At 39.0% G+C, this 1,153,433-nt stretch overlaps 1 protein-coding gene, 3 long non-coding RNA genes and 1 pseudogene across 8 annotated transcripts; 3 read left to right on the top strand and 2 right to left on the bottom strand.

Moving 5' to 3' along the window:
* The first annotated feature begins 12,007 nt into the window (after positions 1 to 12,007).
* AGBL1 (AGBL carboxypeptidase 1) lies at positions 12,008 to 815,604 on the top strand. The gene is given in 24 exon segments (XM_082388897.1): positions 12,008 to 12,073; positions 79,210 to 79,273; positions 80,909 to 81,055; positions 84,253 to 84,384; positions 88,002 to 88,095; positions 168,776 to 168,813; positions 189,723 to 189,931; positions 200,239 to 200,404; positions 201,392 to 201,456; positions 206,846 to 206,962; positions 208,010 to 208,590; positions 210,116 to 210,199; positions 210,431 to 210,517; positions 212,527 to 212,675; positions 213,934 to 214,021; positions 222,132 to 222,276; positions 233,915 to 234,068; positions 353,235 to 353,415; positions 476,958 to 477,087; positions 492,077 to 492,208; positions 496,643 to 496,819; positions 601,803 to 601,966; positions 806,174 to 806,357; positions 806,359 to 815,604. Coding segments are annotated over 24 exon segments (3,516 nt in total). The 5' UTR covers positions 12,008 to 12,022; the 3' UTR covers positions 806,536 to 815,604.
* LOC309625762 lies at positions 148,219 to 148,766 on the top strand. The gene is made up of 2 exons (XR_014242744.1): positions 148,219 to 148,469; positions 148,502 to 148,766. It is a non-coding gene; the product is annotated as an uncharacterized lncRNA (long non-coding RNA).
* LOC309627202 lies at positions 335,976 to 868,191 on the bottom strand. 4 transcript variants are annotated; one of them, XR_014243584.1, is made up of 3 exons: positions 858,363 to 868,191; positions 854,038 to 857,113; positions 335,976 to 343,942 (listed from the first exon to the last, which is right to left on the bottom strand). It is a non-coding gene; the product is annotated as an uncharacterized lncRNA (long non-coding RNA). The 4 variants fall into 4 exon arrangements; XR_014243585.1 differs by lacking the exon at positions 335,976 to 343,942 and having other exon boundaries at positions 853,103 to 857,113; positions 858,363 to 860,006; positions 864,712 to 868,191; XR_014243586.1 differs by lacking the exon at positions 335,976 to 343,942 and having other exon boundaries at positions 853,103 to 857,113; positions 858,363 to 858,472; positions 859,857 to 868,191.
* Positions 868,192 to 951,971: 83,780 nt separating this feature from the next.
* On the bottom strand, positions 951,972 to 960,464 carry LOC309625900 (shieldin complex subunit 1 pseudogene; annotated as a pseudogene). The gene has a single exon. The product of its transcript is annotated as a shieldin complex subunit 1 pseudogene (transcript).
* Positions 960,465 to 1,117,159: 156,695 nt separating this feature from the next.
* Positions 1,117,160 to 1,125,618, top strand: LOC309627205. Its single transcript, XR_014243591.1, has 2 exons — positions 1,117,160 to 1,123,509; positions 1,123,863 to 1,125,618. It is a non-coding gene; the product is annotated as an uncharacterized lncRNA (long non-coding RNA).
* The last annotated feature ends 27,815 nt before the right edge of the window (positions 1,125,619 to 1,153,433 follow it).

Here is a 1,153,433-nt window from a genome sequence, read left to right on the forward strand (position 1 = left end):
GCAAAACTTTAAGACCAGAAAATGTTATTCCCAAGGATAAATTTTTAAAAAATATTGAAAAAGCAGTATGTTGTCAAGTTAAAAAACTGGGAAGACACTGAGCCTCAGCTCAGGGGATTTGGTTGTAGTGTCAGTTGGCCATGACTATCTGTGTGCATTGGGCAAATCCTTTTTTCCCATGGATTCCTTTTTATAATTTGTAAATGCAGAAAAATGGACTACATGCTATCCAAGAGTCCTTCTAATAGCAGAATCTACAATCTCCACAATATCTCAATGACGATGTCTTGCAGTCAGTAAAACATTACTAGACATGTATAGAAACTGAAAAATGTATTCCACAGCCAAGAGAAAGAGCAATCAATAGAAACTAATTCTGAGATATTAGCATGAGTGGACTAGGACTTTAAAGCATCTATTTTAAATATGCTTAAGAAATTAAAGAAAAACATGGTCACAGTGAACAAACAGATGGGTAATAACAGAGAAATGAAAAGTATAAAAAAAGAACCTGATGGATTCTTTACACCGTAAAATTAAACTAGTTGAAATTTTAAAATGATGACAGGTAAGTGAACTTGGAAAATTAATAGAAACCATTTAATCTGAAGGACAGAGACAAAATGGCTTGACAAAAATGAGCAGAGCCTCAGGTGTACCATATCAGGTGATCTAGCATATATTTAATTGGAGTCCAAGAAGGAGAATAGAAAGGAGGAAAGAAATGATGTTTGAAAAAATAATGCTAAACGTGTCCAAAATTTGGTGGAAAACACAAACTTACAAATTCAAGGAACTCAAGAAATCAAGCAGGATATACATAAAGGAAGCCACATTTAGGTATTACATATTAAATCTGCCAAGAGTCAAAGAGAAAGAAGAATTCTTGAAAGCAGTCAAAGAAAAGTGACACATCACATACACGGGACATTGATACAGATGATGACAAACTTCTCTAACAAGAGTGGAGACAAGAAGACAGCAGAATGATGTGTTCAACGTGCTGAAAGGAAAAAAGAAAAACTGTCAGTCCAGTATCCCAGAATTCTATATTCTTTAAAAATGATAGCAAATAAATGCATTTTCCAATAAACAAAAATGGAGAGTATTTGTTGCCAGTAGATTACAACTTCAAAAATGCTGAAGAAATTTGTAAGGAAAATGGAAGTGGAAGGAAAATGATTCCTGAAAGAAAGTGGAAGGAAAATGATTCCTGAAAGAAAGTCATATCTACAAGAAGGAATAACAAGCACTGGGAATAGTAAGTGTGTGAATAAATATAAAAGACTATATACTTTTTCTTCTCGTAGTTTCTTTAATAGACACATGACTGTCTTAAGCAAAATAAATATTGTGTGGGATTTATAACAAATATAGAGTTACTATTTATGACAACGATATCAAAAGGATAGGCAGTGGAAGGCAAATGGAGCTATTCTGTTACATGGTTATCATATTTTACATGAAGAGGTACTATATAAACTCCAGCCAGACTGTGAAAGGTCAAGGATGCATAAAGTAGTCCTTTGAACAAGCACTAAAATATAACGCATAGAGGTAGAGCTGAAAAGCCAATCAATCACAGAACTAAATGGAATACTAAAAAATGTTTGATTAACCCAAAAGAAGGCAGAAAAGGAGGAGGAGTGGATGAAACAAAAAGAGATGAGACAAAGAGAAAAACAATGGCATAATGATAAAACCAACTATATCAAGAATTACATTAAATGTAAATACAGTAAGTCGTTACATACAAATGAGTTCCATTCTAAGAGTGCATTTGTAAGTCCAATTTGTTCGTAAGTCCAACAAAGTTAGCCTAGGTACCCAACTAGTACAATTGGCTATATAGTACTGTACTGTAATAGGTTTATCATACTTTTCTCACAAATAATACATAAAAAACAAACACAAAAAAATAGTACTGTACAGTGAAGTACACAAAAGCACAACCACTTATAGAAGATGCACGCATGTGGCAATGTACACCAGACAAGTGAACTAACTTATGTGATTAGACATGCGAATGCACGTTTGCATCTTTGAAAGTTCACAACTTGAAGGTTCGTATGTAGGGGACTTACTGTAAGTGGACCACTCCAATTAAAAGGCAGAGATTGTCAGGCTGAATAAAAAAGCAAGACACCAGTATATTTTTTGAATAAGAAATGATGTTAAGTGTAAACAGATAGATTGAAAATAAAGGATGAAAAAAGCTATACCAAGTAAACCATAGCATAAAAAAGCTGGAGTAACTATATTAATATCAGACAAAATAGACTTTAAGAGAAAGAGTATTTCCAAAGATAGAGACATTTCATTAAGATAAAAGGGTCCATTTATCAGAACGACATAGCAATTATAAATGTGTAGTTGCCTATTAACCGAACTTAAAAATCCATGAAGGCAAAATTTACAGAACTAAAGGTAGAGATAGATAAATCTTTAATCATAGGATATAGAAGATCTGAACAATACTGTATCTTGACCTAATTGACATTTATAGTATGCTATATCCAACAACTGCAGAATACACATTCTTTTTATAAACACAAAATTTTCTTCAAGATAGACCAAAAGCTGGGTCAAAAATTAAGTGTTAAAAACTTTGAAAAGACTGAAAATTTACAATCTTTTAGAATACATTTTCTGTCTATACTGGAATTAACCAGAAATTAAATTTATAATAATAGAAACTCTGGTGAAGTCCCAATATTTGTATATTAAACAACACATGTCTAAATAACACATATGCCAAATATTAGAAATATTTTGAATGGAATGATAATGAACAAACACATGGAAATTTGTGGGATGTAGCTATAGCAGTACATAGAGGGAGATTTATAGATTTATATGCTTATATAAGCAAAGAAGAAAAACTTAAAGTCAGTGATCTAAGTTTCTACCTTAAGAAGCTAGAAAAATACAATCAATGTAAGTAAGTAGAATGAAGGACATTATAAAGAGCAGAAATTAATGAAGTAAAAAAAAAATAAACAATAGGGACTATTACAGAGCCAATTATCCTTCTAACATTTTCTAATAGAAATAACTCAATTGAACTAGCATGTATTTGCTACTGGGACCAGTGATCCTTCTTGTGGCAATAACATCACTTTGGGGTTCTGGAATAACTTAAGAAAAGTCTGTCTGAGAAAACTTTGGAAGATTTTTTTTTATAATTTTTTTTTTTTAATTTTATTTATTTATTTATTTATTTATGGCTGTGTTGGGTCTTTGTTTCTGTGCGAGGGCTTTCTCTAGTTGCGGCAAGTGGGGGCCACTCTTCATCGCGGTGCGCAGGCCTCTCACTATCGCGGCCTCTCTTGTTGCGGAGCACAGGCTCCAGACGCGCAGGCTCAGTAGTTGTGACTCACGGACCCAGTTGCTCCGTGGCATGTGGGATCTTCCCAGACCAGGGCTCGAACCCGTGTTCCCTGCATTGGCAGGCAGATTCTCAACCACTGTGCCACCAGGGAAGCCCCTGGAAGATTTTAAAAATGCTTATCATTCTTTTCTAACGGAAAACACAATCAACATAAAACCAGGCAAAATTATCCTTGAGCCTGTCTAAAAAGATCACATTGTAAAGCAAGGCTTTACCTAGTTCACAAGAAACTCCCTGTGGAAGCAGACCATTACATAGTCACCTTCCTGGGTTAGCTTACCCTAATTGTAATAATAATCCTTATCACTCCACACCAAATGGTAAAGGGGTGGGGACTTGGGTGGTGGGGATGCATGGCTGGGGTGGGGGCAGGAAAAGCGATATTAAGAGAAGGAGGATAAATCAGCTGCCACTGAAACCCCCTTCACTCTTCTAGAAAGGCAGATCCTCTAGTATGGCTTTGGTATCCCACCCCTCCCCATAGTTCCTGAAGGATCTGGATTTTGCTGCACATCAACAAGAAGGAAGGGAAGAACATTCTAAGACAGTGCAGGAGAATTCAGTTATCACCTGGATGCCCTATTTAGTAGATCAGGATTTACAGATAAGGAAAGTTAGTGATGAGTGTCTTTCAGTCTTGGACAGACAGGACTAAGAATTCTGATAATTAAGTTGAGGGAGGGGTGGTCAATGTCCTCCTAGTGCTAAGGGAAGCCATCTTATTGTTATTTTTGAGCTCCAAATATGTGCCAGAAATATTCAGCGAGGATGGTCACTCACCTGTTTTGTCCACTCTGGGCCCCAGAATCCAATAGCCAGATAAGAAGTGGTCCAGACTGACAATATTTGAATAGTTCTCTGATTGTTTATGGGTTGGTGAAAAATGGCCCAATTCACGGTCAGTTGAGAACAATATACAATCTTTGACAGAGCTGTATAGAACACACTCTATAGAGAATAAAGTAGATTCAATTCTTCCCCATTTCAAAGGGTAGTATCTCCTCACTTGTACACCTGGGAGAACAGTCTTGATTTTGGTGCTGCCTGGAGATGTTCTCTCTGCCTCACTCTATCATGTCCTGTGCTGCTCTTCTCACCAGGTCTGGTGGTGGCTGGGATGGCTCTGCTGCTTCAGATCCCTCACCTCTAATGTCCGAATTAGTCCTTGCTCGAAGGGCAAAATACCCAGTGTTGTTGAAGCCATGTCTCCTGCAGGTTTGGCTTGCCTCGGGCCCCTGTCCATGGTAGGTGGCGCTGCATCTCTCCATCCCTCCAGCCAGAAAGATGCTGACATCTTGTCTGCATCTCCTTTGCTTTGTCTGGTATCTGAGCTCGGGCAGCTGCAGGCTTTTTTGGTGCCTGCTGTTGTGTAGGTGTCTTATAGTGATGGGAGTTCATTTCAGAGACGCTTAGGATTGATGAGAACTCAAAACAGTTTTCTCCGTTGGGTGGAAATATGGGTGTCAAGTCACTTCCTCTGCTCGGTACCCTCTAAATTAGCAGGAGTCCAGTGCATCAGTGCGTAATAATTTCCATCATTCATCACCTTACATTAGTCATGTCCACATATTTTTGCTCATGTAATCCTCCCACCAATTATTTGAGGTAGGTATTATTGAATCTGTAACAAAGGTAATCATAATCATCATAATATCAACCACATCTGCACGTACAGAGGGCTTACTAGATGACAAACACTGTGCTAAGAACACTGTGCTTTTCCAGTGAATCCTCCCAGCAACCCTATGAGGTAGGCATTATCATTCCCCCATTTAGCAGACGAGAAACCTGAGGCACGGAGAGTTTAGGTCACTTTCCCATAGTCACATACCTAACAGGCAAGGGAGCAAAAGTTTGATCCCAGGTGTTCCATGTTTAGCGTGGAGAGAGGCTTGTCAGGGGGCTGGTCCCAGGTTGAGTGATGGAAGGAAGTCTGTTTTCAGGCCTCCGCTTCTGCCTGAGGTACCTGTATTCGTGTGCATCTAGGTCACTATGTCTTTCTAGATCAGCTAAGACCCCTGGGGGCTGCACTCACACCCTCACTGCAGGGTACCCCCTCCTCCTACCTACACTCTTCTCTATGCTCAGGAAAGAATCCACATTTGTCGTTTATGAATGTAAATTCACTGAGAACTTCCCTTCCTGGACTTCTGCACCTCCAACCTCTCTTCTCATTGGAGAGCAGGGCCATGGGGGCTGATGGACCCAGGATCAAATCCTTGCACAACACCCTCACATAATTTAACCTTAGTTTTCTCATCTGGAAATGGGAATAATGTCTGACTCAAAGGGCTTGGACAAGGATTCCATTAGCTAATGTACACAGAACACCAGCTCTTGGACCCAGATTTCTTCTCCTCTGCTCCCACCCATCCCCCTTAGGAATTTCATGCATTAGAAGGTGAAGGAAATCTTTTGAGAGGCAGTAGGGACAGGCAATCAACTCTCTGCTGTATTGTCAAGGCAGCCTTGTTCTGATTGGCAGAAGGTTGCAGACAATGTGTGTGTCTGCGTGTGCAGGCACCAGTGTGTACACACACGTGTGTGCTGGAGATGGGGCAGGAAAAATCAGGAAAGTGAAAATGAAGAAAACCGGAGCATGAAATGGAAAGCTTAAAGATAGTAACATTATATGTAAATCACCATGATAGGTAGACTGGTCACATGTGTGGGCTTGGGTAAATCTTTATACTAATCAGCTTAAAATGTGTCTGAGGAAGGAGGGTGTTAGCTATTATTTGAGGGAGATTTGGTCTCACTATAAGATTAGGGAAAAGATCATCTAAGCTGAATATTAGACAGGAAGCGTGGAGCAATGTGATCCTTCTATAATTTTAGCTATTAACTTTCCTCCCTCTAGATTTTTGCTGTGTCTGGGAGCCATGTGTACTATTCCCTGAATGTTTTTCTTAACGTTGACTCAGTTTTTAAAAAAAAAATTATTTTATTGAAGTACAGTTGATTTACAATGTTGTGTTAATTTCTGCTGTACAGCAGAGTGATTCAGTTATACATATATACATTTTTTTTCTTATTCTTTTCCATTATGGTTTATCATAGCATATTGAATATAGTTCCCTGTGCTATACAGTAGGACCTTGTTGTTTATCCATTCTCTATATACTAGTTTGCATCTGCTAATCCCAAACTCCCAATCCGTCCCTCTCCCAGCCTCTTCCCCTTTGGCAACCACAAGTCTATTCTCTGTCTATGAGTCTGTCTCTGTTTTGTAGATAAGTTCATTTGTGTCATGTTTTAGATTCCACATATAAGTGATATCACAGGATATTTGTCTTTGTCTGGCTTTCTTCACTTTGTATGAGAACCTCTAGGCCCATCCATGTTGCTGCACATGGCATTATTTCATTCTTTTTTATGACTGAGTAGTATTCCATTGTGTATATATATACCGCATCTTCTTTATCTGTTCACCTGTTGATGGACATTTAGGTTGTTTCCATGTCTTGGCTATTGTAAATAGTGCTGCTATGAACATAAGGGTGCATGTATGTTTTTGAATTATAGTTTTGAACATTGACTCACTTTTAAACTTTAATCTTTATCATGAGAATGAATACCTGAGAAAACATGGTTTATTGTGCTAATTAGATATTTCTTCCGATACAGGCTGAGATACAACCTATCTGTTGAAATGTAAACTGTTTATCCGAGTTCCAACCAAATCATTGCATGTGCCACCTGGGACAGTGGGCCACATTCTAAAGGGCAGATTCAAAGGGAGAATGAGTTGCAGCTTTGCCATCTCCTGGCTCTATGACCTGGAGCCGGGGAACACCTCTCTTTCTCCTCACCCTATCAAGTCATTGAACAGAGGGCCTGTTAAAGTCACCCAGTCCTGGAATTCCCTCTGGAACCTTCTGACCAAATGGTCTTTCAGTCCCTGCTGGGCAGGAAAATAGCCCCTCGCGTTGGCCTGAACCAGCTCAGGACAGTTCTGCACCTGCCCCAGATCAGGCTCCTCGTAGCTCCTCCCTTTGCTTCTGTTTCTTGCCCTCAGAACCCATCCCTCCTCCACATCCTTTCCAGCCTTGGCGACAGCTGTCATGCATCTAGAGACCAAGTGGTGTTGAGCAGGACTAGGGTCTCCTCTGTTGTGGTTATGACCCTTTTGTTGGTGATGTCCATAATAATAACACATAGCTCTCATTGATGGGCACTTCCTCTGTGCCAGGGGCTGTGCTGAGGTCCTGCACAAGTGGGACCTCAGTGCAGCCTCACTTCTATCCTGGTTACAGATACAACGTTCATCCCCCTCTAAAGATGATGGCATTAGATTGAAAAGACACTTTGGGATATGGGACCATGCTGACACTCATATAGTTCTCCCCTCTGGCTAAACTCCCAAGCCTTTCCATGTTCAACACTGCTTTGCCAAGTATCTTACCTTATTTTTGCACAGTTGGTGTTGAGGATCCAGGGAAAGGAGCGTCCACCTGGCTCTGTTATATTTCATCCTGTAGGATCTGGTCCATCACTCAAGGCTGCTGAAATCTTTTTGGATCCCAACTATGTAATCTGACATATTTCTATGTTTCTCAATTGGGTGTCATCAGAAAATCTGATAAGCTTGCAGTTTGTATTTTCATCCAAGTCATTGAGAAAAAATGTTGAATAGGAAGAGCCAGGGGAACTCTCTGAATGCTATTAGGAAACTCCCTCTGAATCAGCACCAATTTATTAATCACCACTCTTTGAGTACTGACATTCTACCAGCTATTTGGTCCTCCTAATTATACAGGCCGGGGCTTATTTCTCCAGCTTATTCACGAGATATTATGAGATTCTTGGGCCTGAGATTATAGGAGAAGAGGGCAGGTGCGCAGTAAAGGATTAACCTCGTGCAAATAAAGTTCTGGCTCTTGCCCAGCTCCTGAGAGGTGATCTTTAAGTCCTTGGAATGTGATGCCTGAGAAGAGTGTCTGTTTGCCTGGGGGACTTGGGCCACGCTAGATAGACTGTGTAAACAATATAATTTAGGTGGGGACCTTGGGCCACATGGTGTCAGCTTGACCTCTGGAGGGGCTGGAGACTAAGGTCAGTCATGTCTACACGACCAACCTCCAATGAAATCCCTAGACAGCCAGGCTCAGGTGAGCTTCCCTGGCTGGCAACACTCTGTGCGTGTTGGAACCCACTGTTGCTGGGAGAAGTAAGCATTGTCCCCACAACGTCTTGGGTGAGCATAACAGGCCACTCATGCCCGGTCTCTCTGGGACCCTGCCCTGTGTGCCTCTTCCCTTTGCTGGTTTTCATCTGTATCCTTCTGCTATAATAGATCATAATTGTAGTATAACAGCTTTGCTGAGTTCTGTGAGTCCTTCTAGTGAATTACTGGACCAGGAGGTGGTGTTGGAGACCTCCTGAAACTGCAACAGGAATCTCTGGACCACATTAAATGTATCTTTCTTTGAAGCCAGAGGACTGAGTTCTATCTGAGTTTCCCTAAATGCCTTCTTCAAAAGGTATGGAGTGAAGAAAGTAAGAAGGTCTTTCTATTCCACACAAAGTAGCATCCTCCCTAACCTTCCCTAGGGCCAGACCTTCCCCTGTTGGCTACCCCATGTGGGTAGTGAGCACTCATTTCAGTCTACTCTGGATACCTGTATTGCCCAGGAGGATTCCAAGCTTGGGTATCAGCTCCTGCCTTTTAGGAAAGTCCCTGCTGAAATTCAAATACTAATGGGGATGTGCACGCTAAGCTACTATCACTCGTTTATACTCCAGCCAGAATAAATCAGCCCACTCATGGAACTGGAGTCTCACTAAGATAGAATCCAGGAGAGGGAGGTTTGGATGGGGGCACTGCTGGGGTTTTCTCAAAGCTTGAGAGTAAAGGAGGTTGTGCTGGAGAGGGGAGCAGGGTTGCTAAGGTCTCTACGGGGCAATGATGTGGTGTAAGTGTTGGCGGAGCAAGAGAGGAATGTGCTAAAGGTATGATGGAGAGCTGAAACAAGCTAGAGGCGAGACCTAATTTCGTTAGAAAATCAGAGGGCAAAACCAACCCTTTACTCCTTGTTTGGCGTCCATGTGTATCCACATGGGCAAGTGGGTGAAGACTCCCCAGAAGGTGGATCTTTGTCAGGGGTGATGGAGAGGTGCCTCCAAGCTGGGCATGTGAGACGGAGGGAGCCACTCCTTGCCTTATTTCTTACTGAACATAGGGTTCATGGTGCTGCAGGGGAAAGGGGTCACTGAGTAGAAGAGAGTGATCCCTTTATGTATAAATGTTTTCACCTTGCCTCTGCCCTACACAATTCCAGCGAGTCGAACCAAGAGACCCTGTTCAAATGGGGCCGATTTTACGTCAATGCTAACGTAAGGGCCTGTGACCACAAAAGTGCCTTTAGTTATGTCCTCAGAGGTTGTTTTTGTGAATTCTCACTACAAAATGGCTTTTTTCTTTTTCTTTTCTTTTCTTTCTTTTTTTTTTTAATTTTTATTGGAGTATAGTTGATTTCCAATGTTGTATTAGTTTCCAGTGTACAGCAAAGTGAATCAGTTATACATATACATATATCCACTGTTTTTTTTTTAAGATTCTTCTCCCATATAGGCCATTACAGAGTACTGAGTAGAGTTGCCTGTGCTATACCGCAGGTTCTTATTAGTTATCTATTTTATATATAGTAGTGTGTATATGTCAATCCCAATCTCCCAATGTATCCCTCCCCCCAGGTAGCTTTCTTCTTTAAACTAGTTTTGAGATATACGTTGGAAGGGAGGTTTTATTTTTCCTTCCTCCCTTTCTTTTTTCTTTATCCTGCAGCCGAGGGGCATGGATATCTGCCCTTAAGGTAATGACATGGGACAGTTCAGTCCTCCCTGCATCTCTGGACCTTAAAGGATCACAGAATGTGTACCCTGAAAAGCTCCACACCTCACAGAAGGAAGAAATCCCTAGGGGGCCTTTATTTCTTCCCTCCTGTCATCAGAGGTGGTGGGAAGTGTAGGGGTCAACTGCCCCCACCCCCCAAGCTCCATAAACATGAGATATTATAGTCCATTCCCTGCATGGAAGGTCTTCATATTTAAAGCCATTAAGAGTGTAAGTTTCTGGAGGGCAGGAACCACATGAATTTCGTCCTTGAATTTGAGGGCTTGTCAGGCTTAGCATTGAGAGGGAATAACTGAGATGCTGTCTGTCTCCTGACTTGGGCACATTTCAGCCAAGTAGGATCAGGAAATGTAAACTCCCTTTCCTGGGTCACCACAACGGGCTTGGGCAGCTGCCAGCTGGATGCTTTGAAGCTCACAAAAGCTCCCTGAACTCTGCACGGGGGTGTTGGCTGTGAGTCCAGGCCCTCTTGCCTAGCTTGCTCTCTGTCAGTCATGAACTTCAATGAGCTCACTCTCCAATTTCACACGCGAAAACTGTGCTTGGAGCTTGCTGCGTGCTAGTGATAGGGACAAAACTTGTCAGGCATCGAACACATGGACTGTTTGTGGCCATGCCATCAATGTGGTCAAAATCGGGGCTTCCTGAACTTTAATCCTCTAGTAATTTTGTTAACCAGCTATGGATCTCCTGGGGATCTTGTGAGAATGCAGATTCTGATTCAGGAGCTCTGGGGTGGAGCCTAGCAAGCTGCCAGGTGATGCTCCAACCGCACTCTGAGAAGCCAGTACCTAAAGGACTACAAGACACCTAGGTGTTGACAGGGGGAAGGGGGCTAGGTGGCCAAATAGCCACTAAAGCTCTTCTGACGCATTCCGAGCAGAAGACAGAGAAAGAGATGATGGATCCTGCATTGGTCTGGAGGAAATCAGCCAGGGCATCCACTCTCCCTGAAGCAGGGGAGGGGGCTCCCAGCCCTCATTACTTTGATCAATGCGTCTGCAGCAGCAAGAGGCAGGATGGTGTAATGGTCAGTGCTGGTGCTTTGGTACCAGTTCACCTATGGGAGGCCGGGCATACACTCCTAAGCTCTGCTCCTGTGGCTTAACATCTCTGTGCCTGGGTTTTCTCATTTGTAAAAGGAGGGTCAGGGGTGATAAGAATAGTACCACCTCGATAGGGTTATAGTATAAGGGACCCGGTTAGTAGAAAACGTCCAGAGCCGTTCTCTTCCTTCTCAGCCAGAGCTCCAAGTCCCTAAGCCTGGGACCTCAGGGAGCCCTGGGCTTCTGTGCCCTGCAAGGCCACGGTTGTGCAAGCGCTCTCCAGGCTCTTGTTACCCGGGAGCCAGCAACACACCAAAATAAAGGAGCCGGGGACCAGCGGGGAGGGCCGAGCGATCCTCTGCCGGGAGTCTGACCAGGTCAGCTGGGAATGTCTGTCAGCCGTTCAGGGTGGTTCCTGCGTGGGCCTGGAGGTGGGTCAGTGACTCACGCCGGGGCCCTCTCCACCCCCGCGCCCAAATGCTCGGCCCTCCCCGGGCCGGGGCTCACCTAATCCCCGCAGTGGGAGTCGGGGGGCACCCGCGCCTGGGCCCAGGGCTAGGGTTACAGTGCGGTCACTTCACACTCGGCAGCATGTGCAGCTGAGGCCTCCCCCCCACCCCGTGCAGCAGTCTCCCGCCAGCCGGGCAGCGAGGTCAGCTTGGCAAGCCGCTGCCTCTCCAGCCCCGATCTGGCCGCAGGCAGCCGATTCCCCCCGGACCCGAGGAGGTGATGGCAGAACAAGAAGCCAGTGGGCTGCGGGTCCTGCTACGCACGCTCCAGGTAGGAAGAGGCGGAGAGCTGCAGAACGCGGCCGGCTGGGTCTTTGCGGGCCGGGCCTGCCTCGGAGCTGGGCTCTCCCCGCAGTCCCCTCTGGCACCAGTGGCCTGGTTTGCTAAACAGCAGTGACACCGGAGTCAGCAGCAGCTCTCACCTTGAGGCTGACCTAAGTGATGCTATGGTGTTTAAATATTAAACCTGACGGCGTTGAGGAGTGCTCTGCTTAAATTATTGAACCTGGTGGGGTTAGATACTCAGGCGAAAAGATCCAGGTTTGCTCGAGATGAGAAAGATGGAGAAAAAAGCCGTTTGGCAAAAGCAAACCCGTTCAAGTTCTCCCTGAGCAGGGCAGGAGACTTGGGGGTGGGTACGTAGAACTGCCTAGGAGGAAAGCGGCAGCGGGGCAGAGGACCCCTCTGGGCTTCTGCTGAATGGGTGTTACCAAGTTCCCAAAGAGTAGTCTGAGTCGGAATTACCTAAGATGCCCGCTAACAGCGCATCTTCTCAGGCGGGATCTGCCGGAAGGAACCGCAGTCACCAGGGGCAGGGGCCCTGGAATCTGCCTTGCCCTCTTCGTGATTCTATTCACTCCTAATTTTGAGAATTCCTACCCCAGAGCATTAGTTTGTGAACCTGTCTGCAGATTAGAAACTCCCGGAGGGTGTTAAAAAATGCTGACGCCCGCTTACCCAAATTCGGATTTAAATGATCTGGGGAGCAACCTGGGCACTGGAGCTTTGAAAACTCCCCAGGTGGTCTCAAAGTGCAACTAAAGTCAATGAACCCCTGCTCTATAGACTTGGGTAGATGCTTGCACTGAACCAGATGTAGGGAATGCCAGGGCTCAAAGGGAGCTAAGAGATCTTCTACTCCAGGATTTTAAACCTGAAGTCCATGGACGAGTATCATAAGAGGATGGGCTTCAAGGGTCTTCATGACCCTCAGCCCCCGATTTAGAATGTAAATGTTTTGCACTTACGTGCATACTTCCCAGCTTTGAAAAGCTTAGTTTTGCTCGAATTCTTAAGGAAATGTATATCCATAAAAAGTTGAAGAACCAATAAATCCAACCTTCCAGTGCACAGATAAGGCAATTGAGTCTCAGAAGCTTCCTAAGGTCACTTAACAAATTAATAGGGGCACTGGGACTAGCACCAAAGAACTTCAATATCCTTTGGACCTAGTGTCTTTGACTCATTCTATCTGACGCATCAGAGGCAAGAATGCCTCTGGGCTAGGAGTGTTGGGGGTGGGAGTGGACCTCAAAATAAATCTGCATTTGGCCTGGAAGTCACTGCAGGATGAACTCAATCTCCTGTCTTCCTACCCGTGGGGATTTCTAATTGATATTTAGAATGATTGTTCCAGGGCATTGCAAGATTCTCAATCATCAAAGAAAGATTTAATTATGTTCAATATACCCTACTTAGTTCCCAATTAACTAGAACACTAAAATAACCAGAACACGCTTCCCCTGTGTGCTCTAGTTGATCTCAGAATCTGGTGGTGGAATTGACTTGGGTTCCTGGCTGAGCCCTGAGCCAGCGCTCTCCAAGTGCCTGCCTGAACCTGGTTTCTGTCTTGAAAATAGAAGTCAGAACCCTGACATAATTTAAAAAAAGAGAATCCGGAGCAGTTATGCTGTGGAATGATGTTTCATGATGGGTTTCATGCCCCACTCCCATCCCCAATCCCCATGGACTAAACCTGGCAGAGTTTCTGAGAAGGGCTTAGCTGAAGTGCTTTTGATCGGGGATCCCAAAGGTCTTAGGGATTCAAGCCAATCCTCCTTTCCTTGTGCACAATGGTGAGAGACCGAAGGCTTTGTACTGCTACTCAAACCTCTGTGGAAGACAGTGGTTATGTCTGAGCAGAACGTGAGCTCAGGATATGAGTTTCCCGTATCTTTCAGAAGCACCCCAGAACGTTGCCAAAGGAAGGGAGAAAGAGAGATCAGATGACCAGAAAGAGCAAGCACAGGGGTGACAATATCCCCATGATATGACAGTAGAAATCCCCCTACTCCAGAACATCACCACTTCTGCCTCTTTGGGCCACAATGACAAAATAAACTAGATCATTAAGAAATATCAGTTTTCTGCCTATTATCTTTTCCTGTACAGATGGGAAAGGAGTAACTGATTCTTTTTTTTCCTACCCCGACTTATCTCTGTCCTGAAAGTATGAGAATCAGATTTCTACCCAGACATTTTCCAAGTCCCTGACTTTTATCATTTTAGTTGAGGCAGAAAATCAGACTGACTCATGAGGGCCTGGGTGAATGGGGGGGACACAGCCCAGAGCACAGATGAGAGACAGGAAGAACTGGATCCTGCCCCATTTCTGGCACTTACCAGCTGTAAATCCTCAGGCAAGTCCCTCAACCTCTCTGAGCCTTCATTTCTAGATTTGTAAAAGGGAGGCAATAAAAATACTTTGCTCAGCTCTTTGTGCCAGGATTAAGAGAACCCATTTGAAAAGTGCTTGTAAACTATAAATGGCAGTTCAGATGACTCTGGTTTTTATGATTTCCCCAGTTGAGTACACAGTGGAGAGGCTGGGAACACTTGCCTAGGCTTTTCATCAACCTGCCCTGCTTTTTTCCTGGGTGGACTCCAACACACTTGGAAAAAAAAGAAGGTGTCTCATTCGTCCTGCTCTCATTTCTCCATGTGGTTTGAGCTAATGGGGAAGATGGGAAGCTGCCAGGGTAGCAGGATGTGGGCTCCACGCCAGCCCTGTTGCTGGGAGCCCTCACCCAGTGGCGTCCCACAAAATACCAATTAAGTACTTTATCAAAACATGAAAAATGTATAATTATCTGGTCAGCTTTGGCAACTCTGAGCTGTGATATGGGCACATTTTTGCTGTTTGCATTTGCACTTTATTATTTTACGTTATAGTTGCTCAAACTGAATCCCAGGTCTGCATCTTGGCCAAAATGTGCATAGCAAAGCTTCATTTCTCAACTTGGGCTCCAGGAACATTATCTATTATGGATTGCCAACGAGGCTGCAGGATGTGGGGCTTCCTGTCTTGAGTTAGCATTGAGCTTAGATAATAGAAAACCTGGAGGGGGTGACAACTCCACTTTTCCCCCTGGACTTGTTCCTCCAAGGATATTTCCAAGACAACAGGTGATTTCAGCCCCTGGGCTGCAAGGAGGGGATGGGCTGAAGAATGATGACTGATATGTTTCATTCATAGAACTTGGGAGTTTTGTTTCCAAAACATGTGTTTAAAAATTTCCTTTCTAGAATTTTCCACAGAGGACGTAGAAATATCCATCTATTGTACATACATGGGGCTAGGTGTAGCAGAAACTGAGCTTTCCCTTTGGACATCAACAGAAGGGTTTGGAAAAATCAAGAGAAGAATTTTCCTTTTAGATAGTAAACATTGTGCAGACCTTCTAAACATCACAGGATTCCTCTGCTGGTGAAATTTGAGGCTTTCTGAGGTTTTTATTTTTGGAGACTTCTGCCTCAACCGCAAGACAAACGTGGAAATAAACCAAGAGAGGGAGGACTTATTAAATTAAGACTGAAATCTGTCTTAATTTCAAGCACCAGTAGAAACAAAGAAAAAGAAAAATGCCCAAAGGACAAGTGCCCAATGGAAAAGGGACAAAATTGGCAAGAAATAGCCTCTGTCAGTGTCTAAAGAATGACTTGGTGCCAGTCAAACTGGAGGATGAAGGGGGCAATGGAGGCATAGAGCCCTGTGCTGAGCTGGGAGTGGGGAGGTGACCTTCTATAGTGTTTTGTTTTTTAAGACCTTGTTGCTTTCACAGTTTCTTAAACTCCTTGGACTTAGAGATTGGAAAAAATAAATATTGATTAAGGGTCCACTCTATGCCAAATTTTCACGTTCATTACCTAACATCACTCTCTGTGCCACCTGTGAGGGGGATGTGGCTGGTCTGTCTTACAGATGAGGACCCTGACCTTCATAAGCCGCTCAAGTCTCAATGGCAGAAATTTAATAAATCCCTAGAGGAGAGATGTGAAGAGGATCTTGTCACTCCTAGGTCTTTGCACTGGTCTCCGGTGCTTACATGACCTAGGGAATACCCACTCACTCTTTATTTTGAGGGTATTACCTTACCTGACTGAACCTGAAGACCGAGGGGTTATGGATTCTTCATAATAGAACTAAAATAATCTTCCACATCCTGTATTGATATTTGGGTAAATAACTCCTGATAAAGGAAGGTAACAGTTTTGATTTGGGTCAATTGGATATTTTTAATATCTATCTATCCATCCAACCCTCCGTAGCTATCCTATGTGCTAGAAGAAATTCAGAGTATTGGGTAGGATGATACATCAAGAAGAGCAAGGTCTTTGGATCTTGGTTCAGCCATTCAAAACTTGTGTGACTCAGGACAAACTTTTGAACTTCTCTTTGCTGAAACTTTTTTCATTTGTAAAATGAGAATTATAGTATCTACCCATGAGCTTACTATATGTTTGGAGAAAATGCATGTAAAAAGGAGTTATGTGCCTGACAAATAGCAATTATTATAATTAAACACAGTCCCTGCCCTCATGAAAATACAGTGTTCAAGGGGTAAGATAGGAGGATAAAAATATTTGTAGAGCAAGTTTGCATGTGATGAACGCCATGGTAAACATAAACATCAAAAAAAATTCGGTGTAATTTGGGACAAGAGTCTCCTCTTCACTGGATATTCAGGGAAGACCTTGGAAAATGGGTCAGATTTCAACAGAGGAAGGTGCAGTTAAGAGGGTGATAAGGGTCCCCAGTGATCTTTCCTATGTCAGGAAAGTGTGGAGAGTATTCAGGGTATTTGCCGTGGCACTGAGTTTGATTAAAACAGAAAATTCGTGAAGGGGAAGAAAGGAGATTGAAATGGCAGTTTGCCTAAATGCTAGAGAGCCTTGAGTGGCAAGCTTCAGATCCGATCACGCCCTTGGTGATGGCTGCCTATCCCTAAAGGTAGGTGATGGGCGCTACAGGACATTCAGCCAAGGTGACCGTTGAAAAGCTATTTGGATGGGGGACGTTAGACATGACTGCATCTCTGCTTTTTGTTGCCAAGGGATGTGATGTGTTCCCTGCAACCTCCCCATCCTTGACCTACCTTTTATCCTGGTCCTCTTCCTATCCATTCCCAGCCTTTAGCCCTTTCCTGTCACTTAACTCTGCATCTCACTCCCCTCCCCACACCGCCTCAGCCACTGTCCATCCCTAGTCCCCCTCCAGGGGGAAAGGCTGAGATGGATTAAGGCTCAGGAATTGGAGAAGCAGAACTATTTAAACTTTTTTTTTTTTTTTTTTAATTTGGAAGAAACACAAATTATTTTAGAGGCAGCATTCAAATGTCCTTGTGTCAAAGCAGCTCTCATAACATGTCTGCATTAAGATGACCAGAGTTGAGTCCAAAAGTCCCATCCTCACTTTTGGGAATTGAGAGCACTCTGAGTTTCCATCCCCTGAGCCCAGATTCTGGATGTGACCGCCTCCCTGAGCACCCACCTCCGCAGGGCAGCAGGTGAGGGACAGAGGCCTGCATGGCTTTGAGGTGTAATTGGAAATTTGCCATTGCTGGGGACATGTTGAGGCAAATGGCCAACAGAGAATTTCTCTCTGTGGAAATTCATAACCTGGCAACATGTACTCCACAACTCAGTTGCTAAAACTGGAACTATTCTGATGAAAGCCAAACATAGTCTGGGTTTGAGCCCTGGGAGCTGGGGAAGTACGCAACCAGGGAAGAGAAGCTGGTCTGGGTTACCAATCTCTGTACCATATCTGTAAGCATGGGACAGGCAGCTATAAATCAAACAGATAAGGTGCTTCTTCATATTTCAGAAATAGGCACACGGAAATGCATCCACTTGGGTGTGACCTCCATATCCTTGTGCCAGCCCTGAAATGTAGGAAGTCAAAGGTTGTGGGATCTGTATTTTTTCACAGAGTGAATACTGCACGGCTCCTTCAAAGTGACGGATCCGCAAATCAGATTCTCATTAGAGAAAAGAATGTGGTGTAGGGTGAGGAAGAGATCAACAGCAGAGATGCCAAGAATACAAGAATGAGTAGAGCAAAGAGTGTGGAAGAAAACAGAATGGCACAGAGTATGCGCTCAATACATATTTTTTTCCTCCCTTCCCCCTCCCTCCCTCCATCCCTCCCTCCCTGCCTTCCCCTCCCCCTTTCCCTCCCTCCCTCCTTCCTTCCTTCCTTATAAAATTTTGCAAAATGAATACACCCATGTAACCAGCACCCAGACGAAGTGAACTCCCAGCATCTCAGAGGACCCCTCACACCCCCACTTCCAGCCCTGCTCCCCCATTGTAACCACTGCCCTGATCTCTAACCCCACAGATCAGTCTTGCATGCTTCGTGCTTCATGTAACTAGAACCCCACAGTCAATCTTCTTTTGTGTCTGGCTCCTTTCACTCAGCATTGTGAGAGTCCCCCTTTTGATACAGCTGTAGATTGTTCTCACTGTCATTGCTGAAGAGCATTCTGTTGCCTGAACATTCCACGGTTTATTTATCCATTCTAGAGCTCATGATATTTGGGGTAGTTTTCTTTTTTTGGCTATAACAAATATGGCTGCTATGAACATTCCAGTGCATGTTTTTGTGAAGGTAGGTACACGTGTCTGTTGGGTAAATACCTAGAGTGGAGTCGAGGGGTCATGGGATACATGTATGGTCAGCTGTAGTAGATGATGATATTTTTCAAAAATGAGTGCTCCAAAATAAACACCTATTAACCCTGTAAATACCATTAATTTATGAGCATTTTGGGTACTCCACACCCTTGCCCTAACTTGCTTAATTCATATTTGTTAGTTGAAAGTGGCTTGAGATGCTTCGCATGGAGGACTTTGTCATGTTTTATGTGTCTAATTCCCTCTACTTGGTCCCATTCATAATAATGGTTATAATAATAACTAACATTTATTAAACAGTTTCTACACGTAAGGAGCTGTGCAAAGTCCTTCACATGCAACATCTCATTTAATCCTTACAACAACCCAAGGAGGTGGGTGGTATTATTATCCTCATTTTAAAGCTCTCAAACAAGGTTGGAGAGGTTAACACACTTCTCAAGGTCACAAAGTGAGTGAGTGGCAAAGCTGGAATTTGAGTGGAGGGAATCTGACACCAGTGGATGCTTTCTCACCAGGTGTATAAACTCTCTGAGGAAAAGGAGGGGCATTGAGAAGATTCAGAACCGATTTTCCCAGGTGGTAGGTGTCTGCTGAGGAGAATGGAGATCCCCCACTTGTCACATGTGGGGAAGACAGCAGCTGTTCCCGCAAGGCTGGCAGGACTGGCCAAGAGGGCAGAGAACAGCTGCCTCGAGTGGGGGTCAGCAAATGCTAAGGGTCTGATAGCAAATTTTTTAGGCTTTTCTGGCCACAAGATCTTTGTCATACCCGTTCAACCCTGCCACTGTAGTTGTAGACAGTGTGCAAATGAATGGGTTTAGTTCCAGTAAAATTTATGTACAAAAAACAGGGAGTGGGCTGGACTTGGCTGTTGGCGGTAGATTGCGGACCCCTGGCTGGAGGTCCTTTGGGCACAGGCAGGGTGTAGGGGTGGGAGATGGGACAGAAAGAGAGTGATGGAGCAGCAGGGGCCTGTTGGGGCTGCCAACTGCCAAGTGGGGGCTTCCCTCATGTGCCATGGGTGTCCTCCTCAACTCCCAGGCTGCCTTTCTTGCAAAGGCAGCACATCAGATGATGCTCTGAGTTCCTCTGGGGGCAAGTCTTACCGAACCTGAAATGCACACTTCAGAATGTCATTTCCTGCCACTGCTACTGCCTCCAATTTTCTAAGTATCATGGAGGCAGTGATTGTGTCTGTCAGCCCTCCAAGGTGGGATTTCAGGTCATTTTAGCAGCACTTACCAGTGCAACAGGTATCTTGCAGATATTGTCTGCATGCAACAGCGCTACCAGCATAAGACATGTTCAGCCCAACACTTCTCAAACTGGGTTCCACAGAACACCAGTGTTCCCTGGGATGCCAATGAGTATTCTACTCACAAAGGGTCTTGTTGACAGATGGATCTGAGATGTCAGGGTAAATATATTTACTAATTTCTTTACTGAAAAATAATCAATCTTTTAAAGGCTTTTCAAACATTTCTGTCCTACAGCTCTCAGTTTAAATGTCTTTTACTCAGAGAGGAATACTCTGACAGCCCAATGAACTACCCAGTCACTCTGTCCCACCTCTCTAGTTTGACTCTCTGCATAGAACTTGCCATTTCCTGATGCTTGTTTGTATCTTCTCTGCTTTCTTGCACCAGGGTAGGGATCTCATCTGTCTTGTTCACCTTTATCCCTACTACCTAAAGCACTATCTAGGACATAGTACATGCTCAATAAATACTTATTGATTGAATAATAAGATGAATGTGCATGTATATTATCAAGTTGGAGATATACTATATGGCATTTCTAAACCATCTTAGAGATGGGATAATTTTTTATAGCAAAACCCCGCTAGTATCCCCCAGGATTTTAAGAATCCATGGAGCACATTTGGGAAATCCATGGAGCACATTTGGGAAACAATGGTTGTAGACCAATGCCATGATAAATCACTGCTGGTCTGTGAGGGTTGAATTTCTCCTGATCTGGAAACTAACCTCTGGCTTGTTGAAACATTTCTGATCTGAGTTGATACAAAGTTAGATCTATTGGAGACCTAGGGTCATTCCTCTGCTTGGTGAATTCCACAAACTGATGACTCTACGATCTATCTGTGGGCCTTGAGTTACATGAATTCTAATCCTTACTTGATTGGGAGAAAGAATATAAGTGACAGATGTGGAGGTTTAGAAAAAGGTTCTTCCTAGAGGCTCAAGAGAGCCATTCCGCTTCTGATCAGGAGGCCAGATGGTGATAAGAACAGCATTAGCCTCAGGTTTCAGATGAAAGGCAGGGTCAGATTTCAGAGTTGGGATATCTGATGAAACTTCCCCTAGGGAACTTGGAGAGAAGGCAGCTTCTTCAATAAATGGTCAGTAATGAATTCTCCCTCTACTCTTAAAAAAAACCAAACAAACCCAAGTTCAATGTGTGTTAACATCTCTAATCTTCAGATCCCACCAATCAGTACAGCCCAATGCCCTAAATTTCTGACCCATAGGCATCCTTATCCCATCCCTCTTAAAACTCAGATTAATCCAGGAAACCCCCCTGATGATGCAGATATTTTTTACTTTTCACAGTAGGTAGATTTAGAAGTCACTATAAGAAAATTCCATTTTCTCCTTGACTTTCATTATTAAATCATAAAATATATATCATATACCCTAAAGGAAAAAAATTCCCCAAACCACAGCTAAAATTTTAGACTAAGGAAGAGGCTAGAATGATAATATTTGAATAGGTATTATTTGAAAGTGGATATTAAAATTCAAGAAATGTTTTTGCCATGAGCTGCTCACATTTGTTGAGCACTGACTCTGTGCCAGGAAGAAGTCTAAGCATGTGACATGTGTTATCTCATGCAGTCCTCACAACAATCCTATGAGGTGGGTACGACTATTATCTGCATTTTACAGATGAGGAACACAAGGCCCTTGTCAAGGTCACATAACCTTTAAGTCGCAGGGTCAGGATGTGAACTCAGGCACAGTCTGACTCTATCTAGCTTGCTTATTACTCATTGCTATTACTCATCAAGCTACAGTCTCTTTTCCTTTTACCTGTCCTTTTTACCACTACACATTTTTTTCCTGATTAAAGAAGTAATACAAGCTCGTGATTGCAAAAATTTAATTAAAATATAGATATAAATTTTAGGGAGTAAAAATCACCCCATCAAATCCTGATCCCTAAGACAACCACACAAATGCCTGCTGTATATTCTTTTATATGTTTACATACATATAGCAATATGTATATTTCTATAACTATGTCTATGTGTGTATATCATTTTAACACACTGTTATTCAATTTGCTTTTCCTACATGTCAGTATAATTGCACATATTTCAAGCCAGCACATATAGACCCAGCTCAATCTTTTGTGATATAACTTAAATAAATAGAAGTATAGTTTCTTCTAGCGTTTCACTTAAATTTGACTTGGCTTATGTTTTATTTTCGTTTTTTGATGTTTTATGTGTTGCATTTTAATAGTCAACTTTATCAAACTTTTCTTTCATGAATTATTTTTGGCCATGAAACATTTTCCCCAGGATCTAACTCTTATACTTAATGATGTTTGAATTTAACTCCATACCATTCTCTTTTTCTTAAGTGTTGTTGCTTTCATAGAGCTTCTCTGCCATACCACACTTCACCAGTACATGGCAACAGTAAACAAATTTATATGCTTAAAATTTCTTTTACTGGAAGATCCCAGTTCTGTAACATCTAATAGAGCTCTGCTTCATAGTGTTTGGAAATTTTACATTTGACATAAATGTTTATTTAAAATAAACATATATAGGTTTCTTGGCTGGGCTTCAGGAGGCCAGAGTTGATTTTGGATGCTGCCACTGTCTTTCTGTTTGACTCGAATCTCCTGGGCCAGCATACTCTGTTTTGATGGTTTTCAGACTTAAGTGCTAGGAATGTGCCCATTCCTAGCAGAAATTCCTAACAGAAATATCATCTGTTTCCTTGGTATATTATGACTCTCTTGTTAATGGTTCATTCATTTATTGAATGCTTCCCTCGTGCCAGAGACTGTGCTAGGTAGTGGGTGGCAAGGTTCAAGAATCTTATTCCTCAGATACTTTCCTACTGAAATTCTTCCAAATGTTAATGACTAATGTCAGGAAGAGAGAGATCCAGAATGCTGCAGTCACACCTGCCCTCCTTTGCTCCATGGACCATTTTATTCTGTGGTGACTGGCTGAGAACACAGTATTATCATTACTCCAAGTCCCTGGGGAAGATCTGAAGACTCAGCTGCTGTAACATGTTCAGCTATGCCTATGTACTTATGTTAATTCATATGTGGTCTTTTTTTTTAAAACTATTCTTAATCTTTTCATTCTTTTTTCTTCCAGGGAGTGGGGTGTCACAGATTCCTTTTTTTTTGGCTGCACCCCGTGGCATGTGGGATCTTAGTTCCCCGACCAGGGATTGAACACTCACCCCCTGCAGTGGAAGCGAGGTGTCTTAACCACTGGACCACCAGGGAGGTCCCATAGATTCCTTTCTGATGCCATTGAAAGCTAAAGACACTTTCCCCAGATAAATGCTCACGCAAATTTTTGTGAACAATTTCAGGGTAATAAGCCACACCATAAGATTTCACTCTCTCAAGGTATTTACTTGGGTTTTGTTTCATGGAATGGAGCTCTTTAAGGTTGGAATAGTAGAGGTGAATTCTAGTCACATAGAAGAAACCCCACAATTCTGTCCAATTGTGATATATCTTTCATGCCTCCAAACTGGTCACAATATTCTTTTTATATCCACATCCCAACTTTGCCTTGAACATCTTTCATATCTGATCTATACTTGTGAAAATTATAAGTACCTTTGATGGATCAACTGTAATGTTACTTTTCAAAAAAAGCCTCTTTTGGTAAATTGTGTAGGTGATATTTTTCTCTCTCTTCTGAAGTAGCATCTAAGCATTTGTACCTTTCTCTTAAACCATCTATGCTTTGCTTTATTATAGTTGCTCTTTATTTTTCAACAAACCTTTACTGGGCAGGGAGAATCCCAAAATAAATATGACATGGTCCTTGTCCTCCCAGAGCTCACTGTACGTATCTAGAGGAACCAGATATACATTTGAGAATCTCCTGAAAGTTACAGACACTTTCTCTAGATAATCATACATCTGCACTGTAACTAAGCACTTGAATCTTAGATTTGCCTACAGTTTGAATAAGAATCTATGCCATGTGATTGCTCGGGTTGACATATGAACAAATAATTATAAAGTATTATTATAATTGAAGGTATAACAACATGCCCAGTGTACTCTTGGAAGAAGGGGCACCTCAAACAATCTCCAATATTCCATGACCTTCTCTTCCTGAGTAATAGATTGATTAGGTAATTCAGACCAACACTTGTGTTGGAGACAGTTTAAAATATAGATATAATATACATAATTTTTTTCTAAAAAGCATCCATATTCTAGTGAGATAATGAACATTTAATGATCTGAGGACAGAAGAGGTGGGAAACCCAGAGAGATAAGCAAAATTCTGGCACTTCTGCTTTGGAGGCATTTACTATTTTGGAAGGTGTGGCTGGAAAGATTAAATCATATGTTCTGTAGCTTTGCATGTCTAGAAGAAAAGGAGTTGGAATATAGGGCTTGCCAAGAATGGGGACCCTGGTAAACTACTGTCTGCTTTTGGGCTGAGACCTGGAGGGATGCTTCCTAGAAATAAAGGTGAACCATACATAAACTAATCTTTACACTGAGCCATTCTTCAACTCATCTGGGTGGCCCAGAAAATCCTAAGACTTGAATGGGCAGTCTCAGGTTCCTAGAGCTTCCAGGTGCTGGTTGTAGCAAATTAAAATCAGTGCAAGAAAATATCGTACGAGGCCTTACATTAATTCTACAAATAATTTGGAAACCAAGGACAAGGGGAGATAAATCAATATGAGTAAACACCAGCAGAAACAGGGAACTATATTCAATAACCTGTGATAAACTATAATGGAAAAGAATATAAAAAAAGAATGTGTATAACTGAGTCACTTTGCTGTACTTCAGAGATTGGCACAACATTGTAAATCAACTATACTTCAATTAAAAAAAAAAAAAGAAGAAAAAAAGAAATAACAGATTTCTGTTGTACTCCAGAAACGAGAATTACCAGTCACAGAATGTAAGAAAGCTTTGGTTACTATGTTCAAAGAGATTAAAATCAAGTTTGAAAAATTTGGCATTGAACTATAATATATACGATGTGATATAGCAGATTTGAAAAGGAACCAAATAGAAATTCTTCAACTGAAAAATAAATAACCAAAATTAAGAACTCAATGGATAGATTTAACTGCAGATTACACCTGGCTGAAGAAAAAATTGAAAATCAGGTCATAAACTATCTAGAAGGAAGCACTTCATTCTAGAGTTATGGGCTGCATTCTAAAGTTATAGGCTGCTTCCAGAGAGAGGACATGACCTTAGAGATCTCTTCATCCGGACAGCAGTTCCCAAAGAGGGACTCAGGTGAGAGCTGTCAGTCACTAATATTCCCTTTGGTTTGGGGGATGAGTGCCTCAGTCCCGAAGGGGAGACCCAAGAGGCACAGCTGTAGCATCCACTACAGGTGACAACTGATAAGACTGTGCATCAAGCTACCTAGGTTCAAATCCTAGTTTTGCTGCTAATTGACTCTGTGATCTTGGGCAAGCCACATAACCCCCTGGGTCACAGTTCCCTCATCTTTAAAAAGAACAGGAGTAGGAATGAGATAATATTTTCCTCAAATTTAGTCATTTGTATGCTACTTTCATACTTTTTTTTTCATATTTTGGATCAACGATACTATTGTTTACTTAACATGATTTATTTCAGCAAATTTATTCATTTTAACTTAATGTAACTTAAGGTGGCACTTTATATACAACCATAGATGTAGCAGTAGTACTTAGCAAAAATAGAAAGTAGCGACAAAAATAAATTTAATATAAACAATGCAATGCTGTTAAAGTCCAGCTAGACACTTGCCTGTAGAGTCTCTGAGCCTGCTCTCTGCTTTCTAAAAAGATTAGCAACTATTGGAAAATAATTGGAAATATACTAATAACTAAGATGTTAACAGACATTCCCTAAAAGAAGAATAAACACTTTACTGGGAATAAATGTTTTTCTGTATGTGATTCAGTGAAATTCAATGCTATGTCTCCTGTGACATCCAAATCCAGGTCATATACTCTCAGTAGGAGATTTCTGACCTTCGAAGAAAATCTGGATTAGGTAGCCTTTAGGGTGAAATTATGTTATTCCATGATTCTCTCCTTGTGGGAAAGGAATATTAGAGAGAAAATATTTATGAGTTATACTTCTTTTTAAAGGTCATACATCTATTAGATTGAGTACCAACCAGAAGCTTGAGGAATTAAATTTATTGGATAGGGTTTCTAATATGAGCACACCATATCTGAAATGTAGCCATGATGACTAGCAACGAGAATGCAAGGCTTCAGTTCTCCCAATACCCCTGGAAGAAAGAGCCTCTCATAGGTGGTAGACACTCCCTTTGGTAGCCTAGCACAGCTCTACCCTACATCTAGCTTCCTGTCCTCAGGGATGACTGATCTGAAGTAGCACAATGTATGGTCCTGTCATCCTGAGACCACCAGTTTCTTGTTCAGATGCTGTTTCCATGCTGACTTGGAGTTAGCCAGTTTATCCCAGGTCATTTAGGCATTAATAGGAGGGCCCTTGAAAATTCTTCCCGTGATATCGTCCAGGTATTGGACCCTGTACCAGGTTGCCCAAACCTATTGGCCTGCTTTCAGAGTTCTATCACCTCTGCCTATGTTAATCACTATCAGGAATAGAACTCTGAGTCTTCTCTAGCATTTCAGCTGTATTCTAAGCTTAACTAGAGTTACTGTTTCTGATTCTTTACTCAGCTATGGTAATAAACAGTTCATCCTAGTCTTGGCATCCTTTCATCCCCCAATGTTAGGATTTGGCATGGCCTATTCAATTGACCTGCAGTAGCCGACCAAAGGATGGCTGGAATTCTATGTCCATACCCATTTCCTCCATAAACAAATCAGGAAAATTATCTTTCTTGAGGCTAGTAAAGGTGTTCACCTTAGTGGGGCCAGCACCCTTCATTCAGTTAGTCCTACATTCTGAATATTCACCAAGAATTGAGACCATGAAGCCTCCTTGCTTCTATCATAAAACCAATTTATATCAATACATAAATAATGATGATGATGACATTATTATGATGAGGAGGAAGAAGGTGAGGAGGAGGTGCAAGAAGAGAAGGGGCAAGAGGAGAGAAGCAGAGGGGAGAGACCCTTATTGAGCATGTACTAGTTCCAGGACTGATGCTCAGCCTTTCGCAGAGGCAGGGCCGATAGTAATCTTTGAATATAAATGCTTCCATGTGATGAATTCATCCCTTAAGTTTTAGAGCTCAAGTGCTATTGAACAAACTAATATGTCTTATTCTCTTCTGGACCAACCCAATCTTGGCTCTTTTTATGGATCTTTCCAACTCTTCTTGGTAGCGAGTCAGTTCTCAGACCCAATTCAATGAGGTCTGTGAAAGTGAATTAGTTTTATATATACAGTTTTATTTGGTTTAACTTACGAGTCACATGGAATATCCAAAGATATGCTAGTATTTATAGAGTGACCTGCCAACTCAGCCCTCCATCTCTTCAATTCTCATCTGAGAATCCCTTTTCTCTTTGCTACCAAATGTCTTTCTTGCTCCCCATGCTGTTATTTAATTCTGAAACTGGCAGAGGCACAAAACTTATATGAATAATAATGTACAAATAAATGTGTGTTCAGCTTGATGTATGGATAACTTCTGTGCGGTATTGTAACCCAGTGTTTTTTTGTTTTTATTTATTTATTTATCTATTTACCTATTTATTTATTTATTTATTTATTTTAACGTCTTTATTGGAGTGTAATTGCTTTACAATGGTGTGCTAGTTTCAGCTTTATAACAAAGTGAATCAGCTATACATATGCATATATCCCCATATCTCCTCTCTCTTGCGTTTCCCTCCCATCCTCCCTATCCCACCCCTCTAGGTGGTCACAAAGCACCAAGCTGGTCTCCCCGTGCTATGTGGCTGCTTCCCACTAGCTATCTATTTTACATTTGGTAGTGTATATATTTCCATGTCACTCTCTCACTTCGTCCCAGCTTACCCTTCCCCTCCTTGTGTCCTCAAGTCCAGTCTCTACATCTGCATCTTTATTCCTGTCCTGTGCCTAGGTTCCTCAGAACCTTTTTTATTTTTTACTTTTTTTAGATTCCATATATATGTGTTAGCATATGGTATTTGTTTTTCTCTTTCTGACTTACTTCACTCTGTATGAGAGACTCTAGATCCATCCACCTCGCTACAAATAACTCAATTTCTTTTCTTTTTATGGCTGACTAATATTCCATTGTATGTATGTGCCATATCTTCTTTATCCATTCATCTGTTGATGGACACTTAGGTTGCTTCCATGTCCTGGCTATTGTAAATAGAGCTGCAGTGAACATTGTGGTACCTGACTCTTTTTGAATTATGGTTTTCTCAGGGTATATGCCCATTAGTGGGATTGCTGGGTGGTATGGTAGTTCTAGTTTTAGTTTTTTAAGGAACCTCCATACTGTTCTCCATAGTGACTGCATCAATTTACATTCCCACCAACAGTGCAAGAGGGTTCCTGTTTCTCCACACCCTCTCCAGCATTTATGGTTTATAGACTTTTTGATGATGGCCATTCTGACTGGTGTGAGGTGATAGGTCACTGTAGTTTTGATTTGCATTTCTCTAATGATTAGTGATGTTGAGTATCCTTTCATGTGTTTGTTGGCAATCTGTATATCTTCTCTGGAGAAATGTCTGTTTAGGTCTTCTGCCCATTTTTGGATTGGGTCGTTTGTTTTTTTGATATTGAGCTGCATGAGCTGCTTGTAAATTTTGGAGGTTAATCCTTTGACAGTTGCTTCATTTGCAAATATTTTCTCCAATTCTGAGGGTTGTCTTTTCGTCTTGTTTATGTTTTCCTTTGCTGCGCAAAAGCTTTTAAGTTTCATTAGGTCCCATTTGCTTATTTTTTTTTATTTCCATTTTCCTAGGAGGTGGGTCAAAAAGGATCTTGCTGAGATTTATGTCATAGAGTGTTCTGCCTATGTTTTCCACTAAGACTTTTATAGTGTCTGGCCTTACATTTAGGTCTTTAATTCATTTTGAATTTATTTTTTTGTATGGTGTTAGGGAGTGTTCTAATTTCATTCTTTTACACTTAGCTGTCTAGTTTTCCCAGCACCACTTTTTTTTTTTTAAATTTATTTATTTATTTATTTATGACTGTGTTGAGTCTTCGTTTCTGTGAGAGGGCTTTGTCTAGTTGTGGCAAGCGGGGGCCACTCTTCATCACGGTGCGCGTGCCTCTCACTATCGCGGCCTCTCCTGTTGCAGAGCACAGGCTCCAGACGCGCAGGCTCAGCAGTTGTGGCTCACGGGCCCAGTTGCTCCGCGGCATGTGGGATCTTCCCAGACCAGGGCTCAAACCCGTGTCCCCTGCATTGGCAGGCAGATTCTCAACCACTGCGCCACCAGGGAAGCCCCCAGCACCACTTATTGAAGAGGCTGTCTTTTCTCCATTGTATATTCTTGCCTCCTTTATCAGAAATACAGTGACCATATGTGCGTGGGTTTATCTCTGGGCTTTCTATCCTGTTCCATTGATCTATATTTCTGTTTTTGTGCCAGTACCATATTGTGTTGATTACTGTACCTTTGTGGTAGAGTCTTAAGTCTGGGAGCCTAATTTCTCCAGCTCCGTATTTCTTTCTCAAGATTGCTTTGGCTATGCAGAGTCTTTTGTGTTTCCATACAAATTGTGAAATTTTTTGTTCTAGTTCTGTGAAAAATGCCATTGGTAGTTTGATAGGGATTGTATTGAATCTGTAGATTGCCTGGAGTAGTATAGTCATTTTCACAATGTTGATTCTTCCAATTCAAGAACATGGTATATCTCTCCATCTATTGGTATCATCTTTAACTTCTTTCATCAGTGTCTTATAGCTTTCTGCATACAGGTCTTTTGTCTCTCTAGGTAGGTTTATTCCTAGGTGTTTTATTCTGTTTGTTGCAATGGTAAATGGAAGTGTTTCCTTAATTTCTCTTTCAGATTTTTCATCATTAGTGTATAGGAATGCAAGAGATTTCTGTGCATTAATTTTGTATCCTGCTACTTCACCAAGTTCATTGATTAGCTCTAGTAGTTTTCTGGTAGCATCTTTAGGATTCTCTATGTATAGTATCATGTCATCTGCAAACAGTGATAGCTTTACTTCTTCTTTTCCAATTTGGATTACTTTTATTTCCTTTTCTTCTCTGATTACTGTGGCTAAAACTACCATAACTATGTTGAATAATAGTGGTGAGAGTGGGCAACCTTGTCTTGTTCCTGATCTTAGAGGAAATGGTTTCAGTTTTTCACCATTGAGAATGATGTTGGCTGTGGCTTTGTCATATATGGCCTTTATTCTGTAAGGTAAGTTCCCTCTATGCCTACTTTCTGGAGGGTTTTTATCATAAATGGGTGTTGAATTTTGTCAAAAGATTTTTCTGCATCGATTGAGATGATCATATAATTTTTCTCCTTCAATTTGTTAATATGGTTTATCATATTGATTGATTTGCATATATTGAAGAATCATTGCATTTCTTGGATAAACCCAACTAGATCATGGTGTATGATACTTTTAATGTGCTGTTGGATTCTGTTTGCTAGTATTTTGCTGAGGATTTTTGCATCTCTATTCATCAGTGATATTGGCCTTTAGTTTTCTTTCTTTGTGACATCTTTGTGTGGTTTTGGTATCAGGGTGTTGGTGGCCTTGTAAAATGAGTTTGAGAGTGTTCCTCCCTCTTCTATATGTTGGAAGAGTTTGAGAAGGATAGGTGTTAGCTCCTCTCTATATTTTGATAGAATTTGCCTGTGAAGCCATCTGGTTCTGTGCTGTTGTTTGTTGGAAGATTTTTAATCACAGTCTCAATTTCAGTGCTTGTGATTGGTCTGTTTATATTTTTTATCTTCCTGGTTCAGTCTCAGAAGGTTGTGCTTTTCTAAGAATTTGTCCATTTCTTCCATGTTATCCATTTTATTGGCATATAGTTGCTTGTAGTAATCTCTCATGATCCTTTGTATTTCTGCAGTGTCAGTTTTTACTTCTCCTTTTTCATTTCTAATTCTATTGATTTGAGCCTTCTCCCTTTTTTTTTTGATGAGTCTGGCTAATGATTTATGAATTTTGTTTATCTTCTCCAAGAACCAGCTTTTAGTTTTATTGATCTTTGCTATTGTTTTCTTCATTTCTTTTTCATTTATTTCTGATCTGATCTTTATGATTTCTTGCCTTCTGCTAACTTTCTTGTTTTTTGTTCTTCTTTCTCTAATTGCTTTAAGTGTAAGGTTAGGTTGTTTATTTGAGATGTTTCTTGTTTCTTGAGGTAGGATTGTATTGCTATAAACTTCCCTCTTAGAACTGATTTTGCTGCATCCCATAGGTTTTGGGTCATCGTGTTTTCATTGTCATTTGTTTCTAGGTATTATTTGATTTCCTCATTGATTTCTTCAGTGATCTCTTGGTTATTTGGTAGTGTATATAGCCTCCATGTGTTTGGTTTTTTTTACAGATTTTTTTTCTGTAATTGAAATCTATTCTCATAGCCTTGTGGTTGGAAAAGATACTTGGTAGGATTTCAATTTTCTTAAATTTACCAAGGCTTGATTTGTGACCCAATATATGATCTATCCTGGAGAATGTTCCATGAGCACTTGAGAAAAATGTGTATTCTGTTGTTTTTGGGTGGAATGTCCTATAAATATCAATTAAGTCCATCTTGTTTAATGTATCATTTAAAGCTTGTGTTTCCTTATTTATTTTCATTTTGGATGATCTGTCCATTGATGAAAGTGGGGCGTTAAAGTCCCCTACTATGATTGTGTTGCTGTCGATTTCCCCTTTTATGGCTGTTAGTATTTGCCTTATGTATTGAGGTGCTCCTATGTTGGGTGCATAAATATTTACAATTGTTATATCTTCCAAGAGGAAGATCGATCCCTTGATCATTATATAGTGTCCTTCTTTGTCTCTTGTAATAGTCTTTATTTTAAAGTCTATTTAGTCTGATATGAGAATTGCTACTCCAGCTTTCTTTTGATTTCCATTTGCATGGAATATCTTTTTCCATCCCCTCACTTTCAGTCTGTATGTGTCCCTAGGTCTGAAGTGGGTCTCTTGTAGACAGCATATATATGGGTCTTGTTTTTGTATCCATTCAGCCAGTCTATGTCTTTTGGTTGGAGCATTTAATCCATTTACATTTTAGTAGTTACCGATATGTATGTTCCTATTACCAGTTTCTTGGGGTTGTTTTTGTAAGTCTTTTCCTTCTCTTGTGTTTCCTGCCTAGAGAATTTCCTTTAGTATTTGTTATAAAGCTGTTTTGGTGGTGCTGAATTTTCTTAGCTTTTGCTTGTCTGTAAGGTTTTAATTTCTCTGTTGAATCTGAATGAGATCCTTGCTGGGTAGAGTAAGCTTGGTTGTAGGTTTTTCCCTTTCATCACTTTAAATATGTCCTGTGACTCCCTTCTGGCTTGCAGAGTTTCTGCTGAAAGGTCAGTTGTTAACCTTATGGGCATTCCCTTTTATGTTATTTGTTGTTTTTCCCTTGCTACTTTTAATATTTTTTCTTTGTATTTAATTTTTGATAGTTTGATTAATATGTGTCCTGGTGTGTTTCTCCTTGGATTTATCCTGTATGGGACTCTCTATGCTTCCTGGACTTGATTGACTATTTCCTTTCCCATATTAGGAAAGTTTTCAACTATAATCTCTTCAAATATTTTCTCAGTCCCTTTCTTTTTCCCTTCTTCTTCTGAGACACCTATAATTAGAATGTTGGTACGTTTAGTGTTGTCCCAGAAGTTTCTGAGACTGTCCTCAATTCTTTTCATTCTTTTTTCTTTACTCTGCTCTGTGGTAGTTATTTCCACTATTTTATCTTCCAGGTCCCTTATCCATTCTTCTGCCTCAGTTATTCTGCTTTTGATTCCTTCTAGAGAATGTTTAATTTCATTTATTGTGTTGTTCATCATTGTTTGTTTGCTCTAGTTCTTCTAGGTCCTTGTTAAACGTTTCTTGTATTTTCTCCATTCTATTTCCAAGATTTTGGATCATCTTTACTGTCATTACTCTGAATTCTTTTTCAGGTAGACTGCCTATTTCCTCTTCATTTATTTGGTCTGGTGGGTTTTTGCCTTGCTCCTTCATCAGCTGTGTGTTTCTCTGTCTTTTCATTTTGCTTAACTTACTGTGTTTGGGGTCTCCTTTTTGCAGGCTGCAGGTTCACAGTTCCCATTGTTTTTGGTTTCTGCCCCCAGTGGCTAAGGTTGGTTCAGTGGGTTGTGTAGGCTTCCTGGTAGAGGGGCCTGGTGCCTGTGTTCTGGTGGATGAGGCTGGATCTTGTCTTTCTGCTGGGCAGGACTGTGTCTGGTGGTGTGTTTTGGGGTGTCTGTGGCCTTATTATGATTTTAGGCAGCCTCTCTGCTAATGGGTGGGTTTGTGTTCCTGTCTTGCTAGTTGTTTGGCATAGGGTGTTCAGCACTGTAACTTGCTGGTCGTTGAGTGGAGCTGGATCTTAGCATTGAGATGGAGATCTCTGGAAGAGTTTTCACTGTTTGATATTGCATTGAGCTGGGAGGTTTCTGGTGGACCAATGTCCTGAACTCGGCTCTCCCACCTCAGAGGCACAGGCTTGACACCAAGACCCTGTCAGCCACACAGCTCAGAAGAAAAGGGAGAAAAAAATAAATAAATTAAATAAAATAAAGTTATTAAAATAAAAAATTAAAAAATTAAAAATTAAAAAGTAATATTAAAAAAGGAAAGAAAGAAAGAAACTAAACCAAAAAACAAATCCACCAATGATAACAGGCACTAAAAACTATACTAAAAAACAAAAGAAAACAAAAAATGGACAGACAGAATCCTAGGAAAAATGGTAAAAGCAAAGCTATACAGTCAAAATCACACAAAGAAGCATACACATACACACTCAGAAAAAGAGAAAAAGGAAAAAAAAAAATCTATATATATAAAAGAATACAAAAATTAGAGAAAATGAAAAGGAAGAGAGCAGCCAAATCAATAAACAAATCTACCAATGATAATAAAGTCTAAATACTAAACTTAGGTAAACATAAAGGAGAAACAAATTAGATGCAGAAAGCAAACCCCAAGTCTACAGTTGCTCCCAAAGTCCACCGCCTCAATTTTGGGATGATTTTTTTTCTATTCAGGTATTCCAGAGATACAGGGTACATCACGTCAATTGTGGGGATTTAATCCGCTGCTCCTGAGGCTGCTGGGGGAAATTTCCTTTTCTCTTCTTTGTTCACACAGCCACTGGGGTTCAGCTTTGGATTTGGCCCCGCCTCTGAGTGTAGGTCGCCTGAGGGCGTCTATTCCCTTTTGGGAAGTCTGAGGTTTTTTGCCAGTGTTCAGTAGGTGTTCTGTAAGAGTTGTTCCACATGTAGATGGATTTCTGATGTATTTGTGGGGAGGAAGGTGATCTCCACGTCTTACTCCTTTGCCATCTTGAAAGTCTCTAACCCAGTGTTCTGTTGTGTTTGTCGAGTGCTTGGATCTACAGAGAGAACGGGATGGTTCACTATTCAGTGAATTTGGTGCTTATGTTACATGTACTTGGTCTTTGTGAGATTTGGTTCATAGAATTGTTTTCAGGAAAGCTAATTCCCCATTACTCAGGACAGAAATGCATTTGGATGCACTCCAAGGTAACCATGGTTAAAGCAATTTTCATGCATGATATGTAAGGCTTGCATGAAGATGGAACACTGATATGATGCAGAAGACCTCTGAACCTATCTTGAGCCCTAATCAGAGTTAGGAAACCTGCATTTGATTTCGGGATAATACCTGTCTTTTCAATTGACTCCAGTGATTGTCAACTAGGGATAATTTTGTCCCTCAGGGGACATTTGGCAATGTCTGGAGACAATTTTGGTTGTCACAGTTGTGGGGGATGCTACTGGTTAAACATCCTATAATGCTTAGCATCCTAATGCTGCTAAATGCAAAATGTCCTACAAGGCACAGAATCTGGCCCCCTCCTAAGGAATTGCCCAGTCTAAAATGTCAACAGTGCCGAAATTAGGGGCCTGCTCTGTTCAATCAGCCCTTCATTCACTTTACTAATTGAGGCTGAAATTTAAGATGGCACAATACCAGATAGCACAGTGTAATTTGGTCCAAATGATACTTTCCCTGAGAAGGATAGTGATGCTGTCTTTGTTAATTCTTTGGATTTGCTCATAGAAGAATCAAGCTAGTGAATCTCAGGACAAATGTTTTCTCTCCAGAGCCACCTCCTCCTCATTCCCACTGGCAGTGTGCTTTTGCACCCTGAACCAGTTGGCAGTGATCAATGCAATTTGCTTTGATGTATTCCTGAGGCTAGAGGAATTGTTGAACTATGTGAGTGACACATGCCTGGAGGCAAAGTGTATTATAATTCATAAATGGGAGAAGGAGACCAATTAGAGTTGATTAAAAACAGAATACACTGTGGGAAACATTTGGGGTCCAAAATCATTCAGCAAGCAAACGTATGCATGCCAAGATCCAGGCATGTCCAAAATGAAGATGGCCAGTGTGCCCTATGGTTTACAAGTGCATAGGAGACCACAGGAGAAGATAAAATAAAAGAGTTTTACAAAAAACTTGGGTCCTCCATGACTTTTATCCTGTTCTTATTTCTTCTGCAGCATGGTTAGAGAGTGGAGAGCTTAATTTTGATCTTTAGTGGCCAGACACTGGGTTAAGCTCCAGAGAGAGCTGAATTTCAATCCTGGTTCTAGTACATATAAACTGTGTGTTCCTAGGCAAGTTATCTAGCTTCCTTAAACCTCAGTTTTCTCTTCAGTATAATGGGGAAAATGATATCTACCTGTTGTGAAGTTGAAAGGCTATTGATATCATTTGTGAACATGCTAACACAATTTTGGCACACTTTACAAATGGTCCCTGATTTACAATGATTTGATTTATGATTTTTCGACTTTATGATGGTTTGAAAGCAACATGCATTTAGAAGAATCCCAAGTTTGAATTTTGAATTTGGATCTTTTCCTAGCTAGCGATGTATGATATGATACTCTGTCTTGATGCTGGGCAGCAGCAATGAACCTCAGCTCCCAGTCAGCCATGTGATCATGAAGGTAAACAACCGATACACTTACAACCATTCTGTACCCAGACAACCATCTGTTTTCACTTTCAGTACACTATTCAATAAATTACATGAGATAGTCAACACTTTATTATAAAATAGGCTTTAGGTGATTTTGCCCAATGGTAGGCTAATGTAAGTGTTCTGAGCATGTTGAAGGTAGGCTAGGCTAAGCTATGGTGTTCAGTATGTTAGGTATATTTAATGCATTTTGTACTTATGATATTTTCAACTTAGAATCACAAGATGTAACCCCATTGTAAGTTGAGGACTATCTGTAGATGCTTGATGGCCATGCTTGATGGGTGAATATTCACCCATCTTCCCCCGACCCACACCTGAAGCAATGCCAAGTCTCCCATCCCGCTAAAATGTTGAGCTTCTCAGAAGTTCGTTCTTGGAAGAATTTTGGATGTGCTTCAGGGTGAAAGGCACACTCTAGAGCTCCTCGGTGGATACAGGAGGATGGCTTACTACCATTGCTTTATTGTTCACATTTAACCAGCATTCTCTCTTCTTCTGTCATTGGTAGGGGGCAGAGATGGGAGAAAGGAGGATGACAAACACTTGGTTCAAGTCTACTCCATGGATTAGAAAATGAGACTCTCTGGGAATTGACTGGCTTCCGCTTTGCCCCCTCAGTGTTTCTCAGAGCCTCATGCAACCAAATGGATTCCAATTCTGGTGGTTGTACAGTAACACCTCACTTTTTATAACTCAGTTCTCCAGGAGAATCAGATCTTTTGAAAAATAATTGAGAACCAAGACAATAACCAGTTAATGAATGGGAAGAGCCCAAACTGATGCCATGCTATAAAATCCATATACAGTGTTAGGAGAGCCCCATGCTACCATAACTAGAGTTGCCTTACTCTTAAATACTTTACATGCAATTAAACACACCTCTTGATCTAATTTCAAGGCAACTGTCTCGCTGGGACCAGGTCAGAATGGCCATCATCAAATAATCTACGAACAATAAGTGCTGGAGAGGGTGTGGAGAAAAGGGAACCCTCTTGCACTGTTGGTGGGAATGTAAATTGCTACAGCCACTGTGGAGAACAGTACGAGGTTCCTTAAAAAACTAAAATTAGAACTACCATATGACCCAGCAAACCCACTACTGGGCATATACTCTGAGAAAACCATAATTCAAAAAGAGTCATGTACCACAATGTTCATTGCAGCACTATTTACAATAGCTGGGACATGGAAACAACCTAAATGTCCAATGATAGATGAATAGATAAGGAAGATGTGGTAGATGTATAGAATAGAATATTACTCAGCTGTAAAAAGGAACAAAATTGGGTCATTGCAGAGATGTGGATGGACCTAGAGTCTGTCATACAGAGTGAAGTAAGCCAGAAAGAGAAAAACAAATATTATATATTAACACATATATGTGGAACCTAGAAAAATGGTACAGATGAACCTATTTGCAGGGCAGGAATAGAGACACAGACGTAGAGAACGGACATGTGGACACAGCGGGGGAAGGGGAGGGTCGGACAAATTGGGAGATCAGGATTGACATATATACACTACCATGCATAAAATAGATAGCTAGTGGGAACATGGTGTATAGCACAGGAAGCTCAGCTTGGTGCTCTGTGGTGATCTAGATGGGGGGGAGGGTGGGAGGGAGGTTCAAGAGGGAGGGGATATAGGTATACATATAGCTGTTTCACTTCATTGTACAGCAGAAACTAACACAACTTTGTAAAGCAATTATACTCCAATTAAAAAAAAAAGATTAAATGGGAATACACTAAATATAGCTCCTTTGACACAAACAAGAAGTTGTAACTCTATGCCCAAGCAGACTTAAGTTTACACATTGACCATAGTAATTAATTTTCATGATAATGAGCATACATCCTCACCAAGATCTTCACCAAACAATTTTGTGTGTCTTCTTTTTAAAGGAGATGGGAAATTTCAAACTTTGTACATATGATGAAATAAAATGTAATAAAATGTGGATTGAAATAAAGTGAAAAGGGATAATATACACAATACAGCTCCTTGCTGTGCTTAGTTGGTACTTGTTAAATGTTGTTATTAATATAAAATATTGTAATATGATAATCAGGAGAGGACCCAGGTTTTGTGGGGCCTGAAGCTTTTATAATTTTGGGGTTCCTTGTTAAGAAAAAGAGTACAAAATTACAAATACAAAATTAAATATGAATGGGAATGTTTATTTAGAATAAGAAACCTTTACAAAGTAATGATTTTTAAAAAGCTGACAAATACCACAAGCATCACAAAATCCAGAAAAATAATGTATTTTTTAATTGACTTCCTGGCATTCCTTTAAAATCCTTTTTATCATAACTTTTTTCTTTTGCTGACTATTCTTTGATTGCCCTATTCACATGGCATTTTACAATACCCTCTTCTATAGAGAATGAGGACAATTCAACCTCTTCCTAGCATGGCTGATCAAAATTTATTTTTTACTATTGATAATTAAGGAAAAATTTCTTTCAGTGTTACAACTTGTTTTGGGGTCATATCAGGTAAACTTTTAGTATTATTGTCAAATTTGGGAAAGCCTTTGTTGAGTTTCTTTTAAAAGAGCTGTAAGTTTTGAAAGAACATGTCATAGACCAAATTCTGGCTCTGTCCACTGCATCCCTTGTTCCCCTTCCATTACCCACATCCAGGGCTGGATGCTGTAGGCGACGTTCCCATACTGACGAGACCTTCGTGTCATGATGCTGGTGAGTCTGCATAGGTAGGAACATTCCTGGAAGCCATTGCTCTGCCAGGATGGCTAACAGTAACTTAACTATACACAAGAGTTACTGTAAATCATAGGAATAAATCCAGCTAAATCCGGGTTAACTAGGTTCTCAACTCAACTCCAATGTCATTCAATATGTGGGCAAAGTACTCATAGGAAGTTGAAGAGGGAAGAAATAGGGGTCTTAATTGTGGTAGAAATAACTTCCTGCTGCAAATTATACGGAAACATATCGCCATGTAAACATGTAGCTAGGACACCTCTCAGGTCTTAAAAGAATCCCATGCAAATGAGGGACTCTGAAGCTTAAGCTCCATAAGATTCACGGTCAATCTCCCTCTGATAATAATAAAAAGCTCTGAGAAAGTAATGAGTAGACGTGGGCCACCATTTTGCTTGGGAACTAGCTATGTGACCTTGGGTGAATCATTTCATTTTTTATGGACCTTCTTTCCCATCTTTAAAGTGAACATGGTGATGTGTAAGGTCCTGGATACCCACAGCAGTGGGCTACTCTGAGAACTGCTTCTGAGGAAGCCTAGTGGGGTCAGGGAGGTTGGGAAAGAGCAAGAAGAAATAGTTGGGTGGTGACCAGTCTTGCCTGGACAATATATACTTTGAATGTACTTTTGGTATTAAAACTCATTTTTAGAGAAACTTAAATTCATTCCAGTCTTAGCCAGCTTGAACATACGTAAAACTCTTTTCCCAAGACTCCTTTTGCACACACCTACAACTTTTTTGACATCTGTTTAGTTTTTGTCCTGTGTTTTTTCTCTTTCTGGAACAACCTGTTACATTACCTACATTTTGTACACACTTGTTTCTTTTCACCCTTATTTTTCTAAGTAGTTATAATTACAGACACAGATTGAACTTCTTAACTTAGAATCCTTTATTCCTAGTGAAAACTAAGAAGTAAGAAATTGCGGACTGTTACACTAGCATTCTGTGGACTGGCAAATGTATAAATACATTTCATAATTTCTAGAAATATATTCTTCCTCATAGCAAATTTTTCAATGTGGCACAAAACATGTTTACTAAAAGACCCAAATATCTTTTGTTCCTCTGTAAAAGGAAGCCAAAAGTGGATAAACCTGTGGTCAATAATTAATGTTTCAGAATTTTATCTTATGTGTAAATGAATTAGCTATTCAATAAACATCCATTATTTAACTTATCTCCATATAACTTTAAAGTTATTTTTTAAGTAGATGTACCATAAAACATAATTATTGTTGAAAATTAACTTACAAACTTTTATCAAACTACATCTGTTTAATTTACTTGTTCTTAACAATTATGTTTAGATATTTTATAAAAATTTCATGAGACATGAAAGAGCTAACCATCTCCTTAAGTTATCTTTCTTGCTGATGAATTCTGTAACACAGAAAACATGAGCTTGTTTGACTTTTAGTAAACCTAGGTAGAATAAAAGTTTTATATGTAATGCTGATAATTCTAAAGACATGCCTGTTTTAATTAAACCAAAAAACTTAAACTAGGTTTTATTTACCAAAGATTATCCTAGACCAAGTGAACTTGAAAAACATTTAGGTTAGTTTCTATATTTCTGAGAGTATACTTGATATAATGCTTGTTTGTTTTTAAGCCAATTAAACAGAGCTCTTTACAAATTAATTTTGGCAATACAGTCTAGAGGTAGGAACGAAATCACACATCTATGACACGCATACGTAGACATCCAGGCAGATGCAAATGGAGATCTTATGGCTTTCCTTTAAAGATTTTAGTCATGGGACAGGTATGAGAATGCAAAACTGGTTTATAAAAGAACAGTTGGATTCACACTATGTTTCTGGCAGATGGAATAAGTTAAGGTCACCTACTCAGACGGCTAAAGCTTTTTACTAGTATTTGTGAAAGAGACTTTAAAGATTTTTCACAGGCTTAGTTTTCAAAATAGGCTTTCCTTTTTTTTCTCCTTCTGATAAGAATTACCTTAGTTCCTAGAAAAGACCAGGTAGATACTTGCATTTCAAAAGGCACAAAGAAAGGAGACAAGTTCTACCAAGAAGGATTTTTATTCCCTAAGTCCTGATCTTTTACAATATGTGCAAGCCTTTTGAAAGAAATAGGGGAGGTCTGGGGACTGGTAGAGGGATAGGTGGCCTTTGAATTTTTCTAGAGCTGCATTTCTTTTCTTGTAAAAACTTGAGCTGTAAGACAAGTACAGCTGTTTTGAATTCCTCCAAGAATTGGGCTGCAATTCTTGAATGATATCAAGAAGCTGGTCCACCCTTCCAACTATATTTTTTTCAGTTTGCTTTTTAATATCAGGGAGAAGATCTTCAACTAAGATGAAATTAAAAAGTTTTAAGTTCTAGATTTAGAATTGTTTGTCTTTGGAATGTTTCTTTGTGAATCCGTCCACAAAGCCTTCAGAATATTTTTCTTTCTCTTTGGGTACATAGTTTCATTTTGGTTTAGGGAAGGAGGCCTAAAAAAAGTTCCTATCTGGCTCTGATTATCAAATTCCAATCTGGCACACACCTCACCATAGAGCTACTTCAAAAAAAAAAAACAATTCTGTGAAATATCTTGTCAGGTTTTGGCCAGGACAAACAGTAAATATTTTTGGTAGTATTGAACAACATTGTGGATGCAAGAGGCATCCCCAGAGAGGGTGCAAAAGATACTATCATCCCAAGATCCAGAGCCACTCCCAAGGATAACCAAAAGAAAGAAAAGACAACTCCCCTGAGAGTTGGCAACAGTTGGCAGGACCCTAGCTAACTGCAAATGGGATGCAACCCACATTTCTGTCTGGCCATATTTTGGGGGCCCCAACCTGATAGTTGCCAAGTCAAGTTCTCAAGACACAAAATGAGACAAACAAGAAGGCAGTACTTGTCCCTAGGAGAGAAAGAATCAACAACCACTGGGTACCCAAAAGCAAATTCACAAGCCACAACTGAAAGACCTAATTCTTACACGTTTCTTAGCCTGCCAATCTGAATTTGGAAAGGAAGGGACAATGTAAAATTTTACCTTCCTCTTTTGACCAGGCACCACAGATAGAGATCTGACTTTGGGAAGGGTTCTCACCCTTTGCCAGCTTCTGCCAGTTTTCCCACGATGCCATCTATAGGGTTTGGAGCTAGTGGGGTGTCCCAGAAGATCTCATCCTCGTCACCAGACACTGTAGAGGAAGAAAAACAATTTTCCCTCTGTGCTTTATGGTGAGTGCTTGGCTGAGAACCCTTTTCTCTAGGGCACCTCCTAAGTGGATAAGCTTGTCTAGGTTAATACATTAAAAAAAACTCCAGTAGGTTAATTAGGCTGTCAGTTGTATGAAGTAAATTTTGGTCAAGGAATAGCCAAGGTAGTAATGCAGTAATAAGTTATAAATGTGCTCACTGTGGTCTAGAGTGTCATGATTGGAATACAAGAAATATGTGTAAGAAAAAAGACAAATATTCAATATTGATGGCTGCATGAGCTGAATAAATTAGATGACTCTATTTCAATTAAAATAAATAAATAAATAAATAAAATGTAAAGAATAATACCCCTCCAAAAAAAAAAAAAAAAAAAGATCTCCACTGTAACTCAAGATTATTTTTGGAAGGCTAACCCGCTTGCTTAGCCTCAAAACAAAATTTTATACACCTGAGGCCTCACACTCAGCCCAGTCCTGCTTAAGTCAAATCTGGTTCAACCCAGACCCAGACCGCCCGCCCCCGCACCTATCCAGTCGGTTTCTAAGTCAGACCCAGTCCAACCCTGGCTGGTTTCCAGACCCAGTGTGGAAAAAGAAGTGCTCAAATAAAGTCTGAAGACTCGTAACGCAAAAGCTGCGAAGCTAGGATCACCCCCAGAGGCAGCAGCGAGACTAAGGGACTAAGCAGGTACAGACACTTGCTTCCTTGTTGCTCCTGAAGGCTGTCAAGCTTCTCCTTTGATTCCCTCTTCTGACACCGAAACTGTTAAAAGATAAACTGAGGTGGATTAAAAATGAGTTTATTTGAACAAAAATTGATTTGAATTGGGCAGCATCCAATTGAGCAGATAGAAAGGAGCTCCGAGAACCTGTACAAAATGAAAGACTTTCATCGTCCCAAGGGAGAAGGAACAAGGAAGCTAGTCTAGGCAAAAAGCAGTCTGGTTGTTGTAAAAAGTTACTTTCCTTTAGGGGGTGGTGGCAGGGGTCTATCAGGCAGATGACCTCGCTGGTGCTGATCGGGTGATTCCTGACCGACTGGTTTAAGATGCCATTTCTGGGGGAGCTGAAACTATAATTAAGTCTTGGTTTGGTGACATGAGGCTTAGCATAAGCGACTCCATTCGGGGCCTGTTGTCTTGTTTTTCACAAGTTATGGTTTGAAGACTCAGTAGAAGTTTCCTAGGAGATCAAGGCACTACAGAAGGGCAAAAGGCATGCGTTGAATTGTCACAGGCAAATAAAGACTGTCCATGGCTGGAAAGGCTGAGAATAATGTATAGCTGTTTGTCATACCAGATTTTGCTCTGTGCATTTATCCATATATATATATGCATGTTTAAACAAAAACCAGACATGCTACAACCGTATTTTGTACATTTATTAATATAACATGAATATCTTTTTGCATTAATAAAAATGTCCTACAACAGCATAATTATCAATGATTGAGTATTATTCCACTGTGTTATGGCAATTTATTTAATGTTAGACATTCAGAGTGTTTTCATTTTTTCACGATTAGCAACAGTGATGAAGCGATGAAGATCCTTGCAAATAGATGTTTGTCTCCAATCCTTAGGAATAATTGCAGTAGAATTTTGGTGTCAAAGGGTCTGTACATTTTAAAGGCTTTGGATTAAGTATTTCTAAATTGCCCATCCAGAAAAGTTGGAGCAATTTAAGTCTCTTCAGCACTGTAGAAGAATGCCCATTTCCTCTCACCCTCACTAGGGCTAGATTTTATCATGCTTCTAAATCTTTGCCCATTTGAGAGGAGAAAGATGGTAATTTGTTTTAATTTGCATTTCTTTGATTACGAATGTGATTGAGCAGTTTTATTTATAATAAGCTTATTAGCCATTTGCATTTCTGCTTTTGTAAATTGCCAGTTTATTTCTTTCAGGCAAGAGAATCTTTTCCTTCAGGAAACTCTCCCTAAGATACTAGGATCAATTTTGTAAAACATTGTCTTTCGTTCTCACACTTCAAAAACATGCCTCCCATTGGAAGAAGGAAGAGACGGTCTAAAGGAGGAAATGGTGTCCCTGTTAGCAAGTGGTGAGTCCAGCCATGGGATCAGGGGCAGAATTTAGCCTTCTTGCCTCAACTTTTAGCTCTTGCCTCAAACTTACTTCTCAGGTTAGTTGATTTCTTTTTTTTTTTTTTTTAATTTAATTTTATTTATTCTTTTATACAGCAGGTTCTTTTTAGTTATCTATTTTATACATTAGTGTATATATGTCAATCCTAATCTCCCAATTCATTCCACCACCACCACTACCCCCAGCTTTCCCCCCTTGGTGTCCATACATTTGTTCTCTACATCTGTGTCTCTGTTTCTGCCTTGTAAACAGGTTCATCTGTACCATTTTTCTAGATTCCACATATATGCGTGAATATACGATATTTGTTTTTCTCTTCTGACTTACTTCACTCTGTATGACAGTCTCTAGGTCCATCCACGTCTCTACAAATGACCCAATTTCGTTCCTTTTTATGGCCGAGTAATATTCCATTGTATATATGTACCACATCTTCTTTATCCATTCGTCTGTCTGTCTGTGGGCATTCAGGTTGCTTCTATGACCTGACTATTGTAAATAGTGCTGCAATGAACACTGGGGTGCATGTGTCTTTTTGAATTATGGTTTCTCTGGGTATATGTCCAGAGGTTAGTTGATTTCTATTCATGGCTGTATATTACATCTCTTTTAGGAGATAACTAAAGGCTGCCTTATAGTCTAGATATTTGAGTATCTATACCAAATAGATAAACTGATATATTATACTGTATCATATAGTATAGCTTATATTAGGTAGTTTGTATTATGTTGTTATGTTATATTATATTAATTATCAAACTGATAATAGATGGGGCATTACCCTGCCCCATCCTAGGTTATAAGCTCCTAAAAGACAAGGACAGTTTCTTCTTCAACTTTTAAGGTCCTGCCGCACCCAACACAGTGGCTTGTCCATAAAAGGTGCTCTCTAATGTGGGATGAATATGGATAATGCCACCTTCCAATAATGCCCTTTTAATTCCAGCAGAGTTTGAATTTTCTGGTCCTTCTGCAAACTTGCTAGGTTGTCTTAGAAAAATGACCCAACTTTATAGTGCTTCTCATTCTCCATGCCCCAAAGGAAAGACTAGTAATATTTGTTTATAAGGTTCTGTGTGTTATATTGGCTCTTTGAAAATGCTGAGAATTATTAGAGTGGTAAAAAACAGTTAAGAGAATTCTACACATAAGTCATTAACTACACTTGAAATAAAATGTGGGAGTTACCACTGACATTTCAAGGACTATATTTGCTAATAACTGAGCCTTGACAAATTGAAGTTATTTACAAACTTGGCTGAAATGGGAATCCAATACTGCTTCTAGTCTTGTTGAACAATCCAATTAAGGAACTCTTTATATAGAACATGAGTGCCATTTTTCCATTTGAAATACTATGATAATGTTATATTTGAAATCTGAAACTGTTTTTTTTTTTTTTTTGCCAGTGGTTTGGTCTCTTTGGACTTGGACTTGGTGGGGTCAGGCGAGGTGAAGGATGGGGGAAGCAAGTTCACACTCTGTCTAGGCTATGTGCATTTCTTCCAGTTCAGAAGAAAGAGCTCAGAGGCACCATTTCCAACTGAACCTGGGGGAGGTAGCCTCCATCCTCTACCTCAGTCAGCTTGTGTGTGCTTGGTCTGCAGAAATACTCCCTGTTGATGATCCAGTGGGATTCCTGGAACCCTGCTTTTGTGAAAAGTCATAGGAACATAGCTCCTTATGGCGCAAAGGTTTTTTTTTTTTTTTAATTGAAGTATAGTTGATTTACAATGTTGTGTTAGTTTCAAGTTTACAGCAAAGTGATTCAGTTATACACACACATTTATATATTTTCAGATTCTTTTCCCTTATAGGTTATTACAAAATATTGAGTACAGTTCCCTGTGCTAGACAGTAGGTCCTTGTTGTTCATCTATTTTATACATAGTAGTGTGTATATGTTAATCCCAGACTCCTAATTTATCCCCCCTCCCCGCTTTTCCCCTTTGGTAACCATAAGTTTTTTTCTATATCTATCAGTCTGTTTCTGTTTTGTACATAATTTCATTTGCGTCATTTTTTTTTTAAGTTTGTTTTTTTAATACTTCTTTATTATTTATTTATTTATTTTTGGCTGTGTTGGGTCTTCGTTTCTGTGCGAGGGCTTTCTCTAGTTGTGGCAAGCGGGGGCCACTCTTCATCGCGGTGCGCGGGCCTCTCACTATCGCGGCCTCTCTTGTTGCGGAGCATAGGCTCCAGATGCGCAGGCTCAGTAGTTGTGGCTCATGGGCCCAGTTGCTCCATGGCATGTGGGATCTTCCCAGACCAGAGCTCGAACCCATGTCCCCTGCATTGGCAGGCAGATTCTCAACCACTGCGCCACCAGGGAAGCCCTCATTTGTGTCATTTTTTAAGATTCCATGGCCCAAATGTTGACTTGACCCCAATGTGGCATAGATATCTTTCTTCCATGATGAGATTTCCTTTACATGAGCTTGACTTCTGAAACAAAGAGAAAGTTGGAAGATTCCAGGAAGGGACTGTTCTTTTCACTGATGTCATGGTCAGCTTCACGCATCTTGTGCACTTTGCTGGCTTAAGGATTCCACATACTGAAATATGGCCAGTAAGATACTGTGAGCTGAGTTTGGTGCAAATGGCAACTCGTGGCTTGCTTGCCCACTTCAGGATCAAGTGTCTGCCAGTTTATTCTGTCACCCTTCCATACCAATGCTGGGGTCCTTCAAGAAGTCCTCTTCTCAGTGAATTCACTTGGAATCTAGGAAGAGTGGCCAGAGCTTTCCAAGAATTTGTCCCTTCTGTTGAGTTCCATGATAATCTCTAGTGTTGTTACCGAGCCCAAGCTCGCTCTGCTTGCAGCACGACAGGCCAATAAATCAGGAGATGATTTCTTGGGGCAAAGGACTTTAATCGAAAAGCTAGCAGACCGAGAAGATGGCAGACGAGAGTTTCAAAAAACCATCTTTCCTCAGTCCGAATTCAGGGTCCTTTTTTCCAGAGGAAGGGAAGGGGAGGGGGCCGCTGTGACGCTGACCAATGGCTGAGCAGGACCGCTAATGGTTGCCCGCTAACAGTCGCTGACTAATGGTCGCTTGCTTGAGGGAGGGGCCCACTGCAACGCTGACCAGTGGCTGAGAGGGACCGCTACTGGTCAGTCACTAACAGCTGCATGCCTGCCCCATCCCTATTACAATGTGAAAAAGGGTAGGAAAAATTGCTGCCACTTTTCCGCTCACTGTTCACCATTGGGTGATGGGTAAACACCTGCCAGACATATGAAATGAGGGGAATGAGGAAGATAGAGGTAATGTCTTGACCTCTAAAACATAGCTCCTTCTATCCAGAAATGACACAATGAGGCTACTTTTGCTTTCCTGAAACTACCTTTCTTGAAGGATGCTTCAGCCATTCTCTAGGTGGTGTTGTGACGTCCATCTTACTGCTAAGCCCATGACCCAGATGAGCTCTGTGAGGTCACAGCAGAGGACTGAGGCTGTAAAGATGGAATTTGAACAGTGGCATCTCTCTGCCCTAGTCTAGACCTGCCTGGTAAACACACTGCCACTAGGTTGTGCTAGAGTATAAACATAGCACTGATGTGCATGTCCTGGTAAATCTTCACTTCATTGGCTATTTCTTTCGTTCTTTCATTAAAAAAAATATTCCTTCTGTTCTTCATGGCTTGGAAGAACGTATCAGAAACATAACTTTTCTTTGAAATGAAGGACTTTTGAGTGGCTCTATTGTGATTTCATAAAAGCCTGAGGTAGTGAGATGCTCAGAATTATTTACTCTCATGCTTGGGTACCACTTAGCCACCTCCCAACATCTGGTGCTTCTCCTCAATTTTCTTACCGAATCCTCATTTTCGGCCTGACTTATCAATACGGGAAAGCTCAAGGCTCTACTTGGGTTCCTCTACCTTCTTTTCTCTGTATAGGTTATCTTCCTTAGTCACATACCTCCTATATGTTGGCGATGCCCTGAGCTATAGCTCTAGTCCTGATCTTTCCACAAAACTCCAGACTCTTATATACAGGATGACCAAACATTCCAGATTTCTGTAGCAGAACCGGTTTATACTTGTTATCCTGTTATAATTATTAGTAACACCCCATCTCTCTCTCAAAAGGTACCATTTATGTCATCCTACACATCTCTGCCAATTTGACATCTTCGCTTGAGTATCTTATAGGCATCCCAATTACTATGTCTGAAACTAGGCTCTTAAATTTCTATCCAATTCCCTTATATCTTCCCAGTTAATAGACGCAACATCTACCAGTTGTTTAAGCCAGTTATCTAGTACTTTTCCTTGATCATTTAATTTCTCTGATCCAATCAGTCAATAAACTCTGTAGGCTCTCCATTTAAAATACATCCTAGACCTACCCAATTCTATCCCCTCCACTACAATTCCAGACCACCCACAATCATCTCTTCCTTGGATAGATCTTAAAATCCATTCTCCATATGGTAGCCAGTTTGGCATTTAAATAAGATCATGTTGTTTTCTTGCCTAAAATCCTCTCACAAGAAGGAAAGTAAATAATTAGGAAAAATAATAGAATTTATTATGCCACTAAAAGAAGCAGGGAACGTAGAATTTATTGAGCATCATTGTGCTAGGTTATTTGCATTTATTCCCTCATTTAATTTAAACTTCATCTCTTCTCTGTTTTGTGGGTATTATTCCAGTTTATTTCAGCTAAAACAAAGTAAAATAAAACAAGCAAACCAACAACAAAGAAAAGTGAGGCTCAGAAAGACAAAAATAACTTGCTTGATGTCACACAACTGGTAAGTGTTAAAGCTGGATCTGAATCTTAGTTCTCTTCAGTACTCAAGTCCAGGGGTTATCTGTTTGTTTTTTCCAATCACTTTGTTGGCAAATAGTCATCTTTCTTCATCTGGCCTCAGGAATACTTTCTTAGAGGTTTTTGTATTACTTGGGCCGTTTGCCTAATGATTTATCAACTCTCATCATTACAGTCTTATTGGAGATTTTCCCTGGGTTACTGTATTGATTAAGATTCAATGTGACTATGCATAATAAAAACTAAAAATCACTGTTTTATTCTACCTCACATAAAGAAGTCTGGACGTAAGTAGCCCTGAACTGCTATGGGACTCCATTCTCATCATGGCCCTGGCTTTCTTTCTGCCCTAATATTGCAATGCATGGTTGCCTTCCTTAAGATCACCCTATGTTCCAAGATGGTGGCTGGGAAATCCTACTAAAATTTGCTCTGTTACTAAGGAAGAAGGGGAGAAACCAGCAGTCTCTGCTGTGGTGACTGGCTTTGCTTTCCTTTATTTCTCATTATTTGGGATTTTTTTCTTTTTTTTCAGTAGGAGTCTGAGTGTATGAAAAATAAAGTGTGGAATAAGGTTGACCTGGCTATAATTTCCAGATTTCCCTGGGACTAACTTGCTAACTGGGCAAGTTGTGTAGCTTCTCTAAGTGAGGTACTTTACACAATCATCTCATTTAACTCTTACTAAAGCCCCCATTATCTCTGTTTTACAGATAAGAAAACCAAGGCTCAGAATGTGTTAGTTCTTATCAAATATCGATCAATGAATGTGTGATGATTAGCACTTCACGTGGCACACAAGTTATTCAAAACTCTTATTTACCTTGTTTTAACCCAAAGTTTTTCTCTTGACTATCAAATAAGACTATTCATCCTTCATTTTTTCAATTTATCAAGGTTTTCACAGAAAAACAAAAAAACAAAAAAAACAAGCTTAATGTGATCAGAGATAATAGGAGAATGTCATAGGGTTCTATACAAATTCGTATGTCCGAAATCCAACTCTAGGGACTTCTAATTTAGTAGATCTGGATGGGCTTGAGGTATCTGTCATTTAAAAAGTTGATGTGTATCTCCATGGGTGAGCTTCTGGCACAAGAAGAATAGCTTTCTGGAAATGTTTTGCTGGTCTTAATTTGGTATCTTCTTCTTGGATAGAAAAGTCTTTGCCTATTCCAATGTTTGTGCTGTCATATTAAACAGCCGTCTCTAAATTTCTTGTCACACTGACATTGTTATCACCCACCTGGGTGTGTCAATATAATCTTTCTTCTCAGATTTACCCTCAGGAATTCTCTTTTAGAAGACAGCTCTCACTTTTTTCTGGGTGAGCTCAGTTCTGTATTTACAGTTGCTCCCTAGGCTGTGTAAGAGTTGCTCTCATTTGAGATGCTGGGGACCCCCAGTTCATCTTGCCCCCCCTGCAACCCTTTGCTTCTCTCTGGGGTTAAGGCTGGCAGGGGAGAATGAGAAAAAAGTATAAACACTCCAAATTGGCAGGTTGGATTTCAAAGAACAAAAATAATATTCAAAGCATATCTCCCCTCTGTTTATGCTGACAAAAGGCTGTCTTTGCAAGAACTCTGTGGCATCATGTACACTGTTGGCCCTCTGCAAATCGACACCAATGACAACATTATAATTACGCTTCAAAAACAAAGGCAGCGAGAAATGCATTTTAAATATCCTTTATTTGGTTGCTCTGGGGGTGCCTGTGTAAGTTCAGTGCTGGAGAGCAGGTGCAGAGATTAAAAATATACTCAGAAAAGTCTAGCACCCAGTGCCTTGCTTTCTGTCATATCCATTGTGAATGTGAATGCTTTCCTGGAGACCTGGACGTTAAGGGGGGTGATGGGGCAGGACACGGGAATTCCTCTTCTCTTGGGTTCTGTTCACAATGCAGTAAAAGATAAGGAAGACTAAAGCTTTTGGGGGAGGGGTGGAGCTAGAAACCAAATTTGTACTCGTAACTAAAAATCAGTTCCTCATGTACTCAGAGAGTTAAGATTGTGTTGGAAAGGGTCTCCTATGGTAGGCATAATCGTATCAACTCCCATTTTAGCATCCACTATTTGCAGGCAGGCTACCAGGTACTTTACTGCCATGATTTCTTGTTCCCACAATAAGATTGTGGGAGAATATTGTGTCATACTCTGGGAGTATCTGAGAGGGCACACAAAAGAGTGCCCAGCCAGTAAGCAGAAGAACCAAGATCCAAACCTGTAGGGTCTGAAGTCTTTGCTATTTGCTCTAGGTGGCACCGCAACTCTGGCTCGATTAGGGCTCATTTGATTGCAAGTCACTGAAGTCCAGGTCTGGATTCCATCAAACCCCAATTAAACTACACTTTGGGTTTAATAAAATTAATTTAAACCCAACCCCAGTTTACATATAAAAGGGAATTTATTGTAGAGATCCAGAAGTTTCTAACCAGATGCTAAAGTGGTTCTGAGTCTCTGGAATGAACCAGAGCCAGTACTTAAATCCAGAAAGTACTCATGCTGTTCTCTGTTTTTGCTTTTCTGTAGCCCTCAGTTCACAGTTCACTCTTCCTTTTTGCTGTCGATGGATTTCTTTTGTCTCTTTCTGCCGACTCTCCCCACATACCGCCAACAGTTCCGGAGTTTAACATGACACAGTCATGTTACCATACAGAAACAGGCACAGTCATGGCACCAGAGAGAGATACCAGCTTCAATAGCCCCCAAAAAATGGATTGACTGGTCCAACTGGGCCAGTGGGAAGGTTGAGTTGTATAAATATGGCTGAACCCACAGTGGCCAGTGGTTAGGAATCCTGTAGAAAATTGGATTAGGGTAGAGAAGATCTCAGAGGACTGTGGTGTGTGTGTGTATATATTTGTGTGCACAATGCATGTATGTCTGTATGTAAAAACTGGGCAGACAGAAGTTGTCCAGTACGTCTGTACAGATTGCAGGTGTCTTCTGGTTGTGGAGGTCTTGGAGGGGGCGTGGTTTGCCACACTACCACTTTTAATTCTGCCCCCAAGGCTGGCTCCCCACAAGGGATAAGAGTGGAAGGGTTTGGGTGATGGTCGAAGTAAAGTCAGGGAAGAGAAGAATTTGTTCGTAATCTGTTCTCAGCATCAATTCTAAACATCCATTAACTATGAATAAACCAAGGCCTACTTTTGCAGATCATCGTTTACTTTCCCCCATGTGTACTTGGAGCTCTAGTACAAGTTGCAATGCCCTTTTGCCTTGTTTATATGATAAATGAACATCGTTGGCTTCAAGGCAAAGTTCCAGCATTATCTCCCTAACTTCTTTTCTGTAACACCCTCTCTTACCCTTAAAGCAAAGCTAAGTGATGTTCCCATAATAATGAGTGGGCCTTTCTTCAGAACTGCCCCTAACTTGTGGGCCTGTGTGCCCACAAGTGCCCCTAACTTGTGGCACCTGTGTGCCAGTGAGGAAAAACATGTCCCCTCCTGGAGACACTTTATTGCCAAATGTTAGAAAATTGTTGTAGTAAGCACGCAAACATGAGCTGATTGTGATGCAGATATGTCCTTCAGACCTGAAGCCACTGAACAGAACACAAACTGCAGGGCTGAATGCAGTGGCCACAAACCACCTTCCACTATGGGAGGAACAGCCGGAATCCATCTGCTTGCATGTCTGTCTCCACTCTTGTGCCATGAGCACAAATTATATTGCACTAATTGTGTATCCTTAGTGCCTAGCAGAACTCTCAATAAATGTGTGTTGAATCAATGCAAAAGAAGTAAAGTATAAGGCATGAATGACTATAAGGCAAGAGTAAGTGCTGTAGAGATATCGCTTCAGTACAGGTGTGGTCCCTGCCCTAAGGATATTAGAAGCTTTGGGGCCCACGTATTTCTCACTACCCACATCCCTCTCTGCTTATGTCCTCATTTACTTTTGGCATTTTTTAATATGGAAGAAATCTATGGTCATTTTAAGAAAAGTTAGAAAATTGGATGAGCAAAAATAATTTCCAATCCCATTCCTCAGGAATAACAATTGTTAACATCTGCTTCCCCAGATGTTTTTCTGTGCAAAAAAAAAACCCCAAAAAACATTGGTGTGGGATATTTTAAAAACAAATTTAATCATTCTTTTTAAATAGAGACTAGAGAGATATGTAAATGTGTCAGTTACAAAGAAATACCCTGAGCCTAAGGATGACCTTTAAAATTAGTTTCAAACAGTGGTGTAAGCTGCTTTGGGAGATGCTGAGTTTCCTATCTCTGGATGTATTTAAAAAAAAAAAAAGATGAGAAAATTTCTCATTTGTGTGTTGTATGAGTGATTTCATGCATTTGACAATAGATTAGAGAACTTCTTAAGTCTGGGATTCTGATCCATTGGGAGAATTCTCATGGATTCCAAGGGGAACCCACATTTCTAAAAGTGTGCTGTGTTGAGAGCCAGAATGCGTAGTTTTCTGCAGCCCTGTCTCAACCAGCTTAAACCTCAAAGGCAGCCTCTGAGAGGTTAATCTTTGAATGCATTCTTAGGCTCACTTACACTTTTCAGGTTGACAGATGAGTTTTTGTTCCACAATGTATCCTGTGATGCCTAATGTAGTCATTGCGCAATTAGCATTAAATTAGTTATAGGATAAAATGAAACGAATTTCGCTTTTTGAAAAAGGGGACTTTCATACAAGGTCCAACTTGAGAGAAAGAAAGCCAGAGAACATTTCAGCTCAGAAAGCAATTTACTTTGCAAAAGGAAGTAGGAAAATTACAGCCCATCATACCTAATTACTGCACACATTTGCGTTTGAATGGGAGCTCTCCCTCCAAGGAACTGTCTCCAAGTTCCTTACACTTCACCTCTCAGCAGCCAGAATCCACTGCTGATGGCAAAACAGTCATTGGAGCAACATGATATTGTCCATTTCCTCACACGGTTGCAGGAGGTACTGACATTGAGTGATGTAGAAAGTCCTGTTCCAAGCATAGTAATGGGCATGTGATTATGAAAAATGGGATGGAAGAGAATGTAGACATCCCCATGAAAGCTGAATGCACTGAATGAATTTCTCCCTCAAGGTCAAGGATTCAAAGAATTTTTGTAGATACTCCCCCTTCCAAGAGATAGAGCTTAATTTCACTCCCTCTGCTCCAGTGTAGGCTAGACTTAGTGACTTGCTTCCCAAAAATGGAGTATAGAAAGGGAACCATAGTAACTTCCCATTGGAGAAACCTGACAAATGTCACTTTATCCAAGTGTTGAATCAAGTGATGTCATGTGGGTATCATGCACCCCTGATATATGATGGGAAGACTCTGATGTACCCCCTCTGTAGACTCATAAACCTGGTCAATAATGAGAAAAAACTAAATAAAACCAGATTGAGGGGCCATTCTACAGGATACGTTTTCAGTACTTCTCAAGACTGTCAAGGTCATGGGAAAAAAGGAAAGGCTGAGAAACTGTCACAGACCAGAGGAGACTGGGGAGACATGACAACTAATGCAAAGTGGTACCCTAGTTGGGAACTTAGAACAGAATGAAGACATTAGTGGAAAAACTGGCAAAATCCAAGAAAATCTAGAGTTTAGTTAATAATGTACCAATGTCAGTGTCTTAGTTTTGACAAATATGCCATGTTATTATAAGATGTAGCAATGGGGAAACAGGGTGATGGGTATCTTTACAACTTTTCTGTCAATCTAAAATTATTCTAAATTAAAGAGGTTTATGAAAAATTTCCAGGGATTTTTGTCTCTGTGCAAATTTCACTTCCATTTCACTAGTGGACTTGGTCCATGCCTTTGATACTGACCCATCAGATGGTTTTAAGGAAATTAATATATTCCTCACAAAGGGTGTCAGCATTTCCAATCCTATGGCTCAAAGACCACACTTCTGAATTGAATTTCTTAAGAGTAAAAGATTAGAGTGATCATTCAGCATCTAATGCTTGAGAATTGACCATGGAGACTCTGAAAAGCAAGCAGAAGTAAGTCATTAATGCTTAATCTAATTATGTATAAACTTACAACGGTCTGTAGAATGGCATGACACAACTATAATTACCCTTGGTAAATGGGCATAAAACTGGTTGATGTTAAAATGGTTGACTTTATTTTGTGGAGAAATGAATAAAAGAGACTTTAGAACTAATTTGATCAAACATCCCTCCAAAGTGCAGTAATGCCTTTATAGAAACTCTGATTGAAAGCGCCCTGATTTTGCTTACCCAGCTAATTCTCATCGTCCTGATGAGAGAGAAAAACTTTGATTTTCAATCACGGCAAATCTGGTGCTTTATTTACACGATTGGTTGACTTCCTTCAAGAAGATGAAAACCAAAACTTAAGACAGAGTCAGAAATAATTCATAAGGTTTTTAGAAGAGGTTTCCACCCTGAAATTGGAATAGTCATGGCTAACCAAAATGACTGTTGCCTCTGTTTAGGAAGAACTTCCTACTTCCTCATTGTACATCTCTATTCATTTTCTTTTCTTTTTTTAAACTTTTTATTTTATATTGGAGTATAGCCGATTAACAATGTTGTGATAGTTTCAGGTGCACAAAAAAGTGACTCAGCCATACATAAACATGTATCCATCCTCCCTCAAACTCCCCTCCCATCCAGGCTGCCACATAACATTGAGCAGAGTTCCCTGTGCTATACAGTAGGTCCTTGTTGGTTATCCATTTTAAATATAGCAATGTGTACACGTGAAGCTTTTCACAATTAGATTTTCCTCTCTTCTCACATACCTTTCCCTGAACTCCTGTTAATCATTCTCATATATTAAATTCAGTATGGACTTGGATAACATGTCAGTATTTTTGTGTCATTTTTGGCTTGTTTTGCAGTTGGGTTGAGAACTCCCTCACTGGTGGCATCCTTTGGCTCCTCCTCATCCATGGCTTATTGTATTAATGTATATCAAATAATTTTAATAAACAATTGATTGGATGGATGGAATGACAGATAAGTGGACATTTTATCTAGTTATTGTTTATGAAAGAAGTCATGACTCTCTGACTGTACTTCTTGGTGATTTTCAACCAGTAATTTTCATTTCATCCTTGTAGGCAGGAAGATGCCACTGCATCACTGAGTATTGGAGTACCAGCCATGTCTCTCAGATTCATTGAAAGGATGCAGTCAAAAGTAACTTCCATTATCATGATATTTATTTGATAATTCAACATAAAGCTGAATTCCAGAAAAGCGAATTGAAACAAATGTGTTCTCTTTAAGTGGGAGCATTTAACTAAGAGCTTGTTGAGTATCTCCTTAGTTCTTAGAACAGCCCTGGCAATTAGAAGAGAATTGCCTGATGTCCTCTTTATGGGTTATGTGATCCTACACAGCTGCAGACACTTTTCTGGACTACTAAAATTGTGACTTAACTGGCTACTTGCCAAACATGCAGGGCTTGGTTGCTGAATCTCTTGATAGACCATTTTTCTCCCACTGTCCCATTACAATCTCTGACCCTTGAAGCCTTGATCCATAGTGGAACCATCACCTCTACCCTTTGTAGCTCTTTTTTTTCTATTATCTTTCCCATTTATTTACCCTCTCAACTCTTATCAATTTTATAACTCAGCCTTCTAACATCGTTTTTCTGGAATCTTCTGGTTTCTTGGACATGAGCTGTGAAAAAATAAAATATCAGTTTGTATTCAACATTATCTTCATCTAACCTCTCTCACCTGCTCCCTCTACTGCATGAAATACAGTCCGAGTGCTTGAAGAATCTCTTGTGAAATTATCAACGACCAAGACGAAAGTACAATACTTCAAGTAGGCACCATGTCCCTGGTAGAGTTCTAGGGTGACATCGGTGGGTCTTTATGACTCTAGTGTGGGATTTCACATTTCCAAAGAGGCCTCCAGGATATTCCATAAATAGATGGTAGTGTCTATGTGAAGTTAACAATGCGTTAAACAGAAGTTCCTATTGGTGAGGAATGAACCTTCTCTGGGAGAATGGTTTGCAAAATACTCTCACCCGTACATGTTACCTAATGATGATTCCATTTTGAACACCTTCATTCACCAAAGAAGAGATCAACAGGATCTGTAATAGGGATGCAGATGTAAAATATGCTATTAACTAAATGTTTGGTCTTTGGGTGTCCTGGAAATGAAGCTATAGAGTATTTGGAAAGATAAATAGGATGACTAATTTATTTCCAAACTGCTTTTTGTTTAGCAGTTGCATTGTGGTTATAATTAATATAACAAATCTTGTAACAAATTCCCATTGCAGCTGCCCACATAGCACTGAGATTCCTGGATATATTTGGTTGGAAGCATTTTGCTTCGAAGATGAGAATTACTAGGATGGAAATCACAGTTGAGGTTCCTCAGAGGAGTTCAGTATGGGCCAGCTGGTCCAACAAGCTCATGACGTGGCTTGAAATACTCCTGAGAAGTGCCTCATGAGATCAAGAGGGTATGATATTCAGACAGGATGAGTAATTGCTTTTCATAGAAACTTAAAGCTGAGTATTGACAGGCATTTTCTGAGGTGCTCACCAGCACTCCAGCCTTCAAATAAGGAAAGAACTACAGGAATTCTTAATGTCTAACCCTTGGTATTTTTGCCCTTAGCTGTTGATGACTCACCCAGAAGTAACTCACCCAGAAGTATAAGGGCTTTGTGTTTTCAACCTTGGCCATAGGTTGTGGGACATACTGACTCCTTCTTGTTCCTGTTTGTGTTTTTTCTTATATAATAATGTGCTTATTATTGAGCTTGAAATTTTGGTTCTTCGTGAAAGATGCCAGAGTAAATCTTTCATGAATGGGGTGGGTCCTCATACAGGAAATAAGAATTGGAAAATTGCCTTAGATGGCAGGATGGTAAATCCAGTGCCTCCTGGTCTTGCTTACTTTGACCTATAGTTTAGCAAGTCTAGACATAATGGAGGGAACATGACATCCCCCAGCATGAGGCCAGCCAAGGGCGTGGTGGGAGATCATACCTCTTGAGAAACCCTAAATGGAGGATGAGGAGACTACACTATGTCAGAGCCACACTAGCCATCTACCGAACCTATTTCTTCTCCTTTTAACACAATAGCTGGAGTCATGTGCAAAGTTTATGTCCTGATTCTGGAATATGCTGTCCTAGCAGCTTGGGAGGAAGGTGAATACCCACGAGCAGAGAATTAATCTCTGAGATGCAGTTGCCCCTCTCCATGTAGTGGTTCCCCAACCCCTCCTTACAACCCAAACTTACAGGTTTGTGCCTTATTTTATTGACAGAGGCAGGAAGTTTCTATACAGTTTATGCTAACTCATCCATATGCCTTTTTCTTATCTTTCTTTTTAAGCCAAAAGAGCTCATTTACTAGAGCTGGGGAAGCAATTTATACTTATGCAGCAGAATGAAAGGAACTGGGGCATATAACCATTATGTCTACTAATCTTATTATTACCAAACTTTAGTTAAGCAAACACTTCATAGTCTGAGAGAGCTGTGAGAATTGAGACCTTATTGGCTTGTTTACAGCTGCATCCCTGACATGGAGTGGCCACCCAATATATATCTTCCAATTATGTTAACTCACTGCTTTCAATAACTGAGCCAACCATGGGCAAATCAGGAACAATATTGGAAATAAAACAAAGAAGGAATCTTATTCGTTACCTTCTAGAATGTGCTGGATGTTCTCTTTCAATATAACAGAACCAGTGACTCTAGAGGGACAGTAATTAATAATCATTCAAAAGCAGATGTAATGTCCCATGCTAGACCAAAGCCACACCTTTATTTTAATTCTTGGTTGGTTGATTTATTTTCAAGCAGTTGAATAGTTGGTGGAAATCACTATAGGATGAAGCCTGCTAAATTCAACTAGTTTGCTATTTAACCGTGTGTGTCCGCACATGGATGTATGAACCTGATTGATCATATGTCTGATCTAGAAATCTAGTGCTGTCTATGAATGAAAGAAGAAAGTAAACAGTTGTCTGGGAGAAGTAATTTGTGGGATGACCGAAAGGATCCAGGCCCCCTAAAATCCCTCTGACTTGGCTTTTCATTGATCCCTGAAATAAGGAAACATTTATTCCTTTGGTTTATGTCATTATTCTCATTAGATACACTAGGAGGGATACCGTGTTACATAGGAATTAGTCATTAATTCATTAGTATAGTGGTTCTTGACCAGTGCCAATTTTGAATTTGGCAATGTTGTTCAGTTTTCACAACTGGGGAGCAGGGTGGGCTACGCACTGGCATCCACTGGATAGAAACCAGGGATACTGTTAAATATCCTACAATGCACAAGACAGCACTCCCACCCCACCTCAACAAATAATTATCTGGCCCCAAGTATCAATAGTACTGAGTCTGAGAAACCCTGTCTTAGTGTAAACTAATTCACTGAAAGACCCTTTTGAGAAGATAGTTGGCAGAGTGGAAGGTTTTGAGAGAGAGTGGGCAGGATGGACAGAAAGGCATTAAAAGAAAATTGTGAAATTGGAAGTTAAATGTTGGGATATCTTCATGTCCCAGAGGTCGACATCTGTGAACTGAAAGGTAAAGAATTACTTCCTCCTGGGAAGAATGCCAAACATAGAGCTGTCCTTTTAAAATGGCATAGCGCTGTCTTAAGTTCACAGAGGGGAGGAGAGGTCACGTGGTGAGAGAAAGAGCAGGGATCGTTGACCTGAAGTTAACACTGGCCTCTTTTACATGCCTCTGGATTATTCTGGATCCTGGGGGATGTCTTTGGAAGAGCATCATGCCCTATCTTAGGTCTCCAAGGGCACATCTGTCCTATGAGACTCTTGGGTGTGTTTCCAGCAAATGAACAGATACCATCTCTCTCTCTCTTTCTCTCATCCCTCATTTTCAGAGTCTGACCCACCTTTAAGCAGCCACTCTTGACCCACAAGGCCAAAATTAGAAAGTTAACCTCTTAGCATGAGGATCTTCTATTTGCCCCAGTCTGACATCATTGAATGCCACAGGATCATAAAGTTGGAAGGGACCTGAGAAATCATCTCTTCTTGTTCTCTTAGATGAAGCATGAGGAAAGCAAGTAAAGGCCAGAGAAGGTGAATAATTTATCTAAAGTCATAATGGAAAAATTAGGTTAGAAGTAGGTTTACTACTCCTCCAAGTCTGATGTTTTCTCTGCTATCATGTAGTTTCTAGCAAAAATCAGTGAAAGAAGCTTGTAAAATCTTTGTGATGTTTTGCAATTTAAAAGGTCTAGATCCTTTTTTTAAACTGTTATACATTTCAAATTCAGTTTTTAGAAATCAAATTTTCAATGCTTTTTATTGATCTACTTTTTTTCTTAAACATCTTTATTGGAGTATAATTGCTTCACAATGGTGTGTTAGTTTCTGCTTTATAACAAAGTGAATCAGTTATACATATACGTATGTTCCCATATCTCTTCCCTCTTGCATCTCCCTCCCTCCTACCCTCCCTATCCCACCCCTCTAGGTGGTCACAAACCACCGAGCTGATCTCCCTGTGCTATTGATCTACTTTTGAAATTGGTTTGCATTTCAGTTACTATTGCTGTGTAACAAATGATCCCAGTCTCAGTGGCTTAAAACAAACATTTAATTTTTCTCACAATTTGGAAAGGGCTGTAAGGGTAGCTCTTGCTTGGTGTCTCTTGTGTGTTGCATTGGAAGTTGACTGGGGCTGCAATTATCTGAAGGTTCAACCAGTCTGGACATCCAAGATTTCTCACTGTTATGGTTCACAGCTGATGCTGAGTGATCCCAGTGGAGCTGAGTGCTGAATGGAAGCTGTCTGCCGGAGTATCATGTAGGTCCTTCCACATGGTCTGGGCTTCCTTACATCATGACTGCCTTAGGGTAGTCAGTACTTTCACATGGTGGGTCAGGGGTCCAGAGCCAAGATCCCAGTGGCCTAGGTACTGCATCACTTTTTAAGGCCTGTCCTTGGAAGTTAAGCAGTGTCACTTCTGCTACAGTGTATTTGGTAATGAGAGTCACTTGGCCAAAATTCAAGGATATGGGCCATAGATTCCACCTCTTAGTACGTGTGATAAAGCATTTGCGGACATATTTTAAAATTGTCAGTCTGTTTTCTAGAATCAGAGAGTTTTCACTAAAGAAACATTAATTTAGTGACTTTAGAATGTCCTAAAATTTTTTTTCAAACTTACTAGCTTTCAAAACTCAATTCAGAAAATATGAAGAAAGGTTATTTTACTCTCAAGCAAATCATTCAACTTGTTTTGGCCTCAATCTCCTCACCAGGACAGTAGGAATAATGATATCAAAATTGCAAGATTGTTTCGAGGAATTCCCTGGCGGTCCAGTGGTTAGGACTGTGAGCTTCCACTGCAGGACTGCAGGGGGCACGGGTTCGATCCCTGGTCGGGGGAACTACGATCTCGCGTGCCATGAGGCAGGGCCAGAAAAAAAAAACCAAATAAATGAAAATAAATGTCACAAGACAGATGATGGTATCAAAAAAAAATTGCAAGATAGTTATGAGGATTAAGCAAGTGATATCTGAAACAAAGTGGGTACTCAATGGTAATATTCATAGTATTATGACCTATGTGGGAGGTCAATTCATAATCTAATGCCTAGTTCTTAATTTTGAAACTGCACAGAATATCTCTGAAAAGCGGCTTTTCAGAGTGGGTTGGGGATGGTCCTTACCTACTAGGTTATAGGGGACCCAAGTGGTGGAGCAAGGCCATGAGATGATGGGGTCCCTGAAATGGGAGACACGAGGACACCAGAGTCAAACTTTTCTTGCTTCATGATCGTGCTTTAGACCAGCTGGCTAAGAATTAGCTGGGTGGTTGACCTCGAAAAGGGCATCTTCTTAGCGTTTTTGGAAACTGCTTGGTTCAGTGGCCTTGCAGAGGCAGGGTGGAGCCTCCCTGTCCCAGTGTTTTCAATCTTCCCTGTGTGTTTTGGAGGTTGATGCATTCAGAGAGGATCAAGGCAGTGAGTGACAGCTGCTGATTGAACAGGAAGGCAGCAACTCACTTCCTCAGCATTGGTACTGAACCTTGGGTGGCAGACACCTGGAAGTGTTATTTACTAGCTGTGTTTAGAATTCATTCAGAAAAGCTGAAAACTGTTTGGCACTTCTTTTCAGTAATCCTTAATTCTAACCTGCAAGTTTTGTGCTGTCATTTGTCAACTGTGATTTGGAGAGACTTCACAGCCTTCCTAGAAATAGAGACAGTCTTCTTTCCAATGAACGTCATTTAAAAGAAATCAGAGAACATCTCAAGTGTGTGATGCTGTTGATTGCTGTCATTATTATTATGACTCAGAGTCTTTGCTGTTTACCAAGTGCCAGCCAGTGTGCTGGGCATTGACAAAGGACTCCAAACTGTCTCTGCCCAGAGGACACAACCTCACCATTTTCATATGTTTTGGTTATTTTTCCCTCTTCTTTAAGAGCATCCTGCTAAATTAGGAACATCGTGATCCAGGTGGAAAATTGATCCAGGAAGATGCATTTCTAAAGATCTTCAGATCTATTCTTATTCACCATTCGTTAAGCATGGTCATGGCAATATTTATTTACCAACAGCCTATTGAACATTTATTGTGACCTGGGCAGAGAGCTAAGCGTTTTACATCCATTTTACAAAGCGTTTTACAAACATTATGGTGTTTCCAACCCAATTGTACCCATGAGTTGGGTACAGTGACTAGTCCAATAATGTGGGGAAGAAATTAAGTTGTACAGAGGTTATGGTAACCAAGGTCTATCTGAATTAAAAGTACATCCTTTAAAAGTACATCCCCCTCCCTTTCTCTACCCCAGCTTCACTGGCCTTCTTTATCTCCCTCACGTTTGCCATGTTTCTACCAGCCATACGACTGTATACTACTCTCCTTTGCCCTGTTTTGTCCTGAGCATCCTTCCCTCCAATCTGCTTCTAGTTAATGCTTGCTTATTCTTCTGCTCTTGGCTTAAGTGTTACTTCTTAAGGGAATCCTTTTCTGATTCATGTCAAATAACCTTATTTTATGGTCATGTGGCGCAATAAACCTGGGCACTTATCCCCACTTGCAAGTTTACATTCCCTTGGGTGACTATTTAGATATCTGCATTTCTAACTAGCCTGAAAGTTTCATGAGGACAGGGGCTGTGTATATTTATGCTACCCATGGTGTTCCTGGCACCTAACCCAGTGCCTGGTACATAGTAACTACTCAACAATATTTGCCAAATGAATAAAAAATGCACCACATTCTAACTTCACCTCATGCTGGACCATGAATACCCTTTTACCCAGGAGGAAGAGTATTGGTATTCTTAACAATTAATTATGTAAGACCCAATCTATGACTGGGGCATTTGTCAAATTCTGGGGCCCAAGAACTATGAGGAAAGATCCTAGTGGGGTTGCTTATTCTTAAGGTTCCATCTAAGACAGAAAACATTACAGTACATACCATTTTATTTTTTTATTTTGTAATGTTCTGTAATGTTTATTTTATTTTGTAATATTATAAAACCACATCACCCAGCTTCTGTAATTACGGCAAACCTTGTTTATATGCCCCACTATTTCCAGCCCAACCTCCATCATATTGAAACAAATCTTATTTCACTTCATTCATAGGTATTTCGGTCCATACTCTTTTAGAACACCTCTCTCTTTTGAACCCATCTCAACACTGACGGGAAGTTTTTCCTTCTACCTAAACTAAATTTCTAATGCTTCAGCTTCTGCCTATTTCCTCTTGTGTGAAGGCAGAGAGTTGTTGGTCACCGTTTGCGGTAGAATAACCATTTTTAGTCATTGAAGTTTGTGATGAGAACCCCCTTTTGTCATTCATTACCAACTCCAAATTTAATAATGTCTTTTCTTTAACCAATGGACCATTTCTAGAGAGTGTTCAAACCGCATGACTGAAGAACAAATTTATTTTTGGCAATATGGTTTTCTTGGGCTATGAGCTGTGTCCTGTGCTCCTGGCTCATGCATTTGGAAGAGATTCTGTCTTATTCTTTAGAGACCAAGAGTTAAAATTTCATGGGCTTGTTCTTCCCTCTGTGGGAACAGATTAGCAGAGTGTAAGCGCTCTATTTCAGTGATATCAGGGGTGTTACACAAAATGGGATAGGGATGGAATTTTTTTTTTTTTCTGCCTATTCAGTAAAATTGGGCCTAGACTTGAGAAAACTGGGCAAAGGGGCACAGGATGCTTTTTTTTCCTCCACTTTAAGTCTGGGATGATATTGATGTTCCCTATTCATTAACACAGTGCTTGGCACATGATAGGCATCCTATAAATGCTTGCTCAGTTGCTGGATTGGTAGAAAATTTGAGCTGCATGCCTCGTAAACTTCTGTAACAATGTTCTACTGGAATATACTTGGAGGTAAATCCTGTCATCAAAGAGAATTAGATAGCAAGACTCTGGCAGATTACATATTAAGTTTCCTTTCCATTCCATCTCATCCCATTTTATACCATTCAGAATGTTTACCAAATGCCTCCTTTGTGCAAGATGCCATGCTAGGATCTGGGGATACCAAGGGGAACAAGACAAAATACTTGCTCTAGAGGAGCTCACAGTCTAAAGGGAGTATGGAAGATTAAAAATGGCTGCAAATTCTTTTCTACTCCTCCATTTGAGAGGTAGAGATTAATTCCCTCCACTTGAATCTGGGCTATCATCGGTGACCTGATTAACCAATAGAATGCAGCAGAGGTGATGGTTGGACTTCTGAGGCTAAGTCAAAAGAGGCCTTGCAACTTCCACCAGTTCTCTTGGAATGCTTGATCTGCCATGTAAGAAGTCCAAGTACCTTAAGACTGTCATGCTGGAAAGGCCACATGAAGGCGTTCTGGTCAACAGTCCATGGTGAGCTCAGTCCTTCAGCCTGCCAAGGAGATACCATCATTACCAAGGTATCAGACATGCAAGTGAAACCATCATAGATCCTCCAAACCAGTCGTTCCATTTGCCAGCTGAGCGCCACCCAGTGGCCTTAGTTGACACCATGGAAAGTAGAAGAATCTCCCAGCTAAGCCCTGCCCAAATTCCCTATCCACAAAATCAAGAGGTATAATAAAAAGGCTGTTGTTTTAAGCCATTAGGTGTTGGGGTGGTTTGTTACCCTGCCCTAGACAACCAAAACAGAGAGGCAAGAAGATAACCAGGATCTAGTAAGAATTCTAATAAAAGTATGTGCAAAGTGGATTGGGGGAAATCAAATGTTTAGAGCAAATAATTCTGTTCTTGGAGAAACTGGGCCACTGTATCGCATCACTTTAGAGGGCACTGATTGTGTGATAGTCCCTGAGAATGGCACCCCCTGGAGTTATGCAGTGCCCAATGTATGCAGACATGTGGAAGTTTTGGGTAATGGGTGCCAGGAAGGGAGGTTTTTTGGGAAAACCATAAAGAAAGGGAACTTGAGCTTGGAATTGAAATATAAGTAGGTTTCATGGGCTAAGGAAGAGGGAGGAGAAATAATACTCCAGCAATGGAAGCAACGTGAGCAAAACTTTGAAGGCATAGGAACCCATGATGGACTTGGGGCATGGTGACTGGTCCTGTGTGGCCAGCATGCTTGGTACTGGGGTCGGGAGAGTGGATGGAGATGAACCTCCAAAGGTTGAGTGATGTGAAGGGTCTTATACCTTCACGGGGAGTCAGGAGGAGGAAGGCAACAGGGAGACAAAGATTTCAAAGCAAGGGAGCAACAAATTCAAAACAGTATTTGAGAAAATTGCAGTTCAAAACCCCACAGACTGTGAAAGACACTCTTTGTTCTTCCAACGGCCTGCCTCTCCCTGAAAGCTTAGGCAGGCCCATTTTTTTATAGGAAAGTCTTAAACAACAGGGGATTACTCAATGATTCATTTAAAAGGATCATTAAAAGAAAATCGAGGCACGTCATATCTTGCCCTCTTTAATTGCTCATTTATTATTACTGTGGGTGAGATAATGGCTTTATGTTATTCTTCTAAATAGTGTAAAATATTTGTTGGTAAATATAACAGTGCATATATTAATGCCAGTTGAGATTTTGTGGAGCATTTTTTTTCCTCCACTGATAGCCATGATTTTTACTTAAAGAAATAAAATGTTGTGCTGATCGATTCTGGCTCAGAGCTCAGTGAGAACATTATGAACTCGACATCTGTATGACGGTACTGTCTCTTAGTGCTGACAGAATGGCAGGATTCTCTAGGTGGGCTGGCCCTAGAGTTTGTGAAATCAATTTCTTTCCTGTTTATTAAGATTCTAATGCTTGGGAAGAGGACAAGTGGAGGTGTAAAATTTTCTTTTCTCCCTCTTTATGACAAACTACCCAACTGAAAATAGCTTTTATAAGTGAGGATATTTACTATTTCATGTATCTGAAAGTCTACAGGGAGGTGATTTTATAGAGTTGGTTCGATGGCTTAACAAGGTCACCAATGACCCAGGGTCACGTCCTCATTCAACAATGTCCAAAACGAGGAAATAGAGTTTTCGGTTTTTTGCTTTGTTTTTGTTTTTAATGTTTTCCTTTTTAAAATCCTGGAGGAAAAGCATCCCTGGAATCTCTCAGCCAACTTCTACTTGAGTTTCCTTATCCAGATCTGGGCTCATCCTCACCTCTAAACCAGTCGTAGGAAAAGGAGAAAGACTTAGAGGAGGTTAACTGAGACCCATTCCCTGGGCAGGGGAAAGTAGAATGTGCATCTTCCATCAGCACACTGCTGCCCTGTGCTTGAAACAAATGGGGTTTTCTGGGAAGCAATTACAGAGGAACAGCTCGTGTGTGTGCAGCCAACTGTGTTGGCCACAGGTCAAACCAATCTAGGGGCAGTGATTTAGTACATTCTGTATGCCCAGATCTATATCCCTGCTGGCATGTACAACAGAAGCCTAGAAGACTGTGCTTGTTCTCAGGGAGCATTAGTGGGCATTGTACTAAAAGCAGGCAATTCCTTAGCTGGATAAATTAATGTAATAAAATATACTGATTATCTATTACACCTTAGGAGATGGGAATGCAGAGATGAGTAAGACCTAGTTCTTGCCCACAGACATTCACAATTCCCTTCACCATCTGCTTCATGCTGGAAGCAATTTCATCCCCCAAGGTCTCCATGCTCCATCATGCTTCTCTCTGAGTACACAGGGCTGTAACACAGCTGGAACACTCCCCCCATCCCGCTTCTGCTTGGTTTCCCAGATGTATCACTCATGGACCTGGCTGGGTTAAATGCTCCTTCCCTCGATTCTTCTAGCATCGATGCTTACCTTTGTCACAGTTCTTAACCATCCTGGCTCCTAACTCTCTGCCAGTTGTTCATCTCAGCCAGGCCTGGAGCCCCATGAAGGCAGATTGTTTCCATCAGTTTGTTTCCCAGCCTGGTGACTGGAACATAGATGATTTCCAATGAACGTTTGCAGGATGAATGCATGAATAATTGAATGAAAGGAAATTAAACGTGGATCTTTCATCCCTCTTCAATCAGTTTCTACTTTATTGGTTTTTCTCTCTCCCTTTTTTTCTTTCCTTCTTTCTCATCCCTCCGTTTCCTCTCTTATTTTCCCTTTCCTTGCTCATTATTCACAATTAACTAATGAATCCTGCATTTAGCAAGTTACACAATATTGTGCAGCCTTGCTTTTGTCGCTTATCCCCCTCTCTCTTCTCAGAAAGAAGAGCAGTTAATGGGGGGGGGGGGGTCCTGCAGATGGATCCAGAAACATCAGTGCTGACCAGGGACACCATTCCAGGGACTTTGTTTTCTACTGTGAGCCATCCTTGGGTCCATTTTCAAAGAGCTGGAGTCCTGCTGTGATATTGTGATTTATAGTAAGAAATATCTATTTGGTCTTCCTCCTGTTTCTGGCACAGAGCTCCTCAAACCCTTGGAATGTCCTAAGTGATGAGAGCAATAAAGTTGTCTTTTGTTAAGTTAAGGAGTTGACTTTTGGACCACACCTAAGGGTGGGAGCTAGTTGCCAGGAGAACCAACCATGTGATTAGATGGTTGGGACTTTCAGTCTGTCCCCCTGGATCCCCAGCACACCCCAAGTCCCCCTCACCTCCAGGGTAGGTAGAAGACCCAGAAGTTGCATCTATAGACTATGTAAGGAAACCTCCATGAAAACTCAAAGGATGGGGTTTAGAGAGCTTCCAGGTTGGTGAACACGTGGAGGAGCTGGGAGAGTGGCGCTCCTGGAGAGGGCATGGAAACTCTGTGCCCATTCCCCATACCTTGCCCCGTGCATCTTTTACATCTGGCTGTTCCTGAGTTATATTATTTTTATAATAAACTGGGAATCCAGAAAGTGAAATGTTTCTCTGAGTTCAGTGAGTACCTTTAACAAACTAATCAAACCCAAGGAGGAGGTCGGTTGTGGGAATCTTTAATTTATAGCCAGACGATCGAAGTACAGGTAAGAACCTGAGTTAGAGGGGATCATTGGAACCTCTAATATATAATGAGTTCGTTGGTCAGAAGGACAGGTAACAATCCAGATTGGCCACTGGAGTCTGAAGTGGGGGAGGGCCATCTTGCAGGACTGAACCCTTAACCAGTGGACTCTGATGTTATCTCTGGGTAGGTAGTGTCAGAATGGAGTTGAATCGTAGGACACCCAGATGGTGTCCAGAGCATTGTTTATTGATGCTCTGGAAATTGGAATTGGTACCAGAACCTAAGGCTAGCAAACTCCCCAGGATGATAGATCCGTTGCTGCCCTGCTCCTTGGTTCCTGTTCCCAGATTTTGCGAGACGAAGGAGGGGCGGGGAGCACTGACATGGTGCACAACTAGGGATGACATTTGCTGGAGGGTGGCTCAGACTTGGGGACTCAAAGAATGTGCCTTTGGTTAGTGTCCAGTGCAGCTGTGATGGGAGACACCGGAAAAGTATATGCTGAGCCTGCCCTCGTTAGGCCACAGCTCCCAGTGGAGAAGCTCTCAGAGCAAACCCAAGTCTTTTCCCGGATAAGTGTAGACATCAAGTGTCTAGGGATCCCCAGACGTCTCATCACACCTGGAAGATGAGTTAAATTTTGGTATTATGTTCATCATGGATTTTTTTTTGCCTTATTTGATGTGGAAAAATATAGCATTACACTATTATCTTAATTACTGCATTTTAAATTTAAAAATTTGTGCCCAAGCTAGTGTCTCACTTGCCTCACCCTAGCCCTGGCCTTTGCTGGGGTTTTAAAGTGTGACTTCTTAGAGGGTCTTAAGCCTGGAATTGAAGCAAGTATAAGCACCACTCTGCCTAGGCATGTGGTGTTGGACTTCATGGCTCCTTGGAGTCCTTTATGGTTCAGTTTGGTTCGATTCTGAAAAATATTTATTGCACACTTTTCTCTGGAACAGCCCCAGTTCCAGGTGCTGGGAATACAATATACACAATAATTGAGCCTTTCTTTAAGGACTAATATCTAGTGGGGGTGGGGTGGGAAGCAAGATTGTACCCTGCTGCCAATGCCATGTGGTATGGATGCTGTCAGAACGGCACAGAATGATGTGGAGACAAAGCAGACTCCAAACCCAGCCTTGTGGGTGGGAATGGAAACTTATGGGAGTCATAGTGCACTTGAAGGATGAGTTGGCATTGACTAGGTGTCAGGAAAAGGGACTGACATGATCAAAGGTACAGAGGCAAAAAATTACATGGTTTGAGCAGGAAATTATAAGTAATTCCATGTTGCTGAAGCATGTATTTGTGCAGGGGTGTTGTAATGAATAATGAAGCTGGAGAGATAACCAAGAAAAGATGATGGGGAGCTTTGGAAACCCCATCAAAACTATCAACTCTATCATGATAGAGTCATGACATTATCCTATATGTCATGGGGAGTTATTGAGGTCTTTGAAGCCGAAGAGGAACATGAGACTTACTTATGGGAAGATTTAAAAGAAAGCTTTGCCTTAAATAACATATATTAAAAAATAGCATATTAGGGTTCCCTTTTCTCCACATCTTTGCCAACATTTGTTATCTCTTGGCTTTTTGATAAAAGCCATGTAGCAGGTGTGAGGTCGTATCTCATTGTGGTTGTGATTTGCATTTCCCTGATGATTAGTGATGCTGAGCGCCTTTTCATATAACTATTGGCCATTTGTTAGTCTTCTTTTCTTTTTTTGTAAACATCGTTATTGGAGTATAATTGCTTTACAATGGTGTGTTAGTTTCTGCTTTATAAGAAAGTGAATCAGTTATACATACACATATGTTCCCATATCTCTTCCCTCTTGCATCTCCCTCCCTCCCACCCTCCCTATCCCACCCCTCTTGGTGGTCACAAAGCACCGAGCTGATCTCCCTGTGCTATGCGGCTGCTTCCCACTAGCTATCTATTTTACATTTGGTAGTGTATATATGTCCATGCCACTCTCTCACTTCGTCCCAGCTTACCCTTCCCCCTCCCCATATCCTCAAGTCCATTCTCTAGTAGGTCTGTGTCTTTATTCCCATCTTGCCCCTAGGTTCTTCATGACCTTTTTTTTTCCCCTTAGATTCCATATATATGTGTTAATATATGGTATTTTTCTCTTTCTGACTTACTTCACTCTGTATGACAGACTCTAGGTCCATCCACCTCACTACAAATAACTCAGTTTCGTTTCTTTTTATGGCTGAGTAATATTCCATTGTATATATGTGCCACATCTTCTTTATCCATTCATCTGTTGATGGACATTTAGGTTGTTTCCATGTCCTGGCTATTGTAAATGGTGCTGCAATGAACATTGTGATACATGACTCTTTTTGAATTATGGTTTTCTCAGGGTATATGCCCAGTAATGGGATTGCTGGGTCGTATGGTAGTTCTATTTTTAGTTTTTTAAGGAACCTCCATATTGTTCTCCATAGTGGCTGTATCAATTTACATTCCCAACAAAAGTGCAAAAGGGTTCCCTTTTCTCCACACCCTCTCAAGCATTTATTGTTTCTAGATTTTTTGATGATGGCCATTCTGACTGGTGTGAGATGATATCTCATTGTAGTTTTGATTTGCATTTTTCTAATGATTAATGATGTTGAGCATTCTTTCCTCTGTTGTTGGCAATCTGTTTATCTTCTTTGGAGAAATGTCTGTTTAGGTCTTCTGCCCATTTTTGGATTGGGTTGTTTGTTTTTCTGTTATTGAGCTGCATGAGCTGCTTGTAAACCTTGGAGATTAATCCTTTGTCAGTTGCTTCATTTGCAAATATATTCTCCCATTCTGAGGGTTGTCTTTTGGTCTTATTTATGGTTTCCTTTGCTGTGCAAAAGCTTTTAAGTTTCATTAGGTCCCATTTGTATATTTGTGTTTTTATTTCCATTTCTCTAGGAGGTGGGTCAAAAAGGATCTTGCTGTGATTTATGTCATAGAGTGTTCTGCCTATGTTTTCCTCTAAGAGTTTGATAGTGTCTGGCCTTACACTTAGGTCTTTAATCCATTTTGAGTTTATTTTTGTGTATGGTGTCAGGGAGTGTTCTAATTTCATTCTTTTACATGTAGCTGTCCAGTTTTCCCAGCACCACTTATTGAAGAGGCTGTCTTTTCTCCATCGTATATTCTTGCCACCTTTATCAGAAATAAGGTGACCATATGTGCGTGGGTTTATCTCTGGGCTTTCTATCCTGTTCCATTGATCTATATTTCTGTTTTTGTGGCAGTACCATACTGTCTTGCTTACTGTTGCTTTGTAGTATAGTCTGAAGTCAGGGAGCCTGATTCCTACAGCTCCGTTTTTCTTTCTCAGGATTGCTTTGGCTATTCAACGTCTTTTGTATTTCCATACAAATTGTGAAATTCTTTGTTCTAGTTCTGTGAAAAATGTCATTGGTAGGTTGATAGGGATTGCATTGAATCTGTAGATTGCTTTGGGTAGTATAGTCCTTTTCACAATGTTGATTTTTCCAATCCAAGAACATGGTATATCTCTCCATCTGTTTGTATCATCTTTAATTTCTTTCATCAGTGTCTTACAGTTTTCTACATACAGGTCCTTTGTCTCCTTAGGTAGGTTTATTCCTAGATATTTTATTCTTTTTGTTGCAATGGTAAACGGGAGTGTTTTCTTAATTTCACTTTCAGATTTTTCATCATTAGTATATAGGAATGCAAGAGATTTCTGTGCATTAATTTTGTATCCTGCTACTTTACCAAATTCATTGATTAGCTCTAGTAGTTTTCTGGTAGCATCTTTAGGATTCTCTATGTATAGTACCATGTCATCTGCAAACAGTGACAGCTTTACTTCTTTTCTGATTTGGATTCCTTTTATTTCTTTTTCTTCTCTGATTGCTGTGGCTAACACTTCCAAAACTATGTTGAATAATAGTGGTGAGAGTGGGCAACCTTGTCTTGTTCCTGATCTTAGAGGAAATGGTTTCAGTTTTTCACCATTGAGAGCGATGTTGGCTGTGGGTTTGTCACATATGGCCTTTATTATGATGAGGTAAGTTCCCTCTATGCCTACTTTCTGGAGGGTTTTTACCATAAATAGGTGTTGAATTTTGTCAAAAGATTTTTCTCCATCTTTTGAGATGATCATATGGTTTTTCTCCTTCAATTTGTTAATATGGTTTATCACATTGATTGATTTGCATATACTGAGGAATTCTTGCATTCCTGGGATAAACCCCACTTGATCATGGTGTATGATTATGATCCTTTTAATGTGCTGTTGGATTCTGTTTGCTAGTATTTTGTTGAGGATTTTTGCATCTATGTTCATCAGTGATATTAGCCTATAGTTTTCTTTCTTTGTGACAGCTTTGTCTGGTTTTGGTATCAGGGTGATGGTGGCCTCGTAGAATGAGTTTGAGAGAGTTCCTCCCTCTGCTATATTTTGGAAGCGTTTGAGAAGGATAGGAGTTAGCTCTTCTCTAATTGTTTGATAGAATTTGCCTGTGAAGCACTCTGGTCCTGGGCTTTTGTTTGTTGGAAGATTTTTAATCACAGTCTCAATTTCAGTGCTTGTGATTGGTCTGTTCACATTTTTTGTTTCTTCCTGGTTCAGTCTCAGAAGGTTGTGCTTTTCTAAGAATTTGTCCATTTCTTCCAGGTTGTTCATTTTACTGGCATATAGTTGCTTGTAGTAATCTCTCATGAGCCTTTGTATTTCTGCAGTGTCAGTTTTTACGTCTCCTTTTTCATTTCTTACTGTATTGATTTGAGTCTTCTCCCTTTTTTTCTTGGTGAGTCTGGCTAATGGTTTATCAATTTTTTTTATGTTCTCAAAGAACCAGCTTTTAGTTTTATTGATCTTTGCTATTGTTTCCTTCATTTCTTTTTCATTTATTTCTGATCTGAACTTTATGATTTCTTTCCTTCTGCTAAATTTGGGGTTGTTTTGTTCTTCTTTCTCTAATTGATTTAGGTGTAAGGTTAGGTTGTTTATTTGAGATGTTTCTTGTTTCTTAAGGTAGGATTGTACTGCTATAAACTTCCAGCTTAGAACTGCTTTTGCTGCATCCCATAGGTTTAGTGTCATCGGGTTTTCATTGTCATTTTTTTCTAGAGATTTTTTGATTTCTTCAGTGATCTCTTGGTTATTTAGCAGTGTATTGTTTAGGCTCCATGGGTTTGTATTTTTTAGGTTTTTTCCTGTAATTGATATCTAGTCTCATAGCATTGTGGTCAGAAAAAATGCTTGATATGATTTCAATTTTCTTAAATTTACCGAGGCTTGACTGGTGACCCAAGATATGATCTATCCTGGAGAATGTTCTGTGCACACTTGAGAAGAAAGTGTAGTCTGCTGTTTTTGGATTGAATGTGCTATAAATATCAATTAAGTCCATCTTGTTTATTGTATTATATAAAGCTTGTGTTTCCTTATTTATTTTCATTTTGGATGATCTGTCCATTGGTGATAGTGGGGTGTTAAAATCCCCTAGTATGATTGTGTTACTCTTGATTTCCTCTTTTATGGCTGTTAGCATTTGCCTTATGTTTTGAGGTGCTCCTATATTGGGTTCGTAAATATTTACAATTGTTATATCTTCTTCTTGGATTGACCCCTTGATCATTATGTAGTGTCCTTCTTTGTCTCTTGTAATAGTCTTTATTTTAAAGTTTATTTAGTCTGATATGAGTATTGCTACTCCAGCTTTCTTTTGATTTCCATTTGCATGGAATATCTTTTTCCATCCCCTCACTTTTAGTCTGTATGTGTCCCTAGGTCTGATGTGGGTCTCTTGTAGACAGCATATATATGGGTCTTGTTTTTGTATCCATTCAGCCAGTCTATGTCTTTTGGTTGGAGCATTTAATCCATTTACGTTTAAGGTAGTTATTGATATGTATGTTCCTATTACCATGTTCTTAATTGTTTTCGGTTGTTATTGTAGGTCTTTTCCTTCTCTTGTGTTTCCTGCTTAGAGAAGCTCCTTTAGCATTTGTTGTAAAGCTGGTTTGGTGGTACTCAATTCTCTTAGCTTTTGCTTGTCTGTAAAGGTTTTAATTTTTACATTGAATCTGAATGAGATCCTCGCTGGTAGAGTAATCTAGGTTTTAGATTTTTCCCTTCATCACTTTAAATATGTCCTGCGACTCCCTTCTGGCTTGCAGAATTTCTGCTGAAAGATCAGCTGTTAACCTTATGTGGTTGCCCTTGTATGTTATTTGTTGTTTTTCCCTTGGTGTTTTTAATATTTTTTCGTTGTATTTGATTTTTGATAGTTTGATTAATATGTGTCTTGGTGTGTTTCTCTTTGGATTTATCCTGTATGGGACTCTCTATGCTTCCTGGACTTGATTGACTCTTTCCTTTCCCGTATTAGGGAAGTTTTCAACTATAATCTCTTCAAATATTTTCTCAGGTCCTTTCTTTTTCTCTTCTTCTTCTGGGACCCCTATAATTCGAATGTTGGTGAGTTTAATGTCCCAGATGTCTCTGAGACATTTTATCTTCCAGGTCACTTATCCATTCTTCTGCTTCAGTTATTCTGCTATTGATTCCTTGTAGAGCATGTTTAATATCATTTATTGTGTTGTTCATCATTGTTTGTTTGCTCTTTAGTTCTTCTACGTCCTTGTTAAATGTTTCTGGTATTTTCTCCATTCTATTTCCAAGATTTTGGATCATCTTTACTGTCATTACTCTGAATTCTTTTTCAGGTAGACTGCCTATTTCCTCTTCATTTGTTAGGTCTGGTTGGGTTTTACCTTGCTCCTTCATCTGCTGTGTGTTTCTCTGTCTTCTCATTTTGCTTAACTTACTGTGTTTGAGGTCTCCTTTTCGCAGGTTGCAGGTTCATAGTTCCCATTGTTTTTTGATGTCTGTCCCCAGTGGCTAAGGTTATTTCAGTTGGTTGGGTAGGCTTCCTGGTGGAGGGGACTGGTGCCTGTGTCTGGTGGATGAGGCTGGATCTTCTCTTTCTGGTGGGCAGGACTGCATCTGGTGGTGTGTTTTGGGGTTCTGTGTCCTTATTATGATTTTAGGCAGCCTCTCTGCTAATGGGTGGGTTGTGTTCCTGTCTTGCTAGTTGTTTGGCATAGGGTGTCCAGCACTGTAGCTTGCTGGTCATTGGGTGGAGCTGGGTCATAGCATTGAGATGGAGATCTCTGGGTGAGCCTTCACAATTTGATATTACATGTAGCCAGGAGGTCTCTGGTGGACCAATGTCCTGAACTCGGCTCTCCCACCTCAGAGGCACAGGCCTGACACCCGGCTGGAGCACCAAGACCCTGTCAGCCACACAGCTCAGAAGAAAAGGGATAAAAAAAAAGAAGGTAAGAAAGAAAAAAATAAAATATAATAAAATAAATTTGTTGAAATTAAAAATTTTAAAAACTATTAAAAATTAAAAACTTAAAAAATAATGAAAAAATAAATAAAGAAAAGAGCAACTGAAGCAAAAATAAATCCACCAATGATAATAAGTGCTAAAAACTGTACTAAAAAAAAAAGTGGACAGACAAAACCCTAGGACAAATGGTAAAAGCAAAGCTATACAGACAAAATCACAGAAAGAAGCATGCACATACACACTCACAAAAATAGAAAAAGGAAAAAACAATATATATCTATATAAAAACAATAAGAGAACAAAGAAATCAATAAAGAAATCTACCAATGATAATAAACTCTAAATACTAAACTAAGACAAACATAAAACCAAAAACAAATTAGATGCAGAAAGCAAACCCCAAGTCTACAGTTGCTCCCAAATCCACCACCTCAATTTTGGGATGACACATTGTCTATTCAGGTATTCCACAGATGCAGGTATATGAAGTTGATTGTGGGGATTTTACCCTCTGCTCCTAAGGCTGCTGGGAGAGATTTCCCTTTCTCTTATTTGTTCGCACAGCTCCTGGGGTTCGGCTTTGGATTTGGCCCCGCCTCTGCTTGTAGGTCACCTGAGGGCATCTGTTCTTCACTCAGACAGGACGGGGTTAAAGTAGCAGCCAATTAGGGGGCTGTGGCTCATTCAGGCTGGGGGGAGGAAGGGGTACGGATGCGGGGCGAGCCTGCAGCGGCAGAGGCCGGCATGACATTGCAACAGCCTGAGGCGCGCCACGTATTCTCCCGGGGAAGTTGTCCCTGGATCACGGGACCCTGGCAGTGGTGGGCTGCACAGGCTCCCGGGAGGGGCGGTGTGGATAGTGACCTGTGCTCGCACACAGGCTTCTTGGTGGTGGCAGGAGCAGCCTTAGCATTTCATGCCCGTCTCTGGGGTCCGCGCTGAAAGTCTCGGCTCACGCCCGTCTCTGGAGTTTGTTTAGGCGGCGCTCTGAATCCCCTCTCCTTTCACACAGTGAAACAATGGTCTCTTGCCTCTTAGGCAGTTCCAGACTTTTTCCTGGACTCCCTCCCGGTTAGCTTTGGTGCGCTAATCCCTTCAGGCTGTGTTCACGCAGCCAACCCCAGTCCTCTCCCTGGGGTCTGACCTCCGAAGCCTGAGCCTCAGCTCCCAGCCCCCACCCGCCCTGGTGGTTGAGCAGACAAGCTTCTCAGGCTGGTGAGTGCTGGTCGGCACTGATCCTCTGTGCGGGAATCTCTCTGCTTTGCCCTGTGCACCCCTATTGCTGCGCTCTCCTCCGTGGCTCTGAAGGTTCCCCCTTGCCACCCCCCACTCCACTAGTGAAGGGGCTTCCTAGTGTGTGGAAACTTTTCCTCCTTCACAGCTCCCTCCCCGAGGTGCAGGTCCCATCCCTATTCTTTTGTCTCTGTTTTTTCTTTTTTTCTTTTGCCCTACCCAGGTACGTGGGGAGTCTCTTGCCTTTTGTGAAGTCTGAGGTCTTCTGCCAGCATTCAGTAGGTGTTCTGTAGGAGTTGTTCCACATGTAGATGTATTTCTAATGTATTTATGGGGAAGAAGGTGATCTCCACGTCTGACTCCTCCACCATCTTGAAGGTCTCCTCCCTTCTAGGAGTTTTATGGTTTCAAGTCTTAGATTTTAATCTTTGATCTGGGACTTCCCTCGAGGTCCAGTGGTTAAGATTTCACACTTCGAACGCAGGGGCTGTGGGTTCAATCCCTGGTTGGGGAACTAGGATCCCACATGCAGTGGGGCCAAAAACTAAAAAAAAAACCAAAAAAAAAAACGTTTGATCTATTTCAAGTTAATTTTTGTGAGTGGTGTAAGATAGGACTCCTGGCTATATATACAAAGGAATTGAAAGCAGTGTCTGGAAGAGACATCTGCACACCCATGTTCACTGCAGCATTTTTCATAATAGCCAAGATATGGAAGCAACCTAAGTGCCCTCAACAGATCAACGGATAAAGAAGATGCATATACATACAATGGAATATTATTCAGCCATGAGAAAAAGCATATCCTGCCATTTGCAACAACACAGATGGATCTTGAAGGCATTAGGTGCAGTGAGATAAGTCAGATAAAGATGAATACTGTATGATATTACTGATATACGAAATCTAAAAAAGCTGAACTTGCAAAAACAGAGAGTAGAATGATGGTTACCAAGGGCTGGAGTGGGGGATTTGGAGAGGTGTTGTTTATGGGTACAAACTTGCAACTAGTAGATAAATAAGTTCTTGTGATCTAGAAAATTAGCATATTACAGTGCAACAAACACTGGCCTGATTTTTGGGAACCTGGCCTGGGCTGTAACTTTGGGTTTTTCTCTGTGGGTTACCACAGAGGACTTGAATAATCCTCCCTCCCTCTGAATCTCAGTGTCCTCTTCTGTGTAACAAAGGGTAGAGTGTCAAGCGTTGCAAGCATCCCATAGAGCATCTATATCATGTGATTTGGTGCTACCCTAGGTGCCTCTTGAGAAAATAAAAATTCATCTTTGTCAGTCAGGGAACTCTTTCCATCAGAACATTTTAGTGGGTTTCTGTTTCTGCTGTTTGCCCTGCATTTAACAATAATCCAAGCCTCCTGAAATAAGTGAGAACTATGCTAACTTGGCCTACAAAGCCCCTTTCATTTGCTGTTTCTGCATAAATTATCAATGTTTATTCTCTTGCCCATCTTGCTGATGTTACTAAAAAAAATGGGTCCCCAAAGAAGGGTCCTGAAGTCTAAATATGGTGGCAGAACCCCTGAGACCTTAACTCAGTGAGTCCCCTCATAGTCATTATTTAAGGAACAACCCTTCAACCATTGCTTATTGCAGGAAGTCTTTCTCAATGGAAGGAAACACAGCCCTGCCATTCCCATGTGTACCCTGACCATGCCGCCTCCTTTCTTTTGCCTTCCTTCTTTTTTTTAATTTTTATTTTATATTGGAGTATAGTTGATTTACAATGTTGTGTTAGTTTCAGGTGTACAGCAAAGTGATTCAGTTATACATATACATTTATCTATTCTTTTTCAAATTCTTTTCCCATTTAGGTTATTACAGAATATTAAGTACAGTTCCCTGTGTTATACAGTTGGTCCTTGTTGATTATCTATTTTATATATAGTAGTGTGTACATGTCAATTTCAAACTCCCAATTTATCTTTCCCCCCACCTTTCCCCTTTGGTAACCATAAGTTTGTTTTCTATGTCTGGGAGTCTATTTCTGTTTTGTAAATAAGTTCATTTGAATAATTTTTTTTTAGATTCCACATATAAGTTATATCATATATGTCTTTCTCTGTCAGACTTACTTCACTTAGCATGATAATCTCTAGGTCCATGCATGTTGCTGCAAATGGCATTATTTCATTCTTTTTTATGGCTGAGTAATATTCCATTGTATATATGTAACACATCTTCTTTATCCATTCATCTGGACATTTAGGTTGCTTCCATGTCCTGGCTATTGTAAATAGTGCTGTAATGAACATTCAGGTGCATGTATCTTTTCAAATTAGAGTTTTCATCTTTTCTGGATATGTGCCCAGGAGTGGGATCGCTGGATCATATGGTAACCTTAAGGAACCTCCATACTGTTCTCCATAGTGGCTGCACCCTCACCTTCCGTCTTAAAAGTGGCTGCCTGTGCTTTCATTGCAGAGCTCCTCTGACAGGGAGTCCACCCTGACCATCCTCCAGGTCCTCGGAGATCTGCTTTCTGTTGGTGAGTAAACCATGCCCTCATCCCTTGTATGGTGGACATGGAAGCATGCAGCTGTGGTGTCTCCCAGAGACCTATGTAGCCTGGGGGTTTGCTCCAGCTCAAGTTTTCTGTGAGAGACAGAATCACCATGGGATGGTTGTACTTTGGGCTCTTCAGTCTTGTCACTCACCCTACGGTGATCCAAACTTAGGAGGGAATTAGACTCTTGGTGGTGATTCTGTGATACTTCATTCCTGGGGCCAAGGACCTCCAGCCCTCAGCAATTCGACCTGTTGCCTCCCGTGCTTCCCTCGTCGTGGCCCATTTAGAGAGCCAGGTATTGGCAGCTCCCTTCATATGTCCAGTGGAGACAGGAAGATGAGGCAGGAGTTGGACTTAGCAGAGTGTTCAGCCACTACATTTTCAGAGATAAGATGACAGAGGTGACTACACTGGCATCAACTGAGTTAACTGGGGCACTTCTCTGTTAGCTCATTTCCATGTGAGGGTCTTGGAAAACACAGCTTCTTGGACATTCCAACATTTACTCAGTTTTCACTTCTTTGTAGCCAGTCACGTTGCATTAGAAAGACGTATTATCACCAAACAGACAATACCAAAGTGAATGTCGCTCCAAAGCCACAAACCCTCAGGTTACAGATTCAGGAGGAAGGGTCCACTCATACTGAGGTTTTTTCCATAGGCTGTGCTGCCCTCCAATGGCAGGGTGACTTCCCTTCTTCTGCGTGAGGTACACTCTTTAGGTGAAAACCACTTGTCCTCTGTGATAGTCCTGCCTTCAATTTGTCCAGTGGTGTCTGGAACTCTTAGAATGAAACCTTGGAGTTCTCCTTCTGAAATAGGTACTGATTACTGCCCCTTTAGTAGAAGATGAAAAATCAGAGGGTCTTCTTTGCTAATAATCTCCCACCCTGTTGGCCACCTTTGTCCAAGTGCATAGAGAATCACGTGGGTCCCCTTCCAAGTTGAAATGTAATCACTGCTTTTGAGCTTGTCCTGGGGCAAGATGTTTAAAGCTATTCTTAGGTAGAAAGACCAATATACGTTACCCTAGCCCCAGACCCTCTTCAAAATCCCTAGACATATGATTAGATGTTTGTTTCTCAAGGGATTATTCTGGTTGTTTCCATATTTCCCGCACATCTGTTACTGAAGGCCAGCATCAAATAATCATTAACACCATTCATGAAATTATTCCAGATAAGCTATCAAACCAGACCCTCTTGTAGATGATTCAAACCTATAGCTGAGGGGATACTGATCCCTCTTTAATTAAGTATATGATTATACATAAGCCTATATGCATATTTCTATACATGCAACACAAGTGCACACCTACACTGAGACTTAATAGATTCTCAGGAAAGTAGATTTTAGGCTCCGTTTATTACAGCTGCTGCAAGTTCTGAAATATTCCATTATTTCTCCATTTCACACCCCACCCCTACCCCACAACCCTGGCCCCTTACCTAATAGCACAACTTTACACAAGTTGCTTCAAGAACTCCACAGTTTTGGCTTCTGGGGTGAAATGAACCAATCCTTGCTCTGTCTCTAGCTGTGAGGTCTGCTTCCTGTTCCAAGGAAATGAGGGTAGTTATTTGAGGCTCAGCGCTCCTCTGCTTTCCCCCTCAGGCACAGACCGGAGGATTCGCTACATGATCAGCAAGGGTGGTAGCGAAGCCCTTCTGCAGACCTTGGTGAACACAGCCAGGACGGCTTCTCCAGACTATGACATCCTCTTGCCCCTCTTCCGGCTGCTGGCCAAAGTTGGCCTACGAGGTACCCATACCCCTGGGACCCAAAGATGACTGAAAGGGCATGTGGGGATGTTATCATGAGAGCAATTTGGGAAGCTTTTGTGGGGGAGTACAGGGAGGAGCAGAGGGAGGTATAGACACCTTGGTGGTGATGGCAGGACCAGCGCCAGCCTCACCTGGAAGGTGAGGGTCTAGGAGAGGTTTGTAGATGTCAGCAAATCCAAGGTACTTAAGTGCTTAGGACAGGTCTCAGAGCAGGCATGGACTACACGGGGCATGAGGCGTATGGGGGACAGAGGGGAGATACTCCAAGGAGGTTTTCAATCACTTTAAAAACAAATGGAACATTTCTACAAATAACATCTTATATGGAGGTTCATGATGTAAATGCATTAATTTCCTAGGGCTGCCGTAACGAATTACCACAAACTCGGTGGCTTAAAACAACAGAAATTTATTTTCTCACTGTGCTGGAGGCCAGAAGTCTAAAATTAAGAGGTTAGCAAGATTGGTTCCTTCTGGAGGCTCTGAGGGAGAATCTCTTACATGCCTCTCTCCTAGATTCTGGTAATTTCCAGCAATCCTTGGTGTTTCTTGGCTTATAGACACATCACTCCAATTTCTCCATCCATCTTCACATGGCCTTCTACTCTTGTGTCTTTCTTTGTGTCCTCTCCTCTTATAAGGATATTGGTCATTGGATTTAGGGCCCACCCAAATCTGTATGATCTTCTTTTAAGTAATTAAGTCTGCAAAGACCCTATTTCCAAATATGATAACATTCTGAGGTTCCAGGCAGGCATGAATTTTGGGGCACGGTTTTCAACTCACTACAATATGTCACATAGAAGTGAAGCTTCCTTGGTTGAAGAGAAGATGGAGGTCTAGAATTCTTTCCACTTATGCCACATATCCATTTCTCTTTCCTCATAGAAGACTGAAACACCTCCCTACAACCCTAGAAATTTTTGGAGCACATTTGAAAAAGCCTGGGCACTCAGGATGCATGTAAGCGTTGCAAATTAGTCATAACAGTTAAGCTCCGATTGTGCGCAGTCTTACATAAATCACAGTCGAGAAGCTCAGGTCCTCCGAAAGTTGGATCTTTGATGTTCAGTGCAGGCAGCAGCAGCCAAGGGCACAGGGCTCTGGGGTACCCTTTCCTTTCAATGTTCGGAGCTGTGGTTTGAGCCCATTCTACATTTCATAAATAATGATTGAGACCCAGCCATCAGCCAGCACCTGCATGAGCATGTTCCAGACAAAACCAATTGAACCAATATTCATTGAATATTCAACAGTTATTTACTCCGTGTCTCCCAGGGCTGTGCACTGTTCTAGACACTGGGAACATCACAGTCACAAAGACAGATAAGGGGCCTCCTCTCATGGGACTTAACATTCAAGTGGGGAAGGGCAGAAAGTAAATAATCAACTAGATAATAGCAGACAATGATAATTAACTAGATAATAACTGGAAGGAAAAGAAAAGGTGATGTTCCTCTAAGATGGTGTGGACAGAGAGAGGTGACATTTAAGCCCAAACTTGAAAGATAAGAAGAAGTCAGCAAAACAAAGAGTCGGCCAAGTGAACTCCAAAAAAAGACAGAAAAGACATGATATACACCCTGGTAGTAAATGGCAGAGGCTGGGAAGTCAGATCTGGGTTTCAGGCCTGGCTTTGACACTTATTAGCAGTGTGGCCTTGGGCAAGTTACCATTGGGCTCTCATCTACAAAATGGGTCTCAGTACATAATTCTTGGGTTGCTGTAAGGATTAAGCAAGGCTGTATGTTGCCTGCTTAGCATGTGGCGCCAGAAGCTTGATGGACAAGAGTCATGTAGGTTTCATAGGAGAAAGAGAGATGAGTGATGCACCAGGGCAGTGATTTTCAAGTTATGGACCTTGATATTATTATTATCATAATTACACCTTCTGCCATTAAAGATGGTAGTCCTTGATATTGACATTCAAGCTGTCAGGGGCTGACCTGAACAGAACAGAAATGAGATTGGCTGCTCATGAATGGAGCCAGATAGGTATCTTTCTTTTCCGATAAAGGAAACGGGTCATATGAGTTCAGTCACAATCTCTTTGCCGGTGTCTTTTGGTCCAGAGATAAATATTGGTAAACGAGGTTTAGGATGTTGTCTCTGTTTTACTTATTTCCACCTGCTATGAATCTGGTAGTGATTGTATTCTTGCAAAAACAAACATGGTGATTTGGGCATTGCACTTTGGAAAGGACACAAACAAATGTGACAGGTGGCACAGTCATGTATTATCCTAGTGGGAGCCAGGAGCATAGAATTAAAAAATATTTTCCCTTTATTTTTTATGCTTATTACTAATTATTAAATGATATTAATAATTAATAATTATTAGTAATTATTAAGATAATAATGACTAACCCACAACACTGAATATCATGTTATTTGGATCAATAATTTAGAGAAATTTGGGGAGAAAATTTTATTTTCTGAAATTATGTTTTCATGTTTTATTATAAAGTTCTCTACCGTATAGAAAGATGACCTCTTCTATACCTATCACTTAGATCTAACCATTGTTAACATTTTGCCATATTTCCTTAACCTATTTATTTTTATTTGAAATATTCTAAGGAAAATTAGAGATAGCATTACTCCTAAATACTTTTGAGTGCATTTCTTTGAAAAGAGACGTTTTCCTATATAATCATAATACCATGATCATAAATCTAACAAATTAACAATGCATACATATTTATATTCCTTCCAGTTTCTTCAAATGTTCCCAGCATGCCTTTTACAGACATGTTCAGAGAAGGATCCAATCAAGGTTCACACAATGCATTTGAATGTTATGTAATTTAAGTATCCTTACTTCTGGAACTGTCTTAAAGGAAGAAATTTATACCCAGCTAAACTGTAGCTCATGTTTGAGGACAACCAGAAACATTTTTACATATAGGGGGTGCAAGTCACACAACCCACAAGACTTCATGTAAATATTACTTGAAGAATAATGGACCATATGTATACCCTCGGTTAGCTCTTTTGAGTCATCTGGTTCCAATGGGGACATACTTAGTAGCATTTTCTACTAGACCTGAAAAGTCTCATTGGCCATGATAATCTTCTTCACTCCACCATCTTTGCCTTCCTCTCCCCCACACATTATACAACCTTCAGAATTAATGTGAAACACAACTAAGATGGATTGATCTGTGTTCATAGATAAAAAGTTTGGACAGAAGGCACTGGAATTGGAAGCACTTGATGTGACATTGATTCTGGCGAAGAAAAACCTGTCTCACAGCCAGAACCTCCTCCACTGTCTCTGGGCTCTGCGTGTCTTTGCCTTTAGTGGTAAGCAACTCAATTGTGGCTCTCTAGGGGTGGCTTCCAGATCTGGGCTGGGACACCTGGAAACCATTTGGGGGTGTGGTTGGAAGGAGGGCATGGGTGGAGGACAAATGTAGTCCCAACAAGATAAATAAACCAGGAGGAGCCTCATGTTCTAGAGACCGTAGAGGTGAGAAGTTATTTCTTCATCTCCTTCTCGACCATGGAGAACTCTTGAGCCAGTGCTTGAAGTGAGAGATCCATATTGTTTTCCCTTGGGAGCTAAAACATTTTAGCACTCTACGTCTCTCTGTCAGTACTATGAGGTGAAAAAGACCTGTGGCAGGGGAAGGCAGACTTTATTCAGTCCTTATGTCCAAGGCACAGAGCAATGTGTTACAGCTGTCAAGAGCGACCCTCACATCACAAGTCTCTCCACTATGTCCCTGAAGTCACTCATTGATCATGACATCCTTTACCAAAGTTTATCTCCCAATGCTTCTCAACATTGTCTTTCAGGTAACTTGATATATCATAGCACATGGGTTGATGTTATTTGCCATCTCCTGATTTGGATTATTTCTGATAATCATAACCATCCTGTATGTAGACTCAGCATTTTATAGCTAAGAAAAAAGAAATTGAAGCTTAGAAGAATGAAGAAGTTGCTTGAGTTCATACAGATAAGTCATGAGGGCTAAGTTTCTAACTGCAAAATTCATGTTTATTCTACTCTCCATACAGATACAGTTATTAATAGATTATATTCTGTGCCACCTATTTCAGTGTAAAGAACACAGACTTTTATTTCTCCTTTCTAAGCCCCTTTCCTGCAGAACAAAAGTGACAACTATTTAGATGTAATACTCTCTAGAGGAAAGAACATGAGCTTAGAGCCAAGAAGACCTGGGCTTGACTCTGACTTCATTTCTTAAGAGTCATGATGTGTGCACTTAACCTGTTTAACCTCAGCTTCTTCCTTTGTAAAATTACAGTTGTAATAACAGCTCATAGGCTTGTTGGTTGGGATAAGTAAGATCATGTTCATGGGTAAGCTCGTCACATAATAGTTGCTAAGTAAGTGTTAGTTTTTCTTCTCTGCTCTTATCTTTTCCCTCAGTCCTTTGAAATAATAGGAATCACACACATAAGGGTAGTAAACAGGTGGTAACCTTTTCCCGTTACTATCCTCAGAACTAACAAAATAGTAGGGACATGTTTCATTGGTTAACTCCATGAATAAGCATGGAAGACCCATCAAAAGAAAGTATTTCTAGGGAATAATGAGACAGATGCTTGACTCCGTGTTCACAGACAGAATCTCCACTCACACTCATATATGTTGACCAGAAAATCAGAGAATATTTGAGAGAGGCTGAAAGAATCTGTCCAAACCCATCTCTAACAAAGGAAAATCTAAGTGAGAAGTTGTGGCTTTGTATAAAGGACAACTCTTATTAATGAGTAGGCAGAAGGTGTGTCACCCCCATTTGGAGCTTGCCAGCAGCACGAGACTTGAAGCATCTTATTTTGGTTCTGTAAAGAGTAGTTAAGATGAATAACTTACTCTCATTATATACATTGATTATAGAGATCTTGAAGAATTCCTTCAGCAGGGAGCTGTGAAAAATGCTGCGATTTGCCTGTGGGTATGAGGAGGTGGCTATGTGTCTCCTATTCTAAGACAACATTTATTGTATGAACTGTTTCATAAAATATTAAAAAAAAATACGATCACTCTCTACACATTGACTTTACTGATGAGAGGCAAGCAGAGTTCATGAAGCCCATGGGTTGCTGTCGCTTTGTTGAATTGTTAGCCACTGTTGAAAGTTCCAGCAAGTTTTCTAAACAGCTCCTATCTGCAGAAGGAATTGGCTGGAACCATAATGGGTCTGTGACAGCCAGCGAACCATTCGGCATCTCTCAGATGGCCAGTGAGTTTGCTTATAGAGCTGCCAGAGGTCTAACCTTGGGCAGGCATCCAGCATGGGAGAACTTAGTGAGGACTTTTTATTGTTATCCTCTTTCAGTTCCAAGTCTAAAGTCTCCCATGCTAGAATTCATGCTCTTAAAACTATTTCCTCCCTAACTCTACTTAATACTAGAACTTTGCTGAATTATTTGCCAGGAGTTTACTCCAGCATGTTTTCCCAATTTAGAAGTAAGGACTGAGTTAGTAGCCATGGGAAGGGAAGATTGATGGGCAGGATTAGGATGCCAAATTCTTGAATTTTGATCCATTCAATGACTGCCTGTACTAGCCTCAGGAGGGACGAATGCATAGAGGATATTCCAGGAACACGCACTCCTGGTGATAACTAAGACATCAGCCTCAGTCTCTCTCTGATGGACTGTACTGGGATGAACTATATTAGAGACTCCAGTTTTCCATTTTTCCTCCTTTCCTGAGGCTTGGAGCAAGCCAGTATAAGCCTCCCTTGTTTCTATCCCTTTGCTTCTCCCTGACCCCCTTGTGTCCACTCATATTTCCTGGAACAAAGCTGGCCCAAAGCACAAGGCATTCATGGGTCTCTGTTTTACTACAACAGTACAGTGAAGGAAAGGAAAAAGGGTCACACCTTGGAAGATAACCTTCTTTCCTTCTCGCACTGGAAGTTTTGCCTCGGGCCAAACTGATTCCATTTTGTATCCTGCGGGTTCCTCTTATTTTTGACGTGATCAGAGCTCTTCCTAAAGTAAGCTGAGTGGAGTGAAGTGCTGGGGATATTGCAGAGTGGCTGGGGCATCATCAGAGATGAGAGGTTTTGTACCCAAAATACTTACCTGAAGCCACCAGGATGACCAGCTACCCCTTTCCGTCTCTTTCTATTATTCAGATCTATCACTCTGTTTTTATAGCCATCCAATTGGGCAAAAAGGCAAAAATTTCTGGTAGTTACCTCTGAGGAGGCCTAACTGATTCTTCCTTTGCCATTCTAATGGATAGAGGTATAGTCAAGCCTTAGCCTTTTAGTGATGGGCGATCCGAGTGCAAAAGTTGTAGGGGAACTTGGAATCGGGGTGGAACAAAAAGGACACTATCTTCTTTATTAGATTGCTTCCTAAAGTTTTAAAGAAGTCAATCCAAGTTGGATTGAAACTTATCCCATCCACTTACGACTTTTCTTCATTGTGCAGTCTCCAAACAGCAAAATACGTCTAAGAAAGTGTTTTTTAAGATACTGGCTCTGTGTGTGTGTGTGTGTGCATGCATGTATGTGTGCATGCATGTATGTATCATATAGGAAGTCGGTGGTGGGTGAAACAGCTTGAACTTAAGTAGTTGCCAGAAACCCAAAGATCTGCTTACAGAAAAAGTCTTCTGCTCGGCAATTGCCTTGGCTATTCTGATTGACTATACAAAGGAGTAGGGCAATGGGCCACCAGAAAATGAAAAACATAATTTCATGGCTTGGGACCCTTTTGAGAAAGAGACAGTGTGGGAAGATAATGTGTGCTTTTCAGATGATCTTTAACTTCCAAGCCAGGGATAAAAGACCATAGAGTTTCTCTGCTTTTAAGTTGCCTTTGGTAAGAAAGGTGATGGACCTCCCCTATCTTTTAGGCTCATACTGTAATGCTGAAAATAACACTTGGTTCAGATGGGTCAGTAACTAGCGTGCTTTTGTCTTTCTCAGTCACCACAGGAGCCATGCTGGGAATTAATGGAGCGATGGAACTTCTTCTCAAGGTCATCACCCCTTATACCCAGAAGAGCACCCGAGTAATCAGGTACAGAGCAGTTTTTAGTACTTTTGCCTTCTTTGTAGTAGATACAGATATGGGAATGGTCTCATAGATATTCTCTTGGTGTTTCCAGTTCACTTAGCGATGACTTCCCCCTTGTAGATACGGTTCTATGACTTCATCCTGTCTCGGCTCACATCTCTCCCCACCCATGCATCATTTCCTCGGATTGTCACAACAACCTGAATGGACATAATATCATCTTCATTTTCAGATGAGGGAATTCAGATGTGGAGAGAGTCTTATCCAGGGTCACAATGCTAGGAAAAGGCAGAGTTGGGATTTGAATCCAGCCAGATCTGTCTGACTCAGAAGCCCTTGTTTTTTTTGCCTGAAGCCTTCAGGTATCTCTTTTAATCACAGACTCTACCATAGTGAGTACAGCCCTTAAAAGACAGTCCAGACATGATAGGGAAAGGTGATGCTCTCAGGGTTCCTAAATTTCTGATATGAAATTTGGATTGTGTGCTAGTTTTGAGATGTGTTTTTATGATTGGAAAGTGAAACTCAGCCTATTCTCCCTGGCCCCGCCTCCTGGAGTGGAGTGAATCACAAACTTAAAAAAAGGGAGATGGTCAGAGACGCAGGCTTTAGAGATATTCGGAACCAATAAGATCCATCATTTATGGGAGTGACTCAGCGAGGACCTTGAAAGAATATTAGAAAAAATTCAGCCAATTTCCAAGATATATGAGGTCATTTGGCAAAGTAGCATTTCCATGCCCAGCCATGAGATTTTCTGCATCCCAGCATCAATCTTCGGCTCATCTTCCACCTGATTATTTTTCTCTTGGGTCACCACAGTAATGCCATTCTCATCCATTCTCACCTGCAGCTCTCTACACCAGCATTTCCTAGAGTGAAAAACATTATATCTTGTTAAAAAAAAAATTTCTCATCAAATATATTGCGAAGTACTGGGTTAAGCAAATTTAAGTATATTTCTTTACTGTAAGACTTCTCAAAGCCTTCATAAAGCCAACACACATTCGGAATATTCAAAATGGGTATGTAGTATATACCCTTTTCCAAAACTAATTTGGTTAGGGAACTATTTTTGTTTGCAGACCACCTTTTTTTTTGGAGTCAGTGTTGCATGTACCTCATTTGAGAAATCTCTTCTCTGAAGTGCAAATGTATTGCAAAATGGGATTCAACTAAATTCTGTCAAGGGATCCTCATTTAGTTAAGTATAAAATTTCAGAGTCACAAGCTCAGTGACCAAAAAAATTAACTTTCTTGGTTTTTCTGTAATTATATTTTATTTCCCTCTTAAACTTCCATTATTCAATTTGAATATGTTTGATTTGGATATTTTGGTTTTTATCGTGGTGTGTAGGCCTTTGCTGCTGACATATGCAGTCTTAACATGTCCTTTGGTCAGCAATCCATGAGCCATATCTTTTTGCCTTACTCACCAGGACTCTTCTAATCTGCTGTTGTCTCCGTGTATCTCTTTGGCAGCTCAGGAATGTTTGGTTGCTTACCCTACATCATGTGAAAATCTAGTGATGTCTCCTGGGCCCATCCACATACCAGTATCACACGGTACTCACTTGGGTAGCATGTTGTTTGGAGAGCTCCTCTAGGCAAGCCCTTCCCAGCTTACCTTGGCACTAGGCCCTTCCCTTCTGGGATCCTGATAGCTTTTATTGTCTTCCCTATTCAGATTGAGCTAGGGGGAGTAAGCAACAAAGCACAGAAGCCCCCTTCTCAGAGACTCATGCTAGTTGCCATCTCTATTGCCTTTTTTCTCCTGGAAAGTAACCCCAGGGATAAACAGGGGTGGATGTTTCCAATGACAAAATGATTTTTCAGGGACCTCGGGCATATTTCTGCATTTCTGGTCTGTTCTGTAAAAGTTAGACAAGATGATTCCCCTTCTTGATCCAAATGCCAAATTAAAACCAAACCTCCATAGAGGAGAGGCTTTTCCACCAACCATTTCGATAGAGCTGTCATTGCTATGGCATTTATTATGTGCTCTGCCCCATGCTAAGCTCTTAGCATGCATTATCTCTTTTGATCCTCTCCTCTCTTTTGCGAGGCAGGTGCTATTACTGTCCCCAATTTTACAGGGAAAAAAAAATTGAAGCTGAAAGAAGTTAAGTAACATGCTGGGATTTAAGTGAAAGAGCTGGAATTTAAACCCTGTCTGATACATGAGCCTTAGCTCTTAAACCACCACTGGAGTATCTTACACAGTCTATTTCCAGCATTTGATTTCTAAACCACCATATATATATAAGACAATCACAAGGGATTAAACTTTGTTTAAATTTCTGTTACCATCTAAACGCACATACTTATGGACCAATTTGCTTAATGATAGGGGGAGTCTTTCTCCTGCATCGTATGGCTCTTTCCTCTTAAAGGCGAAATAAATATCTGTTCCCTCTGCTTTTGAATTCTTTCTCAAAGCTGCCTTGTCTTCTGCCTTACCCCCAGCCTCCAGCAGCAAGACAAGAACAAAGGTGCTAAAATCAGAAGACCTGCCTTGTCGCCCTCTTTCTAGCTGATTCCTTGGCGAGTCATTTATCCTTTCTTAACTAAACTGTTACATTTCTCAAATTGTGAATATCAAGTCCTACCTCTTAGGTTTGTTGGGGGCATTAAGAAATACTGTGCCCAAAATCTTGGAAACTTTGATGTGCTTTAATATTGTTCCTCGTTATGAATATAAATTCTATTGGGTACTTGGCTGCCTGCTTGAGATCTGGCAGCAAAGCTAGAGGTGAACATGCAGATGGGAAGTTTCTGCCACTACTCACCTTCTCCCATGAACTCCGTTTCCCAAATAGTAACTAAGTTGTACCCCAATGAGTTCTACTCAACTCCACTTGGATGCCAGAACCTGTGCGTTTGAAGGGGTCTTTCAGGGATGAAGTAACATGTCAGGGGATGTGAATAGCTTTAATGAGTGTCAGCCTCCAAATGCTAGCAAGCCCCGGGAGAGTTATTCTTGGATGCCTCTGTAGGGACGGATGCCCAGCGTTGTGTCACTATGACCCCTCCCTGCCCTGGAGATTAAACCTGCCCTATTTCTCTAGCACAAACCTAAAATTAGTTATGCAGCTGTTCTCCAATAAAACCCTGTCTCCAGATAGTTTTCAGGGCAAGATTTATGACAGAGAAACAAACCGCACACCTTCTAGAGACAAGGGGCATGCAGAGCAATGTCACTCACCCTCTGTGGCCTTGTGCCAGCCCTCACTCTCAGGGGAGGTGGCTATTCCAAGCCTTCCTCACTTCTCAAATACCCACCATGCTGGCAGAGTCTTACTGTCATAGATTTGTGTCGGCTTGCACCTGTTCCTTCATGACCATTGCTTTAGTCTGAGCAGTTTTCTTCAGACCTAGACAGCTCCTATAGCCCTCCCACTGGTATTTCCTGACTTCAAAGCAATCAAGAATGTGTCCCTAGCTCCATCTCCATCCTTCCCTTTTAGTCCTCCTCTCCTCTTTCTTTCTAGCCAGCTACCCCTGCACCTGGGATGCCCTGTCCTGTTCCAGAACTTTCCTCACGTGCTTCCCTCCCTCTGGAAGGGCAGCCCTGCCTTATTGAATGGCAGAAGCTGCCCCCATTCTTCAGACCCCACCTTATGGTGCCTGCTCCACCTCACCAGACAAAAGGAATTTCCCCTCCTCCAGCACTTTGTTCTAATTTTCCTTTAATATATATCAGATTTGACTCTGTACCATGTTGGCGTGTGTGTCTTCTCTCCCATATAAATTCTAAACCTCCTAAAGGTAGAAGTCAAATTATATTTATCTTGCTGTTCTCCATTGGTCCTACCCAAGTGCCGGGACCAAGGTAGGCTCTTAATTCAATTCGAAAGAAATTCTTCAATTAAAAAAAATTTATATTTTGTGAATAACCTATCTAATGACGAATAAAAGCCAACATTTAATGAGTGGGTGCTATAGTAGGCACTCCATATTTATTATCTTATTATTCCTTGGTACCAAGCCCACTTCACATTTGAGGTTCTATCATGTCTAAACATGTCTGGGAAATGAAGTAGCTGGTCTACCCAGAACTCTCTTGCATGAGGGACTGAGGTGCCTTGCGGGAGGGGACTCATTCTGAGAGAATGAGAGGCAGCAACCATCAGCTTGAAAGAGAACAAAGTCTCACTGGAGGGGGTCTTTTGTCTCTTACTTAGAGTTGTCTGGGGAAACTGACTGAGATTGGCAGAAGAGAAAGATCTGCGTTTGAGGGGATGTGACGGGCAGCATTCACATTCAAATTTTGCTTCCTATTTGAGACAGAGCTAGGCTTCCAGTATTTGGTTTGATAATCCATTCAGCTGGAATTTATGGGGCTTTAGAATTTATGGGGGAGCTTTTTATAGAATCAGGGAGGGAGAAATGACCCAGGGCCAGGGTGAGCTAGCTCTTGCTAGCTTGCTCTACTGTGAACAAGTTTGTTTATCTGCACCAAAGCTGTCTTTGAGCTTTCCAAATTCACTAAGTAGAAAAATGTTTTGAGGCAAAGATAAATTGCTTGTCTGTGACTGACTCATCTTGTGACCTTAGAAGAGTCTGTGTTTGTTCCATGTCTCAACACCTTCTGTACCTTTGTGCCCTCATTTCCAGGGTGGACCTAAGGGTTTTGGTAAAAATAATGACAATTTCCACTGTCTGTCCACGTAACTATTTCCAAAGCGTGGCCACATTTTCACATGGTAATAGTTAACCCAACCTTTGAAGCTGAATTATCAGCTGTTATCATTGGTTTATTTCCCAGGACTTTAAACTCTGTTGGCCTCTCTTGCCTCAAAAACATCAAAGTCAATCAGAAACGGGTTGAGTCTTCCTAGCAGAGGTTGGACCTTGAGCTCCATTGTATTCCCTGACCATTGCACCGTCCTTTGAGAAAGGGAACTCAGGACATCTGTGGGCTGAGAGGGTTCCTTCATTCTTCACTTACAGTTTCTCTGGAGCTCTCCCAAGAAGACAGGAGGTCAGGAAATGTGTTGTTCAGGACCTTGCTGGTCTAACCCTCACAGAAGACAGCATTTCCAATATTCACACCCCCTCGATGTCCTCTCAGGCTTTCAGCAGGGTTCTCATGCTGTGAGTTATGGTCATCAGGCTTGGGAGTTCCTGGGCGCCTGGGTTTCTATGAGGTCATGGTGTTCAGAGGCTGTGTGCTTTACCTGGGCTTAAACACTTTGACAAGAGGAGAAGAGGGATATGTTGGGTCTTTAGCAAGCCTCATAAGCAAATTCTTCAGCTTAGTCTCTCGTTGTCTGTGCGTAGAATAGTTTTAAGTGATCTCCCTTCAAAGTCCTGATCTCAGGGCATGTCTGGCATTTGAGCTTTGCCTGAGTGCAGGATTACTAGGCATTGCTTCCTTGACAGCTCTTTATGGTGATTTCATCTTCAGTTTATAAGCTCTAAAATATGTCCTGCTCCTCCTATCCCTTCCCCCCAAATCCCTACTTTTTTTTTCAGAGCAGACCTTCCGGGTTTTCTCCGACCATCATACCTTTCCACTTTTTGGATGAGTGCAGACTCAGCCAAAGCTAATGCGTTCCCTGAGATCATGAGCGATTGGGTGACTCAGCTACTTTGTCACTGAGACAAAGAAGCAAAATCTCCTGTTTTTCAAAATAGCTACTGAATTTCTCCCTGGGTGTTCATTTTCCCCTTACCCTCCCATTAATGGCTTTGTGACTTTTGCTGCTCTCTGTTCAATATAATTAGACTCTGTGGTGTCCAGAGCAAGGGCTCACATTGGGGTTTCAGAAACCGTGTGCTCCCGATCACTTGGACTCAGATACCTTGGAACAGGAACAAAAAAATTCCACCCCAGCCCTACAAGTACTTCTATTAGGAGTGAACAACACAGGCTCAACTTACTGACAGAGTGATTAGTGCGTTTGCCACCTGACTCCAAGCCTGTAGCTGATGGTGGAATGAATAGTTTCCTACATATATTAAACCTTGGTGACTAGGTTTGTTGGTTTAAATCCCTCTCATCTTTTCTGGGAAGCCAGTAATCTCTCCCTGATTAGGGCCAGTCATAGATATTCAAGTCATAAGATCTAAAGTTGGAAGGTCTTTAAGGATCTGCTGGTCCAGCTCCTTCATTTTAAGACGAGGTGACTGAAACTCAGAGATTGAACTAAGCCTTCTAACCTAATTTCAAGACACTATTCATTTCTCTAAGATGCTCTACTGTATAATGAAAATCAAACTTGCCTTGAAGTAGGATTTTTTTTTTAAACATCTTTATTGAAGTATAATTGCATTACAATGGTGTGTTAGCTTCTGCTTTATAACAAAGTTAATCAGTTATACATATACAATATGTTCCCATTTCTCTTCCCTCTTGCATCTCCCTCCCTCCCACCCTCCCCATCCCACCCCTCTAGGTGGTCACAAAGCACCGCGCTGATCTCCCTGTGCTATGCGGCTGCTTCCCACTAGCTATCTATTTTACATTTGGTAGTGTATATATGTCCATGACACTCTCTCACCCTGTCACATCTCACCCCACCCCCTCCCCATATCCTCAAGTCCATTCTCTAGTAGGTCTGTGTCTTTATTCCCGTCTTGCCACTAGGTTCTTCATGGCCTTTTTTTTCTTAGATTCCGTATATATGTGTTAGCATACTGTATTTGTTTTTCTCTTTCTGACTTACTTCACTCTGTATGACAGACTCTAACTCCATCCACCTCATTACAAATACCTCCATTTCACTTCTTTTTATGGCTGAGTAATATTCCATTGTATATATGTGCCACATCTTCTTTATCCATTCATCTGTCGATGGACATTTAGGTTGCTTCCATGTCCTGGCTATTGTAAATAGAGCTGCAATGAACATTTTGGTACATGACTCTTTTTGAACTATGGTTTTCTCAGGGTATATGCCCAGTAGTGGGATTGCTGGATCGTATGGTAGTTCTATTTGTAGTATTTTAAGGAACCCCCATACTATTCTCCAGAGTGGCTGTATCAATTTACATTCCCACCAACAGTGCAAGAGAGTTCCCTTTCCTCCACACCCTCTCCAGCATTTATTGTTTCTAGATTTTTTGATGATGGCCATTCTGACCGGTGTGAGATGATATCTCATTGTAGTTTTGATTTGCATTTCTCTAATGATTAATGATGTTGAGCATTCTTTCATGTGTCTGTAGGCCATCTGTATATCTTCTTTGGAGAAATGTCTATTTAGGTCTTCTGCCCATTTTTGGATTGGGTTGTTCGTTTTTTTGTTATTGAGCTGCATGAGCTGCTTGTAAATCTTGGAGATTAATCCTTTGTCAGTTGCTTCATTTGCAAATATTTTCTCCCATTCTGATGGTTGTCTTTTGGTCTTGTTTATGGTTTCCTTTGCTGTGCAAAAGCTTTTAAGTTTCATTAGGTCCCATTTGTTTATTTGTGTTCTTATTTCCATTTCTCTGGGAGCTGGGTCAAAAAGAATCTTGCTGTGATGTATGTCATAGAGTGTTCTGCCTATGTTTTCCTCTAAGAGTTTGATAGTGTCTGGTCTTACACTTAGGTCTTTAATCCATTTTGAGTTTATTTTTGTGCATGGTGTCAGGGAGTGTTCTAATTTCATACATTTACATGTATCTGTCCAATTTTCCCAGCACCACTTATTGAAGAGGCTGTCTTTTCTCCACTGTATATGCTTGCCTCCTTTATCAAAGATAAGGTGACCATATGTGTGTGGGTTTATCTCTGGGCTTTCTATCCTGTTCCATTGATCTATATTTCTGTTTTTGTGCCAGTACCAAACTGTCTTGATTACTGTAGCTTTGTAATATAGTCTGAAGTCAGGGAGCCTGATTCCCCCAGCTCCATTTTTCGTTCTCAAGATTGCTTTGGCTATTCGGGGTCTTTTGTGTTTCCATACAAATTGTGAAATTTTTTGTTCTAGTTCTGTGAAAAATGCCAGTGGTAGTTTGATAGGGATTGCATTGAATCTGTAGATTGCTTTGGGTAGTAGAGTCATTTTCACAATGTTGATTCTTCCAATCCAGGAACATGGTATATCTTTCCATCTATTTGTATCATCTTTAATTTCTTTCATCAGTGTCTTATAATTTTCTGCATACAGGTCTTTTGTCTCCTTAGGTAGGTTTATTCCTAGATATTTTATTCTTTTTGTTGCAATGGTAAACGGGAGTGTTTTCTTAATTTCACTTTCAGATTTTTCGTCATTAGTGTATAGAAATGCAAGAGATTTCTGTGCATTAATTTTGTATCCTGCTACTTTACCAAATTCATTGATTAGCTCTAGGAGTTTTCTGGTAGCATCTTTAGGATTCTCTATATATAGTATCATGTCATCTGCAAACAGTGACAGCTTTACTTCTTCTTTTCCGATTTGGATTCCTTTTATTTCTTTGTCTTCTCTGATTGCTGTGGCTAACACTTCCAAAACTATGTTGAATAATAGTGGTGAGAGTGGACAACCTTGTCTTGTTCCTGATCTTAGAGGAAATGGTTTCAGTTTTTCACCATTGAGAACAATGTTGGCTGTGGGTTTGTCATATATGGCCTTTATTATGTTGAGGAAAGTTCCCTCTATGCCTACTTTCTGCAGGGCTTTTATCATAAATGGGTGTTGAATTTTGTCGAAAGCTTTCTCTGCATCTATTGAGATGATCATATGGTTTTTCTCCTTCAATTTGTTAATATGGTGTATCACATTGATTGATTTGCGTATATTGAAGAATCCTTGCATTCCTGGGATAAACCCCACTTGATCATTGTGTATGATCCTTTTAATGTGCTGTTGGATTCTGTTTGCTAGTATTTTGTTGAGGATTTTTGCATCTATGTTCATCAGTGATATTGGCCTGTAGTTTTCTTTCTTTGTGACATCTTTGTCTGGTTTTGGTATCAGGGTGATGGTGGCCTCGTAGAATGAGTTTGGGAGTGTTCCTCCCTCTGCAATATTTTGGAAGAGTTTGAGAAGGATAGGTGTCAGCTCTTCTCTAAATGTTTGATAGAATTCACCTGTGAAGCCATCTGGTCCTGGACTTTTGTTTGTTGGAAGGTTTTTAATCACAGTTTCAATTTCAGTGCTTGTGATTGGTCTGTTCATATTTTCTATTTCTTCCTGGTTCAGTCTCGGCAGTTTGTGCATTTCTAAGAATCTGTCCATTTCTTCCAGGTTGTCCATTTTATTGGCGTAGAGTTGCTTGTAGTAATCTCTCATGATCTTTTGTATTTCTGCAGTGTCAGTGGTTACTTCTCCTTTTTCATTTCTAATTCTATTGATTTGAGTCTTCTCCCTTTTTTTCTTGATGAGTCTGGCTAATGGTTTATCAATTTTGTTTATCTTCTCAAAGAACCAGCTTTTAGTTTTATTGATTTTTGCTATTGTTTCCTTCATTTCTTTTTCATTTATTTCTGACCTGATCTTTATGATTTCTTTCCTTCTGCTAGCTTTGGGGTTTTTTTGTTCTTCTTTCTCTAATTGCTTTAGGTGCAAGGTTAGGTTGTTTATTCGAGATGTTTCCTGTTTCTTGAGGTAGGCTTGTATTGCTATAAACTTCCCTCTTAGCACTGCTTTTGCTGCGTCCCATAGGTTTTGGGTCGTCGTATCTCCATTGTCATTTGTTTCTAGGTATTTTTTGATTTCCCCTTTGATTTCTTCAGTGATCACTTCGTTATTAAGTAGTGTATTGTGTAGCCTCCATGTGTTTGTATTTTTTACAGATCTTTTCCTGTAATTGATATCTAGTCTCATAGCGTTGTGGTCAGAAAAGATACTTGATACTATTTCAATTTTCTTAAATTTACCAAGGCTTGGTTTGTGACCCAAGATATGATCTAACCTGGAGAATGTTCCATGAGCACTTGAGAAAAATGTGTATTCTGTTGTTTTTGGGTGGAATGTCCTATAAATATCAATTAAGTCCATCTTGTTTAATGTATCATTTAAAGCTTGTGTTTCCTTATTTATTTTCATTTTGGATGATCTGTCCATTGGTGAAAGTGGGGTGTTAAAGTCCCCTACTATGATTGTGTTGCTGTCGATTTCCCCTTTTATGGCTGTTAGTATTTGCCTTATGTATTGAGGTGCTCCTATGTTGGGTACATAAATATTTACAATTGTTATACCTTCCTCTTGGATCGATCCCTTGATCATTATATAGTGTCCTTCTTTGTCTCTTATAATATATTTATTTTAAAGTCTATTTTGTCTGATATGAGAATTGCTACTCCAGCTTTCTTTTGATTTCCATTTGCATGGACTATCTTTTTCCATCCCCTCACTTTCAGTCTGTATGTGTCTCTAGGTCTGAAGTGGGTCTCTTGTAGACAGCATATATATGGGTCTTGTTTTTGTATCCATTCAGCCATTCTGTGTCTTTTGGTGGGAGCATTTAATCCATTTACATTCAAGGTAATTATCGATATGTATGTTCCTATTCCCATTTTCTTAAATGTTTTGGGTTTGTTATTGTAGGTGTTTTCCTTCTCTTGTGTTTCTTGCCTAGAGAAGTTCCTTTAGCATTTGTTGTAAAGCTGGTTTGGTGGTGCTGAACTCTCTCAGCTTTTGCTTGTCTGTAAAGGTTTTAATTTCTCCATCACATCTGAATGAGATCCTTGCTGGGTAGAGTAATCTTTGTTGTAGGTTTTTCTCCTTCATCACTTTAAATATGTCCTGCCACTCCCTTCTGGCTTGCAGAGTTTCTGCTGAAAGATCAGCTGTTAACCTTATGGAGATTCCCTTGTGTGTTATTTGTTGTTTTTCCCTTGCTGCTTTTAATATGTTTTCGTTATATTTAATTTTTGATAGTTTGATTAATATGTGTCTTGGTGTGTTCCTCCTTTGATATATCCTGTATGGGACTCTCTGTGCTTCCAGGACTTGATTAACTATTTCCTTTCCCATATTAGGGAAGTTTTCAACTATAATCTCTTCAAATATTTTCTCAGTCCCTTTCTTTTTCTCTTCTTCTTCTGGGACCCCTATAATTCGAATGTTGGTGTGTTTAATGTTGTCCCAGAGGTCTCTGAGACTGTCCTCAGTTCTTTTCATTCTTTTTTCTTTATCCTGCTCTGCAGTAGTTATTTCCACCATTTTATCTTCCAGGTCACTTATCCTTTCTTCTGCCTCAGTTATTCTGCTATTGATCCCATCTAGAGTATTTTTAATTTCATTTATTGTGTTTTTCATCGTTGCTTGGTTCCTCTTTAGTTCTTCTATGTCCTTGTTAAATGTTTCTTGCATTTTGTCTATTCTATTTCCAAGATTTTGGATCATCCTTACTATCATTATTCTGAATTCTTTTTCAGGTAGACTACCTATTTCCTCTTCATTTGTTAGGTCTGGTGTGTTTTGACCCTGCTCCTTCATCTGCTGTGTGTTTTTCTGTCGTCTCATTTTGCTTATCTTACTGTGTTTGGGGTCTCCTTTTCACAGGCTGCAGGTTCGTAGTTCCTGTTGTTTTTGGTATCTGTCCCCAGTGGGTAAGGTTGGTTCAGTGGGTTGTGTAGGCTTCCTGGTGGAGGGGACTATTGCCTGTGTTCTGGTGGATGAGATTGAATCTTGTCTTTCTGGTGGGCACGTCCACGTCTGGTGGTGTGTTTTGGGGTGTCTGTGGCCTTATGATTTTAGGCAGTCTCCCTGCTAATGGATGGGGCTGTGTTCCTGTCTTGCTAGTTGTTTGGCATAGGGTGTCCAGCACTGTAGCTTGCTGGTCGTTGAGTGAAGCTGGGTCTTGATGTTGAGATGGAGATCTCTGAGAGATTTTTGCCGTTTGGTATTACGTGGAGCTGGTAGGTCTCTTGTGGACCAGTGTCCTGAAGTTGGCTCTCCCACCTCAGAGGCACAGCCCTGATGCCTGGCTGGAGCACGAAGAGCCTTTCATCCACACAGCTCAGAATATAAGGGAGAAAAAAATAAAAAGAAAGAAAGAGGATAAAATAAAATAAAATAAAGCTATTATAATAAAAAATAAGAAAAAAAATTATTAAGAATAAATGTATTCAGAAAAAAAATTTTTTTTAATTTTTAAAAATAGATTTATTAATTTTTTATAGTAAAAAATAAGAAAAAAATTTTTAAGAAAAAAATTTATTAAGAAAAAAATTTTTAATTTTTTAAAATAAAAAATATGAAAAAACTTATTAAAATTTTTTTTAATTTCTAAAAATAGAAAATATGGAAAAAATTATTAAGAAAACATATATTAGGAAAAAAAATTTTTTTAAGTAAAAAAAAAAAAAAAATGGACGGACCTAACCCTAGGTCTAATGGTGAAAGCAAAGCTATACAGACAAAATCTCACCCCGAAGCATACACATATACACTCACAAAAAAAAGGAAAAGGGGAAATTAATATATCCTGCTCCTAAAGTCCACCTTTTGAATTTGGGATGATTCGTTGTCTATTCAGGTATTCAACAGATGCAGGCACATCAAGTTGTTTGTGGAGCTTTAATCCGCTGCTTCTGAGGCTGCTGGGAGAGATTTCCCTTTCTCTTCTTTGTTTGTACAGCTCCCAGTGTTCAGCTTTGGATTTGGACCCGCCTCTGCATGTACATCGCCTGAGGGCGTCCGTTCCCCACCCAGACAGAACAGGGTTAAAGGAGCAGCTGCTTCGGGGGCTCTGGCTCACTCAGGCTGGGGGAGGGAGCGGTACGGAGGAGGCGGGGCGAGCCTGCGGCGTCAGAGGCGTCGTGACGTTGCAGCAGCCTGAGGCGCACCGTGTGTTCTCCCGGGGAAGTTGTCCCCGGATCACGGGAGCCTGGCAGCTGCGAGCTGCACCGGCTCCCGGGAGGGGCAGTGTGGAGAGTGACCTGTGCTCGCACACAGGCTTCTTGGTGGCGGCAGCAGCAGCCTTAGCGTCTCCTACCAGTCTCTGGGGTCCGCGTTGATGGCCGCGGCTCGTGCCCGCCTCTGGAGTTCCTCTAGGCGGCGCTCTGAATCCCCTCTCCTTGCACACCGCGAAACAAAGAGGCAAGAAAAAGTCTCTTGCCTCTTCGGTGGCTGCAGACCTCCTCTTCGGCTCCCTCCCGGCTCGCCGCGGCACGCCAACCCCTTCAGGCTGTGTTCACGCCGCCAACCCCAGTCCTCTCCCTGCGATCCGACCGAAGCCCGCGCCTCAGCTCCCAGCCCTGCCCGCCCCGGCGGGTGAGCAGACAAGCCTCTCGGGCTGGTGAGCACTGCTCAGCGCTGAGCCTCTGTGTGGGAACCTCTCCGTTTTTCCCTCTGCGCCCCTGTTGCTGTGGGATCCACGCTGACAGCCGCGGCTCACACCCGTCTCTGGATTTCGTTTAGGCAGCGCTCTGAATCCCCTCTCCTTGCGCGCCACGAAACAAAGAGGCAAGAAAAAGTCTCTTGCCTCTTCGGCAGCTGCAGACTTTTTCCCGGACTCCCTCCCGGCTAGCACCAAAGCCCGAGCCTCATCTCCCAGCCCCCGCCCGCCCCGGCGGGTGAGCAGACAAGCCTCTCGGACTGGTGAGTGCTGGTTGGCGCCGAGCCTCTGTGCGGGAGTCTCTCCGCTTTGCCCTCCGCACCCCTGTGGCTGCGCTCTCCTCCGCGGCTCCGAAGCTTCCCCCCTCTGCCACCCGCAGTCTCTGCCCGCAAAGGGGCTTCCTAGTGCCTAGAAACCTTTCCTCCTTCACGGCTCCCTCCCACTGGCGCAGGTCCCGTCCCTATTCTTTTGTCTCTGTTATTTCTTTTTTCTTTTACCCTACCCAAGTACGTGGGGATTTTCTTCCCTTTTGGGAGGTCTGACGTCTTCTGCCAGCGTTCAGTGGGTGTTCTGTAGGAGCAGTTCCACGTGTAGATGTATTTCTACTGTATCTGTGGGAAGGAAGGTGATCTCCGCGTCTTACTCTTCCGCCATCTTGCCCCTACCGAGACTCTTTTTAGATGAACTGATAAGAGTCCTTGCTCTGAAGAGCTTACAGTAATTTAGCTGAGATTTCGCTTGATCCTCCTCATTTCAATTCACTTTCTTGCCTTCTTCCCACTCCACCCTCATTTTCCCTTTTGGGAAGTCTGAGGTCTTCTGCCAGCGTTCAGTAGGTGTTCTGTGGGAGTTGTTCCACATGTAGATGTATTTCTGATGTATTTGTGGGAGGAAGGTGATCTCCATGTCTTACTCTTCCACCATCTTGAAGGTCTCCCATCTCAATATCTTGTAGTAACCTGTCTGAAGCAAGGTCCTGGAGTCACACCCCACCGTGTGCTGCAGACCGTTTAACAAGACATGGCGGCCGAAGTAGGATTTTTAACATTTATTTGACAACATTGTAAGTGTCTGTCTTGGTGCTAGGCACGGGGATATGAAAACAGCAGAAGGTGGACCCTGTCTTTCAAGTTGGTGACGGTCTATGGCAACAATAACAGTGCAGTGTGGGAGGAACTTTCTGACCCGGTGTTGGGCGTATGAAATGGACTGACTTCCTCTTCTGTGGAAATGTCCTCATCATGCCTTTATCTGGAAATGCCCTTAGAGCTGAGCCAGAAGGGCTTCTGTTGTGGGCCCCATTCCTTAGGAGGCTCAGGACTTTGGAGAGCCTTGCTGGAAATGTGTAAAGTACTCCTTTGGGCCTGAGATGGGCTTGGGTTGGCAGAGTATCAACAGGGCTCCAGTCTGTTTCTCCCCCTTCAGGGTGCTCTCTGATGCCTTAACACCTCAGTGAGGTGGACTGGATACCTTGAGGAGGAGAAGCTCTGGAACACATGCATATGGGGCTGTCCTGAGACTCCATGGCCAGTCCTTGAGTCAAGGGGGATGATCTGGCAAGGAGATCACTCTTGCGGTCTGGTGCGGTATTTTGTCCTCATCATGACATGAGATGGGGCAGACGGAATGTTGCTGACATGCTGATTTTGAGTGCATCCAATTGTTTATATAGACAGAATCTCCAAAACAAAACAAAACAAAACTAAACTAAACTAAACTAAACTTCCTGGGCCTGCATACCCTAGGACAGTCATACGTGCCCTGCTTTGCCCTGGTGAGGGTTCTCTACAGAAACTCCATTCCCATCTTTATCTGCTGAAGCCAGTTCTGCCCATATCTCTTCATGGATTTGCCTCCATTTCCCCTCTGTAGACTGGAGGCAGGCTCTTAAGAATTTTCACTTTCCATAGAAATTAATCTTATAGCCCAACCTGACTCAGCAAGGAGCATTTGCAAAGAAGTTTGTATCTTCCTATAAATCATGCCCTCCTCACAATACTGTAACTGCCCACAAATATATGGGTGAGGGGATTTGAAGAACCAGGGGGAGGTACAGAAAGACCTGTATCAGTAAAAACTCTTATGACCTTCACCCTTTGCTTTGAGGGAAGACATGCTTCTAATAGACCATTACCAAATTCTTCAGGGGTTGATTCCACACTCAGATACTACAAATTATAAAGCACATGGGTGAAGGAAACTCACTCTGCTTTTCCTATGGGGCTGTGAGTGGGTGCTGTGTCTGGGGATGTGTTTATTTAGCAGAGATAAGCCAGCTAAATTAGTTGGAAAGGAAAGGGTCAAAAGGAAACCATTAAGCAGATGTATAATCATCTAAAGCTAGCTTCTTTAAAGAATTTAGACAGAGATTGCAGGATGGGAACAGATCGGAGGTTTTCTGTCTAAGTTCAGTTATAGCACTATTTTAATATTAGATCGCAAGTGATCGTTAATTATATTTAAAAGAGCCAATGAGGGAGCTTCAAGATGGCGGAAGAGTGAGACGTGGAGATCACCTTCCTCCCCACAAACACATCAGAAATACAGCTACATGTGGAACAACTCCTACAGAACACCTACTGAATGCTGGCAAAGACCTCAGACCTCCCAAAAGGCAAGAAACTACCCCCGTACCTGGGTAGGGCAAAAGAAAAAGAAAAAACAGAGACAAAAGAATAGGGACGGGACCTGCACCAGTGGGAGGGAGCTGTGAAGGAGGAAAGGTTTCCACACACTAGGAAGCCCCTTCATGGCCAGAGACCGCGGGTGGCATAGGGGGGAAGCTTTGGAGCTGCGGAGGAGAGCGCAGCCACAGGGGTGTGGAGGGCAAAGCGGAGAGATTCCCACATGGAGGATCGGTGCCAACCAGCACTCACCAGCCCAAGAGGCTTGTCTGCTCCCCCGCCGGGGCGGGCGGGGGCTGGGAGCTGAGGCTTGGGCTTCGGAGGTCGGATCGCAGGGAGAGGACTGGGGTTGGTGGTGTGAACACAGCCTGAAGGGGCTAGTGCGCCACAGCTAGCCGGGAGAGAGTCTGGGAAAAGGTCTGGAGCTGCCTAAGAGGCAAGAGACTTTTTCTTGCCTCTTTGTTTCCTGGTGCACGAGGAGAGGGGATTAAGAGCGCTGCTTAAACAAGCTCCAGAGATGGGCGCGAGCCACGGCTATCAGCGTGGACCCCAGAGACGGGCATGAGACGCTAAGGCTGCTGCTGCCACCACCAAGAAGCCTGTGTGCAAGCACAGGTCAGTATCCACGCCTCCCCTCCCAGAGCCTGTGCAGCCCTCCACTGCCAGGGTCCCGTGATCCAGGGACAACTTCCCCGGGAGAACACACGTCACAACTCAGGCTGGTGCAACGTCACGCTGGCCGCTGCTGCCGCAGGCTCGCCCCGCATCCGTACCCCTCCCTCCCACCGGCCTGAGTGAGCCAGAGCCCCCGAAACAGCTGCTCCTTTAACCCCGTCCTGTCTGAGCGAAGAACAGACGCCCTCAGGCGACATACACATAGAGGTGGGGCCAAATCCAAAGCTGAACCCCAGGAGCTGTGCAAACAAAGAAGAGAAAGGGAAGTTTCTCCCAGCAGCCTCAGAAGCAGCGGATTAAAGCTCCACAAACAATTTGATGTACCTGCATCTGTGGAATACCTGAAGAGAAAACGAATCATCCCAAATCATCCCAAGAGAAAGGGAAATCTCTCCCAGCAGCCTCACGAACATTAAATCTCCACCATCAACTTGATGTACCCTGCATCTGTGGAATACCTGAAGAGACAACGAATCATCCCAAATTGAGGAGGTGGACTTTGGGAGCAATGATATACATTTTTTTTTCCCTTTTTCTCTTTTTGTGAGTGTGTGTGTGTATGCCGTGTGTATGCTTTTTGTCTGTACAGCTTTGCTTTTACCATTTGTCCTAGGGTTCTGTCTGTCCGTTTTATTATTTTTTTAGTATAGTTTTTAGCACTTGTTATCATTGGTGGATTTGTTTTTTGGTTTGGTTGCTCTCTTCTTTCTTTCTTTTTTTTTATTACTTAAAAAAATTTTTTTTAAGAATTATTTTTTTATTTTATATTTTAATAACTTTATTTTATTTTATTTTATCTTCCTCTTTCTTTCTTTCTTTTTTTTTCTCCCTTTTTATTCTGAGCCGTGTGGTGACAGGCTCTTGGTGCTCCAGCCAGGAGTCTGGGCTGTGCCTCTGAGGTGGGAGAGCCCAGTTCAGGACACTGCTCCACAAGAGACCTCCCAGCTCCACGTAATACAGACAGCAAAAATCTCCCAGAGATCTCCATGTCAACGCCAAGAGCCAGCTCCACTCAACGACCAGCAAGCTCCAGTGCTGGACACCCTATGCCAAACAACTAGCAAGACAGGAACACACCCCATCTATTAGCAGAGAGGCTGCCTAAAATCATAATAAGGCCACAGACACCCCAAAACACACCACCAGACGTGGACCTGCCCACTAGAAAGACAAGATCCAGCCTCATCCACCAGAACACAGGCATTAGTCCCCTCCACCAGGAAGCCTACACAACCCACTGAACCAACCTTAGACACTGGGGACAGACACCAAAAACAATGGGAACTACGAACCTGCAGCCTGCATAAAGGAGACCTCAAACACAGTAAATTAAGCAAAATGAGAAGACAGAGAAACACACAGCAGATGAAGGAGCAAGGTAAAAACACACCAGACCTAACAAATGAAGAGGAAATAGGCAGTCTTCCTGAAAAAGAATTCAGAATAATGACAGTAAAGATGATCCAAAATCTTGGAAACAGAATGGAGAAAATACAAGAAACGTTTAACAAGGACCTAGAAGAACTAAAGAGCAAACAAACAGTGATGAACAACACAATAAATGAAATTAAAAATTCTCTGGCTTCCCTGGTGGCATAGTGGTTAAGAATCTGCCTACCAATGCAGAGGACACAGATTCAAGCCCTTGTCCGGGAAGATCCCACCTGCCGCAGAGCAACTAAGCTGGTGCACCACAACTACTGAGCCTGCACTCTGGAGCCTGTGAGCCACAACTACTGAAGCCCACGTGCCACAACTACTGAAGCCCACATGCCTAGAGCCCGTGCTCCGCAATGAGAGAAGACACTGCAATGAGAAGCCCACGCACCGCAACAAAGAGTAGCCCCTGCTTGCCACAACTAGAGAAAGCCTGCACACAGCAACGAAGACCCAACACAGCCAAAAATAAATAAATAAAATAAATAAATTAAAAAAATTTTCTCTAAAAGGGATCAATCGCAGAATAACTGAGGCAGAAGAACGGATAAGGGACCTGGAAGGTAAAATAGTGGAAATAACTACTGCAGAGCAGAATAAAGAAAAAAGAATAAATAGAATTGAGGACAGTCTCAGAGACCTCTGGGACAACATTAAACACACCAACATTCGAATTATAGGGGTCCCAGAAGAAGAAGAGAAAAAGAAAGGGACTGAGAAAATACTTGAAGAGATTATAGTTGAAAATTTCCCTAACATGGGAAAGGAAATAGTTAATCAAGTCCAGGAAGCACAGAGAGTCCCATACAGGATAAATCCAAGGAGAGACACGCCAAGACACAATTAATCAAACTATCAAAAATTAAATACAAAGAAAAAATATTAAAAGCAGCAAGGGAAAAACAACAAATAACATACAAGGGAATTAATTTCTTAAATTAAAGACCTAAATGTAAAGCCAGACACTATAAAACTCTTAGAGGAAAACATAGGCAGAACACTCTATGACATAAATCACAGCAAGATCCTTTTTAACCCACCTCCTAGAGAAATGGAAATAAAAACAAAAATAAACAAATGGGACCTAATGAAACTTAAGAGCTTTGCACAGCAAAGGAAACCATAAACAAGATGCAAAGAAAACCCTCAGAATGGGAGAAAGTATTTGTAAATGAAGAAACTGACAAAGGATTAATCTCCAAAATTTACAAGCAGCTCATGCTGCTCAATATCAAAAAAACAAACAACCCAATCCAAAAATGGGCAGGAGAACTAAATAGACATTTCTCCAAAGAAGATATACAGATTGCCAACAAGCACATGAAAGAATGCTCTACATCATCAACCATTAGAGAAAAGCAAATCAAAAGTACAATGAGGTATCACCTCACACCGGTCAGAATGGCCATCATCAAAAAATCTACAAAAAATAAATGCTGGAGAGGGTGTGGAGAAAAGGGAACCCTCTTGCACTGTTGGTGGGAATGTAAATTGATACAGCCACTATGGAGAACAGTATGGAGGTTCCTCAAAAAACTAAAAATAGAACTACCATACCACCCAGCAATCCCACTAATGGGCATATACCCTGAGAAAAGCATAATTCAAAAAGTGTCATGTACCACAATGTTCATTGCAGCTCTATTTACAATAGCCAGGACATGGAAGCAACCTAAGTTTCCATCAGCAGATGAATGGATAAAGAAGATGTGGCACATATATACAATGGAATATTACTCAGCCATAAAAAGAAACGAAATTGAATTATTTGTAGTGAGGTGGATGGACCTAGAGTCTGTCATACAGAGTGAAGTAAATCAGAAAGAGAACAACGAATACTGTATGCTAACACATATATATGGAATCTAAAAAAAAAAAAAAAAAAATGGTCATGAAGAACCCAGGGGCAAGACGGGAATAAAGACACAGACCTACTAGAGAATGGATTTGAAGATACAGGGAGGGGGAAGGGTAAGCTGGGACAAAGTGAGAGAGTGGCCTTGACATATATACACTACCAAACGTAAAATAGATAGCTAGTGGGAAGCAGCCGCATAGCACTGGGTGATCAGCTCGGTGCTTTGTGACCACCTAGAGGGGTGGGATAGGGAGGGTGGGAGGGAGGGAGATGCAAGAGGGAAGAGATATGGGAACATATGTATATGTATAACTGATTTACTTTGTTATAAAGCAGAAACTAACACACCATTGTAAAGCAATTATACTCCAATAAAGATGTTTAAAAAATAAATAAATAAAAGAAAATAAAGAAAATAAAAGAGCCAATGAGAAAATGGCTAGAAAACAATAGTCTGCCATTTAAAAGAATTGAATTATTATATATCAGGTTTGAATTTCTTTCAAGTGGTACATAGTGGGTATTCAATAAATGCCAGCAGAATAAATGACCACTGTTGTTTTAATTTGTCTGAATTGCACTCTTTTAACCATTTATTCATTCACTAAATGTCTTGGGTATTTATTATCAGCAGAGATGTGTGGGTTTTGAGATGAAAATACATAGTCCTTGCCCCTTAAGGCACTTACAGATACATGCACAATAAAATAAATAATATAATGGCAAGATGTTCAAAGAAGGAGGATTTTAGTCTATCCAGGAACTGTCAAGGAGGAACTCACTAAAAAGGCAGCTTTTGGTTTCAAATAGTAAAGGATTTTCGAAGACGTTAAGATTATAAAAGAAGAACCCTCCAGGCAAAGGCAGAAGCAAGTGCAAAGACAAAAAAAACAAGAAAAGATGGGGGGTTCATATGTGGCTGGAATATATTGCAAGAGAGTAGGGCAGGGAGCTCAGCCAAATTGATTTGGAACACTCCAATATCTTTTTTTTTTTAAATAATCCTCTATTTAAAAATTTTTTTACAAATTTTATTTATTTATTTATCTATCTATCTATCTATCTATCTATCTATCTATCTATCTATCTACCTTTGGCTGCGTTGGGTCCTCATTGCTGTGTGCGGGTTTCTGTAGTTGCAGTGAGCAGGGGTCGCTCCTTGTTGCGTCGCACAGGCCTCTCATTGCAGCAGCTTCTCTTGCTGTGGAGCACGGGCTCTAGGCACGTGGGCCTTAGTAGTTGCCGCTCAGAGGCTCAGCAGTTGTGTCACACAGGCTTACTTGCTCTGCAGCATGTGGGATCTTCCCAGACCAGGGCTCGAACCCAAGTCCCCTGCATTGGCAGGCAGACTCCCATCAACTGCGCCACCAGGGAAGCCCCCAATATCTTAATAGCAATAAAAGAATGGAAATACATAACTCACAAAGAGGAAATAGATAAAGCAATAATCTCATGAAAATATTCAATTTACCAATAATCAGAGACAATTTAGGTCAAGATACCAATTTCACAAATCAGAGTAGCAAAGATTTTTAAAAATAATATTGTTGGTGAGGATTCAATAAGATGAGCGCTCATATATGCTGCTAAGAATGTAGATTGATAAAACCGTCCTGAAAACAATGGGATGATGTATATCAAGTTTTTTTTTAATTAAGTTTCCGTTTCTTAAGCACTTCTTGAAATCTGTCCAGAATATCATTGAGAAAGGTGGATGAAGATTTGTGCACAAAAATGTCAATCACGGTATTATTTATAATTGAAAATATTATAACCAGAAAAAGTCTGATAACATGGGATGCATAGTAAAAGTGAAACATTTATACATCATAATATTATGTAGCAACACACAAAAAATAGATTACAAATGATGTTTGCCAGTGGTACTAGCTTATGATAAAATATTGACAAGAAAAAAAATAAGGTTCAAAATACGGAATGATCTCAACTGTGTAAAAAAACATGCATACAACTTCTGTTTCAGGCCAAGATGGAAGAACTAGGATCACATTTATCTTCCCATCTGAAAAAAACTGCAGATAAAATATATTTTAAAAAGTGTTTCAAAAGATACTAGACATCAGGTAATGAATAACAGTGATCCCTGGGAGATGAACCTTAAATTAAACCAGTTAATGTCTTAAGAGAGTTTCTGTTTTGCAGTGCAGGAAGGGGAACCTCAGGTACAGCCTGGTGGATGGCCTGAGTTGAGGAGACAGAGTTGAGGAGCTAGGGCTAGAAGTATGCAGAGACCAAGGTGCTTAGAATCATAGACCAGAGTACTGGAAGAAAGAGAGCTGCACAAAAAGAAAGAACTCTGGAGAGCTTCAGAGGTTCTCATTCAAGTGTTCAGCTGGATATTGGTCAGTATATATTATACTTGTTGGGAAACTGCTCAAAGCCAGGGAAAAACCACCTGAATGGAATGGAGAAAACAATGCCTGGTGCTCAAACAGGGCTGGAAATAATGCTTGGTTTTACAAAGCAGACTGGAGAACCTCGTGATTTGTGGGGCATTGGGTAGAGTGCACAGAAGAGTGTTACCTCAGTAGTGGGGAGGAGTGAGCTCTAAACTCAACACTGCTGTGGCCCTACTTATCAAATATTAAAAGAAGACCTGGAAGGATAAAACTTTCCAAGAAACTTAACTGCATCTCAGGACAAAGATTCAGAATATTTATAGGAATACAAAAATATTCAGCATTCAACAAGGTAAAGGTTATAATGTCCAGAATCCAATAAGAAATTATCACAGGAAAATACTACTCATGGTGAAGAGATAAATCATTAAATCAAGAAACAACCCAGAACTGAGATAGATGTTAGAATTCTCAGGCAAGAACATTAAAAAGTTATTCTAACATATGTTCAAATTTTAAGTAAAGATGCAGAAGATATTTAAAAAGACTCAAATTGAACTTCTAGCGATGAAAGGTACAGTGTGCAAGAGGTTAATACACTGGACTGAATTAAGGCAAATTGGACATGGCAGATGAAAAGATAAGTGAACTTGAAGATATAGCAAAAAAAGTTTCCAAAATGAAATGCAGAAAAAAAAAAATTAAGAAGAGAGCACCAGTGAATCATGGGACAATTTCAAGCAGCCTAATATACATGATTGGAGTCCTTGGAGAGAGGAGAGACAGGTAAGAACAGAAAAAATATTTGAAGAAATGATGGTTTAAATCTTTTAAGTATCATGAAAACTGTAAAGTCAGAGATTCAAGAAACTCAATAAATCACAAGCATGAGGAACATGAAGAAAACCACTCTAAGACAAATTGTAATCAAATTGCTCAAAACCAGTGATAAAGAAAAAAATCTTAAAAGAAGCCAGAAAAAAAGAGACACATTATGCACATAGGAACAAAGATAATAATGCAACTGATTTCTCTTTGGAAACAATGCAAGTGGGGGAAAAATAAAGAACAGTGGAGCAGCATCTTTAAAATATAAAATTCTGTATGCCATTAAAGCATATTTCAAAAATGCAGATGAAACAGACTTTTCAAACATACAAAAACTGAAGAATTAGTCTCATGAAAAGAAATGTTAAAAAAAACTCTCATGCAGAAAGAAAATAGTACCAAGTAGAAAGATGTATTTACTCAAAAAACAGAATAGCATTGGAAGTAGTAACTACATGAATAAGTATATTTGATTTTTGACTTGTTACTTTAATCTCTTTAAAAGATAGTTAAGTGCTTCAGTAAAAATAGTAACAGTGTAGTCTGGAGTTGATATACCATGTAAAGTTAAAATGTATAACTACAGAAGCACAAAGGTCAGGATGGGAGAAATGGAAATATCCTGTGGTAATGGCCTTATACATGAAATAGTATAGCAACACTTGAAAGTAGACTGTGATATATTAAAAATGTATACTAAAGCAACCACTAAAATAATAAAGCAAAGAGTTATAGCTACTAAGACAACCAAAATGAAAAAATGGAATAAAAATATTCAGTTTAATCCAAAAGAAGGTAGAAGAAGAGGAAAGGATGATTAAGGAACAAATGTTACATACAAAAAGCAAATAGGAAGATGATACATTTATACTTAACCACATCAATAAGATGTAAATGGTCTTAATACTCCAATTATCATACTGATAAGAAAGCAAGACTCAACAATATGCTGCATACAAGAAACACACTTTAAATAAAAAGGCACAAGTAGGTTAAAAGCAAAAGGATGAAAAAGATACACCAAGCTAATACTAATCAAAATAAAGCTAGTAGAGTGCCTATACTAATATGAGATAAAGTGGATTTCAAAGGAAAGAAACAGCCAATATCTCTTATAAAATAGAGATGCAAATATCCTTAACTCAGTTTTGGAAAACTGATATCAATAGTATATAAAAGTATCAAGACCAATTGGGATTTATCCCAGGAAGGCAAGGTTGGTTTAACATGCATAAACAATGCTCTATAATTTATCATATAAAAAACCATAAAAAACTAATAACATGATTACTTTACTAGACACAGAAAAAAAATTTGATAAAATTCAGCATTACTTTCTGATAAAAATTCAAAAAATTATGAATAGAAAGGAACTTAATAAATAACACTTATGAAAACCGTTAAGTAGCATACTAAATGGTGAAAGAGTGCTGATCTGATGGTGATCTGAGTGCTTTCCTACTAAGATCAGAAACAAGACTAGAATGTCCACTCTCACCACTTCTACTCAACATTGAATTGGAGATGCTAGCCAAGGCAATGAGGCAAGAAAACAAATAAAATCGAGACATCCAGATGGGTAAGACAGACGTAAACCTCTTTATTTGCAGGTGATATGATCGTCTATGTAGAAATTCTGATGGAATCTACGCACACACAAAAGGTACAAGGAGTACTAATTGAGTGTACCAAAGTTCCAGGATGCAAAATCAATATACAAAATAATTCTATTTCTATAGAGTGCAACAAACCATTGGAAACAAGCATTTTTCAAAATACAATTTATGATAGTGTCAAAAATATGAAATACTCAGGGATAAACCCAACAAAAGATGCAAAAGATCTATACACTGCAAGCTACAAAACATTGCTGAAACAAATTTATGAAGACCTAAATAAATGGATAGAGTTCATGGCTCAGTAGACTCAATATTGCTAAGATGTCGATTTTCCTTAAATTGATTTATAGATTGAATGCATTCCCAGTCAAAACTGTGAGGATTTTGTTGGGGTAGAAATTGACAAATTGTTTCTAAAATTCATATGGAAATGCAAAGAACTTGGAGCAGCCAACACAGTTTTGTAAAAGAAGAAAAAAATTGGAGGCCTAACAGTACTACATTTCAAGACTTATTATAAAGCCACAGTAATCAAGACAGTGTGACATTGATGTCAAGATTGACAAATAGGGCTTCCCTGGTGGCGCAGTGGTTGAGAGTCTGCCTGCCAATGCAGGGGACACGGGTTCGAGCCCTGGTCTGGGAAGATCCCACACGCCATGGAGCAACTGGGCCCGTGAGCCACAATTACTGAGCCTGTGCGTCTGGAGCCTGTGCTCCGCAACAAGAGAGGCCGCGATGGTGAGAGGCCCGCGCACCGTGATGAAGAGTGGTCCCCACTTGCCGCAACTAGAGAGGGCCCTCGCACAGAAACGAAGACTCAACACAGTCATAAATAAATAAATAAATAAATAAATAAAAGAACGTGAATTTCTTTAAAAAAAAAAAAAAGATTGACAAATACATTAGTGAAACAGAATAGACTGTTCAGAAATAAAGCCACGCATATAGAGACAATTGATTTTTGGCATAGGCAGATTCCATGGACAGTTAATCAGCTATTCAATATATGGTCCTTGAAAAACTTGATATCCATATGCAAAAGATGAATTTCAGCTTATACTTCACACAATAAACAAAAATTAACATAAATGGATAATATATCTAAACATGCAAACTTCAGCTGTAAAATTTGTGGGAGACAGTTGGGAAAACCTTTGTGACCTTTGGATAGGCAAAAATTCTTTTAGATGCAACATTAAAAGTGCAATCCATAAAGTAACAAATGGATAAATTGGATTTCATCAATATTAACAACTTTGGTCCTCTAAAGGCACTATTAAGAGAATGAAGATACAGACTGGGAGGCAATATTTGTCCATCACGTATCTCAAAAAGGAGTTTTATCATGTATATAAAGAGCACTTAAAGTTCAATAATAAGAAATGAACAATCCAACTACAAAATGGACAAAAGATTTGAACAGACATGTTACCAAAAAAGATAGACAAGAAAATATACGTATAAAACATGATCAATGTTAAAATTCATCAGGGAATTGAATATTAAAACCATAATGTGATAGCACTGAATACCTGTTACAATTGTTAAAATTAAAAAGACTTACCATCACAGGGGCTGGCAAAGATCTGGGAGAACTGGAACTCACACAATTTACTGGTGAACAACTGAAAATGGTATAATCGTTTTGGAAAACAGTCTGGCAGTTTCTTAAAAACTGTACATACACTTAAAATACAACTATTCCTTTTCTAGGTATTTACTCAATAGAACTGATGGTATACATCTTTACAAAGACTTGTACAAATGTTCATAGCAGCCTTATTTGTAATAGCCCAAAACTGGAAACAATCCTAATGTCTATCAACTAATAAATAGATAACAAACTGTAATATTTCCATACAATGGGATATTACTCAGCAATAAAAAATGAACTATTGATACCTGCTACAAGATGAATAAATTTCAAAATGATTATACTGAGTGAAAGAAGCCAGACAAAAAAGTGCATGATGTATGATTCCAATTATATAAAATTCTAGAAAATGTAAAATAAACTATAGTGACAGAAAACAGATGAGTGGCTATCTGGAGACAAGAGTTGGGGTTAAAGAGGGATAAGAGATAGGGATTCAAAAAACATGAGGAAACTTTGCAGGGCTATAGATTTGTTCATTATCTTGATTGCGGTGATGTTTCAAAGGGTATACAGATGTCAAACCTTATCAATTTGTGCACTTCAAAAGTGTATAATTTATTGTATGCCAATATATCTCAATATATCAGTTAAAAACAGAAAAATGTTGTCTTTGCACAAAAATTTGCACAATAAAATCTTTAAAGAAGAATACCAATAACTGTAGCTATTTCTGAGTGGTGGAACTATACATTAACTTTAAAGTGTTTTCTGTAATTATTAGGCATTGCTATTGTAATTATGAAAATTAAAGCTAAATGAAAATAGTTGCAGTAATGTCTAGTCTGCAAAATATTTTATTGGATTCTCTGGCTACAGATACATACATTGAAACTAACAACACCATTATTGATCATTAGATTGTTCATTTATTCATTCATTCAAAAAGGAATTGAAGAGGAGTTTTGACTGATGAGGAGGATTTAGTCCATTAGTATTAGGGATGGGGAATGGAGGGAACAAAGCAGAGTGTGTTTTTCTAGGTAGAGAGAAAAGCACTAGAAAATGCATAGAAGCAAGAAACAGACTAGTTTCGGTGGGGTGAACAATTAGTTGGATATTAATATAGGTAAAATTTGAGATGGTTGATCATGGGAAAGAAGGATATGAACCAAGGCAGGATCTTTTTTCTATATCTTGTCTTCTCTCTCACCCTCCTCTCCTCTCCCCTACCCTCCCCTTTCTCACTTTAGTTTTTTTGTTTGTTTGTTTGTTTGCCCTTTAGGGAAATTCTTTGTGCTTGTATTCAACTTGAATAATTCAGTTTTCTGCTATATCCTGTCTGCTGTTCACTGACTCTGACAGTTTCACATTCATAACCATCTATTTAATATACATATCCAATTCGTTGTATTCTTAGATTTATGGCCTTGTACAGTTTTCTCTAGGGTTATAGACAAAAATGCCCTCTGGAATATTCTGAAGAACAGAAATCAGGTATTTTAGAATTCATTTTCCTTTTCTATCTTACATTTACTCTGCATCATAGGGAGGTAACCTATTTTTTTATCACTTTAAAAAAAATTTTATTGAAGTATAGTTGATATACAATGTTATGTTAATTTCTGCTGTATAGCAAAGTGACTCAGTTATACACATATATACATTCTTTTTTATATTCTTTACCATTATGGTTTATTCCAAGATATTGAACATAGTTCCCTGTGCTGCACAGTAAGACCTTGTTGTTTATCCATTCTGTATGTAATAGTTTGCATCTACTAACTCCAAACTCCTAATCCTTTCCTCCCCCACCCCTCTCCCCACTGGCAAACACGAATCTGTTCTCTATGTCTGCGAGTCTGTTTCATAGATATGCTATCATTTCATAGATAAGCTTATTTGTATCACATTTTAGATTCCACATATAAGTGATATCATATGGTATTTGTCTTTCTCTTTCTGACTTACTTTGCTTAGTATGATAATCTCTAGGTCCATCTATGTTGCTGCAAATGGCATTATTTCATTCTTTTTTAAGGCTGAGTAATATTCCATTGTATATGTGTACCATATCTTCTTTATCCATTCATCTGTCGATGGACATTTAGGTTGTTTCCATGTCTTGGCTATTGTAAATAGTGCTGTTATGAACATAGGGGTGCATGTATCTTTTCTTTTTTTAATACATCTTTATTGGAGTATAATTGCTTTGCAATGTTATGTTAGTTTCTGCTGTACAACAAAGTGAATCAGCTATATGCATACATATATCCCCATATACCCTCCTTCTTTTTTTTTTTTGATAGATCTTTATTGGAGTATAATTGCTTCACAATACTGTGTTAGTTTCTGTTGTACAACAAAGTGAATCAGCCATATGCATACATATATCCCCATGTCCCTTCCCTCTTGGACCTCCCTCCCACCCTCCCTATCCCACATCTCTAGGTCATTACAAAGCACCGAGTTATCTCCCTGTGCTATGCTGCTGCTTCCCACTAACTATTTTACATTTGGTAGTGTATATATGTCGATGCTCTTCTCACCCTCCTTCTTGAGCCTCCCTTCCGAGGTAACCTATTAAGAAAAAGTCACCTTCTTCTTTTGAACTGAAGAATAGGTTTTTCTTTTCTTTCTTTCTTTCTTTCTTTTTTTTTCTTTTCAATTTCAGCCTTACAGAAACACTTATATTCTCTCTCAGTATTAGTTTGTAATCAATAACCCCCGAGCGAGGACTATGCTGGAACTTGGTATAGGTCTCTACTCAAATATTTCATAGCAGGATCTTCAGGGTCAGATTAAAGAAAAAGAAAGGAAGAAAGGAGGAAAGAAGGAAGGAAGAAAGGGAAGGAGGGAGGGAGGGAGGAAGGGAGGAAGGAAGAAAGAGAGAAAGAGAGAAAGAGAGAAATCCTGGTAGTTACTATTTTTCCAGTTTAAAGATCTGGCAACCTAGAGAAGGAATGTAGTGGAACAATGCCATAGCCATAGACACAGGTGTTGCTATTTTATTTCAGTGTCACTGAGATGATGCTCCACACCATGGCTAACTCTCCAGTGTGTCTGATCAAAAGCAGACCTTGGGGGCTTCTCACATGTAGGTGTGCTAGGAGGAAGGTGACCATGCTTGTGCTCATCCTAAAGATTGCCATGCTGCTTTCACCTTAAGCTCTTGCTTCTCTGGGATGGGGGCTTTCTCCAAGAGTTTACTAGGGTCTCTGTCCATTTTCTTCTAGTGCAGCTATGAGATTTTTAAAAAGTATTTTACTTTGGGAGATTCTCATTCCTGTTTCTCAGAACTGCTACAATTTTTTGCAATCTAAATATTTCTACAATATTTTTTTAAAAGGGTAAAACAATTTTAGACTCTGTGACAGCAATGTTTTTAATTTCCATAGAAGCTTTAAATGTTTTATGTGGAAGGGAAAGTAGAGGGTACTCATTCCAATACCCCCTCCTGATAAACAGAGACTGTGTTCAAAATAGGTGATTTCCTGTAATTTACACAGGTAGTGGGTAGACGAGGTAAGATCAAAATTCCAGTTTTCTTGATATGAATATCCAAGTCTATTTTCACCCTATCATGCTGTAGAGTGATGGCTTTTTTCCTCAATATTTAAAAGCAGAAATGTTTAAAAGACTAGAAAAAATAAATAAAATGTGCTGTGGGCCATTTCACTAGAGCTTGAGGGCTCTAAAAAGGAAAGAGGCAACCTCAAGTCTCTGTTTCTTTGTGGCTAAAATAATTTGTCTCTGAAAATGGCCTGCCCTAATCATAGTAATCAACATCCACATAATAAAATCCCATTCTATGTGGCATGTTTTGGGTCAAATGAATCCCCGCATCAGAATTAATATCAAGGTCCCCCAGTTATATGATGCTCTTATGGAATTAAAGAATTCACTGGCAGAGTTATGATAATAAGGGGTAACAGGGAAAGTGGGAAATGATCAGGCAATAGCAATGGAAGAAAGCAGTGTTTCTGAAACAAGATCAAGATTCAATGAGGCAGAGAAACAGGAAAGGCAGTTCCAGACGTCAGCAACCCACTAATCCTGAGCACATGTATAGCCCACCGCCATCTTTTGGTAGCCATGGGTATTACAGTTCCAAATTACCTCATCTACAAGCTGCCATGTATTTCTTAAGATATTAGGAGTATAAAGTGTTGTAATGAAATGACTTCATATTTATATTTATAGAGGTGTTATTTCCAAACCACTCAAAGAAAATAGCTTTTTGAGAAATTCAATTAATTATCTTATTTTTTCTGCTGTTCGGAAAACCTAAATATTGCCTTCCTGAATTTTGTTTGTGCTGGCAAGAAACACAAGTAGTATCCTGTTAGTATTTTCTTCTGATCAGAGTTGCTAGTGAAGGCTGAAATGAGTTCATCGAACAGTTAGTCGCTGGATCAATATGAGACTGTTTTTCGAAGCAGAAGTATAAGAGTGTATTTTGGAAGCCAATTGTTGAATGGCTTTTGGTTTTCATGGAATTTTGTACATATTCTATTTTTGTACTTTTTGTTTCAAAAGGGCAAACAGCTTAAAAAGGAGTCCTAAAATAATTTTTGGTGTCTTAAAAGGAGTTTCTAAAATAAAAATATTTTCTCTCGCTCAGGGTCAGCTTCTGTCCCTGAAAATTACCCTTTAAGGAGTCCTGTAGGGTGGGACTTCATGACTAGAACTGGTTTATGGCTGTCCATGCCTTGGACAATCCAATTTACTCAGATCTCAGACAATTTATTTACTGAGAGGGTGGTACATTTGACACATCTCAAGATGGGTCTGAAAATATGCATACAAACACAAATCTCAACTTTGCATCATGGCCACTAAAAGGGAAAAATGGAGAAATTAATTACAGTGTAAAGATTGCTCTTTTTGTTATGGGTGTTCCAAGGTCTTCCAATCTACCTCTTCAAGTGTAGGGCTAAATATGAAGGCAAACCTGCTGTGTATATGTGTCAAAATGTTTGCTGTGGAGTAGAATTTTAATCTCAAGAGCCAATCTGATATGGAACACTGTGGCCTCCACAAAGACCTCTCCAAAGTAAATCTCACAGAGAGTATCATTCCTCCAGGCTTTCAAGAATTTGAATCATTAGTATTAATAAAATGGAGAATTAATTGGGAACCTAAGACGTGTCAGAAGTTTTCATGTACATTATCTTATTTAACTTTCACAAAATCACTGTGAAGTTGGCATTTTTGCCTCCATTTTACAAATGAGGAACTGGAGTCTGAGACATGTTTAGCAACATGTCCAAGGTCGTACCAGAATGAAGATTCAGGTCAGAGTAACTGACTTTAAATCCAAAACTGTTTTCATTATACAATGCATACTGGCTTTTCAATTCTTTGAGCTCTAGTCTATGCTTATTTCCATCTATAATCTGAGGATCCCTAAGCTATTATTGATACTAATGCTGTATCTTATTGATACTAACACTGTATCAAATAAAGCTAAAGCACTTACACCTTCATCTACCTTTTTGCTTCTAAGCAAAAACATCTAACCTGTGCTGCAAACTCACATGTCCCTATGAAAACCAATACATACCCACAATTAGTTACCGAGGACTTACTTAAGATCAATTGTAAGAAAGGATATGGGGAAAGGAAAGACAATGTTTTACATTTTTTAAAGTCTGATTTCTTATGAGATTTTTCTTTTCATAAGTGAAAAATTTCTGCCCCCTTTTCCAAATGGGTTCTTACATGGAACTTCAAAATATAATACAGCTAAGAGCTACCCTCTTGGCAGTGGTTGAAAATCTGGAGTTCTGCCTTCTCTTTGCATCTTAAACTTCTCTTCCTCATCACATTTCTGGGATTCCAGGACTTGAAAGAACATATATTAAAAACCCTCTAACCTATTGAAAATAACAATAGGTCAGCAGTCATGGATTAGGATTCAAGAGTTGACTCCCCTTTTTTTAGTGACCTTAAGCAAGTTTCTCAACTTGGTTGAGTCTCAATTTGCAGACTTTAAGAATGGGTATCATAGGGCTTTATCTCATACAGCTTCTGAGAGATTTAAATGGGATAATAAACGTAAGGGCCCAGAACAATGGCTAGAACATAACAACCTTCAGTAAGGAATAGTACCCTTCATTGCTCATCGCCAGTCCCTCAAAAGTCCGTCTCTATAACCATCAAGATTATATGCAGGACACATGTGACTAAAACTTTCACTGCTCAACAAATGCACTAACCCAAGGTGTATCTAATCCTGTCCTTTGGTTTACAATGCAGCTATCCGTATTGTCATTTGGATTTACCATCTCCCCTAAGCATTTACTCAAAAGTGACTTCATTTTAGACTGCTCCATTTCCCTGTGACTTCAAGCATTCTTTTAGTGAGCAATTATTAGTGGTGTTGGGATTTGGGGCAAGATGACAGTTTGAGCCAGGGTGTTTACTCTGCTGCTCCAGGATCATTATTGACATGACAAAGAAATAGATAATTAAGGGAAAATATTGCATCAGGGTTGGAAATTAGATAAGGATGTCATCCACATGCTTCAAGGCATTTTTAATAAATATAGTAGAGAAGGGTCAAGATTGAGGAAAGGATACAAAAGTCACCTCACCACTCCCATCCTCAGCAAAACTACTCTCACCCACTAATGTGGGAGGGTAGCTGCTAAAATGAAGGAGGATATGGGACAAGTGGAAATTAAACATTAAAAAAATTATTCATGGTGAAATTTTAAAATCACACACCAAAGAAATAGAGAACTAGGAGTATGTAAATTGATGTTAATTTACTCATTTTATATGTGGGAGGCATCAGTAATTACTTTTTAAGAGCCTGTTACAAGTTTTCTATTTTCTTTTAAAGAAAGTAATATATATATATACATAAAATGAATATATATAATGAATATCTCCTGTAATTCTCCAGAGATAACTTCTTTGAACATGTAAGTGCTTTCAAATTATTTTATGCATACATTAGCATGCATGTGCTTCTAACACATATTATTACTAGTATTATTTTACAAAAACAGTATTGTCCTAAAACAATCGTGCTTCTATTGCATTTTTGTTTAAGGAAACATAGTGAATGCTTTCTGAGTTACAACATAAATATCTCTTGGCATCCGTTTTTATTTTCTAATTGAGGTAAAATTCACATAACATAAAGTTAACCATTTTAAAGTTTAAAATTCATTGAAATTTAGTACATTCACAATGTATAATTATCACTTCTATTTAGTTCTAAAACATTTTCATCACCCCAAAAGGAAACCCCATACCCATTAAGCAGTTACTCTCCATTTTGTCCTACCTCCCAACCCTTGGCCTCCACTAATCTGCTTTCTATCTCTATGGATTTACCTATTCTGGATATTTCATATAAATGGTATCATATAGTAAGTGACCTTTTGTGTCCATTATTTTTTTTTTCACTTACCATAATGTTTTCAAGGTTCATCTATATTGTAGCATATACAATACTTCCTTTTTTATGGCCAAATAGTATTCCATTGTATTGATATGCCACTTTTGTGTATTCATTCATCAGATGATGGACATTTGGATTGTTTTTGCCTTTTGGCTATTGTGAATAATGCGGCTATGAACACATGTGTTTATGTATTTGTTTGAGTATCTGTCTTTAGTTCTTTTGGGTATACATGTAGGAGTAGAATTGCTGGATTATAAAGTAATTCCATGTTTAACTTTTTAAGGAACCACTAAACTCTTTTCCATAGCAGCTGCACCCTTTTATATTCCCACCAGCCATGTATAAAGGTTCCAATAATTTCTCTTTATCCTCATCAATGCTTGTTATTTGCCACTTTAAAAAATTATTATAGCCATCTTAATCTGTGTGAAGTGGTATGTTTTTGTGATTTTAATTTGCATTTCTCTAATGGTTAATGATGTTGAGCATCTTTTTGTGTGCTTATTGGCCATTTATATATCTTCTTTGGAGAAAGGTCTATTCAAGTTTTTTTAAATCTGTTCTGTAATTGGGTTGTCTTTTTGTTGTTGATCTTGCCAAACTTTTAAAATGGGTGCACAGTATCCAATGATGGAATACATCCTATCTTTTTTTTTTTTAAACCTTTGAAGGAATTTTTATTTATTTATTTATATATTTATGGCTGTGTTGGGTCTTCGTTTCTGCGTGAGGGCTTTCTCTAGTTGTGGCAAGTGGGGGCTACTCTTCATCACGGTGCACGAGCCTCTCACTATCGTGGCCTCTCTTGTTGCGGAGCACAGGCTCCAGATGCGCAAGCTCAGTAATTGTGGCCAACAGGCCCAGTTGCTCCGCGGCATGTGGGATCCTCCCAGACCAGGGCTCGAACCCGTGTCCCCTGCATTGGCAGGCAGACTCTCAACCACTGCGCCACCAGGGAAGCCCCACCCTATCTTTATTCCAATGTAAAATCAAAAGGAGGAGTAGATACTGGGTCGAAAAAACAACAAATGCCCACCATATTAGAAAAATACATAAGGCAAGGTTCTCTGCGGAGCCCTAGAAGACATTTCCCATAACCTTGCAGAATAATAACTCTGTAACCCAAACTCATCAGTTTTACTTAATATTTTTCTTCCTCTGGATGTGAAGTCATTATAAATGGCAGCTGGGGAGAAGTAAGTGAAGTGGAAAAAATGAACTCCTGGAGTTGATAATTTCTATTGGTTTCCATTTTCTATCAGAGGGATAATTAAAAGCTCAAATATTCTTCCCATGTGATTAATATATGCTCTTAGTCAAGTGTAATTAACTTTGTCACCAGATTTTTAATAAATTTCATAAGAAAGATGACCAACCATCCTAGTTTGTGACAGTCTCAATGTTTGCATTGAAAATCTGAAAATCTTGTGTCCTGGGGAACCCCTCAGTGAAATATGAAAGGTCTTGATTTCAGGTGATGTGTGTGGAAAGTTGAGGGAAAAGTACAAAATTCATATGGTAACCCCCAAAATAGGGCCTGAAAGTAATATTGTTTTTAATGGCAATTAGATATGGTGTAGTTGGATAAATGGGTACCCTTTGTAGTCACCATTGTTTCCTCTGACCGCTGATGTTGGCAATCATGATTTGTGGTTCACAATAAAGGACTATTGGACTATTCATTATTGCACCATTGTGGATGGTGAGACTTAAGTGTGAATGTAAGGGCATTGTGACTGTGAACATTAACAGTCTGTATTTGTTAGTTTAATTTTAAACATTGTGAACAGATTTTCTGAGAGCTTGGATAACAAAATGAGAATGATCACAATACCATTGTCAGCATGACCCAGATATCACTGAGGAAGAAAGTCAAATGACCATGTAATTTTTTTGAAGTATAGCTGATTTACAATGTGTTAATTTCTGTTGTGTTAATTTCTGCTGTATAGCAAAGTGATTCAGCTATACATATATACATTCTTTTTTTAATATTTTTTTCCATTATGGTTTATCGTAGGATATTGAATATAGTTCCCTGTTCTATACAGTAGGACCTTGTTGTTTATCCATTCTGTATATAAAAGCTTACATCTGCTAACCTCCAACCTCCCACTCCATCCCTCCCCCAATGGCAACCACAAGTCTGTTCTCTCTGTCTGTGAGTCTGTTTCTGTTTCGTAGATAGCTTCATTTGTGTCATATTTTAGATTCCACATATAAGTAATATCTTATGGTATTTTTCTTTCTCTTTCTGACTTACTTCACTTAGTATAATAAACTCTAGTTGCATCCATGTTGCTGCAAATGGCATTATTTCATTCTATTTTATGGCTGAGTATTATTCCATTGTGTGTGTGTGTGTGTGTGTGTGTGTGTGTGTGTGTGTGTGTGTGTATACACACACTCATTTGGCAGACAGTGCTAATGTAAATTTTGACAAATCCTATTTACTCTATAAACTTTTTACCAAAGAAAATGAAAAGATCTTACCTGTTAAATGCCCTGCACACCTTATACACAGCATTGCTAAAAAGGGGGTGATTTTCTTAGCAGTGTTATTCACAATAAGAGTTTTCTTTTGTCACTTTCAAGTTTCCTCAAAACATACAGAAGCAATTAATAAAATTTTGACTTTATAGAAATGAAAGGAGATAGCATCCTACAGCATGGTACATCTTGATACATTTTTGCTGACCATAAAAAAGTTTTTAAAATGTTGGCCTGCTATAAAATATTTTCAAGTGTGAGATAAGAAGAATCTCCTTCTCTAATTTGGAAATACCTTGAGGATAAAAATGGGGAAAAGGATTACTTTAAAAGAGAGATTTATATAATGTTTCTTCAAAGCTTTTTGGTGATCTTTGAAGAGATATTAAGGAGCCCTAGAAAAGGATGAACTGACTGCACTTGAATTGTTTTAGGCTGTAGCAAACATTTATATGGAAAAAAAGAAAAGAAGACTCATTTTTAGGGGGGAAATAAGACTACTTCAGAATTCATAAAAATGGGCAGCCAAATTAAACAGGACTTTCTCAATTTATTTACTAAAACTGTAATGTATTTGGAATCCAACTTTGATTTCAAAAATTCAAACTACCTTTTTGCTTTAAAACCATTTTCCATGAAAGAGGTTTGACTTTGGATTTTTTCAAAATTATACACATTGTAGACATGGAAAATCTATTTGATAAATTTAAGGATGCAAAGGACCTGATGGGCAGACAACTGGTTTACTGTAACAAGCTAGTAGATATGATATGGATGGACCTTTCTAAAGAACCGGAAACTAATTCCTACAAGTCTAAAAACCTAGTGCTGCTGTAAATAAATCTTAAGTATTCTATGTGCAAATCCTTTTGTGGAGAGGATATTTAGCTTGACATCATCAAAACTAGAAACCAGTGTGATATGGTTCTCTTTTTACAATGCATTATATTCAGGTATCTTCAGAATAGATATTAATATAGCATAATGTATATACAGCATAACTGTTACATACAGTAGTTTTAAAAGGTTTAAATGATTTCTCTATCAGAGGGCAGAAAGAAATTTTATAAAAATATTACACATTTCTCACACATATTATTTGTTTAGACCTACTAGTAAGTACTACTAAGTGCTACTTTGTCTTATTTTTTTGTTTAAATATTAACATTTGTATAGAATAATTATATTTCAAACATCCACTTGTCATATTTTATATTAAAATGATAACAGATATATGAATGATTATTTTATTATGATTTTTTGTTTGTTTGTTTGTTTTGATGTGGCTGTGTCCTGGTTTGGCTTTCTAAACAGGTGATAATTCTACCCAGATAAATGCACTACAACTAGCTCTAGTCCCACCTGGGATCCCCTTTCTTCTTCCTGTAGGATGCACAAAAGCAGATGTTACTTACTGAAGCTGTGTAAAAACATATCTAACTTACAACATTCAGACCTCCAAGTGAAACTCTGAAGGGAAGCTAATCAGGTATCAAATAATGTGGGGATGGACTAATGGATAATTCAACCTCATCTTTATAGAGCAAATAAAATATATAAAAAAGGACTGTCCTAGTTAATATGAAAAGTAACAGTGTGGAGGAAAAAACCATCTAAAAGATGCAAGAAGGCAGGCATTAAAAAAAAAAAAGAAGAAGAATCTAAGCTTAAGAAAACATGACCCAAGAAACAAATAAAAATTTCCTACAAGTGCTTTGCAGTGTAGAATTTAAAGCGAACATGAATCCAATGACTTAAGAGCTCAAAGATAAGTTGCTAAAACAACAGAGTGAGTGGAAAAGGAAGATTACTGAGGAAGAAAATAAAATTAAGGGTACAAGTTCTCTTTTAAGTGAAAGAAACAGAATAGGAATAGAAAATATATAACAGAAAAGTGAATTCATGACAGAGCAAAGCCTTGTGATGATAACCCTGAATGAGGAAAAAAAATCAAAGGGATTAATGGAGTTAGAATGACAGTAATAGATAAAAAGGTAAGAGATGGTGTTTTTAACCAACAGTAATTGTTCTCCTTTTTTTTTAGTTTAAAAAAAATTTATTCATTTTATTTATTTATTTTTGGCTGCATTGGGTCTTCTTTGCTGTGTGCTGGCTTTCTCTAGTTGTGGCAAGTGGGGGCTATTCTTTGTTGCAGTGCACGGGCTTCTCATTGAGGTGGCTTCTCTCGTTGCAGAGCATAGGCTCTAGGCATGCGGGCTTCAGTAGTGGCTCGTGGGCTCAGTAGTTGTGGCTCGTGGGCTCAGTAGTTGTGGCACGCGGGCTCTAGAGCGCAGGCTCAGTAGTTGCGGCACATGGGCTTAGTTGCTCCAAGGCATGTGGGGTCTTCCTGGACCAGTGCTCCATGTCCCCTAAATTGGCAGGCAGATTCTTAACCACAGCACCACCAGGGAAGCCCAGAAAGTAAAACAAATAGAATTGTTGTGAATGACAGAAAACCTTACAAGAATGGCCTCAGAAGTCCTGGTAGAATGACAGCCCATGTTATCAGGAATCAGGCTCTTTCTATCTTTCTGCTCCACCATCTTTAGTGTGTGGCTACTGTGCCTTCATGTACTGACTCCACATTCCAGGCAGGAACATGGATGAAGGACATGGGGCCAATTGTTTCTACTAGTGAGAGTTAGTGCTTTTATTTAAGAAGGAATAAGCTCTCCCAGGCACATCTGACTATATCTCATTGGTGAAACTGTGTCACATGACTACACCCAGTTTCAAGGGAGTCTGGGAAGGTATTCTAGTTTTCCATAGTTGAGAAATGCAAGACAGAGGTTAACTATGGCTTCTGGGAAACCAATCCAGAGCCATCTACCAAAACAGCAAGTCCACAGGCATTGTCTAAATTCGATAACTCAGTAAGCAACAGTGTCAGCATATTCTTTACAAGCTTGGTGGTAAATACTAGAATAAACAGCAAAAATATTTGAATAGTTTGCTTCAGGCAGCAAGTTGTAAATATATGGAGAAGTATGGTGCTGTATAGCTATTTTCATATAAGTCCTTTAATTTTATCTGAATTTATACCCATGTACTTTTATTTTTAAGTTTTAAAAATGCAAATATCTTTGGGGAAGATATAGGGAAAAAAGGAAAAGAGAGAAAAATCATTAGGTGACTTCGCTGTTCAACTCCCCATCCCTACCCCCAAGAAAATCAAAAGTACACATACAAACAAAATTAAAAAGAAAAAGTGTCTTTGTAAGTAAAATTCTTACTAAATACATTGTTAGGATATAATTATGCTCATTTAAAATTCAAGAAAACTACTAGAAAAGTAGGAAAAAAAGGCAAACTTTTAAACCATAGATGGAAAAAAATGAAGCAAAGAAATTTTAATTAAATAAAAGGCAGGAAAGAAAATTAAAAGGAATCAAGGAGAAAGAATGCAAGTGGGAAACACAAAATGAGACAACAGAAGTCCAACCATATCACAACAGGTGCGACAGAGATTAAAATCCAGCTATGTGATATTTACAAGAGATATTCTGGACACAAAATGATATCTGAAACCTGAAAATAAACACATGAAAACAAGTAGATCAAGGAAATTCTAATGATGATGACTACAGGCACAGTAATAGCATCAACAGCAACCACAAAAAACAAACAAAATAATCCCCCCCCCCCCACCAAAAAAAACACGGAAACCCTAGATGATGACCTTTTGGCCATTTGTATGTCTTCTTTGAGAAACGTCTAGTCAGGTCATTTGTCCACTTTTTAACCAGTTTTTTTAATTTTAATTTTTTTTGCTCTTGAGTTATAGGAGTTCCTTATATATTCTGGATATTAACCCCTTATCAGACAAATGATTTGCCAATATATTCTCCCATTCTGTAAATTGCCTTTTCACTCTGTTGATTGTTTCCTTTGCTGTGCAGAAACTTTTTCGTTTGATGCACTCCCATTTGTCAGTTTTTTAAAAATATTTATTTATTTATTTAGACTGCATCAGATCTTAGTTGCAGCATGCATGCACAACCTAGTTCCCCAACCAGGGATTGAACCCTGGCCCCCTGCATCAGGAGTGCTGAGTCTTACCCACTGGACCCCCAGGGAATTCCTGCATTTGTCTATTTTTGCTCTTGTTGCTTGTGCTTTTGGCTTCATGACCAAAAAATCATTGTCAAGATCAATGTCAAGAAGTTATTTTCTTTGTTTTCTTCTAGTATTTTAATGGTTTTAGGTCTTACATTTAAGTCTTTAATCCACTGTGAGTTGATTTTTTTCATTTCCCTGGAGTTCAGAATGATGCAACAGAGCCATTGAACCATGTTTCCACATTAGAAGGTGGCAAACTGAAGCGTCACTCCAGTCTCTTATGGCTTTTTCTGATTTTGACCCACAGCTCACTTGAGGTGGGTCTACCACTCCATCCTGAGCAGCTTTTGCTTTATGGCAAAGTTGAGGTGCTCAAGACCCACATGCAGGCACAGAGAGGGTGCCTGTCTCCATGAGCCTCTCCTGAGGGTGCTGGAAAAGCTTGACAACACAGAGAAGTAGTTAAACGTCAGAATAAATCAGGGACTGTGTTTCTCAGCACAGTGGGAAGACCTTTGTGTAAAGAACAGTACCTGACATACTCTCTTAGGGTAAGCCAGCCTTTTAGCCACATTTTGAAGGTTGTTCAAGACCTATTAATTTTGGAATATTTTCTCTGTTTATTCTAACGACACACCTATCATAAACATAAAAGCTGTTTGCATTAAACAATCGCACTGATTGGAAATGACAGGGCCCTTCTGGCCAGCCTGTCAGGCCCAGGGTGGGGCATAGTAGGGAGGAGCTGGGGTCTGCTTCCAAGTCCTCTATCTGGAGATGAGACTCCCAGGCGTGGGGAGAGATCTTTACAGAGTAATGTATTCTCCTGTGAGGGATTTCGTCCTGACACTGGGTCTTGACTTCCCCATTTTTTATTTCTTCCTTTCACTCCTATGCACATCCTGCTGAAAAAATTCATTTTGTTCCTAACCCGCTCTGCTTCTAAGTGCAAACCAGAAGTACATCTGCACTTTTTCAGCAAACTAATCGTTTGGCTGGGTTGCTTCATAATTAGATTTTTCAAAAGCTTCTCTCCTCATATATCAATGATTCCACTCCCTTAATCATCCTCCTCAGTGTTCTCCATGATCCTACTCATTTGTCAAACTGTCTGGGTCTACACTTTGGCATTTGCCGAAAAAGGAATGAAAACATGCGAACAGGGTGCAACGTCTACTTGGCTGCAGTCTTGGGATCTTTCTCCCACGTTTTTCCCCTTCTCCTCCCCATTTGCCCTGCCAGATGATAACATTGTTTTCCGTATCTGAGAAAGAAGATCACTCAATTAATGGGCTTTTAGATTTCTGTGAAGATGCTTTTAGAAGTAGAGCATTCTGGAAATCGATGCTCCCTTTTTATGTCCCTTTGTACGGGAAGACCTAACTTCCTGAAGCGCTAACCCGTTTTACAACTAATTAACCTATGGTAGCCTTGGTGATAACCCAAGAGACAAGATGAATTATAGAACGAATTCCTGATGCCATATTAGGTAGTTGGTATGAGGGGAAGATGTGCCAGTGTGTGGGCAAAGAACAAGCAGTCCTCTGTTCCATCAGGCATGCCAGATCCCCAAAATTCACTCCATGGCAATTTAATACTGGTCCCAACTCTGTCAAAATAGACATGAAAGGAACAAGCTAGCAAGGTCTTAGGCAAGAGACATATATCAGGAAAGATATATATTTCTATTATTTGTCATTAAGGTTTTTCTGCAGAACCTGATATGAATATACTGTCTTTGATAGACATTATTTTACAATGGGAATGAATTTATTCTTTATGATAGTCACTAAGCATGACGGATTCGCTTCTTCAGTTTATCTACTAGGGTTTTTAAGTATCTCATTCACTGATGGATTCATCCTTTCATCACACATTTATTGAGAGCTTACTATAGGCTGAGTACCATGTAGGTACCTGGGATGGGATGGTGAGTCGAAATAGGTACGGTCTCTGTCCTGATGGGTTTTGTAAAGAAATAGGAAGAGACAGTTGTTAATCATAACATCCCACAAATACTTGTAAAATAACATTAATGATAACTGGTAGTTGGAGGGTACCTCTGTGAAGGGCACGGGGATTGGATGTTCTGGAGTTCTGATTGGTTGAATTCGCTTGTGGTCATCCTGAACCAAATGAGACACACATCTACAGGTACACCCTTCCCTGTGAGTGCTCTGAAAGTGAGGTCATGTGGCATTGTCTATTTTTTTCAAGGATTTGATAGTTTTTAATTGTACTTCATACATATTTAGCACTGCTTAGTTCATCGGATTCATCAGATGAAAAGTAATTCCCTCAATGAAAGGATGCATAGAAAAAATTTTAAAATATTGACCTACATGGGCAGCTTCTTGAAGGTCTGAAAATCATGTGGCTTGCCGGGATCACATGTTCTTCAGAATAAAGTGCAACTGGACTCCAAATTTGGTGGGAATTCCAGCAACCCTTTACCCCCAGCGTTCACCCATAAATGTTCACCTGGCAAGATTTACTGGAGACTTGGGGCATAAGGTGGTTGTGACGGTAATTAAACCACCGGGCAGCACAGCAGGAAAAAACACTGAATATTGGACATTCTAGATTTAAAAACTCCCTCAAGCCTTTCCTTCCCTAGAGAATTTTTGCACCTTTATTCTTGAGCTCAGCTCTGTCATTTTTTCATATTGCTACATCTATCCCAGCTATGCCCTGGGGGTGTCTTTCAACAGCTGTCTTCTTACAGTGAGGACAATAGGACTTACTGAAGAGAAAAATAAAAGGATCCCATTATCAAATAAATTTGGGGAGCTCCAGTTGAAATGCAATAGGAATTTTTTTAACCCTAGGATTTCTCTGAATCTTTAATGCACTAATATATGTTATAAATTGCTAAGAGAGTGATTTTTGAAAGTCTTTAACAAGATCTATTTTCATTATTTCTCAGACATTGCATCGTTTATGATGACTTTGGCTCCAAATAGCACAAACTCTGACTTACAATGACTTGAGCAACAAGAAATATGATCATGTCGTGTGGCTGGAAGTTCAGATGTAGGATGGTTGATTTCGTGGATCAGTGATGGCACCAAGGGCTCAGATGTTTTCCCTCTTGGCTTCTGCCATACTCAGTGTTGACTCACAGTAGTAGTAGGATGGCTGCAGCAGGTACAGGCTTTAAATCTGTAACGGCAGTATCCTTAAGAAGAGGAGTGGCCATTTCTTCCTAGGGCTTTTTCTTAGAGAGAAAAGACTTGTTCCAAAATCCCCCCATAGACTCTCTCTCACATGTCTTTGGCTGGAACTAGGTCTTAGCCTTATTCCTAAACTAACTCACAGCAAGGAGACTGGCTGAGCCTCCCTTAAGCAGCTGGCCACACATGGGATGGGTAGATACCTGCACGCAATTGAGGTTCTTTTTGGAAGGTGGAAATAAGTGCTGGTCAGGCCACTAATAATGTCCATTAAAGAAACACATTGCTATGGACTGAATTTTGTCCCTCCTAAAATACATACGCTGAAGGTCTAACCCTCCATATGACTGATTTAGATTTGGGGATAGGGCCTTCAGGAGTAATTAAGGTTAAATGAGGTCATAAGGGTAGAGCTCTAATCTGGTAAGATTGGTGGCCTTATAAGAAAAGGAAGAGAGAGATAGAGCGAGTACATGCACCAAGGAAAAGCCACGGGAGGACAGTGCAAGAAGGTGCTGTCTGCAAGCCAGGAGGAGAGCTCTCACCAGAAGCCAACCCTGTCAGACCTGCATCTGGGACTCCCAGTCTCCAGAACAGGGACAAAATAAATTTCCGTTGTTTAAGCCACCCAGTCTATGGTATTTTGTTACAGCAGCCTGCACTGACTAATGTACACTTCAGTGTGATAAGGAATTAAAATAATACAGGAGTTTCTGGAAAAATGATGAAATACTCCTCCTCTATGCCTACTCCATTCCCTCCCTGGAGATTGCTGCTAAAAGCAATTTGTGGTATACTTTTTAATGCTTACCAAATGTATGTATATGTTCATGTGCCATAAACATACATATATCATTGTACCCACATATGCCTTTGTTGTTGACTTTTTATTTTTTAACACTGACATTTCACTTACCATTATGCAAGCTTATTTTCATTCAACAAAATATATAGCCTTAAATCATTCCTTGTAAAGGTTGCATAGTTATACCATCCAGATGTATCATAATTTCTTCAACCACCTCAGTATGGAAGGGTGTTGTGTGAAGCGGGTCCCACATGTACCTGAACATGGAGTATCTCCTGGGATTTGTATTCAGCACATTTGTGGATCTGCTGCTCTAGAATTACAGGTTCTCTCTGTTTCTCATCCTAAAAGAAGACAATGTCTTGAAGCTTTTACGACGTTTGACCATGGCAGAATGTAGTTGGCTGATGGTACACAAAGGACATGATGACACAGGATGCTAATGAATGATTGTGTGCTGGATAGTCCTCTTCTGGCCCCTGTGCCTCAAAAATGCTAACTTCTCATTCTTTAGGTGGCCAGACACTTTGTTCTTTCATGCATGACACTGTACTGTTATGGAAATTGTGACATGACTCATCCACTGACTTATTCCATCTTGGATGAACTCTCCTTCAAACTATGTAGCTCGAATAGTGTAAATCTGACTAATAAATTTACAGGCAGGCTTTTGGCAACATAAAAGATTCTGGCCTCCCTGGAAAAGTTTTAAAAAATTGTCTAATGTTTATGAGGAAATTATTTTTCGTTATATGCTATTTGAATCTAATTTTAATAATCCACGTACACTCTATAAATGTAGGAAACCCGCCCTAGTAAAGTCATTTAGTCTTTGAACCCATTTAATCCTACCAATGGGGTTGTTAAAATAAACATGGGTGATTTCTAACATGACTGAGAGTTTACACAACTACCCTCTTTGCAAGAGCCAAGATATTATTGTGTTTATCGTAGACAAAAGATGACCTTCACTTGGGGATTGGATTGAGTTCCAACAGAAGTGCCATAAGAAGGTTGATGGCTTGCCTAGACTGCAAGGTGAAGAAATTCTTCTTCTGTTTGCACAGTTTTGTTTCTTTTCCCTTTGGAATTTCTGAATCATTCATATCTCTAGTATCCTAAGCAAGTCTTTGCAGATAGGATGGATGGATACTTATCATATATAAGTATTCATACATGCTATATATAATTGAAATATACTTTAACATACTTTTGATTATTTGTTGTAGTCTAATCATACTTCTTATACCATCATTAGATATTATGTACTTTTAAGATATAAAAGAGTTTACATGAGAGTTTGAATAAGAATATGATTTTTTTTTCCAATTTAATGTATCCATGATTCTTGAAGCAACACTGTGATAGAAACTAATGAAAAAATTAGTGGCTACTACTCTAAGAAAATAATGGAATGGAACTAACAAATGCTATAAAATAAACACCTTTAAACAATGAAGCATGGGAACTATCTCAGCCTCCACAGTCTGAAATCTGGGTGATTTGAAAGTCACCCTTGTCTAGAAAGACACCACAGATGACAGACAAAATTAGGTGCTAAAGATTAAGCAGATTTGGGAAAGATATTTTTTCTCATAATTCTTTTGAAATCAAGAGAGAAAATCCATTAAAAAAATTTGTCTCTGATCCATCAATTTAATGACTCTAGTTCTTTTTCTTTTCCTCTACTTATATGTGCTGTCACCTAAAATAAATTCAAGCCAAAATGAGGCCTTAAAAATGAAGAAATGAAAAATTAATTTGTTAGACAAACCTTCCAAAATACTGCATGTGGACCTTCCAACAACTGAGTCAACAAACTGAGATATGTGTATAACAATTACCCACAATCATATGGGAATTAAGTTTACAGAATAATCTTTCTGTTGGAACTCAATCCAATCCCCAAGTGAAGGTCATCTTTTGTCTACGATAAACACAATAATATCTTGGCTCTTGCAAAGAGGGTAGTTGTGTAAACTCTCAGTCATGTTAGAAATCACCCATGTTTATTTCAACAACCCCATTGGTAGGATTAAATGAGTTCAAAGACTAAATGACTTTACTAGGGCGGGTTTCCTACATTTATAGAGTGTTCGTGCATTATTAAAATTAGATTCAAGTAGCATATAATGAAAAATAATTTCCTCATAAACATTAGACAATTTTTTAAAACTTTTCCAGGGAGGCCAGAATCTTTTATGTTGCCAAAAGCCTGCCTGTAAACTTATTAGTCAGATTTACTCTATTCGAGCTACATAGTTTGAAGGAGAGTTCATCCAAGATGGAATAAGTCAGTGGATGAGTCATGTCACAATTTCCATAACAGTACAGTGTCATGCATGAAAGAACAAAGTGTCTGGTCACCTAAAGAATGAGAAGTTAGCATTTTTGAGGCACAGGGGCCAGAAGAGGACTATCCAGCACACAATCATTCATTAGCGTCCTGTGTCATCATGTCCTTTGTGTACCATCAGCCAACTACATTCTGCCATGGTCAAACGTCGTAAAAGCTTCAAGACATTGTCTTCTTTTAGGATGAGAAACAGAGAGAACCTGTAATTCTAGAGCAGCAGATCCACAAATGTGCTGAATACAAATCCCAGGAGATACTCCATGTTCAGGTACATGTGGGACCCGCTTCACACAACACCCTTCCATACTGAGGTGGTTGAAGAAATTATGATACATCTGGATGGTATAACTATGCAACCTTTACAAGGAATGATTTAAGGCTATATATTTTGTTGAATGAAAATAAGCTTGCATAATGGTAAGTGAAATGTCAGTGTTAAAAAATAAAAAGTCAACAACAAAGGCATATGTGGGTACAATGATATATGTATGTTTATGGCACATGAACATATACATACATTTGGTAAGCATTAAAAAGTATACCACAAATTGCTTTTAGCAGCAATCTCCAGGGAGGGAATGGAGTAGGCATAGAGGAGGAGTATTTCATCATTTTTCCAGAAACTCCTGTATTATTTTAATTCCTTATCACACTGAAGTGTATATTAGTCAGTGCCGGCTGCTGTAACAAAATACCATAGACTAGGTGGCTTAAACAACAGAAATTTATTTTGTCCCTGTTCTGGAGACTGGGAGTCCCAGATGCAGGTCTGACAGGGTTGGCTTCTGGTGAGAGCTCTCCTCCTGGCTTGCAGACAGCACCTTCTTGCACTGTCCTCCCGTGGCTTTTCCTTGGTGCATGTACTCGCTCTATCTCTCTCTTCCTTTTCTTATAAGGCCACCAGTCTTACCAGATTAGAGCTCTACCCTTATGACCTCATTTAACCTTAATTACTCCTGAAGACCCTATCCCCAAATCTAATCAGTCATATGGAGGGTTAGACCTTCAGCGTATGTATTTTAGGAGGGACAAAATTCAGTCCATAGCAATGTGTTTCTTTAATGGACATTATTAGTGGCCTGACCAGCACTTATTTCCACCTAACACCTTCCAAAAAGAACCTCAATTGCATGCAGGTATCTACCCATCCCATGTGTAGCCAGGTGCTTAAGGGAGGCTCAGCCATCCTCCTTGCTGTGAGTTAGTTTAGGAATAAGGCTAAGACCTAGTTCCAGCCAAAGACATGTGAGAGAGAGTCTATGGGGGGATTTTGGAACAAGTCTTTTCTCTCTAAGAAAAAGCCCTAGGAAGAAATGGCCACTCCCCTTCTTAAGGATACTGCCACTACAGATTTAAAGCCTGTACCTGCTGCAGCCATCCTGCTACTACTGTGAGTCAACACTGAGGATGGCAGAGGCCAAGAGGGAAAACATCTGAGCCCTTGGTGCCATCACTGATCCACGAAATCAACCATCCTACATCTGAACTTCCAGCCACACGACATGATCATATTTCTTGTTGCTCAAGTCATTGTAAGTCAGAGTTTGTGCTATTTGGAGCCAAAGTCATCATAAACGATGCAATGTCTGAGAAATAATGAAAATAGATCTTGTTAAAGACTTTTAAAAATCACTCTCTTAGTAATTTATAACATATATTAGTGCATTAAAGACTCAGAGAAATCCTAGGGTTAAAAAAATTCCTATTGCATTTCAACTGGAGCTCCCCAAATTTATTTGATAATGGGATCCTTTTATTGTTCTCTTCAGTAAGTCCTATCAAAAGAAGACAGTTGTCGAAAGACACCCCCAGGGCATAGCTGGGATAGATGTAGCAACATGAACAAATGACAGCGCTGAGCTCAAGAATAAAGGAGCAAAAATTCTCTAGGGGAGGCAAGGCTTGAGGGACTTTTAAAATCTAGAATGTCCAATATTCAGTTTTTCTCCTGCTGTGCTGCCCGGTGGTTTAATTACCATCACAACCACCTTATGCCCAAAGTCTCCAGTAAATCTTGCCAGGTGAACATTTATGGGTGAACGTTGGGGGTAAAGGGTTACTGGAATTCCCACCAAATTTGGAGTCCAATTGCACTTTAATCTGAAGAACATGTGATCCCGGCAAGCCACATGATTTGCAGACCTTCAAGAAGCTGCCCATGTAGGTCAATATTTTAAAATTTTTTCTATGCATCCTTTCAGTGAGGGAATTACTTTTCATCTGATGAATCTGATGAACTAAGCAATGCTAAATATGTATGAAGTGCAATTAAAAACTATCAAATCCTCTGAAAAAAAATAGACAATGCCACATGACCTCACCTTCAGAGCACTCACAGGGAAGGGTGTATCTGAAGATGTGTATCTCATTTGGTTCAGGATGACCCACACAGAGGAATCCTTGTACGAGGACCCATTCTTGGTGAAGCTGGACAGTGTGCCCAGCATCTTATTCCTTTCCCTCTCAAGGACTTCCTTGCTCCCTTGCCCTTCCTCCCACCATTCCAACTCACTCCTAGTAATCTATTTTGTCTGACACTTACTTTGTGGTTTCTAGAGCTAGCGTGGGGTTCAGATTGAGGTATATTTAAGTTTAGCAGAAGACTGTTGCGGCCTATTCACTTATTGACTTATTTCCCCACCAAACACGTATTTAAAAATTACTATGGAGCAGGTCCTGTGATAAGTGCTCAGACTTCCAAGATCATAATATTGTTTCTGTCCTCAAAGAGCTTCTAGCCTATTGTGGAGTTAGATTTATAAATAGATAATGTCCATGTTACTGTGAAAATGGTATAAGAAGGGAAAGTAGAAAGTGTATTGAGAACTTAGAGAACTCAGGTAATTGGAGAGCTGGAATTTGAGCTGGTAGCTGTAAGGTGGGTAAGAGTTTGATAGGGGGAAAAAGTTTGATAGAGGGAAAAAGACAAAGGGAGGGAAGGATTTCTAGAGAATGGGAAAACTGCTTCTTTAGACCTGTAAAGAAACTCAAGACCATGATGTGTGGAGGGGAATTTCTAGTAGCATTATGTGCCTGGAGTTCTCTGGCAGATTATGGCCTGTGTTGGATTTTATTGGTAATAAATCCAATCCTTTAAAGGAGTGGGATTGGCATTTTTTCTCATCTTCCCTCTCACCCGAGCTTTAGTGAAGGTCCTGATTTCTAAAAGAGATAAACACCCCACGGATGCTGAGGATCATAGGCATACATTCTGTCAATCAAGGAATGAGTACCGAGTCACAGTGAGGCTTTGAGACAGACAAAAAGAATGACTCCTCTGCTGTCTGGAACCTCAGACTCTGATTTGGAAAGAGTCCTCAAAATCTCATGGGTCTTTTTAAAGTTAATTTTAGTTAAGGGAGAGGGAAGTTTAGGAAATCTTTGCTTGGAGGTCCATCAGTGATGGTACTATGAGGAGACATCACTGGGGGTCTGGAGAATTTGACCTGAAAGAAAAATAGCTTAGGAGTACTCCCCACACCTCTTACTGAAAAAGCCCCCCATCCAAATCTCCTGAGTACCTCCTACCTAGCACTGTGCTTTGCAAGTGTGATTCGTAGACCAGGAACATCAGCAGCACCTGAGAAGTTGTTAAAAGTGAAATTTCTGAGGTCCCAAACTCAGGAGCTCTGGGGGTTGGCCCAGCACTCTGTGCTTTAATGAGACCCTCAGGGAGATTCTGATGCACCCGCCAGTTAAAATCACTGGTCTGCGTGGTGGGTGATGAACTTTTCTCTTGCTATTCCCATGTCCTTCCAAGTGAGCAGTCTAAAGACTTTTTCACACTCTTGACCCCTCTTTCCTAAAAGACCTAAGCATTTTTTTTGGAAAAGAGATCACTCATCTTCAGATCTAATGACAATTTATTTTTTGGTAGTAAAATACAAATAACATAAAATTTTTCATTTTAAGATAAAGATATGGTATATATATACAATGGAATATTACTCAGCCTTAAAAAAGAATGAAATGATACCATTTGCAGCAACATGGATGAACCTAGAGATTATCATACTAAGTGAAGTAAGTCAGACAGAGAAAGACAAATACCATATGATGTCGCTTATATGTGGAATCTAAAAACATGATACAAATGAATTTACTTACAAAACAGAAATGGACTCACAGACATAGAAAACAATCGAATGATTACCAAAGGGGAAAGGGGGGGAGGGATAAATTAGGAGTTTGGGATTAACAGATACACACTACTATATATAAAACAGACAAGCAACAAGGACCCACTGTATAGTGTAAGGAACTATGTTCAATATCTTGTAATAACCTATAATGGAAAAGAATCTGAAAAATAATATATGTGTATATATATATATATATATATATATATATATATATATATATATATATATATATATATATAACAGAATCACTTTGCTGTATGCCTGAAACATTGTAAATCAACTATATTTCAATTGAAAAAATTTACCATTTCAACCATTTTAAGTGTGCAATTCATAGGATATCACAACTTTCCTTCTGTGCTTCCAGATATTCAAGAGTGGATGGTATAATACATGCATTAAACTTAGAGGATTTCAAGTAAATACAACAATTATTCTACTATAGTAATGCAGGAGAAATTCTGTAACATTCTATTTTGCATGCATATGCATAATTATATACTGTGCTCATTATATGGTACATTTATATGTACATATTACAGTATGGGATTACAGTCAGTCATCCATATATACTGTACTTTATAAATAATTTAAGGAAACTCAAGGGTTACTGTCACATAGAGTTCTAACCCAAGAGTCACAGCCTTATGCAGAAAGAGACCCCCTTTTGTGAAAGCTTATTAGAATCCTCACTCTGCTCTCCCCTCCCCCACATTAACCTTTCCCAACCTGGTCTTGGGGATTCTCAAAACCTTTTTTTTTTTTAATCTTTATTGCAGTATAATTGCTTCACAATGTTGTGTTAGTTTCTGCTGTACAACAAAGTGAATCAGCTATATGTATACATATATCACCATATCCCCTCCCTCTTGGAGCCTCCCTCCCACCCTCCCTATCCCACCCCTCTAGGTGGTCACAAAGCACCGAGATGAATCTCCCTGTGCTATGCAGCTGCTTCCCACTAGCTATCTATTTTACATTTGGTAGTGTATATATGTCCATGCCACTCTCTCACTTCACCCCAGCTTACACTTCCCCCTTCCTGTGTCCTCAAGTCCATTCTCTACATCTGTATCTTTATTCCTGCCCTGCCACTAGGTTCATCAGTACCATTATTTTGAGATTCCATATATGGGTGTTAGCATATGGTATTTGTTTTTCTCTTTCTGACTTACTTCACTCTGTAGGACAGACTCTAGGTTCCCCTAACTCATTACAAATAACTCAATTTCGTTCCTTTTTATGGCTGAGTAATATTCTATTGTATATATGTGCTACATCTTCTTTATCCATTCATCTGTTGATGGACATTTAGGTTGCTTCCAACTCCCAGCTATTGTAAATAGTGCTGCAGTCAACATTGGGGTGCATGTGTTTTTTTAAAATTATGGTTTTCTCAGGGTATATGCCCAGTAGTGGGACTGCTGGGTCATATGGTAGTTCTATTTTTAGTTTTTTAAGGAACCTCCATATTGTTCTCCATAGTAGCTGTATCAATTTATATTCCTACCAACAGCGCAAGAGGGTTCCCTTTTCTCCACACCCTCTCCAGCATTTATTGTTGGTAGATTTCTTGGTGATGGCCATTCTGACTGGTGTGAGGTGATACCTCATTGTAGTTTTGATTTGCATTTCTCTAATGATTAGTGATGTTCAGCATCCTTCCATGTGTTTGTTGGGAATCTGTATATCTTCTTTGGAGAAATGTCTATTTAGGTCTTCTGCCCATTTGTGGATTGGCTTGTTTGTTTTTTTGATATTAAGCTGCATGAGCTTCTTGTAAATTTTGGAGATTAACCCTTTGTCAGTTGCTTCATTTGCAAATATTTTCTCCCATTCTGAGGTTTGTCTTTTCATCTTGTTTATGGTTTCCTTTGCTGTGCAAAATCTTTTAAGTTTCATTAGGTCCCATTTGTTTATTTTTGTTTTTATTTCCATTTCTCTAGGAGGTGGGTCAAAAAGGATCTTGCTGTGACGTATGTCATAGAGTGTTCTGTTTATGTTTTCCTCTAAGAGTTTTATACTGTCTGGCCTTACCTTTAGGTCTTTAATCCATTTTGAGTTGATTTTTGTGTATGATGTTAGGGAGTGTTCTAATTTCATTCTTTTACATGTAGCTGTCGAGTTTTCCCAGCACCACTTAATGAAGAGGCTGTCTTTTCTCCATTGTATATTCTTGCCACCTTTATCAAAAATAAGGTGAGCATATGTGCATGGGATTATCTCTGGGCTTTCTATCCTGTTCCATTGATCTATATTTCTGTTTTTGTGCCAGTACCATACTGTCTTGATTACTGTATCTTTGTAGTATAGTCTGAAGTCACGGAGCCTGATTCCTCCAGCTCCGTTTTTCTTTCTCAAGATTGCTTTGGCTATTCGGGGTCTTTTGTGTTTCCATATAAATTGTGAGATTTTTTGTTCTCGTTCTGTGAAAAATATCATTGGTAGTTTGAAAGGGATTGCATTGATCTGTAGATTGCTTTGGGGAGTATACTCATTTTCACAATGTTGATTCTTCCAATCCAAGAGTATGGTATATCTCTCCATCTGTTTGTATCAACTTTAATTTCTTTCATCAGTGTCTTATAGCTTTCTGCATACAGGTTTTTGGTCTCCTTAGGTAGGTTTATTCCTAAGTATTTTATTCTTTTTGTTGCAATGGTAAATGGGAGTGTTCCCTTAATTTCTCTTTCAGATTTTTCATCATTAGTGTATAAGAATGCAAAAGATTTCTGTGCATTAATTTTGTATCCTGCTACTTTACCAAATTTTTTGATTAGCCTTAGTAGTTTTCTGGTAGCATCTTTAGGATTCTCTATGTATAGTGTCATGTCATCTGCAAACAGTGACAGCTTTACTTCTTCTTTTCTGGTTTGGATTCCTTTTATTTCTTTTTCTTCTCTGATTGCTGTGGCTAAAACTTCCAAAAGTATGTTGAATAATAGTGGTGAGAATGGACAACCTTGTCTTGTTCCTGATCTTAGAGGAAATGGTTTCAGTTTTTCACCATTGAGAATGATGTTGGCTGTGAGTTTGTCATATATGGCCTTTATTATGTTGAGGAAAGTTCCCTCTATGCCTACTTTCTGCAGGGCTTTTATCATAAAAGGGTGTTGAATTTTGTCGAAAACTTTTTCTGCATCTACTGAGATGATCAGGTTTTTTCTCCTTCAATTTGTTAAATGGTTTATCACATTGATTGATTTGCATATACTGAAGAAACCTTGCATTGCTGGGATAAACCCCACTTGCTCGTGGTGTATGATCCTTTTAATGTGCTGTTGGATTCTGTTTGCTAGTATTTTGTTGAGGATTTTTGCTTCTATGTTCATCAGTGATATTGGCCTATAGTTTTCTTTCTTTGTGACATCTTTGTCTGGTTTTGGTATCAGGGTGATGGTGGCCTCATAGAATGAGTTTGCGAGTGTTCCTCCCTCTGCAATATTTTGGAAGAGCTTGAGAAGGATAGGTGTTAGCTCTTCTCTAAATGTTTGATAGAATTTGCCTGTGAAGCCATCTGGTCCTGGGCTTTTGTTTGTTGGAAGATTTTTAATCACAGTTTCAATTTCAGTGCTTGTGATTGGTCTGTTCATATTTTCTATTTCTTCCTGGTTCAGTCTCGGCAGGTTGTGCATTTCTAAGAATCTGTCCATTTCTTCCAGGTTGTCCATTTTATTGGCATAGAGTTGCTTGTATTATTCTCTCATGATCGTTTGTATTTCTGCAGTGTCAGTTGTTACTTCTCCTTTTTCATTTCTAATTCTATTGATTTGAGTCTTCTCCCTTTTTTTCTTGATGAGTCTGGTTAATGGTTTATCAATTTTCTTTATCTTCTCAAAGAACCAGCTTTTAGTTTTGTTGATCTTTGCTATTGTTTCCTTCATTTCTTTTTCATTTATTTCTGATCTGATCTTTATGATTTCTTTCCGTCTGCTAACTTTGGGGGTTTTTGGTTCTTCTTTCTCTAATTGCTTTAGGTGCAAGGTTAGGTTGTGTATTCGAGATGTTTCCTGTTTCTTGAGGTAGGCTTGTATTGCTATAAACTTCCCTCTTAAAACTGCTTTTGCTGCATCTCATAGGTTTTGGGTCATCGTGTCTCCATTGTCATTTGTTTCTAGGTATTTTTTGATTTCCCCTTTGATTTCTTCAGTGATCACTTCATTATTAAGTAGTGTATTGTGTAGCCTCCATGTGTTTGTATTTTTTACAGATCTTTTCCTGTAATTGATATCTAGTCTCATAGCATTGTGGTCAGAAAAGATACTTGATACGATTTCAATTTTCTTAAATTTACCAAGGCTTGATTTGTGACCCAAGATATGATCTATCCTGGAGAATGTTCCATGAGCACTTGAGAAAAATGTTTATTCTGTTGTTTTGGGGTGGATTGTCCTATAAATATCAATTAAGTCCATCTTGTTTAATGTATCCTTTAAAGCTTGTGTTTCCTTATTTATTTTCATTTTGGATGATCTGTCCATTGATGAAAGTGGGGTGTTAAAGTCCCCTACTATGATTGTGTTACTGTCGATTTCCCCTTTTATGGCTGTTAGTATTTGCCTTATGTATTGAGGTGCTCCTATGTTGGGTGCATAAATATTTACAATTGTTAGGAGAAGTAACCACTGACACTGCAGAAATACAAACGATCATGAGAGACTACTACAAGCAACTCTATGCCAATAAAATGGACAACCTGGAAGAAATGGACAGATTCTTAGAAATGCACAACCTGCCGAGACTGAACCAGGAAGAAATAGAAAATATGAACAGACCAATCACAAGTACTGAAATTGAAACTGTGATTAAAAATCTTCCAACAAACAAAAGCCCAGGACCAGATGGCTTCACAGGCGAATTCTGTCAAACATTTAGAGAAGAGCTAACACCTATCCTTCTCAAGCTCTTCCAAAATATTGCAGAGGGAGGAACACTCGCAAACTCATTCTATGAGGCCACCATCACCCTGATACCAAAACCAGACAAAGATGTCACAAAGAAAGAAAACTATAGGCCAATATCACTGATGAACATAGAAGCAAAAATCCTCAACAAAATACTAGCAAACAGAATCCAACAGCACATTAAAGGGATCATACACCATGATCAAGTGGGGTTTATTCCAGGAATGCAAAGATTGTTGAATATACGCAAATCAATCAATGTGATACATCATATTAACAAATTGAAGGAGAAAAACTATATGATCATCTCAATAGAGGCGGAGAAAGCTTTCGACAAAATTCAACACCCATTTATGATAAAAGCACTGCAGAAAGTAGGCATAGAGGGAACTTTCCTCAACATAATAAAGGCCATATATGACAAACCCACAGCCAACATTGTCCTCAATGGTGAAAAACGGAAACCATTTCCACTAAGATCAGGAACAAGACAAGGTTGCCCACTCTCACCACTATTATTCAACATAGTTTTGGAAGTGTTAACCACAGCAATCAGAGAAGAAAAAGAAATAAAAGGAATCCAAATCGGAAAAGAAGAAGTAAAGCTGTCACTATTTGCAGATGACATGATACTATACATAGAGAATCCTAAAGATGCCACCAGAAAACTACTAGAGCTAATCAATGAATTTGGTAAAGTAGCAGGGTACAAAGTTAATGCACAGAAATCTCTTCCATTCCTATACACTAATGATGAAAAATCTGAAAGTGAAATTAAGAAAACACTCCCATTTACCATTGTAACAAAAAGAATAAAATATCTAGGAATAAACCTACCTAAGGAGACAAAAGACCTGTATGCAGAAAATTATAAGACACTGATGAAAGAAATTAAAGATGATACAAATAGATGGAGAGATATACCATGTTTTTGGATTGGAAGAATCAACATTGTGAAAATGACTCTACTTCCCAAAGCAATCTACAGATTCAATGCAATCCCTATCAAACTACCACTGGCATTTTTTACAGAACTAGAACAAATAATTTCACAATTTGTATGGAAACACAAAAGACCCCGAATAGCCAAAGCAATCTTGAGAACGAAAAATGGAGCTGGGGGAATCAGGCTCCCTGACTTCAGACTATATTACAAAGCTACAGTAATCAAGACAGTTTGGTACTGGCACAAAAACAGAAATATAGATCAATGGAACAAGATAGAAAGCCCAGAGATAAACCCACACACATATGGTCACCTTATCTTTGATAAAGGAGGCAAGCATATACAGTGGAGAAAAGACAGCGTCTTCAATAACTGGTGCTGGGAAAACTGGACAGGTACATGTAAAAGTATGAAATTAGAACACTCCCTGAGGGCTTCCCTGGTGGCGCAGTGGTTGAGAATCTGCCTGCCAATGCAGGGGACACGGGTTCAAGCCCTGGTCTGGGAAGATCCACATGCTGCGGAGCGACTAGGCCCGTGAGCCACAATTGCTGAGCCTGCGCGTCTGGAGCCTGTGCTCCGCAACAAGAGAGGCCGCGATAGTGAGAGGCCCGCGCACCGCGATGAAGAGTGGCTCCCGCTTGCGGCAACTGGAGAAAGCCCTCGTACAGAAACGAAGACCCAACACAGCCATAAATAAATAAATTAATTAATTAATAAATTAAAAAAAAGAACACTCCCTGACACCATACACAAAAATAAACTCAAAATGGATTAAAGACCTAAGTGTAAGTCCAGACACTATCAAACTCTTAGAGGAAAACATAGGCAGAACACTCTATGACATAAATCACCTCAAGATCCTTTTTGACCCAGCTCCTAGAGAAATGGAAATAAAAACAAAAATAAACAAATGGGATCTAATGAAACTTAAAAGCTTTTGAACAGCAAAGGAAACCATAAACAAGACCAAAAGACAATCCTCAGAATGGGAGAAAATATTTACAAACGAATCAATGGACGAAGGATTAATCTCCAAAATATATAAACAGCTCATGCAGCTCAATGTTAAAAAAAACAAATAACCCAATCCAAAAATGGACAGAAGACCTAAATAGACATTTCTCCAAAGAAGACATACACATGGCCAAGAAGCACATGAAAAGCTACTCAACATCACTAATTATTAGAGAAATGCAAATCAAAACTACAATGAGATATCATCTCACACAGGTTATAATGGCCATCATCAAAAAGTCTAGAAACAATAAATGCTGGAGAGGGTGTGGAGGAAAGGGAACACTCTTACACTGTTGGTGGGAATGTAAATTGATACAGCCACTATGGAGAACAGTATGGAGGTTCCTTAAAAAACTACAAATAGAACTACCATACGACCCAGCAATCCCACTACTGGGCATATACCCTGAGAAAACCATAATTCAAAAAGACACATGCACCCGAATGTTCATTGCAGCTCTATTTACAATAGCCAAGACATGGAAGCAACCTAAGTGTCCATCATTGGATGAATGGATAAAGCAGATGTGGCACATATATACAATGGAATATTACTCAGCCATAAAAAGAAATGAAATGGAGGTATTTGTAGTGAGGTGGACGGAGTTAGAGTCTGTCATACAGAGTGAAGTAAGTCAGAAAGAGAAAAACAAATATAGTATGCTAACACATATATATGGAATCTAAGGGAAAAAAAAAAAAGGTCATGAAGCACCTAGCGGCAAGACGGGAATAAAGACACAGAACCTACTAGAGAATGGACTTGAGGATATGGGGAGAGGGAGGGGTAAGATGTGACAGGGTGAGAGAGTGGCATGGACATATATACACTGCCAAATGTAAAATAGATAGCTAGTGAGAAGCAGCTGCATAGCACAGGGAGATCAGCTCGGTGCTTTGTGACCACCTAGAGGGGTGGGATAGGGAGGGTGGGAGGGAGGGAGATGCAAGAGGGAAGAGATATGGGAACATATGTATATGTATAACTGATTCACTTTGTTATAAAGCAGAAACTAACACACCATTGTAAAGCAATTACACTTCAATAAAGATGTTTTAAAAAATATATATTTACAATTGTTTTATCTTCTTCTTGAATCGATCCCTTGATCATTATATAGTGTCCTTCTTTGTCTCTTGTAATAGTCTTTATTTTAAAGTCATTTTGTCTGATATGAGAATTGCTACTCCAGCTTTCTTTTGATTTCCATTTTCATGGAACATCTTTTTCCATCCCCTCACTTTCAGTCTGTATGTGTCCCTCAGTCTGAAGTGGGTCTCTTGTAGACAGTATATATATGGGTCTTGTTTTTGTATCCATTCAGCGAGTCTGTGTCTTTTGGTGGGAGCATTTAATCCATTTACATTTAAGGTAATTATTGATATGTATGTTCCTATTCCCATTTTCTTAAATGTTTTGGGTTTGTTATTGTAGGTGTTTTCCTTCTCTTGTGTTTCTTGCCTAGAGAAGTTCCTTTAGCATTTGTTGTAAAGCTGGTTTGGTGGTGCTGAACTCTCTCAGCTTTTGCTTGTCTGTAAAGGTTTTAATTTCTCCATCAAATCTGAATGAGATCCTTGCTGGGTAGAGTAATCTTGGTTGTAGGTTTTTCTCCTTCATCACTTTAAATATGTTCTGCCACTCCCTTCTGGCTTGCAGAGTTTCTGCTGACAGATCAGCTGTTAACCTTATGGGGATTCCCTTGTGTGTTATTTGTTGTTTTTCCCTTGCTGATTTTAATATGTTTTCTTTATATTTAATTTTTGATAGTTTGATTAATATGTGTCTTGGCATGTTTCTCCTTGGATTTATCCTGTATGGGACTCTCTGTGCTTCCAGGACTTGATTAACTATTTCCTTTCCCATATTAGGGAAGTTTTCAACTATAATCTCTTCAAATATTTTCTCAGGTCTTTTCTTTTTCTCTTCTTCTTCTGGGACCCCTATAATTCGAATGTTGGTGCATTTAATGTTGTCCCAGAGGTCTCTGAGACTGTTCCCAGTTCTTTTCATTCTTTTTTCTTTATTCTGCTCTGCAGTAGTTATTTCCACTATTTTATCTTCCAGGTCACTTATCCGTCCTTCTGCCTCAGTTATTCTGCTATTGATCCCTTCTAGAGTATTTTTAATTTCATTTATTGTGTTTTTCATCATTGCTTGGTTCCTCTTTAGTTCTTCTAGGGCCTTGTTAAATGTTTCTTGCATTTTGTCTCTTCTATTTCCAAGATTTTGGATCATCTTTACTATCATTATTCTGAATTCTTTTTCAGGTAGACTGCCTATTTCCTCTTCATTTGTTAGGTCTGGTGGGTTTTTACCTTGCTCCTTCATCTGCTGTGTGTTTTTCTGTCTTCTCATTTTGCTTATCTTACTGTGTTTGGGGTCTCCTTTTCACAGGCTGCAGGTTCGTAGTTCCTATTGTTTTTTGGTATCTGTCCCCAGTGGCTAAGGTTGGTTCAGTGGGTTGTGTAGGTTTCCTGGTGGAGGGGACTAGTGCTTGTGTTCTGGTGGATGAGGCTCGATCTTGTCTTTCTGGTGGGCAGGACCATGTCCAGTGGTGTGTTTCGGGGTGTCTGTGGCCTTATTATGATTTCAGGCAGCCTCTCTGCTAATGGATGGGGCTGTGTTCCTGTCTTGCTAGTCGTTTGGCATAGGGTGTCCAACACTGTAGCTTGCTGGTCATTGAATGAAGCTGGGTCTTGGTGTTGAGATGGAGATCTCTGAGAGATTTTTGTCATTTGGTATTATGTGGAGCTGGGAGGTCTCTTGTGGACCAGTGTCCTGAAGTTGGCTCTCCCACCTCAGAGGCACAGCCCTGATGCCTGGCTGGAACAACAAGAGCCTTTCATCCACATGGCTCAGAGTAAAAGGGAGAAAAAATAGAAAGAAAGAAAGAAAGAAAGAAAGAAAGAAAGAAAGAAAGAAAGAAAGAAAGAGGATAAAATAAAATAAAATAAAGCTATTAAAATAAAAAATAAGAAAACATTATTAAGAAAAAATGTATTAAGAAAAAAATATTTTAATTTTTTAAAATAAATTTTTTAATTTTTTAAAATAAAAAATAAGAAAAAAATTATTAAGGAAAATTTATTACGAAAAAAATTTTTTTTAATTTTTTAAAATAGAAAATAAGAAGAAAATTATTAAGAAATTTTTTTTTTAATTTTTTAAAATAAAAAATAAGAAAAAAATTACTAAGAAAAAATTTATTAAGAAAAATAAATTTTTTAAGTAAAAAAACAAAAAAAAAACAACAACAAAAAAACCGGACGGACCGAACCCTAGGACAAATGGTGAAAGCAAAGCTATACAGACAAAATCTCACACAGAAGCATACACATATACACTCACAAAAAAAGGAAAAGGGGAAAAATTAATATATCCTGCTCCCAAAGTCCACCTCCTCAATTTGGGATGATTGGTTGTCTATTCAGGTATTCAACAGATGCAGGTACATCAAGTTGTTTGTGGAGCTTTAATCTGCTGCTTCTGAGGCTGCTGGAAGAAATTTCCCTTTCTCTTTGTTCCCACAGCTCCCGGGGTTCAGCTTTGGATTTGGACCCGCCTCTGCGTGTAGGTCGCCTGAGGGCGTCTGTTCTTTGCTCAGACAGGACGGGGTTAAAGGAGCAGCTGCTTCGGGGGCTCTGGCTCACTCAGGCTGGGGGGAGGGAGTGGTACGGAGGAGGCAGGGCGAGCCTGTGGCGGCAGCAGCCAGCGTGACGTTGCACCAGCCTTAGGTGCACCGTGCATTCTCCCAGGGAAATTGTCCCGGGATCACGGGACCCTGGCGGTGGCACACTGCGCAGGCTCCCGGGAGGGGCAGTATGGATAGTTACCTGTGCTCCCACACAGGCTTCTTGGTGGCAGCAGCAGCAGCCTTAGCATTTCATGCCGGTCTCTGGGGGTCCACGCTGATAGCCGCAGCTTGCGCCCGTCTCTGGAGTTCGTTTAGGCGGCACTCTGAATCCCCTCTCCTTGCGCACCAGGAAACAAAGAGGCAAGAAAAAGTCTCTTGCCTGTTCGGCAGCTCCAGACCTTTTCCCGGACTCCCTCCCGGCTAGCTGTGGCGCACTAACCCCTTCAGGCTGTGTTCAAGCAGCCAACCCCGGTCCTCTCCTTGTGGTCTGACCTCCGAAGCTGGAGCCTCAGCTCCCAGCCCCCACCCGCCCCGGCGGGTGAGCAGACAAGCCTCTCATGCTGGTGAGTGGTGCTCGGCACCGATCCTCTGGGTGGGAATCTCTCTGCTCTGCCCTCCGCACCCCTGTGGCTGCGCTCTCCTCCGTGGCTCCGAAGCTTCCCCCCTCCGCCACCCGCAGTCTCCGCCCACAAAGGGGCTTCCTAGTGTGTGGAAACCTTTCCTCCTTCACAGGTCCCTCTCACTGGTGCAGGTCCCATCCCTATTCTTTTGTCTCTGTTATTTCTTTTTTCTTTTGCCCTACCCAGGTACGTGGGGAGTTTCTTGCCTCTTGGGAGGTCTGACGTCTTCTGCCAGTGTTCAGTGTGTGTTCTATAGGAGCAGTTCCACGTGTAGATGTATTTCTGATGTATCTGTCGGGAGGAAGGTGATCTTCACGTCTTAATCTTCCACCATCTTGCCCAGACCTCTCTCTTGTTTCTTAAGGTAGGATGGTATTGCTATAAACTTCTCTCTTAGAACTGCTTTTGCTGCATCCCATAGGCTTTGGGTCATCATGTTTTCATTGTCATTTGTTTCTAGGTATTTTTTGCTTTCCTCTTTGATTTCTTCAGTGATCTATTGGTTGTTTAGTAGCATATTGTTTAGCCTCCATGTGTTTGTATTTTTTGCCTTTTTTTTTTCCCGGTAATTGATATCTAGTCTCATAGCACTGTGGTCAGAAAAGATGCTTGATATCATTTCAATTTTCTTAAATTTACAGAGGCTTGATTTGACCCAAGATGTGGTCTATCCTGGAGAATGTTCTGTGTGCACTTGAGAAGAAATTGTTGTTTTTCAATGGAATGTCCTATAAATATCAATTAAGTCCATCTGGTCTAATGTGTCATTTAAAGTTTGTGTTTCCTTATTTATTTTCTGTTTGGATGATCTGTCCATAGGTATAAGTGGGGTGTTAAATTCCTCTACTATTATTGAAAAGCTTTTGTCTGAGTCCTTGGTCTTGATGATATTGCCCATGGATTTGGAAGTACTTCAAAACCAGCTCCCCTTTGCATAGTTTCTGCTTACGAAAAGTCAGGTGGTTGGGGTCTTCCCAGGCTTGACTGCAGTGCTGTGCTCCTGGTCCGCTGGCTCAGGCAGTAGCCACCCCTCTGTCACACTCCCTACTGAGCTTTACTAACCAAAGCAGTCTGAGGTCTGGGTTTCCATTTCTTTAGTAAAAACTTCCCACGATTGATGATGATTCCCACAAGATGTCTTTGACAGCATCTGGATAGAGTTGGGGGGAGGGGTACTTTTTCTTTTCTTTTTTTCCCAGGATAAGATGGACAAGTTCCATGCTGGGCACAGGATCTGGTTCAAACTTTGCACCATATGTCCACGGTTTTTCTTTTCTTTCACTGTGTAGGAGCCATCTCAGTTTCCATTTCTGTTTTCTCCTCTGTCTCTGAAAAAATAGTGATTAGTAAGATCCATTTGTCATCCATTTTCCTTGGTAATTGGCTGTGTGTGTGTGTGTGTGTGTGTGTGTGTGTGTGTGTGTGTGTGTGTGTGTGTGTCTGTTTTTACCCATCCTCCTATTCCCTCTCCAGCCAGGCAGGAGGCTGGGACGGTACCAGATGGCATTCTGGGCGCCTCTGATCTGCAGGCAATGTGTTCTATCCCTTTTAAAGGTCCTCCTGCTTTATCCGCCTGTTATTTAAATAACTCCTTTTCCCTCCACTTTCTGTTTCTGCTGCTACAACTCCACATCCCATGGCCAATTCTAGAGAGGATCTAGGGTTAAATTCTAGGGCTACCTACTTCTTTTTTTTCTGGAAACTGTCTTATTTATAGATGGTTTCATCTTGTATATAGAAAGTCTCAATGAATCCACTAAAAAACTATCAGAACTAATAAACAGGTTCTGCAATGTGACCATGGTAAAAGATCAATATTCAAAAATCAATTGTATTTCTGTAAACTAGCAATGAATGGGAAAGATCACTGAGCCCAGTGCTCCAGGTTCTGCTGGGTGGCTGGCGTAATTGCCAGATGTTGGGGTCAGACAGAGTTGAGGCGAAGTTCCAGCTCTGCTGCTTTCTAATGTTACTTCAGGTGGGTTAATTTACCTTGAATAGTCCCTTCATCTATAAAATGGGAATTGTTGTGGGAAATAAGTTAGCTAATGTTACTTCTCATAGCAAGTCGCCAAGAAATCCTGTTATCTCCAAATTCAAAACATATCCATGTTCTTCTTGAGAAGATCCCTCTAGTTGTACCCCGAAGAACAGTTTGAAGGGACCTAGAGTGAATATGGATGCATCAGTTTTGGGGCTATAGCAGTAGTTAGGTGACTGCTGACATTTAGGTGATTTCTATTCATTTAGATTTTCTTTATTTTTTTAAAAACAGAGTTTTCTAGCTTTCAGTGTAAAAGGCTTGCATTTCTTTTATTAAATTTATTACCAGGAATTTTATTCTTTTGCTGCCATTATAAGTGAGATTGCCATTTTAAATCTCATTTTTGAACTATTCATTGCTAGTTTACAGAAATACAATAGATTTTTGAATATTGATTGCAGGACTTATTAGTTCTGATAGTTCTTTACTGGATTCATTTACTTTCTATGTACAAGACCCAACCATCTATAAATAAGATAGTTTTACTCCCTCTTTTCCAATCTGCATGCCTTTCCTTCCTCCCTTCCTTCGTTCCTTCCTTCGTTCCTTCCTTCCTTTGTTCCCTCCTTCCTAAATGCCCTGGTTAAAACCTCCAGTACAATGTTGAACAGAGGTGGTGAAAATAGATATCCTTATTTTGTTCCTGTTCATAGAAGGAAAGCATTCAGTCATCTTTCTTCATTAAGTATCATGTTAACTATTGGTTTTAAGTAGATCCCTTTATCAGGTGGAGGAAGTTGTCTTCTATCCCTAGTGTGTTGAGTATTTTTATCATGAAAGTGTAATGGATTTTATCAAATGCTTTTTCTGTGTCTATTAAAATGATAATATGGTTTTTATCCTTTATTTTATTATTATGGTGGGTTATTACATTGGTTGATTTTCAGATGTTCAACCAACCCTGCATTCCTGGGAGAAATCCCACTTGACCATTGTCTATAACATTTTTTATTCATTGTTGTATTTGGTTTGCTCCACAAAGCTCTCTACTGCTTTCTACTCTGGTCTGTCTCTGGTTTCTACTCTTGCTTCCTTAGAGTCCTTTTCTCTTTTGAAAAATAGAGCAGTCAGAGAAATCTTCTTAAAACATGTTAGATCATTGCTCAAAATCCTGTAGTGAATCCCTCACTTGGAGTGAAGGGAAAGCCTTTAGAGTGCTTACCAGGCCCTACATGAATAGTTCCCTGTTACTCCTCACCCCAGCTCCTACTCCTCTCCTCTCATCTGTTTTGGCTCCAGCAGCCCTGGCCAACTTGCTCTTCCTTGAACAGGTCAGGCCTATTGTCATTTTAGAGAGTCTGAACATGCTTCCTTCTGATATTCATATAGCAACTTTCTTCCCTCCTTCATGCCTTTGCTCAGAGTTTCCCTTCTCCATGAAGCCTACTCTAGCCAAACTTGCAACCCACCCCTGTGCATCTTATCTCTTTACCTTGTTCATACTTTTCTTTTTTTTCCCTCATAGCACTGACCACATTTTAGAATGCTAATTTAATGTATTCCTAAAAAATACTGATTACCTATTAACTATTTCTTTCACCCTAACCCTTTTGAGTGCAAGAATCTTTGGTTTATCAGTTTATCACAGCACATAGTAAGTGCTCAGTAAATATTTGTTGAATGAATGGACAGTGTATATAAAGCTCCTAGATCAGGGACTGATATTTGGAAAAGGTTCAACAAATATTCGATGGTGTTCTGTATTCAAATACTATTAAATGGTAGGGGTAGAATAAGGCAAAGCAAAATGTTTTCTGTTTTCTGGAGTTTGCAGACTGGAAAAGGAGACAGACATTAATAAAATAATCATGAAATGAGTGAAGAATTACAAACTGAATTGAGCAATTAAAAAAGGTAGGTGGTGAAGGATGAACACACCAATTAGAGGACCTGGACCTAGGCTAGGGGTCACAGAAGTCTTTCCTAAGGAAGTGACACCTGAGTTAGGATGTGAAGGAGGAGGGGAAGGTCTAGAGCATTTTAGGCTGTGTCATTAGCAAGGACAAAGGACAAGTTATGGGAACATGTTCCAAAGCTTGGAAAAAAGCCAGAGGGGCAGAACCACAGAGAGTAAGAGGGTCGTATGAAGCTAGGCTGGAGCAGGTGACAGGAGCCAGACTTTGTAGGGTCTCCTAGACCATGTTTTAGGATTTGGATTTTTATCCAAGAGTGAAAGTGGGCATGGGAGTAGCAATGTGAGGGTTCCTTAATCAGATGTTCTTGGGAAGATCACTCTAGTTGCAGCTGAAAGAACAGTTTGAAGGAGTCCTAGAGTTGATATGAATAGATTCATTCTGGAGTTTCACAGTAGTTAGATGAGAGATATTTGGGTGATTTTAATTTATTCCATTAACTTATACTCGACTAGATTTTCTTTTTCTTTTTAATGTTTGAATTTTATTTATATTTTTATACAGCAGGCTCTTATTAGTCATCAATTTTATACACATCAGTGTATACATGTCAATCCCAATCTCCCAATTCATCCCACCACCACAGCCACCACCCTACCGCTTTCCCTGCTTAGTGTCCATACATTTGTTCTCTACATCTGTGTCTCAATTTCTGCCCTGCAAACCGGTCCATCTGTACCATTTTTCTGGGTTCCACATATATGCGTTAATATACGATATTTGTTTTTCTCTTTCTGACTTACTTCACTCTGTATGACAGTCTCTAGATCCATCCACATCTCAACAAATGAACCAATTTCGTTCCTTTTTATGGCTGAGCATTATTCCATTGTATATATGTACCACATCTTCTTTATCCATTCGTCTGTTGATGGGCATTTAGGTTGCTTCCATGACCTGGCTATTGTAAATAGTGCTGCAATGAACATTGGGGTGCATGGGTCTTTTTGAATTATGGTTTTCTCTGGGTATATGCCCAGTAGTGGGATTGCTGGATCATGTGGTAATTCTATTTTTAGTTTTTTAAGGAAGCTCCATACTGTTCTCCATAGTGGCTGTATCAATTTACATTCCCACCAACAGTGCAAGAGGATTCCCTTTTCTCCACACCCTCTCCAGCATTTGTTGTCTGTAGATTTTCTGATGATGCCCATTCTAACTGGTGTGAGGTAATACCTCATTGTAGTTTTGATTTGCATTTCTCTAATAATGAGTGATGTTGAGCAGCTTTTCATGTGCTTCTTGGCCATCTGTATGTCTTCTTTGGAGAAATGTCTATTTAGGTCTTCTGTCCATTTTTGGATTGGGTTATTTGTTTTTTTAATATTGAGCTGCATGAGCTGTTTATATATTTTGGAGACCAATCCTTTGTCCATTGATTCGTTTGCAAATATTTTCTCCCATTCTGAGGGTTGTCTTTTCATCTGGTTTATGATTTCCTTTGCTGTGCAAAAGCTTTGAAGTTTCATTAGGTCCCATTTGTTTATTTTTGTTTTTATTTCCATTACTCTAGGGGGTGGATCAAAAAAGATCTTGCTGTGATTTATGTCAAAGAGTGTTCTTCCTATGTTTTCCTCTAAGAGTTTTGTAGTGTCCGGTCTTACATTTAGGTCTCTAATCCATTTTGAGTTTATTTTTGTGTATGGTGTTAAGGAGTGTTCTAATTTCATTCTTTTACATGTAGCTGTCCAGTTTTCCCAGCACCACTTATTGAAGAGACTGTCTTTTCTCCATTGTATATCCTTTCCTCCTTTGTCATACATTAGTTGACCATATGTGTGTGGGTTTATCTCTGGGCTTTCTATCTTGTTCCATTGATCTATGTTTCTGTTTTTGTGCCAGTACCATATTGTCTTGATACCTGTAGCTTTGTAGTATAGTCTGAAGTCAGGGAGGCTGATTCCTCCAGCTGCATTTTTTTCCCTCAAGACTGCTTTGGCTAGTCAGGGTGTTTTGTGTCTCCATACAAATTTTAAGATTTTTTGTTCTAGTTCTCTAAAAAATGCCATTGGTAATTTGATAGGGGTTGCATTGAATCTGTAGAATGCTTTGGGTAGTATAGTCATTTTCACAATATTGACTCTTCCAATCCAAGAACATGGTATATCCCTCCATCAGTTTGTATCATCTTTAATTTCTTTCATCAGTGTCTTATAGTTTTCTGTACAAAGGTCTTTTGTCTGCTAGGTAGGTTTATTCCTAGGTATTTTATTCTTTGTGTTGCAGTGGTAAATGGGAGTGTTTCCTTAATTTCACTTTCAGATTTTTCATCATTAGTGTATAGGATTGCAAGAGATTTCTGTGAATTAACTTTGTATCCTGCAACTTTACCAAATTCATTGATTAGCTCTAGTAGTTTTCTGGTGACATCCTTAGGATTCTCTATGTATAGTATCATGTCATCTACAAACAGTGACAGTTTTACTTCTTCTTTTCCAATTTGTATTCCTTTTATTTCTTTTTCTTCCCTGATTGCCATGGCTAGGACTTCCGAAACTATGTTGAATAATAGTGGTGAGAGTGGACATCCTTGTCTCATTCCTGATCTTAGAGGAAATGCTTTCAGTTTTTCACCATTGAGAATGATGTTTGCTGTGGGTTTGTCATATATGGCCTTTATTATGTTGAGGTAGGTTCCCTCTATGCCCACTTTCTGGAGAGTTTTTATCATAAATGGGTGTTGAATTTTGTCAAAAGCTTTTTCTGCATCTATTGAGATGATCATATGATTTTTATTCTTCAATTTGTTAATATGGTGTACCCATTGATTGATTTGTGTACACTGAAGAATCCTTCCATCACTGGGATAAATCCCACTTGATCACGGTATATGATCCTTTTTATGTGTTGTTGGATTCTGTTTGCTAGTATTTTGTTGAGGATTTTTGCATGTATATTCATCAGTGATATTGGTCCGTAATTTTCTTTTTTTGTAGTATCTTTGTCTGGTTTTCGTATCAGGGTGATGGTGGCCTCATAGAATGAGTTTGGGAGTGTTCCTTCCTCTGCAATTTTTTGGAAGAGTTTGTGAAGGATGGGTGTTAGCTCTTCTCTAAATGTTTGATAGAATTCACCTGTGAAGCCATCTGGTCCTGGACTTTTCTATGTTGGAGTATTTTTAATCACAGTTTCAATTTCATTACTTGTGATTGGTCTGTTCATATTTTCTATTTCTTCCTGGTTCAGTCTTGGAAGGTTTTACCTCTCTAAGAATTTGTTCATTTCTTCCAGGTTGTCCATTTTATTGGCATAGAGTTGCTTGTAGTAGTCTCTTAGCATGCTTTTTATTTTTGCAGTGTCTGTTGTAACTTCTCCTTTTTTATTTCTAATTTTATTGATTTGAGTCCTCTCCCTGTTTTTCTTGATGAGTCTGGCTAATGGTTTATCAATTTTGTTTATCTTCTGAAACTACCAGCTTTTAGTTTTATTGATCTTTGCTATTGTTTGCTTTGTTTCTATTTCATTTATTTCTGCTCTGATCTTTACAATTTATTTCCTTCTGCTAACCTTGGGTTTTGTTTGTTCTTCTTTCTCTAGTTCCTTTAGGTGTAAGGTTAGGTTGTTTATTTGAGATTTTTCTTGTGTCTTGAGGTAGGCTTGTATAGCTATAAACTTCCCTCTTAGAACTGCTTTTGCTGCATCCCATAGGTTTTTTTTTTTTTAAACATCTTTATTGACGTATAATTGCCTTACAATGGTGTGTTAGCTTCTGCTTTATAACAAAGTGAATCAGTTATACATATACAATATGTTCCCATTTCTCTTCCCTCTTGCATCTCCTTCCCTCCCACCCTCCCCATCCCACCCCTCTAGGTGGTCACAAAGCACTGAGCTGATCTCCCTGTGCTATGCGGCTGCTTCCCACTAGCTATCTATTTTACATTTGGTAGTGTATATATGTCCATGACACTCTCTTACCCTGTCACATCTCACCCCAACCCCTCCCCATATCCTCAAGTCCATTCTCTAGTAGGTCTGTGTCTTTATTCCCGTCTTGCCACTAGGTTCTTCATGGCCTTTTTTTTTTTTTTTCCTTAGATTCCGTATATATGTGTTAGCATACTGTATTTGTTTTTCTCTTTCTGACTTACTTCACTCTGTATGACAGACTCTAACTCCATCCACCTCATTACAAATACCTCCATTTCATTTCTTTTTATGGCTGAGTAATATTCCATTGTATATATGTGCCACATCTTCTTTATCCATTCATCTGTCGATGGACATTTAGGTTGCTTCCATGTCCTGGCTATTGTAAATAGAGCTGCAATGAACATTTTGGTACATGACACTTTTTGACCTATGGTTTTCTCAGGGTATATGCCCAGTAGTGGGATTGCTGGGTCGTATGGTAGTTCTATTTGTAGTTTTTTAAGGAACCTCCATACTGTTCTCCATAGTGGCTGTATCAATTTACATTCCCACCAACAGTGCAAGAGTGTTCCCTTTCCTCCACACCCTCTCCAGCATTTATTGTTTGTAGATTTTTTGATGATGGCCATTCTGACCGGTGTGAGATGATATCTCATTGTAGTTTTGATTTGCATTTCTCTAATGATTAATGATGTTGAGCATTCTTTCATGTGTCTGTAGGCCATCTGTATATCTTCTTTGGAGAAATGTCTATTTAGGTCTTCTGCCCATTTTTGGATTGGGTTGTTCGTTTTTTTGTTATTGAGCTGCATGAGCTGCTTGTAAATCTTGGAGATTAATCCTTTGTCAGTTGCTTCATTTGCAAATATTTTCTCCCATTCTGATGGCTGTCTTTTGGTCTTGTTTATGGTTTCCTTTGCTGTGCAAAAGCTTTTAAGTTTCATTAGGTCCCATTTGTTTATTTGTGTTCTTATTTCCATTTCTCTGGGAGCTGGGTCAAAAAGAATCTTGCTGTGATGTATGTCATACAGTGTTCTGCCTATGTTTTCCTCTAAGAGTTTGATAGTGTCTGCCCTTACACTTAGGTCTTTAATCCATTTTGAGTTTATTTTTGTGCATGGTGTAAGGGAGTGTTCTAATTTCATACTTTTACATGTACCTGTCCAATTTTCCCAGCACCACTTATTGAAGAGGCTGTCTTTTCTCCACTGTATATGCTTGCCTCCTTTATCAAAGATAAGGTGACCATATGTGCGTGGGTTTATCTCTGGGCTTTCTATCCTGTTCCATTGATCTATATTTCTGTTTTTGTGCCAGTACCAAACTGTCTTGATTACTGAAGCTTTGTAATATAGTCTGAAGTCAGGGAGCCTGATTCCCCCAGCTCCATTTTTCGTTCTCAAGATTGCTTTGGCTATTCGGGGTCTTTTGTGTTTCCATACAAATTGTGAAATTTTTTGTTCTAGTTCTGTGAAAAATGCCAGTGGTAGTTTGATAGGGATTGCATTGAATCTGTAGATTGCTTTGGGTAGTAGAGTCGTTTTCACAATGTTGATTCTTCCAATCCAGGAACATGGTATATCTCTCCATCTATTTGTATCATCTTTAATTTCTTTCATCAGTGTCTTATAATTTTCTGCATACAGGTCTTTTGGCTCCTTAGGTAGGTTTATTCCTAGATATTTTATTCTTTTTGTTGCAATGGTAAACGGGAGTGTTTTCTTAATTTCACTTTCAGATTTTTCGTCATTAGTGTATAGAAATGCAAGAGATTTCTGTGCATTAATTTTGTATCCTGCTACTTTACCAAATTCATTGATTAGCTCTAGGAGTTTTCTGGTAGCATCTTTAGGATTCTCTATGTATAGTATCAGGTCATCTGCAAATAGTGACAGCTTTACTTCTTCTTTTCCGATTTGGATTCCTTTTATTTCTTTGTCTTCTCTGATTGCTGTGGCTAACACTTCCAAAACTATGTTGAATAATAGTAGTGAGAGTGGGCAACCTTGTCTTGTTCCTGATCTTAGTGGAAATGGTTTCCGTTTTTCACCATTGAGGACAATGTTGGCTGTGGGTTTGTCATATATGGCCTTTATTATGTTGAGGAAAGTTCCCTCTATGCCTACTTTCTGGAGGGCTTTTATCATAAATGGGTGTTGAATTTTGTCGAAAGCTTTCTCTGCATCTATTGAGATGATCATATGGTTTTTCTCCTTCAATTTGTTAATATGGTGTATCACATTGATTGATTTGCGTATATTGAAGAATCCTTGCATTCCTGGGATAAACCCCACTTGATCATGGTGTATGATCCTTTTAATGTGCTGTTGGATTCTGTTTGCTAGTATTTTGTTGAGGATTTTTGCTTCTATGTTCATCAGTGATATTGGCCTGTAGTTTTCTTTCTTTGTGACATCTTTGTCTGGTTTTGGTATCAGGGTGATGGTGGCCTCGTAGAATGAGTTTGGGAGTGTTCCTCCCTCTGCAATATTTTGGAAGAGTTTGAGAAGGATAGGTGTTAGCTCTTCTCTAAATGTCTGATAGAATTCACCTGTGAAGCCATCTGGTCCTGGGCTTTTGTTTGTTGGAAGGTTTTTAATCACAGTTTCAATTTCAGTGCTTGTGATTGGTCTGTTCATATTTTCTATTTCTTCCTGGTTCAGTCTCGGCAGTTTGTGCATTTCTAAGAATCTGCCCATTTCTTCCAGGTTGTCCATTTTATTGGCATAGAGTTGCTTGTAGTAATCTCTCATGATCTTTTGTATTTCTGCAGTGTCAGTGGTTACTTCTCCTTTTTCATTTCTAATTCTATTGATTTGAGTCTTCTCCCTTTTTCTCTTGATGAGTCTGGCTAATGGTTTATCAATTTTGTTTATCTTCTCAAAGAACCAGCTTTTAGTTTCATTGATTTTTGCTATTGTTTCCTTCATTTCTTTTTCATTTATTTCTGACCTGATCTTTATAATTTCTTTCCTTCTGCTGGCTTTGGGGTTTTTTTGTTCTTCTTTCTCTAATTGCTTTAGGTGCAAGGTTAGGTTGTTTATTCGAGATGTTTCCTGTTTCTTGAGGTAGGCTTGTATTGCTATAAACTTCCCTCTTAGCACTGCTTTTGCTGCGTCCCATAGGTTTTGGGTCGTCGTATCTCCATTGTCATTTGTTTCTAGGTATTTTTTGATTTCCCCTTTGATTTCTTCAGTGATCACTTCGTTATTAAGTAGTGTATTGTGTAGCCTCCATGTGTTTGTATTTTTTACACATCTTTTCCTGTAATTGATATCTAGTCTCATAGCGTTGTGGTCGGAAAAGATACTTGATACTATTTCAATTTTCTTAAATTTACCAAGGCTTGATTTGTGACCCAAGATATGATCTATCCTGGAGAATGTTCCATGCGCACTTGAGAAAAATGTGTATTCTGTTGTTTTTGGGTGGAATGTCCTATAAATATCAATTAAGTCCATCTTGTTTAATGTATCATTTAAAGCTTGTGTTTCCTTATTTATTTTCATTTTGGATGATCTGTCCATTGGTGAAAGTGGGCTGTTATAGTCCCCTACTATGATTGTGTTGCTGTTGATTTCCCCTTTTATGGCTGTTAGTATTTGCCTTATGTATTGAGGTGCTCCTATGTTGGGTGCATAAATATTTACAATTGTTATACCTTCCTCTTGGATCGATCCCTTGATCATTATATAGTGTCCTTCTTTGTCTCTTGTAATAGTCTTTATTTTAAAGTCTATTTTGTCTGATATGAGAATTGCTACTCCAGCTTTCTTTTGATTTCCATTTGCATGGAATATCTTTTTCCATCCCCTCACTTTCAGTCTGTATGTGTCTCTAGGTCTGAAGTGGGTCTCTTGTAGACAGCATATATATGGGTCTTGTTTTTGTATCCATTCAGCCAGCCTGTGTCTTTTGGTGGGAGCATTTAATCCATTCACATTTAAGGTAATTATCGATATGTATGTTCCTAGTCCCATTTTCTTAAATGTTTTGGGTTTGTTATTGTAGGTGTTTTCCTTCTCTTGTGTTTCTTGCCTAGAGAAGTTCCTTTAGCATTTGTTGTAAAGCTGGTTTGGTGGTGCTGAACTCTCTCAGCTTTTGCTTGTCTGTAAAGGTTTTAATTTCTCCATCACATATGAGTGAGATCCTTGCTGGGTAGAGTAATCTTGGTTGTAGGTTCTTCTCCTTCATCACTTTAAGTATATCCTGCCACTCCCTTCTGCCTTGCAGAGTTTCTGCTGAAAGATCAGATGTTAACCTTATGGGGATTCCCTTGTGTGTTATTTGTTTTTTTTCCCTTGCTGCCTTTAATATGTTTTCCTTATATTTAATTTTTGACAGTTTGATTAATATGTGTCTTGGCGTGTTTCTCCTTGGGTTTATCCTGTATGGGACTCTCTGTGCTTCCAGGACTTGAATAACTATTTCCTTTCCCATATTAGGGAAGTTTTCAACTATAATCTCTTCAAATATTTTCTCAGGTCCTTTCTTTTTCTCTTCTTCTTCTGGGACCCCTATAATTCGAATGTTGGTGCGTTTAATGCTGTCCCAGAGGTCTCTGAGACTGTCCGCAGTTCTTTTCATTCTTTTTTCTTTATCTTGCTCTGCAGTAGTTATTTCCACCATTTTATCTTCCAGGTCACTTATCCTTTCTTCTGCCTCAGTTATTCTGCTATTGATCCCATCTAGAGTATTTTTAATTTCATTTATTGTGTTTTTCATCATTGCTTGGTTCCTCTTTAGTTCTTCTACGTCCTTGTTAAATGTTTCTTGCATTTTGTCTATTCTATTTCCAAGATTTGGGATCATCCTTACTATCATTATTCTGAATTCTTTTTCAGGTAGACTACCTATTTCCTCTTCATTTGTTAAGTCTAGTGTGTTTTGACCCTGCTCCTTCATCTGCTGTGTGCTTTTCTGTCGTCTCATTTTGCTTATCTTACTGTGTTTGGGGTCTCCTTATCACAGGTTGCAGGTTTGTAGTTCCCGTTGTTTTTGGTATCTGTCCCCAGTGGCTAAGGTTGGTTCAGTGGGTTGTGTAGGCTTCCTGGTGGAGGGAACTAGTGCCTGAGCTCTGGTGGATGAGGCTGGATCTTGTCTTTCTGGTGGGCACGTCCACGTCTGGTGGTGTATTTTGGGGTGTCTGTGGCCTTATTATGATTTTAGACAGCCTCTCTGCTAATGGATGGGGCTGTGTTCCTGTCTTGCTAGTTGTTTGGCATAGGGTGTTCAGCACTGTAGCTTGCTGGTCATTGAGTGATGCTGGGTCTTGTTGTTGAGATGGAGATCTCTGAGAGATTTTTGCCGTTTGGTATTACGTGGAGCTGGGAGGTCTCTTGTGGACCAGTGTCCTGAAGTTGGCTCTCCCACCTCCGAGGTACGGCCCTGATGCCTGGCTGAAGCACCAAGAGCCTTTCGTCCACACGGCTCAGAGTAAAGGGGAGAAAAAATAGAAAGAAAGAAAGAAAGAAAGAAAGAGGCTATAATATAGTGAAGTAAAATAAAGCTATTATAAAGCAAAGCTATACAGACAAAATCTCCCCCAGAAGCATATACATATACACTCACAAAAAAAAAGGAAAAGGGGAAAAATTAATATATCCTGCTCCCAAAGTCCACCTCCTGAATTTGGGATGATTTGTTGTCTATTCAGGTATTCAACAGATGCAGGCATATCAAGTTGTTTGTGGAGTTTTAATCCGCTGCTTCTGAGGCAGCTGGGAGAGATTTCCCTTTCTCTTCTTTGTTCACATAGCTCCCGGGGTTCAGCTTTGGATTTGGACACACCTCTGCGTGTAGGTCGCCTGAGGGCATCTGTTCCCCACCCAGACAGGACGGGGTTAAAGGAGCAGCTGCTTCGGGGGCTCTGGCTCACCCAGGCCACGGGGAGGGAGGGGTACAGAGGAGGCGGGGCGAGCCTGCGGCGTCAGAGGCCGGCGTGACGTTGCACCAACCTGAGGTGCGCAGTGCGTTCTCCCGGGGAAGTTGTCCCTGGATCACGGGACGCTGGCAGTGGCGGGCTGCACGGGCTCCCGGGAGGGAGGGGCGGTGTGGAGAGTGACCTGTGCTCGCACACAGGCTTTTTGGAGGCGGCAGCAGCAGCCCCAGCGTCTCACGCCCGTCTCTGGGGTCCGCACTGATAGCTGCGGCTCGCGCCAGTCTCTGGAGTTCGTTTAGGCGGCGCTCTGAATCCCCTCTCCTTGCGCGCCACGAAACAAAGAGGCAAGAAAAAGTCTCTTGCCTCTGCGGCAGCTGCAGAGTTTTTCCCGGACTCCCTCCCGGCTAGCTGTGGTGCACTAACCCCTTCAGGCTGTGTTCACGCCGCCAGCCCCAGTCCTCTCCCTGCGATCCGACCGAAGCCCGAGCCTCAGCTCCCAGCCCCGCCCGCCCCGGCGGCTGAACAGACAAGCCTCTCGGGCTGGTGAGTGCTGGTCAGCGCCGAGCGTCCGTACGGGAAGTGCGGGAATCTCTCTGCTTTGCCCTCCACACCCCTGTGGCTGCGCTCTCCACCGTGGCTCCGAAGCTTCCCCCCTCTGCCACCCGCAGTCTCTGCCCGCGAAGGGGCTTCCTAGTGCGTGGAAATCTTTCCTCCTTCACAGCTCCCTCCCACTGGTGCAGGTGCCGTCCCTATTCTTTTGTCTCTGTTATTTCTTTTTTCTTTTGCCCTACCCAAGTACGGGGGGAGTTTCTTGCCTTTTGGGAGTTCTGACGTTTTCTGCCAGCGTTCAGTGGGTGTTCTGTAGGAGCAGTTCCACTTGTAGATGTATTTCTACTGTATCTGTGGGAAGGAAGTTGATCTCCGCGTCTTACTCTTCCGCCATCTTCTCTCCTCCCTCCCATAGGTTTTGGATCGCTGTGTTTTCATTGTCATTTGTCTCTAGGTATTTTTTAATTTCCTCTTTGATTTCTTCAGTGATCTCTTGGTTATTTAGTAATGTATTGCTTAGCCTCCATGTCTGTGTTTTTACGTTTTTTCCCCTGTAAGTTATTTTTAATCTCATAGCGTTTTGGTCAGAAAAGATGCTTGATATGATTTAAATTTTTTAAAATTTACTGAGGCTTGATTTGTGACCCAAGATATGATCTATCCTGGAGAATTTTCCATGTGCACTTGAGAAGAAAGTGTAATCTGCTGTTTTTGAATGGAATGTCCTATAAATATCAGTTAAATCTATCTGGTCTATTGTGTCATTTAAAGTTTCTGTTTCCTTATTTATTTTCATTTTGGATGATCTGTCCATTGGTGTAAGTGAGGTGTTAAAGTCCCCCACTATTATTGTGTTACTTTCAATTTCCTCTTTTATAGCTGTTAGCAGTTGCCTTATGTATTGAGGTGTTCCTATGTTGGGTGCATATATATTTATAATTGTTATATCTTCTTCTTGGATTGATCCCTTGATCATTATGTAGTGTCCTTCCTTGTCTCTTGTAACATTCTTTATTGTAAAGTCTCTTTTACCTGATATGAGTATTGCTACTCCAGCTTTCTTTTGATTTCCATTTGCATGGAATATCTTTTTCCATCCCCTCACTTTCAGTCTGTATGTGTCCCTAGATCTGAAGTGGGTCTCTTCTAGACAGCATATATATAGGTCTTGGTTTTGTATCCATTCAACAAGCCTGTGTCTTTTGGTTGGAGCATTTAGTCCATTCACATTTCAGGTGATTATCGTTATGTATGTTCCTATGACCATTTTCTCAATTGTTTTGGGTTTGTTTTTGTAGGTCCTTTTCTTCTCTTGTGTTTCCCACTTAGAAAAGTTCCTTTAGCAGTTGTTGTAGAGCTGTTTTGGTGGTGCTGAATTCTCTTAGCTTTTGCTTGTCTGTAAAGCTTTTGATTTCTCCATTGAATCTGAATGAGATCCTTGCTGTGTTGAGCAATCTTGGTTGTAGGTTCTTCCCTTTCATCACTTTAAGTATATCATACCACTCCCTTCTGGCTTGTAGAGTTTCTGCTGAGAAATCAGCTGTTAATCTTATGAGTTCCCTTGTATGTTATTTGTCGTTTTTCCCTTGCTGCTTTCAATAATTTGTCTTTGTCTTTGTCTTTAATTTTGCCAGTTTGATTACTATGTGTCTCAGCGTGTTTCTCCTTGGGTTTATCCTGTATGGGACTCTCTGCACTTCCTGGACTTGGGTGGCTATTTCCTTTCCCATGTTAGGGATGTTTTCAACTATAATCTCTTCAAGTATTTTCTTGGGTCCTTTCTCTCTCTCTTCTCCTTCTGGGACCCCTATAATGCGAATGTTTTTGCATTGACAGCCAGAGGTCTCTTAGGCTGTCTTCATTTCTTTTCATTCTTTTTTCTTTATTCTGTTCTGCATCAGTGAATTCCACCATTCTGTCTTCCAGGTCACTTATCCTTTCTTCTGCCTCAGTTATTCTGCTATTGATTCCTTCTAGTGTATTTTTCATTTCATTTATTGTATTGTTCATCTCTGTTTGTTTGTTCTTTAATTCTTCCGGATCTTTGTTAAACATTTCTTGCATCTTCTCAACCTTTGCCTCCATTCTTTTTCCAAGGTCCTGGATCATCTTCACTATCATGATTCTGAATTCTTTTTCTAGAAGGTTGCCTATCTCCACTTCATTTAGTTGTTTTTCTGGGGTTTTATCTTGTTCCTTCATCTGATGCATAGCTCTCTGCCTTTTCATCTTGTCTATCTTTCTGTGAATGTGGTTTTTGTTCCACAGACTGAAGGATTGTAGTTCTTCTTGCTTCTCTTCCATCTTTTACTAATGTGACACTTACCATGTATTTTCTGCTATATCATGTCACTGTTTGGATTCATGTTTATTTATTGTGTTATCATACTATTAGCTACCTTCTGAGATCTGGGAGTCACCTTGTATCTTCCTCACAACATCAAAGAGTAACTGAGCCAGATTGACCCTGTCCTCTAAACCAGTTGTTCTCAAAGGTTAATGTGCGTGTGAATTATCTGCTAGAATAAATGTACTGATTCAGCAGGACAGAGATGGGGCTTGAGAGTCTGCATTTCTATTTAGCTCTCAGGAAATATGAAGCTGCAGGTGGGAGACCCATGCTTTGAGTAGCAGGACTCTAAACTTCCCTTTAACCCCTCTCTCTTCCTTCTTCCTCTACGTCACTCTTTTGGCTGGGGACCCTGTCACCTCAGATCTTCCTAACCTGCCTGCAGCCTGTTCCTCCCCACCACCAGTGTATCCCTCATAAAACTGTTATCTAACAGAGCCCTACCTCCATGGTGAACTCGCCCAAACAAATGTGCCATGCAAATCAGAAATGCAGAGTTGCCCTAAGACCTGGCCTGTGATCTAAGGACCTGGCTAGGTGTTTTGCTTGGGACATCCCCATTCTTTCTTTTCTTGCTTCTGTGGTTTCATTCTTCTCTGCTAACCTCCTCTGATGAACTCAATATGGCTACTCTGCTTTTCCCCAAAGTACTGATTTTCATTTTGTCCCAACCCAAGCCAGGCCCTCTGCACTGTGGCTCACAGATTTTCCACACTGGCTTGGGCTGCCAGCAACACCTTCAAAGTGCCCTTTCTTAAATCCACTGTTGCCCCACTGTTAGGGAACCGTTGGCCGAAACTGCCCACCTTAGCCAGGCATGATGGTAACCACTTGCATGAGTTGTCTAGCAGCAAGAGACAACTTTGTCTCCTTGGACATTCATTTCCAAGTGTTAGACAAGAAGGGGTCCCCTTCTCAGGCCTTGGAAGAGGTCCTCCTTCCTGCAACAGCACTATGTCATGTTACAAAAGAGGGTAGCTGAGGAAGCTGAAAGTTGATTAGAGGAAATCGTGGTTGGGAAGGAGAAATGATGTAGTCTATCGGTGAAAACTAGCCTTGTGTTCTTTACGACTGCGCTGCAGTTGTTTGGATCTCACAGAGCTGGGGGTCATCCCAGACATGGGTTTGCACCAGTGAGTTTCAGGCCACTGCTTTGCAGGATTCCCTTGTGGGTTATGGGAAGCAGTAAGGTTTCAAGTGCCTACTTTCTGTTTTAGTTTATTTTCATTCATTCCTTTGTTATTATTATTATTTTTTTACTGTCAGCTCTATTGCTCAATAGTAAATAATATATTGCAAAGAGAATTGTCCCTTATCAACTGGGCAGAGATCAGGGCAAAGAAAGTACCGAGAGAGATTCTGGAGAACAATGGATGTGGAGGAAGCAAAGATGGGAAGTGAGATTCCTGGGTTTGAGGCCCCAGTTCTGCTCACATGTCTATGTAATCTTGGAAGGGTGATCTAGCCTCTTTGGCCTGTTCCCCCAGTTCTCTGAAGGGTGCTGGGGACATATCACTGTTTAACAGGCCTTAAGGATAAGTTAGTAGGGCTGTGCATAATACTTCTATTCTTTAATTTAAAAAAGTACACATTCTCTCTCCCACAGTGTCCTCAGTGCCATGAAGTTTTCCTCTGCCCTGTAAGTGGGTCTTTGTGTGACCTTCCCAGGCTCAGGGAGTAGACTGAAGGGTCACTAAGACCTGAACCAAATACATTTTCATTCTGTATGCCTCCCCTCACTGCAAAGGCTGTCAAATTCCTTCATGGAAGAAAACAGTGAATTTGGAAGGAAAATGCAATGTAACCATTTTTTTCCCTAAGGAACCAGCTTCGCTCTCCAATGTGTGAATGTTTTCTAGTGTGTTCCCAGGGCCATGAGTGTTTCAAGAAGTTTGCAGTGCACTGCTGTACTCACTCAACCTCCAAGTCTCACCCCCTCTCAACCCATTCTCCAGAGTCCCCAGGGTTTCCAGGTATAAATCAAGGGACTGTAAGAGTTCTGGCTGGAAGGAGCACAGCGTGAGGAAGTTGGTGGAAGGTGGGAGGCAAGATGGGGAGGGGAAGAGACTTTCAGCAGAGGAAGGGACTCCTGAGACCCATTTGCAAGACAGACACTTCACTCAGCGTGATTTCTACATTTGTGCCCCTTTAATGGTCAGCAGTAGAATCAATGGAATGCCTGCTACCTGGTTAATAATGGGGCAGTTATGTGGCAGCAATGAGCCAGCCAGCTATGGGATCCATGGGCTGACAAAAAGACCATTGAGCATTGACTTTTCCACTTTTCTTTCTCTTTCCCCAGGGCAGCCACTGAAGTTCTGGCAGCATTGCTGAAATCCAGTAAGTGCCTCTTTTGAAACGTGGTTATTTCTTTCCCCTCTGAGTTCAGTGAAAGATGCTCTTCTGTCTCCATGGCTCATTTTCAACCTGGAAGGCAATAGAGCCATTCCTGGATCTTTGGGGTGAGATGGAGGATATTAAGGCTGTTCTAACTCGGGGCTGCAAAGAGAGAGTTAATCTCTCTCTCTGTGGAGGTGCCATTCATAATGCTGCCAAGACAATTGATTCTAACTGGAGTATGTTGTCTACTGCAGACCCGAGGAACTCTCCAGCTCCTTCTAATTGGACCAGCAGCTTTTAAGGACTGTTGGAATAAATTGCAGGTTCCAGTGGGATTGTCCTATGGAAGAAAAGTTTATGACAGTGGGTGGGAAGCATGATTCTTGCCTTTGATTCACAACTCAGCTAGTGACTATGTTCTTGGGCAGATGGGGTGTTGGAATCGCTTGGACAGTGTAGATGCTGATAACAAATTTATATTAAAATATTGGCTCTTTTCTCAGTTACTTGAGTGATTGCAAAAGAATAGCTCTGGGAGTCTGAATAATTTGAGAATTTTTTTTTTTTTTTGCCTTTAGCTCTGGTCTAATTACATTGGGAGTCAATTTCATATGTGCAATATAGTAGAAGGCACCATGCACTTGGGAGTGAAGAAGTTTCAGCTTAATGTTTTTATGTTTTTCTCCTCCTTACCTCTTCATCTATTTTAATTTGGCACCTTGGAAACCAGCTGCTTCAATTGTGATATTTGTTTCTCTTTAGGGAGCCCGAGGCATGTGGGTAATAGGTGAACTTTAATAAAACTTACAAATAAATAAATAAAAATCAAAACACCTTCTCCCCCCAACCATATATCTCTGTCAACTCTAAGTGCAGAGAAAGAGTCACATCACATAGTGCTTCCCTTTGTAGACTGAAAAAATAATTGAAGCTTGAATTCATTTGCTTTGTTGGAACTTGATACAGTACACAAGTCTATCCACAGCTGCCTGACCTGCAGGGAGAGTGAAGGTTGTTAGAGCAGGTTGGGGGAGTGAAGAGTGAGGGGTTAGGAAGCCCTCGAGATAAGAGGCGGGGAGAAAGTGTTACCTGAGGGTTATGGGGAGAGAACGGTTCATTCTCCATACTGAACTTGACTCAGGTTTGACATCTGGGTTTTCATTATTTACCTGCTCACTCTGTCTGCTCACCTGATTATAACACCAGGTATTTGAGGAAGCAAGGTGAGAAAGTTCTTGGATTGCAGGAAGTAAAGGTACTGAGAAAGGCTGGGTAAGCCAGCCAGCGAGTGCTGTGCCTTAGGAAAGTAGCTTTCTCCTGTATCCTCCCTACCCAGCTTTGGCAGTAGAGGCCTGATGTTTCATGGGGACAGAGCCCTGCTAGTGTTATCAAATGCAGGGGGTGGGGGTCCTGCTGCTTGCTGCTTACAAAATCAATTACATACTCACAAATGTTGGTAGAAAGGAAAGATGCCTTTAATCAGAATGCTGGCGATCTGGGGAGATGGTAGACTCAGCCTCCCCACAAAACCACCTCTGAAGATTCGTCCATGATACTTTATTTTTTTTTAATTTATTTATTTATTTTATTTATTTATTTTTGGCTGCGTTGGGTCTTCCTTGCTGCGTGCGTGCTTTCTCCAGTTGCGGTGAGCGGGGGCTACTCTTTGTTGCGGTGTGTGGGCTTCTCATTGCGGTGGCTTCTCTTGTTGCGGAGCACGGGCTCTAGGCGTGCGGGCTTCAGTAGTTGGGGCACAAGGACTCAGTAGTTGTGGCTTTTGGGCTCTAGAGCGCAGGCTCAGTAGTTGTGGCGCACGGGCTTCATTGCTCCGCGGCATGTGGGAACTTCCCAGACCAGGGCTTGAACCCTTGGCGCCTGCATTGGCAGGAGGATTCTTAACCACTGCGCCACCAGGGAAGCCCTCGTCCATGATACTTTTAAAGGGAAGGAGGGAAGTAATCTCAGTTAGTCATTGAGATAGGGGGTCAGAATCATCACCATCCCTCAAAGATTTGAAAGGTGTACTTGGGCCGGAGATGGTAGAGAATTGGGGTGCCTGATTTAAAAGTTAGTTAAATGATGCAAACGAACTTATTTACAAAAGAGATATAGAGTCACAGATGTAGAAGACAAACTTATGGTTACCAGCAGCGAAAGGGTTGGGGAGGGATAAATTGGGAGATTGGGATTGACATATACACACTACTATATATAAAATAGATAACTAATAAGGACCTACAGTATAGCACAGGGAACTCTACTCAATAATCTGTAATGACCTATATGGGAAAAGAATCTTAAAAAGTGTGGATATATGTGTATGTATAACTGATTCACTTTGCTGTACACCTGAAACTAACATAACATTGTAAATCAACTATATTCCAATAAAAATAACAAAAAAAAAGTTAGTTACAATCTAGCTTTGCTAAAGTGACGAGAAAGGGGCTTCCGGCTGAGAGCAGTTTCCTGCAAAGAGCTGTTTACACTAGCTGAGAAAGGCTGACTTATTTTTCTATCCATACACACACACCCCTGAAGCTCAGAGTTGAGTGTCCTGATACACCATGTGTAAAAATCTGAATGTAGTCACATGACAGTTATTAACTATTTCTGTGTGAAACATGATGCATGGGCCCAGGAGAAACCAATAGCCAGTGCAAATACTGTCTGATTCAGGCTTAGAGCATTAACTGGGTTTCCAACGCACTAGTTGTGCTTAGCAAATGGAGTGCACTGCACTAGGGGCTCAGTTTTAGAGTTTCTAACTTCTACTCTCCCTCCAGAGCTCAGCTCAGACCTCATTCCCTCTGAAAGCACTTTCCCTGGCTACCAAGACCAGGCTGGATGCCCTTCCTCTATGCTCCCATAGGCTCTCCCAACACAACATTGATTACGCTGCATTGAATTTGCTGTTGCCCATCTCTCCCAGCAGATTGCAAACTTTTGAGGGCAAGGGTCATCTTTGCTGATTGTTGTATTACTTGCATCAGCACAATAAAAAGCCTAAAATACATATTTGTGTACTAAATGTTTAAGTGAATGAATGATTTATAATATTTACATGTATAAAAAAGGCAATACCGCCCCCTACTACACTCTACTACTGAATCCAACGACCCATGCATAGAACCAATGATATTAGTTCTAATCTCTGTTTGACTATACAAATAGACTGTCAGGGAAATGATAGCCTGCCATCCTCCACATATAAAGCAAGTTTTATTGTCCCATTAGAAGGATGTATAAGGTTGTTTGCTAATTCTGCTGAGCTGTCCACATAGACTTTTGTCTGAGTCTCAGGTTCATCCTAACACGAGAGAGTTGGATGAGAACTTCTCTTATGTTCTTTCTACCACTAAATACTCAGCCTTCATGTCTATCAGGGTTCCTCAACCTTAACATCCTTGCATTTTGAACTGGATAATTCTTAGTTGTTGAGGCCTGTCCTGTGCATTTTGGAATGTTTAGCGGCATCCCTGGCCTTTTCTCACCAGGTGCCACTGCCAGTTATAATGACTAAAATTTGTCTCTAGACACTGCTAATTGTCCCCTGGGATGTCAAAATTGCCTCCTTCTGAGAATCACTGATGCATATTTGACCACACATTAGCTGAAGCTCATTCAGGGTCTCAAATGATCCCTCCCAAATACCTTTATTGGTATTTCATAGAAATGCTCTTCTTGCATAATTGATCTTAAATTCCCCAGCACTGGTGTCATTCCTGTGGGTTCACATGAAGTAAGAATACGATGGCAGAAAGTCTTTATGAACATGCAGAAGTTACTTGGGAGGGATCAGGTTCTAGAGATCTAGAGCATCTTAGAACAAGGACAGCAGAAATTTCCATTGCAAGTGCCAACTCCCATGTGTGGGTAGAAGGATTCTGAGATCATATTTGAGCTCAGCAGGCAAGAGGGCTGTTTTTTCTTTTTTAAATTTATTTTTTATTGAAGTATAGTTGATGTACAGTATTATATAAGTCACAGGTACACAATATAGTGATTCACAATTTTTAAAGGTTATATTCCATTTATAGTTATTATGAAATATTGGCTATATTCCCTGTGTTGTACAATACATCTTTGTAGATTATTTTATACCTAAAATTTGTACCTCTTAATCTCATACCCCTATACTGCCCCTCCCCACTTCCCTCTCCCTACTGGTAACCACTAGTTTGTTCTCTATATCTGTGAGTCTGCTTCTTTGTTGTTATATTCACTAGTTTGTTGTATTGTTTTTTTAGATTCCACATATAAGTGATAGCATACAGTATTTGTCTTTCTCTGTCTGACTTATTCATTTAGCATAATACCCCCCAAGTCCATACAAGTTGCTGCAAATGGCAAATTTTCATTCTTTTTTATGGCTGCATAGTATTCCATTGTATATGTATATACCACATCTTCTTTATCCATTCATCTGTTGATGGACACTTAGGTTGCTTCCATATCTTGGCAATCATAAATAATGCTGCTATGAACATTGGGATGCATGTATCTTTTTGAATTAGTGTTTTGTTTTCTTTTTGGATATACACCAGGAGTGGAATTGCTGAGTCATATGGTAGTTCTATTTTTAGCTTTTTGAGGAACCTCCATACTGTTTTCCACAGTGGCTGCACCAGTTCCCACAAACAATGTAGGAACGTTCAAGAGTGCTGTGTTTAAATAGCAAAGTCTTTCATGGATTTGGGGAGGAGCAGTTGCCATCTTTGTTCTACCAGCCTAACCAAAGTATTATGTGGCATGTAAGGTCTGGGTATGGATAGTACCACTGCACTTAGGCTGGGGTTGCTGTGGGGGAGATGAGTGTCATGGAATTCTCTAGTTGTCTTCAAATGCCTTCATGCATAAGTAAGACTTGACATCGAATGTCTGTCAATTTACATCCCAGATGAGTTTGTGTCCACTGAACCTAAATGCAGGAAGTCAGTTTCTGTCTAAAATTCAAACCCTCACCATCTGGCACTGATATCTGGGAATATTTATGTGAACCTTTATCTCCTGAAAGCAAACTCTTTTTAGCTGGTGATTATTCTGGCCTTGATACTTATCAGTATAAAAGTTGGCCATTTTAGTATATCTCTATAATTGCGTTACAAAAGGAGAACATTCCCCAGTTAAAATAGAGCCAGAAGGACATATCTACTACCTTGGGGGCAGTAAACATGGGTGGGCTTGGTAATCTTAGGTCAACGAGGCCCTATGACGTAGTGGGTGGTGGGAGGCAATCCTCACCAGTAACAGGGAGAGCAGGGCTGAGGGATCTGGGAGCCTTGGAGCTGCCCACCATAACAACAGAAAGAAAAGGAAAGAGGACCGGGTTGCATTAGAACAATTTTGTTATTTTGTCTCAGCCCTTTCTTCCATCAAGCAGCTATTGCATGAGAAGCCAATGTAGGAAAGGTAGATGGCGGACAGAGAGAAACGAACCAAAAGACGGCTCTCATCTCTTTCCTTTTCCGAGGAACAGCATGTAAAATAAGGCCTTGGAAGTCCTAGGCCTCTTTTCCAATAATTTCTGAAATTTAGGATCCTAAAAATTAAAGTCATTGCTCATTCAAGGGTCCTTTTTGTATGTATGTGGGCTAGAATGGTCTAATCCAGATTCCATACTTTTATTGTATCAGTTCCTCTCTCTCTACCTACGCATGTGCAAACACTACATTTTCCTGTATTGAAAGTTTTGCCCTTTTATGCTTTATCCTGCACAAAAACATTTAGCTTTTTATTACCAAAACTTAATAAGACTTTGATGAATAAATAATGCTTCTATTGCAGGCAATTTTTTCTCTAATAAATCAAAATAACACATGGTCCTTTGCCCCTGTCCGTTTTTTTTAAAAAATTTATTTCTTTATTGAAGTATAGTTGATTTACAATGTGTTAATTTCTGGTGTACAGCAAAGTGACTCAGTTATACACATATATACATTCTTTTTTATATTCCTTTCCATTATGGTTTTTCCCAGGATATTGAATATAGTTCCCTGTGTAATACAGTAGGACCTTATTGTTTATCCATCCTATATGTAATAATCTGTATCTACTAACCCCAAACTCCCAGTCCATCCCTCCCCCAATGCCCCTCCTCCTTGGTAACCACAAGTCTGTTCTCTATATCCGTGAGTCTGTTTTTGTTTCATATTTTATTTTATTTTATTTTTAAACCAAGTTGTGTCTAGTTTATTTATTTATTTTTAAAATTTTTATTGGACTGTCGTTGATTTACAATGTTGTGTTAGTTTCTGCTGTACAGCAAAGTTAATCAGTTATACATATACATATATCCACTTTTTTTTAGATTCTTTTCCCATATAGGTCATTACAGAGTATCGAGTCGAGTTCCCTGTGCTATACAGCATTTGTGTCATATTTTAGATTCCACATATAAGCGACGTCATATGGTGTTTGTCTTTCTCTTTCTGACTCATTTCACTTAGTATGATAATCTCTAGGTCCATCCATGTGCCCCTGTCCCTTTTGCTGTCTGCATCCACTCTGCCTTTCTCTCTTTTATCTGTGTCTCTACCTGGACTTCTGTGTCTCTTCTTCCTTTTTTTCCCCTCATCTTCTTCTCCTTTCTCATTGGCCTCTCCACCTCTCCCTCTTTCTTTCTGCTCCCTAACACCCTTTTGTGAGCATTAGGTATAAATGCAGTTTGGAGAAGTGGTGGCCTGGCAGTGGTGCTTGGAATGAGCGTGCACCGTGGGATTCTGCCTGATCTCTACTGGCTCCAGGGATGAATCTTCACGTAACGCCTTGGTAGTAACCTTGCTGCCCAGCTTTAAAGGTCACATTCTCGCAACAAGGAAAGACCTGAAGCACTTTCTGGTTCAGGCCCTACATCTGAATAAGAGGATGATAGGTCTATTTCAGACCACTCTCCGACTTCAGCATTAGCATTCAGAGAAGTCTGGGAGTTTGCATAAGTTGGGGCAATGGAGAGGGTGCTGGGAATGGGAAAGTGAGTTAATAAAGGGAGGGAGACAGGGAAGAAAGAAGGGAGGGAGAGATGCAAGGGAGCTAGCGGGAAGTTTGGCAGGAAGAGGAGATGCTCTGTGGTCTTCCTCGGTAAGCTCTGCCCGGCTGGCTCACGGGGACAGCGCAGCCTGTTGCTAGGGGGGGTATAGGAAGGAGGGGACTTCTGGTTCCCAGAGTCCTGATCATGGAGAGACACCTCAAGCTCTCAGCGGTCCTCTGCTATGGCCTGGCAATCAGCAGCGTAGGGACTGGAGGACTTGGTGGCCAGATAGTTGCTCTACAGCAAAATGTCAGAGAAGGGGCCACGTTTGAAAAGCCCTAACTGTGGCTTTTGTAGGAGTTCCAGGAGCTCTGAGGAGTTCTCAAAATGGCATCAGTGTTTTAGGATGGTTGGCAGTGTGATTCCTTTGAACTTCTGACATACACCAGTAGCCGTAGGGTGGCACAGACTTCACAGGGCTCACATGTACAGTCTGTGTTCCCATGGGGCCTGGAATCTGTCCTCCTGACTTCCCAGGCTGTCTGGACAAGCCTGGTGCCCCAGGGTTCTGCCCACGGAGTGTTTCCCCTTCAGTTTCCAGATGGGGGCCATGGAGTCAGACCATTAGAGCTGGAAAAGACCTTCGAGGTTGCTTAGTGCAGTGGTGTTCAAACATTTTTTTTTTCTGAGTAGAGAACTCAGAGCCCTGTCTGTCCATTTCCCAATGATTCTCCCCTAAGGTGGCGTCTGAGACACATTCACAAAAATATAGGGCTCCCTGAGAACCCAGAAAACTACTAACCTTTTTAAAAATTGAAATATATTTGACACTTAACATTGTGTAAATATAACACACTTACATCATAGATTTACATTATAGATTACATTATAGATTTGCTACATCTATATTTCTATATTGCTATTATAGCAATAATTTATACCTCTGTCACGTCACAAAATTATCATTTCTTTTTAGTGGTTGGAATAATTAAGATCTAGTCTCTTAGTGAGTTTGATGACTACAATACAAATTGTTGTCTAGATCCCAGAAAGCTGTTGGTCTTATCCACCCCTCTCCTCATTTTCACACAGGGAAACTGAGGACCAGAGAGAGTGAGTGACCCACCTAGATCTCTGAGACTTGGAAAGTTTCCTGTCCAGCTAACACTGGTTCTTTCTTTTGTCTCAGCATAAATGTCTCTGTCAAGGGTATTGACAACCCCCCATCTCTGCCCAGGGTTAGGTTTCCAGTTAAACCTTTTCACTATATTTATACTAACTATAAATATGCTAACTATAACTAAGAACTAACTATACTGTAATCAATGAGTCCTATATTTTTGCATATGTGTTTGTGTGTATGCATTTTTGTGTACGTATGCACGTATTTTCCCTGCAGGGTCTACCTCCACGGGCACTGGGGTCCCTATCATAGCCCGCACACCTCACATTGAGCTGTACCCAGAGAACCTCTAACACACTAATGTTAACTAAGGAAGGATTCCAGTTTCATGACTTAAGCCTCATACATTTGCTTTCAATATGCCTTAATGAAGAGGCCAGCCCAATTCCTGTACCCAGAAGGAATCAAACTGTGGTGTGATTGTAGACCCGACGTCCTTTCTGCCATCGTAACTTCTGGAGAAGCAAGCCCTATATTTCTGTGATGATCCAGAAATCCGCTTCAAGTAATATTGCTAGAGTTTTGCATTTGTCACACTGGGATGGACTGCTGTGATCGACTTTGTATGAATGCAGACTAGCAAACTACATCTGTCACATGGTGGGATTGAAATGACAACACAGACGTCTACCATTTATCGACTGCTTAGCGTGTCAGCCACTGTATATACCACTGCATGTACGTGCCTAGTAAGGGGGTATCATCATCACCATTTCACAGGTGTAGGAACTGAGGCCTGGAGAGGTTGGGCTACAGAGCTTACCTGCTGTAGACCCTGGGACCTGAGCTCTGTGCGTACCAAGGAGAGATGAACAAGGGTAGGTTTATTTAGCCCAAAGAAGATAAGATCAAAATCGGAAAGGAAGCTAAATAAATACTTTCTAAGTATTAGAAGGATTTTTTTTTTTTTTTTGTGGTGGGAGCATCTGTCATTTAGTTTAGAAAAGAGCATCACACGGTCCATCCCATACAAGTATCTGAAGGGGACCCAGTGAGAGGTGCCCCACACCAACATGGCTGTGCGAAGGGCCAGAGTCTCTGCTGTGAGGCTGAGCATCAGGCGAGGCTGATGAATGATGGGGTGAGTGAGAGGAGAAGGGAACAGGGCCGGGAAGGATTACAGCTGCTCGTTCCCTTTCCCTGCTGGCTTTGTCAGGCCCCCCCCCCCCCCCCCGAGTTGGGGTGGGGGCGCTGATCGTCCCTGGCCACAGACCGCAGCTCATGTACTTCCTCTTCCTGCCATGTGGTGGTGCTGTTCTTTTAGTTATCTTGGCCGCGCTAGCCCAATATTTATTTTCGGTGAGTAATTTGTTTATCAGGAGGTTATTTTAATCTAATTTTAGCCATATTTGCTATTCCACACTATCTGTGCTTCCCAGCGTTAGCAGCTTGCATGTCTTGAAGGAAATTAGCCGAAGATGGTCCCGGAGGCATTCGCGCAGCCATTATTTAAGGGAGATGGGAGGAGGCAGGGTGAACGGAGCCCGAGCCCGGCGCTGGAAAAGTTGCTGGAATTTGTTGCGCTCCCAGTGAGGTTAGCGTGACTGAGAGGGACTTACCGAGGGTGGAGAGCATCTCGCATCTCGCGCAGCTTTTTTGAGGGCTGCCTCTGGTAGAGAGCAGAGAATCCTGCAGTTACTTTTCCCCATCTCCCCGGAACCCTTGTGATAACCTGTATCTTCCTCACCTTTGCTGCCAAGGCCAAAGGCACGACTTAAGGAAGATGCCCATCTGCTTTCCCATGGTTCACAAGCATCCCACATCCCATCTGGTAATATGTTTCATGAACTGTTCTCTGCGATCCCTCAAGGAAGAGGGCAGGAAGGTGGGGAGTGGGAAGAGAATTATTGTTTATTAGAGTACCTTCAGCAAATAATGATCATAACTATTAATTACAGAGCGCTGGCACTTGCCAGGCACGTTATATTCCCATTTTACATGCAAGGAAATTGTAGTTAGGGGAGGTTAATGATTTTTTTCCCCAAGATCCCATGAATGGTAAGTGGAGAGCTGAAATTCAAACTCAGTTGTGACTGTCTTCAAAGCAGAAAATCTTCCTATTTCAAGGATGAGTCTCACCTTCCACATGGAGTCAGGAAACCTGGACTTGGCTGATGGGCCTGTGACCTGAAATTAGTTCTTTGTCATTGTACTTGACTTCAGTTTGGTTTTCCAAAAATGGGAGGGCTGTACAAGTTGAGTGGTTTGAGGGTGCTTCAGTAGAAGAAACTTTTTTTTTTCTTTTAAAGAAATCTTCTGAGGAGATGACACATCTAAAGCAGATAAAACGGGAGCAGAAGTGGGAGACCCCAGTGAATCACAGCCTGGCCTTTCCCTTGTCACCTCTTCTTTCCCTGGCTCGTGATTGATGCTGAGAAACTTCCGTGGAAGTTCCTCAGGGCTCGAAAGAATCAAGTTTGAAAACCTCTGAAATAAATATTCTCATGGGACACTTTCAGAGCTCAGTAAATTGTCGGAGATTATAATTTAAAGACGGGCTGATGCATCCTTTAGGAGGTTTGGAACACGTGTTCGTTTTTACTGTGTGGTGGTCCTAAGGAAGAGCTAGTCAAGTTTGACTCAGAGAGAGATGCAAAATTGTTATCTTCATCCTTGAGCCTTAGTCAAGTAACTTTTGAGTCTCTTGGGATTAAGAGGCCTAATTAAACAATAAACTGGACCTAATTAAATGAGAAGGGTCAGCTTCCGGTAGAAATTACAATGGTTGTTAGTATAGGCAAGATGGTGAACTACCTTCCAGAGATGGCCAGGATGTGCCCAGGCACCCACACGGGGTCTAACAGAACTGTGGATGGTGGTGGTGTGTTTTCCTTGCTCGACATAAACTGTTGTCTGCAAAAAACATTGTTGTAATAAGGTTGCAGCCAATCCTGGTTCTCACAACTAAGCAGGCTGCTGTGTTTTAACCAGGTTCTCCTGTTTTCCGGAACTAAAGACCTGGTTCTACCTCTAGGGCTTTCCCTCTGGCCTGATTATCTACCTGCCTATAGGTTTGGGCCATGATGTTGCTTTGACAACAGTGTGAATGTGTTCAAGGAAGCTCAGGCTCATGTGTGAAGGTAGTGTGTGTTTGCTAAAAGCTCAAACCTCTTACTCTCTAGAAGGTTGATCCCCACACACTTAGGTACTTTGTTTTCATTCTGGGGAATCAGGGGTTAACATCCAGGATTGCTGAGCTCTAAATGTTCTGGATTTCAGAATTTGTGTCACCCTGGCATAATGAATGACTGGCTATGGATTGACAAAGGTAAGGTATCACAAAGATTTAAAGAGATAGACAAAAAGCTAAACATCTCAGAGCTCTGAAAAGTGTACAGTAGCTTCCTTATCCCATTCAGGATTGACTGGACAATTATTTGTTTATGTCAGGATGTAAGTCAGATGCTTCCTACAGACTTCTAATAATAGCAGTTTACAGAGCACTTTTTCATATATTACCTCATTTAATGTTCACCATAGTCCTGCAAGACAGGTAAATATTTAACTCTTCTAGAGCAGCAGTTCTCAACGTGAGTGATTTTGTCCCAAGGGAACATTTAACAAGGTCTGGAGACACTTTTGGTTGCTACATCTGCAGGGGGTTTGGGTGCTCCTGGCATCAGGTGGGTAGAGGGCAGGATGCTGCTAAACATCCTACAATGCACAGGGCAGCTGCCCCCGACCCGACGACATAATATTCGGCCTCAGATGTCAGTAGTGCCAGGCTGGGAAACTGTTCTACAGAGAAAACACTGAGGTTCAGAGAGGTCGGCTGACTTGCCCAAGATTGCATGATGTGTACTTGGCACAATGGGACAGAAATCCATACCTACATTTCACTACCAGAGGGTTTCAAATCTTTTATTTTTATTTTAAAGAAATAAATTTTAGGTATTAAATTTTAAATGAAAACCTTGGCAGAGCCATTGCATGTAAACAGCTGATGGTGGAGCTGCTCTGGTGGCAGCAGGGGTCAGAGACCCCGCGGAGCCTCTTCCTTAGCCCCTCCCCCTAATCCCAGGGACACACAGACTGTCTGGCAACTGCCACGCCCATACAAGGAGACCCAGAGACCATTAGGCCCCTGTTGGCATCCACAGATCTGGATTTCCCTGGGCTGTTACATTTTTCTGAGTAGAGGATGACAGCATCTGAGTGCCCATTTTAGTAAAATGTGTTGGGCAGTGGAGGGGAGTGGGAGGCGTGGGGGCCAAGTAGGAGGCTGCTTCGGGCACATTCCAGGCGATAGGGAAGGGGACTGAAGGACCACGGGTGAAAGGAGTGGAGTTAAAACGAGGAAGCGCAAGGCTCACGCTTGCTTCGGGACTTTTCAGTGCTGTGCTACTGTATGACATCAGGCCAAAGGGCAGCAGGCCAGGAGCACGGAGGCTAAGCTCTTTACCTTGCTCTGCGCATGCTCAAGGCCTGGAGGCATAATGCAGTGTGAACCAGTTTGCACATGATGTTTGCACCACCGTGCAGATTTGTTTTCCTGTAGTTCACATTGCTTGTCTGTACTCTGGCCAGAAGCAGGCAACGCCACTGACAGACAGGTGTCTCCCTCATCCATTGACAGAGAAAGGCAGGTGGGGAAGTGCTCTGTTTCTCTCCTTCCAGGTATAAATCCTGGCTTTCTTCTTTAAGTGTTGCCTTCTGATGAGTAGACAGTGGAAATGGCAAAATGAAACTAGGAGAAAGGTTATCTACAATGACCCAGAAGGGATTGGGGCTCCTCTCAGGGCTTAGCAGGTGCTTCTTTCCCTACCAAGAATGTAAACTCAAAAGAAAACTCTGGATGGATAGGAAAACTCCTGGGAAATTTTAAGTCCAGGCAAAGATGATCATTCCTAAGGGCTTTCTTGCAGAGATGTCAAAAACAAATAACAAAAAGGAGAGTGAGAAAATCTGACAGACATACCCGCCCCACCCCCCGCCCACCTGATTTTGCACAACCCCGCTGTGATGAATGTCAAAGCGGTGGGGGTCCCGCATTCTGATCTCTGCCCTACTGCTCTCCCCTCACTTTCTTCACCTGGCTTTAGCTTCCAGACTTTTTGTTATTTGCACTCACCAAATTTGGGCTTTTCTACTTGCTCTGCTCTCCAGATTTCTAGAATTTTCTGTCCCCGGATCTCTGCAGCCTGATTCTTTCCTACATTCTGGTTTCAGTGCTAATGCCCCCTCCTCAAAGAGTTGCCCCAGCCACCCAATCTAAAGTAGCCGCCCCACCAGTCCCTCTAGAATCATTATTTGATTTTCACTGTAGGACTCGTCACTGTCTGACGTTACCTAATTTGAGTGTGTGTGTGTGTGTGTGTGTGTGTGTGTGTGTGTGTGTGTGTGCACCTATTTGGATCTGAGAGTCTCCCCAGCTCCCCCATGGGAATGCAATCCCCTAAGAGTAGAGACTTTGTGCATCTCATTTACTGCTCTAATATCCCCAGTGCCTACAATACTGCCTGGCACATACTAGCACGTAGTAGTTGTTAAGTGTGTTTGTTGAATGAGTGAATGGTGGTTCCTGGAGTTTAGGGGGTATGAGTATGGTTTTAGCTGATAATTCACTGCATACCTAGCCACAGCAAGATCTGGCTTTCAGGACAAACTGTCTCTGCTTATTCCCATACGCTGAGCAAACCTCTCAAGCAATCATTTCTTGCTGGGAACAAGCTCCTTTTAGAGAATTTTCAAACTAAATATTGAAAAATTAATCCTACTTCCTCAAATCTAGGATGTCATTGACTATAAGATGCTCCAATTTTTATGTGCCATGAAGAGCAAAAATATGCTGCCAGTTGTCATTGAAACACCGTCATTGGTAAGAAGCATCCTAATTCTGGAAATGCTAAAATGTGAAAAAAATATATGCCTTAGAATTGATAAAGTACAAGGTGAGATTGATTCATCATATGGAATGCAGGGAAGCGGCAGGGGGTTCTGGTCTGGAGTGTGTCCCCATTTGTTAGTGGTCCCTTCCGCTGTAGCATTGCAGCCTAACACCCTGGACATGGTACTCTCCAAAGACCAGAGGAAGAGCTGGGTGTGTGGAGGAAGAGGCAGATATGGCTTCTGAGGCTTTCTCAAGAGTGGAGAAATGTCTATGGCTTGGGAATGTATCTGTGGGAAGGTATTAGAAGCAGCTGGTGATTAAAAAATAACCCAACCAACAGTAGGCGAGTCTAGATTTAAAACAATGCTATGAAGGATGGTTTCTCACCCTTCTTAGCCACTCTTTCTGAAGCTTAGGGAAAGCATCTTTAATTTTCAAAAGGCAGTCAGTGGGAAAACAAGATTTGCTTGAAACCCAAATTTACTTTAGAGCCAAGTTTACTGAAAAGTATCTATTTTACAAAGAGAAAAAAATACCTGCAAGCTAATTCAGTATCATTATTCTTATTTGAGCTAATGATAATGGAGTGTAATTTCCATTACTGCTGACATTAGGATTAGTTATGTTTCGGTACATACATCGCAGCTTGTCCTTTGTGAGGAGCATCGAAGCAGCTGCCGGGGAGGCTGAGAGTGGACCCCTGCTCAGCAGCCCTGAGCCCCCTGGCCTCAGGAGTCCCTGCTGGGCGTCAGGGGGGCTCCTGAATATCTCCTCCAGGGCGCCGAAGCACCATCGGCTGTTAATTTGGCTCTTTAAACCTTCTTGAGTCTCCTATTAAAAATCAACTTGCACCACAATTCGGGGGCCTGGGAGGGAGCAGAGAAGACGGAGGAGGGCGATTGGCCGGAGGGACCGTGCCAGGTTAGATTTGGCTGAAAGCCACGCCCCTCAAGCACCTCAGCTGTTCCGCGGACTTGATCTCCTTCAGCCTTTCGGAAACCCTCCTCAAGAAGCTGGTTCTCCTGGTAACCGTTAAAGGTCTTTATCTGAATGCAAAACAGTGTAATCTGTACAGACCAGCACTGGGGATAATGATGTGGGATGTCAGCTTTGGAGGCAGATGGGGGATTCCATTTGAATTCTCCACGTGTCATTTATAAGCTCTCAGGACTTGAATAAGTTATTTAACTTCTCTCAGCTTCTGTGTCTTCATCTGTAAGAGGAGGCAAATAATGCTTATCTTCAAGCATTTCCATGAGATAAATGAGATGATCATGTAAAATGATTAGCCCAATGCTAAGCACATAGGAAACATTCAGTAAATAAATACTCAGTAATTGTAACTGGTGTTACAGTGGCAAAACAGGCAGCTTATTGTTCATGTAATATGATTTAGAAGTCTTGGTAAAAGCCTGCTTTGTCCAGAAACGTCTTCTAAATTGACTCCCTGAAAAGAGCACTGTTGCAGAGGCCAGTGGATTGTTTGCTGTAGTTAAGGTCACCATTATCTTGGGTGGTAGTAATGTCTCCCAAGGGGGATTTCTAGGGTGGGATATTATACAGTGCGAGGGCTGTGGCTCCAGATGGGTATTTGCATGTGGAGTCCTGATGAAGATCAGGCAGTGTTTGTGATACAATTGCTCAGTTGGGGGATCCAGTGAGGAGAGGGTTTGGAGGTAAACCTTGGGGAGGAATGTATGATAAGCCCAGCTGAGTGGTCTTCTCTTATGAGAAGGGGGGCCACAGTCCTGAAAAGGGCTAGCTGAATTGTCAATAGTTCATATGAATGAATTTTCATGAAGTTCCTGAAACAGAAGGAAATAAATCTGTTTAATAAAACTATTTAATCTTCCTGGGCAAGAATTTCCTGGGATAGTAATGTCCTACTATGCTATGTGGCTGAAGATGATTTCTGTTCTTAAGAATGATGGGAGCCTCGAATCCTTGTATTTATTCTTACTCGTGTATGTGCTTATCAAAAGCAAGGGTGAGTTATTAAACACTTAACCATTATCAATCAAGAGGATCTTACAGCACTACCCAGTCTTCTAAAAAAGCTTTAGTGTAATGGGACCCAACTCGGGTAAAGTTGGTCAGAGAGGGGAACTAAAAAGTTCTACATTATGGACATTGTCTGTCAGGGCTCCTGGGATAACGTGGGGGAATGGTCCTCAGTATGTATGTTTGGGGTGTCTAAGGACAGATAAGCAGCTATGTAAAATGTGTGGGCATTTGGGGTGAGAAGTCGATTACATTACATGGGGATTGAAGGACTGTGGTTATAAATTTTACTTATTTTGAAACTTTTCCTTGGGCTATTCTCACTAGTGAAGTGAATCTGAAGTTTGAATGTCATCCTTATGGGGAAGGGATTATCATTTATTGAGCACATACTTGATGCCAGGTGCTACGCTATGCATTCATACCTTATAATGGACTTGTAAGGGTGATGCTGTAGTTATCTCTCTTTTATCTTGCTTTAATATTTGCAGATGATGGAAATGTAGTCCAGAATGGCTTAGTAACTTAAACAAGGTTACACAGCTGATAAATGACGGAGCCAAAGTGCAGATCAACAACTATGTGATCCTGGTGCTCCTATTCTTGCGTGAGTCTGTCCAAAGGAATCTCTTCATGTTCTGAGCATTTGGCAGTTTGTTGTCCAAAATTACAGAGGGGGAGTTGGAATAGTAAATAGATGATGCCTGTCATGTTGATGATGGCAATTATAATAGGCAACAGGTATTGAGTGCTTATTACATTCCAGGCATCGAGCTATCTACTTTAGATATATTATCTCATTTAATTTTCTCAACAGTTCCACAAGGAAGGGATTGTTATCAGGTTTCCTTTGTTTGTTTGTTTTTTTAGATAAAGACTTAGTGATGAGAGCTGTGAAGTAACATGCTCAAGGTCACACAGCTAGAAAGCAGTGGAGGTCACAGCCATGTGCAAGGACTCCAGAAAGAAAGCTGACAGCTGAAGGGTCTGCCCAGCAAGGCAGTGAAGGGTACACGAGGATAGTAAAGATGAGTTTGGAGGTCTGCACTAATTTGTATGTCTCATTCCTAGAGCTGTGGTTGTGAAAGCGTCCAGCTCATTCCTCTGCTGCAGGTTCCCACTTTTCCTCCACTTTAAGTTATCTCTTTACTCTAAAAGGGGTGATGAAATTCTCAGATATGGGAAACAAAGAGGAGTCATGGAAGTTTCCTCTGGTTTTGCCCAGTAAAAGTGGCAGAGTGTTGGGTTGCTTGCAGGTATTATACTCTGGGTCACCAAGCACTTCTCCACCAACCTGTCATGGGGCTGGAAATTCCCCATGAGAAATCCAGTCTTTGAGTCTTGAAGGTGTCTGGGCTTTCCTGTTAAAAGACAAACATCTTTATAGAGATGGTCATGCTCTCAAATACCTTCAGGGGCAAGGTAGGTAATTCACTTTCGAAAGGGATGGGGTGAGGTGAATTGGTTGCTATGGCAACCCGGGGACTGCTTGTCCTGCCCACAAGCATTTACAACATGGCCTGGCCTATAGACTATGGACTTCCTGTCAAAGGGTAACCTGTCTTTTTTCCTCTTGATTGTCAAAGTTCATTGCAGAGGATGTGGAGAATAAAAACTACAGAAAAGTCTAAGTCTAGTCTAAAAAAATCCAAAGCAAATCGAATCATCAATATTTTCCTCCCTCATAAGTACTATTGATATCTTGGCATATTCCTTTCCTTTTTTTATTCTTTCTTCCTGAATGTAAAAATCTGCTGCATCAGTGGGGTCTGCACTAAAGAAAACATTCGAACCTCTGTGAAGAAATACCTGGGGTAAAAATAAGGATAGCGCGAGATCACATTTTAGACTGAGAATTAGCTACAAATAAGACTTCAGGAGGATAAAATCTGGAAAGGTAGGTAGAAAGAGTAGAACTTAAGAGGATAAATTGGAGGTGAGGACAAGGATGCAGATTTGCCACAGGAAAACTGGCCAGATAAGAACTTCAGCAGGAGGCTGCCAGGGAGGGGCTGGTGGAGACAAGGGGGCATGGAGAGCGCCTTTGGATGGGGTAGGTGGTGGAGGTGCGCTGTTAAATTAAAGGTCCCCAGAAGTCCCCTCTGTCCATTCCACCCCATCCTCCAACCAGTTTAACATAAGCCAATCTGTTTCAGAAATTTAAAAAAAAAATTAAGGAACAGGAACTCTTTTTCCAAGGAAATCTTAGGAAGAAGCCATTTACATAAACAGACTAAAGTACAGCTGGGCTGGGGAGCTTCTCTGGCCTCCAAACCCTGAGCTCACCCAAAGGAATGTATGAAACCCCACATCTTCTCCTTCCTATTTGGCTTCCTATTTGGCTTCCTTCTTCCTTTCCCTGGGGGAAGCACTGTCCTCCCCTCAAATCTTCTCAAACTCCTGCAAGTTGCTGATCCCAGTGACCCTCATTTCATTCTTCGGCTCCTCTCTACATTTGTTCAGCTTGACGGATCTCTTGTCGGGTTTCAGGTGTGTATTGACTTTTGCAAAACTCCCAAGCCGTTCACGGAGAAAGATTGACTGATTTGGGATTGGGGGAGGAGGTGTAGCTATTTTCGATGTTAGTAAACATGACAGCTTGTTGAAGTTTAACAGGAAATCGTGAATAAAATCATTGGGATCTGATAAGGGATTTTTCTCTCAGACAATTACAGACTTTTTTCTCATTATCTCCCTCCCCCTCCCCCAAAAGTGGGAGATGAAAGTCATGAGGATAACACATTATTAGTCTCATACATTTAACATAGATAAAAGACCAAAGTTCTTAACCTCCCGCTGCCCACGCGGCCTCCATGCACTGTTTTTGCCATTCTGTCTTCTTTTCAGCAGGCGATAGTTTCCTTTAATACCTCCTACCTAATCCTCAATTTTCTTTTAAACATCAGATATTGGATAGGCTGGAACCTCATTTAGGCAGTAAAGAAGTCCAGTGCTTTGTGGCCGGGACCAGCTGAGGAGAGAAATATTTTTGATACAAAAGAATAATTAATTAAAGGAGGTAATGAAGGTGATTTAAACCTTCCACAAACACATCATGGAGTGAATAAAGCTCATGGCTCTCAATTTAGGGTCATGGCTGAATGAAATGTTGTAAAAAGTGAAAAAAAAAATAAAACCAACTGCACAAATGGGTCAAAAATCTCAGTGGGGCTCAGTCAAGCCTGACAATTTAGAATTTGACAAACAAGTAGAAGAAAAGGAGAATTCCATTAATATTATGAGAAAACCCTTCTGGAATAAAGCACTGAATGTCCATGTTATTGTTTCACTCAGGTGCAGTTACATGGTCTTAGGAAAAAGTCTGACTTGGAGCTGAAATTTTGCTTATCCAATTACACCTCAGGGGATCTCTCTCACATGCTCGGCCAGAAGCATAGATTGTCTTATAAACCAGCATGAACAGTATGGATAATGGAGAAATGCAGTCATGAGAGGGCAGAGCTGCAAGATGTGGGCGTTTGTTCCTGAGAGTCAGCCCGTTAGAGTTCTTCAGAGTACTTAGTCCACAGGGGTAGAGAGGACCAGGATCCAGAGAGTATCTCCCCATCTACTGGGTAGACCTGAACTGGTACACATCTGTCCTCCAACGCTGTAGGCGGAGGAGCTTAACATGAAAAGTGGTGTATGTGGACTGTTGAGAGAGGTATCTTGGACCATTCTTCCCCCTTTCTTTCTTCATAATGGAAAAATGAAGAAATCATCCACCCATCAGAGGGGTCTCGTGGGAGGTCTCACGCAGGGTCATTCAACTAACAAAGGGTAGTCATGGTGTGGAAGAGGGGAAGGGAACCGTAAGAGCATGCTATTACAGCTCCCTGTCAGATGTAAGGAAGCCCGGTCCTCACATCCCTGCTGGGTGGACTTCCAACCTCTTTCTGGATATTTTTGGTGCCACGTCTCATTACCACATAGAGACCAGCTCCTTGTTGGGTAGCCTTGACTCAGAGGAGTTCCTTTCCTGGACGGAGCCAACCCCTTGATGATCTGGCTTCCATTCTCTTTAGGGAAAACACCCAACGCATCTGTTACACATGACAGCCTTCCTGACATTATGTCTGTCACTCACGGTCCTCTCCTTTCCAACCTAAGCCTTATAGTTGGCTCAACCCAAATGACAATATCCCAAGTCTACTGAGGCTTAAGAAAGAGGAATGGAAATCCGGTGGATTCCTCCCACCTCCTTTCTTCTCTCTCCCCACACACTATTATCCTTTTTCTGAACTATTTGAGAATATTATAGACATTCACAATTGCGAATTTCGTAAAAACAAGAATATTCACTTACATAAACATATAATAGTTTATCAAAATCTAACAATAAACATTTATACAATACTATGGGTTAATCTAAACACTTTATTCATATTTTACCAATTGCGTCACTAACACCTCATGTAGGAAAAGAAAAAGAAATTGTTTTCTGGTCCAGGATCTAAATTATAATTATATATCATACTGACGTGCAATGTCTTTTTAGTCTCTGTTAGCTCAATTCCTGTTGTTGTTTTTTTTTTTTTTTTTTTGCTTTTCATGAACTTGACATTTTTGAAAAGTATAGATTGGATATTTTGCAGCATGTCCCTCATTTTGGGTTTGCTGATTTTCCTCGTAGTAACATTTAGGTTATGCATTTTGGGGCAGGAAAATCATAGAAGCGATGCTGAAGCGATGCTAAAGTGGTGCTTAAGTGATGCTAAAGTGATGGTGTGTCTTTCTCAGGGCATCTTATCTGCTGATGTTGACTTTGGTCACTTGATTAAGGTGATATCTGCCTGTTTTCTCCACTGGAAAGTTATTATCATTCCCTTTATGATGAATTAGTATCTTGTGGGAGGTACACTGGGACATCCTCAGGCAGGTATGGCCAGCCTGTGATTGACATTGTCTTTTCCCATTGGTTTCAGAGTCTAACAGCCGCAGGGCAGTGAACAGAGGCTATGTCACCATCTTGCTCAGGCTGCATCAGGACTGGCACAGCCATGACACAACCAATTCCTACGTGCTGATCCGCAGGGCGCTTCTGCTTTGCCTCAGGCATATTGCCAACCTCCGGTCTGGCAGGGAGGCCTTCCTGGCAGCTCAGGGCATGGAGATCCTTTTCAGCACCACACAGGTAATCAGCATGGGGATTATCTCTGCAGTTGGATGACATCTGGATGATTCCTGAAGGCCGTCATTTAGGACTCACCTTCACTAAAGCTGGGAAACCTCAATAAGTTTCTTGCTTCCTGCTCTGGGCAGATGTTCTGGACTCAAATCCTCATTCCTTCCCTCACTCATGTACTGACTGACTCATTTATTCAATACATATTAGTTGGGTACACACTGGGTGGTGCAGTGATTAAGAGTGTTGATTTTAAAGCTAGAGAACCTGGCTTCAGATCCCAGCCCTAGCACCTATAGCTGTGCAACTTTAGAGAAGTCACCCACCTTCTCTGGGACTCAAGTTTCTTCTTCCTAAAAAACAATGGAAATGATAAAATCTAGGTTTTTGCGTGGCCTGAATAAGTTAACATAGACATGTCTTTGTTAGCAGGGTTCTTGCCATGACTTAACTGCTTTATGAGTGTGAGTGGGTATTGGAATAATAATTAGTTATTGGGACCTAGTGGTGAATATGATAGACGAGACCCCTGATCTTTTGGGGGAAGCATTCCACCAGAGAGTTGGACACTAAGGAAGCAAAGAATTCAATCTGGAAGATGATTTCATATTGCTCTGTGAAATCAACAGAGCAAGGGCACAGGTCTACAGTGACTTTTACATATGCAGGGAGAAGGTCTTCTCTTAGAGAGGTCAAGTCTTCTCTGAGCAGGTGACACCTAAGCTGAGACCTGAATTATTGAAGGAGTCTGTCATGCCAAGTTTAAGAGGAAGAGCATCCCAGGCAAAGGGAGTAGCACCTATAAGGGCTGTCACTTACCTGCATCCCAGTGGAATAAGTGTCTAGGGTTTCCTGGATTTCAACCAAACAATAAATTCCTTAATTTCACTTGATTAGGGCTAATTTAAACACCATCATGCGAGGCTACCTATACGTTCTCCATGGATGATGTGAGTATCTCCCAAATACCCATCATCTGCTCACCAACCCTCTCCTGGGGCCAAGGCAGCCGTGTTTCACACACATCATGTTCCTTGCTGTCTTCGTATTAGTCAGTCTCTGCACTACTTTCATTGGTCTCGTTGCTTCTCTCTGGACACCGTCCAATTTCTCTGTACCTGAGTACATCTGAGGTAATGAAGCGGTCAACGAGAGTGCCATTTTCCAACCACGGCATCTGTAGACTCTAACCATTTTTTAAAAAAAGCTTTCTTCCCCTCTAAACAATAACATACTACTGCACTGCAAACCAATATCTAATTTTCTGTCTGCTATTGCCTCTGGGTTTCTCTCCATCATTACAGCTTTCAGAGCTTCTCAGTCATGAAATAGCTACATTTTCCATTCTATTCCTCTGGATGAGGAAGTGCTTTGAATTTTTCCAAGCTTCACCATACTTTGTAAGCCTGTGACCCCCAAATCTCTAATCTCTCCCAGCCTTCGTGTAACTCCCCCCCCCCCTTTAGCTGATGCCTAGAATTCCCCAACTCTGGCTCGTGTGCTTTAGCCAGCTCCTCTCCCCCCTGCCCTCTGCATTATTGACTGTTTCTCTGATCTGCGTTTAAAAAAAAAAAAAACAATTAAAAGAGCAATAAAGGGAAAAGATGGTGATCCCAGAGGTCCAGGTCTATGACAAGAAGGGAGTGGAGAAAATACCAAGTGAAGCACAGGCATGAAAGGGGCTGTGAGCCCAGAAGCAGGCTTTTAGACGCAGTTCCTCAGCAGGACAATAAAGACCTCAAACTGCTCAATTAAGCAAATTTACAATGAGCTCCCGGCCTCCAATTACTGTTGGGAATGGAAACAGGATGTGAGCAGAGGCAGAATCTGCACTTGGTGGCCAGGTTTCTCCTGCCTGAAACGCTTCCCAGCACCTGGGCTGAGTGCTCTGAGCACAGATGCCCTTGCAGCTGTGCTGGAGTTAGAGCTGCCCATCCATTCTCTCCCCTCTCCTGCCAGAGAAGATGCGTGAGTCACAGGATGGCCAACTGGGGAACCTTGGATCTAGGGATGTCATTTCAGTAGCTATTGCAAATTATGCTGCTTCTACTGCGGCTGCTGCAGCTGATGGAGACGACAATGAAAATGAAGGAGAAGAGGAGGAAGAAGAAGAAAATAAAGGAGGAGGAGGAAGAGGAAGAGGGAATGAGATTTGTCTTGAATGCTTACTATGGCTTAGGGCTGGCATAGCAGTTTATGCAGACTTTCTGATTTCAACACTTGAAAGGATTTGAAACTGATGGTCTTACTCAACAGTCCATATTTCTGTCCACCGGACCAGAGGTTCTCTAAGTTAACTGTGATCAAAGCCACCTACATGGCTGCGAGGGCCCCATCCTCAGAGTTTCTGATTCAGTAGGTCTGGGATGGTCCTGAGAAGTTGTGTTTCTAACAAATTCCTAAGTGATGTTGATACTGCTGGTCTGGGTTGCACTTTGAAAACCACTGTCCTTTACTATTTTTAATCGGTGCTTGTGGTGTTAATTGCAAGCCTACTGGGCATGAGAGTGACTGAGAAAGAACTGTTTTTGAGTCCTTCCTACAGACTTTGCCCATCCTATTGTTCTTTGCCTTCCTGCTGAGGCCACCGCTTGCCATGATTCTCTCTCAATAACCCCACCTCTTTGTTTCCTGGGTCCCACAGCCTTGCACAGATCCTCTGAGCATCCTTTAAACGTTCAGAGGATCAGATTGTCCATAATGCAGTGAGGCTGCTGCGTAACGTAACGGGATCTTGTTGGAGCTTTGTATGAGGAAGGAGAAAGAAGGCCGACAATTTGGATGTAATGTTAAAAACACACAGTTTGAGATCGTTATCAATTTGGAGAAAGGGGTAATTGCAGATGGAACAAACTTGTATGAAATAATCAGGTAAAGGGGCCACTCTCTGGAGCTAGAACAGCTTCAGAGACCAAAAGCATTGCTAAGATTGGTGGTTTTCAAACTTGACGGTGTGTCACAATCTCTTAGAGGGCTTGTTAATACACAGATAGCTGGACTCCGCTCCTAGAGTTTCTAATCATTAGATCTGAGTAGATCTGATTCTACGTTTCTAACAAGTACTCAGTTGATGTTAATGCTGCTGGTCTGGGACCCTCACTTTGAGAACCACTAGAATAAACTCTGGTAGCCTTTGAAAAAGTTGCAGCTACTGTCATATGCTCAGAAAGCATGTCAGGCCAGGTCTTGATTCATCAGGACCCTTTTTGTCCACAGGACTGATTACCCCAGCATTGTGGATCTACAGAAGGAAGGGCTGAATCCTAAAGGGAATGTCACCCACTTGGGATCAGGAGCTCGATACTCTGGAGGTCAGGGTAATTGGAGATCATTTACTGTTTATTCAGTCAATGTTTCCTGAGCTTCCGCTTTGTGAAAGGTATTGGGGTTAGGTAGGGAGTTCAAAGAGGAAGGCGATTAGAATTCCCATCCTCCTCAGGACACCTACTGTCCTACAGGGGAAATCAGGATCACTGCAGTATAGGCAGCAAGTGGGATGCCAGAGTGGAACTGGCAAAGCCATGCAGAGGAAGGAGAGCTCTGGGTGGTCTTGGCTGACCAGAGAAGGCTTCGAGAAGGAAGTCATTGACATTTGAGTCAAGGCAGAACAGCTTGAAAAACTTGGTTTGTGTACAGAAGTGCAAGGAGTTAGCCAGGAGGTACAGACTGGAGAGGAAAGCAGTGTACAACTAGTGGAACCACTAAGACATTCTGGAGAGTCAGGCAAGAGGGAAAGACCTGGACAAGAATGAACCAGAAGGTCCCAAACCAAAGGTGTTTCCATCTAAGACAGTCCTAAATTGAAGCTACACCACATCTGTTCTGGACCTTAGAATTTGCCCGTCTATGTTCAAAGAGTTTCTGGAGAGAGAGGAAGGAGAGGGGCCACTCTAAGGCTGGCGTGGAAAAGCGATCTTCAGAGCTGAAACCTGAATGACAAGAAAAAACCAGTGATGTGAAAGTCTGATGTGAGGGCTCCAGGGAGAGGGTAAAAAAGGCAAATGTGAAGGCCCTCAGGTGGTGGGGTCGGGGGTGGGGCAGAAGCATGGGCAGGAAAAGTGGGGAGAAATGAGGTGAAGCTAGAGACATAGGCGGGACCAGAGTGTCTAGAGCATCCTGAACCATGATAAGGAATTTGGGTTTTATTCCATCAGATTTTAAGCAGGTACAAAGAAGGGGGAAGACAGATTTGGAGAGTTTGGGAAGACCTGATCATGTAGAGTTTTCTAGACCATGAAAAGGAATTCAGATTTTATGTTTTTTTAGGTTTGAAGCAGGGGAGACAATATGATTTATGCTTTTTATTTTTCATTAAAAATTAAAAAAATTTAATAGTGGCAAAATCCATATAACATAAAATTGACCATCTTAGCCATTTTTCAGTGTACATTTCAGTAGTAAATAGCTTCACGCTCTTGTATAACTAATCTCCAAAACTCTTCATCCTGAAAAACTGAAACTCTACACCCATTCAAACTGATTTATGCTTTTCAAGGATCATTCTGGCTGCCCTTTGGAGAGGAGAGTCTCCAAGGGCACAAGAGAAGGAGGGAGAGGCAGGAGGACAAGGGGAGGAGTCAGACTGCGGGAGCCGAGGCAGGAGATCCTATCCTGATGGCTTTGGCTCGTGAGAAGCAGAGCTTAAACCCAGGACTCCTGTTTCTTCCTCAGGCTCCTCTTCCACTAGAATGCCTCATTTTGTTATTGTGAGGATTATTGCTAGGACTCTGCCCTGAATTAGCAGTGGTCTCCTAAGGTCTTCTTTTCAGATTCTTATACAGTTTTATGACCCTAATGATGCCTTCTGGCATCCTACTAGCTAAAGCTTACAGAATGCTTGCTATTAGGCACTCACCTTACCTGTAACTCATTTAATTCAGACACAACCTTATGAGAGAGGTTCTGGTATGATTTCCTCTTTACAGATAAGGAAGCGGCAGCACAGAGAGGTGCAGTAACTTGCCAGGGTTGTACAGCAGTTAGCAATCGTCAGCCCAGGATTTGAATTCAGGCAGTCTTGCTCTGGGATCTGAGCTGCGTGCTCTACTCTGTCTTGCATATGTATCATGAAAGTAGGGTATTTATCATCTGAAGCTAACGCAAAGAAGTTAAATGTGAATTGAATATTTTAAGCACTCTTGTATTTTATCATCTTTTCCAAGTAGCAGGTGGATTATTGGGAATCATGGGAAGAGTGAGCCTACAAATCTCACCTTTGCCCCCAATTCTGAGACATTGGTCCACAGGGATCCTATTTCTTGGAGTCTTGTCATTTTATGATACACAGCACAGGTGCTGACCCTGCACTTGCAGGAACCTGGGAGTGAGTGCCTCCTTAAATTTTGTGTCCGGGGCACCTCCTTGCCTCACCTTAGTCCTGGTCTTGATCAATTAACACCAGGAAAATGCTGACAAAGGATCTAGGCATTTCTATTAACTTGGACCCAACGATCATCTTTAAATTCATAAATGTTTTCCCCTGAGTAGAGCAGACACCAGATATAACATTATCCCTAATGCCTAGGTTTCTGTAGATACTAATACTCCCTCCATCCCCCAAATTCAGTTCATGGTGTGGCCCAATCCAAACAGGACTCTTGGACTTGACTCCATCCTTTCACCTGCTTTCCACCTGCACCATCCCACACCAAGTAAAACATTACACTGTTACCATCATCAGCAATAGTACCAATGGCAATCATAGACAGACCTGGCTTCCAAAATGCTGGCAGTTTTGACTGAGTTCCCTGGCTTGGACGTGGCTCACTATCTCCTAAGATTGAAGCTTAGAGCATTATCTCTGATCAGTCATCTACCTTACCATTCTTCATCCTCCATGCTCAGTTCTCTCTTTTTCCAATACTCATACTTTTCACTAAGCACTTAAAACTATTTGACCAGTCCCAGCGATAAAATAGCCTCAACGAATTTATTTTCCATGGAGAGTGTTTCCTGCTGTTGGTTCAGGATACCTGATTGGTATTATTTGAGTACATGGAAGGGGAAATAGCATTCTTTTTTTGGGGGGGGGGGGAGTTAAGTAACATATTTATTTTCCTCTTTTAATAATAGCATTTATTTATTTATTTTTAACACCTTTATTGGAGTATAATTGCTTTACGATGGTGTGTTAGTTTCTGCTTTATAACAAAGTGAATACATATACATCTATGCCCATATCTCTTCCCTCTTGCGTCTCCCTCCCTCCCACCCTCCCTATCCCACCCCTCTAGGTGGTCACAAAGCACCGAGCTGATCTCCCTGTGATATGCGGCTGCTTCCCACTAGCTATCTGTTTTACATTTGGTAGTGTATATATGTCCATGCCACTCTCTCACTTTGTCCCAGCTTACCCTTCCCCCTCCCCATGTCCTCAAGTCCATTCTCTAGTAGGTCTGTGTCTTTATTCCCATCCTGCCCCTAGGTTCTTCGTGACCATTGTTTTTGTTTGTTTGTTTGTTTAGATTCCATATATATGTGTTAGCATATAGTATTTGTTGTTCTCTTTCTGACTTACTTCACTCTGTATGACAGACTCTAGGTCCATCCACCTCACTACAAATAACTCAATTTTGTTTCTTTTTATGGCTGAGTAATATTCCATTGTATATATGTGACACATCTTCTTTATCCATTCATCGGTCGATGGACACTTAGGTTGCTTCCATGTCCTGGCTATTGTAAATAGAGCTGCAATGAACATTGTGGTACATGACTCTTTTTGAATTATGGTTTTCTCAGGGTATATGCCCAGTAGTGGGATTGCTGGGTCGTATGGTAGTTCTGTTTTTAGTTTTTTAAGGAAGCTCCATACTGTTCTCCATAGTGGTTGTATCAATTTACATTCCCACCAACAGTGCAAGAGGGTTCCCTTTTCTCCACACCCTCTGCAGCATTTATTGTTTGTAGATTTTTTTGATGATGGCCGTTCTGACAGGAGTGAGGTGATATCTCATTGTAGTTTTGACTTGCATTTCTCTAATGATTAATGATGTTGAGCATTTTTTCATGTGTTTGTTGGTAATCTGTACATCTTCTTTGGAGAAATATCTCTTTAGGTCTCCTGCCCATTTTTGGATTGGGTTGTTTGTTTTTTTGATATTGAGCTGCATGAGCTGCTTGTAAATTTTGGAGATTGATCCTTTGTCAGTTGCTTCATTTGCAAATATTTTCTCTCATTCTGAGGACTGTCTTTTCATCTTGTTTATTGTTTCCTTTGCTGTGCAAAAGCTTTTAAGTTTCATTAGGTCCCATTTGTTTATTTGTGTTTTTATTTCCACTTTTCTAGGGGGTGGGTCAAAAAGGATCTTGCTGTGATTTATGTCATAGAGTGTTCTGCCTATGTTTTCCTCTAAGAGTTTGATAGTGTCTGGCCTTACATTTAGGTCTTTAATCCATTTTGAGTTTATTTTTGTGTATGGTGTTAGGGAGTGGGGTTGTGTTCCTGTCTTGCTAGTTGTTTGGCATAGGGTGAACAGCACTGTAGCTTGCTGGTCATTGAGTGGAGCTGGGTCTTGGCATTGAGGTGGAGATCTCTTGGAGATTTTTGCCATTTGATATTACGTGGAGCTGGGAGGTCTTTGGTGGACCAATGTCCTGAACTCAGCTCTCCTTCCTCAGAGTCACAGGCCTGACACCCGGCCGGAGCACCAAGACTCTGTCATCCACACGGCTCAGAATAAAAGGGAGAAAGAAAGAAAAAATAAAATAAAGTAAAAGAAAGTTATTAAAATAAAAAATAACAAATAAATGTTAAAAATAAGAAAAAAAATTAAAAAGTAATAAAAAAACGAAAGAAAGAAAGAAGAGAGCAACCAAAGCAAAAAACAAATCCACCAATGATAACAAGCGCTAAAAAGTATACTAAAAAAAAAAACCCACACACACATACACCCCAAAAAATGGACAGACAGAACCCTAGGACAAATGGTAAAAACAAAGCTATACAGACAAAATCACCCACAGAAGCATACACATACACACAAAAATAGAAAAAGTAAAAAACATATATATATATCATTGCTCCCAAAGTCCACCACCTCAATTTGGGATGATTTGTTGTGTATTCAGGTATTCCAGAGATGCAGGCACATCAAGTTGATTGTGGAGATTTAATCCGCTGATGCTGAGGCTGCTGGCAGAGATTTCCCTTTCTCTTCTTTGTTCGCATAGCTCCCGGGGTTCAGCTTTGGATTTGGCCCCGCCTCTGCGTGTAGGTCTCTAGAGAGCATCTTTTCTTCACTCAGACAGGACAGGGTTAAAGGAGCAGCTGATTGGGGGGCTCTGGCTCACTCAGGCCGGGGGGAGGGAGTGGTACGGAGGAGGCGGGGCGAGCCTGCGGCGGCAGTGGCCGGCGTGACGTTGCACCAGCCTGAGGCGCGCCGCGCGTTCTCCCGGGGAAGTTGTCCCTGGATCACAGGACCCTGGCAGTGGCGGCCTGCACAGGCTCTGGGAGGGGAGATGTGGAGAGTGACCTGTGCTCACACACAAGCTTCTTGGTGGCCGCAGCAGCAGCCTTAGCATCCCATGCCCGTCTCTGGGGTCTGCACTGATAGCTGCGGCTCGCGCCCGTCTCTGGAGCTCCTTTAAGCAGCGCTCTTAATCCCTCTCCTCGCGCACCAGGAAACAAAGAGGCAAGGAAAAGTCTCTTGCCTGTTCGGCAGCTCCAGACCTTTTCCCGGACTCCCTCCCGGCTAGCTGTGGTGCACTAGCCCCTTCAGGCTGTGTTCACGCCGCCAACCCCAGTCCTCTCCCTGCGATCCGACCGAAGCCCGAGCCTCAGCTCCCAGCCCCCGCCCGCCCCGGCGGGTGAGCAGACAAGCCTCTCGGGCTGGTGAGTGCTGGTCGGCACCGAGCCTCTGTGCGGGAATCTCTCCGCTTTGCCCTCCGCACCCCTGTGGCTGCGCTCTCCTCTGTGGCTCCGAAGCTTCCCCCCTCCGCCACCCACAGTCTCTGCCCGCGAAGGGGCTTCCTAGTGTGTGGAAACCTTTCCTCCCTCACAGCTCCCTCCCACTGGTGTAGATCCCGTCTCTATTCTTTTGTTTTCTTTTTTCTTTTACCCTGCCCAGGTATGTGGGGAGTTTCTTGCCTTTTGGGAGGTCTGAGGTCTTCTGCCAGCGTTCAGTAAGTGTTCTGTAGGAGTTGTTCCACATGTAGATGTATTTCTGGTGTATTTGTGGGGAGGAAGGTGATCTCCACTTCTTACTCTTCGCCATCTTGAAGCTCCTCCTCGGAAATAACATTGTTGATTTTATTAAGAAATTTCTGTTTTGAAAGTTAGCTTACTTTTTTTTTACTTTGGAGTCATTTGCGTAGCTTGAATCCATGACTTAAATTTTATTAAATGTTTTTCCTCCATGTTTTTCCTGTGGAGCCGCCCATAATGTGGGCCTGGAGGTACCATGCATGGCATCATTGTAGACAGTCACTGCCCTGTGGCATGTTCTAAGCATCCACCGTATCTCCCACTATGACCTATTGGCCTTAGAGCTTAGTGGAAACCCCTTAGGAATACCAAACTGGAGGCTTACATTAGTCAACTTTCTGTATCAAGTCAGTAGACAAAACATTTACTAAGAGACTGCAGAAAATGGCCATATTTTTGCCAAAGAGATACTGACTACTCCCAACTCTCTGTCTCTCAATTTAGTAAACTTGTTCTTACATTTTTCACAGTGTCTGAAAAGAAGGGTCTTGTCATGTTCCATCAGTATCAAAATGTTACATCTGCAAACCCAATTTTTCTTTGCTTTGTGTAGATACCAAGAGAGATCACCACTGTGGGCTTTGAGAAGAAGCATGTTATTTAATTTAGGTACTTGGGATTCTCTTATTCTCTCTTCTGATTTCATATTTTATCTTTTTCCTTGATATTTTTCTCTTCAGATCATAGCTGAAAGAGAAAAGTAAGACTTCTATCAATTCAGCTACTCATTCTCTAATTTAGGCAATAATTCACAACGACACATGGATGGTTAAAGGAAGATGCCATTACCTCCTCTTCCCTCAGCTATTCTGGACAATGTTTTACCTTAGGTGCAGCATCCCTTGAAAGTCTTTTAAGTCTATTTTCAGACTAAATTCATTCCAATAATATATTAGCTGTAAAAGAGAAATAAAAATGCAGATTACACACTGGACCAAAGCAGATCCTGTGTTAGACAAAATTCTACATTAGAATGTTCAGATTAGATGTTCTACATTAAGGATATTTACTGTCCATTTAGGCTGCGTGTAATCCATTACTTGAAATAACATTATAGCAAAGGGACTCCGCACAAGATGTCAGTGTCTGATATGATCGTCTCTTTGTTCAGAATTGCCTGGATGACAAAAGTCTGGAGCCTGTCATCTCCCTTGTGCTTCAGATCCTGAGGCAATGCTACCCTAAGAGTCCACTTCCCTTGGTCACAACCAGCAGTGCTTATTCCTTCCCAGTCCCTGGGAACATCACCTCTGAACCTCCACATGTTCTAACTGAAGGTAAAGTATGTGGGTAGTTCTTCTGTACTTATTTTGCTCATAGTTATGAGCTTTATGATGAATTTTTGCATTTGGATAATACTTCAGAGGAATGTGGATGAAAGTAGAATCAATTTTTTTAACAGATCAACTGTGATTATCTAACAAGTAATTAGAGACATGTATGAAAACGCTAGTTTTTCATAATACCAAGCTTATTAATTTTGTCCTTAATTATTAACTGTTGGCACTTTGCCTGGTAGCTATGGAATGCCTGTATAGTCATCTCAGCTGATTTTAAAAAATCTATTTGCAATCCCATGATGGAGTCCCTCCACCATACAGACTGGTTCTAGAATTAATTTGCCCTAAGGATGAAATTGAAATAAAACTTTTGCTGTTTTGCCACCCCATGCAAGTCATTTTAGAATACTTGAAAGTATGATTATCCAATCTCTGAGAAGATTTTGTTGTCAGAAGATACTAGTGCTTTTCAACCTTGTCCTCCTTCCAGGGAACAGATTTTCCATAGGCATCATCTTGTCACAATGACACTGGGTGCTTTCTGTGGACTTTTGTTTTAAATCAGTTCCTTCGTATTAAAATTAGGGAATCAATCAAAGTGCTGTCTACATTACAACAGCTTTGGCATGTATGTGATCACTAAACTCTGGCAATAGTTGCGTAAATACTTCTACATAGAAGTTGCATAAATACTTCCACACTGGGTGAAGGAAGCCAGAATGGTATTCATGTGTCATTTTATTCTGCACTCATTTTGCATTCAGTGTGGGACAGCAGTTTAGATGTCATGATATAGTGCTCTCACGTGCCTATGTGCACATGATTTACACATCCAATAAGTGTAAGCGTGTGTTGGGATCCTGTACACTTAATAATGGCCCCTTACTTGTGAGAAGTACTAACCATTGGGTGGCGAGAATCTCAATCCAAGGCAAAGGGGAAGCCTCATCCATTTCACCTGTTTTTTTTTTTTTCCCCACTCAGATTTTGAAGATGATGGCGAGGAAGAAGAGGACAAAGACTCAGATTCTGAAGATGTGAAAGAGGAAGTAGGTACACTAGCCCTTGCTTCTAATGATCTCTACATTCATAATTCTACAAAGGAAAATGTCCCTTTCTATGTTCAGCTAAGCCCAGGGTAAATTTTGTTTTTTTAGAAATTTTATTTATTTATTTTTGGTTGCTTTGGGTCTTTGTTGCTGCCCGCGGGCTTTCTCTAGTTGCAGTGAATGGGGGCTACTCTTCATTGCAGTGCGTGGGCTTCTCAGTGCGGTGGCTTCTCTTGTTGCGGAGCACGGGCTCTAGGCACGCTAGCTTCAGTAATGATGGCATGTGGGCTCAGTAGTTGTGGCTCGCGGGCTCTAGAGTGCAAGCTCAGTAGTTGTGGTGCATGGGCTTAGTTGCTCCACGGCATGTGGGATCTTCCCGGACCGTGTCCCCTGCATTGGCAGGCAGATTCTTAACCACTGTGCCACCAGGGAATTCCCGCCCAGGGTAAATTTTAAGGATGGACTTTTGCGCTTCCACTTTAAGGCCTGGCAGATACTGATGCTCACTAAATGATGGCTGCTGTTACTGATTTCCAAGTTGTCATTTTTGTCTTGGTAGGCCCGGTACAATCCCATCATCAAGTCAGAGGCTATCTATTATCAAGACACTAATATTCCATCAGGATAAGCCTGAGGTAGACACTTAGGGTTGGTGTATTTAATGAATGTGAAGGATATTCAGACAAAGAGACCATGGAAAGATTTCCTAGGAAACTTTTTCTAGTAGATCTCCACTATCTTTGTAAGTCACTCTTCTTATCTACCCAATCTATGCACAGGACCACTGCGTTGTACAATTTCATTTACCTTGGAGTCTATGTGAACTGTGCTCCTTTGGGTTGTATGGTGCATATCCTGGCCAGCAAGGAAGTGGTGCCTTTTGGTCTCTATCAATAATAACCTATGCTATAGAATGGAGGTCAGCCAACTTTCTATGAAAGGTCAGATAATCATTACTCTACGCTTTGTGGACCGTACAGTTTCTGTCACAACGACTCAACTTTGCTGGTGTAGCACAAAAGCAACCATAGACAATGTATAAACAATAGGGCATGACCGTGTTCCACAAAAGCAGACAGTGGGGCATAGTTTACTGACAGCATTTCTAGAAAAAGGTTTCTAAGCCTTGGCATTTTGGCTGGATAATTATTTGTCATGGGGGGTTGTCCTGTGCATTATACGTTGTTTAGCAGCACTCCTGACCTCAATCCACAAGATGCTGGTGACATCCACCCCTTTGTCCCCCAGTCATGAATCAAAACTGTCTCTAGGACTTGCCAAATATCCCTGCGGGGCAAAAATCACCCTGTGGTTAAGAACCACTGCTCTAGAATAATGATAATTTATCTATGAGTTATAATTCTGTCTCCATCTCTGTTGGTGGACATCAACTTGGACAAGTCCCTTCAAGTTATAGTTCCTTAGTTTTGACATCTGCAAAATAAGACTGAGAAGTAAATGCTACCTTTTATGACATACCTGGAGATGAAATCTGGATTAAAAAATCTGTCTATCTATCTATCTGTCTATCTATCTATCTATCTATCTATCTATCTATCTATCTATCTATCTACTTGTCTATTTATCTATCTACTATCCATCCATCCATCCTCCTCTCCCCCTCCCTCTTCCTTTCTTTTTACATACCATTCCATCTACACATCTGCCTAGGGAGGAAGAGACTTTTTGCGTTCTCTGTCATAATAATCACTCACCTTGCTAATGGTAGTAGCAGACATAGAGGGACTACCTCTTAGCCAGGTCTCTAGGTTAAGGCTGCTGTTGCTATTCTGGTGTGCTCAGGGTTTTCTTGATAAATAGAATAATTTCTGAAGTCATCAGTAGCAAATTGCCTCTTTGCTGTGACTTGCTGATGTAGGTCTATGGAGAACTTGCTGAATTATTTGAATAATACTGTGCTGCTACAGTCATTCATCAATGCCACTTTCCCACCACTCTTGCTGGCTCTTTGATAACTGAATGTTTAATGCGTAGCATCAGTCACCTCTTGTATCTGATGTGGAGGGACAAGCTGCAGGCTGGTGCTCGACTTCACACAGCATGGGGTTGGGGGAGAGCTTTCAGACCGTCTCCTTACCCTCACTCTGCAGATGATGGTGGGTTGGGGGTGGAGTGGAATCTAAACAAATAAATAAATCCAGCTGGGAAGGAAGCATAAGACAAAAAAGTGAGGGCCTGGAAATAATTCATCAAGAGTCTTTGAGCTGAGAAGAAGGTGAGAAGTAAGTGTGCGAGCATGCATTATAGAGAAACAGAGGAACATCAGAGTAAGGGCTTGATTCTGGGGTATAGCAGGAGTCAGGGAACCGGGGACCTAGCAAACTGGTTTTCCCCTGGAGAACCCAGCAGCATTTGCTGCAAGTTATGTGGGCAAGAAGCCAAGAGTATTTATTTCTGGTCAGAGAATGGATGCAGGCCTTTAACTTGTGGCCTTTTCCTTTGAAAATCTTAGTTAACAATTGGGAGAAGCCTCTTAGAAAGAATGATTAAAAGGAACTTATATCTGTAAAGGGTCTTGAGAGTGTATAGTTGGGTGCTGTTCTTTGATTGAAAACTGTGAATGTCATCATAAGGAAAGAGAAACTTACAACGAATATAGACTAGAAGTTGGCCATGTTTGTTTGTTTTTTCTTAATGAACACAAACATTAGATTTGGACAGACTCTGAAGAGGAGGAGGACAGAAAGGGTGAATTCAAGCTCTTCCTTCCTTTCTTCTCTCCTTTCCTCCTCTTAAACTTTTTATTTCTTTCAGGTATTTTCTTGGATATGATCCATATGTGAGGCAGCATGCTAAGTTCTTAAGGATGTTAATATGATACAAAAGCAAATAAGACATAGTTTTTATCTTCAAAGAATTCAGTCTAGTAAACTTGGGGATTGTCTCTACCAGAGTTTGAATCGGCACCTTCAAAAGGCTGTTGAACTCAAATCTAAGGCTGGGAAAAGTCAATATTGGAAGGGTGGAATCTGAGGAGGGAGGGAGTTATCTGGGTTAGATGGGTACCAAAATCCTAAATGATGAAGCTTCTCTGGGTTGCTGTGAGGACAGAGAAGCTGGTCCACTCCTAAATAAATATAAAGGGTGTTTATAAAATACAGAAGTAGTTGACAACCTGCTTGAGTGCCTGGAGATTCAGAGGCCAAGATTCAAGCTTTCAGGACGAGAGATGGTCTCTGTTACAAGTACTCCACTTTGCTGTTATACTGAGAAAGCCATCACAGGCAGTAAATAAATGAATGGGCATGACTGTGATCCGATAAAACTTTATTTACAAAAACAAGCAGTGGGCTATAGTTTGCTAACACCTGCTCTAAGGCTGAGTAGGTCACCGAGATAGGCTGAAGCTCATGGGTTACCTGACGCTCCTCTTTCCAGACATACCAACCTTACTTGCTGGTGGGGAGATGCTTCTCAATGCCTGCCAGGTTGCATTTCTATTGGTGCCACCTTGGGGCATGGCTGAGGCTGTAGCAGAGATGGTGGAAGGAAGGAAGATCTGACAGATGAAGCTGGAAAGGATAAGTGTTGGGATCTCCAATACCAGGCTAAGGAGTTTGGGGTTGGTGTGCGCTGTATCTGAAAATATCATTATATCAACCTCATGGGATCTATATTTCTTTTAATTTAAAGCTTGGAGGAAAATTGCAGAAGATGGATGGAGTATTGCACCTTATCCCCTGAATCAGGAATATAACATTTTTAAAAATGATTTAAAAAAAATTTATGTTAACCCTCTTATTTATTTATTTTTTTGGCTGCGTTGTGTCTTCATTGTTTTGTGCAGGCTTTCTCTAGTTGCGGCGAGCGGGGGCTACTCTTTGTTGCAGTGCACGGGCTTCTCATTGTGGTGGCTTCTCTTGTTGAGGAGCACAGGTTCTAGGTGTGCGGGCTTCAGTAGTTGTGGCTCACAGGCTCTAGAGCACAGGCTCAGTAGTCGTGGCACACGGACTTTGTTGTTCCGCGGCATGTGGAATATTCCTGGACCAGGGCTCGAACCCATGTCCCCTGCATGGGCAGGCGGTTTCTTAACCACTGTGCCAACAGGGAAGCCCAGGAATATAACATTTATTTTCCACATCTATTTGATTTCAGGAAGAATAAGCCAGGCTTTCAGGACTATCAGGTTTTTCCTTAACTCACAAAATAGATTCCTAAAATATAGGGTGGATTCCCCCCCTATTTTATTAGGGAAACTTGATCTAAGAGAGGCACAGAAAGATGAAGAGATTGAACTATGTCCATTCTCTGTAACATTCTATAACCTTTGAAAAATGCAGAAGTATTTGGAGTAGAGTCACCATCACTGTTAAACTATTATGAAATGATGATCTAGAAGAAGAAATAAAAGGTCTGGTATTATTCAGCCCAATGAAGAAAAGGCTGGTGGTGACTCGGTGAACTTTTAAATGTACAAAGGGATAAAGGTATAGTAGGAGGTTACAACCTCCTCCCCAGAGCCTGGAAGGCAAAGCATCATACCTGCTTCTGGAATCTTGACTCCTATAGTCTTCCTCTTATTTAAAAAAAATTTTTTTTAATTTATTTTGTTGAAGTATAATTGATTTATAATGTGTTAATTTCTGCTATACAACAGTGATTCAGTTATATATATAAATTCTTGTATATGAGCGTATACATTCAGCCACCTTCTTTCTGTAAGCAAATTTAAGTTGCTTTTTTTTTTCTTTTTCTGTTAGTAATTTCTTTCCCCAAGTCTTTGCCTTGTTGGCCGTTATTGTTAAAATGTGACCTCCTTAGCTTCTTTGTACCCCAGCCTCACTCACAATCACTTCACCACCTCTCATTCTTCCCATGACATTTATCACTGTTCGAAGTTACTTTGCTCATTTGTTTGCTTTCTTACTGTCTTCCTTTTCTCACTAGAAGGCAAGTTCTATGGAATCATGGACCTTGGTCTGTTCAATTATCAGTGAATCTTTAGTACCTAGGAGAGTGCCCACTCATAGTAGGTGCTCATTAAACGTTTGTGAAAAGAGTGACCTAAATAGGTAGATAGATGAATAGGTACGACAATTACAGTTATGTCAAAGACAGTGGTGATGAGATAAAAACAATTCTTTGGTATTGTGCTTCATTGTTTACATAGTTCATCTCATTTTACATAAATTATTTATGATGAAGGCTGATAAATACTAACATGAACACTGAGAAAAATTATAATCTTTCTTTGTATTTAAAAAATACAACCTTACATATTAAATTATCCTTGACTAGGCTAGCACTGTAACTTGGAGGCAAGGAAACCGTGTCCCAGGATTCTGAAAAGTCACATCTGTAGCTTGTCTCGGTATTTCTCAGGATGGCTCTCCTGATTGTAACATATTTTTTGAATGTGCCATTGTAGGATGATGACTTGGAAACAGATGTGAACAAGCTGAGCTCCAAACCTGGTCTTGATCGACCTGAAGAGGAACTGATGCAATACAAGGCAATGTGTCTTGAGCTCTCCTGCAGTTTTGAGGTAGAATGTATGCTGTGGTTCTACTCCTCGGTGATGCTAATGGGTTCTTTGCAGACCCTGGGAATCGAAACTGGTCTCCAGATGGAAAGCATTGCTCATCTTTAGCAATCTGCTTCTGGGATCTTTCTGAGAGGGAAGTAAAAGGCTAAACAAAAATGTGAGAAGGTGGCAGAGATAGGATGCATGCAAGGGTCCTATCAATACAATCTGACACCCATCACCTCGGAAGGAAGTAGGATGAAGGTTCACATTGCTGCCTGTTGTCTGGTGGGCAAGGTCCCCTACTCTCACGTCCTGGGAAAGCAAGTGAAAATTCATGGTGATTTAACCGTTCTCTTGTGAGAGTGGGATGGTTGTATGAGATGGCTTTCTGAAGGTGACCAGCCTGATTCTAGGGTTTCTTTGTTAGCAGAAGCAAATCAAGCACCTTATACCTGGTCATGTTAATCCAGTGGTTGGTTGCTGCTGCTTCTTCTGCTGTTCTCCCACCAAAATTTAGACCTGCTTTTGGACCTCCATTATTTTCTTATGACTCTTAATAAACCATGAATTTGGCCATATCTAAGGGTACAAGCTAAGTCACTTATAGAAGGGAGTTGACATATTGTATTTCACTCTAGAAAGCAGAAGGGCATCAGTGGGTAAAAGTTTCAGGGAAGGAAATTTTAATTCAGAGTAAAAAAGAATTTTTCTTAAACAATCAGAATGATCCTCAAATAGAAGGAACCACCTTGGGATACAGGGAAGCTTCTGTAAATGAGTCGTCCAACCAGACTGTGAATGATTGGGGGTGTTGTAGGAGGCGTTCATGTACTGCATAGACTCATACTAGCCCCACCAAATGCCCCTTCCAAGTGTGCGTTTCTAGGATTCTGCCATTTCTTTGACTCTTGAAGCCTAGTCTTTCCTTGACTGGCCTTGGAAAAAGTTTTCCAGTGCACAGGATTTATGCTTAGCTCTGTGCCCAGAGAGTGAGGGCAGGGATCAGATTGTATTCTCTACTTGGAAAGAAACACTGACGTATTCTTTTCCACTTTTAACCTGAAGGAACTGGAGTCCAAACCTGGAGATGGTTTGAACTATGATGAGACTCAGTATGCCAATCACCACCACATTCTGACTGCTGCCTCCCCAAAAGGGCTTTGCTTGAATAAGGACCAAATCTCCTGGGGACAAGAAAGAGAAGTCCCTGTCCAGACCTCCCTTCTGAGCAGAGTGAAGATGGGGAGGTCCAACATACATCTAACCTCCAAAAAAGGACCTGGAATTAACCCATACCAAAATGCACAATCCAATGTTCTTGGGATAGGTTCTTCTGGAAGTGAAATCTCAGACATTCAGGCGTCTTTCAAAGAGGATGCTTGGGACATAGATGCGATTTCCTGCCCAAGGATAAGTGCCTCCTTTTCCAATTCCACTAGACCTAGAGAAACTGCTGAATTAATAGATAAGCTCCTGCAGACACATCCGACGCATATCGCCTTCCATGACCCCTATCTTTATATGGCCAAAGCTAGAAGAACCAGATCTGTGTCTGACTTCACAATGATGGCATTTCCTGATTTCTGGGGACATTGTCCACCTCTCTCTGCCCAGTCCATGTTGGAACGTAAATGTGGAGTCCAAAGGTGATGGTGCTACTAACTTGGGAGCTATATATATTTTTTCTTCTTTAGTATTTTTGTAGGTGGAATGGTTTGTACAGATAATTCTGTTATCTTCAGGAAAGTGAGCATTAGTCAGGAGCATGTTAAAAGCCTTAAGGAAATTTTCACCAAATATACAATCTTGCCTCCCTACTAGGACATTTCAGAGCCAAGGGTAGGGTGGTGGTAGACATGCGTTTCCACAAAAAGAATTTCTTAGATGATTCTAATGCAACCCCTTACCCCGTATCCATTGCAAATCCTACAAAAGGGAAAGATTATCCAGTTTCTCCAAATACTGGGATCATTCCTTAAGGGAAGGTTCTCAGGAAAAAACAAGTATGGATTATTTGGGATCATTTTTCTCATTCACTTCAAACTGGAATCTGATCTCTTGTTAATGAGAGGAGGTGGTGGACCTCCATCCCACAGTCCCAACCTTATAGAACCTGACTTGGCTTGGGGAATAGTTTTGCTGCATCACTGAGGATTGTAAGGGAAAAAAATGCATCCTGCAGGGAAGAAACGTTGTGTGATGGATTATTCCCAGGATGCATGAAACAGAGCTTTGCCTTTGGATAGGCATAGCGAGATTAAAAAGAAAATTACTAAACTCAAGGAGAAAACTATTTTCCCAGAAAATATACTAAGTATGCATACACTAAGTCTATGAAGCAAAGTGTGCATAGTGGTAAGTTTTCTTAACTTATTAGCAAGTTCATCAGCAAATTGATGGTGGATCCCAAGAACTGCTCCCACTTGGTCTCCTGGCTGACATCTCTGACCTCACCCCTCTGACCTTATCTCCATGCTCAAGTTCCTGAGAGACACACCACAGGGGCTGGCCCAGCAACAGCTCCCCACTGTACAGGACATCTTCCCCCTGAGTCTAGGCCTCATTTTGACCTTCCCTCCCCCTTCTCCTACCCCTCCCCGCCCCAGAGACCTGGATTGGAAATTCAAGGAGGGAATCTGAAATATCCCTTAGGTATCCTTCCTCCCTCATACTTAAATCTCCCAGATATTGGTGTTTCTCAGAGAGAAGATTGACCATAGTCTTCTGGAGCAAACAGAACCAAGGACTATAAATGACACAAGAATTCAAAGGCTTATTGGAGCCTCCCAGACCATCAGCAATCCTAATGTCTCCTTCAAAACTGTCTTAGTGCAGAGGGCCCACTTATTCACACAACCAGAGGCTTCAAAGTCCCTCAGCCCAAATGCTCTTGACAAAACTCTCCTTTGAGTAGAGAATCCTCCTAAAACTAAAACCTGGCATCACTGCTTCCTACATTCCTACTGCTCAGTGTAGTTTTATTTTTTGATAAAGAAGAAAAGGAAGGAGGGGTGGTGCTTTTTGTACTCATTCAGCTCAAGGTTGGAGCATTATTACATTTTTCTTTCATAATTCTCTGATGAGTCCCAAGGCCCTTCCCACATGACCATAGGATGAATGGGGTAAGGAGTGAGGGCCAACCCTTAAAATGTTTCCAATTTTCCTTTCCAGGATCAAAATATTTGAGGATGTCCGGAGGCTCATCCAACCAAGCGATATTATAAATAAAGTTGTCTTCAGTCTAGATGAGCCTTGGTAGGTGGTCTTGAACATCAGTGGAATGAGGGGGGTGGGAGTATAGAATATCCTTTTAATGGCATGAGCCTAAGAATATTTTAAGTTAGTAATCCATTCCTTCTCCTAAAATCAACACAGTGAAAATTCGGGTTAAAGATCTGTAAGAGAAAGCTTATCTCTAAGAAATGTTAAACTGTGCCCAAGAATAGCAATAAGTCCCGTGTTCAAAGCTTCTCTATTTCATTACAGGCCTTTGCAAGACACCACTTCTGACTGCTTACGGTTCTTCTCCAAGTTTGAGTCTGGAAATCTTCGCAAAGCCATCCAAGTGCGTGAGTAAGTAAAGAAAGCTGCAGGGACCATACTCAGTATGGCTCAGCCCTGTTTTGTATCCCCCCCAAGGAGACATTTTCGAAGTTTTCCCTTTTTGGGACGTGGTGAGTGGTAAGTAATTTTTTTTGGTACATGAAATATTTCATGGAAGCCCAACATATAACAAATACAAGTGGAGCTGTTTGGGATGGAGAAGGGAAAGGCAGGCATGTTAAGATTCCTCCTCAGCCTCCTTCTCTTTCTTGCTTGCTATCTCAGCTTCTTCTTCCTACAACTCCTGCTTTTATTATTTACTCTCTTCCTTTATCATGTTCCAAGGATCCAGGAGGGAAGACCTAATTAGGAATCTCCTAGTGAGACAATGAGCAGTCCAGGATGTGCCTAAGCTCCTGGTCTTACTCAGGTCTTTCTCTTTATATCTGCCTTTGGCCAGAGTGTAGAATCCTAAACTCATCAGTTGTGGTCTGGGTGACAGAGTCAAATGACAGAAAACAAACCTACTTACAGGCAAGGATTTTTTATGATCACTTTTTGGAGAGAGCATTGTGGGCATAGCAGACAATTTGAGGGTCACAGACTTCCTGGAATTGTTCTCATGAGTGTCCCTATAGTGCCAACTATAGCTTCATTCATTGTGTGGTGAGTTCAGTGGTTAGAGTGTGTTGCTTATAGTGACGATGGGAGGGGTAGGACACCATCTGCTCTGCTACGGCTTCAACAAAGCTCTCCCCTTCCACAAATCTCACTATACACTGCCATTTAATCAGAGGGCCAGAGTAGGAGAGTATGAATGAATCAGGGCAAAACCATTGCCCTTTCTAGAAGAGCAACTCAAAGAGCATTCCAAGGGGATGGGATAAGAATACTTTTGAAAATGAAATATCCTGATGATAATGTTTAAGTCAAAGCTTCATTGCTAATTCTGTTGCTCAAGCTTGAAAAAGTAATTTTTTGGCCACATAGTGATTGGGTGGGGACACATGAGGACTTTCTGGGGTGCCGGAACTGTTCTACATATTGATCCAGGGAGTTGTCACACAGGTGTATCCAGATGAATTTGCTTAAACTCGTTGAGCTGTACATTGAAGATCTGTGTACTTTACTTCATGTAAACTAAATCAGTTAAAAAGGGAAAAAACAAACAGAGAAATCTTTCATTGCTAGTCTAATTCATGTTTGTTGCCTTGCTGGGGATTTACATATATCATACTACTTAATCTTTACAAACAGTACTGCAAGTTTAGGCACCGTTTCTTTTTTTAAAATTTATTAATTAATTTATTTATTTACGGCTGTGTTGGGTCTTTGTTGCTGCGTTCGGGCTTTCTCCAGTTGCGGCCAGCAGGGGCTACACTTCATTTCAGTGTGCAGGTTTCTCATTGCGGTGGCTTCTCTTTGTTGTGGAGCATGGGCTCTAGGAGCACGGGCTTGAGTAGTTGTGGCACGCAGGCTCAGTAGTGGTGGCTCGCAGGCTCTAGAGCACTGGCTCAGTAGTTGTGGCGCATGGTCTTAGTTGTTCCACGGCATGTGGGATCTTCCCCGACCAGGGCTCGAACCCATGTCCCCTGCATTGGCAGGTGGATTCTTAACCACTGTGCCACCAGGGAAGTCCCTAGACACTATTTCTATTTTTCATTTCAGGAGACTGATGCTCAAAAGTCATGTCTAACATCAAATAGTAATGGCATATCCAACCAGATGTGACCACATTTTCTCTGGGATATAGCACACTTGCATTTTTCCAGCTGGACAGAAACTTTATTACCATTTAATAAAAAGATAGGCTATAATTGTATAACTGACTCTTCTAATACCAGGACACTGATCCCCCTCCTTAAATTTCTAAAGCCTCTGTCCAATATTGTGAGATAAGGATGACAACTATAACTTACCAGCCAACCAAGATCCTGGATCTTACATCTGTCATCCAGAACCTGAGATGTGTAGATTTCTCAGTGTTGGAAGTTCTCTTAAAGGCTTTTAACCCTCTGATCTTGCTTCTGACTTTGTAGGTTGGAGTACGACTTACTGATCAATGCTGATGTGAATAGCACGCAGCACCAGCAGTGGTTCTACTTCAAGGTGAGCGGTATGAGGGATGCGGTCCCTTATCGCTTCAACATTATCAACTGTGAGAAGGCCAACAGCCAGTTCAATTACGGTATGAGCTCTTGGGAAATAGAGACTTTCTCAATAACACCAAAAACGATGTCACTTTTGAGTGCTTGAATTATTATCAGAAGCCCTGCTTGGGTTGCAAAGGGTTTGAAGTTGGGCTGACATGTTTTGGTTGCCAGGTATGGCAAGACAGCCGCCAACCTATGGTAAATTGCTACTATGGGAGGGGAAGCTTGAAACTCTCCCTCTGCTATGAAATGTTAATACCTCACATAACTTTCCACCACTTCCTGCCTCCCTTGCCCCACCTTGAACTTTTTGAGGCCAGTGAGCCCTCTCATTTATTCCTTCTCTCCACCTCCTAAATCCCATAGGAGCAAATGTATTGATCTGTTGATATTTGTCACAGACAGGCAAACGGCACAATTCCATTGGACAACACTGATTTACACTCTCAGAAAACTCTGGAGAAAGTTTAAATTCTCCTGAATACCTGTGGCAATTTTAGAGGAGACGTTCGAGGGACAATGACTGACTAGTAGCCCATATTTATTTTGAATGTTTCTAGAAATGGTAAATTCTGCTTGTTATTGCTCACATACTAATGTATTAGTGGCTCTGAGTAAGGAAAAAATATTCCCCGTAGCTCCAGGTCCGAGCATAGGACATTACCTCTATTTTGTACTGATTAAATAGACTCTTGCTGGTATAGAAAGAGAAAAGGTAAGCCTTGACTCTTGTATTCACTTGATGCAGTGGCTGTAACAAATTGTCACACATTTTGTGGCTTCAAAGAAGACAAATGTATTCTCTTACAGTTCTGGAGTCCACAAGTCCCAAATCAGTTTCACTGGTCTTAAGTCAAGGTGTTGGAAAGGCCATGCTTCCTCTGGACATTCTAGGGGATTATTTGTTTCCTTTCCTCTTCCAGCTTTTAGAGGTATGTTCCTCACATTCCTTGGCTCATGGCCCTTTCTTCCATCTGCAAAGTCAGCTGCATATCATCTTCAAATCTCTCTGCTTTGGCCACATTGCTTTTCCTCTGTAGTCAAACCTCTCTCTACCTCCCTCTTGGAAAGACATGTGTGATTGAATTTAGGGCCCACCAGGATAATCTCCCCATCTCAAGATACTTAATTTAATCATATCTACAAAGTCCCTTTTGTCATATAAGGTTAATATACAGCTTTCATGGATTAAACCTGGGTATCTTTGAGGGCCATTATTCAACCTACCACAGCTCTCCTTTTTTATTCCCCCCCCCCCACCTAATGGATTAATCCTGCCTTTATTTTGTGTAGGGATGCAGCCAACTCTGTATTCTGTGAAGGAGGCTCTTCTTGGCAGACCTGCCTGGGTACGGACAGGCTATGAAATCTGTTATTACAAGTAAGTTAGAGTGTTGTTAGCTTCCTTTGCTCTTTTGTTCTCTCTCAATTTCCTGCTTCTCCATGTTAATCTTATAAACCTGAGCAATCTGTGCTTGTCTGCTGTACTTGTCACTCTTCCAATGGCAAACGCTCTGTCCTTCAGAAGCCTAAGCGTGTTAAATGGCACCCACAGTAGACCTCAAGAAATATCTTTTGATTTTCTGAAAAGTCATCTATTCTTATTTAAACACCTTAAAACCTTTAGACCTTACTGTTGGATATTATTATATAGACTCAACCTATGATTAGTGCATCAAGCTTCAGTTCTTTTCCTGTTTCCATCGGTCCCAGTGAACAAAAAGTGTGAGATATTCTAACTTATTCTTATCCATCCCATGCTTCAGTCTTCCAAAGCAGATAAACATGAATATGTGAGAAATATACTTAAGTAACTGTTCCTCCACAGAAAGATAAATTTTGGAAAAAATAGAAGAGAAAGGTATTTTCAGAATTCATCTTCAACTCTTGATCAGTAGCCACTTTCATCAATTTATCCTGTAGAGTTGTAATGAAATTTGAATTATCCATATATTTTGATAAAATACATGCATGCATTCCAGACCCATAAATTGCTTATTTGTGCATTTTCCTTTGATAGAAAATAAAATACAAATTCATAAGACAAGTAAAAGTATAGGGAGTGTGGACAGGTAGAAACTATGTAGCTAATTATTAGCTTGTTGCTGGTTTCTTATAAAAAACTGATAGGCTAGTACTTATTTTCTTGGATAAAGTAATTTATATCTCTTTCTGAGATTACAGGAGGCCCCTAAAAATATTCTCAGGCATTCTTGAGTTCAGGATAGTTGCAAATATCAAAAAGAAAAAGTAAAAATGCTTATGCCTCTTGGTTTTTGAGACTGTAAGGACAGGAGCATTGACAGATAGGAAGGTCAAGAATCTTGTTGCTCTATCAGGCACAAGGGCAATCTTCACCATAGAAGTAAGGATAGTCTATAAAGCACAGAGATGGGCTAACAGTTTGTAATGAAAGAGTCAGCAGTCTTTAGTCTTGGATGTATTAGACTATGGACCTGGGTAGTATTTTCCTTATATTCTTCAGAACAGTAGCAAAGCCATACAATGTTGTTGGGTTTTCCATAGCAATGACTTTCTGACCCACCTATCTACAGACTCTCAGAATCCTCTTATGGTCCAAAGAGATTGAGACTAAAATCATCTCAAGGTGATAGGGACCACAGCTGTAGGGGAAAATAATGGAAGAATAAATTTGGACTTTGATGTGTCAAGAATAACTTTTAGTGTCCTCAAGAAATAGTAATTCTAAATAAACATGAAAGACCCAGCTTGCAGTGGGATTGGATCTGGAGGTTAGTAAGAGTTGGTTAGGTTAGTTGGACAAACCTAACATTCAGCATCCTCTGGGGGAGGGGGGGAATAGCCCTCCCTGGAGGCTGCTTCCTTGGAGGTGGGGGATAAGGCGTGGGCTTAAGGGGATTTAGAATCTGCCAAGATGAAAAGGAAGAAATCAAACATCCCAAAGCAGAGCCTTGGCCTAAAGAAAGCCAATGTTAATGTTAATAGCTTTTAGATTCATTAACAAGACAGTTGTTATGTGATTAAAGAGTAACAGAGGGGTAACATGAAAACCATGAATGCGTAATGTAATTCATTTTTCATCTTCCAGCCATGAATACAACAGAGATGAATGGATAAGATTGCTACATTATAACATAGTTTGTTTTACACCAATTCACCGCACAGTGTTAACATATTTCCAATAATGTGATCTAACAACAGGATAGATAGATTATGTGTATCTCTATTCAACCGCAAATCAGAGTGCCTTTCCCTACCATAGAATGCCTTAGATTATACAATGTATTTATTTCTCTCTTTTACCCATCACAATCTTTGAGTTGATCTGCTTTTGGAGATTTTTTGGCTTCATCCCTGATTTTATGCTCTCTAATGTATTAATTTGGGAGAAATTTACCTCCTATTTCTTTGTCTCCAGTATGTCATCAGGAACTCAGAAGTCTTATTTCTATTACATTCTTATATTTAGTACCATGTTCTAAAGGGGGTGCCAGAGTGCTTATTGTGGAGAGAACCATAGTACCTGAGTATATCTATGGGAGGGTGAAAGAAAAGAGTACTCAGAAAGAATGGGATATCCATTTCCTTCAAAAAGTGATAGAAACAGTGATCAGTTAAGGAGGTGGGCTGACTGATTTGTGGGTCCGAACATCATCACTTAGAAAGTGATCTCCAAACTATTTTGATAAGATATACTAATCCATGTACTTTTAATATAGAATTGTTCATAATTTTAAAAAATCAATTATACACGCCTTACTATACTAACATATTATGCATACTAGAAAACATGCAGAAAGTTTAGAGGTTTAAGTCATGGGGAAAAGATGAAAGAAATAATTTTAAATTTAAATCTTTAAATTTTAAATGTAAAATTGTTATATATTTTTTTTACTATTGGTAACTTGGGGCATCCTATACCCTTAAGGTTTACCATGAAAAATATAGTTGTAAATTGCCTTTTGGCTAATTTTGAAAAATTGTGGTTAACTTCTCCGATCTAATTAGATAATTTTTACACAAATAAGAATTCTTGAGAAAGAGCTAATATTAAGGTAGGAGGTAGGCCATGTCAATTCTTTCATTTTCTCGGTCATTTTTGTTTAAAATGTAATATTATCATCCATTTTCTCAGTCATTTTTGTTTAAAATGTAATATTATTATCAATCTCTGAATTCCAAGCAGAATTTAGAAAAAACTAATTATCTATATTGCAGGGTTTAGTTTAATTTAGATAATATAATCTGTAAATCCACTAGAGAAGGCTTCTGCAAGTTTAAATACCTTGCCAGAAGCTAAAATCTAAAGAATGAGAGAGATGGTAAGCTATTCTCATCCCTCCCTCAGGAAGCCTACTGTACAGCAATCGATACTAAACTACCTGACATATGAAAACCATAGATATAAAATGTAATGTATTTTTCATATTCCAGCCCTGGAAAACAACAGAGAAGAATGGATAAGACTGCTATAATGTAATCTAGCTTGTTTTATAATTATTCATCATAGCAGCTTGACTTGGACAGCATAAGGGCAGCGTTGTCCATCCCCATATTAAATCTTAGACAACTTTCTTTCTTCCTTATTAGATCATAATAAATTTAAAGAGAAATTCTAATATCTTCTCCCTGTGTTCAGTAGATCTGACCTTCTTGCCCCTCCCCTGGGGTACCTCCTCCCCCCCATCCCACCCCCTCGCCCACCCACCTGGCAGATCCCTAAGCCAGAAAATCAAAAGGAATCCTCCAGAGGGAAGAACAGAAATGGGCAGGCTTATTTTTCCATGCCTCTTGTAAAAGTAGGCAAGGACTGTTTTAGTTTCTGCTTTATTTACTTCCCCGCGGTCTGCTTCTCCCTCTAATGTACACAGCCTCACACCTTTTTGAATTTTCTTCCAGCTCTGGTCTAAAGTAATTTTGGTGCCGAAGGGCAGAGGGAGGGAAGCTGCATGCTCAGAGTGGCCATGTAATACATAACAGCCGATCTCTTCTGACATTTATCTCTGCTCGTGAGAGGAGATGGAACAGTTCACTCATGAAGATGAATGTCATACAAGAGCTCTGCCATCATGCATCCTTCCCAGGGATCTCAGGAGAGAGATTTGGTGCTATACAGAATATTAGAAACTCTGCAGACACAGGGCAGCCTGGTGACTTGACTACCCTGCCTTATTAGATCCTGTTAAGTGAAATGATGCTCCCATGTAAAACAGAGCCATCGTCATTATAAGGTTATCGAATTCACTCTCTATCTTGGCATTTGCTTCTTTCATGCACACACAGAATAAAAAAAAACTTCCCGAAGATAAAATTTTAAAAAATGACTTCTCAGCATATTTTAATGTACAAATGGAAGAAGACTGAGTCCATAACCATGCATTTGTGTACTTTGCTCCTTGCTTCATTGAAAGCTTTATGATTTTAAAAGTGCAGACCTTTCCGAGGATAAATTGTTGAGGGAATGGAAAAGCAAAGGGGAGCCTTTTAACTATGGAATGAATGGCTGATCTATCCATATCATCTTTGACCCAACATGCATCTAGGATCTGGCATATTTGAGAGCACACTTGATTTTCACCAGGCTTCTTCTCCACCTAGAAGAGCAGATCAAGGAGAGAAAGTTTCTGGAGTGAAACTTCTACCACTCATTAATGATGTGGCCTTGGGGCAAATTATTCCAGCCTCTCTCAACTTCAGATTCCTCATCAGTAAAAGGGGATAATAATGGTATCTACTTGATAAATCTGTGCTGAGGATGAAGTGAAATGAGATAAAGCACATGGAAATCTTACAACAGTGTCTGGTGCATAGTGGATGTTCAGTGAATGTTAGCAATTACTAGTAATTAGTAAAAGCTTCTTAGTGGCATCAAATACCAGTGACATGAAGAATCATAGTGGTATGAATAATTTTCTTACTAGCTCTCATCTGGATTATTTTACATTCCTTCTGTTATTTTAGACTTCAGGTTTATAGGTATCCCTGATTTATGAAAACCAAAACTTCAAATTCTTATTTGCTGAATTAAACCAAAAGACCTCTTGTCCTTTTATCCATTCTTAGGAGACAGGTGATAAAATGAAAAAAAATCTTGTTTTTGGGGTAAGCCCACACCTAGGGTTGAATCCTGTTTATTGCGCTTGCTGTGTGGAGTTCCTCAAGACACTTAACATCTCAATTTTCCCAGTCTGTAGAGTGTGCATAATAATACCTTGAAAGGATATAATTAGGATTAGAGATAAGATATGCCAAGTATTCTAATCATTACTTCTAGAGTCTTAGGTCCATTTATTCTACAGGCCTTAGTTGAACAGCTGCTAAGTCCAGGTACTATGCCAAGCTTGAAGATACACAGGCAAATAAGCATAATCCCTGCCATAAAGCATGGGCAGTGAGGGAGAGGCACAATATGATAAGAATTATGTAAAGGGCGGATATTGGGGAAGGCTTCCTGAAAGGGGAAACACTTGTGTTGAGTCTTGAAGGAGGAAGAAGAGTTGGCTAAATGAGGAAGAAGGAAAGCATTTCCATACAAAGGAAGAACATGGGAACCACTTGAAATATAAAGGATGAATGTTACTGCCTTGCAAACATCCCTCAGTATGTTCATATCATAATTGGGAAAACAAAAAGAACTTGATAGGATCTCACTTTATCATGGACAGATCTAATTGTAGCAAGTCAGGTGTTTCACTTTGGAGATTTATGGAACACTTCACTTTGAAGAAGGTGATCTTGGGAAAGTTTAAAGGTTTCTGAAGAGGAAAGCTTTGCTAGAGGTGGAGTCATCTCCGGGACTCTCCTACTACAATGCGGCCACCAGGAGACTCCAGTGGGGAAGCCTGACGTTTGCTTTAGTTTTACCTACAGTGTAGACCCTGGATTAGGGTTGCAAATGAATCTCCTTTAGCTGAAACTCATCCTAAATGAGGTGATTTTCATTTTTCTTAAATTCCAGCCATCAGCAACCATCCTGAAGAGGGCTGGATTATTAGTGGGGAGCTTTTAGTCTTGCCCATGACAATCTTGCCCATGAAGCTACAGCAAGGGTGTGTGTACAACAGGTGTGTGTGTGTGTGTGTGTGTGTGTGTGTGTGTGTGCTGGGAGGGTGAGGAAGTAGATTTTATAGCCCAAACTACCATTCTAAACTTTCCTTACATCACTAGAAACTTGGCCCACAGAAACTCAAAAGCTAAAAATTATTCTGTTATATTTCTCTCTCCATTTCACTGTAGCTGTTCCCTGCCTGGAGTCCAGTTTTGGTCTGAATGGTGGAAAGAGCCTAGGGATGGGAATTTCATATTCTTATTTTTACTCTCTCTCTTGTTCTCTCTGGTGGCTGGTGGGGTAGCATAGAATTTGCTTAGGATGAATGTGCCTGTGATGTGACTTCAGTGTACTTAGTACAGTGGGAAGCCTAAAAACAAGCAAGGCTCATGTCAGATGAGACCACCCCCACTGGCCTCGGGGGCATCTTATTAATCTTGAGGAAAGATGCAGGCTCTGTCTCCACTGCATGTAGGTGAAAAACTTGGGGATGGCAAGGCACTAGATGTATGTTTCCACCTGCCTTTACCTTTATGAATATATATGTGTGGCGTGTGTGTTTTCACACTCATGCATGTGAAGCTCTATTCCACATTCTGATTGGTTGTCAAAATGTTGACAATTTGACCAAAATGTTGACTGGCTCATTTCACTTAGAAGAGAGGTGTAATTGACTAGGTTCAGCTAGGTGTAAACTGAATGTGTGCTTGCAGTGGAACCTTGAAATCAGAGTGAATAAAGGTAGAGCATATGTGGTTTGCATGCTTTCTGAGTTACCATCTGCTTCTTTACATACTTGCTAATAATGAGAGCCTTAGCTCCGGAGAAATTATAGAACTTTGGGGAAATCTGGAGGAAATAGACTCAATTAGGTAGCAAGATCCAGATGGCACCATGGGTAAAGATGCCTTTTTGGGGACTTCCCTGGTGATCCAGTGGTTAAGACTCTGCTTCCACTGAAGCGGGCGCAGGTTCAGTCCCTGGTCAGGGAACTAATATCCTGCATGCAGAGCAGTGCGGTCAAGGAAAAACAAAAAGAAAGTTGCCTTTTTGAAGTTTCTAGTCCTGTAGTCACAAAGGATATGGGTCCTATTAATAGGATGCTGAAAAGCTGGTACATCGTTGGGGATTTCCTTCTTTCTCTAGGATGACCGAGGATCCAGGGTGCCATGTTGGCAGAAGCTGATGCAAAAGAAGTGTATAGCCTGATAGGTCATAGTCCGTGGAACTACCAATTTCCCTTACTCCCATTCTTAGTTTTATGAATATTGAAAAAACCACAAAACCAGACAGTAGATTTTCTATTTCTTCCTTTTTGCTCACTTGATCTTTTTGTGCTTTGGTGGGAGGTGTCATGAAGGTAGCAAAAAAGGCAGAAAAGAATAATCCATATTTTTTATATTTGCAAGAACGCACAGAATAATTATCTGCTGTTTCTTCCCTCTCCCCACCGTTTCCCCCAATGAAACCCCAAAGCACAACGGACAAGAAAGCCAGCGTTGTAAATGTTCAAAGGTGGAATTACATCTTTTGGTGTCCCGGTGTATTTTGCATTATAATGCAGCCTTGATGATAACATTTCTCAGGAAAGCCTGCACAGCTGTCTCAGCATCAAGAGGCAAGGAGGAAGCGTTAACTGGCAGCATATGGGGAAAATATTGCTTGGAATGTACTTCTGGGTGCAAATTACTTTGATACTGTTCTCTGAAGTGTCAACATTGGTTCTTCACCTTTGACAAAGGAAAATGTGCATTCTCAAGCTGTAAGGAGCTGAACCACATTTGGGGTGACAAACGTTTTCCTTTGGGAAGAAAGTATTGTGTAGTGGAAAGAACAAAGGCCTTGCAGGCAGATCTGGGTTTGAGTCCTGTATTGGCCACTTACTAGCCTTTTGACCTTTGACAAATGGATTTTTCTAAGCTTTTGTTCTTTCATCCACACAATGGGTTGTTACAGTGATAACAAGATAACATACATTGTGTTGAGTTGGAACTCTGTATAGAGTAGTGATTGCTAATAAACCATCTGGCAGGCAGAAAGGAAAGGAGAAGCCAGACTCTGTGTTATCTGGAGAGAGGCAGAGGTTGAGGAACCCAGATTTGGGTAATAAAATATGTCTATAATAAAATCCCAGGAAGAACAGAACAATTCACATTTTCCTCTGTTTTCTGGTTCAGTGACTCTATAGCCTTCATTTTCAGACACAGCAAGGAAAGGCCTATGGCATAGATGCCACAATTAGGAGACAGATGGATTAGCCTAGATGTTGCTGATTTGGGCTCATGACCTGGCAGTAAGCTCACTTCTCTATTTCTCCGTTTTCTAAATTTTGCTCACCAAGTGTTTCATGTGAAGGACGTCTTGCTAGTATATAACACTAAAGGTTTATGGCATCTCGAACCCTAAATGACTGTTTTCCCCACCTTTCCCTCATTCTCTTCTCTTCTCCTTTCTCTTGTAGGAATCATTATCGCCAGAGCGCAGCCATCACAGGGGCAGAGTCTGGGAAGTGCTATTACACCCTCACCTTTGCCGTCACCTTCCCGCATGCCGAGGATGTCTGCTACCTGGCCTACCACTATCCCTACACCTACACCACCCTCATGGTAACTTCCTCTCTACAGCCTTATGGCGGCCCAACTGAAGGGGCTCTTTGAGGTTTTCCTGGAAACATTCAGGAGACCCTGTCATCCTGGTGGGGACTTCAGCCTTCCAAGGGAGCCAGGGTTTGTTGTCACTAACTTAGTGGCTTTCTATTTGTCCCTTTTCCTTCCTTGGACAGAATTTGAGGCTGAGGTCATAACCAGTGACATTCTGGAGGCCCCAGTGGCATCTAGTGCTCTTCGTCTGCAGGTTGAGTGTGGGAGGTGGAGGGCAGGGGGACATTTCTTAGGGGCTGTATCTTTTAAAAGCCCTCAAATTAAGCAAGGAGAAATGAGATTAGAATGAGATCATTCAGTTGAAATGGGGTAAAACCATGCAGGTCAGCTGAGATGCAGATTTAAAGGACATGGGCGCATTGAGAGGAGTGAAGCAGAGGGTGAGGAGGTGAAGCTTGGAAAAACTCCCTGAGTTCACCTTACAGCTGCTTCCCCATTTCCAGTGGTTCCCATGGCCATGGGCTGGAGGCTGCTAGAAGGATCCAGGGCGGACAAGAAGGGTGGAACAATAAAGCACTGAATCACTGCAAATGTGGGTCACAATCTTTTTATGAGAGGAGGGTAGTGTCAACCTGTCCAAACTCGAAGTCAGCATTCCAATGTCCTATCAGGCCCTGCACAGGGCTCATTTGACCCATCTGAGCAAACTGCTTAAACCATCCAGTTTCCTGTCCTTTGAAAAAGTTGGCAAACCATCCCTTTCCCCTAGCTATTTCATGGATATCCTGAGGATTAATGAGCTAAAGTATCTCTTATAAAGTACTTTCACCCTCTGCATTAATGCAAAATGTTATTAGCATATTTATAATAATATGTGTATAAGCAAACGGATATATCACTTAGCCTGAAGGATGAGCATTTTCATTGCAAGTCTGTGATAAGGAGTTGGAAAAGATGATAACCAAGAACATCTTTCCCCTCAGAAGGAATGTTCAAGTATAAATACAATTTTTTCTCCATTGAGAAGGCATACCTTAAACCACTTGGCTAACTGCTTCATAAAAGTACATCTGCCCTTCTCTCCATATGTTGGTTTGCCTAAAGAGAGTTATTATTTTTTTTTTTTTTACTATTTCCCAGATTGCAAAAGATATACAACTAGTATTATTTGCGTATTGTACTTAGAGATCTCAAGAACTTAATCCAAGAAATGTGCATCACAAGCTTTGCTGTAACAAGGCATGTTTGTTTTAAAACATGCTCATTGCCTTTAGGGACTTACAACAGGCAAGATTCATGATCCCCTTCAACAGCTGTTCTCATTGTCTTGCCTGTGAAACCCTGCACATGAAAACTCTACTGGGGAAGGGGATTCCTTTCTGAATGCGGGTTTGCCTTTTCCATCTGGAGAATGATCCATGGTTCCAGGACACTATTCTTTACCCTTGTTAGAATATCTTTGACCTCCTGGAGATTCTCAGTGGCAATTAGTATAAAAGTTTAGAATACAAAGGGGCTTGGGGAATTGTCTAATTCACCTTTATCATTTATAGATGCAAAAACTGAAGCCTAGAAATCTCACATTTAGCTAGTGGCCAAGCAGGGAACAGAGTACTGGCCTTTGAGATCTATTCCTGTCTGAATAGAAAGTCTGAAACTCCTTCAGCCGGCCTTGACTGCATCTGGCTTCTTACTTTGAATTTCAGACTTTGAATCAGCTTGTAGGCACTTAGCAAGGACCCATCAAAGCATCTTGGAATAAAAATGGGATCATGTTTAGGGAACAACACCCTTCTCACCTGAACCACATCCATAGCACCCAGAGTTATAGGCGAAAATCTTGGGTTGATGACTTGAACTCAACCATTGGAGGTTATATAATCACACAACCTGATGATTATATGCACCTATAAAAGTGGGCTGCCATTGCAGTAACTACTGTATGTCATAGCTTTTGTCTTTGGGACCACTTAGTACTCTTGTCAGACTAAAGCACAAGGTCTAAGTTTACAATCAACAAATAGTTTAGGAGCCACTGAGGTCAAGTTGGGGATAATATCATATTGAGGGGGGACAAAAATTCAAGAAAAGAAGACCCCACCATCACTTGATCTCAATGAGAGGAAGAGAGAGGTCTTGTTCATTGATGCTTATTGGCTTGTTACTTTGCCTATTGACTGAACCTCTTCCCACTAGGAAGAGGAGAGTTAATGAGAAAGAGAGACAGGAAAAGGGTAGCTTTTCATTTCTTTTAAATGAGTAGAACAGAATAAGAAAGACGATTTGTTAGTTGAAGTAAAAAATGTATATACTCAATTTTAGGTTTTACATTTCCAATAATGCATGGGCTTTGTCTTCTCCAGGTTTAAGACAATAATTGACTCTGTGACTTCTCTTAAAAAACTCTTCCTCCCATCACGGACAAAATAAGTACATTCTGTAATGCACACTAGTCATTTTTATTTTTGGACATGTCCTAAGGAGAAACAATTTTCTTCCAACAGATCAGTGATAAATGTGAATGATACCCCAAGGGCAGAATTAACTGGATGTTACTTGAGGGTTATGCTGAGGGGTGGAAAATATATTTCTATGTGGAATTCACAATTTTGTAAATCACTTATAATATGGATTACACTTACTAATTATAGACATTTTTATAGCAGAGGACATGTATTTTGGAGGTTTTTCAACATGAATATAATTTTACAACCTTAAAAGTTTTATTATTCTCTTGTAATAAGAGAATTAGTATTTGGATCTTTCAAATTGATATCTTCCAGATGCTTGTCAGGAACTCTGTTGGATAATTGTCCAAATTATAGTATTAAAATAAAGCTGAAAGAAAGAAATACAATATTATTGTAATTATGAAGCAAGCAAAAGGAGTTCTATTTAATCATCCATCTCAAGGTATCAATAATTGCAAAGATTGTTAAAGTGTTGTTAGAATATTTGTTAAAGTATTTGGATTATGTTCTGGATTGCCCCTAGGTAGCCAGGAGTATTGGTTGAAAATGGTGCCCCAAGAGAGTTTCTGATGGACATTTTAGAGAGTAAGAAAATGGGATCTCACTGAGAACTTATAACTACATGAGTTGGCAAGAGATGAGAAAAGTGTTCAGAAGTAGGATACATGTGTTGGGAGAGCTTAAGGCTTTTGAAGGGTAGAGTAGGGTTTTCACCAGATGCATATACCCACTGTGGTAGATGCTACCAGCATCATCTTTAGAGATAAAATGGAGTGTACTGTGGGGAGAGTAAGGGAGGGGAGGGGGAGAGAGGGAGAGAAAAAGAAAGAATTGAGAATTAGAATGCCATATTCACAATCTCTTATAAAGGGCTCACGTTTAAAATGTGTCAAGTAGGAAATATCGACTTACATGTGGTAGATCGAAGATGCAATGAGCAAGTCATAAATCAGTGCAGTCACTTAATCAATAGACAGACACCTATGTTTGCATGGGCCAAAAGAAAGGACAAGCACCAGTAAAGGGTCCTGATGTTGAGGACTTGAACACAAAGAGCCATTCTGGAGGAGCTGAGGTGTGTGTGGATGGTGAAGTCACTGACCACAGGGACTCCTGAATTCCAGGGTTTTGAGCACAATGTAAGAACAAGTTTTGGAGTCAGGCCTGGATTTGGGTCTAAGCTCTGTGTTGTCTTGCAGTGTAGTCATGGGCAAGCTATTTAACTTCTCTCAGCCTCAGTTTTCACATCTGTAAAATTGGAACCATTGAAGTGGTTATTCTACAGGTTATCAAGATTACATGACTTGATACATAGCAAGTGTTAGCCAAGTGCCTACAACTAGTAAACAATATTAGGTGGTGACCATTAGAACGTTTATTCTCTCTTTTTTTAAAATTAATTTATTTTTATTAATTAATTTATTTTTTTGCCTGCATTGGGTCTTTGTTGCTGCACACGGGCTTTCTCTAGTTGTGGTGAGCGGGGGTTACTCTTCATTGTGGTGCATGGGCTTCTCATTGTGGTAGCTTCTCTTGTCGCAGAGCACGGGCTCTAAGCACACGGGCTTCAGTAGTTGTGGCTCACGGGCTCTAGAATGCAGGCTCAGTAATTGTGGCGCACGGGCTTAGTTGCTCCGCGACATGTGGGATCTTCCCAGACCAGGGATCAAACCCATGTCCCCTGCACTGGCAGGTGGATTATTAACCACTGCACAACCAGAGAAGTCCCTATTCTCTTTTTTATGATGATGTGTGATTATTTTCTCTGTTGGACTGATTGGAAGATACCCATTCCACAACACATAATAAAATTAAAATTATGTAAAAAAAAATTCCAATAAAGGACCAAAAAGAAATAAATACAAAATCTACTGATGATTTTCTTAGGGTGGTTGATTGTAATTATTTTTTCTTTACTCTCTTTTCCAAATCATCAGCAATATAACTTGGTTTATTTTTAATGGAAAAAGGGTATTAAAGTCACTAATCAGCAAATCTGTGAGTACACATCTAGAGACTAATCACTTCTCTCAGTCTCAAAGTCAATCTGTATAACTTAGGGAGAATGGTATTGGCAGACTGGGGCAGTTTGAGAAAGCTCATTAGAACCTGCTTACAGCATGTTCTCTTGCTTTCTATTTAGCTTAAAGGTGTCATTTGTTCTTGTGATGAGAAGCCTTCGATTCTCTGATGAGTGTATTTAAGTGACAACTGAGAACTAGGCAGTACCAAATAAAATAGGCCATCTCCTTAGGGGTGAGCTTTCTTCTGAATTAGGGGGGACAGGGAGTGTAGCAGTTTAGGGGATAACAATGAGAAACGAACGATTTTTGAGTGTATAGTGCTTCTTACTTTATCAGTAGCCACCAGCAGGGTAACCTGCTGAGGTCAAGTGAAGCCTTTTATGGAAGTTTTAAGGGAGTAGCTGATAAAGCTGAAGGGGCAGAAGACTCCTGCCGAGAGGCACCACTGAGGCTGCAGGCTAAGTTATCAGCCGGATGTCTTTCATGGGTAGGTAGGATTTTCTTTTAAGACAGCCTCTCTGGGGGTTTCCATAATTGCCTTGAACTCATTCCCATTTTTATAAAGAAACCCACCCTTGTGTCTTCCACAGGGCTGTTATTACGGTTGGTTGTTGGCACACACATTCAGAAGCCCTGCTTCTCTCATCAGTGATCCCAACAATATCCAATTAGACATGGCCTTGCTGGACCTGAGATGGGGGCGTTCACCTAAAAATCATCTTCAGGAGAACAATACAAAGCCATTTTCGCAAAAGGCAAACCAACAGAAGTTTATAATTGGTTTACTTCTGGAAGTTGTCTGTGTGACTGGAGCTAGAATAATGCACTAAGCACAGAGGTGTTATGTATTTGGTGGCAGGTGGAATGATCAAAGGGACAGAGATTTCATTAAGGGGCACAAGGAGATGGCTGCATGAACAATTACAGAAAATGGGCTTAAGCTAAAAGACATTAGGCATTTGTTGAATTGTAATATTAGTAATCATGAAAAATATCATAATAAAAATTAACAAAGAACTCATAGGAGAAGAAAACTTTCAAACTTTGCTTCCTCCAGCATTGCCCGTTAACGTGACAGTGTTTTAAAGCAGTGGTCCCCAACCTTTTTGGCGCCAGGGACCAGTTTCTTGGAAAACAATTTTTCAATGGACTGGGGGTGGGAAGGATGGTTTTGGGATGATTCAAGTGCATTACATTTATTGTGCACTTTATTTCTATTATTATTACATTGTAATAGATAATGAAATAATTATACAACTCACCACGATGCTGACAGGAGGCGGAGCTCAGGCTGTAATGCAAGCGACGGGGAGATGTTTTAATACAGATGAAGCTTCGCTGGCTCGCCCTGCCGCTCATCTCCTGCTGTGTGGCCCAGTTCCTAACAGGCCACAGACCGGTAGCGGTCCATGGCCCTGGGGTTGGGGACCCCCGTTTTAAAGGACAATGTACGTGGGCAAAAGAGGTTTTTTCTTTTTTTTTTTTTTTTTTTTTACTTTTTTCTTTTGTAGCTAATTGTGTTTGATGACTTCTACAGACAAAACTGCTTCCAAGCCTCCTGCCCTTATCTGATTTATAGAATCTAGATTTTATTTTTTTTCAAGATTTGGCAAGAAGAGCTATGGCCTGTTTGTAACTTTTGTGACATCACAGAATGATGGCCAATACTTTTCTGGAGAAGGGTCTCTATCTCTCCCCCATCTCCCCCACATCTTGTAGCCATAATAAAATGTGAAACAAATAGCTTTGATGGCAAGAACAAAACAAACAAACAAAACAAAACAAAAACCCTCAATTCAGCAGACAGTGTTTCCCAAAGCGTATTCTACAGCACTCCACGATCCTGAGATCTTTAGAGAAAAAGGGTTGAAGAGTCACATAAATTCTTGAAACACTGTTTGTTAGTTTTTCTTCTAAGAGTTCAAAATGTGTATTGGCATGTTAAAGAATCTGAACAATTCTGCAGCCATGAAAATGTTTTCATTTTCTTTAATTCACCATATCCCAGGTGCCTTGGCTATGAATCTCTACCCCTCTATACCCCAGCACTTCATAACATCCTGAAGGTTACATTTTGGGAAATGATTCAGGAAAGGGTATTGATTTCCTAGTTTGGGGGCCTGGAATCTTGATAGTAATTGTGAGGCAGAGTCTACTCAGTTCAGATTTCAATAATTAATATTGGGAGCAATTTTCACCCAGAAATGTATGAAAGTGATTAAAATAATTCATTTACGATCACAGTGTATCATCTAAATCCAGGGCGATCTTGACTCTTTATGAGGGTGCTGGAATTTCCTTTTACCGGCGTGGCTGAGACGGGCCGACATTCAGATGGGATCATTTTCATTCTTGTCCTGTGCCTTCTCTCCTGGGATGCCAGATGGACACTTCTTCTATTAGGGCTTTAATTACACTGATCTAATATTTATTTTCTTTTTAATATATGAATTTCTTTCATGAGCTTCTTTTAGGAGGATGTTTTTCTATTCCTTAATGGTTTTATTTTTCCTGTTTTTAAAACCATTTTTACTTAAGTCTAATTTCATTCAATTATTGTCAGAAAATGTGGCTTGTACAATATCTGCTTTTTAAAAAACTTTTAGTGAATATTTTTTCATAGTCCTGCATATGATTAATTTTTGTTATAGTTCCCTGAATGTTTAAGAAAAAAATAAAGGATGCTCTCTGTAAAGACAGCTTGACATATATCTATAAAAAACAATATTGTTCAAATACTCTATATCATTTTTTTTGCAATTGATTTATTCAAGACTGAGGTACTGTTTTAAAGCCTCCCACTCTTAGTACAATTATTTCCCTTTCTGCCATTTTTGTGTCGTACATTTCAATTCTGTGTTATTTGATTCTTAAGATTTATGAGTTTTTTATGTTCATTGTGAATTGTGCCCTTTATCAAAATAAGATTTTTAAATCCCATTTAATGCACTTGGTCTTGAATATGACTTTGTCATATATCACTCTTGCCAGGCCCACTTTAATTTATGTTTGCTTAACCATTTAGTTTCAATATTTCTCTTTTAAAATATTTTAGTGGAGGCAAACAGAACAAGAAGATAATTTAGGAGTGTTTATCATACACATCATGCGTCTTTTTTTTATTCTCTTTGAAAGTTCCTTTTATATACAATAGGCAGTGGGATTTTAAAAAAACTAATCTGAAAGTTTTTGTCATTTAATAAGGCTGTTTAACCTATTTATACTCAAGACAATTTTTGGTGTTACTTCTGTCATTTTGATGCTTCACTGCTTTTCTTTCTTTTTTTTCTCTCCCCCTTCCCCCATTCCTCCCTTCTTTCCTTCCTTCCTTCCTTCCTTCCTTCCTTCCTTCCTTCCTTCCTTCCCTCTCTCTCTTTCTTTCTTTCTCTTTTATGCAACATGGAGTGACCATATTTTCTTTGATTTCTTTTTTCCTACAGTGTTTATAATTCTACTAGTGTTTCCCTTTTAGTTCTTAAAAAAAATTTGAACCTACATTTCTTCATCAAAAATAACAGCTAAAATTGAGTGTTTCCTGTATGACAGGCACTCCTCATACACAATAAACCGCTAAATTATAGCAATCATTGAATGACATAGGTAATGCCATTTTATATACATTTTAAAGATGAGAAAACTGAGTTACAAAGAGGTTAAGTACAGAATTTACATGACTCTTCTAGAATCCACAACCAAACTTTGAACCCAGGCAGTCTGACTCAAGAGCCTGCCCTCTTAGTCATCTTGCTATTCTGCCTTTCCATTTTCAAGAATTAAATAATATTACGTTCATGTAAGTTGAAAAGTTAATATTTTGTTTTACTTTATTCCTCACTTACACATTTCTTTTTACTTTCGTTTTAGAACCAGATGATGAGATTAACATTTGATAATATGTGTTTTCTCCCTAAAAAATTATTTTTTATGTTTGTATTATGTAGTAACTGTGTTATCCAATAGTCATTTAGGCAAACCTTGTTTAACTGAACTGTCCTTTGATATCATTCTTTAGTTTGATTTGGGGCAGCTGAAATTTGTCTTCAAGTTATTAATGTCAATAAAGATAAGATGATATGTTTCCTGAGCTCTTGCATAGCTGAGCATGTATGAGCAGAAACTCATGAGCAAAACCTTGGTGGGTTATAGGTTTACTCGATTATAATCCTCTGTACTTTCAAACTCTAAGCAGGGCCTTTGTGTTTGTGTGTATACCGTTAGTGAGCCTCCTTGTCTCCCCAGGGGTGTGAGACTACCACCCAGTCTCTAGTGCTGGTGCATCACAACAATGCGTGGCATTCATTAGCACTTGACAAACAATCAGAAGACTGAAGTACAAAGGTTTGGTCGGATACATGGGCCTTAGCTGAATCTCATCTTGAACCTGGGGTAGCCATGATCCTTCTAATTCCTTTTCTTAGTATTGTGTCAAATGCTGGCTCCAAGAAATACCACCAGAACAACCTGTTTCTAACACAAACCTAAGTGTATTGCGTACCTTGGTGTGTTAGACAGAATAATGCCCACCGCCCACCCCAAGATGTTCATATTCTAATCCCTGGAACCTGTGAGGCTGTTACTTTATGTGGCACAAAGGACTTTGCAGATGTGATTAAGCTAAGCCTCTTGAGATGGGGAGATTATGTTGAGCTATTAGACTGGGTCCAATGTAATCACAAGGGCCCTTAACCATGAATGAGTGAGACAGAAGAGTCAGAGTCAGAGAAGGAGATTTGACCATGGAAGCCAGGGTAGGAATGATGCAATTGCTGGCTTTGAATGTGGAGGAAGACACCATGGGATAAGGAAAGCAGCTGACCTCCAGAAGCTGGAAAAGGCAAGGAAATGAATTACCTTCTAGAGTCTCCAGAAGGAGCACAGTCCTGCCAACACCTTGATTTTTGCACAGTAAAACCCATTTTGGACTTTTGACCTCTGGAACTGTAATACAATAAACTCGTGTTGTCTTCATCCACCAAATTTGTGGTAATTTGTTACAGAAGTGATAGGAAACTAATATATTTGATAAGGGAGAATGTGACAGAGTCTTGATAGTGTCTCAAAGGGGGAAGGGCAAAGCTGGGGTATTTATTTAGACTTTAAAGTTTTGTTAAGGTCAGGTATCTTAATGAAGGGGCTTGATTAGCATTGGGTAAAGATCATGATATAATGGTTAAAGATTGGCGGACACTGTAAGGCAAGAATCTTGAGGAGAGGGGTTCAAAGGGTCTTGGATCAAGTCATTGATACTTTCTATTGAAGAGTTGATGAGATGTTCCTGAAAAATAATAAATTTATGAAAAATAAATTTATTTGTAATTTCTATTTTCCTGGGCAAGAGTTTCCTAGGACATTAAACTTATGTTGATGCAGACAGGGAATAATAAATTCATATTAATCTAGGAAACAGGCTGTGTGGAGGCAGATGATTTGGGGTTTCAGTTGTAAGGAGGATATGATTCAGGGTCAAATTTTCAGGTATCCCTGAAGCTATAGGAAAGGCCACAGAATCATCTGGTAATCTTTTCTTTCCTTGGAACTTTTTCTTTTTCCTTGTAAGTCAAATGTTTCAATAGAGTACAAGTAGATTTTAGTCTCTTCCTACCCAGATGCTAAGATTTTTACTTAACTTAGGAAATTCTTTCTCTTATTTCCCAGTGTATTGGTTTTCTATTGCTGTGGTAACAAATTATCACAAATTTGGTAGCTTAAACAATTAAAAAAATTAACTTAACAGCTTTTTTGGTGAGAAGTTCAACATGGATAAAAATCACTGGGCAAAAATCAAGGTATTGGGGCTGTGTTCCTTCTGGAGGATGGTGGAGGAGAATCTATTTCCTTGCCTTTTCCAGCTTTTAGAGGACACTGCATTCCTCAACTTTTTACCCCTTTACCCCCCAGCATGGCAGGCTGAGTCCTTTGCATGTGGTTCTGGTCCTTTGTGGCTGGGGAAAGTTCTCTGCTTTTAAGTACTTTTTATTAGATTGGCCCCAACTGGTTAATGCAGGATAATCCCCCCACCTCAAATAGACCTCAGTCTTAAACATATCTGTGAAGTCCCTTTTGCCATGTAAGGTAACATATTGACAGAGTCCGAAGATTAGGGCATGGACATCTTTGGGGGAGCCATTATTCTGCCTAGCACCTCTGTAGTAAATCTTTTTCACATGTAAACACTTCCTCTACCTTTTGAAGGCATTACTCCATTTTTCATAAAATATATTATGAATCTTTTATAAATATTTTCATAGGAGTCATGTTTGTTTCATTTGTCTAGCAGACATGTTATTTGTTAAATAACAAGGTGGGCAGTTTTTCCTCGGCCCTCTTAATACCTATTTGAATGTGTTAATACCTATTTGATCTTTAGCTGTAAGGACGATTGTGTGCACTGACGTTCTTGTGTTGGAGAAGGACCGCTTCCCTTTCACTGGTTACTGAAGTCACCGTGTCCCTATTGTTAGGGTATGCAGTGTGTTTGGGAGGCAATCTCTTAACATCTTTATGACTAATTCCACTGTTTGGGTTATTGAAAGTATCTTCAGAGGTCTTAAAGATTGTTGACCAAGAACCCTATTTTCAATGGTTACCCCATTTTTGTATTTTTCTGTATTTTAAATGAGTGTTTAAATGGGAAGGTAGGGTAGGGGAAATCAGTTGCTACCAGTTAGTGGTTCTCTTCACTTAGCATTCTCCCTGGATCAATTGCTTTCTATTTTCCTTCAATATGCTCCCAACTCTCCTTATATTGCTTGATTCTAAAGTAATCTGCACTGCTGAAGCTCCGTCTCATGTTCCCGAGTGTCCTGCATGTACTCTGTCTTCATGGTAGCAGCATTCTTTACATGCAACTGTCATGGGAAGAATGTTGTATGCCCCTGCTCTTTTGCTTTCAGTGCAACTTGAAAACAGATATTCTACTGTGCAGACATAGGCAGGCATGCTGCTTCCTGTTCAGCCTCATTGAACTTCTTCCAGGGAGTAGGAAGAGCACCCCTTTTAAATCACTTAATGCCCACTGTCAGGCAGATTAGGTTAACAAAAATACTTCTAAACTATAAGGAGTTAGATGAATATAAGCTATGTTGCTGCTTTCACCTATTGTTATTCTCAAAAATCTTAATATACACTTCTGTTTCATCTCTGCTCCAGACTCACCTTGATGTTCTGGAAAAAAGCGTGAACCCCAAGCAGGTCTACTTCCGTCAGGAGGTTCTCTGCCAGACGCTAGGAGGGAATTCATGTCCATTGGTGACCATCACTGCCATGCCCGAGTCTAACAGTGCTGACCACCTGGAGCAGCTCCGTGAGTAAACGGCAGACCCTCTTCTTTGAAGATTTGGTGGTGAAGGTGGGGGTCCTCAGAGTCTTGGAAGCACTCTGTCCCTTTGAGATCAGAAGCTCCATAAAGTGTTGGGGACTGGTCTACCTTTATAGAAACCCAACTCTTCTTGATATGACAAAAGGGTAAATATTCATATTGCTCTGTTGTCAAAGGGAGAAAACAATAAATTGCAAATTGTCAGAAAGATGAAATGACTTGTTGGAATTGAGAGCAGTTTACAAGTGACAGTCACTTCTCCTAAAACAGAACCAAGACTGGAAAATGAATCACATTTTGTGACTTCTAATCCAGGGACTTTTCTCACCATGCTCACTCCTGTTATACTACACTCACGGTCAGTCAAGGTTAGGAAAGGAAGGAAGTTGAGTGTTGGAGCACTGGCTGAAGAATTCCCTTGATGACCTGGATTACAGTTTGGATCAGAATAGGTGACAGTGTGGAGGAGGCTCTAGCCAAGAACTATAAAACCAAACCAAAACACACAGGCATACACACACACACAGGTGCACTCTCACAGACACACAAATGCCCATTTAATATTAGAGTCCTGAGCACAAATGTGATTTGCTTGTAACCAACCAGCTTTTTCTTTTTTATTAAACGTCTTTATTGGAGTATAATTGCTTTACAATGTTGTGTTAGTTTCTGCTGTATAACAAAGTGAATCAGCTATATGTATACATATATCACCATATACCTTCCCACTTGCATCTCACCCCACCCTCCCTATCCCACCCCTCTACGTGGTCCCAAAGCATGGAGCTGATCTCCCTGTGCTATGCAGCTGGTTCCCACTAGCTATCTATTTTACATTTCGTAGTATATATATGACAATGCTACTCTCTCACTTTGTCCCAGCTTACCCTTCCCCCTCCCCATGTCCTCAAGTCCATTCTCTACATCTGTGTCTTTATTCCTGTCCTGACCCTAGGTTCATCAGAACCATGTTTTTGTTTTTGTTTTTGTTTTTGTTTTAGATTCCAGATATAAGTGTTAGCATACGGTACTTGTTTTTGTCTTTCTGGCTTACTTCACTCTGTATGACAGACTCTCGGTCCACCCACCTCACTACAAATAGTTCAATTTCGTTTCTTTTTATGGATGAGTAATATTCCATTGTATATATGTACCACATCTTCTTTATCCATTCATATGTTGATGGACACTTAGGTTGCTTCCATGTCCTGGCTATTGTAAATAGTGCTGCAATGAACATTGTGGTACATGACTCTTTTTGAATTATGGTTTTCTCAGGGTATATACCCACTAGTGGGATTGCTGGATCATATGGTAATTCTATTTTTAGTTTTTTAAGGAACCTCCATACTGTTCTCCATAGTGGCTGTATCAATTTACATTCCTACCAACAGTGCAAGAGGGTTCCCTTTTCTCCACACCCTCTCCAGCATTTATTGTTTGTAGATTTTTTGATGATGACCATTCTGACCGGTGTGAGGTGATACCTCATTGTAGTTTTGATTTGCATTTCTCTAATGATTAGTGATGTTGAGCATCCTTTCATGTGTTTGTTGGCAATCTGTATATCTTCTTTGGAGAAATGTCTATTTAGGGCTTCTGCCCACTTTTGGATTGGCTTGTTTGCTTTTTGATATTGAGCTGCATGAGCTCCTTATATATTTTGAAGATTAATCCTTTGTCAGTTGCTTCGTTTGCAAATATTTTCTCCCATTCTGAGGGTTGTCTTTTCATCTTGTTTATGGTTTCCTTTGCTGTGCAAAAACTTTTAAGTTTCATTAGGTCCCATTTGTTTATTTTTGTCTTTATTTCAATTTCTCTAGGAGGAGGGTCAAAAAGGATCTTGCTGTGATTTATGTCACACAGTGTTCTACCTATGTAATCCTCTAAGAGTTTTATAGTGTCTGGCCTTACTTTTAGGTCTTTAATCCATTTTGAGTTTATTTTTGTATCCGTGTTAGGAAGTGTTCTAATTTCATTCTTTTACACGTAGCTGTCCAGTTTTCCCAACACCAGTTATTGAAGAGGCTGTCTTTTGTCCATTGTATATTCTTGCTTCCTTTATCAAAGATAAGATGACTATATGTGTGTAGGTTTATCTCTGGGATATCTATCCTGTTCCATTGATCTATATTTCTGTTTTTGTGCCAGTACCATACTGTCTTGATACCTGTAGCGTTGTAGTATAGTCTGAAGTCAGGGAGCCTGATTCCACCAGCTCCGTTTTTCTTTCTCAAGATTGCTTTGGCTATGCAGAGTCTTTTGTGTTTCCATACAAACTGTGAAATTTTTTGTTCTAGTTCTGTGAAAAATGCCATTGGTAATTTGATAGGGATTGCATTGAATCTGTGGATTGCTTTGTGTAATATAGTCATTTTCACAATGTTGATTCTTCCAATCCAAGAACATGGTATATCTCTCCATCTGTTTGTATTGTCTTTAATTTCTTTCATCAGTGTCTCATAGTTTTCTGCATACAGGTCTTTTTTCTCCTTAGGTAGGTTTATTCCTAGGTATTTTATTCTTTTTGTTGCAATGGTAAATGGGTGTGTTTCCTTAATTTCTCTGTCAGATTTTTCATCATTAGTGTATAGGGATACGAGAGATTTCTGTGCATTTATTTTGTATCCTGCTACTTTACCAAATTCATTGATTAGCTCTAGTCGTTTTCTGGTAACATCTTTAGGATTCTCTATGTATAGTGTCATGTCATCTGCAAACAGTGACAATTTTACTTCTTCTTTTCCAATTTGGATTCCTTTTATTTCTTTTTCTTCTCTGATTGCTGTGGCTATAACTTCCAAAACTAGTTGAATGATAGTGGTGAGAATGGGCAACCTTGTCTTGTTCCTGATTGTAGAGGAAATGGTTTCAGTTTTTCACAATTGAGAACAATGTTGGCTGTGGGATTGTCATATATGGCCTGTATTATTTTGAGGTAGGTTCCCTCTATGCCTACTTTCTGGAGAGTTTTTATCATAAATAGGTGTTGAATTTTGTCAAAAGCTTTTTCTGCATCTATTGAGGTGATCACATGGTTGTTATCCTTCAGTATATTAATATGGTGTATCACATTGATTGATTTGCATATTGAAGAATCCTTGCATTCCTGGGATAAATCCCACTTGATCATGGTGTATGATCCTTTTAATGTGCTGTTGGATTCTATTTGCTAGTATTTTGTTGAGGATTTTTACATCTATATTCATCAGTGATATTGGCCTGTAGTTTTCTTTTTTGTGACATCTTTGTCTCATTTTGGTGTCAGTGTGATGGTGGCCTCATAGATGAGTTTGGGGTGTTCCTCCCTCTGCAATATTTTGGAAGAGTTTGTGAAGGATAGATGTTAACTCTTCTCTCAATGTTTCACAGAATTTGCCTGTTAAGCCTCTGGACCTGGTCTTTTGTTTGTTGGAAAATTTTTAATCACAGTTTCCATTTCACTGCTTGTAATTGATCTATTTATCTTTTCTATTTCTTCCTGGTTCAGTCGGAAGGTTGTGCTTTTCTAAGAATTTGTCCATTTGTTGCAGGTTGTCCATTTTATTGGCATATAGTTGCTTGTAGTAATCTCTCATGATCCTTTGTATTTCTGCAGTGTCAGTTTTTACTTCTCCTTTTTCATTTCTAGTTCTGTTGATTTGAGTCTTCTCCCTTTTTTTCTTGATGAGTCTGACTAATGGTTTATCAATTTTGTTTATCTTCTCAAAGAACCAGCTTTTTGGATTTATGGAACTTTGCTGTTGTTTCCTTCATTTCTTATTTATTTCTGATCTGATCTTTATGATTTCTTTCCTTCTGCTAACTTTGGGGTTGTTTTGTTCTTTCTCTAATTGCTTTAGGTATAAGGTTAGATTGTTAATTTCAGAGTTTTCTTGTTTCCTGAGGTAGGATTGTATTGCTCTAAACTTCCCTCTTAGAACTGCTTTTTCTGCATCCCATAGGTTTTGGGTTGTCATGTTTTCATTGTCATTTGTTTCTTGGCCTTTTTTGATTTCCTCTTTGATTTCTTCAATAATCTCTTGGTTAATAAGTAGCATATTGTTTAGCCTCCATGTGTCTGTATTTTTTACAGATTTTTTCCTGGAATTGATATCTAGTCTCATAGCGTTGTGTTTGGAAAAGATACTGCTATGATTTCAGTTTTCTTAAATTTACCAAGGCTTGATTTGTTACCCAAGATATGATCTATCCTGGAGAATGTTCCATGAGCACTTGAGAAGAAAGTGTATTCTGTTGTTTTTGGATGGAATGTCCTATAAATATCAATTAAGTCCATCGTGTTTAATGTATCATTTAAAGCTTGTTTTTTCTTATTTATTTTCATTTTGGATGATCTGTCCATTGGTGAAAGTCGGGCGTTAAAGTCTCCTACTATGATTGTGTTCCTGTCGATTTCCCCTTTTATGGCTGTTAGCATTTGCCTTATGTATTGAGGTGCTCCTATGTTGGGTGCATAAATATTTACAATTGTTATATCTTCTTCTTGGATTGATTCGTTGATTATTATGTAGTGTCCTTCTTTGTCTCTTGTAATAGTCTTTATTTTAAAGTCTATTTAGTCTGATATGAGAATTGCTAGTCCAGCTTTCTTTTGATTTCCATTTTCATGGAATATCTTTTTCCATCCCCTCACTTTCAGTCTGTATGTGTCCCTAAGTCTGAAGTTGGTCTCTTGTAGACAGCATATATACGGGTCTTGTTTTTGTATTCATTCAGCCAGTATATGTCTTTTGATTGGAGCATTTAATCCTTTTACATTTAAGGTATTTATCGATACGTATGTTACTATTATGATTTTCTTAATTGTTTTGGGTTTGTTTCTGTAGGTCTTTTCCTTCGCTTGTGTTTCCTGCCTAGAGAAGTTCCTTTAGTATTTGTTGTAATCCTGGTTTGGTGGTGCTGAATTCTCCTAACTTTTTCTAGTCTGTAAAGGTTTTAATTTATCTGTTGAATCTGAATGACATCCTTGCTGGGTAGGGTAATCTTGGTTGTAGGTTTTTCCCTTTCATCACTTTAAATATGTCCTGTCACTCCCTTCTGACTTGCAGAGTTTCTGTGGAAAGATCAGCTGTTAACCTTATGGGGATTCCCTTGTATGTTATTTGTTGCTTTCCCCTTGCTGCTTTTAATATTTTTTCTTTGTACTTAATTTTTGATAGCTTGATTAATATGTGCCTTGGCATGTTTCTCCTTGGATTTATCCTGTATGGGACTCTCTGTGCTTCTTGGACTTGATTGACTATTTCCTTTCCCATGTTAGGGAAGTTTTCAACTATAATCTCTTCAAATATTTTCTCACACTCTTTCTTTTGTGTTCTTTTTCTGGGACCCCTATAATTTGAATGATGGTGTGTTTAATGTTGTCCCAGAGGTCTCTGAGACTGTCCTCAATTCTTTTCATTCTTTTTTCTTTATTCTGCTCTGCAGTGGTTATTTCCACTATTTTATCTTCCAGGTCACTTATCTGTACTTCTGCCTCAGTTATTCTGCTATTAATTCCTTCTAGAGAATTTTTTACTTTATTTATTGTGTTGTTCATCATTGTTTGTTTGCTCTTTAGTTCTTCTAGGTCCTTGTTAAACATTTCTTGTATTTTCCACATTCTATTTTCAAGATTTTGGATCCTCTTTACTATCATTACTGTGAATTCTTTTTCAGGTAGGCTGCCTATTTCCTCTTCATTTGTTTGTTCTGGTGGGGTTTTACCTTGGTCCTTCATCTGCTGCATATTTCCTTGTCTTGTCATTTTGTTTAACTTACTGTGTTTGGGGTCTCCTTTTCACAGGCTTCAGGGTCTTAGTTTCCATTGTTTTCTGTGTCTGACCCCAGTGGGTGAGGTTGGTTCAGTGGCTTGTGTAGGCTTCCTGGTGGAGGGGACTGATGCCTGTGTTCTGGTGGGTGGGGCTGGATCTTGTTTTTCTGGTGGGCAGGACCACATCTTGTGATGTGTTTTAGGGTGTCTGTGAACTTAGTATGATTTTTAGGCTGCGTCTTTGCTATTGGCTGGACTTGTGTTCCTGTCTTGCTAGTTGAGTGTCATGGGGTGTCCAGCACTGTAATTTGCTGGCCTTTGGGTGGAGCTGGGTCTTAGCGTTGAGATGGAGATCTCTGGGCGAGCTTTCACGGATTGATATTACATGGGGCTGGGATGTCTCTGGTAGTCCAATGTACTGTACTCCGCTCTCCCACCTCAGAGGCTCAGGCTTGACGTCAGACCGGAGCACCAAGACCCTGTCAGCCACACGGCTCAGAAGGAAATGGAGAAAAAAAGAAAATAAAATTATTAAAATAAAAAGAAAATAATAAAAATTTTAAAAAGGAGAGAGCAACCAAACCAATAAACAAATCCACCAATGATAACAAGTGCTAAAAACTATAGTAAGATAAACATAAAATTCAGTAACAAATCAGTCATAGACAGCAGACCCCAAGTCTGCAGTTGCTCCCAAAGTCTACCGCCTCAATTTTGGGATGATTTGTTGTCCATTCAGGTATTCCACAGATGCAGGGCATATCAAGTTGATAAGATGATTGTGGGGATTTAATCCGCTACTTCTAAGGCTGCATGGAGAAATTTCCCTTTCTCTTCTTTGTTCACACAGCTCCTGGGGTTCAGCTTTGGTTTTGGCCCAACCTCTGCATGTAGGTCACCCTCAGGCATCTATTCCCACCCATACAGGATGGGATTAAAACAGCGGCTGACTAGGGGGCTCTGGCTTACTCATGCCAGGGTGAAGGAGGGGTATGGTATTTATAATTGTTATGTGGGGCGAGCCTGTGGCAACAGAGGCCAGCATGGTGTTGCAACAGCCTGAGGTGCAGTGTGTGTTCTCCTGGGGAAGTTGTCCCTTGATCATGGGACCCTGGCAGTGGCGGGCTGCACTGGCTTCTGGGGTGGGTGTGGGGGTGTGTGGATAGTGACCTGTGCTTGCACACAGGATTCTTCGTGGCTGCAGCAGCAGTGTTAGCATTTCATGCCCGTCTCTGGGGTCCAAGCTAATAGCCACGGCTTGCGCCCATCTCTGGATCTCATTTAGGTGGTGCTCTGCCTTCTGTGGGCAGACAGGGAAGGAATCCCCTGTCCTTGCGCACCCCAAAACAATGGTCTCTTGCCTCTTAGGCATGTACAGACTTTTCCCTGGACTCCCTCCCGGCTAGCTGTGGTACACTAGCCCCCTTCAGGCTGTGTTCACCCAGCCATCCCCAGTCCTCTCCCTGGGATCTGACCTCCGAAGCCTGAGCCTCAGCTCCCAGCCCCCACCCACCCCAGCGGGTGAGCAGACAAGCCTCTCGGACTAGTGAGTGCTGGTCGGCACCGATCCTCTGTGTGGGAATCTCTCCGCTTTGCCCCCTGCACCCCGTTGCTGCGCTCTCCTCCATGGCTCCGAAGATTCCCCCCACCGCCACCCCCTGTCTCTGCCAGTGAAGGGGCTTCCTAGCATGTGGAAACTTTTCCTCCTTCACAGCTCTCTCCCAGAGTTGCAGGTCCCGTCCCTATTCTTTTGTCTCTGTTTTTCTTTTTTCTTTTGCCCTACCGGGTACATGGGGATTTTCTTGCCTTTTGTGAAGTCTGAGGTCTTCTGCCAGCGTTCAGTAGGTATTCTGTAGGAGTTGTTCCACATGTAGATGTATTTCTGATGTATTTGTGGGGAGGAAGGTGATCTCCGCATCTTACTCCGCCATGTTGAAGGTCCCCCTGCTAGCCAGCTTTTAAAGTTGGCTCCTGATATAGTTTTCAACCAAGCAGAGTAAGGAATACTTTTCATTAAGGAAAAGTTTGGGAGATGAAAGAAAAAACTGGGGAATAAAAATCTAGCTAATTTATCCAGACGCAGCTTTACCTGATGAAGTGCTAACTGCATGAGGTGAATCTTTGGTGGATAGGAAATGTAATTTCTCACAGTTCATCAGCACATGACAATGAATGCTTAACTATCTGGCTAATCAACAACCGATTATCCCATCTGAATTAATAAGGCCTTAAAATGCTTTAATGAATGATATGGGATTTTCTAAAAATTCTCTTATGTGTTTTATGCTTTTGAGAGCAATTTCTGTAACAGTTGCCAAGTCCTTTCCTTGCAAATGAGAAGTTCTTGGACGTTAGAGACAGTAATCCTTCTAGGGCAACCTTCATAGAACAATTATTTATTTAAGAAAGTAGATCTATGTATGTCTTCATTGTGCAGGCTCAATTTCTGAATAGGAGCTGAGTGGTACCCAATGTGTAATTATGACATGGAGCTGCCTCTGTTTTTGCATTTTTATTTACGCTGACAATGGTGCTTTTGTTGATATTATAACCACAGAGCTCATTCTTACTTTAAGGAGAGGATTTGAAACATAGTAAAAGCCCCTAAATAATTTGGCACTCCAAAACAGTTCAGTTAAAAAAAAAGAGAAAAAATATCTCTTAGCACACCTTCATATGAATCAAAGGAGGCTGGTTTCTGCTTATGGTCTAAGATTGGTAATAATAAATGTATACTCTTGATTCTGGTGTGGTGATTCTGGGTGGTGGTGGCGAGATGGCTGGAAGCAGGACCTCGGTTCTTGTCATCTTTGAAGAAATAATTCAGTAAAGAGACCAAGATTGTGAAACAGATAAAGCATTTATTAGAAGCAAACCACATGGGCAAACTCACAGAGTGAGTTGCTCCCAATAAAGATGGCTTAGATCGCTTATATGGGGGCAGTCTTCCGGGTTTGTCTCTGGCCAACCGTCTTGCTTGTGCCCATATTTGGCCTGACTCAGGATCCTTCCTGGTGGCATACACATCTCTCAGCCAAGATGGATTCCAGCGTGAAGGTTTCTGGGGGGTTTGACAGGAGGTGTTGTGGACTGGTGTTTCTTTCTCCCTTTGACCCCTTCACTAGACTGAGGACCTTCTCTGTGCATGTGCAGGCTGGGAAATCCCCTTGACCACAAGAATGAAAAAACTGTGGTCGATTTATCTTTCACCCAATCAAGACCCTATGCTCCTGCTAGTATCTTATCTCGAAGTGTCAACAAGAGACCGGTTGCAGCTGCCTGGGGCCCACCTATCTTCTACCTCACTCTCATGCATCATTACAGTGTTCTCTCTTAAACGTGTGCCAACATGTCAGCTGTTGTTCATCTCAAGATGGGCAGGCATGGAGAGGACCCAGATAGTGGTGAAATGAATGCTGTTCATTTTCTTTTTGGCATAATTGACTTGCAAGTGATAATCGTTGAGCTGAATCCTGAGGAGAAAAGACTAATGAAGGCTGTCTTTATAGGTGTGTCAACTGTACAGTTGCACAGGTCCCATGCTTAGAAGGGCCTTGAACTTCATTTAATGTTCTTCTGTCACCAACTTGAAAATCTTAAAAGTTTTGAAGGAGGGGCTTTGCATTTTCATTTTGCAATGGGCCCTCACATGGAGTAGCTGGTCCTGGGACTAACCTAATGTCATGCCCTTCCCATGCTACTAGCCTTTACTTCTAAGTATACAAGAAGAGTTCCAACCTATTTTGCACATACTCTGAAAGTCTTATGTGTTATCGGTTATGTAGCTGATTGGTATCTTTCATAATGGGGCTGGATTCAGGACTCTCTGTTTTTACAAATGAGGTAAGTGGGGCTCAGGGAGGTTAAATACCACAGTCAGTGGTGGTGCCTGATTTCTGGTTTTCTTTTTCTGATTCCTGGGTCCATACACACAAGAAATGTGCTAATGCAGTCATCAGAACAGGTATTCAGCATCACTCTTCAGGCTCCACTCTGTGATCCAGAACTTGCCCTCCTCCCTGTTCTATGTCCTCACACTATGGCAAGCTAGCTTAGTTGTTAACGCAACTCACACTAAATTGACCACAATTGAATGTATTACCCTCTTCCTGCTCACAGTGAATTTTATTTTCCTCTTCTAACCCAATGGAAGCATTTTCATGGTGGATGTTTCAGACACTGTGGCGGGAAGGAAAGAGGGAGGGAAGATTCAGAACCTCCAGACCCCTCAGATCCCAGCACAGAGCTGAGATTGCATGCCTTGGCCCTCAGTGCTGGGAACATAGTCCCAGACGGGCTGCAGAATCAAAAATTTGTTTAGCAGGTGTCAATACCTACCTGAACCCAGGCCATTGCTGTGTTTCTTAAAAAAAAAAATTAAAAAACACACAATATGAACATCACCTACCCTCCAAAATGCAATTAAACATGCCTATAAATCAGAAATGAAACCACTTAACTTTCTTTGAACTGCAAAATATGACACATTGTTTTAGGACAAGAAAATAGCAAATGAGCCAGCAGCTCAAGACTCTCCTGCCTCCAAGCTTCCCTGCAGGTGAACTTCAATTGTCTTAGTCACTTCCTCCCTCCCAGGGACCAGGCCAACTTCAGTTTGCAGTTGTATTTAGCTGTGATTTGGCTAGTTTCCGACTCAGTGGCTGCCACTCACCCCTCATAAGGAGGTTTTGTTCACTGAAAGACTTTCTTTCCACTGTGCAGGATTATCACTTCGGTTTTATTTTAGAACCCCAGGAGATAAGAGCATGGCTACGGGGCCCTGGGAGAAAGCCCCTGCTGGATACTGATTTCCTAGTGGTCTGGCCTAAAGCCTGACCAGGGGATTGTTCAGAACAATTTATTGATTACTTTTAGTCCTTCCTAGGGTCTGGGCTCCAGAGAGTCTCCTGGAAGGATTCATTTGGTTTGATTTATTTTTCAAAAGCATTTTTAAAAAAATATATTTTCCTGGAAACATTTAGCCTTACTTTCTTGATAAATATATTTCCAGTTCAGTAGTACCCAGATTTGCCTGGCGTATGCTTTATTGTTCTCCCGAGAATTGAGGGCGGGTACCTTCTCACAGTGGTCCCAAGAGAGAAGGTGCACTTTACACTTGGAGATCTGAGCCCTCAGAGCCAAAATGCTGGCAGGTCACCAAGAGCAGAGTCACTTTCTGCCCTTTTCAGTGGGACAGTGAAAAGGGAATTTCTCTGAGAGACTGTCATTGATGTGCCATAATGGAAGAAATAGATGATAAAAGGGAGCTGTTACCAAAGGATAAATGGCTCATCCTAGCATCAGAGACTCTCAGTGGATGAGGCATTGAGGAATTAGAAAGTCCAGGCCCTTCTTAACCGGTAGGATTCCAGAGGTCAAAGGAACCCTGGACTTTTGAGGTTTGCAGAGCAGAGAGTAAGTGAGGAGTGAATAGAACCCAGGAGGATGGGATACAGGCTCCAACAGGTTGGAATAGAAGGCAACGGAGGAGCAGGTCTGGGGGTAGGTTTGGTAGGCAAGATCCATCCAGGATGTGGATTCTAGTGCTTTCTGAGACTACTCTCCATTGGTTAATGGTGTTCTGGCATAATTGCACTTAACCTAGTTAAATCCTTTCACACATTGTATGTCAAGAGGTACTTTGATTAGCAGAGCCTTTGAATATGCAACTTCCAAGTAAAGAGTTGAGAAGTTGTATTTTCTTTAGTTTGTGTACTCTGCAGGAACCGTGTACGTTTGTGTGTGTGTGTGTGTGTGTGTGTGTGTGTATATGCACGTGTGTGCCTTTTGGATTTGAACTGAGAAAAGATACTGAATTTACGCAGAACTAGAACACAATTCAGAAGGAAAAAAAAGCCTTGGGGTGGGGAGCATTGTTTCCTTAAACCCTAGTGGAGATGGATGAAAAACCTAGAGGGGAGAGTAGTTCTACCTTTACCAAGGCTCAGCCATTCTCCAACTCAGACCTGCTTCCTGCTTTTGGCACAAGTGCTGCCTTTGCTGTCATGGACCTCCATGACTTGTCATTATCTGCATTTTGCCGATGGCCAAGGTAAGCTTCACTAAGGGTAAATAACCAGCCTGAGGCCCCATGGTAAGTGGTTACTCAAGGAGGAGACCCCAGGTCTCCACCACACATTTCCAGAATATCCCCCTCCTTAGGGTCTGCTCTCACTGGGAAATTCCCCAGAAATGCACACAATCCAAGCACATAGCTTATTCAGGACCATCATCATTTTGTTAAATTTTCTATTTTCTCCACATTTTCCCCATCACCTCGCATTTTCTTTTTTTTTTTTTTAATCTTTTTTAAATTTTGATTTGTTTTTTTGGCCACGCTCTGCGGCATGCAGGATCCTAGTTCCCCGAACAGGGATCGAACCTGCGCCCCCTGCAGTGGAAGCGTGGAGTCTTAACCCCTGGACCACCAGGGAGGTCCTTCACATTTTCAATGACCATTTCAGTCCAGGGAAAGTTGAGTTCCTTTTTAGTTTGGGGAACTACATCTCTGTGATGGATGCTTCATTTTTTTCTCAGGAGCTTTTTTTGCTCATTCTTTTCCCCTTTGGGTATCTATCCATCCAGACCCTATAGCAGTATTGTCTTGACCATCCTCAAGAACGACCTGAGAGGGGAATTAATTTGTGGGAATTTTCTGAGGGAAAATGTCATTCTCTTATTAGAAACTCTCATTCTCCAGGTGAAGAGTGGCTGACTGACTCACTGACTGGTGAGAAGCCGAGAAACAACAAAGGCGGATGGAAGGGGGCTGGGTCTGCTATTTTTGCCCTCGGAGACACCTCCACCCTGCATTTATTGTAACCTGAAAGAGCAGAGTGTAACCTTCCTATGTCTCAGGAGGTGAGGTAATCTCATGGCACTGCCTCAGCCTCCTATGGCTCACGTGCTGTTCTTTCCAGGGGGCCTGAGGTGAAGGAAGCAAGAGGCTGCGTTTGCAGTTGTTAAAGAATACCTTTCTCTTGTTCTTTTTCTTAAAAACATTCTCACGAAAGCAGTGTTCTATTCAGCTTGACATTATGCTAAAAGCTTTTCCTTGGAAGACAATAGCTGTTCTCAGAAAAAAAGATTTACACGGGGTCCCAAGGGTGTAATGAGCTACCCCACGGCACCTGCCTCGGGTTGGGAGTTGTCACTTGTAAGTGGTTTTAAATTAACACGGAATGGAAAAATACACAGTTACAGAATTCCCCTTTTGGCTTCTTTGCAAATCATTTTCCATCCTCTCTGGCCTTTGTCTCTTTCTGAGACACCTGATCAGATATGAAGAACAGAGCTTTCCAGTGGCGAGAGGGTGAAGGGACAGTAGTGATCCAAGGAAAACAGAAACCCAAAGTGGAAACCTCCCACTCCTGGGAATTCCTGTTTCTTTTATGCCCCCCACCCCCAGAGGCATATGGAGCCAAGTATTATTAAGGGATCATTGAATTCTAGAGCTTAAACATCCATAAAGACTATGGACACCAGATTCCTCGATTGCTAGTGAGGGATTGAAGGTCAGGAGCATGAACTGACCTGTCTCGGTCACCTTGCTGATTGATGGCAGATGGGGTTCTAGACCTCAGACCTCTTGTCTCCTGGTTAAATCATGTGCTTTTCTTTTTTGTAAAGCACTGCTTCTGAGAAATGTTAGAACTAAAAAAAAAAAAAAAAAAAAAAAAGAACTACAAGAGCATGAAAAGACGTCTTTATGGAAATTTTTAATAAAAGGATTTAGAATTAGAAAAACTGAATTGTACCCTTTTCTTGTTTTGAGATTTCCATCTCTTCAGGCAACCAGGGCTAGGAACCATGGTAGATATTAGGAATATAGAGATGAATAGTATGTGACCCTAGTCATTGAGACACCCATGATTGACATTGTGTGTGTGTATTTGTGTGTGACAGTCATGTTGACAGGTCATTATGGTACAGCAAGTTATACCAGAACAAAGTTCAGTGGAAGCACAGAAAAGAGAGCATTTGTCTTCATGGTAGAATCAAAGGGGAACTGGTAACCACGAGGGGAAGCTGTGTAAATCCCATGTGCACAATGATCCTATATTGACACAGCTTTGCTTTCAAAGAAACCTCAGTGGAGAATCCCAAAACCATTTAAAGAACTATTTGAATCTTTCTTCAGAAAACATCAAAGGGGGAGTATGTAAAACCCATTCAAACCATCGTAAATTCATCTTTCCTCCTCTATCTTACTATTATCAATCTGCACACACAAATAGTGGTTCACAGTAATCCCACCTTTTTTCAGTACAAACCCTCAAAGCTATGACATTTAGACCAGTTGAGTACTTCCTTTTTACTTCCCATTTTGGCCCAGTCACTCCAAGAAAAGGAAGGTTAAGAACTCTTTCTCCTTCCAAGGCTGGTTGGAGGGGATGGGAAAAACTGTAAAACCTTACAGGTGAATAGTTTTGCTTATACCCAGTCACGTAGTTTACTCTTACAAAGTTTTTACATAATGTATCATTTTGTCCTTATAGTTCCCTTGTGAGTTGAGGAAGAGTGTAATTATGATGCCCATTTTATAATGATGAAACTGAGATTCAGTGCCAATACCATATGATCTTCTTCTTGAAGTCAGACTGCTACGTGCAGAGAAATGGAGGAGTGTCTTTTCAAGTAGGAAAATAGCTTTTGCAGAGACAGGGAGACCTGGAAATGATGCTGTGAACATCTCAGAGTGCCAGGACTACAGGATGGTAGATTGATTATAGCGTCAGACCATAAGGTGGGAAAGGGAATTTGGGCTGAGTGGTAAAGAACCTTATTTTTCACGTGACTTTCTCCTGAAGGCAGTGATGAGCTAACAGGATGTTATTAAAAGCAGAGAAATGACAAGATCAGATTTGTTTTGGAGGAAGATTTTATGGCAATAATGTGGGAGAAGTCTGGAGTGAGAACATCGTGACATGTTGCCCAGCACAGAGGAGTTCTTAAGTGCTTAGACCCTAGATTCAGACTCACTGGGGTCCTAATCTTGACTCTGCCATTTAGCAGCTTCATGACCTTGGAAAAGATGCTTCAATACTCCACGCCTAGGTTTCCCCATTTATAAATTGCAGATAACAATAGTACCTTCTTCATGGGGCAATCTGAAGCTTGTAGAGGACTTAGAACAGTGCCTGGCACATAGCTGATTCACTTTGTTATACAGCAGAAACTAACACAACACTGTAAAGCAATTATACTCCAATAAAGATGTTAAAAAAAAAAAAAAAGAAATGATAACAATTGTTAGTCCTCTATCTGGACGATGAGGTTCCCAAGCAAGATAAGTCTATGGAAATGGGAGGGAAGGGTCTAAATATAGGTAACATGTCTAAGTTACAAGTGAGAGGTCTTGGCGATTGATTGGGAGTATGGATAAAGGGGAAGGAGTTGAAATATCTCTCCTTTGGGTGATGGGTGCACAGTTTAATGCCAACAGAAGAATATATGAGAGAGTAAGACTGTGGTGGACGGATACTGAGTTCAGTTTCGGGAATGTTCATTTCCAGAGGCCTGCAAATTATATAAGAACTCAGGCTAAACATAATTATAAAGCCAATATTCTATAAAATATAATCTATTTCAGAGGGAAATAAAACAAAGTTTGCATCACCTGAATAATTTTCTCAATTAACAAGGATACTAAAATTTGACTGTATGTGGTTACTGTAGCAGAAACATGTAATATATTTCATCAGAATCAATGCCAAACGTTCTGTCCTATAAATATGTTCATGAGATATAACAATTTATATCTTTTTAAGGGAATTAACTGTTTACAGAATGTTTACGTGTGATTAACTGTTCCACACAATAACTCTGAGGTAAAGAAAAAAAAAAGAAATAAATTTATGGTCTCCAATTTTCGATGATAAAATTGATGCCCTAAAAATTCCTATGGTTAGTAAGATTAAAGCTCAGATTTATCCCCAAACTCTCTGAATCTTAAGCCTCATAATCCTAACCCCCAAATTCTATGACCTCTTTCAGCTGTGTAGTAATGAGAGAAAATCCTTTATCTTCGAGATGCAATTCCCTATATGTAAAAATACTTCTTTATACTACAAGTAATACGTTCTAGGCTTCTCCAATGTGTGAGTACACATGTGGTCATGTTAACATTAATAACCCTTGTAACTGTAGTAAAATCTAAATCTTACTGCCTCTGCAAAACCCTGCATGCCCCTCTGTTTTGTATCTTACCCCTTTACCACTTCGTACCCTCAACCACACTAATCTTCTTTCTATTCCTTGAACATAGCAACTTAATTATATCCCCTGGGCCTCTGCATTTGCTGTTCCCTCTGAGTAGAATACTTTTCTTCCATAACTTGGCATGGTTGATTTCTTCTTTTCGTATATTATCCTAGCTCAGATTGAGGAAGCCTTCCTGGGTCACCATATGTAATGTTCCCTCACTCAGAACCTCATTTTCACATACCTTGCTCTATTTTCTTCATAGCCCCTCTTACTGGGCTCCATGAGGGCACAGATTATACACTGTATTTTTTCACTCTTGTATCTCTGGGAACTAACAGTTCCTGCACAAAACTGGTGCACACTCAATATTTATTGAGCAAATAAATGAAAACTTTGCATCTATTCTTGCTTCTACCCACAATTCAGGGCCTTTAAACCTCTTTTGAAAAGTTACTTCTTTCCTAGGTATTTCTTGGGGTACCCACGGGTAACCTCAATTGTACTCATAAAGTAGCCATTGGTTAGTCACCCTTATGTGCCAGTCCATTCTTCCCTGATGCTTAGGCTTCTTTTGGTGGTTGTCTGCTGTCCTTGCAGCTACTAAAAGGACTCTTGCTACTGCCATTGCTGGGTTTTCAGAGAGTTGCTGGATTTCATGTAGAGATGGGGGGTGGGTGGATTAGCATTCTCCAGAACTCTGTACCACACCTCAGTGTTGCTTGGCACCAAAGCTCCCTAAGTTTCCTATGAAAGAAGCTCCTTCTTCACAGCCTGGGCAGGGACCAGATGACAACCCATGTCTCCATTATTCAGATGTTTTTCTCTCTCAGAGTCCCTGCAACTAAGGCCTGAAAACCTAACCCAAACTCCTCACTTGTCTTCTAGCCTCAGATGCAAAGGCTTCTCTACCTACCAACACATGCTCTCAAGCGTGGGTCACTACCAACCTGCCAGTTACAAAAATAGTCAAACTCAGATTACCTGGCTGTGCTAACCAGATTGTACTCTGATTCATATATTTCATGGAAGCCTCACAACATGACCATGAATTTTTTATTAAAATTACCTATCATTTTAATATAACAGGACAATACATTTTCTTGTTTATGGATACTTATGTGTATAGAAAAAGTATAAAACCGTGCTGAAAAAAGATAACACCAGATTCAAAATAACGATTCCATCTGAAGATGGAGGAGCAGAAAGGGAAATGGGTTTTAAATCTTTTGGGGAGTTTGTATTTCTTAAAGAAAAAGAGTTCTAGGGAAAATATAACCAAAAGCTAACAACTTTTAAATCTGGATGGGTAGGTAACTGAGTCTGTCCTATTATTTTTTGAGTGTCTCCAACTATATTCGTAATTCATGTTTAAAATTTAAAAATTAAATTAAAATTTAATTTAAAATTAAAATTAATTTAAGAATTTTAAATGTTAACATATCATCCTTATTTAAAAAATTGATACATTAGAGTAAAACATGAAATTAACCATATATTTCTCATATTACTATTCCTTAAGCAATTGCTGTTAACAGTTTCATGTTTTTCTCCAGTGCACAAACACACACACATACACACATGCACATACACACTCACACATAAACACATGAACTCATGCATGCTGAGTCTTGAAATTTAGACGAAATGAACTTAAATTAGCCTTCCTGACAATTATGTCCCATGGAAGTCCAAATCTCTTCCCCATGAATTCTGAGAATTGACAACCTCACCAAATGCTGCATTACCAATTTACACTCCCACAAAAAGTATAGGAGATTATTTTCCTCCAGGGACCAGCCAACAATAGATTTACCAGTCTTCTACATCTTCCTACCTGTTAGTTAAAAAAATTAATCTCCCTCTCTCAAAACACCATTTCAGTGTTATTTCTATTTGAGTTTCTTTGAGCATAACTCAAGTGGTCCATATTTTTAAATGTCATTTATGTATGTTCCTTTTAAATTGCTTAATTTTAAAAATCATTTGTCTATTATTTATTAGATGCTTTGTTTTCTTCTAAATGATTTATTAAGAGCTCTTTATATATTAGAAATATTCTTCTTTGTTAATCATTAATTGATTTATTTAGTATTTATTAAGTATTGATCATAGTTCTAAGCCTAGGACATTGAGTGGCTGATGTTTTTTCCTAGTCTGTCACTTCTTTTTTAAATTTGTTAACTTTTTTTGCTTAACTTTCATAGAGTCTAGTATAATAATCTTTTCCTTTATACTTGTGAAAGTAATGTGTTAGGGAAAAATTCCCATTTTAAAGATGATGGAAGTAAGGCCCAGTGAGTTAAAGTGACTTGTGCCTGGTTGCATAGCTATTAAATATGGAGCCAGAAATTGGAATCCAGGTCTTTTATAATAAGACAAAGTGCTTTATTTTAAATGCAATACTTATAAAATAATTCATATAACATAAAGGTCCAGATTAAAGAACAATAAAATGGACACCAGGTATATAATACCCAATTTAAGAAATACAGCATTATCCATATTTTAGACCCTGTAACCCTTGTTCCTATGACTCCCCACTATTTCTGCCTTAGAGTAACTACCATCCTGGACTGTGTGCTAAATTGTCTCTTGCTTATCTTTATATTTAAAAATCACATTTATATATCTCTAAACAACCTACTGCTGAGTTTGCCTATTTGGGCCTTTAGGTAAATGGAAACATACTGTATATATATGTATACAGCATATATATATATGTATATATATATATTGTACTGTGATTGGTTTATTTCGTTAAAAACTTTGAGACTGAACCACATGACATATAGGAGTTGAGATCTAAGTCATTCATTTTCGCTACTGTATAATACTCCCATGTATCAATTTAGGTCAATCTATCCATTTTACTGTTGATGGCTAATTAGAATATTTCTATTCTGTTATTCTGTTTGTTGCTATTACAAACGGAATAGGGTATACTTACGTTCAAGTTGGTAATGCCAGTGTTTTCTAGGATGGTCGTTCCAATTTACACTCCCACCAGCAGTGTTTGAAGGTGCCTATAACACTTGGTATTGTCCGACTGTAATTTTTGCCAATCTATCATGTGAAATGGTATAACACTATGATTTAATAAGCATTTCCCTCATGGCTAGTGGTAAGTGTCTTTTTATATAGTTAGGGGTCATTTGTATTTTCTTACCTATTTTATCTGAATTTTTTTGAAATGACACTTTTCCTACTGGGTAGTTTCATTTATAAATTCAGTATAGAATATATGTGTATATGTCTAATCTATTGCTTGATCTTTCCCTGTGGTCTTTTGTCGAGATTATTGATACTTGTATTGTCACTTTTTTAAGATTAGGTTTATTGAGGTATACTTTAAGACAGAAAACAGACTCTTTTTCAGTGTAGAGTTTGATGAATTTTGAAAAAATGTGTATAGTCATGTAACCACCATTATAATAAAGATACACAATATTTTCTTCACCTCAAAATTTTCTTTTTTACTCATTTGTAATCAATCATTCTACTCTCCTATCCCAGGCCCCTGACAACTACTGATCTGATACCTGTCCCTATAATTTTGCCTTTTCCTGAAAGTCATAAAAATGGAATCATACAGTATGTGGCCTTTCGTTCTTATCCCCTTTCACTTGGTGTAATGCTTATGAGACTCATTCACATTATTGGCATGAATCAGTAGTTCATTCCTTTTTAGTACTGAGGATTATTTTGTTGAATGGATGTACCACAGTTTGTTTATCCATTCACCTTTGGCAGACATGGAGATTGTTTCCAGTTTGGTAATTATGAATAAAGCTAACTATTAATGCTCACATAGAGGTCTTTTGTGGACATATATTTTCTTTTATATTGGGTAAATAAAGTAAGTGTATGTCTAATTTTCTAAGAAACTGACCAGTTATTTTACAAGGTGGTTGTTCTATTTTGCATTCTTACCAGCAATCTCTCACAGTCCCAGTGGCTCAACATCCTTGCTGGTACTTTGTATTTTAATTTTTTAAGTTTGCCATTCCAGTAGGTATGAAGTAGTATTTCATTTTAATTTACTTTGTATTTCCCTATTGATTAATGATATTGAAGTGTTTTTTCAAATTTTTGCCCATTTTCTCATAGGATTTTTTTTATATTATTACTGAGTTATGAGACTTTATTTGTTGTGGATATGAATTCTTCATCAGATATGTGTTTTGCAAATATTTTCTCTTACTCTCTGACTTGCTTTTCATTTTCTTAATGGTGTCTTCTAAAGAGTGGAAATTAAAAAATTTGATGGCATTCAAAAATTTTTTTAAAATTAATGTAGGGTTACTGCTCTGTGTATCCTAAATAAACATTTACTCAACCCAGTGGTTCTTGGCTGGGGACATTTCTGCCTCTCAGGAGACAATTGACCATCTCTGGAGATATTTTGGGTTATCACAACTCAGGGTATGCTTACTGTCATCTAGAGGGTAGAAGCCAGGGATGCTGCTAAACATCACACAATGCACAAAACAGCCCTTCTCAACCCACCCCAAAATGTTAATAGTGCTGAGCTTAAGAAAACTTTGCCTAAACTGATGTCAAAACTTGTTTCTTTGAAGATTTATAGTTTTAGGCTTTACATTTCGGTGTATATCAAGTTGATTTTAGTGTATATTATGAGGCATGGATCAAGAACAAAGGTTCATTCTTTTTTTCCTCAACAAAAAAGCTGTTGAGATTCTGACATTTGCAAAGAATTGCAATCTTAACATTATTGAGTCTTCCTACCCATGAACATGGTATACTTCTCCATTCATTTAGGCCTTATTTAATTTTTCCCTTTAGTGTTATGCAGTTTTTAGTGTAAACTTCTTATATGTAATCTTTAGATGTATCCTATGTATTTCACTTTTTATTTATTTATTTATTTATTTGGTTGCATGGGGTCTTAGTTGCAACACGTGGCCTCCTTAGTTGCAGCAGGCAAGCTCCTTAGTTGAGGCTCATGGGCTCCTTAGTTGTAGCTCACTGGCTCCTTAGTTATGGCACGCAAACTCTTAGTTGCAGCATGCATGTGGGATCTAGTTCCCAGACCAGGGATCAAACCCGGGCCCCCTGCATTGGGTCTTTTTTTTTTGAATTTTTGAATTTTATTTTATTTATTTTTTATACAGCAAGTTCTTATTAGTTATCCATTTTATACATATTAGTGTATAAATGTCAATCCCAATCTCCCAATTCATCACACCACCACCACCCCCCCCACCACTTTCCCCCCTTGGTGTCCATACGTGGTGTTCTCTACATCTGTATCTCTATTTCTGCCCTGCAAACTGGTTCATCTGTACCATTTTTCTAGGTTCTACATATATGCATTAATATACGATGTTTGTTTTTCTCTTTCTGACTTACTTCACTCTGTATGATAGTCTCTAGATCCAACCACCTCTCTACAAATGACCCAGTTTCGTTCCTTTTTATGGCTGAGTAATATTCCATTGTATATATGTACCACATCTTCTTTATCCATTCATCTGTTGATGGGCATTTAGATTGTGTCCATGACCTGGCTATTGTAAATAGTGCTGCACTGAGCCCTGGGGGGTAGCATGGGGTCTTAACCATTGTGCCACCAGGGAAGTCCCCCATGTATTTCACTTTTTGATGCTGTGGTAAATGATAATTTTTAAATTTCATTTTTTTATTGCTAGTATATGAAAATACAATTGATTTTTGTGTATCAACTTTGAGTCCCATGACTTTGCTGTAATTTTTACATCTAGTAGCTTTTCTCGTGTTTTCTTCTTTTTCTTTCTTAATTTTAGCAAATAACTTATGCAAGTTGTCTGTGAATAAAGACAGGGATTTTTGTTTGTTTGTTTTACATTTTGTATCTTTTTTTTTTTTGCCTTATAATACTACCCAGGAACTCTAATATAATATTGAATAGAAGTGGTAAGAGGAGATATTATTTACCCTGTTCTTGATTGTCTGGGAAATTATTTAGTTTTTTACTATTAACTATGGTATTATTTGTAGGATTTAATAGATGTCCTTGAGAAAGTTGTGTTTGATTTTTAGTGTGCTGAGAATTTTTTATCATAAATGAATGATCCCATGATTTTTCTTTTTCAACCTGTTTGTATGATGAATTGTATTTGATTTTCAATTGTTGACCCAATCTTAGCATTTCGAGCTCCAGAGGCCAAGCTCTTAACCACTATCCCCCATTGCCTTGCCTCCAATCTTGGCATTTCTGAGAGAAACTCCCTTTGGTCAGGATACATTTTGCCCTATGTTTATGAGGGATATTGGTCAGTGGTTTTCTTTTCTTGAAATATCTTTGTATGATTTCAATTCAAGATAATGCTGGCCTCAAAAAATGAGTTGAGAAGTGTTTTTATGTTGTGGTAGACTGAATAATCACTGGGCAAGATTTTCATACACTAATCCCTGAAATCTGTGAATGGATACCTTATATGGCCAAGACTTTGCAGACATGATTAAGTTAAGGGTCTTTAGATGAGGAGATTATCCTAGATTACCTGGGTGGGGCCTAAATGCCATCACAGCATCTTTATAAGGGAGAGGCAGACAGAGGTTGCAAGTAGAAGACATCATGGGGCAGAAGCAAAGGCACAAAGAGAAGAAGTTATGCTATTGTCTTTGAAGAAGGAGGAAAGGTTCATGATCCAAGGAATGCAAGGAATGCAGCTCCAGATGCTAGAAAAGGCAAGGAAGAGGACTCTTTCCTAGAGCGTCCTCTAGGGCATCATCTTGGCAACACCTTGGTTTTGCCCCAGTGAAACTGATTTCATACTTCTGGACTCCAGTGCTGTGTAAGAGAGTAAATTTGTATTGCTTTAAACCACTGAGTTTGTGGTAATATGTTACAACAGCCATAAGAAACTAATGCATATTATCACTTTTTTTTTTAGCATTATTCATTTTTAAAAATTTTTTAAATTTTATTTATTTATTTATTATTTTTGGCTGTGTTGGGTCTTCATTTCTGTGCGAGGGCTTTCTCTAGTTGTGGCAAGCGGGGTCCACTCTTCATCACGGTGCACGGGCCTCTCACTATCGCGGCCTCTCTTGTTGCGGAGCACAGGCTCCAGATGCGCAGGCTCAGTAGTTGTGGCTCATGGGCCTAGTTGCTCCGCGGCATGTGGGATCTTCCCAGACCAGGGCTCGAACCCGTGTCCCCTGCATTGGCAGGTAGATTCTCAACCACTGCGCCACGAGGGAAGCCTATTATCAATTATTTTTACCTTTTCTGGTCTATTTTATTTATTTATTTTAGATCCAATTTTTCACTTGGAATTTTTTTGGGGAGGTTTGAAAAACTTTAATATTTCTTGTATTAATAGCAGATCTGCAGGTAATAAACTCTCTAAGCTTTTATTTTTATGAAAAAGTCTTTATAGTTTCTTTTATTTGGAAGACATTTTTTCCTGAGTATAGAATTCTAGGTTGACAGATGTTTTTCCTTTCAGTGTATTAAAAGATGTTTCTACAATGTCTTCTGGCTTGCACAGTTGCCAAGAAGAAGAATGCTATAATTCTTATGTTTGCTTTTACCTGTGTAGTGTTTCATTTGTTTCTGGTTGCTCTCAAGATTTTCTCATTATCTTTGGTTTTCAGCAGTTTGACTATAATCTATGTAGGTGTGATGTATGTATGCATGTAAGTATGTATGTATGTATCATTTATTCTGCTTAGAATTCCGTGAGCTACTTGCATCTGTGATTTGTTCTTTTTCATTAATTTTTGAAAAATTTCAGCCTTTATCTCTTTAAACATTTCTTCTGCCTTGTTCTCTCTTCTCATTCAGGGACCCCCAATTATATGCATGGGGTCCTTTTTGTATTGTCGCACAGCTCTTGAATGCTTTGTTCTGTTTTTCTTTCATTCTTTTTTTTCCTGCTTGTTTAATTTTGTATAATTTTATTGATCTTTCTTCAAATTCACTGTTTGTTTTGTTACCTGTCCAGTCTTCCAGTATGCCCACCAAGAGAATTCATATCTAATATTATTTTTAAACACTTATAGCATTACCATTTGGCTCTTTTTTGTAGTGTCCTCCTTCCTGCTGAAATCCCCCAGCTGTTCATTTATGTTTTCTTTCTATTGCATGAGATCCTTTAACATATCATATTTATTTAAAAGTCTCTACTTGATCATTTCCAACATTTGAATCTTCTCTGAGCCTGGTTCAGCCTAGTGGGCTTTTTTTTTTTTTTTTTTTTGATTGAATGGTGGATATTCCATATGTATAGAAGAATATCAGAGAATGAGATCAAGACCATTTATACTTCTTCTGTCAGTGTAGGGTGTAGTGAGTCTGGTCAAGAGTGGGTTTTGTTCTGCTCGTACTCTTATTGAGCCACAGGCTTCAATTCCTTCCAGTGCTGCCTGCTGTTATCGTGTAATTAGTGTAGGGTCTAGGGTGCAGGGGGCAGCGGTTCTCAGTGTTCCTGCTCCACCATAAGCTTTCGACAGCATGTTTGCATTACAGAGGGCCTATGTCTCCATGTTCATTTCTGCCTGCAGGGGCAGACAACTTTTGCATCTACTCCTACCCCAGAAGCATGAGATATTAGTCTGGGTCCTGAGGGTGAGAGGGCTTGGTGCTTCTCTCACAGCAGTTTAAGGTTTTGTTTTGTGTGAAGGGAGCTAAAGAAAGAGGTGCTGTTTTTTGCCTGTCCATCAACAGCAACTGAGCACCTTCTGCTAGCCTCTGCCTCTGTGTGTGTGTTTGTGGGCTTTCCTAGGGCCAAGTTCTGCAACTGATCCAAGGAGAAGAGTTTCCAGAGTGTGAAGTCTCCTTGCATATGATGGATTCTAGTTGATACACTATTGTTACCGAACACAAGTTCGTGTGCCTGACGCACAGTGAGGCCCAAGCACAGTGAGTCCAAACAAACCGAAACGTCAGAGTCTGGAGCAGAGAAAGGTTTATTACAGTGCCAGGCAAGGAGAACAGGTGGCTCATGCTTTAAAAAAACTCCGAACTCCCCGGTGGTTTTAGGGGAGAAATTTCTACAGGCAAAGTTTGGAGTGAGGGCTGGAGGGTATGTGACTTTCTTCTGATTGGTTGGTGGTGAGGTAACAGGATGGTGCTCCAGGAATCTTGTGCTCAGCCTGAAGTTACCATCCTCCACCTGGGTGGAGGCCTTAGTTCCTGCAGAAGAACTCAAAGATATTGTTTTGTATATCCCTTGAGGAGGAAGCACGATCCTGCATTAATTGCTGCACTATAGTTTCCTGATTATTCCTCCTTTGTTTCTGCATTCCTTACTTCCCTGATTAGCAACTGTTTGAATCTGCTCTTTGGAACTCTGGGAAGGTCTAGGAGGCTGAAGCCTTTATCCTGTGAATAGGAAACGGGAAAGGCTTTTGTGTCCAGGAGGGCCCCACAGGATCCTGCTCAGTTTCACTATCCCACACAGGGCTTTCAGGGATTTCTTAAAATTTTAACTGCTTCTACAGCATCCCTTTCTTCCTCTCACACTCCACCAAAGTAGAAAAGTTTGTGTGTCTCTCCTTTTGGGAAATATCACTCTTTGGAATTCGGTTCACTCAGCTCCTTTGTGATATTAACCTCTGATAGGTTCAAGGAAAGTTATGATGGATATGAAACTGTGCAACTCAGATTGGGACTTGAACCCACAGTCTTTTAATTGAAATCACACACGTGGTCTCAGGACTAATGAAGCTCAGTTTCTTGATGTCTCATCACAGAAAGAATTCAGTGAGAGACAAAAAGAGACAGGTAAGAAGTGGATTTATTTAGAGAGAAACACATTCCACAGACAGAGTGTGGGTCATCTCAGAAGGCGAGAGGCCTCAAAATATTGGGTGGTTAGCTTTTATGGCCTGGGTAATTTCATAGGCTAATGAGTGAGAGGAGTATTCCAACTATTTTGGGGAAGGGGTGGGGATTTCCAGGAATTGGGCCCCACCCACTTTTTGATCTTTGTTGGTCGGCCTCAGAACTGTCATCGCGCTGGTGCTTGTGTCATTTAGCTTATGCTAATGTATTACAATGAGCGTATAATGAGGCTCAAGATCCACTGGAAGTCAAATCTTCCGCCATCTTGGACCTAGTGGGTTCTAACCAGTTTTTGTCAAGTCCTATGGCTATGCCATTCTTTTAAAGGTTGTGCCCTGCCCCCTTCCTATCTCAGGGAGATTATTATTCAGCTTTTTTTTTCCTCAGTTAAGATAAGAGCAACATTCTCCAGCGGGTTTCTACATGTTTTCTTCAAGAAAGCTGTTAAAAGTATTTAGTCTCTTATTCTTCTATTAATGGAAATTCTCACCCCTTGAGCTCTCCATTAACATCCCTTTCTCTATTGACTTTTTAGTTTCAACTGTTAGATTTTTCACTTCCAGAAATTTATTCCATCCTCTCCACATCAGTGTTTTGCTTTTAGAGGCTCATTCCTTGCTCATATCTCAAATTTCTCTTTCATTTCTTTAAACATTATTGTTTTTTTTCATATTGTTATTTGATATTGTTTCCCATAAATCTAATATCTCATGTCTCTGCTACTCTGGTGCTCCTTCCTATCTCTGCTGCCTTTCACTCATGGGACCTTGTTTCCTGGTTTGTTCTGTAATTGTTGATGCTAAGTCACTCATTTTACTTGGAATTTTATCTCTGGAAAATCTTTGAAGTCAGAATTGAGGCTGCTTTACTTAAGGAAGCATTTGAATTTGCTTTTCCTAGTTATCTGAGGATGCTAGCAAATTGATATGACTGTATTACCTCCCTTAAACTCCGGGGACTACAGATGGATCATGAATTCAAATGTATGTGAAAATTTGCTTATAGTTATATACTTCTAGGGAAATTTTGAAATAAAAGTTATTCTCGCTTTTCCTTTCTGTGAATCAAGAGTGAAGACTTTTGCGGGGGTGGTCTCAGCTTTAGGTAAGAATCTCCTATTTGATGTCCCACCGTGGGTGAGCCCCATGCTTCACTTCCCTGCATCTCCTGCAGCCTTCAAAGCAAAAGCTCAGGGACTCCAAGGCTTGGTAGAAGCCCTTGGGCGAAAAGTATGCTTTGATGCTTGCTTACCTTCCAAGGTTTCTTTGGTCTCACTTTGTTTTTGGCATCTACAGATTTCTTCTTTTTAGACAAGCTCAGCAATGCACTGAAAATGATCTTTGAAAAAAAGAGTTTATTTTAGCATTCTGGTTGTTTCATTTGGGGGATTTTTCAGAATATTTAGTCTATTATTCTGTTGAAAATGGAAGTTTTTTCACTCCTTGATCTTTCTACCTTACATGCTACTTTCCATTAGAAAGAAAAATGAAAGTCTATTTTTTGTTTACTAGAATGGATAATATGAATTTGAAAGTCTGTTTGTGAATCTGAAATAGTATATCCGCTATTCTATATTTAGAATTTGACATTAGTCCTTCTGAAAGACTACTCTTTCTTTTCTCATTCTTGGAATACTTTTTTCTCCTCCTAGTAGAAAGTAGGGATTTTAGTGAAGAAGTATTTTGAAATTTTTAAATTAAGAATCCAACCAAAGACTAGGTTTGCTCCAGTGCCTCCTGCTTATTTTCTTTGACATCCTGAATATCAGCAGAAGAGTGGTTTTTGTTTGGTTTCGTTTTGCTCTTTGCCTTTAAGATGACTGGTTCACCTAGAGGAACCTTCTCTTTCTCATTTCACTCCCCCGTTACTAACATCAACACCAGCAACCTCCAAAAGACAAGTTATTTAATCCCTCCCGGCTGTTCTGCTCTGTGAAACTAACTTGAGGTACCTCCAGCTGTGGGAGGGATTCCTCGTTCCCTTGCAGCTGGTGGACAGTCTCTTGGTCCCCATAATTGAGTCTCTAAATTGCAATTTGCAGGGCAGGTATATTTAATGTAATTGGGGGAGGGAATGATTCTCATCACAGCTGATCAATGTTCCGCATGCTCTCAAGAAGCCAGGATAGAGTGACGCAGTAGAAGCTGGGGATGGATCCTAGCTGTTCTTTCAATAACTAATGTTCATAGACCTACCAGGATCCTTCATTCCACTCCACTAGAGGTGAGTGATGAGTGATTGTGACAGCAGGGACTCCCTCCCACCCCAAAACAAAACATACGCAGTCACATTGCAAGCCTGACTTACAGAATGCTAAGATTGCATTATAATACCCTTTCTTCTTCTTGAAAGTAGGGGTTGAATTTAGTGGTGGAACACTGATGCGAATGATATGGCATTATCCAATTTGTTTGTGGTGGTTTGCTACTCCCATTCTCCAAACAAAGTTGGAAAGAAAAGTAGTTTGGCCAGACAGGCTTTTGTAAACAAGAGCCTCTTGAGCCCATAGCTGGGATATCACTCTACTGATTCCAGTCGCAGGAGAGATTCAGGAACACAGACTTACGGGCTGAGTCACTGGGCATATTAACTGCCTGAAATGTGATAATTGAAATGTATGTCCATAGCCACCTCGATAATGATCTCTTGATGGAGTTCTGCCCTCAAGCTGGTATGTGCGGTGCTGCCTTTACCAAGCAACAGATGAATGCGTTAAGAGCTTTCATGCCATAACTCAGAGGCAACTGGTGGTGCCCCAGTGTTGTCTGTGCACCTTCCCTGTAGCTGATTTTCTGTGGCTCCTTGAGTATTGAGTCCAGGTGGCAACTGTGGGTTTTGACATTCCAGAATTTTATAGGGCAAGGGCGTCCTCAAAATGTAATGGTGCACATCTGGGTTGGAAGTGGCTATTCATGAAACTGACAGGGTAAAACCCTAATTAGAAAAACCAGCAGGCTCCCTGTACCCCGCGAGGATTCGACAGAGCTGTCACTGTCTCCCCTCAGGCAGGATCATTGGGCTGGAACACTGAGCAAAAAACATTTTGCTCAATGTTCAACATAAATAACTCCTATCATTAGCAACATGACAAGTGAAAGGAGGACCTGCATGTCAAGAGACAAGGATTTATGCATTGTGGTTGTGATGGGTGATTCTGAAAATTTTTAGCTGCTGGGGAAGTAGCTTTCACCTTCTGAAAGATGCTACTGGAAACTCATAGAGTCAAATGGGTATGCCTCTCTGGTCTTCAGCAGACTGAAGCTTAATTCGAGGTTTTGGAAGCACTTTAGGCTGGGAAAGGGATGGGGTGGGACTTGAATTTGAATCACGATTCATCCCAGTATTTTGTAGGGGTTTTTCATTTCTTTAAAGCTCTGTTTCTTGGTCTTTAAAATGGAGGGTTGTAAGCAACTCTCCCTTTTGTTTAGGCATATAATGTAGCCCTGTTTATTAAGATTCTGAATTCTTTGGGGAAAAAAAAAAACTCACATACCATATTGTACTCTGAATACACTTGTGCAAGCAGCCTTTACTCTTACAATTGAAAAGATATATTGCCAGATCGTATGGTAGTTTCTTAAGCTGTTGTGAAAAGCAAGAATCCTTATCTTAAGTTCTTTTCAGTCAATAACTAGTCGTAATTCAGTAGGAAGAGGAGTAGAAACTGTACTCCTTTGAAGGAAGCTGTGATGTGATTTGGTGGGCAACTTATATAGTTTAATTAAGCACCCTAATTAAATCAATATGTATCCAACAGTTCAGCCTGGCAATCAGCTTAATCTCATTAAATGTTGTTCAGGCCCCAATAATTGGTTAATAATACATTATCGTTTATGAATTATTGGCTTCAAATTATTATAATTGTGCCTGCTTTTTTCACTGCACCTGCTGCCACATGTTAATTATGAAATGCTCAAGCACTTTTCTTGGAATAACTTTAGAGATAAAGCTGATGGGGTTTTTAATGAAGTAAGATTATCTTTAGTTCAGAGCTAGCCTTTCTCAACCCTGTATTGTTTAATAAAAGGGAGCAGACATTTGCCTTTTTAAGAGCCAGTGCTTTAAGAATTGAAAGACAGAGTTGGAAGGCATCATGCCCGAGTTGGATGGTGAGCCCTACTAAATGAAGCGGGTGATGTCAACCTCATAAGCCAGTGGATTCTACTTATTGAGCAAGACCTTTCCTCACTCAGTAGGGGGTGGATTTCACCTGGAAGAGATGGGTGCCCCCATTGTCAGTCATCTGGGGGAAAAAATAGGACCTCAGAGAGGAAAACAGAATTGGCAGTGTGAAAGATGATCCTTAGAGCTTGGGAGAGGAACAACTCTTTGGAACTTCTAACACCAAGGAAATGTATTAGTCAATCATCAATTGACATTGGGGACAACGTTCTTTTTCAGCTGAGATCATACCGGAAAAGTTATTCCCCAAAAAGACACCTATTATATGCCACTGACTAGAACAGGCACTGGATATATAGGCATCATTCCTGTTCTCCTGGAGTTTACTGATTCTGTCTTTGAAGTTTGGATATGCCCAGGGGTGTTTGAGGATTCTAGAGGAAGGAGCAGACATTTCCTGGCTAGAGATAGGAAGCATGGGAGCTCTTCGGGGAAATGCCCTTTAGAGGGACCTTGGACTGACAAAGAGGAGTTATCCCACTTAAACCAGGTTAGTTCCTTGCATACTATTTCTCTCTCCTTCTAGCTCCATTTTTTTTCTTTTTCTTTTTTTGGCTGGTTAGCAAACTCTTGCTTCAGAGCCCCAGCCTGCTCTCAGCTATGCCAGAGGAATCAAGACAGGAGTTGAGAATGATTTCACACTTGAAGTCAAGCATAAAAGGAGAGGACATGGTCAACTTGGTCATGTTTGATGCTCAAGGGGAAAGTAAAATTTTGGTGGGCGAGACCCAATTTGGCAAAGTCCCATGGCCCCTTCCTACATGGGGAGTCTCTTTCCATAGCCTTCCTTGAAGGACTGGGACTTGATTTTATTGAAGACATCCTGGAAGGCATCACTATTGCCACCTCTGGTTCTTAGCTCTGTAGGACCCTTTCACCCCAGGATGAACACATCTGGCCCTCCTGAGATGTTCCTTCCCCAGTGAGATGCCTCTTTGATCTCCAAAACCTAGCCCAGAGTCCAGCAGAGTAAGAAATAAGATTTGATTTCAGGCTCCGTTTTTTCCTTTTTGTGAATGCCATTAAAAGCCTCATGTTTTCAAGTGCTGCATGTTTTCAAGTGCACATTTTCCAGGAAAGAAGATTTTGATAGAGTGGGAAAGCATAGATTCATCATCAGACCTGGGTTGGCATCCTGGATTTTCTGCATGAATTTTGGAAAGTGGCTTAAATTCTCTGAGCTTCAGTTTCCTTATCTGTAGAATGGGGATGATATTATCGCCCTCATAAGGGTGGTGAGGATTAGTGCAGTAAGGTGTATTTTCCTAACAATGTCTAAGAGAGGGTGCTTGTTAAATGGTCACATACATATTCTCTCACTCTGCCAGCCTTGATATTCTAAACTGAAGTGTCATCACCCACCTTACTTGGTGCCGTTTTAACACTCAGGTTAACACACAGCCTTTTGAATTGAGGGGAAGGGGGTGAGACTCAGGTGGACAGACAAGCCACCCAAATGTAATATCAAGAGCTGCAGCCCAAGCACAGGTTTTGGAGCCATTCTGATCTGCACTCAACTTTGAACTTTCCCTCACGGTAGTTAGGTAGACTGTTGTAAAACCACTGACTGTTGGGCAACCTCTGAATTGAACCAGCCTCAGTTTCTTCATCTGTACAATGACACCAGTAATATTTTTTCATATAACTGTGATAAAGTTGAAAAGAGTTAGTGCATACAAAGCACAATGCCCAGCATTAGGTAGGTGCTCAGTAAAAAGTAGTGTTCCATCGCCCCTTACTCATTTCGTATGGGCATTACTATAGCTAGTGTCCACTTCAAAGTGGCATTGGTCAAAGAGGAGAATATAACCTTTCCCATCTGCAATCTCAGACAATACCACTAGGCAGGATGTAGCAAACATTACAAAACATCCTGTCTCAAACAGCCTAAAGCTCTTGGGGTGGAGGTTGGGGAAACTTGTCTATTATTTTTGATACACCAAATTAAGGACAACTTTTGGCAGGGACTGAAGCACTCTCTATGTTACTCATGTTTTCTGAATGAACCCAAAGGTATCCAATTTTAGCATAGACCATGGATGTCCTTCTATTCCTTACTCCTTTCTTTATACCCAGCTGTCTATCATGGGTAGACCCATGGAGAGTGCCTGAAATCGTACTATTATGTTAGCATAAAGAGTTTAGACAAAATTACAGGGAAAAAGTGTCCCGAGAATACTGAATTGTGTGGAAGAAATCTCTTACTAGATTCAACTGCTGTTCGTGCATTGAAATAAATCCCAATTCATCTTGAAGTGAAGTGCTCCTCCAGAGACCCCAGATAATTCCCTAAAACTATTTTTTTTTTTTGAGTCTTGCTTGATTCATTTTGGTTAGATTCTCCTTTCCCTCTCACTCAGTTTTTACTAAATAACTACACCTCTCTGTTCTGCAAGTGCATAGGCACAAGGATTAAAATGACTGCCCTGGTTCTCACACAGGTCTGACACTTTGGAATTTGAGCATCTGTCAGAGGTGACCCCAATTCAGAGGATTTGGGAATTGGGAATCAGTGGGTCCCTTACTTTCTGTGGGCCAATATGCTCTTCCTATCTGACTAGATAGGGATTTTATCTGTGAAGTTGGGAGCCTGATCCTGGAAAGTAGGTAGCAGATCAGAGGATGTAGAGATGACAACGTTACATTGCCCATCTTGTTCTGCTTCTTGTCTTCCTTTACTCCACTGATAGCGCAGCTCTACCTTGTGAAGCTTGATTTGTCCCGGTCACTGTGTCCTCACTGATCTCAGTTGGGTACTAGGTCCTGATCTCTGGCTTTATCTTCTTCCCTTGGAGGGAGTGACTGATCCTTGCTAGGATGACGTAGTCCCGAGACAAGCAGTTCTCTCCTGTAGGATGATGGCAGAAGCTTATACTGGGACTTTCAGGGCTATGAGCTGTCCTGTGGACAAACAGAAAATGTCAGCCCCCACACCTGCCAGTCTGGCATCCTTCACTGTTGCATGTTCATTCACGATATTTATAAACATGCAATTTGGTACTTCCTGCATCTTATCTGTTTTCTGCTTCTCCTTCCCCTTAATTATTTCTTTCCAAGGAGATATGCATCAGTTCAGGCTCTCAGTAGTTAAAGAAGTGTCCCTAAAACATGTTAAATCAACCTAGTTTCTAGTTCATTTGTTTCCATAGCAGCCAATCATGATGTCACAAACAGAAGGTGATGACCTGAGGGAGGAATTAGGTGGCAAGATTGCAGATAGGCTTTTTTTTTTTTATCTTCTGGTTTTTATTGTTTGTAAGAGACCCATTTTTTTTTTTAACATCTTTATTGGAGTATAATTGCTTTACAATGTTGTGTTAGTTTCTGCTGTATAACAAAGTGAATCAGCTATAGTATACATATATCCCCATATCTCCTCCCTCTTACGTCTCCCTCCCACCCTCCCTATCCCACCCCTCTACGTGGTCACAAAGCACGGAGCTGATCTCCCTGTGCTATGCGGCTGCTTCCCACTAGCTATCTATTTTACAGTTGGTAATGTATATGTATCAATGCCACTCTCTCACTTTGTCCCAGGTTACCCTTCCCCCTCCCCATATCCTCAAGTCCGTTCTCTACGTCTGTGTCTTTATTCCTGTCCTGACCCTAGGTTCTTCAGAGCCTTTTTTTTTTTTTTTTAGATTCCATATATATGTTAACATACGGTATTTGTTTTTCTCTTTCTGACTTACTTCACTCTGTATGACAGACTCTAGGTCCATCTACCTCACTACAAATAACTCAACTTCATTTCTTTTTATGGCTGAGTAATATTCCATTGTATATATGTGCCACATCTTTATCCATTCATGCAGATAGATAGGCTTTTGGAAAAAAGAAAAGGAAAACAAGATCCTCTTCACAGTTTTCCTTGGTAATAAAGAACAAGGGAGAGATAAATCAAAAAGCAGTGAGAGAGAAGAAGAACCATTTCCAAACAGTGTCAGAGAAAGGGGTGGAAATTAGCAACACTTGCAAGCAGTGTTTGTTTCCTTTCAGGCATTATGAATGATGAGTCTGCACAACTCCCTTGGGATGATGAACTACATGCAAAATGAGGAAATTAAAACTTTGAGAGATTAGGGAACTTGCCAGAGGCTGTGAAACAGGGACAAGCTTTGAGAGGAGGGTTGAGTTTGTATGCATAATGAAATAGAGCAGGGATAGGCACACTTTTTCTGTAAAGAGTCAAACAGTAAATATTTTAGGCTTTGTGAGCCATGTAGTCTTTGTTTTAACTTCTCAACTCTGACTTTGTGATGCAGAAATAGGCATAGCCAATACATAAACAAATGGGCGTGGTTGTGTTCCAATAAAGCTTTATTTATAAAAATAGGTTGTGGGCTGGATTTGGCCAAAGAAATTCTTTAAATAGAGGATTATAGAATATAAGTGCCACATTTAAATGGAAAGGGCCTTGATGGTAGTACTGACACCAGACTTCCTCCTGAGACTTATTGGTTCATGCATTATGGTATCATGAGTGGAAAGAATAGATGGGTATTGAATAGATAGGTCCCAGCTCCTCCGTTTATTCCACAAACTTTTGTTGTGGATCTGCCTCATGAAATACACTGTGCTGGCATTGGGAATACAGCAGCGCACAAATCTCTGTCATTGAAAGATTTTATGTTCTAATTAGTTGTGCTAGCTTGGGCAAGCCACTCCAACAGCATCAGCCCTGGTTTTTCTCATTTGGAAATCTAATTTTTAAAAATCATGAGCCATACTATATGTACAATATAATCTATAATATGTATATGTAGAATATAAAAATTAAAACAAACATCTATTTGCCCACCACCCATGTTAAAAAAAAATAGAATGCTATCAGTACCTAAGAAGTTTTCTGTGTGTCTTTCCCTAGTCTCATTATGCTTCTCTTTCCCACAGAATTTTGTGCTAATTATTTCCTTGATTTTCTTTATAGGTTTGCTGCATATGTATGTTTCATTTAAAATTACATAGCCTAACTTTTTGCCTCTTTGATTTTTAAAATTATTGGAACCATACTGTTTTACTCTCCTTTGACATGCATTTTTAAATTAGGAGTGTTTTTTTTTAGGGGAGGGTGAGTGGATTTGTCCACACAGATGTGTGTAGCTATTGATAAAATCTGGGGCCCAAAGAGCAGTAGAGCCAGACCTGTAGTCAAATAATGTTAGATTTATGAATTGTTATAGCCCAGGAGAATGGAGAATCATTGGGCATTTCAAAAGGGGATTTATGGGAGGCTATTTATAGGTTTTCGTGGCTAGAGTTGGTCATAGATTATCTTGGTAGGGATTGGTCAGAATTTGTAAACCTTGTTGCTAGAAGAGTCAGTGATTGTATCTTTAGAACAGAACATATGAGTTCATGTAGTGACAATGTTAGATCAGTTTGTGGTTTTATCTTTTAAGGTATGGATCTGGATAAATGGGTATTAAAAGAGTTTGAGCTTATGTGAGCTGGGTGCATGCTGCCAGTCATGTTTTCCAAATTATCAGTTTTCCCCTTACAACCGTGATGCCAGAAAAGGCATTAAAAAAACTTTATCACTGTAGTTTATTTTTATTGCAATATAACATTCCATTGTATGAATACAGCCACATTTACTTATCTATTCTACTCTTGATACATTTGGGTTGTTCCTGGGCATTTACTGTTACAAGCAATGCTGCTGTGAACATTCTTTTTTTAAAAAATTTTATTTATTTATTTATTTATTTATGGCTGTGTATGGAACTGAAGGTCTTCGTTTCTGTGCGAGGGCTTTCTCTAGTTGCGGCAAGTGGGGGCCACTCTTCATCACGGTGCGCGGGCCTCTCACTATCGCGGCCTCTCTTGTTGCGGAGCACAGGCTCCAGACGTGCAGGCTCAGTAGTTGTGGCTCACGGGTCCAGTTGCTCCGCGGCATGTGGGATCTTCCCAGACCCGGGCTCGAACCCATGTCCCCTGCATTGGCAGGCAGATTCTCAACCACTGTGCCACCAGGGAAGCCCGAACATTCTTGATATGTATAAAAGTTTCCCCAGGCTGGGTATATACCTGGAAGAGAAGTCATTGTATGCATCCCTACATAGATATTTAACTTTAGTAGGAAATGGAAAACTGGTTTCTGAAGTGGTTACACAGTTCTCTTCCTTACCAATTACCAGTTACCAGCTGCAGGTAAGAGTTACTGTTGCTACACATCCTGGCTAATACTTGGAGTTGTCAAACTTTCTGATTTTTGCCAATCTGATGAGTATGTGATGATATCTCATTGTAGTTTTAATTGGTATTTCTTTGATTATAAACAAGATGAAACATGTTTTCAAATGTTCCTTATGCCCTTTGGATTTCCTCTTTTGTGAAGTGTCTTGTTCATTTTTTTCCTCCATTTTGTTATTGGTTTGTCTTTCTCCCACATTCTATATGGAATAGTACTTTAAATAAATCTTGATATCTAATAGGGAAGTCCTGCACTTAGTTTTTCTTCTTCAAGAATATTTTAACTATCCTGGGCCTTTTTCATGTCTAAATAAATTTTAGTATCAGATTGCCTAATTGCAAAACAAAAATATAAAAGCACTTACTGGGATTTTTGTTGGAATTTTATCAAATTACACTCATATCAGGGAAAAATGATATAAAAAATGATAGGAAATGCTCCTATCCAAGAAGTCTCCAAGAGCATGTGTATTTCTCCATTTAGGTAAGGTTCTTCAGTAATTTTCATAAAATTTATGTTTTTTGTATAAAGAGCTTGCTTATACATCATAACTTTATTCTTGACTATTTATATACTTTGGGCTATTGTAAATGATATATTCTTTAAAAATTCCTTTTAAAAATGATTGCTACTGGTAAAGAGAGATGAGATTAACTTTTATATATCATTTTTGTATTTATAAAATGGAATACTTTTAAAATTTTAATAATTTTTCTGCACATTATCTAGGGTTTTCTTTATGGATAATCATATCATTTGTAAATGATAGGATTTTTTCCCGTCATTTCTAAGTGTTGTACCTTTTATTTATTTTCTCCTGCTTTTAATACATTGGCTTGAACTTTCAGAGCAATGTTAGTATAAATGGTGATAGTGAATATCTTTGTATTGTTCTTGATCTTAAAAGAAATGCTTTCAGCATTTTACCATTAAGTATGACATTAACTGAAGGGTGTGTGTGTGTGTGTGTGTGTGTGTGTATGTGTGTGTGCGCATGCTCATGTTTGAATGTATTTCATTTATGAGGTTAAGGAAGTACCTTTTTATTCCCCATTTGCTGAAAGATTTTTAATATGAATGGATGTTGAATTGTATTAGATGTTTCTTTCCACCTCTATTATGATTATCAGAAAATTTTTCCCTTTTAATCTGGTATTGAGATACATTACATTAATTGATTTTCTAATATTAAACTAAACTTGCAGTCCTAAGATAAACCTATTTGTCATAACATATTACCTTTTTATACATTGCTTGTTTAAATTTGCTCTTATTTTATTTAGGATTTGCATGTATGTCCATGGTGCTACAGACTTGTAATTTTCCTCTCTTTTGCTGTCTTTGCTTTTGGTATGAAGGCTGTGCTTATTCCTTAAAATGAGATGAGGACATATTCCATTTTGTTTGTTTGGTTTTTTATTTGTTGTTTTTTCCGCCTAGTCTCTGGAAGAGTTTGTATAACATTAGAATGAACTCTTTCTTAAATGTTTGGGAGAATTTTCCTCTACATTTCTCTGGGTCTGGTGCTTTCTTGCAAGAAGTTTTCAACCTATTGATTCAACTCCTTTATTGATTCAGTAGTGATTTTGGTTTCCCTATTACTTTTTGAGATGACTTTGGTAACCTTTTAATCTTTTTTTTTAATTCTTGTAATGTGTCTATTTAATCTAAGTTTTAAAAATTGCTGGCATAACTGTGATTATATGTTCAATTATTAATCTGTAAAATTTTCAGCTTGTGTAGTTTTCTTTATTTTCATTGTTAAAATTTTTTATACCTCATTCTTTTTTGATATAAGCATTTAAAGCAACCCATTTCTCTTTAAATACCACTTTAGCTCTATACCACTGGCATTTCTATGTCATATTTTCATTTTCTCTCAGTACTAAAATTTTTCTAAAGTCTATTATGATTCATTTTTGACTCATCAATTGCTTAGTAGTTTAAAATTTTTTTCAAACATATGGAGTTTTTCTAGTTATCTATTTGATATTGATATTAAATTAACATTATTATGAACAGATAATGCCATCTGCTTGTTATTCATCATTTGATAATTGTTGGGGCTATCTTTTATGGCCTGGTGTATAGTTAAATTTTGTAAATATCTATACAAAAGGAATGTGTTTTCTTCAACTAGTAGGTGTGTGATTCTTTATATATGCTTTAGATTGAACATGTTTTTTTTGTTTTGTTCGAATCTCCTATATCTTTAATAACTCCTGTTTTGACTGCTTGACCTGTCAATATTTGAGAGAATTGTGTTAAGATTTCCAGTTATAGTGATAGAGTTGTTAATTTTTCCTTGTTTAGTTAAAAAAAATTTTGCTTTACCTATTTTGAGGCTATGTTGTTAGTTGCATATAAATTTAGAATTATATTGCATTTTACTAATTAATTGAAGCATTGCTTATTATGTAGTGATCTTTTTTATCTCAAGTTCCTTAAAGAGAATTTTGTTTGATATTAATATATATACTTTAAGTTTTCAGGTTCATATTTGTTTGATATCTATTTTGATTAGTGTATGTATTGGGAATCTATTTTTTTTTAAAGTCAGTTGCTTCTGTTGGTTTTCATCTATAGTATCTCATTTCTAGTATGCTTTATAAATATTGACTGTAAGATGGCCTTTTACTTAGAACTGCAGCTGGGGGAGCACTTTGTAATTTGGGTTGAGTTTCCTCCTGAGAGAATTTCTTCTGTTAGTCACCCAGCAGCACTCTCAACATGGATCCACTTTAAGTTAAATCCTGGGCTTAATGGCTTTCAAACTAGATAGGTAGTATAAATTTGAACACCAGCTATACATGGACACTTTCCCAGAGTAGCATCAGAGTCAAATCAGATATTTTTCTTGCTGTCTCCTTTGGAAAAGGACTTTGTTTCTGGTTCAATTTTTTAAAAATTAATTAATTAATTAAGCTGCATCAGGTCTTTAGTTGTGGCATGCAGGATTTTTCGTTGCAGTGTGCAGGCTTCTCTCTAGTTGTGGTGTGCAGGCTTACTTGCCCCGTGGCATGTGGAATCTTAGTTCCCTGACCAGGGCTAGAACTCACATCCCCTGCATTAGAAAGCGGAGTCTCAACCACCGGACCACGAGAGAAGTGCTGTTTCTGGTTCAATTTTATACTATGTGTATAGCCCTTTAGAGTACCACATTTTTACAGTGGTGTCCTATTAAATTCCCTGTGTTGGCCAGACCTTAGGCTTCTTCTGTCTCCTGGGTTCTATGCAGTTTTCAAAGCAGAAACTCAAGTTCTTTAGGGGTTGGCAGGAAATGTTCAAAGATGGCTTTACTTATTCTCAAGGTTTTCTGGTTTTACTTTGCTTTGGAGCATAGCACATATCTTTTCTTCGGCCAGCATGGTGATGCTTTGTATTTTTAGCCACCATTTTTTTTCTTTCGAATCCACCATTTCAGTTGCTTCTGTGGGGAAGTTGAATGAAAATATGCATCCCGTTTATCATGTTGCCAGAAATAGAAGTATATTTAACAAATATTTGTTGTATATTATTCTCAGGTGGCTGTGGGGCTCAAGAAAGTAATATGTACCAAATAGCTTTAGAAACAACAAAGTATTTGGGTTTTCCATAGTTAGGTAACACTGAATAACATTAGTAAGTGATGTAAAACATATAAAGTAGATTTCATGCTTGGAAAAAGAAATCAGATCAACTCACTTCATTGTAAGGAGGTGTATGAACCTTGGTATTGACTACAGTTATGTTAAAGAACTATATGATAAAGCACCACCCACTGTCAAGAAAGAGAATCATTTGATTGGCAGATGATGCTAAAGGTAATGTGACTAGAGGCAAGGGCATCAGAAGTTAAAGAACTGTGAGTGCAAAATCCTGCTTGGATCTTTGTGCTAAATGTGTTTGGTCTCTGGGTTTAATAGTGATACTCCTTATCCAGGCATAGAATTAATCTCTAAAAGGCTAATGCCTCTGACTCCACCTTGCTGAGCAGTCTCTGTGTTCAACACTGTCAGTGTGACCCCTGAAATTATTTCTTTTACTTGACTAGGATCATGGACCATAGGTGCTCAGTTTTGCACAGTATTTTGCAAACTTAATGAACTTACTACTGACCTCTCTTCATGGTGTTTCTCCTTTTTTCTGCCCAATCTGATATGTCTTGCTTTTTGGAAAGGATGTAATTTACTAGGCATTAGCCTGTATGTTGCACTATTGTACATCTTAACGCTCCAGGTAATAGATGGTGATATGCACAGAGAAGATCCTCTGATAATTTCTATGGTGGGATGTTTCATATGTTTAAAAAAATAGAATCATAGCATGTCTCATTCTGTTTAGTGTCAGGCACTCTGCTAGGTATCAAGTTTACAATGATGATTAAAACATAGTCCCTGTCCTTAAGAAATTAATGAGTTTTCTTAAGAGGAACACACAAATAGTACATTTAAGTGTTACAGGTACTATGATAGAAGCTGATACAAATTTGAGGTAAGGTATAAAGGAGGGAGTTGAAAACTATATCTGGGAGGGAAGGGAGGAAGTCAGATGATATTTGAAGGAGCTAATGATGCTAGTGCTAAGGCATGGATGCAGTGTGGGTGTTCTCAGGATGCTAAAGTGGACAAAGGGCTGTGTCTAAGATGAGAGATCATCATAGTAAAGGTCCACTTGTGTGAGGCTGCTGTGAACATCTCATAGCTTGCATTCATTCATTAATTCATTCATCATTTATTCAACCAATTTATATCAGGCATCTGCTAGGTGCCAGGGACTATATCAGGTGTTAAGTGTATAGATGTGTCCTCTGACCTTTGGAGCTTTCAGACTAAGGGGAGACAGTCAATAAACCAGGAAACAAACAAGAGATAGTCACATAATGTGATAATAGCCATAAGGAAAATAAGTAGGTTGCAGAGATAAAAAATAAGGTGGGGTGGTTGTGGTAGTGTATAATTTAGATAAGGATGGCCTCTTTGAAGAGACAACATTTAAGCCAACGCCCTAACAAGAATTTTCCATTTGAGAACACGGGATGAGGCGGGATGGAGTTTGGGGAAAGGGTTAGAGGGTTACAGGCAGAGAGAAGAGCCTGTGAGAAGCCATGTAGCAGGAATGAGCTTAGTGTGTTCCAGGAATGAACAGGAAGCCAGGGTGACTGCAATAAAGGGGGGAAGAGGGGGAGTAGCAGTAAATGACATTGGACAAGTAGGCAGGTGACAGATCTTGGGGGACACAATAGACCAGGATAAGAAGTATTAGTGTGGAGCCTTTGAAGGGTTTTGAATAAAAAAAGTTATTGACAGCTAGGATTTTAGAAATGCCATTCTGCCACTTGTGGACAGGATAGGTTGGAGGGTTAGCTCACCAGAGAGAGAGGTAGGGAGATCACTCGGTGATTTTTGTGAGAGTGTGAATAGAAGCTAATGAGTATAAATGGGAACAGAGAAGAAGAAATGTTTGGGTAGGGAAAGAGGAGAGATTGCAAATGACATTCATGGGTAGATGATGGTGGTGCTATTTTTTAAGCCTCTAAATTCAGCAAGAGTAACATGTATTTGGGGGAAGGCAAATGAATTACTATTAGGTGTTAAACCTATTAGGTATAACCTTTGAGGTCCTGAGAGTATGTGGGAAGAGGATAACATTTAGTGGACTTGCAGATCTGTTTGGAGCTTGTGACAGCAGCCAGAGCTTGTATGAGAGATGGACACATGTTGTTGCCAGCCTGGCATTGCTTTGTTACTGAGTTGGCCAGTCCCACAGTCCAATCTTTGCCAAACAGCCATCTCCCAACCTCTTAGCAAGATGAACACAGATGAGTTAATGTCCTTTTTCTTAGTACCTCCTGGTTCATTTCACCAGGCAAAACACTGGATTATAGTGGAAATGTAGGATGATATTTTTCTAATAGATTATATAGATCTCACAGAGTTACAAGGTGTGTATTGGGGGAAGGGAGGAGATATTACTGTTTCATCTGGTTTAGTTGCTCTCCTGCATCCAATCCAGATGGGAAGCACCTGATGTAGATGTATGTCTTTGAAAGGATGGTGCCTCACATGAATACTTTCTTTCTTCAGTTATCACTTCTTACTTTCTTCCATTTTTCTCCTGAATCTTTTACACTCAAGCCCCTGAAGGTAGTATCCCACTTTCTCCTTGAGAAAATTCCAGGCCTTCCTACCTGAGCAGGAAGTTTTGCTCCCTGAACTCCTGTATCTTTCAAACTTAATCACATAGGCTTCGGATAGGTGCTAGAGAGTTTTTCTGAAATCCAAATGAGAAAAGTGCGGTCTCACGGGTGAAAGCAGCTTGATGCTCCAATTTTCATTCATTCTCTCCACCAGCAAGTGCTATAGTTGATTTCCTCACTATTACGTAGGAAGCTAGCACACTTTGTCAAGGTGAGCAGTTTTTCTTTTTTTTTTCTTTTTTCTTTTGGTCAGAGCAACACAGTTCAGTCTTATATGAACAATGGAAACCCCTTCTATTGAGAAGATAATTTCCTGTCTCCTTGTGAAGCAAGAAACACAGAATTATTGGGTTACACCATCTATGAGTGTCTCTAGCTTAGACATCTGGGGCTAGTGAAAAAAAGTTCTGTGAAATTTATTTTTAGTTTTGTATTTTCTTCCAAATAGAAGGGAGAGGGATATAGAGAATGGTTTTTGGTTTACTCTGCAACACAAATAAAGTTATCAAATATTGCAGTGAAGCCAAGTTAAAGTTGAAGATGCAAGAGAAGAAAAGATTTGTTTCCTTGGCTAGGGAAGTTTGGCCAGTGAGAAAGAAGAAAATGGGAGTCGTCTTCTTTTGAGAAACTTGATTGTTAAAGGAAAGAGGCCATTAAGGCAATAGAGAGGAGTGGTATACACTGACTTTTTGTTTTTGATTTTTCTTTTTTTGTGTGTGCTTGTTTCATTTAAAGGAGGAAGTATTTGAGAAACTTCTAAAACACTTTTGGGTGGAGAAGCAGCCAGTTTTGAGATAAACAAGATTTAAAGCACAGCCTAAACTGGGAATGAAATATTCCAGAGAAGCTAGAAATGGATTAGGATAGATTAATCATGAACGATTGGAAAGGAACCTCTGCCTTTAGACTGAAGGGAAGAAGGTGGGTTTTAGGAGCAAATGAAGATAAGTTTATGGATATGGGAAGTAAGAAGTTGAAGGAGGTCACTCCCCATAGCCCTGATAGTCTGTGTGGAGTCATATGAGGTCATCCACTGATGGCTTGTAAGATGAGAGAATAATTTGAGGAGATTGGTCAAAGTAGAAATGGTCATTCAAGGGAATGGGAGAAAAAACTGACCAATGATAGAGAGATGGATGACAGAGAGGGGCTTAAAGACCAGTGATAAGGGAGATCACGGGTTTCTGGGGCTTCAGTTTATGTGGACGTGTACTTCTCCCCAGCAGTACTCAGCAGGTCTCTTGGAGTTGAGAAAGTCAGTGGATGGACTGACCTAACGTTGAGGGTGGTAGGACAAGGAAGTGGAAAGACGGGGGGATAAATGGAGACTTAGGTCATAAACTTTTTGTTTCATGGAGCTAGAACCCACTGAGTTCTTATCTAACAAATTTGTGACATTCCAAACACTAAATTTGCCCTTAATATGTGATAGCTAGATGTGTTGTACTTTACTCAGGAAGCTGAAGTTTACAACACCTCTGACTCATTCTCTGATGATAAATTTTACTCTTCGGATGCAGAAATTCTGGTCTGAATGCAAATGTCGCTGGAAATTAGTTTGGTTTTGCTTATTTATTCTGAGAAGTGATGGAATCCCCATAAGAGAAGATAATCTTAGGCATATGCACTCAGTAGAAATGTTTGTATACTTAGTGTTTGCTTATGTTTTCCTAGACTTGTCAACTGCTTTTTCTATACCAGTACCTTTATTGAACATATGGCATTTTGAGGTGAGTCATAGAAAATTCAGCTGAGTCTGTTAATTGCCAAAGAGACAGGTATAAAATTCAGAAAGGAGCCAGAATAATGTATCTACAAACGAACCTCAGGCAGGTGTGACTTGCCTAATTACTTGCTGATGGAAAAAGCACACCTATTCTAATTTATGTACACTCTGGTCATATGATAGGAGGAGTCTTGGCAACTGTCAGATGCGGCGTGCTTCAGATGGGGTGTGTTGTGATTTGGCTCCCTGAGAATTCAGGTAATCCCAAAGAAAGAGGGATCTGGTTAGAATCCTGGCTTCATACTTACATGTACTTTATAGCTATGTGAACTTGAACAAGTGTTTACTTTTAACCTCATTTTTTTTCTTTCGTAAAATTGAGGCTCATAATACACGATGTTTTATTATTCTGTAGACCAAGTATTTGAAGCACTGAGCTGAGCTCCTGGCTTGTGGATATTTGTACTCTTCATTTTCTCCCTCCAACCCTTACCCGTAGAACTTCTAGCCCTAAATATGGGAGACCAAGTTAATGCTTATTGTGGTTCTCCACCAGAACAAGAACTAAAACAATGGTATCAAAATATCACAATTTAATAATCATATGTATATAGAGAGTAATAAAACAAGTGTGGTAAAATATTAAGAATTAGAGGAATCTAAGTGAACAGTACCCAGGAATCTTTTGAACTATTTTTGCAACTTTTCTATAAGTCTGACATTGTTTTGAAATACAATTTTTAAAAAGTCATAATTTAAAAGGAAAACACATCCAAGCATGTGACAGAAATAAAGAAGAAATAGTTGGCCTGTTTGACTGTCTGGGAGTCAGCTTGTGAGAGATGTATGGATGTAAGAACAGAACTGGATTTATAAGTGGAGATCTGTAGAGATGGGCGATGCACCCTGTGTTTGTGTGCAGTAAAGGCAAGTGTAGAGGCTGGTATATAAATAGGATGTGAGGCTGGTAGGGATGTTTCCCTCACTCACAGCACAAATAAAAGGACCAGCTGTCTAGCTTAGAGAAGCAAAAAGGAAGATTCTCTCTCTTAGAGCTTAGTGGGGAAGAAAATAGTCTCCTGAGACACACTGAAGCCCCAGACTTCTGCTGCAAGTGTACAATACCAGCTAGGTATGAAGGAAGTAAATAAATTAATTTAAAGACAGGTCCTGGTGAAACTCATTTTCTACCCGGAAGAAAGCAATGCAGAAACACTGTTTTGTTTTTTTTTTTTTTTTGAATTCTTTCTTTTGGCTGTGTTGGGTCTTCGTTGCCATGGGAGGGCTTTCTCTAGTAGTGGAAAGTGGGGGATACTCTTCGTTGTGGTGTGCGGGTTTCTCATTGCAGTGGCCTCTCTTGTTGCAGAGCATGGGCTCTAGGGCATGCGGGCTTCAGTAGTTGTGGTGTGCAGACTCAGTAGTTGTGGCACACGGGCTTTGTTGCTCCATGGCATGTGGGATCCTCCCGCACCAAGGACCAAACCCATGTCCCCTGCATTGGCAGGCAGATTCTTAACCACTGCAGCACCAGGGAAGTCCCAGAAGCACTCTTTAGAAATGCTTTCATAACCCGGGAACACTGGACTTCTGCTGCTGCTAACATGTATACCCTACACAAGGAAATGATGTACCATGAAGGAAACCAAAATTCCAATAATCAGGACTGTTAACACACAAAAAATTTGAGATGATAGAACAATCTGAAAGATGCTTCAAATTATGGAGCTTTAAAATGACCAAAAATGAAAGAAAGAATCAAAACCATGAAAATAGAATAGGAAACTATAAAAACCAACAGGCATATTTAAGAAAAAAAAGCAAATACATCTTTTAGAAATTCAAAAGAAAACATATCTATTGAAATGAAAACCACAATAGGCAAGCTAAGCTGCAGTTTTAGACACAGTTGATGAATTTAAGAAAATTGAAAACATACTTGAGGACATAACCTAGGATACATGACTTAGAGAAAAGTGGACACCACAAAAGAAAGCCTGAGAGACATGGAAGATAAAAATGAGAAGGTCTAAGAAATTTCAGAAAACAAACAGAGAGTTGGATGAGCCAATGTTCTAAACATATTGGCTGGTAATCTTCCAGAATTATTGAAGAGAGGAATCTTTAAATTGAGGATAATAATAACTTTGGATCCACTAAACTTTGGATCCACTAAAGTGAAATTGCAGAACACCAAATAGCAAGGGAAATACTTAAAAGCAACTGAAGAAAAAAATACATAAAATAATATAGTGCTTGATAATTGTTTTTTAAAATTCAAAAGCAAAATAAAATAATATTATGAGAAATTTAGAGAAAACTATAGAGGAAAGGGGTGAGAGAGAGAGAGAGAAGAAAAATGTAAGAAATAAAAGAGAGAGACAGCTACAAGGGTATTAAAAAGAGGATCTCCACAGGACTTAGATTCAGGAGACCCTATTCCAGGTCTGTTGCTGTGAAAATTTAGCTAAGTTACCTAACTTCTCTGATTAAGAACATACATGGGATATTTTCTGGTTTTGTTTTAACAAGCCTCAACCGTCAACCATCAACTCATTTTGCACAGTATTGTTATTTCTCAGCACAGAGCCCAGTGTGCCTGTGTTGTGAAAGTGTTGACACAGAGAAGTGGAAAAGTATGAGGTCAGCTCGCTATACAGGGAGGAGAAAGGGTGGAGAAACCGAGGAGCCAAGGAAGAGGTAAAAAACCAGTCTCCGCTTGCTGCTTCCGAGGGCCCCACATGTTAGGGCCAACTGAAGCTTTGGGGTCAGTGGAGTTAGTTTGTACAGAGTAGCAGTGCCTTGGTGATCTCTCACTCCTTTTGCTCTGTCTCTTTCTCCATCCGCTCCAGGCTCTTTCCTCAGAGCTGCATTTTGCCTTGTGGAGTTGGGTTCTGTTTCTGGACGTCTCAAACATGCTTCTATTTTTGAGTTGCTAATCATCACTCTCTGTAACTTGCAAGAGACACCCCTGAGGTTTCATGGACTTAAGTAGAACAGAATCTAAACTTATTATGGAGAATAAAATGCGAGAGAATCAAACTGAAACAAGTTCAGAAAATAAATTGCATTTAGAGCTAAATGAATAATGTTTCCCACTTCTTGGGCTGACTGGAACAAGGTACTTGCCTGGAATAACAACTCTTGCGTGTGAGTTGGCATTTGACTGTGCTTTTATTACCCAGCAGTCAGGCTTCCGCATGAAGAGAAGTTAGGGGTGTTTAGTTAGTACAGGACTGCTGGATTGGCTGGACATGCTCCAGCTCTGATCCATGATTTATACCAAGATGGGAACAGCAGTCAAGGCTGTCCTTGCAGATGGGTGAAAACCTAGCCCCTTACACCCCAAGGGGCAGAGACTTAATGGGAACTTTTCATAGTTCTGAAAGCAGGGGTTTGAAAGCAAACATCAGACTGGCCTCTGCCTTCAGAGAGAGTCAGATGAAAGAGGGGCCCGAGAAAAGCTCCTATTGTGACACATGATTTGTGAAAACTCATGACCTAAGTAAGAATTACTCTGCCACCTACCTCTCCATAGTCTTCTAGCACAGAGAAATTGTCTGGGGGTGGGGAGTCATGTACCCTCTATTTCTAGGATGTTAGGAGGCATTCCTGAGGACTCTGGCTGTCAGGGAAAGGAGACAAGAATTATCATCACTCTCAAGAGTAAAGCATTACGTGGACATGCAAAATAATCAATTTAGAAATCTTGGGAGCTTTTGTGTTCCTGATGTCTCTCTGTTCCTTTCCTCTGCTCATTTTTATAGAAACTTGCACAGATTTACACTGGTTTACTTTTGTAAACTGAGTTGCCATCTGCTTCTCATGTGATATTTTGTTTACATGCCTGGATATTTGCAGAAAACTGACCTATTCACCCATATTTTGCAAGAATCCAGTGTTCTGCCTTGCATGACCAGTAGGCATTTGCACATTTATTTAAGAAGGGAAAGAAAAAAGGTACAGAAGAAAAGAAGGAAGGAAGGAAGAAAGGGAGAAAGGAAGGAAGGAAAGAATGAAGGTAGGAAGGAAGGAAAGAAGGAAGGAAGGAAGGAGAAAGACATATGTAAGGTATTATTTTAACTTATTTGTTTATTTAGCTAATGTTTACAAGTGTTTGGTATGTGCCAGACACTCTTCTAGGCAGTAGAGACAGAGCTGGGATTAGGAAGCAAAACAGATAAGGTCCTGCCCTCTGAGAACTTACATTTTAAAGAGGGGACACAGATGATCAATATGTAGCCTGGGATAAATGATGTGTCAGATGGTTCTAAGGGACATGGAGGAAAGAAAAGCAGAGTGGGGCATGGGATGTGCCAGGTGGACATGGGCTGTATATTGTTAAGAGGTGGTCTGTGAAGTCTCCTTAAGAAGATGCCAGCTGGAGGCTTGCAGACCCATTCCCGGCAGAGGAAATAGCAAGTGAAAAGAGCCTTAGAAAAAAAACATGTTTTAAAGCCCCGAGACAGGAGTGTGCTTGGTGGGTTCTAATCAGGATGGCCAGTGTGGCTGAGTGAAGTGAACAAGGTGATGAGTCAGAGGCAAGGTCTAAGAGGTGATGCAGGCCAGTTCCTGCAGGTCCCTGTAGTAGTTGTAAGAATTCTGGCTTTTCCTTTGAGTGATGTGGCACCATAGGAGAGTTGAATGATGTGGTCTGATTTATACATTAAAAGAATCACTTTGGCTTCGAAGGGATAAAGGTGAAGGAGGGCCCCACTGGAGAATCTATTGCCTTGGTCTGGAAGGAAATAGTGGTGACTTTGAACAGAACAGTGGAGGTAGGGAGGTGGCTGTGTTTTGGATCCGTTTTGAAGGCAGAGCAACAGATTTTGCTGTTGGATTGGATAAAGATGTACAAAAAAGAAAATCATCAAGAGTGCTTCTCCAGGTAAACAATTTGGATAGGCTGCCGAGACTGGAGCCAAGGAGAGCAGGATAGAGGCTACTCTCAGTCACTGAGGTAAAGCTGGAGTTTCCAGCACTATGTTGAAAAAGAGTGATGAGAGTTGATATCCTTGCTTTGTTCCCAGTCTTAGGAGGAAAGCATTTGGTCTTTCACTATCATAGATAGTGTTAGCTGTGACTGTATTGTAGATTATTGTTAACTTGAGGATGTGATCTTCTGTTATTATTTTTCTGAGTTTTTATCCTGATTGGATGTTGAATTTTTTTCCACCTTACTTTATAGAATCATGTGATTTTTCTTCTTTATCCTATTAATACGGTGAATTACATCATTTGATCAATCTTTCTGAAAGATATCTTCACTAGGTATAGGATTCTACTTGACAGTGTTTGCTTTCAGCACTTGGAAAATATTGTGCTTCTCCCTTTTGGCCTCTTTAGTTTTTAAATAAGAGATCCACTGTCATTCAAAATGTTTTTCCCCTATAGGTAAGGTTATTGTTTCTCTCTCGTTGCTGTCAAGATTTTCTTTTTCCTTCAGTTTTCGGAAGTTTGACTATGAAGTGTTTTGCTGTGGATTTCTTTAGGTTTATCCTGTTCGGAGTTTGCTCAGTTTCTTAAATCTGTAGGTTGCTGTCCATTGCCAAATTTAGGAAGTTTTCAGCTATTATTTCTTCTAATATTTTTTCAGCCCTGCATTTTTTTCTCTTCTAATTCTGGGACTCCAATTATATGATCATTGGGTTATTGGAGATCTTGTATTATTGTCTTACAGATCTTTAAGGATATGTTCATCTTTTTTCTTTCAGTCTATTTTCTTTCTGTTGTTCAAATTGGGTAATTTCTATTGTTCTATTATCAAGTTCATTGATTCTTTCCCTGTACCCTCCATTCTGCTGTTTAGCTCATCCACTAGTTTTTTTGTTTCGATAATTGTATTTTTCAGTTCTAAAGTTTCTATTTGGTTCTTCTTTATATCTTGTTTGTTGGGGTTTTAAATTTTTCATTGCTTTGCATATGTTCATAATTGCTTACTGAAGGATTTTTATGATGATTTAAAAAAATCTTTGTCATAAAATTCTAATACCTCTGTTTTCTTGGTGTTATCTATTGATTGCCCTTTTTCAGGACAATCTCCCTGGTTTTCTGTATGATGATTAATTTTTGACTGAAACCTGGACATTTTGAGGTATTATTTTATAAGACAGTGAATCTTATTTAAACTTTCTGTTTTAGTTGATATAATAGGTCGAATAATGTCCCCCCAAAATTCATGTCTGTCTGGAACCTCAGAATATGACCTTATTTGGAAATGGAGTTTTTGCAGATGTAATTAATTAAGAATATTGAAATTAAATCATCCTGGATTTAGGGTGGGTCCTGAATCCAATGATGTTGTCCGTATCAATAGAGGAGAGGATACAAAGCGACACACAGAAGAAAGCTGTGTGAAGACAGAGCCAGAGATTGGAGTTACATTGTCATAAGTCAAAGAACATATGGAGCCACCAGAAGCCACAAAAGACAAGGAAGGATTACCCTCTAGAGCCTTTATAGTGAGTGTAGCTCTGCTGGCAACTTGCTTTCAGATTTCTGGCCTCCAAAAGTGTGAGAGAATAAGTTCCTGTCATTTTAAGCCACTAAATTTGTGGTCGTTTGTTATGGTAGTCCTAGGAAACAAATGAAATGGTTTCCTTTGGTATTGCTCTGGCAGGGGAAGGGGTGTGGGTACCACTTTGTAACTACTACATGAGTGAAGAAGTCCTAGTTCCCCACTTGGCTTTTGTTGACCCCTGAGGGCAGAAACCCTCTGCATTCCTGCTGATTGGGGATGGAAGTTCTGACTACACTAGGCATCCACCGGTACTATTTTGGCTGGGAGGGGTCAAAGTGCCTCATTACTGCTCCTGACATGGCTTCTTCTGCTACCTTGGGTGAGGGTGACCGCATTACTCCTGGGCAGTGCTGAAAGTCCTGACTCTTATTAGGCCTCCACTAATGCCACCCTGGTGGGGCAGGATCAGGACATCTCATTACTGCTGGGGTAGGAGTGCAAGTCCAGTCTCCCCGTGTGGTCTCCCCGACTCTGAAGGTTCCCTACCTGGCCCTCTCTGACACACCACTGCGGGGGTGAAAGACAGGGGGTTGGGGTGCCTTGTTAGGACCTGTCCAAGGTGGAAATCTAGGCTCCCCACTCAGCATTTGCTGGCATGGGTGGGGCCTCAGTTTTTTCTATGGTGTTTGACTGGAGCAGAGTGGTTATTATCTAAAAGTTTTCTGATCTGCTGAGCTCCACTTTTTCTGATCCTTTGACTAGACAAAGCAGGTTTTTGTTGGGGCTTTTTTTGTCTGTGCTTGTTGGCTTTCTGGGTTGATGACTTTTTTGGCTCTGGGATTGGGAAGCATGAGGCAAAACCCCCCACAAAAACCCCAAAACCCAAGACCAAAAACCAAAAAAAAACAAAAAAACAGAGAACTTACTCCTATGTCACTCCTTGGGTCCTGAGATTGCTAGCTGGTCCACCTTCCCCTCTTCCTTTCTCAGAGTCATCTTATGTTTGTTTTAAACATCATGACCAGATGGGAGGAAAAAAGAAAGATACATCTGCTGTATACTGTACTCCCAGAAGTGGAAATCCTTATGTGCCTTTTAAAGATTTTTCATACCTTTACTCTTGTTAGATTGTAGAATTTATATTCTATGTCCTTTCTGGGTAAGTATCATCCTCAGACCTTGTGGAGATCTAGGGAATCCTGTTAGATCAGAACTTTAATTATGAGCCCATAGACCAATCAAGTCCCCCAGACTTAGGAGGGCCATGGACCTTAATATGATTTTGGTCAGAAATTTCCTTTGTCCTTTGCCTTTACTTGTGAGTTAGCCACTTGAGTCATTGCTTTCAGGAGGAAGGGAAATTGATAGTAACTCATTTTTTTTAAAGAGAGTGTCTTCATTTTAGAATTTTCTTAACCATAGAATTTCTCAGAAAAGCTAGTCTTTCAAGAGTGAATGAAGTATTATTTAGTTTACATGAATGTTTTCATGAACACAAATGTTAAAATCAGTAATTGCTTATTGAAATCCCGGTTTGTGAAAGGCAGTGGGCCAGTGCCCTCCTCCTATGTGCATTTCTCATAGTAATAAAGGCTACCACCTTAAAACAGTCCCTTTCCCAATTTTTTTCTCACCTTGTTATCTAATATCCTTTCTTTAATGCCAGTTCTCTGACTGCCCAGCACTTACTATGATTTTGAGCATTGCTTAAGTTTTTCTCAGCATGGGCATTTGGGAAATAACTGAATTCTGGTCATTCTCTATATGTTATACATAGTTGTTTGATTATGAACTCAGTTATGTCTCTTGACCTATATGTGTTGCTTTTCTCAGAAATATAATATACTGTGTGAGATCCAAGGCTACATTTCTTGTTTCTTTTTTACCTTTTTGGGGTGATTAAGAAAGCACAGGCCCAATAATTGATTGTGAAATGAATTAATGAAGGAGATCAAGAGAATCTGGCTTAGGGGATAGTGATGGAGACTGAGAATTATGCTTTTATTCCATTAGACTATGTTCATCCATTCATCCAACAAACATACAGAGGCCTACTGTGTATGAGGCACCTTACTAAGGATTGTAGAGATTTCAAAAATGAATGAGACAGTCTGACAAGGTAGCTAAAAACTTGAACTTCAGAGTCAGAAAGAATTGAGTTTAGATCTCTGATCTGCCCCATATTAGCTGCATCACGTTGTGAAACTTAGCTTCTCTGAGCTTTGATTTCCTCATCTATGTGTTTGTTATGATGATTAAATGAAATAACAAATATATAGGATACCCATCCACTGTAAATAGGTACTCAGATTATGTTGGTTATTAACAAATCATGCCTTTCTGTCTCAAAGGAGTTTATATTATAATAGTGAAGGAAACATATACTCGAAGAAATTAGAACATTTTTAGAATTTTCCACAAGAGCAGCATTTTGTGAATTCAAAGGAGAAAGCTCACTTTAAATTGGCAATGGGTGAAGAACTTAAATTTAGTGTACTCTGCATACCACCCAGACTGATGCACCAGACAAATGGTCTTCAGTAAATTAGGGGGAGGACTGGGGGTCAAGGATATAGGAGGGTTTTCAGAATTTTCTTGGTGTGCTAGACATGTTAAAGTTATCCTTCCCAGCACCCCATATCTACTCTCTAACCCTAGAGAGTGACTTGAGAATTGGGAGGCTGATCTTTATGGTCTATACCAATGGGGTCCTATGATGGAATGGCTTTGGTTTGGGTTGACCAATGGGGGACAGTACAAAAGACTGGAAAATGGAGAAGAGCAAGATCTAACAATTTATTCTCCCAGCTCCCTCCTTGGTTGTGGGTTCGCTGCATCCCTCCTCTGAAGGTGAAGGTCACAGCTCCTGAGAGGCTCCCCTCTCCATACCACTGCCCTTTCTGGGTACCAGTAATGGCTCCCTTCCCTTTAGCCTTCAGGCCTAGGAGTGGTCACAGCTAGCCCCAGGATCCTGGACCTTGCCTTGCTAATTCCCCCAGATTCTTGTGCTGTTTCTTGCCAATGCCCTGATACCCTGGTCTTCTCAGAAATTATTCTTGCCTCTGCATCTCCTCAAAGTTATATCTGAGCTCAGAAAAGCATGGATTAAATGGGCTTTCATGGATTTTCATGGAAGAACAAAAGATTAGAAAAAGAAGGGAGAGATTAGGAAACAAGATGGCGGAGTACAAGGACGCACTCTCACTCCCTCTTGCGAGAACAACAAAATCACAACTAGCTGCTGGACAATCATCAACAGGAAGACACTGGAACTCACCAAAAAAGATACCCCACATTCAAAGACAAAGGAGAAGCCACAATGAGATGGTAAGAGGGGCGCAATCACAGAAATATCAAATCCCATAACTGCTGGGTGGGTGACTCACAGACTGGAGAACACTTATACCACAGAAGTCCACCCATGGAGTGAAGGTTTTAAGCCCTACATCAGGCTTCCCAACCTGGGGGTCCGGCAATGGGAGGAGGAATTCCTAGAGAATCAGACTTTGAAGGCTAGTGAGATTTGATTGCAGGACTTCAACAGGACTGGGAGAAACACAGACTCAACTCCTGGAGGGCGCACACAAAGTAGTGTATGCATCAGGACCCAGGGGAAGGAGCAGTGACCTCAGAGGAGACTGAACCAGACTTACCTGATAGTGTTGGAGGGTCTCCTGCAGAGGCAGGAGGTGGCTGTCGCTCACGGTGGGGACAAGAACACTGGCAGCAGAAGTTCTGGGAAGTACTCCTTGGTCTGAGCCCTCCCAGAGTCTGCCATTAGCCCCACCAAAAAGCCCAGGTAGTCTCCAGTGTTGGGTTGCCTCAGGCCAAACAACCAACAGGGAGGGAACCCAGCCCCACCCATCAGCAGTCAAGTGGATTAAAGTTTTACTGAGCTCTGCCCACCACCAGTCCCTCCCATCAGGGAACTAGCACAAGCCTCTTAGAGAGCCTCATCCACCACAAGGCAGATAGGAGAAACAAGAAGAACTACAATCCTGCAGCCTTTGAAACAAAAACCACATTCGCAGAAAGATAGACAAGATGAAAAGGCAGAGGACTATGTACCAGATGAAGGAACAAGATAAAACCCCAGAACAACAACTAAATCAAGTGGAGATAGGCAACCTTCTAGAAAAAGAAATCAGAATAATGATAGTGAAGATGATCCAGGACCTCGGAAAAAGAATGGAGGCAAAGATCGAAAAGAGGGAAGAAATCTTTAACAGACTTAGAAGAATAAAGAACAAACAAACAGAGATGAACAATACAATAACTGAAATGAAAACTACACTAGAAGGAATCAATAGCAGAATGACCGAGGCAGAAGAACGGATAAGTGACCTGGAAGACAGAATGGTGGCATTCACAGCTGCAGAACAGAATAAAGAAAAAAGAATGAAAAGAAATGAAGACAGCCTAAGAGACCCCTGGGACAATATTAAACACAACAACATTCGTGTTATAGGGGTCCCAGAAGGAGAAGAGAGAGAGAAAGGACCCAAGAAAATACTTGAAGAGATTATAGTCGAAAACTTCCCTAACATGGGAAAGGAAATAGCCCCCCAAGTCCAGGAAGCACAGAGAGTCCCATACAGGATAAACACAAGGAGAAAACTGCTGAGACACATAGTAATCAAGCTGGCAAGAAATTAAAGACACAGAAAAATTATTGAAAGCAGAAAGGGAAAAATGACAAAAAACATACAAGGGAACTCCCATAAGGTTAACAGCTGATTTCTCAGCAGAAACTCTACAAGCCAGAAGGAGTGGCATGATATAGTTAAAGTGATGAAAGGGAAGAACCTACAATCAAGATTACTCTACCTGGCGATGATCTCATTCAGATTGGATGGTGAAATCAAAAGCTTTACAGACAAGCAAAAGCTAAGAGAATTCAGCACCACCAAACCAGCTCTACAACAAATGCTAAGGGAACTTCTCTAAGTGGGAAACACAAGACAGGAAAATGATCTACAAAAACAAACTCAAAACAATTAAGAAAATGGTCATAGGAACATACATATCAATAATTACCTTAAACGTGAATGGATTAAATGCTCCAACCAAAAGACACAGGCTTGCTGAATGGATATAAAAACAAGACCCATCTATATGCTGTCTACAAGAGACCCACTTCAGACCTAGGGACACATACAGACTGAAAGTGAGGGGATGGAAAAAGATATTCCATGCAAATGGAAATCAAAAGAAAGCTGGAGTGGCAATACTCATATCAGATAAAATAGACGTTAAAATAAAGAATGTTACAAGAGACAAGGAAGGACACTACATAATGTTCAAGGGATCAATTCAAGAAGAAGATATAACAATTATAAATATATATGCACCCAACAAAGGAGCACCTTAATACATAAGGCAACTGCTAACAGCTATAAAAGAGGAAATTGACAGTAACACAGTAATAGTGGGGGACTTTAACACCTCAGTTACACCAATGGACAGATTATCCAAAATGAAAATAAATAAGGAAACAGAAGCTTTAAATGACACAATAGGCCAGATAGATTTAGTTGGTATTTATAGGACATTCCATCCAGAAGCAGCAGATTACACTTTCTTCTTAAGTGCGCATGGAACATTCTCCAGGATAGATCACATCTTGGGTCACATATCAAGCCACAGTAAATTTAAGAAAATTGAAATCATATCAAGCATCTTTTCTGACCACAACACTATGAGATTAGAAATGAATTACAGGAGAAAAAACGTAAAAAACACAAACACATGGAGGCTAAACAATATGTTACTAAATAGCCAAGAGATCACTGAAGAAATCAAAGAGGAAATCAAAAAATACGTAGACACAAATGACAATGAAAACACAATCCAAAACCTATGGGATGCAGCAAAAGCAGTTCTAAGAGGGAAGTTTATAGCTCTACAAGCCTACCTCAAGAAACAAGAAAAATCTTGTAAATAAATAATAAAAAATCTAATCATCCACCTAAAGGAACTAGAGAAAGAAGAACAAACAAAACCCAAAGTTAGTAGAAGGAAAGATATCATAAAGATCAGAGCAGAAATAAATGAAATAGAAACAAAGAGAACAATAGCAAAGATGAATAAAATGAAAAGCTGGTTCTTTGAGAAGATAAACAAAATTGATAAACGATTAACCAGACTCATCAAGAATAAGAGGGAGAGGACTCAAATCAAAAAAATCAGAAATGAAAAAGGAGAAGTTACCACAGACACCACAGAAATACAAAGCATCCTAAGAGACTACTACAAGCAACTCTATGCCAATAAAATGGACAACCTGGAAGAAATGGACAAATTCTTAGAGAGGTATAACCTTCCAAGACTGAACCAGGAAGAAATAGAAAATATGAACAGACCAATCACAAGTAATGAAATTGAAACTGTGATTAAAAATCTTCCAACATACAAACGTCCAGGACCAGATGGCTTCACAGGTGAATTCTACCAAGCATTTAGAGAAGAGCTAACACCCATCCCTCTCAAACTCTTCCAAAAAATTGCAGAGGAAGGAACACTCCCAAACTCATTCTATGAGGCCACCATCACCCTGATACCAAAACCAGATAAAGATACCACAAAAAAACAAAATTACAGACTGATATCACTGATGAATATAGATGCAAAAATCCTCAACAAAATACTATCAAACAGAATCCAACAACACATTAAAAGGATCATACACCATGATCAAGTTGGATTTATCCCAGGGATGCAAGGATTCTTCAATATGCATAAATCAATCAATGTGATACACCATATTAACAAACTGAAGAATAAAAACCATATGATCATCTCAATAGATGCAGAAAAAGCTTTTGACAAAATTCAACACCCATTTTTGATAAAAACTCTCCAGAAGGTGGTCATAGAGGGAACCTACCTCAACATAATAAAGGCCATATATGACAAACCCACAGCAAACATCATTCTCAATGGTGAAAAACTGGAAACATTTCCTCTAAGATCAGCAACAAGACAAGGATGTCCACTCTCACCACTATTATTCAACATAGTTTTGGAAGTCCTAGCCACAGCAATCAGAGAAGAAAAAGAAATAAAAGGAATACAAATTGGAAAAGAAGAAGTAAAACTGTCACTGCCGATGACATGATACTATGCATAGAGAATCCTAAAGATGCCACCAGAAAACTACTAGATCTAATTAATGAATTTGGTAAAGTTGCAGGATACGAAATTAATGCACAGAAATCTCTTGCATTCCTATACACTAATGACAAAAAATCTGAAAGAGAAATTAAGGAAACACTCCCGTTTACCATTGCAACAAAAAGAATAAAATACCTGGGAATAAACCTACCTAGGGAGACAGAAGACCTGTATGCAGAAAACTATAAGACACTGATGAAAGAAATTAAAGATGATACCAACAGATGGAGAGATGTACCATGTTCTTGGATTGGAAGAATCAATATTTTGAAAATGACTATACTACCCAAAGCAATCTACAGATTCAATGGAATCCCTATCAAATTACCAATGGCATTTTTTACGGAACCAGAACAAAAAATCTTAAAATTTGTATGGAGACAGAAAAGACCCTGAATAGCCAAAGCAGTCTTGAGGGGAAAAAACGTAGCTGGAGGAATCAGACTCCCTGACTTCAGACTATACTACAAAGCTACAGTAATCAAGACAATATGGTACTGGCAGAAAAACAGAAATATAGATCAATGGAACAAGATAACTTCAACTAATCTATGACAAAGGAGACAAGGATATACAATGCAGAAAAGACAGTCTCTTCAATAAGTGGTGCTGGGAAAACTGGACAGCTACATGTAAAAGAATGAAATTAGAACACTCCCTAACACCATAGACAAAAATAAACTCAAAATGGATTAGAGACCTAAATGTAAGACCGGACACTATAAAACTCTTAGAGGAAAACATAGGAAGAACATAACATAACATCTTTTACATAAATCACAGCAAGATCTTTTTTGATCCACCTCCTAGGGTAATGGAAATAAAAACAAAAATAAACAAATGGGACCTAATGAAACTTCAAAGCTTTTGCACAGCAAAGGAAACCATAAACAAGACAAAAAGACAACCCTCAGAATGGGAGAAAATATTTGCAAACGAATCAACGGACAAAGTATTAATCTCCAAAATATATAAACTGCTCATGCAGCTCAATATGAAAAAACCAAACAAGCCCATCCAAAAATGGGCAGAAGGCCTAAATAGACATTTCTCCAAAGAAGACATACAGATGGCCAAGAAGCACATGAAAAGCTGCTCAACATTACTAATTATTAGAGAAATGCAAACCAAAACTACAATGAGGTATCACCTCACACCAGTTAGAATGGGCATCATCAGAAAATCTACAAACAACAAATGCTGGAGAGGGTGTGGAGAAAAGGGAACCCTCTTGCACTGTTGGTGGGAATGTAAATTGATACAGCCACTATGGAGAACAGTATGGAGGTTCCTTAACAAACTAAAAATGGAATTACCATATGATCCAGCAATCCCACTACTGGGCATATACCCAGAGAAAACCATAATTCAGAAAGACACATGCACCCCAATGTTCATTGCAGCAGTATTTACAAAAGCCAGGTCATGGAAGCAACCTAAATGCACATAGACAGACGAATGGATAAAGAAGATGTGGTATATATATACAATGGAATATTACTCAGCCATAAAAAAACGAAATTGGGTCATTTGTAGAGACATGGATGGATCTAGAGACTGTCATACAGAGTGAAGTAAGTCAGAAAAAGAAAAACGCATATATGTGGAACCTAGAAAAATGGTACAGATGAACTGGTTTGCAGGGCAGAAATTGAGACACAGATGTAGAGGACAAACGTATGGACACCAACGGGGGAAAGTGGCGGGGGGTGATAGTGGTGGTGGTGTGATGAATTGGGCGATTGGGATTGACATGTATACACTGATGTGTATAAAATTGATGACTAATAAGGACCTGTTGTATAAAAAAAAAATAAAATATAATTCAAAAATTAAGAAAAGGGAAAGTTGGGGAAATTTTTCTTCTCAACTGCATTCACTAGCGAAATTTGTACCAACTTTTCCATTGCCTGTGGGTTTGTAAGTTTCTTCCTTTTCAAAGAAATCCATCTCTTTCTCTAGAATGTGACCAGAAGGCCCTGCAGTGGCTGCTGCTTGCAGGGCTTTTAATCACCTGTGTGAACGTTTGATAGGGCTATGAAATAAGGCCCCTGAAGGCCCCCGCACTGCCTTTTCCCTTCCTCAGATGGTGAATAATCATTGAACTGCTCCACAGTTTTTGATATAAAGTTCAAATCAAGCCATGAAAAAACCCATATTTCACAAGGTAGCATATTTTTGGATCCTGGCAGTAAATTTTCCTCACTCTCACTGTACCGTGGGACATATTTGGAAAGGTCAGTTTGGCACTGTGTAAATTAACCAGAGGACCATTGGAGTTGAATGAAATCTATTGTAAATGTGTATTGATGGGCATAGCATGAGGTGGGGAAAATGGCTCCGGTGCCAGAGTGATTTGGTCAGCAAAGCAAAATTGTAACATGGGCCTTAGAACCATTGTTATTGTCACGCTGAGTAACCACTGGAATGGAGTGATGACACAATGGCAGGGACGCTCTTTCCAAAGCTTCCTTTGGGAAGCGAGGGTTGAGCTTCTGCCCAAGGAGTGAGCTGATCACTCGGTGTCCTGCGGGTGTATCACTTCAAGTGTGAGCACTGCTGCCATATTGCACAAATTCAGTGGGCACTGGTCACAGTGTCATCCATGTGAATAGAGCCCCCTGGTGTTGTGCAGTGTACAGGCCGTGCATCCAGTCAGGGCGGCACGGGGTTTATAACACCCTGGGTCTAGGAGGCAGCATAGTCCAGTGGCTAAGACCTGGATGGAAGCACAGATCTTTTCTTGCTAGCTGTATGTTCCGGAGCATGTCCTTTACATTTTCTGAGCCTCAGGATCTTCGCTTTAAATACAGTGATAATAACAACACCTTCCTGTGTGGTTTTGATTGTGAAATCAGATAATGTGAGTAAGGCACTTTGCTCAGCATGATAAGCAATTCCTAAATGGTAGGTATTATTGCTCTTATTATTTAAAATATAGACCCTGACTGGGAGCCTAGATCCCAATATAGCAAGAAATGATGATGATTAACGGGAGAACATGGAAGGGGACCTGATCTGCCATGCCTTGTTCAGAGTCCTTAGTTCCTCCTTGACTCCTTTTCTTCCCTCAGTCACATAACGTCATCGGTGAACAGAGAGGAGCATGACTTTTCCACAATCAATTAATTATTTAATCAATCTATTCATTCATTTATTCAAAATTAATTGAGTGCCTGCTCTTTCTCAGCACTGTTTTAGGCTCTGGGGAGCAGCAGTGAACAGAGAAACAGAGAAGACAATACATATGTCATGTCCAAAGCTCTTGACACAGCTTCTACTTGTCTGCCTGAGCATCTTATTAACTGTCTCCAATGGCTCTGCTTTCATTTTTACCTATGGGGAGACAGCTGATTAGGAGAGAGAGAGAGAGAGAGGGAGAGGGAGAGGGAGAGAGAGAGGGAGAGAAAGAGAAGAAAGAAGATGCGGAGGAGGGGGAAGACGACATTTAGAGAAGACATTTTATGGATAGTAAAGCCAGAACTATTAGTCAAAGGCCTTGACTCGTCCCTTTCAAAAGACTGCTGCTGACAAGTCATCCCGTTAGTGGTTGCCTCCTACAACCAACAGTGGCACCAACAGTCAATCAATCAGCCACAATTAATTGCATACCTACTATGAACCAGGCATTGTGCAAGGCATGGGGAATACAGTGGTGAACACATCAGAAATGTACAGTTTAGTAATGAATACAGATACTAAAGAGGTTTGAAAGTAACTACTTAAAAGATAGCAAATGTGCAAAGAAATACAGAAGGCTATGGCACTTATAACTTGGAGGAAACAGTCAAGGGAGGCTTTTCTGAGGAGGTGATATTTAATCTGAGACTTGAAGGATGACTTTGAGTAGCCAACAAAAAGCTGGTACAGGGAGAGAAGTTTCTGAAATCTTTAACCATTCCTAAAAGAATCCTAAAAGAATAAAGATGTAGGGCTCTTTTTCAAAGTTGTCTTTCCCCAGCCCCTCCTTTTAAAAAGCACTCAACTGATGAAGGATGTGATCTCATTTTTTATGACTCAGTGAATAGCAACATCACTGACCTAACAACCTTGCATGTTGAAAAGAAGTAAGCAGGAACTTCTGAAAAATGGACCTTGTTCAGTTAGTCGTGGTTCACCAGCCAGCAAGAAGCTTGTGTAAATGACACTACTAGTGGAAGCTTGGAGAATCAATGCTAACGATGGACCATACAGCGAAACTCTGCCTTTGGGTCTGAGCACTCGCTGTTTTGCCTTGCTCTATTGTAGGCCAAGTTAGAAGGCAATGAAAAATTACCCTATTTGGTACCTCGTTTACACAATATGGATCCTGGTGGGGCTTTGAGAGCTTTATTAAGAATAGCATCTGATGGTTTATTGGACATGTAGTGCCCAATTACGGGATTTGACAGTACAAGGTATATATTAATGACTTATTAGGGTGGACCTTACTGGTAATTGATCACTAATGAGGCAGACTTGCTTGCATCTAGGCAAAATAAGATTTTGAAACTCTTTTAGCAAACCCTGCATGAATGCCTTAGGAGGAGTGATCTACTAAATGGGTGATAAATATTTCATGGCAAATATTTTACATCACCCATTTTACTAATGTTTTTAAGGATAACTAGACAGTTACCAGAAAGTCCCAGGTGGTGGTTACCTTTGGTGTTCAAAATTCTTGATGTGCAGGATTGGCACAGAGTAATTGCAGTCATTACTGACTTTATCTTGCTACCTATGATGACAGGGCCATGTCCAAGTGACTGAGAGTGTTTTTCTGGACTAAGTTCCTGGCAAGCTTTGTTTTGGGTTCACAAAGACAAAGCGTAGTTTATGCATGTTTCTCAAATGTCATAAGAAATGAACCATTTCAAGCTACAACTATGACTGATCACTGATATGAAAGTGAAATATTTTCTTTCCTTTTAGACCCTGAATTAAATAAATACTTGCTTTCCTAAAGATGGTGCATGTATGTTTTCCGTAAAAATGCTCTGGATCTGTTTTACAAATTCCATTTTCCATCTGACCCTTTTCCTCTTTATATTAATGAATTTCACCTAATTGAATCAGATGACACAACTGACAAGTGCTCATTCTGAATTTGAGCTTCATCTCCCCAAACAGGCATTTCCGCAGTAACACTTAGCAAAATTATATCTATCAAATCACTGGTGCAGTTAGAATTTAATTTGCTCTATCAGCTGCCATTGTCATGCTACTTAACCTTAAAAAAAGTAATTTTCCTCAAGACTTCATAATTCCTTTTACATTTCTCCTTTTTCTCACTGAATGAATTTAATAAACTCTTGGAAGAGAAAAGACTGGATAAGAGCCCTTCTTCACAAGGTGACAGGGGAAGTGAGCCTGTTGTGTCCCCTTTATTTCCAAGTCACCCCTACCAGCTGGCATTGGATACTTTTAATGGCATCTTTCATCCTGATGCTAGCCTACAGAGTCCTCTTAGGGAAGGGGAAAAGAAGGTCCTGGCAGGGGATGGGAGAAAGGGGGGGGGGATGGAGAAAAGGAGAGGCAATGAAGGTAAGAAAATAAAAGGAGGAAGGAAAGAGGAGGAAGGAAGTAGCAATGTTGTTGGAAGAGAAATCAAGAGGGAGGAACAGCACTGCAAAGCCAGAGATACCAGGTTCCCTTGAACCCTCCCTGTTCTCTTGAAACCTTTACTGAGTACTCAGCTCACATTAATGTTTTCCTTTTCTGATCTCTGTGGAGCAGTGGTTCTCAACTACAGGTGATAATTTCCACCCCCCCAAGAGGACATTTGGCAATACCTGGAGATATTTTCAATTGTCATAACTTGTGGTGGGGAGGGCAGTGCAGTGGGTAGAGCACAGCTGTGCTGGCTTGAATCCTGTTCCTCAAAATTCATGTCTACCTGGAAACAATAAATGTGACCTTTTTGGAAACAAGACCTTTGCGGATGTAACTGAGTTAACATGAGGTCACACTGGATTAGACTGGGTCCTATTCCAATGACTGGTGCCCTTATAAGAAGAGGGAAATTGGAACACAGAGATATGGACACAGAGGAAAGACAGCCATGGGATGATGGAGGCAGAGGTTGGAGTTATGCTGCCACAAGCCAAGCAAAGCCAAGATTGCTGGGAACCACCAGAAGCTGGAAGAGGCAAGGAAGGATTCTTCCCTAGAAACTTTGGAGGAAGCATGGCCTACCAACACCTTGGTTTCAGACTTCTAGCCTCCAGAAATGTTAGATAATAAGTTTCTGTTGCTTTAAGCCACCTAGTTTGCAGCACTTTTTGACAGAAGCCCTAGGGTTGCCACTAAACTTCCTACAACACACAGGACAGCCCACCACAGCAATGAATTATACAGTCCAATTGTTGGTAGTGTCAAGATTGAGAAAATCTGCTGAAGAGCTTAAGTCTATAACTCTCATCAAACACTTTATTATATATGCTTTGAGGCAGTTTCTATGCTTGCAATTTTTTTTTTTTTTTTACCTGATCCTTATTCGTTATTTAACTTTTTGTGCATTTGTGTGTCAGTACATCCACTAAGTACACTCTTGGATGGCAGGGGACATGTGTTTGCTTCTTTGATGTCCTTCTTTGCTTAATTGATATGCATATAATAGGAGCTCAACAAATGCTTTTTGAATAAATGAACAAAGGTTATCAGCCCATGATCTAGTTACAGTGACACATGTCCCCAGTCATGTCAGTAGAACATATTCTGAGGTCTTGAGGTTGTGCTTTCCCAAGTTTTGACTAATGTCCCTTAAGTCAGAGGAGTCTGGGTGGAACCAGTCAACCCAGTAAGGAAGGCCTGATGTGGATGAGATGTAGAAGTATGGTCTTTCGGAAAGAGCTCCAGAATGGTGGGTAGGAGAAGGGTTCAATTTCTAACTCCTGGGGCATCTCACATGTTCTCTCTGAACTATGTTTTCCCCACCTATAAAATGAGAATAGTTGCTGTGAGAATCAAGCAGGTTACAATAGAAGGAGCCTGACAAAGGTATTAAATAAATATTTGATTTTTTATCCATGTAAAAACCAGGACAAGCATCTTTTCCTGTTTCAGGAAAATGGCACAGCCAGGAGATATAAATATATGCACGATGGGCCTGTGAGTTTTGCCTCAGAAGCAGAAAACAGGGAAGAGGGTAATGCTTAACGTTGGTTACCTCCTATGTGCCAGGCATTTTCACGCTTTCTTATTTAATCCTTAGGACACCCCTCTGAGGTAGCAATTGCTATTCTCAGTTTGAAATGAGGGAAGTAAAACTCACAAAGAGCTGAAGCCAGTAGGGATAGACTCAGATTTGATCTTAGAGCCCACAGTATTTCAGCTGCACTTGCTGCCTGCCAAACTTATATGAAAGGTCCTGTTTGGTTGTTTGGTAAATCAAAGAAAAGTGAGGAGCCAACGTAGCACTGGAACAGAAGACATCCTATAGAAGTCATATGAAGTGAACGTGTTTATAGGGTATCATCTCTGTGCAAAGACCATGTTCCTGGATCACTCTTGCCTGGCTGTGTATCTGGGCTGTTTTGCTCTAGTTAGTCAGTTAGTGCTGACTACAGCTTGATCTCCAGCATGTTCCTGCAATATGTCAGGTGAAGGTTAATAGTATTGTCCATGGCCACAGAATAAAGAGACGGTGATGGGCCATGGCTTCAGGATCTCCACAGGGCACTCTGCTGATTTGGTTGGTCTCAGAAGTATCACTGTCAGAGCTAGAGCATGACAAGGTTAAAGGTCTGGGAAGAGATATTGAGTAAGAATTGACAATCCAAAAGAAGATTCCAAACTTTTGAGTTAGGATCATATTAGGAATTTATACCTGGCAACTCCTCTGAGAAAATGTCCATGTCCTAGTGGGCTATGCCCTGATGGAAAAATACGTAGATCCATGGGCAAGTTTTCAGTGGAACATTTCAAAGAAAAAACAAATTTAACAAGTGCATTTAAGTGATATCTAAGTGAATAATTTTTTTATATGAGACCAGAATCATAGCAAGGGAAAGCTAGTTTTATATTTTACTTATACGAGTTAAGCGTATTCTGTGTAGTTACGCCAGACCTGCTATCCAGGAAATTCATGTTGGAAGCCCATGTGGATGGGAAGCACGGTCTTCCTGTACCATAGATAGAATGCCAGTAGTACCTGTGGTTGAAGGGCACTGTGGACTCACATGATGCTGTAAATCTCGCCTTTGGAAGACCCAGCTTTCATCCCTCGGTTCATGTGGGGTCTGTAAACCTGATCATGTGTGGATGTTGAGGATGACACTTGCACACTGATGAAGAATGGGCTCATTTTATGGTGATCATCATTGAGAGTTTTTATTAGTGTTTTTCTTTTGCCATGGTGCTACAGGAGCAGATATTTGATCATTAGAGGGAAAAAGGTTAACTTCCTACTACCCTATTATCAAATTAATTTAACCCTTGATGTCTTACTCCAAAATTTTCACATTTCTGGATTTTTATAAGCTTATATCCAAAAGGATATAAAGGTCAAATATAAAACATATTTCTAAATGTCCTTCCATTAGGGGTAAGTGGCTTTTATATTCTTCTCTGTTTCTCCGTTATACCTTCTGCCTTCTATCCAAGCTGAGGCCATTGATTTCTATATGAGGCCATTAATTTCTATATTTCTATATGAAATATTTCTAATATTCAGAAATATTTTCATTCTTTCTGGTTCATCTGGTTTTGACAAAACACACACCAAAGGTGTTCTTTGAGTCTTTTAACTCATATTAGAAGTAAATTCCATTGTATCAGACACAGGACTTTTCTTAGACATTCTGCTTTCTTCCTATAGGAGGCGCTGCCCACCTCCTGCACAATATTGCAGCCAGTAGAGCTGACCAGTCACTTTCTCTGGGAAGGCCAATCCCTCCTTCTTACTGCTCCTGAGAAGGTAGTCTGACCAGTTGCAAGCCTGGAGTTTCTGGTTCTTCCAGCAATTTCAGGACTTGGATGAAAACTCACAATGAAGTTGTGGGTTGTGGCATTTCAAACCACTAAAGTAACCCAGCTATGAAGGAAGGTTTAATACCCCGTGAAGTGAACTCTCACCAGCTGGAAACAGGAGACAGGAAGGAGGTGGTCAAACAAATCATCTCCCATTCTTCCCTTTCATTTACTCCTTGGACATAGAGTTTCTCTTTACAGCTTGTCTTTAGTTAACTCACATGCTGAGTAACCTGGTCTATCTGTTCATAGAAGGCTGTGAGTCAACATGGCTGTTATGAACTGAATTGTGTTCCCCACCCACAATCACCCCAATTCATATGTTGAAGCCCTAATTGTCGATGTGACTGTATTTGGAAATAGGTCCTTTAGGGAAGTAGTTAAGATTAAATGAGATCATAAGGGTGGGGCTCTAATCCAGTAGGATTGAAGTCCTTACAATCAATGTTTGCATGAGTGCAGAGGAAAGGCCATGTGTGGACACAGTGGAGGGTGGCCATCCACAGGCGAGGAAGAGAGCCCTCATCAGAAAGTGAATTTAGGCACTTTAATCAGGGACTTTTAGCCTCCAGAGTAATAAGAAAGTAAATGTCTATTGTGCAATCCATCCAGTCTTTGGTATTTTATTATGGTAGCCAAAGCAGACTAATACAATGATAATGCTATATTGTCATTCCTTCACACCTTTCCTGATGAAAAAAACTTTAATTCTCATCTGAGGCTCTGTTTTCCAAACCTCAGGCTAAGACAAACATCTTACATTGGAAAGAAAGTGCCTTAATAGTCATAAGAAGATGATGCATTGAACTCTGTTCTATAAATATGTCAGAAAAAATGTAAAGTTTTTATTTTATTTATAAAAAAGAGATGTTAAAAATCTTCTCTTGGGGAGTGTGTCATTCTTTTAATGAAGCATCTGTTGCAGTATATGTCAGTTGAAAGAAACTCAGGGAGATGGAGAGATGGTTGGCCAAAAAATTTCAGATATGATTTTTCAGTTATTGCTCCTTGGTCCGACAATATGTTATCCACTGTAGCTTTTCTACCATGGTTTGCAGAAGAGCTGAGTGTGGGAAATCAGTTGGCTTGGCAATGGGCTATTTGAAAATATGCAAGCTGTTGCCAGGACAAGAGTAAGACAGAGTTTCACTAAACTCTATTTGTGAAATTAAGTTGGCTGGGATCAGGACAGTCTTGCAGCTTCAGTCTGGTTGCATGCCTCTAAACAAAGTCCACCAATACAAAGCCATGTTCTTTACTGTGAGGATGCATCTAATGGGCTGCCACTGAGGTCAGCTCTAGGTCAAGCTTCATTTACTCATGAATAAAAAAGAAGTGTGGAGAACGTTAATGAAACCCATCCTGGTTCTAAAGTGGAAGGCCCTGCCATGCCAGGAGAATGAAATAAATGTCACTCTTATTTCTTCACATTTAGCAAGTTTTGCCAATTATTTTGCAGTGTATGAGATTTTATGATAAAATCATTTGAAGGATAAGTGAAATATGAAACTGGCAGAGAAGTGCAGGTAGAAGAGAGGTTTATCTTGGAAACGACAAGACAAATCATTTGGATGAAAGTCATTGGAGTTCAATTTTGAGTGGGAGGGAGAAATATATGAACAGTCACAGAGGAAAGATTTGATAGAATATCTAACAACCAAGACCAGAGTTTTAGGGCAGGTTGGAAGTAAAATTAGAAGCCAGGGACCAGATGTCCCAGCACATACCTGAAAGATGAGAGTCACATGAGAACCAGACCATGAAGTTGTATTGGCGAGGAGATACTACAGTAGTGGTAGTTGTTGTAATAAACGTTGCACTCTTGACAAAGCAGCGGCTTTTTTTTTTTCCATTCATGCATGGCTCAAGACAAGAGTGTACTGATTATATCACAGAGTGATACTTGTATTCCAGAGAGTGTAGCTCTGTGAAGGACTCTAATGAGGCAGGCGATCTGCACTTAACTTCTCCATAGAGGCAGATGCTAAAGCGGATGGTTGTCACAACTTCCATATGCTTGAGTAGGGGGTATGCCCAGACCTGGCCTGTGGAACAACCAAATCTGTCCCTTATCCCAGAAGCTGGTCCCTGAGCAGCATCCAAGTATACTGAGAGTTAAGGTAAAATTAGTCTAAGGTGTGGTTCAGGGAAGCATAAGTAAGAAGGAGGTTCATTTGGTGATTTGGAAAAATATAGGGTGTGCCCAGGAGAGGCCTGATACAGCCACCTGATTGACAGTATGATGACTCTGAGGCATTAGGTAAGTCATGGTTGGATCTTTCCTAGTGGATGAGGTATAGGATATGTTTTCAATGTCCTGGATGAGAGGTAGACCAATGGCCACAGCCCACTCACATTGGTTAAATTGTAGCACAGGTCTGTGGTCTTTGCCATTGTCAGAAATGGTTTAGGAATTGAATGGGGTTGAGGGGAAGTCATCAGTAGTTGGGATGGACCAGGGTTAAATGAATTTAGAAACATGAAAGATGCTAACAAAGAGAAGACGCATTTTAAAGATCTTTTTAAAATTAATTTATTTTATTTATTTATTTTTGGCTGTGTTGGGTCTTCATTGCTGCGCAGGCTTTCTCTAGTTGCGGCGAGCTGGGGCTACTCTTTGTTGTGGTGTGCAGGCTTCTCATTGTGGTGGCTTCTCTTGTTGTGGAGCACGGGCTCTAGGTGCACGGGCTTCAGTAGTTGCAGCACGCAGGCTCAGTAGTTGTGGTTCATGGGCTCTAGAGTGCAGGCTCAGTAGTTGTGGCGCACGGGCTTAATTGCTCTGCAGCATGTGGGAGCTTCCCAGACCAGGGATCAAACCCGTGTCCCCTGCATTGGCAGGCAGATTCTTAACCACTGCACCACCAGGGAAGCCCCAGGAGATGCATTTTAGAGTGAAGTATTGATATATAGCTCTGGACAATCAGCTAATATTCCTGAAATGTCAGTTGAAGTTTAGTATAAATAGGAATTTAGAGGATAGATTCACTGTGGTAGGCCAGATAATGGCTCCTCCAAGATGTCTTTGCCCTAATCCCTTGATCCTGTGAATAGGTTACTTTACATGGCAAATGAACCCTGCAGATATAATTAAGGTTATAGACCTTGAAATAGGGAGATTATCCTGGATTATTAAAATGGGCCAAATCTGTTCACATGAACCCTTGAACACAGAGAACTTTCAGTGGCCGGAATTAGATATGGTGGAAAAGGAGGCAGAAGAGACGTAACATGAGTGAAAATCAGAAAGACTAGAAACATGAACAGAACTCGATGGACTGTTGTTGACTTTGAAGATGGAGGAAGGAAGCGGACAGCAGCTCCTAGATGATTGCCAGCAAGGAAATGGGGACCTTTGCCCTAAAACAGCAAGGAACATACTTCTGCTGACAACCTGAGTAAACTTGGAAGTGGATTCTTTCCCCAAGCCTCCAGACAAGAGCCCTGGACAGGTGACACCTTGATATTTGCCTGGTGAAACTTGTGTTGGGTTTCTAACCTATGGAACTGTGAGATAAATTGTTTTTGCTTTAAGTCTCTAAGTTTGTGGCAATTTGCTATGGTAGCAAAGGAAAAATAATACATTCTCATATCTGTGTTTCCATAGATATATGTATCATTATTTAAAAGAATTGTTTTAATTTTTGGCCACGTTGGGTCTTTGTTGCTGCACGTGGGCTTTCTCTAGTTGCGGAGAGCAGGGGCTACTCTTCGTTGCGGTGCACGGACTTATTGCGGTGGCTTCTCTTGTTGCGGAGCACGGGCTGTAGGCGTGCGGGCTTCAGTACTTGTGGCTCACGGGCTCTAGAACGTAGGCTTAGTAGTTGTGGTGCACGGGCTTAGTTGCTCTGCGGCATGTGGGATCTTCCAGGACCAGGGATCGAACCCGTGTTCCCTGCATTGGCAGGCAGATTCTTTTTTTTTTTTTAAATTAATTAATTAATTAATTAATTTTTATTTTTGGCTGTGTTGGGTCTTCGTTTCTGTGCGAGGGCTCTCTCTAGTTGCGGCAAGAGAGGGCCACTCTTCATCGCGGTGCGCAGGTCTCTCACTATCGTGGCCTCTCTTGTTGCAGAGCACAGGCTCCAGACGCGCAGGCTCAGTAGTTGTGGCTCACGGGCCTAGTTGCTCCGCAGCAGGTGGGATCTTCCCAGACCAGGGCTTGAACCCGTGTCCCCTGCATTGGCAGGCAGACTCTCAACCACTGCGCCACCAGGGAAGCCCGGCAGGCAGATTCTTAACCACTGCACCACCAGGGAAGTCCTTTATCATTATTTTAATGTGTGTACACACACATATCTGAGCAAAAGTACCATACACTATATAGCATACTGGAATAAATAGAGTTCATGGGAATATGCAGCCTTATGGTCGATGCTTCTGGCACTCACCACTGAGAGTTGGTCTGGGAGCATGTGGCCTACAACTATTTTTAACTTTTTCCATGATTTATTAAAGAGAGAGACTCCATGTGGGAAATTATTGAAACCTCTGCTTTTGAGAGCTGCTGCTTCGCAAAGATTATCAGAAATTCAAACTCAACTCCAGCCTTCCCCCACACCTTTGTCAAATTTGATAACTTTTCCAGCCAATATACGTGTATGTGTGTGTGCGTGTGTGTCTACTACATATAGGCAGATATATAACTCTCATTGCCAAAGCAATTTTCTAATGTGTTAAGAATAGAACTGGAAACCAGCCTTGCTGAAACATGTAGCTGGTGAAGGAGGATGGGGAGATTTGCTTTCTGTCAACACTGAATCTGTCCTTTTCTCACAGTGACATCTCTCGCAGGATTCCCTTATTTGTGATTCCCCGTGTTTTGAAAACTCACCCATAAGTTCATGCAGAAACAAACATCTTCTGTTTCTTTCTTCTCAAACACCCTGATCATAAGAATTTAATGGAACTCTCCCTGGAGCCACCACTCTGCTTGCCTGTCTCCTCTTCAGCACCAGCCTGGGATGGACAGCTTCCCTAGGAGGTTAGGCGGTTTGTGTGCACTTCTTACGCAGTCAACAGAGCTATCCTCTGTGTTTTAAATCTAAGTATGGATACTGAAAAATGCTAATTTATGATAAACAAGAGCTGGACTGACAGGAAGCACAATAGCAGAGGGAGAGGCTGTTTGGTGAGACTGGGAAGTGGGAAAGGGAAGGGAGTGAAAAAATACAGAGACTGATTGGGAATAAAACCGAAGAGGTTAAAACAGAATTTTTTTGGAGTTAACCCAGAGAGGGACTGCAATAGAATAACTTGGAAAAAAAGACCGTGTCAATTTATATCTAGGAAAATAGGCTAAGCATATTTTTCTTAGTCAGATAACAGTGATACGGAAAAAAAATATTAGTTCAGGGAGTCACGTGCCTTCCTGGAAGATCAATTAATGCCCAAGCCTTGGGTTTATGTCTTCTTGCCTTTGTTTTTCTGAAGGTGAGTGGCAACAAGAGGCCAGCTTGCTGGCTGTAAGCTAGAATCTAGGTGGAACTAAAAAGCTGAAAGCTGAACCCAAGTTATCTCATAGGGTGAATCAGATGGACTCAGCACCGATGCTATACTGTGTCCCATGATTTTGATGATCTGCAGAGACTTTTTACCCTGGGAGTTTCACTGGAAGGATGTGAAAAGCAGGGCTACAGTTCTCATGAGCAAGACTTTCAGTCTGAGGAAGAGTTAGGGCTGACTTTACCCCAGGTCACATGAGGAGGTGTTCCTTTTGTCGCTTTCTCTGGCATTTTGTTTTGCATCCTCTCTTGTGGAGCATGATGGAGAAGTAAGGTGAAATAGTCTCATCTTACATTTGAGGCAGCTGAGTCCCAGATGGGTACCACAATTGCCCAGCATCACACAGCAGCATCCACACCAACTCATCCAAATACTCTTCATTTTTCTTGATTCCTAAAACCCTGTTTCTACTCTGGTATTCCCTGAGGATAACCTTGTTTCCTGTTTCTCTGCAAACAAACACTGAGACTATTAGTGTAGAGCTTATTCATAGCTGAGAGAACCTTTGAGAACTCAGGAAATATTTTAGCTAGAACCAAGTAACTCAGTTGGGGCATGATTGTTATCTTCGGATATTTGTCAAGGAGTCGTGTAAAAGAGGGATTTACCTAAACCCCTGTGGTCCCAGAGGGCAGATGCAAGAGTGAGGTGTAGTAGTTCCAAGAAAGCAGATTTCAATCCGGGATAATGAAGAACTTCCTTCCAATCTGAACTGTTCAAAAATGGAATTAACTAATTTATGCAATAATGAGTTCTCTGCCTCCTGAGGTAATTAAATAAAGGCTGAATGTTTGTCAAGGATGCTGTACAGAAAATTACAGAACTGGCGTGAGAGTGGAATGGGCTTGTGCTTGATAGCTCAAATCTTGAAATTCAATGTTTCCGTCAAAATTAAAATTACTCTACCTGAGCTTCCTTACCTTCCTTTCCCTATTTTTCAAATTTACTTTTTTATTTTTAAAAAAGTTTATTATTTTTTATTTTCATTGAGATACAGTTGATGTACAATATTATATACATTTCAGGTGTACACCATAGTGATTCACACATTTTAAAGATTATATTTAAATTTATATATTATATTTAAATTTAATAAAATTAATTTAATTTAATTTAAATATAATTTAAATTTTAAATATAATTTAAATATATTTTTATGTTACATTTAAATTATATTTAAATTTACTCTTGATTTCTACTCTTCATCTAAACTTTTGTCCCCACGTAGGTTTAGCAGAGACCACCTCATCTTTCTGGACTCACTCCTCTTTTCTCCTATTTCCTTCTCAGTGTACTCATCAATTTATCCCTTTCTCTACTTTAGTTGTCTATCTTCTTTGCCAGTGGCACTTTCTTTCCTTAACATACCACATGCTTCTTTACCCTAAAACGATATTCTCTTACCTGTACTATCCCTCATATTTCCATTCTGAATCTTCTCGTGAAATAATATTTTGTATACACTTGGTGCCAATTCACTTACCAATTCATGCTCACTCCATAAACTCTTGATGACTCTTGTCTCATCATTCTACTTAGTGGTGGGTATGGAGGTGTTTGTTCCAATATTCTTTTTTAAAAGGCAGAACAGCAGAAATAGAGACACTGATGTAGAGAACAAATGTATGGACACCAAGGGGGGAAAGTGGTGGGGCGGGGGAGAGTGGTGGTGATGGGATGAATTGGGGGATTGGAGTTGACATATATACACTAATATGTATAAAATAGGTAACTAATAAGAACCTGTTGTATAAAAAATTAATTAAATAAAATTTAAAAAATAGTTAATGTATGAGTGTTTACTCTGGACTAGGCATTGTGTTAAGTGATTTTAATAACCTTATGAAGTAGGTACTCATATTGTAATTTAATTAATTTGCCAGTGGTCACAGTTAGTAAGCGTTTGAGCCTGGGAGGGGTGATTCTAGAACCTTTAACCATTCTGATGTCCTGTTGGCTTATTCTCTATTTATACCTTATGTAGCTTTCATCTGAAATTTTAATGCATCTGCCCTACCTCCCTCTGATTGGAATGTTTTTCTACATATTTTGCTTTAGAAACTATCTATTCTCCAAAGGACTCTTTACTTTTTCCTGCCCCCTACTTCAAATCCCACATTATTTATTTTGTACTTTTATGTACAACTTCTTTAAAAATTTGTTATAGTAGTGTATATCCATAGCTTCTTAGCTCTGATATTTATCATCTCCTTAAAGGCAGGGACCATTTGTCAATCACATATTTTATTAAGTTACTTAGCAGAGCACACCTTCCCTACAACATAGTAGGATCTTTGTCTAAATTGAATTAACCCACAGCACATTAACTATATATAAGAGCTTGTCCTAATTCAGTACAGTGGCCCCTTTCATGCTTTTATGATTATTACTCCTAGCTCTAGTGTTTAGACAACCGGAAGTAGCCTCATTGATTTATATGTCACTGATATACATAGCATTGATTTATTTACACTTCAAGAATTGCCCTTCTAAGTGAAGGAAAGAAAAGTCTCATTTCTACAAGAGACAAGTGATAATATGTGAAGCAAGTGCCACATCAATGTCCAAATGGATGGAAAAATATTCATTAATTAGAATTAATAGCCTAATTTTGACCTCTTACAACAGACAGAAAAGATTCATCTAAGCTATTCTAGTTGACATATGATGGTCTGAACTTTTTGACACAGGAGTTCATGTTGAGGAACTAATTGTGAGTTCTCTGAATCCTTCTGATCCCTTTGAGTGGGAAAAGCTGGGAAAGAGGATGTGATGAGCACTTAGTACTTGTGGTAGATCTGTGTCTCTGTTACCCAGGATGGAGGGATGTGGTTGTCTCAGCAATCATCTGCATGAGTGAATTGAAACTGACCATTTGGGTAGCCCTGTTTCAGAGAGTGGGTGATGGAATTTTTGCCTCTCATATGTGAAACTCATCCTTACAGGCTCTCTCTACACCCATTTTTCTCTTTGCAGCACTGCCTGAGATTATTCATATTTCTGATTTTTTCTTTATCCCCTTTTTTCATTCAGTCCTTTGATTTTCTCTCAGTCACACCTGTTATTTGTCAGTTCTGCTTTCCAAGAGCCTTTAAGTTTGTTTGGTGTGTGATGAATAATTTTTTTTTAATGTTTTGTGACAGAACATTTCTGGGGTAAAGGAGTGATAAATATCAAATCAAGTGGAGGCCAGAAATTTAATTTTCCCTATCAGGACCAATCTGTGCTTCATTTTATCCTGACAAAAATTGATATTTTATCCGTGTGATAATGGAAGACTCTGATTGCAATGCCTTTTCATAATTTAAAAAAGAAAAACCTTTTTCTTCCCCCAGAGAAGCTTGAATCAAAGCAGAGCAGATTCCATGTACATTGTGAAGAAAGTCACCTTATATTCCTGCCCTTTGTGTCCCCCAGCCTGGCAGCAAGTATTTCCATAAAGTTGTTCAAGTTCCTGATGCAATGTGTGGCTTTCAGGTTTTCTCTCTGGTTCTTCTCAAGAAATTTATTTAGCCATGGCAGGGACAGAAGCCTTCCCCACTTTCTTTATCCAGCCCCACTTCATAAATTCAGGAGGATTTAAGAACTCTGAGATTATGTCTGAGAACTGTCCTTTCCAGTTAACTCATTAGAAGATGCTTAAAGCTATAGTGGGACAAAGAAGTACTTATTTAACAAACACTCATATGTCTGGATCAGATAGCATTCCAAGGGCTCTTTAAATATTAATTCATTTAATGGTCATAACAACCCTATGATGTCGATCCAGTTTTTTACACATTTTACAGATGGATAAACTGAGGCACAGACAAGTGAGTTAACAGGACCACAGTTATTAGCATGTAGTGGAGCCAGGATTCAGATGTGGCCGGCTGCCAGGATCCACGCCCTTAATCATTTTACTGTGCTGCCACCACATTAAATTGTTCAGTTTGCTTTGTGTCTTCCCTAACATCATCCTTTTCTAACAGACACTTTTCCAGTTCTTCTTTGGTGAGTCCCTGGATTACTCCTTTAAAAAATGTTGCACACTACATTCCTTCACATTTTCCAAACTATGCCAGAAGCATTCAGGAAATGTCCAGATTCCCAAATCTTACAATAACTTCTTCCTGAGACACGCAGTCTCAGTTCTGTCAGAAACTAACTATATGGTACTGGGGAAAACAGCTACTCTACTCTCTTACCCATCTGTAAAATAAAGTGAGACTGGGTTACACAATTGCTTCTGTTCTAACAGTAAAGTGTTAGGATCCTAAACTTGACCCATATTCTTTGGGGGCACCCAGGCTGTGTGGACTATGCTTAGAAATTGATCTCAGATTCGAAATCTATCTTCTAGGGGGCTGGAGTCAGATTAAAAACTTTGCCCCAAAGCTGCTCTGTAGAACCTATTAGCATTAGTACACTGCCCTGGTTTTGCTGGGTTTTAGACTATTCCTTATGTCCTTTTGACAGCCTCTGTTATGATGTATAGGTACAAATGATAACATATTCCATGAGGACAAAGAGATAAATGCCTTAGGCAGTCAACAGAGACTAAATTAGCATGAGACATGGAAGTCTTTTGGGGGAAGCCACTAATAAGTTTTTTTTATTCTCTAATTTGGACAAAATACATGGTATGCAGGATGGTCTTAAAACATAAGCACCTTTTTAAAAAATTAATTAATTAATTAATTTTTATTTTTGGCTGCGTTGGGTCTTCATTGCTGTGTATGGGCTTTCTCTAGTTGTGGCGAGCGGGGGCTACTCTTCGTTGTGGTGCATGGGCTTCTCATTGCGGTGGCTTCTCTTGCTGTGGAAAATGAGCTCTAGGCGAGCAGACTTCAGTAGTTGTAGCTCACGGGCTCTAGAGCACAGGCTCAGTAGTTGTGGCATATGGGCTTAGTTGCTCCACGGCATATGGGATCTTCCTGGACCAGAGCTCGAACCCGTATCCCCTGCATTGGCAGGCGGATTCTTAACCACTGCGCCACTAGGGAAGTCCCCAAACATAAGCACCTTGAATGGATACTTCAAGTGCTTTTTGTGTAAGAACTGTGTAGGTCTGAGGTTCACAGCATACAGTTTACGCTATGCCCCCTGGTGGCATTTTCTGAGGAATCTCCACCCACATAACTTCGTATTTATAGGCTTTATAATCTGGATTAGGATTTATGAAGAGAAAATATGTTCTTAAGACTCATGACTCCTCATTTCTGATTACTACACCACATTCTCGTAGATCTAAGGGTCCTTATGCCAGAGATTTTAGATCAATGGGGACCGTGGTTGGGCTTCATTCATCTGTGAGTGCCTGGAAATTATATATATATATACAGTGTATATATGTGTGACTATGTACTTTTTAAATATCATTTCATTCTATGAAAATCTGAGCATTAGTTAAGAACTCTTTTGGAACTAAGTGACAAAACTCAATGCAAACTGGCTTTAGCAAAGTAGAAAATGTATAGGCTCATTTTCTTCAAGCATGGTTTTATCTAAGGACTGAAAAATGTTATCAGGATTTGGTCTTTTGCTTTATTCTCCCAGTTGTGCTCCTTTCTGAATGGGATTCATTTTAGGTAGTCTATTTCTACTTGGTGATCTTCCTTCATTCGTAGAGCTCCTGGTTTGCATTCCAATAATTAGCAATTCCAGTGCCAAGAGAGAGCATCTTTCATGGTAGGTTGAGTACAACTCCTAGAGCTACTTCTTGGTGAACTGATTTAGGTGCCAGTTTTTAATCCAGTCTCTCTGAAGAGGAGGGGTGATGAAAGAATATGCAAGTTTCCCATGCCTGCAACCCAGGGGTGAAGTCATACTCACCTGAAACATGTGGATTGAAAGTGGGGAAGCAATGGTTCCCAAAGAAAATCAAGTTTCTGTTAGAGGAAAGAGAAAAGCCAAGATATGTCATCCATAGGATGTGAAGTCAAGCCCCTTCCTCCCATATTTATAAGCACTATCTAAGAAAATGAATTTTAGGATACTTTATTCATGTTCCAAATATGTGATATTGATTGATTAAAAAAAAGCAAAAAACAAAAAACATAGGTTCAGAAATGAGATGTGTGGACCACAAATGGATCAGAACTTCAAAGCATTGTGCAGGGCTTACATCAGTGGTCTGCTGGGTTCTGAGGGTGGAAGGGTCAGCAGCAGTCAGCATTTTACTCCCAGACTTTCTGCTAAAATTGCTGAACATGAACTGGGGGCCAAGAGCCCAGCTCATGTTTGATGTCATGTGCTGAGGCTGGGCTCTGCCCACTTCTCATAAAGGAAAGTACACTGCAAAAAATTAGCTGCTGACCCAGTGCTTGGGTATTTGGCTTTTCAGGATTCTCTTGGCTTAGGGCACTGGAAGGATCAAGATGCAACCAGAAATAGCACTGAGATGTGGTAGTTCTTATATCACCATGAGGGAAGAGCCCCCAAGTGCTTCTGGGCTGTGGATATGTAGGGAAACACCACTAGATAGATATGGTGGGTATAGAAGGATGGAGAAAGAGAAAAACTCAGACAAATAACAAAAACAAAACTCTTAAAATGAGCCTACAAGTCAAAATTTCAAAATGGGTAATAAGACAGGTAGCCACAAAAACCAGTAATAAGACTACAAATTCACTTAAGTGATAACAAATATATGAAAATGTCATACTGATTTTAAAGTTACTATATTCAGTATGCATATAATGATAAATGAACGAATAGGGCCAGATGAAAACAACAAGAACACATGAAACAAAAAGAAGCAGAAATGAAACAAGAACAGGTAGGTGTGATAATCTTATATATGAAAAAATTATAGTTCATTAAAAAAAAAGTGAATGGGATTAATTCAATCCTAGAGACAGATGGAGAGAGAGTTAATGAATTGGAAGAAATTCACTCAGAGAGTGGAACGAAGAGAGAGAGAGAGATAAAATATCTCCCTTAAAGAATAGGTAGAGACAGGACTGCCACCATGGCCTGCCTGCCGTCTGCCACACACGCTGAGGTGTCACTCCAGGACCTTGCTTCAGACAGATTGGAACCAAGATGGCAGAGTAGAAGGACGTGCTGTCACTCCCTCTTGTGAGAACAACAGAATCACAACTAGCTGCTGGACAATCATCAGCAGGAAGACACTGGAACTCACCAAAAAAGATACCCCACATCCAAAGACATAGGAGGAGCCACATGAGACAGTAGGAGGGGTGCAATCACAGCAAAATCAAATCCCATAACTGCTGGGTGGGTGACACACAGACTGGAGAACACTTATACCACAGAAGTCCACCCACTGGAGTGAAGGTTCTGAGCCCCACGTCAGGCTTCCCAACCTGGGGGTCCAGCAACGGGAGGAGGAATTCCTAGAGAATCAGACTTTGAAGGCTAGTGGGATTTAATTGCAGGACTTCGACAGGACAGGGGGAAACAGAGACTCCACTCTTGGAGGGCACACACAAAGTAGTGTGCGCATCAGGACCCAGGGGAAGGAGCAGTGAACCCAGGGGAGACTGAACCAGACCTACCTGCTAGTATTGGAAGGTCCCCTGCAGAGGCAGGGGGTGGCTGTGGCTCACCGTGGGGACAAGGACACTGACAGCAGAAGTTCTGGGAAGTACTCCTTGGCGTGAACCCTCCCACAGTCTGTGATTAGCCCCACCAAAGAGCCCAGATAGTCTCCAGTGTCGGGTTGCCTCAGGCCAAACAACCAACAGGGAGGGAACTGAGCCCCACCCATCAGCAGAGAAGTGGAATAAAGTTTTACTGAGCTCTGCCCACCAGAGCAAAACCCAGCTCTTCCCACCGCCAGTCTCTTCCATCAGGAAAACTGCACAAGCCTCTTAGAGAGCCTCATCCACCACAGGGCAGACAGCAGAAGCAAGAAGAACTACAATCCTGCAGCCTTTGGAACAAAAACCACATTCACAGAAAGATAGACAAGATGAAAAGGCAGAGGGCTATGTACCAGGTGAAGGAACAAGATAAGACCCCAGAACAACAACTAAATCAAGTGGAGATAGGCAGCCTTCCAGAAAAAGAATTCACAATAATGATAGTGAAGATGATCCAGGACCTTGGAAAAAATAGAGGCAAAGATTGAAAAGATGCAAGAAATGTTTAACAAAGACCTAGAAGAATTAAGGAACAAGCAAACAGAGATGAACAATACAATAACTGAAATGAAAACTACACTAGAAGGAATCAATAGCAGAATGACCGAGGCAGAAGAACGGATAAGTGACCTGGAAGACAGAATGGTGGAATTCACTGCTGCAGAACAGAATAAAGAAAAAAGAATGAAAAGAAAGGAAGACAACCTAAGAGACCTCTGGGACAACATTAAACGCAACAACATTCGCATTATAGGGGTCCCAGAAGGAGAAGAGAGAGAGAAAGGACCCGAGAAAATATTTGAAGAGATTGTAGTCGAAAAATTCCCTAACATGGGAAAGGAAATAGCCACCCAAGTCCAGGAAGCTCAGCAAGTCCCACACAGGATAAACCCAAGGAGAAACATGCTGAGACACATAGTAATCAAATTGGCAAAACTTAAGGACAAAGAAAAATTATTGAAAGCAGCAAGGGAAAAATGACAAATAACAAACAAGGGAACTCCCATAAGATTAACAGCTGATTTCTCAGCAGAAGCTCTACAAGCCAGAAGGGAGTGGCATGATATACTTAAAGTGATGAAAGGGAAGAACCTACAACCAAGATTACTCTACCCCGCAAGGATCTCATTCAGATTCAATGGCAAAATCAAAAGCTTTACAGACAAGCAAAAGCTAAGTGAATTCAGCACCACCAAACCAGCTCTACAACAAATGCTAAAGGAACTTCTCTAAGTGGGAAACACAGGAGAAGAAAAATACCTACAAAAACAAACCCAAAACAATTAAGAAAATTGTCATAGGAACATACATATCGATAATTACCTTAAAAGTGAATGGATTAAATGCTCCAACCAAAAGACAGAGGCTTGCTGAATGGATACAAAAAACAAGACCCATGTATATGCTGTCTACAAGAGACCCACTTCAGACCTAGGGACACATACAGACTGAAAGTGAGGGGAAGGAAGAAGATATCCCATGCAAATGGAAATCAAAAGAAAGCTGGAGTAGCAATACTAATATCATATAAAATAGACTTTAAAATAAAGAATGTTACAAGAGACAAGGAAGGACACTACATGATAATCAAGGGATCAAACCAAGAAGAAGATATAACAATTATAAATATATATGCACCCAACATAGGAGCACCTCAATACATAAGGCAACTGTTAACTCTAAAAAAGGAAATCGCCAGTAACACAATAATAGTGAGGGACTTTAACACCTCACTTACACCAATGGACAGACCATCCAAAATGAAAATAAATAAGGAAACAGAAGCTTTAAATGACACAATAGACCAGAGAGATTTAATTGATATTTATAGGACATTCCATCCAAAAACAGCAGATTACACTTTCTTCTCAAGTGTGCATGGAATATTCTCCAGGATAGATCACATCCTGGGTCACAAATCAAATCTCAGTAAATCTAAGAAAATTGAAATCATATCAATCATCTTTTCTGATCACAACGCTATGAGATTCAAAATGAATTACAGGGGAAAAAACGTAAAAAACACAAACACATGGAGGCTAAACAATACGTTACTAAGTAGCCAAGAGATCACTGAAGAAATCAAAGAGGAAATAAAAAAATACCTAGAGACAAATGACAATGAAAACACGATGATCCAAAACTTATGGGATGCAGCAAAAGCAAAAAGCAAAAATACTTCTAACAGGGAAGTTTATAGCTATACAAGCCTACCTCAAGAAACAAGAAAAATCTCAAATAAACAATCTAACCTTACACCTAAAGGAACTAGAGAAAGAAGGACAAACAAAACCCAAATTTAGCAGAAGGAAAGAAATCATAAAGATCAGAGCAGAAATAAATGAAATAGAAACAAAGAAAACAATAGCAAAGATCAATAAAACTAAAAGCTGGTTCTTTGAGAAGATAAACAAAATTGATAAACCATTAGCCAGACTCGTCAAGAAAAAGAGGGAGAGGACTCAAATCAATAAAATTAGAAATGACAAAGGAAAAGTTACAACAGACACCGCAGAAATACAAAGCATCCTAAGAGACTACTACAAGCAACTCTATGCCAATAAAATGGACAACCTGGAAGAAATGGACAGATTCCTAGAAATGTATAACTTTCCAAGACTGAACCAGGAAGAAACAGAAAATATGAACAGACCAATCACAAGTAATGAAATTGAAACTGTGATTAAAAATATTCCAACAAACAAAAGTCCAGGACCAGATGGCTTTACAGGTGAATTCTATCAAACATTTAGAGAAGAGCTAACACCCTTCCTTCTCAAACTCTTCCAAAAACTTGCAGAGGAAGGAACACTCCCTAACTCATTCTATGAGGCCACCATCACCCTGATACCAAAAACAGACAAAGATACTACAAAAAAAGAAAATTACGGACCAATATCACTGATGATATAGATGCAAAAATCCTCAACAAAATACTAGCAAACAGAATCCAACAACACATTAAAGGGATCATACACTGTGATCAAGTGGGATTTATCGCAGGGATGAAAGTATTCTTCAATATATGCAAATCAATCAGTGTGATACACCATATTAACAAATGGAAGAATAAAAACCATATGATCATCTCAATAGATGCAGAAAAAGCTTCTGACAAAATTCAACACCCATTTATGATAAAAACTCTCCAGAAAGTGGGCATAGAGGGAACCTGCCTCAACATAATAAAGGCCATATATGACAAACCCACAGCAAACATCATTCTCAATGGTAAAAAACTGAAAGTATTTCCTCTAAGATCAGGAATAAGATAAGGATGTCCACTCTCACCGCTATTATTCAACATAGTTTTGGAAGTCCTACCTTTGGCAATCAGAAAAGAAAAAGAAATTAAATGAATCCAAACTGGAAAAGAAGAAGTAAAAGTGTCACTGTTTGCAGATGACATGATACTATACATAGAGAATCCTAAAGTTGCCACCAGAAAACTACTAGAGCTAATCAATGAATTTGGTAAAGTTGCAGGATACAAAATTAATGCACAGAAATCTCTTGCATTCCTATACACTAATGAAGGAAAATCTGAAAGAGAAATTAAGGAAACACTCCCATTTACCATTGCAACAAAAAGAATAAAATACCTAGGAATAAACCTACCTAGGGAGACAAAAGAGCTGTATGTAGAAAACTATAAGACATTGATGAAAGAAAGTAAAGATGATACCAACAGATCGAGAGGTATACCATGTTCTTGGATTGGAAGAATCAATATTGTGAAAATGACTATACTACCCAAAGCAATTTACAGATTCAATGCAATTGCTATCAAATTACCAATGGCATTTTTTATGGAAATAGAACAAAAAATCTTAAAATTTGTGTGGAGACACAAAAGACCCCGAATAGCCAAAGTAGTCTTGAAGGAAAAAAACGCAGCTGGAGGAATCAGACTCCCTGACTTCAGGCTATACTACAAAGCTACAGTAATCAAGACAATATGGTACTCGCACAAAGCCAGAAACATTGATCAATGGAAAAAGATAGAAGGCCAAGAGGTAAACCCATGCACCTATGGTCAAGTAATCTATGACAAAGGAGGCAAGGGTATACAATGGAGAAAAGACAGTTCTTCAATAAGTGGTGCTGGGAAAACTTGACATCTACACGTAAAAGAATGAAATTAGAACACTCCCTAACACCATAGACAAAAATAAACTCAAAATGGATTAGAGACCTAAATGTAAGACTGGACACTATAAAACTCTTAGAGGAAAACATAGGAAGAACACTCTTTGACATAAATCACAGCAAGATCTTTTTTGATCCACCTCCTAGAGTAATGGAAATAAAAACAAAAATAAACAAATGGGACCTAATGAAACTTCAAAGCTTTTGCACCACAAAGGAAACCATAAACAAGACGAAAAGACAACCCTCAGAATGAGAGAAAATATTTGCAAACAAATCAACGGACAAAGATTAATCTCCAAAATATATAAACAACTCATGCAGCTCAATATTAAAAAACAAACAGCCCAATCCAAAAATGGGCAGAAGACCTAAGTAGACATTTCTCCAAAGAAGACATACAGATGGCCAAGAAGCACATGAAAAGCTGCTCAACATCACTAATTACTAGAGAAATGCAAATCAAAACTACAATGAGCTATCACCTCACAGCAGTTAGAATGGGCATCATCAGAAAATCTACAAACAACAAATGCTGGAGAGGGTGTGGAGAAAAGGGAACCCTCTTGCACTGTTGGTGGGAATGTAAACTGATACAGCCACTATGGAGAACAGTATGGAGGTTCCTTAACAAACTAAAAATAGAATTACCATATGACCCAGCAATCCCACTAGTGGGCAAATACCCAGAGAAAACCACAATTCAAAAAGACCCATGCACCCCAATGTTCATTGCAGCACTATTTACAATAGCCAGGTCATGGAAGCAACCTAAATGCCCATTGACAGACGAATGGATAAAGAAGATGTGGTACATATATACAATGGAATATTACTCAGGCATAAAAAGGTACAAAATTGGGTCATTTGTTGAGATGTGGATGGATCTAGAGACTGTCATACAGAGTGAAGTAAGTCAGAAAGGGAAAAATAAATATCGTATATTAATGCATATATGTGGAACCTAGAAAAATGGTACACATTAACTGGTGTGCAGAGCAGAAATTGAGACACAGATGTAGAGAACAAACGTATGGACACCAAGGGGGGAAAGTGGTGGGGGTGGTGGTGGGATGAATTGGGAGATTGGGATTGACATGTATACACTGATGTGTATAAAATTGATGACTGATTTTTAAAAAAATTTTTTTTAAATAAATTAAATACAAAGAAAAAATCTTAAAAGCAGCAAGTTAAAAGCAACAAATAACATGCAAGGGAATCCCCATAAGGTTAACAGCTGGTCTTTCAGTAGAAACTCTGCAAGCCAGAAGGGAGTGGCAGGACATATTTAAAGTGATGAAAGGGAAAAACCTAAAACCAACATTACTCTACCCAGCAAGGATCTCATTCACATATGACGGAGAAATTAAAACCTTTACAGAGAAGCAAAAGCTAAGAGAATTCAGCACCACAAAACGAGCTTAAAAACAAATACTAAAGGAACTTCCCTAGGCAGGAAATACAAGAGAAGGAAAAGACCTACAAAAACAAACCCAAAACAATTAGGAAAATCGTAATAGAAACATACATATCGATAACTACCTTAAATGTAAATGGATTAAATGCTCCGAACAAAGGACACAGACTGGCTGAATGGATACAAAAACAAGACCCATATATATGATGCCTATAAGAGACATAGGGACACATACAGACTGAAAGTGAGGGGATGGAAAAAGCTATTCCATGCAAATTGAAATCAAAAGAAAGCTGGAGTAGCAATTCTCATATCAGACAAAAAAAAAACTTTAAAATAAAGACTACTACAAGAGACAAAGAAAGAAAGTATATAATGATCAAGGGATCAATCCAAGAAGAACATATAACAATTGTAAATATTTATGCACCCAACATAGGAATACCTCAACACATAAGGCAAATGCTAACAGCCATAAAAGGGGAAATCGACAGTAATGCAATCATAGTAGGGGACCTTAACACCCCACTTTCACCAATGGACAGATCATCCAAAATGAAAATAAATAAGAAAAAAACAAGCTTTACATGATACATTAAACAAGACGAACTTAATTGATACTTATAGGACATTCCATTGAAAAACAACAGAATACACTTTCTTCTCAAGTACTCATGGAACATTCTCCAGGACAGATCATATCTTGGGTCACAAATCAAGCCTTGGTAAATTTAAGAAAACGAAATCATATCAAGTATCCTTTCCCACCACAACACTATGAAACTAGATATCAATTACAGGAAAAAACTCTATAAAAAATACAAAAACATGGAGGCTAAACAATACACTACTTAATAACCAAGAGATCACTGAGGAAATGAAAGAGGAAATCAAAAAAAACCTAGAAAAAAAATGACAATGAAAACACGATGACCCAAAACCTATGGGATTCAGCAAAAGCAGTTCTAAGAGGGAAGTTTATAGCAATACAATCCTGCCTCAAGAAAAAAGAAATATTTCAAATAAAACACCTAAACTTACACCTAAAGCAATTAGAGAAAGAAGAACAAAAAACCCCCAAAGTTAGCAGAAGGAAAGAAATCATAATGATCAGATCAGAAAAAAATGAAAAAGAAATGAAGGAAAATAGCAAAGATCAACAAAACTAAAAGCTGGTTCTTTGAGAAGATAAACAAAATTGATAAACCATTAGCGAGACTCATCAAGAAAAAAAGGGAGAAGAGTCAAATCAATACAATAAGAAATGAAGAAGGAGAAGTAACAACTGACACTGCAGAAATAAAAGGATCATGGGAGATTACTACAAGAAACTATATGCCAATAAAATGGACAGCCTGGAAGAAATGCTCAAATTCTTGGAAAAGCACAACCTTCTGAGCCTGAACCAGGAAGAAAGAGAAAAAATAAACAGACCAATCACAAGCACTGAAAGTGAAATGTGATTAAAAATCTTCCAACAAAGAAAAGCCCAGGACCAGATGGCTTCACAGGCGAATTCTATCAAACATTTAGAGACGGGCCAACAGCTATCCTTCTCAAACTCTTCTAAAATATAGCAGAGGGAGGAACACTCCCAAACTCATTCTACGAGGCCACCATCACCCTGATACCAAAACCAGACAATGATGTCACAAAAAAAGAAAACTCCAGGCCAATATCACTGATAAACATAGATGCAAAAATCCTCACCAAATACTAGCAAATAGAACCCAACAGCACACTAAAAGGATCATACACCATGATCAAGTGGGGTTTATCCCAGGAATGCAAGGATTCTTCATTGTATGCAAATCAATCAATATGATAAACCATATTAACAAATTGAAGGAGAAAAACCATAGATCATCTCAATAGATGCAGAAAAAACTTTCAACAAAATCCAACACCCATTTATGATAAAAACCCTCCAGAAAGTAGGCATAGAGGGAACTTACTTCAACATAATAAAGGCCATATATGACATAATAAACCCACAGGCAACATCATTCTCAATGGTGAAACCTGAAACCATTTCCACTAAGATCAGGAATAAGACAATGTTGCCCACTCTCAACACTATTATTCAACATAGTTTTGGAAGTTTTAGCCACAGCAATCAGAGAAGAAAAAGAAATAAAAGGAATACAAATTGGAAAAGCAGAAGTAAAACCGTCACTGTTTGCAGATGACATGATACTATACACAGAGAATCCTAAAGATGCTACCAGAAAACTACTAGAGCTAATCAATGAGTTTGGTTGAGTAGCAGGATACAAAATTAATGCACAGAAATCTCTTGCATTCCTATACACTAATGAAGGAAAATCTGAAAGAGAAATTAAGGAAACACTCCCATTTACCATTGCAACAAAAAGAATAAAATACCTAGGAATAAACCTACCTAAGGAGAAAAAATACCCATATGAAGAAAACTACAAGACACTGATGAAAGAAATTAAAGATGATACCAACAGATGGAGAGATATACTGTGTTCTTGGACTGGAAGAATCAACATTGTGAAAAGGACTCTACTACCCAAAGCAATCTACAGATTCAGTGCAATCCCTATCAAACTACCACTGGCATTTTTCACAGAACTAGAACAAAAAATTTCACAATTTGTATGGAAACACAAAAAGCCCCAAATAGCCAAAGCAATCTTGAGAAAGAACAACGGAGCTAGAGGAATCAGCCTCCCTGACTTCAGACTATACTACAAAGCTACAGTAATCAAGACAGTATGGTTCTGGCACAAAAACAGAAATATAGATCAATGGAACAGGATAGAAAGCCCAGAGATAAACCCACGCACATATGGTCACCTTATCTTTGGTAAAGGAGGCAAGTCTATACAATGGAGGAAAGACAGCCTATTCAATAAGTGGTGCTGGGAAAACTGGACAGCTACATGTAAAGAATGAAATTAGAACACTCCCTAACACCATACAAAAAAATAAACTCAAAATGGATTAAAGACCTAAATGTAAGGCCAGACAACTCTTAGAGGAAAACATTGGCAGAACACTCTATGACATAAATCACAGCAAGATCCTTTTTGACCCATGTCCTAGAGAAATGGAAATAAAAACAAAAATAAACAAATGAGACCTAATGAAACTTAAAAGCTTTTGCACAGCAAAAGAAACCATAAAGAAGATGAAAGGACAGCCCTCAGAATGGGAGAAAATATTTGCAAACGAAGAAACTGACAAAGGATTAGTCTCCAACATACCCAAGCAGCTCATGCAGGTCAATATCAAAAAACAAAAAAATCAATCCAAAATTGGGCAGAAGACCTAAATAGACATTTCTCCAAAGAAGATATACAATTGCCAACAAACACATGAAAGGATGCTCAACATCACTAATCATTAGAGAAATGCAAATCAAAACTACAATGAAGTATCACCTCACACTGGTCAGAATGGCCATCATCAAAAAATCTGCAAACAATAAATGCTGAAGAGGGTGTGGAGAAAGGGGAACCCTCTTGCACTGTTGGTGGGAATGTAAATTGATACAGCCGCTATGGAGAACAGTATGGAGGTTCCTTAAAAAACTAAAAATAGAACTACCATATGACCCAGCAATCTGACTACTGGGCATATACCCTGAGAAAACCATAATTCAAAAAGAGTCATGTACCACAATGTTCATTGCAGCTCTATTTACAATAGCCAGGATATGGAATCAACCTAAGTGTCCTTCGACAGATGAATGGATAAATAAGATGTGGCACATATATACAATGGAATATTACTCAACCATAAAAAGAAATGAAATTGAGTTATTTATAGTGAGGTGGATGGACCTAGAGACTGTCATACAGAGTGCTGCTAATAGCAGCACTAACAGCAGTTAGCACTCCGTATGCTAACACATATATATGGAATCTAAAAAAAGTAAGAACAAATTGTTCTGAAGAACCTAGGGTCAGGACAGGAATAAAGATGCAGATGTAGAGAATGGACTTGAGGACACGGGGAGGGGGAAGGGTAAGCTGGGATGAAGTGAGATAGTGGCATGGACATATATACACTACCAAATGTAAAATAGATAGCTAGTGGGAAGAAGCCACATAGCACAGGGAGATCAGGTCCGTACTTTGTGTCCACCCAGAGGGGTGGGATTGGGAGTGTGGGAGGGAGACGCAAGAGGGAGGAGATATGGGGATATACGTATACGTATAGGTGATTCACTTTGTTATACAGCAGAAACTAACACACCATTGTAAAGCAATTATACTCTAATAAAGATGTTAAAAAAAAAAAAAAAGTATAGGTAGAGACACAGAGGACATATTGAGTGGCCCCAACATACATCTAAAAACTTCAAGGAAAGAATGGGTGGAATGGCAGAGCAATAATATTTGAAGAAACAATAGGTTAGAATTGTGCAGAACAGAAGACTTGAATCTTTCAAATATGCCTTCTGAATACTAAGAAACAAAACAAAGATAAACCCACACCTAGAAACACCATGTTTAAACAGCAGAACAGGATAAAGGGAAATTTTAAAAAGTATCCAAAGAAAAATGCAGATGTCTTTCCAACAAGACTAGGATTAGACTGAAAGAAACTGATCAGCAGCAAGACACAATGTTTTAAAAGAGAATGAAGTAAATGCACATATTTTAAATGATAAAAGATGAAAAGAATTTGCAAACAGACCTTCAATAAGAGGACAATTAAATCTACTTCAGTAAGAATGGGAAACGAGATTGGAGGCATGGGCTATGAGAAATGATGGTGATCATAGAAATTGATACATTTGATAAGAAAACTATGACAAGGATTGGCCACAAAAAAAGTTTATTGTTTAATATGATAAAATAAACTCTAGACAGCAATAGCAAGAAGGGAGACAGTATTCAATGGGTACTTAAAATATGCTAAAATTCCTGTCATGTTTGAGGGGAGGGAATACATTGTGAATAATTAAATTTTGTTCGGAAGATTTATAGTATAAAGATAACTAAAACACAGACATAAAAATCTAAAAATTTGAAACTAATAGAGAAAGAAAAGAGAGCAGAATATATTAAACCTCATCAACCTAAGCAGAGTCCAGAAAGTAGATGAAAAAAAGCAGTGAAGAAAAAAAAAAGATGTGAAGACAAAATAAGCTGGTTGAAATTAGTGTATATACATATCAATAATACTAATAAAAATAATTGGATTAAAGTTAGGTATTTTTGACTGTAATTATCAGATTGATAAAAGGGAAATGATTTCCATCCTGCTAACAAGACACATACTTAAGAGGACACTCTGAGAAAGTCTGAAATTATAAACCAATAGCAAGCTTGAGTTGTAATATCAATATCAGATGAGAAAGAATTTAAGGAAACCTTATTAATTGGGATAAAGAGGGCTACTTCTTTATATTCAGTACATAGATATAAACATTATTTACTACTCTGTCTACCAACATAGAAAAACTAGACAGAATTATAAGGAGACATGTGCCGATCTATTTTGTGGGTGATTTCAACACAAATGTTTCATTGGTATATATAGAATTCTACCCCCAGCAAATAGGTTTACAAAATCTAACCATACTCTAGGTCACAAAAGGAGAATTCTCAGGCAATTTCAAAGAATCAAGTACAAACATACCAGGTTTTATGAGTGGAGGGCAATTTAATTCCATATCAGTCATAAAAATATTTAGAAACTTAGTTCTTCATTAAGAAAACCTCCCTGGAATTTCAAAATGTCTTGAAAGGAAAAATAATGAAAATATGACATATCAAAACCTATGGGGTGTAGCTTTTGTGTTAATTAGAAAAAATTTTCTGCCAATTAAGCTGGTATTGAACACCATGGGTGACATTCCCCTGTGGCCTGGGGTGGAGATTCACTTTGCAGCTACCCAGTAGGTCTCATGAATCTAGTACATTCCATTTTTCAGACTGCTCCTCATCTCTCTACCATTTTCATTTTTTAAGGCCAAGATAAATGACAACTGCCCGGAATACACCCTCTGGTTCCCAACCCGAGCTGATTTGCACTCCTCTGTCTCTATCTCTCTGCTCTCACGGCACATCTCAGTAGGCCTTAGTGTTGAGTAATCATTGACTTTCTTAACCTAACTCTCCTCTCTCCACTAGCTGGAAGGTCTCTGGGGGAAGAGACGTTTATATCCCCCACCATGCCCATGTTGGGGACTTGCACATGGTGGTGTACATATAGTAGGGTACAGGCTGAGTACCAAGTTGATCATGAAGGCATGTACACATTATCCCTCTTGTAAAGAATTTTGGGTCTGTTGGTCTGGAATTCAGAGCAGAGGTCAAGGCTGGAGACATGATCTTGAGCATCATTAGCGTTCAAATGGTATTGAAAACATGGGGATGGGATAAGATCATTTTGACACTGACTAGTGTGGGCAGAGGAGAAAGCCTGAGAAATGACATATGGTGCGGGGGATTAGGAGGGCTGAAGTGGAGCAGCCAGAGAGGCAGGAAGAAAATGAGCATGGTATCTGCAAACTGGAAAAGAGCGTACCTTAAGGAGAGGTGAATTGTGCCAGATGATGCTGGCAGGTAAAGAACAATGGGGCCTGAAAAGATTCCACTGGAGTAAAAGCAATGGGTGTCATTGGGGACCGTAAGAAAGGTCAGTTTTTAGGAAGTGGTGTAGCAGGATGCTAGATTGGAGTGAACTGTCTGCATGACTTCCCCCTGGAGTCACTCGACCTGGAGTCCCTTTTCCTCTACCCTCTAGACTGGCTTACAGTAGCCCATCCTCTGTATGTACTCCATATGTTAAATATTTGCATATATTTCATATATATGTAACATCTGTATGTGTATATGCAATCTTTATTGCATTGCATATCTGATATGCATAAGACATACACACATATGTGTGTGTATATATATGTTGAATACATATATATGTGTATATATATATATATATATATATATATATATATATATATATATATTCCAACACTTACCACATTGCATCATAATTATTTATATATTTAACTCCTACACATCATCCTTGCCAGGAATCTGAGAATTTGGGTCAAGGACTACTTTTTTTTCCTTTGTGTCCTTCCCAGGTTCCAACACCGTGTGGAGTCATCTGGCTCTGCAGTGTGTAATCTTTCACCCAGTAATAGAAAAGCTTTTTGTGCAGGTGATGCCATTCCAGGGAGGTGATGTGGAAGGGAGGAGAGGTTAAGGCAGTGGACGCTGCCTCTTTCCACCCTTCCCCGGTTTCAGCCTGTAAATCTGATTTAGCGCGACCTTGGTTGGGTGTGTGGGAGAAGCAGACAGGGGCTGAGTGTTTGCAGAGTGATAAGAGGATAGGGGCGCAGAGCCTCTTTGTCGGAGTGCCACCTACCTACACACCTGGCAGTGACCCCTTCCACTAAGGGAAAGGGTCCCAAGCATCCTTCAGACAGTACTTATGCCGTTCCTCCTCACAACACTTCTCGGAAGAGTGCAGTGTGGCTCTACAGCTGCTGGGATTCACAGCTGAGCGGGGCTTTCCATTCTGATCTACTGTGGCCTGGGGTCAGGGGCGGGGCTGGCTGCGGGACAGATCCTCATCTCTAGCCCCTGCCTGGGCACTATGTGAATGTGGGGTCTATGCACGCTCCGTGTTGTGCTTTTTCAGGGTTTGAATGACAAGGTCTCAATCCGTTCAGTTAAGAGTGGCACCCACTCGATTTGCCTGCTTCTTGGCCTCAAGTGGGGCATAAGCCAAGGACAAATGTAGATTTTCTTTGTTCTTTTTTCCCTCCTTCCCTCCCGCCCTCCTTCATTCTCTCTTTCCATTTCTCCCTCTGTATCATCTCTTTCTTTGAGTGTCTATCTTCTTTCTATCTCTTTCTCTCTCTCATTCGTATTCTATCCATTTCTCCCCATTTACATGCACGCACACGCTTTATAAATGCAGCTATGTGCATGAGGAGTTCACTCAGCTTTGGAAGTGCAGACCTTTGGCTCTTTCTCTCAGAACTGTAATTTTCCTGGCTACCCCTGCACTGTCAGCTGGGACCAGATCTGAGAACCTGTCTCCACAGGGGAGGCTGCTCTCTGCTCACCACACTCAGACTGGCAGGCTGGATTCTAGATGCTGCAGGGGCTTCTCTGAAGAAATTAAAAAGCCGAGGACTAGGGCCCACAGGGTTCTGAGCAGAGTGTAGCAAGGTAGTCATGGTGGGAGAGGGCCCTCCTCTTCCTAGTGCCCCCGCAGACCTAGGAATCCAGTTGCCATTGGGTGGTGAGAGTGAGGTGGGAGCCCAGAAGAGCAGATTTTGGTCAAAGTACTGGCATGACTGACCTAAACCTTCTAACCCCTCCTTCTCTTCTTACTCTTCTTTCTTTTCTTCTTTTTTTCTTTTCTTTCCTTTTCTTGTCATGTCTTTTCTTCTTCTTATTTATTTACTTATTTTGGTTAAAAGTCTCTGGCATGTCATTTTTTTTTTTTAATCAGTCATCAATTTTATACACATCAGTGTATACATGTCAATCCCAATCGTCTGGCATGTCATTTAATAGTCCAAGTTTTGAAACAGGTCCCACATCCATTTCAAATAGCATGCAGCCTAAAGGATCATTACCTTTATAAATAAACCCCATCAACCCTCAACTAATTAACTCAATGTGGTTTAGTCCACACATCCCGAGGAAAAGTTTGGTGATATTCTGCTTAAAATTCTCTGGGCTGAATTTCCACGTGCAATTTGCTTTGAGAGTGTGTGTCCCTCATAACGTGATTACTTACTTCCTCCAGGGAGGCCTTGGCACCCTTCCAACATTTGGAAGCCCTGCTCCTGTGGACAGAGAAAATAACCTTGACATGCTGGGGCATGAAGAGTGGCAGGACAGAAATGGCTCAGAGCGGGGATGGAGGTGGGGATGGTAATAGGCTTGCCCCCAAAGGCCAGGGCCAGTGGTTTGGCTGTATGGATTGGGGTGTCAGGAAGTCCTGTGTGTCAGAGATGAAATATAAGACACTTCACAGTGCTGAGAAGGAGCTTCAGGCAGACAGGTAGACAGTGACCCAAGGATTGCTGTAAGCAGAACAGGATTTTAGCCCAGAAGACCAGGCACAAAAATTCAAGACACAGGTGGGGATTCTGGGCATTACAAAGTCAGGAGCCTTCAGTCAAAAATGTTGGTAACAGGAAAATCCCTAGATGAGGCACAGCATGGCATGGACAGACCAGAGGCTGCTAGGTCTCACAGTCAGGTCTGGGTTTAAATTCTTGTTGTGCTATTTATGAGAAGTCTGTCCATGAGCATAATTAACATCGGTCAGCCATTTATTTTACTTAAAGTGGCACCAGTGAAACTCTTTTGCTTTGTTGTGGTGAGAATTAAGTGAAATTATGTGTGCCAAGTGCTTAGTACAGGGCTTGCTGCAGAGAAGCTCTGAATAAATGAACGTTACCTCCCTCTTGACCTAGGTAAGGCCCTCTGGCACTAACTGTTAGAATGGAACTTGACTCCCCATCAAAGGTTTGCACGGGAATAGGAGTAGGGTCTCCTACTCAAGCTTGACTTGATTTCAGATTAGGACAGAGACTATAGTCCACGGTGGTTACTTGACTTGGTGAAGGTCCCAACAGTTCTTAGAAGCAAAGCCAGAAATATAACTCAGCATTTCTAAATTCTAACCCACAGGCATCTCCAATTAAGCATGTAAACACTTACTGATATCAACAGAAATTTGGGGTGAAATAAGATTTGCGTCTTAGCGAGGAAACTTTTGTTGATTTATTACAAAGCCTATGAAGGTAAGTGTAATTTTTTGCTTCATGGCTCCATTTTTATGAATGCCCTGGGGGTCTGCATATTTGACTTTAATGCTCGCATTTATCTAAATATCCTAAAAGTAATAGTAAGAACATATAAAGGAGGCAATGTGATCCAGGCAGCACCTTCTTCAGGGCATGTGACTTGTTTATGCACTGCTGGTGATGGATTGTTCTGATTTATCCACTTTTGCATCCTAGGCCCTCTGGCAATGACAATAATGATTGGAGTTAGAGAACAATCTGACTTTGGACTGGAGTGAGCTGGGCAGTCTTAAACCTATAAGCTGGGGTCACCAATCACAATCAGTTGCCTCTTGCATCTGTCTGGTCAAAAAAGAGACCCTCAGAGTCCTTGACTCTCTTCAATTCCTGCCTTGCTCCTATGTCAATGTACCCTCAATCATGGGTATACCTCTCATGAGACTATTCCTTTGGAACTGGACTTGCACCTAATATGTAACAGAGCTTAATTAAGAACATGGGCTCAGGAGCCAGTCTGCCTGAGTTGAAATCCAGCCTCTATTACTTGCTTTCTGAATGACCTTGGGCCAGTCATTTAATTATCCTGATCTGTAGGATGGTGATTACAATAGCACCTTTATTCTGAGATACTTTTTGAGGAAAATGTGTGTTAAAATAAGCAAAGTGCATAGTCAATCATGGACAAATATTTAATACTCCTTAATCTACTATTATTACCTGGTTCCAAAGCTACTTATTCTTGGTTTCCCTTCATGGAATCAGCCATACCCTCCTGCCACTCAGCCACTTGGGATTCAACACTTGCTCTTGTCTTTTGGCCAAATCTGAGGCAACCTGTCCTACTCCTGGTGAGATCAAAGTTGGGCAGGGGTTTGCCTTGAAAGGTATGGAACTTGTAATGATGATTTCTAGAATCACGTTGAGTTCCCTGAACTCTACCATTCCCAGGTCATGTCATCCTTTTCAATAGTCTACCTGTAGAGCCCTGCACGGTGCCTGATGTAGGGAGAGTAGTAAGTGTGTGCTGACCACAGGAAGGAGAACGTATGTGTCACTATTCAGTGAAGAAATGCAGTCTCTTGTGCAACCCTGAGCTGGTCCTAAGACACTGTACTCAGCATTCTGGCTTATTCTCTGTGTTACCCCCCTATTTTATAGCTAACAATGTGACAGGAAAGGTAGAAGACTTAAGTGTAGGGGTTATAAGTGAAGGGGAAGGGGAAGAACACCATAATCAACAAGGAAGTGTGCTAGTTTGAGCCCTGGCCAGTGGTAAGGTCAAGTGCATGCTGGGAACAGAAGGGTGGAGTCTTCTCTGTTCAGAGAAGGACTCATCACATTCTGAGTCTGATTACATCAGGTGGCCACACTGCCTGGGACAAGGTGGTGGGTCCTGCATCAGGTTGGACCTGGGCAGGTTTTCATCTAAGGTGACCAACGTCTATGTGAGCAGATGGAGAATAGAATTATGCTAGAGAGGTGCCATGGTTTTACCTGAGGATATGGTATGTGTTTTAAACTTAGATGCTGAGCTAGGAACTCAGTGGGGCAAAAGAGAAGGGGAATGGATGTCAGAATCAGGGAGTGTCATAAACAGGATGAGAAGTGGGTCAGTGCTTGGTGAATGTCATCACTCAGAGTTAGTGCAACTTCCGAGTCTTGAGGAATAGTCCCCACAAAGCTGTTCTCACTTCTGACACCAACTGCAAGTTTGGGGTTTCTCCAAAACCACGTTCAGTTTTGATAATTTGCTGGAGGACTGAAAGAACTCACTGAAAGCTACTTCCTGTGATAGTTTATTACAGGGAAAGGATATAAGTTGGACCCAGCTGAAGGAAGAGACACATCAGACAGAGTCCAGAATGGGTTCAAATGCAGAGACGCTGCTGGTCTTGGCCCCATGGAGTCATGGACAGCAGTAACTTCCCCCCCACCAAGATGTATGAAATACACAGGAAGGACTGCCCACCCGGGAAACTCACCCAAGACTTAAGTGTCCTGAGTTTTTACTGGGGTTTGATAACGTACTGTACATGAGGCTGACCTGTAATCTCATTTCCTCTGAAAGTAGGAAGTGATTCAATGTGGCCCAAAGCCCCCATGATAAATCATATTGTTAGACTGTCCAAAAGGCAAAATCCCCGGGCAAACAAAGACACTCTTATCAGGAAGTACATTCCAGGAGCCTAGGGATGACCTCCATGTAGCCAAGGGAAAAGACCAGACTCTCTTCAGGTAAAGTTAATTTTTCATTTCATAGTTATTAAGCCTTGAGTTGCCCTATTCTGAACTTATCTTGTGGATGGTGACAAAAGGACAGGAGTAGGTTATAGATGATAGAAGAACTAGGCCACAGTAACTTGTAATCATCTCAGTATGGGAAAGCCAGACAGGGTGGTCCTGGTCCTTAGAGTAAGAATTATGATTATTATGTTATAAGAATTATACTGGCTGGGTTTTTCTGGTTGAGCCTAATGGGGCCAGACCCACCAGGGGTCCAGCCTTAGCCTTTGCTTTGCAGTCTGAGAAACTCGACTCTATCCACTCATCTAGTTGGATGGGATTTTATGGACCAAAGTCCCAAGAAATGGATTTTTAAAAATCACTATCAAATTTACTAATTTATAATTAAATATACACACTCATGTATTTGTGCATACTTCTAAGCACCAGAAGAGGTCATCTCCCTGAGGGGGGGGTCCCAGTGCTGGTGAATCATCCACTTAGGACACCAAAATATACCCTAGAAGGCAGCTTGGTCAGCATAGAATTGGAGCCAACAGAGCTGGGCTTTAGAGATATGGCAGTTCTCACAGCCTGATGGACTGGCCTTTTCTCTCCAGCAGCATTTTCAGTCTAAATCACTGTACCAGACTACTAACATGTGAGCAAAATTTCTCGTGGTCAGTGCTGACAAGTCCTGAATTTCCAAGTCTCCATTTTCATTATTTCTTATCGGGTCCCAAAGGCTTTTCTCATTACATTATTTTATATTACAATTTACAAGCTTATTTTATACAAGTGACATTTCAGAGGAACTGGTTCCTGGAATGTTAATCTCACTGATAGGCCAGCTCTAAATCACCATGTGCAGTGTACTAGTGCTGCCTTTCCTCTAGCGGGAGGCTGCCACGCTTGCCAGTTCCAAGGAGCTACTTCCCCACCCTCTCCAGATTTCAGGACCTGGTGATTTGGGGTCCAACTTTGAGCACTCCATCCTCATCCTCCTTAGATACCCTGGCAGGTGAGTGCTTTGTGTAATTGCCTGGAGGAGGAACTCACGCTCAAAACCCCTCTCTTCCTTCCTATGGTAGAAAAGAGGCCATGAAAAAAATAATAATGGTAGGGAAGAAAAAAAAGATGGTTATTTGTGGGTGAGAATTTCAAATTCTCATGTAATATCTAGGCTTTATATACCTAGGCTTCATGCTTCACTTTTCCTACGGACAGACTTTTCACTTAAATGGGGTTCACACCACAGTGTGTACATATGTATGGATAATATAAATACTTAATGCTCTACATAATACAGCAAAGAAACAGTAGGGCAAATTTCAGAGTTTAAAATACAGTATTGTCATATTTTTAGAGCCGGAGTCACCTTAATGTGCTGTCTGCCTCACTCAGGCAAACTTTAAAATAATATCATATTTCACTAAACCCTATTAAACTGTCACATAAATTCCCCTTATTTCCTTTTCCCATCAGTGCTGATTACCACAGAAGATATTTCTGTGTCAGTGGAAATTCTCTCTTTTCCCATCAGCCTCCTCCTCTTGCCTTGTTCTTTTGGGGGTCTGTCTCCAGGGAGCAGTCTCCTAGGGACCACTTTGCTTCTCCAGAACAGAGGGCAATGCAACCTGGTGACCCAGTGCCGGGTTTCTCATAAGCTGTAAGCAGTTTGAACTTCCAGCTGGGCTGTGTTGAGAGGAATGCCGACTTCACAGGGGCTTACAATAGTTATCATTTATCGAGGACTTACTAGGGGTCTGGCTCAGGCTAAGTTGTTTATGTCACCTCCTCTAATTCTCACAAGAATATAGTGAGGTGGGATTATTATTATTCTCCCCTTTTGACCACTGAAGAAATTGAGGCTGGCTGTAAATAACTTATACAAGGTCAAGTTAGAGGTGAAGTGGCAGGATTAGAATTTAGGGTGACCAGTTGTCCTTGTTTGCCCGATTCTGAGGGATTCATCGGACTTTCAGTGCTAAAACTGGAACAGTCCTGGGCAAATCACTATGGTTGATCACCCTAGTTCAGATCCTGGTTCATCTGACTGGCTGAAAGCCCTTCATCTTAACCATTATGGTCACTACCCCACCTGCATGGAGAAGAATATAATATAATAATATCACATGAATTAATACAATGTTACTCACACTTCTCTATTCCCATCTTTCTATATTGTGTTTAAACAAAAGTTTTTAAAGTCAAATCTGGATGGTTCTCATTCAAACTAGATGTGGCCACTCCAATACTTTATTCATTCATTTGATTTACTATAGCCTGAATAATACTATAATCCTCCTTAATTAACAGTTATACAATTTAATTAATTACATTTATTGAGCAATCAATGTGTGCCTTTTACTTTGCAAAAATGCTTTACTTGCATTATCATATTTAATTTGGACAACAATCCTATGAGATAGGTACTATTTTTTTTCAGTTTTATTGAGGTATAATTGACATACAACATTGTGTGGGTTTAAGGTGTGCAACATTATGATCTGATACATGTTGCAGAATGATAACCACAATAGATTAGTTAACACATCCATCATACAGTACTATTTTTTTCCCCAGTTTTGCAAATAAGGCCTCAGAGAACTTAAGTGATTGACCACAGAGAGCATGCAGAGCTGGCATGTTAACCCATTTCTGAGGCCAGAGAGCTGGCTGACTCAGGACACAGGGGAGCACGGTTTATCTGCCCTACTCCACACAGCCTTAAGGCTGTCTTCAAGTGCTTTGCAGCAGTCCAATCTTAACCCATGTATCTGTGTCTCACTTCAAAAACTAACTGCAGGAATTCTAACTTTTCAAAAAGATTCATAGCAGCGGGCTTCAAAATTGAGAGCTCTCCAAGTAAATTTAAATGATGACTTGATTTTTTAAATATCCATTTACAAGTAATCTGTAGGGCCCACCTCTGACACAATTCCTTGGCATGGCCTAAGGGATTGTTTGAAAGCAGAGCACTAGTGGGATGTCATTTGGCTTATATTAAATGGCTTTCTGGGGGAACTTTAACTCTATACACTGCTCAGGAATAACTGATGACCAAAGATTCTCACATGATAGAAGCTTTATACTATGGGCACATGGTCGCCTCCCTCCCTCCTATCCATCTGTCTATGTCTTTCTCTCTGTTTCTTTGAGTGTCTGTCTTTCTTTCTGTCTCTGAACCCCGAAAGAGGAAAAGAAGTATTTCATTAACTTCCTCTTAATTTACAAGGCCATCCATGTAAATGCATGGTTTAGAAATCTATTTTATAAGCCTCACCTTTCAAACTGTGTCCTTTTAAGGCTACACATCCTCATCTAATTCTGCTTCGAAGGCATGTCTCAAAGGATACCCAGTAGAACTTGAAAAATTCTTGCTTTTAGTCCTTATGTGACTTTCAGACAGGATGATATTTCTCTCACTAGGCTTTGTTCTTCTAACCCATGTTTTTTTAAAGTATGTGTGTGTGTGTGCACACGCACGTGTGCACTCATACACACACACCCCAGTCACCATGCTGATTCCTAGTTTCTGGGGAAATAAAATTGAATGAAATATACATACTCAGGGCCATTTTAAGATCTTTTAGGCCGAGGCACTTAAAGAGTTTGAGGCCCATCATCATATATCATATTAAACATAATAAAATGCCCTCATATCCCACATTATCTTTTTTTAACTGAATTTGAAATAATTTCATGCTTGTTTTTGCAATTATTTGGCTATGGGTGATACTTAATTTATGGTTGTCTGTTACTCCTTAGCCATCATTGTCAGCAATCGAGAATTCCTGCCAAGTGAGGAAATCTTACCTACCAATTACTTTCAAAGATAATAAGGTTTTTATGAATACTAAATTTACCCATTAATGAAGTTGACATAATATTCTATTTTTTGGGCAATTAAACATTTATTTCCATAAATTATTTCTTTTCATATTTTGGAGCCAATAGATATCTTTTTTTTCAGGTCTCAAATACTTTTCTGAGTTTTACAAAGCCTGTTGGCTCCAGGCACCGTGGCTAGGGGCCCGTGGGGTAAAGGATTCTGCATGACCTCCCTGCCTTGAAGTGTGTTCCAGCTCGAGACAGAGAAGAAAAGCAAGAAGTGCAAGGCAGGGTGGACTCAAAGCTTTGATGCCATGGTAGAAATATGAACCAGGTGGCAGAGGAACACAGGCTCCGGGGTATTTAATTCAAACTCAGAAGGAGGTAAGAAGGGAGGTTACCCTGAAATGAGGGAAACTTGAGCTGAACTTGAAGTTCAGTGGAGCCGGTCAAGCAGAGAGGGCGTGAGAGGGGATTCCATCAGAAGAAAGAGCCAAAGTCGTGGAGCAGAACAGAGCCTGTTGAACCAGGAGGCTACTCTGTGCGGGTACCTGCGGAGTGACAGTGCAGGTGTGGCATGGGGGGAACGTCCCTCCCTTGGGAAGGCCCATTATGAAGGGCCTTGTGCCCCAAAAAGAAGGCTTATTATTATTTTTTTTAGTTTGGCAGTTTGTTTATTTATGTATTTATTTTTTCATTTGTTTATTTTTATTGCAGTATAGTTGAGTTACAATGCTGTGTTAGTTTCAGGTGTACAGCGAAGTGATCTGGTTATACATATAGATACATATATCCTTTTCCATTATAACTTATGACAAGATATTGAATGTAGTTCCCTGTGCTATACCGTAAATCCTTGTTGTTTAAGAAGTCTTAATTTTATCCTAAGGGCAATGGGGAGGGGGCACTGAATATTTTGTATGAACAGCGATGGGGAGGTTGTAAAATACCCAGAAAGGTATTTTGGAGGCAGAAAAGACCAGACTTGGTAACTCTCTGCAGGTGGGGTAACTCGCTGTGATGCGGGTGTCCGGTGAGACCTCCCTGTTTCCGGTTGAGTTGACGGGAGGGACCGGGACGCCCTGCACCTTCACCATCTCTGGCCGCACAGGGCAGGGCGGGGCCGGGGCAGCCGAGCTCAAAGGTCCGAGTGCATAAGGATTTGTCTCTGGGCGGTTGTCTCAGGCACCTGCCGCCCATGCCACAAAAACTGGCAGGAGGGTGTCAGGAAGGCAGAAGGAAACATGAGAAAGATGGGCCAGAAATAAGTCTTTGATCCTGATAGCAGCCTGGTTTGGAAGCAGTGAAAGATTTTGTATGCTGATCTCAATTTCTCATGTTCAGGCCTAAATGTGTCACTAATACTCTCTGCGAGGCTCACCGACCAGACCCACTCCACCCCACGCTGTTGATTCCACACATCCTAGGAGCTCTTGGCCTGCCAGGGGCTCTTTCTTATTGCTCAGTCATCTGTGAATGTACCTAATTCAGAAGGTGAATACATTTAAATGTCTTAAACATAAAAGCCAGGTTGCCAAGCAACTGGGAATCCGAAATACTCTTGTCAGGTTATGTAAGTGAGGAACTGGCAGGTCACCACTGTAGTCGTTTTGATCGGAACAGCAGCAATAATAATCCTCTTTCTTTCTTTTTCTCTTGTTTCTTCTCGCGCTCCCTCCTTTCATCTCTTACCGTAAATCAGCAGCTGAGCCTTAGGTTTAAGGTATAATAGCTCTATTCCGACCAAAGTGTGCCCGGAACAGCTCTGGGTTCTGTTTGTGGAGTATCTAAGCAGCAAGGTTACTTTCCTATTGCCGACTTCCCCCAGTTCCTTAAACACCCCCAGGTTCTTGAAACAACCTGTACCACGCCAACCATTGCAAGAGTAAAAATTTCCACATCTCAAAGCAAGTAACGCAGCTATTGAAATTTCCTGGCACGATTTCAGTTTTAAACTGCTCTGCTCCAGTGTCAGGTGGTGACATATGTTTTGGGCTTAAGACTCTTAAATTTTCTTCTCCTACCTTATTGGTCCTTATGACTCAGGCCTGTAATTTATTCATTGTGTGGTTTTCACTTGGTGATTTCACTTGGTGTCTTAAATAGCTGGAACTAGCAAGGGTTAGGGGACAGTCTAAGATTCCTGAAAAGTACTGCAGGAAAGAGAGCGGGCTTTCAGTTTGTACTTTATAATTTAAAAAGAGAATCAGCCTATTTGCCTTTTTTAAAATCTCCATTGCACAGGAGATCACATTCCTCCCCCCTCACTCTTATCATTTCCCTTCCCTTCGTCATGGACGCCTAATAATATCCTGCAATAAGATTGCCCAGCAGCCCATGGTAACACAGGGGTACTTTGCTTATGGAGGAAACCTTTGGCTTTGGAACTGAGAGCCTGCGCCCTCGGGGACTTTGAATTCTTTTCTCGTTCAGATATGATCAGGCAAATAATGTGGGTAAGAGCAAAGCGAGAGACCCATTGTATGTGATCTGGGAGCAGAATTATTCACTAGGATATTTCAGCGTTTTCTGAGCAAAGCCAAAAGCTCTTTAATCTCTTACTTCAAGATTCGTATCTGTATCTTTCACTGCCTTATAATATGCCTCAACCTGGTGGAATGTAATCTAGCTTAACAAGGTGAGCTGTGTTGGATGAGTCTTCATGGCGCCTGAAGAAGTCTCCTTCCAACTCACTTCGGTTATTTATGTTTCTCGAGGTTACTGTGATGCACGGCTCTGCCGCCATACTGCTCAGGCCAGGAGCTCTGGCAGGAGGTGGCTGGAGCCTTGGTTTTGTAGTGAAACCCACAGAAACAGCTGGTAGTGATTTAGCCCCGCCCTCGTGGTCTGTAGGTGACAGAGCCATCCTGGGACCTTCTGGAGCTTGAGGGAATTCTAGTGCTTTCCTCGGGCAGAATTAATTCTAATAGGGAGGCCAGGGGTAAAGGAGCCAGTGCCCTGGGGCACCAGGGAGCCAGCAGATCCCAGGCAGAATTGCGAGCATACCTAACCGAGATCAGCTGATGGGTTCGTGGGGGGGGGGGGGGGTGAGGGGGCTGCAGCAGCATCTGTCTGTAATTTTCCTGATGCGATTACACGCTTCTCCCAAGTGACTGTCATTTCTGTGTGTAGTAAATTTCTCAAACCAATCCAAATACTCTATTATGATACTGTATATATTATGTATCATTATAGCACAGATGTATTATTTTTGTTTTCAGCATATTAAACAAAATCTCCAGAAAAGTCTGTAAACTTTGATGCAGATGAGGAAAGGCAGATGAATTTGCTCTTATTTATGCAGAGTCTAAAATTGTTATCTCAGCCTCGATTACACCACTTCCTCTTCGTTATCTGAAAATCAGGAATAGATTTCCTGATTTTCTTTTCATTTATACCTATTATCCAAACCCACTTTCTTATAGTCAGAGATAGATAGGAACAAAATAAGAAGGCAAGATTGCCCTTTGCAAAGAAATATGAGTTTTTGTAATATTTCAAAATTGGATTGTTTCATGAGAAAGAAGGCAATGAAACAGAATGTTTTGTTTGGGGGGGGCTATTATTTTATTCATTTTCTTAATGTCTTGACTATATCACATTAGAGTGTAGTAAACTTTTATCATTGAGTATGGTGAAGGGTTTCAGTTAGAGACTTGAAAGAGGGTCGAGGGCTGTATTGTTCAAGTTAGTAGTCATGAGTCACATGAGGCTATTGAGCAGTTAAAAGAAAGCAGTCCGAATTGAGGTGTGCTGAAAGTGTAAAATACACACCAGACTTCTGATGACTAAGCACAAAAAAATGTAAAATATCATATTAATCGTTTTTTGTATTGATTACATATTGGAATGGTAATGTTTTGAATCTTTGGGGTTAAATACAATTTATTATTAAAATTAATTTTTTTAATTTAAAAAATGTAGCTACTAGAAAAATTAAAAATTTTGCATAATATTTCTGTGGCTTGCATTATATTTCCGTGGGACAGGGAGAGCTTTGCTGCTCAAAGTGTGATCTTTGGACTAGCAATCTTGGCATCACTTGGGAGCTTGGTAGAGATGCAGGACCTCAGGCCCAGACCCCAGAGTCACTGAAACAGAATCTGCATTTTAACAAGTTCTCCGGAGGATTCACATGTAAAACACAGTTTGAGAAACACTGCTTTAGTTGAGGGAATTTCCTAAAAGGCCAAAATTCTTTCACTCCCAATAAATATCTATTTCCCATGGGAAAACTGGGAGTTCTTTTAAGACAGGGACTCTGCCTAAAACTGCTTGTTTACCCTCAGTGTTTGATATGTCCTTGGCACATAGAAGATACTCAATAAATGTTGAATAAATGAATGGGCACATAATCTTGTCTACCACTTTATGGATGTAAACTTTCATAATGGTCACATAAAGTGGAAAAGCCTGGTGAGTGACCACTGTTGAGGGCAAATAGTTTAAAGTGGTTGGTCTTCTATGGCATCATTTTGGTATCAGAAACACAGAACAATGTGCTATTGTCACACGTGATGAACCTAATTGGCCTCCCTTCTGGACTTTGAAAACCTTATTCTGATTGTGGTACAGAAAATTATCTTAAATGAAGCAAAAGTACAAATTAGATCATGGTACTGCCCTGCTCAAACCTCCGTGATTTCTCATTACAACCCAATCTTTTTCTGTAAGACTCATAGAATCTGGCTCTTGTCCACTTCACACATTCTATTCCAGCTCTATTTAACTTTATTTCTTGAACTGGCTAAATTTCCTCAACGCAAGGAGGTCTCTGCTTAGATGCCAACTCCTCAGAGAGACTTCTCTGCATCATCTTTTCTAAAATGATGACCTCCACCCCTCCTCTGAATTCTCTGCTGCCTCTCTGCTTTATTTTTCTTCACAGTACTTACATGATGATACTGTTTGCCTTCCCCACTAGAAGGTAAGCTCCTGATGGCAGGGACTTTGACTCTTTCCCTGTTACAGCTCCAATTTGTAATATAGTGCCTGGTGCATCTTAAGCACTCAATAAATACTTGTTGAATGAATGAACAAATGAATGAATGGATTCTGTAAAAATTAGTGAATTTGTATGTTGTGACACAACTGGGCATGGAGAGGTTAATTAGAGGTTAATTATAGTTAATTACACACATCTACTCAGCAAATATTTTCTGAAAACCCCCAATGTACACTGCTTTAGGAACAGAGAATTAAGGTACAGGAAGCAGGCTGGATAGTGGAAGAAAGAGACCAAACAATAAAATGGATGATAAGTTTACTTGGGGAGTTGTGTACAGATATATGGCTAATATGCATCTAGATAATACTAGAAATCCACAAATGTTGTAAGACCTAGGAGACGGAGACTACTCCCTCTTCCTAGGTTGGTGGGGGGGGATCAAGAAAAGCTTCAGGGTGAAGGGCAATAAGAATTTTCCAGGCACAGAAGTGGGGAAAGACTTCTAAACAGAGGGAAGAGTGTGGGCAGCAACACAGCCATGGAAGGGAAAGGACATGTATTTTGGGAACAGTAAAAAGCAGGCGAATGCTATTTGTTTCAGGAGGAACAGGGATTGAGACCAGACAGTCTGGCTGAGGCCAGCTTGTGAGGACTTTCAACTCTATAAGAAGTACAGATTCTACTATATTTATTATGTAGAAGGTGATACAGTCAGATCTGGGGTTTTTTTCTGTTTGTTTTGGATCTCTTGGGATGCTGTGTGGCTGGGAGAGATGGTGAGGAAGAGGTTGTATGCATGCGGTGAAGAAGCAGGAGGGATGTATGAAGAAGCAGGAGGGAGAGAGGAGGAATTAGAGAGGGTGGGGCCTTTCTGGTCCTGGGCATTTCCCTCCCTGTTGTGTGTATTGCTTACAATTCATGAAGAAGTTTTAAAGAGTTAAGAAAATGATCATGGGCTGCCAATACACGATCATGATCCTTCAATCAATTTCTATAGCTCATCAGCCATGTAGGGTCTAAGGTCAGCCTTTGCTCCACAGCTGCCTCCCTGCTGCCCCCACGAATCCTCAGAGAGGCAAGTGGGGGCCGTGAGCATCCTCTCTCTTCCCTCTGTCAGTGCAGGAGCCCCTATATATCTGGTGACAATTAAGTAATCTCTTTACAGAAAGAAGTCAGAGCTTCTCAGGCTGTATGCCATTCTGGGGTATGGAGATCACTTCTCAAGCTTTGAGAGGAAGGTGGATTACAAAGTTCTGGGAGGGACAAGATCTGAGGCCACTTCTTGCCTCTTCCAGTGGGAGTGAAGATGATCAATTTGGGGTGAACTGAGGTTCTTAACCTCACCATTTGGAGCAACTCCAAATGAGACTAGTTCGGAAACTGCAATCTGGTCAATTTCTTATTCTCATGGCATATGGGCCAGAAAGCTCATAGCTTAAGAGTTTGTAAAAGAGGGCATGTGAACGGAAGACCCTGCTCATCTGGAAAGGAATTGTGCCCCAGCTGTTAGGAGAAGCAAGAGAGATCCAGGCCACACTTGATTGTTCAGAAGCTGATTACTAGCAGTGATTACCTGCACTACTTTCTTCTGCCGCCACCTGACTTTTGACTTCTCTACTTATTAACACTTGCATCTGAATATTGGAAAAAGAGAAAAAAAGAGATGAAGCTCCATGTAATTTTGTTTCTTCTTAGGTGCTCTATTAAAAGAATACAGAAGAATATAATAGAATCAAAGTGGATTGAAACCATTGGCTAAAAAGTTTTATTTTTATCTACTGTATTTCACATTGCCATTGATAATCATTGAATTTAGCCCTGCAAAGACCTGAGAGAGCCTGATTTTATAGGTCAGGAACTGAGATTTCAAAAGAGTTTAATTTCCCCAAATACATTCAGTTAGTATGAAGCAGAACTGGGTCTCAAACCCTGCTTCCCTGATTCAGAATTCACATGGTGCTTGTTTTCCCCTTAATATATCATCATGTTTTATCTCAAGAAGATTAATTTTAGCCTACCTCTTCAGTATACATACAAAATAGTACATGGCCAAATGAAAAGAACATTGGATTTTGTTTCAGCACACCTAAATTTTCCTCTTGCTTTCTCTCCTTTCTAGCTTTATGAGTGAGAAGAGAATAATACTTGTCTTGCCTACTTTACCATTTACTTTGAGAACTAAAAGGATAATGTAGGTGAAAGTGCCTTCTCAGCTGCAAGTTTCTATAGAAATGTCATGAATGTGTTTACATGTAATCCCACACATTTTAACAGAGCTGGCACAAATTATTGGTTAATCTGTCAGAGAGCCACCAGGTGTGATAACATTGAATAGCATTAAAGGACTCTTATTTCACATCAGTGAGGAAATTCTAAGAAATTAGAAAGATATGCAGAATAAGTGATACAAACTTTGGAGAGAAAGAAATGTTTCATTCTTTGCAGATGTTAGGATTGTCTACCTGGAAATTTCAATATAATCAACAGAAATTTAAAAAGAAGAGTATAAGAAAGTTCAAGAACTTGGAAATTCCATTGAAGACATTCTCCCTTCTTTTGGAAACCGCATAAAAAAAAACACGCATGATAGAAAACAAAAACACATATTCCTGTTTCTGCAAAATGAGGAGATAGACTTCTAAGTACTCGTAAGGGGTGTTGAAAGCAGCCAAGTTCTACCAGGATCTTGGTGGAAGGAACATGGAAAGAAATGGAAAACAGAGTTGAGCACCGGGGGTGAGATATGATCCAATATTCAGCAAAAGTAACTTTTAAACCTGAAGTTGGGATGAATTCATTTTTAGACAAATGAAGAAAATACAAAAAGGTAGAGTATTCACTGCTAGCAAACTCATGTTAGAAGAAATAATGATGGGTGATTTTTCAGGCAGAAGGAAAATGAAACCTGATGGACGCTTGTAGATGGAGTAAGGAATGAAGAAGAATTAAAAGGGTAAATATATAATTTAATTTAAATTAACATCAACTTTATGACATAATAAATGTGTTTTGTGAGTTTTAAGATTTGTGGTATGATAGATCAAAATGTGGTAGATTATATTTACTATGATAAGTTAAATGTACATACTGTAATCTTGAAAGTAACTAACTGAAGAAGAATAAAAGGTTGTGTAACTACTAAACTAATAAAGCAGAAAAAAGGAACAATGGTAAAAAAAATACCCAATCATTCTAAATGAAGACAAGACAGGAAAGAAAACAGATTATATGAAAGTTAAAATGAATGTAGAACAAAAAATAAAATGATAGCGTTAAACACACGTATATCATTAGTTGCATCAAATGTAAGTTGACTAAACACTCCATTTAAAAGAGATAGAGAATCGGAACCAAGATGGCAGAGTAAAAGGACATGCTCTCACTCCCTCTTGCAAGGACACCAGAATCACAACTAGCTGCTGGACAATCATCAACAGGAAGACACTGGAACTCAAAAGATACCCCACATCCAAAGACAAAGGAGAAGCCAAAATGAGAAGGTAGGAGGGGCACAACCACAGTAAAATCAAATCCCAAAACTGGTGGGTGGCCAAGAAGCACATGAAAAGCTGCTCAACATCACTAATTATTAGAGAAATGCAAATCAAAACTACAATGAGGTATCACCTCACACCAGTTAGAATGGGCATCATCAGAAAATCTACAAACAACAAATGCTAGAGAGGGTGTGGAGAAAAGGGAACCCTCTTGCACTGTTGGTGGCAATGTAAATTGATACAGCCACTATGGAGAACAGTATGGATGTTCCTTAAAAAACTAAAAATAGAATTACCATATGACCCAGCAATCCCACTACTGGGCATATACCCTGAGAAAACCATAATTCAAAAAGACCCATGCACCCCAATGTTCATTGCAGCACTGTTTTCATAAAAAGAAACGATACTGGGTCATTTGTTGAGACGTGGATGGATCTAGAGACTGTCATACAGAGTGAAGTAAGTCAGAAAGGGAAAAACAAATATCGTATATTAACGCATATATGTGGAACCTAGAAAAATGATAGATGAACTGGTTTGCAGGGCAGAAATTGAGACACAGATGTAGAGAACAAACGTATGGACACCAAGCGGGGGAAAGCGGCGTGGGGGTGGGGTTGGTGGTGCAATGAATTGGGCGATTGGGATTGACATGTATACACTGATGTGTATAAAATTGATGACTAATAAGAATCTGAAGTATAAAACAATAAATAAAATAAAATTCAAAAATTAAAAAAAAATACAAATAAAAAATAAAAAAATAAAAGAGAATAAAGATTGCTAGACTGAATAAAATACAATATTCAATTATATGATACATCCAAGAAATAAATACCTACTGAAAAATTATAGGAAGTTTGAAAGTAAAAGGATGGGAAATGATACACATTATAAATACTAACCTAAAGAAATCCAGCATCGCTATATTAATACAGCCAAAGGAGAAGCTAGGGAGAAATGTTTTAGTAGAAATAGAGAAATCCCTTATAACAATAAAATGTCCAGTTAGGACAACATAACGATGTTAAATCTGTTTTCATTTAAAACATAGCTTTAAAATAAAGAAATAATTGACAACATTGTTGAAGAAATAGACAAATCTAAAATAGTCTTTGGAGACTTTTAATATACCTCTCTCAGTAACTCATAGAATAAGGAGACATAATATCAAGCAAAAATATAGAAAATATGAAGAATATAACTAACAAATCTGATCTAATTGGTGTATATGGAACGTTGCACTCAATGGCGTTATTTTAAACACATGGATAACATTTATAAAATTCTATCATACACTGGGCCAATGATGTAGATACCATTTTAAGTTCTTTGTAAAAGAACAAAAATATTGACACCAAAGAAAGTAGAAGGAAGGAAAAATAAAATTTAGGAGCAGGAATAAATGAAAGAGAAAACAACTGTAAAATAGAGTTCATTTTTGGAAAAGACTAAAAATGATATGCTCTCTTTGAGAATGATAAAGAATAAAGAACTCTATATCAGAAATAAAAATAAGGACCATCACTACAGACTCTTAAATATAATAAGGGGGATTTAAAAATAACTTTACACCAACAAATTTGAAAATATAGCTTTAAACTTAAAATTATTGAAAAGTAGAATTACTAAACTGACAAAGGAAGAAATAGAAAATCTAAACAGTTGGATTTTTTTATTACATGATTTTGAATGCTTTCTAATATTTTGGTTTTGTTATTATGTAATTTGGGTTGTTATTAAAATCTTCAGAGAAAAAAATTCTATGCTCAGAGGGCTTCACTAGGAAATTTTACCATAAATTTAAGGAGGAAATATTTCTAATCTTCAAAAATCTTCCACAGAAAAGAATGAGTGGTAATGGATTCCAACTCATCATAACCTTGTTATAAAAGTCTGAAAAGGACATTACAAGAAAGAAAAATTGTAGGCCAATTTCTCTCATGGGACATAGATGCAAAATTCCAGAGAAAACAACCAAATCCAGAATTACATAAAATGATATATGATATATCATAATCAAATTGATTGTATTTCAGGAATGTAATGTTGATACAACTTGCAAAAAAATCTTTGTTAAAATAAAGTGATGCCTAAGACTTGTTTCAAAATAATCTTGCGAGAGGTAGAGAGTGAGAGTATAAATAAAACAAAAATGGCTGGGAATTGATCATTGTTGTAGCTGGGCAGTAAATATATTTGTGTATATTCAAAGTTTTCTATAAAGGAAATAAAAATAAATAAATCCATGTAATTCATCACATTTACAGAATAAAGGAGAAAATTATGTATTCATTTCAATAGAAGCAAAAAATCACTTGAAATAATTTGACATAATTTAAGATCAAAAGCTCTTAGCAAGTAGGAATAGAAGAAAACTTTCTTAATTTGATAAAGGGTAATTTCAAAAGCCTTAATGGGGAAATGTTGAAAGCTTGCCTTTTGAGACTGGAAACAAACAAAAAAAAAAGATTGCCACTATCACCAGTTCTATTTAATATTGTATTGTAGAGTATAAGCCAGAGTTCTTCATTCTCCTCTCTATTGACGTTTTGAACCAGATAATTTTTTGTTATGGGAGTCGGTTCTGTGTATTACAGAATGTTTAGTAGCATCCTGGGCCCCTATCCAATAGAGACCAGTAGATGTGAGTAGCATTCCACCCTCTAGTTGAAATAGATGCTTTCAGGTTTGGAGAGGAAAAAATAAAACTGTTTTTATTTTCAGAAGATAAGACTGAATGTGTAGAAAATCCTAAAGGATATCATATGAAGAAAAACATGAATCTCAACCCTTACATCATATCATAATCCAAAATTAACTCACTAGACCTAATATTGATTGACTTAAATGTAAAACTTAGACTATAAATCTTGCAGAAGAAAATCATGGTCACATTGAGTTAGGCAAAGATTTCTTAGATGGAACACCAAATACTCAAACTATGAAAGAAAAAGAATGGAGAAATTTGACTTTATCAAATAAAATATGTTTTTGCTTCAAAATATATTTTCAAGAAAATGAAAAGGTAAGCCAAAGAGTGGGAGAATTTACTAAACCTGTATCTGTTAAATGGTTGTATTTAGAATATATAAAGAACACTTCAAACTCAATAATAAGACAAACAAACAGCCTGATTTTAAAATAAGTAAAAGAGCTGAAAAGATACTTCCATTAAGAAAGTATGAAAATGGCTAAAAAGCACATATGAAGGTTCTCAACATCATCTGTCATCAGGGAAATGCAAATGAAAACAACAATTAGACACCACTACCTCCCCATCAGAATGACTAAAATTAAAAAGGCTTGACAATACTAAGGGTCGTTGTTCTGTGGATTAAGTGGAACCCTCAGGCACTGCTGGTGGACATGCAGAATAGTACAGACTTTTTGGGAAACAGTTTGGCAGCATCTCATAAAAACCTACCATAATATTAACCCTACCAAAGAATGCAGAAATTCTATTCCCCCAAGTATTCACTTTGAAGAAAAATGTATACACAAATGACTATAGCAGCTTATTTCATAGTAGTCCTAAACTGGAAATAATGCACATGCTCATCAACAGGTGAAGGAATAAACAAATCGTGGCATGTCCATTGCTCTGTGGTACACTGGAACGTAAGCCAGTGGCTAAAAGGAACATATTATTGATATATGTAACAACATAGATGACTCTCAAAAGCATTACACTAAGAGAAAGAAGCCAGACAAAAAGGTTATATGCTGTATGAATCAATTATTATGAAATTCCAGAGAAGACAGCCCTACAGAGCCAAAAAGCAGATCAGTGGTTGCCAGAGGGTAGGAATGGGGTGAGGCAACTGCCTGCAAAGGGGAATGAGGGGAATTTTTGTGATGATAATCATGATCTTAGTGGTTTTACAGCACTGCATACATTTGTCAAAATTCACTGAACTGTAAAATTAAAATTGGTAAAATTTATTGTATGTAAATTGTACCCTAAATACAACTAATTAAAAAAGAGAGATGGAAGAATCTTTATATATTGATGTGGAAAGATCACCAATCTATATTAGTAAATGAAAAACACACAGTGCATAAAATTTTCATAGCATGCTACCATTGGTGGTAAACATTAGTATCATGTATATTATATAATGTATAAATTTTTTTCCACCACACCTCTTTTCAAATTTTCTCTTTCTCAGAATCTTCTTTCATTGACATATTCTTTTCCATTTCTGTTTCCTGGTCTCCTTCCTCACTCCTTGCCCTTCAGTCAGGCCATTTTTATCCACTCTCTTCCAGAGCTAAGGTCAAGTTAGCTGACTGGACCTTAAAATCATAATATGCTCTTTTGGCCATTTCTCCTATCATCTTCAGCTCCAACAAGAAGCCCCATCTGATCACACTCTTGCAAAATGATTTTCCATGGTGCTTCCACAGCCTATAAGATTGTTTCCAAACTCCTTAGCATGGGCTAAAAGGCCTGTTTAAAAGAAACAAGTACAGACTTAGCTTAGAGCATCACTCCCCTTCTTACCTTCCATATAGCTAGTGTTTTAGTCACATAAAATCACATCACTCTTCTTCAGACACTCTGTGCTTTATGACCTCATTATCTTGCAAATACATCGACTTAGCCCCTTCCATCATCTCCCTCCTTTCTTTTCTTCATCTGGCAAACTCAAACTCCAATGGGACAAACCAGATCATATGTCACATCTTATGTGAAAAAAACTTTTTTTAATCTTTCTCTTCTGTGGTTTACTACTCCTGGAAAATATTTTGCCTTTATGAAAACTGACATATGATTGTTATTTTCTGGAGAGACAAACATGCTAGATAGGGATAAAGAAGACATAAAAATGACCCACGTGGCCTCCACTAGCAGATGTGTCTCTGTGTATAGATACCTTTAAGTATCTACAATGACACAAAAGGGATCCATTATGATGCAGCGCTCTCTCCTATATTGTTTTCACTCATCACTGTGTGATATTTACCTTCCAGTGTGAGATCTATGTGCCATTTTTAATGGTTGCATAGTATTCTGTTTTATGTATCATTTCTTTAACTAATGTCCTGTGGGTGCATGTTTAAGTCACTTCCAGTTGCTCGCATTACCATAAATAACGTAATGAGCATTCCACTGTGCTTTGAAAAATGTCTTGCCAAATGTCCCTGATCATATTGGATCATAATTATCTGTGTGCCTGTCTTTCACACCAGACTATTATTAGTTCCCTGAGGGCAAAAAATCATTATTTCTTTTGGAATCTCCAGAACCTTGCAGAGTGCCAGTAGGAGCTTAATATATATTGTTGAAAGAAAGAAGGAATAAATGAATGGATGTTTATATAGTTGGGCGTACATGTGTATCATCACACATGTCTTCTGTTCTTACTCAGCTTTTCCTTGGCCCTGAGCCCGATATCTCTCAGGCATTATACAACCCCCTACTTGTTTCTAACACAGATGTCATTACCACTGACATAAATTCAATATGTTGCTTTCAGAATTACAATATTGCCAAACCATGACTCCCCCATAGATTTTGGTGGCCTCCGGAAGAGATTTTATAAATTACAGAGAAAAAAAAAAAGACATATACTTGACACTCTTTGCCCCACCCTAAGCAAAGATGAGCTATTAAAACTGAAATTGTCAATTACAAGAAAAAACACAGAGTATGTACGTTGCATACTATTCACAGCTGTTGTCTGCTATGGGTTCTCTGCGGCACCATTTGCTGCTACAACTGAACGGTCCCATAAGTTTAACTCACCAATACGACTGCAAAATTGCCTTAAATCACGGAGAGGAAGGAGGAAAATCAACTCGAAATGGCTAAAATGCTGCTTATACTTATTTCTTCATGAGAATCCACAGTTTTCCCTGTTTGCTTCTTCAGGATGCTCAGAACAGCCTGGCAGGTCTTGTGGTGTATTACAGTCTAGCAGATTATCAACCTGACTCTCCAAAGGGAAGAAACATCTTGACATTTCTTTGCAAGAGCTGCATTTGGCTTACTGACTAATGCACTGCATTGCACTGGTTACCAGGCAATGGGACTCAAATGGCCCAGACAATGAGAGTGTTCAGTTGGTGTTGAAAATTTACACGAGCTTAAGCTACTTTTTCTTTTTTTTTTTTTTTTTTTTTTAATTTCTTCTTGCTGGGCTGGGAGCACTTACTATTGTTGTTCAATATGCTGTAAATGAACATAGTTCAAAAACCACAAAGAGAGTGATATGGAATTATAGAACTGAAAGTAGGCCACTGATTGGGCACAAATTCGTCAAGCCTCTTTATGACTCAACAAGCTTTTTATTGGCATGCCAATACAGCTTGCTTTGGAAGGAGTGAAAAGTAATTGTGAGCAAATGATATAGTGGGAAAGTTGACCTTCAACTAACTTCAACTGTGCTCAGCTAGCTAACTATATACCACCTCCTGCCAATATGCTTACTTAGTATGTTCCAGTTAGCAAATCACTAGGCTTACACACAGAACATCCAACCTAATACTCAATTTCTTCAGAAACTTACATAATTCATCTCAGGTAGAACATGGTGGGGCTGGAATTTGAACTCTGGAAATATGACTTTAAAAGTTGTTCTCTGCTCCATAACCCCAGCACTGTCTATGGTTAAACAAATGTACTATCTTCATAAATGTCAGAATTTTTTTGATGCACAGTCTTTGGCATGTCTTTCTCCTGTTGATAAGCCATCATTTACTTTCTATTTCTTAAAGTAGACACTCTCAACTGTTGTTTTCTGGGGCACACATAACAAATATTCTCATTACAACTCTCTGCCATTCTTTTCTCCCCAGTCCATAAAGCACACTTGGATGCATGTTATTCAAAGTAACCTTATTTTAAGGATGACTTTAAACCTGCTCTTATATCATAGAAGTTAAACTAGAGTCTAACAAGATATAACAGAAACATGATTACATTTGCCCAGTCAAATAGTGGTTTATTGGTCTCAAACATCCAGAAGTATTGAAGAAGCTAGTGAAGGTGCAGGGTAGCTGCTTAAGGGATTTTTCAAGAACGTAGGCTCTTTCTACCTTTATGGTAACATCTTATCATGTGACTTTGATTCTCAAGTTGGCTTCCTCACCTGAAAGTATCAGATCTATGTTCAAGGAAGGAAGAAGAGACAAAGATGAGGGATAAGGGACAAAAACCAAGAAGGCATTTGCCAGGTGAAATGGTGCCCTTTAATCAGTTTTCCAGAAAGACTCACCCCAGGCTGCCATTTACATCTCATTGGTCTCGATCCTGTCACATGGTCACTCCTACCTACAAGAGGATCCACGTAGCTGAGTGTTTTGATCTAGGCACTTTTTAAAGCCCCAAAAATCAGGGGTCTGGTAGTAGGAAAGAAGGGGAGAAAAGCTATTGGGCGGGTAGCCAGCATTTTGTGTGATATGTGTAGGTGTGTGTGTATATACGTGTATATATGTCTATGTATATATATTTATAAAGTATATGTATACATATATAGTGTAGTATATATATATATATATATATATAAAACAAGCATTTACACTTTTATTACTAACCAATGATTCTTCAGTAGATCTCATCACATATCATAGCGTATCAGGGAGATACTGACTCCATAGTTGAGAACTTCTGATCTACAGAATAAAGTCCAAATCCCTAAACAAAATATATGAGGAAAGATCTTAACAGTTTGACACCAACCTACTTTTCTAAATTCACAAGCTACTATCTCTAGTCCTTTGCTTCAGCCGTTCACAACTTTTCTTTATTCTTGAATGCACCAGATTTTCTCCTCTGTGTTCTTTGCCATGTATCTTTTTCTTTGCTTAGGAGACCCCTCCTCACCTTCTTTCTCTAGTTAGCTGATACTTAGCCTGCAGGACCCAGTCTAAATAGCACCACATCGCTGGAAATGTCCTTCCCTCTCTGAGTCAGATCTATTTTTAGTGCTTTATATACACCTCCACTAGCTCACTTGTCATTATTTGCTTGCATGTTTGTCACTACCGACAAATGCTTTGGCCTCTTACAGAACAAGAACTATAATATATTCAACTTTTTCTACCCAATGCCTCCTGCAGTTTCTGGAATATGTTTAAAATACCTGCTTAAGCAAAAACATAACTGAATATTATCCACAATATATAAAGGATCTACAAAGAGAAGTAACATGTTCTCACCATAGTCAGTAAAAATGCACCAATATATGCCCCTTAAACCTGAATCTCATTGGCTGTTGACAGAGGGTTTTTTGTTTGTTTTAATTGATGATAATAGTAATATAATTAGGGAATTAATAGTTTATTTCTCTGTATCTTCCATTACTTGTTATTTAGCTGTAATTGAGAGTTATTCAGTTTCATCTTTCTTTGTACAGAATTAGAGACACAGTTTATTCCCTCAAAAAGATTACTGCTTAAGGGAAGAAAAGCCATATTTAACTCATGATTTGAATGATCAGGAAGAAAATGACTGGTTTAACTTTTAGGCTGTTTAGTGGCTAAGGTATTTATACTTGGCAAATATTTAGTTCTCATCATTAGAATGGGTTTAGGAACAATAAGGAATTGGGTGAGGATATAGAAGGAAGAGTCAAAAAACCCACACAAAATTAAACAAAGGGTTAGAGCAGACATGGTGAATTGCTTGTATGATACCACATGTTCCCCACTTTTTCCTCAAGTGTATGGGGACAGACATCACCAATCAATCAAAAGACATTTACCACCTGAGCCCAGATGTGGTCTAAGAATACGTCTCAACACTACGATACTCCATGTGTCTTCTGTCAGCAAAGAAAGGATGATAAGTCTCTCTCATCAATGCATTCTTCATAAGATCTATTCATGCCAATACACTCCCAGTGATTGGTAGAGAGTGTGTCCCTGATTTCTTTTGCAAAGTGAAGGAAGTATTGCAACTCCGAGATTGAGCTTCCAAGTGATTCCTTCTTTTGTGAAATCTCTCCAGGATTGGCTTCAGTGTCATAAAGTCAGTCATAAATTTCCCAATTCAGTCTCTCTACTTGACTCCTATTTCTACTGGGGAATGTGAGGCACCATCCTAACCACAGACTTTATAATTGATAAGGGAGAGAGCTAACAGGTACATACTGAACAGCAAGCAATATACCAAGTTGTTTATAATCACATCCTTTAGTTTTTATAACTGCTGCAGGAGGTCAGTATCATTGTCCTCATTTTACAGATGAGAAAGCAGCCTTGGAGAAATTAAGTCATTTGGCTGAGATCTTACAACTGGTAAATGATGAAGATAAGATTCAGTCTCAGATCTGGGACACCCAGCATCATGCTGTTGGACTCTGAAGAGTAAATTATTTCTTTGGTGGTCTTGCTAAAATCTCATTCTTGGTTGGTTTTGATGCCACTAAGTACTTATGCTTTGGATAACAGCCTTGAGCTTTAACTTTATACTCTCTTGAGTCTTGCAGACCATAGAGGCAGATGGAAAATGGATACATGTACATTAGATGTGTATTAGAAACAATCAACCTATTTCAGGCTTCATGCCAGTCAGGTGTAATACTGGCTTCCTAGAGATTATCTGGGTGGAAATGAAAAGTGTACTTAGGTTTAATTTTCTTGTGTCTCTTTTTCTGCAGGGCAGCGCCCATACCAGGTGATTACTGCTCGAGTTCACCCAGGAGAGAGCAATGCCAGCTGGGTGATGAAGGGGACCTTGGAGTTCCTGGTCAGCAGTGACCCTGTGGCTAGGCTCTTGAGGGAAAACTTCATTTTCAAGATCATCCCCATGCTCAACCCAGATGGTGTCATCAATGGCAAGTATGTCAGGCACCTGGCTCAACCTAGCCAGCCTTTATGTTACCATGGTAACATGTTGTTGTTTTGCTCAATGGGCTTGACTGGAGAGGTCTTGGTACTCCGGCAGGAATAACTTCTCTTGGGTTCTGTTACCTGGTACAAATAACAGGGTAATCTCCATATATATTAATGTCAATCTCATAGTTCCTTTGAATAGAAAGGTATAGACTCATTGGCAGTTAATAACAGAGGAATCCTTAGAAATAATCTCATCTAACACTCTCCTTTTAAAAAGGAGGGAATTGGTGTCCACAATAATCAAATGACTCCCCCCGGTTACTTGGTTAGTGACAAAGTCAGGGCTCAAATTGTGATTTCCTTGAAGTTAAGACCAATGCTTCACAAAAATAAACTCAAAATGGATTAAAGACCTAAATGTAAGACCGGACACTATAAAACTCTTAGGGGAAAACATAGGAAGAACACTCTTTGACATAAATCACAGCAAGATCTTTTTTGACCCATCTCCTAGAGTAATGGAAATAAAAACAAAAATAAACAAATGGGACCTAATGAAACTTCAAAGCTTTTGCACAGCAAAAGAAAACATAAACAAGATGAAAGAACAACCTTCAAAATGGGAGAAAATATTTGCTAACAAAGCAACTGACAAAGGATTAATCTCCAAAATTTACAAGAGCTCATGCAGCTCAATATGAAAAAAACAAACAAGCCAATCCAAAAATGGGCAGAAGACCTAAATAGACATATCTCCAAAGAAGATGTACAGATTGCCAAAAAACACATGAAAGGATGCTCAACATCACTAATCATTAGAGAAGGGCAAATCAAAACGAGGTATCACCTCACACTGGTTAGAATGGGCATCATCAGAAAATCTACAAACAACAAATGCTAGAGAGGGTGTGGAGAAAAGGGAACCCTCTTGCACTGTTGGTGAGAACGTAAATTGATACAGCCACTACAGAAAACAGTATGGATGTTCCCTAAAAAACTAAAAATAGAATTACCATATGACCCAGCAATCCTACTACTGGGCATTTACCCAGAGAAAACCATAATTCAAAAAGACACATGAACCCCAATGTTCAATGCAGCACTATTTACAATAGCCAGGTCATGGAAGCAACCTAAATGCCCATCAACAGACGAATGGATAAAGAAGATGTGGTACATATATACAATGGAATATTACTCAGCCATAAAAAGGAACAAAATTGTGTCATTTGTAGAGCTGTGGATGGACCTAGAGACTGTCATACAGAGTGAAGTAAGTCAGAAAGAGAAAAACAAATATTGTATATTAATGCATATATGTGGAATCTAGAAAAATGGTACAGATGAACCGGTTTGCAAGGCAGAAATAGAGACACAGATGTAGAGAACAAATGTTTGGACACCAATGGGGGAAAGCAGTGGGGGAGGGTGGTGGGATGGATTGGGAGATTGGGATTGACAAATATATACTAATATGTATAAAATAGATAACTGATAAGAACCTACTGTATAAAAAAAAATTAAATGAAATAATAAAAGAAAACAAAACAAACAAACAAAAAAAGACTAATGCTTTGATTTGCTTCTATTTCCTGCAGATAAATCTTTATTCTCAGTTGTATTTTACTGGATTCTGGATACAGCTATAATAAAGGTGTCACTTTATCTAAATGGAATGGCTGAAATGGTTGAAAAATGGCTGTGGAATGGCTAAACGTGAAATGACTGAAAAATGGTTGGCTGCAAGAGAGAAGATTGGGGTGGTGTTTCTCCTGGCCTAGCTCCTCCATGCCTTTCAGAATGTATAATAGGAAAGGTGAATTCCAGTGTCGTAAGGGGTCAGCATTTGCAGAGTTGTGAGCTGAGGCCCAGATAGAAGAGCAGGTTCCGAAGATCACTCAGTCAGTGGGTGGGGGTGACAGGATTAGCATTCATACGTACCTGCCTCAAACTGTGGAAAAAGACTTAAAGCCCCTTCCTATGGTAATAAATGATTCTTTTTTACTATAGGAGCAGACATTGGTATCCTATGGAAATAAACAGAATACAAGGTAAACAGAAAAATTGAAAGGAAAAATAATTTCAAAAGCTAAAAATAAAAATGCAGAAGAAGTTATAATTTAAAATATCAGTTTTAAAGAGGCAAATGCATACGTTTAGAAACTGGGAAAATAGAGCAATATTGAAAAGGTGAAACAGAAAAGATAAAATGAGAATTATAAAGAAATTTAAAAAGAAAACAAAACTTTCAGAGATAAAATTACAATGACTTAAAATAAATAAGAAAATGTTTTAAGAAATGTAAAATAATAATTTCTTTCAGGAAATAAAAACCCAAAATAAATGTTAAAAGGCTGAGAATAGACCTGCTTCAAAGGAAAAGCACAAAAAGAATATTGATAAGTTAAAAAGGTTAAAAATTTAAAGATAGTAAACTAGAAAAAGAGGATGAGAATAAATTCCAAATGGTAAAGTATGTTAAATTATGCCAAAATGCAAGCAAGTTAAAGGCTGTAAACTAAAATTTCAATAGATACCACAAAAAAAAAAAAAAAAGGAAAGAAGATAAGTAGGTAAGGAAAGCATCCATGTGTTCTAACAAGATTCCTAGTTTTGTAGCTTCCAGATTTCTTTTTTTTTTTTTTTGATGGAAGTTTTTGGTGGGCAGAGAGGAGGATCCTTCCTCCTTGCATATGGCGACTGGTTGGTCTTCAAGCACATGTGAGGTGTGGGAAACCAAGTCCTTCAGCAGGTGGCAGCAATCAGGCCTCTGGAAGCAATCAGGCTTCCTAGATCTCAAGCTGGACAAAGCCCTAAAGCAGTGTCCTTTCCTGGTCCAACAGAACTCAGCTGGCTCCTACCACGTGTTCCTTTAACTCTGGAGATCAGCTCCAGGGCCTCAGTGCGTGGCTCCTCCCTGCTTGAGGGACTAAGAGTTTTACTAGCAGGCTTACTGAGCCTAAATGGATGGAAAACAGCTCTGCAAGCCATCTTGAGAGACATGACCTCTTTTCAACATTTTCTCATCCAAGTTGGCTCTTTTCTGAAGTTACATGTTCCATTGAATTGTCTGGGGTCTGGTAGAGGATGGAAAGAGCACGGGGTTCAGAGTCATAACTCTAGTCTGGAATTCTGGCTCTTCCCCTGACCTACTCAATTTTCTCTTCTGTTGGAAGAGGAAGCTCCCTGTTGACCTGTGTTGGTAGAGGTCTTATAAGCCCAAAGTAACATTCAAGCTCTGGAATAAATACTGTAGTTTTTTCCATTTCAAATGCTCACACCTCTGAATCAGAGGCTTGATCCAGGTCTTTGGTTGAAAGGTTAACATGGTCTCAGTCACTGAATATCCTCCTGGCCTGGGCACACATTATTTCCAGCTCACAGCTGGTTGCTTTGGGTTCCCTAATGGCAGGCCAGCTTCTCTGTGACACCACCATCCATCGTCATTACCGTTATTTATTATGACTAAATTACCCTTTTTATTTATATAGCATCTTTCATCATGGAGCTCAAGGCACTTTGTAGGTTACTTGGATCACCCAAACAATTTTGACTGAAAGGGATTTGGAAATCATAGCATTATTCTACTGAAAAAAAAATCCCCAGGTCATTGCACATCATTACAAAAAGACTTGATACTGCCATGGAATCATAACATCTTACAATAAATGGGCTTAAAAGTTTCAGCTCACAAACCCTTAGAACACACCTAACATATGGTTTATCTAACTTCCACTTAAATGCTTCGTTGACATTCCGTTTCAGGACATACCCATTCCATAGTGTATAATTAGGTGGATTTGTTTTTCTTTGTTTTGATCTCTGCCTTGTGAATTTTACACATTTTACCTAAAATGTGTAGAAACAAGGATAAGATCTAATCCCCGTTTTACATGCCTTAACTTCCTCAGGTGAAGCCCTCTCCAAGTTCGATGTGGTTCACCTAAACATTGCTTATGTGGTATTGTTTCTGATGTTCTGATTGTCATTGATTTTCTTTGGACACATTCCTATTCATAGGCTTCTAAACACTAACAGAACTGCCCTGCCTGTGTGTGGTCTGACCAGCAAAGAGGCAAGCTTTTTGCCTAAAGATTAGAGAGCCTGAACCTGAACTTGGCACTTAACCTACCACAAGATGCTTGTCTTTCTTTCCCTGCTAGTATCATGCAAAAGAACTTATGAAAAAATCCATAATATTTCTGTGTGCCTATCATTATGTCCTGTATTTTAAAATCATAGCTGCCTTCATTTAAACGCTGTGACTGAAAGTTAAAGGTATCACAGAAGGCCTTACAAAGGAATTCCGGTTTCATGCTTTGAAAATTATTTGAAACTTCAGGAAATCACTGTATTAGAAGACTCAGCTTTTAAATAAAAAAGATTCTACCAGCCTCAAAAAAAAAAAAAAAAAAAAAAGAAATCATGGACCCCTGTGGAGTTTGCAAAACTGTGTAAATGTGGAGTAGTAGTTTCCTTGTGTGGTGATGTTAATGAGCCTCTGAGGATGGCTGGGAGGTTTTGATAACAGTGGTCAGGGAGACAAAGCCAGGATTTTCTAGCAAAGATACAGTGGGTCTTGCCAAGTCAAAGATCTCTTAGCAACATATGTCTGTAACAGGAAAACAAAATACAAAGATGGTTTCCAAAAGAAACAATTTACCATCTTGTTGGCCTGGTAGTTTGTATTGAACTGGGCTGAGTTCAAAGTAATCCAGGAGGACTGATGCAGTGATCCCTTGTTTCTTATAATTCTTTCCAACATGGGATAAAAGAACAAGGAGACAAGCAGTTGGGTTAGAGCAGACGTGATAATGGCTGCTTGATTAGAGTGGGGAGTGGGGAGAAGACAAGTGATGACTTAAAAGGTCAACATGGCAAGTAAGTGAAGGAGAGGAAGAAATCTAGCATGATTCCCAGTTTTTGGACTTTGGTTGTTGGGTGGAGGGTAGTGACAAATAATTTTTATAAAATCAACACCCAGGCCAACATCTTATTCCCAGGAGAATCAGAGTATATTTATTCTTAGTATATATACAATGCTGCAAACTTGATTACTTTCTTCCAAGGCCATTGTGGAAGAGAAGTAAACAACCATAAAGAGCAAAAGACGTGCTATAAGTAAACACACCAAGGTATTAAGAAGTAATAGGCTGAATGCTCTAGGGGAAACACATGAAACTATAAAAATCAGATAAAAATCTTGACAGCTTTAACTAACTGGGACCATTTAAATTTAGTATCGATAGTCTTTTACTCTGTGGATTGTGAAGGCTTTATTTTACTACAATAAGAGCACTCACAGACTTTATCAAAAAAAGATTTAGCACTTTTTATAAGCCAAGAAAGAACCTTGTTCTTTTACATATATTTTCTTATCTAATAGTAACTATGGCCCGACCAAGGTAGATCTTCCGTATAATTTTCAGGTACAGAAACTTGAGTATACAGGGGTGAAGTCTTCAGTGCAGTTTAAATAGCTCGTGTTACAGAGCCAGGACTAAAACTTCTGTCTATTCTATATTCCTTTTCTATAGAGATTTAAGGGAATTAGAATAAAAGAATCTTAAAATGTTCTAGCTGGGCGGGTTATTGTATATTATTTAGTCCCACTCCTTCAAATGATAAGGAAATTGAGACTAAAGAGATAAAATGAGTTATCACATAGCCTAGTTCAAGGCAGAAATGGCATGAAAAATTATCTAGATAATTAAAACACTCAAGCAAATACACAGACACACACAGACACATACACACACACGCACTCTGGCACACACATACCCATGTCTACCTCCAGAGCCCGTGTTGATTTTAATCTATCAGCTCTTCCCCAACTTGGATGGAGATGCAAGTAAAGCCTCAGCCCCATCAGCAGATGGTCTCTGAAATTAGCCTTCTTGACCTCAATCTTCACATCTAGTGTGACTGGGATGAAAGAAGGCATAGCCTTCCCAGCTTTCTGCAATCTTGGCCCAGGATGAATGAATTAGTTCATCCTCAGTTTTCCTTCACGGAATTTGAATTCCCAGCGTGGCTTGGGCCTCAACACTGTACCGTGTCCTGCCAGCTTTCTCCTCTGGAGAAGACATACTTCCTGTTGATGCCATCTTTTGGCTGTAAACAGCACCCAGCTGACTTTGAATAGTTTGGCCACAGGGCTGCCATTCCACTGCCCATTCTATTGTACGTTTTCACTCAAGTAACTATTCAGGATCACAAAATGCTTATGACTATCCCCATTGGGTTCACTTCACCTTTGGGCTGGGCTATGCCTCTTTCCTCCTTTTTTGATTATGTTCAGGGCTTCCCTCTTATGTGACCTCAGCTCTAACTTTTAATGTATTTCAAAGCTCTTCGATATAAAAACATGTAGCAGTGATTCTCAGACTTTTGGATTTCTCAGATCAGTTACATTTGAAAAAAAAACGGACTATAATAAATATAGAATTTTTAAAAATTATGCTCAAGAAAGAATGGAAGATACTCTCTGAGCTCCCAAACAACAGACTGGTGAGAAATTCAACATTAGATGTTTCTTGGGCTGCCTCCTCACCTACATGCAATCATACAAGCAACTCAGGGGCTTTTGATGCTAGATCTTTAGATCATGGCAGTAAGCATTCTTGCCCTTCATACTATGATACATTTGCTACTGGCCATGAAGACTTCCCTGTGGGTAGAGAGCAGTGTAGTCATTGAATGAATTTGTTATTCCCATTGTCAATCTTCCTGGAAAGGAGTAGATCCTGGAACAAGAAAAGATGCCTGACAGATGGACCTTTAGGGGGAAGAGATAATTCTCTGGAGCTCGAAAGTGAAGAAACTCTGGTCTAACCAGAGGGTCCCCCTAGGTCACTGAGGAAAGATGGCATCTGTTATGTGGAAGAGGTTGGAAGAAGCAATCCCTCACATGGCTGCTTGAGAATGAGAACAGCTATACCAATAATCAGTTTTAAATTTTCTGTGAGTAGATATCATCTGTTATATCATTTATTCTTCGTAAAGTGTTAATAAGCCTTTTCGTCTTGTTTCAGCTGTGTTATTGAGATTGAAAGAAAATGTCTATGCCTCAGATTGGTGAAGAAGATCAGTAGCAGTCATAGTTGGAGAAATTCCTAAGGAAACAGTGAATAATAAGTACAATGGCTAATACGTTTTAAGAGTCGTGCTCCGTATAATTGGGACATTTAAAAAATAAAATAGCTTTATTGTCTTCTAATTATAAAAATGATACATGACACAGTCAAGATAATAGGTGTTAAAGAAGAAGAGATTTGATTCACACTGGTGGTAGAAGTCTGAAAGTTCCAAAAGGGGATGCAGAAGAAACCAGGAGATTTAACATTTGCAGAGGCGGGCACTGCCTACAAGCATGGGGACGCAAAGGGAAGAGGTGGAGTTACCAGAACCCAGGGGTGGAAAGTCTCCATGATGCTGGTGTGTGGAACTCTGAGAAGGGAGTCTGACTTGGCAAGGGCTTCAGTGGACCAAAGGGCGCAGTTGAAAGGGTGAAGGAATGAAAGTATCCAGATGGCAAGGGGATGCATCCCGCCTGCTGCTGGTACCCGTGAGAAGATGCAGTGATGCTATGCTGTGCGTCTTAAGACGCAGGAGTTCAGCCAGTCCCCTGCTGCTGCTCTAGTCTCATTAAGTGGAACTGGGAGACATAAAGGGTATCCTTTTCTTCCTCTTCCTGCCTTCCTATCTCCCTCTAGTGCCTCTCATTGGCAGAGCTTAGCAGGAAGCCAACTGGCAAGGGAGTCTGAGTGTTGCGATCTGCACAGTTTTAGCTGCAGTGTGACAGAGCAGAGGATAGAATTGTGGGCTGAGAGCTCAGAGACAACTGGTGAAAAACAAGCACAGAGCATCCGTTTACCGAGTGTCCAACACGCAATTGCATCAGGCTTATTATTGTTTATATGTGACTTCTTTGTTTTCAAAAAATAAAATGGTTTTATTGTTTCCAATGGGGGAAGAAAAATGAAACATCGTTATTGTAGAAAATCCTAGTGCAGAGAAAAAGCTTAAAGAAGAAATTAAAAAACACCCAAATTTGGGGCTAATATATTACGTTAATCCAAGGGGCATTGTTCACATTATCATCTATGATAATTACATTTTGCCTGCAGAATTTTGTAACATGGAGGCCGTCCCTGGGTCAGGCTGCCCAGAGAGAAACACTATTAGCAAGCTGAAGAAGGTCCATTAGCCATTTGTTTGTAAATTGACAGCTTCAGGTATATCACCTATTTCCTTAAATATATTTCTATATTTATACCCATGTTAACTTTCATAAGGTAATGTATTTTGTAGTATAGTTTATAAACAGACAGCTTCTTCCTACAGCAAAGAATGCAAATGGCATTTATAGTTTTTAAAACAGCAATCTCATGGTATTGATGGGCCATAATTGATTTAAACAATTCTCCATTATAAACAACAGACAAGTGAAGAGTCTTGTTAGTCTCTGGGCAAATTTCTCCAGTCATTTCCTTAAGATAAATTCTTAAAAGCAGTCTGTTGAGTCAAATGTGATGCATATTTTTTATTTGATGTATGTTATTGCCAGATTAGTCTCTATAGAAGATACACAGATGTATATTCCTACCACTGATGGATGAAAGGGCCTGGTCCCCACACCTTGTTAACACTGCACATTATCATTCTTTTTATTCCTTGTCAATGTGATAGGATAAAAATATGATTTTAAATTTAAGTTTTTTATACTTATGAAAAAGTAAATATTTTACTCCCATTTTGCAAATGAAAAAAAAAAAAAATCTGAGGCAAAAGACTGGGTGACATATGCACGGTCAGCCACACAGCTGAGTCAGGAATTAAACTCAGGTTTGTCAGGTTGCAAAGCTCGTGTTCTTTCCACTTGGCTGTGCAGCCCCACTTATGTCAAAGATTCCAGATAGTCATCTGGTGACTCTCCTTTTGAATGTTGTTAGCGTAGAACTTGGGAAGTGGTAAGTGCCTAATACATATTTGTTGAGTCTAACTCAGGGTGCCTGACCTTTCTAAATTCTTTTTAATGTGTGGACCTCCAGGTATATCATCCCAGACCAGAACAAGGGCTCTAAGGGGCCTTGAGTTACCTCCATCAGAAATGAGCTTTTGGATACATCTTCAGTTAAATATTAGCACTTAAGTATTGGTGTACCATCGACACAATGTTTTACTACAGGTTTGGTTGGAAGGGAAAATGTGTATCCTATCCATTTGAGGTATGATTTTCGTTGAACCTGTGGGCATGATACTTAACCTTCTCCATGTTCTTCTCCTCCTTTTAGTCACTATCTTGAAAGAATGACAGAGGACACATCAGGGAGTGTGATTTTATGTCTGGGTAATCTCCAACAGGCTAAGGTTTAATAAGTATCTTCCAACCTGGGAAGATTTGTGACCTTAGGTCTCCTGCTGGATCACATAGGGAAGTGATTGGCTTTTTTATGGACTCACCATCCATGTTTGGCTTCTGAAGCATAGAATTTCTGTATGCCTGTGGATGAGTTCTGCAGTACGTCCTGAAAAGCAAGAACAGCAGACCACACTCCTTCATACTGGGGAGAAGGAGAAGCAGGAAAAATCAGGGGAGACCAGCAAAGGCAGAGGGATATTGGCTGTCAGAGGGTCAGCCTCCCCATGGGTCTCTTTCTCTTTCTCTCTCTCACTCAGCAAGGCACTGTGTCCTCCTGTACAAGGGCCAAAATGTCACAGGCTGAAGAGCCTATAAGGAGAAAGTTCTACATTCTCTGTGGCCTTTGGGAAGATGAATGATTGAGTCCACGATGTCTGTAGAAACGGTGCTGATGGTCATGATGACATGACATGACATGATACAACATGAGGGTGATACTCCCCTTTGAACTCTCATTCCAAAGTTTCATCTCCAAATTCTCCTTTCAGTGAGGCCAGGCAATCCAATGGTCCTGCTGTGGAATCTCTCTGGAATGTTTGCTGGCCAAAGGTCATATTTCTTAGCAGTTAAAGCTTGGCCTACACCAGTCATTGGTCCTTCAATATAGGACCCAACTGCTCTGCCTGAGAGCTGACAAAGGAACTTAAACTTGCAATCATGGACTTTTGAAATTTAGATTGTTTTGCTATTTCATACTCTTTGGAACAGAGTTATCAATGGATGGATATTTGTGCTTTATTTATTTTTAGGAAAATTTTAATTTTTTGGACATGGAGCGAAGGTTGGCTATTTGGATGGAAATGTCAGTCTGGGTCTGGTTCTTCCCTGTTTGTGGGTCTCTGTGTTAAGGGCCTCTGGGAAGAGGTAGGCAAGGGGTATTTAATCTCTTTCTCTTTGCTTTCCTTTCCTTATATTTGAAAATGGGGGAGAATGTTATTCTGATCCAGAAGGGATTATTCGATCGGAAGAACTGTAATTTTCTACATTTACCTCCTGCCCTCACTGAAAAAAAGGAAGAATGGAAGTCTTAGTCCATTTTGAATGCTAAGATACTCTCTTAGGCACAAAAAGGGAACATTTACAGGAATATTTTAACCTCACAGGTTTTGAAAATAACTACAAAGTGAAAGACAAACATGCATTTGAAATTGTTTTAAAAGATGCAAATGTAACTGTTTTCTGCCTTAAATACTTTCCTTACAAATGTCTGCCAGTAATTCTCAAATCATGGTCTATAGAGATTTTGCAGGACATCAATGATGTTCCTTCTAAGAGATGGAAGGAGGTAAAGAGATCCATGAAGAGTGTAGCATTTGGTACAACTGTCCAAACCTCTGTGTATACCCCATAGGAAGAGTGTGAGCTAAGGGAACATTTGAGGGTCTTGGTTCTAGAGGGAAATGTGACACAATCTTGCTGATGAACTCGTTCTTAGAGATCAAAATGAAAATTATTTGCTCTGGAAACTGTTAAGGTCCTGCTGCTAAGTCATTTGCATAGTGTTAAATGATGCATAGTGCTGGATGGAGAGTTCTGGGAGTGTGTGTCCAAGGGCTCCCTTGCTCACACCCGTTCCTACCACAGCCTGCACACCGAGAGGGAGTCAGGAGCTTGACTACTCCATTTGCCTTCTTCAGACATTGCAGTGCTGAATAAATATTACCATTTATTATTCCTAAATTTAGGGTCATTAATTATATCAGCATAAACCTAATTTATGCCATCATAAACAGCGATAATAAATGCTACCAAATGCTAATACCCAGCTCTTGCCAACTTTGCCTGTAGTTGATGGGTTCCCCCCTTTCTTCCCAGAAGCATTAAATTAAAAATGATTCAATGTTGCAGAATCATTGATCAAGTTGGAGCTGAGGCTCTTGGGGAAATGCTTTTGTTTTGTTAAATGCTTTTCTCCCTCGTTGGCTGGGCAACTTTTGATATCTGTCTGCACTCCAGTTTTTCTCTGTTCCTTCCCCTATAGGAGGAAGAAATGGGGGCAGGGATGCAGGCAAGGAGGGAGACAGATGGGCATCTATTCTTCTCTCTTGATTTCCCCTTTAGACATCTCTCTTTTTAGTGTCCCCACTCTTAACACCTTCTTTCAACATGCACTTAGAAGTCTTTATAAAGCAAACCCTTGAGTATAATATAGATGTGTTATTTCACAATTCCCATCACATCTACCACGTATTTAATGATGTATGTCACATGGCTTCCTAAAATTCATGAAAGTTTATAACTGGAAGATAGGAAGCACAGACCTGACAGCTCCTGCCAATACTAAGGGTGCTTTTTCTTTTGCCATTTACTCTTGGGGAGACTCTCCTTTTATGAAGGAAGAGGGAGAGCCTGTCCCCTTGTTATCAGAGCTATAAGAAGATCTCATTGCTTTCCTCAAAGGAAACTATTTGTACTTTTTCTGCCTTCTCCCTGGCTCTTTCTTCTTTTCCCATCTGGGGTGACTGTGATTGTGGTGTAGTACAAGGAATTCCCATCAGGAGATCAGAAGACTCTGGTTTAGGTCAGAGCTGTGTTCTTTCCATCCATGTGGCTTCGGACAAGTTGCTTAACCTCTCCACTCCTGTTTCTTCAAAGTATTAAGGGGCTAGTAAGCCCTAACCACTGCACCTCACCTAATTATTATCATGGTCAAATACCATAGTACTTTGAAACTGTTAAACACTGTATGGAATTATAAAAGTAAGGGTTCCTCTGATGGTGTTCTTTATTTTTTTTTTAACTGGAGGAAGGAATATTTCTTATTTTTAATTTTTTTATTTTGAGGTATAGTTGACATACAATACTACAGTAGTTGCAGGTGTGCAACATAGCGATTTGACATTTATATACTAATTGATCCCCACAATAGGTGTAGTAACCATCTGTCATCATACAAAGTTATTACAATGTTATTGATTATATTCCCTTTGCTGTACAGTGCATCCCTGTGACTTATTTATTTTATAATTGAAAGTTTGTACCTCTTAATCCCTTTCACCTATTTTGCTCAACCCTTCAACCCCCTCTTCTCTGGCAATGACCAGTTTACTCTCTATCTATGAGTCTGTTTTGTTTTATTTCGTTTGTTTGCTTTGTTTTTTGATTCCACATATAAGTATGTAGATTTTTGGTTTGTGGTTACCATGAGGCAATACAATTTTTACTGGCCCCCCACAATGTTTTATGTTTTTGATGTCATATTTTACATCTTTTTATTTTGAATATTATGTGACTAATTATTTTATATATAGACGATTTTACTACTTTTGTCTTTTACAATAACTTTCATATTAGCTTTATAGGTGGCTGATCAGCTACCTTTACTGTATGTTTTCCTTTATCAGTGAGATTTTTTTTCTTTCATAATTTTCTTTTTTCTAGTTATGGCCTTTTCTTTTCATTTAAAGAAGTCCCTTTAACATTTCTTATAAGACCAGTTTCATGGCGATGAACTCAGCTTTTGCTTGTCTGGGAAACTCTTTATCTCTCCTCCAATTCTGAATGATAATTTTGCTAGGGTAGAGTATTCTTTGTTGTAAGTTTTTTCCTTTCAGTGCTTTTTTTTTTTTTTTCCTTTCAGTGCTTTGAATATATTGTGCCAGTCCCTTCTGACCTGTAAGGTTTTTGCTGAAAAGTCAGCTGATAGTCTTCTGGGGGCTCCTTTATATATAGCTAGTTGTTTTTCTTTCACTGCTTTTAAGATTCTTTCTTTATCTTAAACATTTGGCAATTTAATTATAATGTGTCTTGGTGTGTGTCTCTTTGGGTTCATCTTGTTAGGGGCTCCATATGCTTCCTGGACTTGAATGTCTGTTTCCTTTGCCAGGTTAGGAAAGTTTTCAGCCATTATTTCTTTCTTTTCTTTTTTTTTAATTAAATTAATTAATTGATTAATTAATTTTTAAAATTGGGGTATAGTTTCTTTGCAATGTTGTGTAAGTTTCTGCTGTACAGTGAAGTGAATCAGCTGTCTTAAAATATGCTTTCTGTCTCTTTCTCTCTAGTTTCTTTTTCTGAGAGCCCTATAATGTGAATGTTATTACACTTGATGTTGTCTCAGAGGTCCCTTAAACTATTCTCATTTTTCAAAATTCTTTTTGCTGTTCCAGTTGGGTGATTCACACTAGCCTGTCTTTCAGATCACTGACCCATTCTGCATCTTCTAATCTGCTGTTGATTCCCTCTAGTGTATTATTCGTTTCAGTTATTGTATTCTTCAGTTCTGATTTGTTCTTTTTTATATTTTCTATTTCTTACTCTTTGTTGAAGTTCTTGCCGAGTTCATCTATTCTTCTCCCAAGTTCATGAGCATCTTTATGATTATTTTTTAAAACTCTTCATCTGGTAAATTGCTTACCTCTTTTTTGTTTAGTTCTTTTCCTGAGGTTTTGTCTTGTTCTTTCATTTGGAAGGTATTCCTTTGTCTCTTCACTTTGCCTAACTCTCTGTGTTTGTTTCTGTTTATTAGGTTTATCAGCTACGTTTCCTGGTCTTGAAAGAGTGACCTTATGTAGACGTGATCACAACACAGGTGCTCCTGTGTAGGTGGCGTGTGCCCTCCTCTCATGGTTGGGCAGCAAGCACACTGGTGGGTGGGGTAGGCCCCCAGCCTAGCTATCTGCAAGGCCCGGCTGTGACTGTTGCAGGTGCCCTGGTGGGCAGGGCTGCTCCTTGGCAGGCCTGTTTCTGAGGCCTGGCTGAGACTACTGCAGGTGTGCTGGGGGACAGGTCTGGTCCCCCAGAGAAGGAACCACTTTGGAGGGGTTGGCTTGGGTGGGTGGGTTGGGTGTGGAGCATCCTCAGGGGAATGCTGGGGCAATGTGCATGGTATTAACTAGATTGATGGAGAGGGGCAGAGATAGTGCCCACCAGCACCAGGCCAGCTAGGTGGAAGGAGAATAAAAAAAAAAAAAAATGGCATCCACCAGTACTTCTTTCCCCAGAGAAAGTTCCACTTGGTCCCAGCCTCTTCAGCACACACTATAAAATTAGTTGATGAATCTCCTTGTAAGACCCAGGCACTTTTCAAGCTGCTGACACTGCACTGGGACTTGGAGTGGGTGAGTTTTTGCAAGCTCTTCAGGAGTGGAGTCTTGGGTTGCCACAGCCCTCTGACTTTCCTGAATGTAAGCCGACCTGATTTTCAAAGGCAGACGTTATGGCCATTCATCTTCCTGGTGCAGGTCCCACAGGCTGGAAAGCCCAACACTGGGCTTGGACCCTCACTTCTCAGGGGGCATCTCCATAGTTGTGATACCCCTCCCATTTGTGAGTCACCCCACGGGGGCACGGTAGGCTCTGACTGGGTGACATCTCTGCTACTCCTGCCTGTCTTGATGTGATATTTTCTTTATGTCCTTAGTTGTAGAAAATCTGTTCTGCTAGTCTTCAGGTCATTCTCAGACCGATTTGCTCATATGTAGTTATAGTTTTGGTGTGTCTGTGGGAGGACGTAAGCTCAGGATCTTCCTACTCTACCATTTTGATCTGAACCTTCTTGTTTTCTGTTGCCTGAATTTCAATGGTGGGACATGCAAAGTTCTTCTCAATGGCCAAGCCAAGCAGGCTCTTTCCTGCTTCCATTTCTCAGTTTCTCAAAGAGATCCAGGGTAAGATTTGGCAGGGATAGATGAGATAGGTATTCTGCAGGGTATGGGATAAGGTCAAAGGTGAGAAAACCTCCTTTTATATATATATATATATTTTTTTTTTAAATATATATATATATAATATATATATATATAATTACATGTATATGTATATACTTTATTCAATCCTACACACACTCCATAATTTTAAAATCACAGTCACAAGGACAACAACCTCTTTAGTTAGAGCTTTGGTTGTCCTTGTGATTATGACTTAAAAATTATGGACTGGGTATAGGGTTGAATAAACTGTATAAAATATACAACAGCAGAGAAGTTTAGAGCTGGAGGAATTCAGCTAATGCCTTTTTTTCTCCTCATGCTTACCCTTTAAATAAATTTAGCTGTCCCATTGGAATGGACAAAAATCTGGCTTCTTGTCTTTTAGAAGCCAGCCTGTAATCAGCCTCAGCCTCCATCAGGGCATCTCCAAGAGCGTTTCAGGACGTCTGTAAGGAGCAGTGTCTGTGGTTGGTGGCGTCTGTCTCCCCAGCCTAGGGACTGCCTCTTTGGTGCACCCAGTCTCAGCATCACAGCCTCATTGCCCACCACCCACAGAAGGCTGGATTCCTAGGAAAGTGCACCCCATCAGGAACCAGAAAGAATTACACCTCTAAGTATGGCATTGGGCAATTGCCGGGAGGCTTATGCTTTCAGATTCTGGATCCCTCTTCCTGGCTAGCCAGAATTTATAAACAGGAAAGTCAAAGGCAGCACATAAACCTTGGTAATGCGGATCCACCCTCCTTGCTCTGATTTCCAGGTTGTCTTTTCCTTGCAAAAGGTTATTTATCTCTCTGAGCCACCTAGCCCTTTTGAATTATTAGTCTTATTCCTTTATTGCCCTGCTTCCTTCTTGCAAATATGCTCCTATACATCTTCACTGCGCAGGAAACTCTTTTGTATTTACAGCTTCTCTCTGTTCCTCCCCCCTCCCCCTGGCCCAATAACAGCCAAGGAGATAAATAAGGAACATAACTCTTTCTGGCTATTATTTTTTTTTCTTACCCTGCACAGTAATATATATATATAATAACCAGAAAACAAATCTTATTACTAAAGTAATTACAATAAATAAAAAATAACTGAGAGTAGAGCTTAAGAAAGGGGGCATGTCACGGGAGTGATTGCAACAGGATTTTTAAAATTTAATTTACTAGCGCCAGTCTCACTGTTCTGTTGATGCCTTGCATAGGAGATTGTGTCTAATTAGAGAACGTTGTTATTGCTCTTTGAATACACCTGCCCCTATCTGACTTGTACCTTGGGTCTTTAAAGGGGAAATTTGGCTCGAGGAATTCCTCGAGAAATTTCCTTGTTGGCAGCCCTATGTTGAGAACAGCAGCATTTTGCATGCTAAGTTGTATAATCTTCTAAACTTGGGAGCTGCAAAGAATTGCATGGCATCTTTCCCTCTGACTGCAGATAATCTCCCCCTTAATCACCCAAATAGATGGGTATTTACCCTGTCATTTGTGAATTTCTGAGTAGAGGTCACAGTGCGTCCCTTAGTAAAATGTGCTGGTGCTGACCAGTTCTTAGAGTTAAAATGTTTTTTTGTTGTAGCCAATCTAATTTTATCTGAAATCAATTTATATCCCTTTGTTCTTGTATGGTCCAGAGTGGAAATGGGGAACAGTTATTTTTCTTCATTAATTATGGCTATTATCTCATTTATGATAGCCATCTTTCCAAGTCCTTTTGGCATTTGAATCACTTTTCTTCTTTAACCTAAGTCCTTTTATGGGCTGCACTTAGTATCTTTTAACTATAATGTAATTGTCACTGTTTGGTTTTCTTAGCCTTCTTCAAGTTACTCTTGGGTGTGGAAGGCAGATTAGGGCACGGCATAATAGCTTTATCATGCCTCTTAGCGTCATTCTTCAACATCAATGTCACAACAACAGCAATCACATTTATTAATCCATTATGTGTGCATGTGATCTTCTAACTTATTCTGGCTGGTTGGTCTTAGTCGTCCACACAGTTGAAATCCAGGAAAAATGAACAGTTTAAACACGTAATATACCACCTCCTCTCTCAACCATCACTGCTACCACCATCATCCCTACAAACACAGCCAACATCAATGATAAGAAGATGACAAATATATTGAGCATTTAACATGTGTTTGACAATGCTAAACATTTTACATGCATTATCTCTTTTAATCTTCACAACAATCCTCTGTGATAAGTACTACCAGTATGACTTAATCATGACGAAACTAATATTTTAGGAGCAAAAGGGCATACAGAACACAGATAATAAGTGAGTGAAGAGGGTGTAGAATCTAGGTTTCTGTATGAGTGTGTGTGTGTGTGTGTGTGTGTGTGTGTGTGTGTGTGTGATTCTAGAACCTGCCTACTTACCACTACGTTATACATTAAATCGAAAGTTAAGAAATCCTATAATGTTAGCATTGGAAAGGCTCTTGCATTTCAACAAATCTAGCCCTGCTCTCACTTTATAGAAGAGAAAAAAGATGCCTAGTCAGGTTCAGTAGGTTTTTAAATCCATACAATTTTAGAGCTGAGTTTACAGGCTAGGCCTAAAACTTCCCCCACTGAATGGCCATTTCATGCTAGGATAATGCATTTGCAACCTATGCGGACATTCATTAATAACCTTATGCATAATCTTATGACATTTAGGCATGTAAAGCAAAGGTAAGTACTTTCTTAAGGCAGAGAATGCAAAGAGTTTTGCACAGAAAATGACAAAATGCTAGAACTCCCTCGGCCTGCCTAAGATGGCATCCCAGAAATGATGAGACAGCAAAGGGAGTTTAAAAAGGGGAAGCAGAAGTTTCTTGGAAGAAAAATGAAGGTTTTTTTCATGCCAACATTTCTCAAACTGGGTCTGAAAGACACTAGCAGATTGGTGCTAATAGATGTTTCATAAAATAGGGTGTTATGGTTGGAAAACATATTGCAAATTTCATGTTAAAAGATATCTTTGTTGCAGAACCTACCAGTTCTATTGGAATATTAACATGCATGGAGACTATCCAATAGGGGATAAATTACATGGCATTTACTGAATTTATTCAAACAGGGTCAGTTTTGTTGATATATACCTAGAAGACCTAGAGGAGTATTAGTTATCCCTCAGCTTGGGAAGTGTGGCTCCAGGCTTTTAACTGAGATGCAGACATAAAATTAAGCTTATTACTTATAAAGAAGCGTATTAGTATAGTGGCTGAGAACATGCATTCTGGAGCTGGATTGCTTGGGTTTGCCACTTACTGGCTGTGTGATCTTGGACAAGGAACTTTCATAGGTTGGATTATGTGGGAAACATATTCTGAGATGGAGATTTGCTACAGGAGGTTTATTGTAGCGTGTTCTTGTGAATAACACCTGTGAGGGAACGGGGGTAGCTAGATTAGGACTAGGGTAGAGTTGAATTGTGATGCAGTTATTACAGAAGCTTCAGATGGTGAATGGGAAGCTCTACAGCTGGGGTAGCCTTTGAATATCCTGAGTTAAAGCAAGTGGACTGAACCTTTCCTTTGTGTACCTGACTAATGACCAGTCACTGAATGTGGACTGCCTCTGGGGAGTGGGTGCAACCTTGGGCAAAGGAGATCCCTTTGCCTGAGGACAATTCCTAGAGGAGGTGCTCAACCATGAACCAGTAGCCAACAGCAGCTGAGAAATGAGTTTTTCAGTCCTAGAGGGGTACTCTGAGGGACACACCGCAGTATCCACTGTGCTTCACTTTTCTCATCTGTAAAATGGGCAAAATAGTTGTACCTTCTTAATAAGATCATTTTGAGTTAAGAGAGTTGTACAATGTGCCTATTATTTACTAGGGCTAAACAAGTGTTAAAATAATTAAGATAACAAATAATACTTAAGATACATACCAGTTGTTTATCATGGAATTCATAGTTAGAGTTAAGCCCATGAAAACCAAAAGAAAAAAAGGAGAATATATTTTTTACTCCTAGTGAATTAAAAACAATTTTAGTCCCTCTATGTTATCATATATTCACACCAGTGGGCCTCTGTATAGCTTTCTTAGGTTGGGACAAAAAGGCATCTTCTGGTGTGTTCTTTCCTTAATAATGTAGGTCTCTGTGATGAGAGCATTCTACTTCAGAAGGCATTCCCTTGGATAGTTCATGTATTAGGCAAACAACAAACAAAAGCAAAAAAATTTAAACCAGACCAAGAAGTAAGTTGAATAGAGATTACTAGATATTGACTAGTACCTAGGAAGTTGACTGTGGTGTTGACTTGATCTAAAAGGAACTACATCCATGGAAGAGATGGCCTATCCTAAAATGATGTCCAGAGATTTGATACTAGATAAGCTGAGGTCTTTCTCTAAGTGCAGTGTTAAGTAAAAATGTCCAAAGCTCGGGCTGAACTTTCCAATGTCAGGGCAAAGAATTACAGTGTTTGAACTCCTGATTAGGCTGGGCCTCTCTCCAGGAGACTGCAGCACATTAAAGCACATCATTTGTGGTAGTAATTCTGGAAATTCAGACAGCAAGACTCCCTTCAACAGTAATCAAGGCCATTGAAGTCCATCTGATCTAATGTGGGGCAGACTTTTAAAAAAATGGAATACGACATCTAGCTATTAATCTAGCCATCTTGACAGTGAATTATTGGGTGTTCTAACTCAGTGGTTTTGGCCAGTGAGAGACTTAGCATATGATGCATGCAATATAATGGATATTCTCTGAAAAAAAAAAAAAACTTATTCTCCTTGGGTAGGTCATTTAAAGGTGATTAATAGCATAATATATGTATATATATATATCTGGAAGAATTCAGAATTATTGGTTCAACCATTTAAAGTCATTGAATAGCATAAAATAGCATATATATATCCACACTATATATATATGTGTGTGTATCTGGAAAAGTATTCAGAATTACTTGATTTAACCGAGGATTCCATTCTACTGATAAAAAAAAATAAGCTTGGAGATTTGATGTTACTTATAAAAGTTTACCCAGTTCTCCAGCATAGATAAGATCAAGTCAAAAGACAATTGACTTCCATTCTACTGATATTTCCATGAATGTAATTTCTCTCCGACAAACATCTTATTCCTAATGGATTAATTCACAGAGGAGGATAGTGTGAATTATAGATGAATACATTTCTGTGACTTAATCATTCAACCATGGAATATTAAGGAACTTAGCACTTAGTCCAGCTTCCCATCTTGTGTTTGATATTCCTTTACGGCCTTCCTGCCGTGTAGCCAAACATTCTGTGCTTTAGCAGGTCCGTAGTGTATGAACTTATTTTATCTCATGGGAATTTATATAATTGCTATATTCCTTTAGCAAGTCATCTCTTGAACCATGCTAAAATATCTCTCCTTGAAACTTCTGTCCTCGATGCCATGTAGAATAAGCTGAATCAATCCTCTTCAGACCTTTACCTAACTGAAAACTGCCCTCACATCACTCCCATGAGGCTTCCTTTCTCCAGGGTAAGCATCTTTAGTTCCTTCTAGTTCTCCTGTGATGTGTGTTTTTATTCTTCCACTATCCTGATTACTCTCTGAATTACCTCACTCATTAATTCACTAAAAGTTTATTGAACATCTGGTAAACCTGTGATGTAACAATGAGCAGAGTAAGCTGTTCATGGTGTAGAGGTGGAAAAAGACAATTAAACACAGTATAATTCAGTGTTAGAAGTGATCTGATAGCTGTTAGCTGTAGGGATGCTCAGAGAAAGGGTGCGTAACTTAATCTCGGGGTCAGGGACAACTTCCTTTGGCATCTACATTGAGAGCTGAAGGAAGACTTAGCCAGGAGCAAAGCATGTGTGGGACAGTAGAGGTAGGAGGGTGTGAGAGCTTTCTACAGGAGAAGCCAACATGCTTAGAGTCTAGGAATAGCTAAGTCTCTATTATGGTGGGATTCCCAGATAACCACCATTATCATTCTGAAAACCCAACTGCTATTAAAGAAGTCTGAAGCATGAAGCCTTAAGGTCTTTTGATGGCCTAATCATATTGCTAACTCATTTTCAACTTAGTGTCAAGTAGAGTCTCCAACTCCTTTTTTATACTAATTGCCGTTAGCATGAAAGTTTCCAGCTACAACACTGTGTAGTGGATCTGGATGGACCAAGTGCTTGAACTCACACTTATTCCAGTTTCATCTGATTAGATTCCATTCTTATGAAACCACTTTGGATCTTGAACCTGTCATCCATTTCATTTGCCTCTGTTCTAATTTACGTGGAGCCTTCAGTGCTGACAAGAGTTTCTTTTATCTTTTTACCAGCTATTGATACATCTGTTGAACTTGAGTGAATACATATCACCCAAAACATAGATCAATTTAGTTATGATCATTCAACCACATTCTAATCTATTTGAGTACTGCCATTGAACCTATCTTTCTTTATATAACGTGCAAGGGTATCTTGAGAGACTCTTGCAAATTCCTCACTGAAGGCCTGTTAAACTCTGTCTCCTTACCTAATAACCTGTCAAAGTGTGAAATGAAGTTGGGCTGGCACAGCTGGAATAATTTCCTAAGTTGTTCTTGGTGATAGGCTCTGGTTTCTATGATTTCTGCTTCCTTTTCTGGGCAGCCCCAAACTTTCCTGTTAAAGTGTCCCAGAAGTTTGCTGAAGATCAGTGTCAGGCTTGCTGACTTCATCTGCCATTTTCTCCTTTTCACAAATGGAAGGGCACTTGTCCATCTTCGGTTTTGTTCAGAATTCTCCATAGATCACTGCCATTGTCTCAGGCTAAAGGTGGGCTCAGCCAGAGCCTTTGAAAAGTGAAGAGGAGACCTCAGCTCCTCTTGACTTAGGGTAGCTCAAACTTCTTAAAGGCATCTCTAGGTGCTGCAGTTATTTGTTTTCCTTGTCCCCAGAACAGACCATGCACTATGCTTTGTCAGGATGATTATTTAGTCTAAGGGCATGAGAACTGCAATTCTTTTGACCTTAGGTCACTGAACTGAATGATACACATGGGTCAAAAGCATTGTGGCTTCAGGTATTTTAATCTAGAAAATTCTTTATTTTACTTCTATTGACTTAATGCTCTTTAGTACCAATAGAGCTCCTTCTTGGATACGATTAGATCATAGACTGTAAAGATTGTCTGAACATTTTTTTGATGTGTGACACGTTATAAAATATATGTCCTGCATATCTTAGGCACTTTTTAACATGAAAATGTTGACCACATGTGATTTACCTTGAGGGAGGTAAACAGCAAAATTCCAGACCATTAATATAACTTGGGAAGCAAGTTAAAATCAATGATTAAAGTCATCGTGTGAGAGATTTTTTTCTACTAAAAGTGTTTCCTACTCCAATTAAAATTCTGATAATTTATATCAATGATTTAAAAATGTGGTTGATCATCAGAATGCCTTGAGGAGCTTTCTAAAAGCACAGAGTCCAGGGTCACCCCTTTAGAGTTTCTGATTTCTGATTCAGGAAGCATAGGTGGGGCCTAGGAGTTTGTGTTTTTAATAAATTAGATAATTCTGAAAATAGGTCAATAGTATGCTACTTGTCTATATAACCTTTGTGATGGTCATACTATCAGAGGATTATGGAGAGAGGTTATGAGTATGGACATATAAACATGTGGGTGTGTGTGAGAGAGAGCGAGAGAGAACGGAAACATAAAAATAATACATATGAAGAGAACTCACCAAAAGAGACAGGAAGAAGCCATCTCCATGTGAGAGGCAGCAAATATTTTTTTCAAAGCATCCACTAGAGGTGAATTTGACCACATCTCTAGTATCCAGTAGAACATATGTAGCAGAACACATGTAGTAGAAAATAGGAGCCAATATAGAAATAAAGCTAAGACTTTGTACTTAGAGCTTGAACATTGAAGATTTGTAAACATAAAGACTGAGAAATCTCTGAAGTTAATGTCAAAGACCTCATATAAGAGAATATCAGTTTTGCCACAGGTGGGTGGGGGACAAATCAGCATGGGGTCTGAAAAAGTTCAGTGGACAGTCTAAGGCCAACTTCAGCTTCACCGAAGAAGGGGATTCTGAGAAATCCAGGACAAAGAAAATCTCCTTAACCAGATCTGTCAAAGCATTTTACTTATTCCTTTGGAAAACTGTCTGGAAGTCATCTTAATCAGAGAACTATATCATTGTGTGTGTGTGTGTGTGTGTGTGTGTGTGTGTGTGTGTGTGTGTGTGTGTGTATTAGATCATAGATTGTAAAGGATGCCTGAGCATTTTTTTTTTAATTTATATAATTTCTTTTAAGGAATAGTAAATCATCCAAAAATGGGAGTGAAATAATGCTTACAAATTAGTTGTATCCCATATATAAAGATACAACACAATATAGAACACAAAATCAAAATTTATATCATGCCAAACATAAAGATTCTAAAAGAATTTTGTTGAAGTATAGAAGTAATTCATTTGTTAACAGAAGTCATAATTTTTTTTAATTCAAACAGAAAGTCACAAAAATTATAATCATCCTCATCAATTTACTCAGTCCCATGTAATTTTTTTTTTTTTTTCATCTTGATCTTTTGTTAGCACTTTTATGAATTCATCAGTTTTCCACTGGAGTTCTGAACATGCTTATTCATTCAGTTCAGCAGTATAGTCAGTTACCAGAAACCTGTACTTGTCAGAGTCTTTTCCATGAATTCCTTGAAGATGAAACCCTTTTATAGGAACATTTTTGCAAAAGCATCAGAGTACACCGAGAACTGTCTGTAAATGACAAAAGACTTAAAAATGACCATGGTTAAAGATGCCTGAGCATTTTTGATAGTGACATGTTATGAAAAATGTATCCTGTATATCTTAGGCAGTTTTTGGCTGTTTTATATATATATACACACACACACATATACATATATATATATATATTTTATATATATGTATGTATGTATGTGTGTATATATATATATATACACATACATACATACATATATATAAAGTCAGCCATTTGCTTAAGTAAACCCAAAAGTAAATTGCATGTGGTTCCATAGTATGGGTTCATCCACACATGAACAACATTGTATACCTTCCTTTAGTCCTAATTAAAAGGATTCCTTCAGGTAACTTCAACCTCAGCCAGCTAGACCAACTGACAACTGAAGCCTCAGATATGGTGGCCAGAGCAAGCAGTGGGAATGAGTTATACCCCTGCTAAACGCGGCCTGAAGGAGGCCTGTTCTGCTCGGAGAATGCAATACAATATAAATGCACACGTCAGTTGAAATCCTCATGGATCCCGTACTAAAGCTGCCCAAGTGGGGCTACTCAGTTATTTATTTTGTCTGTTTTGCTATGTTCTTTGTATTTATTTTATTTACTTTGGGTCACATGGTGATCATTTAATGAAAGAAATGTACTTCATGTTTTCCTTGTCACTGTATTACTCTGTTTTCGACTGAATTGATAAATCCTTCCTGGGGTAGACACTCCATAGAAATATTTTTCATGGGAAGGAGGAAAAAGAGGAACAGTTCATGGAATGAAATTATAAAAGCTTCATTTTATAAGCGTGATGACAAATGTGCTAGACCTTTTTGTAATATCCATAACCAAGAAACAGAAATTGTACAGGGATGAATATTAGTGTCTTTCATAAGATATTTTCATACATACTGGAGGTCATTAATTGGGCAATATTTCTATGAGTTTCAAACCAGGACATCTCCAGAGTCCTAAATGACATTTCCAGCTTTATACTGCCATTCAGTATCTTTTAGTTTGTTTTATTTTTTTTTCAATACATGTTAAACATTTACACCCACAATTTATTATAAAATATGCTCTGCAATTTTTGTGCATGGTTTTAAGAAAACCCCCATTAGCATTTAGCAAGGGTGACCATTCATATGGTTTTGACAATTTACACCAGTTTTCCAGGGCAATCCCTGTTTATACCTGATTTCCCAGTGTGATTATTCAACAGTATACCTTTTTACTCTCAAAAGTACGGATGACATATTTTGTGGCCACATAAAAGGGGCTAATAGAGTCACAACTTACTAGACTTTAGCATTGTCAGTTTCTGCATTTGATTGGACCAATTCTTACTAGCTGAATCTTCTCCAAGAATTGAAACTCACATTCCTAAACTTTCCTTGGGATCCAAACATGGTGAACATAATAATAGAAGTTGGCAAAGCATAAGGACAAAGACCTTCTCCCTTTTCCCTTCTTATTCCTGACCTTATAGACAGAAGTAAAATACAAAATAGAAGGGGTCTGAAATACTCCAGGGATCTCTGTCCTCCATTTTATGGGTGATGATACTGGGATCCAGTGTTGCCAATAGCCATTGGATGGCTTGTCCCCTAGACCAGCATACTTTTCAATTCTATCCGCATAAAAGGGGTCCTAGATAAACTCATTAAAAGGGAGGGATCTGAAAAACTGAGCTAACATGAAGGTAGAATTGTCCACAAATCCAAATGAAACTCTGGGCATTTGGAACTCTCATCAAGGGCAGCTTTGGGTAGAAAACTGTACAACAGAGTCGGACAAAGAGGAAGCTTTTGGTGCCCCTCGGTGCCAACAGCAATACCTTGGCTTGAGGGGCCGTATTCATTACGATTAAGTACCTCAAAGTAGGGCGGAAAATGTTAAAGAGAAATACTCTAGGGAAGGTCAGATCTAAATCTTCCTTTTAACATTCTCCATTTTCCTCCTCATCTTTTTTCTATATACACTGAGTCCTTTAACTGTTATACTTGGAAATAATCTACTGCTTAGTGTCCTGTTCAGGGACAGTGTTGAGTAGAAGTTACACTTTGTGTTTTTAATATGTGCTTAATTGTTGTTCAATGCATTGATTTGAATTCTACCTTTTCTCTGAGAAAACGAAGCAAGAGAAAATCTGAAATGGGGAAGATTATGACTAGAAGTAAGGACTCATATATTCACCATAGGCATTGCCACTCATGAGGATGGGTTAACAGCAGAGTTCTCAGAATAACATCTGAAGGTCTTCAAGAGTACATTGGATTCCTACCTGCCTGGGATGTTAGGGATGAACTAAGTCTTTCTAAAAGCAGCAAGGTGCTTGAAGCCCTTTTTTTTTTTTTACATTTTTAAATTTTTAATTTTTTATTGAAGTGTAATTGATTTACAGTGTTTCAGACATGCAACAAAGTGATTCAGTTATACATACACACACATATATGTGTGTATATATATATTCTTTTTTCAGATTATTTTCCCTTATAGGTTATTACAAAGTATTGAATATAGTTCCCTGGACTATACAGTAGGTCCTTGTTTTTTATCTATATAGTAGTGTGTATCTGTTAATCCCAAATTCCTAATTGATTCCTCTTCCCCTTTGGTAACCACTAGTTTTTTTCTATGTCTATGAGTCTATTTCTGTTTTGTAAATAAGTTCATTTGTATCATTTTTTAAAATTCCACATATAAGTGATATCATATGATATTTGTCTTTCTCTGACTTACTTCACTTAGTATGATAATCTCTAGGTCCATCCATATTGCTGCAAATGGCATTATTTCATTCTTTTTTTAGGATGAAAAATATTCCAGTGTGTGTGTGTGTGTGTGTGTGTGTGTGTGTGTGTGTGTGTGTGTATACACACATATAAAACAACTTTATCCATTCATCTGTCAATGGACATTCAGCTTGAATGAAGCCCTTTCTTGCCTTGTGATTAAATGACTTTGCACATTTGGAGGCTCATGTTCTCAGTGATCACTGAAAGAAAAAAGCGTAATTGAAAGGTTTATCTTCCTGATTTTCTTAGTGTATTCCAGAGCAGGTAGTCTCAGAGAATGAAGCCATGGACAAGTGAAGACTGAGAAACAGAACAGACCTAGGAGGGGGACTATGGCTGCTGACTTCACAGAGGGTTAAGTGTCCTTCTGCTTCACTGTGCCCCCTCACAAAGGCATTGCCAAGGGTACTCATTTCCTGGGTCACTAGGTCATGAGAACCTTAGGTCTGGAATAGAAGGCAGGGTAGTCTCTTTTGGGAGGTTTCTGTCGTACTCCAGAGCCATGGGAAAACAGACACGTACTTGTATCTCTAGTGCTGGCTTAAAACATGTCAAACTTGGGAGCTTTGACTCTGCCTTCCTCCAGGGCCAGCCTTGTGACAGAGCTGTATGGAGTGGGTCTATTCTACCCCACTGAAAGTGAAAAAAAATTCTAAAACTTTACCTTGGCAATATATGCATGATAAATAGAAAAGAGTAAGACAGCTGTGATTTTTCTTTGAAAGTAAAAGTTTAAAAAAATGCATTGAGCATAATAGACTGTCAACCACACTATCAAACTGAAAATTATAGCTGGACTCAGCAGACTTACAACGTAAATTTGACAGATAGGGCAACAGCCAAGTGTTGCACAAATGCTGCCTGGGATCATAACTTCAATTCATCTCTGAGGAATCAACATGAAAGGTTTACTCTCCCAGATACTCATAGCCCTATAATTTCAGGGTCTGTTCTCACTATGTGGGTGAATACAACCTTGAACTATGTCTACATTTTTCATTTTATTTCAGGCAAATGAATTCCTCACAGGACATGTTGTTTGTGCAATCAGACATCCTTCTTATCATTGCCTTTGGGCTTTGCTGCGAATAATGCCAAGATAGCCAGAGATATAAATAAAATGGAACCTAAGAAAAATCCATGTTGCAACAAACAGCAGTACTGACTTTGATGACTATTCTTTACTCTTGCCCACACTGACCTGGAGTTCAGTCAGCTCTTTAGCCTTCAATGACTGAGTTTGGGGTTGCTTTTCTGGGAGATCAGTACAATGAAATCTAGCCTATTTTGATTCCAGCATTTCTTTCTTAGAAATAGAGTGTCTGCTTTGACTTACCAAATCTTGGAATTTGTAAGACTCTGAAAACTAAAGCATAATATTTACATTGTTGTATACTGGGAGAGTGCCCACAAAATGCAAGTCATTATTTCAGTGCAGAGGTTTTAGTTGTGATATATTGGATTTTCTTGACTCAGGATTTGCTCAGCACCCCAAGGTGGAATTTAGGGATTGAAGAAACATATATATATATATATTTTGTGTGTTTTTTTTCAAGTGCTAGACACTGGTCTAGGTCTTAGGGAGGCACAGACATAATCTAGTCCTAAAAAGCACATAATCAAGCTTGAGAGACAGACCCAGAAGAGCTAATCATTAATAACCACACATCATAATACACATTTTAATGACTGCATCAGTAAGTTGTGGAAGCAGAAAAGAGGCACATAGAATTAATTTTGTTTAAGAGGAACAACAGAAGTGTCACAGGCAGTAATTAGGGTTTCAAGCTGGACTTTGAAAGAATAAGGATTTTATAGGATTTGTGAGGAAGTAAGGTTGGATTATAGTTTAACTTTGAGTTACATATTTTTAAAAAAGGATTCTTTTATTTTTTAATTTTTTTATTGAAGTATAGTTGACTTACAATGTTGTGTTAGTTTCAGGTATACAGCAAAGTGATTCAGTTTTATATATATATAATATATATATATATTCTTTTTCAGATTATTTTCCATTATAGGTTATCATAAGATATTGAATATAGTTCCCCGTGCTATACAGTAAGTCCTTGTTATTTATCTATTTTATATATAGTAGTGTGTATCTGTTAATCCCAAACTCCTAATTTATTCCCCCCACCCTTTCCCCTTTGGTAACTGTAAGTTTGTTTTCTATGTCTGTGAATCTATTTCTGTTAAAAAAAGACTCTTAATGTCAGTGTTTATTATGTGACAGGAATAGTGCTAGACATTTAATATTATAAAAGCCTATTTAATTATGATGACAACCTTATGGGAAAGGTAATATTAAAATCCTCTATGCAGGTAAGGAAATTGAGACCCAGAGAGGTTAAGTTACTCCAGGTCACCCAGCTACCAAGTAGTGAAGCTGGGATTTGAACCTGGTCTGTCTGCCTCCAGCATCCCAGTTTGTAATGACAGCTCTGCAATGAAGACAGTTATTTCACTCAACATATTTAATTTATCAGTATTTTAATGAGACCTATTTGCTTACAACCCGTGAGACCCTGCTATGAACCCACTTGCCTGAACTGGGCCTGACACAGAGTCAGCACAGTTGGTGTCCGACTTGGACTCTGCGACTCTCAGTTTCAGTGTCAGCTTCACTACTCAAGTGATCTTGGAAAAGTTACAAAAAACCAAGTAGCCCTGTCTCCTAGTCTGTAAAATGAATATAACAATTCCTCCATTATGCAGTATTTGGTAGGATGAAAGGAAATGACACATGTGGATGACTTAGCACAGTGCTGGCACATAATGAGTCATTCATGAAGGTACTGGTTACCATATATTTACATTTCTGAGTAATTTGTGACCTAGCAATTCCAACTCTCCCCATCTTTACATCAAGGCCATGCTCAAAGTTTGCTTTCTACTCAGTATTAGAAAGTAAAACAACTGCATGTAAAACTTTCTGTAACTCAGACTGACTTTCATCCTAATTAGTATTAGCTAATAAGATTTTGTTTTACTTTATTACTAATCCTGGGTGTTTATGTGGTGTCTGACAAGCCATAGGAACCCACATGCATTTTATCTTATTTTAATTTTATTTTACTTTATTTTATTTTTTATTCAATGTTTTTAAACTAAAAAAAAGAAAAAAAAAGTTCACACATTTCTCCCGCCCCATGCCCACCCCTTGTCTCTTGCAACCACCAATCTTTTCTCTGTGTCTATGAGCTTGGCTATTTGTTTGTTTGTTTGTTTGTTTTGGTTTTGTTTGTTTTGCTTTTTTAGATTCTACAGACCGGAGAGATCATATGGTATTTTCTTTTTCTGTCTGACTTATTTCATTTAGCACAATGCCCTTGAGGTCCATCTATGTAGTTGCAAATGGCAAGATCCTTTTTTATGGCTTAATAATATTCCATTATGTGTATGTATATATATATATATATATATATATATATATATATATATATATATATATATATATACACACACACATATACATATAAAATTTCTTTATTCATTCATCCATCAACACACTTAGGTTGTTTCCACATCTTGGCTGTTGTAAATAATGCTACAGAGAATATGGGGGTGCATATATCTTTTTGAATAAGTTTTAATTTTCTTTGAATAAACACCAAGAAGTGGAATTACTGGATCATATGGCAGTTCTATTTTTAATTTTTTGACGAACCTCCATACTGTTTTCCATAGTGACTGCACCAATTTATATTCTCACCAACAGTGCACAAGGGCTCCCTTTTCTCCACAGTCCTCACCAATATTTCTTATTTGTTGTCTTTTTGATAATAGCCATTCTAACAGGTGTGAGTTGTTATCTCACTGTGATTTTGATTTGCATTTCCCTGATGATTAATATGTTGAGCATCTTTTCATGTACCTGTTGGCCATCTGTGTGTCTTTTGGACAAATGTCTATCTACATCTTCTTCCCATTTTTTATACTCTTTTTGTTTGTTTGTTTGTTTTCCTACTAAGTTGTACAAGTTCTTTATATATTTTGATTATTAGCCCATTATCAGATATATTATTTACAATTATTTTATCCTATTCAGTAGGTTACCTTTTTATCTTGTTGATGGTTTTCTTTGCTGTGCAGAAGCACTTCAGTTTTGGTTTGTTTATTTTTGTTTTTGTTGCCTTTGCTTTTGGTGTCAGACTAAAAAATGAAATCCTTGCCAACACCTATGTCAAGGAGCTTACTGCCTTTGTTTTCTTCTAGGAGTTTTGTTGTTTAAAGTCTTACATTCAAATCTATAATCTATTTTGAGTTAATTTTTGTGTATGATGTAAGATAGTGGTCCAGTTTCACTCTTTTGCTTGTGCCCAATTTTCACAACACCATTTATTGAAGAGACTGTTTTTTCCCCACCATATGTTCTTGGATCCTTTGTCATAAATTAATTGACCATATATGCATGGGTTTATTTCTGGACTCTCTGTTCTATTCCATTGATCGATGTGTCTGTTTTTATGTCAATGCCATACCTGTTTTAATTACCAAAGCTTTGTAATGTAGTTTGAAATCAGTGAGCTTGATGCCTCTAGCTTTGTTTATCTTTCTCAAGATTGCTTTTGTGGTTCCATACAAATTTTAGGATTGTTTGTTCTATGACTATGAAAAATGCCATTGGAATTTTGATAGGGATTGCATTGAATTTGTATATTGCTTTGGGTAGTATGGACATTTTAACAATATTAATTCTTATAATCAGTGGGCATGGACTATCCTTCCATTTATTTGTGCCCTTCAGTTTCTTTCATTAATGTCTTGTAGTTTCAATACACAAAACTTTCACCTCCTTGGTGACGTTTATTCCTAGGTATTTTATTCTTTTTGATGCAGTTGCAAATGGATTTGTTTTCTTAATTTCTCTTTCAGATAGTTTGTTATTAGTGTAAAGAAACACAATAGATTGTCTACTGATTTTTATCCTGCAACTTTACTGCATTTGTTTATTAGTTTTAACAGTTTTTTGGTGGAGTCTTTAAGGTTTTCTATATACAATGTCATGTCATCTGCAAATAGTGGCAGTTTTATTTCTTCCTTTCTAATACAATTTCCATGTGCATTTAAAATGTTAACTGCTTACTTAATAGACTGTATCAGCTTGGGGACTGAATTGTAATAATTACATTAGAACCCTACTGTGGTGCTGGTTGATGTGATCTCCCTCTTTGACTTCCTGGAGCCTACCTTCTATCATATCTTCCGTTGAGACTCCTGGTTGCCCTGACATGGGGCAGGCAGTTTAAAATAACCTCAAATGCTTCCACTCCCTTCAGCAGAGCTGAATATCCTGGGGCTCTAGGACTGTGCACTGAAATCCACAACAGTTCTGAATCTCCTTTCCCATCATACAGCCCTGGAGCCCAGGGACTCACCTCTTATCTTCCCCACCTTCCCCCAAGTTGGGGTCTTCAGTGTTGCTCAGCTCCCAGAATTGAGCTTCAGCTTGTGGCTCAAGATTCTGTTTGTCCAGGACCCAGCTGAGGGACATGTGAGTAGCTTGCCCTGGCATCCAATCTCATGACAAACAACTATGCATGCATCAAATTGCAATTAATATAACCCAATACTAATACATTATTATTAACCAAAACCTACTTTATTCAGATGTCTTTAGCTTTTACTTAATGTACTTTTTTTTTTTTTGGTCCCAGGACCCCATCCATGACATTGCATTACATTTAGTTGTCATATCTCCTATGAGTTTCTTGGACTTTGTTTTTGATGACCTTTATAGTTGTAAGGAGTACTGGTCAGGTATGTTGCAGAATGTCCCTTAATTGGGATTTGTCTGGTATTTTTCTCATGATTAGATTGGGGTTATGGGTAAAACCCATAAAAAGTCATTTTCATGGATAAAGGTCGTGGGTAAAATGTCCTTTTCATCACATCATACTAAAGGTAATTCTATTAACTGACATCCTGCTATTGATGTTGACCCGGCTGAGTTGGTGTTTTTCAGGTTCGTCCACTGTAGAGTTACTATCTTTCCCCCCCCCCATTTCTATACTGTACTCTTTCTGACCAATGTTATTCACTTAAATAATATCAGGTCACCACCAAAGATTGCAGAGATAAAGAAGAGCTTAGTTAGATAAAAGCCTGAAGGAGGTCAGGAGATCTAAGGCCTGAGGCTATTCTGTTTTGGGTTTGATTTGTTCCTGGGTCTGGTGGCAGGAAAAATTGAAACAATTTTCTTTGAGAACAATGAGGAGAGGGCTCCTGGCAGATGTAAGCCAATATGTCAGCATAGGGACAGGCCCCACTGATGGGAATGACCCCTGTCCCCATACTCCCTCAGGGTGCTGGCGAGGGGCCAGGCTGCAGGGTCACCAGGGGCCACGCTGGAGGTCCGTCCTTGTGCTCTCATCAAGGCTGACTTTGACAATGTGCAGAACAAAATGGCCAAGGGTGGCACGGCTGTGGCTCATGCCAAGGGAAGTCTGACAGGCCCCAGCTAAAGCTGATGGTCAGCAGCCTGGTAGCACCGAGGTGGAGTGACCCAGCTGGACTTGGAGAGAAGAGGATTCTGAGCGAATTCCTTGAAAGAAGGTGCCGTTCCTTTCACTTTCTTTTTGGCCATTGGCCACATCTTTAATGGATGGTTAGAGGACTTTTCTACAGAGTCAGGATGGATAGCATCTTTCTAAATAGGCCTGTTTAGCTCCTTCTAGAAGGGGATCGTGGCAGATCCTGCTCAGGAATATTCCATGGAAATTAAGTCAGTGTTAGATTGGGAGCAAGTCTCAGGGAAACATTAAATGGAATATATTTATCTGAGGAAACCAGTTACTCCAAAATCCTCCCCTTGACACATAGATGTGTGAGGCACTTTTCTTGGAGAAAGAAGTTTCACCCTGTGTAGGGGTCTGACCTGTGAGAACTCTGGCATATGCTCTATGGTCGCTGGCACCTCCAGGAGGGCGTCCCTCAGCCTATGCTGCCAGGAACAACACACACTCAGTCTCTGAGCCTCAGCCTTTCTCTGTTAGATTTGATGAATTCACTAACATATATATACTAGGACATCCAGAAACCAATATTGAGGGAGCGGGGAAGGAGGGGGTGGGGATATACAGAGCATCTTTCCTGGATAACTCTCTTCTTTCCCTTTCTGCTACCTTGAATTTATCTCTGCAGCCCTTTCCCCTAGGGACAATGCTTTATGAAGCCTGAGCTCTGAGACCCAGTTTGTAAGACTTTCCTGACTATTCCATCATCCCAAGCTGGGGCAAATGCAAAGAATTCTAGTTGATCCAGACAGTGGAGGAATCTACAGGCATCTTAAGACCTGTCTACATATCCAGCCAGTCTTTTTATTGTAGCTGAAACATTTGATCCTTCACTTACCTAGTCATTCCAGCTTTTAAACAAAATGGAGTCTAGGTAGTTACCTGACCAAATTAACCTTTTGGACGACAGTACTAACCATCTGGGTTAATCGCCCCTGTGAAACCAGTTGTCCCCCCAAGTGGAGTCTTATGACTCTTATTTTCTTTGACCTTTATTCTAACTGTCCAGTTATCTGGCAACATGTGTCTAAAAAATGAAAAAGGTCCACTTGCTTTACACTGAATTCAATATCTGACCTTGCTCCTCAGCTGTCGAGTATATTGTTTAGATCATGAAATTGATGAGGCGAGGAGAATCGATGCTGAGAGGAAAATAAGCGAAGTGCAGTTAGGAGCACAGGAAAGACCTCACAGTGCAGTTTGCTTACATTTAAGTTAACTGATGCTAATTTATTTACTTATTATATTTATGGGATACACCCACTGCTTATTAGCCCCTGGATACATTTTAAGAGGATCATAAAAAGAGACACTTCTTGTCATTATGGCTAATTAACATTCAAACTGACTAACTAACATTTAAGCGCTAAGAATAAAATCAGTCATGGGCCAGTCAACATTTTCATCAAATGTTCTTAAATAGCATTCATTAGCTGGTTCTCTCTCTGCTACTTTTCTACCTGCTGCCAAAATATCTGGCATCAGAAAATGTCAGAATTGATCAGGAGAACTATATCGTTACCTCTGTGACAATTAATATCTGATGTGTTTCTGGGCTCATACAAGGTAGTATGCAAAGCTTGATTAAATGGACAACGCTTCCTCCCAGTAGTGGTTTATAATCCAGCTATAATAGATACAGAAGAAATGAACACGTAACACTCAGTCCTACTGTTCTGGATTTATTTTGCTCACACAGCCACAACAATTACTGAAGCTTATAAATTAGGATGTGGGTCCAATAGTAAGTATTCTTGATTGAATATGTGTGCCGAAAGACCTTTGAGCTACCATAAATCCATTCAGTTGAAACATATGAAGCACAGGGAAAAATACTGATTGGACAACTCAGATGGTGATTCTTGTAATTTCTAGGGGAAGAGAAAGGGAAGAAAATTCATTTTTTTGGTCATTAATCTACCCAAGTAAATCTCTACATAAGTACATATGAGTCCCACATTAAAAACATGTTGACATTAAAATTTTCATCCCTGTTTTCTTCTTCTTTTTTTTTTTTTTAGAAACTGTCCTACATGTTTTGTAAACAGGTGACATTTTTGCCACTGGAGGGGAAGGGGGAATGGAGAGTTAGTTTTTAATGAGTACACAGTTTCAGTTTGGGAAGATGAAAACATTCTAGACATGGTCAGTGGTGATGGTCACACAACAATGTGAATGTATTTAATGCCACTGAATTGTCCACTTAAAAATGGTAAATTTTATGGGAGTTCCCTGGTGGTCTAGTGGTTAGGACTTGGTGCTTTCACTGCTGTGGCCTGGGTTCAATCCCTGGTCGGGGAACTGAGATCCTCGAAACTCTGGAACTCCACACCCTGGAGGCCCTCCTTTCCCCATGCACCCGTTTTCTAATTATGTTCTTGACTTCCCCCCACTATTTCAGTTCTGAGTTGATGTTATACTGAATATACTGAAAGAAATTGGGAAAGGTCAAGGCCAGGCAGGGGGTAGATAAACTCTGAACTATGAAGGTTTTCCCCTAAGTATGGTCGGGAAGCTTATTCTTGCTAGATGCTTAACGTAGCACCAGTTAAGAACTAATATGTTTTAATATTAAACCTGGTAAATGCATATTTTTAAAGAGTCCTAAGTTTTTAAGCCATGAAAGATGCTCCACTTAGGCTAAATTTTCAATAATCATTTTTATGTGGATCAGAAATTTAAACCAAATTAAAGATTTATGGCCCTGTGTTATTTAATTAGGTCTCAGTGGGCTTCTTTAAAATTATTTTAAATTTTCGGTTAGTCACTAAACTAGTGTAGACTAGAGATAAAGCATATGGGCTTTGGAGCCTGAATTCTGAAATTCCAGATCTGGTTGGACACAGAGCTAACTTCTTTGAGGCTCAGATTCCTTATCAGTAAAGTAGGGCAGATAATAACCATTATATATATGTGCCACATCTTCATTATCCATTCATCAGTCGATGGACACTTAGGTTGCTTCCATGTCCTGGCTATTGTAAATAGTGCTGCAATGAACATTGTGGTACATATGTCTTTTTGAATTATGGTTTTCTCAGGGTATATGCCCAGTAGTGGGATTGCTGTGTAATATGGTAGTTCTATTTTTAGTTTTTTAAGGCACATCCATGCTGTTCTCCATAGTGGCTGTACCAATTTACATTCCCACCAAGAGTGCAAGAGGGTCCCCTTTTCTCAGCACCCTCTACAGCATTTATTATTTGTAGATTTTTCATGATGGCCATTCTGACTGGTGTGAGAATAATACCTCATTGTGGTTTTGATTTGCATTTCCCTAATGATTAATGATATGTATACTTTCATGTGTTTGTTGGCAATCTGTATATCTTCTTTGGAGAAATGTCTATTTAGGTCTTCTGCCCATTTTTGGATGGGTTTTTTTTTTTTTTTTGATATTGAGCTGCATGAGATGCTTCTATATTTTAGAGATTAATCCTTTGTCAGTTGCTTCATTTGCAAATATTTTCCCTCATTATGAGGGTTGCCTTTTCGTCTTGTTTATGGTTTCCTTTGCTTTGCAAAAACTTTTAAGTTTCATTAGATCCCATTTGTTTATTTTTGATTATATTTCCATGTCTCTAGGAGGTGGGTCAAAAAGGATCTTGCTGTGATTTATGTTATAGAGTGTTCAGCCTACATTTTCCTCTAAGAGTTTTATATTGTCTGGCCTTACATTTAGGTCTTTAATCCATTTTGAGTTTATTTTTGTGTATGGTGTTAGGAAGTGTTCTACTTTCATTCTTTTACATGTAGCTATCCAGTTTTTCCAGCACCACTTATTGAAGAGGCTGTCTTTTCTCCATTGTATATTCTTTCCTGCTTTATCAAAGATAAGGTGACCATATGTGCATGGGTTTATCTCTGGGCTTTCTATCCTGTTCCATTGATCTATATTTCTGTTTTAGTGCCAGTACCATACTGTCTTGATTACTGTAGCTTTGTAGTATAGTCTGAAGTCACAGAGCCTGATTCCTCCAGCTCTGTTTTTCTTTCTCAAGATTGCTTTGGCTATTTGGGTTTTTTTGTGTTTCCATACAAACTGAGAAATTTTTTGTTCTAGATCTGTGAAAAATGCTATTGATGGTTTGATAGGGATTGCACTGAATCTGTAGATTGCTTTGGGTAGTATAGTCATTTTCACAATACTGATTCTTACAATCCAAGAACATGGTATGTCTCTCCATCTGTTTGTATCATCTTTAATTTCTTTCATCAGTGTCTTATAGATTTCTGCATACAGGTCTTTTGTCTCCTTAGGTAGGTTTATTCCTAGGTATTTTATTCTTTTTGTTACCATGGTAAATGATAGTGTTTCCTTAATTTCTCTTTCAGATTTTTCATCATTAGTGTATAGGAATGCAAGAGATTTCTGTGCATTAATTTTTTATCCTGCAACCTTATCAAATTCACTGATATGTTCTAGTAGTTTTCTGGTGGCATCTTTAGGATTCCCTGTGTATAGTATCATGTCATCTGCAAACAGTGACAGTTTTACTTCTTTTCCGATTTGGATTCCTTTTATTTCTTTTTCTTTTCTGATTGCCATGGCTAAAACTTCCAAAACTATGTTGAATAATGGTGGTGAGAGTGGGCAACTTTGTCTTTTTCCTGATCTTAGAGGAAATAGTTTCAGTTTTTCACCATTAAGAACGATGTTGGCTGTGGGTTTGTCCTATATGGCCTTTATTATGTTGAGGTAAGTTCCGTCTATGCCTACCTTCTGGAGGGTTTTTTTTTATCATAAATGGGTTGAATTTTGTCAAAACCTTTTTCTGCATCTATTGAGATGATCTATGGATTTTCTCCTTCAGTTTGTTAATATGGTTTATCACATTGATTGATTTGCATATGTTGAAGAATCCTTGCATTCCTGGGATAAACCCCACTTGATCACAGTGTATGATCCTTTTAATGTGCTGTTAGATTCTGTTTGCTAGTATTTTGTTGAGGATTTTTGCATCTATGTTCATCAGTGATTTTGGCCTGTAGTTTTCTTGTTTTGTGACGTCTTTGTCTGGTTTTATTATCAGGGTGATGGTGGCCTCATAGAATGAGTTTGGGAGTGTTCCTCCCTCTGCTATATTTTGGAAGAGTTTGAGAAGGATAGGTGTTAACTCTTCTCTAAATGTTTGAGAGAATTCACCTATGAAACCATCTGGTCCTGGACTTTTATTCGTTGGAAGATTTTTAATCACAGTTTCAATTTCAGTGCTTGTGATTGGTCTGTTCATATTTTCTGTCTCTTCCTGGTTCAGTCTTGGAAGGTTGTACTTTTGTAAGAATTTATTCATTTCTTCGAGGTTGTCCATTTTATTGGTGTAGAGTTGCTTGTAGTAGTCTCTCATGATCCTTTGTATTTCTGCAGTGTCAGTTGTTACTTCTCCTTTTTCATTTCTAATTCTGTTGATTTGAGTCTTCCCCCTTTTTTCCTTATGAGTCTGGCTAATGGTTTATCAATTTTGATTATCTTCTCAAAGTACCAGCTTTTAGTTTTATTGATTTTGCTGTTGTTTCCTTTATTTCTTTTTCATTTATTTCTGACCTGATCTTTATGATTTCTTTCCTTTTGCAACTTTGGGGTTTTTGTTCTTTCTCTAATTGCTTTAGGTGTAAGATTAGGTTGTTTACTTGAGATTTTTATTGTTTTTTGAAGTAAGATTGTATTGCTATAAAATTCCCTCTTAGATCTGCTTTTGCTGCATCACATAGGTTTTAGGTCTTCATGTTTTCATTGTCATTTGTTTCTAGGTATTTTTTGATTTCTTCCTTGATTTCTTCAGTGATCTCTTGGTTTTTAATAATGTATTGTTTAGCCTCCATGTGTTTGTATTTTTTACAGTTTTTTTCCTGTAATTGATATCTAGTCTCATAGCGTTGTGGTAAGAAAAGGTACTTGATATGATTTCAGTTTTCTTAAATTTACCAAGGCTTGATTTGTGACCCAAGATATGATCTATCCTGGAGAATGTTCTGCATGCACTTGAGAAGAAAATGTATTCTGTTGTTTTTGGATGGAAAGTCCTGTAAATATCAATTAAGTGTATCTGGTCTAATGTGTCATTTAAAGCTTGTGTTTCCTTATTTATTTTCATTTTGGATGATCTGTCTGTTGGTGAAAGTGGGGTGTTAAAGTCCCCTACTATGGTTGTGCTGCTGTCAATTTCCTCTTTTATGGCTGTTAGCATTCACCTTATATATTGAGGTGCTCCTATGTTGGGTGCATAAATATTTACAACTGTTATATCTTCTTCCTGGATTGAACCCTTGATCATTATGTAGTGTTCTTCTTTGTCTCTTGTAATAGTCTTTATTTTGAAGTCTCTTTTGTCTGATATGAGAATTGCTACTCCAGCTTTCTTTTGATTTCCATTCACATGGAATATCTTTTTCCATCCCCTCACTTTCAGTCTGTATGTGTCCCTAGGTCTGAAGTGGGTCTCTGGTAGGCATCATATATACGGGTCTTGTTTTTGTATCCATTCAGCCAGTCTGTGTCTTTTGGTTGGAGCATTTAATCCATTTACATTTAAGGTAATTATCGATATGTATGTTCCTATTACCATTTTCTTAATTGTTTTGTATTTGTTATTGTAGGTCTTTTCCTTCTCTTGTGTTTCCTGCCTAGAGAAGTTCCTTTAGCATTTGTTGTAAAGCTGGTTTGGTGGTGCTGAATTCTCTTAGCTTTTGCTTGTCTGTAAAGGTTTTAATTTTTACATCGAATCTGAATGAGATCCTTGCTGGGTAGAGTAATCTTGGATGTGGGTTTTTCCCTTTCATCACTTTAAATATGTCCTACCACTCCCTTGTGGCTTGCAGAGTTTCTGCTGAAAGATCATCTGTTAGCCTCATGGGGATTCCCTTGTATGTTATTTGTTGCTTTTCCCTTGCTGCTGTTACTATTTTTTCTTTGTATTTAATTTTTGATAATTTGATTAATATGTGTCTTGGCATGTTTCTTCTTTGAATTTATCCTTTATGGGACTCTCTGTGCTTCCTGGACTTGACTGACTATTTCCTTTCCTATTTTAGGGAAGTTTTCAACTGTAATCTCTTCGAATATTTTCTCAGACCCTTTCTTTTGCACTTCTTCTTCTGGGACGCCTATAATTTGAATGTTGGTGCATTTAATGTTATCCCAGAGCTCTCTGGAACTGTCCTCAATTCTTTTCATTCTTTTTTCTTTATTCTGCTCTGTGACAGTTATTTCAACTATTTTATCTTCCAGATCACTTATTCGTTCTTCTGCCTCAATTATTCTGCTATTTATTCCTTCTAGAGAATTTTTAATTTCATTTAGTGTGTTGCTCTTCATTGTTTACTCTTTAGTTCTTCTAGGTGTTTGTTAACTGTTTCTTGTATTTTCTCCATTCTATTTCTGAGATTTTGGATCATCTTTACTATCATTACTCTGAATTCTTTTTCAGGTAGACTGCCTATTTCTTTTTCATTTGTTTGGTCTGGTGCGTTTTTACCTTGCTTCTTCATCTGCTGTGTGTTTCTCTGTCTTCTCTTTTTGCCTTTCTGTGTTTGGGGTCTCCTTTTCACAGGGTGCAGGTTCATAGTTCCTGTTGTTTTTGGTGTATGCCCCCAGTGGGTGAGGTTGGTTTAGTGGCTTGTGTAGGCTTCCTGGTACAGGGGAATGGTACCTTTGTTCTGGTGGGTGAGGCTGGACCTTGTCTTTCTGGTGGTCAGAGCTGCATCCAGTGGTATGTTTTGGGATGTCTGTGAACTTCGTATGACTTTAGGCAGCCTCTCTGCTAATGGGTGGGTTTGTGTTCCTTTCTTGCTAGTTGTTTGGCATGGGGTGTCCAGCACTGGAGCTTGCTGGCTGTTGATTGCAGCTGGGTTTTAGTGTTGAGACGGAGATCTCTGGGAGAGCTTTTGCTGATTGTTATTACATTGGGCCAGGAGGTCTCTGGTGGTCCAATATCCTGGACTAGGCTCTCCCACCACGGAGGCTCAGGCCCGACACCTGGCCAGAGCACCAAGACCCTGCCAGCTGCATGGCTCAGAAGAAAAAAAGAACAGATAGAACCCACCAAAAAAATGGTATAAGAAAATTAAACAGACAAAATCACACAAAGAAACATACACACACACTCACAAAAGAGAAAAAAGGAAGAGAGCAAACAAACCAATAAACAATCCACCAATGATAATAAGTGGTAAAAACTAAACTAAGATAAACATAAAACCAAAAACAAATCAGATGCAGAAAGCAAACCCCAAGTCTCCAGTTGCTCCCAAAGTCCACCGCCTCAATTTTGGGAACATTCGTTGTCTATTCAGGTATTCTACAGATGCAGGGTTTATCAAGTTGATTGCGGGGATTTAATCCGCTGCTCCTGAGGCTGCACGGAAAAATTTCCCTTTCTCTTCTTTGTTCACACAGCTCCTGGGGTTCAGCTTTGGTTTTGGCACTGCCTCTTTGTAGGCCACCCTCAGGCATCTGTTCCCCTCCCAGACAGGAGGGGGTTAAAGCAGCAGCTGATTAGCGCTCTCTTTCTCACTCAGGTCGGGGGGGGGGGGTACGGTAGTCATAATTGGAATGCAGTACGAGCCTGTGGTGGCAGAGACTGGCGTGACATTGCAAGTGCCTGAGGCATACCATGTGTTCTCCCTGGAAAGTTGTCCCTGGATCATGGGACCCTGGCAGTGGAGTGCTGCACAGGCTCCCAGGGGGGCATGGGTAGTGATCTGCGCTTGCACACAGGATTCTTGGTGGCAGCGGCAGCAGCGTTAACAGTCCATGCCTGTCTCTGGAGTCCGAGATGATAGCTGCAGCTCACGCCCATCTCTGGAGCTTGCTTAGGTGGTGTTCTGCCTTCTGTGGGCACATGGAGTAGGAAGCCCCTCTCCTCGCGCACCCCAAAACAATGGTCTCTTGCCTCTCGGGCAGCTCCAGACCTTTTCCCGGACTCTGTCCCGGCTAGCTGTGGTGCACTAGCTCCCTTCAGGCTCTCTTCATGCAGCCAACCCCAGTCCTCTCCCTGGGGTCTGACATCCGAAGCCCAAGCCTCAGTTCCCAGCCCCCACCTGCCCTGGCAGGTGAGCAGACAAGCGTCTCAGGCTGGTGAGTGCTGGTCAGCGCCGATCCTCTGTGTGGGAATCTCTCCGCTTTGCCCTCTGCACCCCTTTTGCTGAGCTCTCCTCCATGGCTCTGAAGCTTCACCCCGCCACCCCCCCCCGTCTCTGCCAGTGAAGGGGCTTCCTAGTGTGTGGAAACGTTTCCCCCTTCACCTCCCTCCCAGAGTTGCAGGTCCCATCCCAATTCTTTTGCCTCTGTTTTTCCTTTTTTCTTTTGCCCTACCCAGGTATGTGGGGATTTTCTTGCCTTTTGGGAAGTCTGAGGTCTTTTGCCAGCATTCAGTAGGTGTTCTGTAGGAGTTGTTCCACATGTAGATGTATTTTTGATGTATTTGTGGGGAGGAAGGTGATCTCCATGTCTGACTACTCTGCCGTCTGGAAGGTGACCTCAGTTTCCTTCTCTAAGGTGGTATTCAGAGTTTCCCTGGGGTAACTGCTATGGAAACTTCTTAATTTTTTCTTCCAACCCTTTCCTCTCTCCCCTTTGCTGGCCCATTTCTTATTGAACTCCTTAATTCTGAGCCTTACATTCATATAGATGACTCTTGACTTACCCCTCTCTGTAGTGGTAGGAAGAGTGGGTGTAGGAGGGTTCTAGTGTCATCCTATTGTGACTAAGCTTGGTGGAAGTTCCATCTCTGGCCCAAACTATGCATCACTAGAGTCAGATGGAGTGGAAGAGAAAGGGGAAGCCTGCCACATAAGACAAGCCAAAGAAGACATTCAAAATAAGTAATAAAATAGGCAAATATGGAGTATCATGAATTTAAGAAAAAAAAATCGACATAAAATGGAATAAATGTGTCCACTGGGTTTGTGGGAGCAAGTTCCTTGGTGAGAAAGATAGTCTTGTCCAGGGTTGGCTTTTTGTGCAAGAAGAGTTTGGAAGCAAAGAAATTCTAGCTATTTTCCATCCATTCAGTAGATAATTGACATGCTCCCACTAAGTGACAAGTGCTGGGCTAAGCCTTGTATAGAGTGACAAACACCAGAGACATGGCCTTTGCTCCAATGGCAGTTACACTAAGTTAATAGGAAGAATTATATTATAAATTAATATTAGTTGACAACCATGATTTCAAAATTATTATTTTACAAATAAAGCACATCAGCAGTGTTAATAAGGACTGGCTACCCAAAGTTAATTATTTGGATTAGCTAAAGAAAGACTGAAGAAAGAAGGTATGAATAAAATTCATAGACAGTGAGGATCTGCTTATGTTTCTGGAAAATAACTATGGGGGAATAAAGAATAGGTAATCGCTAAAGTTAGGACTTCTCCTAGTCTTTTTCAAGACTCTGCAACTCCACAAAATAAAACAAACCAGCTTTGCCAAATCTTGAAAAACCATCAATCTGCAGAGAGATCTGAATAAGTTGGTTTTTAAAATAAATTTTGTTTATATCAAATGACTCTGGACTTCTTAGGAATTTTCCTCAAAACCATTTTTTCCCCTAGTTACTATTGCCAGAAAGAAGAGTTCTGAATGGACTATGGTTTTCATAATTTTATAAATTATCTCAATTTGATGATACTGAGTATGTGTATTAAGGCATGTTCTAGAGAAGTTAAGTGGGAAACATTGATAGTAGATGTTGATGTCAAATATAGAATTCTAAGTATCTTGGAGCTTTGACCTAATCTCTCCTCTTCAAGGCCTGGTATTTATAGAAATAATATTAGCTTTTTGTGGAGCACTAGCCCAGTGATCTGCTACTTCCTTTCTCCAACAGAGACAGGAGAGGGGGCTGTAAATCAGATGGCGGCACCATTGCTCCTGCTCCAGGGCTGCAATGGGTTATCATTTTGAGACATTTACCGAGCACCATAGTTTCAAGAAACAGAGTGAGATGCCCTTCTCCACAGTCCTGTGCCTTCATGGAACTGCCTTATTCTGTCCTTTCAATTCCTTTTTCTCCCAGTATTCATGTAATTCCCCCAACTGAGCTGAGTCCTGCTACCTATTCTGGCACAAGCTTAGATGATCTCAATCCTGGTAAGTGACTTATGTGGCTGCTCATTTTACGAGAACATCAGTAATAATTTCAATTATTACTAACTGAGCACTGTGGGGTACAGCTTAGGGGTCAGGTGATGAAAAGTTGAAAAAAGTACAAATCCTACTCTTAAGAATTCCCAGTCTCTCTGACTGTCTCCTTCTACCCTTCCATTCTTATCATAGGTGACTGTAGATGAGCTTGAGACAACTCTGGTCAAATCTGACCTCTCCCAATCACCAGGTGTCATTGAACAAAGTATATAATTCAGCCAAGTCTTGCTTATAGATGGGTTGTGGGAAAAACATAAGCTAATCTAGGTAAACTGTTTTGCATGGGATCTAGCCCCAAATGCCCAATATAATGCCCAATATAACAAAGGTCTTATTTTTCTTATCTCATTATCTCCCAGTACTCCCCAGTCACATGTTCTGAGCAGATTGCAACACTCCTTCACTCAGGGACTTGCTTTGTCCCTTTCCCTACTTTTTTATACCATTCACTTTATCAAGAATGACCTCCCCAACCCCCTCACTCCACTCAAGTCATCCAGGGTTACCAGATTTAGCAAGTAAAAATACAGGACACCCAGTTAATTGAATTTCAGAAAAGCAACAGATAATGTTTTAGGATAAGTATTTCCCATGCAATATTTAATGGGATATATTTCTTCTAAAATTTTATCTATTTGTCTAAAAGTTAAATTTAACTGACTCTATGTTTTATCCAACAACTCTCTCCCTCCCTCACTGCCTTTTGCCTACCAAACCTCATGTGTTATTTAAGCCTTGCTTAGGAGTGGCACCCTGAAGTGTCTGTAGTGGCCAGGCTGGGAATGCTGATAGGTGAAAGGGGCCTAGTGAGGATGCTGTAACCTGAAAACACATGTAGGGCAGTGGCATCTCATCTCCAGCTGGTTGTTTCTATGTGTGATGTGGAACTCATGTTGCTAGATGTTACTAATTTCCAAAAGTAGTTGGAAATTTAAAAAATAAAGCATGTGTGATATGCTAATATTTAAATGTTGGAACTAGTTAAATATCTTAATAATTATCCATGGGTCACAAATTTGAAAACTCTGGCCAAGATAATGACCTTTTGTTTCCTCCATGCAGACTTTCTCCGAAAACCCACACTAGGTATGGCATCCCTTTCAGGTGAACTCCATGCGTGGCTCCATTCTGATGGCTCAGTATTTATGGCCCTGTATGGTTGATCTTGATTTTTTTCCAAGAAGACTATCAACTCCAAGAAAGTAGGGAAATGTTCATCTTTTCTTCTCTAGGGTTTAGTATTTAATGCATTATCAGTTGAAAGAATGAATGAATGAGTGAATACATGAATGAATGAGTAATTTCAGTGTAGCCAGATTCAACTAAGATTATCAACAAGACCAAGAATAGGAGTTAAAAACCAGCAACACTGAGGAAAGCACAGAAATCTATAGATTTTCAAACTACGACCAGACTTTACTACATACGCATTCTTTTCAGACATCATGAAATGAGTTGCATTCCTCATGCCTTATTCACTAAAGCAGCCATGGCAGAGAGGTTGTATAAACAGAAGCACGTCCAGTTTACATAGGGAGGATTTTTACATCGGTGCACACAGCCCAGGTGAGAACAGCCAATGGTACACTGAAGGGGCCTCTAGTAGGTGCCCTAGCCAGCTTTATCTCTGGAGTTTCAGCAGTAAATCTTGCTTTAGAAAGAATTTAATTTTAAGTTCCTCAATATTAATAAAAGCATTAAGGACTGGTATAATAAAAGTTTATTGACTCATTTTCCACCGTAATTTGCCCGTGATTCCTGTGTAGCCGTATTATATTTTTAGGAAATGGAAACACTGTGTTCCTAGGCTGCATAATAATGACAGTAAAAGAGCAAAAGATACTTTGAAAATCATTCATCAGGATCTGAGGCATTTTGGGTGAGGAAATTTAATACTCTTTTCATGGGGGATGCATAGAGTAATTTAAAAAAATAATAAAGGAATTTGCCCAACTGTGGAAATGCTAAGAAGAACATAATACACTCATGATTGGTTCATATATTATTTGGTTGTGCACAAAAGTAGATCTCTTTGTAAAAGTCTTCTTGAACATCAAGAAAGGAGAAATTTAGATTATGGTCAATAACCTGTCATCAAGGGCTAAATTGACATGTGTGATTGTCCTACCTCTGCTGTGGGATGGATAATTACAAAAATAATGATAACAGGACTCATAATAGTGAATGAGAGTTAAACGTTTACTTTATTTCAGTCAGTGTGTGAAGCATTTTATAGACCATGATCTCATTTATTCCTCATGACCACCCTGTAAGATTGGTTTTCTTATTAGTGAGGAAATGGGTCCAGTATATTGCCCCAAGACACAAAACTATTGAACAGCATTATTAATACTCTAAACCAAGATGGAGAACCTACTCACCATGTATTTAATATGGCCTTTTGCTATAACACCGCAGCATGGATGCCTTAGGAATGGACCCCGGGAGCAGCAACCAACCTCCAAAACACTTTCATATGTGAGCGTGAAACCAAGGGGTTTTGGAATAAAGTACCTTTCATCAGGACATGAGATGCCAAGAGTTAAGTGGAATAATCAGGTATGGGCAACAAGCTCAAGAAACATCATGATCAACACAGTGATGGGAATGGACAACAGTCAGCGTTGTACATTAGAGTGTGGGTCAGGAACAGATGGAGTAAAGCCCTAACCTTTACAACTAGAGATATAATTGATGACCAAGGCCAGCAACCATCTGACTACATGAACTCAAGAAAGATGATGTGCTCCAATCTAGCAGATGGAGGCTTGCTGGCATGGACTTGTTTTGTAAAGGGCTATCAATGTGGTCACTGTGTCATGTAACTGTCTGTATTAAGTAGCTTTGAGACTGATGGTTGTTTATATAGGTTATTGGGATATTTGAATATGGATGTCACTTATCATTGATCCTTTAAACTACTGAAGTCAAAATCTGACTTTTTTTTTTCATATTGACCTAGTATTTTGTCTTTGGAGCTAAAATTTTTGACATCTCATGCTACAGAAAGGAAAAAAAAAAAAAAAATCCAACAACTCTCTCCAATTTCTGCCCAAATAAGGTTTATGGCCTTTGGAGCAGAGACGGGCACATAGAGTAGACTCCTTCCGATGGCTAATTCTGTTTAATTAATGACTTTGAGAACCATAGAAGATGATAGGAGGGTAGGTGTGCCAATAATATAGCTATGCTTGTAGGAGACTATCCAGGTACCTGTGCCAACAGGCCCCATCATAAACCTTGAAGGGACCAAATGACTAAATGGCAAGGTTCACACTTGTTAGAGGGGCATTGTATCTCTGTCATTGGAAGAGATGGGGCAGCTTCCCTTCCCCAGAATATAAACATGGCAGTTGTCCAACCAAAGGGTCAGCTTACTGGGTTGAACATCATCATGGTGGAATTGGCAGGGGAAGTTAAGCCAGCCTCTTCTGCCTGTGGAGAGACACGCCCAGCAGGACAGCACCCCAGCAGCCAAGTGTCCAGCAGATGGTGGTGAGATCAGTCCTTGGAGAGGGCAGGATCAGAAGAGGTTAAGGAAAAGCTCAGGTCACACTCTGAAGAGCTCTGAGCATCAAAAGGAAAGCAGTCAAATCCACAGGATCAGGGACAGATGGTAACATGGCAGATGAAGCTTGCAACATTCCAGTAGCCTCAGGAACTGAGAAGGGAACAAAGAGCAAAGGTAATGGGGAGCAAAACCTAGTTTAAGACAATTGTTGGCATGAAGCCAGGAGGCTATGCCTGGTTTTAATTGGGTACCAGCCATGTAGTGTGTAATACTCAGCTGGATTTAAAAGCACATGGTTAGGTCAAGGAAAAAAAAAAAAAAATCTATCTTTGAATAGGCAGGAGCAGACTGGGCCAGCACCAGAGCCATCATGCTTTAGTTGCTACAAGCAGCCCACACTTATGGATCCAGCCAGCCCTCTGTAGCCCAAGGACTGAAACAAGATCAGAGGCCCTTTGCTCCTATGCCTTCATGGTCCCCCGATAACCAGATTCCATCTTGGGGAAAGGAGAGGGGGCGGGGAAAGAGCTCTAGTAGAGAGTTAAATTCTGAATTGATTGAGTTTTTTCCCCAACAGAGTTGTTTTTAACCCCTCCCCCGAAAGTTAATTAAAACCAGAAAAATTTGAGATACCCCAACTTGAAAATTTAAGATTTTCCTTATCCAGTGTGATGGTGGGGAGTTGGTGGGGGGGGGCAGGTGTCTTTTTAGGAGCACTGTGTGAGCTGAAGGGTGAACAAATTTGTGACTCTGCTCTGTGAGTGTTATTGTTACAGTGGGGCTCATTCTGTCTGCTTCCCATGGGAGTGGGTGGGAATCAAAGGCCTGGGAGATCAGGAACAATCACACTGGTGCTCCTCCTGACTTGAAGTCCATCCCTCTGGGGAGACGTGACCCCCGGCCAGCCGACAGAGTAGCAAGTCCACCATGGGGATCTGGAGAGAAAGAAATCCATAAAGTGTGTGAACTTGTGATAGCCTTTGGTGCTTGCAACGATGTGACTTGTTGCTATGGCGATACTTGTGGGATGAATGCATTATAACAGGAAATACCTCAAAACCCTTTTGCTTCAACCAAAGCAGGAGCATCCATAAGTGGAGGCTTGGTCAGGGGAACTTCCCTTCTGGCTGATGCAGTAAACTCTCTTCCCTTCGGGGACACAGCAGGGTACTCCCATGTCAATTTGGATTTATAGTTCTTCACCACTGAAAGCTACTCATTGTCAAGCATGGCAGACAACCTATTCCATAGAAAGTAAGCAAGAGCCTGCCAGGGAGTGTGGTAATATACTACAGGGTGCATTTTCTGCCTGCCACTCTAGACCGACTTCCCTTTTTCTTCCAACCTGGTGCACAATTTTGTGGTCAGTTTTCTCCTCTACCTGGCCTCAGATGAGTCCCCTCACCCATTTATCAGGAGCAGGAGCCAGCTGAAACAAATAAATAAGGTGGAAAGGAAAAGGACCTCAGCATCCCAAACCCTTCCACTGAGTTGTGACTCAGGAATTACAGCACACTACATTAAACCATTTCTCCTTGATGCATTGGGACCACTCAGAAGGTGACAGTGACATATGGGAAAGGCCCTGTTAGTGGGATTGGGGCTGTTGTGTGATGAATGACACAATGTGTCAAAGAACATCTGTTGTCTATCATGCCGGCTTCCTCAGAACACTTGGATAGAGAGAGAGAGAGAGAGAGAGGGGGGCTGGGGGGAGGGGGCTGAGAGGTGGGTGAATTAGGAGGAAGCAGGACTTTACACAGCTGGAAGAAGATAAGAAACGAGCCCCCTAACCTTGGGAGAGCAAAAGTGATTCAGGAAGCTGAGCGAGCCAGTGAGTCCCTCCAGTAACCCGCCACTCTCCCTGTCCCTTTCATCTCCTTTCCCTTGATTTTATTTTTAAAAAATTTAATCGGTTGAGGGTTGAGTGTATTAAACCATCACGCAGGCAGGTGAGGGATTGGAGCTGGCTGTACCATTGTTCTGTTCCTTTCATTCTCCAGATGCACCACTCTGGAGGTGGGTTGGATTTCTCAGGGGCCAGACAGACTCAATCGAGCATTCTGCAACTTCACTGGCATGACAAGCTGTACAAGAACTGTCCAAGTGAATGCTCTGAAGCCCATGTGTGAGACCAGGTTTTGTGCGAGGAGAGATCTTTCATTTTGGATTTCTTCACATTTCATCCATCTAACGTTCCTATCATAGTAATGCAAATGCCTGTCTTCCCTATCTGGATGTAAAGTTTCTGATTATTTTGTGTCAGGAGAGAAAACTTCCACTTGTTTTGGATTTCTCTTTGTGATATTATTAGTGCAACTTTTCCAGGATGAGGCCAGGGACACCCAGGAGGATAAATGGATTTCTCACTCCCTTCAAAGATGCAACTGCTTATCATGTTATCTAAAAGAATAAATCTGTATTAGTGAGTCCAATAGATCAGGACCAGACATCCCTGGAGCTCATCTGCTTTTATTTTAGATGAGATTGGAGGCAGAAATGCTTATTGAAAATAATTACACTTTCATATTTACAGAGTCACTTTCCTTGGTGCTCATATTTCTTTCTAAGTATTATTTTATATCTTTTTAATATATATCTGGATTACTTTCCTGTGTGATAGAGGTAAGGAAAGGCGCAGACAGGAGTAAGATGCTTTGATCCCCTTACCTGGGATCACTGGAGGAGGTTTCATAAAATGCATTTCCCAGGCTCCGTTTGGAAGTTTTTAGATAAGGTTCATAAATCTGAAATTTAAAAAAAATGTATCCAGTTGATTCTGGTGATTAAATATAGTGAACAAATCAGTTGCAATCTAAATATCAGTTTTCCCCTTTTCCTGTTACTAGTACCCAAATTTCCCTCTGTGTATTTATCTCAGCCACTTCTCCACCACGCAATTATTTTGTGACATAGACCTGCCCTTATACCATTCAGGCCAGTGGGAGAGAGTGAATCTTCAGACCTAGAACTATTACGAAAGACTCTCTTCCTCTGCAGCAGTGGGTGAAGAGTTGCAGTAGGATTGCAGGTTTGTTTGCTGTAGCCAGGGAAAGCCTAGAGCTGCTAGGGCTACTACGTACATCCTGAGAATGAAGCTGACACCATGGAAAGCAGGCAGAGAGATGGAGAGAAAGTTGTTGGATCAATTGAGTTTCTTGAGCAGGCCTGTCTGACTTGCAATCTATGTCTAGATGTTTCTGTAACATCAGCCAAAGTGTTTAAGCCAATATGAGTTGGGTTTTAAATCACTCAACACCAAAAGAGTTCTACCTGATTCAAATGGGCAAATTTAGGAAAACCTGCTCTAAATCTCCTTCCAGATAGGTAGAGAATCCAAAATTAACGTCAGCCACACACTTGATCCTAATAATACTTACTGAGTGCCTGCCAGGGCCAAGCATGATACATGTAAAATTCAGGATGGAATACCCAGAGTGGTGAAGCTGAGTTCTTATCTTCGAGAGGACGACTGAAGGGAAGAGAGGAAGGTACGCCTTAAGAAAGAGCTAATGATATGAGACAATATAAAATTGTCAAAAGAGAAGTACAATCAGCCAGCATAAGGATGTCCAAGGTGGAAGAGCTCTCTCTGAACCAGTGAGATGAAAGCTACACACAGGAGGTACAATTTGAACTTGTTATTCTTGGCTCCCAAGGACCATTCAGCCAGTGTTGTCTACTTAAAAGGGTTTCTGTCTTCTTTCTCGATCACACTTGGGTAACTTCTATGACCAAAGAGAGGATAAGTGAAAGCTCATCTCCATTTAAGCAGGCACCACCACTCTTGAGTTAAGCGAGCTGACACAATTGAGGGCATGACCATGGTTTGGTAACTGGTACAAGGATGAGGGTAATTAATTACTCATCTGATTCACTGAATTTAAACACCCAACTTCCCACACTTTGGCCATTCAGGAGCAACACTGAGGATATTTCCCCATGGAGTGACGTCCTGGTGTATCTGAGAATAAGAACGTGGCAGTTGTGTCTATGGTGTATTAGAGAAAGTGAATCTTTCAGAAGAAGGGAAGTTCCACTAAGTATCTAGGCTAAAATCTCTACAGTCTCTGATTATATGTGGGAGCAATCACTTGCAACTCAGTAACAAAAAAACAAGCAACCCAATCAAAAAATGGGCAGAAGAACTAAATAGAAATTTCTCCAAAGACATACAGAAGGCCAATAGACACATGAAAAGATACCCAACATCAGTAATTATTAGAGAAATGCAAATCAAAACTACAATGAGGTATACAATGAGGATACAATGAGGTATCACCTCACACCAGTTAGAATGGGCATCATCAGAAAATCTACAAACAACTAATGCTGGAGAGGGTGTGGAGGAAAGGGAACCCTCCTACACTGTTTGTGGGAATGTAAATTGGTGCAGCCACTTTGGAAAACAGTGTGGAGATTCCTTTAAAAACTAAAAATAGAACTACAATATGATCCAGCAATCCCACTCCTGGGCATATATCCTGAGAAAACTCTAATTCAAAAAGATACATGCACCCCAATATTCATAGCAGCATTATTTACAATAGCCAAGACATGGAAACAACCTAAGTATCCACCGACAGATGAATGAATGAAGAAGATGTGGTACATATATATATACAATGGAACACTACTCAGTCATAAAAAAAAGAATGAAATAATGCCATGTGCAGCAACATGAATGGACCTAGAGATTATCACACTAAGTGAAGTAAGTTAAAAAGAGAAAGACAAATACAAAATGTGGGAGCAATCAGGTTAGTAGGGATGGGCTTGAGGTCAAATAGACACAAGAGGAGTTAGCAATTGATTGGTTGTGGAGTGTAAGAGAGAGAAGGAAGCCAGTTGTGATTCTGAAGTTTTTAACCTGAGTAAATAGGGGACTTAGTGTTTAAAATTTAACTCAAAAGCAAACACAAAAAAAGTTAGGAGAAGCTGATTTTTGGAGGAATAGAATACTTTCAATTTCAAATATTTTGAATTTAATTGGCTGGCAAGTCATTTGTGTGGAGATATTTCTGGCAGGTACATGGGAAATGAGGGGGTGGTAAAGCAAAGTGAAATTGAGGCTACAGATGCAGCTTTTGGAGAAACACACAACATTAAAACTGTGGGAATAGATTTAAAGTCCAATAAAGAGAATATACAGAGAGAAGATATGAAGGTCAATGACAAAATACGAGCAAATTTCTGGGGTAAAAGGAATAAATGGGCTCAAAAATATAGATGAGTTAGTCAATGATGTAGTAGTCATAACAGAAATAACAACCATAGTGATAATAACTAGTTGCCAGATGCAAGGCTGTAAGCTCTACATAAATATATTTTTAAAAAATCAATAGCACCTTTTCATTCAAGCAAAGAAGAAAGAGTCAGAGGACAGATCTAATTATAGAAAAATCTAAGGCAACTGTATTGACTGTCTTTGAAGGAGGTGTGAGATCTTTCACTGGTAGAATAGAGGTTCTATTCTTCAGAAGCCTGTGCTAAGGAGCCAGAAAGACCTGGGATTGAATCCCTGCTCTGTACTTACTAGCCACGTGTTCTTGGACAAGTGGTCTAGTTTCTTCTTCTATAAAAATGTGGAGAATATTTATTGTTATGGACTGAATGTTTGTCTGCCCCATCCCTCAAATTCATATGTTGAAGCTTCAACCCCCAGTGTGATGATACTAGGTTAGGATATGGGGCCTTTGGGAGATAATTAGGTTTAGATGAGGTCACAAGGGTGGATCCCCCAAGGTAGGATAAGTGCCCTTGTACAAAGAGGAAGAGAGAGCAGAGACACCTCTCTGGTGTGTGAGGACACAGTGAGAAGGCAGCTGTCTGCAAGCCAGGAAGAGAGGCCTCACCAGACTCCAAATCTGCCGACACCTTGATCTTGGAATTTCTAGCCTGCAGAACTGTGATAAATAAATGTCTGTTGTTTAAGCCATCCAATCTATGGTATTTGTTAAAGCAGTCCAAGCAGACTAAGACATTGACCTACCCCACAGGCTCATTGCGAGGATTAAATAATGAATACTTGGTACAATGCTCAATATAAGACGTCTATTCAGAGTATGGAAAAGGTGAGAGGCCCCAGCTGAGACTAGGCAGAGTCGCCATGTTGTGTATCCAGTTAAGGCAGCCTCCTGGTCCTCAGAGAGGCAGATTCCAGGATGCTGTACACATGCCTGTGAGGGGAGCTGCTGAGAAAGGGAATACCCTTCCTCACACACAGGAGAGCCATACTTTGGTTTGCTGCCATGGTCAGGGGCATCCATGGCTTCATCTGCAGAATGCTAAGCTGCAAATAACTCCCTTTCTCTTTCATTGGCCTGTTACAAAACAACAACAACAAAACAATCCAGAGGAAACCTGGCGTACAGGGTGCTCTTTTGTGCACCATCTCCTCACCCATCTGTGATCCTCAATGTCATCTTACCCCAGCAGCTCACAAATACTGTGGCCATGGGTCCCTAGTGCACCTCTGACTCCATGAACTTTGGCCTGATCAAAGTCAGCTCTTCTCCATGGCTAGACAAATGGATTGTGGCGTGACAGCCACTCGGTTCAGCCACCTCCTTATACCTGGGGCCCATTTTCATGATGTATTTGACTGTTGCATGTCTAAGTTGTCAGTGCTCATCTTGGTCCAGGAGCGTCTCCCTGATTTTTTTTTTTTTTGCCTTTTTTTTTTTTTTTAATTTAATTTTATTTATTTTTTATACAGCAGGTTCTTACTAGTTATCTATTTTATACATATCAGTGTATACATGTCAGTCTCAATCACTCAACTAATCACACCACCACCCCCACCCCCCCGCCACTTTCCCCCCTTGGTGTCCATACATTTGTTCTCTACATCTGTTTCTGCCCTGCAAACCGGTTCATCTGTACCATTTTTCTGGTTCCACATATATGCGTTAAAATATGATATTTGTTTTTCTCTTTCTGACTTACTTCACTCTGTATGACAGTCTCTAGGTCCATCCACATCTCTACAAATGACCCAATTTCGTTCCTTTTTATGGCTGAGTAATACTCCATTGTATATATGTACCACATCTTCTTTATCCATTCGTCTGTCAATGGGCATTTAGGTTGCTTCCATGACCTGGCTATTGTAAATAGTGCTGCAATGAACATTGGGATGCATGTGTCTTTTTGAATTATGGTTTTCTCAGGGTATATGCCCAGTAGTGGGATCGCTGGGTAATATGGTAGTTCTATTTTTCATTTTTTAAGGAACCTCCATACTGTTCTCCATAGTGGCTGTATCAATTTACATTCCCACCAACAGTGCAAGAGGGTTCCCTTTTCTCCACACCCTCTCCAGCATTTGTTGTTTGTAGATTTTCTGACAATGCCCATTCTAACTGGTGTGCTGATTTTTTTTTTTTTTTCAACTACACAATTTTTCCTTTTTGTTAAATCTCTATCCTAAACCCAGTGCATGTGAATGTCTAGGGATGGGGTTGAGTCATGTATACTTTTACAAAGCTCCTTGGATGATTCTGTGGTGAAGTCACATATTTAAAGAGAGAAATCTTTGAAAAATTGAACTGGATTTGATTTTTTTTTTTGGTTGTTTGTTCTGGAATAAAATGTTTGCGGCCACATGTTTCTTGTCTCCTAGATTAAACAAACATTAATTTTAAACATTATTTGTCCTTTTATTAAGACTGGAGGGTGACTCCTTGCTTAGCCAAAACTTAACTTTTTGATTACAATTATTTTAGAATAGAATTAAAATGATAGATTTTGGGTTAGGGACACCTGGGTTCATATTTCAGTTCAGCTGTGTACTAACTGTGACTTTGGGACATTATGTCACCTCTTTGAGCCTCATCTACAAAATGAAAGTGATATCCACCTCACAAGTTAGGTTTAAAGAAGATACTGCACACAAATTCCCCAGCTCAGTACCTGGACATGGAAATGTACTTTAAACCATAGCTATTATTATTAATAATTTAATTATCTTAAGTAGTTACTGATTAATCAATAGATATTCTTATTGCACTATCCTCATAATATCCCATATATTTGTAAATTCAAACTGGTATTTTTCACCTGGGACTTGTCATAAAATAATAAGATCTTTTAGGACATGTTTTAATGAATAGCCATCATTTCTTTGAAAATATTCATTTACAGACATGTACATGTATGCACAGACAAGTCACAGCTATTAGTAATTGATTATGTAGAGGCTCATCATTGACTATTTTTTACCTGTTTTGAGATTGTGTTTCTATACTATAACTCAACTGGTTAGATGTTTTCTTTCCTACCCACTAAACTTTTGGGATGTTTGACTTTCTTAGCACTTTTTTGGTGTCTTGCTTTTAAAAAATACTTGTTGTATTGAAATTATGTTAGACTTTCCCTTTACCAAAATCCCTTGAAAAACAGCCTTCCTAGGTTTCCGAATCTTTAATTAGTTAATCCTTGGTCACACATGTGGTTATCTCTCAATCTTTGGCCAGGGAGGGCTTGGAATTTTAAGAATTGTATTAAGATTGCATACCAGGCAGTAGAAGTAATTCCTCCAAAGGAGGATCCAGATGAAGTGGTAGAGGCAAAATAATTCATGTCTCCTCTTCATCCTCCATTACTTACCAAAAATTGCCTTCTTAATGCCTTTCATGTTTCCTATTGTCTCTAGGCTTTGGTCTCTGTTCTAATATAGTTTCCTAACTACTGCTTTCTCCCAATTTTAATATGTTTTGCACACATCTATAAGATTAAACACTTTTACCATATATTGAAACCTTCAATGACTTCTAATCCTCACTTTACAAAGTTTAAACTCCTCTGCCTGACATCCAACGCCCTACAAAATCTGTGTCTTACTAATATTTATGATTTTATCACTTAGAAATCTCTATCTGGACTATCCTTTCAATGAATTTGCTCTTTTATCCTGAAGATGGCCTCTGTCTATTGGCGGAGGAGTACTATCCCAGCCAGGGTAGCTTTCCTGAACACATCATATAGATTCATTAGATTTCTTAGGAATGATCTGAGCATAATCTCCAGACTCATCTCCTACCATTCCTGGAATTCTCCTTTACTCTCCATCCCCACCCTATACACCCATCATGCTAAAAATCTTACAGGTCTCTGGGCTGGCCAAGGTGTACTGCCTGTTCCCTCTGCCTGGAATGCTCTTCCCCCTAATATCTACATAGCTTCTTCTGCTCAAATGTTTTCACTCAAACGTCGTCTTATTAGAGAGGGCTTCCCTGACCAATTGCTGTCGTGATGCATGCCCCGCACGGCCCTCTCTCTCTGCCTTACCCTTCTCAATTGTTTCTACAGCACTTAGCATCATCTGACATGATACATGTTCAATGGTGTGTTTATTACGTGTCTTCCCCTCCATATGGTAGTTCCATGAGGATAGGGACTTTGTCTTGGCCACTCTCTATCACCAACTTCTGGAAGGGCACCTAGGCGCTCAATTACTATTTGTTAAATAAATGAATATGTGCTAAAGACATGGAAAGACATAAGGGAGCACAAAGCATGTAAAATGACTGTGTTCAGTGTGATCGAATATAGGCAAATGTTCTCACCAGCCATTATAATGTCTTTTCCACATCAACAGACAGACACCTAAATTAAATACAGATGCATGTTCCTGAGTCTTCAAATCCAATACGGGCACAATGGTATTCATAATACAAAATCCATCATGTCTGGCATCGCTTTAAGGAGATCGTGAGAGGAGAAGGCCTGAGCGTTTCTCCCTGCAGCAATTCCATACCCCTCTTAATGATATTTTGGTAGCTGGATAGAGGCATTTTATCCCAGAAAGCAGTCTGACATTTATCCCGGATTGCCTGAATTTACTGCTGCAGTTACCAGCAAAAAGCCGTCAGGTTTTAGAGTTTTCTCATCCGTGGGAAGCTGGTCAATTTATTTTATTAGAATCTTTTCCAGTGCCTGACTCTAAAATAACTGATTTCAGTGTTTACATTCTTAGTGGCAAGCTAATGAAGAGCCCTTGGCAGCTACAGCCAAGCCCTAGATGTCTGAGCAAAACCTAGTAATAACGGCAACAAAAACCTCCCAGTGGAACCCACTGGAAAAAGATCTCTCATCTAGTATTTTTTTTTTATATCTTATTGTTTTGTGAATAGACTATTGACGAAAATAATTCTGTAAATGTGGAGCTTTGCTTTTTAGCCTCTGCTCCACATTGTTACTTGATAGCTACAACTTGCCTTTTTTGTTAAGATAGTCTATTTCTCACTCTTTCTTCTTTTCCTCACTTTCTTCCTCCAATCTGTGTTTCATTTGCTTGCTTTCTTCACTGAGTACTGCAGGCTCTTTGGGATTTTTGAGTCTATGGGGAAAACCTTAGAAAAGTTCCCTTACAGGCGCACACAGAGAAAGGATCCCGAGGGCATCTGAGAGTCCTATGTGTGTGCCCATGGAGATCCCTTCAGCCTTGTCACCAACAATTCTGCTCATGAAAAGTGAACCCAAGTTTGGGCAACAATGTAGAGCAGTTCAGACTCTCCTAGGCGTCTGGTGGGAGTGCCACTTTGGAAGACATTTTTGAACTTTCTTTAAATTAAAAAACACACTTCTATGATTCAGTAATCCCATTCATAGATATTTACCCGAGAGAAACGAAAACACATGTGCACATGATTGCTCATAGCAGCTCTAGTCATAATTGCCCCAAATGAAAATCATCCAAATGTTTATCAACAGATGAATAGAAAAGCAAACTGAGGCATATCCATACAGTGGAATACTATTCAACAATACAAAGGAAAAAATATGACACATGCTGTAATATGGATGAATCTCAAAAATGTGCTTAGTGAAGGAATCCAGACACAAGAAGACTACATGCAGTGTGATTCTACTTTATGAAATTATTGAACAGGCAAAACTAATCTAAAGTGAAAGAAAGTAGATTGATAGTTGCCTGGGGACAGTGGTGGGATTACTGACTGCAAACAGTATGAGGGAACATTTTTAGGTGACGAAAATGTTCTGTATTTTGATTGAAGTGGTGTTAATGTGGGTGTATACACTTGTGAAAATGCATCAAACAGTTCCCTTCAAATAGGTGCCTTTTGTTGATTTAGAATAAAAACAGAACAAAATGAAAACAAAATGAACTCATGTTTAAAGTCTGTTCTCATCCACATCCTTCACCCGCCAAACCCTCTGTCCAAAAAGAACTCTTGCCTCCCTGAAACTCTACTGACCATTTTACCCATTAGGAGAGCTTTAGAACACTTCATTAAGTTATTATAAAAAAACAAGCTCTGAATTCAAGATCTGGTTCTGCTAGCCTCTTCCTGTGATATCTCAGGGACAGCAACGAATGATAAAGACAATGAACATGATTAAAATGTATTGACTGCTTGCAATGTCTGACATTTGTAGTGCTTTACCTCCTTGTATCAAGTTCTTAGCACAGTGCCTGGCGCATAAGAGGCACACCGTGAATATTTATTGAATAACAGGACAAACCTTATAACAATGTTATAAATATGTCATCATTTTATCATCATTTTATAGATAAGGAAACTGAAGTTAGAGAGGTTAAGTGACTTTTCCAAAATCTCTGAGTTAATTAATTGGCAAAGCCAGGTTTTGAGTCCGGGTCTCTACCATTTGTTTTTCCATTAAGTTAGTTTGATTTAATACAGGGTATATTACCTCCCAGTTGGTTGCTCTTATGTAAAATTGTTATTGTATCTACATCTTATATCTGAGTCATGTGCCTGTACTGATGATCAAACAATTTAAAATATGTGAACCATCTTTGTAAACTCTAAAGCTTTGTAGAAATACAAGAAATAAGCAATATGATTTAATGTAGAATTTGGCTTTCTTTTTATCTATCACAAGAAAAGCTAACATTTTTTGAGTGCTTACAAGGTACCACATGTTATTTTAAGTGCTATATAGCATGTTTAATCACTCAGTTCTCACCAAAAGTCTATGGGGTAGGGCTTCCCTGGTGGCGCAGTGGTTGAGAGTCTGCCTACTAATGCAGGGGACGCGGGTTCGAGCCCTGGTCTGGGAAGATCCCACATGCCGCGGAGCAACTAGGTCCGTGAGCCACAACTACTGAGCCTGCGCGTCTGGAGCCTGTGCTCCGCAACAAGAGAGGCCACGATAGTGAGAGGCCCATGCACCGTGATGAAGAGTGGCCCCCGCTTGCCACAACTAGAGAAAGCCCTCACAGAAACAAAGACCCAACACAGCCAAGAATAAATAAATAAATAAATAAATAAAATTCATTAATTCAATTAAAAAAAAAAAACTCTATGGGGTAGATATACCGTCACCATCATCATCATTATCATCATCTCCATTTTATAGATGAGAAAACTGAGGTTCACGCAGGGCTTCCTGGTCACAGAGGCAGTAAGTGGCAGAGCTAAGATATGAATCCAAATAGTCTGTATACAGATATCTCATAATCATTACCTTTTACTCTCTCATCCATCCATCTGTCCATCCATCTCCAAAACAATGGTTCTCAGCATTTTTCCTCGAAACATATCTGACAATTAATGTTCATTCAGTGATATTCTCACATCATTGTCATTCATATCAGTTCACCACATAGATTAACAGACTGCAAGTTATGCAGTTTTCTGTGAATCAGTTGAAAATTTCACTTTTTTCTTATTCAGGATAAAAACTGATGCTCTAGATTAAAGCAACAACAACAGCAAACAAATAAACAGTGGCAGGGCATAAATTCAGTATTAGTAATTCATGACATATTTATCTGGATAATGTCATCTTAAATTGAAAAAAACACAAAGGGCTAACTCCTCCAAAAAGCTATCCTGCTTATTCCATCTATAATGTCTTTTTTTCCTGCTATTGTAAATCTGTTGGCCAAGTCTGGCATGCGATGGCTGAATTTTGACTCTTCAGCTGAACAGTGAAAGGGCTTATGCCCAGCCGTTCGTTAGCATTCTTTCCAAGGACTGTACAGTGCTGGGCACAGTAGGTGATGGTGATGGTGTCTTCCAGAGCAACTGACCAGTGTGGTGTTCAGAGAAGAAGCCCTCATAGGAGCTGAGTGGTTATTCTTCAGTTTGCCATCCATGTCTGTAGGCTGGATCTCACATTTGGGACAAGAGTCCTGGATAAAAATACATTCAGAGGAGGTCTGGTCAAAGCCACAGTTTGATTAAGATGTTTCAGGGAGCTGGATTTCCCTGACCGTCCAGTGGTTAAGACTCCACGCTTCCAATGCAGGGGGCGTGGGTTCGATCCCTGGTTGGGGAACTAAGATCCAACATGCCGCGTGGTGTGGCCAAAAAAAAAAAAGAAAAAGATGTTTCAGGGAGAGAACTGTGATAAACCATGCCTCTAGAGCAAATAAAATTTAATCTGTTTCATGACTGTTTGGATGCTTCAGTTTAAGAAAGGAATTGTCGCATTATTAAATGGATGTCAGTTTTACCTGATTGGTTTTATAAAACTGAGCCTATCTAAAATGCTTTAACATTCAGTCTTTATAACCTTTGCTATCGTGTTGACTGAGGTGGTATGGGCAACATTTGAATATCTCAAAAAAGGACTGCCTGCACTCTGCAGACTGATACATTTATTAGCTATTCATTACTGACTTATTAAATATATATACAAAGAGAGAGAGAGCACACACTATATTTTGTCTAGTTAATAAACTAAATGGACGAAATCCCTTTCATCAGGGAGCCAAGCCAAAATTACTTTTTTTTTTTCTGGAAAGCTGTGCAACGGGACAGAATGAAATATCTCTCTATAGCTCCATCTCTATTATTTATTGTTACTTAAATTGTTAACTTTTTCTATTATAAAATTAACTTCTTCCTTATAGGTGAAAAATCAAAATAATCATTCTATCTATTAGATATGCAAGAAACTTTGATCTTTTGTGGGTGTGCACAGAGAGCTTCTTATTTGTAATGGGGCTATAGTTGACACACTAGGATTTTGATTCTGTCAGGTGAAGAGGAGGGTTACTCAACAGGTTTGTGGCAGTCTCCTTACTTAAGATCCTTCTGGGAACAATTCCAACAGCTGAAATCTTTACTTTCTGAAGAGGACAGGACACCCAGGGCATATTCAACATAAAAGGGATCATTATAAAGATTTGTCTTAACTCATTCAGGAGAATTCTAGAATCAGGAATGTATGATTAGGGTATCATGTCTAGGGGAAATTATCTCTACTATGCTTCAAACTTCAAATCATATAGAAAGACTTAAAACCAGTTTTGAAACCAAACAAGATTAGAAGCCTTCTGGGGACCACCTGCAGGTTATGTCTGCCTGGTAGTCATACTGTGCAGGATTATGCAGGTTGGTTGGCTTAAAGGGTGTCAAAGGATTATATAAGTCATCCTCTTTCATCAAGTTCAAAATAAAAGTTTATTTTCTGCCAGTAGAGTAGAAAAAAGGATAATGTTAGAAACACATACAATGATCATCAGTTCTCCTAATTCCTCTGAGATTTTCTGGGTCTGGGATGAGTGGGGATCCCAGATTTGTCCACGTAGGGCTCGTGGTCGCTTTCAACTTTCAGTGCCTTCAATCACATGAGTAGTCCGGTGTAAAGGGAACACCGATGGAATAGAAGTGGAAAGAATGAGAGATAAATAGTAGAAAAAATAGTCCTGCTTTTCTTGGTGGAAAGCAAATCGACTGCCCCCTTATATTACCACTTTAAAAAATGAGTTAAATCAACCCAATAACAAGGCTCAGCAGCGTGGCTGAAATGAAGTCAATTGGTACGACTAGAGACCAATCTGAAGAAACATGAAGATCAAGCCAGTTTTCCCCAACACTTAGAGGATGAGTTTCTTTAAAAAAAATTAAAACTTTAAGAAGTAGATGACAAAATAAAAATAATTATAATTACCTTTAGTACGTGAAATACAATGTCATAATTAGTATACTATGTCCTATATAATATTCCATATTATGCTGTATGGTAGTAAGTTCCATTTATGTACCAGGCATTGAACTATTCATTTTGCATCAGTTTTCTGTTTCTCGCAATAATTGTATGTGAGCCATAGTCTCATTGTCCCTTTTAAGAAATGAGAACGTTGAAGCAGAGAGAGGTTAAGAGCTCATCCTAGGGCACACCAGCACTAAGTTCCTGTTGCAGGTTGATTATCCTAGCTTGCGGACCATGGGGAGAATTTTTAGGTTTATAGTAGGCTATCATATGTAGTTCAGCATTATAAGGAAAATGAGGTTGGTAAGAAAATAGATGGGAAATTGCAGTTGATGTGTGGTAGAGGCAAATAGACGTCTCAAAGTCCCATTGAGCACTGCTCAGTTAAAACCTTTATGAATTAATTATGCTACAGAATTAGTTAATCATGAACTTATAACTGTTTTCTGTTTTGCCTTAAAAGCTTAGTAAAGTCTCATACATATCCCTAAGTGAACTATTACTCCTCAGTATGCTTGCTCATAAATTATAGTTTGACTCCAAAAAAGTGGAACCTTCTACTTCTTTCTGAGTTGTATTCATTTATTTTGGTACATAGCTTTGCCTTCTTAGCCTACATATATACAATAATCACGTGAGTATAATAGGCACCCTGTAAATGTGCCCACCTCAAGAAGCTGTCCTCAAGAAGATCAGACCTATTATTACTATTTTCACTGAAGGTTCACATTTTTTGGAGCTTGCTGACAATTCAGTAAGATGAATAGTAATTGCATTTCTTCTCTTCTTCTCATCTTCCTCTAGTCTCATTTCATTTTGACCAGGGAGCATGCACTCAAATACGTGAAGGAAACAGAAGCTACAGTTGGTGCAAGTGTTCATTTGTCCCCAAGATCTACTCTCTGTAGTCTTAGTTTGCCTGAAAGTATGTAGCAATGGAATCTTCATTCACTATGCTTATATCAAACCTTGAAAGTAAATTTCTCAATTCTTGTTCGTATACTTAATTGGGGTGAGAAGAAAGACAGACGTGGGGATATAAATTTGAGATCCTATGAAATTTTGCCCCAATTTAAGCCTTGATGTTATTATATAATTTTGATCTTCTTCCTTAGGAAGCAATCCTTATATTGGAATCAGCTTACATAGCTACATTGCCTAGTGACTTGCTACATGTTTGAAACCCCAGAGGATTTCAAAATGAGGAAAGAATTTAGAATCAAGGCTTGAGCATAAATTGATGATAAAAGATTCCTGCTTCTGCAGAAGGTAGAGGAAAGAACTCAAAAGGTGCACTATTTTTGTGCCAAGGTCAGGCCAGAGTGACTCAGAGATAGAGGAGTATTTACTGGACACTCAGTTCAACTTGGTCTCCTTGCCTTGGGTATCAGTTGCAGCTGCTTAGACGTAAGTGGACAAATTGTGCATTAAAAACCATAAATGGGTACTTTTGAACATAGAGCTTCCCAGGTATCTCCCTTGGAGACTGGGATTCAGAGGGTCTGAGATGTTGTTTGGGAATTAACATGTTTAACAAATATCCTAGCAGATCCTTACTATTAGAGAAGTTTGAGATACTCCGCTGAGGGAAGGAAGATGTAGGCCAGCAGAGTTAATTGTACTACGCTACAACTTTTCCTTGACACTTCCCCCGGATTTCCTGGGTCCTTACTGCTAGTTCTGCATCACTGACTTTAGCTCAGCTCTGCCTTCATGGGGCTCCCAGCATCTTCTCGGGCTCTCGTCTGCCCACCATCCTGCCTCTTCTGTCATAGCCATTTGCTATTTCTACTACTAACCCTAAGTTTTATCTCTGTCATTGTGACCCTGTGAGAGATTTGGTGGTTTAGTGCCCAAAAAAAAACCATTTCCAGCCCAAGAAGTTAAAGGATGATATGATCTTATTTTCTTGTTTGTTTGTTTTTGGATTAGTGTGCCAGGTAAATGTATTCTAGGTCAGAGGACCTCAGCCTGAAATGGGGTTCCCTGGAGAGCTTTACAGATCATACCCCTGCCCTTTTTAAGGCCCCCAGGTACCTTTAATGTGTCTCCAGAGTAGAAACCCACTGTTCTAGGAAAACTTGCGACCCTTGCACTGGCCCACAGAGGAGTGGAAATGGGTTTTTAACGAACTTCGCTTTAACGATAGAAGCTTCTAAAGGAATCAACCAAAGTAGCATCTTTCTCACCCAAACTCTCTTTTCTAGGAGAGAAGAATTTTCAATGAACCCTGTTTATGCCTAGCCACACTCATCCCCAAGCCCCATCTGAGAAGAACTTGTTACAATATCCAGTATGTATATAGTGCTCCCTGGAGCACACATGTCAGGCAGATTTGTTTTAAGATCTCATTAATCCTCACAGATTTTTATTTAGGATTTCACAGGAGTATCGCATCAATATATAAATGTTGAAAACACTATTTAAAATATATATAAGTGCCATATGATTTTTTAATTTAATATTTACATCCCATAACCATTCATGCATACATGTGTGTCTATATAAAAATAAAATATATGGGGCATATATTAAACACAATCCCTCCCCCACAGTGTACTTAATATTTATTAATATTGTTTTCAAAACCTTCTTCTAATCTTTAGCACCCCAGTTTTTCTTTCCCTTCCCTTTGCAGGAGTTTTCATCTCTCTTTATTACTGAAATTCCCATGGCTGCACTTCCTGGTAGCTCACTCACTGTGATTGATTATTTCTCATGCGCTCCTAGGGGCAAAGTTGTTTCATAGTGATCAAACGGTTGCAGCATCCACTGCTTGAAATCTCCCATCCAGTCCCTCCCTGCCTCACTCAGTCCATACACAGTCTTTCCCGTCTGGGATTCCTTTTCTTTAGTCAAGTGCCTGCAAAGTCTGAGTTGCTCCATCAGTTGAGAAATAGATATCGGTAGACCTCATTGCCAGCATCTGTTTCAAAAGGCAGTGCCACATAGGAGTTGAGAATATACAATGAAGGGTCAGACAGATCTGGGTTCAACTTCTACCACTTTCTAACTATATGACCATTCTGAGACGCTTTTGTTGGGTGGTTGTGAGGATGAGTTGAGATAATCATGCATTGTGTGGAGTGCAGTGTGTCCGGTGCATGATAGGTGATCAATAAATGGTGACATTCTTATTATCATCATTGATTCTGCCAAGCCTTCAAGTTTCAGCTCAAGCTTTTCCTCTTTTTAAAAATCTTTTCTGACTCCTGTAGGGAGACTTCATGACTTGTTTCCCTATCGTATCATTTCCACTTGTTTATACCCCCTTTACGAACATTCCTTGATATTGTTTTCTTTTTTTGCTAGGATTTCTCTACCCCCCCCAGACTGTAAACTCTTGAAGGTAAAGATGTGACTTAAATCGCTCTATCCCTACTGCCAGACACAAGTATATCATGAGAGTATGGGGACAGGCAGGGAACTTGCTACCTACAAATACTTTGATAAAAACTGCTTGTGAATCTCTTCACTGGCTGTGTGGGAAGAGAGCATTAGACAAAGCATTCAGGGCCTTAGCCACCTTTTTCCAACTGGTCTTAAATTGGACCTTTACACAAGCCTTGCTAGGTCTGGCTTTTAGAATGGAAATCTAGAAACTCTGTTCGTTGCAAAAATGTTGGCATTCTGAAGCTCAAATTGCTGAGTTCCTCTAGAGAATAAGGAACACAGTTAAGCAGACGGTGTAGTTTCTCAGACTCACTGCCAGAATCTGCACTCCGGGCAGCTGGCCTCCCTGCTTTGGTTCAGGTTAATTTCAGGGGCAGGTCACTTTCCACAGAGGGGCTTGAAAACATCTATATGGACATCACTGCGGGTTTGCTTGTTTTTTCTCCACTAAGGAGAGAATCATTTCATGTGTCTGGTAAAAAGTCTTAAACCATCTCATTATCAGCCTTTGCAGGCCCTTTAGTAGCACAGCTTCCATTCTGGTGGAAGCTTCCATTCTGAATTGGGCTGAAACTCTTACTAATAAGACTGCTGTACTTACTTCTTCTAAATTGCATGTTCATGTTTATGGCTGTTCCCTTCATCACCAAGGAATAATGAGCAGGGTTTGCAAATTCCTTAGCTAATAATTCAGTGATCATGGTTATTAAAAGAGTGTTGTGTTCAATAGATGTGAGAAGGGCATGGGGGAATTAGGAAAGATGAATTATCAATCTTGAGACTGAATGAGAACAGAATTTTTGGTCTCCCCTCCTTGAATCTAATTTGCCTAAATGAAGCGGGGAAGGCAGAGTGGATTGTGATTAATATTTTTAAATCATGTTTCCAATCCTTGATGAGGACAGAAGGGTTACAGTGCTGGTGGCTTCTCTGTGTAAACTTTGCCCTCTTCAGGGCATCCCACTGTTTCTATTTTAAAGAGTGGAACACAGAGGAAAACTGGGGAGCATTTTAAGGGTGATATATAGTGTTGAATGGAGACCCGCCAAAAGAGATATGTGTATGTCTTTACCTTAAGAGCCCATGATTGTTTGGAAAGAGGGTCTTTGTAGATATAATTAAGGATCTGGAGATGAGATCATATTGGATTATGATCTCAAGGAATGCCAGGAGTCACCAGAAGCTGGAAGAGGCAAGGACGGATTCTCCCCCAGAACCTCGACAAGGAACACAGCTCTGCCCAACTTGATTTTGACATTGTGGCCTCCAGAGCTGTGAGAGAATAAATTTCTGTTGTTTTAAGTAACCAAGTTTGTGGTAATTTTTTATGGCAGCCACAGAAGATGAATACAGGTGACTAGGATTTATATCAGGGAGGCAGATTTAAAAGACTGGTCAAGGTGTAAGTTCTCTTACTACTTATTAGGTTGTATGGCATTGGGCAAAGATATTCTCTGATATCTGATTGGTTGGTTCACTGATACATTCATTTATTCATTCATCATGTACTCAGTAATCTATTCAATAAATACATACTGACTTCCTCCTGTGCTCTAGCCACTGTGGTAGACATTGTGGTGAGTGGAGGTGTTTCCTAACATTAAAAAATGTTACATCTAATGAAAAGAAATCAGCTATTACAGTATGTGTATGTGAAATTTTCTTTATCTGACTATACATATTCTAAAGGGAGAAAATGCTAATTGGAGAACATTTAGAAAATATATATGGGCAAAAATAAAAGTAACCCATTATCCCAACACCAAAGGATTAATCACAGTTAACATTTTAATAGATTTACTTCCACCCATTTTATAAATAGTTGTACTTTTATGAAAATTTGAATAGTGTTCCTACTTTAACACTACATCAAGTATTTCACCATGATATGAAATATTACTTTAAAATATCTTTGTAATGACTTTACAAAGTCCTTTGTATTGTCCCCTGATAGGGTAGCATTTAGGTTTCACCTGAATTTTTTATATGCACAAAGATAGATTTGTGCCCTGGGAGTTAGCTCTAGGACCCCAGAAAAGGGACCCTTGACCCAGCTTGAAAGACATCAAGGAAGGACTGAATATGATGGGCATAATGAAGCCACCTCACAGGGCCATTCTAAGGATCCAGGGAAAGCCTTCTTGTTTGGTGCTTGGTGCTTAGGTGAATTTCTGTCTCTCTTTCACTTAGCTTTGATTTTCAATAAATAAAAATTAAGTAAAAAAGAAAACCTGAGTGCCTATAGTTTCACTTCTGTGGGATAACCACTGTTAATATTTTGGTGAATAAACTTTCATCATTTTGTATGTGTATGTAATACACATATGCATATATATTTACATATATGTTTCCACATATATAAAAAGTATGGAAGTGAATATATACATATAATATTGTATATTGTAATATTGCAATATAATATATATATTAGCTTCACTGCAGTTTTTTTTTAGAAAAAAGATTATGTAGTACATACTTTGTGTTACTGTTTCTTTTCCTCATGCCAAAACTATTCTTCTGAGACACCGTTTTTAACAACCCGATTGTAAATATTTTGTTCCAAAGATGGAAAATAATTTATTTGACCACTATGCTGTCACTGGAATTTCAGTTAGTTCCACGAATGCTACTGTTGTCAGTCTTTACCATACCATTATTACCTAAGGATTAATTTCCATATGGGAACTGCCGGGTCAAGCCTCTTACCATTTTTCTTGCTTGTACTAAGTTGTGGCAAATTGCTCTTGGAGAAGTGTCCCAACTTGTACTTTTACTTGAAGTGTGCGAGGGTGCCCATGTCCTGAGTCTGTTCTGAATGTCATGAGGAAGGTCGTGTGTTGCCAACATTCAAAGTTGTTTTCCTCTTTGAGTGCTTATGTCAGAGTTCAGGTTGGTGGTCATCTTTGTCAGGCTAATGGACATTTATAAAGAAAAATCTCATTAAAAGAACTTGTGGCAGAAATGATTCATGAAATTCTGTTAAACAAACATCCATTAAGCATCCATTAGGAGCATGAGACTTTTGTTGTGTCTGGTACTATGCAAAGATGAATGAGATATGATTCATTTAAAAAGCACATAGAGGGGTAGAACTTACACATACTTATAAATGAATACACATACATATGACAAGGAAGAAGGTGATACATAGACTCATATGGATGCAAGCAAAAGGGGAGATGGAAGTCAGGTTTTCTTGGACGATATGACATGGAGGTGAGCCACCAAGGCAAGGCAGGATTTTAAAAGATGGAGATTAGAAGGCCATAAGAACAGCAGGAACAAAGGTCATAAAAGGCTAGGAATATTTAAGTAATGGTCAGCAATCTAGTTGGAGCCTAGAAAGAATGTGAAGGACTTTGACCAACATTGAAACCAACTTTGAAACTTATTGTAATGGCAAAAGTACTCTCTGGGTATTCCTGCTTTTTTTTTTTTTTTTTTCCTGTCATTAAGTGCTGGAGACTGTTTTCAATGGGTAGGATTTATCAGTCCAAAGTCCATATTATGAAAGATGAAGAGGAAGAAAAAAGAGTATAATATTTTTTGGTGAAATGGAACTTGAACATTACAGCTGAAGGACAGAGGAAGAAAGAAAAAGCCATTCTCCTATCTTGGTCCTTTGACACATTTAGAGAACTTCTTGATGGTTTTGTGACAATAACAATAACCATCATTTATCAAGGACTTATTATGTGCTAGATGCATTTTGAGCCATTGATTGACTCTCCATAACAATTCAGGTACGTATTTTAAGCCACATTTATGGATAAGGAAGCCAAAGTCTAGTAAGGTCATGTGCCTTGCCCAAGATCACACAATCTGTAAATTATAGCACTGAGAATAAAACTTACATTGGTTTTTTCCAGATCCCATGCTCTTACTACTGCCCTCTTCTGAATATGTAGACATCCATGTGCAGGACTTTCTTGGTTCTCTTATTAAGTCATATCTCTGCACCCCAGGGCATAGAGAACTTGTGTTATCATATGCAATGAGTGTCCAGCAGATTACCTGTTTTCATATTATAATATGTTCTGCAGATTCTGCCAGACCATCATCTTAGAACTACAAATCTTATGATACATCCTGATAAACCCATCTTAGTTGAAAACATAGTTTAGTAGAAAGTGCACTTAATACCCCTAAGCTACTTAACATCATAGCTTAGCCTAACTTACCTTGAAAGTGCTCAGAACACTTACATTAGCCCACAGTTGGGCAAAATCCTCTAACACAAAGACTATTTTGTAATAAAATGTTGAATATCTCATGTAATTTATTGAATACTATACTGAAAAACAGCATAGTTGTATGGGTACAGCATGGTTGTAAATGTATCAGTTTTTACCCTTGTGATCGCCTGGCTGACCAGGAGCTGAGGCTCATTGCCGCTGCCCAGCCTCAAGAGAGAGTACTGTACTGAATATCTCTAGCTCAGGAAAATATCACAATCTGAAATGTGAAATACCCTTTCTATTGAATGTGTAGTGCTTTCACACCACCATAAAGTCAAAGAATCATAAGATGAACCGTTGTTAAGTTGGGGACCGTCTGCAGATTGAAATTCAGTGGTCATCTGGTTCACCGTCCACTCTACTGAAATCCCCATTTGGCATCTCAGATAGATATTTTCTGCTTCAAAACTTTACTGCATTACACTGGAATGACTCATTTAATATAGTTGAGAAGTGGAATGAAGGAAAGTCACGTTTACTTCTAGAGAGGTTAAACATTGAATAGAAAAAGTAACGGTTAGATGCTGCTAGAGATACGTCCAAGAGTCTGCAGTGTTGATTTCAGCCTTACCCACCTTTCACAGTGTAGGAACTCCTGTGCTAACAAGAAAGAAGAGATGTGTTCCTGACCCATAACTGTGATGAGTTAACCTACTTTGGTAATATATTTATAATCCTTTTGAGCTCCTTGGAGGAAAGATGCAATATGAATATAAAATAATAACAGAGCTAACCTTCAAGCACTTCCTGAATGCCCAGGTGTGGTTTGAAGCTTAATGAATTTGTGTTAGTAAAAATATTCTGAGATCCCAGTTGAAGGGAGCTAGAGAACACAAGTGGTTATGAATTATTATTATTATCAACTCCTGCCCAGAGTTATGGAGATTGATGGTCTCTGCCATGTTTTATCCCCAGGAGTGTAGCTGCAGGTGTCAGTCCAGGGCACAATAAATGTCTAATCCCTTAGAGGGATTAACTCTACATTGGAGTAAAAAAAATAATGATTCCCCATAATCTATTCTGAATGAACTGCTTCTTCCCCCTCCTATTTCATCTGGTGACTCTTGGTATTTATAATGGAAACAGACTACACTAAAATCCCGGCTGGACCCTTTGTGTTTTATATTGGGTAACAGTGCAAAGAAACTTCACGTATTTTTATTACCTCTGTTATATGACAAGAAGAAAAAGGGGGAAAGAGTTTTGTTTTATCTATGGCATATTTTTCGACCCTTGTGTCATGTGGGCCAGTTCTTGTGACCCAGGACATCTGCACTAGGTCTAATAACAGTCCACCTTGACCAGAGTTTTTTTTATCAGTCACCTTATTTGAAATAGTCTTAACTGTTCCACAAAGCTTCAGCAGCCAAGCCAAAATTTGTTTCCTGTTTCACGCTTGCCCCAAGGAGGCACGGGGAAAAGTTGGTGGCTGAGTAATTCTGCCTTAATCACTGTCTATTGTCACTGACTGAGAAACACAATGGAAAGATTTGGGCAGATGGAATGGTTCAAGTGCCTCTCAAAAGTGATTACAGAAAAGTTTCACTGGTTTTCCAGATACAAACATGTAGCAGTGAAAATAAACAAACTTCTGCATCCCTACAATTATTGCTTACCAATGCAGATGCAGCTTCAGTGAATCCCAGCTCACATTGGATGCTGTGATGATGTCTACAGATGAAGCTTCTTGCTATCTTAGCCAGAGAGGGAGCAGTCGGGATTCAGCTGAACAATCTCGTGCAAATGTCCTCCTTGTTTTCCAGTGGAAATTTGAAGGGCATTTCCAATCAGGTTAACAAGGACCTGCTGATTCAGTGCTGAAATGGGTTTGTTTACATCTTTCCACTTATCTATCCATGAAGAGCCATTCTCCTTTATCTGCCAGCCAATCGCAGCCTGCCAGTGTAACATCTGTCTTGAGCAGCTGCCAAGAGAGGAAACACACTTTCTGTCCCTTCCAGCAAGTAGCAAGTGTAATTGAGAACCTATAATTGCAAGAGTGCACAGAATTTGGGCAGAAATCGTGAGGTGAGATGAGAGAGGAGACGGAGGGTGCAGAACCAGCCTCTGTGTAACTTCCAAGGGAGTCCCAGGTGGAAAGAAACACAGAGGAGAGTAATGATTCATTTTCAGCTGTACAGAAGTTCTTGTTAACATGTATCCGATGATGCCCATGCCACTTTTTGATTAGGCAAAAGTAAGGAAACAATATTTTCCCAAATTGAAAATGCAAGGGATCATTTATGAATCTGCGAGGCATTGTTTTGATTCTATGACTAAGTCTCCCCCGAGCCCAAATTTATTCTTAAAGAGGCATGGGCAAGTTAAGATAGAAACTGGCTTGCGTCTGCATTTCCCAGCAAGATCACTCCCCATGGCACACTGATATGCTATTGCCTGAGTAGGAGATGCATTGAAAGGACAGCCTGTTATCAATTTATTCCATATCTTGTCAAGAACTTCCAAAGCTTTTCTCCCCTCTTTTAGGGTCTATTTCCTCCAGACTCTATGACTGTGGTACTCAATCAAAATGTATGCTATAAAGTTGCTCTGAGAACATTTTCATAGCTTTCCATGAGACCAGATAAGAATCACTGGAGGTAACTGAAAAAGTTTGAAAAGTTTCCTAGATTGCTCTAATCTGCCTTCCTTTCTCCACACCCTCACACCTTCCTTAGAACCACTGTGTTCGTGAGTTTCCACCTGCTTATGGCTTGTAAAGCTCTTGGGCAACTAACTTGGAACCTCAGGGATGTTCTGAGAGCTCCTGGCAAAGAGCAGAGCAGAGCACAGGTGAGGCCACGTGCAGAGTAACAGGCAAAGTGAACTGTGCCAAATACTACAGTCAAAGCGTACTGAGCGAGGTGTTGACTAATATATTGATGATCCTGCCAAACTCTTGGCTGGGCCTGATGACAACATGCACAGGACAAGGACAAGAAAATAATATTGTCTAGAAAATTGAGATTTCAGTTTAGCATTTCATGATACATTGTTTTTAATGTGGTGTTTAGGTCCAGGTATCCAACAAATGTTTACTAAATGCCAGGGACTTTGCTATGATTTGAGGATATAATGGTGAAAAAAGCAGACATAGTCTTCATGCAAAATAAAATGTGTTCTGAGGTTAATAGCAATGATTTCTGATGGAGAATAACTTCTCTCCCAGGAGGGCATATGTGAACTGACATGTGGAGGATGAGGAGGCAGGGCAGGCATGTGCGGTCCCATTTCATAGAATAGCATGTTCAAAGGTCCTGAGGTGGGAAGAGAATGCAGCATGTTTGAAGAACTAAAGAAGACAAGAGTGGTCTTCAAGCAGCAGGTGTCTTAGGTTGGATTCCCTGAGAAGCGGACTGTGGGACAGAGCTTTGTGGGCAGGGAGTTTACTGGTGAATGTGCTCAGGATCAACACCTGCGGGGGAGTAAAGACATTAGGAATGGACAAAGGGAGGAGTGGAATGAACTCTGAGGCACTAGCAACAGAGACCTCAGCTAGTCCCTTAGATTGTTCTGCAGCTGAGATACTCTTCAGAGCCCCGAGGCTGGCGGGGCAAACCTTTATACTCCTGCATGGACAGATCTTGTAAGTTGCTCCCAAAAAAGGGAAACGTCCTTGGATAGGGTTGATGTTTTGGGTGGAAAATAATTCCCGGAGAAGAACTCAACTAAAAGCTGTCAGCCACCAAGACTCCCATCATCTGGGGGCATGACGGCCTCAGTGCTGAAAGGGGGATCTGGGTGAAGTACCACAGTACACACTACAGCAGGCGGAAGGGAAAAGGGCATGATCGGAGGGTGGAGTGGGAGGCAAGGGCTGCCATGCCGTAGCTTATGGGTCATGGGAAGGAGTTTGGGTTTTATTTTAAGGGCGGTGGAAAGACATTAGACGCGGTTTAAGCAGGGTTTTAATGACTCAATGTGGCTTTTCAGTGTGTTCTCCTTTGATATTGACACACGACAGATAACATAAGAAAAAGAGGGGGGCTTCCCTGGTGGCGCAGCGGTTGAGAATCTGCCTGCTAATGCAGGGGACACAGGTTCGAGCCCTGGTCTGGGAAGATCCCACATGCCGCGGAGCAGCTGGGCCCGTGAGCCACAATTACTGAGCCTGCGCGTCTGGAGCCTGTGCTCCGCAACAAGAGAGGCCGCGATAGTGAGAGGCCCGCGCACCGCTATGAAGAGTGGCCCCCGCTTGCCGCAACTAGAGAAAGCCCTCGTACAGAAACGAAGACCCAAGACAGCCATAAATTAATTAATTAATTAATTTAAAAAAAAAAGGAAAAGAGGGGATAGCACTATGTCGCCATTTATAGAATAGAATATTAGGATTTATAAGCTTGGTTATATTTGCCAAGGTTACATAGTTAATAAGTGAGAAAAAGGGCTCAGGTCCACGTCTGTTTGGGTCTAAGATTTAAAATCTTTCCGCCACACGATGCTGAAGATTTAAACTTTGTTATAACAGAAACTATGGAGCATCTGTAGTTTTTGTCCACTGTGTGCATGTGTGTCTGTTTAATGATGAACAGACTCTAGGAAATTGCACCTTTAATCTGCAAGCACTAGAAAAGGCTATCTTTTCTGGTGGCAAATTAACAAGAACACAGGAGGACAGAATTCGAGGGAAGAAAGTGATGCCATGCTTAAACCTTGGAAACCATTCCCTCATCCAAATTCTAAGATCTGTCTGTATTGTTTGATTTCCTTTAGTAGTTTTGAAGTTTGGATTGGCTTTTGGTTGGGGTTGGTGAAGGGTTTTAGGAGAAAGGATACTTTAGCCAATAAGGAAGAAGGCTAGGCAGTAGCAAGGTAGAGATTACCCTCTCTTCTCCATCACAGAGCAAAAATAACAAGTGACTCACCTAGAAAAAAGTAGGTGAAGTACAGGGTCCCTTGGGAAGATCTACTTACCTATATATTCTGGATAAAGGAATCTCTCTGCAATTCTTAGTGTATGTCATTTGTGCTCTAGAAAGCTACCTGAAGGGGTTATTGAATTCTCTACTGTAAAGACAGAGTCAGAATCCATTTTGTACGAATGAATCTGCATATAGAATGAAAGCTAAACACAGTTTATCATGTAACATACAGTTTTATTGTGTAGGGCTGATAAACTCTGGTTCAAGGACCAAATCTGACCCATAATTTGGTTTTGTGTAGCCCACAAGCTGAGAATAGTTTTTACATTTTTTTACAGGGTTGAAAACAATTGGAATAAGAAGAATATTTTGTGATATGTGAAAATTATATGAAACTTAAATTTCAGTGTTCATAAATCCAGTTTTATTGGAACATAGCCATACCCATTTGTTTAGATACTGTCTGTGCTTGCTTTTGCCCTGCAATAGCAGAGCTGAAGACTTGTAACAGAGACTGTATTGCCCTCAAAGCTTCAAATATTTACTAACTGGCTCTTGACAGAAAGAGTTTGTTTCACTCCTGACATATATGGAAAAAAACACAATTTCTATAAATAAACAGTAAAGAATCATACGTTGAATGTCCTGGTATTGGCTGTTAATGCCTTTTCTTATTCAGATATGGCTTTGAGTAGTGATCCTCAAGATCTGCCCAAAGATGGCTGGGGATTTTGTTAAAATGCAGATTTGAATTCAGTGGGTCTGGGGTGAGACCTAACAAACTTCAGGTGATGCTGATACTACAGGCCCACAGACTACACTTTGAGTCATGACAGCTTCGAGGATGCTCTATGCCCTTTGATTCTGGTATCATCCAGATCAGGGGTGCCCAACCCCAGGGCCTCGGACCAGTACTGGTCTGTGGCCTGTTAGGAACCGGGCCGCACAGCAGGAGGTGAGTGGTGGGTGAGTGAGCAAAGCTTCATCTGTAGCTCCCCGTCGCTCACATTACTGCCTGAACTATCCCCTGCCTCCCGGTCCGTGGAAAAATTGTCTTCCATGAAACCGGTCCCTAATGCCAAAAAGGTTGGGGACTGCTGATCTAGATCATTCATGGATTGATGCTGCTTCGCTCTGTGCCATTTTTGTTCTAGGGCTTTCAGTACAGGGATGTGGTAGAGCAAATGTAGGCTCTAGAGTCATCATTCTGGGTACAAATCCTAGTTGTTTCACCTCCTAGCTGGGTAACTTTGGGCATGCTTTTTAAATCATCTGTGCCTCAGTGTACTCTCTGAGAATATTGAAACAAATTAAGTTCTTATTTTCAAGAGTAGTTGTGAGGATTTAAAGAGAAAAATCCATGGGAATTCCCTGGCGGTCCAGTGGTTAGGACTCTGCACCCAGGTTCAATCTCTGGTCTGGGAACTAAGATCCCACAAGACGTGTGGCATGGCCAAAAAAAAAAAAAAAGAGAGAGAGAAATCCATGTAAACTGCTAACAATAGTGCCTGACACATAAGACATACTCAATTATTGTTTACTCTATTTGAACAACTGATACTCAAAAAATATAATTCTTATTCCCTTAATTTGCAATTGCTAAAAAATCTGATTTTTAAGTTTAAAGTTTTAATTTTATATCCAAGGACAATTTTTTCTGTCCTTCATTCTGCTCTGTAAAATTTCCATTACTTTCTTTATGGAATTGTCTATTTTCCCATCATTTCTATGTAGCTCTGTTTTGGTTCTCTGTTTCATTTGCCTCTTCTCTACTGCTTTGCCAAAGAGGATTTATAATTCGCTATTTTAACTTCCAGGTTAGAGCAAAACTGTAAGAGTATGTCTTTGAGAAGCCATCAAGATGATATGGTGCCCCTTCAGTAAACTTGCTGAAGTCACAGATTTTGCTCCTTAATATTTGACATTCATTTTCATGCAAGATGGCACAAACAACTCGCAAGTATATATGCAATTTTTTATAATCTATTACAATGCATGAATAAGAAACATATATTATTATTTTTCACACTGCCAGGTCTTAAATCTGTGGTCCTTAATTTCTTTTGGATCTTGGATCTCTTTGAGGATCTGATGAAATCATCTCACCCAAGAAAAATTCATATACACAAGCATTTTTATACACAAAACTTCTGGAGTCTATTACCCAACATGGACGCTCCATGAAACTCAAGTTAAGAACTCCCGACTTGTGACTTTTCACCGGCAGAGATTAGATCTTATCTTTATACTTATATCACAACTTTACAGAGCCTGGCACAGAGATACCCAATTAATACTTGTCTATTTGAACTTGACTTCTATGAAGGTGACTTCAAAAGGTCTCCCTTCAGCCAGGAGCTTTATTTTAAGTACCAGATACATATACCCAACTGTCTTTCCATCTCAACCCAGTTCTCTCTTACCTATCTCTACCTCAAAATATCTAAAATGCAAATCTGCTTTCTCTATGAGAGAGTATGGCTTTGGAGACAGAAATCAGTCTATCTAACTCAGCTGACATTGAGTATCATGCATGTATCTCTGTTTCCTTACCTGTCAAGCAATGGTAATAATGTCTTCCCCAAGGGAGTGTTAGGAACCGGAATCTCCTGCTCAGGATCTATCAGTCTGATACTTCTAACCCTAAACTCGTCAGAGCAGATTTCCTTACCTTTATGAGACTCAGAATAATATTAAAGATTCTTCCTCTGGAAACACCCCCTTGAACCTCCAGTCTGGCTCAGTCTCCTCTTCTGAGCTCCCATTGTGCTGTGGACACATCAATCTTACCTGTTTATCGGTCTGTCTGCCCTCTCCTCAAGCAAGGAGAGTAGGAACTCTTCACCTTCATACTCTCAAGGTCTTGCATAATTTCTGTTCATAATAACATCTATTAAATACAAGGTAGCATTTACAAAATGCCTTATGCTGCCTGACCTCTACTGAATGCGTTCCCCTCTCCTGACAGCATTAGCCTATATCCATGAATCCAAGTTGGAAACTTTAGTGTCATTTTCAACTCCTTCTTTCCATTACCCCTATTTTAATTAATTATCAAGCCTTAGTGATTCTACCCCTTTCATATCCTTTCTTTCATTTTCATTCTGGTTTAAATTTTCACCATCTCTTGCTTAAATTTTAATACCACCCTTCTAATCAGCTGGGTTTTTTTGCCCCTGGTTTTCCATTCTGTCTTTCCACCAGAGGTTATTTTCCTTTGATCCTAAAACACAGATATGAATGCATTACTCCCTTGTTTAATGGTCATCAACCCATAGGTTTAATATGAATATTCATGAGCCTGACCCAGACCTACTGCAAGAATCTGAATCCCAGGACTCTGTATATTTACCAAGGTTCCTACGTGGTTTGGTACATCCTCAGATTGGGGAAGTCCTGACCTAACCTAGTGTTTCTCAAACTTTCCCTAGATCCCTCAGTAGTGTTTCTTCAAATGTAAGTTCCTGGGCTTCCTCCCAAAGGTAGGATTCAGGAGATTTGAGGGAGGCCTGAGGACCTGCACAGTAAGCCCTTCCCCAAGTGGTTCTGATGCAGGTAGTCTATAGCATTACCCTGAGCAGCTCTGGCTGAAAGGTCTAAAACTTGGAATTACACACAAAGCTCTTCACAAACCTTGGCTTCATTTCCTCTTCCCCTTCCCACCCCGCCCCCATACATTAGATCCTCAGGAAGGCAGAATTGCATAGCAGCTAAGAGACTGCACACCAGGATCACACTTCCCTGGGTTCAAATCTAGGCTTTTCTATTTACTAGGTATGTGAGCTAGTAAAGTGCTTAACCTCTATACACCTTAGCCTCCTCGTCTTCAATTTGGAGATAATTATATCACTGCTGCCTGACATTTTTGTGCCAAATGTTAAATAAAGATAAAATATGCAGAGTTCTTCAAATAATGTAATGCACATTATACATCCTTCATAAGGGCATCTATTATTATTCACCACTCCTGATCTACACTGTGGATTTGGATGTCTGTCTTTCTTTGCTTATACTGTTTCTTCTAACCAGTTTGCCTTCTTCCCATTTATTCCCTTCTATTTCCATACCCTTCTAGGCCCAGGATATACATGACTCCTAACATCTTTCTTAACCCGTTCCACTTCTTCAATCCCCTACTTAGGTAATAGTCCTTATTCACTACCTGTGCTTTATTAATCACAACATCATAACTGTTCTCACATTTCATTAAGGTCATGTGTATGTTTCCCTCATGGCAGGATGGTGAGACCCTTAGACATGAACTCTGTCTCATTCAACTTTGTAACCCAGGTACCTAGCACAATCTGTTTCCCAGAGTGGGCATGCAACAACTGTTCGCTGCACGAATGAAAGTGATAAATATATGGCAAATATAGTTGTTATCAGTAAAGAACTTGAAGATAGTTATGAGAATACATTTTTAACATTATTTGGAATCTTTATTACAATTTGTTTTCAACTTCATTCCTATAAGTGAGATATTGGTCAATACAATTCATCTCCATGTGTCATTTGGAATTCAAACATTCTTTTTCTCTCCTTATGTCTCCCTGCTTTTGGGTACTTGGGTCTCAGCTCTGCCTGTCTCTGTTGACCCTACTCCTTCCTGTGTACTTTTATTCAACTTGGATACTGCACATTGAATGCTGGTGACCTTTGACATCTTTACTGGGTGGTTGAGTTCCCAGCTCAAGTCTAGAAAGCCTACCTTTATAGCTTTCCATATTTTCTCTTCACATAACCTGCTAGATGTTTCTCTTCATTTCATTTCATCCCATAGGACTCAAATAACAGTGCACACCCCTTTCATGGAACTGGCCAGGATCTGTAGATGCCCTGTGCTCTGTGGTTTTAACCACTCTACTAGCCCTTGGGGCTGCTTGCTCTTTCTTGCTCTGATCTGTAGTCCTTCCTGACCTTTTAGAACTGTCACCAGAGGGTATTCTATAATCAGAAATGAAAGAGTGGAAAGGTCAGGTCACAAGGGGATGGCCACAAGGTGCAACATTTATCCAGAAACACATTTACTCCACCTAAAATCATCTCCCTTCCTGTTATAGCTCTTTGCTTGAGAAAGGAGCTTCCTTCCTCCAAAGGCAGCTGCTCCTCAGCCCCAGGACAGCTGAAGTGAAGTCCCAGTCCTGTGGTCTGACAGTGCAGTTGACATCATTGCCAGGGAACAGAATGGTGATGGAAATAATAATTAATAAAGGATGTGACATTATGGACTCATCAGGGACCTTTTGTACTAAGCTGGATGGACGAAGAATATGGGTCCCATAAAGACTTTTTAGAAACCCAGAAGCCCTTGTTAATGACATAAGCTAAAAATTTGAATAGAAAAGGCCCCTTATTTTTTTTTAAAGGAAAGTGGCTTCAGTCTAAAGGGAGATGAAGGCTCAGTTAGCGAGGAATCCCAGACCCATGCCAGAGTGCAAGGCTAATGCATTTAGGTAGCCCCTCCATCTCATCTGTAAAGGACCTAACCGCTGGATTAATATGATTTTTCCTGCAGTTGTCCAAAGACTCATCCAACAACACTACCCTAAATGTTGTATATTGAATGCATTCTTTTTCTAAGCAGCCAAACTTATTTGTTTGGAATTAAGTCTCTGAACTGGTAACCCCAGGAAAGTGAGAAAAACCAGAAACTTGCCTAATGGGATGGCACATGATGGACTTGAATAATCACTGAGAGAACACTGGTTTGCAGAGCCAGTCTGTTTCATATAAAGGGTTCTCAAAAGTTTCTGGATGAGTTTCAAGTTCCCCTCCTCTACTTTCTTCTAAATGAGTGTGTTTCACCTGGTCGAAGCAAAGAATGAGAGCACTAAACGTCGTTCACTAATCCTGAACATTTTTATTCAGCTCCCAATTTGGTTTCCGGTCATATTTGCCCACAATTTTAGCTGTGGCGTTTCAGCTAAACAACAGCTGGGAGTTGACAGCAAGCCAGCTGCAGCCTGCTAGAGCAAACACTTGAGCTCCTAAATGTATAAAAATGATAAAATGACTAGACGTATAGGTTTCTAATTGCAGCCAGGAGTCTGCAGCTGAGAAGTCACCAGAAGATATATATTCTGCGCTGTAATCCAGCAATCATGCACTCCACCCCAACTGAAAAGCACTTCCCATTCTCCCACCCCCAAGATTGCAGCCAAAATGTGAAGTTTAGTTCCAGCTTGCAAATGATGTTCACTTCTTATTAAGGACTTGACCTAGCTCTAGGCTTGTAAATCCAGCCAAGGATTGAGCCAGGATGATAGATCAGCTGAAGTTTGAGAGGGACATGATGATAAGGTGATGCTGGAAAAGAAGACTCAGATGCAGGCCTAAGATGAGATCTATGGGGTCACAAAGGTAGCCCCCCAATTCAATACTACCTGCAACAAACAGCATATAAAAGATTCAGAGCACAGCCTGTTGTTTCCTCTCTTCGACTTTCCATCGTATCTCCTTCCCTCCCCTTTCCTCTTCTCTCTCCCCACCCTTATCCCTGATCTCCACATACATGCCCTCCTTTCTTCAAACAACGGCTGTAACTCACCACCCTTCTCTGTCAGGCCTATTCCAATGATGGGGGAACATTCATCTTACTTGAACTTCTCTCCAAGCACTGAGAGGGCAAACACTTCCCTTATGTCAAATATTCATCTTTCCATCTCTAGAGTTAATCTTCCAAGCATTTGTTCTTGATTTCAGGAAAAAATAGCCAAACTTCTATAGTTAGTTTTCTTCTGCTTGAAATTTAGCTTTCAAGACGGTCATTTCACTGTGGATTTAAAAAGCTGAGCAATTTCTCTGTTTTCTCCTTCCCTGGAGTACTGATCATCAGCCTGTTGGACTAACTAGCCTTAATAGCAGAAAGGCTGCAGGGCAGGGGGAAGAGGATGCGTGTGTGACAAAGAGGCCAAGAAAAGAAAGTGCATCTGGGATATTCTAGAACATTTTCTGGCTATGTTGTTTGGCCCATGGCACTACACTGTCCTGGCTTGTTTGCTTTTTGTACCAGAGCAAAAGCACTTTAAAAGAAGGGGTCTTCTATTTTCCTTTGTATCTTTGGGGTTTTACACAGTACCTGGTCTCTGACATATACTTAGAAAGAACGCTTATGGATTGGACAGTGAATGAATGAACTCCAGTCAAATCTGGTTGGATCTGTTTGTGCTAATAGTAACGCCCTACATTTGTAAGATTTTCCGGAGTGTTTCCACATATATCATTATTCTTGCTGTGACTGTTAGCAAGTTGTCACTTTTTTCTGCACTTCCGTGAATGAGCCAGAAAGCATACAAATAAGCAACCGATTTGAAGCTGAGAATTTAACCAGAAGAAGCCATGGCACAGAGGATTGTATAGAAACACCTCCTATCTAGCATTGGGGTCTAGGTCAGAACCACAACCTGTGAGGCAAATCTGGCCTGGGGACCACTGTTGTAAATAAAGATTTATCAGAACCATGGCCATGCTCACTCATGACGTCATGTCTTTGACAGCTTTCTCACTACCAGACAGAGGTGGGAAGTGTGAGAGATGATCAGGCCCTCAAGGCCTAGGATATTTACTCTCTGGGACTTGGCAGGAAAAGTGTGTTGACCTCTGGCCTAGATTTCAATAATAGCAGGGTGCACAAGTCACTTTGAAAGATGTCAGAGAAGGTAGGGAAAATTCTATCCACCTTTGGAAACCCTCTTGATTGTTGGGTGGTATTTTCTGATCTATGATCTAAGTAATATACTTAAAAAGAAAGATCAGGGAGTAAGCATGGGAAAGTAAAGAAATAACAACGTGGAATCATCCTTTTCAGCCAACATATGGGTAAAGACACTCTGGAATACCCAGTGTTTTTGACTCAAGTTTGTTGTGAAATCTCAAAAAGCTCAGTGTAAGGCACTTCTGAGGGCCCACTGTTCCACAAGGCATCTGTGATATCCCATTAAGCCATCCCAGTTCCCTCCTTATCTCACACTTTCTGTTATCTTTACACTTGAGAATTCACTCCAGATGCAGCTCTGCTGAAAGTAACATAATTAGGTATGGGTGTCTCCTCTCTCCCCCTTGCATCATCTGTGGAGTGGGTACAGGCTGCCTTCACTCTGAGAACGTAATTTTTTTCCCCAGCGGATTACTGAGTAGACTGAACATATGGGACCTCTCACACCTGTAGGCATTTTAGCAAATTCCTCTGATGAATCCATTTGTAACCCTCTGCTCAGTTACACCAAAGGGTTCCTCTTCGTTTTTTTGCAGCCTCTGAAAGATTTTGCCACTTGCAGGGTGGGGAAGTCATGAGCTATCTGGCTAGCTGTGGGGAAACTTTTGCATTTGGATGATATTTTTTTACTTTGATAAATCGCGATGGATTTTTCCACAGGCAGATGCTTTACATTTATCTGCATGACAACACCAATATTCTAGAACAAATCCAACGTGAGAGTTTGCAATTTACCTCTTTATCTTGGCAGCTATCATGTAGCCTTACTGGCTTTTTTTTTTTTTTTAATCACTGAATTATAGATAAAGAAACTGATTGCAAACTGATTAAGTGACTTCCAGATCAGAGTGAAATCCTGCAAATAGAGAGAATACTGAAATATCCTGTTTCTCAGAGGTATCTGCTATAATAAAATAGCACAGACTTTGGAATAAGAGGACCTGGGTTCTAAGCACAGCTCCATCACTTACAGGCTCCAAGACTGTGGTTGGTTTACTCTGTAACTTCTCTGAGCCTCAGTTTCCTCTTGTATGAAATCTGGGTGATCACAGTATCATGCTCCTCAAGGAATTTAACTCCGTTCCATTCAGTTTAACAACACTTTATTGAGCATTTACTCTTTCTAGGCTCTTTGCCTAGCACTGTGGTTATACATCAATATAATCCTCTCTCCTTACCAGTTTAATGTGTACTGGGGATTCAGATACATACGAGGATGGCTTCAATATAATTTGGTATGAATCATATGGGATATGGCCTGGGTTCTATAGGGCTATTTTGCTCAGTCTGAGTGTCCAGGAAAACTTCCTCTGAGACAGGGTACCTGAGCTGTGATTGAATTAGTGTCGTCACACTAAGGTAGAAAAGAAGGATTATTTAGACGGAGATCCTAGCATGAGAGAAAGCAGGGGAACATGAAACCACCTTGTTTATGTGGAAAACTTTAAGAGATTTGGTAGGATTTGATCACAGAAAGAACATTCGTGGCAGGGTATGTGGCTGGAGGTACATTTAGGAACCAGGCCACGAAGGGCCTTGTAAGCCTTGCCAAGAAGTCCCAATTTTACCCAGAGAGCTCTGGCGAGCCAGTGAAGCTTTCAGGCAGGGCTGTGACACAATAGTGCATATTTGATTAAACACTTTGGTTAATATGTGTGGGTACTACTCCAAGGGGAGCAAGTTTTAAAGCTAAGTGATAACATTTTCAGCTTCCAATGAAAGGAATATAACAGATCGTGACAGAAGAGACAGAGAGAAGGGTGGTGGTTTCCAGAAGTCATAAATATAATTGTTAAGGGGAGAGAGGTTGATTGGATGTGGTCGGTGAAGAAAAGGGATACGCTTATACTGGTGATAAACTCAACTAATGTGAGTAAAAGCATTCTGTAAACTACAAAGCACTAGATAAAGTTAACTTTGGGGACATCATTCAGAAAACATTTAATGAGGAGTTTCTAGGCTCTAGGCTAGGTTCTGGGTATATGTGGGAGATAGGAGTACAGAAAAGAGAAGAGAAATAATATTTGCAAAAAATATTATATTCTAGGCCCTGACCAAATACCATATATTCAAGAATTTTCTTTGTTTTCACAATAGCCCTTTGAGGTGGATTTTATTTCCATTTATGCCTGAGGGATGGAGACTTAGAGATGATTCCCTGTCCTCAAAATGCTCATGGAAATTTGTGTAAGTGTAACTATAACTCACAGTGAAACAAGTCAAGACAAAGACATACATGGAGTGATGCAAGTGTACAGAAGAAAAGTGCTGAGCTGTATTTGGAGAAACTTCACAGAGGAGGTCATGCCTGTGAAGAGGAGTAGAAACTGTCCAAGAGGCCGGAGGGGGCAGCAAAAGGAATCACAAGTAGAAAATGTGAAGGACTGTGTTCTGGGAACTGCAAATGGTTCAGTGTGGCTGGTGAAGCATAGAGGGGAGTGGCATGGGATGAGAATCTATGACATGCTAAATGTGGGCTTTATGATAAAAGCAATGGGAAAGCATCCATGAGTTTTAAGCAAGTGTGGGTTAAGATGAAATATGTATTTTAGAAAAATCATTTTGGTGGCCCTGTAGAGAGGATGAAGAAGATTGGAAGAAGGCAATTTCTAGATAAGAGTTGGTGGGAGCTTGGACTAGCATGGTAGAAGTGGAGATGAAGCAGGACTAACATTCAGGAGAGTAGAGACAGCATGCTGACGAGGGGTTATAAGGAAAGAAGGATATAAGGAGTCACTGAGTCTTCTGTTTGGGGGCTGGGTAGAGAGTAGAACTAAACAAAGATGGAGACTACAAGAAGAAGAGTTTGTGGGGAGGAAAGAGCTTTGAGGGAAGGATATCGAGAGACATTTAGAAGGCACATGGAAGAAGATAGATGGGTAGAATATGAGTGGTGAGCAAGAGAGCGAAACAGAGGACGCCTTGAGCATGCCAAAGGATGATGGCATCATTTATAGAGCAGGGTAACCTTTTGTCAGGTGGAGTCTCCTAGCTCTTTGAGAATCAGAAAAGTGCCTTGAGCCCACTTTCCTAACTTGTGGAAGTTTTAAAGTCCCCCAGTATTTCCAAGATTTCATGACGCTTAAGTTCTCATGATTTCTTGAGTCTACACACTTTCTTCTATAGTGCTGTGGATTTTTACACAATATTTATCCATATGTGAAACTGTTCCTTTCACTGGTTCTTGCAAAACACATACTCCCCCATGGCCTCTCCCACACACAGGCAGAGCGCTTGTTCCTTATTCTCTGAACCCTTGGTGCTTACTGACACCCAGCCCCTTGTGACCCTGGGACAGCTGGTGAAGGGTGGTGAAACATCGCCTTTTACTCAGTGTTTATCAAGTATTTTCTTCCAAAGATAGATTAGGTACTGGCTGTAAAGGGATTATAATTTACCCACTTCATTGTGTAGTAAATACAGGACAAGTTTGGGGGAGGGGTCATGTTTGTAACAGAGAATGACAGATTTTATTTTAAGCAAATTTCATTTGACATGCCTCTGGGACATCAAGGTTACTCTCATGGTCTCAGGTAATCTCACTCCTCCTAGAAGATGCTTCCTATAAAAAGTAGAATTTTGTAGGTCATTCTGTCCTTTCCCTTATATTCACACCTAAAGAAAGTTGACTGTTGAGTATGGTCATTTCCCTTCCTCCACTGGCTTTTTCCATGCTGGTTTTATAGGTTCTGCAGGACAGTAGTGCGCTAGAGGGTTTGTGTCTTAGTTCTGGGCTGAGGATCTAAGCTTATCCTAGTGAGAATGAGACTGTGGGTCTAATATGCAGGGTAGGTAGTTCACACAATTAAAAACCCCAGTTCCACTGCCACAGGCTGCACTTTCATCCTGCTAGCTGTCTCAGAGTTCTATGCCACTGATCACAAAGTTAAACAAGTATGACCCTGAAAAATCTATCACCGCCATGGGAATGTCAGCCTGCTTCTGCATCAGTGCATTCATTAGCCATGAAAATTCTTGAGTTTTGGTCTGATTCTTGTGGCTGGGATAATAGGGTCAGGAACCTTTTACTCGTAACAAAAACTCATGAAAACTAGTTTAAGTTAAAATGAGACTCAATGCTCATTTATCAGAAAAATACAAGGGGACATTGGACTTCCTCTCCTCTCTCATCCCTGTTTAATCCTCTCCCCTCTCTCTTTCCTAGTTATGCTTCCTAGATGGTAGAAGATGATCACCACAAGCTTCAACTATACATAAACTTTTGGTACTCATGATTTCCAGATAGGGTTCCTCTTCCTTGACAATTTCAACAGCAGTCCTGGGGAAAGCTTTGATTGACATAGCCTGAGTTGTTTGCATATCCATAAACCAGTCGGTGTGTATGAGGGAACATGACACTCTGATTGGTTATACCCAGGTCAGGTGTTCAGCCTTGGGAGCTGAATGTGATGTGAGCCTCTCCTGAAGCATCAAGGTTGACCATGAAGAAATAATGGTTCACCCAACACATACTGGATTTATGCTTGGTATTCTGATAAGCAGGATACAGTCCTGGTAGAGGTGGGACCAAATACTTACACCCTGGTATCAGTGAACCCTGATACCGTATCCCCAAGTAGCTGAATGGGATCCAGCAATGAGACTGTGTATAGATACTGTAGTGTCATAACTACCTGAGTATAGATATCCACACTGCATGACTGCTGCTGTAGGATCTCATCATCCTACTCAGTTAATTATTTTATTTGGAACTATCCTTGCTTTTAAAAAATACATACTTTGTTCTTTACTCTGGAGCACTTTTAAAAAATAAGTCTCAGTAATTCTCATTTCATGTAAATATAGCAGAAGCCACAATTATTCATGTGTTTGTTTTATTTGTTTTAGAAAATTCAAACATAAGTAGTGCATAGAAAATGATGTAAGGAACACACTTAAAGCTAATGTTACTATTTAACGAATTTTAGCACTTTTACATATTTGCTTCAGGGTTTTATTTTTACACAAAGGCAATATTGTGGATAAGGGTTAAAGCCCTCCTGTATCCAGTCAAAATCTAATTTCCATCCTTTCTTCTCCAAAATTACAACTAGTGTTGGTCTATCTATCTATCTATCTGTCTGTCTATATCTATCTATCTATCTGCTTCTGCTTTAGGGTTTTCTCTTTGCTTTCTTTGGTTAATTTTTCTATGTCTGTGTATGGCTAATTTACAATGTTTTTATAAAAAGTGTTAAATAAAGTTCCCTATTAATTAAAAGCAACCACACACACACACACACACACACACCCTGCCCAGAAAAACACCCTAAAATTAAAAATTAAAAAAAAAAACACCTCTAATATAATTTTTTCAGGTTGAGCTACAGCTTTTGTGAGATGTTTGTTTAAAAAATACCTCCACTGTGATTGAGATCATTCAATTTCTGCTTTTAAGTACTTTTGCTTTTGTATTTTTTTTAACATCTTTATTGGAGTATAATTGCTTTACAATGGTGTGTTAGTTTCTGCTCTATAACAAAGTGAATCAGTTATACATATACATATGTTCCCATATCTCTTCCCTCTTGCATCTCCCTCCCTCCCACCCTCCCCATCCCACCCCCCAGGCAGTCACAAAGCACAGAGCTGATCTCCATGCGCTATGTGGTTGCTTCCCACTAGCTATCTATTTTACGTTTGGTAGTGTATATATGTCCATGCCACTCTCTCACTTTGTCAAATCTTACCCTTCGCCCTCCCCATATCCTCAAGTCCATTCTCTAGTAGGTCTGTGTCTTTATTCCCATCCTGCGACTAGGTTCTACATGACCATTTTTTCTTTTTTTTTTTTTTTATCCCTTAGATTCCATATATATGTGTTAGCATACTGTATTTGTTTTTCTCCTTCTGACTTACTTCACTCTGTATGACAGACTCTAACTCCATCCACCTCACTACAAATAACTCCATTTCGTTTCTTTTTATGGCTGAGTAATATTCCATTGTATATATGTGCCACATCTTATTTATCCATTCATCCGATGATGGACATTTAGGTTGCTTCCATGTCCTGGCTATTGTAAATAGAGCTGCAATGAACATTTTGGTACATGACTCTTTTTGAATTATGGTTTTCTCAGGGTATATGCCCAGTAGTGGGATTGATGGGTCGTATGGTAGTTCTATTTTTAGTTTTTTAAGGAAACTCCATACTGTTCTCCATAGTGGCTGTATCAATTTACATTCCCACCAACAGTGCAAGAGTGTTCCCTTTTCTCTGCACCCTCTCCAGCATTTATTGTTTCTAGATTTTTTGATGATGGCCATTCTGACCAGTGTGAGATGATATCTCATTGTAGTTTTGATTTGCATTTCTCTAATGATTAATGATGTTGAGCATTCTTTCATGTGTTTGTTGGAAATCTGTATATCTTCTTTGGAGAAATGTCTATTTAGGTCTTCTGCCCATTTTTGGATTGAGTTGTTTGTTTTTTTGTTATTGAGCTGCATGAGCTGCTTGTAAATCTTGGAGATTAATCCTTTGTCAGTTGCTTCATTTGCAAATATTTTCTCCCATTCTGAGGGTTGTCTTTTGGTTTTGTTTATGGTTTCCTTTGCTGTGCAAAAGCTTTTAAGTTTCATTAGGTCCCATTTGTTTATTTGTGTTTTTATTTCCATTTCTCTAGGAGCTGGGTCAAAAAGGATCTTGCTGTGATTTATGTCATACAGTGTTCTGCCTATGTTTTCCTCCAAGAGTTTGATAGTGTCTGGCCTTACATTTAGGTCTTTAATCCATTTTGAGTTTATTTTTGTGTATGGTGTTAGGGAGTGTTCTAATTTCATACTTTTACACGTACCTGTCCAGTTTTCCCAGCACCACTTATTGAAGAGGCTGTCTTTTCTCCACTGTATATGCTTGCCTCCTTTATCAAAGATAAGGTGACCATATGTGCGTGGGTTTATCTCTGGGCTTTCTATCCTGTTCCATTGATCTATGTTTCTGTTTTTGTGCCAGTACCATACTGTCTTGATTACTGTAGCTTTGTAGTATAGTCTGATGTCAGGGAGCCTGATTCCTCCAGCTCCATTTTTCGTTCTCAAGATTGCTTTGGCTATTTGGGGTCTTTTGTGTTTCCATACAAATTGTGAAATTTTTTGTTCTAGTTCTGTGAAAAATGCCAGTGGTAGTTTGATAGGGATTGCATTGAATCTGTAGATTGCTTTGGGTAATAGAGTCATTTTCACAATGTTGATTCTTCCGATCCAAGAACATGGTGTATCTCTCCATCTGTTTGTATCATCTTTAATTTCTTTCATCAGTGTCTTATAATTTTCTGCATACAGGTCTTTTGTCTCCTTAGGTAGGTTTATTCCTAGATATTTTATTCTTTTTGTTGCAATGGTAAATGGGAGTGTTTTCTTAATTTCGCTTTCAGATTTTTTATCATTAGTGTATAGGAATGCAAGAGATTTCTGTGCGTTAATTTTGTATCCTGCTACTTTACCAAATTCATTGATTAGCTCTAGGAGTTCATTGATTAGCTCTAGTAGTTTTCTGGTAGCATCTTTAGGATTCTCTATGTATAGTATCATGTCATCTGCAAACAGTGACAGCTTTACTTGTTCTTTTCCGATTTGGATTCCTTTTATTTCTTTTTCTTCTCTGATTGCTGTCACTAAAACTTATAAAACTATGTTGAATAATAGTGGTGAGAGTGGGCAACCTTGTCTTGTTCCTGATCTTAGTGGAAATGGTTTCAGTTTTTCACCATTGAGGATGATGTTGGCTGTGGGTTTGTCATATATAGCCTTTATTATGTTGAGGAAAGTTCCTTCTATGTCTACTTTCTGCAGGGCTTTTATCATAAATGGGTGTTGAATTTTGTCGAAAGCTTTCTCTGAATCTATTGAGATGATCATACGGTTTTTCTCCTTCAATTTGTTAATATGGTGTATCACATTGATTGATTTGCGTATATTGAAGAATCCTTGCATTCCTGGAATAAACCCCACTTGATCATGGTGTATGATCCTTTTAATGTGCTGTTGGATTCTGCTTGCTAGTATTTTGTTGAGGATTTTTACATCTATGTTCATCAGTGATATTGGCCTGTAGTTTTTTTTCTTTGTGACATGTTTGTCTGGTTTTGGTATCAGGGTGATGGTGGCCTCGTAGAATGAGTTGGGGAGTGTTCCTCCCTCTGCAATATTTTGGAAGAGTTTGAGAAGGATAGGTGTTAGCTTTTCTCTAAATGTTTGATAGAATTCGCCTGTGAAGCCATCTGGTCCTGGGCTTTGGTTTGTTCAAAGATTTTTAATCACAGTTTCAATTTCAGTGCTTGTGATTGGTCTGTTCATATTTTCTATTTCTTCCTTGTTCAGTCTCGGCAGGTTGTGCATTTCTAAGAATTTGTCCATTTCTTCCAGGTTGTCCATTGTATTGGCATAGAGTTGCTTGTAGTAATCTCTCATGATCATTTGTATTTCTACAGTATCAGTTGCTACTTCTGCTTTTTCATTTCAGATTCTATTGATGTGAGTCTTCTCCCTTTTTCTCTTGATGAGTCTGGCTAATGGTTTATCAATTTTGTTTATCTTCTCAAAGAACCAGCTTTTAGTTTTATTGATTTTTGCTATTGTTTCCTTCATTTCTTTTTCATTTATTTCTTTTTCATTTATTTATGATTTCTTTCCTTCTGCTAACTTTGGGTTATTTTTATTCTTCTTTCTCTAATTGCTTTAGGTGCAAGGTTAGGTTGTTTATTCGAGATGTTTCCTGTTTCTTGAGGTAGGCTTGTATTGCTATAAACTTCCCTCTTAGAACTGCTTTTGCTGCCTCCCATAGGTTTTGGTTCGTCGTGTCTCCATCGTCATTTGTTTCTAGGTATTTTTTAATTTCCCCTTTGATTTCTTCAGTGATCACTTCATTATTAAGTAGTGTATTGTGTAGCCTCCATGTGTTTGTATTTTTTACAGATCTTTTCCTGTAATTGATATCTAGTCTCATAGCATTGTGGTCGGAAAAGATACTTGATACGATTTCAATTTTCTTAAATTTACCAAGGTTTGATTTGTGACCCAACATATGATCTATCCTGGAGAATGTTCCAGAGCACTTGAGAAAAATGTGTATTCTGTTGTTTTTGGGTGGAATGCCCTATAAATATCAATTAAGTCCATCTTATTTAATGTATCATTTAAAGCTTGTGTTTCCTTATTTATTTTCATTTTGGATGATCTGTCCATTGGTGAAAGTGGGGTGTTAAAGTCCCCTACTATGATTGTGTTACTGTCGATTTCCCCTTTTATGGCTGTTAGTAATTGCCTTATGTATTGAGGTGCTCCTATGTTGGGTGCATAAATATTTACAATTGTTATATCTTCTTCTTGAATCGATCCCTTGATCATTATATAATGTCCTTCTTTGTCTTTTGTAATAATCTTTATTTTAAAGTCTATTTTGTCTGATATGAGAATTGCTACTCCAGCTTTCTTTTGATTTCCATTTGCATGGAATATCTTTTTACATCCTCTCACTTTCAGTCTGTATGTGTCCCTAGGTCTGAAGTGGGGCTCTTGTAGACAGCATATATATGGGTCTTGTTTTTGTATCCATTCAGCCAGTCTGTGTCTTTTGGTGGGAGCATTTAATCCATTTACATTCAAGGTAATTATCGATATGTATGTTCCTATTCCCATTTTCTTAAATGTTTTGGGTTTGTTATTGTAGGTGTTTTCCTTCTCTTGCGTTTCTTGCCTAGAGAAGGTCCTTTAGAATTTGTTGTAAAGCTTGTTTGGTGGTGCTGAACTCTCTCAGCTTTTGCTTGTCTGTAAAGTTTTTAATTTCTCCATCAAATCTGAATGAGATCCTTGCTGGGTAGAGTAATCTTGGTTGTAGGTTTTTCTCCTTCATCACTTTAAATATGTTCTGCCACTCCCTTCTGGCTTGCAGAGTTTCTGCTGAAAGATCAGCTGTTAACCTTATGGGGATTCCCTTGTGTGTTATTTGTTGTTTTTCCTGTACTGCTTTTAATATGTTTTCTTTATATTTAATTTTTGATAGTTTGATTAATATGTGTCTTGGCGTGTTTCTCCTTAGATTTATCCTGTATGGGACTCTCTGTGCTTCCAGGACTTGATTAACTATTTCCTTTCCCATATTAAGGAAGTTTTCAACTATAATCTCTTCAAATATTTTCTCAGTCCCTTTCTTTTTCTCTTCTTCTTCTGGGACCCCTATAATTCGAATGTTGGTGCGTTTAATGTTGTCCCAGAGGTCTCTGAGACCGTCCTCAGTTCTTTTCATTCTTTTTTCTTTATTCTGCTCTGCAGTCGTTATTTCCACTATTTTATCTTCCAGGTCACTTATCCATTCTTCTGCCTCAGTTATTCTGCTATTGATCCCATCTAGAATATTTTTAATTTCATTTATTGTGTTTTCCATCGTTGCTTGGTTCCTCTTTAGTTCTTCTACGTCCTTGTTAAATGTTTCTTGAATTTTGTCTATTCTATTTCCAAGATTTTAGATCATCTTTACTATCATTATTCTGAATTCTTTTTCAGGTAGACTGCCTATTTCCTCTTCATTTGTTAGGTCTGGTGTGTTTTTACCTTGTTCCTTCATCTGCTGTGTGTTTTTCTGTCTTCTCATTTTGCTTATTTTACTGTGTTTGGGGTCTCTTTTTCACAGGCTGCAGGTTCGTAGTTCCTATTGTTTTTGGTGTCTGTCCCCAGTGGCTAAGGTTGGTTCAGTGGGTTGTGTAGGCTTCCTGGTGGAGGGGACTAGTGCCTGTGTTCTGGTGGATGATGCTGGATCTTGTCTTTCTGGTGGGCACGTCCACGTCTGGTGGTGTGTTTTGGGGTGTCTGTGGCCTTATTATGATTTTAGGCAGCCTCTCTGCTAATGGATGGGGCTGTGTTCCTGTCTTGCTAGTTGTTTGGCATATGGTGTCTAGCACTGTAGCATGCTGGTCGTTGAGTGATGCTGCGTTTTGGTGTTGAGATGGAGATCTCTGAGAGATTTTCGCCATTTGGTATTACGTGGAGCTGGGAGGTCTCTCGTGGACCAGTGTCCTGAAGTTGGCTCTCCCACCTCAGAGGCACAGCCCTGATGCCTGGCTGGAGCACCAAGAACCCTTCCTCCACACGGCTCAGAATAAAAGGGAGAAAAAATAGAAAGAAAGAAAGAAAGAGGATAAAATAAAATAAAATACAATAAAGTAAGATAGGGCTTCCCTGGTGGCGCAGTGGTTGAGAATCTGCCTGCTAATGCAGGGGACACGGGTTCGAGCCCTGGTCTGGGAAGATCCCACATGCCACGGAGCAGCTGGGCCCGTGAGCCACAACTACTGAGCCTGCGCGTCTGGAGCCTGTGCCCCGCGACGGGAGGGGCCGCGATAGTGAAAGGCCCGTGCACCGCGATGAAGAGTGGCCCCCACTTGCCTCAACTAGAGAAAGCCCTCGCATGAACCGAAGACCCAACACAGCCAAAAATAAAATAAAATAAATAAATAAAGTAGCTATAAAAAAAAAAAAAAGAAAAGTGCTCTAAAAAAAAAAAAAAAAAAAACTTCTTTTAAAAAAAAAAATAAAGTAAGATAAAATAAAATAAAGCTGTTAAAATAAAAAATAAGAAAAAATTATTACGGAAAAATATATTAAGAAACATTTTTTTTAATTTTTTAAAATTAAAAGTAAGATAAAAATTAAGAAAAAATCTATTAAGAAAAAAATTTTTTAATATTTTTAAAATAAAAAATAAGAAAAAATTTATTTCCAGCCACTATGGAGAACAATATGGAGCTTCCTTAAAAAACTAAAAATAAAATTACCATATGACCTAGCAATCCCACTATTGGGCATATATCCAGAGAAAACCATAATTCAAAAAGACACATGCACCCCAATGTTCATTGCAGCACTATTTACAATAGCCAGGTCATGGAAGCAACCTAAATGCCCATCGACAGATGACTGGATAAAGAAGTGTGGTACATATATACAATGGAATATTACTCAGCCATAAAAAGGAATGAAATTGAGTCATTTGTTGAGACGTGGATGGATCTAGAGTCTGTCATACAGAATGAAGTAAGTCAGAAAGAGAAAAACAAATATCGTATATTAATGCATGTATGTGGAACCTAGAAAAATGGTACAGATGAACCGGGTTGCAGGGCAGAAATTGAGACACAGATGTAGAGAACAAACGTATGGACACCAAGGGGGGAAAACTGTGGTGGGGTGGGGATAGTGGTGTGCTGAATTGGGCAATTGGGATTGACATGTATACAGTGATGTGTATAAAATTGATGGCTGATTAAAAAAATGTATACATATAAAAAATATTTTAAAAAAAGAAAAAATTTATTAAGAAAAAAAAAATTTTTTTAAGTAAAAAAAAAAAACAAAAAAAAAAACCGGATGGACCGAACCCTAGGACAAATGGTGAAAGCAAAGCTATACAGACAAAATCTCACACAGAAGCATACACATACACACTCACAAAAAGAGGAAAAGGGGACAAAATAGTATATCCTGCTCCCAAAGTCCACCCCCTCAATTTGGGATGATTCGTTGTCTATTTAGGTATTCAACAGATGCAGGTATATCAAATTGTTTGTGGAGCTTTAATCCGCTGCTTCTGAGGCTGCTGGAAGAAATTTCCCTTTCTCTTTGTTCGCACAGCTCCCAGGGTTCAGCTTTGGATTTGAACCTGCCTCTGCGTGTAGGTCGCCTGAGGGCGTCTGTTCTTCGCTCAGACAGGACGGGGTTAAAGGAGCAGCTGCTTCGGGGGCTCTGGCTCACTCAGGCCGGTGGGAGGGAGGCGTACGGAGGAGGCGGGGCGAGCCTGCGGCGGCAGCGGTCGGCGTGACGTTGCAGCAGCCTGAGGCGCGCCGCGCGTTCTCACAGGCAAGTTGTCCCTGGCTCACGGGATGCTGGCAGTGGCGTGCTGCACAGGCTCCTGGGAGGGGCGGTGTGGAGAGTGACCTGTGCTCGCACACAGGCTTCTTGGTGGCGGCAGCAGCAGCCTTAGCGTTTCATGCCCGTCTCTGGGGTCCTCTCGCGCCCGTCTCTGGAGCTCGTTTAGGCGGCGCTCTGAATCCCCTCTCCTCACGTACCAGGAAACAAAGAGGCAAGAAAAATCTCTTGCCTGTTCGGCAGCTCCAGACCTTTTCCCGGACTCCCTCCCGGCTAGCTGTGGTGCGCTAGCCCCTTCAGGCTGTGTTCACGCTGACAGCCCCAGTCCTCTCCCTGGGATCCGACCGAAGCCCGAGCCTCAGTTCCCAGCCCCCAACCACCCCGGCGGGTGAGCAGACAAGCCTCTCATGCTGGTGAGTGGTGCTCGGCACCGATCCTCTGGGTGGGAATCTCTCTGCTCTGCCCTCCGCACCCCTGTTGCTGCGCTCTCCTCCATGGCTCCGAAGCTTCCCCCCTCCGTCACCCGCAGTCTCCGCCCGCGAAGGGCCTTCCTAGTGTGTGGAAACCTTTCCTCCTTCACAGCTCCCTCCCACTGGTGTAGGTCCGTCCCTATTCTTTTGTCTCTGTTATTTCTTTTTTCTTTTGCCCTACCCAGGTACGTGGGGAGTTTCTTGCCTTTTGGGAGGTCTGACGTCTTCTGCCAGTGTTCAGTGGGTGTGCTATAGGAGCAGTTCCACGTGTAGCTGTATTTCTGATGTATCTGTGGGGAGGAAGGTGATCTCCGCATCTTACTCTTCCGCCATCTTGCCCAGACCTCCACCGTTGTTGTTGTTTTGCACTAAAATACAGCCTTTAGTGGTTCTTTCAGTACTGATTTATGAGAACTAAATTCTCAACTTCATTTTAGGTCTGAAAATGTCTTCATTTCATCTTCACTTGAATGATACTTTATCCAGATATAAAATTCTAATTTGACAATTGTTTTCCCTTAGCATTTTGAAATTTTTTCTCTGTTGCCTTCAGGTTTTCATTATTAATAATGTTAAATTTACTCACAATATAATTACCATTCCTTTGAAGGAAATTTGGCTTTTTTATTTGTTAGTTTCAAGAATATTTCTTTTTATTTTCACTGCATGAAATAGCAGGGTCCTCTGGTTTTTAGTATGGCATTGCACCCTACGGCTAGCTTTGCCTGATGTCCCTATGTTTGGGGCCTGTATAGTTTAATCATTTGAGAATAAATCTGTAGTCTTCAGACATAAAGGAGGAAGGAAGATTGTTTAGTCATATAACCTCGGGCATGGATCTGAGGGCCTGATTACTTTTCATAAAGACTTTCAACCAATACTGTGTTTAGACACTTTCTGTATGTCTCACAGGAAGAGATATTTTTTGCACACAATTTCTGATTTTTTTCTCTTGTAAATTGGCTTGCTTCCTTTTGGTATATAAGTTTGAGGGATCTCTGATCTGTTAAATCACATGCCACTAGACCATCTGCTTTCCATCTCTCAATATTTAGATATTTCTTGTCTGTCATCTCTCCTATTTTCTGTATGTTTGAAGATTTATAAATATTTTCAAATCCTTTACAGTAATTTTTTTTTGGGGGGGGAGAGGTTCTTGGAGATAGAATGGATGACTGCATATATTCAGTCTTCTGTGTCTAAACAAAAATCCTTTCCATTAAGATTTTGCAGACACTGGAAATTCTATTAACAGAAGATAGAGTCCTTCATTTCATAATTAGAAATATCCCAGGGAGACATAGCACATTAACTTATAATTATAAATGGCTGTTATGCTTTCGTCTTTATAATTGACCCCTGATTCAGAATTAATTGCTTCCATATCCCTGTTATATCTCCTTCACGTATTTATGGTTTTTGGTAGGCAGTCCTCAATAAGTAGACTGTGAACTAGTTAGGATTATGTTTCAGGCACTTTTGCCTTTGAGTATCATTAGTACCTATCACAGTACTTGGTACAAAGAGATTGCTTCATAAATGCCTCTTCAATAACATTGAATAATTTAGAATCAGAATTAACACAAAAAACTTTCAGCTATGACAAGAGTGTTTCTCACCCATTGATGAGAAATTTGAACCAGATGATCCCAGACTTTTCTCCCAGATTTCTCCCACGATTTGATTGATTACTCGGTTTAGAAACTGGTATTGTGAGGAGATTAAACCTTCAAGTAACCTTCAATGATAAAATAACAGTATTATTTTATGTTTATATAATTCGTTTATCGTTTAAGGTGCTTCCGTACCCATATATATTTTTCTAACCCTCACACACCCCTGAAATATTGGAGAATTGCAAGGTGTATTTTACTTTTATTTATTCTTTCAAAAATACAAGACACTGGTGGGGATAATTATCATCAATTTGGGATAATCCAAGAATATCCCCTTATTTCACATCATTTTCTGTAAAACTATCAGAAACAAAGGAACCGAGGAAGAGCTTCTTAAAGGGATAATAAAGCATGGAGCAAATGTCGATTGCCAAAGTAGAACCTGTAGTTTTTCTTTCCATTTTACTCTGCCCCTAGGGAGTGCTTTTGACCAATAATCAGTATAAAGGCCGCAAAGAACAAAGAGCTTTATTTGGAGTCTTGAAAATTGCAACTCAGGAGGCACAGACTCAGGTAAAGCTGAAAGTGTATTCCCGGGAAGAGAAAGAATCAGGGGTTTATAAAGGCAAAAACCACAAGGCTGTAGTCTGACATAAGAAAGGAAATATTTGTCCTTAAGGGATAAGCTGTCATGAGTAATTTTAGACTTAGGATCCAACAAGTATCTGGAATTTCTGGAACATTGGGTAGATGTTCTGGATGCCTGTATTAAGACAATAAGCAGTCAAAAGGTCAGATTCCATGTGGGCTGAGATGTGCATAAATCACACTTCCTCAATGGCCTCCTGGCTCCATTTTAGAGAACTCCCTTAGCAATACTGGCTCTATTTTGATTTTCCTTTCATAACACCACCATGAGGCAGCTCATACCCTCTGTTTTTTGAATGGAAATAGGAAAAGACTTGGGCCAACATGTCTTCATCCTCAAAAATGCTCTCCTGGAGGCCCCTCCCACACAGACACAGACACAGACACACCTCTTCGCCCAAGCCCCTCATTCCCACCAGAAAATGACTCCAACTTTGAGCTTCTCTTCTCTAATTTTTTAAAGGGAGAAGGTAAAGGGACCACTATTTATTTTTATACATAGCAAACATTTAAACACAATTATAGGAATCCTAGAAATTCTTGCCCACAGAATAGTTGACAGTGAAAAGGAGTAATGATCATTTTTGCCTAGAGTAGAAAGACTTACCCTTGTTAGTTCTGAGAATTGTTTAATCTACTCTAAAAGAAGCAGGAGATCTGGGGATATAGGGTGGGCTGGGATTCCAGGAGAGAGGAATGGTATAGGTTTTAGAAGGGCTGAGGTCTATACAATTTAGAACAAAGTGAAATGGAAGTAGCGAAGCTGAGATTAGACAAGGGAATATTTTAAAAATTGAGGAAAAGGTCCCAGAGCAAGATTTCTGGGTAGAAGCTTTAAACAGTGCTGATTCAGAGTAAAAAGAAGGAGTGTACATTGAATGGAAGCACATTTATTGTGAAATGTCAGACATAAAATGCAACCTCCACTAATTGGTATTGTAGTTCATTTCTTGACTAGTCCCATAGAATGACGTTTTGAGCTTGGATTTTAGCTAGTAGGAAGTGTGCATCTTAAATGCATTGAAGGAAGCTAAAATTGTAAATAAATCATTCTGCCATCTTAAACTGACAACAAGGTGTTCAGTGAAAGTAGTGATCTGGTTAGCAGCGGAAACATTCAATTGTTATGTAAATCATGGGGAGCAGGAGAATGTTCCTTGTTCTTCTGAGAGATCAAATTAATTCACATCATATCACAGCACCAGGGATATCATCTGCTAATACCTAGCAGCTTTTCAGGTGTAACTCCCTTGGTGATCTCAAGAGTTTGTCAGTCGCCACTCTGAGCAGTTTTTCTGTTAGTTGTGAGAAAGCTGGATAATTAAGAAGTTTGGGGCCATGCAGACTGGTCAGGCAAAATGGACAACTGAAGAAAGTGCCACTGTTTTCTTCTCCTGAAGAATAAACAGATAAACGTCCATCACACAGGTGGGACTTAAGAGCTTTATGGAGCTGGCTGATGGAAAATCCTTTTATGATACATAGGTTTGTGGAGGGAAGCTTTATCTTTGTCTCATAGCTTCCTGATGGTCATTAGGTTTCAAAAAACTTACCAACACATTGTGATTGACCTCTGAAAATGAAAGTTGGAGATTCACATAACAGGCAATAAATTTAAGGGCAAGTCGAAACACCTGACATAATTAAATCAAGACCCTCAGTAATAAACAAGTAGAAATAAGATATACAAAATTGATGTCATTCTTAAAATAACTGTATTCAGTATGTTAGATATATTTTAAAGCATTATCATTATGACTTTGGTATATATGAGAAAATTTGGAAAGCAAGCTGTAGTTAAGAATTTCTAACATTATTCATAAGGCTCCTCTATATTTAGTTTTCAAATAGATTATTAATAAATTTTAAAAGGACAGGTTATTCCAAGTTTCAGTATGTAAATACATAGACATAGGCTGATAGAGTAAAACCTCAGTGATTAAGGAACTAATTAATGGAGTATCTACAATACGTAATGCATTTTTTCACAATTTTTATAATTGCATTTTAAAAATTGGGATATAATTCACATATACAATTCAGCCATTGCAAGTGTATAATTAAATGATTTTTAATATATTCACAAAGTGGTACAACCATCACCACTATCTTATTCCAGTACATTTTCGTTACCCCATTAGCGGTCACTCCCCATTCTTCCCTCCCTGTGGTCCCTGGAAATCACTAATATACTTTCTGTATCTATGAATTTGACTATTCTAGGCGTTTCATGAAAATATTGTCATATGATATGTGGTCTTTTATATGTGGATCTTTCACTTAACCTAGTGTTTTCAAGGTTCATTCATTTGTTCCTTTTTAACACTTCATTCCTTTGTATGGCTCAATATTTTTCCATTGTATGGTTATACCACATTTGTTTATCCATTCATTCACTGATAGGCATTTGCCTTGTTTCCACTTTTTGGCTGTTATTAATAACGCTGCTATGAATATCCACGTACAAGATTTTATGTGGAGATATTTTTTCAGTTCTCTTGGGTGTATACTTAGGAGTGAAACTGCTGGGTCATATGGGGAATCTATGTTTGACATTTTAAGTAACTGCAAGACTACTGCAAAATAGGTAAAAAAAATTTATTGCCCTAGAATGTGTAAGAGTTTCAATTTGTACACATTCTCTAACATTTTTAAACTTTTTAATTTTAGCCATCTTTTTAAATTTAGTGTGTGAAATGGTATCTTATTGTGGTTTGGGATTTCATTTACCTTATGACTAATGATGGTGAATATATTTTCATGTACTCATCGGTCATTTGTATATCTGTTTTGGAGAAATGTCTATTTAAATACTTTGCCCAGTTTTTAATGGGTTTGTCTTATCAGATATATATGATTTGTGAAATTTTCTCCTATTCTGTTGGTTGTTTTTTACTTTCTTGATGGTGTCCTTTGATACTCAAGAATTTTAAATTTTGATGAAATACAATTTATTTTTCTTTTGTCACTTTTGCTTTTGATAATATATCTATGAAACCATTGCCTAACCCAACGTCCCAAAGATGTAATCCAGTGTTTCTTTCTAGTTTTGTAATTCAGTTTTAGTATTTAGGCCTATGATCCATTGTGAGTTAATTTTTGTGTCATATGAGATACGGGTCCAAAATCATTCTTTTGCATTTAGGTATTCAGTTTTCCTAGCACTGTTTCTTGAAAAGACTATTTTTTTTTTTCTCATTTGTAGTTATTTTGAAATTGGGAAGTGTGAGTCCTTCAACTTGGTTCTTCTTCTCTTTCAAGAGTGTCTAGTCTATTCTGTGTCCTGAGTATTTGCATGTGAATTCTAAGTTATTCTGTGTCCTGAGGATTTGCATGTGAATTCTAAGTTCAGGTTGTCAAATTCTGAAAAAAAAACAAACATAGCTAGAACTTTGATAGATATTGTATTGAATCTTTGGATCTATCTGATGAGTATTGCCATTTTGACAATATTAAGTCTTCAAATCCATGAACAGAGGATGTTGTTCCATGTATTTAGGTGTTCTTTAATTTCTTTCAATAATGTTTTCTAGTTTGCAGTGTATAAGTCTTACACTTCTTTGGATAAATTTGTTCCTAAGTGTTTTATTCTTTTTGATGCTATTCCATTATAAATGGAATTGTTTTAATATTTTATTTTCAGATCATTCATTGCTAGTGTATAGAAATACAGTCAATGTTTGCACATTGATCTTGCATCCTGTGTCTTTGCTGAACTGATTTATTAGCTCTATTTTTTTTTTTTTTTTTTTTTGGTAGATTCTTGAGGATTTTCTATGTACAGGATTATTTCATCTGCCAGTAAGGGTAATTTTACTTCTTTTCCAGTTGGGATGCTTTTTGTTTCTTCTTACCTAATTTCTCTGGCTAGCATTCCCGATACAATATTGAGAACATGTGGTGAGAGTAGACAGCCTTGGTTCATTACAGATCTTTGGGGAAAGATTTCAGTCTTTCACCGTTAAGTATGATAACAGCTGTGGGATTTTAATAGATATTCTTTATTATGTTGAAGAATTTCCCTTCTATGCTTAGTTTTTTGAGTGTTTTATATCATGAAATGGTGATGGATTTTGTAAAATGGTTTTGTGCATCTACAAAGATGATCATGTATGTTGTTTTGTCCTTTATTTTATTAATATGGTGTATTACATTGATTTTTAACATTGATTTTCGTGATGAACAAACCTTCAAATCCTGGAATAAATCCCACCTGTTTGTGAACAACATGTATAATCATTTTTATATGTTGTTTCATTTGGTTTGATAGTGTTTTGAGGAGAATTTTTAGATATACATATATTTATAAGGGATAGTGATATCTAGTTTTCTTTTCTGTAATATCTTTGGTTCTGGTATCAGGGTAATACAGATTCATAGAAAAAGCTGAGAACTGTTTCCTCCTCTTTTATGTTTTAGAAAAGTTTGTGAATAATTGATTTTAATTCTTTAAAAGTATAGTAGAATTTACCAGTGAAACCATATGGTCCGGGGCTTTCTTTTGTGAGGAATTGTCAGCTATTAATTCAATGTCTTTATTTATTATAGGTATATTCAGATTTTCTATTTCTACTTGATTTAGATTTGGCAGTTTGTGTCTTTCCCAACATTTGTTCATTTCCTCTAGATTTTCTAATTTGTTGGTGTATAATTGTTCGTAGTATGTCCTTATAAACCTTTTAATTTCTGTAAGGTTAATAATAATGTTCCTTCTTTCATTTCTTATTTTAGTAGTTTACATCTTCTCTCCCTCTCTCTCTCTCCTTCCTTCCCTCTCATTTTTGCCTGTTTAACTAGAGGTTTATACATTTTCCAAGAACCAACTTTTAGTTCATTGAGTTCTCTATTGTTTTTCCATTCTTTATTTCATAGAGTTATGTTTTAATCTTTATTATTTCATTCCTTCTTTTTGCTTTGGGTTTAATTTTATTTTCTTTTGTAGTTTCTTAAGATGGAAGTTTGGATTATTGACTTGAGATCTTTATTTATTTATTTATTTTAATATAGGCACTTGCAACTATATTTCCTCTGAGCAATGCTTTTAGTTTATCCCATAATTTTGGTACATTTTGTTTCCATTTCTTTTAATGATTTTTCTGATATCTGCTTTGACTGAAGTAATGAGTACATTATTTAATTTTCACATGTTTGTGAATTTCCTCAAATTTCCCTTTGCTATTGATTTCTAATTTCATCTGCTTTTGATCACAGAACATACTTTGCATGATCTGAATCTTTGAAATTTATTGAGACTTATTTTGTGGCCTATCGTGTCATCTATTTTGGAGTATACTCCATGTGCACTTCAGTAGAATGTGTGCAGTTTGCTGTATTGAACCAAGTGTTCTATAGTTGTCTGTGAGTCTAATTGGTTTATAGTTTTATGCATGTCTTATGTTTCCTGTTGATCTTCTGTATAGTTGTCCTATCCATTACTGAAAGTGAGGAACTGAAATCTCTAAGTATTATTATAGAATTGTCTGTTTCTCACTTTGGCTCTTTCAGTTTTTTTTTTTTTTCCGTATATTATGCTACTCCTTTATTATGTGCATGTGTGTTTACAAGTTGTATCTTATTGATGAATTGACTCTTTATCATTATATAATATTCCTTTTTGTCTCTTGTAACTGTTTTTGAGTTTAACTCTATTTTGTTTGATACTAGTATAGCCACTCAGTCTCTCTTTTGATTATTATTTCCATGGCATATCTTCTTCCATCCTTTTACTTTTAACCCATTGTGTCTTTGAATCTAAAGTATGTCTCTTGTAGACAAGTTATAACTGTAACATTTATTTAAAAAATAATCCACTCTACTCATCTCTACCTTTGGATTGAATGGTTTAATTCATTTATATTTAATGCAATTACTGATAGAGAAAATTTATATCTGTCTTGTTGTTATTTGTTTTCTATATTTCTATGTCCTTTTTTAAAATTCTTCCATTCTTCCATTACTGCCACCTTTTGTGTTAAATAAATGCTATCTACTGTAACATTTAAATTAATCTGTCATTGCTTTCATAATTATTTTTTTAGTTCTTTTCTAAGTTTTTGCCCTGGGGATTATAATTAATATCTTGATTTTTAACAATGTAGTTCAGATTAATACAGACTGAATTATAACAGTACATAAAATTTTGCTCTTAAAGAGTTTCATTTCCTCCCCCTTTCTTCATGCTATTATTACACAAATCATATCTTTATACATTGTTCGCATATCAACACAGTTTATAATTATTACTTATGCAGTTGTCTTTTAAATTAGATATGAGAAAAAAAGTTAAACTAAAAATAGGTTTATACTATCTTTTATATTTATCTATGTAGTTACCTTAAACAGTGTATTTTTCTTTTTTTTTCCGTGTGTATTCTTGTTGTTATCTAATCTGCTTTCATTTCAGCCTGAAGATCTTCCTTTAGAATTTTAGAATTTCTTGCAGGGTGCATCAGTTAGGAATTAATTCTCTGTTTTTCTTTATCTGGTACTGTCTTAATCTCGCCTTCATTTTTTAAAGGATAGTTTTGTTAGATATAGGATTCTGGTTGGCAGTCTCTTTCTTTCAGCATGAGTATGAGTATGTTATCTCATGGCCTTCTGACCTTCGTTGTTTCCGATAAGAGTAATCAGTTTTAAATCTCACTGTGGATCTCTTGTATAAGATTAGTCACTTCTCTATTGCTGCTTTCAAAACTTTTTTTGTCTTTTGACATTTTGACTATAACTGTCTAGGTGTGGCTTTCAAGTTATCTGTCCTGGAGTTTGATGAATTTCTTTTTTTCTTTTTTAACATCTTTATTGGAGTATAATTGCTTTACAATGGTCTGTTAGTTTCTGCTTTATAACAATGTGAATCAGCTATGCATATACATATATCCCCATATCTCCTCCCTCTTGTGTCTCTCTCACACCCTCCCTACCCAACCCCTCTAGGTGGTCACAAATCACCGAGCTAATCTCCCTGTGCTATGCGACTGCTTCCCACTAGCTATCTATTGTACATTTGGTAGTAAGTCCATGCCAGTCTCTCACTTCATCCCAGCTTACCGTTCCCCCTCCCTGTGTCCTCAAGTCCATTCTCTATGTCTGCGTCTTTATTCCTGTCCTGCCCCTAGGTTCCTCAGAACCATTTTTTTTTTTTTTTTTTAGATTTCATATATATGTGTTAGCATACTGTATTTGTTTTTCTCTTTCTGACTTACTTCACTCTGTATGACAGACCCTAGGTCCATCCACCTCACTACAAATAACTCAATTTCATTTCTTTTTATGGCTGAATAATATTCCATTTTATATATGTGCCACATCTTCTTTATCCATTCATCTGTCGATGGACACTTAGGTTGCTTCCATGTCCTGGCTATTGTAAATAGAGCTGCAATGAACATTTTGGTACATGACTCTTTTTGAATTATGGTTTTCTCAGGGTATATGCCCAGTAGTGGGATTGCTGGGTCGTATGGTAGTTCTATTTTTAGTTTTTTAAGGAACCTCCATACTGTTCTCCATAGTGGCTGTATCAACTTACTTTCCCACCAACAGTGCAAGAGGGTTCCCTTTTCTCCACTCCCTCTCCAGCATTTATTGTTTGTAGATTTTTTGATTGATGAGTTTCTTGAATGTGTAAATTAATGTTTTTCATCAAATTTAGGAAGGTTTTTTTCATTATTTCTTTAATCATTCTTTCTACTTCTTTGTCTTTCTTTTTCCTCTCTTTCTGGGTCTCCTGTTATATGTATATTGGTGTGCTTGTGGTGTCCTAATGGTTTTTGAGACTGTTCATTTTTTAAATTCTTTTTTATTTTTGTTCCTGGGATTGTATAATTTCAATTTAACTATCTTCAATTTCACTGAATATTTCTTCTGTCTGCTCAAATTTTCTACTGAGCACCTTTAGTGAATTTTTCATTTCAGTTATTACACTTTTCAACTCCAGACATTTTATTTGCTTCTTTTATGTAATTTCTATCTCTTTATTGATAATATCTCTTTGTTGAGACACGGATCTCATACTTTCCTTTAGTTCTTCAGATCCAGTGGACTAAGTTTTCCTTAGTCTTTTAAACATGTATACATACATATAATAGGTGATTTTAATCTTTCTCAGAAAGTCTGATATCTGGGCTTCCACAGGGACAGTTTCTATTAACTGCTTAATTTCCTATGTATAAGCCATACTTTTTTCTTTCTTTTCTTTTTTGCATGACTCATAAAAAGTAGAAATTTTAAATAGCATTAGTTATGCTTCAATTCTGGAAATCAGGTTCATCCTCTATGCCAGGGTTTGTTATCATTTGTTTAGCAACTTTTTTGAATTAATTTTGTAAAGCCTATATTATTTGTAATATGTGGTCACTGAAGTCTCTGCTTGGCTAGCTTAGTGGTCATTTAGTTATTAGATAGAGGTGTTCTTATTTGCCTGGAACTAATAAGTCCCATAACCTCTGCTGGAGGGCTTGTAGGCATGTTGGGACGTGCCATCAATACTCAAGCTAACAACTCTGCTTTACTCTTTACTTCCTGCTTGTGTAGAACCTCAAGGTTAGTCACAGGTGAGAACCCAGTGCCTTTTTTAGGTCTTTTCTGAGTGTGAACACTGGCATGCACAGAGGCCTGGGTATTCACACAATCCTTTGCGTTTATATACGCAGAATAGGTTGGGTATATAAACTCAAATTCCCCTATGGACATTTCTTTCCCCAGCTTTTAGTTTTAGATTTTGTGGTTAGTTCATTGTTTACCCAACTGCTGTCCACTGCCTCAGACAGCCATGATGTTCAGCAATTGCCTCTGATTGTTTTTTAGAAATACCTCTGGGAAAAAGGCTGTTTCCACACGACAAGCTCTGAATTAGGTAAAATAAAGACCAGTGCTACTTATTCCTTTTGCCTATCATCAGGAAACAGAGTTAACACTCCTCCAATGGCTTTTCAACAAAACAACCTTATTGAAGAATCTTGACACAACTTGCAAGACATCACTAATTAGATTTCACTTGCCATCTGCTACACTATCCTTGTCAGAGAGCAGTAAGATGTAAATTAAGAACAGATGACAGAATGAAAGGAGAAAATGACACCTTCCTGTTGATTGTGGCTACCCAATCTGGATCCTGGGGAAACGATGCAATATTATCCAAAGGATTGCTTCTTGTCTTAGGCTAACAGAATTGGCATTGAATGAATAAATGTGTCCATTTTATTTCTTTAAGTTTTATTTGAGGTTTTCTTACCTTGGAAGAGGGGTGAAGAAGAAGGAGAGCAGATATTGTCTTATATAGGAGAAGTTTTCTTATAAAATATAATTTTGATAATTATTCTCTTTGATAAAGAGATGTAAAAGTTATATTAACTATGTTTAGCTTGAAGTGTATATTTTAGTTTAAAATATACAGTAGATCAAAGATAACATTTTTTTTTCTGGTCCATGAGACCTAGCTATAAAGATATTTTGAATTTTCATATTACTAAAATAACTCCCTGAATAAAAGGATGAAGTCAAGCTACTAATGAGAAACCTGTCTGATTTTATTCTGCATCTTAATGGAAATAAGCCAAAGTAAAGTAACTTCAAACTTTTTATGAAATATCTTTGAGGGAGCTAGTGGTGAGTTGTAGTCAAATTCTGTATATACATTTTAAGGCAGAGTCTGTACGGTTTGCTGATAAATGGGATTAGGGGTATGAAATAAGGAGGCATCAAAGATGACTATAAGATATTTGGTTTGAGAAGCCAAAGAAATGGGGGAGCCATTTACTGAGGATAGTGAGAAAGTAGTTGGTATTTCCTCCTTCTTTGTTTATAAAGTCTAATAAATAGTTCCTTTGCCTTTCTAAGTTCCTGGCATGGTATGTGTGTGTAATTTAGCTGAACAATATACAGTAGTCCCCTCATCTGTTTTTTCTTCCCCCCCCACGGTTTCAGTTACCTGAGGTTAACCACGGTCAGAAATTATTAAATGGAAAATTTCAGAAATAAACAATTCATAAAATTTAAATTGCATGCCATTCTGAGCAGTGTGAAGAAATCTCAAGCAGTCCCACACCGACCCTCTTGGGATGTGAATGATCCCTTTGTCCAGCTGTTCCACAGTGAACACGCTACCTGCCCATTAGTCATTTAAGTAGCCATATCTGTTATCAGATCAACCATCGCAATATCACAGTGCTACATTCAAATAACACTTATTTTACTTAAAAATTGCCCCAAAGCACAAGAGCAGTGATGTTAGAAAAAACATAGTATATATTGGGTTCAATACTATCCATGGTTTCAGGCATCCACTGGGGGTCTTGGAACGTGTCCCCTGTGGATAAGGCAGAAGCTGCTGTAAATGGCCTGCAGAGGAGCAGGATAAGAGTCAAGCCAGCACCAAACCTTTCTGCATGAAAATAGAGCATGCCAAGAGAAAATGAGGACAAATTGCAATGAGGTATCACTTCACACCCATTAGAATGGGCATCATCAGAAAATCTACAAACAACAAATGCTGGAGAGGGTGTGGAGAAAAGGGAACCCTCTTGCACTCTTGGTGGGAATGTAAATTGATACAGCCACTATGGAGAACAGGATGGAGGTTCCTTAGAAAACTAAAAATAGAATTTCCATATGACCCAGCAATCCCACTACTGGGCATATACCCAGAGAAAACCATAATTCAAAAAGACACATGCACCCAAATGTTCATTGCAGCACTATTTACAATAGCCAGGTCATGGAAGCAACCTAAATGCCCATCGACAGACGAATGGATAAAGAAGATGTGGTACATGTATACAATGGAATATTAGTCAGCCATAAAAGGGAACGAAATTGGGCCACTTGTAGAGATGTGGATGGGCCTAGAGACTGTCATACAGAGTGAAGTAAGTCAGAAAGAGAAAAACAAATATCGTATATTAATGCATGTATGTGGAATCTAGAAAGATGGTACAGATGAACCAGTTTGCAAGGCAGAAATAGAGACACAGATGTAGAGAACAAACGTATGGACACCAAGGGGGTAAAGTGGGCAGGGGGGTGGTGGTGGTGGGATGAATTGGGAGATTGGGGTTGACATATACACACTAATATGTATAAAATAGACAACTAATAAGAACCTGCTGTATAAAAAAAATTAAATAAAAATCAAAAATAAAAAAAGAGAAAATGAGGGCAAACAATAAAGAAGAAGATATCAGAAGATTGTGCTTTAGGTAAATGAATTTCCAGACTTCCTCTGTGCCACCTATTATTCAATTTGGTGAAAAACCTCGGTTCAAATTCCAGCTTGAAATATGCGACTATGGATAGTTATGTAAACCTTCTGAATTGCAGTTTCTTCAGGTATGAAATGGAGACTGTTTTGAGGATTAAGTGAAAAATATAGTTTTTCCCCTGTGATTTTTATTTTCTTCTCATGCTTTACTGAAAACCTAAAAGAAAAAGTAAGGAGAACAGTCCTATATTTATAGTCTAATTTGTCTCTAAGCTTTTATATAACAAGTAGTTACTGAGACCCATTGAATGTAGGGCACAATGGTAAGGATTGAAGCTGATTTAATAAACACAAAAAGTATAGTTCAGCCTCCAGTGATTTATAATCTAAGTACAAGCACATATAGCTTAGTTAAATGAAAGTTCAGGACAGTATTTGAGGGTGATGCAAATATGAATGCTGTAAGTAATTGTTTTAAAAAATTCAAACATTTATTGTTTGTCACTGAGCATTTACTAAGTATTTTGCTAAGTGCCTTCAGTATGTTATGTCGCTTAATTCTAAGAGACAAACAACAATCTGTGAGTTGGATACTACTACTTCCTTTAGGTAGAGATTGAGAGGCAGGAATACTTCTTATCTGATATTACGGAGTCTTAAATTTAACAAGGTTAAATAATTTAGCCAAATTTACCTAGCAAGTTGCAGAACCAGACCTGACTCGATTGACTATACACATAAACTTTTCACTATTTTGTTTTCCTAAGGGAGTTCAGAGGTTGGAGAAATTTTTGCTATACATTGGAGCAGTCAAAAAAAGTCTCATGAAAGGGGCAGGGTTTGAAAAGTTTCCTGAAAGGTGGGTAGACTAAGAAAAAAAGAAAAGGATCTGATTTCAGACATGATTCCATTAACAGTTGAGAGGATTTGATAGTTGGGAGAGCACAAACTATTTTGGAAACAACAAGGACATCTGTCTTGCTTATAGCACTGGCTTTGTGTTGGGCAGTAATAAAATTACTGAGAATAAGGATGGAAGCAAATTTTTTAAAAAAGTTTATCCTCCAATGATTTATAATCTAAGTATGTAGTTTAGTTAAGTAAAAGTTCAGGACAGTATTTGCTGATGGTGCAAACAGGAATGCTCACCAAGAGTTGGATTGGTGAACCGAGACCAGTTTGTAGAAGATCTTGAATGCCAAGGTAGTTTATACATCCTCTCGTAGGTAATGGTAAGCCATTGGAAGAATTTGAATATCAGTTTGGAATTATGTCAAATTGGGAGAGAAATGTTATGAGAAATAGAAGATAAGAAAGCCATTGTGGAGGCAATTGCTGCTATCCATGTATGAGGTGATAAATCTTGGACAATTTTTCTTCTTAGGAATCTGTGTTTCAAAGAGTAAAACCGTATAGCTCTCCTCTCTACCCTCCTCTCCCCTTGTGTATCTCTTTTCCTCTCTTTCCCTTTTCTTAGAAGTCTTTACTTAGAGTAATGGATTTTTAAAGGAGAGTTTCCTTGGCTAAATATCACATGTCCTAATTTGTTTTAAACAAATGACAACTCTGATTCAACAAAATTAAGGAACTTGTCTAAGATCATATGAAAGCAAGTGTCAAAGTCAAGACTAAAACTCAGTTTTCTGACTTTCTCTTCAGCACTGTAAGTGGTATCATTCCTATCTTTTTCCTTTCTCCTGCGAGGACTTCAAGAAGAAGAAACACCAGACTTCCTGGATGATATTCTTCATTCCTTTATCTAGGATGGTATTGGCAGTCAGTATTGCTTTCAGGGAATGAGGTGAATGTTTCCTAGCTACTGAAACTCCCAATCAGCAGAAATTATTTTTCTACATCTCTGTTTCTCTCCCCAAGAGACTCATCTGGATTTTATTATACACCAGAATTAAACACATTGACATCCTCTGGAGAAAGCAGAGAGTCACTTTTCTTGCTACCTCTACTAGTTAGCTGGAGAGGGGAGAGTTTTACTCTCTAGAGATACCTTTTGGCTTACAGAACATCAAGGAGTTGTAAATGTCCAGTATACCTTCTGGTCCATAAGGAAAAATTACCTTAATATGAAAGAAGCCTCAGAGGCATAGAAAAAGGGAACAAGTAAAGAGCTATGATTTTGTTCCATTGAGGAAGAGAAACATGGGGTGTTATTTGGTGTTATGGTCCAATAACGGACCCTAATTTCTGGGCTTCTTTGGGAGATCGCAGCTGTAAACTTATCAACTCTCGCATTAAGGATAAGAGAATGAAACTCACATTGCAATTTTAGAAAAAGAATTTTTTAAATTTTTCTCAATGTTAATGGTTTTGAGCTTTACATGGAATTTTTTCATCAAGCGTTTCTCTCTAAGAAGGAAAGTACAGAGATTTTTAGACTGTAGCAGTATGGAGACCCCTACCAAGACAGAGATGATCAGGAAAAATCAATATCCCATAATTAAGTCTATTGAATTAACAGTTTAAAAAAAAAAGTTGCAGTTTTAATTTAGATATTGGCTGCCCAGAGAAGAAATATTTTTTCAGCAGTAGAATGGGGAGTTCCTTAGATCATGATGAATTATTTGCCTACCATATGCTGGTCACTGTGCTGAGTTGGTGCTGAAAAATTAACCAACAAGATGGACATATGTCTGTCTTTAATTACCACGCGATGATAATCCCCAGAATGCAAATTCCTAGTAGGGCTTGTTCACTGCTGTATTCCTCAGGATAAGAATAGTATCTGACACACAGTAGATGTTGTAACAATAAATATATGGTGAATTAATGACTAATATATGTTTTTATACAATGCTTTTGTCTTCTGAATATAATTTTATACCTTACACCAACTGGTCAAGTATGCAGGGGAGTATTAATTTTACATATGAGAAAACTGGAGACTAAATTGTCAAAAGACTTCTAAGGCTAGGTCGAGTAATGGCACTGGACTCACAAGCCATCAATTATTAACATATTAAACGTTGTAATCCTTTTTTCAAAGTTTGACTCTAAAGTTCAATGTGCAAATCAGATGGAAGCTGAGACACACTGGTTCATGTAGGTATGGGAGGCAAATATTGTCCATTTCTGTAGGTTTCTTCCCCATCTTTCATCCCTTGAGGACATTGGGTTGATATGTCTATATGGTGGTTAAGAATTTTAGGCATCTTGTAAGTAACCTGCTTCTGTTTTATGCAGTCTCCTCTGGATTCAGAAGCTAATCTACTCGTGCTAATTTAGACAAATTACTTAACATCTCTAAACTTCTATTTCCTCATCTGCAAAGTGACAATTATAATAACAAATGCCTGTAGGGTTATTGTGAAGATTAGTGGAGATAATGCATAGAAGCAGTTAACAAAAGACTGGCACTCAATGAATGTTAGTTATGATGGTGATGAGGAGAAAAAACAGCTTTTATAATCATCTGGCCTGATGTAAAAAGATAAGGTGGACCTTATTTGTTTTTCATGTAATGATGGGATCTTTCAATATTAAATGAAATATAAGTATTCATTTTATTTTACGTCACAGACATGACAACTAAGATAAAAATAAACACTGGGAACAATGTGTTTTTGCTTTTGTGGTGTCAGAAAGCATTTGAAGGTCTTAAAACTGTTTTGCTTTGCAATTGATTTTGCTTTAATAAACCTTTATTTAGGCACACTTCATTTAGGACATTAGAAATTCAAATTAAATTCCATTTTATTCACATTAATATACATTCATTAAATAATTTCTGTAGGCCCGGTGCTCTTCCGGGTTCTGGAGACTCAGAGATGTGACAAGACCCAATCTTATCTTTAAAGGGCTGAACTTCTGGTGGAGTGAACTATTATAATCATGTAAAACAAATCCTGTGGCATCGGTATCCACAGATTACTTTACAAAACTTGAAAATGTCCATATCTCTCTGGTCGTTTTGGTTATCGGAGTTTGTGGTCTAATATATTTCTCAGGACAGGATCATGGGAATAATATTCCCTGGGTTCTTGAATATTAATAACAATGTATCTGTCCCTCTTTGTATTTGAAGATCAGTTTTGTTGGATACAAACATCTTTGTCTCATATTTTCTTTCCTTAAATGTCATATTTAATTCTTTGAATATCATTATTCAATTTTCTTCTGATGCAGTGCTGCCAAAAAGGGATAACCTAATTTTACCTTTTTAAGTCCCCTGCTTTTATTGCCTAGCTCCCCAATGAGTTTTCTTTTTCTTTAACATCCAGTAATATTACTAGGTTATGTCTTGATGTTGGTTCTGGATCAAGATTATGTATCTCAGACACATAATAAATTATTTCAATATGTAGTTTTAATTTTTTGATTATTTTATGTGAGTTTTCTCAATATAGGTTTTCTAGTATTTTTAGTATAGTATTTGTTCTGATCCTTAGCTTTGTTTTCTTTCTTACCTGCTCGTATTACATTTGTCACTGTTTGCCTATCTTCAGTGTGTCATTATGTGTCATTTTCTCTTAAATCCTTTTCATCTCTTTGTTTCCTTAGGATTAAAACTTTTTCTTTTCACATTTTTCTCATAAGGCATGATTTGTATTGACTTACTCATATTCTTTCTAGTCTAGGTTTCATTTACAAAATTATATTTTCTTTTTCTAACTGTTTACTGAGTTACCTCATTTCTGAGTTTTTAAAATTGTTACATGTATTTTTTTTCATGAAGTATAGAACCTCTTCCCTTTTAAAATGTTAACTTTTAAAAATCTTTTAAGAGTTTATTTTGAAATAATGGGCATCTGTCCAAAAAGTTCTAATAATTGTACGAAAAAACCCTGTATAGTTTTTACCCATCTTCCCCAGATGCTAACATCTCCCATATCCACAGCATAATGATGAAAATAACATCAAGACACTAGTATTAACTACTGTACAGACATTATTCATATTTTGCTAATTGTGCCAATAAAGTCCCTTTCCCCAATCATAACAGTGCATTTAGTATTCATGTCTTCTTAATCTCCTCCAATCTAGAAGAGCTTCTCATCCTTTTTTTGCTTTTCTTGATCTAGACATGTTTTATGAGTTCTGGTCTGTTATTTGGAGAATACACCTTAATTTGGGTTTGTCTGATGAGTAAATTCATATCCTGTATTTTTGGCAAAAGCATCACGTAGGTGATGCTCTGCCCTTCTCAGTGCACCGTATCATTGGATATATGACATTGCTATGTATTTCTAATGGTGATGTTATCTTTGATCAGTTGATTACAGCAGTATCTGCTGTGTTTCTTCACCATAAATTTAGTATTTTTTTCCCTTTGAAATTAATAAGTATCTTATGGGGAGATATTCCAAGTATATGTAAATATTCTGTTACTCATAATACTTTCACCCACTAATGTTAGCATTCATTGATGATTCTTGCTTGCAACAATTACTATTATGATATTTACCAAATAATAACTTTATTTTCCTTCACTCCTATATTTACTAACTGGAATTCTACTCAAATGAAGAGCTATTCCTTTATTTATTTATATCAGTACAAACATAAATATTTACTTTATTTATGGATAATATATTATTATTACTTTTATTATTATTGATTATATTGTTCAAATCTTACCACATTTGGTCATTGGGATTCCCTTAAAATTGATTCCTCTGTCATTTCAACATGTTCCCATTATTTTTGAGTACTTTTAAAATTTCAGGCATCATAATATGTTCTAGACTTATATTCTTCTTTCCTCAGGCATTTCCTTCTTTCCTCCAGGCATTTCTTCAAGAAGCCCTGATTTCTTTGATTAAATAATGGTACTTAGCAACTGTGATCTGAGCATTTTATATGTTCATTGCTACTAGGGGGTTATTGTTTCTAGGTTCTTCTAGTAGACAGAGCTAGGAAATAAATGCATGAACACACACACACACACACAATACACATACTTTTGTATCTGCTTCTTTATCTACCTATCTCTCTATATGAAACCATGAGTTCATGCTGATACTTCTGATTCCAGTACAAGACCACAGAGTTAATTCTTTATTTATAACTCCTTTTTGTGACTATGAGAAGCCTGGTTGTTATTACTCATAATTAACTTACTTATTTACTCAGTTCTAGAATACATCCAAAGCAGTCTTAAAATTGGTAGCTCAGAATTGAATACTGCTGTGAAAAACACACTTGTGTACTATTGCTTTTGTCTTTAGCTTTAGAGTATATAGTAACAATATTTTTTTCTAAAGTTACTTGAGTGAGTTATTTCCTTCCTACTTCCATAAGTGTTATTTATTTGCCATAGAGTTTAAGTTTATTTGTAACTAATCCATTTGGAGTTCTATTCATGGTTTTCTCATTATATTTATTTATTCATATAAGTATATGAAACATTAACATGATTCTAAAAGTTGGAACAATACAGAAAGGTATGATCAGAGAGGTGTCACTTGCCCTTTATTCCTCCTACCCCATTCCCATTCATCCATACTTTATATCTTATTTCCATCTGCCTTCTGTAAGTAATCAATCTTATTAGTTTCTGATTTATCTTGTATTTTTTGCACAAACGAATAGATGTATGTGTATTGTCTTATGTCTCCTTCATTTTTAAATATGCATTTTATATTTTACATAACTTTTTATCATTTAACTTTATACCATGAAAATCACCATTCCATATTAGTTCATAGATACCTTCCTCTTCATTTTAATAGCTGCACAATACTCCATTTTTTAAATGCACCAAATTATTCAACCACTCTCTTATATGAGCATTTTCTTCTGTATTGTAATATTATATCCTGTTACCTTACTGAATTATTTATTGACTTAATCATTGGTTTTCTAGGTCATAATAAAAATATATAAAAAATATGTCATTATATTCATGTATATATGTAGAAGCAGAATTGATGCATACTTTTTAAACACATACATATGACATAGAAAGTATCCACCAATTCTTATTTTCTGATTGTCTTTCTCAGGAATGAGTGTTGAATTTTTTCAAAAGATTATTTTTTAATTTTTTAACATTATGGAGATAATCATTAGTTCTTGGTTTTTGGAAATGCTCTTTATAATTTCCCATTCTGACAACTTTTTGTGAAGATTATTAATGTATTTAAAATTTCATAAATTAAATAAATTATTCTTACTCATATCTGGTAAATAATATTATGTGGTCCAAAATGTCAGCCAGTTGCAATAAGTGACCTCAAGTGATTACTGACACCCTGGCTCATCTCAGAATTGTTGGCCCAGACAAAAGTCTCAAGGGATAGCTTTAGAAACTTTAACCTTAGAGTATTAACTGTTTCAATGAGAGTGATACCTATTTTTATTGAGTCAGTTGTATATGCGATCAAGTGCTATGTAGAAATGTGAATTAACTGATTACATATTCCTGATTTATACAAGTGATAGTGTAGGGCTCACCTATATTTGCCCACCTCTTAATCTGGTCTGACCTGATTTCAGCTTGTCCTCACCTTGTTATCTTTTGAATTGTTCCATTGGATGTTTGAATGATACTATGAAACCAGACTTGTCAAAATAACTTGAAGAAAACACATTTTCATCTTAACTCTATATTGGTTTTCAAATTAAAACATGCAAAAGACTAATACAATACTGGGGAAAATGAGGTGGGAAGGTAGGGGGGATGTCTCTTCAAACATTTGGAGCTAGTGCTGCTCTAGGTCGGATGCTAGTGATTCTAAATAGCATATGTTCTAGGTTCCTGGAAGTGTGGTGGCAATAAAGTCCTTTATAAAGTACATGTTCCTATGTAAGTGTTAATTTTCTTTCTTTCCTTAAAGTATAGTATAAGGCACTGCTTCTTTTTGTTTATTGCCATTGGCTTTTTAAAATAAACTTATATTGGAGTATAGGTGATTTACAATGTTGAGTTACTTTCAGGTGTACAACAAAGTGATTCAGTTATACATATACATATATCTATTCTTTTTCAGATTCTTTGAGTAGAGTTCCCTGTGCTATACAGTAGGTCCTTGTTGATTATCCATTTTACATATAGTAGTGTGTGTATGTTAATCCCAAACTCCTAATGTATCCCTCTCCCCAACCTTTCCCCTTTGGTAACCATAACTTTGTTTTCTAAGTCCGTGAACCTGTTTCTGTTTCATAAATGAGTTCATTTGTATCATTTTTTAGATTCCACATATAAGTGATATATGATATTTGTCTTTCTCTGTCAGACTTACTTCACTTAGTATGGTAATATCTAGGTCCATCCATGTTGCTGCAAACGGCATTATTTCATTCTTTTTTATGGCTGAGTTATATTCCATTGTACATATGTACCACATCTTCTTTATCTATTCATCTACTGATGGACATTTAGGTTGTTTCCATGTCTTGGCTATTGTAAATAGTGCTGCTATGAACATAGGGGTGCATGTATCTTTTCTAATTATGGTTTTCTCTAGATATATGCCCAGGAGTGGGATTGCTGGTTCATTAGGTAGCTATTTTTAGTTTCTTAAGAAACCTCTACTGTTCTCCATAGTATCTGTACCAATTTACATTCCCATCAACAGCGTAGGAGGGGTCACTAAATGTGCATGCAGATTCCCTCGAGCTCTTGTTAAAATGAAGATTCTGGGCTGGGACCCAGGTTTCTACGTATCTAACAAGCTCCTGAATGATGCTAATGCTGTGGGTTTGTGACCATACTTTGAGGAACAAGTGCATGAAAATGACTAGTTTAGGTTTGAACTAATCTAGGTTCAAGTGTCAGCTCTGGGTAATTTATTTAACAAAGTTGACATTTGAACCCTGGTCAGTTCTCTAGGCCCATCTTTTAAAGACCTCAGCTTTCCTCTACCTGAGCTCTGGGGTGACCAGTCCTCTGGTGTCACATTGCTGGGTTCTTGGAGGTGTTGAGGGACCCCTGGGTTTGATCTCTTCTATTCCCCTTCTCCCTAGATTATTGCCTCTCTGAGCATTTTGCATGACAAAAATATTTTGAACATAATAATATGTCTCTGGTAACCCTGATCGTTTGAATTGTATAACAACTGTGGCCTTAAGATGAAACTGCCTTTTGTTTCTCCCTCGTTCCTCCCTTTCCTGATCCAAGTGATCTTTATTTGGAAAGCTTTGGGTGCAGTGTCTGACCCATAGTGGCCCATGTTGTTCTGTCCTGTTCTTCCATGCATCGCTTTACCTTGATAAATATTCTCCTCCTGCATCCATGCCGCCTCCTGTTACTAGGATGTGCAGTGCATGGTGACGCACTTGCTAAGTCTCAAGCACGCTACCTCTCTTTAGACTTCAGAGCTTGCCGTGCCGCGGGCACTTGTATCAGCAAGCCTGGCATCACTCATTCAGTCTGATGGGCTCCATCTCTCCTTTTATCAGGCACGGATGGATGGGAGATTTTTGAATCATTTTATTGTCTGACTGCAGCTTTATAGATGCTCTTTCAGGAAGCAACTCACTTTTCCTCTTTCTTCCTCTGACTTGTGGTTCTTTCTTTGCTTCAGGGGTCCTGGTAGGTCAGGGTGTGCTTGTCAGGGCCTTTGGTTATATGGTTTATTTCCCATTCTCTGGTCAGGATAAGCCCTGTTCTTAGCAGATACATAAAATCCACAATTAGTGTTAAAAAACTGGTCTATAGTGACATCATTTCCCTTTAGACTGTCTGACCTTTAAGGCTAGCCTTAGGTTACCATGAAGTTGGTGGCTTTTATTCAGTGACCTCTTAGGACTGGCCCTTCTGATTCATTTTTTATAATTTTGGCTGAGATTTTTTTTTTATTTTTGGTCATAAAATGACCATATTTTCAGGAAATGAAAAGCCTTTTTTTTTTTTTTTTAAGGGAAGGGATTTGCCCTACCAAAAACTGCAGGTTTAATGGTTAGAGAGACATCCTAGACACAGGCTGCAAATACCTAAAAAAAGCAGGCTCATAATATATACATAAAACACTCAGAGGTAAAAATAGGGAGCAAAGATGCCTGAGGTTGGGGGAGGGTGTACCCCAACTAAAACATTCAAAGTCAATTAAAACAATCAAACCCAATTCTGGTCAGGGATCCTACCTTTGAAACCCCTCCGTTCACCAGGAATTGAGGGATTTCTTGGGAAATACAGGAATTTCAAGGCTGTAACTGCAACATTCCAGGACAAGCTGGATGGATGGTCACCCTAGACCTAGCATACTTTGTGCATCTAAGCTTTATCTTAAACTACACTGTAGTTAAACCAAAGCTTTTCTTTTAAGAATTGAGCACTATTTGGATCAAATGACTTCCCCCTGTGAAAACCAGAAGGCACTGCTTTTTTCCCCTGCTCTGTAAGTTTGCAATTTTCAGTGGGGAAAAAAATAGCAATGCTCACCATTTTATTCTCCTTATAAGCAAAGCAGGACTTCAAACTCTATTTGAGGGATGACCCCTTTTCAGAAATTAGAGGCACTGAATTTATTGCCAACCAGTCATAGCTGTCCATCTGCTAATTCTCTCCACACAGAGGGAGCAGCTGTCATTTCAGAAATGCTACAGTGGATAATAAGATGGGGTGCATTCCCTCTTCAAATGCTTAAAACAAATCCCCAGGAAGAGTGGCAGCAGTTCCCCTGACTGCATGAATCTCTGATATTATTAACACAAAATGCCAAATGGATTTGGAGATTGGAAGAAAATGTATTTGCTTTAAAAGGAAAAGCACTCAAGTTAGGCGTTGTACATATTGTAATAATCTACAATTGCCGAGATCTAGGAACTGCTGAAGCCATAGGCACACACAGAGATACTCTCAAAATCATAGCCACGCACAGAGCACTGAATACAAATACACACATACGGGTTTCCCAAGTTCATACAACCTACGTATACCAAAGGAATGCGTCGTTGTCTCCACCACTGTGAAACAAACAAAATTTATCCCCAGCTAACAGCTTGCCTAAGTCTCACATTGGCCCAGTTTCTCTCCAATTCCATGTACCTAGTCAATCTTAGATGCCATCCTCCTCTTGGTACTGTTTAATGGCCCGCTTGGTATATTAAATAGTCCATTCAGCAATTTATATTGTAATATCCTTGCATTTTTTCCTTAGATAACTTCTTTTCTCTGCAGTCTCATTGCTTCCACCATTAAAAGTGCTCAAGTCAACTTGAACTTAAAACCAACCACAGCCTCTGGTTTGGGGTTCCTAGCCAAGATTCTCCTCCTCTCCAATCAACCTGCATATAGCTCTCTGATTATTATTCGTAAGGAAAAATATTAGGATGAGATAAGGAACTAATGAACGTAGTCCAAGTGGTGCTATGCATCCCTGAGTATTGTAGATGTGGATGAGGATGTAGATACAGCTACAGATGGAGATGTGCATGTGTATATAGGTGTGGACGTGACATGGACATAGACAAGGGTGATGATAGAGTTATGTAGGTATTTCTCCATGGAGATAACTAAAATAGAGATCATTTAATTTAACCCTCAAAATAGTCCTGGGAGATAGGTTATACTTATATTCTTTTGCATATGACAATATTGACTCTCAAAGAGGGCCCCAACCCCGTATCTGGTGACAGAGCTGGGAGTTGAGACTTGATCTCCTTAACCAACACTCAGGCTCATTCTGATTGCAACACAAAACTTTTTCTTTCTTATTTTTTCAAGAACTGTAATCTAGAACAGTATACCTGCTGTTTGGTAACCTCTGAGTCTTTTCCATGCGGACATTGCTCTTGAACTTGGTCTCTGTGGAACATACGGAAAGAAGAGGTAGAGAGAGTTGCATGGAATTGCTGGCTACTGGACACATATAATGCTTGCATTTTCATTTCTACAAACAGAAATGCTTTTAAGGGGCCTTCACTGATTTCACTACTTTTGATGTTACAAAGAAAAAAGAAATCCCCAGTGTTGATGAGAATCCAGGTCAAGGCAAGGAGAATCACAGAGCAGTTAAAGAAAATCCTGAGGCTCTGGGATTTTGTGCCTGCAAGTACCTTGATTTGAGAAAAGAAATTCACTTAAACTCAGCAAATAAGCTCAGGAGAAAGTCTGGGACACTGGCTTCTTTCCATTGCTATTTGCTTCTTTCCAAAAATCTGCTTTGTATTTTACCTTCATCCTTGGTCATCAGGCAGAAACCCTATTTCTAGATGTCATTGCTATTAAAAAGGGGAAGTGGGGGGTGGAAAGCAAGAAAAGAACAAAAAAGTCAGAGAGGTAGATGCAAAAAACCTCCCATTTCTCAAGTCAAAATATGTTAATGGTGAAATCGGGATAAATGATTAATCTAAAGATCTTCAGGTTCCAGTGAGCTGTAAGAGGGGCTAGCAAGCAGCAGGAAACTAATATTTAAAGATAATTTCAGAAACATGAGATGAAAAAGTGGTGAAAGGAGGAGGCTGAACCTTTTTCCTTCCACCTCCAAGGTTTATTGAAAATAGCATTTTTTCTTTAAACAGAAAATGTATGTGATTCTACATTTAAATCTAGTACATTTTTTTCACTCCAAATTATTTACTGAATACCAACTCTGACACAGTTACTCTATTAGGGTTTTGATGGTAACAAAGAAACTGTTTCTGCCTCCGGGAAGCTTACAGTCTAACAGCAAATGTAAGAGAAATAAAAAGAAATTAAAACAAAAAAATCTAAAAAGGTTTTTATAAGAACTCTGATGAAGGTTGTCCCAGGATGCTATCGCAAAAGATAGGAGCAGAATGTAATGGCCTGGGGATCAGGGAAAGTTTCCCTGCAGGGCTGATCCCTGAATGTTGAATAGGTGGGAAGGGATAGAGCTTTGGAGAGTCCTGGCAATGAGACCAGTAGGCACAATTGCTCAGAGAACTGTGTGCGGTTTGATCAAGCTGAAGTATAGAAAGACAAGAGCGGCCAGAGGTGGCGATAGGAATTAGGGTAAGGGGTTGGGAGGACTAGGTGATGGAGGTACTGCCCTGCTTCCTCCTAATCTGTGGTACCTTGATCGTTAGCCCTACTGAATAAATAATGTCTCAGCAGGACTTCTGGTTGCCTCCCTGGAGAATGGGCTGTGCTTGGTAATTTCTGGTCGTCCTTGGCTTTTAGGATGCCCTTACCTGCTACTCAGCAACTCAGCTTCCGTCCCTCTGAATTGCAGTCACTGTTCTCACTCACCAGCTGTGTCACCTTTGTAAAGCGACTTGATTCTTTCAAACATGAGCATCCCTTTTTCCCAGATGAGGAGATGTATGATTTTAAGCTCATTTCTAGAGCTAATATTCCATGATGATGTCTCTGAAAATAATAGTCTGGCTCTCTGAGTAAATGTCAAGCTTTCTGTGTCATCTATATGGACAGGGCAGGCAGAAACAATGTGATAGGAGGAAGAGCCTTATGCTTTTTTTCAGAGGGAAACAGACTTGGATGAACAGCCTAGCTCTAAGTTATGTGACCTTGGGCCATTTATTTAACCATTTCTAAGTGTCAGTCTCTTCACTGGGGTGCAATAATATCCAGAGTTATTGGGCCGGCTAGAAATATCATATGTAATATGTCCAGCATGATAGATTGAGCTCAACTTAATTATTTGTAGAACTGAAGGTCCCAGAGCCTAGAGAAATTTATTGAATTTGTTCTCCGTGGATGTGTTGTATGGTAGGGAGCATTTCCCAAACTTTGCCTTCAAACTCTGGTAACCCCAAATTAAGTTAAATATGGTTTCTAAGTTCTTTTAGGGGCTGTGAATAATCACGACACATTGGGAGATGAGAGGCCAGATATTCATCTTTCTGGACAACTTCAATTGATGTCAATTGAGAAGAAGATAGAAGGAAGTTAGATTCATTAGTTTAATTGTCTATCTTGTCGAGGTTTATTTTCTCAAGTTATTTTCTTCTATATGTGTATTTATTTGCTTGTTGTTTGTTCCTGCAGTCACAGATGTTCACTGAGAGGAGAGGATTTGAACAGACAGTGGCTCTCTCCTAGTGCTCGTCTCCAGCCCACAATTTACCACGCCAAAGGACTCCTCCACTACCTGGGCAGCATTGGCCGGTGTCCCATGGTGAGTTACTTCCTTCACTTCCTTCTGCTTCTACACTCTTGCTTGGTTCCTTCCACCTTCCAGGAGGCAGAATACATTCTGTCCAGGCAGGAAGACCAGACACAAGCCAAAGACCTGTGTGTGACAAGCTGTAAGGTATGTGTGTGTCTGTGTGTGTGTGGGGGGGGGGTATTCACTTTCTAAGGCTGCCATAGGGAACTGGGTGGCTTAAAACAACAGAAACATATTCTCTCACATTTCTGGAGGCTAGAAGTCTGGAGATTAAAGTGTCAGCAGGCCCTGATCTCTCTGAAGGCTATGGGAAATAACCCTTCATTGCCTCTTCCTAGCTTCTGGTGATTGCCAACAATCCTTATCATCCCTTGGCTTGGGGGGGTGGGGCACAATTCCAGTCTCTCCCTCTGTCTTCACATGGCCATCTTTGCCCTCTGTGTGTCTGTGTAGAAGTTTCCCTTTTCTTATCAGGATAGCAGACACTGGACTAGGGCCCACCCTAATTCAGTATGGTCTCCTCTTAACTTGATTACATCTGCAAAGAATCTTCTTCCAAATAAGGTCACATTCATAAGGACTGGGAATTAGAGCTTCAGCATATCTTTTTGGGAAACAATTTAACCAACAATAGGAGCAAACCAGTAGTTCAATAGTCATTGGTGAAAACTGGCCCAAAAATTGCATTTCATCCCATTTCCTGGGTCTTTATTTATTTTTTTTCAGTTATTGGTCAAGAAAGGAAATGGTATTTTTTCCAAATGGTATTTTTTCCAAAATTTATTTGGAAAAAATCCGCTAGATGTTCAGATTGACATTCAACTAGTACTTCTTAAATTCCAACGATGATTCTGGCACTGTGCTAGGCACTTTCATGTGTAGGCTTTTCTCCCAAGCCTATAGTAACTTAGCAATTGATGAAAAACAGACTATACGGATCCAGAGGCTTAGGCTCAAGATAAGATAGGAGGCAATACTAGCTAAGTAACTGTATGAAACTGATCATTTACTGACTACAAACTGTGAACATATCTGTCTGCAAAAGTGCAGAGGAGCATATGTCCAAATTTAGAGTGCTTACCTAACCTAAGGAACTTAAACTAATGTGGAAAAGCTCACGGATGAACCAACTCAAACAATTACCTCTACCATTAGCCAATTTTTGACCATGTACTATGTCATCAAAACAGTGGCACATTCAGTGAATATCTAGTGAAACAATGGGTGAATATCTAATATAGAAGCTTATTTAACTCTCAAAAAGATTAAGAGGTCAAGTGATTTCCTTGGCATCACCAGGAAGCGTACGGCAGAGTTGAGATTCAGTTCTGATCTGGTTTTCCACCCAGAACCCCATCTTTCTTCAACACATACTCGTTGAGAGGATGTGTTGGCGTGTCCCCAAGACTACCTTCAGGTTCAGTGATTCCCTGGAAAGACTCACAGAACCCAGAATAGTTTTTCTGCTCAGAATTACAGTTTATTACAGTGAAAGGATACAGATTATAATCAACAAAGGTAAAAAGCACTGAGGTCAGAGTCAAGGAGAGACAGGTGTAAATCCAGGTGTCTGCTCCCAGGGGAGTTGTATGGACAGTGCTTAATTCTCCAGCAGTGATGTGTAATAACAGGTAGAGTGTTGCTAACCAGGGAAGCTCCCCTGAGTCTCGGTGTCCAGGATTTTTTATCAGGGGTTATTTTGTAGCCAAGGTGTCCCACGTGGCTGATGTTAGTTACTCAGTCTCCAGACCCTTCAGAGGTCAAGCTGACACTTTGCGGCACAAGAACCCCACCATATATCACATTGTCAGCATCAACCTTCTCACATTGCCCGAGGCCCAAGTAAAGAAAGACACTCTTATCTAGCAGAATATTCCAAAGATGTCAAGGTGTTCTCCCAGGAGTCAGTCAAGGGCCAGACCTTTCTTTGGAGTGTACAGGGTTTAAACACTTCAGACTTGCTGAGTCAACACTTTATTGCAAAGAGGACAGAGCACATCCTTTTCCCTTAAGAATGCTTTTTCTACACTGGTCAAAATGTGCAATATTTTCATGCTAGCTCTCACCCCCTCCCTTCTAAGGAGATGCTGTAATCTATGCTGTCTACCCTGTAGAAGCAAGTTCATGGCCTACATAGCAGAGCACCAACATCACAGTAAAGATCTTGAAAAGTATGTCTCTCTGAATAGAAGCCCTTAGCCTCTGGGAGGAGAGAGAGAGACTTACAGAAAAAAAGGTTCCAACCTGATACATGGTTAAGCATACACACATTCAGCCCATAACAAACAGGATTCCTCTCTGTTCTGACAATCTCTAATTGAAGAGCAGAACATTTATTTTAAAGCGTGACAGGTGAAAGCCTTGTTTAAAAATATAAATAAACATTAATTAACTGTAAACATGACAGCCACAGACTTGTTTCCTGCTGGGACCATCTGAGAGGTGGGTGAGAAACAGCTGAGCCCTAGATGCAATTCACAGTGTCACAAAACTCTCCTATAGGCTCAACATCACCTTTCAGCTACCTATGCGACTGTATTTAACTGGCCTCCTGCTGACAGCAGAAGCACTGTCACTCATTCAGTACTCAGGCCTGTCCTGTGCCGGGAAGATTTCCACTGAGTCAAGATTACCTCTTGGGCTAGTTGTAGGTTAACTGTGACTCCACCCAAACTCTGACTCTTATGAAAATATTTCTTAAAGCATCAGGAAGCCAGTATCTGGTGGCTAGGAGATTCCACCTGTTCTAGATGATACTGAGACATTTGCCTATTGGCAGGTAGAATAATATAAACTCCCAGAACCAATGAGAATGCAAGACAGTGAGAGAAAGCAATGCCATGATACTTCTGGGGGTTGCTAAAGACCAGATAATTCATTCAGTTTATAAGCAATATGGCATTATTCACAAATTGTTTCATCCATCCACCCATTCATCCATCCATCCATCCTTCCATCCATCCATACATCCATCCATCCATCCGTCCGTCCATCCATCTGTCCATCTATCCACCCATCCATCTGGGCAGTCATCCATTTGTCTTCTCATTTATACCATGTGTGTAATCACTGTGCTAGATACCAGAAGGTACCTTTTCTTTGAGGAGTCCATAGTTTCCTTGGTAGAAAGTAGAGTCAGGTCTGCAAAGGAACCAATGTAGTAAAAGATGGTAAAAACTGAAACCAAGGCTCATGGGAGTTGTAAGAACACAAACGAGAGGTTGAGCCACTTTCCCTCAAGGTTATGGAAAAGCTAGAGACTGGAGATGCCACTTGAGCTAGACTTAAAAGATGAGTAAAAGTTTTTCTTGTACTAGTAGTAAAGTAGTAAAGTAGAGAGGTAGTCTTTTTTTACTGTAGTAAAATAGAGAAATATTCTTCAGAGGTCTACAGGCCTGATTATGGACTCTTAGATCTTCTGCCTTGTGAAATTGAAGAGTTGGTGAATTTAGGGTCACCTCACAGAGCAAAAGAAAAGAAGCTTTTTATTAACTGATGGCATAGTTCTCACGTCACACTGATCGTATGGTCTCTTTCCCACCTTCTTGAACTTCCATTTTCTGTCTCTCTTGTTTGTTAGAAGATCAGGAAATCTGCTCCAGATGTTGGAGCCAAAAGCCCAGAAACCTACAAAATATTGGCATATTCATACATTGGAATACTATTCAGCAATAAAAAATTAAAGACAATAACAATAAACTACAGATATACTCAGCAACATGGACCAATTTCAGGAACATGTTTAATGAAATAAGCTAGACACTAAGAAGCACATATTCTATGTTTCTATTTATGCAAAGTTTAAGTAAACCAGAACAGTGGTTGCCTCTAGAAGGGGATTAAATAAAAGGGGCCAGGAGGGAACTTTCTAGGTTAGTGGAAATGTTCTATATTTTGAATGAAGAGTCAGTTACACCAAAACTCATTGACTCAAAACTCATTCAAGTTCTGTTCATGTGCACATTTACATTTATATTTACTTAGAATTAAAGAGAAATCAAAGCAAAGTCACAGAGCTTTGAAATGCAGCTAGGAGGTAAAGGGGGCTGTCCCAAATTAAATTGACCAGCATGGAAGCATGCAAGTCAATCCAAGGAAGATTATCTTTGCCAGAACACAGAGAAAGGCTGAGAAGATTTATTAGAAATCAGTAAGCTCTGGCCAGAGAAAATGTACGTAAGCGGAGAAGCCCAGAGGAGCAGACAGGCTTGACAATCAATGAGTAGGAAGCGTTGAAGTGTTCCTCTTTGTGGAGCGCCCCATAAGGGCCAGGAGGCACATGGCTCAGGGGCAGTAGGGCATGGCTTGGGGGAGTGGGCCAAAGCTCTCAGGCTCTAGCAAGTTCCCAGGAAGCCAGATCAGCAGTCTCTTCTGAGCTGCTGGGTTGTAGCCGCCTGGCCCCTGTGCCGCTGCAAAGGGCCTGGGCTTCAGAATTAGGAGAGGTATGGATTCCCATCCCCTGTCTCTTGCTCTGTGTGTGCGTGTTGGTAAAGGGATTGCAGCGCTCTCTGAGCAGCTCATTGATTTCCGTTTACCACTCATAAAAACTAGGGCGCCTTCTGCCAGGGGGCAGGGAGGGCATATTTTGGTTTTATCTTTCTCTGGGGCCCAATGGAACAGAACTTTTAGCTGCTTAAATGATTTTCCTGGTCTTTTCTGTCCCTCTGGCATATGTTTTTAGTTAATCAGCTTCTTTTTTTAAAAAAAGCACGAAAGGAGAGGGGGGAAAAAGGAATGGCATGTCCCTTCCTGAAATCTTGTCTCCAAGGACCTCAAGATACTCTATACACATAATTTATTTTATATCCACTTTGCTCCTCGGAAGTGTTAGAAGAACAAGTGTTATTGTTACTTATTTTCATTGACTCAGGCTAAGGTACTGAATCTAGAATTCTCCTCTTTTTGTATTTGAGGATATAGTAGGGAAAAAAAAAAAAATCCCCAAACCAAAAAAAAACCCATGGAGTTCCTGGGTAAAAATAATAATAATAATAATAATAATAATAATAATAATAATAATAATAATAATAATAATAATAATAATTTGATTCCATTTTTTTTTATTTAAAATTGTTCCCATGCTATCAGAATAAAGATTGAACAATGCTTCTTTAACAAACCAGAAAACATGTTTTGTAGGTGTTTTTTTTAAATGATAAAAAGAGAATGCATACAATTTGTAATTTTTATTTTTTAAATTAATTTTTATTGGAGTCTAGCTGATTTACAATGTTGTGTTAGTTTCTGCTGTACAGCAAAGTGAATCAGTTATACATATATCCACTCTTTTTTTAATTTTATTTTTTAATTTTTTAAAATAAATTTATTTATTTATTTATTTTTGTCTGCGTTGGGTCTTTGTTGCTGCATGCGGGCTTTCTCTAGTTGCAGCGAGCGGAGGCTACTCTTAATTGTGGTGCATGGGCTTCTCATTGCGTTGGCTTCTCTTGTTGTGGAGCACGGACTCTAGGCACGCGGGCTTCAGTAGTTGTGGCATATGGGCTCAGCAGTTGTGGCGCACGGGCTCTAGAGCACAGGCTCAGTAGTTGTGGTGCACGGACTCTAGAGCGTAGGCTCAGCAGTTGTGGCACACGTGCTTAGTTGCTCCACGGCATGTGGGATCTTCCCGGACCAGGGCTTGAACATGTGTCCCCTGCATTGGCAGGTGGATTCTTAATCACTGCACTGCCAGGGAAGTCCTCCACTCTTTTTTAGATTCTCTTCCCATATAGGTCATTACAGAGTATTGAGTAGAGTTCCCTGTGCTATATAGTAGGTTCTTATTAGTTATATATTTTATATATAGTAGTGTGTTATGTCAATCCTGTAGGTGTTTTTACAGATGTAAATACTCTACATTTAAGTGAATTGCTAAGGTTTCTTGGATAAACTTATGTTGGAAAGCAAAGGGAATATTCCCTTCTCTCTGACTAGTAGCTCCAGTGAAACTTCTGTGTATCACAGGGACCTGAAACCTGGGGTTCTCCATATGCTACAGGGAAGGCCAGTTAGATTTTTCAAAGAAGTCTGAGAAAATTCCCTCTTTTTCATTTTTTGCAAAATGGACTGAGGTTAGGAGGCGAGGTAGAGCGGAAAGTAGGAGGGTGTTTACCTGGATCAGTGTCTCCCTTCAGCCTAGTTGAAGGTGCCTCTGCTCAGCGCTGGTGGAAATGGGAGGAAGGCAAGAGACAGGGCCAGAGGGGCTAGTTATGCCATAAAGGTCTTCTCTGTGAGGGTGCGCTGCAAGTCAGAACAGGCTTCAGATGAAGACATGGGGAGACCTGTGCTTCATCTGCTAAATACCTATGTCCAAGGAAGACTCTAGTGAGAGAGCAAGGCAGGGATGATCATGGCCAATGGCACTGGGCATAGAGCTCAAAGTTCTAGTCCCAGAAAGTAGGGTTTGCCAAGCCCAAAGCACAGTCCAACCTAGGGTCCAAGACAACTAACAATCCTCCAAGATAGGATTGCAAATCAGGAAACTGAGGCAAGCTTCCTTTTATTGACTGGCCAGGCATGGTGGTGGGTCAGTGTTCATACCCCATTCCCTAGGTTTATCCAGACAATTTGGAAATCTGCCATGGGTCAAAAAGACTAGTCTAGATCCCACCTTCTGGTGAAGACAGGCTTCCCGATAAGCTATCTACCCTAATTGACATTGTCACACAAAGTGGGTAGGTTAATGCTTCTACCTTGAGAGCTTTAGTACCTGCAACTGAGTGAGATAGATGGCAGAGGCCTCACCCAGGCTGATAGGTTGCAGGCACTGTGTCCAAAGGTGGCGGCCACACTGCTGCTTCACTCCCTTCAATGTCTAAAGCTGGAGAAAAAGAGCAGTTTTAACTGCTGGGGAGCCTGCCAAGGCCTCACTGCACAAGTACCCTCTTGGGGTGTTAAGCTCCCTGCTCACAGAGGGACAGCTGGCCAGAGGCAGCGAGTAGAAATCAGCTTAGGCAAGACCTCAGGGTAAGCCTGGTCATTCACTCTTAATTTTGCTAACTGACAGCCTCGTTATACTGCACTTTATCATTGATAAATCCAATGTTTTATAATAGTTTGTTCTGGAAAAATCTTTGGAGCCAGACCAATCAGAAGTTTGAGATAAAACACATGGGTTTTCAATGGGAGGCCATGTGCAAATCACTTAACTTCCTTTAACCTTAGTAAAAGTTGAGCCTCATATGTACATGTGAATGATAGCCTCCTTTCAGGAATTTTATACTGATTAAACATGTATGTAAAACCTTAGCAGTGTGACTGGCACGTATCAAGCATTTAAACAAACAGCAGGGATTAAAATTATTATTACTTCCCAGGAGGGTGCTACATACAAAACAAAGCCTCGGACTAGACTGCATGATTTTGCATTAATGTACATGTGCTCTTTCAATGTAACTGAAATATTTTGGAAGGAAGGCCATTATATTATAATACATAACACTGGAATGGCAGAAAGCCTCCTCCAGCATTTTATAACATGTAATAAAGGGTCCCACTGTGAGAAATCTCATAACCGGTTGGTTACTGACCGTTAGTTCTGCTGAGTGAAATGTAAAAAATTTCACCCCAAATTAGACATTGGAGGGGGACAAAACTGATTTGTAAGTAAAGGCTGCTTTTCTAAGGCCATGTTGGAACTTAGGCCCACAGCGACGCAATTTAAGTGAAAGTCTCTCACTTTAGGAAAGGGAAAGCAGCATCAAATCTTCCTTCAGGTAGTTATGGGGATAAGTGCTGCACACGCCCTCTGTGGTTAGCCTCAGCCATGACTGATGTTGCTGATAACTCAGATGAAACACTTGCTAAGAAGAGAACATGACTGTCAGTAAAAGGACTGGGGAATGTGGTCTTGCAAACAGGGTTCTTGGATAATTGAACATGCCACCAGTAGCATTTCCCTCATAGAAAGGTTTACTCTACTCAATAGCTTGGGCTGAATGTTGCCTGCAAAATATTGTGCACAGGCTGGCATCTCCAGGGCTTTAGTGAGACTTGGTTGGTTTAATTGGAAGCATTGCTGTTTTGGGTTTCCATCACATTCCCCAGAATTAGCCTCCTTTGAGCTCCAGCCTTGCCTTCATTTTCTTGTGGCGATGGAATAAATAATGCAGAGGTCTTGCTGCCGGGAAGCAGGAACAAGACCCAGATGTCAGGAATGGAAAACACAGCAGCTTAAAGCTGGCAAAGCAGAGCAGTAAACAATCAGGGATAGGTGAGCCGCGGGAGCGGGCGAATGGCTAGGGGAGGTGTGTTTGAGATGGGGGTGGGTAACCTCTTGAACAAGGTGCCCAATTAGCTTACAGAGGAACCAGGATGGGACCAAAGAATGGAGGGGAAAGATGGTGAAGGCATGTGAGTAGCATAGTAATGTGGCCCTGAACGTTCTGTTTGCTGAGCAAGAAATGATGGAACTCATGTTTGCGTGAATTAAATTAACCTTGTAATTTAACTCAGACAGTAATTCACTGGGAAAGGCACTAGGGAGATGCATGAGAGCCTGATTTCACAATCGTAATCCAATCCACAGTATATACCTTGCTGATGAAGAAAGTGAGACACAGGGGAATCAGTTTAGCTCAGGGTGAACAAGTTCAAAACTAACCACTCCAGTTCAAACAAAACAAAACTTAACTGAACAAATCTCTTCCCATGTTCCTTGCCTTGGGGAAAAGCGCATCATATTGTCTATTCACTTAATCCGGAAATCTAGGTATTATTCCTAACCTCTTCCTCACTGAGCCCCTAAATCCATTTAGTCTCCAATTCCTATAGATTTTACTTCCTTACTCTCTCACCAAAAGTCCTTTCTCTCCATACTTACATTTGCTGACTTAAACTAGGCCCTTATCGTCTCTCTTGCCTGGTCTCAGTCCTTGCAATCCATTCTTAACACTCCTGTTCTGGTGAACTGATCATGCTGGTCCTCTTGGCTCCAATACTTTGATGGTTCCTTCACTACTTTCGGGAAAATGTGCAGACATCCTGGAATGGTATGCACGTGCATTAATGATGTGACCACCGTCCAATTCTGCCTACACCTAAGGTCCACTCTCCTTCACTCTGTAGTCTTATTCTGAATTATTGCAATTCTTCACACCCATAGTCCTTTCTTCCTCATTTTCCATTTGCTTGGACAGCCCTCACTCAGCAGGACTCACCTTAGGCATCACCCCCTAGAGAACCCCAGGACCACCACATCATACACCTTCAGGGGTGCCACTCCTTAGAGCGCAGTGTGAATGATGCCCCATGAGTTGTGCAGCGTGTCCTTATCTGGGTTCCCAGAGAACCCTGTGTGTCTCTCTCCTCTCACTGCAACATGACCACCTATTCACTGGTGGGATCGTCCCAACAAAACAGCTCCTGGAAGAGGCAACATAGACCTGAAAAATATTTTAAAACATGGAGTCTGGATGAGAGCAAACTCAGGTTCAATTACTTGCTCACATACTTAATAGCAGTGCAAACTTAAGCAAGCCTAGGCAAGTTACTTATTTATTTTTTTTGCTATTAAGTTTTCTCAGCTGCAAAACGGGGGATAATTATAGCACCTACTTCATCATGAGATAATCTATATTAAGTGTTTAGCACAGTATCTGAAGCATCGTTAAGTCTTCAATAAATTAACTACTGTTGTTCTTGTCATTGTTATCGAGGGCAGTACTGCCTTATATTAAAATTTTAATTTCTCCTGCCACACCACAGGCACCCAGAGAATATTTGTTGACTCAGCTGATGAATAAGCAAGATAGGGCCATTGATTAACCCATGGGCGTTAGAGTGCCATGACTGGGCACACTTCCTATTACAGAATTTTACCGAAAGGAAGTAGACAAGTGTAAAGTCATCCATAGGACAGAAAAAGCTTCCTCAACTGAAATACCTTGATAATTTGTCTTGTAATTGCCCCCTGCAATTTAGAGGAACACATGTTTCATATAACTAACAGGCATTTATTTTTATGGATGTCATTTGAGCAACAAGTAGAACAATACCTCCTTTATTCTGAATTTTCAGAGGCCACTAGAACTCCTAGGGCTCATTCCCACAGGTGGGGATGTCTATAACTTGTTGTTTATCTCAGCTTTCAGAATCTGTTAAGAGTCAGAAAACAATCAAATCTTTTTTTCCAGTTGCATTTGGCAGCTAAGGAGCACCTGTCACCACGTAGGCCTATAGCTTCTGGCTTTATTTAGGAATCTGTTGCTAAGACACAGTCTTAATTTGTTTGCACACTTTTCATAAGAATGTGGCTGTTTATTCACAGAGAGAAACTGAGGCATGAGCGATAAAGGTTGGTGGAAAATTCATGATGGTAGAGGATTAAACCTCAAACAGTGATTTGATTGGTTCCTTTAGAGGCTTTCAATGCATGGTCCCGGGCCCAGGGGCATTAGCATCACCTGGGATTGTTAGAAATGCACATTCCTGGACCTCACCCAGACTTGCTTGCATCACAGAATTGCTGCGGAGTGGCCCACAGTCTGTGATTTAACAAGTCCTCCAGGTTATTCTGATGCTTGATAACATGTCAGATCCACTGCTCTAGGCTCTAGACCCATACAGTGGGTTTCAACCCTGGCTGCACATTTAGAATCACCTGGAAAACTTTAAAAAATCCCATCACCCTGGTGTCACTGCAGATCAATTAAATCAAAATCTCTGGAGGTGGGCTCTAGGGGTTGATATTTTTAAAATCTCAGGAGATTCTAATGCACAGACAGGATGGAGAAGCACTGGCCTAGGGTATATTTTTGTTGCACATAACAGAAACCTGCTAAAGTAACCCAAGATGGAAATTTTGAAGGAAAAAATTTGAATAAGTTCTAACCAGAACTGGAAAGCACCAAAACCCCAGACACTTCTTCTGTCCATCTCGCATTTTTCTCCTTCTGTGGCCACATTTTCTGTTTTCTGCTTTTCTCTGCACATTTAATTATCTCACCCTTTACAAAACAACATCTTCTTCTCATTCACTGTTTCTGCTCTGCTTTTTCAATATTTGTCTTGTCATTGGACCAACTGCCTCCTCCCAACTCTGTATGACATTTTGGCTTGAACACCCACAGCTCTAGATTCTAGAGAGATTTATTTTCTCATAAGATTTTTAACTTGAAACTATGAACTAAGGATTCCCCCCACCGAAAAAAATCTTTTTTTTTTTTTTGAAGAGAAAAAAAATACTTAAAAATACTTTTCTGCTAACAGGAAATTTGCAATGTAATTTAAAAATCTCCCCACCCACCCAATAAAATAGTAGCATTCTATTATTGACAATTAAGAGAGAGGGGGAGGAAAAGAAGGTAAATTTATGGAGAACAGTTTCAATTCCTTTAGTTCTTAGAACTTTCATCTCACAGATGTTTGTCTGGCAACCACCTTGATTCCAGAAATTAGTCTTGACATCGCTGAATTCTTCCCTGCTTACATAGCCTAAGCAACACAACTATCAGTTCTAACCAGCTATTCAAGAGTTTTCATCTTCTCCCATTATGACCGGGCAGACCACCTACCTATTTACCCTTTTTAATTTTTCTTACACATATGTGTTTATTTATGGCTCCATGCATGTACCTTGCGTGCCCCAGGACATTCCTGCTGTCAGTGGCTTCCTATTCAATCAATGAACTATAGGACTTCATCAGTTACCAGAAAGTAGCCTCAGCCATCATCTCATCTAACTTCTCAACCAACAACATCATTGACAGCAATTTATTTGGCTTTTGCTGAAGTGTTTCCAGAGAACGGAAACTTAAAAGTGTGACACAGCATTGCAAGACAGTTATAATCATCGAAAGTTATTTCTTGCTGCTAATAAATATTCAACAACTGAATTTAATATGGAGCTGGAATCTACGTCCATGGTACATATTCTCCTTCCTTTTGTCTTCCTCTGCTCTTTGAAATGATAGCAAATATATTTATTCATGTTTCAAATGGGAAAATTTGTAAATTTGGAGGGCTGCTATCAAAACCCCACTGAGCCTTCTTTTTTTCTAGGATAAGCATCTCCAGTATCTTTAGGCGATCTGTGTTTATAAACATTCCCATTTCCTTGGCCTTCAGATTCCTCTCTACTGAGGTACCCTAGCTTGTTTTAAAAGGCCACACTCAGAATTAAAAAACACTATATGAGATATAAATTGACCAGTATGAGGTGCATTGGACTGATGGTTCTCCTTATGTATGACCACTTTACTTCTCCAGAAACAATTTATGATTAGTTTTGACATCCATGGCTACTGAGTCATTCTAAGCAAACTGTCATCTAAAACCTCCAAATCTCTCATTCAAAACCTACTTCTTAGCTAAATGTCACTTTTACTTTTGCCACTGTTAGAATCTAATTGTAGGAGCTGCGTACTCCAATTTAAGTTTGTCTATTTCCAAGAATTCTGCTCTTTTTGGCCCTTGTAATTTCTGCTCTTACTTGTTTACTCTGCTATCAGTTGTCCTCAATTCTGTATCATTAGCAAATTTGACAAACACCTTCAGTTACCTACCCTGTGTGCTTAACTAACTACATAAAGACTACATTTCTACAGACTAAGGAACAAATGTGAGGAAATACCAGGACTTCTATCTCTTTGAAACACTCAAATGTGTATGTATCATATATTAATTTTAAGTACACAGATCACACCTCTACAGCTTGATAAATTCTCATGAAATGAACACACCATGTAACCATCAACCAAATCGAGAGACAGAACACCACGGGCAACCCAGACATCAGACCATAATGTAATGTCCCCCTTCCCCCAAACATAGACATTATCCTAATTTCTATCACTGCATTAGTTTTGCCTGTTTTTGAATGTCATATCAAGGAAATCATATGGATGTACTCTTCTGTATCTAGCTTGTTCTTTCATTCTTAATGCTGGACAGTATCCTGTTGAATGATTATACTACAATTTATTAATCAATTCTACTGTTTACAGATTTAGGCTACTAAAAATAGTGTTGCTGTGTATATTCTTGATATCTTCTGGTGCCCAGTATATGCATTTCTGTTGGGCAGGTTCTAGAATATGTGTATAGGCAGCTTTAGAAGACGCTCCAAAATTGTTCTCTACAGTAGTGGTATAGATATAGTCCCACAAGCTGGGTTCAAGAGTTTCACTTGCTCCATATCCCAGCCAACGTTTGGTGTTGTCTTTTCATGATGTTAGGAGTCCTGATAACCCATTAGATGCAGGGGCATCTCACTGTGGTGTTTAAGTTATATTTCCTTGATATTGACGAGGTTGAGTACATTTTCATTTGCTTAATAGCCATTTGGAACTTCTCTTTTGTGAAATATCGATTCAAGTTTTTTGCCCATTTAAAAATTGAGTTGCTTCTTTTTTTCTTATTGATGTATGTATACATTCTCTCTATGAATCATTTGTTGGATATATGTACTGCACATCTGTTAACTCTTTGGTTTGCCTTTTTACATTCTTCCTGGTGTCTTTGGATCAAAAGAAATTCTTAAATGAAATACATCTAGTTTTTAAATATTTTCATTTATTTTTAGTTCTTTTTTTAAAGAGTTATTTTTTTAATTAATTTATTTTTCTTTGGCTGCATTGGGCCTTCGTTGCTGCGCACAGGCTTTCTCTAGTTGTGGCGAGTGGGAGCTACTCTTTGTTGCAGTGCACGGGCTTCTTACTGCGGTGGCTTCTCTTGTTGTGGAGCACGGGCTCTAGGTGTGCAGGCTTCAGTAGTTGCGGCACGTGGGCTCAGTAGTTGTGGCGCATGGACTTAGTTGCTTCGCGCCATGCGGGATCTTCCCGGACCAGGGATCAAACCCATTTCCCCTGCATTGGCAGGTGGATTCTTAACCACTGCACCACCAGGGAAGTCCCAAGATTGTGTATTATTTTTTAATCCTTTATGTCTATTGAATTTTATCAAACTTTTTATGCATCTATTATGATTATCATATTAGTTCTTTCTTTAGTCTGTAAATGGAGTGAATCACATTGAATTATTTTTGATGTTGAAACAACCCAACTTTGCATTCCTGATTTTAACTAAATATTATGATGCATACTTGTTTCAGTTTTATGAAACAATTTTAGAAAAGTTCCAAAAATAGCACAGAGTACCCATATATACTTCATCCAGTTTGCCCTAATGCTAATGTTTTGCATAATTATGGTACAATTATCAAAGCTGAAAAATAATATTAGAGCAATAGTATAAATGATACTACAGACTTCATGTGGATTTTACTAGCTTTTCCACCAATTTTTTTTATTTGTTTCAGAATCTAATCCATGATCCCCATTGTATTTAGATTTCATGTTTTCTTAGTTTCTCCTCTATGAGAGTCCCTCAGACATTCTTTGTCTTTCATGACCATGATGATTTTAAAAATATTGGTCATATTTTTACTTTTCTTCAATATGAATTTTGTCAATGTGTCTGTTACTGGTGATGTTTACCTTGATCACTTGGTTAAGGGTGATATCTGCTGGGTTTCTCCATTGTAAAGTTACTATTTTTCCTTTTGCAATTAACAACATCTTGGTGGAGATATTCTGACACTATGCAAATAATACTTTTTCTCCACAAATCTTTCTCACTAATTTTGGCATCCATCAGTGGATCTTACCAGCAACAATTATTACAATGGCGTTCTAATGGTGATTTTCTATTTACTTCATTTCTCCTGTATTTATTAATTGGAGTCTGTCTGTACGGAAGAACTATTAAAGCCTATTTCTTATTTCTTCTTCCAGTTTTGGCCCTGTGTCCTCCCCTGTCACAAGCAAACTTGTCAGAAGAGCTACATGTGACTCATATTTCCTTTTATCCTGTTCAACCCTAAGCACCTTCCAATCTACCTTCCTTCCTGATAATTCTACCAACAGAACTCTTGCTAAAGTCACCAGTGGTCCTCGTGTGCCTGGTTCTGCTAAGTAAACAGTATCTACCTAAGAAAGTTGACATTTTAAACATGTAAGAAACCAATAGATTTAGTTTCTCCTTTGTTTGGCCATTGTAGGTCTTCTGTGATTTCCATGGTCACTCTCAAAAAAGGAATGTGTTCCTTTACGGTTGTAGCATCAAAGAGACTTTGTGGCAGGCAGGGTCCACGGTGGGCACATCCAATCTCTTGGAAGATGTCAGCTACAGGGTAAGTCATTATGGTGGATGACACCAGATATTTTGTGTCCATATGCTTGCCTTTGAGACATGCCTCAACCATTATTTTCCTAAATAGGCATTTTGATTATCTTAACTATAGGATTATAGTACAAGCAGGTTGAAGGCATGTGTAACCTCTCCACGTTTTTGATGAATAATGGCTTCTTGCCTGGTTACTCTGAATTTTTTTTTTTTTTTTCTATATGATATGATACAGTGCATAGGACATGAGAATTGGAGACAGGAAACCTCATCTTAATACCTAACTTTATAATTATTAACTGTGTGACCATGAGCCATTAACACTCCCTCTCTGAACCCCCATTCTTCACCTGTAAAATGAGGATAGTGAAAATACCGCCCCTGTTAGATATTATATTTATGGAAGGAGCAAAATGATGCTGAATTGGAAAGGATCTTAAATAAATATGAAGGGATGAAAAAAATTTAAGACATTACACCATCCACATTCCTCTGCTTGAGCATACTATAAAAAGTAGAACAGTGACCCGCTGAACCTAATTCGATTTTTTCTGGGTTCCAGTAGTTGGAGCTCAACTATCCCCACACTGAACCCAAGAGGAGATTAAGGAGAGGTAAGGAAGGAAGGACTTCTTCCTGTCAGGATAAAGTAAACAGGCTGTTGCTTACTGGATATTGGGAAGAGGTAGAAGAGGCCAAGTTATCCAACCACAAAATAAAAACTGGCCTGTGTTTCAAATTTATATAGGAAAAGGAGAAAAATTTTTGTGTTGGAAAAACCTAGTTCTCCTCCTGTGTCTTTCTCTTTTACTTTTACACAGAACACTTCATTTATGACACTTCTGGGGACCAAATATTTGGATTTTTCCCTCCTCCAAGCACTTCTGTGACACCAGCTGGATATCTTACAATTTAACTCAGTTCTGACACTATCTACCTGGAGATAACACCAGATCCCTCAGGTTAAGGGCTCAGTCCCAGGAGACATGCCCCCATTTCAGATGCCAACTGCGAGTAGTAGGTTCTCAGGTTACCCACAACTTCTGTCTGACTTGGCTACAAGTCAGAGGTTCCCATGATCTCCTCCCCGTTGGGTTCGATTATTTGCTGGAACAGCTCACGGTACTCAAGGGAACACTTCCTTCCATTTACCAATTTATTAAACGATGTGATAAAGGATACAGATGAACAGCCAGATAAAGATATATGTAGATATGGAAGGGTCCAGAGCTTCTGTACCTGTGGAGTTGGGGGTAGGGTGCATTACTACTCAGTGTATGGATGTGTTCACCAACCAGCAAGCTCCCTGAGCCCCATACTATTTGGATCTTATGGAAGCTTCCTCACATGGGCATGATCATTTATCAACTCCATTTCCAGCCCCTCTCTCTTTCCTAGAGAAGTGATGATATGCCCTGATCCAGGAATCACTCAGGAGCCCACCCAGAGTCGCGTTATTAGAACGAAAGATTCTCCTACCAGTCTTATCACATAGGAATTTGCAAATGTTTTAGGAATCTCATGTCAGAACTGGGGGTGAAGAACCAGTATATATTTCTTACTACAAATCATGATATCACAGTTACGATGTATCAACCTCTTCTAAGTCCCTTATTATTCTGGATACATGAATTTACTGTGTGTGAAATACCTTCATTTACAGGGTTAGTGAGTAATAAAAGAGGTAAAAATCCACCAAACTACTCTTTCACCTGGAATTACTTCCCCTGTGTCCTGAATTTTTTTTCACCCTCTTCATTCATGTCTATTAGAAGCATGACTGCTACTGATCAGTAGAGTTCCCCCAAGGCTATTAAAGCAGAACCAACAGCTTATCCTCAATGTCCTATTTACACTAAGGCTCAGCTAGAGTACTGGTGATAAACCTCAAGAAGCTTAACTGCTTTATCTTACTTAGGAAACTAGTTTAATAAATTAAAACATTCATCTGGGCAGGTCATGCTGACCTATATAAAATTATCTCTTATGAGTGGTATATCTTAAACTAAAAGAATCTATACTATCCAATCTTAAATATAGAGTCACCATGAGTTTTAGCTCTCTTTTTCCAAAAGAAAGTTAACAATATTCATAGATAATAATAAAGCTTACCCCAAAGACTTGTGATGATTAAATGAATTAATGCATGCAAAATACATAGTAAGCATTCAGTGAAAAGATATCTATTATAATCTTAATGTTTGGGAAACTGAAATTAAGTTTAAGGTACAGAGCAAGTGTCAGGGGAAGAGTTGAATGTCCCAAGCCTTCTTGCCCCACCCAAACTGGGCAACCCCAGGAAACATTGAAGCAGGTCTCCAGTGGATCAATTCATATGTAGAGTTCATCAATTTCCTATTCATTTACAAAACAGAACGTAACAAACAAACAACCTCCAGTTATCACAGCTATCATCATCTTCATTGCTCACTCTGACATAGATCTATTTGTGTGAAATCAAAAGGGAAATGCAATGAGGACTTTACTGTAAATGAGATAGTTTGGAGCCCATTATTTAATGAATGGATAAATTGCCGCTATGGAGGTGTAAGACGGTACTGCCACTGCAGTTTGTAAATCTCACATCCTCCAGGCTCCAGTGAAGGGATCATAGCTCATAGAGCTCTCCAAGATGCATGCCATTAATTTGAGTATGTGGTTATTTGGAGAGGGGCCATACTAGCTAAGAAAACAAGGTTCACCTAAGTAAGAAAGCAAAGATCATTTAAATGATGTCAGATTAAGTTTTCGCAACAAGGTAAAACATTGATAAATTATAATTACATTCATGTATTCTTGATCATATTATATATATATATATATAGCAACTAAATATATATATATATACTTATATATATATATTCTATTTATGTCTGTTTAAGCAGTCCTCTAAAGGCCTGGACTAACAGATTCCATTTATTTCAGTGAATAGTTATGAAGTACCCTCTAAAAGCAGCATAGATTCATGTGCAGAGCTTTTCCTGTGAACAAGACACAAACTTCTAGGCTGCAGAGGAGATAGAAAATAAACAACAAATTACATACACAATAATTTAACTGTAATTGTGATGAGTACTCTGAAGGAGAAAAATGGGGTGAGGAATCGCAGGGAGAGAGGGACAAGAGTGGATAGATAAAATCAATTAGGAGGCAATTGGAGAAACTCTGAGAATAACATTAGCATTTCATTTCCCTTAAAATTATGATGCTTTAGGTCTGGAGGCTATGTAAGAACTTAGAGATCATAGTAGGTTATGTTAATAATTACATTAATATATATTTATATCATATATCATATAATAATTATATTCATCCTTATATTAATATAGTTAATGGTTATGTTAAACATGACAATAAGAGCCAGAGATACAATATTAAAAGATTTGCTCTTTGTTCTAGAAATGAACAAAACTGCATTTCCTTAACAATAATTCCTTAATTTATGTTCTCATCAATTTGTTCTGCTTCTGCATCTTGTCACTATAATTTGTCCAAAGACCCAATGCTATACTGTTTCTTATCTAATGTATATAATTTTCTATTATGCTCTAGTTTTTGGAGATTCTGTCAACACTGAAGTGAGAGAACCCTTCTTGTTCATGTCACAAAAGTTCTGAGCTAAGTGTAGTATTTCAGCTGTCCCAAAGACTTGGTGTACTTTCAACTCTGAGACATCATCTTTGGGGGATGGAAAGGTCCAATGACTAGAAGTCCCCTCTCTGTCAATCGGAGAGTGGCAAGGGTCTACTGATGCCTTCTAAATGGAAATTAAGTGATCTCACATAAAGCTTTTCTACCCTAGGAAAAGATGGTATATATGAATCCAGAGAGTATGGATTTTTAGAAGTTTTATAATTGGTCCAGCTTCAGATTTATGGATCAGAGAATGAGACTGAAATGTTCATTTTGGCAGTTCCAGTCTCTCAGGAAACAAGTGAACGTTATATGGGCTCCTGCTCAAGAATCATCAATGGCCCGTATGTCTGAGATAAGGGAAGTTCAGCTAGAAAACAGTGAGGCTGGATGGAGCTGTTCTCTAAATTTCAGTTCCCTGTGAAGTCTGTGGCTTTCCATGAGACTCAACTCAGCAATGTATGAGGCTGAATGTATGTTGCAACCTTGGTCCACCGTGATGCAGGAAGATGGGGTTGAAAGATCATACTCTTTGGAGTTGGCCATATTGGCATTTGGATCCCATTCCAGTCACTTTGTAGTTGGACTTGAACTATTTCTTTCTAACTTTTCTAAGCCTCAGTTTCCTCATCTTTCAAATTATTAAAAAAATTGGTGTCCATTACTCAGGATAGATAGAAGATTTATAGTTGCACATATTAAGTGTTTAATGTATTGAGATGCTTAATACATACTGAGAAGTTGTTTTTTATGATGCATAGCCCCAATCACCGGCAACTCATCATAATTTGATTTTTTTTAATTGTAGACTCTTCCCAAAATCCTTGATAAACTAGCACCAGCATTCACCTTAAGCAGCTGCAGCTTCCTCGTGGAGAAATCCCGAGCCTCCACAGCACGAGTAGTGGTGTGGAGAGAGATGGGGGTGTCCAGAAGCTACACCATGGAGAGCAGCTACTGTGGCTGCAACCAGGGCCCCTATCAGGTATGTGAGGCTGCGGAATATCTATGCTTTCTGTCTGGCAGCAGTACACTGTGATGCGGAGCTATCACACACCTCTTGTTCCTGCTCTCTAGCCTGAAAGAGGAAGACGTCTCCAGGTAGAGTCTGACCCAGCTCCCTGATCTTGCTGAAGAACTAGTTCAATGATTGTCTTCCCTGGCAGCACAATCTGTGTTGATCCTGGAAGCAATTTGTGCATGCCTGCTGATTTGGTTTCTCAATCATCTGCCCTTGCCAGCAAGTGGCAGGGGAGCCTCCCTCAGACAGGCACCCCCAGCTTTTATGGAACCTCTGCCTGGCCCTGTTTTATGCATGAGAACATTTTCTTTCCTTTTGCAACAACTGGGACCAGTGCCCTATGCATCATAAAAAAGACATAGGTCAGCATGTAGATATTGTCAAGACGTACGTGGATTGTGTTTCTCTGTCTTCTGTGCTTATCTAAATTAGCGGCTCTCTGTTATCCTGCTATCACCAGCGCAAACAGAAGCGTGTGCATGACATGGGTCTCCCCAAGATGAGTGGGGCTAGGACTCAAGTTCTAACATTGAGGGAAATGGCTCATATAAATCGTATTCTTTCTACCACTATATTAGCTGTATGAGTAGCTGGATGCTCTTACAGCGGGCTGTTCTAGCTGCTCGTCCCACTCCCCCACTAGAGGAGCATAAATAAGGGACATTGTGACAGTGCCAGGGTAATAGACTCTTTTAAGTTCATTAGGCAAGCTGAAAGACTACTCGTTGGTGACTTCTATTCAACCTCAAGAATACCTGGACCTCACCAGCCTTAAAGCTCATTGTGTTGGCTTTGATACTTTCCTGGAACTGCTAGGAAATGCTTGGCATCTCCATAATCTGGTGCTTGTGGAAATCTGTTAACTATCAAAGGCAGTCCAGGGAGTGACAGGTGATGAACATTCTCTAACTTCCCACCTGGTCAAAGAGATTTTTCAACACAGGGTTACTGAACCACCCATTTTGACCTATTAATTCTGTTAAATAGCCAGTTAGTTTGTCTACACAGTGGCTTGAAAGAATTGTTTTTATTACTGAATTAATAAACTATTAGACTGAATTAATCCTTATTTATCCACATTAATCCAATGCAGAATAAGAAGAGTGAGCTTGTTGGAGAGACATGGGATTGGGCATCCAAAGACCTCACTCTTCCACTTACCAAGCATGCTGCAAACTGCTTACCTCTGTTGAACCTATACATTTCATATATCAAACGCAGATATTAATAAGGATTCATCTCCTTCCTACTAGACAAAATTTTTGTAAAGGCCAAAAGTAAATACATATACAAATATAATTGGAGGTTATATCATCAGGAATCTGTTCATTCTCTTGACATTCAAAACCCATAGGACTGGAAAAAAAATAAGCCTGGAATATTGTGACTCTAAGACCTTATGGGTATAGACTTGTGCCTCCCTAGCTGTATGCTTCTTGAAGACAACTCCACACATCCCTCACAGATTTATTGGATTTGTGACTTTCATTGACTTTGTTTCTCCAAGCACCAATTCAGGCTAACAGCTTCTAGTCACATAAGTATCAATGCCATTCACAGTAAATCAACCAGACACTCCAAGGCCCTTGAAGCTGTTGTTTGAAAACTAAATGACTCATAAGTTCAGGCCCTCACCAACTCTTTGTCTTCCATGCAACATACATACTGGCTGTTGGAAATGACAGTGAAAGAGGCCTGTCCAGTGGGACAGCTTTCAGATATGGGCTTAGCATTTGCCCTGGGAAATTTTCCACATGGCCTTTGCATGGGGTCTCTATAAGGAAGAATGGAGAAGGAACTGACTAGAGAAAAGCCCTAACAGTGCCAGGTCTGGTTTTGTTTTAAAAATCCTATTCTCTATATGAAACACCTCTCTGAATGGATAGGTTTTCCCCTTCCCTTTGTTTTTCTGTCCTTACAAACATTGTCGAGTAACTGAGCAGAATTGCAGACAGTGACCAAGAGGATGGTGAGTAATTTTATATATGGGGGGGTGGAGGGGCACCCTGGGGAAATGAAACCAGCCCAGAGTTGGGTGTTTTGGTGATTTTTGTTTGAGGTATATATTGAAGTCTATGAGCTATAAAGCAGTATAGAAATTTCCATCCTGAACATACTGCAAATGATTTTTGTACATTGAGAAGCTGAGTCCCAGTTGGGTCCCGAGGTTATTATTCTAAGGTCATCTTTCCATTTTTTGTTTAGCATTACCATTTATACAAAAGATGGAAGATACTTAAGTATACCCACGAGAGACATTCCTTCCTGCCTTCATAAGAATATAAACATTTTTGCAGTTTCTCTGGTTAACGCAGCTTTAACGTAGTTCCAATCATTTCTCCCAGCACACTAAGTACCTGATCTGTTAGTACTGAAATGAAATATCATTTCTTACAGTGACATTTATGTTGGAACTGCATTAAAGAATATAAGCTATCACCTTCAAATAATAATTATTAATATGACATTTTCCCTTCTGTTTTCCAGTCTATAGTTGGCTAATTTAAAAAAAAAAAAACTTCTCCAGGTTTTGTTGTTTGGGGGATATAGTCTCTACTGCTAAGTTATATGCTTTGATCCATAATTTGTATTTAATGTGGAAGTCCCATCCACTGAGAGATTTACTTTCCGTATTAGGGACTGGCCCAAAGCTGTGGAGGCTGTTGAAGGGAAAAGCCAAAATGGAATGATGTGTCCTTTGTGGGCTCATTTTTTAGAGTCATTTTTCAGACTCTATGTGGACAGATGTGTACTTCACACTGAGTTGAGTGTTTGCGACCTGGAGTCACATGCATGGTGTGTTTGCACATGCGAAGCCATGTGACTGGGTCCCGTGGGCTGCTTGTGGCTTAGGAGGATGATGTAAAAGCTCCCACCCAAGCAGGCTGTTGACATGCTCCTTGACAGTGCTGCTGACTCATGGGATGGCAAAGAGGGTCTTAGAGGAAGGACAGAAGATGGGTGACTCAGCGGAGGTTTGAAGAGTGACTCAGCTGGGTGTTAATATTCCCTACCTGCAACTGCTTGCCTTGTATTGTGGACCCTCAAGCAATCCATCCACCACCAACAGAAGGATCTTTCAGTAACCCAAACCTATTCAAGTCAAGTACTGCCCATAACCCTCATTATGTCTAGAGAAAATCCAACTCCTCATCATGACGTGTAAGGCCTTTGACAATCTCCTCATTCATTTTTTTTATACTCATTGCCTTCTTTAGTATAGAATAGGTGTTATGTATCTGTGTTGACTGACCAATGACTAAATGGATAAGTGAGCAAATGAATGGTGATTTCCGGGTAGGGTCAGATGATTTTCCTCTGTCCATGGATAATTAGAAAAAGCAGAAGAAATCACCATGTTCCAAATATGACTAGAAGCCATTCTAAAATGGAGACTTTTAAGAGTTGCTGTAATTGGTGGAAATGGAAAATGCATAGGTGAGAGAGGGAAATGAGTAAGAACGCAACTGTGAGACCTCTTAGGCCTGTCACTATATACATGATTTGAGAGCATCTAATGGATTCTTTCCCAGAGTAAGGTGATTCTAGTCCTGGTGTGGAATTTCTCATGGCCACGTTCTAATAACAGGTGATGATTAGAAAAGAAGACATCCACTGTGCATGTGAGAGATGCTGGGATGTACCTCCTAGATCCCCCTGAAGAGGTGCTCATTTCCCCAGTGGCTCACAGCTGTGTCCATCACCAGAAATTACTTGTAGCTGGCAGAAACTGCCTTGACCAAAGCCATGGCTCCTCTGTGTGAGCCTGCATCCAATGGCTGGTCTATGTGGGGTTACAATGGCCTGGCCTCCTAGCCCTAGTTGGGAAAACTCCAAAGGGGGTGTCATTCCAGCTCCAGAACTCTCTGTAGGGTCGGTGGGGACCTCTGTTGCAATTGCACTGAGGTTCAACCTCCTCCTCTGCCCAATTCTGCTTTCCTCACCACTCATAGGTGTTGTTATGGTGAGAGCTCCCCAAAAATCCTTCTGCAAAACAAATCATAACGGTATTTCACAAAGGCTTAACTTAGAAAGTATAAATGTTGGAACTAAGCACTTGAGCTATTGAAGATGGTTTGATAGGGACAAATTCATAGAAGAAATTTAATCATCTCAACTTGGCTTTCAAGCCTCCCGGTGCCATCTCATTCACATTCTGCTCCCCTTAGCTGTTTTGGGAACACGGCCCACGCAGAATGAGAGACTGCAGCTAGGTACAGGGCCTCCTGCACTGGTGCTCTACTGCTATTGTGGGCCAGAAGAGAGATTGAGGGTATTAGTTTCCCATGGCTACCATACAAATTACCACAAATTAGGTGGCTTAAAATTATTCTGTAATGGTTCTAGAGGCTAGAAGTCCAACATTTAGGTCTTGGTATCACCACATACTCTCTAAAGGCTCTAGGGGAGAATCTGGTCCAGGGCTTTCTCTTAGCTTCTGATGTGTCCTGGCTTGTAGATGCATCACTCCAATCTCTTCCCTTTGTCATCACATGGCCATCTCCACTTGTCTGCCTCTGTCTCTGTGTCTTCTCCCTCTTCTTATAAGGACACCAGTCATATTGCATTTGGGACCCACCCTATTCCAGTATGACCTCATCTTAACTAATTACATCTCCAACAATCCTATTTCCGAATAAGGTCAAATTATGAAGTTCTTGGAAGGACACTAATTTTGGGGAGACCTATTCAACCTAGTACACTGGTCCAGGCAAGAAAGTACAGAATATTTAGATCCAAGAACCAAAAAGAGGTTTTTATTTCTGTCTCCATATTTCTGTGCTGTGAATCCCCAAACAAATAATAACTACTCTTGTTTTCTCTCTACCTCATGATCAAGAAATTAAGAAGTTTAGATTCTCTTGGAACATTTTGGAACACAAATTAGAGAGTCATGCCGTAATTAATGAATGCTGATTAGTGCTGCTTGAGTATTATAACATGCAGTGCCCTTAAATAAGCAATAATAACAAACACGTCTATTTACTGTGTATTTACTGTGTACACGTGGTATTTACTGTGTGTTAAGCCTTTTGCAGCTATAAACTTACTCCATTTTTTGCTACCACAGGACAAAACACTGCAAAGTTGTTTTTATCATCATCATCATCCTTATTTTACAAATTGGGATACTTAGGCAGAGAGGTTAAATAACTTACTCAATGTCACACGGTTAGTAAATTTTAGAACCAGGGTTTGAATACAGGCACATCTGACCCCTCACGCCCCTGCTATCTGCCTAGTTGAATGTCATTGGTGAAAGGAGCCCTGGGCTTTGGAAACAGGAGACCCAGCTTCTGCTTTTGGCTACCACTAAGTAAATTTGCAACAAGGGGTTTCTTGACTATAATAAGAAGGCATAATTAGAACTGAGAAATGGGCATAGTCTCTGGTAAATTATGTTTGAAATAGGCTGCCTTTGCTGGGTATCCATGGGGCTTATGGATTACCTAGATCAGGGTGACCTGGCATGATTCTGAAACCCCTAAAAATCTTCTGCAACCACTGCTGGGTATGTGGTTTTTCCAAGGAGAATGTGCTCTGCTTTTAGCACCAATTAGCTAGTTGTCAGGAGCCTTTGTTCATCCATCCCATCTTGTCACACCTCTTCATCCAACTTGACCTGTTTCTTTTTTGACCTTTCCAGAGTAAACAAAGAGGGATTGGAGAATGTAATACTATGAAGTGGAGGCTTTCTACCAGCAGGGAAAATGGGGGGAGCGAGCGGTGCTGGTCTTCAGTGAAACAACCTATTGAAGTTTGAATTAGGCAAGTTCCTACATTGTTTCCTACACTCATTTCACTTCCTAGTGACATCTCTCCTTTTCCTCTTAGAGAGCTATTGCTCTCACACAGCTCTTTGGACCTGACCAGTCTTTAATTGAGGACACTTCTCTTCCTCAAATGTCCCAAGTTGCAAGATTGCCCTTCTGCCAGGGTCTACACACACATTCTTTGGCCACACACACATTTTATATGTGTGTATCACACATGTATGCACAAACATACGTGCCTACCAGTGGTTCCCCATAGATTTATACTGGAAGTACGGTTTATTGTTTAGTGTGGGTGTCTGTGTCAGACATAGAGTTCCAAGGAGAGCTCTGCACTTAGCAGTCATCACTTTGAGACCTGACCTCTATGAATTTTGGTTGTAGTAGTGGTTTCCTCACAATCCCTGCCTATGGAGATGCTGTTAAGACTGAATGAGCAATTGCCTGTAAAACATTTATCATTATGTTCATAGTAAACACTCATACTTACTTATTGTAAGTATGTACCATTATTTGTACCTTTATTGATGGTATATAAGAATTTTTAATGGTTGTTTTCTATTTTCATTTTAAATAAAGACACTGAGACTCCAACTTTTATCTATAATTGTCTTATTCAGATCTTCTTAATTAGAACCTTTGGGGTTAGAGTTTAGGTATCTGTGATTTTATTAACTTTACTATGAAGCCAGCGTTGAGAATGATAGACTTTGACTTTTACTGAGGCTGATATCCATATATCTATATTTATAGATTTAGCTATACAGCTTCTGTCTGTATTATCTAGACCTTTCCTCTATTATCTACCCTTTATTCTATCAAACTTCATATGCAGTCTAAGCTATAGAATAGTCAATTTATAGCTGAGGTTCTAGAGAAAGGGAAGGGGAACTTGTGAGCCTGCTTCTAGCGGAAGAGTGAGGTGTGGAGGACAGGACAGGAAACAGATTTAAATTCCTCCAAAATTGCTGAATTTAAAAGCCTATTCTGATCACAAGCACAACTCAAGAATATATTTTGGATCATTATTCTCTTGGAAGTCATTTTCCTGTTCTACAGGCAGCCTCATATTGGAATATAACTCTTTCTGAGCTCTGAATGAGAGTTGGGTGTATCTTAATTTCATTAACATAAACTGAGGAATAGTATTTCTCAAACGTTAATGTGCATAAGAACTACCTAGGGATCTTATATAATGCAGATTTCTGAACCATGTCTCCATTTGACCTGGGGGATGGCCCAGGAATCTGCATTTCATCAAGCACCCCTGGAAATTCATATTCTCAGTCACTGAGAGATGAGGCAGGATACCCAGAGGTAAAAGGCGAGATGGTTTTGAAACTAGTTTTTGTGGTTTCTGTTTTTGTTCTTTCTCCTGATTCATTCTGGCCTATGGAGAATTTTCCATGGCTTTTATTGTAAAGTCTCAAATTCTCTGCCTCTCCCCCACCTTTAAAAAATTTTTTTTGATGTGTGTGTGTGTGTGTGTTTCATCTGTACGTTTAGATAACTGACTTAGTTCTCCCACAGAAGCTGTATTTAATAAATGTCTAATATCCCAGTGAGAGTTTAAAGACATTTTTGGTTTTGTTTGTTCGTTCGTTTTTCTAGCTTCTGAGACACCACCAGGTTAAAGTTTCTTAAATTGCCTGTAGAACAAAAGTGTCTAGGAACTGATATAATTATATACAAAATTGTTTGCCTATGTGTACACTTTTCTGGGGAGAGTGGCTACAGTTTTTAAGATATTTTTAAAGGGTGGGCAACCCACCCAAAAGATTAAGAGCTCATGCTTTAGTTTATTGAATCCAAGATCTCCAGACGGCCCATCACAGCTTCCCAGTGTCTGCTCTTAAATCAGCTCTAGAAGTGCTTGGCTTGACTTTGTGAAAAGCAAATGGAGTCTAAATCGCTATTTCTTCTACTTATCAATTAGCACAAGAATAATGATGTATCTCATTAAGTGTGTATTGGAGTAACTTCAGTCTAAATCTTCTGTGATTGCACTTAGGACACTAATCTTTTCAGGATGCTGCTTCTCACAGGTGGTCATTTAGACTGAGGAGCAGCTGCCTCAGCTACACCTGGGATCTATGCAGAGTCTCAGGCCCTACCTATTGTGTCAGGATCTGCATTGTAATAGGATCCCCAGGTGATCCGTGTTCCCAGGAAAGCACTGATTTAGAGCATCCTTGGTCGGCATGGAGGTGAGAAAGGATTAGGGGTGAAGAAAGGGAAAAGTTAGGGAGTTCTAACTTTTCCGGTAGGCAAGGACATAGTTCCCAGAATTTTTGTGCACTAGAAAGAGATGCTGTATGTGGATGTGATTTAAAAGGTGAAAGTAATCCCCAATATGAGACCTTTTGTTGATCGGTGCCAACATTTTAATGCTAGATGAGTTTGTTGTTTTTTCCCCTGCATCTCTATTCTCTAACAACCATCCCCATTCTAGGGCTTAGAAAAGAGGACCATTTCCCAAACGCCTGCTTTACCATTGAAATGCAACTTCAGTCCTTTGTTGAGACAAATATGAAATCCAGATGCTAAGGTATCATTTTAGTATGAACCTCTATTTGAATCATTCATGTCAATCCCCTTTTTCTTATTAACTATGATTCAACAAGTGTTGCCTTAGTGTTCTGTTTTTGTTTTTGTTTTTTAACCTCTTTGTATATCTCAAAGCACATTATGAGCCATTTATTAACCCACTGCAGGCTTAATGATGTAGTGAAATATTGTCCTCATTCTGTAGCCCTCCATTCCAAAAAGTCTGTCAGCATTATGATAGAATGTTAAAAGGAATTAAATAAAAATTTAGAGGCAGAGATGCTAATGAGGTTGCCAGCAGGGGCCTTTCCTGGGATTTCTAAAACCCTGGGAGCAGTGAATTTTATATGCCCGTTGTAGAAAATGGTTCATTGTATCAAAAATAAGGACAAAATCTGGCACGTGGGATAATCCAATGAGCCTCTGATGACCTCTGTCTGTTAAAAATAATTTGGCTTCAAAGGACCAGGGAGAAGAAAAGACGGTTTATCTCTAAATCTTACTCTCTTCATGTGATTAATGTAAATGCAATAAGCCAGATGCCCTAAGAGAGCAGATATAAAACCAAAGAAAGGATTCATTTAATCTAGGGTTTTTTTTGGTTTTGTTTTCATTTTGGGGTTTTTTGTTTGTTTGTTTGTTTGTTTGTTTTTAGCTTGTAACATAGAGAAAAAGGATTGGCCAAACCCAAGATGCATTTCTTTGGTTCTTGGTACATGATTGAGTTCCTCGGACTAGCATCTCCTTACAAATGTGCTGAGAAAGGAGGGTTCAGGCTATGAAAGTATTATCCACAGGGTATTCTCCTCTACAAAATGGAGTGGACCCCAGACCACAATACCCTCCTTGACTAGGAGGGGCAGGTAATGGTTCTATTCCTCCAGCCAGTTTTTTGATATTCTCTACCATGACTTCACTTCAATGGAGCAGCCTCAGAAATTTCTATTTATAAAACTAAGCAGTGATTCTCCTTCTGCCTTCCCTGAATGTAAATGAGAAGAGAACATTTTAGAATACTTTGAACTGTGTTGTCAGAAGGTAGGCATTAGATATTTTTATATAAATTTATCATTGTTTCATCAATTAGTTAACACATATTTATTAGGTATCTACTTTGTTTTAAGCTGAAGTTTGGGACTTGGGGATATATATAGAAAACTAAAAACACTTAGCCAAAGTCAGATACATGGTCAATTCATCTTCACTCTTCATTCATTCTTTCTTTCATTCATCATTCAATAAACATTTTAAAAAATCCAGACAGTATGTTAGGTGCTAAGAATATGACAGAGAGTGGAATTGACAGCTTCCTACCCTCCCAGAGTTTATAGTCCAGCCAGAAAGGAAGTTAATTAAGTAAGCAATAACAACAGAGAGTAATATAAAACAACTGGGTGCTATAAGAGAACACAGAAGGAGATAATTTAGGCCTTCCTTCAATTTTGGTTGAGTTGAATATAAATTATCCACAAGTTAATTTTTTGTGAAATTGGGGAGGATAACTTATGTGACAAAGTAGAAGATAATTGTTTGAAAGTAGGGTAGGGTCAGGGAGTGCTTGACCTTTCTTTCATCCTAGTTTCCTTTCATGCTACTTTTTTCTCATTTCATATTTCTAAATCTCCATGGAATTCCATGCTGGGGGTGTGCATTAGGCTAAACCCGAGTACACTGGAGCACTCAAGTATAATATCCTACTCCTTTCTCTAGCATGCCTTCCTTCAGGAAGCACCTGAAATGTTCTGCAGGTGTTTCTATGGCGCTTATAGTTTACTACACCTCCCTAAAGGCACACGTCAAATCAGAAAGATCAAAAATATCTCAAAATCCTTTTTAGACTGATAATGAATGATGGAATGTAAATAAGGGTAATCTTGATTATTTTATGAAATGAATTTCTGTATACCCGCAAGTATTCCTGAAAGCAACAAAAATCACAGCAATAAAAATACCCTCCCTTTGCATAGTCATTTATAATTTGTAAAACACTTTCATAAACTTTATTATCTCAGAGAGCCAGAAAACCGCCATAGACCAAGTGTGAGAGAAAATGAAAGTGGGAGATAAGAAATGTGAGCCAGGAAGGAGATGGAAAGTAATGCAAAGTGCTGCATTTCTGGTCAAAGCAGGCAGGTAGGTTTGCTCAGCTATGTGGGGTGCGTCTGGACAGGCTGTGTGCAGAACAATTTCCCAGAGGGGTTGTGGAGAAGGAAGGAGAGATTTATCTGCCTGCTGCACACAGCTCCACTTCCTGTTTCCCATTAGTCAAAGTGTGAGCCCAGAGAGTTGAACAATCTGGCCCCCTTTGCAGCCACTCATACAAGTCCAGAGATGGTGAGAGAAGCCAGAAATTCAGAGTGTGAGGCTAGTGGGCCTGGCTCTATAGTAGCAGCAATGAAGGAAGTTCTCGTAGGAATGTAACTGGTCCACCCCAGGGTGTGGAGCTGTGAGGGCCCAAACAGAACTGGGGGCACTTAAGGCAAAGTTTGCTCACTACTGAGGGTCCAGCAGCTCATGTCACCAATGGAATCTGAGGAGGCACCTAAGATATGTCCTATACAATTCCCAAGAAAATCTTTTTATATTTTTAATCGTAAACATTATAAAACACAAATTGACAATATTCAACAAAAATATTCATAACTTTTTATCCTAAAGTTTCACTTCCAGAAATTTAATTCCAGAAGTGCACAAAGATACCACATACGAGGATATCACTACTTGTTAATAGTGAGAAAATGGAAACAACCTTAATTCCCATCCGTAGAGGACTGATGAAATAAACAATTGTCTGTTTAACAATGGATGACTCAGACAAAAGGAAGAAGATAATTACATTCACATGGCCTTTAGCATTTCTGTACACTAGCTCCATCATGTATTGATTGTTTTTTGGGTACATTATTTACTCCTTTTAACCTTTTGTGTACTCATCAGAAAAATGGGGATAATGATTATACCTTCTTCAGCATATTTGTATGTAAAGCACTTAGTAGACATAAAATACTAACTAATCTTTGTCTTCACTGTCATCCTCCTAACTATCCTCTCCCATAAATATATATAATATATAAATGTAATAAATATAATAAATATATGTATACGTATATGTACACACACACACACACACACACACACACACACATATATATATATATATATATATATATATATAATTTTTTGGGGTTGGCCAAAAAGTTCGTTCAGGTTTTTTGGAACATCTTATGGAAAAACCCTGAATGAACATTTTGGCCAACCTATATAGATAGAGAGAGAGCAGAGAAAGATTTATTGCAGGAGCCAAGTAAGGAGAACAGGTGGCTCATGCTCAAAAGACTTGAACAGCCTGATGGGTCTCAGGGAAGAGTTTTCAAGGGGAAGGTGAGGGCATCTCCCTTATATATTGCTAGACTCAACCTACTGACATGAAAACAAAGATGAAGAAAATTTAAGTGGCATTCCAAGTGCTTGATAACTTGTCGGTGGTGGAATTAGAATTTAGGCTGTGTTCTAATTAGAATTAGAATACACTAAATCCTGTGTTCTTTAATTATACCATGTTGCCTCACTTTGAAGAAATTTTCAGGTGTCACAAAGCTGGGACAAGCAGTTATTGAGTTACATGGCAAAATTTGTGTCTAAAAAGATCTTAGCAAAATGGAATCCTGGGCATAATATCAAAATAGGAACTTAACATGGATAATTGGGAAGTCCAGCATTTGGTTAAAACCAAAAGAAATCACTCCAGTACAAGAAAGTTTATAAAAAAATATTTAGGGATTTTACTTACTGGTAATGTAATATGATTAAAATATGAACTATGACTGTTAAAAATGTGAATATGATATTCGATTGCATTAAAATTATCATAATGCTTAGAATGAGAAAGCTGATATTTCTGCTTTCTCTAACTCGGTCTAATTGTACTGAGAAAAATGTGTTCCATTCAGTAATATGACTTGATTTTCAGGCACTTAAGGGAGAATTGTAGTAGAAGTATGCAGTGGTCAGGTAAAAAAGAGCCTTTTGAGCCATCCTAAGGAAGATGGAGTTTACTTTCAAAGATAAAAGTTGTCCATCAGTATGATTTAAGAAGAGAAGTAATGGGATCATATCTGTTCCTTAACAGCTGTGTGCTGACTGGGACTGGGGACAGGGAGACTAGTCAGGCTATTGTAACCGTCCATGGCTGGAAGGAGGGCAGAGATCTTGGAAACAAACAGGAGAGACAAATTCAAGAAATATTCAGGAGGTGGACTTGACCAGAGCTGATAATCAGCTGAATGAGGTAGTGAGGGGTGAAGAAGTGGGAAGACTCTAGGATGACTCCCGGGTTTCTGGACTGGATTCAAGGTAGGAAATGTAGGAAGGGGAATCATCTTGTGGGCATGTGTGAGAGAGAAAGGATGATCGTATACATAGGCAAGGGAACTCACTACTACTTTGGATATTACAAAAGAAACTAAAGAAACAGAGTTTGGCTTGATGGGTAAACTCTATAGCCAATTCCCTTTGTGAAGTTCTTGATTTTGTGATCAGACCATTAATGGAAAAGAATGCGAAATTGCTGTATTGACCTTATGAGAAACTTTCTAACATACACCCATTACTGTTTCAACACCACTGACCTTATCCTCATTGTGGCTTAATTTAGATTCTAATGCTTATTCCTCTATATACTCCAAAATTCTTATTATAGTTTTCCTTATTGCTACTAACTTCCTAATGCAAATCTGTACGTTTGGTATTATTTTGACTGAAGAAAAGAGCCCTGGGTCAAATTTAACTATATATACTTTTCTTTTTTTTTTCTAACCATATTATAGAAAAGTTTAGGGGAACAAAATAAGAAAAGTAGTATGGCTCATAAATGTATGAACCTGTGTCTATGTCTTCCATTTCTTTTGTCACTTTGATAGTTCTTTCTAGACTTTGATCATATGTACATATTTACGGACTTGTTATCAATCAGTACATATATTTGTGAATTATTTATTTTTAATTAACATTGTATCATAAGAATTTCCCACATTTCTCCGAAAACATCATGCTTCTAAAAACTGCATTTTTTCCAACATTACATTTATTACACTACAATTTACTTAGAATTGTTAGACATTTAGTTTGCTTCCAAAATTTTGGCTGTTTTATGCAACTCTAAGAAGAAGATATTAATCTATAAACTTTTCCCCACTCACCACCAATATTTTCAACTAATAGTTTAGAGTTCCAAAGCAGAATTTCTAGGTCTAAGTACTTAAAAAAATTGGTTTAATTGGATATTACAAAATATCTTTACCAGGTTAAAACCTGGCTTGGCCTTGACTCCTTGCTTATGGTCAGTGTGAGAAGTTGTATTTCCACTTGGGCTTTTTAATTTAACCATGTATATAGCACATTTAAACTGAATGCACAGTCAACTCAGCATAGGAAGGAAGGCAGAATAGAAATATAATGACAACTTTTATTTTTTTAAAAATTCTCAAATTCTTGCATCTCACAATTTTGATAGGCTCCTTCTTACTCTTTTTTCCCCCAGACCAGCTAATGGGAAGATCAAGTGGCAACATTTCTTATGTTTTCTCATTCAGATATATTGTCATAGAAAGGAATTCATAGGTTTGTTTGTCAATTTATTTTTTAGCTTTTGTGAAATGATGTCCTAAAAGAGGCCATTGAAACAACCATAGGGTTGACTTCCAAATTGGGTCATCATTTTATCATTCAATTGAAATCTCATTTACCACTGAAAAGCATTGCCAGTTACCATAACAAATCAATTTTTTGTGTCCTAACACTCCTCAGACTCTCCTCCATCACTCATGAATGGGTTGAGTACAGCTGTTCATGATCAACCCCAAAATATAATCCAGAAATAAAATCTTCCTCCCCCCAAATCTCCTTGATATAGATACTTCCTCACTGGCTCAACATTGGCACAGAAATAAGACCATTTGTAGTCTCAGGTAGGAAACATTAAAGAGATTGCCAAAGAAAGTGGTGAAATGGAAACCAGAAGACTTCATCAAGGACACAGGATATGAGTTTAATTTGGATTATGAGTTTCTTAGGAAATGCTTATGGATATATGTTAGCATGAGACATTAAACAGATTACTGAGGCAGTAAGCTCTCTAGCTCAGAGTTTCTCAGCCTCAGTACTACTGACACTTTGGGCTGGGCTATTCTTTGTCGAGGGGCTGTCCCGTGCATTGTAGGATGTTTGGCAGCATCCCTGGCCTTTCCCACTAGATGACCGTAACAGATTCTAGTTGTGACAACCAAAAATGTATCCAGACCTTGCCAGTTGTCCCCTCGTGGGTCAAAACCACCCATAATTGAGAACTATTACTTACCTGCAGTTGTTTAGTTTCCCGTGTCCCCTCTTTGAGTCTCAGATTCCTTACCTACAAAATCAGAAAATTGAACTAGATGATATCCAGTTTTCCTCTAACTCTAAAGGTGTTTGAACATGCCAGAGCCAGAGAAACAGATTTACTGTGTATATGATCTTTCAAACCCTAGACTTTTGTGATGCCTGAAGTTTCAAAATTGCCACAATGTTCTGAAAGGGTTTTAAAAGAAACACTATGGTGTTATCAGTTGGGGAATGTAAACAAGATGGGCTACTGTTTTCTCTAAGAAAAAAAAAAATTGTTAGAGACCAGAACTAGAAATTTTATTTGTGCTAATGTCCTAAAGTTTCGAGATGAGAAGCAAGCTGGAGTATGATGGAATCGGAAGATAGGAGAAAAGTGACCAAATCTAACAATAAAATAGAAGTGAAGGCAAAAACCAATAAATTTCAAGTCTGAAAATACCCACATCACTTCTTTTAAACATAAAATAATCAGATGATAAGAGGAAAAAGCTTCAAGGAATCCAGGAACTGATTTCCTAAGAGCATATGTTTCCACTGGAAGGCTTCTTCTTTCATCACTCGGTTACTTAAGTTTCATGGGAGACTAGGTGTGAAATCCATTAACTGCTTTTCCAGTAGATTGAAAGGAATCACTAGTATTGATACATTCAGAACACTGGTAAGAAACAGAAGTTCAGACGTTCTAGAATGGCTGTGGGGGTGGAGCAGGAAGGAGGCGATGAAGAATAGCAAGCCATGCTCCACATTTCACTGCCGTCACCATGGAGAGAGCTTTTGTGATGCTCGGTGTCTATTTGGACACACAAGCATGCTGCCTGTCAGCACGCCCCGTGTGCCAAATAGAACCAATGGATTTGGGTCCAGCTTCACAGGCAAGGACATTCTCACCTGAGAGAGAACAGTCGACAAAATTCACTCAGAAAGGAGAAGAGGAAGGGATATTAAATCTCTCTCTTTTGCTTGGTCTCTCACTCTCTCTCTCTTCTCTCCTAACCCTGCACTTCTAAACTATCTAGCAGGGCAACTTTCACAGTCATACAGTAAGCATTCATGACTGTGAAGGATAACTAGTAATGTTATTTAAGTGCTTGCCATGAACTTGAAACCTGACTTGGCCTTGACTTTGTAATACATCATGATACTTATTAGAGCTTACTATGTACTCTTATGTTTGCATGTATTAGATTAACTGTCAATATAAACCTTTAAGGTAGTTGTTTTTTCACCTACCTCTTTAGATAAGGAAATTTGAGCAGAGAGTAGTAGTTGGGTAATGTGTCCAAAGTCACACAGAGAGTAAGTTGAAAGAGCTGGGATCTGAACCCAGTCAGACTCACTCCTTGAGCCTCTGCCCCTTGCTGCTATGTCCTACCACTTCCCTGAGTGTGTTATAGCATGGTCTTCATTCTAACTGCCACCTTATGAGTAGTTATTATTTTTATCTTTTTTCCACAGATGAGGAAACTGAGGTACAGGGAGGTTGAGTCATTTGTCAAAAGTCACATAGAAATGAAGTAAGGAATCAGGGATTCCAATCCGATTGGCCAGCTCTCAGTCTTTGCCCTTGCCTCTGTGCCTTCTGCCCCCTGTGGAGGAGCTACAAGGACTTGTGCTAAGCTACTGCCCAGTGAGGTAGATGTCATTGGAGTCACACATAGGGTGGCATACTTTCCTTGTTCAGAGAAGGAGGATGTTACATTTTGCTGCTTGGAAAGGGGTGTCCAAGAAGGCTTCATGGAAGGGGTGGTATTTGCTAGGGCTTGGGGAAATGGGCTAATTTTACAGGCAGAAGTTGAAGGGAGGGATTTCTAGGAAGGTAAAACAGCATAAGCAAAGGCATAGAGGTTGAGTTTTGCAGGGTGTTCCTGAAAATGTTCTTCAGTTGGTCATGGAGAAGTTTAGGGCAGTGAAAAGGGTGTAGTCTTTCCTGAAACAAATAAGCTGTAACTTTCTTGAAGATTTGCTTGAAAGTACAGCAATTCAGGGAAACTCAGAACTCAGAAAAAAAAATTAGGGGTTAGAAAGAGATATGGGCACACTGACGAAAGCCAGTACCAATGGACAGCCTTAGAAAGTGACCAAGAACAAGGCAGATGCTGCCATGGGGACGTCTGTGGTAATCACCCAGCAGTGCCTGGGCTGGGTTACCTTTAGAAGTGGGAATCATTCCAAAAAATCACAAGACGAGAATCACAGCCCAGTAGGAAACTTCTTACTCTTCCACAGGCCCTGAGGACTCACTAGAAAACCAGTTATCTTTCAACACCATCCTTTTTCTGAGACAAATTACTAGTGTGTAAATGTATCGATATGGAAAGTGTTATGAACAACTAACATACCTATGCTGGGCACTATTGCCAGTGATTCTAAGTATTAACTCCTTTAAAGGTATCAATAATGTTTAACAGCACAATTAGCAAATTACACTTACAGTAAGAATATGGTTTATGAAGAGAATTTTAAAAGTCTGCATTATACCTTCATTAATTGAATACTGTGATATTCTACTCTACTGACAGGATACAGTTTCTACTGACAGGATACAGTTTCTTCAATGAAAGTGAATAAAGAATCTAAGCTTAGGGGGCCTCGGTCTCTTTTTTTTTTAATTAATTAATTAATTTATGTATTTTTGGCTGCGTTGGGTCTTTGTTGTGGTGCGCGGGCTTCTCATTGCGGTGGCTTCTCTTGTTGCAGAGCACGGGATCTAGGCGCACAGGCTTCAGTAGTTGTGGCTCGCGGGCTCTAGAGCTCAGACTTAGTAGTTGTGGCGCACGGGCTTAGTTGCTCCGTGGCATGTGGGATCTTCCCCGGACCGGGGCTCGAACCCGTGTCCCCTGCATTGGCAGATGGATTCTTAACCACTGCGCCACCAGGGAAGTCCCGGGCCTCAGTCTCTTAACCATGTTATCAAAGACTGATGCAGTTGGTCTCCTCCAGTTATCACCAAGAAGAGGATACAGCCAACAGGAACCCTGCCAGCCCAAACAATGGGGCGTGTCTGGGTAGAAGAACATTGATAGCAGTAGCTATTGAGGACAATTCTGTCTTCTGTGCCCTGCATGGGGGAAGTTACTGCAGGGAGGGCTGAGATCTGTCAGATTCAACTTTTCAACATTTTTAATAAGGCTGAAGCTCACATAGACCTAGATCTCATTTGCCTGGGGTCAGGCACCACGGGAAGCAAATCTGATCAAATTCAGCCCCTGGAGTGTCGGGCCCAGGAGCACAGCAGGCTCATCTCCAAAGCAGAGAAATACTACTCCTGTAGTATTCTATTTGCAATCCAAATAAGCTCTGTTTTTTGTTCTCCTTCTCAGGCAAAATTTTCACCCGACCCTAGGCAGCAGTAACTGAACAAAGACCCATATTTGTTGAGAGTGACTCCTCCCTAGAGAAAACTAGAGCGAGTGTCTTTTGCTTTTTGTTAAACCTTTATTAATTTTTGATCGTGAATAATATGTGTTATCAATGTTCACTGAGATAACTGAGAAAATACTGATGGGGGAACAATATAAAAAATATTAAACATCCCTCATGCACTTTTACCATTTTCATGTATATCTTTCCAGAATCTTTATGCATATATTTGTATGGTAAGTACATAAGCACATATAAACAAGTATTTTTAAAAATATGAATAACCTGTAATTGTTGTTTTGAAATCTATCATTTGGGGGTATCTGTTTTATTCTGAAATTATTTCACTTACAGAAATGTTTCAAGAACAGTATAAAGTACTGATCACCCAGATTTACCAACAGTGTGCATTTTACCCAACCTGCTTTATAATTCTCCCTTCCTTTCTTCCCTCCTTCCCTCCTCTTTCCTTCCTTCCTATCATCTATCAATCTACCTCTTTATTTCTCTAATCTATCCTCTATCTTTCCATGTATTATTCTGAATCATTTGAGAGTAATTTGGAGACATCATGCCCTTTTAGTCTGTGTTTACTGAAGACAAGGACAATCTCTTATATAGCCATAGTAAAATATTCTCTTACATACTATTATAAATTATGAAATCAAACAATAAACCTTGATGCAGTACTATATCTAACCAGAGTCCATCTTCAAATTTCATCAATTATCCCAATAATGTATTTTATAGCTCTTTTCCCCTTGTTTTGGATCCAGCCCAGAATCACATATTACATTTAGCTGTCATGTCTCTTTCATTTACTTTAATCTAGAACATCCTTTATCTCTCTTAACCTTGACATTTTTGAAGGAAATGTCCCTCAAGTGGATCTGTCTGATTTTTCTCCCATTGTTAGATTCAGTGTATGCATCTTTGACAGGTATATCACAAAAATGATGCTGCATCCTTTTTGGTGCATATCAGGAGGTACATAGAGTATGTTTATCCCAGTATCAATGATGCTAATTTTATCACTTGATTAAGGTGTTGTCTTCCAGGTTTATCCATTGAAAACTTACAATTACCCCCATTGTATTAAATAGTTTTCCCATGGGGAGATATTTTGGGACCAGAGAAATGCCCCCAAATAGGGTATTTCTCATCAAACCACTAGCTTAACATCTACTTAGATTTTTCTCACTCCATCATTATTTTTTGTCTACTAGTTAGCTTTCTATGACAAGAAAAAACTTTCCCTTCCTATCTATCTGTGTATCTATCTATCAATTTGGTAGGGATTCATGGATTTGTCAATGAATTATAGGCCATCAGTGTCATTTATTTTGTAGCTCAAATTTCTCCACATGTGGTAACAGGGAGCCCCTTCATCCCGTCTTCTTTCTTTTTGGATATATTCTCATCGTTCTCTGAGCACTTCATTAGCTTCTGGCACCACAAAATATTCCTCGCCAATTTTGTACTTTCTCCATCCGGGCTGTGGAATCCAGCTTTTCCTTCATGAAACGATGGCTATTTTCATTGAAGAAAAGCATTTAGAAACCACTGTCTGTGGACTAGGTGTGCTCATTGCTTTCTCATCAGACAGACCTAGGAGCTAGGAGATACATATATAGCATATATATAGACAGGAGGACATACAGATTTCTCCAGTGCAACACCAAAGAATATATTCTAATCTTTCTTTTTTTCATATTTTTAGTTGTCTTTTCCAACAGTGAGAAACCTGGTGAGATAATTGAAGAAATTTCTGCATTATTCAGCAAACATATGAATTGCACTGACTAATTTTAAAATCAACTTTATTGATATTTAGTTTATATACAATAAAATGCACCCATTTTACCTGTCCTGTTTGAAGAGTTTTGTCAATGTATATACCACTGAAACCACCAACCACAATCAGGATATAGAATATTTCCTTTTTTTTTTTTAAACATCTTTATCGGAGTATAATTGCTTTACAGTGTCGTGTTAGTTTCTTCTGTATAACAAAGTGAATCAGCTATATGTATACGTATATCCCCATATCCCCTCCCTCTTGAGCCTCCCTCCCACCCTCCCTATCCCACCACTCTAGGTGATCACAGAGCACCAAGCTGATATCCCTGTGCTATGCAGCTGCTTCCCATTAGCTATCTAATTTACATTTGGTAGTGTATATATGTTAATGCTACTCTCTCACTTTGTCCCAGCTTCCCCTTCCTCCCACCCCATGTCATCAAGTCCATTATCTATGTCTGCGTCTTTATTACTATCCTGCCCCTGGGTTCATCAGAACCATTTTTTTTTTTTTTAGATTCCATTTATATATGTGTTAGCATATGGTATTTGTTTTTCTCTTTCTGACTTACTTCACTCTGTATGACAGACTCTAGGTCCATCCACCTCACTACAAATAACTCAATTTCATTTCTTTTTATAGCTGAGTCACTATAAAACTCTTAGAGGAAAACATAGGCAGAACACTCGATGACAAATCACAGCAAGATCCTTTTTGACTCACCTCCTAGAGTAATGGAAATAAAAACAAAAATAAACAAATGGGACCTAATGAAACTTAAAAGGTTTTGCACAGCAAAGGAAACCATAAACAAGACAAAAAGACAACCTTCAGAATGGGAGAAAATATTTGCAAACAAAGCAACTGACAAAGGATTAATCTCCAAAATATACAAGCAGCTCATGCAGCTTAGTATCAAAAAAAACCAAACAACCCAATCCAAAAATGGGTAGAAGACCTAAATAGACATTTCTCCAAAGGGTATAGAATATTTCTAACACCCCCAAAGTTTCCTCATACTGCTTTGTAATTAATCTTCCACTGCAAAGATCAGCTCTAGGCAAACACTGAGCTCCTTTTTTGTCACTGAAGATCATACTTCCCATTTCTAGAATTTCATATAAATTGAATCATAAAATAAGTGTTCCTGTTTCTGCTTCTTTTACTCAATATGATGTTTTTGAGGTTCTTCATCTGTGTGATGCTGATTTTTGAATGATAAACCAACCTTGCATTCCTAGGATAAACCATATTTGTTCATAATTTGTTAACTTTTTGCATGCTTCTAGAGTCATTTTGTAAATATTTTGTTAAAGATATGTGCATCTGTGCTTTTGAGGTATATTTGTTTTGAATCTTATTCTTTATACTATTTTTGTTCAGTTTTGCACACAAGGTAATGTTGGTCTCCTAAAATGTGGTGGAAAATGTTCTTTCTTCCTATACTTTATTAAATAGCCTGGAGAATATTGGTACTATGCATTCATCAAATATTTGACACAATTCACCAGTGAAATCATCTGGTCCTGGGATTTTCTTTGTGGGAATTTTTTTTGTAATGATATAAGGCTTTGGTCACATTCTAGTAGCTTCAAATATGTATATATTTAATTTAGTCCAATACTGAAATTTATAATCTGGGGGCAGGTTAGTATGACACATAATGCTTGTTCATTACCAGAAGTACAACAAAGTAAAATATAATTTTTTAAACTCAACGATATATTGGGGCACATTTCTACATCAACAAATACACACAAGTACTGTAGAGTATTTCATTTTATGCATGTATTGCAATTTATTTACCTGATTTTTCCACTTGTGTATTCACACTCATTTTCTTTAAACCCACTCTTTTGAGGCCTTTTTTACTCCAGTGACATTGCTAATGCCAAGCTAATGAATTACCTCCATGTTGCTAAATCCAATAAGTTTTTAGTCCCTATGTCACTTGACCCATTAGCAGTGTTTGACTAAGTTTATCACTCTCTCCTCAGTATACTTTCTTCACTTAGCTTTAAGGACACCACCCTTTCTTGGCTTTCCCTTACCTCACTGGTTGCTACATTTTGATGTGTTTTGATGGTTGCATTTCCTGTGGAAATTCCTGTTCCACTTCCTGAACTCTTAATGTTGAAATGATCCAAAGCTCTGTTCTTAGTCATCGTCTCATCTCCTTATACCTTAAATCCCTTGATAATCTCAACCAGACTTATAGATTTAAATACCATTGCTGCTGATTATTCCAAGTTTATGTCTTCAGCTCAGATCTGTCTTATAACCTCAGACTCAGAAGTCAGACAGACATTTCAATCTCATGTTCTACACTAAGTTCTCCAAAACCTGCTCTGGCCCCAGCCTTTCTTATTTCAGTTGATGTCAAGTCTATCTTTCTGGTTATTCAGTTCAAAATACTTGGATACAGTTGTGACTCATATTTCTCTTATATTTGAACAAAACCCAAATCATACTGGCTTTACTTTTCTAATACATCCAGAATCTTATCACTTTTCACCATGTCATTGCATTATCAATTATTACTGCCCCTCATTCCTCCTATCTCTCCCACCCCTTTCAGAGTCTGAGCCACCATCATCTCTTCCCTGGATTACTCTAAAAATCTTCCAACTTTAAAGCTATTCCCAACACACTCATAATAGGATCACATTAATAACTGGACTTTTAAAATTTAAGTTTAATTATGTCATCCCTCTACTCAAAACACTTCAATGTTTCCCCAATTTACTCATTATACAATCTAAAGCCCTTACAACAGTTTACAATTTCCTACGTGCCCTGCTCCCTGGTGTGTCTCCTCCTTATTCCCTGCTCCAGACACTGTGGTTTCCTTACAATTCCTTGAAATCTCCCGGTGCATTCCTGCCCAAGGGCTTTGTCCTAACCACTCCCTCTTTTTCTGGAGATCTACACAGCTAACCACCACCTTCAAGTCAGCACTCAGCTCTCATCTTCCCAAGGCTGCCTACCTTGACTGTCCTTACCCTCAGAGCTCCCAGTTCCATTTACCCAGTTTTCCTTTTTCTTTTTCCCATATCACACATCACCTTCTAATATAAAATGTACTTACTTGTTATATTTACTCTTTATTGTCTGTACTCTGTTAAAATTTAATCTTCTTAAGAGCAGAGATCTTTGTTTGTTTTGTTCACTAATATACTGTGCACCAGAAAGAAGAAGCAACACATCGTAGATATTTAATTAATTTATCTTGAATGAGTGATTTAGGCAGGTTGTTCCCATTTTCCAAAACAAGGTGGATCTATCTATCACATATCTATCCATCTGCTGTCCATTCAATCAGTAATCCATCTATCATTTATCTATATCTATAGCTATAGCTATATCTACATCTATATCCATAGCTATATCTACCATTTTTCTATCCATTTGTTTTTTTAATATTTACCTGTTTTGGACAGTGTTAGATACTGTGGGAAAAAATAGATAAATATACACTGATGATGGGGCTTCCCTGGTGACTCAGTGGTTAAGAATCTTCCTGGCAGTACAGGGGACACGGGTTCGAGCCCTGGTCAGGGAAGATCCCACATGCTGCAAAACAACTAAGCCCATGCACCACAACTACTGAGGCTGCGAGCTAGAGCCTGCATGCCACAACTACTGAAGCCCGCGCAACTAGAGCCCGTGCTCCGCAACAAGAGAAGCCCCTGCTCGCCTCAACTAGAGAAAGCCCACACGCAGCAACAAAGACCCAACACAGCCAAAAAATAAATAAATTAAATAAATAAATAAATAAATAAACACTGATGCACTAGAACCACTCATATTAGCTTGCTAGAACTGATTGTTAAATATTCAGGAATTTTACAATCCGGTTGTTAAAACAGTGGTAGCTTGAAATTGGCCATGGTGAGAGCTTTTACATTATATTAATTGGAAAATGCTACAAACCGGGGCTTTTCTCATCACCCCTCAGCCTCAGAGCCCATTTATCAGTGTCATTGGAAGTACAAGGCTTATTCTTTACCATCAAGCAGTTAAATTCCTAAGCATACAATTCTTAGATATAGTATGTAATAGAACGTAACAGGATACTTAAAATTGACTCTTGCCATACTTGTGTTTTGTGGAAATAAATGAGAACAGAGAGGCGATTTATTCAGAGCTTGCTATAGCAAAGGAATCAGGCACCATCACTTGTGTTTGGCAGAGACTCAGAGGCAATCAGGTAGTTGAAAAAGCTTTATAGTGAGAAAAGGGGAAAGCTTCAGGTTGGAGGTTGTTGGCTTGGGAAAAGTGGATAAATAGCAGAGGGGCACCTTATGTGATGGGTTTGGGAAGAATATTTGGCTTTCTCTAGTTTGTCCTGAATTAGATGAGAGAGACCAGCTGGGGGAGCTGGTCATCATTGACCCAGTCCTGGCCATTCTGGCTGATTGCTGCAGAGGTCGCAGTTGCATATTCTGGGCTTCGTATGTGGATCAGAGTCCTATTGTCATATATGGTCTGGCCATTGTCTGTTTGTATATTCAGTCTCGCAAGCCTCTGTTTTGGTCATTCTCTTGCTTGTGAGAGATTGAGCAATTCAGAGAAGGCTCAAATTCCAGATCTTCATTTCTCAGTGATTGTCACCATTGTCAACTGTATTGTGAGATCTTCTTGACCTTGTTGTTGTATCATGGAGGTTATCATTGGGTGAGAGAATATCTTTGCAGAAGCATTTAAAAATCTGGACAGAATGCACTGGACCAATGTTATTACTACTGTGATAAAGACAACAATTACTGGTTCCTGTAATATGCTTCGGACTCAAGAACCCCAATTGCCAAGAGTACAAATCCCAGAGGTTATGGGGATCAACCTTGTAGATCTAAGTAGTCTTTTCCATAATGCAAGGTATAGCCTGTTCTACCTTGCCTGTTTGATCCAAGTACAAAAAAATATTATTAGCAATGACACAGATGCCACCATGAAGAGCCCACAAGAAATGTAGAGCAAGGCGATTGTACATCACTATTCATGTCAATGAGTGAGACTGATCTACATTTCACCTAAGGCAGAGTAGTATGCATAACGACTTCTGTCAGAGTCAGTGATAAGTTTTTTACTTCCACTGTTTGGAATACTGCTCTGACTGTTCTCATATATGATGAGTCAGTTTAAAACATGACAGCATCTATTCTAAGGATATTATATTGAGATAACTTATTTAAACATGTTAATGTATTTAAATGTAAAAATTCAACTTAGACTTTGTTGCTCTTTGGGCAGTAAAACTATGGAGTCCATTGTTGAAAGTCAATATAAAGATGAATTTGGTATTAATAAGAACTATGAAAATGGAGCAGACTGTCTTGAGAATGTAGTGGACTTCTTGCTATTTAATGCTTTCAGGCAGTGGTTCTAGCTTTGAATGGGAGGTTGAAATAGATTAACTTTCATGTCTCTTTCAATGCTAAGAGTCTGTGACTCAGAATGATTCTTGAGAGATGCAAATTAATGACTAACTGCTATAAGAAAAAGAGAATGACTGATTTTAGGGTAATCACATAGAGGAAACAGAGATTGGTTTCACACTGAACTGAGTTTTGCTTAGTTTCTGAGTCAGAGTTATAAAGGGAAATTTACTAGCTTTATATTGTTTCATCTGCCATACAGAGTATTCTATAGTCAGATGTTCTTCCCCTAATAATTTGGTGTATTTTCTCCTTAAAGACTATGTGGATCATGTAACTGAAGATGTTCCCATTTTTATTTTAGTGGCATGAAATCCAGGGGCAAATTTTCAGTTAAACATTTTAACTGTGTATGTTCAGATTGCCTCTATACTTATGGTTTTTCTTCCTGGTCTCAATCTCCTATTCTAAGTGATATTGTGTTGGCTCTTTATTTTTGTTTGGTATTTACATACATCATGCATTCTTCTAAGTACCTTAAATTCTTTGTGAAATGAGATGGAAAATGGATGAATGGATGGATAAGTGGATGTAAGGATAATGACTTGGCAAATCAGTGTTCTCTTTGGTAAGTTCCAGTAAGTAGTGATGTCGTCATGTTCCATAATGATGGAGTAAACTGTCAATCACTATCATTGTCAGCAGTTTCCTCCATTATCCAACATCCAAGTATCTTTTTTCCCCAATAGGTTCCCATTTTGATAACCATCAGCCCTAACCCAATACTCATTTGGAATAGTGGTGGTAAACAATGGGATCAAGTTGGCTAATAACAAATTGATTGACTATGTTCTAGGATTTATTTTGCATAGCATTATTAGGGTTCAGTACATGCTAGATATATATGAGAAGGTTTCTCATAATATAAGTCCCATATTGAAAGTAAAACATAAAATAACAGCTGAGTTTTATATAAGCTATTTTTGGGTCCCCAAATGGTGGTACATTTGATCTGTCATCTTTGTTAGATTGAACTTTGAATTACTTCTATTGTACAGTAGTAAAAAGTGATTGCTTCTCTATAATTATTACTCATCTGATCAGGTCTAGAATGCTGTATTCAGTTCTGGGCCACATCTTTGGGAAGGACATCAAAAACCTGAAATGGGTTCAGGGGAAGTTAACAAATTGATGAGGGGTTTTGGAAGCACCTCACGTGTCACTGCTGGAACTGTGAATGCTTAACCTGGAAAAGTGATTACTCTAAATTGATATGGTTACTTCTTTCTGATATCAGACTTGAATTTGTCCACTGTTTAATAAACTTTGTACATAAATGGAAGTCTTCCAGAAATACAAATATACCTATGCATTATGGCATATGTTCATTCATGAAGTACAATGTACTTCATGAAGTACCCAAAAGATGCTAAAAGATCTTGCAAAAGGTCTGTATGATGTGGTTTTCTGCTTACTGCCACATGGAAACCTATCTGTCAAGAGCCCTTTGTATACGCCTCCTGGACCATGTTCTGGCGAAAGTCACCCACTGGCAGTACTGGAGAGGATTTCATCTGTCACTCAGTCTGCTTTTTGTTTCTTGCTGAAGGCAGCTGAGATGGATAGATTGGGAGAGATGCCTGCAGCCTGGGAACTGGTTTCTAGGACAGGAAGCTGAACCCAAAAGATCCTTGGTAGGGTGCACTGCTTATCCTACCCTTGCCTTTACCCCTAAAGTAACTCCTGAATCTACTTTTATCACTAAGCAGTATCATAATGAGCAAATGTAAGAGAGAGACAAATTGGGCTGACTTGCTCTTTCGGTGGCATAGTCTCAAGGAATTTTATATCTTAGACATTCTGGACACTCCTGTAGTAGAGCAGGGCAGGCTGATGCTAATTTAATCAGGGTAGAAGAGGAAATCTCTAACCAGTATTCCCTGTAAGCTCTGACACTCTCCAGGGGTCCAGGTCCTGCTTGACTTCATTTGTAATTTTTGCAGACCTCCTTTAGTGAAACTCTACTGGATATTAAAATGTCCTAGGATTAGTGGTAACTGAAACCATTTTTTCCCATTTGCTTATTTGTGTTAAGCTTCAGACAGAACCCATGGAGCAAACAGCCTAGCAGGAAAGCCCATTGTCAAAGGAGGTGGTGGGGATAATATAGGGACCAGGTCTGATCACTGACAGTCATTTGGTTAAAAGAGAGGTTGTATAGATTTGATTATTAATGAACAGATTCTTCTATAGACAGCCAGCTGAGGGCTATCAAATCCTTAAACCAGGTATTGTAAAAATAGTTGGACAATACATTATTTGATTTTGTTTTTAGTATATTTACCTTTCCAATTATGCATCGCTTATGTCAATAATACAATTAATTTGCATTTCTTGACATTTGCATTACTTGCATTAGAGTTGAGGGATTGAAAACCTGAAGTACATTGGACAAAAATTTTGCTGTGACGTTAAGCATCAATCATGCTTTTTAGTTGGGTGTAAGTGGGTTCAGTAATACAATGAGAGAATAAATGAATGATCAAATAAAGAATTTTTTTGAAAAAAAACATGATTAAGGTACTTTCTGTCTCTTGAAAGATAGACAAATTTTTTGCCCGGCCAATTAGGAAGAAGTCATGAATGGTGTGCTGTGGGAACAAAAGGAAAGAAAGAGAGGCATTTTAACTGGTATTTTAAGCAGAATCATCAGTAATAACATATTCCACTTAATAACAGTTTTAATTTCCCAAAGCCCTCTACATTCACCATGTCATTTTATTTTCAGGTAATTTAGGCAAATTATCATTATTATCCCATTCAATAGATAAAGAAATGGAGATAGGCAGGGTAAATAATGTGCTTTAAATAACACAGCTGGTTAATAAATGGATTGAAACCAGGACCCAGGCCTCTTAGCTTAGCCACTTAACTCTTTCCACTTGACCACTTTGCCACTCAAAATTTACAAATGATCTCCATCCAATTTAAGCCTCCAGTGGCTAACTATACCTTGATTCTTTCCTTCCGTCCTTCCTCCCTCCCTCCCTCCCCTCCTTTATTCCTTCTTTCCTTCCTTCCTTCCTTCTTGTTTTCCCGTCTGCCCACTTCCTTCCCTCCCTTACTTACTTTCTGTTTTTCTTCATTTGTAATACCATGACATTAGTAGACATTAGCAATCTCTTTGTTTAGGACCTATAAAACCTTTTCATCCCCCTTTCTCATTCTGAATGGCAGCATGGCTACCTAACACGGACCTTAAGTTATTTATGTTTATAAACACACACGCATGCATTTGGCTTTGAATACCAAACTCCTAAACCCACCTACTCATAGTAACCCTGAGCTTTACATTCTTAATTCAACTCATGAGGTATGGTGGGAGTTGTTATAAAATAACTCCTTTATAGAATTATTCTGAGGATTAAGCTTGATCATCATGTGAAGCGCTTAGGTCAACTTCTGTAACACTGTGAGATGTATGTACTCAATAAACGGTAGCTGTTGCTGTTGGGTTGTTTTGCTCACGAAGCAACAATGAAATTGAAATTTTAAGAAAAGACAAAAAGCCATCCTCATTTCAAAGAATGGGGATGGAGTCACAGAATACACAGCACTGATCTGAGATCAAACCCAGGTATTGTATCAGTTGGTATAGGGCCTTTTCTGGCCAAATCCCAGTCAATTTTCATATTTTCTTCGTGTATGAAAGATATATAATGGGTTGAAAAAATGCACAGCCAGTGGGGAATGCATGAATGATGGAGTTAACAATATGTTTGTGGAGTCATAATCACAATTTACCAGAATGGGTAGTTCTATATTATCAACAGGTGGGAAATTATTCAAAGATCAGGACTTGACCGGAGAAACGTCTTAGAATTTGCAAGTAAGAATGCTAAGACAAATGCATTAGTAGGAAAAAGAAATAAGGTCCTGAGGGGGAGGGAGACTTTAGTCATGGTTTGGTCTCTTGGAGTCAACATCAAAAATGTTCCTTCTAAGAGGAATTCTAGGATCTCTGCTTCTCCAGACATGGACCAGTGGAGGCCCTATTCACAGCAGTGACACATCTTAAATCAGGCTTCTCACCCTGGCTGTTGACACATTGCTGGGTGTGGACCGGCCGAGTAATTGGATATGAAGCCCCATGCCAAATGGTTCCATTACAGTTCAGTAAAAAGCAATGACAGGGTGAACACAGGAGAGGTCAACAGCCATTTCCTTCCAAACACAGGTTTCCTAAGTTACAGCATAAATCCTCCCCTCTAAAAGATCCAACATCTGATGTGCATTTTAACATCTCACTTCTATATGTTAATTATCTTACTCAGGAAATAGTTGGAAGCTGACTTAGGCATAGGGATATAAAATCCATTTACGATTTCTCCTAATGTTGTCATTTCCCCCAGCCTCCAGAATCTGGGCACTTGGCTAAGGGCTTAGTGTAATATTGCAGCGATGTGTGCTGCCTCTCTCTGTTAGCCACTGCCCCCCACCCCGCCCCCAGTTTCCCATGCCCAACCATTTTGCTTCCAAGATGGGCATCCTGCCTAAGAATGGGATCAGGCTGGCACAGTACCTACCAGAGGAGGAATCGCTGCTTTCAGAGGGAAGCACTGAATCAAATCTCTCAGAAGGGGAGCCTGACCCCTTCCCTCTCTTCCCACCTCCTCCATCTGGAAGAGAAGAGAAACGCAGAGATTTGGAAGTTGCCAAAGTTTAATTACTTCTACTGAAAGCGCCAAAAAAAATGTGAAAGCTTATCCTTTAGTGGAAGGAACCCAGAGGGCCCTACGGACATTTGCAGCAGTCTGTTTGCCATTTGTTTTTTCTCTTTTCTTCTTTAGCCCCCGAGGAGCAAATTTCCATTTTTCCTTTCCAAGAAGAAAGAGGACAGATTGTCCCTTAGAGACTTCAAAGGGGTGTTTTGGATTCTGCCACCAGAGACAGAGCTGTTGAGACGTCCTCAAATACTTCTGCATTAAGATTCACACAACGTGAAACTCAGGAGAGCATTTACTTACACCATTATCTCATTGTTTCAACTATCCACCCAGGCAAATTGTATTAAAATGACATCCATCTCTAACCCATATGGGGCCACATCAGCAGATATTAAGAGAGGTGATTTTGAATTTTTGTGTGGGAAGGGGGGCAACAAAAACTTAAACAACACAGGAACAACAATTAGAAAATTGTAATATGAAAGTGTAGGCAATTAGATAACAATTAACATTCTCATTATACACCAGTTATCAAGTGTTTACCATATGTCAAATCTATACACTTTCATGGGTATTATAATTATTTCTCACAACATCCCTGTGAAAAAAAGGCTAATATTTTCACTTAATAGCTTCAAAGAAAGCTAAATTGTCAGTGAAGAAAAGGAATTTGGCCAAAGTCACCCAACTAATAAGGGGGCGGGGCTGCAGTTTCAATTCATGTCTTCTGATCCCAAGACCAGGTGATTAAGCCTCAGTGAAGTCTTAATTAGGTAAAGGCTGATCAAGCTTGCAGATTGCCTTCACTTGATTTATCTGCCTTTTCTCTCCCTGTGGCATATTTTCTGTACGTTTTACCTTTTAGCAATACTTGTACACTTGGATTGACATTTACCAACCCAAAGGCAGAAGAAGCAAAATTTTCTCTGCTACTTGTGAGGAGGTTGAGGGGTAAGTGATCGTATCATGTAATTAAAATTATGTAAAAATAATCAGTGAATCACAATGATTGTTATTTTCTAGCTTTTATATCAAGAAGTCGAAACTGGTGACATGCAGAGAATAAGTTTATTTCAAAGAACAAATTTGGAGATTGAAGATAGTAAACAACATTGCTTGAAAGAAATAAAACTAATGCTCTTTCAGCTTTTAACAATAAGTCTTTTCTTACGAAGGAAAGTCCTTTTCATTACAAATAGGACATTGTAATATTTCCATCTTGTTGGTGACCCTTTAAAGAGCGAAAGAAAATCTCACATCTTTCTCTGTGTTTTCTGTGAAAGCAGCGTGATTTGCTTTTTGATTTCTTCTGTCTCTTTCTTATAAATCTTTTCCTTGTGGATTTATTGCACAAATCTGTGTAGCATCTAAAAATCATCTTTTAATACAAATGCAGGCACTAAGCACTAAATTCTACATTTGGGGAAATTTGTATGGAAGATGATGGCGCAACTGGGGACTTTCTATTTCAACTCCTTTTTTCTTTTCAAATCTTTGATGTACCCTATCCCTTCCTAACATCACATGGAATATAGAAATTGCCCTTAGAAAGGAAGACATTGGTTTTGCTCGTCCAGTATTAGTCTCTAGCTGAAGCTCAGGTTTTAATTTTTCAACATGTGTCAAATAATTCATATTGTACTGAACTGGGCTCAGAGGTTACATGTATGATGGCTGGGATTGGGAAGACAACATGAATGGTAAGAATAAGAGAAAAGAAATCAACTGATAGCTTTATAGGTGTTCCCTTGTAACTAACTCTATGTTTTTCTCTTGCTGCCTTTAGAATCTTCTCTTTATCTTTAAATTTTGCCATTTTAATTATAACATGTCGTGGGTTTGGACAAATATATGCAACATTACAGTATCATACAGGATAGTTTCATCGCCCTAAAAATCCTCTGTGCTCTGTCTATTCATCTCTCCCTTGGCAACCACTGATCTTTTTACCGTTTCCATAGTTTTGCCTTTTTCAGAATGTTATATAGTTGGAATCATACAGTATGTATTCTCTTCAGGGCAGCTTCTTTCACTTAGAAATATGCATTTAAGGTACCTCCCTCCATGTCTTTTCATGGCTTGATAGCCCATGTCTTTTTAGTGTTGAATAATATTCCATTGTCTGGATTTACCACAGTTTCTTATTCATTCACCTACCGAAGGATATCTTGATTGCTTCCAAGTTTTGGCAATGGTGAATATAGCTGCTGTAAACATCCATGTTCAGGTTCCTGTGTGGATAAAATGTTCAACTCCTTTGGGTAAATACCAAGAGCATGACTGCTGGATAGTATGGTAAGGCTATGTTTAGTTTTGTAAGGAATCGTCAAACTGTCTTCCAAAGTGGCTGTACCAATTTGCATTCCCACCAGCAATGAACGAGAGTTCATGTTGCTCCACATCCTTGTCAGCATTTAGTGTTGTCAATGCTTTGAATTTTGGCCACTTTTGTACGTGAGGAGTAGTATCTCATTATTTTAATTGTAACTCCCTAAGGACATAAGATATGGAGCATCTTTTCATATGCTTATTTGCCATCTGTATATCTTTTGGTGAGGTGTCTGTTTAGATTTTTGCCCCCACCCCCTTTTTTCAGTTGGGTTGTTTTCTTATTGATGAGTTTCAAGATGTGCTTTGCTTTTGATATCTGATGTCTCAAAGGGAAAATCTTATAGAGAAATAGTTGCTATTATGCAAATTTCATGTTTCTCCAATGGAGATAAGAAAAATCGAGGCAGTACATGGATATAATTTCAGAGACTTACAAATTATTATATTTGAGATTATGTCTGTAAAGAGAAGCATGCACTGGATAAGGTGGAGGATCTGCTTATAACCAAGTACTATTATTCACGTTTGGTACCTGCATTTCCATTGGTATTTACAATTGCTTTAACACCAATGACACAGCAATGAGATAATTCATTTTTAATGCAGTACTTTTGAAACCAAGGTCAGTAGATGCCTGCTAATCTGTGGATATATTATTTGGAATCCAGAAGAGTTTTATCCCTTTATTCAGTAATGAGGAACACCAGAAATATCACTACATGTATTTGATCCCAAACTATAATAATTTCCACGATGCTACCAGAAGACTTTTTTTGCTTTGACTAGAGACAGGCTTGGGCAGTTGAGGGGGCGAGCTCCTTGTCCTTTCCATCTAATTCACTTCTCAATCTCAGATTTTTAAATCAGGGATGCAAGAGCAGGGAAAAGTGTGTGTCCAAACACAACCTTGTCTTTTTCCCTATTGACAAGATGACCTAGAAATGTGGCTCAAAGTCTGTGGTCTTGTAACTTCTCACTGGGAAGTAAAGTGCTTGGGTACTGAGAAATATGAAGGAGATGGAGGAAAAGCAAAGAAGACCTTCAGCTGCCTTCCCAATATATGACCTGAGGCTGAACTTCAGGATTCATAAAAGGGACCTGGTAGGTACTCAAGCAGGTGATGGTAGCAAACTGGAGAGCATCGCCCACTGGAAAGGGCAGCTCGGTCATTGCATGCTGGAATGGAGACCTGAGTCAAATCTGATTTTTCAAGGGAAGCTGTGAATCTGATTTTAATGTGAAATCTCCTAATTTTCAAATATTGGCAGTGAATTCAGATCTGTTTTAAAGCCCTGTGACCTTAATGAAATATATCTGTGGATGAGACCTGGCCCACTACAGGGCTTCCAGCTGGTGACGTGTGCTCTATGTGGGTTCACTTTGCTGGTGATTTGCTGATGAGAAATTGCACTTTGACAAACACAAGGTGGCTATATAGAAAAATACACAGGAAGGACCCTTAGTTTAAGTTTGTAAGCACATTGCTTTGTTTTCAAACATATTCACGCCAAAACATCTTGGTTTCCTCTCCTGAATGTGTAAGGTTACACTCCCTTTCTGCATGCTGCCTGATCCAACACTCACCCACATGGAGAGATACATTCTTGAAGTGGTTGCAGTCTTTACCGAGGTAAAGATTTATAAAACTGTCCTTCCTCATGTGGATGACTAGATCTCAGGCTTTGCGCAGCAGGCACAGATGAAAGGAGTAGAATTATAAAGAGAGAAAGATGGAGGAGGGACTCAGAATAGAAATCCCAGGAAGCAGAGTTGCTAGGTTGCAGAGGCCTGAAGGTTAGCCATCAAATGACGTTACAGATCTTCGAAGCTCTGTAGAAGATAAATGTGGTCACCTGAGAAACACTCCCTGGTCAGAAAAGTCTGGTGCCTGGGCTTACACATACTTCGTTTATACGTAAGTAGCTGTAGTAGGGAATATAGACGCCTATGGGGTCAGGGGTGCATGGAATTGATTTATATTTACCCACTCTTGGGCTTAATACTGCCTCGGTGGTCCCAGGTTACAGAATTCATGGAGCACGCTGTATGGTCTCCTCCAAACGCCTCATCCTCATGCAAAGCTTCTCGTTTAAAAAAATCCATGTATTCTAATAAATGACTGAATAGTAAACAGGACTCACGTGAGAATCTTCATCACGATAGTAGCCATGTGAACAAATTGTACTCTCTTAAGATAGCGAGGAAGAGGATTTTTAAGTGACCTACTTTTGTAGAAAAAAAAAACAAAGCAAAGCAAAGCAAAACAACAACCTACCTCTAGTGGAGACCGTAACGACGTATCTAGATTTACCCCAACTACTTATTAAATGCCAACAATATGCTGGTGTTTGTGTTCTGTTTAACAAACCCTATCTCAAATTTTTACTTTAACTTTGATTATACCCATTTTATAGATGAGATCAAGCATCAGTGAACACGTAACTTGCACATGTTCACAGAGCAAATAAGTGACAGAGCTATAAATCAAAAAAGACCGTGTGCTCCCTCTTCCCTCCAATGGTGCACCAAACCTTTCATGTCCCTTTGGGGCACACAGGTTTTTTTTCCTATTAGAAACTTAAATAGAGTACTGGTTTAATAACCAGGTGATCTCTCCTTTCTTTAGCATAGTCAATTAACCGAAGACAGTCATTGCATCTCTTTTGCCACAATAAAACTGTGGTTGTGAAAAGTGTGGGTAACCGGATTTCACCAGGGCCATGCTGTCAGGTTAACACTATGTGAAAAATGGTCCAGCACAACTGCCGGGAAAGAAGAAAACTTAGTCAACCAACTGGTTCTTTGGTCCACGTGATACTACACAAAAGTTTAAGATCAAGCAACCTTGAATGCTTAAAGAAAAACCCAGAATATTCAATATGTAGCAGATGGGTTTGAAATGTCTACCTTTGTGTCCTCAGTCATGAAGACACCCTTTCTTGGATGGGAAAGAAAAATGTAGCCTGGTAATAGCTAAGAAAACTAGCTTGTTCTGCCCCAGAGGGAAATAGATAAACTAACGTTTCCTAGACTAAGTCATGCAGTTCTTGAAAATTTCTGCCTCTCAGAGTGAATCCTGGTCTTTCCTTCCCCCTCCCCACCCCCCACTTGCTGTCAGTCAGTGTTTAAAATGGGAAACACTCTAATCTGGTTCCTAAACCATTTCCAGCAAATCTGTGAGGGAAAGAAAAGGATCTCTGATTTATACTTGACTCTAAAGCTCCATTTCACACTCCTCTGAGACATCCCAAGAGGCCTCCAAAATCAGCTCTTATCCCATTTCCATAAGCACATTTTTTCATTTTTCTTCTTCCTTTTCTTCCCTCCATTCTCTTGCTTTTTGCCTTTCATTATGTATTTGTAGAGGTCATGATATAAAAGAGACACCGTACTATGCTCTAGACCAGTGGTTCTCAAAGTGGAGCCCCTGCACCAGCAGCAAGAGCATCACCTGGGACCTTGTTAGATATTTAGATCCTCAGGCCCACTCCAGAGAATGAGTAGGCCTCATTCTGATTCATTTGCTGAATCAGAAACTCAGGGGTGTGGCCCAGCATTCTGTGTTCTAACATGACCTCAGGGGATGCTGATACATAACGCTCAAATTTGAGGACTACTAATCCAGACTACAAAGTTGAATGAGACTGGTATCTGCCCTTGGCAACTTCCAATTTGGTGATGGGAACAGCATGAAAATTAATGGTATACGATGAATTATATGATATAGGTATGCACAAAGTATGGGGGAGAAAAGGAAGGACAAAGTTAAAATTAATATTTTGAGAGACACTCCAATGCACTCTCTTTTTATTGTCCAAAGATTGTTGTCTATACATTCACATATTTTCAGTATGTGGTCCTTCCTAAAATAGCAGGCACCCAGCCATTGCTTATCTGTAACACCAAACCAGGAGAAAATCCTAACTCCCTTTTGAGGATTTTTGAATATAGAGGACACAAAACACACCTTTGATATTTGTATCCATTTGGAAGCCATTCAGTTTTTCTCGGGCAGAGAACCTGAACCCAACTAAATATCAAAAGAGGGCTAGAAAGAGGAATATTCAACAACATGGTGGCAAAGGGCTAATCTCAGATGCTGCAAGGTACCAGTGCAATGAACAAGGGAATGTGGAAATCTCTGCAGATTTGTTGCAGCCCCTTCTGCCAAGGGGTTCTCCCCCGACCCTCCGCCCCAACGCCCGATCCTGTAATCTAATCAGAAAGCTGAAAGCCAATTTACATTTCTGTGGGGTTTTTCCTATCATTATGTTATTTTTAAAGTATGGTATTCAGCAGGCTACAGTGGCCAAAGAAGTGGTTCTTATTAAGAGAGGCAGCCCATTTGCAAGATACTGTGAAAGCAGCAGCTACATGAAAAAAAGGTTCAGAGGCAGGAGTTTACTGTAAATTCAGGGTGAGTCAACAGAATGACAAGATTGCCAAGAAATTTAATTTGATCTTGTGCTGCCTTAGTTTGTAAGCAGCTTGTATTTCGAATGAGGGGCAGACTGGGGGTGCTCTCCTCTACAGGGGTCAGAACACACCTGGACTATTGTGAGCCTTGTCCTCTAAAAGAATATAGCAAAAGTAAACCCCAAACCCCAAACCCAAACTAGACTCTTGCTGCTCTGCCTGCGAAGTGTGAGGGATAAAATCTTCACCCTGCTCTTTACCTCTTAGAAAGTTGTGTGGGGAGGGGAGAAGGCAGAGCCTGGAGACTTTGTATCTCGACCAGAAGGAGACCGAATCACCTGCAAGGGTCTTCGAATATGCAAATAGAAGCCCCCAGAACTGAGTCTGAGAGCAGGAGCTGAAACAGTCTTTGCTCAAGTCTCTGCCCAAACATCTCTCCCCAGGAGGTCTTCCCAGATCTTCTGATTTTAAAGAACATCCACCTCCCCCCACACTCTACCTCCCCCACTTTTCTTCAAGTTATTTATTTATTTAAATTTATTTATTTATTTAAATTTATTTATTTATTTATTTATTTTTGGCTGTGTTGGGTCTTCGTTTCTGTGCGAGGTTTTTTCTAGTTGTGGTGAGCGGGGGCCACTCTTCATCGCAGTGCACGGGCATCTCACTATCGCGGCCTCTCGTTGCGGAGCACAGGCTCCGTACGCGCAGGCTCAGTATTTGTGGCTCACAGGCCCAGTTGCTCTGCAGCATGTGGGATCTTCCCAGACCAGGGCTCGAACCCGTGTCCCCTGCATTGGCAGGCGGATTCTCAACCACTGCACCACCAGGGAAGCCCCAATTTATTTTTTAATTGAGATAATAACCTTGAGGTTTATAACATTCTACAAGTTTCACGTGTACAACATTATATTTCTACTTCTATCTACCCTACTGTGTGCTCATCACCAAAAATTTAGTTTCTACCTGTCACCACACAGCTTATCCCCTTTACCTATTTTGCCTTCTCTCCTGCCTCTTCCCCCTCGGTAACCACTACTCCTTTCTTGGTATCTACATGTTTGTTTTTGTTTGGTTTGGTGTGTTTATTTATTTTGTTTTTGTTTGTTTAGATTAGTCCACATGAGTGAGATCACACAGTATTCATCTTTCTCCAACTGACCTAACTCTACCCTTTTACCAGCTTTAGTTTTCTTCTTAACACATATCAGTACTCGACAACACGTATTTATTTGTTTCCTGTTTGTCTCCTCACCTGGGCAGAGGCTTGCCTACTGCCTTCATTGCCTTATTTCCTCCTAGAGCTGTGTTTGACACAACCCAGGGATGTGGAAGGTAAACCAGAGAAGAATTTCAGGAGGTGGGAACAGGGAGATTGTGATCTTGGGCGGCCTCGGCCTGCAGCAGCTTGAAGCAGGATGTCGGTTCCCAGCCAGAGATTGAAGTCAGGCCGCGGCAGTGAGAGCGCTGAATCCTAGCCACTAGACCCGTGACCAGTGACAAGGCCCTGGCCTGTCAGCTGTGTAGAAATGAATTTCCACAGAGAGCCAGAAAGTAGTGAAGCAAGTAAAGTGTTTATTAGGAAGAAAAAGAGTACGTATGGATAGACACACGTGTGGGCTCAGAGAGAGAGTCGCACAATTGTGGTAGTTTGAATCACTTTTATGGGGCATTTCTTCCAGGTTTCCTTCAGCCAGTCATCTTGCTTTGCCTGGTTCTGAGTCCATATTTGGTTTATCTCAGGGTCCTCCCATGTATGTGAATGCATCTCTTAGCCAAGATGGATTCTAGTGAAGAGGCCTGTGGGTAGGTTGACATCACTTACTATGCGATGGCGCCCCCTCCCTTTTTGACCTCCAAGGAGCCTTTCTGCACATGTGTAGTCGGGAAGGTCTCCTTGACTTCGAGAATGAGGAATACATGGTCTTTTATCTCTTATCTGAGCAAGGCTCAGCTTCTCCTCCCTCCTGCTATTTTGGAGTATCCGTCCACAGAGGACAAACTCTAGCTGTTCAGCCTGGGGCTCATCTATCTCCTGCCTCAATTGCATTGATTAGAGTATCAATTACCACAATATAATAAGAGAAAAAAGAAAACTAGTCATTGGATTGAATTGGTGGTCACCGTGAGATGTTTCTGTGAAGGTTGGAAATGTGCAGATTGCAGAGGGTTAAGTGATAAATGGGAGACGAGACAGGAGTGGCAAGTAGAGGACACTGTCTCAAAAATGCCTGACTGACGGGTGAATTCAGAACTCATACCTCTTGTCTCATTTTGTTATTGACTTGACTTGCTGTTGACCCTGGGAAAGCTATATCATATGTTTCCATAATGCCAAGTCATTTATTATTTCTCCAAATTCATAGATTTAGGAACATTACCGTGTTTGACTTTATATAGACAAAAATAATCAGTTGATTAATGAATTTTTACCCTTCACTCATAAATGTGTCAGATTTTAGACATTTACATTGGCTGTCTACCTCCACCTCAATTTTCCCACCTTTTTATAAATTATACTTAAAGTTGATTTAAGAAGGAGAAAAAGAAAGAAATCTAAAGGGCTATTCATATATCTTTAGATCTTAATTATAAAAAAGGACTATCTCTTCTGTCTCCTCCATCACCAAGAACAATTGCTAGCTGGTAGGAATTTGTGTTGTAATACTCTACTATTAATAAATATTATAATCACTTTCCAAGTTAAGTGTTGCTTCCTTTTATCTCTCTCTGCTCAAATGTGAGATTAGCTCAGTCCCTTCTTAGCCTTGGAAAGCTACCTTTGGCCTGCCCTGCCCTTTGATCTGTAATTTCTAATTGCATTTCATAAGGGGTCCTGCTTTTACACAATTTATTGACCCTTTGACAGGAATTTGGGTAGTGTCATTTGACAGAATTGATGTTTCTTGCAATCTGACAGCTGTTTGGATTTCAGTCGATAGCTGAGAACAATATTCCTGTGACCTTTCAGAGCCACTTTTTTCTTTTGCTTTAAGGAGCAGGCACAAGAGGTTTGAAAGAACTGCCCAAACTGACTTTGACAGTTGGAAAAATGTTGCCTCTGACTAAAGTACGAAGGACTTTATGTTCAAAATCTAAAACTCTCTAGAAGACAGTTGAGGATGAGAAACTGCATGGAATTCTCATCTACTAATTAATTGTATAAGTGTTGATACCCCATAATTTATGGTAAAGTCTGACAATTGGAGCTCCAGTTAGTAATGTAAAATTTCAGTTGGGTTGATGAGAATATGGTGTCACCGAAATCATAACTGCAGATATTTTATATATTAAGTGAAATTGTATGAAATTTTTGTTTTCAAAGATTGAAAATGGTTGATAACATCAATTGTATATGGTTCAACTTTATATCACACACATGCGAGCCTGGGGTGGGGTGGGGAGAGAGAGAGAGAGAGAGAGAGAGAGAGAGAGAGAGAGAGAGAGAAAGACTGTGGAAGAAATTAATTTACTGTTTTGAAATGCAAGTACTAGGCAACAGAACTTTGATAGGAAAGTGTTGTTTTGCCACTTAAAACATGTTATTGCTATTGGATCCATGATTATACAATATTAGTGGAACTAATATTTACTGAGGGCTTCCTATGGGTCAACTATTTTAAACATTTCATTTAATCACAATATTTCTGGGAGGTAGGCCTTTATATCCTTGTTCTGAAGATGCAGCTCAAAGAGAGGGAACAAGTGTCACAAAGCTACAAATTGATGAAGCAGGGCTCACCCTACAGGATGCTTCCACCTAAGACTGACTCTCCCTCATGCACATCTTGGAAACTGAAGTCTTGATGGAAATTCAATCAAGGGAGCAGATTATGAACCACAGAATGACTCTTCAATTCCAAACTGTGCAGGAGGCTAAGTTTGATGCCACAGAGGAGAATTTAAATTAAAAAGCAAGAGGTAAAAAAAAAAAATTAAAAAAAAAAGTTTCTATTGTCTTGCCTTTAAATAACTGCAATTTTGGTTAAGCAAAACAGGATTAGGCTAAGGTGATTTAAAAGACCCTTCCCCACTCTGGATATGATTTATTAAATCTAAGATGACACGGGCAGATCTATTAAGGTCATGAAACAAATGGAACTAAAACATCTTCCTCCAGGTTTGGTTCCAGGACCACCCTCATTAGAATCACGTGGGTCTTTTATTAAAAATATAGATTTCTGGGCTCCAGCTCCAGACCTACAGAATGAGAATCCTTAGGGATAGAGCTAGGGAATCTATATTTTGACTATCTTTTCCAAAAGCCTGGCATTGAGTAACTGCTGTATAAATGAGTATTAGTACTGTAATATGAATACTACTAATGATTATTAGACACCTTACATTTGAGAACCACTAAACCAAAGAGTGTAGTGTAAAGAATACATCCAGGTGTATTTGATACAGAATACCTGTCCTTAATCAGAAAACGGGAAGTGGATCACATCTTGATCTGATGTAATCTCTGGCAAAGAGTTCAGAGTTTATTCTAAGAGCTCTTATTTTGTTCTCCATGGATCCTGCTGCATCTTGCACTTCTCTATTTCGCTGAACCTCTGACATTAATGCTTTCCCTTGGGCTATAAGTACTGCCCTTATTTTATAATTGCTCCTCCCCTTGGACCTGAGAACAAATGCAGGCAGTAAATGTCACTAGAAACCATTTAGAGGAGTGGTCCCCAACCTCTTTGGCACCAGGGACTGGTTTCGTGGAAGAAAATTTTTCCATGGACCAGGGCGGGGGCGTGGGGATGGTTTTGGGATGATTCAAGCACATTACATTTATTGTGAACTTTATTTCTATTATTATTATTACATTGTAATATGTAATGAAATAAGTATACAACTCACCATAATGCTGACAGGAGGCAGAGCTCAGGTGGTTATGCGAGCGATGGGGAGCTGCTGTAAATACAGATGAAGCTTCCCTCACTCTCCCACTGCACACCTCCTGGTTATGCGGCCCGGTTCCTAACAGGCCATGGACGGGTACCGGTGCATGGCCCAGGGGTTGGGGACCCCTGGGTTAGAGCTTAAAAGATTACAAAATATGACTTGAAGAGTCAAAAATTTTGTGGACCCTTCTGTGATTAGGGCCCCAGGCATCTGTGGCCAAGGGAAGCCCTGATCTAGTTCAAACCTCTTCATTCATTCATTTATTCATTGCAAGGCCAATATATATTGAGTGCTACCCTGAGCAAGGCACCATGATAGGACCAAGAGATATTTATTATCAGTTATAGTGTCAAGCACATAATAAGTACTCAGTAGATCTTTTTAAAGAGATGTGACATCTATCTTCAGCAAACCTACAATGTCTTCCATGTATAAAGACTTGACTATACTTTATGTCTGGCCTAATATCAAAGATCACCTGTGAATGGAATGGAAGGTCCTCTTAAGATCTAACTAACTCCTGACTTCCAGTTTTTCCCTTTCTCCGTGCTTCTCTCTCTTTTAATATCCTAAAACAGAATGAAAAGTTCAGTGGAAAATGATAAAGTGCGGATTTCAGTAGCTTTTGATATCACTATTTCTTGGGGAGAAAAGTCACATTTTTGGGTGACCTTTTTAGTTAATTCACAGCTGGGAGAAAATCATCCTTAGTGTCTTTTCTATTTATAGGTAATTAGACTCTGCTGGTAAGCATGGTCCTATGTGGTGGGCTGTGCTATGGGGGTAAACAGAGGTGGGATATGGCTCTCATCCTTTTGACCTCTGATTCCCAGACCCTGGGCCACAGCAGCTAGTAGAAGAATGACAGCAGACTGTGACAAGCACCAAAATAGCATCCAGAGGAGAGAGGGCTTACTGCTGACCTGAGAATCAGGGAAGGCTTCTCAGGGTAGGAAACATTTGGATTAAGCCTTATATTTTATATGATCAGGACTTTGACAAATGGAGCAAAGGAGGCCATTTCAGGTGGCAGACGCCACATATGCAAAGCAATGAGATGTAGACGCAGATGCACATGCAGAGAAAATGGGCAAACTCTTGATTTCTACAAGGTTCTACTCCTGGGTAGATCTGTACGGAGTTAAGTCACTTTTATTTGATCAGAACCCAGTCTTTCCTGATCGAGGGTTTTCCAGACTCACCAGTCTTGGCCACATAACTATTCTTCCAGACAAGCAGGGTCACAACTGACCTTAGCGTGTTTTTATTAAAACAGTGTGGTCTCCAGTAATATTACTTATTTGTGAATTTCCCAGATGGAAAGGGGACACCAAATTGGTGGTGTCAGGTACAATTCCCATCAATAGAAGATGAAAAGAAAGGTCCATGAGGTCACATGCAGTCTGTCTCTTGAGGATCAGGGCAGGAGGATTCCGGAATGTATTCATTTTCTTGCAGTCTGTGCAGCCGCAGACTTAACGTGTTTACATTTGTAAAGCACCTTTCCTCAAAGGAAATGACTTCACTTGTGGAATGGCAAAAGGTCACTTGGAATCTGAGTTATGTGGAGACGCAATAAACTTCATGCTGTCAGGAAGTTTGCCCTGAGGCTCCTCTATGGTTTCCTCCCACTTACCCACTTGCCTGCATGGGATGTTCTAAGCAATTCCACCCTTGCCTCCGCGCTGGCCTCTCCCCCGCCCCCATTTCCTCCCAGGGCTTCCCCAGTGACCTTAATTATCACCTCGTCAAGTGCACATATTTATCGCTTTTCATCTGTCCTCAGAAATCAATCCATCCTGCTGCACGTAGCCCTTTGGTTTAACCCTTTCATCAGTTTCCTACCTCGCGCTGGTGCATTTCCACGTCCTAGTTGGAAAGGACTCGAGAAAATAATCCATCCTCACATTAGATCCTCGTAAAAAGGGACTTTGCAACCTACCAGCTGTGTGATTTTTCCACTTCTGAAGCTGAACTTCGAAATATTAGCTCTTTTTTTCCCTCCCCGCTACAGCGTTGCATGACCAGTCTAAATCCCACTAGCTGCCCGTGCCCATGTGTCTCTTCTCACGATTCTTTTTCAAGTTTGCTCTGTGCTTTGAATATTTCTCTTCAAAGGCAGCCGCTGCTCTTTCCCTCCAGTTAAGTCTCCTTTTATTATACTCTGCTCTCTGGTTGCTATTGCTGGTAAGTTCCCCTGCCTGTCTCTTCTTTCTTTCCTGGCATTTGCAACCCTTTCAGTTTGGAATCACCGGAGAATTTCCTTCGTGTGAGGTCATCTTTTGCACGTAGGGTATGAATATAGATGATAATACGACTAAAGGTAGCAACCATACTTGCAGATTTTATTTCGTTATGGGGCTCTGCTTTAAAATCTTTCTCTACTGTTATACTGTGCTGAGCAAGGATGGCACTCTGTTGTAGGATTCAGGGAAGCCAACTGGGCTGGTGGGGCAAGTGCAGGATTTGGATTCAACAGATCCAGGTTCAAATCCTTGCTCTGCCACTTACCGCCCAGGGTTTTGTGTTAGTTAAATAGGTTACAAACGATCAAAAACTGGACAGCTTAAAATTATTAGCGTAAGTTCGTGTGCCCGACACACAGTGAGGCCGAAGAAACCGAAATGCCAGTTTGGAGCAGAGAAAGGTTTATTGCAGGGCCAAGCCAGGACATGGGTGGCTCATGCCCAAAAAGCCCCCGAGGTCCCTGAAGGGTTTCTGCAAAGCATTTTTAAAAGCCAGATGAGGGAGGAGGGCCACAGGGCACGTGATCAGCTCATGCACAGTTCTCTGATTGGCTGAGGGTGAGGTAACAGGGCGGGGTCACAGGGGTTAACATTATCAGTCCTTAGGCTCTAGGAGGCCTGGGGCTATGTGCTCATGGTCATCAAGTAGTTAACATCTTCCATCTGGGGGGGGTGTTCACATCTGTAAAACAACTCAGGAAATATGCATCGAATACTGTTTTCTGGGTACTTCAGATAGGAGCTAAAGCAGAGGATATGGGGGAAGGGCCTGTCCCCCCTCCCCCCCCGAAAAAAGCCCCATAGAGTCCTGCTTGGTTACAAAATGAAAGAAATGTATTCTCTCATAGTTCTGGAGGATAGAAGTCCAACATCAAGGATTGGTTCCTTCTGGAGTCTGGGAGGGGAAATCTCTGCCACGCCTGCTTCTTTCCCAGCTTCTGGTGGTTACCAGCAGTCCTTAGCCTTCCTTGGTTTGTAGACACGTCACTCCAATCTCTACCTTCATCTTTTCATGGCTGTGTCTCTGTGTTCTCCCTTCTTATTATAAGAATGTCGGTCATTAGATTTAGAGCCCATGCTAAATCCAGTATGATATCATCTTAAGACTTAATTACATCTGACAGGACCCTATTTCTGAATAAGATTACACTCACAGGTACCTGTGGTTAGAATTTGGGCATGCCTTTTTAAGGGACACTATTCAACCCACTATAACCTTAGTCAAGTTTTTAAATCTCAAACAGTTTTGAGCCTGTTTCCTCATCTATAAAATATGGATAATATTGCGAACCAGAGTAGTTGTTGAGGGAAATAAATCACAAAATGTCTGGAAATCCCCTAGCGTTATAGTGGGCATATAGTAAGTCATCAGTAAGTATAAATTTCCTTTTCTAAAATTCCAATGACTCTTTTGGTATGGCATGTTAGAAAACATATGTGATCTTATTGTACAGATTGAAAAATTAGTTGTCTCAGATCTAGTGCTATATGACTATAAGAAATTGAGAAATAAGTTTCCCTCTAATAATTCATCTGCAAGACAAAGTTGGAAATTTGGGGGAAGAAGAGGTTCAGACAAAAGTCAGGCAGGCCTAATTCTTTCAGTCAATAAATATTTATTGAGCACCTACTAAGTACTAAACACTGACTAAAAGAGACAAGAGCCCGGGCATCATGGAAAAAATGGTAATAAAGAATAACACAATAAATATGCAACATAACTCCAGGTTACTATAAGTAAATAGAGAAAATAAAGCAGGACAAAGGGATGGAGCATGGTGGAGGGCAGGGGGGAAGGTGAGTTTTGAAAAGGTAACAATGAAGGCAAGTTCTGAATGAAACGAGGAGTCATTCCATGCAGGGGGTTGGGGGGACACACATTCTCGGCAGAGGGAATAGCAAGTGCAAAGGACCTGCGGCAGAAGGAGGAAACAGACAGCCAGGACATCTAACGCAGCAGGAGGTGGGGTAGAATTTGGAGGAGGAAGATTACATACAGCCTAGTAGGACAGGGTTGAGATTGGACCTGTCACAGGTGCTGAGTAAGATCCAGTATGGCTGACAGCACAGTGTCCAAGGGCAACAGCTACCATTGGCTGCAGTTTGGAAAGACAGCCAGCAGTGTGGACGGAAACCACCAGAGCTGGTTCTCCTGACATTGGGCCATTGTCTAGGTTACATAGAACTTTGCCCTCCTTCTCCAACTCTAGTCTCTCTCTCCTGTCCAAACTGTTATCCAACTATGGGAATATCACCATCTCTGGATAATTGTTCTTGTTCTTTTTATTTTATTTTATTTTAATCTGATAGAAGTAGATGGTAATACTCCAAGACACTTCGAGAAACCAGCATAGAACAAAAGATGCTTTTCAGACTGTCAGTTCTTCCAGTACAAGCGACATGATAGTGCCTTTCTAAATAATTTCACAAAATTACAAATCCTGTTAAGTGAGTTTACTTACACTGGTAGCTGTTGTGTCTCTTTGCCTGAAGCTACACTCTGTTGTGTTTTGTTGTGTACTTCACCGGGAAGAGGCCAGAGTTAGAGTTAATCCCATTCCAGCCTCATGTCCTGCGGTGCTCAATTATTTAATAAAAAATACTTTCTCAAAAGAGAAAAGCAAGAATGAAAAGATAAAACTGGTAGTAGAGGTCTTTCCAAAAGGGAAAGAAAAGACACTGTGAGTATTGGGAGGAAGAAGAGAGAGTGAAGGAAAGCTGAACAAAGGCAGGGCGAGTCTAAGAAAGCACACAGGTGTGTGAGTAGTGAATAACATTGTCTCCTTGTGGTCTAATGAATTTTCCTGCATCAGTGCACACAGGTGAAATCCTGTCTTCTAAACTTCTCTAGAAAGGCATTGAGAGGTAGGGTTCCTTGTTCCTGCTGTTGGAGACTGACTATATAGCAAGAGCAAGTCAAACTGTAATTGTATTTTAAAAGTATGAGGTTAACTTGTATTGATAGATCAGATCTAATACAATAGCACAGTTACTAGCCCTTGATCAAGCTGTTGGGCATGGCCATATTCAACATTCGGTAACATTTATAGAGCACCTACAGTATACAGTGAGCTTGATGGGGTGGGTAGGGAGCTATGGAGAGAAGGACATGGCCCCTGCCATCTGGAGGCATTAAGTACTGATTCTGAGTCATTTCCTGTGGTTTTCACCTCTTCGGTTCTTTTCATCTCCTCTCTCTTGGGGGTGTTCTGGATTAACACCAAAAGGCCAAAAAATCTAATTGGGGTGGAAGTGGGGCTGGGCATTGGAGGAATACTGAGCATGTGCTGAAGTCAGAAGGCTGAATGTTCCACAGACTCAGGCCAACAGCTCTCACTCCGCCTGTACCCGTTCCCACATGCTCTTGGTTTTACTAAGGGACACTCTGCTGTGATGAGCCCACCTGGCCACAGGGTGTCACAACTGCCCCAAAGACTCCCAGACATACTCAGGAGAGAAGGTCTGAAAGGTCAGACTGCAGCTGCCTGTAGCCCCAACTCCTGCTACGTGAGTCAGCCCTGAGTCAGCCAGCTGCTGCAGAAACCATGCAAAACGTTTCTTATTGCTGCCAGGGCCCTGCCAAAATGGCTCCAAAATTCCTCCCTAGGCCTTGAGAGGCTCCCTGTATAACAAGAGGAGGGGATCTAAATGCTGGCTTCCCCCATGGGTGGGGTGAGGGTATGCGAACAGCCCAAGGCCTGCTTAGGACTGTCTCCCTCATTGGCCTTCAGTTAATCAGACCCAGTTTACCCTTGGAGGGATTTGCATCATTTACCTGGAGAAGGACCTGTCAGGGAGCCAAGAGACAACGATTTCAGTGTTGGCTCTGCTTCCTTCAAGCTGGTGATCACAGAGCCGGGCCTTGGTTTCTTTATCTGTGGAATGAAAGCAAATCTTTTCAATTCCAAAGCATTAGAGAATGATCTGTCATGTGTTACGTTGTTAGATGTTTCAATTTCATTGTCTTATTTGGCCTTGATAGCTTCTAAGGTAAGAAGAATTAGAGTAACCCCTTTCTACAGACACAGAAACTGAATTTCTGAGAGACTAGAAAAAGGTAATGGAAAGGTCATATAGGGGAGACATTTCATCCAGATCTGCCTGGGTTTATTCCACCATAATTAAGATATTAGTTGACAAACCATATCCAAACCTCTTATGAATCCTGGGAACCAAATGTAAGACATGATGAGATAAAAGGCACAGAGGATAAATTTGAATTAGGCTCTGTAAAAGGTAAATTCTGGATCTTTGGGATAGAAGCTAAATTTGATTTGTGAATCAAATGTTAAGAACAAAACAGGATTATGTGTGCAAAGGAGAAATGGGAGAAAGAAAACTAATTTCAATTACGTTCCACCAATATTTAATGAGTTTCTCTCCTGAGAAACTTACTGGTTAGGGCAGCAAAAGACATGCATCTCTTGAGGGCAGATGATAATCCAGCCACACCAATATCCAGGTTCAAAGGAGAGTAACAAAGGGCTGGCGAAGAACAAGCAAGGCATTTTGGGAATTCGACGGAGAAGGAAACCATACCCATTGGTGGAACTAGGTCAGCACCATGGAGAAGGTGGACCCTAAAGAAGAGCAGGATAGAGCAGGTACAAAGGTTGAACTAACTGAAAGAAAGAAATACATAAACAGAAGTTAAAAAAAAAAAAGCTTACATTTGGAAAAGTTTTATTGGTGGTCTGTTTTATTGAAGTTATTGGGCACATAGGGGAGATAGACCTGGAAGAGTTAATTTGGAATCATATCGTAGCAAGTCTTCTTAAAAGACAATTTTGAGCTTGGTAGACAAGAAGGAAACAGAGTTTTGAAGCAAGCTAGCAATGTAGCTTTTACAAAAAGTTCTTTGTCTATTGTACCATAGTGGATGGATTCTGGAGGCTGGAGATGAGGCGGCCAGATAAATGTTTAGTGAAATAACCTTTGTTAGAGATAAGGAGAGGTTGAACTAATTTGGTGGCAGTGGGAGTGAAAATGAGATGTTAGATTCACCAAGGTATGAACTTGAGGGCTTGGTTTCTGATTAAATACAGGTTGGGATATTGGAGAAAAGGTAAAAAGAGGCTGAGGTTTTGAGCCTCCATGGAAAACGAAGGTGCTGTTAAGAGAGGCAGAAAAGTCAGGAGGAGTGAGAATCTTCGAGAAAACTAACAGTAGGAAGTATATAAAGAGAAGAAGAGATGGATACAAATGAAACACTAGGGAGAACTTATATGATGGAATGAATGTGAGACAGTAACGCTAATGGAAAAGACAGAAACCACCAGCTGAGGCACAGAGTTACAAAAGAAGAGAATTCCTAAGCAAGGAAGAGGCAAGGTCAGTAGTGTCAGGTGCCTGGGGGATTCAGGAGGACTGAGGCGAAGCCCCTAGATGCGCTCATGAGAAAATCACAATGGCTTTCGATGAGGGTTGTTCTAGCACCACTGCCGTTCTCTCTGAACATAGAGAAGCTCTGTTTGAGTGTTTACATTCATAGCATCCAACACAGCATCCCGCCCATCGAATGCGTTCAGTGAATGTTTGCTGAATGGAGAAAGGAAGACACACCAACACAGTGCTGTGTAAGAAAGCTGTAGGCATGGATATGAAGTTGTTAAGGAGGGAGTGGCTTCTGAGTAAGAGAGCGCAATGGGCCTCCTCTGTCTTTCCAAATAGTTCTGAAGGGGGAGACAGAGGCAGCTTGGGCTGTCACAGTCCTTGAACTTGACAACACCTTGCCTGTGGGGTTGTCACATGGACTGCTGGGTCCCACCTCCAGAGCTTCTGACTCAATAGGTCTGGGATGAGTTGCCCAGATTTTCATTCTGACAAATTCCTGGTTGATGCCGATACTGCTGGTCTAGCTACCACGCTTTGAGAAGCACTGAGCTACTGAAAAGATCCCTGGATACTTAGTTAAAAGATCTAGAATGAATCCCAATTCTTTCCCTTATTTGCTGTTTGATGTTAGACACGTCTCTGCTGATTTCCTCCTATGCAAGATGAAGATCTTGCCTGCGACGTAGGGCTAATAGGAGTGTTAAGTGAGATCTATCGCAGAGTATGTACTTAAAACACATTCGCTGAACTCAAATTATGAACAGTTTTTCATAAGACAGAGACTCGCTGGAGCTTAAGGAGGTAGCATAGAGGAGAAAAATATTTTTATTTTGCTTATTTAAAAAGAAATGGAGAGATCTGTGCATGTTTGTGGGCAAAAGATTTGGTCTGAATCAACTTATCTCTGTGAAATAGCAGATGATTTCAGAGCTGGCATGAATCTTGCATCAGTCTGTCTGTCTGGGTGAGCAGGACGTATAAGCCTGAAGGCAGCTTTATAATTTTGCTGGCACAAAGTTAACTGAAGCACCCGAACCACACACATTCAGAAGGGGAAGGATAAAAGGAAGCACCCTTTGAGTCATACATAGATGTGTAATTTGTTTCCAATAAAAATGCAGATGAGGCTGCAGCTGGATAACCATTAGCTTGGTCCAAGGTACAAAGGTTTAATTTTTTTATGTTTGTATTTAGTCATTTTTATGATACTGACTTCCCAGCTCACTTCTGGATAAGTCTGTGCAGCACTGAAACAAATGCCAAAGAAACAGAAAAAACCCTCTTAGAATTTCCTGTCCATATTTATAGTGAGTTGACAGATAATGCATTTGCTTCGTTTCAGGCCCTAATCAGTTCATTGTTAAAAGAAAAAAAAGAGAGAGAGAGATAGAGAAAAGAAAACAGATGAAGAATAATTTGTATGGGGCTTCTGGTCATTACCCTCCTGTTATAGCTCTCATTAGTAGAATGAATTAGCATTGCATTAATACATAAAGCGATAGAGGATGCTGCCACACAAACACATGCAAAAAGATGCTTATTCTGCTTCAGATACATTGCTGCCATTTGCTTGCTAAATTCAGCTTCTTTACTTTTTTTTAATTTAGTGCTTTTAAGAGACTAAAAGGCTCTCCTTTGATGGATTCTCTTTCTGTGTGGTCAGGATGCAGGCCCCAGGGTAAGAGAGTGGCTATAGGTCTGTCCAGCTGTGTTGTGTGTAAGGGATATTCTGTGCTTGCTTGTGCACCTTGGGTATTACAAATCCAAATCCTTCACACCCTTTCCTTCTTCTTCTCTTGGCTGTTGACAAGATAGTGGCCCAAGTGCAGACAGAGAGAACCAGCCTGTTCCTTGAGAGTTTTGGTGTAATTCAGCTCTGATGGATTGTGTCACTGAACTACTAGGGACTCCTGAATGGCTCTGCCATGGATAATGGATTGAAATGGAGACTGAGGGCAAAACAAAAGCTCCCCACACTCCATCCCCTACTGAGACGAGGAAAATTAGAGGCAATAGTGCCAAGGTGAAACAAACATTCATCTGGGTACCCCTGAGATATTGTTACAAAGCATATCTTCTTCCACAGGCTCCTATGGATACGGATGCTGTTGGTCCGCGAAACACTTTGAGTCACCCTGACCAGTGATGGATTTCAGCTCCTTCAATTTAACTCTCTGTCTTCTGTAACAAAAACAACTAGAATTTTGCTCAGATAGCTCCAGAGAACCATGTAGTTTTTCTATCAAAGAAAAAGAAAATGAATCAACAAGGTTGAAATCATATAGGAAAATCCCCTTGAGAGTTTTCCCCCAAGGTGTAGAGGTAAGTGAGAGCATGAGGTAGTGAGAGCTGTGTAGAGATAACAGTGGAGTTTGCCTCATTTTTCATTCTAACCCTAGTTATTAATTTTTAGGAAGGGTGTCCTTATGTCACAAGTTCCTGAAAGGAAGCGGGAGCAGACCTGGGTTTGGGAGAAGGAAAAAAGTCACATTTATCAGCACGCTTTGTGCTAATCTTAACAAACATTTCAGGTTTTAATCTTAGCAACAGCCTTAATGGGTAGGTAATGTCATATATCAAAGATAAAGGAACTCAGAGGGGCTTAGAGAGATTCAGAGAGATTGAGTGACTTGCCCAGAGCCAAGTTACTAGGAAGACCTATAGCCCATGTTCCTTTATTTATAAAAAATACTGCTTCTGACTTATTCTTTGAGACCTGTAGTTTGGTTTGAGGCCTACTAGTATCTTTTATTTATGGCTTGCATCATTTCCCATGAGATATGTGTGGCAGCCTGAATGCCAAAACTTCCTGGAAGGCTAAGCACACATCCCTCATAGGATGCTGGGAGGTTTCCTAGTCTCACAGGAGTCCCCAGGAAGATGTACAAAAAGGCTCGTAGCTAGGGGGTCAAGTGGCTCCTCCCACCTGCCCCCAGGTCCTGGACCTCTTCCTCTCTGAACTGCTGTCCTTCCACAGAGCTGATGGCCTCCTTCTACTGCTTCTGCCTCCACCCACTCCTGTTCCTTCTTTTGCTGAGGATTTCCAGAAACTAGCAGTCTTCCCTTGTTTCCATTGGGTTCCCTGCTTGTCTAGTAGTTTTGAAAGTTAATGGGGTCCATTTGAATTACATAGTTGCCACTCAGGACAAAGGACGGAATTTACCTGGATCACACAAACCATTCAGATTGCTCAGATCTTGCTCCTGGACGTCAAGATTCCCCCATGTCCATCCTCAGAAACGTGGCAATAACTACATCTCGTCATATTTGTTTGCACAAGGGCTGCCTTCATTGTGAGTTCAACTAGCCTGTGATATTCTTTAGGTGAGGTTGCCTACAAGTTACAGGATCTGAACAAGTATATTAGTTACCGCTACTCTTAAGATGCATGCATAATATTGGGGTTGTTCTCCACCAGCATCATTTTGTTTTCACAGTTACTTTAAAATTATTTTATTTTATTTGCTAATGTTATTGCTGATTTCTTTCTTATCCTTCTTGTCATTATGGAGATGATTTTGCTTCAAACTAACCATTCTCTGCTCACTTGCACTGTTCAATTATTAACCAAAAAGCCTACAAAAAAACCAAAAGCAATATTTGAAGACAATGCGGATGAGAACTTTCTATATATGATGAACATAGTGAAACTTAACAGTAGGTAGACACAGTCAATCCTTCACACAATAAGTAAAAATAAATCTTAACACATTGTACTTAAACACATTGTAGTAAAAATTCAGAACAATTAAGAGAAAAAAAATATCTTGAAGACAACTAGAAAGAAAAGATAGCAAACACCTGTTAATACTTATAGAGAAGAGGTACATTTGTACAGAAGGAGAGCTGGGTTTTGTAACACTAAGTTGATGAAATTTAGGTGAATCGTTACCTTTCATAGCTTCTTACATACCCATTAATTATTGTCTATATTATTAAGATATGCCAGATTGGTTTCTCTGTGTTTGATTGTACCATGAATTATTGTTTATGTAATCTGGTCACATGCTCCAAATTTAAAAGAAATATATATCAAAAGAAACTTGGTTATGAAATAAATTAGACTGTGACATCTGACATCATGGACATTCTTCTATGTTCTTTATATCCTGGAAAGTACTTAGCAGAATGCTTCACATGTAGTGAGTTCTCAATAAATAAACACTGCTGAAAGAATGTTAGAATCCTTGATCTTCAGCAAAATTCTTATTTTAAATTTCCTTCATCTTTAGATAGATAGTTTCTAAGTGGGATGTATTAACCCCAGGAAAGTAAAAAGAACCATTCTGTGACATCTTGGAAGAAAGTCTTAGAACGTCTTTCTCATATTTAAAACATATTTTTAGTGGATGTTTTATATAATATATCCTACATTTGTACTGTACTGTATGTAAACAACTTCATAAATAATCCATTACACTTAAAATAGGTGAAAGCGTAAATGCTAATATGTATGCAAAAGCAAAAGTATTTGGAATGCAAATCAATACCACCAGGAGACAGCACTTCACGCTCATTAAGATAACTAAAATAAAAAAGACAGACAATAACAAATGTTGACAAGGATGTGGAGAAATTGGACCTCTTGGTTGGTGAGAATGTAAAATGATACAGCCACTTTGGAAAACAATCTGACAATTCTTTAAATTGTTAAAAATAGAGTTGCCATATGACCCAATGGTTCCACCTCTGGTGATATATGCAAAAGAAATGAAAACATATGTCCACACAAAAACTTGTACATGGATTTTCATAGCAGCATTATTCATAAGAGCCAAAAAGTAGAAACAATCTAAAAGCCCAACAACTGATGAAAGAATAAATAGAATGAGGTATATCTATCCATACAGTGGATATCATGATGAGGAATGAAGTACTGACACATGCTACAACACAGATAAACCTTGAAAACTTTATGCTACATGAAAGAAGCCAGACACAAAAGGCCACATATTTTATTATTCCATTTATTTGTTATATCCAGAACGGTCAAATCCACAGAGACAGAAAGTAGATTAGTTGTCGCCTGGAGCTGGGGGGAATGGAAAAATGGGTAGCAGCTGATAATGGGTATGAAGTTTCTTTTTGGGGTGATGAAAGTGTTCTAACATTAGATAATGATGAAGGTTTTACAATTCTGTGAAAAACAAAACACTAAAAAACAGTGGTTAAAAAAAAACAAAAAAGAAAGAAAAATGTGTTTGAAAACCACTGCTGTAGGTAAACTCACACAAACTGGTTGAAGCCAGTATAACTTAGAAGATCATGAGAGTAAAAGTATTCAATTCTATTTACATTAGGTTGCCACATTTTTTTCTCTTTTTAAATAGCACAATCTCTAAAAGATGTTTTTCTTTAAATTATCCCTATAAGCTTTGATTTAACAAGAGATGTCATGTTTCATTTTGTGTATGCTCACAGTGGTCTAAAAGGAACCCCACTGGATGTACATTGGGGAATTAGGACATGCTGCATAAAACTGTTCTGTGAATTAGAAGAAAAACAATTTTATTAGATTTGTAATCTGTTCTCATTTAAGGGACTGTGGAGAATAGAGAAGAATGAGTTCTTCATATTTTCTTCTATTTAAGCCTGGAAGGCTCAGAGTTTACCCATTATTCCACTTCTTGACCTGTTTTGGATGGCAGGGAATTCCCACCCGCCCCCCCCTTTTTTTTCTCATTTCTGAGTAATTATCAAGGGCAAAGTACTATTGGCTTGAATTGTCATTCAGATTGCTGTGGCGGTAACTTAAAGGAACAGCAGGTAGATGGCACTGTTTTAGCTCCCTGGTTGGAGGCTAATCTAATAAATAAATCCAGTCTAATATCTGGTATTCTTTCCAGAGAGATTACTTAAGGATCCTGATGTGTTTGACAGTTACCTTGAGTTCTTACTCTGGAAAAAGTAGTTCCGTAGGTATGCTGGTGCTGGAAGTAAATCCAGCTTTTGTGGGGACTTCAACTGAATTTGGGAGATCCTCTATAAGAAAAAGATTACAAGTTTTAAATATAAAAATACTTAACAAAAGTGAATTTCTATTTAGAGAGACAAAAGACATAACAAATCACACAGGTAAAATGCTGCCAAACCCCACCAACATGAAATCTAAAAAAAAACAACTCATTTCAAACTTTATGTCTCTCCCCTCCTTCCCAACTCTCACTGCCAGGTGCTGTAGGATGTATTTGGAACACAGTAGAATTCCTGGCCCAACTTTCATGTCACATCATTGGGTGAGTCAGCAAGTTGGAAGCAGGAGAGTTATTGGAAGCTCTTTCTATACCAGGATGGTAGCTATGACTTAACTATACAAGGGATTCACTATGAACCTTATAAATGGGTACCACTAGCCAGAAAGTGAATATATCCCAATTCAACCCTTCCTGAGTGTGATGCCCAAAATGCCATGGGCACCATCTTACCACACCACAGAAGGGGAAACGTGATGGAGGGAAGTGGGAAAGTGACATTATAAGAAAGGAGACAGAAGGCAGTGTTAATTCATGGCTATTAAAATTCCCACTTCTGTAAATTTTACGACAATAGGGCTGTGGAAGGAATCTGTTAATGAGAGGTTTGAAGCTTAAGCTTCTTTAGCTTCATGGTAAATATGTCTCCGCTGACCTCGCCTTTTCAGAGACATTTTGCAGATATCCATTTTTTTTTTTTAATTTTAATTTTTAAAATATTTATTTATTTATTTATTTTGTTGCACCAGGTCTTAGTTGCGGCAGGTGATCTCCTTAGTTGTGGCTTGCAGGCTCCTTAGTTGTGGTTCACTGGCTCCTCAGTTGTGGCACATGAGCTCCTTAGTTGTTGCATACAAACTCTTAGTTGTGGCATGCGTGTGGGATCTAGTTCCCTGACCAGGGATCGAACCCAGGCCCCCGGCATTGGGAGTGCAGAGTCTCAACCACTGTGCCACCAGGGAAGTCCCTAGATATCCATTTAAATAAATCTGCTTTCCCCATTTTAACTGGGCAATTTCATAGGAATAACAAGTTCATAGGACATTTTGAAACATTACAGTTTAAAATTGAGGGACTACAGAAAAAGAGGCAGCATGAGAAAAGTATTCTTTAATATATCAAGATATATTTTCCTAGAATAATATCTCCCATTTGTAGTACAGAGATGAAAACATTTTTTCCCCTCATAAAATACATTTTAAAAAATCCCAAATCCATTGTAATGCCCTCACTATGGGAGTATTATTAGATTACTGAGTCATTATGAGTCAGCAAATCTAAATCTTATCATATTGTCTTACAGCATCCCATGGAACCATCACTATTATATATTTAAAAAGACAGGAAAAGATCACATTCTTTAATATATTTAACCAGAACACTGTAAAACCATCTCTAATGACTCATAGGCACAATTCAGTTGTTTCATCTGTTTAAGACATATATATTAGTGCCAACTACATGTAGGTCTTTGCTAGGCCTAAGGTGAATTTAGAGATTTATAAGACACAGACTCTGTCCTTGTGGAGCTCATAATTCTTTTTAAGCAGAACAAGGCATGTATTCAGGTAACTATAATAAAATGCTGGGTAGCAGGTAGATATGAAAAAACAAATAAATAAAAAAAACCCTGTGGAAATTCCTAAGAGGGAGAATATCATCCATTTATTTGAAGATGGAGGGGTGGACAGAATACATCTGGTCCCTGACCTCACAGAGTTTATAATCTAGTGGGGAAGACGTGCATTAAATAATTCCACACGCTCATGACTATCTCATTGTAAACTGCAATGTGTTATGAAAAAATAGATTTGGGAGACAATAAAAGAGGACCCTGGTTAAGATTGGAGGGTCATAAAATCTGAGAAGTTGACACATCAGAGAGAGCTGAGTGTTGAGTGTGAGTGACTTAGGTAGAGGGGGTAGAATATTCTGGGCAGAGAGATGCACAAGTGAGAACGGTTCTAAGGAGGGGAAAGCTTGGTTAGTTTAAGGAACTGAAAGAAGGTGAGTGTGGCTGGATTACAGTGCCTGGGTGAGAGCAGCATGAGGTGGTTCAGAGAGCAAGAGTAGAAGCTAAATTCTGAAGAGACTTACAGGCATGTTAACAATTCTGTGCTATGGGAATCCTTTGGCGATATTAAACAAAACAACAACTCGTGTATGATACAGAGTGTGGATTGGAAGCAGAAAAAAAGTACTGGCAAGAGGTTGCCGAAGTCATTCGGGGAGAGACTGTGGTGACTCGGACTACTGCAGAAGCAATGAGGGTGGAGGGTAAGAAGTCATCGATTTTACATGTGAAATTGACAAGACTTGGGTATGGATTGGGTGGGGAGTGAAAGAGAAGGATCATACTAGACTGCTTGTTTTAATATTATAATCTTTTTTTAAATTAAAAAAATTTCATTGACGTATAGTTAATTTAAAATATTGCATTAGTTTCAGGTGTACAGCAAAGTAATTCAGATATATATATATATACATATATACATATATATATATATATATCTGAAAATAGTTTTCAAATTCTTTTCCATTATAGGACATTGAGTGTTATTCCCTGTGCTATACAGTAGGTCCTTGTTGTTTATCTATTTTATATACAGTAGTGTGTACATGTTAATCCCAAACTCCAAATTTATGTCCTCCTCCCCCACCCCCTCACCTGCCTTCTATCCCCTTTGGTAACCATAAGTTTGTTTTCTATGTCTGTGAGTCTATTTCTGCTTTGTAAATAAGTTCATTTGTATAATTTCTTAAGATTCTACATGTAAGTGATATATGATATATATTTCTCTGTCTGACTTACTTCACTTAGTATGATGATCTCTAGGTCCATCCATGTTGCTGCAAATGGCATTACTTCCTTCTTTTTTATGGCTGACTAGTATTCCATTGTATAAATGTACCACATCTTCTTTATCCATTCATCTGTCGATAGACATTTAGGTGACTCCCATATCTTGGCTATTGTAATTAGTGCTGCTATGAACATTGGGGTGCATGTATCTTTTCGAATTAGTTTTCTCTGGATATATGCCCAGGAGTGGGATTGCAGGATCATATGGTATATATTATAATCTTAACTTTGTGACAAGACTGTGAGTTCATTTAGTCAGTAGACGTGTTTTCTGCTGATCTGTAATCTCTGCAGCATCAAGATTGTAGAAGGTGATTAAGAAATATGATTTTCAATTTGTTGTACTGGATGGAGAATCTGGTTCCCCTCGCCTTCTACTCCTTAGGGTTTTCTTGTCTTCTTTCCATTACTGTGTATTTGCTTCCTGCTCATGACCTTGGAGGAAGAACAGGAAAACCTATCCCTCACACTTTGCATTTCAGGGCTACTTACCATCCTCTGTCAACGTAGCACACGCTAGAGACACATAGCTGTTCTTGCTCTTTTGGATAAATACTGCTGGGGTGGTCACCCTAGAAGGGCTATCCAGCATAGCAGCTGGTAGCCCAGCTGGGATAAAGAAATGTGATGCAGCAGTCGGTACTTACTCTGTTTTTTGCATGGTTACCAGAGGAGCATGGTTTTAAAATGTCCTTATACGCATCTTAATCATTTCCATGAATACTTCAATGAAAATGGTGTGGGATCTGGCGCTTTTAAATGATCTTCAGAGGAAGTGATGTCCTGGATTTTCACTGCCATCTGCATCTCCTGCCCTTTCTTGGGATTAGGAGGGTTGAAATAGGGCTGTAGTCATTTTGTTTCTTCATCTTGTGGGGAAGCGGGTATAGGTAATGAGCTCTGGGGGCAGAGCAGTTTCTCTGGAGGGTTTGTTGGACTTGGTGGGTGGCCATCATCGAAATGGCCTTTTCCTCCACCTTGGAGACCTATTTCAGCCTGACACATTGTTCCTCATATTCAGCTTTAGTGTCTAAGCAATCTGAATGGGAAACTTGCATGAGAAAGAGGATCAGGATTCGGAGGAGATTTGATTTGGAGTAGAGATGAAAAATGTCTGAGAGAAAGAACAAAATGAAGGAAGAGGTAGATAGATGACTGGCTTAATCATCTATTGCTGAGTTACAAATGACCACCAAATTTAGAGGCTTAAAACTACATACATATATTACCTTAGTTTCTGTGGGTCAGAATCGGGGCATGGATGACTGGGTCCAGTGCTTCAGGGGTCTCTCACAGGCTACAATCAAGGGGTCAGGTGGTCTATAGCCATCTTGAGGCTCAACTTGGTAAGGCAACACCTCCAAACTCACTCAGTGGCTGTTGGCAGGATTTAGTTTCTCACTGCTGTTGGCTGCCCTCGTTCCTTGCCATGTGGGTCTCTTGCTTTACTGATATTGCAGCTGTACTATATGTATGTGACTGTGTGAGAAGGCAATAGAGAGCATGCAAGCAAGGTAGGAGTCACTGTCTTTTGTAACCTAGTCATAGAATTATTATCTCGTCACCTTCGCTGTATTCTATCGATGAGAAGCAAGTCACTAGTCTCAGCTTACACTCAAGAAGAAGGTATTATACAAGGGCACAAATACAGGAGATGGAGCTCATGGTGGGGAGTCATCTTAGAAGTCCACCTACCTCTCTGACCTCGAATTAGAATCTGTTGCAAGTATTGAAACTGTCACGGCAGAGGGAGGGAAGAGAAGTTTCTTTGGTAAGTACCTTCCCCTCTACATAGAAGGGACTCCAAAGTGTTACTCTAATATTGAGCTCAGATCTAGGCTCAGATTAATGTGGTGGTTAAGGAAACAGTCTGGTAGCCAAAAACAATTTCTCCTTGACTCAAGTTAATGTTTATTACAGTTTCTCAAACATCACGGAGGACAGGCATCTTCTACACTACACCATCTCCTCTGAAAATCCCAGTTTTTTCTTCCACCCACTTAACTCATACACAACACCATAGTTGTGCTAAACTTGCTCTCTTCCTATCTTCCCAAACAATCTCCCAGATGGTTTATCTTTTCTTCTAGTTCTAGATTTACAAAAGTCCAGAAAAAAGATTCAGCTACAGCATAGAAATGTCTGGCAATCACTGAACCCTCTTTGGAGAGAGGAGAAGGGGAATAAACAAAGCAGGCAAAGCATGTTCTCTTTAGCAGGCAGGGGAGGAGAAAAGCTGGAAAACCCACATATATTAATATTTTCAGTCTCATCACATAGCATTTATTGGGTGCGGGTTTTATTTCTTTAATTAGACTGCAAACTCCTTGAAAGCATGTTCTTATCTTCTACTTTCTTGTTTTCCCGCATAGCAAATGTTGGGCTGGGGTGGGACAAATGGATGGTATGTGTGCTGGGCTGACAATTTTTCCATTAGACTGAGAGATTAAAACAGATAATGTGTCTGAAAGTGCGGTGTAAATGGTAACGCTCTGTTTACATGTCACGGTTATTTTTATCATCACCATCATCATCATCCTCTAGCACATCTTTTAGGCACCATCTGCAAAAATAAACCCTTTCCTGGATAGATGCTCCATCTTGACCATTAGAATTTGAGCTCAGCAGAATAAACAAATCCTTTCCAAAGATATATTTGTGCATCAATTCTTTGATTTAAAATTTAGGATGATAAACATTATAGAGTGGGACTGTCACATATAATGTCAATCAGGTTTCTAAATATTATATTTTTCTGATTATAAAAGCAATCAGGTTTATTATATAGAATTTAGAAATAAAATTACAACATAAAGTAGAATACACCACTGTTAGCATTTTACCATATTTCTTTTCAGCCTTTTGTATAAATGTGTGTATATGTACACACCTAGATACGTGTGTGCATAGCTATCTGTACACATACAGATTTTATATCTTGCCAAATTTATAGTCTATTTTGAGAAATTTCTTATATTATTAATTATACTTCTAAATATCAATTTAGTGGTGACATTAAAATTTTAGGTATAATGTGTAACCATTTCTCTACATTTTGGAGATTTAAGTTTCTTTCCTAATATGAATAATGTTCCAGGTATTGTTTGGTAATATGCCATCGTCTACAACTCTAGTTATTTCCTCTGGAGTCTTAAAAGTTGAATTACTGGGTCAATGGCATGACCTTTTAAAATATTTTTTCTAAATTTGGCAAAGCATTCTTCTGGAAAGAATTTGCCAGTTTATATTCCTCCAGGAGTCTAGAACATTCTTACCCTCAACTGCATCAAATAACATCATTTGAAAATTTCTGCTGATTTTATAGAAATATACTTGCATTTTACTTTAATTGTATTTTTTAATTACTGAGGTTGATTTTTTTCCATTTTTTTTTGTATTTATTCTTCTGTGAATGGTTTATTCATGACTTTTGCCCACGTGACTTTGATGGGTCTTAATGTTTTCCTTCTTGATTGATAAAGTCTCTTTGATAGCTTACTTTAACATTTTGACTATTGTATTGAAATCATTTTTAAGATGTTCTTTGCTGTTAAGATTTTGTATATGATATTTTTGGCATCTAAATAAATTTATTCCTTCTGTATACCTAGTGCACCATAGTCAACTAGTTTTCCAAAATTATTAATCATGTCACTTATTTGCTTTTGTTTTAAGATATTTTCTATGCACATAAGAATATATAAAACACATTCCTAAAGAATGTGTAAAATGTATGTGAACTGTTTAAAGAATAATGATAAACACTCTAGTTTCCACCACTCAATTTAAGAAAAGGAACTAATGCCACTACTTGGTCACCCCAGTGTGACTTCCCTAATCACACAACTCTCCTCCACTCCCCAAGGTAACCAGCCTTTTGACTCTGGTGATCATCACTTTCTTCCTCTTCTTTGCAAGTTTGCAAACATGTGTGTATTCCTAATCAATACATTGTTTAGTTTTTCTCGTACTTGAACTTTATATAAGTGTCAAACCACACTGTGCTTTTTTGTCATTAATTTCTTTCATTAAACAATATTGTAGTTTTAAATTATAATGACATGTGGGTGCATGTCATAATTCTTTTGCTCTGTGGTATAGTGAGTATTCCATACTTTATCTGTTCATTATATTCTTAATGACTATTTGGGTTGTTTTCAGGGCTTTTGTGGTCATTTTGCAATTACAGGCAATATTGCTTTGAACATTCTTGTAGATGACAAGTCTCCTAGAACAAATGTGTAAAAATGTCTCTAGGGAATATATTGAGGAGTCAGGTTGTTGAGTATTGGGATATGGATGTATTCAGTTTTACAGGATAAACACCAAAATGTTTCCCAAAGTATTTATTCTAGCTTTCTCCCCCTCCAGCAGTGAACAAAGTTTTCTATTTCTTTCCTTGCACAGCACTTAGGACTTCTGACTTTTTAAGTTTTACTTACAGCATGAATATAAAATATTATTTCAATGTGATTTTAATTATAACTTTGCTCATTACTAAGTGAGGTAAAGCACTTTTCACACGTTTAGAGGTTATTCATGTTTTCTGAGAAAACATTCAAATTCTTTGCTTATTTTCCTGTTTTTTAGAAAAGTTTTTCTAATTGTATCACAGGTGCTCTTTTTTTATTCTACTTTTTGTCATTAAAAGTGTTGCAAGTATATTCCTCCTATTTATGGTATGACTTTTTACTCTCTTTGTGATGTATTTTCATTGATGAACTCAAGTTGTTAATTTCACATAGACAGGTTTATCAATCTTTGCCTTTATGGTCCATTCTTTTTGTGTTTTATTTTTAAAAATCTTTCATTATTTTCTGAAAGGAGAAACTCTATTTCTTCTACACACTGACACCACTTCACTTCTGATACCAGATGCATGGTTTTTTTCTCACACCAACAAATTCTCTGACACCAGCTGGGTGTCCTACAATTCAATTCAATTTTGACACCATCTACCTGGAGTTAGCGTCAGATCCCACAGGTTAAGGGCTGAGTCCCACAAGACTGCCCCCAGCTTCAGATGCCAATTCTAAGTCTGGACCTCCAGTATTTGTAATTGACCAGGTGTAAATCAGGAGTTCCCACAACCCCCTCCTCAGGTTGGATTATTTGCTGTGATGGCACACAGATTATTTGCTGTGATGGCACACAGATCTCAAGAAAATACTTACACTTACTAGTTCACATAATAAAACATATAATGAAAGATACGAATGAATGAACAGCCACACGAAGAGATACATACTGTGAAGTCTGGAAGGGTCCTGTCCCTGTGGAGTTAGGGTGTGCCATCCTTCTGGCAAGGAGATGTATTCACCAACTCACTAAGGGATTTAACCAGCATTCAATTTTTGTCTTTAAAATTACTGTGGTGATTAGCTTTTAAAATTTTACTTACAGTCATAAAATATTATATTAATACATTACTAAAAGTAAACCATCTTTATAATCTTAGCCTAGATCCCATTTAGCCTTAGTGAATTATCCTTTACACCATATTGAAATCTATTTGGTAATATTTTATTTAGGGTTTAGCATTCTACATTAGCAATTTCAATTTGTTTTCTTTATTCAGTTTTATAATTAGGGCTGTACTACCTTCACCAGAAATGCTGAGTAGCTACCATCTTTCTCTGTACTCTAGGAGAATGATTTTTATTTTATTTTTTTATATTACACACAACAGGAAAACTAGCAATGTTTTGTTCTGTTTTATTAATAGATGTGTTTATGTGCTTATATACAAGAATGGTAAGGAGGATGGGTGGGTTTGGGGGTTGGTTTGATTCACAATGATTTGGTTTCTTTTCACTTCTTCACTCTGCATTCTGGGGTGACAAACTTTTCAAGTTGGCTCCCTGCATGGCATCACATTTTTACAGTTCAGAAGAGAGAGGGCTGACTTCTATAAGTTCTCATAAGGTGGAGGTATCTTCTTTGAGAATTTCATAGAAAAACTGTCTGCTTTATGTTTCATTGTCTTGAATTGAGTCAGTTGTACTTTCTGGCCATGCAAATGCCATGAATTGATGGGCTTATAGATGGGTCACCTGATCCAATCATGATAATAAAGGAACTTTTGCCTTGATTAGTTAAAATAGAGTCCCACCCTGGATATACTGGATAAGCCACCCCTCAGGGCTATTGATAGTGAGGGAGGGAAAGATAAGATGTTGGTGAGACAACCTCAATATTCACTAAAAAGACATCCTTTAATAACTTAAATTATCTAACTTTAAAACCATTTAGGGTTCTCCTATGTTTCAAACATATTTTTCCTATTTTTCTATTGATCTATTTTGGTCTCCTATGTCTTACTGAGTCCATTTTGTAATTTGTTCCAAGTGTATCATTCATTTTGTCCTATCTTAAAAATATGTTAGCCAACATTTTGTAAAGTGTTGCCATATTTTTAATCTCCTATGTGCCCCTATATCTATTACCATAGCCTTGATTTTCTTTTTGAATAATAATAACAATAATGATAGTGATGAGAACTTAGGTACTGTGCAAAGAGTTTTACATATATTATCTTGTTTCTAATTGCTCTCATAAGACTTGTTACAATTTTTTTGTTTTTATCTATTTCTTTTTAAAGAACTAGCTCTTAGATTTGCTTATGTCTGCTGGTTCTCAGTTTTCAATAATTAATTTTTGCTGCATTTTATCATTTCCTCCTATTTTCCTTAAGACTGCTTCTATATTCTTTTTCTAAATTCTTGATAATTGAAAATTGTTTTTCATCATTTAATAACAAAGTATTAAGGATCCAGATTTATGTATGCTTATATTTATTATGTGGATTTATAATACTTTTATTTAAGATAGTTCCTAAGTAGTTTAGTATTTTATTATGCATTTAAACTGACTCAATGGGCTCTTAGAATAGCAGCTTTCAATTTCTATGGTTAGGGCTTTGTAAAGTTATTTTTGAAATTTCTACTCTCTCTGAATCTTTTTTTTTTTTTTAATATATAAACTTATTTATTTTTGGCTGCACTGGGTCTTTGTTGCTGCGCGTGGGCTTTCTCTGGTTTCGGTGAGCGGGGGCTGCTCTTCATTGCGGTGCCCGCGGGCTTCTCATCGCCGTGGCTTCTCTTGTTGCGGAGCACAGGCTCTAGGCACGTGGGCTTCAGTAGTTGTGGCTCGCGGGCTCTAGAGCTCAGGCTCAGTAGTTGTGGCACACGGGCTTGGTTGCTCCGCGGCATGTGGGATCTTCCCAGACCAGGGCTTGAACCCGTGTGCCCTGCATTGGCGGGCGGATTCTTAACCCCTGCACCACCAGGGAAGCCCCTCTCACTGAATCTTGAACAAATAATGTTGGTCTGTACAGTGACTAATTTGCAGAACTTAATGCAGGTTTGTGTCCCAATAGACACAATTTTTAAGCCATTCCTTACAGGCTTAAAAAGAAAGAATCATTTTTCAATTTGTGGTATATAAAATTAAATATATGTCTATTCACACACTTTTGTTAATTATGTTAATCCAATCATCACTATTCATATATATTTTTGACTACTTCATTCATTATACAGTGAAGGTAGGGAATTAAAGCAACTCCATTATATTTCTTTCAATTTCTTAATTAATTTTATAAATTATAATTTAATTTATAAATTAATTTTAATTTATTTATTAATGACAAATAATTGCTTAGTTAAATAATTGATTTCCTAAGTAACATGTGAACACACACTTGTATAATTAGCATCCAGGTCAAGAAATTGAACACTGATAACTCAGTCTCATGTTTCCTTTTAGTCACTAACACCTACAGGTAACTGCTGTCCTTAATGCTAACAGCAGAGATAGATTTTGTCTGTTTTTGTAGTGTCTCATGTCTGGCATCTTTCACTCAACACTGTATTTGTGAGATTTGTTCATATTTTTTGTGTGGAATGTTTTATAATACCATTGACCTGAATGCTAAAAAAAAATTTAAAAAAGTCAATATCGTGAGGCACCAGAGAAGCAAACAAACACAAAGCTGAAGGATTATTTTAGAGTAAAGGAGAGCCAGTAGCTATGGCAACCAAATGTATGATTAAACTGGAGAGTTTTGAATATGCACTGTATATTAGTTAATATTATTTTATCAGTGTTAAATTTTTTGAGTGTGCAATGGTCTTGTGGTTATATAGAAGAATGTCTCCTTGCTCTTAGGAGATGATGTGATGATGATATATTTGAGTCAAATATTACAGGGTCTGCAAGTTACTTTAAAATGGTTCAGTAAAAGTAATATACATACACATATATTTGTGTGTGTGTGTGTGTGTGTCTGTATGAAAATAGCAAGGACATGTGGTAGGATGTTAAACATTGATGAAGGATGTAACAGTGTCATATTATTCTTTCAACTTTTCTATGGAGTTGAGTTTTTCAAAACTAAAAAAAAAATGTGAAAGATAAGCATGCGTTGTGATTTAATCCTAACTTTTAAAATCTGAGAAGTACCTTTTCCACTGTGATTCCATTTCACATATGGGGAAACTGAGGCTCAGGGGAGTGTGGTAAACTGCCTAAAGTATGCTCTTTCCACGAAAGCCACAAGGATACTGTTGACTGACAGTTCAGAAAAATGAAAGCTACAAAGCATCCTGGGATTTTATAGAAGATATGAACCTATCTACTCAGATACTCTAATCTTAGAAATGATGTTGAGAGAGTTTAAGTATTTGGTTCAGGGGTGTCAGAGCCTGTGTTAAAATCTTGGTTTTCTGATTTTTAGGTCAATGTTATTTTCACTGCACCACCGAAAACTGAAAGTATTTGCAGGAAGAATTCTGGGCCGTGACAACAAAGTTTTAAAAAAGAAAAAGAAAAAGAAAAAAACCCCTCAAATTCCTCCAATTGCATTTCAGGTTTATGTTTGACATGTGACCACATGTCAATCAGGCGTTTTTATTGCTTAAGTCAGGAACATTTTGTCTAACTCCTCTGAATGTGTAAGATCCTCGCTTTCTTTCCCTGGCCAGGTTGGGAACGTATCTTGGCATGTAGCAGAATTCCTGGATGTTTATTTCCCTGTCTTATGTAACAACAGTTTGCTGAATCATTTACTTTTTACCTTTGACAGAGTTAAAATGCTGTCAGTAGAGTATGCATCAGGGCAGAAGGGAATTATCATGGTGTCAAGCATTACGGGTAATTCCAAAGTAAATAGTTCTGCAGAGAGCCATGCTGACTTGCCTGAAGGCAGTAAAAACTCCAAAGCCAGGGCTTCCTTCTGTCTGGCTTTGTTAATTTCAGTTTAGTGTCTATTAGCAGGCTTCTTGGAAATAGGTATGTTGGACCCTTGACAGTCCTCTTGGACTTGAGAGCCCTATCCAGTCTCCTTCATCCTTTTCTCACAGAAAAGGTTTTGTTTTCAATTTCTTTGTTTCCATTATCCACATCTTTTTGTTTACTTTTCCTTGGCCCCAGCCTTCCCTGAGAGGAAAGAGATGTTTCTGTTGTTCCCTTCCCACACTGAGACTCAGAGCCCAGAGTTTGGGTTAGTCGTCTTTTTTTTTTTTTAATGAAAGACCATCCACAAAAATATAACTAATCTCACCAATGAGAGATTTCCCCCATAAAGTCCTGTGTGATGTTATAGGAACCCGGGGCTCACCATCTCAGTTTTGAGATTAGTCAGTGCTATGACCTGATCAGACCATTTTTCATCACTAAATAAGTAACAATGAAAAACATGAAAAGATTCTGCCTTAATGTGTGCTTGATAGGTGGCAAGAAATTAGATTTTACTTGTTCATTCTTAAGATATAAAAATACATTCTAAAAGATACATTTAAAAAAACCAAACCTTAATTATCCAGTAGTTGGATACGGATACAATTTATATATTTGAACATTGCTTTGTTGCCTTCTCTTCCATGATCTTCTTCAGCTCAGATAACCAAAACTAGTATTCTTAAAAGATAAAAGCTAAGTGAGATAAGTTAATTGATTTATCTAATATTAAAAGTCTAGTATTTGATTGAGCTAGAAGTAAAACTAAGAACTTAAAAATCTCAATGTCAATATGCCATTTTTTTCACTATATAGATAACAAAATGATGCATTAAAGATAATTTGTAAAGTAGAAAATATTTAAAATATGAAAACATTACAGAAATATCACCCATGTCTCATATTTGTTAATTCCCTAACTATATGCCAGCCATTGTTTTAAGGGTCAAAACTGCATCAATGAACAAAATAGAAAAAAATCCTTATTCTCATGCAGGTGACATTATAATTTGTTCAATTTTCAATCTACATTGTATATTATATACATGAATATGTGTAATATAGGAATCCTATTGATTATATAAAGGTGATAAATGTTATTAAAATAAGTGAAGGGAAAGAGAGTTTGGGATTATCTGGGGAGAAGTAGGTGGGGAGTATTGTTGAGAAGGTGATATTTGGGTGATGATTTGAAGATGTGAGATAGTGAGACATGCAGATATGTGATGGAAGAACATTCCAGAAAGAAGAAGAGTCAGTGCAGTGGTGAGAGCATGTCTGGAATTCCTGAGGAACGCTAAGGTGGCCAGAGTGACTGGAGGGGGTTTGGTAGAGTGATGGGGTTGCCAGAATAAAATAGGAATTGGAGTTTTGTTGCAAAGAGGAACAGAAAAATGGGACCATAGTCTGGGGCCTTTTTTTTTTTAAGGTGACACCAAGAAATCTTTTATTTTTATTTATTTATTTTTTAAAATTTATTTATTTTATTTATTTATTTTTGGCTGCGTTGGGTCTTCGTTGCTGTGTGCAGGCTTTCTCTAGTTGCGGTGAGTGGGGGCTACTCTTCATTGTGGTGTGCGGGCTTCTTACTGCGGTGGCTTCTCTTGTTGCAGAGCACGGGCTCTAAGCGCGCCGGCTTCAGGAGTTGTGGCTTGCGGGCTCTAGAGCGCAGGCTCGGTAGTTGTGGCGCACGGGCTTAGCTGCTCCACGGCATGTGGGATCTTCCTGGACCAGGGCTCGAACCCATGTCCCCTGCATTGGCAGGTGGATTCTTAACCACTGCGCCACCAGGGAAGTCTGAAATCTTTTATTTTTTAGGACAGAGTAATAATATCATTTTTATGCTGACAGGAATGATCTAGTAAAGAGGAAAAACTGAGAATGTAGAAGAGGGGGCAAGAATTGTTGGATGGATGTCTTTGCATGGGGGTGAAGACAGGGAATCTCTAATGCATCCATGGAGGGATTAGCCTGAGGCAGGGTCATGGAGAGTTTATTCATAGTAACACGAGGAAAGCAACATGCATGAAAATAGATTCTGGAAGACGGGTAGAAGGGATCCTGAGGATTTTTGGAAGATCGCCTTTGATTGCTTCCATTTTGTCAGTGAAATTGGTAGAAAGATTATCAGCTGTGAATGAGGATGGGGGAAGACTCGTTGGAGGTTCCAGGAGAAAGGAAAAGGTGAGAAATGGTTCAGTAGGAGTCTGAAGGAATAAAGGGGCAAGAGAAACATACTCTAATCATTTGGCAGCATTTCAGCACTCATGAAAGTTTTGGTCATGAGTTGAAAGTGATACCGGACAGAAGGGTGATGTGTTTTCCCTTCCTACATTCGGTGACTTGGAAGGAAGCAGGTGGGGAAGAGGTGGTAAGGAAAGCAGAGCTGAAAACATCTGCAACTGAGTGATTATAATGGTTGGTCATAGGATTTAGACTCGATAAAGAAAAATAGGTATATTCAGAAAATTGACACTTTGTTGCATTTCCTTCTATCTTTTTAATGTACAGGGTATGTCAGATTTTTAAAAGTTACAACAGTTATTCTGGATTGTGTGTTTTCAACATTTTTTTCATGGGCATTTTAACATACTCTGGTTTCCCAATAGACTAGAGCAGGGTTCCCCAACTCCCGGGCCGCAGACTGGTACCGGTCCACAGCCTGTTAGGAACCGGGCCGCACAGCAGGAGGTGAGCGGCAGGCGAGACAGTGAAGTTTCATCTGCTGCTCCCCATCACTCCCCATCGCTCGCATCACAGCCTAAACCATCCCCCCCCCACCCCGTGGAAAAAATTGTCTTCCACAAAACTGGTCCCTGGTGCCAAAAAGGTCGGGGACCGCTGGGCTAGAGTATATGTACAATTTCTCTTTTGGGGGCATTGAGTTTTGTGAAAAAGACTGCTAGTTTTCCTCAAATATTCTCCCATTCTTTAATAGTAATAGAATCCCTTCTCCCACTTTGAGCTTGGTACATAGACACAGAAATAAAAACTGTTTGCCAGCTTCCTTCTAATTAAGTATGGCCATGTGACCATCTTTGGACAATCAAATGAATGTGCAGGGCATGTGTCAATCATCTGGGACCATAATCTTGACAATGGACGCTACATACATTTATGTTATTGAGAACCTGGGTCTCTGACACCATGGAGGTAATACCTTTAGCCAAAATAATTATGAAAGGGAATTAAATTTTTGTAAACCAATGTCATTATGAGATATTTGGAAACAGATGAATTGCAGCCTCCCCAGAGTATGAAAGGGCAACATCCCTTTTTTCCAGCTTGAGCGTCCTGTTTCTTGTTTCTCTTTATTCCACATGAGATTATCTGAAAATAAAAGCAAAACAAAAAGACACTACTTTAAAAAGGGCAAAGAAAAAAAACACCTGAATTTAAAAACTCTAAGACAAGATACCTGTAAAGTTCAGATTCGTGGCCCACCAATAATTAACATTGAGTCACAGATGGGCAGGCGTATAGATCAGCACACTATCTGGATTCTTCTTTCCCAAGTCCCCTCATCTTTCAGACCTATGGATTCTGAAAACAGGTGTCATCTAATTTTCTATAGCCTTCCGTTAGTCTTACCCATACTGCTATCTGCCAAGGACAAATCCCAAGTAAGTCAGATTTGCGGATTTCACTGCGGATTTCATTGACTTCACAGTTCATTGGCAGAGCAGTGATTCTTGAAAAACCTTGTAGTTAGTGAATCCCCTAGCACTTCTTGGTTCAAATCCTCAAATCGGCTTGCTTCTGAGAAGGAAATTCTGATATTATTCACTCAATTATCTTCAAGACTCCCTTTCCTATCTTTCCTATGTCCCTCCAACCTACAACCCAATTAAGTAGCTTTCAAATTTTAATGAGCGTAAAATTATCTTGATAAAAATGCATCTCATCAGACCACAGCCTTGGGGTTCCTGATTTGGTGGATCTGGTGGTGGGGCCCAGGATTATTTATTTTTAACCAGTGTCATCCCATGGCTCTGGTGTGGGCTCTACGTGGATCACATTTGGAGAATTTCGTAGACGCCTTCATGGAAATTGACATTCTCTGACTCAGTTGTACTCTAATTGCTTAGAACAGTTTCATTGTGTGAGATAGTGTAACAAATAGCTGATCTTCACTATCTTTCCCCATTTTTTCCCCGATATGATAAAAGAGAAACCTCTGCCATAAGAGTAACTTGGACACCTGTGCTTAAACCAAAGTGCACTTCCAGTTTAAATGTTTTTTTGAGGTCAAAAGATTGGCAGAAAATATTTAGAGGAACCCAGTTTCCCCACGTCTCTTGCTCAACTCAAGCAACCCGGGAGGTTTTAGTAGCTGTGACAGGACTCCACTTAGTGAAAAAGGGGACAAAATCAATGTCCACTTCTGTGGTTCTTACAGAGAAACATAAGGGACTCTGCCTCTTAATTTTGTTGTTGTTGAAGATCTGAAGATATGAACCAAGCTTTAATGTTGTAAGGCAAAATGAAAACAAAAACAAAAACTTTTTCTGGCTACTGGAGGTTTTTATCCTTCTTGGCTTAGAACTTCTAGAAAGATGTTGTCTTGGGATCAATGTAAACACCCTGGGATGCAGTGTAAGTGCTTCGTATTTCACAGCTCAGGTTGTAGATGGAAGTCCTTTTTGGGGTAAGATTTACCTACAGCTAGCGCTCTATTGACTGCTTATTTGCTTTCCTTTCTTAAAAATCTCCCAACTTTAATTTCTGGGACCCCATCCTGAGACTCATTTTGATGGAATTAATTATAATTCTTGTGTTTGGAGTTTTCTCTCTGAATTTTATGAGTAACTGCATTAAATCTCCCCAACATATGCACACACACGCATGCACACACACACACTTTAGTTTGTGTAAAGCAGAAGTCTAAACAGGGTAAAATTTTGCCCCTCTCCCTACTCTTCAACGCCAAGGACATTTGGCACTATCTAGAGACATTTGGGGTTGTCCTCACTAGGTAGGCATATTACTGGCATCTAGCAGGTGGAAGCCAGAGATGTTGCTAAACACCTTGCAATGTACAGGACAGTCCTCACAACAAAGAATTTTCCAGCCCACATGTCAAAAGTGCTGAGGTAGAGAATCCTTGATGTAGAGCCTACAAAAGTTTATCCATGAGAATGTATTTTCATTTTATTTTTATTAAAGGCTCGTTCCCCCATCAACCAATTGGAATATTGCCAAGTGGCCTTTTCGCATGCTCCTTCCATAAACCCCCTCAATTGCAAACCAAATGAGTTAAATCATCACAAATATCCCAGGGGTCCATGATTCACAAATAAGGAATAGTTAGCGCTGGCTTGGTGGGCTCCCTCCACGTCTGTTCAGTGACCTCATCTTAAATTATGGTCCATACACAGTGCACTTTAGCGACTGCTCATCTCTCCTTTCCCTGCCACCCAGAGCGTTGCCACCTACCACTTGTTCCCACATTCTGTAATATCACAAAGCCCCTTCTCTCTATATCATTCTCAAGGCCTAGCAGGACTTTTGGTGTTCAGGCAAATAAACACCCTACCAATAATCCAATAAAACTTTTACAGACATCGGATATAAAATATAGCGAGGAGCAGTACACAGTCTCTAACTGCTTGCTTCTTTTTTATAAACCCTGCACTTGAGCGCTGGAAGCAACACAAATCAAAGCTAATAAAAGTGCCAAGGTTTTACCCTTATTGTTCCTAATGGGTTGATTCACCCTTCCTGTGCTGCTCCCCTAGCGACCACAGGCTGTCTGGGTTCCCAGATGGAAGAGATGCATGCTGGCATATCGAGTATGAGGGAGGAGGAACTAATTTCAAACACTTCTTTCATCAGGTTGATTTACCCTTTTGATGGTCATCAGCTGCAGATGAATAAGTGCCATCACCTTGGGCCAGAACTAGCCAGTGTCTGAGGCTCCCAGAGACAGAACGCAAAACAAAACTAAATCCTGGAGCTTATTTTTTTTTTCAGCTGCATTTCCCAACTCTTACTTTATGAGGGAGCTGCAATTAGTCTATGCTATAAATGAAAACAGATTAGAACCGATAAATGTGAGCTGTTTGATAAAAAGCTTGTCCCAAAGCGGAGGTAAGAGGAAACCACAGTTAGAATGTTAGTCCTTTCATAGGGAAAATTTTATCATTGACAGAATGACTGCTGGGTTTTGCTGATAATCCATATGCCAACATTTTCTTCGGAGCCACAGCTCAGATGTCTCTAGGGGCCAAGTAGATGACATGAATGAGTGAAAAGGAGGGGATAAGGGGAAATGTTGTGCAGGAGTCTTTGGTCATCTAGATATATGCCTTTCTTGCAGTCTCCAGCCCTCTGCCAACAGCTCAACCAAATTGTTGGCAAGCAGACATACGTTTTCAGATCTGCCCATTTTTCAAATATATAAGATAAATATCTATTTTAATGTAAAGTCTTCAAATTTGTATTACATGGGGGAGTAATTTCATTTAGGAAAACAATGTGTGGGCCAAAAAACAAACGAAAACATATCGGTGGGCTGGCTGCCAGGCTGGGCCTCACTCTTCCCATGATCTTGTATTCAACGTTTCTTCCTTGAAAAGAAATAGCTTATGACGTTTGATGTTCATTAGTCCCAGGACCCTGATCAAGCCTTTATAGAGCACATCATGGGGTTTTGGTTTTGTTTTTGTTTTTGTTTTTGTATTGGCTTTTTTTTTTGCTTTCACTGTAGGACCCACATACATTCTTAGAGGGTAGAAGATGGTATGGGTCAGGGTAAATTTTTGGTGACCCTTTCCATTTCAAGCCTTCTCCTCTAGGTGTCACTGCAGCTCTCCTTTGTGGGGGTGGGCAGTGGTCTTTGACCTCCTGGTCCCCTTCACGGTAAGGCTTTCCTGATGACCTGGCCCTGCCAAGTCAGCCAGCCATGGAGAAATAAACATTACACATAGCCTTCCCTTGACTAAAGATGCCAGTAACCATCAAAATCAGAGGGGAGCTTCATATAGCCACGGGCACCAAGAGATTGCCACTCTTGAATCTCTTTCATCTGGTTTTACTCTGTTGGAATGTAACATCTTCTCAACAGCTTTTCCTTTTCAGAGCAGCATTATAGTAAAGCAGTTGACGGTGGCTTGTGTTAACCAAAACTCCCACTGACAGCCTGCCAGGAGAGGTGATGCATTCATCCATAAGGGAAGGTGCAGGCAGGGTGCAGAGGCAAGGGCTTATTGGATCAATTGACAGTCATTCCAAATGTATCCGGTGGGACAAATCTGGGGCTGATCCCAAACTCTGAAATGCATTCTTCCCTGGAAAAATCATGAGCCAGGAGGTACAGGTGTTCAGAGAATGCAAACAAACCTTCCTTTCATATTTCTTTGAATTGTGAGCACCTGTTAGCAACTTGCCCTCCCACTGTTTCCCAGCAGTTGGAGCATAACTGAGTACACATTTGGAAGACAGAAACCAGAGTAGCCATCTAACTGGATTCTAAGTACCAATATAGGCAATTACATCTTCACTAGTAAGTATTCAGTGGAAAATATACAAACATTAAAATAATGAATATCTAAGTTTCTTCAAACTAACATTCAGAGGTACATAATATTTTCCTTTCTTTTTTTTTTTTTTCCTTTTTCCTCCTCTTCTTCCCCCCCATATTTGTGAAGCATCTTCTACTGTGTACAATTCTGGACACATCTAACTTTTAGGAGGGGCTCTCTTACCATCAAGTCCATATATATATTGAGAAAAAGAATATACACCATTTGGAAAGTTAGAAAGGGCACTTGTGTTCTTAGATATTCAAAAAATGCAGTTGCTGCTGCTGTGATGGTCATTCTTGTCTCTGGGGAGAGGGAAAGTCATCGTTACCTTGCAGTGGTCAGGAAATACTGCAAGAAGGTGTACAATTTGGATAGTTAGGAGGAGAAGTCACTGAGTAGGGAGCTGGGGCTCAGGTTGGGATAAACATCATGAGGAACCTATGGCTTAGATGTTGTGTGACTGGAGCAAGAGATTCCTGTAGACCCTAAGTGTGATATGGCAGAAAGATGAGGTGACATTTCAAATAATGGGCACGTTGGTTCACCTTCCTGAGCATCCATAAAATGGGGACAAAATGCTTACCCCCATTGGGCTGCTGTAAATATAAATATATGTTATGTAATGTGTTAAACATCATATATAATGTATAATAGATCATGTATATATGTTATATATTATAGATACAATTAAGATAAGTAGTGGAATATCGTACAGAGCACGAAGCTTGGTGCCTGGCCCGTTTTTGCACTCGCAGTGTAATAGATCAAATCACGGAGGTCTTTGCCTGATGAGTTTGGGTATTTTTCTGCTAGTTTTTGTTGGTTCCCTGAACCTTAACTTATTTCTTTTGAAGATCACTTGATTCCTCTCATACCAACTGTTGCTGCTTCTGAGACCCTCACCTTCCTCATTTATCAGTTTGATTTCTTTTGCTGATATGCTCAACTATCCATCCTAGCCCTTCTGCTAAGGCCTAGGCAACCTTTTCTCTGGTCCCCAGAAATATTTCGAGAAGGGGAAGCTGAGCTAGGACACAGCCAACTGCACAAGCCCCGAAGGCCAACTGAGTTCCTTCTGGCCAGTTGGTTTTCCAGCCTCAGTAAATGCTGGTTTCCTCCTGCTTCTTGACACAAGCTTCCCTCATTTCATGAGACTTTGTGATTAGTATTCAACAAGAACCTTCTCTGATGGCATTTGTGGGAAACCGGACTGTCAATTTATTTATAGCCAGCCTCAGGGCAGAAGCACAATGCCTGTGTAAAGCTATTGAGATGCATAAAATATGGTGTGTGTGCATATATATATATATACATATTGACTAGAGGTGACATTTAGAGTGGAAATCCATTGCCCCATGGGTTGGAAAAGTGACTAACAGTAGGATATAAAAATGCCAAAGAAAGACTTGGTGTTATTGCTAAATGGAGGTCACTTTTTCAAATTCGTGGTTAATAGTTTCCTCCAGAAATACTCCGTTATATATGGGTAAGCACAGTGTCATCTGCATGTGGTCTTGTTCTGCCCAAACTGAAGTTGGTGACCTGGACTTCATATCATAGAAAAAAACACATCTTTGTTAAATCTCCTACTTCTGGGATTATAAAATGGGCCAGTGACCTGGGGCATATATCACAAAGGGAAATAGGGAGCAAAGGCCTCCAGTGAGCTAGCAGCTATGATGTCCTGGTGGGAAGCATCCTGGGCATAGGGTCAGGGGAACCTGGTTATTGAGGGTTCAGAGATAATCTTACCTTAACCTTCTTTAGGATTGTTTAAGATTAAACTTTATCTCTATCTCTATCACTATTGCTATTTCTATGTCATTTCTATCTATCTATCTATCTGTCTTCGTATCTATCTAGTTTATAAATGTAAATAGCATATATATGTCTATAGTATATTTATATATATAAGAGAACATGATCAGTATGATTATCCAGGCTGGGTGAGAGTCCCTTTAATGTATTCTCATACCATTCTGCATTTTCTGGTCTCAGTACTTTCAAAACTATAATAAAGCAATTATTAACATAACTTCTCTACACTAGGTTCCCTGAGGGGGGAGGGGCTGTGTCCTCAGCCTGAGAACAATGTAACAATGTCTGGCACTGGGAAGAAATTTACTATACATTTTTGAATGAATTACTGTTAAATTTTAGCATTTGTTAAGTCTGAGTATGAATGAGCTCTAGTAGTATTTTTTTTTTTTTTAATGACTAATGTATACTGACATCTCTATTGGTCTATTCTGATCCTGGACTAAATAATATGATTCAATAATATCCCAGATGCTTATATCACTAATTATTCTTATCTCATTTGAGTTTTTACAGCTTCTCACAAAATGAGATTATGAGTCCCATTTTATAACTATAACTCTTGAGGCTTCCTGGAATTTGGTTCTAGTCAGTGTTTCTCATTTGTAGACTTACTCTTACCTTGAATCATAAGTCTTGACCTTATCCAGGATTGTTTAATTCGAAGTTTATGTGGGTGTGTGTTTACAGAAACTCCATAGATAGATGTCATAGGCTGAAGTATATTTCTGACTTTTGCCTTATCACCCCCACTAATAATCTAATCATTTGGTCATGTGTTTGGGGTTTGATTTTTAAAATGTGGTCATAGAAACACTAAGGAGAGTAATTTTCCATGTGAGCAGGGCGAGGTGACTCATGGAATGTTAGAACGGGGAGGAGCATTAGAATTGGCCATTAGAACTCAACTTCCAGCTGTATCTTACAGATGTGGTAACTGAAGTCTAAAGAGAAAGTAGAAATGCCTCAAATCACACAGGAAGGTTTTGATGGGACCAGAATTATAATTCAGGTCTTCTTATTGCTAGTGTAACAGAATTTTGATTGGGACTTTCCCTAGTCTGAGAATTGGAGCTAGCAGATTGCAGTACAAGTCATTCCACACTCCATATTCAAAAAAAAAAAAGAAAAAGCCCCCATTGAGCAAATAAGTTCCCAGGGCTTACTAAGAAAAGTCAGATTTGAGCCTACTACGCCTTGCACCACACCCCACTTCAACATATAGGAAGAGAGACTGGAGCAGGAGGTGGGGAAATAGTCACCAACAGCTTCATGCAAGGCCATGCTCATGGTGAGAGGGCTTCCTGTTTTCTCTGTCCTCAGTAGCTAGGGTAGCTAAGAGCTCCAAAGTAGTTGGTGGTAGACACTGAAGATGGCTCTAAGAAAGGAAAACCAGCCTTTTATTTTTCCAGCTGGATGGATGCTTGCTGAGATGTAGAGCGTGTAGCTCCAACCTGCAGTGAGGCATCTGGGAGCCAAGAATTGTACAGTTGTTGGAGACTGGGCTGACCAAAAAAGTACGCCATCCCCTACCTTCTCCCTTAAACCTCCCTCCGAAGAGAGAATACACATCTTGCCTCCGCCTTGACATCTAATTCTTACTCTGTTAGGCAGAAATTTCATATTTAACCTCAGAACTGCATGTCTTGCAGTTAACATCATTTCACAGGAAGACTGCTATTTTTTTCACTGCTTATTTTACAGCATTTTTTCTTATTATTTTTGCAGTGTCTAAGTAGGAAGGGATACATTAGGGTTACAGACTTTCTGGTAAAAGAGATCTCAAGACTATGCCTAAGCTGACAATAAGTGCCTTTATTGTGTGGGATTGGACCCTAAATAATCTGCCACAGTGCTCACTAACAGTATGATGACGGTCTAAAAGAGTAAACAATGAGTGAACAAATGAATAAATGAATGAACCCAACAGGAACACACCTTGTTACTGAACTCAGGTTCGGCTGCTCACTGCTCGGAAGTCCATACTTGAGAGACAAGTGTTGGTAGGAAAGGAAAGGTTACTTTATTCAGGAGGCCAGCAACCTGGGGAGAAGGTGGACTTGTGTCCAAGAACCAACTCCTAACTGCCAATCAGCGGGCAAGAGCTTTTAAAGGGGAGTGTCAGGCGTGCACAGGCAGAGGGAGGGGGCTACTTGCAGAACAGCACAGTTAGCTCTAACAATCATCTTGAAGTTGGGTCACATGTTGGTCTGATCAGTGTCATCTTGATTGTTTTAAGTACAGTTAGTCTTCAGTTCCAAGGTCAGTTTGTTCCCATTTCCTTGAGGCCAGTTCTTATGTCATGGCTACAGTTTGGTCATCATGTAGTTAACTTCTTCCACCGGGGGTTGGGGAGAGGGTTTCAGTATCTACAAAACAGCTCAAAGGATATGGCTCCGAATGTTATCTATAGCCCTTGAGGAGGAACTAAAGGTTATTTACTTTGTTTAATGACTAAACTATTATTATTTTGTCTTGTTTGACTATTTTCCTTTGTTTCTGCATTTTCTTACTTCTCTGATTGAATTTTCTCTTTGGCTAAAGTTTTTCTACAGACAAGAGGCAGGCAGAGGACATGGGGGTGTCTGTCCTAGGAAGACCCCACAGGGTCCTTCTCAGTTGCAATACTACAGTGTTTCTGTCAATGAAGAACCTAGTACGTAAATTGACCACGAAAGGTATTGTTGTTGTTACACTTGGCTTCAGAGTCAGACAATTATGGGTTCAAATCCCAGGTCTGCTACTACCAACTGTGTGATTTTTGGCTGGATATGTGATTGCTCTATGCTCTAGTCTTGGTAGTAAAATGGAGATGTTAACACCATCGTTTATGTGCTTGTGATGAGAATTGGAGATAATACCTAGAAGGTTCTCAGCAAAATGCCTGATAGAAGATGTTCAGTAGAAGCCTCACTTTTTACTCAGCAAATATTGATCAATGTCTAATCAGTCCCAGAGTCTGAGTGAGGGGCCGGGCACAGACACATTCATAGGGTATAACCCCTTTCCCAAGAAGGTCACAGTTTATCTGAGTAGGGAAAGAAAGAGCTGGTCCTACCTAAGGAACTTAGTTTGGAAACCAAGGGAATGATTAATAAGGCTTCTCTTCTGAGGCAATCAAAGTGCTCTACATTGTCATTGCATGTAGGCTTTAAAATGTAATATTTACACATATATTTGTCCACACAATTATCATTGTTTAAAAAAAACCTCAACCTTTTATTATATGAGATAAGGAGAATTAAAATGAGCTACATCTACAAGTGCTTTTTGGACTGGGGTTTGTCTGCACAACCATTTAGTCAATGGCTAGAGGAATAGAGATAAGCAATTGTTTGTCCAGTCATCCTGAAAAATCATAATCTTGCTTCCATTTGATCAGAGACTGTGGTCTTCAACATCATTAAATACTACATTTTTTATAAATAAGTTTGTGCAAGAGACTGGGAAAATCAGTGCAAAGCCCTTTCTATACTCTTGTATAGAAAATACAAAGTATTAGAGTGGATCCATTGTGTAATTGGGTGTGAAAATTACCTCTGAAGTTTCCAGGTATATATACTACCCAGTACTAAAAAGAGTGGCTGAAAAAAATAGGAATTTTCAAAGGAAATATTTACCATCCAATCCATGACTTTTGACCCCATTAACCAGATCAAGAATGTAGAAAGAGGCCAGAGTAGAAAGAGAGTTGATCTGGATAAAATCACGTGGACTCCACCCCATTTCCCCTTACCTGCCTCAAGCCTGGAGGAGTAGCTTCATTGAGACCACTGGGATAGCCTGATATGTGACCCCTGGAGTTTGGGAACCATAGTGCATTGGGGTTGGATTCCCATTATCTAGAGGAAGAGCAATATGCTGAATAACTGTATTTGATGGTGAGTCAGAGACCCAGTTAGGTTCGGATCATTTCTCTGGGCAAAGGATGCATATGTGTTTCCTGTAGCCCAGAGATGAGTGGCTTGTGCAAGAGGGAGACAGCAAAGGGCCATCTCAGGCCACATCCAACTGAGCCATCCGGAATGGTAAAGAAACACCAGCCACCATGTGGGAAAGGAAATGCTCTCTAGGGACTGTGCAGCAGGTTCTCAAGCAACCACCTGGAATGGAGACCTATCTGTCAAGAAAGTGAGAAGACCCCCTGATAGGAAAATCCAAAGAACAGCAAGTGTACATCTGCCCCCAGGTGGCCTCCACATCAGAGGGTAACTGCACCCACCATATGAGGCTGGATCTTTCTCCTGTATGACCTTTCCTTGCGTCTAACACTGGAGGTACCCAAAATAGCAGTAAATGAGTTGGAAGGAAGCAATGCTTCGTACCTCCCTCTCCAAGTCCCAGCCTCATTTGAGTTTCCAATCCACTACCAACCTCGACTAGAAAAAGACTTGCCTTTGAATAAAGATTAAAATATCTATTTACATATTTCACAGGATATTTCTGATTTGAACTTCTATGGCATAAGAGCTGGAAGTCATGAGATCTGCCTAGTTCATTACATTCAATGAATAAATCTGGAGGAAGGCGTTTGGGATGTAATACCAATTATCATGTGGATTCAATGAATGGGTTACGGTAATGTTCCTTTTGTACAAGCAGGACAGGTTGGCAGTTTGTGCTACACAGAAAGCAAAGGAGAATGTGTATAAAGACAGAAGGAAGTCAGGATTTTTCTTTTTTAATTAAGAAAATTCCTTGCCTCGTTTATTGCCTATCCCTCCTACCAGCTCCTGCCCTCAAGAGGCTCAGAGAAAACCTGAAGATTTCCAGATTTCTAATTCTTTTTCCAGATTTGACCTGCTCTGTATCTCATTCCTATCAGCCCCAAACCTCCACTGAATGGCCAGGTAGCAGTGAGGCATTCATAAGCAATGTAAGACTTGGTGTTATTTTATGTATGAATGGATATTATTTTAAAGTTGTTAATAAGAGGCATCTGAGTAATTGTCAGATTGATGGAGATGACTTGAAGCAGGGAGACTTTTAGTTTTCTTAAAATAAGACCCTGCTGAAGTCCAGGACTCTGTGATCTAGTCCTGAAGGTGTATGTGGTATATCCTCAGCTACACGCCTAATATGTGTTCTCTCTCCTGAGTATGGCATCCAGCGCCTTCTCTGTGGAATTTCAGCAGCACGCGCCTATCTCCTGCTACCTGCTGCTGCACCTTGAACTTGTAAGTCTCTCTGCCTGAGGACACATCCCAGTTCTTTTGCCATCAACGGGCTGTAACCTGAACACGCCCCCTCATGCAAGAACGAGATGGCTGTAGGAGGTTGGAGGCAGGAAGGAAGAAGACAAGACTGACAGGAAGAGTTCCATTAAAAATAAAACATTTCTCCCCGTTTGAAGTGAACAAAGTCTGCTAACATGTAGCCTGCTTGCTGGGGTTTCCAGCTGTTCCCTCCTGAGCAGTTGGGTATCAAAGCCGCATGGGCCGACGGGAGGACTGTTTGCTCTGATGCCAGAGCAATTACAGCCTGACGGTGCTCAGCTCGGTTACTGTTTTTATTGCTCTTATTATTACTTCTCTGCTCATGGATTCTGAAGGCCTTTCTACACAGACGCGAACCCTGGGGAATCACAAAGCCACAGGCACACCGTTTGCAGTCACCGCTCAGCAGCTCTTGGATTGATGTGGTTTTAGCATCTTCCCTTTATCTGGTGAGCAGAACCAGAGATGTTTAGACTTACACCCACAGGAAACAGAGGATTCCCTGCAGAAAATGTCAGTCTCTACTCTAGGCAGCGAGCAGGATAGAAGGAGAGTGGCTTCTTAATTTTCATCTAAAAAGATCTCCAAGTATCAGTGGACCAGGCGCTTCCTGCCTGCCTCTGGGCCAAGAGGCGTATTCAAGGCCAAACTGTCTGGGTCCTAGACGTGAAGCTTTGAACAACGGATTCTGTCAATGCTTTGCACACAGCAAAAAGAATTTTCTTGAACAAATTTACCAAAGAAACAAATCTCTCCATGCATTCTCATTACGTACATATTTTAAAAAACAACATTTGCACATATCAACTTTTCAAATATATTTGCAATTGGGTGGGTGTCATTTGCTGAAAAACAGAGTGAAGTTCTAGAAGGATGAAGACATAATCTTTTTTTTTCCCTTAAGGTTAATTGTATTAATAATCCAATGCTGTCAATAAAATTTTCTTACTGATTTTTTAGTTAAAACATTCTAAAATTAACCATTATTTCTTAATTTACTGATTGACTCAATATGAGAGTTTTACACAGCAACCTCATTTCTTTTAAGCCCTAAATGATGATTTTTCTCTGCATTTGGTCAGGCTTCATTTGCTGAATTGAATATTAAGTTGTTATATTACTTTTGGTCATATGATATCTTTTGGATCATAACATCAACTTCTAGCCACACATAAATCTTCAGGCCCTAATGGATATTAGCCCCTCTTCCTGCTTATATTGGTTTTCTCCCTATTCTGTCTCTCCTGAAGTATTCAGTCAAGCAAAACTTGAAGGGGAATAATAGAAAAATATCAAAGAAGGAGTGTTAGTGACTAGAATTGCTCAGAACTTGAGTGTTACAGGAGCCAAGCAGGTAACATAAATGCATGGGGCTGGGAAAGTGTAAAACTGTGCATTTAGCTGCTTATGTTGCTACACTTGTTTTGTTAGACCACCTTTAAAATGCTGTACAGGGGCACACAAAGTCCAGCCAAAGCCAGAGCAGTTATTTTTTCCTCTGAACATTCAAAATGTTTCTCATTACTATAAGTTGTGCCTTTTCTAGTAGGCTGTAAGATCCTTGAGGGTTGACATCTTCTTTGAACTCTTTTGATGATCTTCTGAATGCCCACCCTGCACTCTAAAATGATACCTTGTGTCATACTCTCTGCTAGAGATATAGAAATGGAGGTGGTCTTTTGGAGGTGGCAGTCACATAAGTCACCGTTGAGGTGGGATCATACCTCTTTCTTCGTGACTCCCAGCACAGCATCACGTACTTCGTGAGAGTTAAATAAATTTCCATTACAGTTGTGAGTGGACAGCTGACCTTGCTAATTATTTGGTGATGATGAATGCTGACCAAACCCAGTTGCCAACCTTCAGAAAACCCTATAATTCTTCATGAAGCCAACAGCACCTCCTAAAAGATCCCCCCCGCCCAAACACATAAATTTGCATGCAAATTGAGGGGAATAATCAACTGTCCCTGGATCCCTACTGTTCAGTGAAACCCAGTTAGAAAACTCTTGGCTGGAACAAGTAGACGGTCCCCACATAAACTGTGGTCTAGGATTCTGGGAGATGGTGTTAAGAATGGTGAAGGTGCTAAGGTCTCATAAGGGTGTAGGGCTCCCCAAGAATTCACTCTGGTCCCCCAGACTGTCACGTTGTTCCAGGTCACTTTCTGATTAGTGTGCTTGATTTGTCAAATGAAGCTTTCTTTGGGGATGATTACTCTCTTTTTCTGCTCAAGCTCTGAATTTATTTCTTCAACTTCCACTTTGTATCAGAATTGTATACTAGCATATTTCATTTTATGGCACTTTGCTAATATTGTGTTGTTTACAAATTGAAGGTTTGTGGCAACCCTGTGTTAAGTAAGTTTATCAGTGCCATTTTCCCAACAGCATTTACTCACTTTATGTGTCTATGTCACATTTTGGTAATTCTCAAAATATTTCAAACATTTTCATTATTATATTTGTTATCCCTGTGATCAGAGATCTTTGATGTTACCATGGCAAAAAGACTCACTGAAGGATCAGATGATGGTTAGCATTTTTTAGCATAAAATTTTTTTTTTTGAATTTTATTTTATTTATGTATCTATTTTATACAGCAGGTTCTTACTTGTTATCTATTTTATACGTATCAGTGCATACATGTCAATCCCAACCTCCCAATTCATTCCACCACTCCCCCCCCACCCCTGCTTTCCCCTCTTGGTGTCCATATGTTTGTTCTCTACATCTGTGTCTCTATTTCTGCCTTGCAAACCGGTTCATCTGTACCATTTTTTGAGATTCCACATATATGCGTTAATATACGATATTTGTTTTTCTCTTTCTGACTTACTTCACTCTGCATGACAGTCTCTAGGTCCACCCACGTCTCTACAAGTGTCCCAGTTTCTTTCCTTTCTATGGCTGAGTAATATTCCACTGTATATGGGTATCACATCTTCTTTATCCATTCATCTGTTGATGGGCATTTAGGTTGCTTCCATGACCTGGCTATTGTAAATAGTGCTGCCATGAACATTGGGGTTCATGTGTCTTTTTGAATTATGGTTTTCTCTGGGTATATGCCCAGTAGTGGGATGGCTGGGTCATTTGGTAACTCTATTTTTAGTTTTTTAAGGAACCTCCATACTGTTCTCCATAGTGGTTGTATCAATTTACATTCCCACCAACAGTGCAAGAGGGTTCCTTTTTCTCCACACCCTCTCCAGCATTTGTTGTTTGTAGATTTTCTGATGATGCCCATTCTAACCGGTGTGAGGTGATACCTCACTGTAGTTTTGATTTGCATTTCTCTAGCATAAAGTATTTTTAAATTAAGGTATGCACATTGGTTTTTTTAAAGACATAATGCCATTGCACTCTGTTGGGGCCCAGGGAAGGCCACCCCAAAATATGACTCAATGGCATATTGATTATTTTGAATTAAAGTAACTTGGGAAACACCCTGTGGAGGTAAAAAGATATTAAAAAACACTCTGATCCCCGTCTTTCTCCCTAAAAGCAGGAAATAAATCTCCCATGTGAAGGTATTTTCCCTATACCAGGAGTATAGAAAGCATCCTTATCTCCAGATTTCGGGAATTCAAGGCTAAGGAAACTGTGTAAACAAACTTTGTTACGTCTTGATTAGTCTGATACTCCAAGTACAAGCCCCTTTGTTTTCTTAAATCTTCACAAATAATTGTTTCTTTGTCTAAAAATGATACATAAACAGCCCGTTTTGGTCACTTTCAGGGGTCCCATTTTCATGAGCCCTCTGTGCATGCAAACATTTTTTTTTTCCTCCTGTTAGTATGTCTGTGTCAATTTAATCATTAGACCAGCCAAAAGAACTCCAAAAGGGTAAGGAAGAAATTTTACCTCCCCCAAAACACATGATAGACAACACTATAGTGTAAACATTACTTTTATATGCACTGGGAAACAAAATAATTTGTATGATTCACTTTATCTCGATATTCACTTTATTGCAGTGGTCTGGAACTGGACCCGCAATATCTCTGAGGTGTTTCTGTACACCAGGAATATGATTCTTCTCTCTCAGTTCATTCAAAACTTTACTTATATAGATGGATAGAAGCTCTAGCTTCTCTTGAATGCCAGTGCTCAATACTTTGCCTCTTTGTGTTTTATCCACATCAAATTGACCAGGTTAAATTGGAAGAAAAATAAAGAAGAAAGAGAATGAAAATTGATCAAAGATGAGTGGTATTTATATATGCACACATACATACATTTTTAAAAATAAAGTATAGTTGATTTACAATGTTGTGTTATTTTCAGGTGTACAGCAAAGTGATTCAGTTATATATAACTAAATCACTTTATATATATATATGTGTGTGTGTGTGTGTGTGTGTGTGTATATATATATATATAAAATTGTTTTTCAGATTCTTTTCCCTTATAGATTATTACAAGATAATGACTATAGTTCAGTATACTATACCTACCTATACAGTAGGCCCTTGTTGGTTATCTATTTTATATATAGTAGTATGTATCTGTTAATCCCAAACTCCTAATTTATCCTTTCTCCACTTTTCCCCTTTGGTAACTACAAGTTTGTTTTCTATTTCTGTGAGCCTATTTCTGTTTTGTAAGTAAGTTCAATTGTATCATTTTTAAAAATTCTATATATAAGTGATATCACATGGTATTTGTCTTTCTCTTTCTGACTTCCTTCACTTAGTATGACAATCTCTAGGTCCATTCATGTTGCTGCAAATGGCAATATTACATTCTTTTTTGTGACTGAGTAATATTCCATTATATATATATATATATATATCTCACATCTTCTTTATTCAGTCACCTGTCAATGGACATTTAGGTAGCTTCCAATGTCTTGGCTATTGTAAATAGTTCTTCCAAGAACACTGGGGTGCATGTATCTTTTCAAAATAGAGTTTCCTCCAGATATATGCCCAGGAGTGGGATCACTGTATCATATGGTAACTCTATTTTTAGGTTTTAAGGACATACATACATTTATATGTTATGTATAAACGTGATTTATACAGATTTCTAGGCCCATGTGTATAATAGTGCATGTAGAAAAAAATGCCTGAAATTCGCATTTATGGAGCATCTACTCTGTGCATCTGTATGGTACATGTGCACATTATATTTCATTTAAACTTCGTAGAAACGCTTAAGTGATATATAATATTTTCCCATTTTAAGCAAGAAGACCTTGAACTCAAAGAGGTTACATAACTTGAACATGGTCATTGGGATAAGAAGTGGCAGAATTGAGATTCAGATCCCAGAGAGTTGACTCCCAAAGTATTCTTTTTGCATTGTTCAAAGCCGAGGCCTTGTTGGGGAGTTTATTCTGGAGCAGTACTACACAAACTATCTGGTCCCTGAACTGTTGATTCCTCGGTTGCTGCAAAGATATAAGAAACTTGTACCAGAATATAAATAAACACAATCACAATGCTCCCTTCCTTGGAAAAAAAACAATCAGATGAACTTAACATGTGTATTTAGTCACATGATTGATTTATATTCAGTCTCAGGTCTCTTATTTCATCATGGATAAGTGTTCACAAACATTTCACAGGCAAACACCAATCTGGGGACCATGCTTTGAGAAGTGCTGGACTTGAATATTGTTATGGTGCTCTTACCCTCCCAAAGCCACTGGCCATCCAACGTGACTAGTGAAGGCATGTCTGGTGGGCCACTCTCCTGGGAGAAGCTATATTCATGGAAAATTGGGGGCTGCAGCTTCAGCTTAATGTTATTTCACCTTTTGAAAATAGTTTTGGTTTGTGTCCCATCCCCCTCACCAGACAGGGAGACTTGGTGTACTTGGACGGACTGGTGTGGAACCTGGAGACCTGGATAAGGGTTAGGATTGGTATTCCACTGTGTAGGGAATTGAAATACTTTCACATCTGTGCGTTAATAGCCACGGCTTATGCCCTCCAAGTGAAACTCCCACCCACCCCTTCACTATCCTGTTCTCCCTTACTCCTCTTCCATATTCCTCCAGGACCATATCAAGATTCAGAAACCACAGGATACAAACCTGGCAAAGCAGAACTCTGCTCCATTGCTATGACCAGCACCTGTTCTGATTGGTCATTGTCTTTTTCAGACAAATTTCTCAAAATATTGTATAGAACTCTTAGACGGAGGCAGGGGACCTTCTCCCCCACTCCCCGCCAATCTGTGACAGTAGAAGGAAAGTTCAAAACTAGATCTCAGAGCACCTCTAGGGACCCAGGGCTAGAGGGATTGCTCCAGCTACTCATCATAAGGCGGGCTAGGGCAGGTTTCAGGAACCAAGGGCAGAGCTAAGGGATCAAAGGGCCAGGAAAGATGAGTGCCAGGGACAGTGGGTGGAAATAGAGAAGGAAGATGACAACCTAATTGCTTAAGATTGGGCTTGAGCTTGTTCCTGCTGAAAGGTAAGACTTATGGCGGCACATAACCTCTAAGAAAAGATGAACTCCAAATCTTTTATTAAACAGGAATGTGAAGTTTGAAGCCTTGTGTGTTGACATGGACATTTGATTAGTGTCAGGGGAACATTTATTGTAAGCCCGTTTCTACTGGCACTTAGCTACATAACTTTGTATAAGGCATTGTCAGTTTATGCATCTATAAAACAGAGAGTTCAGCTTGCTAAGATTCCTCTCTGCTCAAATTCTAGGCTGTCTAAGACACAGTCTCTGATTCGTATTTACTCTCATATGCGTGGTCCAGAAAGACATGGAAAGGCAATCACAGAGGACTTAGCTGTCTGTTGTGTCATTCATGGCTTAAGCACACATTTACCAATAAAAGACCCAGGGAAGGTCCAGCATGGAAATAAAGGACACATTTGAAATCCAGCCCACACCTTCAGCCCTGCTGTTTCCATGAATATAGGGCCTTTTTGCAGTTACTTAGGAAAAAATTGTCAGTAATGGATTAGGAAGCCGGGTCTGAAAGGATGGATACAGAGGGGCTTTGTACACAGGAGCCCATCAGATGGAGTCTGGCAGAGACATCAACATGCTTCGCGATTGATTTGGTCTTCAGTGTGAAAGCATTAGAGTCCATCTGATGGGGTCGATAAGCAAGGAAGCCGAGGAGCCCCTTCCACCAGCTTTCTCGCTTTCTTCTCTGCCACCTATTAGAGTTCACAGATCTGCATGGCTGGATTGGCTCAGTTTTAACTTCTCTGCTGGGTGCATGTCAGGACAAAGGATGTACAAACTTAATTCATCTCACAACCTCTCCAAACTCATTTAAAACTCTAAAAGTCACTGTCTCTCAACTCACGCTGGCAGTTTGTAAAGATTCTGATAATGTTTCTGGGGACAGTACCAAGGGAGTAGATTTCTTGTTGCTATATTTTTACTAGACCTAAGATGTTTAACCCCAAAATGAAAATAGGCACAGGCTCAGTGACCCAAAGGAATTAAGGAGAATCTAGAGGATACCAGGTAATGTGTGTGAAGGAAGAAGCAGGTACTCAAGAAAGTCAATGTGACTAAACAGCTTTATTCTTTGTCTTTTGTCCTGATTAAATATTTAAATTCAAATATTTGATTTAATTTTAACTTAACTAAGTAATTATTAAAATGAATTTTAATTTTACTTATAAATTTAAAATCACATATAAAATAATATTCATTCAGATATACTATTCTTTCCAGGCTTAGGTGCATTGCTTAAGGAAATATGAGTGAAAAAGCAATAACTTATTTTTATGACTAAAAATAAAGTAAGGAAAACGAAGAAGGAAAAAAATTAAAGTAGGTACCCTCATCATCATGCATTTCTAACTACTTTTAACATTTTTGTACATGTAAATTGTTTAAAAATTTTTAAATAAAATTAGGATCACAATGGATATACTACACTGTAGTGGATTTATAGCTTGTAATACTATATTGAATTAAATAATGCCATTTGCAGCAACATGGATGGACCTAGAGTTTATCATACTAAGTGAAGTAAGTCAGACAGTGAAATATGGATGTCCTATGATATCACTTATGTGTGGAATCTTAAAAAATGATACAAATGAACTTATTTACAAAACAGAAACAGACTCACAAACTTAGAGAACAAATTTGTGCTTAACAAAGGGGACAGGTTGTGAGAGGAGGGATAAATTAGGAGGTTGGGATTAACATATACACACTACTATATTTAACATAGGTAATCAACAAGGACCTACCTTATAGCACAGGGAACTCTACTCAATACTCTGTAATACAGTAACCTATATGGGAAAAGAATCTGGAAAAGAATAGATATATGTATATGTATAACTGATTCACTTTGCTGTACACCTGAGACTAACACAACATTGTAAATCAACTATACTCTAATATAAAATAAAAAATTTTAAAAAAAGAAATTAAAGCATTCCACAGATACTTAAAAAAATACTCTATTGTGAAATTATCCCCATGGTGTTGTCTCTTCAAAGCACATCATAATATTAATACTCCATGATGTGAATATACTCAAGCTTATTTGACTAGTAATATACTCGTGCACATTTAGGACTTTCTTGTTGTTCTTCTTATGATTATTTTCTTAATAATGATTTCTGGAATTTGAATGAACTCCAAGAACTTAAACATTCTTAAGGCTTTTGAAATATATTTTCAAATTGTCCTTTGGAAATACTGCAACTATATGTACTTCCATTGGTAACAGACTACAATTAGTGCCTTTTTACAGCTGTGGACCAGCAGATCAGTACAATTTAGTAATCAAGGCTAAACCTGAATTGAGAAGCAAATCATGATATTTTATTGTTATAGTAATTTGCACTTTATATCAAGTGAGGTTATTTGTCCCTTTATTAAAATTATGTTTAGTTTGTTGTTTCATTTGTAATATTTTAGGCAATTTAGATATATTTATATTTTATTTATCCACTCACTAATATTTTCCTTTATGGTTTCTTCTTTGGGGATATGCATTGAAAGACCTCCTGGTTTGGAGATGATAGAACATATAAATCTTTATTTTATTCTTTATTATTGCTTGACTTTTAAATATTTAACCCTTTAATCAAAATTAAATAATTTTGTATTTGTGTTAAGAGTTTTACCTCAAATATTAACCAGTTGTTTTTGTTTTAGCTCCATCATAATCCATTTCCTGGTGAATTGAAAGGTGCTTTTATCATATGCAAACTTTCACATATTCCAGGGTTTTGGTGCTTTCTGTATTCTTCCCTTGATCTGCTGCCATATTTTGCATCAATACCATAACAGCAAATTATTGTAAATGTGTAAGATCTTTTGCCTATTTGTAAAGGAAAACCCTCATTATTATTTTTACTCTTCATTCCAAAATTATTCTGGTATACTTTTGCCATGTATTCTTCTAAAGTGGATTTAGTTTGCCAAGTCTGAAAATCCCCATTGCTGTTTTGATTTCTATGCTTTTACAGACTGATATGAGGAGAATTGATATTGCATGCTATTGGTCGCTGCTGTCCCAGAATTCAGCATATTTCTTCATTTATTTAAATTTTACCTGTTATCTCTTGGTAAAGTCCTGGGATTTATCATATAACCCTTAGAGTATTTATTATTAATTCCATTCCTAGATATTTTAGAGTTGTGTTGCTATTGTGAATGGAATTTTTATTATACTTAATTTATTTTGCTGATTCATAGAAAGAAAATTGATTTTTGTATATTTAATTTGTTACCTGTCTACTTACTCAATTCTTGCCTTATATCTAATAGATTTTCTGTTTCAGTTGATTCCTTTGGTTTGTTTTAGTACATAATCAGTTTTCAAATAATGATAATGTGATTCCTTCTTTCCATATATATGACTCATTTTTTCTTATCTTATTGAATTGTTTGGAACCTGCCAAATAATGGTAAATAACAGTAGTGAGAGTATACCATAGTTTTAGTAAGGATTGGGTATGCCAAGTATAATTTTGACTTTTGGTTTTATATAGGCATTTGCTATTATTATTGATAATAATAAATACTTGTATAATGTGAAATGGACCACGTACTAAATTAAATTTTTATATATGTTAACTCACTGAATTATCTCAGCAGCTCCATGAGATAGATAGTGGTATTATTATTATTATTATTCCCATTCTACAGATAAGACAATTGAGGCACTGGTAGGTCAAATGATTTCCCCGATGGCCATACAGTTAGCACAGCACTGGGATTGAGACCCTAGCAATCTGGGCTCCAGGCCTGTGTTTACACCTACCATGCCATGCTGCCCTCTCAGGTTTAGTAAGTGCCCTTGTGGGCTCATATACTAAGACTTGTATCAGAAATGGATGCATACAGAAGGTCCTGGGGTTTTTTTTGTTGTTGTTGTTCTCTTTTCTCTTCTGCCTTTTGATCTCTATGTGTTAATATTTATGTTAGTAGATTTCCTAATAAAACCAACCCCATATCATTCTTAGAAAAATACTCTCTAGACCATGCTGTATAATTAATTACTTGGCTTGCTGCTTTATTTATGTGCTATAATGATCAGTTTTTTGGTTTTAGGGTTATGCTAATATTTTCCCACTTTTTATTGAGTTATAATTGGCATATAAAATTATATTAGTTTCAGCTGTACAACATAGTGATCTGATAAATGTATGTATTGAGAAATGATCATCATGTTTTGTTAATATTCATCACCACACATAGTTACAACTTTTTTTGTGATGAGAACCTTTAAGATTTACTACCTTAGCAACTTTCAAATATACGACATCGTATTATTAACTATAGTCGCTATGCTGCACATTACATCCCCAGGACTTATTTTAAAGTTGTAAGTTTGTAACTTTTGACCACCTTCACCTATTTTGCCCACATTCCACCCGCCCGCCTCTAGCAACCACCAATCTGTTCTCTGTATCAATGTTTGTTTTTTTCAGATTCCACATATAAGTAAAATCATACAGTATTTGTCTTTCCCTGATTTATTTCACTTAGCATAATGCACTCAAGGTCTATCCATGTTTTTGCAAATGTCAGGATTTCCTTCTATTTTATGGTTGACTACTATCCTAATATATCTATCTATACCTATACCTATATCTATATCACATTTTCTTTATCAATTCGTTCATTGATAGATACTTAGGTTGTTTCCATGTATTGGTTATTGTAAATAATAGGGTTACAACAATATTTTAAAAGAAATTCTGAAATTTTCCTTCTCAATGTGTGGTCTGTGTTTAATTCTTTCTCTTCCTTGGGTTTATCTTCCTGAGGCCCTCACACATAAACAACATTTTTCAGGCACAGTATTTTCTCCTCAATTCTGTATGTTGTTGCTTCATTGTCTTTGGTATTCAGTGGTGTGAGCAAATTTTACTATTCACTTTTGATTATTTATAGGGATCTTTATACTTTTTTTGTTCTTTTCATTAATTATAACACATGTATTTGATGAGCTTGTTTGATCTGCAGACTCAGATATTTTTTTTAATGTAAGGAATTCCTTTCTTCTTTTTCTTCATGCTTTTTTCCCTCTTTTTCTTTTTCTTGACTTCTGTTATGATTCCCATACTACCTAGTCTAAAAGTCCAAGATCACTTTCCCTGAATCTGTTCTACAGTTCTTATTTATGTATTTAACTTGTCTTGTTTATCTAGTTTTCCCTTGACATATTGGAAAATTTCTCAAAGCTGTCCTATATAAAATGAATTTTATTTTCTGCATCACACAGTTTGTTAACTCTTTCCAATGGCTTTTAACTTAGAAATTGTACTTTCCATCTCAATATTACAATTTCTTCTGTGCTCTTACTCTCTCATCATGCCTTTTGCTACACTTTCACCAATGCAATATACTCTTGATTCTTTCCAAGAATATAAACAAGAAATGTCCCAGATTTTTCTCATTTCTGGCAGTAAACATACTTGTTTGGTGTCCTTTGAGTGCCAACCTTTTTTTTTTTTTTTTTGATTTTTAGAAATTTCATGTAATGTCTGAAACATTTATATTAACATATTTCTATACATATTTCCATACAAATACAAATATAAGATTTTTAGAAATTTCATGTAATGTCTGAAACATTTATATTAACATATTTCCATACATATTTCCATACAAATACAAATATAAGATTTTTAGAAATTTCATGTAATGTCTGAAACATTTATATTAACATATTTCCATACAAATAACCCAATGAAAGTTTAGTATTAGTTGTTTTGTTTGTTTTTTTATACTGCAGGTTCTTATTAGGCATCAGTTTTATACACATCAGTGTATACATGTCAATCCCAATCGCCCAATTCAGCACACCACCATCCCCACCTCACCACAGTTTTCCCCCCTTGGTGTCCATATGTCCATTCTCTACATCTGTGTCTCAACTTCTGCCCTGCAAACTGGCTCATCTGTACCATTTTTCTAGGTTCCGCATACATGCATTAATATACGATATTTACTTTTCTCTTTCTGACTTACTTCACTCTGTATGACAGTCTCTAGATCCATCCACGTCTCAACAAATGACTCAATTTCGTTCCTTTTTATGGCTGAGTAATATTCCATTGTATATATGTACCACCTCTTCTTTATCCATTCGTCTGTTGATGGGCATTTAGGTTGCTTCCATGACCTGGCTATTGTAAATAGTGCTGCAATGAACATTCGGGTGCATGTGTCTTTTTGAATTACGGTTTTCTCTGGGTATATGCCCAGTAGTGGGATTGCTGGGTCATATGGTAATTCTATTTTTAGTTTTCTAAGGAACCTCCATATTGTTCTCCATAGTGGCTGTATCAATTTACATTCCCACCAACAGTGCAAGAGGTTTCCCTTTTCTCCACACCCTCTCCAGCATTTGTTGTTTGTAGATTTTCTGATGATGCCCATTCTAACAGGAGTGAGGTGATACCTCATTGTAGTTTTGATTTGCATTTCTCTAATTATTAGTGATGTTAAGCATCTTTTCATGTGCTTCGTGGCCGTCTGTATGTCTTCTTTGGAGAAATGTCTATTTAGGTCTTCTGCCCATTTTTGAATTGGGGTGTTTGTTTCTTTGATATTGAGCTGAATGAGCTGTTTATATATTTTGGAGATTAATCCTTTGTCCGTTGATTCATTTGCAAATATTTTCTCCCATTCTGAGGGTTGTCTTTTCGTCTTGTTTATGGTTTCCTTTGCTGTGCAAAAGCTTTGAAGTTTCATTAGGTCCCACTTGTTTATTTTTGTTTTTATTTCCATTACTCTAGGAGGTGGATCAAAAAAGATCTTGCTGTGATTTATGTCAAAGAGTGTTCTTCCTATGTTTTCCTCTAAGAGTTTTATAGTGTCCAGTCTTATATTTAGGTCTCTAATCCATTTTGAGTTTATTTTTGTGTATGGTGTTAGGGAGTATTCTAATTTCATTCTTTTACATGTAGCTGTCCAGTTTTCCCAGCACCACTTATTGAAGAGACTGTCTTTTCTCCATTGTATATCTTTGCCTCCTTTGTCATAGATTAGTTGACCATAGGTGCGTGGGTTAATCTCTGGGCTTTCTATCTTGTTCCATTGATCTATGTTTCTGTTTTTGTGCCAGTACCATATTGTCTTGATTACTGTAGCTTTGTAGTATAGTCTGAAGTCAGGGAGTCTGATTCCTCCAGCTCCATTTTTTTGCCTCAAGACTGCTTTGGCTATTCGGGGTCTTTTGTGTCTCCATACAAATTTTAAGATGATTTGTTCTAGCTCCGTAAAAAATGCCATTGGTAATTTGGTAGGGATTGCATTGAATCTGTAGATTGCTTTGGGTAGTATACTCATTTTCACAATGTTGATTCTTCCAATCCAAGAACATGGTATATCTCTCCATCTGTTGGTATCATCTTTAATTTCTTTCATCAGTGTCTTATAGTTTTCTGCATACAGGTCTTTTGTCTCCCTAGGTAGGTTTATTCCTAGGTATTTTATTCTTTTTGTTGCAATGGTAAATGGGAGTGTTTCCATAATTTCTCTTTCAGATTTTTCATCATCAGTGTATAGGAATGCAAGAGATTTCTGTGCATTAATTTTGTATCCTGCAACTTTACCATATTCATTAATTAGCTCTAGCAGTTTTCTGGTGGCAGTTTTAGGATTCTCTATGTATAGTATCATGTCATCCGCAAACAGTGACAGTTTTACTTCTTCTTTTCCAATTTGTATTCCTTTTATTTCTTTTTCTTCTCTGATTGCCGTGGCTAGGACTTCCAGAACTATGTTGAATAATAGTGGTGAGAGTGGACATCCTTGTCTCGTTCCTGATCTTAGAGGAAATGCTTTCAGTTTTTCACCATTGAGAATGATGTTTGCTGTGGGTTTGTCATATATGGCCTTTATTATGTTGAGGTAGGTTCCCTCTATGCCCACTTTCTGGAGAGTTTTTATCAGAAATGGGTGTTGAATTTTGTCAAAAGCTTTTTCTGCATCTACTGAGACGATCATATGGTTTTTATTCTTCAATTTGTTAATATGGTGTATCACATTGATTGATTTGCATATATTGAAGAATCCTTGCATCCCTGGGATAAATCCCACTTGATTGTGGTGTATGATCCTTTTAATGTGTTGTTGGATTCTGTTTGCTAGTATTTTGTTGAGGATTTTTGCATCTATATTCATCAGTGATATTGGCCTGTAATTTTCTTTTTTTGTAGTGTCTTTGTCTGGTTTTGGTATCAGGGTGATGGTGGCCTCATAGAATGAGTTTGGGAGTGTTCCTTCCTCTGCAGTTTTTTGGAAGAGTTTGAGAAGGATGGGGGTTAGCTCTTCTCTAAATGTTTGATAGAATTCACCTGTGAAGCCATCTGGTCCTGGACTTTTGTTTGTTGGAAGATTTTTAATCACAGTTTCAATTTCATTACTTGTGATTGGTCTGTTCATATTTTCTGTTTCTTCCTGGTTCAGTCTTGGAAGGTTATACCTTTCTAAGAATTTGTCCATTTCTTCCAAGTTGTCCATTTTATTGGCATAAAGTTGCTTGTAGTAGTCTCTTAGGATGCTTTGTATTTCTGCGGTGTCTGTTGTAACTTCTCCTTTTTCATTTCTGACTTTATTGATTTGAGTCCTCTCCCTCTTTTTCTTGATGAGTGTGGCTAATGGCTTATCAATTTTGTTTATCTTCTCAAAGAACCAACTTTTAGTTTTATTGATCTTTGCTATTGTTTTCTTTGTTTCTATTTCATTTATTTCTGCTCTGATCTTTATGATTTCTTTCCTTCTGCTAACTTTGGGTTTTGTTTGTTCTTCTTTCTCTAGTTTCTTTAGGTGTAAGGTTAGATTGTTTACTTGAGATTTTTCTTGTTTCTTGAGGTAGGCTTGTATAGCTATAAACTTCCCTCTTAGATCTGCTTTCGCTGCATCCCACAGGTTTTGGGTCGTCGTGTTTTCATTGTCATTTGTCTCTAGGTATTTTTTTATTTCCTCTTTGATTTCTTCAGTGATCTCTTGGTTATTTAATAACGTATTGTTTAGCCTCCATGTGTTTGTCTTTTTTACGTTTTTTTCCCTGTAATTCATTTCTAATCTCATAGTGTTGTGGTCAGAAAAGATGCTTGATATGATTCCAATTTTCTTAAATTCACTGAGGCTTGATTTGTGACCCAAGATGTGATCTATCCTGGAGAATGTTCCGTGCGCACTTGAGAAGAACGTGTAATCTGCTGTTTTTGGATGGAATGTCTTATATATATCAATTAAATCTATCTGGTCTATTGTGTCATTTAATGCTTCTGTTTCCTTATTTATTTTCATTTTGGATGATCTGTCCATTGGTGTAAGTGAGGTGTTAAAGTCCCCCACTATGATTGTGTTACTGTCAATTTCCTCTTTTATAGCTGTTAGCAGTTGCCTTATGTATTGAGGTGCTCCTATGTTGGGTGCATATATATTTATAATTGTTATATCTTCTTCTTGGATTGATCCCTGGATCATTATGTAGTGTCCTTCCTTGTCTCTTGTAACATTCTTTATTTTAAAGTCTATTTTATCTGATATGAGTATAGCTACTCCAGCTTTCTTTTGATTTCCATTTGCATGGAATATCTTTTTCCATCCCCTCACTTTCAGTCTGTATGTGTCCCTAGGTCTAAAGTGGGTCTCTTGTAGACAGCATATATATGGGTCTTGTTTTTGTATCCATTCAGCCAGTCTATGTCTTTTGGTTGGGGCATTTAATCCATTCATGTTTAAGGTAATTATCGATATGTATGTTCCTATGACCATTTTCTTAGTTGTTTTGGGTTTGTTTTTGTAGGTCCTTTTCTTCTCTTGTGTTTCCCACTTAGAGAAGTTCCTTTAGCATTTGTTGTAGAGCTGGTTTGGTGGTGCTGAATTCTCTTAGCTTTTGCTTGTCTGTAAAGCTTTGGATTTCTCCATCAAATCTAAATGAGATCCTTGCCGGGTAGAGTAATCTTGGTTGTAGGTTCTTCCCTTTCATCACTTTAAGTATATCATGCCACTCCCTTCTGGCTTGCAGAGTTTCTGCTGAGAAATCAGCTGTTAACCTTATGGGAGTTCCCTTGTATGTTATTTGTCGTTTTTCCCTTGCTGCTGTCAATAATTTTTCTTTGTCTTTAATTTTTGCCACTTTGATTACTATGTGTCTCGGCGTGTTTCTACTTGGGTTTATTCTGTATGGGACTCTCTGCGCTTCCTGGACTTGGGTGGCTATTTTGTTTCCCATGTTAGGGAAGTTTTCGACTATAATCTCTTCAAATATTTTCTCTGGTCCTTTCTCTCTCTCTTCTCCTTCTGGGACCCCTATAATGCCAATGTTGTTGCATTTAATGTTGTCCCAGAGGTCTCTTAGGCTGTCTTCATTTCTTTTCATTCTTTTTTCTTTAGTCTGTTCCGCAGCAGTGAATTCCACCATTCTGTCTTCCAGGTCACTTATCCGTTCTTCTGCCTCAGTTATTCTGCTATTGATTCCTTCTAGTGTAGTTTTCATTTCAGTTATTGTATTGGTCATCTCTGTTTGTTTGTTCTTTAATTCTTCTAGGTCTTTGTTAATCATTTCTTACATCTTCTCAATCTTTGCCTCCATTCTTATTCCGAGGTCCTGGATCATCTTCACTATCATTATTCTGAATTCTTTTTCTGGAAGGTTGCCTATCTCCACTTCATTTAGTTGTTTTTCTGGGTTTTTTTCTTGTTCCTTCATCTGGTACATAGCCCTCTGCCTTTTCATCTTCTCTATCTTTCTGTAACTGTGGTTTTTGGTCCACAGGCTGCAGGATTGTAGTTTTTCTTGCTTCTGTTGTCTGCCCTCTGGTGGTTGAGGCTATCTAAGAGGCTTGATGGGAGGCTCTGGTGGTCGAGTGCCACCCTTTTTAACTGCAGTATTTCTACATAGGTGTAACATCTTCCCTCTGTGTGTGTTTATAGAGGGTGTTCAATGAAGCCTAGTTTTGTTAAAAAGATAGGCTTTGCCAGACGTTGTTGTAGGTCTTTGGGGCAGATATTAATCCCTATCCACTTATAACTTGGGTTTTGGGACACAAAGAGAGGCCCATGCAAGATGTGAGGACTAATTGAAGACTTAACCACACGAAGCCAGGACCTCTAAAAATGACATTTGCAGTCAGTAAACTAGTGAAACCACAATCTGTGAAGCAAGAAAGTGGGTTGGCCTGACTGTCTTGGCCATTGCTTTGGGTAGAGCAGGAAAAAAATGGAAAAGTCTTCATTCATAATTTCTCAACACAAACCCTCCTTCAAGCAGATTTGGAGTCATATTTCAAGGGTACAGTGTAGCCCAAAAGGCCTCAAGCCAAAGCTTCAGCCTATAATGGTCCTTGATTTGTTGTGCCCAGGTGCCAAGGGGAGGAAGACACAAGTTCTTTCTGGAGGCAAGAACATTAAAATCAGTCCACAAAGACTTTCTTTGAATGAAAAGAAATATAAATATAGAATTTTTGAAAAATCATAAAATATTTGAGCAAACAAGCCTACATTATTGACATTAAACAGAAAAATCAAACCAACAAATGATGCACGCAAAGACTATATTCAAGAATAATCAGGTAGAGAATATAAATAACTGTGTTTTTAGTGTTTTAGAGACAGTTTTTGAGATGGATGAGTTAAAGAGACGGTTCAATGAAGCTGGAGAGAGAATTATTAAAGTGGAATATTTATATAAAATATTCAGAATCACAGTGAAAGAAAGAAATAAAAATATGAAAGTAGAGCTAAGAGTTATTGAGGAGATAGGGAATGGGGGTGATAAATTATTCCAAGAGATAATGGGTGACACTTTTCTAGAACTAATGAAAGACACCAATCTTTAGTGTCACTGAATTACACATAAAAGAAATAAATCTAAATATACTTCAGAATATAAAAGATAAAGAGAAGATCTTACAACTGCTAAATGGAATTACAATAGTTTATTGGCATACTACGTATAGCTTTTTAAACATTTTTCTAGGGAGCAATAACTTTAAAAAGTATTTCTTACATGGATGTTTTATTGATATTATAGAGCCCCCTCCCCCAAATGTTTGTGTAATATTGGCAAATCATAGCAATGGTGTCTGAAAGTGTATGTGAGGGTTATTTTTTTTAATGGCTTTTTAAAAACTTTTTATTTTATATTGGAGTGTAGCTGATTAACAATGTTGTGTTAGTTTCAGGTGTACAGCAAAGTGATTCAGTTATACATATTCATGTATCTGTTCTTTTTCAAATTCTTTTCCCATTTAGGCTGTAACATAATACTGAGCAAAGTTCCCTGTGCTATGCAGTAGGTCCTTGTTGATTATCTATTTTAAATATAGCAGTGTGTGCATGTCAATCCCAAACTCCCAATCTATCCCTTCCCCTGGTAAAATAAAATATGGAATGCTTCACATATTTGCGTGTCATCCTTGTGCAGGGACCATGCTAATCTTCTCTGTATTGTTCCAATTTTAGTATATGTGCTGCCAAAGAGAGCATGAGGAATTTTCATTTCTAAATCTTCACCAGAAATCACATCATTATGTGCTTTGGATTTTGCTTTTCACACCTATCATTAAATCATAAACATATTCCATATTGTTAAATTGTTGTTATAATTATCATTTTAGTGACTTCATTATATGTCATAAAATTTATTCCATTATAATTTCCGTAGTCATTTTTTCCTTATTAGATATTTAGACTTTTATTTCTCTCAAATTTTAATTATTATATATAACCTTCATATAATATACATTTTGTACATATGGCTTCACTTTTATTTAGAATCAGTTCCTTAGGAAAAGTTCCCAGAAGTGATATTATCATATCACATAGTCAATGTATTTTGATATGTGCCAGCTTTTATCATGAGTCAGCACTAAATATTACAAATCTGAATATATATATCTACCAATTTGCTGGGTGTAAGAGGCATTTTTATTTAGGTAATAAGATAGAATATTTTTCCATGTTTGTTTTTTAATTATTTTTCCTCTTTTGCTCACCAGTTATCAGTATTCATGCTTTATAAACTTATTTTTTGTGGATTCTGTGTATATCTTACCAATATGTAATTTTCTGCAATAACATAAATATTAAAATAAGTAATTTTCTGTAATAACACAAATATTCTTCCCATATTAATATTTAAAAATTAAGTGAGGATGAGGTTGGTAGGCAATTTTGGGTTCAAATGTACTTATGAATTTGACTTATTTTGGGGTAGTTTATCAAGGAAAGTTAATGTGTGTGTGTGTATATATATATATATATATAAAGAATTGTGCTAGTGAGTTTTGCTTACCAGTGTGATGAAAAGATAGGCACCTATACTTTCTGGCAGCATTGGTAACTGAATATTGATATGACAGACATTGTTGGCTCACCCAACGCTTGTTTCTAACACTCTTCTGTCTTACATGTCTTTATTAAAGAGGATGAACAAACTAAAATGTTCAGTTACCAGACCATTGTAAAGCTGGAGTTTGCTTTATTATAATACACAGTTCTGGCCAATAAAGTGTAAGCAAGAGTATGCTGTCACCTCCTCCCCCCCACTTTCTCTTTCTCCTTCCTTGAATGATGATGTGCTGGCTGGAGCTACAGCAGCCATCTTGTAGTCATGTTGAGAAAACCAGGAGAATGGCAGATAGAAGGAACTTCACTGAAATAATGCCACGAACTTCATACCCACCAAAACTTATGATACGCAAAAAATAAAGCTCTATTTATGTTTAAGCCACTATAGTCAGGCTTTCTGTCATTGGCTGTGAAAAGCAAATCCGAATTAACACAACTAAGCTGGGGGAGAGGAAAATTGGGTCTCTGTTTTATTAAGATGCACTTTTAAACTAACCCAAAGCCAGATTTATTTATAAATTTGCTGCTGTGAGTACATGGTAACTGACCAAAGTATATAACAGAATTTCTAAATTTTATCCACCTGTTTCCCCAAACATATCCAGGGAGTGAATGCATCTCCTGGAGCAAAAATAAAATAAGAATTTAAAAAATGCTCATGACATTTAACAATGGGAGAACATAATTTAAAGGCATTCCTCTATTCGTTATTCAGGGAAATGAAGTTTCACTTAACAAATACAATAAGTATCCAAGAGACACTCCATCCATGCCTTTCTATATCCACCCATTTATAACCATTACTTATCCATTTTTAATATATGGACGACATGCCATATGACAGGCTATGTATTCCATGCCAGGGATATAACAAAAACAGATACTGCTCAGTCCTTGCCTTTGAGGATTTCACTCCAGGCTGGGTGTGGGAGGTAAGAGGAGGCCGTTTGGATAAACAAATGTTTTTGATACTGTGTGAGAGTAAAAAGTATAGAGTACTCAAGTGAAATTCATAGTAGTGGGTGATATAGAATAAGTGTTACCCAAGACCCCACAGCCAATAAATGGTATAAGTTCCTTTATTCAAGGCCTTCTGGAATAGTCATTTTATAATACCAACCATTGGCTGAAATAAATGGACCAATATCGGAGATATGGACTATTTTTGCATTATGAAAATGCTATCATTTTGTCTGCTGTTGTACAGAAGTTGACTTGTATGAAGAAATTGCCCCTGACCTGGCAATATGGTGCATGCTATGAGATTTATTTCCCCCAGGACTCTTCCTTCTTTTGGCCTGTTGTCTGTTCAGCTGGATGCTGGGGTAACACATGTAAGAGGAGGCCTCCTCCTTCTGACTGAGGAGGAGGGTGTGACCAAGACAGCCCTTCCAGAATGAAGAAAAGCAGCCAGGAAAATGCGCAGAGGAAAAGTATCAGCCCTCAGAGCTGTGGCACATGGAAAGAGATTGAGATTTTTCTCTCTCTGTAAAAAAGTGATCTTTTCCATTGACCTAAGGAAAATAACTTGTTGAACACGTCTTTCCCCTCCCACTGCCATTGTTTATGGAACAACAGACTTCCCTTAACTCTGAAGTAATGTTTCCTTTCTGCAGGAAAACAGGTGTCCAAACATGCAGCAAATCACATTTTTAAACAGCTAAAACAAGCTGGGACAAAGTGAGAGAGTGGCATGGACAGATATACACTACCAAATGTAAAATAGATAGCTAGTGGGAAGCAGCCGCATAGCACAAGGAGATCAGCTCGGTGCTTTGTGACCACCTAGAGGGGTGGGATAGGGAGGGTGGGAGGGAGACGCAAGAGGGAGGAGATATGGGGATATATGTATATGTATAGCTGATTCACTTTGTTATAAAGCAGAAACTAACACACCATTTTAAAGCAATTATACTCTAATAAAGATGTTAAAAAAACAAAAAATAAATTTAAAAAATAAAATAAAATAAACTTGAGTACTTTACACATTTCTTTATCCTTTTACCTAGAAATTCTTTTGTGACGCTTACAATTTCCGAGCTTGGAATTTTTTTTGCCTTGGGATACTTTTGGCCAATCTTCTGAAATTTTTACTATCGCATCCCTGTCTTCTTGATCACTATTCTTTGGATGGAAAATCTATTTTTTAAAATATAATATTCAACAATTGATTCTTTTTCATTTAAGTCAAATGTACTTTATAAACATGAAGACCTCAGGACCACATTGCATTCTGTCATATTAAATATCTTTATAGGATGAAGGAAAGAAAAATTGAGCTATTACTGATCAATATTGGGGGACTTTGAAATATTCCTATCATGACTTGTCTAAGTATATGGAGGGAAGAATTATAATCCCTTTTATGAATGAGAAAATCAAGGCGAATGTTCATATATCTAAGATCACACAGTCAGAAAATAGTAAAATCAGGATTCAAATCCAATTTTTATCTAACTTCAAAAACCATGCACTTTCTACCTCACCATGTAATAGAGTTCCTCCTAGCCTACATAAAGCACTTTGTTGAGTAGTCAAGTCAGAAGTGATTTATGAGGCTCTATTATGTACTAGCTGGGGGGACATGGATAAAGTATCAGTTCTATGGGTCTAAATCCCCTTCTCTGTGGAATGGATACAGTAACAGTATCTACCTCATAGGACTTTGTTAAGGATTCACTGAGTTAATGCATGTAAAAGGGCTCGGAACAGTATTGGACATAGTAAATACTCAATAAAGTTGTTTGTTCATTGTTATTATTATCTGTTAACTTCGTGAATAATAGCATAGCATGAATGTCATGGCTTTGCTTTCATGTGTTATCTTAGTACAGCTGAATAGGTGTTTCTAAATAAATGGTGAATGAGTTTTTTGGGTTTTTTTTTAAGTTTTTAGTGTTTGTAGTGAGAGATCTCCCTCATTCTTCTCCATTGGTTGGCAAATTTATGGGAGAAAAAGGGTATCTCTTAGTAATATCGTTTACAAACTTTTGTTTCAGCTGTGAAACCCTTTTGTAAAATACAGATAGAAGCACTGCTGCTTTATCTAAAGTGGGGGGAAGTGACTCCTGGATCTCCACGCACACCTCCTACCCTCTAGTACCCCTACCCGGTCATTGCCGTCTTGGGAGTACTTCTGGGAAATCCTGAAGGTTGATGTAATGCAGACTGAGAACCACTAAGCCACAAATCCCACAACAAAACACATTGGGCAGTGACTGATAAATACTATTAATTCTTAATTTCTGTGATAAGCCTATGTCCAGGTGTCCTTCCTCTTAATCTCAGATTGTCTTCACTCGGTTTCCATCCTATACTCACTGTTGAGTGCTTTGTTTAACTGACAGGGTCTACAGTTTGGTACCAGTGAACTGGAGGAGATGGGGTCTATGTTCTGCTTGGGCCTCCTCATCTTGGAACTCAAATCTGTAAGCTGCAGCCGTCAGCTCCTGACCTGTGCAGCAGCTCTACTGAATGCTGAGGAGGAGTCTCTGGACCACCACCTCCAGCGGTAAGTTGCTCACTATTTGAACCTTTGTGTTTCCATTGGAGAACACCTGGGAAATGAAAGTCACGCGGACCTATGGGTCTTTGACAAAGAGAAAATATGGAGAAGCTGCCAGATCAAGGTAGGGTAGTACTGCTCCACGGGAACCAGACTCGGGGCATCCTTACTTCCTGCTGAAGACAAGGAAGTGTTGCTTATTTGTACATAAATGCACATATAAAGCTACATACATTTATAAATATGTATTTTTATTAAGTTTTGCTCATGGCAAAGAAGATGCAGCTTAGCGACACATGTGCACATTTACTTATGCTTGTGTTTGCCAGATATGTGTTTATATGTATACTGATGTCACTTTGGAGTCATTTGTCAGCTAAAAACTGGCAATCTCACTGCGAATATCCAGGCACTTGGCGACAAGAAATGTTTTAATCTTCCCATTCTTTTTTTTTTTTTTTTAAAGACACCAATTGTACTTGAACATTTGTTATTATTATTTTTTTATTATTATTTATTTATTTATTTTTGGCTGTGTTCGGTCTTCGTTTCTGTGCGAGGGCTTTCTCTAGTTGTGGCAAGCGGGGGCCACTCTTCATCGCGGTGCGCGGGCCTCTCACTATCGCGGCCTCTCTTGTTGCAGAGCACAGGCTCCAGACGCGCAGGCTCAGTAGTTGTGGCTCACGGGCCTAGTCGTTCCGCGGCATGTGGGATCCTCCCAGACCAGGGCTCGAACCCGTGTCCCCTGCATTGGCAGGCAGATTCTCAACCACTGCGCCACCAGGGAAGCCCCCTAATCTTCCCATTCTTACAAAGCCATGTTCTGTCTCAGAATACATGATGGTGATGAATACACTGGCCCAGAGAAACTGACTCACAGCCATGGCAGGGAAAGGCTGGATCTCTGAGAGCAGTGAGGATCTCTAAAGAGTCAGCAGAGGGAGAACTGTTATCTGCAGAAGCCCTTTTGATGCCCTGTACCGTAGACAAGTTGTATTCGGGGGCAAGAAGGGAAGATATAAAGGCCGTGGGAGAGAAGAGAGTATCAGGAAACGTCAGAGGAGTCAAAGAACACTAAGTCATTGCCCACATTTTGAGCAAAGCCATGGAGCGGGGGATTGAGCTGTTGGGTGAGGAAGTGCCTGCCGGTAGATGAGGAAACATATTGCCATGCACTTCATGTCCCAAGGCAGAGAGAAAACCGCTAATACTGGGGCCTCCTGTTTCTAGCTCATTTTCGTTAATTTTCCTCCTGCCGCTGTTAGGCTGCCGTTGCAGTGTGACTTCTCACCAAATGGCCAATCAAGCCCAGAAAGATCTAGCAGTGTAAATTAATACTGCTTTGGAAGGCACTGGTTTCTCTGAGACTTAATTTCCTAAGTGCAATATTTAACTTGCTTATCACACGATGCTATAGATCATAGACTCTGGAGACTTAAGACTTCTTCCCTCCCTAGAGTCACTGTGCCAATTTCATTTTGACATCACAGCCACTTCCGTCTGCCCCTGCTCCTTCAACACCCTTCAGAGCCCGAAGGCTTGGTGAGCTTGGCATCGTGGCTGATGTCTCAGCTTCTCCCTCTGACAGCAAAGCGCTTCCATCTGCCGGGATATATATTTCAACTTGTCTTTTCATCTTTGCCTTTGCTAAGCTATCCTGGGTGCAGGCATGCCTGCGTTTTCTCTCTTTCCATCTTCCCCCCACCCCCTCTCCTCTGCTGCTCATTGAGGGAAGACTGAGCAGACCTGGCATTGCTTGCTTTCCCTGAATTGATTGTGCCCGTCTGTTTGATCCAATGCAGTGAGGATTAGTTGCCTGTAAACTGGAACAAGAAGAAATCTATCAAAGAAGTGCCTTTTCTAATTCAAGTCTAAAGAGTTTGGTGTCAGGCTCCAAATGCAGTGGCCGCTGTGTGGGTTATCATAAGAACATAGTATTACCTGCCCTCCATGCCATCCCACACAACTGACTAGGAATTTTTCAGTTACAACCAGTCCAGGGATACTGAAGGTTGACGTCTTCCCATGACCTCTGACCCTTCTTAGGCTGGTACGGCTTCTTAAGGGCAGGATACCTACAAAGGGTGTGATTAATCTGTGTGTTTTGAAAAGATTTCAATTAAATTTGAGAGGCGTGGAGCTTGGTGGAGAGCAGCAGGGTGAAAACTGCTTATTTCACCCAAACGTTTGTATCATAATATATTTTTCTACTCATGGAGGCAGGTAATCCAAACAAATCATGGTTCCTGCCCAAAGGACCTGAGAACTACATGGTTGAGAGGGAAATTACACTGAAAATGTCTTGACCCAGAAAATATTCCTGCCAGTAAGTGTATAATCATTAAAGGCTGGCAGAGGGAAACTTAATAAAATAATATTTATTGGTTTGAAACCAGCAGCAAGCTGTTTGAGTACCTTTGATTCGTTTCTGATGAATAGAACTAAATCATGAGATATAATAATCAGCAGAGTGAATCCTAAGAATTGTGTTAGCAACAGGGGTACTTACTATAATACAAAGGGTGTAACTAATGTTTGTCAGTACAACTCTCCATATGCTTTAGAGGGGAGACCTCTGCTACCCTCCCCCCGACTCCTGCCTCTTTTCCTTGGGCGTGTGGCCTTTATTTGACATAACAGGGTTCTATACTTCAGGAAAATTCTTCTTTTCTTGCAGAGAGGGGAATACTAGAGAAAAAAGGGGGGCTCTGACCTGAAAGTCTGCCTTAAAGAAATGCGAGCACATTTTATTTTGAGGGTCCCTCCGACAACATTAACCCCTGGGAGTGATCTATTGGGAAGATAAAGGCTGGCTGTACGCCGTGGACATCATGTTTTTTGACAATAGGTTTTATGCCTCACTTACCACAAAAACAATTAGAGGGTAGTCAGCATCCACAGAGCAACTCATCGTTTTCCATGAGCAGAGAAAGGGCAGAATGGTGGTTGTTTGCCCAGTGGCTGAAGCTGAAAATGAAGTACATGCACTCTTTGTTTTGGTTTTTCTTCTATAGCTCTCTCCTTCCCAGTTGCTCATTTAAGAAATGTCTGCAGACTCATTGAGGCATCTTTAGATCTTCTTGCCGTTCCTCTTTCTTCCTCCTTCCTCTCAGTCTCATCCCTGGAAATAATTGTGTGTGCACTGCAGGAATGTTAAGCTGCTTCTTCAGGAGGGGCCGTTTATCCATTGCGACAGGTCTTTTGCAAAGTCATTTAACAGTTTTGCCAAGTCAGCCACCTTTCATGTCGATTTGTATCCCTCCAGTGCCTTTCCGCTTTTCAGCTCAGCTCCCCTCTCTCCATTTGTCCTTCCATTAATAACAGCAGAAAGCTCAGAGTTTCCGACCTGAGCCTTAGCCATAGCTTAATATCTCGCCTATTCTCCCAAATTACAGTCCCATTGCCTTAACCGGGGCTCCCCTTAGCATCAAGATAAATTAGTTTAATCCTCTCTTTAGTTTGATGAAACAACACGGAAAAAATAAAAATCTTTCATAGACTGTAGAAAACCTAATTAGACTTTTTAATAATTAAAGACACTTGATTTTCATTTAAAACATATACATTTTTGTCTTTCTGAATAAGAAAATATAATTTGGAAATCAAACAACAAAAACACACCCCTACTCCTGTCTTCAATCACACACCATCCATCTACCTGTGGATAACCATTGTCAACATTTTGGTGAAATTAGATTACTTTTTCACCTTTGAATAAATAGATTAAAAAACTCTCAACAACCATGTATAGGAGTTCCTTTCCTTGAAACTTTATAAATACTTTTTTCAAAATAGACTTTACTTTTTAGAGAAGCTTTAGCTCTCGACAAGATTGAGAGGAAGGTAGAGATTTTCCATATACACCCTGCTCCCACACATGCATAGCCTTCCCCATTATTAATATCCTCTGCTAGACTGGTAGATTTGTGACAACTGATGGACTGACATTGACACATCATTCTTACCCGAAGTCCAGAGTTTACATTAGGTTTCACTCATGTTGTTATACATTTAATGGGTTTGGACAAATGTAAAATGATGTGTATCCATCATTATAGTCTCATACAGAGTAGTTCCACTGCCCTAAAAATCCTCTACACTCCCTTTATTCATCACTTCCTCTCTGCTAACCTCTGTTAACCACTGACCCTTTTACTACCTCCATAGTTTTGCCTTTTCCAAAATGTCCTATGGTTGGAATCATACAGTATGTAGCCTTTACAGATCGGCTGTTTCTCTCTTAGAAATATATGTTTAAGTTTCTTCCATGTCTTTTCATAGCTTGATAGCTCATTTCTTTTTATCACTGAATAATAGTCCATTGTCTGGATGTATCACAGTTTATTTATCCATCCACTTACTGAAGGACAAATTGGTTGCTTCCAAGTTTGGGCGATTATGAATAAAGCTGTTATAAACCTATGTGTGCAGGTTTTTGTGTGGACATAAATGTTTAACTCCTTTGGGTAAATACCAAGAGCATGATCACTGGATTGTACGGTAAGAGTATGTTTAGTTTTGCAAGAAACTGTCAAACCGTCTTCTACAGTGGCTGTACCATTTTGCATTCCCACCAGCAATGAACGAGAGTCCGTGTTGCTCTGTATCCTTGTCAGCATTTGGTGTTGTCAGTGTTCTGGATTTTGGCCATTCTAATAGATGTGTAGTTGTATCTCGTTGTTTTAATCTGCATTTCCCTGATGACATAGAGTGTGGAGCATCTTTTCATATGCTTATTTGCCATCTGTATATCTTTTTTGAGTGAGGTGTCTATTAAGTTGTTGATCCATTTTTTAATCAGGTTGTTTCCTTATTTTGAATTTGAAGAGTTCTTTGCATATTTTGGATAACAGTCTTTTATCAGATGTGCTTTTTCAAATATTTTCTCCCAGTCTGTGGCTTGTCTTTTCATGCTCTTCATAGTACCTTTCACAGAGCAAAAATCTTTAGTTTTTATGAAGTCTACCTTAACAATTCTTTCTTTCATGGATTATGCCTTTGGTGTTGTATCTAAGAAAATAATTGCCAGAGGAACCTAGGGGCAGAACAGGAATAAAGATGCAGACATAGAGAATGGACTTGAGGACTCAGGGAGGGGGCAGGGTAAGCTGGGACGAAGTGGCATGGACATATATACACTACCAAATGTAAAATAGATAGCTAGTGGGAAGCAGCCACATAGCACAGGGAGATCAGCTTGGTGCTTTGTGACCACCTAGAGGGGTGGGATAGGGAGGGTGGGAGGGAGATGCAAGAAGGAGGAGATATGGGGATGTATGTATATGTATAGCTCATTCACTCGGTTATACAGCAGAAACTAACACACCTTTGAAAAGCAATTATACCCCAATAAAGATGTTTAAAAAAAAAAAGAAAATAATTGTCAAAACCAAGGTTGTCTATATTTTCTCCTACCTCATCTTCTAGATACAATGATTGTTTTTGCACTAAAATCTTTGCAATTTATAGGTGAAAATGGGGTGCTGTTTTAATTTACACTTTGACCTTTTCTGAAATGGATTACATGCTTCTATTTCATTAGTATTCTTTTTTAAAATAAATTTCCAAATAATATCTTTTGTTCTTTATTCTTTTAATAATCATTTTAAAATTTACATTTAAATTTAATTTCAATTTCTATATTAAAGATATTCTACTTCTGTTTGTCTTGGATATTTTGAATATTTTCCCATTAACCTTTCATGTTTTTTACATAGTTTATTGACTTTGGATGTATTTGTTTTTACATAGATATGTTTCTCAGTCTTCTTCTTTATTTCTTTTACCTTTGATAAAATTATCTGCCTCAATCTAATAACAAATAATTCACATGCACTGTAAGAAGGTGTTAATTCAACTGAAGTAGGTAAGTTTATAATGAGTATATTTACATATTGTAATTCCTCTACATTTTTTCACTATTGAATAAGTCTGTATTTCTAAATTGTTAACCATTTGCTATAGCAATTACTTAATAATCCATCCTTTAACACTGATTAATAATGTCAGCTTATTATATAGTATTTACATGTGCATGTATCTGGTATATATGTATATATATATTTTTTTGGTTTTATATTCTGTTCCATTAATCTATCTGCCAGGAACACATAGTTTTAATGTTGTAACTGTGTAATTTAAACCTATGATGTTGCAAGCACCACCTCATTAGTATTGTTTAACACACATATACATTTACATATACTTATATTTGCCACTTAATGTATTTATATGTGTATTTGTTTAAAAACGTGCTTTGCTATTTTCCTTTTTAAATTTTCGCCAATAAACTCTATAATGAGTTGTTACCTGCCCAAAGTGAAAGCACTGGGATTTTAACTCAAGTTGCATTAAAATTATAGGTTTTTTCATCTATTGACTATTTGCCTATATGACTTTTTCAAAACCTGATATTTTGTTCCACTTATTCAGATCTTCTTTGATGTTCACAAAGTATAGTGGGGGTTCTTTTGTAACCTTTTTTTTTTTTTCATGTACTTCCTTGATGTATTATCATGAGGTTTTAATCTTAATATTTAAAAATTTCTTGTTACTCAAAAAGCATCTTTTTCATCATATTTTTGTAAGTGGTTGTCTTAGTTATACAGGAACATTCTTGATTATTGATACGCTTATTAGTAACTTCACTGATCTCTGTAGTTATACCTAAAAGTGTTCCCCTACATTTTTCTGTTTTTCTAGATAAATCATAGTATCATTTATAAATTTTGACAATTAGCTTTGCTTACTTTTTTTTTTTTTTTTTTTCAGCAGGGAAATAGCATAGGCAGAGTTGTGTTTTATTTATTTATTTTTGGCTGTGTTGGGTCTTCATTTTCTATGCGAGGGCTTCCTCTAGTTGCGGCAAGCGGGGGGCCCCTCTTCATCGCGGTGCGCGGGCCTCTCACTGTCGTGGCCTCTCTTGTTGCAGAGCACAGGCTCCAGACGTGCGGGCTCAGTAGCTGTGGCTCACGGGCCTAGTTGCTCCGCGGTATGTGGGATCTTCCCAGACCACGGCTCGAACCCATGTCCCCTGTATTGGCAGGCAGACTCTCAACCACTGCGCCACCAGGGAAGCCCTTTGCTTACTTTTTATTCTTATCTATAACCTGCTCAGTTTTGAGAACTTAGTTTAAAGATGATGATGATGATTTTATGGGCAACTTCATTGTGAATCTCACTTCAAAATGAGAATGACTCTAAGTATTTAAGAATTAAGTAAAATGTCTGTTGGTTTGGTATTCATGTTCAATGTCTTCTTTATTAATTATTCTTTTTTCTTAGCTTAGTAACTAAAAAATCAGGATTGGATGATGAATTGTTTTGGTATCTAGGAAAATGATTATTACTTTAAACTAATAGTCTTAAATTATGTTAATAGGTTTTATAATATTCATCCATCCTTGAAAATCAGAGGAAAATGTATTTGGCTATGATCTAAAATATTATTTTATTATAGATATTGATGGTACTTACTGTGAATATAGGAGCTTTTTTCCTATGTTTGTGAGTGAGTGAAGTGTGTACTTGGTCTGTATTGTTCAATCATCCACAACACTTTACATTTCCTAGGATTTTTCCTGGAACATATACATTTTGAAATACACATGTTGCCGATCCAACCATCTCTGTCTCATTTATTTTAAGCAAAAATATTGTTTTCCACTTCTTATTTTCTCACATAAGACGTATCTGTGGCATTTGGATTGTCTAATAGTCATATTCAGATCATTTTAAAGTTCAGTTTTATGTTCAATTACTTGCATTGCTCATCTCTATCCACTCTGTGCAATCACGTCCTCATTCTTATTTTTACGTTGATTCATCTCACATTTTTGTTAGAGAACACCTTAATTTTTTTTTTTTTTTTTGGTAAAGTAAATCAATGGTGTACTTTTGGTATATTAGTATACATGTGGATATCTTCCTCTTTCCTTTACATCGGAGTTCCACTTTGCCTACCTAGAGATTTCATTAAAACAATATAGGCTTGGTTCAATTTTCTCTGATATTTAAGCCAGTAGTAATCAGCCTAACTTTTCTTTCTTTGTATGTACCTTGTTTATTTCTGCCTTAATAGTTTTTCCTTTTTCATTAGCACAAATATTCTTTTTCTACTACATCAAAATTATTTCTTTTCTTTTTTCTTTTTAGGTTTAGGTCCTTTTGATTCATTTTGAATTTGAATATCCCATCCTTTTCTGACATGTCTTTCAATCATACGACAGCAGTGTTTCCATTCTAACTCTTCATTCTCTTTCTCTGGAGTGTTTGATACCTGCTTTCCAGCCTCCGTGTCTGTCATGTCTTCTCTCATCACTTCTACCTTGTAACTCTTTTTTTCATATTTAAAAAAATTTTATCTTACAGTGCAGTATAGTTGATTAACAATGTTGTGTTAGTTTCCAAAAAAGTAATACAAATGAACTTACTTACAAAACAGAAACAGACTCACAGACTTAGAGAACTAATTTATGGTTACCAAGCAGGAATGATCAGGGGGAGGGATAGATTGGAAGTTTGGGATTGACATGTACACACTGCTATATTTAAAATAGATAACCAACAAGGACCTACTGTATAGCAGAGGGAAAGCTGCTCAATATTCTGTAGTACCTTGTAACTCTTAACACTAGATTCTGGAAGTGCGTCTAATGTTTGTCCTCATAGATTCAGTCTTCTGCAGCGTGGACTCTCCTCTTTGCTGATGTGTTTTATTTTCAGCCATTTTACATTTAGGTTTTATTGCACCTATTTCTTTATCTCTCATCAGTTTTTCTTTTATTCATGCTTGCCTGCAATATACTCAGCTCTCTTTCCATCTAGATCTGCTACCTTTTCATGTACTGTTTCATGGATGTCATTTTTCTTGAATTTTCCTGATACCTGAACAGGGGCTACCTAATGCTGGCTTCTGTTTCCTGTGCCTAATCATTTCCCAAAGAGCACCATTGCTCTGTGGGTTGAGTAAGGCATTCATCTCCTTATACACTGCAGAACGTTTCACCCTCTGGGTTGTTAAGATTCTTTCATCCTCCTCTTTCAACTTCTATTTCATCATTTTTTTGTTTATTCATCTTTGAATCATGAGAGCTCTATTAAGGCTTAAAATTGCTCAATAACCCAGGGTTTAGATGCTCTTTAAACCCATTTGTAGTCTAGCTGGATGCAGATAACTCCTCCTGTTTTAGTATGAAGTAACTTGATTTAGATGGTGCTTTTTCTTCAAGAATTCATGATATTTTGGCTTTGACCTGAAAGTATAGATCTGATTACACTGGGGAAGTTAAGGAGAAAGGAAGAGTTATATCTCTATCTCTGGAGACTCTCTGACTCCCTCAAGATGGTTGGTTAATATTTATTAAATGAATATGTGAATTACTTGAGATCTAATATTATCAATGAACTTGTGTTCAAAATAAGTTTATATTTTGGAATCCTGTAGGGGGAAATTAATGACAGTTATGATGATGATGGTGATGGTGATGACAGCAAATATTTATATCAGTGACATGCAATCTCCTAAGTATTAATTTACTTGTATAATCTCATTTAAGCCTCTAAATAACTTTATGCACTAGATATTATTATCTTCGTATTACAGATGAGTACATTGTGATTAAAAAAAAAAATGTGGCTTGCCTAAGATGACAGAATTGATAAGTTGTAGAGCTGAGATTTGAACCTATACAGTTTTGCTAAAGAATCAGTACTGTTAATCACTATGATACACTACCTCTTAATGGATAACAATAATAATAGCTAACACATAATAAGAATTTACTCTTTGTCATGTCCAGTGCTCTGTGTTTTGTATGCATACCTCATTTCTTGCTTTATCTTTCAAACCAGGGGTTGACAGACTTTTTCTGTAAAGGGACAGATAGAAAATATTTTAGTCTCTATGGGCCATATGGTCTCTTTTACAACTACTTAGCTCTGCTGTTGCAGCATGCAAGTAGCCATAGCCAATATGCAAATATATGGGCATGGGTACATTTCAGTAAAATTTTATTTACAAAAATAAAGAATGGACTGGGTTTGTCCCAGAGAGCCAAAGTTTGCCAACTCCTGCTTTAAACAATTCTTTGAGGTATGTACTATTATTATCTCCCTTATACAGATAAGGAAACTGGAGGTCAGAGAAGCTATATAACTTGTCTTTCACCCAGCTAATAAGAATCACATAGGAGTTGAACCAAGCAGTATGACTCTGTATCCTTGATGTTTAGTGACTACAAATACTAAGCTGGGTGGGGTTTTATATGACCAATGGATGACACTTTTTTCTTCTCTCATGAATTCTAAACCAAATAAGAAATAGAACACAGGCGTTAGATAGCTTGAATGGAACATACCTGACTTTTTACTGGTTATAAAGTATTATAGTGCATGGACCCACCAGAATTGAACTTCCTTACCTAGAACTGTAGGAGCAGAGCTGGCCTTGCTAAGCTTATCATGCAGAGGAGCAATGAGGGCATCTTGAGTTCAGGGAGAGAATGAACACAGGGGGCCACCAGCAGCTCATGCTCGCTCAGCATCTCCCCCTGAATCATCAACTTCATGACACTCTTCCTCCCTTAGGGAGAAGCAGGTGAGGGCAGGAAGTGGAGTACCGATGTCTGTGGGCTGAAATGAGACATATGGGAATGGGAAGAATTGTTCCCCAAAAGGTGCATTGTATCAAAACAAAAGATGGAAACTCAGTGTTTCAGATTGCAAATTACACTGTTTCCAACAATTCCAATTGTTGCTACATAGCAATTATGACAGTATTTCTTTTTGCTTGTCTTTGGTCACCCTAATTTTATTTAAATTAAAAAAAAATGAGCCCACAATATCTAATATTTGAGAATAGTCTTAGCTTCACTCCGTAGTTGCAGGCAAAGAAATGTCCAGTGGCTATGAGGAGGGAAATGTTGGAACGGAACTCAGCCTGGGGATCTTTTGAGACTATAAGTTATCACGTGTAGCTTTAAAACATTAAATGGCTCTCTAATGGATCAGGGAAAATGAATTGATTAGCCAGGAAGAAGTGCTAATCTTAGCGGGAAACAATAACAACAAAAAACCCTGGTCCATTAGCAAAGAAAGGCTAATTCAAATATTTTTGGTATGATTCTATGCTGATTCTTCTACAATAAGCAAATAAAAATAATGAAAACTCAGTGTTGGTGCATCTGTGAAGAAAGAAGTTTAATAATATCGTACTCTGTAAATTGGTTTACTTTCCTCTGGAGAAGAATTTGGCAACTTTTAAGAAGGTCCGTAAAAACCTCCCATTTAATTTTGTTTCCAGCTACAATATCCCTCAAGAAAATAAACTTATCAGAAAACAGTATTTACTACATAGATATTTATAGCAATGAGACTTATATCCCCAAATAAATTTAACCCAAATTCCTAGTAGTAAATAGAGAAAAAAGAAAGAACGTGGTTGATTAATTTTCTAGAATACCATGAAACCATGAAAATAATGAGTGCATCAATGCATATATGAGATGATAATAAGAGCAGACATTCATTAGAACCTTACCATGAACTCGATGCTATGCTAAGCATTTTATTAGTATTATTTTACTTTATCATGTAAATAATCTTGTGTGATAGATGCTATTATTAGAGTCCCCTTTTACAAAGAAATTGTTCTATAGAGGTTAAGAAGTCTGCCAAATGCCATGAATCTTATAGAAGAACTGCTAGCTTTTGAATTCACTTCTGTTTCATTACAAGGCTCAAGTTCGTCTCCTTTATGATGTTCAGACTTTCAAATAATAAATGGGAAAAAATCAGGATAATTAATACTCTACACATGCTGATTGTGACTTCAGCAACATGCAGAACCACTGACAGAGGTGAGGGCCATTAAATGGATAATCTAAAACTTATTTAATCATCTTAGTTTCTTTTTCTCTTCAGTCCCTAAAAGTATGTGTTGGGTGAATGTATGTCTGTATGTGTCTATGTGTAAGTTTTAAAATCTTAACGTCTTGTACATATTTTGGCCCAGAAATATCCCTTGATTGTTTTAATACTATTCAGGGAAGATTAATGTATATCATCATAGGTGGAATGTATGTCACCATGGGTTGAATGCATTGCAACTCATGGGGATAAGAATTCAAAAGAGAGAGGTGATACAGATTGCAGAGAGAAAGGAGTTAAAGTGAATGTTCTTCATATTGCATATTTGTTATTTGTAAAATATTCCCACCTAATAACAACCATGAATGTTAACCTAAAAGAGTACCTATTTTACAAATGATTCCACAGGAGCCCAGGAGTCTAAGTGACCACTAGGTGTGGTTAAGTGATTTACCCATTTCCAGTCAACACTGGGGATCTCATTCACTTCTGCCTCAGGCTCAACCAAATGAAAGGCTGGTCTCTTGCCTATGAATCTATAAATACCTGGAAACAAAATAGGCTACCAGGCCCTGGAAAAAAATTTCAATCAAGAAAACTCACTCTTCCCACTCTCTATTATCAACAGCAGCCTTTTGCAGCCTTGTCTTTTGTTGTTGTTAATTTTAAAAATGGAAGACAAAAATCTTTAAAGTTTTGCCAAACAGGAGAGGCTATCTTTATATAGGAAAGCTTCAAATTGCCTGGTATGGGTGGTCTAAGTTAATTCAATAGCTTTTCATTAATTTTTAGAGTAATACCTTTTTCTCTTTATTTCTTAATACTGGTTTTCTCTTTATTAAAAAACCCCATGAGCCCCTGTGGCTCTTACAAAGAACTAACCCGCTAGTATTATGGTTCAAACCATTTTACGTATAAGAGTTAGTCTACCAGATAGTATAGAGGAAAGCAAAACTATGGATGTGACAACAAAGGCAAAAAAAAAAAAAAAAAAAGGAAAGGAGGAAAGCTGTTTTACAAGAGAAGAAATCAAGGTCATAATATTCAAACTAGAGTAGCCTTATGAGGATAAAAAGAAACAGAAAGTTTACATTTTTGATTTGTAAGCTTCTGAATTTAGATGACTGTTGTAGAAGAGAAATGTACGGTGAGTTTCTGTGAACATTTCCATGTTTTGCCCTTTTTCTTTATTCTGGCCATTTGTCCAATTCCCCCCTCTTAGAAGGGAATCAAGTAAAGAAATCTAGACACATCCACTGCATCCAAGATGAAATAATCTATCATGGTTTTTGCTGTTCCACAATTTTCCATGAAGCCCTCACTTTGGTACCCAGCACAGTTTTTACCAAGGACAAGTGGCTTAGTTTCACTGAAGCTCAGTTCTGGTTCAGAATATTACTGCTGACAATTGGCTCTGTGACTATGGAGAGGTGGCTTAACTTGTTTACTCTCAGATTTTTTAGCTTTAAAATTAAAGATCTTTAAATTCCTTTCATCTTGAATAGCCTATGTTTATTCTCAAGGCTACAGCCATTGACATCCTCTCATTTCAACATGGGCGGTAAGGTTGCAACACTACATTCAAGATATAAAAGGCAAGGCAGTTGAATTATGCTAAGTGGCACAAAGCTCATATTTGGTTGAATGAAAATTAAATTTTATCTCCATGCCTACTGAGTAGATAATAAAGGGACAGAAGCTTAACAGTACTTAGGTAACAGAAAGGAGTTATCAATAAATGAGAAGAAAAGGAGGGTAAAATAAAGGGGTTTGTTCAGAAGTGGATGTAACAAATTTAGGGGCAATAACATGGTGAGGGACGATGTGTTTATGATGACTTGGTATTCATCATTTCATTATGTGGTTTTGAATCAGGGAGGCTGACTAGTTCCTTGTGTTTTGCCAGTGTGTGACTAAATACGATGAGAAGTAGAATGGTGACAGGTCATAGGGCTGGAAGTGTGATAAAGGTATGTGTGATAAAGGTATTTTGATGTGTGCTATCTTAAATCAAGCAAACCCTAGGAAATCTTTATTATTATTATTATTAGGAAATCTTTATTACTATTATTAATTGTTACCTTATAGATGAATAAATGGAGGCTTAGGATGCTAAATGTTTGATAAAACCCAAGCTACTACTACATGGCTGATCTGTGATTCAAACACAGATCACTGATTCCAAATTTCTTTTTTTTTTCCTGAAATGTACTGCAAATAATTCTTTAAAATTTTATTTATAAAGCAGTTTCCAACACAAAGGGGAAAGCTTAGACCATGAAAAATAATCTATATAAGTTGATGTTCTTAACCAAAGAGCTGGCTCCTGTACATTCAGTACGAAGATCACAACATCCTCCATGATAAGGAAACATACATGCAAATAAGTCTCAACATTCTAAACCTTTCACTCACTGAATGTTCAAGACCATGAAGGAACACCAGTCAATCTAACTTGGTTGTTTTTCTTGTTATTCATATAATTAATTACTTGGGAATAACCTAGGAAAAGTCAAAGGAACTTCTTCTTTGTATTCTAAGGAAAAGATGTAAAATTATCTTTTAGGTCTACTTAGTTATTGAAGGTTTGACTTAGAAAGGATGGATCTAACTTTTGGAAAGAGGGCCTGAAGAAGTTGAATTGACTCTGTCTCTTATCAGTGAAGCACTGAGGGCATAGAGATGATTTGCATTCCAGTCTGAGCTATAGTTTAACCACTCAGCCATTAATATTGTGGGAAAATAGACACTGGGGAATTGAGTATACTCATCAGAAAAGCAGGAGTTAAGGACACCACTGTTGATAGTAACCAATGTTTATTTATTGCTTAACAAATGCCAAACACTATTCTAAGTTTTTATTCATATAAGCTTTTTTTTTTTTTTAATTTAATTTTATTTATTTATTTTTTGGCTATGTTGGGTCTTTGTTGCTGCGCGCGGGCTTCCTCTAGTTGCGGCAAGGCGGGGATACTCTTCGTTGCGGTGCGTGGGCTTCTCATTGTGGTGGCTTCTCTTGTTGCGGAGCACGGGCTCTAGGCACACAGGCTTCAGTAGTTGTGGCACTCGGGCTCAGTAGCTGTGGCTCGCAGGCTCTAGAGCACAGGCTCAGTAGTCGTGGCTCACGGGCTTAGTTGCTCCGTGGCATGTGGGATCTTCCCGGACCAGGGCTCGAACCCATGTCCCCTGCATTGGTAGGCAGATTCTTAACCACTGCACCACCAGGGAAGCCACACATAAGCTTTTTAAATTCCCTCAAATAGTCCTAAGAGGTAAAAAAATATTTTGCCCCCATTTTAAAGAGATGAAACCGAGGTACAGGGAATTTAAATAACTTGCCTAAAGTTACTCGTAAGTGATGGAGCAGGAATTTGAACCCCGGAAGCCCTCTCCAGGACCAGCATGTTTAACCATGATACCAGTTTGAACAGCAGAGGTGGTTTTGTAAAATCATAAATCTCTTGTTTCTAACTGGATCATATGTGTGTCTATACTTGTTTACCTTGTCAGGAAAACAAGTTGCTCTTTATGAATTCCAGGTCATAATGTTGTGTAAAGGGAAGAAGAGGCTTATTAAACCATTGGAAAGACTGTGGGGGACAAAGGCAAGGACTCTGTGGCAGATTAACATTTAGTGCCAAAGTTAGTGGTTTTCAAGAGCCCACTCAGAAGCTGCTTTGAATCTCAAGATTTTCCAGGACACCCTCTCCATGCATCTCCATCTGCTGGAGTCCTCCTGAAGGAACTGCCCTCAACTACATCTGCGGTCTATAGGCACAAAGAAGGTGGCTGGCTGAGGCTTGCCTGAAGGCTGATGATGTCTGATGTCTCCCCATCCATCTACCACAAATGCTTGCCAGGGGATAACGGTCTCTCCCCTTCTGCCTCCAAATCTGATAAACAGATTGGCAGAATCTAACACAGAACCTTAAGAAGAACTAGAGAGAAATGATGGAATTATTATATCGCTAAATACTAAGTCATGTTTTTAATATAATCATGAGTGATTTTGAAAAATCATGGCAAGTAAACAAATCTCTGGCTCTAAAGCAGAGGTATGAGTGCCATCAGAATTAAGCAGAAGCTAAGTTGGTTTCGCTAGTTCCCATGGAGTAGAATGATGGTAATTCTTAAATCGGCACATTTTTGTTGAGTTCCCAATGTATACATGATTACAATAATTTTAATTTGTAACATTCATATTTTAGGTGTCTCTGTTTATGTTTATAACAACGCTATGAAGGCCCCCAGGTAGAAGAAACTGGAATGGTGAGAGGGTGAGAGATACGTGCACCCAGGCAGCCAGGTCTGCACGGTCACCTCTCGGGATCTGTGCAGATGTTCCAGGCAGAGTTCTTGTATATCCAACGGCGTAACTGTTACTAACTCCATCAGCAACACAAAGTCTGTGTCTTCCCTAAGACCCCAGTTTTTGTTATCAGCGGTAATAAACATAGGGTCAGGGACACTAAATTTCCTAAAGAGGTTGGAATTTATAAAACCGAAGGAGAAACAAAAACATACCTCGTTATATTTCAGGCAGGAATGCAGCTAAAGGGAAGGCACAGTGGGGAAACCTTTGATCCATGGCATGTTTTGTCTTCACTACGTGAAGAATGATATTCAGACTGAGAAGGAAGAAGAGGAGGAGGAGGAGAAGGAGGCAAAGGAAGAAGAGGAGGAGGAAAAGGAGAAGAGGAAGAGAGGGAGGAGGAGAAGGAAAATAGAATACAACCTGCCAAGAAGGAACAGATGTCAAACGTGGGAGAGGGACTTTTAAAAATATATGTATTAGTCTAAATGAATTCAGGGTTTCTGGATTGGCTGTATTAAAATGCAATTCTGAAATAATACCCATATGATATTATCTAATTCCTGTCCAAGATCTTTGAGGAGGCATGTTTGCAAACTGAAGTTGGAAAAATATCCTTTTACTCTCCAAAACCTAGAAAGAGAGATAGTCTCTCAAACTTAGGCAAATGAGTGTGATGTAGATATCAGGAAAGCACAGGATGAATTATTGAGGAAGGTTTATTAAGTATTTAGAAAATGAACTGGGCATGACTGGAAACTACTAAATATTCCCTGTAAAAGAAAATGCTCAAACAAACCTGATTTTATTATAGCTTAATTGAGGCATTATTGATGTACAATAAACTGCACATATTTAAAATATGTAATTTGATTGGTTTTGGCATTTATACATACAGTCATGATACCATTACCACAATAAAAATTACAACTATTCCCATCGTCCCCCCCCAAACATCTTTGAGTCCCTTTGTAATACATTTCTCACTGAGACAACCACTGATTTGCTTTCAGTCCCTAAATTTTTGTCTGTATTTTTAGAATTTTATGTAAATGAAATCATATAGTATGTACTCTTTTTCCCCCCTTTGGCATTTTCACTCAGCATAATTATCTTGAGATTTATCCATGTTCTAATCTGATTATATTTTATTTTTATGAGGTTAGTAGCTAGTAGATCAAATAAATGTAGAAGAAATTGTTTACCTGGACTTCAACCACACATTTCTGTTTCTCTAACAGTCTGAGACAGATCAATCCTAACTCAAAATTTTTTCACTGGTTGTTCCCTCAGACTGATATGCATTTCCTACAGATCATTGCATAGCTGGCTCCTTCTTGACATTCAAGTCTCAGCTTAAATGTCATAATCTCAGCTTAAATTTCACCATCTCAGCAACATTTGTCATGACCACCTTGCCTAGAGTAGCATTCCTAGTCACTACTACTCTGACACCTTTAATTTAATATCATCTGTCTTCCCCAGCTAGCATGTACAACCCATGAGAGAAGGAACTTTATCTGTCTTGTTCAAAGCTGTATTCCTAGCACCCAGAACAGTGCCTGATGCATAGGAGGTAATCAATAAATAAGTGAACAAATAAATCTTTGCCAAGCCTTTTATCTATGTTTATGGGAAATTATGGCGACCTATGGGCTGAATAATGGCATAATTCAATGCAATTGTTATTAGTTGAAGTAATATATTCTAATTATGCTGATTAATGGATATTTTTCAGTCTGAATTGGGATTTATATTCACAGCTTTGCCTTAAGTCCTGTCCTATTCCACAATTTTTACACATTAAAAAAATAAAGCACTTAGCTGTAACTATAGAAACAATGGTATTTCTTTCTGTATAATGTGAAGTTACAACACATAATAATGATGTAATTGATATTCTAAAATATATTTACAGATGGAAATGATAGATGGTGCTGAAAAGATGAAAGTAGATAAGGGTAAATTCTGCTGCCAGACAAGGACACACCCCCTTGGAAGAGTACACAGCTGTCTGTGTGGGGTTGTAATTGACAGTGAGCTTAATAAGGTTCAGTGTGCTAAAACTGCCAAAGTTCTAATGACAACTTAGTGGCTTTAATAGTTATAAAATACAGAATTGGAGAGGCATGAGTTTCCTTCTGCTCTGCTCTTGACAACACAAAACCTAGAGTATTATAATTTGTTCCTGAACCACAAAAATGGAAATGGTTTCAATGGATTGCATACATAATAGAAAGATGAGTAATGTAAAAATAGTACATATAATGAATAGTAGACGAAATGGGCAGTGTTTATTTCATCAGCTGTATATTTCCCTAATGAAAAAAAAATTAAGGCTAGTCTTGGTCTGACATCAACAGTGAACTAATATCTATTAATATCTGATACTACCTGGTTTGCTCAGTCAGAGATGCCCACAGATGGAGTGACTTCAGGCTCTTACAGCACTTGAAAAAGGCTTTGTAGGTCAGATTTAAGATTGTGAATTGTTACTTGGATGATAGCATATTTAGAATCTGTACTAACTCTGACTTATAAAGTAAACTGTATCACAATATTAATAAAGAAAGCTGTTCATTTTCATTTAGTTTATTTGGTATGAGATGTAGTCCATTCACTTTTTAAAAATAGATGAAACCACGAATTCTTCCCTTAATTCCTTATTGATATGAATAATCTACTGCAGAGGTAAGTTTGAGGAGTGGCTGCTTGACACTCTTGTTTGAAATTTTATCTTGCACTATTAGGGGACAAAAAAGTGTTTGTTTTGTTTTTGCATTTTACTTAAACCAGAGAATAGCAGTTTTTAATAGGGTGTAGGGGGGGATATTGAAAGCTTTGGTTTCTAGGTCTTAGTCACCACATGAAATCATTTTATATTCCTCAGTTTCCATTCAATTGGATGGTTTTGTGTAGATGCTTGCTGAGATGGTACTGTCCAACGGTGTGGGTGCTGAATTGTAGGGCTCTCGAGGGGAAATTTTCTCAGCAGTCTCATTAGTAAAATGAAACTGCAGGCAAAAAGATAAGCTTGCCCAATTTATTTACTTAGGCATTCTATTTTTCAAAATTGTATTATTACCCAGGGAAAAGCATTAGCTATTGCTGTATCTTTCTTTTATGTAGACATTTATTTCAAATTGTAAGGAGTACAAAACATAGTAATCCATATTAAGTTGCAGGTTGCATTTTTCCTGGACAATTTTCTCTATTAACAAGAAGTGGAGACAAAGGAAGAACAAAGACATATTTATTACGTGATGTGGAAACAAAACTGTTTCTAAGTGATACTGTTGCGTGGTGTATTCCTAGAGGTACTGACAGCTCCTTATAAGGTGAATGAACATTTCAGCTGAACTTTGCAAGCAACACACAAGGCTAATTACAAAATATTTTTCTGTCTCTCAGCAAACTGCAGGGGGCAAGAGTGAGCTTGTGTAAGCACTAAGAACCTAGATTTCCCTGGGTGCTGTCTTCTCACATGTGTTTTTAAATCTTCCAACTTGTGATTATTATTTTTCAGAACTGAATTAGTGAATCATTTTACATAGTACCATTATGTAAAATAAAATGATACTTTGTTTCTCTGCATTCACCAATTACTGGGTGGAGAAAATTGGACTCCTAAAAGACACATGTGTATATAGTTTGCCAGATTACAGGAAAGCCTTGTAAAATGCTCCCAGATGTTTGATGTAAGAGAGAGAAAATGCCAGGAACAAGGAGCAAATTGAGGTGGGTTTCAGATATTATACAATCTATTGAAGTAAAAGCTAAGAAAATAAATAAGATCATTGACATGAAATCCCTCTGGAAGGTCAATAATCATAGAGTTTAACTATATTAAACCCATTTTCTCCTTTCCTTTCTCCCCTTTTGCCTGATACTATTGTAGGAAATATTAAGGAATATTATTGTTAATCCTTAATAAATAGTACATTAAGCATGAATTACCTTATCTTTTCAGCACAAGGGCCACAGGGCTGCAAATGAACAAAATCTGGACTGTTTTATTTTTCAGGGACCCGACCCCCATATCCAATCATCAAGACTGCCTTTCATTTAAGGGTTGGTTAGGTGGTTCCTGATAAGAATTTTGCTGTGAAAGAGTTGAAGCATCGTAACTAGAGTCTCCTTTCAACCTCAAAGAGCAAATGGAGAGCCAGATGAAGTAAGGATTGTAAAACTGGCCTTCGAATGTCAGGATTGTTCTTGAATCAGTCTATGTTCTAGCAGCAAACAGCTGGAAGATGGCAAAGGGGTAATTGAGAAGAGATCAATGAAGGGACTGTTTTTGAAGGCAAGATTAAGGGAACCATTAAAGGATGGTGAAGCACTCTGGAAAGGGCAATAGTGGGAAGGTATTATCACCTTAGTGAGGTAGAGGGGTAGAACCAAGGAAGAGTTGCCCTAGCCTGTGAGAGATGTATCTGCACGGTAAGGAGTGTCCGACAGGGAAGAATATTGCAGCCACTGCCAAACAATGTTTTCATAGGGAGGGACATGAAGGAATAAATGCCATACCTTTTTCTCTTACTAACTCCTGATCTCCTGAATATGCCACAGTTTGTCCAAACCCAACCAAGGCAAGAAAGCTTGGTTAAACCAGTCTTTGAGGTCAGTTTCCTAGGACACAGAGCAGGATGGAGCAGGACGAAGAGAAGACCTGGAGGGGAAAATGGAGAATATATAGCACATTCCACATTTTAGCTTACTTATTTTTGGAAATATACCCCAAAATTATTAGTTTCCATGTTTTCATAGATAAGTATACTAAGGTTAAAGTCCTTAAATAATTTGCCCCAATTTAAATAAGGATCTATCTGACTTCAAACTCTTCAACCTCTTTCTGTTATACCATGCTGCTACTTTTCCTTTGTTTCCAAAGATCGTCTTTGGGGGAAGAAAATCCACAAAAGGAGAAAAATATATCGTTATATCACCTCTCCTCCTTATTGTAATTCTACTATGTATAAAGTGCTGATCCTTGTTTTCCAAAGAGACCAGCAGGATTAACAAAAGTAACTCATCAGAATTTCTCTGGCAGGGAATCTCAATCTTACTGTTCTCCATCCTGCCCTTTATCCGTGGCTGTAGTTTCTGTGGGATGCTTAACAGGAAAATTTGAGCCAAGTGTTCTGGGCAAGCCCTGAAATGCCATTCTGGGAACTTGCTGCCATTAGTAGTAAAATGGATCTCGAAGGCACATTGTAAAGTTTGAAGACAGACCACTGCCGACAAATTACAGATTTATTTAATATGTTTGTTTTGTTGTATATGTAATTTAGAGTTCTTGTGGATTCCTTTTAGTAAGATGAGACAGAATCTCAGTTTTTAAGACTTCACCAAAAGACTGTAAAATTTTCTTTTAAAATAATAAAGTTGGGGAGGTCAAATAATCGAATCTTTAAAAGCAGGAAAATACAGTATCGTCAATCTCATGTGACATACCTTTCATATATATTTTTTACTTTTTTATTTTTAGCTTTTACCTTTAAATAATTTCAGCTTTATTAAAAAGTTGCAAAAACTATCCAAATACCTTCACTGAGAGTCCTCAAATGTCAATATTTTACACATCTGCTCCCTCTTTTCCTCCCTCCGTCTCTCTCACACACACACATGCACACAGACACACACTGCTTTTTCTGAGCTATTGGAGAATAAGTTGCTGACATAATGCAAACTTACCTTTAAATATCTCAGTGTACATTTCCTAAAAACAATGGTAATCCTGTATATAACTACAGTACAATTATGAAAATCAATAATAATTGATACAGTAAAACAATCTACAGGTCTTATTAAAAAATGTTTGATTCAGTAATGCCCTTTATAACAAAAAGATCTGAATTGACTATAAGATCCAATTCAGAACAATACGTTTCATTTAGTTGTCAAATCTCGAGTCTTCTTTAATCTAGAACAATTCCTTGATCATGCTTTACGTTTCATGACCTTTACATTTTTTATGTAAATTATTTTAGTAAAATTAATTTGACCTGTTTCTTTTTACTTTTTTTTTAAACATCTTTATTGGAGTAAATTGCTTTACAATGGTGTGTTAGTTTCTGCTTTACAACAAAGTGAATCAATTATACATATACATATGTCCCCATATCTCTTCCCTCTTGCATCTCCCTCCCTCCCACCCTCCCTATCCCACCCCTCTAGGTGGTCACATAGCACCGAGCTGATCTCCCTGTGCTATGTGGCTGCTTCCCACTAGCTATCTATTTTACGTTTGGTAGTGTATAAATGTCCATGCCACTCTCTCACTTTGTCCCAGCTTACCCTTCCCCCTCCCCGTATCCTCAAGTCCATTCTCTAGTAGGTCTGCATCTTTATTTCCATCTTGCCCCTAGGTTCTTCATGACCATTTTCTTTTTTTTTTTCAGATTCCATATATATGTGTTAGCATACAGTATTTGTTTTTCTCTTTCTGACTTACTTCACTCTGTATGACAAACTCTAGGTCCATCCACCTCACTACAAACAACTCAGTTTCATTCCTTTCTATGGCTGAGTAATATTCCATTGTATATATGTGCCATATCTTCTTTATCCATTCATCTGTTGATGGACACTTAGGTTGCTTCCATGTCCTGGCTATTGTAAATAGAGCTGCAATGAACATTTTGGTACATGACTCTTTTTGAATTATGGTTTTCTCAGGGTATATGCCCAGTAGTGGGATTGCTGGGCATGACCTTTACATTTTTAAAAAATTTCAGGCCAGTTATTTTGGAGAATGTCTCTCTCAGTCTAAGTCTGCCTGATGTCTTCTCATGATTAAATTTAGGTTGTGTACTTTTGGCAAGAATACCACAGAAATGATGTTTTTTTTTTCTTTCTCAGTGTTTCATTTTAAGAACCATATAATATGTATTTATCTCATTACTGATGATGTTACACTTTGATCATTTGTTTAAAGCGGTGTCTGCCAAGTTTCTCTACTATAAAGTTGCTTTTTTCCTTTTTAATTAACAAGTATCTAGTGGAAAGATGTCCTGAGACTATATAAGTGTTCTGTTTTTCATCAAATATTCACCTATCAGTGCTAGCATCCATTGATGATATTTTGCCTGGAACAGTTATTATTATGGTACTATTATGGTGGAAGCCAAATGGTTATTTCCCAGTTATATTATTTCTTCTACATTTATTAGTTGGCATTCCACTGTAAGGAAGAACTATTCTTTTTGATTGATTTATATCTCTATGGATTCATTGATTAGTTTTTTTCATTGAGTTATAATTAATTACCATTATTTTTTATTTTGATGCTAAAATTGTCCTTAATTTGGATAGTGGAAATTCCTTCATACTGGCTCATCTATCCCTCTGCCACATCCCCATCATTCTTTGAGCATGTCATTACTTAGGGTACCGCTATATGTTCTAAGTTCATTTTGTACTGTACCTGATTTATCTCTGAAATCATCCTTTCTTCTCAAAGAGATCTGATCTTATTTGAAGGTGGCATTTAGAAACTAAGATCTAAGTGTCAGGTGTGCATATTACTTTTTTAGCAGACTGAACTAATACACACACACACACACACACACACACCTTTCTTGAAGTGGTCTTACTGTTGAAAAAGAATAGTTTAAACAATAATATAGAGCTTTTCTTTAGGAAAAACATAGACTTTCGTCATTAAGAGTCTTTGAGTTATAATTAGAACTGGCAATTTTCAGCTGGGGGAATTTAGGACCAAGAAAAAATGAATGACACACCATGGGTATAGGCAAAGTTTTTGCTGCCTTGATATTTCATAGTCTCTCAAGTACTCCTAACTTTCCTTCTCTCCTGATTCATTGTTTTCAGATAAATTTCTCCATGAGGTCTAGTTCATCACCAAGAAACTTGATGTTATTTGATGTCAACAAACTTCCTATTAGGCTTAGGTTAAATGGATTTTTCCAAGTGAACACATTAGTGTTTGAGATAGTGTTTATTGGCCTCCACATAAAACCATAACAGACATTCAGAGTCAGCAGGCTTAGGAATCATGTGGGATACTGTGATTCTGAGTGCCCCCCCCCATCCCCACCAAGGGAATAAGGTGCTAGAAGAGCTGCTTCATAACTGGTCCATTGCTCATTCCCCAGATGATTCCAGGTGCATATTAACAGTTTAACTTTGTTAAGAAGGTGTCAGCCTCGCATCATTTGCATTCCATTACCCACAATGCTTTTTAATTTAGTGCCTGCTTTGAAAAGCAAATGATGACATTCTGCTGGGAAAATTTCAGCCCGTGTGTGTTCTTTATAAAGTAAGGGAGTAGAATAATTATCACTGATAAGGAGGAAAGAGAATGTTTTTCACATTTGGTGTTTTAGAGAATGTGGGGTGTGTGTGTGTGTGTGTGTGTGTATGTGTGGTCTGTGTGTACTGGAAGGTTGCATTGGGGGGAAGAGGTGGAAGATGGGGAAATAGTGATTCTGGTTCCCTGTACTAGTAATAGTGAACCAAGAGTTGTCAGTAATTCTGAAAATCCTTCTAAGTAGGAGGAAATCCAATTTATTGTTAAAAATGATCAAGCAGACTTGTGCTGAGTGTATGCTAAGGTACATGTCATCAGAATCCTGGGTAAACCAAGATTAGATCATGAAACAAGAGGCTTAGACTCAAGGGTTGAAATTTACCTGGTCTCATGAATGGTCCAAAGATGAGATGGGGGAGGAAAGCAGGTGAAGAAAACCAGATAGAATGATAAAACACAAGTCTCTTCTCCCCTCCCCTCTTTCCCTTTTCTTCTCATTTCTTTTTTTTTTTTTTTTCTGTTTGATCTACCACAACAAATGATCAACAGAATCCTATTATTTCTTCCTCCAATACATATTTTATATTAAATAAAGTCAAATATCAGAGTGTATTGGAAAGAGATATAGAAATGAATAAAATAAAGTGAGGGTTTTTTTTTTTAAATTTGGGAACTTAAATTATAGTAAATAAGCTAGGACAGATATAAAGCTAGTATAATAGAAGTAGGAATTAACAAGCTGTATGTATTTTACATACAATATCCTTCATAGATGAATAGCAATATTTACTTTTATCTGTCCATCAGAATGGAACTCTAGGAAGATAGGGCTTGTCTTTTGTTTTGTTCACTGTTGTGTACCCAGTTCCTTGAATAGTTCCAGGCATATAGTAGATGCTCATTAAATACTGAATGAATAGATGAATGGTAGTGTTCACATCTTTTATCATCATTTATTCCCTTCTCCTCTCTTTTGCAAAATTACAGTGGACTCCACCTCCTCCTTTACCATAAACTCCTTAACTCACTCTACCATACTCTATGGGAACTTCTTGGAGCAGGGATGACACACTGCTGTCAAATCCACTTTCTCCCTTTACGTCCTCACTGCATTTTCTGCTTTGCATCAAGTGCAGTGGCTCATTGCTTCCTCTACTTTTAAACTCTCCTCTTCCTTTACTTTTCTCCCACACTTTACTTTTTTTGCATCTCCTCTGGCTTTCCTCCTATGAGTCTGAGTTGTCAGTAATATCCATTCATTTGGTCCTCTTCTTTTTTTTTAGTTTTTAAATAAGAATTTAGATATTTAAGGTATACATGATGATTTAATATACATAACACACTGCAATGATTACTACAGTCAACTAACTAACATAACATCTCACACAGATTTCAGGTACTCTTATCTCATATACACACACACAATCATTTGGTCTTTTTTTTTTTTTTGGCTGAGTTGGGCGGCTTGTTGGATCTTAGTTCCCTGACCAGGGATTGAACCCAGGCCTTGGCTGTGAGAGCACAGAGTCTTAACCACTGGGTCGCCAGGGATTTCCCTGGTCTTCTTCATCTGCTAGTTTTTCCAGTTCTTTACCTGCCTTTTCTTTTCTTTTTCTGCCCATTCCTCTGAGGTGATCACATCAAGCTCCATGACTTGGATTATGATCTCCGTGCTTAAAAAAAAAGAAAACCTTTAAGGAAGTGAGTGTAGAAAGAAAAGTAACCCCAGACTGAGTCCTGGGGTGCTGCATCTTTTAAAAGGCAGGGAGATGAGGAGCAATTACCAAAGAACAGTAAGAATTTGTGGCCAGAGGTGTTGGAGGAAAATCAGGTGGTTTTAGTGTCCTAGAAGCCAAGAGAAGTAAGCATTTTAAGGAGGAACATTGAAAGGCTCTTACCAACTGAGTGACAATGGATTGGTGTTTCCAACCATGGGTGCAGTGTTCTGGTAAGTTCACACTAGTGTAAGTGGTAATAGCATTTTTGTTTCATTTGTTATTTTTTTAAATGCATAGATAAATGGATAGATAGATATCCATTAAACAAAGGTTTGGATAAACCTGATGTGAATACTGGTTCTGCCTTCTATGAATATAGCATGGCTGTAAGAACTTGGACTCTGAAGTTAGATGGCCTGACTTTGGCTTTTTTTATCAGCAGATCATATGATTTTAGATGAGTACACTGCTTAAGTCTCAGTTCCCTTATTCATAAAATGGGAATAATAATAGTACCTCTTTCATTAGGTTGCTCTAAGGATTAAATAAGAAAACCTATTTAAACAACTGAGAATCTGAGTACCACAGGGTAAGCCCTCAGTGACTATTGTCCCATGAGCTTGTGTTTCCTTGTCTGTTGAATGGGCATCATGCCTAGTTCCAAACTCATAGAATTATTGTGAAAATCAAACTAGACTATCCATGTAAGGTATTCTGTGCATAGTAAGCTCTCCAAACATGTTGATGGAACCACTGTTGAATATGTTCATCATTTGGTATTAAATGGAATTAAATGACCCAGCCACCCAGTTTATCCCTCACTTGAGCACTGCTAGTGGTTATGGGGATGGAAGCATTACACAGCTTTCAATTGTTTTATTCTAAGTCATATATTGTTTAATTCATGCTCATAAAGTGCTGTTGGTTGAAGAAAGGAAGCATAAAGATCACTGATGCACATGCAGTTTCACAGGATTTTAAAGACGCATTCATCTGATCAAAATTCTCCTAGAGCACATCAAGGTGTTTCTAGTGCTTTGAAAACCAATGTTAAAAAGAGAAAATTTAGTGATGATTAAATCCAATTTGACTTTCATATTGGGGGGATAAACAGAATCCTCACGAACATGTTATACGTGAAGTGCTTTCAATTGGAATACTGAAACCACCTCTTTTAGCTCATCTTTTGGAAACAAATTTAAAAATAAATAAATTGTTTTTTAAGTAGGAAATGCAATAATTCCACACATTAGGTCTGAAAATCAATGTTTAATTTCATGGCTTCATTTCAATCTAAAATCAAATATTAAGTAACCCATGTCAGTTATTAAATGGGACAGTAAAATTTGTCTATATGGTTTATGAGTATTCTTGGAGGCTATGATAAATTAACTTTATATTATAGTATATCACACATCATTGGTCAAATATAAAATGCTGTTTTTACCTCAATCCGCTTTTTATTGCCACAACAAAAAAGTACAAAATATTTTGACAAATCTTGAGTTTTTACAAAATTGTATATGATTATGAAATGAGTGCCTGAGGGAAAAAAGCTCTCTTTAATCAATAACTGAAGGGGAAGGACTCAGGTTCTTAGAACTGAGACGTTAACTTGGGGGAAAATTTAGAGTATAAATATTTTGAGTTTGATTATAGCACTTAATTATGAAAATCACTGCTAAAACTCTCCCTCCACCGCATGCTCATCTCCTAGGTAATATCCTCTTCAGGGAAACCTGAAGTTTGTTATGTACAACTTACTATTACATGCTATTAATCACAATTCCTTAAGGCTCATTTATTCTTTAGTAAAGTGTCTTAAAACTTTAACATGTGGTTCACATGGGCAGTTAACACACTTACCACCTCCCTACCGGGCATCCCAAAACCTTGCTTTTCTCCTCTGGACAAACGCACCTCAATGTGTGTTCCAAAATTTTCTGGTATATTTTGTTACAGTCTGTTTTGAGGATTTCACAAAATAAACATATTCGGTGGAATATGCATTTCAACTAATCCCAATTCAAATCCAGCACTTGCACTAATTTGTTGTGCGACATGAGAAAAACCTACTTAATTGACTTGACTTTTCTTAACCTCAGTCACTTGATCTATACAATTATATATTTTCCTGCAGAGAGAAAAAAGGATAAGAGTGGAAAATGTAGTGAGGGGGATAAATGAGTAGACACAAAAGAGAGGGACCTTGCATGCAACAATGAAAATAATGCACCATGAAGCAAGGAATGTGGCTAACTTAATTATCTGTCCTTGAGCTTTAAATCTCTCCATCTGTCCATCTCTCTAGCTTTGCTAACTATCTGCTAGAGCCTAGAAGGGTAATTCTAAGAGGTAGGTACATAACATATGGGAGTTCCTTTTTCTCCTTCCCCAGCTCCATCTTTCTACTCACAACACCAAATCACCTTTACATCTGTGCACACCACTGTAATAGGGAACAATGATTCACTCCCACCAATGAATTAAAAAATGAGAATAAAAATTAATACACATGTACAGCAAGTTATTGTTTTCTAAATTGTGTATGGAAATGATTCCCTCTTTATAAGTTGGCAGTATCCCTAAAATTATTACTTCCCACTTAAGCAAAGAGGAAGGACTAGGTTTTCATGAAATCACATAACTCTGCTCTTTTTTTCTACCTGCTCTGTATGGAGGAATCATTAAACAAAATGTGGGCATGTGCGTGCACACATGCACGCACACACACACACACACACACACACACACTACACCCCTCGTAAGCTCTAAACATAATACGTTGTAAAAATGTAATAGGATATTACATGCCTTCCTCCAATAACTTTTTCAAAATTTGGAAAAGATGCAAAGTCAAATGGATAGAATTTATAGGAACCTCACTAAAGAAAAGATAGTCCCAAGAGGTCAATGAAAACCTCTTTTCTGGACTTTTTGTATCAAATGTTGAAGAAATATTGAATAAGAAAATAAGAAGCATGTCAAATTTCTTTCACAACAAAAAAATATTACCTGAAAGAATATCATGAGTTCCTCTGAGAATTTTCCTGAAAGTAGAAGTCAAAATTGAGTTTTCTTTTTTAATGGAAATGAAGAGCTAGAAATGTGTGATCAATTTTTAAAGGGTCGTACGTGATGAGACCATGAATGATTTTTCCTTTAGAAACTGGAGTTGGATGAGGAGGGTTAATAGACAGAGATAGGAAGCATTGTTCTGACATAGACCACAATCCCTCTAGCCACTTGTGTTCAAAACTTCGACATTCCATTTATTTTGTCCCCTTTCTTCATTTTCCTTCTCTGGTTAGTGGCTACATCTGGCCAATTTCCATTCTTAATATTTTCCATGCCAATTCTTTCAATGTCATGGGCACGAACACACATAGGCTACTATGGACTGAATTGTGTCCCTCCAAAATTCATATGTTGAAACCCTATTCCCTGATGTGATTTTATTTGGAGATAGGGACTTTATGAAAGTAATTAAGGTATAGGATTCATGTCCTTATAAGAAGAGACACCAGAGAGCTTGTTCTCTCTCACACACATGCACTTAGGAAAGGCAACGTGAGGACACAGTAAGAAAGAAGATGTCTGCAAACCATAAAGAGAGCCCTCAACAGAAGCTGAATGCTGTCGCACCTTGATCTTGGACTTTCCTGCCTCCAGAACTGTAAGAAAATAAATCTCTGTTGCTTAAGCCATTTAGTCTATGGTATTTGTTATGGCATCCCAAAGTAAGATATAGACTAACTACAGTATTCCAGAATCAGTGCTACTATACCTTGTCCCAGGTTTAAATAAATCCTCACAAAAACCTTATGAATGAGGTTTTATGCAGATGAGCACTTCAATTTTCTAAGAGGTTAAATTATTTTCCCCAGTACACAGAGCTAAAGATGACAGCAAACGATTAGAGCCCTGTTTTATTTTAAAAGTGTGTTTCTTCCATGCTAGTACCAATATCATTACCGTAAGCCAGGCCTTCCTTGTCTAGGTTCCCAGCATCTCCCAGAGCTATCCAGCACCCGTGATAATTTTGTATACTTATCAAGTCAAAGGCATCTATTTTGTTATTTCACCTTCACCTCATGCTCATTTAATGCACCTCTAAGAGTTGCCAGGACAAGCCCCAAATCCTTAACCTGTCTTCTCAGGTGTGTTCAAAATCTGAGCCTGCTAAATTAAAATGTATCACTGCTTTCAAGCTCATGTGTCCAATCTCTGATTCACCATACTATACTGGAATACACCACATTCAACTTTGTCTTTATGATCTTATTATCTGCGGCATTCCCTCTCCTGGAAAACAGTTTCCTCTCCCATATACATACAAAAATTATATTCATCATCTGTGGCTAAACTCAATCCAACTACTTGTATACAGTTTTCTTATGTCAGTCTATATTATCCCCCTGCTTGGAACTCTTCTAGTTTGTGTGTATGTGTGTGTGTGAGTGTGTGTGTGTGTGTGTGTGTGTGCGCTTTGCCATGTATTTTTTTTTTTTTTACTATTTGGTTATGTATTCTTCCACTGTTGTCTTATGTTTATGAGAATTTTTTTCAAAAACAAAGAAACAATAAGTAGTTACTGATCAGTTACTATATGATCTAGGCTTTGCAAAAACTAAAATGGCGTTGGATAAGAATATACTCTATTCTTCCTCTGTAGTGTATTTCATAGCTAAGCCCAATGCTCCAAAGATACTCAACAAATAGTAGATCGATTGGTTGAATGAGTGATGGTATTACTGCTATCTGCTCCAAAACTCAAAGAATATCCAACACAATCTCATCTTTGCTCACCAATAATACTGAAAAGGGATCACGAATGGAGTGGCTGTTTAATACACAGAAAGACAGCATGGTGTGATGGAAGCTGTATGGACTTTGTACAGAACTGAGTTTGAAACCTATCTCCATCCACTTCCTTATTTTATTACTAAGAAAATTACTTAACTTGTCTCAGCCATACTTTCCTTATTTAAAGCCCCCATCACAGAACCTGGCTCATAATAAATGCTGCGGAATCTCCTAATTGCTATTTGTAGCCGTTGGAAATCACTGTGTAGAGAATTTTGTTATACCTTCATCCACACTCTTTCTATGCCTATTGCTGCTTCAACTTTTCCCTGCTTCAAAGATGAGCAATATGTATAAGTAGATCTAAAACAGAGCCAGATTCTTGGACTGGCTTTGAATGGGTGCAAAGAGAAACATTTAGAGGGGCGTACTATAGCAAAGGTATTAGTAAAGAGAAATGGTTATATACAATCACATTTCATCATAGTCATCTTCCCTTGCAGGAAGCGATATATTTGCTCAACTTAAAAAGAAAACATGAAACAGTCAATCCTACAGATGCATTACAATGCTCTAGAAAGGATATAATTAGACAAAACACCTTGTATCGATGGATTGCCTCTTGGGGGGATGCACCTGATTAGAGAATCCATCATTTCACTTAGTAACACCTGTTACACCTGTTTTAGAAGTAAATTAGAAGATATAATGAATAATTATAAAATTGAAAATAACATCCCATTATTTTCAATAAAGAATGAATGACTGTGGACCAAGGTAATTCTGTTATTTCTAATGGGAGGATAGTTTGAGCTGATACTTAAGGCTCTGCTCAGCATTACATTTGGAAAAGTGCAATTTAATTAGTATGAGGCAGTATGGGTTTGGGAAAATAAATCATGTCAAACACCGTTGATTACTTTTTAAAATTAAATTGCTATTGGACTAGATAGAAGAGAAAACAAGTAAATTCAATACAACTGGATTTTTTAAAAAGCCACCTGACAACATTCTTTTTTAGTGTTGAACATATAGGTTAGTTTCAGGTAGGTTTATGAGTAAATAGTCAAGTGGTGATAGACAACGGCTGCTGGGGTTGAAGATCTACAAAGAAACATAGCTGTTCTTTGGAATGGTTGGAAAAGTACAAAATACCAGAAGTGGAGGGCTTTAGAGGCAGACAGATTTGAGGTCAAATATTGGCACTACTAATTACTGGCTTTATGATAAGTCACAACCTTTCTGAGCTTCAATTTTCTCATCTATAAAAATAAATCATAATAGTTACCTTGCAGGGTCTGTTGAGAAGAGCAAATTAGATGTTTTGAAAGTGTGCAGCTCAGGGCCTGGCATGTTGCAGGTGTTCATGTGATATTTCCCGCCTACTTCTAGACCACTTATGCCACAATGGCTTCCCCTAATCACACAGAACTTTATGAAATTTAGGGAGAGGACTGCTTCAATATTCAGTCAAGACTCTGGGTAATATTAAGGTCCAAGCTCTATTGTGTCCTTGATCTCTTGATACCTTATATATGTTTTAAGTATTTCCCTCTCTGTAAACACCTATTTAAGAGATCAGTACTGTAAAGCCCAGCTTAGTTCTTTGGAAATAAGAAACTCGAGAAACCTGAAAATCTTTGCAAAAATTCTAAGATAAAAGCTTCAACAAATTCAGTGAAAGCCTTTTAGGAAAGGCCTTCTTAATACTTTATGCTCCATGGTGGGGTGTGACAAGAAGCCTCATGTATCCACCAAGCCACTCTCTTCTGTTAATAATTCTCTGCATAGTCTACATACTATCGGAGGCTTTTCTCATTTACTTCCTCTGTGTTCCTGCTTATTCATTGCCTCCTCTCCCAGGAATGTAGGTAGGCCATATGAAAATAACATTTTTTTCCTATCCTGTTTATTGCTCTATTCTGTGAGTCGTAAACCCTTCAAGTTGCTAGTCCTGTTAGAGTTGCTAATCTACCATAGGCACCCCAATAAATATATTTTTAATGAATTAATAGTTGGTTTAAAAAAAATGGTTCTGAAGAACCTAGGGGCAGGACAGGAATAAAGACGCAGATGTAGAGAATGGACTTGAGGACACAGGGAGGGGGAAGTGTAAGCTGGGACGAAGTAAGAGAGTGGCATGGACATATATACACTACCAAATGTAAAATAGATAGCTAGTGGGAAGCAGCCACATAGCACAGGGAGATCAGCTCGGTGCTTTGTGACCACCTAGAGGGGTGGGATAGGGAGGGTGGGAGGGAGACGCAAGAGGGAGGAGATATGGGGATGTATGTACACATATAGCTGATTCACTTTGTTATACGGCAGAATCTAGCACAACAATGTAAAGCAATTATACTCCAATAAAGATGTTAAAAAAATTAAATTAAAATTAAATAAAATTAATAGTTGATGGCAAGAACAGGAGTCGGCAAACTATGGCCCACCAGTCAAGTCCAGCCTGCCACCTGCTTTGAACAGCCTCCAAAAAACACAGCTATACTTATCATTTATATGTTTCCTATGTCTGCTTTTATGCTGTAGTTGGCAGAATGTGTGGCCGGGTGACCTACAAAGTCTAAATAGTTACTATCTGGAATTTTAGAGAAAAAGATTGCCCACACCTGGTTTAGAAGATAGGAATCAACAATGTGATATCATCATCATCACCATCCTCATCGTAGCTCTCAAAAATGTTTTAATTGGACTAGACATTTTAGGTGCCATTATTTGGTCTCTTAACAGCATTTGCAAGGTGGATCTTATTTCCTCTATCTTGCACATGAGGAAACTGGCACTCAGAGAAGTCACAGCTAAGGATATGGAGCTCAACAGTATCTGAGTTCAGACTTATCCCTCCCCAGCCTCAACTTGTCTGACTCCAAAGCCTTTGATCTTCATACTATACTAAGCTACTCACATTTTTACCACAGGCATTTTAAGTGACCATGAGAAGTCATTTAAATTCTCAGTGTCTCCATTTCCTTTTCCTTCATGGGTTTAGGGTCGAAATGATTTTTTAAAAACCACCAAACAAAACAAAAAAATAAACAAAAGTTTCTGAGCCTTGTTTTATAAGTTTGGTTGCCATGAATTGTCACTTTCTCTTCATTATATTTCTTTCTTGGTTTGCTTGTTTTTAATGGAAGGGGTTACAGAGGTGACGTGCATTATTTTTTACACTCACTGCTGACATTGAAATAGAGGAAATGTTAAGAAACCAAGATAGAACCATTTCACAGGATAAACTCTGAGGGATTAGGCAAATGGGCTTCAGAGTGGAATATGAAATTTAATGTGACTAAGTGATGCACTTGGGTAGAAATAATGCCCAGGCTAAGTACAGCTTAAATGGCACTTAATTCGTTAATATGGCAGAGAAAAAAAGATCCGTGTGTCCTCAGAGAATGAGCATTTGCATTCTGGGTTCAGTGTACAGCAGAGATGGAGGGAGCTAATGTGCTGTCAGCTGGTGTGCAGAGGGCCACTCTATTAGTCCTGGGATGCCAGGCCTTTTGTGAAGTGCTGATTAGAACACACCAAAGCATCTGGTCTAATTCTAGACTCATTAGGTAACAAAAGAGATGGGAAGTCTATTTCCAGGAACTAGAAATGACTGCCAAGATTTTGAAGACTCTTTGGTAGTAAAGAGGGCCAGTGCAAGGGCCAGAGCTGAAGCTGAGCCTCCTGGACAAAAGCCCCAAAGATCCAGTGGGATGGGGCCTCCTGCCCCCTTCAGCCTCCTTCCATGCTGCAACCCTGCGCTCATCACATGAGTTCGGTCACATTTGCAGGATTCTAACAGATACTACCCTCCAGTGTAATAATGCTGTGTATTATAGCCCATCATACAGACAGGACAATTATGCTTGCATTTCTGTCTGTCCATTAGAAAGTAGCTCGTTGAGGTCGCGGGGTCTCTGTCTCATTTACTTGTGCATTACTGGACCCTACACTTCCCCTCCTGCTACACAGAGTCTTATTTTTGCCCTCTGCTTTCTCCTTTTCTTTCTCTTTGGGAAGGAGGGAGGCTAAGTATAGCTACATCATTAATTATGAAAGAGATTGCGGAAGGGCAAAGATAGAAAATTCAGGCAGCATGTTGATAGAGAGTTTTTACTGGGGAAAACGTGTTGGGGGAGGAGCAGAACACTGGAATGAAAGAGAAGTGTATGTGATGAAGCATTGCGGTGGGTTATGAATGGGGCTTTCCTAATTTCTAAAGTATATAAACACAGAGCTTAAGTGGCTTTTTACTTAATTATGACTATTGAAATGCATTTCTTTAAACGTCATCCCACCCTGGGTCTAGACTGGATGGACGATTAGAATGATAAGCATTACATTGGTATCCTTGGTGCCCTGTAACATGCTAGACAAGTTGTGGAGATTAAAGAATGTCTTGAATAAACAAATGAATGGGGGAGAGGGGAGTGATGACAGCTGCAGAGTGATCTGATAGGAGATAGAACTGTGCTCCAGTACTCTTCAATGTGTTTCAGGTCAGCATAATAATTAGTTGTGGACACTTAAAGCACCTTCAGAGTATATATAGCTCACCAGGACATGATCCGGAAGCTCATTCAGCCCTAGAAGAAGACAAGCACTAAGGTGAACAGGGTAGAGACTGAATTTTTCTTTTTGCTTTTATCTCTTTCTTTCTTTTTTTTTAATGCTTGTTGCTTATCTATTTTTTTAAATTAATTAATTAATTTATTTTTGGCTGCATTAGGTCTTCATTGCTGTGCCCGGGCTTTCTCTAGTTGCGGGCGGGCTGGGACTACTCTTTGTTGCAGTGCATGGGCTTCTCACTGCGGTGGCTTCTCTTGTTGCGGAGCATGGGGTCTAGAGTGCAGGCTCAGTAGTTGTGGCATGCGGGCTCAGTAGTTGTGGCTCATGGGCTCTAGAGCACAGGCTCAGTAGTTGTGGTACAAGGGCTTAGTTGTTCCGCAGCACGTGGGATCTTCCCTGACTAGGGCTTGAACCCATGTCCCCTGCATTGGCAGGTAGATTCTTTTTTTTTTTTTTTTTTAACATCTTTATTGGAGTATAATTGCTTTACAATGGTGTGTTACTTTCTGCTTTATAACAAAGTGAATCAGTTATACATATACATATGTTCCCATATCTCTTCCCTCTTGCATCTCCCTCCCTTCCACCCTCCCTATCCCACCCCTCTAGGTGGTCACAAAGCACAGAGCTGATCTCCCTGTGCTATGCGGTTGTTTCCCACTAGCTATCTATTTTATGTTTGGTAGTGTATATATGTCCATGCCACTCTCTCACCTTGTCACATCTTACCCTTCCCCCTCCCCATATCCTCAAGTCCATTCTCTAGTAGGTCTGTGTCTTTATTCCCGTCTTCCCACTGGGTTCTTCATGACCTTTTTTTTTTCCCTTATGGCAGGTAGATTCTTAACCACTGTGCCACCAGGAAAGTCCCCTTTCTTTCTTTCTTTCTTTCTTTCTCTCTCTCTCTCCCTCTCTCGCTCTCTCTTTCTTTCTTTCTTTCCATGAAACTACTAAAAGAAATCCACTAGAATTAAATTAATCATAACAGAGCTACAAAGTAGACACAGATTACTGGAGAGTTTACTAATTAATTAGCCCCCCGTTCAGCATGCCCTTGTTAGAGCAAATTATGCAATGTATATACACTGTGTCTCTCCTCTAGCACACACACAAAAGCTGGAGGCATGGGCAACAGGAGAGAAGAATAACCTATGCCAGTAGCTGGGTTTTTACTCTTTCTAGTCACAGAATTTATACTGAACACCGGTTAGAAGGCATAGGAGTTATACATATTGCTGTGACTTCCTCAGAGGCACATAGAGTGTTGGGGGAGGGGTGTATGCAAATATCGTATTAATTACGAGGCAACAGTAGGGGGCCCAATAAATACAACACATGAGCCATTGAGTTTCAGAGGAGAGTAAAGACACATTTCACTGGTGACAGGGATAAAGGAGTTCAAGACTTAGGCTATATTTGAATCAGACCCTGAAGTGTAGTTGAATGTCAATTGGCTGAAATGAGGGGGGAAAGAAGTAATGTAAGCAGAAGACAGGATGGGAAGCACAGCATAGATTCCGACCCATAATACAAGTAAGTTATATGTGGGGAATTAGACTGGAAGAGAAAAGTTGAAGTAGTTTAAGCTCTGGGGAATTTGGGGCAAAGGCTGCCTTAGGAAAGTCATCAGTGGGTATAGATAACCAGGGGCCTGAGAGTTAATACCAACAGTGGATCTAGATTGGTGTGAGACAGTAGGGATTGGCAGGGTCTGTAAAGAAACTGAAACTACTAAGATTCAAGTGTTAAAAAAACCATAGTGTACAGACCCTGAATGCCCATTGTAACCCTCAGAGCAGGTGTGGTTCAGCTGGCAAAGTCCTGTACTGTGGACACTGGTCATGACCTTGTCGTCAAGGACCCTCTGAAAGTCAGTACAATTTACTAAAAGAGAAAAGGTTTCTTACCGACTGACGTTTCTGGGGTTTAAAATCACCTCCCCAGTCTACCAACACATAAAGGATCCTCTCGAGGGAAATAGACAGGCACCTTTTAGTGAGGGACCCCTCAGCATCCTTCCTCTGTGGGAACATCCTCGTCTGATCCTTCCCAGCAGGCATGCAATCAGCCTGCACACCAAGTGTTTGAAGCTGTGTGCTCACCACTTCAAACTTTTGGATTTTTGAAATTTAGGGTTGCTCAAATAAAGTTAAGTACTTTAACAATCATCCCTATGGCCTCGCCTCCCGATCCTGCCACGCATCTGCACTCCTGACAGAGCTTCCGCTGGTCCAGAATTGTGAACTTAATTTGCTTTTAAGAAAGGAGACATAGGATATTGACCTGACTCAGCAGCTTGACCGATTTAAGCCTGAAAAGCCAAATGCTCAGAATGGAGTTGTCCCACCAGTTCTGAAGTCAGAGAATGGGAGAAACTAACCTAAATCCTGCACAGTGAATTAGTGGCAGAGACCTATGCCCCTGCTATTGTTGCTGTTCACTATTCCTGTAATGGCAAATCAACCTTATCACACACACAACAAAGAAGCCATGAGGAAAACAGCTCTGATGAACCACTCATTGCAGCTCGTATTCCTCACAGCTCCCATCTGGGGTCTCCTCACAGAGGAAGAGTTTAAACCTGATGATTTAATAACGAGAATGGGAATTCCCAGTTTTCTACCTCACAATTGAATTGATATAATTTTCTTCATTGTTTGTTCTCACTTTACCCTTCTTTGGGTCTTCAGCAACCAGAATAGTTACTGGTTAATGTGAAGCTGATTATTAGGAATGAAAACTGTATTCATCTTATTCTCTGAAGTCTTTTGGGAGAAAAAAAAATGTCTTGGTGAATCTCTTATATTATTTCCAATTATTTTTGTTGTTGTTGTTGCTTTTAAATTTTATTTATTTATTTATTTATTTTGGCTGCATTGGGTCTTTGTTGCTGTGTGCAGGCTTTCTCTAGTTGAGGCGAGCTGGGGCTACTCTTTGTTGCGGCGCATGGGCTTCTCATTGCGGTGGCTTCTCGTGTTGCGGAGCACGGGCTCTAGGCGCGCGGGCTTCAGTAGTTGCAGCACATGGGCTCAGTAGTTGTGGCACACGGGCTTAGTTGCTCCACAGCATGTGGGATCTTCCCAGACCAGGGCTCAAACCCGTGTCCCCTGCATTGGCAGGCAGATTCTTAACCACTGCACCACCAGGGAAGTCCTATTTGCAAGACTGAATTAGTAAGTATACATGGTCATAAGGATTTAAGAGAACAGAAAGGAAGAGGAAAGTAAAGCACAGGAAAAAGATTATTTGATAAGTTTTAAATGAGCAGTTTGTGGTTCTTTAAATAGGAAAGATATCAGTTATTTTCTCTATTGCAACCTACTTTGCTAGCCTGTTGATAGTAATAATAATCTATGTTCTGAAGCATTTACTACTTAACATACAATTTAAGAGTAACTTAACAATTTTCCCCCTAGTCTTCTTTTTTTTTTTTAATGTGTTAATGTAGGTTTATTTTTTTATTATTTTTTTGAATTTTATTTTATTTTATTTTTTTATATAGCAGGTTCTTATTAATTATCTATTTTATACATATTAGTGTATACATGTCAATCCCAATCTCCCAATTCATCCCACCACCACCTCCCCCTTTGGTGTCCATACGTTTGTTCTCTACATCTGTGTCTCTATTTCTGCCTTGCAAACAGGTTCATCTGTATCATTTTTCTAGATTCCACATATATACGACCCCTAGTCTTCTGAAATACATTTTTTTAAAACACTTTCTCCAATGGTGTTGTCCATAAATCTCATGCCCATGAGAGCTACTTATACCCCATATAGTATTAATGGGACAAACGGTGGTGTTTCCTCTCTACAGATCTGCCAGGGATTTCCCCTTCCGTTTCTGGAACCTCCCTACCATTCCAAGTTCAGATCTTTCTCAAGAGGATCGGACTGAAGTTACTATAAGGATTGCCAAACACACAGCCCGATCCACATTTCTGGTTAGAATTGCTGCACAGAGGAAACCTGAAGTGTTGCTCAAGTGTAGTGGGGTCCCATGGGGGGCTTAAGGGGCTTCAGGGGTTTCAGTTTATAGCGTGTTAATTAACATCTCTTCTGGGACTAGGAGAGTTCATGTCACCTCCTTTCCATGTGATATTCTGCCCAGCCTGATTTATAGTTGAGCTGAATCCATCATTGAAAAATCACTGTTTGTATTTCCTAAAGCTTGGAAAATCCCAGATAGATATCAAAAACAAATAAACAACCAATCAAGACTTGGAAAAGTTTCAGTTAGGCAAGATGAATAAGTTCTTGAAATCTGCTGTACGACATGGGCCTATAGTTAACAATACTCTGTTGTGCACTTAAAAAAATGTGTTAAGAGGGTAGATTTCTTGTTAAGTGCTCTTACTACAAACACATAAAAACAAAAACAAAAGGACACAACGAAACTTTTGGAGGTGATGAATATGCTTATTACGGTGATTGTGGTGATGGTTTCATGGGTGTATAGCTAAGTCCAAACTCATCAAATTGTACAGATTAAACATGTGCAGTTTTAAATATTTCAATTATACCTCAATAAAGCTATATTTAAAAAGACTTGGAAAAGGGTGAGCAGATGGGAAAGGTGGTAAAAATAAATGCCCATGGATATCCCCAGAAAATATATAATATTCAGATATAAGCATAGGAAGAAGTCCCAGACCTGGAGTAAGCAAGAAATTTGGTTCAGGAGTTCATAACTTGGATCTCAACCATCCCAAAACCATTATGGCTAATATTTGGAATAGATGCATAAGCCAAATTTATTTTTGTCTACACACTGTTAAATTTTAGATAAAACATCAAGACTTCATGGATGGAATGAGAACTCAATTGAACTAGGTAGCTTAAGAGCTCAGAGTCTGAGTCAGAGGGCCTGGGTTGGAGTTTTAGTTATGCCATTTACTAGGTATGTGATTTGGGACAAGTTGTTTTATCATTCTGGGTTTTCTGTTTTGTTTTGTTTTGATCTGTAAGACAGAGACAATAATATAACCTAACTCAAAGAATATTTTGTGAAGTAATCCATGTGAATTCTTTAGGCAATTTCTTTGTGTATGGTAAGTGCTCAATATTAATTGTTAGTATTAAGGCAAGATAAAAAAAAATGTCCAAGGTGACAAAATGGTTCAGAGGGGAAGATTGAAGACATCATAAAAGAAGAGGAGGGCAGGGCAAGTAAAATTTGAGATGAAATGTGAGGAGAACTGAGGAACAATGGGGATGAGATAACACTCCATAATGAGAGCTATGTGTTTCTATTTCATAACCTCCATTTCTGCAAGTTAATATGTCAAGGCCAAAGCAAAGTGATGAGCTAACATGGGCAATGTGGAACCTGACAAATTCTTCTGCTTCACCTACTAACCCCAAGGGAGAATGCACTATCAAAGGGATTTGGTAGGCTAAGGAAAATGGCACCATATGATCCAACTAGAAGGGACTCCAGCAAGATCAGGAGCCATGATTTTATAGTCATCGTAAACATAAAGAGCACATGTAGTTCCTCAATAACAATCCTTTTGTATCCTTGTGTATCCCCTCATTTTTAGGTTCTCAACCTGTTTTGTAAGTTTTTCCCAGAACATTCCTATTTTACTAACTGAAAAATTGCCCTGGAGAACAAAAGTGACCTCAGCCATGTTGGAAAACAAAGACTCAGCTCCTTGAGAAGTGTGCCTGAACTTTTCATCCATTTATGCTTCAGGGATATTATTCCTCTTCCAGAATGATACCCCCATCCTCACCCCAAGTAATGGGATTACAGCATCATACTTTGGGAGAATTAAAAACGCCACTCATGATAAGAACACGAGAAGGAATATTCAATTGTCTGTGTGTGGACAATGCAGCCAGACACCCTATCATTGAAGTATGGCTGATAAAAGTTCAGCTAGAAAACATCCTGTGATCACGCAAAGGCAGGCAAACAGTGTAGCTTAACAAAGGGCAGTCACAAGAACAAACTGCCTCCCAAACCAAGGGAAGATGAGGAAAAAGATAAGAGAGCATTTGGCTAGTTAGAGTTGTGAAGGGAAAACAGAGCTTGAAAAATCTGCGGTGATGTTTACGGTTAGGGAAGGGGCAGGGAGCCATGGAACTGCAGGAGGCCAGGAAATGAGGGATCATTTTTCTTTGTAAATTGTATTTTGTAAATCTGTCTTTTGAACAGGAAAATAAATGAAGAAAACTTTGGGGGAAAAACAATTGAAACATGATGATCTCATGAAAATAACCATTACCCCTGACCCCCTTAAATCTAAGCATTTCTGAATAAATAGAACTAGAATCCCTGCATCTGGTACTCTTTTTTTTTTTTTTGATTTTAGAATTTTATTTTGTTATACAGCAGGTTCTTATTAGTCATCCATTTTATACATATTAGTGTATATATGTCAATACCAATCTCCCAATTCATCCCACCACCACCCTCTCCCCCCCACCATTTTCCCCCCTTGGTGTCCATATGTTTGTTCTCTACATCTGCGTCTCTATTTCTGCCCTGCAAACCGGTTCATCTGTACCATTTTTCTAGGTTCCACATATATGCGTTAAAATACGATATTTGTTTTTCTCTTTCTAACTTACTTCACTCTGTATGACAGTCTCTAGATCCATCCATGTCTCTACAAATGACCCAATTTCGTTCCTTTTTATGGCTGAGTAATATTTCATTGTATATATGTACCACATCTTCTTTATCCATTCGTCTGTCGATGGGCATTTAGGTTGTTTCCATGACCTGGCTATTGTAAATAGAGCTGCAATGAACATTGGGGTGCATGGGTCTTTTTGAATTATGGTTTTCTCTGGGCATATGCCCAGTAGTGGGATTGCTGGGTCATATGGTAATTCTATTTTTAGTATTTTAAGGAACCTCCATACTGTTCTCCATAGTGGCTGTATCAATTTACATTCCCACCAACAGTGCAAGAGGGTTCCCTTTTCTCCACACCCTCTCCAGCATTTGTTGTTTGTAGATTTTCTGGTGATGTCCATTCTAACTGGTGTGAGGTGATACTTCATTGTAGTTTCGATTTGCATTTCTCTAATAATTAGTGATGTTGAGCAGCTTTTCATGTGCTACTTGGCCATCTGTATGTCTTCTTTGGAGAAATGTCTATTTAGGTCTTCTGCCCATTTTTGGATTGGGTTGTTTGTTTTTTTAATATTGAGCTGCATGACCTGTTTATATATTTTGGAGATTAATCCTTTGTCCATTGATTCGTTTGCAAATATTTTCTCCCATACTAAGGGTTGTATTTTCATCTTGTTTGTAGTTTCCTTTGCTTTGAAAAAGCTTCTAAGTTTCAATAGGTCCCATTTGTTTATTTTTGTTTTTATTTCCATTACTCTAGGAGGTGGATCAAAAAAGATCTTGCTGTGATTTATGTCAAAGACGGTTCTTCCTATGTTTTCCTCTAAAAGTTTTATAGTGTCAAGTCTTACATTTAGGTCTCTAATCCATTTTGAGTTTATTTTTGTGTATGATGTTAGGGAGTGTTCTAGTTTCATTCTTTTACGTGTAGCTGTCCAGTTTCCCCAACACCACTTATTGAAGAGACTGTCTTTTCTCCATTGTATATCCTTTCCTCCTTTGTCATAGATTAGTTGACCATAGGTGCGTGGGTTTATCTTTGGGCTTCTATCCTGTTCCATTGATCTATATTTCTGTTTTCCTGCCAGTACCATATTGTCTTGATTACTGTAGCTTTGTAGTATAGTCTGAAGTCAGGGAGCCTGGTTCCTCCAGCTCCGTTTTTTTCCCTCAAGACTGCTTTGGCTCTTTGGGGTCTTTTGTGTCTCCATACAAATTTAAAAAATTTTTGTTCTAGTTCTGTAAAAAAATGCCATTGGTAATTTGATAGGGATTGCATTGAATCTGTAGATTGTTTTGGGTAGTATAGTCATTTTCACAATATTGATTCTTACAATCCAAGAACGTGGTATATCTTTACATCTGTTTATATCATCTTTAATTTCTTTCAACAGTGTCTTATACTTTTCTGCATAAAGGTCTTTTGTCTCCCTAAGTAGGTTTATTCCTAGATATTTTATTCTTTTTGTTGCAATGGTAAATGGGAGTGTTTCCTTAATTTCTCCTCCAGATTTTTCATCATTAGTGTATAGGAATGCAAGAGATTTCTGTGCATTAATTTTGTATCCTGCAACTTTACCAAATTCATTGATTAGTTTTAGTAGTTTTCTGGTGGCATCTTTAGGATTCTCTATGTATAGTATGATGTCATCTGTAAACAGTGACAGTTTTACTTCTTCTTTTCCAATTTGGATTCCTTTTATTTCTTTTTCTTCTCTGATTGCCAAGGGTAGGACTCCCAAAACTATGCTGAATAATAGTGGTGAGAGTGGACATCCTTATCTTGTTCCTTACCTTAGAGAAAATGCTTTCAGTTTTTCACCATTGAGAATGATGTTTGCTGTGGGTTTGTCATATATGGCCTCTATGCCCACTTTCTGGAGAGTTTTTATCATAAATGGGTATTGAGTTTTGTCAAAAGCTTCTTCTGCATCTATTGAGGTGATCTATGGTTTTTATGCTTCAATTTGTTGATACGGTGTATCACATTGATTGATTTGCATATATATTGAAGAATCCTTGCATCCCTGGGATAAATCCCACTTGATCATGGTGTATGATCCTTTTAATGTGTTGTTAGATTCTGTTTGCTAGTATTTTGTTGAGGATTTTTGCATCTATATTCATCAGTGATATTGGTCTGTAATTTTCTTTTTTTGTAGTGTCTTTGTCTGGTTTTGGTATCAGGGTGATGGTGGCCTCATAGAATGAGTTTGGGAGTGTTCCTTCCTCACAATTTTGGAAGAGTTTGGGAAGGATAGGTGTTAGCTCTTCTCTAAATGTTTGATAGAATTCACCTGTGGAGCCATCTGGTCCTGGACTTTTGTTTGTTGGAAGATTTTTAATCACAGTTTCAATTTCATTACTTATGATTGGTGTGTTCATATTTCCTATTTCTTCCTGGTTCAGTCTTGGAAGGTTGTGCTTTTCTAAAAATTTGTCCATTTCTTCCAGGTTATCCGTTTTATTGGCATAGAGTTGCTTGTAGTAGTCTCTTAGGATGGTTTGTATTTCTGCGGTGTCTGTTGTAACCTCGCCTTTTTCATTTCTAATTTTACTGATTTGAGTCCTCTCCCTCTTTTTCTTGATGAGTCTGGCTAATGGTTTATCAATTTTGTTTATCTTCTCAAAGAACCAGCTTTTAGTTTTGTTCATCCTTGCTATTGTTTTCTTTATTTCTATTTCATTTACTTCTGCTCTGATCTTTATGATTTCTTTCCTTCTACTAACTTTGGGTTTTGTTTGTTCTTCTTTCTCTAGTTCCTTTAGGTGTAAGGTTAGATTGTTTTTTTGAGATTTTTCTTGTTTCTTGAGGTAGGCTTGTATTGCTATAAACCTCCCTCTGAGAACTGCTTTTGCTGTATCCCATAGGTTTTGGATCGTTGTCTTTTCATTGTCATTTGTGTCTAGGCATTTTTTTATTTCCTCTTTGATTTCTTCAGTGATCTCTTGGTTATTTAGTAACATATTGTTTAGCCTCCATGTGTTTTTGTTTTCAACGTTTTTTTCTCTGTAATTTATTTCTAATCTCATAGCATTGTGGTCAGGAAAGATGCTTGATATGGTTTTAATTTTCTTAAATTTACTGAGGCTTGATTTGTGACCCAAGATGTGATCTATCCTGGAGAATGTTCTGTGCGCACTTGAGAAGAAAGTGTAATCTGCTGTTTTTGGATGGAATGTCCTATAAATATCAATTAAATCTATCTGGTCTATTGTGTCATTTAAAGGTTGTGTTCCTTATTTATTTTCTGTCTGGATGATCTGTACATTAGTGTAAGTGAGGTGTTAAAGTCCCCCACTATTATCGTGTTACTGTCAATTTTCTCTTTTATAGCTGTTAAGCATTTGCCTTATGTATTCAGGTGCATATATATTTATAATTGTTGTATCTTCTTCTTGGATTGCTCCCTTGATCATTATGTAGTGCCCTTCCTTGTCTCTTGTAACATTCTTTATTTTAAAGTCTGTTTTTTCTGATATGAGTATTGCAACTCCAGCTTTCTTTTGATTTCCATTTGCATGGAATATCTTTCTCCATCCCCTCACTTTCAGTCTGTATGTGCCCCTAGGTCTGAAGTGGATCTGTTGTAGACAGCATATATATAGGTCTTGTTTTTGTATCCATTCAGTGAACCTGTGTCTTTTGGTTGAAGCACTTAATCCATTCACGTTTAAGGTAATTATCGATTAGTATGTTCCTATTACCATTTTCTTAATTTTTATGGGTTTGGTTTTGTAGGTCCTTTTCTTCTCTTATATTTCCCACTTAGAGAAGTTCCTTTAGCATTTGTTGTAGAGCTGGTTTGGTGGTGCTGAATTCTCTTAGCTTTGCTTGTCTGTAAAGCTTTTGATTTCTCTGTGGAATCTGAATTAGATCCTTGCCTAGTAGAGTAATCTTGGTTGTAGGTTCTTCCTTTTCATCACTTTATATATATCATGTCACTCTCTTCTGGCTGGTAGAGTTTCTGCTGAGAAATCAGCTGCTAACCTTATGGGCGTTCCCTTGTATGTTATTTGTTGTTTTTCTCTTGTTGCTTTTAATAATTTTTCTTTGTCTTTAATTTTTGTCAGTTTGATTATTATGTGTCTCGGCGTGTTTCTCCTTGGGTTTATCCTGCCTGGGACTCTCTGCACTTCCTGAACTTGGGTGGCTATTTCCTTTCCCATGTTAGGGAAGTTTTCAACTATAATCTCTTCAAATAGTTTCTTGGGTCCTTTCTCTCTTCTCCTTCTGGGACCCCTATAATGCGTATGTTGTTGCATTTAATGTTGTCCCAGAGTTCTCTTAGGCTGTCTTCATTTCTCTTCCTTCTTTTTTCTTTATTCTGTTCCACAGCAGTGAATTCCACCATTCTGTCTTCCAGGTCACTTATCCGTCCTTCTGCCTCAGTTATTCTGCAATTGATTCCTCCTAATGTATTTTTCATTTCAGTTATTGTATTGTTCATCTCTGATGTTTGTTCTTTAATTCTTCTAGGTGTTTGTTCTTTAATTCCTCTGGGTCTTTGTTAAACATTTCTTGCATCTTCTCGATCTTTGCCTCCATTCTTTTTCTGAGGTCCTGGATCATCTTTACTATCATTATTCTGAATTGTTTTTCTGGAAGGTTGCCTATCTCCACTTTGTTTAGTTGTTTTTCTGGGGTTTTGTCTTGTTCCTTCATCTGGTACATAGCTCTCTGCCTTTTCATCTTGTCTGTCTTTCTCTGAATGTGGTTTTTGTTCCACAGGCTGCAGGATTGTAGTTCTTCTTGCTTCTGCTGTCTGCCCTCTGGTGGATGAGGCTATCTAAGAGGCTTGTGCAATTTTCCTGATGGGAGGGACTGGTGGTAGTTAGAGCTTGATGTTGCTCTGGTGGGCAGAGCTCAGTAAAACTTTAATCCACTTGTCTGCTTATGGGTGGGGCTGGGTTCCCTACTTGTTGGTTGTTTGGCCTGAGGTCATCCAATACTGCAGCCTACCTGGCTCTTTGGTGGGGCTAATGGCGACTCTGGGAGGGCTCACGCCAATGAATACTTCCCAGAACTTCTGCTGTTAGTGTCCTTGTCCCTATGGTGTGCCACAGCCACCCCCCGTCTCTGCACGAGACCCTCCAATACCAGCAGGTAGGTCTGGTTCAGTCTCCTATGAGGTCACTGCTCCTTCCCCTGGGTCCCAATGCGTACACTACTTTGTGTGTGCCCTCCAAGAGTGGAGTCTCTGTTTCCCCCTGTCCTGTCAGAGTCCTGCAGTCAAATCCCGCTAGCTTCAAAGTCTGATTCTCTAGGAATTCCTCCTCCTATTGCCAGACCCCCAGGTTGGGAAGCCTGACATGGGGCTCAGAACCTTCACTCCATTGGGTGGACTTCTGTGGTATAAGTATTCTCAGTTTGTGAGTCACCCACCCAGCAGTTATGGGATTTCATTTTATTGTGGTTGCTCCCCTTCTACCATCTCATTTTGGCTTCTCCTTTGTCTTTGGATGTGGGGTATCTTTTTTGGTGAATTCCAGTGTCTTCCTGTCGATGATTGTTCAGCAGTTAGTTGTGATTCCAGTGCTCTCGCAAGAGGGAGTGAGCACACGTCCTGCTACTCCGCCACCTTGAACCAATCTCTGCATCTGGTACTATTATTAGTCTTGGCTTCTAGGCTAATTGCCTAATGAAATAAACAATCTATCTCCCAATACTCCCTTACTCTACCAATACTTACTCTTTTCTCTCCAAAGTGAAGAAAAATATAATGGAAATGACTTGCTGGGAAACTTAACATTGATTTTTAGTAAGTAATGGAACAAATATAATGAGAAAAAATCCGTAAGCATTAGAGAACAGAGAGATAATGATCAGCAAGTCAAACTGCAAATCTTTAAGGGAGAAATCATGCCCCGTATATGCAATCGCCTTTTCTTCTTTCAATCAAATGGCGAAGAACAGTGGTGTGGGAAAGTCAGCAGCAGTTAGCTACAAAACAAATCTTTTTTTAGACCTATGTAGTTCCAGTTCTCTACTACCCTTCAAGCACTTTAAATATATTAAATTAATTGATATCAGTCCTGAGTAGGCATTTTGCTAACAATGGGATAGGGAAAAATCTACCAATCTTAAAAAAAAGTCAAAGGATCTTTATAGTGGTGGTTGAAATGCCTTTTTTCTTTCTTTTCAATGTTATAGAGATTGATAAATTTCACAGTAAATCCAGACTCCATCCTGAACCTTTTTGCTGTGAACTAGGATTCATTTATTCACTTACCCTTCCCCTCACCTCCCTTCCCATTTCATACTTTCCCCTCCCTTCCTCCCTCTGTTCTCCCTCCCTCTCCTTCCCTCCCTCCCTCCCTCCCTCCCTCCCTTCCTTCCTTCCTTCTTCCAAGTATTCTTTTTTTGTCTTCAATGATGATAATAAGGTGTAGTGAAGGGCACAGGAGTTTTGAAGTTAGCAGACTTCAGTTTGATTACCAATGCTAAAATACAATACTTGTGTGAATTTAGATGTGGTCATCAGTCTTTCTAGTTCTTGATATATTCCCATTAGATGGAAATACTAATACCTATCCAGCAAGCTGTGAAGATCAGGAAAATGTGTGTCAAATTTCTGGCACACACTAGAGTCCTCTTTGTTTCCATGACACCCCTTCCCAGCCTCTCTGGTCACTGATTCTCAAATTGTTGATTTCTTCACTTTCTCATCCTGTTGCTAAATGTTGGGCTGCCTTATAGCTTAATTCTTAGCCCTCAGCTTTTGCTTATTTATATTCTATCTTTAAGGGACCCTATCATGTTCAAATAACAAATATATACAGATAATGGTCAAATTGCTGTCTCTAGCCCTGACTTCTCCCCAGAGCCCCATACTTACATGGCCAACCACCTCTGTAACAGCTTCCCTTGGATAACCCAGACATAGCCTATCACAAGTGGTGATAAAGAGCTTTTTGTCTACATCCCAGCACTGTACTTATTCCTCCTTATTTTTTTTAGCTGGATAACTAACACTAGTATCTACCCAATTATCATACTCAAAACCTGGGAGTCATTTTTGATTTCTTCTCTTCCTTCATGTTTCCTTTCTCCTGTTTCTATCTTCAAAATATATCTTAAATAAACTTGTTTATTTTTATTTTTATTGCTACCACTGTAGATTGTATTAATGTTTCCAAGTATTCATTCTCTCCTTCTTCTATAAAGGATTGACTATGCATGTTCTTTGCCATGGAACTTGTAGGACCTCCTATGAGAGGAGTTTACTTTCCTGCTCAAGGTCCTATGTGCAATATGTGGTCATGTAAAATGTAAATATTTGCAGTGTAAAATGTGACTGGTTCCTCAGCTGTGTATCATTGCTCTCCTGCAGTGGGCAATAGTTATCTATAACCATGGGTTTTGCCAGACAAGAATGATGACGGGAAAGACAGCAAAGTTGTTGAGAGTAAATGTCAGGGGTGATTATAATATAGACCATGGAGTATAAGCGGGGTAAGAAGGGAAGTGGGGATGTGAAAGAGATGAGGGGCATGAAAAGGTGACAGGGCCCATGAATGGAGGTTCTGGCGGAGCTGAGGATTCTTGGAGTCAAGGTTCTAGATGATGGTTTCTAGAAGATAAACGCTGCTTGAAAATGGAGGGGTGAAATGATTACATTAAAAGTTCCCTGGGTATGACCTTTGGGAGTAAATAGATCAAGGAAAAGGCTCCTGGAGGCAAAGAAACCAAGGAATTAAGGGACCAGGATGTTGGAAGGGTCATCTGTGTGGATGTTGAAGTATTCAAGAATTACAGCAAGTTTTGGATCTATGTAGTGCTAAAATACTCAAGGAATGAAGAGAAGTGACCTGAAACATGTAGGTGACTCTATGGGGAAGAATAATCAATAATAAAAGTAGTTTTTGGTACAGGCATCAAAGGAGCTGGGGGTGGGGTGGAGTTTACAGAGGAAGAAGGAACAGTGACCTTGTGGTGAAAATGAGGAGCAAGGAAGTTATTTAGAATCAGTGGTACATGAGATGTGACAGGAAAAAAACAGCCAGTATTTGAGAGTGCTGCACAGGAGATAATATCCTTGAAGGATAGTCAGTAGAGCTGGAAGTTAAATGTAGGTTGAATAAATGAATGAATGTAGTGTTGTTATTATTGCATTTCTTTTAAGTTGCCACTATATGACAGGATAAAAGGGAACAAAATAAATAATTTAATTCAAGGAGCTCAGAGGAGTAGAGACAAACACAGAGGCATGTTCTAGGTGTTCTGGGAACACAAAAAGGATCAAGTAACTCCTGCAGGGTGGTGTAGAGCCCTGTGATAGGTCAGAGGAAGTTTCTTAGAGAAAGGGGTGGTTCAAGGATAATTAAGTAGTTGCTGAGAGGTTAGGTTAGCAGAGGAAACAGCCTGGGAAAAGTCCGAAAGGCATGAGGGCATCACACAATACTAGGCCCAGCCTAAGAGTGATGGCTGCCTCTTTTACCAATGCTCTATTAAGAGACAAAGGCATAGGTGAATCTCTAGGTAGACATTGGTGTGCATTATCTTCATATGTGTGTATCTGCACGTGTGCCAGCGTGAGCATCTGTGACAGTTTTTCCTGTGGGATCCTTTCTCTTCTAATACTGATATACTCTTTCTGAAATGTTCTGTGTAAAGTGAGTTTACCCCTTCCTGGCAGGGCATAGAGTGGTATGTGCACCACTAAGTCAAAGACCAAAGTAACATGTTGAATTGTATTCTGGTGCCACCAGGAGGTATACACTACATGCATTCATGGATGAATCAGCCCTAAGATGCAAGGCACACACATACATACTTGTAGATTTCACTACAGCCCTTCTCAGTAGAGCTGTGGTTGGAGGAGCCATCCACTGGACTATGAGCCCTGAAAGGGCTGATTCACGTCTTATTCATCATTGGAGTCCCTGCATCTAGCTCAGCGTCTGGCATAAAGCATGGACTGAAAAACCATTTGATGATATTTTATTTAACCTTCACCAATGGAGTCAAAGAGCAGAGAAATATGAGAAAGAAGTCATTCAGCAATACTGTAATGGAATATCATAGTATTAGCTTAAGAGTACATTGTGCTTTGTAAATTTTAAGACGTTGAAATATACATTGACTTATTGGATCCACAAACAATGTACTGAGTTATATGGTATGCTTATCAACTTCTGCTTTACATAGCAAAGCACAGTGTCTCCATTAATACGTGAGGGAGTCATGACCACAAGATAATACTTGGAGGAGCTGGGGCTAGATATCTGGTTTTCTGATCCACTGGTCAGTGCTAGATGCAAGTTCTGGAAAATGCACTGTGCTTTAGCAACAAGAAAGCCAGGGCTAATTTTGGCTGCATCATAGAGTTGGGTTCCCAGCATGGAACAGTTAGAGGAGAGTAGGTATTGAGTCTAAATCTCAGTGCTGGTTACTTGATTTGTTTGACCTTGAGCAAGTTAGCACACTTCTGTGGGGATCAGCTCCTCCATCTATATCAAGAAGACAATTACAACCAAAGCATGATGAAGCTTTAACTTAGGATCATGCATAATAGTGCTAGACACAATAGTAGGTACTCAGAATTGGTGCGTACTACATACTATTATGATCACTAGATGCACCATGTTTAGTAGCAGTTAATTGGTGACAGGGTGCAACAATGAATGGTGGGAATGTGGTTTTTCTCATTGGTCAGTTGCCCATGGGGCACTTTTACTTTCTATGCCTTGGCAAAAATTAAAAATGTACTTGGAGAAAAGGGATATGAAAGTGTAGACCATGTTTTCCCTCCCTTCTGGACTGTGTTGAGTCAAAGAGAAGGAAGAGAAAGAGTCAAGCAGGACTCGGAATGATGGGGACGCTAATGATAATGACACTAAATCAAAAGGTGCAACCTTGATGAAACAATGTCCTGAGAGGGCGTGTGATTGCACTATTCAAATATTTACCAAACGAAAACATAGGAAAGTGTGAGACATCCTGTCATAATCAGGGACCTTCCACACCACAGTGGGGACACTGAGATTAAGACTTAAGAAGACTCTCATGGCATTGAGACTGGCTGAACTTGTGAATTCAGAAGTGTCAGCTGAGGTGTCAAGCAGTAACACATGGACTGGCAAAGACTATGTCACTCTGCAGGAGGTACCTTGGGAAGGAGATGTCACTTTAAAAAATGTTTTGAATTCCAGTTTAGTTCCCATGTGTTAAGGCCCCCAAAATAGACTCTCCATTAAGCAGAAGGGTCTTTATTGGATAAGAGAAAAGCATGGGGATAGTACTTCCCAAGACCCTATTTTCATTTCTCATCACAAACTAGCTGTCTTTAGATTCATTGTCTCTCCATACTAAACTGTAAAGAAAGATAGAGCTGAGTGCAACTGAAACTGGAAAATATATTAGAAAAGAATTCATCTAATAATAAAACGGGATATTTTCCATGGGGCAGGGGCTTGATTCTGATTTCCCAGTTTGAGACACTAAGGAGCAATGGGTTGATATGCTTGGAGAATCATTGAATGCTAAGCTGCAAAGACCCCACAGATGATCAGGTCTAAATACTTATTGTATAAATGAAAGAACCAAGGTCCAGAGAGGTTCAGTGACCTGCCCAAGGTTATCTAGTGAGTTTCCTGTGTAACATCAGAACAGGTGCACTTAGGATGAGAATACCTGGATTTAGACTTAGCTCCTACACAGGCTTACTCTGTACTCATAAGCAAAACTTTTGTAATAGGCAAATTCCTCACTTTCCCTGTATGAAAATGGAATACAGGGAGGTTTTGTTTAGACTTGACTTCAAAAACACGCACTGAACCTCGACAAAATGTATCGTGTTCTTGGTTCTAAACTCATTGTATAAAGGCAAGCAGATGTCCTTTTCCTTTCTGGGAGACCTCAGCTGGGCAAGTTTGTCAGGGTCTGACAGAGTCATTGAACTGGGAAGGATGTGCCTCTTTTGCAGATGTGATAAGTGTCCCGAAAAAATAAGTAAATACAGCACAGTTACATAGGAAATAAATGGCGCTGAAGAACCGGGGTCCTTAGCTTCTTGTTGTAGGGCTTTTCTCATTTTCTCATGTCACATCATCTAAGTATAAGCAAACCAGAGTTGACACAATTGGCTCTTCTCCTTTTGCATGAGGAGCTGCACTTCTAAAGCAATTCCATCTTGCAACAAGGTTCTTGCTGGTGGCTTATCTACAACTGCCGAGGGTTATGATAGGAGGTACATTCAGGGGCCTCAGCCACTCACGTGGCCCTATAAGCACTGGCACAGCTATCTTCTCACCTCTAGCCTCTTTTCAGCCTCTTTTCCTGTTGAGCCTTAAGGAAGTTAAAGACAAAAACCTTGCCTTTATTTAAAATTTTGACACTATGATCACTATGAATTTTTTGCATAAATTTTGATTTTTAAAAATACTGCATTAAAATATTATTTACCTTGATTACTGGGGTTTTTTTTATACCTCCTTAAGTTTTGCACCTGGGATTTTAGATTGGATAGAATTCCATGCTTCCCTTGACTTTCTGTAGCCTTTGGGTTCACTGTGTCAAAATTAAGATAAAAATGGATAGATTCCACCCATTTTTCAGAGGACTCTGACCTACACATTCAGATTCAGTTTGCATTAAGAAGTCGACATATGCAGTCATAGAATGTAGTTCCATGCAGGAGAAGTTTTGTGTGTTTTGTTCTCTGATATATCCGCAAAGCTTAGCATAACACTTAGCAAAATGTAGGAGCTCAGTTAATATTTGTTGATCAGATAAGTAAATGCAGTAACACTCTATTGTTCTTAGTGTTTATAATCTGCTAACATTTTGTCTAAGTTCCCTCCAACAGAGTCTTATAGGACCATATCCAAGTTCTAGTAGTTCTTTGAGACTTGGCCTCTCTGTATTGGCTGGCCACTTAGAGTATTCTAAGCAGATAATAAGGACGATGGTGATTGTAAAACAGTTCACTAGTAATGCTAGATTTTAACTACAGAGTCGCTCAGAAGCTACCATTTGCTCATTTGTAGCCTTAGCTAGGTTTCCCCATGTTTCTGGACATAAAATTCGTCATTTGGCAATAATAAAAAGTTATCACAAACAGTTTGGTAAGGATTAAAAAAGAATACATGGAAGTGAGTTTTATAAGTGGTAAAGATAATGTAAATTTAAGAATGTATGATTACTAATTCCTTGCAGAGCAAAAATCTTTGGATTTGTACTTGTATATAAACAAAATTGTACTTATATACCAACAAACAGAGAAAAGGTATGATTATATATGCCCCAAATTGTTGAATTATGCTTCTGGCCTTTCTGGACTAATACTAGGCTTAGCTGGGTTTTTCTTTTCTATAACTAACTGACCTAGAAAGAAGAATCATGTGCCCAAGAAATCATTTCATAGGTGGGGATATTGGGGCACTGTCTGATTCTCTCACTCTGATATTCACATTCAGCTTTCTCAGATCCTAAGGCTGGAGATTTCCCCTCCATCACTGAAAGCATCGAATGACGCCAGGGATCCCCAAATCATGCTGTGATCTTTCTGCCTCTTATATTATCACCAGCAGTAAATATTCTGCAACGAGATTTGAGCTGACAGTTCAGGTGATTGATTTACCAAGCAGCAAAGTCTCCAGCTTGGTTCTTCTGGGTTTCCATCAGATCCTGCAGAGCTAACGGGAAGAAAATCATGTTGGTTTTCTTTCCGCCTTCTGCCATGCTGGCAGATGAAACTTGAAAGCAAGCAAGAAGCAAAGAGATAGAGGAAGAAGTAATCAATGTCACATAACGCCCCCCTCCACCCAAACTGATTTTGGGGTTGCAGGGTAAATCACTGGCCTGAGGCAACCTAGAGGAGCTGGAGGTTTTCTGGATGCTTTTGAAATAAAGGTTGCTTGTGGGTAAGGCAGCAGGTTTAGAAGTCTGGAACCTGGGAATCTTGGGGAGCAGGAGGCTTAGAAATGTGTTCAGGGCACTGGCTTAGCCATTGGAACTGAATAAGGAAAAATCCCAGCCTATGACCATCTTATTTCCAGGTCATTTCTTCCCTCCCACATTTACACAGGTGGCATTTCTCCAGGGCATTGGTTGGCAGCCACTCTGCTTGCCTGGTTATCGTATGAAGATTGAGAGGAAGGTTTTGCATAATAGTCTTATGAGGTGGGTCTTATAATAATCCCCATTTTACAGATGCAACTACTGAGGCACAGCAAGGTTAATTGGCTTGTTCAAGACTATGCAGCCAGTAAATGGTAGAGTCAAGTTTTGGTTGCAGGCAATGGGGCTCCAGAGTCTATGCATTTCATCTAATTTCTTGAAATATATGTTGTGTGTGTTTGTGTGTGTGTGTGAGAGAGAGAGAGAGAGAGAGTTTATCCAGGTTTATAGTTGTTCTCAGTAAGAGGTTGGTCTGATACAATCTACTCCATCAGAGCTGGAGATAGAAATTTCATATGATGTGATTTTCAAGCATCTTTAACTGTGTAGGTGCTATGGTCAGTACCTCTTTTTTGATCCTTGTTCTCCAGTATTCCTGCTCATGCTGTGAATTCCTCAATATTTCTTCTATGTATCCCTAAATCAGACTGATTTGGTTTCAGTTCCTTGCACTTAAAAATCATGATTGATGTAAAATATTATAGAGATTATGAAAAGTAGTACTCTTTTGAAAACTGCATTCTCAAATACAGGGTACGTGGCCAGGAGTTCATTCTTCTGCATTTTTGAGACAGTCGAATGGAGTCCTTAGTAGAACAGACAGACTCTGAGGCTAGACTGCTTGGGATGGAGAACTGGGTTCCAGGATTTGCCGTGTATTAACTGTGTGCCTTAGGCAAGTCAGGGGATGTATCTGTGTCAGTTTCCTCATCTTAACATAGAAAAATGACAGTACACAGTCGACCTTTGAACAGTGTGGGAGTTAGGGGCACAGACTTTCCATGCAGTTTAAAATCCACATATAACTTACAGTTGCCTCTCCAAATACAGGGTTCCTCCATGTACGGAGTTCCTCTCTATACACAGTTCCTTCTTATCCACAGATTCAACCAACCTCAGATCATGTAGTACTGTAGTATTTACTACTGAAGAAAAACTGCAAATAAATGGACCTGCACAGCTCCAACCATGTTGTTCAAAGGTCAACTGTATATCTCATATTTTTTTGTGAGCATTAGATGAGAAATTCAGTCACTGTTTAGAATACTGCCTGATACATGGTAACTACAGTAAAAAAAAAATTAACTACTATTATTAAAAGCCCAGGAATTTTTTTTTGGAAATACAACTAACACATATTGCCTGCTTGCTGTGTAGAAGGCATGGTACTAATCATTCTATATGACCTCACAACAGTCTTGTAGAGGGCTGTGTTAGCAAAATTTTATAGGTGAAGAAACTGATGCTCAGAAAGGTCAAAGATCTCTTCTAGAATCTCACAACCAGAAATTGGCAAGTTTAGTACTTGGGCTTATCTGTATCTAATTGCAAGGCTCTTTATCCTCCATGTCTGTGAGATCTCATTTGGGAAGAAGAGAGGTCATTTGCATGGGGCACATGTATCTAGAGAATTCCCCATTCATACACTTACTGGTAATGAGAATAGGCACTCTTCACCATCTGTAACTAAACTCCTCCCACTTACCCTAGGTCTGTGACATCTCCAGTGACCCCTTACATGGGTTGAGTTTGACCCCCTGTGATGTCATGGTAAGAAGGGAGGTGACCTTCACTGAAGTCAAGCTTTATGCAAGACACTGCTCTAAGCAGTTTGCATATTATTATTATTTTTTCATTTTTCAAATCCTTAGACTATAAGCAACCCTGGGACCTACATACAGTATATTCATTTTTGACCCAAGAAACTTAGCTTCTCAGCGGTTAAGAAACTTGCTTAAGGTCACACAGTTATCTAGAAGTATAGTTAGGATTGAAAACCAGGACTGTTTGACTCAAAATATGTATTTCTGATGTAACATGACCATGACCAAGTGTCCCCATGAAAAAAGATGACTAGAGTGGTAATAAAATCATAATTCAAGTTGTAGTGAGAAGTATGGCATAATGGGTTTCACGCAGTTTATGGCAGGGAGTGACAAGGAGATCTGTAGTTGGAAAAGATGCAGAGACTCAGAACCATTCTAGGAAAAGAAGTGATGAGTAGATGATTTAGGCAAAGAGAGATGTGGACCATGTCTCAGGTCCACAAGGGGTGGGGGCTGAGGGATGGAAGGAAAGCTGTGTAAAAATAGACGCCTTTGGTTTGCAGAAGTCACACCTTGATGCTGGCTCTCCCTCCTGCTCACAGCCACAGCCAGCCCCTTCCCTGGCGAGGAGTCAATGTCACTGTTGGTCTCTTTGCTTCCCCATCACAACAAAGCAATGAAGCCACTGTAGGAAAAAAGGAGCAGAGACAGCACTGGCTCTCTCCATGATGGGGCTGACACTCCTTCCCACTGGCTGCTTCCTCTTACATGATCCTCTGTAGACAAACAAAAATGAGGACCAAAGATTAAGACTTTCCTCCCACTCCTGCCATTGTCCCGTGGTGAGTGAGCTAATGAGGGCTGCACTCCTGGTGGGTGAGGCAAACACTCAGGGAAGGTAAAGAGACCCCGTAGCACCCCCGTCACAGGCTCAGGATGTGTCTCCATCCAGGTTTCCTTTTTCTTTTGTGCTCCTGCTTTCCTGTGTCTATAGTCATCACATTCAGTGTGAAGTCACAACATTGTTCCTTGGCTTATAAAGCTGTTTTTCACACACATGGCTTAAAAAATATATATATATATATTAATGCTGAGTGGGTAAACTTAAAAGAAAAAAATATGTATATAATGAAATATATATTGAAAATACTTAGGACAATATATATTTTTATATAATATATTATATATCTCTCTGCCCCTTTTTATATTTCTCCATAAGGGAAAGTATAATTTCATTTCTAACTTCATGGGGTCTTCTGGCTCTCCTCACCAAGTCAGTGTTTGGCATACATCACTATCCAAGATGTGTCCCTGGCAATAGAATGCTATGAAATGGGGTTCTGAAGTCAAATGAATTTGGGACTATGAGTTATGTAAGAAAAGCAAACATCATCACTACTGCAGACTTTCTCAGTGCCTTTAATGCACTAGAGTGCATTGTGAAGCTCCAAAAGGCAGAAGTTATAGGCAGATAATTTGACCATGAAGTCCCCCTGCCCTACCTTTTATAATAATTTCCTACAGGATCAATCAAGATTAGTGTTCCTTGGGGAGGAGAGATTAGGAATGTCATAGTAACAGGTTAAAATCATGGTGCAGGTATCAAAAGATCTAGGTTCAAATCCCACTAACTTGCTATGTCATTTCTCATGAGTAACTTATCCACCTTTAGGATAATAGACTCACCATTGCACTTGGAAAGTGGTAGGAAATGGTGATTACCATTATTATTTTTATCATTATCGCTTTCAAAACCCTAATGCACTTGGGATAAGGAAGGACAGAGACATAATGTTCAGTCCTTAAACTATTCATCTGTACAGCAGGATGCCCAGAGGGCTGGACACCTCAAGGGTTCTAGACACTAAGTTTATAAAGACCCTCCCCCTGCAGCAGGGTGGTCTAATGAATAACTGAGCCCTGCTAGGAAGGGAAAGGTTTATGGTTTTCTGATACTGTATGTGTTTGCAGCTGGCTAGTTCTGATAACACTCTTAAATAACCCCCTTCATCTTTAAGCCTGATATATTCTGCCTCCTGTTTACAGTTCCAGGAGTTCTATTGCTATAAAAATAACCCAGCTTTAAAAAGGCAATGCTATTTTTTTTTAAAGAGAATAAAAGTGCCCTGGCTAGAACCTTAGTAATTTAGAGATGAGAAGCCCTGTCAGTGTGTTTCACTGTGGCCTAGATGGTCTTCTATCAGTGGAAAGCTGGGTAGTTTTGTCCCTTTTGTTATAAAGTATAAAGAATAAAACTTTCTGTCTGGATCATCCATATTTGGATCACCCCAGACCTTCCAGATGGGAGAGTCATGCTGAATCTTATTAGCTGACTGACCATTAACTGGTCTGAGCTTCTACATATGCAAATTAAAGAGGTTATTGTATTATCAATGCAGCCTGCCACCCAGGAAGTTCTGTGATTCTGTGCAAAAGTGTTGCTAGGTATAATCCACACTATTGTTTTCTTTTACTTTGAGGATATGATGCAAGGATAAGGTTGGGGGTTCTGCTAACATTCAAGTTGAGCCAAGATTGTCCCTAATTTTTTAGGGGGTTGCTGTCTAACTGGGGACATAAGACTAAAATGGAAAATAATTAGTCAGTGTAAAGTTGAGTGGTAATTATAGAACACATATTACAAGTGCTTGTAGATTAGTAGAGAGATTGCATTAGTTCAGGAATGGCTTTATGGGGAGGTGGGTAGACGGATGGGTGAGTGTTGGATGCGTCAAGAAAAGGAAAGTATTCTGACAGGGTTCTTTAATTTGCAAGGAAAAAGGATTTGACTTAAGGTATCCCATGTGAAAAATACAGTTTTGATACAAGGATAAGGTAATTTTGCAAATTCCAGTTAGGAGAGGAAATTCAACCAAATTTTAGGTGAATAGAAATTGAGAAATAAAATGCTTTAGGATCCAGAGGTGACACTCTCTCCAGACCTTAAAGGACTCTCAGAGGCCTGTTAAGAATGCCTGCTCAATCTCTTTCCTCTTGCAGGACAGAATGCTTATTCTTTATCTTGACTACAGCTCCACCCAAATGCAGCTGCTGCTTTCCATTGGCAAAGCTCCTTTCTGTGTGGGTAGAACCCTATATGTCCTTTGCCACTAGCCAGCCTATTGATTGTTTTCTCCAGAGTTAGGGGCCTATAATCGTCTAAGTCAGCCATGCTCAGGGATAGGGTCACATAATATATAGGACATTCTGTCCCAGGGGCTGGAGTCAGGACTGTTTATATTAGCAGGGAAGCACTCCCTAACAAGGAAGATAAGGGACACTGCTAATGCAAAATGCCATGCCAGGTTAAGGAAAAGGAGGGGCAGAAACATTGAGATTGGGAAGAGAATTGCTTAGTTAGAGTGGACAGTGGTCTAAGGCAAAACTAAAAAGGAAGAATTCAGCCAGAGGACACATGGCTTTGAAATTCAAGAAAATGATTCGAAAGAAAATAAGCACTGAAGATATAAAAGAATAGGATAATGAATTGTTGACCGTGATGATGGGGACAATGTTTAAGTCTTAAAGTGTGATAAAACATCACAGTTCTGCATGTTGATGGAACTCCTTAAGTTTTAGATCAGCAGGCAATCAAGCAGAAAAGGGAAAGAAACTTCATATATTGTGCTAATTGACCTTCAAGAAAAGAATTTGGTCCTTTATTGACTTTTGAAACACCACAGCTGGACGGAAAAGAGGCCAGGCTCAAGTTTCAAGTTTGGCTTTAATGTTTGCTAGAAAGCATTTTATTTAACTTCTTGCTTTAGTTATTCAATCTGTAGAAGAGAGGAGCAATGTTTACATCTAAGATTTGTTTTAATGGTTAATGCAATGTGTGTAATATAGTATTCAGCATATAGTAGATGTTTTATAAATGTTAATTCCCTTTTTGCCCTCTAATCTTTGTTAGATCTAGGTCCCTATTAATTCTCCTTATCTACTGGGAATTTTTTTTAACTATGGGTGGTTCAAAAATCATGTCAGGCTAAACATGATGAAAAGGAAGGTTAAGGCTCTTTGAATGGAGAGGAAGGCAGAGAGGCTGGTGATGACTTAGATAAGCAGCAGTAAAGCGTTGAGCCATCTGTGCTTTCTGATGACAAGGGCATCCTTTTCATTGCATAGAAATAAAGGGAAGTGACCCGGACCACACAGCACCAATTGTCAAGAGTTCCTTTCCTCGAGGATTTCCATTTTGCCCTTGTTATGAGCCCCTGCAAATGGAATCAGACTGCATGGCTTTTCTAGACACCTCAAAAGGGAAGACTGATTTAAATTAGTTACAAATGAAACAATGCCCTCTGCTTTTGTGGAGTCCCTTTGTAAAGAAATAAATGGCAAGAGTGACTAGACCCTTCTTTACTTAAATTTTTGCAAAAGCCATAAGTTGTTACTCTGGTAATCTAAATGTATACTTATTTGCAAAGATGTTTTCTTTGGCTTGTTGTTTCCATGGGCTTGGGAGGATCATGAGATCTAATTATGGGATGCAGGGAAGGAAGGGGTAACACCTGCCCCCCTTCATCTTCTGCTGTCCCTAGGTGGTGCCAATGGCCCCCGCCTGTCCAAATCCTCTCCCTGTAGGTCACTCTTGGAGCTGTGTCGTTCCCAGGGATTTGCCCAGATTGTCACAGAGAGGGAGCTGGAGGCTGACATTCATGCCATTGGCAGTGTCATAAAAAGAAGCCCTTCCTGCAGGGCCCCCTTTGTTCCTCTTGTAGAAAGAAACACGGTAAATACAAGTCTCCTTATGCAGATTAAATGGTTCCCGCCGCTCTCTCTGCTTTGGTCTGTTAGTCACCAAATTAAATTCTGCATTGGAAAGAGTCAGAAGCCTACAGGTAGCTTGGTTCAGCAAATAATGAGGAAATCAACATACTTCAGTGCTTGTTATATGGACACATTCCCTGAAAACTGGGGGGGCAATAGTTAGCATATACAGTTTATTAAAGGATTTAAAAATTTTATTTCGCAGCACCTAGTCTTAAAATTGTGCCTAGAGCAGGACTCAGTAACTCAGTATCAGCTGGATGAACAGATGAATTCTGAAGAGCCCCAAAGCATTTTGCTGTGGAGATATTACAGGCTTTTACACTTTAGCTCCCAAAGACACTCACACTCAAGTTACATTCATTTTTGTTTTCAATTGTTTTTAAAATTTTTATTTATTTTAACAGCTTTATGGAGGTATAGTTTACATATTGTAATATCCACCCATTTAAGTACATTATCAGTGACGTTGCATTTATTCTTGACCCAACTTTTGCTTTAATGAGAGGAAGGAAGAGTGCTTCTCTGATTGATCTGTAGGGCAACCTAAGGAGGTTAAAGGTTATCACCAAAACTGTAATCCACTAGGATCCCAGGGCACAGTGCTTTCTTGCAAACCCATTTGGTCTCAGAACCACGGGGCCTGTTTTTCCTCTTAGAAGCCTGGGCCTCTGGCAGGAGAGCTCCCCCTACTGGCAGGTTGTGGGAATGAAGGATTGGCTGTGGCCTTTGTGTATGTAGGCCCTGCACCTACATACCCACTTGAGAGTTCTTATCTGAATAGCCTAGTGGATCTCAATCAGGAGTGTTTAAAGTGCAGATTCCTGGGTTCCACCTCTAAAATTCCTGGCTCAGGAGGGCTGATGTGGGCCCAAGGAAACTGTATTTTAGACAAGCTCCCAAGAGGATTCTGGTGTAGGTGGTCCCAGAAACCATTTCATTCTGAGACCATTTTGAGAGACACTGAATGAATTTACAGCAACGTCAGAATGGTTATGGGTTGGAAATGTTGACTTCATTGGTCTAAGCAGATCTAGTTTTATCTACCTAACGCGGCCCTTCTGGTGCGTCTAATTAAAGACGCACATACACACATGCACCAAAGAAAAGGCAAGCTAATATGGATACATAAGGAAAAGTCATTTAGAAGTTAAATATATATAGTTTTCTTGTGAAAATAATTTTTTAGAACGATGCCATATCTTGTTTAAACATATCTTGAAACTGTTAGCTGAGCCTAAGTCCCTGCTGGGAAATGAATGGAATGGGAAATTCAAGCCTAGTTTAAAAAAAAAAAAAAAAAAAAATTCCAAAGACTAATGGTTTCCAGCCACCTTAGTTAAGGCAGGACTTCTTATTGACAGGGATACTTAGCTTTGGAAATAACAGTTGAAATAGAAATTGAGGACACTAGTTGATGAGGCTGCTTTGCGTATTTATATATCCCACCAGGTCTTTGCATTGAGCTTTCTGCCTAGGAATAAATGTGCTTTTATTGTTTGTCCCAGCCTCCCCTTTACTCACAGAGCTCCTGCCATGCCAAGAGAGATATGAAAAAAGGCCAAGTGATCTGCTATTGAAGCTGGAAGAAATATCTCCCTTCCAGTGACCTTCCGAGATAATGAGCAGATATGGTTTTCTAATATAAAGGGAATAAATCAAGAGACCTTTCAGGGAACCCGGGCAATAACAGTGGAGTCCAAGACCATCAATTCCAACAGCAAAGGACAGAGGCACCTTTCCCTATAGATCAATGTTAGACTACAACAAAGTGGGAGACATGTCCCCACCAGAGTGGGGAGGGGTTAAAATAGATCCTCTTCCTCCCTCCCTCCCCCACTCCCAACATGCTCTGAGTCCTGGAACTAATCTGGGAGAAAATCACACCTTCACAGGATGTTTCTCTAGCCATTATTTTCTGTCGATTGGGCTGATACATAGTTTTGAGAGATGGATTGTTTGTCTTTGTCTTTAGCTTATTTTAGTTTTTTTGCTGTGAATTCATTGCTAGACACAGTTGCATATCAGAGTTATTTCAAGGGCTTCTGTTGATCTGCAGGGCAGCTCTGGTCTTCATCGGCAACCATTAGTCCCTCTGCAGAGACACATTTAGGGACAGGGCTAGAAGTGGAGCCACCAAGTGTCAAGGTGTCTAGACCTTTGGATGAAGATAGTTCATGGGACATCTCTGCCCTAGACCTATTGCTATACACATGACAACAAATGGCTGTTATTTATGTAGTATCATAATACACCAATGAGAACAAAGAGGAGATGTACGTTCAATTTAGGAACAATGTCTGGTATGTTAAGAATCATCACATAGATACTTTTGATAATTGATGTTTACTGACACCTAGGTGTTAGGCATTGTGCCACATCTTTCTAAATACTGTATATGAACCCTGAAAGAGGGTCTATTATTAGTCCCATTTTACAAATGATGTTATAGAGGCTCTGTACATCTAAGTGACTTGCTCTGGGTCACACAAATGGAAGATATTAAGTGAAGCATATTTTACTTAGGGCTGTGCGACCCAAAGTCCATTCTTTTAAGCATGCTTTTCTGCCACAGGAAGAGACATCCATAAATGGTCTATAAAAGGAGCTTGGGAGAATCGGGAACTATCCCTCTGAGGAAGCCCAGCTTTTTCTGGACCTTGTGTAGGTAAACATTTGGACAAATATCTTGTTCCAAGTGAGATGGCCTAGAAAGCTTAGAATTTTAATGTACTATGTGGTCCATGTAAGATTTCAGAAATCACATTAGATTCTCCCTCCCTTCCCCCCATTTTATCTATGAGAAAACTGAGATCTAAAGAGACAAGCGACATGTTCAAGGCTGAGCCAAAGCTGTAACCCAGGTCTGAGATCTTTCTAAGCCTTTTCCTTTAATTGGTGGCCAGCCATATTTTATTTGGGATGATTAAAACATCTTGTTGAAGGCATGGCAATCCACTTAAGTCATCTTTCCTGTAAGACCTGCAGAACTCCAGGCTCCTTGGTCTCATCCTGCCAGCAGTCAGCAATAGATTTGGGACAGGAGCCCATGGCCCATGCTGGGCACCAGAAGACAGCTCCTTACTTCTTCTTTCCCAGATATTCTGCTGTTTCTTTTTTGGTTCAAGTCTGGGACTCCCACTCTTCCATGTGCTGACAAGCCAGGGCAGCACTGAACAGTCATCATTTTGGTCCCTGTTGGAGCTTCCTGTGGTTCTCCTCTCACCCAGTACTTTATCTCAGTTAAGGCCTCCCCTCTGCCTCTTTTCTCTTTTTGGTAAGTTTATCTTCTATGTTGTGGACAGAGACAACTTTTGAAAATACACCTGGCTATGTCCACCTGTATTGAGAAGATGAAGTTGAATCCTCTTTCACGTCCTTCTTAAAGTGACTTACACAGGACACTGCAAGATATGGTCCCTCCTTGTTCTATAAACTCCATCAATATTGAAATGGTTTTATTTTCACAAATATGCTATCATTTCTCTTGCCTCTGAGGCTTTAAACTTGCTGTTCCCACTGCCTGTCTTCTTGTAAGTCTGGCTAACTCCTACTCACTCAAGGGGTCTCAGTGTAAGCATCACTTCTCTCCATGAGCTCACTCTTGATACCTTACTAGGTGCTCAAAACATACCTTGCATGAACCCCAGTCCTAGCTCTTATTACCTGTATTGTAACTCCCTGAATGTGTACATCTGTCTCTACCTATAGACTGGGAGCCCCATGGCGCTGGGAACCATGTTTATCTGATTCATCACTGTGTCCTCACTGCCTAGCACCAGGCCCAGCGCAAAGCAGGTACCAAACAAATATTTGTTACATGAAGGAATAGCTAATGGATGTTTTGTGAACAAATCTTCCCTTCTCTTCCCGGCCACTGTGCCTAGTGCTGGTGACAGAATAGAGAGGAAAACTAGTACGAGACTGATCTCATGGAACCTCTGGTCTTCTGGCAGAAATACATAACTACACAACTACATAAACACACGCACACAATACAATTACAAATTCTGATAAGTTCTACATGAAAACATTACAACAGACCCTATTAGATGATGACCTAAACTTTTCCAGTCACAAATTGACATTGTTTAGCTCTCATGGAGTAGATGAGGTCAAATGAAATTTGAATGTTCAGTATCTCAACAATTAAGTGGCATGGTCATTAGACTAATGAAAACTGGGGATGGAGAGATATGGTACCGCCCAGTGACCTGGCCTCCCCAGCACATGCATCCCCAGAACTCTAGGGGGAGCACTTTTATCTTTCTTCTTCCAGCACAGTGTGAGCTCCAAATATAGGCCCTGATTTCCTGCTGCTTTTACTTGGAATCCACAGTCATACAAGAGGAACATGGAAGTCTTTTCCTACTTAAAATATTTATTAGATACTTTATAAAAAGCATGGAGAAGAAAGCAATAATGACCATTTCCCAGTTTTCCAGAGAGTTGCTGATAATATTGTGTAAAGTATTACATACACATAGTCAGAAAATGGAAATGGCAGATAAAAAATGAAATATATAACATTTATAAAATATATAAAGATTACAAAATGTATAAAAGCATCAAAAATATGAGGCAAAACCTCTTGCTAAAGGCCTTAATTCTTAATATTCTCTTAAGATTCCTCACAGACAAATTTTCTAGTCAAATAACGTTGTGTGTATTTACTTTTAATGCAAAAAAGGAATCACACCATCCACATATGTTTGTATGTACTTCTTCATTGAGCAACGTATCTCCTGATAATTTCTCTATAACAACACACACAGAACAATCTTGTTCATTTTTTCAGCTGTGTAGTATTTCCCTTTATGGCTATTAATGTCATTTACGTAACCCCACTGATGGACCTTTGGATGGTTTCCCAGTTGTGTTTGTTGTTGTAGCCATTGTTTTTGTTTTCAAAATCAATGTTGTCAGGGACATTCATTGGCATTCTCCTCCTAGTGCAACTCCAAAATAAATATTAGATAGTGAGATTGCTGGTAAGGCTTACGAGCATTTTATATTTGGAAAGATTTTGCTAAATTATCCTCCAAGTCACATTGATCAGTGTAGGAGCAGAGTCATTTCCTGCAGCCACCCTAGCAATGCTGAATGTTTCTTACTCTGATAGGTGAAAAAGTATATATCAGATTTGTATTTAAATATCATTTTTATAAGTGAGATTGCACATCTTTTCTTGTTAATGTGGTAGGTATGTATCTTGGGATGCTGCCTTAAAATCAGTTAGAAAAAATAGCTTTTTTTTAAAAAAGTAAATCATAAACACAGACAGGATTACACAGACCTTTTCAAAGAAAAACGTGTTTTAATCACAGGTCCTAAAATTTTGGCCATGCTTATTTGGCATGAAAGGACTGATATTCTATTTACAAATCACCCTCACATATTTATCTATAATGATTTTTCCTGCGCAACACTTTATTACCTTGGTTCAATGTGTGATATGTATGGAATAAATTAACTTTCACCTTATGCTATTCTGTGAATCACACTCCCATCCCAGTGACCCATCTTAGTGAGGAGTTAATGTACCATAGGTGGACATTCTGGAAACTTCACTAATCTCTGTGTATAGCGTTGCCATGATGGAGACCAAAAAGCTAAATGAAGCCTTCAGGTTTTGTAGCAGTTATTCCATTAGCTCAGAGCTCGGCCCCAATACCTTCTCTATTCCAGTTTTCCTGGGTTTCTGCTTATCCATCTTTCCAGTCTCATTGGAACCAGCATGGTTTAGCCTGTGGGTTTGTGGTGTGCTGGGTACCGAAGCAAAACAGATGTGTTTCTGAAATGTGTCTTAATCCGTCTAGGTTTTTAGGACAAGGTCATTCACCTTGTGTCTGGTGTAAGAGGGATCTCCAAGTACTTCCCCAGATAATGCGTTTGATTCAAATGATGTTATGATGGGAGAGGTAGACAGATTCTTCCCTTGTCACCACCTTGCAGGATCCCATGCTCTAGGGAGAATGTAAGAACTCAGCACCTCAGCCTTGTTCCTCCCCCCATTTCCAGGCTCAGAGATCAGGCAAAAAGGGTCCCTATGCCCTCTTTACTGTTATATATATATGTATATGTATATTTTAAGACTGACATTAAAGGTGACAGCCTTTCCCCACCCTCCCAGGAATAGATACATTGGGAGCTATATTTGGAAAGAAAGGATATGAGATGAAAGCAAACTCTGTAGCCCAACCCTTATATGTTTTATGAGGAGTGATTATATTTGGGCTATTTTTTTCAGTGAGTGCATTTCTCAACCAAACATCAAGGACAAATGATTTAGATAAGGGACAGTGAATTAGCAGAATTAATGGACCAGAATATTGCAATATTCTCATATAAAATTTTGCAGTATTCACATATAAAATCACCTAAGTACAGAACAACCTGTCTATCTTTCCTTCTTGCCCCTGTCCTCTCCTCCTCTTCTTCCTTCCCTTCTTTCCTTCAGTCCTTCCAAAATCAAGGCACTGTTTATAAGAGACTATCCTATCTGCTTCTCCCTGACAACTCCTTCCTTTTATTTTTTTATTTTATTTTTTTAAAATTTTTTTGGAGTATGGTTGCTTTACAATGTTGTGTTAGCCTCCACTGCACGACAAAATGAATCAGCCATACACATACAGATATCCCCTCCCTTTTGGATCCTTCCTTTTAAAATCACATTGTTCCATGAACTTTTTGCCTTTCTGTATATTTATCTGTGAAGAGCAGAGACTAAATACATTTAGAGAATGCATAGCTATGTTATATAGATGATATGTATATTATTATATTATATGGTCTCCATGTGGCCCTGGGTAGCCCCAGAACAGGACTCCTCCTTCTCAATCTCCATTCTAGCTGTTCTTGCCAAGGAGTCTGACCAACGATGAGGCACCAGATAAATGTTTAGGTAAGTTCCAGGGAGTTTCATTTTCCACAAACTTGCTTAGGGACACAAGAGAATAATCCAAGGCAAGAATAAAGGCTGTCATTTTTTCAAAATTTTATTGAAGTACAGTTGATTTATAATGTGTTAATTTCTACTGTACAGCAAAGTGATTCAGTTATACATATATATATATATATATATATATATATTCTTTTTCATATTCTTTTCCATTATGCTTTATGCCGGGATATTGAATATAGTTCCCTGTGCTATACAGTAGGACCTTGTTTATCCATCCTATATATAATAGTTTGCATCTGCTAATCCCAAACTCCCAATCCTTCCCCCCCCACCCCCTTCCCCCTTGACAACCAGAAGTCTGTTCTCTATGTCTGTGAGTTTGTTTCTATCTCATAGATATGTTCATTTGTGTTGTATTTTAGATTCCACATATAAGTGATATTATATGATATTTGTCTTTCTCTTTCTGACGTAACTTCACTTAGTATGATAATCTCTAGGTCCATCCATGTTGCTTCAAATGGCATTATTTCATTCTTTTTTATGGCTGAGTAGTATTCTATTGTATATCTACCACATCTTCTTTATCCATTCATCTGTCAATGGACATTTAGGTTGTTTCCATGTCTTGGCTATTGTAAAGAGTGCTGCTATGAACATAAGAGTGCATGTGTCTTTTCCAATTACAGTTTTGTCTGGATATATGCTCAGGAGCGGGATAGCTGGGTCATATGGCAACTCTAGTTTTAGTTTTTTGAGGAACCTCCATACTGTTCTCCATAGTGGCTGCATCAATTTATATTCCCACCAACAGTGTAAGAGGGTTCCTAAAGGCTTTCTTTCTAATTGTAGATCATGTCTGGTGAGACTATACTAAGGAAAGAGGGGAAAGATGCCCCTTTGTCTCCCTGACAACACTTGTGCATATTAAACTCGGTGTCAGAACACTCAACGCTGCATGCCTGAAGCAGAGGTCTGTCCCTCGCTTAGATGCAGGTCTCCCTGTATCTTGTCATGTCAGGGGGTCCACTTACTCTCTATGGCCAGGCAGGCATAAACAACTTGAGAGCAAGGACTTCTGTCTTTCCACCTCTCCTGTGCTCTAAACTACAAGTTCTTACTAAAATCTTGTTGAGAATCTTACTAAACGTGCTGTTGTTCACTTCAGTGCAAGGGAAACTTCATCACAAAAACTGCATCACAAATTTACTTTTAGTAAAACAACATCTATCACATGAAATTATAAAGATGCATTCAAAGTTTATTAGTTTTATAGTATAAGAGCTCTAAATATAATATAATGTTTTGTGTTTGTGCAGATTTAAACACTATTAGTTTTTAAATGAAGTCAACAGCTTGAAGAGGACATTTGTCTTTGAAGGGGATTTGTGCTTACTTCAAGTTTGAGAAACAGCCATAATTAATATCGTCATCCATTTTTTTTTCATGTGTGTATGGCTTGCTTGCCTAGCTAGATTACGAGATTCTTGAGGGCAGGTCCCATGAATCACATGGTTTTTGAAATCCCAGGGTACCAAGGAACTTATGTGATGCTCAAACAATATTGATTGGTTAATGGTACTGTCTCCACGTGTGTGCTGAGGTCTGGGTTTTCTCTTTACTCTGTAGTGGTTCAAGGATTGAGGGATCTGTGTGGGGAGTGGTAGGAAGAGGGCACACATTTCAACTCTGTTGTGTCTGTTCTTGGGTCCAAAGGGCTCCTCCTCAATCTCCTTGCAGGGCTTTGATGTCCGCACCCCTCTCAACTGGATGAGTGCCCCGCACATCCTGAAAGCATTAGCCGGGCCTCTCCCCAGTGTCATCTTCCATTCTGATGTTCGATTGTGGCTATGCAGTTTTTTTTTTGTTTGTTTTTTTTTAAAGAGTCCAAGTACAGCAGAAGTCCATAGTGTCTTTTTATTTTATTATTATTTTTAATTAATTAATTTATTTTTGGCTGTGTTGGGTCTTAGTTTCTGTGTGAAGGCTTTCTCTAGTTGCGGCGAGCAGGGGCCACTCTTCATCGCGGTGCGCGGGCCTCTCACTATCGCGGCCTCTCTCGTTGCGGAGCACAGGCTCCAGACGCGCAGGCTCAGCAATTGTGGCTCACGGGGCCAGCAGCTCCGCGGCATGTGGGATCTTCCCAGACCAGGGCTCGAACCCGTGTCCCCTGCATTGGCAGGCAGATTCTCAACCACTGTGCCACCAGGGAAGCCCGGCTATGCAGTTTTATTGCTGCTGATAGCACTAATATCTCTGCATAAAGTGATTTCTTTGTTCCCATCCTTTTATCCTTCCAGCAGCGCTGACCTTTCAGTTTGCCTGCTTTGCCAAGCTCCAGAGAAAAACCCAAACTCTTCCTCTTTTTACCTGGCAATGGTGGCTCTCCCCCATTCCTCTCCTCCTCTCCCTTCTCTCTTAGAGCTCTTTTTTTTTTTTTTCTCTCACTTAACCTTTTGGTTGTATTTTCTTCCCTGTGGGTCATTTGGAGCCTTCCTGGCCAAAGAGAAGAAGAAGACATATGACACTAAGTTTGAGATTTATCAGAAAACTTTTACTGCCAAATGATGGCATGGGTAATTTCATCATCCATATATTTGTCTCAGGAAGAGACAACAGATGGAGAAAATATTTATGTATTGATGGACTTTTATACTGGTGTCTGCTATAAGGAAAAGACAAAAGTGAAAAAGGAAAGGAAGGAAAAAGATAAAGGAAGGCAAATAAAAGTGAGGATGGATGACCTAGGGCTTTAGGTTTGGCTTAAAGGCAGCTTTGGCTGTCTCTCTAGGAAATATAGAAGAAGCCGGTTCTTCCTGCCCCTTCAAAGGAGAATGAAAACGTTCATTACACCGTAAAGTAAGAAGTGCAGAAAATTCTATCCTATGTTTCATTTCAAGTCTGGGTAATCATTACAGCTGTGGAGCAGAGAAACTGGTAGCACTGAGAGTCCCTGAGAAAACAAGCCTCTACTTTTGGGTTTAGAGTGAGTAAAAAATACAGGAAAATGACCCAGAAAAGATCACAATCCTGGAACAAATACAGTTGACTGCCTTGTTCAAGGGGCAATGGGCACCAATGCCATTTCTTAAAGATCTTTTATTTTTTTCGGTGGTAAAGTACCATTCGTTTCAGACTGGCCCCCCAATTCCCTTCTTCTGGGTGCTCTTCCCTGATTGACTGCCCTCCCCTCTGTACACGGATACGCTTACTTGCCCCTTACTTTTGTGTTCATGTCAACTTCTTCTCTTATGCCTCTATTTCTTTATGTGTTTTCCCACCTGGCTGTTGAAGGTGGATACTGTGTGCTTGATTTTAGCTTTTTCTCTCTCACCTGCTCCCAGCTACTGATTGACTCCATGTTGTACATGCTGGCTTTTCACTGTTAATTGACTTCTCTCCAGCGTGGAACTTCTTGCTTTGCCCCGACTAAGGAGGGGAGAGGCAGCAAGGGGGAAAAGGACCTACCAGGACAATCAGCCAGTCCTGACACACATGGACTTTGTTTCCTGAGAGATGGCCCCTCCACAAAGATATCCATTAAAATGACAGTGAAAGATGGTGGCCTGAGGCTGGGATTTTCCCATACCATTTAGCCTAGAGTCCAGACGCCTTGGATGCTTGCTTTTGTTTCCCATTGGGAGCAGCACATCCCCCAAGAGCATCTGGAAACACAGTGATGGTGGTAGGGTCAGTTGTAAGTTTTCATGAAGACTAGAGGGTGGAATGGATAATATTAGCTTTTAATGCCAGGGTCTAGGAATGACAAATGCCCTGAAATATGCAGAAAAAAGGCCCACACAAAGAGATGTGTCCCCACAAAATTCCATTAGTTCCCCATTAAAAAAATGCACACACACACACACAAAACAAGACTACATAGCCATTTTCTCACAAAATTCCCAGGCTTCAGGTAGGGTTTGCTCTGAAATCTTCCAATCCCTTTTCTAGAGTCCATTTATTCACCCATGGATTTTCTAGGAGAACCCCTATGTGTGAGCCCAGAGGATGTGGTAAGATGGATAAAGATAGATAAAGCCCCCTGCCCTTCTAGGCTCTTGTCCAGCGACAGATGTAAACTAGACAGAGACTCTGCAGTTCCATGTTATGAGTGTTTTAAGAAAGGAAGTGCGGGATTCTATGGGAAGGTATGGAAAGGATTTGACCTGGATTAGGGTAGTCAGGGAAGGCTTCCCTGAAGAGGTACTTCCCAAATGAAGACGTGAGGATGAGCAGGAGTTCAGAGGTGAGGGAGGGAGGGCGCAGGGTGGTACCTCATGTGGAAGAGCCCTGAAAGAGGCAGAGGGAGCAGCACGTGTGAACACCTGGAGGTGATTGATCCAAGGGCCTTCAGGAAGGGCTGGTCCATATGGCTGGATCTTGGAGAGCAGACAGAATAAGATAAGGGAGTTGTTGACGCTGGGCAAATAGGCTGAGCCAACCTTCTAAATAATGCGTTTAGGCTTTATCAGGAGCTTACTTGGAAGTCACTTAAGGGTGTTAAAAGCAAGAACATTGGGCAATTCAGATACTCCCTCTGTCTGTAGTTTGGTCCAAGGTGAGTTGACCAAAGTTGAATCCAGTTAGCATGTCTTTTTGCTCCCTGTCCTACGCTCTTTCCACTTGGAAGTAATTATGCAACAGCAGCTTCCAGAGTGCTGTGCCTTAGCTTGGGTGTGGAAGTTTGTTCATTAGGCAGAGAATTGATCGCTAACTATTAACAGCATAAGATTTGCCTTGCATTTATAAATTCATATCCTCTCTGGATGTCTAGGCAAATTGATTCACGGTTAACCTTAGATGCTGCCTCCTGAAGCTGCACAGAGAAAGCCAGGTCCTCTTTGCAGATTTCTTGTCAAGCTTGATGCTGCTGTTCTTGCTGAATCTAAGCAACCAGAGCTCCTCCACATTCTCTCATTTTAATCTCATAGCAGGACTACAGGTGAGATGACTGGGTAGTATTGGTATTCTCCTTCTCACGGATAAGGGAATGGATTACTTCCTTAGCTATCAGCTTGAATGACCTGCTATGAACTAGAAGAGTGACCTAATTTTTCCTGAGCAACTGCTAAAGTGAAAAGTGCTTTCCATGGCCATTTCTTTTGATCCCCTCAATGACACTGTTGGGAAGGATTTATCCACTCTGATTTTACAGAGGAGAAACCAAGGCTCAGTGGGGTTAAGTGACTTGTCCAGTGTTCACATAGCTCTGGAATACCCTTGGAAAACAGAAAAGAAAATGGATGTGTTTGGTTTCAATGACAAATGGTCTTGTGTCTCCACACCTTTTTGGGTCATTATCTCCATTCTCAAAAGCTGTCTTGGCTATGTCCTCCTAGTCCCTCAGGCATTCCATTTTTCTTTTCTCCCTCCAGTCTTCTTATCTGGTCCATTATGCCTCCCTAAGCTCATTTGTAGTTTCTAGTCTTGAACCATGAGTGTGTCTGCCACCGATGGCTCTTTGCTCTTTTACTGTAGTGTAGCAGGTAATAAATGCAGATCTGAATTTTGGAAACCCAGGTTCTCTTCCTGACTCTGATCTTGAAATGTAAGATGAGCGATTCTGGGCATTTCATTCTACTTTGTGGAGGCTTTCACAGCCCCATCTCTGATGCAGGGATTAGCATTCTTCCTCTTTACTTAAAACAAAGGGAGATCTTAAGACAAGCAAGCAACAGGGCTTCTGAAGTGCTATCCCTGTATTTATTTGGACGCTGAGTTAGTATCCACATGGCTTCCAGGTGTTCTTATGATTAAACCCAAAATCTATGGGCTTCCCTGGTGGCACAGGGGTTAAGAATCCACCTGCCAATACAGGGGACACGGGTTCGATCCCTGGTCCAGGAAGATCCCACATGCCACAAAGCAACTAAGCCTGTGTGATGCAACTACTGAGCCTGTGGTGTAGAACCTGTGAGCCACAACTACTGAAGCCCACGCACCTAGAGCCCGTGCTCCGCAACAAGAGAAGCCCCCGCTCACTGCAACTAGAGAAAACCCACGCGCAGCAATGAAGGAAGACCCAACACAGTCATAAATAAATAAATAAATAAACAAAAAAACCTCCAAAAACTATGCTGTGGCCTCCAAGGCTCATCATGGTCCACGCCCCTGCACCCCCCTGATGCTCACCTCATTTGGTATCCTAAGACCCTTTGTTTCTTGTGCTCCTTTCCTACTGATTTCCTTGGTTTCCTTTTGTTTCTCAAACACTCCAAGCTCCCTCCTGCTAAAAGGTTTTTGCATAGTCTCTCTTTGCCCAGACACCTCTTACCACCCTCTAATTAACATCTACTCATTCTTTTTATCTCAATCAATGACCACTTCCTCAAGGAAGCACTTCCTAGCCCCTAGAATAGCTCTGGCTACTATGTGCTCCCAGAGTACCATGTATCATTCCTTTGTAACAGTGGTAATAGTTATTTGCATTTAGCATTGTGATTGATTCTTGTCTGTCTCATTCAATGGATTATAAACCTCATGATGGAAATCAAATCTGCTTTTGCATACCATTGTAATCTCAGTAACTGGCACTTGGGTGCTCCATGGTACCTGTTGAAAGTTTGAATGAGTGCTCTGGATTATATTATGGGTGATTTAATTGCCTTTTAAATTATTCTGATTCTAGTGTCAAGGATCCACTTTTGTTAGAATTTAAACTAATACTGCATGAGGCTAGAGAGTATAATCAGGTTTGATATAGATTTATGTGAATTGAAGTTTTAAATTGTATCTTCATATGGAACTCTGTTCTTATTCAGATTAGTCCAGAACCCTGTACTTAATCCAAAATATTGCAGGATTTATGTTTAGTTCAGAATTCCTGAATACTATGGGATTAATTTATGTTTATTAAAGTTAGTTGGCCAGTGGAAGGTGAATGTTACAGGAGAAAGCATGTGAAGAATTAGTTTGCTATAGTGGCTATAAGCCCAGGTTCTAGCATCAGACCTCTTCAGATCAAATACTGCATAGTTATATGTGACCTTGTGTAAATTATTTAGTTTCCCTCTGTTTCCTTACTTGAAAAATAGAAAAAAATAATAGCAACTTCCACCTAAGATTGATAAGAATAAAACAAAATAATCTTTGGAAACCGCATAGCATAGTACTGGGCATCAAGTAAGGGTCCAGTGAATGTTAGCTCATATAAATAAGGGGTTAATACATATTATTAAATTATTAAGGAATTAATAAATATTAATTGACATGCTTTGGCTTTCTTCCGAAAATCACAGACCCCATCTCCTTTTGCAACACTCCCATTAGAAAGTCTTGATTTTTAGATGATATCTAGACATTCATTGAAAATATCAATATAGAATCTTGAAAGATGTTAAAATCTTTGACAGAAAACAAGCAAGTATATTCTTTTAGGGAAGGAAAGATCTTGATGACTCCACATTTTTTTTGATGATCTTCACAAGATTCTAATTTCTCTTTGCCCACCATGGTAACATTTTTTTCATCACTTTTTAAAATCACAAACATTCCCACGTTATGTCTGGGTTCTTATGGTAGCCTTATAACTTTTCCTAAAGGAGTAAAGGCAGGTACTCTGACATTTGGAAAAATGAGGTGTGCAGTTATTTTTAGACTGTCTCAAATAGCAGCAGCAGGTTTCCATTTACAGGAACTGTGGGAACCTTCTCCTGTGTCTGGGACAAGGTAATGACTTCTGTGGAGTAATGACTTTGCCATCATAAACTTTATCCCGCTGATGATTACTTACCTCTTTAGTGGTCTTTGTATTATGCTACTTTGTCTTTTTAGTATTAAGAGAATGAGGCCCTTGTTGTTCTTCGCATTTTATCATTTCTTTCTTCTTAGGCTGGAAGAAAATGAGAAGCAGGGGCAGACTACCTCTCGTGGCTAAATCGGTCCTGCTAATAAAACTGCAGGAACTGTACGTTAGGGTGTCTTACATAAATCAGCCTTGGGGAGAATTAGGTGCTGAGAGACGGAGGAACGATGTTTAATCATCACTTGTAGGAAATCATTAGCTGCACACCCTCATTCTGCTACTTGCCCATTCGTCATTCCCCAATCGCTAGTTTTCCCCCAGACCATTAACATTTCTCAATGACTTTCTAAATGCAGAGAAAAACCACAGAAGGGGTGAGGGATGGGGGGCCATTATGGAAACATGCAACTGAGAGATGTTTCTGCTGCTTGCCTCCTGCTCCTGTGAATGTAAATGAACCGACATAAGAACAAAATGATTGATACCTCCGCCAGCCAGATGCTGCCGCGAGAGCTAAAGAAGATTTTGCCTCCTGTTCTCCTCTTCCCTCTGTACAAATAAATAACCTAGATGCCTTTCCTCTGCCGATGTGTTAGACAGCTCTGTCTTTTCTCCATTACCGTAACCTCATGATGGACAAAGAAAATGAAGAGGTTGAATGGGTAGTGGAGGAGTGACAGATTGGGAAATTAATTGGATCCCCCCAAATTTGCTTCCCCTGTCCTAGAGAGAGGAAGCCACAGACTTCCTACAGAAGATGCTGTAGAGTCTTCAAATGAGTGATGTGGGAAGTATAGTAAAATTGAACTGCCTCATTGACTGAAGGACTGGTGAATGCCCTTAAAGGAATGACCCAGTAGTGATGTGTAGACAGACAGTGCTGTTCAGGAATTTTCAAGAGGAAACAGTATTCTAGCCTTGAATACTGCATGTTCCTGGAATGCACTTTTGATGCTACGACACGTACACAAAGTGATTTTAGGAGCTTTTTTCTGAGACAAGTACCCCTGGTCTGTACTGCTGATTGTTTGCCTAATTAATTTTGATCATGGATCTCAGAAGCTCTCAGCTACAATTTACTGTCTTCCAGGTGAGACTAAAAGTTCAGTAATAATCACAACATGTTCATTGAGGACTTACTACATGTCAAACCCTAGAATAAGTAACCCAACATGCACTAAAAAAGTTGAATTGCACAACTGCACTACAAAGTAAAGATTATCATCCTAATTTTGTTGGTGAAAAACCTGATGTTAGTAATAATGATTTTCCTAAGTTCATGAAGCTTAGGGAAGATCCAAGTTCTTTGGGGCCTGAAAATTATACTATTTGCAGAACCCTTTTGGAAAAAAATTATTACAAATTTAGGTATAGGGTTGCAGAAAGGACCTGTGCAAGAGAGGAGTGCTATGGCTGCAGGTTCATTAACTCTGGGGGAGCTCTGCTTCCATTCAGTTGGTGGTGGAAGAGGCTGATCCGATGCAGGTCCACCTGAGATCACAAATGCCGTGATTGTCTGCATATGGAAAGTTGAGTACCCTAAGAAAATAAATCCAAGTGTGAGACAGCGAAGAGTGATTTGATTATCCCAGCAGTCTCTGGGGGCAGGGGAGATTTGAGAAAGCTTAGGGGAGGGTAAAAAGTTAATCCCGGAGATATCCATCTGGTTCAGGAATCATTACTGGTTATCATAAAACTCTGAGAGAGGAAACCATGACTGGAGGGCCCTGAACAACTCTATGAGACAACAAAGTCCATTGAGAAGGCATAGAAATGGGAGTCAGAAGGCCTGTGTTCTAGTCTCAGTACTATCCTTCCTGAGCCCTGTGACATTAGAGAAGCTAAGTTTGGTTCTTCAGCTGTGAAACCAGAGTTTTACTGTAGCTTTGGAATTCTGTGATTCTGACTCAAAAAAAATGTATTAACTTCCCCATTTCTTTGGTGTTCCTTCTTGTTGAATATTTATGGCAGAGTTGAGCATGTTTTAAAGAGACTGCATCCAGGTCAGATGCAGACGTGGAGAGGGTAAAGGTTATTTTGGTTAGGATGGGTAGAGACAGAAACAGTGCAATAAAAAATACCACAGTGCTAAAAATTAGGTCCAATATCTAATCGCATAGAATCGAACGTTGCATAATGGTGTGTAAATGAGAAGCTAGGTTACTGAGTAGCAGAAGATGGGAGTAATAACCGATCACACCATGTTTGAATCTGCATTGGTGTGGATGTATTTTTGTCCTGCCTTACACCCCCTTGCCTGCATGTCATTGATAATAACAACAGCAACAACAGCTGTAATAATAATAATAACTCTACAGATATTTATTTATTTATTTATTTATTTATTAACATCTTTATCGGAGTAAAATTGCTTTACAATGGTGTGTTAGTTTCTGCTGTATAACAAAGTGAATCAGCTATACATATACATATATTCCCATATCTCCTCCCTCTTGCGTCTCCCTCCTGCCCTCCCTATCCCACCCCAGTAGGTGGTCACAAAGCACCGAGCTGATTTCCCTGTGACTGTGAGATTTGTGTTTTATGTGTTTGGACAATTAGTTGGTGGTTTACTCAGGGAATCTCCCAAATATTTTACCATAAGAAAAATGTTCTAGATTACTTGCAGATTCTCAGAATATATCACTAAAGAACTATTTAATTCCCAAAGTGGCTGAGAATTTTTTTCTCCTCAATAAATAAAAGCAGGAAATGTTGCTAATAATTTGTGCTCAACGAATCAGAGACAAAAAAAATGCTCATTTTATTGAAAAAATGTATATTTAAAGAGGATGGGGAAATAGATGAAATGGAATTCTAAGATCAGTTTCTAGGAGGTCTATAGGACTTTAGAAATTACGGTCCCTGCTCCTTTGCATTATGTTACTTCTAAGGCTATAATGTTCCTTTTTTGTTGATGGAGGTAAACGCCTAATACGACCCTCGCCTTTATTGACTGGGATTATTGTCATTTGTCAGGAGATGGATCAAAAATGAAATGAAGTGAAGGACAGATATCTTCCATGGGTAGGAAATGAGCAGACAGAAAGGTTGGGGGGATGGATGTGAGTGCATGTGAAAGAGCTTGTTTGATGGGGAAAGGCAGAGGGGAAAAAGAGAAGTTGACATGCTTGTATGGTCTCTCTGAGGAGCAAGAAATTGGGTTGAATTAGAAAGTTAGTCCAACTGCCACTGCTTGGGATTATTGAGCTTTGCAATAGACTTACTTCCAGAAACAAACCAAGGATTGCAATGGAGGGAGATAAAGGCAGAAAGAAGTAAGATAGTATAGGCAACTGTACAGGTAAGTAGAGGTTGGTAAAATATGAGCTGTATGTGGATGCAATCACATGTAGTAAAAGTTTAAAAACATTGACAAGATAAGAGACATGCTGTTGTCATATGGGGTTACCAGAAGGGTAACATAGGGATAGAATGTGAGCATTGGATGAAGTATTTAACTGAGTGTGTCTAATGCTCATTGTGTGTGCATGTGTGTGTGTGTGTTTAAGAAGGATCTGAGACAAATATGTAAAATGTTAACATGGGTTAAATCTATAAAATGAGTACATGGATGCCTGTTATAAATCATCCATACTCTTTTGTATATTTAAGTTACCTTTTAGGATAAAAAAATTAAAAAATAAAAATAAACACATTGTTTATAATCAGCAAGGATGCTGATAATAGTGTTATAGACTTGATAATCTACTCTACAAATACTTCATTTTCTAACATAATTTTATTAAGGTTACCTTGCCTCAGTTGCTGAGGTCATTAAGAGATGAAATGTCTAACTCATTTTGACCGTGAAGTTTTTTTAAGATCTTGCAGGTGAACGTTAAAGTTTCTTTTTGATGTTAATTTGGGCCACCTTTGAGCTGTGTAGATGTAGATTATACAGAAAAAACCTGATTAATCAATCTCCACTCTGATGAACCTATTTCTAGACAATAATAAAGAACACAGAACCTCTGTAATCAGTTCCTCTAGGATGCCTTTGATTCCCCAAGAGATGTGTTACCATTACAGGTGGGAAGATGGGAAGATGGTGGGATTGTGTTCTTAGGAGAAACTGTGAGGATAGAAAACTTGGCAAGACCCACAGGCTGTATCTTATGAGGGGAATGGATTTGAATCTGTTCTACGCCATACCATGATGCAAGCATGTGGCATTAGGATGGCATGTGTGCTTTTTTCATATTTGAAAATGATATAGGTCCAGAAGCAGGAAAGCACCTGACTTGTGTTGTTTTCCTAATAGTTGGGATTATCTGTCTCTAGTTCCCTTGCCTTATTGTCCTTACAATAAATCACTTTTTTTTTGAACAAATAATATTCGTGCTCCTAGTAAGTACCATGCACTGTGATGAGACACAGCCAACCCAGATACTTTCATCAGGGCTCTCACAGTCTAGTGAGAAAGAGAAGCAGGTGACAGACAACCGTGATCCCAACTCGGTAAGCTCTGTTGTTGAAGACACTCGGTGTCCTAGAGGGGGGCAGGAAGGGCACCCAGCTTACAACTGGTGGGTCAGAGGGAGCATTCTGGAGAATGTAGCACCTTTTATTTTATTAGCTAAATAGGAAAGATGAGGGAGTGTGTCAGTTAGGCTTCCCTCGAAATCTGAATCAATAGGATATATAGAGATTTACATGAAAAGAGATTTCCCATAGGAATTGGCTCATGCTGTTATGGAGGCCAAGAAATCCCGCCATCTGCAAGCTGGAGACCCAGGAAAGCTGATGGTATAATTCAGTCTGAGTCCAAGGGCCTGAGAATCAGGAGTGCTGATGCCTGAGGGCTGGAAAAGATGATGTCCCAGCTCAAGCAAAAAGAGCAAATTCTCCCTCCATTTTTTTTTTTTTGTTCTTCCAACCCTCAAAGGATTGGGTGATGCCCACTTGCACTGGTGAGGTTGATATTTACTTGGTCTACCCATTCAAATGCTAAGCTCTTATGGAAACACCCTCATAGACACACCCAGAAATAATGTTTTACCAGCTACCTGGGCATCACTTAGCTGAGTCAAGTTGACATACAAAATTAATCCACATGGAGCATATTCCACATAGTAGCAGCAGTACTTTCAAATCCCTGGAGCTGTAAGGGGCTGAGGTATGGTAGAAGACATTCTAAGTACAGACTAGAGTCATGGCATGATGTTGAAGTGTTTTGAGGTGGTAATGACTAGACTTCTGTTTTAAAAATAAAATCCCTATCATAGCAGTGTAGATGCTGCCCTATGGGAAGATGAGTCTGAAGACAAAAATATATCTGTGGCTGGGAGATACTTTATAGCCAAGGGAGCGATAAAAAGTAAATACAATTAACCAGAATTATAGGAGATACTTTATAGCCAAGGGAGTGATAAAAAGTAAATAAAATTAACCAGAATTATAGGGATCTTATGTGACCCTCTGGCTTCTTGGTGTTTTCAGTAGACTGAACTAGATAGAGTCTTTAGGCTGTTTGTAAGAAAGGAAGAGTAGAACCGAGTTTAGTGAGAAATTGCTTGCTTTAAAGTACTTTAGCTCTTTAACACCCTGGTTTGTTGAAATGTCTCATAATGGTAATAATGATAATAACAACAACCAACACTTACTGAATTCTTTCTATGTGCCAGTCATTGTTCTAAAGTTCATGTGTATTTGCTTACTGAACTCTGACTACAACCCAATGAAATAGGTTGCAGTTCTTCTCTCATTTAACAGATAAAGCCCAGAGAGATTAAATCATTTTCCCCAGATCACATGGGTAGCCAATGAGTGTAGCCGGGTGTCAAACCCAGGAGGTCTGGCTCCAGAAACCATGCCCTGACTCCCATGCTATACCACCTCCTATAGTAAAACCATTTTATGTTTTCATTTACAAAGCCCTTTCACTGTTTTTGCTTGTTTGATTGTTTACATGTTACTTAGAATATGTTTTCTTTAGACCAGACACTGGTCTTTTGTTTGTTTGTTTGTTTTTTGTTTTTTTAAAGAAATTCACGTTCTTTTTATTTATTTATTTATGACTGTGTTGAGTCTTCGTTTCTGTGAGAGGGCTTTCTCTAGTTGCGGCAAGTGGGGACCACTCTTCATCGCGGTGCGCGGGCCTCTCACCATCGCGGCCTCTCTTGTTGCGGAGCACAGGCTCCAGACGCGCAGGCTCAGTAATTGTGGCTCACGGGCCCAGTTGCTCCGTGGCATGTGGGATCTTCCCAGACCAGGGCTCGAACCCGTGTCCCCTGCATTGGCAGGCAGATTCTCAACCACTGCGCCACCAGGGAAACCCCAGACACTGGTCTTTTGACAAAGGTGTTATAACCTAACCTGGTGATTTTGTACTTCTGACTCTGAGTCCTAGACAAGTTAATAATTGGTGTCATCATTAAACTCATTGGTAATGAAATTATTTCATTTAACCTTTTTATTTTCTTCTAGACCCATCAATTATAAGAGATACAAAATTTATATGGGAAGATAGATGGTCATATAAAAATGTTTCTAGTATAGAAGAACAAGTCATAGTGATTTATATTTCAGTGTGGAGATTCCCTTATTCATCCATCCATCCATTTGTCAAATATCTATTGAGTGCTAACTATACACTGGATGCTGCTCATGTACTAGGGATATAAAGTCAAATAGACACGGTCCTTACCCTCCAAGATCTCTCAGTCAACTGGATCTAATCAAATTCTTATTTCTGCTGCTGTCTATAATGGGAGAGACAGGGTAGTGGGAATCAGGAAGGCTTCTATTTAGTGAAGCCAAGAAATCAAATGATCAGAGATGATAAGAAATTTTTTTTTTAAATAATCTTTTTTTAAGAAAAATCTTGGCAAAAAATCTCAACACACATACACACATACACACACAACTCTGCTCTGAGAAGCTACTGACAAACTACAGAGCCCCCTTTTAAAATCTGGATGGAGAAGAGGAAGAAATGATAGCCCTGACTTAATGATTTGGGGTAAATTAGTAAACAGTGCTACATTAAAATTTAAGTAGGAAATTTATGTTGTATTAAATAGTAATCTTGTTTAAGAATTAATGGCGAAGTATCCAGTTTCATCTAATGTTTACTTCCCTTGAACTATTTTTTAAAGAAGTATCAATCTTTTTAAAACATAATTAGCAATAGGTGAAGTTCCGATTGTTAAATATATTTTAAAGAGTGATTGACTGTGAAGAGGTGAGTCTTGAAAATCTAGGGAAATAGATACCCCCAGATTAACCTTTGGTCATCAAGTGTAGCAGCAAGGCAGGCATTCTGGTGATGTATCTGTGAAAGTAGAAAGCAGAGACATAGACTACTCAGCCTGTGTCTTGTGAGATTATAAATTATTCTAAAATAGGTAAAGCTAAGCTAGGGAAAGATAGCTTCCAGCCCCCCCCCCCTTACTTGTTTGTATTCCTCTTACTATAAGAACTTTAACATGATTATTGTTATTATTAGATTCCCTAATAATAAATGCAGATGAGACTTGTTACCAAAAGCATGGTCTGAGGTTCAGAGGGTAGCAAATATTCCAGAGGCAAACAGACACAGAATCCCTATCTTGAACTGAAGAAAACAATATCGCATTTGTTGAGCTCCAAACAGTTTTTTGTTAACTCATTTGACTTAACAGCTCTCAACTTGTCTTGAATTTATTAACATTTCCATTTTAGAGTTGAGAAAACTGAGCCTTGCTTTTGAGGTTTTTCCCAAGATCACACAGTCCATCAGAGTAAGAACAGTGGTTTTAAAGTCAGATTTTCTGATGTCACGACCAGTGCTATTTCCGCTTCTTGATGTTCTTACCAGTGGTATTCTGAAAAACATGCCACTGTCTCTGTGATGGCGTAAGATGCTGAAGTTGAGAAATCAGGCAAACTTGTATTCTATTCAAATGTGAGATTTTGCAGAACTTAAACCAAGGGGTGTAAAGGTACAGACCTCTCCTTCCCCTCACCAGAGAATATTTGCTTATATTCTAGAGTGAAAATAGAATTTATTTCCCCTGCCCTCAACTCCAACCTCCATCTCTCTCTCTGGAGGGGAGGGCAGACAACCCACCAGCAGCTCTGCATTCAGGGCCCTCGCCTGTAATATACCCACTGCATGTGCAGGAGCCATCAAGCCCTCACTGGATCTGGGGGTTGGACACTGGGAATTGATGTCACATATTGCTCTGGCAGCTGCTTTTGCTGTGAGTAATAAACTGTCTTTATCTCTCACCTGGAGGTCTCACGTTATCCGGCAAGTAGGTGACAGTCCCATACTGTTCACAATGTCTGACATAGCACCATGTTTTCAATGTTTAACCTCTCCAGCTATTCCCTCATCCAACAGCTTTTTAAAAGAGCACTTACTATACATGAGAGATTCCTATAAGCCCTTGGGATATAGCATAGAAGAGGCCCCTGATCTATGGGGCTTACATTCCAGGGCCTGAGTAAACACTAAACAAATTAAACAGCTAATGTTTATCTGGTGATAACTTCTGTGAAGGAAATCTAATAGTACAATGTGGTAGAGAGACTTGATTTGGGACACAGGCCAGTCTAGACAGGTGGTCAGACATGGTCTCTCTAGATTGGTGAGATAATTATAATAAGACAGTGATTCTTACACAGGGTTGATTTTGTCTCCTCAGGAGACGTTTGACAATGTCTGGACACACCTGTGATTGTCAAGACTGAGGGAAGGTGGAATTACTACCAGCATCTACTGGACAGAGACCAGAGGTGCTGCTAAACATTCTGCAACTCATAAGCCTATCTTCCACAACAAAGAATTACCCCATCCAAAATGTCAATAGGGCTGAGATTTAGAAACCTTATAATAGGGTGACAGCGCTGCATCAGAAGTAAGAAAGACACTATGATTGCACATTTAGGGGGTTCATAACTCCCTGAAGGGTGGCCAGAGAAGCCTTGACTGAAGAACTGTGTTTTGAGATGAATTGTAAAGATAACTAGGGGTTTTTCAAGTAGATGTGATGGGCATTATAGGAGTAGGTTCTCTCAAAGGCTGGGGTATATGGCACAGTTTTCCCACTGCAGAACTTCCCGATCCCCAAGGATACTGCGGACCCCCTTGTGGTAGGACATTAGAAGTTGTCAGGGTAAGGGGAGAGATCTGTTCTCTCTTGAAATTTTGAAAGGACTTGGTCTGAGATTCACTGTCAGTGTATGTTTGCACAGAGCCGTAACATACCTACCATGTTCAGACACCCTCTCTGTGTTAGGGACGAGGGGGCAGACTGGCCAGCTCTTCTCATATCTGTTTCTGTTCATCTTGGGCACACAACTAGATTACCTATCTCACCACCACTCTCAGGAAGATGTAGCCATCTGACTGGGTGCAGGCGTGAGGAGGGAGGTGTCCACCTCCAGGCCCTACTCATAAAGCCTCCCATGTGTGGTCCTCACTCTATTTCCCCATCCACTGGTTGAAAGCAAAGGACTTTAAGGCTCTGAGGATGGAGGCCTCACAAGAAAGAAGGAGGCTGGACCCTGAATCACTGCATGAAACACATTGTGCTGGAATTTACTTTGGCAAAAACTAAGTTTTTATGGTATTAAGCTACTGGGATTTCAGCGTTGATCTATTATAACAGGAAGTGCTACCATGATCAGTATAGATAGAGATAAGTACTTGAAGTCCATTATCCCTAATCCTTTCAATGACCTTACAATACAGGTGTTATTACTTGTATTTTAAACATAGGAGAAAGGGCTCCAAGTGGTTAAGTAACATAAAGTAGTAAGTGGAGAGAATTAGGAATCAAATGCATAATCTTTCCAATATGCTAAATAGCTATGCACTGTCCTTCTGCAAGAAGTAGCTTTGAATGACTGGATAACTTTTTCAAGGGAGAGCTTCTCTACAGAGATTTGCATCTTTCCTTATCTTTCCCTATTTCTTCTGGTGCAGAGGGGGAACAAATAGTTTTCTTCCAAGTTCCCATGCCTGGCCTAGTATACCGATGCAGCATTCTCATCATCTAAAATATTTGACCCAGTACAAGAGGTAACATGATTGGTGAATAGAAACTGCTCTTGCAGAAGTGTTACTGTGCTTGTCAGACAGTCACGGATGAAAAAAAAACCTTCACAAATAGCGTTGCTTGTAATTTTCCTTATTTTTTTTCTTCAACGATTTGAGAATGTACACGAAGCAAAGGATCTTCTCCCTCTCTCAGCTGCTGGAAGTTACATTTCATTTCCTAGTAAGAGAGTTTATGGCTCCCCAAGACTGCTGGAAGGAGGAGTTACCAGTAATCAGATAGAGTCATAAAGGAAACGGGTGTTTACATGAACAAGCCCTGGGAAATCCTAAGGACCTTTCTATGGACAGGGATGAGGTCAGGGCCTGAAAGGTGTAGCCTTTATATCTTTGATGTGACACATCGGAAGAAAAAAAAAAAAAAGGACCAGCATCGCTGGGTCTCAGAGTGTAAGAAATGAGGCTGGGGAAACACATGAGGCCTTGGTTTTTCAGTTTGTCCAGTATCTTTGGGAAACTATCACTCCTCCATTCTTAGTCCTTGAAATTTAGTTGGGGCTGAGCACTACCTTCTACTCCCAGGATTGGGCAACCGACCCAACCTTGACCTGTTACTTATTTCTCTCTCCATCTCCCGCCTCTGTCTGCAGCCACAATGATTGTTATGGGAACAGCTATATCACCTAAGCAGCACCAGTAAGAGCCATCCTTAGGATGGTTCAGGTGCTGTCATGGGAAAGTTCTTTCTGATTATAGATATATCTAATTAGCTGGGCCTGGTAACCCTTGGGGTATCAGGGATATTCCTTAAGGAGAGCCTAAGAATGCAACCTCACAGAAGAAAGCATTATTAGAAGATTTGAAAAAAAAAAAAAAAAGTAAAACACACCCAGATGATATTATTAGGGATTGTGTCTAGCGATATAGTCATAAATGAAATCAAATGCTTAAGTTTTCCATTTTAGGAGCCTTGCATTTTCTTGTTTTGTCTAAGTTAGTTTGAGTTGGACTGTTCTCATTTGCAACCTAAAGGAATACATATAGGGCATGTTCCTCTAGGCCAGGGTAAGGATATGAACCTTTTTCCCAACAGCAATGAGAAATTATTGAAGGATTTAAGCAAGAGACATGCTCAGGGTTGTGTTTCAAAGAGATCATGCTGGCTGCACAGTGGAGAGCATATGTCAGAGGGCCAGCAATGGTGAGAGTAACAGGTGATTAGGTAATCTAGGTGACAGAGGTGAGTAGCGTGGATTTGAGTAGTGGAGCTCACATTGGAGAAAATAACACACATTAGAGAGATATTTAGGATATACAATTAATGTATTAATGAACTAAGGATGGAAATTAAGAAGGAGAGAGTTGTTAAGAATCACTCCTAAGTTTCTGGCTTGGGAAAGTGGTTGAATTAGAGAGTTGCTCAAGGAAAAATAGAGCAACCTTTAAGAATAACAAGTGTGGAAGTGATGGAAAGATCACGAGTTCACTTTTTAATACACTATATTTGTGGTGCCTTTATCACATTCACATGGAAATTTCAGTTCGGTAGCTGGAAAGTTGGACCCAAATTTCAGTGAAGAGCTCTGGACGGGAGATGTACATTTGCAAGTCATCTGTGAATTGATGGGAATTTAATTCATGGGCACTTATAAGATCAGAGAGTAAAAGTTTAAGAGTGAGTAGAGAAGAGGACTGGAGCTAGGCCTTGGGGATATATTGGGCCCAATATTTAATGGTTAAGTAGAAAAGAATGAGTCTGCAAATGAAGATAGAGAAAGGGCAACCAGAGAGGTAGGAGGAAATCAAGGAGGCCTTTGTACCAACTAAGGCAGGAGAAAAGTGTTTCAGGATCCTGTGGTCAGCATTGCTGATGGCTGCTGACAGGTCTGATAAGCTGAGAACTGAGAAATACTAATCAGATTTAGCAACATGCATGCCACTGGTGACCTTAGGACTCGTTTCAGTAGTGTGATCGGAGCAAGAGTCAGATGGGGTGGGTTGAGGAGGGAATGAGGAGTAAGGAAATGGAGACAGCTTATCATAAATAATGCTTTCAAGCCAGTAAGCCCTTCACATGCAGTAGTGAACTACCAGAAGCTAAATACATGCTTGGCCAATGAGATTTGGGGTTAGATTTGCCTAAATCTCTCAGAATCAAGAACACAGGTATGCCTGGCTCTCTGTCCATGGTACACTTTTGTTCAGTCAACATTTATTAAGCCTATACCCCATGTTAGGCTCTGGGTTATAAAGATGCACAAGACTTGAGTCTTGGCTTTGAAGAACTGTCATATAGATGGGGAGATAGACTTGCAAAGACGGTGGTCTAATTCAACATGGTAATGCAGTGAAGGAATACAGAGGAGATAGTCCTGAGGGGAAGCAGCAAAGGCCTCCTGAAGGAGGTGACAGCTGAACCAAGTCTTGAATTATATGTGGGATTTAAGTCTATACTTGTGGAAATACAACTCTTCCATACATGGAGCCAATCCATAAAATATGGACATCAGTACAATTAGCCTTCATGCACCCAAGGAGTAAGTGTATAGAAAACCAGAAGTCAGTTTGCTTACACTCATCACATGGCCTAACCACCACTAGTTGGCTCTATATGCACTGAAAAAAGGAAAAGGCAGAGCTGTTAGGTGTATATTGAAAAGAATCTCTCCTAGATTTCTTATCTCCATGGGGTTTCAGAATGAAATATATCAGCTCCACAGGGAAGCCCCTGACAGATGGGAACCTATTTAACAAGCCATGGAAAATGAATAGTTTGGCTCTGAAAAGGACCATATAGTCAGAGAAAAATCTATTCTCAGCGATGTGGGTGTTGGCAGGACCCAATGACCCACATTCAGAAAAATTTGTCTATTAATTAGGGCAGGTGGTTCCATCCCAGAAGGCTCTGCCTAGCAACTGTAACCAAGAGCATCTGCAACTTCAGTCCTATGAAAGAACTTCAGTGTGAGGAATCAGAGTGGAGTGGGTAGTAGCAAGAGAAGTCTCTGAACTTGAGCCTGACTGCTCTATCTGTGCCCCTATTTTTTGCTTCACCCAGATGAGTAGTTTCTGATAGCTCAACAGATGCCCAAGACAGCACCTCTCTCCCCCAACAAACTTAAACTCTATGTGGCCTTTTCATCTGGCCCTTGAATACCAACGATGGATGATTTCAAATAAGGATATTAAAACAATGTTTGAGGGTCATTACAGGATGGTTGAGACATGGAACAGGTACAATGGAGATTTTCATACACACTTGGTTTACCATTTGTTTGATTCAATTCTTTCATTCATTAAACAAATATTTATTTCACATATTTCATAGACGAGGGGCACAATATTGAACAAAACAGAGTACCTGTGCTCAAAAACTTAAAATCTATGTGAGGAAATCAATAAAGTCATTTCAGTGCAGTGAGATCATTGCTACCATAAGGAGCCTTAAATGTAGGGGGCTGTAAGTACAGGGAGCCCTGGGAAGAGGTAGGCAACCCAATCTTTGAAGAATCCTGGAAGGCTGATGGGGGAGTTAACCTGTAAGGAAAATTAAGATTCATGCTGAGGGAAAAGGAGATGGTGGTGTTCTATGAAGTGCTAACAACATGTATCAAGGCAGCAGACATGAGCAGGACATCTTTGCTGAATGACTAATGGCTTGAGATTGAGAGAGCTAAAATAGGAGTATAAGAATTAAGATGGAGAGGTTAGCAGGGGCTAGATCATGTAGGGTCTCAAATGCCACGCTAAGGAGCTACAGTGTTACCCTCTAGGTAGTCAAAGAACAGTTGTTTTTGTTTTTGTTTTTTCTTTAATTTTTTTTTATTGAAGTATAGTTGATTTACAATGTCATGTTAGTTTCAAGTTTATAGCACACTGATTCAGCTATACATACATACATATATTCATGTCTATGCATATATGAATATATATATGTATATTTTTTCAGATTATTTTCCCTTATAGGTTATTACAAAATATTGAGTACAGTTCCCTGTGCTATAAGGTAGGTCCTTGTTGGTTATCTTATCTATTTCATTTATAGTAGTGTGTATGTGAATCCCAAACTTCTAATTTATACCCCCCCCTTCCACTTTAGCAACCATAAGTTTGTTTTCTATATCTGTGGGTCTATTTCTGTTTTGTAAATAACTTCATTTGTATCCTTTTTTTTTTTTTTTCAGATTCCACATGTAAGCGATATCGTGTAATATTTGTATTTCTCTGTCTGGCTTACTTCACTTAGTGTGATAATCTCTCAGTCCATAGAACAGTTTTAACTGGAAAGGAAACATGCTCATGTTTGTATTTTGGAAAATATTCCCTAATCACTAATTCATTCATATTAAGAAAAGACATATGAAGCCTCTGTTTAGGCCGGGCACTGGGCTGAGCTCTGGGACTTACAGTGGTGTGCAAAGCAGGCATAATCCCTGCCTTTGTAGAATTTATAAGTAAAATAGACATTACACAAATGATTTAAAGGGTTGATAACATATCAGTGTGAGACATGAAGAGATGGAGGATTGAGGCAGGGAGGCAACTTAGAGTCCACTTGTAGAAAATCAGACAGAAGATGGTGGTGGCTTACACCAAGACAGAGAGTGGAGTTGGGAGGGATGGATTGATTCCAGAGATTGTTGTAGAGGTAGAGGTCATAAGACAGCTGAGATCTCCTGGTGACCATAACTTCCCCTAATGGAATGACATGACAGGGCTCAGTCTGTTCCGTGGAGAAAAAGGAACCTATTCAAATTTTGCAAATCCATTTGGAGAGATCTGTCAATATATCATACCCTCGGGCAGAAGATCACTCGTCATAGCCAGTTTCTGGGCAGCTAATATGAAGAAGGATTGGTACAGGTTGAGATGCGAAAATGTCTATTTACAATTTCATATTTGTGTTCTTTCATGGGCCAGAGCTCCTGCAGTTGAAGATTTTTCTTCTATTTTTAACTCATAGCAGGAGATACTTTTTTCCCCCAAGATAGTGCTATATTTTAAATTAAATATTTATTTACGGATATCTCAAACACATAAAAACAGGCAGAAAATAATGTAACAGACCTATGGAGACATCACTAATATTTCAAAAAGTTAACTTTGTGTCATATTTGCTTTAGGTATCTTTCTTAAACAGTTAAGATGTAATTAAATCATGATTGCTCTCTTCAACATCCTGAATATCTCAGAGGAAACAATCACTGCAAGTTGGTGAATGTCACTCCATATACTTCAACATTTACTTGACATGGATGTATCCACAAACAAAACATAGTCTATTTTAAAATCTTACAGAAATTGTATCATACTTGATCATTTTTCTACCTTGTCTTCTTCAATCAAAATGTTGCTCTTGAGATTTCTCTATGTTGATAAAAGTGGATTCTGTTCATTTATTCTAATAACAGTATATATCCCACTGCACTGGTAATCAGAGTTTATAGATCTGTTTCCTTTACTGAGATACAGTAAATTTCTCCCTGTTCTTTCACTTGCATGAAAGTTTCTCTGTGATAGCTATCGAGAATCAGAATTGCTGGTCTGCATCCTCATCAATACTTGGTGATCCGTGTAGTTACTTTTTTTTTTTTTTAACATCTTTATTGGAGTATAATTGCTTTACAATGGTGTGTTGGTTTCTGCTGTATAACAAAGTGAATCAGCTATATGTGTACATACATCCCCGTATCTCCTGCCTCTTGCGTCTCCCTCCAACCCTCCCTATCCCACCCCTCTAGGTGGTCACAAAGCACCGAGCTGATCTCGCTGTGCTATGCGGCTGCTTCCCACTAGCTATCTATTTTACATTTGGTAGTGTATATATGTCCATGCCACTCTCTCACTTCGTCCCAGCTTACCCTTCCCCCTCCCTGTGTCCTCAAGTCCATTTTCTACATCTGAGTCTTTATTCCTGTCATGCCCCTAGGTTCTTCATAACATTTTTTTTTTCTTTTAGATTCCATATATATGTGTTAGCATAAGGTATTTGTTTTTCTCCTTCTGACTTACTTCACTCTGTATGGCAGACTCTAAGTTCATCCACCTCACTACAAATAACTCAATTTCATTTCTTTTTATGGCTGAGTAATATTCCATTGTATATATGTGCCACATCTTCTTAATCCATTCATCTGTCGATGGACACTTAGGTTGCTTCCATGTCCTGGCTATTGTAAATAGAGCTGCAATGAACATTGTGGTACATGACTCTTTCTGAATTATGGTTAGCTCAGGCTATATGCCCAGTAGTGGGATTGCTGGGTCATATAGTAGCTCTATTTTTAGTTTTTTAATGAACCTCCATACTGTTCTCCATAGTGGCTGTATCAATTTAAATTCCCACCAACAATGCAAGAGGGTTCCCTTTTCTCTACACCCTCTCTGGCATTTATTGTTTGTAGATTTTTTGATGATGGCCATTCTGACTGGTGTGAGGTGATACCTAATTGTAGTTTTGATTTGCATTTCTCTAATGATTAGTGATGTTGAGCATTCTTTCATGTGTTTGTTGGCTATCTGTATATCTTCTTTGGACAAATGTCTATTTAGGTCTTCTGCCCATTTTTGGATTGGGTTGTTTTTTTTGATATTGAGTTGCATGAGCTCCTTGTATATTTTGGGGATTAATCCTGTGTCAGTTGCTTCATTTGCAAATATTTTCTCCCACACTGAGGGTTGTCTTTTTGTCTTGTTTATGGTTTCCTTTGCTGTGCAAAAGCTTTTAAGTTTCATTAGGTCCCATTTGTTTATTTTGTTTTTATTTCCATTTCTCTAGGAGGTTGGTCAAAAAATATCTTGCTGTGATTAATGTCATAGAGTGTTCTGCCTATGTTTTCCTCTAAGAGTTTTACAGTGTCTGGCCTTACATTTAGGTCTTTAATCCATTTTGAGTTTATTTTTGTGTATGGTGTTAGGGAGTGTTCTAATTTCATTCTTTTACATGTAGCTGTCCAGTTTTCCCAGAACCACTTATTGAAGAGGCTGTCTTTTCTCCATTGTATATTCTTGCCTCCTTTATCAAAATTAAGGTGACCATATGCGCGTGGGTTTATCTCTGGGCTTTCATCCTGTTCCATTGATCTATATTTCTGTTTTAGTGCCAGTACCATACTGTCTTGATTACTGTAGCTTTGTAGTATAGTCTGAAGTCCAGGAGCCTGATTCCTGCAGCTCTGTTTTTCTTTCTCAAGATTGCTTTGGCTATTCAGGGTCTTTTGTGTTTCCATACAAATTGTGAAATTTTTTGTTCTAGTTCTGTGAAAAATGCCATTGGTAGTTTGATAGGGATTGCATTCAATCTGTAGACTGCTTTGGGTAGTATAGTCATTTTCACAATGTTGATTCTTCCAATCCAAGAACATGGTATATCTCTCCATCTGTTTGTATCATTTTTACTTTCTTTCATCAGTATCTTATATATTTCTGTATACAGGTCTTTTGTCTCCTTAGGTAGGTTTATTCCTAGGTATTTTATTCTTTTTGTTGCAGTAGTAAATGGGAGTGTTTCCTTAAATTCTCTTTCTGATTTTTCATCATTAGTGTTTAGGAATGCAACAGATTTCTGTACATTAAATTTTGTATCCCGCTACTTTACCAAATTCATTGATCAGCTCTAGTAGTTTTCTGGTAGTGTCTTTAAGATTCTCTATGTATGTATCATGTCATCTGCAAATAGTGACAGCTTTACTATTTCTGTTCTAATTTGGATTCCTTTTTTTTCTTTTCTTCTCTGATTGCTGTGGCTAAAACTTCCAAAACTATGTTGAATAACAGTGGTGAGAGTGGACAACCTTGTCTAGTTCCTGATCTTAGTGGAAATGGTTTCAGTTTTTCACCATTGAAAATGATGTTGGCTGTGGATTTGTCATATATGGCCTTTATTATGTTGAGGTTTGTTTCCTCTATGCCTACTTTCTGGAAAGTTTTTTATCATAACTTGGTGTTGAATTGTGTTGAAAGCTTTTTCTGCCCCTATTGAGATGATCATATGGTTTTTATTATTCAGTTTGTTAATATGGTGTATCACATTGATTGATTTGTATATACTGGAGAATCCTTGCATTCCTGGGATAAACCACACTTGATCATGGTGTATGATCCTTTTAGTGTGCTGTTGGATTCTGTTTGCTAGTGTTTTGTTGAGGATTTTTGCATCTATGTTCATCAGTGATGTTGACCTGTAGTTTTCTTTCTTTGTGACATCTGTGTCTGGTTTTGGTATCAGGGTGATGGTGGCCTTGTTGAATGAGTTTGGGAGTGTTCCTCCCTCTGCTATATTTTGGAAGAGTTTGAGAAGGATAGGTGTTAGCTCTTCTCTAAATGTTTGATAGAATTCGCCTGTGAAGCCATCTGGTCCTGGGCTTTTGTGTGTTGGAAGATTTTTAATCACAGTTTCAATTTCAGTGCTTGTGATTGGTCTGTTCATATTTTCTATTTCTTCCTGGTTCAGTATCAGAAGGTTGTGCTTTTCTAAGAATTTGTCCATTTCTTCCAGGTTGTCCATTTTATTGGCATATAGTTGCTTGTAGTAATCTCTCATGATCCTTTGTATTTCTGCAGTGTCAGTTGTTACTGCTCCTTTTTCATTTCTAATTCTATTGATTTGAGTCTTCTCCCTTTTTTTCTTGAGGAGTCTGGCTAATGGTTTATCAATTTTGTTTATCTTCTCAAAGAACCAGCTTTTAGTTTTATTGATCTTTGCTCTTGTTTCCTGCATTTCTTTTTCATTTATTTCTGGTCTGATCTTTATGATTTCTTTCCTTCTGCTAACTTTGGGTTTTTTTTCTTCTTTCTCTAATTGCTTTAGGTGTAAGGTTAGGTTGTTTATTTGAGATGTTTCTTGTTTCTTGAGGTAGGATTGTATTGCTATAAACTTCCCTCTTAGAACTGCTTTTGCTGCATCCCATAAGTTTTGGCTCATCATGTTTTCATTGTCATTTGTTTTTAGGTATTTTTTGATTTCCTCTTTGATTTCTTCAGTGATCTCTTGGTTATTAAGTAGTGTATTGTTTAGCCTCCATGTATTTGTATTTTTTACAGATTTTTTCCTGTAATTGTTATCTAGTTTCATAGCATTGTTGTCAGAAAATATACTTGATACAATTTCAATTTTCTTAAATTTACCAAGGCTTGATTTGTGACCCAATATATGATCCATCCTGGAGAATGTTCCATGAGCACTTGAGAAGAAAGTGTATTCTGTTGTTTTTCGATGGAATGTCCTATAAATATCAATTAAGTCCATCTTGTTTAATGTATCATTTAAAGCTTGTGTTTCCTTATTTATTTTCATTTTGGATGATCTGTCCATTGGTGAAAGTCGGGTGTTAAAATCCCCTACTATGATTGTGTTACTGTCGATTTCCCCATTATGGCTGTTAGCATTTGCCTTATGTATTGAGGTGCTCCTATGTTCGGTGAATAAATATTTACAATTGTTATATCTTCTTCTTGGATTGATCCCTTGATCATTATGTAGTGTTCTTCTTTGTCTCTTGTAATAGTCTTTATTTTAAAGTCTATTTTATCTGATATGAGAATTACTACTCCAGCTTTCTTTTGATTTCCATATGCATGGAATATATTTTTCCATCCCCTCACTTTCAGTCTGTATGTGTCCCTAGGTCTGAAGTGAGTCTCTTGTAGACAGCATATGTATGGTTCTTGTTTTTTTTATCCATTCAGCCAGTCTATGTCTTTTGGTTGGAGCATTTAGTCCATTTACATTTAAGGTAATTATCGATATGTATATTCCTATTACCATTTTCTTAATTGGTTTGTGTTTGTTATTGTAAGTCTTTTCCTTCTCTGGTGTTTCCTGCCTAGAGAAGTTCCTTTAGCATTTGTTGTAGAGCTGGTTTGGTAGTGCTGAATTCTCTTAGCTTTTGCTTGTCTGTAAAAGTTTTAATTTCTCTGTTGAATCTGAATGAGATCCTTGCTGGGTAGAGTAATCTTGGTTGTAGGTTCTTCCCTTTCATCACTTTAAATATGTCCTGCCACTCTCTTCTGGCTTGCAGAGTTTCTGCTGAAAGATCAGCTGTTAAACCTATGGGGATTCCCTTGTATGTTATTTATTGTTTTTCCCTTGCTGCTTTTAATATTTTTTCTTCGTGTTTAATTTTTGATAGTTTGATTAAAATGTGTCTTGGTGTGTTTCTCCTTGGATTTATCCTGTATGGGACTCTCTGTGCTTCTTGGACTTGATTAACTATTTCCTTTCCCATATTAGGGAAGTTTTCAACTATAATCTCTTCAAATATTTTCTCAGTCCCTTTCTTTTTCTCTTCTTCTTCTGGGACCCCTATAATTCGAATGTTGGTACATTTAATGTTGTCCCAGAGGTCTCTGAGACTGTCCTCAATTCTTTCCATTCTTTTTTCTTTATTCTGCTCTGCAGTAGTTATTTCCATTATTTTATCTTCCAGGTCACTTATCTGTTCTTCTGCCTCAGTTATTCTGCTATTGATTCCTTCTAGAGAATTTTTAATTTCATTTATTGTGTTGTTCATCATTGTTTGTTTGCTCTTTAGTTCTTCTAGGTCCTTGTTAGACATTTCTTGTATTTTCTCCCTTCTATTTCCCAGATTTTGGATCATCTTTACTATCATTACTCTGAATTCTTTTTCAGGTAGACTGCCTATTTCCTCTTCATTTTTTTGGTCTGGTGGGTTTTTACCTTGCTCCGTCATCTGCTGTGTGTTTCTCTGTCTTCTCATTTTCCTGAACTTACTGTGTTTGCGGTCTCCTTTTCACAGACTGCAGGTTCATAGTTTCCATTGTTTTTGGTGTCTGCCCCCAGTGGGTAAGGTTGGTTCAGTGGGTTGTGTAGGCTTCCTAGTGGAGGGGACTAGTACCTGTGCTCTGGAGGATGAGGCTGAATCTTTTCTTTATGGTGGGCAGGACCGTGTCTGGTGGTGTGTTTTGGGGTGTCTGTGACCTTATTATGATTTTAGGCAGCCTCTCTGCTAATGGGTGGGGTTGTGTTCCTGTCTTGCTAGTTGTTTGGCATAGGGTGTCCAGCACTGTAGCTTGCTGGTCATTGAGTAGAGCTGGGTCTTAGTGTTGAGATGGAGATCTCTGGGAGAGCTTTTGCCATTTGATGTTACTTGGAGCTGGGAGGTCTCTGGTCGACCAATGTCCTAAACTCAGCTCTCCCACCTCAGAGGCACAGGCCTGACATTTGCCTGGAACAACAAGACCCTGTCAGCCACATGGCTCAGAAGAAAAGGGAGAAAAAAAGAAAGAAACAAACAAAAAAATAAAATAAAGTTATTAAAATAAAAAATAATTATTAAATATAAAAAAGTTAAAAAGTGATAAAAAAAAGAAAGAAGAGAGCAACCAAACCAAAAAACAAATCCACCAATGATAACAAGCACTGAAAACTATACTAAAAAAATTTAAAAAAACAAACAAAAAGGACAGACAGAACCCTAGGACAAATGGTAAAAGCAAAACTATACGGACAAAATCACACAAAGAAGCGTATACATACACACTCACAGAAAGAGAAAAAGGAAAATATATATATCTTTGCTCCCAAGTCCACCGTCTCAATTTGGGATGATTCATTGTCTATTCAGGTATTCCACAGATGCAGGTACATCAAGTTGATTGTGGAGATTTAATCTGCTGCTCCTGAGGCTGCTGGGAGAGATTTCCCTTTCTCTTCTTTGTTTGCACAGCTCCTGGGGTTCGGCTTTGGATTTGGCCCCACCTCTGCGTGTAGGTCACCTGAGGGTGTCTGTTCTTCTCTCAGACAGGACGGGTTTAAAGGAGCAGCTGATTCAGGGGCTCTGGCTCACTCAGGCCTGGGGGAGGGAGGGGTATGGAATGCGGGGTGAGCCTGCAGCGGCAGAGGCTGGCGTGACACTGCAACAGCCTGAGGCATGCTGTGCATTCTCCCCAGGAAGTTGTCCCTGGATCACAGGACCCTGGCAGTGGTGGGCTGCACAGGCTCCTGGGAGGGGAGATGTCAATTGTGACCTGTGCTTGCACACAGGATTCTTGGTGGCTGCAGCAGCAGCCTTAGCGTTTCATGCTCGTCTCTTGTGTCCACACTGAGAGCCACAGCTCGTGCCCATCTCTGGAGCTTGTTTAGGTGGTGCTCTGTATCCCCTCTCCTCACGCACCCAGAAACAATGGTCTCTTGCCTCTTAGGCAGCTCCAGACTTTTTCCCGGACTCCATCCCACTAGCTGTGGTGCACTAGCCCCCTTCAGGCTGTGTTCACGCAGCCAACCGCAGTCCTCTCTCTGGGACCTGACCTCCGAAGCCCGAGCCTCAGCTTCCAGCCCCCACCCACCCGGGTGGGGGAGCAGACAAGCCTCTCGGGCTGGTGAGTGCTGGTCGGCACTGATCCTCTGTGCGGGAATCTCTCCGCTTTGCCCTCCACACCCCTGTTGCTGCGCTCTCCTCCGCGGCTCTGAAGCTTCCCTGCCCCACCCCCCGTCTCCACCAGTGAAGGGACTTCCTAGTGTGTGGAAACCTTTCCTCCTTCACAGCTCCCTCCCAGAGGTGCAGGTCCCGTCCGTATTCTTTTGTCTCTGTTTTTTCTTTTTTCTTTTGCCCTACCCAAGTATGTGGGGAGTTTCTTGCCTTTTGGGAGGTCTGAGGTCTTCTGCCAGCATTCAGTAGGTGTTCTGTAGGAGTTGTTCCACATGTAGCTGTATTTCTGATGCATTTGTGGAGAGGAAGGTGATCTCCACATCTCACTCCTCCACCATCTTCAAGGTCTCCTCTGTGTAGTTATTTATGAACAGTCTGAAAGTGAAATGATATCTCATTATTGTTTTAACATACATTTTTCTAGTTATTAGTGAGGTTGAGCTTCTTCCCTCACAATTTATTAACCATTTGATTTTCTTCTGCTGTGAGTCACCAATTAATACGCTTTATCCATTTCTCTATTTGCTGTTTCTCTTTCTGTTATATTCATTTTCTTATTGATTTGGAGAAATTTATTCTATATCCTGGATACTTGGTCCTTTGTTTGGTCCAAGGGTTAAAATTATTTTCACCCAGTCTGTAACTTTGTCTTTTCATTTTTCTGCTACTTTAATTTCCTTTATGGAAAATTTTCTGTTTTGTTTTTTGTGTGTGTGTGTTATTTAATATGTTTTGAAATAATTGTATGATTTTTTCCTTTATGACTGCTGTGTCTTTTGTACTGTTTGGGAAATTGTTGCCTAATCTCACAATAAAGTTATTCATTTTCCTGTATTTTCTTCTAAAAGTTTTATAGGATTACTTCTCACATGTCTTTTATCCACCTGAAATTTATTTTCACATATAGATAGAGGTAGAGTTCTAATTTTGTCTTTTTCTATAGGGGCAGCCAATTAACGGTCTCAGCACCATCACCAAAGTCTTTATAATGTCACCTCTGTCACATGCCAAGCTCTCATATATGCAAGGGTCTGTTTCTTTGTTCTATAATCTGTTCCCTTGGACTGTTTTCTATTCCTGTATCCTATATCACCCAGATTAAAATACGAACTACTATATAAAATATATATAAAATAAATAAGCTGCAAGGATATGTTTTACAGTGCAAGGAATATAGACAATATTTTATGATAACGTTAAATGGAATATTATCTATAAAATGTTGAATCGCTATGTTGTACACCTGAAACTAATATAATTTGGTAAATCAGCTATACCTCAATAAAATATATTATTTTAATTAATATTACTACTGTGAATATTTATAATTATTTATATATGATATATTTATATTAAATAAAATATCCCTATATCAATCCATACTCCTTCTTCTGTGCCTTCTCTTTTTTCCTCCTCCTCATCAGTTGCCTCCTTCAGCTTTTTTTCCTTTTTCAACATCACCTTAGCTATTATTCAATTTTCAGTTTTCATAAGAATTTTAGAATCTGCTTGTCAAGGTTCATGAAAAGTTCTGTTGAAATTTTGACTGGAATTACACTGACTTTGTAGATTAATTTGGGGAGAATCAGGGTCTTTATGATATTGATAATTACCATCCCTGTAGATGTATCTGTGTTCATTTATAGGATTTCTTTTTAGTATTTCCGTAAAATTTTACATTCTGGCCATTAAGCTTTTATACATCAAATATATATATATATATATTTATATTTATATTTATATATTTATATTTATATATATATATGTTTGTAATATGTTTTGTCATTAAAACAAGTGCCCATTTGCACTTGTCATCACCTCTGTTACCTCTTCTCTGTTTTTTTCCTTTCAATTTTTGTTGACTTATCACATGGATGCAGAAAAGTGAACAAATTATAACTGGAAGGCTTGATTACAAAGTGATCACGATCAAGAAACTGTCACCCAGATCAACAAAGAGAATATCATGTGCATCCCAGGCATCCTTTTGTGTCTTCTTTGAGTCATTACCCTTCCTAGAAATCTTTCACTAACCTTATTATCAAGTACCATTAAATAGTTTGCCTATTAAAAAAAGTTATATAAACAGAAACATACACTATGCATTCTTTTAGGTTTGACTTGTTTTTACTCAACATAGAGTTTGTAAAATTCATCCATATTGTTGCATAAAATTGTAGACTATTCTTTTTCATTGCTGTATAATATTGCATTGTGTGAATACTATTTAACCATTGCATTTATTTTTCCACTGAAACCTTGATGGACATTTAGGTAGTTTCTAGTGGGGAGCCATTGTAAATACTGTTGGTATGAACATTATTGTATCTGTCTTTCAATGAATGTATGCATGCAATTATTTGGGTATAAATTAAAGTGTGGACTTATCGAGTCATAGGTACACATATATTCAGCTTGTAGTAAATACTGACAAAGAGTTTTTCAGCATTTATGAAGAATTCTGATGCTCCATATTACCATTTATGGGAATTGCCTTTCCTTATCATTGATTCATTCTAATGGAGAATAGTGATATCTAGTTGTGGTTTAATTTGCTTTTTTTCAGATGACTAATGAAATGTAGCCTTTAATTTTTATACTTTATGAACCATTTGAATATGCTCATTTGTGAGAGGGCTGTTCCAATCTTTGCTCATTGTCCTATTGAGTTGGTTATGTTTTCATGATTGATTTGGATACAAACACACACAATAAACTTTTCACTCCCTTACCACAGTATTTTGGAGAATACATATTCTTAATTTAGTGTGATACGACTTACTTTTCCCTTTATAGCTATTGTTGTTTGTGTCCTGTTCAAGAAATCTTTGACTACTTCAAGGTCATAAAGCGATTCTTTTCTGTGTTCTTCTTCAAGCTTTATTATCTTACCTTTCACATGTAGGTCTACGATCCACATTTAGTTAATTTTTGTATATAGCATGATGTAGTGATCAAGATAACATTTACTTCCCATGTGGATATCCAATTGACACAGTACTATTTATTGAAAAGACCATCCTTGCCCTCACTACACTGCAGTGTCACCATGTCATAAATCAGGTGACTGTGTATGTAATAAACTATTTCTGGACTCTAGTCTGTTCCACTGATCTATTTGTCTATCATTAGACAAAGATCACAGTATCTTAATTATTATAGCTTGATAATAGGCTTTTCTTTCTTGTTGGGTATGTCCTTCAATTTTGTTTTTCTTCTTCAAGATTACCTTGCCTATTCTTGGACATTTGAATTTTCATATAAAGATTTACAATCAACTTATAAACCTCCACAAAAAGTATGTTTGCAGCCTGACAACATGAAATTTTCCATTCTATGACCAGAGAATATCCTTCCAATTAACTGGTTTTTTTTAAGCTCCTCTCAATACTTTAAAAAATGTCTTATTTTGGAAGTCTTGCACAACTTTTGTTAATTTATTTTATTCATAGGCATTTGACTTTTATGACAAATAGTATCTTTTAAAATATATTTGTTTGCTAATGTTGTGTTATGTTTCATATCTCTTTTAAATAACATAAAGCTGATTTTCTTCAAGCTGACCATTTCTATATTCACTGACAAGTTTAGTCCCCTCACATTATGATATGTGTTCATTTATTTCCTCTTATCTATTTTGAATTTTCCAATCATTTTTGTCTTTGCTTTTATCTTCATATTTTCTGCTTTCTATAGGAGTGATCAATTTTATTTATTCCCAGCCTCCTCTTTACTGTTTTGGAAGATGCACATTATGCTTTTATTCTTTTATTGGTTTCCCTTAATATTTCAATATAATACCTCTTCTGTGGGAGTTGATTTGAGAATTTAGTAGCAATAATGAGGCAACATATTCAGAGTGCATGGCCATGATATATATGTGCTCAAAAAATGGTAATTATCATTATGAATATTCCTCTGACTCAGAAATATTATCAAGGTACAAAAATCATTATCTTCCCTCATTCCCTCTCCTTTAATATCTCTTTGCATCACTCTCTCTATATCTTTCTAGGACTGGACATTAAACCTATGCTAACTAAAGGACTCTGATGTCTGAGTTTTTAATCATAAGAACAAAATCAAGTCACTAAAAACACCAGAGATGTCTCTACACAGAAAGGCTTCCCAAGACAGTACACGTCTGGGTAGTGGAGTCTTAACTTAAGGCTTATGAGACAAGAAGCTGACATGTGCTTTTCCATCCAGCCTAAATGTGGCTTGTTAAACGTAGATACAGTGACACTCTGATCATCCACTGGGAGGAACAAGCACAAAGGGTTTCTGCCCTAAAAAAAAAAAGTTTTTAATTGGGGTGCTTGAGTTAATTAACAGAATTGTGCCTTTTCATTTCCACTAACAAGTTTCTCCTGGCTCTTCTGGATCTGTCTCAATCACAACTCATGGGTCTTCTGGCTCTGAGACCCAGTTCTGGGCCTTGGGCTTCAGGATCTTCCTAATCTGCAAAAATTCAGACTCTAAAGTCACCACCTCACAACCTCAATCATTCAAATACCAGTCCTGATGTAATCCCAGACTACATCTATCAAAGGGCCTTGACTCATTTCAAAATCTTCATTATCATTTTTTTTTTTTAATTGGAGGATTATCTGATAGTAACACTTATATACGTTTTGGATGTAATGTCTGACTCATTATTAGACCCAGTGCTAAGTGGTAGATATGATATCTTGCTCCAAAATATATTTTTTTTTCCTGCAAAGGCAGACAGGACAATTCAGGTGTAAACTCTGTAAGAGAGACAGTAGGATTTTATTGCTTCCCATTAAAAAAAAATATGTTTGAAATACTACCCAGTCCATTTTGCTCTTGTTTGAGGAGTTGGACGCAAGATCCAGAAACAAGCATTTCCTACTTTGGTGTAGGCTTTTGAAAGATGGGATGAGACAGTTAGAAAGTAATTTGTGAGTGAAGCTGATCTTGGATCGTGCTTTAACACTTGCATGAATCTCTGCTTCAAGTTGACCTTATAGTTTGAGTATATCAAGCAAATTCAGGGTTGACCAAGAGAGGGAGACGGCCAGTGGGGAAGGAAGAAGAGCCAAGCTTGAGCCCTAGAAAGCATTTTTATAAATGTTGAAATCACCCAAAATTCTGTCTCACAGCAGTAAAGCAGGTATTTAATTCTCACGGAGGTCAGCAGTGAAATGTTTTAAGAATTAAAGACTGGATATCTTGGCTAAATTTGCTAGAAGCCCCAAAGCTAACTACTTTCCATGCCTGCTTTTGACTGAAGTGAAATTAGTTTCAACTTGGCAGTAACCAAACTCTTTTGCCACTTTTTCTTGTTTGTTTCTTTTAAGTGATGCTGTCTCTCTCCAGTGGCATGCATAATTAGTTAAAAGGCTGAGAAGAACAACTGGACCTCGGGGGAATCCACGTCCATGAAATTGCTTCATTCCTTCGAAATTGCTTATGCTTTCCAGTTGTTTTGCGGAAGTTCTTCCACTGAATGAAATTATTTTGTTCTACCCCCTGCCCCCTCACCATGTTCTCACTGTTCCCTCCCCTTCTTGTTAATCCATTTGGATGCATGTACATTATCCTATCATGCTTGAGTCCATAGACTAAGTTCTGGTCCGCTCCTCTGTTTTCTTTCTCATCTCTTCAAAAGCATCCACCTGCTTTGTATTCATGTTGATCAGCTACTATGGAATTTTCTAACACCTGGAGCTCTCTGGAAATATATTCTATCATTCAAAGCAAAGGTTTCTATTTATTTTTACCTTCTCTTTCCCTTTTGGAGTAGGAATAGTCTTGCTTTCCTTTGCAACATGTGAGCTGGCAGAGCATGTCATCCTTGTGGGTGAGAGAGTCTTTTTCCATGGCAGCCTGGTCCTGTCTCTGAGGTACAAGGCTCCCTGCCAACAGCTTCCTTAGCATCTCTGATTTTAGATTACATACAGAGGCTATGGGGAGATACTGGTCAAATGGTACACAGTTTGAGTTATGCAGGATGAATAAGTTCTGAAGATCTTATGTATAGCATGGTGACTATAGTTAATAATATTGTGCTGTATACTTGAAATGTGCTAAGAGAGAGAGATCTTAAGAATTCTCACTACACACCAAAAATCCCAACCCTGTGAGTTGGATATGTTAATTAGCTTGATTGTGGTAATCGCTTCATAATGCCTATGTATGTCAAAACATCACGTTGTATATACAATTTTTATTTGTTAATTTTACCTCATAAAGCTTTTTTTCTTTAAGCTGAAAAAATTATATTAGAAGAACCACTGTGAGATTCTGTGGGGCTCTGACCCATTCACTAAGAAAATTAGACTTCTGTTTGGGGCAAGGACAGTGTTGGACCAGAGATGAGAATACAGATTTTGAAGTCTGAGTGACATGAGTTTAAACACCTGACCCAATCTTTACTTGCTGTGCACCTTTGCACTACCTCTTAACCTCAGTTCTCCATCCTGTAACTTGTGAGTAGTAATACTACTGTCCATAAAGGGGTGTTGTTAAGTTTAAATGAGATAACCTATATAAAGTGTTTGGGACAGAGTTGACACATTATAAGCTCCTATATGCCATGTTAAATATTAATAATGATATTAATAATGTTGGAGCATAGAGAGCACCATTCCCCACAGAGGCGACCTACTGATGGAACTCAGGAAAAATAGAGCCAGAAAGTTAATTAATTCGCTTCGTGAACGGATTGATTGCAAACTGGAGATGCGGTTATGAAAATTCCAGAAATAATAGCTAACTTTTATTTCAGCTTGCCAGAGTATATTCACTGCCCCAGTGGTTTTCAAATCTTACTGTGAATAAAAATCCCTGGGAAGCTTGTTGCAAATGCAGAAGCCCAGGTTCCATCCTTAGAGGTTTTTGTTAAGTTGCCCTGAAGTTCAGGATTCTACTTTTAAGAAGTAACCTAAATGTTTCTGTTGACTATACATTAAAGACGGCCGTACTGGACTTGGAGTCAGGCTAATTATAGTACTTAATAAAGTTTACTTTCTTATATATTTTCCCACTATTACCTGAGCCGAGTTTCAAAGGTAACTGTGACTTCTGATACTTGATAGAATTATCCTTGGAGTCACATTAGTCAGCCTGCCTTGGTCTACAGAATATTCTGGAATATATAGTCTTAAGTAGATGTAGCTTGAGTTCCTTCAAGACATTAGAATCCTTCTAGTTTAAAGTTCATTGTCCAAATGAAGTCTGCCATTAATGGAATAGGACCTATTTTCAATTTTTCTGGAATCTAAAGTTATGCCAAAAGAAAAAGTTTATTTAAAAAATTAGCTTATGAATTTCTTAGTTTCCCAAGTACCTTTTTAACTCCCTTTCTTACAAGTAAGAGTCATTGTCTTACATTAAGAGGTTTGGTGTGCTTTTTTCAGGAAAGGTCCCACAATACAGAGGAACTGGTGTTATTCTGGAAGGAACCTCCTTTCCTAAAGGGTACTAGCAGCCCTTTTACATTCCTGAGACCCACAGAAGAGAAGGAGGGCCAGGGACTGGCTGTAGAGAAGTGCACGCAGGCTGCTCTTAGTAAGGGGATTAGGTGATTGGGTGGGAGATGGAAAGAATTAGGAAGAAGTATCGTCCAGGTCAGTGTTTTGCAGGCTGACCAGCAGAATCCCCTAGGATGCTTGCTGATTCAAAAGCTCTAGGATGAGGTACAGGAATCTGCAGATTTTAAAGGGTCATTAGTGATTATGATGACTGGCCATGTTTGGAAACCATAGATAGCAGTAAAGAATCAGAAGCTAGAAAGAAATCACCAGTTGTGTATTGAGATAATTGGACTCCAGGGGACCTAAGTTATGTGCAACTGAGTGTTCTGAGAGCTCTCCCCAGGGGAGCTGGTATCTCATTGCCGACACTCAGACAGGAGAGCCAGGACTCAAGAGAGGCAAGATCATCACTATGATTGGAGGTATTTGAGTGTTCTAGGCTAGGGCTGGCACCACGCTAGGATAGAGGAGAGTAGAGGTGATTGGTGCACAAACACCACTGGATAAATAGTTGTGGATGGGTTTGGTTTCTCTTCATCTACTTTGCACTTTTCTGGATTTTCTCTGGGGTTATCACTGGTTCTTCTGGGACTTATTTCTGTGTCAGAGCCTTGGTTCTGGAAGTTCATGACTGCCAGGCATCTGAGTTGTAGGAAACAAGTATGGCATGATATGGCTTGTGCCAAACAATCCCACAGACTTGTCCTCTTCTGGGTATATTGTCACGAGGGAGGCAGTGTCTCCACGTTGGTGCTGGGAAAAGCCTAGAGCCAGGCAGGTGTCAGAGTCCCTTAGTCTCCTGGACAGAACCACTGTGCCAGTGGCCAAAAGGTGCAAAAGACAGCAGGTACAATGATTTTCAATGAAATATTTAGGTCACATAAACATATATAGAAAAATATAACACACACAAACACACAAACTCTCTTTCAAGCTTAAAAATAAAACATCACCAATAAAAGGGATCCCCTCTTTACCCCTGTGCTATAATGTGTCTTCCTCTTTACAATCTAAGGTAACTACTCTTCTGAGTTTAGCTTTTACCATTCCAAGGCCTGTTTTATACCATTACTACTTCAGTATGTATCTATAAACTATATTTATATGATTTTTAATCACATTTTAACTTCTATATAATTGTTGTCATGCTTTAGTTATCTCTTCCTACTTTCTTTTTTAAAATTTGCCATATATTTTTGAGACTTATGCATGTCAAGTATGTAGATCTAGCCCTTCAATTTAATTTTCTTGTAGTGTAAATGCATCACAATTTATCCATTTACTATTAAACACTGTGTTTGCATATATCTCCTGTACCTCATACAATTGTTTCTCCAAGAATGGAGATTGTTGGGCCATAATGTATGTGCATCGTCTAGATGCTCCAAGGGTTGCACCCATTTACACGCCCACCAACAGTACATGAGAGCTCCCAATGAGCCACCCCTATGTCAATACTTGCTATTATCTGTCTTTTTCATTTCTATCAATTGAATATTTGATTGGTGTTATCTGATGATGGTTTTAATTTGCATTTTCTTAATTATTACTGAGATTGGACCACTCAGGTTTTCTCCTCCAAGAATTTCCTATCCATATTTTATACTTATTTTCCTGTGAGTTTTTTTTTCCTTTTTTAAATGGTGATAAAAGTAGTCACTGGAAGACTCGGAGACACTACTCATTTTCATTGGAACCATTCCAGATTTTTCACTATCTTCACTTCCTTTTTTATCTGCTTTCTTAAATTTAGACATTAGTTTAAAATAACGGTGTTTTTGTTGTTATTTTCAGTACACACTGATGCATTCTTATTACTTAAGAATAAGCATTCCCAGGGAATGCAGAGCATTCTAGAGAAGGCACAGAGAGCTGCATTTTGTACTTGACAATTATTTTTTAATCGCAAAGCTCAAAGAAACTTCACTGGGGGCAGGGGACACTGTATTTTTCTAGAAGAAAGATGCTATAGATGTTATCCCATCAAGGCATTTGGGTAACACTGTCAACCTAGGAAAGGAACTCACACAGTGTATTAATTTCACCAGCTGAATAGAAAAGGAACCCCTCCCAGAGAGAGAGAGAGAGAGAGAGAGAGAAAGAGATTGAGAGAATGCTGTATTTTGTACAAGTGTTTGCTGATCTCTACATTTCTTCAGCCTCTGCTCTCTAAATTTTTCTCAGGGCTTGGTAGACAGCTGAAGGGTCTGCAAGCTAGTGCCCTGGGGCAAACTTGCCTTTTTTCTAGACTATTAAGTCATAAAAGATCACTATTTGGACTCATTTTTTTGGATCCTGTTATTTTTATTGTGTGACTTTGGGAAATGGTTTCCATTGGAATGCCAATGAAGAGAGGGCAGCAAGAAATACATGACAGAACCTAGGAATTTATCAATTCACTTTCATGATTTCTCTTTCTTACTCTTAAACAGCTAAAAGTCTCTCCTGCTATAAAGATCAACATGCTTTTAATTTAATTCAACAAGTATTTAGGAAATGTATATCTATTTCATGTGGTCACAGCTCCTGCAACATACTATGACATCTGTAACCCACAGGAAGCAATTTCATGAAAGGAGTTGTAATAAGTCCCAAATGCTAAAAAAATACAGAAAAATGGGTAAAATGCAAAATCCATAGACAAAATAATTTAATAAACCATGTTACAGTAGTAACAAGAAGGAGAAAGATCAGTCTCCATCAGAATTTTCAGATGATCAGTAATCGTGTAGAGAGAGATAGTCCTGGAATATAAGGAAAATTTGGAAGTATGTAAATACCCAGCCCTTAAACTCAGATCATCATCCTAGTCTGGAAAACACATGAACCCAACATGAACTTCTGCTGAGGACGAACCCCTCCAATCAACTGCCATTTGACTGGATGGCCTGTTCACGCTAATGAACTACTGAGGTCTGAAGATTGAGTCCTGATAAGGCTGACCTTAACATTTCTGAGTAGGTTAGTGCCAAATGTGGATCATCTATGTATCTCAATCCTTCCATTGATTATTTGTATGATTTTGGTAAGTAAACTCCCTAACTTTCCACATTTGCTAGTTAAGGATGCTTTTAATTAATAAGATTATTTCAAGGGACTTCCCTGGTGACGCAGTGGTTAAGAATCAGCCTGCCAATGCAGGGGACATGGGTTCGAGCCCTGGTCCATGAAGATCTGACATGCCGCGGAGCAACAAAGCCCATGCGCACCACAACTACTGAGCCTGCGCTCTAGCCTGCAAGCTGCAACTACTGAGCCTGCGTGCCACAACTACTGAAGCCCGCGCACCTAGAGCCCGTGCTCTGCAACAAGAGAAGCCACTGCAATGAGAAGCCCACGTACCACAACGTGAGACTTCACCACAATGTAACCCCTTCTCACCGCAGCTAGAGAAAGCCTGCACGCAGCAATGAAGACCCAACACAGCCAAAAAAATAAATAAAATTAATTAATTTAAAAAAAAGGATTACTTCAAAAATTAAAACAAGTAATTCATGCTAAACATCTCACCCATAGCTGGTGTTCAGTAAATGCTAGCTTGTGTCCTTTCTTTTTTTTTTTTTAATTGAAGTATAGTTGATTTACAATGTTGTGTTAGTTTCTGGTGTACAGCAAAGTGATTCAGTTATATATATATATATCCACATGCAAAAGAATGCAGTTTGATCCCTACCTCACATCATATACAAAAATTAATACAAAATGGATCATAGATCTAAACTTAAGAGCTAAAATTATAAAAGTCGTAGAAGAAAACATAGTTGTAAATCTTCAAAATCTTAGATTTGACAATGCTTTCTTAAATATGACCCAAAAGCACAATTGACATAAGAAAAAACAGATAAATTAGACTTCATAAAAATTAAAAGCTTTTGTGCTTTAGAAGATACTATCAAGAAAGAAAAAAGATAACCCACAGAATGGGAGAAAATATTTGCCTATCATATATCTCATAAGGATCTAGTATCCAGAATACATAACAACTCAACAAAGGGACGCACAACCCAAATTTTTTTTAACATCTTTATTGGAGTATAATTGCTTTACAATGGTGTGTTATTTTCTGCTTTATAACAAAGTGAATCAGCTATACATATACATATATCCCCATATCTCCTCCCTCTTGCATTAAAAATGATAAAAAAACAAGAATAGACTCCTCTCTTTTACTAATTTATACACTCATCTCTACTGTACTTATATACATACTACATATATATAAGTATATATATGTATATATGTGTGTATATGTGTATATGTATATATATGTATATTAGAAGATATACTAATAGCCAGAAAGTATAGGAAAAGATGCTAAAAGTCATTAGTCATTAGATAAATGCAAATAAAAACTACAACGAGATTTCACACCCACTAAGATATAATCAAAAACACTGAAAGTAACAATTATTGGTGAAATAATGGAGCAACTGGAACCTTCGCATATTGTTGAGTGGGAATGTAAAACGGCATATTCACTGTAGAAAGAAGTTTTTGCTGGTTCCTCAAACAGTTAAATATAATATCACCATATGGCACAGAAATTCTAGTAGACATATACCTAAAGAATTAAAAACAGGTGTCCAAACAAAAACATGTACATGAATATTCATGGCAATATGATTTACAATAGCAAAAGAGTAAAATCATCCTAAGTGTCCAGTAACTAATAACAGATAATCAACATGTAGTATATCCATACAATGGAATATTACTCAGCCATAAAGAGGAATAAAGGACTGATATATGCTACAACATGGGCAAACCTTTGAAACATTATGCTAAGTGAAAGAAGTCAGTTGCAAAAGGCCACATATTGTATGATTCCATTTTCAGGAGATGTTCAGAATAGGCAAATCCATAGAGACAGAAATTAGATCAGTGATTGCCAGGGGAAGAGGGAATGGGGAGTGACTGCTTAATGGGTATGGGATTTCTTTTTGGGGTGATGTTCTGAAATTAGATGGTGGTAATTCTTGGACAGCATTGTGATGTACTAAAAAGCCGTTGAATGTATAATTCAACTATATACAGTATAATTTTATTTTATTTATAATTTTTTTAAAAATATACTATAATTTTATTTTTTTTAAAGTATAGTTGATTTACAATGTCATGTTAGTTTGTTAGTTTCTGGTGTTGTATACTTTATAATTGTTAAAATGGTGAACTCTATGTTATATGAATTTTACCTCCATGGAAAAAAAAAGCAGGTCAGGTGGGTCTCATGTTTACTACTTCCATATCAGTGCACTTTCCCCCAACCATGTATTCACTGATTTTCTGAAACAGGACAGCCCTTAGATATACACCTGGTGACTTTTCATATAGCAGAAATATTTTACTTATACCCTGAGCAGCTGGATAGGGGTAGCACTAGTCTTCAATCCTGAACATAGGGCTGTATGCAGGTATTTGAGCAGGTAGTTTTGTAGTTTTGCTAGTTCTGTAGGGAGAGAGTTCCAAAGTGGACACAATGAGCTGTGTCATCACATCACAGAAAATTCCTAATCAGAGGGCCACCTGTGGACCAGCACCTGCCAAAAAGCAAGACAATTGTCACAGGAGGAAAAAATGGTAGACTTCTAACCCTGGGCGCAATCAATTAATCAGTTTTGGGTCCTAGTGCTGAGAGCCATCTGCTAAAGGGCAGCTGAAGAAGATGGCTATCAACATTTGAAATTTAGTCTCCATAGCACTGATGGCTGCAGGGTCCAGTTCTAGCACTTCAGCTCAATTGGAATCCTCAGCTCTAATTGCCAGATCATCAGTTCCCACTGACTACCTGCTCTTGCCTGAATCTCTTGGTGGTGACAAGGAGAAATGGGGGGAGACAAATTGTTGCTTAGAAGAAGGCTGATTGGCGGAACCCTCTTGTGATATCTGGCAGCCAATCTTTTATAAAGCCTTCTGGGCTTCAGAAGAGGGACTGGAATTTTTTGGAGCATTCAGAGATGTTCATCCTTGAAATAAAGGCTTCCTAAACATTCGCTGGGGCTCCTGTTATCTGGGCCGGGGAACATGACTCTGCAGTTGCTTGCTGGAGATGCAGCTCCAATGCCACGTGCGGGAGCTCATCTTTCTCATCTGAAGGGCACTGTCTCCCTTCACCCAGCACAGGCATCAGACTGGTCAGCAGCCTGCTTCCTTCTTGGTGTTACAGCCCCAAAAGGAAGCTTAGTGGTACACAGGAAGGAAGCAGTAGACTCCTTTTCTGAAGATGCGACCCCTCCGTTTCCCCGGGGAAGAAAATGTCCTGTGTCCACCACGCGCCCAGGAGGGTGCCGCAGTCTTTGCAAATGTGTCAACCAGCTAAATTTTCACATCAACTTCATGAGGCACCCACTGTCATTATTTCCAAGTAAAGATACCTATGCTCAGGCTCAGCGGAATAAAATTATTTGCCCTAAGTCATACCAAAAAAGTAACTGCTAGAACTAGCGTTCTCTTCTCGTTCTTTCTGATCCAAAAGGCCACATTTGTTCTACCTCACATTGGGAATAGTGAAGAGACAAGTTGGCTGACTGGACATATGGTCTATCAGAAAAGTAAATGTCATTGGATTTTGAACATAATACACTCTGTCCTTTCATTTCTGTCAAAAGGGATTGTTTCTAAGCCCCCAAAGCACAAAAGTGAACTCTCTAAAACCTGAAGTAGTTGGTCTCAATCTACCCTTTGGCATCAAATAAGTGTAAGGGTCAAAGGTAAAAATCATATTGCTTGCCTCTTGTGTAGCACCGTCCAGAATGCCGCTGACCACATGTAACTCATACCCAGGACATGATAAGCATCTTTAAGAATGGCCAAGGATTTAGCTATGGCTTCAGAGGTAAAAAGTCAGCTGTTTCATACCACTTAGCAGCTCCTGCAACATTGAAAGGCTTTGGTTTTAGAGCAAAGGTCAGCAAACTATGGCTCAAGGGCAAAATTCAGTCCTCTGACTGCTATTTTGTAAATAAACTTTTATTGGAATACAACCACGCCCATTCATTTACCAGTTGTCTAAGGCTGCTTGTGCTACAAGACTGAGTTGAGTAGTTACATCAGAGATTGTGTGGTCCCCAAAGCCTAAAATATTTACTATTTGGCCCTTTACAGAGAAAGAAAGGTTTTCAAATCCTGTTAATGGTTCAGGAGGGAAGGGCTTTCTAGTACTTTCTCACTACAAAGTATAATTCCTGGTGTTAATAAAAGTGAATTGTGCAAGGCTGAGTTGCCTGTGATGCCTCTGAAAGGCAGTGCAGTGGTCCAAAACATGGACTCTGGAAATCAGAAGACACTGACTTCAAACTGAAACAACTTTTTGGCTGTGCACTCTTTAGGGTAGTCGCTCAACTACTGAATTTCCTCATCTGTGAAATGCACATAATCATTCTGACCTTGTGGGTTGTTTGAAGATTGAATTAGATTGAGATATTTGTAGAACCTAGCCTAGTGCCAGGCACAAGTGCCTCATTAAATAATATTTCCTATGTGACTCTCAAAAGACTGTACCTCCACGTCATGAAGGTCTCAGTTAAACTGGCATTTTGGAGGTACACGCATTAGCTCATACTATCTCTGGGCTGTTCCACGATGGCAGGTTGCTTTGTACATCCCAATGATGCATGGCGTATAGGAGGCTGAGTGCCTTGAAGCTCTAAGAATGGAATGCAAAAGCAGAGTCATTTCAAAAAAGTAACACAACTATCTCTGCTCTCCTTTCCTTCCTTTGTCTTTCTCATGCCAGAGACCTGCTATCCTGCAGGCATCTCAACTTGCCTACTCTGATGAATAAAGAAATGCACCAGGCAATTGCTAATTGCTGATAGCTACCTCCCTATTGATCTCTTTCTTTGGCTCGACCATCTCAGGTTACTGAGTGACCCTTCTAGCTTATTACTATTGAGATGGGTCAGGACAAAGAAGCCCCATTTAAATATTTCTACGTCAGAATGGCAGTGTCTGTCTGCAGGAGACACACACACACACACACACACACACACACACGTACACACACACACAGAACCAGTGCAGATGCATTTTTAGAGGCATGGAACTTTAAGTTAAAGTTTCACATATTTAAGCAGAGGAAGGGGAAAAATCCATCGGCAAAATGGATTGAGACCAAACCTGAACTAACCTGTTATGGGAAGAAGGCAGCCAGTGGAGGTGGAGGGCTCAGGATAAGATCAGAAGTTGGATGTGAGACAAAGCTTCTTTTTTTGATATGACCTTTTTGTCAAAAGATATTCTGCTAATGTATCAGTCAGGGTTTTAGTTTAAGCAGAAAGGGATTTATTAGGGACAGTTATTATACAGAATTTCTTGGAGGTTCATGTAGCTACGCTTGGGTGCTACCCAGCTATAAGCAATGCAGCCAGGAGAAACGCCTAACCACCCGGGGAGACTGTCCCAGTTGAAATCCCACGGTTGTCACTGAAGTCCTTTGGAAGCCATTAGACTGCCAATCACAAAATCAAACTGTCACTATTTCTACAGAAAATCAAACCAAACCAAACCAAAACAATTGCCTCAACCACATGCTTCAGAAGAGCCAGTCAACCACTGCCTCACCATGCTCCCTTTTTCTTCAAAGTCCTGAGTGAGACTCTTTGCTTTCAGAAGCCAGATTACTCCTGAAATCCTAACTGCGAGGGAGTCAGGGAAATTTAGACTTTAGCTTCCCAGCATTAGGTAAATTTATAGTGCATTCTACAAAGCAGTTGGAATAGAGTCCGGCGGGTCAATCTATAATGTCTGTAAAAGCTGAATTATACTTTAAAGATTGCATAAAAAATACATGGGATGCTCAAATAGTCTTTTTCTTCATCCCAGGAGAATTATTAATCCATGGACATTCTTAGAAGTTTGAATCAAGAGGACCGTGCTTTCCTTTGTTACTAAGATTAGTTTCCACCCACTGAATGGACAACTACTCTGTAATAGCAGTAAGCTAGACACTTTACATGCCATACTTTAGTGCTGTAACAACCATAGGTGATAAATATTATTTTTCACATTTAGCCCTTGGAAAATTGAAGGATAGCCAATTTAAGTAACTTGTCCTGTTTATACCATATATATGCTAGGTAATATGACTAGATATCTAAGGAATGCACTTAGATTCCTAGGTTGTGAAGCCCAGAGTCTCATATTTATTGAAGAGTTGAAAGAAAAAAACAGTTAGGAGACCAGATATTCCATTGTTGTTGGTGGTGCTTTTTTGTTTGTTGTTTTGTTCTTTTTACATTGTTGTTGTTTTAAGTAGACCTCCTGAATGGGAGACTTTGAGGAGTTTATGAGGAGTTTGGCAAGAAGCTCGTTTGCTTGGCAATCTTCATTTGGGCATCTGGGGAAATGTAAAAAAATAAATGTATTTATCTGAGGTGAGTCTTCCTTTTGGGAAATCTTTCTTCTACACTAGGGTTCTTTCCTAACACTCAGTGTCTGGATAGTAGCCAAACTGTGGATTCAGAGTCCTGTCTAGTTTGAATATCACCTTTAGTTCCTTTTGTTTGTATCTGAATGCAATTATAACTTTCTGGGGCCTCTTGTTATGGGCAGAAGTCCTTAGACAATTTTCTTCTTCTGTATTAAATAAATCTAACTCTGCTTTCCTCAAAAATGCATAAGCACATGGAAATTGGCCAGTCCAAAGGGCGAGTGTTAAGAGAGTAATCCAGACTAAGCAATTGCACCCAAAGGTAACATTCTCTTCTCTTTACATCAGGATAGTTCATGTACTCAGTCAATCCACAAACACCAATTTCTTAACACTTTCACTTGTTTTCAGAGTAGCTCATCCAATTAAAGAAAAAAAAAATCCTCAGATGTTGTGATTGAATTAACTAGGTTCTAGGATTCTTGCTCTAGGGGAACTCTGTAGGCTCAAGGCAGTTGGGGAAATGGAATAAGCACTTTGACATTCACTTCTATTTTTTGTTGACTTTGGACAAAAAAATGAAACCCCAATATCTTCATCTTGAATCTGTAAGCCGTTTTGAAATTCTTAGCTGAAAAGTGCAAGGGAATTGCATATAAAACTAATCATTACCTTATAATGAAATGGTTCTGCAAATTACTGCTTAATAATACTTGAAGTCATCAAAAGCTCAAAGATTGATTACCATATAACTGGCAGTGTTTAGATTGGAAAATTAAGATTCCAGTGAGGAACAGAAAAATATCCACATAATTACCCAGGTATAAAATGCAGCTTAATACATTCAGGTATATTGGGCTTCTCAAAATAGCAGATTCCTTTTGAGAACACAAGTAATTTTTCATTATTCTTATTTCTTGCCGTATAGTAACCAATATCATGCTTGTTTACTAATCTGTATCTGATGGACAACAGTTTCTCTTTAGCAAATACCTGCACCACCATGAAATAATCTGAGTGATATCATTTGATAGAATATTATTCTTTTTGTCATGGATTCTGGCAATGAATAGGTGCATGTTATTTACACATATTATTTTGGGACATTTTTTATGGGCCTTAGGTAGCAAAAAAGTATGCCACAGAACTATAAAATGTTTGAAACCATATAGAGATACTTTTGAGTTTATTGGTGTATCATTTGAATCAAGGATTTTTAAACTTATTTTTATTTTATCTTTCTATCTTTTCTGTATCTTTGCAAATAGTACACCCTTGAAGAGGAGTGGTTTGATAGGGCCAGTATTTCCTTTAAGAGCTTCTAGGAGAGAGAAAGACCTGAAGTCTGGAACCCAGGAACAAGCCTTCCATATGTATGTTTGGTATTCAGAGCTTTCCCTCATGAATCAGACTATGCTATTCCTACTCCACTTAACCTGATTTAAACATTTGGCTTAGAAACTGGCCACTTATGTTTTTAGGGGATTTTTAAGAAGTGAGACATAATTTAAAGATGGAATTTCGCAAGCCCTGCCAGGTTCAAGCAGGAGCCATATGCTGGCAACCGCCTCCTGGCAAGCTAGTTTCCGAACACGTTTGGCATGCTGTCTACCCCATTTGAAAATATTTGCTCTACACTTACCTGGCTGATGGTAAAAAAAGAAGGTCACTTACAAAGAGGGAAGTGGAATGTAAGGGAATGGAAGCAGGAAGACTGGCCAGAGAGTGAGAAGTGAAGGATCTGATAGGAGACAATAACTTTTATCAGAAGCAGCAGTTGCTGAATTAAGTTATAGCAGGTGACATTTTATAGGGCAAGATAAGTGACATATCAGCTAAAGATGTGTTGGGGAGCTTTTTTTTTAAAGCAAATTTCTCCAGCAAAGGGCCATTGAGTGTGAAATAGATGTCTCTTCTTGGTACCTGCTTGTCTTCAGACAAAAAAAAAAAAAAAAAAATGAACTTTTATGTGTGATGCTTCTTTGGGGCCCATCCTCAAAGTGACCCTCACATTCACCATCTCACAGCTTCGAAGACTGCTTCTTCCTGTAGTAACAACCATCACAGATCTCTTAGTTCTTCTCAGTTCCTTTTCTAAATTCTATCTGGGAGCAAAACTCTTTCTTGGAAAAATGTTGGGGAGAAGCAGAAAAGAAATGTGTGGTTTTTTCTTACCTTAAAACCATTCATTATTTCCCCTTAGTTACATAAACATATACAAAAACCTATTATAACCCTCACAAATGAACTCATATCCTGCTATTCCGAATCTGCTACCATGTTGTTTCATGATAAGCCATTTCTAGTTTGTTTGATCTGCCTACAGACGCCAGGACCCGTGCACTTTATGCCATGCCTTATTTTCCATTGAAAGATATGTTCCTTTTCTAACAACTCTCATAACGGAAGGTCTACATTCCCAAGAACATTTCCTGCATATATCTATATCTCTTTTTACCTCTATCTATTATCTATCTATCTATCTATATAGAGAAAGAGAGATTTTTTTAGTCTTTAATCATTGTGGAGGTCTCTCATCACAGCAGAGATTTAAAGTCTCTACCCATATGTGCCAGATGAAGATCTGATGGATTTATGATTAAAGTGGCTGAGGTGCTCTGGGAAAAAAATACAAGAACAAAGAAATAGATCATTGCTGTTGTTATTCCACATGCCCTCTGGAGAGAGCCACAGAGGAACTTAGAGATCCTACAGACTTAAAGGGAATGAGACTCGCAATTTGGTCCGTTTATGCTAAAGATGAGAAATGCTTAAGCCCTGTCAACAACACATGGATGCTATTAAGCTCTGGAAGAATTAACCTTTATTTCCTTTGGAGATTCAACAGCTCCTTAGATGATAGGAATAAATCCTGAAAATATTTTTGATGATAGAGGGGGATTTAAATTTGTCAAGTTCTTTTTTGTTGTTGTTGTTGAGGGATGCTAAGTTTATAAGTCTCCTTGAATGGTTCCATATACAGAACCAGTGAGAAGAACTTTTTCTTTTCTCAGGTTCCAACTCACCAGCTCTCAATCTCGAATCATATATATATATATATATATATATATATATATATATATATATTTCTTTTTTGTTGTTTTTTTTTTTTGCTTGGGACAACTATTCCCATTCTCAAATTAATGAGATGCTTTTTGAATGAGTTTTTTCAAATCTTTCAGTGTTCAACAGATAGAAATTCATGATGGCAAAGGCTATGCCTACTAATTCACCATTGGATCGCAGTTTCTAGCACAGAACCGGGCACTGGGCAGGGCCTCAGTAATATCTCTTGCCTGATGTACCTTCAGTGAGTAAATGCCCAGGCTTAGCCACACATCTGTAGCATCTATTCCTTAAATCACAAAGTAAAGCCACATTTCAGTGTTAGAGAACACAAGGTAGTGATATCATTCTACCTGATTTACCTTAAGCCTAACATATAGTTAGCGCTTAATATGTCAATTTAGCACATGAAAACTAATCAGGAGATTGTTTCTTTGTCTTAGGTAGGAACTGGGACTATACATATGATTGTTCCTGGCCTCAAGTTGCTCACAGTCTAATGGGAGGGACAGATAAATAAGCAGATTATCTCAATATCGTGCTATAAATGTAATTCATGGAGCGATCGGACATACAGGCCGGGTGAGGATTAAGGATTAAGCATTTGTAGCAAGACAGGCCTGTGTTTCAGTTGCAGCTCAATTAGTTGCTATTGTCCTTAACCTTTCTGAGCTTGGATTTCTTCATCTGTAAAAAGGATATAGCAAAGCACTTAGCACAGAGCTATTGTAAGGTTTTGATGATATAAGATATATAAAGTAATTATTACTGTATTTGACAAATTGTTTGCATTATTATTAACTGTTACTCCAAAATCAGGGAAACTGTCCCTAGAGAAGTGAATTTTCTTTTGTAATTTTTTCATAGGAACTCCAGCCATGTGAAGGGGCAATACAATGATAAGAAATTTAGATTTGTTGAACATAATAAGCATCATATGTAGCACTGACCTGTACATCGATGAATGTTTATCCTGTGTCATTTCAGAAAAGTTTAGAGGAAACTCTGGCACCTCATGGGTGATCCATTTGAACCGTGTAAGGCCACTGGCATCTCTCTTTTCCCTCATCTTTTATCTATTTGGAATTTTCTAAACAGTGTGGCAATATTGCTTCTGCTTCTTGGTAAGGAATGCATTTATTTTGGAATTCTTGGAGGACAGAGAATGGGAAGGGCATGGTGCAGTGGGTCTCAATCCGGGGTGATTATGCCCTCGAAGAAACATTTGGCAATGCATAGGAACATTTGGGGTTGTCACAGCTGGGCAGGGAGGGTGGTGCTACTGGCATCTAGTGGGTAGAGTCAGGGATGCTGGTAAACATCTTACAATGCACAGGACAGCCCCCTACAACGAAGAATTATCTGACCTCACATGTCAACAGTGCTACAGTTGAGGACCGCAGGCATAGGCAAAGAGAGTTTGGTCTAGTACTGGTCAGTCACCCAATGGTTTGTTGAGGATATCTCAGGGAAAGAGACAGGAAAGAAGCTGCTCCTAGGAACATAAAGTCAACTGTGGGCCAGAAGACAAAGGGGTTTAGACAAAGGGAAGGGGCAGGAGATTCAGCACTATAAATTGGTAATTAACTTTGTGTATTTAAAATTAATAAAAAGTGTTAAGTGAGTTAAAAAAAATCACAGTAATTTCCAAAATGAGTTATTTACATGTTAAATAATCTGAGAAAGGGGCAAGGAGACTGCCATCTGTTAAGTGTATGCTCTATAACAGGCTTTAGGTATATCTCATGTTAGTTATCATAAAAAACAACTCCCAGTCAGTAGCGTTATTTGCCATTTTGAAATTGGGTTCACAAACACACAACTGGTTAATGACAGAATCAGGATTTAATAGAGAACATTCTGACACATTTCTAAGTCACCATGTTTCCCCTTTTGCTAGTTTCCTGCATCAAGCCAATGGTGGAAGCAAGAACACAACAAAAAACCCAAATGAAAAATAATAACAATCCCACCACCACCACAAATCTGGCAGCGGGAAAGATGCAAAACGAAAGGAAGCGAAGCCAAATGTGAAGGCTGTGCATGTGTCCTGATTGCAATTTAATGTGATCTTAAACTGGAACACAAGCAATGCCTGTTCCCTAGGCTCTGGCCCAAGACACACCTCAAACAACCTGGGTTGCACTGTTCTCTCTTGCACAGAAATAACTCCTAACTGTTCCTGGGAAAGGCATCACAGGGGGCAGGCAGGGAACATGGAGGAGTGGGGTGGAGGGCACGATCCAGAGTTTTTATGTCCACATGGAAGGAAAGTCCTAGAGGATCTTAGTATCTAAGGACCAAAGCCACATTGGAAGGATTATTTTCCAAGCTCACACTCCACAGAGAAAAGAAACATCGGCAACCAGAAACCATGGAATACAAAAAGGGCTCGAAGCTACAGCAGCAAAAGTTTAGATTAGCCAACAAGGGAAATGCTGTTGAGACAGAGCCATCGGGGAGGGAGTAGGGTCCCACGGCAAGGGGCTGAGGGACTCCCAGTGCCAAGCTTCTAGAGCGCATTAGAGAAAATGATTGCAAAGACTCGAGTGGTCTTTTCTGGCCTCGGAGATAATTGGTGAACTGAGCAGAGCTGTCTCACTCATGGGCCAATGTCAAATTATAACAATCCATTATTTTAACAAGAAAAAAGGGAAAAAGAATGTTCCACCACCACCACCACCACCTTTTTCTCAAAATGAATTTTATGTCTGTAAGGAGCACCAGAAAAATAGACCCCAGAGGCTGAAGTTTTCTATTAACTCTTAACCGAGCAAAAACAGTACATGATCCTCCTCTGTGAATTCTCCCAGCATTTCCCAGACCTACTTCAGGACCCCAGTTTCCTCTGCTCACCTCACCCCCTACACAACACCTCTTGGCATGAGAAGAGAGTTTCTCAGTCTGAGGGCCATCTGACCTCCTCTGCTGAACCTGCCAATGAGCTAGTTAAAATGGGTAGGACTCAGATGTGGAAATGTGCTCGTTAGAAGCAGGCTGGACATGTGTCTCATAGAAGACAAAATCAGGAATTGCTTGGAATGACTTTTAGCTGTTTTGACGATATCAAGAACCTAATATGGCCCCTTGGGTTTGGTGTGACAAGCTCATTGGTTTTCTCACTGTTCTCTGAAATGCCTACCCCATTCTACCCTTCACCCCCCCCAAAACACACAATATTTCAAAGGAAAGAAGTATGTTCTTCTAAATGAAATGCTAATTTTGCTCTAAATGCAGGGGAAAGGAATTGAAAGACTTTCCATAACCAGCTATAGCACTGAGCCCTTTATTACCCATTTATAATTCCCCAAAGTCCATTCACACTATACTCATCCTAATTAATTCTTGACAGACACATCAGCTGGGAAAATCAAAACAGCCCATAATGCTGGAGTTAGGGCTCGGCAGCATCTCAAACTCTGGAAGACACCGCTAGAGTCTACATTGAGCTCAGGGCCTCCTTCCCCAGAGAATTCTTCCTGCCAGAACTCATCAGAGCTCAAGACCCAATATATTTATACCTTAGCTCTACTGACTGGGGGCCTGTTGGGGATTAGGGATTGGAAGGAATGGTGGGTGGCCTCTGGAAACTTGAAGATATATTCCAGAGACTTAGAACTAGCTCTTCCTCCAGAGACAATATATTGTAATACCATTTGGCTTCCATGACTCAATGAGAAGGTAATTATGTTCTAAGTGGGGGTCAAGCTATAACCTGGACCAATCTTGACCACCCCAGATGGACCCTACCAGATCAATCTTAAGGAGGCCGGAGGGGGTGGGGCACGACACTCTAAACAAGAAGGGGAAACGTGACCTGGGAGAGAAAAATTAGGGAGAGATTTCACTTAAGAAGTGACTGAAGAAGACTGAAGCTCCCCAAAGAAGAATCAGGTTGTTAATACTGTATAAAATATGTGTCCTGGGCCTGGAAATTCCAAGAAATGCACCTCAGATTAGTTTCACAGGCCACAATGGTGTAACAATTAAAGATAAGGACTCTGGAGCTGTGTCCAATTTCTAGCTCTAATACTTGCTAGCTATGTGGACTTAAGCAAGGCACATAAACTCTCTGTGCCTCCCCTTCCCTACTTGTAAAATGGGAATAACAGCGCCTATTTTGTAGGATTGCTGTGAGGGTGAATTGAGTTAAATTACATTTGAAAGGACTTACAACAGTGCTGATGCATAGAAAATAATATATAAGTGCTTGTTATTGTTGTATTGTTAGTATTCTATATTTATTATATTATACATAGTTTATATAACATATTTAATTATATGAATTGTAATTTATAATTTATAGCATATGGTTAATGATTATTATATATAGCTATAGATTACATTATATTATGTTATATTACATATTATATGTTATATAGTATCATGTATTGTATATTATTCTTTATTAGTGTCTATATCTGCATTGAATCTCTGAACATACATTGATGTCCATTTTTTCCTCAAAATTTGTAGTTGCTTTCTATATTTTCTGAGACAAATTCCATGTAATCTGCCTCAAAGCCAGCTCCAATGCGTATTAGCTGTGGAACCTTGATAATCCTTCCTAAGTCCCAGTTTCTTGAACTTGAAAATAGGTCTTGGTGAGAATTTAAATAAGTTAGAATAGAGCGGTCCAGCCAGAGTCCTCTGCACAGTTAACTGGGTTAAATAGTGAGCACTTTAGCCTTGTAGATGGGCAGCAAATTCTGGGAAAATTGGAGCACTTGACTGGTTGTCTCTGACAACTTGTCCTTTTATTTCAGTGTGCCCTACAACTATTACCATTTTCTCTGAATTCATAGTAGAAAACCTATTAGGGAGCACTGAGAAAGAGGTTGGATTTGAAGTGTTGAGTGTGAGGCCTGGTACATAGTAGGTGCACCAACAATATTAACTCCTGTGCTTGTGCTGATGGCAATGGTGACAGTAAAGGAGAAGAGGAAGAGCAAATTTGTTGTAGTTTTGTGTTTTTTTGAAGAGTGGATTTGGAGCCTCCCATAATTTCACTACTTCAAGCCAAGAGGCCACAGTCTACCAGTGTTGTCTCTGTACCTTGGAAGTCCTGAGTATTGTGAAATATATGTTGACCTTGAAGCCACGGATGATAGAGTGACCAACTGTCCTAGTTTGGGTGGAATGAGAGGGTTTCCAAGATGTGGAACTTCCAGTGCTTTTAAGTGAATCCTCACTTTGAATATGTGAGTTGGACTTTTTCTTATTGTCACATGGCGAAAATAAAACCTGACTGATAGGGCCTTTGTTATCAAATAAGAAACTGTATATGAAGCATGTGCCATAGAGTAGAAGTAAGACAAATGTTACTCCTGTTCTGCTCCACAGACATCAGAGTGTGGATATAGGCTCCACAACTTGGTAGCTGTGTAAAGCTGGGCAAACTGTGGAAATTTTCAGAGCTTCAATTTTATCAGCTATATAATAATAATAATAATAATAATAATAATAATAATAATAATAATAATAATAATATTGACCTTTATAGGTTAGAGGGGGATTAAATGAAGAAAAGACAATTACTCCACGGGAACAATATTAAGTGGTATTTCCCTTCTTATTCCCTTCTTATTCCCTTCTTTTCTTTCAGTGGATTTTCAATCCATAAATCTTAAACAGCATGACCATCTTGAGAAATAAGGCTTCCATACACTGGTTGACCCATGGTATTATCTGCATTTCTCAGCTGAGAGAATATTCCAGAAGCAGTTCTGCTCTGTGCCACCCATGCCCTTCCCATGGAGAAGATGGTGCTCTCTGTGAAGTGTCTGCATGAGGTGTTTCAGAGCACAAAACAGCTTTCAGAAACACTGAGGAGCTGGCCAGGATTTTAACAGCAAGGCACAGACTTGGTGTAGCAGACAAGTTTTTGTTTCTAAATCCCATTGGTTTTCTTTCATCCTTAATAATGCCCCATAGGAACTGAAAGAGGAATAAAAAATGGTATAAACCTATTCAGCGCCTGCTAACATGAAAAACTGATTGTTTATACTCAGTGTCATGATTTCCCCTTCCTTTCTTTCTTCTTTCCTTCCTTTCTTCTTTTCTCCTTCTTTCCATCTTTCCAACTTTTCCATTGTTTCTTTAGTTGTTTCCATTCTCATGTGAATCATAGTTTCTTTACCTTCCTTAATTCTTCTTGACTTCCATTTTAGTTGTCACTATCATTTCTTTATCACCACTAATCATGGATGAATCTTCTCTTTTTCTTTAGACAATTCATTCAATAATATACTCAGTGAATATTTATTGATCACCTCCAGTTGGGCCAGACACCGTGTGAGACACTGATGAGGCGAACAGAGGTGTAATCTTATGGTTTCTTTAATGAATCACTCTTTTCTATTCAAAAAATTATACATGAATACATAAAGAAGGAGAAGCTTATTACATACATTGTCTCATTTTATTCTCATCCATGTAAGGATTAAGGAAAATAATTAACTTGCCTAAGGTCACTAGCTAGAAAGTAATAGATTCATGATTCAATCCAAGATCTGTTTCACTAAAGAACAATGGTTCATTCTAATTTGGGTGTGTGTGAGATAATTCATGTTGGTCTTCTCATTTTTCTCCTTTTAGAACTGGTGACTTGAAAGTTTTTACTACTAAGGTCTTCCCTAGACAAAATATGAGATTAAGAGAGTTTTACTTTGGTGATTCCTTCTATCCCAAGCAGTCCCTGTCCTCATCATGTCAAAGGATAACACCTTTAAAATCCATTCCCACCATAACCAGGATTTTTTTTTTTCCTATCAAACTGTGTTTGGTGTTTATCCCATTCGTTCATATTCTTACTTGGGAACTAGCTAATTTGATGCACTAACCCTGTGTGCAACTCGTGAGTAGCCATTGCAGTCAGTGCTACTTCATTTGGCTGGACCATACTGGGGACATTGCTCTAACCCACAAGATTAGTGGCTGAGAGAGTCAGGCAGTGCCTGGGAATTAAGAAAGGAACATGTGGACTTGGGGAACTTCCAGTCACTTCCAGCCGGGTCATTTTCTAAAGACATTTAGGTCTACTTGACTTAAATTAACAGTACTTAACAGGCCCAGTAATCTACAACAGTTTGGTAGACCACACATTCTCAAAGTAATATTGAAATTCAGGCTACCCAGACTGGAAAATCTCTAACAAGACAAATAATGATGAATCTAGCTTTGTGTTTCCTTGGTATGAGTTTTGCATATTGTTTGATTTGTCAAATCTCTGTTGGATCAGTAGATTTTTAACAAGATAAATAAATGATTACCTCTAACAAAAAATACTTGGCATGGAAACATTGGGTTCCAGTTTTTTTTTTGTTTTGTTTTTTGTTTTTAAAGCCCATGAAAACACCAAATTGATTCAGCTCTGGGTTTGCTCCATCTTGAAGCGAGAGATTTGGCAGTCCAGCTGGTTATGTCTCAAATGAGTTCAAATGTGGGAAGGTTTTGTAAAAATACACCAGTTCTCCTTTCTTTAAGAGTAAGTAGATTTTCACTTCTGCTGCAATGAGAGAGAAAGAGAGAGAAAAACACACGCTACATGTAATACAATCTTCTTGGGCATTTGACTCAGAGCTAGTCCTTTTGAGTGAGTAGGGGTTTTCTCATCTGTCATTTAGCTACGATACAACCAAAGGTTTTCTTGCCTGTCCCCAGCACACACAGCCTATAGGGAATGACCGTTTCACCTTCTAGGCTCAAAGACATCACATTACCCATCTCTCTCTCCTTGTCGAGCAGCTTTCCTCTTGCAGTCTTTCTTTAAACCCTATTAATCAGCACCTCTGAAAGGCCCCATTACTGAGAATATTTAAAGTGTGACAGGGTAATACACTAGGAAATATACTGTGGGGAATATTATAGTCCTGGCAGGACTAAATGACCTAAAGTCATCTCACTCTCTAGTGTTGCTTTGATTAATTAGCCCCATTTCTCAGAATCCTTAAGAGTCCAAATTTCTCTGTACTGAAGCTTGTAAGGAGCCAGCTCAGAGGAGGGTTTTTTTTCCTCTCTTTTTTTTTCTCTCACTGGTGTTCTTTCTCTGCTGGAGGTGTGTATTTACTCCTAAACTCCAGCTTGTCTCTAAAATGTTCATTTGATCAGCAAACATGATTATACTTCCAATACGTTGCTAGACATGGCACGTGGGGCTGGTGAGGACCAAGTTGAGTGATACCTGGACCTCATTGCAAGAAGCTCTCAGTCTCAAAAGGGAAATTGATCAGAATGAGGCCTTTTGGACACACAGAGGAGAAAGTGCTTAACTTTTGTCTACAGTACCAGAGAAGGCAACACATGAACCAGATCTTAAGGGGTTGGTTATTGTTGGCCAAGCAGATGGACCAAGGAAGGTTATTATAAGCAAAGGAGAAGATAATGTGCAAATATATGGGTAATTCTTGAAGGATTAAATGAAGTTGAACTTATCCAGTCTGTCTAGATTATGAGGGTCAGGTGAGGTGATAGAAAAAGGTAAGCATCAAAAGTAGCTAGAAAAAGAAATGTCATGTGCGCTCTGCCCAGGAGCTTGGTCCTTGTCCTACAGGTAGTAGGGACAGTTGAAGATTTTTTAGCGGAGGAGAGTTTTTGAAAATCACTCCAGTAGAATAAAAGCATGGAACCCAGACGGAGCTAAAAGATGGGCAGAACAGTCAGGAGGCTACTGGAAAGTTTAGATATGAGATAACTGGAGGAGTGGGATCTGGGGCTATAAATGTGACTCTGATTCTTTCTTCAGATACATTTCTCTTGCACGGCCCTGTAACATTTTCTTTCATTTGAAGGTAAAATCAGCTCTCTATGATGGACAAATATATTCTCTGTGTTTTAATAGGCTTTCTGTGCCCTTTTAGGCTCTTTATAAAAAACTCTCCAGATTCTTTTTTTGTTTTATACAAATACAGTTGAATATTTAAATGTGTGGCGTTTCTGTCAGTCAATGTTCATGGGATAATCTTAGACTCCTATGACTTTAATGGGGTTAGTTCCAAATTCCATGATGCTGGAAATAACTATTGGAAGCACAATAGCAAAAAGAAAGTATAGGCCAATATAAATTGTGACAACTATTTTTTTAATAAATTTATTTATTTTATTTTTGGCTGCGTTGGGTCTTCGTTGCTGCACGAGGGCTTTCTCTAGTTGCAGTGAGTGAGAGTTACTCTTCGTTGTGGTGAGCGGGCTTCTCATTGCAGTGGCTTCTCTTGTTGTGGAGCATGGGCTCTAGGTGTACGGGCTTCAGTAGCTGCGCCACCAGGGAAGCCCCGTGACAAGTATTTTAAGTGAGTCTTTTTAAACTAACACAGTAATACTTGTCATTGTGTTTGGAAGGAATTATAGAAAACATATAGTTTAAGTCTCTGACTTAGAGTCAATTCCATCTCTATCATGTATACTAATTCATATTAATTGGCCATACCCATGTTCAAGCTACTTATCCACTCCAAGGCTTATTATTTTTCAACCCTGAAAGCATGGGAAAATAGCTCTCTTGCTTGCTTCTCAGATCAATCAACATATGGAAAAACACTTTGTAAACTTTAATGTACTCTCAGAATAAATGGCTTTGATTATAATGTCTAAGGGTAAATAGCTAATTAGTGACAGAGCCAGGATGAAAACTCGGGTCTCCTGACTTTTAGCCTAAGCATATGACAATTTGTTCACTTTTATGTTGAATTTTTTTCTCTATACACTCAGTTTCAAAAAGAATGTAGTCCAGATGCTTTCTTTTCCCATAGCAAATTAACTTTGTCATATATAATATATATGTACACACATGTGAGTGCTCACACGCACATACACACACACCATCTCTCTTCCTAATTCTAACCACTCTACTTGGTACTTAGAAAACTCCACTCAAGCAGTGAGCTGAAATTTATCTTAAAAGAATCTACAAAGAGAAAAAGGGGTTCTTCTTTGAAATGATTAATAGAATTCTCAACTTTGCCTTAACATTAGAATCACCCATGGAGTTCTTAAAAAAGTTTTGGTGTCCAAGCCCCATCAAATCAGGATATCCTGAATTTCCCTAAGTGATTGAACCCAAACCCATGGATTTAGCTAAAAAGCCAGAGGTGATTATGATATGTGCATGAGTCAGTTGGTTCCCCCAGTCTCAGATTTATAAATTCATTCATCACAATTGACCTTCACATGTAAATATATCCCCTTGACATACCTTCTCCCTCACAGCTACTCCTTGCTATATTGTTGGAAATGCACACCATGCAAACCCTTTTGGATCCACAGTTACTGCATGTGTCCAGGCACTATGCTGGATACACAGATGAAAGAACACAATTGCTGCCCATGAGGCATTCTAGGGGTATGCATGCCTGGCCGTAAAGAAATGAACCTAATAAGAGTGTGATATTTGCAGTGATATACATATGTAAAAGTCCAGAAGTATTAAAGAGCAGGGAGTGCTTGGTTGGAGACAGGAAGCAGAAAGAAAAGTCTTCACAGGTGAGGCAAACTTTGGGCAGGATTAAAGGATAAGTGAGAACTTTCCAATGAGTCAAACCAGTGAAAACAGAGAACAGGGAGCCCGTAGGAGAGGAGAGAAGGAAGGAAGATATTCTTGAAAGGGGGGGGGCATGTTTAGGGAGTCACAAATAACCTTGAGGCACGTGGGATCTTCAGAAAGATAGGACTGATAGTGAATAGAGTCTGAGGATGAGGGGGCCTCCGTGGATGAGAATGGAGAGGTCTGTAGGGAGCAGTCAAAAGGGCCTTAGATGCTTTGCTATGAAATTCTACTCTGATGTTCTCAAAATACAGAATGGTTCTCCATTGTACTTTTTCTAATGTTGTAAACTCAACTAACTAGATATCCCTAATAATATTTCTGAACTGGAAGAGATGTTTTGATGAAAGTGGTTCTATCTTCCATCTCATGTCTGTAAAGGAATCACAGATGTTTTTTGGAACCTCTGTCCATTTCTCTGTTGTCTTCCAAGGCAGGTTAACACTGAAGAGCCTTATCCTAAAGGCCCCTCTTCCCTCCATCCCTTCCATGCCAACACACAAGGTCTCTGGAATCCTCGCCTAGCTCTCATTTCTTGTGGGTGACAGCATCTTTGTTCTGAGGAGATGTGTTGAGATTGAAACAGGCTCTTCACCAGTTATTGGACAAGGAACAACATTCCAGAGAAAGAGAGGGGGCTTGGAATAAATAGGAAGAGTTTTTAAGGTTAGTCAAACCCAGGAAGACTCAGGACTGAGCTCCAGTTCCAGAGAAAACTAATGATCTGAGGTGAGATCATCAACCCAACTCAACCCTATGAGCAATGCACCTGCTGAAGAGATGGGCAGAAACAGCCTCTCTTTCCATGTGTGATTAGCCCTGGGACCTGACTGCAAGTGAGTGGATACCAGATGTAGGATTGTGGAATTGAATCTAGATCCCTGTCTGACCTGCCAACTACTACAGCCTGCCTTGGCTGTAGACTTGGCAGAAGACAAGCTGTAGACTGATGGGAAGGGATGGGGTGGCCAGACAGAGACTGAACCCACATAGGAAGATCAAAATGAACCTGGACTCTTAATGTGCTACAGATACACACAGGTGCTCACCCAAGAATTGTCCAGGTCACAGAAATAAGTTCTCTGGAGCTTGGAGGAGACACTTCTTCATATTCCAGGAAGTGAAAGAAGAATGGAAAAGGAGACAGTGTTACTTAGAGTAGGGGTTAAGACTCTGGTGTGTGGATGATTTGATTCAAATCTGAATTATTTTATCAGTGTTAATATCTATATCCCTCCAGGGCAAAGGCTGTGTCTATCTTAATCATCCTGATATCCCAACAACCACCACAGAAAACAATCAATTTCTGTTGACTTACTTTATTTTGTTTTATTTTATTTTTTACTGAAATATAGTTGATTTACAATGTTGTGTTAGTTTCGGGTGTACAGCAAAGTGATTCAGTCATACATACCTATATATATATATATATATATATACACACATATATGTGTATATATATATATCTTCCTTTTTAGATTCTTTTCCATTATAGATTATTATAAGATATTGAGTATAGTTCCCTGTGCTATACCGTAGGTCCTTGTTGGTTATCTATTTAACATATAGTTGTGTGTATATTTTAATCCCAAACTTCTGTTTTATCCCTCCCCCCTCTTTCCCCTTTGATAACAATAAGTTTGTTTTCTATATCTGTGAGTCTATTTCTGTTAGGTAAATAAGTTCATTTGTATCATTTTTTTTAGATCCCACATATAAGAGATATTATATGATATTTGTCTTTCTCTGTCTGACTTATTTCACTTGGTAAGTAAGTGAAGGTCCATCCATGTTGCCACATTGTTGACTTGTTTTAGAAGTTAATTCTTGGAGATTTTTATTGTCTTCAAACATTCTTTTCCTCCTCTGTAAAATGGAAGTGGAAAATTCTTACCACACTCACTGTGAAGATTACCTGATTAAATGCATTAAAGTCCCTAACAGAGTGCCTACCTCTTAGTAGTAGTAATGTGCAAACAAATGTTATTTGACTTCTCTCTTTCACCTTCTTGCATTCCTGTGTAATTTATGTAGAATAGTCAGGGAATCAGGTTGTTTGTCATATGACAATTGACCACCAGTGTATCTCCTGGGAAAGATTATGGGACAGTATAATATACTGTGTTCTGGTAAATAACTGACATTCATTTGTGAGGTAGTTGACTGAGAAACTGCCTTATACTTTAATCTCCGCTCAGTAATGATCTAAGTACCTTGCACTTAGCAGAGACTCAGATTTTTATGGATTGAATGGTTTAGGAGATCTTTGAAATTTTTACTCTTTTGTTTTTAGAATTGAGCATATTTGAGTAAATGAGTTTGCAAGTATTAGGTGAGCTGGGTTAGGTCAGTGGACAGGAATTAATAAGGCCCATTCCCAATTTCTAGTATGGTGTTGGTATTCTGTTTTTCCAAAACATTCTATGATATTCCTTCTGACTGCAAGGATTTGGGGAAAAAATTCTGTTTTAAGCGAGATTAAAGAGACTAACAACTTTTGGCAAGGTGTTCATGTTTACAAAGTCATGAAAAAAACTTAAGAAATTAGTCAAGATCACACATTGATGAAAACTGATAGTTATCAGTAGTTACTGAAGCAGAGAGGCACTTAATTGCACTTTTAGCAAGAATAGTCGGAGCAAAGAGGGAAAACAGTCCCCCAGGAGACGTGTTATAATTCAGATTTTTGTGGGTACAGTTCGTGGACCGAGGAGGGGATAACAAATCTCAAGGCTCTGGAAAGAATTTGGAGAGAGAAGCAAATAGTATGGAGTAGTCAAAGATGATTCCAGAGATGTGACATTAAAAGAACATCTATAGCAATGAGGAGTTTAGTGAAGATTGCTTTGGTGAAGGGAAGGGTGAGGAAGCGAAAAGGAAGTTTGTCGTTTATGTTTTAGACCCATGGAGTCTGAGGGGGTTGCAGAGGCAGCATGCAAATATGTCAAGTGCTGGTGAGGAGTTTCCACTTTCAGCCAGAAATATGGGATGGGTACACAGCAAGAAGGAAGTGCGGGAAGATGAATAGTAGGTGTTAGTCAAAGCCATAAAAAATCTTCCAGAGAAATTAAATAAAGGACCCATTATGAACGTCTGAGAACTGGGGAACACCCATCTACAGGACAGAGAGGAAAAGCTCTCTGTGTAGAAGCAATAGGTTTGAGAGGTCTTATTCACAGAGGCAAGAGGACCGAGTCTTCTATCATATCACAGAAGTCAAAATAAAGAGAACATCCAGAAGGAGAAGCGGCCAGTTGGGATACCAATGGAATTGTCAAGAGGCCTAGAGACCAAGAAAAGACACATTGGCACCCAGCCAGTTGCTTTCAATGCCAAGATTCTTAAATGCCATTGTGACTTTCATAAAGGCAGCTCAGTTGACAGGTGACATGGATGCCAAAGGAATATCAGGAGAATCAGTTAAAAGGAAATGGGAACACAGTTAAAAACATTTCTCTAGCAGTTTGGCTATGAAGGGAAGGAGACAAGCAAAAGTAGTGAGTAGGGCCACTTAAAAATCGTTTCAGGATTAGAAAAAGCCACATATTTGAAGGCAATTCAGTGGAGGGGAAAACCTGGAGATACTAAAATTGAGAAGTATCATAAAGAAGAAAAATCCTTCAAGAGCCAGACAACAGACTCAGGGAAGAGGAAAACTGGCCCCTTCCTGAGATCAATGACCAGAAGAGGTAAAAGTTATATTATTTAACCTTTGAAAATACTGTACATCCTTCAGGGTCTGTATAAACAGTTTTTCATTTAAATATTTTTCCTTAGGTTGTTAGACCTTCATAGGGACTCTGTAAAAAAAAAAAAAAAAATTATTTCCATCCTACATTGTGTAAACAAAGTCTTAGATCGGGTAGGTAAATTAATCAAAATCCTATACCTGGAAAGTGGTAGGGTTAGGCCAAAATCTCAGATCTCCTCATCTAAGACAGTAGGCAAGAGCCAAGTCTCCTCCCTGTTCTACACATATGTCTGCACTTAGGTTGGAATGTACATCAAAGATGAGAGTGATACGGTTGGATGGCCTGGAGCTGTTAAATAAGATGGTGTGTGTGTGTGTGTGTGTGTGTGTGTGTGCGCGCTCACTGGAGGATGATATAGATTGAATTGTGTCCCCACCCACCCAAAGACATGCTGAAGCCCTAACCCCTTGCTACCTGGAATGTGAACTTATTGGAAATAGGATCTTTGCACATGTAACGAAGATGTAAATTAAATGATGTCATAGTGGAGTAGAATGGACCCGTAATCTAATCTAAATGGAGTCCTTAGAAGAGAAGAGACACAGAGACAGACAAACAGGAAGAAGACAGCCATGTGATGATGGAGGTAGAGGTCAGAGTGATACATCTACAAGCAAGGAATGCCAAGGACTTACAGCAAATACCAGAAGCTAAAAGAAGCAAGGAATCATAATTCCCTATAGGTTTCTGAGGGACCATAGCCCTGCTGGCACCTTGATTTCAGACTTCTGGTCTCCAGAAGAATAAGACAAGAAATTTCTGTTGTTTTCAGCTACCCAGTTTATGAGACTTTGTTATCATATCCCTAGGAAACTAATATGGAGGGATTTAACTTAGATGGGTTTGGTGAAAACCTGAGCAGAAAAGAGAAGGTGTGAGTGACTGAAGTGGAGGTTAAGTGTGGGATTTCGCAGAGGAGTATAGGTAGTCCTGGGGTGAGTATTTACCATGGGCCAAGACTGGCAGTCTAGCACTGTAGCTGAGCAGAGTGATGTTGTAACCAGACACAGATGGGTTCTGCCTCTCTTTAGCTGGGAGACACTGAAATGTTATTTAAGGTTGCTAAGGCTCTGTTTACTTATTTGCAAAATAAACATAATAATCCCTACAGCATGGAATTATTATGAAAAATAAATGGCATGAAACATGGAAAGTGTTCACCACAGTGCCTTTTAGTGCTCAATAAATTTAGGTGAGTTGGTAGTGGTTGTAATAGTGTGAGTTATTGTTTATGTTGTTACCAGCATAACAACATATGTTGTTTATATGCCTTTTTCTAGCAATATTTTTATGTGGAGCTACAAAGAGTAGAGGCAGAAAAGGCTGAGAACAAATTCAAGCACTGAAGTATATTTGTTTGTCCATCAAAGGTATCATGATGCTAGGGGCAGCTGTGGCGTTAGTGGTAGCAGCAATAGCAGCAGCAGTAATAGTAGTAGCAATAGTAATACAAGGAAGAAGATGAGGAGGAAGAGGAACGGTGGTTTTAGATTACTATGTTCCAGACATTTTTCCATGTGCTTTGCATATATTAGCAAGAACGTGAAATGTTGTAGAGTGGAGAAGGTTGACATTTGGAATCCAAGACTGAGAACAAATTCAGTTGTAACAAAGGGCAGTGTTTTGGTCTCAAGTAGAAAAACTGAAAGTAATTCCAGGTAACGGTGATGAGATGGAGGATGAGATCAAATGTAAAAAATGGTAATGAATAAAAAGGTAATCGTTGAAGATAAGACACAAAGTGAATCATTTGTGTAACACAGCAATGTATTATGTTGACGATTTTTTCCTATTATGTGATGGCTATGGATGCCTGTGGATGGTGTAAAAATGTCAAGTATATCATTATTACTAATGATAATAGTGATAGGTGCTATTTACTGAGCACTGACTATTTTCCTATTGTAGTATTAAGGAGATTGTGAGTATTATTGTGAGTATTTTCTTGTTGTAGTATTAAGGATATTGTGAGTACAATTCTTAAACCAACCCTCTGAGCTAGTGTTTTGTGCCCCAAAGATGCTGCCTCAGATCTGCTCAGCCTCACTCATCTCCAGAGCCCTTGGTTACTGCTTCTACCCTGGTTGCCTCTGCAGTGACTATTCATTGGCTCCAACCAACATCACAATGGCACAACCCAACAACACCTGAGCACCTTCCTGTGCCGCTCACCCTTCACCTCCTACCCTAGCACTTCCTAATAATCCCTGAGATGTGTAGTGTCATAGGACCGGATCGGTGTCCATGTGTGACAGTACTGAAGTCTAGGGGATTTAATGCCATGTAGAATGAACCTATAACCATTTGGGAATGGGAGTCAGCAAATGTATTTGTCTCCTTTCCTATCTGTTGAATGATTTTCCAGTGAACCAATTGCTTCATAAAGACTTCTCGGTCGTCTTCTTGGGAAATAAGAATCTCCCAATTTAGAGCAATTGGTTGCTCTTGATCACAAGTAGTGGCCAGTGACACACTCTCATATTGTTTCTCTATCCTTCTCTGTCCCACAACTTTTTCTCTCACTTCTCTTCTGCTCCCCTGATATTTATCTTCCCAATAAATTAGTAGTGCATAGGCATTTACCTTTCTAGAGAACCCAGACTAAGATAATGGTACCAGGATGGGATGGTTATAATGTCTGTTGTGTAGGGGTATCCCTGTCTTATGGCCTTCACCTGTGCATAATTGGGATGAGCTGCAGGTGGAAGGTGACACACAGATTATGCAGTGGTTGTGGTGATGGGCCAGAATGGACACAATGACACTTATAAGGATTGTAGAGTATTACGGCTTCTGTTAACAACACTGGTAGCCTTGACAACAGAAAATGATAGGCTAAGGGCAATCTACTGCTTGCTTGAGTCATGCTATAAAACCCTGAATGCTTTTATAACATCTTTTAATGAGACTCTCATCTTCTGTAACTACAAGGCATATGTTACTGAAAATCAGGCAGAGTCTACTATAAGGATAACAAAACTGTACATGAACCTGAATATTCCCCTTCAGTAAATCACCTTTGAAAATTAGGCCTTGATAGAAGAAGAGTCGACAATGAAACCTAGGATATGGGCATTAGGATAGACATGCCTGAGAGTCTTTAATCTTCAATTTCCCCTGGATTCTTCACACCAGCAGAAGTAACCCTCCTTCCACCTGCTGCAGGAGAGCAGACTCTTCTTGCCTAGAAACTTGCACTCTCTTCATCTGAAGAAGAAGCCTTGCAAGATAATGCTTATCCTCCTCAAGATCTCCCCCTTACCCTCTATTGCCTCCAGATCAATAATTAGAGTTTGGTTTTAGCACAGCTGGATTAGGGAAGTACAGTCTTGCTCTAGGACAGTATGGTCTACCTGTGAAAGGATTTGCAGGACCTTCCTATTGTGTTTGAATGTAAAAACTGAGGGAATCCGTGTGGGAGTCCGTTTTGAGTAGGTGAGTTTGGGGTAGGGACAGACATTTAAAACTGGATAGGGGAGAATGTATTGACATGGAAGTACTCACATGAGACTCTGAGTGTAATGTTCTGTTAAAATCACATAGAGCGGATTCTAAAAGTTTGCTGTATGCACCCTGTCAACAGGCCAAAGATGAAAAGTCATATGAACAGATACAATTGACGCAGAAAAAGCACTTGGCACCGTCCAACAGCCACCCATGATAAAAACTCTCAGAAAGTTAGCAATGGAGAATTAGTTCAACTTGATCGAGGGCACCTACCAAAAATGTATAGCTAATATCATAAATAATGATGAAAGACTGAAAGCTTTCCCCTAAGACTGGGAATAAGGCAAGGATGTCTGCTCTCACTGTTACTATTTAGCATAAAACTGGAAGCTCTAGCAAGCACAGTAAGGCAAGAATGGCAATAACAGACACATAGATTGGAAAGAAAGGAAATTTTTCCTATTTGCAGATGCCTGATTATCTACATAGAAAACTTCCATATAATCTGCTCCCCGCCCCCAATAAATCCTCTAAGAACTAACAAATGAGGTAAACAAGATTGCAGGATACAAGGTTAACACATGAAAAGAAATCACATTTCTATATACTAAAAATGAGACTGCTATATTAAAAATATAGTGCCAATTATAATTACTCCAAAGAAAATAAAACACTTAGGTAGACACTTAACAAAACATATACAAAACCTGAATGAACATGCTGATGGTAGAAATCAAAGAAGATCTAAAATGGAGAGACATACTGTGTTCATGGATTGGAAAACAATTCCAATTGTAAAGATGACAATATTCCCCAAATTGATCTACAGGTTTAATGAAACACCCATCAAAATCTTAGCGAAGGTTTTTTGTAGTTATTGAAAAAACCTATTGTAAAATTTGTATGGAAAGGCATAGGTCCTAGAGTAGCTAAAACAATCTCTTTTTTTTTTTAATTTATTTTTTATTTTTGGCTGCGTTGAGTCTTCATTGCTGCGCGCGGGCTTTCTCTAGTTGCAGCGAGCAGGGAATACTCTTCATTGCTGTGCGCAGGCTTCTCATTGCAGTGGCTTCTCTTGTTGTGGAGCACAGGCTTTAGGCACGCAGGCTTCAGTAGTAATGGCACGTGGGCTCAGTAGTTGTGGCTCGTGGGTTCTAGAACGCAGGCTCTGTAGTTGTGGAGCATGGCCTTAGTTGATCCACGGCACGTGGGATCTTCCCGGACCAGGGCTCGAACCCGTGTCCCCTGCATTGGCAGGCGGATTCTTAACCACTGCACCACCAGTGAAGTCCAGCTAAAACAATCTTGATGAAAAGAATAAAATGGGAGGAATCACTCTAGCCACTTTAAGACTTATAGTTACAGTAATCAAGACAGTGCGATGTTGGCAGAGGGATAGATGCATAGATCAATGGAACAGAATAGAGAACCCAGAAACAGACCCACATAAATATGCTTAACTGATTTTGACAAGGTGCAAAATCAATTCAATGTAGGAAACCTTTTTAACAAGTGGTACCAGAGTGATTGGACATCCATAGGCAAGAAAATGAACTTTAACCTATACCCCACACCTTATTCAAAAATTAACTGAGTTTTTAGGCTTGACATCAAAAGCATGAGCCATAAAAGGAAAAAATGATGAACTAGACTGCATTAAAACTAAAAACTTTTGCTCTGTAAAAGATTATATGAAGGGGATAACAAGACAAGGTGCAAACTGGGAGAAAATATTTGCAAAGTACATATCTGACAAAGGACTTGTATCTAGAAAAACACTCACAACTCAATAGTAAAAACAATCAAACAAGAAAAACCAAGCTATCCAATTAGAAAATGGTCAAAAGACATAAAAGACACTTAACTGAAAGGGATATACATATGGTAAATAAGGACATGAAAATATTGTCAGCATCATTAACCATCAGAGAAATGCAAAACAAACAAACAAAAACCCACAATGGGATATCTCAACATACTGAATGGCTAAAATAAAAAATAGTGACAACAACAAATGCTGATGAAGATGAGGAGAAACTGGATCACTTAGTCAATGCTGATAGTAATGCAAAATATAGATAGATAGATGATAGATAGATAGATGATAGATAGATAGATAGATAGATAGATAGATAGATAGATAGATAGATAGATAGAAGGTAGGTAATTGTAGTAGGCACCTGCAGTTGTAAGAAATAATACAGAGAAATCCCATGTACGCTTTACCCAGTTCTTCCGTGTGGTAACTTCTTGCAATACCATAGTCCAATATCACAATCAGAATATTCACACTTACATAATCCACTGATCTCAGATTTCTTCAGTTTTACTTGTACTTATTTGTGTGTGTGCAAACAAAAAGTAAAAATCTGCAGAGTAGCTCCTTAAAGCTTCTGCACATCAAAGGCCTACACTAATGAGATAGAAATGCCTTTGCTGAATATTGAGGATGGACTCAGGACAGTGCAAATATTAGAATGAGTGGTGTCCCAGAGGACACTCCTTTCATTGTCAGTGGTTTTCAAACTTAACCCTTCACAGAATCTTTAGGTAGGTTTGTTAAACATCAATTTCTGGGCCCCATCTCCAAAGTGTGATTAAGTATGCCATCAAATTGGGGGTCCTAAAATTTATATTTCTAAAAAGCTCCCACGTGATGTCAACATGATGGTTCTGAGGTTCACACTTTGGGAGAACGCTACACTAAGGTGATAAGAAATGCATTGGGGACGGGGCGGCTCCAGGATCTTTGAGAAGTTCAGTGGTGGTTTTCCTCTGTAGGGTGGGTTTGACAGTGGGAGATGTTAACATAGAAGTACGCTCCCTAGTATCAATGCTGCTGCTGAGATTCCAGAATGACTGAGGCTAGGTGGCAGCACTTAACCATCAGAGACAAGGAAGATGTACCTGATATAATTACAATAATGTGCAGGAAGGCTGGAGTGGCGATCATGGTACCTTGACCTGCAGTGGTTTGTAGCAATGGCTAAAAGATCATGGGGCTTTTTGATTAAAGGAGAAGGTCTGCCCCATGAGTAAGGACCCTTCAATGTCACTACAAGTAGATGGGGTAAAGACCCTTCTGATCTTTCCCGAAGAGACTTAAAATAGGACTGCTATGCATACAAAGACAAGGAAATGCCAGAACATTTAAGGATTATTAGACAGGGGTCCAAACACTAATATCAGGAGACCTGAAATGCCTTCACACTCCTCCAGTTAGAGGTGGGTTGTAAGAAAACCAGATATTAAATAGAATTTGACCCCAGTCCATCTCATAGTGGGTTCAATGGGTATATGAAATTGGCCTGTGATTATTTCTCTGAATCCTGAATGTATAATTGGCATAGACTTATTAAGTAGCTGCCCAAATTGGTTACCTTTTCTGGAGAGCAAGGGCTCTTATGGTCAGAAGGGCTAAGTGGAAGACACTGAAACTCCTCCTCCCAGCCAAGATAGTATCTCAGAAGCAACATCACCATCTATGAAGAACCTCAGAGACCTCTACTGCCCTTAAAATTTTTAATCATGCAGAGGTGGTATAATCCCTTTCCCTTATGAATACTTCTAGACCCTGCAAAAGCCAGATGAATTCTAGTAGATTATGGTGGCTACCAGAAATGTAACAGGTGGTAGCCTTATCTGCATCTGTCTTACCGGGTGTGTTATTTTTACTGACCATCAGTAGAGCCTCTACTACTTGATGTGTGGCTTTTTTATATGGCATTTTATTTGATACTCTGGTACGTTGAATAATGGCCCCCAAATATGTCCATGTCTTAATCCCAAAAATCTACAAATGTTAATACATATGGAAAAAGGCACTTTGCAGATGTAATTAAGTGAAGGACCTTGAGATGGGAAGATTATCCTGGATTACCCAGGCCCAATCATGACAGCCCTTACAAAAGGAATGCAGGAGGAGTTGTAGTCAGAAAAGAAGGCCATGTGATGACTGAAGCAGAGATTGGAGTAAGACACTTTGAAGATGGAGGAAGGGGCCACATACTAAGAAACACAGGGGTCCTCTAGAGACTAGAAGCTAAAAGTTCTAGAAAAGGCAAAGAAACAGATTCTCTTCTAAATCCCCCAGAAGGAATTAGCCCTTCTGACAACTTACCTTTAGCTCAGTGAAACTAATTACAGACTTCTGGTCTCCAGAACTTTGAAAGAATAAATTTGCATTGTTCTAAGCCACCAAATTTGTGGTAATTTGTTACAGCAGCCACAAGAAACTAATACAACCCCATTAGCAGGAAGGATTAAAGCAGCATAAGTTATCCATTGTCTTGTCCCAGGGCTGTGATAAATCTCCTGCCCTTGGTAATAATATAAAGTCCAAAATTAGATATATTGATAGATGAGAGATAGATAGCTAGATAGCTAGATAGCTAGGGACTGAGATATAAATAATTGAATATAGTATTACATTGAATTATCCTTAAGTTGAAGACAAAATTTTGGTTAGACATAGTGAGTAGGAAATGGCAAATATTCTTGATGTTCTAGAGAGTTAAATATGTGACAGAATAGGAGGTGGTCTCAGTAGAGATTTGGAGGGTGATGTATCAGTGAAGTTTGGGGGGATCTAGTGCTCTGCCACATGCTGGGACATCCTTCTAATTAGGATCAAGGGTAAGATGTCAGACCACTCACCTTCTACCACTAAAAGGCACGACACTTAGTCGGCTTTATAGGATTTTGCAAGCAGCATAGTTCCATGTGTGAGAATACTGCTCTGTTTGGGAAACTGCAGGGTTCAAGTGGAGCCCTGATAAATACAAAGTTCTGCAAGAGGTTTACTGTGCAGTGCAAGTCTCCCTTCCACTCATGCCATTTAACCCCACAAGTCTGATGGTGTCAGTTGTTTCTGTGCTAAAGAATGATGCTGCATTGTTTCTGTGGCAAGCCCTATTAAGAGAGTCACTGTTCACACCCCAGGATTTTGAATGGCAGAGAAATACTTGCCATTTGGAAAACAATTCCTTCCATGTAACTGAGATCTAGTAGAGGCTGAGCATCTGATTACCGGACACCAGTGAGGTGTGACTGGAGCTGCCCATTATGAGCTAGGAATTATCAGATACATCAGTTCACGTAGTTGGTAGGAATCATTTACATGGTGCAAATGGCACGCTTGGGACTGGGGATTGGCTGGTCCAGAAACCATGAGTAAATTACATAAATGTCTGGATCAGAGTCTCACATTACCTGCTTCTGTTGTATTAACACCTCTCCCTGACTCATACCCATGTCCTCCTGGACAGCTTCCTACCCTCAGCCAACAGACGAGAATAGGACTTGGGCTTTGTTCACAGATGGGTTAGCACAACATGTTGGTGCTGGCTGAAAATGAACTGATGCCCCACAATAGCTTCACTAGAAATGATCAGGGGGATGAGATGATGGGTAGTCAATGGAATTAAAAAGCCAGTGCCTTCTCATGTGGAGTAGACCAGCGTAGGAAACATATTCTGCACTATGAGAGTAATGTAGAAAAAGCACTCTGTAAGAGAAATGCAAGGTGACTTTGGTAGACAGGTTGAAGAAAAGTGAGAAGAAAGAAAATAAGGAAGAAGAAGAGGAAGGGAAAATTAAGAAATGGTTACTTAGAACCATTAGGAATTTCCCCAACATACTGGTGGGTGAAATATACAGTGAGGGTAGAGTTTATGAATAGGTAGGGTATGAACTGAAAGTTTGTGAGAATTGGGATGTAAATGACTACGATGAGAGACCTGGGCAGGGAGTAAACATGTGGAGCATTAGCTTGCAAAGAGGTAGGTGTAGAGCTGTTATCAGAAGCTGGACCCGAGTTCATTCACAGACATATATCTTATCCACTCGGTATCTGGATCATATCAAGAGAAGTCCACCTTCTCACACAGAAGCATATGGGCCAGATCCCACCCACAAAGCGAAGGAAAAACAATTTCTTACCTTTGAGTCTGCTATTGAGCAGAAACATGCTGCTTCTAGCTTATTTCTTGGCTAAACTATTTTCATTTTATTTTGCTGTCTTCCAAAGGCCACCACTAGTACCCTCAAATACATGAGAAACAGGAGTTCAGTTTTATGCTGCTAAACAGAGATTGCCTGTTCAAAATCTATAGCGTAATACCAGATTAAAAGTATATTCACTGACTAAAATATTGAAGATCGTGTTCTGAAATCCCATAGCTAATTTGTACAATAAGTCACATAGATGACCCTTAAAATAGAAACTGATGAAATCAAGGGTGTTTATATAGAATATAACAAAAGACCAGTACTCAATAGACCCAGACCTTGGTTCTTTTGGTAGAAGTAAATTCTTTAAAGGTAATAGAGCTTAAAATACCAATTTCCACCAAGGTCTCAATTATAAATAAATTGACAAAATGGAAATGAAAGGAAAAAAGAAAACTCTCCAAACCAAGCCACCATCATGCAAGAGTTTCCTAATTTATTTCCCTGTTAACACTGTCCCTTAACCCCTCCAAGAGTCCACTCTCACACCCCGGTAAGAGCTACCCTTTAAACAATCTGGTTAGACTATGTATCTCCTCCTTCAAACCATGCAATTTCTTCCCCTCACATCAGAAATAACATTCAAACTCTTAAACCTGGTCCCAAGTCATGACCTGGCTCCAGCCTACCTCTCTCACCTCATATTTGGTACCCTTCCCCTCACTCCAACCATATGTTCCAACTATACCAATGTTTCTTTTCTTATTTCTTTCTTTAAATCCTTTTTTAGGAAACTTATATCACCCTTAGGTCTCAGCTTAAAGGATCATCTCAGAAAAGCTTTGTCCAACTTCCCAAACTATAGTAGTAACTATTCCACCAATAGCTGGTCCATATAATATCATGTTTTTATTTCCTTATTGGAATTTTCATTATCTGAAATTATCTTGCCTGTGTATTTATCTGTTTATTGTCTGCCTCCTAGTACTAGAATATGATCTCCAAAAGCACAAAAGCCATTTTGTTCTTGTTCTCCATTATATTCCTAGAACCTAGAAAAGCTTTCAGAACAGATAGCCACACAAATATTGTTGAGTGAGTAAAAGAATGAACAAATGAATGAAACTAAGTATGCTTTATGCATTTCCCAGACTCTCTACTCCCAGGATTCCTACATTCATTACTGCTTTTTATTATTGGCTGGTCCAAAAGTCTTCTTAGCTACCAGAGGAAAACGCCATTTAGTACAAAATGACCACCATATTTTTCAAGAAATGAAGGAAGTTATTGTATGCTGGTCATTTATTTCAATTATTACTTTGCTTTACATGTTATTTTAATTATTATTATATATGTGGAACAAGGGTCAGCAAACTATAGCCCCTGCGCCAAATTTGACCCACCACCTATTTTTTGTAAATAAAGTTTTATTGGAACACAGCCAAACTCATTTATTTATACATTTTCCGTGGCTGCTTTTGGGACACAACAGCAGACTTGAAGAGCTGCAAAAGACAGTGTGACCCCCAAAGCTCAAAATATTGGCAATTTGGCCCTGGATACAAAGCAATATGGGTTCAAAGATAGAAATGGTATGAGAAAAAGATCTGTAAAACATCAGGGGAAAACTGAGAGCACTGACTAATGTTTGCTTTGGGTAAAATCCAGGAAATTTGATAGTGATCACATTAGAAGTGTATCTTCAACATGGTCTTGGATTAGAGCGTGAGAGAGAAGCCTGCGTTTCAGTTGTTGAGTCAGAAACCAGAACTATACTGGATAAAGACCAAGCTCCCCATTCAGGCTAGTTCTGCATTCTCTTATTAAGAGATGTATGCTCTCCTCAGGTTTGCAACAGGCTCCTGATTCCTACCTTTGTTAGTGTCTTCTCTGCACAATCTGTAATGTAGGGAACATTGCCATCTTTGTGATGAATGGTTTCCCCCATTGAATTGCAATTATAGGTTTTAATAAGTTCATTATTCCACCTAGTTTTGGGGTCCTGACAGTTATGCTGCAGAAACTCATTGAATTGGCTTTACCTCAAGGCAGTCCCATAAGATCTTACCTTGCCATTTGGGAATCTTTTTGGCTGTTTGACCAACTTAGCCCTAATTTCCATGTTCTAACCTAAAAAAACAAAATAGTTTCATATATCCCCTTTGAAACATTTCACATTTTTTTCTACTTCGAACAAGATACTCTTCATATGAAAAGACGAAGACATGAGCCTATAAGTAAGTGTACTGTACACTGAGCTTCTTATATAAGAGGCTATAGAGTCATTGCAAAGTTAAACTTTATTATTTCCCTTAGCCTCTCTTTAGATCAATTAGGGAAAAAAGTGTGGAAGAGCTTGGATATTACATTAGTTCCTTTCAACCCTTTGTTCTTCTTGGTGCTGCAATTTTTAGGCTATGAAAGCGATAGTGCCCAGAGATAACATTTGGCTGCCTGTCTATGATGGCATTATCTTAATAAGGTCACCATAGTCTATGGCTAGGGACTTAGGATTCTGGTTGTCTCCCACAGGACTGACTCACACCAAATTCCCAAAGTTTTATCGGATAAAGAAATCAAAATGCCAATTCATCAAATTAGTATGAGAGATATAACAGCCAAGGAGACCAGAATAATCTTATCTCTTTGGTCAGCTTATTATCTTCCTGTAGGAGGAACTAAACGAGAAGACAAACAATAATCAGAAGATTGTTTGGTGAGTGTAGAATGCAAGCAGAGGGAGGAGAGATGCTGTTTAGAAGATTACATATTTGGCATTGGATACCCAGCTTCATCTATCTATCACTGGGAGCTGCACCATCAGAAGACAAGAAAACCACATTGTGGATCAAAGCAGCTTATCCTCTGAAAAGTCCTAGATGGATACCTCCAGTAATGGCCTCTAGAAAGCTGATTTTCTACACACATTTTATTGAAATATTCTTACTTTGGATATTGTCACTTAATTACTACATTAAATCCTACTCTTTCTGACATAAGGAGGCTCATCCTCTGAAGGTGATGTCTCTATATTTTTTATTTGATTCATTGCGTGTTCAATTTATGAGTTTGACCCACAAAGTTCACGGATATCTCATTGCAGTCTTTTTATACTAACAATATATAGCATATAGCAGGGTCCTTCAACTTTAGCACTACTGACATTTTAGGCTGGGTAAGATTTTGTTGTGAGGGGCTGTTCTCACATTATAGGATGTTTAACATCATCCCTGTCCTCTGCTCACTAGCTGTCAGTAGCAAGCCCCCTCCCTCAGTTGTGACAACCAAAAATGTTCCCCAAGACTTTAAAATGTCTCTTGGGGCTCCAATCACTCCTGGTTGAGAACCGCTGGTATATAGGATAGATGGATGAAAGGAAAAGAAGTTAGCTTCTAATTCTTTTCAATAATCTAGAGCAAAAAACATTCAACCCAGTCAAGACAGATTCCAACTTCATACAACTGACCATTCAACTTTATTCCTCTGAGGTTGCCCTTACCATAATCAAGGTGTTTATAAAAAGAAAATCTTAACTCAGAATTTTTTTTCCATAAAATTACTGTGTTTAACTATCTTTCCAAGCAAGTCACAATTTTCTCATATCTTCTTGGGAAGAAAATTTATAGCACCTTAGTAGACTTTTGCTCAGTTATACAGATCATCTTATTTTTATTGGGAGAGAACAATATTTCAAAACATGAGATCTGTACAGTATCTATCAAAAAGCCTACAACTGATTCAACTCTGAAACCTAACTAATGTGCATTTTAATTTCCTTTTATTGGAAAGCTGGGTCATAGAGCTTGGGATAGAAGAGATCTTCTAGTCCAACAACTTAATTTTCAAATAAGGAAAATAAATCTCAGAAGTAAATTGATGTGCCTCAAAACAATAATAAAAGGATGATTTGAGCTCAGGTTTTCTGACAACAGAATATGGTTTTATACTACATAATTCCACACTTCCACATATGTGCATAGGAGGTATTTTGGGGTTTCTACTTCAAGCAAAATAGAAATGATGGTTCATAGAACCATCATTCAATTAGAAATGATGGTTCATAGTCTCCTACCCCTCTGCCCCATAACCATACCTTGTTGTGCTTTTATAATGTATTTCAATACATTTCTCCTGCCCATGATCAGTCCCCTGGCTGTATCAACTATGAGCATGAAGTGCATTGGGTTTGGATCAGGGCCTTAAAGTTTTCTGGTCCAACTGACAAGTACTGTCATCTTAGAACATGAAGACTACCTCATCCATCAACTTATTGGACTTCTATCCCCAACATTAAAGAACTATTTCTTTGGCTTATGTCCTTGCAACTTGTTAAAATGGGAACAATTTCTTATGAATGACCTCGGTCTACAAAGCTTTAGTTCCTAAAAGATACATCCCTAGATGTCCTACCCAAATGCATGACCTAGTCTTAGACAGAAGTATTATCTCATTCTCATCCTCTATTTTAAAATTTATCTCCCCATCCTTCCTTTCATCATGTTTGAATCATCTATATCCCTGCCCTTTTTTTCTCTAAGCTATGCCCCAACCCTGTTAGTTCTCCAGAATTACAAAAAGAGTAGTCTTTCCAACAGAAGGTGTACATTATTTTCACTGCAAATTACCAACAGCAGCCAAAAGCCCTTTGCCAAAAGAGCTATCCTCTGAAAGTAGGACTACAAGATAGTTTTTTTTTTTTTTCCAGGAATGATTAGATTTTTCCCTACCAATCAAAAAGTCCTAAAGCAAGCCCAGTGATGCTTATACTTGGGGAGAATGGAGCAACCTGGATGGGGGATTGTATTTACCTGCATTCAAGCCCTAGGAGCAGTTCTGCATTTCTAGGGCAGTTCCCCTTTTACAGGAAGGAAGAGGGCAATTGGCCAGATAAAATATAATTATTGCTGAGGTATATATCATTCATCTTGAGCTAACGAGATCATTTCCAGAAAGATTTTGTTAGCAAAAGTGAGAAAAAGGAAGGACTATGAGGAGTTAGGTCAGAAAAGGAAAATAATGCAGTGCATGGAAAATTCTATGTGTAAAAATACAAGCTGTGTAAGCACATACTGAATTCAGGTGAGAATTTCAGAGAATGTTTTGCTGTGATGTTAGCATTTTGAAGGGCCAATGAATGCTCTTTTTAAGTATATTTGTTAATTTATTATTTTAAAATTTATTTTTCATCAATCTGACTTTGAAACTTGGCATTTCCACCATCCATATTAGGATTTGGTCTCTAGAGTCAGAAAAATCAGGTTTTAAAATACCAGCTCCACTCCTTATTAGATATGGGACTGGTACAAGTTCTTTAATTATTCTAAAATTGCATTTCCTCATCTATAAAATGGAACCAATCGATTAACAGAGTCTGGCTTAGATACTCAATAAAGGCAAAAAAGATGGATAAATGGATATGTGGGTGGGTGGGTGGAAGAATCGGAAACTCTGGATCCATCAGAAGAAAAAGAATATCATCTGAATTCTTACATAAAGAACACAGCTTTGTTTGGTTTGCTCTCATCGACAGTGAGAAAGAATTAAGAGTTCATTCTTCAGGAAGGGCATGAGACCTCAGCTATGAATACTGAAGAAAGTACAACTTCACCTGTCTTGAGTGTTTTTGCTCTAAGGAAGTGGAAGTGGTGGCACAGGAACTGCCTAAGAACTTTGTTCTGGATTCTGAGCACCTCAAATAGATTGATTTTCTCTCTAAAGAATCAAGCCCTTGAAACTTGCTCTGTGATACTACAGACACCTCTTCCTGAGCTCAGTGGCCAGGCAGAGCCCAGTCTAGCCATGGAGCTGGCCTTCCATTTCCATTTCAACAGAATTAGAAGGTTTTCTTTTTCTGAATCAGTAACTGGCTGGCAGAAGACATGGCACAGGGACATCCCACAGGGTACTTTGGAGGAGCAGGCAATCTAACTGTTGATGCAGGGGCCACAGCAGCTCATTTTGTAGAGAACTTTTCCTCTCTGCAGCAGGAAGGTAAGGAGTTGTGCTTCATGCTGGTGAGCTGATTGTTTGGCTCATTCCAATTAGTACTGTATCCAAATGGAATAATGTATTTTTCCTTAATTCTTCCAATTATCCAAATACTCAATGGGAGAATGCATTCTTTCCTTCCAAATGGAAGCACAGAATTCCTCTCTGCTATGAGGCCTGGTGATTAGTGCTACCAGATTAACACTGCCTGCAATTCTGCTGGAAGTGTAGCATTCATTGCCAGCATGCAATTGCCCATCAGTATCACTAATTAAAGAGGGGCTGCACTCCCTCTCCCTTGCTTCCTTAACAACCTCACTACACAGTGAATCCCATCTGGAAGATGCTTACAAGTCCTCTAGCACATATAATTGTACCCAAGATAGGGTTTAGGGCTCCTGCCAATAGGTCAGATGTCACACATTGGGGTGGAGAGGGCATCCTGATTGGAAGGGAGGTAGGGAGAGTGGATTTGGAGGCAGTTTTCCAAGCAAAGAACAACAAGTATTGACTGTGTGCCTCTGACTCAATGCTACAGATGAGTAAACAATAAGTGTCCTTAAGGGGCAACAACAAAAAAAGCAAGTCAGCCAAAGAGCACACATCTCTATCCACCACAGCCCGATGGTTCTGACAGGGATCTCTGAAGGAGGTAGTACATTGAATCAACAAAACTTCACTTAACCCTGACAGTTTGATGGCCCTGCTGTGGAGAGAGTGACAGATGTTGCAACAGCAAGAGCAGTATACTTTAAATGCAGGCAACATGGGGCTGGTTTTTTTTGTTTGTTTTTTTAACATTGAGTTGCAAATCCCAAGGCAAAAGAGGCAGGGGTGTGAGCAAAAGAGGTAAGGGTTAGATTTGAAGAGTTTCCACGGTAAAAATATTTGATGAGAATTTAACACTGGAAAATTAACCAAACCAAAAAAACTAACTAACCAACCAACTCAGGTTTTTGTTTGTTTGTTCCCTTTTATGAAGTGATCTACAGAGGAGCTTAGCTGGGAAGGAGGGACCTCAAACAATGTCCCCAAGGCAGGGGAATAAGGCAACCCAGAATGATTGAATGTTTAGCTTTTGCATTGAACCCTAATTGCATGAATGAGTTAAAGTCTTCTAACTGAACTCTGTGGATGGACCCCTGACCTCAAGAATCTTACATTAAAGAATTTTTTTTAACAGCTTTATTGAGATATAATTTACACCCCATGAATTTCATTCATGGTGAGTATAAGATTCAAGGATTTTTAGTACATGTGTACAGTGCACAATCACCACCACAATCCAGCTTTGGAATATTACCATCATCCCAATTTCCTCATGTCCACCTAGAATCAACCTTCCCACACCTCCTCCCAGCCCCAGTCCAGGCAACCACTAATCTTCTTTCTTTTTTTATAGATTTTTTTTCCTGGACAATTCATATAAATAGTACCATGTAATATGTAGTCTTCTACATCTAACTTATTTCACTTAGCATAGTGTTTTTGAGATTCATTCATCTTACAGCATGTCAATTCTTTTTTCTTTTCTTATGGTGGAATAGTGTTCTGTTGCATGGATATACCACACTTTGTTTATCCATTCATTAGTTGATAAATATTGAGATTGTTTTCAGTTTGGTGATATTATTCATAAAGCTGCCACCCTCAGATCTGCAGTTCTAGGGACCATCCACAACTTCTTGTACATGGGCCATTATTATATTTTTCAACTCCAGAATTTACATTTGGCTCTTTTCATAATTCCCATTGCTTTGTTGAGATTTTCTATTTGTTGATTCTCTGTCATCATATTTAATCTTTTAAACATAGTTTTCTTTAGTCCTTTGAACATGTTTTTAATAGCTACTCTGAAGTCTTTGTTTACTAATTCCAACATATGGGTTCACTCAAAAACAGTTTCTAGTGACTTCTTAAAATTTTTCTGTGTTACATTTGCCCTTTTTTTCTTTTTTTGCATGTCTCATAGTTTTTATTGAAAGTGGGAGTATTTTAGACAATGGATGACAATAATTGAATTGAATTCTGATATGTCCTACCTATGCAGAAATTTTTGTTTCTGTAGTCTTTTTTTTTTTTAATTTTGTTTTGTTTTTTAGTAACTTGCTATGAATAAATCTACCAAATCTATTTCTCTTGTGTGACTTCTACTGTTTCTACTCAATTTTTTTTAATTTTAATTTTATTTTATTCATGGCTTCCTAGGGGTCACACTATTCTGCATAACTTACTGATCAAACAATGACATTTGAAAAGCTGTGCTAAACACCTCAGTTCAGTAAGTCTCTACCCTCTGACAATTGATCTGTGTATATGTGGGGGAGGACATTCACATTCATACAGTTTTTAAGCCAGCTCCAGCTTTTACTTTCTGCAGGTCCTGTTGCACATGTGTGGGGACAGAGTCAGACACCAGCATGTAGACAGCTTAGATTCTCTTTGGTCTGTTTTGCATGCGTGCACAGCTTTCTTGTCAACTAGGGACCAGGGGGAAAGTTATCAAGACCCCTTTTTGCTGTGTCATTTCTCAGATTTCTCTTCTAGGTTTCTGTCTACTCTGCCACTTTCTTATTTGCCCAACTAGGTCTACACCTCTGATTAACTGAACAACTGGTCTTTCATTCTTTCGTGACAGAAATAGCTAACATTACTGACAAAGCTGTTAGTATGGGGTATTTTTTTTTTTCCTGCTTGCTGCAAATAAAGTCAACCCTCTCCATCAGTGAAGCTTCTCGTTTTTATGAACTGGCCCATTCTGGTGGAAAAAATGGCACAGGCTTTCAATTTCTACCCAAAATTCAGTATTTTTTCCACGAATAATTGCTTCCCAACTTGGTGTATGCATTTGGTTAATTTCCAAAGCCCTGAAATTGTGTGTGTGTGTGTGTGTGTGTGTGTGTGTGTGTTCTACAATTTTGTCCAGTGTCATAGCTGATTTTCGGGAAGAAGATTTGCTGAGAGGATTTGCCATATTAGAAGTCTTGTCTCAAAAAGTTATTTTTGAGAGAAGGAATGAATGAACCATCAGTAAAAATGTAGCTATCATAGATCCCCCATTGAAAAAAATTCACATGCTCATCCTTTTTATTATGGGATATCAAGTCCCCTCGTGACTTTAATTCACATCTTGGAGTACTAACACCCCTTTTAATATTTAGTCCCCAAAACTAGATGCAATATTGCGGGCATGGTCTCACTCATTCAGATAGTTGTAACTTACCCACATAGAATGGATTTACTGAGAATCTATTGTTCAATAATAGTAAATAAGAAACAAAGAAGTTAATCTTTTCAATAGATTTCAATAGATTCGTTTGGGCTCAGGCAGGGGATCCATGATGGGAAAGTAGTTAAACACTAGATTAAGTTTCCATAGGAGAAATTTGGGATTGATATTTTAACTATCTTTATCCTTCAATCTTTAATGGTGGCAATAGAAACCTCCACAGGGGAAAAAGGAGAGTGTAATAATATTGATAAAAGCCAGCATTTCCTGAGAACTTTTCATGTTCTAGGCATGATTTTAGGTGTTTTACAGGTAATTGCTTTTTTGATCTTTGCAACCCTACTGATGAAAAAACTGAAATCAGCTGGAGTAATCAACCTGGCTGAAATCACAGAGCTAGTAAAGTTTGACTGTGGATATTCTGGGATCCAGATCTGGGCACTTATTGAGTATGCGGTGAGGCTCACTACCTAGTAAAGGGAGCTTTCTCATTGGAAGCTAATCTGGGAATGCCTTGCTTTATATCCTTGCCAGTTCTGAAGGAGATTGAAAGATTACTGGTGTAAAATTTTAGAGTCCAGCTTACAACACATTTTAGTGGTGCAAGGTTCCAGTTTATGTAAATTTCTCTGCTTTGCCTCCAAAAATTGCCAGTCCCTAGGAAAGGCGGCTAAGAAGCTGGCCCCCTGACTGCTGAAGCATCCAGACTGCTATGCACATCAGGAGTACGTTCTGCATAATAAGTAGCCGTCCCTCCCACTAGAACAACTGCACACAAATCAGGACGGAACAGGGGAATTCAAATCAGCATTGCTGGCAGCCACTGAATCTGAGGCCATTAGATAAATGGAACAAGGGGTTCTGAAAACAAGGTGGTACTTTCTAATGATTTTTTTTTTAGTGGGCCAAACGTGTGCAAACCACAAGGAAAGAATCAGAATAGCAAGTCACATGAAAATAATATTGCTGAAATCCTGATAGACCTTATAACGGATGAAAATGGAATCATGTCTGGAACGGAGAAAGTGGCAGCTCTGGCCAATTTTATCCCCAAGTCCCGGAAGTGACAGAAACAGCACAGGCTATGTCAGGCTTAGCCTCTAGGACCCGTTGGGACCATTTCCAATAACTCTGAAGCCAAATCCTCATCCTAGGAAAGCAAAACTTCTCCTGTCTTAGCAGCACCATGCTTGCCTTACAAGTGGAGTAGGGCCTCTGTCAACGATATGCTTGAATTTTAATGGGAGGTTATAGAAGGAACTGCCCTTTTTGATCTTTTTACACTTCTGAAAATAAAGAAGGATTTGTAACTCTTCCCACTGCTTCTCCAGGCAATCATTTTGGCCTAGGAGACTTCAATGTTATTGCCTTGAGGCTTCCATGGCACAAACTGATCCACCTACGTGGTGGTGTGATGCTCTATCTCTTTCAACCCAGTTGAACACAATGGGAAGGATTATAAGGCTTTGTTACAGTCTATATCTCAACACTATTTAGCACAGGCTGAAATGCACTGATAACTGGATTCAAAAGGAGAATCGTTTTCAAGGCTTGGGAAGTAGCAAAATGTCACCTGCCTTAGGCTATGAACATTACTTATTCATTCCTTCATCCATAATTTTATTAAATAGTGTCTGTACATGGCATGGATTAAATGTCGGAGGAATTACCACTATACAGAGGACATGTTCATTGCCGACCTATCTCTGTCAATTCCACTCCCTCCCCCATCCTATTTTTCACTCAGGTCCTACAACACCTATGACATGTCATTTTTGTGAATAAGACTTAACTGAACTTCACCAAAGAACCAAGTACCCAATTGCCCTCATAACACAGGTGCCCCACCTGCCATGTTGCCTTTCTCTGTTTTGTTTACTCTGTTTTAGATTATTCTTTCTCCATCAATATCTATCTTTTTTTTCTCTCTCTCTCATTTTCTCTGGAATCTTCCAAACATTTTTATTAACACAGAGAATATTTATTGGTATTGGCACTTAAATTCTCTGTGGTAATTTCCCTCAACTATAAAGTGGGAAGGATAAGAGTATCTATTTGATATATTGCTGTGAGGCTTAAATGAGATAAGTAGCATGCTTACAATAATACATACTACATGGCAAATGCTAATTAATTACTCTTCATATCATGTGATCATTCCAAAAACTTTTAAAAATTACACAGAAATTTCCTTCTGGTCACCAACAATATAAATAATAGGTAACATTTGTAAATTAGATACCATGTGAAGCACCTTCTCACATTAATTATTGCCACATCCATTTTATTGATAAGGGTACCAGACTGTAGAAAATCAGTAGTAGTTCTCTGACATCACCTCTAAAATGTGTTTGGAGGGGCTTTTTGATCAATTGTTGAATGGACTAGATATATAAGATACTTTAGACCATCTGATTAAGGATGAGTGATACCACACATCACAGCAGTGGAAGGATCACCCACTCTTATCCCTTCTAAGTGCTTTCCTGATAGCATCACCATCGTTTACTATTTTGGGAAAGAGGGCAAGAAGTGGAAGAAAGAAGTGCAGATATAAAGCCTGGAGAGAAAATTGGGAGCTGGACCTGTGGGCTCTCTTGTTCCTGAGAATACAAGTCAGGATTTGGGGCAGGTGCTGATCCTATCTTGCAGCTAAGTCTGCCAGGACTGGCTCGCCCTGCCCAGCTGACCCTGTAGGATGGAGCCACAAATGACTCTGATGGGGGCAAACAGTGAGGACAGGTCCATCACATGGTCAAGGACAAGACATCACTGCTTGGCCGTAATCCTTGAGAACTGGAAATGTGGATGAAGTGACACAATACGTATTGAACCTGTACAGTGAGTGAACCTTTCTGTCTTCCCAGGATTTTCTGAAAACTCTTTTATAAGAGCAAGCATTTCTGACCAAATCTGCCAGTCTTAGTTCTACCTGACTCACAGAACCCCCCAATTCTCCCATCCTCAAGGTCTCTAGGGTGGTAACTGGCTTGATAAAAAAAGAATCTGGGTCTGGACAGGGGTAGTAGCCAGAAAGAAAGGCAAGGCATCAATCTGAGCCCGAATCAGGGAGGAATGAGAATAGTGATCAGTGGGGAAGGCAACGAGGGATGCAGGAGCCGTTCTGGACGAGTGACAGGGTGACCAACAGAGATTTGGTTTTAATACAAGATGACAGAGATGGTGGTAAGTTCAGACTCATTTTAGTGAATGGTTTGACTGCAGCAGAGGGAGGTTTGCATTTTTATTAAGTTCTGAATAGGCTGCCATGCCTACCTTGCTCACCATTGTCACAGCACCTACCATAGTGAAGCAACTCCATTCACATTTGCTGAATGGATGAATGGATGGCTGATCATTTCCTGGGAGTCTCCTAAACACCACATGACCTCCTCTACTTCCTGGAAAGTCTATTCTCACCAACCTCCCGTCTCCTTGTACTATGTGGACCCTGAGACTTGAAGAACACTCAGCTTACTCTGCTAATGCCCCTTTTGAATTAGCATTGGTTATTCTCCTTAATAATATTCTTCCTACATTCCTGGGATTACTAAAAACCCCAGGGCTTGCTTCATTGCAGCAGGCCTAAGATCTGAGGTCATAGTCTAACAGGCGATAATAGGAAGTGCCCACCATACCACCCCGTGAACCCTTTTCCTGGAAGCAAGGGAGAGGAATAAGGGGAGGGGCTGCGGAGTAGATCCCCTACCCATAAGGCATCCTGCTTATCAAGGTCTGAAGCAGTGGTTCTCAGTACGAGCTGCACATTAGAATCACCTGGGGAACTTTTAACATGCCCATGCCCCACCCTGGATTGATTATATCAGAATCTTGGTGGGTGAGGCTCAGGCTTGGGGTTTTTTTTTAAGCTCCCCAGGAGGATTGTATCGCAGTCAGAATCAAAAGCCAAAGAGTTACAGTTCTCTAACTTTGCTGCAGTTAGAATCACATGGAGAGATTTCAGAAATCCCAATGCCCAGGCCATGCTCCATACCAGATTTAAATCAGATTCTCACATATATATGGAATCTAAAAAAAAAGAAAAAAAAAATGGTTCTGAAGAACCTAGGCGCAGTACAGGAATAAAGATGCAGACATAGAGAATAGACTTGAGGACATGGGGTAGGGCAAGGGTAAGCTGGGACGAAGTGAGAGAGTGGCATGGACATATATACACTACCAAACGTAAAATAGATAGCTAGTGGGAAGCAGTCGCATAGCACAGGGAGATCAGCTCGGTGCTTTGTGACCACCTAGAGGGGTGGGATAGGGAGGGTGGGAGGGAGAGGCAAGAGGGAGGGGATATGGGGATATATGTATACGTATAGCTGATTCACTTTGTTATACAGCAGAAACTAACACACCACTGTAAAGCAATTATACTCCAATAAAGTTGTTTAAAAAAAAAATCAGATTCTTTGGGACAGGGTCTGGGCATCCACATTCTTACAACTCCCCAGTTTATCCCAGTGAGCAGCCAAGTTTGAGAGTGAACAGTTTAGGAGAAAGTGGGGTGTATATGCCCTTGGTGTGCTGAGCCATTGTTACTTGCTAGTTGAGTGACAGTGAAAAGTACTGATTTGGGGCTTTGATCAAAACAATATCGTATGCCTGATATTCATACAAGATTCAGCCTTGATATGAAAAAGGATTATTGCTTAAGCAAGCAGTGAAGAGCGAATTATTTTTTATATCATGATTCCTAGGCATCAGAAATAACAGAAATAAAATTAGATATTATTGCTTTAGTGCCAGATCCTCACAGCAGTCTTGAGAAGTGGATAATATTACTCTAATTGTAGCGATGAAGAAATGGATGTGTAAAGAAATTAAGGAACTTGTGCAAGGTTGCCCAGGGCTTAAGAGTTGGAATTAGGATCTGAACCATGGTATAATGACACCAAAGCTCAGGCCCTGCTTACTACACTTGTTTGCTTTTATTTTTTAAGAGCTGATTATAATATAATTTACATACCATAAAGTTCATCTATTTTAAGTGCACAGTGATTTCTAGAAAATTTACAGAGTTGTGCAACCATCACCACTTCTAGTTTTAAAACATTTCCAACGTCCTTAAAAGATCCCTTACACCCATTTACTTGACTGGCTTTTAAAGAACATTGGACTAGAAGGCTGAATACTTGGGCTTTACTCCCAACCCTATCATTTACATAGTCCTCTGACCTTGAAGAGTTCCTTGACTTCTCTGAGTCTCCTTTTTTAAATTAGTCACTTAGAGGTAATAATCCCTGCTATAGGGTAAAGGTCAATTAAATATCACATAGAGAAGTGCTTGGTAACTAAGAAGAACTAAGGAAGTGGAAAGTACTGCACTTTTTTTTTTGAACATGCTGAAAAACATTTTGCACCTTCCAGATGCCTTAGATCTGAAACTGACCTCAGAGAATTACAATTAACGCAAGACCAGCTGTTTTTCCCTCTTGCCCATTGTTCTCCTGTACCAACACCCTCACTCCACTGAGGTTTGTGTCACTACACTCCTTTGGGAGTTAAAATCTGCACCGGGCATCATAGCTGGTGAGAGTGTGCACCCCTCCTGAGCACCAGTATGGCTCAGAGCTCTGTTTGGGGTCTTCAGGGGGCTTTGCTGTCCCTGACAGAAGCCCGGGGTGCCCATACACTCCTGTAATGACTAGCTGTCAGGGAGATGCATGGTGTCCTTTTAGCAGGAGAACAAGAACAGATGAGGTGGATGGTGGTATTTCTCCAGCCTCTTAATTAGCACTCTGATGGGTGAAGAGAAGCCCAACTGAGATGCATTCCATCACGGCTGCTGGGGAGTGAGGCTAAAGCTGTATGATATTCAACTAAGTCCCAAATAAGCAGTCAGCGTGGAGCTCAGCATTAATGCCCCCAACCTTCTTTTATTTACATTGCTTTAATTCTTTGCCCGAGCTGTTTTCCTACTTTCATATAGCTTAGACTATGAACATCCTGAGGGCATATCTTCTTTAGCCGTATGATTTATTCTAGCTACCAGCATTGATAAATGTTCACTGAAATATAAATAGAGCTTGAATCTTCATGCAATTTCTTATCTGTCCTTATTTCCTCCAGCTTGCAATATTTGGAAGTCTTATCTTCCATATAGCTAAAACACCTAGAAATTCACAGACTTTTCATCTAGCATCTCAAAGATATTCACCACTGCCTTCTGATGACTCCTGTGATATTTTACCTAGTTGTGATTTTTCACCCATCTCCCAAACTGTGTCCATGTTTAATGGCCCATCCAGCACATAGAGAAGATGAGAACCTTCTGGGGCCAGAGGGAGTGATAGTTGGGATACTTACCCCCCTAACTCTTTTGAAAAGGCCAATTGAGAAGACCTGCATATATTGTTCAGGTCCTGGAATGTTGTCACATTTCTAAGAGTGCCCCAGAGCTCCTGCTCTACCTCCTGGACGAGGCACCGATGTGAGAGCAGTGGGGCTTTCTGCTGAGCATCAGGCAGATTTCAGTGTCCCCAGCCACAATGTGAAGCAGGAACAGACAGCTGCACAGGGAAAGGCAATGGTGATATAAATACATGTTTAATTGCACATCAATTACAATTACTAGGCTGCATTTATTTAACTGCAGTATAATTAGAGCAAAAGCCTTGATTCAATCATAACCTTATCAAACACAGATCCTGTCATCTTCTTGTGCTTGCACGGTCTGTGTTTCCCTTTGTGCCAACTGCCAAGGGAAAGGGTGATGGCAGTACCCAATTGGGGCAGGAGGCCCCCGCCAAGGATTCTCTCCGCATTGGGGACCCCTGCTGAGAAGCCGTAGAGCGGTTCATCTTGTCTCTTCTTTAGCAGCTCACCGTGAGAGGGCCTGATTAGCTAGAATGACTTATTGAAAATATAACTCATCCTTGATGGCAGGCTTCATAACCCGGGAGCCCAAGATTAGTAAAGACATTACATAGGTTCAGCCTCCAGAGATGAATCACTCCTTGGAATGTACCCTCTCCTAGTCCCTATATCTGATTTCTCATCAACGTGGATGGGCGCTGACTTGACATTGCCGCAGAGGGGTGGCAGCAGGCAGGCAGACTATCTTTCACTGTTAGCTCCAGGCTGTCTTTGTCCACCTCTCTCTCTCTTTCAGTATCTCTTGGCTTTTCTGTCCCTGGCTCCCTGGAGGCTGAAATGCTGTTTTTTAAGTTTTCTGAAGGAGAATGCCCTCTTTCTGGGAGCGTGCTTAAAAGCAGTCATCTGTTGTACCCTGCCCAGCACAAGCATCCCAGGTGGACAAAGGGGTCCTTTCTTCAATGACCTTCTGCGTGGTGACCGGGAGGGGAAGTGGAAACAAACTTCATCTCCATTTTACGGATTGGAATGTGAAGGTCTAGTTCCAAAAGCCAACCCTAGCAGAGACAGACACGAACAAAAACAGGCAAATGTCTTAATGTTTGCTCTTGGCTAATTTTCTCCTTCGTGCACTTATTTCCTACTCTTCCAGCCAAACAGAAAGCAGGTACACTTCTGGAACTTTAATATTAATAAGTAATGTGTATTGAGTACCCACTCTGTGCCAGGCAGTGTTGATGCATTATCCTTCACAGAAAAGTGCAGTGTAGCCACTATTATTATTTCCGTTCCACAGATGAGAAAAGAGGTTAATTGTCTGGCTTGAGATCACAAAGTCAGTAATGCAGTGACTACTGTTGTGGAATGCAAGATTAGGGCCAACACTGCATTGCACCCTTTTTGTATTTTGTCTCATCTTATTCTTACAATGTTATGGACGAGGCATTATTCTCACATTGCAAATGAGGAACATGAGCTCTGAGAGGTGAAGCTAATGCAGGAATTTTCATGACTAGAGATCGATGAAGCCATGTTTTGGACCCAAACAGCTACGTGCTCTTCTCCATGCCCACTTGGTTCTCACCCAGTGGCCCTGTATTCCAGCAGGTGGCACCCCCAGCCATCTAGCTGTACAATCCAGAAACCCAGAAACCAAACTAGAAATTTCCCTCCCCTACCACATTGGATCCATTATCAATCCCTGTCAATTTTATATTCTCAGTACATCTCGAATATACATACCCCCGTTCCTCCTCAACCCATGGTTGGCATGCTGGTCCAAGCCATCATCTTTCATTTGGATTCTGACAGTTACTATCCAATGGGCATCCTGTTTCTACTGTTTCTTCCACCCAGGCCATTTCCTTCATATTAACCAGAGTCAACTTGAAAAGTGCAAATGTGTCCTACCACTCTTTGGCTTAAATCCCTCTAATGGCTTCCTATCCTTCTAATGGTGAAGGTCATAATCCCTTCTGTGGCCTTCGTTCCTCTTCAGTGTGGGATTTCTACTCTTCTCTCTGATCTCTTCTCAAGAGGACCTCCTTGCCTCTGTGCTCTGGCCACTTGGTCTCTTTTCATTTCCTCTTACACATTCTCTCCCAAAACAGAAACCCTGCACATATTATCCCCTCTACTTCGAATCCCCTTCAACTCTCCTCATCTTCCTTTGTCTAGTTAACTGTTCCCCAGCTTTGAATCTCAACTCAAGAATGACCTCTTTGGGGAAAGCTTTCCTGACCGTTCCAGATAGAACAGAACCTCCTGTCACACACACACAGGACTCATCCACTATTCATTATATACTTATGTGACTATCTTATCCATACATAGCTCCCCACTAGGGTCTAAGATGTAACAGGGTAGGGACTGTGTCCCTGGCACCCAGTATGGCAGCAGATACCTAGAAGGTAATCAATAAGTATAGATTGAAATAAAGACTGAATATACTCAATTCAGTCTAGACTCTCTTTCTTTATTTATTTCTATCTGGCTTCCTCTTATTCCACAACCTCTTTACCACATCCCACAGCTGAGTTTCTTCTTTCACAACTTTTTTTTTTTTTTTTTTTTTTTTTGCGCTATAGTCTTGGGCTCTTGCCTTTACTATGAGCCCTAGCCAGAATTTTTCTTTCATTCCAGAATAATCTTTCCAGTTCCCCTTCTTCATTTTGCCCAAGTAACACCTTAGAGTCACTATACAAAGGTTGGGCTCCCTTGATACCACTTTGGCAAGTATTATAGAAGCCCATGCTGGTGATACACTATCTGTAGCACAGAGGTCAACATAAATCCCCAGGAGGGAGACATGTTGTTTAGTGGTAGATGAGGATATAACAAGGAAAAAGGCAAAAACTCAGAATGAAAATAGAGAAATAATTTCTCAGAAGGAAGCACTAGTGTGAAGAAAAGCATTGAAAAATCAGATTTAATAGAGCCTCTTAAAACTCAGTGAGATGGGGCCCTGGAGAACATCCTTGGGAGACGGTTTACCAGCCCAAACCAGTGCTTCTTTAAGGCTGTGCCAGGCACTGTTCTAAATCCTGGAGCCAGCGAGAAATACAAAACAGATTCTGACCTCAAGGCAGTCTCAGGTCAAAGCCTGCTGGTGTGCAAGTTCATGGATATGCCTGTGTGTTGTGTGGGCGTGTGTGTGTGTACATGCAGGTATCTGTGTGTAAAGGAGGTGGAGACTGACTAAATTACAATGTGGTAAGAATCATTCATTCATTTATTCATTCATCAAATATTCACTGAGAACCTACTATGTGCAGGACACTGTTCTAGGCCTTGGGGTACAACAGTAAACAAAGGGTCAAAGCCTCCTGTGCTCTGAGAGCTTATAGAGTTGATACATGGGTTTAACTTTGAAAAATCCATGAATAGATGTTTCTAGCATTGCCAGTCACCCTGGATACCTGGAGCAGCTCTGGTCACACCCCAGGCAGGGTCCTCCTTTACAGGCAGTGGTGGCTCAGACATTCCCAACCCATACAAAGAACTTTCATGGGCACCAATTGAGCATTATTGTGCCAGATACTAAGGTAGAAAAATGAACAGGACACGGACTCTGCAATAAAGGCAAATCTTTCTTTTTATAAAACAGAGCTGTCTTCACCCAGAGGTGGTATATGGATGAGAGGGACTTTTAGCCCCTTCCCCCCACCCCAAATCCATCTCCTATGAACAGCTACTATGTCATAATTTCATACTACTTGAGAAGCAGTCCTATGAATTCAAACTTTGCTGCTACCAAAGCTGTTTGGCTTTGGTAAAATATTTTGAAATCTAGACAAGTTCTATCCTGTGAGGGTGCTAAGGGCATAGGGTTTGTCCTGAGAGGGTCAACTAACCATACCAGGTCTGGAGAAAGTCAGCTTAGAAGCAGAAAGGACACTTGGCAGAAAATGTACATAGATGATGATGAGCATTTGAAGGCAGGGATGCAAGTGTGGAAGAAAACTCACACCTCCATCCTCTTGATGTTCTAGGGCTGATAAGCCTTTGGAGTCAGACACACTTGATTCGAAATTCCACTCCAGCACTTACCAGATGTGACCTTGGATGAGTTACAGACATACTCTGAGCTCAGTTTTGCTGTCTGTAAAATGAGATGATGAGACCTCCCAACCAGGATTGTCAGAGAGAGAATTGAATCTGGAGTGGAAACTTGTGATACATGATGTGTGTGTCTGCCTCTGAGTTTTACCTAGGTCTGGTCTTTTTGCTGTACCTTAATGATAGATTTGGGGGCTGGATACCCCAAAGCCCTACAGATCAACTGTGAACTCTGGGCAAATTACTAAGCCTCTCTGAACCTCTGTTTGACATCCTTAAAAGGAAATATATCACAGCCCAACCCTGTGCCATATTTTAGAACTATAGAGGATGCATATGCAGCTCTGAGCTCACTACCCAGAACATGGTGAGTTCTCAATGCAGTAGAGGCATTATTACTATTAATTATCACAACTACAGCAAGACAGCTGCTTTCCCTTCATTTCCTTTTTGCAAGTGAAATTGTTAGGAATAGGGTTTTCCTCTTTCTTATTAGTATATTTTTATGTATTCCTGTTTCCTACCAGTGGAGAAGTGAGAAAGAGTTAAACGCAGTTATAAAGCACAGAGGCTGTCCATTAGGGTCTGATTTATAAATGTTTTACACTGTCATCCAGGCATGTTGGCGCTACATGACTACAAATTATTCTTTGGTACCTGGTTCTGCAGCAGGAGTTGCTGTTCAACAACCAGTCCCAGGGAGCTTGAATTTTGCTAGCCTCCACCATCACTGATTGTTCTTTTCTTCTATAAATGTGTGTCCGTTTATGCATGTAGATCTACACGTGTTCTGATGAACACATTCTCCTGTGCTTCTGAACATGTTAATAGGCCTGCCACCTGCCATAGGTAAATCTAGGCTCTGCTTGTGTCTCTTGTGGGCAGAAGGCAATATTGAGGTAAAAGCAGTTGATTGAGGTGCTCTTTGATTACCTGTTCCTTGGCATTGGCTGCTCTGGCCCCTCCAGCCAGCCATTCAGGGGGGCAGTTAAGGATAGGAAGCTGTGTCGTCTCGTTCCTGCCCTTAAGGAAGTCAGTGGAATTCTAAGAGATGGGGTTTCTTGAGAAGGTTGTGGAGCTCACTTATTTTATTGCATGGATGGAGAGGGACTTACAAAGTAACCCTACCTTCCCCCAAGCCCCCCGAAACTCCTGAAGGCCACTGCTCTTGGATTCCTCCTGGGAGATTCTGATCCCCATTGACTGAGCCCCATTCTCTGTTCAATTTCATTCAAAGGCGTTTATTATGCACCAACCATAGACAACAATACAGTGTCTGGGTGCTGCAGGGGGAAATGAAAATGAACTAGGCATGATATTTGTACACCGGGAGATTGAAATCTAGCAGCTACTAACGATAATGCTTGATGTATATTGAGCTCACTCTTCAAAGTGCCAAGGACTGTCTCAAGAGCACAGTATCTCACTTAATTCTCATAACCTGTGAGTTAGCTGATATTATTACCCCTATTATATTGGTACTTGAAATGAAGCTTCAAGAGGTTTAGTGACTAGCTCAATTAGAAGGAGGCTTTGGAGACAGAATGCCAGAGTTCAAACCCTAGCTTAAACAGTTACTATAATTGTAATTTTGGGCAAATTACTTAAATTTCTCTGTTACTTATTTTCTTCATTTATACAGTTGGGGTAAGGCTGTTATCTACCTCATAGGCTTATAAAAATAAAATAAAATAATATATATTAAGTATTTAGTATTTTCTGTTGGGATATAGCAAGCACACCAAAAATGTTAGCTATTTTTTTATTATAGCTTCATCAATGTCCTCGATATGCCATCAATATTTCTGAGAAGAGACGGATGTGTTTGAAACTCTAAAGCATTCATTTGCCTTTATGAGTTACTATCAGGTTTATCCACAGGGTCAAACCAACTGTATGGTCATTAAATATCACAAGAATGGAAATATAACTTAACTCCAAAGATAGCAGTAACTCGTAGATGCCAAGTCAAAGCTACAGAGCCAGGCACTGTCCTAGGTGCTGAGAATACAGCAATTAAAAGTGTATCTGGCACTTTGGGTTCAGAAAAACAAGAACTAGAACCTTACCCCTTCTTCTCTTAGTTGTGTGTTCTTGTGCAAGTTACCAACCTCGATGGCATTCAGTTTTCTCCTGTTATGAAATTGGAATAACAACAGTATCTACCTCTTAGAATTATTTGAAGATGAAGTGAGTTGAAAGATACAAACCATAGTCGCTGCACAGAGTAAGTGCTAAGCAGATGTTATTTATGCAAATCAGTTCCTAGGAAGGTCTATTGCACATTTACAGGCAAATGTTGTAACTTATAACTTAGCCTCCAAAAATAAAAATAAAAACACTGTAAGATTAGTATTACTAATCAGGTCCTACAGATGAAGAGATTTAAATAGTTTGCAGAATTAGCCTGAAGTGGAACAGTCATAAAATTGAGTACTTGCTTTGAATTCACATCACCATAATCCAAAGCAGATGTTCTTTTCACCATTTTGGCCACAAGCATTGGGTAACAATAATCGGTTTTGCTGAGGATGTACATACATGCAGACACTCATGAGAGGGTCAGAAGAAGAAACCAGTGAAAAGCTGGATGGGGAAAATGCATAAGGAAAAGAACACCACATTGATTAGGCCAGACATTGTAGATAGAAACAAATGTAGTTACTGGTTGATGTGGCGAGAAACTATGAATGAACAGACAAATGATTTGCCGATAGGTTTACTGTGGGTAGAATTAGAAGTCACGGAGAAGCACGTACTGCCATCTGGCAGGAGGTGAATTACTGTACCCACTAGTTAGAGACTTGAGAACAATTAGAGAGATAGATTCCATGCATATAAATAGAAAGAGCATGTGGATATATGAGTGCTATGTGGTGATAGATAATGCCACAGATAAATACTGGAGCTGGAAAGGCACATAGAGACTCTGGATAAATGAGTCCTATAAATAAGTATTGCTCATAGATATTTCAGATGCCTTTCTATTTATGAACATTTGACATCCACCCCTAAGGAATTGTATATTTCCTCATCAAAAGGAAAAGCAACTGTGTAGCCAGTGACTGGATGTCTGATTAGAGCTTTAAACATTTACACCTTGCTAGCTGCTGCAACCACTGCTCAGACTCTAGCTCTGAGCTCTTGGGGTATAATAGATATCTCATTTATGACAAGACCAGGAAGCCATAGTAATTACTGCTGGCGGAAGCTCACCACCAATGCCTGTTACTGAAAAAAAGTCCTTATTTTCCCTAACTGTGATAAGTAAGGGAAGTCACCATCCCTTACTCAAGGCAAAGGGTTTGGTCTGTGTAGGTGTTGGGAGGTCTTCATGTTGTTTATGAGACATGATACCCCTTATGAGTGACAAGACTTAGGTATTTTAAATTTTAGAAAGCTCTGTATGGATCATGGGAATGGCACAATAATAATCTTAGAAAGGTGATGATGTCTATGCAATGTCTTCTAGAGAAAAACACATGGGCTTTAAGATCAGGTGGACCCAAAACTCACTGTGTGATACTAAACAAGTTACATAACTGCTTCTCCTCAAGCTTAAAGTGTGATGATAACTATTTCGTATATTTGTTGTGAGAATTAAATGTTATATATAAACTACTTAGCCTAGGGACTGGTATATGGTAGGACTTCAACAAAAGGTAATTGTTACAATTATTCCCAATAATCAGAACAGCAAAGTACTATCTGTTTGTCCCCAGTGCGGGCATCTTTGTGTATAGAGCATTTCTCACTAGTTAGATTACATAGCTTTGCATGAAGACAGAAACCAAAGTATCCATGAAATAGACAGCTGCTGGAGGTTCAGAGGTTCTTTTTTTTTTTTTTTTTTTAGCATCTTTATTGGAGTATAATTGCTTTACATTGTTGTGTTAGTTTCTGCTGTATAACAAAGTGAATCAACTATACGTATACATATATCCCGATATCCCCTCCCTCTTGTGTCTCCCTCCCACCCTCCCTATGTTCAGAGGTTCTTTCATCTTGAGTTGTGTAAGAGAGAAGATCTACTTGCTCTAACCTGATGCATTTGAAAAAAATAATCCAAGCCCAGAGGGGCACCTGAGCCTACGGCTGTGAGTTGTAGTAGAAGGAAATACCAAGCAGCACATTGATTTCTAGTTGTTTTTCCACTAACTTGCTTTGACTTATGGCAAAGTAACTTGAAGACTTTAGTTTTCCCATTGACAAAAGAAAGAAAGGAAGGAAGGGAGGGAGGAAGGGAGGAAGGACGGAGGAAGGAAGAAAAACCATAGTAGCCAACATGTATCGAAGGCTCAATATACTCAGGAACCATTCTAAGTACTTTTTGCATTAGTTTATATCACACTATCATCAACTCTATAACTTAAGGTACTTCTACTACCCCCATTTTATAGTTGAGAAAATGGGTATGCAAAGAGTTTCAGTAACTTGGTCATGGTAATTGGTATGAGCTGAGAGTCAGTGCTGGGCCATCTTACTCAGGAATTTGCCCTCATGCTACTGCACTGACCTATCTCCACTAACATCAAGGTACTGCACTCACTGAAGCTGTAAGTTACCTTTTAAATCCAAATGCCATAACTCCTTTGTAAATATTTCATGACAAGAGGACGTCAGGAAATTATTAGTCACTGTCACCCCCTTAGTGGGGCATTCAACAAGAATGTGTTCAATGTGCCTCCCACATGCCAGGTGGCAGGGGTTACAATGGGCTCTCAACAGTGCAGCAAATCACCCTGGATTCCATACCATTGTGGTAGGGATGTTTAGAAGGGACAGTTTATTAGACTAATTATTCTGTAATCAATCAATGCTAGTGGTTGGAATATGGTATAGCAAGACAACTGAAAATATCTCTATATTTTGATTTTTGTAGCACTTATCAGACTCTCAAATGATTAAATTTGTTTACTTATTTATTGCCATTCTTCCCTTTACCACTCCCTACGAATATTTATTCTCCCTGGTGCAGAGGACTTGCCGACTTGTTCACCATACAATCTCCAGCACACGTAACAGATTTGGTGCACTGTAGGAGTTACATAAACAGCTGTTGAGTGAATAGTGAATGAACACAACGATGATAGATCCTGGTATAACACTTTACATCATCTCCCTGAAGTTCAGGAAACGCTCGCCGATATAATACTCCATTTGATATTCATCAACAGCCCCAGGAGAGAGCTAAAATTGCACTCCTCATTTTACAGAAGAGAAATCAGAGAATCAAAAGGGTTCTTTGAATTACCCAAAGTCCTACAAAATGTAAGACTCCAACTCCTTTGATTCGGAGCTCCACACTTTTTATTATGCCACGTTGCAAAGGAACCTATGATAACATTTTGGAGGTACCAGTTAACTGAGCATTTCACCAATAGGCACATGATATAATTGGACCAGAGATGTGAATATAGGCAAATGCAATCAATTTCTACCTTCTCAGTTCCATGATGGTCCTAAGGAAAAATGTAGAGTTCAAAGGGTTGAGGTGGACGACTAAGGTTAGATAAACTGTATTTAGTTTTCTTTACTCAATATAACTAAGAGAAAAATCCCATGTACCCAGAGCTAATTATTGCATTTCTTTCCCAAAACAAAACTTTAGCTTCATCCATTAAAACCTTATGTCACAGCATGTCATACTCATCAGAGTCCTATGCTCTGTGTACATCTGTACCTCCCTTTTCCCTAGTCCCTCATGTGTAGTATTTGCAGTCTATAGTTAACTTGCCCAGGCTCAAACTCTAGCTCTGCCTCTTTCTTTCTGTGCACTTCTGGGGCTAGTTCGCTGGGTTACTTTGGGTTACCTGGGTTACTGGGGTTACTTTGCAGTGAGTAGACTCTCTGTGCTTCAAGTCTGCCCATAGTTACAAGAAGATTAAATTAGTTAATATATATGAAATGCTTAGTTCTAGGCCTAGCATGTAACCAAGTGTTTGGGAACTCAGACATAATCATTGTAATTATTTTTATTTTCATTGTTGTTGTTTGACATCCAGATGACCTTGCCTCAGCCATCTTTCCCTCCCCCAGGTTTGCACTGTAAGATACATCTCTTCCTACTCTGTCATTCTCTTTACCTCCCTTCTAAACTTTCAAACCACAGTTTCCTTTTATTATAACTCTAAATATACAAACAAGACCGTTTACCTTCTCATAGCTGGAATATGGCTCAAAATAAACATTCCATTAAATGAATTAGAAGAGTCATCCTGTCAAGTGAAGGACAATAGGTTTTTCTTATAGTGACAGTGATCAATGCCTATCTATCACTTCCTCATGTACTATTTCTGAAATGTTTGTTGAACCTGAGTCCCAAATGCCATTCGCTTGATAGCCGGAGAAATGCTAATTCCATGTCAATATGGCATTGATCACACACTTAAAGGAGGTGTGTAAATTGGGCTCTTATTTCTACAAGCAAAACCAGGTAGGGGGAATGGTGGTTAATCCAACCACCGTCCACTTCTTTCATGAGTCTTTCAGCAAACAATTATTGAGCACTTACTGTTTGCCAAAGAAGGCATTGTGCTAAACACTGGTGAATCAGCAATAAATTGGATGCTATATCTGACATCAAGGAACTCACTGAGAAAGGATTTATTGCAGAGAAAAGACATACAGAGCATTACACAAGGCAAAAATTCTATGATAGAGTTATGCTTGATCCAGTGTGTTCCCATGAAGCTTGGGCTGCAGAATCAAGAAAGCTTCTCAGAGAAGGGCTATCAGAAGAGAATTTGGAAGGATGAATAAAAGTAAGGCAAGATGGAGAACAGAGCTATCATTTGATGAAATAACATCTAACCATATGAATATATATTAATAATGTATAAATACGTGAATGCCTAAATATGCAAAGGCATGAGGTAAGAGGGCAAAGCACTCTTGGGAAATATCTACTATATCAGTGTGGTGTGGTGTGGGGTTTGGGAGTGGGTGGAGTGACACGGAGAGAGAAGGGTCATCTTATAAAAACACTTGCATATCATGCTGTAAGGATTTCGGTTTTGTCCGTTTCTTAGGAGTGGGCAAATTCTATTTCATAATCACAAATGGTCATTACAGTTACAGAATTCATTGAAGTTTTACTCAGCCCTCAATTTTTCTTTGGCCATGTTGGTCCTAGTCTGAATAATCCTAGCCTAGCACTTCTTTCAAGGCTGTGCTGAAAGTGCTGGCACTTCAATTTCCCTCTCACCCAGAGTTGGCAGCCTGCTAGCTCTACATTGTACAGATCAACTCTTCTATCAGGTAGGTAAGAATAACTTTCTGAATTCTATGGTATGCATTTCAGTTTATGGGCCACCCCAGGAATGAAGCATTCTGTATGTGTCAGTAATAAAAACAATAATTAAAAAACTGTGAGCGCTCAATTACATTTGACATTTTAAATTTTATTTTCAGTAATGGTCTTTGATACTTTAGTGAAGGGATATAGTGCTTTGCTTGAGAGAGGACCATTTCATGTGAGGAAACTTATGAGGCGGAGGCCAGACTCTATAAAAAACAGAACAATAAAATGGCAAAATGTATGTGGACTAAGTGGGGCTTTTGTGCCAGGTGTTTTTGGTTCAATTTTATTATTTATGGCATTGAACAAATAAATAGGCATTCAAAAAATAGGATATACGTTGAATAAAAGCAGGGGAAAATAAATTAGCAGATATAATTTAAAGCAGAGGATATGGGTAGAATTGAGTTTAAAGATTTAAGGCACTGATCTCTCCCTTACATGAAAATTTCTAAGCTTTGTTGCAAATGCCAAATATATAGATCTCAGTGAATCTAGAGCTATCTATAATGGGGAAAAGGGGAAATCACAGCCATCACAGAAAGGTAAGCACGTATCTTAGTGTCTCACAGTGTCTGGATCTAGATCATGCTCTTAGGGCACTATCCATGGGATGTAAGATAGTGTATGTTTTACAGTTTGTCAGAATGATGAATTGTCAAGGTGGCTAATCCAGTATATGATCAAAAAGGGAAGTCAGGATGTAACACAGGCATCAGGTGAGGTTGAAAAAATAAACATACACACACACACAGAGTTAAAAACAAAGGAACAGGTATAGAAGTGGACTGTAGATGATTTTGTTCAGTAGGTCATAAGAGGAGCTTAAAGCACTCTGAGGTCACCAGAGGGCATTCATATGTGGCATTCACCAGCTTCATGGTGTAAGACTCTCATACAGCTACCTAAGTCACATGAAACTGCAAGTTCTTGGGTCTTTCCAGATGTGAAGTCTTGTTAGTAAAGCAATTAGCAGACCTTTTATGACATTCTTCATAGCACCGAGCCAAGGGAATTCTTTCAGATTTAGTAGCTAGAAGCCATGGAAGAAGAGGCCAGTTTCCCAAAAGTGTGTTACACATGGTACGCATTCAACTATGACAGAATTCTAAATACTTTAAGATCTAGTTAGCATTAAGTGAAATAAGTCAGACAGAAAAAGGCAAATACTGTATGATATCTGTATGTGTAATCTAAAAAATTTAACAAACTAGTGAATATAACAAAAAAGAAACAAAATCACAGATACAGAGAACAAACTAGTGGTTACCAGTGGGGGGGCGGGGAGGGGGAGGGGAAGGCACAAACTATTGGGTGTAAGATAGACTCAAGGATGTGTTGTACAGCACGGGGAAAATAGCCAATATTTTATAATAACTGTAAATGGAAAGTAAGCTTTAAAAATTGTATAAAAAATTTTAAATAAATACAAATTTTAAAAAGAAAAAATAAAGTACAATAACATTAAACATAACTTAAAAAAAAGATCTAGTTAGCATTAATGCTTAAGAAATACAGATGTGTAAGGAATCGTGAAGGGGATGTTGTAACGAAATATAACTGTCTAGAACCATATTAAATTGATTTCTACTCACCCTGGGAGTTCATTCAAAAGAGAAGAGTTTCGTTCTGTGACATCACACTGTCTGGTTTGTATCTGAGCTTATATCCAACAAAACTACTAAAAAGTAGGGCCTGTGAATCATTAGTAGTTATGAGTGGGTGACACAAATTAATGGAATGGTGACAGGAAACAGATGTTGAGAAATAAGAAGCAATCTCAAAAAGGAAGAAGAAGAATAGAATAAATACTTACTAATGAAATGGCCTGTGCTTTTAATAGAGGAGAATGAAAGAAAGTGGCACACCTACCTTGGCCCACAGTTTCGAATGTTCCAAATGCAAGGCCTTTAAAATCACACAGTCTCAAGGACCAAGCAAAGGCACCATTTTGAAAGAATTTTTAGGTATTTGTATCCTAGCTGTCAACTGCCTTGGTGGCAGGGTGATACATGCTTCTGAATTTGAGTTAAACAGACTAAACTCTATGAAACTGTACTTGAACGACTGATGAACTTTCTAATAGTCAGTTCCCCAAACTCCCTACTGGGGGAGTCAGAGTGGTGTGCCATGGGAAAAACAGAGCGGAAGTGGGGGAACAGGGCGCAGCTATCAAAAGGGCACCTGCGGCAACTTCCCAGTGGTCATTGTGATGGTCGCCCCTGAAGCCACCGCGGTGTTGCTGCATCTGTTCATCTGTTCACAAAGATTCTAGCAACAGGCCTCTTCTCCTCCTGCTTCAGAGCCTCTGAACACCCTTCATTAGTAATCATGGCTATTTTCTCTGCTTTAGCTTCCTTCTTTAGAAATGAATTGGTAGACATTTCCATCTAAGATATGACAAAGTTGAATGGGATAGTCTGTAGCATAGCGTTCAACTATTTTGGAGAAGAAATTGGGGTATAGACCAAAAATCATAAGAGACACACTTCATAGGATATCTGTTTAAGTTTTATAGATCTTATATATAGGTAGAGCCTGGAGACAGAAAAAAAGTGCTACCAAACCTTGCCTCGATTTGATTCCAGACAAATATTTTTCTAACAATAACAATAACAACCTCTTCTTCTACCTCAACTATTACAGATGCTGACCAGAAATGCCATGTACCAAGCAGTTTGCATGTTTTATCTCAGTTGGCCAAAGTCTAAGCTCAGTCATCTCTTTAGATCCTTCCCAGCTATAGACCCATATTAAATTGATTTCTCACTTTCTCAGGGAATTCACAAAGAAGAGACCAGCATCATTTCTTGATTTGGCAGCCTCTGGCTGCTATCTGGGCTTATATCCAGAAGAGCTGGAAAACAGGCCATTTCACTGCCCACAAGTTCCTGCTTTGAAACAAAGGCAGCAAAGTAACATTTCCCCCTTTTCTTCTACTGTGCTCACCCACTCCCGTTCAGACTGCAGTGCTTTGGAGAACCCCTATTCTAACACACAGATATCTTTCATTATTAAGAGATTCATGTTTATAATTGAACAACATGAGCTTAAATTGTCGTAAAAGAGTATAATCAGAAAAGGAAGGGAAAGGAAATCAATTTATAGCCACTATATCCAGTGCTTTTTATGGACTAAATGCAATACTCTTGCTCTATCTTATTTTTCATCTTCAGTTTACAAGGAAGAAATCGGAGGCTTATAGAATTTAAGTCACAGGTTGAAGGTCAAATAGGCAGAGCCAGGATTTAAGCTTTTCCATTACCTTCTTTTGCCTCAGAAAGGACGTTGAAAAGAGGATCCATAGCCTGCATCTAACTCTGGTAAGAAAGAAGTAAAGCACATCTGCCAAAAACAGAGAAGAAAACAAAACACAATGAAAGTCCTCTTTCCCTTTGGCATTTAAACACTGCTTGTGTGAATGCATGAGGATGGAAGTTATACACATGCTTACATGAGCAGAAATATTCTTAGGAGTCTTGGGATTTATTTCAGACATATTTTGAATGGATATATTAAAAGCAAGAAAAGAGAGGGGGTGAAAAAAAAAGCACCCGATGAATAAGTGAGTGGGAGAAATCATGAGGAATAAAGATGCAGTGTAATCCTAGCCCAATTCCTTCTGGGGTAAACTAGCATGCTGGTGCTGTCTGTATCATAGGGAATATATCAGATGTACTGAGATTACTATTTCATCAAAAATAATATTGGTTCTGATCCTTCAATTTGGCCAGTTGGCTGCAGAAACAACATTGAAAGTTTCCAAAGTTTTTAGCTCAAGTGAATATTAAATATGGATTCTCTTAGTTTCCTTGACAGAGAGACTGGATAAGTTGCCTTTGGAACCCAGCAGCTAATTGGCTAGGTGTGGTGATTTATATCTTACACCTAGCAACCCATGCGATGTTTTGCTATTGGAATCATTTCATTAAATCAGACAGACTTCTTTGACTGACTTAACAAGGAAGTCAGCTCAAGAAATGAAACCAAGGAAAATCATTGTCATTTTTTTTTTTTTCTCATGACCTGTGAATAGGAATTGGGAACAGACAATAAAGTGTTCGCAGTGTCCATTGTCCCTAAGGACACCCATCTATCAGATATGTGGTCAGTATCTCCAAAGAACGTCTGTGTGCTGAGATACTCAAAAGCATCCAGCTTAACCTCAACCTGTCAACCAGACAAGTCCAGCTATTGGAACATTGAACATTCGTAAAACAAGTCTTCATGAACTCCTTGGCTGGCCATAACTAGTGGAATTAATAAATTTCTGTAGATGCAACAAACTGACTCCCCACACTGCTTTCTTCCTTCCCATAGGCTCCTTGGAAAGAGGCTGCCATGCTTGTGATCTGGGTCCTCAGGGACTCCTATCCTTCTATCCACTCTCTACTTCCTCTCTTGTTTGCTAAACTGTGGGGTCTCTTACTGCCTCAGTGATCACACTTAGGGCATCTTGGCCTCTTCCAGGGGTTGGTTCTTTGGTCCATCTTTAGGTTTTCACTCTGTTACACAGGGCCGTTGGATACCCTTTATCTTCGTGTTCTTCAAAATAATCACCAGCCCTGACTTTCTTCCATGCCTAAGATCCTAGCTCCCAGAACTCATTCCCCAAACTGAGCTCCAGAACTTTCCCCACCCCCTTGTGTCAAAAGAGAGTTTGATCACCTGTACTTTGTCCTTCTATGGAAAGACTTTCTATTTTCTATGGAAAAAATGATTGGTCAGATTGTTTATCTGAATGATTGCCACATGACACATGCAGCTTTAAAATGCAACTACAGTTATTAAGCACTTTGGTACATATTTTTCACATCTGATACAACAAATAACCTTGTGATACTCATATCCCTATGTCCTCATTCAGATGAGAAAATGGTTTAAGTGATATTGAAATGGATTTCTCAAATTAATATTGATCAACAGAGGCATATCTAGAAATCAAAGAGCAGATTCCAAAGCTGTCATGCAATCCAAAACTCACTCAGACACTCTATCAGGACAACTGCAATAATTAGATTCCTGGGACAGAAGAGCTGCTTGTTTGAATCACAAACAGCGCCTATGAATTCCTACGAAGTCCCCTTGCATGCCTCTTTTTAATATATTTTCTGAAGTCAAAGAGGAAAGTATTTCCGTTTCCCACCTTTTCAGATGGAGAAAACTGAGACACAAATTGATGGACTAAAAGGAGTCAATTGGAGAACTGAATATCAAAGCCTCAAGTCCTGGACCCTGGTCAGCAGAAACCACTAGGCCAAATTTACCTCATTCATGAATTAATGTATTGGATTTTGCTACTAGTTGTATTGTGAGCTCATCTACTATTATTGCAGACAAAATAGAAAGATACATAGAAGTGCTTCCTATGCCAGCAGTATTGTTTATTTAATTTTCAATATTCACTATGATCAGCAGTATTGTTTATTTTATTTTCAATACTCACTTAGCAGTTCAATGGGCAGACCTAGTTATATAAATGCAGACCATGTGAAGATAATCATTCTCAAGTATGCAAATATTATACACCTCACCTCATTTCTCCTCTATCTACAGTCATCCTTTAACCACAGTGTCTAACAGACTATCCACTTCCTAATTAGGAAGGGATCTGGTATTTGTCTTTGTGACTATTCTGTGTAAGTTCCAATTTGCTGCCAAACCCTCGGTCTCCACAGGTGGGAACAGAAGAATAAAGCATTTTGCACTGGTTTCTTTTCCAGTGTAAAGTTTTCATCTCTGCAGGAGCAATTAATTTTCCCTGTTTAAAAGGACAGAGGAAAGCTTTATCTTCTGCTTTTCATTCTAAGAGCTTGGCAGATGCAGTATGGGGGCAAAGGCATGTTGGTCTTTCCTGTTTCCCTGCTGAGTCAGATGAGTTGTTTTCTGAACAAAATTCTCAGTATTCTATAAAGGAGTTGGTAATCTGGTTAGTTTTCGCTGAGTGCTGGGAGAGAATAAAATGTAATGAGAATAACAATGTTAAAAATCTACTTGTGTTCAGTGCATTTAAAAATGTTTTAAAAATCTCCAGTCCATAGTTTTAGCAATGTGGGTTTTCTTCCTCTTTTTGTAATGTTATTTTTTTTTTTTTGCCTCCAGCATAATAAAAACTATAGAATGCAACTCAAGACACAAGGGTCTTTATGAAGTCATAACAATAGTGGTTATGGTTCAAAGAACAGTGGACTTGAAAGCAAGATTTGACTCCATCTGCTCCTATTAAGTTTGTGAATCATTTGCCATCTCTATTTTCATTTCCCAATCTCTACAATGGGAAGAATACTCCCCTACCCATCTGATGGATATGTGGTGAGGGACACAGACTATGTCAAACAAGAAGGCTGTGATGTGCTTTGTTCATTGTAAAGCCTGATGTACCTACATACATTATTTCCTATAAAATAACATAAAGTGCCTTTATGGAGAGCCACAGTTTTGCCAATATTTCCCAATCCTTTTCACAGGGCATGGTAACAGTCCCAGGGATTATTTAAATAAAAGGAAAAATAATTTATCTTTTTATTTTTTATACAATTTTTAAAGGTTACTTTTCATTTACAGTTATTACAAAATATTGGCCATATTCCCCGTGTTGTACAATACATCCTCATAGCCTATCTTACACCCAATAGTTTGTATCTCCCCCTCTTCCACCCCTATGTTTCCCCTCCCCCGACACTGGTAACCACTAGGCTTTTCTCTATATCTGTGAGTCTGCTTCTTTTTTGTTATATTGACTACTTTGTTGTATTTTTTAGATTCCGCACATAAATGATATCACACAGTATTTGTCTTTCTCTCTCTCTCTGACTTAGTTCACTTAACACAATGCCCTCAATTAAAAAATGATTTAGATAGTAAAGTCTTTTGGAAAAATCATGGTGCTGCCTCTCTCAACTTATGTGCAAAAGTAAGTAAAATACCTGCCCTAAGGTTGTTGTGAAGTTTATATTTTTTAATGTTTTGGTGCCAGTAACCAACACATAATAAGTACTAAATTACGGTTAGTTTTTTCTCCCTACACTGGTCATTCAATCCATCTTGCTCCTGATTTGAGAAAAGCTCGTGGTCCTTACTGAAGGGGAATCAGAATGGATGAATGGGCCCCTGTTAGAGGGGCCAGGAAATACCAGCTGCCACTTAAGAGCCAAATGACCCAGGATCAGGAAAATCCCTCTCTGTGGGATGAACCACAGAGAGAAGGAATGGGGTATTTTCCCCCCTTCACTGACCTAAGTTCAACCTTTAGAACAGAGTTTTTCCTTTTTTTTTTTTAATGCAACCCACATTGTATAGTACATCTTGTGCAGTGACCGAGTGTGAACAAACGTACATACATACAGTCATAGACAAAATTTAATGAAACAATCCCTACTTTTACTTTTATTGGCAATATATGCTGCTTTCTGGTCTATTCATTCTGTGATCTTTAAAAATAAGATTTTAAGACACCCTAATTGGTAGCAATCCAACAGTTTAAAAATGTTTTTCAGCGTATCTCCAAGTATGACCTCCAACATCACAACTTCATTTGTCACTCCCTACTATGTCCCTGTCTGATAAGTAACAGAGCCAACTGTTATTGTTTCGCAAATCAGAAAACTAAGAGATCATAACCAGGACTTTGAATTTAGAAGAGATCAAAAATACAAAACAGAAAAAATATATATATATATACATTTTTCTTTCTTGGATTTTTGTTCATAATTCCCAGAGAAAAAGTCCCACAGTTTCCCTCAACCTAAATGCTAAGGATCTGTTAATAACAATAAAAGCATGAAATCAGTCTTGGGCCTCCCCAGTCTCCGCTCAGGGCACCCACTCCATCAGGCTCTGCCACTGCCACCATCAATAAGATCTAGGTCTTACAAGCGTGCCTGCTTCATGGGACAAGCCCAGAGCCAAATCACATCTCTGTATCCAGACTGTGGTTGAGAAATCTGCCATTTCCCTTAGACACACAGCATGACTTTTGGCATCATTTAATTGGAGTTTATTATGTTACTTATTTTTTAATAGAAGATTCCATAGAAGAGTAGGGGATGAATTAGTGGTTGGGATTAGCAGTGAGCCTCATAGCTTTCTCTATAGTGTCGGACTTGCATCTGTGCAAGTCAGTTTGTTTTATTTATGCCTAGTGGCCTAAAGCTCCTGCCATGATGTTAAAGATGCAATGTTAGCACAGAACTGACATAAAGATTTGTTTTCTATGGGAAAGAAATTAACAATCACATTGGATATTGAACCCCTGGCTTTCCTCCAACTTTCCGGCTTCTATGGTCAAAGGCTGGACTAAAGGTAGAGATTAGAAAGGGGATCCTGAGGGGGTTACCATTAAGAATTGGGTAGAGATCAGGGAAGTCTAGGCTGGAGGATCAAGGTTGAGATATCACCTTACTTCAGCGTGAGACCTGACTTCCTCCTCATCACTCGTCCTCCACCAAGAGGCAATTCACATGGACCATCAGGCAATTGGTAAAGAAGGAAGCAAAGTGGTCCCTTGGCTACTGAATCATCACAGAAGCTTTGTCAGACAGAATACAGAGTTTTATTTGTCATAAATACTGGGACCTCTTCTGTCACCAAGTATAAGAGAGCGCAGTGAACTCCAGTTTGATCCAGGCCAGCATTTATACTCAAGACATTGAAGAGTGGAACATGAAGTTTCAGTTTCTAGGGAGCTACCATCTTGCACTCAAGTCATAACCTGGGAGGCCCATCCAAGCAGATGAGAGCAATGAGAGAGGCAGGGCTCAACCACAGGGGAAGGCACCATGGGGGACAGGTGGAAAGATGGCATCTAGTAACCTGGTCCATGATTCAGGGCAGGACTTCAGGCATAACAGGGAATCAGAGTGGAGGTGCTGCTGCCTTGGGGTCCCGGAATAATGTTCAGATCAGGTGCTCCCGATATAAGAAAATTGACTCCTGGATCCTCCTTTCTTGTAGGAGAAAGTCCCTCTTGGGAATGGTTGCTGTTGGTTCTGGGCCAAAGAGAGAGTCCGTGGCTGACCAGATTTCATCTGCTACTTCCTATAAGCATGCTTTGTGCTCCCTGAGCTTCAGTTTCCTCCTTTCTAGAATGCAATAATAACCCCTGCCTCTAAGGCTAGGGTTTTTGAGAGGTGTGAATGAGTAGACGGATGCTAATGATGTGGTGTAGGGTCAGGCACAGTGATAACAATAGCAATAGTGATGTATCTCATCATTAATATTACTTTTCAGTTTCTGGGATTGGAAGAGGCATTTAAGGTCTAATTCTATCCACTTATCTCACTTACTGGGCTTAAGAAAATCTTCCCGGTCCGTACGAGTAGTGTACGTGGGTCAATTATCAAATGTCAAATTTTATGTGTTCAAATATATGAAAGCCCATAACCAGTCTCCACCCCCCACGTCCCCACGCTCACTGAGGGCTCACCTAGCTTACTGCACTTCAGTCATCCTGAGTGCCACCCAACAGTGGACTAGCTAAGAAAACCTGAGTCACAACTCCTGGAGGAAAGTAGGTGACAGGGGCCCAGCTCTGTGCCATTTTCTAAGTGGATAGTACAAAAGGTGCTTATAATCAATGGAAGAGATTGCTAAAATGTATGTCACCAGACCTGGCTGGCATGCTCTTCCATGAAGAAGAGACTAGGCAGATAACCATCTCTTCTGTAGGAAATTAGGTAATGTTCTTGGAGATGGGAAATAAAACCAGTGACCTCTGATGATGGACCTTCTTGTTAAAAGATACTTGGAAACTCTCCTTGTCAGTATTAGGAAAGGGACAAGTAGAAAGTGCTAAGGCATGAGCCCCCCCCCGCCATGGGAGAACAACATGAGTCTGCATCTCCAAGTCCAGTTAGACATATGCCATCCTTACTGGGAGGCCATATGCTCTGAACCCGGAAGACTGTGAACATGTATCTAACTTCTATAACTTTCAGCTATTAGAAACATACCCAAGCAAAGAGACCTGAGGGCCACTTTGTGCTCCATAGTTTAGCAACTTTTCTCTGGTCACTTCTTTGGATTACTTATTAAGCATTATTTATTCCATGATACCTACTCCCCCCCCAGCCCCATTGCAGGCAGTGTGGTTACCAACCCATGTCTCTCTTCTCACATTCATTCTCCCCAAGGTCAAAGCTAAAAATGGTGCTTCTAATGACATGTGTCTGTATTTTAAATGGAGCCATCCTCATCATGGTGAGCCCTTCTTCCACCTCTCCTCCATGTTGATGGGGAAAAGCAAAGAACACTGGAAAGGGTAAAATGTCTCTCTCCTGGAGCAGAAAATAGACCCCAGATTTCAACATGGAGCTCAGTAGCTTAGCCCGAGATCATCGTTTTCATGAAACCCTGGAGAAAGAATGAACACACGCTCTTGTGCATAGAGTGTGCTTTTGTGATTAGGGTTTCCTTCTAGAGCAGGGCTTGGCAAACTTGTTCTGTCAGTAAATATCTCAGGCTTTACATACACTCTCTTGGAACTATTCAGCTCTGCTCTTGTAACACAAAAGCAGCCACAGACAATGCCTAATACAGAGAATGTGCTCTGTAAATGTTAACTAATAAGCCCATTCAATTGGGATATCTTACTCATTCTTTTCCTGAATCCCCATACCTGGTCTTCCATCCACAACCTCCACAGCACTGTTTATCAGGGGCACCTTATTATCTCTCTGGTTGGACCTCTCAGCTTGGGGCACAGCCCCTGAGAGGGGATGTCTGAGTCCCAGGACCTTCAGCAGCCATCTGCCCCAGCCCAACACCCGAAGAGCCATTGTGCTGTTCCAGCTCAAGGCAGAGGCATGAGTAAGACAGAGAGGGGGCAAGAGTCTTTTGTCCATGATCATGAAGAACAGAAGGCCATCCGCAAGGCTCAAGAGGGAGGTGTTCAGCCAGAGAGTATGTCTGGCAGGAGGCAGCTTCCTTCCTGCATCCTCGCCCCATTCATCCTATCTCTGCCCCTCATCTCTTCCGGGAGAAGGGCCCCTTCCTCCTCTTTTGCAAAATGAGTGATTTTTAATTATGCCAATCTTCTTGGCCTGACCAGTATCAAGGTGGGGTTGAGGTAGGTGTCTGACTTCACAAGACCCCAGGGGTGCACTCCTCTAATTGTTAACGAGCCGCTCAGGTGCCCCCATATGGTCTTTTGGGGGGAAAGAACTCACCAGCTGAGTGTACAGTCTTAGATGCCTGCTGCCATTTTGACTCCAGGGAAGGTGTTGTCTGGGGCTTGGTGTGAGGCCAACCTTCTCCTCATCTCTTAGGTGAGACACTTCCTCCCCCCACTTCTCCTTGGCCACTTATTAATTCCACTGATGCACCAAAGCTTCCCAGTTTTAATCTGGCCAAATCAATTACAAATGTTACAGGTTGTAATTACCCAAGGAGTTCCTGAAAACTGATTAATACGCAATCCCCACAATAAATTACCCCTTTCCTTTGGCCTTATGTTCCAGAAAACTCTTTTCTGAGGATGACGAGAAGTTTTTCTCTGCTCTGCCGGGGACGATCAGAAGATGATCTTTACTTGGCTCTGACGTGTGTTTTGGGGTGTTTGTCAGAGGTGGCCCGGAGTGGCTCTGCTTGGCAGGCACATCCTTTTACACTTTGGGGGAGGCTACCAGGTTATCCATGGGCCCTGGACTGTCCTTCCACCACAGGGAGGAACTTCAGTTTACTTGGGAAAGATATGGGGACCGGCAACAGAAAGCAGGCAGCAGATGCAGGGGGAAATCTAGAAGGGAAGGCAGAGCAGCATGATAAACTTGGCCCTGGCAGTGGTCAGAGCCTCCTTTAGCAAGGGAGCCTGTCAGAAGAAACTCAAAGCAGAAAGCTTTTGGTTTTTTTCCCGGTAACAACAGGCAAGGGAATCTCAGAGTTTGCCGAATCTCAGCTTTAGGTACCAATAAAGGCTTTCCTTACTGAAGTAACATTGGAAAGCAGACTCTAGAAGTGTATCAATATTAAAAACAGGAAATCAGCCCATGTACAGGACTCACATCCTCCCAGCTGAAGCTCCTTCACCTGGAACTGCTGTTTATGGGAAATGTTATTCAGAACTGTTAATATAATTATCAGGACAAAAGGAGAAACAGGGAAGCAAAGTTGTAACCATTCCAAGCATGGAGTCAGAGGATGGAGAAATTTAGGAATGATTTTTATGTGTCAGGAGGACCAAGGATGGCTGACAGGAGGAAAAAAGTTCTTTGAATCTGAACAGTACTGAGAAGGTTCCTCTTCAGAGTACCCTGGGAGTGGTGGTTGGTCATGTGTGTTTCTGTGTCCACAAGCATGGCATCTGTGTGTGTGTGATTGGAGCTGTGTGCATGTATGTGTCCATGTGTGTATATATGGGTGTGCATGTAGGTATAAGAGTATGTGAACATGAGTGTGTGGTAACGTGCATTTGTGTGTGCACTTGTGTGTTTGTGTATGGGTGTGCGTGTGTAGGTATGAGTGTGTGTGCACATGTGCATTTGTATGTGTGTGGTGGGTATGGGTGTGTGCATGCATGCGAGTGTACGTGTGTGCGTGTGCCTGTGTGTGTGATACCAACACACACTAGATCAGAGAAGACCCCTCTTACTGTTCTCCTCCAGCCTGTACCCCCCCCACTGCCCATCACAGTCTGCATGCTTCTCACTGCATTTGCACAGTGAACTGACAGCCTCCCGGACAAGGCAGGTCAGGGGAAGAGAGAGACGGAGTGTGCTTCACCCCACACCTGGCACCTGGCCCTGAGCCTGGCTCCCGGTAGGAGCTGATTAACATCTGCCGAGCTGAGCGGATGAACTGCACACCGTGCTGATGAGCCTGGGAGATGGTGCGTGTGTGCGGCAGGCAGGCTTGTCAGGTCCTCTACTCACCAGCAACGCTGCATTCAGTTTCGCAACTTTGGGAATCTGTCACTTTTTCTTTGCGTGTTTACTTCTAAAACAGAAAGGTATATCTTGAGTTAGCACGGACGCAAACATGAAATATAGAATAAACTCTATAGAAAGAGGAGGAAAATCTCTTGTAAAATAATTCTTTGTGGTGGGAGGAGCCTTAGCTCATATGATGGTCCCGGCTTCTTTTACTGAAAATCTCAGTGTCTTGATGATTCTAACTCTCTCACTCCTCATCTCCACTTGGTTATCTGTTAGTTTAGTTTGCAGAGGATTCTGACCTCTCCCTTAGACACGGCTTTTATGAAAACAGTCATTCTTTCTCACCTGGATCACTGCAAGAACATTCAAAGTTGTCTTCCTGTTCCATTTCCCCCACTCCGTGCTATACATCTTGCTGAGGAGACCTTTCAATGGAAAGATCTAATAGCATTAAGTTCAAACATATGAAATTGCTGATATTGGACCTCTCTTGACCTGCAAAAAATAGCAGTTTAATATAATTCAACCGATACCATCATCTAGCTCACAAATCTTTGTTGGCATCCCATAAACAGTAGTTTTCTGAGAGGAACATGTTGTACTCCATTTCCTAATCACTCTCCCAGAATTAAATAAGCCAGAGTGGTATCCCGGAGCCCCATTTCCCATAGATGCTATTTGCTAGATAACAGACAGCAAAGAACAGCCATATATCATTCAAATGCAGTGTTCAAATCAAATAATAATAATATATGCTCATGTTCACATTTAATGACTTCCTGTAAGTCACTTCGCAACTGAACTGTAGCCTTTCTGATGACAGTACACAATGTCTCCCAGTATAGAATTGTCAGCAAAACATCAGGGCACATCCTGCCACTACTAATTACTAGCTGAATGACCTTGGGCAAATCACCTAACCTTTTACTCTTCTCATATAAAAATTAAGCATATTAATAGTACTTAACCCATTGGGCTTTCCTGAAAATTAAAGGAATAGTGAATATAATGTGTTAAATATGGTGACTGGCCCCTACTAAGTGGTCCATGATGTTGGTCCTTCTTTACTCCTCTCAATCAATGCAAGGCCAGCTCTTTTAGGATCAGGCTTCTCTTGGGCCCTTGTGATAATCTACAGCTAAATGACAACTCTCTGGGGGCATTTTCTCTAAGTCCTCCTAAGTCTGAAAGGAGGAAGAGGCATTTTTTAATTTACATGAACCCAGTGGGAATCTCCCCTGCCCCTGTTTTTTTATTTACCTGTTGCTTATGAAAATGTGCCTCCATTTTTCTCATACTTACTTGAGTTTGTATGGAGAAATTTAAAATAGTTTTTCTAAATTTGAGTGATTATTGCCAGGAATGTGAATTCCAAAATGAATTTAATCAAGGAGTTAAGGTGCTTTGTAGTTAATTTTTGCTTCATTTGATGAGAAAATATCAGTATTGCACTGTTTTTAAATAGCACATATAATTATACCCTCATTAATGATGTCAAATATTATTATTTAATACATTGCTCCAATTAATTATGTTTCTTAAACTAAACAGCTAATCTCTAACAAGTTATGTTTAAATAATTATATCTAATGCTAATGGAGTAGGGAGTTCATTCCAGCATCTTCTTTATAAACACAAAATGAAATGACCTATACAATTAAGTCTGGTTTCTTCTCCTTGGCTAAGCAGCCCCGCAGCTTCATGTCCCACCACTAACCACACACAGTTTATGCTTCCAACTCCGTAAAAGGCTCACAGTTGCTGTGTGTGGTATGTTTTCCCAGGATTTTGTACCTACTACTTTTCATCCTGGGGTGTCCTTTCCTCTAGTCTTTGCCCAGATCATAGCTCATATGTTCCCTGTTTGAGGACACCTTCCCGACCCCTCTGACCGAATTACTTGTTTCATCCACTGAGCTCCCAGCCTGCACTACCAGCTCCTCTGCTAGAATGTTCAGTGAAAAACACTGCAAATGATCTCTCAGTATGTCTGTCCCCCACTCCACAGCCCAGCTCTTCTGTATTCTCTTCTGTAGCAATAGCCCTCAACACATGGAAGGTAGATAAAAGCTGGCTTTTCTTTCCTTCTTTTCCCAAATTAATGAATAGATAAATGAAGAAAAGAAAATTCATAGACAATCAATAAATGGTTATTGAATGAATGAATGGATTAAATGAGTTAGTAACTCCAAGAATTTTAGTGAGTTTGGGATTGGTATGGCTAAGGCACAAGAAAAAAAAAATCAGAAACAGAATACTTATATTTTGAAATCAGAAGTGACAAACAAAGTATAAAGCAATACCGTGGAGTTAAATGAGGTAATTTATTTAAAGTATCTAGCAAAATGCTTCTCAGTAAGCTTTCAGATACAGTAGATGCATTTTGTTGTGCTTCTTATTGTTGTTATTGCTATGTTACTCAGTAATTAGTAAATGGAAAAAGCTACCTAATATAGCAGATGCTACCAGAGGATGCTAAAGCATATATTTAACAATGCTATTTTCATTTTTATTAAAGACACTTTTGAAATAAATTATAGTAATAAAACATAGTTTAATATATATAATAGTTTATATTATTATATATAAACTATATATATAGTTTTATATAATATGTAAAATAACTTTACTATATATATATATATATATATATATATATATATATATATATACATACTACCCTTTGTTATAATTCTTATAATACAGTATCATGACTTTGTTAAGTGATACTTATTTACTTCTGCCTATGCCAAATTACTGTGGCATGTTTTACATCATATCAAAAGTTACTATAATATATTGCATAATATGTTTTATCATGATGCTTATAACAAATTATCCCAGCCCCTCCTAGAAGGATATTTATTTATTTTTATTTATTTATTTTTTATAAAGTTAATCTTTTGTTTTTAGAAATTCACGTTCTTTTTATTTATTTATTTATTTATTTATTTATTTATGGCTGTGTTGGGTCTTCGTTTCTGTGCGAGGGCTTTCTCTAGCTGTGGCAAGCGGGGGCCACTCTTCATCGCGGTGCGCGGGCCTCTCATTATCGCGGCCTCTCTTTTTGCGGAGCACAGGCTCTGGACGCGCAGGCTCAGTAATTGTGGCTCATGGGCCTAGTTGCTCCGCAGCATGTGGGATCTTCCCAGACCAGGGCTCGAACCCGTGTTCCCTGCATTGGCAGGCGGATTCTCAACCACTGCGCCACCAGGGAAGCCCAGGATATTTATTTTTTGACTCCTTGTGACAAGCTGTCTCTGATCTGCTTCTGACAGGATATTTACAGTCTTTCATGTCCTGTCACCGTTATGATCCTCAGAGTCTGTCTATTGAGTTCAGATTTTGATACTTTTTTAACAAGGCCGTAATTGTCACTTACAATTATAACTATTTTTTCATTAACCCAACTCAAGCTGTGCCTAGTTAACTGCTCAAATCAAAATACTTCCTTGAAGGTCAACAGTCATGTTTATAGTAAAATTGATTCTACTGTTAATACCCTATTAATTAAGTTCCCTTAGAACTGAGTGTGGGATAAATTAAAATTGGCTTGTTGGGGTTAGGGTAACCTCCCTCTGAAGGTACTGACAGTTTGCTCTCCCACACTTTGTGAAAAGACTTGATTTCTCCGTAGTCTGTACAACATGGGGGTCTATTCTCAACACTTCACATCTCTTCAAATGTCATGTGTTGATTATTTATCTACTTCATGGCAAAAAGGATCACCACTCTCTACAACATATAGTTTCTGACAAACATACCCACTTCATTCTTATTCCACTTATCCAGTGGTTTTTCCCAAAGACACTTATGGTACTCAAATCATGGCCACTGTGCCTGGCTATCATGTAACTTCAATGTCAGGAAAAATGTGTGTGATAAAAGTGATAATCCATAGATTAAATGTGTTACTCGTAACCAGAAATAGAATAAGACATTCACAAAATGTCGGGTTTTGCCCCAAACTCACTGGGGGGTGGTGTGGACATAGATCTATGTTCTGAAACCAAGAGCCATCTGGTTTTTTTCCTACAACTGAGATCAGAATTCATTGCTCTGTAAACTCCTTGCAATCCCTGGGTGTTTCAGAAGGCAAGGAGATTTGATTTTGTTCTTACAACAAAAAGGCCTGTGTAAAGAATTCTTTTAGTCTGTGTAACAATAGCAGCACAAAATCCTTTTATCTGAAACCTGCGAGCCTGATAGAAACATAGAATTTGGGAGACAGTTTCCAAGATAACAAAATACATCCTGATCTTTTTTTTTCATATAGGCTCTCCAACTTCTTACCCTCCATCCTGCAAATTTTGGACGTCTATCCATTTCTGCCTTTTTCATCTTAGCTGTAAACATCTTATTCTAGTACTTCTTAATTTCCTAGGACAGAGAACACAAATATCAGCCTATGGCAAGCAAACTAGAATCTCACAGAAGAACACGGATTCACTTGAAGTTTTAGCAAATGTTCTTGCAAAGAAATGGCCCATTCTAGCAGTGTCTCTTCTATAGTTTCAAATTTTAAAGTATGAATCCTCTTGAACACCTCACCTCTTCAATTTCTGTGTGTGGCCAGTAGAAATCAGGAGAGACATAGGAATATCCTTAATCTGGAGGCATAGTCCATTTTTCTTGTGTTAAAAAAGTGAGGTTTTATGCTATTTCTGAATTTAGTGTATGCTTTGAGCATTTTCTATGTATACAGCAAGTGCTAAAAACTATTAGAATTGATACAGTCACTATGGAGAACAGTATGGAGTTTCCTTAAAATACTAAAAATAGAACTACCATATGACCCAGCAATCCCACTACTGGGCATATACCCTGAGAAAACCATAATTCAAAAAGCCACATGCATCCCAATGTTCATTGCAGCTCTATTTACAATAGCCAGGTCATGGAAGCAACCTAAATGCCCATCGACAGATGAATGGATAAAGAAGATGTGGTACATATATACAATGAAATATTACTCAGCCATAAAAAGGAACGAAATTGGGTCATTTGTAGAGACATGGATGGATCTAGAGACTGTCATACAGAGTGAAGTAAGTTAGAAAGAGAAAAACAAATATCGTATTTTAACGCATATATGTGGAACCTAGGAAAATGGTACAGATGAACCGGTTTGCAGGGCAGAAATAGAGACACAGATGTAGAGAACAAACGTATGGACACCAAGGGGGGAAAGTGGTGGGGGGATAGGGTGGTGGTGGGATGAATTGGGAGATTGGGATTGACATATATACACTAATACGTATAAAATGGATAACTAATAAGAACCTGCTGTATAAAAAAATAAATAAAATTCTAAAATTAAAAAAAAAAAAGAGTACCAGATGCAGGGATTCTAGTTCTATTTATTCAGAAATGCTTAGATTTAAGGGGGTCAGGGGTAATGGTTATTTTCTTGGGATCATCATGTTTCCATTATTTTTCCCCAAAAGTTTTCTTCATTTATTTAACTAATAAGAGCCTGCTGCATAAAAAAATAAATATAATTCCAAAAAAATTAAAAATGATTTTTTTTAAATGAAGAAAAAAGATCAAAAAAATAAAAATAAAAATAAATAAATAAAATAAAATTTTAAAAAGATACTGGTACTAAGTCAATTTAAATTAAACTGTTTATGTGAAGATACTGCTGCATACAATAATTTATTGAAATAAATAGAAAGAATAAGTTACATCGGTGGAAAGTATATATGTGTAGCTATATGTCTATCTATCTATCTATCTATCTTGGTTCTTACTTTTAAATATTTCCATCATTTGAACCATAAATCTCAGCCTTTTTTTGAACTATCTTTGACATATGATGTTGTGCAAATTTAAGGCATACAACATGTTAATTTGACACATTTATATATTGTAATGTGATTGAAAAACCTCCTTTAATACTTTCCTGCCTAACCACTTAAAGCCACCTGCTTGACCTCAAACTTCACCTTCACTGTACCTTTGGTTCAGTTATGATCTGCTCCTCCAATAGTCCTTTAAGCATCTCCCCCGAGTTGTATTCTGCTGTGTTCTACTATTAGGTTTTTAATTCCTAATATGTCCAGGCATTCTGTGTCTGGAGAGGGGGAAGTGTTTGTGGAAATGAGACTACAACGTGAATCACAGCTATACAAGTCATTCAAACACAGTCCTTATGGAAATGAGTTCCTGACATTGTACTTTACAACTGCTGTTTCCTTTCCTTTTAATACCCTGTCATTGTTCCAGGCCACCACCGCAGATTCTTCTACCTACAGATCACATAATTTAGAGTAGGTACCTCACAAGATACAGTGAGTTTTACGAAGCTCTTTATAATAGCAAAGGACTCTCATAAATCTCCAATTGAGTTAGCATGAATGGGGGAAAAAAAAAAGAAAGAAAACATTCCTCCCTTCAGGATAAAGGGATCTCAACAGAGAGACATAGATTCACAAGGATGTGTATAAACCTCAGCAAGCTTCCATTTTCCTTCCATTTACTCTAAACCCCCCGGGGAAGAATGGGAAGGAAATGTAATAAAGAAGAAGAGTTTAGGGCTGCAAACTTTCACCACTCCCACTGCCTCTACATGCCAAAGATAGGGCACATCTTTGTGAGAACTTCCAGATTTGGGAAAGCTGAATGATTTTTCTTTGGGCCCAAGAAGGTACAGAACTTCAGTCCCTGGGACCAGCAGGGGGAAGGCAGCATCATGGATCATGACCCATTCTACTGCCGGTGGCCAGTCACTTTGGGTCTACCTCATCAAAAGGGACAGGGCTGTCCAGTGGAAACTAAACATTCAGGAGAGTGAAACTCTCTGTCAAAACACAAACAAACCCAAAATACGCACTCACCTATCCATCTAAAATATAGAGCTAAAATTAAACATATATTTACATTTTAAAGATAATATTAATGATGAAATTCAAACTGTTGGTTCTTTGTAAGTTCCATCAGCTTATAGATGTCAACAATTTGGGGAGAGAGGATGACAACCAAAGAATATCTAGATACAGAATGAATTTCCTGGGGATGGGAGAGAGTGGGGTGGTTCTAAATCCTAGTAAAAGGAGATTTGCTCAGTGACCTCCATGGGGACACCAATTGGCTTTGGTCATTTACCAGCTGTTTCCTTACCCTTCAATTCCTTAAATGTGCTCATGGCCTCAAACTAGCATTCACTGTCTGCACCTCCAGCAGTATTATTTGCATGTCTTTTGTGAGCCATTATGAGTCAAAACCGTTCACCAGAACATAAAATCACGTCAGAAAGAGAAAACTGTGGAGGAGTTAAAAAATGAATACTTTTTGAAATAAGGAAAGCACAGGTTGTCATGTTACATTCATTGGCTGAGCAATAGATGGTTTTCATTCCTGGAGTGAGACTAATATATAAACATTTATAACACTAAGAGTTCTATAACAAATAAGTGCAGAGCAGTACTTAAGGAGCTATGTCTATAAATTGTGAGTCAGAAAGTAAATGCATAGATTGATTATCTTTTAACTTTTTGAAGGATCAAATCTTTATGTCCATATTTTAAATTGTCTTAATTTGTTTTGCTGTCGCTGAGAAATCACTCCTGACCTTTCTCATAACACAGTTCTCTCTTTGTTGCTTACTTTATACGTAGTAACCAAGTTTATTTCTTCATGGTTTTGAAGCATATAAGAAAGGAAAGTCCTTTTAATATAAAACTGGAGTGGTGATACCACTTAGCATGGAAAGGTGGGACAAAAGTTAACAAAAAATCTAAGTGTTTTCAACAAACATGTATTGATACTTCTCTCAGATGCTCTGATTTCTTTGCAGATGATGAGGAATTGTTCTTTTACATGTTTTTGAAAGATGATGGGTTCTACAGCAGTGAAGTTGAGTGAGACACAACCACAGTTTTTTGGTGTCACTGTAAAGTGTTTTTGTTTTCATTGAAGTATAGTTGATTTACAATATACTGTTAGTTTCAGATACATAACATATATATTCAGTCATATATATAGTTTTATATATATATATATATACTTCAGATTCTCTTCCCTTATAGGTTATTACAAAATATTGTGTATCGTTCCCTGTGCTATGCAGTTAGTACGTGTTGGTTATCTGTTTTATATATGGTAGTGTGTATCTCTTAATTCTAAAGTGCTTTTGTTTTTGTTTTTGATCCATTGTAACTTACCTTGTACTATGTGTTCCAGTGTTGGAGGGACTGTATCAAATGGTAAAGTATTTTACCTGTACCCAATTATGCTGTAGCCAAAGAGTAATGACCCATAGATATTTAATAGAATGGAATTTCAGTGAGAAAACATGGTGAGAATGGTGGGAAGCAGACATTGTATCTTTCTGGCTTTGGAAAGGGTATCTTTTGGACACTGTAATAGTAGTAGCCTGGGCAAGACCATCATCATTCATTTCTAAAGTGACAAACTGACTTGCCCTAAAACACCCTGTCTGGTCATTTGACATCGAGTAGGTCATCATGACCCTTATTTGGATCCTTATTTGGATTAGTTATGAAGTAGTTATTAGTTATGAATTAGTTAACTTCTTTAGGTCCCTTAGCCACAGAGTACAGCCAACCTTGTAACCCAGACCCCAATTCTATAACCACCCAGTACATTTCTAGAGGGAAGGACTCAGCAAGTGACTATGATTTGGCTCAGTGGTATTTCATCAGCTATACTAGATAAATAATTCACAGCACATGTCTGAAACATTAATGGAACACTCAAAGATCTTCTCTCATACAATTACCATTTTTTTAGTCATTGACTATTCTCCACAATGAACCAGCATCTTACACTTACATACCTTTTCCTTCAAGCCACTTATGTCAACTCATTTATCATATACGTTATCAGAACTTAAGGGTAAAGTTCTTGATGACAACTTGTTTGGACAAGTTTCACTAAACTCTCCTCTCTCTCTCCTTCTTTCATTCTCTTTCCCCTCCCCATCTCTTTTGTTCTCATTCTTTTCTCACTACCTCCCCCCTCCCACTCTCACCCTCTTTTATTCTATATTTCTATTTTCATGAAGAATTTGGACCACATCCTTACACCGTCATGGATTAACTTGTTCAATCACAAGTGGGATGATGGCCAAGAGGTCACATGAAAAGATGCTCAACATCACTAATTATTAGAGAAATGCAAATCAAAACTACAATGAGGTATCACCTCACACCAGTTAGAAGGACCATCATCAAAAAAATCTACAGACAATAAATTCTGGAGAGGGTGTGGAGAAAAGGGAACCCTCCTACACTGTTGGTGGGAATGTAAATTGGTACAGCCACTATGGAGAACAGTATGGAGAATCCTTGAAAAACTAAAAATAGAGCTACCATATGATATAGCAATGCCACTCCTAGGCGTATATCCAGAGAAAACCATAATTCAAAAGGATACATGCACCCCAATGCTCATTGAAGCACTATTTACAATAGCCAGGACATGGAAGCAACCTAAATGTGCATCAACAGAGGAATGGATAAAGAAGATGTGGTACATATATACCATGGAATATTACTCAGCCATGAAAAAGAATGAAATAATGCCATTTGCAGCAACATAGATGGACCTAGAGATTGTCATACTGAGTGAAGTAAGTCAGATGGAGAAAGACAAATATCATGATATAGCTTATATGTAGAATCTAAAAATTGGTACAAATGAACCTATTTACAAAACAGAAATTGAGTCACAGATGTAGAAAACAAACTTATGGTTACCAAGGGGGAAAAGTGAGGATATATTGGGAGATTGGGATTGACATATACACACTACTATATATAAATTTTTATATATATATTTTATATATATAAAAGATAACTAATAAGAACCTACTGTATAGCACAGGGAACTCTATTTGGTGCTCTACAATGACCTATATGAGAATGGAGTCTAGAAGAGAGTAGATATATGTATATGTATGGTTGATTCACTTTGCTGTACAGCAGAAACTAACACAACATTGTCAATCAACTATACTTCAATTAAAAATTAATTTAAAAATCATTAAATAAAAAGAAGTGGGACATTTATTTCCATAGTTTTTTGAGTGAAAATGGCATTGGACTTTTTCTAGACCTCTAAACCACATGATAGAGTTTATGACTTTGATTTTGGCTGAATTACAATTTCATTCCAGTTCTTCCTCAGATAAAGTAGGTTTTATACATCAATATTTGTTGAATGAATTGAGTCATTCAACTCATTTGGGATACAGAAGCCCTTGGTCTTGTCTAATTATCATACATCTTCTATGCCATGCATAACTTTAAAATACTGAGAAAATTAACTACCCAAGGTCTCTCTTTTCCCAACTGTAAAACAGGAATGATAATATCACCCTATAGATTTACTTGTTTTTTTATGTTTTAAATGAAATGAGAGCAAATGCAAAACACTTGACACACAGTAGGTGATTAACAATGTTATTGATTTTTTTTTTTTTCCTTTACCAATAGTGCCTAGTGCTGTTTTCTGTACAGTTGAAATGCTCCATTACTGGAGTTAAAACAAGACAAAAAAAAAAAAAAATCTCAGGGAAATAATAAATTATGCCCTTCCTCTTACAAGTGTTGAATCAGTGACAGACTTTGTGATGATGTGAAGAACTTGGCAAATAGGAAACACTAGGGAACCACGCTAATTGTTTTGGGTGATGATGGTGAGATATTCATAGTGGAAATAATTTGTATGTCTTTAGATATTTATGAGTTGTCTAATAGGCTGCTGGTACCTCCTCAATGGGACACAGCATTCACACAGCTTTGCTCCCAAAGGTCAAAGAGGAACAGCATGGTGTGAACAACGCGTCCAAATACTCCCCTGGGATGCAATTAACCAGGGAATTCAGACTTACTCCTTCTCTTCTATAAAAGCCAAGATGCAGCAGGGCTGCATTGCATTGCGAAGAGGCATTTGGTGGGGCTCAGCTTTTTCAGGAGGGAGGTAGGTGATAAGTAGGCTGGGGAGAACGTGTTGGATGAGTCTGAGTGTCTAGAATTTAAAGAGCATTCTATTGCTTCTCAGTGGGCGTCTGCCTCTTGAGGTCTGGCATTCACCCAAGTCCTGAGCATTACCTCAGCACTTAAAGAGAAAACAAGTGAAAAGAAAATCCACAAAGTTGCATACTAAGCAGCATCAACATCAAGGAATGCCACGGGCTAAGTTTTGTTCACCCTGTTAGCATGAAGAATTATTTTGCACTACAGAAAGCTGCCTTTTCCCAACCAAGAAAACAAACAAACACAAAAAAAACAGAACTAATTAAGATCGTCATATCTCAATAAATATGCAAATGAAAAATCAAAACAAAGAAATTCTATTTATCACATCATAAAGTTGCAAATTGCTGTACAGGCTGGCTTGGAAGAATTGCAAAGGATAGAATCTTCTTAATGGCTTTGCCCAGAAACTGTGTTCAAAAGCTGCATTTATGGGTTTGTATTTGAAGATGAAAGATGATGAACTTGCCAAAATAAAAATATTTGCGTGCCTTATCTCCAATACTATGGAAAGGAAAGGGGAATACAAATTCAGTTGAGTAACTATGTGTCAGGTCTTGTGCTAGGAAATTTGCTTCCTTTATATCATTTCAAGAAGAAAGCTAGTAAGATACTCATTTTATAGATGAAGACAATGAAGCTCAGAGAAGGTAAATTCCTGTTTCTCACTTGGTCTTTGAAACCAGGATTCTTACCTCCAGTCACATTTATGACTCTATGTTTTCTTTTGACTATTTAATGTGTTTTTATAGGCTATCAAAGCATTCAGGGGGAAATGAAATCAATTTTCAGATATTTTCTCCATACATTTTCCACATCTGGGTATTAAGGACCACCCTATCAATGGAAGCTGAGTTTGATTTCTGCATAATGTTATTTCCTTTTATTTATATTTGATTAATTTGCATATGGTGATGTCTTCTTCTTGAATTTATCATCTTTGAAAAATAGAGAGAGAGAGAAAGACCAAAAGGGAAAATCATGGATACCATAATATTGCTGACAATACTGTTACTCTGCCTTACCATATATATATTTTGTCCTGTGAGAGCTGAATCTATAAGCTTCAGAGAGAGCATCTCCTAATGACATTGGCAGCTTTGTTTTAGAAACTTGAACCTGCCCTCTGCCACGTAGAATGCTGCCCTTAGAAGAAGGCTCTCCCTGGACACCAGGGCTATATTTGCTATTCTGGTCTGCTGGGCTAACATTAGGGTGAGGTTTTTTATGAGTATGTGGAGTTGCCTGGAATGAGCAAGCAGCTAATGAGATGGGGCCAGCTGGGTACCTATTAGAGAATGGTCAAAGAGAATGGTCAAGCTAAGTACTTGAACAAGTAAAAGAAGGAGGGCAGTTTGCTACTGTTCTCTGCAGAAGATTTCAAAGAAGAGGTGAGATGCAAGATTTGCCTTCAAGATGGGATAGATTGGCAAGAGTGTCAAGGACAATTTTATTGTATTTTTTTAGACTTGAGCAATTTTGTTCAAAGGACATAAGATAATGGTCTGAGTGGTAGCAGGATATATATAGCAGCCCTGTCCCCTGACCAGGGACACCCGCCACCAGCAGTTTATCTTCTGTATCCATTCCCTTTTCTTCCTTCCTTCTTCCCTCCCTCTTCTTTCTTTTCTTTTTCTTTTCCTTTTTCTTTTTTCTTTTTTTGAACTTTTACCCTTTATTAGTAACTTTATATTATAAAATTGTAGGGTATAGTTTTTTATTTTCTTATTGGCGTATAGTTGCTTTACAATGTTGTGTTGGTTTCTGCTGTACAGTGAAGTGAATCAGCTATACGTATACATATATCCCCTCCTTTTTGGATTTCCTTCCCATTTAGGTCATTACAGAGCACTGAGTAGAGTTCCCTGTGCTATATAGTAGGTTCTCATTAGTTATCTATGTTATACATAGTAGTGTATGTTTGTCGATCCCAATCTCTTCCTCTTTCTTTTTTTCTTTGTTTTCTTTCTTTCTCTACCTCTTTTCCTTCCTTTGTCCTCCCAGCCTTTCTTTTATCATCTTAGATTTAAAACATTTTATTATTATTTTTCCCACTAAAATCATTATTTTATGGCATATACATTTATTTATATATTATATATGATATATAATATGATGTATACGATACATATGTATATGTGTGTGTGTGTGGTTTTTTTTGGTCACGCCTTGCCGCATGTGGGATCTTAGTTCCCCAACCAGGGAATGAACCTGTGCCCCTGCACCGGAAGCTTGGAGTCCTAACCACTGGACTGCCAGGGAATTCCCGTATGTGTATGTATTTTTAAAGAACCCATGGAGGATTGCTTAGGGCACTTCTGGAGGAAAGTGGCAAAATCACTTCTGCCTATATTCTCTTGGTCAGAGAATATTTTAAATCACTCTAATCTCACTGTCTATATATGACTCCTCTCAGTCTATAGGAATATATTTTCCAAATTGTTCAACATACTTAGTATTTTTTGACAAAATCATTTCTTGTGATCTTGTTACTTTTTATGAGTTCAGTTTCTTTCTTACTGAAGTATATATTTTAGTAGTCCTTTCAGTGATGGTCCATGTGTGGGAAAACATATTTATTTCACCCTCATTCAAGAAAAATAAAGTTTTTTGTTTTTATTTTAGTATGTAATTCTAGTTTGGGATTTATTTTCCCTTAGCATCTTTAAGACATTCATTCTTTTTTTTTTTTTTTCTGACTAGCTTTAATATTATTATTACTTTTTAAGCATTCTAAAATTAAACTTTCAATTTGGAATAACTTTATATTCACAGAAATGTTGCAGAGATAGCACAGAAATTTCCCTTCACCTAGTTTCCCCTATCTTTTTGTTTAATGGGAAATCTGTTGATCTAAATGTCATTCATTTAAGGGTAATTTGTCTTTTCTCTCTCAATTTCTCTAAGATTTCTCTTTCTTTATTGGTGTCCACCCTGATGTATCTAATTATGGACTTTTTTTTCTTTTAATTTTCCTGCTTGCCAGAGTATTTCTTCAGTTTGAGGACTATCACCTTTCAACTATTATCTTCTTGAATATTGCCTCTCTACTTCTAGACATATTTCTTACTGTTTATTAATTCTCTATTTAACTGTGTCTTTTGTGCCATTTAACTGTTCCATTGAGCTGTTTATTGTATCTTTTTTTTTTTTTACTTTTAGAGAGAAACTGTTTAATTTTCAAATTCATCTTTTCTTTATCAAAAGTACCTTATCTTTTATTATGCATCCAGAACTTATTCTAATTTCTTAATCGTTGTAAACATACTTATTCTACAGTCTTTTCCAAATTGTCATAGGGTTTCAAGTTTGTGGGTGTCTGTTTCTGCTGCTTTATTTCATATGTATAAGAGGAAGTCTCCTTCTATTACTATCTTATCTGAGAGGTTTTATCTTTAATGGGTGTTAATTTTGTCAAATATATTTTTTGCATAAATTTATATGGTCATATGATTTTTCTTCATTAGCTTGTAAATATAGTGGATTACACTGATTATTTTTTAAATATTGAACCAATCTTACTTTCCTGGAGTTAACTCCACGTGGTCAGGGTGTATAGTTCTTTTTATAGAATAGTGAATTCAATTTGCTAATAGTTTGTTTTGAATGTTACATTTATATTCATGAGAGATATTGGTCCGTAGTTATCCTCCTTTTTTTTTACTATCTTTGTCTGGCCTTAATATTAGAATAATACTTGACTCATAACGTGAATGGAAAGTCTTCCCTCCTCTTTTATTTTCTGAAGGAGAGTGAGTAGAATTGGTGTTAATTCTTCTTTAATCGTGTAGAATTCTCCAATGAAAATATCTGGGTCTGGAAAACTCTTTTTCAAGATGTGTTAAACTATGAATTCAATTTCTTTACTATCTATAGGGCTATTCAAATTATCTATAATTGTGGTAGTTTTTGCTTTTTGAGGAATTGATCCATATCATATAAATTGTCAAATTTATGTGTGTAGAGATTTTTTGTGTGTGTGGCATCACCTTATCATTTTGATATTTGCAGAGTCTATAATCTATAGTTCCTCTTTTATTCCTGATATTGGTAATCAGTGCCTTTCTTCTTTTTTTTTTTCTTTTTCAATGTAGTTAGGGGTTGGTCTTGGTATAGATCTTTTCAAACAGTCAGCTCTTCCTTTCATTGATTTTCTCTGTTGTTTTTCTGTTACAATTACATTGGTTTCTGCCCTTTATTGTTTCCTTTCTTTTACTTGCTCTGGGATTATTTTGCTCTTATTTTTCTACTTTCTTGAGGTGTAGTTTAGACTTATGATTTCAGATTTTTCTAAGGTAAGCATTTTATTGCTATAACTTTTCCTCTCACCATGGATTTATCTGTGTGCCACAAATTTTGATATGTTATATTTCATTTTCATTAAGTTCAATGTATGTTTTTCTTTCCCTTAAAACATCTTCTTTGACCTCCTAAATTATTTAGAAGTATTTTTATCTATTTTCCAAATGTTTGGAAATGTTCATTTCATCTTTATGTTTTGGATTTCCAGCTTGATTCCTTGGGTCAGAGAACACAGTCTGCTGCACTGTTTCAATTATTTTAAATTTGTTGAAGCTTGTTTATGGCCCAAGATATGGTCTGTCTTGATATATATTTTATCAGTATTGGAAAATAATATGTATTCTGCTGTTAATGGATGGGGAGTATTCTATAAATGTCAATTCTGTGTTGTTGGTTGGTGGTGTTGTTGAACTCTTCGGTGTCTTGGCTGTTTTTCTGTCTAGTTGTTTAATCAACTGTTGAGAAAGGAGTGTTGAAACCTTGAATTATAATTATAGTTTTGTCTAATTCTCCTTTCAGATCTATCAGTTTTTGCTTCACATAATTTGCAGTTCTGTTGTTTGATACATACGTGTACAAGAGTGCTATGATTTTTTGATGTATTAACATTTTTATCATTGTATCCCTCTATGTCCCTGGTTATTACCTTTCCTCCAATTACTACTTTATCTGATATTGTTAATATAGACACTCCTGCTTTCTTTCGATTAATATTTGCATGGTATATCTTTTCCATCTTTTGAGTTTATATCTAGCATATTCATTATATTTTAAGTGAGTTATTATGAACAGCATACAGTTGGGTTACATTTTTTTAATCCACTCTGACCATCTTTCTTTTAATTAGTATATATGACAATTATGTAACATTCAATGTTATTGATAAGTTAGGGCTGACTCTTCCATTTTATTGTTTGTTCTCGCTCCCTTTTTTAATCTCTGTTTTGTTTTTCCTGTCTCCTTGTTAGTGGATTTGTTTTAGAATTCTATTTTTATTTCTTTATAAGATCTTGAGTGTATCTCTATGTATATATTTTTTCATGTTGTAGGTATTACATTTTATATACGTAACTTATTATAATCTACTGGTGTCACATTTTTACCAGTTCAAGCGAAGTATAGAAAACTTACCTCCCTGTATATCTGCTTACCTTCTCATTTATTATAAAATTAGCTTAAATATTTACATGAAGCATAACACACAATTGTATAATTTTTGATTCAACTCTCAAACATAATTTTAATAATTCAAGAGGAAAAGAAAAATCTATTGTCTGTATCTATATTTTTACTCTTTTGTTGTTCTTTCTCCCTTTCTTATATTTCAACATTCCTTATTTTATTAGCTCATTTCTTTTTAGAGGATTTCCTTTAGCCATCCTTTTAAGGTAGGTCTGGTGGCAACAAATTCTGAAAATTTTACTTCCTATAAGAATGTCTTTATTTTCCCTTCATTCTTGAAGGCTGTTTTTTCTGGATTTAGAGTATTAGGTTGGTAGTTCTTTTTTTTTCAAACTTGAAGAATGGTGTTCTGTTTTATTATGGCCCCTATTGTTTTTGATGAGATCTCTGCTGCCATTAGAATTATTTTTCCACTATAGTGCTGTTACCCTAAAGTTTCTCTCACACCGGTTTCAAGATTTTTAATTTGTCTTTAGTTTTCAGAAAGCTTGTTATTATCTGTCTGGTTAGGTTTCCTTCAGTTTAGCTATTTGGGATTTGCTCAGCTTATTGTATTTGTAGATTAATGTCTTTTGCAATGTTTAAGGCATTTTCAGCCATTACTTCTTTGAATACTTTTTCAGGTTCTCTTCTTTTTGGACTCTGCTGAAATGAATATTATATCTTTTGTTATAATCCCACAGGGTCTTGATGTTCTGTTCATTGTTTTAATCTATTTTCACTCTGTTATTCAGACTGAATAATTTCTGTTGTTCTGTTTTCAAGTTCACTGATTCTTTCCCATGTTCCTTCCATTCTGCTGTTGAGCCCATCCATTGAATTTTTTATTTAGATTTTTTTTTGTATTTATTAGTTCTAAACTTTCCATTTGGCTCTTCTTTATATGTTCTGTTTCCTTGTTGAGACTTTCTGTTTCTTCATCAAGTTTTATATTTCCGTTATTGTATTTCTCACTTCTACAGTTTCCTTTGATTCTTCTTTATACTCCTTATTTTTTTGCTGAGATTTTCCATTTCTTTATTGAGACATTCAATTATTTTTGTCATGTGTGTCCATAATTACTCAGTGGAACACTTACATGGTGTCTGCTTTCAAATCCTTGTCAGATAATTCTAACATCTGTGTCATTTTGCTGTTAGCATCTATCAATTGTCTTGGTTCTTGGTAAAATGAATGATTATCTATTGAAATCTGAACATTTGGGATAATATACTATGAGATATGGGCCTTATTAAAATCTTCTGTTTGAACTGGGCTCCTATGACACCACTCAGAGAGGAGAAGAAGGAATCTTGTTACTGCCACATGTGGGTGAAAGTCTAGCCTCCCTATTAGGCTCCATTGACACCCATGGTGCTGAGGGCTCCTTGTTACTGCTGGGCATTGGTAAGTGTTTTAGCTTCCTGCTAGGCCTTCACTAGTACTGCTCTGGGTGGAAGCAGCACGGGTACCTTGTTATTGGTCTCCACAAAAACTGGTAAGGAGTCGTCTTGTTACCAAGAGTTGTGTTTGGAAGTCCAGGCTCCCTACATGGCCCCCACTGGTATCAATGGGTAGGAGACCTCATTATTGTACATTGGAGATGAAAGTGCAGGCTCTATTCTGCCTTCCCTGTTGCTTCCTTAGCATGAGGAAAAGAAGGGGATTTCAGACATCACAATTAGGTCTTATGAGAGAAAAAATCTAGGTTCACCATGCTTCTGTTGGCAAAATGAGGGTAGGACTACTGTTTTTTCTGTGGGGTTTGGTTGGAATAGAGCTATTATAATTTAAAACTTGTCTTTTTTTGTGAGGTTGCTCCTTGTCTCATCATTTGGATAAAGAGAACAAACTCTTGTTAGGGACTTTTTGTCTGCACTTATTAGCAATTCCAGGCTGTCAGCTTCTCCAGCTCCAAGACTAGAGAATACGAGGCCAAAAGAAAACCCAGGGAACATACCACCATATTAACCATTAGGTCCCGATCTGGTCTGGCTTCTTCTCTCCATATTTCATCCACATTTCCTTATGTTTCTTTAATATATAATATCCAGGGAGAACTATGAAGAGGAAAAGGGAGCAATAGTTCTCTATCTATCCAGAAGTGGGAGTCCCTGAATATGCATTTGATTCTCTAACTCATCAGAATTCTTACACATTTGGGCAAAGAAATGAGAGATATAATTAAACAATTGTAAGCCTTCTTAATTTATAAAAATATAAAAATATATACATAAATGTACATAACATATAAATATGTAACATATTAATATGTATAATATATAATTTTATGATATATTATACATTGTATATTATGTATTAATTTTATATTATATTTATATTATACCTTACATTTATTTATAAATATGAATGACAAAGGAAATGATATTTGTTTAAAATTATTAAAATGTACTGACATGATAATTATGGTTTAATTCATATATAAAACTTTTGAGTGGGGACCAACATGGTGGGATAGGAAGATTCTGAACCCACCTCCTCTCATGGACACACCAAATCTATAGCTATATATGGATCATTTCTCTCTGAAAAAGATTTGAAAACTAGATGACCTGCTTCACCACAACAAAAGATTAAAGGACCACATCAAAAGGGCAGGGAAGTTTGAGACAGAGTCTTGGCAAGAACTCTCCCTGACCACCAGCATGGCAACACACAATAAGGAGGGAATCTCATCAGTCCAGTGTTTCTACAGGAGGAGTGAGGGGTTGGTGCTCCACATCATGTACCCATCACCTGGGATCTACACCAGAGACACAAGCCTTTAAAATGTCTGGCTTAGAAAACCAACAGGGCTGATGTCTAAGGGACCCATAGTGCTATAGGAATCTGAACCTTCCCTTTTAAAGGGCTCACATATGGTCTTACCCACCCTGAGACCCAGAGAAAAAATAGCAGCTTGAAATGTGCCTAGAGTTATGAGAAAGAGACCCATTTGCTAATCTAAAAGCATGTGCTGGAGGAGCAGGGGTCAGTTGAAACTCACCCCAGAGATGGAGGTGCTGGCAGATGCCATTACTGCCCTCTCCACATACCCTGCTAGCACAGGTAGTTAAGCTTAGAAGCATTACCCTCCTGCTGCCTTGCTAAGATGGACAGGGGCAAGCGGTCATGGCACTATCCCCCACCCTGCTGAAGCCACAGAGCACAGGCAGTTGCAACACTTTCCTGCTCCCTGGCTGGGGCTGGCACGTGAGAGTGGTCCAGGCATTCTCCCACTCCCAGCCTAACTTCAGCACGTGCACATGAGCAACACACTCTCCTGCTGCATTGCTGAAACCCACAGGCATGCACAGTCAAGACATTTTTCTGCCACCTTTTGGAAGCCAGAGAGGGTGCCCTGCTTCCTACACTCTACAGCTGCCTTGCTAAAGCCAGTGGGTGTATGTGATTTACACAGGGAAGAGTTTATTGATTGATTGATTGATTGATTGATTGATTGATTGATTTCTACTATATTCTATGCACATTCTAGATGTTCTATACAATAATATAAATATGAATCAGACAGATGCATGGGCCTTATTCACAATATAAGACTATAAACACTATTAAGGATCAAAGCAAATTAAATGAATATGTGAAGATTTATATTTAGGGAAGAAATTTCAATAAGAGATAGAGTTATCAAAACAGTCATCTGGTGGAAATTAAGACGAGCTTTTAAAATTGATCTATCTTATTTGGTTGGATGTTGAGGAGTTGGAAGATGATTTTAGATATAGGAAATTGCTTGTATGAATAAAGACTTGGAAACACATTTAGCCTGGTACGTTTGAATGGTCACAACAAGAAGAGCCTGACAACTTGACTGTAGTAGGAAAGTTCCAAGTCTGTGAGTGACTGGAGCAGACTCTACAGTGAAGGGAAGGCAGAGCCTTATTAGGGGAAGACTGACCCTGTTGTTTACTCCTGGACTCCTGCCAACTGGACCTTTTAAGAATGTCCCATCCACTGATACTCACATTGCATTAAGAAGCAAGGACAAGTTCTTGCAAGCTACTGAATTTGAAATGGAATAGTAGAAATTATGTTTTAGAGAAACTGTTAGCATTGCCAATTTGGATGGTTTTGCAATAGAGATTGCAGCAACTCAAGTGTGAAGCAACCTATCTCAGTTCGTGCTCACTTTTACCACCATGTTTCACCATCTTTTTCAGTATCCACAATAAAGTGGAATTAAAATTTGTTGATTGCTTTTATTTTGCAGTCCATTCTGCTAGATTGCATCCATGTGTTTTCTCATTTGGTATTCACAACCTCACAACAACTCTTGAGATATTATTATTGTCATTATGTGAGGTGAAGGGGATATTCCAAGGTCCCCTGGTCAGGATTAAAACTCAGGCTCTTGACATTGTACAGCATGGTCACCTCAGTACCTACCATGGTGACAGCGGAGTCAAAGGCACTTGGTGTTCTTGCTGACTTGAGCTTGTGTTATGACTGGGCAGCTCTTACCTTCCTTTATTCAACTGCTTTATCACCCACCATTCAGCCTGTAAAATATAACAATTTAATGCTGTGGTGCTGTGGAATCAAAATTCATATTTCTTCTCTTTCCTTTCCATTCATGCTATGTCCCACCAGACCTGCAGCTTAGGGTACTGAGAGCCTGAAAAGCATGGAGCAGCTCGTAACAGTTAGTGGACAGTTCAGAAACTGGCCTCTGATTCATGTCCCAAGCTAAAACGTAACCACACTGCTGATTACCCATTTTCATTGTTTATGGCGAGGCAGGTGGATGAACATCTCTGCCTGATTTATGAAGTGCTTGCCTTCTATAAGTCACAGAGTAGAAACCCAGCACGCTGCTAATCCTAATTGGTTAAGTCCTAAGTAGGGAGTGATTAGGAAGTCTTCAGGAAAGAAGGCACCTCATGCAAATGAGAAAGATATACAGTTCCTTGGGAGGAAATTTCCCCTGCTCACAATATATGGTCCAGGTTTGATGTTCATTCCTATTGCCCCCTTTTGTCTCTCATTGGTCAACCCCTGTGATCTTCCACTTGTGAATAAACTGGAGGGAGGTAGGGGAGATGATGAGGGAGTACAAACATGGTGGAAAGAGTACTGTTTTCCCGCTTACTCTCTCCGTTCATGTCCACCTGGATTAATTTTTTATTTTTTTAATTAATAAAGCATTCACCATGGTAAAGGGGAGCTATGTAATATGACTTATTGTGCTGTTAGAGTGGGAAACATTAGGGATTTTGAATCTTACCTACCTGAATTCCATCCCCACTCTTTCCTGGGCATAACTGACATGACATTCTCAGATAGTCAATGACAGCCGTCTCTGATTTTTCACTTTGAGCTTAAAGGACCCTGACAGTGTTAAATATATGAGGCTGTCCCTATCCTGTGATTGGAAATCTTCCAGTGGACTTAGAAATGCAGACTCTGCTGGCCAAGGAAGAAGGGAGCCCACAGATTTTACAGATTTTCTTTCCCCATCTCAATGTAGTGGTTGAGAACACAGCGTGCTATGTATGCAACACGTTGAAAGGAACAGGGGCTCTTGAGATTAAAACTCAGTGAAGATAACCTCCACCCTCCTTTTCCAACCAATTGTACATGTTCCTTTCTTTGGGTAACTTCTTTTCTTATCTCCCCCTCCTTTCTCTTCACCTCCTTGTTTCTACTTCCCTTCTCCCCCTTTTCCCCCCTTTTTCCTTCCCTCCTTCCCTCTCTTTCCTTTCTTCTCCATGTTTTCTGGGAACTCGTGGCAGATGCAGCAGCAACAGCAGCATCGCTTCAGAACTGGATGATGAGCCTCCCTGCCTGGAGGAGATTGACTATGGTACCGACAGCAGCTCGGACCAGGAAGGGAGCGTCTCCAAGCTGGACCGGGAGATCCAGGAGTGCGCTTTCCACAAGGATGAAGGAGAGGAAGAAGAGGAGGGGCCAGGGCAGGGAAGAGAAGCCATCCCATAACCCTGAGGTTCATAGCAAGTTCTGTGCCTCTAACCATCGGATTAGCTGCCATGTCGTTGCTTTACCATCACACACACACAATGTTGGCACAGAAAGCCAGCCCATGCGAGGTCAGCATCCCTACATCCAGATTTTCTTCTACTTTCACTATGCATAGAGAGTGGCTACTTCTTTTTTTTTTTTTTAATTAATTAATTAGTTTTATTCTTGGCCGTGTTGGGTCTTCACTGCTGCGTGCGGGCTCTCTCAAGTTGCGGTGAGCGGGGACTACTCTTTGTTGCAGTGCGTGGGCTTCTCACTGAGGTGGCTTCTCTTGTTGCGGAGCACAGGCTTTAGGCGTGCGGGCTCAGTAGTTGCGGCTCACAGGCTCAAGAGCGCAGGCTCAGTCAGTAGTTGTGGCACATGGGCTTAGTTGCTCCGTGGCATGTGGGATCTTCCCAGACCAGGGCTTGAACCCGTGTCTCCTGCATTGGCAGGCGGATTCTTAACCACTGTGCCACCAGGGAAGTCCCCAGAGTGGCTACTTCTTCATTACAGCATTTTACATATATAGATAGGTGGCTATATGCATGCTGTCATTATGATAGAATGGGAGATACTCAAGATGACTATGGATCCTCTGAAGACTGTTCTGAGCTCTTCTCCATTCCTGTGCTTGAAACTGGAGTAGACTGGAAGTAGTAGGAGTTGGACTTTCTTCGTGTCTTCTCAGCCAGAATTCTAAGTGGTTGTTTAAGTCGTTCCCTATATGAGGGTTATCACTTCCTGTTGTCTCCCTCTTATAGCATCTGAGCCTCTCAGCCCAAACCATGAGCCCCACTGAGACTCTGAGGGTCCTGGCAGGGTCTTCCCTTGCTGGGTGATTGATTGAACATAAAAGGCTGTACAACCAAGTAATCATCCTTGGTCTGTTGGAACAGTATACATTTTGCAGATATAGAATCTGCAGAAGATCCCCTTCTAAGGGAAGGGGGACAATAGTGAATAAGACATGGCCACTGGTCTTTACAAATTTGAAAATCTATGAAATTCATAATCTTGGGAGGCAGCAATTCATTCATTTCAGACTCAGATAGATGTGGCTCATATCCCGGATCTGGCTGTTACTTATTATGAGAACAGAGGAAAATAATTAAATCTCCCTAAACCACAGTTCAGTGGAGATGAGCATATCTATATCATAGAGTTATTATGAAGATGAAACGAGATAACATGTAAAAGTATACAGTTTGGCACACTGAAGACAATAATATTGGCTTATTTTCTTCCATAACGCAGGCAGAACATTCTATGGAGTTATTCTCACAGTTAACGTTCTATGGAGTCACATGGTTGAGAAATACTCTCTCTTCCTAGAGGGGATCAGGGCAGGAGGTTCTGTAGGAACAGAGCCTAGGGGACTGGCATAGCTTAGACCAAGTGAAAATGGAGCAAGGCCCTTCAACAGACAGATGGAAACAGTTTGAAAGTGTGAAGGATGATATGTACAGGGCCCAGGCAGAAAGGATGAGAAGAAACATGGAAGGCAGATTAGAATGGAAGATAAAATGGAGATAATATGTTAAAGCAAATGTATGTTGGTCCAGATGCCATATGTATTTAGTTAGAATTAGGTTTGGCTATGAGAGATGGAAAATCCAAAACAGCAGTAGCCTTTGTAAGATAGAAGTCTGTTTATCTTTCATGTGGAATTCCAGATATAGGCAGACCAGAGCAGGTATCACGAATGCCTGATGTCAGGCACTCAGCTTCAGCAGCTTTCTAACCACCCCCCGCCCCCGTGTGTTACTTCTATTCTTGCTCTAAGAGAGCTGCTGAAGCATCAGGCTTTGCATCTACATCCCAGTCAGCAGTAAGAAGGACAGAAATAGAAGATCATGTTCTCCATATTTCCAAAACAATGCATACTGCTTCTGCTTAATCCCACCATCCAGAAAGTGGTCCTATGAACACAGGGAGCTGCAAGGGAGAATGGAAAATGTAGTCTTTATTTCAGGTAGGCAAGGCTAAAGATTTGAAATTTTAATCCTAAGGGAAAAGAAAATAATGCATATTGAGGTTCAAAAACATGCCAAAGAGACTTTTCCTGATGTACCTACCACCACCAAGAGATCTTGGAAACAGAATAATTTCAGAGAAAACTCAGCAGAAAGAGTTTAGCCTCAGAAAAAAATGTTTTGCCATAATTTAGCCCCAAGGCATACAAGAAAGTTATATGTGCTGTGATTTGGGAAGTTGACATTATTATTATTATTGTTGTTGTTATTGTTATTATTATTGATAGTCCCTTATTTTTCAACTCTTTTTCAAATTTCTTTGCTATCATTCAGAAATCACAATTCATTCTTTGTATTAAGGCATTCAGATTTCTGTAACATAATGAGAGTTTTGAGGGAAATGACAAAGACACTGAATTCAAATCCAGGCTGAAAGCATCTCTTAACTTCTCCCATATTCAATATTTCCATTCTTAAATAGAAGATGGCATAATGCTTCTGTGGTTTTTTTTTTTTTTTCATTGTTTTGAGGCTCAAGAAGATAATATTGTTGAAAAAGTAAATGGTGAGAAGAATGGAAATAATACTAACTCATCATCAATTTGCATTTCAGCTCAAAATTGCTTATTTACCATGTTTCTGAGAATGTGACCAGGGCAGGTAAATTTCTATGCGATGTGCTCAGGAAAAGCCAGAAACGTGGACTATTTATTGATTCATCCATGTAACAAATATATATTAAGTACCTGCTATGTGTCGTGCTCTTTACTAAGCTCTAAAGCTGCAGAGAAAAAAGACTCACTGTGTCCCGAAGTTGCTCAAAGTTCAGCGGGAGAGATGAACAATAAACATTTCATTTTAACACAGTGGCACACGGCTTTATGGAGCTGTGCAGAGGATGATACAGAATCACCTCATCTAATGGAGGCAGTGGTGGTGGGAAAAGTCTACCAAAAGAAAATGATAACTTAGGTGATTTTGGAAGGATATGTAAGTTTCCTGGTTAAAAAGAAGAGGACAGACTTGCTAAGAAGTGGGAAGAGTTTATGCAAAGGCCCCGGGGGGGGGGGGGTGATAGCTTGAAATAAAATGTTCAGCTTGAACTGATTTAAAACATGTGCTTGTATGTGGGGAAAGGAGGAGAGTAACAGAAGATGAAATTGACAAGATAGACATCCATCAGATCAACAACACTTGTCACGTGTTGATGAAAGGTTGAACTTTATTCTGAATGTGCTGGGAGGAGACAAAGATTTTCAGCAGAGGCATAGCCAGGACTGAGGTCGGCATGTATACATCATTCCTGCTGCACCACATGTTTATGATTGATTGATTGGCGCCCTTGCTATGCTGGTTGTTCAGTGGTCTGAGAAGTACACTGGGTATAAAATTATCGTATTTGAAGAGCAGCAGGTTTGGGGCGAGGTGAGAGATAAGGAGTGTAGTTGAATACCGGAGTCTATGAGATGTCCATTTGGAAAGGACTCCTAGAATCCAGAAGTATATCAGGAAAGGAAGTAGAAGAAGATGAGCTCCACCCAGCGAGCTTGGGGACCTGGGTGGAAGTCCTGAGCCACTGAGCCCAGGCACCAGCCAACTGTGAAGGAGTTTGCTTGGAGGGAACAGAAGAGTAGGGGGGGAGCAGACTTTCCTCTCTTCCTGCTAGGACAGAAGGCCATTCTGTGTCACACCTCACCTATCTTCAGTCTGGGGATGGGGGAGGCTCGTCACAAGTCACCTACAGATAGTCACAGGAGCAATTCTTCCAGCCCTGCCAGACATGTCTCTTGCTGGCCAAACCACTATGGTCAATTTTCCTGCAAAACGTTCTACCGAAGTCCAAGCCAAATGTTATTACTCAAATTCCAGGGAGTTGTAAGCTCTAATGGGAAGCAGTTGTGCTTCAAAATGTGCAAAGGAAGTGCGTCTAGAGGGGTGATGTGGGGTCCAGGCCACGTGCACGGCTGTCCTATGCCAGCTGTTGTTCGATGCTCTGCATGGCAGGGCTAGAACAGGGGGCCATTTTCACACCCAGGATAATCATCATGGGTAGAGAAGCACAAAGCTTCTTGTGACCCCCTAAGGACCATGCTTCCATGATCCTTTAAGGATGGAATCTGCTGTCTCTCCATGACACTTCCCTGTGCTAGAGACTCTGGTTCCTTTATAAATTCAAATCCTGCCCATCTGCAGTCTCTACAGTTTGCCATGGGACATAACCTCATTTTATCTCATCATACTGGTGAGTGTGGATGAACACGCACAAAAATACATGCACACACACACCACTTCTTGAGCCACGCATCTACCTAACTGCCCTTTTTGATTTTTCAAACCTGTTGACACTTTCCCTCTGTCTCTGATAAGCTTCTCCCATTATCTCATTTGGGGGTGTCAAAACCCAGCTCAGATATCACTTTTCTCATGTAAAACCTTTCCTAGTCACCCCAAGTCAAGTTATATAATTTCTTTTCTGTGCCCCTTATGCACCGTTTATACATTCCTTTTATAACATGCTTATGCTTGCCATTTACAACTTTATTTATGTGTTTTTTACAGCTCCAACCCCACTGGCCAATGAATAGAGAATTCTAAGATGCATGGAGCTGCCTATTATCTTTCTATGTCTCCCCTCACCTGACACATTAAAGTTTCTCAAAAATGTTATCTTCCACCTAGCCTCAAAACTGGACATCCAACATCTCAATGAAATTCCATATATTTCCCTTAAATTCCTCCATTTTCCATCTCATATCAGAGCTTGTGTTATAGGAAGGGAAATTGGTTTCATTAAAATGGCATCTAGCACAATATAGCCTATCCTCGGAAGACTGTTTCCCATGTGAGGCAAGCTTCTTAAGGAGCAGGGTGCCCTTGTCCTTGTCTAGACTGTGCAAGTATTTAGATAGAGAAGTGAGGAACAGAGGAACAGAATCTCTGAGAGTCTATGCCTTCAGTATTCATCAAGGTGCTGTGGACACACAGGCTCACTTTGTTGAGAACTGGCACATGACTCCATGTGCATTGTGCCAACTTGGCTGCCTGGGTGCTTCTTTCAGTACCATCCACTGGCTCCACTTTCCTCGGGGTTTCCAGTAAAAGGATTCAGAGCCACAAAGAACAACTGAACATACCTGATCCTTGAGTTACAAGCTCGCGTTGAGCCTTGCCAACATAAGTAAGGTCACGTTACACCCCGAGGGGAGTTCTCACCCACGGCTTCCATCGTCCAGCCTGAGCAACCGACCTGTAGAGTCAGTTTCATATTCCAAGGGGACCCTCTGCTCTCTGCCAAGAAAAGGAGCTTCCATGAAATGTCTGACACGAGTCATCCTTGTTAGGGACTCAGGACAGAGACCTGTGTGGTGGACCTGAACATTTGCATCCTCAGCAGAGTGATGGACTCTTTTGGCCCTGTTGGTACAACCCGCCCCTGCTCCCTAAAGGCTCTAGTCTTGGAAAGACACACGACAGTGTAGCCTGGGTACTAACCAAGCAAGCTTTTTTAGACAAAGATAATTCATGAGGTCTGGAGTCTGCTGCTATCTCCCCAACAGATGTCCTCTTCTGTTTGTGTTGTAATTTGGCTCCGTGTGTGCTGCATATCCAACTGATTCTTGATAAAAAGTGCTGTTTAGAAAAAAGGAACTGCTAAAAGGAAATTTTTAGGTAAAAATTGATTATATTACAGCCTTTCCGTGCCTAATTATATAAAAGATTCAACTGTATACAACTTAAAATTATCTATTACACGCATTTCAACACAATAGAGCTGAAATTGAGCTTGATTCCCTCACACACACACACACACACACTCACACACATACACACACACATACACACAATATAGGTCCAGGGCTTTCAGAAAGAAAACAGAGTGAGGAAAGGTTTGTCATCAGGCACATGTTTCTAAAGGCAAGGGGTAGCTAGGTGATGATTTTACGCTGTGCTGTCACACAGAAATGGAAGTGAAGGCCTTTGGGGTAGAATGTGAGAACCTCTCTCATCGGCATGTGACATAGACTGGCCTTCTCACATGTGTGTATTTTGAGCCTGTTCAGGTCATGAAGAAAAATGGATCCAGTTCTCTTTGGAAGAGAATGCATATTTGGGAGAAAATTACCGATTTAATCACACTCACCTTTTACGACAAGTAGCCAAACAGAGCAGAGCAATGAACTGTTAAAATGCATGGAGTATACTGGTTATTCTGATTAGGAGCTTTTATGGATCTTTTATAGTCTTTTGTAGGGCCTTACAGGGTTAAAATGACTTCTTAAGAGCAGGCATGTATCATGACCATTCCCTTGACAAAAATAATAATATTTAAGCACCGTTCTTGGGAGCAGTTCAGTTGAGGTGTCTGAGTGTGGTCTTGGTCTCTGGAGGTCAGGGCAAGAAGTAACCCTGAGATCCATTCTGGAATGGCTGTGGGACAGAGGGAGGAAGCAAAGAGGCCCACAGCCCTGTCCTCGAGGGTGTGGGTGTTAAACGAATGAATGATCTTGGATAGAATAATATCAACCAGGCCCCACCCACATTTCATTCTGAAGAGGAAGTTATTTTAGGAGGCATCAGGGGAGGAAAAGCCTGCCTGTCTTCCTACCCTGCTCATAGTCACTCATTGAAATTCTCACGACTGCTCTGGGTGATAAATGGGCATTACTAATGCCATTTTCGACAAGAAGTTTGGCCCTATATAAAAGGACACTTTTTTTTTTTTTAACATCTTTATTGGAGTATAATTGCTTTACAATGGTGTGTTAGTTTCTGCTTTATAACAAAGTGAATCGGTTATACATATACATATGTTCCCATATCTCTTCCCTCTTGCATCTCCCTCCCTCCCACCCTCCCTATCCCACCCCTCTAGGTGGTCACAAACCACTGAGCTGATCTCCCTGTGCTATGCGGCTGCTTCCCACTAGCTATCTATGTTACGTTTGGTAGTGTATATATGTCCATGCCACTCTCTCACTTTGTCACATCTTACCCTTCCCCCTCACCATATCCTCAAGTCCATTCTCTAGTAGGTCTACGTCTTTATTCCCGTCTTGCCACTAGGTTCTTCATGACCTTTTTTTTTTTTTCTGTCATACAGAGTGAAGTAAGTCAGAAAGAGAAAAACAAATACAGTATGCTAACACATATATATGGAATCTAAGGAAGTAAAGGGACACTTTTAGTGAGTGATGGAACTGGGATCTACTCCCCGAGAAGTCTGACTTCCCAATCCATGCTCCTTTTCACTTCCTTAGAAGGAATGGGTGGTAATAGTACACAACAACCAACAGTTACCACTAACATGGGCTGAATATGAATTCTTGCCACATACAGTACTCTGAGTCCATTGCATTTGTTATCATGTCTAAGCCTCACAACCCAAACCTACAAGGTAGGCCCTCTTCTTATGTTCATTCCATAGGTGAGGATGCTGAGGCCAAAAGAAGATCGGGATTTGCCTAAGATTACACAGCTAGTAAGTAGCAGGATGGTGATTTTAACCCAGGAAGTCTGGCACCTGAGCCTGTACTGCAAGGAAAAGTGCCTCTTCAAAGACCCTTCAGGGCCTTTCAGAGGCCAAGGAGCGATTCTCTCTCTCTAGGAAGATGTATTATTGTTGTTTTTGTTGGTTTCAATATTTGAGTCAAATATAAACAACTCATGCTGGACGTCCCTGTATAATATCCCCTTTAACCTCAAACTGAACAAGTTCCATGTCAGAGCCTCGTTATCTCCACCCAGAAAAGTCTCTACCTCCCAGTTTCCTAAACTGGATCATCTCGATGAGAATCTGTTTCTGTGTGTGCCTGATGCACGGCTCAATGTCCGACTGAGGCAGGCACTTAATGCTTCACTCAATGGGTGAATTCACCAGTCTTGTCAAGCCTACTCTTAGCTTTGCTTAGAATCTGGGGCTCTTTCTTCTTGGTCCATTTCTCACCTGGATTTCAGCAATGGTCTCCCCACTACTGTCCTCATCTTTGGAGGCTCTGCCTCCTCTCCAGCCCTTTATTCTCACGTAGACATAACATTTGGACTGAAAATCTGTTTCTATTTCTGCTGCTTACAACCTTTCACTGGCCTCCTATTGTCCTAAGGATAAAATGCTAATATAACTTGGCACTTGAGCCCTTCCTGATCCAGCCCCTGGCTTACTGTCCTGTCTCCTCTCTTAACACAAGCCCATGCTCAGGTCCTAAAAAAATCACTTCCGGTTTCCAGAAAGCACTTTATTCTCTCTGCTTCCACCTATGTGTGTTCATTCACTGTGTGCTTAAATGTATCCTCCTCCAAGTAGTCTTCCGTGATCTGATTCTGAATTCCCATAGTGCCTTGTAGGAACCCTATCATAGCTTTTGTTGCAAGGTTTTGCCTGTGGAGTTTTCTGTTCCCCCCACCAGACTAGAGATTCCTGGAGGACAGGAATGACTTTGTTCACTGCTGTATCCTGAGGGCCTAGCACCCTGCCCAAGATACGGTGGGCCTTCATTAAATACGCATTGAATGATCGAGTTCTTCATTTCCATTCCAAACGTCTCCCGAGAATGACCTCCTACCCGTTGCCTCAGTAACCTATTAAACATGGATAGCAGAGCTACAGGAAAGTAGGACACACATGTGTCCAGCAAACTCAGAGCAGCATCAAGGAAGCATCCAGGAAAAATCTCCCTCAGCCCCTGGTCCGCGGGGCCTCTTGCTCTGTAATTTTCCAGAAGCAGCTTCCTTTTTTCCTCCAATGGCCTGTAGAGGTCAGAAAAGGGCCTTGGTTTCCAATCGCGGACTGTCCTCTGCCTCAATTAGCATTCACCCCGGGTATCTATAATTAAGCAAACCTAGGCGCTGCACATAGGAGCGGAAATGCATTGAGTTTAATAAAACAGAGTGTAAAGCAACTTTAGATTGACTCCAGCCTTGTTTATTCTTGCACACTTGTAATTCTGCTTCGGTATATTCCCAGTCAAAGAGACCATTGTCCTGGGAACTGAAGCGCGTCCCTTCTTTCCTACCGCAGCCCATCCGAGGAAGCAAGCAGTACCAGCTTACTGCTCCCGGCTCATGGCAAAAAAAAAAAAAAAAAAAAAATATTTTTGTATCTCTTAAAGCAAAACAGTAACAAACTGGAGAGTGTGTGAGTCCCATGAGAGTATCTCCCACTGATGTTCTAGCTTTATGGTATTTTTCATGAATGTAAGTGCATTCAGAGTCCAGAAAAAAAAAAAAAAATATATATATATATATATATATAAAATAAAAATGGAGAAGGCCCTCTGATCACTACTAACATTTAGGAACCACTGATTTTGTTCCATAAATTGTTCCCTAGTGCATAAGAAAGAGCATGAGACTGAAAAGAGTCCATAGTTTGGGGTCCAACTCTGTCACTTTCATGGAGGACTTTGGGGCTGATCCTTTAGTCCTCTGGGTCTCTGTTTCTCCACTGGAGAGTGAGGGGCTGGGCCAGGTGAAATCTCAGGTCATGTCTATCTCTAATATTCATTGCCACTGTGCCAGCTGACCCGTGGGGAAGGGCAGCAGCCCCTGGGCTGGCCAGGAGGGTGAAGAGGCAGCGTGAGGTGGCTCACACTAGCGCTCTGTCCCCAGAGGGCCCGAGGCCAGGCTTGCACAATGATCTTTTCAGAGCCCGGAATGATGCAGTTGATACCCTGCCAATGCCCGGCAGAATAAAAGCTTCCGAAATCAGGGCTAAAAATAAATAATGAAACAAAGTGACAACATAAACAGGAAGACCTAGAAGAAGTGGTGGGGGATGAATTGAGTCAGCAAACTTGGGGGCGGCATGGGGAGGAATCTAATTTGTTCTCCTCTGCAAGGATGGGCCTGCTAGAGGCTCCAGAGGTGAAAGTGCTCTTGAGGATGGGGGTGTGATGCCACCTGGGAGAGGATGCAGGCCATGGAGCAGAGGTGTGACTCCTTCCTCAGGCTCATTTCCTCTCGGCTGCACAATTGATCCGCCCACTCGTCCCTGACTCTTTGTTGGCTGTTCAAAGAGCGAGCTCTTTAACAGTGCCCCTCCTGTCCCTGGACCTCTGCTTGGGCCAGGGCCAGCTGCCCTCATCGACCTTGTCTCTCAGCCTTTGGGGCCCTGCTTCCTCTTTGCACACACTCGGTATTTCAATCAAAGTGGCTCTCCTATCTGGTGATTCAGGGCAAGATGTGTGCAGGAGGGTTAGGTAGGGAAAGGGTACTACTAGTTATTAAGTACATGTCACGTTCCAGCCACAGGGATAGGTGCATTCATGCAACATACAAGGAGACAGGGAGGGGTCTCAGAATAACTGCAGGGCAAGTCAGCATGTGAAAATCACCTCTGCACACTTTATCTGGCCACTTCTAGTTCTCACAGATGCTAAGGGTAAAGATCCAGATCAGAGGGAATTTTTATCAAAAAAGGGTGGCTTTAAAAAAAAAAAAAAAAAAGGTGGCTTAATGAATTGAGGGTATATGCAAATGTGAACACTGTCGGGGTGAAGGACAAAGAGCTGTCCTTCTGTGCATAGATACTAACAGAAATTTAGGGCTTGTGCGCTGGCAGAAAAGAAGAGGGAGGGAGAGAACTCCCCAACGTGGCCAGAGGCCCAAATCCATGGAGAAAAGAAGGTTCGTGAGAAATCTTGACTCATAAGAAAAGTGATGTCCAGTGTTTGATTTTAACCCATTTCCTGTTCTGTGGGGTCTCATTTTACTCCATCCCTATGCCCTCAAATCTTTAGTAAAAGATGACCATCCCAAACAGCAATATTTTGAGTAAATGGAAGATGAGATTGTTCATTTTGGATAAAAAGACTATGGGTAGAGGTTGTCCAGGAGAATTCAGTGGAAGCAGGAAATCTGCAAAATTTGCTTCTAGGGCAAATTACAATTCCCACACTCCAGCTTGGAAGCTTCAGCCATTTTATTTGCCTATAAAAATGGTGATGATAATAGTGATCATAAGAAAAACCAAGTTATCATGGTCCCTTACCACGCACCATTTCTTGGGCTGAGTGTAACACGACATCCCTGTTACGTAAGTAACTATCGTTATCCCTATTTTGTAGATGAAGACACAAAGTCCTAGCGAGTGTGTACAAAGTAAGTACCTAGGACAGAGGTCAAGTTAGGGTGTGAGCTGAGTGTTCCCCTCCCTCCCATGTTTGGTATCACCATAAAGGAAGTGATGATCCTTGCCAGTGTGGCGTCCTTCTTCTTTAATCATCTTGAGGCAAGCTTGTCTTCGTGCTTTCTTCCTCAAATTCAATTAGGAGTGTATCTGTCATTTTAGGCATCTTATTTTCAAACTTCGTGAAGACATTCTTTCCCCATGTACCTATTAACCTTAATTTTGCTCCGCCTCCCTTCCATATTTCTAGATGAAAATGCGGTGTGACCTTCAGAAGGAATCTCCCAACGGGTTGATGGTGGTGGGTGGTGATGTGTATGTGGAATGCATGAAACACATTCTAATCTTGAGAGCAGTGTTTTTAAAGGCAAAGAACATGAATTGCAAACAGAGGTTAAGTGAACATCAAAGATGAATATGGTCCCATCCAAACAAAATTAGGTTGGGTTTGGGTTTAGCAGGGTTTTCCTTAAGGTGTCTGCTGTGGTCAGGAAATGATTATTCAGGTCTCTATCACACTTATGAGTGTTCTGAACAATGTAAGTTGTTCCCAGTGGCTATATTTTTGTAAGAGCTCTATTTTGCAAGCCACCCTGGAATAAGGGTGTTGGGGTTCATTGTGAGCTTACATTCCAAGATCTCTGAACACCATATAACCATTACCTCATTTCAAGTGATACTCAATTTACTTTATTAGGCCAGAATCTCTGATTTACTTTATTAGACCAGAATCTCCAGATCTTAAACTATCTCTGCACCACCCCACCCCTTCACTTAACTTCTACTTACCGATGCCCTGAGGGAGTCAGCCACCTCAGCAAAGCGACTCAGCAAAGAGCAACAGGAGAAACTGTCCTTGCCCTCTTACCTTGCCCACTTCTGTTGGAAATGGATTTCCATGTCTTTTGGTGTAAGCCAATGATATTCCACAAAGAAAGTTTACTTGAGACTTCCTGCTCTTCTTCTGAATGTTTTTGTTTTTGTTGGTTGGCTGGTTGGTTTTTTTCTCATCTGAAGTGACTATATGATGATAGGACCAGAGACATTTAGGCAAGGAAAATCATGACCCTGAAAGTTAAAAGAAAGTCAACACTCAAATCCCAGGATGGTCAGTTACTGGCTGCCTAACCCCTGTTGCCACACACACACACACACACACACACACACACACACAAGCACACTTCACTTCCTAAGGAAAAACTATTATATGGATCAAGAACAAGATGGAGACTTCAAGGACATTAATTTGGTGACCATTGCAGAGAGTAGAGTTTTTGTGGTAAGAGAAAGAAGTTTATAAATAGAAGTTATCGAGGTAACTTCTCTCACAGTGTTTTATAATTGATGTCACAATATCTTTTGCCAGAATGGTGTAACAGGGATGTCTCCAGCTTAGGAAGCACCCTCACTGCCAGAAGTCCCAGTGGGATCAGAGTGGGACAAAGAAAAAGCAGATAGGGGCTGCCTCACCCACTCTGCTATGGGCTTCAGGAGTAAAGGGCAACCTCATTGGTGATGTCAATAACTGCACCTTAGTTTTATGTTGCTGCAAAATAAATGACCACAAATTTAGAAGTGTAAATCAACATCCATTTATTACCTCACAATTCTCTAGGTCAGAAGTACAGGAGAACTGTACTGGGTTCTCTACTCAAGGTACCTCAAAGCTGAAAACCCAAGGGTCAGCCAGCCTGGGGTCTTATCTGGAGGCTCAGGAAAAGAATCTGCTTCCAAACATGGTCAAGTGGTTGGTCGAATTCAGTTCCTGTGGTTGTAGGACTGAGATCCCCATTTGCTTGCTGACTGTCAGCTGGGGCTATTCTCAGCTCAGCTGACTTCATGCCTTGGTGTGTGGCACCTCAAAACCAGTAACAGTGTGTTGAACCCCGTTCATGTATTGACTCTCTGATGTTTTCTTCTGCAACCAGCTGGAGGAAGCTCTATGCTTTTTAAAAACTTCTGTGATTAAAATAGACGCACCCTGATCATCTCCCTTTTGTCTTATGACATCGAATAATCACAGAAGTGGAATCTCATCATATTCACAGGTTGCACCCATGATTAAAGTGGGAGAGAATTATATAAGGACAGATTCATTGGGCTTCATTTTTATAAGGCTGTTTACTACAAAAAGTACTAATAACAAATATTATATGACACTTTCCCTTTGCCAGGAACAGTCTAATCATCTACCTACATTAACTCACTGGATTTTCACAATAACCTTATGAGGTAGGTACTATCATTGTCCTCATTTTACATTTGAGGAAACTAAGGCATGGAGTGTTGATGTAGTATACATGGCTAGTACACTATGTACAGCTTCTCAATGGTTGAGCTGAGATTTGAACCTAAGCAGTATGGCTCCAGGTTTGTGACAGACTTCTTAACCACAACTCCATAGACCTATCTAAAAATGGGTTCTCTTAGACATAGTTTTTTCCTTCTTCCATCCAAGTTGTGGTATGAACATGGGACCTGGAGTTGTTTAGTGGGATGGGATAGGATACAGGTGGAAGTAGCACAGCATGGTTCAGACTGCCCATGACCTGGTCTTCAGTGAAGGTTTACATGTACCATGCTCTTCCGTGCTCTCCATCTTGTAGTCAACATCTTAGTCAGTTACAAAGAGCAACTATCTTCTGAGAGTACTCCCTCCCCATGCGTCCTTCAGGATCAGTGGATCTAGCAATGTCTGCTAAGGGGTTTGAGGTACAGTGAAATCTTTATGAAATAGACTTACACTCTCATGTCCCTGGGGCTCTTGTTTCCACCTGAATTGAAGGTTGTGCTGTGCAAGTGCTCAGGTCTATATGGAAAAGTAACTTAATAAACCCATGCTTACTCAATATGGGCTTCTTTGAAAGCATCTATGCTTAGTCGCAAGGGGGAACTGAGGTAATTTTATACGCTTTCAATCTTCCACTGATTGGGTTACATTATTTTGGCTTAGATAGGAGATGAGATAAATCCTTAAAGACACAATTAGTTTATGATTAGAAATTAGTAAAGACAAAGGTTAATAATTATGAAATAAAGTTGATTTTAAGAATAGTATTTTATTTTTGAATGCCTTAATATCATAAGTAGTCATATTAACATTGGAAATCCACCAATAAAATCACAGTGAAAGAGTATAGTTCATATAACAAAAGACATTACAAGAAAACAAAACCAAGAAATTAAAAAAAAAATAAACAGAAAGCAGAAGACTGACAACATTTAATAATTGTAGTTATAAATGTAAATGATATAAATTATACCACGAAGTGACACAGAATATCAGCTATGTTCAAAAAAGGAATCTAAAACTATTTTTTATTCATTATACAAAACTGAATTAAAAGATTCATAATGAAACAATCTAGAGTGGAAAAGAGGTAATGAGTAAAGATTTCTAGGGAACCATTACCAACGAGAAGAGTTATAAATGCAAAAGCTGAAGTTTGGAATAAACAGTTGAGATGGGGGACTGGTTTAGGGAATTACGAGAAATATTAATGAGTTTATTATCAGAGCCGTGATAGAAGGCCTGGATGAAAAGGAGGAGACTTTGCAATCTCTGACTGGGGAAATTTAACCAAAGTATGTGAAAAGTAAAAAGACAGAAAACACAAAAGGATTCCTACCCAGAGCACCGCAGCAAGAAGGAGCCACAGGCTTCAGGCCTGAGGGGTGATGAACAAAGTAATATGCCCATATCTTATCTCTTGCCCCTTGTTTCCCTCTTATACAAGGTAACTTTGAAAACATGATAAATAGGTAGAAGGGCTAACTTAGATCTGTTGAATTATGTGGGTTTAGGACAGATTAAAATGAATTGGAACGACAGTCTCCTTCAGTTGTCCATATGATGCATTAGCTTGACATTCAAAGCCTTCTTAGCCCACCCCAGCCTGCCTTTCTAGGCTTATCTTCAAATACACATGGCCCCAGAGCCAGCTTTTCAGCCAAAGTGGGCTAGCCACCATCTCCTAAATTTATCCTGCATGTTATCACCTGCTCACCTTGTCTTGCTCTTCCTCCCTCCCTTCAAGGCCTAGTTCAAATTGCCCCTGATCTGAATATCTTCTCCTATAACTCCTACTCTCTCTGTTCCTCCATCTATGACCCTTAAAGCATTTATTATGCAATTAGCCATATCCTTTCACGCTCTACTGATTGGCCATTTATCTCTTTTATCGCGGTGTGATGCTTCACATGTGTCTGTCATTTCTCCGCAAGCACACTATTTGATTCTTGAGAGCCAGGCCACATCTTTTTATCATATCATTCATCATTTAGCACCCTCTAATATCAATTCATTTATCGATATTATCTCGTGAAATGCTCACTATAAAACTTAAGGTTAAATATCACTTCCCTCATTGTACAGACTAGATCATTGAGGCTTAGAGAAGTTCAAAAACCTACCCTATGTCATGCAGCTAATAAGTGACAGAACCAAACTTTGAAATCATGTGAGTTGAACAAAAACCCTCTGCTTTCCCCAATAAGACCATGATATCATTATACCTACCTGGAGCTATCACTCCAGATGATGCCTCACAATAAAATAGTCATAACATTTACACATACAAAAGAGATTTTCCATAAGTATATTTCAGTTACTGTAGGTGATTTGCATGCAATTTGTATGTTTGTAGCAGGGGTATAGAATTCCCAGATTAAATCTAATGCCTAGACAGAATGTCTATTCACAGGTACATGCACACACACCTGTGCACACACATACATGGATGCACACACATACAAAGATGTTTGCATCATGATAGATTAGCTGATAAGTGCTGCACACAGGTCTGCCTGAAGGACATTGCTTTCCCAATGGCACGATGAATGGCCTTCATTGGCAAGGACGTGGAAAACTTTTAATCCCATTTAAGTTAGAAGGGGGTATAATCTTAGCAGGATCTTCAAGCCTTAATTTTATTGCAAGGGTGCCCAGAGCTTATTGATTAGGTTTATGGCTAGCATATTACTTTAAAGGAGAGACCTGTTCATTGTGATATTAGCTTTGAAGAGCTCCTCTGTTAAAAAGCCCTGTGTCAACTCATCTGTTTTCATGTTCCCAGAAAATCTAATGAATGGAAAGGGTGCTCAGCAGGCTGGTTATATTTTCAGGTTCCTGGTTTGTTCCCTATTTAGGAGAGAGAGGCATAATATCTCTGAAACCTATTAGTGTTCAGAAGTGGGAAGAAGCATGGCAAGTAGAGAGAACTGTGGAAGGGAAGAAACCAGAGCCTGATTGTTCAGAGGTTCCCTGGATACTTGACTTCACCTCTTGACATCAGACATTCGCCACGTGCATAATGAGAAAATCGTAACATTTCCCTCTTTGTAGATCTCACACTCCAGCCACATAAAAGTCACCTGGATGGCTGGTTGAAACACAGAGTGCTGAGCTCTAATTCTGGAGATTCTGATTCAGTTGGTACACCATGGGGTAAAATAATTTGCATTTCTAACAAGTTCCCAGGTGATACTGATACTGCTGGTCCTGGGAACACATTTTGAGAACCACTGTCCTAACAGACACGGTGTGTGATCATAGGACTCACCAGGTGATCATAGGAACATCGGGTCCCTCCAAGAAAATGTACTATAATGCTAATAGTTACGACACTTTTCCTAACACCAAACCTAAATATTTTCTCTACACCAGTGCCAGTATTCTCTCACTTATCTCAGAGCATGTAGAGAACTTTGCTATATTATATGTACATTGATGCTATCTCATGCCTTGTTCTTACGAAGGCTAAGTTGCTGTCCACCAAATAGGTGCTGATGGCTTGCTGTCATTGATGGGATCTTTTCTTCTTTTCTTGAGAGAAGAGTCAGTTGTCACTGGACAAGGAAGAATAGAAGAACTCTAAAAAGGGAAGGAAAACACTAATATCTGCTTCTTCTCTCCTCTTTGCCTTCTATTTCTCTTTTCCTCTACTTTCCCTCTACCCTCACTTTCCCCTCATGCTTCTCTTCTGTTAGTTTGTCCCCTTTCACTTTCTCTAGGTATGTGAGTCTTTCTCTATCCTCCTCTTTCTCCTACAGAAGTTAGTGTGAATGAGTTCACCACGGTCTGGCCTGCCAACTTCCATCTCCATGACTTTATTTCCTCTTACTTTGTCCTCAGTATATAAATCATTTTCTGAACAAAATGAATGCCACTAGTTCTGAACCTAGAAACTTGTCCAGACTTTGAAACTTTCAGGCCAAGCAAGATGTTTGATGGTTATAACTACCTTTTCTGAATAGTTTAGTACACCTGCCATGTACACAACCTCTTTCCAGGAGTCTCCATATGTGTAGATTGCTATATTTGTGCCCAGTGACATCATGACCCTGAATACAATGGATTTGACTCCTGACCCAAAAGGAGCCTGTTCATAGGCTTTCCTTAGACTCATGAAGTGTGACCTGGTATGAAAGCTCTATCCAACACCAACAAGAGTACCCTCTGCTGGATGGTCATTTTCCAAGTCAGTCAGATTTTTCTTTGCTGAAGAGTTTGAGACACATGCGGGATCACCATACAAAAGCAATGTTAACAATAGAAGTTGAGGTAGAGAATTGCCAAGACACCAAAGCAATAGTCTGAAGGATAGTATGCCATGGGGCAACTGCTAAAATTTCTTTGCATCATCACTTTTTGAACTATTACCAAGACCTGAACAAAACTTCTATCTCTAGGAAGCCTGGTTGTGTATCTTTATAGCAAACTGTTTGAGATAAGCTAAGAATCTGTGTTCCTTGTGCCTCAAAGAAGCTTAATTTACAAACAATAGGAAAAGTTATTTTAGACTAAGATCTAGGCAGAAGGCTATAATAAATAGATGAGCAGTCAATAATAGAATCCAGGGTTGATAATCATGATCGTTAGCAGTCATTGAAAACAATATTTCAAAGTCTCAGTGTACTAGAAAATTAGATCATTGTTATCTGTCTGCCTATGATAGGACTCTAGGGCAATTGCTCCTCTTAAAGCCACTGATGGAAAGCCAAACCTAATTGTGTATTACTCGACCTTGACATCATTAGACCAAAGGTGAGCAACTACTTCAAAAGAAGCAGATTCCTGTACATATATATATATATGTTATATATATATAATATATATATATAATTTTATGTACCTTATTCTATGTAATTATAGCTCATGAAATTAAAAAAATAAAAATAAATCTTAAAAAAAAATGACCTAGGCCAATCAGATCCCTGTACGGGCCATTTAAACTAAGAGTATTGAGGTAATGACTTAATTACCTCAAGGAACTGCTGTTTTGAAAAGTCACAAGGCAAAATTGAGGTCAGGAAGGATGGTATGCAAACTGAAGGTGTAAAGATGTTGGACCCCGTGTTGGCAGAATCTGCGATGCAGAAGAAAGAGAGATATAGAACAGAGACAGAGAGAGAACCAAAGGCAGAGAAAGCACACAGCACATGCAGGAGGATGAGACAGGACCTGGTCCAAGAGCTGTCTCTCTTGTAGAAAGATTTTCCTGGCCCAGTTGTAGTCCGTGTCAATCCTGACAGTAAATCTGGTTTTTCTTGAGACTCAGAGATATGAAGTCGCTTGCCTGAGATTATTCAGTGAACACAGAGGGGAGCAGAGGTATTTGAATCCAGACTGGCTTGATCCATTGCTTTTGCTTTTTCCAGGACATGTTAGTGTGTTCTGGAGACTTTACAAATGTGGAAGAAGGTATGAGTCTTAACGACCAGTGTGCTCCATCTCTCAATCTTTTTCTTTTGTTTTCATGTACCATGATGTTGTGTGCTTGTGTGTGTGAATGACGGGCTTCTTTTGACAATTTATCTCTTTACCTCTTCTATCCCAACCTCTTCTAATCACAAAGTGTCTGACAATAAAATATTTCATTGGAATAAATGAACTTAGTAAAGTTTTCACTTATATTTTACACGTTTATTTTTATATTAGAAGTTGCTTGGTGTTAATTTAAGCTCGGTTAGTTTATGAGTTATTTACAATTTTTTTCCAGTGTCTACCATTTCCTCCTCCCCATTTCACCATTCACTTATATTCTTTATTATTTCATTTTCATTTGCCACTACTCAGTCTTCGTACATGAGGTCTTGAACCATTTTTTTAATAAAAAAATATCTGATATAAATAGTAACAATAGGGAAACATGGTCTAGCATTTTTTGAGTGGGAAAGACAAAATGTTGAGACACTCTTTCAAGATCTGCCCTTTGTGGCTCTGGACAAAAAGAATGTCAACATCATTGTCAAGGAAGGAGTTTTATACTACCTTTTCATAGGCTTCTGGACAATACAGAGAATGGGATGGTTGAGTGTCATAATCCTAGCAACTGATCACATCCTTGAATACAAACTCAGACGTCTGACTCCATCCATGAATTTCCACCACCTTTGCCTGCGTGTCCCCCGTCTCAGGGAGAAGCATCTGTGAAACATCAATGCTCAGGAGTGAAGAGATTCCCAGTCTAAAAAGTCACAAAATTATATGAGAGCAGAGTCCAGAAGTTCCTTTCAGATAACTAGCTCAATACTCAGGAGCTTCTAAACTCCAAGAACTACTTGGTATTACCAATCAGCCTGGTGATCTTTGAAGGAATCCAGGTTTCCAGAGAGCCAGTATTTCAGCTTTAAATAAAACTGGCAAACTCCCAATAATAGCCATCTTTATGGTCATCAACATTCATCTCTGGTGTTCAACTGAAGCCCTATATATCATATTCATAGATACACAGAGCATTATCTCTGGACTCTGTAAACCAGGAGATGCCTCTGCCTTGAGATCACCTACATGCCTTTCCCCAATTTTATAAACAACCTTTAGCTAGGTAATACTTTGGTAAACAGATAGGCAAAGGTATGTGTGATTTGGCTGTCTTGAATCTGAATAATCTATTATGCTGTACCCTTTCCACTTCTCTATCATGCTTGCAAGGAACTATATCATCAACCTTGTATTTGTCTTGCCCCAAAATCTAATAAAAAAATCACAAATAAATGACAATAATATAATCAATGTTTCACTCCTTTCCATCCCACAGAATACATTGCAAACACTCTGGGATATGAATTAGGAGATGTCGTTTCTTGTTCCAGTTTAATTGCTGAGAGTGTGACTTTAGACAAGTAATTTAATCTCTGGAAAACCCTCTAGAGTGAAAATAAAAACCCTGTCTTGCCTTTCACTTAGGACGACGCTGAACAGATGAAACGATGCATATGGCAGCATACTTAACACTATTATATAAGTAGAAGGGGTCAGCCTAGGAATGTAGGAGGAGAGTCAGGTTAGCTATTTAGCAGTGAAGAGGAGGAGACCCACTGTATTGGGGCACTGTTGTAAGAGATTTGTTTATTTTATAATTACCAAAAAGCAAGGGAGGGTTTCAAAATGTTTACTTAGAGGTAATCAGTTCAGTCTGACCCCTTTGTTTAATACATAGTTTCTCTTGTAGATAAATCTCTTGAAAAAATAAGCAATTATTACAGTGTAATTTGGGGCATCTTAGTGAAAAGAAGCACATTCACCTGCTATGACATCAAACTGGTGTTAGCTTTGCATTTCAGGATTTTGAAATCTAGGAAATAAAATGCTAACAAAGGAATTACTCATGATAACTCAACAATTATTTTCATAGGCATCTGCAAATAAAAGTGTAAAATTCTTTAATGGAAAAAAATACACCAACAAAATGACTAGCAGTGTTTTTTGATGTTGTTGTTTTGTTGTATTCTCTCTATGCTAACATGACTTTTTTTTTTAACGTTTTACACATTTTAAAACTTTACGTTATGTGTGTGTGTGGTTGAGGGGGAGGACTTTGGGGGAAACACTTTGAATTCTATTGGGACACCTTTTCCTGGAGTTATTTGTTTCTTAAAACAAGTCAATGCCATCATTTATAACCATAACCCTGAAGGCATCATAGTTGCCTAAATATATAAACAAAATGAAATGTGCAATTTGCAGAATCTTTAGCTGAGTACTTTAAAATATGGAATGGTTTGGGGAAAGACACACAAGTAAAAAAAAATAATATCTGATACTATCTAGGAATGTTTATTAAATGCCTATTTGTGGTTATGTTTGGCATTCTAAAGGACAAGATAAATGTAATTGTGGAATCATAGAACTATAAAGCTGGAAGGAATTTAAAATGAGTCTTATCTAGCTTGTATACTTTACTGATAGAGAAAGTGAGGTTAAAGAAGATGAGTCCTGAGGCCACTGAGCTAGCAAGAAATAGGACTCACACCCAGGTTTCCCAAGACCTAGTTCAAAGCTCCTTCCAACACACTTCCCTTAAGAGCCCTTTTATATCCACTACTGCTAATGTATCATGTGAATTTCCCTAACATGCCTATAAACAACCAAGCAATTTTCTAAACATGGTGTTACCGCAAGAACAGAACCAACAGTTAACTTTAGGCTCTGTTGACACATTTAAAAGTGGGTAGGAGATATTTGGCCATGACCAAATCATTTGATTAATGTCAACAACAGTCCAGATCTTTCGGGTTCTGAAATGGGTGGCTGTGTGAACAGGGAGCTGATTGGACAGCGTATAGGGCCCATGTGAAAAGGGTTTATGGGACAGCATCCCTTTCCTTCTTGCTGTGTAGATTTGCTTGAGAGTAGAGGCCAGAGAATTGTTAGGAAAGAGAATTCCTGAGAATAAATCAAATCACAAGTCTTTAGAGAAAAACAATCGATTAGGTCATATATAGTCTACTCCATGCGGCAAGGGTAGGACTGCTTTTCAGGGGCTGGACCTGAGTGTTGTGTTTTCTCCCCAAATTGCTTTGCAATGACATCAACCCTGCATACTCTCCATTCTTCCGTTCCACTGTTCACCATATAATGGCCCATCATGAAGGTTTTGCTGAAGGCAGAAATTAACCTTTGGGAGAAATTTCCTTCCATTAAGTCTAGTTACATGAATCCAGACTGATTTTCTTTCTGACGGAAAGATTTTTTTTAGCCAGTATTTAAGTGCTCTGGGCTTGACTAAGAGAGACTTCCTGGTGGAAATGAAATTGTTAGTCAGCTATGGTCTCCATGGTGATTTTTTTTTAAGACCAAGTTTGAATCAATCTTCTAAATATTGAGGCATAATTTGTGAATGCCATTGAATGAATAATAATAGAATTATCAACAATACAGCATTACCTTTAATTCTGGTATTTGAGACTTTCCACAGACTAGCTCATAACTGGTCTTCAAATTGGTCTCTGAGCATGACCTTAAGGGTCGCCTTTCCTCAATCATGATGTTCTTGCCAGGCAGCTGTGTTTTTTTTCACGGCATCTGTATATCTGGTTCCTTTAAAGAGCAGCTCTATTCCTCCCACTCCTGAGTTCTTTCCTTAATACTGTTTAATTGTAATCCTGCTTACTTTATGCAATTCATATAGCACAGGCTCCCTTACCCTAGGAACTGATACATTGGAAAGAACTCTGGTTTGATTATCAGGAGACCTCAGTTTTAACTGTCAAAGCAAATTCTATGGCCTGACTTAAATTTCTTGATCTAAAAATCCAGCAAGTTGGGCAAGGTCATTTCCAATGTCCTTCATCTGTAGATTCTATGATGAATCTCAGTCACAGAAACAAAATAATACAGTCATCAGACAGCACTGTTTTCCTGCTCTATCTTTTTAATAGAGTGTTTTCCATCCATTATCTTTTCAAATTTGTACTTAAGGTTCAGAAATATGAAATGCAACCAAAAGCTGCTGTGAACTAATGAGAGGGAGAAGTGAATTCACCTCTCCGAGGAGACTCATGTTCTGATAAACCTGCAGGATGTGTCTGCAGGCTGGGAGTGCTGTTAACCAAATGCTTCCAGTGGCAAAGTGGAGACATCACATGATTTATTCTTGATTACCTTTCTCTAAGTATCCAGAAAGCTGTTAAAAAAGGAAAAGAAAAAAAAAATCGAATACCTCGTCGTTGGCCAAGAATAAGCAAAATTTGGGTGTCATCTGTTTAGGACAATAGACCAGAGTGTGTGACTCCTCTAATTGACCAAAGTGGTGGGGAGGGGGGGCGAAGAATGAAGCAGCTAGTGTGTTCTGTGCTTTTAATGGGTTTTCTCTCCTTCTATTACATGTTCCTCCGGGTTAAGCTATACATAGGTAAAAAGAAGGTAAACAGAAGCAAACTACCCCCAAAAGCTCTTGGAATTTGCTCCCTTAAGTCATGCATAGCCAAAATAAATATTTGTTGAGTGCCTACTATGTTATATCTATAAGGTACGGGGTCAATATAGTGTAGTGGGTAAGATTACAGCCCCTGGAATCAGTTAATATAGTACTTAAAGCACTGCATGTCTCATAGGTAACCCACAATAAATGTTTGATAGTGTTAGTGGTTGTTGTTGCTGTTTGCTGGGTACTAGATACAAAATGAAGGAAATAATAATGTTTCTGCTTTCACAGACAAGCAAAGTAAACCCTACCTACATTAATAAATACTTTTAAAACACTGTGTTTGAGAAAATTGTGGCTGGAAGAATAAAATGTACTCCAATATTCTGGACGGTTCTTCCCTTGCATACACCCGACCACATTTCCCAAGCTTGTGTTATAATGAACTGGACAAACATAGGGTTTAAGTTAAAATATAAAAGGCATAGAATACATTTGCACTGCAACCTGGGTCACATTGGTCTTGCCCTATTTTGTAATCCTCCAGGCTGAAAAAGATTTTTTTATTATGGGTGTGAAAATGAACTCAGCTGGCCTTCTCCCGGACTCCTCTCCCTTTCCACTTTCCAGTCCCCTCCATCCTATCCTTTTGGCCATTGAGCCCCCTCCTCACGTCTTGTGTGACACCAGAGGGGAATTAGAGGGTCTTGCAGTGTTTTAGCAGTTACTTGGCTTAGACAATAATGCGGGTGCTGTGAGTCACCTCGGGGGAGAATGCAGTTGGACATGTGACATTAAATTTAGGTGTACGCATGAATCCATCGGCTGTGCTGTAAGACAGCAGATCTGCTCAGAGAAAGGGATGGCTCAGGAGAAGGCAGAGAGAGCAAGGCACATTCTCGGCCTGCAGGCAAGCTAGCTGATGGCAGAAATTTCTCGGCTGCTACCATAAGGCTGGTAGCAGAGACAGTGAACTCTTGCAGGGGCCAGCTGGGGTGGACCGCCTCCTTCTGTTACTCTTTCTTCTCTAAAATCGCTGTGACCACCCCACGCCATAGCGGCAGCACAGTGGTCTCTAACCGGACCATGTTTCTGAGTTGCCAATGCTCCATGGACAGCTTGGTAAAGAGAGAGTTTATGGAAACATGAAGAATGCCTGTTTGTGTTTAGCCCGGTGTCAGGTCTGACTGAAAATGAAATCTTGTTCCTGTCATGCTGTGGGATTGCAGAGGAGCCACACGGAGACCGGAAAGCAGAGGAACTTACGGCGATGATGATTTTATGTGGGTTTTAAAAGGGAGGTGTGATCAGAAATGTGACTGTTAAAAGGCATTTCAGTGTTCCAGATTTATTCCTCCTTGGTGACTCCCGTGTCACATCCACTTAGGTTACAAATATAAACAAAAGAGTCCCAACTGCAGCGGCGGGAAGCTCAGAAAGAGACTTGACTAAAGCAGCATCATGTCCTGTCCTTTTAGGCGTTTGAAGAGCCCTGGCCACCGGCTGGCGGGAGGTGGTGGGAAGCCTGCTGAGCAGGCGGAAGCGGTGATGGATGGTGATGGATGCGTCTGAATCTCCACCGCTCCGCTGAGCGGGTGCTCCCGCCTCGGGCTCCTGCCACGCTGATTAATCCAGAGCATCTCAGCCACCCTCGCCGTAGCCCCGCTCTGTCAACAAGTGCTTCTGAAAGGACAACACAGGACTATCCAAACTGTAAACAGAACAACTGGTTTTAAAAAATGACAAAAAAGAAAAATAAATAGAAAAAAAGAAGCAGCAAAGTCCTCACTGTGTGCCAAGCCTTGTATTAGGGGGTGGAAATTCTAGACATCTTTATTCTCGTGGCAAACTGACCATTATCTGGCGCATTCTGGCAAGTTCTCTGATCTGGACGTCCAAGGAATCCAGACTCAGCATCATACCGAATGCTAGGCTTTGTGCCAGCACTTTCACATAAGTATAGGAGGAATGTTAGCAGACTATTAACATTTTTCTTTCAACCTGTGAAGTATCGCATGCCATCTACTACCTGTCACACAGCTCCATGGGGGGATGGGGGGGGTCATTCCTTCTACAGCCTGGTCCCTGGACAAAAAACCAAAGCATCCAGGGACCTCAGGACAAATTGCAAGAAGGGAGGCTGCAGAGCAAAGAGAGGCAGAGTAGGGTCTGATGAATTAAATTAATCAGGAGGTGTGGCCAATTCAGTCCATTGCCCAGGAAGTATTTAGTCTCCCAGCATTCCTTGCTCTGAGAAACTCAACTTTTGCGGGGTGCCAACTAAGGGCAAGTTTATTCAAAGACAATCCCGATAAACCTGATTCCCAATTTCCCAGCATCTATGGGAAGACTTGCAACCCAGATCTGGTCAATAAAATTGAAGAGGAAGCCTGCTGGGAAGGGGGTGGGAAGAGGTGGTCTATAAAATACTTGCTTTCCTGATTAACAAAAATGGATGTGGCTGCCAATACCTCTTCCTCCTTCCATAGACTTCCTGTCTTATACTCAGATATGATGGCTGGAGCTGCAGCAGCCTTCCTGTGATCATAAGAGGAAGGCTATACGAATGGCAGAGACACTAGACCTACAATGGCTGAGTCACTGAAATGATTATAATTGCCTACTTCTGCTATTGTTGTGGAAGAAAAGCAAAGCCTTGTTTTTGAAAGCCTGTGTAATCAGATTTTATATTACAGACAGCCAAACCTTTCCTAACTATTAATATGATGGAAAGGGACGGGACCGTTACATATCTCTGGAGGGAGACTCAGCAATTGCAAATACCTAGTCTAAGGTGCATAACAAAATTGAGATTGACCCAAGTGATTATCACCACGTGGGAATTTGGGCAAGGAGATGTGAAGTCTTGAAGCAGCTGCTGGAGTTCTCCGGATGGATGGAGATCAAAGTTGAAGCACCACAAAGCCTTTTAGGGATACTGTGACTGCTTAAGTCAGGCCATATAAAAGTAGACTCTGTCCCTGGTAGAGATTAACAGACCCAAGGAGGAAGACTGAGCTTCTACACTGATTTGGTTTCATTTTTCTAGGGAACTGCACTAAAACAAAACAAAACAAAACAAAACAAAACAAAACAGAAAATCTGTCTTCCCTCAGGACTTTATGGCATGAGTCATTTTCATGCAAAAGAGGAACTCCAGCATTGTTCTGCTATAAAGAGCTGGGTTGTAAACCCCACTCCTTGTGCCATCCCTTATACCTCTCTCTTTCCATCTTACTCTTGCTTCTTGCCACTTCTGACACTTACACAATTCTCCTGTTTGCATTTCTACATAGCCTTTCTATGAACTTATTTCTCCCCTCAAGCCTTATTTAGTGTCTCCCTGCAGATGTGTGGCCTCAATGCTTTTAGTAAGCACCTATCTCTACCTAAGTGGGGAACAAACCGAAGCCCGGAACAAGGAATAAAGCCAACCAAATTCACTGGTCATTAAGGCTGAATCCTGATGGCCATGGGGAGAGAGTAGGTGCAGCATTTTAATGGAGGGCTTTGGATTTGTTCTTTCTTGTTTTGAAATGCATTTTTCTTTAGAGAAACTTACTTAACCCTTCAGAGTTCCTTAACTTGTTGATATGTGAAGTGGGGATAATAGTAATATAGACCTCATAGGGTTGTTGTTTTAGCTGAGATGATTTATCAAAGCATTTAGAATAGTGCCTGATACACAGTAAGTATGCGAGAAACTTAACCTACTTGAGCGAGGAGTAGATCATTTTATCAACAGATATTTATTAAGTGTAGTTTCTATGCTGGGCATCTGGAGTACAGTAATGACCAGAAAGCTTTAGTCCCCACCTTCAGGGATTGTACATATAAGAGAAAGTCAGTTGATAATCCCCATTCTTTGGTGTCACAAGTGCTATGATATGGAGTGAAAAACAAGGTGCTAAATAACCTACCTGCAAAGAAGATTGGGAAACATATAGGGTTCCAAGATATATTTGAGGAGCACAAACTCTTCACCACAGTAAGTCCATCTGGTCACTAAGTATCTGGATGTTCCCTTCTCCCAGGTGTGGAATATATTTACCCCTCCCAAGGGAGACAACAACCCAGAGTTCAACCCAGTCAATGCATTGTATTGTCTGGTCCAATCAAGAGAAAGAAACCACATGGTAATCATAACAGGGAAACTTTAATATAAAGAACTATTCACTGTAAGAGGGGATTAGATTAACAAGAGATTCGCTAGTTAGAAGTCAAGAGAACTCTAAAGAATATGGGAACAGAAGATATAAGGAGCAGTCAGGACTTGGGGCTGAGATATCACACCCAAGGAGGAGCCTTATATGGCATCCATCCCCACCCCCAGTGGCCAGGACTGAGATCCAACCCGGTTGGAGATTCATTGCATTGCTCTCTGATGGCAGAGAAGTCACTGTGGTGCCATGCTGGGAGACCTTACTGGAAATCTACTCTCTGGAATTTGCTGGAGAACTGTCCTCTAGAAAAGCTATTCTCAAAGAGATGTCTCACTGGAGGCACTCCACTGCAATATGCTCACAGAGGGGACGCCAAGCAACCTGCTGGCCTCGAGGAGCTGCGGGCCACCATGCACTGCAGTAACCTCACGATGGGGAAGCCGCAGGCACTGTGGGAACATGCCTCAAGAGCACACCAGAAGCAGGGAGCAGACCCCTTCTTCTCCTGGAATCTCTCTCCATTGCCCTGCGCTGCATCAGTGCAAGCTGGTGAAGGGAAAATAGTTAAGAGTGCAGCTCCATTTTCACAGGACAGTCAAAAAGGGTGAATTGGAGCTGTGAGGCAATAGACTGATAAACAGCACAAATGTCGAAATCAAACTAGGCAATGTACCGTATCCTCTTCATTAAGACAACAATGTCATCTCTGGGTCCAGAGAATTGGGAACTAAAATGCTACATTCCTCCTTAAGCCCCTCCCCACTAAACACACACACACACACACACACACACACACACACAGACTCACTAAGTACACAATGGTGTAGCCAGAATAGGATGACTGTAGTGAACACTCCCACTTGGAAAAGGGAAGGTGAGGGTGGCAGCAGATACTGATCATAGTGATTCTGCTTGTAAAACTGTGAAACTTTTTAACCCCAGATGGAGTAGAGTTCTAGATCAGACCATGCACATGCTCTCTGGAAGGGCTCATTGGTCCACTTCCTCTCTATTCCCTGGCTCTGCTCTCTGAGGGTGTCATCAGACATCCTAGAATTGATTAAAATTTCAGACAAGGACGTTTTGCAGTCTTGTGGCTTCTTAGGTTCATTCCCTTGAAGACTTAGCTGGATTCTGATTCATTGACTTTCACTCAGCTCCTCGTGCTAGTAATTGTGCCCTGATAGCTTCAGAGATATTATATATTAAAGCCATTCTATTACTCCTTGTTTTTGCCCTCACACTTCTCTCTCAGCTTAATTAAAACTACCTTAAAGCTCTCAGACTCAATCTGATCTTTGCCCTGAATCACTTTATCCTTCTGCGAGGTTATTCTGGACATTTGTCATTCAAAGCCTTGTCCGATTTCTTCTCTTACAGTTTGGGCTTCAGAAACAGTTTTCCAGCCCTGCAAGGCCCCAAATTTCCAGACTCTTTTTCTTTCATTCCAATTCACTTCTGCTTGTACACAGGCTAATTTATTCAGCTCATCTCTTTCTTGTAAGACCTTCCTAAATCCAGAGTAGTAGCTAATATATCACTAATAATAGTTATTTAAACATTTTTCCCTAGCATATTACAAGCATATTACATCTGTTCTCACTGTTTTCATTGCTAAACATGGATCATCTTTTCAGCCTCCAGTACCACATTCTTCATAGCTTACTGTTCATGCCCTTATCCAATGCTGCATACATCAAGCTTTTGTAATATGATACTACATTTTTGAAACTGATATTCATTTTAATCCGGATAATTAAGTCTTGCTGTTGAAGCATACCAACCTTAAAACCTCTGTGATTCTTAACAGAATAAAGGATTACTTCTCATTTAATCCAGGTCTGATACAGATTAAACAGCCTTCTTCTGTCCCCAAGCTACAATTCTGGAATGCGCAACCTTCAAGATGAGCATGGCAGAGGAGGAGAAAAATTTTGTCAATAGTAGCTTCTTGAAAAAGGCACTCTCCTACACTGTTGGTGCGAATGTACATTGGTACAGCCAATATGGAGAATAGTATGGAGGTTCCTTAAAAACTGAAAATAGAGTTACCATATGATCCAGCAATCCCACTCCTGGGCATATATCTGGAGAAAACTCATTCAAAAAGATTCATGCACATTGATGCTCATAGCAACACTACAATAGCCAAGATATGGAAGTCACCTAAATGTCCATTGACAGATGAATGGATAAAGAAGATATGATATATTTTTACAATAGAATATTACTCAGCCACAAGAAAAATGAAATAATGCCATTTGCAGCAACATGGATAGACCTAGAGATTATCATACTAAGTGAAGTGATTCAGAGAGAGAAAGACAAATACCATATGATATCACTTATGTGTGGAATCTAAAGAATGATACAAATGAACTTATTTACAAAACAGAAGCAGACTCACAGTCATAGGAAACAAACTTATGGCTACCAAAGGGGAAGGGAGGGGGATAAATTAGGATTTGGGGATTAACAGATACAAACTACTATATATAAAATAGATAAACAACCAGATCCTACTTTATAGCACAGGGAACTATATTCAATATCTTGTAATAAACTATAATGAAAATAATCTGAAAAAGAATATATATATATTATATATATAGTATATATAACTGAATTACTTTGCTGTACACCAGAAACTAACACAACATTGTAAATCAACTATACTTCAATAGTAAAAACAAACAAAAACCCCACAAAAAATGGCTTCTCAAAATAGAGTGAGGGCAAGTATGTTTCAGATTGAAGGATCAGCATGTGCGGAGAAAACATGGTGCCACACTGGAAATATACTAGGCTAAGACTCAAGGGACTAACTCAAAATCTTTTTTGATGATGGAGAGATACATCCCAAGATATCATTAGACTGGACTTCTTTTTGCTGAGGCTTTTAGCGATGTTGAGAACATATGGAATTCATGGTAGGAATGGAATAGGGAGGGACAGAAATGCAGTATTTGAAATCTTCCAAAAATATGCAGTACCTACATATAGAGCCAGAATATTTTTAATGCCTTCACTTTCAGAGATGAATATATGTTTCACATTACTTAGAAAACAGGTTTAATTAATTATTATCTTTCACATAGCAATTCTTCCTTCAGGAGTTGTTCTAAGGGCAATCATTATGGATCACCAAGATAGAGTGACAATATAATTTATTGACCAAACTTGGATACTTTTGTGAGTGAAAGGATAAGCTATAAGTACAGTAGGACAACAAGTGTTAACTGATCCTATCCTGGGCATACAGGGATATATGATGTCATGAAATTTCTATATGTATCATGAAATGTGTCACATCACTATTTATAATGTAAAAGTAAAAATATATGATATTAATAAACACATAGAAAGGTATTATAATTCTCATAAAATGACCTAATAAGCAGTTGATAAAATGATGTTATAAATAAAACACTGGATACTATGGAAAGAGTTCACAATGTGTCAAGATGTGAGAAAAACAGGTTAAAATTTTATTTCTATTCATAGTGTAGGGGAAAAAATAGTGAAAACTTCTATAGCTTATTAAAATTGTTGAACTTGAATGGCTGAATGGGAGAATGATGTATGTGTGTATGTCTGTGTATCTTTACTTAATTGTATTTTCTAGCTTGATGCACTCTTACTATTTGGCAGTCTAGGGAGTCTGTAAAAAGTCTTTAACAAGTTACTTTTGGACTTGACCAAGGTTTTTAACTAGTGAATTCAGCTGAAGGGCAGCTCGGAGACAAAGAATAATTCTTCCCCAACATATAGCACTTTCACATTAAAGTGCTTTCATGTGCATTATCTCATTTGATCTACTCAACAGTAGATAGGTATTATAACTCTCATTTTACAGTGTCAGAATTAGAATTTCTGAAAGATTAACTTAATTGCCCAAAGTCAAACAGATATTTGGAGGTAAAGTGGGAATATACCTCACGTCTCCCAACTCTGAGTTCAAATTTCTTTCAAAGGTAGCTTCTTGGGGTCCTCCTGGGTCACTAGTTGTGACCCAAATTTTTTTTTTTTTTTTTTTTTTTAATATTCAGCTTCTTTAAAGTTATTTAAGGCAATACAGTAGGAGAATTTTATTTCACTGTTAGTTGTGCCCATTGATATACATTTTAGGTTGCAAACGAAACTTTTTTTTTTTTTAAATTTATTTATTTATTTATTTTTGGCTGTGTTGGGTCTTCGTTTCTGTGCAAGGGCTTTCTCTAGTTGCGGCAAGCGGGGGCCACTTTTCATCGCGGTGCGCGGGCCTCTCACTATCGTGGCCTCTCTTGTTGAGGAGCACAGGCTCCGGACGCGCAGGCTCAGTAGTTGTGGCTCATGGGCCCAGTTGCTCCGTGGCATGTGGGATCTTCCCAGACCAGGGCTCGAACCCGTGTCCCCTGCATTAGCAGGCAGATTCTCAACCACTGCGCCACCAGGGAAACCCATGACCCAAATTTTTATTATTAACATTGCTAAGGGGCTGCTATTTAGTTAGAAGGGGGTCTCTGGAAAATCTGTCTTGAAATTTCAGATGCACAAGTGATGTACTTAGCAAACTGGGTCTTGCCTGATCACCAGAAAATTAAAATACTGAATTTAATAAAAATTCAAACTCTAGTCACATGATCTGAAGACTTGACTGTGTTTTAAGGATGTAACATTTAAGATTTTATTTTTCTTCATGGTAGAATTTATTCCAATTCTATTTTATATAGTTTAAAGTATTTACTTAGTTTTTTTTTCCCCATAAACAAAGACACAAGACCATAAGCTTTCTATACATTTATTAATAAATTTGTCATCATTATTATTGTATCTTAGGAGATGTTAATAAAGATTATGAGGGTGGTTGAAGGGAGTTAAGCATTAATTCAGTCTTTGCATGCCCTCTGCTTATGACTCAGAAATGTGCATCTTCTCATTTGGGCTTTAAATTCTTTCAAGGACTTCTTGAAGAGGTGAGCAATACTTCTTGTCAGGGCTCAAATCTAGCCAGGGAATACTAAATTAATCAGCTGGAAACACAAAGATCTGCCATTGTTGTTTCTTTGGAAATTAAATGCTAAATTTGGGAAGGGTGATGGGAAAGAGTTATGAGATAAGTCCCTAACACATGTTTCCCGTTGCTTATTCTGATGAATAGAAAGATGCCTGGCTCCTGTTGACTATGTATATTCTTGGGTTAGAGCAGCCATTTAATTTCATATTTAAATAATTGCTTTGAATGATCACAGAATTGAAGGACAGTCACTCACATCTGCATAATTTCTAGTCCTGAAATCTAACAACCTTGCCTTGCAGACCTGGCCTCAATTTATATTGTTGATATTTAATATTTAGTATAGCTTTAAAATTTACATCAGTTATTTCATAAATTATTTTCAGTAGATTTTATGTCAGATACTTCAGAGTTTATGTTGTTCTGAGACCCAATAATTTGCAGATGATTTGCAGACATTTAAAATGGTTGTCCGACCATGTGTTCAGGTGGGAAGGGAGAGGACTGGTGAGCTAATTCCAGGGAAGTTTTTCTATTAATTTATTTAATTATTTTTGATATTTTGTTGTCTTTTTATTTGCCAATAGTAAACAAATAAAATTAGGTTTCGTTTTACAACATGAAGCAAGGAAATGCGGATGCAGTTGTCAAAAGCGTATAAACCTTGAGTGAGCTCCATGGTTCAAATCCCAGCTTCACCAATTAGCAGCTGAATGAGTTAGGGCAAGTTAGTCTTACATTTCTCATTTAATTTCCTGATTTTAAAATTACCTAATTTGTGACGTTGTGAGGATTATATGAAATAATTATACAGAATGTTTGTTAAAGAAGAGGTGTGTGTTTTCTTTCTTTGGGTTTTATGTTAAAAATATAGTATTGGACCTATTATACCTGATGATCATGGACTTTAGGGGAAACATGTAATTATTTGGTTGAGCTTAAATTTTTTTCTTTATGAGCTACCTATATGAGTTTTCTCATTCATATGATGCTAATTTTGGCATTTACCTCGAAAGATGAAATAAGTACTTTTAAGTCTGCAACATGGTGGAATATACTAGTGAGGAAATACCCAGAGTTACAGAAACAAGAAGAGCATTAATAGCTGAGGAGGAAACATGTGTGTTGATGCTGTGGTACCTTGAGGTGGGGAAACAGGACATTGATTTAGATCAAATAACACAAAGTAGACGACCAACGATTAAAGAGATTAAACAAATAAATGAAGCTTTAGAAAACACCAAGTAAGGTAGAGAACAACACTTTTAAATGGTGGATTTAAAAAAGCACCATATAGAACTTTTAGAAATCAAAAGTAGTCATTAAATTAACATTTAAATGGACATTTAAAGTTATAAATTCAACATATCTGAGTCAAGAATAGGTAAATAAGAAAATAGGCCTAAGGAAATTACTATCAGAATGAAAAATAAATGAAAGCTATGAAAGATAGGTTAAAACCCACAAAAGTAGGCATTAATGTCACTGAGCATAGGCACATAATGTCTGTTGTTTGACTGCTATGTTGGTGCACATAGGGTTGCATTTCCTGGTTGCTTTATGCATAGGTTGGATCATAAGTTCTGGCCAGTGAGTAATGAATGGTTGTAATGAATAGCTCTTCTAAAGCAAACATTTAATTACCAGAGTATTCTTTTCTCTTGAAATGGTAACAGGTTCACTTAGCTTGGGTCCCTGAGTAACTACAATGAGCAGACTCCCTCTGATGAATCTAAAATTAACATGTAACATGAAAAAAAATGAATGAAATAAATCTTTGATGTTTTGGACCACTGAGATTTTGGGAATGTTTGTTACACTAGTAAACCTAGCCCAGGGATTGTTCAACTAAGAACTACAGGCCCTAGTCACCTCTTGTTGCAAATAAATTGTTACATATATGTACAATGGACCATTACTCAGCCATCAAAAAGAATGAAATAATGCCATTTAGGGCAACATGGATAGACCTGGAGATTATCATATTAAGTGAAGTAAGTCAGACAGAGAAAGATAAATATCATATGATATCGCTTATATATGGAATCTAAAAAAAAAAAAATACAAATGAACTTATTTACAAAACAGAAACAGACTCACAGACTTAGAGAACAAACTTATGGTTACCAGGGAAAGGTTGGGGGGAGGGATAGATTGGGAGTTTGAGATAGACATGTATATACTACTATATTTAAAATAGATAACCAACAAGGACCTACTATATAGCACAAGGAACTCTGCTCAATATTCTGTAATAACTTAAATGGGAAAAGAATTTTAAAAAGAGTAGATGCATGTATTAATATATGTATAATTGAATCACACTGCGGTACATCTGAAACTAACACAACATAGTTAGTCAACTGTGTCCCAATATAAAATAAAAATTAAAAAATAAAATAAAATAAAATACTCACACACACACACACACACACACAAAATAAAATGCCATTGGAACACAGCCAAACTCATTCATTTATATAATATCTATGTCTTCTGTTATGCTACAACAGCAGCACTTAATAGCTGTAACAGGTACTATATGGCCCACAAAGCCTAAAATACCTGTTCCTTTATGAAAATATATGTAAATGTCAAATCACTATGTTTCACGCCTGAAACTAATATAACGTTGTATGTCTATTATACTTCAATAGAAAGGAAGAAAGAAAGAAAGAAAGAGAGAAAGAAAAAAGAAAGCAAGAAAGGAAGGCTAAACTCTAATAAAGAAATGGAGAGAACAAAAACTATCAAAAATCTTGTAAATGTTTCAATAGGTGATAATTTAGAAAAAAAATAAAAAGACATATTATAGAAATAATGGAAGATAATTTTATTAAATTAAAACATAAAAAAGATAATAACTCATCAAGAATTATGTTTCCTTTTATGATAGAGTACATTGTAGCTGACCTATGTTCCTACTGGAAAAAATTAGAAAATCAAGATGAAATTTTGCTATGTATATATAATTGAAGGTGTTAGAGAACTCCCAACAAAAGAATACTCAAAGGGCTAAAATCACAGGTGGAAGGGAATTGTAGAGAAGTAAGCCCATATTCTGTAACAGCTCCGTTTTTCAAGGAACATGCAAAATTTTGGTGGCAATTTAGGCAGAAGGCCACTGTTACACAAAGAAGCTATCAAACATTTTGGAACTCATGGGAGTAGAGAGGAAAATAAATATAGGTGTTTCAAGCAGTCAAATAACAGAGGACCTGGGGGGCCATAATCCTGTTGAGGAAATAGGTTCAGTGTAGTAACTCCAACATTTTGCTGGTTTTTCTCCAGAGGCTTTTGCAGTGCAAATGTAGCATGATAAGCAACTAGGTAGAAAACAAAAACAAACATGCAAACAAATAAAAGGTAGAGGGAAATGCTTATAAACACTCTAAGACCTGGAGGGCTTAGACCAGGGGTGGGTGAAACATACAGTAAACAGACTCTTATGATACTTGCAACCCAGAAATAAATAAGCTCCCTCTCTGATTGAAATAATTTTATCTTCTGCTACTCTGCTTAGTAGGGGAGAAGCCTACACTGGAGAAAGATAGACCAGGCAGAAGCTCTAAAATTTATCATAATGATGTCTAGCATTTAACATAAAATTACAAAACAAGGAGAAGAAAAAGGAATATAAAGCAGGAGAAACAAAACTAAAAATAAATAATATAGTAGCTGTACACCAAATTGTAATGATAATTATAGTGCATTAAATGGTTCAAATACTCCAGTTAAAATACAAAAATAGTAAAATTGGATTAAAGGAGAAAGAAGCATATGCTGCTCACAAGACATGCTTCTTAAATGTGAGAGCACAAAAAATTTCAATTTAATGGGTGAAAAACAATATGCCTGGAACTAACCAAAAGAAAGTTGGCTTAAATATATTAATAAATTAGCCTCTAAGAAAAAAGTATTGCTAGAGCAAAAGAAAAAGCTTACACAATAATAAAATGGTTAATCTACTAAGATCATATTAAACTTCTCTATTTTTAGGTATATAATAATATTGTTTTGAAATACATAAAACAAATTTGTAAGAACTAAAATGAGAAATAGAAAAATGCGCAATTGTAGTAGGAGATTATTAATACACTTTATTGAATAACTGATAAAACAAGTAAACAAAAAAACAGCAAGGATGGCCAATCAAAACATTAAGATGTACAAATTTGAGTTAATCGACACATACAGAACACTACACCCAGTGATAACAAAATACATATTTATCAAAAGTAATCATTTACTGGACCTTAAAGCAAGCTTAGCAAATTTCAGAGGATTGATTTTATTCAGAGTATGTTCTCTGATAACGGTGGAATCAAGCTAGAAATCAATAACAAAATGCACATTTACAGCTCTTTGGGAAATAAGATACACTTCCAAATAAGCCAGGGGTCAAAGAAATCACCCTACAAATTAGAGAATATTCTGAACTAAGTAATCATAAAAATATGCCCTATCAAAACATGTGTGATAATGTTAAATCTCTATTTAGAGGAGAAATAATCTTAAATGAATACACTTACAAAAGAAATCCTTAAAAACCAATAACCTAGTAATGACAACAACAGAAAATTCCTTTCAGTAATCTATGGTTACACAGTAAATTCCATCATCTGATATATAGTTTCTGAAAAAGAACTGTAGCAAATATACTTAATGGTGAAATCTTAAAGTCTTCCCCCCAGAGACTGGAGAGTCAGCAAAGGAAACCTTCTGTCACCATTACTGAAGCTACTTGCCAGTGTAATGAGGTAAGGAAAAAGAATTCAAAGTACAGGGAATGGAGGTAGAAATTCCAATTTTATTTACAGTTAACAATTATTTATGTAATTTTCAAAAATCTACAAAATATTAAAAATAATAAGTAAATGTATCAGAGTTGTTTGATACAAGGCTATTATGTAACATTGATTGTATTTCTATGTACCAGTAACAAGCAAAAAGGAAATGTTTAATAATGATACCTTTCATGCTAGCAGCAAAACATCAAATACTTAGTAATGATTCTAATAAAAGATTTCAAGACTCCTTCTCTGAAATCTACAAAACTACTGAAAAAATTAAAGAATAATTAAATAAATGGAGTCATATATTATGTTTATAAATTGTAGTAATAAATATTGTATAGATAGCAATTCTCCCCAAATTGATCTGTGTAGATTAAATACATCTCCAATCAGAAAGGTTTTGTGTTTTTTTTGTGTATTTTTGGGGGGTCTGGGGGAGAATAAAGAAAGTTTACACACTGATTTTAAAATTTATATGGAAATGAAAAGGGACAAGAACATTCAAAACAATCTTGAGGAAAAATAGAGTTAAAGAAATTGTAAAACCAGAAAGCAAGACATTATAATGTCATAGAAATTAATATAGAGCTTTTAGAAACAGACCACTGAAACAGATTAGAGAGATCATAGTCATAAGTTCATCTCATATGAGACAGGATGACACTATAGTAGAATAGGGAGAGGATGATAATTTTAATAAATGATGCTGAGTTAACAGATACACATATATTAAAAAAATTTAATGTTGACCTTATCTCACAGTAAAGGCTAACATCAGTTCCAAGTAAACTGTAGATCTAAATTTGAAAGGCAAAACAATAAAGCTTTTAAAAGGAAACAGAATGAATTAGTGACCTTGCAGTAGGACAGAAAAGCAGTAACCAAGAAGGAAAACATATTAATAAATTAATCTCAATTAAAATTAAGAAACTATATTTATTAGAAGAAACTATTTAAGAGTAAAAACAAAAGTCAGAGTAAGAGAAGATATTTGCAATAGAAAAACAAAAAACAAAAAACAAAAGATCCAGGCAGAATATATAAAAATAGCTTCAAATAATTAATAACAGGAGACATAGCTAATTCAGTTAAAATTGGATAAAAGACTTGAACAGACAGTTCATACAAGAGTGTACCTCAAAATTGTCTATAAACATATGAAAATGTACTCAACATCAGTAATCATCAAGGAAATGTAAATAAAACCACAATGAAATAACACTACACATCTACTAAACAAATGAAAAAGAATGACTGTATCAAGCAGGGTTGAGAGCAGAGTGAGGTAAGTGAGGCATCTAAGGTACAAATTTTAAGTAAGCACTTACTCTTAAATTTGATCAATGCACAGTTCTGCACAAATCTGGAAGTGAGTGCCTCCTTACATTTTGTGCTTTAGGCATCTAAATCTTAAGGAGAAACCCTCTCAGGTTCATGCAAGACACCAGAGTATAGAACTCAATGAGAGTTCTTAAGTTTTCATCCCTAGTTGCCTCCACCCACTTGTGACCCTGATGCTGAGTATTGGTGAGGATAAGAGCTAGTGGCAGTATTAATTTGCACAACCACCTTGATAGACTTTTTGTCATATTTACTAAAGAAGTATATCCACATACCCTATGACACAGCTATTCTACTCTTTGTTATTATACCCAAGACAATTTAATACATGTGTTTCTCAAATGTCAAGTATGAGAATGCTCATGACAGCACAATTCCTAATTGCCCCACAAAGAAAACAATTCTAATGTCCATCAAAAGAAGAATATGTAAATACACAGTCGTGTGATAGTTCAATGGAATAGTATATAGTAACGAAAGTGAACAAAGTGCAACTGTACACGACATTGTATGTAGAGTTAATCTCACAAATATAATGTTGAGTGAAAGCAGACCAACACAATGGATTATACTTATTGATTTAGAATAATTTTAAAAGAAGGTGCAATGTTATCTATGGGATTAGAATTCAGAAAAGTGATTACTTTGGGAAAAGAATTTACTGAGAAGGGGCACAAAGGGAACTTCTGGAATGACAGTGATATCATTCTCCTTGACCTGAAGATTCTGAAAATTGTAAACATTTACTCAGCTGTGCACTTATTATTGGGGCAATTTTTGTTTATTGTTCCTTGAAGGTCTATTGATTCTGGCTTCTTATACTTGAAACTCTGTTATTAGGTGTGTAAGAGTTTAGGATTGGTATGTCCTCCTTATGGCCTGTAATCATTATGAAATGATGCTCTTTATCCATGGTAACTTTCTTTGCTTTGAAATTTACTTTGATATTAAAAATAGACAGTCTTGATTTCTTTTGGTTGTTATTGGCATGGTCTTTTTCCATCATTTTACATATAACCTATTTGCTTCTTTATATTTAAAGTGTGTTTCTTGCAAGCAGTACATAGTAAGGTCTTGATATATTGTTATTCAATCTAACAATTTCTGCTTTTTAATTGAATTTTTAGATGATTTACACTTAATGTGATCATTGATACAGTTGTGTTTACCATCTTGTTATTTTTTTTCTATTTATCTCTTTTATTCTTTACTCTACTTTCCCTGTTTTTCTCACTTTTTTAGATTAATTGAATATTATTTTATGTTTTATTATATCTCTTTTTTTACTCATTAGTTAACTAATATCCACATATTACTTATTGTTGTTAGCATTTTAGTGGCTTTTTAGGGTTTATACATCTTTATTTATATATCTCTAACTTATCAGAGTCTAAACCCTACTAATATAACTTCTCATATAATGTAAGAATCTTACAAAAATATACTATAAATTTTCCTCTCCTGGTCTTTATGCTACTGCTGTCATACATTTTACTGCTACATATTTTATAAACCCCACAATCCTGTTACTATTTTTGCCTTAAGATTCATGCAAATTTTAGAATATATTTATTCTAGTAAAAAGTTTACTGAAAATGAGAGAAAGTTTTAATATTACATATTTCTGAAGTTAAGATCAAGTTTATTAAATATTCATTGTGATTAAAATATTTTAAAATTCTAAGAAAAATTAGCAAATCCTTATAATTGAGTCACAGAATCAAATGAAAACCCTACAGGTTAAAACAAATGGGTTGCTAACAAAACAGCATTTAAAGTGAAATCTACAACTCTAACTACACTTCCAGAAGACAAATTACTAGTCAGAAACAAAGGAACTAAGAATTCAATTCAAGGAGTGAGAAATAGAAATGAGTAAACCCAAATAAAGAAGCAGAAATTAGTGCTAAAAATAATGAGAAAAAAATGAAAACTTATTGAAAAAAAGATTTAAACACAAAACTAAAGGCTAGTTTCTAAAAGGACGCTATAGACAAAACTCTAAGAAGTATGATTAAGAAAAACAAAGATGAAAATAAATACTGAATGTAAAGTAGATTTAATGACAAAATTAACAGAGGCTTTAAAAGTGTTGAAAGGGTACAATGAAATATACATGATTAAATGCATCAGATTATATCAAATGAATTAATTTCTCAAAATATATTAACCACTAGATTTTGAAGAGGAAAATATAAAAATCTATTAGATTATATTTTTAATATATTGAAATGGAATTCCAAGCCTTCCCCCCATCACCCTAACAAATAAAATTAACTTCAATAATATAGATGTTATTGTGGCTGTGGAGAAACAGGTACCTTCATGTTGGAAATGAGACCTGGAAATGAGACCTGGAAGCCATGGTTTTAGAAAACAATCTATTATTATGGAATAAAATCAAGTACATATGTATCTAAATGGCATTATATACATATAAATATGGAGGGGAGTGGGATTTTAAGGAATTGGCTAAAGGGGATTGCACAGGTGGCAAGTCCAAAATCCATACAGCTAGCCAGCAGGCTGGAGATTCAGGTAAGGGTTGATGTTGATGACTTGAGTTTAAAGACTGAGAACCCAGGCAGATTTTCTATGTTGCTATCTGGAGGCAGAATTCTTTCTTCTTCAGGAAACCTCAGTCTTTGCTCTTCAACTGATTGCATGAGACCATCCATACCCACATTTTGGAGTGTAATCTACTTTACTTAAAGCCAACTGATTTTCAATGTTAATCACATCTAATACCTTACAGCAACATCTGGACTGGTGCCTGATCAAACAGGTGATCGTCATTGTTTAGCCAAGTTGACACATAAAATTAACCATTGCATATTCAAAGATGATTTACTATTTAGAAATCTGAAGTAATGACCTGCATTTTCAAAGAGCAATGTAATGCTATCTCAAAAATATCATTAGTGAAATAAATAAGAAACTGAATGGAATAGCTATTTATGTAAGTTAAGCATATGCAACATATGACCACAAGGACCCATATATATGTATCCACAAATGGATTGGAGTGGCATAGACTGTTCAAAATAAAGTGGGTGTCTAGGAGAGCGGGTGCAAAGGTGATGGAGCATAAAAAGAAAGAACAATGACATGAGATATTAGGGGTGCCTTGCATAGTCAGATGATAAGGGAACCCGTTAATTAGGAAATGAGGAGTATGATTAGTTCGATTCTGTCCATGTGAGACCTGAAAACAAGTGTAATATCTTAATTCTACACAGTAACAGGTTAAACTAGTTTTAAAGTTCATGTTAAATATTCTATGACACCTTGAAATTAAAGGGCATGTACTGAACCTGGTAAATATATCTACTAAAATCCTACTCTTTAGGTTTGAGATCAGCCATCACCTATGGCTTCATATGGTAGCAAGGGGCATAGCACTACCATAGAACAAGAAAATTAAGCACAATATGTAATGATTGAAAGAAAGTTTAAAACTCCTTGTTATTCCCAGATGGTAGTTGAATATCTGCAAATAAAACTCTCAGAGAATCTATAGAGAATTATTTAGAGGTATGAAAGAGCTCAGCAAGGATAGTGGGTTAATATATAATATAACATAAAATATCAATATATAAAAATTAATCAGAGTTCTATATAGCAGCAACAAACAATGATATATGCAATTAGAGAGATTACCTATGACACAGCAAAGAGAAATCAGGTAATGATCTTGTAATATATCTAACAAAAAAATGAATGATCTTTCAGAGTAAAAATATAAAATTTAACTAAAGGTCTAAAAACAAAAACACCTAAATAAGCATAGATCTATACCATAGCAAATTGGAAGAATCAGTGTAATAAAACTGTCAATTCTTGCCATATTATTGCCGAAGCTAAATGCAAATTTAATTAATGTTAAATGTCAAAAGGTTTTTCTTAGAATTTAAGAATCTAATCTTAAAATTCATACAAAGGAATAAAAGAATAAGCACATCCAATATACTTCTGGAGCAACAAAACAGTTAAAAGGCAGTGGAGTGAGGGATACTTAAGATTTCAAATATGTGTGAGGCTCAGTCTCTCAACTTATCAGGTTACATCAGGGTTTTTCAGTATTGGTACTTCTGACATTTTTGGACCAGATAATTCTTTGTCATGGGCAACTGTCCTATGCACTATAGGATGTTTAGAAGGATCCTTGGCTTCTACTTCTGCAGTTATGACAACCAAAAATGTCTCCAGACATTGCCAAATGTCCCCTGTGGGAAAAATCACCCTTGGTTGAGGACCACTGAGTTAGAATAATTAAAACCATTTTTGATACTAGCATAGGTGTGGACAAGTAGACTAATTACAAAGAGGAAAGAAATAAGAATCAGACCAACATGCATGGGAATTTGGCATATATAAAAGTTCTATTACAAGTTAATGGGGAAAATTTAGTAGAGAATCCTGCAACAATTAGCTGTTTATAGAAAATGATAAATCCCATAGATTTCTACCTTATACACAAAATAAATCCCCAATTGATTAAAAAACTAAATGCAAAGATCTGAATGCAAAATTAAAGCAGTGCACAAATTTAACGAGCATTTTCATTTCTATAAAGCGATCTTAGAAAAACTTCAGACATATATTCAAGAAGATATTTTAAAAGATAGTTATTTTGGCACAGTCTGTAATTGCAAAATTATGCAAACAATTTTACTCTGCATCATTAAGATAAATAAACTTTATGTTTAATTCAATACCATGTATCTGTTAAAATGAGCTAACTGGATCTAAAATTATCACCATGAATAAACCTCAAAAATATATAATACCAAGAACAGAAAGCAAGTTGCAAAGTGATACTTACAGTAAGACATTATATATTTTAAATGTTAAAATACTCAAAACAATAATATATATTGTTTATCATTGCCGACAAATGTATTAAATATATAGAACCTCTTAAGGGAAATTTCTTACCTTTCTAAAAAGGGAGGGAGGGCAATGAGATGATATGGGATTTTAATTACAGGTTTATGTAAATTTGTAATTTAAAAAAAAAGAGTTCTGAGGAAAATGTGGCAACATTTTAATATTTGTTAGTACTTGAGATCAAACATAAAAATATATTTATGTGTTTCTATATATGAAAATGTGCTATTAATAAAAATAAAAGTCATTCTTGGTTATGTCTGTCCCATTTATTAAAGATACTTTTAATGTGTAGGGATAAAATTAAACCTACCTATAAATACAAAAATTTCATTAAAATGAGTGGTTCAAAGGCCATTTGTGACCTCCAATGCAGGCTTTCCATCTGCATTCTTCCCCTATAAAAATGTCCTTGCACGGAGGAAGGATGTTCTCTGGTTTTACCTGTAAACTTTCCACGTTCCTCAGTGTGGACTGACTTGACATATGGATTTTCTCCTTCTTGTTTTGAAGACATTTGCTTATGAGATCATTATTACGACATCTGCACTCGAAGCCTTTTTCTGTTTTGCTTTGTGACTCTTCAGCAGGGATGAATTAAAATTCAAGTTCTACATTACAGAAAACTGATAAGTCAATGCTATTTCTCTTCCTTGTTTATTAATGAGCTTTCCCTCTTTTCTCTTTCTCCTCACTCTTTCCTTCTTTTTCTCACCTCAGTACATTCATCTCTGTTCTCATGTGCTTTAATGTCCTTTCACCAGCCTTATCTTTTTTTCCAAAGCCAAAATAAGGATGCACATTATTCTTATATGGGTCTCTCCCCACTTCTCTATTTCCAGAACAGATTTAGCTTAACCAGTGGATCATTGATTAGATGTTTACACAGCCACACTGGATCTTTATTGCTCTGTTCATTTGTCTTATTCAGGGGAAATGGGATTAGTTCTACTGTAATTGTGTCATCTGTAAAGATACACAAGAACTCTTTTAAAGTTTTGGGGAAATACATAGTGGATAATATTTCAAAATATTTTTTTTAAATATTTCAGCAGGAGACTTCCTATTTCTTTAACTTTTCTATGTTGAACTGAAAACAAAATAAAACAAAATAAGAAAATACAGAGTACTATTTATCTTGCTTTCCACAGAGTCTGAGTCAACACCTCCTTATTCATTAAGTAGATGCAGACACAGGACTCTAGTTGATGTCTCCTGTTTGTGTTGGTTTTTTTTTTTTCCTATTCAGGCACCTCTTCTAAATCTCATATCTACTCAAATTGTTGTCACTCTGTTTCTGAGTTTCTCTTTCCTTATATTATTTACCCACTCAGATCTATAAACAATAGGCAATGCCATATCACTTACAAGTATGAATGATCTGATTAAAATGAAACAAATTCACCACTCTCTTAGGAAATGATAGGTGCTTTGTTTCCATACAGTACAGATCAGGTTCTAGCTGGGTTTGACAATGAGAGAGTCATTGCTATGGCCTCTGTGAGAGTACTTGTAAAACCACCCAGAGTTTGAATTGCCTTTTTCTCTCTCAGAAGCAAAAAGGAGCCAATGAGTGTCCGCACTGCAGCTCTACTGTACGATTCCTGACAAATAGAGCTCTATCATTATGGAGACCAAGGTCTCAACTCAGTGTTCCTAAAGACAGCAGCAGAGACAGTAGAAGAGCCATGGCCATTGAGAAGGATCTGATGCCAGCCTTACACTGGAATGTCCAGAAAGCCTGGATGTGAGGATAAATCAATTGTGTGCTTCATTTCTCCCCATAAAACACTCAACAAACTTCTTGTGATGTGTTGTTGAGTCCTTATTTGCAGTCAGAGGATGTTACCATTTCCTATCACAAATTGCAAATTCAATTTTTAAATTCAATTATCCCAGAGACAGCCAACCAATAAGCTTAGCAGTGTTTGAAAAGAAAGACAAGTAGCACCCAGGTTTATAAACACATATATAGATACAAAACCTTTTAACATAGCCTTGGCAAAATTGACAATTACCAGCTCTGGGCTGGGGTAGGAGTTGGGGGAGAGGATTTTGGGTGATCAGACATATGACAGACTCCTAGATTTGTGTGATCTCTGGAACAGTATCCAAAATGATCGTCCATGGCAGACACTTTTTAAAAATGGCCAGTTAGGCTTGGGAAACACTGCATAATGCATCTCATTCCTACTGATTCATCAGGCATATTGACAGGTCCAAGATTCCTAAAATAATTAAATCTTTTACTTTGTTTACTTAGCACTCCCCATATTTGACCACAAAACACTTTTCTTGAGAATCCTTATTAGCAGTTCTCGAAACTTTTGTTTCATGCAGCTCACTTTGGGAAACAAAGATGCAGAATAAACATACTTCAAATTGTGGAGAACATACCATTGGAGATAAGACTCATCTCAAGATAAGCTCTTCCCGTGAAAATCTACAGACATTTACAAAACATATTTTGAGACAGGCCTATTTAGGACCTTGCTATTCCAAGTATGTTTCTTAGAACAGTAACATGGACCCACCATTAAGCTTGTTAGAAATGCAGAGCTCTGGCTGTACCCCAGAGCTATTGAATCAGAATCTCACGTCATCTGCAGGAGCCCCAGGTGATTCCTGTTCACAAAATAAGTTTGAGGAAGACTATTTTAGGAGATATTCTTTCTAAAATACATGGATTTTATGCCTTTCTGCATAAAGATTGGAAAACACAAGCTAGAATTTTGTAATTAAGGTTCATGACGCTTATATTTTAAAAGTTGAGCATTGAACAATATTAGAGAAAAAAACATGTTAAAATATTATGTCAAATTTAAATAGGGGACCAATTCGAATGAACACATATCAGCTTTGGATCCGGATCAAAATAACTGGGTCAGTATGTATTATGAAATCAGGAGGTTGGCAGAAGACATGGCAAAAGCAGAGCAAAGCCTCAACTCTCACCTGTTTAGGACTTAAAACAATTTACTTGTCAGAAAGGAAAAGTATTTAACAGCATACATACACTATGGTCATATTGACATATTATTTGCAGAATCCACATTTCTTTTTTTTAATTTTTATTGAAATATAGTTGATTTACAATGTTGTATTAGTTTCAGGTGTACAGAAAAGTGATTCATATATATATCTTCATATATATATTCATATATATACATATATTCTTTTTTAGATTCTTTTCCATTATAGGTTATTACAAGATATTGAGTAGAGTTCCCTGTGCTACACAGTCAGTCTTGGTTATCTATTTTATACATAATAGTGTGTATATTTTAATCCCAAACTCCTAATTTATCCTTCCCCCCTTTTTCCTTTGGAAACCAAAAGCTTGCTTTCTATTTCTGTGAGGCTATTTCTGTTTTGTAATTAAGTTCATTTGTATGATTTTTTTAGATTCACATATAAGTGATATCATATGATATTTGTCTTTCTCTATCTGACTTACTTCACTTAGTATGATAATCTCCAGGTTGCAGAATCCTCATTTCATTCACATATTTGTAAGAGGAAAAGAATTCCTGGTTTAGAAACATTTTAATTATTTGAAAATAACTGTCTTAACATTTATTCAGTTACTTATTCACTGGTTCATTAATTCATTTTACAAGTGCATTCTTTGGATCTATCACTATCCTCAGACCAAGAAGACATTAACTTTCCTTAAAAACAAAAATGAACAAATGGGACCTAATGAAAATTAAAAGCTTTTGCACAGCAAAGGAAACCATAAACAAGACAAAAAGACAGCCCTCAGAATGGGAGAAACTATTTGCAAATGAAGCAACTGACAAAGGATTAATCTCCAAAATTTACAAGCAGCTCATGCAGCTCAATATCAAAAAAACAAACAATGCAATCCAAAAATGGGCAGAAGACCTAAATAGACATTTCTCCAAAGAAGATATACAGATTGCCAACAGACACATGAAAGAATGCTCAGCATCATTAATCATTAGAGAAATGCAAATCAAAACTACAATGAGATATCATCTCACACCAGTCAGAATGGCCATCATCAAAAAATCTACAAACAATAAATGCTGGAGAGGGTGTGGAGAAAAGGGAACCCTCTTGCACTGTTGGTGGGAATGTAAATTGATACAGCCACTATGGAGAACAGTATGGAGGTTCCTTAAAAAACTAAAAATAGAACTACCATATGACCCAGCAATCCCACTACTGGGCATACACCCTGAGAAAACCATACTTCAAAAAGAGTCATGTACCACAATGTTCATTGCAGCTCTATTTACAATAGCCAGGACATGGAAGCAACCTAAGTGTCCATCATCAGATGAATGGATAAAGAAGATGTGGCACATATATACAATGGAATATTACTCAGCCATAAAAAGAAATGAAATTGAGTTATTTGTAGTGAGGTGGATGGACCTAGAGTCTGTCACACAGAGTGAAGTAAGTCAGAAAGAGAAAAACAAATACCGCATGCTAACACATATATATGGAATCTAAAAAAAAAAAAAAAAAAAAAGTCATGAAGAACCTAGGGGCAAGACGGGAATAAAGAAGAAGACCTACTAGAGAATGGACTTGAGGACATGGGGAGGGGGAAGGGTAAGCTGGGACAAAGTGAGAGAGTGGTATGGACATATATACACTACCAAATGTAAAATAGATAGCTAGTGGGAAGCAGCCGCATAGCACAGGGAGATCAGCTCGGTGCTTTGTGACCACCTAGAGGGGTGGGATAGGGAGGGTGGGAGGGAGGGAGATCCAAGAGGGAAGAGATATGGGGACATATGTATATGTATAACTGATTTCACTTTGTTATAAAGCAGAAACTAACACACCGTTGTAAAGCAATTATACTCCAATAAAGATGTTAAAAAAAAAAAAAAGAAGAAGACATTAACTTTCCTGTAGCAGGACACACAATCCAGCATATTAGTTGGATTATAAACAACCTACCATTTTGAAAACACTATACTGCAAGGTTATAGCAACAAGTTCCATAAATCAGAAATATGCATGATAAATGTTAGGTACCAGAGTAGGATTAAGGATCTGAAAAAATCCACATGTCGTTTTTTGTCTGTGCATCTTCATATCACTGGGAATTAGTAGAGAATTCGTGTAGTATGTAGGTTACAGGGCAAGTAAGATTCTCTTTCCCCCAAGTATCTGTTACTGGTCCTTTTTGACTTACTCTTTTCTTTGTTAAACTACTGTTCAATGATTTTCTGAACAATGGTTCTCTGAAGATGGTAGCTTCCCAGTGGAAGCTGGGAAGCACAACCTAGTACAGGGCTGGACTCAGAGTTCTTACCTGTAAAGTCAGGGATAAGAGATCTTGGAGAAATAGTTATGAGTGATTCAAGGGTAAAGCATTGTCATAATTTAAGAAAAGAAAGTCATTTTTGCAAGCAATCACGTTAATGCAATGTCTGAGCCAGGAAACTTACTGCGTGTGCATGCATGTGTGTGTATGTGTTACTTCGAACAATTTAGAAGGCTCCATGTTATTATGCTAATTTTACAGTTGAGGGAAGATATACCCAGAGAGGTTAAGTTCGAAGCTAGTCAGCAGCAGAATAAGGAATCAAACATGTAAAACTAGACTCTTAATCTTCACTCTATTCCAGGGTTTCTTAACCTCAGCACTTCTGACATTTGGGGCAGGCTAATTCCTCACTGTGGGAGATTATTCTATGCACTGTAAGATGTTTAGAAACATTTTTGACCTCTACCCACTGAATACCAGTACGTATCTGCCCCCTCCCATCTATCTCCAGATAACCAAAAATATCTCCAGACATTGCCAAATGCCCTCTGGGGGAAAATCATCCCTGGTTGAAAACTACTGTTCTAGTCATGGTAGGTCCCTAGGATCCTGAATGTGAGCATTTTATAGTAAATCATCTGTGGAACATGGACCACTGATACAACTTCACTAATGTAGATGGCTTAGCAGGTTTGCCTATGGTTGCTTCCATTTTTTTTTTTTTTAGGAAACTGGTTTGCCCTCATTTTTAGCCATGTAATTCTGGTGAAGATAAATAAATATATTTTTTTGTCCCCTGACATCTCCAAGTCTGAGGACAGAAATATGACCGAAGACAGGAGAATCAGGGTCTTTTCTGATTCCTTTCCCTCTCAGGTGAAGACGGTTGGGGTGTGAGCTAAGGATCAACCTGGGAAATAGTTGACTAAAGAATGATGTCAATGGGCAGAAACAAGAGCTTATGGCTTCCATATCTCAGGTCTCCAGAACCATCCCTCTTCCTAACACCCTGAAGCTTTGTGGTTTATCTCCACCTTGACTCTGTAGGTTACTCAGATGTTTTTCCAATAAAACTTAATTTATACTTAAAGTAGTTCCAGTTTGCTTTCTGTCACATATAACCAAAGAATCCTAGCAAACAGAATTTGAGACAAGGAATCTAAAAGGTTAAGGAAGAAATACTTTCCCTTTCTCAAATTCCACCCCAACCCCTCCCCCACCCAATATAAACACTTAGACCTGAGAATCAACTAAGAGTCAGATGTTTCCTGCTTTAAAAATAATCCCATGTCACCTAAGGAAGTCTTATAAAAATCCCTCAGTTTTGGTTTAAGAGCTGCTCCCTAGATTGGAGATAAGCCAAATATAAGGAAAGGGTCATTTAAAATAAATTTGACCGATGATATCTGTGTTAATTAAAGAAGACATCTTTTTATTTTTAAAAAGAAGGCTAGTATAATCATATTTGTTAGGATTTAGGAAAAGATAACAGGTAATTCTATCAAGAATGACCCAAAATATACAGAATACGGTGTCTTACACATAGAGAATAGACAGTGTCAATAACCCAGTGGGAGATGATTAGGGTATAAATCAAGGCACTTTGCATGGAGATAAAGTAACAGGGTGATGGGAAGGACAATATTTAAGTACACGGGGAATAAATGGCATCATGGGATGGAGTGAATAACCCCTGCTGGAACAGAAGTGCAGGGAAGTGGTTATATATACAAGGTGGCAATAATGGTGCATAGGAGAAGTTTCTTAAGCTTTGGGGGGATAGAAAAACTATTTTGTCACATTCATTTCAAGGGCTTGACATGACTTCTGTGTTGGAAAAACCCTTAATTCTGGAAAATCAAGAGAGTACTCCAACATAACCTCCCCAAAAAAGGAGCCAGGAGACCAATTGTTTTGTCTTCTTGAACTAGGCTGGAGTTCATGATACGGAAGTGCAAGGGTTCTCGATTTTCCTTTCACATGTTGCAGCTTTGTTTTCAGGAACAGGCAGGAAATCAAGTCAGGCTGGGCAAGAATAAAGATTAAACATTTAGTATGAGAAATGTTATCTATATATCCCTTTAGAACCAACACATGATTGGTAGGGTAAACAAGTAGAAAGGAGGGGGGAAAAGAAGGAAGATAAAGAGGAATAGGAAGAATAAGGAGAAAGACAAAGAAGAGGAAAAGGAGGAGACAGAAGAATAAGAAATGGGAAGCTCCCATCATTTGTGAAGCCAGCCCAAGGAACCATAATGGAGCTTTTTGTTCTTGAAACGTGAACATACTTTTCCTTACCTCTCAGCTCCATCTTTTTGTTGTCTATGCTCTAGTACACCCTCCCATTCTTCATCTCTTTGCATAATAACCCTTCCCCTCTTCCTGCTCCCTTCCTAAAAGACACCAAAGATCAAATTAAAATTGCCATTTCCTTGGAGCCCAGCAACTGAGCCCTAAGTTGGAAATGTAGGGCCTTCTGAGTTTGGCTGGAGATGTTTTGAAAGAAAAGAGGATATGCTCTTCATCTAAGCAAACCCATCCTGATTGCCTTGCAATTTTGGACCTCATCTGGTATGGATCTGATCCTTCTAATGAGAGCCACCATTGGGATCCTATGAATACCAACATGAGAACTGCTTTTCCATACAAGGTGGTGACAATAACAATGAAAAGATTTTCTTAGGCAAATTGTTTCCAAGGTCACCTGCAATCAAGTGAAAGCCTTGTAATAGGAGAAAGCATGTTCAAAAAGTTACCAGTTGACATAACTGCTGAATCCTGCCTCACTTAATGCTATTCCTACTAACCCAGGTGTGTGGAAGTGGGGGAGAGGGCTGTGCTTTTTAACTGAATAGGTTCAAGCCAAAAAAACCTGACTAACTCCTGGGTTAGGGAAAAAAAAAAAAAAAAGGAGAGAAATACTGGCTTCCCAGCATTTAGTGTTACTGAGAAAGTAAAATATATGGCCTAACTTAAATTACTTAGGTTATTAAACTTCCATCTTAATTCAGAGATAACAAATATCTAGACACTTGCCAGCCCCCTCCCTTTGCACTCTTTGGCCAATGGCACTAACTGATCATAATAGTTTTCTCTTCACCTTGGATAAGACCTCAGAATCCTTCTTAACACAGTATGTCATAAAGCTGCTATTGATAGATGATTATCACTGTATGAACCCTACTTGTCAACTCTGTCATGCTGAGGAGAGAAGAAGAAAGTAGTTTCACAGGTACAATAGTTGGCATCCTTGAAATTGGCTGACTTGGCTTACCATATGGTGAAGAGGTGAAATTCTGGCAGCTCCCACAAAGTAGTGACATCTTTTGGTGTAGTCCTAGAATAAGACTTAGCTTGTTCCACCAGACTTAGCTGATTAATGGTCTATCAGAAATAATGATACTTATTTCAATTAAAGCATTTTACTTACATTATTAAATGCATAATCTCTGATTTGAAATAAGGAGTTTTGTCCACTGTACTTTTACCATATTATGTTATTGTCCAGGCTATCCTCATTTTATACATGGATACCCAGAGCTTTTGGCCACATGCCATTAAATATTTGAATTATGACTCATTTGCATTTCTCTGATTCCATGATCGCCAAACATTTGCGTATTTCTTTGCTTCCCCTTTTCCTATTGGGAAAAAAAATGCCCTGATCTTGCTAATGTAAGTATTCTGATTTACAAAAGCTAGGCTTCTCACTTGTATTCTACACTGACATATTGAAATTCTAATTCTTTTCATTCCGTTAAAACTGAATTTTGCACAGCCTTATAAGTAATTTCCCTGATGCCCTTTCATTTTCCTGATAATCGTACATCCAGTGTCTCAATAACCAGAATCAGCTTTCCAGAGTAGTCATCTGTTCCTTTCACTATAATAGGCATAAACAGAATAGCCGAGTGATTAAGCGAAGAATTTGGATCAAATTAGAATTTGCAACTTCTTTTTTTTAACATTTTTATTGGAGTATAATTGCTTTACAATGGTGTGTAAGTTTCTGATTGTGTGACCTTTGGTGAACTTCAAAACCTTTCTAAGACAGTTCATGCTTGTGAAATAGTAATAATAGTGTTTATTAGTGCTGTAAGCTTCTTGTAAAGATTAACTAAAATGATGAAGAGATGTACTTAGGAGTCTCATTAGTTAGTACTCAATGTATAATAGCTATTGTCATAATTCCTTCTTTCTAACTCCAATGGCATTAAATTACCACATGGAGAATATGGTGATGTGTGCATAGCATCAGGGTCCCTAATAATGTTGTACCCATGAGACCTAAACTTACTTTTTTGACTTAATCAACTACTGTTCGTTGCTATCCCATCAACAGTTGAAGCTTCTTGATGGTGAGAAATCTATTTTCCATATAATTACTTAAAAGGACATTTTAACTATGGTAGCAATTTCAACTGACTTCATGTCATTTCTTAGTCACTCAGTGTCAGAAAGCCTAGCTGATCTTCAGGGAACTAGTGCCTCCCAAGCTTTCTCATGTCAGGTTGGCTTACCACAATCACAGGAAAAAAAAATCACAGGTTGGCTATCAATCATACAAAGACCTTTCTTAGGCACCTAAAAGAGCATAATTCTCTGCTAACTATTGTGCAAAGTGAATTACACAGACATAGCCCCAGCAATCTAGGACCTCATATTGAACAAACACATATCCAAAGAGAATGAGAAAGGGTCTTGGCACAGTATGAGAAGGGGTGTGTTGTACTGGAAGGGGTGTTCACTCAAGTGTCAAGAGACCTACCTTTCCCAGGTTTGTCCTTCAGCAATTCACTTTACATCTCTGAATCTGCTTCCTCATTGAAAGATGGAATTATAAAATCCGCCTACCTCCCAGGGTTCTTAATACTTTGAAAACATCTGCAATGTGCCATGAATTTTTATATAACACTTTCTGCAAAAATAAAATAATAATAACAAACTGATCAGAGCAGAGAGGAGATGAGCATAGTAGATAATTATAGGTATCATTTTTTGAATTTCCACTCTGGGCCAGATCGAAAACAGAATCTCAGGCAAGTTAGTTGGGGATTGGGGTGGAAATTACTCCACGTTGGTTAGCAGTAACAATCTAATGAGTTGAAAACTCGGAAATCATACTTCTAGATAGTTGTTTTGTATTAACTGAGCAGGGATCTGAAATAAAAGAATTTTTATGGGAAAATGGGCCTTTTCAAGGTGTTAGGGAGATTTGGCAAGGGAATAAGAGGTCTCTAGAAGAAGTGATTCTTGGAAGACTCCAGATATTCATTTGTCATCCGCTCTGAGGCTCTAGAGGCAGGACCAAGAATATGCTGCCCTCCCCTCCCAAGGAGCCTTTGACAGGGGTATTAAGATAAAAATCCCCAATGGCTTCTGACTGCTCTTAAGGTACAGCCGCAGGCTATCTTGTTTTATAACTTGAGACTATCTACAAATATCCCCGTTGCTCTCCTCGCTCCAGCTTCAACAGCAACATTTTTGTAATTTTTCTAAGGGATGAGGCTCCCTCCTGCCATGAGGCTGTTGCAAATGATGGCCCCTCTGTCTAAGACCCTCTTTCTCTACCTCTTTGCTTAATTAACCCGCTCTCACTCAGCCTTTACCCTTCAGCCTCAGGAAGACGTCCTCTGAGTCTCTAGACTAACTCAGATCCCTGTTACAAGTTCTCAAGGGCACCCAGTCGGTTCTTTCCCTGTATAGTCAAAGTGTTTGAAGTCTTGGAAATTTCTGTATGGTTATTTGGCTTGGCTCCCCTTTACTTGCATTACTTTCATTACTGTGCAAGCCCCACAGAAGAGGGAATTTTACTCGATGCCTTTGGTACCTAATAAAAGGCATGCAGCTGTTCAATAATAATTGCTAAATGTGTTCATGAGTAAATGAAACTGCATACTTTAAAATTATAAAATATATTTTATTATTATATTGTTTACACATATTTGATATAGAAAATTTCAAAAATACAAAATTATAAATGGGACAACATATTTTATTTCTATTACATAGGACTGACAATTTATTAAAATTTTATTCATTTATTATTTTACCTATCTTTTATTAATGTATCAATAAATTATGTTATTTAAGTTATTATAATTCCTTCCAGTTAAATATGAATGCATACATATAATATATATGTGTGGATAGAGATATAATTTTGGATTATTGGGCATACATTGTTTATAATTTAGCAATACTATGAACATTTTTCAAAATCATTAAACATTCTCCATCAAAATCATTCTTAATAGCTACGTAGCACCGCGGCTTTTTGTCAAGTAATTTATTTAACTAATAGCTTATTATTGGTATTTAGAATATTTTAAATATTTTATTATAAACAGTGGTGGAATAAACAGTTGTTTTGCTAATTTTCTCATGCCTTTTTCTAGGATAATTTTCTAAATATGGAATTATTCAGCCTAATATTTTGATGCATACTGCCAAGTTGTTTTAAAAGGAAAATGATTACAAAGCTCTCTCACACCAGTGGGATGTAAGAATATCTAGTCATACTCATCTCAACAATATTATTTCTATTCTTTTAAACTCTTCCAAGTTGATAGACAACATTTGTATTTTATTTTAATTTGTATCTCTTTGGTTACAGATAGGATTGAATTTATTCATAAACACATGCATACATATATACATATATATGCATATTTACCATTTATAAACCTCATATTTTATTCATTTTATAAGCATCTGTTGAGTTTATACATATACATTTATACATATATTTGCTATTTTCTAAATATTTTATTTTGTTCCTATTTTGTACATATCTGTTGATTTTTCACACTCAAGATGTTTATCATTTTTCTCAGAGTGTATAAATATATAATTTTTCAAGATCCTTATACTACATTTGCAGCATATTATATTTTCTCAATTGGTTGATTCTTTTTAATTTTGCATTATGGGTTTGCTATCATGTGACACATTTTGATATATTGAAAGTTACATCTTCCTTTATTGTTTTCTTCAGATATGTATTCTGTGCATGTGTATGCACATGTGTATATTTTGCATCTTAAAATAGATTTCATATTTCTGTTTCTCTAAGTTATAAGGTAAGTTTTTTCCATATTTTTTCCAAATAAATTTCCAGTTGTTCCATCTAATATCACTTACACAAAAATTCATTCCTTTCTTGATAGGCCACTCTTAACACATAACAATTTCAATATGTATTTGATTTTGGCACTGGATTTTCTATGCAGTTTCAGTGATCTGTTATTCTAATGCCAGAAAACTACTTTTATCCATGTAATTGTATGATGTATTGTAATATGTGGTAAGTCCTCTTTATTTTTCTTCATTAAAGCTTTCAAAAATTTGTTATTGTGATGCATTTCTTTTTATAGATAAAAAGGAGAATTTGTCTCCTTTTCGTTGGGATTATCATTGCATGTTAAAATTAGAGTTGATTATTGTTCCTTTATTCATACTTATTTTTTATCTTTCAAAAAACTTTTCATTTTCCTTCTTAGTCCCTACACATTGTTTGTCAGTTTTATTCCTAAGCATTAATCTTTGTTTTGCAATTAAGAATAAGATTTTTTGGTGTCATTACATTTCTCTAACTGCTTATACAAAGGTAGGACAATTATTGGCTTTTATGAATTTAGTGTGTAATCAATTAATTAATTCTACTAAATTTTATTTTATTGCAAATAGATTATGAATTTCTATCCTATTTTTCTATGATTATTTATTATGTTATTTTCTGTTTAAGAGCTCTCAGATCAATATTGATTAATAAGTGAGCATATATATCTTAATCTTCAAATTTAAAGGTAATGCCTCTTATGCTTCTCTATTAAGTTTTGCTTGGACCCCCAGATATATACTTTTTGTCATGATTTAGAAGCACCATTGTATTTCTGATTTACTAAAAAAATTCATATTAGAAATAGATGTTAAATCTTATCAAAATTATTTTCTATGTTTCTAAGACTATCATGTAGTCACCTTTTCTAAAATTCTTTTTCTAAAAAAAGTTGTATTTAAAAAAATGTTAACTTTTCTGATTTAGTGACGTATATCTATGAGTCATTCCGTTAACCAAATTCATAGGCTATTACCAAACCACTTTTGTCTATTTGCCTTACATGCTAGGCTAACACTTAGAAGGAAATATTCATATTGGAAATGTCATAGGCTAGTAAAACAGGCTAAAGTTCTAAGAATAGATCCTCTCCTCTACCTCTATTCTCAGGTGGGACGGGTAGTGTTAAAAGAATTGACCAGACAGGGAGAACAAAGGGATGGTAAATTTCATTTGTGGCACACATGTCAATGGTGGTTATAAATATCAGCAAGTGCTAAAATTAGGAAAAAGGCCAAATTTAGTGATAAGGAATTCAGACAAACAACTTCTGGGAGGTGGCTCTGAGCTGCAGAGCCTGATTTCTAGTTTGAGGGTTTAAGGACTAGGTCCAGTCCTAAAGCAAAGTAATACAAGAAGAAATAATCCTTAAAGGAATAGGGATAACCCAGAAGTGACTGATCTAGAACCAAAATATGGACAGAGCAGAAAACAAGCACCAAGAATGGATCCCAGGTGTGGGAGTAGACAATAGCAACTTTAGGGTCAGACTGTCACTCAGGCATCAGGGAAGGACTCAGTAATTAGCTCTGGGTCACTGCTGGTCACCTAAGGTAATAAATACTAAGGCCTCTCAGGCTAGCAGGAATATCATGCCTCTTAACATTTCCAGTCTTCAATCTGTTTTCTCCTTGCAAACAAATCTGAACTTGCATAGACCAAAAGGCTCAGTGAGGGGGACCCCACGAGAGGTGAAATATTGAGGCAGAAGAATGAGAGAAATAATCTAATGAGTTCTTGCTTTCAAATTCACACTCAGACTGAGGGAAAGTATTGCTGCCTCTGTGTTGAGCATTCTGGAATCAGTGCAGGCATTACTGATTGCAGAACACCTTTATACTATTCATTGGCAAGAAACACTGTGAGTAGAAAAATCCTACATGTAATGGTTGGTGTTATTTTCATCTAACCTGTCATTAAAACCAGACAATTTCTATCAATTTTGGCCACTTGCCCTTGAACTATTAAAATACTAAGATATATCTACCCGAAAAATTAAAACATAAACCATGAAGAATGAACCTCTCTTTAAGAAAAATCCATTTTGGTAATATGCAAAATGCTGGAAGGTATTCAAAATGCAAACATAGATACAGATGTACCTTATTTCAAATATAATATGAGTATCCACAATCATAAAGCACGTGCATTTCCCCCAAATATCTTCAAATTACAAAATCACCTTACTATATTTAATATATGAGGCAATATTAGAGTGATTGTATACACATGGTTATTTGCAAACACACAGGTAAGTGAGCCAATAATTAAAAAGAACATAATACAGTAAGTCCCCTACATATGAACAAGTTCCGTTCTGAGAGCATGTTCTTAAGTCCAATTTGTTCATAAGTCCAACAAAGTTAGCCTAGGTACCCAACTAACACAATCGGCTATAAAGTACTGTACTGTAATAGGTTTATAGTAATATTTTTCACACAAATAATACATAAAAACAAACACAAAAAATAAAGAAAACATTTTTAATCTTACAGTACAGTACCTTGAGAAGTACAGCAGTACAGTACAACAGCTGGCATCCAGGGGCTGGCATCGAGTGAACAGGCAAGAAGAGTTACTGACTGGAGGAGGGAGAGGAGGTGGGAGATGGTAGAGCTGAAGGACCGTCAGCAATAGGAGATGGAGGGCAAGCTACAATGTCACTCATGCCTGACGTCGATGGCACAGGTTCTGGTTCCTTGCTGGAGCCAGATACATGCTCTTATCTTTTAAAGTTTGCAACCTGAAGGTTCATATGTAGGGGACTTACTGTAGTATTTCGCTGAGGAACTTGAATCTTAGAGAGAAGGACCCCCCCACTCCCACTGCCTCCATCCAACGTACGCCCTTCTTTTCCCCTCTCCCATCCCATGCAACAGAGATCACCGCTAAGGGATTTTTGCTGGGATCCACTTGTTGGGATTGAAGTCCAAGAAGAGGTTTCTTAAAAGAAAGAAACCTTTAATATGTTAACTGTATTTACCCTACGTCTTGAATTTCTTACCCTCTTAGAACAGCTCAACTCAATAATAAGATCCTAGTCTTAAACCACAAGTGGGATTTTAGCCAATATCCTTTGATAAACTGGTTTGTACAAGAATTTAACCACCTGTTTATAGGGGGTGGCCAGGAGTTAGAGCTGCATGCCAACTGCTTTTTTTGTGTTATTGTGATTTTAAACTATATTTAATGGGCTATTTGAACGGGAGATTTTGCCACCCAGGAGAACATTCCAGAAAACTGCATAGGTCACTCGGTATATGAAGTCAAAGTCAGTTTCACACTGCCATGGAGCTGCAAAAATTGTGAAGGGGAAATGACCCAGAAAATCCAGCTAAGGCAGCTTCCCCTGAAGTCTAATCCTCTGACACTGATATTTAGAAAACAACTTCCATGTCTTCTCTGAGGTCACAAACTTCTCTCCTACATTAGATATGAAATAGCTGTTAGATTGACTTGTTGAGAAGACATGCCTCCTGTATTTGTTTCATATATGGACAGATGTGCATATTCTGCCACTCACATAATATTGATAGAATACTAGTGCATAATACTAGCGTATTATGATTTTTTTCATTAAATATTTTGTATCCTTACTTATTCCCCTTGTCATTAATATTATTTTAAAAACGCAAAATTATGTAATATACTATTTAAAAAACACGACTGTGTAAACATAATTTATTTTTCTTATGAACATTTAAGCTTTCTCTAATGATTAAATATAAATCATGCTTCAAAAATGTCTATGTAAATATTGTTCTCCATTTCTTTTTGAATATTTACCTGCAAAGTGGGAGCCCTTTTTGAATATCTTTATCCCCAACTAGCCCTCTTCTGTATTTTCCTAAACATTTCCTTCAAATATATCCATGATTTTTTAAAGCATAGAACACGTAAGTTAGGCTCAAAAGCAAATAAACCTTTATTCACACCTCTTACTATCTCCTTAGGAAATATTCCACAAAATTAATGGCTTGACCAGAACACATGAAAAATTTTAAATGATTAATATATTTTAACAAAGTGCTTTCCAGAAAAATTTTATAATTTTTATTCTCCTTAGCTGCATCGGAGAGTGTCGTTCTAACTGCACTCTGTTTGCCTTTTTGATTGGACAGAAAAGCTGCCTTTTTGTTTAATTTGCAATGCATTAACTACTTATAATAAATGATTTAAATGTTTCTCAGCTTTTTGAGTCTATTTTATGAGTATTTTGTTCATGATTTTTTTGTCTATGTATCTTCTTGGCACTAGTTTTGTCTCTATGACTTGTAAGGTTCTTTACATAATTATAGTATAAACCTTTGTGATGGTTTATACATTGAAATTCTGTGTTATTAGGCACATAAATGTAGGATACTTTCAAAAGTACAGTAGAGCTGTACTTTTGTGAATTTGATATGATTGTCCTTACGTGATTTAACAGCTTTTAGTTTGAATCCCCATATAATACACCTGCTTCCTATGAAGACCAGCTTCGGTGCCCAGGAGAACTGAAGTTGTCTTGGGACAAAACAGGATCCATCACCATTCCAAACCACTTGTCCGGTACAGCTAGCTGAGCTGAGTTATGTTAAGGGGAGGCAGAGTTTAAGCATCTTGTCCATGAGAATTCTGCTTTCTGGGACCAGACAATTCCCCACATCTTCCATTTCCTTCATAATAAACACTCATATAATGAATACGTATAGAAGGCTTAAAATATAATAAAACAAAAACCCTTGTATTGAACACACATCCCATCATCTGGTAATAAAAATATTACCAGTGCCTTTGAAGTCCCCTGGATGCCCTATGTTAACCCCACTTTTGAATTTTTTAAACTCACCTTTATTGAGATATATTTACATACAATAAAATGTACACATTTTAAGTGTACAGTTTGATATCCTTCAAGAATATATGTCTATAATCCAGATATATATCATGTTCATTACCTCCAAGGTTCCCCTTTGCTCTTTTGCTATCATTAGCCATTCTCCTAACCCCATGCCCCAAATATAACCAATTTAAGCTGTCACTAAAGATTAGTTTTGAATGTTCTAGAATTTTATATAATGTACATTATATACGTTCTTGATGTTTCTGGCTTTTTTTGCATGGCGATATTTTTGAGATTTATCTATGTTGTGGCATGTGTGGATGTAGGAAGTTACTTTTTAGTTCTGGGTAGTATCCCATTGTATACCACAATTTGCATACCCACTCTCCTGTTGAGGGAGAGTTGAGTTGCTTCTGTTATATTTAGTTATTAATGTAGCTACTATAATATTTACGTACAAGTATGGGCATATACTTTGAGTGGACATATGCTGCTATTTGTCTTGGATATATGTGTAGACAAGAAATTGTTGGGTTGTATGTGAAAATTGTATGTAAGTCTGAGTTTTTCTTAACATTTCCAAAGTGTTTGCACTATGTTACATTCATATCAGAAATGCGTGAATGTTTCAGTTAATCCATAACCACTAGGTAAGTTTAGTTTAGTTTAGTGGTTTTGTTTTTGTTTGTTTGTTTAGTTTTAATTTTAGCTACTGTGAGTTTAATACGTATTCCTTGAGGACTAATGCTGTTGAGCATCTTCTCTTCTGCTTATTGGTCATCCCTCTATCTTCCTTGTAATGTGTCTTTTGACATTTTTTGTCATTTTCATTTTCAAATTAGGTTGTCTTTTAATTGTTGAGTTAAAAGTGTCCATATATTTTGGATACAAGAATTTTGTGTATATATGTGATATGTCATTACTATAATATATATATATTTCTAATATATATGTATACATTAAATATTTATATTAAAATATATCTATCAATATATTATATTATAATTATATTTATATATTAGAAATATATTTTACCAGTCAAGTGTCATGCCTTCACATTTTCTTAATGATGTCATTTTTGTCAAATTTATTACAGTATAATTTGTATACAATAAACAGCATCCATTTAAAGTGCACATGTGATGAGTTTTAAAGATGCATACAATAAATATACAGAAAAAACACTTTCATCACGCCAAAATGTTTTCTCTTCCCCTTTGCAGTCCATCCCTACGTCCACCCCTGGCTGATCACGGACAACTGCTGATCTGCCTTCTGCCAAAACAGGTTAGTTTACATTTTCTAGATTTTATATAAATGGAAACATACAGCATTTATATCCGACTGCTTTCACTCAGCGTCATGATTCATCCATGACATGTTTTAGTAGCTTATTACTTTTTATTGTGAAATAGTACTCCATTGCGTAGATATGCTGCATTGCATTTATCCATCCTCTTGTTGATGGGCATGTGGATTGCACCTGGTTTTGTTTATCGTGAATAAAGCTGTTATGAATGTATGTGTATGAGTTTTTGTGTGGGCATCTATTTTCATTTTATTTAGGTAAATATCTAGGAATGGAATGGCTGGTCCATACGGTTGTTTATGTTTAACTCAGAAACCGCCTAATGATTTCCTAACAGCTGTGTCATTTTACACTCCTTCCAGCAATAAATGTGAGAATTTAAGTTGTCCCTTATCTCACCAGCATTTGGCATTATCAGCCCTTTTAATTCTAGCATGCTAATGTGTATTCTGTGACATCTTATTATGGTTTTAATTTGCTTTTCCCCAATGACTGAAGCTGCTAAACATCTTTCCATATGCTTATATGACATCTCTAAAACTTTTTGGTGATGTGTCTTTTCAAGAGTTTGCCCAATTTATAGAGTCAGTTGTGTTCTCATTTTGGGTTTGTAAGCTTTTTCTCTTTATTTTGGATACAATTCTTTATCAGATATATCTTTTTTTCCGTGCACACTGGTATCCCTTTGTGGCTTTATTTGTTGGTAAACAAACACTAACATTTCCTGGGTACATTTTTTGCTTGCTCTTGATTCTTGTTTCTCTTTGAAATACTTGCTCATGTTTGTTTAATGTAGACTCCAGTGGCATTAAGTTTTAAGGATTAATTCGGAGAAAATTATATTTTTAAAATATTGAGTATACCTATTAAAAATCCTTTACTTTTGCCTTCCTTAATGCCATGAAATAAAGATTTATCCATATATCTTTGTTGTTAGATTTATCCCAAGGTGGTTAAGTTTTTAATATTTTGGCAATGCAGCTAGTATGTTAAAATTATACTTTATAACTCTGTATTGCTTGTGTATAAGAATTCACTTTATTTTTTATTTTGGTCTTATATCCAGAAGCCTAGCTATACTTTTAAAATTATTAATTTTAATAAATTGACTGTGGATCCCCATGCTTCTTTTATGTAGATATTAATATTCTCCTTTATGACCAGTATTTAGTTGTTTGTTTTTTCTTACTTTATGGGTTAAGACTTCCAATTAAATTTTGAATGGACATGGTGATTGTCAAAATCATTTTTGTTTGTTTCTGATTTTTTAAAAAGTGCTTCTAAGCATTTACTGTAGAGTCTGATGGGCTTTTGGTAGATACTTTCGTTAGTATAAGAGAGTTTCCTTCTACTGTAAGTCTGAAGAGAGTTTTACTATTATTGTTTTAAATAGAAGCTAAATTTTATCAATTTTTCCCCTTCTATTGAAGAGATTGTAAAGATTTTCCCCTTTAATCTGAACATATGGGAAACCATTAAAATATTTTCTAAAATTAACCAATGTTAAATTTGCTTCTCTGCTCAACAAATATTCATTAAATCCTACTTTGTGCCAGGTATTTTGTTTGGATTTGGAGATAAGTATATAACAATGAAGAACCAAAGAATAATAATTAAAGCCTTTGTTATATTTTTAAAAAGCAAATAAATATATAATATGGCATGTGGCAATAAGTGCTTTGAATACAAATAAAACAAGATAGAGATTGGTGGGTGCTTATCTTAGTTTGTTCAGGCTGGTATAACAAAATACCAGCCTGGTAGCTTATAAACAACGGAATTTTATTTCTCATAGTTCTGGAGGCTGAGAAGTTCAAGCTCACAGTGCCAGCATGGTGAGAGCCTTCTTCCTGGTTCGTAGCTGGGGCCTTCTTGCTATGTCCTCAAAGGGTAGAAGGGGCTAACGAGCGCTATCTCTTTTCTAAGGCACTAATCCATTCATGAGGGCTCCACCCTCATAACTTAAGCACCTCCCAAAGGTCCCACCTCCTAATATCATCATCTTTGCAAGTTGGGATTTCAACATATGAGTTTTGAGGGGACAAAAGTATTCAGACCGTAGCATTTCACCCTAATTCCCCATCTTAAAGAAGATGTTTAAGAATGTCCTATCTGATTTAAAAAAAAAATGGCATTTAAGCAGAGACTAGAAGGGAGTAAGAAAAGGAACTATGTGGATACATGCCGGAAGAGCTTTCCTGGAAAAGGAAATGGCAAGTGCAAAGGCCCTGCAGCACAACCACGGAGAACTAATTGGTTGGTATGACTGGGAAGCAGCAAGCAGCAGTGTGAGAGGTAGTAAATAGCCAAGGAGGCAGAAGCATGTCAGATTATGTGGGTTCCAAATAATCAGATGCTTCATTATGGGGTCTTGATGAGACTTTGAGCATGACTTCCTTGTAAATAGAATACTCTAGCTCCTTTGTAGAAGATAGAGAGAAAGCAAGAGGGCAAAGATAAAAGCAAGCAGGCAGTTAGAAGGCTGATGCAAAACTCCAGATGAGAAAGACTGGTGGCTTGAGTGAATAAGAAAGGTTATGATTCTGTACATATACTGAATATCCATGATGATAGCAAATGCAATTATTCACAACACTTAGGATTTGCCAAGCACTCTAAGGGATGTATAAATATGTACTTGTTTCATTCACTCATAAGAGCTTCAGAAGATAACTACTATTATTACTTCCATTTCACATGAAGAAACTGAGGTACAGAAAGGTGAAATACCTGGATATGTTTAAAAAGGGTCAAGGGATAGATTGGAAGCCCTGACACAATGAAATCTACCTCTAAAGATGGCACCAGGAAGGTATCCAAAGCACCCAGGAACAAGGGCAGGGGGGTTCCTTGACATATAGTAACTCAATAGAGAGAGGATTACCGGCTGCCTGAGACCCCACTGGAGAGTTTCAGAGATACTTTAATTGTCTATGATTCTAGGATGTGTTGCTTAGGATAGAAATCTTCGTTCTTGGGAAGGATACAAGAGGATTCCCTTATGGAAGCTAGTACAGGAGGAGAAGACTTATATAACTTATTTTTTTTGTTACTGTTACTACTACATTTAAAAGGGATATGTATTTTCCCTGAGTCTGAGAGCCACAGTGAACTTTTGTGTTAACAGACAAAAGGACAAATAGTAGAGGGTCTTAGATTCTTGCTGTAGTCGCCTAACCTGCTTACACTGAATGGCCATTCCTTAATATTCAAGAGCTGAATCAGAATTTTTTTGGCTTAAAGGTAGAAAAGTCCTTTTCTTCTTGTTCTTTTTTTTTTTTCTTTTTTTTAAATAAAGCTCTGTGCATTGTTAGTGTGATGGCACAGAAGACCAAGTTATTATTCCTTGCAGAAAACTGTCAATCATATGCCTCTCAGAGTCCCTCAGCATCCTAGCTGCTTACACATGCTTGGTCATTTCCATCATTTCCCAAGGGTTAAATCCCCCAAGCCCCTTAGGTACTTTTTGTTCATCTTAGATTTATCTTTTGTTAGTTTTTAAACAATTGGTTTTCAAAATGCTTAGGAAACCAAAGTTTGGGAGAGAATAAGAGAGAACAAGAAGTAAAGAAGAAAATATTGCATGTATATGAAATTACATGTGTATAAAATTAATGTACATGTGAATGAAAATATTGTATATGTGTACAAAACATATATATATCTATATTTGCATATATGTATACATATAAATATGTACATATGACATATATAAGTATACTATGTAAGTATAAGTATACTACGTATGCATATGTTTATATAATGTAATATATTTGTATTATATGATGATGTATATCTATAATACATATAATTACATACAATATTATGCATTTTAAGTGATTATATATAATCTAGCATATGATGCAATATATAATATATATGAAGGTTGAGCATTTTTCAAAGACCTGAAGAACATATATTCAATAGCCACATCTCTGAATCTTGGTGTGTAATTATGATTTGTGGGACTTAGATCTGGTTGGGAACCTGGAAAATCACATCTACATGGTCTGAAAGGACTAGGTCAGAATGTGGAGCAGACAAACCCAGGCATTAGGGCATCAGATTTACAAATTTATAAATACTTATAGAATACCCTTTATGGGTAGAGAACTATGTTATATGCTGTGAGGGGTGAATAGTGTTATAATAAATGGTCCCTGATTTGTAGGAGTTTACAGTAAGATTAACAAGACTTGGTACCCATATACAGTGGCAGCCCAAGGCAACCTAGCACACATTCCATAAGAATGATCTAGGCAAAAAGATATTATTTTAGAGGAAGGAAAAATGACTTTTGACCAAAAGACCAGGGAGGACTTTAAAGAACAACTAAGATTTGAACTTGAATATGAATACTGTATATTTTTTTTTGCATGAAAAATCCTTTATTTTTAAAATTTTTTTATTGAAGTATAGTTAATTTGCCATGTTGTGTTAGTTTCTGGTGTACAGCAAAATGATTCAGTTATTCTAAAATACTCAGAATATTTCATATTCTTTTCCATTATAGTTTATTACATGATATTGAATATAGTTCCCTGTGCTATACAGTAGGACCTTGTTGATTATCTATTTTATATATAGTAGTGTGCATCTGTTAGTCCCAAACTCCTAATTTATCCCTCCCCCCACCTTTCCCTTTGAAAACTATAAGTTTGTTTTCTATGTCTGTGAGTCTGTTTCTGTTTTGTAGGTAAGTTCATTTGTATCATATTTCAGATTCCACATATAAGTGATATCATGCAATATTTATCTTTCTCTGTCTGACTTACATAGTACATGTTTTATACAATATTTATAAACGGGGATGAGGATGCATGCCTGTTTAGACCTGCATCAGTTCTCTACACTTAGCTCACAAATCTATCTACTTATGGTTCCCCCATACATTCTGGTCCATAGCAATTCCTCCATAATTATCAGGGAGATCCAGAATCCCAATTTCAGTTTTACTTGCTCCAGGGACTTGGAATCAACTTTTAACTGAAAAAAATCTTACGATCTGAGTATATATAGGCCAAGACTATCAATTTTGTTTATCTCTGCATCTTTGCTATACCAGGTACATATTAGATACTCAGCAAATGTTTGGTTAATGCAAGAATAGTTTTCTATTTAACTTTAAATCTTTTGAACTCTACTCCCCATCTCCCAGCAAACCACAGTTTTGTCCTATTATGCTAAACATGGAACTGGATATATTAGATTTATTTCCCATTGACCAAAATCCTGCTAGAAATACAGTCCTTTACTAAATTCCTGCCTATTGGACAGGTATGGGTACTGCACTTAGCTTAGGTGTCACCTCCTTCATCCAGGGTCGCCATGAATGACCAGATTACCATGAGGACAGGGCTACAGTCTGTCTCAGTTTGAATATTCCTTGCCAAGCAGGCTTGCCTTCTTTTGTGCTCTGTGTAGTGATTTTTCACTGCCATCCCTAATTCTAAGCCTGTCTGATATCAACGACAACTTGAGCCATGCCTAAACTGTTAAATATTGTACAATGGCTGTATGACAAGCATTTCAGGACAGCTTCTGTCCCAGCTTGGTTTTTCAAATATGTTATTACAGAGTCATAGTTTTTCCTTCCTGACTGTTCCAAAAGGAAGTAATGGCTTGAGCGATGCAAAGAGGCATGAACATTCCAAAAGTGTTCCAAGCAAGGTGAGTGGGTGGAACAATTCAAATAGAGCAGCAGTCCTTAACCCAGTGAGGGTAAACGTCCATTTTTTAATGATAAAGATCTGTAATATCTTCTTTATTATCCCAAAATGAAAAGCAAAGGTGATATAACATCCTACACAGTTTCAAAATATCAACATTATGCCCTAACAGTAATATCAAGCAGAAGCATATTAAATTGGTATTAATTAGCAGTGTAAATGTTCAGACACAGTTCACTGAATATAAACTGTCTTAAGTAGCTGGTCTCTACTTTCTCGCCTCCAAATCACTGTTTGTTCCCAAGAAGTTTTGTTTATTAACTCTTGTTTTCCTTTTAAATCTTTATTCCAAATCGTTGTTGAGCACCAGCTAGGTACCCGGCACTATGCTAGGCGATAACAGAGGTATTAATCCCCCTCCCCCCTCCCCATGGCAGATGAGGAAATCAACAAGTTAATCGAATATCCCTAAACCTAATTGTTGGGACACAATGGAACAAAGTTGCAAAAGTAAATCTGCCTGTTACTTCTGCTACAGCAAGCAGGAGAGCTGTTGTAGTTGGGTTGGTGTAGTCATTTGAAGGGAGCCTGGTGGGGGAGGTCAAGGGACAGAGTTAGTGTTCTGTTTTTTCTCTGGGTGCTGATTACATGGTTATGCTCGGTTTGTGAAATTTTGTGAAGCTTTACAATTATGATCTGTGCTATGCACACTCTTCTCTATGTACATTATTATTCAGTGAAACCTTGGGCAGGGGAGGGGGGAGGAAGAAATGCAGAGCCATCTGAGTCCAAACAGAAAAAAAGCAGAACTATCTGAATCTAAAACAGTTTCCTTTGCCTGAAGTCAGACTCTCAATGAATCCCACTCCAAATATCAGATCTTCTTCTCAGCATGCTTTTTATTATTTTATTAGCACTGGTCTGCCTTTCAAAGGTACCTGTACCTTCTTTACTGAGAAACCATAATTCCTTTGGAGAGGTGATTTTGGAGATATTGATCCAAACATGAGCTGTACATGAGTTCCATTCAAACCTACCAAAATTCAATCTCCCTTTTCCATCAAACTTTCTATAATATGGGTTCTGAAAAAGAACTAAAGATTGGGCCAGTGGAAACCACCAAATGAGGAAACTCACTGTATCAAGCAAGTAGCCAGAAGTGAGTTTTGTGTGGGAAACTGAAACTTGTCCTCCACGTACAAAATAGTGCATTAGATTGTTTATTGGTGACCCAGTTTTAGGACTAAGATGATCCTCAAGAATTAGGGCACTGAGTTTCACTTGAATGATGCTGAAAGATCTAAACAATAAAGAAGTTACAATCAATTTGCATGTAATTAAATTCAATTATAAATTGTCAGAAAAGAGAGAAAAAAAAAAGATAAAACAACTAAAACGCTCTCTGACATACTATTCTACCTCAAGCATGGAAACAGCCAAATCTGAAGTGCTCAGTGTTCACTCAGAACAGGCTAATGACTGTAAAGTTTTCCTAGCTACTGGAAAAGTGAAACATTTATTACTAGGCAACTATTTGTTTGCTTCTTCATCATAGAAGAGCTTAAAAAAATTAAATGAGAATCAAAAAGAAAATGATTAAAGAAAAGTTGCTTACAAAGTAGTATTCAAATATCAGGTATCCCTTCTATATTTTATAAGCCATTAAAAGGTTTTCTAAGTATAAATTTAAATATTCTAATTGGTCACCTTGCAAGCTGACTTTACAACACATGTCCATGTATGATTTAACTTTATTTCTTAGCCTTATAATCAAAAGCAACTGATATTTCCAGATGAAATAAAAATCTATGACCTATACAAAAAGGAGAGAAGACTATAATGAACTATTTTTTTTTTAAACCTGGTGTTTACCAAGCACAAAGTTAAATATTTTGGTGGCAAAGTGGTTTTATATTTTTTGGTTTTTGTTTTTTTGGCCAGGCACTCTGATGAAGACTTTATTGCATTATTTCCTTTAATCCATACTACAATTCTGTGAGGTAGATATTATACTTTGCTTTAAAAATAAAGATATTGAGACATATAGAAGGCAACTAAAGTTACCTTTAGTTAGGTCTGCTAAAGTTGATGATTCTACAGCTCACACTCAAAAAGATCCAATTTTGTTCCAGTGAGACTCCTGAGGTGAGAGCATTGTAGGAGACAAAGAGATGTGTGTAAAACTTCAAAAAGTTCTAAATATCATTTTCACAAGGAGGGAACAGAGGAGAGAGGAGAAAATATTTGAAGATATAATAGAAGAAAATTCCCCTGACCTGAAAGATGGCATGTTGCCAATAATGTCTCGAGTATATTAATAGTATTTTCCTATGGTAATTTTTCCTCTTTAAATTTTAATTACTTTTCTTCCTGAGTTTGAATGTTGTATGTTTGTTTCAATGCTTCTTCTCACAGGAGTAGATTGCTTTACATGTTTGGGGATTCTTAATCATCTTTACATATTTATAAATAAGAATCTGTATGATCAGTCTTGGTAGCAGGAGCACATTTTCTGCAGCCCCAGGCTCTGATCTTATGACATCACTGTTTATTACCTTGAAATTATTCTGAACTCTAATGAAAAAAGCAAATTTAGAAATCCTCTTCTTCACCTGCATGTGTTTGCAATTTTCTCAGCTTCATTGCATTTTGTTGTCCTTTAAGCTCTTTCCATCAGCTTTACACCTTTTACAAACTTTACAATGATCTTGTGGGCTGAGGGCACCCCTACCAGCTTTCCAGCCCTGCTATTGATTATTTATTTATTCATTTGTTCACATACCCAGTTATTTTATCAAAGCATATACATACAGAAAAATTCACATATTATAAGGATATAACTTGATTTTTTTTTAGAAAGAGTGCACTTGTATAATAACACCCAGATCAAGAAGTAGATGCCTATTAAATATCTCAGAAACCCACCCTCTGTGCCTTTCCTGTCACTAAGCCCCCTCCCAGAAGCAATCTACTATTCTGACCTATAAATCATATTAGTTTTGCCTGTTTCTGTGCTTTATATAAGCAGGTTTCTAGTTTTGTATCTGACTTCTTTTACTCAATCTGGTGTTTGGAAATTCACCCATGTTTTTGCAAGCATTTGTACTTTATTTGTTCTCATTTGTGTATATAATATCAAGATGCAACTATTACCCAATTTATTTATACTTTGTATTGCTACTGGACATTCAGATAGCATCCAGGTTTGAAATATTATAAATAGGGCTGGTATGAACTTACTGTGAATATATGTATGCATTTTTGTCAGGCGTATACCTCGGAGTAGAATTGTTGGTTTTGATTTACTTTGCTATTCAATATATGTTGTCATTTCAATAGATTTTAGAACAGATGAAAATAAATGCATTGGATCAGTCTGCCATCTTTTACTTGAAAGACGAATGTATGATTTTGACTGACAGAATTATTTACAATCCAAAATTAATGATATTGTTCACACATTTTTGAGTTTATATAACCCAGAATGAGGAAACTTAGAGTTCAACACTATTTTTAAAAAAAACACAAAAACTTGCAAACACTGAATATTCCTGTTTATTCCCTCCTAATACTTCAATGTACATTTAGCTTTTAACATTATTTAAGAAAGTCATGTATAGAAAATAACCATTATTAAACTTGCTTTTTCTAAAATCCTGATCTTATCATCTCTATAAGGCTGCAATTGAAAGCAAAAATAAAAAGAAAGAAAAAAGAATTCCATAGACAATTTTTTTTTTGCTTGCTGTTTTGATTCATATTTGTTCAATTATGCATCTCTGAATGAAACTAGTCCCTCATCCACTAACCTTCTTCTGAACTTACATGATTTGTATGTGGCCTAATCATATTTCCTGGTCCCATGGTACTCCAGAGTCTAACTGTGCATACCTCTCTCTCATTTCCGTACATTGTATCTCAGAGATAACCAAATGCATGGCCAACTTTCCCTAATTAGGTTTGCTGGGTCCTGGAGACCTCCCAGCAGTGCCCTCTTTTCCCTTCATTCTTTAAGTTTTTTTTTTTCCCTCCCTCTCGCTCCCTGAAGTATCCTCTCCTTCAATTTCCCCATCCCTAAGGAGCCTGCTTCAACATTTGTTTATATATCAAAATAATTGAAAGCTAAATTAATTCTCAGCTTCAATTTATCAAGCCTCTTTTCAACTGTTGTAGCTTTTCCCTCCTTCAGAATCTGGACTTTGGCAACTAGAAAAGGCTTTGAAAACAGAAAGCACACAATAGTTATTGATTGGTCAGCTAATAGACTGTCTCCTTCAATCCTGGAGTCTATGATTTTATGACTAATTGATTTACTGGATTTTTTTTCTCATGGGTTCTCAAAACTTGATTGTTAAATTACACAGAGAGAGCCACCAACCATGTTTGTAAATCCCACATTCTTAATATCTGTTCCTTTTGTAAAAGAGGCTTAATGAAAAAAAAAAAAAAAAAGCTAATTTAAACCCTGGACTGTGAGTTCTTTAATGACAGGGAAATATATTTCCTATCTCTTTACGTACTAAATTCTCAATATATGGGGCAAGGCATAGTAGAATCTCAATATAGATCTCTCTTACTATCATTTAAGGGAAAATGTGATTGGGAAGTGTGTCAGGCCGCTTCTATGTTGATCCCCAGTGATCTCTACCTCCTGATATTCATACTTGGTGTAATCCCCTCCCCATGGGATGGGCTAGTCTAGTGACTTGCTTTTAAGTAATATAATATAGCAAAAGTGATGGGATGTTGCCTTACTGATTGGTTATAAGAGATTGCAACCTCCATATTTCTAGCAGATTCTCTTGATTGACTGTGTCCCATGCTGGCTTTGATTAAAAAAATTGTCACCTTGAGGAGGCAAGGAATTGAGGGCAGCCTCTAACAGCCATCTAGGAACTGAGGCCAGCAAGCCAACAGTCCTTGAAGAACTGAATTCTGTCTAAAACTACATCAGCTTGGAAATGAATCCTTCCCCAGTTATGCCTTCACATGAGATTCCAGCCCTGACTGGCACCTTAATCATGGCCGCCTAGAGACCCTGCAAAAGGACCCAATTAAGCCACAGCCTGACCCCAATTCACAGAAACTATAAGATAATAAATCTGTATTAATTTAAGCCCTTGTTCATTATAGTTTGTCATGTAGCAATAGATAATTTATACATTTGTGGAGTTGGAGTGCTAACTCTGTACTGGACATTGGAAGAGAGGGACCTGATGCAAAGAATCTTATTTGGTCTTTGCAACCATTTTGCAAGGTATGTTTTTGGTTGGTACATAGGGATGACTCTAAATTGCAAAGTTATAGGGAAAAAAAATTCAGAGAATTTAACACAACCTACCCAAGATCACACAGAGCCAGGATTCCAAGACCCAGACTAGATCTTGTGAAGAATGGGAATGGGAAGAAAAAAAGAAAGGACTAGACATGAATCTTGGTTTCATGGGTCAGGAATGAGAGAGGGGACTGAGCTTTAGGTAGACTGGGTGTTGGTGGCCCCCAAATACAAAAGGAAATGACTCAAAGTAAGGAAGAACTAAGTCATGATCTATAGAAATAAAACTCTAGGGAAGGTAGAGAATTAGTTTAAATTCTCTTAAATTGTGTAAGAATCAGTTGACGAATGAGAGCCACGGAGAGTATGTCCATTTTTAATTTAAAAAAGCTAATGTGGGAAATGTTTTTAGTAGTCATCTAAAACCTGAAGCAACTTTTTCCAGGAAAGCCATGCTTTGCATTTCTACCAGGTTCGAAGGCTAGCTAGAAATATATATATATAACAATAATGCAGCTGAAACACTACACATTTGTAATGAAAATACAAAATACCAGACTCTAGAAATGACAACATATTTGACAACAACAGCCAAATGAACCCCAATAAGGTAGAAAAATAAATTGCTTAACTAAATTATTTCTTCAAGAAAATCAGTTTTAATGGAAAATTTGTGGGGATTCTGGGCTTTTGTAAGAGCTTTAAAAATTGATACCACTAGCTTTATATTATTTCTGATTTCTTTACAAAACAGCATACTTTTTCTTGATATAAATATATTGCTATCACTAGTTTTGTTCATAATAGGCATGAATAGGGGCACAGGGAGGATGAGGTGATTTTGTTCAGAAATAACTAGATAAGAAGTTGGAAAGGTGAGTACAAACAAAAGAATTAAGAAAATTACTGGATACAAAAAAAAAAACGTAAAATGCTTGCTGGTGAAAGAATCAGCTCAGTTAGATATACAAGTAAATGCATCCCATGATCAAACAGAAATGCTGAGTTGACAAATCACTTCTTATGTATGCTTAGTCAATTCCTGGGCCTCAGATTTCTCATCTTATAACAAATTATAATGCTTCTTTCTATTTCAAATGGCCTAACACAGACAGTAACTCCTTGCATCAAGCCTGCCATGTAGTAGACTCTGAATGATGTTTGTTGAATCTGAAACTGAATGTGTTACCTTCATAGAGAGAAAGAACAGAAGTCATAAAGAAGAAAATTTAGATTATCATCTCCCCATGATAGATTAATTTGGCAAAAGAAGGAGAGCCAGGAAGGGAGGAGGAAAAGGTCAAACAGAGGCAAAGCCTAGAAAAAGTTGCAAAGGCTGGCTAGATACGTACTAAACCCATTTCCTCTTCCTGTAAGTGCAGAGAAACTGTTTTCTGACCCCCTTACACATAAGGGAGACCATGTGAGCAGTTCTCACCAATGGATAGTGAGTGGAAGTAATTTGTCGTTTACAGTTAAGTGACAGAAGTTATACATAAATGCACTTTCCCCATGCCTTCCCTCCCTCCTGTCTGCCAGTTGGATTATGTCAGTGGGACTTCCCTGGTGGTCCAGTGGTTAAGACCCTGTACAGGGGGCAAGGGTTTGATTCCTGGTTGGGGAAATAATATCCTACATGCCGAGTGGTGCGGCCAAAAATAACCTGAACTGGGTACTGAAAAAAACCATCACATAGTAGGAGCCTGAGTCCCTGAACGATTGCCTGACACAGATGCCCACCTCCACACTGTCTCTATTGGTCTGGAAATGAATGAAAAAGAAACCTTTACTGTGTTAATCCACTGAGAATACTAAACTGTGACTGTAGTTGGCATTATTTACAAATAGAGCCTAAATGGAAGCAAAAAGGGGGCATTATGTAGCTGACTTTATGTGTGTTTAGGAAGCGGAAGACTAGATTTAGAGAACGGACAAATGACTTGGTAATTCTCTGCATCACAGAAATATTCCCCTTAGATTCCTATCAGTGGCCAAATTCTCCTGTCCATTTATAATGATTGTGTTTACAGCATAATTTTGTGTGTATAGCCATTATATATGAAAGGGGTGACAGCATGCTGTCTGAATTGTAATGGACACCCAAAGGAGGTGCGACATCTCTCCACTGGAGAGGCCTTTATTTTGGAGCCAATGCAGTGCAAGAGTGCAAATATCTGAAATATTTGCTTAGGAGCTCAGAAGTTAAACTTGCAACATTGGCTTAGCCACTCGTTTAAGGTAATAAAAGTTCCTTCCATTGGAGATATAATATTCAGAATACCCATTGTGTATATTTTTCCAATTAATTGGACTTTAATTACTTTGCAGAAAATCTATAAAAGAGTTATCAAACTTTTCAAGATGAGAACAAGCTGGTACATATTCCATTTACTTCCCATAGAACTATCTCACCATGAAACTTAAAAAAAAAAAAAAAAAGCCAATTTTATTTTCTTCTGTTGAGGTTTATAAAAGACCCAATAGAGGCTACGATCTCTAATTTTTACAGAGATAGCTCTATTTAGAGATATAAATGCTGAGAAAGAGAAGAGGCTCAGGAATGCTCTTTTAAATCAAGGTAACCCTTTATATTAGTTTCTTACAGTGCCTCTGCGTGTGTGTGTGTGTGTGTGTGTGTGTGTGTGTGTGTATACACATTTATATATCTAAATACTTTTATGACTGCATCAGTATTCAGCCCAAGCAAGGTAAAAAAACAAAAAAACAAAACAAAACAAAAAAATCCTACAAGAATGTGGTAACATAAAGCTAATTTCTTGATTTTTCTCATTTCCATATCAACTATTTTTCTGGGGTATTTTCTTCCCATTGGAGGGGGAAGAAAAATGATTATACATGTGAAAAATGTTTAATAAAATGTGTTTAACCTCAATTACTGAATATATGTTTAGTGGGGTAGAGGGTAGAGATACACATTTGAATAAGAAATAATGGCTTAACTTGAAGAAAATTGTTTTACTGTCAACTGGTAAGAAGGATTTAGGTACTAATGATGCACAAGGGAAGGATGAAGGATTGAGAAACAAGAAAGCCATGCTGAATGTGAGCTGGGGCTGTATCCTGCAATTTCCTCTGTTACAATATCAGTGTTAAAACGGGGAGGAGACACTTTTAAATCCTATTCCAAACATGTCCAGTGTGGTCAATTAAAAAAAATTATTTTTGGCATTTGGAGCAGGAGAGCAGACTAGATGGGAAGCTAGAATCTAAATAAAAAGTGAAACCTGAAATTAAAAACAAGTCAAAGTCCATCAGTTCAGTATGGCTGAAAAATATTCTTACCTAGAGGGAGCTGATTACCCCTTGAGGGTGTCTCAAATCTCTTCCCAGCCCTGCACTTTGATGCTATAAGATGCTGAGCTGGGAGTTAATTGGCTGAATATTTTGCCTTTGATTTTGGAATTTCTAATCTTCAACCCCAGTCCTGTACGCTGCTGCTACACTGTTTATTTTCTGACCAGGGCCACTTAGACTTTCTTCATGTTACTGTCGGGTACTTTCCTATAGCCTGAATTAGTTTAATGTTTCTGACAATGAATTTCCAGGTAATTTCAATGGCTTCACTCCATGATCTGTCTCTCAGGGCACTCTTGAAAATTAAATGTTAGCTCTCACCGGTTATTTGCTGACTTCATCCTCATTTTATTAAATAATCATTTTTTAAAATCCTTTCAAATTTAAATATGCATGCTTTATTATCTGAAAGGCTTGTCAAGAAGGAGAGTCTGGGTGAAACTAAGCCGGCCTCATGCTCTCTTCATTCTTCCTCAATGGATTTTCCATTGGTGTTCAGTGTATCTTAAGTTGTGGGCTTTATGGAGCAACCTGTTCTGTGCCTACTGGGGTCCTGCTTTAATTGCAACAACTATAGCAGAAATTTCTGCCGTTTAGAGGTGGCTTGAACCTTTCAACAACATTGAAAATACTGCAATCCTGTTATAGCAAAGGAGTAAGGTGATTTTCCATTTGTGTTGGAGGAATTTTCTACTAGATTTCTGAGGATTTATTTTGATTGAAGAAATAGATAAGCAGGGTCCCAAGACACATGCATTGTCGTGTGATGATGATTGTACACTTTATCTGGGCCCAGTGGAAAACAGGGGCTTGTCCCTCATTCTAGGCGTGTTTCTAGAGGAGTTGCATGAAGTTACCCTCCTGTAGAATTTGGAGGGGAGGATGTTACATTTAGTTAAAGAATTTCACTCAATGAGATATGAAGTGACTTGTTCAAATTCAACAAAATAGGGTTCTGCTTAATTCCCAGTTCAAGTATTCTAGAACAGCATAGAGTAACAAAGAGGTCTTGAGCTTTGGACATAGAGACACATGAGTTGAGCTCTGGAAGCCACGCTTTACTAGCTGTATGACCTTCCATATAAAAATAGCATCTGAGCTTCCGGTTCCTAAAGAGAAAAATAAAGTCTACTTTACAGGGGTTATTGTCAGTCTTAAAAATGCCTGTAATCTACCTCAAATATAAGACATAATAGTAAATAGTCTTCTCATTATTTCTCTCAATACTATTTCCAACAGGCTGTTTGGTTTAAGGCTGACACTTGTGATATGGGTCATGATAAGGTCATAGTCCAGAAATTATGTTTAGAAAAGCTTAAGTTTCATTCCCCTTACTGGAAATTTACTCGACCACATGACATGGTAGATTCTTGTTCAACAAAAGCACACTATACAGATCTGATATTTTCATAAAGTAAGGCTACATGTATTAGCTAATGAAAAAGAGAGTATTTGCATTCTCATTCCAATATTCCCTGTCTAATTCTACTGTGTGATCTTAAACAAGCAAGTACATTTTTCCATCTCTTTGGGGAGGAAGAGCAGAGGGCTTTATCTGTAGTATCAAGGCTATATCTGTGTAAATTATTTCCAAGAGACAAGTGAGAGAGACTGCAATATTGTCCCTCAAGTACTTGGCATTCCTTGGAAGAAAATATGATGTAATTGGAACTTAATAACTTGGATGAAAATGTATCCTGGGGCCATAAAATGTTTCTCTACAACATTAGATCTAGGCAAGTTATTATGATTACCTCTTAAGAAGTGTTCAGATTAACAGATATGTGATTATAAAGTCCATTACAAAAGCAGAATCAGGAAAAAGAAGAGCTACAGAAAAGCACCCTGATATTTCAATGCTTCTCACTTCTGAGCATTTCAGGCAGAGAAGTTTTTTTTATCACTTGTATTGCCAGGCTCAGTGGGGAAATAGCTGAACAAGGAGGCCTGCCCTTAATATCATTTCCACCTTCCTAATTCCCTTGTATCACATATTAGAAACCTGCTTAAAGGAGCTTCCTTCTTTGCAATGTATAGGTGAGCACTATGATATGGGAATCAAAACACTTGGGTCTACCAGCTCAGCCCCCACCTAGCTATGTGAGTCATACAACATCCATTATGCAGACATCAAGCACCTACTGTACAAGGAGTTATAAATACAAAAATAAATACAACATGATCCTTGACCTCAGTTAAAAATGGTCTAGTGGAGGAAACCAGTTGTTGTATACAAATGCATCCGTTAATAGATTTCTGAAGCATTTTGCAGCTGATTTCCTCACAGTTGATTATTCTTAACCAGTTATGGTAACCTCATCCCTGCCACCCCTTTGTTATTGATGGGTTCAGGGATGGAGTTGTGGATCTAAGCCAGTTTGGCGTATTGAAACACTAGGAGTGACTTTACAGAGCTTTCTAGGAAAATAAAGGAAAACAAGAATCCAAATAACCTCTTGGTTTTAAGAGACCATTTAATACCCATAAGGGAAACCAGGCTAAAGATGAAGTTAAGGTTGTTTACAGCAGGGCAGTGAGAGGAAAGAAAACTGTCCTGGATGACACAATAACAACTGGTTGAATCAAACCGAGGTCTTCTCGCTCTTCGTTTCATGATACGTGAGTTAATAAATGACTTTTTTGCTGAAGCCAGCCTAAATTAAATTAAATTAAATGTTCACTTACTTGAAGCCAAAAGCATTCCAACTGACATTGGTTTAATGCAACACTTTCCATATTTCATATCATGACAGTCCCCTCGGATTCTTGTTTAAAATACAGACTGGGTATCACCTCACACCAGTTAGAATGGGCATCATCAGAAAATCTACAAACAACAAATCCTGGAGAGGGTGTGGAGAAAAGGGAACCCTCTTGCACTGTTGGTGGGAATGTAAATTGATACAGCCACTATGGAGAACAGTATGGAGGTTCCTTAGAAAACTAAAAATAGAATTACCATATGACCCAGCAATCCCACTACTGGGCATATACCCTGAGAAAACCATAATTCAAAAAGACACATGCACCCCAATGTTCATTGCAGCACTATTTACAACAGCCAGGTCATGGAAGCAACCTAAACGCCCATCGACAGACGAATGGATAAAGAAGATGTGGTACATATATACAATGGAATATTACTCAGCCATAAAAAGGAACAAAATTGGGTCATTCGTTGAGACATGGATGGGTCTAGAGACTGTCATACAGAGTGAAGTAAGTCAGAAAGAGAAAAACAAATATTGAATATTAATGCATATATGTGGAACCTAGAAAAATGGTACAGATGAACCAGTTTGCAGAGCAGAAATTGAGACAGATGTAGAGAACAAACGTATGGACACCAAGGGGGAAAAGTGGTGGCGGGTGGTGGTGGTGGTGTGATGAACTGGGAGATTGGGATTGACATGTATACACTGATGTGTATAAAATTGATGACTAATAAGAACCTGCTTTATAAAAAAATAAATAAAATAAATTCAAAAATTCAAATAAATAAATAAATAACACAGACTGTCTTGTAAATAACCTCATTTGTATTATTTTTTTAGATTCCACATATAAGTGATATCATATGATATTTGTCTTTCTCTGACTTATTTCACTTAGTATGATAATCTTTAGGTCCATCCATGTTGCTGCAAATGGCATTATTTCATTCTTTTTTTATGGCTGACTGGGAACTCTACTGAATATTGTGGAATAACCTAAATGGGAAAAGAATCTGAAAAAGAATAGATATATGTATATGTATAACTGAATCACTTTGCTGTACACCTGAAACTAACACAACATTGTAAATCAACTATACTCCAATATAAAATAAAAATTAAAAAAGAAAAACAGACTGTCGGGTAATACATATGAAGAGTCAGAATCTCTGATGTACTTGTAGGGAGACAGGTCCCATGGATCTGGGTTTTTGTTTTTTTTTTTTAAAGGAAAGCCAACGTTGCAGGAAGATGTGGAATCTATTTTTTTTAATTTATTTATTTATTTATTTTTATTTTTGGCTGTATTGGGTCTTCGTTTCTGCACGAGGGCTTTCTCTAGTTGCCGCAAGCGGGGGCCACTCTTCATCACGGTGCGCGGGCCTCTCACTATCGCGGCCTCTCTTGTTGTGGAGCACAGGCTCCAGACGCGCAGGCTCAGTAGTTGTGGCTCACGGGCCTAGTTGCTCGCGGCATGTGGGATCTTCCCAGACCAGGGCTCGAACCCGTGTCCCCTGCATTGGCAGGCAGACTCTCAACCACTGCGCCACCAGGGAAACCCTGGATCTGGGTTTTTAATGAGTGCACCAGGTGATTCTTATGTTCAGGCAAATTGCAGATGACTGTTCTAATTGCTATAATAGAGGAAATAATGAAGTGCAGGCTTGGCAACCAACTCAGCCTGAAGGAGTTAGGAATGGTTTCTTGCAGGAACATTTGATCTGTGCCTTAAAGAATGAATGGGGTTTGCCCGGATGAGAAGAGGTAGAAAAATGGTCCCCACAAAGGGAATCTTAATGAAATTCGTACCTCTAAGGCCTTGCCTCATCTATAAAATGAGGACATTAAAAAGTATGCCTTCTCATCTGACACCTTCTGTTTCACTGATAACTTTGGAAACTGGGCAATTTCTTTTGCTTCTCAATCCACCTCAAAATGTTCAATGTAGTAACTTGTGAGATTTTCTTTATGAGAACTTCTCTCTACTGGAAAAATGGAAATATTTGGTAAGCTCTATTATAATATAACTACCTTGCAGGTAGAGATTATCTTTCTTATTCACTATTGTATCCATATTGCCTTTCAGAGTATCTGGCCCATTTGCGCTCAAATGTGGTTATTGTATAACTGAATTGAATTAGTTGTATTCAAGGGTTCAAATTCAGGTAGACCTGTTAAAGGTGAATTTCATATGTAAACTAATATTTTAATTATAGTGATGATAATATCAAAAATGTAAATATTTGGAATTTGCCTAACCACTTTATATTTTTAAATCACCCACTCATTCAACAAGTATTTATTAAATATTTTTTAGGTGTCAAGTATTTAAGTTCTTGCAACGTGTCCAGGTTCCCCTGGATCTATGAGAATATATTTAAAACCTGTAAGATATGGTGTATGTCTTAAGAAAACTGTTGCTTCCTCATCCCTGCCCTCCTAATCTAGAATAGCTCCATGAAGAAGAAAACATAAGCACCAACAAGCTTCATAAAAATAGACTCCACTTATCTGGTCCCTAGTACCCAGAAGACAGAACCATGGGAGGGCACACTAACATTCAATAAGTATGTGTTCACTAAATAAATGAAAGAATAGTAAAGGCACTTCACATAACCTATTTTCTACTGATGGATTTAAAAAATATCTCTTTCTAAGGCTTCATCATGTTTGAGATAGTACCTCTCTTCTTGCTTCAAAGAGCCATGAGTGGTTTTCCTAATATCGGGACTGAATGTCCTTTACACAGTACAGAAAAAACTCAAGTATCCGGAGATCACTTTCTAGAAGCATCCACTAATTGAAACATAGACCAAAATGAAGAACCCAGAATAAGGTCAATCTGAGTAGCCAAAAGAGAAGCCCTGAGTTCTTGCATGCTCTGATGTGCTAATACTTTACTCTTTGCATTGTTCTTAACTCCTCCTTCAAAGGAGCTGTACAATAGCAAGAACAACAATAATAATAATTGCAACAATAACAAGAATAGTGAGGACAGCTACCCCTTTGGGAGCATATACTCACATATGACTACTTATTTCATCTTCCCACAAACTCTAACAAGGTAAGTATGATTATTATGTCTACTTTATAATAAAGAAACTCAGGTTTACAGAGTTTAATTTATTTTTCAATGTCAAAAATGTAATCTGTTGTTAAACAAGAATTTTAATGTCTGTATATGTATATCTGTCTGTAAAATACAATCTTACCCTCAATTATCTGATTTTCTAACCCACAATAGCTAATAAATGGAGAGAGGCAGAGATAAAACAAGGACAGAGAGAGAGAGGGAGAGAGAAGGGCAATTCATAAAACAAAAATGCACAGCAGTTCTGGACGTTTTAGTCTAGCGACAAAGAACTCTGCATCCTCAAGTCTTCTAGGACAGTACATTAATTAAGGTATATAGAGATAATTCTGAAAAATAAACTAAAAGTAAAATTCCATTGAATCCTTTTGCCTTAGGGTAAATGGAAGAGATAGCTGCATTTTCAAGATATGTCTAAACAAATTATTGAAATTAAAAGTTTGGGTACTTAAAATGAACTAAACTTCAAGATTCTGGAAAATTTGTTTACCTTGAGGAGCTCACTTATAGCTGTAGTTGTTGTTACTATTACCAGCATTGCCTTTCTGCATCTACTGCATAGCCATACCATTTTTAATACAGTATACAAGGATTCAGAAATCTTAACAGTGGATAAATTAATACAAGGTTAACCAGCTGAATAGATAAAAATGATAAAAACAGCTGATTCTGTCATTAAGACTATGCCAAATTCAACTATGAATATCAATGTCCAAATGCTTACTGGTTTTAAGAACCAAACGCCTGGGTACTATTTTTATTTCCATTGAAGAATCTTGAACAGAGAAGTATTTCTTATTGAAAGTTAGTAATAAAGGTAGATGTTCTTTTTTGTCCTTCACTGTATTTAAAAGTCTGTGCATGGATATATAGTATATCACTAACAAAATCACTGATGTTTAGCATATTAGAATAATCAAAACCAGTTTTGCCATCAAGGCAAACACCTGTGAAAAGAGCAAAAAAAGCAATGCTGTTGCAAGTAAGCCCAGCAAAAATTTCTCCTGGTGATTTCCAGATATGAACCAAGCTACTTTGAACATCTTCATTTTTCCTGATTCTAAATAAATTTATCCCGATTCTAAATAAATTCTAAATAAATTTAAACAATGTAATGGCATCATTAACTATACTGGGTAAATTCACCAATTTACTCTCTTCCCATGAGTAAAATTTACTTTTTTTTTTCCCCTTGGGAAAATCTCCCAATCCCCTCACTGGTATACATTTCTCAATTATCAGTGTACTTGACCTCTTTCATTCTACTTGGCCCCAGTCACAACCTCTCACCCACTTACAAACATCTCCAATAGTTAGAAGCATTGCTCCCATATGATGCGTTATTATAGAGAGGAGAAATGGCATAGGGTGGCATCATAGGGTCTCATTTTTCGATACAACCAGCACTGCTTCCCAGAAGAGAGACACTGATTTGCTCTCAACTGAAGGCAAATATTTGCTATTATTGAAAAAAAGGATTTTTCATTTTGAAGCAAACATATTTGCCTACTTCTTTGGTTCCCACTACAACACCTTGGGTTTTCTGTAAGCCAGAACAAATTCAACCTTCCCTTATCTTTCTATGTGTCAGCTTTGTGTATTAAAGGAAGCGACTTTCCAAACAATTCTGATATTGCTGATATTTTGCCTCATTTACTTCTCAGTATATTTTTTAACCAACATCTGTGGTGCCCTGATATAACCATAGTTGCGAAATGAGGGATTAGTCAGTGAGAAAATTGGAGAAAGGAGATGTATTAATAGGATAGAGAGACACTTCTTGCAGAAAATATACATTTGCACCAAACAGGAATACATTGCTCACCTCTTATACTAAGACAACAGAACAGCCTTAAGAGGAAGTAAAAATTAGATCTTTATTTCAAATCACATCATTTTTCAATGTGGGAAAATAAATGGATTTTTCTTTCTTCCCAGTATTTTTACTGAAGTTCTACTCTTTTTCAATACCTTCTATTTTACTGTACCTACTTTAACATGGTTTATTACATTGTTTTGACTTTATTTGTTACTGTTGCTGTTGTTGTTTTGTTGCTTTCTTTCGTTTTTTTTTTTGCCGGAGTTGAACTTGTGAATGGATCTATATTTAATCTGACAGATGGTCCTGGCAAGCCCCGGGGCACTTATCTAATTAGTCAGAGATGTCCTATTGCGCGCCATGCGTGCCCTGCACACATCTACACATGACATTTGAAGGAGAATAGTCCAAATATACTTTTCTCTAACACAGAGGATTATTTTTCAGCTCAATCTGGGTTTGTTTAAAATAAAATTACTTTTCTCAGTAGTCAAAGAAAAGGCGTTTCACAATTAGACATCATCCTTCAGTGTTGTGTGCACTTACTGCTTGTCTATTATTTGAGAACAGAGATATAGATTAAGACCCTGCAGTTGTAGCTTTCTGTAGACTTCATGTCTCTAAGCAAAAGACTCTCCAAAGCATAGGCAACAATGTGGTTCATCAGGAATCATACCCTTATTACTAAATTCTGTCCAAATGCCAATTAAAGAAAATCACCATGTGTCTTTAGTTAAACTCCCCAGCTGCAGAGCCTGAGATGAGGATTCACTTGCAAGTGATTTATGAAGATAGAGCTCCCAAGATAACCTGATAAAAGATTGGGGGAAACAAGACAGGGAAGGGAAAGAAGTTAGTCAAGGGTGATTTCAGGCAAAGTCTAATCTCAGTCTGATCCTGTGGGGAATTCGGAGTGTATATAGTTTGCATCTCAGTTTGTCAAAACTCAAAGCAGTGGAGCTAGGCTTTCTTAATCCTCTAACAGTCAGCCATTGGTTATAAGCTGCCCTGGAGGGATGGCAGCTCCCAGGCATACAGGGGGAGATGGCTAGAGTAGCCAAAAGACCTTTATCTGAAGGTACAGGCCACTTATAGTGAAGTGCACAGAGCTGGAGATAAATTCAGAGATCCAAGGGGACCTTGGAGGAACACTGACAGTGTTTGCTAAGCCATGTGTTCTCCTCCCAATGTTTGCACATATGTGGTATGCTATTCATTCCGTGTCAAGATGTACAATGAATCTAGTCCAGTGTTGTCCAATAGAAATATATGAGCTAAGTATGTAATTTAAGGTTTTCTAACATTCACATTAAAGTAAAAAGAAATAGATAAAATTAAATTCAATCATATATTTTATTTTATGCAATATTTCCAGACATGTAATTAATAAAAAAATCAGTGAGGTATTTTACACTCTTTTTTGTACTTTGTCTTCAAAATCCAATGTGTATTTTGTACCTATTATACATCTCATTTTGGACTAGTCTCGTTTCAAGTGTTTAGTAGCCACATGCGGCTAAGGGCTACTATTTTGGACAACACAGATCTAACTGGTTTCTTGAGCTGATCTTTTGGGCTTTTACTGAGTGGTACAGTCAGAGAAAATAACATGTTAAACTTGAAATAAGTTGTCTCTATACTATACTATCCATAATACACTCTCTACTATAAGAAGACTAGTACAGTTCTTCAGTCATCTTCCCTTTCATGAAAATACCCCACCTCCTTCCACAAGGGGGCCCCCTGTGGCTACCTTTGTACAATGTGACTGTCCATTTGGACATAATTGTTTAGATCCTGATAATTTGACCCGATGGCCTAATCCCATTCACTTTTTTGAGGATTCCCTGAGTACCCATTGGCTTTCCAGATCCTGATTCCAGTATCTCTGAGACTTGGCTTCCTTTTAGCCCTTGGGTTTGTTGAAATATGACTATAAACTTAAGGAAATCCTTTATAAAGTTGCTTACAACCTAAGGAATCTCAACTAGTCATGAGAAATGGTATCGTAAGTGCAGAGACACTGTGAATCCGACTGAGTCCAGGCAAAAGGCAGTGAATCTTGCCCATGCTTGGCTGGGGAGCCAACAGACCATAAAATTATATTGACATTCACTGTCTTGAGACCAAGACCAATAGACCTCATTGATCAGGCAGTCTTTAACTTGGTTATCAGATGTAAGGATATGATATCATTGTGTATAATTATTCCTTGGGAACCCCAGAAAAGTGCAGCAGGACAAAGAAACAGGTTATCTAGCTAGAAGAAGATAAAGAAAATCTGCGTTAATACCCTTGTTGTCCAAGAGAATTTTTTTCCCAACAGAGAAGCCAGAATGATTCTTTTAAAATCTAAGTCAGATAATGTCACTCCCCTCCTAAAAATATTCAGATGGCTTCCTACATCACCCAGAGTAAAAGCCAGTCCTTAAAATGGCCCACAAAGCCCTATGGAATCTGGCCTCTCAGTGAAAGGATGCTCAACATCACTAATCGTTAGAGAAATGCAAATCAAAACTACAATGAGGTATCATCTCACACCAGTCAGAATGGCCATCATCAAAAAATCTACAAACAATTAATGCTGGAGAGGGTGTGGAGAAAAGGGAACCCTCTTGCACTGTTGGTGGGAATGTAAATTGATACAGCCACTATAGAGAACAGTATGGAGTTTCCTTAAAAAACTACAAATAGAACAACCATATGACCCAGCAATCCCACTACTGGACATATACCCTGAGAAAACCATAATTCAAAAAGTGTCATGTACCACAATGTTCATTGCAGCACTATTTACAATAGCCAGGACATAGAAGCAACGTAAGTGTCCATTGACAGATGAATAGATAAAGAAGATGTGGCACATATATACAATGGAATATTACTCAGCCATAAAAAGAAATGAAATTGAGTTATTTGTAGTGAGGTGGATGGACCTAGAGTCTCTCATACAGAGTGAAGTAAGTCAGAAAGAGAAAAACAAATACCATATGCTAACACATATATACGGAATCTAAAAAAAAAAACAAAAATGGTTCTGAAGAACCTAGGGTCAGGACAGGAATAAAGATGCAGACCTACTAGAGAATGGACTTGAGGATACGGGGAGGGGGAAGGGTAAGCTAGGACAAAGTGAGAGAGTCGCATGGACATATATACACTACCAAATGTAAAATAGCTAGCTAGTGGGAAGCAGCCGCATAGCACAGGGAGATCAGCTTGGTGCTTTGTGACCACCTAGAGGGGTGGGATGGGGAGGGTGGGAGGGAGTTGCAAGAGGGAGGAGATGTGGGGATATATGTATATGTATAGCTGATTCTCTTTGTTATACAGCAGAAACTAACACACCATTGTAAAGCAATTATACTCCAATAAAGCTGTTTTAAAAATAAATAAAATAAAAAGGTATAGTCTCATAAAAAACAAATGGTAGGAAAGCTCTGTCTCATTTTTTTTTGCCCCTGCTCTTTACCCTCCTCAAGCTGGCAGAAGTTTTGAAGACAGTGGTTTATTTTCTCAGTGTGAGACCCTAGTCACTGATTCTAGAGGGAGCAGAATAGACCTTATTTGCAAAGAATTGTATTTGTCTGTTCTAATCTGCCTGCGGGCTGCCTGAAGGCCTGACACAAGTCCCTTGCCTTTGTGTCACCTAACCCAGAAGTAAAGTAGGGTGAAAAGCAGCAGGCATTCCTCAAAACCATTGTAAAGCAATTAAACAAACCACAGTCACCTGGGGCAAAAATTACGGTTGAAGCATACAATAGAGCACCCAAAGCGTGGGGACAGGATCTCTGAAGAGAGATTCTTTGGGAAATTAGGTCACTCAAAAGCACCTGTGTATACTGGGAAATTTAGAGTCATAGAAAGAAAGGTCCAGGACAAGATGAATCTTCAAAAAGACCTGAGAACATCCTAAGCTTTCACTCTGGCTAATCTCAAGGCTCAGAGCAAGCAGGAAGTGAAAAGTAATGCAGAGTTGTAAATGGCCTAAGTGTTGGAGAAGAGCTCCAGCATATAAGCCAACCTGCAAAGACCAAGTGAGCTTTCTTCTTCTCCATCTTCTTCTTCTTCTTCTTCTCATCATCTGTTTCTTCATTTTTATATTATTTTCTCTGCTTTGTCGGGGCAAGACTTTGGCATTCAAGGAAATATCTGTCAAAACACTAGCTGAACACAAGCAAAAGGAACAGAGGCTTCAGGGACCACACGTGAAAAGGAAAATATACTTTACAAAATTAGTTCAGCCAAGTCACTGAGCAAACAGCTACAGACTACAGCAAGCAACCAAAACAACTCAGAGGAGGGGGAAGAATCTGATTTCCAGAGTTACCACATTATAACATTCAATATGTCCCATTTTCAACAAAATATTATAAAACATGCAAAAAAATAAGAAAATGTGTCTCTTCATGGAAGAAATTTACAAAAACTATCCCTTAGAAGTCACAGACATTTGGTTTACTACAGGAAACTTTAACTGTGTGGTATTGGTAAAAAGCAGAACAGTGGAACAGAAGAGAAAGTACAGACACATGTACGTATAAATATCCACTTGATTTTTGACAAAGGTGCCAAGGCAGTTTAATGGAGAATAGAAAATCTTTTCAAAGAATGGTTCTGAAAAAATCGTCTATCCAAACAGGAAAAAAAAAAGAGTCCTTCAAACCATCCAGACACAGGCATATGTGAGTACACACACAAATGGAATCATAGACCTATAAGTAAAAAGCTGAACTATAAAATTTACAGAAAGAACCATAAAAGAAAATCTTTGTAAACTTGGGACAGGCAAAAATTTCTTAACTGTAAATCAATGAAGGCAAACTTTAAACACACAATATTGATAAATTGGGTCTCCTCAGAACTAAAACCTTTTCTTTAAAAGATACCAATTAGAAACAAATAAGCCATAGAATGGGAAAGAAATATTTGTACCTGTGTCTGATAAAGGACTTGTATCCAAAATACAGAAGAAATCTCTTAAAACTCAGTAATATAAAGACAAAAAAAAAAAGTGGGCAAATAATTTGAACAGATACTTCACTAAAGAAGATATAGAAATGGCTCATATGTACATGATTAAAGATGCTTAGCACCATCAAGATTTATTTTCTAATCAAGGTAGTAGCTAGAACATGTTGGAATGTGCTGGATGGTACAGTGGACCCAGCAGACTGATCAGAGAAAAAATAGGCCAGCTTCTCCTATTATTGAGAAAAAGAAAAAATCTGGAGGGCAACTATGATAATCTGTATGAAATTTATTACATTGGTTGCTCTTGGATCACCCTCTCTGTTGAAACTGGGCTGGACCTGGGACTTTCTTTAGTCAAGTACTTAACTTCCAAGATTGAGCCTAAAGAGTTATGCAGCTTCTACCCTCCCTTCAGGAATGTTCTCTCTTGGAAAACAGCTATTATGAAAAATGTATTACTATTCTGGAACCACCATGCTGTGAGGAAGCCCAACCTATCCACAAAGAGAGAGAGGGGTCATAAGAAGGAGCATGAGGGCTAAGCATGTGAATGAAGCCTTCTTGTATCTTTAAGGCAGCCCACACATTAGCTGAATGCAGCCATGTGAATGGCCCAAGTTGAAGCCGTATGGAACAGTGGAACCGCCAAATTGAACCCTATGCAAATTATAGACCCACAGAATTATGAGAAAATAAAATGGTATTGTTTGAATTCACTATGTTTTGGGGTTCTTTGTTATGCAGTAATAAATACCTAAAACTGACATTGGTGCCTTGAAAAGGGGTGCTGCCATAACAAATACAGTAAGTCCCCTACGTTAGAACCTTCAATTTGTGAACTTTCAAACATGCGAACGTGTGTTTGGTCAACGTCAGGCGTGAGTGAAATTGCAGCTTCCCCTCCACCTCCTATTGTTGATGATCCTTCAGCTCTACCATCTTCCACCTCCTCTCCCTCCTCCAGTCAGTAACTCTTCTAGCCTGTTCACTCGAGGATAGCCCCTGGACACCAGTTGTTGCACTGTACTACTGTACTTTTCAAAGTACTGTACTGTAAGATTAAAAGTGTTTTCTTTATTTTTTGTATTTTTTTGTTTTTTATGTATTATTTGTATGAAAAGTATTATAAGCCTATTACAGTACTATATAGCCGATTGTGTTAGTTGGGTACCTAGGCTAACTTTGTTATACTTAACGAACAAAATGGACTTACGAACATGCTCTCAGAATGGAACTCGTTCATATGTAGGGGACTTACTGTATGTAATATATGTGCCAGAGGCTAGAAAGGCAATGAAAAAATTTGTAAATAGAAGTTGGAAGGAAAGAGAGTCATGCTATGCAGTGGCAAAACACTTGGCAACACTATCACCTATGCAAATTGGAATACAGAAAATGTATTCAATGAATTTGTGCTTCTAGCTGAGGAAATATGTAAGGTGAACGCTAAAAGTGCCAGCTGACTTTCTTCTAGCTGTATCAGAGGCTGATGAACTAAGGAATAAACTGTTCAATTTTTGAGCAGAATCTAGATTTAAAAAATAAATTCAAATCTGAAATTGCTAATTTGGAAAACAAAACTGTTTCTCACTCCCAGATCCCCTGTCAGAAAAAGATTCTCAAAGTAATAAATGTCCTCAGAAGAAGGATCAAATCCAGGGATTCTTCAGTAAAAGGTGTCCTTAGGGTCAAGATCAAATCAAGAATGCAGGTGTTAAGTCCTTTGTTAAGCCTTCAGAAAGTTGTAATGTGGTGCCTTATAGACTCAACTAGATGAAAAAAAATGTTAAGAATCTTAAAGGCATTTTATCACAGCAACCCAAAGTAGAGTATGACTTGTCTTGATGATATCTGGGGGTGAAGTAAACACTGACATGATTCATAGAAAACCTACAAAGTTTTTAAGCATAATTATATTAAAGGAAGCATTACCAGCTTGGACTAAAAGGGATAGGGATAGTTCAAAATGGCAAGAGGCTTTTGGGCATCTGAACTTCTATAGACAGGGATGAGAAGATCTTTAGCTACAAACAGGTTATTTCATTTTTGAAAGGAAGGATGATGGATGGTGCAGAGGCCAGGACTAACAGCTCAGAGAGCAGAGCCAAGACATGCACGCGCGCATGCGTGCACACACACATCCACACCCACACACACACACCCACACACAGTCTTTCCAAAGAATAAAATTGAATCCATCCGACCCTTATACAAGAATATTTCCTGCTCCTGGGGTAGGAGAATTGGTGATGCATGCCAAGGTAGATTTCAGAATTTTCATGAACCAGTGGCTGATAAGCAACTTCTTTTACTTCTTGTTGGTGTGGGAGTGTTCACTACAGTTATTCAGCTGCTGTATCTAATTCTGTGTCACACCTTTGGGTGTATGGGGTGAGTTTACAGATCTTCAGACTAAGAGGACTTGCACTTACTGGGCTGACCCTGAGGAAAACACAAACGGAGCCCCCTCTACACCTGGGTGTGATTTAGAAGACAGTACTCTGGACCTTCAGTCCAAGCATGATGTTAAAATGGGTCCAAATCTGGGCTCCTGTGGAGTAGAAAGTGAGTATATTGCATGTGGAAAGAATGTAAATCATTATCAATGTCTGGAAGCTACTGCTTTTGTGCTCTTGGGAGACTTAAGCCTCTGTTCAAGAAGCCCAGTCACACCACTGTCAAGGGCACATGGAGAGACAAACTGGAGGGTTCCCATGGAACGGGAGAGGCTCCAAGACCACACAGGCAAAGATGTCCATGTGCCAGCATCCCAGCTGAATGGAATCTCAGGAGTGAGCACCGGAGAGACCAGCTGAGCCCAGCCCAAAAAACAGAATCATGGGCAAATAAAATGGTGGTTGTTTTAAGCCACTAAGTTTTAGTGTGTTTGTGAGGCAGCCATAGATAACCAGAACAGAAATGCTCTGGTTGGATGCTCTAATGACTGAAGCAGCTGATATAAATCATCACAGGAAATGGCAGGGGAAAGAAGAAAACAGGGGACAGCCACTGATAGGCAAGAAGCATCTGTGAAATTTCCTTGTGGATTCCCAGAGTATGATGGGCTGAAGGTCTGGATACTCAGAGTAGATGGGGTCAGAGGAAGACTAGGAATATTATCTTGTTACTAAGTTACTTTTTATCACCAATCTGGTTTAGTCTTGAACAAAGAGACTCTTCACCTGGTAGTGCTATATAAATATAAGTTAGTGTTATTCACCTATCACAAAAGAAACAAAACAAAACAAAACAAAAATCTGACAGGTCAGGGGCCTGATAGATTTCAGCCATTAGAGAGCACTATGGTGCTTGGCCTCTGAAGACAGGACCCATCAGAGATTTAACACAACAAGCAAGAACCCAAATTGCTTCATATCAAATGTCTCAGCACACATATATGGATATGGTGCTGAAGGCACTAGAACCCCTGAGCTAACATAAGCACAACCTAGGCATCTTGCAAAATCTAGGCTTTGGGAACTCACTTTGCCCTAGCTATGATTGTAAACCCGGGTCTAGAAGCAGTGTGCAAATTACAGACCAGCGGAGTCTAAACAGTGAGTGAATGTAAATGAATGTGGCCTCCCAGGAAATAAAAACATGGGCTCATTATTTTGTTTTTTCAATCCAGAAAGGAGCACACTTTGAAACGGCAGTTTCTGGCAAGAATAAAAGAATACTAGTAATAATGATAGCTCTGCCTGAGTCAATTTTCTCCAAGTGGCAAAATCTTTTAGGAGCTCACAAAGTAAAAGATCCTCATCTTATCCGGAGCACAGCGTCCACCAGCGAACTTGTCATGAATCTATCATCTCGGGGCATTTTACCAACAGTATTTATTCAGCACTTTCATCCCATGAGGTGTAGGGGGCGGGGGCATAACTGTACCCCTTGTGCAGGCTTCACAAAATGTATTGTGAAGGGATGGGTAATATAGGAGGTGACGTAAAAATGTTCCGTTTTTAAACATTTTCAAATTGGCCAATTTCCTTGATCTTTAAAAACATTTGCAAAGCAGTGATGTGGAAACATTTTTCTACCTTTAAAATGCATAGACCAGATTCATCTTGGAGATGGCTATGCTATTAGAATATTTTATGGATGCCATTTCTGCAGGCTACTGGTACTTGGATAATGTAGTAAATGGTGCCAGGAATGTTTACTGGGTTTGCTCATCTGGTCTCCTTGCTACAGGAGGTTCTAATCCATAGAAGACACTGCTGAGCTGAAATTTCTTATGAGGTCTCTATTCCTTTATATCTCCATTCAAAGGTCACCTTTCTTGATTAGGCCCACTGCTCTATTAATACTAAAATCTGCTCCCTAACCCCTTGCATTTACTGATCTCTCTTATCCTGCCCTATTTAAAAAGAAGTCAATGAATTATTTCTGTTAACTACAGATGAAATGTAAGTTCAATAAGAGCAGAAGTCTTGGTCTTTTTTTTTTCTTCCACTGATATATTCAAGTGTCTAGCACAGTGCCTGCAGCTCAATAAGCACACATGGACTAAATAAATAAATGAATTCATCTCTGGTAAGGCATTGTATTTATCTGATCTATAAATCTCATGTCCTGAATGAGAGTGATTATTCTAGTTTCCAGGACCTATAACCTATATAATCAAACATGGTTCCATGCAAGTCTAGTTCATGTTGGGTGAGACCCAAGGTGGTTTGCTTTTTTATATAATCCCAATGAGTAGTGATATCAGGACATTTCAGTTTTGATTCTCAACATAGAAATTTTCTCCACGGATGTGCAAACTGTTAGTTTCCACAGCATGGACCAGCATAATAGGATTGAACTAGCATGACTCATTCACACGTTTGTTAGACAGACATTTATTAAGAGCCTACTGTGTATCAGATGGGTTCAGCCCGTGGATGCAGAAATGAATCAATTGCCAGCACGTGTCCTCAAGGAGCTCACCATCTGCTACAAGATGAAGACGTGCACATTTCTACAGCAATGGTAGGATGCAACTGGTACCACAAAGGAGGCAGAAGCAGAATGTTGAAGGAGCACAGAGAAGAGAGCCACTTACTCTGCCTGCCACAGGAGAGGTGATCAATGAACTGGATCTGGGAGGAAGAATGGGAATTTTCCAGGTAGATGGGATGATGAAGGAGGGAAGGTCAGAGGAAAAGCATTTTGGGCAGAGCAAACCAATGGGAAAAGGAAAGGGGTGGTCCCGGAACATGGAGAGTTTGGAGTAGGACATAGTGTTTTGTGGAGTTCTGGATATCTTGATCAAACTCTGTTCTTGGGAAAGACCTCCCTGACTCTTTGGACAAAGAAATGACACAGCTTCTCAGACTCCAAAAAAAAACTCACCCTACTATGGAGGCAACATCTTTGTTTTTATTTATTTTTTAAATTGAAGTATAATTTATTTACAATGTTGTGTTAGTTTTTGGTGTACAGCAAAGTGATTCAGTTATATATTATATATATATAATATATATTATTTTTCATATTCTTTTCCATTGTGGTTTATCACAGGATATTGAATATAGTTCCCTGTGCTATACAGTCGGGCCTTGTTGTTTACCCATTCTATATATAATAGTTGACATCTGCTAACCCCAAGCTCCCAATCCATCCCTCCCCCACACCCCTGCTTTGGCAACTACAAGTCTTCTCTATGTCTGTGAGTCTGTTTCTGTTTCATAGATAGGTTCATTTGTGTCATATTTTAGATTCCACATATAAGTGATATCATATGATATTTGTCTTTCTCTGTCAGATGTACTTCGCTTAGTCTCATAATCTCTAGGTCCATCCATGTTGCTGCAAATGGCATGATTTCATTCTTTTTTATGGCTGAGTGATATTCCATTGTATATATGTATCACATCTTCTTTATCCATTCATCTGTCGATGGACATTTAGTTTGTTTCCATGTCTTGGCTATTGTAAATGGTGCTGCTATGAACATAGGGGTGCATGTGTCTTTTCAAGTTATAGTTTTGTCTGGATATATGTGGAGGCAGCATCTTTAGAGGCAACGTGTCTAGATGTGATTACATCTCATATGCATGTAATGATTTTGTCCAAGTTGCTCTGTTCTCAGTTTGATGGGTGCCCAAGCATGTAACTAAGTGTCTAAAAACAATAGCAATAAGTGATGTCATCTAGAACAAACCCATTGGCAAGCTTCTTGTTAATAGATTTATACAGAAACACACACATTTAAGGAAATTAAGGTTGGATAAGTCTTTGTACGATGAGAGGGTTGAGCGTGCTTGGTATATCAATAAAGATGATACAAAACGTGATTTAGCTACAACATCTGTTGCCACAATATCATCAGGACTCTCTGATCTGACCTGGATGGCTAGAAGATTAAACCTTCCTCTCTCATATTTCCAAATGCACCTTCTTACTGTGTTTCAGACAAGCTCAGGGGTTTGCAATGGTTGTTCCCTCTACCAGGAATGTTCTTCCACCAGATGGCCACATGGATCGCTCCCTCACTTGCTTTCAATCATTGCTCAAGTGTCACCTTCTCAATGAGGTTTGCCTTGAGCACCCTATTTAAAATTGCAATTTCTTCCCCATATCCCTATCCCATCCCCTACCTCCTCAGCCTCTGGCACTCCTGATTGTCCTTTCTGTTGTTTAATTTCTTCTACAGCAGTGGTTTTCAAATTATATGTTTGCCGGCTTGCTTCAGGGTCTGTAGAAGGAGAAGAAACGGGGAGGTTGAATAGACAGAGTCTAGTTTTCCAGCATTTATTTTAATTTAGCTCTCTTTAATGAGTTTTCTATTCTTTGACTCAACAGAATACATCATTTAAAGTGTTCTGGGGCTTTGCAAAGTTGGGAAATGACTGATAGAGAAGGAAGCACACAGGACTAAATTCAGGAAAGTTAGATTCAAGCCCTACATCTCCTATAGACCAGCTGTGTGTAAACTTAAGAAAGTCATGCTCCTACTTTGTAGCTGTAAGATAGTGAACAAAGTAATGGTGTCTTGGTCCTATTCAAATGGAACGTTTCTGTGATTCTGAATAGCTAAACATACTCCCTGCTGTCGCAAAACAATGAAGGGGCTGCTCATGAAAACTGTTATTATTATGAGACAGAGATAAGAGCAAGAACTGACATTAACTAGGTGTGAGGAGTTGCCTTTATAAATCAAAAATGAAATGTGATGTTCACATAGGGACCAGGTGCTGAAATACAAGTAGTGGGAAAGAGGAAACAGGCTAGATGTCAAAAGGTGAGAAGGGTCAGCTTTGGCTGTTTGGGAACAAATATAAGACAATATAGGGATTCTTGGGACCCATAGGGAAGGATTTGGGGTCTGGCTTTTCAGTGATTCATCTGGTGAAGGCTAAAGTATTGTTCCGTCATTAAAGTCATGTTTTGAAACTCATCCCACAAATGTGCCTTCACAGTAGTGATGCTTCAGGAAATACGGACCTTTTTGCACTTGTGTTTTTTAATATCAAAAGCAACAGCAGCTTCTCTTTAGAATGCACTGTTTCTAAAGAAATTGGATATCTTCCAACTCACCCAACAGGGTTCCTGATAGCAGCTGTCATGGACATCGTGGTGAACATGAGCCCGATCTTACTGAAAGGTCAAAGGAGAAATCAATAGACAGAGTAGCTTAAAACAGTATAGACTTTCCCTATATGTGTGATGTGTTGAAACAATTCCTGTCCATCAGCTTCTGCTAAGCTTCATTTCCCCCCTTTGATTATTTAGTCATTTCAAAGGACTAAAAGGACACAACTCTTGTCAGAACTAATTTATCGTTATACCACATTATTAATTCTGGCCCCAATGCTCTGATCTTTAAAAGTTGTTTGAGTTATGGTTTACTTTTGCATTGAGGGATGTAAAAGTTTGTTTAAAAAAAAATGATACCATATGAGATATTACTTAGACTTAGCTCCCAAATTTAGAAGATGATGAAAAACCTTAAATCTCCTCCTAAGTTTCTCGATTTAGATACTAATACAGTAAGCCGAAATCTGACTTGCCAGATTATATTACATTAGAAACAATTTTTACTAAACATCATAATAGTAGCTGTGTAAGGGCTGTTATTATTTAAAAATGAGACTCAAGTACTTCAATACTAAAAAATATGAGCATTATAGAATGTTTACAAAATACGTACCTACTTGAAATAGAAAAATAAAGAGGATGAAAACAGTCCACCAAATAGCTCTAGGATCAAAGATAATGTATTGTGTCCAGTTATAGTCTTAGACACTAATGCTAATTAGAATAATAAACATCCATGAAAACTTAAAGGAGGCAGAAAAATATGCCTTCAGACGCACACATTAACTATTGAACTAGGAAAATGAGAATTAACTCTTCAGGTGATAACTCACTTCCCCTCCCCCAGCCCCCTCAAATAAAAAAATGAAAAAAAAAATTAAAAACACCTTGGTGATAATATGATAAATTACAAGGACAAAATCTGAATTAATATATTAGAAAATTTTAAAAATTAAAAAGACAAATGTAAGAACTAATGTTTTGAGTGAATTTAATAACAGTCAAACTTCTTGTAAATCAAGAAAATTTCAGGAAATTAAGAATAAGAAATTTATATAACAGCAAGGGGCCACAAATAGGGAGACATTAAACACTTAATAGAATAGTACTATACAATTATATGATAACATTGGAAGGTCTGTATGAAATAAGCTATTGCCTATGATTTGTTTCAAAACAGAAGATGTGACATAATAGACTTATTAAAAGGGAAGATATTGAACATGTTATTAAAGACCTTCTTCAAAATGATAGGTCCAGAGAGTTTTAAGTTCTTAAAAACAAAGAACAGATAATGCTTATGCTGTCTAAATTTCTCTGTGTGTGGAAAGCAATATATTTCTTCTCAATTAAACTTATAAATCAAGTATAATTATCATAATAAACCATGAAGATAACTCAAGAAAACCTACAGACTAATTTTTAAGAATAGAAATGTATTAATAAAATATTAATAATATAAATCAGCATGTTAAAATTATAAAATACATTTAAATAAAGTTTATACAGGAATGTGAGGCTAGTCCAAATTAAGGTATATATTAATATATTAAGATACACTTTAGGGGAGGAGAGAAGATGGCGGAAGAGTAAGACGCGGAGATCACCTTCCTTCCCACAGATACAGTAGAAATACATCTACACGTGGAACTGCTCCTACAGAACACCCACTGAACGCTGGCAGAAAACGTCAGACCTCCCAAAAGGCAAGAAACTCCCCCCGTACTTGGGTAGGGCAAAAGAAAAAAGAAATAACAGAGACAAAAGAATAGGGATGGCACCTGCACCAGTGGGAGGGAGCTGTGAAGGAGGAAAGATTTCCACGCACTAGGAGCCCCTTTGCGGGCAGAGACTGCGGGTGGCAGAGGGGGGAAGCTTCGGAGCCACGGAGGAGAGCGCAGCCACAGGGGTGCGGAGGGCAAAGCGGAGAGATTCCCGCACTTCCCGCACGGAGGCTCGGCGCTGACCAGCACTCACCAGCCCGAGAGGCTTGTCTGCTCCCCCGCCGGGGCGGGCGGGGCTGGGAGTGGAGGCTCGGGCTTCGGTTGGATCGCAGGGCGAGGACTGGGGTTGGCGGCGTGAACACAGCCTGAAGGGGTTAGCGCACCACAGCTGGCTGGGAGGGAGACCGGGAAAAAGTCTGCAGCTGCCGAAGAGGCAAGAGACTTTTTCTTGCCTCTTTGTTTCGCGGCGCGCAAGGAGAGGGGATTCAGAGCGCCGCCTAAACGAACTCCAGAAATTGGCGCGAGCCGCGGCTATCAGCGCGGACCCCAGAGACGGGCGTGAGACGCTGGGGCTGCTGCTGCTGCCTCCAAGAAGCCTGTGTGCGAGCACAGGTCACTCTCCACACCGCCTCTCCCGGGAGCCCGTGCAGCCCGCCACTGCCAGGGTCCCGTGATCCAGGGACAACATCCCCCGGGAGAACGCACTGCGCCCTCAGGCTGCTGCAACGTCACGCCGGCCTCTGACGCCGCAGGCTCGCCCCGCCTCCTCTGTACCCCTCCCTCCCCTCGGCCTGGGTGAGCCAGAGTCCCCGAAGCAGCTGCTCCTTTAACCCCGTCCTGTCTGGGCGGGGAACAGACGCCCTCAGGCGACCTACACGCAGAGGCGGGTCCAAATCCAAAGCTGATCCCCAGGAGCTGTGCGAACAGAGAAGAGGAGGGGAAATCTGTCCCAGCAGCCTCAGAAGAAGCGGATTAAAACTCCACAAACAACTTGATGTGCCTGCATCTGTTGAATACCTGAATAGACAACGAATCATCCCAAATTCAGGAGGTGGACTTTGGGAGCAGGATATATTAATTTTTCCCCTTTTCCTTTTTTTTTTTGTGAGTGTATATGTATATGCTTCTGGGGGAGATTTTGTCTGTATAGCTTTGCTTTACAATAGCTTTATTTTACTTCACTATATTATAGCTTCTTTCTTTCTTTTCTTTCTTTCTTTCCTTCCTTCCTTCCTTCCTTCCTTCCTCCTTCCTTCCTTCCTTCCTTCCTTTCTTTCTTTCTTTCTTTCTTTCTATTTTTTCTCCCTTTTACTCTGAGCTGTGTGGACGAAAGGCTCTTGGTGCTTCAGCCAGGCATCAGGGCCGTACCTCGGAGGTGGGAGAGCCAACTTCAGGACACTGATCCACAAGAGGCCTCCCAGCTCCACGTAATACCAAACGGCAAAAATCTCTCAGAGATCTCCATCTCAACATCAAGACCCAGCATCACTCAATGACCAGCAAGCTACAGGGCTGAACACCCTATGCCAAACAACTAGCAAGACAGGAACACAGCCTCATCCATTAGCAGAGAGGCTGCCTAAAATCATAATAAGGCCACAGACACCCCAAAATACACCACCAGACGTGGACGTGCCCACCAGAAAGACAAGATCCAGCCTCATCCACCAGAGCTCAGGCACTAGTTCCCTCCACCAGGAAGCCTACACAACCCACTGAACCAACCTTAGCCACTGGGGACAGATACCAAAAACAACGGGAACTACAAACCTGCAACCTGTGATAAGGAGACCCCAAACACAGTAAGATAAGCAAAATGAGACGACAGAAAAACACACAGCAGATGAAGGAGCAGGGTCAAAACACACTAGACTTAACAAATGAAGAGGAAATAGGTAGTCTACCTGAAAAAGAATTCAGAATAATGATAGTAAGGATGATCCAAAATCTTGGAAATAGAATAGACAAAATGCAAGAAGCATTTAACAAGGACGTAGAAGAACTAAAGAGGAATCAAGCAATGATGAAAAACACAATAAATGAAATTAAAAATACTCTAGATGGGATCAATAGCAGAATAACTGAGGCAGAAGAAAGGATAAGTGACCTGGAAGATAAAATGGTGGAAATAACTACTGCAGAGCAGGATAAAGAAAAAAGAATGAAAAGAACTGAGGACAGTCTCAGAGACCTCTGGGACAGCATTAAACGCACCAACATTCGAATTATAGGGGTCCCAGAAGAAGAAGAGAAAAAGAAAGGGACTGAGAAAATATTTGAAGAGATTATAGTTGAAAACTTCCCTAATATGGGAAAGGAAATAGTTAATCAAGTCCTGGAAGCACAGAGAGTCCCATACAGGATAAACCCAAGGAGAAACACGCCAAGACACATATTAATCAAACTGTCAAAAATTAAATATAAGGAAAACATATTAAAGGCAGCAAGGGAAAAAAAACAAATAACACACAAGGGAATCCCCATAAGGTTAACATCTGATCTTTCAGCAGAAACTCTGCAAGCCAGAAGGGAGTGGCAGGATATACTTAAAGTGATGAAGGAGAAGAACCTACAACCAAGATTACTCTACCCAGCAAGGATCTCATTCAAATGTGATGGAGAAATTAAAACCTTTACAGACAAGCAAAAGCTGAGAGAGTTCAGCACTACCAAACCAGCTTTACAACAAATGCTAAAGGAACTTCTCTAGGCAAGAAACACAAGAGAAGGAAAACACCTACAATAACAAACCCAAAACATTTAAGAAAATGGGAATAGGAACATACATATCGATAATTACCTTGAATGTAAATGGATTAAATGCTCCCACCAAAAGACACAGGCTGGCTGAATGGATACAAAAACAAGACCCATATATATGCTGTCTACAAGAGACCCACTTCAGACCTAGAGACACATACAGACTGAAAGTGAGGGGATGGAAAAAGATATTCCATGCAAATGGAAATCAAAAGAAAGCTGGAGTAGCAATTCTCATATCAGACAAAATAGACTTTAAAATAAAGACTATTACAAGAGACAAAGAAGGACACTATATAATGATCAAGGGATCGATCCAAGAGGAAGGTATAACAATTGTAAATATTTATGCACCCAACATAGGAGCACCTCAATACATAAGGCAAGTACTAACAGCCATAAAAGGGGAAATCGACAGCAACACAATCATAGTAGGGGACTTTAACACCCCACTTTCACCAATGGACAGATCATCCAAAATGAAAATAAATAAGGAAACACAAGCTTTAAATGATACATTAAACAAGATGGACTTAATTGATATTTATAGGACATTCCACCCAAAAACAACAGAATACACATTTTTCTCAAGTGCTCATGGAACATTCTCCAGGATAGATCATATCTTGGGTCACAAATCAAACCTTGGTAAATTTAAGAAAATTGAAATCGTATCAAGTATCTTTTCCGACCACAACGCTATGAGACTAGATATCAATTACAGGAAAAGATCTGTAAAAAATACAAACACATGGAGGCTACACAATACATTACTTAATAATGAAGTGATTACTGAAGAAATCAAAGGGGAAATCAAAAAATACCTAGAAATAAATGACAATGGAGATACGACGACCCAAAACCTATGGGACGCAGCAAAAGCAGTGCTAAGAGGGAAGTTTATAGCAATACAAGCCTACCTCAAGAAACAGGAAACATCTCGAATAAACAACCTAACCTTGCACCTAAAGCAATTAGAGAAAGAAGAACAAAAAAACCCCGAAGCCAGCAGAAGGAAAGAAATTATAAAGATCAGGTCAGAAATAAATGAAAAAGAAATGAAGGAAACAATAGCAAAAATCAATGAAACTAAAAGCTGGTTCTTTGAGAAGATAAACAAAATTGATAAACCATTAGCCAGACTCATCAAGAGAAAAAGGGAGAAGACTCAGATCAATAGAATTAGAAATGAAAAAGGAGAAATAACCACTGACACAGCAGAAATACAAAAGATCATGAGAGATTACTACAAGCAACTCTATGCCAATAAAATGGACAACCTGGAAGAAATGGACAGATTCTTAGAAATGCACAAACTGCCGAGACTGAACCAGGAAGAAATAGAAAATATGAACAGACCAATCACAAGCACTGAAATTGAAACTGTGATTAAAAACCTTCCAACAAACAAAAGCCCAGGACCAGATGGCTTCACAGGTGAATTCTATTAAACATTTAGAGAAGAGCTAACACCTATCCTTCTCAAACTCTTCCAAAATATTGCAGAGGGAGGAACACTCCCAACCTCATTCTACGAGGCCACCATCACCCTGATACCAAAACCAGACAAAGATGTCACAAAGAAAGAAAACTACAGGCCAATATCACTGATGAACATAGATGCAAAAATCCTCAACAAAATACTCGCAAACAGAATCCAACAGCACATTAAAAGGATCATACACCATGATCAAGTGGGGTTTATCCCAGGAATGCAAGGATTCTTCAATATACGCAAATCAATCAATGTGATACACCATATTAACAAATTGAAGGAGAAAAACCATATGATCATCTCAATAGATGCAGAGAAAGCTTTCGACAAAATTCAACACCCATTTATGATAAAAGCCCTGCAGAAAGTAGGCATAGAGGGAACTTTCCTCAACATAATAAAGGCCATCTATGACAAACCCACAGCCAACATTGTCCTCAATGGTGAAAAACTGAAACCATTTCCACTAAGATCAGGAACAAGACAAGGTTGCCCACTCTCACCACTATTATTCAACATAGTTTTGGAAGTGTTAGCCACAGCAATCAGAGAAGACAAAGAAATAAAAGGAATCCAAATCGGAAAAGAAGAAGTAAAGCTGTCACTATTTGCAGATGACATGATACTATACATACAGAATCCTAAAGAGGCTACCAGAAAACTCCTAGAGCTAATCAATGAATTTGGTAAAGTAGCAGGATACAAAATTAATGCACAGAAATCGCTTGCATTTCTATACACTAATGACGAAAAATCTGAAAGTGAAATTAAGAAAACACTCCCGTTTACCATTGCAACAAAAAGAATAAGATATCTAGGGATAAACCTACCTAAGGAGACAAAAGACCTGTATGCAGAAAATTATAAGACACTGATGAAAGAAATTAAAGATGATACAAATAGATGGAGAGATATACCATGTTCCTGGATTGGAAGAATCAACATTGTGAAAATGACTCTACTACCCAAAGCAATCTACAGATTCAATGCAATCCCTATCAAACTACCACTGGCATTTTTCACAGAACTAGAACAAAAAATTTCACAATTTGTATGGAAACACAAAAGACCCCGAATAGCCAAAGCAATCTTGAGAACGAAAAATGGAGCTGGAGGAATCAGGCTCCCTGACTTCAGACTATACTACAAAGCTTCAGTAATCAAGACAGTTTGGTACTGGCACAAAAACAGAAATATTGATCAATGGAACAGGATAGAAAGCCCAGAGATAAACCCACACACATATGGTCACCTTATCTTTGATAAAGGAGGCAAGCATATACAGTGGAGAAAAGACAGCCTCTTCAATAAGTGGTGCTGGGAAAATTGGACAGGTACATGTAAAAGTATGAAATTAGAACACTCCCTGACACCATGCACAAAAATAAACTCCAAATGGATTAAAGACCTAAGTGTAAGGCCAGACACTATCAAACTCTTAGAGGAAAACATAGGCAGAACACTCTATGACATACATCACAGCAAGATTCTTTTTGACCCAGCTCCCAGAGAAATGGAAATAAGAACACAAATAAACAAATGGGACCTAATGAAACTTAAAAGCTTTTACACAGCAAAGGAAACCATAAACAAGACCAAAAGACAACCCTTAGAATGGGAGAAAATATTTGCAAATGAAGCAACTGACAAAGGATTAATCTCCAAGATTTACAAGCAGCTCATGCAGCTCAATAACAAAAAAACGAACAACCCAATCCAAAAATGGGCAGAAGACCTAAATAGACATTTCTCCAAAGAAGATATACAGATGGCCTACAGACACATGAAAGAATGCTCAACATCATTAATCATTAGAGAAATGCAAATCAAAACTACAATGAGATATCATCTCACACCGGTCAGAATGGCCATCATCAAAAAATCTACAAACAATAAATGCTGGAGAGGATGTGGAGGAAAGGGAACACTCTTGCACTGTTGGTGGGAATGTAAATTGATACAGCCACTATGGAGAACAGTATGGAGGTTCCTTAAAAAACTACAAATAGAACTACCATACGACCCAGCAATCCCACTACTGGGCATATACCCTGAGAAAACCATAGGTCAAAAAGTGTCATGTACCACAATGTTCATTGCAGCTCTATTTACAATAGCCAGGACCTGGAAGCAACCTAAATGTCCATCGACAGATGAATGGATAAAGAAGATGTGGCACATATATACAATGGAATATTACTCAGCCATAAAAAGAAGTGAAATGGAGGTATTTGTAATGAGGTGGATGGAGTTAGAGTCTGTCATACAGAGTGAAGTAAGTCAGAAAGAGAAAAACAAATACAGTATGCTAACACATATATACGGAATCTAAGGAAAAAAAAAAAAAAAAAAAAAAAGGCCATGAAGAACCTAGTGGCAAGACGGGAATAAAGACACAGACCTACTAGAGAATGGACTTGAGGATATGGGGAGGGGGTGGGGTGAGATGTGACAGGGTAAGAGATTGTCATGGACATATATACACTACCAAATGTAAAATAGATAGCTAGTGGGAAGCAGCCGCATAGCACAGGGAGATCAGCTCGGTGCTTTGTGACCACCTAGAGGGGTGGGATGGGGAGGGTGGGAGGGAGGGAGATGCAAGAGGGAAGGGAAATGGGAACATATTGTATATGTATAACTGATTCACTTTGTTATAAAGCAGAAGCTAACACACTATTGTAAGGCAATTATACTTCAATAAAGATGTTAAAAAAAAAAAAAAAAGATACACTTTAATAAGCAAAGAAGAGAAAATATTACTAGATGTTAAAAATAATTTGAAGAAATTTTATATTATTTCTTTACATTCAAGAACATTAAAAAAAGCTTTGAGCAAACTATCAATAAAAAAATACTAACTTTACATGATGAAGACTTCAAAACTAATAAATAATATCAATATTATTAAACAATATAGAATTTTATTGTGTGCACACTATAATATATATAATATATAATATGTAATATTATATTGTATATATTCTCTGTATAGTATGTATCCTTTTTTAAAAAAATTAGAGTATAGTTGATTTACAATGTTGTGTTAGTTTCTGCTGTACAGCACAGTGTATCAGTTATACATATACATATGTGCACTCTTTTTTAGATTCTTTTCCCATATAGGTCATTACAGAGTATTGAGTAGAGTTCCCTGTGCTGTACAATAGGTCCTTATTAGTTATCTATTATATATATAGTAGTGTGTATTTGTCAATCCCAGTCTCCCAGTTTATCCCTCCACTCCCCCACCCACCTGCTTTCCCCCCTGGTAACCATAAATTTGTTTTCTATATCTGTGACTCTATTTCTGTTTGGTAAATAAGTTCATTTGTACCACTTTTTTAGATTCCACATATAAACAATATCATATGATGTTTGTCTTTCTCTGTCTAACTTATTTCACTCAGTATGACAATCTCTAGGTCCACCCATGTTGTTGCAGATGGCATTATTTCATTCTTTTTTATGGCTGAGTAATATTCCATTGTATATATGTACCACATCTTCTTTACCCATTCCTCTGTTAATGGACATTTAGGTTGCTTCCATGTCCTGGCTATTGTAAATAATGCTGCAATGAACATTGGGGTGCAAGTGTCATTTCGAATTATGGTTTCCTCTGGATATATGCCCAGGAGTGGGATTACAGGGTCATATGGTAGGTCTATTTTTAGTTTGTTAAGGAACCTCCATACTGGTCTCCATAGTGGCTGTACCAACGTACAGTGTATTCCCACCAACAGTGTAGGAGAGTTCCTTTTTCTCCACACACTCTCCAGCATGTATTGTTTGTAGACATTTTTTTGTATAAATTTATTTATTTATTTATTTATTTATTTATTTTTGGCTGCGTTGGGTCTTCATTGCTGCATGTGGGCTTTCTCCAGTTGTAGCAAGTGGGGCTACTCTTTGCTGTGGTGTGTGGACTTCTCATGGAGGTGGCTCCTCTTGTTGCAGAGCACGGGCTCTAGGCGCGCAGGCTTCAGTAGTTGTAGCACATGGGCTCAGTAGTTGTGGCCCACGGGCTCTAGAGTGCAGGCTCAGTAGTTGTGGCGCACGGGCTTAGCTGCTCCATGGCATGTGGGCTCTTCCCGGACCAGGACTTAAACCCGTGTCCCCTGCATTGGAAGGTGGATTCTTAACCACTGCGCCATCAGAGAAGTCCTGTTTGTAGACTTTTGATGATGGCCATTCTGACTGCTGTGAGGTGATACCTCATTGTAGTTTTGATTTGCATTTCTCTAATAATTAGTGATGTTGAGCATCTTTTTATGTGCTTTTTGGCCGTCTGTGTATAGTATGTATCCTTAAACTTGCTATCATACCATATTTAAAGTTTTCCTGGAAGTTCCAACCAATACAATAAAAAAATAAGAAGAAATAAGAATATTATTTAGAAAAGGGGAGATTAAAAATAATTATGACAATTTAGTAATTGAGTTACTGACATAGTAAATTTATAAAAATAAGTTGTTTTCCTATATAACAGCAGTAACAAGTCAGATCAGCACACACTTAAAGAAAACCAAGAGCACGCACACACACACACACACACACACACACACACACACACACACACACACACTCATTAAAAACAGACTATTTGAACCTGAAAGTAAAATAAATTGTACAGTTAACAGAAAATATCTTTAGAGGATTTTTTTCATTAGATTAAAGAAGAAATTATGTTAAAACATAAAAATATGTTTTAACATTGTCACAAAATGTAGTAATCAAGAGAAAAATTAAAATATATCATTTAGGCTAAAAGTTATTTGGGAAAATGAGTAATTTTTTTTTTTTTAAGTCCGGATAGTTTGGCAAGAGAAAAAAGATGGAATATTTGAGAAAAAAGCTAATAGTGAGAATTAACCAGGAACACAACAGAAGGAAATGAAACATGAATGGAGAATATATTAGATAAACTAAAGGAATAAATATTACTAGGGTTTAAGAAAGGCGTTTTCAGTTTGCAAAAATCCAACAAGTGCCAAGTCATGTGAATGAAAGAAGCCACGTCTATACTAGAAATGAAGAAAAGGGTACTTCCAAAGTGTCAGAGAGTGATAAAACACACAAACAGAAAGCAAAAGAATACAAATATTTTTCCCCACAAAGGGAAAAAAAAAAAGTCAAGGGCTTTAGCCTTCTCTTCAGCAACACTCTACACCAGAAAACAATGAATTAATGTTTTCAAAGCTTTGAGGGAAAATAATTTTATACTTAGAATTCTAAGTGTATCAAAAGAACAAGTCAAATGTGAATACAAATTTAACATATGTTCAAATGTGAAGAACTCAGAAATATTATTTCCCATGTACTTTTTCTTGGGGAAAAATAGCTTTAGCAAATGAAAACAGAAACTAGAAAGAATGAGAAAGAACCAAACGCGGAATCAAATCACCATGCAATTACTTCACAAGTGCATCAGATAACTTCAATATAAAGCAGGCCTAAAAAGTTTAAAAAAAAATTATCCCAATCTAAAGGAAGAAATGAAATGACCCCAAAATAATGACCCCATTAAGAAAAGGTAGATTTTATATTAATAAAGGTGGATTTTATATTAATCTTTATTTACTCTGTCTACAGTTTCTTATTTTTCTGTATTTAGATATACAGTCTTTATAATTAGGGGAAAGGAGCCAATGTGTCAAAACAGTTTTTGAGTGAAAATGCTCTCAGACAGTGTCACATGAGAGCCTGGACTTGACCTGCTTTGTGCCCAGCTATTTCCCTAAAGGAGGGCACTCATCCCCACCATGTATTAGGTTGTTGGGGGAAAAAATGAACACACTGACAAAATAAATTCCCATCGAAGCACTGAAGAAGTCCTTAGGGCACACAATCTAACTAGCATATACTTTAAAACTTAACTTTGGATAAAAAAAGATGCAATTTGTGCCCTCAGGAAACTTACACTCTAGTGGGGGACTCAGATATGCAAAAATGTAATTCTGTTGAGCAGGAGTGTTGGTAGGATCCAAAAGTGTACCCTGTTTTCACCACAGACCACCCTCAAATTATGCTCTTACCACCAAAAGTAATGGATTTTAATGGAGATCCATGATTACATACTCTATATTTTCTTATTTCAGACTTGGGAATTCTGCTCTTGCACAAGAGGACACATGGGACAAAGCTTTCTTTCCATGCGGCCCCAACTATACAATGCATCTACAATGTTAAGCTCTCAAATGTTAAGATCTCAGAGAACAACAGACATCTGTAGTGTTTGACACTATAACAAGTCATTCTTTTTGTTTTTCATCATTAAATTCATCTTTAATTTAAAAAAACTTCAAGTATAGTTGATTTACAATATTGCATAAGTTTCTGGTATGCCACACAGATATTCAGTATATATTTCTTTCTCAGATTATTTTCCCTTATAGATTATTGCATAATATTGAGTATAGTTCCTTGTGCTATACAGTAGGTCCTTATTGGTTATCCATTTTATACATAGTTGTATGTATATGTTAATCCCAGCCTCCTAATTTATCCATCCCCCCATCCCCCTTTCCTCTTTGGTAACCATAGTTTGTTTTCTGTGTCTGTGAGTCTCTTTCTGTTTTGGAAAAAAGTTCATTTGTGTCCTTTTTTTTTTTTTTTTTGATGCCGCATAGAAGTGATATCATATGGTATTTGTCTTTTCTGTCTGGCTTACTTCACTTAATATGATAATCTCTAGGTCCATCCATGTTGCTGCAAATGGCATTGTTTCATTTTTTATGGCTGAGTAATATTCCATTATCTATCTATCTATCTATCCATCTATATATATACCCCACATATTCTCTATCCAGTCATCTGTCAATGGACATTTAGGTTGCCTCTATGTCTTGGCTATTGTAAATAGTAGCAAGTCATTCTTATGTTTACATTTTGTTATTTCAAAGTGAATACGGGTGATATGTGGAGGGAGTTAGTAGTTGTCTTGCTTAGAAACTCAGTCCTGAGTTCTGCTTATGGTTATGATGGACTAGCACATAGCAGACCAGCCCTCCCCATGACAACAACTAGAAAAGCTGGATAACATGTATTCTTTTTTTAATTATGTGGGGACCTTAAATATCTAGCAAGGCAGCCAGGACATGAGATGCCAAAGTCCCAAAGGAAAAGTGTTGAGGTGAATCTGATATTCTTCTCTACCTTTTCACCTCAGCAACTTATTGATTCCTTCACAAGATATGTGGAGAGTCTGAGAACCAAGTTAAAAACAGCTGCTCCAAGACAGAGAGGATGATCAGAGCTTTTAAGTCTCTCATGGGGATAAGAGGAAGAGTTCATGGATCTTATTTCTTGAGTGTCCAAGATCCCAAATAGAAGGGAAGATGAGAGAAGTGAAAATGACTTTTTCCATAGATATACTCTCTTTTGTGTAACTTGTGCTGCCTGAAAGGTAAGGAAGCCAAGTAGAAAGTATATGCCAGGGGACTGAGGGTCTGAGCAGAGCTATGAGCAGCTTTATGGAACAAGAGAGATGAATATTATAGTTCAGAGCACTCCATGGTCAAGGGGCCCTGGTAAATACCCCGTGACTTCAAATAGACGTCCCTTATAGGCTAAGAGAGTCAACTGGACTCATGTCTTACAACACCCAGAAATCAGCCTCAAAGTTGCTCAATCCCAGATTGGTGGTCTGCTATTAATCTCACTACAAACCATAACCTAAAGAAAATAATCTCTGAAATCAGAGAACATCACCCAGATACTCTATATACAAAGTATATAGCATATTTAACATCCACCATTCTTCATTCTTTAAAAAATTATTAGGAATTCCAAGAAAAAGGACCAAGAGAAGGCATAGGCTATTTAAATATATCCATAGTTGATGCAGATATTGAAGTTGTCAGACGTGGACTTTAAAATAACTTTTAATATGTTTAAAAGTAGATGACAAGAAGGAAATTTTCACTGGAAATTATATACATATATATATAAAAAATAAGATACCAGAACTGAAAATCTCAGTACCTCAAATAAAAAGAGTATAGATGAGCTCTTCTCATCTTCCCTTCTCATCCATCTTCTCTTTCTCCCTTCTTTTTCTTTTGTCTTAAAAACAAATGATTCTATACCCATCCTTTTCCTTGTCTTCCATTTCTTTTGTTTTTCTTCTCTTCCTTGAGCTGACCAGGAGCAGTGGGTCCTGTCTGGGGAGCCCCTTAAGGCTGAGGAGTTGGCCTGAACCGTAGGTCTTGAGAGCAAGAACTGACTAGGCAGACAGGGCTGAGGAGGCAGCTGGGCTGAGAAGGTCTGAGGGCCTGGGGCTGAGGAGGTGACCAAGACTGCAGGGTCTGTGGAGTCAGACACAAAAGTACACATACAATATCTTTCCACACATATAAATGGTATAAACTTGCAAAACTGCATATAAATGATATAAACTTACAAAAATGCATATAAATGGTATTAACTTGCCAAAAAAAAACAAAACAAAACAACTAGTGGTGACAAGTCAGGAGAGTGGTTACCTTTAGGGAGGGAGATAGAGATTCAGAGTGCAGAAAGGGGAAGCCTGGTGTGCAGAAAGGGGAAGTCTGGCATGCAGATAAATTTCTATCTCGTCTAGATAGTGAATTACTTGATTATGAGGGTTTTTTTAATCTATGAGTGAAAATTACTAAGCTGTACACTCAGTATTTGTAGTTTTCTACATGTAAGTTATACTTTAATAAAAATGTTCTTGGAATATAAATTCTGATCTGAGTTTTTATGAATAAATAAGGTTTAGCAGAAAATAAAGCAAGGAGAGTTAAGTATTTGGCAATGTGAGTACAGGTACAGGATCATAAAATAGTATGATAAATGTATAAACTATAGCAGCTCCACAAGTGAAACAGAAACTCTGAGGCAGAAAGTGGTGGAGATGAAGCTGAAGAAGCAGGGAGGGGCAAAGACATGGAAAGACTGAATATAATACTAAGAATTGTGGCTTATAGGATGTAGAAATGGGAAACACTGAGGGTTATGAGGGGAAGAGAGTGTGTATGGGAGGGGGGAAAGGGATTGTCTTTTACTGGTGACATTCCAGCAAGTGAATGGTTAAAGAAAATGAAAAGGTTGGGGTTGGAAAAGCTGGGAGGTAAAAAACTGGGTGGAAGCGTGAATTCCATTTATATTAAGAACTGTGCCTAAACAAATGTGGTAAGTTTCACCACAAAATGTAAAGCTTTTTAAGCTTGACAACTTAAAAATCATAACTTACAAAGATTTGGTGTTATATATGGAGAGAAGTTGTGAGAAAATGTCAAGACTATTTCCTCATTTTTTATTTGATGCTACTTGAAATTGATAGATTGATAAGGTTATTTATCTATCTATACATATATATATATATTATGGTATTTACAGTTATGAAGACAATGATATGAAAAATAGAGTCTAAAAACATTAAACTAGGAAAACCAAAACCAAAATTGTACACACCAAGTAAAAGAGAACATAGATCATGGAACAAATAACAGATACCATAGGAAATATTAATACAAATGGAATAACACAAATGACAGAATTCAGAACAAAAATATCTGTTATAGCAACAGATGTCAGTGGGATAAACTAACCCATTAAAAGAAAAAGACTCAGATTATATAAAAAAAATAAAACCCAACTACATGCTATATACATGAGACATATCTGAAATGGACTCATAAGGGTTGAAAATGAAAAGACAGACTAAAATCACACCAGGAAAACACAAAAACATACATCACAATATTATCCCCCGTACTATACACTGGAAAGCAATGTCTTTTCAAGTATCTATGTTTACAAACACTGACCACATATTAGGCAATCCCTTTCTTTAGTACTACCATATTTCTCATATTTTTACCTCCATTATTTTGTTCTAAATCACAATCTCACACCAAGACTCCTCCAGTATTCTCCTAAAAGTACTCTCCCTGTCCTGTTCTCCAGACTTAATCTCTAGTCAATAGACAAAAAGATTTCCCCATAAATAAAGTTAAAGAAACAATCTCTGGGAATATTGAACCAAAAAATCAAATAAATTACTGAATGGAATACTGTAACACTTTAAGATATTAATGCATGCTAACAGAAGGAATGATGTTTCAATATTAGGAACTGTGTCTAACTTATTAATGATCATCTCCATATAGACCAAAAATACTATGGATAAAATGAAGCATTTATTCCTGATCTGAGTTATATTTCTATTATATTGTCAATACCTTGTGAAAAGGTAGCCTATCTTAATATATTTAATATGTAAGTATGTATATAAATCATATTTTAATTATATATCTTTTATTTATGCATACATATATATATACACACACACAGAGACACACATAAATATATTTTATATCACTGCAGAGATGTGATCCTAAGCTTACATTTTTTCATTTTTTTTAATTAATTTTTATTGGAGTATAGTTGATTTACATTGTGTTAGTTTCTGCTGTACAGCACAGTGAATCAGTTATACACATACATATATCCACTCTTTTTTAGATTTTTTCCCATATAGGTCATTACAGAGTACTGAGTTCCCTGTGCTATACAGTAGGTTCTTATTAGTTATCTATTGTATGTATAGTAGTGTGTATATCTCAATCCCAATCTTCCAGTTTATCCCTCCCCTCCTTCCCCCTTGGTAACCATAAGTTTGTTTTCTACATCTGTGACTCTATTTCTGTTTGGTAAAAGCAGACAAAGACAAATATCATATGATATTTCTTATATGTGGAATATAAAAAAATGGTACAAATGAACTAAGCTTATTTTTTAATGTATGTTTTTTGCTTGCTTCTCTCTTCTTCCCTCCCCTTCCACCTTTATCCTTCCTACAAAGTAACCCAGGTCATCAACTTATCATATATTCTTTCTAATTTTTGCTCATGCTTATGTAATTACATATAAACATATATGTATACATATATACACATATAGACTCAGGACATATACATAAATCCATATACACAAAGGTGTTGTTTATGAGTTTTGACATTATTTAATAAAAATATTTTTATAATATACACAATTGTCTATATATTGCTTTTCTCCCTCAACAAAATATCTAGTGCAAATCCCTCCACATCAACTTCTGCAGCTCTGAGGCATTTTATTTCTGGTATAATATTCTATGATATGGATATAAGATAAAATATTCAGCCTATAATTGGAATTCACATTGTTTCCTCATTTTGTCACTACAGACGATGCATCATAAAATATCTGCATTTCATTGTAGTGGGTTGGGTTTCCTGGGAAACAAATTCTGAGTTCCTGAGTGTTGCAGCAGGAGACTCAGAATTTCTATTGGATTCTATGTATTTTTCTGTTAAATTTGTAAATGTTCTTTGGGAATTAAAGACATGGGTCCTTTATCTGCTATCCCTGGTAACTGCATTGAAAAAATTTTAGTAAAAATCTATTTTTATCATATATTGAATTTATTAATGGCATACTTTACCATCAATAAGGTATTTTTACATTGGAATGTTTATTTCACTTGGAATTTCTTTGGGGAATGGTACAAAATAGAGGTCCAAATATATCTTCTGGTGATGGATAATATTCCAGTAGTATCACTTATTAATTAATCCATCATTTTCCATTGATTTGATGAATACATGTATCTATATTAATTCACATATATACAAGGCTCTATTTCTGGAATATTTATTTATTTTACCAGTAAAAATTCAATAAATTAAAAATATATTTATAAATCTTTAATCTGATATATATATATATACATGAAATCAAAGGTAAACATCACAACTGATAAGTGAAATACAAGAAGTCTTACCATTAAAATAAGGAAACAAACCACCTTTTATTTAAATTATTTTGAAAGTATGAGTCAAAACAATAAGAAAAGAAGCAAAATTAAAGTATTGAGTATTAAAAAATGGAGGCAAATTTATTAATATTTCACATGATATGATTGTATATTTGGGAAGTGAATCAACTGATAAACCATTTTAACAGTAAGAGAGTTTTTATAAATTGTCTGGTTAAAAATTAATATACAAAAATCAATTGCTGCCTAGACACAAAGAGTAAAGTTAAAAAATCAAATTCAGGAAAGATCCCATTTACAAGAGCAACAAAAAAGATAAATAATTTGGAAAGAAACTGGAGGAATGTTCAGTGTCTGTTGGAAGAAAATAATAAAGCTCCACTGAGAGGCATAAAAGAAGAATTGAGACAAAGGAAAGGCACATTTCTTGTAGCTATAAAGATTCAATATTGTGAAGAGTTCAGTTATTTCTAAATTTATCTATAAATTCATTTTAAGGTTTGGATATCTCAAGGACAGTGAAGAGGTCCTGGGCTCCCAAGACATAGGTAAAGGGGATAACCCCACCTGGAGTTAAGATAAAGATTTGCTACCACTATTGTCCTACTTATATGTAGTAAGAAATAACAAATTACATTCTTATATATTCTTTTTAACTTATGCTTTCTGATTGGTGAGGTAGGCCCATTCCTCAGGAAGTCTTGAAACGTTTGGTTTCTGAGTCAGCCCTGTAGAAGGACAGGGGTTCCAGAAGCCCATGACCTTAACTTAGAGCATGCTTGTGGGCAAGGCCAGCAAAGAATAAATGTGAAAATATTTCCTTAGCTTATAAATTATACCCTCAAGCAATGTACCAGTACTCAGACCACTTTGAAAATACTCTCTTAATGTCTCCACTATATTGCATTGTCATTTTCTTATTAGCTGTCTGTCTAGATCAGGGGTCAGCAAACTGTGGCCCATGGGTCAAAGCTGGCTTGTTGTCTGCTTTTATAAATAAAGTTTTATTGGAACAAGCCACACCCACTCATTTACATATTGTCTATGGTCCCTTTCACTCTGCAATGGCAGAGTTGAGTAGTTGGAACAGAGATAGCATGGCTCTCAAAGTCATTTACTATCTGACCCTTTAGAGGCAAAGGTTGCTGAACTTGTTCTTGACCATAAAAATATTGAGGACAAACTCATTTCTTTCTTATCTCTGCATACTCCACACTTTGGTCATGCACGGTGCTTAAAAACTATTTTTGCATTAATGAATTAAAAGAAGAAATATTCTTTCAATTCTTTGTTAAATTTAGACTATTAATGTTTTATTTATTGGGGTGGGGAGTAAATCTGAGAAGGGCAGCAAAAAAATGTGCGCCCAAAATGGATAAAAGGTGAGGTTGAGATATGACGAAAGGATTGAAGGCAAGTTAAGAGAGAGGATTATAGTAGAGATGGAAAGTGTGGCATGGGGGTAAGATACATAATGGTGGCTGGGAGAGGCAACACTAGTAAAGTCTCCCCAGATCAAAAGATCTGGTGTTTGTTTCTGTTTCTGATGCTTATAATAGTCGACCATTTTTCCCACTCAAAATTAAGCCCCATAACTTCTTATTTCTAAATATGTAGAAACTCTTCACTTGTCTTTATTCCCAATTCCACTACCCACTTGCTGTAAGCCACCAATGTGCATTCCATGGGTTCTACAACAGCCTCTTAATTGGACTCTGTTATCACTATTAGTCAGGGTGCTTTGGGGTCAAATAAGAGAAAATCCAACTCTAACTGGCTAAGGGATAAAGAGAATTTGCTGTATTATTTAATTAGTAATTCTAACAGCAGTTCAGATTTCAGGCACGATTGTATCAGGAATCTAGGTCCATTTTACCATTATTGTGTACTCCTCTGTGGTGGCTCTTGTCTTCCCACTGGCTTCCTTCCTGGTGTAAGATGGTGATCAGCAGCAATCTAGACCTCAGCTTTCGTCATTCACATTCAAGGGGAGAGAAAAGATATCTTGTTCACCAAATATGAATCAACAGTCCCAAGCTTGAACACCGTTGACCCAACCTGAGCCAATCACCCAGGCAAGAAGAATGAGATCATACTACATGGCCTCTCATTTTTGTATTGGTAGAGATGCTTACAAATAGGGTGAATAAAAAGTTGAGTGGTTCTCAAAGTTGAGTGTACATCATATTCTCCTGGAGGGCTTGTTAAACCACAGATCATTGAGTGCCTCTCGCAGAATTTCTGACCTAGTAGGTTTTGGGCGAGACCTGAGATTCTACATTTCTAACCAATTCCCACCTGATGCTGGTGCTGGTGGTTTATACTGTGGGAATAGCTGGTGTAGAGAAAGCTGTATTTAAAAATCCTTTCCCAAGTTATGGAGAGGCTGGGAAATAGGTAGAGTCCTATTTATTTTCAGGGAGAGCCTAAATATACTGTTAGGTACGAGAGTGTTTAATGTTTTCATTTTACAGACCCAGAGCCTTGAGTTCTGGGAAGACTGAGTGAGGGCTGAGTTACATGTCTGCCTTAAGTTTGGACGTGGATCTTTAATTCTTTTTGCTGGGGAAATTTTTGCTCTTGAAGTTTTGTCCAACTCCCAAGTCTAAGGAAAGAAGAAAATTCTCTAATCATTTCTGGAAAATGAAAGCACCAAAGTATAGACTGAGGGGCTTATAGCTCCAGTTGGACCCATACATTTGGAGAGCTGAGTCGAAGGATGGACCCAAGAATTAACTGCAAGGATTTAAGGAAGTAGTCAGTTCATTTGCCCTCATGCCTCAGTCTCAGATTCCAGGGTGATCTGAATGACATGGAGACCCATATTAATAATAACAAAAGTTACCACCCACAGGAGGTTAAAAATGGCAAAAATCAATGCTAGACTGTGCTGGCCCCTGCTGGAGTCTATTGTCATTAAGAAGGCTTTGAATCAAGGGGAGCTTGACAGCAAGGCAGGGTCCCACTGAGAGAAGTGCTAACTAAAAAAAAAGAAAAAAACAAAAAACCCCTGCCCCTCTGGCCCTACCCTAGCCCTCTGTAGCTGATAAATAAAAGGACATTTTACCAGATTCACCAAGTAGCCACAGTTTCCTCTGAAGTCACCAAAGTGACATCACTTTATATCTCTTTCATTGGATAGAGAAAGAGATACTCTATACTGTCTTAGGCAGCTTGAGCCGCCATAACAAAATACCATAGACTGGGTGGCTTTAATAGCAGAAACTTATTTCTCACAGTTCTAGAGGCTGGAAATCCAAGATCAAGGTGTCAGCAAGGTGGGTTTCATTCTGAAGCTCTTCTCTTAGCTTATAAGCAGCTACCATCTCACTGTGTCTTCACCTGGCTTTTCTTCTGTGTGTGCCTTTTGAAGAGAAAGAGCTCTCTCTCTCTCTCTCATCCTGCTGTCTTTCCTTATAGGGGTAGTGATGTCATCATGAGACCCCCATCTTCATGACCACATCTAACTCTAATTAATTCCCAAAGGCTCCGACTCCAAATATTATTACCTTGGAAGTTAAGGTTGCAACATATGAATTTGGGGGGTCCCAAACATGCAGTCCATAACACTGACTCTTGATTTAATTAGGCAAGGGTGAATTTTTTCCCCTTTAAAAGTAAGAGAGAATAAGCCAGACCTGGGAGAGAAAAATCTTACTTGGGCAAAGAAATTAGAATTGGGCCTCTGGCTCTGCTCAGTTAAGAAGATTCCATGACCGATAAATGTAATTGTGGGCAGCTATCACCACTGGGTGGAAAAGCTTTCCAAAACCCCTCTGCATCTCAGAACAGATATTCTCCCTTCTTTTACAGGGAGAGGGCAGAAGTAAATGGAGACACGTGAAGCCCAGGGAACAAGCCTGAAAAAGGCTCCCTCCCCAGGCTGTCAGTCAGGCGGCTGCTTTTGTCACAGGAACTAGGAATTGTGAATCACAGACACCCTGCCTCCGAGCCAAAGCTGCCCCCCATGGACCTCTCTCTTGTTGCTTTCTGATTATTTCAGATTCCTGTAAAACAACCCTGAGTTCAGAAGCTCTTGTTGTGAAGGGAGAGAAAACACGCAGGTGACTAAGCCACTGCACACAGGTTTCGTGCAGAAGCGATGCCTTTTACCAAACAGCCTGCATCCTAAGGCATGTGTAAGGCATATTCAGGGTTGACTCTCTTGGTAGAATAGTACAAACACATAGATAGTGTTTTATAATATGTAAAAGCAAATCCATGTGTACCATCTGACTAGATGTAGGGAACAACACAGTGAGCTAGAATTACAATAACCTTCCCCCACCCAAATTTATAAATAAAGATACGTGAATTGTGTCATGCTTTCCTACCTTCTTTTTGTGGGTTGTGTGATTGTTTGACATCAGATTCCAACAACATGAGAAAGTATTGTTAAGGGTGTGGTTTGAGATAGGGAAGAGGGCTGTACCCAACACACACACACACTGCAGTCAGAGTAATCTTGTCAAAATGGAAATCTGAGTATGTCACTTAGATAAGCAATGAGGAAAACAAGGTTCTGATATGGGAAAAATGCAATGCAGTGTCTGCCATAAGCTGTGTGATGCTGGGAAAATCACAGTCTCCTCTAGATTTTCCTTCTAAGATGAAGCACTCACAGTAGATGATGTCAGGGCACCGAACATTTACTGTCCTCCAGGCACTCTGCTTGAAGCACTTTAACTATATTATCTTTTATAATCCTTATAGAAAGCTGCGTTTTTAGGAATTTTATTATCCTTATTTTTTCTGTCTTTCATTTCTTTCTTTCTTTTCTTTTTCCAGGTAAATTCTAGGCTGGGAGAGTAAATTACTTACTTAAAATTGCATTGCTGGTAAGTCATACAGACCTTTGTATGACTCCAGCTATGCACGCAGTATTCATCCATTTAACAAATTATTATTGCATCTTTATTTTGTCCCAGACGCTGCTCTAGGCATGAGATATAAAAACCTGCTTGCACTCTGCCCTTATGGAACTTACCATTTAAGAGGGGGGAGAGTTTTTAATCAAATGAGTAAAACGATACCTGCAAAAGAGCAACACTTCTAAGTGCTGTGAAAGATAAGCTCCTGGTGACATGAGAAAATAGAACATCATTTGGAAGAATGTGCTAAACCCCTCCTGGGAACGTTAGCCTAGGGAGAAGATTGTTCTGAAGTCTTCTAGCCTTTCTTACTCAAGGCTGACCCACCTGATGCAGACCAAACATTGGGAACATAGGAAAAAAACACTGAGGGTTAAAGTAAAGAATGGCTGTCAGTTGTCATGGCTTATGGAGTGGTCAAACATAATCAACCTGAAGTGCTATTGAGAAGCACACAATTGTACAGAATATAATTGATCCGACAGAAAGAAATGGAAGGGACCATGCTATACCTTTCCAGTTGAGGAACTAGAGAAAAGACTCTTTAGTTGGTGCTAAAGAGTCTCATTGGACCTGATTCTGAGGTAGCAGTCAGTTAGGATGGAGTTAATTGAGTGGGGGTGGAGCAGTGTAGTCTAACCTTAAGAGGCTACCTATATTATAGATAATAATAATGTTTAATAATGTTTTTTAAATAGATTTCTCCATTTATTTATTCCCTAATTTCTCTCAGCAATGTTTTATCAGTTTTCAGTGTACATATCTTGCACATCTTTTTTTTTTGGCCATGCCATGTGGTATGTGGGATCTTACTTCCCCGACCAGGGAGTGAACCCATCTACCCTGCAATGGAAGCGTGGAGTCTTAACTACTGGACCACCAGGGAATTCCCAATAATAATAATGTTAAGTAAAGCTGTCTCCATTTGGGGGGTACCAAAGTACAGTGAAACCACATAGACATAAGGGCAAAAAGAGGCTCTAGTCTGCTAGGACACAGCAGCTGAGATTAATGGTTCAGGTTTTTGCCTATCAGACTACATCCAAATGAAAGGATTAAAATTCCTGATTACACCCACTTCAAAATGGATTGCTCTTCTGACTACTTCTCCTTAAGAATTTGATGAGAAACATCCTGTATTTCTATCTTGAAAAGCAACTTCTGTTTGCCACATTCTCAACAGGGCCTCTTATCTTTAGAGCCAAGAGGGCTTCTTTGTTTGTTTGTTTGTTTTTAATTATTTCATTTGGCTTCTCTCTCCACATCCCCTTTTCTTATTGTACTTGCTATTTATTGTTTTTCTCTGGTTAATGGAGTTATGAAAAAAAAAAATGACATCTTTTAAAAAGCTTGGCTTTTCTTTTGACACTGATCTCCTTAGCAATCTCGGGGTAGAACTTGCTGTTACAAGGGCAATTTTAAAATCATCTTAATTAGGGTCTCTGAAGGTCAACGCAATCATCCCATTATTTGTCATTTTTAGGAAATCACAGGATAAAACAAAATTAGAAGATCCTTAGCACTAAACTCACGCTGTTAAGGACATTTACATTTTGATCTTTCTGTTTTTATTTGTATAATAAATTTACTGGATCAGGGTTTCTAAGAATGCCATGTATACAACAGATAACCAAACTGAGTTCTCCAGGGGTTCCATTTGAATCCCCTGAGAAGCTAAGTCACCCACAGCTTCAAGGAACGAAGGCTAGAAATACAGGCTAGTTCATTACTGAAGTGAAAGATGGACCAGGGCTAAAAATAAAATGGCTAGGAGAATTTTAAAATCCCCTATTAGTAAGAGGAAAAACAGACATTTGAATAATTAAAACTTAATTAAGATCTTGGCAAAGAGCTGTTGTTTAAAAAGTAGGTATAGAAGAATTAAGTAGAAATTGTTAACTAGAAAAAGAGTGTCTGAATAATATTTATGGAATTTTCTAATTTATCAAACTATTTCCACTTAATTTTAAACAGAATGAAAGGTGAGAAGGATCTATGGATGTGAACAAGAAACAATGTTATGTTTCCTAGTAATTAACTCAAATACTTATACCATTTCTCTTTAGGAATTAAACTTAAATGTAGAGCAGAACCGGAAACATCTAGACAGTGTGGAATTCTTGAGGTATGTTCCCAAGAATGTACTACTTTAAGGAATATGAGAGATTAAAATCCTGTCAAAAAACCGCTGTTGGACAGAAAGTATTTATTGGATCTCATTTTTGGTGTCAGAGTTGTTAATTCCTTGTCTTCACTGCTTCTCTCACGATGCTGACATAGGAGCTGAAGAGAGCTCCAATATATATACTGAACACCATGACAACACACACAGCCTGGGCCACGAAGCATTTAAGTCATCATCCTTGAACTGCAAAAGAAAGAGAAGGAAAGCTGGCAAGGCCAGGTGTAGGGCTAGCACTTTGTGGGGCTCCGTAGTCCAGTGGTTAAGGAGTAAACTGTCATCTACTGGCCCAGGTTTGAATCCAGGCTCTCCTTACTCCCTGTGTATCGTTGGGAAATTCTCTCAAGCCTCTGTCCTCTACTTCTTCTGTATGCAACACGCATAAGAGTAGAATGTAGCTTGTGAGATTAAGTTGCACGTAGAACATGTTGAGTTATTCTCTGAATCTTAGAAATCATTATTGGGATTATTGGGGCCCTGAGGGAGATGACCTTTGGCTCATTCTGAATTGCACTAATATACAAGATTTGGTTTTGTTCCTTTTTCCCTTTTAGTCTATAGGGAGTGGTAATACTCAATGTTAATGATGTTTTGGTTCTAGCCCCTGTTTCTTATGTGAATTAAGGCCCCAGATAGCAGCTGGTTGGACAAAGTCCAGGCTCCAGAGAGAAGGAACTGGGGTTGGCAAGGGTTTGAAATACTTTCAAGGCCCCAGTCGAATGGTTTGAGGTTCAAAGAAGAGCTCTCATCCCATCAGGAGAAGCAGGCAGCTAATCAGGGAATTAAGTTCTACAGGCTGGATTAATATGGGAACAGGGACAGTAATGCCAGTGGGAACAGCAACTTACTAGACATTAGGTGCCCTAATCCTCAGGTGGTCTAGATATTAGTGTGTACCTCCCAGGACATTCAGGTGACTGTCTTGCTGTTTCTGTAGAATTCCTCCCCAGTAGGTCATTATGACTTATGTTATGCCAGCCAAACCTGCCCCAGTTGACAAGACCAGGGATGGCCATCTGACCTAAAGGCAGACCTCTACAGTCTGGCCAGTGGCCCAGGTAGTTCCAGAAATAATTATACTGTCAGTTCTAAGATGTGACAGCTGACCTATTACCACAAAGATATAGGTGGGGACTTGAATTCACTCAACAAGAAAAAAATATATATATAGCAAGCAGGGACCTGTAGTGTACTGGCAAATTGGGGTATAATAACTATATGACAATGAAATACAATAACTAGTTTTTATAACAACTGAGTGATCAGTAAACATTTACTTTATGTTCAGTATATTGTGCCTCAGAAGCAGGAAAAAAATATAATAGATGTTAAAAAGAACTTACTTCTAAATTAGAAGGCTTTTTTTAAAAAATCGAAGATTACAAAAATGCATACTGAGCATTTTGTAAACATAACTATCTAGATTATTCATTCTTTGGTGTTTCTAGATGGGTAAGATTCAGCTGTTATTGAAAATAGTGAGGGATGAAATAAATAGATATTTTTAAGTGCCTCCCTTTCCTAGGGATTTTTAGACAGGTAAACTTGGGAGGAAATCAAATACAGACCTACAACAAATTAATCACAAATTTATAACCTGTTAGAACTGGAAGGGAAGGGGAGGTGACAATTATTAAGAATCTCCTCTTGCCAGGTAATGTGCTAAGGGATTTACCAGTTTATACTTAAATCTTCTCAATATTTACAGGAGTTAGGCATAAGAATTTCTGTTTTATAGATAAGGAAACGGAGCTCTTTTCTCATATATTCTAGCTACCTCTTGGTGCCAAACAAACCATCTGAAACTTAATGGCTTATAAAAATACTATGATTTCTCATGGCTTTGTGGGACGACTGTTTTCAGCTGGATGGCTCTCACTTGGGCTTTCTAATGCTTAGCTGGGCCTAAAGTCATCTGAAAACTCCACTGAGCTGAACATCCAAGATGGCGCACCTTTAGTCACATGTCTGTTGTCTGAGCTGAGATGGCTTGGTCATCAGGGGCCTGGCTGAGTATCTCTCTCTTTCCCTCCATGTGACCTTCCACATGGTGAGCATGAGCTTCCTCAACGCATGGCAGTGTAAGGATTGTCACACTCTTTATATGGAGGCTGGCTTCCTCCAGACAAGACAGGGAGCAGGCCAAGAGGCTGGGGCTGAAATATGTCTTATGTCTTGCCCTCAGAAGTCTCAAAATGTCATTCTTTTGGAAAAGTAGGTCACTAAGCCCAGCTCAAATGAAAGGATGGGGAATTAGACCCCCACCTGTCATTGGAAGGAGTGTCAAAGGATCTTTGGCCATCTTTAAAAAGTTATACCATGGTAACTCAGTTAGGATGAGAATTGAATCTTGATCTACCATACAGCAGTATCCGTTTTATCACATTTCTGGTAATTGAACCTAAGAGAATGTTTTATGTTGCTGATGAAGTAGCCGAGCTACAGGTAGGTAAAGTCCTGTGATCAAATTCACAACATTATCTAGGATCTTTCCCACATATAAGGCTGCCCAGTATTGATTTGCTTAAAAATAAGAAACTGCCTCTAGAAAGGAGGTGCAAATTCAACTCATTGAAAACAACTCAACACAGAGCACTATGAAAACCCTACAGGTAGCTCTCCAGAGCAGGTTGGATATACAGGAATCTGTAAAGCTCTAAAACCTAGTGGCCGTGCCAGGAAACAAGCTGCATGCTGCTCTTTCTGTAGACTCACCAGTTGGCTGAGCCTTAGAACAGATGGGCCAATTCCCAGAGAGTGACTCATGTCATACATCTGGGATGTTAACATGTTGGGGTTGAAGGTCCTAGTGTTTATAGTAGCAGAAAGCTCTCAGTAAATCACTCGTGTTTCTCTCCACATTTAGAGCCATGAAAAAAAAAAAATCTGTACTAATCTGAATATTCAGGAGGGAATCCAACAGTGATGGTAGTGCGGTGATCCAAAAGAGAAGACCGAAGAGGGAGGCATCCTCGGGATTTAGTGCTTAACATATAACAGATCATACATGGGTAGATTTCGAAGGTGTCAAGAGTGGTGAGTGGGAGAGATATCCCAGAGAATGGGGAGAAAAAAATCTTTTTTTTCCCAATGGTGATAATACGAAATTAGACCAGAAATCATTGTAAAAAGCCATCCTCACAAAACTGTTTTATGTAAAAAATGAGAACAGAACTAATTTAGTTAGTTAATTATCACATGCATTTCACATCAGCCCACAAGCAACCAAAAACCATTAGCAGTACACCCTGCCGTTCTCATCAAGCAGGGGATTAATGGGAACAGACCTGGAATTGGCTTCTGCAGAAATGAATCCACCATCTTCAGAAGGTAATAATCGCCCTGGGCCTCCCCTTGTGATCGGCACTGTGCAGTGAGGTTCCCCCTGAAGCCTTGAGTGGCAGAAATATCTTTGTCTTTACCTCTCTCTGGTTGCCTCCCTCATCCCCGCACCCTGCTCTGAGCGCTAGAAGTACAAAGTGCATCATTTTACGTGAACAGTCCTAGTGATTAATTCATCTCATTAGCGACAAAACCCAATTTCATGATGATCTCTGACCTCTTCAAGTGGGCACTGTTATCTTCCTTAGACCACACACTGTATTAGGTGGTGAGAAAGGAGACAAATGATTTCTGTAAAGAGCTCATAATATGATGTAAAAGAAAACAAACAAGCGAACAGACAAAAATTAGGGTGCTCTGTGATGCATCACAACGAGGCAGCTGTATCAAAACTCACTGACAGGAGACAGAGAACTCAAAGTATCAGGGGGATGGACCCGAGGATTGAAAACTGCAAAGATCTAAACAAACAGCGAATCTGGGTATTTCATCCAGAGAGAGGACAAACATCATGGACAAAACATAAAGATAAAAATTACAAGTGTTTTGCATCCTGGGACTGTAAGGTGCATATAGAGAAGTTGCTGATGAAATAAAGCTACCACCTTGTACCCAAAGTATGGACAACAGCAGCCCCCAGAGCTCTCTAGAAATACTGAATCTCAGGCTTTACCACAGATCTGCTGAACCAGAATCTGCATTTTGAAAAGCTCTCCAGGTGACTTGCATGCATGTTAGAGCTTGAGAAGCACTGGGCTAAGGTGTGCAATAGCTAACAGGTTAATTTGAAAAATAATAAAAATAAAAATAGAGCTTCCAGCCTTTGACAGACACAAACCTGCCAGGAAGTGAGGGGGTGAGCAATTGAATTACATCTGCAGATCCTCAAGGTCCTTTTTATTTCTCTGCTCTCCGCAGTAAACAGCATGCCTAAGAACTCATAGTTAGCAGGGTTGTTGGGTTTTAGATGAGTTTGACCACATATTTTTCTCACTGGTTAAGATAGCCAGTAGGCATTATTTTGATGGTATGTTTTCCTTCCTATCTTTTTTTTTTTTTTTAAATGTCATGGCTCTTCTCCATTCAAAATAGACTCGGAAGGATCCACTGCCTTGGGTTGGAGTTGTTACAGCAGAGCCCAGAAAATAGGTCAATTTTAGGCTTTTGAGATTCAAAATGGATTCTGAAGGGGAACGTTTTGGGAACTGAAAAACATAAGATTTTATCTTCAAAATCCTAAACCACAAAGAATTGGGGGCACAAACCTCAGGCTATTGTGAAGAGATAAAGAGCCAAGCAAACTTGCTCTCAGATTAGGTAGAAATTTTATGGACTGTGTGGAGACGAGACAGTCGGGAAACTAAAGGGAAACCTCAGCTGCTCGTGAGCCCTAGATGTGGTGCCATGTATCCTGGAGTTTAGACTGGGTCTTGAGACTCCATAGGTTTGAGAGAGAAGACCTGGGTTCTGCCCCCTGGCCTGCCTCAGATTTCCCGGGGCCCCTAATGGGAAGGGAGAGTTCTTGGTGTCTCTGAGCACACAGGGTCTGTAGGATGTTCTCTGGGATTCCAGGAAGAGATGATGAGAAAGGCAGTGTACATGAAAAGACCTTGCTGCTAGTTTCCAGAATGAGAAGCAACAATCTGTGGAGACTGATGACAGGAGATCTCTTTCACCTCCATCCCCAGCGAAGCCTGGCATTTGCTGACTGCTCTCCCAGGTAAGAGAGACACGACCCAGCTGACAAAGAGGCCCCTTAATCTATTGAGAGTAAATATTTGTGTCCGTCAAAATGGGAATTTAAAACAGATATTAAATTCTACTTTAGGAAAAAAAAAACCCAATACTCTCTCTACCACTCCATGTATGTGATATGAATGTTCATACCTGCTGCAGACACTTGTAACTCAAGAACAGAATCAGGGCCAGCCCTGCCACACAGATCTCCTGTGATCTGCCCACTGGCTGAACAGACCCACACGATGATGAACATTCTCCTGGGTAGTTCATTCCCTTGGTTTATTCAGCAGTTTGGGGTAAGCTAATTGTAACTCCATTTATTTATTTTTTCTCATTTAAGAAAGAACATAGAAAAACAAAGATACCTGAGTGAGCTACTATGAAGATAATGTTGGATCTTCTCGACTGTAAAATTCCTTCAGTTATATAAGGCAGTACCCTAACTCTTATTAATAACAAACACTAGAGAACACACCCCCAAATTAATCAACATATGTATGTATTGCAATATTGAAATGGGGATTCACTCACTGGGCTAGAGGAGACATTGATTTGATATTCAGATGGCAGTAAAGTTGGGGCCAGGCAATGTCTCATCTAGCACCTTTAGAAAGCTAGTTTTTCCCAACACAAAAAGCTGCCTCTCCTCTAGGTAGATAAGGAAGACAGAGTGTTAGGTCCTGGTATGTCACCAAATGAGGGGCTGTAACAATGTAGTGAAAGCATTTGAATGTGGGATCCAGATTGATCTGGATTTGACAACTAATTCGATTCCTCTTACTTGCTATGTGACCTTGAGCCAGCAACCTAATTTTTTGCTGAACCTGAGTTTTTAGATCTGTAAAATAGAGTTGCTGTGTGATGTAAAATATGGAATTGACTGGGGCCAAACAGATTTTGGGTGAATGTAAGATCCTTCCTCCATTATTATATAATTAGAGTTGAAATTTTTGTGCTTTTGCAAACCAGTACACAGAGACCTAGCCAACATCCTTCTCTCTCTCTCTCTCTCTCTCTCTCTGATTCTTGCTTCTTGGGAAACTAAATTTGCCTGGAGCAAACTAAACTTGCCTCCAATTTTGGCCTCGTAGATATCCATTCATTCATTCATTCAACAGATATTCCTTCAGTGCCTACTTTGTTCTTGGAATGTGGTATGCATAAAAGCATATTGTTTCGTGTTTATTTTAGAGGAGGGTGACAGACAATACCCCAAAACCTAATAAGTAGATAGATTTTATAATATATTTGAACGCAATAATTGCTGTAGAAAAAACAGAAAAAAAGCATGGGTGATCAGAGGTGTAGGATTGGGGGAGTATAATGGCTTACAACTTAAAACAGAGTGATGACAGTAGGCCTCAGTGAGAGACTGAAGGAGTTTGAGGAGTTTGGCACTTGGATATCTGAAAGAAGAATGTCATGTACAGAAGGAGTGGCCATTGTGCCTTTGTCTTCTGGGGCTGCTATAACAGAAGACCAGACTGGGTAAATTATAAAAAACAGAAATTTATTTTTCATGATTCTGGCTGCTGGAAGTCTGAGATCAGGGTTCCAGCATGGTCAGATGAGGGCCCTCCTCCAGGTCACACACTTTACACACATGGCAGATGGGGCTAGAGATCCTTCTGGAGCCTCTTTCATAAGGACATTAATCCCGTTCATGAAGGTGGAGCCCTCATGACTTAGTTACTTCCCAAATGCTCCACCTCCTAATACTTCTGGGGGTTAGGATTTCAACATATGAATTTTGAGGGGACCCAAATATTCAGACCATAGCACACTGCAGAAGTCCTCAGACAGAATAAGGATGCCTGACATGTTCAAGGGATAACGAGGAGGATAGTGTGGCTGGAGCTGAGTGAGCTGGGGGAGAGGGAAGGAGATGAGATACAGAGAGACCACTTCCCAGGATCAGGGGGCATCTGGGCCCAGGTTTTTTCTTGCTTCCTGAAGTAGAGTTCTGTGCTGAGAACCACACTTCCCACTATACTGCACCAGGATCCTGTAGACAAAAGGCCTCAGTTGGGGCACAGTGGAGCCTTTACCTTGTCCTGCAGTGGAATCTGACAGATTCACCCCTTAGGATGGGGGCAGTGGGACTCAAGTGGCCTCTGACTCTTCCTCAGATTCCTTCTGTACTGAGGCTTATACCTTTGTGGACTCTTGTCTGGAATACAATTAACTGGGACTGCTTCAAGGGAAGAAGGGAAAGTCTAGGGGTGAGAAGGAGGGAAGAAAGAAGTGATGACTTACATGGTGTCTCAGACTATGAGACACAAAAGGATGGCTGTGAGTTTGCCTTCTGTAGTCCTGGGAAGTCCACCTAACCCACCTAAGCCTCACCTTGTTCTATAAAATGAGGAATCTCCAAGGTGCTAACAAACCCACAGAGTCTCTCTGCCCAAGTATATATTGTGTTATACCCCTTGCCACCTGACTTGCTTTATGCTTTGAGCTAAAGCATGACAACTGTTATGGGCTAACTCGTGTCCCCACAAAATTCATATGTTGAAGTCCCAATCCTAGTACCCCAGAATATGAATGTGGAGATAAGGTCTGTGAAGAAGTGATGAAGTTAAAATGAGGTCATTGGGGTGGGCCCTAATTCAATATGATCAGTGTCCTTCTAAGAAGAGGATATTTGGACACAGGCAGAGAGGAAAGACCATGTGAAGATGCAGTGTGAAGACAGCCATCTACAAGCCAAGAAGAGAGACCTTAGAAGAAACATACTCTGCCAACTCTTGGCTGTGGACTTCTCGCCTCCAGAACTGGGAGAAATGTTTCTGTTGTTTAAGCCACCCAGTCTGAGATACTTTGTTGTGGTGGCCCTAGCAAATTCATACAGCAACTACTTAATGGAGCCAAAATGATGCCCATAGAATCAGGCATAGCTTTGGAGCATATTAGGAATAGGAAGGAGAGAATGAGCAGGAAAAGAGAATCAATCCCTTCTCTGGAGCAACCCAGCTAATGCCTAGGTCAGACTCTTTTTAAAATACATATGAAAATATACTTCTGTGACTCCACTCTGGACCCTTGAGCCAAATTCATCTCTTCATTCCACATGAACTAACAAACCTGTAAAAGAGCGTTCATAACTCTGAGCCCCTCCAGCTACAGCTGTCTTATAAACCAACACCCTCTTCCCAGCCTGCATTTCGACATTCATTCTGGACTTAGCTCATTTTCTTGCATCCAGTTTGGAATGTCCCTTGTCACATTGCCTTTTGTGGCTTCCTTTCACTGGATCCTGATCTCCTGCCTGGGGTCTGGTGACTAACCAGGGTGACCCTGTAATACAAATTAGATTTTTCTTTAATGGTCAGAGATCATCAAAGTGGTTTTATATCAGGACCCTCTGTGGATGGAACAATGCCTATGAGCTGTCTTTTTCTTTTAAATAATAGAAAGGACAGGCAATATATTAAAGTAGTCATGGAGCATACAGCAGTACTGTAATGGTAATAGCAGTATTATATAAAAAGAAAAAAATCTCAAGTTCTTCATCCCATAGCAACTTAATTATTAATTTTCCATGTCCTCTATACATAAATATTTTACACTTGTAATCATAGAAGAAATATAATTTTACTTTGCTTTTCTCACTTACATCACAGTGCAGATGGTTTTCTTTATTGCTCAGTGATCTCAATGATTACTTTTAGTGCCTTCATAGTATTACATATAAATGGATATACCTGGTCTTTAATATTGTTGGGCATTCAGGCTGTTTAAAAATCTCTGCTATTTTGAAAAATGCTGAAATGAACATATTTATGAAAATAATGTTTTCTGTCCTTAGGGTAACTTTCCGTACCAAATGACCAAGTCAAAAAATCTGAATATTTTTTATAATTTTAAAAGCATGACAAATCTTCAAAAGAACTTGCCAATTTACATTTCTTGTAGCAATGTATGAATGTACAACTTTCATTTAAACCTCATGTGAAATTGGTGTTATCATTATTTTTCATTTTTCATTTTTTAGTAAAAAATGAAATATGACCTCACTTTTGTTTTGATCATAATTCTTTGATCAAAATGTTCTATTTTATACCTCCTCTAATTTGTGAATTTACATTCATATTAAGAGGTAGATAAAGTCATGGTAGGGTGAAATGAATATTCAATACTCACTATCTGCCAGTTTACTAGGGATTTTATACTTGCTACTATTTTTTTTTTAATTTTTGAAATTTATTTAATTTATTTTTTATGCAACTTTTATTAGTTATCCATTTTATACATATTAGTGTATATATGTCAATCCCAATCTCCTAATTCATCACACCAACCACCCCCTGGCCACTTTCCCCCCTTGGTGTCCATATGTTTGTTCTCTACATCTGTGTCTCAACTTCTACCCTGCAAACCGGTTCATCTATACCATTTTTCTAGGTTCCACATATATGCGATAAGATATTTGTTTTTCTCTTTCTGAGTTACTTCACTCTGTATGACAGTTTCTAGATCCATACACATCTCAAAAAATAACACAATTTTGTTCCTTTTTATGGCTGAGTAATATTCCACTGTATATATATATATATACCACACCTTCTTTATCCATTCATCTGTCAATGGGCATTTAGGTTGCTTCCATGACCTGTCTATTGTAAATAGTGTTGCAATGAACATTGGGGTTCATGTGTCTTTTTGAATTATGGTTTTCTCTGGGTATATGCTGAGTAGTGGGATTGCTGGGTCATATGGTAATTCTATTTTTAGTTTTTTAAGGAACCTCCATACTGTTCTCGATAGTGGCTGTATCAGTTTACATTCCCACCAACAGTGCAAGAGGGTTCCCTTTTCTCCACACCCTCTCCAGCATCTGTTGCTTGTAGATTTTCTGATGATGCCCATTCTAACCAGTGTGAGGTGATACCTCATTGTAGTTTTGATTTGCATTTCTCTAATAATGAGTGATGTTGAGCAGCTTTTCATGTGCTTCTTGGCCATCTCTATGTCTTCTTTGGAGAAATGTCTATTTAGGTCTTCTGCCCATTTTTTTATTGGGTTGTTTGTTTTTTTTAATATTGAGCCACAGGAGCTGTTTATATCTTTTCAAGATTAATCCTTTGCCCATTGATTCGTTGCAAATATTTTCTCCCATTCTGAGGGTTGTCTTTTCATCTTGTTTATGGTTTCCTTCGCTGTGCAAAAGCTTTTAAGTTTCATTAGGTCCCATTTGTTTATTTTTGTTTTTATTTCCATTACTCTAGGAGGTGGATCAAAAAAGATCTTGCTGTGATTTATGTCAAAGAGTGTTCTTCCTATGTTTTCCTCTAAGAATTTTAGTGTCCAGTCTTACATTTAGGTCTCTAATCCATTTTGAATTTATTTTTGTGTATGGTGTTAGGGAGTGTGCTAATTTCATTCTTTTCCATGTAGCTTTCCATTTTTCCCAGTACCACATATTGAAGAGACTGTCTTCTTTCCATTGTATATCTTTTCATCCTTTGTCACATATTAGTTGACCATGGGTGCATCAGTTTTTCTCTAGGCTTTCTATCCTGTTCCATTGATCTATATTTCTGTTTTTGTGCCAGTACAATATTGTCTTGATTACTGTAGCTTTGTAGTATAGTCTGAAGTCAGGGAGTCTGATTCCTCCAGCTCCATTTTTTTCCCTCAAGACTGCTTTGGCTATTCGGCATCTTTTGTGTCTCCCTACACATTTTAAGATTTTTTTGTTCTAGTTCTGTAAAAAATGCCATTGGTAATTTGAAAGGAATTGCAATGAATCTGTAGATTGCTTTGGGTAGTATAGTCATTTTCACAATATTGATGTTTCCAATCCAAGAACATGGTATATCTCTCCATCTGTTTGTATCATCTTTAATTTTTTTCATCAATGTCTTATAGTTTTCTGCATACAGGTCTTTGGTCTCCCTAGGTAGGTTTATTCCTAGGTATTTTATTCTTTTTGTTGCAGTGGTAAATGGGAGTGTTTCCTTAATTCCTCTTTCAGATTTTTCATCATTAGTGTATAGGAATGCAATAGACTTTTGTGCACTAATTTTGTATCCTGCAAATTTACCAAATTCATTGATTACCTCTAGCAGTTTTCTGGTGGCATCTTTAGGATTTTCTATGTATAGTATCATGTCATCTGCAAACAGTGACAGTTTTACTTCTTCTTTTCCAATTTGTGTTCCTTTTATTTCTTTTTCTTCTCTGATTGCTGTGGCTAGGACTTCCAAAACTATGTTGAATAATAGTGGCGAGAGTGGACATTGTTGTCTTGTTCCTGATGTTAGAGGAAATGTTTTCAGCTTTTCACCATTGAGAATGATGTTTGCTGTGGGTTTGTCGTATATGGCCTTTATTATGTTGACGTAGGTTCCCTCTATGCACACTTTCTGGAGTGTTTTTATCATAAATGGTGTTGAATTTTGTGAAAAGCTTTTTCTGCATCTATTGAGATGATCATAGGGTTTTTATTCTTCAATTTGTTAATATGGTGTATCACATTGATTGATTTGCATATATTGAAGAATCCTTGCATCCCTGGGATAAATCCAGTGTCATCATGGTGTATGATCCTTTTAATGTGTTGTTGGATTCTCTTTGCTAGTATTTTGTTGATCAGGGTGATGGTGACCTCATAGAATGAGTTTGGGAGTGTTCCTTCCTCTGCAATTTTTTGGAAGAGTTTGAAAGCATGGGTGTTAGCTCTTCTCTAAATATTTGATAGAATTCAACTGTGAAGCCATCTGGTCCTGGACTTTTGTTTGTTGGAAGAATTTTAATCACACTTTCAATTTCATTACTTGTGATTTGTCTGTTCATATTTTCTTTTTCTTTCTGGTTCAGTCTTGGAAGGTTGTACCTTTCTAATAATTTGTCCAGTTCTTCCAGGTTGTCCATTGTATTGGCAAAGAGTTGCTTGTAGTAGTCTCTTAGGAAGCTTTGTATTTCTGCTGTGTCTGTTGTAACTTCTTTCTTGTTTCATTTCTAATTTTATTGATTTGAGTCCTCTCCCTCTTTTTCTTGATGAGTCTGGCTAATGGTTTATCAGCTTTGCTTATCTTCTCACAGAACCAGCTTTTAGTTTTATTGGCCTTTGCTATTGTTTTCTTTATTTCTATTTCATTTATTTCTGCTCTGATCTTTATGATTTCTTTCCTTCTGCTAACTTTGGGTCTTGTTTGTTCTTCTTTCTCTAGTTCCTTTAGGTGTAAGGCTACATTGTTTATTTGAGATTTTTCTTGTTTCTTGAGGTAGGCTTATATTGCTATAAACTTCCCTCTTAGAACTACTTTTGCTGCATCCCATAGGTTTTGGATCATCGTGTTTTCATTGTCATTTGTCTCTAGGTATTTTTTGATTTCCTCTCTGATTTCTTCAGTGATCTCTTGGTTATTTAGTAATGTATTGTTTAGCCTCCATGTGTTTGTGTTTTTTACGTATTTTCCCTGTAATTGATTTCTAATCTCATAGCACTGTAGTCAGAAAAGATGATTGATATGATTTCAATTTTCTTAAATTTACTGAGGTTTGATTTGTGACCCAACATGTGATCTATGCTTGAGAATTTTCCATGTTCACTTGAGAAGAATGTGTAATCTGCTCTTTTTGGATGGAATGTCCTTTAAATATCAATTAAATCTGTCTGGTCTATTGTGTCATTTAAAGCTTGTGTTTCCTTATTAACTTTCTGTTTGGATGATCTGTCCATTGGTGTAAGTGAGGTGTTAAAGTCCCCCACTATTATTGTGTTACTGTTGATTTCCTCTTTTAGAGCTGTTAGCAGTTGCCTTATGTATTGAGGTGCTTCTATGTGGGTGCATATATATTTATAATTGTTATATCTTCTTCTTGGATTGATCGCTTGATCATTATGTAGTGTCCTTCCTTGTCTCTTGTAACATTCTTTATTTTAAAGTCTATTTTATCTGATATGAGTATTGCTACTCCAGCTTTCTTTTGATTTCCATTTGCATGGAATATCTTTTTCCATCCCCTCATTTTCAGTCCGCATGTTTCCCTAGGTCTGAAGGGGGTCTCTTGTAGACAGCATTTATATTGGTCCTGTTTTTGTATCCATTCAGCGAGCCTGTGTCTTTTGGTTGGAGCATTTAATCCATTTACGTTTAAGGTAATTATTGATATGTATGTTCCTATTACTATTTTCTTAATTATTATGGGTTTGTATTTGTAGGTCCTTTTCTTCTCTTGTGTTTCTCACTTAGATAAGTTCCTTTAGCATTTGGTGTAGAGCTAGTTTGGTGGTGCTGAATTCTCTTAGCTTTTGCTTGCCTGTAAAGCTTTTGATTTCTCCACTGAATCTGAATGAGATCCTTGCCAGGAAGAGTAATCTTTGTTGTAGGTTATTCCCTTCCATCACTTTAAATATATCATGCCACTCCCTTCTGGCCTGTAAAGTTTCTGCTGAGAAATCATCTGTTAACCTTATGGGAGCTCCCTTGTATGTTATTTGTCATTTTTCCCTTGTTGTTTTCAATAATTTTTCTTTGTCTTTAATTTTTGTCAATAGATTACTGTGTGTCTCGGCATGTTTCTCCTTGGCTTTATCCTGCCTGGGACTCGCTGTGCTTCCTGGACTTGGGTGGCTATTTCCTTTCCCATGTTAGGGAAGTTTTTGATTAAAATCTCTTCAAATATTTTCTCGGGTCCTTTCTCTCTCTCTTCTCCTTCTGGGACCCCTATAATGCGAATGTTGTTGCATTTAATGTTGTCCCAGAGGTCTCTTAGGCTGACTTAATTTCTTTTCATTCTTTTTCTTTATTCTGTTCCATGGCAGTGAATTCCACTATTCTGTCTTCCAGGTCACTTATCTGTTCTTCTGCCTCCGTTTTTCTGCTATTGATTCCTTCTACTGTATTTTTCATTTCAGTTATTGTATTGTTCATCTCTGTTTGTTTGTTCTTTAATTCTTCTAGGTCTTTGTTAAACATTTCTTGCATCTTCTCAATTTTTGCCTCCATTCTTTTTCCAAAGTCCTGGATCATCTTCACTATCATTATTCTGAATTCTTTTTCTGGAAGGTTACCTATCTCCACTTCATTTAGTTGTTTTTCTGGGGGGTTATCTTGTTTCTTCATTTGGTACATAGCCCTCTTCCTTTTCATGTTGTCTATCTTTCTGTGAATGTTGTTTTTATTCCAAAGGTGCAGAATTGTAGTTCTTCTTGCTTCTGCTGTCTGCCCTCTGGTGGATGAGGCTATCTAAGAGGCTTGTGCAAGCTTCCTGATGGCAGGGACTGGTGGGTGGTAGAGCTGGGTGTTGCTCTGGTGGGCAGTGCTCAGTAAAACTTTAATCTGCTTGTCTGCTGATGGGTGGGGCTGGGTTCCCTCCCTCTTGTTTGTTTCGCCTGAGAGCCCCAACACTGGAGCCTACCTAGGCTCTTTGGTGGAGCTAATGGTCGACTCTGTGAGGGCTTACGCCAAGGAGTACTTCCCAGAACTTCTGCTGGCAGTGTCCTTGTCCCCACGGTGAGCCACTGCCACTCCCTGCCTCTTCCGGAGACCCTTCAACACTAGCAGGTAGGTCTTGTTCAGTCTCCTATGAGGTCGCTGCTCCTTCCCCTGGGTCCTGATGCACACACATGCCCTCAAGAGTGGAGTCTCTGTTTCCCCCAGTCCTGTTGAATTCCTGCAATCAAATCCCACTAGTCTTCCAAGTCTGATTCTTTAGGAATTCCTCCTCGCATTGCTGGACCCCCACACTGGGATGCCTGACGTGGGGCTCAGGACCTTCACTCCAGTGGGTGGACTTCTGTGGTATAAGTGTTCTCCAATTTGTGAGTCACCCACCCAGCAATTAGGGGATTTGATTTTCTTGTGTTTGCGCCCCTCCTACCATCTCATTGTGGCTTCTCCTTTGTCTTTGGATGTGGGGTATCTTTTTTAGTGAGTTCCAGTGTCTTCCTGTCGATGATTGTTTAGCATTTAGTTGTGATTCTGGTGCTCTCTCAAGAGGGAGCGAGCTCACCTCCTTCTACTCCGCCATCTTGAGCCAATCTCCCTATACTTGATACTCTTTAGTTTTCGCAATAACCTCTTATTATTTCACAATTGAGTCACCAGAGACTTTGTATGGTTAAGGAACTGTCCAGAATTACATGTCTAGTAGGTCAAGGACTGGAATTAAAACTCAGAATTGTCCATTTAGGAACTGACTGATAATGTTAGAAAATTGATTTATAGACATCAAAGCATTGACACATAGGTTCACACCAGCCCAGAAGCTGAGACTGACCTGTGAGTAGTTAAAATACAATATCTGTGCCCAGATCTCAGATATTCCAATACAGTGAGTCTGGAGTGTGGCCTAGAAATCTGCATTTTAACTAACACTCCAGGTGATTTTCATCATCAGGCAAGATTTGCATGTGGCATTTGTCAGTAGTGTCTACTCTTAGCTCTCAGAATCTTGCATAGAGTTTTGTAAAACCTACAGATCTTGGAACCCCATTCCAAACCTACTGAATAAAGTCTCTTAAAGTGGGGCTCAAGAGTCTGCCTTATTAGCCACACCTCCCAGGGTATTCATACCAAGCAGACACACAGAGCTCCTCAGTGGCGTTTGGGAAGTCCCACACACAAGGATATCACTTTTATTGCCCTTTGGGTCTATGTCATGTGATCCTGTATTAAGTTAAAGTCTTTTGTAGAAGTCTTTAGTTAATTAAATAGAAGCCTCTGGAATGAGGTGCCAGAGGGCCTGGTACACCTGGTAACTGAGTCTGCTTGCCTTTTTAGAATCTCCCTAAAGATCACTCTAAGAACTCTGAAGGGAGGGAGGTTCAAGAGGGAGGGGACATGGGGATATATGTATGCATGTGTCTGATTCACTTCATTGTACAACAGAAACTAACACAGTATTGTGAAGCAATTATACTCCAATAAAGATCTATTTTAAAAAACTATAACTTATTATATTTCTTAAATACACTCATGCATCTTAGTTCTTACATATGTTAAAATTGTATTTCTTTCTTGCTGCCAAAAAAAAAGTGCCTGCTCTCATGACAAGGCATGTTTCTAAAATCACCCTCCTTCTCTCCCCTCAGTAGTTGTTATATTCACACTTTGGATGAAGAACCTAAGATAAGGGTCTAATTTGGATTAATAGGATAATTACCATGTGGCAAAGCAATGCCAAATAACGTGAGGAACTGCTTTGTGAGAGAGTTCTTTTTTTTTTTTTTTTTTTTTTTAAATGGACAAAGAATTTTTTTTTTAATTTATTTATTCTATTTATTTATTTTTGGCTGTGTTGGGTCTTTGTAGCTGTGCGTGGGCTTTCTCTAGTTGCGGCAAGTGGGGCCTACTCTTCATTGCAGTGCGCGGGCTTCTCATTGCAGTGGCTTCCCTTGTTGCGGAGCATGGGCTCTAGGCGCGCGGGCTTCAGTAGTTGTGGCACGTGGGCTCAGCAGTTGTGGCTCGCGGGCTCTAGAGCGCAGGCTCAGTAGTTGTGGTGCATGGGCTCAGTTGTTCTGCGGCATGTGGGATCTTCCCGGACCAGGGCTCGAACCCATGTCCCCTGCATTGGCAGGCAGGTTCTTAACCACTGTGCCACCAGGGAAGCCCTGTGAGAGAGTTCTTAGTCTGACAAAGGTTTGTTTTCAGGTATGCAGCCTGAATTTCCAACTTCAGAATTATTTCCCAGGCTTCTGATGATATTTATATTTAAACATATGATGCAACCTTGCCATTTTAAGAGTCAAGTTTGAACTCTCTAGTGGAATCTTTCTATCATTCCTCAGGTTTTGCTGAGGCAGCTGAATTACCACCTCAACCTTGTTGATACCCCCAAGTGCAGCTTCCCGAAAATGAGGAGGGAGAATCTCGAATCTGCGAGTGGGAGAAATGCATCCCGCCTCTAGGGCTCACGCCTGTGTTCACCAGGACATCCTGCACGCTCTCTGGTGATTGTCAGTTTATGTGTTTCTCATCCCTATTAAGCTGTGAGATCCATCAACATCAAGGGCTGTGCAGTCATACTTTGAAAATAATGACAGAACATCTTCAACAACTGACAGCTTTGGAGCCATTAGGGTACCACAGGTGCTGTGCTGGCATCTATTAGTCACGTTTCAGGGAAAAGAGAATGTGACAGAAGAAGGTAAAGAAATTTGCCAGAGTCAATGCATAGTAAGTGGCAGACCCTGGGATTCTAATTCTAAACTGACTGCAAAGCCTGAGGGGTCACCTTTTCTTTTGTATCACCACTACCTGACCCAGAGTAGGTACATAGTAGGTATTAAACACACTGAATTATTGAGGAGCTGCCCTCTGCTGGATACTGTGCTCAGCTAGTCACAGACACTATCAACACCCAGAATCTAACCACCCCACTTCCGTGTGGGGCTTGCCTGTGAAGACGGCGGCCACTCTGAGATAGCTGTAGGGTAAACTGGCTCTGACCCATGTGGGACTGGCTCACATTTCAGTAAAACTCAAGGCTTCTGTTACCTGAATGAATCCTTTCTTTTTCTCTTCTCTCCCAATTTCCCTACTCTCCACCTTATTATGGACTCTTTTCCATCTACTTAAACATTTTTCCCTTTTTACTGGAATCTCCTCAGGATGCATGAAACATATAATGGGCACCTATCACCTGCTTTGTACCTAGCACTGTTCTCACTTCAGCCCCATGTGGTCCCATGTCCACCACCCACCTCTCTGGGTTCTTTCCCAGCCACTATGAAGAGGGGTGCTTGTGCTGCCCAGGGTCACAGCCTCCTTTTGCCTCTTACTATTTTATGACCTGGGGCAAGATGCTTAACCCGAATGTGCCTCAATTTTCTCATCTTTACTAATGGGATGATAATAACACTGCTTACTTCATCAGTTCAGGGGAAAGTTAAATGAATTAATATCTGTCATGAACTTATAAAAGTCCTTGGCTTGTAATAAGAGCACCAACAACGTTGGCGCATTGACCTACTCTAATGCCCTTCTCTTAACGGACCTCAATTTGGGATGCCTGGTATTCTGTGTCCTCTGTAGACCGTCATTCCTTTCTGCTCCCCTTTCTGACTCATTCCTCAGGATTGTATTCCATTTAGTTTTTTTTTTTTTTTAATAAATGTATTTATTTATTTATTTATTTATTTTTGGCTGTGTTGGGTGTTCGTTTCTGTGCAAGGGCTTTCTCTAGTTGCGGCAAGCGGGGACCTCTCTTCATCGCGGTGCGCGGGTCTCTCACTATCGTGGCCTCTCTTGTTGCGGAGCACAGGCTCCAGACACGCAGGCTCAGTAGTTGTGGCTCACGGACCTAGTTGCTCCATGGCATGTGGGATCTTCCCAGACCAGGGATCGAACCCGTGTCCCCTGCATTGGCAGGCAGATTCTCAACCACCGCGCCACCAGGGAAGCCCTCCATTTAGTTTTTAATTTTCTTCTCTGCCTCTCTTTCACATTTCCTCTGAGTTCTACCTGAGACCACACAAGGAAGTATTTATATGTATTTGTGCTTCTGTATACACAGTCATCAGACCAGTGGAAAAGTAAAAGGTTCAGACAATTTCATGGCTTGCTCTTTTTAACAAAACATTTATTTTGAGACTGAATTAATAGAATCAATGACATGTAGGCACAATCTCATAAAAAAAAATTCACCCAAGTGAATTTGTTTAGGGGTGTGTGTGTGTGTGTGTGTGTGTGTGTGTGTGTGTGTGTGTTGCAAGGCTGATGTATGTCCACATTGCAAACAAAGACCAAGTCTGCTGGTCCTTAATAAATCTTGGTAGGAAAGATATTCAACGTCTCGAAGCCTCAGCTGTCATATCTGAACAGTAGGGATAGGTGGGTTTCCTACATAATGGTGTTTGGGGGATGCCTTGTTACTGTTAAAGGTTTAATGCCATTGGAGGGAAGTGCTAAGAAGAGGTGTTACAATCTATTTCCTTCCTTTTTAAGTGGGTTTTAACAAGGAATCTATAGAAACTACCATCTTTACCCTAGAGACCATGTCTTTGTAGCCATGTGGTAATGTCTGTGTGTGTGTATGTGTGTGTGTTCTTCTATATTCCTTGTCTACACAGTTTTATGTCTCTCTCCTGGGAAACAATCTATGTAATTTGAAATGCTGAATGAATACCATGAGTCATGGGGAGGACATTTGAACACATAAAACCTATGACATTGTCACCAAGTATTCTGCAGGAGTTGGGACTCAGGCTCAAACTGATGATGATATAGATGATGAAACGTTAAAGAAGATGAGACACAGAAAAGAAAAGAAGAGAAGTAAATTTCTTTTCTGGTATCCTTTATCAGTTATGAAATGATTGATTCTTTTAGACAATAAGTAAGAGTCAAGTTGGGAAAAGACTGGAGAAGACATTGTAATATTACATACTATTTCTTGTATAAATCTTTGTGAAATTTTTCCTTTTTTAAAAACAAGAAAGCTCACAGATTGGTATCCTGAGGCTACAAATGCTCCTAAAAATCTTGCCATCCAGATCATTCCATGCCTTCTCTATGTTACCTAAAAAGCTGTGGCTGCAGGAATGGGAAGATTTGGAGGCTGGTAATAGAATGAAGTTATGTGTAAGTTAAATGTGTTCATTTAAGCATCTCAGCATCTATTCAATCAACTTGTAACAATAGTTCTTCAAGTTCTACCTCTCCTATTGTGGTTCAGGTGGATCCCTGTCACCATACAGGTGAGTTTCCCTAACCAAATACCTGCTCTGAGTCCTTAATTCCTAGTATATGAGGTGGAAGAAATAAGGAGAGAATAGGGAGTCCAGAGTAGAGGCAGAAAAAGATAAGATTAAAAGAGGAAAAAAAAGCATGGAGGATGCTAATATTAATTTAGTGTTTACTATGTCGCAGACATCCATGCCAGGCACTTTATGTGACTCACCTTGTTCATTTTCACAGTGGCTGGTTATTGTTATTCCATTTTTAGAGAAGACTACATCAATTACCTGACTTGCCAGGAGTGATGAGTGAATGTCCTCACTTAAGGAGTACAACTAGGTCCTTCCAGCTTCATCTCATTCAGCATTTCCGCAGCACTGCACACAGGTAACCTCAGAAAGTTTAGCTAGCTTTCCCACATCACAAAGCAAGGCAGAGCTGATATGGTTTGGAAATGAAATCTATACAGAAAATTTTAAATGCTCTATTGGCTACAGATCCCTGCTGCCATGAAGTCGTTTCTTTTGTCAGCATTAGGTAACGTGTTCATTACTAGAGGAAGTTCATAAGATTGTGATTGTTTTGAAGTCCTGAGTCCAACTGATCTTGCAGCTCAAACTCAGGTCACTCCTCGTAAGAATATGGGCAAATCTGTGGGAGATGATAGGAAGATTTTCTTCTTAGTTCTCAGGTTATTTGGTTTATTTTAGATGACATATAATATTGATCCAATTCCAAATATTTTCCCAAACTTTTTCATGCTCAGGCATCCATTTAAAGAAGGCACTGTTCTGAAGGCACTTGTTGTTTGGTGGCACAAAGATTTAGAGGATCTTGCCAATGTATTATTCAAGCCATTTACCCACATTAATGTATTATTGACACACAGGCTTAACAAGTTTCTAAAAAAACTGTTGCTTATGAATGGTAACAATACCATGGTGACACTCACATGATACATTATATAGAGCTATTCCTTATCCTCTGGAACATGGATCCAATTCCACTTTATCTGAGCCAGCCTCCCACCTGGTTCCCTGGTTCCCTTGCAGACAAGTGGGATTGGACAAAAGCCATTGTTTTGCTGGATAATCTCTGACCCATCTGACATTCATTCCATCAGTGACTCAGCCTTTCAACCACGTACTCACACAATCACCAAATAGACACAAAGTGTCTATTTGTCTAACAATTCTGTTTTATGGAAAGTTCCACCCTGAATCAAGAAAGAAGAGTTGATAACAAATTGCAAATTACAAACTATGCTGATGAAAACACTTATTGACACCAATAAACTATTCATTCACGTTCAAAGGTTTATCCTTTCAGATTTTGCAAATACTGAGATGTGCAGGCACTCTCTCAGATGTTTCCAATCAGTATTAGCATGCAGAGGGACCAAATCAATATCTGAAATACTGAAGAGAAATCTACAGCTGTCTGCATGGAATATTTAGTTTTTTAGAAAATCTCCCTCTTTCCCTTATTTATAATTCTAAAATGTGGAACACATAACCTTTTTATGGTAGGAAAAAAATCTATTATTTCAGCATTCTGAAATAATCCCTTTCAATATTTTGGTCTTTAACTTTTCAATCTTTCCTGTGAAAAAATTTAAAATTATATATAAATGTATAGGTGCATAGAGGTAGAAATCTACACACATATTTTCTACCAAAAAAAAAAAAAAGTAAGCACAGTATGTAATAGTCACATATTCACTTAGCAAGTTTATTATGAGCATTTTGTATGCCAATGAATATTTTTCTATAATATTATTTTTAGCAGCAGCACATCCATTGCATGAATATACCATGGTTTACTTAGACAATCCTATTCTTGAACATTTAATTTGATTCCAACTTTTTGTAAATTGTAAATTATACTATTATATCAGTCAGCTATTGTTAAAATAATGCTGGATAACAAACCACTGCAGAGCTCAGGGGCTTAAAATAATCTTTATATTCATAGATCTACTGGTTGGCCACGGCGGCAGCTCTGGTTCCCTTTGCAAATCTGCAGTTCAGTATCTTCTCCATGAGTCTCATCTTCCTTGAATCATCAGGCTAACTGGGGCATGTGATTTCCACAGCAATAGTAGAGATAAGCCCCACTTGGCAAACATATTCCAAACCCTTGTTGACATTACATCTGCCTATAAACAATTGTTCAAAGCAAATCACATAGTCAAGTTCAAAGCTTAAAGTATATTTCACCTTTGTTAATAGAAACCTTAAGAGAACATGGAAAAAGGCATGGAAGCTGAAAGGGGTGAAGAATTTGAGAAATAGTGCACATTACCACAATTATAATTAACATTCTAATATATGCAAATTGATAGGTAGATAGATAGATAATCTTGAAATGTTGTTTGTTTAAGATTATTTTATGAAAGCGAGGTTGGACAATATAATTAATTTTCTATGTGCCCACATCACACGCTTCAGGTATAAAAATGTGCTGTACACTTAAGATCCTCTCTAAGGATTTGATTCAGGCTGTCTCAGAACTGATGATATTGGTTTCTCTATTCTTGATCTGCTGGTTGGTGCTGCATCTCAGGTACCATTTTGCTTCTGTCTCTCCTGATTAATGACCTCAGATGATCTTGTTTTTCTTCTTTGAGTAACGTCATCACTATTATCTGGGACACATGTTTGATATTTGCCTTTCTGAACCAAGCCAGGTGGCCTTGGGGGAAAGGCCATTGCCAGCATACCTGCTCCAGCCTTGCCAGCTCCCAGTCTAACCTGAGCTGGGAGAAGGAGATCAATCCTAGACCAGCGGTTTCATTCTTGAGAAGTTTTTCTCCCTTCCTTATCAAGATTTGGCTTCCCTGACTATTTTGCCAGCTATGGCGACTACTGTGGATGTCTCCATTTCTATAGAGTATGAGGTGGGCATTCCCTGAAAGCCTTTAAATAGGTAAACTTCTTAAATCTTTACAATCTCTGTGGAGGAGGTTACGGATGTATCACTTACAATTTTTTCTTCCTATGTCTTTAAAATACTAGATCCGTGGTTCTCAAATTTGAACATACATGATAATATCCTGGAGGGTTCTTAAAACATGGGTTCTTAAATTTGGCTTTTTATCCCTACTCCCCAAATCATGGTTTAGTAATCTAAAATGATATCCAGAATTGTCAGTTTAAAGAGTTCTTTTGAAGCAGTAAAATTCAGATAGCATCTTAAGCAACATGTCCAAGACAGAGTTATTGTTGTTATTGCTTTTAATCTGACTGCATTTTTTAATGTGAAGACTTTTTTAATCCTCAGTCAAAAAATTGTTTTAATTCCTGAATTCCACCCCCCAATTTTTTATTTACTTGGTTTTAGATGGGGCTGGAACAATAGTATCCTCCAGAATGTCCCCCATAGGATTTTGATATGTAGACAGTAAGAGTTATTGCTCCAGAGCCTGAAAAGTTTACTGAGAATTGATGGGTATTGCTATTTGGCCATCCATAGGCACATTCACATGTACACACATGTATCCTCTGGACATTCTTTTTTGTTTGTCTTCTTTTTTCTCCAAGAAGAGAAAGTCCTGTTGTTAACTACAACACTAGCTTTGTGTAAGAAGTTTTGTGAGGGAGAATTTGTGATATTAAAATTGCTCCTTGGAGCTTCTGGTTTCAGCTCTGACATGTAAAGAGCTTAAAAGTTATCTTGCCCATTCTTCCAATAAGGAAAAGCTGGAAAAACTGCAATGCAATGACTTTTCTTAGACCTCTCAGAGAACGGAGGTTGCAGGATAAACTACTACCCTGAAATCTGGAGAGACAGGCGCATCCAGAGAGATAGAGCCACTGAGATCTACTTGTTGGAAGCAGAAGCCAGTGCAATCATAAACTAGTAGGAACACTGGGCAGAACAGTTATGTAGCAGGCCTGGAGAGGCCTGCTTGCAAGGTTGGCCCTTGGCTGGTGCCTGGCAACTTCGACTTTAGGAGGGTTCCCACAATTCACAGTGCTTACTCACTGTGCCTAGGCTGTTTGTATAAACCATGTGGTTTAGCTGACACCTGTTTTCCATCTGGGAGATTGGAATTTTGGTATGTGCCAGGCAGAGGGTGACCTCAGTAAAAACCTTGGGCACTAAGTCTCTAAGGAGCTTCCCTGATAGGCAACATTTAATATGCATTGTCACAACTCATAGCTGTAAGAATGAAGAGCATCCTGTGTGCCTCCTCTGGGACAGGACTGGGGGAAGCTTGTGCCTGGTTTCCTCCAAATTTCACACATGCACATTTTTCCTTTCATGATTTTGCTTTCTGTCACTTTACTGTAATAAATCCTAGCTGTATGATGGTATTCTGAATCCTATGAGGCTTTCTACTAAATTATTGAACCTTGGGTAGTCATGGGGACCCTGGACAGAAACATTTAGGTAGCGAATTTGATAAATTGCAGGAGGCTGCGTATGGATAAGCTTGAGAGTGAGAAAATCCTGAAGACCATTGTTTTGGGCTGGCGGGGGGAGGTAACTCATATTCATGGGCTTTATCTCCATGAACCACAGGAACTCCACCCAGTTCTCATGGTGAAGTTTTTTGTTTGTTTGTTTTGTTTTGTTTAACATCTTCATTGGACTATAATTGCTGTACAATGTTGTGTTAGTTTCTGCTGTATAACAAAGTGAATCAGCTATAGTATACATATATCCCCATATCTCCTCCCTCTTGTGTCTCCCTCCCACCCCCCCATCCCACCCCTCTAGGTGGTCACAAAGCACCGAGCTGATCTCCCTGTGCTATGTGGCTGCTTCCCACTACCTATCTGTTTTACATTTGGTAGTGTATATATGTCCATGCCACTCTCTCACTTCGTCCCAGGTCCTCAAGTCCATTCTCTACATCTGCGTCTTTATTCCTATCCTGCCCCTAGGTTCTTCAGAACATTTTTTTTTTTTAGATTCCGTATATATGCGTTGGCATACGGTATTTGTTTTTCTCTTTCTGACATACCTCACTCTGTATGACAGACTCTAGGTCCATTCACCACACTAGAAATAACTCAGTTTCGTTCCTTTTAATGGCTGAGTAATACTCCATTGTATACATGTGTCAAATCTTCATTATCCATTCATCTGTTGATGGACATTTAGGTTGCTTCTATGTCCTGGCTATTGTAAATAGAGCTGCAATGAACATTGTGGTACATGACTCTTTTTGAATTATGGTTTTCTCAGGGTATATGTCCAGTAGTGAGATTGCTGGGTCATATGGTAGTCCTATTTTCAGTTTTCTAAGGACCTCCATACTGTTCTCCATAGTGTCTGTATCAATTTACATTCCCACCCACAGTGCAAGAGGGTTCCCTTTTCTCCACACCCTCTCCAGCACTAATCGTTTGTAGATTTTTTGATGATGGCCATTCTGACCTGTGTGAGATGATATCTCATTGTAGTTTTGATTTGCATTTCTCTAATGATTAATGATGTTGAGCATTCTTTCAAGTGTTTGTTAGCAATCTGTATATCTTCTTTGGAGAAATGTCTATTTGGGTCTTCTGCCCATTTTTGGATTGGGTTCTTTGTTTTTTTGATATTGAGCTGCTTGTAAATTTTGGAGATTAATCCTTTGTCAGTTGCTTCATTTGCAAATATTTCCTCCCATTCTGAGGGTTGTCTTTTCGTCTTGTTTATGGTTTCCTTTGCTGTGCAAAAGCTTTTGAGTTTCATTAGGTCCCATTTGTTTATTTTGTTTTTATTTCCATTTCTCTTGGAGGTGGGTCAAAAAGTATCTTGCTGTGATGTATGTCATACAGTGTTCTGCCTATGTTTTCCTCTAATAATTTTATAGAGTCTGGCCTTACATTTAGGTCCTTAATCCATTTTGAGTTTATTTTTGTGTATGGTGTTAGGGAGTGTTCTAGTTTCATTCTTTTACATGTAGCTGTCCAGTTTCCCAGCACCACTAATTGAAGAGGCTATCTTTTCTCCATTGTATATTCTGGCCTCCTTTATCAAAGATAAGGTGACCATATGTGCTTGGGTTTATCTCTGGGTTTTCGATCCTGTTCCATTGATCTATATTTCTGTTTTTATGCCAGTACTGTCTTGATTACTGTAGCTCTGTAATATAGTTGGAAGTCAGGGAACCTGATTCCCCCAGCTTCATTTTTCTTTCTCAAGGTTGTTTTGGCTATTCGTGGTTTTTTGTGTTTCCATACAAATTGAGAAATTTTTGTCCTAGTTCTCTGAAAAATGCAATTGGTAGCTTGATAGGGATTGCACTGAATCTGTAGATTGCTTTGGGTAGTACAGTCATTTTCACAATGTTGATTCTTCCAATCCAAGAACATGGTATATCTCTCCATCTGTTTGTATCGTCTTTAATTTCTTTCATCAGTGTCTTACAGTTTTCTGCATACAGGTCTTTTGTCTCCTTAGGTAGGTTTATACCTAGATATTTTATTCTTTCTGTTGCAATGGCAAATGGGAGTGTTTCCTTAATTTCACTTTCAGATTTTTCATCATTAGTGTTTAGGAATGTAAGAGATTTCTGTGCATTAATTTTGTGTCCTGCTACTTTACCATATTCATTGATTAGCTCATAGTTTTCTGGTAGCATCTTTAGGATTTTCTATGTATAGTATCATGTCATCTGCACACAGTGACAGTTTTACTTCTTTTCCCACTTGGAATCCTTTTATTTCTTTTTCTTCTCTGATTGCTGTGGCTAAAACTTCCAAAACTATGTTGAATAATAGCAGTGGGAGTGGGCAACCTTGTCTTGTTCCTGATCTTAGTGGAAATGGTTTCAGTATTTTCACCACTGAGTACGACGTTGGCTGTTGGTTTGTCATATATGACCTTTATTATGTTGAGGTAAGTTTGCTCTATGCCTACTTCCTGGAAGGTTTTTATCATAAATGGGTGTTGAATTTTGTCGAAAGCTTTTTCTTCATCTATTGAGATAATCATATGATTTTTATCCTTCAATATGTTAATATGTTGTATCACATTGATTGAATTGCATATATTGAAGAATCCTTGCATTCCTGGGATAAACCCCGTTTGATCATGGTATATGATCCGTTTAATGTGCTGTTGGATTCTGTTTGTTAGTATTCTGCTGAGGATTTTTCCATCTATATTCGTCAGTGATATTGGCCTGTAGTTTTCTTTTTTTGTGACACCTTTGTCTGGTTTTGGTATCAGGGTAATGGTGGCCTCGTAGAATGAGTTTGGGAGTGTTTCTCCGTCTGCTATATTTTGGAACAGTTTTAGAAGGATAGGTGTTAGCTATTCTCTAAATGTTTGATAGAATTCGCCTGTGAAGCCATCTGGTCCTGGGCTCTTGTTTGTTGGAAGATTTTTAATCACAGTCTCAATTTCAGTGCTTGTGATTGGTCTGTTTCTGTTTTCTATTTCTTCCTGGCTCAGTCTTGGAAGGTTGTGCTTTTCTAAGAATTTGTGCATTCCATCCACGTTGTCCATTGTATTGGCATATAGTTGCTTGTAGTAGTCTCTCATGATCCTTTATATTTCTGCAGTGTCAGTTGTTACTTCCCCTTTTTCATTTCTTATTCTGTTGATTTGAGTTTTCTCCCTTTTTTTCTTGAGGAGTCTGCCTAATGGTTTTTCAATTTTGTTTATCTTCTCAAAGAACCAGCTTTTAGATTTATTGATCTTTGCTATTGTTTCCTTAATTTCTTTTTCATTTATTTCTGATCTGATCTTTATGATTTCTCTCCTTCTGCTAATTTTGGGGGTTTTTTGTTCTTCTTTCTCTAATTGCTTTAGGTGTAAGGTTAGGTTGTTTATTTGAGATGTTTCTTGTTTCTTGAGGTAGGATTGTATTGTTATGAATTTCCCTCTTGGAGCTGTTTTTGCTGCATCCCGTAGGTTTTGGGTCGTCGTGTCTCCATTGTCATTTGTTTCTAGGTATTTTTTGATTTCCTCTTTGATTTCTTCAGTGCTCTCTTGGTTATTTAGTAGTGTACTGTTTAGCCTCCATGTGTTGGTATTTTTTACAGTTTTTTTCCTGTAATTGATATCTAGTCTCATACTGTTGTGGTCAGAAAAGATACTTGGTATGATTTCAGTTCTCTTAAATTTACCAGGCTTGATTTGTGACACAGGATATGATCTGTCCTGGAGAATGTTCCTTGAGCATTTGAGAAGAAAGTGTATTGTGTTGTTTTGGATGGAATGTCCTAAAAATATCAATTAAATCCATCCTGTTTAATGTGTCATTTAAAGCAGTGCTTCCTTATTCGTTTTCATTTTGGATGATCTGTTCATTGGTGAAAGTGGGGTGTTAAACTCTGCTACTATTATTGTGTTACTGTCGATTTCCCCTTTTATGGCTGTTAGCATGTGCCTTATGTATTGAGGTGCTCTTATGTTGAGTGCATAAGTATTTATAATTGTTATATCTTCTTCTTGGATTGATTCGTTGATCATTATGTAGTGACCTTCTTTGTCTCTTGTAATATTCTTTATTTTATTTATTTATTTATTTTATTTTTGAATGTGTTGGGTCTTCGTTTCTAGGGCTTTCTATAGTTGCGGCAAGTGGGGACCACTCTTCTTCGTGGTGCGTGGGCCTCTCACTATCGCGGCCTCTCTTGTTGTGGAGCACAGGCTCCAGACGCGCAGACTCAGTAGTTGTGGCTCAGGGGCCCAGTTGCTCCGCAGCATGTGGGATCTTCCCAGACCAGGGCTCAAACCCGTGTGCCCTGCGTTGGCAGGCAGATTCTCAACCACTGCACCACCAGGGAAGCCCGTAATAGTCTTTATTTTAAAGTTTATTTTGTCTGATATGAGAATTGCTACTCCAGCTTTCTTTTGATTTCCATTTGCATGGAATATCTTTTTCCATCCCCTCACTTTTAGTCTGTATGTGTCCCTAGGTCTGAAGTGGGTCTCTTGTAGACAGCATATATAGAGGTCTCGTTTTTGTATCCATTCTCCCCCAGTCTATGTCTTTTGTTTGGAGCAATTAATCCATTTACATTTAAGGTAATACTAGATATGTATGTTCCTATTACCATTTTCTTAATTGTTTTGGGTTTGTTTTTGTAGGTCTTTTCCTTCTCTTGTGTTTCCTGCCTAGAGAGGTTCCTTTAACATTTGTTGTAAAGGTGGTTTGGTAGTGCTGAATTCTCTTAGCTTTAGCTTGTATGTATAGGTTTTAATTTCTCCGTCAAATCTGATGAGATCCTTGCTGGGTAGAGTATTCTTGGTTGTAGGTTTTTCCCTTTCAACACTTTAAATATGTCCTGCCACTCCCTTCTGGTTCGCAGTTTCTGCTGAAAGATCAGCTGTTAACCTTATGGGGATTCCCTTGTATGTTATTTGTTGCTTTACCCTTGCTGCTTTTAATAGTTTTTCTTTGTATTTAGTTTTTGATAGTTTGATTAATATGTGTCTTGGCATGTTTCTCCTTGGATTTATCCTGTATGGAGCTCTCTGAGCTTCCTGGACTTGATTGACCATTTCCTTTCCCATATTACAGACGTTTTCAACTATAATCTCTTCAAATATTTTCTCAGTCCCTTTCTTTTTCTCTTCTTCTTCTGGGAGCCCTATAATTCGAATGTTGGTGCGTTTAATGTTCTCTCTGAGGTCTCTGAGACTGTCCTCAATTCTTTTCATTCTTTTTTCTTTACTCTGCTCTGCAGTAGTTATTTCCACTATTTTATCTTCCAGGTCACTTATCCGTTCTTCTGCCTCAGGTATCCTGCTCTTGATTCCTTCTAGAGAATTTTTAATTTCATTTATTGTGTTGTTCATGATTGTTTGTTTGTTCTTTATTTCTTCTAGGTCCTTGTTAAACGTTTCTTGTATTTCCTCCATTCTATTTTCAAGATTTTGGATCATCTTTACTATCATTTCTCTGAATTCTTTTTCAGGTAGGCTGCCTATTGCCTCTTCATTTGTTAGGTCTGGTGGGTTTTTACCTTCCTCCTTCATCTGCTGCATATTTCTCTGTCTTCTCATTTTGTTTACCTTACTGTGTTTGGGGTCTCCTTTTTGTAGGCTTCAGGTTCATAGTTCCCATTGTTTATGGTGTCTGCCCCCAGTGACTGAGGTTGGTTCAGTGGGTTTTGTAGGCATCCTGGTGGAGGGCACTGGTGCCTGTGTTCTGGCAGGTGGGGCAGGATCTTGTCTTTCTGATGGGCAGTGCTGCATCTGGTGGTGTTTTTTAGGGTGTCTGTGAACATAGTATGATTGTAGGCAGCCTCTCTTCTAATAAGTGAGGTTGTGTTCCTGTCTTGCTAGTTGTTTGGCATGGGACATCCAGCATTGGAGTTTGCTGGCCGTTGGGTGGAGTTGGGTCTTAGCGTCGAGACATAGATCTCTGTGAGAGCTCTCACCAACTGATATTATGTGTGGCTGGGACGTCTCCAGTGGTCCAATGTCCTGAACTCGGCTTTCCACCTCAGATGCTCAAGCCTGACACCAGGGCAGAGCACCAAGACCCTGTCAGCCACACGGCTGGATCTACATCTGAAGAACAAGGAATAGAAAGAACTTATTCAGAACTAAAAGCCTCACTGTTGGCCTCCTGGCTGGGTCTCTGCAACACGTAATCCCTTACATCATAAGCTGATGGCAGGTCCAAAGCATTGCTCTCCTCTGACTGGCTTCCTGGTGTGGCTTCCTGAGTTGCCATAGTCCACCCCACCACAGCAGCCGCCTCGAACCAGAAGCCATGGTGAAGTTTTGAGAAAGATTATTTCCTTGTTCTGGCAGGGAAAGGGGAAGAATAAACACTGTGAAATAAACTCAGAGATTTCTATTTAACAAAATCCCACTCCCCAGGGGAAAGGTCTTTGCTAAAGGCTTATACCAGGAAGAAAATTCCTTCTATTCCAGTACCCTTCAAGTTTCCAATCTTACCTAATAGGGGAAAAATCCAATAGGGGGTCAGAGTTTCAAGGAAATAGGTTGAGAACAACGCTCCCATGGAAGGGTTTGGGGATACACAAATATCAAATCATTATGTTCTACACCTGAAACTAATATATTATATGACAATTATACCTCAATAAAAAATTAATTAAAAATAGATCATATACTTAAATGTAAAATGCAAAAATATAAAATTTCTTTAAGAAAACCTAGGAGAAAATCTATATAATTTTCAGTTTGGTGATAGGTTTTCAAATATAAGACAATAGCATGACTCATGAAAGAAAAAACTGATATGTTGGATTTTATGAGAATTATAAACTCCTGCTCTGGGAAAGACACTCTTAATAGAATGAAAAGACAGGCACTACGTTGGGGGGAAATATTTGCAAAATACTTATATAATAAAGGACTTGTATCCAAAATATACAAAAAACTCTAAAGACTCAATAAGAAGAAAACAAGTATTCCAGTTAACAAATGTGCAAGATATTTGAATAGATACCTCACCAAAGAAAATATACAGATGGCAAAGAAACATATGTAAAGCTGCTTAATATCATTTGTCATTAGGAACATGCAAAAACAACAAGATGTCACTACATGCTTAGTACAATTGCTAAATTTATTTTAAAAATGCTATACTGACTACTGGTGAGGATGCAGAGCCATAGGAACTCTCATTCATTGTTGGTTCAAATACAAAACAGTACAGCCTCTCTGGCAGACAGTTTGGCAGTTTCTTACAAAGCTAAAACATAGTTTTACCTTATGATCCAACATTTGCACACCTAGGTATTTGCTCAATTGATTTGAAATTTTACATTCACATAACTCCTGCATGCATTAGTTTTTAGAAGCTTTATTTATAATGACCAAAATCTGAAAGCAGCCAAGATGCTCTTTAGTAAGTGAGTGAATAATTAAATTGTGTTATAATCACAGAATGAAATATTATTCAATATTATAAAGGTATATAGACAAAAAATCCACAAAATAAGCAAAAAAACAAGCAAACAAAAAAACCCAAAAACACAAGGTTAAACTTTAAATGCAGATTACTAAGTGAAAGAAGCCAGTCTGAAAAGGTTAAATATTATATGATTCCAATTGTGTGACATTGTTTAAAAAGTAATATTACAAAGACAGTAAATAGATAACTAGTTGCAAGGGATACCACACGAAGAGTGAATATTAATATATGAAAAGTGAAAAAATATCTAAAAACGCACTTAGGAGTTTGGGAGATCCAAGGATGGAAAGCAGGCAGTGAATATTACAAATGTGTGAAACAACCTTACTGAATGAGGTTCAAGAAAATGTCTTAAGCTAAGTAATTTGGGAAATGAGTGGAGTCTGTAAGACTAAAAGCAAAAGGATCTCTCCCTAGTAATGCAGCTATTTCCTATGGAAATGTTGGTTAATAATTCTGAAACTGCTATAGATATAAATCTTCATTTAACAATTAAATAAATGGATGACAGAACAAGGGGATGAGGATAGAATGATCTATGTGGTAATATTAGCCTTGGAGATATCAGTATGCGCTCATATTTAGCTTACAGGCATGGTTACATATTGAAATATTTATAGATATGTGTGCATACGTAGGTTAGTATACACTCTTATATTTCTTTTCTCTGTTAGCTGAGAAGGCCTAGAAGTCATAACACTACAGTAGCAACCAACACCCAGCACTACGATCTTGGTTTCTAATTCCATTCTCCGATTAAAGGATGTGGAACATCTTGGAGAAGTGGTCAATTCTAGGAGTAGGACTGGAACTATGGAAGATGAACATGGAGAAGCTTTAGTGCTGGTAAGTAAGCAGTTGCTAAAAGCAATTAAAGAGATTGGTTCAAGATGGCAGAGTAGAAGGACGTGTGCTCACTCCCTCTGGTGAGAGCACTGGAATTACAACTAACTGCTGAACAATCATCAACAGGAAGACACTGGAAATCACCAAAAAAGATACCCCACATCCAAAGACAAAGGAGAAGCCACAATGAGACAGTGGGAGGGGCGCAATCACAATAAAATCAATTCCCATAACTGCTGGGTGGGTGACTCACAAACTGGAGAACACTTATACCACAGAAGTCCACCCACTGGTGTGAAGGTTCTGAGCCCCACGTCAGGCTTCCCAACCTGGGGGTCTGGCAGTGGCAGGAGGAATTCCTAGAGAATCAGACTTTGAAGCCTAGTGGGATTTGATTGCAGGACTTCGACAAGACTGGGGGGAAAAGAGACTCCACTATTGGAGAGCACACACAAAGTAGTGTGCACATCAGGACCCAGGGGAAGGAGCAGTGACACCATAGGAGACTGGACCAGACCTACCTGCTAGTGTTGGAGGGTCTCCTGCAGAGGCGGGGGGTGGCTGTGGCTCACCATGGGGACAAGGACACTACCAGCAGAAGTTCTGGGAAGTACTCTTTGGTGTGAGCTCTCCCAGAATCCGCTATTAACCCCACCAAAGAGCCCAGGTGAGTGTTGGGTTGCCTCAGGCCAAGCAACCAACAGGGAGGAAACCCAGCCCCACCCATCAGCAGACAAGCAAATTAAAGTTTTTACTGAGCTCTGCTCACAAGAGCAACACCCAATTCTACCCACCACCAGTCCCTCCCATCAAGAAACTTGCACAATCCTCTCAGATAGCCTCATCCACCAGAGGGCAGACAGCAGAAGCAAGAAGAACTACAATCCTGCAGCCTGTGGAACAAAAACTACAGTAACAGAAAGACAGACAAGATGAAAAGGCAGAGGGCTATGTACCAGATGAAGGAACAAGATAAAATCCCAGAAAAACAATTAAACAAAGAGGATATAGGAAACCTTCCAGGAAAAGAAATCAGAATAATGATAATGAAGATGATCCAGGACCTCAGAAAAAGAATGCAGGCAAAGATCAAGAAGATGCAAGAAATGTTTAACAAAGACCTAGAAGAATTAAAGAACAAACAAACAGAGATGAACAATACAATAACTGAAACGAAAAATACAGTAGAAGGAATCAATAGCAGAAAAACTGAGGCAGAAAAACGGATAAGTGACCTGGAAGACAGAATGGTGGAATTCACTGCTGCAGAACAGACTAAAGAAAAAAGAATGAAAAGAAATGAAGACAGCCTAAGAGACCTCTGGGACAACATTAAACACAACAACATTTGCATTATAGGGGTCCCAGAAGGAGGAGAGAAAGAGAAAGGAGCCGAGAAAATATCTGAAGAGATTATAGTCGAAATCTTCCTTAACATGGGAAAGGAACTAGCCACCCAAGTTCAAGAAGCGCAGAGAGTCCCAGGCAGGATAAACTCAAAGAGAAACACGATGAGACACATAGTAATCAAATTGACAAAAATTAAAGACAAAGGAAACTATTGAAAGAAAGGGGAAGATGACAAATAACATACAAGGGAACTCTTATAAGGTTAACAGCTGATTTCTCAGTAGAAACTCTATAGGCCAGAAGGGAGTGGCATGATATATTTAAAATGATGAAAGGGAACAAACTACAACCAAGATTAGTCTACCTGGCAAGGATCTCATTCAGATTCGACAGAGAAATCAAAAGCTTTACAGACAAGCAAAAGCTAAGAGAACTCAGTACCACCAAACCAGCTCTACAACAAATGCTAAAGGAACTTCTCTAAGTGGGAAACACAAGAGAAGAAAAGGACCTACAAAACAAACCCATGAAAATGAAGAAAATGGTAATAGGAACATACATATCGATAATTACCCTAAACGTGAATGGATTAAATGCTCCAACCAAAAGATACAGGCTCACTGAATGGATACAAAAACAAGACCTGTATATATGCTGTCTACAAGAGACCCCCTTCAGACCTAGGGACACATATAGACTGAAAGTGAGGGGATGGAAAACGATATTCCATGCAAATGGAATTCAAAAGAAAGCTGGAGTAGCAAAACTCATATCAGACAAAATAGACTTTAAAATAAAGACTATTACAAGAGACAAAGAAAGACACTACATAATGATCAATGAATCAATCCAAGAAGAAGATATAACAATTGTAAATATTTATGCACCCAACATAGGAGCACCTCAATACATAAGGCAACTGCTAACAGCCATAAAAGGGAAAATAGTAACACAATCATACTACGGGACTTTAACACCCCACTTTCACTAATGGACAGGTCATTCAAAATGAAAATAAATAAGGAAACACAATGTTTAAATGACACATTAAACAAGATGGACTTAATTGATATTTATAGGACATTCCATGCAAAAAACAGCAAATTACACTTTCTTCTCAAGTGCACATGGAACAGTCTCCAGGATAGATCAAGTCTTGGATCACAAATCAAGCCTCAGTTAATTTATGAAAATTGAAATCATATCAAGCATCTTTTCTGACCACAGTGTTATGAGAATAGAAATCAATTACAGGGAAAAAACCTAAAAAACACAAACACATGCACGCTAAACAATATGTTACTAAATAACCAAGAGATCACTGAAGAAATCAAATAGGAAATCAAAAAATACCTAGAGACAAATTACAATGAAAACATGATGATCCAAAACCTGAAGTTTATAGCAATAGAAGCCTACCTCAAGAAACAGGAAAAATCTCAAACAATCTAACCTTACACATAAAGGAACTAGAGAAAGAAAAAGAAACAAAACCAAAAGTTAGCAGAAGGAAAGAAATCATAAATTTCAGAGCAGAAATAAATTAAACTGAAACAAAGAAAACAGTAGCAAAGATCAATAAGACTAAAAGCTGGTTCTTTGAGAAGATAAGCAAAGTTGATAAACCATTAGCCAGACTCATCAAGAAAAAGAGGGAGAGGACTCAAATCAATAAAATTAGAAATGAAAAAGGAGCAGTTACAACAGACACCACAGAAATACAAAGCATCCTAAGACAGTACTGTAAGCAACTCTATGCCAATAAAATGGACAACTAGGAAGAAATGGACAAATTCTTAGAAAGGTAAAACCTTCCAAGACTGAACCAGGAAGAAATAGAAAATATGAACAGACCAAACGCAAGTAATGAAATTGAAACTGTGATTAAAAATCTTCCAACAGGGCTTCCCTGGTGGCGCAGTGTTTGAGAATCTGCCTGCCAATGCAGGGGACACGGGTTCAAGCCCTGGTCTGGGAAGATCCCACATGCCACCAAGCAACTAGGCCCATGAGCCACAACTACTGAGCCTGCGCGTCTGGAGCCTGCGCTCTGCAACAAGAGGCCGCGATAGTGAGAAGCCTACACACCGTGATGAAGCATGGACCCCGCTCGCCATAACTAGAGAAAGCCCTTGCACAGAAATGAAGACCCAACACAGCCAAAAAAAAAAAAAAAATCTTGAACAAACAAAAGTCCAGGACCAGATGGCTTCACAGGTGAATTCTATCAATCATTTAGAGAAGAGCTAACACCCATCCTTCTCAAACTCTTCCAAAAAATTGCAGAGGAAGGAACACTCCCAAACTCATTCTATGAGGCCACCATCACCCTGATACCAAAACCAGGCACAGATACTACAAGAAAAGAAAATTACAGAACAATATCACTGATGAATATGGATGGAAAAATCCTCAACAAAATACTAGGAAACAGAATCCAACAACACACTAAAAGGATCATACACCAAGATCAGGTGGGATTTATCCCAGGGATGCAAGGATTCTTCAATATACACAGATCAATCAATGTGATATACCATATTAACACATTGAAGAATAAAAACCCTATGATCACCTCAATAGATGCAGAAAAAGCTTTTGACAAAATTCAACACTGATTTATGATAAAAACTCTCCAGAAAGTGGGCATAGAGGGAACCTGCCTCAACATAATAAAGGCCAAATACGACAAACCCACAGCAAACATCATTCTCAATGGTGAAAACCTGAAAGCATTTCCTCTAAGATCAGTAACAAGACAAGGATGTCCACTCTCACCACTATTATTCAACATAGATTTGGAAATCCTAGCCACGGCAATCAGAGAAGAAGAAGAAATAAAAGGAATACAAATTGAGAAGAAAAAGTAAAACTGTCACTGTTTGCAGATGACATGATACTATACATAGAGAATTTTAAAAATACCACCAGAAAACTACTAGAGGTAATGAATGAATTTGGTAAAGTTGCAGGATACAAAATTAACACGCAGAAATCTCTTGCATTCCTATACACTAATGACAAAAAATCTGAAAGAGAAATTAAGGAAACACTCCCATTTACCATTGCAACAAAAAGAATAAAATACCTAGGAATAACCTACCTAGGGAGACAAAAGACCTGTATGCAGAAAACTATAAGACACTGATGAAAGAAATTAAAGATGATACAAACAGATGGAGAGATATACCATGTTCTTGGATTGGAAGAATCAATATTTTGGAAATGACTGTACTACCCAAAGCAATCTACAGATTCAATACAATCCCTATCAAATTACCAATGACATTTTTTACAGAACTAGAAAAAAAAATCTTAAAATTTGTATGGAGACACAAAACACCCCGAATAGCCAAAGCAATCTTGAGGGAAAAAAACGGATCTGGAGGAATCAGACTCCCTGACTTCAGACTATACTACAAAGCTACAGTAATCAAGACAATATGGTACTGGCACAAAAACAGAAATATAGATCAATGGAACAGGATAGAAAGCCCAGAGATAAACCCACACCCCTATGTTCAACTAATTTATGACAAAGGCAAGAATATATAGTGGAGGAAAGACAGCCTCTTCAATAACTGGTGCTGGGAAAACTGGACAGCTACATGTAGAAGAATAAAATTAGAACACTCCTTAACACCATACACAAAAATAAACTCAAGATGGATTAAGACCTAAATGTAAGACCGGACACTATCAAACTCTTAGAGGAAAACATAGGAAGAACATTCTTTGACATAAATCACAGCAAGATCATTTTTGATCCACCTCCTAAAGTAATGGAAATAAAAACAAAAATAAACAAATGGGACCTAATGAAATTTAAAAGCTTTTGCAAAGCAAAGGAAACTACAAACAAGATGAAAAGATAACCCTCAGAATGGGAGAAAATATTTGCAAACGAATCAATGAACAAAGGATTAATCTCCAAAATATATAAACAGCTCATGCAGCTCAATATTAAAAAAAAAAAAAATCCAGTGTAAACATGGGCAGAAGACCTAAATAGACATTTCTCCAAAGAAGACATACAGATGACCAAGAAGCACATAAAAAGCTGCTCAACATCACTAATTATTAGAGAAATGCAAATCAAAACTACAATGAGATATCACCTCACACCAGTTAGAATGGGCATCATCAGAAAATCTACAAACAAATGCTGGAGAGGGTGTGGAGAAAAGGGAACCCTCTTGCACTGTTGGTGGGAATGTAAATTGATACAGCCACTATGGAGAACAGTATGGAGGTTCCTTAAAAAACTAAAAATAGAATTACCATATGACCCAGCAATCCCACTACTGGGCATATATTCAGAGAAAACCGTAATTCAAAAAGACACGTGCACCCTAATGTTCATTGCAGCACTATTTACAATAGCCAGGTCATGGAAGCAACCTAAATGCCCATTGACAGATGAATGGATAAAGAGGATGTTGTACATATATACAATGGAATATTACTCAGCCAAAAAAAGGAATGAAATTGGGTCATTTGTTGAGACATGGATGGATCTAGAGACTGTCATACAGAGTGAAGTAAGTCAGAAAGAGAAAAACAAATATCGTATATTAATGCATAAATGTGGAACCTAGAAAAATGGTACAGATGAACCAGTTTGCAGGGCAGAAGTAGAGACACAGATGTGGAGAACAAATATGGACACCAAGGGGGGAAAGTGACGGGTGCAGGTGCTGGTGTGATGAATTTGGAGATTGGGATTCACATATATACACTAATATGTATAAGCCTGATAACTAATGAGAACGTGCTTATAAAAAATAAATAAAATAAAATTCAAAAATTCAAAAAAAAATAAAATAAGGCACTTAGGTTGGGCTTGAAAATAAATAAATAAATAAAAGCAATTAACACACGTGCCTACGTGCGTGCACACGTACACACACACACAGCGACAGGAAGATGTCAGAGGTATAAAGGACGCAACTGAAAGAGCTCCTGCTGTTCAAAGTGGGTACAATTTTAGCAAGAAAGTAAATAAAGTAGTATCGGATTACAACACAAAATATAAAATAAACATATGAGTCTGTATTGTTATAAACAAATAGTTGAATGAATAAATGAATAAATAAGTAAATAAATAAATAAATAAATGGAAAAGAATAGCCAAATATTGCATGTAGAAGAATTCCAAAAAATTGATGTAGACCCTCCACTTCAAGGAGATGGGCATAACTGTTCTCTCACTTTTTAAGTGTGTTATGCACATGGTAATTTCTATCTAAAATGTACAGTATGGGAAGGGGTAAAATAGCGTAGTGGAGAAACCTGACAAATACTCCCTCAGCCAGTTCATCAAGGTTAACATCAACAGAGATAAGTCATGAGACAGTACGTGGACTCGATATGACAGGACAAACATGGTATTTTACCTCTGTGTCTTTTTCCCCGAAACACATAACCCGAGCCTTAAAAACGTCAGACAAATTGCAAAAGAGGTTTATTCTACAAAATATCTGACCATTAATCCTCAAAATTGTCAAGGTCGTCAAAAACAAGAAATGTCTGAGAAACTGTCACAGTCAAGAGTGGCCTAAGGACAAATGATGACATTTCTTTTGGTATCCTGGATGGACACCAATAGGGCATTAGGTAAAAACTAGTGTGAGTAAATATGAACTTTAATTTCCAAAAAAAAAAAATCACTTTCAACCAACAGTTATGCATTATGTCTTCTATTCATGTTTATTTATTTGTGTCATCAGCTGTGAATTAACCGCTTCTGCTGTCTTGGAGTAGTAGAAAGGAGATAGTCTGTTCTTACTTTCAAGTGCCTTTCCCTAACACTAGTTGCCATACAGGAAAACCAAACCCTCTCAACCTGCCAGTTGGAATGTATCAGTATAACTAGATTTGATGCCCCCATGGAAACCAGAGCTTGCTCCAACCTGTTGACCGGCTTCTATAGCTGTCATGGTGAAAACAAGCTTGTTCCTGACAGATAGCTAGGAATTTGAACTGGGGTTGAACTTGGCTGTAAGCTGGTGTATCTCTTACGGAAAGTAGTAGTTGTTTTTCAGAATTTTTAATTTATGAATTTAAACTAGTTCTCCATCCTGTGTCTGAAGCCTCACCTCTGCGTTATGCAGGGTAATTTCCACAGTGCAATTAATCTCTTTTCCAGGCAGCATTTGTAAGCAAACAATTCATTCTGTAAGTGACAGCATGTTGCTTGGAATATTAATAAACATCTTAAAGGTTTAAGTTATATTATCTTACTTAGGAAATTAAAATCAAATCATTCACTCAACACATATTTATTGAGCATATACTATATTCAAAGCACTCCACTAAGCATTGGAATCTTTCAAAGCTAAAGCTCCCTGCCTTTCTAGTGTTTCCCATCTAGTTGCAGAGATAAAAGAACTGACATGATGTTTCTAATTCAGGACAGTATATGGTGGTTACTCTGAGAGCATTATAAACTTCCTAAGTAGACCACAACTTTGTGGGCTGGGATTATCAGGAAAGACTTCTTTTAAGGCCTCTAGGATGCTGTTACTAGAACAGGTAGAAGAGGGCACTCCAGGAAGAATGAACAGAAAAGGCAGGTGGCAAAACAGGGCAAGCATATCAGAGGATGAAAACTGGAGCTATCTGCTCTGAGTAACGTTATAGAAGGTGTGAGGAGGGAAGGACTTATGACATAGATTGGGTCCTTTGTGTGCAAAGCAAAAAGAGTTTAAACTTTATTTGGTAGGCAATGTGGAACCATTGGAGGGAGCCACTTCAGATCATAAAAGTGCCATAATCGGAGTGGTAGTTAAGAAAAATTAGTCTGGCAGCATGCAGAAGACAGATGGAAAGAGAATTTAGTGGTAGCACACCTAGAGTGTAAAGTGAGAGCCTGAATGAGAGCAGACCCTGGGCTGTGGGATTAGAAAGGAGGGAACTAGTATGGGAGACAGGAGGTAATTAAAAATGATGTTTCGAGCCTGGGTGAAGAAAATTTGGATTGCAGAGGAAAAGAGAACAGGAGTAGAGTTTCTGCAGGAAGGTCCTGAGACTGACACCATGATGATCATCCTTCCCAGCTAATTCTCTCCAATTAACTTCCAGTGGAGGAGCATTAGTTGAATTGCACAATATTCAATATTCTTTACATATTTTTTTCTGTTTCCACATTGGCAATCAGTGATCATGACCAACTGTGACTTATCTTATTGAACATATCCACTGCCACTAATGTAACTCATTTGCTGGAACCCAGCAGCTAGCACTGGTTCCTCTGACTACTTGTTAGTAAATGGGATGTCCAAGAGATACTCTTCTGATTCCACTGTGGATCTGAACTCCACAATACCAAGTCCCAATTCCTTGAAGACAGGGAGCGTCCCGTGATTTTTGCCCTACAGATGCTTAGAGGGAAAGCAATGAGATGAAAAGTGAGAAGTGATTTGCTTTTCTGATTCCAACAAACTAGCCAATGTTTCTGTAGGAAGATGCTCCTCATACAGTCCTCCACCACAACTCCCCATGGGGAACTAATAGCGGTGGGCAATAAGAAGATATCCCCAGGGACCAGGAGGTGTAAACAAAGAGGTCTACAGGAAGCCCAGACACTTCTTTAAAGTTTTTATGTTTTAACCTATATTTGTTTTATGTCTAGAATTATGATGGACTTTTGTCTTCTGTCCAGTTTCATATCTGTGTTTACTTTGATATAAAAGTGATGTATTCTTTCTCATTATTGGAGTAAAATTTGTGCACTGGAAGATGTGCCATGCTAATCCAATGGCATTGAGTACTCTCTGCAGATCCCTATGCTGCCCAGGGGTACTCACAGCCCTCTATAATAAGTATAAGGAGGATAATTTTTTTTTCAGAAGCATGCAGCATGGGAAGAAGGTAGTTCTCACATCTACCAAGCTTGTCCTAAGGACAAGTGGGAATTCAAAAGCCAGCTGGACCTATAACTGCTGAACCTCTAAAAGGAAGTGAGGCATGCAGACCCTCCCACATGGTCAGCTTTTCTACCCATTCTGGCAGAGAGAAATACCATCCAAAGGCCTTTGGAGATTGAACAGTCAATCTTGAAATAATCAAGCCTAGCTGCTTGAAACAAGGGAGCAAAACTTTCCCTAACTCCATTAACATTTCCCTCCATCCAAGTATGAAAAATGGGCCCATTTATTATTTATCATCTTCTTATTGGGTATTTCACCTCTTGCCAACACAGCTAAGCCCAGCCAAGTTGCCTCCATGGCGGGCCCAGAGGCAGATGATCCCAGCAAAGCAGCATCATGACACCCAGGGAACCAGATGGGTGACCTTTCCCTTTCCTGCTCTCCAGACTAGAGAACAGACAGTCAAACTCTCTGGGTGGCCCAGGATCTTTGCTTCTATAAATTCAAATGTACATTTTCAGACCGATGGTCTGTTTCTCAAAAACGCTGATCACACATTCGCCAAACACCATCTTTCACACATTATGCCAGAGTAGCCAGTTTTGCTGTTATCTGAAATCCCTTACATCACGTCCTTACTTTCTTGCTGAACTCCCCTCAAAATAACATGGTGTGAACTTTTTCTGTTGCCTTTCCTCTCCTCCTATGTAGCCCATGTGTTTGAAATATGTTTAATATATTGTCACATCTCATATTTTAAATATCATGAGGATAGGCAAATTCTAGGGTATTTTAAGTGCCCTCGTTATGAAACATATGGCCAGAGGGGTGGGGATATGGAGGTGGAGAAAGAAATATGGCACATGTAATATTTTCCCAAGGGAAGGGGGCAGGGAATATGACCTGCAAGATGTAAGAATCTATGTGCATCACTACTGAAATACCATCTGTTTCCATTCAAATTATAATCTTGAAATTATAACTTTTTTTTCATATGCCATAATGTATAGGATTCAAGGGCCAAAACACATCATAGTGTTTGCAACCAACCGATCCAGTTGCTGCCAAAGCTGTGGCAATTTAAGAAACAGAAGAGAAAAACAAGAGAATGTTATAGTTGTTGTGTTTTCATTTTTACTTCTCTTTAAAATGGAGGCATTGTTATTACAGAGACAGTGATAGGGATAGTCATTAAAACATCATTCATTGATTGATTCATTCAGTGTCATTAACAACATCACTCATTGATCATGAATTGATTCATCATTCATTAATTCATCATTCACTTATTCTTTCATTCATTCAACAGCTAGTTAATGTATCTTGTAAATCACACATGGTGTGTGGAAGTGGGACTATGGAGATGAAGGTACCATTGTCTTCAGTTAATAAGAGACTAAAGGAAATGGGAAGACAGTGAGCAGACTTCATATATGAATGCCAAGGCCAACTGTAGAAGTTCACAGAGATGTGACAGGAATACCCACATTTCAGGGAAGAGGTGGTGACATTGCTCAGCGACAGGGAATTCTTCTTAAAGAAGGCTACTTTTAAGCTGATTTTAAAATTAGGTAAGATTTATCCATGCAAAGGGGATATTGACTTTCTCGAGGCTTTGGAATCAGAATATGCAAATATATAGAAGTGTCCACAAGCCCTGGCTATGAAGAATTCATTCTGGCTGGAACATAGAGGAGCAGAGACAGAAGGGAGGCAGATCGGGATGGTGTAACTCCTCAAGAGCCCAACTCTATTGAAAACCAACAGGTATTTCAGCAACTAACACCTGAATTACTACTAGGAAGACACCTGAATTACTACTAGGAAGACAGCTGTCTTTCATGGAAACTGTGTCTTTTTTTTTTTCTTTTTATTTATTTGTTTATTTATTTAATTTTTTAAATATTTTTATTGTGGAATGCCTTTCTTTTTTTTTAAACGTCTTTATTGGAGTATAATTGCATTACAATGGTGTGTTAGTATCTGCCTTATAACAAAGTGAATCAGTCATACATATACATATGTCCCCATATCTCTTCCCTCTTGGGTCTCCCTCCCTCCCACCCTCCCTATCCCACCCCTCTAGGTGGTCACAAAGCACCAAGCTCATCTCCCAGTGCTATGCAGCTGCTTCCAACTAGCTATCTATTTTACGTTTGGTAGTGTATATATGTCCATGCCACTCTCTCACTTTCTCCCAGCTTACCTTTCACCACCACCCCCATCCTCAAGTCCATTCGCTAGTAGGTCTGTGTCTTTATTCCCGTCTTGCCCCTAGGTTCTTCATGACCTTTTTTTTTTTTTTTTTAGATTCCAAATACATGTGTTAGCATACAGTATTTGTTTTTCTATTTCTGACTTATTTCACTCTGTATGACAGACTCGAGGTCCATCCACCTCACTACAAATAACTCAATTTTGTTTCTTTTTATGGCTGAGTAATATTCCATTATATATACGTGCCATATCTGCTTCATCCATTCATCTGTCAATGGACACGTATGTTGCTTCCATGTCCTGGCTATTGTAAATAGAGCTGCAATGAACATTGGGGTACATGACTCTTTTTGAATTATGGTTTTCTCAGGGTATATGCCCAGTAGTGGGATTGCTGAGTCATATGGTAGTTCTATTTTCAGTTTTTTAAGGACATCCATACTGTTCTCCATAGTGGCTGTATCAATTTACATTCCCACCAACAGTGCAAGAGGGTTCCCTTTTCTCCACACCCTCTCCAGCATTAATTGTTTGTAGATTTTTTGATGATGGCCATTCTGACCGGTGTGAGATGATATCTCATTGTAGTTTTGATTTGCATTTCTCTAATGATTAATGATGCTGAGCATTCTTTCATGTGTTTGTTGGCAATCTGTGCATCTTCTTTGGAGAAATGTCTAGGTCTTCTGCCCATTTTTGGATTGGGTTCTTTGTTTTTTTGATATTGAGCTGCATGAGCTGCTTGTAAATTTTGGAGATTAATACTTTGTCAGTTTCTTCATTTGTAAATATTTTCTCCTATTCTGAGGGTTGTCTTTTCATCTTGGTTATAGTTTCGTTTGCTGTGCAAAAGCTTTTAAGTTTCATTAGGTCCCATTTGTTTATTTTTGTTTTTATTTCCATTTCTCTAGGAGCTGGGTCAAGAAGGATCTTGCTGTGGTTTATGTCATAGAGTGTTCTGCCTATGTTTTCCTCTAAGAGTTTGATAGTGTCTGGACTTACATTTAGGTCTTTAATCCAATTTGAGTTTATTTTTGTGTATGGTGTTAGGGAGTGTTCTAATTTCATTCTTTTATATGTAGCTGTCCAATTTTCCCAGCACCAGTTATTGAAGAGGCTGTCTTTTCTCCACTATATATTCTTGCCTCTTTTATCAAAGATAAGGTGACCATATGTGTGTGGGTTTATCTCTGGGCTTTCTATCCTGTTCCATTGATCTATATTTCTGTTTTTGTGCCAGTACCATATTGTCTTGATTACTGTAGCTTTGTACTATAGTCTGAAGTCCAGGAGCCTGATTCCTCCAGCTCCGTTTTTCTTTCTCAAGATTGCTTTGGCTATTTGGGATCTTTTGTGTTTCCATACAAATTGTGAAATTTTTTTTTCTAGTTCTGTGAAAAATGCCTGTGGTAGTTTGATAGGGATTGCATTGAATCTGTAGATTGCTTTGGGTAGTATAGTCATTTTCACAATGTTGATTATTCCAATCCAAGAAAAGGGTATATCTCTCCATCTATTTGTATCATCTTTAATTTCTTTCATTGGTGTCTTATAATTTTCTGCTTACAGATCTTTTGTCTCCTTTGGTAGGTTTATTCCTAGATATTTTATTCTTTTTGTAAATGGTAAATGGGAGTGTTTTCTTAATTTCACTTTCAGATTTTTCATCATTAGTGTATAGGAATGCAAGAGACTTCTGTGCATTAATTTTGTATCCTGCTACTTTACCAAATTCGTTGATTAGCTCTAGTAGTTTTCTGGTAGCATGTTTAGGATTCTCTGTGTATAGTATCATGTCATCTGCAAACAGTGGCAGCTTTACTTCTTCTTTTCCAATTTGGATTCCTTTTATTTCTTTTTCTTCTCTGATTGCTGTGGCTAAAACTTCCAAAACTATGTTGAATAATAGTGGTGAGAGTGGGCAACCTTGTCTTGTTCCTGATCTTAGTGGAAATGGTTTCACTTTTTCACCATTGAGGATGATGTTGGCTGTGGGTTTGTCATATATGGCCTTTATTATGTTGAGGAAAGTTCCCTCTCTGCCTACTTTCTGGAGGGTTTTTATCATAAATGGATGTTGAATTTTGTCGAAAGCTTTCTCTGCATCTATTGAGATGATCATATGGTTTTCTCCTTCAATTTGTTAATATGGTGTATCACATGGATGGCTTTGTGTATATTGAAGAATCCTTGCATTCCTGGGATAAACCCCACTTGATCCTTTTAATGTGCTGTTGTATTCTGTTTGCTAGTATTTTGTTGAGGATTTTTGCATCTGTGTTCATCAGTGATATTGGTCTGTAGTTTTCTTTCTTTGTGACATCTTTGTCTGGTGTTGGTATCAGGGTGATGGTGGCCTCGTAGAATGAGTTTGGGAGTGTTCCTTCCTCTGCTATATTTTGGAAGAATTTGAGAAAGATAGATGTTAGCTATTCTCTAAATGTTTGATAGAATTCACATGTGAAACCATCTGGTCCTGGGCTTTTGATTGTTGGAAGACTTTTAATCACAGTTTCCATTTCAGTGCTTGTGATTGGTCTCTTCATATTTTCTATTTCTTCCTGGTTCAGTCTCTGAAGGTTGTGCATTTCTAAGAATTTGTCCATTTCTTCCAGGTTGTCCATTTTATTGGCATATAGTTGCTTGTAGTAATCTCTCATGATCCTTTGCATTTCTGCAGTGTCAGTTGTTACTTCTCCTTTTTCATTTCTAATTCTATTGATTTGAGTCTTCTCCCTTTTTTTCTTGATGAGTCTGGCTAATTTTGTTTATCTTCTCAAATAACCAGCTTTTAGTTTTATTGATCTTTGTTATCATTTCCTTAATTTCTTTTTCATTTATTTCTGATCTGATCTTTATGATTTCTTTCCTTCTTCTAACTTTGGGTTCTTTTTTTCTTCTTTCTCTAATTGCTTTAGGTTTAAGGTTAGGTTGTTTATTTGAGATGTTTCTTGTTTCTTAAGGTAGGATTGTATTGCTGTAAACTTCCCTCTTAGAACTACTTTTGCTGCATCCCACAGGTTTTGGGTCGTCGTGTTTTCATTGTCATTTGTTTGTAGGTATTTTTTAATTTCCTGTTTAATTTCTTCAGTGATCTCTTGGTTATTAAGTAGTGTGTTGTTTAGCCTCCATGTGTTTGTTGTTTTTACAGATTTTTTCCTGTAATTGATATCTAGCCTCATAGCGTTGTGGTCGGAAAAGATACTTCATACTATTTCAATTTTCTTAAATTTACCAAGGCTTGATTTGTGACCCAAGATATGATCTATCCTGGAGAATGTTCAATGAGCACTTGAGAAGAAAATGTATTCTGTTGTTTTTGGATGGAATGTCCTATAATATCAATTTAGTCCATCTTGCTTAATGTATCAATTAAAGCTTGTGTTTCCTTATTTATTTTCATTTTGCATGATCTGTCCATTGGTGAAAGTAGGGAGTTAAATTCCCCTACTATGATTGTGTTACTGTTGATTTCCCCTTTTATGGCTGTTAGTATTTGCCTTATGTATTGAGGTGCTCCTATGTTGGGTGCATAAATATTTACAATTGCTATATCTTCTTTTTGGATTGATCCCTTGATCATTATGTAGTGTCCTTCTTTGTCTCTTGTAATAGTCTTTGTTTCAAAGTCTATTTTTTCTGATATGAGAATTGCTACTCCAGCTTTCTTTTGATTTCCATTAGCATGGAATATCTTTTACCATCCCCTCACTTTCAGTCTGTATGTGTCCCTAGGTCTGAAGTGGGTCTCTTGTAGGCAGCATATATATGGGTCTTGTTTTTGTATTCATTCAGCCACTCTATGTCTTTTGATTGGAGCATTTAATCCTTTTACATTTAAGGTAATTATCAATATGTATGTTCCTATTATGATTTTCTTAATTGTTTTGTTTTTGTTTTTGTAGGTCTTTTCATTCGCTTGTGTTTCCTGCCTAGAGAAGTTCCTTCAGTATTTGTTGTAAAGCTGGTTTGGTGGTGCTGAATTCTCTTAGCTTTTGCTTGTCTGTAAAGGTTTCAATTTCTCCATGAAATCCGAATGAGATCCTTGCCAGGTAGACTAATCTTGGTTGTAGTTTGTTCCCTTTCATCATTTTAAATATATCATGCCACTCCCTTCTGGCTTGCAGAGTTTCTGCTGAACGATCAGCTGTTAAACTTATGGGGATTCCCTTGTGTGTTATTTGTTTTTTTCCCTTGCTGCTTTTAATATTTTTTCTTTGTATTTAATTTTTGATAGTTTGATTAATATGTGTCTTGGTGTGTTTCTCCTTGGATTTATCCTGTATGGGACTCTCTGCACTTCCTGGACTTGATTGACTATTTCCTTTCCCATATTAGGGAAGTTTTCAACTATAATCTCTTCAAATATTTTCTCAGTCCCTTTCTTTTTCTCTTCTTCTTCTGGGACCCATATAATTCAAATGTTGGTGTGTTTGATGTTGTCCCAGAGGTCTCTGAGACTGTCCTCAATTCTTTTCATTCTTTTTTCTTTATTCTGCTCTGCAGTAGTTATTTTCACTATTTTTTTTTCTAGGTCACTTATCTGTTCTTCTGCCTCAGTTATTCTACTATTGATCCCATCTAGAGAATTTTCAATTTCATTTATTGTGTTGTTCATCACTGTTTGTTTGCTCTTTAGTTCTTCTGGGTCCTTGTTAAAGGTTTCTTGTATTTTCTCCATTTTATTTCCAAGATTTTGGATCATCTTTACTCTCATTATTCTGAATTCTTTTTTAGGTTGACTGCCTATTTCCTCTTCATTTGTTTGGTCTGGTGGGTTTTTACCTTGCTCCTTTATCTGCTGTGTGTTTCTCTGTCTTCTCATTTTGCTTAGCTTACTGGTTTGGGGTCTCCTTTTCACAGGCTGCAGGTTCATAGTTCCCATTGTTTTTGGTGTCTGCCCCCAGTGGCTAAGGTTGGTTCAGTGGGTTGTGTAGGCTTCCTAGTGGAGGGGACTAGTGCCTGTGTTCTGGTGGATGAGGCTGGATCTTGTCTTTCTGGTGGGCATGTCCATGTCTGGTGGTGTGTTTTGGGGTGTCTGTGACCTTATTATGATTTTAGGCAGCCTCTCTGATAATAGATGGTGTTGTGTTCCTGTCTTGCTAGTTGTTTGGCATAGAGTGTCCAGGAGTGTAGCTTGCTGGTCGTTGAGTGGATCTGGGTGTTGGCATTGAGATGGAGTTCTCTGGGAGATTTTCACCATTTGATATTACGTGGAGCTGGGAGGTCTTCTGTGGACCAGTGTCCTGAACTTGGCTCTCCTCAGAGGCACAGCCCTGACACCTGGCTGGAGCACCAAGAGCCTGTCATCCACACAGCTCAGAATAAAAGGGAGAAAAAAAAGAAGGAAAGAAAGAAGAATATAAAATACAGTAAAATAAAGTAACATAAAGTTATTAAAATAAAAAATATTTTTTAAAAATTTTTTTAAATAATAAAAAATAAGAAAATTTAAAAAAGAAAGATAGAAAGAAGAGACCCACCAAACCAAAACACAAATCCACCAATTATAACAAGTGCTAAAAACTATACTAAAAAACCCCAAAAACCAACAACAAAAAAAATAGACAGACGGACCCCTAGGACAAATGGTAAAATGAATGCTATTGAAACTGTGTCTTTTTTTTATATATATTTATTTATTTATTTATTTTTGGCTGTGTTGGGTCTTCGTTTCTGTGCGAGGGCTTTCTCTAGTTGCGGCGAGCGGGGGCCACTCTTCATCGCGGTGCATAGGTCTCTCACTGTCTCGGCCTCTCTTGTTGCAGAGCACAGGCTCCAGACACGCAGGCTCAGTAGTTGTGGCTCACGGGCCTAGTTGCTCCGCGGCATGTGGGATCCTCCCAGACCAAGGCTCGAACCCATGTCCCCTGCATTGGCAGGCAGATTCTCAACCACTGCACCACCAGGGAAGCCCGAAACTGTGTCTTGATGAACACAGTATAGAAACAGATCGCAAGGTCCTGTATGTCAAATGTGGCCAATCTCAGAGACACAGACAAAGCTACTTTAAGTAAGGCATGAAGACTATGTAAATGTATCACCTTGGCAAGTGTGTGGAAAAGAAGAGAATAGAGAGGAAGGAGATGGAGGGATCAGGGGATGGAAGAATAGGGGACTTCAAGAACAAAGAGCAAAGAGAGAAACTCTTAAGTATCAGAACAGAAAGGACTTTTGGAGGAAAAGCCTGTATAACATGCCATTGTTTTGTTTGCTTTTCCATTGCAAAGTATTTTCTCTCCACATCCCTTACTCTTCCCCAAACTCTCCTTTCAGCTCCTTTATGAAGTCTTCTGCAATCTTGTATATTTTTATGGTGGGTTCGATCTTCTTTCGGAAAAGGTAGTAAAGGGATGGGGTTACTTTATTGAAACAATATGGAGTACTGAAGATATCACAGAGAAGAAAGCAAACAGGATCCAATATAAACCTTCATGGAATTTTTAAAAAATCATGATATAGATGGGCTTTGAACGTCCACAAAATGCATAAATGAGGTTTCAAGTCAATCTCCCTAGATTTTTAAGTCTGAGGAAGCATTCTGCCTGCTTTTTAAGTTGTGTCAGCAAAGATTTAACTGTGATGACCATAGTTAAGAAGAAATATATGAGGTCCTTTTACTATAGCACTCATAGTCAATTTCGGGAGATAGTCACATATGTACAAAGGTAATGAACCAGGTAACAATATTCATCCTTAGCAGGGCTACCTGACCATTTTCTCTCTGACACCCTGAGAACTATTTGATAAGTGTTGAATAAGGTATTGACACTTAGACTTTGGGTAGTAATCATTACAGGCTAAAGAATAGCCACCAACAGATGAAGGTTTCCCATATTTCTGGACTACTTTTGACAATCCCCTCTTTCAACCCACATATTTTTTTTCTCTCTCTCCCACTATACTCCAAGATATGGAAGAGTCTTGTGGATATGTGTCCCTTGGAATCCTCAGTGCTATCCTCTAGTTCCCCAAATGTTGGCCAAAATATAAATCATCTTGTATTTTTAGAATTTTAAGAAAATTTTGGTTGAATTAATAAGTGCATTATGAACTTCCATGGATTGATAAAGAGCAAATTTTCCAAAGAAACTGCCCAAGATTTGTTGCTCAGTGGTGCATGTATTTTTAGCAGATTAAGAAGTCTGAGTAATTTCTAATACTTCTGCATGGAGTGGCTACTAATATTCAAAATTATATGATCAGAGTATATCACTCATAAAACTGATATTTGAAGAACTCATCAGAATTTTTAATTGGCCAGGACTTGTTTTTAGGCATTTCTCAATTCATTAGTTCATCTATTTCTTACCATACTACTGAGAGATGGAGAGCATCATTCCTCTTTTCTGAGAGGATGCTGAGGTCTATGGATAATCATCTCTGGGATTTAAACCCAGGTCCTTTGATGCCTTCCTAGGGCGAATGCAGCCTCTTGGGATTGAGAGTGAGATGTGAGTCCTGAGAACATTCCCCACTGATTTACCTATGAGGTGACCTTAGGCAAGTCATTTTCCTAATCGATACAGTTCTTCCTTACTTTCCCATCTCTGCATTCCACCTCTTGTATATCTGGTACTACTTGTCCTCCATTTCAGACAGCCTCGTTTATCAGACCAATCTTTGCCCCATGCAAAAAGAGTTAAATCAGTCTTATTTAATACCCAGCATTCCTTTATGAGTTTACTCAGCCATTCATTTATGCAGACATATTTCTGAGTGCCTGCTATTTGCCAGGCATTGTTCTAGGTGCTGGGAGGTAGAACAGTAACCCAGACTAGAGTCCTGTGCTTGAGATTCACTCTGGTGCCTGGTAAAGAGTGTCTCCCCAAGTGACAGGCAGTGTAGTAAAATGGGGACAACACATATTTCAGATGTGATTCCTGGATTCAAATTCTGTTTCTACCACCTAGTATTAGGTGGAATGAAGGACAAGTCACTTTATTATTTTTTTAATTTTATTGGAGTATAGTTGATTTAGAATGTTGTGTTACTCTCTGCTATACAACGAAGTGAATCAGTTATACATAGATACACATCACTTTCAGTCTCTGAGTTACCATCTGTTTAATGGGGATACTTACCCATCAGGAGTATAATAGGCACCCAGGAAAATCCATTGTCAGATTGTCAAGCCAATGGACAATATAATAGGTGCACAGGAAAGCTGCTAAATTCCAGTGCCTCCTTTCTTAGGGGCTGTGACACCGCCTCCTTTGTAATCCACTTGTTTCCTTTGAATGCCGACATTTTTATAATCTGTTGTCTGGCTCAATAGACCCCCGCTTTCCTTAGTTTCTCTCTTGTTCCCGTATGATTGATTATCCATTCAGCAATTAGAGAGATGTTTTGAAAACATGAACTTGATCATGCCAACCTTCAACCCTTCAACAGTTTCCCATTTTCTTGGAATAACATTGAAATAACTCATCATGGCCTGTGATTGACTCCCCTGCCTGCCTCTCCTCCCTCCTCCCTGACCTTGACACCTTTTGTTCACTTTGCTTCTAGCCCTCCTTGTTTTGCTGCTAGACCTCAGAACACCAGTTCACTTCTACCTCAGGGTCTTTACATTGTTTTGCCTTCTGCCAAGGATACTATAATATTTTCCCCCAGATTTCTGTCTAACTGGTTCTTAGCAAAAATGCCACCTACTCACAGAAACATTCACTCACAATTCAATAAAAAATGCTTCCATTAACAAATGGGACCTAATGAAACTTAAAAGCTTTTGCACAGCAAAGGAAACCATAAACAAGACAAAAAGACAACCCTCAGAATGGGAGAAAATATTTGCAAATGAAGCAACTGACAAAGGATTAATCTCCAAAATTTACAAGCAGCTCATGCATCTCAATATCAAAACAACAAACAACCCAATCCAAAAATGGGCAGAAGACCTAAATAGACATTTCTCCAAAGAAGATATACAGATTGTCAACAACACATGAAAGGATGCTCAACGTCATTAATCATTAGAGAAATGCAAATCAAAACTACAATGAGGTATCAACTCACATCAGTCAGAATGGCCATCATCAAAAAATCTACAAACAATTAATGCTGGAGAGGGTGTGGAGAAAAGGGAACCCTCTTGCACTGTTGGTGGGAATGTAAATTGATACAGCCACTATGGAGAACAGTATGGAGGTTCCTTAAAAAACTAAAAATAGAACTACCATATGACCCAGCAATCCCACTACTGGGCATATACCCTGAGAAAACCATACTTCAAAAAGAGTCATGTACCACAATGTTCATTGCAGCTCTATTTACAATAGCCAGGACATGGAAGCCACCTAAGTGTCCATCGACAGATGAATGGATAAAGAAAATATGGCATGGGTACAATGGAATATTACTCAGCCATTAAAAGGAATGAAATTGAGTTATTTGTAGTGAGGTGGATGGACCTAGAGTCTGTCATACAGAGTGAAGTAAGTCAGAAAGAGAAAAACAAATACCATATGCTAACACATATAAATGGAATCTAAAAAAAAAAAAAAAAAACGTTCTGAAGAATCTAAGGGTAGGACAGGAATAAAGATGTAGATGTAGAGAATGGACTTGAGGACACGGGGAGGGGGAAGGGTAAGCTGGGATGAAGTGAGAGAGTGGCATGGACATATATACACCTACCAAATGTAAAATAGATAGCTAGTGGGAAGCAGCCACATAGCAGAGGAAGATCAGCTCGGTGCTTTGTGACCACCTAGAGGGGTGGGATAGGGAGGGTGGGAGGGAGACAGGCGCAAGAGGGAGGAGGTTTGGGGATATATGTATATGTGTTGCTGATTCACTTTGTTATAAAGCAGAAACTAACACACCATTGTAAAGCAATTATACTCCAATAAGGATGTTAAAAAAAAAATGCTTCCATTCTTAGTCATGATCACACTTTGTACTATCTAAAAGTACTTATCTGTTGATTTATTTATTTTCTGTCCCCCTGTACAAAAATGTAAGCTCTATGGGAATGCCAACAACCAAGATATGTCTGTCTGATCCATCACTATGTCCCCAGCATCCAGAACTGTGCCTAGTACATAGTATGTCCTCAACAAATATTTGTTGAAGGAATGCATAAAGGATGCTTCCCATTTTGAATACCCCAGCTGCTGGGCAAAACTTCACACTAGCTTATCTAAATTTAACTTCAACTGTCTTGAAAGAGACATCATTAAGGTAGTTAGAAAAAATAGGCATCTATAACTGTCTCCAGAAAACACCCATAAGCAAGTGCACGCTCCTTATTAAAAGTCCCCCTTTGGGCTTTGCTGTTGGTAGTTGTTTCATAAGGACGGGTGGGTGGATGGCCTGATTATAGAGGCCATTCCCCATAAGCAAGTTTCTAAAAAGGCACACAAGATATTGAATTGTGATTAAAGATCTCCATCCACTTTTCTTCGCATCCTCCTCTCCGCCCTCTCTCCAAGGCACTTATGCGGAGGTGCTGCCCTGTCATCCCATCTCTGACAAATCGCTTCCATCACCTCCCCCTCGTTGTCCTTCATCCCTTTCCAACATAATTACTATCTCACTAATAAGTCAAATGTGGGTAGCGCAAAGTGGGCAGCTCCGTTTGGCTGCCTTACTGAGCACCGGCATGGAGTGAATGGGAACTACGGATAACAGGGCTGCTGCTGCCCTCGGCGCTCCAAGGGAAGCCTGCTAATGGGTTTTCTCTTCAGTGGCTCTTACTTACAGGCGTGGCACAGGGAACCAGCTGGAGGAAGACAGAGCTATGGCCCCATCTCGGGCCCCAAGCTATGTCCCTCTGGCCATGGTAGTGCTTCCCCAAACACCACAGAAAAGAGCCACCCTGAAACACCACCCTGAAAAAGACTCAGCCTGCTCCGTGCTGCCTTTCCCCCCACCCCAAACCCAAACCCATTCCTTTCAGACATATTTCTAAGTGAATGTTGCCCTTCCCAATATCTGTGCCACCCCACAATCCTGACCCTCAGATGAATTTATCAGGCAGCAACGACTGCCTGGCAAATCCTAATTCCAGGCTGGAAGAAGGCTGCTGGAGCAGGAAGGCAGCAGAAGACTTAGGGCCCTTTCCTCACCCAGACTGGTGAGCCAGGCCTCCAGGCAACTCGCACAGACCACAGGACCTCAAGGCACAGGACATCTTTACTAATTTCTGCGATTTTGTAACACATTAGCATGAACATTCAGCAACAGCACGAGGAGTGCTGAGTGCTTAAAATGCAATACCCAGGGGCTTCCCTGGTGGCGCAGTGGTTGAGAGTCTGCCTGCCAATGCAGGGGACACGGGTTCGAGCCCTGGTCTGGGAAGATCCCACATGCCGCAGAGCAACTGGGCCCGTGAGCCACAATTACTGAGCCTGCGCGTCTGGAGCCTGTGCTCCGCAACAAGAGAGGCCGCGATAGTGAGAGACCCGCGCACCGCGATGAAGAGTGGCCCCCGCTTGCCACAACTGGAGAAAGCCCTCGCACAGAAACGAAGACCCAACACAGCCAAAAATAAATAAATAAATTAATTAAAAAAAAAAAAAAAAGCAATACCCAGGCTATTGGTGTAGAGTTCCTTAATTTCATTTTTAAACCAGGAGAACTTAGATTGGCAGGGGGGGAAAGGAGGTGGAGCAAGAGTGAAGAGGGCGTGGCCTTGCTCCCACCTGATATAGAAAGATGCCAGATGCATGATACAGAAAGATGCCAGATTAAATCATTGTGACTGGAAAATCTCCAGTGCCTGGGCACCAACTCGATTTTAATATACCAGAGTGTGCTTTCTTCCTTTTTTTTTTTTTTCTTCTATTTTTTCTTCATTTGCACAACTGAGCTCTGAACAGCATTTTAAGAGGCACATGGCAGGAAGGAGGTGAACGTCTCATCTCATGAATTACTCCTCCCTGTGCACTTTGAAATATTAATCTACACCTGATTATTAATCATCAGGAAGGCAGCCATGGGTACGGGCCACACAGACTTCATCTTTTATCACACAGATCTCTGGATACTAAAAGAGCAGATGCAAAATGATCAGGGAACAGCCCAAAACCTCTTCACCTCGTCACCATCTCCTTCCTTCCCTGGGACCCCCAGGGGCTGCAGTGACACTCTCCCTGCCTCTATTGTGCAAAATGAAGGAAGGGAACATGGGATGTGAAACACACTCAAGCCTCACTGATTTGGAATGAAGGGGTGAAGGTGAGAGCAGATGAGTGGAAAGCCCAGGTTCAGAATATTTTTAAAGAAATCTATCCATACCACTTTTAGGGATGACATGTACACGCTGCTATATTCAAAATGGATAACCAACAAGGACCTACTGTATAGCACAGGGAACTCTGCTCAATATTATGTAACAACCTAATGGGAAAAGAATTTGAAAAAGAATAGATACATGTATATGTATAACTGAATCGCTTTGCTGTACACCTGAAACTAACACAACACTGTTAATCAACTATACTCCAATATAAAATAAAAAGTTAAGAAACAAACAAACATACAGTTATAACTAATGAAGTGTTGCCGAAAAGGAGGTCTATGAAGGACCCAGTAAATGTCATTTTTTAGAAGCTTACTGTTTCTATATTGATGACTGGTGAAAATTTGGCTATAGGAGGGTTTTTGAAAGCACTTCCTTTATATAATTTTTATACATTCTTCTAGTCAATCTGGTTTGGCATGAAGGTGATCTTTGATTTCATTTTTATTTGATTTTTTTTTGCCATTTTTTTTAACGTTTTTATTGGAGTATAACTGCTTTACAATGGTGTGTTAGTTTTTGCTTTATAACAAAGTGAATCAGCTATACATATACATATATCCCCACATCTCCTCCCTCTTGCGTTGCCATTTGATTTTGTGTGTGTGTAAGAACTAGCATTAGTTTAGTGACTGTGATGTGCCAGGGAACTCTTATTTGTCATTTTCATCTATGCTAAATTCTGCAAAGTAGATAATTTTAGGTTTACTTAGCAGATAGAAAAATTAAAGCTCAGAGAGATTAGATCATTTATTTTAGGTCACAAAGTTTGTTAAAAATAAGTTAGGTAGCAGCAACATGGATAGACCTAGAGATGATCATATTAAGTGAAGTAAGTCAGACAGAGAAAGACAAACATCATATGATGTCACTTTTATGTGGGCTAAAAAATAATACAAATGAATCTATATACAAAACAGAAACTGGCTCACAGACATAGAAAACAAACTTATGGTTACCAAAAGGGAAAGGGATGGGGGGAAGGGATAAATTAGGACTATGGGATTAATAAAAATAAACTACTACACATTAAATAGATAAGAAACAGGGATTTACTATATAGCATAGGGAACTATATTAAATAACTTGCAATAACCTATAATGGAAAAATAATCTGAATATATATATATATATATATATATATATATATATATATATATATACCTCAATCACTTTGTTGTACACCTGAAACTAACACAATATTGTAAATCAACTATACTTCAATTAAAAAAATAAGTAAGTAAGGTAAATCCAACTTCATGTCACCCTGTTTTCCCTTCTTAATAGAATTGCTAAGTTTGTAGATCAGGGCTATGCTGATCTAAATGTAGTACATATAGGTTTTACTAGGTATTTATTATTATGGACTCAATGTTTGTGTCCCTCCCAAATTCATGTGTTGACATCTAATCTCCAATGTGATGATATTCGGAGGTGGATCCTTTGGGAGCTGATTAGGTCATGAGGGTGAAGTCTTCATGAATGGGATTAGTGTCCTTACAAAAGAGACCAGAGAGCTAGCTCTCTCTCCTTCTGCCATGTGATAATACAATGAGATGTTGGCAGTCTGCAATCAGGAAGAGGGCTCTCACCAGAAACTGACCATATTGGCACCCTCAAACTTATCCAGAACTGTGAGAAATAAATTTGTGTTGTTTATAAGCCACTTACTCTATGGTATTTTATTATAACAGTCCAAATTAAGATAGCATTTAATGAAGTTATACTACTAAACAAATTATTAAACTATTTATACTACTAAAATTTATAGAAAATATGGGCTCAAATATTCATGAAGCTTAGAGTATTTATTCCTGATTGAGCTTTTTGATGGCTTCCCCAGGTGATTACATCTGGATCTTATGTAGGTCCCAACTGTAGGTCCAAATGCACCTTCATTCTCTGCACCAAGAGATAGATTCAGCCACATCATCTGTTGGTAATTAGCACTGTGCTGCCTTCTAGACTCAGGAGCCATTGTGCCCGAGATTAGTCCTGAGTGTTGTGTAGACACTACAGCACTCCCCGTGTAGGCTTTATCTATATGTCTTTCTTTGTAATCTTTGTTTATTGGAACTAGTCTCCATTAATAAATGGAGTTTTTCAGTAACTTTACTTACTGAACTAAATCCTTATAATTCTTGCCAGTTTACTGAACTGAATCCTTACAATTCTTGCCAGTTACCATTCCCCAACAAGCTAAAACTGACCCCTATCATAAGTTACCATTGGAGGACCCTTTCTTAAGTAAACAGTTATATCAGTTTCATGACATAGCTCGGCTTGATTCCAATATTATTGACAATTCCAAGATTTCTTTTTCAGTCACTACTGTCCAGCCTCAGGATGCTTTATGTCCAAGTCTACCTTTACTGACCCAAAGACTGGTAACAGGGCTTCCCTGGTGGCGCAGTGGTTGAGAGTCTGCCTGCCAATGCAGGGGACACGGGTTCGAGCCCTGGTCTGGGAAGATCCCACATGCCACGGAGCAACTGGGCCCGTGAGCCACAATTACTGAGCCTGCACGTCTGGAGCCTGTGCTCCGCAACAAGAGAGGCCGCGATGGTGAGAGGCCCGCGCACCGCGATGAAGAGTGGTCCCCACTTGCCGCAACTAGAGAAAGCCCTCGCACAGAAACGAAGATGCAACACAGTCATAAATAAATAAATAAATAAATAAAAGAACGTGAATTTCTAAAAAAAAAAAAAAAAAAAAAAAAAGACTGGTAACAAATGGATAGGTTTTACCATAAGACGTCATTTTTTTTTAAGTAAATTTATTTATTTATTTATTTATTTTTTGGGGGCTGTGTTGGGTCTTCGTTTCTGTGCGAGGGCTTTCTCTAGTTGCGGTGATCGGGGGCCACTCTTCATCGCTGTGCACGGGCCTCTCACTGTCGCGGCCTCTCTTGTTGCGGAGCACAGGCTCCAGACGCGCAAGCTCAGTAGTTGTGGCTCACGGGCCTAGTTGCTCCGCGGCATGTGGGATCTTCCCAGACTAGGGCTCGAACCCGTGTCCCCTGAATTGGCAGGCAGATTCTCAACCACTGCACAAGGGAAGCCCCCGTCATTTTTTTAAAATAAACTTTATTTTTTAAAAATTTTAGATTTATAGAAAAATTGTGACAATAGTACAGAGAGTTCTCATATACCCACATCCAGTTTCACCTGTTACAGACACTTTACATTACTATGGTATGTTTATTACAATTAGTGAATCAATATGGATACATTATTGTAACTTCATACCTGATTCTCATCTTTTCAGTTTTTACCCACTGTCCTTTTCCTGTTCCAGGATCCCATCCAGCACCCCACGCTACATTTTGGGGTCATGCCTCTTTGGCCTCTTGTGGCTGTGGCAGTTTGTGAGGAGAACGTCATTCTTTAATCATGACTGTGGCCTACATCTAATCGACATTTTTGTCCTTAACTTAGATGAGGACACATATGACTAAATCAACCTGTGTGTGACACAAAGCTGGGAAGGAGAGCTAAAAAGGGATCCAAAAAAATGTTCCAAAAGCTTCAGCAATAGACTGAACATAACATGATGAAATTTAACAGGCACAAATGTAAATTTAAAAATGAAAACCACCAACTATTGCACACATGAATAATTGGGGGGAATGTATCAATAACACATGTGAAAAAAAGACACAGGGGTTTTAATTGACTCTAAGCTCTACATGAGTCAACTGTGTGATGTAGTTGCCAAAATACTAATGCAATCTTGGGGAACAAGGACAGAAATAGAATCAACCTTTCAGAACAAGAGGCAATCATCCCACTCCATTCTGAGCCAATGAGACCACACCTGGAGCGCTGGATTGGATTCTGGGGAGTATTCAGGTAGGGGAGGAAACTGGAGCTATGTTATATGAGGAATGATTAAAGGTATTCATGGTCAAGATGGAAGAAAGCCAAGATGAGTGTATTAAAGTATCCAAAAGACTGTCACATAGAAGGAAAAACAAAATTTTTCTATGGGATTATATACATGGGAGGGGAGTCTGGGATCAACATAAAGGGGACATTTTTACAATTTAGAATGTTCTTAAATAGAACTGGCTGCGTTAGGAAAAATGAGTTGTCAATCAACAAATTAAGCAGATTCTGGAAAATCACTTGTAGGGCTTTTTAAAGTAGATTTATGCCTTCAATAAATCAGGGTTGGACAAGAGGCCTTGTAGCATGGCCGTGAGTGTTACATAGTCCATACCATTTACACATTGTTGGACAATCATGGATCATTTGTTATATTTTTCAGTGATTTTCTCTTGTCATCCCAATTAAAATGGAAATTCGCTGAAGCTGGGGACAGTGTCTTTATGAGATTCTTCTTCTACTTTCCTCATTGCTTCTAGTGTAGCACAAAGATGAACCCATAATAATTACATACTGATTGATAGCTGATATTATTAATTTATGGAAATAATATTTCCCCTTCAAAGTATAAAGTTATGTGCTACTTCAGTCCATGTTGTTATTGTCCTGTGTTATTTGAGCTAATATTCTATGATTTTGGCAAACCACTGTTTGTTCATCTCATTGGAAAGCACTGTGCTTTTACCCCAAAATATCCAGTTCTGATTAATATGGACATGCTGGGAAATCTCCCTATGTCTTAGTGTTCTCTTTGTGAAACACAGAAATGGGATTTCCAAGGTCCCCTTTAATTCTGTCATTCTATGAATCTAGTCATGTAGACTGCCTTAGGAGTTCTGATTATTTTGTCTTTTTCATGTGTTTCCTTCATCTCTCACCGTCTATGTTTCTTTAATGACTTTGATAGTATCAGCACTGAGCCGGGCATGTTAGCAACATATTCTGAACATAGCATCTCGAGAACTCTTAAAGATGAAATATGCAGAGAATTATAAATATTTGAAATACCCCGGGGCTGGTGTATGTACTGTCTTTAAACAGATTTTTTTGATCTAGTATCTTTTATTTGCTTGCTTGTGTGCTGGCTTTTCCCCTTTTGTTGGAGCATCAGAACCTTTGCAGACTTTAAGACTGGCAAAAGGCCCTGCAGACAGTCACAGAAACCTAAATCTTTGCCCTCCATACCTGTTTTAGGTTGAGGAAAATGATGGGATACTCTCAAGCAATGATACTACAATAGACTACAATACTAAGATTTGCTTTTGCTGATCCTGAACTGTATTAACAATTAACTATCGAAAAGTCCAAGCTCTGGTATTACTGTTGCTATTCACACACTTAGGAAAGACTAATAACCTTGTTGGGAATCCATTTCCAAAGTGTTGGCCCATACATTCCATATATATCTTTTATGACTTTCTTGAATATCTATTTTCTAATTCTCAATTTATTATAATCAAAATTTTTCATTGCAGCTCTGCCACAAACATAAGTGAAAAAGACACACACCATTCATTTACATTTTCCTTCTTTGCTTGCTTCCATTCTTATTTCTGTGCTTTCCCTCTCTTTCTTTCCTCCTTCTTCATTATATTTCCTCAAAAGTGCTTTAAGCTGGCTTACAAAAAGATGAAGAGGAAAAGTGAAATTTACATGAAAAGAGAAGTTAAGGCAAAAGAAAAAACTGGATGAGCCCAGGATAGAGGCAAATACAGAAAACCTGTTGCAAAGTCTACAGCTCTTTCTAGAATGTTTCGTTGTGTTTTGTAATAGCAAGGAAAGAGAGGAACTACATATTTCAACCTGTCTACAAGATAAAAACAAACTCATTGAGCAGGAGAAGTATGAGTATCCCTGATGCTGGGACCAGAGAGAAATACAGAGAATACCATGGATTGATGCAGACTTGGTTTTCAACATACTATTTACAAAAAGTACAACAACAACTTTTGTTAGAATGCTTCTTTATTATTTCTCAAAGGAAGCATTGGCCATGATGACAAATAGCTCTTCATTTAAAGGCATTCTAGTAAGGATTTATGGTGGGAAAAGAAGGAGTGGGGAAGAGGGAGAGCCATAATGTTTCTTTGATTGTCCAGCTTAACCTAAGGATGGATTTTCAATAACTAGAGGACTGGGTCACCTGAATATTATTCAGACAACTTTCTATAAACTCAGAGACCCAAACTTTCTCATAAGCCCAGCAGAGTTCTTGGTTATTGTTGATGTTCATGGGTTTGAATTTATAACATCTGATAAGGACCAAAATATCACTATTTCCTATATCCAGCAAAATCCAGTCCTAAGCATTAAACAGTCAAGTTTGGATTAAGGTAAAAGTCCTATGTTAAAAATGATTGTGATTAAATACTTTTCTATTGGTATGTTGCATACAGCATTTCTCATATTTAAAAGAAAAAAATAACCCTCATGATAAGTGTTATGTAGAAACTGAGACATAGAGAAATGCATTTAAGTAACTTGTCCAAACTCACACAGGAAGTAGAAGGGCCAGAATTCAAACCTATGTCTCTCTGACTGTGAAAACTGGTTGCTCAGTGGTCCCTGCTAAAAATTCACCTCAGCTAATTTCCTGACAAAGGTTTATTACATCTCTGGGCTTTCCTTTTTTAACTGCTATTGTTCACTCAAATATTTGTGTGGTTTTGCAAAGGCTTTATGATTCATTTTGGTCATAAGTTGAAGATAAAAAGGACATTTATATCTCTCTCTCTCTATTTATCTACCTCTCTATCTCTTTCCCCTTCTCTCTTTTTCTCTTTCTCTTCCTCTAATATTACAAAGCCTGTCTACATCTTGGCAGACATAACACATACCCTGCTTTTTAAAATCTAGCCTCAAAGGATAGATTTTGTCTCTTATAGGGCCAAGGTTTATTGGTTATCATAGGGCTAAGAGAAGAAATGCTGAATTTGGCCCAAAGCAGAGAAGAGCCAACTTGTAGTCTTCACTTTTCCTTTTATTTGTCCTGTTTTAAATGGCCATCATTTTTATATACTCAGGATGCGCCAAAAGAACTTTCCCTGATATTAACTATCAGAATGGGCAGGGATGGAGATCAAGATAATAACCATATCCATGACACAACAGTCACACTTGTCCAGCCCGCCAGGTAGAGTCCAAAATCATTTTTACACCTGTGTAAAAAAGTTGGATGCTATCTCACCATTCTTTCCCTGCCCAACACCTATGCCACTAATCTCTTAAAACTTACTTAAAAGCTACTTAAAACTATACATTTTATAAAACATCTTCAAAGGTTAATGTATACAAAGACTATAACAATATACAGTTGATATGCAAAATATAGAAAACAAAAATGTGAAAATAAGAAAATAAAAATCATCTATGATTTCAACTCCATGACATTACTATTTACATATTTGTGAATGTATGTGTCAGCTTTTTTCCATGTGTGTAAATGCACTAAAACATACACAAACATACATATTTGATTTTAAGAAAATTGGAATTTCATTTAATTCATTCCATACAACTGTGCCTTCTTATTATTCAATTTAATTTTATAAGCATATTATATATAAGTTTATAGAAATGTCTAGAGTACTTTTTAAATAGATGTATAATATTCCAACATAGGTTATACTGTAACTTCTTTAGTTATGCCAAATTAGTGTATATTCATATTTTTAATTTTTCACTATGTAAAAAAAGTGCTGTAATGATCATTATTTTTTATATATACATAAAATTGTGATGTACATTATATCACTTTTACATCTACAAGAAGCAAGCCCTTGAATTAATAGGTCAAGAGAACACAGAAGGAATTTCCATATAAAAGGGAATAACATATGCCAGGGTCCTGCGGTAGGAAGGAGGATGGCAAAAAAAAAAAAGATGCAACAAACCCTAAAAACAAACAAACAAACAAAAAACATAATGGCAAGTGTACAGAGAAGGTGAGGAAGGATAATAAAGGGAACTGGAAAAAGAAGCATGGGCCAGAATATGCTTTAGTCTTTAAGAAGCAAAAAAAAAGAGAAGGCTTTGAAGTTTTATTCTTAAAATAAAGTTGAGAAGTGTGGCATAAAAAAATTTATGCTTTAAAAGTTCTCTTTGACTTGCAGTGCAGAGGATGGACTAAAGGCAAGTGTAGAATGCTCATGGATGAAACAGCTAGGAGGCTATGGCCATACTCCAAGTGCAATAATTGTAGCTTGGTGTAGGATGCTAAAAAAAAAAGGGAGAGAGAAAAATGGATGGACTCAAGAGATATTTAGGAGACAAAACTGACAGGATTTTATTGTAGGTGTGATATGGGTGGGAAGAAAAGAACATAAATTTACAAAGATGTCTCCTAGATTTCTGACATGCAAAACAGGTGCTGCCATTCACCAAGACAAGGAATACTGGAGGAGAATCATGCTTGGTGGGTGGATATTTTGTGCTCAGTTTTGAAATTCTTGAAACATCTAAGTACATGTGCCTACATATCAGAAATTTTAGGAACAGTCCAGACTTGAGGGGGTACATTTGACTCTTATTGGCATGTAAGTGGTCATGAAAGCATGGACTTGGATAAAATATCTAAGGAGATGGTAGAGAATGCGGAAAGTAGAGAGCCTAGAATAAGCATTAAAGTGCAAATGAGGATGAGGGAAAGGAGGTAAAGTTGAAAGCGAAAGGATAGCCAGAAAACTATCAGGAATACTAAGAGTATGGGAACAGGAGGTGATGAATTCATGAATGAATCACCTAATTCTATTTGACTCTTAGTGGGTGCTCTTTTGATTTTAATGTGTGAAATCCTCTTAGCATGTTAAAATGACTTTATAACAGAGTGAGGGAAGCTCAGGCACTAACTATTTTTAGGCAGGTAATTGAAGACAGTTTTATTGCTAATTTTAGCTTGTCAGAGGCACTTTTAAAATGGCATAAAACATTCACTCTTGCAGAGACAGGAAGACGGGTTGGGATTGAGGAGATGGGGTCATTCAGCCCAAAGGTCTCCACAAATGTAGGACACACGCTCAGGCCAAATGTAAATGAACAATGGAGCCCAACTGCTATTTCACCCTAATTGTACTTTTGGACCTCTGTACTGGGAAAGAGGACACTTCATAAAAGGAGTTTTTCTACATGAACTGGACTCCAGGTTATAGAGGACAAATCAAGAAGAAAGGTTTGGTGAAAGCCATTCTGAGATTTAAGGGCCATTGGAAGCCAGTGGAATATTAAGATATTGGTCTGGTCAGTTCAGCTGCTGTAACAAAATACCGTAGACTGGGAAGTTTAAAGTACAGAAGTGTATTTCCACTATGGAGGCTGGGAGGTCTAACATCAGGATGCCAGGATGGGTGGGTTCTGGTGAGAGTCTTCTTCCTGCCTTGCAGATGGTTACCTTCTTGCTAGATCCTCACATGACTAAGAGAGGAATCTCTCTTTTATCAGGGATTTAATCCCACCATAAGGGTCCCACACTCATGACCTAATCTAAACCTAATAACCTCCCAAAGGCCCCACCTCCAAATGCTATCACAGTGGATTTTAGGATTTCAACATATGAAATTTGGGGGGACACAAACATTTAGTCCATAGCAGATATCATCTGAGAAAGGAATTAAAAAGAGTGTAGGAACCAAGCTTCTGAGAAACCCTAAGAAGCTGAACATTTCCATCAGCCTGTGTTTATTAATTTGTTTCTTCAATTCCCCATACTGATGAACAAATAAATCCCCAAGGCCAAAGGACTCTTCCTGTTGGTTTTTGAAAGCAACTGGAAAGGAAAGTGGTAGCTGAAGAGGGGAAAACTGTGTCCCAAAATATTTCCAATCTCGGGACTGAAAAAGACCTAAGGATGCAGTGTGGTGGCCCTCATAAAACAAAAAGTCAACCAGACTGAGTTTAGTGAGCCCAATGGATTCATCCTGGAACACTTAGGGTCCTAGGAAGAAGATCAAGGTGGGGGTGAATACTCATCGATGGAATGTTTAAGGAGGTCCTAATGCGTGCCAAATCTATGAGTTACTCAGCAAAATGTTAACCAACTGATCAGGATCTTATAAGGAAATATAGATCTACTAGCTACTGTGTTTATTTTAATTTATTGATTGATTCATTCATTTGACCCATTTTTATTGAACACCTACTATGTCTCAGGCATTGAGAATATAACTCAACAAAAGACGACCTAGTCCTTATCTTTATGACACAGCTGGTGATATTTTAATTCTTCATTTGATTCTGTAAGAAATTTCTTTTCACATGATCCCTGGATCTACCTCAATGTTGCAACATGAAACACTTTCCTATATAGTCTCATTTCAGTAACTATCCCGAATCCTGTCCATAAAATATGCCTGAACATCCAGCCAATACAAGGGTCAAGGAAGCCCAGCATGTGTGCATTTTCTTCCCTAATCTCCCCTCATACTCTCTAAACCCTGCTGATTCGCAAAGACTCCAGTTCTTCATATTCTGTCCCCTCATCCTGAAGTCATATGGGCATCCTGGGGCATATGACTCACTCCCACAATTCCTTGTCTAATCATCTTCTTGCTGAATAAATTAGCATAACATATAGGATATCTAAAATCCAATTACATCTTAGTTACTCTAGCCACAGACAAATTTGGTTATTCTCAATCCACACATTAATTGGAGGCAGAAGACAAATGTTGTTCATTGGTTTTCGAGTGTTTGTTTGAAACAGTCCTTCAGCTTACCTTATCTTACTCCATCTCCCCAGGAAGTGGGCTTTCTGTTCACAGACCTACAGGTCTACCTCCAGCTGAACTAGAACCCTCATTCTTATTGCTCCTCTGTACACACGCCTTCCATTTCAAGACATTTCCTTCCCATTTCTATGCTGACTAACCCTTATCCTTTGAGATGCAACTTAACTTTACTTTTGAATTCTTCAGTTTTTCATCAGAACCCTTAAAATATACAGTGGTACATTTGATATACACAAAACGGCTCTTGTTTCAGATTCAAAGGATGACTTAAAGGACAAATTATGTCCAAATAGAGGTGGCTGAGAAGCATTCATTATAGTGATTTTTTAAATTCCTGGCAAATACCCAGGAAAAATCATATGAGCCAGGATTTCACTTCTAAAAATCTACTCCTAAAATACACTGACAAGAATATGAAATAAAGTATGCACAAGGCTATTTATTGCAGCAATTTGATATATCAAATGATGGAAAACTACTTAAATACCCCAATGGCTATTATAGGAACTGGTGAAATAAACTATGAAATCTTCCCAGAATGGAGTAGTAAGAAGCTAGACAGAAAGGAATAATAATTTATATGTGAGATAGATAGATGATAGATAGATAGATAGATGATAGATAGATAGATAGATAGATGATAGATGATAGATAGATAGATGGTAGAGACAGAAAGATTGGTTCATTTTAAGGAATTGGCTCACACAATCACAGAGACTGGCAAACCCAGAATCTGCAGGGAAGTCTGAGAGGCTGGAGACCCAGGAAAAGTTGATGATACAATCTTGATTCTCAATGAGACTGCAGGCAGAATCCATTCCTCTTAGGAGGACTTCAGTCTTCTCTCTTAAGGCCTTCAATTGATTGCATGAGATCCATTCCCATTATGGAGGGGTAATCTGCTTTACTCAAAGTCTAATGATTTAGATGTTAATTGCATCTTTGAAAATGTCTTTACAGCAAACATCTAAACTGGTGTTTGACCAAATAACTGTGCACCATGGTTTAGCCAAGTTGACATATGAAATTAGCCATTATGTATATAAAATATTGAGTTAGGAGCTCAGTTTAATATAAATATGGATATAATTTATATTTAAAATATATATACATGATATATCTATATTTATATTTTATCTATATGTTCATTATCTATCTATTTTTCTATCTATCTATCTACTATCTCTCTACTTATCTATACAGGCATACCTCGCTTTATTGTGCTACACAGATATTGTGTTTTTTTCATAAATTGAAGGTTTGTGAGAAACCAGGATTGAGCAAGTCTCTCTGCTTTGCTTTTCCATTATTTTTCATTATTATTATACTTGTTAAGATGCTCTGTAATCAGTGAACTTTGATGTTACTCATGTAAAAAGATTAAGTTGCTGAAGACATAGCTGATGTTTAGCATTTGTTAGAAATATAGCATTTTTTAATTAAGGTATGTACATTAATTTTTTAGGCTTAATGCTATTGCACACTTTATAGACTACAGTATACCACAGTACAATGTAAACATAACTTTTATACAGGGAAACCAAAAAATTTGTAACTCGATTCATTATGGTATGCTTTTTATTGTGGTGGTCTAGAACTGAACCTGCAATATCTCCAAGGTATGCCTGTACATTACTCAACTAAACTTCACTTTTTATTTGGATTCCACTAGTTTTCCCCAATGTCCTTTCCCTTTCTTTTTTTTTGGTTCCAGGAATCCATCCAGAATACCACACTTAATATTTTGTTATCTTAATACTTAGCTAAGACAACTTAGCTCTCCTTGTTCTGTGACCATTTCTCAAATTTCCTTTGTTTTCCAGGAAGTAATTTATTATTTTATTTTTTAAACATCTTTTGCTTTTGTTAGTTACCTCTACTGTTTCATTGCATTCTGCTTCATTAAGTTCTGCTTTTTAACTTTATTACATCCATCCTTTTATGATTTTCCTTGTGTTCACTCTGTCTTTTTTAGCTCAGTAGAATTCTTAGCTCATTATTTCTCTTTCTTGTTTTCTAAAATTTGCATTTAAGGTTATACATGTTCTTTATTTTTTAATTGAAGTATAATTGACTTACAATATTATATTAGTTTCAGGTGTACAAGGCCGTGATTTGATATTTTTATACATTATAAAATGATTACCATGATCAGTCTGGTTACCATCTGTCACCATACAAAGTTATTACAATATTACTGACTCTATTCCATATGCTGTATATTACAACCCTTTGAATTATTTATTTTATAACTGGAAGTTTGTACCTTAATCACCTTTACCTATTTCACCCATCCTTCCATACCCCTCTCCTCTGCAACCACCAGTTTGTTCTTTGTACCTATGAGTCTTTTTCTGTTTTGTTCTGTTTTGTAGAGTCCACATATAAGTGAAATCACATGATATTTGTCTTTCTCTAACTTACGTCACTTAGTATGGTACCCTTTAGGTCCATCCATGCTCTTCAGAAATGGCAAGATTACATTGATTTTTTAATTTATGTATATATCACATCTTCTTTACCCATTCATCTATGCATGGCCACTTAGGTTGCTTCCATAACTTGGCTATTGTAAACAATGCTGCAATGAACATTGGAGTACATATATCTCTTCAAACTAGTATATTCATTGTCTTCAGATAAATACCCAGAGGTGGATCATGTGGTAGCTTTATTTTTAATTTTTTGACAAACCTCCATATTGTTTTCCACAGTGGTTATACTAACTTACATTCTCACCAACAGCGCACAAAAGTTCCTTTCTCTCCACATCCTCACCAACACTTGTTATTTCTTGTTTTTGTTTGTTTGTTTGTTTGTTTTTTTAATGGTAGCCATTCTGACAGGTGTGAAGTGACATCTTATTGTGGTTTTAATTTGCATTTCCCTGATGGTTAACGTTATTGAGCATCTTTTCATGTGTTTGTTGGCCATCTGTACGTCTTCTTTGGAAAAATGTCTATGTCTTCTTTGGAATCATGTCTACTCAGGGACTCTGACCACTTTTTAATCAAATCGATTTTGTGTGTGTGTGTTGATTTATATGAGTTTTTCATATATTTTGGATATTAGCCCTTTTTCAGACACATTATTTACAAATATCTTCCCCCATTCAGTAGGTTGCCTTTTCATTTTCTTGATAGTTTTCTTCATTGTGCAAAAACTTTTTAGTTTGTTATAGTCCGATTCATTTAGTTTTGCTTTTGTTGCCCTTGCCTGAGGAGATAGATCAAAAAAAAATATTCCTAAGACCAATGTCAAAGAGCTTACTGCTTATGTTTTCTTCTAGGAGATTTATGATATCAGGTTTTACATTTAAGCCTTTAATTCATTTGACTTTATATTTGTGTATGGTGTAAGAAAGTAGTTTAGTTTCATTCTTCTGCACGTAGCTGTCCAGTTTTCCAATGCCTTTTGATGCAATTGTAAATGGGATTACTTTCTTCATTTCTCTTTAAGATAGTTCATTATTAATGTAGAGAAATAAAACACATTTCTGTGTATTAATTTTGTATTCTGCAACTATACTGAATTCATGCATTACTTTTAACAGATTTTGGTGGAGTCTTTAGAGTTTTCTAGGTATAGTATTATGTCATCTGCAAATAGCGACAGTCTTACTTCTTCCTTTCCAAGTGGGATACCTTTTATCTTTTTTTCTTTTCTGATTGCTATGGCTAGGACTTCAAATACTATGTTGAATAAAAATGACATGAGTGGATATTCTGGTCTTGTTCCTGATCTTAGAGGAAAAGTTTTCAGCTTTTCACCATTGAGTATAATGTTAGCTGTGGGTTTGTCATGTATAACATTTATTATGCTGAGGTATGTTATCTCCATACCCACTTAGTTGAGGACTTTTATCATGAACATACTTTGAATTTTGTCTAATGCTTGTTCTGCATCTACTGAGATGGTCATTTAATTTTTAATCCTTCATTTTGTTAAAGTGGCATATCTCATTGATTGATTTGCAGATATTGAATCATCCTTGCATCCCTGGAATAATTCTCACTTGATTATGGTGTATGATTCTTTCAATATATTGTTATGTATAACATAAACTATATTTACCAGAAAACAAGAAAGCTATCAATGCCTACCTGGGTTATGCCCAAAAGGGTCATAAGCACCAATGTGACAAGGATCCCACTAAAAAATAATGAACATTTAGAGCACCAAAAGAACTCATCATCCTTAAGTTCACAGTGACACAAAAATAAATGTCACTAATCACTCTAGGAAACTGTTAAGGCATAAACTCATTCTGAAAACTGGTTTAAAAAAAGGTAGGAGAGTGTAATTGAACATCTATACTGCCTTTCCCATACCGATTATGTTTCAAGGTACTTTAATAGCAGAAGAGTAAAAGTTCTTTATAGAAGAATCCCACGGTTCATAAGCACAGATGGAATGATAGAATACCATCATTTAGCCACCCCTTAATGTAGTAAAATATCTAAACAGTGATCCATCATGGCTGCTAAAACTAGTAGGTGAAAGGCTAATGAAGAACTTAAAAATGAATGAATTGAACTGATAACTTCTAAACATTAACATAAACAAAGAAACAAAAGATATTCTGTGACTCTTGTAGTGATAAAGTATAGAGAAGTGTTTATGAAGATAAAAAAAAAATCAAACATGATTCTGATCAAATCTCCATGGAAGCTCAACATTTACAGAGGAAAGAAGAACATGCTAAATGACATATGGCCAGATCTCCAGAATGTGAGAAACATGACAGAAAAAAAGGACTTGGTTTTTTCCCCCAAATAAATGGGAGTGAGAGAAAGAGAAAGAGGGAAACAGAGAGGACACTAAAGTCATATCAATCAAATCAAATATGCAGACATTGTTTACATACTGATTTACAAACCAAGTAAGGAAAGTGGTAGAACAATTATAGACTTGAACTCTACATATTTATAGTTTTAATATAAAGAATTTTTTTGATTGACTACTGGTATTGTGGTTACTAAGCTTCTTTCTTTCTGGCACTTGAATGCCAAATAGTTTTGTTTTTTTTCTTTAATGCAGCCTCAGAATTACTAAATTTATGAGTTTCTTCCACATAGTATCTCCTTGGGTCCCCATGATCAACTAAAGAGCTATAAAGTACAGGTATTATGAGCCATTATTTTTCTAGTGGGAAAATGAGACTTCAAAGAAATGTAAATGTTTTATCCCAACGACTTCCAGAAAGTGGACTAATCACATCCTCTACTGATTGGCACCATGTGCTGCTGGTTACCTATCTGAGCTGCTCACATTTACACATTAGCATAAAAAAAGAAAGAAACAGTCACAGCTTAGGATTCTCTAGGCTTTAAAACGTTTTTTTATCAAATTTGCTTAATTTTATTTAACACATTCAGATAAATCACACACACACAGACAGAAAGACACACGCACACACACACACACACACACACACACACACACACACAGTGGGAAATAGCCTAAAATCCAAAATCCTTGTGCTCTTTTCAACTTTACCTATGCCCAATATTAAAGGTTCTACTCCCTTGCACAATTCCTGGTCACACTTTAGGACAAAAAAGCAATTCCCAAGTAATTTAAGATTTCAATGGCCTTGATTTTAATATTAACAAAGTAGCATTCAGTAAGCCACCTAAATGACTATTTCATATTAATGAAATTTTGTACCTGAGATTTTCCATTACAGGGAGTGCAGTGTCCTTATGATTTAATGAACAAGTCAAAGTTGACTGGCCCATCCTGGATTTCACATATACTTTTCTATTGTGCATGGTTCACCTCACATTACCCAATTGTATGCAAAACTAATCTTAAGGGGTGTATAATATTCCAACAAACTTTCTAGATATTTCCTAAATTAGAGAATATTTAGATTAATTATTTTCTGATTTGTATTATGCACAAGCTTTGATCTACATTTATGTGCATAAGATTTATATATATATTATGAGATAATTATTGAGGATTACTTTCCAGAAGTGGAATTAATGAATCAAAGGAGTTTTAAGGCTTTTGATTCATATTGTCAAAATGCTTCCAAAAGTGTCCTACCAAGCCTCTTGCCTGCCAGGAATGCACCTCTCAAAACCCTCTGCAGCAGCGAGAATCTGCATATTTAAAAACCTATGTGGATTTGATACGCATTTCTTCTGGGCTTTTATCCTGAAATGGATCTGGTCTTAGATTGTGTGCTGGTTAAGAGTAGGTGGAGGAGACAAACTTGAGGTGTTTCTTCCCCTTGAGCTGCCTATCCCAGTCCTATTTTGTTCAGTCACTTCCCAGAAACGATTTCATTCAACACTGCCCCCATTTTGAGGTATGAAGTAACTGAGTTTTTCTGCTTTTAATCCCCTTAATTCTTTTGATTTGCTGGATGGTTGAAAACAGAAGGAATAAATAGCTGACACACAGGAAGCTGTGCATGTTTCAAATGAAGTTTCCTTTTTGTAAAGCTGGGCAATTACAAGCTTGGCTCACTCCATCTCCATTCCAAATGGTTCTGTGCATGGCAGCAATGGCGTCCAGCTCAACCACTACCTTGACCAGGCTGCTGGTCAGAATTAGGCTTAGTTCTGAGCTGTTTTTTCAGGCTGTGTTTAGAATTTGCTAGTCAGAGAATTGAAACACTGTGCACATCAAAGACTAGTATTCTTTTAAAAACCACAAGTTGATTTGCATGTCCTCCTGCCCCTTTCTTATTTTTAGGAAGCTGAAACTTGCTTGGTGCTCACCACACACACACAAAAAAATTGTAACTATGCGAGCGGCTGGATGTTGACTAAACTTACTGTGATAATAATTTTGTAGTGTAGGATGTACACATATTAAATCATTATTTAACTTTGAACTTATACAATGTTATGCTAATTATATCTCAATAAAACTGGGAAAATAAGTTAAAAAAATATGCTTGGTGCTTTGAAAAAGAGGCATGGGACTTAAAAACACAGTATGGCCTGAAAGAAATATAACATGTGATTTAAGCTCCCATCTCTTTTTATGAGTTTCTTTTTTCCCTTTTTGTAAGAATCTTTGAAGAACTTACTGAAAATTGAAAGCAATGGTACAAGATTCAAAGCCTCCCTAGAAGTCAGATCTATGTCAGTAACCCATACTTTTTTTTTTAAACGTCTTTATTGGAGTATAATTTCTTTACAATGGTGTGTTAGTTTCTGCTTTATAACAAAGTGAATCAGTTATACATATACATATGTCCCCATATCTCTTCCCTCTTGCATCTCCCTCCCTCCCACCCTCCCTATCCCACCCCTCTAGGTGGTCACAAAGCACCGAGCTGATCTCCCTGTGCTATGTGGCTGCTTCCCACTAGCTATCTATTTTACGTTTAGTAGTGTATATATGTCCATGCCACTCTCTCACTTTGTCCCAGCTTACCCTTCCCCCTCCCCGTATCCTCAAGTCCATTCTCTAGTAGGTCTGTGTCTTTATTCCTGTCTTGCCCCTAGGTTCTTCATGACCATTTTTTTTTTAGATTCCATATATATGTGTTAGCATACGGTATTTTTCTCTTTCTGACTTACTTCACTCTGTATGACAGACTCTAGGTCCATCCACCTCACTATAAATAACTCAATTTTGTTTCTTTTTATGGCTGAGTAATATTCCATTGTATATATGTGCCACAGCAGTTCATGCAGCTCAATATCGAAAAAACAAACAACCCAATCCAAAAATGAGCAGAAGACCTAAATAGACATTTTTCCAAAGAAGATATACAGATTGTCAACAACACATGAAAGGATGCTCAACATCACTAATCATTAGAAAAATGCAAATCAAAACTACAATGAGATATCATCTCACACCAGTCAGAATGGCCATCATCAAAAAAATCTACAAACAACAAATGCTGCAGAGGGTGTGGAGAAAAGGGAACCCTCTTGCACTGTTGGTGGGAATGTAAATTGATACAGCCACTATGGAGAACAGTATGGAGGTTCCTTAAAAAACTAAAAATAGAACTACCATACGACCCAGCAATCCCACTACTGGGCATATACCCTGAGAAAAACCATAATTCAAAAAGAGTCATGTACCAAAATGTTCATTGCAGCTCTATTTACAATGGCCAGGGCATGGAAGCAACCCAAGTGTCCATCGACAGATGACTGGATAAAGTAACCCATACATTTAACGCTTGGGTCACCACGTGCATTCTACAGCCGTGCATCCATGCACTCACTCGTTCATGCGATAGCCATCTATTTTTCAGCCAGTACCATGCTAAGCACAAGTGATTCAAGACTGAAAACAAGATGATTCTTGTTCCCATGAATGTCAAATTCAAGGAAAAGGCAATCCATTTCTGATTAACACTAATATAGAAACTTCCAGAAGGACAAACAGCTTTGACTCCTGCCACTTGTGAAAACATAATGAAAAACAAACAAGTAACAGAAAAATGCCAAGCATATTACAAACCACCATGACCCTCTTAACTACATATGTACAATGTTAATTTTGTGCAATTTATCAAAAATGGCTTTCACGTAACAGTAAATAAAAATTTGCTGGGGATGCATTTTTTTTTCATTTTCCTTTCTTCTATTTCATTCCCATCAACAGACCATTAAGTTTTCCTGAATCCTCTTTTCTGAAAAAGTATCACAAAAGCATCCAATGCAGGTTCATTATATTATGGAGTATCCTAAAGCATCTGGACTTGGTGGTCCAGAGATGGGGTCTGTGAGTTTTGAAAAGTGAAAGTTATCATATCTCTTTGCCTCATTCCATTCAGCTTTGATCATGTAAACGTCTTGGCCTTATTTTTCTGTGGCAGAAAACTTGGTGTCAATTGTTGGCTTGAAACCAAGCAGCAGTACCATCTCCAACCGTGGAGACTTCTCTCTGTGATAGGTGGACCTAGTCTTGCCAGAATTCTCTGCTAACTAGTGTTTCAGTGGTTAATGATCTGACTAATCACAGATTCCCTTGTTTAGGCCTTTTCCTTGCCCCCAAGAACTCTAGGAATATCCACAAACATAAAGGAGTTTTTTTTTCCCTTTAAAAATTATCCATGGTGTGGTTTAGACAGACCTGACTGAAATCAGTTCCATATGGCCCCAACCATTTTTATTCATCATTATATCCTTAAGAGTTAACAGGCTCTGGCACACGGCAGATGTCTAATCAGTATTTTTGGAATAAGTGATCAGAAGAGGCATTAATATATTTTCCTGATTTAGGGCAGAATTTTAAAAATCCACCCCCTTTGCCTTCGTGGAGTCCATCACTTCGTTGGACTTTCCGTGTTGCCACATGGCGCTCACCAGAGAAGGCAGCTCCTCCCAGAGTGCCAAGATTACTTTGACCATCTCATTCCCATGAATCATGGCCCTAAAAAATGTTTGGAATAGTAGTTTCTTTCCTCAGAGCAGCCTTTTGTTTTGGATATCCTTAGTTTTTAATGCCTTTCTTGGCAAGAATAATAATAATAATAATTCTTCCTTTTTCTGTTATGAATACAAACCAGATTCTTCAAGGAATAAACGTTTCTAGCCACATTGACTCTCTGTCTTTGACAAAACCAAGCTCTTTCTTGACTTTGAGCTCTTGGGTTTGTATGTCCTTCTATTTGGAATATTTCCCTAGTTTTTCTTTTTTTCCCCATGGTTGACCCCAATTGTTTATGTAGGTATCCACTTAATTGTCGTCTCTTTTAAGAAAGTTCCACTGCATATCCCAATCACTGCCTATATCCTGACTCCATTTCTTTTTATCAAAATCACCCATGTAAATTTTCTCTCCTATTTCCTACTGAATCCCCAGTGTCAAGCACTGTGCCTGACGAATTGGAGAAATTCAATAATTATTTGTCAAATCATTTAACGAATGGATGGATTTAAGAAATACACCAGGTGACCTGAAATATTTCATCTTACCCTTAGATTTCTTGACAACCTGATGCACCAGGTACTATTTAACTTTTCTCTGTAATGGGTGGCTGCTGGGGCAGTGTCCAGACTTCAGATTTCATGGTCTTTATGCAAAAGACTTATAGATAGCGATCTACAATCATCAAAAGGAGGTTGCTTACTTATAGATTGAGAACTTGAGACGGTGTATGAATCGCTGCCCAATTTTACCAAATCTGAGAAAGATGATTGGTGAAAAATTACCTTTATTCAGAAGGCTGCACTGATCAGCAAAATTTACTGACAGCTGTTAGGAGTCTGAAGTAGAAACTCCTGCAAACAGTAACAAGATTGATAAGGAAGTATTGATCGGGGTGCACATTGCAGGGCAATTCTGTCCGTTTCCTTGTGGAAGCCAGAGCATCCTGAGTCTATACGGAGGGTCTGGATTGGCATCTGCAGCCCCAGCATTTCTTTTCTCAGAGACTGATTGTGATGCTTATTTAGAACTGTCTGGAAAGTGTAACTATTTCTAATTTTCTCTAGACCCTTAGGGTCTCCCTTTCTTTTTCTTTCTCTCATCCTCTCTCCTTACATATGGCTTTAAAAATGAGCCCGTGTGGCTTGGGAAAGACTTGTGCAAAGAAAACTTTGCAATCAATCCATCAGGCTAGGCCTGTAGCAGCAGCTATATGGTTCAGGGATGACTGCCAGATGGCTCAGCCATCACTGACATCAGAGAGCACTTCGTCCGCTTTCTCTCCCACTCATGCCCACCCAAACCCCGGACAGATGGAGCACTTTTGCACAATGCCAGATGGTATTACCTTTTGGCTGGAGTGCTAATCAGAGAGCCCTGGTGCTGCAAATTTCCTTTTACCTCTCCACTGAACAGGTAGTTCACAGGCATCAGAAGTATGGGCTATCCCCAACCATCTCCTTAACTTCCTCACACTTCTTCTTCTGTTGACACCTGAGCAATGTGTCATCTGAGGATACAGAGAGATGCATTCCTTCTCAGAACCCAGTATGATCTTGTGTTAAACGAAATAATAAAAATAAAATTGTGTTAACTAATCTTACTGTGGTAATTATTTCACAATATATATGTGTATCGAATCATCACGTTATACACCTTAAACTTATACAATGTTACATGTTAACTATATCTCAACAAAGCTGGAAAAATAAATAAATAAATAAATTATAGAACTCCTACAAGGCATAAGAAAAAGACAAATTGGTCAATTAATAAATGAACAAAATAATTTAACAGATAATTATCAAAAGAAGATACTAAATGGCCAATAAGCATATGTAAAGAAGGTCAAACCATTAGTTATTAAGGGACTGAAAATCAAAACTACACTGAAGAATAAAAATACTATTGCAGAGGATGTGGAACAACTGGAATTATACATTGTGAACTGGTTAAAATACTTTGGAAAATGAGTAGTCTGTACCTATTAAAATCAAACAGTTGCTTAACCTATGACCCATTAATTTTACTCCTAGGTATGTTCCCAAGGAAAAAATGAGGGCATAAGTCTACCAAAGGACATGTTCAAGAAGATACATGGCAACTTTATTTATTATAGCCCAAATCTGGAAACAACCCAAATGTCCATCAACAGGAAGATGGGGAAATAAATTGTGTTTTAATCTCTCAGTGGAGTGTTACCTACTCCGCAATAGAAAGAGGCAAACTCTTGATCCACGGAATAACATGGATAAATCTCACAGACATAATGATGAAAGAAAAAAGACAGACACAGCAGAGTATATATTGTTTGACTCCATTAATATGAATTTAAGAAAAGGCAAAACAAATCTAGGGTGATAGAAATCATAATATGGGTTATCACTTGGCAGAGGGCAGTTATTGACTGTGAAGCAGCACAGGTAGGACTCTTAGGTGCTGGAGATGATTTTATTTTGAACTAGGTTGAGATTACATGATTGCATTGACATGTACATATACACTGAGCTGTACACTTAAATCTGTGCAGTTGGTGTATTATACCTCAATGAAAATAATAACTAAATGCAACAAGATAATATTTTGGATTAGGTCAAACATGTTACGATCTGAATTGGTCCTTAGGGTATTCTTTATTATGTTCCAAAGCCACCAATCAGAACAGCTTAGGCAGAAGCATCAGTCTACCCTTTTGCTTGGGATAGCATAAATCAAATGAGTATATACCCTGCTAAAAACAATGACCAAGGTAAAGAAGGATTTCTGTATTATTTCCCCTGAAAATGAGAGGACTGAACATATTCATTCAGCAGCAAGGCAGGCTTCAATCAATTACCATCAAAATACTGTATGATTTCAGGTCTTTTCCAAGAAGCTGACTTCAACTGGTCAAAGATGGTCTCTGTAGATTTGCAGTTATGACATGAAGTGCTACCACTTAGGGATGTTATAGAAGGCTGATTTTAATATTTCATGCAAGACCTAAATACCAAAAAATAAACTTTTGTGAAATTTGGCATTAGCATGGTTTTGAAGTCAGGAGACCTGTAGTCTAAACTTCATTTCGATATTAAAACCAACTACATAATCTTCAAAGAGTTATACCTTCTTTGAGCAATTTTGCTCTCCTGCAAAATGCAGAAATATTTTTCTTTTTCCTAAACAGCAGAATTATTTACCCAAATTATTTTTTAATATAAAAATATAAATTAAGATCTGTTCGTGTTGATGGTGAGGTGGCATTATGGCCGAAGCTCTGTCCTTCTGGTCTCCCATTTTTGTCCTCTGTGGTTCCCTGAGAGCCAAGGAAAACAGTTGGAAAATCACTGGAAGTAGATAATATCTAGCTCTGGCATTGGAAGATGAAAGGGAAATCTCAAAGGCATTGCTAAGATATGCTCGCTTATCACTTTGAATTTTAGTCAGTGATTCTGTTTTAGCCACTATGCTCAGAAGAGGCAATATTATTCCTTTTCATGTTCATAGAGATCCCTGGTTACAGCATGCCTTCTACCTTAAGCCTCACAGGAAACACTGCACAGGAAGAGGAAGCCTATAATGGAAGATGAAATTGGTTTTAGAAGTCTTCCATTTTCCTACCCTTCTACTTCCTTGCACTCTCCTCTAGAACTTTCTCTACCACCCTCTCATAATGCCCTTGACCCTTCAGTCACAGCCCTCTGGAGCAACGTATATTCCCTCTCAAAGATCTAATTCGTTTTGGGCTATAAAATCTTGCTAACAATGTTAACTCCGATACCAGGAATAAGGATAAAAAAAGAATGATAGAATGGAAGGAATTATGGAAGCAGTCATCCTCGATTTTAGCTTTGCTGTGTGGTCTTGGCAAAGGCAATATATTTCTCTGAGCCACTTACATCATTTGCCAAATGGCAACAATAAACTTGTAGAATACTATATGGAGTAAAGTAAGTCTCTATGAAGTGCTTTATATACCTGGCACATAGACTTTATTACAAAAAATTTTATATTAAAAAGAATATCAGACCATCTGAGTCATGGTTTTCTGACACCATGGCAGAATAATTTGATGGGGACTGGGAGTTTGCCAGTAGACCCCTTAATCTTAAGGACACCTCAGTCTTTGGTGTTGCTAGGGGAACAAGACTTATAAATGCCAGACAGTCATCAGGCAGCTTTACCTAAAACTCAAATGAAAAACATGACGGTGGACATGAACTTCAAAGGCATGAGCAACTTCTGTGATTCCGGTCGATCGTTTAATTTTGCCTCAGTTCAAGTATTCTGGGAGCATGAAAGTGTAGACCACTCTCACCTGCAGAATTATTCTTCAGGGATTCTCAAAATCCACTACCAATTCCTACTCCTTAGGACCTAGTAAGGGAGAAGTCATTCAACGCAGATTTTATTTCCTTGAGCTCATCCTTTTGCTGTCATTTAAATGGACTAAAGGAAGCAGCACAAACTCATGAGTAGACATGACAGGTAACTGGATTCAGACAATTGCAAGCTCTGCAAGGAGAACTTGGACAAAGTAAACAATTTCTCTTAGCCTCAGATTCCACATAAGTTAAGTGGAGATAATAATGTTTCATATCTAATCTTGAAGATTAAATAATAATTGGCACATGGTAATGGTTCACCAAATGTTAGTACTTAATTTTCAAAGACAAAGAACTGGCCTAAAAACTGGATATCTGGGATATACTCTTGCTTTTTTCATACATTAGGTAAGGTTACTTACCCTTTTTCACTTTGGTTTCTTTGCCTATTAAACAGAAAGTGGGGGAGTTTGGATTAAATGACCTCAAATATCCTTTTTTAACTCTAAGATTTTGAGTTCATCAAAACCAAGGAGGCTTCCATGTTTTAGAAAAACAATTCTTCAAGGTCTCTGCTCTACCTAGAATCTTCTCATTTGAGATAGGCATCTGAATATGACCTTAGGGAATAGAAGACATGTATGCCAGATGTAATGAATGCCTCAGTAAATCAATTCACTACTCAACAAATATATCCTTGTCATCTAACATACAACTGGGTATCTAAGTCACTTACCTAGCAAGTCATTATGCTTGATAAAGTCGGGGATGTAAAGATTGTTTCTAGAGGAAAAATGGGTCTACAACTGGAAAATTGCAAGCAAATAATCTTGAAAGATAAGATAGTGAAGTAGTGATATGGGGAAGTCAAAGACTCAAATGTCAAAAAAAAAGAGCATCTAGTGCTACTGATAAAAAAGACTGTAGATATGTCCAAGACAAAGTGGGTAATCTTTAAGAACTCTGGGACAATAGGGGCTCTGTCAAAAGACATATAGGTGACAGGGAAGAACACTAGTATCAGTAAGAACCTACTGCCTAGCAGGCATTTTCACATTCTTGATTTCAGAACAATCCAATTTTAGTAGGAGGAATCTGTGGATCAATAAGACGATGTGACTTGCCTGCAGGAATGCAGCTAGTAAGTGGTTGAGCTAGAATTTTAACTCAGGCCTGTCTACCTATAAAACCCATGAATTGTCATTCATATTGTATTCATACATTTAAGTACTCCTTCCTTCCTTCATTCCACAGCGCCAGGCAATAGGATTAGCATGGTAAACGAGGCAGGCAATAACCCAGAACTCCCAGAGCTTACTGTCTGGTAGAAAAGAGAGCTAAAATTAAATAAATAAATATAAATCATTCTGGTAAATTGTAATTTAATAAGTTTATAAATCATCATGTATAATATAATAAAAATGTGTATAGAGAATTATGGTAAATTCTATAAAAGAAACAAGCAGGCTGTTGAGATAAAGCATAAAAGGTGTTGTGAGCAGAATATACTTTAGAAAGAGGGACCATATGCAGGATCCCACTCATGGGCATACATCCAGAGAAAACTCTACTTTGAAAAGATATGTGCACCCCAATGTTCATTGCAGCACTATTTACAATAGCCAAGACATGGAAGCAACCTAAGTGTCCTTCAACAGAAGAATGGATAAGAAGATGTGGTATATATATATCAAAAACTAGCCTACTATCAAAAACTACCATCAAAAACTAGCCACCTAGCTCCCTGCACTCTTACTCACCCAGTCATCCTTTATCACGTTACCCTATTTTATTTCCTTCATTTACATTTACCTCTCGGAAATTAACTTTTTATTTGTTTAGGTGTGTGAAATTGAAGACTCTCTAATCTCCATTAGAAATGGAAGGATGAGGGCAGGGCTTTGGTTATTTTGCCTTTTCCTAGGCTACCACATGGAAGGGCTCAAAATAAATTTGTTTGAAAATGAATCATGTCAAGAAACTGCTAAATTTAAACTGGACTAAAGGACTATAGCAGAGTTGCCTGCAAATATATGAAGCAACATCAAGGGAAATAAAGAGACCTGTGGCGTAGAACTTACACCAGAGACACACTAGGATCAGTAAGTAGAATGTAAGGAGTCTCTTTTGGTTCAAAATGAGGAGGCACTTCCTGCTAATTTGACTGATCTGCACAACAGTATAAGCAGCATGAAGTCGTGAGAGTCACATTATATATAAAAAAACCAGAAACTGCCTAGTTGTACATTGAAGAAATTGCACCACACAGTCTTGGATAAGTCAGAGGCTGAACTAAATGATGTCTAAAGCTATCTTTAGTTGGAAGCGTTTCTACATCTGTAACACCAGTAAAGATCCAGAGACACTTTTGGATCATTGAACCAAGGAGGAACTCCAGCTGTGGAAAAGAGCTTAGAGCAAAGCTTAGAACAGAGCAGAGCTCAATTCTCTTATGAGATTTATTTTTATTGTTCTCTTATGTTACCAGTTTCACAAGCATAGAGGAGAAAAACAAAACAAAACAAAACAGGTTGGGGAGGGGAGTCTTATTTACGAGACCAAGATTCCAACATTTCATTGAGCAAAGACCCTAATTATTAATTAATAAGACAATTTTCCTAAGACACATTACATACCAGATTGGCTGTGTTAATGAGGATGTTTTGCATCTAATTTAATGCACCGCAATGAGCATTTTTAATCACAAAAAGGACAAACCTTCTCTATCTAATCAAAGCTCTCGTTAGTGGCAAACTTCTGGTAAATAATTCCTCATTCTTAAATGGAAGACACGTACACCACAAAAATCTCTCCCTGGGGAAGTTAAGACTTTCAAGCGTGCATTTAACATGACACACTTCCTCAGAAAATGCTCTGAGGACTCTATATTTCCATCTTCCACTGACTTCCAACGCCCGCCTAACAGTGCTCATCAACCTGGACTGGCCCCAGCTGGTTATTATATTGTTTGCATAGAAACCTGGGTTTTGGGTGCTTCCAAAGCACCCTCTATTGAATATTTCTCCAAGTAACACTCTATACCCATCCCTCCCACTCAGGATTAAAATCAGTTAATCATCATTCTCACCTGAGAATTTCAAAACATCAGGGTCTACCCCAAGACATTAATTTTCATCCTCCTTCATCCCAATGAATTGACAAATCACTTGTATCTGATGTCAATCTCTCAGCTAATATCAGAGACATACAACCCATGAGGCTCCAAAAACTCAACCATCTGGTCTACCCACTATAAGCCCATCAGTAATGACATGCTCAGAAATGTGAGGTGCAAAATCAGTAAATTGGAAGGCTAATTAGAGTTCCTCTGCTCCTTCCTCCAGTTTACCTTCTTTTGGCACACATAGGTAGACTTCCCCTAAAACATTTCTTCTTGGGCACAAGAAGTAGAAATTATGAAAATATTATAAGAAGCATACTTATAATTTCCCGTGAGCACAGCAGATGACCACTTTACATGACATGGTAGAGAAGAGGGACAGTGTATCATGTACGGGGTGGGCTATAAAGTCATACAGACCGAGGTTCAAATTCCAGCTCTGCTGCTTACCTGCTGTGAGAATTTGGACAAATTATTTAGTTTCATGAAGCATCAAAGTCCTCACCTACAAAAACAGCATAATAATAGGCCCCCCTGGGGCATTGGTTGAGAATAGTACAGGAGTTAATGAATAGCAAGCATTGAGTAAAGTGCCTGGTACATAGTAAGTAACCAGTCATTACTGGCTATTATTATTATTTTTATAACAAATTATTAATAATGTTAGCAGCAGGGCAGAGAGAGAGGCTGGTGTCTATTTCTAGTGTTGCATGTTGGGGTTGCTATAAATCCAGAGACTCTGTGACAGTATCTGTGCCCTCCTTTTCATTGTAATGTCACCAGTATAGCTAATTTTTTTTTTTATTCTCTCACCTGGACCACGTCCTTCTAACGTGGCTTCCACCTTCAATCTCTTCCAATTTATCATCCAACTCCTTCTTTTCAACACTACAACTACTTCCTTAAAGACATCTTTGATTATTTATTTAACACTTGCATCTATGATAGTTTCTAAGGTCTTATCAAATAACACTGGATGCCCTTAGTATAACATTTGGGGTCCTCTAAAGTCTAGACCCAAACTACTACTAGCTTCACAACTTCCATCAAAAGTTTAAAGAAGTAATACCAAGATGCAGCCTAGTCGGTGGCAAAGATAAGAAGCCATGGAGAGAAGGAAGGATATTCCACTTGGGGCTGAAAGGGTGATAGTTTTGCTCTCCCCTTCTCTCCTCCATAGGATGGGACAATGACTAATGAAGAAAGCAGTACTTCCATCATCAATAAAAACTTCATTTCACTTTTATTTCATTTTTAAAAAGAGATTCCTAACACTGTTACCAATTTATGTGTTTTAAATGTTTCACATGACAAATACTATGACATTCAAAAGCAGACTATATCCAGAATATATTAGCAGCATTCTTTTTATTTTTTAAAATTTTTTAATGATAGTGTTATTGCTTTCATTGTAGTTATTTTTTAATAGGAGTTTCTAAGTTAAAATGTTTTGTTTTTTTAATTAATTTTTTTACTGGAGTATAGTTGATTTACAATGTTGTATTAGTTTCTGCTATACAGCAAAGTGAGCCAGTTATACATATACACATATATACTCTTTTTTAGATTCTATTCCCATGTAGGTCATTACAGAGTATTGAACAGAGTTCCCTGTGCGATATGATAGGTTCTTATTAGTTATCTATTTTATATATAGTAGTGTGTATATGTCAATCCCAATCTCCCAATTTATCCCTCCCTGCCCAGCAGCATCCTTTTTAGAGAAGCTTTGAAATTTGCTAAATATGACATGGTTTATCTTCTCCCTCAATGCTGAGATCTTTTTCTCCCACCTACCTACTATGTCACAAGGTCACTCTTTTCTTGGTGATCACAGGCAATACTTGGAAGTGACTATATGTTACTTTCATGTATTTTAAAAGATGACCTGTAATAATGGTGTCTTAAGTATTGGGCAGGGCTGGTCCTCAGTGTTGGGGTGAACCCTGGTGTTGGGCCAGCAAGCACTCCCCTCCTTACTTCCTGCAATGCAGTTCTAGTAAACAGCAAAGCCTTGCCTGAATCTGGAGTCTCAGAAGATAAGGGACTAGAAAGTTATAAGGAGACAGTGATTCTTCAGTTGGTATTCTCTCCACTTGACCATGGGGCCTGAGGCCTTCAATTTAACCCAGTGTGTGTCTGTTGAGAACTTCCCATGTACTCAACATTATACAAAGCTCAACTGCACTGGACAGGGCTTCACGATAATGTCATTTTTTTCAGGCTCATTAGAACCTTCAACACCACCCTAGTTGTGAGTGAGACCAAGCAGCTATTGTCCATCACTAAAGTGATCTATATGAGGAAGCATGGTATTTTCTCAAATCAAACAGCTTGTCCCCCACCCCCATGAAATTATTTCAATTATACCCTGAGGACCCACTCCTTCTCTCTTCTCCAAATAGGCAGTGGATAGTGACTCACTGTGAAAACATTGACAAATACTCTGTAAACAGCTTTAGATAAGAAGATTCAGACCTCCATTTACAGAGACTGATAAATGACAGAGGCCAGAAGTGCAGAGGCCAAGGAACAGGAGAGACAAGAGTGTAAGGATAAGATAGACATCCATCTTTAAGAGAAAAGATCACAAGGACCAGGAAGCTGCTTCACTGCAGACGAGTCCTCCGATTGCCCCCCAGGGGAGCCCATTGACCAACAGCCATAAGCCAGCTCCTCAAAAAAATGTCCATTTTTTTAAATTAATTAATTAATTAATTTATTTATTTATTTATTTATTTATTTATTTATGGCTGTGTTGGGTCTTCGTTTCTGTGCAAGGGCTTTCTCCAGTTGCGGCAAGCGGGGGCCACTCTTCATCGCGGTGCGCGGGCCTCTCACTGTCGCGGCCTCTCTTGTTGCGGAGCACAGGCTCCAGACACGCAGGCTCAGTAATTGTGGCTCACGGGCCTAGTCGCTCCGCGGCATGTGGGATCCTCCCAGACCAGGGCTCGAACCCGCGTCCCCCGCATTGGCAGGCAGACTCTCAACCACTGCGCCACCAGGGAAGCCCAAATGTCCATTTTAAAGTGATGTTCATCTGTGCCTCCAGCTGTTAACCCCAACCAACTCTTCTTCCATGAATAACCAAAAATATGATGGTCTGGACAAATGTAAATCCCCACTGATCCATACAGAAAAACAAGGTGGGTCTTGAATATTTCATTTGGAGGTGGTAACACTAACGAAAAGCCCACATCTTACCTCAAAACCAGGTGGGACTAGACACAATCAGCCTAAAATTTTCTGCTGCAAAGAGGTGGAAGGAACATATCACCAAGTTACAGATAGATTAGTTCCATGTCATAGTTATTTACCATCATGGTGTAGATAACAGTCAACATCATAGGAAAATATCACTTCCAATGAGCCAATCCACTCAGTACCCAGGGCTGAAAGAGCTTAGGTGTCATGTTGAAGAAGGAAATTCCACTTCCTGTTTGTCTCTCAGCTCCAGGTATCCAAGTCTTCTCGAGGCATGGTGCATTGGCGCTCCTTCCCCTGCTCCCCAGGCTATGAAAAAAAAAAAAACCTCTCTGGGACTTATTTGGAAAAGAACTGAAAATCAGATCCATTCTCTTCAGCTGAATGGAATCTGATCCATCAGAATTGGATTTACACCTAAGCTGAAGGTAAGATTGAAAGTCACCTTGGACGCTATGGCAAGGGTCGGGGGTCCCTCTGTGTGAAGATTCATGAGGAGAAAGACGAGGTGATACAAAGTGATACTCTGGTGATGTGTCTTCACAGTCAGTCTATGTGCATGTCATTGTCAAAAGGCTGCAAGCCCTTTCTTTTTTGGTCACCTGCTGGTCATGTTAAGCCATATAAAGGAGTGGTTTTCTTCTACCCATGAAACATATAAACAAATCAAGGTACCCAGAGAAGAAATCAAGATACACTCTAATCTGTTTCCCAAAGCAAGTCAGAGCCAGTGTTTCACTCTGGGTCACTTCCTGAGAATGATGTCACTAAGCTGGGCTAAATACTTGGTCCACAGGTCAAGTACAAATACAGAATGGAAATTAGAATGGGAAAAGCCCTAAGAAAGATAACTGTCAGCCTCTTGACCCCAAGGAAATGAAGTTTTACTCTACCCATATGAAGCCCAGAAAGGTTAAGTGGCTTGGCCAAGGTCACAAGATTAGTATGTAGTAGGAAGTAGAATGGTGAGCAAATCTCGTCTTAATCTTCTCCCTCTTCTTAAGCTCTCTTTTGACCATTTCAAACAAAAATGGACAGAAATCAATAGTTCCAACATGTGTATTTTTCTCCAGGCTGTGTAAGAGAACAGGATGAAGTTTTAGCCTGAGAAGGAAGAAAGTGAAGAGTGAAGAGCGGGAGCCTTAATGGATGCTCTAAGGTGACAAACTCCTTTCCCTAGAGCATCAGCACAGTAAGAAGTGGTTAGCAGCCTAGAGGAGGAATTTGTTGAAGAAAGAGATAGAATGAGATCATGTCTGAGAATCGTCTCTAAGAAAACAGTACAAAAGGCTGGTTTCTCAATGGAATTTTATCCTTAAGCTTTGAGAGAAACAGCGTATTCTAGCAGCAATATTACAACAAGAGCAGTGGAGTCAGAGATCTGATGGATGATGGTCATAGAGCAAATGGGTGTGTTTCCAGTCATGAAGAGTGACAGAGGGCTTCCCTGGTGGCGCAGTGGTTGAGAATCTGCCTGCCAATGCAGGGGACACGGGTTCGAGCCCTGGTCCGGGAAGATCCCACATGCCACGGAGCAACTAGGCCCGTGAGCCACAATTACTGAGCCTGCGCGTCTGGAGCTTGTGCTCCGCAACAAGAGAGGCCGCGATAGTGAGAGGCCCGCGCACCGCGATGAAGAGTGGCCCCCACTTGCCGTAACTAGAGAAAGCCCTCGCACAGAAACGAAGACCCAACACAGCCATAAATAAATAAATAAATAAATAAATAAATAAATAAATAAATAAATGGATCATCACATTTAAAAAAAAAAAAGAGTGACAGAATCTTTCTTGATTGGCCCAATTTTCTTTTCTAAGAGTAGCCCAGATGGAGTATGGATGCTGGTGTTCTCCACTCAATTGTCACTCAGGCTATACTTAAATGCAAGTTACTGCTGGTAGAATAATAAGCTCTTACATTCATTATTGTGTTGTAGAATTTCTAAAAAATTCCATTAGAATCATACAAAAGTAATGAAGTTGGGCAAACAGAAACTATTCAATTTTATTGGCAGTTGTGTCCCAAGTCACATAATTAATTTAGTAATACACTGAACGACTGTTTATTGAGTACCTACTATGTGTCAGTCACTGTAACAGCTGGTGGGGATGTATCAGCTGAAAGAAGACAACCAAGTCCCTGCTCTCTCATTAGGCTCCAGTCTAGGAAGCAGATAACCAATGAATGAATGAATCTATGGTAAATAGTCACAAGCGCTAGGTGGTTTAAAAATAAAAGACAAGTAGGATGATAAAAAGTAATAGTGGAGTGCTATCTTAAGGTAGTGTAATAACAATAGGTCCCCCTCCCTGAAAAGGTGATACTTGAGCAGAGGTGGGCAGCTCTCAGGGAGGGGACCAGTCTTGGCAGAAGTACTGGCAGGTTCAAATGCCCCAAGCAGGACTGAGTATGTTTGGCCATACAGAGAGGGAAGGGAAAGAAGAAGAAATGAGTCAGAGGACGTGGAGTTTGGGAGATTCCATGGGGCCCTGGAGGCATGGAAGATGTCTGGATTTAATGCGTGAGGTGGAAGCCACTGCAGAATTATGAGCAAAGGAGTGACTTTGGCTTCTGTGTTCAGAATAACTAAAAGAGGGAACAAGACCAGAGAGAAGATTCAAATTCTGGACATCTTTTACCTATACTTCTGGGTAGCAGAAGATCCCAGAATATCCAAGTTCAGCTTTCAGTGTTAGGTAGTTTTGTAGGTCACTAGAGCTGACTTCTTACATCTGTTTTTCCCTCCTTGCTCGGGCAGGTGAGGTGAACTCTCAAGATGAATTCTGGGTTGCCCAAACCAGGTAGGATCCTATCTCATCCGTTGTCCCCATCAAAGACTTGTACATATGTGGTAAAATACAAAGAACATTCACTTAAGACAGGAGGTGTCAATGTATGTCACTGAAGTTAGTAGAACTTCCTAAAACAGATGAGTTATTTCTGTTTTTCTAAAATGGAACTTCTCACAACAGTGGAGCTAGATGGCCTGGGACAGTCTTTTCACTTCCCCATGACTCTATTGGTTTCTATCCCACTGTTACTGACATCTCTAACTGAGAAATCCAGGCACAATGTCTCATACTCTGTAAATGTTAATTTAAAAGAAACTTGAAAGTCACAGTTTGGGAGAAAATGTTTGCACAAGACACATCTGATAAAGGACTCTTACCCAAAATATACAAAGAACACTTAAAAATCAACAAGAAAACAACCCAATTAAAAAATGGGCCAAAGATCTTAACAGATACCTCACCAAAGAAGACATACAGATGTCAAATAAGCATATAAAAAGATGCTCTGCATCATATGTCATCTGGGAAATGCAAACTAAAATAAAAAGAGACTGCTTCACACCTATTAGAATGGCCAAAACCCAGAACGCTGACAACACCAAATGCTGGTGAGGATGTGGAGCAACAGGCAGTCTCATAATTGCTGGTGGGAATGCAAAATGGTGCAGTCACTTTGAAAGATGGTTTGGCAATTTCTAACAAAATTAATACTCTTACCATATGATCCAGTAATTGTGCTCCTTGGTGTTTACCCCAAAGAGTTAAAACATATGTCCACGGAAAAACCTGCACATGGATGTTTATATCAGTTTTATTCATAATTGCCCAAACTTAGAAGCAATCTGGATGCCCTTCAGTAGGTGAGTGGATGAATAAACTCTGGTACATCCAGACAATGAAATATTATTCAATGCTAAACAGAAATGAGTCATCATGCCATGAAAAGACATGGAAGAAATTTGAATGCATATTGATAAGTGAAAAAAGTCAGTCTGAGAAGGCCATATACTGCATGATTCCAACAATACGACATTCTGAAAAAGGCAAAAGGATATATATGGAAAAAAAATCAGTGGTTGCAAGGGACCAAGAGGAAGTGAAGGATGAGTAAGTGGAGCACAGAGGATTTTTAGGGAAGTGAAACTACTCTGTATGATACTATTAATGGTGGATACATGACATTATAAATTTGACCAAACCCATAGAAGATCCAACATCTAGAGTGAACCCTAATGTAAACTGTGAAGTTTGGGCCATTATGATGTGTCGATGTAGGTTCATCAACTGTAAAAAATGCATCACTCTGGTGGGGATGTTAATGATGGGGGAGGCTATGTATGTGTGAGTGTAGTAGGGATATGGGAAATCTCTGTATCTTTCTTTCAGTGTTTCTGTGAACCTAAAACTGCTCTAAAAAATAAAGTCTATTAAAACATGGAAGCGACCTAAATGCCCATCAACAGAGGAATGGATAAAGAAAATGTGGTACATATATATACAATGGAATATTACTCAGCCATAAAAAAGAATGAAATTGGGTCATTTGTAGAGATGTGGATGGACCGAGAGAGTGTCATACAGAGTGAAGTAAGTCAGAAAGAGAAAAACAAATATTGTATATTAACGCATACAGGCGGAATCCAGAAAAATGGTATAGATGACCTTAATGGCCAAGCAGAAATAGAGACACAGACGTAGAGAACAAATGTATGGATACCAAGGAGTAAAGGGGTGGGGTGGGAGGAATTGGGAGATTGGGATTGACACATATAAGCTATTGATACTATGTATAAAATAGACAACTGATGGGAGCATACTGTATAGCACAAGGGACTCTACTTAATGCACTGTATTGTCCTAAATAGAGGGGATATATGTATATGTATGGCTGATTCATTTTGCTATGCAGTAGAAGCTAACACAACGTTGTAAAACAACTATACTCCAATAAAAATTAAAAACAAAAACAAAAAAACCCAGAAACTTCGTGAGAAAAAGAATAACCTTAATGCATCCATTTATTCTTTCACCATTTTCCCATGAGTGTTATTAAGCACGCACCGAGTCCTATGCGGTGCTGTAAGCAGTGGGGATGCAGCAATGAACAACACAGATGGGATCTCTCTCCTGGTGGAGGAAGGGAGAAATAGTGAACAAGTACACAAAAATTAAGATCATTTCAAATGCTATTAAGGAAAAAAAATGAATAGGGCAACAAGACCATAAAACATTGTCTGAAGGACAAGGTGAAGCTGGCATTAGGGTGGGTTTTGGGCTCATACTGGAACGCCAAGAAGAAAGTGGACTTGCAAAGACCTGCCATGATTGTTGCCAGTGTGGTTGCCCTGAGTGGCCACACTCAGAGCCCCAGTGGTTATTTATCCCACAGACAAGACTGCCATGGACAGACATATAGAGGTTAATGGAACCAAAGGTACCAAGTGAATAACAAAAATACTCAGGTAGTCCCCTTTTAAACAAGGCAAGGAGGGAAGTACAGTTTGTGGACATCAGCCTTCGGGTGGAAGTCTCTGGACTGCCCTGACAGCTGTCAGCCTCCTGAGAGCCTGGATGGTCATTCAGTGACCCCTTGGACTGCTCTTTTCTGTACTCTCAGCTCCACCCATCCCAGCCCCCACCAGCCTCCTGGCTCTCTGCTCTTTCAGGACCAGGGACCACAGTCATTCTTTGCTCTGGGAAACCGCACAGGTGATTAACACTCTCTTTTCAACCATAAAGCACCAGAGGGGGACTGTGATGGTGGATGGTTCCAACTCTGATAAGAGAGGAGGGTTTCCAGGCTCTTTCAGCCCCGACAGCCTTGCATCCTCTCCGATAAGATTGGGATTGATGTATATACACTATTGATACTATGTATAAAATAGATAACTAATGAGGACCTACTGTATAGCACAGGGAACTCTACTCAAGGCTCTGTGGTGACCTAAATGGGAAGAAAATCCAAAAAAGAGTAGATATATGTATATGTATACCTGATTCACTTTGCTGTACAGCAGAAACTAACACAACATTGTAAAGCAACTATACTCCAATAAAAATTAATTAAAGAAAAAAAGAAAGCAAAAGAGAAGAGATGTCAATGGCTCCTGTGTCTATGATTGCAAGCAAAGGAACTCTCCCACGTGGGGGACATTTTCAGGTAACAAGTTTATCCCTTTGCCAAATTAAAAGACGAAAGAACAGCAAAAGACATGTAAATTTGTTTGCTTATGTCCTGTAAAGCATTAAAAATATGTATTTGTGGTGGATTAGTCTCAACAATGCAGGACTGAAATGTTTTTATGATTGGTGGCAATTCCTTCCTGCATTTGCTAATGATCTCAAGTCCTTAATGAACTTTATTACATTTTTTTAAATGGCTCAAGATTGTTTTTCAGCACTGAAGACCTACTAAGTTTCACAAAATGGAACCAGGTTACCAAGTATTTCAAGAGTCGCTGTCTGCCTTTTCTTTTCTTTTGATTTCCAATTATTTTTTCATTCTCTTCCTTTCTTTCACCTTTGCACCTATTAGTTGTAATTGTTATCACAAAGTAATTGTAACCATATAATCACTATTTTTCACTTCCATCCTCCATGAGCCCTCTCCAGATTTGCTCTAGGTTTGGCCACTGATTAGAATTGGGTGCAAAATTAAGGTAGTTCAATTATGAGTGATAGCTTAAGAGGCATTTCTGTGAATAAAATGTTCATAATTTTGAATATGGACACTGTGACATATATTTTGGTTGTTTTTTTACTTTTGTGTTAGATGTTGGCAGTATCCCAAATAAGCAGGAAGTGGGGTTGAGAGAAAAAATTGTCTGCCTAGCATGTGAGATAATCATATTTCAATGACGATTATTATTTTAGTGACATTTTATAGAGCCCTGCATATAAATCTTTAGTGCTGGGCTGGTATGTATAACACATTGATTCAAGTAGATACTACACATTGTTATCATGGAAAGAACATTGAACTTCAAATCATAAAAACCAATCCTAAATTGCTACTTTGTTATTAAATACTTGTCTGCTGCTGTGAATGTTACCTAACTGCCCAGTTAGAGCAACAATAAAATGGGTCAAATCATAATAATTGATCTGCCTCACAAAGTTGCTTTAGAATGAACTGAGGGAATGAGTGTGGAAAATTCTTTGAAAAAAAAAAAGTACTATATGTATGAATGTGTGCTTGCTGTTAATTATTTTTCAGTCTCTGTCCTAATTTCTTCCATGGTAATGACTAGCAGAAACCAGAATATTAAGGAAGAAGAGAGCTAAGTCAGAAACAGAAATCCAAAGCAGTCAAATCAACAAAAAACAACTAGAAATAATCAGGGGAAAAAACCCTCACTTCTTGTAAACAAAATGATTATTTGATTGTAAATGAGTCACAAAAAACTTGGCATAATTATGCTACTTTTTTTAGGGAAGTTTTAGATAATTTCAATTCTATTTAAAATGCCACTGATTAGCACACTGTACCGGAAGTTAGAATACTGGGTCTATTTTTTTTATTGGGGTGTAGTTGCTTTACAATGTTGTGTTAGTTTCTGCTGTACAACAAAGTGAATCAGCTATATGTATACATATATCTCTTCCCTCTTAGACCTCCCTCTCACCCACTCCATCCCGTCCATCTAGGTCACCACAGAGCACCTAGCTGAGCTCCCTGTGCTACAGAATAAGCTCCCACTAGCTGTCTGTTTTACACATGATAGCGCACATACGCCAATTCCAATCTCGCAGTTCATCCCATGCCCCCCACCCCCACCCCATGTCTACACGTCCGTTCTCTACGTCTGTAAATGGACTTTGACATAAAATAATTGTGCATCCTTGGATAGATCACTTCCCCTGTGTGGCTCTGATTTTTCCAGAGAATGAAGGTGCTGCAATGCCATCCTTTAAACTCTCCCAGTCTTGCTACTTCCAGGATATAAAGTAAAAGGAGAAGCAAGTCCCTCTTTGTCTGGGATGTGAGCTGTCTGTTTCAGGCAGGCTCTGGGAATTCTGAACATCAAAGCAGAGCATGATGTCCTCATCCCTTTGCATGTGAAATAAGACCCATCACCCACAGGTCATGAGCTGCTGGAGGGCAGGCCCTGGGTTCTGTGTTGTTCAAAGCAGCAATGCCTTGACACCCCATCAATATTCATCAGTGACTATTGCAGCAACACTTTTATAGCTCTTTCTTCTCTAATGCTCTAGAGGTCATTGGTCAGATAGGAACACAGGAGATAGAGAGTGGGAGGAGTTTGGTTTAGTGTACTCTTGGTCAGGCATCCAAAAAGGCAGGCACAAGCGTACCTCCATGTATGAGGTAGTCACTCCTGTTGGTATGTTCACTCTTTTTGGAATAATGGTGACACGCAGAGGAAGCACCAAAATAGCTTCATGTTAGACCATGTGGGAGCCATGTACTAGGTGTTGCTTCTACTAGGTCCCTAGCTCCTTTTCCTTTGCCTTCAGGCTTTGTGTGTACATATATTTTTAATTGCGTATGATAAAAACACAATCACTCAAGATTAATGTATTGAGCAGATTTAATTTTTACAGGTGATAAAATGAGGAGCACCTAATTTGGGGGCTAACACCAAGGGGTCGTCATGCCAGCAGGTGCTTAGTAATTTAAAGGATGATCTGGCCCTGTTAGTTGATCTCCAAATCCAATCTCCAGTTCAGAGGGAGATCTCAGATGTCCTAGGTTATATAAAGCCCAACCTCCTCTCCTAGGAAGAGGGCTTGCCTCACACCTGTAGGCTGGATGGTACTAGAGAAAGCGCACACCCACAGAGAAAGCTATGCCCTTCAAAGGTCAGCAGAGGAGCTGTAACCCTCCTGAATCACTGCCTCCTGGGTGGCCCGTGATAATGTCAGGCTGCTGCAGACACTAGCTGTTTCAATGCTGATTCAGAGACATGGTTACATACAGTGTTGGAATCCCGAGATCAGTGTTCCAGGGTTGTTGGCAACATTAATTGATCTTAAGTCGGTAATTTAATTTAATCCCATTGGGTCTTAGTATCCTTATCTGTATAATGAGGCCATTGTTTCAGGAAAGCAGGAATTCACTTTCACGGCTCGCTGGGCTCTGACACCATGTCAGACATTGCTATCTGATGCTAGTACTCTTTCACACCTGACGTTCTTTCCCAAAATAGTGCTCCAAGAAATCACTTGCTAGTCAAAACAAAACAAAAAAAAAACATGCGAGATGCAACATATTTGAGATCTGTGATCTAGCATTGGTGTGCAAGAAATCAACTCTTCAGAAAAACTGGGGGGAAGGCTGATTGGTAGCATTTTCCAGTTTCCATGGTATAACCATTCCAACTGCAGCCATTTTAAGCTAACAATGCAACGTTAAGTGGCCTGCAAAATTTCTGGAAATTTTACAGCCGTCTCTGCCAACCACTAAAAACCGGCTCCAGCACACCTCTGTCAGTGACCTCCTGGTTGAGGTTTACCGGAATCTGTGAACTTAACAAAACTGAATGAAACAATGTGTATATAACCATCTAAATCTTTCTGGGTAGCTGATTCCCACTTTTTAGCAGTCATTTGATGAGCTCCTGATCCGAACAAGGACCACTAGCTCGACCATATCTATAATAGATACTGCAATTCATGGCTGGCTCAGCTCTCCTCCCAAATATCGGGAAGACTTCCTGTCTCATCCCCCTTGTAGTTAGACAAGGCCAGGTAACTAATTCCGGCAGGTGTGTCCGTTCTCAAGTAAAGGTGTGCAGTTGGAAGAGGTCTGCCTGGGTCTCTGAGTTACTATATGGAGCAGAGGCCCTGCCAACTCCCAAGAGGTATATAACATAGTAAGAAATAACCTTATACTACTAAGTCACTGAAATTAGAGGGGTAATGTGATACTACAGAAAAATCTAGATTATTCTGACCAATAGAATTAAAGCGCTTTCCAGACCTTAAATTATATAAGCTTGAATAAGTGATCTGAGGTGACAATTGTATTCCTAAATTTATTTTATTATTTATTATTTATTTTATTATTTTACATTTATTATTAATTAATGTATAATTAATAAATCCATAGATTTATTAGTCTGTGAATAATCTTTCCTGGAACTGTAGCTCTACGCTCAACTGTCCTCTGAAGCCCAGACTCCAACCCTAAATTATTTTGTTCTCCTCACTACTCAAAACTCTCCTCAAGTCCACTTTCTGAGCAGCTAGACTGTACCATGTGGCCATTTTTCCCCATGAAGAGCATGAGTTACTATTTATTGAGGGCTGCTCTGTACTTCTCCAATTTAGGAAGCAGTTGTAGTGTATATCAGATCACACCAACAGCAACCTTGGTAAGTGTTATGTACAGCATGTTCAGAATTGATCAACCTGTTAAACCTTAGGTATAGATAAGAGAGAGAGTTATTTGTGATTTCATTTTAAGAGACCTTAAGAATTCCTTCTGGATCCAAATAGCTTCCTTGTAAGTTCATAACACACCTTGAAGTTCTCCTATTAAAATTGTATCACTTTGGCCAAATAAACACCATACTTAATGTAAATTTCCCTGAGAAGGGCAGGGATCAATTATCAGCCACTCCCATCATTATAGGAATGATGGTATTTGAAAGAATTCTTTCCTGGAAGTTGAATGAGAGCTATGCATTAAAGAACTCGAATTTTTGTGAGAGAAGAGAAATAAGCAAGAAAGAAAAAGGGGTCATTTGGGAGTAACAGCATTGCCTAGGGAACTTACTTTTAAATTCCTCAGCATGAATGAATTAGTAAAAGAAAGTACAATGACTCATATGTACATTTTACATATGAGCACAACAACAAAAATTGGAGAAGCTAAATGTCCTCTCTTAGGTAACACAACTTATAAGAGACAAAGGATTGATTTAAACTGAGGGTGATAGTAGTATTGTTTATTACAAATACAGGATATTTTGATTTAGTCTACGTCAAAATGTAGACGTCATCTTTTTTTTTCCAGATTTCTTTTCAGCTAGACATCATGAAACAGAATGCTCCAGGAAGGCAAGTCAGAGCAGCAGACCTAGTATGGCAGAGATCAGTTTGAGGCTGGGAACAGCCAGGGACTGTCTGGGTTGCTCATTCCTGCCCAAGGAAAGGATGGAGGGCTCAGAAGCACACAGAGAAGGGGTTGGGTGTTGTATGATGTTGGGCCTGCATCCATCTGTCTATTTCACTCAGGTACTTACAATTTTTTTGAGCTCAAGGAAATCCTCCAATGCAGGGATGGGGTGGGGGCAGGCATGTGACCTCTAGTCTGTCCTTGGTCAAGGGCAATAAGATGTGACTGCTTCCCTCTCACTGGCTCAGCAAAAACCCCACCATCCCAAACCCAAGAAATCCACAGATACAGTGATGAGAAGCAGGAAAAACAAAACCGGTCATGGTAATAAACACAGGAGTCTCAGCAGGAATTTTAACCTAGCCCTGACCTCTCTGGAGATTGCCTTTATGTCCATCACCACAACACCAGACAGGGCAAAAAGTAAATGACAACAACTACCAGGGATTTAGAATAACCAGGCACAGTGATAGAATCCATGCTTGTGAACAGCCTAGACAGGAAAACTGGGTCAGATTTTGTCCAAAGAAAGCTAAGAATGATGAGTAACAAGGGACCAGAAAAACAGGGTAATGATGACCAGGTGCATGTGCTCTGTAATTGTTTCCTATTCCCTGTGAAACTATGTGACATATTTCAAATTCAATATCAAATTTAGCTGAGTGTGGGCCTTCAATGGGTCTGGCATATTATTATGTTTATTGTTATGTCACATTATTTTAAATCTCCCTTTTGGGCTAAAAATGTAATATAGCACCATTTCTAGACACAGCAAGATCATACACTCCTACAGCAAAAGAGCCTTGGAAAGCCCCTGTAGTATCTTTCATTTTCCAACTCCAAGTAAAGATGAATGGTTAGAGGATTTCCATTTAGACTCCAATAAAGGCATTTCTCCAGGATTTCTCCATGGTGGCCTTACTTGGATCTTCCTGGAGTTTTGATTATTCCTTCTAAGAAGGCCATGAAGGACAGCTTGAATAGAGAATCTGAAAACCAGGATAAGAGTTGAAGGATGAGCCAGGGTATTCGATATAGCAGTTTATAAAGTTAGACACACCAGGGTTCAAGTCCAAGCTTAGCTAATTTGTATGTGAAATTTGGTCAATTGCTTAAGCATTCTAACAATCAGGATATAGCTGGGATTCAAATACTATCTCAACATTTAAGCAGAAGGAATTTGATTCAGGATTTACACAGGTAATGAGAAAGCTTAGAAGTCTAACAGAGGAGAGTCAGGCAATCCAGACAGTAGTAATAGCAGGAAACGACCACACCCTAAGACCACAGGGGACAGAAGGAGAGAGTGCCAACACTACAGTCAAGGACTAGGAGCACCTTCCAGAAGCTGGCATCATGGCAGGTCTCTTTGTTGAGCTGAAACCAAAGAAGGGATGTAGTTACTCGGGAGCCCTGGGGCAGAAACAAAAGGATAGAAATATCCTGGCTTCTCTCCCACCAGCCACTCACCAGTCTCCCATCAGTGCCTGCAAATGGCCAGACCTAGACAGATGTTTGCCTGGAAAACATAGCCTGAAGGGGTCAGCTGCCCCGCCATATAGAGCTCAGTCCAATGTGGGCAGTCAATTATAAAAGTTTGTTATTATTAAAACAGTCACTGTAAACAAATATTTAAAGTACAACCAGTGATATACTGGTAGTATTTAGCAACTGACTCTCTGGGGAGAAAGTCCTAATTTGTTGCTGGTTTCTATGATATGAATACCCCATCATGGCTAATTTCAAACTTCTAATGTGAAGGCACTAAACACGGCATTGAGAAGACTGGTTCCTATAGGTGGTATAAGCAACTCCAGCACAGTGTTGAAAGTAAGCTTATGAAGAAAACAGCAAACACACTTGTACAGTTCCCGGAGAACAGCACCAATATCCGTAGTTGAAAATTGCAGAGGAATAGGGTTTTTTGCTCTAATTAAATTTCTTAGATTTGGACTGTACACCTTTTAGAGTCCATACATTGCTCATCATTTGAAGCCACATCACTAGATAGTTGGTCATTCTTTATAGATATTTTTGAGGAGATCTGTATTACGTGGGTGGTAAGCTATGCTGGTTCACATGTTGGCTTTCCAGAAACATGAATGCCAAACCTCCCCTTGCTTTGAAGCCAAGTTTTTTTTTTTTTTTTTTTTTTTTCATAAAGCCAAGTTTTAAACCCTGGCTCTCATGAACTTCTCTTGATGTCAGTGGGATAACATCAGCCCTTATTACTTGAACTCTCAGTAGGAATTGTTTCGCATATCATGACTGATGCAAATGAGACGGTGGTATTATCTTGGTGCTTCTTCAGACTGTCTTTTCCTATATCTCTCACTGTCTTTGTCATCCTGTCACTGAACAAAGTAAGGGCAAGCTGGCAGAGCTCCTCACAGTCACTGATAAATGACATGCTTGGGTTTCTGATTTGCTGACTTCTGTGATTGTATGAAAGTACTACAACCATCACTAGAGCAGTCCATTCTTCTAACGAGCTCTCCACAGAGTTCTCGCATTACTATTGCTTTCAACAATTTAGGAGGCAATATTCTGGACATATATAGATCCTTGTACCTTAGTGTGGAATTGGCAGGTGTGAAGACAAATATTTCAAATATTTGAAATTCCAATTTCAAATGCAAATATTCCAATAGCTGGCCAAATATGTATGAGTAAAATATCCTTAGTAAGATGCACCTCTTTTATTTCCTCCAGTTGTTTTACCTATTGTGTTAAAATTAATCAAGAGTTGACCATTTATTAATTTTCACTTTGGAAAATATGAATGAAAATGTGTAAAGCTCAGTGCAAGGACCAGGGGATGTAACGGTAAAAAGAAAGTAATTCTTGTTCCCATGATGCCTTCAAGATGCTTCTAGTCTAGTAGAATAGAAGACAATGAGAACTGACAATTATAATCAATGTTATTGCTGATAAGGAAGGTTAAGCCTGAGGTATTCCAGGAGTACTAAGAAAAAGCAATGGGAAAGTCACTCAGGAAAAGAACTGACTCAAAAAAGATCTGAATACGTATAAAGGATTGTGAAGAGAAAGGAAATACTATAATATTTCAGGTAATGCCAACAGATTGTGGAAAAGGCAGGAACAAAAAAAAGAATCAGAGAGGAATTTCATTTCTGGCCAGTTGCTGGGTTTACCTTCCTAACTGAAAAACCAAAAAACATATGAAGCTATGATTTTCAATCCCTGGACCTCAAGCAACAAAAGGTGTCATCCTGGCGGGATAAGAAACAAATGAGATAAGTCCTTTAATTGCCTTCGTTTATGGCCTTGAAAGAATTCTTAGAATATGGTAAAAGAAGCAGGAAACAGGCAGAAACCAGTGGACTCTGGATTGATGCAACACAACCGAAAGTCCAGAGGGAGCAATAAGGCTTGAGTTCATAGGAAAGTGAACCAGAGGGGAGAAACATGCCCAGAGAGAGAGCTCTGACGATATGCAGAAGGTCCCCTTAAGTACTCAGCATAGTACTGGTCAGTGTGTGCATGTGAAAAACTAGCCAAAGTCAGAAAAAAATTACACAAACAGATTAGAAAGGATAGTACCCAGTGCTCACAAAGGGCCATAAATAGTAGCCAGACTAGAAAACCTCATAATTAATGGGCATTAGGTAGAATACTCAGAAGGGTCTTGCATTTGTAGTGGAAAATAATTATCTTTGGATCAAATCTTGGTCTGGACACGTCTAAACAATTCTTAAAACAAGACCTAAAAGGTTCAGATTGTTTCTCAGTAACTTAATGCATCCTGGACAAAAGTTAAATAATATTTATAAGAATACAAAAATATCCAGCACTTTAAAAGGTAAAATTCACAATGTCCTGCATCCAATTAAATATTGCCAAGCATAGTGTAGAAAAAATATGACCCTTAATGAGAAGAATAATCCATCAAAACTAATACAGAACAGAAATGGGTATTAAGATTAGCATACAGTTATTATTAACTATATCTCATATAAACAAACTTCTAGAGATGAAAACTATAATGCATACAATTAAAAATACACTAGATAAGATTAGTGGCAGGTAAAAGACATTGCAAAAGAAAAACAAAAAAAAAACCTACTGTACTCTGGGACAACATTAAAGGGCCTAAGATGTAGGTAATTGGATTCCCCAAAAGAAATAAGACTGGAGACTATTGGAAGAAAAATGGGTGAAACTTTCCAAAATTGATGAAAACTATAAACCATAGACCCCAGAAGCTCAACAAAATGGAAGAAGAAGAGAAATAAAGAAAATCACATGGACACCATGGTCAACTTGCTTACAACCAGTGATAAAGAGGAGAGTTTAAAAGCAGGCAGAGAAAAAAAAGACAAATTATGAACCCAAGACCAAAAATAAGAGCTGATTTCTCACAAAATCTCTGCAGAAGAAAAGAGAGTGGAACAAAACTTAAAATACCGAAAGGAAAAAAATCTGTCAGTCTAGAATTTTATACCTTGTGAAAATATGTATTTTAAAACTAAAGGCAAAATAAAGACTTCTTCAGGCATAAAAAAAAAGATAAACGGATTCAACGTCAACTGTCCCTTGTTGTATATATATACATATTCTCACACAATATTAAAATAACAAAACAAAGAGTAATAGTCACTAAATCAACAAAGAAAATAAAATATAATTTAAAAACCTCACTCCAGGGCACGGTGGTGGAAGAGTAAGACGCGGAGATCACCTTCCTTCCCACAGATACAGTAGAAATACATCTACACGTGGAACTGCTCCTACAGAACACCCACTGAACGCTGGCAGAAGACGTCAGACCTCCCAAAAGGCAAGAAACTCCCCACATACCTGGGTAGGGCAAAAGAAAAAAGAAATAACAGAGACAAAAGAATAGGGACGGGACCTGCACCAGTGGGAGGGAGCTGTGAAGGAGAAAAAGTTTGCACACACTAGGAAGCCCCTTCGTGGGCAGAGACTGCGGGTGGCAGAGGGGGGAAGCTTCGGAGCCACGGAGGAGAGCGCAGCCACAGGGGTGCGGAGGGCAAAGCGGAGAGATTCTTGCACGGAGGAGTGGTGCCAAGCAGCACTCAGCAGCACTCACCAGCCCGAGAGGCTTGTCTGCTCAGCTGCCAGGGCGGGTGGGGCTGGGAGCTGAGGCTCGGGCTTCGGTGCTAGCCGGGAGGGAGTCCGGGAAAAAGTCTGCAACTGCCGAAGAGGCAAGAGACTTTTTCTTGCCTCTTTGTTGTGCGGTGCGCAAGGAGAGGGGATTCAGAGCGCCACCTAAATGAGCTCCAGAGACGGGCACGAGCCGCGGCTATCAGCGCGGATCCCACAGCAACAGGGGTGCAGAGGGAAAAACGGAGAGATTCCCGCACAGAGGAGCGGTGCGGAGCAGCACTCACCAGCATGAGAGGCTTGTTTGCTCAACCGCCGGGGCGGGTGGAGGCTGGGAACTGAGGCTCGGGCTTCGGTCGGATCGCAGGGAGAGGACTGGGGCTGGCGGCGTGAACACAGCATGAAGGGGTTAGCGCGCCACAGCTAGCCGGGAGGGAGCCCGAGAAAAAGTCTGCAGCTGCCGAAGAGGCAAGAGACTTTTTCTTGCCTCTTTGTTTCGCGGCACTCAAGGAGAGGGGATTCAGAGCGCCGCCTAAATGAACTCCAGAGATGGGCGCGAGCCGCGGTTATCAGCGCGGACCCCAGAGACGGGCAGGAGACGCTAAGGCTGCTGCTGCCGCCACCAAGAAGCCTGTGTGTGAGCCCAGGTCACTCTCCACACTGCCCCTCCCGGGAGCCTGTGCAGCCCGCCACCGCCAGGCTCCCGTGAGCCGGGGACAAGTTCCCCAGGAGGACGCATGGCGCGCCTTGGGCTGGTGCAACGTCACGACGCCTCTGACACCGCAGGCTCGCCCCGCCTCCTCTGTACCGCTCCCTCCCCCCCGGCCTGAGTGAGCCAGAGCCCCCGAAGCAGCTGCTCCTTTAACCCCGTCCTGTCTGAGCGAAGAACAGACGCCCTCAGGCGACCTACACGCAGAGGCGGGTCCAAATCCAAAGCTGAACCCCAGGAACTGTGCGAACAAAGAAGAGAAGGGGAAATCTCTCCCAGCAGCCTCAGGAGAAGCAGATTAAAGCTCCACAAACAACTTCATGTACCTGCGTCTGTGGAATACCTGAATAGACAATGAATCATCCCAAATTCAAGAGGTGAACTTTGGGAGCAGGATATATTAATTTTTCCCTTTTTCCTTTTTTTGTGAGTGTATATGTGTATGCTTCTGGGTGAGATTTTGTCTGTATAGCTTTGCTTTCACCATTAGTCCTAGGGTTAGGTCTGTCCGTTTTTTTTCCCTTTTTTTTTTACTTAAAAAAATGTTTTTTCCTAATAAATGTTTTCTTAATAATTTTTTCCTTATTTTCTATTTTTTAGAAATTAAAATAAATTTTTAATAAGTTTTTTCATATTTTTTATTTTAAAAAATTAAAAAAATTTTTTTTCTTAATAAATTTTTTCTTAATAATTTTTTTCTTATTTTTTATTATAAAAAATTAATAAATCTATTTTTAAAAATTAAATTTTCTGAATACATGAATTCTTAATATTTTTTTTCTTATTTTTTATTATAATCGCTTTATTTTATTTTATTTTATCCTCTTTCTTTCTTTCTTTCTATTTTTTTCTCCCTTTTATTCTGAGCCATGTGGATGAAAGGCTCTTGGTGCTCCAGCCAGGCATCAGGGCTGTGCCTCTGAGGTGAGAGAGCCAACTTCAGGACACTGGTCCACAAGAGACCTCCAGCTCCATGTAATACCAAACGGCGAAAATCTCTCAGAGATCTCCACGTCAACATCAAGACCCAGCTTCACTCAACGACCAGCAAGCTACAGTGCGGGACACCCTATGCCAAACGACTAGCAAGACAGGAACACAGCCCCATCCATTAGCAGAGAGGCTGCCTAAAATCATAATAAGGCCTCAGACACCCCAAAACACACCACCAGACGTGGACGTGCCCACCAGAAAGACAAGATCCAACCTCATCCACCAGAACACAGGCACTAGTCCCCTCCACCAGGAAGGCTACACAATCCACTGAACCAACCTTAGCCACTGGGGACAGATACCAAAAACAACGGGAACTACCAACCTGCAGCCTGTGAAAAGGAGACCCCAAACACAGTAAGATAAGCAAAATGAGAGGACAAAAAAACACACAGCAGGTGAAGGAGCAGGGTCAAAACACACCAGACCTAACAAATGAAGAGGAAATAGGCAGTCTACCTGAAAAAGAATTCAGAATAATGATAGTAAGGATGATCCAAAATCTTGGAAATAGAATAGACAAAATGCAAGAAACATTTAACAAGGATGTAGAAGAACTAAAGAGGAACCAAGCAATGATGAAAAAGAAAATAAATGAACTTAAAAATACTCTAGACGGGATCAATAGCAGAATAACTGAGGCAGAGGAACGGATAAGTGACCTGGAAGATAAAATAGTGACAATAACTACTGCACAGCAGAATAAAGAAAAAAGAATGAAAAGAACTGAGGACAGTCTCAGAGACCTCTGGGACAACATTAAATGCACCAACTTTCGAATTATAGGGGTCCCAGAAGAAGAAGAGAAAAAGAAAGGGACTGAGAAAATATTTGAAGAGATTATAGTTGAAAACTTCCCTAATATAGGAAAGGAAATAGTTAATCAAGTCCTGGAAGCACAGAGAGTCCCATACAGGATAAACCCAAGGAGAAACACGCCAAGACACATATTAATCAAACTATCCAAAATTAAATATAAAGAAAACATATTAAAGGCAGCAAAGGAAAAACAACAAATAACACACAAGGGAATCCCCATAAGGTTAACAGCTGATCTTTCAGCAGAAACTCTGCAAGCCAGAAGGGAGTGGCAGGATATACTTAAAGTCATGAAGGAGAAAAACCTACAACCAAGATTACTCTACCCAGCAAGGATCTCATTCAGATTTGATGGAGAAATTAAAACCTTTACAGACAAGCAAAAGCTGAGAGAGTTCAGCACCACCAAACCAGCTTTACAACAAATGCTAAAGAAACTTCTCTAGGCAAGAAACACAAGAGAAGGAAAACACCTACAATAACAAACCCAAAACATTTAAGAAAATGGGAATAGGAACATACATATCGATAATTACCTTAAATGTAAATGGATTAAATGCTCCCACCAAAGACACAGACTGGCTGAATGGATACAAAAACAAGACCCATATATATGCTGTCTACAAGAGACCCACTTCAGTCCTAGAGACACATACAGACTGAAAGTGAGGGGATGGAAAAAGATATTCCATGCAAATGGAAATCAAAAGAAAGCGGGAGTAGCAATTCTCATATCAGACAAAATAGACTTTAAAATAAAGACTATTACAAGAGACAAAGAAAGACACTATATAATGATCAAGGGATCGATCCAAGAGGAAGGTATAACAATTGTAAATATTTATGCACCCAACATAGGAGCACCTCAATACATAAGGCAAATACGAACAGCCATAAAAGGGGAAATCGACAGTAACACAATCATAGTAGGCGACTTTAACACCCCACTTTCACCAATGGACAGATCATCCAAAATGAAAATAAATAAGGAAACACAAGCTTTAAATGATACATTAAACAAGATGGACTTAATTGATATTTATAGGGCATTCCACCCAAAAACAACAGAATACACATTTTTCTCAAGTGCTCATGGAACATTCTCCAGGATAGATCATATCTTGGGTCACAAACCAAGCCTTGGTAAATTTAAGAAAATTGAAATCGTATCAAGTATCTTTTCTGACCACAACGTTATGAGACTAGAGATCAATTACAGGAAAAGATCTGTAAAAAATACAAACACATGGAGGCTACACAATACACTACTTAAAAACGGAGTGATCACTGAAGAAATCAAAGGGGAAATCAAAAAATATCTAGAAACAAATGACAATGGAGACACGACGACCCAAAACCTATGGGATGCAACAAAAGCAGTTCTAAGAGGGAAGTTTATAGCAATACAAGCCTACATCAAGAAACAGGAAACATCTGGAATAAACAACCTAACCTTGCACCTAAAGCAATTAGAGAAAGAAGAACAAAAAAACCCCAAAGCTAGCAGAAGGATAGAAGCCATAAAGATCAGATCAGAAATAAATGAAAAAGAAATGAAGGAAACAATAGCAAAAATCAATGAAACTAAAAGCTGGTTCTTCAAGAAGATAAACAAAATTGATAAACCATTAGCCAGACTCATCAAGAGAAAAAGGGAGAAGACTCAAATCAATAGAATTAGAAATGAAAAAGGAGAAGTAACCACTGACACTGCAGAAATACAAACGATCATGAGAGATTACTACAAGCAACTCTATGCCAATAAAATGGACAACCTGGAAGAAATGGACAGACTCTTAGAAATGCACAACCTACCAAGACTGAACCAGGAAGAAATAGAAAATATGAACAGACCAATCACAATCACTGAAATTGAAACTGTGATTAAAAATCTTCGAACAAACAAAAGCCCAGGACCAGATGGCTTCACAGGCGAATTCTATCAAACATTTAGAGAAGAGCTAACACCTATCCTTCTCAAACTCTTCCAAAATATTGCAGAGGGAGGAACACTCCCCAACTCATTCTACGAGGCCACCATCACCCTGATACCAAAACCAGACAAAGATGTCACAAAGAAAAAAAATTACAGGCCAATATCACTGATGAACATAGATGTAAAAATCCTCAACAAAATACTAGCAAGCAGAATCCAACAGCACATTAAAAGGATCATACACCATGATAAAGTGGGGTTTATTCCAGGAATGCAAGGATTCTTCAATATACGCAAATCAATCAACATGATACATCATATTAACAAATTGAAGGAGAAAAACCATATGATCATCTCAATAGATGCAGAGAAAGCTTTCGACAATATTCAACACCCATTTATGATAAAAGCCCTGCAGAAAGTAGGCATAGAGGGAAATTTCCTCAACATAATAAAGGCCATATATGACAAACCCACAGCCAACATCGTCCTCAACAGTGAAAAACTGAAACCATTTCCACTAAGATCAGGAACAAGACAAGGTTGCCCACTCTCACCACTATTATTCAACATAGTTTTGGAGGTGTTAGCCACAGCAATCAGAGAAGAAAAAGAAATAAAAGGAATCCAAATCGGAAAAGAAGAAGTAAAGCTGTCACTTTTTGCAGATGACATGATACTATACATAGAGAATCCTAAAACTGCCACCAGAAAACTACTAGAGCTAATCAATGAATTTGGTAAAGTAGCAGGATACAAAATTAATGCACAGAAATCTCTTGCATTCCTATATACTAATGATGAAAAATCTGAAAGTGAAATTAAGAAAACACTCCCGTTTACCATTGCAACAAAAAGAATAAAATATCTAGGAATAAACCTACCTAAGGAGACAACAGACCTGTATGCAGAAAATTATAGGACACTGATGAAAGAAATTAAATATGATACAAATAGATGGAGAGATATACCATGTTCTTGGATTGGAAGAATCAACATTGTGAAAATGACTCTACTACCCAAAGCAATCTACAGATTCAATGCAATCCCTATCAAACTACCACAGGCATTTTTCACAGAACTAGAACAAAAAATTTCACAATTTGTATGGAGACACAAAAGACCCTGAATAGCCAAAGCAATCTTGAGAACGAAAAATGGAGCTGGAGGAATCAGGCTCCCTGACTTCAGACTATATTACAAAGCTACAGTAATCAAGACAGTTTGGTACTGGCACAAAAACAGAAATATAGATCAATGGAACAGGATAGAAAGCCCAGAGATAAACCCACACACATATGGTCACCTTATCTTTGATAAAGGAGGCAAGCATATACAGTGGAGAAAAGACAGCCTCCTCAATAAGTGGTGCTGGGAAAACTGGACAGGTACATGTAAAAGTATGAAATTAGAACACTCCCTGACACCATACACAAAAATAAACTCAAAATGGATTAAAGACCTAAGTGTAAAGCCAGACACTATCAAACTCTTAGAGGAAAACATAGGCAGAACACTCTATGACATAAATCACAGCAAGATCCTTTTTGACCCAGCTCCTAGAGAAATGGAAATAAAAACACAACTAAACAAATGGGACCTAATGAAACTTAAAAGCTTTTGCACAGCAAAGGAAACCATAAACAAGACCAAAAGACAACCCTCAGAATGGGAGAAAATATTTGCAAATGAAGCAACTGACAAAGGATTAATCTCCAAGATTTACAAGCAGCTCATGCAGCTCAATAACAAAAAAACAAACAACCCAATCCAAAAATGGGCAGAAGACCTAAATAGACATTTCTCCAAAGAAGATATACAGATGGCCAACAGACACATGAAAGAATGCTCAACAGTATTAATCATTAGAGAAATGCAAATCAAAACTACAATGAGGTATCATCTCACACCGGTCAGAATGGCCATCATCAAAAACTCTAGAAACAGTAAATGCTGGAGAGGGTGTGGAGAAAAGGGAACCCTCTTGCACTGTTGGTGGGAATGTAAATTGATACAGCCACTATGGAGAACAGTATGGAGGTTCCTTAAAAAACTAAAAATAGAACTACCATACGACCCAGCAATCCCCCTACTGGGCATATACCCTGAGAAAACCATAGTTCAAAAAGAGTCATGTACCAAAATGTTCATTGCAGCTCTATTTACAATAGCCAGGACATGGAAGCAACCCAAGTGTCTATCGACAGAGGAATGGATAAAGAAGATGTGGCACATATATACAATGGAATATTACTCAGCCATAAAAAGAAATGAAATGGAGGTATTTGTAATGAGGTGGATGGAGTTAGAGTCTGTCATACAGAGTGAAGTAAGTCAGAAAGAGAAAAACAAATACAGTATGCTAACACATATATATGGAATCTAAGGAAAAAAAAAAAAAAGGTCATGAAGAACCTAGTGGCAAGATGGGAATAAAGACACAGACCTACTAAAGAATGGACTTGAGGATATGGGGAGGGGGAGGGGTGAGACGTGACAGGGTGAGAGAGTGTCATGGACATATATACACTACCAAATGTAAAATAGATAGCTAGTGGGAAGCAGCCGCATAGCACAGGGAGATCAGCTCGGTGCTTTGTGACCACCTAGAGGGGTGGGATGGGGAGGATGGGAGGGAGGGAGATGCAAGAGGGAAGAGATATGGGAACATATATATATGTATAACTGATTCACTTTGTTATAAAGCAGAAACTAACACACCATTGTAAAGCAATTATACTTCAATAAAGATGTTAAAAAAAAAAACTAAAGGAAGAAAAAGAAAATCGTGTTAGTTGAAATAAAAACCAATAAATACTGTGGAAACTAAAAAAAACAAAAAAACAAATAACCTCACTCCAAAGAATGTCCAAACAGAATAAAAAACAAATAAGGGAGAAAACAAATAACAAATGGTAAATTTAAACTTAACTTTATCAATAATCACACTAAATGTGAATGAGGTCAACATCCCAGTTAAATGTAGAGATTGTCAGATCTTAATAAAAAAGCAAATGAACTATACGCTCCTTCAAAGAACATACTTTTATTTATTTATTTATCTTTGGCTGCATTGGGTCTTTGTTGCTGCACACTGGCTTTCTCTAGTTGTGGCAAGCTGGGGCTACTGTTCGTTGCAGTGCGTGGGTTTCTCATTGCAGTGGCTTCTCTTGTTGCGGAGTGGGGGCTTCAGTAGTTGTGGCTCGCGGGCTCTAGAGTGCGGGCTCAGTAGTTGTGGCACACAGGCTTAGTTGCTCCGTGGCATATGGGATCTTCCCAGCCCAGGGATCGAACCCACGTCCCCTGCATTGGCAGGTGGATTCTTAACCCCTGTGCCACGAGGGAAGCCCAAAGAACATACTTTAAATATAAAGACAAAAATGGGTTAAAAGCAAAAGGATGGAAAAAAAGATATACTATGATAATACTAGTCAGACTAAAGCTGGAATGTGTATATTAATATCAAAGAGGATTTCATAGCAAAGAATTCTACTAAGGACCAAGAAGTTCATTTCATATTGATAAAGGTATTAATTTATCAAGAGGACATAATCATCCAAAATGTTGGTAGAAATGCAAAGAGAAATGGATAAATCTACAATTTATAATCAAAGATTTCAACACCTTTGTCTCAATAATTATTGGAATGATAGACTGAAAATTCAGTACGGATATAGAAGATTTGAATAACACTATCAACTAATGATGTAATTGCAAATTATACAACACTCCACTTAACAACAGCAGAGTTTTGGATCCTTTGATGCAAATGCACAACATTTACAAATGTAAACCATATTTTAGGCAAAGTATCAATACATTTAACAGGATTTAATTCATACAAACTACAATGGGATTTAATTGGACACTGTTAGCATAAAAATGTCTGGAAAACTGAATAAAATACTTCTAAATAAACTTTGGGTCAAAGGTAGCGAAAGCAAAAATAGAGTATTTTTAACTAAGTAAAAATAAAAACACAACAGTACTTGGAGAAAATGTATAGCACTGAATGCCTTTATTAGAAAAAAGAAAGTTCAAATCAATTATTTCTGTTACTATTTTAGAAAATCAGAAACAACAAAAACAGAGGCAATTTAATCCCAAATAAGCTTCAGAAGGGACATATCTAAAATAAGAGCAGAAATAAATAAGACAGAAAATCATAAAACAATGGAGAAAATCAATGTACTAACCAAAAGATTATATATATATATATATATATATATATATATATATATATTTAAAGTCAACAAATTGATGCAACTGTAGCCAGACTGATGAGGAAAAAAAAAAAAAAGAGAGAGAAAAGACATGAATTAACAATATCATGAATGAGATTGCTGGGATCACTACAGATCTACAGATATTAAAATGATGATAAAGGAATACTTTATAATTTTATGAATTTATTTGACAACTTACATGACATGGGCAAATTTCTTAAAAGACACAAACTATCTTAGCATACTCAAGAAGAAATAGATAATGTGAATAGCTCCACATTGCTAAAGAAATTGAATCCGTAGTTAAATGCATCTCCACTGTCCTTCTCCCCTACTTCTCCCAAACTAATACTATAGGCTCAGCTGGTTTTACTAGTAAGTTCTACCAAACATTTAAGGAAGAAGTGACACCAATTCTCCACAAGCTCTTCTAGAAAATTGAAGAGGAGGGAATCCTTATAAACTTATTCTATAAGGACAATATTACTCTGATACCTAAACCAGACAAAGCCTTTACAATAAAATTACATATCAAGATTTCTCATATACACAGATAAAAAATTCTAAAAATTTTAGCAAATCAAATCCAATAATATATAAAAGTAATAATATATCATGACCAAGTAGAAAATATGCCAGAAATACATAATTAGTTTAACATTTGAAAATCAGTCAAAGCAATTTGCCATTAATTAATAAACAGAAAAAGAAAAACAACATGATTGTCTCGATAAAAGCAGGGGGAAAAAGGCAATTGAGAAAATTCAACATCCATTTCTGATTAAAAACTCTCAGAATATCAGAAATAGAAGGGAACTTCTTCAATATGACATTGGGCATTTACAAAGAAAACAAAAATATACCTAACATCATATGTAATGGTGAAAGACTGAATGCTTTCCCCAAATATCAGGAACAAGACAAGAATGTTTGCTCTTACCCTTTCTGCTCAACATTTTAATGAAGGCTCTATATAGTGCAATAAAACAAGAAAAAAAAAAATAAAGACATCCAGATTGGAAAGAAGTAAAACTTTCTTTATTTGCAAACAACATGATTGTCCATGTAGAAAATCTGATGGAACCTTCAAAATTACTACTAGAGCTTATATGTGAGTTTAGTAATGAATACAAAATCTATGTACCCAAATCAATGTACTTCTACATAAAACAATAAGAAATTTAAAAAAAATTAAACATCATTGACAGTGCATTAAAATACAAAATATTTAAGAATAAACTTGACAATAATGTGCAAAACCTGTACACTAAATATTACAAGATACTGCTGAGAGAAATTAAAGAGGACCTAAATCAGCTGTGATATATACAATGTTCTTGGGTCAGAAGATTCAAACAATATTGGTAAGAAGCCATTCTAAATTAATCTGTAGTTTTGATACAATGTCAGTTGAAACTCCAGTGGGCTTTTAAAAATATTTTGGTAGAAATTGACAACCTTATTTTGAAATTTATAGAAATAAAAAGATCTTAAAATAATCAAAAATAACTCTGGAAGAGAAGAAACAAATTTCAGGACTGGAACAGCTTGATTTCAAGACTTAAAAAGCTGTATTAATAAATACAACATGGTATTGACATAAAGAAAGACAAATCAATTATTGGAATAGAAATAGAATTACACATATATGTATAACTAATTTTCAATAAAGTTGCAAATGCAATTCAGTGGGGAGAGGATATATTTTTTAATATATGCCACTGGCACCACTGGGTATTCATATGCAAGTAAATGAACTTCAATCCATATCTTGCATCATATACAAAAATTAATTAATCTAAATTAAAATTTTAAAATTAAAATTTTATATTAATCTAAATATAAGACTTAAAACTATGAAACACAGAAGAAAATCTTTTTGAACTTGGGTTAGGCAAAAATTTCTTAAATAGGATGCCAAAGGCACAGCCCATAAAAATTTAAAAATTGATACATTGGACTTCATCACAAGGCACAAGAGAATGAAAGACAAGCCACAGACGGGGAGAAAATATTTTCCAAACCTCTAGCTGATAAAAGCCTCATATCTAGAATATAAAAATAATTCCTGTAACTCCATAGTAAGAAATAAACCCATACAAATAAACATTTGAAAAGATACATTACAAAAGAAAGATATGAGTGGCAAATAAGTATGTGAAAAGATGCTCTACACCATTAATAATTAGGACATGCAGATGAAATCCACAAGGAGAAACTAATACATTTCTACTAGAATGGCAAAATTTAAAAAGGTTGACTATATCAAGTGTTAACTTGGTAAGGATGTGGCAGAACTAGAAATCTCATGGACGGTTGATTAGAGTATAAAATGGGTCAAACACTTTGGAAAACAGCTTGGCAATTTCTTTAAAAGTTGAACATAAACCTATATACATCTACCATATGATCCAGCCATTCCACTCCTAGGTATTTAACCAAGAAAAATGGAAGCATATGTCTATACAAAGACTTGTAAACGGGACTTCCCTGGTGGTGCAGTGAATAAGACTCTGTGCTCCCAAAGCAGGGGGCCCAGATTCAATCCCTGGTCAGGAAACTAGATCCCACATGTATGCCGCAACTAAGAGTTCGCATGCCACAACCAAGGACCCCGCGAGCCACAACTAAGGAGCAGGCCTGCTGCAGCTAAAACCCGGCACAACCAAATAAATAAATAAATATTTTTTAAAAAGACTTGTAAGCAAATGTTCATAGCAGCCTTATACATAATATCCAAAAAATGGAAGCAACTGGGAAATGTATGGTCAAACCGTGGTATGTCCATACAGAGGAATACTATCAGCAATTAAAAGGAATGAAATACTAATATGCACAATGACATGGATCCAAAAATAATGAATCCAAAATAATTAAGCTGAGCAAAAGAGCCAAAGAACTATAAGCTATATGATTCCATTTATAGAAATCTCTAGAAAATTCATACTAATCTATAGTGACAGCAAGCAGATCAGTGGCTGCTCAGTGTGGGGAGAGATACAGGGAGGGAATACCAAGGAGCAGGAGGAAACTTTTCAGGATAATTGTATATTCACTATCTTGATCGTAGGGATGGCTTCACAGGGGTATACAAATGTCAAAACTTATCAGGTTGTACACTTTAAACAAGTATACTTTACTGTGTGTCAATTATACCTCAATAAAGCTGTTTAAAAAGAGAGAGAGAGAGAATGAGATGAAACCTAAGTCAAGCTGTTCAGCAAGACAGGGGCATAGACATGAGTGTTTGCTGCCAACCTGCAAGAGTTGGAAGGGAATTGGGGCAGAACGTGGAAAGTCCTTGTAAGCCATGAAAGGACATTGTACTTATTCCTAAGGACAAAAGGAAGCACTGGAATATTTTAAAGCGTGTGTGTGTGTGTGTGTGTGTGTGTGAGCTCTCTGTAAAGTTAATTCATGCTTTCCTTTTTAGTTAATCTTTATCTGTCTCTTACCAAAGTAACCAAACCAAAAAGAAAAAAAAAATTTTTTAAATACCCTTTTCCAAATACTTACATTCTAAACACTCATCACAATCTGCCGGAGTCTTCCTCATTTTGGACCATCCTCAGACCCTCTGATCTTGCCATAACATGCTAATGAAGATTGACATACTAAATGGGTTCCTTAAATACTGTTATTTCCATGGATATTCATGGAAGATGGTCTCTTCCTAATCCATTTTCAACAGAGGCATCTAAATCAGTTTAGTTTTCCCCTGCCTGCCTGCACTCATTTCCCAGTGGAAAGAAGACCTTTAGAGTTAAAAATTCTGCAGGGGTCCTAAATCCTAAACCCTATCATTTTGGCATAACCTTGGGCTTATCAAAATCTCTTTTTGAAACACAGCTTTCTTGTATAGGAAAGGGACTAATAACACAGGCCTCATGGTGTTGTAGTGATTATAATAAGCTTCAACATATGTAAAGCCCCCAGCAGAGAACCTTACACATAGTTGAGGTTAATTCTCTCTGGACAACTTTCATCTCTTCCCATCCTCCTCTCCCTTAGGAATATTTCCACTTAGATGAGATCCGAATATCACATTTTGTTCCTCAGTCACAAATTTAGTTGGGTGTAAATCCATAATCCATTCATAAGGAGCATTGTTTAAAATTAAAAAAATAATACACAAAACTAAGGCTGTCATTATGAGAAAGACAGACTCAGAACTGGCTTGTGTATGATCCCTGACCAGGATTTTAATCAACACAGCCAGTGTTTTCAAGTCAGGGCCAAATTCTTGTGACACATAATGCAAAATTTATGAACTTACAGAAACTGATTTATAAACTGGTAAAGAATAATATAACCATATAGAGCTGATTGCAAAATAACTAGAGGGCAAAATTGAAATTTTATTAAAATGACCTCAGTCATTTTATCTCATACTTATGCTGGATAAATAGTCATTTTTGTAGGATCCAGAAACACCAGAGAACTCCCTGGTTTCTAATGCATGAGGTACCAGAATTAGAAGAAAGTCATCCCAGGAAATGAAGCTCATATAAAAATGAATTCAATAAATTTTTAGTAAGTGCCTACTCTGGCAGAGACAGACATCAAAACACATTTCCTATAAAGGGGCCCTCAGTATAATGGAGAAGGCAAATATGTTAACCAAAAGAGGGGTAAGGTACAGGGTATTGATGTAGAGGTCAGGAGAAGCTTTACTAGAAAAGCAAATCACTGTGTACACTCCAAAAAAGTACATTTTCTGACCTCAGGATTCATTCTTCCATTCATTCAATCACTTAGCAAATATTGAGTTTCTGCTATACACCAGGCTTAGTGCTAGGACTAATTTTTTTTTTTTTCTATCGAATTGACACATTATATGTTTACTTTTCTTTTTCTCCCAACTAAATCAAGTTTCTGGAGGTCACAGACTCTCTCTGTTTTCCCAGCAATCAAACACTTAATATTTATTGTTCAATATTTGCTGAAACGCAAATATTGCATTTTCAATTCTTATGAATTGGCTTTGTTAGAAGAAAAAGAGAACAAAAGGAACCTCTTGAGATGGTGAAAGAAAATGCTTTTCACATTTTGCCAGAGGTGGTCTTTAAGTCTTCCCCACCATTCTTCCTTGCAAGCAGGGGCAAGTGCTTCTTTGCTGATATTCTCCTGCAAGGAATATGGCTTTTGCATATCTTCAGCATGCAGTCTTCCACCCAAATCCTCTGCCAAATATTTTAGAGTCTACCACTGGAAATGGGGTGGGGAGTGGGTAGAACCCAGTGCTGTATTAGTTTAAGACTGTAATAGCAATATCACATATTTTAATTTCCCAGTTCAGAAAGAGTCCTCACACTGTGAGTCTGGCCATAACAGTAACACTTTGCACATCCTGTCATCTGTCACAATCAAAAATCACGGGATTAGAAGAAACAGATCATTGTTGGAAATCTAGTACTGTGGTTTTCTATAAATCATCCCATTCCACCACAGCAACCCTCTGATATAGGATATTTTTCATGCCTGCGTATTAGAAAGTTGAAATCAAGAAAGACCAAGAAAACTGCACAAAGTCTATCACAGAAAAATCAAACCAAGTTTGATTTACTTCAGAGCCCACAAGCTTCTACCACTCCACACAAAGCTCAGAAAAGCCATTTATTCCAGTCTGCTTTGTAAAGAGGTATGGACAACTGGTCAACTCCTCTCTGCTCAATCTGCTTCTTTATCTGGGTTGTTACATGCCAGAGAAGAAGCTCCAGGTCGACTATCACTGCGTAATTCTAATTCTGAGCTTCCCAAACTCCAGGCATTTATGTTCCACTTTCAGGATTGTTTATTATCATTTAATATTTAAATTGCTCTAACGTTTATTTTTACTGAAATAAATTTGTTCCAAAAAGACATTTTATATCATTACTATGAGCAGTAATAAAATAGTGATTAAGAACACATTCTGGAGACTATTGAATCAAGTTTAAGAGATCTTTGGGATAACATCAAACATGCCAACCTTTGCATTGTAGGGGTCTCAGAAGGAGAAAAGAGAGTGAAAGGGGTCAAAAATGTATTTAATGAAATCATGGCTAAAAAATTCTCAAGACTGAAGAAGGAAACAGATTTCCAGGTGCAGGAAGCACGGAGGGTCCCAAACAAGAAGAACCCAAACAGACCCACACCAAGACATTTCATAATTAAAATAGCAAAAGTTAAAGAGAGGATTCTAAAAGCAACAATAGAAAAATAGTCAGTTACAAGGGAACCCCCATAAGGCTATCAGCTGGTTTCTCTACAGAAACTTTACAGGAGAGGCAAGAAATATTTAAAGTGCTGACAGGGAAGAATCTGCAGCTTAGGATACTCTGCCCAGCAGGATTATCACTTAGAATTGAAAGAGAGATAAAGAAATTCTCAGATAAGCAAAAACTAAAAGAGCCCATCAATAATAAGCTGATCCTAAAAGAAATGTTAAAAGGGCTTCTCTAAGTAGAAAACAAAAACCTATAACAAGGAGTAAGCATCTATAGGAAAGGAAAAATCCCACCAGTGAAGGCAAATATATAGTAAAGGCTGAGGATCAACAACTTAATCTAGTACAGAGATTAAAAGAGCACATACTGGGTTCAAATCCCATCTCCACCACTTACTTAGCTTTGTAACCTCAGATAACTTAGTTTACCTCTCTGCTTCAGTTTCTCATCTGGGAAAGGAAGTAATAATAGCACCCAACTCATAGACTTGCCATGGGGATTAATTAGATAAAAACATAGTAAACACAATGATGCCCTGCATGGATTAAATATTCAAGAACTATTAGCTATTGTTATCATTAGTACATAAGTGGAAAACCCAAAACACCTTCTGTAAACCAAAGGTCACCATATAAATCAATACTAGGAAAACAAGCCATTATTCTTAAATCTGGCCATGCAGTGCTGCTCTAAGGTTACAGGCCTCGGGCTTGCTCTCTTTTTGTTAAAAGGCAATATCAGTAAGTGTTCAAGGATAGCACCAAACCAAGCCTTTCTCTTTGGTATAGTCAGGAGGATGAAAGGCGATTGAGAGGGAAGTACGTTTTTGTACATGACTCAATGGGGTTTAATCTTTGGCCTAGGCCATGTCCTGGAAACAAAAGTGCTGTCAGCTGGACATGAACCCCGTGTTCAGAAAGACATGTTATGAAGTGCTTCAGTGCACACAGGCAAATGGGCTTCCCTGCCTCTTCAGGAGTCCAAGTTCTGCTCCGAGATAAAACTGTCACTGTCTTGTCTCCATCCCAAGAGTTTATGATAACTGCTGGATACGTATTCTGTACTGAATACCCCCTAAGGGTAAGGATGGCACCTTAGACACAGATTTTTCTCCACACTTGACCCAGATTTACATAGGAGGTAGCCCTTATTAAAGGTAGAAAAGGTGTTGATGTGGGGACAGCCACAAATGATGGTAAGAATGCATCTGAGGGGTCTGGGTCTGCCAGGAAGGAGGCCTGCTCTAAAGGGAATCAGACTGTTGGGATACCAGTACAAGTAACTGTGGTCCAAGACACAAAGCAAAATAATTAGACACAAGTTATAAAGGAATTTACAACAGGGAGATGTCATTTACAACCATGGGAGCTGTGTCTTTAAGGATGATAAGACTCAGATGATTAAAACTAAGAAAAAAGACACAAGAAACAGAGGAGGGCATGCAAGCCAACATGTGTGGGAAATACAAGGCATGTTCTAGGAATAGTGGGTAGTGTAATAAAACTAGACTCTGGCCGAGAGCTTAAAGAAGTGAGTGCAACGATTTGGGACCAGTTCATGGACAGTCTTTGAACGACAAGATAAGGGGTTTCCGGTGCTAAAGGCAAAATCCATCTTTCCCTAAATCCTGCTTAGGAGTATGGACTGCGAGACACCAAGGAGTCTTTGAGGCTGCCTGGACCATGCGTCGTGTTCTCTGCCATTGCCACCAGCTCCAGACACAAGCTTAATTGTGCAGATGGATTCACTGTCCCCCGCCATTTCCTGCAGCCCGTGCACTCTCATGCTTTTGGAGATTATGTGAGCTCCTGCTGGAGAACTGGAAGCCACATAAAGCTCCAACTGCTTCAATTATTTGGTTGGGTGGGCCAAGGCGCTTTTCCCACAGCGAGAGGGTGGGAGCTTGGGGAGATGGGCAGAGGGAAGAAAAAGTGAATCTCAGAGCATTTCTGAGATCCCCAGTCCCCGCATGGCCAAGGTCACTGCTCTGCAGCTAAACATCGCAGGGCACGTTTTTCTCTTCTCCCCTTCTTTGCCCAGACCCACATGATAAGCACTGAGATGAAATGCCCCCTTGCCTAGTGACAAAACAGTAGCAGCAGCTGTGGCCCTCTTCAGCGAGGTAATGAGGATTCACTTCCATTTTATCACTTCTGTCACGTCTGCTTTTTCCCCTCTGCGTTATTTTATTATGATGGCTGAAATTGATTGCCGTAACCGAGCAGGCCTAAATCCCATCATTTCATCCTCCCTCCCTCCAGCTCCCTTGAGCCCTTTCCTCTCAACCTTGTCTCTCTTTGCTCAACATCCTTCCCCTGGCCACCTCCTCCTACTGTGGTAGGTTAACAGGAAAGAAAAACTCATTTGAAACAATTTACAATGTGACTCAGCAATCTGTGTTCTCCTAACCGCCCCGTCAGGCTGAAGGCAGAAAGCAGCCACCAATTCAGGTGCTTTGTGATGAGACAGAGTCGGGTACCAGTCTATCGAACTGCTTTATAGTGGGAGGGCCTCGAGAAGGCTCCGACACAGAGCTGCAAAGAAGATGCCTGATGAGGCAGTCCGTAGGTGGTTTTGGAAAGGCAAAAGATAAGAGGAGGAAAAGTGGTAGCTGTTGTAGGGGACATCATTCTGTCATGTTCTATTGTCTGCCAGTGTGCCCTGGATAAATTGGCTCCTGGAGGTGCTGTATATGGCAAGACTCAGGACTCCTGCTGAGCCTTGAAGCCTGGTTTCTCTAAGTCAGTTTCTTACAATTTCTTAAGCATTGCCTCCAGGTATGCACCGTGAGCTAGAAAAGGCTAGGGGTGGAAGGATGGTTGGAGGAAGAAACATATCACACGTAAACGTGAATGGGGCTACCGATTTAAGAGCGTCCTTCTTGTAGGGAGAGAAGGAGGGTACTTAGTGTGTAACCACCACGGATCAGACTCACTGGTAGATCTTTAACGCTTGGTGAGTTTCAGATGCCAATTCAGATTTTCCTGAGCACAAGACCCTTGGTATTTCCATTTGACCAACATTGGTCAGATGCGTGGCAGTTGCAGAGCAGCCTCTGTCCCAACTGGTTTAACTCAGAGGGAACACTCGCTTGCACTCACTCACTTATGTTAATACCCTGGGCTCTAACATTTTTGCAATTCCTAGAACATGGTGAAATTTTAAACTTGTAAACTACACAAAAAAATACTCCTACTTTTCCAATCTAGTATAAGAAGAATGGGGAAAAAGTAATTCTATCTGGCCTGGTAAAATTTAGAAATAAATCTCCAAGGTTAGGGTTTGCTTTTTAAATCTCTCCCTGTTGCCACTTGAGAAAATTAACAGTTTTTTTGTTTTGTTTTGTGTTTTTGTTTTTTGGGTTTTTTTTTTTTTTTTTTTTTTTTTTTGCTTTTCAAAAGAAAGCTGGTCTAGATGGGCACTGTTTGGGTTAAGGACATTTTAACAGGCGTGCTTTTTCAGCAGAGCTTACCTTGTGCAACATAACCCGTTCACCTTTTTGTATCCCCAGTATGGATTAGATCAGACTTCACAAAACCCTGGGGTGTGAGTGTGGAGGCTGCAGGCCTGCATTTCACCAGGGAACAGAACAATGAGTTTGCACGTGACAAAGCCCAGACTGCCTCCAGAGCTGCTAAAAATGCCTGCCTCCCTGCTCCTTTATCTCCTCTTGCCCACCTGACCGTTCACAGGTCATATTTTTCTTCTGTTAGGGGATCCAGTTCGCATATGTGCTAAGAACTGTGTGGGTCCTGGATGAGAAATATGTAAGAAGCCAGCCTTTGAAAGTCACAAAGTCTCCAGCTCAGACTCCATCTCCCTCCTTACCTCTGTGCTGCAAGCCCCTTACTCGGGTGGTCTTGCCCCTGCCCCCGGCCATTGCATCTTGCTTGAATCCCTGATTTTCCATGGCTACCCAACCAGGTTCTAAATCTGCCCACTTCCTGGACAGGCTTGCCTTCATATTGCCCCACATCTTACACATCAATGGTCTCATATTAGCCACCATCCAGCTTTATGGAACTTCTGGGCTTACGGTAGAATGAAGAATTTGGCTGCTTTTAGCAATCCTTTCCTTACCTGCCAAAATAAAAATTGGTTGAATGAAGGGACACATGACTGAACGAATGTCCCCTCCTCTGATGATCCCCTTACCTGAGCCTTTATGTCCAATTCCAGGGATCGCTCCAGGGCCTGGGAAACTTGCCCATTAGGAGTGAGTTGGACCCTGAATGGCTGCTGAGTCTGCCCTCTCCCTGTTGTGAGAACTTTGGAACTTTGCTCATCCTGTATCTTGGAAGCCTGAGCTTTCAAATGTAGCCTTGGAGAATGAGAAACCACTTTGTTTTTTGGTTGGCAGCGAGAAGGCCCCTCAACCCCAGGAAAGGAAGGATTTAATGTTTCTTGAACTCCATAAATCCGGCCTCATTCTACTCGACTCACTGAAACTTGATTCAGATGTATTTTGTGAAACTACTAAAAGCTGCTGCTCTGGCCCCTAAGGCTTCAAGAGATGCCCAGGTCCCCATGGCTAGGCTGGAGCTCATTGGAGAAGTCAGGAGAGATCTACCAAAAAAGTTTGGGGGTTGAGTAAGAGGAAGCTATTGGCATCCTGCTGGCTTGGGTTTGAATCCTGGTCTTGCCACCTTTTAGCTATTTGAGATTTGGGGTAAATTATCAAATCTTTTTGAGCACACATTTTCTCATCTGAATATGGTGATGCTAATTCCTTGCCTCTAGCCTCATTGTGTGAGAATTAAATAGCCTGGCAGATGAGAAAATTTCTAGCATAGTGCCTGGCATTCAAACCACATCCTTTCTCTTCTGATAACTTCCAGAACTGTTATATTTCGTTCTCCAGAGCCAAAGGCACCTGCAAACTCTCTTTGGGTCAAAACTTCCGATATCGAGCTTTCATTTTCTCCAATTCCTTAAAACTCATATGTTAAAATCATAGAATCCAGCTTCTGTCATCTACACGGTCCCCTAGGCACTGGCATCAGAAGCTCTGCCATTTCGATTGCCATATAACTTTCCAGTTAAGGAAATCTATTTAAAAAAATCCCAATGCATCTGGCAAGTTCAAGTTTATTGCTCAAAAAGCTCCAAAAAACTTGGCTTAAAGGAAGAGTGTACTTATATTTCAAGCTATGCCAGAGCCCTACATCCAAAGTAGCTTGATCCCAAATTTTAGGCATTAGGATATATGATGAGACCACATAACAAATATAGGATTCCAGATCCTACTGCCAAAGTCCCTGACATGTTGCAACTTTTCACAATTCCTCCATTCTTAGAGAAGATTTTACCTATTGGAGAACTAAGTTGGGTGAGGGTACATGGAATCAGACCTCATGCTATGGTTCCAGTGAGATGTCATATCCAATATGTCACCAGTGACACTTCCAGAACAGATGAGGTGGGCTCTGACCGTGTCAAAACAATTTGCAGGGACACCTCACCTGGCTTGCTCTCCCCTGCACTTTGTCTAGAGGTCATGACTCTTGTCCTTAACTTTGGATCCACCCCAATTCAAACTCTCTTTGAGTCTAGGGTCTATCATTCCTATCAGTGTGACCGCTCTTGGCATTGATATAAGATTTTCTTAACGTATCCTCTTGGGAATTTCTCTTAACCCCACATTACATTAACATGTATTATCCTTGACCTTTTTCTACAAATCATCTTCTTTCTGCAGCAGACTCCAACAAGTTCCAGCTCAAATATTTTCTTCTCTGTGAGGCCTTTCCTGGTCCTCCAGGTCAAATGAAGTGTTCCCATGGCACTCTTTCAAAGTCTGTGCTGACCAAAATACTTTATAATTTAGGAGTTTACATATGTTTCCATCTATCACCGTACTGGGAAATCTTCCCTATATTTTCAGCATTGGGTGCATAGCTGGACACACACATTGAATGAATAAATAAATAAAGAGTGTAACTACCAATTATTTTTATTTTCATTTGTTCTCAACTCATTGCTGGGATGGTACCCAATCTCACAGTAAACTGATTATTACAAGCGTTAGTCACTAAGACACTGTTTCTCAAACTTTAGCATGTATCAGAATAACCTGGAGGGCTTGTTAAAGCACAGATTTCTAAGCTCCAGCCCAAGAGTCCCTGATTCAGTAGGTCTGGGGTGGGACCGGAGAATTTGTTTTTCTCACAAATTCCCTGGGGTGAATGATGATGTTGCTGGTCCTGGAACCATCTTCTGATAACCTCTGTTCTAAAATGTATCTGCGCGTAAAATCACCCTTGAAAATGCCTCACCTATTTTATAATGCTATTTGATTTTCCATGGTCTTTTTACAAGTTGCCTACTCTATTTGGTTGGCATGGTGACCACCACTGGATTGGGAACGTGAGCCTGGGGCATTCTGCCCAGACATTCACCCCAAACTTGGGGAACCTCAAAGAACTTGAAGTTGAAGGGATGGGCAAAAAATGATGTACCATTACCTTGAGATGTACCTTGTACATAGAATAGGAAAGAAAGGAAGGAAGGAAGGAAGGAAGGAAGGGAGGGAGGGAGGGAGGAAAAGAAAGAAGGAAAGAAAGAAAGAAAGAAAGTAAGAAAGAAAGAAAGAAAGAAAGAAAAAGAAAGAAAAGAAAAAACATTTTTACAGTAATGATAGCACAGGGTTTGCCTCCTTCTAGCTTCCCTCTATTTTTTTTTTTTAACATCTTTATTGGAGTATAATTGCTTTACAATGGTGCTAGCTTCCCTTTAAAATCAATATGATATTTTAAAAAATCACAACTTCCTCAAGGGCTAAGACTGTGCATCAGAAATTTTCCAGATATGGAAGAAGTTATTCCTGTCTATGGTTTCAGAGAACAGATGAGTTCAAAACTTACTGCTCATGCCCCATCCATTTACATAGTCACAAGGCCAGTGAGCCAAGAGGTGGGCCAATAAAGGCCAAAATTCATGAATTTATGATAAAGGTATGGGGCTAAATTAGGGCAAGATACAATCTGCAATGAAAAAGAAGTTTACAGAAAGGTTCCAAATAGGGAAATGTTTTAAAATGTAGTTAAAGGGGCAGAACATCTATTAAGAACACTAAAAATAAAATTAACAGAGTAGGAAATTAAGTCAGTATGTAGATAATAAACTAGAGATCTAGGAATGCAGGGGGGAATAATAAAAAGTTAAAGAAGAAACTAAATGGATGTACAACATGATAGAATATTTATTTATTATCTTAGGCTGTAATTCCCAAAAGTTAGGGAACATTGATGTGTTTTTCACTGTTATTTCTCTAGCACACATTAGTCACATACTGATTTTTTTTTCCTTAAAGGAATGTTAAGAATGGCAGAAAATATAGACTCATGTGTTAATAAATGGCATCCTCAGGAAGGATCCAGAACAAACAAGCAAAAATAATTATCAAACACTTAACAGAAGAAAACTTATTTAAACTGAAAAAAAAGAACCACTCTTTCATAATCCAAAATTACTGACAAACAAAGATGAAAAATTTAACACACTAAAAAGAAATTCTTACCAAGATAAAACAGAGAAATACAATTTTTTTTAAGAAAGGAATAATGCTAACATCAGACTTTTTTGTTTATAGCATTGTCAGCTGATAAATACCTACTAAATTTTAAGTGAGGAATTGTTACTCAATAATTCTGTCCCCAGGTAACATTTTGTTTTGAGGCAGGATTATGAGAAGAACCTTTTTCAGATGTGTATGGGTCTAGAAAATAGTTTATCCGTTTAGAAAAAAAGTTGTTCTCAGGCTACATGAGCTAGCTGGGAGATGAATCATAAATAAAACCTTATGATGGAGTTTATTCATTATTTTAATTTCTTTCTGTCTTTTTAAATCACCAATTTCAACTTTTATATTCATGAATTTCTTAATCAATGTTTTTAGCATATTTTTATTTTTTTGTTACTTCTTCATTGAATATGTAGGAGTCACATAATTATTATTATTTTTTTTATCTTTCACCCCTTTCACCCACCTCCCCAGCCTCCACTTCTGACAACCACCAAACTGTTCTCTGTATCTCTTGAGTTTGTTTGTTTGTTTTTTGGATTCCACATACAAGTCAGATCATACAGTATTTGTCTTTCTCTGCCTGACTTATTTCATTTAGCATACTGCCCTCAAGTTACATTCATGTTGTCCCAAGTAGCAGGATTTCTCTTTCTATGGCTGAATTATATATACATCACACTTTCTTTCTCCATTCATCTCTCAGTGGGCACTTATGTTGTTTTCATATCTTGCCTAATGTAAGTAATGCTGCAATGAACATGAAGGTATCAATATCCTTTTGAGATAGTGATTTTCTTTTCTTCAGGTAAATACCCAGAAATAGAATTGCTGCATCATACGGTAGTTCTATTTTTATTTTTTGAGGAACCTCCATAAGTTTTCCATAGTGGCTGCACCAACTTACATTCCCATCAGCAGTGCAGGAGGGTTCCCTTTTCTCCACATTCTCACCAACACTTGCTATTTCCTGTATTTTTGATAGTAGCCATTCTAGTAGGTGTGAGATAATATCTTTTTGTGGTTTTGATTTGCATTTCCCTGATGATGAGAGATGCTGAGCACCTTTTCATGTACCTTTTGTCATACTTATAATATGTGGACCTTTCAAATAAGTTTTAGAGGTATTCTAGATGGCTGTGGGCCATTCTAGGCCCCCAGTTTCATACACTCATGGCAGAAGGGAAAGGCTTGATGTGTGAAGAAAGTAAAGACAGAGAGGTATCATAAAATCTCCTTGACTGTAGTTACTCTATTTCTCATTATTGTCCATGAGAAATTGTTTAAACAGCTGTCAGATCATTCTGATTAGCAACTCTGTGGAGGAAAACAGATTTAAGTGCCAATAAAAATGCATTAAGAGACTTGATTAAGTATAATATCCAAGCACAGACAATTTCCCTCTCAATGGTTACGACAATGCATTCGTACATGAGGTCATCTTTTTTCCCATGGAGTGTGCTGAATTTCTCCTTTTTCTCAGTTGTATGGCTATTCTGCTTAATCTGATAGTCACAGATTAAGTGAATTTATTATTATTCTTAGTAACAATAATCATTTATTTTTTGAAAACTCGCGTAAACCTTATTTCAGTTTTAAGTTATCAGTTTGTGTGGGGTTTGACTGTAGGAATGGGAAAAGATGAGAATAGAGGGTAGTTACAGGGTTTGCTGCCCCTTCCAATCTTCCAATCTAAACATTCTTGGAACACGTAGGTCTCACACATTTTACTGGAGTCATACCACATAGGCATTTGCCAGAAGAAAATTTCAAGTTTGCGTCACTAAAAAATCTGTTCTTTTAAGAGTTGTTTTGTATGCCCTTCAAAGCTCATGGCAACAGCACCTCTGCCCAGGTTATACCTTCTTTTGCAGAATTTGTGACTCTTGGATCTTCTCTTTAATAGTTTGAGGCTATCAGCTCCTTTGATGACATGGAACTCCCCACTGTAACACCTCCTTCCTTTAGAAGGGTTGAGTGTTGGCTCTACTAATTATTTATGCCTCCATTTTGGAAAAGGACAGTCTTATGCTGCAGCGTTGGCTCCCTCTTCATTGTAATAACTCTGCCAGAATAATAAGAGTTTCTCATTTCCTGTGCTGGGCACCAGATGGGTCCTGAGAAGAACTGATGCTGCCTGCAGGACCTAGAGGTCCTACTAGTTCTCTAGGTTCACTCATATTTGTTCTGATTTCTTCCTGGCTAGATTTCCTGGGGAACAGAGAAGCTGAATCTCTCCTCCACCTCTCATCCTTCTTCAAATCTCTTTCAACACTAACATATAAATTTGCTTCACAAAATGTAAAGTGCCATAGAGCCACACAACATTTCTAATAAGGCCTTCTGAAACAGATTAAGCTTGCACAAGCATCTGCCCAGAGAGAAGGCTGAAGCATGGAGACTAAATATGTCCTGGTAATTTTCAGAATGCACTGGCCCCTCTTTTTACTATATCAAAGCCTACAAAGGCAGAATTTCTCTTGTATTAACTTGATATGGTACCTTCTACCAACATCAGGTATTTAATGAAATTGATCTAGCAAGACCACTACTTATTTGGGAGCTGGGATGTATCCCATGTTTGCAGAATATTGGAGATGCAATGGGAGAATTTATATGCTTTGAAAAATCAGACTATGGTCTGGTATATTTTAGCTAGATTTATTCTATAATATATAATCACATACAGGCATAAGTAAAATGCTTTAGGCTTGAAGTATGGCAAAACATTTTAGAGATAGCATAATATAATACAAAGTACCAGTTTGGAAGTTTGAATACTGGCTGATCTACATATGAACTGAGTGATCTTCCATGATTTAGTTAATCTGTTTGAGGGTCACATTCTTCAACATTAAAATATACACAAAGATACATTCTTTTTTTTTTTCAAATGCATTCTTTTCCTCTTTTCCAGCTTGAATGAATATAATTGACATATAATATTGTGTATTAGGTGTACAACATGACGGTTTGATGCACGTATACACTGTGAAGTGATGAGCACAATGGGATTAGAGAGAGAGTAGCATTGACATATATACACTACCAAATGTAAAATGGATGGCTAGTGGGAAGCAGCTGGATAGCACAGGGAGACCAACTTAATGCTTTGTGACGATCTAGAGGGGTAGGATTGGGAGGGTGGGAGGGAGGCTCAAGAAGGAGGGGATATGGGGATATATGTATACATATAGCTGATTCACTTTGTTATACAGCAGAAACTAACAACAACATTGTAAAGCAATTATACTCCAATAAAGATATTAAAAAAAATACCTCCATCTTTAGTGATTGTGAAGATTAGAAATGCATATGTAAATCATCTAGCCCCATGCCTGGCACAAGTCAGATGCCCAATAGTGGGAGCTCATGTTTTGACTAAATGAACCTTGGATCCTTTTATATGTCAAACAATATTCATGATGGATCTTTGGTCCTGTTGTTTCCCTTCCAGATCTAGCAGCTGTATTTAGGCACAAAGCTATAGTTTAAACTTATGATTTTAAGAATATGATTAATTAAAAAAATATAGGGACACGTTCTGATGAGAAGTCCACGGTCCTCCCCTCCTCATTCACAGTATTTAGCCAGGTGTATGTCTCTTGTTATGGTCATAAGCCATCTGGGCCTAACCAGGTCCTAAACAGAAAATATAGAAGGAAATATGTATATGTCTTGGAGCTCTTCTGTGTTTGCTAAACCAGTATCCATTTCTCCTTCTGTTCATATCAGTTTCTTGATTTTCTTCAGGGAAAAAAATTTCTTCTTCTCACTTTCTCATTCCAGGTTGTTCATGAGATGGAAAAGAGGTTGCCACATAATCCAGTTCTGGACAGCTAGAGACTTATAGTCCCCTGGCTTTGTTCATGGATGAGCTCATTAGGTAGTCTAAGCCAAAGAGATTCAATACAGGACTCTTGTCAGAAGTGTTGAAATTGTTGTAAGGATAAGGTAGAAGTCTCACTGCTGGCAGCTATCTTGCTACCAGGAGATGAGCCCAACTAAGAATGGAACTAGCACAGAAGGCACAAAAAAAGAAAAAAAGAGCTAAGTGCTGGAAAGTATGAGACTGAATCCCAACAGCATAATTTGAGACCCTGGGCCTAGCCCTGCTTCACTTTTCATACTTCATTCTTGTTGTCTAAATTGTCTATTCTTTTCTATCACTTTCAACCAAAGGATACTGACTGACATACAAGGGTGAATTCAGGTTTCATGGAGCTTAAAGTTTAGAAATAATTTGGATTGCCCTCTTTAAGAAAAGGGTACAACACTATAAAAAGAAAATAAGATGGAAAATAATTATTTATTGAGAATTTGAAAAGAAATCATGAATTTTAAAAGTCCAACAAATATCCCAAACTTTACAAAATCCCAAAATAAAAATTTTTTGTCAATTAATTATTTATGTAATCTTTTCTTTTTTTTTTTTTTGGCTGTATACATTTTATTTTCCTTGTCATGAGATAACTATTTTTACTATCATTTTTCTAAAGACAGAATAGAATTCATGTTTCCTCTGATGGTCAATCAATATTTGTTGTTTTAAAATTTTAATAGTTCAGATTGTTTTAGATACACAAACCATAATTGCTAAGGACATTATTGTAAAAATGTGAATTATTGTAAAGTTTGGGAAAACTTCTCTCAAGATTTTTTGACGTATGAACTGTAAGATTTCAAACAATTTGAAGTTTTCTGGTATACGAACGCCTCTTGAATATTATTTGAATTGCTGCCACTCAGGATCCATTTTGTCCTAATTATTGTCAATGTCTTAGTTACAATGATATAATATGAATTTTCTGTTATCTTTGTCTGTGTTAATGTTTCATGTCACAATAACAAGAATTTTATGTTTAATTATTTTCCAGTGTGTTCATATGATTCACTTCTCTTCATTAACTGGATTATCAAGCAATTCCAGGGCCTATTTTTGATGAGCTTGTAAGTGGATATGCTGAATCATTGGTATATTCATTTTTTTATTAATTTTTACTGGAGTGTAGTTGCTTTACAATGTTGTGTTAGTTTCTGCTGTACAGCAAAATGAATCAGTTATATGTATATATATATCCACTCTTTTTTAGATTTCCTTCCCATTTAGGTCACCACAGCTCACTGAGTAGAATTCCCTTTGTTATACAGTAGGTTCTCATTAGTTTCACTGGTATATTCCTGACAAGAGAGAACTTTTGTTTTGACTGGTTATAGAAGAGAACCTCATCTTCCTCGTATAACTTTACATATCTGATAATTGGAATAATTTTCCTCAGACTAGCTTCTGACTCCATTTATATCAAACTTTGTTTCTCTTTCTCTACTACCTAGTTTAGTGTTGAGCATCTTAATCATATTACAGTATGATTTTTGAACCCACAACTTTGTGCCGCAATACTGGATGATCCAATATGGAGAACAGGACGGGGATTCCTGGAAGCTATTCCTATGCTGGGCTGGCCAGCAATCACCTAACTACAGACATGACCACAAGTCACATAAAAATATCTCACTAAACCCATCCTAACTTTAGCTGAATCCCAACAATGCCTGCAGGCCCTCCAGTTCTATCCAACATGAGGAAAGGTATTGGGGGAGGTGGGCATTATAGTGGGATGAGATAATAGTCTTAATTGATTGTGGTTAGAGTAGCTTACTTTTGCAAATTTTGCAAAAATATATTACAAAGTTAAAACATTCCAGGTCCCCTCTCAGAGTCTTGGAAGAAGCCCATGCAAGTGAGGGGCCCTGAAGCTTACATTTCATAAAAAATTTACCTCTGCTGATACAGTGTATGATTTGGGAACTCTGGAAAACTATGGGACTTCTCATTTGCAGTTCTTGGGCCATTTTTACATCAGAAATTTTTGAACGGAGGAGAAACCCTGGAAAATACCACTGCGAATGTCAACATTTGTGATGCTCTTATGGCCTCTACTGAGTGGTCAGTATGACTGCTTAAGTATGTACACAGTAATTTTCAACTTTTGTGCCATAATCACAGATGAAATGTCACACTAAGTCAAATCAAAGAGTTTATCATGCTCTGACTTTAACAGCAGCCCTAAGGGTCATTTTTGGGACAGCAACAGACTTTCCCTCATTTTCAACCTAAAAGGATTAGGTTTTCTTATCTAAATATCTTTGATATCCCCTTATTTTTCTTCCATACCCTGGATTGTGTTCTTAGGGACTGAGTGACTTACCTCTGAGACCCTGAAAATTAATGAAAAACCTTGGATAACAAAAGATCAATGCGAAATATAGGGGATTTGAAGGAGCTTTCTCCTAGGTCACAGTATGTCGCATGCCAAGAAAGACTTATGCTGATTTAACCAGCGAGGAGAAATTGAGGATTAGATTTTCAATTTGAGAAGTAAAATGGATCCTGGGGAATTTAATCAGCCATTCTACCTGTGCTTCACTGGTTACCAGAAATCTCTAGATCTGTCTGTTATGTGTAAATATGTAGAGTGAGTGAATCTTGATAATTCCCAGTTCACCTAATCAGATTATCTCCTTGTCTGAATGCAAACTGACAGGTGGAAGACAAACCTGTAACTGGCGTGCATTCAGTCAGGCTCCATGTCCTTCCACTGGCTTATCCTCCAAATGGCTTTTTGGAGAAGTTAATGTGCACGAAGCTGAAGGGCTGGAGGTCTACATATGGTAGGGCCTGGCATCCGACTTGGCAAGGCTCTTCAAGGAACCTTGTCAGTGCAGTCACCTGTAGCAGAGGCATAGAAACTGCCATCTGCTCAAGCCTCACTCAATTCACTGGGGAAGATGATAGGATATCACTTCTGGAGTCCCAGATGGAATATTCAGCACTCAGGTGCAAGGCTGCTTCCAGAGAAGCTGCAGGGGACATAGATCAGGTGGACTTGGATTGACCAGCACAGTTCTGGCTTAAGAATTCTAATACTTTACCTCATTCAGCTCTGAACACAAACCAAGTGAGCGCAAACTTTGGCATCAGACAGACCTAAATTCAAATTTTCTAGTAGAGGAAAAACTTAGGTAAGTTACTTAATCACCATCAGCTTAATTTCCTCCCCTAAAACATGGAATATAAGAAAATCTACTCTTATTTGTATGGTTCTGAGAATTAAGTATGGTAAAGTGGATGAAAGTGTCCACTCCTGGGCCAGGCATAGAGTGACATTCAGAAAACTTTTGTTCCTGGAGTTATATTCTGCACATTCATTGATATTAGGGGGATTTGGGGCCTGACTCACTCTCTGAGCTTGTTCATGACAAATATCCTATAACCCACTGTAATGTGTGCCGGTATCCAAATTTTCTACTTGTAAAGGGTGGGTAGGCAGTCTTGGTAGGGCCTAATTCAAAGTTTCAACTTGAATCAGGTTCATGAGATGAGGATAAGAGAAATCAGAGCCTCTTTCACACCCAACAATTATGCCACATTCACTGACACTTAAAGGATTAGAACCACTTAAAAAAGGAGATAGGAAAGGTACCCAGTAATCTGTTGCTTGATCGACTGATTCCATGTATTCATCAGTAGAGAAAAAAGAGGCTATCTCAACTGGGCAAGCAGCATAAGAGAATTCTACATAAGGAACCATCTCTCTCAGGATGGCCCCAAGTAGTAAGCTATTTAGTTAAAAACTCTTCAAAGTAAATTACGTCTATCAAGCATTTTATCAATATCTTTCTGCCCCATTTTTAAATTTTTATTTATTTTTGCCCCATGTTTTAAAATTGGGGTGGTACCTTAAGATATGTTGACTGACAAAAGTCAGACTGTTCTCACTTAAAACTCATACCTTTGCTGTTTCTATCTGAATTTAATTCAAGTCAGTTCCCCTTAACATGTATTCGTTAAGCTCACACTATATTCCAGACAGTGTGCTAAAAAAGAATGGTACTATGACAATCAAGAGATTGACTTTTTACTTATAGGAACACCCACTTCTTATGCACTCTGTGACAGATACAAATAATTAATTAAAATAGAGTGAGGTAGGTGCCACAGCAGAGTATTTTAACAAGAATTTACGGGGGGTAGTTTTAAAATATGGGAATGTGTAATGCTTCTCCATGGTAGAGTCAGAGAAACTTCCAAAGGTGGTGACAAGTTATCTGTTTCTTTAAGAATAAGTAGATGTTGGCCATAGGTGTGGGGGATAGATATTAGCAGAGATTTGGTGATTGGTGAGACATCACAACAAAGGAGAAGAGAATAATCAAAACAAGTTTTGTGAGTTTTCCTGAGGGTTGAGGGTAAGATAGGGATGATAGGAATACATCTAGTCAAGTCTAGAAATGGCGAGAGAGTCTGGTGCTACCAAGGGTGGGGGCTAGTTGGGTTGGACATCAGGACAGATATCAGAGCTAAAGATGGACATTTTTGCGTGATCTGTAGTGATGTAATAGGTTAAGCCAGGTGTTTTTCATCACAGGCTAGACAAACTTGGATTTGAATGTGTGGTCCATCACCTACTAGACAAGTATCTAAATAAAATACTAAACTTTTTTGAAGCCTCAAGTTCAAGGAGATGACAATACCATTCTCATGGTTTTGCTGGGAGGATTAAATACGATGGCAAACAAAGAATATGTTGCATCTTCACTGCCACATTATAAGATCCTTCAGCATAAGATGGCAGAGGGAGATATTACATTGCAGGAGCTCCACGGATGGGCTGCAGCAGGATCAGTGGAATCTTATATGTGTTTGCCTTTGTCTGAGGGGATGGACCACAGTTTTTATGACATTTTCCAATGCCTGTCACTCAAAGAAAAGGTAAGTACTAGTTTCAGAGAGTGCAAAGAAAGAACAGTAAAGAATGAATTGTTGGGCTTCCCTGGTGGCGCAGTGGTTGAGAATCTGCCTGCCAATGCAGGGGACACGGGTCTGCCTGCCAATGCAGGGGACACGGGTTCGAGCCCTGGTCTGGGAAGATCCCACATGCCGCGGAGCAACTAGGCCCGCGAGCCACAATTACTGAGCCTGCGTGTCTGGAGCCTGTGCTCTGGAACAAGAGAGGCCACGATAGTGAGAGGCCCACGCACCGCGATGAAGAGTGGCCCCCACTTGCCGCAACTGGAGAAAGCCCTCGCACAGAAACGAAGACCCAACACAGCCAGAAAGAAAGAAAGAAAGAAAGAAGAAAGAAAGGAAGGAAGGAAGGAAGGAAGGAAGGAAGGAAGGAAGGAAGGAAGGAAGGAAGGAAGGAAGAAAGAAAAAAAGAAAGAAAGAAAGAAAGAGAGAAAGAAAGAAAGAAAAAAGAATGAATTATTGAGGGATCTCAACATTATGGAGGCAGGAGAAAGAATGGGAAAGCTATGGAGACAAAAGATGATTCATAAATAGAGTCAGTTCTGCTATAATGTGATGCGCGTGCTCCTCAAAGTCACTAAGTTGTAGGCAGACATTTGGCCCCCATGACCATTACACCCTGGTTTGAATATGTCATGTTATGTGGCCAACGTTACTTTACAGATGTAATCAAGGTTACTAGTCAGTTGACCCTAAAGTAGGGAGATTGAATGTACTTACATAGCCCTTAACGCAGAGCTTTTCTCCTAGCTGAGGACAGAAGAGGAAGTCAGGAGATACAACAGAAGGAGAGGACAGAGAGATTTGAAGCAAAAGGATTTCACACACTGCTGATGGCTTTGAAGGTAGAAAGGATTATAAACCAAGGCTTACAGGCAGCCTTTAGAAGCAAAAACAGCTCTGGCCATTAGCCACTAAGGATCTTGGACCTACAATTGCACAGAACCAAATTCTTCCAACAACTTTAATAAGTGGATTTCTGCACCCCGGCCCCTGCCCAAGAGCCTCTGGATAAGAGCCCAACTTGACCAAAACCTAGGTTTTTACTTTGTGAAACTTTAAGCAGAGAACCCAGCTGATCCATGCTGTGTGTGGACATTTGACTCTTAGAAACGGTGAGATAATAAATGTGTATTGTTTCAAGCAGCCATGTTTGAGGTTATTTATTACAGCAATAATAGGAAATGAATACACAATGCTATGAAAAATTGTGCAATGAAAAACACATGAATCAAGGGCACAACACTCAAAAACTTGACAGACGTATGCAAAATAACCCTTAAGAAGGTAGACATCTAATAAAAATGGTAGCATAGTTTTACATATGTGAAATGGTTAACAAATACATAAATACTGCAATAAATATGGCACTTTACCTTAAAAAAGATCAGAAGCTTGCTTCTGGAAATAGGTGTTGGAAGGACTGTAGCTTATGCATTCTTGTGAAGTGGTGAAGGGAGTGTTAACTGAAATTGAACAGAAAGTTTAACATCAGATGAGGGTGGGTGTGGCTCAGGTGGGGGAACTGAGTTCATCAGTAGATGTTTAGGGTGTGCACGTGTGTGCATCTTGTATATTCTTATGTAACAATGCATTTTTGTGTTTCTCATGGATGTGAACAAAATCATGCATAAACAAGTGCAAAATTCACATTACGATCAAATTTTACATTCATACATCAATTGCATTAGAATAAATTCACATTTGCAAAGTAAGCGACTCTGTAGAGGAATAATGGCAATGAAAAAACCATACAACTGGCTGGGTGGCAGCCCATGCCAAACATATGTCAATCTTCTTGACAGCTAGACCGACTGGACTGTTGTACTTACGGGGAGATAATGCCATTCTAAGCATGAACCTGTGTGTAGTCACAGGCAATTCAATAGATCAGTTGTAGCATCAGCCTTCCTCCAAGTCAGCAACAGCAAAATATTATACTTAATCAATATGTCTTACTTTCTAAAACGACAGACAGTATGAAACCAAAACATCTTTGGGATCTATACTTCAATCCTGAGTCAGTTTCTGATTTTGTAATGGCCTGGCTGGTATAAATCTCCTTGTAAATCTTTTAAACACAGTCTCACTGTGATGTGTGGTGTTTTTTGGTTTTTTTGGGTTTTTTTGCCCTCAAGCAATTAGTGTTTCTCATTTATTGTTTTTCTGCGTGGGTGCCTGTGCAGAGTCAAAAGGAAGCTAGCCTCTGGGGAAAAGCACCAGCTATTGCTCCCTGGTCAGCGGTAACCATTGAGGGAAAAAATAACCCCAAAATGCAGTTTAATGAAAAAGATTCACACTAGTTATAAGCAGAAATCACAAAGCTGAGCTTTATTTTATAAACCTCAATAATCTGAAAAGTGCCCTTGACCTTAGTCCAACCCCTTCACAGGGTCACTTGAAGTCTAACAGACAGAGCCCTTTGTCCAAGATCCACTAGACATCTATCATGTAAATTCACCCTATATATTTATAATCTTATTCATGACCTCCTAATCTGAATCAAGCCTTACCCTCGAGGAAACAGGTTCTGAAATACACTTCCTTCTACTGCTACCATGTTTCCAAGTACTGGACTCCTGTGTCATAAAGATCAGAGAGTCATGGTTTATTTTTTTAAAGGTATGTAGGGGGGGCTGGGGGTGTTTTCAGAGAGAAATGCAAAAGGCTGCCCCACTGAACTAGATGGAAACTCACATCTAGGCCCTTTGCTATCTCTGCCTTAAAAAGAATCAAGTATCCTTATAGTTCCAAGTTCTTTCCAGAAGATGTGCCATCATCCTCCATTCTCAGAACCTAAGTGGTTTCCATGGCAACCTCCTCCTCAAACCCATCACTTTTTCTGGCAACACCATCTCATTCAGACCACACTGGAGTTAAAACAAAATAAATAAAACTCTCAAAAACGAAGTTAGGAAAATATCAACAGGCAAAAATAAATGTAATCCCAACAATACCCTGAACATAATAAGATTGAGAGAAGAAAACCTTCCCAGGTAATATTGGGTTCAGGATGTTAATGAAGATTTAACATAAAGAATACTATCATAAAAGAGGATAGAAGAATGGAGGCAGGGAAGAGCCAGCCACAAAGAGCAAAGATTTCACAATGGTTTGGGGACAGCCAGTTTCTTCTCACCTCCCTTTTCTTCTCTGATAAGCATGCGGTCCCCGGCACTGAAATAGAATTAAACTAAAGCTGCAAATGAAGTTTCCATTAAGAAAAGCGCTCTCGCAGTGCTCAGAGCACAGCTGGGAGCAATGCCAAGTGCTCATGAATCAATTTTGGAAGGTTCTGCCGGAAAGGCAGGAATCCCTGTCCTTCCATCACTCACTGCCCTTTACAAAAACTGGCGTATCAGGGTATCAGGATCTTACGGTACAAATCAAGATTTGAAGTAGCTTGGGCAGGATCCATCTGTCTCCTTCCACACAGTTATATTTCTATTACCATCTTAACTTCAGCCAGTATTAATTGTAATAAATGCCCATTTCTCTTCTATAGCCTTGGCTAAAATTAGATTCGTCTCCCATCTATTGAAACCCAATTCTACATTAGTCGGTATTACACCAATTCTGTGTAATGATGTTTGTTATATTTGCAATAGCCAATTCCACTGTGCTATTGACTTGAGGGCAAGGAAGGTGGTCCTCATGTCCCCCATAGCATATACCATAACAGATAATTTTGTGGATTCCTAGGGACCAGAGTGTGTATGATCTGCACACATGGGCAGGAATAGGTTTAAGTGTTCAGATGAAATTCCTGCCCGTCTTTAATCAATCAAGTAGTCAGGGTCAGGAAGAGTAGCAAGGGAACATTCACACAAGGTACTTTGATCTCTTTTGGAAACACGATTCCTTTGCTCTGAATCCTGCAACTTGTAAAGAAAGAGGACCAGTTTCCCTGGAAAGATTTTCTTTCTGTGGCACTGCCAGAAAAAAAAAAAAAAAAAAGTTTATATCCAAATACAGGGTTTCCTTAGGGAAATAAATGGATTCCTCCCTAAAAGAGAAGTGAATGAACGAAAGGGCTGTGGGAGAAAGAAATAGAATTTGCAGGACACAACAGAGAGCATGTGTCGAAAGTTTGATAAACTATCCCCAGAGTAGAATCAGTCAGGATAGGTTCGATTATGCTGTAGTAACAAATAACTCTGAAATATGGCTTAAAACAACATTTATTTCCTGTTATGCTACAGAACAACTGTGTGTTGTCTGGGGGCTCTGCTCCTCATCACCTGAACTGGAGACAGAGGTTGACAACACAGCCGCTCTCTGGAAATCTGTGGGTAGCTGTGGCAGGGGGGAAAGAAAGCTCTGGAGAGCCAGCGTTTCAGCCCAGAAGTCATACTTTCCTTCTGCTCACAGCTGATTGGCTAGAACCAACCACGTGATCCCTTCTGACACCAAGAATTCCAGGAAGAGCCTTCTTCCCATGTGCCTGGCAGGTGGAGGGCTGGGGATTTTTTGATGAATGAAACTAATGACTATCACAAAGGGAAAAAAAACCCCCAAAAAACTCCATAAGATATTTCAAATGTATAGTTTTATATTAGATTATTTCAGAATCGACAGGTATCCCAGGAAGCCTTGCTCAGTTCTTGAACCACATGGGATATCTAGAAATTCAATAATTATTCATTCATTCTTTTCAACAGATACTTACTGATTTCTGATTTCTGTGCTGTCTTGTGTAAGGCATTGGTGATATAAAGGTGTATATATCACTTTTATAGGCTCACTTTTTCTTGATCTATGATTATCCCATTATCACAACATTTTCTGTGCCTCCAGAAAAAAAAAATAAAAAACCTCTTAGGCATCAGTTCTGGTCTAGATTTTAATAGAATTCATAACTGTACCTCCAGAGACATAGTGATTTGAGTTACTGCACCTTCTCTGGAAGGTTCTACCTTCTCTGTTGCAGCTAGTTTCTCTCACCCTCATGCCTCATCCCTCATACTACTCTTAGCTTGTTCTTATTTTCTCACTATGAGATATGATGTACATCTGCTTGAGTCAATTTGCACCTGGTTACACTGGATGTTTGACATTACTCCCTGGAGTAGTTCAGTAATCACAGCCAGAATAGATCATTCTTTCCTCTTTATAATTGATGATTTTTTTAAAAGGATCTATCCTCTCACTTCTTCCCAAATAGAGATGAACATAGGTCCTGGATCCTGATTTATCTGTCAAGAATTCAGAAATCAAAATTATGACAGTAGTTTGTGCCTCCACAATATATTTTAGAGCTAGAAATAAATTGCTACCAATTAAAATATTTAAGTTAAACTTCAAATCAAGAGATTAATATTTATTAATGGAATACCTAGTGTGTTCCTTGATCAGAAGTGTTCCTATAGGAAAGGCAGACTGAGTTCTGTCCCTGATGTAAGAAGTATATCTTGAAAAATCAACCTGCTTTGAAATGCAAATCTAATTTGTTCACTAAAAGTCCTTAGGGATTACAAGTGAGGCACAGTTTGCTAAGTGAACTTGAGACTACAAGTTGCCCAGTGTGTGCTCTGACAGCAAGGGTCTACACCTCTGTGCCTGCTGTATCATTTCCCAGGACTGTGGAAGGCCACTGCCTGCGTGTGGGGCATCAGAAGTAAAAGTTAACACAGTCAAGAACAGACCTCAATCCACGGCTCCCTGGAATTGATGTACATATACCCCAGCTTTCTCCCCCCTTGGGTGGGAAAATTTTAAGTTGTGTATTTTACACAATTGCCCAGAATTTGTTTGCCAATTGAGTTCCAGTTGTCCACTCTGATGGCTGGCTTAATGGCAAACTACCATTTGGCTACCTTCTCTTCCATATATCATTCCACATTTCTCTACTTTTATTCCCTACGCTTTCCAAATAAACTATAGCAACACTGGAACCCTTGTCTCAGGCAGGGTTTGATTTGGGGGTATCTTGAGCTAATGCAGAAATGTAAGCAGAAATATGTGAAATTTACTGATAATTCTCATTAAATGAAAGGGTACACCCTTTAGTATCCTTCTCGTTATCCTATCACCTAGAACATAGGTGTGATGTGTGGAGGTCTGCAGCCATCTTGGACCATGAGAGTAAGGGTCCCATCTATGTAAATAAAGAGCTGAGAAGTGGAAGGAGCCTGGAGCCATGATGACCAAGGAACCTCTGTGCAAGACCTTGACTTCCCACCTCCAGAATCATTCTATGTGAAAGAGAACTAAATTTCCATCGTACTAAATAAGATATTTAAAATGAAGTGTCTTAACATTAAATATATTTCCTTATTTTTAGTATTTACTTATTATTAATATTTACTTATTTTGTTCCCCAACATAACTCAATTTCAGATAGATAGATAGATAGGGAGATATATATGTAGATCTCTCTATATAAGTATATACAGAGATATATGTATGTACATATATATGTGTATATGCACATATACACATATACACACACACAGGGGGAGAGAGAGTGGGAGAATGAACTTTCTTCTTTGAAATGTAATAAGGAGTCATTTACGTGTTTGGAAATAATAACTAAAGTGTGAAACAGTCGTTCATGTAGAGTCAGAATTCACCTGGCTTTGATCATTTGGGTCTAGGCTTTAAGAATATTAAAAATCTCAAAAAATTTCCACCTCTGGAACAGAGCTCAGTCCTTTCTTCCCATCCAGCTCTCCTGGAGTCCAACCCTCCCTTTATAATGCGGATAGCCCAGAGGGGCCAGATATGAAAGACAGGGTTTGAAGCAAGATCTGAGTGATCCAACATACACCCACTAGTGCCCAGGCTTCAAGCTTGCCAATATCTTTCCCCCACTATGATGTCAAGGTCCCTGATTTGAACCTGCAGTGTGCCAATGCCCCTGATGGGGAGGTATAGTGCCCAGTTTCTGATACACAGGCCAGATGCCTCTGTTGCTATTCTGGGTAGAGGGGAACAGTAGAGGCCCTGCCTCCTCAGTGGTTTCCTTCACTCTAGCTCATCCCTAACTACCTTGTCTCATCTCTACTCATGCCTTAGTATGAAAATTAGATGGTAGTAGAAAAATCATGGCAAATGTCTTACTATTTTTCTGTATGTTTGTTAAGTACTGTGTCTATTTCTGCATGTTTCTTCAGTACTGTGTCTATTTCTGCATTGTTAGCATCTTAGAATCAGCCCCTTGGGATGCAGTTTGTGTTTTGCATTTGTACTAAAAGCCAGTCGTAGGAGAGTAACTAATGAGAACAATGCTCCACTGGGGCCTGTGCTGTCTAGACGGTGTGGAAAGAGAGCGGGAGCCTTCGTGCACGTGTCCTCTGCATGGCGGGGGGAGAATGCTGGTCCTAACGTGTCACCTTTGTCTCCCCGCAGAAGGCTTATGCAGTTCCAAAGGACCATGCACAGCCTACTTCCTCATCAGACCAAAGGCTCACCTGATTATCTATTGCATCTTTTTATTTCAGAGTCCTGGACACAGAAGTAGAAGAACATGATAGGGGAAGGGGTTTGCCTCTGCTCCAGCCCCACCAAGGCCACTGGCCAGATATTATTGTTCTTCTTGACATTATAGTTTTCTGGCCGTACACCCACGGGAAGCTCTAATTCTTGAAGAACACGGAGGTTGCCTCATGGTCAGAAAACACCTGACCTTCTTCTGATCAATTGTGTTTCTGGCACTTCCTTATGCTTTTTCTCCAAGGGACTCAAACTTGTTCTTGAGGACACTAAGGATACTTACAAAGGAACGGGGAAAGCAGATGAGGAAACAAGTACAAGGCCATGCACCTTGCATGTGCCAAGTACAGGCACACCTTATGCTATTGTACTTAATTCTGCTTCACTGATACAGCAGATTTTACAGATTGAAGGTTTGTGGCAACCCTGTGTTGAGCAATTCTATTGGCGCCATTTTCCCACAGCATTTACTCACTTTGTGTCTCTGTGTCATATTTTCATTATTTCCTCAGTATTTCAAACTTATTCATTATTATTATGTTTGTTATGTGATCAGTGATCAGTGATCTTTGATGTTATTATTGCAAAAAGATTACAACTCCCTGGAGTCTCAGAAGATGGTTAACATTTTTTAACAATAAAGTATTTTTAAATTAAGGTATGTACATTGTTTTTTAGACATAAAGCTATTGCCCACTTAATAGACTACATTATATTGTAAGCATAACTTTCATATGCTCTAGGAAACCAACAAGTTCATGTGACTCGCTTTATTGCAATATTCTCTTTATTGCCGTGGCCTGGAATCAAACCCAGGATATCTCTGAGGTATGCCTGTACTAGCTTAACTACTTTATATAAGTTATTTCATCTAATGTGTTTAAGAATCCAGTGAAAAGATGTGTATTATTATCCTCACTGTAAAGGGAGGATAGGCCAGAGCTGCCCAGTGTGAAGGATAGAGTTTGAAACAAGATCTGAATGACCCACTAGTGTCTAGGCTTCAAGATTGCCAATATTTTTCCTCTGACTATGACGTCAAGGTCCCTGATTTGAACCTGGAGGGCGCCAGTGCTCCGGATGGGGATATATAGCGCCCAGTTTCTGATACACAGACCTCACCAAGGACTTCCCAGCCTGTCCTGGGATCTAGCAAATACGGAGACAACTAGAGACGGTAAAAAGCTTTCAGCCCATGTTGCTGACCAGAAAAAGCAGGGTGGGTTTTAGTGGCTAGGTCTGAGCAGGGAACCTAGTCCGTGAGGGAAATGTTGTCAAAGGTCTCACTTAATTTTTGGGCTGCAAGACTGCAGAAGCATCTGCTTCAGCATTTTACCCTAATTCCTGACTCTGCCAGCCAGCTGAATTACTTAATGACTGGCTTAAGCTCTGGGATATGCCTCTCCACTCCTATCCTAACCTGGCTTCAGTGAGATATTGGCTTATTATGTGCCTGGCATAGGTCTGTATCTGCTTCCTTAATTAGCAATGATGAATGTGAACGGAAGACGATTAAAATATCTTGATTCTGGGCCAGCAATTCTGATAGGCTGTTGTGTAGCATGTAGGGAGGGCAATGTCCCCAGAGTAAATTTGGTCCATGTTGATGTGAGGATTTTAAGGTCAAGGAACTACAGAGTTATGGTTATGGAGAAAGAACACTGGACTTGGGGTCAGAGAATTGGAAGTAACTCCTGATTCCACTATTTGATAGCTCTGTAATCTTTGGCAAGTTACATACAGTTTAGGACCTCTATTTCTTGATAGAAACAAAAAATGAGAATAAGACTATAACATAAATAGTGTTTTGTGAATTCAATGAGGTAACATCTGTTGATGAACTTAATAGACTACAAAGCATGATACAAATATACAGTATTTTTTTTAGGACCAGTATGCATGGGTAGCCCAGATGGTGGCAATCCCAAGACCCTGGGGTCAGAATGTCTTTCCCACAGCTCTAGTGTGGGGAGCCAGGGTTCTGGGAATATTAGAGAATATGCCAAAGATAAAGTCAGAGTAACATTTCTGAAATAGGTTCATGTCATGAGGGTATGAGCTGCCACAAGTCCTGAATGTAAACCCAAATCTGGGAGACCCAAGAGAGTTGAAAACTAGAGACAAGGGATTGTCATGTTACTCGAGGCAGAAATCTGGGTAACACAGAGAAGCAACTGGGGTTTTATAGAATCACATGTGTATGCTTAACTCATTTGAAAGGCAAGAGTTGGAACCTTTATGTGGATTATTTCTATACTGTAGAGAAAAACTGAACCTTAACCAATATGAAGCCAGAAAGTGCAGGTAAATATCCAAAGTTACATGAAGAACTGGGAAAGGAAGATCAGATAATGGGAAGTTTAAGTATCAGACATAGTCCTGGGTGCTGCATGGATCCAGAGGAGTGTGACAAAAGTCCGTTTTTTCAGGGAAGTTAAAATTTATTAGAGAATATGACAGGTATATAAACAATTACCACGTGAAACAAAGAACAAATGCCAGAGGAAAGATGCAAACGAGTTGAGTGAGAAGGTCACTTTTGGTGGGTTAGAGACTGATCAGGAAAGTGTCCCTGAAAGAAACAGCATCTGAAATGAGCTGGAATTGGGCAGATGAAGCTGAGAGAGAAGAGGTGGTCCCTCTGGGAAGAGAGGTCTATCTGGGTAAAATATCAAAGTTGGGAATCTGGAAACAGGGCACAACCTGGCCAGTCTGGTTTATAGGGGAGAAGTATAAGACAAGTGATGGAAAAATTGCTTGGGAATGGAGTGCTGCAGATGAGGTTATGAACATGGCCTACCATTTGGCTGATGATACTTAATGATTAAACGCTGAGGATTAGGGATGTTGTAAGATCACTTCCCTCCAAAAATGCATGATTATTACCTGTCTAGCTTATATTATTTCCACTGCGGTTATTCTAATTGTTTTTATTACTCATTCCTTATGATAATCAACCTCCAAGATGGTCCCAGGTGATCCCTGACTCATGGTATTCATGCCTTGTATGAACTCTCCCATAATGTACCAGGTCTGATCTGTTTGACCAACACAATATGACACAAGTGGTAGTGTGTTGTTTCTGAGGCCAAGCTGTAAAAGATCTTGTGGCTTTTGCCTCTCTCTCTCTCTCTCTCTCTCTCTGTGTGTGTGTGTGTGTGTGTGTGTGTGTGTTTCTCATCATTCACTTTAGACCAGCTGCCATGTCGTGGGCTACTCTATGGAGAAGCCTAGGTCATGAGGAACTGAGGACTCCAGCCAACATCCCAGGTCTCTTGCCAACAGCAACATGAATGAGTTTGGGAGAAGACCCTCCAGCACAGACAAGCATTCAATGAGGCAGCCCCAGCCAATTTCTTGACTGCAGCTTCATGAGAGGCTCTGAGCCAGAACCACCCTGTTGAGCCATTCCTGGATTTCTCAGCCTCAGTAACTATGTGAGATAATAAATAACTGCTATTTTAAGCCACTACATTTAGGGGTAATTTGTTACACAGCAATCGATAACGAACACACTTCATCATTCAACACATATTTATTGTCTACTGGTCCCAGGAACTGTGTAGTTAGTTGAATAGTTATTACAACTCTAGACCTCTTGCTTTCAGAGGACTATATTTGACTTTATTTTGATTTTTTTAACAAAACACTTTTTCTAGTTTCCAGCTTTCCCATATTTCCAACCCTCTCTAATCCTGGAATATTTTCTTCCTCCATCCTAACACCTTTCTTTCTGACCAAATCCAAAGTATCCATCATTTAAATTTAATTTCGTGTAGGGGCAAGATGGCGGAAGAGTAAGACGCGGAGATCACCTTCCTTCCCACAGATACAGTAGAAATACATCTACACGTGGAACTGCTCCTACAGAACACCCACTGAACGCTGGCAGAAGACGTCAGACCTCCCAAAAGGCAAGAAACTCCCCACATACCTGGGTAGGGCAAAAGAAAAAAGAAATAACAGAGACAAAAGAATAGGGATGGGACCTGCACCAGTGGGAGGGAGCTGTGAAGGAGGAAAGGTTTCCACACACTAGGAAGCCCCTTTGCGGGCAGAGACTGCAGGTGGCAGAGGGGGGAAGCTTTGGAGCCACGGAGGAGAGCGCAGCCACAGGAGTGCGGAGGGCAAAGCGGAGAGATTCCCACCCAGAGGATCTGTGCCGAGCAGCACTCACCAGCATGAGAGGCTTGTCTGCTCACCCGCCGGGGCGGGCGGGGCTGGGAGCTAAGGCTCGGGCTTCGGTCGGATCGCAGGGAGAGGACTGGGGTTGGCGGCGTGAACACAGCCTGAAGGGGCTAGTGCGCCACGGCTAGCCGGGAGGGAGTCCGGGAAAAAGTCTGCAGCTGCCGAAGAGGCAAAAGACTTTTTCTTCCCTCTTTGTTTCCTGGTGCGCGAGGAGAGGAGATTCAGAGCGCCGCCTAAACGAGCTCCAGAGATGGGCGCGAGCCGCGGCCATCAGCGCAGACCCCAGAGACGGGCAGGAGACGCTAAGGCTGCTGCTGCCGCCACCAAGAAGCCTGTGTGTGAGCACAGGTCACTCTCCACAACGCCCCTCCCAGGAGCCAGTGCAGCTCGCCACCGCCAGGCTCCCGTGACCCGGGGACAACTTCCCCGGGAGAACGCACGGCGCGCCTCAGGCTGCTGAAACGTCATGACGCCTCTGACGCCGCAGGCTCGCCCCACCTCCTCCGAACCGCTCCCTCCCCGCGGGCTGAGTGAGCCAGAGCCCCCGAAGCAGCTGCTCCTTTAACCCCGTCCTGTCTGAGCGAAGAACAGACGCCCTCAGACGACCTACACGCAGAGGTGGGTCCAAATCCAAAGCTGAACCCTGGGAGCTGTACGAACAAAGAAGAGAAAGGGAAATCTCTCCCAGCAGCCTCAGAAGCAGCGGATTAAAGCTTCACAAACAACTTGATGTGCCTGCATCTGTTGAATACCTGAATAGACAACGAATCATCCCAACTTTAAGAGGTGGACTTTGGGAGCAGGATATATTAATTTTTGCCCTTTTCCTTTTTTTGTGAGTGTATATGTGTATGCTTCTGGGTGAGATTTTGTGTGTATAGCTTTGCTTTCACCATTAGTCCTAGGGTTAGGTCCGTCCATTTTTTTTTGTTTTTTTACTTAAAAAATTTTTTTTTTCCTAATATATATTTTCTTAATAATTTTCTCCTTATTTTCTATTTTTAGAAATTAAAAAAATTTTTAATAAGTTTTTTCATATTTTTTATTTTAAAAAATTAAAAATTTTTTTTACTTAATAAACTTTTGTTCTTAATATTTTTTTCTTATTTTTTATTATAAAAAATTAATAAATCTATTTTTAAAAATTAAAAAAAAAATTTTTCTGAATACATTTACTCTTAATAATTTTTTTCTTATTTTTTATTATAATCGCTTTATTTTATTTTATTTTATCCTCTTTCTTTCTTTCTTTCTATTTTTTTCTCCCTTTTATTCTGAGCCATGTGGATGAAAGGCTCTTGGTGCTCCAGCCAGGCATCAGGGCTGTGCCTCTGAGGTGGGAGAGCCAACTTCAGGACACTGGTCCACAAGAGACCTCCAGCTCCACGTAATACCAAACGGCGAAAATCTCTCAGAGATCTCCACGTCAACATCAAGACCCAGCTTCACTCAACGACCAGCAAGCTACAGTGCAGGACACCCTATGCCAAACGACTAGCAAGACAGGAACACAGCCCCATCCATTAGCAGAGAGGCTGCCTAAAATCATAATAAGGCCACAGACACCCCAAAACACACCACCAGACGTGGACGTGCCCACCAGAAAGACAAGATCCAACCTCATCCACCAGAACACAGGCACTAGTCCCCTCCACCAGGAAGGCTACACAACCCACTGAACCAACCTTAGCCACTGGGGACAGATACCAAAAACAACGGGAACTACGAACCTGCAGCCTGTGAAAAGGAGACCCCAAACACAGTAAGATAAGCAAAATGAGAAGACAAAAAAACACACAGCAGGTGAAGGAGCAGGGTCAAAACACACCAGACCTAACAAATGAAGAGGAAATAGGCAGTCTACCTGAAAAAGAATTCAGAATAATGATAGTAAAGATGATCCAAAATCTTGGAAATAGAATAGACAAAATGCAAGAAACATTTAACAAGGATGTAGAAGAACTAAAGAGGAACCAAGCAACGATGAAAAAGACAATAAATGAACTTAAAAATACTCTAGACGGGATCAATAGCAGAATAACTGAGGCAGAAGAATGGATAAGTGACCTGGAAGATAAAATAGTGGAAATAACTACTGCAGAGCAGAATAAAGAAAAAAGAATGAAAAGAACTGAGGACAGTCTCAGAGACCTCTGGGACAACATTAAATGCACCAACTTTCGAATTATAGGGGTCCCAGAAGAAGAAGAGAAAAAGAAAGGGACTGAGAAAATATTTGAAGAGATTATAGTTGAAAACTTCCCTAATATGGGAAAGGAAATAATCAAGTCCAGGAAGCGCAGAGAGTCCCATACAGGTTAAATCCAAGGAGAAACACGCCAAGACACATATTAATCAAACTATCAAAAATTAAATATAAAGAAAACATATTAAAAGCAGCAAGGGAAAAACAACAAATAACACACAAGGGAATCCCCATAAGGTTAACAGCTGATCTTTCAGCAGAAACTCTGCAAGCCAGAAGGGAGTGGCAGGATATACTTAAAGTGATGAAGGAGAAAAACCTACAACCAAGGTTACTCTACCCAGCATGGATCTCATTCAGATTTGATGGAGAAATTAAAACCTTTACAGACAAGCAAAAGCTGAGAGAGTTCAGCACCACCAAACCAGCTTTACAACAAATGCTAAAGGAACTTCTCTAGGCAAGAAACACAAGAGAATGAAAACACCTACAATAACAAACCCAAAACATTTAAGAAAATGGGAATAGGAACATACATATCGATAATTACCTTAAATGTAAATGGATTAAATGCTCCCACCAAAAGACACAGACTGGCTGAATGGATACAAAAACAAGACCCATATATATGCTGTCTACAAGAGATCCACTTCAGACCTAGAGACACATACAGACTGAAAGTGAGGGGATGGAAAAAGATATTCCATGCAAACGGAAATCAAAAGAAAGCTGGAGTAGCAATTCTCATATCAGACAAAATAGACTTTAAAATAAAGACTATTACAAGAGACAAAGAAGGACACTATATAATGATCAAGGGATCGATCCAAGAGGAAGGTATAACAATTGTAAATATTTATGCACCCAACATAGGAGCACCTCAATACATAAGGCAAATACTAACAGCCATAAAAGGGGAAATCGACAGTAACACAATCATAGTAGGCGACTTTAACACCCCACTTTCACCAATGGACAGATCATCCAAAATGAAAATAAATAAGGAAACACAAGCTTTAAAGGATATATTAAACAAGATGGACTTAATTGATATTTATAGGACATTCCACCCAAAAACAACAGAATACACATTTTTCTCAAGTGCTCATGGAACATTCTGCAGGATAGATCATATCTTGGGTCACAAATCAAACCTTGGTAAATTTAAGAAAATTGAAATCGTATCAAGTGTCTTTTCCGACCACAACGCTATGAGACTAGATATCAATTACAGGAAAAGATCTGTAAAAAATACAAACACATGGAGGCTACACAATACACTACTTAAAAACGAAGTGATCACTGAAGAAATCAAAGGGGAAATCAAAAAATACCTAGAAACAAATGACAATGGAGACACGACAACCCAAAACCTATGGGATGCAGCAAAAGCAGTTCTAAGAGGGAAGTTTATAGCAATACAAGCCTACATCAAGAAACAGGAAACATCTGGAATAAACAACCTAAACTTGCACCTAAAGCAATTAGAGAAAGAAGAGCAAAAAAACCCCAAAGCTAGCAGAAGGAAAGAAATCATAAAGATCAGATCAGAAATAAATGGAAAAGAAATGAAGGAAACAATAGCAAAAATCAATGAAACTAAAAGCTGGTTCTTCAAGAAGATAAACAAAATTGATAAACCATTAGCCAGACTCATCAAGAGAAAAAGGGAGAAGACGCAAATCAATAGAATTAGAAATGAAAAAGGAGAAGTAACCACTGACACTGCAGAAATACAAACGACCATGAGAGATTACTACAAGCAACTCTATGCCAATAAAATGGACAACTTGGAAGAAATGGACAGATTCTTAGAAATGCACAACCTACCGAGAATGAACCAGGAAGGAATAGAAAATATGAACAGACCAGTCACAAGCACTGAAATTGAAACTGTGATTAAAAATCTTCCAACACACAAAAGCCCAGGACCAGATGGCTTCACTGGCGAATTCTATCAAACATTTAGAGAAGAGCTAACACCTATCCTTCTCAAACTCTTCCAAAATATTGCAGAGGGAGGAACACTCCCCAACTCATTCTACGAGGCCACCATCACCCTGATACCAAAACCAGACAAAGATGTCACAAAGAAAGAAAACTACAGGCCAATATCACTGATGAACATAGATGCAAAAATCCTCAACAAAATACTAGCAAAGAGAATCCAACAGGATATTAAAAGGATTATACACCATGATCAAGTGGGGTTTATTCCAGGAATGCAAGGATTCTTCAATATACGCAAATCAATCAACATGATACATCATATTAACAAATTGAAGGAGAAAAACCATATGATCATCTCAATAGATGCAGAGAAGGCTTTCGACAAAATTCAACACCCATTTATGATAAAAGCCCTGCAGAAAGTAGGCATAGAGGGAACTTTCCTCAACATAATAAAGGCCATATATGACAAACCCACAGCCAACATTGTCCTCAATGGTGAAAAACTGAAACCATTTCCACTAAGATCAGGAACAAGACAAGGTTGCCCACTCTCACCACTATTATTCAACATAGTTTTGGAAGTGTTAGCCACAGCAATCAGAGAAGAAAAAGAAATAAAAGGAATCCAAATCAGAAAAGAAGAAGTAAAGCTGTCACTGTTTGCAGATGACATGATTCTATAAATAGAGAATCCTAAAACTGCCACCAGAAAACTACTAGAGCTAATCAATGAATTTGGTAAAGTAGCAGGATACAAAATTAATGCACAGAAATCTCTTGCATTCCTATATACTAATGATGAAAAATCTGAAAGTGAAATTAAGAAAACACTCCCGTTTACCATTGCAACAAAAAGAATAAAATATCTAGGAATAAACCTACCTAAGGAGACAAAAGACCTGTATGCAGAAAATTATAGGACACTGATGAAAGAAATTAAAGATGATACAAATAGATGGAGAGATGTACCATGTTCTTGGATTGGAAGAATCAACATTGTGAAAATGACTCTACTACCCAAAGCAATCTACAGATTCAATGCAATCCCTATCAAACTACCACAGGCATTTTTCACAGAACTAGAACAAAAAATTTCACAATTTGTATGGAGACACAAAAGACCCCGAATAGCCAAAGCAATCTTGAGAACGAAAAATGGAGCTGGAGGAATCAGGCTCCCTGACTTCAGACTATATTACAAAGCTACAGTAATCAAGACAGTTTGGTACTGGCACAAAAACAGAAATATAGATCAATGGAACAGGATAGAAAGCCCAGAGATAAACCCACGCACATATTGTCACCTTATCTTTGATAAAGGAGGCAAGCATATACAGTGGAGAAAAGACAGTCTCTTCAATAAGTGGTGCTGGGAAAATTGGACAGGTACATGTAAAAGTATGAAATTAGAACACTCCCTGACACCATACACAAAAATAAACTCAAAATGGATTAAAGACCTAAGTGTAAAGCCAGACACTATCAAACTCTTAGAGGAAAACATAGGCAGAACACTCTATGACATAAATCGCAGCAAGATCCTTTTTGACCCAGCTCCTAGAGAAATGGAAATACAAACACAACTAAACAAATGGGACCTAATGAAACTTAAAAGCTTTTGCACAGCAAAGGAAACCATAAACAAGACCAAAAGACAACCCTCAGAATGGGAGAAAATATTTGCAAATGAAGCAACTGACAAAGGATTAATCTCCAAGATTTACAAGCAGCTCATGCAGCTCAATAACAAAAAAACAAACAACCCAATCCAAAAATGGGCAGAAGACCTAAATAGACATTTCTCCAAAGAAGATATACAGGTGGCCAACAGACACATGAAAGAATGCTCAACATCCTTAATCATTAGAGAAATGCAAATCAAAACTACAATGAGGTATCATCTCACACCGGTCAGAATGGCCATCATCAAAAAATCTAGAAACAATAAATGCTGGAGAGGGTGTGGAGAAAAGGGAACACTCTTGCACTGTTGGTGGGAATGTAAATTGATACAGCCACTACGGAGAACAGTATGGAGGTTCCTTAAAAAACTACAAATAGAACTACCATACGACCCAGCAATCCCACTACTGGGCATATACCCTGAGAAAACCATAATTCAAAAAGAGTCATGTACCAAAATGTTCATTGCAGCTCTATTTACAATAGCCAGGACATGGAAGCAACCAAAGTGTCCATCATCGGATGAATGGATAAAGAAGATGTGGCACATATGTACAATGGAATATTACTCAGCCATAAAAAGAAATGAAATGGAGGTATTTGTAATGAGGTGGATGGAGTTAGAGTCTGTCATACAGAGTGAAGTAAGTCAGAAAGAGAAAAACAAATACAGTATGCTAACACATATATATGGAATCTAAGGAAAAAAAAAAAAAGGTCATGAAGAACCTAGTGGCAAGATGGGAATAAAGACACAGACCTACTAAAGAATGGACTTGAGGATATGGGGAGGGGGAGGGGTGAGATGTGACAGGGTGAGAGAGTGTCATGGACATATATACACTACCAAATGTAAAATAGATAGCTAGTGGGAAGCAGCCGCATAGCACAGGGAGATCAGCTCGGTGCTTTGTGACCACCTAGAGGGGTGGGATGGGGAGGGTGGGAGGGAGGGAGATGCAAGAGGGAAGAGATATGGGAACATATGTATATGTATAACTGATTCACTTTGTTTTAAGGCAGAAACTAACACACCATTGTAAAGCAATTATACTTCAATAAAGATGTTAAAAAAATAAAAATAAAAATAAAAGGAGAAAATAAATAAATAAATAAATAAATTTAATTTCTTCCTAGAGAGAAATTTCCACATACCTAGACTAGGATAAGACCCTTCAGAATAGTCTCTTATAGAACATACTTTGTCAAATTCCCTTGTCTAATTGTCATCATTCCTGCTAGTTTATAAGCTCCATGACTTTGGCTGTCCTGTCCACTGATGTATCCCTAGTATCTGCCATAGTACCTGGCACAAGATAGTCTATAAATAAATCTATGTATTAAAATCATATATATATGTTGTCTATATATATTATATATATACTAAATATGTTAAATTTATGGATAAATACATGAATAAACAAATAAAAAGGTAAATTCAGCAAGTGTGATGGGTATTTTCAGTATGGTCACAAATTAACTGGAGTGATCTCTTCTTGCACAGTCCTTCAAGGCATGCTTGAGAAAAGAAGCTATTTCTCATGTGCATTTCTGTCCCTCCCATCCTTACTCATCCAAAGAAGGCGTAGTGGATGGTCCAACCAGATAAGGGTCTAGTTTATTGGCTTCATGGCGATATGGACACAGACATTGTCAAGAATAGAACTCTCACCTATGAAGCAATGAAAGATAATTGGGGAACAAAATGCCCTACCTTAGAGGAAACTTACACAAGCCATTGATGTCATCTGGTTTCATTTTGTTATTTTAAAGGGACAAGAGTTTCATCAGAATGCAACTCTAGAGGAAAGTTTCATAAATTCCTAGATGACTATTGGCACACAGTGGTGCTTCCTGAGTCTTCCAGGATCTCAGCACAGAAGTCAATGGTTTTGCCCAGGGGGTCCCAGGTGACTGTACATGACCCAGAGGCTGCACTAGAGTTTATACAGCCACACAAAGATGCTCTTAATGGTTCAACTTCCCCATCTTTAAGTCTTACTTTCCCTTAAGTATCAAAATAGGAGTGATATTTTTAAGTCATTTTTCCAGGACCCTGGACAATCTCTGCCAATGCGTTGGACATTTGACACTGGTATACAGGGGTTTTGTAGAGTCTGCTGTGGTGGTAAAGAAGCCCAGGGCTTATTTTTATCCATTATGGCTTCAACCTGATGTGGAGACTGAGGTGACTTTCCCTTGTGCTTCCCTCATGCTGCTGTGTGAGCGATGTGAGGAAAAGGAGACAGGCCTGATGTCTTAGCACACAGCTCAGCCCTGAGTTATGCTAATTACCATCCCAGAGCTGGGTAAGAAAAAACACATATTGTCAAGCTGGGGCTTTGAAAGAGAAACAATGAATATTTCTTTGCCCCTCTTCTCTTTTTGCCTCAACTAATTGGTCCATTTTTCTGCTATAATCAGTGGGAAGAGGGCTTCCCCCAACTCCTTTTAGAAAATAAGCTGAAATCTATTTTTCTTTCGTGTTCATTAGAGCCAGCTCTTCCCTAGTTGTGCCTATAAATGAGTAGATAGTTAAAACATTACATTGAGAAAGTTTTTTTCTTCTCTTTTTTTTCTCCATCTCACGGCATTTTGCAGAGGACTTTTTCTTTCCCTTCAGAAATGAAGCGATGTTTAGAACCTTTCACATTTCAAGTAAAAGCCTTTCAAAATGAAAGGAAAAAATATTTCAAACCTCGGCATTTAAAGTCCATATGTTCTCTATTCAGAATGAACAATTAACTCAAAGCTGGCAACAGTGCTAGGGAGAGAGACTTGCCCAGCTTCCAAGAACGCTCAATAGATTTCTGATGGCAGATCTAACATTTAAGGCCTTGAGTGCAGCATTGCCAGAAAGGTGACATTGAACAATAACTAAGAGTGGAAGGCACTTAGGTGTTCTCTGTCATTAAGGCAGGTGCAAATCTACAGAGTACGTAAAGGTAAGCAGGTAACGTAAATTGTGAGTATATATCAACATGTGCTGGCTTAATCGCTATAATCAAGTGTTTTGACTTCTTTTTTGAGTAACTGTTGATGCAACAGGTTAGATTTTAATTTGATGTGACAGTAATGATATTCACTCTAATTCCAAACTAACCTATTCACTTTAACCAAAGTACCATAAAATAGCCTAAGAAATACAGTCCCTGAAAAAATAACCAAATCTAAACTGTCCTGGAATGCTTGTGTGGTTGCTCCATCAAAAATCTATTAACATAAGGCACTGGGTATCTTTTGATCAAGTTGATAACCTAAAGGAAGAGAAATCCAAGGTAACATAATCTTTACCATAAAATAAATAGGAGGGCTTACTATGTTTCAGGCATTGCTTGAGGGGCTGAGGATATAGGAATAGTCCATGGCCCATGGCCACTCTGAATCTACCAGGTAGAGTGTAGAAACGTGCAGATATTCTGCAGTGTGTTAAGGTCTCTGGTGTAAGGAAGCATGAAGCAGAAGGTTAATCCACCCTGGGGTGGGGTGGGGGCAGTGAGGGAGGGTTATGGTAGAGGTTTGGACTAAACTGAGCCCTGAGAATGAGCAGAAGTGGTCAAGTAAATAATGGGGAGAAAAACTCTTCCCTTTGAGGTCTGTCTCTTTTATTGCCCCAGATCATCCAGTAATGACTATACCTCATCCTTCATATGACAAGGAATCCAACACAGGCACAGACTGAGAGCTTTGTTTTCCCATAGCCATGTGTGTTTCTGCAGACTGTGCCTACATCTGTGAGAGAGAAAAATTGCTTCTTCTCAGTCATTGGGCAAAGTGCCTAATTACATCCTCTATAGGGTAAAGTAATATAAGTGGGGAGCCAGTCAACACAGGGATACTCACAGCTAAAGCATCCTTGATTGGTCCATTGTGAACCCTCATTTGGCTGCAGGGTGGGAGACGATGCTCATGGCATTGCTCCAATGGAGACCAGCCCTGTTTTTTAATAGTTTCCTCCTCTTTCATGGACAAAACTCATCATCCTGTTTCAATAGTTCTTCTCTGAGCATCTGGGACACCCTCTTGGCTCTGCTTCCTCTCTCATCCCTTTTCCTTCACACTCTGCTTCGGATCTGAAACTTTGTCTAGACTCTGCTATCAACTTCCAAGTATCCATACCTGTTTTTGTCCTTAGATGCTGTCTTCACTCCTCCTTTACTCCATGACCTACAGGTATAGCCAGGTGCCCCTAGTCTATCACATGCCCCACTTAGGTCAATGACATGGGCCTCTGTATTATTTCTCCATGGTTTCCCTAACAAATTACCATAAACTTAATGGCTTAAAACAATGCCCTCTTGGGACCTCCCTGGCAGTCCAGTGGTTAAGACTCCAAGCTTCCAATGCAAGGGCGCAGGTTCGATCCCTGGTTGGGGAACTAAGATCCCACATGCCACGCAGCATGGCCAAAAAATAAAAAAAGAAACAAAAAAAATTAAAAATAAAAAAAACACACAGTACCCTCTTATCTCACAGCTCTATATGTTAGGAGACAAAAACATAGCTCATAGGCCAAAATCAAGGTCTTAACAGGTTGTGTTCCTTACTGGAGGGTCTGGGGACAAACCCACTTCCTAACTCATTCAGGTTGATGGTCATATTCAGTTTCATGTAGGTGTAGGACTAAGAGCCACATTTTGTTGTTGGCTGTTGGGTGGCAGTAATACTCAGCTTCTGGAGGCTGCCTCATCCCCTGGTTTATGGCCCTCTTCGTCTTCTAAGCCAGCAATGGCCACTCAAATCCTTCTCATTCTTTGAATCTCTCTGATATCACTGCCCATCTTTTTTTGCTTTTTTGTTTTTCCTGTTCCTCTTCTGCTTAATCTCTGTCCCTCTTCTGCTTGCAGCCAAAGAAGGTTCTCTGCTTTTAAGGGCTCATGTGATTAGATTGAACTCACCCATATAATCCAGAATAATCTTTGTATTTTAAGATCAGTAATCTGAATATTATCTGCAGAGATCCCTTTTGCTTTATAAAGTAACCTGTTTATAAGGGATTAGGGTATGGATGTCTTTGAGGGGCATTATTATATCCAGCTCAGACCCCAATGGTAGAAGTCAGACAACTAGAATATCTAACTCTCTAGATTCTGGTGGAATTTCTAAGAAGGAGGCTCAAAATATGTATGACTTTTTCCTCTAGTAATATTTCAAGTTTGCAACATGCTTTCCCAAATCATTATGAAGATAGAGAGATATGCTTAAAAAGCAGTCAGCCTAGAGCCTGGCACAGAGTCTGTCCTCAGAATACGTTAATTTCCTCCTCCCATTCTTGCGTTTGACATTCCCAGAGAGGACACCATGGTGTGACTTTGGAATTTTAAATCTGATCCTACAAACTGCATTCACAAATCAGCCTCAAGACTATTATAGTTTGGAGCAGACAGAAGCCTCTAAGAAATTTAAGCTGAGCATCATGATTCTGTCAATGCAATTGCCCAATTGTTGGGCTGAGAGTAACCTTTTTTTTTCCCTTCGAGTTCTGAAAACCTATATATTGGCTACCTATAGAATAATGGGATGCATGTAGTGAAGTACTGGTCTGAGAGGGCAATGAAGACCCAAGTTAAGTGGCTTCTTGGCAAATAAAATGCCCTGCCTTTTTGTCCCTTTGAAATCAGATTCACTGGGGTTAAGGAAGAGTCTCTGCACCCTTCTCCCATCCTCATCCCCAATATACACATGCAATCTTAGAAAAGCCCTTTTTTTTTCCTGTTTTTTAAAACGATTAACTCTGTTCCTACTTAAAACAAAAGCCACACACACACAACATTTTCTCTGGTCATTTCCACAATCATCACCTTTTCTATAGAAGGTCCTTTCCTATAAATCCTACTGTCCAGGCTTCATATGTTGATAACAAGTTCTAGGTCCAGGGTCCATGTCTGGTTTACCTCCCTTCTCCACCATCTAGCCCAGAGCACCAGCACACAATATCCATTCAATGACTTTCAGATAAATAAGAGAGTGGGCATGGATTATTGCTGAGGTTTAATGCATGCATGATTGCAGTCTCATAAATGCACTATAAACTTGTAAATGTAAAGGGTAGTTATTTCCATTTCATTTGTATTTCAAACAGCTTGGGTGAAACCACCATCAGGCATATGTGCGACCATTCTCTCTCTTTTTCATTGACTGGCTCATTCTTGATACTCCTTCCCACTAAACCAGATGCAGACTCAGAGTCATTCTCAAAACAACTTTCAGCGCTGCTCTCCAATCAAACTAAATTGACAAATGCAATAAAACCTAACTGGCAACTCTTACTAGTATAACATCTAAGACAATCACAAGTATGGTGAATATTTGTCATAATGAATGAATAAACTGTCACAGTTAAGAAGAGCCTAAGAAGACATGACTATAAATGTGATGTGGTGTCTTGAATGGGATCCTGGAACAGAAAAAGGACATTAGGTAAAAAATAAGGAAATCCAAATAAAGCATAGACTTCAGTTAATAATAATGTGTCATTATTTGTTTATCAATCATAACAAATGTACTATATTAATGTAAGATGTTAATAATAACAGAAACTTGTGTGGGTATGTGGGAATTACTATCGTCACAATAATTCTCTAAGACTAAAACTGTTCCAAAATTAAACGTTCATTAAAAATATTGAAAAGAAAGGATTTCTGAAAAACATGACTAAGTATGGATCTAGAAGGCTTAATTCAGTTCTGTGACCATGAAATTAAAAAAACTGAATTTTTTTAACCAATGGTTTTCGTTTTGGTGATTGACTATAACTAGTTTCTGAAACTTCTTCTCCTAAACTTAAAAACAAAACAGAAAACAATTTGAAAAAAGGTTTTTAGAAAGGAAATTAAAATTTATTCATGAAGAAAAAAAGGTTTGATTAAGCAGTGATATTCTACAATAAAAGGTTGCATGGCGGGAAAAAAAAAACACTAATCTTATGACATATTTCCATTTCTTTGTGTTTTGCTCTAAGTTGCATTTTTCATTATGTGTGAACTGATAACTAATCAATGGCTACTATTGTAACGGATAAAGTGTGGAACTTCATTATATACACTTTCACTCAGTTATTCTCTGCCCAAGGATTCTAGATCACCCATGACATGCATGCCACGTGTCCTTATCATTGATGAATCTTGTCATTTAATTGAGGTACAACTATTCACTTAGGCAAAGCTAACTGAATTTTTGAATACATTCAGGAAGAAATAACCAGACTCAAACCACCAGGGGACAAAATATTTATGGAAGCTATCAACTTAGTTTTTAAAAAGGATCTAAAAATGCAGCATAAAATATATATGATTTTACAACCAAAGTTCAGCGTGGCATCTGTATTTATTGACAAAGACACATGTAAGAAAGACACAGAAAGAAGACATCACCTCATTCACTAACCATACCACACATAATGCTTCTGTCTTTCCTTACATGCTCAGCATCTTTATCTGAACATGGAGATTCTCTGCTCAGCCTTTCAAATGGCCCAGGGAGATCAACTGCACACAGGCTTATGGAAGGTGTCTTTACAAGGAAGTGCTGTAAAGTTTTGGTGACGGGCCAAAACTCTGAGAAAAGCTTGTTCTTGCATTAGTCAGGGTCTTACCGGAAATGCCTGAAATCTCATGAGAAAATCAGTTCCCTTCAGTTCCTGACATGTAAGAAGCTTGGATGGTTCACAAAAGATTCTGATAAGCATCTGGTCATCTGGGTTCAGGTCCAAGCCAGACAGCTGAAGTTCCTGAGGTGCATCCATGCACGCTTACTGTATTGTAAACAAGTGTGGATTAAAGGCACATACCAAACTGTTGCAAGGGCATTTATTGTTCATCATTAATAAATAAATACAGAGTTCCTTTCTGTGACAAGTGTGGGCTCTACATTTGGTCCATCCACCAAGCTCAAGCCAGGGATCTAAAGTGATCTCTGTTCTTCCTATTTTGGAAAGAAAAAGTGAACCAAGAATTATAAGCCAGACACCCATCCTTGAGCATAGAGGATTATGACAACTGGATTTGAAAGTAATGCTCAATCCTTTACAGCATGTCTCCAAGAAAAGGCATGCATGGAACTGAACTTGGTTTTCACCTTCTCTCTCATCTATGGAAGGGTACTGTCTTGCCTCATTAGCAGCAATAAATCATAGCCACAAATCCTTTCCCTGAGGTCCAGAAATTAGCTATTAACATCCGGGGAGACAATTGCAGTATTTTGTCAGCAGTCATAACAGAATACGAAGCAGGGACTTGGGGTTCCCCTAGGCAAACAGGACAGGGAAAGGATTTGGCTTCTAGCCTACAAACATACAAATAAATAGCACCCCATGGGGGTAAGAGTTTTCCTCCAGAGCTAATCACTAATTCATTTAAAGGTGACTGCCATCGTCACCCAGAAAGAAAATGGAGTTCTTTTCTTCCTTTTTCCTTCAGACATGAACCATATTTGACATTCGCGATCTCCTGTGTTTTAATTTTTATAAACTCCTTGGTGCAGGCAGAAATGTTAATCCTTTAAAAAGAAAACGTCTCCTTCTTATTCCAGCAGCCCTAGTGAATAGTAATAAGACATCTTCTGAACACAGCCAGTCTTATGTTTTTATTCCACAGTCCCGGCATCCCCAGGCTTGAGTCTGACCTCCAGGGTTCACAATATACTCCAGGATAGGAAAGGAAAAGAGCTGGGTGAGGAATAGCAAGGAGGTAGAGGAGAAAAAGGTGGAGATATCATTTGTGTGGGTGTGTGAGTGTGTGTGTTTCCACTGAGGAAAGAAGAGATAAATTGTGAGCAACAAACACCTAAAACAGAATGTCATCTATTTATATATCTGGTTGAGGCTCTGGGGAGGGTACAGAGATGAATCAAATATCATCAGTATCTTCCAGGAATTCACAGTCTAATGGAAGGAAAAAATATGCAAACCAATGATCTCATATCGCTTCTCTGAGTGCTATAAGATGCCAGCAAAAGGTCTTAGCTTTGTCTGAAGGGTCTCAGGGTAGGTTTTCTGGCAGAGATGATACCTGAACCAGATATTACAAGTTGTCCAGGAAATAAAGATGTGAGAAAGACCAGCAAGAACAAAGAAAGTTAAAGTAAGCAGCACCGGCGTATTTATCAAGGCCCAAAGAATTGGGGGAAAGGGAGATAGGTTGCTGAAGTAGGCCAACTGACATAGAACCAAGTTTTGTTCTAGAATAAATTTACCAGAAATGATTGCATCAGAATGATCTATTTTGTGGCTCTGGGGAGAGGAGATTGGAGGGAAGCACAACCTCATGCTAGGATGAAGCAGAAAATTGTGTAGGTTTACCCACTGGGAAATTAGGCAGCTTTCTAGCTTGTGATATTAACAGTGCTCTCCCGGGCTTCCTTGGTGACGTAGTGGTTAGGAATCCACCTGCCAATGCAGGGGACACGGGTTCGAGCCCTGGTCCGGGAAGATCCCGCATGCCGCGGAGCAACTAAGCCCGTGCGCCACAACTACTGAGCCTGCGCTCTAGAGCCCATGTGCCACAACTACTGAAGCCCAGGTGCCTGGAGCCCGTGCTCCGCAACAAGAGAAGCCACCGCAATGAGAAGCCTGCACACCGCAACAAAGAGTAGCCCCACTCGCCACAACTAGAGAAAGCCCACATACAGCAACGAAGACCCAATGCAGCCAAAAATTTAAAAAATAAAACAATAATAATAATAAAGAGTGCTCTCCCTTCCTGTTTTAGTCTTGATACTGATAGTCCCATCTCTAGCATTTCCCACAATTATCTGGAAAGTTTATTAAAAAATGATGATTCCTGGAACCTACTTAATTAGCATGGGGGATCCAGGAATATGCATTTTACAAAATTCTCCCAGGATATTCCCATGCACATAAAAATCCAAGAACCACTGCCTACAATACACTGTTTTAAGTCATTGAATACAGAAATTCATATCTTATTTGGAAGAAGTACTGAATCCACCGTTCACGCCTTAATTTGTTTTCAGGTGCCAGCAACCTTTAACGACAGTTGGGATGGGAGGGGTAAGGGCACCTGGTGTTGCAATGGGAGTGGCACGAATGGGATTTAATCTACAGTGCACCTACAGTGTGCTAGAAAAAAGTAGCATGGTAACAAGAGATCAATGAAGAAAAAGGAGGGGATCAAAGGAGGACAGTACTCAAAGGCATAACCATCTTGTGACATACAACACTTCATAATACATCAAAATGCTCTCATACTTCTTATCTCCTGACATGGCCATTACCATCCGTATTTTACACTCCAGGATCATAAGAATTGGACATTCTAAATGACTTATCCTTACTCTTGCCCTTCCAAGAAAGCAATTCCTAGAGTGTCAAAATGCAGATGAAAATCCAGATTTTTTTCCCAAATCTATTTTCCGTAACATGAAGTGCCAATTTTCAATGGCCAATTTTCACCTCTTTCATATTTTTTTCCTTGAACTAGTTCTAACTGTCTCCATTTGAAGATTTTTTGCTCTTTGCGTATTTTCAGAGTAATAATAATAATAATCATCATCACCATAACAATAATAGCTACTACTTATTGAGTGATCGAAATTGCGAGACCCAGTACAAGACATTTTAAAATACACAAATTGAATTCTCACTACAGCCCTGTGTAGTAGGCAATATTATACATATCTTAAAGATGAATAAACAGAAGCTCAGCGAGGCCAAGTAACTTGCCCTGGGTTCACAGTTCTTGAAAGAGACAGAGCTGCCATGGGAATATAGGTCTGCCTGACTTGAAACCAAAATGCCATTTTCCCTTTTCTTAGTTAGTCTGACTTCTGGGAAATCATGCCAATGATTAGGTTAGATTCAGGGAAATAGATATTTTTTTCCAGTTTCGGCTGTAAAATATGAAATATGTTGTTAATGAGAAGGGAGCCGTGTAAGACAAAGTAGGAATAAATTACAAGCTGGCGGCTGCCTGAAATGGCGTTGCAAACCAAGATCTGCTCCCATCAATGCATGAAGTTTATGGAGCCTAGGCAAGGAGGATGGAGACAACCTTGTCTTTGGCTGGAGGTTGCTCTGAGAGGACAGCAAAGTAGTAAATCCCCCCAACCTGGGTGCTGGCTTCGTAGGCCCAGTGTGGAATCTCACTAGAGGTGGCTGTGTCCCCATTCACACACCATGAACAGGGCCCTTCTTTTCAAACTCATTGGCTCGGCTAGCCAGGCACTGGCAACGGCATGAGAAAGTGGCGGCTATGCCAACTGGCTCTGGGCTAGCTCATCTCTCTTGATTGCTGCACTGGGTCGATTTGATGAGAAGCAGATTAACGCTGGTGGGAACACAAGATATACTCCAAATCTCCCGTTTATTCTCACTCCATCAGGAGAGAGCTAAAGGGAGGCTGTGACTGGGGGTGTGACATGGGGTGGGGAGGGGGCAGACATGGAGCTTGATGAGAAGTGGGGTTAATTAGATAATCTGTGCATCAAAAGGAGACCAGAAGTTGCTTTCCCTGATACTGGACTTGCCGTTTATCCAATCTGAACTTTGGAACCCAAATGTTACCTTCCAGTGGAGTGGCTTAATTCCAAATTATCTCTACTAGCACCTCCTTTTAACATTTGAGTAGTAGTTTTTATTCTTTTAATCATGGTGAACAGGAACCATCACAGACTGTCAGAACTGGACATGATTCTGTAGTTCAGCTAATCCAAAAATTTCTTTCTCTTTTCTTCCTTCCTTCTCTTTCCTCCCTTCCTCCTTCCCTCCCTCCCTCCCTCCCTCCCTTCCTCCCTTCCTTCCTTCCTTCCTTTGGTGGACAGGTATGGAAACAGAAGTTATAGGCATCAATCCATTAGCAATAGAGTGAGGATTAAAATGCAAACCCCCTGCTTCATGCTCCTTGACACTGTGGACAGTCACCCACTTCACTACTTCTCCTATGGGTGTCAAAATCAATTTTTCACCAGATCCCATTGAATTTTGAGTGTGTAGCTCACATTGCTGACAGACATGATAGAGGCAAAGAGAGCAGTCATCTTTGAAGCCATCATTTCAATCTGCAACTCAGGAAGGGTGGCAGTTTGGCCTAGAGGATCCAGAGCATTTAGTCCACAGAGCCATCAGCACTTCTGCCTGAGCTGTTGTTATTTTACAGCCAACATTAATACTCCCAGGGAATATCTGGTTGCCTGGAAACAGAGGCCCATCACTGAATTCATTAATATTTATCCAGTGTGCTTTTATGAGCTTTATTATATAAATGTTCTCCTTTGATCCTAATTAACAGGTAAATATCAGCAAATGAAACATTCTCAAGGATTTATGGAGATGAGTTTGAATTTCCAATTTTCTCTTTGTGTTCCCAACTTCCCTGTGATGAAGTTGATGCTTTGACTGGATTCATATTCTGACTAAGAATCCAGATGACATCAGATGTGTTTATAGAGAAAGAAAAGAGGCCAATACTCCTCAGTTTGGGATGGAGATGAGGGGCAAAAATCTCCCTATTTAAGAGAGAATTAACATGTAATTCAACTCTGTAGGAGACCTTGACATTCTGTCCAGAGATGAAGCTAGATTGTATGATTCTGAATTAAACTCATGAACATAACAAATGTGTTTCTAGATAGGTGGTTAAGGAAAAAGATGTATCAAGTAAAAACTTGTAGGTAGAGAAGGACTAACAATTCTTAGACAACTGCTTTCGAGTTTTACCATTGAAGTTCTTTGTTCTTTTGTTAGCTAAAAGTCACTCTTCAGATGATGTTATGCATTGAATTGTATCCCCAAAAAGATATGTTGAACTCTTAATGCCCAGTACCTGTGAATACCTTATTTGGAAATAGAGTCTTTGCATAGGTAGTCCAGATGAGGTCATTAGGGTGGGACTCAATCTAACATGACAGGTTTCTTTACAAGAAGAGGAGAAGACACACAGAGATTGAGACTCAGGGGAGAACACCATATGATAAGACGGTAATGTTGCAAGTGATGCATTTACAGGCCAAGGAAGGCCAGGGATTGCTGACAACACCAGAAGCTAAAAGAGAAGCATAGGACAGATTATCCCCTACAGCTTTCAGAGAGAACATGTCCCTGCCAACATCCTAATTTCAGACTTGCAACCTTCAGAACTGTGAAACAATAAGTTTCTGGCTTCTTTTTAAGCTACCCAGCTTGTGGTAATCAGTTATGGTAGCCTCAGAAAACCAATATATAAAAAAACAGACATAAAATCACGTTTCAAATGGTTTAAATATTTGCTCTATCGGTAAATACTGAAATTACCAAATTCTATAGAAGAGGTCTAACAGTAGGATTTGTGACTTCAACTTTCTGGTTCAAACTCACAAAATAGAAGTACTCCCAATTCTCAACAGATTCTTTCTAGTAAATTTGATCAACACAGGCTATACAAAATCTGTATCCTGAAAGGCATATTGAGGAGGACTTAGTTTTTATAAATACAATCCATAGGAAATAAAATCAATTAGAAAGTTGAAAACAAAGAGGCACTTAACTAAAATGTATCTTCCATTTGATTTTTTACTGCTTTATTTAAGATTTTTGGTTGGAGAAATAGTCATTAATTCACCCATTTAATCAATAATCCATTCATAAGTCATTTTGCATGAATATATGGTGTTTTATAAATGTTTTCTTCTTCTAATCTATTCTCTTAACTGATGCTTTCACAAATCAGAGTTATCAACATTTGACAGATATCCACGGCATCAAAATAGAGACTTGAGGGTCATCACCTCAGTTACCAGGAAATTTTCTTTAGTTTGAAAGCAAAATAGTCCACTTATTTAGCTAGTACATTTCTACTATTGTCACATTAAATGGAGTATATCAGTATCCTGAAAGAATAAACCCTTGAGATAAAATTAGAAAGACCTCATGACTTACAGCTCATCTTAGTTACTGAACTTGAAATATAGAGCCTCAAGACTGCTCTATCAACTTCCCTTAACTACCTACCTGCCTTTAAAGGCATGCCTTGTTTTATTGCACTTCACTTTATTGCACTTCACAGATATTGTGTTTTTTACAAATTGAAGGTTTGTGGCAACCCTGAATAGGGCAAGTCTATTGGTATTGTTTTTCCAACACCATTTGATCACTTCATGTCTCTGTGTCATCGTTTGGTAATTCTTGAAGTATTTCAAACATTTTAATTATTATTATATTTGTTATGGTGATCTGTGATCGGTGATCTTTGATGTTACTATTCTAATTGTTTGGCATTTTTTTAGCAATAAAGTATTTTTAAGTTATATACATTGTGGGGTTTTTTCTGACATAATGCTATTGCACACTTAATAGACTAGAGTATAGTGTACACATAACTTGCATATGTACTGGGAAACCAGAAAATTTATGTGACTCCCTTTGTTGCAATATTTGCTTTATTGCTGTGGTCTGGACCAAACCTGCAATATCTCCGAGTTATGCCTGTACTCTCACTGCCTTTGGAGATGTAACATTGCACGTGTTAAGATAGAGACTTGAATTCTTGATTCACAATAAGCTGGAACCTTATAAAAATAGGCCCTACAAATTATTGGGCAAATTTTCCATGTTAAAGAGTTGTAGAAACTTTAAAAAAATAACTTACTTTGTAAAAAATTAGACAAAAGTCATATATCAGATGGTTAAGGTAAGAAATTATTGTCACCAGTATAAAACAATAATAGAAATGTAAGTAGAAAGTTCTGTCATTAACAAAATTGCCAGTAATTCATCAGGAAGAGATAATCATATATCTATTCAGTGCTTCTCAAATCCTTTTCAACAAAGGACCACAAATGAAACAATTAATTTACCAGGTTTTGAGGACATAATCTAAAGCAATTGCCAGAAGTGCAGAATTTCTTTCAAATCTTATTAGTTTCAATATTAATGCAAACACATTCTTGTATGACATGCCAGTTTTATTATAAAAATATCAACTTTAATTTCTTACCATGGAGCAGCTGAATTAATTATTGAGCATGATGTGTGAATTGACATTGCTAGTGCTACTCCTATCTGGGTCTCCTCACTTCTGTGGGCAGTGAAAACGGTATATTTCACTTCCTAGTCCTCTGCAGTAGTCAGGACCAAATGACTATTGTCTTAGTAGATTATGTGCAGAAGTGATGTGTATCACTCCTGGTTCAGGTAATAAGATCCCCCTAATAACCTTCCAACCATTTCTTCCTCTCTGGTGGTAAGTGTGGAAGTGATGTGTTCACACCATAAAGCCACGTGATGAAAACAGATAGGATCACTAGGTCACTGAGCAAGAGTCAACCAAATAGGTCTGGAGAGAACCCAATATAGAGCAGACTCTGGGCATTTAAGAAATAAATTCTATAATACTCCACTGAGATCTTGGGTTTATTTGCCATCACAGCATAATCCCAGCCCTAACCAGTAAAGTAGGCATATTTACCACTTGACTTCAAGAATCTCCCTGCCCACAGAAGTGTGTGTAGCTAGACTTGGAAAAAAAGGGTCATGTTTTAATTTCCGCAATGTGTTCCCAATAAGATATGAACATAGGGTTCAGGAAGGAACTAATGGTTTGGCCAGAGCATAATGAATTAAGAATGCCACACTAATTTGCAGCAACATGGATGGACCTAGAGATTATCATACTAAGTGAAGTAAGTCAGACAGAGAAAGACAAATACAGTATGTTTTACTTATATGTGGAATCTAAGAAAAATGATACAAATGAACTTATTTACAGAACAGAAACAGACTCACAGACATAGAAGACAAACTTATGGTTACTAAAGAGGAAAGAGGGGGAGGGACAAATTAGGAATATGGGATTAATATATACACACTACTATATATGCAATAGATCAGCAACAAGGACCTAGTTTCTAGCACAGGGAACTATACTCAATATTTTGTAATAACCTATAAGGGAAAAGAATCTGAAAAATATATATATATATATACAATGTGTATGTATAACTGAATCACTTTTCTGTAACCCGAAAGTAACACAACATTGTAAATCAACTATACTTCAATTAAAAAAATAAAGGGGGAAAAAGAAGTATTACACTGGGAAAAAAAAAAAAAAAGAATGCCAGGATAAGAAATTTAAACTTCATTCTTTAGGCACTGGGCAGCCCACAAAGCTTAAAGAGTAGGAGATTGGATTGACCAAAACTTCGATTAGGGAAATTGATACGGTGCTGGAATATCCAAGTTAAAGAACTGAAGCAGGGAAAGGCTGAGTGAAGGACACCACTTAAACGTTGTTAAGATAGTCCAGATAATTGTTGACAAGCTCATGGACCAAGGTGGTAGGTACAGGAGTAGACAAGAAAACGATCTGGGAGAGACTCTTCGGAAATAGAACTGACCCTATGTGATAACTAGGGTAAAAAAGAAAGAAAGTGACTGCAAAGTTTCAAGTGTAACAAGGCAGAAATAAGGGACCCAAGAGGAGAGGCTTTCAGAGAGATTTTTGCCTGATCAAAAATCTTCACTAAGCTGAGCCCTGCCTTGCTTTTATCTGTGGGGAGACTCAGGCTTCTTCCACCTTGTTTCATCACTATCTTAAAACACAGCCTCCACTCTCACCAAAGGGGAAGAGACAGACAGTTGTGCAGGGGCTTTTCACAGCCTGAATCTGGAAGTGATGTCCCTCTGTTCACAATCCATTGCTACACTTGTCACTTGATGACCCTGACCAGCTACAAGGGATAAGAGATTGAAATAACACAAATCAGCTAAGCTAAGCATTAGCAGGTATCTGCTTCTATTGCCACTGGCTCAGTCGAGCAGAAATAGGGCATTGATTCATGTGTTTCGGATAGGATAATTCTTCATGCCATATTGTCCTGGGGAGCATCTGGCAATGTTCATAGTTGAATATTAAATCTAGAAAATCCAAGGCAAACTGAAATTTCTAAGGGAAATAATGAAAGACTTTTGAGAATGCGAGTCTTTAATTATGTAGAGTTGGTTACCTGAATATTCCAATTTATGAGGAGACTCTTCTAGCTATGGGTAAATTTCAGAATTGTGACCTCACATTTCTGTCCCTTCTACTTTTATGAGGGAATGACTTCTCATAATTTCTTACAAGCCATTCTCATTAAAGCAAAGGCTGGTGTTAAAGTAGATCGAGTGATTGGTCAGGATAGGCAAAGCCACAATCCTGTGGACTGAAAGTAGAGTTTCAACTAAAAGTTTAGGGTTATATTAGGTGTCACTTACCATAATAAGTATTTGCCTATTGTCTTTCAGCTATATATGCCCCACACCCACTATACCCTGCACTGCACCACTGGGGTAGGCAGTTGGCAAACAATACTTTTGAGACTCCTGGTCCACCTGGCTTTCTGTTGGGTTCCACCAACTGTAGATATTGTTGGGAAATAAGAAGGCAAGAAAAAGGAGACATTTCTTGCTTCTGGATCTGACAGTGTGGCAGTAGAATTACAGGTAACATGATGGGGTAACTTCAGCTTCCAGCATCCCAGGGAAAGCCTGTGTGTTTTCACCCATTCCAGCCCTTGCCAAGGTGACATTCATTCAGTGGAAGTGACCACAATCGCACAGCTAGCAATGCATCAGTTGGTACAGACCAGTGCCTCCCAGTGAGTCTACCCAGAACATTAGCAGCTTCTAATCTTTGAACAGTACCTATTTTTCAACTTGTTTCTTCAGTCATTCCTCTATTCCCTTTCACTCTTGTAGTTCTTTCTACTCCATTGTAACCAATTTTCTAAATTAAATTCTGTGTGTTTAAAATACCTAGAATGGTCAATAGCATCCTGTCTGATACTGCGGGAAGAGTACTAGCTCTAGGTCTGTAAACAACAACTTTGTGTGAGACTAGAGTATCTTCAGACTGGATTCACAGGATGACAAGAGGAGTCCCATACCTTCAAGGTCCAGATGCTTATGGAAGCCAGAGAACCAAGGTAAGGAGGAAATATACCTTGGAGGTACTTAGATATCTATTACTTCCTGTAAAAATTCTGTTATTTTCTTTTCCTAAAGAGGTAGAATGACATTAAAATTCTATTTGTAGCGTGAATAAGGGTAAACCCTTTTGATAACCACATTTGAAGCATGCTATGCAATCAAATAAGCCTAGATTCAAATGTTAGCTGGGTCAGACACAAGCTCTTAAATGTCCCTGAGTCTCACTAGCCTATCTATAAAATGGAGATAATAATATTGCCATAATATTAAAGTATATTCACCAGAGTGTATTACTTATTAATATTAAGTACCAAGTGAGATTAATAATAATTGCTAACATTTCTGGAGTGTTAGCAGTGCCAGTCATAGGCTAGTGCTTCTTCATGGAACACGTACAGTCCACAACCCTGTGAAACAGATTTCATTGTTAAACACATTTTATAGATGAAGAACTTGAGATTACTAGAAAGGTTAAAGAATTTGCTGAAGGCATTGAACTAGTACGTGTGAAGCCAAGACTCCAAATTCTGCAGTCTGACTCCCAAGCCTGCAACTCAATCACCTTGAGACGAAACCATCCTTATTGCATCAAAACTGCCAAATACAGTGCCTGGTACACGTCAGGTGCCTAATGAATGGCAGATATTATTACCTTACTATTCATAACTACAAGGATCACTTGGGCTGAGGGCAGGTGATCACGCTCGACCAAGAAGATCACGGCTCAGATGAGGATGCTACCTTTGCCTTGGCCTCCCCTACTTCTTCTCACACTGGGCCAACATGGCAGTCACATGCCCTATGGCAATGCTGCTGGGTCATAATGCCCCTACCCCAGGGGGAGCTGGATGCGGTTCACATTTTCTCGGTCTCTATACACACAAAAACAGAAGGACACAGAAGATGGGCTGCTTGCAGATGCTAGAACATACACCCACTCCTCCTTACTGTAAGCCAAGTTCATCAGCTGGAATTACGATGAAAATAAGTAAATGCCTGAGCTAGATTAGAGAAATGACCTGACCCAGCAAAATAACTGGGACCCTAAGAAGCAACGTATCCCTGTAACTCTTCTTCTCAGATCACTTTAAATGAGCTCCTCTTTGAGTCTGGCCTGAAAAACCTGTCTCCCTTTGTGTTTCCCCTTGCAGCACTTTGTGATATGATGGATGGAGCATGCCATATAACAATAAATTGGACGGTATTCTCTCTTATTATCTATGATTCCTTGATCTTCCAACAGAGTTTTTAATAAACACTTGAATTATTTACAGTAATCTACGAAGGCATTTTAATAGTGCATATGGTAGAGGGACGAGAGTGAAAAATGTCTTTGTTTCACTCTGACGGGGCCGATGAACCATGATGCAAATGATTGCCTGCCTCATTTGTAATTATTCATTGCAAAGATCTTCATTCAGTGGCAGAAACGTTCTGGCCCTGGGTCCTAGTGCTCATGCGATCATGCGAGCGATTTGCCACAGTCTCACCCGAGGATAAGCTGTACTGCGCACAAAGTTTGGGATGGACTTCCGTGAGATAAACGCGGAATCTGACAACTGATACTGCCTGTTAATCACTTTCAAGCTAGTCTCTGAGAGAGATAAGCACTCAGGGTCTGCTTTTCCCCACCCATAGAGAAACCACGGTGTGGTCCTTCTGATTGCATTTTTTCATATATGTGTTCAATTACCTTGAAAAGTCTAGCCAGGATCTCTTAACTATACTACAGCCTTTATAAATGCAGATGGTGTCCAGGGTAGACTAAGTCAATGGAGATTATCTGACCAGATCAGGTGCCTTTAAGCCAGCTGGAACCAGACATTGACCTGTAAATATTGTAATCTAAGATAACATCTGTGATCTTATTTACTTTGTTTTCCAACCAGCTTCCATTAGGGTCCATCTACTTCCTGGTTTTTGACTTTACCTTCTATTCTGAACCATCTTCTCTCTGGACTTTTCATCTTCTCTCTGGATCATTTTCCTGTTTACAGCTGGATTTTCTATGTTTTCTAAGAATTTGGGGAATATCTCTCCCCTCTAGATCCCTCTGCTAAAGCCTCTTGCTTTACCTTTTTAAGATGAAATGGCCAGCAGCCTGGGGCAGGCAACTCAAAAGTTCAGGTAAATCAGTGGCTCTGTACTATGAGGCATCGTAAATATTTTATTTATTCATTTATTTATTTTTTTGGCTGCACTGGGTCTTCATTGCGGCATGCGGCATCTTGGTTGCGGCATGCTGGATCTTGGTTGCGGCATGTGGGATCTTGGTTGCAGCAGGCGGGATCTTGGTTGCGGCATGCAGGATCTAGCTGCCTGACCAGGGATCGAACCCCGGCTCCCTGCACTGGGAGTGCAGAGTCCCAACCACTGGACCACCAGGGAAGTCCCATGAGGCATCTTAGAGTCACCTGAGACTTTTAAAAAAAACAACGCTGAGGGTCTCACCCCGCTTAATGGCATTCAAATTTCTTGAGCTGAAGTCTGGGCATTGTATTGTTTAGAGTTTCAGGATGATTTTAATATTCCAAAGAGGCTGAAAACCATAGATTTAGATAATGGAAGATGTCACTTCTGATTTGGAAAGAAGAAAATACTAATCAGCTGCAGCCAATCTATAGCTACACAGATTGAATTAATGGAAAGTTGATATTCAGTCAAAAATTATTGATCAAGCATTGCCCATGCATTTCAGTGACGTGGATTATGCCAATTAAGTTGGGGTTTCTGCCACCTAAGAGTTCTTCTTGAGAGCTGGAGTTTGGAAAATAAAGCAGTGTGTGGGTGTAAGAGAGTGAGTACATGTGTGCATGTGAGTGAACGTGTGTGACAGAGTGGGTACATACGTGAGGGAGTGTGTGCACATGCATGAGTGTATGAGAGAGATTATCTAAATAAACACTATCACACCTTCCAGATGAAGGGAGTACTTTGAAATCACTCTCTATTTGAGGTGTTTTAATGTACAATGACTGAGTTTTTCATTAAACTGCTATACTTTTGTGACCTAATTAATAAAACAGAATTTTTTTTTAACATAATGCAGGTACTATGTGTGTCTGGTGAGGACAGAGAAAGAGAGGGAGAGAAAACATACAATAAAGCTCCTTTGTCACAAATTCTCTAAAAGGACAACCTACTCCAAATAGATATTATAGAATAAAAGCCTGTTGTGATGAAATGAAGCATCTGAAATAAAAGTTTCACAACATTCAAATGTGCTGTGAAGGATTTCCACTGGAGTTAAAGGAAGGAGTGGTATGAAAGAAAGCTTGCATGAGGCACTGCAGCCATGGGCATGGGCAAAGCAGATGAACATGTATTTAAGTCGTGTGAAGAGCCAAATGTACAGAATTTGTGCAAGGAGCAGAAATGAACATCAAGGTCACACTCACGCACAGTGAACGGACTCTATGGAAACCGGAATGAAACCTGGAAGACCTGGGTTGCCATTTAAACTTGGGTTTTGAAGCTTTTGCTCCAACTGACAGTGTTGTTTCATGCCCTTTGCAATTAGGGAAATACATCAGAGAAGAATCATGGGATCCTTAGTAATATTTTTAGGTTGTTTCTTTGTTTGCCTCAGTGTTTTGAATTTTTCTTTATAATTAATATGTGTGTTTTAGGTGAGGAAAGTGTGTTTACTTATTTATTTTACTAATCTACCTCCTACTGCAAACAGCACCCCATGCATTTCCTGCACATTTTCTAGTAAAACAGCATGACTTATCTCACTGGAGAAGTATGAGTACAAGCATGGGACTATAAACAAATAAAATTCATTTTAATTTTTTAAAAAAGTATTTGGATTCTTACTATGTGCAAAGCACTGGACTAGGAATAAAACATGAAACATAGATCCATGTCGTCAACAAAGGTTTGTTGGACACATATTCCAGCCCCTCTGTTGCATGTTATATACATGATTTAATTTGATCATTACAACAAACCAAAGAGGAAAGTACATCACTCAGATGAGAAAAAAACGAGGCATTATTTTTTCAGACTATAAAACACGTGTTTCCAATTATGTTAAATTTTGATGAGCACCTTGGCTATGCTAAATACACTATACATTACACGTGCTCCCTTAATTAATTATGTACAATTCCCTATTAAGATTACCACTTTCTTGATGAAGGAAATGAAGCTCAGATAGAATAAATAACTTCACAGTCAGAACAGCAATTTAAATCCAACTCTGTCTGACTCCAAATCGCATTCTTTTTTTCTCACCAGTTGACCAACTGGACGTTGGAAAAGGGGATTGGGATAGGGTGAGAGAAAAAAAGATAAAGAAGATAAGACACAAATTAAATATTAGAAGTTATACATTCACATTTATATTTCATACTTCCAAGACATACCTCTGAATGTCTTTCTGAAATCACTTACAGCTCTTATGTTGAGAGCCAACTTAAAGGCCATTTCTGGGAGGTTTATAAGATATTTGGTCTCCAAAAGATGAAATTAAAAGCAAGTAGAAAAGTGCAAAAATGATGCAGAAATCTTACAAACAATAAAAGTAAGACTGTGGGTGTGTTTCCCTTCCTTTTATTTTATCCGTGTAATCTAATGATTAATTTGAAATCAGTGAGCATACACAGCTTTGAAACAAACAGAAAATGTACTAAAAGATAGACGAGGATGCAAATCAACCTTAAGCCTTGACATTCATACTTTGGTGTTGACCAAGTATAGCGATGTCTGGCTTCACAACCCTTATTCACCAGACTTGAGATACGGGGGTGGGGAGAACGCTAGTCCTCCCACAAAATTATCTTTCAGAACATAATTGTGTACTATCCATGTATATCCTAAGGGAAATGATGGCAATTCCCCCAAATAGTTCTGCAAATGACTTGGGCTATGACAGCATTACTTTGGGAGGTACACATCCTCCCAAGGGGGTTGTTTTGTAGAGGATATGATTATTTTGGAGCTCCCAGTTTGTCAAACATTCATCACAGTACGTTACAGACTCAGTTGTCTACTGAACCAAAAGGGAGAGAGAGAGTTTCAAAAGCAAGCTGAAAACACTGATAGATTTGAACGTGGAAACACTTTGTTCTCTTGGTCACTAGAGCACTATACTCATCTGGTTTTCAACCCACTTCGCTGGTATTCCTATTGGATCTAAAATGATGGATCCTTCTTTTCTCATGGGTCTCAGTACTTGAGCTCTTCTTTCTACTTAATCACTCCTTAGATGATATCATGACATCACATGTCTTTAAATTCCATCTCTATGCTGACAGCTACTAGATTTATATCAGCCTAGATTGCTCCCCCGGTGTCCAGGCTCTCGTGTCCAACTGCCTACTTAATATCTCCACAAGGATAAATAATACGGATTTGAAACTTATCACATCCAAAATCGATTTTCCGATATTTCCTCTAACCTGATTGTCCTATAATTGTCTTCATCTCTTTTAATGGAAACTCTATTTCTGTTTGCTCAGGCTCCAAACTTTGGGTTCATCCTTGATTCCTCCTCTGTCTTTCACACCACACACCCAAGCCATCAGCAAATCCTTTGAAACATAACCAGAATCTGGCACTTACTAGTACCTCCACTACCAGCCCCCTGGTCAAACCACCACCATCTCACACAAGTTGCTTCCAGCTTTGCTTCTCTATAGTCAGTTTCCAACTAGCAAGCAGTGCATGCAACCTTTTCAAAATAGAAGTTAAACTGAGTTCTGACTCTGCTCCACCAATGTTTTTCCATTTCACAAAAAGTAAAGCAAACATCTTTACAATGACCTACCAGGTTGCACAAGATCAAAACCCTCATTATTCCTCTGACCTCCTTACCCAGCTCCCACTGATCCAGCCACCTGGTATCCTTGCTGCACCTGAACCTGCAAGTCCCACTATCACCTCAGGACCTTTGCACAGCCCTCCTTTGTTCCAGGAACACTCATTCCCATAAAACCAGTGTCAGAGTTTTCTCCCTCATTTGAGACATGAATTTAATTTATATTCTCCAAAGGAAATGCTTATAAAATGGAACAGACTCAGTCTCTAGCTACTGTTTTATTTTCTATTGAAAAGGGAAAGGTTCATGAAAGCAGAGGTCTCCCAAATTCCAAACTGAAGCTGATTATCCAACACCAACCATGCACCAGAAGAATGAGAAAGAAACCAAAAGCTGAAATATGTCAGGCATCTTCTAATCCCATGGAAGAGGCTCAAGAAGGAGACCTCATGGTCTCAGAAACCCTAGGTTTCAGGACCCTAGGAAATCACCTATGTTATTAAAGATACCTTTAGCCCAGTACTTTTATTATTTTTCTTAGACATTTTATTTTTATTATTTAATTAGAGTTGATTTACAATATTATATTAGTTTCAGGTGCACAACATGATTCAATATTTTTTATAGCTTATAGTCTATTTAAAGTTATTCTAAATTAGTGGCTATATTCCCTGTGCTGTACAATATATCATTGTATCTTATTTATTTTATACATACTAGCTTGCACCTCTTAATCCCCTAACCCTATCTTGCCCCTCCCCCCATCCCTTTCCCCATTGGTAACCACTAGTTTATACTCTATGAGTCTGTTTCTGTTTTGTTATATTCATTTTTTTAAATTTTTTTTGTTTGTTTTTTAGATTCCACATATAAGTGATAACATACAGTATCTGTTTTTCTCTGTCTGACATTTCACTAAGCAAAATACCCTCCAGGGTACATAATATCATCCATGTTGTTGCAAATGGCAAATTTTCATTATTTTTTAAGGCTGAGTAATATTCTACTGGTGGAAATCCATTGTATGTTTACCACTTCTTCTTTATCCATTTATCTCTTGATGGACATGTAGATTGTTTCCATATCTTAGCTACTGTAAATAATGCGGCTATGAACATTGGGGTGCATATATCTTTTTGAACTAGTGTTTTGTTTTTTTTTTTAATATATACCCAGAAGTAGAATTGCTGTATCATGCGGTAGCTCTATTTTTAGTTTTCTGAGGAACCTCCAAACTCTTTTCCATAGTGGGTGCACCAACTTACATTCTCAGTAACAGTGTACTAGGGTTCCCTCTTCTCCACGTCCTCGCCAAAATGTGTTATTTGTGGTCTTTTTAATGATAGCCATTCTGACAGGTGTGAGGTGATAGCCCCCTGTGGTTCTGGTTTGCATGTCCCTGTAATTTTAAATGGGCGCTCCAATTTCCTTATAGGTGTGATTTTACTGTTTCACATCACCGCAAAATATATAGCAACTCTCCTCTTACTCTTGAATGTGTTCCTTTTTCTATTTCCTGCCACTTACCATACACAAATAATAAGATAAATGTTTATTATGGAAAGGCAGATAAATAGATAAAAAAGAGTTCATACAGGGCCAAGCCCTTGAAGAATTAAAGTCACCCTACATATAAAATTCAAGTGATAATATCTACTTTCAAATAGTACATGGCTATTAGACTACTATATAAAAAGCACTGTGGTAATCACCACTGATCCTATAAAATGAAGAAAACATGAATTTGGCCCTCAAGGAGTTCATAAACCAGTGCAGGGACATACAATCCTTAAATATAATAGGGGGCAAGCACGATAATGAAGCTACAAAGAACTTTAGGCAGAAAAGAAAAATACACGGGGATAAATTTAATTTAAATAATACAATTAGGAGAAATTTCATGAGATGACATCGTTTTACGTGGGCTTTGAAGGAAAAAGAGAATTTCAATAAGTAGGAATGGAGTGGAACCAGTAAAGACTTAGTTTTCCTGTAGTTATTCATTCATTCATCATAATATTACTGAGAACGTTCTACGTGTCAAGAAATGTGTTTGGTGCCCAAAAGGTGTTCTCATTCAGAAGGAAAAAGAACTACAAAGGTGAGGAAGTATGCAAAAATGGAGGGGAAAGAAATTGGTTGAGGAATTGGTAAGAAATAAAGTGAGAGTGGTTAGTTGACAAAGTAAGATGGGGAACCAGAGGGAAGGGAAATGGTATCCTGTTTCTAGAGTGTATGATTTTACTGTAAAGCTCTATAGAGGTATCAGGGTTTTTTTGTTTGTCTGTTTTTGTTTTGTTGGGGTTTTTTTGGCCACACAGCATGCAGAACTTCCCCGACCAGGGATCGAACCCCCGCCCCCTGCAGTGGAAGCACAGAATCTTAGCCACTAGACCACCAGGGAAGTCCGGAAGTATTAGTTTTTATTATTATAATCAATAACCTCAAATGGTGTGCTTAAATATTTTGAGTGTATGCAATAGCAAGGTTTTTTAAGGAGGGAAATGACATTCTCAGTACTCTTCTCGGGAGGAAAAACATGCTAATATGCCCCAAAGAACACTGGGATAATGGGTTTCCTCAGACACAAATCCCATAAGTACCTCTCTAAAAGAATGCTTTCTGTGTTTGCTTCAGGGCCATCTTAACACATTTAGGTATAAAGCAAAACAGGGAAGCGCAAGCCAGAAAATTTGGTTATAAAGAAACTTGCCTCAGAGGGATTTTTTTTCTTAAAACTATTAAATGTGTCTGATGTCCCAAACACAATTGTCTTCGGACTTGAATTACGGGGTTTTAAAGCGTTTATTTTGGGCTGGTTGACATAGTGATCATCCGCAGTCATTTCTCTTTAAAAGCTCTCAGACCCCAAACAGCCAATCTCTCTTTGCTACGATCATCTTAAACATTTCCATTTGCCCAGCACAACATGCTTCACATTTCCAGTCCATACAGTAAGCCATTGTGATTAAACATACCTCAGGCTCTCTACTCTGCCTTGTTCTAAAGACACATTGAGCATCAGTGTCTGTGTATTTAGATGCATATATTTGACATACGTAGACTAAAGTAGCATTAAGTGAGATAATCCTACCTGTCCTGAGAATGTTAGAATGTTAATCTTCATTTCCCGCTGCCTGTCTCCCTTTAAATCTGGCTAGGGGTGATTGGCTTCTTGCTGAGATTTAAAAAGTAGACAACAGTCCAGCCTGTATACATGGCACTGGGGGTACAGACTTCACCAAAGCCAATTCAATTAGAACTTAACACCCTATTCGATCAGGCCTCCCCCTAACCTCACAGAGTAGTTTACTTAAACTCCCTTTTCACCGTAAGGAAAAATTTCTACGTTGTATGTTCAAATTTACCAAACAATACAGCTTCTCCAAAAGCCAAAAACAGGTATCTGATTTTCCTCTGCAATCTTCCTGCCATGTGATTTCATTGCTTTCCAAACTCAATGTTTCCTAGATGGCTTTTGTAATATATATGTAATCAACTGCAAACAGATTCTGGCTGGTATACCTAAGGAAGTGGATGGCCAGGGCAATGTTCCTAGTGCAAACATGTGGAGCTCTTGGGCACCTACAAAGATGAGCGTGGACCTCTTTCAACTAAAAGAAGCAACAAACAGAGATGCTCAAAAGACAGACTACAGGGCGATGAGAAGACAAGTAGTCAATGATTCAAACAGAAAACAAGGTTATTCCTTCTCCCTTTGCTCAGATCTGTGGATGGGTGAATTGTGTGTGAGTGGAGCATTTCACTGTATCCAAGGTCACTGAGCACAGAGTTGAGCCAATGCTAGAATCACAGACCACAGTTCATCCTTAAAAAGATGGAGGTAGAAGATATAAAACCTTAACTCTCTGGTGCTCAGTCTTTAGCTTCCTTCACCTCTCTACCCTAATGACTCCCAGATTTGTATTTTTCAGATTGAACCTCTCCCCTGAAATTCAGACTCACTTATTCTACTACTAACTACACTTGGATGTATTGGAGACGTCTGAAACCAATCATGTCCAAAATAGAGCTCTTAAACGCCTTCCCAAATCCATTCCTCACAAGGATTTCTCCATCTAATTAAATAGCATCATCCTTCACCCAGTTATGTAGTCCAAAGTCTAGGCATCTTCCCTGTTTCTCTTTCCTCTGATAGCCCTTAAACAACCCATTTAACAAGTCCTGTCACTGCTATGCTAGAATTATATCATGAACTCGATCAATTCTTACCAAATCTACTGCTCACACGTAGAGCCAACCTCAATCATATCTCCCCTAGACTATCGCGAAGACCTCTGAGTCTCTCCAGCTTCTGGGGTCACCACACACTGCCCTGTGCCCTCCACAGTGGCTATTCCATGCATAGCAGTCAGGAGGGATCCTTTTTATCAAGAAAAGCAGATGGTATCACTCCCCTGCTCAAAATGTCCCAATGACTTCTCTCCAGCTTTTGAATGAAACTGAAAATCTTTAGGAGGGACTACAAGATCCTACATGGTCTGGCCTCGCTTACCGCTTAGACCTCACCTCCACACACCTCCCACTCACCCCTTTTGCTGTCCCTTCACCCTTTTTGTGCCTTCGACATGGTCAGTTCTTTCCTGCCTCTAGGATGTTATACTGGCCATTACCTCTTCCCAGAATGTGTCCCCCTAGGAGATTTGAAGGATTAGATACTCCACATTGTGTGGGTTTCAGTTCAAATGCTACCTCCTAGACAATCCTACCTAAAATAATGCTCATCTCCACCCTTTATTCACTGACCCAACTACATCCAACTGCATATTTTTTCTTCTGAGGACTCAACCACCTAAAATTATATCATCTGTTTGCTTGTTTCATACTTGTTGCTTTCAACATAAAATAACTTTTATATGAGGTCAAGACTTTGTTTCATTAGCCACTGTTTCTTCAAACTTTATACCACTGCTTGGTATAAATAGGTGTTGAATACACATTTGTTAAATCAAAACACAATCTTAGTTGCCAACCTTCCAGTCACATTGCATGATGACTGCATTAAAACTATTTGGAATTAGTTTCAAGGGACTTTCTATTTCTAGGCATCAACTTATAAATTCAATGCTTATTGTGTATATTTTCCTATTTAGTTTTTTTCAATCTTTTTAATGAGTACAAATGAAATGATCAGCCATAGCCCGTCTTGTTTTGTATAGCAATCACTCCCTTGGGTGTTGGATTGGAAAATGAGATCCAAAGACAATTTTTCTTAAAATAAAGCCCTAAGGAATGGTTTAAAAATACACTGAAGCTAGAATCATTTGTTCCTTGAGTGTTAGATGTTTCTTAAAGAAAACCTCAACCCTGTGCAGGAATTCCTGTCTCTGAATTAGGGATCAGGGCACTTCTGTAAAGGTTTAAGTATAAGGTAACCTAAATAAGATCCAGAATTTAATTAAACTCCCATGTATGTACTGTAATCAATCTTACTAAACATATGAAATAAACAAATATCTTTTGTTTATCTTATAAAATTGCAAATGAAAAGAAAAATTTAAAAAGTGCCCATATTGGCAACCCCTTGAGAGAGCACTTCCAGCTTGGGTGTTCCATCAAAAAATATGAGACTAATGATATCTACCCCCACTTAACTATGATGAAGATTAAATAAGAAAAAGTAGGTGGATAGGCTCCGATAAGTGTTACCAAGTCAAAGGGGTTCTGCTAACTCTGGGAAGGCCCCAGACTCAATGAGTCAGATGGGTTTGCCCAGTGCACTTGCACCCCTTTCCTTCCACTTAAGCAGAAGGACAGGTGTGGTACCACAGAACAAACTCAGACCTGGAACACAGCGTATTTCCTCCCCAGTCTCAACTCTAGAATTAACTCACTAAAGCCCTCGTATCTTTCATATTATCTCTCTCTCTCCTTGATTTGATTATCTATAAAAAGAGGAGCTTAAAGTTGTCACCTATTAAGTGACTGCCAACTCTAAATGCTACGTGCTTTCATATCCCTTGGTACCACATAGTAGGATGCTGCTAAACCATGAGAACTTGAGTAGATGCTATGTCCATTCCTTGTATTTCCTACCAGGACAATAAATTGAAGCAAAGGTATTTAGGATAAGGGACATCCTAGTGTCCTGAGAAATCAGGCTCAAATATGGCACCCCAGTAAGAGCTGGGCCCTGGTTTTAGTGCTAAGCTGTGTTAGACCATGAGAGGTACACTGTGGTCTGAGAAGTTAGCTCATTGGACATACCACTTTACCCCAAGAGATAGAAACTGGATCGTGAATAAATTAGCCCCTGTGGTACTACAGTTCTCCAAATTTAGAACAGCTTCAACAAATCTTTTGCTTTATGAAGTGGATGCCTCGCTCTCTTTTCTGTCTGTCTGTCTGTTTCTCTCTCTCGCTCTCTCCCCAAACTAAATAAAATACAAAGACCTAGTAAAGCAATACTAGTGTTTTCAGTATCTGTCTATATTAGCACTGACTGGCACACCCAAGTTCTCATCCGCTGCAGCAATTTCTTCCTGACATAAACACAGAACAGATAAACACATTTTACTGAAAATAAAGATTTGCATTCAACCTAAATGTAAGGTAAAATGGAAAGTGAGCTTTTTTTCCAACAATTAGGTTCAGTTCTTTCCTCCATGTGAGAGAACTCTGGCTTGTGGTAAATCCTGTAGAGAACAACCATATGGAGATTGTTTGACTTAATTGTATAGGTTTTATTACAAAATATTTATTTTGAGTTTATTAAGACTGATACAGTTTACCTATTAATTGATCTATCTTTAACACTGACCAAGATTTGCCTTTTATCTGCCATAAATTTAGGCTGGCTCATTTGAACACCCTAAGAAAAGAGAGCAGATTTCTGAGAGCAACTAAGACCTAAATTTTAAAAAGAAGGAGAAAGAGGTGGAGGAGGAGGAGGAAGCAGAGAAGATGGTGAGGTAGAGAGTGGGAAGGAAGGAAGGGAGGGAGGAAGGAAGGGAGGAAGGAAAGTAGGAAGGAAGGGCAGAAGGAAGAAAGAAGGAATGGGAGAAAGAAGGAAAGAAAAAGGCTTTCTCAGAGAAATAAGAAAAAAATAATATCAGGCAGGTCTTCAGCAGTGTAAGAACACTTAGGCAATGGAATCTGCCTAAAGGTTTGTTTAGGAATCTTAGCATCAAATATAGCATGTGCAGCCCTCAGGAAACCACACACCCAATTCCTAGTAGAGTTGAGTCACATTTTTATCCATCTACTATTCAAAGTAGATTCCTTCAGTTTGGAGTATACTATTTCCTTTTCCAACCACAGTATTAAAAGCCAAAGTTATGGATGCTCCAAAGAGCTATTAACTGTCCCTTTCTTAGCTTAGTTTCCTTCCAAAGGAAGACTGTAAGAATTTGTCTGTGTGTCAGAATTGCACTCACTTACCACCCATTTATCAGAGAAATTGCAAGAACATTTGGCAGAAGGATGGAGAGAATATGGTGGGATCATGCATGATCTCATATCCACCCAATTTTTTTTTTCCTGAAGAACAGAGTTTTTTTTTTTTTTAATTGGAAATAAGGGAGAAAATAAGTAAGCAATTGGTATTAAGGGAGGAAGGAACCTATAAAGCCACATAATGTTGTAACTCTGGGAAGAGTTTGTAGATTATTAAATAGCAGTGAATAAGTAGAAGGTCACTGAATTCTCTATTGAACATCTCTCCTCTGCTGTGAGATATAACGCTGCACAAAGAAATATGTAACTAATGCTTGAATGAAGAACATTAATGTGGTTCAAAGATCCTTAAAATCAATAAAATGACTTTAGACCCCTTTGGCAAAAATAAAATGGCATCATTGAATTATTATTATTGGGCAAAAAGTAGGCTCTGAATAAAGGTTTGTGGATAAGGAAGTGAGAAAATCTTGCCCCAGTCTAGAAATTGTGTGTGATCCTAAGTAGTCTAATCGAATAAACATTGCACTAGGAATTTGAGTTTAATTCTTAAGGCCAGCAGTCTTCATCAGGTACAAAATAATGCACTGGGATGCAAAAAAAAAAAAATTATTAGACTTTCTATTTATAATATTAAGCTAAAAAATAAAGAAAATAAGCTTTACTCACATTTCCACGTGGATTGTCACCGAAGTCTTTGCTGGGACGTATGTAAGGTGGCCCCTGTCCTCATCTGATGCACAGGTGCCCTCATCTGATGCACAGGCTCCCAAGACAGGGATTGACAGCCTCATCTTTTCCTGTTCGCTTGCTTTCAGCACATCACAATATGTTGTAATTTCTGTGGGCCAGGATATGTGGAGTTGTGCATTAAATTATCTGGTTTTAATTAAACCATCATAAAATGGACAAGTGATTGAAAAAGATTTTTTTCCCGCAAGAGCTGCAGACTGAAGATAATACTAATAATGCAAGAACAAGTGAGAAACTCAAAAATGGCCAAGCTGACACTTTCCTTTAACCTTGTGGTAGCTCTTCATCAGCCAAGTGATGAAGCAAAAATAATGACAATGTAATCAGTTCTGACAAGGTATCAGCTAAAAATACTTGAAATTATCGAGAAAATTCTTTGAAATATTTACATCTGTGACTGTTAAGAATGAACTTTGTCCTAAGTGTATATTTTCTTATAAGCTATCACCTAATAATAGTATAAATTCAGGGTGATCAATGAGATAGTAAAATACTATTTATTTCATCCTGTTCTCATGCTTTTTACCTAGTATATTATTATGAAATATAGTAGTATGCTAATGAGAGCTTAATATTGCAATTCATGATTATGCTTTATAGATATTAACATAAAATAGAAATATAAACATTTGAGAAATTCCATATTCAATTATGTTTAATGATAGGATGCTTTAAAAAACTGGAAACCACTGTTCTGATAAAATGTTTTTAAATAGAGGAATTACCTGAAAATCTACTTTTTGAAAGGTAACTGATTGTACTACAGAGTGTGTTGGAGGAAAATATAAGAGCTATCCACTAGAAGGCTATTTCGATATTGAAGACAAGAGTCAAAGCAGATCTCAGGGAATCAAGCAGACTTCTCTCTAGTTTTTGCACTGCAAAATAGTCTCGAGTATAGGTATTTGTTCACAGGGAATTGTCTTTTAAACAAATAATATAACCCAGAGGAAAAAACTATAATAGTATTAAAAAAAAAAAAAAAAGGAAAGGAAAAAAGAACAAGGGAAAAAAAACATCTCTTACCGAAGAAGACAGACCACCTTTGGCTTTTCTGAGCTAAAACTGAGAGGAGGAAAACAGGAAATTTCCCCGTCCTACTAAGAGAATTAAATAAATAGGAAAGAGTTTTCATCTGCTCTTTCCTTCATAGGATCCCTGTGACTTAAATTTGAAAGGATTTACAAGGCCAGCTCTCTGTGCTTCTCAAAGTTAACTAGGCAAAGAAATCTCCTAAGGATCTAATGAAAATGCAGATTCTGACTCAGTAACTGGATTTGGACCTGCATTTCAAACAATCACTCAGAGAAGGCTGTTGCTGGTGGTCAGCAAGCTCCATTAAGAGTAGCATGGCTTTAGAGCAGCGATCTCTGAACTTACCTGAACTTGCATTATGCTCAATTAAAAATGCAAGAGCATACATCCCCAGTATATGTGGATTAACTGATGTAGAATGTAATACATTTGCTATCACTTGTTACAAATATTATGGATATTATAACATGCAACCAAAAATAGAAAATTGCAAATGATAATATTTAAAATAAATGTAAATAGTTCTGATATCTTTTTCCTGCACCCGCCCCGCCCCATAGGATCGTATATTGTACCCCCAGTACAGGCACCTGGCTCTGGAGACTGCAAGACTAGAGGATAGATATTAGTTACTTGGTTTGTTTTTTGGTCTAAAATGTGCGTGGTCCCTCCAGGTGAATAGCCTTAAGGCATTTACATAAGCCAGCTGTCAAAGCTTCCAAGACAGGAATTGGTTGAATCTAGTGTATATTTCTAATACATAATTTCCTGTAAACTTAATTCTTTTGGAAAACAGCATGGTTACTCATCACAAACTATTTATTAAACCTTGCAAGACATGTCTAAGTTAGAATAATTAGCAACTTTCAAATAAATGCAGATAACCTAGGACAAATCAAATGCTCTTCTAGCTAAGTTGAATTGAAATAATGAAAATTCCTACTCAACCAAACTTCTGTTTGTCCTTTTGGCTACGTTTCACTTAAATTCTGCGTAATCAAGAATCTCCATTTGTGTACCTGATGTGTACAATAGCTCTAAACTGTCTGAAAGAGACCTGTCAAAATAGAATTATCTACCTTCCCAAACTTCCAAAATTGCTCATTAAAAAAGTGGAAAAAATAAGACTAAGTGTCTTTCTTGGGCTAATTATAAAACTCGATAGTTATTTTTCCTCTAAAACAAGGACAGTTTTCTTGACAACTACCTCTCTGCTATCAACTTGGCAATCTTATTGAATTAGTTAAAAAAAAATTCTAAGCTGTTCTCAAAATCTAGTGTGCCTAAGAATTCCCTATGGAGTTTGTTTAAAATATAGATTCTTGGGTCTTACAGAGACTCTTACTCACAAATCTAAATGGAATGAAATGAACACTAAGGAGTCCAGAAACAGACCCATAAATGTATGGAAATATATCACAGAAATGGCTTTTTTTTAATAAATAAGGAAATGATGAAATATTTACTTAATGGTGCTAGAACAATCGGTTTTTCCATATGGATAAAAATAAAAAGGTGCCATTTCAATCCCGGCAGGAAATAGATGGCACATACTTATTAGGATACATTGGGGAAGGGTTTAATAAAGGGATTATTTACAGAGATGCTAGCAGGAAATAGTGAAACCACAAAGGATGTCATAACCCAGGGCTAGAAATAGCAGAACTATTACTCCCTCTAGACTCAAGGATAAAAAGGGTAAGAGAGGGTTACTAGGATTGGAAAGTACAGCTGTTATGTAAGGAGGAGGACCTTGACAGTAGAAGTAACTTTTAATCTAGAGGCACAACCAGCCCCAGGCAATACTTCAGGGAAGAAGTATCCATTGAAGTATCATAAATACCCCACCTCACCTTCCTCCTACCCTCTAATTTCCTTTGGTTCCTCAATGCCTGAAGCAAACCAGAAGCCAGAGGTCAAGGGATCTCTGGTTGAACAAGATATAAATGAGTATTTCTGAGCCAGAAATGGGTTCAAAATGGAGGAGAATTAATCTGGAGGGACATACACAAGATATCCAACAAAGACTCCTAATGCATACCATATACAAAATTAACTCCAGGTGCATTAAGATTCCTCTTCTTATTCTGCTATTTCTAAAATGTGGGTGTTATTGGTGAATAAAAATTAAAACTCTTTTATTTATATAATTTGATTATTATTTATATAACTATATAAATTATTGGTGTACATTGGTATAAAATAATATAACTAATTTTAGGAGAATTTTTGTTGTAGTTCAGGGGCAAGTTAAAATAAAATCACTGTTCTATGGTTCCAGCTCTTACCAAGATGTTGAACTAGGAGAGTTTCTGGCTGTCTCTCCCAGGAATGATCCCAAAAGGCTCATAGAAGAAAAACCAAGACACATCAAAAACTGTGAAAAATCTCTAGGGTGCATGCTGGTTTGTGGGGCATAGTGGTTTTGTCAGAGGATAAAGCAATAGTTCTGCTTCTCCCTGACCGTTGCTTTGGGATGAACTAAAGGTTCTGAAAGTCTGGCTCCAGGCCAGCATTAATAGTATCATCTGGGAACTTGTGACAAATTTAAATTCTTGGGGTCTCTCCCAGACAAACCCAAACAGAACTGAGCGGGTGGAGCTCATAAATCTGTGCTTTTACAAGTCCTCCAAGAGACTCTGGGATAAACAATGCCTCTATCTATACTAGAGAGGTCAGATTCACGAAATAAAAATTACAGTACACCCAGTTAAATTTGAAGTTCAGACGAACAACAAATACTTTTTTTTAGTGTAAATATTCTAGTGAAGTTCAGATTTAACTGCAAATCCTGCATTTTATTTGGCAACCTTAATCTATACCTATAAATAGTCAGAATTTTGGTCCAGGTATCTTCTAGAATAAAATCAGACAGCTCAGAAGCACAGTAAGTATGAGGAACTGAGAAAAATAGGTGAATACTAACTCGACACTAGTCAAAGCATGGTCTTCCAAATGGAGGCAGTCAGCTGAGAATCTGTAAGAAATGCAGATTCTCAGCCCCACCTCAGAAGGACAAAATCAGAAACTGTGGTGATGTGGCCAAGGAATCTATGGTTTACCATGCTCTCCAGATGACTAAGTTTGAGAAGCATTGTACTAACTAATCTCAGGCAATGAATCCCACCCCTTTCCCTTTCAAATGCCAAGACCCAGACTGCTTCTCCCAGGACCACAAAGAGTGAAGCTTTGGCCTGAGGAATTGTTTGGGGACAAACCATCATTTCTGCGGTATTGTTTTCATTAGAATGAGTAACTCAGACCAGCCCACAGTTAAGGGGTCAGGAATTAAGCTCCATCATATGAAAGGGGAACATGAAAGAATTTGAGGATATATTTGTTAAACTACCCCAGACACTAAACAGTGAAGCTTAAAGGACAGAAAAATAATATCAATCAAATGCTTAACTAAAAGAAAGCTAACATGAGTTACTAATATCAAATGAGAATATTCATATCAAATAAAATTGATTAAAAAACAAATTATTAGAGATCGATATGGTCACAAATAGAAAATAAAAATTTAATTCAGCAATAAAAATATCAATATAACAAGCCTAAAGATGCAAGCATTTAATAAAATTGCTTGAAAATATAGAAAGTAAAAAAAGCAATGGAACTACAGGAAAAATAATTCCTCTACTTTAATAGAAAAATTAAAAATACCTCTCTCGATTATTAATAAGTCAAATAGTGGGAAAAAAATGTGAGTACATATAGGATCTGGAAAACATAATCAAGCAGTATAACTTAATGACCATATTTTAGAGTTCTGCATGCAACTACTGGAGAGTACGCTTTTTTATTCATGCATTCAGAAATTGGTTATGTACAAAACCATAAAGAAAGCCTCAACAAATTTCATAAAATAAATACTTTTCAGATCATAATCTCTGCCCAAAACATAATTGGGCTAAATGTTAATAACAAAAAGATATTTTTTAGAATCCTCACTTACTTAGACATGGGTATAAGTATGGGTGTACTGTAGAAGAAATTAAGAATAAAAATGTAAACATTTATAATTACATTATGATGAAACAAATATCACAAAACACATGTGTTCAGCAAAAATGATGTACCATTTATAGCTTTGAGATCTTACATAATAAAAGAAGAAAACCTCAAAATTAATGAGCTAAGTGTTGATCTTAAGAAGTTATCCATAAAGTAAATTGGTGCAGGCACTATGGAAAACTGAATGGAGGGTCTTCAGAAAACTGAAAATAGAGTTGCCACATGATCCAGCAATCCACTCCTAGGCATACATCCAGACAAAACTCTAATTTGAAAAGATACATGCACTGCTATGCTCATAGCAGCACTATTCACAATAGCCAAGACATGGAAACAACCTAAAGAAGATGTGGTACATATATACAATGGAATATTACTCAGCCATAAAAAAGAATGAAATAATGCCATTTGCAGCAACATGGATGGACCTACAGATTATCATACTAAGTGAAGTAAGTCAGAAAGAGAAAGACAAATACCATATATCACTTATATGTGGACTCTAAAATATGACACAAATGAACATATCTATGAAACAAAAATAGACTCACAGACATAGAGAACAGACTTGTGGTTGCCAAGGAGGGTTTATCCTGTGATAAACCATAATGGAAAAGAATATGAAAAATAATATATATATGTATAACTGAATCACTGTGCTGTACAGCAGAAATAAACACAACACTGTAAATCAACTGTACTTCAATAAACTTTTTTTTAAATGTTATCCACAGAATATCAGAGTAGGAATAAGAGTGAAAAGAAAGAGAAGGAGAAGAAAGGTAAGAAAAGGAAACAAAGGAAGAAGAAAAGTGAAAGAAGGAGAGGGAGGAAGAAAGGAAAAACACAACAGAAGTAAAGTCAAAAATTAATAAAATAGAAAGCAAAATACAATGGCAGTGGAAAAAAAGAACACATGAGTTGGTTCTTTGAAAAAATTAAAGTAGACAAAAATCTGGCAAAATAATCAAGAAATAAAGAAGACAAAAATAACATTAAAATGATATAAAGGGCTTCCCTGGTGGCGCAGTGGTTGAGAATCTGCCTGCCAATGCAGGGGACGCGGGTTCGAGCCCTGGTCTGGGAGGATCCCGCATGCCACGGAGCAACTGGGCCCGTGAGCCACAACTACTGAGCCTGAGCGTCTGGAGCCTGTGCTCGGCAACGAGAGGGGCCGCGATAGTGAGAGGCCCGCACACCGCGATGAAGAGTGGCCCCCGCACCGCAATGAAGAGTGGCCCCCGCACCGCGATGAGGAGTGGCCCCCGCTTGCCGCAACTGGAGAAAGCCCTCGCACAGAAACGAAGACCCAACAAAGTCATACGTACATACATACATACATAAATAAAAAGAATGTAAGCAGACAAGAATAGCATTAAAAAAATTAAAAAAAAAAAAGATATAAAAAGTGAAATGTGTGTAGAAACTTAAAAGATTAAAAAGTTGATATTCTTTAATATTACAAAATTTAATATTACAAAAATTAAAAGAAGTAGACAAATTCTTGGGAAAATATAACATCAGAATTGAGTAAAAATGAAATAAAAAATTTGATTAATTCTATAACTATTAAGAATTGTAGCAGTAAAGAAACACTAAGCCAAAATAGATCTAGTATTGATTTTTATCAATCTTCTAAGGTGAGAAAAAGAAATATCATCCACTATGACCAAGTTGGGTTTATTCTGGATAAGAAAAGGTAATTTTATATTTAAAAATCTGTAATTGAAGTTTACTACATTATTAGACTGAAAAAGGAACATTATTTTAATAGATGCAAAAAAAGGATTTGATAAAATCTAACACTCATTCAGAATAAAAATATATGGGTAAAGTTAATTATAAATGGAGAGATATTATAAACATTCCTTTCACAATAGGAAAGGTGACAAGGGGATCCACTATCACCACTTCTAATCAATATTTTAACAGAAGTACTAGCCAGTCCAGTAAGATTTAAGATACATGAAAGGAAAAAAGTAGACTCATATGTTTTGGAAAGGAGAAAGCAAAAGTGTCATCACTGGAACATAACTGTTTACATAGAAGAACTAAAAAGACAGAAGATGTTTTAGAAATAATAGGATAATTTAGCAAGATGACTACATTAATTTATAAAAAGCAGCTCCTTAAATAACAGAAATAGCAAGGAATATAAAATATCAATAAATAAGCAATATTAAAATTCAGATTTCATTTATCAAAAGACCCATTCCAGACAATGGAAAAGTAAGTTACAATCTGGGAAAGCATCTTTGCAAAACGGAAAATCAAAAGACTGCTATTGAAAATATTTTTTAAGAGCTCAAAAATTAACTAGAAAAACACCAACAAACTAATTTTAAAAAGTCAGGTAGTAGGGAGCAAGAACAGGCATTTCACAGAAGAGTAAACACAAACGACCAATAAATCTATAAAGAAATGTTCAGCATAATTATTGATCAGGAAAATGTCAGTAATGACCACAACGGCATGACACTTTATATGATTTAATGGACAAAAATGTAAAATCCTACAATATCAAGTACTGGAGACAAGCACATGGATAAAATATACCTTGCTGGAGGGGGTGTAGGCTGAGCACCTATTGTGGAGCATGGTTTGGTATTCCTGGCTAAAGTTGGACATCCTCTCTGCTATGGCCTGACAATTCCACTCCTAAGTGTATACCAAGAGAAAACTTTGCACCTGAACATGGGAGAAATGGTCCAGCATGTTCATAGCAGCATTGTTCACATTATCAGAAAATTGGAAACCGTCTAAACCCTCACCAGCAGGAGAGTGCATGACTAAAGTAAATGCAGATAACAAAATATTACATGGCAGTCAGAATGCGTAACTACAGAGAACAGGGATGCAAGAATAGGGATAAAACAGCAATATAATATTAAGCAAAAAGTACCTGTAAAAGGATTATACACAGCATGATACCAATTTTTATAAAGTCAAATACAGATATAATTTTAAAAGAATTTATGTATAAGAAATAAACATGTGCAGAAAGGAAATCAAGGAAATGATGAATATGGGGTGGGATTCAAGATGATCGCCTTAATGGATGAGGGGTGGCAGAGGGATGGGGGGAACATTTTCAAGATCCTAGCTTCTGCTATAGGTGATAGGTTCATGGGTGGCTATAACATTATGAAAATAACTAATACAGTGAGATTTATATATCAACTATATAAGGATTTTGATAATATGATTGTGCCTGAGATCTAAAGAAGAAGGAAAATCACCATCCCCCTCAGGGTACAGAGATTGGTTTACAGAAGCTCTGCAGTGAGAAGCTGGGCAGACAAGTAGTCTACACAGCTTTTTCTTTCTTGTGCATTAGATGTTTTACCGCTGGAAGACGGTATTCCATGTCTTGTGTGGTGGCCAGGACTTACCTGGCACTGCTCTGCCTCTTTCTCTTGTAGCTGTAAGAGACCTCTAGCTAGGATGGCAAATTCCACAATAATAGAAACGTACACAAGATGGCAGTTTCCACAGTCAGTTTATATGGCAAAGACTGGTCCAGCCAGATATGCTATATCAGAGCCCTTTCATTTTAATCAATATCATTGCCAGTTTCTCCTTAGCCCACTCCTGTAGCCTACACCTGCCTATTCTGACCCCAAGAGACCTCCTTTTATTGAAGACCCTTGCTTCTCTATGCTGTATGTTGAGATGCTTGCTTTGTTTTATTTTTTATCATGTGCTCAATTACAGAATTTTGTAGCATCCATAGAATCTCAAATGTTACCGCCTGCTGATGGACAGACAGCTCCCCAAGCTCCTAATGCTGGTGTGATTTTTTTCTTTTTCTCTGTAAATTTACTGAGCTTTAGGGAGGAAGCAGGTATAACCTCAAATGCTCCATCAGCCATTTTGAACTTGAATTTCTCATAAATTCCTTTAGAATGAGGACAGGGAGCTAGGACCGGTCTGGTCTCTTTGAAAAGAGAAAATGTTGCTGATGATTTAGAAAGATGTGTCCCAATGGTTTGAGTGAAGATTCTTAAATTATTTCTCAGACTCAGGCTGAGCTCCTAGAACTGAACAAAAACAAACAGAATGAATCTAAAAGAAAATTGGGTTGCCGAAAATTGAGGCTTTAAATAGCAAGTCTCCAAGCATCAGCACAAGTGTTGTATTCCTCAGACCACAGTGGCTTTCAGACACAGGGACCATGTCCACATGGTAAGTACATCAAGAGTTGTTGGATTGATAACAAACTGAATTCTAAATAATCTATTAGAAGGGCTTGCCTTTTTACTCCCTTGTTTTCTCCCATTGAAAATGGTCACTTCCATTCCCCAGGAGTGATCTGAAATTTTAATTTAATTTTGTTCATAAGACATTCGAACCTACTGAAATGAGAGACATATAGAAGAGTTGCATGCAGGGTTTATTTTATTTTATTATTTTTTTTAATTTCACATGGCCCCTTTAGGAAATCATCTGTCAAAGCCATTGAAAGGGGTAGGTTGATTAGGTTGTATACACAATATGCACCAACATTTCCAGACATTCTGTCTACTGGGGCATCTAAGTTTTATCTTCAGTGCTATCCAAGATCTCCATCAATAAACTTAGCCCTTCCTTCTATATTTCCCTCATTTTCTCACCTTCTTTGTTTGTACCTTAGGTGTCTATCATATCTAAAATCCAGATTCTATGCTATCTACCAATTCTACAGTCCTTATTATAGCTCACAATGGCCTGGCCCTGCCCTCCTCTCTCCTTGTCACTATGCTTTAGTTACACTGCCTTTGGTTTCTGAAACATGTCAAAATCCTTTTCTTCCCTCTGCCAAGAATATTCTTACTCTTTCACCTCTCCTGAGTAGAATCTATTCTTTTCAGTTGAAGTATCACTTTTTCTAAGAAGGCTTTTCTGACCTTCCCATACAAACCCCTAGCACTTTGAACTTTTCCTTCTGAGCAATTATCAAAATTGTAATTTTATATGTGTTCCATTTCCTTTGGTTCTTGTTTATTGTGCCTCCAATACCGCACCAGGGCAAATATAGTACCTATTTTGTGTCCTTTGTGTTTGCAATAAATACAATGAGATTTCCAAAACATATTTACTGAGTTCCATAAGTAGAAGGTAGAATTTTCGATAAATTAGGGCTAAAGTATGAGCTTGAGGAAGAACCCAGTTCAGATTCATTTGGTTACATCTTGCAGACGTCTGAAATATTCAATAATTTGTGGCATTGTTTTTATCTCTTTCTCTTAGCTGGGCAGGTCCCTTTTACAGCTCTGGTCTTTCACCCCTGGTATGACCCAAGTCCACAATTCGTGCTAGGGATGAAGTCTTACTTTACTTTTACTATCCAAGAAAAATTTAGAGACCTGAAAATAGTCCTTGGCCTTAGCATCTTTAGGTTAGTCGCAAAAACTCTCTGAGCCATAGTTTCTTCATCTGAAAACAGGATCATAACATCTGTCACAGGTCACCTAGGGTGTTTGTATAAGACCACTCAAGCAAAGAGCTCAGTGCTGATCCTGAAGCATTTGCCACTCATGGATGCTAGTTTCTTTTCCTCACTATTATTTCCTCACTGCATAGTTTAGGTCAAGTTTGAGGTCACACAGTCCACCAAAGACCACACTCACTTCTACAACCAATTGTAAGTTAGGGATGGTGGTTCCCAAAACCACCCTCGGGTTCAATAGTTTGCTAGACTGACTCCTAGAACTCACTGAAAGCTGTTGTACATATATATGGCTATAAATACTTTCAAAGTGAAAGATTAAAATCAGCCAAGGGAAGAGACCTATAGAGCGGCATCCAGGAGGTCTCCAAACATGGAACTTCCAGTCATTCTCTCCCTGTGGATTCCGCACAGCATTAACCCCTCCCACACACAGTGTGTGACACATGCATGGAGTATCACCAACCAGGGACATGCACCTGAGCCTCAGTTTCCAGAGTTTGCATTGGGGCTCCATCACAAAGGCATGATTGATTGCACATACAGTTGATCTCCAGCTCCATTTTGACTGGGCAACCCAAAACCCCCAACTTAAGTCGTGGTGTTACCACCTGTCTTGGCCCAAAGTCCCCACCCGAAATCACCTTGTTAAGACTATCCAGTGTGATCCAAGTTTCCAGGCATGTCATTCTAAGGGCTTAAAGTTTGCCTTCAAGAAGACAATGGCCAGAATTCTTTTGGGACAAGGTAAATTATTTACTAAACAAATTGAGTATTCCATGTCCACCTATTTGTTCCTTATACAAACTCCCAAATTTCACAGCCATCTTCCTCATCAATTCAAAGTCCCATCTCAACTACTATGGAAAATTCTTTTTTCTTGGTACCTTCTCCTTGGCCTTTGACATAGACTCATCAGCAAGCTGAATACAGGCATGTTTAATATATTCTAAAGAATTTGTTGTGCCATTCTCTATGTTTCTCCAAAGTGACCTTTTACCTCAATTCTACAGCAATATGGTATAGTAGTTCAAGATGGCCTTTGGAGTCAAAATTCTAGGCCCTAACACTGACTAGCTGTGTGATCTTTGGAAGGTTAATTAACCTCTCTGTGCCTCATTTGCCTTATCTGCAAAGCAGAAACAAATCTATTAGTACCTACCTCATGGAATTGTGAAGATGAAATGACTTGATAGATATAAAGCTCTCAGATCAGTGTCTGGTATACTGTTAAATAATGTTTACTGTGCTTTTTTATTAATATTTATTTTCCACCATGCTTATATATCCCACTTGACATTCCACTGTCTGTAAACTTTAACTTTTTTTCATTAATGTATTCATTCAACAAATATTTATGAATGTCTACCATATTGCAGGCACTCTCTTAAATTTTTAGAGTAGAACAGAATAGTCACTGATTTTATTCAGCTATGAAGAAAATAAGATAATGGAATAAGAGTATGAAGAACTTTAGAGAACTTTGGTTTGGCTGGATGTTTAGGGATTTAAAAATAAGAAGTCTGCTTGTTAGGTTTGAGCTAAAAGTCAGAACTTTCTTCCATTAGGTATGGAATGTTATTGTACATTGTGCCTTTAGCCCTTAATAGTACAGCTCTAATTGTATCTATTATTAAAGTATCAAGAGTATTTATGAAAATCACTATTTTTTAAAAGCAGTAGAGCTTAAGGTCTTAAAATTTTTTTCCTAAGGATTAAAAATGATGTTCAGAGAAAAAAAAAGAAGTCTGGTGTATAGGTGACAAAGAATTTTGGAAGTAACGTAAGTGTTCATTGATAGACAAATAGATAAAGAAGATGTGGTATACATACAGTAGAATATTACTCAGCCATAAAAAAGAATGAGATCTTGCCATTTGCAGACACCATGGATAGACCTAAAAGGTCTATGCTAAGTGAAATAAGGTAGACAGAGAAAGGCAAACACCAAATTACTTCACTTATATGTGGCATCGAAAAAAAAAATGGAACAAAACAGAGACAGACTCATAGATACAAAGAACAAACAGGTGGTTGTCAGAGGGGAGGGGAGTAGGGGGAGGGGGGAAATAGGTGAAGGGGAAATAGGTAAGTGGTACAAACTTACAGTTATAAAATAAACAAGTCTTAAGGATATAAAGTACAGCATTGGGAATATAATAAATAGTATTGTAGTAACTTTTGTATGGTGACAGATGGTGACTAGACTTATCATAGTAATTATTTCATAATATATAAAAATATCAAATCACTATGTTGTACACCTGAAACTAACATAATATTGTAAGTCAATTATACCTCAACTTAAAAAATAATTTTAGGTAACAATTTTATTTTTTTTTTTATTTTATTTTATTTTTTTTTGCTACTTTATTTATTTTATTTTTGGCTGTGTTGGGTCTTAGGTTCGTGCGAGGGCTTTCTCTAGTTGCGGCAAGTGGGGGCCACTCTTCATCGCGGTGCGGGGACCGCTCTTCATCGCGGTGCGTGGGCCTTTCACTATCGCGGCCCCTCCCGTTGCGGGGCACAGGCTCCAGACGCGCAGGCTCAGTAGTTGTGGCTCACGGGCCCAGCTGCTCCGTGGCATGTGGGATCTTCCCAGACCAGGGCTCGAACCGGTGTCCCCTGCATTAGCAGGCAGATTGTCAACCACTGCGCCACCAGGGAAGCCCAGGTAACAATTTTATGAAAAGGAATCTCAGAATGGACCTTGAGTGAGAGCTTGTTTTTCAGGTGAATACTCACCACAAGTCCCTTGCAGCAGGGAAGAGCTTTAGTAATCAGGTGAACAAAATGGTCTACACATGGATAACATTCTCTTTTCATCAGCAACCCCAGGGCTTCCTCGATAAGTTTATGGTAGCAGGCATGGAGATTATACAAGTGCTCAACAGCATGGACTTCTCTTCTCCAGCAATGTCTTGGCTACTGCTAGGAATGAGTGCCCAATTTTGCAGTTGCATAACCAGCTCTGAGCTCTGTTATCATAATAGGGGAACCACTCAACCTCCCAGGCTGATTACACTGGGAATCTTTCATTATGGGGGTGGGGGGTATGAGTGATTTGTGCTCCCTGGGACAGATATCTAACCTGGACTTAGATTTGTCTTCAATACCTGACATGTTTCTGTGGGCAGTATAAGCTGTGACTGAGTACAAACACTATTCAACAACACTACCTGATGGAGAAACTGATTTTACAGCAAAAGAATTAGGGCAATGGGCTTATGCACCTGGAATTCAGGTGTCCTGCAATGATCACACATGACCCAGAAAAAGTTGGCCTTATGGAAAGTAAAATAATATATTAATGACTGAGAACTCTACTAAAACTTTCAAATGTTTGGATCCTTTTCAATATTCCAATCTTGGCTCAAAATGTCATCCAGAGTAGCCATCCCTGATCATACTAACTATACTGGAAGGGAAAAAGAAGAAAAGGGAAAAGAAATGTAAATGTTTGATTCCCTCACCTTTTTATTCAAGGATATCTATAATAGCAAGTAATAAGGTATAAGAATACTAATAAGGTAAGAATACTTAAGGGCATAATGGTAAATACCAGAGAAAAAAAAGAAAAATAGTTAACTAAAATAGAGTGTAAGAAGAAGGGAAAGGAGGGTTAATGGAAGTTAGCTTCTTTCATCATGACTTCTGAGAATCAGTAGGCACTATCTGAAGAAATAGGAGAGTGGGAGATTTTGTAAAGTTATTTTCTGAAATTTATATATTTTATATACCTTCTAACTTGAATGTGTAAAATCATAGTGCATATATTGAAACATATTAATTACTAAATAACATTATATGAAAATATATGAAAATAATGAAGTAAAATCAAATACATTAATTTAATTTAATAAAAATGACACGACAGCTCCTTTTTATCCATGAGCTACTGTTCAGATTCCATAACATGGCACACCCTGTACTTTCTCATGTACTTTTCCAGACTACTCTCCCACTGCTGTATATCTTATAGTCTATGCTCCTTCAGTTGGACTAGCCACACATTTCCCAAAAGGGTAATTGTTTCATGACTTTTGTGCATGTCATCATGCTATTCCATCTACCTCAAAGACTTCCTTTTCCCACTTTTGTGCCTCTCCTCCACTGGAATGTCCTTAGAAGCTCTTTTTGAAAGCTTTCTTTTAAAGCTTAGTGATGCCTCTAGGTTAGATTGTTTCCTCTTTTATGCAGTTTTATTTAACATACAGGGTATGGTTTTATAGTTACTTTTTGGTCCTTCTGTTTTCCCCTACTCAGTTGAATATTCCTGCATGGTAAAGACAAGGTTTTATACATACCTTTCATTTCCAAAACTTAGTATAGTCAAAAACAAGTAATGAATAATCTAGAAGAGTGTTTACTATATATTTTCTTCATTGTTAAAATTTTATGTGAATAAAAATACTTATTTATAAGCAAAATCACACACACATCATGTAGATAGATATAGATGATACAGATATACATAGACACACATACATGCAAGACATTAAGATCCTTGAAGGAAGACAATGTTTTTATCCTTGTTTATATACTCTGCAACATTTTGTATAGTATTTAACATGGAGTTGAAATTCAATAACTACTTGTTGGAAGAACGAATTCATTTCATTCATGGTCTTTGGAAAGAAAATAAAATTCTAATAACTTTAGCAATTATTTTGCTGATTTTATATGAAGAAGGCTTTTCATTCACTCAGTAATACTACATTCTTCTCTAAAAGGTAAGTTGTTTTGCTCAAAAGGAGAGCCTGACATAGTCCATGGGAAGTTTCTTTTGTTTTAGATATATAGGTATATACATAAATAAGATATATGTATTTATATGTATATAAATACATATACCTTCTGGTATTCTAATGCCCTATACTTACATTATTAGTCTAATTACTTTAAAACCTCCAATAACACATCATTTGGTCAGATCAACCAACTCATGTTCATGTAAGAATCAGTTATTCTTTACTGCCTCTTACAAAAAGGACTCTTATAAAAGGCAAAAGCTCACAATTACCCTCTAGTTAATCTACTATATTTCTTAAATTGAAAAAAGGTTGATTTCAAAGAGTTCATCATCTCAACCAGATCAGTATATCTTGAAATTTTGGGGTTTTTGTTTTGTTTTCCCCCAAATTGGATAGATTACCCATCTTGGTGTCCCACCTTCCCATTCCATGCTTTATTAAGAATCCTCTTTATTTCTCTGTTAGCACTAACTCCATCTGTTTCTTTTCCCCTTCCTACTTCTTTTTGTAGAGGCAGGCTTTGAACACTATGCAGTTATCCCTTTCATTGCATCCTTTCTTCTCTCTGTTACTGATTTCCACTTGGCCTGCATACAAAGGAGCAGCCCTTCATAAAGTTATATTAGATGTTTCTTGATAGTATTATCCTAGTTAAAGAGGGTGTTTCAGAAGCTGAGAGGTTATTCAATCATTCTACTAATTTTTATAAAGTAAGCTCTACAGAAGTGTTTATTGTGATTTGCAGATGGCTGTACAGAAACTGTACATCATGACCTCCGAGTAGTCCCACCAGTCAACATAACCTTCCTTGCTGTTATATCTCAGTGCATCACAAGAAATAGGTCAACACAGTTCACTATGTTCAGTATATAAACTGCCAACACCTCAAGAAATGGCCTTTTAAACAAATGTGATTCCAAAGCTAGATATTGTGAATTCTTAATTGGTCTTATAAAAGGTAATGATGAGTTCCTCCTTGTTTTTCACATCTGCACTGATTTTGTGTCTTAAAGCAAAACAGAATCTGTTTGCAAAGTCTGTTCGGTTTGGGCTCTGTCTTTTATCTTTCTCTGTTTATTTCAAGTGAAAGGGGAAGTGTCTGAATAGGACACAAGCTCTAATATCATATGATCAAGATAAAGGCAGTCTTCTTTGTCATCCTAGATATCTTCATCAGTCACATATTCAAGTTGTTACTGTGGACTCCTGTTCTCCATATTCACCATCTGAGCTGTAAGGATGTTCTCACACCCCTCAGTTCATGGCAGTACTGAGGGCAACCTACTAAAGTAACTCTTTTATTATTTCTTGGGCTCCAGATGAGCTTAAGCTATAAGGAGATAAACTAAACTCCAAGCCAAAATGCCCCAAATTCAGTGTCTCTGCTGATCTTGTCCACAGTCTAGACTTTAGAGTTTTAATCACAAATGAGAAATGAAACACACAACAGGAGAAATGAGCATGGATTCTAAGGGTGCACTTGCAGAGAAAAGAAACTTCGAAACAAAAATGGACTTTGTAAAGAGAACTTTAAAAATCTGGCAAACCAAATAAATTTAAACACCTCTCGGCTCACTAGGGCAAATGCTAAGGCTATCAAAATGAGAAAAGAATCTGCTAAGCTTAAACTGACAATGTGGTTTCCCCTCTTCATCTCCCTGTTCACGAAAAACATTGACAAGATAGGCAAGTCTTTGGCAAGAAGTTCAAAAGAGGGAAAAGTAAAGAGTCTTTAATGATCACATAGCTGCATTTTTAAAAGGAATTGAGAATGGATTTAGGTTTCATCTCCGGTGACATTTTACTCTATTCATTTTGAAAATGTAATCACTCTAGTAGGTTCAATATTTTTCATTTACTTGCCCAGGATATTGTCCAAAGAATCCATGAATGACATCCTGGAAGGTATTTATGATGTAATTGCCTATCTGGTTATTGGTCTAAGATTTGAAGATTTGGCCCAAAGCTGACAGTTAGCTGAGCCTAGAGAAGCAAAAACAAATGGGAACACATTCATTCCTTCATTCATGTGGGGAACACATGAACAAAGCCAAAACCTTCAGAAAGAATGAGGACCATTAAATTGCAACACTTCTCTCATTCTCTTCTTTTGAGTGGAAAAGTCCTTTGGCTTAATTCTAATAAGGCTCACCATTGATGACTAGATTGTACCATGCACAATAAGATTTGTTTTATTGACCGTAGGACAGGAAACAACGGATATCTCACTGAGACCATATCACTGTTATTCTTGTTTTCTTTAGAAATTGTGTATGTGAGTATATATATAGTAACTGTAGCAAATAACACACAGGAAAATCCCAAACATATAGGTTTATTTCTCATGAAAGTGCTTTCCTTTCAAGTTTAATTCAGTGTGAAAGCCATTTCTGCAAAACCTAGTTAATATTAACATTAACTCCATCCTAATATTAGCTAAAGATAAGGGAGGAGATATAGTGCTTGAATTTTTTTTCCTGAATTGTACAATATGAGTGAAAGCACTAGAGTCAGCATATTCCCTTTAAGATCGATGACCCTGGCAAAGCTAATCACCACGACCCTCTCACTTTAAATTTAAAAAGACTTTGGTAACTGGAAGGACCGTATGATTAACCGGCTGGAAAGATTAACCATGATAAAAGTGGTCTGGTGCTTCCAGGTTTGCCCTAAGCTACCTATTTGTCATTTGAAGAATATACTCTATGTGCCTATAAGCTGCATTTCAAAGGGCTGGGAAATTCTTTCATAGATATTAGTTGTGGTGTAAGTGTAGGGAAAGATATTTCAGATCCTAATGAGCTTGTGCTTCTGGGGAAAATGTGGGGTGTCAGCAGCACCCTGGGTACTCAGTTGTCATGGGCCGGTCCAGGTAACCTTGTCTCATTTCTTTTCAAACCATCATCCAGATCTCCCGTTGAAGATGGAGTCATCTTTGGCTTCTAGACATCATTCTCCATCTAAGATCAACACTATGTTTACTAAAATGAAAATTAACATAAATTGAAACTGGTTTTTTGTTTTGTTTTTTTTTTGCTATATACATTTTGCCTATCCCTGTTTGTGACTGTCATTCTGTCCTTAGTCCAGGAATGTGTTTCTTACGTTTGCAACCGGGAACTCTCATCATCATAATACAATTCCTAGGCACACATGAACTTTTTTCTGGCTTTCCTTTAATCCACCTCTTCCCGATCTCATAAGTCTAAATTTACTTATCACTTCTGTTAGAATAACAAATACATCACACAAGCCAAGACGTAATTAGCATATTTTCTGAAGTTATGTGATGTTGAATGGAAAATTCTGCTAGTACACATGTAAATAGATATAACTATTCAGACCCATGAAGCTGTTTATACACTTTGTCTCAGAAATAGCATTTCTGGGAATTTATCCTTAAAAAATATAATTCAGCAGATGTGACAACAAACAAAAACAAATACAGCATTTATTTATTTATTTATTTGCAATTCTAATATTTTAATATCTCTCTGTTTTCACAGTTTTCAGGCAATGAAAGCATTTTAGGAAATATAAAAGGCTGGCAAGCTGTCTGAGCCTTAAAACTAAGAGATTTTGAGCCAGTTGGTCTCCTTTTAAGTTTAGAAACCATATCAGTTAAAACTAGGTTTCACAGAAAATGGCAGAAACATCAAGGCAATAATAAATTAAACAAAATGGGTAGAAATTAATTCTCCCCGATGTAAAAGTAGGTAAATACAGATAATCCAATGTGGACAAGACAAATCCATGACCACTGGGTCGCAGCTCCTTTTTCTTTTTTTTTTTTTTAAACATCTTTATTGGAGTATAATTGCTTTACAATGTTGTTGTTAGTTTCTGCTGTATAACAAAGTGAATCAGCTATATGTATACATACATCCCCATATCCTCCCCTTTTGTGTCTCCCTCCCACACCCCCTATCCCACCCCTCTAGGTGGTCACAAAGCACGGAGCTGATTTCCCTGTGCTATGAGGTTGCTTCCCACTAGCTATCTATTTTACGTTTGGTAGTGTATATATGTCAATGCCACTCTCTCACTTTGTCCCAGCTTATCGTTCCCCCTCCACGTGTCCTCAAGTCCATTCTCTATGTCTGCGTCTTTATTCCTGTTCTGTCCCTAGGTTTCTCAGAACCATTTTGTTTTTTCTTAGATTCCATATATATGTGTTAGCATACGGCATTTGTTTTTCTCTTTCTGACTTACTTCACTCTGTATGACAGACTCTAAGTCCATCCACCTCAATACAAATAACTCAATTTCGTTTCTTTTTATGGCTGAGTAATATTCCATTATATATATGTGCACTGACGACGGACACTTAGGTTGCTTCCATGTCCTGGCTATTGTAAATAGTGCTGCAATGAACATTATGGTACATGACTCTTTTTAAATTATGGTTATCTCAGGGTATATGTCCAGTAGTGGGATTGCTGGGTCGTATGGTAGTTCTATGTTTAGTTTTTTAAGGAACCTCCACACTGTTCTCCATAGTGGCTGTATCAATTTACATTCCCAACAACAGTGCAAGAGGGTTCCCTTTCTGCACACCCTCTCCAGCATTTATTGTTTGTAGATTTTTTGATGACGGCCATTCTGACCAGTGTGAGGTGATACCTCATTGTAGTTTTGATTTGCATTTCTCTAATGATTAGTGATGTTGAGCATCCTTTCATGTGTTTATTGGCAATCTGTATATCTTCTTTGGAGAAATGTCTATTTAGGTCTTCTGCCTATTTGTGGATTGGGTTGTTTGTTTTTTTGCTATTGAGCCTCATGTGCTGCTTGTATATTTTAGAGATTAATCCTTTGTCAGTTTCTTTGTTTGCAAATATTTTCTCCCATTCTGAGGGTTGTCTTTCAGCCTTGTTTATGGTTTCCTTTGCTGTGCAAAATATTTTAAGTTTCATTAGGTCCCATTTGTTTATTTTTGTTTTTATTTTCATTTCTCTAGGAGGTGGGTGAAAAAGTATCTTGCTGTGATTTATCTCATAGAGTGTTCTGCTTATGTGTTCCTCTAAGAGTTTTATACTGTCTGGTCTTACATGTAGGTCTTTGATCCGTTTTGAGTTTATTTTTGTGTATGGTGTTAGGAAGTGTTCTAATTTCATTCCTTTACATGTAGCTGTCCAGTTTTCCCAGCGCCACTTATTGAAGAGGCTGTCTTTTCTCCATTGTATATTCTTGCCTCCTTTATCAAAGATATGGTGACGATAAGTGCGTGGGTTTATCTCTGGGCTTTCTATCCTGTTCCATTGCTCTATATTTCTGTTTTTGTGCCAGTACCATAATGTCTTGATTACGGTAGCTTTGTAGTCTAGTCTGAAGTCAGGGTGCCTAATTCCTCCAGCTCCATTTTTCTTTCTCAAGATTGCTTTGCTTTTGGGGGTCTTTTTTGTTTCCATACAAATTGTGAAACTTTTTGTTCTAGTTCTATGAAAAATGTCACAGGTAGTTTGACAGCGATTGAACTGAATCTGTAGATTGCTTTGGGTAGTATAGTCATTTTCACTATGTTGATTCTTCTAAACCAAGAACATGGTATATCTCTCCATCTGTTTGTATCATCTTTAATTTCTTTCATCAGTGACTTATAGTTTTCTGCATACAGGTCTTCTGTCTCCTTAGGTAGGTTTATTCCTAGGTATTTTATGCTTTTTGTTGCAATGGTAAATGGGAGTATTTCCTTAATTTCTCTTTCAGATTTTTCATCACTAGTGTATAGGAATGCAAGAGATTTCTGTGCATTAATTTTGTATCCTACTGCTTTACCAAATTCATTGATTAGCTCTAGTAGTTTTCTGGTAGCATCTTTAGGAGTCTCTATGTGTAGTATCATGTCATGTGCAAACAGAGACAGCTTTACTTCTTCTTTTCCAATTGGGATTCTTTTTATTTCTTTTTATTCTCTGACTGCTGTGGCTAAAACTTCCAAAACTATGATGAATAATAGCAGTGAGAGTGGGCAACCTTGTCTTTTTCCTGATCTTAATGGAAATGGTTTCACTTTTTCACCATTGAGAATGATGTTGGCTGTGGGGTTGTCATATATGGCCTTTATTATGTTGAGATAAGTTCCCTCTATGCCTACTTTCTGGAGGGTTTTAATCATAAATGGGTGTTGAATTTTTTTGAAAGCTTTTTCTGCATCTATTGAGATTATCATATGTTTTTATCCTTCAGTTTGTTAATATGGTGTATCACATTGATTGATCTGTGTATATTGAAGAATCCTTGCATTCTTGGGATAAACCCCACTTGAACATGGCGTATGATCCATTTAATGTGCTGTTGGATTCTGTTTGCTAGTATTTTGTTGAGGACTTTTGCATCTATGTTCATCAGTGATATTGGCCTGTGGTTTTCTTTCTTTGGGACATCTTTGTCTGGTTTTGGTATCAGGGTGATGGTAACCTTGTAGAATGACTTTGGGAGTGTTCCTCCCTGTGCCATTTTTTCGAAGAGTTTGAGAAGGATGGGCGTTAGCTCTTCTCTAAATGTTTGATAGAATTCGCCTGTGAAGTCATCTGGTCCTGGGCTTTTGTTTGCTGGAAGATTTTTAATCACAGTTTCAATTTCAGTGCTTGTGACTGGTCTGTTCATATTTTCTATTTCTTCCTGGTTCAGTCTCGGAAGGTTGTGCATTTCTAAGAATTTGTCCATTTCTTCCAGATTGTCCATTTTACTGGCATAGAGTTGCTTGTAGTAATCTCTCATGATCCCTTGTATTTCTGCAGTGTCACTTGTTACTTCTCCGTTTTCATTTCTAATTCTGTTGATTTGAGTCTTCTCCCTTTTTTTTCTTGATGAGTCTGGCTAATGGTTTATGAATTTTGTTTATCTTCTCAAAGAAGTTTTATTGATCTTTGTTATTGTTTCCTTCATTTCTTTTTCATTTATTTCTGATCTGATCTTTATGATTTCTTTCTTTCTTCGAACTTTGGGCTTTTTTTGTTCTTCTTTCTCGAATTGCTTTAGGTGTAAGGTTAGGTTGTTTATTTGAGATTTTTCTTGTTTCTTGAGGTAGGATTGTATTGCTATAAACTTCCTTCTTAGAACTGCTTTTGCTGCATCCCATAGGTTTTAGCTTGTTGTGTTTTCATTGTCATTTGTTTCTAGGTATTTTTTGATTTCCTCTGTGATTTCTTCAGTGAGCTCTTGGTTATTTAGTAGTGTATTGCTTAGCCTCCGCGTGTTTGTATTTTTTACAGATTTTTTCCCTGTAATTTATGTCTAGTCTCATAACCTTGTGGTTGGAAAAGATACTTGATATGATTTCACGTTTCTTAAATTTACCAAAGCTTGATTTGTGACCCAAGATATGATCTTTCCTGGAGAATGTTCCATGAGCACTTGAGAAGAAAGTGTATTCTGTTGTTTTTGGATGGAATGTCGTATAAATATCAATTAAGCCCATCTTGTTTAATGTGTCATTTAAAGCTTGTGTTCCCTTATTTATTTTCATTTTGGATGATGTATCCATTGGTGAAAGTGGGGTGTTAAAGTCCCCTACTATGATTGTGTTACTGTCGATTTCACCTTATATTGCTGTTAGCATTTGCCTTATGTATTGGGGTGCTCCTATGTTGGGTGCATAAATATTTACAATTGTTATATCTTCTTCTTGGATTGAGCCCTTGATCATTATGTAGTGTCCTTCTTTGTCTCTTGCAATAGTCTTTATTTTAAAGTCTATTTTGTCTGATATGAGAATTGCTACTCCAGCTTTCTTTTGATTTCCATTTGCATGCAATATCTTTTTCCATCCCCTCACTTTCAGTCTGTATGTGTCCCTAGGTCTGAAGTGGGTCTCTTGTAGACAGCATATATATGGGTCTTGTTTTTGTAACAATTCAGCCAGTATATGTGTTTTGGTTGGAGCATTTAATCCATTTACATTTAAGGTAATTATCGATATGTATGTTCCTATTCCCATTTTCTTAATGGTTTTGGGTTTGTTATTGTAAGTCTTTTCCTTCTCTTGTGTTTCCTGCCTAGAGAAGTTCCTTTAGCATTTGTTGTAAAGTTGGTTTGGTTGTGCTGAATTCTCTTAGCTTTTGCTTGTCTGTAAAGGTTTTAATTTCTCTGTCAAATCTGAAGGAGATCCTTGCTGGGTAGAGTAAGCTTGGTTGTAGGTTTTTCCCTTTCATCACTTTAAATATGTCCTGCCACTCCCTTCTGGCTTGCAGAGTTTCTGCTGAAAGATTAGCTGTTAACCTTATGGGGATTCCCTTGTATGTTATTTGTTGCTCTTCCCTTGCTGCTTTTAATATTTTTTCTTTGTATTTCATTTTTGATAGTTTGATTAATATGTGTCCTAGTGTGTTTCTCCTTGGATTTATCCTGTATGGGACTGTCTGTGCTTCCTGGACTTGATTGACCATTTCCTCTCCTATATTATGGAAGTTTTCAACTATAGTCCCTTCAAATATTTTCTCAGTCCCTTTCTTTTTCTCTTCTTCTTCTGGGACCCCTATAATTCGAATGTTGGTGCGTTTAATATTGTCCCTGAGGTCTCTGAGACTGTCCTCAATTCTTTTCATTCATTTTTTAAAATTCTGCTCTGCAGTAGTTATTTCCACTATTTTATCTTCCAGATCACTTATCCGTTCTTCTGCTTCAGTTATTCTGCTATTGATTCCTTCTAGGGAATTTTTAATTTCATGTACTGTGTTGTTCATCATTGTTTGTTTGCTCTTTAGTTCTTCTGGGTCCTTGTTATACGTTTCTGGTATTTTCTCCATTGTATTTCCAAGATGTTGGATCATCTTTACTATCATTACTCTGAATTCTTTTTCAGGTAGACTGTCTATTTCCTCTTCATTTGTTTGTTCTGCTGGGTTTTTACTTTGCTCCTTCATCTGCTGTTTCTCTGTCTTCTCATTTTGCTTAACTTACTGTGTTTGGGGTCTCCTTTTCACAGGCTGCACGTTCGTAGTTCCCATTGTTTTTGGTGTCTGCCCCCAGTGGGTAAGTGTGGTTCAGTGGCTGCTGTAGGCTTACTGATGGAGGGGACTTGTGCCTGTGTTCTGGTGGATGAGGCTGGATCTTGTCTTTCTGGTGGGCAGGACCACGTCCAGTGGTGTGTTTTGGGGTGTCTGTGAACTTAGTATGATTTTAGGTAGCCTCTTTGCTAATGGGTGGGGTTGTGTTCCTGTCTTGCTAGTTGTTTGGCATGGAGTGTCCAGCACTGGAACTTGCTGGTCTTTGAGTGGACCTGGGTCTTAGCGTTGAGACAGAGATCTCTGGGAGAGCTCTCTCCTATTGATATTATGTGGGGCTGGGAGGTCTGTGGTGGTCCAATGTCCTCAACTTGGTTCTGCAACCTCTGAGGCTCTGGCCTGACACCTGGCCAGAGCACCAAGACCCTGTCAGTCACACGGCTCAGAAGAAAAGGGAGAAAAAAAAAAAGAAAAAAAGAAATAATATATATAATGTAAAATAAAATAATATAAAGTTATTAAAATAAAACAATTATAAAAGTAATTTAAAAAAGAGAGCAACCAAACCAATAAACAAATCCAATGATAACAAGTGCTAAAAACTATACTAAGATAAACATAAAAATCAGAAACTAGTCAGTCACATACAGCAAACCCCAAGTCTACCGTTGCTCCCAAAGTCCAACACCTGAATTTTGGGATGATTCATTGTCTATTCAGGTATTCCACAGATGCAGGGTACATCAAGTTGATTGTGGAGATTTAATCCACTGCTCCTGAGGCTGCATGGAGAAATTTCCCTTTCTCTTGTTTCTTTGCACAGCTCCTGGGGTTCAGCTTTAGATTTGGCCATGCCTCTGCATGTATGTCGCCCTCTGGTGTCTGTTCTTTGCCCAGATAGGAGTGGGTTAAAGGCGCACTGATTAAGGGGCTCACTCAGGTCGGTGGGAGGGAGGGGTACGGAATGCAGGGTGAGCCTGTGGCAAAAGAGGCCAACGTGACGTTGCTGCAGCCTGAGGTGTGCTGTGTGTTCTCCCAGGGAAGTTGTCCCTCCATCACAGGACCCTGACAGTGGTGGGCTGCACAGGCTCCTGGGAGAGGAGGTGTAGATAGTGACCTGTTCTTGCACACAGGTTTCTTGGTGGCTGCCGCAGCAGCCTGAGTGTCTCATGCCCGTCTCTGGTGTCTGTACTGATAGCCGCAGCTTGCGCCTGTCTCTGAAGCTCGTTTAGGTGGTTTTCTGAATCTCCTCTCCTTGCACACCCTGAAACAATGGTTTCTTGCCTCTTAGGCAGGTCCAGAGTTTTTCCCAGACTCCCTCCTGGCTAGTTGTGGCACACTAGCCCCCTTCAGGCTGTGTTCACGCAGCCAACCCCAGTCCTTTCCCTGGGATCTGACCTCCGAAGCCCGAGCCTCAGTTCCCAGCCCCCGACCGCCTGGTGGGTGAGCAGACAAGCCTCTCAGGCTGGTGAGTGCTGGTCGGCACCGATCCTCTATGCGGGAATCTCTCTGCTGTGCCCTCCGCACCCCTGTGGCTGCGCTCTCCTCCGTGGCTCCGAATCTTCCCCCCTCCGCCACCCACAGTCTCTGCCTGTGAAGGGGCTTCCTAGTGTGTGGAAACTTTTCCTCCTTCACAGCTCCCTCCCAGAGGGGCAGGTCCCGTCCCTATTCTTTTGTCTCTGTTTTTTCTTTTTTCTTTTGCCCTACCCAGGTACGTGGGGAGTTTCTCGCCTTTTGGGAGGTCTGAGGTCTTCTGCTAGCGTTCAGTAGGTGTTCTGTAGGAGTTGTTCCACATGTAGATATATTTCTGATGTATTTATGGGGAGGAAGGTGATCTCCATGTCTTACTCCTCTGCCATCTTGAAAGTCTCCAAATACAGCATTTATAAAACATTCACTGTTAATTATTTATAAGCTATTAAAAGCTATTCAAATGTCCAAATATAGGAGAGCAGCTAAGTAGATATTACATCATTGAATAGGATAGTTAGGTAGACATTTAAAAATATAATGATTAAGATGATATAGGAAACCACAGTATTATCAATGTAGTGGTAAATTAAAAGCATTATATAAAAGAATATGCTGTTTTATAATTTTAATAAAATAAAATATAATTATGCAGATCAGAAATAGATGGTAATATGCAAAAGTGGTTATAGTTGCTGTGCTAAATGAAGTTGTTAGTGAAACTTTTTTTTCAGAAATTATTATTGTCACTACTTCGTTTTTTGTTTGACTTTTAATTTTATTAATATTTTTAATTAGTAAAAGATGCTCATTTCCATGTATCAAATCTGTTTGTGTACTCTTCTGTTCTTCTGACTAAATATGGTAAATATTGACTCAAATGAAACATAATTAGAATCTTATTAAAATTCACAAAACTAGTAAGTATAAAAGAAATTTAAATAGTTAACAGTTTGAATGATATTTTTATAAATCTGTAGCATTTATACATGCTCCTGTTGACTTAAAAAAAATTTATGCACAACGTGAGAGTTGCAAGTTAAGTTTTATTTGGGGCAAAATGAGGACTCCTGCCCGGAGACAGCCTTTCAGATAGCTCTGAGAAAATGCTCTAAGGAGGCGAGGGAGGAGACAGGATATATAGGAGTTTTGCAACAAAGGGCAGGTAACTGGGAACATCAAAAGATTATTGTTAAATAAAGAAAATCAGATATCTCAAGTTAAGGAGTTTAGCACTTTTCTATGTGTGGGAAGATGCACAAGTCTGGGCTCATTCCTTTGATATGCACCTCAGCTATCTGGGGCCTGTATTTTCACATCCTGAGTTTCCTCAGCGCTCACTGCTGGGAGTGGCTGCAGTCTGATGGCTGCTAGATGGCAGGTACTCTTTTCAGCCCTGAGTTTCCTCAGGGCTCACCAGCTCATGTTGGAGGGCTCCAATCATTGGTGACAGTGACATCCCTTGTTTATTGATATGGCAGGGAATACTCCATTTATAAATATTCCGTTCCATTTATAAATATTCCATTTATCAGTCCCTCCTCTTGGTCAGAAATTTGACCAATGTTTGGGAGACATTTCATGACCAAATTTTTTCCCATGTTGCTGGGAGGCTCATCCCAGATCAGGCAAAATTTCTTGTTGATGTGCCATTCCAGGTGTTAATTTTCAGATTAGGCCCTGTTTAATCATCAGATTAAAGATTCTCTGGATCCTCTGTCTTAACTAATCTATTATGATCCAGGAAATGTTTTCCCTTGTTGCATCTTCCTATATCTAGATTTGCACTATTACAATCATTGATCGCATACAGAACTAGATATTTGATCAACTGCTTCAAGTCGCCTAGTCATCATTATTTTTGTTGGAGACTCAGTCACAGACCTAGTAATACAAAAAACAATATTCTTGTAAAACAGGCAAAATACAAATAATATAGCTAATAACATTAATAGAGTTATATATAAATATTCAAGCCAAGCACTTCCCATGCCAAACCAGTTTTCCAAGTGGTTGTCAAGACTTGGGAGTGGGTCACTTAAGGCAGAAATCTGATTTTTCATATAGTTAATTAAACGTGTTATATTAGAGGACACAGCATTCAGTTTGAATTACGGCACAGGTACCTCCCTGAAATGTTGTAAGGATGTCAAGGGCCACATGGTTTTGTAGCACTGCTTTTCTCATCATAGAGACCTAAGAATTCAGTAGGCTAGTAGCCTGGTTACTATCACTGAGTACTGTAGGAGACAACGATCTTACAAAATAGACAGAATAAGTAATGCAGCTAGTAATATTGACAAAGTCATAATGCAGCAGGGAGACACAATCATAAATAATTTGGAAACAAAGAACAAATTAAAACAATTAGTATAACTAGTTGTAATCCAGTTGCAATAAACTATCAAGTCCATAGGAGAGCCAGCTGGAGAAGCCAAATTCTGGCAGGATCAGGTAGAGAGAAAAAGATAAATGTTTTATCTTTGTTTACAAGGGTATACTTTATCAACTTGTAGGTCATAGCATAAAAGAAAAGGTTTTTCTGAAAAACAAAGATTAAAGCTAGTATATTTCCCAAAGTCTTAAAGTTATAAATCATATTCATCAGTTCATTCAGTCCTATGTAATTTATTCCTGTTGATCTGGATGAAGTAATCAGGTTTTCTGTCATTTGTTACATAGTTCAGTGGTATTATCTAAAGGCCATCAGAAACTTATGTTTTTTTTAAAAAGTTCTTTTTATGAGTCTTCTTGAAAATCTTCATTTTGTAAAAGCATCGGGACAAAACTTAAAATAGCATGGTTAAAGATTTGAGTACAATGCAATTAGTAGGATACGTGGATATTTCTGTGACATATAGCATTTTAGAATAACTAGAATTATGACATTATATCAAGACATATGAGATGTTAGGGATTTCATATAAATTTTGGAATATCTATATTGGTAATATGTATCCATACAATATAACCTAAGTTTCCTCTCCAATCACTTGACAATGTTTCTGAAGTAATTAAACATACCAAATAAACTTAGTTTAACATTCATCTCTGAGATGCCTTAGGATGCTCCTTCGAAGCATCCCAGAGTCAGCTGGAGGCTAAATGAGCTTTAGTTAGATTTTGAGAAGTTTGTTAAAAATATCAAAAATGTTTTAAAACACAACAGGATCATAGGTCAATGTGAAACAATACTTATTCATTTAACCAAATTCACCAAGCGATGAAAAGAAAACAACAAATACAGATCACTTAAGGGTACAGAAACTCACACAATCTGCTTCATATATCTGCATGGTGCCTATTTCTCATGTGGAATTGTCTGGAAACAAAAAGTACAGGGTAAATGCAACCACTCAACAACGCCATCAGGAAATAAAGCCCTACGTATTATCTGACATCACAGTTATAACTTTCAGCATAGAGTCAGGAACACAGGGTCACTAGATATATTATAAGAAGATGTTCACTACACAAATCAGAAGCAACACAAATATGGTAAGAACTGGAGAAAAGAGAGAATGTCAGAGAAGGTCATCAATCCTAGAAAGTATAAAATCAATGGCTGGGGTAGACATGTTGGAGCTTTCAGGAAGATCCAAATTATAGACTGGAACATAATGATAATTTTTTTTTTTTAACATCTTTATTGGAGTATAATTGCTTTGCAATGGTGTGTTAGTTTCTGCTTTATAACAAAGTGAATCAGTTTTACATACACATATGTTCCCATATCTCTTCCCTCTTGCATCTCCCTCCCTCCCGCCCTCCCCACCCCACACCTCTAGGTGGTCACAAAGCACAGAGCTGATCTCCCTGTGCTATGAGGTTGCTTCCCACTAGCTATCTATCTTACGTTTGGTAGTGTATATATATCCATGCCACTCTCTCTCTTTGTCATATCTTACCCTTCCCCCTCCCCATATCCTCAAGTCCATTCTCTAGTAGGTCTGTGTCTTTATTCCCTTCTTGCCACTAGGTTCTTCATGACCTTTTTTTTTTTTTTTCCTTAGATTCCATATATATGTGTTAGCATACTGTATTTGTTTTTCTCTTTCTGACTTACTTCCCTCTGTATGACAGACTCTAACTCCATCCACCTCACTACAAATAACTCCATTTTGTTCATAATGATAATTTCAAACAAATAAAATTATCTAGCATTCCAATAGTTACATATTTAAAAATACTCTTCAGGGAGACTTCCCTGGACAGAAACCATTTTAAACAACACTGTCATCAGACAAGGACACTGAGTGTGATGGAGTAAGGCACAAGCAAGAGCACCCTGTGATCATGTCATCACACAGGATCAAAAGAGAATTATGCAGTCACAAAAATGATGAAATTTTCTCCTAGTCTAGCTAACAAAACTGACTTGTTTCCTTTCAAGCTGATTCTAGCTTCAGTCCCTTCTTTTTGCCATCCAAATAAACCAACCAGTTCTAAGACATACTTTCTTTCTTTTTCCTCAATAAAATGTAATTCCATTCCTCATACCTTCTTTACTAAAAACACACATTCTATTCTCCTACTATACACTGAAATGTTTCCGTATTATTTCTATTAGCTTTAATTACATGTTTAAATTAGAATCCTCAACTCTTAAAAACCTTGATTTCTAGTGAAAGTTAAGAAGTAAGCAATTAGGAACTGTTTTTTACATTAGCATTCTGTAGGTTGGTGAACATAAATATCAATAATTTCTAAAAGCATTTGTTTTCTTATAGAAGACATCTCAGAGTGGCACCAAACATTTTCATTAATAGTCCTGAACACCTTTAGTTTGTCTATTTATTAATTGATGTCTCAGTATCTTAATTTTTTGGAAATTATTCAATAAACTTCCATTACTTAAACTAGCATAACTCTAGAACTTTGAGTCACCAAATATCTATAAAGATCATTTGAAGTAGACATTTCTAAAATACAATTAATTTTAAAGCGTTTACCCAAAAGTTCTTATCTCTTTTTCATTTAAAATCTCATATCGTTATTTTCCTTGCAACAGATATAATAAGGTCTTATTTGACTTCTATTAAACCTAAGTACAATAAAGTATTATACTTAATATTGATGACTCTTAAGACAAGTCTATATTAATTAGATCAACAAACTTTAATAATACCAGGTATCAACTTAATATTGAATATTTCCCAGTTCACGTGAACCTGAAAATCATTTTGGCCAGTTTCTTTTATATTTAATTTGTAAGCACTTACTTTTATATTGAATAGAGCTCTTTATAAATTCAATTTTGATAATACTTTTCAGAGGTAGAGCTATCTCATGTATAATGCGTATACAGACATATAAACAGGCAAAAGTAGAGATCTCATAGCTTTACTTAGAAACTTAGTTATGAATCAGGTATTTCAATATAAAATTACTAGTTTACAAAGAACAGTTGGAATACATTAAAGTTGCTTGCTCAGATGACTAAGGCTTTACTCTTTGTAAAGTTTGGCTGAGGGAGCATTTTCAGCAGTTTGAGTTTTAAAATTGCCACTTTTTTTTTTTCCCTTGGTTTCAGGTCCTGTCTGATTGAGCTAATTAGGTTCAGTCCCAGGTCCTTGTGGCCTGTATTTACATTCTGGTTCATAGAGAGTTGCAGGAGAAAGACAGTAGTTTTGAGTACCCCAAAGAACAGGTCTGTCACCTAAATGATACTAAGAGATTTTATCAGTGACAAGATTTCTAACTAAACTGAAATTTATTTTACGAGTTCTGTGTTCTAGAACTTTAGAGTTCAATTTATTATGCCTTCAAAGGTTTGTATAAGGCATTCAGCAAAGATCTTCATTTTGAGTTCACAAGTTAAGCTCAGAGCAAAATCACTATTTTTATTTTTATTAGCCCTTGAATGTTAGTTTCCAGTTTTCACTTATTTGTATGACTCAGGTAACCCTATTGGCTTCCTTTAGTATGTTTAATATTTTCTGGGGGTCAATCTATATGCCTTGTCTTATAATACCACGCAGGGAAAGTATTTCCCAGTGAAACATGCCTATCCCACAGTATAATTAAACAAAAGAGATGTAACCACCTTATATAAAGCCCATTTAAATATACCCATTTTATACACTTTCATCTCAATTCTGTCAACTTTCATACCTTTACTTTTAGCTTTTATTAAGATCCAATCAACAAGCTTTTATCTTACAGGAGGAGTTCTAAAAGTTTTTCTTCTTTTTGTTCCCTGTCCATTTTATCTATTTTTATATAAAAGGCTCTGGGATCCCCAGAGTGGGGTTGAGCTGAGGAACTCAGGCCCTTTGGCCTAATTGTTGCCCCAAATAATTGTTACTCAGGTATCTCAGTGTAAATTTTTTTCTAGCCCCTTAAATGTATGTTTTAAAACTGGGGTAAACAGAACAGACTTGTTTGGCTTTTAATGTTGGGGACCAGTAGGGGGTCCCTTTTGGCCCATTTAACCTTAGGTAGTGTAGAAATATTAAAACCTTGTGTTTTAATCACATAAATGTCCATTTTATTTATCCCATTTTAAATAACCATCTAAAGATTTCTTTATTCATTTGAGATAATTCCTTTAAAAGTTCTACCTTGTTGGAAATAGTATCTAGACTTTCCTTACAGGATTTTTCCTGTTAACGTTAATTGTTCTAATGCTTTATTAGCATCTGTAAGACACATTGAGGGGAAGCAAAGACCACAAATGAAGCTTCCTAATCCAGTTTTTCTTGTTTTACACTAAAGAAGTTCTTAGGTTAACCATTAGATATACCTATCCTTTTTTTTTTTTTTCCATCTTTAGTTTGATTTTTGTTTTATAGGTACCAATAAAACAGCTGTTTATGAGAGCGCTCTAGAGTCAATTTGTTAGTTTCTCCAATTTAAAAGGATCCATCATTTGGCCATTAATAAAATACATATTAATGGTGATTCAAACCAATAAAACGCAAGAGGCTTCCCCATAAGCGTGTGGGGAGGATGTCACCTAAATAAAATCCAGAGAGTTTACTCTCAAGAAATAGCACGGCAGAGGCCAAGTTTTCAAAACACATGCACACACATTGACGCAGAAAGTCCTAAGAAGATCAGGTAGAACATTTATATCTCAACGACACAAGAAGAGAAATGCAAGTTTCCCCTAAAAGGTCTTTGTTTAAAGTCAGAATTCTGAAAAGATATTTTTATCAAGCCAGCTTTTTTTTTTTTCTAACTGTGCGCGCAAAAATAGCAATTTTTGGAATATCGAAGAACTCCAATTTGGCCATTTAGGTTGAGTTCTCTTTTAGTATAATTTCCCCCATTAACTGGGTACTTGTAAGTATGAGCTCCATACGTGTTGTACATGAATCTGGCTGGGGTGTTAGTTGGAGGTTGGTTTTCTGATGCCCCTCCTTTCTGTGTTTGAGAGATTCTATCTCTCATTCTACGTTGAATTGTCAGGGATAAAATTTACTAGTGAAATTGTGTGGTGGCCAGCGTGCTGCTTGTGGGCTTCACTCCTCTAGGTGTCACCCCAGAGTCGTTTCAGCCCTCTTACGGGACTCAGTTTCTCCCTTCGGTAGTCTAAGACCACCGCGGTGCTCGGATTGCTGAATGGCCAGTTCTTATCCGCGACAGCTGGACGAGCAAGTGTTTTAATTAATGAGTGGGCTTCCCTATGGGACCACTGTACGGTATGAGGACTCTGCCTCCGCCACTCCCGTAAATTTCTCAGTCGCCTGAGAAAGCCGTGACCGGCCAGGAGGACAGTCTTGTCCCTTTTCTTCGGAGCAACGCTCTCATGTAATACCTTCACTTTTATACCGACAAATTCTATTAAGGCAGCCGAATTGAAGAAAAGCATCAGATCAGCCTCTTACCTAACCACTCAGCACAGGCCACTCAGTCTCCTGCAACTGAGCAAATCCTGGTATCCTAAAAACCAGGCCCCCGCCAGTATCTTTCACCTGGGTGTGTATTTCCCTGGTACCTTTCAACCAGGGTCCCTTACAGTATCGTTCAGCTGGGAGGAGGCAGGCACCTGCTACACCGCCAAATAAATCTCAGGATCATCAACCAACATGGGAGATCCAAGAACCCAGAGAGACTTACCCAAATTCGTCTGGACTCTCCGAGGAGGTGGATGAGTGCAAGGGGCCTCTGCTGGTACCAGGGCTCCAGTTCCTTGTAGAGTTCAGGTGAAGGAGAGAAGTCCACTCTGGGTCCCTTATTTGTGGTCGCCATAACTGTTGACTTAAAAAAAATATATGCACAACGTGAGAATTGTGAGTTAAGTTTTATTTGGGGCAAAATGAGGACTGCAGCCCGGAGACACCGTTTCAGATAACTGAGAAACTGCTCTGAGGAGGTGAGGGGAAAAGCCAGGATATATAGGAGCTTTGCAACAAAGGACAGGTAATTGGGAACATCAAAAGATTATTGTTAATTAAAGAAAACCAGCTATCTCAAGTTAAGGAATTTAGCCCTTTTCTATGTATGGGAAGATGCAAGAGTCTGGGCTCACTGAAATCATTCCTTTGATATGCACCTCAGCTATCTGGGGCCTGTATTTTCACATCCTGAGTTTTCTCAACGTTCACTGCTGGGAGTGGCTGCAGTCTGATGGCTGCTAGATGGCAGGTATTCTTTTCAGCCCTGAGTCTCCTCAGGGCTCACCAGCTCACATTGGAGGGCTGCAATCATTGGTGACTATGACATCCTTTGTTTATTGATATGCCAGGAAATATTCCATTTATAAATATTCCATTTATCACTCCTTAAAGGCATTAAAGCTTAAATCTGCACTAGGAATTTCATTTTACCCTGTCCATAAGAATACACACATAAATTGTTTCACCTAAACCATTTGAGGGTAAATTAAAGATGGTTTGCTTGTTTACTGTAAATACTTTGGTATTTCCCTAGAAAAAGAATGCTTTCTTATATAGCCACAGTACAATGACCAAAATCAGAAAAATTCACATTGCCTATTACTATTACCTAATCTATAACCCATATTCAAATTCTGTCAAATGTCCCAATATTGTTCTTATAACTATTTCTGTTTTTCTTGGTATTTAGGATCTAATCCAGGATCATGCAGTAGTATGTTTAGTCCCCATTTAAAGAGTGTCCTTCACTTGGGTGTTTCTAGATCTTTTGTCATGACTAGACTCAAGCTAAGTGTTTTAGTAGGGATACCACAGAAATGATGAAGTAAATGTCTATACTTCTTTTTGTACTGCTAATACAAAGATAAATATTTTTTTAAATTCTTTAATTTTAGGTAACCACACTCACAAAATGTTTTATTTACCTTTTACAGTAAGTCCTTGTTTGTTATCTATTTTAAATATAGCAGTGTGTACATGTCAATCCCAAACTCCCAATCTATCCCTCCCCCACCCTTCCCCCTGAAGACATACAGATGGCCAAGAGGCACCTGAAAAGATGTTCAACATCGCTAATTATTAGAGAAATTCAAATCAAAACTACAATGAGATATCACCTCACACCAGTCAGAATAGCCATCATCAAAAAATCTACAAACAATAAATGCTGGAGAGGGTGTGGAGAAAAGAGAACCCTCCTACACTGTTGGTGGGAATGTAAATTGGTACAGCCACTATGGGGAACAGTATGGAACTTCCTTGAAAAACTGAAGATAGAATTACCATATGACCCAGCAAACCCACTCCTGGGCATATACCCAGAGAAAAACATGATTCTAAAGGATACATGCACCCCAATGTTCATCACAGCACTGTTTACAATACCCACAAAATATTAAGTCACTAGAGAAAAAAATCACAAATTAAAAGAGAATGATACGTTGCAAGTTCTGAACTGTACTTCGTAAGGAGGTCAGAGGAAATGGAGCATTAAGGGTCGTAAGATCAGCAGACAAAGCAAATCCTTACACCAGATGGGGAGTTTGGATAAGTTTAATTTCCAGAAGCTTGTCTGCAGACCTCATTGCTTTGTCCCAGAGGACAATGTTTAGGGGCACAGCCCTTTTAAATATAGTTTTGGCTCAGAACAACTCAATCAAAGCAATGCTTTTCTCTGCATCTCAAGATCATTCCAATCCTTCTCTAGCTCGTGAGGCTACTCAGCTTCAGCTCATCAGTGCTTCCAACCAATACAGCCAGGGACTGGTTTCTGACCTGGGAGCATCAGTAAGCAAAGTTTTGGTGGAGCCACTGTGATAGCTCTGCCACTATCAGGGATGGTTCCAGAGACAAAGTCACAGCTTGATGCTCAAACCTGAAGAGAGGCTTCCAGCCTGGCGACTGCAAAATTCATCAAGGAGTTCTATGCTGAGAAAATGTCTTCTGGATGTTGTAGAGAATAAAGAAAAAACCTGAGGATCTCATGGTTTCCAGATTCTTCTGTGATTGAAATCACATTCCAAACAACTCCTTTGCTTTCTGCAGAAACTTTTTCTGAAACATGATGCTACTTGATGTCTTTATAAGCTGTACTTGATGAGATATAGGCTGGGAAGACCTTTAGAAAAAAGAATTCCTTCTATTCTCAAGAAAGACTGTTGACTTTTCTGCCCATGTCTCTTGTTTATTCCATTTATAATGCATGTTTGCTCAACAAAAGGACACAATTATCCTTACACATTCATATATGTGACACATAGCTTGACTACTTCTAACCTTCAAGCTATGGTTTGTTTGGTTTTTTTTAAATTTTTTTACTTATTTATTCATTTTTGGCTGTGTTGGATATTCATTGTTGTGTGTGGGCTTTCTCTAGTTGCGGTAAGTGGGGGTTACTCTTTGTTGTGGTGCGTGGGCTACTCATTGCAGTGGCTTCTCTTGTTGTGGAGTACAGGCTCTATGCGCATGGGCTTCAGTAGCTGTGGCATGCAGGCTCAGTAGCTGCAGCTCACGGGCTCTAGAGCGCAGGCTCAGTAGTTGTGGCGCAGGGGCTTAGTTGCTCCACAGCATGTGGGATCTTCCCCGACCAGGGCTCAAACCCGTGTCCCCTGCATTGGCAGGTGGATTCTTAACCACCGCATTACCAGGGAAGTCCACAGGTTATGTTTTTTTAAAAGAAATCCTAAGAGAATGAATACTCTTTCTCAGTGTTCTTGCCAATGTAATGCTTGAAGAGCTTTTGCTTGTCTTTGCAGCTGAGTATCACTGAATAGGAATGAATAGGCAAGGTGGGTTCACCTAAATCCAACCTTCTCAGGATCTTAAAGATGAGAAAAAGTAAGGGTGGAAAAACCAGACAAGTTAAAGCAGAATGACTCTGCTCCCAGGACAAAGCCACAGAGTCAGGCTACCTTCGCATGCAAAATCATACAACAAGCCTAGGCAGGAGGATATCAGAAACACAAGCACAGAAAAAGGAAAAAAAAAAATCTTGAGACATTGTATAAGTTAGCTATTGCTACCTAACTAACTACCTCAAAACTCAATATGATAAGAAGTTTAATGATAATAATAATAGGCTTAAAATAATAATCTCACCAGACCACGGGCTGACTGGGAAATTCTTCAGATCTAACCTGGTTCCATAGGCTCAGGCATTCACCTGCGGTCAACTGCAGGTCCGCTGGTGTCCTGGCAGGTCTTGGATGGGCTCTGTTACAGTTGTAAGACCTTCGCTGGAACAGCTGGTCTGACTTGGCTCTGCTCCATGGGTCTCATCCTCCAACAGGCTAGCCCAGACCAAGATTTCATGACAAAGGCACAGGAGCCAGGGAGAGAGAGCAAAAGCATGCAAGGCCCCATGAAGTCTAGGCTCAGAACTGTCACATCACCACTTCCCTTACATTCTACTGAGCCAAGCATGTCACAGGAAAGCCCAGATTTAAGGAAAGAGCTGCAAAGTCAGATTACAAGGGACAAAGATTCAGAGATATGATTGGGTTATTTTTGCAATCAATCTACCAGAAGAATGTCTGAAAAAGTGCTAATAGTCATATTTGGCTAAACACTACACCTCTAGATGAAAGATAGTGATGGGGAGTAAGGCTGGGCTTGCAATTTAAGGCATAGTTGGCTTCATGCATTTTCAACTGGTTGCCAGTGGGAGAATCTGAACACAAGAGTGAAAGGATTAGGAACATTAACCTGGAAATGTTGTGTAGAATTAACTGGAGTAGGAAGGGGCAATAGGTGGGGACCTCAGTTAGGAGCCTATTGGAGGATAAGGGTGAGGATGAATGTGGGCCAGAGCCCTGAGGGCAGTGGTGGGGTTGAAGAGAGGCAGGCAGGCTTGAGAGAAACAGAATAAAAAGACTTGGTATCTAAAATTTATGGAAAAGGAGGGATCTAATGTCCTCTGAGGGTATACAGCTTTGATGATGGAGATATTTACATGGTGAGTGTACATAGTAGGACTTCTCAGGAAATGATCCAGAAGGCAGGAGATGAGTTCATTCATTGGGAGTACTGTGTTTACTACTCAGGGTAAACAAGTTATGCTACGTTATATTAAAAAACACAACCTCACAGTCTCAGTGGCTTATCACAACAAAAACCCATTCTCCCTCATGCACCATGACCCACGTGAGTCACAGGGGTTCTGTCTACATAGACTCTCCATAGCCACCGTGGGTGGAGGCTCTACTATTTTGTAATGGTGCTATTTTTCGGGTGGTTAATTTCTCCCAGATTTCCTGGGACTTTCCCAGTTTAACACTGTAAACTCAATATCCCAGGAAATCCCTCAGTTCCAGACAAAGTAGGATAGTTGGTCACTCAACAACTGGCACAAAAAACACTTTGTCCCTGCAGGAAAAGATATGGCTAGAGGCTCCTGCTTGTTCTTTGCTTTTCCCAAAATTATACACACCATTTCCTCTTACTTGCCATTGGCCAGAATTTGTCACATGGTCCTATCTAACTGCAAGGGAACTGGAAAATATGAGAGAGCAGGGAAACCCTTTGCTGAAGATCAATAACCCTGCTTCTAGATCTTTCAGGGGGCATTATGCAGCTGAGTATATACAAATCAACAGTCCTTAAAGACAATGTATTGAACTAGATCTTTCATAAAGTCAAACCATGAGAGCAATAGACTCATAGTGACAGGACAAATTCCATCTAGCCTTTACAATCATTTGCAAACCTACTGCAAGTTTCAGTGTACATTTCTTACATGTGGACATAAATACTACAATTCCTTTTACACTGGTGTCATTCTCTATTTTTCCAAGACCTGTCATTACCCCACATACAATATATGTAAGGTCTCTTTTTCTCTAGGAGATACAGCCTTGGGCCAAGGTACACCATGAGTGCAGTAAAAGGTAGGTTGGTCTCCCCACGTCCTTGTCCAGGAGCTCTAGGTATGGAAGAACCTGCACAAAGGTGCACAGAATTCTTGCTTCTCCCAAATGGATTACATAATGAGTGTAAGGGAGAGTTTCGGGGAGAGGATCCAATAGGAGCCATTACGCTTTTTCTGAGAACCTCATCTCCTCCCGTGTGAAATAGGCAAGAACATGAGAAAAATTCTGAAACATTCCACTTTTAAGGAATTGAAACATCAAAACCATCAGTGGATTTATGTTCTCGAGCAGTTCTCACTTGATGTTTCACTGGATCTATGGCATATACAACACCCTAGGGATTCACGGTTTCAGTCTTCCAAGTCATCCATATAAACATATACTTTGAATAAAATGAAAACACTGTGTTTAATATGTGAAGAGGGCTCTGAGCACAATCCCTCACCCCATTAGCTACCAGATCACTGTTCTTAAGCCCTTCCTCGACAAAGATTTTGAAAGTTACACCTGAGGCCTTAATGGTTGGCTTCAATCTAATATGTGTACGTGTGTGGATGAATGGATGGATAGATAGATAGATAGGTTGATAGATGCATATGTGTGCATACATACTTACATAATTTTGCCCAAAAATTTATGAAGAAGCAAGTGCTGCCTACTCCTTGGTCCTCCCATCTCCACTAGACCTCCAAACTAATCACACCATACACTCTATTGAACCCCTTGCCATGATCTGTCCTGGCTGTTTGACTTTCCATCTACTGCGGCTCTTCCTGGAATATTCTTAAATCTTGTTCAGTCATGGTTTTCTGCAGATCTTGCATTGTCCTCTTATAATGTATCCCCCACCAGTCCTCCTGGGAACATATGCTCTATTGATTAGACAACCTCTTGCCATCTCATCTTGAAGGCTCTTGTAGTTTAAGACTATATAAAGAAGTTCTATTGACTAATAGAACATTTGAAAGTATGAAGTCAGCAGTCTGGACATGGAGGCTGAATATATAGCACATTTTCTGATGGGAGGCAGCTGGACAGAGCAGGGAGAACACAGTCTTAGCAATCAGAGGACCTGGGTTTAACCTATGGGCCCTGCCCTTACTGGCTATGTGTCCTCAGGCAAGTTGTTTAATCCTTTTGAACCTCTTTTTCTTTGTCTGTACACTGAGGGATAATAGTACTTACCTCATAAATCTGCTGTGAAAATTAAATAAGATTATGTATATGAAGTGTGCAGCAAAATACCTAGTACATTGTGGTTAGCCAGTAAATGAGCATTTCTTCCTTCTCAGTTACATAAATGTATATCTTCACTGATTATAAAATATAGAAGAAAAGATGAGAGAAAGAGGCTTCTCTAAAACAAGATACTCTTAAAATATGTCCTAAAGTTATAGCTTCTTGTTTGCAGAGGTCTTCACCAGTGATCCATCAAGAATCACATTTCACTCTCTATTCCCGTTGCCTATTGCTACATAGCAAATGGTCCTAAAATTTAGTAACTTAAAATAACAGCATTTACTTTGCTCAAAAACCTGCCATTTGGGTCAGAATCAGCAGGCATAGCTCAACTCTGATCTACCCAGTATCAGCTGGGGTGGCCCAAAGGCCAGGGGCTGGAACCTTGTGAAGGCTCATTTACTGACATGTTAACAGTTGCTGGCTGCTGTTGGCTGGGACCTCGCATGGGCTTTCCCTAGGGTCTTTTCTTCACAGCATGGTGGCTGGGTTCCAAGGGTGAGTGTTCCAGGAGGATGAGGTGGAAGCTGTATTCTTTTTGTAATTCAACTTCAAAAGTTTTATAGTATCACTTCCATCTTAGTCACAGCTCCACCGAGGTTCAAGAGGAAGCAACACAGAACCCACCTCACAATGGAGGAGTGTCAAGGTCACATTGTAATAAGAGCATGTGGGAGGGGATATATTGATACAGAAATCTTTGGAAAATGCAATCTGCCACATTCCCCAACCAGACATGGACTCGGAGGAAACTTTCACCTCTGCATTTCTCTGGGGACACACCTTTTTGCTTTGTGCAACAATCAGGCAGGGCTGTGGTGTCACCTATATTTGAGGTATTTTTTTTCCTGGTGTAGGAGAGGGTGTTCAATGGTCTATGAGGTATGTCCTCAGTAAAATTGAAATATCTCTTTTTATTTATTTGCTTATAAATATAACACACTTTCCTTTTGGAAAGAAGGAAAGGAGGGAGGGAGGGAGGGAGGGAGGGAAGGAGGGAGGGAGATGTAGAAGTAATATCTATCAAACCATCTCCTAAACAGAATCATGTACCTAGTCCTGTAAACTGATTTCTAAAAATCTTTCCATGGCATAGTGGTCCAATTTATGGATATATTATATGTATTTAACTAATCCCCCATTGATGCAATATCTCCATTGTTTGCAATTTTTTACTACTGTAAAAATACAAGAATTTGCACTTTCTAATAAAACACACTCCAGAACACTTATCTCAGTATTTCCTTAAGCCTTAAATTAAATTGTCTATGAATTTTAAATTAGGTTTTTTTTTTTTTGAAGGAAAGTGTAAGGTTTATGGTCCAATTGCTGTTTCAAAGACTCTGATAACACCCTGATAAGACCTGATAACACCCCACTCTCCTAATTACTTCAAAAACTCACTTATTGTTAAAATGGCAATTAGTATTTTGTTGCTAAATATCTGTACATAAATTTATACTCATATAGCAATATATATAGTTACACATATGTCAGGCATAATCTAGTGCTTTATGTTAATTATTTTATTTGTCAAGCCAGCTGTATGAAGCATGTATTAATAACCTTATCCTACTGATGACAAACAGGCTCACAGAGGTTAAGTTTCATCTTCAAGGACTTCAGAGCCAGCAAGTGGCAGCCCTGGGTATGAACCTCACCCCAGTCCCCTATATGACAAGTATTTCCACCGAAGTGTATATAAAAGACCCTAGGGAAAGCTCACATGAGGTCCCAGAAACAAAATGGAATAACATATTTATACACAAAAGAGTCCTTCATGGCAATTCGTTACTATTCTCCTAAAGTTTTCCAATGGTTCTTTTTATTTATTACTTGATCAGTCATGCCCTTTCTATGTCTACCCTCTTTCTTTGCTCATGTAAAAGGACATAGCTGATGCTCCTGCTTGACCTTGGCCATATCTTTCACTGGCTTTCTCTAACCTTCAGCCTTGCAACTCGTTTTTCTTTCTGTTTCCATCACTGATTCTCTTCCTCTTCACCACCGCCCTTAGAATGGGCCTTCCAGAAGCCAGTCTTCTCTCTGCCTTCTGTTCCTTTAATATCCACCCCTAAGAGAGCTCATCCATTCTCATAGCTTTAAACATCACTTCTATGCTAATGACTCCTAAATTTACATTTCCAGCCCCATGTTCAATCAAGTCAAATCCTCATTAATCACAGAGCTCCTGTTGCCTGTCTACAATTGCCTACTGGACACATTCAGCAGGAATATCTTACTGTTCCTGCACCTTTAAAACAGAACACATCATCTACCCACAAAATTGAATCTCCAAACTACCTTTTGTGGCCAATGGCACCACCCTTCCACTTCGTGGGTGGCTCCTGCCAACTGTTTCCACCTAAATTCTGGATAAATACTGTAACCTGAATGCTTCCTTTATTAATTTAATTTTCATTGTTATAAAGAGCTAAAGGAAAAAAATGGAATGCATGCTTAGAGCTCTTCTTCAAATCGTTAGCTAAATTCTCTCTCTCGCTACAGTAATCAAACAGTATGGTACTGGCATAAAAGCAAACGCATAGATCAACTGAATGAAATAGAGAGCATAGAAATATACCCATACATACATGCCAATTAGCATAGGACTAAGAAGCCAA

Source organism: Balaenoptera borealis (genome assembly GCF_965194805.1).
Source record: "Balaenoptera borealis genome assembly, chromosome: 3".
Lineage (NCBI taxonomy): Eukaryota > Metazoa > Chordata > Mammalia > Artiodactyla > Balaenopteridae > Balaenoptera > Balaenoptera borealis.